The 883,129-nt window shown below is 39.1% G+C and overlaps 4 protein-coding genes, 2 non-coding genes and 2 pseudogenes across 12 annotated transcripts; 3 read left to right on the top strand and 5 right to left on the bottom strand.

Moving 5' to 3' along the window:
• Positions 1 to 41,591: 41,591 nt before the first annotated feature.
• Positions 41,592 to 41,667, bottom strand: TRNAS-GGA (transfer RNA serine (anticodon GGA)). Its single transcript has one exon. It is a non-coding gene; the product is annotated as a tRNA-Ser (tRNA).
• Positions 41,668 to 114,017: 72,350 nt separating this feature from the next.
• Positions 114,018 to 649,393, bottom strand: TMEM117 (transmembrane protein 117). 5 transcript variants are annotated; one of them, XM_066258157.1, is made up of 8 exons: positions 649,076 to 649,393; positions 637,150 to 637,457; positions 533,096 to 533,228; positions 345,599 to 345,698; positions 276,156 to 276,253; positions 209,354 to 209,513; positions 128,079 to 128,208; positions 114,018 to 115,760 (listed from the first exon to the last, which is right to left on the bottom strand). In XM_066258157.1, the coding sequence occupies exons 2-8, from the start codon at positions 637,424 to 637,426 to the stop codon at positions 115,114 to 115,116; spliced, it is 1,545 nt and encodes a 514-aa protein (XP_066114254.1). In that variant the 5' UTR covers positions 637,427 to 637,457; positions 649,076 to 649,393; the 3' UTR covers positions 114,018 to 115,113. The 5 variants fall into 5 exon arrangements, with proteins under 5 accessions (XP_066114254.1, XP_066114255.1, XP_066114256.1 ...); XM_066258158.1 differs by lacking the exon at positions 649,076 to 649,393 and adding an exon at positions 648,747 to 649,046; XM_066258159.1 differs by lacking the exon at positions 649,076 to 649,393 and adding an exon at positions 648,836 to 649,046.
• Positions 203,226 to 203,301, bottom strand: TRNAT-AGU (transfer RNA threonine (anticodon AGU)). The gene has a single exon. It is a non-coding gene; the product is annotated as a tRNA-Thr (tRNA).
• Positions 395,107 to 423,333, top strand: LOC136323738 (GTP-binding nuclear protein Ran-like; annotated as a pseudogene).
• On the bottom strand, positions 445,416 to 446,455 carry LOC136322992 (septin-10 pseudogene; annotated as a pseudogene).
• Positions 649,394 to 689,792: 40,399 nt separating the features above from the next.
• On the top strand, positions 689,793 to 702,842 carry TWF1 (twinfilin actin binding protein 1). The gene is made up of 9 exons (XM_066258154.1): positions 689,793 to 689,919; positions 691,520 to 691,597; positions 693,511 to 693,689; positions 695,033 to 695,128; positions 696,285 to 696,389; positions 698,318 to 698,443; positions 698,711 to 698,861; positions 698,993 to 699,114; positions 700,764 to 702,842. The coding sequence occupies exons 1-9, from the start codon at positions 689,895 to 689,897 to the stop codon at positions 700,932 to 700,934; spliced, it is 1,053 nt and encodes a 350-aa protein (XP_066114251.1). The 5' UTR covers positions 689,793 to 689,894; the 3' UTR covers positions 700,935 to 702,842.
• A 19,319-nt stretch (positions 702,843 to 722,161) lies between these two features.
• Positions 722,162 to 747,518, bottom strand: IRAK4 (interleukin 1 receptor associated kinase 4). 2 transcript variants are annotated; one of them, XM_066258156.1, is made up of 13 exons: positions 747,424 to 747,518; positions 739,674 to 739,816; positions 738,814 to 738,983; positions 735,891 to 736,036; positions 734,922 to 735,098; positions 733,773 to 733,933; positions 732,622 to 732,686; positions 729,502 to 729,616; positions 729,068 to 729,177; positions 727,099 to 727,282; positions 726,031 to 726,093; positions 723,303 to 723,461; positions 722,162 to 723,074 (listed from the first exon to the last, which is right to left on the bottom strand). In XM_066258156.1, the coding sequence occupies exons 3-13, from the start codon at positions 738,972 to 738,974 to the stop codon at positions 723,039 to 723,041; spliced, it is 1,377 nt and encodes a 458-aa protein (XP_066114253.1). In that variant the 5' UTR covers positions 738,975 to 738,983; positions 739,674 to 739,816; positions 747,424 to 747,518; the 3' UTR covers positions 722,162 to 723,038. The 2 variants fall into 2 exon arrangements, with proteins under 2 accessions (XP_066114253.1, XP_066114252.1); XM_066258155.1 differs by having other exon boundaries at positions 739,704 to 739,816.
• A 130-nt stretch (positions 747,519 to 747,648) lies between these two features.
• On the top strand, positions 747,649 to 784,377 carry PUS7L (pseudouridine synthase 7 like). 2 transcript variants are annotated; one of them, XM_066258151.1, is made up of 10 exons: positions 747,649 to 747,781; positions 748,992 to 749,917; positions 761,636 to 761,795; positions 762,780 to 762,937; positions 764,435 to 764,562; positions 770,712 to 770,810; positions 772,633 to 772,714; positions 774,810 to 775,090; positions 779,169 to 779,222; positions 780,267 to 784,377. In XM_066258151.1, exons 2-10 carry the CDS (start codon positions 749,008 to 749,010, stop codon positions 780,591 to 780,593), a joined length of 2,199 nt encoding a protein of 732 aa, XP_066114248.1. In that variant the 5' UTR covers positions 747,649 to 747,781; positions 748,992 to 749,007; the 3' UTR covers positions 780,594 to 784,377. The 2 variants fall into 2 exon arrangements, with proteins under 2 accessions (XP_066114248.1, XP_066114249.1); XM_066258152.1 differs by lacking the exon at positions 762,780 to 762,937 and having other exon boundaries at positions 764,370 to 764,562.
• The last annotated feature ends 98,752 nt before the right edge of the window (positions 784,378 to 883,129 follow it).

The raw sequence follows: 883,129 nt of genomic DNA, 5'->3' as shown, positions 1-883,129 counted from the left end.
TCATGGTCCCAGTCCTGTTGCTCTAGACCTAATCATTGATGAAGCCAACCTTTTTTTTTTTTTTTTTTTTTTTTACTGGAGCAGGCCTTCTTATTTTTTCAATGTAGCGTATTAACGATACAATAGTAAATTGGGCTCAGAGAGATTCATGCCGAAAGGAACCCCGAAGGCAGTAAGTGAATGCTACACTCTGTGTGCACTTTATTCGCTGTGGTTCCTGCATGCTCCCCCTCTGCAGTTGTTTGTTATAGCGAAGTTGGCTCATTCTGTTCTTACTGACCTTTCATTACTGATGCACTGTTTTCTGACCTCGAATTTAATAAATGAATTGTCACCTTGTTGCAGAGTAATTGCCTTTACTTAATAAACCTGTAGATAAAAGGCTGGGATACCTTGAGCTTTAATGGCTCTGGATCTGTAGCTAACTAAATTGACAAAGAATGGGACCATTTGGGGAGATTTCAGTCGGATAATCTGAGTTGCAGTTTCCTGTATACCTTGTATTTGCCAGGAGGCCAGGACAGCTCTTTCCAAACCTGTTGTCTTTGGACAGGATCAAATCATTGTTCGTAGAGATGCTTTGTATGACAGATTCTAAAATCTGTGGGTGGAGCACAGAGCATATTCCTAGCAGCTGTGGCTGATGCAATGCTGTGAGAATACTCCAGCTCCCAGAAGCCTTTTGGGCATACCCAGGAAGGAAGCTCGCCCGCTATAAGGAAGTGACTTAGTGCCAACCACGCAGCTCCCTTTTCAGCCATTGGCTTTGAGGAACACACTGTAACATCCTATTGGCTGAACCCATGTATATAAGCGAACTTACTTCCTGAATAAAGTGGATCTGTGTCACTGAACCTGGTCCCCGGAGTCGGGTCTTTGTGTCTCCATAGTTCCTACCCCCGGCAGGACTTGTCCACAACTGGCACCCAACATCGAGCAGGGACCTAACCAGCATCCAAGGGACGGGTGAGTGACCCTCTGCAATGGGAAACCTCCCCAACTCTCGAGCCCCACAGGCTCGAGCCCTGCACGCCCTATTGCAGAGTAGGTGAGTTAAAGTTAGTGAAAAGGATCTCTGTACCTACTGGGAGATCCGCTCTAGTTTCCATCCTTGGCAGCAGGATGCACCTCTCTGAGACCCAGATACTTGGGCCAAGCTTTCCGGCACGTCCATTGGGCCGGAGTACATGGGGGACAAACCTTCCCTCTTGGCCTCGTTCCTGCCCTACTAGCGATACATGCCTGCATGACCAGTGCTCCTGCTGGGGACCCTCTGCCGGTGCCAAAGATACTGCAGGTAGCCTCTCTCTCTGGGGAGCTCCTACCTCCCTATTCGCACCCCTCTACTGAGGAGGAAAGTAGTTTAACCTCCGAGTTTGACAAAATCGCAGCTGAGTGCACAGAAACAAAACCAACTGAATTGCTAACTGCACCATCAGCTCTGCCGCAGGAAAAAGCAGAAGTCGCTACTTCCGCATTCCATGCCAGGGCTCAGTGCCCCACCCCAGCCTCTCAGACGCCATTTTCTCCAATATGTGTTTCTGCTGCAGGACCATGGGCCAGCCTATACGCCCCCATGTGTCTTTTTCCTTTCTGTCTGTCTTGTCTATTTTTCTGTATCTCTCGTTCTCTCTCTCCCCCGCCCCTCTCTCTGAAATGATGCTGGAAGGACCCAGCCATGGCACAGTGGCAAGGATCACAACCTCTTCTAACACAAAGGAGAGGTTATGCTTGTGTTTTTCAGCCAATTTGGATCCCAGGAATCCCCCAACCTCCTTGACAAGGTTTCTTGGGCACCCACTAAGTGGTTCAGTCTTCACCCGACCAAAGCCACAGCCCTGGCCTCCTCCACACTGACTACGCCTGAGTGGAAGAGGTCCTCAGTGCTCCAGAAGAAGACCTCACAGCCAGCATGCGCACCCCATCACCTGGGGGCATGTGGAAGTTTTGGCGGAGCGGGCCCAGAGAATTGCCCCTGACGGACCCCCAGGCCCTGGTGCTCTGTTCTTGCTTATGTGTGCTATAGCAACCGCTGACTCCCAGATGCAGGCTGCAGCAGCCCAGGGCTCAAGCCCGGCAGCACAAGCTTTCATCTTTGGAGAATGAGGAGAATTGGGCCGGAGTTGCGATTTGCAAACTCCAGAAGGTAAACGGTGGCAGCTGCGGCAGGAGGATGAACGAAAGCCAGGCTTGCATCGCAGAGTGGCTGCTGGAATGTCAGGAAGTGCCTAAGCTGCTGGTGGGTTTGCTGACATTTTGGGACATAGGAGTGGACCCCATCATGCTCTCCAGAGCAGAGATGGAAATGCTGACTGCCATTGCCATGTGCTCCTCTTTGGGACAGTGTAAGACCTGCCAGGACAGCAAAAATGAGGGGGGTGACTGAAGCTTCATGTGCATGGACTGATTTCCTGGACTACGACTTGAGTGAGCACTGGCTCCTTTGTTGGATGGAATTATGGATTTTGGACAATATGAAATACCCTGATGGGGGTGGAGGTGTCTTTGCTGGAAGCACTCCCCTGCCCCGGGAAGCTTTTCCCATAGCTAGAAAGAAGGCCGAGGATATTTTGTGCTTTTGGCAAAGTACTCAGAGACTGGTGAAATGTACCTTAGTAACTGTTGAAATTGTATGATTTAATATGTTGTTATAATTTGTGTAATGTGTCTTGCAACCATATGCAATACGCAGACTACAGCAAGCCATCCATTCTGTGTTTGGATACTGGGACCTTTTTGAGAAGTGGGCGTGCATAGACCTACATTCATTTTTTACAATCAAAATGGAACTATGTTTAACGGCACCTAGAAGGTCTCTGTAACACAATGGGAGGGAAATGACATCCCGACCCCTAGAAGGAATTCCCTGTTTAAGACCCTTGTTCTATTTCTTAACTAGTCAAACATTACAGAAGCTTGCCTTATTGTTTAATCCAGCTAATCTATTAGCTTATAGTATAATAGGTATTATAGTTGTTTTAGTTCTACTAGGGTTCCGTTGCATAATGCGTAGCATTCAGAAGCTACATCAGCAGCAAACTGTCATTCATCAAGTCCAATTGGCCTTAACTAAAAGAGAAGGGGGAGATGTGGGTGGAGCACAGAGCATATTCCTAGCAGCTGCGGCTGATGCAATGCTGTGAGAATACTCCAGCTCCCAGAAGCCTCCTGGGCATACCCAGGAAGGAAGCGCACCTGCTATAAGGAAGTGACTTAGTTTCAACCACACAGCTCCCTGATCTTTTCAGCCATTGGCTATGAAGGACACACTGTAACACCCTATAGGCTGAACCTGTGTATATAAAAGCTAACTTAATTCCTGAATAAAGTGGATCTGCGTCACTGAACCTGGTCCCCGGAGTTGGGTCTTTGCGTCTCCGTCATCCTCACCCCCGCAGGACTTGTCCACAGAAATCTTTTATTGTGAATGACAAATGCCATAATACAGGTTGGGACAAAAGTAGATTTACAGTTATTCATATGGAAAATAATAATAATAATAATACAAGAATAAACTGTTTCACATACTCACAACTGTAAATCTACTTTTGCCCTACTCTGTATATTACTGACACCACCAAAATACTGTATTTAAAACATGATTTTCCATTATCACCAGTGTTAAGTGTCTTAAAGTATCACTCTGGAATAAGAGTGTGACTAACTGGTAGAAGTAGAGATGATGTTGAGTTCATTTTTGAGTAATTTTATCTTTCATTAAAGCACAGCAATAAACAGGAAAAAAGTAAAAAATGTAAATTTCTGGAAATATGTATAAAGAATCCATAAATAATAGTCTAATAATAAACTTCTATCAAAAGAGATGCATGGCCTTATGGAGAAAATATAAAATGACATGGAACAAATACTTTTTGTGGGCCTACTGAATACCAGTCACTGTTCCAGGCACTGTCAGAGCTTACGCGACAAACCAGTTTCCCTGCAACAGTCAGTGTGCTGCTGGGTAGGAGTGTGCAGGTACCACCATGAATCAAGTAGACACAAAGCATAAGCAGTCGTGTATTGCTTTTTTGTGGAGTTTACATTCTAAAGAAGGAAGAAGGTTAACAAATAGATGCTATGTCAAGTGGGGGTAAATGCTACAAATAAAAATCCAGTGGTTTCTGGTAGTAACACAGACAGGGGTGATAGGGTGGACAGGAAGTCCTCTTTAAGATAAAATATTGGATATTGGAGCAAATATGTGAACGAAGTGAAGGTGTGAGCCATGTGTACACCTGAAGGGAGAGAATTCCAAGCAGATGAAAACAGGGTGTGAACGGGAACAAACAGGAGTGTGCTTTTATGTGACTTGAATGAGCTAAGCGAGCTGAGACTTATAGAAGATGTGGGCAGAGGAGTGGCTGGTGACCAAACCGTGCAGGTACACATTCCTAGGCCACGGTTAGATCTGTGTTTTTATTCGTAGTGAGATGGAAGTTCTTAGAGAGTTTTGAGCATGGCTGTTACATAATCTGATTGACAGTTTAAAGGATCACTCTTGCCCCTGTGTGGAGAATAGACAGGTGCGTTGGGGGAGGGATCAGAGTGTAGTGAGCATGGAAACAGGAGGTAAATTTATATGGCAGAATTTCAGACAAGATAATAAGAATTTGGACGAAGATCGTGACAATTAGGGTGAAAACTGAGAGCCAAAAGGATTTAATATTGAAGAGCCAATTAAGTGAAAAAGTGAGCAGGAAGATTAAATATCATAAAAATATCATTCTCCCCAGTAGTTCTAATAAGAAAAAAAAGTTCTTTTAAGGTGATCTTAAACTATTGTAGAAAAGCAAATAGCCAAGAATATTTTAAATGTTATATTTGGGGGGCAGGGGAGACTTGTTCTACCATAAATTAAGATGGTATAAAGCTATAGGAATTGAATCATTGCTATAGAAATAAACAAGAAAGATGATGATGGATATAAAAGCATGAAGACCTCAAAAATCATCCCATGCCCATATGGATACATGATCCGTTCCAGTGCTTACAGTAAAGAAATGGGCCTGTGGAAATTGCTCATAGAAAAACAAAAACAAAAATGTATGCTTACTTCATACAAGTCAATTCTACATGGAGTAAAGACCTAATTATGAAAAGCAATATAAAATTATGAAGAAATTCTAAGAGAATGCTTTTTGCCTCAGGAGATTTTTAAATAGAATCAAAAAGCATATATCATAAAATTATAGTTAAATTTTACCATATGAAATACAGTGAAAAGAGAGGCCACAGACTAGAAAAGGTATTATATAAGGCATTATATATAATCACAAAGGATTTGTCACCATACTATATATATTTTTAAAAACTCTGGCCTGACCTGTGGTGGCGCAGTGGAGAAAGCATTTACCTGGAATGCTGAGGTTGCTGGTTGGAAACCGCAAGCTTGCCCGATCAAGACATGTGTGGGAGTTGATGCTTCCTGCTCCCCCCACCCCCCTTCTCTCTCTCTTCTTTCTAAAATGAATAAAATTTTAAAAATCTTTAAAAATAAAGTAAAATAAAATATAAACTGAAAAAAGAGACAAGAACCAAGCCTCCAATAGAAAAATTCTGAAGACATATACTGTATAGATATTTCACAAGAAAGAAAACCTCAAATGTCTTGTAAACATGAAAATTTGCTTAGGTTCCCTCAAATAAGTTTATGTTAAAACCACAATGACAATGTTTATTTTAAATCACAGATTTTTTTTTAAAAAAATAGGATAACGCCAACTGTTGAGGAGGGTGTGAAACAACAGGAACTCTTGCACTCCAGCAGTGGGATTATACATCACACACACCTGCAGACCTCTTCAGAGGACAGTTCCGCAATATAAAGTTGAGGATGTGCATCCCGCTTGCCCCGGCTGGAACTCCTAAGTGCATGGTGTAGAGCTGCACTGGCCAACACAGTAGCCACTAGTCATCTGTGGCTATTTAAATTTAAAATACTTACAATTACATTGAGATTTAGTTCCTCAGTTGAACGAACACCATGCAAGGGCCCAGTGGCCACTCTCTGACTACTGGCTACTATATTTGATAATACAATATTTTTTTCATTGTAGAAATTTTGTGGGACATCATTGATCTATAGAAGTTTTCATGCACATGTACAAGAAGAAATATAAAGGATATATTTACAACAGCATTATTTGTAATACCAAAATTCTAGGAAACACTCAACTGTCAATCAGTAGGGTTACTGATAAACAAAAATGTGGTATGTTTATAATCTAGAATACTCCGAAGCATAAAAATGAATAAAAATACAGCAGCATGGATGAATCTCATAAACAATTCTCAGAAACCACAACAAATGGGCTAGAAACAATGTTTAGGGAGAAAAAATTCAAGATGTATAAGTGCATGCATAATATGTAAGCATAAAATATTTAAATGTCCAAAATCAAATATTGGGTAGGAATACATAGGGGTGGGCAAAAGTAGGTTTACAGTTGTGAAGTTTATTCTTGCATTGTTTATTCTTGTATTATTTATATATTTTATTATATGAATAGTTATAAACCTACTTTTGCCCACTCTTTGTATTCCTGCAAGCATAAGTATTCTTAAATGCATTGAGTGACAAATACCATATTTCCCCATGTATAAGACACACCCTTTTTCTAAAAATTTGGGGTCTAAAAGCTGGATGCTTCTTATACAGTAGTTGTAGATTATTTTACTTGCATTTCCCACTTGAGGAGTTGTATGAATTTTATGATGAATAAAACCTGAGTTCAATAACTTTATGTAATATATATTTTTTTCAAATCTTGGGTCCAAAATTAAGGTGCATCTTATACATGGGGAAATGCGGTACTCATTAGACTAGTGGTTGTCTCTGAGGTATGTAAGATGGGTGCCAGGTACACACAGTGCATGATTGTATTGGTTATATTTGTGTATCATTTCATTCAGTGTCCTTTAGGTATTTCAAAATAATGTTGCTATTGTTGGCATTCAGTTAAGTAAATTTACAAATTCATTAATTGTGATTTTATTTCTATTTCTATTCCTATACTAAGCCAGTTAGTTTTTCACATGTGAGTATGGAAATCACAATATTTGTGGAATCAAGGCTTTAAACAATTATACATCCTAATACCAGGTATAAAAGTTTTCCATCTTAATTATTTAAATAAATATAGTACTACTTTTAAAAATATTTATTTATTTTAGAGAGAGAGAAAGGGTGGAGGGAGGGGGAGAGGGAGAGAAAGAGAGAGAAAGATTTTTTGTTTTACCTATTTATGCATTCATTGGTTGATTCTTGTATGTGCCCTGACTGGGGATTGAACCCACAAACTTGGCATATCAGGATGATGCTCTAATCAACTGAACCACCTGGCCAGGGCCTGTACTACTATGTTTTTTAATTATTTTTATTTTTAGTTTATTTATTGTGCTATTAACCCCTTATCAGACCTATCAGCAAATATGTTCTTCCATTGAGTATGTTGTCTTTTTATTTTGTTAATGGTGTCTTTTGCCAAGCACAAGCTTTTTAGTTTAATATAGTCTTATTTATTTATTTTGTCCTTCAATATATATATATATATACATATATATATATCACATGATTATATCAATAGATGCCTAAAAAGCATTTGATAAAATCCAGCACCCATTTATGATCAAAACTCTCAGCATAGTGGGAATAGAGGAAACATATCTCAACATGATAAAGGCCATCTGTGGCAAACTGACAGCAAACATCATACTCAATGAGCAAAATTAAAAGCAATCCACTTAAGACCAGGAACAAGACAGAGTGTCCCCTTTTACCACTCTTATTCAACATAGTACTGGAAGTCCTAGCCACAACAGTCTGACAAGAAGAACAAATAAATAAAAGGCATCTTAATTGAAAAATAAGTAAAACTGTCATTATTTGCTGACAACATGATACTGTACATAGAAAACCATAAAGTCTCAGCCAAAAGACTACTGAACCTGAGAAATAAATTTGGAAAGGTGGCAGGATATAAAATTAATATTCAGTTCAGTGGCATTTTTATACACCCAATAATGAACTGTCAGAAAGAGAAATCAAGGAAACAATTCCATTTACTATTGCAACAACAAAAAAAAGTAATTAGGAATATATTTAACCCAGGAGATAAAAGACTTGTACTCTGAAAAGTATAAGACATTGAAAAAAGAAGTCGAGGAAGATTCAAACAAGTGAAAACATATACTGTGTTCATGGATAAGATTTAACATCATTAAAATGTCCATACTAACCATTTCTGACTGGTTGTTTTTTTATAGTTTCAATGTCCTTTTTAATGCTTACTAAATTTTCACTCTGATCATCCATTCTTACTCTAAGATCCTTAAGCATCCTAATAACCATTATTTTAAACTCTGCCTCGGTAGTTTGGTTGTTTCTATTTCATTTCATTCTTTTTCTGGAGATTTTTCTTGTTGATTATTTGGGTCATATTCCTTTGTCTGCCTATTTTGTCTGTGTATCAGGTATCTCTTCTGTGACTCCCAAATTTGTCATGGCATTTTTATGAGGAAGATGGGCTCAGCAGTATTAACTTCTAGGCCACCTGATCTCCTGGCTCTCGGAATGTTTCTTTAAGGTTATATTTACCCTCCCGTTGTGAGTCTTGAATGCTGTTGGCCCTTTCATGGGTGGAGTTATCCTTTCAGGCTGTCAGGTTCTAAGGATCAACCTTGATCACATGGATTAGATGCTATGCATGTCTGTCCTATGGGTTGTTCTTCTCAGTAGGGTCTGGTGCCTGCTGAACTCTTCCTTTGAACATGCCGTTTATGTGGCTAGCTGCGTCTAGCATTGGTACAATTTGTCACCCACTACTAGTTGTTATATCTCAGTCCTCTTGGGTAGAGTTTAGGTGTGGGTTGATGTCAGACATTGTTTGTAACCTGCCATGGGCTACCTGTCTGGCACTACCTCTCTGTTCACTGTTTTTGTCTGTGTTTTCTGTGCCTGGGTGTGTGTGGGAGGGGCTAACCTGTCTGTCTATAAGGATCAACTTCCTTCTTCTTAGAGCTGACAGCAGCTCTATTAAAGGGCCCAAGTTTCTTAAAATTTGCCTGCATTTTTCAGTTGCTCCACCTCCTCTTGCAGCTGCCTGGTCTTCCCACAGAGTCTTCTGTAGAAAGACGGTAGTGTGGGCTCAGACTGACCTCACCCTACCAACCCCTCCACAGGTTGCAAGGTTAGTTGGTTAGGGCAGCTGAGGTTGGGATGATAATGTTAGAGGTACCCCCTACTTCAGGGGTCTCTTGGTCAGGAGTTCAGTACAGGGAAAGTGTCCCCTACTCCAAAGCCTAATCCCTCAGCCACTGCTGAATATTCCAATTATATTTCTCCCCAGCAAGGTGAGCAGCAGGTTCATACTGGGTGGGGCCACCAGTCCCAGTCCTCTCTACAGAAGTTCTTTCATCTGGAGAGCCCCTGTCCTCAGGGAGGAAGATTGAGAGAGTCTTCCACTGAAGTTGAGTGTACCCCCCCCCCTCCGCCCGCCCAGAAGGTGGCTAAGCTCCTCAACTGGTCCCAACAATAGGCCCCAAGGAATTTACATTTTGAATGTCTGTGCTCTAAGCCTCTCTCCTCCCCCCTGTGGATCTTAGACCAGTGGGGCAGGATATCTAGGACTTGGGCTGGCTGAATGTGAAGCTCTACGTCATCTAATGCAGGGGTCCCCAAACTACGGCCTGCGGGCCACATGCGGCCCCCTGAAGCCATTTATCCGGCCCCCACCGCACCTCTGGAAGGGGCACCTCTTTCATTGGTGGTCAGTAAGAGGAGCATAGTTCCCATTGAAATACTGGTCAGTTTGTTGATTTAAATTTACTTGTTCTTTATTTTAAATATTGTATTTGTTCTGTGTTGTTTTTTACTTTAAAATAAGACATGTGCAGTGTGCATAGGGATTTGTTCATAGTTTTTTTTATAGTCTGGCCCTCCAACAGTCTGAGGGACAGTGAACTGGCCTCCTGTGTAAAAAGTTTGGGGACCCTTGATCTAATGCATGTGAACTTCTATACAGGTGTTGACCACAGAAAGTGGAATTTGCCTCAGCTGGGTTTGGTGCCCGACACACTCTCCCTCTGAATATGCTGCTAGAAAGATTAGCTGGTCCTGCTTTAATGTAGTCCATAGCTGGCCACTGGATGTGTTGGTTCTGGGCCTTCCAGAAAGGACCCCAGTGCAGACCAGTGCAGGACACTGCCTGTGACTGGCCCTCAGCAACCTTCCTGGAGATACAGGCAAGCCAGAGTCTGTAGCTGCTTCTCCTGGGGCCTAGGTGCACATAGAAATACCAAGCTGCATACCCAGGATGGCTTCTACCCACACTGGGCCTAGGGTAAGTCAGCAAAAGACCCAAGTTTCTCCGAGGTTCTCCTGCTGCTTCTGCCACTGAAAAAGCCTTTGGTAGAATCTAGAGCCTGAGGCAGTTCAAGGAAGAGGAAGGGTGGTGGGTGTGGCTCTGGCCTTCAGCCCCAGGCGTCAGTCTGACCTAACTTTTCTCAGTAGGTATCTGGTGGGTGTGGCCTCTGAAACTCAGAGATGTGGTCTGTCTGCAGTCTGGACAGTTTCTACTGAATCTGGTGGAAGCACCAGTCATAGTCTCAGGAGAATGTGGGGAAAGCTCCAGCCTCTACACCAGAAAACTGAATCACTGACATGCCCCCTGCTTCCTGGACAAGGCTGCTTACTTCTCAGAATGTCCCAGTCTCCACAGGATGGGGCAGGAGAGACTCCCAAGGGTGGAACTGTTTTTTTCCCCCAGGCTGATGCCACACGGAGGGGACATTTCACCCAGGAAAGAGGGCAACTGCAGTATTGAAGAGTGGCTCAGCACAGAGGTTCTGGTGGCAATCCACTACCACGTGACTCCCCAGGCGACCAATTTCACTCTCTCCCCGTAAAACTCTAGTCCTCCCAGTCCTAACTCCCCTGGAGCCTCAGGTTAGTGGCTATGAACAAGATTTCCTGTGCTGGCCCTTTATGCAGGTGGAGTCAGCATGTCTGAGAGCTCCCGTCTCTTTCTCACTGACAGAAACACCTGCTCTTTTCACCAGCAGATGATGTGTGGGCGCATCTCCTAGGCTTTGGGGCCCTGGGCTGGGGCGCCAGGCCTGGGGCTGAGCACCCACACCTCTCAGGGCGACCCTCCCTGCAGTGAGAGTCCCTCTGGACCCTCCACCTTGCTTGTTCCTGGGAGCGGGGCAGACTTTTCATGTCTCTGCCCTTCCTACCAGTCTCTGTGGCTTCTTCTGTGATTCTTGGTTATACACTGCTCTTGGTTTTTCAAGATGATTGTTCTTAAATTTAGTTATAACTCTAATTTAGTCCTGGGAGATGGCAGTTAGAATGTCTGCCTACTCTGTTGCCATTTTGGAATCCCCCCAGTACTACTCTTTTTTTTTTTTTTTTTTTTTTTTAGAGAGGAGAGAGAGTGAGAGAGAGAGAGAGAAGGGGGGAGGAGCAGGAAGCATCAACTCCCATATGTGCCTTGACCAGGCAAGCCCACGGCCCCAAACCGGTGACCTCAGCATTCCAGGTTGACGCTTTACCCACTGTGCCACCACAGGTCAGGCAGTACTACTTTTTAAAAAGACAAATGGTAAAGAAAAAATATGACTTCACCACCTTGCTACAGATTTTGGTCTTAGCAAATGCTTGCATATTCTACATAGTTGCAGTCACATTATGGTTTGTATTTCTACCTTTTGCATAGCATTTACTTACAAATAATGTTTATATTATTAGGTATTCAGAAAATTTTAATGACTGATAAATATTTTATTGATTTGTTGGAAATATAATTTATTTTCTTCTAACTTTTTCACTGTTATAGATGCTGCTACAATCCATACCATGTAAGTTATTTTCTTAGACTGTATTATCAGAGTAGATTTAATGAAGTAAGTTATAAACAGTTCTAATGATGGGATTTTCTTGTTTTATTACTTTTCTAAATGCTGTGCTGATGAACAATGCCACTGGCAATGTATGGAATAATTTTTAAAACAACCTTGCCGCTACATTATAAATTTAATTTTATTCTTCAATTGGGTTTCCTTTATAGGTATAAAATGGTATACTACTGTTAACTTTAATTTATTTGAATTTCTGAGGTTAAACATGTAGGCATTCTCATTTCTATTTATGTTCTTTGTTTATATATTTCTGTGCTTTGATGTTTTTCTTGTAGGTCAGAATAAAATATCCATGTGTAATTGTTAGAAGTCCTTTAACATATTTTGTCATCTTTTCCTCAATATATTACATTTTATAGTTGATTTTTTCTTTTTTGTAATAAACAATTTTCACATGCATCATTAATGGTTACTTTTATAGTTTCATACACATCTTTTTTTGTGACAGAGAGAGGGACAGATAGGGACAGGTAGACAGGAAAGGAGAGAGGTGAGAAGCATAAATTCTTCATTGGGACACCTTAGTTGTTCATTGATTGCTTTCTCATATGTGCCTTGACCAGGGGGCTACAGCAGAGTGAGTGACCCCTTGCTCAACCCAGCGACCTTGGGCTTCAAACCAGCAAACTTTGGGCTCAAGTCAGTGACCATGGGGTCATGTCTATGATCCCACGCTCAAGCCAGAGACTCAAGCTGGTGAGCCCACGCTCAAGCCAGCAACCTCAGGGTTTCAAACCAGGGTCCTCTGAGTCCCAGTCCAATACCCTATCCACTGTGCCACTACCTGACCAGGCTAACCTCTTACATTTCTTAAAAAAGTCAGATTACTATATCTCCAAATAGCTCCTTGTGCACATATCGAAAATGAGAAAGTTATCATTTTGAGGAGCCATCCATTCCAGTTCTGGAATCCTCTAAGTTCTTCTGAACATCAGCTGAAATCTATTTTCTATAAATTTCAACTTAATTTATGTTGTGTTCCTAAGGCTGTACTCTCCCACTTCCCTTCAGATATTCTACTAGAACCCTCATCTTCCAGTATGAAATGTCTCTAATTCCTTCATTCTGTCTTTGTTTACAACCTCCAATGCTCTATTCCAGATGTTCTCCAGTTGTTCATAAGCCTATACATGTGTCAAGCCTAGAACCAAACCCCATATTCCAGGACATATCTCTTCAACAAAAGCCAGACTTGGTTTAGGAACTGAGACTATACTTTGGGACTCCTTTACTGGACTTCTCCACCTTACTGAAAAGAAACAATTATTTTCTCTCAATTCACCAAGTGATCTTTTCTATTTGAAATACATAAAAAATTTAAAATCTTAAATAAGGGAACATTTATATTCAAATTATATTCTCCCAAGAGTGTTTATAAAATCATCTTCTAAGAGCATATTCAATGCAGTGTAAAATTTTATTCTATTTGGTGGCAGATTACTATCCACAAGGAACCCAGTGGCTTGTATTTTCTACTTCAAATTGAATTTTTCTAGTAATTTGTGCTTTTCATGCACAGTAAATACATAAATACATTCCTCAGTACAGATCTCTGTGTTCCATTTCACCATCTCTAAATGGTATTCCAAAGGAAGATAACTTTGCCTTGCTGCGAATAAAACAGCTTGATTATATTTTAGTAATTTGGATCATTTTAACTGCAAGGCAAAGCCAGTAGAAAAAGAATTGTATCATGCTGTTTACATTCTCACTCTACATAGAGCAAGACCCAAGTCAAACACTGCACTGAGTAATGATTAACACTAACGACAGTTATTGCATTGAGACATTTGCCATATGTTTTCTGAAGGTTGCTTCTTATTATTTCATATGTGACATTTGTTAGCCATACCATAGTTTTATCTTCTTTATGGAAAACTACTTCTATGTTGGCTTTTATCAAACACAAACTCCTTTGTTTATGTGTTGCTTTATGTATATTTTTAATTACATTTTTAAAACTTACTCTCTTTCCTATTATTCCTACTGCTGGCATCACTTTGTCATTATTCTGATGAGGGAAAGACAGCTCCTTAGGCAGGTCTGCTCTGAGCCATGGAGAATCTTTTTGAATGCTGCCTGTTCTGATGCAAGGACGAAAATCATAGGGATGGTATTGAGTGTGGAAGCAATGAAGAGTGTGGAAGCCTCCTCCCTGGTTTCTCATTATTATTCTTATTCTTCTTCTTCCTTTTATATACTTTATCTCTATAACTTGGGATAGTTTTTCTTTATCATTCTTCTTCTTAACAAACCACATTTGTCTGCAAAAATTTAACTCAAATATTAAATCCTTATTCTTACTCCAATTTCCAGCAACTTATATTCCTCCACCTCCTCTTCCTGATTACTGTTCACTCACATTGGTTTGTTAATCCTGCTGAGTACACCTGAAAGCAGGACTCATGGCCTGCTCACCTTCTAACTTCCACACAGTGCAGTGGCTAGTGGAGAAGGCAATCTCGATTAATATTTTTATATTCTAGATTTTGACTGAGGTACATATATAGAGAATGGGGTGGGGAGGGAGAGAGAAAACATTTAAGTTCTATTCTCTTAGCAAATTTCAGTTATACCATCCAGTGTTATTGTAGGGGATTAAAAAATAGTTTTTCGCCCACCTTCTGAATTTTTCTAGCTAAGCTAATAATCAAATCAACAGAGACAGATTAAAAAGAGAAAATGTCTGTGGTGGCGCAGTGGATAAAGCATCGACCTGGAACACTGAGGTCGCTGGTTCAAAACCCTGGCCTTGCCTGGTCAAGGCTCATATGGGAGTTGATGCTTCCTGCTCTTCTCTCTCTCTCTCTCTCTCTCTCTCTCTCTCTCTCTTGCTCTCACTCTCTTCTCTCCAAAATGAATTTTTAAAAATTCTAAAAAAGAAAATATCCAAGTTTATTATTCAAGCACACACATAAGATTGCCATAAAAAAAATGAGATCCACCAAGGACATACTGAGAAATTGAGACTTACATGCCATTCTGGAACTAAGAACAAGGGGCCGTTGTGGTCTGGAACTCCAAAGGGCAGAGAAGCAATTCCCATGCAAATGGAAAAGCAAGTGATTGGTAAGTAAATGCCTCCTGGGCTGTCTTTCACATTGGGACACAGGGGATTTTAAGCAAATTGGCCTTGCTTGTTAGGTTTCTCCCTGTCTATCACACACTAGTTTATATTAACCTATAGATAGCTATGATAATATATCTCTCTTGGAGCAGGTCCTCTATCTAAATTCCTTATTTAGGCTTTTAAGGGGGAGGGAAAAGTTGTTTTTTATTTGCTTTGTTTTTCTGAGTCATTCGCTGAAAGTCTGTATCCCTTTACCAACCTCTCCTTATTTCCCCTAGCCCTAAGCCCTGGAGGCGACTCCTCCACTCTGTTTCTGAGTCTGACTTTTTAATTAAAATTCGACATATAAGTGATACCATGCATCATTTGTCTTTCTCTGGTTTACTTCACATAGCATAATGCCCTCAAGATCTATTCATGTTGCTGCAAACTGCAGGATTTCCTCCTTTCTCATGGCTGAACAGTATTCTGCCATATATATACACATCTTCTCTATCCTTTCATCTGATTATAGACACATAAATTGTTTCCATATCTTGGCTATTGTGAGTAATGTGGCAATGAACATGGGAGTGCAGATATCTTGTCGGAATCCTGTTTGCGTTTCCTTTGGATACATACTCACATACTCAGAGACTCTATTGCTGGATCATGTGATAGTCTAATATATGAGATGTATGATGTCAAGGAGATCACATTTATTTACTTATTTATATTATCACTGAGACTATATAAATACTGAGGCTTTGATTAGGAAAATAAATAAAGCCAACGAAAGTTCATAGAACCCCAATACACAGCTAATACTAATATAAATAAGTTTGCAATTTCCAAAACAAGACAAAGAAATTGCAAAGTTATTTCTAAGCTTTAAACCAACTCTCAAGGTTATAATAAAAATGATGATCACTACAAGAAAAAGAGTGACAACTCCTCTTTATAAGAGGCACTCTTCTCGGGTCTGGTCAACTCACATGCCATGCTAGGGTACTCTTTGAAGAGAAAATGTAACATCTGCTTGGTTTCCTTTCTCTGTCACCTTCTGGATCCTGCAGGTGAGGCCAATATAACCCTACCTGTGAACTGAACTTCCTTAATCAACCCTAACCCAGGAAGACTATTTTAAGACCCACCCCAATTCTGTGGGACATGACATCTAATGACTCTTCTTTCATATCTGGGTCTAATTTTTCATTTACTTGTTCCTATTTTTGGTCATTCAAATGCCTGCCTTACACATGAATTTCTATGTCATTCTTTGCAGTATCTTCTTAGAATCTTTAGATTTGGATATTGAAATTGTTCATTCAAATCTTCTCCCAAGGACTAGAATGTGAATGACTACATAAAAAGCTGCCCAATGAGGTGACATCAGAGAAATGGCGCTGTGAGGAGCGATACCGATAAATCTCTCCAAAATTTCAACAAGTTCTTCAACCAGAGACACAAAAATCTATCCTTGGAGCATCTAGAAGTCCCACACACTGAACACGAAGGTATGATTGAGCAAAAAATTGACTAAATATATAATCAACCCCGAAGGAAATAAGATGGAGAAAGGAACACTCTGCCTTCCTCACTAACCTAAGCAAGGGCTCCTTTCACTTGGAACTGAGAGAGTAGGAGCTAAGGCGGGCAAAGGGGGTGGAGAGAGCCAGGCTGCAGCTCAGACGTCCAAGCCAAGGAAAGACTGTGCCTGCGGTGACCCAGCCAATGCAAGCTAACACCCACGCCAGACCCTGACAAAGACGGCCGAGTGGTGGCAGCCATTAGACCGGATATGCTGGTCGGCGAGCACGGATAGTGTGCGAGAGATTCCTCCTAGTGCCCCGGGAGTGGGCACCTGTGTTCCCAGACAGAGGGGCAGAGTCAGAAGCCTTTGTGTGAGCTGTGACCAGAGTCTTGATGTGGTTCCTGCACCCTGAACAGCGGCAAGCAGAGAGTGCACGAAAGTGAACTTCCCTACACTCAAACTTCTCCGAGTGAGTGGGGCGCCTCACCCAGCCATACAAGCTAACAAACCCGGGAAGGATTAGTTTAACCCACAGTCTGCTGACTTCCCAACTGACCTATGCGACTCTAACTGACAAGATCTCTCTCAGTTCAGTGATCTAAGACAAGAGGCATGATATTTTTTAGTGCCTCTTGCTATGCACATAGGGGTGGGGGCAACTTCTGATTGGCAGAGCTTTCATACTCAGGGCTATATGTTAAAAAGAGGGATTTGGCAGCTTGTAATACCTCCTGTTTTGCAAACAGCGACTAGGGCATTTTCTACCTAGTCAAAACAGGTTATAAAGTGCAAAAATCCTGTGGAGAGTGGTCCCACAGAGTGCTGACTCATACTGGACATGCCTGGAGGCACATAGAAAGGCACCTTGAAAGCAATTGGCTCCCAGCCCCATCTGATTATGCTAGCAGCTTTGACTGACAGAGCCTCACCCAGAGTCCTGCACTGAGTGGGGATTTGCCAGCTCTTTGAGCCTCTTACTCTCCAGGCAGATGCAGCAGCAACCCCATAGCTGGATCATCAGGCTGCTAATTCAGGAAGGAGAGACTAGGAGAGAGGCTCCGGGAAAACGGACTCTCTCATTGTCGGACCCTGCAAATACTAACGAGCCTCAACTGCCAACGAGACTGAAGCCTAATATATGACATCTCCATAGAGACTTATCAACTGCAAACCTCTACCTAAGCGTGCCACAAGGCAGAGCCTGGGGTACAGATTCACCGACCAGGAAGGAGAGGAAAGAAAAAGGAAGAAAATAACCTCTGAAAATCAAGAAAAATCCACAGACTTTATAACCTTTTCCATTTTTTGTGTGTGTTTGTTTTTTTCTTTCATCATCTTGTCTGAATTATTTTCTTCTTCTTCCACTTTGGTCATTTTATTCTCTGCCCATCTTATTCTTTCCTCTTTTTGAACTACACTACCCATAAGTGTTACATTTCCCATTTTCTTTCTTCTCTTCTTCCTATCTCTCTATGATGGTTGCACTTCAAAACCCTAAATCTCTCTCTCTTTTTGTTCTTTTTTCTTCCTTTTGTTTTTTCCTCTTTCTTTTTTTCTCCTATATCAGTTTCTTCTTTTCTCCTTTACTTTCCTCTCATTCAATCCTCAATCACAAACAAATTATTTTATTTTGGACTCAAATTTTTCTTTGTGGCACTTTGGGTGCTTTTTACTTTGCTTTTATAACTCATTAACAGTGCTCCCAACCCTGGCTCTCCATTTTATCTAGTTTTTGCTCCACTTAATATAATAGTAATTTTTAAATTTTTCCCCTTTTTTGAGTTTCCCTCTTATCCCTCTCATTATATCTCTTAGTCAACCATCACTTAAAAGAAAATCATTTTATTCTTAAAAAAAATTTTTCTTTTTTTGCATTTTGTGGGTCCATACCTCCTTTTTTGCCTCTTTATCATTTCTCCCCAACTCAGGCCTTCCATTATAGGTAGTTTTTGTTCTATTTAGCACAATATAATTCACAGTTCATCACAATTTTTTCTCAAGGAGGAAGGGAGAGGAGAGAAGAAAAAAAAGGAAATAATACATTTTCTTTTTTTTATTATTCTTTATTAATTCTCATTAGTACTATCAACAAAACTACCCTCAGATGCCATTAAGGAAAAGGAAATCGAATATCATGGATACAAAAACAGAGATGTAGCACAGATAGATGAGGACAAATCTATGGAGAATACATTTAATATATTGGAAAACTTGGAGCTAAGTGACAGAGAATTTAAAATAGAAATCCTAAAAATACTCAGAGATATACAAGAAAACACAGAAAGGCAATTTAGAGAGTTCAGAAAACAACTCAACGAACACAAAGAATATATTACCAAGGAAATTGAAACTATAAAAACAAATCAAACAGAGATGAAAAACTCAATTCACAAACTGAAAAACGAGGGAACAAGCTTAGCTAATAGAACAAGTGAGATAGAAGGTAGGATTAGTGAAATAGAAGACAAGAACTTGAGGCACAAAAGAGAGAAGAAAGAGACTCAAAAATTTAAAAAAATGAGAAAGCCCTACAGGAATTGTCTGACTCCATCAAAAAGAATAACATAAGAATAATAGGTATATCAGAGGGAGAAGAGAGAGAAAATGGAATGGATAACATACTCAAACAAATAATAGATGAGAACTTCCCAAGCCTGTGGAAAGAACTAAAGCCTCAAATTCAAGAAGCAAACAGAACACCAAGTTTTCTTAACTCCAACAAACCTACTCCAAGGCACATCATAATGAAATTGGCACAAACCAATGACAAAGAAAAAATTCTCAAGGCAGCCAGGGAAAAGAAGAATACAACATACAAAGAAAGGCCTATTAGATTATCATCAGATTTCTCATCAGAAACTCTACAAGCTAGAAGAGAGTGGACCCCAAAATTTAAAGTCCTGAAAGAGAGGAACTTTCAGCCATGAATACTATACCCATCAAAGCTATCCTTCAAATATGAAGGAGAAATAAAAACATTCACAGATACAGAAAAGATGAGGGAATTTATCATCAGAAAACCCCCACTCCAGGAATTACTAGAGGGGGTTCTCCAATCAGATACAAAGAACAAAAAAAAAAACAGAGCCACAAGTAAAAGCTCCAAGAAGAACACAATAAAACCAAATTTAAACTGTGACAACAACAAAAAGAAAGGGGGGGAGAAGATGGAGATTAACAGTAGCAAAGGACGATGGAGTGCAAAAGTACTCACAAAATAGTTCGCTAAAATGAACAGGGTAGGGACCCTTTTCATTACTCAAAGGTAACCACCATTGAAAAAACCACCACAGAAGCACATGAGATAAAAAATATAGCAACAGAGGAAAGATGTATGGAATACAACCAAACAAAAACAAAGGATAGAAAAACAAAAGAGAAGAATCAAACAAAATACAAAACTAACAGAAAGCAACTTATAAAATGGCAATAGGGAACCCACAGTTTCAATAATTACACTAAATGTAAATGGATTAAACTCACCGATAAAAAGACACAGAGTAGCATAATGTATTAAAAAAGAAAATCCAACTGTATGCTGCCTAGAAGAAACACATCTAAGCAACAAGGATAAAAACAAATTCAAAGTGAAAGGCTGGAAAACAATGCTCCAAGCAAATAACATAAAAAAAAGCAGGCGTAGCAATACTCATATCTGATAATGCTGACTACAAGACAGCAAAAGTACTCAGAGACAAAAATGGTCATTTCATAATGATTTAGGGGACACTGAATCAAGAAGACATAACAATTCTTAATATATATGCACTAAACCAAGGAGCACCAAAATATATAAGACAGCTACTTATTGACATAAAAACAAAAACTGACAAAAATACAATCACACTTGGAGACCTCAAAACACCGCTGATGGCTCTAGATCATTCATCCAAACAGAAAATCAATAAAGATATATTGGCTTTAAATAAAATACTAGAGCATCTGGATATGATAGACATCTTTAGGACATTTCCTCCCAAAGTGAAAGAGTATACATTTTTCTCTAGTGTACATGGAACATTCTCAAGAATTGACCATATGTTGGGCCACAAAAATAACATCAGCAAATTCAGAAAAATTGAAATTGTACCAAGCATATTTTCTGATTATAAAGCCTTGAAACTAGAATTCAATTGCAAAAAAGAGGAAAAAAAACCCACAAAAATGTGGAAACTAAACAAGATACTTTTAAAAAATGAATGGATCAAAGAAGAAATAAGCACAGAGATCAAAAGATATATACAGACAAATGAAAATGATAATAGGACATATCAGAATCTCTGGGATGCAGCAAAAGCAGTGATAAGAGGGAAGTTCATATCACTTCAGGCATATATGAACAAACAAGAGAGAGTCCAAGTGAACCACTTAACTTTACACCTTAAGGAACTAGAAAAAGAAGAACAAAGACAACCCAAAACTAGCAGAGGAAAGGAGATAGTAAAAATCAGAGCAGAAATAAATGAAATAGAGAACAGAAAAACTATAGAAAAAATTAATAGAGCAAGGAGCTGGTTCTTTGAAAAGTACAATAAAATTGACAAACTCTTGTCAAGACTCACCGAAGAAAAAAGAGAAAGGACTCATATAAACAAAATCCAAAATGAAAGAGGAGAAATCACCACAGATATCATAGATATACAAAAAATTATTGGAGAATACTATGAAAAAGTATATGCCACCAAATTCAACAATCTGGAAGAAATTGATAAATTCCTAGAACAAAACAACCTTCCTAGACTGAGTCAAGAAGAAGCAGAAAACCTAAACAGACCAATTAGCAGGGAAGAAATAGGAAAACTATTAAAAGCCTCCCCAAAAATAAAAGTCTGGGCCCAGACGGTTATACTAGTGAATTCTATCAAACATTCAAAGAAGAATTGGCTCCTATTCTACTTAAAGCCTTCCAAAAAATTGAAGAAGAAGCAATACTTCCAAATACATGAGGCCAACATAACCCTCATACCAAAACCTGGCAAGGACGGCACAAAAAAAGAAAACTACAGACCAATATCTCTAATGAATACAGATGCTAAAATACTAAACAAAATACTAGCAAATCAAATACAACAACATATTTAAAAAATAATACATCATGATCAAGTGGGATTCATCCCAGAATCTCAAGGATGGTTCAACATACGTAAAACGGTTAACGTAATACACCATATCAACAAAACAAAGAACAAAAACCACATGATCTTATCAATAGATGCAGAAAAGGCTTTCGATAAAATACAACACAATTTCATGTTTAAGACACTCAACAAAATGGGTATAGAAGAAAAATATCTCAACATGTTAAAGGCCATATATGATAAACCATCAGCTAACATCATATTAAATGGCACTAAACTGAAGGCTTTGCCCCTTAAATCAGGAACAAGACAGAGTTGTCCACTCTTATTTAACGTGGTGCTAGAGGTTCCAGCCAGAGCAATCAGACAAGATAAAGAAATAAAAGGCATCCATATAGGAAAAGAAGAAGTAAAGGTATCACTTTTTGCAGATGATATGATCCTATACATCGAAAACCTCAAAGACTCCACAAAAAGATTACTAGATACAATAAGCCAATACATTAAGGTCGCAGGATACAAAATTAATATACAAAAGTCCATAGCCTTTCTATATGTCTAAAATGAAACATTAGAGAATGAACTCAAAAGAATAATCCCCTTCACGATTGCAATGAAAAAAATAAAATAACTAGGAATAAACATAACAAAGACTGTAAAGGACTTATATAATTAAAACTACAAAGCATTGTTAAGGAAAATCGAAAAGGATACAATGAGATGGAAAAATATTTCTTGTTCTTAGGAAGAATAAATATAATCAAAATGACCATATTACCCAAAGCAGTATACAAATTTAATGCAATTCTCATCAAAATTCCAATGACATTTTTTAAAGAAATGGAACAAAAAATCATCAGATTTATATGGAACTATAAAGAAACCAGAATAGCCAAAGCAATCCTAAAGAAAAAGAATGCAGCTGGGAGCATTACAATATCTGACTTCAAACTATATTATAGAGCCACGACAATCAAAACAGCATGGTATTGGCAGAAAAATAGACACTCAGACCAATGGAACAAAACAGAAAGTCCAGAAATAAAACCACATATATATGGTCAAATAATTTTTGATAAAGGGGTCAACAAAACATAATAGAGAAAAGAAAGCCTCTTCAACAAATGGTGCTGGGAAAACTGGAAAGCTACATGCAAAAGAATAAAACTCGACCACAGTTTGTCCCCCTTGTACTAAAATTAATTCAAAATGGATCAAAGACCTAAATATTAGACCTGAAACAATAAAGTACATAGAAAAAGACATAGGTTCTAAACTCATAGACCTTGGTTTTAAAGAGCATTTAATGAATTTGACTCCAAAGGCAAGGGAAGTGAAGGCAAAAATAAATGAATGGGGACTACATCAGTCTAAGAAGTTTTTGCTCAGCAAGAGAAACTGACAACAAAATAAACGGACAGCCAACTAAATGGGAAATGATATTTTCAAACAACAGCTCAGATAAGGGCCTAATATCCAAAATATACAAAGAACTCATAAAACTCAACAACAAACAAACAAACAATCCAATAAAAAAATGGGAAGAGGACATGAACAGACACTTCACCCAGGAATAAATACAAATGGCCAACAGATATATGAAAAGATGCTCATCTTCATTAGTTATTAGAGAAATGCAAATCAAACTACAATGAGAAACCATCTCACACCTGTTAGATTAGCTATTATCAACAAGACAGGTAATAGCAAATGTTGGAGAGGCTGTGGAGAAAAAGGAACCCTCATACACTGTTGGTGGGAATGCAAAGTAGTACAACCATTATGGAAGAAAGTATGGTGGTTCCTCAAAAAACTGAAAATAGAACTACCTTATGACCCAGCAATCCCTCTACTGGGTATATACCCCAAAAACTCAGAAACATTGATACGTAAAGACACATGCAGCCCCATGTTCATTGCAGCATTTTTCACAGTGGCCAAGACATGGAAACAACCAAAAGCCCTTCAATAGATGACTGGATAAAGAAGATGTGGCACATATACACTATGGAATACTACTCAGCCATAAGAAATGATGACATCAGATCATTTACAACAAAATGGTGGGATCTTGATAACATTATACAAAGTGAAATAAGTAAATCAGAAAAAAAACAAGAATTGCATTATTCCATACGTAGGTGGGACATAAAAACGAGACTAAGAGACATGGACAAGGGTGTGGTGGTTATGAGAGGGGGGTGAGGGGAAGGGGGAGGGGGAGGGGCACAAAGAAAACTAGATAGAAGGTGACGGAGGACAATCTGACTTTGGGTGATGGGTATGCAACATAATTGAATGACAAGATAACCTGGACATGTTTTCTTTGAACATATGTACCCTGATTTATTTATGTCAGCCCATTAAAATTAATAAGAATTAAAAAATATTTGAAAAGGGAAACTATTTGATAAAATTGTCAAAAAAAAAAAAAAGCTGCCCAATGAACAGCGAACTGGACTATGGCATGAATTAGAAATATAATTTGTGTTACACTACTAAAATTTTAATGTTGTTTGCTACAGTGTTAGCCTAATACCTAAAATGTGTAAAATGTGGTTTATCAGGAGGAAGGTAGTCACAGACAGAAAAGCAGGAATGTGTTACGCTATGGAAAAGACATTTGCAAAAATCTGTTGCCAGCAATAATTTGGTAGGCAAGCCATGTCCTTATTGAATTGTAGCCTTAGGAAAGGAGTTAGAAAACTATGTTAGTAGTCTAGCCTAACTAGTGGTGTCTGCTTTTGGCAGGGTTTTATGGGGACGAAATAAGCTTAGGAAAGAGTTGGCCATTTTGCAAGCAGAAATGAGAGAGAATAGAGAGTTTAAAAATGTGAACCATTAAAAGGTTGAAAATGTCTGTGGCTTCTAGATCCCAAATATTAAGTGATTTGATTGAAAAGGCTTTGATTAACAAAAAAACTTCTGTTGAATAAAGTGGTTAGGCATCATTAAGTTAAGAAAAAACAAATGGGGGAATTAGATAAGAAAAATCAAGCTGACTTGAGAGCCATGTCTGGAAAACATCTTTGGGTGTAGTTATAAGATCATGCTACTTACTCCAAGCAAATAAATCTGAAGCTGTTCATGAGGAAATTGCATGGTGCATAAAACCATGAGGCTGTTCTAAGGAAGCTTGTAATTAAAGAGCATTAAAATGATCTTTGAAAATGCAGGGAGCTGTCAAAGTGCTCCAGCCCCACTTCAGATGTGCCAAGGAGAATATGAGCTATGGAAGAACCTCCCAAAGGGTGAAGTCAGAAGGCCATGGAGAATAATGTGCTAGTTAGTGTTCCTTACAGAAAGCGACTCAGAGAAGAATCAAAGAACTTCCGGTGCTCTTTGGTTAAGAAGCCTTCCCAATATTTGTTCAGCTGTGCTGCGCACCAGCACAGCTAGTAATTCCAGGTCCTGAGTGGGAATGGCACAGAATTAAGAAAATGGGCTTAAAGAGAAAAAAGTATGGGCTTGGGAGGACTCTTTGCAACACAAAAGATAGTTTGCAAAAGGCCAAGAGCCCCGGGTTTGCTTTATTATATAGCCATATGCAAATAAGGAAGTCTGGATACAAAGTCACACATCACCAAGGCAACCCAAGAATTCTCCCAAGTGCAGAAATCACCCAACATCAGAACAAACAAAGGGTGAGAGTAAGGGGATGTAAATTGCTTCTAGCAACTTAAGTAAGCAAGTGAAGTGGGGTGATGGAATGAGTGCAGATACTCAGCTTCATAACCAATATGGAGGTGTGGGGGGGGAGAACTTAGCCTTTGGCAACTTAACCAAGCACGTGAGGTGGGGGGTTGAGCATACTGTCAGCTTACTGCCAGTTCCCCACACCTTTGTTCCCCAAAAATCTAAACTGCAAGGACCCTGTCATCTTGCAGTTCCTAACACATCTGGATAACCCCTGATCAGTATCTACTGAGTCTCCTCCTTTTACCCTTTCCAAATAGAACTATTTGTTATGGTGGATGTCAGGGACATATTCTAAGTCCGTAAGTCACAGGACTATGAACAACTATATCTGACATACTGTAGAGGGCATGTATTACTTAATACCCTGGACTTTGAACTGCACATTGGAAGTGAGTATAATCTCCATGTGGAAAAAAAGGAGAAAATTAAATTTTGGTTGCCAGAAAGAGTAGGCTACAGTATAAATGGTAATGTGCGCCAATATCCATGTTCCCAAGAGGCTGGGAAAGGTAGAGAAATAGATTGTCTCATAGGTCCTCCAAAATAACCATAGCCCCAACAACACGTTGATTTTAACCCAGTAAGCCTCCCTTTGGATTTCTAACCTCCGAAATTGTAAGATAAGAAATTTGTATTGACGCTAAGTTTGTGGTATTTTGTTATAACAACAACACGAAACTAATACAATATGTATTGATATTACCAGACTGAGACCACATTCAAACATTCCCAACTGACAGGAAAGCAATGTCCAGAAAAATTAGAAAATTTAAACCATAATACTTATCATAGTACAATTTCTTCACACACACACGCGCGCGCGCACACACGCACACACACACACACACACAATGAGGCTGCAACCTAAGTGTCCTAGTAGCTCATTTGTTAGCCAGGTAAAGAAAGCCAGGTACTGTTAATGAGTTAAGTTGCTTTTGATTGCAGCAGTTGAAGAAATGCATCAAGAGAAAATAAATTCAAAATTATTACTCTTTTGATGAGCACAGTTGTTAAAATAGTTAAAAATATTGCAAGCAACATCAGTAGTTGACAAAAATATCAATAAAAATACAGGCAAATAGGCCCTGGCCGGTTGGCTCAGTGGTAGAGCATCAGCCTGGCATGCGGGAGTCCCGGGTTTGATTGCCGACCAGGGCACACAGGAGAAGCGCCCATCTGCTTCTCCACCCCTCCGCCTCTCCTTCCTCTCTGTCTCTCTCTTCTCCTCCCGCAGCCAAGGCTCCATTGGAGCAAAGTTTGCCTGGGCGCTGAGGATGGCTCTGTGGCCTCTGCCTCAGGCGCTAGAATGGCTCTGATTGCAGCAGAGCGATGCCCCAGATGGGCAGAGCATCGCCCCCTGGTGGGCATGCCGGGTGGATCCTGGTCGGGCTCATGTGGGAGTCTGTCTGACTGCCTCCCCATTTCCAACTTAAGAAAAATATAAAAAAAAAAATACAGGCAAATATTTTGAGTGGTCTGTTTTCATTCTTGATGAGGAAATGTTACCTACCGTATTTAGTTGTTAATTTGGTGCCATGTTTACAGTTACTGAATTATCTGAGGGGAACAACTACAGGTGAATACATTTTTAGATAAATTGAAAAAACATTAATTCAGTACAAACCAAAATGGAATCTGCTAAGACGCATTACAACCCATGATGGTAAAAATATATGTGGAGCAGAAAAAGGTTGAGTTGGATAAATTAACAAAGCTACTGAAAAAATAAGATAAGCCTATTGTTATTGTATTATTGAAGAGCAAACACTTGGCAGAAAATATTTGAATCTATCATGCTATTAAAACATAAGTGTCAACAGTGTACTTCATTTGATCTCATGGATATATCTATCCATCATTAGTTCCATGAATTTGTGTCAGGAATAGAAACTGAATATCCTGACTTGGCCTCCTACACAACAGTCTGATCATGCAGGCGTCCCCAAACTACGGCCCGCGGGCCGCATGCGGCCCCCTGAAACCATTTATTCGGCCCCCGCTGCACTTCTGGAAGGGGCATCTCTTTCATTGGTGGTCAGTGAGAGGAGCACTGTATGTGGTGGCCCTCCAACGGTCTGAGGGACAGTGAACTGGCTCCCTGTGTAAAAAGTTTGGGGACCCCTGGAACTTAGCAGTGTTAATGTTTTATTGTCAAAATTGACTTTTTCTTTTGTGAGCAAGGAAAACAGTGCTGAGCCACTATTGTAACACACAAAATGATTTTGGAAATCAGTTTTTCCAACTGATAATGTTCAGTGAATTCAACCTAAAGTTTTGAGGCAAAATAGCACTTGTAATGTGGAACACATACTGTATAATATTTTTATAACAACTAGTTTTTGAGTCATAAGTAATGTAAACTGCTTTATATGTTTCCTGTGCTATAAATTTTAAACAAAAACCAAAATTTCCATTCCAACACACATTTTTAGTGATATGTTTTCCCAGCTTATACACTTCATAAGGGCAGACATTTATTATTGTTATTATTATTATTATTTGTATTTTTCTGAAGTTGGAAACGAGGAGGCAGTCAGACAGACTCCCGCATGCTCCCGACCAGGATCCACCCAGCATGCCCACCGGGGGGCGATGCTCTGCCCATCTGGGGCGTCGCTCTGTTGCAACCAGAGCCATTCTAGCGCCTGAGGCAGAGGCCACAGAGCCATCCTCAGCGCCCGGGGCCAACTTTGCTCCAATGGAGCCTTGGCTGCAGGAGGAGAAAAGAGAAACAGAGAGGAAGGAGAGGGGGAGGGGTGGAGAAGCAGATGGGCGCTTCTCCTGTGTGCCCTGGCCCGGGAATCGAACCTGGGACTTCTGTACGCCAGGCCGACGCTCTACCACTGAGCCAACCAGCCAGGGCCTATTATTATTTTTTTAATGCTACAATCACAACACCTAAAATAGTATGTGACAATCAATTATCATATAATGCATTTGATGAATAGTCAGGGAAAATTTGTTGAATAATGAATTGGTCTAATACAGTCTAAGGGAGTTACTTCTTCTTATCAAGGTAAAGCTTTCAGAGCCTGATCTTGCCTCAGAGCTAGAATGGACCAATGTAGTACAGAATTTTGTCTACCAACCTACATCTCTGAATAACCATGATTCTTGTGCCTATGATTTGCCAACTCATGGGTCCTTTTGTGACCCTCTGTGTGCCTCAGATGTTGCTTTGAGCTAATATTTGTTCATTGCCAATCCTAAGTTGTGTCACCAAAAACACCTCTGCTCCCTTCCATCAGAAGGCCAAGCTTTGTCCCTCACTGTTTTAATTTTCTAAGGCCCTTACAATTAACTGAACGCTGAGGTAGAAGCTTTGTCTTAGTGATAAGAGCAAAATCTAAGTTATCAAAATCAGGACTGACATTTACAGTCAAGTTATCATCGGGTGACTTAAAATTGAGAGCCCCAGCCCTGGCCAGTTGGCTCAGTGGTAGAGTGTCAGCCTGGTGTGCAGGAGTCCTGGGTTCGATTCCCAGCCAGGGCACACAGGATAAGCGCCCATCTGCTTCTCCACCCCTCCCCCTCTCTTTCCTCTCTGTCTCTCTCTTCCCCTCCTGCAGCCAAGGCTCCATTGGAGCAGGGTTTGCCTGGGCGCTGAGGATGACTCTATGGCCTCTGCCTCAGGCACTAGAATGGCTCTGATTGCGGCAGAGCAACGCCCCAAGATGGGCAGAGCATCGCCCCCTGGTGGGCATGCCGGGTGGATCCTGGTCTGGTGCATGCGGGAGTCTGTCTGACTACTTCCCAGTTTCCAACTTCGGAAAAATTAAAAAAAAAAATTGTGAGCCCCAGAGCACTGGGTTAGTATGTACAGCTCTCCTTCCCAAGGTCAAGACGGGCTCCAGAAATACTGGTAGGGCTGGTGACTGGTGACAGACATCAAGGTGTAAGAGCGATGAGAAGTCAGAAATACAAATTGAGATAAGATCTGCAAATGGGAATATTATTTTATTTGTATCAGTCCCACTTGCTGATCCTTCTCATCAAATATGGATTTCCAAGGTCTGAGCAGAGGGGAGCTCTGGGACAAGAAATTCCAAAATATATTCTGTCTAACCCTATGACCTTTATCTTTTTTCTAGAGCTCCCTCACTTCTATTTTCAAGGCCAGTATTCACCCTCTAAACTGTGACCCAATTAAAAAAAAAAGTCATTAACCTTCAGCATAGCTGAGCTACATTGGCATTTTGAAAAAATTCACAGATTCTAAGATAGATAAAATTAAACAAGTAAAATATAAACCACATGAAAATTATTTCCCTAAGGATAAACTCCCTTCTAGCCACCACAAAGGCTTGCTACATTTTCATCTGTCTCTAGCACGGCTTCCATCTCTCTTTGATTCTTTCGTATTTCCATGATACAGATGCCATCTCTGTCCTCATTTTGCTGGTAAATATCCCAATCTTCTCTCTCAGGCAGACATATCTTCCATTGTAGTGTATTTTGAAGTTGCCCCCACCACAACTCAGTATTTCTCAGTCACAAAATCTTAATCACAGCCCACCTCAGAAAAAAAGACTAAATTTTGTTTTGATGATTCAGTTTCCAATCACTGCTAGAACTTTGTACAAAACCCACTGGTTTGCCATGGCAAACTTTTGTTAAAATCCTCTTCTGCACCAAGCCCTGTGCGACATTCTAAGCGTACAAAGAGGAGTTGGCACAGGCTTCCCTGTCAAAAATTTGGTACCACAGGTGAGTCGACAAACAACCAGTGAAACACTAGGCATGCTATGACTTCAGTTGGGAACTATATTATCAAAGTAATTGCTGAATTTGGCAGGCACTGAGTAAAATAAAGGCTGAGGTCCTTCTCATAGAACAGAGCATTGGATATAGCAAATAGCTACTGAAGACAGTTGAGAGTAATTTCAGTGGGACATGGCTACACTGTCTGTGGGATAGAACTTTTTTTTTTTTTGGACATATAGCAATTAATTTATTGGATGCAGAAGTGAAATTGTTATGAATAGATGAACAAATAGCATTGCACAAGTCTTTTGGAGGTTAGCAGACTGGTCTGTGGCAAAATTTTGTGACATAATGCAGCTGGGTAAATAACATGTTGTCTGAACTTCCCTAGGTCTTCAAAGTTAGCAGTAGTGTCAAAATAAGTGGCATATTTTCTCACTCTTAATTCTTCTCTAAAATTCCATAGATTACTTGATCTCCTTTATCAGATGTTAGAAGTTCTAATCATTAACACTCCTTATTTTTGTAATGGTGTTCAGGACAGTGTATAATGTATTTTTCAAAACATTTTTAAAATGGATCCATTGAAATAAATTAATAATCTCATTTTAATTGATTCATTTATAAGAATACATTTACTTGACAAAAGGAAAATAAAATGAAAAGGAAGTCTTAGGTAAATGAAGAAACAGGAAAATTATGAAACCAGAGTCTGAGTAAAATTATACATTTAAATTTGTCAAAGCATTGCAGTTATTTTTTATAAATTTTTATTAATTTTAATGGGGTGACATCAATAAATCAGGGTACATATGTTCAAAGAAAACATGTCCAGCTTATTTTGTAAATCAATTATGTTGCATACTCATCACCCAAAGTCAGATTGTCCTCCGTCATCTTCTATCTAGTCTTCTTTGTGCCCCTCCCCCTCCCCCTTCCACTCTCCCTCCCTCTCCTCCCCACCCCCCCAGAACCACCACACTCTTGTCCATGTCTCTTAGTCTCCTTTTTATGTCCCACCTACGTATGGAATAATGCAGATCTTGGTTTTTTCTGATTTACTTATTGCATTCTGTATAATGTTATCAAGATCCCACCATTTTGTTGTAAATGATCTAATGTCATCATTTCTTATGGCTGAGTAGTATTCCATAGTGTATATGTGTCACATCTTCTTTATTCAGTCATCTATTGAAGGGCTTTTTGGTTGTTTCCATGTCTTGGCCACTGTGAACAATGCTGCAATAAACATGAGGCTACATGTGTCTTTACGTATCAATGTTTCTGAGTTTTGGGGGTATATACCCAGTAGAGGGATTGCTGGGTCATAAGGTAGTTCTATTTTCAGTTTTTTGAGGAACCACCATACTTTCTTCCATAATGGTTGTACTACTTTACATTCCCACCAACAGTGTATGAGGGTTCCTTTTTCTCCACAGCCTCTCCAACATTTGCTATTACCTGTCTTGTTAATAATAGCTAATCTAACAGGTGTGAGGTGGTATCTCATTGTAGTTTTGATTTGCATTTCTCTAATAACTAATGAAGATGAGCATCTTTTCATATATCTGTTGGCCATTTTTATTTCTTCCTGGGAGTAGTGTCTAGAACTTTTTTCTATATCAGATTCTCATCAATTCTGAAAGTGCTTCTTTAGTTTTTTTTTTAAAGGATGAATTATAGTTCCATATTTTTAGCTTTCATCTTTTTAAACTTTAATTTTTGGGGTTTTTTTTAAACTACATATAAAATATTCTTCTGAAAAGGGATAACTAACATATAGTCATAATTTTGCCAGTTTTATACTCAGTAATACTTTTATATTTAAGATCAATAATCCAGAGTCAAAGTGATTTGAGATCCTTTGTGTTTAAGTTTTACAAATCTCTTTGATTTCAGAAGAGTCCCTACAAATACTGTATTTTTTGCTCCATAAGATGCACCTGACCATAAAACACACTGAGGGTTTTAAGGAGGAAAATAAGAAAAAAAATATTCTGAACCAAATGGTGTGTTAAAATATTTAATAAAATGCCATATTTTTCACTTCATAAGCTGCATGGGCATTTTCCCCTCCACTTTTGGGTGGGGGGGGAAGTGTGTCTTATAGAGAGAAAAATATAGTAAGCATGTAAATTACTCAAAAGTTAAATTTTAAGTTCTATTGATGTTATTCTTCCTAAATCTCAAAAGAACCAGAATGCACAACACAGTCCATTCTATTTACCTTTTGTTAAATATTTTCTACACTGTTTAATATTTTTCTTATTTCTACAATAGACATAAATGGTTTCATCTTAAAAACTTATTTAAAAAGAATTCTGATTAAACATCTTAACTTGGAAACTATATGTTTCCTCCTGATTTTTCCAACCATAGAACCATTTCACTCGTATATGACAAGACGGGTGAGGGGTTTTGTTACAACACTGTGAAATCATACACTTGCTCAAGTATTCTTCAGACTTTCACATTTGCTGTCAACACTGACCTAGTGTCACTGAAAGAAGATTCCTGGGAACTATCAGCTCCTGTTCCTTCATGTCGCTGACGCTGAGAACCCACATAACTCAGGACCGCACATTTTGTTAGTTTATGGCAAAATTGGAATAAAACCCAGAATTTTAGATTTCTATTTGAGGATACTTTTATTATAATACAGCTGCTTCCTTAAGTAGCTATAAAGTAATAAAAATCACTTTTGAAATAAAAGTTGTAATGTCAGTAAAAGACTTTTTATTATACCCCAGATATTTAAATATATCTATGATAAATAATGATAGAAAAATCCCCTAAATTTTAAAATTTAGGAAATTTAAGAAAATTTCACTTAAAGTCAGTGTTTGACTTTAGTGATAAGCACAGTAGCATGTAGTCTAAAATATTTACATTATTGTAAATATCTTTAATCAATGAGTATATATTAAACATTTCTACTTGCAGATTATTGTCTTAGTTCCCAAGGAAAATTGTTGGGGAGGTTGAAGAGGATTAAAGAGAAGTAAAGTACATGGTCTTTATATTTAAATAAAACTTTCAATATAAAATGAAGGGAAAAGCCATGAACAAATAAAAACAACTTTCTTATTGATATTTTTTTCTTTAAATTTTATATGCTAGGATACAGTGAGAGAGGAAATCGTTTTTAGCATCTCTCTTTAATCCCAAATCTTATTCCTCTGTGTTAAAAATAGTTCCAGAACCTGATCACCTCTTGCCATTTCTACTGTCATAGAAAGAATGTGACTGCCTTTCTGGATGGTTGAGGGCTTACAGTTTTTAAGCCTTACTCCTCCCTCTTTTTCATCTGCCCCACATCTGGGAAAGTTACTTTATAGAAAGCCTGGGTGTCCCCTCCTTTGGCATCAGTGAGAGATTCAAAGCATGTGTAAGAACTCTCAATCCAGCCCACTCCCTCATCACCATACAATGCCAAGCCATTTTTGGACCATGTTGGCAAGTCTATCCTGTTTCAAAAGGCCTCATTGTATGGGTAAGTTGTTCTCTCTCTTGGTATGTGCATGTATTCAACAGTCTCAACCTCTGACACAAAATTTGGAGGGGGGTGCATCTCATTTCTATGGGGTGGCCACAACATATTATCACACTCGTTTAAGGTGCCATTAACACTTGCTTGGATTCTTTCAACAAGCTTCTTAATTTTTGGTCCCTCAACTTCAGTTCTTGCCCCATTTTTGTCTCTTTCCCATAAGGCGACCTGGATGTTAACTTAAAAATGTAAGTCATTCGGCCCTGGCCGGTTGGCTCAGCGGTAGAGCGTCGGCCTAGCGTGCGGAGGACCCGGGTTCGATTCCCGGCCAGGGCACACAGGAGAAGCGCCCATTTGCTTCTCCACCCCTCCGCCACGCTTTCCTCTCTGTCTCTCTCTTCCCCTCCCACAGCCGAGGCTCCATTGGAGCAGAGATGGCCCGGGTGCTGGGGATGGCTCTGTGGCCTCTGCCTCAGGCGCTAGAGTGGCTCTGGTCGCGGCATGGCGACGCCCAGGATGGGCAGAGCGTCGCCCCCTGGTGGGCAGAGCGTCGCCCCATGGTGGGCGTGCCGGGTGGATCCCGGTCGGGCGCATGCGGGAGTCTGTCGGACTGTCTCTCCCTGTTTCCAGCTTCAGAAAAATGAAAAAAAAAAAAAAATGTAAGTCATTCATGTCACTCCTCTATTCAAATTTCTTCAATGGATTCACTCAAATAAGAGTCTTATTTACCACAGACAATAAGACCATTTGTGATCTTCCTTCCACTACTTTTATGACATCACCTCTTGCCATTCTCCTTTATCATTTCAGTCTGGCTCGTCACGGCATCCATGTTTCTTTGATGTGCTAAGCATGCTGACCTTGTTAGCATTTACTGTGCCCTCTGCTGAACTTCTGGTCTTTTGCTATTCCTCCAACTATCCTGACTCATTCCCTCATTTTCTTCATATCTCTGCTCAAATATCTCCTTATCACTGGGGCCTTCTCTGATCACCTATGACATGTAAAAGGAGTAATTTCATCACTCTCTAACATGCCTAATCTCTACTATCCTGCTTTATTCTTTCTTTATAGCATTGACCACTCCCAACATATAAATATATCATAATATTAATTATTGCCCATTTTCAACTAAAAGTTAAGCAATCTGAGGGCAGGGACTTCAGTTTGTTCATTGTTATATTCCCAGTACTTATCAGTGCCTGACTCGCCCCACCCCACACACACATACACACTGACATACACAAACAGTCACAACTCATGGTTTTGAAAATACCTTGCTTGGGTTACTAAGCTAATTATTGAATCCCACCTTCTCTATGGACACACATATATAAAATGAACAACACTGACAGTCTTTTCTGGTTCTTATTCCAAATTTCTATTCTCCCTGGGCAAGTAGATAAGAAGTAATATGCAGAATTAAAAAGTTACACTAAAAAGAAATTAGTTTTGTGCCCCAGTCTTATTCCAGACATACATTTTGCTATCAAAGAATGCCCATTGGACTGCCATTTCCACAGAGAACAGAAGGCTGTGTCTTAAACTGAGACCATGGGCTTGGTTTATATTCGGGAGATGAGAAAGGGGAATTCTGGAGTCAGCAGAGACTACTTTACACCAGGCACTGTGGTAATTAAATAGAATAATTATTCTGCCAGCCATTTTTTTTAACTCCCTATGTTTTCTTTAGAATTCTGCCATGCAGTTTTCCCATGGAGGGGCCTGTTAGATGCTATTTCGGAAGCTACAGCTTGTCTCAAATGCATCCTTTCTCGTCTGTTGCTTTCACTCAGTGTGGGGGAAATGGCTGCATTAGTCTTGCTCACAGGTTTACCGGCTGCAGGCTATTTGTGCAGGTAGTGCAGGAGCACATGAGCACTATTAAAGGATATAAATGCTTTCCCTCAGGGGGCAAGGAGGGAGAGCTCTCCCCGCCACTGAGAGGCGCAGTGGGTTTGTCCTGATCCCTTGCCCTCCATTGCGAAAGCAGGTTTTTCCTTTCCCTTTGTACTTCCTTTTTTCCTTTTTCTCTCTTCTTTAGGCTTTCTTGTCTCGGTGAGCCTCTAATAAATTGTAATGACCCACCATCCTCTGTCTCTACTGTTCCTTTACCATCTGCCTGGATTCAATGTGAATCTGCATGGCCACGACCACTGGCCTTACATTGAGCATGGCAGTCCTTGGGAGGCATCCCCTCCAAAGAGATGTGCACTTCCAGAGGCTCCGTAGAGATGCAGAATCAGATTCCTCTTCCAAGTAAGACAGTGTTTGTAGAAAGCTGCATGAAGAGGGGTTCCCACAGGAACTTCGACGTTTGTTTTAGTTGGATCTTTAACATACTTCTTCTGTTAAATGATAATTGGAAAACTAGATCTCAAACTATACTTAAGTGCAAGGATCAAGGCTGTGTGATGCCCTAATAGGACCCAAGGAGATACGATACTATTGCATTTAACCTTGTGGCCATTCCGAAACTGGAAGTAAAATAAATACTGGGGTTTCTGCACCTTGCATTTGAATTGATGACTTTGAATCCACTATTTCATATTTTATCTTTGTCTTTGTTTACATCTCTCTTTGTGACATGTAACATCCTATGTTGTGTATATTTTTACTCCTACCATTCTTATCACATTTATCACACTATTCCTTGTATTTCAGTTACTTTTATAGGTTGGTCTTCCCCAGAGTATAAATTGCTGGAAGGCAGGAAGGATTTATCGTGTAATCTCCTTCACCTTGGGTCATACTATTGCAAGAATCAAAGGATGGCAAAACACCCAGACAACTTGATGAAGGAAGTAGGATTTATTTAGCCAGCAGAGCAGCAAAAGAGGCAAGCCGAACACGGGCTCCCCGAAGTTAGATTTCTTACATCTTATATACCTTTTACAGAGCACAGGTTTTCATGCAAGGGTCTCCTTTGTCTAGAGGAATAATCACTCACATGACTAGGATGGGAAAGTGAGTTTAGGTGAGGTCAGAGACTAAGTGTTGGAATTTGTAAATTAAAGTTTTAAAAACTTTTAAGAAAGGAGAGAGGAAAAGGCTTACAGATAAGCTCTATCTTCCTTTCTCTGTGTAGCAAGTTGCCCCATGCACCTTTTCAGGGAACTATGGTAGCAGTTAATCCTCTGCAGGCTCCCTTCTGCTGCATTCTTCCTGCTTCTTCCTCCCCCGTGGAGGAGGCATAGAAGGGTCTGACTTCTCCTTCCATAATACCCTTTACCAGAATTCAGAGAGTCTGGTTGCTCCTGAGTGTAAATCTGTACCTAGGATTTCTCAGCCTGCACCCCAGGTTTTTATCTAGTGTAAAATAGTCTTAAAAATACCAATGCAATAAAAAATTTTAACCACTTCTCAGATGTCAAAATAACTCAAATCAGGGGCAAAGAAGATCAGAGACCTCCAGCAATAAGATATCACATTCTTGACCCTGAGTTTATCAGCATTTGGCATTGGTGGTGTCTAGCCAAGCTCACTAATAAGAGAGGCAGTGGTCTGTTCTCATCACATTATCAGATTCACATAGATTAAGAATCATTATATATTCCTGATAGATTTATATTTTGTCCTTATAGAATGTCTCCCTTTATCTCTAATAATGCTCCTTTTCTTGTAGCCTTGCTTTATCTGACAGTCATCCCATCACTATTGTTTGAGGGTGTATGGCCAGTAGCCACGACTACTATCACAGCCGCCTGGTCCATGCAGGTTCACATTTGATTCTGACAGACATTAATGAAACAACAGAGCCAAGAACTGGTGGGCCATTAGCTTTAATCCTAGCTCGCACCCAGTGGGCAAGAAATATACACAGTGGGAAAACACTTCCCTTTCCATTCAGGGCTCCCAAAGCCACTGACTTATCTGAGTTTCCTAGAATCAAAGGTTTCTAGCTCACCAGCCTTATTCACTTCTGTTCTCCATCTCTTTCTCTCTGCACAAACTCTGCATAAACTGGCTTCTCCTTCAGCACTCCGCCATCTTGGCTGCTTCTCCTCTCCCCCACGTGGCCTTTCTCTGCACTCCTCCAGAATGGGCTCCTCTGCCCATTTTATAGTGTAGAAATCAAAACCTTTAATCCAATATACAAACAAGGAAGTCTCTAATACAAAGCCACTTAGGGTGGGAAAGGTTTAGTCTTAAAACTAAGCCTTAGGCCCTAACTGGTTGGCTCAGTGGTAGAGCATTGCCCTGGCGTGCAGGAGTCCTGGGTTTGATTCCCAGCCAGGGCACACAGGAGAAGCGCCCATCTGCTTCTCCACCCCTCCCCCTCTCCTTCCTCTCTGTCTCTCTCTTCCCCTCCCGCAGCCGAGGCTCCATTGGAGCAAAGTTTGCCCGGGCGCTGAGGATGGCTCTGTGGCCTCTGCCTCAGGCGCTAGAATGGCTCTGATTGTGGCAGAGCGACGCCCCAAGATGGGCAGAGCATAGCCCCTTGGTGGGTGTGCCAGGTGGATCCCAGTCGGGCGCATGCAAGAGTCTGTTTGACTGCCTCCCCGTTTCTGGCTTCGGAAAAAATACCAAACCCCCCCCCAAAAAAACAAAACAAAACAAACAAAAAAAACTAAGCCTTAGGCTATAACGACCCTGCCTGCTCACAGCCTGTCCCCCACACCCAATGCCAACTATAAGCGAGCAAACATATATACATCATATTTGCAAACTTATTTGACCAACAGAGGGTTTGTTAGGTAGCTCTCTTTCCTACCTTTGATTTTCAATCTTATGTTTAATGCATGTTCCTAGAAAGCAGCATATTCTTGCTTTTTCCTTTTACATCTAGTGAGAAAACTTGATGTTTTGCAGTATAATAAAAATGATTATTTTCCCCCACTTCCCTAGCAATGATATAAACTGAAAAATTTAAAACTGTTTCCCTTCCCCTCCCATATTTTGTGTTATTCTCTTTTCTATTGTCTTCTGGCTTCTCTTACTTCTCTGCTGTTTTAAGACAGGCAAACTATGGCTCTGGCTGTCTAAATGCTTTTCTCTTGTCTGTTTATAAGCAGATTTAGTATGATTTACCTATATGTGGTTAACTATTTCTTGTGACTAGGATTTATAACAATTCTTAAGTGGCTTGATGTTTTTCATCAGTTTTTAAAAATTCTTGTCTCTCATCTATTCAGATGTTAAGTTTACTCTATTGTCTCACTCCTTCCCTATAGAAACTGGTTCTTTAGCCAGTTTAGTGCCTTTAACCTAAATTCCATTTCGAGTGATTTTAATATTGCTGCTTTTGCTTTCTTTGTGTTTGCACTTGACTGATATTTTTTTAAAATCCACTTCTCCCTTATTTTATAAAATATATTCATATGACTTTATTTTGTGGAAGTTACTTAGACTACTTAAAAGTCCTTTTGTTTTGTTTTAAACACGATCTGACGGTTCCTATCTTTAAAACTTTCATTTACATGTCATGCTATAACTAATATACCTGATTTGATTTCTTTCTTTAAAGTTATTGTTATTTTATCTCACAATTTGCTTTTTTTCCTTCTTTAAAATTATTGCTGTTTTATATAATGTGCAAGTCACTTCATCTTTCTCTCTTTGTTTTTTTGGATGTTCCATTGAACTTTCCAGTGATGTGAGATCGTCACTGGCCTTCCCCTTGTGACCCATAGACAGACCTTAACCATATTCACTAGCTGCTGTCCTAACGGGCTCAACACCGTTAACCAAGCGCTTGCCTAGACCGCAGGAGAGGAAGGCCCTTGCACAGTTTCGCCAGGATCTCAGCAGAACTCAAGGCCTCCCTTACACCCCCTGCCAGTAGGACCCAGTGGCTGCTTGACTCTGGAGAGCTAAACAGCATGAAGTTGCTCAGGAGAGGAAGGAGGCTACATTTCAGGGAGCCACGTTACCAGAATCCCACCTCAAGGTATTTAATTTAATCCTCCTACAAAACATTTTCAAAGAATATGTTTATTTTCCCAGGTCTACATTAGGAGACACAACCTGTGTAACAGCACACAAGGGTGCACACCTGTCTTTGGAGCTGAGCTGAAGCACTGCTCATACTGTTCTCTCAGGATGCACTCCCCGTGCAATTTAAAGTCTACTCATCTGTCTGGAAAGGTCTCTGCTCTGTAAACACAGTAGACTATTAGAAGTCCTTTCTGTGCAATCTCTCCATATGACCTAGGTCTACTTCCACAAAACAGTTGTAAAGGATTGCCATCCCAAGACATCCTATGGTTCCTCAGGACAGATGACAATACTAGCTATTGTAACAAAAACAACTACAACAATGTTGGTCACCAGTGATTGGTTGTGCACTTTGTAACACCATGCCAAGTAAATAAAATGTCATTAATCTTCACAACTTTACAGAGGAGTGTAATTATCCTCTTACTACAGGTGAAGAAAGTCGGGCTTTAGGGAGCTTAAATAATTCACCTGAATTCATTCAGTTTTTCAATGGAGCACCTGAGTATAGACTATCTTGGTTGGCTTGTCCTTCTAGGGCTTTCTCAGAGCCTCTTTAGGGCAGGGGAGGATTAAAAGGGTGTATTTCCAGCCCCACCCATGTTCCCACAGGAGAGAGGCAGCCCAGACAGCCCCTGTCATGAGGGTGGGGAGTGGGTGAGAACTGGAATCAGAGATGGCATTGACCACTTGCTCTGTGGGGGCCTAGTTCTGTTCTTCCAACACTTCCTGTATCTCAAGGCTGTGTCACGGGTGTGGCATGCCAAAACTCTTTTCTTACTTGCCGTGTTTCCATTTTTCTTCTTCTTTCTGTTTCCTTGCTCCTATTCTGAGCTCTATTCTAAATTGAAACTTCTAAAGTATTACATGACGCCAACAAAGCCAGAGCTACAGGAGACTTTAGAGATAAGATAAAGATAACTCCTCTTGATCACACAGAAGCTGGGGTGGTCGATGAGGCCTAGAGGGAGTGTGTGTGTCTTACTGGAGGAGAAGTCCCTGACACTTGGCTCTGTTTCTTCCCCACAATGTGATGCCTCTTTAACAGTAGGTGAGATAACTCACATGGTTAAAGGCATACTTTCTCTCTCAAGGGTACTTAAAATTGTGGAAGATGTAATGCCTGACAAACAGGAGGCTGAGACGGTGCCGAAGGGGCTACCCTCTGCCTGGAGGAAAGAAGACTGATGTTCTGGCATTTCTCCAGAGAGAGTAAAAATTAAGGCTGGAGCAATTACATGTGGTGTTTGCATACCCACTAATGGCTGTTGCTGGACATCAATTGATATAATTATGTTTTCATCTTCAACCATTCACTTATGCTTTGAAATGTGAATGTATTAAGAACTAAATAGAATATTTCCCGGAGACATTTCCTGGCATGTGAGTGGTTTTTTTCTTTTTTCTTTTTCTTTTTTTTATGACAGAGACAGACAGAGAGACAGAGAGATAGGGACAGACAGACAAGAAATGAGAGAGATGAGAAACCTCAATTCTTCATTGCAGCTCCTTAGTCTCCTTAGTTGTTCATTGATTGCTTTTCCATATGTGCCTTGACTAGGGGGCGATAGCAGAGCGAGTCACCCTTTGCTCAAGCCAGTGACTTTGGGTTCAAGTCAGTGACCTTGGACTTCAAGCCAGCAACCTTTGGGCTCAAGCCAGCAACCGTGGGGTCATGTCTATGATCCCGCGCTCAAGCCAGCAATCCCACACTCAAGCTGATGAGCCCACGCTCAGGATGGATGAGTCTGTGCTCAAACTGGTGACTTCGGGGTTTTGAACATGGGCCCTCCATGTCCCAGTCCGACACTCTTTCCACTGCACCACTGCCTGGTTAGGCCATGTGAGTGTGTGTGTTTTTTTTTGTTTTGGGTTTTTTTGTATTTTTCTGAAGCTGGAAACGGGGAGAGACAGACAGACTCCCGCATGCACCCGACCGGGATCCACCCAGCACGCCCACCAGGGGGCGATGCTCTGCCCACCAGGGGGCGATGCTCTGCCCCTCCAGGGTGTCGCTCTGTCGCAACCAGAGCCACTCTAGCGCCTGGGGCAGAGGCCAAGGAGCCATCCCCAGCGCCCGGGCCATCTTTGCTCCAATGGAGCCTCGCTGCGGGAGGGGAAGAGAGAGACAGAGAGGAAGGGGGAGGGGTGGAGAAGCAGATGGGCACCTCTCCTCTGTGCCCTGGCCGGGAATCGAACCCGGGACTTCTGCACTCCAGGCCGACGCTCTACCACTGAGCCAACCGGCCAGGGCCATGAGTGTGTTTTTAAATAGACTTATGTTTAAGCCTCAAAGTCATCGGAGCTGACATGAAGACAAAACTACTGCTCTGAAATCAACCTGAGAGAAATCAGGGTAGGTGTTCAGAAACATCTATTGTTCCTGGTCTACGTTTCTTCCTTTCTTTTTTCTTTATTTCTTCATTCAGCAGAAGCATCATCTGTGGCCAGCAAGTGTTTTATCTCCAGGCATATGGATATGCCTGAGGCAGGACAGTTTTTCAGTAGAATGGAGGCACCATACACCATCTCAGTTTTGGGTACCCAGTCAATGGAAAGAATGATCAGTTAGGATTTTCAGTTGCAAAGAACAGAAATCATCGTTAGCTAACTTGAGTAAAAAAGTTATTGGAAAGGTTTGGGGAGCTCACAGAATCCTTGGGAAGAATGGAGGTCAGTCCACTTAGAGTGTCTGCAGCCACCATGACTGACAGCATCACTAGACTCATAGACTTCTTTCTGGAAATGTGATATCCATTATCCCTGTTTTTTTGCCCAATCCTCTCAAGAGTCAAAGTCTAACGTGAAAACATTTGATTGTTCAAGTCATATGCTAGTTGATGGAGTGTGAGAAGAGCTGGTATCTGACCCCTCTATTTCTCCAGTGGGAAACCCTGTACTTATTTAAAATCAGAAGGGTATTCAAATATTAGATAGTCAAAGAATCAAATATCAGATAATCAAAGAATTGTGAATAGTCAGCAATTTCCCAGTTCATTGAAAAAGTTATTCTGGCCTAATTTCACATTATCCTGATGAATCCATCAGGCTTTCTACATTTATGGATTTACTGGATGTATGGTGACATTTTAATTCATCTATGCGTCCTGGCCAGAGGCCTTAATATGGGAAATACATATATTTGGTCCAGTCTCAACAGCTAAAGTACTTTATCCTCAAAATAACTCTGTGCCTAAATGGCCTTAAAATCTAGAGGAAAACAAGAGTTTGTGTTCCCGATATTAAACATTATGTTGGCTATATATTATAGCACTGTTCAATAAATGTTAGTTGAGTGAATACTTATAAGAGGTACTTTTTATTTGACATTTAGCTGTGTGCCAGGCAGTGTGAAAAGCAGTTCATATGAATTATCTAATTTAATCACCATTATTATTATTATCCTTACTCTACAAATGAGGTAACAGGTATAATGAGGTTAGGTAGCTTGTTCAGTGTCCAGTGTAGAGATAATAAGTGGTGGCATCACCAGAACCCTGGTCTATATAAAGTGAGCTAGGAAATGGGAGACTTCCTCAAACATGTGCTCTACTCTATGCTCCCAGTAAATGCTGAAAATCTTCAAACTTTTATTGTTATCATTAATATAAATATATCCTAGAATAGAAACAGGGCAAAAAGTAGAAATTGTGCCAATTCTTCTCTAGCTAGCTCTATTTTCTTAAACAGTCTACCTAGACCTTTAGTTTTTTTCCTCTAAGTGAGGAAGGGAGAGTTTTGAGGGGGAAAATATTATCACCTATAAGAGGGACAGATAAGCACTTTGGGACATGGTCAGAATTTGTGATTTTCAGAAGCAGGAGGAAACAGGTCAAATGTTCTACTTATATTTCATTTATAAAGATAGAATTTCTACAGACATAAGCCAATTTCTAGACAGAAACTAAACAGAAAAAAAAAGCCACAAATCCAGAGAGCTTTAAAAAAAAGAAAGAAAAGGAAGTTGACAGTTGCTAATTGGTTAATTAGTGCTTAACTAAAATGACTCCAAATTTGAGCACTCCCAGATGAACAGTCGGAAAAGTAAGCAGGAGACACATTGAATGTACTTGAAGTGGAATGCACGTGCTGTTAGTTGGATGAGCAGCTGGCCTATGTTTTCTCGCCCGCCCTGGGTGAGGTAGTGCTTTCCTGAAGTAGCATGTGAAAATGCATATAACAAAGGGAACACTCAGTAAATATTAGTTCACTTCCCTCCTCCACCCACCTTCATTCCTCATCTGTAAGGAGAGAGGCTGGGGTGAACCCCTGTTATCAGCGAGAGAATGCACGTGTGCATTCATTCATCAACAGAATTTCCGGGGGTTGAAGGGGCAGTCTGCTGTATGTCAATCACCACCATGCTAGACGCTGAGAAAAAAAATAACACATCCACATGGTCTCTGTTCTCATGAAACTTATAGTTGTGCACAGAAAAAGAGTTTAAATCCACGATTACTTAACCTTCATGATACGTGCTGTGAAGACAAAGGAGACAACCACCGAGAATCTAAAGAGTGGAAAGGAAGGATGCCCACAACTAGAAGCAGTCTCCCTTTTCTTCTCCCTTCCTCCTACCTCAGGCAGGGATCCCACGCCTGACATAACTGGGCAAGAGGTGAAGAACTGGGTATAATACTGGCCATGCTCTCATAATACGATTGTACCTGGCCTCCAGCTCAGACTCGGACCGAAGCTCCCAGGAAAGCTTGTGCCGGTGCTCCCAGGGAGCTCACACGTGGTCAGCCACTTTAAATTGCTTCATTCCCTGAGGAAGCTCTTGGCAACATTCTCTGAGCCAGCAGCTCAGGTATTTTTAAAATAGGCCAGCAAAGGATGTCTGAAATAGCAGATGCTCTTGTTTAAATGTCAGTGAGATGATGGGGTTGCATAGTTACCTCTGTGTCCTTAAATCTCTCTGTAGCTTTATAGTTAAGCAATTGTTCTTTTTCAGGCACTGAGTTTTGGCTGATCTTTATATCATAAACATAGAGGCATACAAGAGCTGACTAATGTTTGCAGGCAACTGAAAGTTATTTCTTAATAATAGTAGCTAACAATAATTAAGTATATATTTATATGTCATACACATTTTATACATCAGCTCTTGAAGGCATTATTATCTTACTTTATGGAGATCTTGATGCTATAACAAGCCAGGACTGGGGGGTTTTGAAATTTAGCTCAGTCCCTGAGAGCTTAAATATTTCAGTTTGAACAGAGGTCTTAAAATCAGGCTCTCCAAATTGTATTCCGATTCAGGACAGTGCTTTTTGCTGTGTCACCTAAGGCAAGTTCCATAGCCCCTTGGGTGATGGTTCATAAAGTGAAGGGGTTACACTGGATAAATTCTAAGATCCTTTTCAATTATACCATCTTTCTATGTGTAATTGATTTTAGAGAAAGGTTTCAAAGTAATTCAATGGAGACAGAGAATTTTCAATAAAAGATGCTTGAGCAACTGTATATCTCTGCAGAAAAAAATAAACCTTGACCAATAGCTCTTTCTAATTCAAACCAATGAGTCATACCATCTACATGTAGAGAGTGATGATGATGAAGAGTTTAAAACCCTTTGCTTTCCTTATTCAAGAAAATACACAAAAAGAAAAAGAGAGGCTGATTTTGATGACACCTAGACTGAAAGCAGAATTAGATTTCATTTTTTCCCCCAAATTGTTTCCTAATTCCCCATGGGTACCTTTCATACGTGGTAAGATAGAAACTTCAGAAGTGAAACTTGAGGCCTTTTCATTGATTCTCAAATGAAATCCTAATGAGAGTATGTCCTATTTATATAAGGATCAGAGTTGGGAGGGGAACAATACCCCTACCACATTTGCAGCAATCTTGAAAAACGGCAGTTTAGATAAGGTTTGTCAGTCTTCTCACATGGTTAGAATTCAAACCTCCAGGAAGCTGGAAATGAGTAAGTACTGTCTTTTCAACCAGAGCATAGGACCAAGTTCAGTTTTCTACTTTATCCCAGATTTCTGTGCAATCATTAAAAAAAAAAAAATCTTTAAAGTGACTCTTGCAAATTTCCCTGCCTATAAATAGAAAAAAAGAAAGTATCTCATGCCTCACCCTAGGGTTGTGGGAACTCATTTTTGTTTGTAAATGTTAACCAAATGATAGGCATGAATACTGCTAAGTATGGTTTCTCTGTAATTTCAAACTGGCCGGGTTATTGACGGCAATCTGAGTAATTATTACAGCTGGAGTTTGCTATGTAATTTGGTGCCCCTCTTCCTTTCATGTTAATTTGGAGCTAGGTGGGAGCTTTAGGGCTTTCTGTAGAGACAGTGCCTATAATGATTTATTTAAATTCTGACCATGCTTTCTAATTATGTAAATATTCAATCACTTCTGTTGCTGCCTTGCATCTCAATATGCCGAGAACATTTTCTATACGTAACATTTGGCAAAGTTTCCTGGTTCCTATGCATTAAATGTTATAAGAAAATAAGTGTTGCAGGGGAAAAAAAGAATCAAGCTGAGTGATTTTAAATCATTCATCATTCTTCCTAGGTAAAAAATCTAGCACTTACATTTAGAAGCACTAACCATGCACCCAACGATTTTGTAATTGCTTGTGCTCACTGGAAGACCTGAGTGTGTCATCAGTGTAACTCCCGCACCCATTCTTTGGGCATACTAATGACTTGGCCATTCCAAGGCAGGAAGTAGACACCTGAGTCTTGACTGAATTCATTAGGATCAGTGTGAGATGGCCATACCTTTTCATGTGCAATCCCAAGAGAAGAGTATCAAGCATTAGCAAGCTGTAATTATTTTTCATCATGATATACTGTTATCTTTTACTTCCTTATTAAACTTTCAGACTTCCATCTCCTAACAATCTCCCCATGCTCATTGCACGGCAGCTACAATGGCTTCCTTGTTGTTCTCTCAAACACCGTAAAGCAAACAGCGCCCACTCCCACCCCTACTCCAGGAGCCAGGACTGCTAATGTTCCAAATCCTGCCTCAATTGCTCCCGACTTTCTGCTTTTCTCAAATGCCATTTTTTGAACATTTGACCACCCTCCTCACATAATGGACAGTACCCACTTGTCTCTGTTGAACTCTATCTCCTTATCCTGGTTTATTTTTTTTCAACTGACAACATACCCATTGATATATTTTTATATTACTATCTGACTAGTATAATATAATATACATAATATAAAATAAGTGATATATTATTTGACATATATTTAGCTATCTTCCCCCCACTTATAACTCTGACTTTTGTCCTTCACAACATTTATCTCAATTTGACATATTTTTTTTTTATTGTCAACACCTAGAACAGTATAGTGATCACTCAGTAAACACTTAGTAATTAAATGAATGATTGAGTCATGACTGATGAGATTGTCTCCAATTCCACAATGTGTGAAATGACCCTATTATCTAAAAAAAAAAAAAACGCAAACTTTTTGGCATGATATTCAAGGTCTTCCAACAGTCAGGCTCCAAACATCTGATATAATCTTGACTTCTGCCATATATTGGCACCTGGCCCATTCATCATCTTTTTCTTCCAATCCTGAGGGATAGCAGCTATTCTCAGCACACACGCAGCGTTCTTCCCTCTCAAGGTTTTGTTCAAGGTGTATCGGTGCACCTCTGCACTGCCCTCATTAAATATTTCCCTCCTCTGTTAGTTTGCTAAGGCTGCCATACCAAAGTTCCACAAACTGGGGGGCTTAAACAACAGAAATTTGTTGTCTCACAGTTCTGGAGACTTCCTGTCTGAAATCAGATGTCTGCAGGGTTGGTTTGTTCTGGGGTCTATAAAGAAGAATCTGCTCAAAGCCACTCTCTCCTGGCTTCTGGTGGAAGCTTTTGGTGTTCCTTGGCCTCTGCTGCTTCGCCATGATCTTGACCTTCGGCTTCACATGGTGTTCTGTGTGCGTGTCTGTGTCTGTGTCCAAATTTCCTCTTTTTATAAAGACCTCAGTCATATCAATGAAAGGCCCATACTTTTCTATGCCCTCCTCTTAACTAACTATGTCAGCAATGACCCTATATCCAAATAAGGTCACATTCTGATGTATGGGGAGTAGGACTTCAACACATGAATTTTTAGAGGACACAATTCAAACCATAGCCCTTTCTTTAAATACTAGAACAAATATTCTTTCCTTCCAAATGCTTTCCTGATGCTGTTAGAGGGAATCTCTCTCATGTCTGTGTTCCCATGGTGATAGCTTTGTATCTATATTCTTCCTTTTACAACACCTACTCCACTAACTTATGATTAGTTTGTGTATTAGTATTAGTATTAGTATTACTAGTTTGTGCCTGGGATCATGTGGTAAATAAAATACTTTCTGCCTTCCTGGAGCTCCTAGACTAGTGGGAATGACATTTTAAATTCTAGAAGTGCAGAGATCTCATCTCTTGGTAGATACTCAATAAATTTTGGTTGAATTCAACAATTACTCTTCAATTTAATATTTGCCAGAGACATACATATAAAAAAGCAATGGGATAACAAAGGAGAATGTTTCACAAGAGAAGTGCTTGCTTTTGTCTGGAAAAATCAATTGGCTTGAATAAGTGTGGAACAACAGAGATTTCAAGCAGAGGTGGCAATGGTTTGGGGGAGGCATGAAAGAACAAGTCACATTTGCGACATTGCAAACAGCCAAGGATTCCTGGGATGCAGGAGTGGGGGGAGATGGGAGAGACCATCAGGAGTTACATCATGAATGTCTTTAGAGTCATAATTAGAAATTAAATGTGACTGAATAGTGAATACTATTTTTGTTCTCTCCAAATTTGTCTAAAGCCCCCAAATTGAGGATAATTGATAAGAGGAGCAACAGGCACCTTATTAGATCTTATTAAGATGAGTCCAAGGCCCTAACCAGTTGGCTCAGTGGATAGAATGTTGGCCTGGTGTGCAGACGTCCCAGGTTTAATCTCCAGTCAGGGCACACAAGCGACCATCTGCTTCTCTCTCTCTTCCCCTCTCACAGCCAATGGCTTGACTGGTTCGAGTGTCAGCCCTGGGCATTGAGGATAGCTTGGTTGATTCTAGCATCAGCCCCAAACAGGGGTTGCCGGGTGGATCCTGGTCCAGGTGCATGCCAGTGTCTGTCTATCTTCCCTCTTCTCACTTAAAAAAAAAAAAAAGACTTCCAAACCAATCTTTCTTCTCTTTTCCCAGTCCTCCTTCTGGCTTATATAACAATTCTGTTTGCTAAAGGGGAGATTGATAGAGGCAGTGAATTGTATGCTTAGAGGGAAAGTACTTTGTATCTTCCTTTCTTCCCCTCCACTCCCCAAACCAAGAGAGGGAACACTCATAATGAGATAGATAAAGATAGATAGAGATAGAGAGATGCTAGAATGAACAAATGAATGAATGACACATGCAGAGAGGTTCGGGATTCCTACAGAAAGAAGAGGTGAGCATTTTACCCCTAAAGTAATGCTTGTTCACCTACAGAGACTCTTAAGCCCTTCCGAGTGGAGAGAATCTTTGAGAAACATCCTTGGACCTAGAGGCTGTATGTATTTCTTGACCAGAGGATCATGAAGGTGAGAGGCTGAGTAGAGCTCCACATGCTAGCAACAAGGCTGGGAGTAAGGGGAGCGGCAGGGCAGGCTGCTCCTCCAGCATCTCTGTGGTTGAGTGTGCCTCATAGATCGTCACCCAAGGGACACCTGCTTCTCAGAGTTGTTGAAAGGTGCTATGAAAATACACAGAGGTGGGTAAACAATTAGAGGCAGAGAGGTGCCTTAGGGCAAAAGGCCCTGAGTGGACAAGAATCCAGGGCCTCTCTGACTCTGGAGACAGTTCATGCTGAAACAGCAAAACAGCAGGATAAGATCCAGCAAGAAAAAATGTTTAGGCTCTCAGAACAGAGATTAAGCGTCAGTATGTTTTTTGTCCTATATTTCACCCCTGAAAACTTCTTCTTTCTGCTTCCTTGAGTTATTTGTACTGGCTAATAAATATCTGAGTAAGGCTGGGAATGGGGCCTTAGTCTTTCAGTCTGCTGACCGGGGATGTTGTCTCCCCTCGGCCCCTTGGAGCATTTCATCTGGTCTCCAGGTAGTTCATTGTCACCGCAACAAGTGGTGCCCTGTGTGAGGAACGGGAACCAATCGTAAGTTTCACTACTTCAGGTCATTCACTGTCACAGCGACACAGGGTGAGAAGGCTTTGGGGATAAGACACAGGGAATTGAGTTGCTGGGACAAGAGCTGCTGGGCAGGAGCATGGAAGGAGTGGGAGGATCTAAAACAGGCTCAGCAGAGAATATTTAATTCAGCATCAATTATACAGTGTGGAGGTCCCTCCAAAGAACCTGCAAGCTTACTCCACAAGAGAACCAGCATTTGGATGCTGCCATAGGGCCCTCGCTGATTAAATAGTTCTTCCTTCTTTCTTCCTCTGTCCCTGTTCACTAACCCAGAACTTACCGCTAGAAGCTGGAATGAGAGGGCAAATCGGAGGAAAATGGAAGAACAGACCCTGTTCACTCTACCCTTTCCCTGCTGCAGGGCCCCCTAGCCTTGAACTGGACACTAAGCTGAAGGTTTTTTTCAGGCTAGACTGAATTTATTTCTACATTTGAGCTGCAAATTGGTTGTACCACTTAACTTCAGTCCATTTTAAAAGATGTCAAATGAAACTTAACTTAAAATAGCAATTTTCAACTGGTGAGCTGCAAGAATTTTTAAAACGTGAAATGCCTGATTATTTAGTCAGGGGCATTGACCTCTTTTCCCTCAGAATGTCAAATAAAAAAGTGACAACAGCCAACAAAACAAGAGCCATCCTGTATAAATTAATCAAAACTATACCCCTTTTCTGTCAGATCAGCAAAAAATATCTAGTTTTTTGATGTGCTGCTCAATTTTAATAATTAGCTTATGTGTGCCATGAGATGAAAAGGGGTGATAAATTGCTGTTATAGTGAGTGCAATGTTGCTAATGGTTTTAAGTCAAGGAGCTGTGTATTCACATTGGTCTTTCTATATAAAACACCAGTGAAATCCGGTACATCTTTCAAACCCAATCATCATTTTCTCAGGTGAGTCTCCCTATTTCTAATATTCACCCATATAGCAGTATGTGTCTCCTACAGAGAAGTGCAGGGTGGTTTTGAATTTGACATTCTTTGTTAAATGCTTCTCTCCCACACTTGCATGAGAGTTTAATGGGAAAAAATGTCTTTATTCTTTCTTTCTTTTTTTTTTTTTGCTCTTTTATCCTTAAGGCCTAGTCTGAATATCCATAAAAATACTTATTAAATATAAGAAGAAAAAGTTCTTACAATATTTTTCATGACTACACTGTAAATTTTCTGAAAGTGAAAATTATGACTTATTGGTACTTCTACTTATGAATTTGTCTAGATTAGTACTCAATAACTCTTTTAAAATTAAATTAATTCTCAATACTGTTAGTTATTTTGAAACTCCACATGTCTGATAATTCCCGTCTGATATCTAGAGTTTACAGATGTTCCTGCTGTTTATTCTTTTCTTTTCCTCTGGTCTCAGTCAGGCCTTATCTCTTTATGTATCTTGCTATATATCATTGATTCTGTGTGTGACTTTGATACTGTGAGGGGAACTCAAGAGTTAAAATTTTAGCTTGAGTTATGGTGGCTTTGGTTAAGGTTGGTGGGCATAATGGTTAATGCAAATAAAAGTTTTGTTCCAGGAACTAGCATATCTGAACAGGCCTGCAGGACAACATGATCTGTGAGTGATCCACCTTTGTGCCCGGGGGACTACAAGTAAAGCCTTTGTGCTCCAAGGATGAAATGGACTATGATCCAATTAACTTTGAGTATGATCTGATAAACTCTCCTGTGAAATCCCAAAACCCTTACCTACCCTTTCCCTCCCCTTATAAAAGGATTGGCTGGGAATGGGGGTGGAGACGATTTGAGAATGTAAACCCCATCCTCCCAGGTTGCCGGCCATCTGAATAAAGCAACCATAAGGATTTCATCTCTATCTCTACCTTTTGGGATGATTTGGTGAGAGGCAGCGCAAACTCTTTTATTTCCAGTTTCAGTAAGAAAAACTGTTTCTAGAAATAATTTACATAGCACAATAATATGCTCCTCCAGGAAAACTTTTATTTGCTTTCACAGGTCCCTGGGGCATCAACATTTAGGAATCATTTAAATCTAATTTCAGACTAAGATTTTCTCAACAGTATGGATGGTTTGAAATTGTGCTGCAGTCAAAGAAAGGCTAGTAGTTAGTGTACTTGTGGGTCACACTTTGTCTTGAGGTATAGCCTTTTGGGTCCCAATCCAAGATATAAATGGTTTACTATGCATCATCTTGGATCACCTGCCCCACTAGGATCAGCAAATGTCCCCAGGACAAAACCAGCCAGTAGTGTAGTCTTTCTCTTTTCAATTTTGGCCTGATATTCCCCAGAGTCTCTTATCTCTCTGAGCTTGCTGCAAACTATTTGAGCATATAGTTTTTTGTCTTGTGCCATCTTTTCTGGTTGTCCTCAGAGACAGTCCTCAGGGCTGGTGCAGATTATCTAGTCCATTATTACTAAATACTGAAGCCTTGAAAAGCACAATGTGCAGCTGACTCAATGCTTTTGTCTAACTCTAACAGATTGACCATTGGCTTTGGTGGATTTTAAATCAGCCATAATAAGAATCCTGGATTGTGGGCTGAGTGCTGGGTAACATTTTGAAAGCTACCAGTAAATGTTCATGAAGTAACAGATTCTATACCTCCAAAGGCTAAAAGAGAGACAGAGGGAGATGGAAGGAGACTTGACCTGGGGTAGTGAACACACAGTGCAATGTACAGATGATGTGTGATAGAACGGTGCCCCTGAAACCTATATACTTTTACTAATCAATGTCACCCCAATAAATTCCATTTTAAATAAAATTACCAGAGTAAGAATGCTAGATTGTGGCCTGAGTGCTAAGTAACACTTTAAAAGCTACCAGGAAATATTAATGAAATATCAGATTCTACAATTCCAGATTTTAGCCAAGTACCTCCACAACTGCAGACTGATACAGAATACATTCAAACTTTTATGCAAGTCAGTCTTAATTCCCAGTTACAGTTAAATGAAGGAATTAACATCCTGGTAACTTAAAGATAATTTCCACAAGGAGTCTCCTTACCCAGACAGCAGGATTTGTCAACAGGTAAAAAGAGATAAATAGGCCCTGGCCGGTTGGCTCAGTGGGAGAGTGTCAGCCTGGCATGCAGAAGTCCCGGGTTCGATTCCCGGCCAGGGCACACAGGAGAAGCACCCATCTGCTCCTCCGCCCCTCCCCCTCTCCTTCCTCTCTTTCTCTCTCTTCCCCTCCTGCAGCCAAGGCTCCATTGGAGCAAAGATGGCCCGGGCGCTGGGGATGGCTCCTTGGCCTCTGCCCCAGGCGCTAGAGTGGCTCTGGTCGCAACAGAGCGACGCCCCGGAGGGGCAGAGCATCGCCCCCTGGTGGGCGTGCCGGGTGGATCCCGGTCGGGCACATTCGGGAGTCTGTCTGACTGTCTCTCCCCGTTTCTAGCTTCAGAAAAATACAAAAAAAAAAAAAAAAGAGAGAGAGAGAGATAAATAGAACAATGACACCTGACCAATCAGACCTGAAGAGCAAAGCCTCTTTCTGTGGTGACTTTAAGGTTTTTTTTTCTTTCATTATTTCATAAACTATTTATCAGAACCCAGAGGTGTGCCAAGTATGGCCATTGATGCTGGGCATGGAAAGCAACAATTGAAAAAGAACGCCATGGTCTTGCCTCCTCACGATAGTGTGCACTCTACTCAGTGCTTAATGTGTTGCTGCTCTCCACACTTCCCAACCTCACTCAGAAGTCACTATTTCATCTATTCTACTATCCAAACACATTTGGAGTAGGTCCTGAGCAAGGGAGCATCCCTAAAAGGAGTTACTCACATGGGTTTTTGTCTTTCTACAGCACCAGGTTTATGAAGGGAGACCACCCCAATAAGCCGACTGAGTCACACACAGGGTATACACAGAGAGAGGGAGCTTATGGGCTGAAGTGCTGGTCACTGGCAGCGTCCACAGGTGGAGGGTGGGGCGTCGGTCTCAAGCCAGGCTGCTGCAGCAGTGGCAGGCATCTGGTGGAGTGGGAGCCCGGCAGGGCTCTGAGTGTGACCCTTGGCACAACCAGGCTCGAGTGTTGGGTGTTCAGAGCTCTAAGGTCTTTCAGCCCACAATGGGTGAAGGTCTCACTCAGATCGGAGTCCAGACTTGCGGTTTTGGACATTCTGAGCCCTCCTCGGGATGTTCTGTTACACCCCACTACCTCAGTCTTGACATGACAATTGGCTTGCTGTCATAACTAACAATGACTCCATATTGTGTTGTCAGAGGTGTCCAAAAAGTCTGCTCTGTACTGAGTGGACCCCCAATTGGAAATTCATGGCAACGTGGAGGAGGGTAAGGACACTGATATACAAGGTCACCCTGATTCCTAGGTCCCACTTTAGTATTTCCCCTTTGTGTTGAGTATCTGCAACCTGGACAAGAATCTCTTTATCCTTCTTTACCTTTCTTCTCACCACGACCAAAGTATCATAGTGAGACTTCTGCTCAGCTGAATCAGCAGCCGTCTCTAATGAGGCTACGGACAGGACACAGCACTGTTTCCGCCATTTTAATAGAGCACAGCTCCAATTAAAAGCCAAGAGAAAAATGAAAAATTTCAAATGCACTATCCTTATTAACTTCCTAGACCTTTCCAGAAATTTCTAACACTCCTAAAGAAAGCAACAGTTAGGCCAAGCACATTTTCTAAGTATAAAAGAGAATTAGAAAGTTAAATAGACTAGCAATATGCTGTGCAAGTTAATCAGGCTTCTCAGATTGGGTCCTGTGTCTAAAAACCAGGGCCATGACTAGAAACTCATGTTTCTCCTCTTTCTCTCTCTCTTTCCCTGCACTGTAAATCATTCAGCCAAATTGACACATTCTGGTGAAGTGCAAATATGTATGAATAAGTTGGTTGAACAAACCTGCCTTGTGTTTGGATGTGGACATTAAAGACAAACACGTCAATATTGTGATTTGACAGAGTTAGAAATAAGAAGTTGGAGGATTACAAACATGTAAGATTTGAGAATTAAAGTGTCAAAGTATGAAAGTAAATGAAACTTCATTAACACCGCAGTAATTCTCATTTCCTGAGGAAGTAATCTGATATGGGCAGTCTAAATTGTAAAACTGCACTGTTTCTACTGTTGGTTTTCTATTATGTTAGGTAGTTAATTAATTAATTAATTAATTGAAACTGAACTTGGCTGTCCAATTAAATTTTAATTAATACAATAATTGGAGCTAGTCAAGCAAAGCATTGTTTACCAGCAGCCCTTCGGGACCTGCTTTTGAACAGAGCAAAATGTTTCATAATGAGGTGTCAATTATTTATATATAAATGGTATTTCTAAAGGGCCTGAGGGCATCTTGAAAAGTTCATTCTCAAGAGATTTAAACTTCTTTCCCACCTGTAACCTTATTTAGGTTCATTATTAATTTTCTTAGCATTATGTCTTCACAAGGAGTTAACAGGAGTATAAACCAACTTTTCCTATGCTTGTTTTAAAAATTCTGAACTTATAGCAAGTAAATAAGTAGATTTTTCTTATATTTTATTTAGTCTTTTAAATAGCTCATCAGTGGATAGCATTGTGTCTGTTTATGAGAACCGTTTGACTAAATTCAGCTTAAATCTGGTTCTTTTAAGGAAAAATATATCATAAACTTGATAGGCTAATTTATCCTTTTCCCTCTCTCCTCCCTCTGTCTCTCTCTCCCTTTCTCCTTCCCTCTCTCCATCCTTTCCTTCTTTACTGCAACTTTGCCAGAAGGTCCTTGGCCTTTATGTTTGTTTATTTGTTGTACACACTAATCAAATAATTTTTTTTTAAGTGAGAGGAGAGAGATAAAGAGATAGACTCCTGCATGTGTGATCCTGATCCACCTGGCAACCCCAGCTGGGGCCATTATTCAAGTCAACCGAGCTATCCCCAGAGCCTGGTGCTGATGTTCATACTGGCTGCAGGAGGCGAAGAGAGAGAGAAAGGGGAGAGGGAGGGGAAAAGAAGCAGATGGTCACTTCTCTTGTGTGCCCTGACTGGTCATTGAACCCGGGACATCCACACTCTGAGCCGAAGCTCTACCACTAAACCAAGCGGCTAGGGCCTAACCAAATAATTTTAATCAAAGATATTTACATTCTTGTGGAACTTACATGAACACTTTTTCCTTTAATTCTCACAACTCTAAGATATTTTTTTTTAAACTTTTTTGTTTCATTTTACAGATGGGAAATTAAGTCTCAGAAAACATGAAGTATCAGATTCAAGATCAACAATTACTAAGTAATGAAATTGCTGTTATTTTAACACATTTGCCAATATTAACCAATTTTATGTGCTATAAAACTAGAGTAAGATATCTATTAAATATTTCATGACTGTATCACATGAGCATGCAGCGGAGTCTGGGATGCCTGCAAATGCTCTCTTTCCCTCTGCGTTTGTTGCTCATGGAACAATGTTCACCAGCATTGTTCCATGTTAGATAAAACTAGACCTCCAGCAATCCCACTGTCCAAACATGTTAGATAAAACTAGACCTCCAGCAATCCCACTGTCCAAACATGGAATCCTTTGAAATCTTATCTGAAAAACTCAAACTATTTTAAATTGTCTTTCCTGCCCCAATTTTGCCTGCAAATATTCATTTCTGGCCTTATATCAGAAGGACTTTTTATGTCTCTTATAAGACCTATGCCTTTTGCATGAAATTTGACACAAGGATCACACATCTAGATATAACTTTGACCTGTGATTTTGGGTAATGCCCCTATATTGAACCACTGTCACCATGCCAATTCTAATTTTACATTTGTACTTGTGTAAATGCCCATAACTAAGCATTTTTCATTTTTTAAAATATCTAAAATCATTATCTTTAACAAGCACATGATCTCTACACCTTCTTCTCTAACCTCCTGAAAATGTTAAAATTTCCTAACTTGATAGATAGTTGAATTCAGGAAATAATCAGCAGGATAACATGTTCCCTATTAACGTGGGACAAAAGCATCTCATCTATTAAACATAAAAACCAAAAAAAATCTGACAATAACAATCTATGGAAATATATATTTCTGAAGAGTCAGATATAGTCACCACTGAAGAGCTGATGCAGAAAACGAGGTACAGAAACCTGGAATTGCATTGACAATTAGTGGAGGTAGACAGCTGCATATATTACAATCACATCAATTTCAATTACATTGTGACTAAATAGCTTTAGGCTACGTAGTCTGGGACTGTGTTTCCTTCTTATAGGTTCTGCTGATGCTCTCCACCCTCCATAGTCTACTGCTCAATTGACAGATAGTGAAGTAGGGTAAAATTTAATCTGTATTTCTAAGGCATCTCCAGGTTGTGGCTAGAGGTGAGGTTATTATTTTTAGTTATGATTTATTATTTATAATACTAAAACAAACATGATTGTTCTAAATAAGTTTCATTTGTTCTTGCAACCACTCGTAGATTCAAGTTCACCATCAAGTATTTGTAGGAACCCAGAGAGTTAGCTTATGTGTTCTCCTGAGTAATTATGCCCCCTTGGGTCTCTGCTATTGCTCCCTTAGGTTCCAAAGATCCCTAAAGGCACCATAACCTTCTGGTAAGCTCTGCCACTGCTCCCTCGGGCATCATTGTGAATGCACTCAAGTCCTATAGTAGATAAATGGGCAGTGGGTGGATGCCTGTCCTCCCTTTGTGGTATCATATGTCAGAGGGGTCCCCAAGCAGCACTGCCTATACACCAACCTTTTCAGAGCTTTTATGTGAAATCTCTTTCAGTTTTTCATGATCATTTTCTCTCTTTTTGGACATGTTTACAGGCTGGAGATTAATTTGAGTGATAGCCATTATGTTGTACTCAAAATTCTTACTCTTTTTCAATGACAAAGGCTTTGTTAAGTGTGGCATGTCTGCATCCTTTTGGTTAAACACTTTTCAAGACGGCTTCTCAGATCCTGTGAAAATAGACTTGAGTCAGGGCCATACCAAAGTATTCCAGACACATCAGAATGCTAGCACTAAGCATAGAGTAGACTAAAGAAAAAAAATCTTTGCTGTAGAAATAAGAACACATTTATAGACTAGCAGAACTGATAGGTCAGTTGATACTCTGATATTTTGTTCAACATATGAAAACTTTAAAGACAATTTTAAGGGAAAGCAACTCAATACTTAATAGTCATATTCATTTGAGTCAGAGCATCTAAGTGAAAACTATGTAATTGGGAGTCAGCTTAGAGTTCCAAAATGGATTATCACTTATTGGGTGTTAAATCTCTTTTATCTTTAATTTTCTCATCAGTATAACTCTAAATTCTAATAGAATATGGGTAACATTATAAACTTAGATGCTACGTTCCTCCTTCTTGGACAAGAAACTATGTAATAATTTTTCACTCCCTCCTTTCAATTAGTAAAAATATGTTTTTATAATTTTATTTTTAAATGTGAGAATTAAAAAAATTTATAGAATATTTTTTGTAATGTATGAATATCTGAGGCACGTTATTTTAGTATTTTACAATTATGTCAGTTCCACAAAATCAGGGTAAGCAGTCTGGACAGAGGCTCCTTTTGACAGAAGTCCTTTGTACTTTGTTGTGTTACCAAGTCCAAGCTCATACCACTCACCACACAACAACCAATCAGTTGAGTGACAAGGTATGGGAGCAAGGAAAGTGACTTTATTTGGAAAGCCAATAAGCCAAGAAAATAGTGGGCTAGCAGCTGGAATAACAATCTCAAGAAAATATAGAATTCAGGCTTCTTTTATGCAAGAGAAGGGGAAAATGGGAAAAGCAACAGGTGATTGACAGCTGCGGACCTCTGGACACCAGCTGGTCCAAGGAAGAGTATTAAACTTCTTTGTTCTTAATCTGTTGACTCTAGCTGGTGTCAAGAAATTCATGCAAATTTTTGATAAATAGATTTGTTTTTTGTATATACTATACTATGTCCTCCACAGAAGCACTTTCTGAATAAGGAACTGTTTTTGCAAAACTCAAGTCACAAGCAGAGTTTCTCTAATGATTAGCTTCTCTATATGCAAGAGTAAGTAGAAGCTATTAACCTGAAGACCACAAAAACAAAGAAGGCTTGAACAAGATGATGTCAGAGAGACTTAGCACATCACTCTGTCACAGCTGCAGTTTTCTTCTGCTGGTTCTTCAGAATAAGCTGTTTCAGGGTGCTCAGGAGCCAGACCTGAGTGGAGTGGAGCAGGAAAGTATCCCATTGATGCTGGTTTTATCTCATTGCATCCTTTTCTCTCTTCTCTTTAGGTTCTGGGGTTACTCTGGGACAGTGTGGGTGGGGGACTAAGATTGAAATACTTGCATATGCTGAGCACTGAAGAAGCTTTGCCTTTAAGCATTGGATTTCTCAGTCTGATTAATAATAACCAAGGATTAAAATGGAAGTGTACAATTCTTCCTCCATGTTCACTGAGCTCTTTCCCTAGAACTCCAACTTTACTCCCACTATTGAGTTGCTGAGAGGATTTGGCTTTGTGTATTATACAGCACCACATGAATATTATTTGAGTAATCATCATGTGAGATGGAATAGTAGAACTGATTCACTAAGCGACCACTGACTGCTAAGACTGAGGACCCAAGTCCCAGTGATGAAAGTCATACATAGTCTGAAACTAAAAATTAAAATTCTAAGAACAGAATTAATTCTTCATTCTTAACAGATCACCTTAATTAAGTCCATATTGTCATCTCAAGACTCTTTGGGAAGTATTTCTCAGCTGCCATGTCCTATTCTCCATTGACATGATGATTGCTACTGTAGAGGCCAGAGATGAGCAAAATCATCAAGATGTTCACTGCACTGACTTGCTGGTGGGGTGTCTGGTCCATACTGTCCTACAACAGGAGCTAAGAATAGGAAATCCACTAGTGTAGCCCTGCGTTCAGAGTTATCATAGGCTACAGAGAAGAGCTGCCTTGTGTCCTCTTTATCACCACAAACCTTAGTAAAACAGCTTTTTAAAGTGCCTTTGAACTTTTGATATATAGCAAGTTTTCTGATTTGGGTGCAAAGATAATGATCAAATTATTGATGTGATATTTTTGTACACAAAGGTTGTTTCAGATACACTTTATATTTTTCTGCATCAAGGTACTATCTTCTTCTGAGTGATACATCAGTGTACCTGAAATGATCCAACTGTCTTCAGTGATTTTTCTTAAATAATATGTGTTCAAAGATGTCATTTATTTGCAGAGAGGAGTTACTATGAATAGTATGCTGGTCCAGCATTGCACTTAATGACAGGACAAACTGAGATGAGATTTGGGACACACAATTTTAAATGTTTCATATAATGGTAACTAAATCACTTTCTGCTTGAGTGGTGCTTGCTAATTAGTTCTATATGTTGTCAAAACTCTTCCAGCATCTCATTTTTATAGCATAATAACCTTAGCCTACTTCTTCCCCGATGTGTAACCTTTGCTAGTTTTTTCTCAACAAATTGTATGGTGTGAGGAAAATCAACAGCTTATTTTTAGCAGCAGTGAGATGGATAAGCCCAGGAAGAGTTTCAGTCAAAGCTTTGCCTCCTTCTGAGAGGGAAATGCATGTTTTTCCTATTTCAAGCTGCACAGTTTACAAGCAGAAGTTGGAGGTTTTGCTGAACTTTCCAAACTTAGATCTAGTGGCTCTTTAAGGCCTTTCTGAGTGTATCTATATTATAGATTCTATAACCACCCTTTCCTGCCAAGTTCGATTCCATAGAGATTTTTATCCTGAACTGTGCTCAATAAGTGTTAAGGCCAGTTAAGTAACAAAGAAAACCGTTAATTGGCAAAGCTAGGTGGTGGTGGTGATTGAACAAAGAGAAATCTCGACACTTTTCATGTGTCAAAAGGTGCAAGGTTAGTGTGGTTATGTTTTTTTAAAAAAATACTTATCAAAAGTAACATGATTTTCAACCTGCCTAATTTTGCTGATTGTTAGAGAAAAAATAATGAGGGATTGATTTAATCGCAGCTGGAAGCCATTTTTGTGCACTTGGGCATAATTAATTCATATGTATAGTCTGGTAGGTAAATGGTTGTTGCTACTTTTTATAAAATCAAGGTAGGTCATCCTAGTAGAAAATTGCCTTGTAGCAAAAACTCTGCATTTTTTTAATACCTCTTATAATGGTGGGATGCATCTTTATTAAAAATTATGACTCCTACACAGGAATAGTAATAGTCATTATCTGGAATGTCATTAAAGTAAAAATGCTGGGAGTAAGCAGGTTTGAGAAGAAACAGACTTGAGTTCTTTGTTTCACTGCTCACTCTAACCATTCTAAAAAGAATGCCATTCACGTTTCCTGACTGCCTTTTCCTCACCCAAACTTTCCAGAACTATACTACTTTAACCCCATCTCTACCCATTCCCATTAAATTCTCTTTCCTTAGAAAGAAGGTCATGAAATTCTACTAACAATCATTACAGAGTGGTTTGCATCTTTAAAAAGATGCTTTTTTTCTTATTTCTTAATGCAATCCTTTAAAGTAAGATCCCTGTGTGTGTGTGGCAGACAGAGAGAGACAGAGGAAGGGACAGATAGGGACAGACAGACAAGAAGGGAGAGAGATGACAAGCATCAGTTCTTCATTGCGGCACCTTAGTTGTTCATTGATTGTTTTCTCATATGTGCCTTGACCAGGAGACTATAGCAGACCAAGTGACCCTTTGCTCAAGCCAGTGACCTTGGGCTCAAGCTGGTGAGCCTTGCTCAAACTAGATGAGCCCACACTTAAGACAGCAACCTCAGGGTTTTGAACCTGGGTCCTCCACACCCCAGTCCAATGCTCTATCGACTGTGCCACCACCTGGTCAGGTTAAAGTAAGATCCTTTTAATCCAAGGTGCACATGTAATAAAACTGAGACTCAGCATCCTTGAGTGCCATTGTCCATGGTCATCTGTTAGTGACCAGCAGAGTGGGGAAGGAAGCACAGTTGCATCCATAACTCTGCTGCTCTGAGTATTTCTGTCATGTAGCTCCATACCATTTTCATCTCAATTGTCTGGGTACTTGTTATAAATGCTGATTTCTGAGCTCCATCTTAGAACTACTGAATTAGAATCTTTTACAATAGTGTCCAGTAATCTTATTTTAAATAAATACTACAAGTAGTTTCAGTGCGTACTCAGTTTAAGAATTCCTGTGTCATATTATGCTATCTTTGATGTGATCATTCTTCAGAAGACATTTGAATGATTTTATGATTTTTAATAGATTTTATCCTCAAAGCAAACCTTGTAATTGCACAGAATGAGTATTAACTTTCCTGCCATTCCCTCTTCCCCAGTATCGTTTAAGACAGAGAAACTGAGACAAGGGGAAAAATGATTTGCCCAAGGTCACAGAGTAAGTCCAGAGTTAAAAGCATTTTTGAAATTGAAATATAAAATGCCACTACCAGAAATCATCTGTGTAAGACTGCTTTTTGAAGTGACTCTGTATTAGCTTGGCTGTGTGGGAAGTACTTGTTTCAGTAAGGCCCATTTCTATGGGGCAGTCCGTGCCAATGCAGACATTGCAAATGGAGTCTAGATTTTAAAATTAGGAGTAATGAGCAACTCTTGACAGAAAATGTAATAGTGCCCTTTGAAAGCTAGTTTCTACTTCAAGTTCCAATTGATTGTATTATTTGTTTAGGTCTCCAAAGGTCTGATTAGAGAAAGCAGAGGTAGTAAATTCAAAGCCTATGTGATGAGTCAAGGGGAATGTACCCTTTGGCAGTGACTTAGATTGAATAAATTCCCATAATATGGAAGACATGGTCATTGACTTATTGTCTCCTCTGACTTTGGTGTCCCCTTTGGGCAATTTTCTATTTGTAGCTCTGGGATTTAAGGAAATTGGTGTAGTGTTCACCTTGGATGATGTTTCTTATTTTATGCAGTAAAAAATTGGGTGGAATGGCATGGCAAATTGCCATAGAAAATGACTATTCAAGGATAAAAGAGCCAAAATATCATGGGTGCTCTTTATTGGATTAGTAACTCATTCTTCTATCACTTGCCCCTCCCCAACGCCCAAGGGTCAAAGTCCTTGTTCCAATCTTGGGCAACTCTGAAGGACCTTCCCAGCTCCAGGGCTCCCTGTTAGATTGGGTAAAAATTTTATTGCAACTTCATCACAATTTAACTTCCCCCTCTGCCCAGTTCCACTTCACTCATGCCTCACAGGTACACTGGAGTACACCCCCAATATGCTACTGTGTGCGAATGTCAAAGTCTAAGAGTCTGTTTCTAGGGAACTGGTTCTACAACCAGGCCTTTTGAAGACAATGAGTGGTTATTTCCCTCATAAGTCTAATGACAGGTGCTGAGACATCCATGCAGAACTAGTCTGTGAGCATGATTCCTTGTCAAACATTCCAGCCTACTTGAAGCAAGACTTGAAGAGTGCTGTAGACCTCTGGGGATAGTGATTGATCTTCTTCCCTGTGGGCCATGCCCATCCTCAACTCCAAGTCAAAGAAGAGGTTTCTAGAAGAGCTTTCAATTAAGGTTGGAGCTGTCCACACAGAGAGACTATTTATTCTATGGCTGAAAATGACCAGAATTGCGAGTTTTGAGGCTTCCATGGACTCCAACAGAACACTATAAGAGAGTTCTTGGGAGAGCTGGACAAGTCATCATCTAAAATTAGGGGCATATGTTAATATGCTATTTGCTCTGAAGAAGGCTCCAGATAGGCAGGAAGTTAGAACAGCCTGTATTTGTAGGGAGAAAAGAGAAAGCGACAGAAGAAGTAGTGGTTAGGAGGCACAAGTTACTACATTCCAAGTGAATGCTGTGGATGGTAGCTGTGCTAGAGCTGTGTTGATGCGACTTCAGTAGTAAGAAGCCAATGGGTATATGTCTAGGGGCAGGAGCCAAGGGAGAGTTAAAGGAGGTCATCTGGAGTGTCCACAAACTATGTCAGTCTCTAAGCTCTACATCAAGATTTATTGGACTGGGCATGTGCATCAGACCTCCTGAGGGTTCTTCACTGGTCACCGCTTCTACCTGAGCTTTACACTCCCAGGGTTTGTTATATACCTTTCTCTCTCATTCAATCTCTTCCCCCATCTCTCTTCCCTGAATTACTTTTTTCCAACCCTTCAAAATTTTCCTTAATTTCTTTAAGAGAACAGTTGAGCTATCTCTTTGCCTTACTCCTCATCTATGCTCCAAATAGCCAATATGTTTGACCTATTCTCTAACATTTTGGACAGAGAACCACTTAAAATAGTCACTAAAATTGTATATTATTCCAAACAATTTTTACTTATTGTGGATTTACTTTATTTAAAATTACTTGATGCTTTTAAGAAAAAGTTGTTATAAAGATAATTCCTTAATTTAAGGAAGAAAGGAGACCGAGTGTTATTATGTACTCAAGGTGATTTGATAACCATAATTAGGTCTTCAATTTGGCTCAATTAAATTCCCTGGCAGTAGAGAAAAGAGATGTGAGAGTTATAAAACATTGAGTTTCTGGCAAAAGAAAATGCTTAAATTTATCAATAGAGAAACTTTTTTCAGAAACTAAATTCAAACATGAATTTATTGCATGAGTCATTAAATAAGAGATGCTATGATTTGTGAAAGATATATAAATGCTGTTATAATGAACAGCTCTTGAATGAACATCTATTAAAACCTGAAGGCATAATATCACATTGTAAGAACAGTTTTGTGGAAGAGTGAAAGCACATTTGACCCAGAAACAAAGGATCTGAGCTTGAATTCTGGTTCTACAACTTCAGGTAACTTTGTATAACCTTATTGGTCTCTTTGAGCAAGTTGTTTTTCTTTTTTCTTTTTTATCTCTAAAGATTAACACCTGCTTATGAGACTTTCTTTTGAGAAATAATTAATACATATGACAGTGCATAAATTTGCCTGGCTCAAACTAGAAGATCAGTAAATGTTTCTTAAATTTTGATCTGTGAAGAAAAGAAAGGTAAGGAAATATATTCATTGACCAACTATATACATATTTTCACATGGCATTTAAATTTATTTTTGTATTTTACATATACAATTTTCCTTCTCTCCCAAATCTCATTCCCATCTTAGAAAGAATCAGACTCTTGGATTCTAGGCTGATCTTGGCCCATACAAAATGATAGACTCTCAGAAAAATAAAATAAAATAAGACAACAGTGACTCCCTTCTGCTGAATGCTCTGGTAAGGACATCCAGGGGAGTTTCATAGTGGGCTGAGCCCACTCTGCCCCTGAAGCTGGAGACTAGTAGGATCACAGCTTGAGAGGCAGCAGAGCAGAATATTTTTTCTATAGCCCCAATAGAACTTTTCAAATTAGCCCGTAGCAACAGAAATCGTGATGAGGTCACCAGCACATAAAGAATGCTGTTGCTCCAGAGTATGGTAAGGGCCCATGGTAAATATACTGTGTATGGGCAACAAATGAGAACAACTCCACTGAGGCTTATGGATAGTCAGTAATGGCCTCTCCAAGAACTAATTTCCAACTTAAAATATTTCATAAATGAATTAAAGAATTGTCACTGTTGAGACCTGTTGGGGACCGAATAAATAAACAGGGTACTTTTGCAATCTGGACAGAGGTGCTGGCCCCAAACCCCACCTCATTTGCCTCGTTAACAAAGAGCTACACCTGATTCTCACTTGTCTCACCCATGTTCTCTGGAGGAGGCTGGAAGCTAGTTTCTTATTAGTGTGAAGTAGATTTGGATGGTATGGTGGGGGTTGTCTTTGAGTTGCCTTGGAAACATAATTGAATTGCTGATGGATCACATTTTTTTCTATGAAAAAAAGTGGATGTGGCCCTGGCCAGTTTGCTCAGTGGTAGAGCGTCGGCCTGGCATGCAGGAGTCCCGGGTTCGATTTCTGGCCAGGGCACACAGGAGACGTGTCCATCTGCTTCTCCACCCCTCCCCCTCTCCTTCCTCTCTGTCTCTCTCTTCCCCTCCCGCAGCCAAGGCTCCACTGGAGCAAACATGACCCGGGCGCTGGGGATGGCTCTGTGGCCTCTGCCTCAGGTGCTAGAATGGCTCTGGTTGCAACAGAGCAACACCCCAGATGGGCAGAGCATCGCCCCCTGGTAGGCATGCCGGGTGGATCCCGGTCAGGCGCATGCGGGAGTCTGTCTGACTGCCTCCCTGTTTCCAACTTCAGAAAAATACAAAAAAAAAAAAAGTGTATGTGGTTCTGGGAGCAGGCACGTTATGGCTAAGGAACAGTAGAGACTGTTTGCCATGGCATTCTCCTGAACCCATCTATATCTATATCTATCTATATATCTATCTATATCTATATCTATATCTATATCTAGTCTCCTGTCTATCATTTATTTCAATTCCATACCTTTTCCCGTTTGGGACCCCGGTTTATACTTGTTGTGGCTGGACTGCGACAATTGGCGCCCATACATGTGGCCATCGAAAAAGGGAAAGAGGAGAGGTAATGGAATCCCCCAGAAGTGTACACACAAAGTAAGTATAAAGCTTTTAAAGAGTTAAGCTTTTAAGTAGAGTTTGGTGAGAAATTATAATAAGAAATAATTCTAGAGAAAAATAAATATGGGAGTGCTAGGATAAAAAATAAGGGACCTTTCTGTAGAAATGTTTCCATATGAGGACGAATCGTTGTCTGAAGAGTATCAGGGTGAGCCCGAAGCGGAGAGATGTAAATGTGGGAACAATTTGGAGTCTAAGGATGACTTGGGAGGATAAAAATTTCGTGGCTATGGCTGCCTTAACCGCGGGACCTCTGCCGCCCTCGGCTCCTTCCTACATTCAATCCTCTGCTCCTCCGTACCCTTATCAGGCTAATTCCACAGTCTATTGCTCAAAACCTGGGAAATCTCTGCTCCAACAGTCTATAGACAAAGCTCAAAATATAGGGGAAACAATAAATGGCTTTACCTGTTTTCCTGTTGTAGAAAGACAGGACAACAAGGGAAAACTAGTGCGAGAGCATGAAACTATACCTTTTAAAACCCTGAAAGAACTTAAACTTGCTTGTGCTCAGTATGGGCCTACTGCCCCTTTTACACTTGGTTTATTAGATACTATTAGTGCAAAGGCTCTACCGCCAAATGACTGGAAGGTGATTGCTCATGCCTGTCTCTCAGGGGGTGATTATTTGCTGTGGAAGTCAGTCTTTTATGAAAAGGCCATGGAGCAGGATGAGAAAAATCAGCAAGAGGAGGTTGTTTTTATGTTAACTGGAGAAACACAATATACCCATACGGCAAATCAATTAGAGTATCAACTAACTATTTATAATATAATTAATCAGATAGCCACAAAGGCATGGAAATGCCTGCCTACTTCAGGGGCCAAAACGGAAGAATTTGAAAAAATTAGACAAGGTTCAGATGAGCAATATCAAGAATTTGTTTCACGGCTAATTTAAGCAATTGAAAGAATAGTAGAGGATAAAAATGTAGGAAAGATTTTAATAAAGCAATCAGCATATGAAAATGCTAATTCTGCTTGTCAGGCTGCACTTCGGCCTCACAGCAAGAAGGGAGATAGAGAGGACTATATCAGAATATGCGCCGATGTTGGGACTTCATACATGCAAGGTCTTGCTTTTGCCAGACGTTAAGGCAAGATTTCCAGGACTATACTTTGATAAAAGGCGAACAAGCAAAGGCAGGAAGTCGGGGAAGTACTTCTGCCCGTGGATATTGTTTCCAAGGCAGGGGTGTGGGACATTTTGCTAAAAATTGCCTTGCTCCCCCCCACATATCAGTCTTGGCCTCTCCCTCAAGAACAGCCGGACCTTAAAACCCTGGACCTCTGCCCACGTTGTAGGAGAGGGAAACACTGGGCAAATGAGTGTAAATCTAAATATACTACCAAAGGCCAGGGAAACGGACAGTGGGGCCCTCCCCGGCCCCATCAAATAATAGGGGTAATGTAGGTGTTTCCTCAGCATATTATGATTCCAGCAGGCCCAACATTGCCCAACTATCCCTGGCAACAACAGGCAGTGCAGGACTGGACCTCAGTCCCACCTCCAATTTGTATTAACTCCAGAGATAGGACCTCAGCTATACCGACTGGAATTTTGGGGCCACTTCCCAGTCATACAGTAGGACTCTTATTAGGCAAAGTAATTTAACTATAAGAGAATTTTTTGTTCTTCCTGGAGTAATAGATTCGGATTATACAGGAGAAATTAAAGTAATGGCTCACATTCTGAGGAATATAGTCACTATCTCCCCTGATATGAACATTGCTCAATTAATACTTTTACCTCCTTTAAGACAAGGCCAAACCCCGCAAAAGGGACCCCGAGAGAATCAAGGATTTGTCTCCACTGATGCTGCTTATTGAGTTCAAAAAATAGGTCATGAACACCCTGAAATGGAACTAACAATACAAGGACATAAATTTAAAGGACTATTAGATACTGGAGCTGATGTATCTGTTATTGCTAAGCTACATTGGCCTCCTTCCTGGCCCACTCATGCAGCAGCCACAGAATTACAAGGTATAGGGCAGAGTAAATCCCCCTCAACAAAGTTCTAGTATTTTAAAATGGGAAGATAAAGAAGGTCATTCTGGATTTTTTCAGAAGTCCAGAGATAAGGTGGAACCAGTACAGAAAAGCATGTGTAAGTGGCCAGTCTGGTATGAGAATTGAGAGGGAAATGTCCCGGAAGCCAAACCATGACAGGTTTTCAAGGAAAGAGTGGTCCGTGTGTGTGCTTATTTTATTATTATTATTATTATTTTTTGTGTATTTTTCTGAAGTTGGAAATGGGGAAGCAGTCAGACTCCCGCATGCGCCCGACAGGGATCCACCCGGCATGCCCACCAGGGGGCGATGCTCTGCCCATCTGGGGCGTCACTGTGTTGCAACCAGAGCCATTCTAGCGCCTGAGGCAGAGGCCAAGGAGCCATCCTCAGCGCCCGGGCCAACTTTGCTCCAATGGAGCCTTGGCTGCGGGAGGGGAAGAGAGAGACAGAGAGGAAGGAGAGGGGGAGGGGTGGAGAAGCAGATGGGCACTTCTCCTGTGTGCCCTGGCAGGGAATTGAACCTGGGAGTCCTGCACGCCAGGCCGATGCTCTACCACTAAGCCAACCGGCCAGGGCCCATGTGTGTGCTTTTTAGAAATGCAACATCTCAAGCCAGACCCACTAAATTAACATTTAAAGTTTGATGTAACTCCCAGGTGGTTTAAATTGCACACCGACCTGCCCTGGTGCTCTGGGAGCCCCGCCTCTCCCCTCCAGTCCTCATCCCATTCCCTCTGCTTGCCATGCTCCCTCTTGTGTCTGCCCTGGAGTCACCACATCCTTCCTTGTTCAGTGCTATTCCAGGAATACACGGATCATACCCCCTCTTCAAGGTCTTCGTATTAACTGTTCCTTCTGTCCGAAATGTGCTTCCTCCGGATATCTGTGGGGCTCCTTATTCATGATTCTGTCCAACTGTCACCCTCTTAGAGACCTTTGCCGATTACCTTGTCTAACAGAGCAACTCTATCCCTGCATCCAGCTGTATACGGCACAATTGATATATTATAAATTGATTTGTTTTTCCTGTACCTTTCTGTATTAGAATATAAGATACATAAAGACAAAGGCTTAATTTTGTCTACTAAAGGAGTGTCTGGCTCTAGTTGGCCATCGATAAAATATTTGCTGAATGAATGAATGAATGTACCTCATGCTCCAGCATACGTGATTTGTTGCCATTCTCTAGACACACTTTATCTGTGCTCCTTCCTCTGCCTTCTACTGAAATGCTATCCAGATCCACCCCTCCACTAAAACAGTCTTTCATGAGCCTTTCTCTCTCACTTTTTAAAATTATTATTATTAAGTGAGAAGTGGGGAGGCAGAAAGACAGACTCCCACATGCACCCAACCGGGATCCACCCAGCAAGCCCCCTCCAGAGTGGTGATGCTCTGCCTATCTGGGACTGCTGCTCTGTTGCTTGGCAACTGAGCTATTTTAGTTCCTGAGGTAGAGGCTATAAAGCCATCCCCAGTGCCTGGGGCCAACTTACTCAAACTACCTGAGCCATGGCTGCAGGAGAAGGAGAGAGAGAAGGGAAGAGAGAGAAAGAGAGAAGGGGGAGGAGAAGGGGTGAAGAAGCAGATGGTCACCTCTCCTGTGCGCCCTGGCCTGGAATCAAACCTGGGACATCCACATGCTGGACCGATTCTCTACCAACTGAGCCAACCCGACCAGGGCCTCTAACTCTGTAAGTGAAAATAATCCCTCTTTTTTACATTTCCATCTAAATTTTTATCATTTTTACAGAAGCATCTACCCCAGCTTGTCTTACATTTTGTGGGTTCAAATGATCGATCATCTTTTTGAACAATTTTATGGAGGTATAATTTACATATGTGCATAACTCACACTGTAAGTTTATAGGTGATGTGCACGCCATCTAACCATTAGCCAACCAGATATAGACTATTTTCATCACCACAATGATTTCTGTCATATCCCCTTTGCTGTCTGGCCTTGCCCCACAAATTGCCACATCAGGTAGCAACTAATCTGGTTTCCATCACTGTGGCTTATTTTGCCAATTTTAGGGTTCGACTAAATCTGACTTTATTTCATTTAGCATAATGTTTAAAATGTATCCATGTTGTTTTATGTATCAGTGTTTTCTTCTTGTTATTGCTGAGAAGTATTCCATCATGTAAACACATTACAGGTTGTTTGTTTATCCATGCACCTGTTGATAGGCCATTTGATCATTGCCAGTTTGAACTGCTCTGAATACAGCTGCAGAGAACGTTTACGCGCTTCCTTTTGCAGACGTGCATTTTTGTTTACCTTGTGTAAATACCCAAGGGTAGAAGGAACTGGTTTTATGATAGGTATTATTTATCTTTATAAAAATTGATAACATGTTTTGAAAATAGTTGTATAATTTATACTTCTATCAGCAATGTATGAATTTATTTTTATTTCCCTGATGACTAATGATGTTGAGAATCTCTTCATGTGCTTATTATTGTTCCTATATATTCTTTTATAAAATATTTATTCAAGTCTTTGTCCTTTTACTGAGATGGAAAAGCCCTTTATATGTTTTTTTATATTCACATAAAGTTATTTTTATATATTTATTTATTCTGAATACTAGCTATTTGTTAGAAATTGCACATATTTTCTCCCTTTGTTGCTTTCATTTAAAATTACATTTTTAAAAGCATAGATGTTTAAATATCTTCTTCCTTATTACTTTTTATGGTCTAAAAAAATCTTTGCTTACTGCAATGTCACTGTTTTAAAGTCAAGAATTATCTCCAATTCAAGGCATTGTTCACAGGCATTCACTAGTGATGTTTATATGACTGTGAAAGTCATGATTCTTAGAGCTGGAGGAGCGTGGGTCTAATGCACTAGGTACCGCCCCAGTTACTTAGTTGATGATTAAGCATAGAGGTGGGACACCATGAAAATGGGATTGCCTCAGTCTTAGTGTTCCCACTTTCTCTGATCTCAGCGGCTCTTGTTCTGCAGGCACCAAAGAAGTAATCAATTCAGTATCAGTCACATAGTTACAAGCAACAGAAACCAGACATGTTTTTAAAAACATGAATCTATAGGAAAGATATTGAATAGCTCACAAGCATTGGGGGAATCTGCAAAAGTTGTCTTGGAAAATAGGCAAGCACCTAGGGAGCTCTGAAGGCTGAAAGGCAGGTGATTCTGGCATGATGCCCCCTCACTGTTGCTCAGTGGCTCTGCCCACATCATCTCTGTTGAATACCTCCTCCAAGCAACTCGATTACTATTGTCCCCCAGTGTGGGTCAAATAAGTTTGCAAATATGAAGTATATGTTTGCTCGCTTATAGTTTGCATTATGTGGGGAACAGGCTGTAAGCAGGCCCAGTCATTATAGCCTAAGGCAGGGGTCCCCAAACTTTTTACACAGGGGACCCTCAGACCATTGGAGGGCCAGACTATAAAAAAAACTATGAGCAAATCCCTATGCACACTGCACATATTTTATTTTAAAGTAAAAAAGAACAAAACGGGAACAAATACAATATTTAAATTAAAGAACAAGTAAATTTAAATCAACAAACTGACCAGTATTTCAATGGGAACTATGCTCCTCTCACTGACCACCAATGAAAGAGGTGCCCCTTCCAGAAGTGCGGAGAGGGCTGGATAAATGGCCTCAGGGGGCCTCATGCAGCCCGCGGGCTGTAGTTTGGGGACCCCTGGCCTAAGGCTTAGTTTTAAGACTAAACCTTTCCCACCCTTTTATTACTAAGATCTTCTCAACACTAAGCTTTTCTCCACACTCTTGACTGTTGCATGATGTGGGGTGGTACACTCTTATGAGGAATCCCATTTATGCCTCAGATAAGTGGCTTTGTATCAGAGACTTCCTTATTTGTATATTGTCTCAAAGACTTTAATTTCTACACTATAAAATAAGTGAGACCAAGGGCTCTCTCTCTTGGTTCCTGAAATGAGCACTGCAGAGGAGAAGCAGCCAAAATGGCAGAGTGCTGAAGGAGAAGCCAGTTTGTGCAGAGAGAAGGAGATGGGGAACAGAGGTGAATAAGGCTGGTGAGGTACAAACCTTTGAACCTAGGAATACTCGGATAAGTCAGTGGTTTTGGGAGCCCTAAATGGAAAGGGAAGTGTTTTCCCAGGGTGTATATTTCTCGCCTGCCGGGTATGAGCTAAGATTAAAAGTAATGGCCCGCCAGTGCTTGGCTCAGTTGTTTCATTATCATCTGTCTGAATCAAACCTGAAGCTGCATGAGCCAGGCGGCTGTGTTGGTGGCCACGGTTACTGGTTTTACACCCAGCTAGAGTGAATTTTAAATCTCCTTTCATTTTGCATTATTATTCGTGACTCACTATTTTGTTCAGGAGTATCAAAATCACTTAACATACACTTATTAATCTTTTTTTTTTTGGTATGTCAAGCAGAGTTCTAAATGCTGGGGATATACAAATTATATATATATATATGCTTCTGTTATGAAGTTTATGGCATTATGAAGGTTATGGGAACATACAGACAATAACAATACGTATCATAAATAAATGAAATATGCAATATGACAGGCTTATTTTTTCTTTTTTTCCAAATGAGAAGAGAGAAGATAGAGAGACGGACTCCCTCATGCACCTTGACCAAGATCTACCAGGCAACCCCCATCTGGGACCAATGCTTTGCCCTTCTGGGGCCGTGCTCGCAACCAAGCTATATAATGCCTGAGGCGGAGGCTTCATGGAGCCATCCTCAGTGCCTGGGACCAACGCACTGGAACCAGTTGAGCCATGGCTATGGAAGGGGAAGAGAGAGAGAAGGGGGAGGGGAAGGGTGGAGAAGCGATGGTTGCTTATCCTGTGTGCTCTGGCCAGGAAACGAACCTGGAACATCCACATGCTTGGTGGACACTCTACCACTGAGCCAACTGGCCAGGGCTGATGATAGGCTTTTTATTTGTTTTCTGGAAGTAAGTAGAGAATGTGTATCTCCCATTTTAGCTTCTGTTATAGTCAATGTGGGCATTTCATCACATATATGAAAATAAGGAGTTCCCCCAAAGTATGGATAAAAATTGAATGTTGAGGAGGCAAAAAAAAAGAAAGGAAAATCTTATATGTTGTTTTATTTATAGCATGGGTAAATACTTCTTATTATTTTATATTTTCCTAATAACATTTACTGAGCTCTTTGTTTTAGACTGTACAATTCAGTCATATATATTATTTAATTGTATACTCACAAGAATTATATAATCCCTAAATTACTACCTTTACTTTTCTGAAATAAGGCAACCGGGAATTTAGAGTGGTTATTTCACTTATATGAAATTGAAAAACAAGATTCACTCCAATTTTTTTCCTGCTATATCCTGTATTTCTCTCATGATGCCATTCCTCCAGTTAATAGAGAGGTTTGGTTACCGACACCTCAAATGATGGGAAGTATATTGTGTGCTCATCTGTTTTCATGTGGCTCCAGCTCCCACACTGAAGTGTGCCAAATTTCATGAGTGCCCCTAATCCACAGAATAAGCCTTAATGATTTTACCTATGGCCTTCATGAATGTTTCATAAATAATAACTAGCCCCCATTGCAGTTCAGGGCTGATTATTTCTACTTCTGGGGATAAGAAATTGTAGGAAGAGAAGCAGTTATTGCATCTTGCTCTGACTGATGAAGTGCATCTTATTTGTATCAAGTCAGATCATAAAATTCATAAAACTGCATTAAAAATTACTGTAGGAAAATGTTTCCACTGACCTCAAAAGCACTCGGGAGAGTCCCTGATCTGGAGGTCACAAGAGGATTATTGTTGTTGCTTGTTTCTTCCATTAGGTGTTTACACTTGGCAGTCTATTTGGCAATAAGCTCAAGGTTATGCTGTCAGTGCAAGATCATTAGCTTTACAGTTTTTCAAAAGCATTTGCCTTAGCAAATGTTCATCCCAACCTCAGTGAGCATGTTTATGTCCAGGTGTAAATCCTGTTGCTGAAAAATCTGCTTGCTAATTACACTGGCCACTGTTCTGTATTTCTCTGTGCATGAATCGGACAGCAGAAATGCATCAGAAAACTTCTCTTCCTGAACGACATTAGCTAGGTTTTCAGCCTAAGCTTGGGTGGTTGTGCATTGGTAAGCAATTTCTTCCTGTCAGCTCTCCAGGGCAAGGTCTAAAAAGCTGTGCCCCCTTCACCCCACTGTCATCAAGGCAACTAGAAAAATAAAAAATGTCTAGTTATTTTTGGTTAAAGTGACTTTGGATTGATATCAGAAAATGTTTGGGCTTATGAATATCTTCTTTTATTTTCCAGGAATGCCTCTTGAGAAGGAAAAGGATGTGGTTTGGTAGTGTGGTGGGGGGTGGGAGGTTTGGCAGGGTCACATGAGACTTGGAAGAGCAAGTAGAATATGGTGTCTACCAGGGGTCCCCAAACTACAGCCCGCGGGCCACATGCAGCCCCCTAAGTCCATTTATCCTGCCCTGCCGCACTTCCAGAAGGGGCACCTCTTTCATTGGTGATCAGTGAGAGGAGCATAGTTCCCATTAAAATACTGGTCAGTTTGTTGATTTAAATTTACTTGTTCTTTATTTTAAATATTGTATTTGTTCCCGTTTTGTTTTTCTACTTTAAAATAAGATATGTGCAATGTGCATAGGGATTTGTTCATAGTTTTTTTTATAGTCCGGCCCTCCAATGGTCTGAGAGACAGTGAACTGGCCCCCTGTGTAAAAAGTTTGGGGATCCCTGGTGTATACTGTACTCAGGGCTTGATCTGAAAGGATGGTGATGTCCCTACTGTTAAAAAAGAAGTCTAGAGGAAAGAAGGCTATGTAAAGAAATAATTACAATAGTGTATGGTAACTCATATATGAGAATCATATCTTTTCACTGAGGCAAAAGAAATGGCTTCTTCTGTGGAGCAGGTTGATAAGGTAGATTAGTCAGGGTTCTCCTGAGAAACAGAACCAATTGTATAGATGATAGATAGATAGATAGATAGATAGATAGATAGATAGATAGATAGATAGATAGATGATAGATAGATAGATAGATAGATAGATAGATAGATAGATAATCGATAGATACACAGAGACATAGATAGAGACACAGATAGATATGTGGATAGATAGATACATATAGATATACAGATACAGAGATTTAAGCTCATGTCATGAATGACTGGATAAAGAAGTCCCGTGATTTGCTGTCTGAAAGCTGAAGAAACAGGAGAGCTAGTGGTACAAGCTCAGGTCTAAGTCCAAAGATCTGAGATGCAGGAATGTCAGTGTTTGAGGGAAGGAAAATAAGGAATGTTCGAGTTCAAACAGATAGCAAATTCATCCTTCCTCTGCGTTTTGTTCTATCCTGACCTCCAAGAATTGGATGATATCCACCCACGTTGTTGAAGGTGATCTTCTTTACTCAGTCTATCAATTCAAATCCCAGACACACTCAGAAATAACGTTTTACCAGCTCTCTGGGCATCACATAACCCCGTCAGGTTGACACATAAGATGAACCATCACAGAAGGTTTTATATAACAGGTGAGATTTTTGTTGGTCTTACAGGTAACTGAGAATTGAACAGGTTTGGTTTTCAAATTGGCAATACATTTAATATTTTTTAATGTTAAATTTGAATTATGTGGTCACACATATAGTACTTCTACTTATCACCTGTTCCTGCAGTGACTTTTGACATTTATTTTGCATTTTTAGGGATCACAAAAATTTCACATATATATACATATACACACTCCTATAATGAACACATCTGAGAATAATAACTAGGAAATAGTTGATCTGCCTACATGCAGTGTTGGAGCAAAGAGCTAAATGCAAGCAGGGCTGAGGCAGGGATGGAGGGGCTCATTTGGAAGCTCTTTAGAGTCTGGTCCCTGTGAATTCTTTAGGCAGAAGCACATCTGAAAAGGCTAAGGCCATTATAAGGGCCACCCAAGAACCTTGCTACTAGCTGCTGTGTTATCTTAAAAGCAAAAAGGTACTAAAACAGGACTTTGTAGAATCAGAAGACTTGGGTTCCAGGGCTCATTCTGCCACATTGGAGATACGTGATTTCACATGAAACTCTCTGTCCTACCCAGGCTCCGAGGCTGTGAGGATCAAGCCAAACACAGTAGCTGTGTTAGTCTGGGTTCTCCAGAGAAACAGAACCAATAAAGAGATTATTCTAAAGAATTGTCTTTATAATAGCTAACTGGAGACTGACAAGTCCCGAGATCTGCAGCTGGCAAGCTGGAGACCCAGTAAAGCTGATCAGGCAGTTGTAGTCTGAGTTCAAAGCCTGAGGACCAGGTGGAGCTGATATTTCACCGCAAGTTCAGTGGCAGCAAATAAGCCAATGTCCCAGCCGACAGTCAAGCAGGACAGATTTCCTCTTACTCAGTGGTGGGATTCAAATAATTTAACAACCAATTCTCTGCCTTAATGACTGTTGTTTTTTTTTTTGTTTGTTTTGTTTTTAATAAATTTTTATTAATGGTAATGGGATGACATTAATAAATCAGGGTACATATATTCAAAGAAAACATGTCTAGGTTATTTTGTCATCAAATTATGTTGCAAACCCCTCGCCCAAAGTCAGATTGTCCTCCGTCACCCTCTATCTAGTTCTCTGTGTCCCTCCCCCTCCCCCTAACTCTCTCCCTCCCTCCCTCCCATGTCCTCCCTCCCCCCCCACCCTTGGTAACCACCACACTCTTGTCCATGTCTCTTAGTCTCATTTTTATGTTCCACCAATGTATGGAATCATGTAGTTCTTGTTTTTTTCTGATTTGCTTATTTCACTCCTTATAATGTTATCAAGATCCCACCATTTTGCTGTAAATGATCTGATGTCATCATTTCTTATGGCTGAGTAGTATTCCATAGTGTATATGTGCCACATCTTCTTTATCCAGTCTTCTACTGAAGGGCTTTTTGGTTGTTTCCATGTCTTGGCCACTGTGAACAGTGCTGCAATGAACATGGGGCTACATGTGTCTTCACGTATCAATGTTTCTGAGGTTTTGGGGTATATACCCAGTAGAGGGATTGCTGGGTCATAAGGTAGTTCTATTTGCAGTTTTTTGAGGAACCACCATACTTTCCTCCATAATGGTTGTACTACTTTACAGTCCCACCAACAGTGAATGAGGGTTCCTTTTTCTCCACAGCCTCTCCAACATTTGCTATTACCCGTCTTGTTGATAATAGCTAATCTAACAGGAGTGAGGTGGTATCTCATTGTAGTTTTGATTTGCATTTCTCTAATAACTAATGAAGCTGAGCATCTTTTCATATATCTGTTGGCCATTTGTATCTCTTCCTGGGAGAAGTGTCTGTTCATGTCCTCTTCCCATTTTTTTATTGGATTGTTTGTTTGTTGTTGAGTTTTATGAGTTCTTTGTAAATTTTGGATATTAGGCCCTTATCTGAGCTGTCGTTTGAAAATATCAGTTCCCATATAGTTGGCTGTCTGTTTATTTTGATATCAGTTTCTCTTGCTGAGCAAAAACTTTTAATTCTGATGTAGTCCCATTCATTTATCTTTGCCTTCACTTCTCTTGCCATTGGAGTCAAGTTCATAAAATGTTCTTTAAAACCCAGGTCCACGATTTTAGTACCTATGTCTTCTTCTATGTACTTTATTGTTTCAGGTCTTATACTTAGGTCTTTGATCCATTTTGAATTAATTTTAGTACACGGGGACAGGCTGTAGTCGAGTTTCATTCTTTTGCATGTGGCTTTCCAGTTTTCCCAACACCATTTGTTGAAGAGGCTTTCTTTTCTCCATTGTGTGTTGTTGGCCCCTTTATCAAAGATTATTTGACCATATATATGTGGTTTTATTTCTGGGCTTTCTATTCTGTTCCATTGGTCTGAGTGTCTATTTTTTTGCCAATACCATGCTGTTTTGATTATCGTGGCCCTATAATATAGTTTAAAGTCAGGTATTGTAATGCCCCCAGCTTCATTCTTTTTCCTTAGGATTGTTTTGGCTATTCGGGGTTTTTTATAGTTCCATATAAATCTGATGACTTTTTGTTCCATTTCTTTAAAAAATCTCATAGGGATTTTGATGGGAATTGCATTAAATTTGTATATTGCTTTGGGTAATATGACCATTTTGATTATATTTATTCTTCCTATCCAAGAACAAGGAATATTTTTCCATCTCATTGTATCTTTTTCGATTTCCCTTAACAATGCTTTGTAATTTTCATTATATAGGTCCTTTACGTTCTTTGTTATGTTTATTCCTAGGTATTTTATTTTTTTTGTTGCAATCGTGAAGGGGATTATTTTTTTGAGTTCGTTTTCTAATATTTCATTGTTGGCATATAGAAAGGCTATGGACTTTTGTATGTTAATTTTGTATCCTGCGACCTTACTGTATTGGTTTATTGTTTCTAATAATCTTTTTGTGGAGTCCTTCGGGTTTTCGATGTATAGGATCATATCATCAGCAAAAAGTGATAGCTTTACTTCTTCTTTTCCGATATGGATGCCTTTTATTTCTTTGTCTTGTCTGATTGCTCTGGCCAGAACTTCTAGCACCACGTTGAATAAGAGTGGAGAGAGTGGACAACCCTGTCTTGTTCCTGATTTAAAGTAGAAAGTCCTCAGTTTTATGCCGTTTAATAGGATGTTGGCTGATGGTTTATCATATATGGCCTTTATCATGTTGAGATATTTTCCTTCTATACCCATTTTGTTGAGAGTCTTAAACATAAAATTGTGTTGTATTTTATCAAAAGCCTTTTCTGCATCTATTGATAAGATCATGTGGTTTTTGTTCTTTGTTTTGTTGATATGGTGTATTACGTTAACCGTTTTACGTATGTTGAACCATCCTTGAGATTCTGGGATGAATCCCACTTGATCATGATGTATTATTTTTTTAATATGTTGTTGTATTCGATTTGCCAGTATTTTGTTTAGTATTTTGGCATCTGTATTCATTAGAGATATTGGTCTGTAGTTTTCTTTCTTTGTGCCATCCTTGCCTGGTTTTGGTATGAGGGTTATGTTGGCCTCATAAAATGTGTTTGGAAGTATTGCTTCTTCTTCAATTTTTTGGAAGACTTTGAGTAGAATAGGAACCAAGTCTTCTTTGAATGTTTGATAGAATTCACTAGTATAACCGTCTGGGCCTGGACTTTTATTTTTGGGGAGATTTTTAATAGTTTTTTCTATTTCCTCCCTGCTGATTGGTCTGTTTAGGCTTTCTGCTTCTTCATGACTCAGTCTAGGAAGGTTGTATTGTTCTAGGAATTTATCCATTTCTTCTAGATTGTTGTATTTGGTGGCATATAATTTTTCATAGTATTCTACAATAATTCTTTGTATATCTATGATGTCTGTGGTGATCTCTCCTCTTTCATTTTGGATTTTATTTATTTGAGTCCTGTGTCTTTTTTCCTTGGTGAGTCTTGCCAAGGGTTTGTCAATTTTGTTGATCTTTTCAAAGAACCAGCTCCTTGTTTTATTGATTTTTTCTATAGTTTTTCTGTTCTCTATTTCATTTATTTCTGCTCTGATTTTTATTATCTCCTTTCTTCGGCTGGTTTTGGGTTGTCTTTGTTCTTCTTTTTCTAGTTCCTTAAGGTGTGAAGTTAAGTGGTTTACTTCGGCTCTCTCTTGTTTGTTCATATAGGCCTGAAGTGATATGAACTTTCCTCTTATTACTGCTTTTGCTGCATCCCAGAGATTCTGATATGTCGTATTTTCATTTTCATTTGTCTGTATATATCTTTTGATTTCTGTGCTTATTTCTTCTTTGACCCATTCATTTTTTAGAAGTATGTTGTTTAGTTTCCACATTTTTGTGGGTTTTTCCCCCTCTTTTTTGCAGTTGAATTCTAGTTTCAAGGCTTTATGATCAGAAAATATGCTTGGTACAATTTCAATTTTTCTAAATTTGCTGATATTGTCTTTGTGGCCCAACATATGGTCAATTCTTGAGAATGTTCCATGTACACTAGAGAAAAATGTATACTCTGTCGCTTTGGGATGAAGTGTCCTGTAGATGTCTATCATATCCAGGTGTTCTAGTATTTCGTTTAAGGCCACTATATCTTTATTGATTCTCTGTTTGGATGACCGATCTAGAGCTGTCAGCGGTGTATTGAGGTCTCCAAGTATGATTGTATTTTTGTTAGTTTTTGTTTTAAGGTCAATAAGTAGCTGTCTTATATATTTTGGTGCTCCTTGGTTTGGTGCATATATATTAAGGATTGTTATGTCTTCTTGATTCAACTTCCCCTTAATCATTATGAAATGACCATTTTTGTCTCTGAGTACTTTTTCTGTCTTGTAGTCAGCATTATTAGATATGAGTATTGCTACGCCTGCTTTTTTTTGGGTGTTGTTTGCTTGGAGTATTGTTTTCCAGCCTTTCACTTTGAATTTGTTTTTATCCTTGTTGCTTAGATGTGTTTCTTGTAGGCAGCATATAGTTGGATTTTCTTTTTTAATCCATTCTGCTACTCTGTGTCTTTTTATTGGTAAGTTTAATCCATTTACATTTAGTGTAATTATTGACACTTGTGGGTTCCCTACTGCCATTTTATAAATTGCTCTCTGTTAGTTTTGTATCTAGTTTGATTCTTTTCTTTTGTTTTTCTATCATTTGTTTTTGTTTGTTTGTGTTCCATACTTCTTTCCTCTGTTGCTACCTTTTTGAAGTCAAGTGTTTTTGTGGTGGTTTTTTTAAGGGTGGTTACCATTAAGTAATGAAAAGGATACCTTCCATATTCATTGTAGTACCCTATCTTATAAGTATTTCTGCACTTCATCATCCTTTGCTACTGTTAATCTCCATCCTCTCCCCCCTTTTTTTCCTTTGTTGTCACAGTTTAAGTTTGGTTTTATTGTGTTCTTGGTGGAGCTGTTACTTGTGGTGTTGTTTTCTTTTGTTCTTTGAATCTGGTTGGAAAACCCCCCTTAGTATTTCCTGGAGTGGGGGCTTTCTGTTGATAAATTCTCTCATCTTTTCTGTATTTGTGAATGTTTTTATATCTCCTTCATACTTGAAGGATAGCTTTGATGGGTATAGTATTCTTGGCTGAAAGTTCCTCTCTTTCAGGGCTTTAAATATTGGGGTCCACTGTCTTCTAGCTTGTAGAGTTTCTGCTGAGAAATCTGATGATATTCTAATAGGCCTTCCTTTATATGTTGTACTCTTCTTTTCCCTGGCTGCCTTGAGAATTTTTTCTTTGTCATTGGTTTGTGCCATCTTTATTATGATGTGCCTTGGAGTGGGTTTGTTGGGGTTAAGAAAACTTGGTGTTCTGTTTGCTTCTTGAATTTGAGCCTTTAGTTCCTTCCACAGGCTTGGGAAGTTCTCGTCTATTATTTGTTTGAGTATATTCTCCATTCCATTTTCTTTCTCTTCTCCCTCTGATATACCTATTATTCTTATGTTATTCTTTCTGATGGAGTCAGACAATTCCTGTAGGGCTTTCTCGTTTTTTATTATTTTTGAGTCTCTTTCTTCTTCTCTCTGTTGTGCCTCAAGTTGTTTGTCTTCTATTTCACTAATCCTATCTTCAATCTAGGCTGTTCTGTTAGCTAAGCTTGTTACCTCGTTTTTCAGCTCGTGAATTGAGTTTTTCATTTCTGTTTGATTTGTTTTTATAGTTTCAATTTCCTTGGTAATATATTCTTTGTGTTCATTGAGTTGTTTTCTGATCTCCCTATATTGCCTTTCTGTGTTTTCTTGTATATCTCTGAGTATTTTTAAGATTTCTATTTTAAATTCTCTGTCATTTAGCTCCAAGGCTTCCAATATATTAAGTCTTTTCTCCATAGATTTTTCCACATCTATTTGTGTTACCTCTCTTTCTTTTGTATCCATAATATTCGATTTCCTCTTTCTTATTGGCATCTGAGGGTGGTCTTATTGATAGCACTAATTAGAATTAATAAAGAGTAAAAAGTAAAAAAAAAAAAAAAAAAAAAAAAAAAGGTAAAACACCCCACAAAAAAAAACCAGTAATAATTTATTATTTCCCCCTTTTTTTCTCTCTTCTCTTTCCCTCCTCTCCCCTCCTCAGGGAAATATCGTGCCTATAATGGAGGGCCTGATTTGGGGTGAAGAGTTCAAGGGGCAAAAAAAAGGGAATAGGGACCTACTAAATGCAAAAAAAAAAAAAAAAGGAAGAAAATCTTAGACAAGCATAAGATGATTTGCTTGTAAGTGATGGTCAACTAAGAGATATAATGAGAGGGATAAGAGGGAACCAGAAAAAAGGACCAAAAAAGAATAATAAAGAAGAAAAAATAAAAATAATAAGTAAAAATCTGTTGTATTAAGTGGAGCGAAGACTAAATACAATGGAGACCTTGGGTTGGGAGGACCCAAAATGCCACAAAAATAAACAAACAAGAAAAAAAAATAAAAACAAAAGCAAAAAAGAGAAATAAAGCCAAAAAAAAGCCTTGAGTCCCAAATTAACTAATTTGTTCGTGATTGAGGATTATATGGGAGGAAAGTAAAATGAGAAAAGAAAAAACAAATAGAAAGGAAAAAATAAGAAAAAGAGAAAAACGAAGGAAGAAATAAAATAGGAAGAGAAAAAAACAAAATAAAGCAAGACAAAAAAAAAAAAAAAAAGAGGAGAGAGTGAGAGTTAAGTGTTTTGGAGTATAACCTTAAAGGAGGGTGAGGATAAAGAAGAAAAATAAAATGCAACACTCATGGGTAGTGTAGTTCAAGAAAGGGGAAGCATAAGATGGGCAGAGAATAGAAGGACCGAGGTGGAGGAAATAAAGGCAAAAAGATAGAAGAAACAAACAACAACAACAACAAAAAAAAAATTAGTGGATCAAGTTGTAAAGTCTGTGGGTTTTTCTTGATTTTGAGAGGTTAACTTCTTCCTTTTTCTTTTCTCTCCCTCTTCCTGGTCGGTGACTCTGTACCCCAGGCTCTGCCCCTGTGTCACTCTTAGGTAGGGATTTGCAGTTGATGGGATTCTATGGCAATGTCATATAATTGGCTTTAGTCTTGCTGGAAGTAAAGGCTTGTTGGTGTTTGCAGGGTCCAACGATGAGAGAGTTTGCTTTCCTGGATTCTCTCTCCTAGACCCCCTTTCTGAATTAGCAGCCTGGTGATCCAGCTATAAGGCTGCAACTGCTTCTGCCTGGGGAGTAAGAGGCTCAAAGAGCTGGGAAATCCCCACTCTATCCCCACTCAGTGCAAGGCTTTGGGAAAGGCTCTGAGAGTCAGGGCCTCCAGTGTAATCAGGCGGGGGTGGGAGTCAATTGTTGTCAAGGTGACTGTTCAGCGCCTATCATTTAGTTGGACCTCTCAACCCAGGCTTTCCACACTTTGTAGCCTGTTTTTGCAGGGTAGAAGAGGCACTAGTCTCTGCTTACGACTAGTGTAGTATAGACCTTATTATCTGCCAAGTCCTTCTTGTTAGCGTTTATCCCTGAATATGGAGTCTCTATCAATCAGAAGTTGCCCCCGCCCCTTTAGCGAGAGGCACTAAAAAATATCACGCCTCTTGTCTTGGATCGCTGAACTGAGAGAGATCTTATCAATTAGAACCGAGGGTGCGCAGATTTTATGGGTTAAGCTAATTTCAGTGATTGGGTCGCATCTGTGCTTCCGAAGGTATTTTAGGCTGCCTGCGCGCGCCCCTCCCCCAACGCTTGATTGTTAGCTTGAATGGCTGGGTGAGGTGCCCCGCCCACGGAGAGAATCTCCCAAGCCTCTCCCGCTCGCCCCGCCGCTGGCGGCTGGACCGCACCAGGCGCAGGATAATGGAGCCCCCTGGGTGTGGGGCCAGCAGGGCGCCCTGGGCGTGTGGAATGCCCAAGGCACGCGTGCGAATGGGGCGCTCCGGGCACCGGTGGCCGGCGACCCCCACTCGCAGTGTGTGGGCCGCTGGGAACGTCAGCGGTGCTCAACCGGACCGGGCGCGCGCGCGGCTGCTCACGGCGGCTCGTGGCGGCGGCTCGTGGCGGCCGCTCGCAGTGGCGGTTCGCGGCGGCCGCTCGCGGCTGCGGCTCGCGGGGGCTCGCAGTGGCTCGCGGTGGCGGCTCGCGTTGGCCGCTCGCGGCGGCTCGCGGTTCCCAAGTATATGGGCTGACTCACCACAGGCGCACTTCCTTGTGGTTTGAAAGAACGTCCCTGTGGTAGATTCCTCCACACCCTCGTCTCTCAGATTCAAGTGATAACAGTCCTTTCGCTATCAGTTTGTGTGGAACTCCGGAATTCTCCGAGGATAAATTTTTCTGTTTCTAGTTGATAAATTTGTTGTGATTTAGGGGAGAGCTGTCGGACGCGCTGCTCACGGCGCCATTTCCGTGACGTCACTCCTTAATGACTGTTTTAAGTATAAAAAAGGATATACCGAAAGGAAGTTTATTATTTCATGCATTTAATACTTAATTAAGAACAATAAAAGAAGTACACAAAACTAGATTATGTTATAAGAAAGAGTTTTAAAATATTAATGAAAAATATTAATGTAACATACATTTTCTTCATTTTATTGATACTAAACAAAAATTTCTGGGCTGACTTAATAAATGGCATAGGCTATGCTGATTAAATATGATTGAATAATGTGTACAACCAACTTGTTTGTCACAGGAAAGTTATAAACATTCTTCCACAGCTTCTGAAATGGGCCATAAGATAACCCTTGAAATCTATATTTCTATTGGTTCATTGTGTCCTAGCTTCCTGTTGGTTTCACCATTCGGGGAACACCAGCACACTCACAATATCTCAGGGGAATTTTGGGCATAACACAAAACTGAAACAAATGACAGCTTGTCACCTCCTGGATGTTTGGCACTTTTTCTCTTTACATTATGTTTGTTTACTGAAGTAAAAAATGTGAGGGAATTAAAATGCAGTATTTCATCAAAGGTATAATGACTTTTATGAAATGAATAAACAAATATTTCAAGCATAGTTCCATCAACTTCTTTTCATCTACAGACAGAACGAACATTACTACGGGTGCTTAGAATATGCTGTTGAGCAGATGAACATTAAAAAAGAGTAAGGAATGTAAATTCGTGATTTCCACATTGGGCGGCTGCCCAGGTGCCCACCTTAGAGAGAACCCTCATTACAAATGCCATTTTAACAACTGGCTCACTGAACTCAACAAAAAGATAGGTATCGGTTCTGCCGAACTGGTATGAACCAGCTGAATCCCAATACTGCTCTTACTCATGGGAGGGTCAGTCTTTTTGTCCTATTCAGGCCTTCAACTCACTGGATGAGTCCCAGTCACATTAGGGAAGGCAAACTACTTTACTCAGTTTACCAATTTAAATGTTAACCTCATTCAAAGATAACTAAACAAAAACACCCCAAATAATGTTTGAACAAATACCTGGGCACCTGGTGGCCCCACTCAACTTGACACTAAAATTAACTATCACAGTAGGCAAACTTGCTAAGTAAATTAAAGTGGCATATGACTGTAAGGTATTCATATGAGGAGTTCATGTAGCCTGAGGAGTTCACATAGCCCCTACCCATCAACTACAAGCTGTGGAAAAGAGGGTATTTTTTTCCTCTATCCAGCCATTCATTAATCACTCATATATAAGGCCTATCTTGTACTAGCTCTGCACTTGGCTGAGAGATAAAATAGTAAACAAAGCAATCCCTATCTTCATGGCCATTATCATATGCTGAAGTAACACACATTAATCAAGCATTTACAAATGTAAACATTGATGAGTTGTGCTTCCTGCTATGGAGAAAAATGCCAGAGAAATACCCTTGGACTAGGAGTGGAATGGGGTTGCCAAGGAGGTTTCCATGAGAGAGTGAAGCATAAACTGAGATTGGAGGGTGAAAGGGGCTACAATAGATGAAGAGAGGGAAAGGAATATTTATTCAACAAATATTTAATGAATGCCTCTTCAAGCCTGTCACTGTTCTAGGCAGTTGGGCTAAATCTCTGAAGAAACCAGATAAAAACCTTTTCCCTCAGGGAGCTTACAGTCCAGCTAGGGGAGAGAGACAATAAAGAAAACATAGTAAATAAGTAAATCATATAGCACACTAGAAGATGACGGGTGGTATGGAATGATGTCATAAAGAAAACATAGTAGAGAAGTAAACCATATAGCACACTAGAAGATGATGGGTGGTACGGAATGATGTAAAAAGTAGAGAAGCTTAAGAAGTGTCAGGAGTGTAGGAATTTAGGGCAGTTTAAATAGGACACTCAAATTTGTTCTACTGAGACAGTGGCACCTGAGCAAAGACTAGATAGTGATGGAAGAATGACCACATGGACACCGGCTTTTGTAAATGTCCTAAGACACTTAAGTACATGTAAGATGTGTTTGAGGAAAAGCAAGGAAGCCAGTGGCTGGAGTAGAGTAAGTGGGGCGGGGGAGAAGGCAATAACAACATAATGTGCAAAGCACAGAGCAAAAGCCATTTCGTAATTATCTCTTTTAGTCCTCACAACTCTATAAGCCAGGCACAATTACCTTCATTCTACAGATGACAATGAGGTTCAGAATTATAAAGCATGTGATTCAGAATTCTGTTAATCACAAGTTTCATTCATCCCAAAGACTGCCAGAGATGCTGGAATGTAATGGCTGAAAATATCGCCTCTGGGACCTGACTGTCACAGTTTGAGTCCTGATTCTGTTCATTACAAGCTGTGTGATATTGAACTAGTGATATGACCTTTCTGTGCTTCAGTTTCCACATCTGTAAAAATGGAATGATGATAGTATGAGCTTATAGTGTTTTCATGAGAATTAAATGAATTAATTAATGTGAAGTACTTTTATATTGTGTCTGGCACATAATAATTACTTCAATAGTGTTAGCTATTATATTGAATTCCATTCTAAGTAGTTGCTCAAGCAACTACTGTCATTCTCTTCTCCCAGCAAATGGGAACTGAGTACCTGCTAGCACCTGGGTGCTGGTGATATGGAGACAAATGAGGGGAATTACTGTGAGGTTCTCTAAGACGAGAGGGCAAGCTCTGACCAGGACAGATACCATCCATGGTGGTTACAAAATGATGAATGTAAGCAAGCTACTTAGACTTTGTCATGTTGATAATGGGGGCTTTTAGGCAGTGGAATAAGAAATAAGATTTGATTTGTAAATATTAATATGACAGCAGTTTGGAGGCATGGCCAAGATAAGGGGGAAGGAAAGTTAGAGAAGACATTTCTAGAGTGCCAGGAATAAGAGGAGCGAAGTCTGAATTAGGGTCTAGTTAACAAGAATGCAATGGAAGAAATGCACTGGAGAGACTGCAAGTATACAGACTGACTAGATGAGTGATGTCTGGGAAAGCAAATTATCCTGGATAACTCTTATATTTGTTAGCATAGGAAGCTAGTTAGGTGTTAACAAAAGAGAAAGGAGCAAAACTGGCTAAGCCTGATGAGCTCAGGAAGCTACACCCTCACAGATACTGCAGGGAACTGCTGCATCCTCTGCCAATGGGCCGTTATGTCCCTGCAGAAACAACTGGCCCATCTGCCCAGATTACAGGGTAGGAGGGAACTGTAAGGAGGATATTCCTTGCTGGGGGCGTGCACAGCAAAAGACAAGATGGCATAGCGGGAGGTCCTCCTACCAAGCACAGGCATAGAAGACAGGTGACAAAGCAGAACTTTGAGGAAGGCACAATAGAAGCAAAAATGGTGACCATAAATGGGAGGTGTCTAGTCTGGGAAAATCTTGGGGAAAGACCCAGTAGTATAAGGGCACAAAACCCCGGAAGATCCAGGAAAAGGATTGTATGAAGGAGGGCCCAGCACAACCCAGGGAAAACCCAGGAAACAGGTTGGACAGTTTGAAAGACAGCCTGCTTTTTTCCGAAACACAGAAAATATAGAGAGGATTAGCAGGGACTTTGGGAAATTTACTACTAGAGCCTGTCCCCTCTTTATATCCTTGAAAGCATATTATTTCTTTTCATCCCAATAAATCTTGCTACTGTGCTTAAACTTCTCCCACATGTGTGTCCCTTAAATTCTTTTCTTGTGACTCCACAAGGGCCCATTTTCTCCAGCAACACATTCATGACTTGAGCATCTGACTGAACTGTAGGGTCAGCTACCAGACAGGAAACTGATGCAAACTGTTAAAAAGCCAATTCGGTAGATCAGAAGATGTTGCATTATTGGGTGAGTATGCTAACCTCTAATGGAGGTGCGGTCTGTGCTTGTTTTCTCTCACAACATTGCTACCAGGTAGCATGTTACCCCAAAGGCAAGTCTTAGGCCAAAATCTGTGCAATGCCCAAACACCATAGCAAGAAGGCACAAAAATAGTGCTACACTCACCTGACCAGGCAGTGGTGCAGTGGATAGAGCATCGTAGTGGAATGCAGAAAACCCAGGTTTGAAACCCTGAGCTCACCAGCTTAAGCGTGGGCTCATCTGGTTTGAGCAAGACTCACCAGCTTGAGCCCAAGGTTGCTGGCTTAAGCGAGGGATCACTCAGTCTGCCGTAGCCCCCTGATCAAGGCACTTATGAGAAAGCAATCAATGTACAACTAAGGTGCCACAATGAAGAATGGATGCTTCTCATCTCTCTCCCTTCCTGTCTATCTGTCCCTCTCTCTGTCTCTGTCACATAAAAAAAAATAGTGCCACACGCTGCACCAGGCATCTAACCAGCCCCTCGCAGAAAAGGTTCAGGGGAAGTGATTTTGGTACTTTCTGAGAAAAGGGCAGCTAGCCTTCTGGCTAGGTGACAAGGTCCTGTGTGGAGTGGGGAATGCAGAACCATTGGGACGTTAGCCTTAGGCAATTTCTGGATTCTTATTTTGGGTTTGTGCAGGGGGGGTGGAGACTAAAATATTTCTAGCTGATCACATTTCTTAAACATGTTCATTTCTTTCATAATATTTTTTTAAAAGTGTTCTAATATCTCAGGCTAATTATATACTCTAAAGTCTTACATTTTGACAAGAATAATTCAAATGCTTAGTAACCATCCTTGAAGGTTGATTTCTGATGGGATACTTCAAATACTAAGTAAATCTCCCCTTAGGGCATAGATTAAAATTTGTACTATTTTAAAATTAAAAATACTTCAGACTGTTTATAAAGAAATGTTTTAAAAGTGATCAATATAATAGGAGGTCTGTGGGAAAGTTTTAGACACGGTAAATACAAAATGCTTATGAGGGCCAAGTGGATATGGTTAGCAGGCATTTTCATGTTTAAATCTAAATTTCAAGAGGGGACTTGGCAATGTAAAATTAGGCATCATCAGTACAAAGAGTCTAGATCAGGCGTTCCCAAACTACGGCCCAGTGGGCCGGCATGCAGCCCCCTGAGGCCATTTATCCAGCCCCCGCTGTACTTCTGGAAGGGGCACCTCTCTCATTGGTGGTCAGTGAGAGGAGCACTGTATGTGGCGGCCCTCCAGTGGTCTGAGGGACAGTTAACTGGCCCCCTGTGTAAAAAGTTTGGGGACCCGTGGTCTAGATCAAACAGAGGGACAAAATAAACTGGCCTGAGTCATACCCATATAGCTATGAATTTATTTGCATAATCTACACTGGGTAGCTTGCTTGATTTCCATTCCACATGGATAATAATCACACTAACTACATATATTAACTTATTAATCCTCACAATAACCCTCTGAGGTAGGTGCTATTATTCTACTTATGTAGACGAGGAAACCAAGGTACAAACAGGTTAATGAACTTGTTCAATATCACATAACTTAAATAAAAAGTGGTTCAGAGCCTGTGTCTTTCACCATTAAAATGAAAATTAAAGACCTATTAACAAAGGAGACAAGGTAGGTAAATAAAATGCAGAGACTTGCTGTTTGTTTATTTTTAAAATAGAAAATCAGATTACTCTCTTTAAATAGAGCCGTTGAAATTCTGTTTCTTTCTGTAAATTCCAAACCCATAGTAGAGTTTAATGAAGGTTCTTAAGTAAACAATGTGGTAATTAAAAAGCAGTCTTTTTAAGTGGCTGGTTGAAGGGGAGGGCAGACTATGACAGTAACCAAAGACTGGGCTCCCGGGAAACGGTAACACCCAACTCTCTCTCCGTGAAGGGAATTAGATGTTTGATTTGTCAGCAAGGTCAGGCACCCAGGAGCAACAATATTTGCATAACTCTCACCAGATTGTCCTCCCTGATTGCATCTCTGGGAGGGCTGTGTGTACTCTTCTCTTTGCCATTCGAGGTCTTGAACTAAATTTACAAGTCTCCTGGGGCCACCAGGTAGAGAGGAATAGCCCGTGCCAGCTGCAGCACTGGGTCGCAGTCCTGAATTATTCATGTAGCCTCTGGGAACAAATTCAAGTGGTGTTTTCCCGGGAGACAGACACAAGCACGGGACCGTGTAGTGCCCCCTCCTCCTTAACGTGGTTTCACAGGGTGAGACTGCTCTTCCGGGAGCTGTGCGGATGCCACCAGGGGTGGGACCGATGTCTCACATGCACAAAAAGCCTTAATTTTAGTCCTTTTCTTGTTCTTTCCAGATAATTTTACCCACCTGCATAGAGGGCACACATATAGACCACCAGGGTTCAGCTCTCAGATCCACACTTGCCAGCTGTCACATTTGGAGACATCATGTCATCTCTGCATGTCTTAATTTTTCACCTGTAAATTGAAGATTATAATACCTACCTCAAGCTATTGCAAAGGTTTTAATAGTTCTGAGAAAAAACAATACTAGCTACTACTCTTATTATTAGTAGTAATAGTAGTGATACTAGTAGTACATAGAGCACAAAACTGAGAATAAGGGATAAAACTGAGATAAGGCATTCTTCATACACATTTGTGACACAACTGTTTGTAATACACTATGAGTTAATATATTTTAGAAGTCCCATTATTATTTGACAAACAGGACAGTTATATTGCTCTCTTTATTTTATACACACACACACACATACACACACACACGCACACACACATACACACACACATATATATACACATATTTTTAAATTTGAAACATTTTATTTAAGAAATATAAGATAATTTTTGGACCATAAAATTTTTATAGATCTATTTTGGTCCCTTTTCAATTTTTATATATATCCAGAAGCCTCAGGAAATGGAAGTTGCCAGAGCCACTTACTATTTATAAAAGCTTGATGCTTATCACAATGATTGGCATTAGAGAGAGTCCTAATTTGTATTGCACATGGAATGAGCTGAATATATTTACTTTTTCTTATCTTTTACTATTAGCCAATCTATTGATGAAATATAATGTTAAAATATATCCTTACAGATTGCAAGTATTTTTACTTGTAAAGTTCTTTGAGCTCTAGCATAAAAGATGACACAATTATAATTATAGTAATGTAAGCAATGTATTTTATCAAATAAACATTTAATTTTATGTAAGCTAAATTACTAGTGAAAAAAATGGTTTAAGTGAGCTATGTTCATGGAAACATAATTCTAATATTCAACTGCTGGAAGCTTTAATTACTATTTACTTAAATTTTTTTTTCTGTATTTTTTTGAAGCCGGAAACCGGGATAGACAGTCAGACGGACTCCCGCATGTGCCCGACCGGGATCCACCAAGCAGGCCCACCAGGGGGCGACGCTCTGCCCCTCCGGGGCATCACTCTAGCGCCTGGGGCAGAGGCCGAGGAGCTATCCCCAGCGCCTGGGCCATCTTTGCTCCAATGGAGCCTCTGCTGCGGGAGAGGAAGAGAGAGACAGAGAGGAAGGAGAGGGGGAGGGGTGGAGAAGCAGATGGGCGCTTCTCCTGTGTGCCCTGGCCGGGAATCGAACCCGGGACTTCTGCACACCAGGCTGACGCTCTACCACTGAGCCAACCGGCCAGGGCCTTTATTGAGATCTAAATGATATACAACATTGTGTAAATTTAAGGTATTCTGTTTAGTGATTTTATGTATGTGTGTATTTGCAAAATGATTGCAAAAATATAATAAAGTTAGTTAACACATTTATCACTTCACATAGTTATAATTTTTCTTTGGTAGTGAGAATGTTTTAAATTTATATTTTAAGAAAATTTCAAATATACATTACATTACACCCCCAGGACTTATAACTAGAAGTTTGTACCCTTTGACCACCTGCATCCATTCCCCCCTACTTACCTCTTGCCCCTGGCAACAAGCTATCTCTTCTCTGTTACTGTGAGTTTCTTTTTCTTCTTTAGATTCTACATATAAGTGAGATCATACAGTACTTGTCTTGCTCTGTCTGATTTATATCACTTAGCATAATGCCCTCGAGCTTCATGCATGTTGTCACAAATGCCAGAATTTTCTTCTTTTTTAAGTCTGAGTAATACTCCATGGTATGCATGTGTGTGTGTGTGTGTATACCACTTTTTTCTTAATTGTCTTTATTTTGTAAAACAGATTGAGATTTACAGAAAAATTGAGCAGAAAGTATACCTCCTGTAGACAGTTTCCCTTTCTATTAACATGTAACATTAGTCTGGTACAGTTGTTACAATTAGTGAACAAATGTCAATACATTATTATTAACAAGTCCATAGTTTATTCAGATTTCCCTAGTTTTTACTTAATGTTCTTTTTCTTTTCCAGATTCTATATAGAATACCACATTGCATTCGGTGGTCATGTCTGCTTCCGCTGTTCATCACTGTAACGTTTTCTCAGACTTCTACCTGTTCTCAATGGCCTTGATAGTTTTGAGGAGCACAGGTGACATAGAATGCCCCTCCATTAGAACTTGTCTGATGTTTTTCCCATGGCTAGACTGTAGTTATAGGTTCTAGAAAGGAAGACCACAAAGGTAAAGTGCCATTTTCATCACATCACGTCAACGGTACATGTTTTGACTATGTTAATCATGATTGCCTGGGTGAATAAGGTTTTTCTGGTTTCTCCACTGTAAAGTTACTGTTTTTTTCCTCCCTCCTCACACCGTACTCTTGGGAAGAAAGTCACTGTGCAGAGCCCACAGGGAAGGAGTGAGGAGTCATGTTCCTCCCTTCTTTATTTTTTTTAATTTTTATTAATTTTTAATTTATTGTGCTTACACAAATTCAAGTGTCCCACCGAATATAACTTCCTCACCCCCCACCCCTGTGTCTCTTTCTATCCCCCCTTTGCCCCCTCCTCTTAACCCCCACCCCCCTTTCCTCTAGGTAAAGGGATTAGTGACACTATATATACATGCTCTTCCCTTCTTTAAGGTGGAGCGTCTACATAAATTATTGGGAATTCTTCTGCATGAGAATTTTGTTTTTTCCTCTCTAACCTCATTTTAAGGTCATTCAGCCATTCATTTCTCTTCGCATGAACTCATGGATTTTATGCTTTGGGCTAGAATTCAATACTTTGTTTATTTTGTTGTGCAAATGGTTCCAGCTTTGGCATGGAGCTTTTAAAATTGGCCCCTATGTCCATTTGACATATCCCTTAATGTGGGTTTTTTTGTTTTTTATTTGTTTTTGAGCACTTTCTTATTTTCTGGCACCACAATATGCTCCAAGCTCATCTTGCATATTTCCTCCCCCAGAACGAAAATCAGCCATTTTTCTAGAGAGCCTTTCATAAGAAAATGGTATTAAAATCACAATCTGGGTGCTAAGTGTGCTCATTGTTACTGATGTGTTATTTCAGACTCTCTCAGTTGACAGAACAAAGAAATATATGTTTGTATACTAAACTGTATATGTACATACAGGGTCCTTGGGTTACGACACAGTTCCGTTCCTATGATGGTGATGACACTGGAATTTAGGTGTAAGTCAAAACACACCCTAGTCTAAGTCACTTACGTATCCTAACACAGTTGTAATATCATAATCTAGAACACAAAAAACACAACTAAGTCACAGAAAAAGGAAAAGGACATAAATATACTGTCCTGTTGTAACAGAAAAAATGACAAAAATAAGTGTAAAAAGAAATTCCTTACCATTATTCCTGTGGTCAGCTCGCACACTGGAAGGGGCATTGCAAGGTGGGAGAGAGTGAGCTATTGGGAGGAGGGAGCTGGAGAGGCAGGAGAACCTGTAGAAGGTGCTGGAGATGCTGGGTCAGGTGAAGCAGGATTGTCTAAGGAACATGCAGGAGATGCTGGAGATAATTCTACCTGCACTACAGGTGTTTTTTCTGAAGAAGCAGCTGATGTAGAAGGTACAGGATCTGTTGCAGGCCTCTCTACCTGCTTAAGGGATTATTCTGGGCTAGTCTGGAGCTAGTTTGCCCATGTAGTCCATAAGTATGACACTAAGAGTGTAAGCCAAAACACTCATTATCTCAATTTTTTTAAGTTTTTATAGACGTGAGCATCATCAACTCAAAACATTGTATGTTGATACTGTCATAACCTGAGGACCCCCTATATACCTATAAATATTTCTTTGTAATCATTGGTAGCGATATTAAGTTAAACTGACTTTATCATACTTTTCTCTCCAACTTCAATCTATTACTACATGAATCATTCTAGCCTCTTCCCTTGCTTATCTTTTATTTATTTTGTTTTGTTTTTGTATTTTTCCGAAGTGTGAAGTGGGCGGGAAGCAGAGACAGACTTCCACATGCGCCGGACCAGGATAGACTCTCCACCTGGATAGACCTGCATGCCCAACCTGGGGTGATGCTCAGCCCCTCTGGGACATTGCTCCGCTGCAGGTGGAGGACATGGGGCCATCCTCAGTGCCTGGGCCAATTTTGCTCCAATGGAGCCTTGGCTGCAGGAGGGGAAGAGAGAGATAGAGAGAAAAGAGAGGGAGAAGGGTGGAGAAGCAGATGAGCACTTCTCCTGTGTGCCCTGGCCGGGAATCGAACCTGGGACTTCCACAAGTCAGGCCAATAATCTTCCACTGAGCCAACTGGCCAGGGCTCTTCCCTTGCTCATCTTTTATTTATTTATTTATTTTGTATTTTTGTATTTTTCTGAAGTTGGAAACGGGGAGGCAGTCAGACAGACTCCTGCATGCGCCCAACCAGGATCCACCCGGCATGCCCACCTGGGGGCGATGCTCTGCCCATCCGGGCATTACTCTGTTGCGACCAGAGCCAGTCTAGCGCCTGAGGCAGAGGCCATGGAGCCATCCTCAGCGCCCGGGCCATCTTCGCTCCAATGGAGCCTCGGCTGTGGGAGGGGAAGAGAGAGACAGAGAGGAAGGAGAGGGGGAGGGGTGAAGAAGCAGATGGGCACTTCTCCTGTGTGCCCTGGCCGGGAATTGAACCTGGGAGTCCTGCACGCCAGGCCGATGCTCTACCACTAAGCCAACCGGCCAGGGCCATCATCTTTTAAATTCTTATTTCAACAATGAGAAACCTGGCTCCTCCCATCCCTCAACCATTTACTTAATTGTTCAATTCCAGTGCATGTACTAGCAGTCTCAGAATTGTTAACCTGCAACCCAGTAAGACGCAGTTTTTATATACAATTCTTTTTGTTTGCTTGTTTTACAGACTCCACTCATTACCAAAGTCCACAATCCACTTTAGTAAGGTTGTTTCATTTATATATATTTAATACAATTAGATACTCTTGTCACATTCTTTCCTGAATGATGTTTTCAAAAAATATTTGCATACATTAAGATTCACTCTTTGTCCTATAATGTTCCATGGGCTTTGAGTAGTGTATAGTGTCAAGTGTCCACTATTACAATATTATACAGAACAGTTCCATGCCCTGAAAATCCCTGTGTTTTACGTATTTACCCCACTGCCACACACACATCTGAATCCCTGGCAACCACTTACATTTTACTGTCTGTGTAGTTTTACTTTTTCCAGAATATCAAGTACTCAAAATAATTTAAATCATACAGTCCATAGCCTTTTCATACTGACTTCTTTTACTTAATAATATGCACTTAAGATTCTTCCATATCTTTTTTGTAGTAGGCTATCTCATTTATTTTTATTGTTGAATAATATTTTATTGTATGGCTGCACCAGTTTATTTATCTATTCACCAATTGAGGATATCTTGGTAGCTTCCAGTTGGGATTATGAATAAAAGTACTATAAACATTCATGTGTAAATCTTTGTGTGGACCTAAGTTTTCAAATCAATTGGGTAAATGTCTAGGAATGTTATTTCTGGAACATAGGTCATGATTAACTTTGTAAGAAACTTATAAAGTACCTTCAGTGTCTGTATCATTATACATTCCCACCAGTAGTAAGTACGAGCTCCTGTTGCCGCTCATCCTCAGCATTTGATATTGTGACTGTTTTTTTTCTTGCATTTAACCATTCTTATAGATGTTTAGCATTATCTCCTGGTTGTTTTAATTAATTTTCAATTCCTTAATGACAAATGATGATAAATATCTTTTCATATAGTACTTGCTATGTGTATATCTTCTTTGGTGGCTGGATATTTTGTTCATTTCTTTCTCACTGGGTTGTTTTCTTAATGTTCAATTTTAAGAGTTCTTTGTATATTTTGATACCATACTTTTACAGACTTGTATTTTGCAAATATTTTCTTCCTGTCTGTGGCTTTTCTTTTCATTTTCTTAACAATGTATCTTGCAATGAATAAGTTTTTAATTTTGATAAAGTCTTACACTTAATTTTAAAATAAATTTTGTTTTCCGTGTTGTGTCTAGACAGTCATTGCCAAACCCAAGGTTATCTAGATATTTCCTGTTATTATAAAGAAGTTTTATAGTTTTTCATTTTATATGTAAATTTATGTTCTATTTTGAGTTGATTTTTTGTGAAAGGTATATGATTTATGTCTAGTTTCATTTTTTGCATATGAATGTCAATTTTTTTCATCACCATTTACTGAAAAGACTATCCTTTCTCCATTGTCAAAGATTATTTGGCTATTTCTGTTGGTCTATTTCTGGACTCTCTTATTCCATTATATTGACCTATCTGTCTATCTTTCTCCCAATATTGTGCTGCCTTGAGTACTGTAGCTTCATAATAAGTCTTGAAGTTTAATAACTTGAAGTTTTCTAATGTTATTCTTTCTGTTCAGGATGTGTTTGCTATTCTGGGCCTTTTGCTTTTTCATGTAAACTTTAGAATTAGTTTGTCAATATCCACATAATAGCTTGCTAGGATTTTGATTGGAATTGAGCTGAATACATGTATAGATTAAGTTGGGGAGAACTGAGATCTTAATCATACTAAATTTTCCAGACCCTGAAATGAATTCTCTCTCTGTTCATTTATATGTTCTGTGAAATTTTTCTTATCAGGGATTTTTAGTTTTCTATGTATAGATTCCTACATATTTTGTTAGATTTACACCTAAATATTTCTCTCTTTTTTTGGTGTTATTTAAACGGTAGTGTGTTTTTATCCCAAATTCCAATTGCTTATTACTGTTATAGAGGAAAGCAGTTGACTTTGATATACAGAGCAATGACCCATCTGCCCAGGACTCTCCCGGCCTTCTGTCCTGGTGCCAGCGAGTCCTTGTCCCTGGACTCACACCAGCACTCCCTGCTCATGCCCCACCTCCACTCATAGACCAGTGATGTGGTCCTGGGACCTTCTGCTTCAGAATACCTGTGCTGTTTGTTTAAAAGTGCATGTCCTACGTATGGGAACTCAGTACTTTTTGTTCAATTTTGTTGTGAACCTAATACTGCTCTAAAAAATAAAGTCTGTTTAATAAAGAAAAAAATAGGTGCATATCCTATTGACTAGGTCCTGAGTCAGGATCTTAGAGGTTGGGGAGTACAATCCATGACTATAAGTCCCTCTTGCTCCTGTTCCGCCACCGCCATCATCCTGGCCCTTAGATGCACTTAAATTTTATTGCCATCACTCTTAGAGTAGACGTTTAATAAACCACTAAATTAAACTGAATGTGAGTGTATAATGTGCAATTCAAATGTACCAAATAAGTATATACTTTCATCATGCTATAAGGAACAAAAAAATAAAAAAGATGTGATCTATGTCTTTAAAACATTCACAATTTAGTAGAGCTAACAGAATAAAACAACTAACTAAGATGCTTATTAAGCTCAGATAATGTAAGAACATAGTAACAGGAGCTGGAATGATTACTTCTAATGAAAGGGATTAGGAAAAATTAGTGGAAATGGTGACATTTACATTAAGCTTTGAAGAATGGAGAAGGAAAGGTGTGTGTTCCAGGGAGAGGAAACCCCAGGAGCAATATAAATGACCTTGGCAGTGATTGGCATGCATGTATGGCAACTATGGGGACCTGGGAGGCGGAGGTGACTCGTACGCACTTCAGCTAAGCCCTGGGACACCAGAAGTAAACTGGTGCTAGACTGTGACAGTCCTTGCATTCCAAATTAAAGAACTCAATTTTATTCTGCTAAAAGGAAAAATGGGAGAGGAGTTATTGAAAATTTCTGAACAGTGGGTGACATGATTACCTTGGTGAAATATTATGGCAGAAATATAAAAGGAAAGACTGGGATGAAAGACAGTTGGGGGGCTGTGGCAATAATCCATGTGACAGATAAAAAAGACCAGTCTGGATGAGTAGCCAGGGGGTTTCTAGAGAAGAGGAAGTCACTTAGAAAGGTTTAGATTTTCTGTCAGTAATGTCAAAGCTGATGCTGAGGTTTCTAGCTTGCATAAGTAGATGAGTGGTAATAATAACCAAATGCAAACAGACTTAAGCCAATTGGACAACACACTCCTCTTTGGCACTTTTATAAATAAATAAAGTCTCTAAAAGTTTGAGATGATGGAGGTTGTACAATAAAGGCAGGTTGTTATAAAAAAAAAAAGTAGGTCTTAGACCAAATTCCGCCGACACTTAGACATTTATTAAATACTTTCTCAGTAGGCATAAAATGGTGCATTTTGTCTGTCCTATAATCTTATTAACATCTCATGTCTCTGTTATATTAGGAGACTTAACACAACTTGCATGAAATATGCACCGAAGGCAAATTGAACAATATTTTAGAGGCAAGGTGTGGTCACCTTTCCAGTAACAGTCAGCAAACCAGGATTCTTTGATCTAGGGGCTAGAGCCAGAAAATCCTCTAGGGATTAGATCTTAAGTGCCTCCTTTAAAAGCACAAGACACAGGACTTGCTAGATTCTGGTTCATGCAAAAATGGGAATTAGCATTAAAATATCATTATAACTTGACTATCAATTTTTACCAATGAGAGCTCATTTCTGCCATTCATTATACTATGTAGTAACATCAAATCAGAGATCCACATAGCTAGAACACTGTAGAAAGTACTTGTAGTGTGGTCTTTCTAATCTAATGTTAAAACTTGCTAGCTGACCCACCTAGAAATGAGAGTTTTTATTAGACAACTTACTACCCAAGAACGTATGCTTAATAAACATGCACACATTTGCATTCCTTTAAGTTGAAGGGTATTTTAAAGTAATTTTTATATCTTATAATACCAAGTGCTAAAGTACAAAAAGAGGAATGGTTTTGAGGAAAAAATAGTAATTTGCTTACGTGAATCCCAACGTTGTACAAAAAAATATATAGCTGTGCAAAATAGACAGATGTTTGACCATCAAAAACACTCTGTGTCTAACTTTGCTTAAATTCTTTGCTTTTCTTTGGTGCCATGTAAAATTCTCTGCCAATAGAAACATATAGCAAAAGCTAAAAGCAGTTTTCCATCGGTATTTTTGTTACAATCTGCTTGAGAAAATTGGTTTTCCAAGGAGTAAACCAGTAAGATCATATCAGAGCAAAGACTGGCCAAAGAAACAATACATTCCAACATGTATGAATTTTAAATATGCTAAATTATCACAGAATCCTGCAGGAAATTAAATGAATATAATATGTTGGAAGTAAAATTTTATCCAGTGAAACTAGACTTCCTCACCTTAAGTTCTAAGAAATGCTACAAGCAAGACATGAAAATCAATTTTGTTTGGAGGACCATGGTAAAGCACACAATGACAGCCAACAGCAGCAGCAGCAACAACAACAAAAAACCCTGCATCTGAAGTCTTTCACTGATCTCTCCTTGCCATATGTCTTGCTGTCTGTCTATCCTCCTACCATACTGCTTGCATGAAGTCTAGGTGTAGATTTCAGATATATAGAACTATGTATCTACAGGTAACATATATTACATTGCCCCTCATTTGAATTTGGCTATACCCCTTACTGGTTCAGCAACATTGTCCCTGTTCCTGACCTACTCTTATACTCAGCTTCTTAGTCTGCAAAAAGGAGATAGTTGTGTCTATCAAGACTCTCTATAGGGATCAAACAACCTAATATGGGTAAAGTGTTTAACAAAGAGTCGGACACACAGTAAAGCACTTAGTATTTGTTAACTGTTACCATTGCAGCACAAATCAGGGAAGGCTGAACTCAAAAACATTGTGGCAAGAGAACAAACTTCTGTGTTTTCTTTGTTGGGAAGAGCCATCCATTTACCTTGTAGCAGGGCTTCGGGGTTCAGGTAAGATCTGAAGGAGTAGTTCTTGTTCTGTAAAGGTAAGACTGATTTCCCTTGAGGCAGAAGGAGTAGGACATTTGGTGGCCTGACAAAGAAAAGCCTTCTCAACAACCAGTAGGATGTGGAAGAGGTTAAATATGGGGCCAATAAGCCTCCTACAAGAAAGAGAGACATCGCCTCTGTTGAGGTTCAGGATTATCCGAAAATCTATTATGGATTCCCATGATTTCAGTTAGTCATTTGGCAGGAAGAAACAAGGGCCCTGTTAACTAAAAATAAAAAGCCAAAATGAGAGGCAGCAAGATCTTTGGGATCAAAATGAATTGTCATTCTGAGAGCCCCGAGGCAGAACCCCAAATCCCAAGCAGTGGCTCCAATCCCAGGGTGAAGGCAAGGGGTTTATGAGAAAAGAAAGGGAATAATTTACATGAATAGAAGATAAAAATTTCTACTGGTGCTGACAAGCTGAGTTACTCTTTTGCTACACATGGCTGGCTACCGAATCTGTCTTCAGAAAGAGAGTCCATAATTGTTAGTTTTTATGGTCTGATGTCTCCTTTTCTGGTTGGCCTCACCAAACAGTTGTTTGTAGGACAATGTTGGTTTGGCCCAGTCCAAAACTTATTTGCCCAGTTCAAACCTTCCAAACATTCAAGGAGCAAGACATGTAAGCAGTTCTCTTGGAATGTCTGCTCTGGCTTTATTTTAAAATGGCTCCACTTATGTCAACTTTTCATAGCCCCAAAGGGGTGAGTTATATGGAAATGAAGAGTTGGGCTCAACACCAACAGTAAAGTTGATCTGGGGACAGGGCTGCTTTCAGTCCTTTGTCACCAAGACTAGAGGACTCCCTAGACCCAGCGTACTGCTCATGCATGGAGGATGAACTAAGAGTCTACATGTTGGGAATTCAAGGGTGGAATATCCAGTATATATTTACTGAAGGTGAAATTTAAAACAGAGACCTTTATAAGACATGATTTAGCCACAAAGGGGCCAATGAGCCCATCAATCAGACCTGCTTTATAAGGAAGCACATTAAGGAACTCCTTAGATTTAATCTGTTACCACCTCATCGGTGAAACATTGTATACTCAGAAGATCTAATCATCACCTTACCACATGTTTCACTCTGTGTGTGACTGTGTGTGTGTGTGTGTGTGTGTCTACAAAGGCATTTTTGTTTATAGATTCTTGAAATGAATGACAAAGTACTTATACCAGTCTTTGCTTGGTTTCGTATAGTGACTGCTATTTTGGTGTGGAACATGGTTTTGCAAAACAAAATAAAATAAAAGCTCCATAACACACTACGTGGAGTTGCCCACACTACTTGCTGATGTCCCTCTTGTCTACCTAGCAAGACAATTTGGTATCAGTTTGGCTCCCGTGGAAGCACTGCTCGCCCTTTCTTCCCAGGGCCACACGGGGGTGGTACTGATGGAGACTCCTTGCATAACCATCCAGGAATGACTGTCCAGTTATTGCCATGTCGTCCCTTATGATTCTAGAATAAATAAATTCTCACCAGCCATGAATTATCAGATATTTCTGCATCTGTTCAACAAGGATAATATTATTAATAGTGCAGTAAACACAGGACTGCATTTGTGGATCTATTGTTTTTGTTCCTTCACTAATCTTCTATATTTTGCTTTTTGGCCTCAAGATGCTAAAATAAACATGTAATTTGCATAAAAGAAGATATCTGATCCAATATTCCTTAATTAATGTAATTCTTTGAAGGGTATCCCAATATCCTTGGAAAGTCTTTGAGCACCTAGGCAGAATGAGGAAAGAGCTCACTGCACTTGTTTAGGAATTCCTGTTTATAGCAGTGTCTCTCTGAAGTATGTTACTAAGTATCCCCACAGCTTCTGGATAGCCCCTGGGCTCACAGAGAGATGGTGGGAAGGTTTGGGATGAAACATTGTTTTTGCTGTCTTAATGAGCACAATTAACTGAGTTTGCTGAAAAATCTCTCCAAATTAGGACAGATAAAACATCTTTTGCAGTGTGATATGTTTTCAGCGGGCAACTCTGGTTTCTTCCTGTAGAGACTGCTTACCAGCTTCCCTGTTAAGAGTTTATTCCCAGTTAAGTTTTTGACTTGATGCCTCAACCTCAACAGTGCCCTGAAAACACAGACACAGGAGCTTAGGAAGCAAAGTCAGGCTAGAGCCTCTATTTTTTTTTCCGCTAGGGTGTCCAGTGATGGAGGCCGATATCAACTGCTTAGCCATTTTGTCTGCTCGGTTGTTTAACTGCTTGCTCTTTCATGGTGACTGGTTTCTTGTGAGCACTAACATGTGACACAAAGACCTGATGATCATTCCCCTGTGTTGGATCATATGCTTCCACCACCCGACTAGGCTGCCAGGCCACTTGCCACAGTCCTAAGTCCATATATATTCTAACCTGGGTTACTTTTCTTTCCACACAATGTATCTGACCAGGTAGACCAGCCAAAGCACTGCCCCTTGGGAAAGGTGTCTTTTTCCAATGTCTTTTAACACCTCCCTGAATAAGCCATAGGACAGTTGCTGTCCACGTTCAGCTGGTGCCCACATACCAGGGCAAGCTATCCACATACCAAGCCTGGGGTTTTTTTGGTCTATTTTGGAGCTGCCATGTGTCCACAGGTATGAGTGAGGGAAGTACACTATTATCATAGAGCTGATGCTGTCTTCGTGCAGGCTGTTATAACAAAAATACCATAGACTGCATGTTAACAATAAACATCCCTCACATCTCTGGAGGCTACAAAGTTAGAAATCGTGGTGCTGACAGATTTGGTGCCTGGCGAGGGCTGGCTTCCAGGTCCACAGACAGCCATCTTCTTGCCAGGTCTTCACCTGTTGGAGAGACTGGCTCTTCATCTCCTTCTGAGGACACCTATTCCATCATGGGACCCTACTCCCCAAACCACATCCGAAGCTAATCACCTCCCAAAGGCCCCACCTCCAAACATCATCACATTGGGAATTAGGCCTCAACATATACATTTTAAGAGGCTACAAACATTCCATCCATAGCAGATGCCATGGGCTGGGAGGAGGCCAGTGGGATCTGGCCAGCGTGCCCATGCAGCTTACTCGTGCTCTCTGGTCCCGCTTGTGTTTGATACCAGATGTACTGCTTCCTTCTTGCAATGACTAATGCTGGGCCTACCCAGCCTTATGCCTGGCATTGACGGAACCCAGCCCATGATGAGCAATTGAGCCGTATGGTCGTGTGGTGTCCCATCTCTGCCAGGGCCTAGTTCCACATTAGAAGCTGTTGTTCAAAAAGCATTCTGTTGCAGATGGCATGGCTTTGCTCCAGAAACCCATGGGCCTGTGTTGTGATTCTCTCAGTGGGGCACGGCACAGGCTCCCCTCAGCCTTTTTTCCTCACTACCAGGGCTTCCAAACCTTCAGAGTCCACTGACCCTGTGTCCTAAGTGGTGACAGAGTTGCTTGCCTCTCGTCTTTGACGTCCCGAAGAGTCCCCTCCCTCCTGTCTAGGCTTAAACTCACTTGAACCGGGAAGCCTTTCACATCACCTGGTACAGGGGCTGGAGCTGTGTTTCCACGTGTAAAATGCAGCCCACTAGGCCTTGTGCTTTCTTTTTTGTGTTAGGAGGTGCAAGGTGTACTCATTTTGAGGGGGTGTTTCAGTATGTTCACAACCACTGGACCTTTAGAACTGTTATAAATGTGTCAGGCCTCTGAATTTTCTCAGGGCCCAGATCCTGACTTATGGGACACATTTCTCTTACCAAGACCCTCGGTAGGCCAGCCATCTCTTACCCAATTCCTCCTATAAACTTAACATCACTGATAGAATGAACCAAGTTGAAATTCTGTCCAGATGACCCAGATTTCTTTGAACTGAGCTTTGACTAAAGTCAGGTGAGTTATCCTTGGGTAGCATTATAAATAAATGTTTTTGTCTGACCCATGTGAATGCAAATGGCTATTGATACTCATTTCTGGTGAAGATAGCAAAGAATGTGTTTGTGTTGCTCCAGGAAGGGCGTGCCCCTGGGGAAGGTGGCTCTCTGGAGCTGAGGCCAACCCTGCGGAGCTGACAGCCAGTGGTGTCCATTGATGACGTCCCACACAGCTGGGCAGCGTGTCCTCTCTAGGGATCTGAGCACTTCTCAAGTGCACCACGAGTCACTGAGGAGCTTTTTATAGGTGTTTTTGTTTGTTTGTTTGTTTTATAACTCTTATAGAACTGAGATTCTTTATTTTTTCCTTAAAAATAAAACAAAATAATATAGACCAAAGCCAGAACTGAGACACATGATAGCTTTCCTACATTGTATAGTTATCTGTACATATGAGCCCAGACATATGTGCCCCTTTTGAAGAGTGGTGCATAGTTCACTTTGTTATATGAGTTGACATCTTTGGCACTTTCAATCCTTGCAAAGATCTGAGTTATAAGATCCTCTTCTGGGACCTTAACCTGGATGGCCCAACCTAATTGGTCACCATTTCCTTACTGTCAATGGTGAGCACACAAAATTAAAATCCTAGTTAAAACAGGCCCATTTGGTGAATTATCCTCACATAAGCAAGTGGTGAATAATTTTGTCCAATTGTAGAGAGGAAACCAAAGTCAGCAAAGTCAAGGCCAAATTGACTTAATCATCCTGCTCTACTGATGGCACCTTGACATCTATTCTTTGTCAGAATGACTTTTAAAACATTGCTATACCAATAACACCATTTCTTACCTAAAATTCTGTAGCGGTTTCCTGTTATCTTCAGAAGGAAGTGCGAAGTCCTCAACATGGTCACCAGGCCCAAACCTGCTGACCCCTGCCCAGCCCCCAGCCCTCCCATCTGAGAGAGGTACTGGTGTTATTGGAGGACCTTGCAGAACAGTAGAAAGATACACTTTAGCCACATGATAACACAAATAACCATGCAGTTATAGTTAGGAGGAGCAGGGACATCACTTCTGTCTTTTTTTTAAGGTAGCCTGTTTTAAAAGCAAATGCAATCTTTTCTGCCTCAGAATGACATTAGTCTCTGGCATTATTTCAGTACGTTTTTGTTTTTCCCCCCACAAACATGTCCTTATATCTCTGGGTTCAGCTTTCTTCAGTCACTAGGGGCTCCTGTAAAACTCTAGACATGTTCTCAGTGTTTCATTCTCAGCAGTGAGGTCCAGTCCCATAAGCTGGCTTGTTTGGTGAGGGGTCAACAGGGAACATTCAAGTGTTACTTCCCTCTGAGGGCGGGTCAGGTGGCAGGGCTACAGCGCAGCCTGGGGTCTCATAGGCAGTCCAGTTCTGCTGGTATCCTGCCATGAACCCCACACCACTTGAATGGAGGCCCGGTGACCCACAAAATGCAAGCTGGCCAGTATCCCAACCTGGGCTGTCCCTGTGCTCTCCAATGGAACCCCCCCCCCCCACTGCTCCCTGCTTCACATTGGTCGAGTCCTCTGGAACCCTGACAGCACCTTGAGGGCTTGAGCAGGGTCTGCTGACGCACCTCCTCCCACCCTAGACCTCTTGGATAAAGAGCATTTTCTGCCTTCTTGACCCTTTCAAATGGATGAACCGTGTAGAGAAATTAAACCTTTGGCCCTGGCTCCTCAATGTCCAGGTTTATTACCCTTTTATTTTTGAACTTGGGCTATGACAAGTCCTAAATATTTAAATCCTTAGGTTTCAAAAAGAAAATCTATTCTCTGTCCTTTAGAAAGGACAACACGAAGTGGGACTGGGGGCAGGGATGGGGGCCGTGGAGTAAAAAAAATCTTACTTCACTGCCTTGGGGTAAGAGGTGACTGATGATAAAATGCCCACGAGGTAGAAAGAGGGGACGCGAGACTTGTATGTCTCTCCTGATGTTCGCTCTCCCTACAGCCGTGGTTCCGGGCGGGCTCTCGCTGGCAAGGCTGGCTTGGACGCTGTCCCTGAGAACCCACACTATCGATTCACTCAGGGCTGGGAGCCAGGTTTCCCTTCCAGCCCATACAAAACTAATCAAATTAATGGATGCTGCTGCTGGTTTTCATCAAAGGCCATTAAAATATAACTCTTTCATGAATAATTCTAAACACTGACTCAAAGCGATTGATTACAAGAACTACATATTTCTAACGGGAGGAATAATTGATGTTTTCAAATGTAAATCGGCTTCTAAGGAATTCTCAAGTTGGAAAAGTACAGCTGGAATCACAGTTCATTTGAGTTTTAGAGCCTCTGCTTTGTGTTTATTTTCCAATTTTGGTTTTCAGGGAGCAACCTACGAAATCCTATAAACCTGTTTCATCCTTTCATTCTGTCCAGTCCTGCCCGCGAATCCCTGGAGAGCACGTAAACACCTACGAGCTGCTCACGAAGCTGTGTAGAACGTGGTCGTATATTCACTTCCTTCTGGAAGCCTGGCATCTCAGGATCCGCAGCCAGTCCTCTGGTAACTGCTCTCGCAATCAGTCACAGTCAGCTCACGCAAACCAGTCTGCAGAGGAGGAGCCGCCAGTCAGGCGGGGATACAGCTCCGCTGTCAAGGGGATTAGACCGACGGGCTTCGGCTGCTGCTCTCGTTTGCGGCGCTTGTTTCAACTGCCTCATGAGCTGCGTCTGGGTTTGGCTCTTAGTCCCTATTTGAGCCTTCCTTACTCGAGGAAGAGTGTGTACACATTTTTTTTTCTGGCTCAGCTGTGGCATTTTCTTTTAATTCGATTTTTTTCTCTTTTAATTCAAGTTTTAAAATTTGCTATCCTTACCCCTTGTTAACTTTGTGTGCCAACCTGTGGGGACCACAGGTGCCCAGGTTGTAACTCACTGTGTCAGTAAGAGTGTTTTCAGGTGAGATTAGCATTTGAATTAGTAGATTGTCCGCCCCAGTGTGGCTGGGTAGAGAACAAAAGGCAGAGAGTGGAGAAACTCCTCCCGTTTTTCCTGCCTCACTGACTGGGCTGGAACAGCTTACTTTACCTTCTCCTTCTTTGGAACTGGGATTTGTATTATTGGTTCCCTTGGTTCTCAGGCCTTTGGACTCAGACTGAACTATATTAATACTTTCCTGGGTCTCCAACCCTCAGAGACTTGATGTGGGATTTCTTTGCTTTCATAACCTTGTGAAACCTAGTTGGGTATGTATTTTGTAAATGCTCTTTTGTCTAGAAATTCCGCAAATTGTTCCTTGTCCATTGCAGGCGCAGAGCTGAATGACATTTTCCTTTGCAGTTAATCGGGCACTGCAACACAGCCTGGTCAATGGAGTGCAGAAAGTGATGTATGCCATTTCCAGGTCTGTTCTCAAACTGTCTCTAGAACCTTCCTCATCATCTCTTCCCTCACCAGCCACAGATGCACAACCACTTGTTGGGATATGTCAGAATCCCCAAGTCGCTGAAGGGCAGGCCACCCAGTGGATAGCCAATTCAATTGCAATATGAGAAAGCAATGGACTTTTATTGTTAAGACATTGGGAATTTGGAGTTAAACACACTCATTAAAAACCACTGGTTAGCAATAAGTGGCCACTGAAAAAGTTAAATAATATGATCATATTTAGACTCTAGAAAGACTGTTCTGGTGAAAGTGTGGAAAATAAATAGCACTGGACAAAGCAAGAGTTGGGAAGACCAGTTAGGACTACATTGCAGGCACCCCAGCAAGAGATGGTGAGGTCTCTGCATGGTGGTCATCGATAAGGACAGACACGGAACTACGTGTGATCTATTACCACTGGAGACAACTTGCATTGTGTAAACGCAGAGCCTCCCAGTTTGTTTGGAGCTCTATTGCTCTTCCAATTCAAATTCAAGAACATTATAGCAATTTCACCATTATCAACTCTAAAAAGTAATTGTTACAGTGGTCTTTCTTGACCTGGTTAGTCACTTTCTTTCCTATTACACTTTTTGTTTAGTCAACCATGAAAATTTTTAAAAGTATGCTTAGGTTTAAGTCAAATTGGAATGTCTAGGTAAAATAATGTATTCAAAAATATATACATCTATAAACTGAATGGAAAATGACAATACTGTTTGAAAATGTGATTTTATAAAGCACCATGGTTTGGCCAAGGAATTGCCTTGAATCCATGAAATACTGTACTAAGGTGGCTTTTCTTAAAAGACGGGGCCGGGGCGACATCTGATTCACAAGTGGCTTTCTCAGCTGCATCCAAATACAGCCAGGGAGATCAGAAAGTGCAGGGCTCAGGTGTGTGTGTCGACCCCCCTTTAAATGCGGATGATACTAGCACCTTCACATCAGGACTTTTGAAAGTTGATGGATTACTGGCACAATGCGAACGTCTGAGGAGAGAAGCCGGTAGAGAACCATGAAAGGAAGGCAATCATTTACGAACTCTAGAGCAGAGGAAACCTTGAGGAATAAATCCCGCCAGCAGTTCGAGGGATTATAGACATTGATTTTAGACAATTTAGCCACTTGCTTTAAACTAGGGGATCTGAACTTCTGTTAAAAGTGAGAAAGGATTGCACAGGAGCTTGTAGAGTTCAAAACAACTGCAGCGCAGGGAGACAGGAAATGGGAAGCTAACAGCCTAACCACGTTCAACGGCAGCATGGCAGGGAGCTGCTGGTGGGGGTCAGCACCGCAGGGTGGGTGCCCCAAGTCTGCACAGCTTGCTGCTGTGCACAGCGTGCTTTCACACACAGACGATCCTCTTCAAAACTCTGGGAGGTAGCCCCACTTCAGGGAGGAAAAACTAGGGCTCACAGTGTCCAAGGGATATGTGTTTAAGGCTTGTGCTTGTCCTATCACAGCACAACTAGCTCACCTTGGTAATGATTTAAAAAAATAGTAATACATTTTCGATGGTCACTTCAATATCGAGTTGTCTCTGGAGCCTATATTTGAATGATGACTTCTAAAACCAGCCATTTGCTAATCATTCTCTTCCTTGCTTGAATATTTGTAACTGCCTATTCCCCTGTTGACATTTCCCTGGGGATGTTTAAAACATGCAGGGACCCATTCTTTTCCTTCCCAAAGGGAAGGAAAATTGTGGGGGAAACCAGTACCAATGCCGAAAATTGTATTAAGACAAATCTGTGTTGTGGTTTTATAAATGTAGCTTAAATCAGAACACCTGGCAATGAATGAATACTTCTGCCGTTTAATTCAATCTTATCTGTTTTAATCATATGCTTTAACTTGTAAATTGCATCCAGACAGCTGTTAGAAATTATTTAAGTGAGGATCCTGAATAATGAGAGTTGTTAGATCTCAGGCATCTTAAGTTTTTATAACTGCTTCTCATCAAAGACCATGATTCAGATGGACACTCTAGGTTACATGGATGTTTATGAGCAGTAAGGAAAATGGGACTTTGGAGTCAGACAAGCCTGGTTCAAGTCTTAACTCTGCATTTGCCACCTTTGTGATCTTCAGCAAGTTAATAAACCTCTCTGACCCTCAGCTTCATTGTCTGTAAAGGAAAATTAACTCTACTTACTTTCAATGGTTAATGTGAGGATTAAATGAGATGGTTTGTTTGCTCAGAGCAAATACCTATAACGGTAACGTAAGCACTGAGCAAAGATCTGACTAGAATGAAAACATTTGTATTAGGGTGAGGAGCATCTATAAATGGGTTTTGTTCCTATATTTCTCAATTATAAATTATAGTGGTTTTTCTCAATAACACAGGCAAGACCTCAGAAAGTGGTATTAAGGAACTTAATACTGTATGAAAAACCATTGGAGGACAGAGGTAAGAAATAAACCTGGGAAATACATTATGTGTTTTACATTCTCTAAAATAAAATAAGCTGCTGTCTCACATTAAGTTAAAACAATATCAGGGTGTATTACACATATTACATTAGTAATAATACTGTGCACTTGTTTCTCACTAAAAATTTTCAGAATATTTATAGCCAAAATATCTGCAAGATATTTTTGGTTACCAAGATGCCAGCTTTCTATGCCAATGATGTGCCCACACACAGACTTTGCCCCCATGTTTGTTTTCCTATCAAGGGGGTTCCAGTTTCTCTGAAGTAAGTACTGGTTTTTGTCTTGATCTTCTCATGTTGCCTACTGTTGGGTAAATTAGTTTGTAAAATATGATTTTTGAGTTTGCTCACTTTCATTGTTAAAAATGGTGCTGCCCACGTGAATGGCACTGTCCAAGTGAAACTGCAAATTACCTTCCTGCTTGGGAAGGGCTATTGTTATGCTAACGTTGCTGGAAGAGGGGTTTTTGTGGGCCCAGGTAGCTTTAAAGGAGGAGGAAGAAGGAGGAAAAAAAAAAGAAGCCAAGATGGAAGGGAAGGAGAGAGAAGCCAGTTTTGCAAAGTAAGAAGCCATGTTGGCAGATGGGGAACCAGAGGTGACTGAGACTGGTGGGGCCTTTGATTCTAGGAAAAACTAGATGAGTCAGTGGCTTTGGGAGCCCTAAATGGAAAGGGAAGTGTTTTCCCTCTGTGTGTGTGTGTTTTATTCACCAGCAGGAGCGAGGCTAGAATAAAGGGATGGCCCACCATTTTCTGGCTCCACTATTTCTTTACCATCTGTCCAAATCTAATGGGAACCTGAACCTGCCTGGCAGTGATGGCGGCCGTGACTACTGGGCCTACACCTACTCTCTTGACACTTACTTCTGTAATTTGTTTCATGGGCCCCCGGTCTCCTCTCCCAGGTCTCACCATGCTCCTTGGGGCAGACACAAAGTAATTTGAGTGCTAAACCTAAGCATACTCTTAAGAGGCCTAAGGAACCAGCCAACCTACCTTTTGTGACAAGCCCTCACCTGTGCTGACCATAACTTTCTGAGTCTCCTCTCTAACAGTAGGAGTGTTTGACTCATGGTAAATTTCCTTTTACAAAGGCCTTGCTTCCCTCCCTAAGGTTTTAATGCTCGTTCACCCAAAACAGCCATTTTTCATTTCCAAGACTTCATTTCAGCAAATTCCACCATCAGCTAAACCATTTCTTTCCGTTATAAATATCCACCAGAATGACTTGTGAGCTGCAAATACATCTAAACTCTCTAGTTGTTCAAAGTATAGAACAGATCTAGTCCTAAAGAGTAGTAAGTCAAATATTTATGACCTTACTCCTCTTATCTATCTTGGTTCCTATATTGGTTCCATGTATTGCTTCATGACCCTATGTACACAAACATGTTCAAAAATAAAAACAGGGGTAAATGAGAAAAGTGCCAGTTTCTCTGTTGTAAAACTTAGTTGCTCTCCCCCTTTTGAAGACTAATAGGTTAGAGTTGGTTCCAAGGGGCAAAGCTGGAGGAGGAAACCAGGCAGCTAGGCTAGTGAGCCACACAATGGCCTTAGGGAGGAAAGCTAGCAAAAACGCAATACCCAGATTGTGGTTGCATGAACAAGAGTGTTAATTAAAAATAGTGATCATTTTAGAGTGAGGACAGATAGAAGCTAAGGTGATGAGGGGGGAGGGTGCTGAGGTCTGGGCTGAATGTCAGCTAATCCCGCTGGCATCATGAGCCATCAGTTATAGGGACAGCTAAGAGTGATTCATTAGTGTTACCTTTCTCATGTTTCGTACTGGGTTGTGTTGGTGACCCACTGGCCAGCCAGATAACTTCACAGAGTTGCTAATAGGGCCCAGCGGTGAGATACAACCGTGGTATTGACTCCCACCTTCCAATCCATGTGTCTGTTGGATGACTTCTCTCCGTCACATTGGCAGCCAGTAGTGCTTTTGCAAACTGCTTGTAAAATATAAGCTATAAAAGATTTTGTGCTTGGCTGACCTTAGAGCAAATGGGGAAGAAATGATTCTTAACATTTCTAACAGGATTCATGGTGATCCTAGATGTGCTAAAAGATAAGGGAACATGATAAGCAGCCATCATGGGGAGAAGATGAGGTAACTAGCTATAGTTATATAAATGGGCATGGGGTGATGAGATTTATGTCTAGGCATATATCATCAGGCAGAAATTCGTGGTGTTTATTTAATTTTCCATTTAAACGACTAATGAAATACTCTATAATGTAGAATACTAAATTAATGCAATTTCTGTACTTCACAGAATAAAATACTATAATTACTAGACAGTAGAAATATAATTGTTTACAGTCCTTAAGCAGCACTGTAATTAAGGCATCATATTTGTTGTGCTTTCTTTAGAATCTATGGTGAGTGATATTGAATCCATTTAACTCTTCATTTTCTGAGTTTAACTACACTTTTCTTAAAATGCTCTCAAGAGTGCAAAAAGTTCTGTAGAGTCATAGTCTATTGGCATATGACTCAGAATTTAAGATTACACATGAATGGATGTCATTTTAACTTTGATTTTATTTTATTTCCTAACCTTTAGCTGGCCTAAGTGCAAATGGAATAAACAATATCCCAAAAAAGTTAGGAAAAAAAGGAAGACTAGTGTATGGCTAAAAAGGTTGAAATTGGTATATACAAGTGGATATTGAAAGCCTTTGAAGGTTCAAATCTTGTCTATTAAAATGCTATCCCTGGAGAGTGTTCCACTTGGTACTAATATTTATGAAAACTTTAAAAATACACTTTCATAATCAGCTGATAGTTTCTCTCATCAACCCCTAGAAATACATATGCGTAGTGTTCTAAATTTTCTTATTTTTTTCTACATTATTTCTAATTAAGTCCCCCAATGGAACACTTTAATACCCACATAAAGATTCTCAAATATTTTTAAAGCATCTACTATGTTAAGATTTTATTTTTAATTTTGATCTTCTTAATTTTTTGTTAAACTTATTGGCGTGACATTGGTTAGTGAGATTACATAGGTTTCAAGTGTGTAATTCTATGACACATCATTGGTATATTACATTGTATACATACTACCCAAATTCAAATCTTCTGTTACCATATATTTGGCCCCTTTACCCTTTACAACTTCCCCACCCTCCTCCTCTCTGGTAACCACCATTCTGTTGTCTGCATCTATGAGATTTTGCTGCTTTTCTTGTTTGTAAAGACTGCACACTGATAATGAACACTTTATAAATCAATTTCCTTCTTCATTTTACAAAACAATGACTTTTAGAATAATTAAAAATATAGTCATAGGTAGTATTATTTTCCTATCTCAGAGGCAAAAGTTGAAAGTTCTATGCTATGCAAATTTGGCAGTGGCCAATGTTATCATAGGTCAGGTATCACATGGTAAGTTACTTTAGACAGTATGGTCAATGGGCTATGTTAGTGAGCTTGATCTCTGCATTTTTAGTGTCAGAGATACAGTAGTTATGATTCTAGCACCGTTCATGGCTATTAAAGGTAAAAGAAACAGCAGACGCATGGTTCCAATAGCTTAGCAAACAACTGATGTAAGAAAGATGTTTATAAAAGCTGGCCTTCAAGTGACAGATAAATGCATAGCTGTATTATGCATGCTAAATCCAGAATGCTGCAAGTTTAAAAGCAGATAGATCAAAACAAGAGAGATTTAAAAAATCATAAAGACAAAATACAGCTACGTCAATATGTGACAGGAAAATAATTTTGTCTTAAAAGTGATCTTTCCCAAGCCCTTCAAGAAACATGTTAGCATAACTCTGGAACAAAATTAAAGGCAAGTTGGAAGTGCTCCATTTTTTAACTTGGCTGGCATAGAGTTTAGGAAATAAAAAGAGCAGGGACTGTTGTTAAAGACACAATTAAATCCCTCTATTATAAACAAAAGACATTACATAATTACTGGTATATAATTTTCTTATTTATTGAGATATTTAATTCTTAAGAAAAGAAAACAAAACACGTACACAAAACAAGCCACTAAACATATTCTTTCATGCATGATCTTTTCTATCTCACAAGATTCCACTGCATGACTTTTAAAGGAGTTCCCTTGCTCAGGGTTGGCAGATGTTTTTCAATTATCTCTGTCCAGAGCCATATTTACAGGAAGATGTACAAATATTGTAGATGGTGGGTTGTGCAACCCTCGTATGATGAAAACTTCAGTTCTTTGTTTTTCTAGGGCTTTGTGTAAATGTCAATAAATTTGAGAGTTCACCCAACAGTGCCTCTTAACCTTTGATCTTATAGGTGAAGGGCAGGATTTTTAATCAAGTAGCAATTTATCTTTAATTAGGAAACATAATTAAGTATTATCACCTAATTGCAATTACTGGTTGGAGAAAGTCACATTTCACAAGTGGTGACCCAGGCTAGATTACTGTTCTCTTATCATGGAATTTCGCATCTGTATTTGTATTTGTATTTGGTAGACAGTCAAGAAAAAGTCAAAGGTAATCACCATGCATCTCTGCAGTCCAGCTATCAAAGTCACCAACTCCGTTGCTGAATAAGAAACCAAGAGATGCTTCCTGAGCTGCATCTAGGCTACATCTGTTTCCTGCTCAGACATCATATATAGATCAAAATAATTGTATACAAAAAACTCAAATAAAGTAGATTAGAGACCTGTTCCACACTTCGTTTCTGGTACAGTTAAAAACAGTTTAATGTCTCAAGGCACCACTATGGTTGAACATCAGATACACAGGTAATCAGCTAATCTTCTACTATGCTGTGAAGTCAGTAAATAGCTTGTGCAGTTGTGAAAAGCAATCTCTAGAGTGCTGTTAGATATGTAGTAGGCACATGTATCATAATACAAATAGAAAACAATGAGTCCTAGAAAAAGCATGTTGAGCACCGTTGTGGCATTGTTTGTATTTCTCTACCTAACACTAAGTAAACCTTGCATTTACAAAAAGAAAGATTAACCTTTTAAAGTTACACTCGGGGTTGTTGTTGTTTTTTCTCTCTCTCCAAGTAAGTGAATCTAGTTCGTAGGAGTACTTCTAGAAGTTGTTAAATCAGGGTTGGCTTCTGTCGCACTCGTCCGCTCATTCAAATGCGAGCTCAAGTTTTCCGACGTTAGGTGGGAAGACTTATAGACAATCTCATTGAAGTCAGACCTGATGCAAACCAAAGGAGGGTCGTTCAAAGGGTCTTCCACTGAGGCCTGCGTGTTTTCTCGAGTGATTCCCATGTCTTTACTATGTTCTGATGGGGATTTTCTTTTCATGCGAGTGTAAGTTTTGTCTTGATTCTCCATGCCTTGCTCATTTTTCAAAAACCGTCCAAAGAACCATATGAAGAATCCAAACCACACAAAAGCTATCAAACTTGGAACAAAAGCCAGACACTTGACATCAAGGCTAGCCCCTGTGAACCTACTGTGTAAGAACAGGTCTCCCTCAGCATATGTTTTATTTGTCTGAGGGTTAGTGTGATTGGACCGCCACTCCCAAGATAGCTTGGTTCTGTTCAAATCTTTTAAACTTTCTGAGTCTTTCACTGTATATATCTTCTGCCCTGGGCCGATATACTGTCCATATTCATGAGGCTTATAAAATATCTGGTTCTTCCACATATTAAGATCCAAAATCAAGACGAGAAAGATAATTCCATAGTTAAACCATTTACCTGTATTAAAAAATAAATACTGTGTATTAGTCAAAGACCCATAAAATTGCAATAGGGTTTTCTCCAGTAAAATGGAGACATAGTAAAAATTGTTAATGTCTTAGATCTGTTAACAATTAATTTTTTGAGTGATATGTTGCCATTAAGTGAAAATCGGCAAAGAGATTTTCCTAAAAGGATTCGAAGCCTATGAAAACGTGACTATAGTTCCCACGGCCAGAATTTATGCTCTTTACATTAACCAGGTTAAATCTCCTTGTTTTATAGGCTCTACAGTCATATTCAGATTTGGGTCCATGAAGGTTATTCTCTACATTTCAATTAATGTTTAAAAACAAAGTTTTAATAAAATTCTTAGAAAAGTCCAATGTCTAATTCAACATCTCTTACAGTTTTATAATTATGTCTGGGCAGGACATAAATCATTTTGCAATGCAAGCACAGCAGTATATCAGTTGAATTCACAATGCCGTTTGTAGGTGACCTGTTGATTAAACCATTAGTTGATGTGATTCAGATCAATAATCCATGAACATTCACTTCAAGACTTTAAAAATAATTGCATCAAATTCTCATTGAACAGAATGCATTTATCAGACATATAAATATAACAAGAGCAAATGAACTGAGAAGACACAATTTGGAGAGATCAGAACTTACTATGATGTCTTTGTAGTATTTTAGAACTTTATATAAATAAGATACTATTCAGAGTCATATTAACTAGTGGTATCTTTATATTTGCAAATGCAATCTGTGGAAATTTCAAGGAATATTACATTCCACTAAAATTTTATTATAATCATCATTTACTGCAAGTTTTACATCAAGTTAATCACAATAAAATAGTAATACCCACCTCATAGATTTGCTGTAAAAAATTAGTTGACATATGTAACATAACAGGTTCTAGAAGTTTTTGTTGTAATTATTACATTCACCGTATCAAAATTATTTCATTTGTATGTGAAAATACCAGTATTGAATATTATTGTCACTGCTTCACATGGTTCTAGAACTGTTGGGACTGCAGAGAGCTAGGAACTTGGGCAAACTTATTAAACTAAGAATGATAAAAATGTATCTTGCAATATATACTCTAACAGAATATATAGCTATATAAAAAGATAACTTTGTGAAGAGTTTAGGAAAGTATTTTATCATCATCACACATTTTCAAGTTCCTAGGATATGCATGGTTGAAGGGTTTTAATCCTGGCTGTGTTTAAATTCTCTAAACCCCAATTTCTTTACATGCAGAAAATAATAGTACTTATTAAAGCTGTTAGCATTTTTTTACGAGATTATTAAATGCCAAGAACAGTGCTCAGTATAAGAGAAATTCAATAATTATTACTATTATCATCAAAGCCTTGCCCAAGTGATGATGATGTCTTCACTTGCATGGGAAGGTACAACTTTTATTCTATGAAGAAAGTTTATGTAAACTCTATGAAGGGAAATTATAACTGCCTGTTTTAAAATTATTCAACTATATAGAATTTATAATATTTATAATTGAAGCTCTTGCCTGAATGATTTATTTTGCTCACCTAAACTAGAAAGCATGTTGGAACACTGGATAGGTCTCCAGATGTGATAAGACATTTATAATATAGTGTGTCCGTAAAGTCATGGTGCACTTTGGACCAGTCACAGGAAAGCAACAAAAGATGATTGAAATGTGAAATCTGCACCAAATAAAAGGAAAACTCTCCCAGTTTCATACCTATTCAGTGCAGTTCGATGTGGGCTCATGCACACATTTTTTAGGGCTCCTTAGGTAGCTATCCCGTATAGCCTCTACAGACTCGTCACTGACTGATGGCCTACCAGAACGGGGTTTCTCCACCAAACTGCCCGTTTCCTTCAACTGCTTATCCCACCGAGTCATGTTATTCCTATGTGGTGGCACTTCGTTATAAACGTGCCGACATTCACGCTGCACTTTGGTCATGGATTCGAATTTAGCGAGCCACAGAACACACTGAACTTTCCTCTGTACCGTCCACATATCGACTGGCATGGCCGTGGGCTGCTCCGCTGTATACACGGTGTTACATCATCATCTGCGCATGCCACATGCTGCCACATCATCCTACAGAAACTGGGAGGGTTTTCCTTTTATTTGGTGCAGATTTCCCATTTCTATCATCTTTTGTTGCTTTCCTGTGACCGGTCAAAAATGCACCATGACTTTATGGATACACTGTATTTGGCACTGTTAAGTTCAAACCACTCCTGCCCACCTGGTCCTTCAAAACTAAAACTGATTCTCACATAGAACTAACCTGAAACAAATTTTCTGGCTAAAAGCAGAAAATGTAATTGAGTACCAAAATTGAATATCATTACCAAACATTTATTGTGCTCATTACAGACTCTGCGTAGGATCCCTTAGAAAATGCTTAAAAGCCCTGGCCGGTTGGCTCAGTGGTAGAGTGTCGGCCTGGCGTGCAGGAGTCCCAGGTTCGATTCCTGGCCAGGGCACACAGGAGAAGTGCCCATCTGCTTCTCCACGCCTCCCCTCTCCTTCCTCTCTGTCTCTCTCTTCCCCTCCCAGAGCCAAGGCTCCATTGGAGCAAAGTTGGCCCGGGCACTGAGGATGGCTCTGTGGCCTCTGTCTCAGGTGCTAGAGTGGCTCTGGTTGCAATAGAGTGACGCCCCAGATGGGCAGAGCATCGCCCCCTGGTGGACGTGCCGGGTGGATCCTGGTCGGGCTCATGCGGGAGTCTGTCTGCCTCCCCGTTTCCAACTTCAGAAAAATACAAAAAAAAAAAAAAAAAAAAAAGGAAAATGCTTAAAACATATGTTTCTGTGTTCCAGGGAGAAACCCATCATCTTGTTGGGGAAACAGGGCAGAAACATCAACAAATAAATAATAATAAGAGGCCATATTTGAGAGGTGCTCCACGAGGGATCAACCCATAAATGCTGAAGATGGTATGAAAACTGAAGGCTGATTTCTGTGGAAAGGATTTTGAAAGAAACAGTAACTCATGTGGTCCTTGAAAGAAAAACAGGATGGAGAGTAGTTTAGAAAATCTTTCATTTCCTTTAGTTTGTCTTTATTATGCCGCAGGTAGAATAGTACACAGAGAAAGATCAGATGATGTGTAAGAAAAGAAGCTGAGGGGAGAGAGAAGGGAAAGGAGGAAGGACATTGTAAGAGAGGAAAGGCAGGAGAGGAATGAGTGACAGGCAAAATGAAAAAGTTCGGAGGTTTTTTACCCAGTATTCAGGAGGCACTAGTGCGCAGCTTCCATGATAGAAAGCAAGAGGAGAGAGGTGCTTGGGGTGCTTCTTCGCTGCAGATTTGTACTCGTTCCCTTGCTGTGAACTCCATGTGTTACAGTGCTTGATGGAATGGTGAGGGGAAGAGGTCCTTGAACTTGTAGGACTGACCATCACCTTCTTGATCCACAAAGGGCCCTTGGAGAGACTTCACCTTCTCTAGGTCGTTTTTATAAACTCCTGAATAGGGCAATCCTCCAGTAAGGGTGTCCCTGTTTCTATGGAAACAGGATATCAGGAACTGAAGACAAGCAGCAGCACGGCATCAGGGAGATGCCCATGGAGCTGGGAGAAGGGTGCTGATCCGGTGGGGAAAGAGATGCTCAGTGAACATTGACAGACAAAAGAAAAACAAAATCAGAGAATAAAAATGGAATGGTGTATACTGATTACACCATTCCATTTTTCCTACTTCAAAATCATTTTTCTACCATCTAAGATAAATGGTACTGGGTCTGACCACTAAACTTTGACACTAAAGAATCACTTTATATTATTTCTCATGTCACCTGGAGTCTGAATATTTAGAGGAAGCACATTAAAAATGTAAGGGTTGACATCAGTTAATGGATATCATCACCCTGCTTGAAGACATCTTTGCACATTTGCGACAGAGAACGCCCTAGTGACAAAAACTGGGCTGGACACCAGCAGATGGAGATGTCATTCTAACACTCAGCTTGAATAATACAACCTTGGGTGACCTGTTCAACCTCTCCAGACCTCAATAATTTTATTTCAGGTTGAGAACACTGAACTAGATGCCTTCCAGTTCTACGATTTTGTCCTCATCCCCCAAATCCTTCTACTTACTAGCTCTGTGAATTCAATTTTTATTCTGTGAGATGGAGAATAATATCAATGTAACTGCATCAAAGGACTATTGTGAGGATATTATGAGAAGTTAGATTTGAAGTTGTCTGAGATATATTGTTTTCCAAAAATGTAGGGTAGTATTATTTATACAATTTCTTCTTCAATCCAGTTACTATAAGCTCTTGGTGACAGAGTAGAGGGAGAGAAGAATATGTAAGGTTTGTAATAATATGTCTTAAAGGCGACCAGTTTGGATAAAACAATGAATTACAGCACATTGACACTAATGGCTATATGTCACTGGACCAGTCTCCTAAGAGGACCCAGTGTGTATATGGAAATATGCTTTGAAAATCAGCAAATTTAACGTGAAAAAATCATTAGCGATTGGTAATTGGTCTATAGGTTGCAGAATACTGCTCCTGAGAAAAGGTCTTATAGATACACAGATTCTGAGGCTAAAGAACAGGAGACAGTGCCCCCCCCCAGCACAGAGGCCATGTGGAGGAGGGAAAATACAGAAGGCCGAGAAGAGACTGAGGCAGAATCCCTACTGATTCTTATTGCCTTAATTGATTCTATGGCTGCATCACTGTCCTTCCCTACACTGTCACAGACATGCAGTCAAAACTTGAAGCTGCTGAAAATTTAGACGAAATGGCTCTTACTTTTTGTTTCCAAACGGCTTGACATAACTTCTGGTCCATTTATCCATTTGTACAGAGGAAGGATGTTTATCTTTCTCTATCAACCATCCTTACATTTTCCACACAGTGTTTTGTTACCTTGGTAATACTTTCTCCTCTTAAAAAAAAAATTACTGTTGCCCTATGAGATGTGACAAAACAGCAGAATCAGGTGGGACAACTCAACCTCCGTGTTCTTGGCTAGAACTTAAGAAAATTGAGCTAGATAATCCTTACAGCGTCTTCCCAGCCCTAAGAGTCTCTTTAATGAATCTGTGAAATAAATATGGCCTAAATGTTCGTGTTTTTTGATGGGCCAGAAAATCTCTCCATTATAATAAAGAGGCGGAATATACAATTTTCAGATGGAGAAAGCTTTCCTTAAAAACAAAACAAAACAAAACACTAAAGGAAACAAAATCAAAAAGGGATTGTATATTCTGAGAAACACTGTTTACCATAAAAAATAAATCTGAGTTCCTGACATAACCCACACAGAAAGGATATAAGACACAAAAAAGGAAAGACTAAAACGTGTTTCTCTTTCGTTACCCCAAGTATGTTGTTGTGAATGTACAATCTACCACAACAAGGTTTGTTATTTCAGCATTAGTCATATGAGAGATACTGCATTTCCCCCTGTTGTTTCAGCTACATAACATAATGTAAATCAGCAAGGAGGTAGGGTGAAAATCCATACATTATTTCTATTAATCTCCTTGTTGAAATATCTCACTGTCTCCTTTAATGAGAAATCACTGCATGGTGTTGGAGGGATTACCTCTTTCCTGTATTTTGTGTTTTTAATGAATCTTACTGATTGTCAAAAATGATATTATAATGGTAATTTTATCATTTTAGTTTGTGGGAGTCTATACAATCCTGGGCTCGTTAGTTTTCAAAGGATTCTTCATTAAATATCACCCTCGCTTACCATAGGAAATGACAACAGTTTGGAGGAAAGTGTCTTCTTTTCAATTAAGTAAAAAGCCCATAAAGCGCTCATATTTCCACCACAACCAAAACTTTCAGTATTCAAATATGCAATCATAATACTTTAAAAGTCTTTTTCTCAGTCGTTTCCAGTTAGCACTGTGTCTGAGCTGTGTGCTATGAGGACCTCTGACCAAGTGGATGCCACTCTGGCATCCAGAGAAGACACATGCAATTGTCATGTTCCACAAAGGTGTTCAGTATCCACTATGAAATAGCAAGAGGCCTTGGCCTTGAAGAAGATGAGTTTTGGATAATGAAAGAAATAACCGTCTGCGGTAATGGGCTTCTTGGCCATACTCAATGTCTTCTCATTCCGACATGAGCAGTGAAGACAGGGCTCCTCGAGTGAGCATCCCTAAGTCCGTCCCTAGGAAACTGATGAATACCTAGAAACCACATTAAGTGCATGGGCCATGGGGAGACCATTTAGTAGACTGAAAATACTTGCTAAATAACTTACGAATTAATGAATCATTTGAGTTAGTAAAGTACCTTCTTAAGACTTGAAAGCAAGAAGGCACTTGACAGCTTCTCAAAGTGCCTTTCTTGTCATTATTGTTGAAAGTGGGAGATTAGTCCTTTAGGACATAAACCAGTATGACAAGTAGAAGAAGAAACTAAGGCTGATGAAAGAAAGAAAGGGCCATGTAGCATACTGATGATTACACTGAAGATTCTTGAGACTGGGAATTGCATCACTTTGGTGTTTGTATTTCCTAGGTCCTAGCTTGGGTTTAGACACATACTAACTCAGATAATGTCTGTTAACATATGAGACACCTGAGCTAATGTGTCAAAATAATACAATGAGTGACATTCTATCATCTGAGTCAGATACAGATGTCACAATGATCTGGTGAATTACAGGAGACTGCTAAACTCTAATATAATCTGGAAAACCAGAACAATAAAATATTCATGTATCAAAGTTTAATTAATTATATAGTTCAAGTTCTTCCCCTGAGTGTAAAGACAGTTTCTGAGGAGCTTGTGAGTTTTATAACAAAATTCCTCGTCTGGCCAGAAATGAAGACAGGACACCTGAGTCTGGGCAGGGCAGGCCAACTCAAGGGCAGCAAGGACACACAGATTACCAGCAAAGCCACAACAGCTGGAAGTAGATAGTTTTGGACAAATAAAATGAATTGCTGCTTTATGTAGAAGTAAACAGTTAATTCTTAGACATGCAGAAATGTGTTGAAAATGGAAATTGCTTCAGGAAAGGTTTAGAAAAATGCACAAGTAGGAGACTAGCAAGAGGTCCTGTGTACTCTGAATAAATGCACGGTCTTTGGGGACTGTCCTGGTGAGCAGGATGCATCATTTTTCCCTATAACAAGTCCCTCGCTAATACTGTCAGAAAGAATATTCTGCTGGATGGACCACTGGCCTGCCCTCCCTGGCACTTCCCATGACCTGACTGACACAGGGGAGCTCTTTAAGAAACAATCTCTGGGAACTCACTTGCCAGAAATCATGCACCTTTACAAAGAAAGCGAAAGGGTTTTTTCATTATTTTCCACATTCTCGCCATTGTGCAGCACCTGTGCCCTCGTACTGTTCAGGGAGCCAAAACAGAACACAGACACTACGGAGGCTTGTTTTCTTCTACAATTTCCATTTTTGCTGAAAGGGTTCCCATGGGCCTCATCGTGCCAACAGTGTGAGTTCTCCCCTCGCAGAGGCACAGGCCTCCCTTCTGCCTCTCCCCCAGCCCCCTCCTAATTTACTCAGATGACGGCCACCAATGGGACACTTCCTTTGTCTGGCTGGGATGACAGATGGCAGAGCTTCCACCGGGATTGGCATTAATAGGACTCAGAGGAGCTTCCGAGACTGAATTGAGAGGCCATTCCTCTCCTGTCCTCACAGACTTAGTACATCGCATTTTGAATCCATCTTTGCACTCACCTTATAGGTAAATGGGAAGAGGGCAGAGGAAAGAATTCTAAAGTTGCATTTAGCATTTACTTTGGGCTTGGGCTAAAAGCACCAATGTGATCTAATCACTACTAACCATTTATTCCCTTTGATACTGAAGTCAAAATTCCCAGGAAAAAAAATATTTTAACATACCCTTAGATAGAGATGCTCTCCATACTGCAGCAAACCATCTGCCTAGGGGGATCCAGATGAATTAAACAGATGCAACAACTCAAGTTATTTCTGACACGGAATCAGGATTAAAAAATATTCCAATCCTTAATGCTTTGAAAATGTCAATGGGAACCCATCAGTGTCAGACAGGCTGCTACAGCCAGAGCATTTCAATGGGAGAGAGATTTTTCTCCCCATTCTCAGTGCCCTCCTTCTCGAGGACTCAGAGCAGCCACAGTAGAGAACTCAGAATACGATTGAACAATAAGAGTGCCCTTTCTTGGCTGCCTAATATATATTTTTTAATTAAACAGAAAACACAAAACCTGGATGAATAAGTAGAAATGCTTTAGGTAAAGAGAGTAAGCCTTTGAGTGCTTAATACATAGCAGCTAGTGCTTTATGGGCCTTGTCCATGTTAATTAATTTAATTCTCACAGCGACCAAGGGGTAAGTACCAGTATGGTCTCCATTCAATAGATGAGAAAACAGAGCCTCTAAGAGGTTCAAGAGCCTGACAAGGGCCATGCCACCTGCCAGCAGCAGAGCGGGAGCCTGGACACCGAGCCTGTGCATCGCACCCCCTCAGCCTGCACTGAACACGCTTTACAGACCACACAGCATCGATGGTTGAGCCATTCTTGACCCTTAGAGGACCCCAGCCATCCTTGTCTAGCCTGTTCCAATGCAGAAGAAACACCGCAGAGAAAGGAAAAGATGGAGGCATATGGGGGTCCGTGCGATGGCTTCCTAGCCTGGGCTCCAGTTTCTCCTGTGGTCCCAGACCTGCCCCAGTCAGCTCTGCCTTGGGACCTCCTCCACGGGCCGCAGCTCTACACATTCCAGCTCCTGGCAGGCCTCCCCCTTCTGCCTTTCTCCCTGGCCACCCCATTTCTACAGAACTTGAATTCTGACCCTCGGCTTTCGTTTGAAGAGTTGCATATAAAGAGAAATTAAAGTTGAGATGATAAAATTGATCCCATCATCTTTCTGGAGTGCCCATGTGTCTTCTTTCCTTGGACTGCCCTCAGCTCTGGCTCCAAAGTCATCTGAGTCCTCCCCCCCCCCCCCCCGAAGGACTAGATGGCACTGTGGGTGGCTGCCCTGGGCTTCAGCACCACGCAGGCCGCCTGCCCTGTGAGCCTGCAGCCTGTCAACCTCAGACTTGTGGGCACAGGAGGACATGGCCGCCTGGGGCCCTGAGACGCGAAGTCGGCTTGCCCAGACGGGCTCCAGCCATTCATTCCCACGACGGCTGCCCTGTAGCAGCTTTCCTTCATAAATAATGCCTGACCATTAAAAAAAATGAGAGAGGAATTCTGACTATGATGAAGATGTTGCTCAGCAGCAGTGTTTCTCAAAGCGTGGTCCCCAGGCACCCTGCACCAGCCTCGTGGTGGCACTCGAGAGGACGGCCCCTTCCGGCTCCGTCACTGCACAGGCTCCGACTTAGTGTGCGGCCCACGGGTTCCTTCTAAAACAAGTTCTCCAGGTGATTTTTATGTGCACTAAAGTTTGATGGCCATTGACGCATGTAGAGCATTTCATCCTTAACAATCCCCGCGATGATACTTGATCTGCTTATCAAGTAAAGCTCTGATGTCCCCCTACAGAGAAAAGCAGCCCGAGGAGCGGCAGATCCAGTAGCGTCTGTGGGGCATGTGGAAATCCGAGGACTAGGGAGCAGGTCCAACTACAACGGGGAGCTTCGTGTTTGGGAAATCAGACTTCAGTTTGCCCAGAAACAAGGATTTTACAAAGTCGGATACAGTGAAAGGCCTTTCGCAGGAGGTTAGATCATACCCCAGAGTGGCCTCAGCAGCCCCTTTAGCTGCTTAACCAAGCAAAGAGCAATGAACAAACACAAGAAGGGGAGGCCATGACTTTCTTTAGCCTCCCAATCTATCACCAGTTCCCTAGAAAGTGGTGTTACTGGTGGGCCTGAGGAGATACATGATCATCTTACCACAAATTGAATTTCGATGTTTATGGTGAAACCCTGCACCACAAAGCCCACATGTTCCCTATTTTATTTTTTAATTTAAATTGTACAATCCTCAGAAGCCTCCCCGACATGTCCAGGAACCCAGACATTTGCATGCATGGTCTGGCTCAGGGAGACAGTCTGACCTCAACCGTGGCTTCTCAATCAGAGGGAGAAGTTCCCCAAGATCAGCAACACCTGGGGAAGCTTTTCAAAAGTCCCATTCCCTGGCTTTTGCCCAGACCTACTGAGTGGGAACCATTAGGATTGGGGCCCAACAACCTGTATATTTATAATGTTCCCCAGGTGAAATGATAATCAGCTTAATTTGGCAAACATGGCACAAAAACCTTAATCACAGTATATTCCACATTCTGGCAAACTTTATTAACATGCAGTCTCCATTAGGTTTTACAAAATAATGCATGGTGGGACAAAGGTTTCAGCTCAAAGGCATAGGAGTCTCTACGTCAAAGCTAATGTTCAGGGGGCCCCTTCCAAGGCCCTCAATGTAATTTGCAGTTGTGCTTTTGTATTCATACTATATTAAACAGAGGATCCCAAATTGTGTAAACTTTGAATCCCACAAAACTTGAACCTGCCCATCTGTGAATGACAGCGTATCTGACAAAACCATGCAGAACAGTCTCACATTACTTTTAACAGCTTGATGTTTTTTTAATCTCCCTCTTCCCTTTTTTAAACCTGATTTCTGCACTTGAGCAGCATATTTTTTGACGGGGATTCTGATACTCAGTCAGAGACGATATTAGTGCCATCGTGGCCTGGGACAAGAGCCGATAGCAAGAACAGATGGTCCAGGCAAAAGGCCACCCAAAGGGATACGATGGTGCCATGTGCATGATAGCTGTTTTAGAAGTCCAAGAGATTAAGTGGGGACTCTGAAACCGCTCTATGTGACCTGAAATCAAACTGATTTATTTACCCAGTGAATTTAATAGACGGGCCTCATTCATTCTAAATAGGAAAAGAAACCTGCTGCATGTTCCCTATTCATGAGCTCGTTCTCCAATTTAGGAAGGTCTCCTCAAGCTGAAAACAAAAAGCAGCCATCGGTTCAGACGCAAAGGTTGTTTGCAGTTCAGGTTTTCTGTGTTCAGACTACCCTCACTCAGCAGCACAGACGGTAGTGTAAACCCAGATTTCTTCAGCGGTTTTTATTATAGCAGATGTGGGATCCTCGGACATTTCCCTTAAATCACAAACATGTTGGCTACCTGTGAAACAGCTTGGGCACTGATGCCATCCTTTATTTGATCACTCAGCTGTCTGTTTCCTCTTATAAAGAAAGAGAGATATAAAACGTAACCCTAGGAAATCTTTTTTTAGATGAAAATGACTGAGATGTCGTGAAAGAGTATTACCGTAAACCATTTTGGGAGTGTTTCAAGAGCAGGACACATCTGAAAATGAAATGATCTGAGGAGCCACAAGAGAATGACTTGAGACAAACATGAGCTCTGCCACAGAAGGAGGTTTTTACTCTGTCAGATGAGAAGTGGCCTAGCTCTTTGGAGACACGTGGTGTGATTGGAGTTCTAGGATACCATTGTTTTTATCTCAACCGTAAATGAAGAACAAAGTATAAAAAGTATGTTTCATGTTGAGAAAATTTACTGAGCTGTATGTCATGAAAAGGAAACCCACCAATGAACAAAATCAAGGGAAGGGGCGGTGTAGGGAGTATGGCGAACTCTATATTACCTATGAGATAGCATTAGCTAATGCTCCACATCAAAGATATATCCTCCCCCTCGATAATCCTGTGCTATACCACTAGGTCTGACACCGGAAGCGGCTGCCCGACTGGGAACTACATTTGCCCCCTCTCCTTGACTCTAAATGGGGCTATCTGACCTGTTATTGCCAATAGACTGAGTATAGCTGACATATTTCTTTTCAAACCAAGGTGGTACTGAAACAGGTAAGCCTTCTTTTATTTTTTTTAAGATTTTATTCATTTTTTTTAGAGAGAGGAGCAAACACACCTGGGATAGAGAGAAGGAGAGAGAGAGAGAGAGAGAGAGAGAGAGAGAGAGAGAAGGGGGAGGAGCAGAAAGCATCAACTCCCATATGAGCCTTGATGACTAGGCAAGCCCAGGGTTTCGAACCGGCAACCACAGTGTTTCAGATCAATGCTTTATTCACTGTGCCACCACAGGTCAGGCCAGGTAAGCCTTCTTCATCATTTCCCCCATTCTCTTTATTCCCGACTGCCTGCTAGATATTGAAGTTGAAATTGTTAAAGCCATCCATAGTGTAAGTCCCAGAGTAAACAGCTAGAGCCCAAGTTGATCTGGAACCTCCTTGTACTGTTAAGTGAGTAAAAATAAAACTAGACTTAAAATGTTACCATTTGCTTTTTAAAATAGCAGCTAGCACAACTCTCAGTAGGAGACAAATCTTGCTCAAAGTTATAAATACCTGTTATGTGAATACGATATTCTTCTTTGAAGATCTTCTGGAAGAAAGGAATCTTGAACTGCATGTGAGGCGTATGCAACCCAGGGAGATTTACATCAACATCGCCCATGAAATGTGGGAATTCCCAGTCCTATCAGAAAAAAATCAACACAAAAACATATATGTGATTTGTTTTGTACCTAAGCAGCAAAACACCAAAAAAAATTTACTTTTTGTAAGCACTTATTTTAAATTCATTTAAATGCAGCCAGCTGTTGTATGTACCAGTTTCCTTCTGTGATGGTTATTTTATGTACATTAGATAGTGGTATGCATTCAAAATCAAAATTAAGTCATAACTTATATGCTCAGCTTTTCCCTTTAATGTGGTGATAAGAAACCAATACGGAGTTGATTTGCATCCATGCATGTTTATCTCTCTCTTCTGAAAAACTGATTTTACATTTTTATAGGAAGGAAGTAATCCGTATTTTATAAACACAGGATAATTTTCTTTCACTACTTTTAAAAAGTATAAACCCCATAATAGCATGGTTTATGTAAGAAGACAAAGTAAAAAGGATCTGATTCACTTAACCAATTTCTTCAATTTACATCAAGGAATTTTTTTTTTTTTTGTATTTTTTTCTGAAGCTGGAAACGGGGAGAGACAGTCAGACAGACTCCCGCATGCGCCCGACCGGGATCCACCCAGCACGCCCACCAGGGGGCCACGCTCTGCCCACCAGGGGGCGATGCTCTGCCCCTCCGGGGCGTCGCTCTGCCGCGACCAGAGCCACTCTCGCGCCTGGGGCAGAGGCCAAGGAGCCATCCCCAGCGCCCGGGCCATCTTTGCTCCAATGGAGCTTTGGGAGGGGAAGAGAGAGACAGAGAGGAAGGGGGGGGCGGAGAAGCAAATGGACGCTTCTCCTATGTGCCCTGGCTGGGAATCGAACCCGGGTCCCCCGCACGCCAGGCCGACGCTCTACCGCTGAGCCAACCGGCCAGGGCCATCAAGGGATTTTTATTTATCATCTTTGCTAGCAACTATATGAGATGGAAAAATGCCAAAGACTCCTGTCTTGCTCTCTTGCAATGTAGCATCAGTTGGAAGTAAACAATGCTGAGCACAGAGCCTGGCATGCTACCATAAGGGACAAGCAGCAAATTAACTCCCAAACTGTCATTAGTTAATTCCTTGTCCCAAAGGTGAGCAGATGGGATGACCCTCCCTTTCACAAGGAAGGGAAACAGATGCAAATGTGGCTATTTTTAGGTGTCTCACCTGCTCTTGGTTTTTGGAAAGAGGCATAAAAATAAAGTTCCTAACTAGCAGGTGAAGAAAGAATGCACTAAATATAAAGGAATATATCAGGTATATCCATAGGCATTAATACAGTGTGTCCGTAAAGTCATGGTGCACTTTTGACCGGTCACAGGAAAGCAACAAAAGATGATAGAAATGGGAAATCTGCACCAAATAAAAGGAAAACCCTCCCAGTTTCTGTAGGATGATGTGGCAGCATGTGCGCATGAGCAGATGATGATGTAACACCGTGTATACAGCGGAGCAGCCCACGGCCATGCCAGTCGATATGTGGACAGTACAGAGGAAAGTTCAGTGTGTTCTGTGGCACGCTAAATTCAAATCCATGACCAAAATGCAATGTGAATGTCGGCATGTTTATAACGAAGCGCCACCACATAGGAATAATATGACTCGGTGGGATAAGCTGTTGAAGGAAACGGGCAGTTTGGTAGAGAAACCCCGTTCTGGTAGGCCATCAGTCAGTGACGAGTCTGTAGAGGCTATACGGGATAGCTACCAAAGGAGCCCTAAAAAATCTGTGCATGAGCCCACATCGAACTGCACTGAATAGATATGAAACTGGGAGAGTTTTCCTTTTATTTGGTGCAGATTTCACATTTCTATCGTCTTTTGTTGCTTTCCTGTGACCAGTCAAAAGTGCACCATGGCTTTACGAACATACTGTATTCCACTTTTAATAATGAAACAATCATTAAACCATCAGTTCTATATTTAGTGACTATTTTTAAAGAATTTGACTATGAAAGAAATAATGAACAAAATACTAATTTAAAATTTCAATCCATTATCTCAATATAAAAGATTAAAAATTTTATAAGACTTTTATACATGCAGCTGATAGAAGTGGGCTAATGTGCCTGAATGTGGTGGGGTTTTCCTGTCTGTTCTGTTCCCCTCTTTTCAGTGAAAAAAATTTTTTTTTTATCTTTCCAAAGTTAGAAGCAGGGAGGCAGTCAGAGAAACTTCCACATGCACCCAACTGGGATCCACCTGGCATGCCCACCAGGGGGCAATGCTCTGCCCATCTGGGGTGCCCTCCGCTGTGGCCAGATCCACTCTAGTGCCTGAGGCAGAGGCCATGGAGCCATCCTCAGCGCCCAGGCCAACTTTGCTCCAATGGAGCCTTGACTGCGGGAGGTGAAGAGAGAAACAGAGAGGAAGGAGAGGAAGAAGGGTGGAGAAGCAGATGGGCGCTTCTCCTGTGTGCCCTGACTGGAATTGAACCAAGGACCTCCACACACCAGGCTGACGCTCTACTGCTGAGCCAACTGGCCAGGGCTGAAATCTTTTTATTTTTAAGTGAGAGGAGGGGAGATAGTGAGACAGACTCCCTTCCACATGTGCCCTGTAAAATCCACCCGATAACCCCCATGTGGAGCCAATGCTCAAATCAAATGAACTATCCTCAGTGCCCAGGGCCAACACTTGAACCAACTGAATCACCAGCTGTGAGAGAGGAAGGAGAGAAGGGGGACAGGGAGGAGGAGAGACGCAGGTGGTTGCTTCTCCTGTGTGCTGACTGGGGATCAAACCCAGGACGTCCATATGCTGGGCCAACACTCTATTATACACTGAGCAAACTAGCCAGGACCTTTGCTGTGAATTCTGATTAAGGGAAATTAGGCCTTAAAGAAAGGAGAATACATGTGTAGTAGTAAACTGGAAGCTTTCAATGTCTATTTCTTGATCTGTGAATCACTTCAAGTTGCTAATAAGAAATATATAAGAAGTAAAATGAAATGATGCAACACCATCTCTTTTTATTGGTATCTATGCAAATATCTTGCTGGTCTCACCTCTCCCTATTTTTCAGACATTAGCAGCAACCAGGCATGTAATTTGGGGAGATTCAGAAAACCCAGAGCTTTAGAGATAAATGAATGTAAATATTCTGATCTGAATTGTAAACTATTGCATTTTATTAAAATGTATTTCATATTACCTTGTTCTTTCTATATTACTTGCAAGACTCCTGAAAAGAGAATTGAAACTGAATTTGGCCTTTTGATAAATAGAGCTGACATCTCCCATGAAGAATTATGCTTGGCAAATAAAGAGCCAGATGACCAGAATCTTTCACTAGCGCTGGATAAACAAGTCAAAGTATTATCAGCAGAACTAGTCTCTCTTTTTATTTCTTGGTTTAAGAAAGAGAGTAATTCTTGGTAGTAATTAGGAAAATGTACTTAGTGTACCTTCTTTTTTGGAAAGACATTGTTGGATTATTCTCATTTAGCTTTTCATTTCATTTAACTGAAGTTTCTATTGGGTACCAAATTGGTTTTAGTTTGAAAGCAATCTCTAGAGATTTCTTTTAGCCTGGGATCAAAACTTCATTCACTAAAAACTAGTTTCTCAATTATTTCCCACCTCTACTTGGAGATAGAAAGATGAGTTATGGAAATAGAGGTTGAAGAGAAGAGAAAATCTTGCTCTTTATCTGGAATGTAGCACTACCTGTTTTTTTTTAATTTAAGAAATTTAAAAAAGGATTAATAAAAAAAGATAATACATAAATTCTCTTACATTTTTCCCCTCTTTACATATTTTTTATAATCACATTTTGTTTTTCAAAACTCTTTTCCTGGCCCTGGCCAGTTGGCTCAGTGGTAGACTGTCGGCCCGGCATGTGGAAGTCCCGGGTTCAATTCCCGGCCAGGGCACACAGGAGAAGCGCCCATCTGCTTCTCCACCCCTCCCTCTCTCCTTCCTCTCTCTCTCTTCCCCTCCCACAGCCAAGGCTCCATTGGAGCAAAGCTGGCCCGGGTGCTGAGGATGGCTTAATGGCCTCTGCCTTAGGTGCTAGAATGGCTCCAGTTGCAACAGAGCAACGCCCCAGAGGGGCCTTGAATCACCCTCTGGTAGGCATGCCAGGTGGATCCCAGTCGGGTGCATGTGAGAGTCTGTCTGATTGCCTTCCTGCTTCCAATTTCAGAAAAATTAAAACAAACAAACAAACAAAAAACCCTGTTTTTCTTACTTTTGTCTCCCCCTCCATTCCTATCTTACTACTCTAGTCTTTGTACTTCAATGCCTACTCTGTATTTCTCCAGACTCATTATTGAATTGGTGTAAACTCTGGCCTTATTTAGCAGGGTGGCATGGTAATAAAAATAATTGCTCCCATTGGCAGAATGTCTTGGGCTCATCTTACTGGAGAATGCGTGTCTGAGGCTGGTAATAATCCAGGTATTTATTTGAAGGATGTAGAAAAAGGAAGGTGGACAGTGTCCTGAATCTCCCTATATTTCAGTCTCTTTCCCAGCATGATTTAAGGTCAGGTTCATACTGAGAGTGAAGCAGAGGAAGCCAATAGGTCTGTTTTCAGGAGGATTACACAGAAGACGGCTTCACAGTCTAGAGGAGAAAGGGAGCAGACCATCTTTTCCTTTCTGCCCTTGCCCACTGCACAGCACTGGCCTCCTGAGGTCCCTGACTGGGACTCGGGGCAGATCAGAGCTCTCCCAGGGGCACTGGGGGGAGAGGGCCACAGAGAAGGGGGCCTTTGCTCAAAGAGATGCGAGCTGGCCTCATGAGGAGGCTTCTCGCGCAATATGGGTCACACTGTGGAGATCTCCAGAAACAACTGTGGGTGACTTTACTAGTCAAGGAGGGAGGCGCCACAACTACATATGTAGTAGTTAGTAAGTCGGCAACATGTGAAACAAAGGGCTGAGGAAGTCTGGATATCTGGATATGACTTACTGACCACTTGCAATGTTCTAGCATCATTCTAGGCAATATATCTATATCTACACTTATATGCAAAGTGATCCTGAAAGCTTGCTATTAACCCATTTTACAGATGAGAAAGTTTACCTCAGAGAAATTAAGTTGTCACAATGCGACATGTCACATAACCTGGCCTAGAGAAGACATATTTTCTGCTAGGTCATGCTGCCTTTAACTATGAAAAGTGACTACCCTTATTGTTGATTATTCAGAACCGCAATGATCTGCACCCGCTCTATCTGGTGGTGGTTGAGGATCACTGAGGGCAGCCACGCCTGCTTGTCCCTCACCAGAAGCCAGTTCCATGAGGAACTTGAAACCACATTTCTCCCACCACCACTCCAAAACGGCTCCCATTTCTATCTGACCCGACTTTGACAAGAATATCATTCTTTCTCCACAAAGCAGTTGTCCCAGAAATAGTTAGCTTCTAATTAGACTGATGAGGGAAATTTGACTAATGGGTGATTGATAGCAAATATTAATTCTCTTGGTATTGTAACTATGGATGTATGTAACCAGTTTCATAGACAAATTGCTTATAAGTGTTAAAAAAGGCCATGGCTTTCTTTCCTTCTGCACAAATGTGAAATATGTATTTTTAACACAATGTGAAAATGTTGAATTCAGAGAATGATGAGGCGAGATGTGTTTGGCTCCTGAGGCCAGGGTAGATCCAGGCTCATCTTGTGATTACATATTATGAAGTAGTCACTTACTTTGTTCTTCAAAAAATGTTACCAGTATTTAGTAATTCAAAGCTTCTTTACTAATTTTTGAGACTAAACCTAACAATGACTACAGAGGTCTTTCACAGTCGGAGCTCAGTGATGTAAGAATTATTTAGGCATATTGTATCGTGCATGCTCTATTCCAGCCACATCCTGCTACAGAGACAAGACACCATTTCCATTCGGATGGGCATAGTTCCCATATAAAAATAAATGAGCAATGCCATGGTCTATATCTAACTTACGTTTTACATACTATGATTTACTATGCCTGCAAGCAATGAAAATCACACTTAAACACTAATGTTTATGTCCAAATGTGGCCCTGTTATTCACAAACCACATTTGGACAGACTTTCAGGACAGTGGTAAGTATACAGGCAAGATGGTCTCAGTATATCCTGGAGTCATCATTTCCCCACGTTTTCACATCGAGAGGCATGCCCCAGGGCCAAAGAAGAGAGAACCGGGTACTATGCAGGGGAACTCAAGCTTGACACCAAACTGTTTTGAATTCCCCAACTGGCATTCAATTTCCCAAATCAGACGAAGAGATCTCATTTCTATCTGGAGAACCGTGACAGGATAAAAGAAAATGTAATAACACTGATTACTCTATCCTGCAAAATACAGTCATAGTATCAGAATAAAAGTTTTATTTTGGGGGTCAAGGATTGGCCACCTGGTTTTTAAGGAAATTGAGAGATAGATCAAATTATATTTTACTGAAAAGTGTTGATAACCATTCAGAATAGAATTGATAATAGGTTCGTGAGGTTAATAAAATATACCAACATTTTTCAATCTAATACTTTGTGTATCTATTTAGAGGCATTAAATTATTAAACTTTAAATGATTGCAAAAGCCTCTTTCCAGATATATTTCTTTCTCTTTTTTATTCTCTATTCTTTCGGAATTTAGATCTATGAATAACAGAACATCATTCTACCAAAAATTCCCCCAGCTTATAAAGTGCCTTTAGCTTTTTCTATGCTTAGCAGTGTCCTAGCAACAGGATTTTATATGACAGTGAGCAGTGGTGGCTTGAAGAAGTGTGCTTCTGCTTTGGATAATGTTTTTGTTTCTTATTGAGGATCTTAAGTGCCTGATTTCTTTCCATGACCCTATGCTTCTTCTAATTGACAAAGTTGCTATGGTATCACTTGGCTGAAAAAGCCTTGGAAACCTTGTCATATAGAACATATTGCATATATGTTTATTTGTTGTCTGTCTTTCCCATTGGGATGTGAGCTCTTGGGAGCAAAATTATTTTCCCTGTTTTGTTCACTGCTATAGCCCTCCTACCTGAAATAATGCAAAGCATACATTAAGAACTCAAACATTTGTTCAGTTAATAAATGGAGCACTCTCAAAGTTAAAGACACACAACAATGCCTTTTTTTGGTTTCATGTGAATGGATACTCAGGATGGATTTAGGTAAACAGAGATGACATAGTAAATACTTATTTTTGTAAACAATATTACACATCAACTTGAGAGTCCTTGTTATGAGAAAAATTTGTTTTTTTTCTTCCCTATAGACTAAGTATACTGGGATCATAGAGTAACCTAAAGATGAAGCCATTTGACAAAGATCACAGAGGAAAGAAGATAGCAGATAATTAGAGAAAGAAAGTAGAGGCCAAATGTAAATATTATGAGATGAGGCAGGTAATATTTGGGGAATTAGTTAAAAGGAGTGTTGGGATTATTCAAGAAGCCCTTTCAGTGACCACGAAAGTGTAATGAAGCTCACAAGACCCATAGTACAAGAAAAAAGAACATAAACCAACGTGTGATTTTAAAAAGGTGGGATAATCATTTCCCAAGATGGCTGACACCAGAAATGCTGCCAAAGCCAACCTGAATATCAGAGATGCCCTGCCGTAAATATTGTACACTTATTTTTTTCTTAATAGTCACTATTTTTTTCCTCAAGAGCAAGTGAATTCTATAATTTCTATAACCTCTCAGGAGGCATATGTGATATTTAAAATATTAAAAAACCATTGGGAAAACATCTCAGCCTTCTAGCTGAAGTCAGCTTCTGTCAACAAGTAGTAGAGATGGTAGATTGTGTTCATCACTAAAAGAAAGCCAAGTCAAAGTGTAAATCCTTACTTAAAACTTTCAAAGAATTTGACTTTTTCATGTGTATTGTGTATTCTATGATACCAATGAACTCTCAAAATTACCATTGCCTAAGCAATCTAATTTATTCTAAAGACCTATTTTGTAGTGTTGTTTAATGTATTTTCATTATCAATAATTATTCGTACTAGCAAAGGTCAACATGAATTTTCCTGACTAATTCTGAAGCCAATGGTCATCAATAAAATTATAATAATGCCTATAAAAAAAGCAAATGAGTCTGCCTGATCAGTAGTGGCACAGTGGATAGAGTGTAAATCTGGGATGCTGAGATCCCAGGTTTGAAACCCTGAGGTTGCCAGCTTGGGCTCATCTAACTTGAGTGTGGGCTCACCAGCTTGAGCATGGGGTCTCTGGCTCGAGTGTGGGATCATCAATATGATCCCATAGTTACTGGCTTGAGTCCAAAGGTCACTGACTTAAAGCCCAAGGTTGCTGGCTGGAGCCCAAGGTCACTGGCTTGAGCAAGGGGTCACTGGCTCAGCTGGTGTCCCTGGTCAAGGCACGTATGAGAAGCAATCAATGAACACCTAAAGTACCGCAACTATATATGAGTTGATGCCTCTCATCTCTCGCCCTTCCTCCCTTTTATCTCTCTCTCTCTCTCTCGCTAAAAATAAAAAAGAAATAATTCAATCCCAGAGTAGACTTGAAAATTAAATGTAGTTTGTTACTTTTAAGCGACCTTACCATGAGGCTCTGCCAGGACAGCAGTGGGTTTTTATTATATAGAGACATATTGAAAGCATTCTTTAAGTACCAAGGTAGAAGAGAGTCTGATGAATGCACTGGCCCTTATTTATAGATGTCCTACCTGGCAGATTGATGTGACAAAGAACAAAATAAAAGTCAGACTTTTTTTGTGTTTGTGACAGAGATGAAGAGAAACAGAAGGACAGTCAGGGTCAGACAGACAGAAAGGGAGAGAGATTAGAAGCATCAATTCTTTGTTGTAGCACCTTAGTTGTTCATTGATTGCTTTCTCATATGTGCCTTGACCGGGGGGCTACAGCAGACTGAGTGACCCCTTGCTTGAGCCAGCGACCTTGGGCTCAAGCTGGTGAACCTTGTTCAAACCAGATAAGCCCGTGCTCAAGTTGGTGGCCTTGGGGTTTCAAACCTGGGTCCTCTGCATCCCAGTTCAATGCTCTATCCACTGCACCACCACCTGGTCAGGCATAAAAGTCAGTCTTATAAGTGTTTACAACTAATAGAAATGCTTCATGTGGCATCTAGGAATGATGGGAAATCAATATTCCTTGCTAGGGCAATGCAGTTTACCAGTACACAAGGAAAGAGTGCTTGACATCTTAGAGATGTCCATGGGGGGTGAGGGAGAAACAAGGAGACAAACCATTGGCTGTGACAAGTTGCTGATAACTAAAGTTGATGCAAAGTCTAAAGAAATGATTGTTATAACTCAATAAAAGGTTCTTTCTGATAAAGTCCCATTGGTCATCAAACAACAATTTGACCTACTTTGCCCTTCTTAAGAAGAATGAATAATAACTATGTAACAATTTGGTGTACTGTTTTACTTGAACAAGAACTCTTAATAACTTATCTTTTCCTAAAAAAGAGTGAAATATAGTGGAAAGAAGTTATTAGACAACACACTTTAGTGTTATTTCTCAGATTTCTCAGACACTGGCTGTCATTCCATAACACATAGTTCTTGCTTATTCTGTGCTTTATTGTATTCGCATGTTTGGTACAAAATGTCACTGCTCTGGCGCTATACATGCTGCTAGTAATGGTCACATTCAATTGTCTGAATGACTAATTTCTTCTATAGGCTATACAGGAAAATTAATTGCATGCTGTCAAAAGAGTATATATTGTCCTTGGTACAGTTTTTATTTAATATTGAAGTCATTTCTCTGTGAAAAAATAATAGTGGAAACTAGTGAGTAAATGTGATTCAATATAAATATCAATATATTCACTTCACAAACAATAAGAGTTTGAAGTTGATCTAGATATCAGAAGAGTGGTTAAGGTGAGTGACCTCTAGGGTTTCTTGCAATAGGTTCATTTCTGTACTTATAATTTTTCATAGAAATTTCTCATGGAGCATACAGTTTAGGTGGGAGACACAACAGTCAGCAGACAGCAATATAATATGATGTCAAACAAAGAGCTCTGAAGGAATTAAAGTGGGAGAAAAGGATGGAGAGTCGTGAATTAGGAGAGGTGGGTGCTAGTTTAGTTAGTTAAAGGAAAGCTTCTTCATGGGTGACCTTTGTATGGTATGAAAGAGCAAGCCCTGGAAATCTCTGGAGGAGGAGCTGATCAGCCAGAAGAAGGAGCAAGTGCACAGGTCCTGAGGAGGAAATGAGATGGATATGTCCAGAAACAGCAAGGTTAAAATGATTAGAGGAAATCAGAGAGTTTCTATGAGAGTGGTAGGATGGCTATAGGGAAAATAAAGACCAATAGGAGATCTGAAGTAGTTTAGGTGTGCGATGATGGTGGGGTGAAACAAGGATGGTCAGGTGTTTAGATCAAGATATATTTTGAGGAGACCTGAAGTAGTTTAGGTGTGCGATGATGGTGGGGTGAAACAAGGGTGGTCAGGTGTTTAGATCAAGATATATTTTGAGGAGACCTGAAGATGGCAGCGGAGTAGGCGGACGCACAGACGCCCAGCTCTCACCACTAAACTGGAATACAAATCAATTTAGGAAAAATCAGCATGAAAAACCAATTCTGGACTACAAGAACAGCTCTCAAAAACCAAGGAGCAAAGAAGAAGCCACAACAAACCTGGTAGGGAGCGCCTGAATCTCCCCTGCTTACAGGAACGGGGGTGGGGGTGAGGCTGAGAGCCCAGAGGGAATCTAACTCCAGGGAAAAGAGCAGAAAATACTGCTCACAGCCACTTGCCTGGTGACCAGGGAGCGAGGTGTGTTGAAAAGATCAGCTTATCTCCCAAGTGGAAAGGAAAGAGAGAGGGACAGACTGTGAGGGGCTAAGGAATGCAGGAAACGACCTCAAAAAAAGCTGACTCATTTGTGCTGGAGGTGGCCATAGCTGGGGAAGGGACTGATCCTTCCCCACAAAACAGTACTGAATTGCTTCCGGATCAGAGATCTCCAGATATATCTCCAGCTCCAATCAGCGCAACAAGACACAGCTGAAAACAAGAAGTGGGAAGGAGGGGCAGTAACTCAGGTCTCCATGCAGATCTGAGATACACCTCCCCTTACTAAAGCTGAGAAAACCATCTGCCCCCAGAGAGATTAGTTGGTGGAAGAGGCCTTCAGAGTCTCAGGTTGCACCCATCCCATTTCTGGACACAGTTTCAAGGAAGCCCCCTGCTGAGATCAGTAAACAAGACTATCACCTGGTAAGAAAACAAACAAATCAAGACTTCAAAGCTGCCCAAATCCAAAAGTGGATTACAAATAACAGCTGATACCAACCCAAGAAGACCTAGAAATAACACAACTGAAAACTGGAGGCAGACAACAAGCCTAGACTCAACCAGCTCTATAAGCAAAACACCTAAACATAGACATAATGAGAAGACAAAAAAGTCCAATCCAAATGAAAGCACAAGAGACACCTTCAGGAGATGAACTGAGTGATATGGAAATAATCAAACTTCCAGATGTGGAGTTCAAAATAATGATTGTAAGGATGCTTAGGGATCTTAGAACAACAATGGATGGTCATTATGAACACCTATATAAAGAAATAGTAAGTGTAAAAAAGAATCAGTCGGAGATGACAAATACAATATCAGAAATAAAGACCACAATGGAAGGAATTAAAAACAGGATAGATAGAGCTGAGGATCGAATCAGTGAGTTGGAGGACAACTGGAATGAAGGCATGAAAGCAGAGAAGAAAAAAGAAAAGAGACTCAAAAAGTCTGAGGAAACTCTTAGAGAGCTCTGTGACAACATGAAGAGAAATAACATCCACATCATAGGGGTTCCTGAAGAATAAGAAAAAAAACAAGGGATAGAGACATTGTTCAAGCATATCATAGCTGAAAACTTCCCTAAATTAATGCAGCAGAAACTCTCACAAGTTCAAGAAGCACAGAGGACTCCATTAAAGAGAAACCCAAGGAAACCTACACCAAGACACATCATAATTAAAATACCAAAGCTAAGCGATAAAGAGAAAAAAATTAAAAAGCTGCAAGAGAAAAAAAAGCTATCACCTACAAAGGAGCCCCCATAAGGATGACATCCGACTTCTCAACAGAAACACTTGAGGCCAGAAGGGAATGGCAAGAAATATTCAAAGTAATGCAGAACAAGAACCTACAACCAAGACTACTTTATCCAGCAAGGCTATCGTTTAAAATTGAAGGAGAAATAAAAAGCTTCCCAGACAAAAAACAACTCAAGAAATTCATTACAACCAAACCAATGCTGCAGGAAATGTTAAGGGGTCTGTGGTAAACAGATTAAAGTGGGAAAAAAATATAGCAAAAAAGGAATACACCTTTAAAGAATAAAATGGAAATAAACAACTACATATCAATAATAACCTTAACTGTAAATGGATTAAATGATCCAATCAAAAGACATAGGGTAGTTGCATGGATAAGAAAACAGAACCCGTACATATGCTGTCTACAAGAGACATGCCTTAGAACAAAAGATACACACAGATAGAAGGTAAAAGGATGGAAAAAAACATTCATGCAAATAGAAATGAAAAAAAAAGCTGGAGTAGCAATACTTATATCAGACAAAGTGGACTTTAAAATAAAGGATATAGTAAGAGATAAAGAAGGACACTACATAATGATAAAGGGAGTAATCCAACAGGAAGATATAACTATTATAAATATCTATGCACATAATATAGGAGCACCTAAATATATAAAGCAGACTTTGAAAATATATAAAGCAGACTTTGATGGATTTAAAGGACGAGATCAACAGCAATACTATAATAGTAGGGATTTCAATACCCCACTAACATCACTAGATAGATCCTCAAGAAAAAAAATTAACAAAGAAACAGCAGACTTATTGGACACACTAGATCAACTCGATTTAGTAGATATCTTCAGAACCTTTCACCCTAAAGCAGCAGAATATACATTCTTTTCAAGTGCTCATGGTACATTCTCTAGGATAGACCACAGGTTAGGGCACAAAAGTGCTCTCAACAAATTTAAGAAGACTGAAATCATATGAAGCACTTTGTCCAATCACAATGGCATGAAACTAGAAATGAACCACAACAGGAAAGCTCAAAAATTCTCAAACACATGGAAACTAAATAGCAGGTTGTTAAATAACGAATGGATTAAGAATGAGATCAAAGAAGAAATAAAAAAATTTCTAGGAACGAATGACAATGAGCATACAACAACTCAAATTTATGGGACACAGAGAAAGCAGTACTGAGAGGGAAGTTCATAGCACTACAGGCACACTTTCAGAAGCTAGAAAAAGCTCAAATAAACAACTTAACTCTGCATCTAAAAGAATTAGAGAAAGAACAGCAAGTAAAGCCCAAATGTAGTAGAAGGAAGGAAATAATAAAGATTAGAGCAGAAATAAATGACATAGAGGCTAAAGAAACAATATAGAAGATCAATGAAACTAGGAGCTGGTTCTTTGAAAAGGTAAACAAGATTGATGAACCTTTAACTAGAATCACCAAGAAAAAGAGAGAGAGGACTCAAATAAATAAAATTAGAAATAAGAGTGGAGAAATAACAACTGACACAACAGAAATACAAAATATTGTAAGAAAATAGTATGAAGAACTGTATGCCAAAAAACTAGACAACCTAGATGAAATGGACAAATTCCTTGAAACATACAATCTTCCAAAAATCAATCTGGAAGAATCAGAAAACCTAAACAGACTGATTACACCAAATGAGATCGAAACAGTTATCAAAAAACTCCCAACAAAGAAAAGTCCTGGGCCTGATGGCTTCACAAGTGAATTCTACCAAATATTCAAAGAAGAACTAACTCCTATCCTTCTCAACCTATTTCAAAAAATTCAAGAGGAAGGAAGACTTCCAAGCTCCTTTTATGAGGTGAGCATAATTCTGATTCCAAAACCAGGCAAAGACAACACAAAGAAAGAAAATTATAGGCCAATATCCCTAATGAATATACATGCTAAAATCCTTAACAAAATATTAGCAAACTGAATCCAACAATATATGGAAAATATCATACACCATGATCAAGTGGGATTTATTCTGGGGAGGCAAGGCTGGTACAACATTCATAAATCAATCAATGTGATTCATCACATAAACAAAAAGAAGAAGAAAAACCATGATAATTTCAATAGATGCAGAAAAAGCATTTGATAAAATCCAGCACCCATTCATGATCAAAACTATCAGCAAAGTGGGAATACAGGAAACATACCTCAACATGATAAAAGCCATCTATGAGAAACCCACAGCCAACATACTCAATGGGCAAAAATTAAAAGCAATCCCCTTAAGATCAGGAACAAGGCAGGGGTGCCCCCTTTCACCACTCTTATTTAACATAGTCCTAGAATTCCTAGCCACAGCAATCAGACAAGAAGAAGAAATAAAAGGCATTCAAGTTGGAAAAGAAGAAGTAAAACTATCATTATTTGCAGATGATATGATATTGTATATAGAAAACCCTAAAGTCTCAGTCAAAAAACTACTGGAACTGATAAATGATTTCAGCAAAGTGGCAGGATATAAAATCAATACTCAGAAATCAGAGGCATTTTTATACACCAACAATGAACAGTCAGAAAGAGAAATTAAGGAAACAATCCCCTTCACTATTACATCCAAAAAAAATAAAGTACCTAGGAGTAAACTTTACCAAGGAGATTAAAGACTTGTACTTGAAAAATTACAAAGCATTAATAAAAGAAATCAAGGAAGATACAATCAAGTGGAAGCATATACCGTGCTCATGGTTAGGAAGAATAAACATCATTAAAATGTCTATATTACCCAAAGCAATCTATAAATTCAATGCAATACCAATTAAAATACCAATGACATACTTCAAAGATATAGATCACATATTCCAAAAATTTATATGGAACCAAAAAAGATAACGAATAGCCTCAGTGATCTTAAAAAAGAAGAATAAAGTGGGAGGTATCAAGTTATACTACAAGGCCATTGTACTAAAAACAGCCTGGTACTGGCATAAGAATAGGCATATAGATCAATGGAACAGAACAGAGAACCCAGAAATAAACCCACAGCTCTATGGACAACCGATATTTGACAAAGGAGGTAAGGAAATACAATGGAGTAAAGACAGCCTCTTTAACAAATGGTGTTGGGAAAATTGGACAGCTACCTGCAAAAAAATGAAACTAGATCACCAGCTTACACCACTCACAAAAATAAACTCAAAATGGATAAAAGACTTAAATGTAGGCCGTGAAACCATAAGCATCTTAGAAGAAAACATAGGCAGTAAGCTCTCGGACATCTCTCGGAGCAATATATTTGCTGATTTATCTCCACGGGGAAGTGAAATAAAAGACAGGATAAACAAATGGGACTATAACAAACTAAAAGCTTTTGCACAGCTAAAGACAACAAGAACAGAATAAAAAGACAAACTACACAATGGGAGAACATATTTGACAATATGTCTGATAAGGGGTTAATAACCAAAATTTATAAAGAACTTGTAAAACTCAACACCAGGAAGACAAACAATCCAATCCAAAAATGGGCAAAAGAAATGAATAGACACTTCTCCAAAAAGGACATATAGATGGCCAATAGGCATATGAAAAAAAATGCTCAACATCACTAATCATTAGAGAAATGCAAATTAAAACCACAATGAGATATCACCTCACACCAGCCAGAATGGCGCTCATCAACAAAACAACACAGAATAAGTGCTGGCGAGGATGTGGAGAAAAGGGAACCCTATTACACTGCTGGTGGGAATGCAGACTGGTGCAGCTTCTGTGGAAAACAGTATGGAGATTCCTCAAAAAATTGAAAATTGTACTGCCTTTTGACCCAGCTATCCCACTTTTAGGAATATACCCGAAGAACACCATAGAACAGCTCCAAACGGAGAAATGCACCCCCCATGTTTGTGGCAGCATTGTTCACAATAGCGAAGATCTGGAAACAGCCCAAGTGTCCGTCAGAGGACGAGTGGATTAAAAAGCTTTGGTATATATATACTGTGGAATACTACTCAGCCATAAGAAATGGTGACATCGGATCATTTACAATAACATGGATAGACCTTGATAACAGTATATGGAGTGAAATAAGTAAATCAGAAAAAACTAAGAACATACATACATGTATGAATCCATACATAAATGGGACATAAAAATGAGACTCAGAGACATGAACAAGAATGTGATGCCAATGGGGGTGGGGGGTGGGGGAAGGGTGGATGGGGTGAGGAAGGAGAGAGGGGGTGGGGGAGGGGAGGGGCACAAAGAAAACCAGATAGAAGGTGACAGAAGACAATTTGACTTTGGGGGAGGGGTACACAGCACAATTAAATGTCAAAATAATCTGGAGATGTTTTCTCTCAACATATGTACCCTGATTTATCAATGTCACTGCATTAAATTTAATAATAAAAAAAGATATATTTTGAAAGCATCACCAACTGAACTTCTAAATTTACTCTTAACAACTGGTTAATGATAGCAGTATTTACTGAGATTGGGAGACTGGGGAACCACTACACTTGCAAAAGACAGAAAAGTGGGCCAGAAATCCAGAATCTATTCAGAACCTGATATTAGACATCAAGTGGAGGTGTTGTGCATTTGGTTTGGGAGGCTCAGGGAGAGGACAAGCCTAGAGGTACAGATGTGGGAGTCACCAGTGCATCTGTTGGTCTGGCATAGAACTGGATAAAGTCCCCTTGAACAGGAGTATAAAAAGCCAAACAAAAAGGGCCAGGGACAGAGCACGGAGGCACTCCGACACTTTGGTTCCGAGATCAGAGGAGATCGGGCTCTTTCAGGGTGGTATGGCCGTTAACTCCACCACTTTGAAGTTGTAAGAGGAGAGGACAGGAAGGAAAATTGCAAAGGAATGGCATAGATTACAAGAAGAACCGGAGAAAGTACATCCTAGAAGCCAGGTGAAGAAAGTATTTCAGGTAGAACAGAATGAGTGATCTACTGAATTGAATGCAGGTGAAAGTTTGAGTAAGAAGACTAAAAATTAACCACAGGATTTGGTAAAACCAGGGATATTGATTTTGACAAGGCCTCTGAGCTCCAGAGGAAGCTGATATTGGGGACAAAAGCCTGCTTGCAGTGTGTTCAAGAGAAAATAGGAGGTGAGAAGTATAGGCAATAAATATAGAACTCACAAGGAGTTCTCTGTTAATGAAAGCAAGGTAAAAAGGCAGTACCAGGAGAGAGGCTACAATTCTGTTCATTTCAAACACATTTGTTAGTATCAAACACATTTCATTTTAGACTAGGGGACTCTGAGACCTGAGGTTCCTTTTTCTATTTTCAGAAGCTTCTGCAATGACTGATGTTAAAAGGGGTACCGGAACAGATAGGCTGGCTGCATCCAGCTGGTGTCTCTTCTCCTGGGCAGTGTCCATTCTGATCTCTGCTCTACCAGTAACTACAAATTCTGACCATCATTCTTTTTGAAGTCAAGATGACTGTTATTCTGAAAACAAAATGAAACAAAACAAAACAAAACAGCTCTGGGCAAGGTTCATTGTGTCTTGAATGCAGCAGGCTTTTCGACACAACAGGCTGTATCCTCACTGCTCCATGTCCTATGTTGTTTCCTTCTATTTTCATTCTCTCTTAGTTAAGGCTTCAGATTCTGGCACGATCATAAAGTCTCTGCCCCTGACTCCCAAGGACCACCCAGTGATAACAGAAAGTAACAGAAAGTAAAACCTACAGAGCAATGGATTTGAACTGCCAGACGTCCCATTCCTTTCTTCAACGAGTTTTAGGTCAAGAGTGTTCATCCTCTGAGCTCTAGAGAAAAATTATCAACCCTCAAGTAAGAGGGAAAAAACTGGAAATACAAGATATATAGGGGCAAGGCAGAGGGATAGAAAAAATGAAAATACCTTTTGTTGTTTGTGAATTATACCCTCAGTGAATTGAAAAATTTTCTGAAACTATTGTTAGTCCAGAGGTCAATGGCCAAGAAAAAGCTGAAATGCATTGTTTTTCTTGATGGGCACCCACAGGAGAGACAGTTTATCACCCTCAGGTTCCTTTTGGAAACAAGTTTGCAAGCTGGAGTAAAGAAGCCTAACATCCATGTTAGCAGTTGCTTGTCTTTATATTGACACAATCCATTCAGAAAAGCCTGAGGTGGCTACAGTAGGCTTGGTTTACAGCACTAATAGAGTGAATATGAAGTCTACATTTCTTGCAGAAATCCCCAATAACACTCTTAAGTTCCCCATAAGACGGCATCACATTATTATTCAACTAATTCAAGTTATTCAATGCTTATTAGAAGAGACCAGATGAAATTTAATCAGTAGCCCCTGAACTCTATTTCACTACATCCTTCTTATTGAGAACCCCATTTAGGAGAAAGAAAATCCTATTTAAGAACTCAATGATATTTTCATATTCTATTTAGCCTAAACAATTCAACCTTTGTCATGGACTTTCTCTGTGACAAGCATTTGATCTACTGTAAACCACACACAGTTATATATAGTAGATAGACTTTTTCTCATTTGATAAGGGAGTAAACCGAGGCTCAGAGAACAATTTTTCATGACTCTTTCTGATCTGGCTCCAATGCTGCAAGTATTTTCCCACCTAAAAGCCAACTGTCATGCTCATATGTGTTTCTGTTGCTGCTAACTTACATCTGTAATGAAGTTTCCTTTTGGTGGTATGTTGTAGCTCATTTTGAAATAATATTTCTTCAGAACTAATTTGCTACCTGCAGCACACAGAGAGGGAATCCTGTCTAACTTCCACTGCAAAGTGAAGAAATGGGTCTATGTTAATCCTGCAAGTCATGGACAAACCTGCAGAATATGCAGGCTGAGATGCACATAGCTCTAGAGCAGCGGTTCTCAACCTGTGGGTCGCAACCCCGGCGGGGGTCAAACGACCAAAACTGCTGCTCTAGATGGTTTATGACCATTCTACAATTTTTCTGCCAGTGCATAGATTTGACTCTAAACTTAGAATATTTCTTGTAATGAATACTATCTCTCAACTTCTCTGGACTCTCATTTGAGTATATTTTCCATCATACTTAGGCACACTGATGCCACAGTCCTAGATCACTATACTGGAAAACAGGATGGATTTGGGGATGGTGTAGTGCCCACTAGTAATGGCAATCAAACTTTGCAACTTACTAAAATAACAATTTTTATGTTGCTTTGGAACTTGTATGATGGTAAAGTTTGTGCTCCTAACATATTGTGGCTGTGCATATTATTAAATGATAAAATTTTATATCATGTAGGTGATTCAAAGTAGAGCAGAAACACACACACACACAAACTAAAGAATATATTATATACATGGCATAGCAATCTAACAAAAATATTTTATTTAATCTCAAGTCTTCCTTGTTCTGTATGTTAGTAAACTAAGTTACTGTGTTAATGGGAGCCCCTTCTTACTTCAAGAATTAATTCTTCTGGCTCATAATTATGATCAGTAAAAATAATTTCCACAAATATAACATTATTAATAATTTTATTCAAAGCCTTTCATATATTTAATTTTAAATAGACATATTAGTGCAACCAACATTAAAAAGCACATTGATAATTTTATGAGGTAGACTCTATATATTATGTCTGCATGGTATGTCAGATTTCTAATGAAATGTGTCATATAAATAAAAATATTATAGATAAGAGCCTGTATAGAAATGAAGCAACACTGGACTTTGGGAGGGCGGCAAAAATTACAGAAAATTGTTTTATGCTACTTTAGAATGATATCTCATAATTTTTATTCATAAAAATTCATAAGCCTATGGTTCTGAAAATAGACTTTTAATGCACAGAAAGCAGCAATATGAAGGCAATAATAAAGACTAAACATAAAATTTGCCTTCAAGCATTAGATTGTATTTGGTGAGTAATAGGAAAATGTGAAATTATTACATTTGCCAGTTGCCAAAGGCTTTGCTCTATAAATATCTGCAACATATATACAGAAATCAATTAATGTTATTTTTCCTATGTAAACCCAGGTGCACTGATTCATTTCATCTCACGAGAGGAGAAGTTGGTAAATCAACATCATTTAAAAACTGTTTAAGGAATACACTATATTCAGAAATTAATTTCTGAAAAAGGTTCCAAACTGCTTTACAGAAATATTATTTGCTGATCGATCCACACCCTCACTCTCAACTCGGAGATATTGGGACATTTAATATTGTGTTTGCCTTAACCACACACACAGATTAAAAACTTCAACTAATCATATACTATTTGCCTTTCAGTGACTGCCTTAGCCCAAATGAGAACTTCTTCAAATCTCTCCTTTGGGAATAATACATACTAAGAACACTTAGGCATTTTAAGGCAAGCACTTCTAAGGTAGGCTAATTAACTCAAAATCAGTGAAAGATTTCTTCAAATGTACTCCTGAACCACTATGACAAAAAAATGTGAGAGGAAAAAAATTATCATATGAACAATTTTTATTTTTTAAGTCAATGGTTTATGATTTAGTGTGCTTTTACTGAATATTATATAGCATTACCAATAGGGCATTTGCTTTGTTCTAGGCTCTGCCTTCATGGGCCTACAATTTGAATGTAGCATAAATGCATAAACAGAATAATTTCAGAAAATGCTTAGTGCTAAAGAGAAAACGAACCGGGATGATTATTTGGCAAAAGCAACATTACACAGGGTTAGAAAAGAACTTTGTGAGGTCCGAACCTTCCCAGTGAAACGGATAGGCACTGTGGATGCAAAAACTCCGAAACAGATGAACAGAGCCCCCCCCTTCAAGTAGCGCAAGTCTAGAGGGAGTGAAAGATCAAAGAACTAGTGAAGAGTCAAATAAGTGAAATCAGTGTTAATAACCTCTGCAGAGGAAATAACCCAGGGCCTGACAAAGAGAACAAAGAGGCCACTAGGGGAGGCATCTTGAAAGAGGTGACATCTGAGCAGGGTGCTGAGGATGAGAATGGTCCAGCAACACAAAAAGCAGAGAATATTGAGCAAAGCGGTTGCTCATTTACCTGCTTTACGCCAGGTATTCTACCAGGTCCTAAGAGTACAGTGGTGAACAAAAGCCCACGTGAACCCTGGCTTCTTGGAACTTATGGTCTAGTAGGGAAGTTGGACAGGAATCAAAAAATTATGGGAATAGAGCTTGGTACCTGTGGGCACACTTATATGACCATGCCCATCCATCACTCACTTAACCACTAGGATACAATTATTTTTGGTACACTTAACTCTTCTTGGCTGTTTTCCTCAGTGCCGCCTCAGTGTAAGAATCTTCTGTTACAGCTCCATGATAAACTAGTCCATGGCGTTCATTAACTTTTCACAATTTATGTGTTGATTATACACTACTTGAAAATACATTTCTTTTATATTTCTCTTTGCCCTTAGCATAATGCTAAATACATAGCAGGAAGTAAAAACTATTTAATTGTTTGTTCACCAATATTTACTAAGTGTTTGACCATGTGCCAGAGATTATACAAGGCCCTGGGATACCAAAGATATAAAAAAAAATTCCTGCTTCGAAGAAACTCATCTTCTATAGAAGAGGTTAATAAGTTAAACATTGCTTCTAGGAAAATATGAAAGCCTTATAATACAGGCATGATACCAGTTCTCCATGAACCTATGGGGGAAAGAGTTCCTCATTCAAACTGTGAGAGAACGAGTAAATTAACCAACTATTCTCTGTCTTCTGTTTTCACAGTGACCACAGTCCACTGAGAGCATGCAGCTTATCACCCCGCTGCAGGAATACCATGTAGCCACCACATAAACTGCTCATTTGACTATAATTTGTGGAACTATTGGTTTTAAGAAGAGTTCAAATGAACTTTTCCTAATGAGCAATATTGTTAATCTAACTTTAGGTGTCCTAAAGAGAATCTTCCACAGATGTACTTTTCTTTGACTTAAGTCCTATTTTTCCCAAGATAGACCATGCTTACTAGAACATGTAGTACAATAAGAAAACGCAACCTCTGGGACTGCCACAGTGCTCAGTGCATGTCATTTGAACACCATTGTTAAGCAATAAAAATAAGAATGATTTACAAAATTTTGAGGAGCAATTGGAAGTGTTGTAGGTGTCTTACATTAATCTGAGTCAATTTGTAACATTGCTTCTAAACATAAGACAGATAAAGAGGGGTATATGATTTATGATCAGTAAGAATATTATTGTGAAAAGTGATTAAAATGTCAAGATCCCCAAGCCTTTGGTTAAGATTGTAAGCGTTATTTAGATTTAACCTAGTATTGACTATATACTCTGGTGACCGTTTAGATTAATTGCCATGTGGAGTAACATTAGCCAAGCAATTTCCTTGGTCAGTATTTACATTACACATCAATATTTTGTAACACATACCTTAACCAAAGCCAATATTTTTTATCCTAGACTCCTGAGGTAATTACTTTGGTAAATGACTATGGCATAAATCAGATAACTATATAATAATTCACCACTGAAAAACAGTTATGTGCATATCATTTTCCCCAATGCCTCTATAATTAAATAAGAAAACTCCACAATTCCATTTACCTTCATGAAATGGTACTTTAGGTATTGATACAGACACACACACACTCCTAATTGTTTTCAGAGAACATTCGACCATGTAAATTAAAATTGAAAGCAAAGAAATTACCTGGTCTACCTAAGTTAATTACTTTTCTACATCCGGTACAAATTTGTGTTTTCTACGAGATTCAACTTTTTCTTTTTATCCGGTCAAATAGTTGAATTAAATGATAACATGATAAAAGATAAAAAACCACTTGCTTGTGCAAAGACAAAAACTGCTTAGTTTTTCAATTTTAAAGTCTCTGCTTTGCCAGTTTATAAACAGAGCTGTTCTTTAGATAGAGTTATTTTCACATTTTTTCACTTATATGTTAATTGGGAATATTTTTATGCAGTCATGTTTTAACATATATCCACATTAATCTGATTAATTCTGTCCAGAAATCTTTGCTAAAGAAATAATTTTAAAAAGGAAAAAATCCTTAAGCATAAAAAGAGATTTCAATTTACTGTTATTTTATATGGTGAAAAAGTAGAAACAACATTATGGTAGCAGAGTGGAACAAATTATGCTATATCATCCCATGGAAGATTATACACATTTCTCAGGATTATAATTACGCAGACTTCATGAAATATTGTTAAGTAAAAATACATAAAACAAAATTTAATATAATATATGCTATAATTCTAAGTAGAATCTTGCAGATACACCATTAAAAAAAAACCTGGCAAAAGACATAAAGATAATATACCCAAATTTGTTGTTGTTATAGTAAAATTGCAGATGGTTTAAAAAACTGGTCCTCACATTTCTATAATGATCATATATTCTTTTAATTGTGTATACAAATATTTATAAATACGTACTCTAAATACTTTTCCATTTTTTAGAGCAATTCCTTTTTTCGTTTGGCTTTAAATCTCTCTTTAATGCTAAAATAGTCAATTTCTTTCCTTAAGCTATAACCTTTTATCCTCTTATAAATCTTGCTTTTATTCAATCTCACTTTTATTTACTTTTGGTTGAAGCAATCCCCTTTCCGCTCTGGGTTCAAAGGGGCTATCACATCACCGGCACTCTCTCAATGTCCCCTGTGCTGTGAGATTTAATGAAATAACATCCATGCAGCACTTTATGCTCCTTAGAGAAAGGTGCTATATAAACACAATGCATTATAATTATTTATGTTATTATAGAAGCCACAGAGATATTAGAGCTACAATTTAGCACAAGCAGACAGGGTTGGATGAACTCCAAGTGCAAGCTGGGCAATGTCCCTTAGTGGCAAACCAGAAGGAGTGGGAGGAAGTTGTTTCCTGTGCTTAGAGTGCCAAAAATGCAATCCTAGTTTCTCTCAATGTTAAAAATAGGATGGTTTGGTTCTGATGTACAGTTTTCTAAAAATTATAGTATGCCATTTACGTTTATTTGATATACCACTCTCCTGACTCTGTTCAGTTCCAACTAAATATATTTCCAAGTATTTATGGACGTAAACTTACAGAGCCAGCATTAAAAGCAGATATTATTATTTACTAAATCCAATAGTTTGTGTGCCGATGAAGAGTGACACAACTTCTGAGTTGTATTAGGAGTCATTTAGTGTGGCCGCCCTGTACCTTATGCACGAATCCCCTCTCTAGGTGCCCATGTCTAGAGAAGGGACACTTCACTTCCTAACATAAGCTCTGCCTTAAGAATATTCTCTCTCCATGTAGCCAGATCCTGTCATCCTGTAGTTCTGCTTTCCAAAGCCTCACTGTTTTTCCTCTGACAGTTCACTAGGCTTCTTTATTCACTCATTTTTTCCAACGCTTCTTTTGTAGCCATTGTGTGAGGCTCTGGGGGTGCAGAGGATTATGACACTTCTCTGTCCCAGAGGTTCTCACAGACTAATGGGGCACAGACACCAAGAGAGAGAAATCATCCTAAACACAGTACGTACTGTGCTGGAGGTAGGATGTGCAGTGCCAAGGACAGAGTGGAGGAAGAATATCTGAGAACATTAAAGAAGGCTTCCCAGAAAAAGTGATTTTGCCTTCTGTTAAAAAATTGACTAAGATGGCTAAGATTCTGCCAATTGGAGAAAGTATGAAAGAGTGTAAAAATAGATGTGAATGGGACAGGTTTATGTGGGGAACACTGAGAAGTTCAGTGTGGCTGAATATGAATGAAAGCAATGACATTGAGTGGCCTGTGTGCATGGGCCCCATTGTCAATGCTTACAAGATTGGACCTCATGGCTCATGCAGTGGAGCCAGTGGGGACTCTGGAGCTAGTGAACAGCATAATAAGATCTGTCCTTAGGAAGGTGACTATAGTAATAACGCAGATAGATTACTTACTAAGGTGTGGAGAGCCTGTGTTAAGGAGCTATTATAAAAGTCTTACCTAGCCTTTTACAACAAAACTATAGTCTAGTGGTAGGAAGGCAAGAATAAAATTTGAGAAATTAATAATGGCACTGATGTCAGTGTATCGAATATGAGAACCAAAGGAGCGGGAGAAGCAAAAGGTGACTATTTCCTTACTCGAGAGACTGAATGGGTGGTGACATCATTAACTAGAACAAAATTTCAGAGGCAGAGCCACTTGGGGAAGGATGATAAGGTAACAAACTTAGTTCTGACTGTAAGTATGACGTTCCCATAGGACCGTGGTCGGCAAACTCGTTAGTTGACAGAGCCAAATATCAACAATACAACGATTGAAATTTCTTTTGAGAGCCAAATTTTTTAAACTTAAACTATATAGGTAGGTACATTGTTATTAACGTAATTAGGGTACTCCTAAGCTGGCCTTTGAGCCACACTCAAGGGGCCAAAGAGCCGTATGTGGCTTGTGAGCCACGGTTTTCCAACCACTGCCATAGGATATTTAAGTGGTGATGTCCAGAATACCACTGGAAATGTGGACCTGCTGCTTGGGGAAGAATTAAGAAAAAAACTAGAAAAAAATATTCCAAGTAAAATAAACAGAACAAAATAGTTTAGATGAACTCATTTGAATACCCAACGAGGCACTATTGTGATCCTCCTTATTCTGTTAATATTGTTATTTCTTCCTCAAATGCTCTTGATACTATGAACTCATTCAGAAGGCAATAATGTAAGTGTGAAATTAAGGAAAAGAGCTTAATTTAACTACATTTTGCTACTTTATCATTTTGCCTTTGGGTTTAGTTTTGTTATCTGACAAGTGCAATTCTTCTGGTTTATCTGTTTAACATGTAATCTTGTAATTTGTCATTCTTATTCTATTACACTAGTCTTTTATTACCATATCACACCAAACTATCTTCCCCGAGACATCGTCCAGAGGAAAAATAACTTAAGATATTTCAAAATCTCTTAAATGTAAGCTGTGAAACCATAAGCATCTTAGAAGAAAACATAGGCAGTAAGCTCTCCGACATCTCTCGTAGCAATATGTTTGCTGATTTATCTCCATGGGCAAGTGAAATAAAAGACAGGATAAACAAATGGGACTATAACAAACTAAAAAGCTTTTGTATAGCTAAAGACAATAAGAACAGAATAAAAAGACAAACTACACAATGTGAGAACATATTTGACAATACGTCTGATAAGGGGTATTGTCAAAATTTATAAAGAACTTGTAAAACTCAACACCAGGAAGACAAACAATCCAATCCAAAAATGGGCAAAAGAAATGAATAGACACTTCTCCAAAAAGGACATACAGATGGCCAATAGGCATATGAAAAAAAATGCTCAACATCACTAGTCATTAAAGAAATGCAAATTAAAACCACAATGAGATATCACCTCAACACCAGTCAGAATGGTGCTCATCAACAAAACAACACAGAATAAGTGCTGGTGAGGATGTGGAGAAAAGGGAACCCTCCTGCACTGCTGGTGGGAATGCAGACTGGTGCAACCACTGTGGAAAACAGTATGGAGATTCCTCAAAAAATTAAAAATCAAACTGCCTTTGACCCAGCCATCCCACTTTTAGGAATATATCCCAAGAACACCATATCACTGTTTCTAAAGGAGAAATGCACCCCCATGTTTATGGCAGCATTGTTCACAATAGCGAAGATCTGGAAACAGCCCAAGTGTCCGTCAGTGGACGAGTGGATTAAAAAGCAGTGGTACATATATACAATAGAATACTATGGGGCTATAAAAAGAAGGAAATCTTACCTTTTGCAACAACATGGATGGATCTGGAAACTATTATGTTAGGTGAAATAAGCCAGGCAGAGAAAGAAAAATATCATATGACCTCACTCTTTTGAGGAATCCAATGAACAAAGTGAACTGAGGAACAGAATTGAGATAGAGGAGAGATCAAAGGGACCAGAGGAAAAGAGGACAGAGGGAAAGGGGATGATAGAATGGGATAAACCTGAAGGGAAGGAAGAAGGGAGATGTTGGGAAGGGGGAAAGGGAGATGTTGAAGGGAATACGAGGGAAGGGGGGATGCATTTGGGGCAACACTAGAATCTATATAAACACAATAAATTAAAATCAATTAAGAAAAATCTCTTAGTTTTAAAAAATTGCCCCACTATCCCAAGCATACACTGTTTCTGAGAAGTCAACCAGTAGGCTTGACAATTGCACATAATTTAGTTCTCTGTTTACCAAACAGCACCTGCCTTTTCTATGTACTTCTTTTTTTTTCTTTCTGACTCACGACAGATATCGACCACAGAAGACAATACTCATGAACCTCCTGGGAAAATGCCGGAAAGCCACTGAGGATTCTAATTAGCCTCTGTGAAATTGTCTCCACCCTTAGCATTGCAGGTTTTGCTTCCAGCTAAGTACTGCCAAAGATGTTTCTGTTCTGCCTCTCAGCTGGGTCAGGGATCAGGCTGACTGAGGCTCCACAGCATTCATTTTTTCTGTTCTAGCCATTCTGTTCTTCTGGTGCTATACATAGGTTACTTCCATCAATTTTCTCTATGTCAACGTCTATCCCCAAAGGATGGATTATTTCCCAAAATACTCCTCAGTCCATCATGCAAATGGAGTCTTGGCAGGCTGATCCCTGAGGGCTCTCCGTACAAATCTGATTATATCTGACTCAAAGTAAATACAGATGGGCTGATCACGGTAATGCCGTACATCTCAAGTGGAATACAGGAGTCCGGCTTACCAGCCAGGAATCCGTTCCAAGGCCTCCAGGGGACGCCTGAAGCTGTGGGTGGTGCCAGGCCCTCATCAAGTTCTTTAACTGCCAGCAGCCTCTTCGCTGGCAGATGCAGCCTCTCCAGTAATTTTTATAATTTTAGTCCTAACCTATTCTTGCATCTGTTTAACCATCCCTTACTTGCAGTTTAATGTCTTGGTTTCCCTTGTTTCTGGGGATCCATCCCTGAAGTCTTGCTCAGTGCTGTCTAGGGCTACATCTTGTGGTGAACCAGAACCTGTTTTGTGTTTGTGTCTTTCGCCCACAAATGCAATGCCTTTCCCCTAGGTGCTTAAGGCTCCCTGTGGCTGAAACCCTCTCCTTCTGAGGTGAGAGAACAAAATTAGCTAGGATTTCTCTTTCCTGCTTCACAATGTCAAGGTAAGACAATTCATTCTTACAACAGAGCTCAGCAACCTCACTATGAAATTGTTTTCTTTCCTTGTTGAGAACTTTCACCTTCTCACAGACAGGAAGTACTTTATGTCTCTGCAAATTTGAATTTTCACCATCATTACTTATGCGCTTTGGGGCCATTTTTAAGTAAAATAAGAGTTACCTGAACACAAGCACTGATAGTGCAGCATTCGATCTGATGGCCCAGATGGATACTGAGTGACTAACTGGCTACTGAGTGACTAACTGGCTGGGAGTGTCTACTGCGTGGAAACACTGGGCAAAGCAATGAGTTACTTCCCAGGAGAAAGAGCAGGAACAGTGTGAGAGTTCATCATGCTACTCAGAAAAGGTGCATACTTTAAAACTTATGAATTGTTTACTTCTGGAATCTTCCATTTACTATTTTCAGACCTTGGTGAGCTGCAGGTAACTGAAACCATGGGAAAAAACCCTGCAGATTAGGGGTACTATAGTAACCAGAATAGAGTCTATGTACTTTCCAAATGGCCAATGGAAAAGGAATTGTTGAATCAAACAGAACTAAATCTCTTCCATTCTGAGAAACTCAAAACACTGTCTTACATTAAACTCAAACAGAATTTTGAGCATTCTAAAGTAATATAAACCAGAAGATAGAGATTTCAAAACAAATATATGGAGCTTAAAAGGCAAACTCATTTAAGAAAAAGTCATTTTTCAAATTATTGTGCATCATTTAATTTTTACAAATCATGCATGAATTTTCAGTCACCTTATCCTTTGGAAATAATAAAAAACAGTACCATATATCCATTTACATTGGGTCTGCTGAGTTTATTATTTTTAATACTAATAAAAAAGTTCTATACTATGAGTATGCACATAAAATTAATTCTAATTGTCTGCTTTTTCCAACAATGACAGTTCTGGCGGCAATTTTCAAAAGAACTGAGGAGACATAAAACTTCTTATGACTAGTTCTCTTTACAATTTAACACCACTAAAAATTGTTTCCCAAATTAAAATCACTTTACTTTTTATCAGTGAAATGTTCTTTTTATAACTTACTATGCATATATCTGTCTTAAAAAAAGAAACAAAAGGGAAAAAGGCAAGAGAAGTAAATAAAAATGAAAAGAAGATAAATCTGTTTACCAGCCTCCTGTCTGACCCCGACGCAGAAAAGGATTTACTGAGAGCAACTGCTGGGAAAGGCAATTTCAGCGTTTTTCTGCCTCGGCGATATATCTACTGATGCCTGCGCTGTGCGGGGAAAAGGAGCATCGCCCCGAAAGCAGTTCAGTTTTCAGAAATCACTTGCAATCGAGTTGTCAGAAGTACTCTGAACTGTATTCTAATTGCTAAACTCACTTGCATTTTGACAAACATAACAGTTTGGCTTGAATTTTAAAATAATTTTTGTTAAGAATCCACAAGCAAAATATAATTAATTTATTGTTGTGCAACCCTAATCAAATATCTGTGTCAGAACCAGAATTTATTTGTGGGCCTTAAGTGAGTAAAGTATGTCAGGACAGTCTTGGTTATTCCAGCAATGAATAATTTTTAGAAGAGATAGAAAATATTTTTGAGACTTTTAAAGAAAACATCAGTGATATGGGCATATGGTCGGAGAAGAACTGGGTCAGTTAAAAACACAAGCTATCGATTGGTTACTTCTCTCTCCATCCTCTATTGCATTTCCTTACACTGACATTTGGAGCTGAGCATCCTCGTGACCTTCACAGATGTCACCTTCGCTTTCCCTGGCTGAATTAGAAGTGCCTGCATATGGCAAGTTGGCAGATTTTGTCTTTCTCTTCCGCTACATTGTAGTAACTGGAAGGCAAGGGCTATCTTAGTCATCTTCTATATTCTTAGCACCTAATACAATACTAAAAACATAGTAGAAAGACTTAAATAGTGCCCAAAAAATGGGTGAGTGAATCTATTCCATAAGGTATCTGTAATTTCCTAAACTAGGGAAAAAACCAGAAGGATGCTACTTCTAAGAGTGCTTAACACTTCTCTGGGAACCCAAAATGCAGATTCCAGAATATATTCCCACATGGAGTATCACACACCAGCACCCAGCGCTCTGAAGTTGTCAGGAATGAATGTCAGTTTCTAAGTTGCAGATGATAGTGGAGGGACAGGACAAGCACTCGGAAATGAGCCTCTTGCACTACTTAAACCAGCTGGTAGGATCTCCTCCATTACAAATTCTGCTAAAGCATCCTGACAGTTTGATTCAAAGCTGTAAAGAAAGAAGCAAACAACAAAAAACACCTCATTTATATTTTACTGAATGGGTGGCTTTCTTTGAACATACGGTCATAATTAAGAAATTTACTGCCTGACCTGTGGTGGCACAGTGGATAAAGCATCGACCTGGAATGCTGAGGTTGCTGGTTCAAAACCCTGGGCCTGCCCGGTCAAGGCACATATGGGAGTTGATGCTTCCTGCTCCTCCCCCCCTTTCTTTCTCTCTCTCTCTCCTCTAAAATGAATAAATAAAAATTAAAAAAAAAAAAAAAAAAAAAAGAAATTTACTTAGTGCTTGTTTGAACAATAGAAGATACTTTGTGTAACAGAGGCCCCCAAAATGAGTTAAATTGATCTAAAAAAACAAAATAAATGAAAAAACAAAACAAACTCATACAGAGAGCAAACTGATGGCTGCTAGATGGGAGGAGGCGAGGCGCAGCGGCAGGTCCCGATGCAGGTGGGGCGAGGGGCTGCGGGGGCCCCTCAATACAAATGAGCAAATCTAAAAAACACCACCTGTATTTTACCCAACAATTCCCTGGGAGCACCCGGGGGTGCGGGGTGGGGATGACGGCGGGGGTGAAGGGGGGTGAGGGGCAGTGGCTCGGGAAGCAGGGGGGAGGGGAGAGGGGGATGTAAAGTACAGCGTTAGGGAATAGAGTCAATATTATTGTAATAACTATGTATGGTGCCAGAGGTTCTAGACTTTTTAGGGCAGGGGTTGGGAACCTTTTTGGCTGAGAGAGCCATGAACACCACATGTTTTAAAATGTAATTCCATGACAGCCATACAATGACCCGTGTACGTTATGCATTATCCAATAAAAATTTGGTGTTGTTCCGGAGGACAGCTGTGATTGGTTCTAGCCACTTGCAACCAGGAACATGAGCGGCAGAAAATGAATGGATTGTAATACATGAGAATGTTTTATATTTTTAACATTTTATTAAAGATTTGTCTGCGAGCCAGATGCAGCCATCAAAAGGACCACATCTGGCTTGTGAGCCATAGGTTCCTGACCTCTGTTTTAGGGGGATCACTTTGTAAGTTATATACATGTGTAACCACTATGCTGTACACCTGAAATTAATATAATATTAAATGTCAACTATAATACTGGGGAACAAAATTTTTGTTGCATCCACAAAAACACTTGTTCTTCCCTAATTCAAATGTGCTGATCTCAAATCTGACATTAGTTTTTCTCTGTAAGCTAGAGGTTTTTTTGCAAATCAGATTTTAGGTTTTCATTTCATCTTATTGTAAAATTTTCAACATTTAGTTTAACATAATGAAGAAAAATGTCTTCTTGGGCATCATCTTTGTGAAAATATAATAATTTATATAATGCAGTAAATACACTAATACAATAAAAGATGACTGCATCAGAATTTGTCTACAATTTTGAAATAGAACATATTAAAACACTTATTTTAATCATAAAATTTGCGCAAAACTTATTTAAATTCTATTCAGGCAAAAATTGTGTTTGTAGCTCTTGCATTTGTGTACTTGTTGAGGACAATCTCGTTTGATGCTCCAGCAGTAATCTGCTCATCACTAAGAGCTCCAAGATTTTTGGGAAACTTATCAAGGTGATGGTTCAGGAAGTGAATCTTAATGTTCACGTTACATCTAATGTCGCGGAAAGCCAATAGCATCCTTTAAACCAGAAGTTCATAGTTTTCTGCTTTTTTGTTGCCAAGGAAGTTCTTTGTAACTGTCACAAAAGACTGCCATGATGCTTTCTCCTCCTTATTCATCTTCCTGGCAAATTCTTCATGACGTATGAGGGTTTGAATCTGAGGTCCATCGAATACACCTGCTTTTATCTTCTCAAAAGACAAGGCAGGAAAAGCAGAAATAACATGTTAAAATCATTCACTTTCTCTATTCAAAGCCTGAACAAACTGCTTCATTAAATCAAGTGTGATGTGAAGTGGGGGAAAAATGATCCTGTCTCGATTAACTACAGGTTCATTCACAATATTTTGCATCCCTACTTCCAGAGCTTCACGTTTCGGCCACTCCTTCTGTGTCCAGTGTTTCTCCCGAGCTCAGCTGTCCCACATACACAGAAAGCAAGGATATTTTGTGAAACCTCTCTGTTGTCCTAGCAGGAAATTTACCATTTTAAGATCCACACAAATGATCCAGTTATACTCCTCATAGTTCAGAAAGTCAAGGACAATTTTTTTTTGTATTTTTCTGAAGCTGGAAACAAGGAGAGACAGTCAGACAGACTCCCGCATGCGCCCGACTGGGATCCACCCGGCACGCCCACCAGGGGCATCGCTCTGCCCACCAGGGGGCGATGCTCTGCCCCTCCGGGGCATCACTCTGCCGTGACCAGAGCCACTCTAGTGCCTGGGGCAGTGGCCAAGGAGCCATCCCCAGCGCCCGGGCCATCTTAGCTCCAATGGAGCCTTGGCTGTGGGAGGGGAAGAGAGAGACAGAGAGGAAGGAGGGGGGAGGGTGGAGAAGCAAATGGGTGCCTCTCCTATGTGCCCTGGCCGGGAATCGAACCCGGGTCCCCCGCACACCAGGCCGACGCTCTACCGCTGAGCCAACCGGCCAGGGCCTCAAGGACAATTTTTATGTCAGTATAATCTTCTCGCAGATGAGTTGAATAACCAGTTGGAACCGCTGCAGAAAAATTACCGTTGTGTAGGAGAACACATTCAGACTCTGTTTAGAGCTGTCAAAAAAATAGCCGCCATTCTGTTGGACTGTAATTGGTAACACCTAGCTGGCTGAGAAGACTACTGATATCATCACAGTAAACAAAGTGTTCGTTTTTGGGAAAAAGTCCACAAAAATTTGTTCACGCTTCCTGAAATGGGATACTTTAGCTGACCGGTGAAGTACATTCTTTTCTTGAAGCATGGAGGCTAATAACTCAGTTGCTTTCTTTGATAGGCCCAAATCTCTTATTAAGTCATTCAATTCAGGTTAAACTGCTGAGGGGTTAATGACTTCTTGGCATCAGAAGAAGACCCTTCAGATGCTACAACCATTTCCTCATGCATCTTATCAAAATACACTTGATCACCACGTTCACTTTATTTGTCCTTAGAAGAAATAAAACCGTTGAAAACTGGAACTGGGAGTGTCTCAGAATGTGGAATAGGTCATATTGCTGAAGGAATATTAGGATATGCGATCATATGCTTTTCTTTTTCTTGCCAGTGCCCTTTGTATGGGTCAGACAGAAATAACAGTCACTGCTGTGGTCCTTAGATTCACGCCAAACCATGGGAATACCAAAAGGCATTCCTTTGCATTTTCCTTTTGTCCAGTCACAAAGCATTTCCTCACAATTATGACACACGATATGAGGAACCCAATTCTTATCTTGATTGCCAAGGGGAACTTGAAAATAGGCAATATATGCAGTGTCACAAATGATGAAATATTGTGCCTTTGACGTTGAAGTGTGTAACAGCCACATATATAACAGAAGGTGTCAGGACTATTCTTACATTTACGCCTACTCGAAGAAGCAATGATTCAATCTTAAAGGAAAATAGAGGGTGTTTTTATCAGATAGTAATTTTTTACATTTAAAAACAACTACAATTATGTAAAAGTGATGTTTGTAAAACATTAATTGCCTTGTGGTTATGTTCAATCCAAGAGTCGTTGCCCCTTAACTCCAATTTAAAAACCAATGCATGCCATTAACTAACAAAAAGAAGTTAAAATTGCATAGAAACTAGAGCATGCACCCAAAAACAAATTTCAGATTTGGTACCAGCGATGCAGAGATATATAGAAACAGTTTTAAAACCTCATGCAACAGAAAATGGAAAAAAAAAATTGTTCCCCAGTGAAATCAGTGAAAGTGACTGACTGATTACTCAGTAAACAGTGCTAAGATAACTGCTTTTCCAAATGGAAAAATAAATTGTGTAGGTAGAGCGCAGAGCATTTATCTAGCAGCTGTGGCTGATGCAATGCTGTGAGAATACTCCAGCTCTCGAAATCCTCCTGGGTACACCCAGGGAGGGAGCTTGCCCACTATAAGGAAGTGACTCAGCGCCAACCATGCAGCTCCCTGATCTTTTCAGCCAATAGCTTTGAAGAACGCGCTGTAACACCATATAGGCTGAACCTGTGTATATAAACTAGCTTACTTCCTGTATAAAGCGGATTTGCGTCACTGAACCTGGTGCCTGGAGTCGGGTCTCTGCATCTCCGTCTTCCTCACTCCCTGTGGGCATTGTCAACAAAATTGAATCACTGTTTCACACCATACTTATAAAAGAAATTTAAGGTAAAATAAAAAACTTAAATATGAGAAGAACCACAATAACCTTTAGGAAAAAATATGGAATATCCTTACGACCTCATTTATGTCAACATGATAGACCTAGCTAGAGGTTATTATGCTAAATGAAGTAAGTCAGACAGAGAAAGACAAATACCATTTCATTTATAAGTTTTTTTAGATTTCAGATTTGGAATCAGCAATGCAGAAATATATAGAAACAGTTCTAAAACCTCATGCAACAGATAATGAAAAAAAAAAGTTCCCCAATGTTATCTATTAACTTACACAGAAACAAACATAAGTCTGAAAATATACATACACACCATCCTACTTTGCAGGCTATGGCTTCTGAAATGATAAGGAAGTGTATCACTGACATCAGTTAGTATTTCAAAAGGGGCAAAGATGCAGTTAGTTTCAAGTCCTGTATCAATGGATCGCTGTTAAAAATATGGTTGATTAATAATAATGCAGTTTTTTGTCAGTATTCACTGTGACTGGTGATAGCGAAACCCCGAAGTTGGAATTTGGCTTCAGTAATAGTAGTCTATAGTTGTAATCAATAGGAAACTATGTAAGGGATAAGAAATGGTTCGTATGCTTGCTGTTTTTTCATAGGGGCTTTCTGGCCTTCCCCTGTTGAAATGCAGCAGGACCTGGAAAGTGTCCTTGGAAGCAAACATTTAGGAGGAACTCAAAGGTTAGAAAAGGAGATAGCCAGTCTTGAAAGCGGCTAAATCACAAATCTTAAATCTTTACCTTGTCTCCCAGAGAGAATAGGGAGTCTCTTTTACAGATGGTTCCCAGAGGCATCAGGCCCCTGCCCTTGGCTATTCCTTGAAGACAGTTGACCCTGACTCTCTTGAAGATATTACCAACTACACCAAACAAGCCCATGCTAATTAGACCTGTGTTTACATCAGAAGAACTTGCAGAGGAGACATTCCTGCCAACGGAACTCCCCCACCTCCTGCACATTGTCATGTCAGTGACCAAGGCTACAAACCAGGATATGCTAATGTGCGCATACCAGGTGTACCAATCCCCAGTCAATAAATGCCTGTGGCAGCCGCCCCCAACCCCTATATCTAACACTCCTTCCTGTAGCTCAGGGCTTACGCCTTTCTGGTCTCAGCCCATCTGTTGGCAGATGCTTTAATAAACGTTTTACTTAAAAACCTCTCCACTCTGGTTCCTCTCAGCAGTAGACATTACAATTGGGGAAGGTTTTCAACAAAAGAATGTTGTTTTGATGCTTTCACTGGCACAGTAGTTTAAACTTGGAGATATAGGTTAGAATATAAAGAAATAAAATCAGCTCGCACGAAATCAACTCTATTTAAGGATGTGAAAAAAATAAGCCTTGTAGAGAAAAATAAACTCTGGGAGAGAAGAGCTCCATTTTAATGGTCTCAATGTTTCAGCACGAACTATCTTCCACTCCTGCTGACACTTCCTTACTTCGGTCCTTCCTGCCATCAGCACACTTTCTCCAAAGGTACAAATACCTCCTTTTCTTAATTCAAAGGCAAAAATTGCAAGTGAAATAAAATGCCTTTCTGCTAGTCCTTTTTAATAGAACTAGGTCTATACCTTCGTATATACCATGTACAAGAATAAACTCAAATGAATTTAAGACTTAAATATAGGACTTGAAACCATAAAACTCCTAGAAGAAGATACAGGCAGTAAAATTGCTGACATTTCTCATAGCAATATTTTCTTCTGATATACCTCCTGAGGCAAGAGAAATAAAAGAAAAAATAACAAAATTACATGAAACTAAAATTTTTTCACAGTAAAGTATACCATCAATATAATAAAAAGACAAATTACTGAATGGGAAAAAATATTCACCAATGATACATCTGAGCAGGGGTTAACAGTTAAACTTTATTTTAAAAACTCATACAACTCAAACCCAAGAAAACAAACAATCCAATGAAAAAATGGAAAGAAGACCTAAATAAACACTTCTCCAAAGAGAACATACAGATGGCCAATAGACATATGAAAAGATGCTCAACATCATTAATCATCAGAGAAATACAAATTAAAACCACAATGAGATATCACCTCATACCTGTCATAATGGCTAGCATCAATAAATCGACAAACAAGTACTGGCGAGGATGTGGAGTAAAGGAACCTTCATGCACTGTTGGTGGGGATGCAGATTGGTACAGCTACTATGGAAAACAATATGGAGTTTTTTCAAAATATCAAAAACGATCTACCATATGACCCAGCAATTCCACTCTGGGCATTTATTGGAAGAAACCCAAAACACTAATTACAAACAATATATGTACCCCTATGTTCACTGAAATGCTATTTACAATAGCCAAAATATGGAAGCAGACCATTAGACAAGTGGATAAAAAAGTAGAGCTAAATATATACAATGAAATATTACTCATCCATAAAAAGGAATGTTACCATTGGTGTCAGTATGAATGGACCTAGAGGGTATTGTGCTAAGTGAAATAAACCAGTCAGAGAAAGGCAAATACCATACGGTTTCACTTATATGTGGAATCTAAAGATCAAAATAACTGAACAAAAACAAGTGAAATAGACTCATAGATACAGAAGACAGACTGATGGTTGCCAGAGGGGAAAGAGGTTGGGGGACTGAGTGAAAAATTTGAAGAGATTAAGAAGAACAAATTGATAGTTATAAAATAGTTGTGGGGATATAAAGTAAACCCAGATAACAGTCAATACTATTGTAGTAACTATGTATAGCACTAGGAGGGTACCAGAAATATTGGCAGGTACACTTTGTAAAGTATATAATTGTCTAACCACTATGCTGTATGCATAAAACTAATAAAAATATAAACTGTAATTAAAAAATAAAAAAAGTAGAACTAAGTCTAGCATTAACTTTCAAAAGAATTGAAGAAAAAAATGAGATATAAACACAGAAAATACAAAAAAAAAGCTTTAAAATGTATGTTTTTGAAATGACAGTAAATAATGCCATCACCAACTAGGCAATGAGAATTTATCTGGTGTGTTGTTTTAAATTTGGTCTTGAGGCCCTGGCCGGTTGGCTCAGTGGTAGAGCGTCGGCCTAGCGTGCAGAAGTCCTGGGTTCGATTCCTGGCCAGGGCATACAGGAGAGGCGCCCACCTGCTTCTCCACCCCCTCCCCCTCTCCTTCCTCTCTGTCTCTCTCTTCCCCTCCTGCAGCCGAGGCTCCATTGGAGCAAAGATGGCCCGGGCGCTGGGGATGGCTCCTTGGCCTCTGCCCCAGGTGCTAGAGTGGCTCTGGTCGCGACAGAGCTACGCCCCGGAGGGGCAGAGCATCGCCCCCTGGTGGGCAGAGCATCCCCCCTGGTGGGCGTGCCAGATGGATCCCGGTCGGGCGCATGCGGGAGTCTGTCTGACTGTCTCTCCCCGTTTCCAGCTTCAGAAAAATACCAAAAAATAAAAAATAAAAAAATAAAAAAAACATTTGGTCTTGATAATTTCTGAGATGTTCATAATGTTAAATAATGTTTCTGTTTTAAGACAGTCTCCGTGAAAACAGTTTTTATAGCCACCTGAGGTGAAACACATCTACTCCTAAAGGTCCTGTGTGTTTTAATCACAATGCTGCAGCAGGATTGTAACTATTGATAGCAGCTGAGTCAAGTGCTCCCTGTTACTCCACTGGATACTACTTGTTTGTCATTGGCCACCTTAATAAAGCAGAACCTCCCCAGGCTGGGTGCTCAGTCCCCGCTCACTGGGTTCTACCCTCACAGAGTCACTTCAGTTGCTCTACAATGAGACTGAGATGCAGGTATATTTTTAAAGTTCAAAGAATTCTAATGTGTAGCCAAATTTGCAACCATTGTTCTAAAAGATGAGTAAAGAAAAGTTTAGAGAAAATATTCTGATGACAGGGTACATCATAAATACCCATACATATCAAAAATAGTCTTTGACTATTTTTCTGAGATTTTTAAAACACTAATCTATCACTTTGATTTTGTGATTGCTTTTTATTTCTGAAATCTTTTATTGATTAATTTTAGAAAGCAGAGGGGGAGAGAGAGAGAGAGAGAGAGAGAGAGAGAGAGAGAGACATCAATTTGTTGTTCCACTTATTTATGCATTCATTGGTTGATTTTTTTATATGCCCTGACTGGGGATCAAACCCACAACCTTGATGTATCAGGATGATATTCTAACCAACTGAGCTCCTTAGCCAGAGCATGGCTCGTTCTTAAAAGAAAATTATCTTTATTAGTAAGAAAAAACACAATGTTCCCTAAAAGGGAAGTGAACATCTTACTTGACTATTGTTAACATCCTAAATTCTCTTGGGAACAGAGCCAGATTTAAGAAAATTAATTTTTTTGATGATTTTATCTCCAGAGCTCTCCTATGTTCATATATAGAGAATTTGGGTTTATAATCTGAAAGAGTCCTACATAACAAAGCACATACTTATATAGACCATCAAAACCATGAGGTTATGTTGAAAGATAAGAATCACTCAGAGGAATTAATACCTTTTACTCTGTGAATACTTAAAACTTAAGTGCTCTTCAACCCAAGAGTATTCTTGGGAACACACCTGAGATTTTTATGATTCATTCACAGACTCTGAATATTCTGGAGCTCAACTTTATTTCTACACCTTTGTATCCTCAGAAGAAGTTTAAAATGCATGGCTTTTGAAACCCTTTCAAATCAGTTAGCTATGGGAAAAATTTCAAACTTTTGATTTAGAGGACTATTTGCCATTGACTGAAAGGTTAAAAAATAGGAAGACTGATTTAATTGCAAGATCACACAATAAAAAAAGGTCCCCTTTAACTAATATGTTATGTGTGGGGCTGTGTAATGACAGACTAGATAAAAATCATGATGGAGGCCCTGGCCGGTTGGCTCAGTGGTAGAGCATCGGCCTGGCGTGCAGGAGTCCAGGGTTCGATTCCCTGCCAGGGCACACAGGAGAAGCGCCCATCTGCTTCTTCACTCCTCCCCCTCTCCTTCCTCTCTGTCTCTCTTCCCCTCCTGCAGCCGAGGCTCCATTGGAGCAAAAGATGGCCTCTGCCCCAGGCGCTAGAGTGGCTCTGGTCGGGACAGAGCGACGCGCTGGATGGGCAGAGCATCGTCCCCTGGTGGGCGTGCCGGGTGGATCCCGGTCGGGCGCATGCGGGGGTCTGTCTGACTGCCTCCTCCATTTCCTTCAGAAAAATACAAAAAAAAAATTCATGATGGAGAAGATTTATAAATAAATTATATTCAACTCTCTAAACAAATGGCAAATCAATGTCCCTATTGGAAACAAAAGCAATCAAAATTAATTCACTGGGCCCTGGCCGGTTGGCTCAGTGGTAGAGCATCGGCCTGGCATGCGGGGGACCCATTTGCTTCTGCACCCCCCCCCTCCTTTCTCTCTGTCTCTCTCTTCCCCTCCCACAGCCAAGGTTCCATTGGAGCAAAGATGGCCCGGGTGCTGGGGATGGCTCCTTGGCCTCTGCCCCAGGCTCTAGAGTGGCTCTGGTCGCAGCAGAGCATCGCCCCCTGGTGGGCAGAGCGTCGCCCCTGGTGGGCGTGCCGGGTGGATCCCGGTCGGGCGCATGCGGGAGTCTGTCTGACCGTCTCTCCCCATTTCCAGCTTCAGAAAAATACAAAAAAAAAAAAAAAATTAATTCACTGACCCAGAAAAATTATGTCTTCTCATAAGGCATCTCTCTCAGAGCACCATTATTTGCAATGATACATTTCTTTACTGTGGCCATTTGGAAAGGTACAACCATTATGCCACTTCAGGTGAACTGAAGATCTATTTTGGCATAAGGCATCTTTTCCCTGCTTTACGAAAACTCATCAGTTAAAGTTCACATAGATTGCAACTACATAGGAGGCACTTGACTCTGAAATCAATCTGTCCATTCAGATTGTGTTCTGGAGGGAGCTGGTCAAGCTGCATTTGACACAATGAGGAACGACTCAGCAAAGTATGCGGAAGTGGCACAGTCTGAGACACAGGAACCAAGCGTATTCTGGCGCCTCATTCCTTGCCTCTCACCCAGTGGGTGCAAGAGTCTAAGAGAGAAATGGACTTACTGAGTGCTCTTCCTATTAGAAAAAAAAAGGGAATGAGAGCAGGTGCAAAAGGGTCTGACTTCGTTATGTATTTTGTGTGCTGTGTGTGGTCTGTGTACTTTGAAGAAGAGATTATGGACAACCACACTCTGTATTTTAAAGCAGGATGATGGACAATCACATTTATGTTTTATGAATGATGGACATAGCGTAGGCATCTTAATGCAGAAACTGAAAGTTGATCCTCCTTTTCAGAATATTGTAAGTGGTATACACCACTACTAAAGCAACATGCTATTTATGAATTAAATATAATTAAGCATTTGTCCAAAATAATCATTTCAAGAGCATAATAGGAGAGCAGTAGCACAAAGAAATAAAAGCCTTGTTTCCCGGCTAAGACTTTGAAGCGATTTGTTAACTTCTTTAAAGATAGCCAATTTACACAAACTAAAAAATGACTTTTTTATTGACTTGATAGAATATTAGGAAAAATAATTTAACACTTTAAAAGACATAGTTTCATAGATCTCAATTTCTTCATTTGTTGAAAGAGAAAACTTTAGCAGATAATCTGTAAGTTTCCTTGTAGCTCTAAAATATTCTGTTTCTCCAGATGTGAGATAAATAATTTTAGTAGAGGATAAGAAACTACACTGTCCCTGTCATTTGTAGAACCATAAAGAAGAGAATCTAACAATCTCAGGTTTCATATTCAGATATTTTTAATTTTAAAATGTAGAATTAGTTACATATGTTCATACAAAATAATAATAATAACCATCTGAAAATACGTAAATAATAGTGATGTTGGCTGTATAAATGAATAGCAATGAGCTTTTCTGTTCGCCTTAATCCCCACAGACTTTTGTGCTAGTCTGTTTCATGTATCTTTAGTCCTTTAGTCTCTGAATGATAATTATAATGGTGATAATATTAATAATGGATACAAGTCATTTAGGATCTATTTTGCGCTTCATACTTGACATATCTTATTTAATCTTCAGAGTAATACTATGAATGTGTGTTTTATAAAATGAGAAAAAATGTAAACTAAGCTCAGAGAGGTAAACTATTTAAGGTGTCCCTTCTACTTTGTGACAATTCCAGAAATTGAGTTCAGGCCAGACAGCGTGCTGTTCCTTCCACTATTCACAGGACAAAGGGACTGAGGTGAATAGACACTGAAGACATGGGAGCCAGTGAAATGAACCGTCCTCCCACCCCCAAGCTCAGCTCAGCTCAGACAACTCTGCCTGGACGGCATTCTCACCGTGAGGACTTTTGCATGGATTAGTGTCCCTTTTCACCATGACATTGTACCAAAGGAGCTCTACTCTCTCCCTTCTGCCCTTCACCCTGGCTCCTAAGTCTCAGACTACAGTTTGTGAGTCCCATTCCCCTTTCCAGTTCCCAGTTAGTTGAAATCTCTGATCTAAAACTTGACGGCTGGTTTAATGCACCCCTCTCTGGGCAGACCCACTCTAATAAGACATCCAGGTGAGAGGTGTGGGAGACCCTGCAATCCTAGGCTGACTCACTTGGAGAACCAGAGACAGGACCTTGGCCTTATCCCATCCAGGGTCTTTTCCATGCAGCAGTGATGGCATGAGTAGAAAGAGAAGCAGTGTGGACATTCACTGTGTGCAGGCCCTTCTGGGCCTGGGCCCTGTGAGACTACACAGGCTGCACGCCTGTGAAGACAGCCTGACATGCCTGTTCAGTCTTTACCTGGTGAACACTCTCCTCCTGGGCAGCTTTCCTCTGGCATGTGAAAACTGTATGACACCCCTATTAAACATATGTAAAGCAACGGGCATTTGCTTTTCATCACAACTAGAGTTCTTAGGTGGCATTAAAAAGTTACTTTTATTATTTCCTTATTAAAAGGAAATAGTTCCATGACATTGTAGTTGTGATTTTGAATGAAAGCCTGCTTTTTCTTACTTGCTTCTCAACTATTATCAGAGATACTTCAATATCTACTCTCCAAGAATGTTAAAATCCTTTGAAGTTGAATGTCTCAATATAAACTTGCAAAGAGGCCTGTTTCTTAGGTTATTACAAAAGAAGAAAAATGCCTTCTTTTTTTGGTCTCGTACTAATAAAACAACAATCATTCAGGTAACCAACCTGCAAACTCTCCCACTGTTAAATATTTATGGAGTCTTTTTTCTTTCTTTCTTTCTTTCTTTCTTTCTTTCTTTCTTTCTTTCTTTCATTGTGACTAATCAGCACTTCATTTCTGCTTTACTTAGCTTTAGCTCACCCTCTGCACTGGGAACACTTTGCCTAGATATGCAGATCATTGCTGCCGACCTTGATAAAGGTCTGTGTTTGTGTAATTTAGATTAGTTCAGTACAGTAATTGTTTGGAACAGAGGCCAGCAATCTTCCCAGGGCTATTAAGCATTCTCTTTGAGGACTCGGTGCTCTGGGAGAAAGAGAAGGTCAAATGGAAGCTGCTTTGCCACCTCTGTCCCCAGGTCAGGCCTACTGCTGCAATCTAGAAGCAGTTGCCTAGAATCCATCATCGGGAAGCTTTTTGAAAAGGGGGAGGGGGATGATTCCCTAGATTTTCCTGGAAGCTGAGATGTAGTCAAGCTGGCTAATCTTTGGAAGAAAGCAGAAAGCAAAGCCAAATAGGTCATAATAGTGGTCCTGTGGCCTTTGGATGTGACAGACCATTTGCTCTGGTTTTGCTTTAAATAGCTGGTATCCCAGAATAGTTTTTGAGAAACTAGGTGGCTGACTTGTAATTTTACAACCTATTTTAAGTTTCTTTTCTTATGTAGAACTATTCCTTTTTTGTTTTGTAAAATATCTGGGGACCCCTACTAACAGTGAGTACAAGTGAGGAATAGATAGCTTCCAAGAATCCGAGAGTTTGATCTCTATCCCTTTTATTCCACTAATTCACCCTGACAATAGGAATAGCTCTCAAGATGGGAGGACTCAGCACTTGCCACCGCAGCCTCCTCGGAGAGCCTCACTGCTTAGCATTCTCTGCTTTCGTCAATCCAAAATTGTTTCCTTTAACATCCTCCCCGATGCAGTCATATCCCTGGAGCCAACAGCCAACACGTTTTAATGCCTTTTTAGCCTCTTTTTCCATAAATACTACTGTAATTTCTATCCCAGTTTTTCCTTATCCAGCTCTGTAACCCATTCGAATGCTTGTTTAGCCAGGATTGCTAATTCCCTCTTGCCATGGCTGTGCTTCTCCTGACACGTTCCAGCTGGTTCCCGGCCTCTCTCCGAGGACAGTGCCTATGTCTGAACCTGAACCCAGGCACAGTCTGACACCTGTCAGGACAGAGCACGAGCATGACTGACACCAACCCCATTCTAGATGCTATACCTCTTTTAAAATAGAACTTTGCATGTTATCAGAAATAAAAACATGCCTGCAGGCAGCTGGATGTCCATAATGCATAATCAGTTCTCTTCTGTTGGGCAAATGAGTCTGTAAAATATGATTTTTGAGTTTGCTCACTTTATTGTTAAAAATGGCGCTGGTCTGTGAAATTGCTAATTACCTTCCTATTGGGAAGGGCCATTGTTATGCTAATGTTTGCTGGAGGAGGGGTTAATCACCAAAAAGTTTTAAAATGAAAAGGAGAGAAGAAGGAGGGAAGAAGGAAGACATCTTTTTTTTTTTTTTTGTATTTTTCCAAAATTGGAAATGAGGAGGCAGTCAGACAGACTCCCGCATGCACCCGACCGGGATCCACCCAGCATGCCCACCAGGGGGCGATGCTCTGCCCATCTGGGGCGTCACTCTGTTGCAACCAGAGCCATTCTAGCACCTGAGGCAGAGGCCATGGAGCCATCCTCAGCGCCTGGACCAACTTTGCTCCAATGGAGCCTTGGCTGTGGGAGGGGAAGAGAGAGACAGAGAGGAAGGAGAGGGGGAGGGGTGGAGAAGCAGATGGGTGCTTCTCCTATGTGCCCTGGCTGGGAATCAAACCCGGGACTCCTGCATGCCAGGCTGACTCTCTACCACTGAGCCAATCAGCCAGGGAGGAAGCCATTTTTTGCAGAGTAAAAAGCCATGTTGGCAGATGGGGAACCAGAGGTGACTGAGACTGGTGGAGGCCTTTGATTCTAGGGAAAACTGGATGAGTCAGTGGATTTGGGAGCCCTGAGTGAAAGGGAAGTGTTTTCCCACTGTGTGGTTATTCGCCAGCCAGTTGTGAGGCTAGAATAAAGGAATGGCCCACCAGTTTTTGGCTCCACTGTTTCTTTACCATCTGCTCAAATCTAATGGGGAACTGCACCTGCACGGCCATGATGACCGTGACTGCTGGCCATACATCTTCCCAAAACTCCAACCCCTACTACCCCATCCAGAAACAACTACTGGGCATCATTTCAGAAAACAAATAATTTACATGCATTCCAACGTACTTAGACGGATTTCTTTTTCCAAATACCTAGTCAGTCGTCACAATAGTTACTGAAAAATGTATCTTTCCTTCGCTGACATGAAATACTACCTTCATTTTATATTAAATTATTTCTGTATGTACTTTAGATGTATTCTGTATCTCTATACTAATCCAGTGAATTTTCCATTTCTTCTTTTTTTTTAAAGATATTTTTATTCATTTTAGAGAGGAGAGAGAGAGAGAGAGAGAGAGAGAGAGAGAGAGAGACATGGGAGAAGCAGGAAGCATTAACTCCCATATGTGCCTTTTACCAGGCAATCCCAGGGTTTCAAATCAGTTATCTCAGGACTCTAGATCAATGCTTTATCCACTGTGCCACCACAGGTCAGGCATCCATTTCTTCTTAATGCAAACGACTTTAGTTGTGGCTTCATGATATATTTTAACTGGCAAGGCCCACCAGACTTTTAATGGCTCATTTTGCATACGTATTTTTTCATGATAAATGTAGAATTGTCAGGTTCACAAAAGGTCTTGTTGAGTTGAGAATATATAGTATATATATTTATAGAAAATTACACTCTGATAATACTGAATCTTTCTGTTCAAAGCTAAGTATGTCATTACATTTGTTTATTTTTTATTTATTCTAGCAGGAATTTTCAAGAGCTTCCACATAGCCTAAATATCTTTATTAACTTTATGTCAGCTATTAGATCTTTTTTGTTATTGCTCTCGTAAATGGGATAACTTCTTCCATTGCATTTCCTAATTGGTTATTGACTAGAAAAAAGCTATTCTATTTCTATGTATTTATTTTAAAACCAAGTATCTTTTTGAAACCTAATTGTTTCTAGGAGTGTTTGTGCTGATTCTCTTGGTTTTTGAAGTATATGACTGTATCAGCTGCAAACATGATCATTTTGCTTCCTGCTTTATACTTCTATCTTTTTCTTGTTTAATTCCATTTGCTGCTATTTCCAGAGCAATGGGTGGTAACATGGGAGGTGTTTTAGACCACTTCAGTCATGGCCATTTCATGATCCTTTTAGAAGGACTTATGACTTGCTAGAGGCTAGAAATCCAAAAAACTAGTATCTCACACCAAGAATGTGTCTCCTCATGAGATCTGGAGAGAGAGTAAAGGAAACTGGGCTGTGATTCTGGTCAGTTCTGCAAACCAGGATATTATCAGAGGTTTTGGGTTTTCTCACCCATACAGAGACCCAGTGTCTAATACCTAGATTTGTAGGTATTGAGAGGCAGTGAGCAGGGCATTGATTTGGTTCCATAGATTCTACCTGAGATGGAGTGGGCATGGAGCTAACAGCTGGGGCAGTGGTGGCCAGATTTCCCTGCTTTGAAACCACAACAGTGGCAGTAGCTCTTGGCAGGCCTGGTCTAGGCTGGTGTTCTAAGGGACATACCTGGAAGCTAAGTCTAGTGTTTGTTCCACCAGCTCTTTCAAATATTTCATAATCAATTCTACCACATGGCCTTTTCTATTTAAACTAAATAGAATTGTTTCTGTTATCTGCAACCAACTCTCACTGACAGAACATCTTAATGTTGTTCCTAACTTGAAAGGAACTATACTGAGAATTCTAATATTTCTGCATTAAGTATGATGTTGGCTTTTGAACATGTGTGTGTGTTTGTGTGTATAAATATTTTTGTGTAATACTTTAAAAAATACTTTTGTGATTATTCCTTTAATTTCCTCCCTATCCATAGTTATTTACTCTTCTCATTTCTAATTTTATGTTTTTGTTTTTCCTCCTTGGTTTCCTTAGCTTCCTGCTTTGATAATCAATTGACAATGGACATTCACTATTCATTTATTATTTTTTAAACGTTTTACACGTTATCTTTACAGTTATTTTTCACCATCCTTGTATGTGTGAGAGTGTATTTAAAGAATAAGATCCACCTTTTACTTCTGTTAAATTACATCTTCTTAGAGTTGACCTAGAGTTTTGTTATTTAATACATTATCTATACTTCATCTTTGTTTTATCTGAAGTTTTGACTAGAATATAATTTACATAATTTGTTTTTTTAGAAAGTTAAATAGGATAAAATTAAAAGTAAAAGCCTACTCCTAGATTTAGAAATAACTTTATAGACCAACACTGACTTTTAAATTTTTTTACCTATCATCTTAAACCAGTTCTAAATTCACCAAATTATACTCACACTTATCCCATATTTCTTTACCTTAATTTACATCAGGACACAGGATAAAATTTCTTAAATAATGCATCAGTTGCCTAGAAGTGCAAAACTTATTTTTTAAAAATTATTGTTCTAATGAACTTTTAAAAATACTTTTTGTAAAAATATTCAAAACAAGATTCTGTAAACTTCAGTTCTAATGAAAACTTATAATATCCTTTGAAATCAGAGATCAAAAGTGTTTCTCCTACTTTAAATATTCAGTCAGCCTATTCCCACCGTAAGTCAGTGGTTCCTGACCATTCACAGCCACTTCTCTGCTCTAGGGTTTGTAAAGAAAAGCACTGTTAGACTGTACTTATTGTCATCAACACTCAATGTATATATATTATTTTTCCCCAAAGTATTCTGTATTCTTGAATTTAATGATGCAAAGGTACTTTGAATAAATATGTATGCATAGTGTAAAGAATGTATATATTATATATTCAGATATAAAATATATATATTTATACAAAGTGAATACATATTCTATCTATCTATCTATCTATCTATCTATCTATCTATCTATCTATTTATCTATCATCTATCTATCTATCTATCTCTCTCTCTACCTGGATATTGCCATGGAGTCAATCCAGTCTCAAGTCCTCTTAGGAAGAAAAGTGCCATGTTTTGTCAACTTGAAAACACTATCAATTTTAAGATACACTCACAATTAATTTAAAATCCATTTTTAGGACAAAGAAGAAATGGAACTAATGCCCTGAATGTTCTCCCTAAATATGAGATGCATTTTGATGTGAAAATGGGCGTGCTAGAATGGGCGCACTCTGTAACACAAACTCTCCCAAGAACCTCTTGCATGTGAGGTGTCCTCATCTCAATCAGAAGACACTGCTTATTTTTTTTCTCAGCTATCTGGATGACTGGCCCTTTGGGAATATGTGGTCAGGTTTTCAGAACATAGCAGAGACGTCTCTCAGGGATGAAGGGCATGGGTGTGCTTCACAGGAAGGGAGCAGCCCTTTCTCTCCTGGGCTCGCTTCCCCCCTCACAGCAGCTCTGCAACAATCTCACTCCACTGGGTACCACCAGGTATTTTCTACAAGTTTCCACAACTACAAAGGAATATTACACAGCTGAAGGGCATAGCAGTTACAGAAGGCATCAACTTTCAAATAATGTTCTAAGTACTAGTCTTGCTTTAACTTCATAATATAACCTGTCAGCAGCTTCCTTTTTTTTTTTTTTTTTTAACTTTTTTTGGCAAGAACTGCTCTAATAGACAGTGGGTCCTACTGATGACATTTACTCGTGTAGTTTAGAATGAATAATTCTGTAACAGATGCAGCCTGCAGCATGGGAGGGGAGGAAGGGCAAGAAAAAAAAATCAGGATTTAAACATTTATAAAGTACTTGCTCTATGACTGATACCATGTTTTACATCTAGAACTTACTTGGGGGAAAGAAAGTTTTGGTTTAAAAAGAAAAGCCTTTAAAATGCAACTGTCAGGCATTTTTCCAATGCTTAATGGATTGCTTTAAATCTTAAGACCAGGAATACAGGAATTATTTGTTTCTGGTTTCCAATAAAGCTTCATTAATCACCAGAGATCACTGAAAATCAGTAAAATGTCATAAAAGCTTGTGTTTCATTTTCTTGCCAACCTAGTGCTGACACTTGTATAGTGAAGGTAGAAAATGAAATGGATTAGATGTGTTTTAGAATACAAAGTAGTGGTTTTTGGCAAATAGGAAATATACGTATGTCTGCATCTGCGTATAAAATAGATATATAATCGTAGTTTTGCTGGCATGAGAACTTTTTATTCCTTACCATTAATTTATTTTTCATTAATTTATTTCTTTATTCCTTTCCTATTTTCAAAGAATCACAGATAAAATTTACTGAGTATTATCCACATTTTATAGACAAAGACTAAGATTTACAGAGGTTAAGAAACATACAAAGATAAATTAATAAATGGGGAGGTGATCTACCCTAGGGTTTATACCCCAACAAATTTGATTTTAGAATTTGTCTTCTTAAACACAATACTCCACAGTCTTCTCACAAAGCAGTCAACAATAAATGATCACATGTCTTATTCTGTGACCAAGAGTATGAATCAACTAACAGCACTCAAGACATTAGGTCAAACATGTTCATTGCCATGTCCTAAATTTGTTCTATTTATAAAATATACATCATGTCTCTCTTACAAAAAAACAAGACTTTGTAATAAATCCTAATCTCTTATTTTATTTCTTATACTTTAAATCTATAGTTTAAAGTAAATGCATTTTTTTTGTACTTTTTTTTTTTTCTGAAGCTGGAAATGGGGAGAGACAGTCAGACAGACTCCCACATGCGCCCGACCGGGATCCACCTGGCTCGCCCACCAGGGGCGATGCTCTGCCCACCAGGGGGTGATGCTCTGCCCCTCCGGGGCGTCGCTCTGCCGCGACCAGAGCCACTCTAGTGCCTGGGGCAGAGGCCAAGGAGCCATCCCCAGCGCCCGGGCCATCTTTGCTCCAATGGAGCCTTGGCTGCGGGAGGGGAAGAGAGAGACAGAGAGGAAGGAGGGGGTGGGGGTGGAGAAGCAAATGGGCGCTTCTCCTATGTGCCCTGGCTGGGAATCGAACCCGGGTCCCCCGAACGCCACGCCGACGCTCTACCACTGAGCCAACCGGCCAGGGCCTAAAGTCAATGCATTTTTAACAGCAAGAATTATTTCTGGATTTTACATACAAGCTAAATTAATACATATTACTCTTTGAGAATTATGCCACTTCAGTAATATAAACTTGGGTTTATCCAGCAACATCTGACTAATGCTCTTCCATATTGTTGTGTGCGTTGAAAACATGCACATATTTTTAACCTTAAAAAATAAAAACCCTCACCAACAAAAATCTTGGACCTTTTCACCACAATTATGGTAATAATATTTTAAAACAATATATATAAAAAACTGCACTATCGAGTAGCTATCATGAGATAAATTTTAGTTTTAACTTTAATGGTAGAGATTTGAAATTCATAAATTCTTCCCTTTAATCCTGACTTTGCCAGTAATTAACAAGATTACCCTGAACATGCCACTTAAGCTCTCCGAGCATCTATCTGCTTCTTCATCTATAAATACTGTCTTCCTACCAGGTTGTACTACCATGATGATCAGTAAGATAAAAGAAACGCACATGAGTTAGAAATTAAAGATATTATTTAAATACAAATTATTATTTTAAAATGATTTTGTTCAGAGTCTGATTTATTTTATACAGTTCATTTGCTAAAATATATGCTAAACTTTTAGAGTTTATTCTGAGCATGTCAGTTTCATATTCAATGCCACCAATGGCTCCACATTTCCAAGTCCAGCCAGTCTACACTCCTCTTGATTTTCAAGACGCTCCATAGTCTGACTTCAGGCTCACTGTGCAGCGGCGGCTCCCACTACTAACCACCATGGTGCTGCTGCTCTTTTTAAGCCTCGATCAACACACTGTCCCATATTTACTCCTAATGCTCCTCATATCTTGTTTCTGTTCCCTTTTCCCCTTAGTAAATTCTCTTCCAATCTTCAAACCCCCAAGCTTCCTTGACCATGCCTGGAGTCCCTAAAGAAGTGAGTGTACCTCATTTGATGATGTCCTTTTATGTTGTCTGATTTTTTTGTTTATGTTTTAGTCTTGTTCTCCTCACTTAATTATAATCTTCTTAAGGTGAAAGCCCAGTCTATACACTTTCTCAGAACATTTTTATCATATTGAGCACATAACTGGTGATCACTTTTCTGTCTTAGGTGATGAGCTAGACAGTCACTGAAAAGTACCTATTAAATGTCAGGCACTGAGGCACTGTGCCTAGAGCTGACGAAACAGGTGGTCACTGTTCCACTTGCCACGGAGAGCACAGTGTGGGGAAGAATCAGTTCTGTGCATATTCACTAAAGAGTTGCAGGTTTTTCCTTAGGGGACTCCATGGGAGTATCATAACCAAACTTTAGGTAGTCAAGGCAGGTTTCTCAGAGGAGGTGACCCTTAAGCTTAGAATCCCAGAAAGAATAAGAATCAATCATTTTTTAGCTTCCCAAGCTGACTGAGCTAAAAAGCATTTAGGATTCACCTGAGAACCAGAGCTATACCATGACTTTTCAAGTACTTCAATTTAAATCATGTCCACCTAACTCTTAATTAGTAGGTTTTCCATTAAGTCACATGGCTTTACTCAGCTGAGCTAGTGATATGCATAATGCATGCTATTTTCCCAAAGTCAATGAATCCATTACCTTAATTACATTACTGGTCAAACACTTGACTTGAAATAAAATGCCCTAAATTTAATATCAGTATTTCTCTAGCAGATACAATTCTATATAATATGTGCTTGTATTTGACTGGAATAGAATTTGGGGTAACACTTAAGAAGACAAATACAAGTTTATGAAACATTAAGAAAATGTCACCACAGGAGCTATGGAAAGATAGGACAATATTATTTAGCACTGAATGTACACAACATACAAGCCACCAACAAATCTATTGTCATCTTCAAGAACTCAATTGTGGTAAATACAAAAAGTCCTTTAATAACTTAGAAAACTGCAATTTCAGAGAGCTTAACCCATGTGCATCAGGACAAAGAAGACAGATTTGAAACGGTAAGTTCATGTTCTTTCCCTACATCACCTTAGTTACCTAGCTGATTGGACAGAGAAGTGATCTCTAACCAAGCTCTCCAAACCAGGCCAAGTCCTCTTTTTTTTCAATGTTTTCATATCTCTCTGGACTTTTCCATAAGAGAAACCACCACAGCTTGTACTTATGTATTTATTTCTATGATTCATTGATTAATATCTGCTTCTGCCCCTATATTCCAGGCTCCAAAAGGGCAATGCCATTATTATCCACCATATTTTATGCCCAGGTCTTGGCATATTGTTGGTATTTAATAAGTAGTTGTCGGCCCTGGCCGGTTGGCTCAGCGGTAGAGCGTCGGCCTGGCGCCCCGGGTTCGATTCCCAGCCAGGGCACATAGGAGAAGCGCCCATTTGCTTCTCCACCCCCGCCCCCTCCTTCCTATCTGTCTCTCTTCCCCTCCCGCAGCCAAGGCTCCATTGGAGCAAAGATAGCCCGGGCGCTGGGGATGGCTCCTTGGCCTCTGCCCCAGGCGCTAGAGTGGCTCTGGTCGCGCAGAGCGACGCCCCGGAGGGGCAGAGCATCGCCCCCTGGTGGGCAGAGCGTCGCCCCTGGTGGGCGTGCCGGGTGGATCCCGGTTGGGCGCATGCGGGAGTCTGTCTGACTGTCTCTCCCTGTTTCCAGCTTCAGAAAAATACAAAAAAAAAAAAAAAAAAAAAAGTAGTTGTCAAATAAGTGAAATTTACAACATACAGTCTGAAGCGAGAAACTTGGGAGTTGCTGATCAAAGACACTTTCCTGATAAGAACAGCCTGGTCTCAGATAAGGAAACGATATAAATTGTCTGAGTGGTTCGGGCAACACAATTGTCTATCAGTTTTGAAATATTAAGAAACACTCTCCAACAATCTTACTGTATTTTTTGCTCTGTAAGATGCACTTTTGCCCCCCCCCCCCAAAGTGGAGGCGAAATGCCCATGCATCTTATGGAGTGAAAAATATGGTATTTTATTAAATATTTTAACACACCATTTGGTTCAGAATATTTTTTTTCTTATTTTCATCCTTAAAACCCTAGATGTGTCTTATGGTCAGGTGTGTATTATGGAGCGAAATATGTGGTATACACTTATAAATTGTAATAAAAATATGTAATGTGATAAGAAACTGTTGCTTTGGCCAGTTAGCTCAGTTGGTTAGAACATCGTACTGATATGTCAAGGCTGCAGGTTTGTTCCCTGGTCAGGGCACATACAAGAAGCAACCAGTGAATGCATAAATAAGTGGGACAACAAATCTCTCTCTCTTCTCTCTCTCAAAATCAATAAATTAAAAAAAAAAGAAACTGTCAATGTACAAAGACATATTTTTCAATCTCTTGGTATCAGTTTCAACCGAATAAGTAGAACTTTTATATAAAATTATTTTAAACTTAAAGATATTTTAAAGTTATAAATATTTAAAACCTTTTAACTATGTTAAATTTCTGAAATTGAATACCAGTATTTCCATTGCAATAATTTCTATATTTGTGTGTGTGGTTTATTTAATTTTGTTTTTGTAAGGCCTAGCTATAAGCTGATTCTGCCTAAAATTTTTTATAAGGGAATTTATAGATTAATTATGCTACAGTTATAACTTTTAATTTAGATTATAACAGGGATCTATAGAATAATTTTATCAGTGGTCTTATTATTGCACAGTATTTGAAGGTACCCTTCCCAATAAATTCTATTAAAAAAAAGAAGGTAGCTTTAAATAAGCCTATTTAGTTTCTCTTCATTTGGCCCAGTTCTTTGCTTGATACACAGCAATCTGGTATAAGCCACTGAAAGACTGACTTCATTCATCTAAATGAAGAGATGGTTTTTCACCTTCTAATAGGAAGTGAAATGCTTGACCCAAACTCATTCCATTCTTGTAAAGTGAAGACAGGAAGAAAGGGGGTTAAAGTAAAACCTATGTAATCTGTCTCTGACTGCAACTCTTAGCAGCAGTACTATGCTGCCACCTTATAAACAAGGGACACAGAAGCCCAGAGAGGTTACATAATGCATCCAGTGTGGCAGAGCCGGTAAAAGACTCAGTCAGGATGTGTATTCTCTGAACCTTAGTTTACAAACCAGTAACAGAGAAGTGGCTGCTCCATCTCAATGTACCTAATTTATGTAAAAAATGATTAATTAGTGCTATGTCTCTGGCACAGAGTTGGCACTTCATAGGAACTCACATAATTATTGAATAAATATTATTTCATTAGCTAAATGAATTTTTGGCAGCATATGTAAAGCCCATGTGCCCAAGGTGGTGATAAGAAATTTTCCTCATCAGCCCATGGGTCAACAAGTGACAGTGAGCACTGTGGTGGAGCTGGATGTCCCGGGGAACTGAAGAGTGGCAGCAGGAATGGGTTCAGTCCCTGGGCAGCTCTGCCTAGATGGGAGGGGGAAACCCAGTGTACAAGAAAGGGTATCCGACACTCTGAGCAGTAAGAAATTGTTAAATTCTTATTGCTCAATATTGTAGTCAATATTGTCCATTAAATTTCAACGAAACTCAATGCATCACTAATTCGTGAACAATTACCCTGTGATCCAAATCGTCAACATTTAAGCTTAACCTGACAAGAAGTTCCTTGTTAATTGTTTAAAAGTGCTCTAACTCGTTGGCATGCAGGCTGTATATAGATGAAACAAATATGAAACCCCAAGGAGTACTGAAATGGGCTTGAACTTAATGGTTATTAGTGATGGGCTAGCCCCAAAGATGACTTTAGGCTTATGAAACATTACTGTTATTAAAGCTGACAAGGATTCCAGAGGATCTAATATCTCATGTGACAATTTCTGATTAAGCATCCGGGGTACTTTATTTACATTACAGTGCCTTAGCTTCTGCAGAGATAAAAAAAATGCTTAGATGATCAAAGAGTTTAAATGGCACCAGTTATGTGATTCACTATCTGCTGGAATAAAAGAAAGAAAGAAAGAAAACTTTTAAAAAAGTGTCCCAGGCCAGTTAGCTCCGTTGGTTAGGGCATCATCCCGAAACACCAAGGCTGCAGGTTTGCTCCCCAGTCAGCACATACGAGAAGCAACCAATGAATACATAACTAAGTGGAACAACAAATGAATGCTTGTTTCTCTCTCTCCCTCTCTCATTCTCTGTCTAAAATAAATCAACAAAAAAATGTAATAGGAGAATTATTATACTTATTTAGAGGTCTTTCTTTGGCCCCCAAATCAAATGCTCAAGTGGTCACCTCTATACTGAAATTGACAAATTGATCAATGGTGTGATTACAAATGTTACTGTATATTGATTTCTGAGGAATCAAAGCATTTGTGGTTAGATTCCCAGACCAGCAGAACAATGTATTCAGCTATAAGCAGACTGAAAGTTTAGCTGAATACTGTGATATTTTTAAAAGTAGTATAAAACAAGACTATCACCTCAGAGTAATATAGAAAAATAGTAAGGCTTGCTACCGCTACCCAGAGGGAGGTGTCCTTCTGTGAGTGTGCATATTTGTGTAGTCAGTGTGTGGATGGTGGGGAGGTGGCAACATGTTCTCAACCACACACTTCACATCCTTAAGGATGGGTTTTAGATAAAATAAATAAATAAAAGAAATAAGTGTTTGAGAGGACATAAGAAATTGGAACTCTTATGTACTATTGGTGGGAATGTAAAACAGTACGGTTGCTATGGAAAATAATATGGTGATTCCTCAAAAATTTAAAATTAGAATTACTATATGATCCAGTATTCCACTTGACTATATATACAAATGAATTGACAGCCAAGCCTCGAACAGATATTTGTATCCCCATGATCACAGCAGCCCTATTCACAACAAGCAAGAGGGGGAAGCAACCTAGTATCCATTCATTGATGGATGAACCTTGAAGATATTATGCTAAGTGAAATAAGCCAGTTATAAAAGGTGTAATACCGTATAATTCTACTTACATGAAGCACATAAAGTATTCAAAATTAGAGACAATGTAGAATGGTGGTTGCCAGGGGCTGGGGGAAGGAGGGAATAAAGACTTATTTTTTAATGAGTATAGACTTTCTGTTTTTTAAGATACAAAAATTCTAGAAATATATGGAAGTGATGATTGTGTTTAAAGCAAAAACCTTATTCTAATTTTGTTAAAATGGTAAGGAAGACTCTACTCAGGTCTATTGTTAACAGTGTCAAGACCATCACAATAAGGAAGAGAGATCGGGCTCAATTCTGCACACAGTAGACAGCTGGTGATTTATAACCAAGGAGCAGAGTGGCAGGGGTGGGGGGTCAGCATTGGAAGATGGGACATTACTGAGAGGGCACATCAAAGATAGGAGGGTTATTACTAAATGAACTTAACAGGATTCTTGCTGAAGGCAGGCCAAAGTAATCAGATATAAAAGATGACTGTCAATGTAGTTCCTGGAAAGATACCAATGGAATAAATACAGTGGTCCCTTCTCTATCACGGCAGTTATGTTCCAGAACTCCCCTCCCTCCGTGATAGGCAAAAATCCATGACGTAGCATATATATTTATTTTATTATATATATATATATATTTAGGGTTATTTATATCACATATATTTTAAGGCTTTATAAACCCTCCCCACACTCTTATAAACCTTTCCCACACTGTTACTAACCTTTCCCACACTTTTATAAACACTTCCTATGCTTTTAAACACTTTCTACACTCTTTAACTTATGTAATTTTAACATAAAATTTTACATGGGTACTTACCAGTGAATACTAATGTTTCAATTAATATCTTTTATATTATTTAAATATTTTCAAATTTTTAGACTAGAAAATACTTATTTTACAACAAAAATAATTAAAATAATAAATATATAAAAATACTTATATACCTTAAAATCCCACAATATAGAAAATCCACAATACAAAATTGATATATACAATTTAATAATCCATGATACAGTGGAACCGTGAAAAGTAAACCATGATATGGCAAGGGATGACTGTATTTCACAGAACTGGAAAAAATATATAAAAAATGTAAATGAAAACACAAAAGATCCCTAATAGCCACATCAATCTTGAGAAAAGAGAACAAAGTTAGAGGAATCATGATACCTGATATAAGACTATTCAAGGCCATAGAAATCAAAACATCATAGTATTGGCATAAAAAACAGACAAAAAGGTCAATGGAACAGAATAGAGAGACTAGAAATAAGCTCATGCCTTTATGGTCAATTAATATTTGACAAAGGAGGCAAAAACTTAAAATGTGATAAAAACAGCCTATTCAACAGATGGTGTTGGGAAAACTGGACAGATACGTGCAAAGAAAAAATAAGAAACTAGACCACCTTTTTACATCATACACAAAAGTAAATTCAAAATGGATTAAAGATTTAAGTGTTAGGCTTGAAATCATAAAAATCCTAGAAGAAAATACAGACAGTAAAATCTTGGACATTTCTCATAGCAATATATTTTCTGATATTTATTACCTTAGGCAGGGGAAACAAACGAAAAATAAACAAATAGGTCTACATGAAACTAAAAGATTTTGCACAGCACAGAATGAAAAGGCAACCCACTTAATGAAAGAACATATTTTCCAGTGATGCATATATAATGAATATCCAAAATTTATAAGGAACTTATAAAACTCAACACAGAAAAAATCCAATTAAAAATTAGGCAAAGGACTTCAATAGACACTTCTCATAAGAGGACATAAAGATGGCCAATAGACCTATAAAAAGATGTTCAATGTTACTCAGCATCAGAGAAATGCATAATAAAACCACAATGAGATATCACCTCATACCTGTCAGAATGGCTATCATAAATTAACACCCAAACAAGTGTTGGTGAGGACATGGAGAAAGGGAACCCCCGTGCACTGTTGGTGAGAATGCAGACTGATACAGCCTTGTGGAAAGCAATATGGCATTACCTCAAAAAAATTAAAAATGAGGCCCTGGCCGGTTGGCTCAGCGGTAGAGCATTGGCCTGGTGTGCTGGGGACCCGGGTTCGATTTCCGGCCAGGGCACATAGGAGAAGCACCCATTTGCTTCTCCACCCCCCCTCCTTCCTCTCTGTCTCTCTCTTCCCCTCCCGCAGCCAAGGCTCCATTGGAGCAAAGATGGCCCAGGAGCTGGGGACGGCTCCTTGGCCTCTGCCCCAGGCCCTAGAGTGGCTCTGGTCACAGCAGAGCGATGCCCCGGATGGGCAGAGCATCGCCCCCTGGTGGGCAGAGCGTCGCCCCTGGTGGGCGTGCTGGGTGGATCCTGGTCGGGAGCATGCGGGAGTCTGTCTGACTGTCTCTCTCCATTTCCAGCTTCAGAAAAATACAAAAAAAAAAAAAATTAAAAATGAAACTTCTTTATGACTCCATGACTCCACTTCCGGGAATATATCTGGAGAAACCCAAAACACTCATTTGAAAGACTATATGCATTCCCATGGTCATTATAGCATTATTTACGAGAGCAAATATCCGGAAGCAGCCCAAGTACCCATCAGTAGAGGAGTAGATAAAAAACCTGTGGTACATTTACACGATGGAATACTACTCAACCTTTTGCAACAGCATGGATGGACCTGGAGAGTATTGTGCTAAGTGAAAAGCCAGTCAGAAAAAAATAAATACCCTATGACTTCCTTATATGTGAAATCTAGTTAAAAAATAAACTGACAAATAAAATAAAAACAGGGTCATAGTTACAAAGAACAGACTAACAGTTGTCAACGGGGAGTTTGGGGGGCTGGGTAAAAATCATGAGGGGATTAAATAAAAAAATAATATTTATAGACAAAGACAACAGTAAAGTGATTGATTACCAGAGGGAAAGTGGAGGGTGGGGAAGGTAAAAGAGGATAAAGGGAGGAGAAGTGGTGCTGGAAGGAGACTTCAGTGGGTAGTGAATACACAACACAACATACTGATTATTATAGAATTGTACATTTGAAATCTATATAATTTTATTAACCAATATCATCCCATATCCCAATAAGTTCAAAAAAATTTTTAAATAGCAAAGAAACATGAGTTATTTTCTTACACCCGTCAGAATGGCTTTTATCAAAAAGACAACAAATAAAAAGTGTTGGCAAGGATGTCAAGAAAAGAGAACCCTTGTGCATTATTGGTGGGGATGTAAATTGGTTTAGCTATTGTCAAAACCCATATGGAGGTTCCTCAAAAACTAAAAGAGAACTATCATACAATCCAGAGATTTCACTTTTGAGTATTTACCTGAAGACATTGAAAACACTAATTCAAAAAAATATATATGCAGCTCTTATGTTCATTGCAGCATTATTTACAACAGCCAAAACACTGAAGCAACCTAAGTATCCATCAATAGAAGAGAAGAATAACATTGGTATGCTGATAGAAATTGCACTGAATCTGTACATTTTTTGGGTAATATGGTCATTTTAACAATATTAAAATATGGAAGCAATCTAGATGTCCACTGATAGATAAACAGATAAGATGTGTGTTATATGTATACAATGCAATATTATCAGCTGTAAAAAAGATGAATAATATGATTTCACTTATGTATGGACTCTAAAATGCAAAACAAATGAACCAAAACAAAACAGAAACAGACTCATTGACATAGAAAACAAACAGATGTTCGCCAGAGGGAAGGGTATAAGGAGATGGATGAAATAGGCAAAGGGGATTAAGAGGTATAAACTTCCAGTTACAAAATAAATAAGTCATGGGGATGTATTGTAATGGAATGGAGTCATGGAATGTAGTCAGTAATATTATAAATTTTTATGGTGACAGATGGTTACTAGACTTGACACAATGATCTCCTCATAACATATTTAAATGTTGAATCACTATGTTGTACAACTAAAACTGATATAATATTGTATGTCAACCATGCTTCAATTAAAAAAAAGAGTAACTGAGACAAGATGTCACTGATGCATCAAGAGACTTTTATTTATATGTTCCATTTAACAATTATTCCTAGTTTTCTCTTTACCTCTTTACACCAGGCTTTTTAAGGTCTCTGAACTCTCTGGTAAATAAGCACATCATTCCACCACAGGAAGATTCCAGAATTCTCTGGAAACAAGTTGAAATGGTAGTAAGAATTTAAGGTAAATATTGGGAAAATCGGTCCGAATCCCAATCAAAAATATATTTTAGTTAAAAAATACAACATTGATAATAACATTTGCTTTGCTAGAATTTGCTGCTATGTCTGGTCTGTGACAACAGTTTTCCAGAAGTAGCTGAATAGATGAACTAACTAAAAGAGCTAATAGTTTGCTTGTGGAGATGTTTATTTACTGGCAGAATAAAATGCACTGGTTCTTAAAGCTTCAAATTCTAAACAGAATTGAGAGTGTTGGTAGTGCTGAAATTCTTGGTAACTTTTATCATCCGTGGCAAATAAAGTTAATTCAACCTCAGCACACATTTACAAAAACTTACTGCAACACACTGGCTAAACAGTGTTGATACTGAGATAAATATGATGGTTTGTACCTTCAAGGAGTTTATAGGCTGGTGGGCTCTGCACAGTTTTGGAACCTGCAAAGGAAATCAGCCTTAGCTAAAACAACTCTGATGTTCTATAGTAAAAGAATAAAAGGGTTATTAATCAACCATGAGAAAAAGCTCAGGTTTTTTTTATCAACTAGAGATAACATCAAACTGCATTTGGATGACAAGTCTACTATTTAGAAGTCATTTAATCAGCTCACTGCTCCACAGAGAGAAACACATTTGTAATCTGTCACAGAAATTTGGGTCTGGGTCTAGGCATCTAACTCACCACGTGTGATCTTGAGGAATGCATTTTCCTTAATGAGCATTCCATGACACTCACAGGCCAGCTCTAAAAGTGTGCAGATAGGGATATAAAGTATTGAGAGCTTCTGACCTTGGCAAATGTGGGATTTCTACAGACTCAAAACTCTTAAGCTCATAGCAAGCACACTGGCATCTGAAAATACTGACTCCAAATGCAATAAAAACACTTGAGTAATTTGCTGCTAAAAAAATTACAAGTTCTAATTTAAATTGCTGTGTAACAATAAGGAAAAAATTGTCTTCTTCCATGTAGTGGAAGAGAAAATTATCCATTAATGACCAAGATGAAATATAAATATAACAGATGCTAAAATACTTAACATATTCATTATCCCAAGACATTCAGTGATTAACTATGCACATTGTCTTTTGTTATGCAAAACATGCAGCCGCTTTATTGAACATTATAAGGATTTCTAAGCAAGTAAAAATGAGCGTGTCTTTCAGTTAGCAAGCTATATAACACCAATCAAATTTTCAACGGAAGCATAAACATCTTTCACTTAATCATCTTGGCAAAAACTATGCATTTGGTTCAGAACACAATGCTACTTCTCTACATAACTCAAGCAAGTTTAATTCTTTCCCTTTCATTTATCCTCTTAAATGTAAGTTTATGTCTGAATGCATTATAAATTCACTCAAATTTTAATAATTGCTGAAATGTGAATTATATAGTTGTGAGCTCTCCAATTTTATATTTCACTAAAGTTTCCCATTTAATTTTCATTAATTCTTTTTTGTTTTTTTGAGATGTCAAAGATCTTAGAAGAGAGGATATATATTTTATTCATCTTTGTGGCCTTAGTACTTAGCCTATAACTATTAACTACATATTAATAAAAAACATCAATGGGCTTTTCAAAGACTTATTTGCTGGATAAGGTCACACTGGTGACATTAAGGAGAGGATCATGAGAAAAATTGACTCCCAAAGACTCGGCCCTGAGCGGAGCTGAACATATGCCTCAGGCCAGAGGGAAGAAGGGTTTGGTTGACCAGATAGCTCATGAAACTGAGATTTGAGAAGGAGGAAAGATGCATGAATGTTGTGCAGATAAGTTTGTAAAATTTGTATTTTTTGAGTTTGCTCACTTTTATTGTTAGAAAATGGCACTGGGCAGCACCAGGTATATATGGTCTGTGAAATTGCAAATTACCCTTTTGCTTGGGAGAGGTAATTAGCAAAACATTGTTTTGCTAATGTTTGCTGGAGGAGAGGTTTTCACGCCAGGAAGTTTTGAAAAGAGCAGAGGAGAAGAAGAAGAGGAAAGAAGCCAGTTTTACAGAGGAGAGATGCTATGTTTTAAAGATGAGAGCAGAGAGATGCAGAGTGCTGAAGAAGCCAGATTGGCAGGGAAAGAGAGAAGCCATGTTGGTGGACAGGAGAAGGTGTGCGATGGGGAATCAGAGGTAAGGGGCTTTTGTGAGCTCTGCTGAGACTGGTGGGGCCTTTGATTATAGGAAAAATCAGAAGAGATTCTCCTGGTTGTGGAACCAGAGAATGCGTCCTTGGCTTTGGGAGCCCTGTGCGTGTTGCTTGTCAGCCAGTGCGAGTCTTGAATAAAGGAATGGCCTACAATTTTTTGGCTCCACTGTTTCTTTACTGTCTGCCCAAATCCAACCTGAACCTGCATGTGAATGGCCATGACGGTGGCAACTACTGCCCTACAATGAACCTGTTGAGTTTTTGAGAAACTTGAAGCCATTCAATTGGGCAGTACAATGGGTGAGTAGTATGAGCGTGGAAAGAGGTGAGGCTTCCACATGAGCGATCTCATGTCTGTAGTGTTCTCCTAAAGACCACAAAAACTGCAAAAGGGTCCCAAACAGAGAAGCAACAGAATCAGAGATGTTTTATAAAGAAAAATTCACAGTGGAAGATGGATTTATTGCCCTGAATTTCAACACACTGGTTTTCTTAAAGCCTTCTGGTGCAACAGAGAATAGCTACATTCTCTCTTTGGCAGTATAAGATAGCTAGCATGTCCCTCCCCAAACTATATGCTTCAAGGTAAACATCCCCATTTCTTCTGTTGTGGACAAGTCCTGCCGGGGGTGAGGACGACGAAGACGGAAAGACCCGACTCTGGGGACCAGGTTCAGTGATGCAGATCCACTTTATTCAGGAAGTAAGCTAGCTTATATACACAGTTTCAGCCTATAGGGTGTTACTCAAAGCCAATGGCTGAAAAGATCAGGGAGCTGTGTGGTTGGCACTAAGTTACTTACTTATAGCGGGTGAGCTTCCTTCCTGGGTATGCCCAGGAGGCTTCTGGGAGCTGGAGTATTCTCACAGCATTGCATCAGCCACAGCTGCTAGGAATGTGCTCTGCGCTCCACCCATATTCCATTATTCCTTTGTCATTTTTACTGGGTGTCTCAACATCTTGGTTGTTGGCCTTTGGACATACTCTCAGGTTTATCTGTGTATCTTGAAACACAGTACTCACAGCTTAACATACAGTGTGTCCGTAAAGTCATGGTGCACTTTTGACTGGTAACAGGAAAGCAACAAAAGACGACAGAAATGTGAAATCTGCACCAAATAAAAGGAAAACCCTCCCAGTTTCTGTAGGATGATGTGGCAGCATGTGCGCATGCGCAGATGATGATGTAACACTGTGTATACAGCGGAGCAGCCCATGGCCATGCCAGTCAAGATGTGGATGGTACAGAGGAAAATTCAGTGTGTTCTGTGGCTTGCTAAATTTGAATCCATGACCAAAGTGCAATGTGAATATGGGCACGTTTATAATGAAGCGCCACCACATAGGAATAACATTACTCAGGGGGATAAGCAGTTGAAGGAAACCAGCAGTTTGGTGGAGAAACCCCATTCTTTTAGGCCATCAGTCAGTGATGAGTCTGTAGAGGCTATACGGGATAGCTACCTAAGGAGCCCTAAAAAATCTGTGCATGAGCCCATATCGAACTGCACTGAATAGGTATGAAACTGGGAGAGTTTTCCTTTTATTTGATGCAGATTTCACATTTCTTTCATCTTTTGTTGCTTTCCTGTGACCAGTCAAAAGTGCACCATGACTTTGCGGACACACTGTATAAGGCAGTACTCACAAAGGAAATGACTGACGGATTTCAACAGACCTAAAGTGAAAACAACTACAAGTCGAGCAAACCCTACCATAAACCGAAATGTGATTCTCAGATTACCTGCATCATATTCACTTTTGGCCTTCGAAGATTCAGATTCCAGAATTCTAGCTTGACATTTTATATCAAATTTTCAGTGGGAAGTTTTTAGAAATTTACATTAAATATGCACATCCATCCCACCCTGTATGATACACACATACATACCAGGTGATTTAGGGTGGGGGCAGACTTAAGCTTCAAAACAGCTGTTGTAAACAATCTTAATAAAATAATAAAACTCAAAATAATATTTATAACATACGTAACAGAAAAACAGATCATGAGTTTAATATGCAGAGAGCTATTACAAGCCAAGGAGGCAAATAGTAAGCACCTTGATGAAAAATTGAGCAAAGGATATAAAAAGAAAAAATTCAAACAGCCACTACACTTAAGAAAAAAATGCTCACCTTCACTACATGTCCACCATCCCTTATACTCAATTTTGAATAAGAAAAAGCTCTGAAAATAAGATTTTCAAGCTTCACACAGCAGCAAGGCTAATCTGACTTCAGCTCTTTTCGTGGCAAAACCTGACGAGAAGGGGGGACGCTTAGTGTGGACATTCACTTGTTTCCTGGCTGAAGGATGAGGTGTTTGCTTATTTATGGTTTGCTATGCTACCCCAAGGCCCCTGAGGTGGCGCTATAATGTACTGTTTTGTATTATCTTGCTAAAAGTCAGAAAGAAACCCAAAATTTCAGAGTTATTGAACTAGTTATCACAGACATGCATAATTAAAAAATATATATCAAAATGAAATATTCATTTTTTGGCCAATCAAACTGCAAACTAGCAATACAAATCCAATATTCTTTGTTGGTGAGGGAAATGGTCACCTTCCTATACTTATTGTGGAATGATATATAAAACACCCTCTGGAGGGAAATTTGCCTAAGCATATTAGACTCATTATAGTATGCAACCATTTTAACTTAACAAAGCAACTTCTGGGAATTTCTCTCAAGAAAATAATTATTGTATCATGTTCATTGCAGCACCACAAATAGTAATAAAATGAACACAAATGTTTAACAATAGGGAATTTGTTAATACCATCTCAGATGAGATTATAATACATTCATTAAAATGATCTTGTGAAAGAAAATTTCATGATGTGGAAAATTTTAATAATATATTATGAAGTGAAAAAACAGGTTACAAAACAATAATAATGTAGATGATGATTCTGTTTTGGAAAAATACATATACAATTATGTGTATAAATTAAAGTATACAAATAATAATGGATTTACCTGGATGATTGCATTATAAATAATTTTATTTCTTCTCTGTTCTGCGCTTACAATTTTTTTTTGCAATGAACTTGTAATGCTTTTGCAATTTAAAAAGCAATACATTTTTAATGTACTACTCCACACTCTACATAATTCTGCTGAAATGTTCTGACTATGATGAAGTAATATTGTGCTATTACTTCTCTTATCCTGGACACTTCTACTAATCCAGTCCAGGTTGACTTCGTAAAAGATGAATAAACAATGTATTTTAATTTGACATAATGCAAACAAGCTTTCATATAAGGCATAACCACGATAATGATAATAACAGTAACAACATTAAGATATCACAGGAAAAGAAATATAATGAAATTAAAGGCAACCAGAAGCCATACTGCTGACAACTCTCCAAGGAGATCCGTCCTATGTCTCACCTCCTTTTCCTTCTATAATTACAAGATGGCAGACGGATGTAAAGCCTCTCTGATTTTAAAAATGGGCAGGATGGGGGTTTCAACTTCAAAATGAAAGTTTAAGATAATATATTTATTCTCATTTTCTCTCTAAATACCACTGAAATTGTTGATGTAATATAAAAATGGGTAGGGAAAGATGTATGACAGAGCATAGAACAACAGAGAACACCACAAAAAGCTCCCATAGACTGAAATGATTCCAGAGCACAGCAGAGACAGAGGCTTTCAATCCATTCATAACACTGACATAACACGATACAAGTTAGTAGGAAAAGAAGGATACACACATCTCACTGATAAATATACATACAAAACCAAATTGAGTGCATATTGAACAACGACGCACTACCACAAAGTAGGACACACTCTAGTGATGCCAGGATGGGTCAAGGTAAGAAACCCATTCTCATAGTTTATTACATTAATAAAGTAGAAAACTAACAAAATCACGTGATTATCTCTAGTGATGTTAAAAAGTTGCTTTATTTTATAAAAATTCACCACAAATTCCAGATAAAGACCTAGAAAGCATTTCTTTTAATATGTTAGATACCAACAACAAAAAGGACACTCAATGGTCAAATGAGTAAGGAAAAAACCCTAAAATTTCAGTAATAAAATAGGATCAACCCATGAGCTGGTCATCCATGAAGTGATTTTAATATTCATCTAGCCTCCAGCAGAAGAAAATAAACTCAATCTCACTATAACTTTGGACCACTAAAAGTTTTAAAAGATCAATACTACCTTATATCAGCAAAGATCTGGAGAAACTCAGGTGTATTGGTTTCCTATTGCTTCTGTAACAAATTAGTAATAACTTTGTGCCTTAAAACAACACAAATTTATTATCTTACAGCTCTGGAGGTCAAAATTTCAGAGTCTCAAGGAGCAAAATCAAGGTGCTGGCAGGGCTGCCTTCCTTCTGGAAGCTCTAGGAGAGGAATTCGTTACTTTACCCTTTTCTGAGTATAGATGCCATCAGAACTGTGTGGCTTGTTGGCCTCCTCCTCTAGCTTCAAAGCCAGGAGTGTCAGGCCAAGTCTTTCTCATGCTGCCATCTCTCTGGGTTTCTCCCATCTCCCTGTTCCTCTTTTAAAGACCCTGGTAATGACCTTGAGCTTTCCTGGGTAATCGGTATACTCTCCCTATTTTAAGGTCAACTGATTAGCAACCTTAATTCCAGTGAAACTTTTATTTCCCTGTGCCATATAACTTAACATATTTGCAGGTTCTAGGGACAGATTTCAAAAGAAGTGTTGAAAATATTTACACTGACCCTCCTTCCTCAAGTTCCATGATGACCTATTCATTACAGCCTCATTAGCAAATTCAAATCTATTCAGAGATGAGAATAACTTTCTAAGATGTTCAAAAACAAATCAGACTTATTTTTACTGACAGGTCAGGGACTTGGAAAACCATTTAAGTAGTGAGATGAATTTGCACAGAAATTGTGGGGGTGACAAAACATTGTAGATCTATGGAATAAATAATTTTTTAAAAAGATGTTCCATTATTCTTTTAAATATTTGTCTCATTGGGCCAATCTCAGAAAATAACAGACAACCTTAGAGATTAAACAGAAAATGTTCTGGAGCGACTAACTACACAAATGCAGATAGAACTAACACCTGGAACACGCTGAAGGTGATAAGTTTAGTGTCTTCTCCATATCAAGGTTTGTCTGATATAAGCTATCAAAGCATTTTATATAATAATCAAATTATGCCCTTGTATTGCTCATCCCCATGGTCATATAGCTAGAGATATTTTCTTCAGTTATAAAAATCTCATTTTATGAGAATCCCTCTTTCAAAAGTCCTCTCACTTATATTGTTAAAACCACATTTTCTTCCTCTCCTCAGCAAAATAAACCATAACTTTTTATTGCTTTATTATAGAAATTATAATAAATATATATTAAAAGTTACCCCTGCCATGAAGTTTGAACCCTTGAGTGGTTGGTTCTATATGAACATACGCAACACAAAAAAAGTGTATTTTTTAACATTAAGTAGTTTGTAGCTGAAAGCAGATTATTATTTTTATAATTAATAAAACATAGGTTCTCTATGACTGAATTTAAGATTATGAGCCATTACAGGGTTAACTCATTTGGTGCAGTTTTCTCACCCATAGAAAACAAAATGTTTACTCCTAATGTAAAAGTCAGCTGCTGTAGTCCTCCAGCATTTCATTCACAAGAAAGTTCCTCAAGGGGGTGTCACCACGGCTCTCTTAGCAACAGGACAGGTAAGCCAAGGCTCAGCTGTAATATTCTCCCCTCTCTTCCTTCTTCCAGGGATTAGGAAAAATACAACAGGGTCTGCCATGCTCAGACTCTTTTTCTGATGACTTTGCAATTAATTTTCTTAGCCTTTTTCATAGTATGAGGAGGAGCAATCCTACCAAATTTTACTACTCTTCAAGCCTCTTATGTAGCTGTTTATAATGGGTATGTTAACGACACTCATTCAGGACACCAGTTTCAACTAGAACAGTTTAGTTGAGCAAAAACTGGGCTCAGAGAAATATAGTATGGTAAAGTCAGAACAAAGACTTCTTTGAGTAGAAATGGTTGTGCTTTGCAAAATATGAAGAAATTGAATTATATGATAAATATTTCTCAAATCTATACCAAATTCAATGCATAAATTGTCTAATGTCAACAGGACCTTAAATAAGCCGTGTAAAAACAAACTTTTCAATTTCTGATCAATACAAATATGATTCTCATATTAAAAATTTTATAAGTAGCTCAAATACATTGAGCCCATAATCTAAAAAAATAACAAAACTGCTTCCATTTGGAATAAAACATGATTATTGAGTCCCAGAGACATGTCAAGTACTGGTCTAGATGCAGGTCTAAGTATAACCAATATCTGTTGAATATTTTCTGTGTTGGACCTGAACTATATTCCATGTAATTCTCACAACTTCTCAATGAAATAATTTACATGGAAACAAACAAATGCAATGCAACAGGTAAATAAGTATAATTAAAAATTAAAAAAACTGCCATGGACAAAGAAAGAAGCATTTAAGTTTATCTGAGAGAGGCAGACGAGGCTTCACAGAGAGGAGACCATTTATGTTGAGAGTTAAAAGATGGTTGAGGGTTAAATGAGCCAAGCATTCCCATTGAGGAGAGGCCCTTATATTGCATGTGTGAGGGACTACACCATGAAAATGCACTATGACAGGTGATCAGCTGGTATTTCAGAATTGAGTATCAAACGGAGTTGGGGGTGCGGGAAGGGGAAGGAGGGTGATAGAAAGAAGTCAGCAGCTAGGCCTGAGCTAGTAGGGCATGCAAAGGAAATTATGCATGCAAAAAAAAAATGGCACGCAAGATAAAAATCAGAGAAATTTTAAGGATGAGATTTTGTTGTTGTTAAAAAGATTACTTTGGAGAAATGGTATAAGACTAAAAGAAGATAAAGAGGTTGTAAGGGTCTAAAGAAGGACCAGATTGAAGAGCTATTTAGCAAGAATGTATAAGCTTGATGACTGGCCTGAAGGTAAGTGAGAAGGAGAAATCTTGGATATTTCTCAGGTTTTTGGCTCGAATGACCGAATGGATAACAGTCTGAGGGATTCATGATAGGTTGGTGGTTTTGGACACGATGAACCAGAAATGCCTAAGGAACACCTAGGTGCATGTGGCCAGCTGGCCGTTAGACATTCAGGTCTGAAATCCAGCAGAGACATGTGAACTTGAGAAAGACCAGCCTTTAAGGAAGACTGGAAGCCATGGCAGAGCTTGAAACTGCCTCAGAAAAAACAGCTGAGAGGAAAAGTTAAAAGAAGCCAGGGCAGAACCTCGGGGGACACCAATGTTTAGGAGTAGTTAGAGGAAGTGGAGTTGACAAACTGGACTAAAAAGAGACGTATAGTTTGACTTTGAGTCAATAAAGAGAAAGTTTCATCGAAATAAAAAGAGAAAACCACTTCAAAAGCTGAATTAAGAGGCAGTCATAAGGTAGAGTGAATGTATCCACCAGACCTTATTTATTCATTCATGATTATAAAGAAGGACCTACTCATTTACATACTCCCAAAATCAGAATATACTTTGGCCTCCATGACCTTGTCTTTTCCCTGACTCTTGCCCAGAAGCTCATCTTGAATTGAAAGAGGAGGTTGTGGGGAGGGAAAAATCATGCCGGAAAGACTGAAGAATTTTATTTTTAACTGAAATGTTCTTGGGAAGTTGGATGTAGGCTGTAACACTGTATATGATAGAGAAAAGTTTTCAGAAAATCCTCTCTTTCTTTCAAGTTCTATTAGCTGTGGCAGCTGTCACCTCTATGCCTTCTCTATTTTTTCCCCATAATAATTCCTTCCAACCTTCTGGCTCCTACTGTCCTACTGCATAGGCAAGAATCCCCCTCTGGGTCTCCATTTTCTCCATTTTCACATCTGTACCTCAGACCCTATTCATTAAATCAAAGGGTATTTCTTGGCACTCCCTTTAAAAAGCCTAGAGAAGGCTGAAAAAAATTATACATATAAACACTTAATTTTTCACCAGGGACATATTTTTTTTGTATATAAAGTTAGTTTCTAATAAAACTAAAAAAATATATACCTCTTTGGTTTCATGTTATTCATACACTTTAGATCTTACTCAACTCATCAAATAAATGTACTCAGCTATTGCAATCTAACAAAGATGAAATAAATGGCAAGCATCTCAGACATAAATACATTTTTCAGCAAAGGAATATTTATAAACTCTATTTTCATAAAAAATTAGCAGAAAATGTGCCAAGTACATATTTGGTTTTAATTGTCCAGCTTTCACCATAGGAGCCATAGGAATGATGTAGTTTTACAGGACAAATGCAAAATTCTGAACAATTCCCCAAACTTCATCAAATGCAATAAATTCCAAGTAGCATCTGGCAACTTAGAATTTTCTTGGGGTTCTTTTATGTAAAGCAATCTGAACCAAAGTAACAACAAACATTTACTTATCACCAGTATATTAATTTAGAGCAGTGAGTTTCAGAGCAATAACATTTAGGCTAAAAAAAACCTCAAATTCACAGAACAAATTCCTAGTGATCCTGATCCTACTAGATAAAAGGAAGAACCCAAGACTCTGTCGTTTGACCAGCATAAAGTTGACTAATATGGTGACCATCGTCACAAGAACCATCTGCAGTGTCTACTAATTCCCAGGCACCACTGCAAGCTAACTGCACTAGAAACTTCTGGCAATCTTCCCAGAGAATTCACATTCCTCTTCTAAGAGTGTTGGTGACCCCTATGATCAGCTTATGGCTATAATACATTGTTACTCAGACTCTAACTTCTTCATGTATCATCACATTAATATAGTTTGCCTTAATTAAAATCAAAAGAGCCCTGGAATGATTAATTGCAATTCAAAGCATACCTCTGAATTAATTTATTTTCTTCTATCCAGATTATATTATTTGGTATGCAAAAAATATCACATTTCAAGTATCTTTTTAATTTGACAATCATAAAAATCCTATAACGTGGGTCAGGAAAAGATTGTTATTTTACAGATGAGAAAATGGATTCTTAGAAATGAAATGACTTAACGAAGGTCACCCTGCACTAAGAAAGGTGAAGGGGTTAAGCAAAGGAATAAGAAAAACCTAATGGACACAGACAACAGCGTGTTGGTTGCCAGAGGAAACCATGCGTGGGGAGAGGGAGCAGAGGGTACGGGTGGGGGGGATGTAAACAGAGATGGAAGGACACTTCACTTGGGGTGGTGAACACACAGTGCTATGTACAGATGATGTGTGATAGAATTGTACACCCGAAACCTGTATAATATTATTAAACAATGTTACCCCAATAAACTCAGTTAAAAAAATACAGTTGGTTCTAGTCTATTGTAGGAGTGTTCCCCTTATTACTAAGCTTCCTGCTACCTATAAAATGCTTTCCTGTGGTTCTGTGTATGTCGTTTCTTTTGATATGCAAAACAATTGTAAAAGGTATGGAAAAGTATGGGCTTTAGAGTAAGAAAGGCTGTTGTTTTATCACTTGCAAAATTATAGCTAATAATACTATCAATCTTGTGGGGGGGTGGGTAAGGAGATAAATAAGATAAAGTGTGTCTAAGCATCTAGGACAATGGCCAATATACAGTGAATGCTAGCTTTTTATTTTTTTATTTCTGCCTCCTTCCCTCCCTCTCTTGCTCTGTCCCTGTTTTCTTTTTAGTCCACTTGTGTTTCCACTGCCCTTTTTAGTAGCTTGTTTCTCATTTACACTATAAATGGTCTCATTTGGTACTGGTCCTAGACTAAGTAGATTAGACTTTGAGCCACCGTTGCACAACATTCTCCAAGGCTCCAGTATAGCCAGTAGCCACGGCCACCATCACAGCCGCCTGGCCCATGCAGGTTCACATTTGATTCAGACAGTCAGTAATGAAACAACAGAGCCAAGAACTGGTGGGCCATTAGCTTTAATCCTAGCTTGCACCTGGCAGGCAAGTAAAAACACACACTAGGCTCCAAAACCCACTCATTCAGTGCTCACAAAGCTACTGACTTATCTGAGTTTCCCAGAATCAAAGGTTTCTAGCTCACCAGCCTTATTCACCTCTTGTTCCCCATCTCCTTCTCTCTGCACAGACTCTGCACAAACTGGCTTCTCCCTCAGCACTCAGCCATCTTGACTGCTTCTCCTCTCCTCCATATGGCCTTTCTCTGCTCTCCTCCCTGCTCTCTGCTCTCCTCCTAGAATGAAATCATTCTTCTCCTCTAATGCTAATCTCAGGAACCGAGAGAGCAAGCTCCCGGTCTGCCCCCCATTTAATAGTGTAGAAATCCAAACCTTTAATCCAATATACAAACAAGGAAGTCTCTGATACAAAGTCATTTATCTGAGGTATAATGGGATTCCTCCTGAGAGTGCACCACCCCACATCATGCAACAGTCAAGGGTGTGCAAAAAAGCTTAGTTTTACAACTAAGCCTTAGGCTATAATGACCTGGCCTGCTTACAGCCTGTCCCCCACACACAATGCAAACTATAAGCGAGCAAACATATATGTCATATTTAAAAACTTATTTGACCAACAGCTCCTCTTATGTGACCAACTGCAGAGTAAATGGACTTCTGACTTAGAGACTACCTGCTGGGAGAGTGGGTTGAGATTTAGAAGACCCAGGTTCTAGACTGGGCCCAGCACTGATTAACTTCATGAGCTCAGGCTTTGGCTATAAATATCAGGATATGATCATATGGTCCTAAATGTTCCTCCTGCTCTAAAATTCTAAGATTCTAAGAAATTATTAAAGTTGTCTGTCTAAAAATGGTTGTTTTTCATTTTTTTTATTTTAGGCATAAATTAAAATGAATGTTCTGAGTTACTGGGGGTTATTGTACTGGCTTCAACAATTTCTCATTTTCTACAGCATTTCTTTTTTAACTTGTTCCTTAGCTTTATCAATGTATCTTTAAAAATTAATAGAAGAACCCACAGAAATAGCTCATATCCTTCATACTCCATTAGGAATAGCTACAAAGTATTGGTCCTTCTGTGCTGGGGAGAGAATATTTGAAATGAATGTCTGTTAGTAGGGTTTACATTTAGCATCTCTATGACATTCTGACCTGAATTACAACCATATTCTGAATTTAAAACCTACCTATGAGGTGCTGGCACCTCAGGAAATGAGTGAATGTGTCAGTCTTCAACATTGTAGTTCTTTTTCATTTGTTTGTTTTTGTTGTTTTATCTTGTATAAGTGTTGCAATGAAAAGTGGCAGCTGCTTCACATAACTTCCAGGGCCAACTGTTAAACACACATACCCAGGGGTGAGGGCTAATGGGGGGCACATTGTGTTGAGGTGATGATCAAGCACTAATGATTTCATTGCACCGAGAAACAACCATGCATCTATTGGAAAAATAAAATTTGAAGAAGTTATATCTTGCTGCCTCATATGGCTTTGAAAAATTATTGCTTATATGTAATAGTATAGGATTTATATTTTCCCAGTTTTTAAATCATGTTCTAGCTCCATATTAAAAAAAAATACCTTAGAGATTGGAGCATTTCAATCGGGATAAAGCTTAAATGTCTCTATTTTCCACTTGCTTACCCAAATCTTATAATTCCTTCAAGCTACATTCTTTCCACATTATCCATAAAGACTTGAGTGATCTCTTTTCCTCACAATAATCCTCATAAAACTCACTGCCTGTTTCAAAATTGTGATCTATATCGTATGCTCACCAGACTATTAGTTTCATTTTCAAGTGTGTTTGTCACTTCAGTACTCATGATTGACTCCTGATTTTTCTTTTTTTTTTTCCTTTTTCTTTCTTTCTTTCTTTTTTTGCCTGTTAACTCCAATGCTCCAGCAAAGGTATTATCTTCTGCCAAAATTTTTCCGTCATCATGTGTCACCTGCCAAGACATAGTCTCTGGCAACTCCTGCAGAATGCTCAGGTGGCTGGACTTCCCCACGCTGTATGGATATGACTTACCATGGTAAGTCTGTCTACTATTTGGAGGCTAGTCACTGGGCTACAAATACATACATATATTGAGGTTCATTTTAGGATTCTCTTTGAATAGTCTCTCTTTCCACTGGACCAGCACTGATGTCAGATATTAAAAATGGTGACAGTAAATAAAGTGGTGATTCAACCTCTTAGACATTAATAGTTAAAATGGGTAATACTTAAACTATAAGCCTTTTTGCCATATAACCACTTGGGACCTATCACAGAAGTTACCATATGTTTTCAAACAGGAGTTTAAACCTTGAGTAAGAAAAATGAAGATGTAAAGCAATTGTGAAAAGGCGTTTAAAATACTTTAAGGAAGGTTATTCCCGAAGTTGGGGAATATGTTAAAACATTACACAGACATTTAAACAATCCTTTGTTTTGAAGTAGCCTGTAAACAAAATCAATTGGGATAACTCATTTTGAAAATACATGCCAACTTGTCTAAACAGAATGGCTGTTTAATTAAAATAGGTTCATGCTTGTTGTTCTGCCCTGTGTTCCAAACTGACTGATTTTACTTTCTATAGCTATGCCCTCAGGAAAAGGGCCCTACTCAAGAGAGGTCAATGGATTTTAAAATCAAGTCTACCAAGAGTCATAAGTCTGGTTTTTTTGTTGTTGTTTTTTTTTTTTTTTTCATTTTTCTGAAGCTGGAAACAGGGAGAGACAGTCAGACAGACTCCCGCATGCACCCAACCGGGATCCACCCGGCACGCCCACCAGGGGCGAAGCTCTGCCCACCAGGGGGCGATGCTCTGCCCATCCTGGGGGTCGCCATGTTGCGACCAGAGCCACTCTAGCGCCTGAGGCAGAGGCCACAGAGCCATCCCCAGCGCCCGGGCCATCTTTGCTCCAATGGAGCCTTGGCTGCGGGAGGGGAAGAGAGAGACAGAGAGGAAAGCATGGCGGAGGGGTGGAGAAGCAAATGGGCGCTTCTCCTGTGTGCCCTGGCCGGGAATCGAACCCGGGTCTTCCGCACACTAGGCCGACGCTCTACCGCTGAGCCAACCGGCCAGGGCATAAGTCTGTTTTTTAAAGTAGCCTACTTCTGAGAATCATGCACAAACCAGAAAACAAACATGTTTTAGATGTTTACACAGTGAATGTTTGTAGAATGTAATTTTCATAATTATTTTTTCAGTGCGTTAAGAATTACTTTTCAGGAAATATCACTTATTTTTAAGTGCTTTTCAACTAGATCAAGAGTCCTTTTTAATGCTTAATGTAGCAATGTATTCATATTTTTATTTGGATATTTAAAATCTGTACTATTATAATTCAATGGAAATGACCTAGTCTAATATTATTGATAGTTCACTCTCCTTATGTTGGTAAATATTTCACATCTTGAAAAATCTCATGTTCTTTTTCTGAAATAATGTTATGTTCATTTCCTTTGTTCTTTCATTCGGCAAATATTTACGGTAAAACTGTGTTACGCTGAAATTGAGCTAGTTTTGAGAATGAACAAATTGAAAAAACACATTTCCTCTCTTTGAGGAACTCATATGTTATAGGAGGTAGGTAGGTACAAGGGTACTAGGGAGGTACCTAGATAAATTATAAGAAGTGCTGAGAAAACATATCAACAGTGTAAGAATTCACCAAAATATGATCCTTGGTTCTTTTCTTTAAAAGCCTCTCTTTTGCAAGTGTTCTCTTATCACCTTGAAATCCATAAAGCTAAGATATTACATATATAATGTATTTTTATGTTATGTATTTGTTTATATCTATAAATCTAAGACACACACACACAGCCTGATGAGAGAAGCCTTCAAGAGAAGAGGCTGTTAAAGAGAAGAAAGGTTAGCGTGCATATGTGGGAGAAAGAGAGAAAGAGAGAGGGAGAGAGAGAGAGAGAGAGATGATACAGCTATAGATGTATCTTACAAAACCTTTCCTCCTGGGTACTTTGTTCAGCAGAAGCTATCTTGACGCTAGACTCCATGGAAGTTGTACAACTCAATAGTTTAAAGTTTTCTCTACACCAGGGGTCCCCAAACTATGGCCCACGGGCCACATGCGGCCCTCTGAGGCCATTTATCCGGCCCCCGCCACACTTCCAGAAGGGGTATCTCTTTCATTGGTGGTCAATGAGAGACGCAAAGCATGACATCGCTCACATACAGTACTACTTCCAGTGACGTGGGATGCACGCCTCACGGCTCCGGAAGCACGTCACATCACTTGTTACATCTAGCAGTGACAAATATGGAACTGGACATTGACCATCTCATTAGCCAAAAGCAGGCCCGTAGTTCCCATTGAAATACTGGTGAGTTTATTGATTTAAATTTACTTGTTCTTTACTTTAAATATTGTATTTGTTCCCGTTTTGTTTTTTTACTTTAAAATAAGATATGTGCAGTGTGCATAGGGATTTGTTCATAGTTTTTTTTATAGTCTGGCCCTCCAATGGTCTGAGGGACAGTGAACTGGCCCCCTGTGTAAAAAGTTTGGGGACCCCTGCTCTACACCAATCCCCTAGAATTTAGTTATATAGAGCATTTATGAAAAGCAAAGAATGAGAGGCAAAGAGTAGATGAAAAGTTAACAACAGACATAACTTCATCACTCTCTACAGTAATCAGCACTGCCTAACCCTGCCCCCCCCATCCACACACGGGAGCGGAGCGGAGCTCTGGCTCCTCACATCACCCCCACCCACAGCCGTCTTTCTGGGTCCTCACTTCTCCTCTCTTCTTTCCTCTTCCTCTCTCTCCCTCTTTCACTCTCCCTTGCTTACTGTATAGTAAAAGGGCACAGAACATTCTTTACCTTATGAAGAGAAATTTCCTCTCTTCTAAAGCCTTCATACCAGCAACTAGGTCGCTGGGGGAGAGGAATTTAAAATGTGACAAAAGTAGAAATGTTTACTTTCCACTTGAATAATTCTTCTAAATAAATAATTCTTTCTAAATTGTCTCTACTTTTCTACTCTCATTTCGTCTATTAAGTGATTAGTTCCTCTGTCCAACTACAAGCCCTCGTTCGTGGACCACGCCTTCGATCCCCTTTCCTCCACCCTCCGTCACCAGCACCTGAGGGATGGGCACTGTGAGTGAACTCGGAAATGTTCTCTGAACGTAATGGGACCACACTGACGATTATGATAGCATTCCCAGCTGAACAGATTTTTCTTGTTCATTGTTCTGCCTTTTCACATTCTAGCTGCCTGCCCTTCTCTGAAGCTTTCCCTACTGCTCAGTGGACTCTGATATTTCTCTCTCTCTCTCTCTCTATCTATCTACTAAGGCATTTTGGTTTCTTTGCTTACTCTACAACACATCATATTTTTAATTCATATACCTTAGATATATCTGTTCTTCAATCTAGCAGAAGAGATGAATGGGTGGGACATAACTGCAAATTAAATATTTAATGAATTGAAGAGGTAGAATAAAATCAAATGCCATAATTATAAATATTGAACAGAATCAGATAAAATTTCCTTAGAGAGAAGTGTTCTTTATAACCAATTTCTCATGCTCTGTAGAAATGGGTGATTGATAATAAGTTGTGTTATATTTTATTGGCATCTGTTTATGTCTTAGTTCTAGAGATTTGACTAGAACTACAGAAAAATGTGACATGAGTAGTTTTCACAATAAGTGTAGGAAAATCCTATAATAAATATTCATAAAAATAATTATACTTTCACTACAAGTATTCAGAATCAACTTACTAATTTTGTTAAAATTTTTACAGCATTAGTACCATGTTGTTATGGTTTTATTTTTTTACCAAACATTAAACTATCTTTTGATAGTATCAGCTAAATTCTCCTACCATTAGAAAAGGGTAGGGTCAATTGCTTTTAAACCACTTAAATAATTTTAACGAGGACAAACCTTTTAGTGAAAGTACTTGCTCATTTCCACTAATTTTGCTACTTTTCTATTTTTCTTTTTTCTGAAATATGTGAATATGGAATGGATTAGATGACACTTTAGTTAGTTATGGTCTTGTTAGGATATCTGTATTATATATTTTTAAATATCTTGAATATATATATGCCTTTAGGGGCTCTGTTTCTTTAAATCCACTCTCTTACCACATGTGTTAGTCCCTGGAATTTCAACATAATGCTCCCAGAGGGGGACAGAGTTTGCGCACGATTCAGTGCTGAAATGCCACCTCTTTATCCTCATCAAGCCGTTATTACTCTGGGCCTACTGCTGCCTGTGCGGGCTCTGTGCTGGGAAGCCTCCCGGGATACAGAGGTATAAGCTATGGTTTCTGCTCTGTAGGATAAGAAATGCTGATTTGCAGTCTAGGTACAAAGTTCCAAGAAGTTAAAAGCAGGAAGTAATCACCTGTCTGCAAAGTGGCAGACTTGCAACAGTTCTCAAAGACAGGGTCTAGAAGAGCAGAGCAGGAGACACACATGGGGAGAAAAAGAGGGGCTCAGAACACCCTGGCATGAGTGTACCGTGGTCAAGGGCTAAGCCAAGCCCTTTGGTCTGGGGCAGACCTAGGGACAGGAGACGAGGGCGGGGTGGGGGCACAGCCAGGGCCAGACAGGGAGGGCGCTCAAAGGCTGCTCCTGGAGTCGGGACTTCCTTCGTGGATAGTGAGGAGTTACTATCTTTGGCTAAGACATAGCATTTCAGGCTTGAAGGTGATGATGGTGAGCTGTGTAGCGTATATGGGGCCGAGACATCTAGAGAAAGCAGGTTCCACGAGGGGTTATTTTACAGTAGCACAGAGGATAGGCAGGACTGGACTGGTGGCAGAAAAAATAAGAAAGAAGGATTAGGCTCAAAGACACAGAGCAAAAGATGAATCAGTAGGTTTGGCTCACTGACTCCATGTTGGAGGAGAGTAAAAGGAGTTAAGAGACTTCCCTTTTTGGCCTTAGTCTTCTATTTTGTATTCGGTACCTACTAATTTGGCTGCTGAGGCCCAACCTCTCTCCCTCTTTTCTTTGGGACTGCCTTACCTCCAGACAGTTCACGGATAGTCACAGCTCAGTCCTGTGCCAGCAATGTGGAATTAGGCCTGACGCCTTGAGAGTGGTCTCCCCATGAGGTATTGCTTGTATCTGCTTGTGAGATAGGAAGCTAAAAAGGCTGCTTTATAGTAAGAGAGAAGAAGGAAGCATACGTGGGGGAAAGGTAAGAGAAGAAAAAGTAGGCCTGGGTTCCCCGTAACATTTTGGCCTATGTTTTCATGTGTCTCCCAAATGCAACTGCATCCCTCCAATAATTCCGTAGTACATCCTTAAAACACAGGAATGCATTCCCCCTTTGATTAAGCTGGCATAGCAAGGTTACTGTTACTTGTAGCCAAAGTGATACATTCCTTAGTATGAACTCTATCTTCAGTCATCTGGTGCTCTGGCTACTCTTCAAACACTTCAGCACTTTACTAGTTGGTAAATATTTTCATGCCATCTCCTTCATCCGGAATGTCTCTCCCTTCCCGATCCTGCTGACTCCAACTGTGTAAATACTATAAATCCCGACTATGCTTCCTTCTTCCATTTCTCTTTATTAGGCAATTTTTGAGGAAGTCCATAATATCTGTAAATTGTAATGTTACACTGACCACTTCAAGTCCCTGCTTTTAGTGAATTTACTGGAGAAATAATTAAAACTATATAAATAAGGCGAAGGTGGTTGATGGTCATAGAAAATCATGAAATTCATGCTCTCACATACATAAGTTTAAACAAACTCAAAAGACAGTGTGCACTTGCCTACTAATACTTTTGACTCAAAGGTGGATTGGACGAGGTACCAGTGGGCCACCTGGCCAAAGCAGATATATTAATTTGGAGTATTATAACAAAGAAGATAAAAATAGCCTTTAAATAAGCAATATATGATTCTTCGTTGCATAACTGCTATAAATTCAGTTTTATAAACATCCAGAGGAAGTCCTACAGCAAGGGAGAGTCAGATATGGAACCTGCTAATGCTTTCTCACTCAAAATCCAGGGCTTTCTCCGCTCTGTGAAACTATCCCATTGGAAAAAGAACAAATACGTCAATTTTTAGATGAGTAAAAGAATACATTTTTATGTTTTCAAATAATTTTTAAAGCAATAATGTATTTTAAATGACCATCCATTAAAATAGTTATATACTCTTAAGAACCATGTTGAACCTAATGTTTGGACTATATTATATACCAAAGAAAAAAGAAACTGTTTTTCTCTTTTAAGACAGTATAGAATATTTCTTATAAAGGTCTCTTAGTAACTCTAGAAATGAGAAAACCAGTCTGCTAGCCTGTGAAATCTCACATAAATTTGAAACACAATAGAGTATACAGTACTTTCATTCCAGCCGTGCTAGCCTTTGTTCGAATAACATATACTGCCTCAGGAGGGGAAAACCCAATATACCTTATGGAAACAATACGAAAATGTCTAGATAATGGACGGGCAAGATAAAATGCCAAGAGATAGTTAATGTCTCTTTCTGCCCCATTCAAAGGACACTTCTAAGACTCCAAAGCATACACACCGGAAGATTACATGAGTAGAACTGGTTAGCATGATGCCGTTGTACAAACAATCTGTTACTAAGCAGGGCAGAAATATTGTCTACATGAAAATGGAAGGATCTCCAGTGAATACTGAAAAGAAGCGATAATTTCCACAACCAGTAAAAGCATCTTTACATCATTCCATTTCAACTGCTACAAACCCTGAGTTGCTTTGGCGAGTGCTTATCCCCGTTGTGCTGGATCTCTGTCATCCCCACGTCTGCAGCTTTCCATTTACTAAACGGCAGGGGGTCTTCTGTGTTTTGTTTTGTATTGCTTTGTTTTGTGTTGTTCTCTGAAGCCTTGACAAGAAATATCACCATGCTGTATGGTTTCTAGGGGCCCACCTTGCAAAGTTCATTCAATGGATTTTTGGTGCACCTCTCATAAAAACCCAACTGATTTATCCTGGTAAAACTGCTGAAAATATGAACAGAGGAGGCCCCATTAACAGCAATCGTGAACAATGCACTCCTTGAGCTTTATGGAGCCTTTCACTGGAGAGCATTTGTTCTACCGAACACAAAGCACAGAGCAGATTCAATGAGAAGAGGAAGACACAAAGACCCTTACCTGCATTACAATAAGGAGGTCAAAGACCAAGATGAAAGAAGCCAGGAAAGCTCTGGAAACTTCATCACTGGGCAAAAATCCCCGATTCAGCTTGTCCCAGCTGATCCAGTCAGTTGTAATGACGAGTACAACCACGGAAGTCAGAGTAAACAGGACTGTCCTGCAAGGAACAAGACATTCGTTAAAAGCATGAGATGTAGTAATACAGACCGTGCACGTTGTATGTGCTATATTGAATGTCTCCTCCTTGCCAAGTACCTACTGCAAGGCATAATCACCAAAAGGAAGATGGGGAAAAAGGTAAATTGGCCCTGGCCTGTTGGCTCAGTAGAAGAGCGTCAGCCTGGCGGGTGGGAGTCCCGGGTTCGATTCCCGGCCGGGGCACACAGGAGAAGCGCCCATCTGCTTTTCCACCCCTCCCCCTCTCCTTCCTCTCTGTCTCTCTCTTCCCCTCCCGCAGCCGAGGCTCCATTGGAGAAAGGTTTGCCCAGGCACTGAGGATGGCTCTGTGGCCTCTGCCTCAGGTGCTAGAATGGCTCTGGTTGCAACAGAGCGATGCCCCAGATGGGCAGAACATTGCCCCCTGGTGGGCATGCTGGGTGGATCCCGGTCGGGCACATGCGGGAGTCTGTCTGACTGCCTCCCCGTTTCCAGCTTCAGAAAAATACAAAAAAAAAAAAAAAAAAAAAAAAAAAAAGTAAATTAAGTGCTTTCTTTCAAAAGCAATTAGAGAAAAGTATGATAGCATCTCCTCCAAGATTTTCCCATAGGGACATTAAGATAATGATTACAGAACAAATAACGACAAAAATTTCACAAATGGCCTTGGCTAGTGCAATGTATCGCAAAAAGAACATTGGTATGTACCTCTCATTATATGTACATCATTTTCTGAGAGTACTGAACACATCTACATAAGAACATAAGGCAGATGGTAAATGGGTGAGGAAGTCCTTGCATTCTATTATTATCTAACAAAAGACAGGAATAGCTAGACCTCACATCATTACCCTCATAGCCTGAGGAGCTCCATAGAGAAACCACCTCTAGGCCCTGGCTGGTTGGCTCAGTGGTAGAGCATCGGCACAGTATGCGGATGTCCCAGGTTTGATACCTGGTCAGGGCATACAGGAGAAGCAACCATTAGCTTTCCATCCCTCTCCCACCCCTTCTCTCTCTCTCTCTCTGTTTTCTTCCTGCAGCCATGGCTCAATTGATTTGAGCGAGTAGGCCCCAGGTGCAGTGAATATCTCTGTGGCCTCTGCCTCAGGAGCTAAAAATGGCTCAGTTGCCGAGCAACAGAGCAATAGCTCCAGATGAGCAGAGCATTGCCTGGTGGGAGATTTCCTTTTTCACAATATCTTATTTGGAACAATTTATACTTTGATACAATGGATATAAAACATACCTTCTTAGATTCCACCCCATGGTGACTAGAAAAGATATTTAATTTTGGAAAATAAAAGTTTCCAGTAAAAATTTCATTTATTTTGTTAAAAAGACAAACTCAAAATAATTTGACTAATGTCTGACCTGTGGTGGCGCAGTGGATAAAGCGTCAACCTGGAAATGCTGAGGTTGCCGGTTCAAAACCCTGGGCTTGCCTGGTCAAGGCACATATGGGAGTTGATGCTTTCTGCTCCTCCCCCTTCTCTCTCTCTCTCTCTCTCTCTCTCTCTCTCTCTCCCCCCCCTCTCTATAATGAATAAACAAAATTTTTAAAAAAATAATTTGACTAATGATCTTTAAAATATAAATTAAAGATTGCCTCTACTACCATTTAGAATGCCTTTGATCATTTCCAGTAGTCCAAATGCATTAAATAATTGTAAAGATTATTTTTACAGTCCAAAAGAAAGAAAATGCATATATATATATATATATATATATATATATATATATATATTTTTTTTTTTTTTTTTTTTTAACCTAAGACTAATGTGATTTCAAACAAGTTTTTCTCCAGGTTAAGTCACTTTATTTTGTGTTTTTGTAATTTTGAGTTTGAAAAACTTTCAGCAATTCCAAATGAAATTAACACAATTTCATTTTTTTAAAATTTTTATTTATTGATTTCAGTGAGAGAGGATGGGAGAGAGAGACATGAACATTGAGCATTCCTGTATGTGCCCTAACCAGGGATCAAACTGGCAATTTTGTGCTTCTGGATGATGCTCCAACCAACCAAGCTATTGGGCCAGGGCCACAATTTCTCTTGTCGACAAAGACTATAACAGCCTCCATGAAGGAAAGATAAATAGTGACTATTCTTCAAAGCTTCTTTGGGTAATAAGGGTATTTCCTTTTCACATTTAACTTTTCAAATGATGTCCCACAAGGATGCCATGAATACATACAGCTCTTTGAGATGCACTGTATGACTGAAGAGGTTGATAAATATTGGGGAGCCCAGTTCCCTTAACATCAGCCTTCTTTGCCTCCTCAGCCTCCGCCACAAAGCCCTGCACCTCCCTATTGGCCAGCACTGCAGTGGGAAGCCCTGGTTCTCTAGTACCTCACTGCAGCTCTGTGAGCATTGTCCCTTCTCTTATTTAGTTTGTTTTCTACAGATTAATATCCCTGGCACTTTCCCTACCTTTTGCGAGGATAGTTGATTATATAGAAATTGGTACTCTAATGGCTCCTTCATTGGTCTAAATATGGAAATTGATACTGTAAAATTAAATACTCATACTGAGGAACTTTTATACCTGTCAAAATTCATGAATTCAAAATAGGTGTCTGCTGAGAAATCTGAAACCTCATCTATTATACGATTTATAAAAAATTTGTTTTTATTCATATCAGTAGCTTCCTGCCTGACCAGGTGGTGGCACAGTGGGTAGAGCGTCAGACTGGGATGCAGAGGGCCCAGGTTCGAAACCTCGAAGTTGCCAACTCGAGCACAGGTTCTTCCAGCTTTGAGCGCAGGGTTGCTGGCTTGAGTGTAGAATCATAGACATGGTCCCATGGTCACTGGTTTTAGCCCAAAGATCACTGGCTTGAAACCTAAGGTCACTGGCTTGAAGCTCAAGGTCGCTCAAGGTCTCTGGCTTGTGCAAGGGGTCACTCACTCTGCTGTAGCAAACCCCCCCCCCACTCCTGGTCAAGGCACATATGAGAAAGCATCAATGAACAACCAATTTGCCTCAGAAAAGAATGGATGCTTCTCATCTCTCTCCGTTCCTGTCTGTCTGTCCCTATCTGTCCCTTTCTGACTCTCTCTGTCTCTGTCAAAAAAAAAAAAAAAAAGCAGAGTTATCATAATGCCTGTTGTGTGAGAGCTTCCCTAAGGCAAAATCTGTACCAGTTCACCTCTGGGAGGTTTGCTTTATTTGATATATTTCATTTAATCCAATCATTGGTATTTTCCTGCCTTTATTAAGTACCTGTTTTGACTAAGAGTATTGCTATGGATCTCAAGAAAAAGTTTCTGGTAATATTTTATAACTCCAAAGGGAAATAAAAAAAAAGTATTTTGTCTGATATTTAATATTTAATACCACAAAAAGAATAAAAATGGCAATTATTAAATATGAATACATATAGCTCAGAGATCAAGCCTTAAAAATAAAAACTCAGGAGAATGAAAAAAATAAAAGGCATAGAGGGACCAAAATACATTAATTGGCCATTAGGCCTCCCAACTTATACTCAGTGTCTTGGCTATATTTGACTAAAGAATTTATGTGTTGCACGTGGTTTGATTTTCCAAGCCACTTCTTATAAAACTGATAGATTTCATCATGCTATGATAATTCAGTCAAAATACCAGTTTATAAGCACTATGACTCAGTTAGATTATATAGAAACCATCTCTTTAATGTGAAACTGCTGTGAAGGAACCAATAATAATAGCAGACTACCATTACAGTAACATGCCACTTACAATGTGCCCAGCATGTATAAGCACTTCACACGAATTTGCTCGTATAATCCTTACCACAACCCTATTATCACCACCCTCAATTTACAGTTGCTGGAATCGAGTCACAGAAAATTCAAATAGCCTGACCAGAGTTACACACTGAATAAGTTACATAAAATATAAGATGTAAGTGGTATAAGATGATTCAACCCGAGGCTAATTCATGACAGTCTGTGTCATAACCATCGTACACATTGCCTCTCATAGGAAACACCAGATATTACCCTCTTGTTACTATGTTTGTAGCTAAAATTTCGCTTATTTTCCTTGGAAATGACCCAGAACAGTTAACATTGAAAGGTAGAACTGACAGAGACTGGCGAGCACTGCCAGGGAACAGCTCAACGGAATGTTTTCATGGCAGATGAAATGGAACCTGATGGAGCTCCTTGGGTTTTATTTAAGCAATATGGTTGAAAAGATGTTTACTCTGGTTCATGCTTCTTGGGGAGTTCCAGCTCCTCTTTTTAAGAAGCATCCAATTAAGCACTTATCTGGATTATTTCCCTTCAGGCTGCAGCCAGCACCAGCAGGACATCCTAAAGCATCAATTCCACTGGCTGCTTTCTGGCTGCCAAATAGGAAGAACTCATACATAATTATCAGCTTGAGTGGTTAGTCTCACTTCCATGTTTTCAACATTCCAATTTGTTTGCTTTTCCACAATTGCTGCTAATTCCTCTTAGATAAAGAGGAGTTAGACTGTTTGATCAAGAAGGGTTAACAGAGTTTTTCTAATCCAATGGCTTCCAACCTCTGGGTAGGCTCCTGGGAACTACAGAGTTGCTGCTAAGCAAGTGTGAAGCTATATGTGCACTAAAGGTTGTTGGCAGAGTGAACAGATAAAATGCTTCCAGACAGGTTAGGGGCTTGGCTCGAGTCACACAGACTGCCAGTGACAGAACTTCAATGAGGACTTAGATCTACTGACTCGGAGAAGGAATTGCCCTAGAGTAAACTATTTTCTTTTTTCAGTGAAAAATCTGCAGATATTTTAAAAAATTTAGTATCATCTTGATCTCTTCTGGAAACATACACATCTTATAGCCTCTTCTAATACCTATTTTATATGGTAATCAGAGACAGAGTCATGCATGTAAGTAAATGGAGATAATGTCTCCAAACATGATATAATTCTTAGTCTGAATCATTCCATCTTAACTTCTGCATTTCTAAAAATACTGAACTTCATTACAAGTAATGAAGATTTATATGTAATTAGTATTGTTTTTCTTCTTCCATTCATAACCACTTTAAGATAGGCATTGCATAGACAAATTGAAAGCAGACATTAAACCAAGAGAGAGAAGAATTAGCATTAGGTTTTAAGGTCTAATTCACAGGGCTAACTATCACACGATTTCATTTTAATTAAACCAGGGAGTAGGAATGTGAAGACTCTCCTAACTAATGTACTATAAATTGTGTCAAACAAAATTGCAACATTTTACTATGTTTTATCCTACTGAAAATGGCAATTTCATGTGTTTTAATATATTAGCTATTATTACTCATGCTCTAAATTATTTATAATCTTTGATTCCAGACATGAATCTCATGTTCCTTTCTGATCATGCTGCATAATTATTGTAACATTTAAAAGAAAATTTTAAAAAGCACTCTATTTTTCTTTAAGGTACCTGTGTTAAAATGTTGGAAAAATCAAAACAAGTCAGATCATGTGTCAAAATTTCTCATAGTAAAATCAAAATCTGTGAATATTTTTAAAAATGGAAAGTTTAAGGTTACCACTACAATAAAAGAATGCATGGATCAAGATATCAATTTTAATTTTACAATTATCTTATAGGCCCATATTTCAAGTGCGAAACAAGAAACGAAATGTGCCGTGACAATGAAATTTAACATGATTTAATACCATCATTTCTAATCATGTTGTTTGTTTAGAGGGGCAAACACAATAAACAGGCGTAAGAAGAATACTTTCCTTCCCTTTCATTGCAAAACCGAGAGCCAGTTCAAACATCCAGTTCCCTGCTGAACTCTTAAGTACTAGCACACAGAAGTCACAGATGGCCATGAGAAAATGCCAACCCTTTTCATTTTGCTTGTTCTAATCATCAATGTTGCCAATGCAACTCGGAGAGAAAAACAATCAGCACTCGAGTTCTCAAGTCAGTTAATCCTGAAATATGGGAGCTTATTCGGTAGCGTAGCCTTGCTGACAAAGTCAAGGTTGCTCCCCAGAAAGTCGGCAAGGAAATGGATTAGTGTCCTTCTGGTCTCCCATTCTTGAGTTCAGGAAGCAGTAAGGGAACACAAAGGTGAAGTGTGCTAAGTGATCTGGTGAAAGAGCACAGATTCTCCATCTGGCTTTTAAAAAAATGCCACTGTCAGGTGTTGGCCAATCTGAACACGTTTGTCAAGATAGGATCCCTAAGAAAGAAGATGCAGTTATTAACTCATCATGTTTGTGGCTCTAATGGGATCTGGAGTCTGTAAAGGAAATTATTAGATGCTAATGTTGTCCATTAAGTGATACATTTATGTGTTATCATTACAGCTCTCTGTTGTTCCATGAAAATAAGTCCCCTGAACATGCATGGCCCAAAAATCACTGAGCAAATTGAAGTGAAGAAACAGCTTGGTAACTGGTTCCCGAAAGACCACAAGAGAGGAGTCTGAGACAGACTCCTCTGGGTCAGAGCATTTGGCCACGAAGTTAGTAATTTATGTGAACAAGGTCCTGACGTCCTAATCTATGTAAACAGTGCCCTTTCGAGTTTTTCAGTGCTCAACCATTGCCACCTTGGGTGGTATCCTGGGCATCGACAACCTTGGTATTAGAGGTGGCAAATGAAATGATCATATATTTCTTAGTTGCTTGAATTCTTCTATGTCTGAGTAGTGTTAGTTTACCAAGAGGTACTTAAAAGTAGCTTATCGACATAGAACACAGTTAGTCTTGGTCAGGAGAAAGCATTTTTTTTCTTTAGTTTTAGGTGTGGAGTAAAACATGTTTTAGGAAAAATACTATATAGTAGATTGAAAAATCCTTAGGATATAGGCTGTGTCATTTATTGTTGATTACAAATGACTGGCACACCATTGGTACTTTAAAAAAATAGGAAATGAATGAATAAATCTATGTACTGTATTTCTCCATGTATAAGATGCACCCTTTTAAAAATTTATTCATTTTAGAGAGGAGAGAGAGAGAGAGAGAGAGAAAGAGAAGAGGGGAGGAACAGGAAGCATCACCTTCCATATGTGCCTTGACCAGGCAAGTGCAGGGTTTTGAACTGGTGACCTCAGCATTCCAGGTCGATGCTTTATTCACCGTGCCATTACAGGTCAGGCCCTAAGATGCATCTCTTTTCAAAAAACCTGAGGCCTAAGAACTGGGTGCGTCTTATACAGTGGTTGTAGAATTTTTTACTTGCATTTGCTGCTTTTTTGCACTTGTTTTTGTGCTCATTGTTGAAGACAGTGATTCATCATCAGGTACAGATGAGGACGAGCTAATGGATGGGAGTTTTGACAGTGATGAGGAGTTGTATGAATTTTATGATGAATAAAATGAGTTTAATAACTTTATGTAATACATTTTTTTCAAATTTCAGGCCCTAAAATTAAGGTGCGTCTTATACATGGGAAAATACTGTTTTTAACCTATAGTAGATAATACTCATTTATTAATCTTCACCAAGCTCAGATGCTACTGCAATTGATGATACTTCCTCCAATGTCTACAAAGCTTCCAAAAAAGAGGTCTATGCAGTGCAAGTTAGATTGGATGGACATAATGGCCATATTAGTACTGAATGTCTCTTAGCAAACTCACCAGCCCAATTTTTCTCCCTAATGAAAATTATCTTATATATACTAAATAATTCACCAACTCAGTAGAAGAAAACATATAAGATATGCTCTCCTCTTTGATACCCTGAATATATAATATTACAACAAGTTCAGTAATAAAAATAGTAATAAAGATAGAACTATGGATAAAGGTCCATTAACTACAACTACTATAATGTCAGCAAGAACTATAACCATTATTAAAGAAAACTGAATGATAGCTATGATATTCCAAACATACTTTTGACTTTTAAAAATGCAAAGTAGGCCCTGGCTGATCTGCTCAGTGGTAGAGTGTCAGTCCAGCATGTCGATATTCCAGGTTCGATTCTCAGTCAGGGCACACAGGAGAAGCAACCATCTGCTTCTGCACCCCTCCCCCATCCCTTCATCTTTCTTTCTCTCTTCCCCTCCTGTAGCCATGGTTTAATTGGTTCTAGTGCATCAGCCCCGAGCACTAAGGATATAAGGATAGCTCTGTGGAGTGTCCACCTCAGTGCTAAAAATAGCTCAGTTGCAAGCGTGGCCGGAGGTGGACAGAGCATTGGCCCCTGACAGGAGTTGCTGGGTGGATCCCAGGTGGGGCACATGCAGGAATCTCTATCTCTCCTCCTCTTACTTGTAAAAATAAGAAAAATAAATAAGTAAATAAAAATAAAAATTCAAAATAGAAAGTTTAAACTAAGTGTACCAAACCTCATCTTTTTCCTGTTGTTAGATTTGCTTTTAAAAGAAATAAGAAAAATAACCAGGTTTTAATTAAGTAGGAGTGAGCAGAACAAATGTATGTGTTATTTGATTTAAAAAAAAGGATGAATTTGCATACTGGGTTAAAAATAAATGTTCAAGTGTGTGACTTTGTTGAAGCCAAGATATTTATATAAGTCAAAATCAAAGCAAGAGTGTATTTTGAATATCACCTCAAACATCTCTTGAATAGAATCTATCATCAGGAGACTGTCCATTGGGAAGAATACTTTCAGAATTCTCCACAAGTACACAGCTGGAAAAGAAACAAATCTTTTCAATGACACTGGGAACATGACATAATGTCTAGGAAAGTAGATATTATGAACATAAAATACTTCTCTATTATGAAAGAAGATCATGAAATAGACAAAAGGAACAAGAAAAAATTCCCCAAATTTGTACGAAAATACTTAGAAAAGTAATGTCATGTCATAATGGAAGATCAAAAGTTAGTATTGGGATTCATAAGAGACACACTTCATTCTTGAATTCTAAGGGAAAAGATATTTTAAAACATCTACATCTTTATTACTGCAAATATATATTTAGTTTATGTTGGGCACTCATGAAAAATAATTTGATTTATTTAAGAATAAGTCAGGATAAACTAGAAAAAAAACAATATATCTCACTCAAAAATAGGAGAAGAGCATACTGGCAATAGTGATCAGAGGACCAATGATTAAGTTTGATTTAATTAAGCATTACATATCGGCGTTTTAAAGGTAGATCATCAGCCTTGTCTGCTCAACCCAGTGGAGAATTTTGAAGCTATATAAAATGCATAGTTTAATCAAGTATTTAGAAAGCTCCTTGATAGAAAATGCCGTCTCAAGTAATGTACAAGACTGGAAAATATAGTATTGCTTTTTGAATGAGAAAGTCATATTGTAATGCATACCAGGGTATGGAGAACTCAAGAAATATTTGTTTGCATCTATCATGCCAAAGGCACAGAGCTAAGTTGAAAGGACACAGGAGTGATCTCTGCCCATGAGGAACTTGTTGCTAGTTGAAGAATGCCAGTACATACAAAATGATCACAAGTAAAAAACATAAAGCTATGGATATTTCCGAGAATATATGATTTATTTTTATTCAGGTTTGAAAGGTAGCTGGGAGGTTTAATAAAATTAGACCTAAAAGATGGATAGATTTCTAAAATGGAAAGGATACTGCAGGCAAAAGACAAATATAAAGGAAAACGTGAAAATGTTAGTGGGCGGGCAGCGAAGCATGGGGGAAGAATGGTGAACGCTTTCAGAGTTTCTAGATTGTGTGACTAAAAGGATTGTGAAGACTGTCACTAAACTAAGAAATATGGATGAAAGCAGGGATAAAATATTACAAATTCTCTTTGGGACACATGACTGAGTTTAAAGGGCTGGCAGGACATATACACAGGAATGAACAACAGTTGGCTGGAGTTGGAAATCCAGGCCAAGGAAAGGTCAAGTCCTAAATCTTGCCTCATTCAAACACAATTAATTGTTAGAGTTTTGGAGATAAGTATGATTTTGGGGGATAAAAATAAATATAAAAAAGATAAGGGCCTGACCAGGTGGTGGTGCAGTGGATAGTGTGTCGGACTGGGATGCAGAGGACCCAAGTTTGAGACCCTGAGGTTGCCAGCTTGAGCACAGGCTCATCTGGTTTGAGCAAAAGCTCACCAGCTTAGACCCAAGGTCGCTGGCTCTAGCAAGGGGTTACTCGGTCTGCTGAAGGCCCGCAGTCAAGGCACATATGAGAAAGCAATCAATGAACAACTAAGGTGTCGCAACGAAAAACTGATGATTGATGCTTCTCATCTCTCTACGTTCCTGTCTGTCTGTCCCTATCTATCCCTCTGACTCTCTCTCTGTCCCTGTAAAAAATAAATAAATAGCCTTTAAAAAAAAGATAAGGAAAGTCAAGGGCAGAATCTTAAAGATCACCTTGTTTATGGAACATCTAGGGAAGGATGAAAACTGGTAAGGCCAGAAATATATGAGAAATCCACACGGAAACAACATTATGGAAACCAGAGAAAAAATAATTTCAGGAATAAATTGGTGACCCCAAATTCCAAATGCTACAGAGAAATTTAATGGGATAAAAATTGAAAATGAATTAATGTTGAGAATACCTTTTTTTCTTCAATATAAGAATCCTCTGGAAATTGCAAAATTGGATGTAAATGTAGTTTCAGATATTTTCTCTGTAAACTCAGATGTGAGACTAATTTGTGTTCTGCTCCCAGGATCTTTGGTAATAAGGAAGAGAAAATTGAGAGAACTGAGTAATTCAGTTTAAAATTATTTGGCTGAGAGTAGCCAAGTAATTGACAGTTTTATTAGAGTTTATCCAAATATATCAGCCAAAGGTTTCAATTTTCTGGTGTATTTTATGAATGAAAAATAACCACTTCAAGTCATTCTGTTTTGTAAAAATATATTTCCCAGTAACAGATTTTTGACTTTGACTTTATCATTTCCTCATTAAGAGGAAGTAGTTAGCATGTATATTTTGAGGAATAGGTCAACTATGTATCAGCACAGAATTATGACACAAATACATCTACTCTTCAGTACTTTGAAGTGTAATTAGGGAAATGAGTTATCTAATTAGGAAAAGAAGACTATCATGTATCAAAGTATAATCAGGAATAAAAGAAAATCTTAAGGAGGTACTGGAATTATTTTGTGTCCTGGGGGAAGAGAAAAAAATTAAGACAAAGGATCATCTTGACGGAGGGACAAACTTGGTAGGAGTCATAGCATAGTGTTGTGAGGTAATGAATAAATCTGCCTAAATGGCAAGACATAGGAGGGATGGATTGGATACGGAGCTGAATAAGACCGGATATTTTTAGGTAAGATCACATTGTTGATGGCCTTAAAAGTCTCCAAGGAGAGTTTGATTTGATGCTATAGAAAAACATTTAAGAACTATACTATCCATTAAAATAATTGCTTTTAGGAAGACTTCAGTCCTAGAGGGAAATGAAACTCAGACTGAGAAAGAGTAGAAAGTAGACTACTGTAATAATAAATGAATAAGCTTATAACTAAATTATGATACAGAGGACAAATATAAAATATATTTAAAAGTAAACTTAATGGAAGTTAGGCTAAACTTGACTGGTATAAAGGCAGGGAAGTTGGGAAGAAAGCTTGTTTGAGAACAGAAGATTAAGACAGATATTTAGATAGCTTCAGAAACTGATACTTGCTTGCCCCAGATCCCCGAGGCCTTAGAATAGGCAATATTTGAAGATGATGCCCAGTGATCCTTGCCTGTGCACAACAATTTCCTCACCTTGAGACTGGGCAGAACCTATAAATATGATGCGATATCACTCTTGTGATTATGTTACCTTATATGTCAAAGAGATTTTTGACAGATTTAAATAAGATGGCTAATTAGTCCACGTTGGTTTAATCAGATGGGAGATTATCTGGTTGGACCTCACCTAATCACAGAAGCCCTAAAAAAGCAGTTTTCTCTGGATGGTAACAGCATAGGCAATTGGAGGGATTTGGAACGTGAGAGGGAAATTCTCTGTTGCTGAGACAGAGAAGTCATGGGATGATATATGAGGGTCTCTGGAAAATGAGAGCAGCACTAGTAGGTAGAGAGCCAGAAAATGGGGACTTCAGTCCTATACCTCATGAAACTGAGTTCTGCCAAGAAATGAGCTTAGTAAAGGACGCCATGCTCCCGATGAAAATGCCACCAGTTGACAACTTAAGTCTGAACATAGTACCAGGACACGTCTTGTTAGACTTCTGACTTACAGAGCTTCTGTAATATAAACTATGAAAGATAATATATGTTTTAAAAAAACACACTAAGTTTGTGGTAATTTGTCATGCAGAATGGAAAATGAATACAGCTGTAGAAATTTAGGACTTCTGGGATCCTAAAATGATTGCTCATTCTAAACATGTTCAAATGAGATACAGAAAAGAAATGCTTATCTCTTGATATCTCAGACAATTAAAACAAACTAAAATCATTACTTATCCAAACTAGAGAATAAACCTAACTTCTGTGGAACATGTATTCACAGGAAAAAGCTCACTGAATTAGAAAACCAAACATTAGTCTTCAAAGAAAAGTTGGTCCAACTACCTGTCTCCAAGTGCGTAAATAATTGTACAGGAAAGGCTAGATCTGTGTCTTTCTTTAAAATGAAACCGAAAGAACAATGCTTTCAAAGCTCATTTAAGCATATGAAAATGCTACCTATTACTGATATGCATTTTCTCTTAGTTCCATTTAACTTATTATACCCCTAGAATCCATTTGATAGGATCTGCTTGAGAAAAAGTCTTCATAAATTTTTTTTAAAAACCTTGTCAAAGGAAACAGAGAAACTAGTGTTTAGTTGTGGTTCATACTACTTATTTTTGTGTACTTAGAAAACAGTTACCCTTTCAGGCTTAATTTCCTGATCTCTGAAATGATGAAAATGATTATGATGATGATAAAGAAGTAGGTGATGATGATGATAACAGGAAAAAATGTACTAGCTAGTTATAATTAAATTATCACATCCAAATACTTCATTCTGAAACCAATCCTATGAGCTAAATATTATTAATCACTTCATTTTGCATGCAGAATATTAGACTTATGAAACCTGTCCAAGATAACAAAGCTATCATTAAATATGGAGCTTAGATTTAAACCCAAGTCTCTCTGGGAGAAACTCCAAAAAACATCAAAACCTCCATGCTTCTCATGTTTGTGATAATTATTCAAATGGTTCTTTATAGAATATGAAACGCTATCATGGTAGGAACTCTATATTCCTACATTATTTTCCTACTGGCTACTATGTAGGAGCAAGACAATGTATATGGGAAGGTGGATGCTGCCATAGTTAAAGCTTAGCTAGAGAGTGATACAAAATAACTCTTGATCTTGAGAGAGATTTCTAAATTCATTTTTTTCAATGTCTTAATCCATGTTTTGCTTTTCCTAATAAGTCATGACTCAACTGCTACCGGTGCTTGTGTGAAATTTCAAATTCTTAATGTTTACACTCGTTAGGAAAACATAGAATATTCACCTTTCTACCAATAGCTTTGTTTGTAAGGGTGTAGTAATGGATTACTAGCAAATATTATACCCCAATTGCTCAAAATTAAGAAACCAGATAAGGTTTTTAGGCAATTTCCTGGATATTCATTCAAAGATAAAAACCTTTCACATTGCCTAACCCTGTGGTGGCACAGTGGATAAAGTGTCAACCTGGAACACTGAGGTCGCCAGTTCAAAACCCTGGGCTTACCTGGCCAAAGCACATGTGGGAGTTGCTGCTTCCTGGTTTCCCCCCTTCTTTCTCTCTCTCTCTCTCTCTTACTCACCCTCTCTTCTCTCTAAAATGAATAAAATCTAAAAAAAATAACTGAAAACAAAAAACCTTTCACATCAAGATGAGTAAACCATTCCGAATCTTGTTTTAACGAAGAACTATAAAAGGAAATAAATCCAGCATGGCAATGAGAACATAAGTGAGAAGAGATTTTGATGAGTTTTCAGAGAAAGATATTGGTTTGGGACATAGTGACACACAAGTGAAGGCAGCAGGAACGTAGGCACACACAAAGGCTCAGCAGAGAGTCCCCCATTCCAGTGACAGTCCCAAGAAGCTTAAAGCAATGAGATAGCAGGTATAAAAATCAAGAAGGAAAGTGCACTGAAAATAAGAGAGCTCTCTTTATTGTCTTCTTCTACTACCCATGGCGTTGGTCTTCCCCTTGAATAGATGAAATGTCATCACCTTAACTGCATGACAGTCATATTAATTTATTTTTCAGTGAATCAATTTTCAAAATATAACATACAGTTTAAAAACCATTAGCAAGTTTGCAAATGTTGGACTAAATCAATAGACTAAACATGTAAGGCAGTTACAGAAATTTGGGGAAAATCACAAATATGTGAAAATTAAACAACACAGAATTGCCCGTGGGTCAAAAAATAAATTGCAAGAAAAGTTAGAAAATATTTAAAAATGAATGAACCAAAAACACAACAAATCAAAACTTAGGGGATGTGATTTGCAGAGGCAAAGTTACAGCTGTAAATGCCTATATTAAAAAGGAAGGAAGGGAGGAAGGGAGGGAGGGAGGGAGGGAGGGAGGGAGGAAGGAAGGAAGGAAGGAAGGAAGGAAGGAAGGAAGGAAGGAAGGAAGGAAGGAAGGAAGGAAGGAAGGAAGGAAGGAAGGAAGGAAGATAGGTCTCAAATAAATAACCTAACTTTGCACCTTAAGAAATTAGAAGAAAAAAAAAGAGCAAGCTACACTAAAGCACAAAATGAAGAAAACTGCTGAGAAAGGCAGTCATGTGTATGTAGCGTTTTGACCTCCACAAACCCCCTCGCTCTACCACACACACAGTTGCCAAGAATAGGCTTTGGGCTTGGAACACTTGCTTACCAAGAGATCAAGGGTCCTCCAAGCCACGTTAGGCTAATCATCAGGTATGGGAATATCTTTCCCTGTTTCCGATTCGCTGTGTGTTCCTTTGTTCTGTGTAAGCACGTGTACCATATAGCACTTGGCCAACCCCACTGCTATGCTTGCCCCTTGTAGGGAGGGGGGAGTCCTTTGCCCTGGAGTCCAAGAGGGGTGCATGCAGGCCATTTGTTTTGAGAGAGAAACCCACTGGTACATGAATATTCATAGCAGCATTATTCCTAATAGTCAAAAGTGGGAACAACCCCAATATCCATTAACTGACGGATGGATAAATAACATGTTTTATTTATATATATAATGGAAGATATTTAGCAACAAAAAAGAATAAATATTGATAAATGTTATACCATAGATAAACCTTAAAAATTTTATGCCAAGTGAGATAAGCCAGTCATAAAAGACTATGTATTATACAGTTCCATTTATATGAAATATCCAGAACAGATAAGTACATAAGGACAAAATACAGATTGGTGGTTGCCAGGTGTTGGGGGAAGGAAAAAGAGGAACAACTATTTAAAAGGTATAGGGTTTTCTTTTGGGGGTGATTAAAGTATTTTAGAACTAAACAGAGGAAGTGGTTGTACAATATTGTGATTATACCAGTGTTACCAAATCGTATACTTGAAAATGGTTAATTTTATATCCATTTCACTTAAGTAAAAAATAAAGTTTGAGAAAAAAATCCTGAATTTCTCCACTTGTCTCCATCTAACAACTCACATTCTAGTTTAAGCCACTGTCCTCTCTCACCTGGACCATATGGACAAACTGGAATTATGGCTGATAGTTTTTGTTTCCCTTTAACACATGCTGCACTGAACAGCCAACATGGCTTTTTAAACTCGAATAAGATCATAGTCCTATCTCCTCCAAAGTGTCTCATTGTACTGAGGATGAAATCTAAACGCCCTACCTTAGCCCTGTATGATACACACCTTGTTCCCCTTGCAAATGTCACCTGGTACCATTTCACTCTGCCCTGCCCTTGTCCCTGGCCCACACCAACCTCCTTCCTGCTCTATATCCTGTGCGTTAGCTGTTCTCATCTTTGCTTTCCTGGCTTCTTGTCATACAGAATCCAGCTTAAACCTCAGACAATGGTGCTGAACTCCTAATCACAAACAGCCACCTAAGCACTCTTTTTTCATATCATCTTATTTTACTTCTCAACAAGCAATCTTCAGAAGCCAGTATTTGTTTGTTTCGTGCATGTTTTTTACTTGTTTGTCTATCATCTACCCCCGCAACATATTCTGGAAGCACACTGCCTGCTTTTCAATTCCAGCTCTGTCACTCTGGGGACAATTTACATTATTTGTACAGAACTCATAGGACAGTTTTGAGGCTTAAATATGGTAATGTTTATAGAATGTGTAAAGGTGGAACTAGATTTAGTATAGGTTAGTTATTATTCGTTTTGTATTTTTAGTTAATATCCATATAAGTGATAAACAGTATTATTTCTATATATTCAAACCATATCTTTATATTTTTCTCCTTTTGTTGGTTTTATGTAATCTAAAAAAGCATCTCTTCTGTCAGATCTCTGTGGTTCTTCGAGTACTTTGGTCCCTCTGATGCATATACACACACACCATCTAAATGACAAAGGTTGCCCACGCTGTCACGCACTTCCCCTGGAGCAGTTAGGTGGGATGTCTCCACTCTCCTTATGCCTTCCCTTACATTTCACCAGTAACATCATTTCTGTCTGAGGAATATCTGAGCAGACTTCCTATTCCACTCCATTTCCCTTCCCCAAACACTCCCCCCTCTCAGAAACACTGTCAAGGTGTCCTGAGAGCCATGGAGCTAAGACAATAGATTTTGAGAGGGACAGCACTGCCTATGGGTCATTCTGAAGGTAACTTCACAATGTTCATGTGTGTGCTTGGCAAGGAAAACATATACCATTGGGGGGGGTGCACTTGATTAATAGTTAAAATCAAGGGGGGAACAGAAAACACTGGGAGTAGATTCTGAATTTCTAACTAGGGTGAGCTTTTTAAAGGAAACAACAGAAATTAAAACAATGAACAAATAAGGAACACACTATTAAAATAAAAAGGTTATCTTCAAATCAGTTTAATATATATAGCTTTACCATATTAAACTGAATCTCTTATCTATGTAGAGAATGTTAGTCTACTTGTAGGTATACTGAGAACTCTTTAAATTTTTTAGAAAAGCATGAAATTGAATAACATTTTAGAGCCTAAAACAGGGATTCTAATTATTGAGTTGAATTGTTGCAAAACATTAAACAATTCTATTACTTTGAAAATGTTCATGTGATCATCCAGGATATAAATATACCTTCACTAAAATAAATTATGAACTAACAGACTATGGCTTGATTATTTTATTTTATCAGGTGAAGAAATATGTGCATTTTCAATTTATACTTCTCATGTACAGGCATGTGTCTTTCCATTAGTTTTCCTTATGAGAGACATAATGACAACTCCAAAGAAAGAACAGCATCATCAATGGCAGGTCAAATGGCTAATTCTCCTCAAGAATGGCCCTTAAATCTAGATGACATTACTTTGCCTTAAAGCAAGAAATAGTTAAAATAATAGCTGTAGAACGGATTTTATGTTTTTCTAGAAGGCATGAGGAACCAAATTAAATAAACAGCACAGCACTTGGTTTCCTTAAAAACTCTATGTTATAGGTAAAAGCAACTGAATTTATTTTACCATGTCATTAGTGTTCCAAAATGAAAGTGTTATCTATCTCAAACACCAGCTCATTTAAATTAAATGTTGTTATAAATGCCACTAGCTCTCTGTGACATAGCAAAAGAAAAGTTATAGGCTTATAAAAAGCACAATTTCAGTAAAGAATTATCACACGAAAATTAAAGCAAGAATTAAAACAAATTCTGGTCCAGACACTTTCCTGCCTATCTTGTATTCCTTAAAGGTTACTTTCATTTAGTAAGATAGCAATATTAAAAACTAATTTCATACTATGAAAAACTGTGGTATATGATGTTAATTTAACTTCTATAAAATTATTCAGTATGAACCACAAGCCATGTGAAACTTATACTCTGGTAGCTTAGTATAAAGGTATTTGTATCTAACTATTACTTTCACACTGCAAACAAGAAACCTTCATTTCTTTCAAACATAAAGCAACAACACGGATGGACCTTGATAACATTATACCGAGCAAAATAAGTAAACCAGAAATAACTAAGAACTATATGATTTCATACATAGGTGGGACATAAAAAATGAGACTCAGAGACATGGACAAGAGTGTGGTGTTTACGGGGGAAGAGGGGACGGGAGGAGAGGAAGGGGAGGGGCACAAAGAAAACCAGATAGAAGGTGACGGAAGAGATTTTGACTTTGGGTGATGGAAATGCAGCATAATCAAATGTCAAAATAACCTGGAAGTGTTTTCTCTGAACCTATGTACCCTGATTGATCTATGTCACCCCATTAAAATTAATAATAAAACAACAACAGCAAAAAAACATAAAGCAACAGGAGTGAACAGACTTCCCTGTTCTTCTGGTCCTACCGGTGGGTGAACAAAAAACCCCTGACTGTATCATAACTCTGCTTCAGTTTTTTACTTCCTGCCAAATAAAAAGTAAGATCCTTTTTTATCTCTGTATTAGTTTTCTAAAACAAACAAATAAATAATGAGTGTATTAGTAAATACACATTATCAATGCAAGTTTACAGAAACTTTAATACACACACATATATCCATACTGTAGTGTTAGTCTATGTATGTGTGTAAACTGAAAAATTTGTGGTACTACTCAAATTTTAGAATGTTGAATATAGTCAGTATAACACTTTTTTTCTCCTTACTTTTAAGACAGAGCTTATCTTTTGCATAAAAATGTTCAGCAAGAGCTCTGGAGAATTTGGCTTCCACCTCTGTTAATCCTTACAAGGTTTCCTTTTACATAAAGCTCAAATGGATTTTCTTTTAATAGCAAAAACATTGGCTGTTTACATTCCATTTCATTAAACAAGGTAATTTTCAACTTTGAACAAAGGTCATTATCTTGTAATTCCTGCACAAATCAGTAGAGAATAACAATAGGATTAATTTTTCAAAGTGAAAAGTGAAAAAAAAAAAAAGACTACTCCAGAAGTTCAATCAGAGAGACATACTGACTTGCTTTTAATTGAGTTTTACTCTCATGCTTTTTCAGACTTCTATTCTGCAATTTACCATTCAACTGGAAAAAGTACAACGGTTTTCTTTACCAGTTATAAGTCATAACATCAATGGCAGGATTTTTTGAACACCACAATACCTTCTATCTATGTTCCTATTATTAAATTGGATTTAAGCTTTATTTTTTAATAGGAGTTTTCCCCATAACAATACTACTCATAAGTACCTACAGCATCCATGTTTTTCAATATAAACTAAGTAAATGTAGTACAAAAAATGCTAAATCCTCAGTACCCAAAAGTTTTCTTTCCATTATGGCAGAAGTCTAAAATTTTGGTACCAAGAGCAAAATTTCCATATTTTCCTGCACTTTCTACTGTATAATTTCATAGAAGATCAGTTTTGAGTTAGGCAGACCTATGTTTGAATCTCAATGCTGCTTGTTTGCTCCTCATGTGACAATGAGGAAGTGACTTACTCTCTGAGCCTTAGCCGCTCCCTCTGGGAGATGGATACGACCTCCATAACATAGAAGGTGCTCCATTAATGATCATTGTTTTATTAATGTTTTATTTTTAGTTGGTATTTTTAAAATTATATTTTAACTTAGACCAACATACAGTATAATATTGCAACCTATATAGACTTACTACTCAAAAAATATCTTAAAAAATCCAAGACAAACTGAAGACTTAATCTATTTCATTACTAGAGATACTGGAATTATGTTATATATAGTCTAATATGCAACTCACAATTAAAAACTAGAATATTTTACAAGCAGCTTGTTAAGATTGCTCTCTCTCTGTTTTCTGGTGGTGTCTGATTAAAATACTTCACCCCAAGATCTGTGCCTGTCTATCTCTCCTTCCACTGCCAGAATACATGATTTATGAATGGTCTCTCACTATAAAGCTAGTAGTGGGGAGCGGGACTGGAAGATTGGGGGGTTGTTTTTAAAAACTGAACTAATCCCTGTCCATCAAAAGAAAAAATTTGTCTTTTTTTCCTTCTAAATTTGAATAGTCCAATTTACATGCTGTCATGGCAAATAATGATTACCATCTTTTACATGATCTCATTCTGAATAGTATTTTTCCTAAATATCAAGTAATAAATACTGTAGTCTTTTTTGTTTTTGTATTTACTGTGCTCCAACAATTGATTATATGACCAAAAGATTAAAAATAAAGGATATTAGAAAATGCCTAGAAAATGTGAAGTTCTTTACTACTAAGAACTTTTTTGGTCAGGACGAATTACAGCATTTTTATGTACACTCTCTTTTGATATCATATGGATTCTTATCTAACATTAAAAAAGTCTTTACACCTGGTGTAAATAGGCAGGATATGAGCAAAGGGTTAGACCCTTCGTAGCCAGGAGGCAAATCAGAAAATCACAAGTAAATTTCTAAGGCACAACCTCATTGGAATTACTACGGTAAATACATTTGTGACTACAGACTACTTTAGAGAATGTTTTTTTTTTTTTATCTTTCTTTAACCTGCAGATATTTGTGGGGTTCTTTTGATGACCAAGTAGATTCTTCTAGGCAGCAGACTTACCCGCAATGGAAGGACATTACAGCTACCACCAGTCCCTACCTAGGAATTACCTGGGAACAATGGGGAAGATGTCCACAGCCAGTTCTGTCCAGAGAAACAAAGCCTAGTTAAGGTAGGTTTCTAACACAATGTCCCACTGTGCTCCATTAGTCATTTTCATGGTAGTTTTTTTAAAAGACAGTATTTGTTCTTAACTAAAAAATATTTCATAAGTTAATGGGTTTCATTCTTCAACTAATCATATATTAGTAGTACTAAATATGGGCCAGAGTATAAATAATTTAATAATGAGTTTTGGTATATATTTAGTTTCAGATGCTTTTTTCTCTAAATAAAAGAACTAATTTTAGTTCAAAAAGGGTAATTTTTTTTAAATGTCAAATATTATTTAATCATTGTAATGGTAACATGAGAGAAATATTTAGATAAAGTGTTCAGAATGCAATGATTTATCATTCCTTGAGGTCTATATTTAATAGCATACTGGCTATAAAGCACCTAGATTGGAGGAATCTTTTATAAGTGTTACCCATAATCATTCTCATTGTTATCATCACACTCAAAGGCCAGTGCACTTTGGAATCACTCCTAGACTGAAGTCAACAGCGTCATAGATTCCTGGAATGCTTTGCGATATAAGAAGGAAAGCAGTTGCACAGGGAATAAAGAGTAAGTTATAAAGACTTGCAGTTTTGAATTCTAACTTAGCCACTTAGATATTGTTATATTAAACAAGTTTTTGAGGTGTCTGAAATGCTGTTTCCTCGTCTATAAACTAGGGTTACAAAAACTACATCATGGTGTGTTATGAAAAGCAAATGAGATCATTTATGGAACTCATCAAGCACATTGTAGGAACTCATACTGCAGGTTGCTATATGATATAACTAGAACATTTAAGAAAATGCTTAGGCTTATCACTTCATACTAAGACATAGTTCTCAGTCCATTAAGACAGCAGTTCTATCTCACATGTAACTAGTAAGAAATAATGCCTTGGGAAGGCTATATTTATTAACAGAACACCAATATAAAAGGTAAAGCATATTTTCATTTATGTTTTATACACCAAGATAGAAATATGACACAAATCACAATGTGAACCACATATGTAAGTTTTCATTTTCTAGTAGCCACACTAAAAAAAGTGAAAAGGAAAAGGTGACATTCATTTAAATAATAGGTTTATCCCAATATATCTAAAATATTGTTATTATAACATATAATTGATAAAAATTATAGATGATTTTTTACACGTTTTTCTCTAACTAAATCCTGACATTCACTTTGTGCTTCTTATATATATATTCAGCCACTCTTAGTGCACACCTCAATTCAGATGAGCTGCACTTCAGATGCTCAGTGGCCACATGTAGCTAGTGGCTCTCCTACTGAGAAATGCAGACAGATGAAACATTTATCAATATTCATCTCAATATTCCAGCAGCCTGGGGCACAGCCACTGCTACATATTTCCAAATTCTGTGAGTTATACACGTCATTCTCAAGGAACTCCATCTTCTCCACTGATATGCTCAACAGAAACATTGACTCCTGAATTGTGAAACGCTATCCATGGTAAAATATAATTACAAATTCTATTTTGAACTCATTTTGAATATTTCTTCCAAAGAGTTTTAAAAATATAATTCTTTTATTTAACAAGATTGATTTTTCTCCAGTAAGAGTTTATATAAAATAAATGTCAAAACACTCTGATGTTTTTTTTCCCCTGGAGATGCTTTAATGTTAAAAATATTTCCCTAGAACACATACCATATGTCAGCAGGAAAGAAGAAAAAAATTTTTTCCTACGTAAATGAAATTTTATAATCAGCTCGATGAGAAACAAGTCATTAAAATATTGAAAGAAATAGATCAGCCACTATACAATGAGGCCGTGTCTGTTCATATCTCATAGACAGTAACTGCCTAAGGTACCAAAGCCTGTCAAATCAAAAATACAAACACATGCCGGTATTTTTGAAAACCTAGTAGAATAAGTAGGGAGGTTCTTTTATGTTTTGACAGGACGTGCACTATCTGGCATCAAATATTACATCACAGATGCATTTTGTCCATATTTTGTCCACCTAATGTTTTGGTACCTACTGAGTGAAATTTTAATTTAAAACAGAATAAGAAAATTCATAGCAAAAAGATAATTAAGTTTTCACCCTAAAAAAAGAAATATTCAAACTATTTTTAATATATAATATAAGTTATTGTTTACTTATTTCCATTTTATTTGGTATTGACAAAAATTTACTTATATACTTATATTGTACAACAAGAAGTTTTGAGATTATATGTCATATATATGTAAAATATATATGTGTGTGTGTGTATATATAAATGATTACCACAATCAAGTTAACTAACAAATCCATCACCTCACATAATGTGTGTGTGTGTGGTCAGAACATTTAAGATTTACTCTCTTAGCAAATTTCAAGTATACAATACGATGTAATTAACTATAGACACCAGCTATACATTAGCTCCCCAGAACTTCCTCATTCTGCATAACTGAAACTTTGTACCCTTGGACCAGCATCTTTCCATTTCAAATTAGATTCTATCTTTCTATAAGAACAAAAGATATAAGATAGAAATATTTTCTCATGTATTTCCTCTTTATTGTATATTTTAGCTCCTTGTTGTGGAAAGAAAATGCATAAAGTGTTTAATTTCATCAAGCAGAAGCAGGAATCTGGGAGTTAAGTGGTATCTAGGTTGGAGTACCTGATTTGGGAAAGAAAAATTCTCATTGATATGCAACATCTTCTATTTACCTTTCATTTGGTCTTGGCCCAAGTCATATGGTCTCTTAAATAACCTAGTAAGTATATGGGCTACTTGAGGATTTAATGAAGTAGCATTTGTATAAACATCTGGTATATAATAGGTATTTCATAAATCCTTTATTCCTTTATGTGAGGAAAGGTTAACTAGGACAGAGAGAGGCCACTTGCTAGGGCCAGCAGGGACCAAGTTACCTGGAAAAGGGAAAGACCAAGCATAAAACCAGGCAGTTTATCTAAATAATGTCCAAGTTACAAACCTTTTTGAAAAAGACTTAAAACAAAATTACCATCACACAGGGACTAGTAAAATCAATAGCTTGTAGAAAAATTGTGCATTTTTTAAGATAATGAAAATGCTTTAAGGGTATTGATTTTTTAATAGAAACATTTCTTTTATTATCCCAAATAATGTATTTTTCAGAAGAAGAAATCAAGTAAAATAAAAGTCCAGGTTATTTTATACTTTTTAATTGTATCTGTAAATCCTTTCGGGGTTTGTGACATCATACTAAATTCTAATGTGTTATATTACTACTGGCTATAATTTTTGGTATAAAATCCAAGAATGCATGGTAATATAAGGCAGTAAAATTCCACATTGTATAAATCTACATCAAAATCCACATCAAATACCCATGTATTATTTATAAGAGTAATTTCATCTTGTGATTCAGATCAAATCATAAATAATGAGATGAGGCCTAAAATGAATTTAGCTTTATTGAAACATGTGATTGCATATTTCTTTCCTTTTTCATATTTAAAAGGTTAAAACATGACATTTTGGGTTCACACCTAATATTAACTATTTTAAGTATAATAATGAGATTCCATATATCTAACCAACAGACCTTTACATACTGTAGGCTAGGTGTAGCTGCAATTAAAAAAAATATAGAAATGCAATTTAAAATTTTAAAAATATATTATTTCTTTTCAAAAAGTATACATGTAGTTTTATATACACATACATATATACATAAAAGTTATATATACATCTAGGTATATATAAACTACATATACATATCTTTATATGTATATATGTGTGTGTACATATGTGCATGTACTGTGTCTGTGTGTATATATCAATATATATACACATTTACTTTAAAACAAAGTTTTTCTAAAATTGCTAAACACAAATGACATTCCTAACTAGTGCTTGCAGTAATGCAAGTTGAGTTATAAATGACCGATATAAATAATTTAATATAAAATGCCCTGGGGGATCGGAGGCACTGTCTGACTTGGCTCTGTGTGTCAGGTGATTAACAGCTCACTTCACCAGCAATATGTAGGCATCATCAGTGTCCAGTAATATATTCTCATTCTGAAGAAGGATTGTTTTTCAAAACTTATTTTCTATATTAGTTTTAAATGCTCATAGAAAATTACATATAAAAGTATATAGTAGAAAATAAAATTGCTCTGGCAATAATTTGATGGGTGATTTTCCTGCCTGGGTTTTTTATTCTTTAGTTGTATTTTATTCCAGTATTTTCTCTAGAGCTGTGTGTGCATGCATGTGTGTGTTATAGAATTGTGATCCTGCCATGTCCGAGTTTGTATCCTGTTTCCTCACTTGACTTGTTAAATTTGGGATATTTTTATCAGAAAACTTTAGCATTCTTCAAAAATACAGTCTTAAATAGTTGTGTGATATTACATGACACAAATTTATTAAACTTATTTGGTCTTGTCATTAGACATTTAGTTGTTTCTAGATCCTAGTCAACATCTAGTACTTTCTTTTTTTGCAATTTTTTTTTTTTTTTTTTTTTTTTTGCATTTTTCTGAAGCTGGAAATAGGGAGAGACAGTCAGACAGACTCCCGCATGCGCCCGACCGGGATCCACCCGGCATGCCCACCAGGGGCGATGCTCTGCCCCTCCAGGGCATCGCCATGTTGCGACCAGAGCCACTCTAGCGCCTGGGGCAGAGGCCACAGAGCCATCCCCAGCGCCCGGGCCATCTTTGCTCCAATGGAGCCTTGGCTGCAGGAGGGGAAGAGAGAGACAGAGAGGAAGGCGCGGCGGAGGGGTGGAGAAGCAAATGGGCGCTTCTCCTGTGTGCCCTGGCCGGGAATCAAACCCGGGTCCTCCGCACGCTAGGCCGACGCTCTACCACTGAGCCAACCGGCCAGGGCAACATCTAGTACTTTCTTACGCTATGCTCCCAAAGCAGAAAAATTACTGAATCAAATGGCATAACTACTTCACAGGTACTTCTCAAAGTATAAAATGTATTTCTTATAAAGTTAATTCAAATCACAATCCTCACTACCAGTGAATGTCTATTTTTATCAAACCCAGTAAAAACATTTTTTAAAATCTAAGTCAATTTGGTAGGTGAAAATGGTATTTTGTGGTTTTCATTTGAATTGTTGGGATCAATAATGAAGTTGTTTATTTTATGTTTAGTAGTCGTTTCTATGCATTTCTTCTATCAACTTGTTCTATATTCAAAAAAAATTTTTTAATAGATGAATTCTTTATCTACTGAGAACATTAATTCTTGGTCCAACACCAAAATGTTTTAATTTAAATACATCAGATCAAATATGTCCTCTGCCCCAACTCCCACACACTGACACGCCCTCACCTTATTCATTAACATCTGGTTACCCATTTGACAATGTAATCATATTGCAGTATATATATGTAGCAAACCAACACACTGTCTACCTCAATCTTACACAGTGTTACATGTCAATTACATCTCAATTAGAAAAATGTAAATGTTTTCTCCCCTGTTTATTTCTTTCCTGTGTTTTGACAGGAAACTTTTATGAAAAGTAGGAAGGTAATAATGTTAGACACCATTGTTCAAAAATGCATTGGTTCTTAGACATTTGTGCTTCAAACATCAGTGTGTTTTTTTTTTAAATTAGAAGTTCAATCTAGAAAGGATTGCTATTTTTTTCTTCCTTCTCCCTCTCCTTCTCCTTCCTCTTCTTCTTTGTTGTCACCCAAGTAACCAACTATCAAAAACAATAACCTCCAAAAAAAACAAACCAATAACCTCCTCCTTTATAATCTTTATTGTTCTCATTTTGCTGCAGAACAAAGAAAGAATTTTCTTGAACAAGGTGGGCCTGACATTTTTAAAATGCCTTTAAAGACTACTCTGTTTCAAAAAAATATAGCATTTAATAATCTGAATCTTTGGATACAGATAAAATTTAATAGGTGGAAGATGACGAAGGCACTGTAGGCAAGGTGGAACATAATCAAAGCCACAGAGCGGGGCACATGGGGAGCTTGTGGACACAGGAGCAGACCGTGGGTAAGAGAGATAGAAAACAGGAAATGGAGAGGTGAACCAGAGGCTACAGTACAAAGCCCTGAAAACTATGCTAAGAAGCTTGTAATTTTTTCCTGTAGGAAAGCAGGCTGCAGGCACGGGGCAGTGAGGGAGGGGTGGGAACTACCTCTCAGGGAGAGGTCACCGCTCAGGGGGGTGTCACTGCTCAGGGAGTGAAAGTTTCTGAGTGATCTGACCGAACCAGTGCTTTAAGAGGCTGATGCTGGATACTTTTCTTTGTTACCAACTTGTTTGTAACCTTGAACATTTGTGCTTGGCTCAAATAGAGGTGAATGACTCAAACACCAGTTTCTTCAACGACCTAGTATACAGAGTCACTAACTAAAAAAAATAGTTTTTGTGTCATCTAATAAGATTATTTGCTATTTTGAATTATGCTGTTGCCAAGGTTATAAGTTAATTCAATATATAGTTTTTAAAATCTGCCTTACATATAAATGAATGAGCTGTAAAACATTTCCTCAGTGGTCTGGGCAGTGGTCAAACTACACTTGGCCTCATGTTGCTATCAAAAACAATTCAATGCCAGGTCTCAGAGGAGCTGAATCTCTTATAACCACCCTTAGGATTTCCTGAGTAAAGAAAAGCACCCAACAACCAATGGCCTGCAGACATTCAATGCCAATGTCCTGAGAGATGCTCTGAAAGCACAGAGCTTTCCTAGCTCATAAATTGGCCATGACAGATCCATCAGTAACCACCTTTTAAACGCCTCCGTGGGGTTTTCAGGTTTCCATTTTAGAAGCTTGTTTTCCTTTTAAATCCAGTTAAATTATGGTGATGCTTCAGCTTTTTTTCTATAATAATGTTGTAAATCTCTTTCAAAGGTGAACGCGTGGACTTGGTGTTGTATCCATCAGAGATGTCAGTCCCTGGGAGCCCTGGCTCTGGGGCCGGTAGCTCTGCTGTTTCCCGGCATGAGGTCAGGTATAATGGGGAAGGTGCCTGGACAGCTCCCACAGCAGTCAGGGCGCGGAGAACCCTCTCAAAATCTTGGCCCTCTTTGGATAATTTGCCCATTATATGGATTCTAGTTTGATAATACCATTTCCTGCAGGCTTCAGCCTAGACTAATAATTGAGCAAATAATATGAGAGATTATTAGTAGTGTCCTATCTATGTTTAAATACACGGGCAAGAAAAACACACAAAATAAAAAAGCAATCTTTTCTCTTTTAAATATCTTTTCATTCTTTGTACTTAAAAAACAGAGCATAGAAGAAATGCTGCCTTCTCAATCTGTTGGGGTTTATTTTCTAAAAAAAACTTTCTATAGTTGATTTACTCAGTAATTGTGTAATAGCTCCATTATTCATTAATGGCATAAAGGGCCGCCAGTCACTAGCATACAGACTTCTCTTTGTGACAGAGAAAAGTAATGATCTGAAGATACAAATTACAGCAATAACATAAGTGAATTGTAATTTGAAGGCCTAAATACCACCGCTGTGAGCAGATATGGGAGTTTTGCTAATGCTGATACTTTCAATTAAATGGGCTGAATATTGTCTGACATACTCTTAATAGTGCCAAATTTATTAATATGTCAGTGTTGTGTACCTGAATGCTAATCCCAAACTCTTACTCTTCCTCCTCTGCCTGTACCTCTTGAGATGATTAAAAATAACCACTCTTCCTGCGGGACTGTCAGTCAAAGCTCTGCCGGGCGCAGTATATGCAGGCCCTAGGAATGTTTTTAGGCCATCAAGCATCAGCTCACTGGAAGGTGCTGAATAAATTAAACCAAAAACATAAAACCCAGGTTGATGCGTTTGAACTTCTCAGCAAACGTTCTTCATACATATTTAATTGCTCCACTGAGATTGTTATTGTTTGGAGAGGTTTCAGGCATTATTTCCATTCCATTAGTAAGCTTGCAGGGTGTCTACTCCTTAACTCAAAATGATTGATTCTATAAATGCCTTCCACTTACTGACCTCAACGCTAATTGAGTTTGTGTAAAGATTTTTTAAAAAGTGTGTTTCCAGAAATTGTTCAAAATATATTGCTGTCACTTAAACTCCTTGTAGCAGGAGAAAATGGCATGTCTAAATGATGACACTAAACATCTTATCGGAATTGGATTTTTAAAACACGGTGTGTAGCAAACTAAGTAACAGATGCTGGAGAAAAAGCAGCTAATATAGATTTTTCAATGCAAAAGCACGCTGTCTTCTTTAAAAAGAGAATAAACATTGTGGATATATTAACATCTTACCCTGCTAGTTTCCAGCTCTCTTTCATGTGGTAAATGTATTTATCATAAGAAAACATAAATTTCCTGTATTCTATTACAGAATATCTTATTATTTAGTTCTACTCAAGAGGAAAAGCTAAATGTATCTTAAAATCTTTATAAACAGATGTAAAATGATGAAGTGTACATTGCCCTACTAGCAGAGTAAAACTCCTACCTTCATACATAGGTCATTAAGATAAAATATTACTAATTAATGCTAACTTAATGTAACTCAGCTTGAAAATTTGACCTTACAATTCTCACTTTTATTCACTGCTTTGTTACCCTATAGAGTAGACTGTGATCAAACTTACATTCTTAAATCTCTATCCTAATATAGAATGAGTTAAGGCAGTATCTACAATAGGATACATTAATAATTATTTTGACTCTGCAAATATGGAGTTATATGGATGTTATGTATATTGTATATGTAATGCATGTCTTTCAAATAGTCATTTCCCATTTGAGAATAGAACCTAACTTGAGATCATAGAGTTTTCTGTTCCCAATAATCCTACTACATATTTTGCTGATAATCATTCTTATGTCTAGGATAAGTATTCCCTTTAGTCCTCTAAATACACCATCAAGAGCTGTCAGCAGTACAATTCTTAGTTTTCCCCAAAATGATTTTCCTTAAATAATTACATTTAAAGAATAAATTATTTGAATTCATTTATAGTTAGTATTTAATCTAATTCTTAACAACCTGAGACATGTGTAAACTCTTAGATTACAATAAGGCACAGAATACCCTGCAGGGTGTCTTAGGTGGAGCTTGCTGATCAATTGAGCCTGACCGGCAATCATATAAGATAATAACCTAGAAGCCTGTTTTTGTGTATTCTGTAAGGACATTAGTTCTACTCGATCTAAATCTGATCATACCATCATTGAAAAGGTAATCTACAAGAAGGTATAAGAAGGATTCAAAATCAAACACTGAGACAAGAATATTAAGAACTTTTAATTTCTAAAATTGCCTGTTGTTGACTGGAACAATGAGAGAAGATGTGAAGAAAATGATAAAGCTATCAAAAAAAAGGGCAGGGGATTTCTGTACTACACATGAAGCAAGAAATTCAAGGAAGAGACAGAGCCTAACTGTGACTCCACAGAGTTATTATAGACATATATGTAAAAAGCCTAGATCTAGAAAAAAATGAAACCCTCTGCTTGCCTGTTTCCTCCGTCCCTTCTTCCTTGCAAACCTCCGAACCATAAATGTTTACTGAGTGTTACTATGATATTAAATTATGTTCGTATTTGGGATGCCAAAATCAACTCAAAGCCCCTTTCGTTTATACTCACGATCTCTATACATACACATCACCACATGGGACTGCTGCACTGAGTAATGTTTCACCCTCTTGCCTACACTCAGCTTTATTCAACTTTTCTTATAACTGCTATGTTGCAAAACATACACATTTCTTCTTATCTGTAATTTCTTCACATTTATTTTGAAAGCAATGTGAATGTTTAAGCATGTTTCACAAGTGTGGTCAAACCCAAGACCATGTATAAAGAATTCCTTTCACGGCTTTTTCTCATTAGTCTATAAATGTTTTTTGGTGCTCTATATACAGTACAGCATTCTGCGTCCATCACTGCTCAGTAAATATCTGCAGATATCACTGTTTTTGTTCATTATGGTTTCAATAAATATAGAAATAATATTTCTGCATGGGTATATTTAAAACACATAACTTATTTTCAACTTGTACTGTTTTGCTTGTGCCCTGAGGTTATAGAACATTCATTTATTTATTCAACAGATATTTATTTAATAATTGTATGCCATGAATTGTACTAGAAAATAGCTATAGTCTCTACCTTAAAGAAGCTTGCTGTTTAATGGGGTATATGAACAAATGTAAATTATAATGTAGACTAAAGTATGCTGCAACAGAAATGGAAAATGGTCTACGGAAGCAAAGAAAGCTATGTAAACAATATTTGAGGGCCTAGGATGGCTTTACTGAAGAAATGGTAAACCAAGTCCTAAGAACAAGAAAAATTAAGCAGATGAAAAGTGAGCATTCTAGGTAGACGTAATTAGAGACTTTTTTTTTGGGGGGGTGTCAAATGATCTTTAATTGAGATATTTTCTTTTGTAGTTCTTCACAAGCCGGGCATCCCACTGCACTGCTGTAGATGTCATCTATGGTGTCATGAGGGTGGCAGCTATCAACACTGTCACCCACAGACTGGACAGTCCCCAGGGTCTCTTTAATGTTTCTGAGGCATTCTCTAGCTAAAGATTGGTTCTATAGCTATGGGATGATGTTGACAATTTCATGAAAAGTGGTATTTCCACTGTGTTTATGAATTTTTCCCCTTCTTTATGTCTCCTGGTAGTTCTTGAAGGGCTTTGATGACCAAGAAAGAGGCAAAAGGCATTACCTCAGTCTAGGTCTGTCCGTTCTGAATAGTCATTTTCACTGTAATCCTCAGACCCAATGTCATCACCAATCTCTTTTGAAAATAGGCCAAGAGGACCCATCTTGGGGCCGGGCAGACATGGTACAGACTTTCCCACTGGTGCACCTCGGGTACACAACTTTGCTCTCTGTTGAGGTCGGACTGTGGCAGCATGGTGGAGCCAGCTGGTGTTGGATGAATTCAGGAGGGCCAAGGAGAGCTGCACCTAAACTTTCTCCCAGAGGTAATAAGGAACTAGGAAATTCAGGTCAAACATTTGCTGCAAACTAAAAAGGCTGGGTAACATATAAAAGCAATATTCTTTGAAAGCACAAAAAAGCTAACAGGGTAGTGAAGAATTACTAAGATGAAATATAGAGGAAAGATATCCCAGAGAGGTAAGCGTTGCAATCAATGCTGGTTTTGCTTGGAAGAGGTCTGTTCATCAATTCTGACTCTACAAACTTCAGAAGTTTGTAGAGTCAGAATAAAAGCCTCATCCCTCACTGGAGTGAGGACTCTGATAAATCACCATACTCTATATTGAGAACATGAAAGGCTATCCCCTTAGGCAGGGCAAACTGTTAATATAGTAGCCTTGCATGGACTCTCATCCTAGCTTGATTATAAATACTTCATCTGGGTAATGATGTCTCAAACCTCGAACTTATATTGAGAAAGATCTAACGTACCCAACAAAAGAAACAAAAAACTACTCTGAAGAAGAAAAATCACCATCTTAAACCTCAAATTATTCTTTAAAAAAAAATTTAATGTTTATTGACTTTAGAGCGAGAGAGAGCTAGGAACTATCAATTTGTTCCTATAAGTGCCCTGAGCGAGGAGCAAATTGGTAACCTCTGTGCTTTAGGATGATGCTCCAACCAAGCAAGCTATTGGGCCAGGGATTAAGCCTCAAATTGTTCTTATAAAGCATTTTTCAAGATACTAAATGTCTATTAGAGAGCCAGCAATACCCAGGTATGCAAGGAAAAAAAAATTAAAGTAAGAATCTGTAGACACAATATAAACATTCAAAGCATTCAAATATGAGAATGATCAGACACAGACCTTTCACAACTATATTCACTATTTTCCAAGAAATGTGTCACAAATAAACCTTAAGCTTTAAAATTCCATGCGGGAACTAAAAACTTTAAAAAACAACATAGTAAATTAAAAAAGAGAAATTCTATAAGTAAAAATTATTGGTTGAAATTAAGAACAGGATTAACAGAAAATTAATTGGAGAGAACTAATTAACTAGAAACAAGCCTGAGGAACCTATTAAGAACATAGCAACGAGTGACAAACTGGAGAGGAAAAAAAGCAGAGGTGCGCCTCAGAGACGGAAGATACAGCGAGAAGGTTTAACATTCATTTGTCAGCACAGAGAAATGTAAGAGACTAGCACAGTGGCAATATGGAAAAAAGAAAAAAATAGAATTGAGAATTTCTGAATTTAGGAATGAAATCTGTCCACTGATTCAATAATCACAAGAAATTCCAAGCATGCTACAATGTCATTATACACACACACATACACACATACATACATACAAATGTATATATATATGTATATATATATATATATACACACACACATGTGTTATACACACACACTCACAAATCTAGATTTAGGCATATCAATGTCAGAGAGAAAGAGACCAAAAACAAAGAGAAGAGCTCAGAAGCAGCTACAGAGAAAGAACAGATTACTTTTGGAATTGGTTAGAGTAGCAGTGATCAGAAGGGAGAAAAATGATATATTTGAAATGATATATTCAGTGCATTAAATGCAAAAAGGAATTTTAGCCTAGGATTTTATAGTCAGCAAAATGTTCTTCAAGATTAAGGTAAAATTAAGCAATATTCAAACTGTAACTGGGGGATTTTGTAACTAACAGACCTACACTTAAAGAAATAATAAAGAATTACTTCAGGCAGAAGAACTGATGGGAAATGAGACCAGGTGAAAAGTAATAGATGGAGAAAAGAAAGTAAAATTGGAAAAAGTAAAGATGTTAACATTAGATTTTGATAAAAACGCGTTTCTTAAAATCCTGGTAGTAATGCTAGAATTAAGCTGGGTTTATTGCTCTCATGCTTTCAGGGGAAAATAAATGACATGATGAAAAAATACTGATCCAATCAAAAATTAAAAAAGCAAAAGGGGTAACAATTAAAGTACAAATTTACATGATAGGTTTAAATCCAAATATATCAGTATTTATATTAAATGTTCAGGGACCAAATGCTCCTGTAAAAAGAGAAAAATTTTCAGATTGCGCTGTTAAAAGCCTATGTACAGCCCTGGCTGGTTGGCTCAGTGGTAGAGTGTTGGCCTGGCATGCAGAAGTCCCGGGTTCGATTCCCGGCCAGGGCACACAGGAGAGGTGCCCATCTGCTTCTCCACCCCTCCCCCTCTCCTTCCTCTCTGTCTCTCTCTTCCCCTCCCGCAGCCGAGGCTCCATTGGAGCAAAGATGGCCCGGGCGCTGGGGATGGCTCCTTGGCCTCTGCCCCAGGCGCTAGAGTGGCTCTGGTCGCGACAGAGCTACGCCCCGGAGGGGCAGAGCATCACCCCCTGGTGGGTAGAGCATCGCCCCCTGGTGGGCAGAGCATCGCCCCTGGTGCCCCTGGTGGGCGTGCCGGGTGGATCCCAGTCGGGCGCATGCGGGAGTCTGTCTGTCTCTCCCCATTTCCAGCTTCAGAAAAATACACACACACACACACACACACACACACACACACACACACACACAAAAGCCTATGTACACTTACAAGAGACATCTAAAACAAAGATGGTTGAAAATGAACAAATGGAAAACAAGATACCCATGACAACCAAAGAAAAGCTGGTGTTTCTGTATTAAAAAGCAGACTAAAGGCAAAAAAAGCGTTTCAAAATATAAAGAGAATCACTACAAATTACCATAGGTGTACCAATTTTAAAATTGTATACACCATCAAGATGACCTCAAAATATGGAAATAAAATGCTATCCCGATAAAAAGAAATAGATTCTACAAATATAGGTAATTTTTAACATACATACATATAGCTCTTAGTAACTGAACCAAGCAGACCAAAAAAATCAGCAAAAATATTTAAGAATTTAATACAATTAATAAACTTGACCTAGAGGACAGAGAACTATGTACCTCCAAAATACAGAATACATATTTCCAGCACATCAGAAGGTTTTCAAAATGTGATTATACACAAATAGTTATAAAATATGTGTTGGCAAATGGTCAAACTATTCTTGCTAACTACAATTCAATTAAGCTGTCAATCAATAAACAGATAACTATACATTACTGACATGTAAATAAAGTAACACTTGCGTATTTACATTAGAAGTGTGCCTGTGAGGTGATTAAGTTCCAATTTCAAAATGTTTCATTCAAAAGGAAACAGCAAAAAAAAGAGAAAACAAAGGAAAAAGCAGAAATTAGTAAAAACACAATCAAAAGGGTTAACAATGACAAAGGTAGTTCTTAGGAAAGACTACTTAGTATTAAGAAACTATAAATAATTATAAAGAAAAAGAAGAGGCACACACAACTAATATGAGTAATGAGGTCAGAACCATGTCTACAAATCCTGCAATCCTTAAAGATGGAGAACAAGTTTATGGCAATAAATCTGAAAATGTTGACAAAACTAGATAAATGTCAAGAAAGGTATAATTTATCAAAACAAACAAGACAGAAATTAGAAGGTGACTGTAAATCATCCTTAACAATGAAAGAAAATGAATTATTTATAAACAAAATATTCTCACAGAAAAAACTTAAGGCCCAAATGTCTTCAATGACTTTGCCAAACATTCAAGAAATAAATAATTCCAGTTTTATACCAACATTTCCTGAGAACAGAAAAAAAGTGTACAAACTCAAACGTATTCTAGAATGCCAGCATAACCTGAATCTATACACAGTTGACAGTGTAAGAAAAGAAAAATACAGGCCAGTATTACATATGTACCTAGATGTAGAAACTTCAAAGAAGTATTAGCAATTGAATCCAGCAATATATGAAAAGTAAAATGCGATGTTACCAAACTGTATTTATACCCCATTATGCAGATTATTTTAATAATAGCAAATTAATCAAGATACATAAATATTCATAAAAGCACTTATAAAAATAACAAAAACTTGGAAGCAGTCAAATGTTCTTCAAAGTGAGAATGAACAAATAAAATGTGTTATATTCACACAATAGAATTTCATTTAGTAGTCAAAACGAATTATATATACCTGCATTAATATAAGTGCAATTTAGCAATATAGTATTATGTAAAAAAGTAAATGGCAACATGATATTCTTTTCATAAAAAAATACAATGAAATATTTTAAAAAGAAAACGGTTTTTTGGATTATTTTTGCTTGGCTAGGCAAGGATGAGATAGGAGCAGGCCATGTGGATGAATGTCAATTAATGTGAGTGATACTGCTATTGCTTTGCATATAGCAATACACATACTTAATGTATTATTTAAAATAGTTCACTAGAATAATTAAATGAATATGTAATGTGAGCATCAATAAACTAGAAATGAGATGGTATCCTGAATCAAGAATTATGATTAATCTAATTTTGTGCACCTAAGGTTAAAAAAACTTTTCAGAAAAAGAAAATTAAAAAATCAATCAACATATACATTAGCTAGGGTATATATGACCATATGATTATCTCTACAGATGCAGAAAATCATTTTATGAAATTCAACATCCATACATAATAAAATTCTAAGCAAACTAAAAATAAAATATTATTAAGCTAATAAAGGCAAACTACAAATAAACCCACTGCAAATATCACACTTAATAAAGACATTATTGAAATCAGGAACAACTCAATTCTTCTCACTTCTACTCAGGAGTTGTATTGGTGGTTTTAGACATCACAGTAAAGTAAGAAAGATATAAAAATCATAAAGATTTTAAAAAGTAAAACAGTCATTCACAGTATTATTAGTAACAAAGCCCCCAAATAAACTGCATATGAATCATTAAAAATTAGTAAGAGCATTTAGCAAGCTTGCTGAATACAAGAACAATATATAAAATCTAGTTTTACTCTTACATGCTAGCAAAAGTTAGAAAATAAAATTATTATAAAAAGATAATTTATAGTAGTATCCAAAAATATGAAGTCTCGGCCCTGGCCGGTTGGCTCAGCGGTAGAGCGTCGGCCTAGCGTGCGGAGGACCCGGGTTCGATTCCCGGCCAGGGCACACAGGAGAAGCGCCCATTTGCTTCTCCACCCCTCCGCCACGCTTTCCTCTCTGTCTCTCTCTTCCCCTCCCGCAGCCAAGGCTCCATTGGAGCAAAGATGGCCCGGGCGCTAGGGTTGGCTCCTTGGCCTCGGCCCCAGGTGCTATAGTGGCTCTCGTCGCAACATGGCGATGCCCAGGATGTGCAGAGCATTGCCCCCTGGTGGGCAGAGCGTCGCCCCATGGTGGGCATGCCGGGTGGATCCCGGTCGGGCGCATGCAGGAGTCTGTCTGACTGTCTCTCCCTGTTTCCAGCTTCAGAAAAAAAAAAAAAATATATGAAGTCTCTTGACCCTAGCCAGGTAGTTCAGTTTGTTAGAGCATTGTCCCAATAAGCCAAGGTTGTGGGTTCAATTCCCCATGTGGGCACCTACAAGAATCAATCAATGAATGAATAAATGGGTGGAACAACAAATTGATATTTCTCTTTCTCTCAAAAATCAATCAAATAGATTATATTTTAAAAGTGTTTAACCCCTAGTAATATGTCATAAAACAATGTCTACTGGGAAAATTTCATAATTTATTGAGAGCATTAAAGACGACCTAAAAAAAGGGATACATCTATGTTCAGAACTGGACAATTTAAAATTGCTGGAACTGGAAAATTCAAAATTGTTAGTTAAAAATGTTAGTTCTTCACAACTTGAGTCATAGTTTTAGTGAAATTGCCTTCAAAATCCCAGTCTTGTTGGGGAAGTTGACATGCTGATGTAACTAGAGATACTCACTACAGCATGTAAACCTTGTAAACATAATTGTGAGTGAAAGAAGGAAAACACAGAGCATGAATATATAGACTGTAAAAGAGAAAGCACTAACCCAGACCATACTGTCGAGGAATTCATATGTAATTGGTAAAACTATAAAGAAAAGCAAAGACTGGATCACCATAAAGTCCGAAGGGAAGTTGACTTGGGCATGGTGGAAGATGGTAAGCAGGATGTAATATAAAGAGGCATGGGAGAGTGCATTATTTCTTGACTTAGTGGAGGACACACAGGTGTTCACTTTATAATTACTCATTACATAATTCCTATGTTTAAGTCTTTGTTTCTCTGTGTGTTTTATTTTTCAATTTAAAAAAAGCTTTAGTGCACCAGACAGAGGGGGTAAAAATGTGTGAAGATCCAAAGGTAAGTGATTATGTCAAGCCATCTAGGAATTAAAGGCATTGGTTATGATCAGAGCAAAGTGTGTCAATGGAGTTGCAGGTGAAAGGGGAAAAGGGATGAAGTCGAAGACCCACGCAGAAGTTTCATATTATCAACACTGAAACTGAAACCCCAGTGAAAGTTTTGGATGTTCATAAGAGCCCTCTTAAGGGGGAGCCATCAAAAGATTTTAAATAGGGCAGACATTTTCTTCTGGCTGCCCAGTGAAGAATGAGTTAAAAGAAAGGAGTGATGCAGGCAGGAAGATAAGTAGCCAGCTGTTGTGGTAATTTCTGAGCAAGAAGGTGACAGCCTGAACTGCAGGAAATGGCAGAGAAGTGTGGGGCAGGGGAGGGCAGAAAGGATGAAAGAAAGGAGAGAAGGAGAGGGGGAGAGGAGGAAAGAGAAGAATTAAAGGGAAAATAGTGAGTTCACTTTCGGAGTCTCTGTGACATTCAAGATGAGATATTGAGTAAGCAGCATTATTTTATCTTCCAATTGATACATATTTACTAAGTTTCTGCAGTTTTGGGCACTGAGCTATAAGGGTGAAACAACAGAGGCTCTTCCCTCATTGAAATTTTCATAAACCTTAAGCTCAGTAAAAGCCAAGGTAGAAAGAGAGAGTTGGGAGCTATCGTTGGCTTCTACAATTCCTATTTTTGGAATAGGAAAATTATTGTGAATAAAAGTAAACATTTCTATAAAATCATAGCATGTGACTCAGGAAATAGGATATACAACAAGCTGAAAGAATAGATTATAGTAGGGCAAGGTGGCATAATTAAAATTTTTATTGAATTTATTAAATCAAGCTAACTTGATAACTGTTCAAAAGCTGGGAGCAGGTGTCAGCTCTCCTACTTACTAACTACACCATATTGAGCAAGGCATGGTCCACTCTTGGGCTGTTTTCTCATTTCAAAGAGTTAATGTGGGCCCTGGCCAGTTGGCTCAGTGGTAGAGTGTCGGCCTGGCGTGCAGAAGTCCCGGGTTCGATTCCCGGCCAGGGCACACAGGAGAGGCACCCATCTGCTTCTCCACCCCTCCCCCTCTTCTTCCTCTCTGTCTCTCTCTTCCCCTCTTGCAGCCAAGGCTCTATTGGAGCAAAGATGGCCCAGGCGCTGGGGATGGCTCCTTGGCCTCTGCCCCAGGCGCTAGAGTGGCTTTGGTCGCAGCAGAGCGATGCCCCCTGGTGGGCAGAGCTTAGCCCCCTGGTGGGCGTGCCGGGTGGATCCCGGTCGGGCGCATGCGAGAGTCTGTCTGACTGTCTCTCCCCGTTTCCAGCTTCAGAAAAATACAAAAAAAAAAAAAAAAGAGTTAATATGCCAAGTAAATGAGGTAGTATAAAAACACCCTGTTTAGGTTGTAATGGAGGCTTGACACTAAATCTGAATCCGAAATGAAGATAACACGGTGCTTTTAGATAATGTACAGGAAAGCGGTCCATTAGCGCATACATCAAGGATATGACTGCAGAGTTAAGTAGCTCACAAAATTGAACAATGAAAGATTTTGAAAATGTAAAATTAGTTTGGCTTATGTTATTTTTATAAGTAAGTAGTACTACCAATTTGTGTGTTGAACATGGCTGTAAAGTATTATTAGAATAAAGAGTAACATTTTCCACCCAAAGCCTACACATCTATCTACAAGTTTTCTTCCAATGTGGTTAAAGCTAACACTTGTTAAGTGTTATAGCTTAATTATAGTTCCCAAAGGATGTCTCAAACAGTGGAATTGGTGGAAACACAAGCATATTTATTGTCTCTATTACAAAGTAAGGAGGCAAATGTGAGGAAAGGCTCCCAAAGATTAGAGTGACTAAAGAGATGATTTCTAGAAAAGCAAGAATTGGGGGGAGGGGGAATCTAGCAGTGAGTTGCTCCAGGATCTCTGTGCAATAGGTGTGAACTGTGCCGTGCCCTTTCCTCTGGCGTGGTCCATCCAGTTTGGCTCCATGAGCCCATGGCGTTGTCTAATAACTCCATACAACAAGCTGTGACCATGTCTCAACCATTGGGAGGTCACAGTGGTGTAACTCTACTCAGGGTTTGGGTTTTTAGTTTTGTTTGGTATTGATTTGTCTAAGGTAAAACGGTCTTTTAAAATTTTTATTTATTTATTCAATTTAGATAAGGGAGGGGAAGGGAAGGGAGGGGAGGGGAGGGGAGAGAAGGAGGGAGGGGCAGAAAGCATCAACTCCCATACGTGCCTTGACCAGGCAAGCTCAGGGTTTTGAACCAGCGACCTCAGCATTCCAGGTCGACACTTTATCCACTGCACCACCATGGGTCAGGCACTAAGGTAAAATGGTCTTAACTAAGCTAGGGTACTTCATTCATTTCTCCAATATGATGCTTAATACACATCTCAACTTAACATTTAGCATTTCATTGCTCTAACGAGAAACTTTGAAAAAAAAGTCTGACCTCTTTTCCCCCTTTCTTTCCCTGATACCAGCCTACCTGGCAACTTAGGTGTTTAATAGATGCCTGTCCAAACAGATATTTTGACTCGTCTCCAAATCTGCTCCTCTATTAATTTTCCATCTCTAAATGGCATCATCTGCCCAGGTGCTCAAAGCCACAAGGTACAAGTCATCTTTGACCATCTCTCTCTGTAACTCTCCACTTCTATTTTCTCTTCAAGACGGATTCTGAAATTGTGTCCCCCTGTCCATTTGTACCACTACCATTCTGATCCATGCCAACATATGTCTTGCCCAGATCATTGTTTTTCAGACTGCCTTTATATAATCTATTCTCCACACAATAACTAGTGTGACTATTAAAAAAAAAACTGGCTAAATTTTCACAATGGTTTTCTGCTATACTTCTTAGGGTGACCCTCTACTTACTGCCTCTTGGACCCAACTAATCTCAAATGACGCCCTCCCCCAACTTTCCCACTTTCTGAAAGCCACACTATCTCCTCTATTCTTGGAAAACGCCCAGCTTGTTTGCACATCACGGTTTTTGCATTAACTATTTTCTCTGTATGGGATGCTCTCAAAGATCTGCTTGTGGCTGGTTCCTTCTTGTCATTCAGCTCTCTAATTAAATATCTGTGGGAGTTACCCTGGCCACACAATTTAAAGCGGCATCTTTGGGTTATCACTCTGCTTTATCTTCTTTCTGGCGAAAATTATTATGGATTTTTGCTGTTGGCCCTCCATATCTATGGGTTCTGCATCCATGGCTTCAACCAACTGCATAGAAATATGTTTTTAAATGTTACAACGTACCTAATATGTTCTATCTAGGCCTACAACAGTTGTGTCTGTACTGAGCTGGAAAACATTTTTTTTTCTTCTCATCATTCCCTAGACCAGTGGTTGGCAAACTCATTAGTCAACAGAGTCAAATATCAACAGTACAACAATTGAAATTTCTTTTGAGAGCCAAAGTTTTTAAACTTAAACTATATAGGTAGGTACATTCCTTATCAAGGTAGTGCCCGCATGTGGTATTTTGTGGAGGAGCCACACTCAAGGGGCCAAAAAGCCACATATGGCTCACAAGCTGCAGTTTGCCGACCAGGGCCCTAGACAATATAGTATAACAACCATTTTACATAGCATTTAGATTGCGATAGGTATTATAAAAAATCTAGAGATGAATTAGGTACATAAAATATGAGTAGATTATATGCAAATACTACACCATTTTATATCAGAGATGTTTGGATCTGTGGATTTTGATACTCACAGTGCGTCCTGGAACCAATTTCCCATGGATACCAAGGAAGGACAGCAATTAATTAATTAATTCACTAAGTGGTTTGTTTTCATCTGTATAATCCCACTAGAATACAAACTGCATGTCCTGACAGCAGGTACCTCATCAAATTTTGCTTATATATGTTCAGTGTCTAAAACAGTGATTGACATATAACAGATAATAAATTACTTGTCAAATGAATAGTTAACATCTTCATACCCAAAACCTCAGCAAATCCTGTCAGTTTTCCTTCCACAATATATATGGGATTTATCTACATCTTCTTATCTCAGCTACCTTTCCAACAGTTCAAGCCACCAACATCTCTTTCAAGGGTGCCTACAATGTCCTCTTTTTTCCTCTATTCTTTTTATTTTTTAAACTGAATTTATTGGGGTGACATTGGTTAATAAAAGTATATAGGTTTCAGGCCCTGGCCTGTTGGCTCAGTGGTAGAGCACTGGCCCATTGTGTGGATGTCCCTTGTTTGATTCCCAGTCAGGGCACACAGAAGAAGTGACCATCTACTTCTCCATCCCTCCCCATCTCTCTTTATTTCTCTCTCTCTCTCTCTCTTCCCCTCCAACAGCCATAGATTGATTGGTTCGAGCACATCATCTTCAGGCACTGAGTATAGCTCCATAGAGGCTCTGCCTCAGGTGCTAAAAATAGTTTGGTTGTGACCATGGCCTCAGATGGGCAGAGCATCGGCCCCAGATGAAGTCTGTTGGGAGGATTCCGGTAGGGGTGCATGCAGGAGTCTGTCTATCTCCCCTCCTCTCATTTGGAAAAGAAGAAAAAAATTATATAGGTTTCAGGTGTGCCATTCTATAATATACCACCTGTACATTGCACTGTGTGTTTACCACCCAAAATCAAGTCTCCTTCCATCACTATTTATCCCCCCTTTACCCTTTTTTACCACCCCACCTCCACTTCCCTCTAACAATTACCATACTGTTGTCTGTGTCTATGAGTTTATTTCTTTCCTTTGCTTGATCCCTTCACCATTTTCACCCAGACCCCTGACCCCCATTCCTCTGACAGGTGTCAGTCTGTTCTCTATATCTATGAGTCATATGGTACTGTACTTGTCTTTCTCTGACTGAGTTATCTCACTCAGCATAATAATTTCCACATCTATCCATGCTGTTGCAAAAGGTAAGATTTCCTTATTTCTTTTACAGCTAAGGAGTATTCTATCGTGTAAATGTATCACAGCTTTTTATCTATTCATCTGGGCACTTGGACTACTTCCATACTGTGGCTTTTGTAAATAATGCTGCAGTGACATAAGGGTGTATATATTTTTTCAATTTAGTATTTTGGATTTCTTTGGATATATTCCCAGAAGAAATGCTAGGTTATAAGTCAGTTCTATTTTTAATTTTTTGAGGTAACACCATACAGCTTTCCACAGTGGCTTCACCAGTTGGCATTCCCATTAATGGTACATAAGAGTTTCCTTTTCTCCACATCTTCACCAACACTGTTAGTGGATATTTATTGATGAGAGCCATTCTGACATCTTAATTGGTATTCTTGCTTCCCTCAGCAGCCAGAGCAATCTTTAGAATTATGAATGAATTCCTTCTGGCCTGCAAAGTTTCTGTTGAAAAATCAGCTTACAGTCTTATCAGAGCTCTGTTGTACATGTACTGACTGACTTTCTTTTGTACTTTTAAGATACTCTCTTGTCCTTAACTATTTGCAATTTAATTAGGATGCACCTTGGTGTGGGCCTCTTTGGGTTCATCTTGTTTGGGACTGGCAAGAAATATTAAAAAAAAAATGAAATGCCAGCGATAGAGCATCGGCCTGGCGTGCGGGGGACCCGGGTTCGATTCCCAGCCGGGGCACATAGGAGAAGTGCTCATTTGCTTCTCCACCCCCACCCCCTCCTCCTTCCTCTCTGTCTCTCTCTTCCCCTCCCGCAGCCAAGGCTCCATTGGAGCAAAGATGGCCCGGGCACTGGGCATGGCTCCTTGGCCTGTGCCCCAGGCGCTAGAGTGGCTCTGGTCGTGGCAGAGCGATGCCCCGGAGGGGCAGAGCATCGCCCCCTGGTGGGCAGAGCGTCGCCCCTGGTGGGCATGCCAGGTGGATCCTGGCCGGGCGCATGCGGGAGTCTGTCTGACTGTCTCTCCCCGTTTCCAGCTTCAGAAAAATACAAAAAAAAAGAAAAGAAAAGCAAGGACCTACAACCAAGATTATTCTACCCAGCCAAGCTATCATTTAGAAAAAAAAAAAAAAGATAAAGTGCTTCCAGACAAGAAAAAGCTAAAGGAGTTCATCTCCACCAAACCAATACTATATGAAATGTTGAAGGGTCTTCTTTAAGAAGAAGAAGAAAAAAAGATCAATAATTTGAACAATAAGATGGCAATAAATAATATCTATTAATAATTGAATCTAAAAAACAACATAAGTGAATAAATGAACAAGCAGAACTGATACAGAGAATATTTTGATGGTTGCCAGATAGGAGGTTAGAGAGATGGAAGGAAAAGGAAAGGGATTAAGAAGTACAAATTAGTTCTTACAAAACAGTCATGGGGAGCATAGGGAATATAGGTAATAATATTCTAGTAACTATATCTGGTGTCTGATGCGTACGAGAGTTATCAGGATGGTCACTTAGTGAGTTATGTAATGTCTAATCACTGACCTTAATAATATGTCAACTATAGTTGAAATATTTTAAAACGTGATTTATAAATTTTAAATAAAATCATATCATGAATCTATTTAAAACCATCCACGGCTGTCTAACTATATTAGAATAAAATATCAACACCTAAAATAATCTAGATACTGACTGCCTGCCCATTCTCTCATATTATTCCTTCCCCACCGTAACTTCTCACTTTTGTGTCTCTTCTTAATCGTACCTGTCAAATTAAACTTTCTGAATCTAAGGTTCTTTGGCTGTAAAAACGGTATTTCTGCAAAGGCACAGAAGCTCCATATAAACAGACACTGGACACCTCTTGTGTGCCAAGAACTCAGCTGGGCCCTGGAAACCGTTATCTGAACAGGCTTAGTCTCTGAGTTTGAGATCAACACACAGGCAAACAAACTACAGAATGGTGCAGTGAAAGCTATCAGAGAGAGAAAGCTGCATGATGTGAGATCAAATGGGGTTGAGGTTACTAGCAGACCCGGGAAGGCTTCACAAAAGAGCAGCCAGTGCTTGCAGAGGTCCTGTGTGGATTGTAAAGCACACTGGAAATGCAAAGTATGTAATATAGTATTTGTGTTCAAATATAAAAGTAAGTATGAGACTTGTTTTCAGTTAAGTCTGTTTCATCTTTACACGAGTAGAAGGGAAGAGCTGTTTGAGTAAACTGAATTTTCCAGCTAACTTGAAAACACATTTTGTTTTAACTTATTAATATGTCTAAAAATCTAATAATCCATTTCTTGCTTTTATAAGGGTAATAGACTAAACATGATTGAATCTTTTCTTTCATGACTGCAAATAATACAGTGCCCCAGGGTCATGTTTCTGCAAATCAGCTACTGCTGTGAGTCTGGAATGCAAATATTGGGTTTGTGGGAGATTGGGCACAGCATGTAATGAGCCCCGGGCATCCGGCCCCAGAAACTGCCCTTGTAAAAATCCAGGATATCAGGTTGTTTTGGTATTATTTAACTCTTTATTATTTTTTAAAACACTAATTGTTTGGGGATTAGAATTAGTTGGGCTGATTTTTAGTGTATTTCTATTATACGAGTGCATTAGTTTACTAGGGTTGCGATTACAAAGTACAGTCTGGGTGGCTGAAACAACAGAAATTTATTTTCTCTCAATTCTGGAGGCTAGAAGTTCGAGTTCAAGGGGTTGGCAACGTTGGTTTCTTCGGAGGTCTTTCTCCTTTGTTATCTTTTCCCTCTGCCTTCATATGGTTTTGTGTGTGTGTGTGTGTGTGTGTGTGTGTGTATCTCAATTTCCTATTCTAATAAGGATATCAATCATATTAGATAAGGCACACCCCAATGACCTCATTTTAACTTAATTACATCTTTAATGGCCCTATCCCCAAATACAGTAACATTTTGAGGTACTGGATGTTAGGCCTTCAACTTAGGAATTTGGGGAGTATATCTAGTCCTTAACAACATGTATTATATATTATATATTATATGGTAGGATTCAAATAATTGAATGCATTCTCTGCCCTAATGACCATTTTAAGTATAAAAAAATATATACCAAAAGGTAGTTTATTATTTCATGCATTTAATGCTTAAATAAGAATATAAGAGGTACTCAAAACTAGATTATAAGAAAGTTTTAAAATATTAATGAAAAAATATTAAATAATACCTGACAAAAAACAGTAAAACTGTTATTTAAGATATTTCTATATCGCGTCCTCACTTGCAATTTTTTTCACCTATGGATAGATGAACATTACTATGGTTGCTTAGTACATGCTGTTGTGCAGATGAACATTAAAAAAATAAAGAAGAGTAAGGAATGTAAATTTGTGATTTTCACATTGGGCGGCTGCCCAGGTGCCCATCTTAGAGAGAACCCTGATTACAAATGCCATTTTAACTGGTTGCCGAACTCAACAAAAAATTAGGTATCAGCTCTGCTGAATCGGTGCAAACCTGCTGAATCCCAACACTGATAATATACATTGATCTATATATATAGATAGAAATAGAGAGGTGGATAGATAGATAGATACATATTGAGTTCACTATATATATACTTACATACTTGCTTTGAGTTAACTGGGTTACAAGTGAGGTAAACTGTCCTTATTTCAAGATAGAAGACATTCTGTGATCCTGAAACCAGGGAGTTTGCTATTTACATACTATAACTTTTAGAAAGAAATTATGCATTCTACCCACACTATTTTAAGGGCTTTTCCAATGACTCCCACCTCCGTATGGGCACAACTCTGTTAAAGAATATTCCTGGAGTGCAGAAAGTCAGGGGAGTTTAACTGGAGTCCTCTACTAGAATGGATTTACAAGCAATGATGCCCAGTATCCAGTTCACTGACCTCAGAGGCTTCCAGTTGATGCTATGATATCTTGCATAGAAAAAGTATATTGTGGTAAAGTCACTAATGAATGTAGTAAAATTGCTTTAATTAAAAAAAATATATAGTATCTACATATAATGTAGGTGTGAACTTCGAATTCAGTTGAAGCATTTTATGTTAAAAGGAAAAAAAAATCACTTATTCACAGGGGAAGAAAAACATACCAAATTGCCTTTGATAGTTTCAACCTTGGCAATGTTCTGTTCTTTTAATTCCAGCAACTCTATCATGGTGCTATTCTTGCAACGCAACTGGGGTAATTCAAATGTACACCAAGTAAATGTTAATGCAGTTTCATGGCAGCTTTTTGGCCTATCATTTCCTCCCTGATACTCGCATTTCATTTCATTAAGTACTAAGTTACTTCATGGTATGTCATAAGGGAATCTGGGCCAGCTGCATTTTAGAAATGTGAGGAGAAACCTAAAAGTGATGTGTTCTTTCTCAATTAGGTAAAACATACAAAGTACATTTTTGGTGTATAGTCTTTTCCCTTTCCTACCCCAAATTTATCACTCCACACAAGGACACGTGAAGATGCTGGGATGTTTCTCTCTTACCAAACCGGCAGATATAAATCCCTTGTGCCTATTCTGGGGCACAGAGCACAGCTTTCTGTATCCCCACAGCCGGAGGGAGAGTGGGAGCCTTGGTGGTAAGGGTAGCTGCCCTGCCTCAGCCTTCCAGAAGATTCTGGGGAGATGGGATAAGAGGAGGGCTGCAGGAAGACTTGGGCGGAGGTGAACCTGGGGAGAACAAAGCTAGGGCAATTTTCTGAAATTCTTCATTTGCCCCACAATGACAGCTGCTGTGCACTGCTGAATCACAGTGAACCGCCTCACCTCTGGCATGGCTTGGTTACTGAAAGTGTTCAGAAGCGAGACAGACAGAGGAACTGGGAATCACACTGTCATGAAGGGTTTGGGAAGCAAAAATGAAGCTTCCAGTTGCATCCAAATCCTACTTGACATGCTTCTAACACTTGAAATTTTGTCAAAGGTGATCTTCCTTTAGATCACGATTTTGTTACAAAAATATATACCGGTTCTTAAAAAGAGCATGATTTATTCCTGGCTCCCCTTTACACTGGATTTGTCATAGATCAAGGGGTTTGAGAAGGGTTAATAATGTAAATGTAGATTTGAGGTAAACAGAACAAGAGTTTAATTTAACATGTTTGCACTGTGTGGTTCTAAGGCAGGTTGATGCTGATTGAAATCTGTAAAGTCTAAGATTGACATAGAGATATGCAAATAAAAGATGGTCTGTAAAGGGTCATGAATGAGAGTGTCGTGGACCAAGGGCTACCATCAATTCGATGTTTGTGCGTGCATATGTTCAAGTGTGTGTATGTGTGGATTTATGGGCATTTGTGTTTGCCTGGGGTAAGTGTACATGTGTCCAGGCGGTGTGGGTGTGAAGCCGGTAGACATGGTGTTCTTCCATAGTCATAAGGAAAGCATTCCAAAGACCCACATAGGGGGAATGAGGCATTTATGGTGAGATTTATTTGGGGTTGAAATGAAAGGCTGCCCACAAATTTCCACTGTCTTGTCTTTGTCTGCCCCTCCGAGGAAAATGTCCAACCTAGTCTTCACCAGACCCAACACAAAGATTAGTGGCCAGGTATTCTGTGCCATGGTTCAATTCATATCAAAGCTCAGTCCTGTCCAGCTGCTGCTTGGAGACTGTACTTGTAAGTCTACGTGGCTGCTGGCCCCCACAACTCCTGGGGCCGCATGGCTGCTTGAAGAAGGAGTGAACAAAAGGCAAGCATGCATTTCCAAGTGGGGAGAAAAGAGGCTGTTTGTTAGGCGTGGGTTTATATTACCTTGGGCTAGGAAGAACCAGCCTTTCTTCAAACCAATCAATCAGCTTCTTAATTTTTCACAGGTTTCTCCTGGTTCCTCGAACTAACCAATCATATCCTTCTACTAGGCTAGCCTGACAGGCTTCTATGGCTGCCATATTTGCTTTTATGGCCCATATCTTAAAGTGGTAGCACAGAAGCACCTCCCCCCATAGCCTGGGGATGGACCTGTTATACTTTGAGTAGACTGAAAAACTTCCCTGCAAAGGGGATGGAGGAGTGTTAATCCTCTTAGCCAGCAAGGCTGCAATCCCCTAGAGCAGTGGTTCTCAAACTTTTTGAAGTTGGGGCGCATTTAAAATCCTACAAATATTGTAACTTGGGAAAAGCCTTCTCAAATTATTAAAAGTGGGAGAGACAGATGGTTTTTCTTTTTTTTTTTCTGATCTACTGAGGATAAAGTATTTAAAAATGGAGTCAAGTATATACGAAATGTTTATAATAGGACAGCATTTTAGCGATGTATAGGGTCTTAATCCATGCTCATGACATGACCTGTCACTGATGATGTTAAAGTTAAACACATGGTCCAGGAAACATTTTCTGGATTTCTTCACTGCAGGGAAGTTAACTTGTTTCACCCTTTCTATCTACCTTTGGGAAGCAAGTCACCGAGTTCAGCCTAGACTCAAGGGGAGTTGAGATTCACTATCTTAAAAGGATGAGTACCCACATAAATTATTTAGAATTCTTTTATACAAGGGATTTCTCTGTTGGTCCCCATTTTTTTATTCAATGATTTGTTCATAGTAGTATGGGCTCATGGATATTTATTTGGTACTTTGGATTATGATCTAAGATTATGACATTTATTTTGTTGATTAAATTGTGCTAACTTTGGTCATGGAAGCTATTTCAAGTTTACTCTTGTGGGCCTTTGACATGCCCTCATCATTCTATTTTTTAGTGCTTACTTTTTTGGCAATGACAAGATGTTCCAGGACCATCTTAAATTTATATAGTCTCTGCCCCAGACCTAGAATCAGTCATTTCTCCCAGGTTCCCTGGTTCCTTTTAGTGAAGAATGGCATTTGAAACCAAAATGCAGGCACAGGGTGTGCTCATTGCTACTGGAGTGTCATTCTAAGACCTCTCAGCACAAGAGAACTGAGAAATATATGTATGTATTCTAACCCATACATGCAAACATACCAAAAACTATTTTTGTAACTTTCTATCTGTCACTATATTAAGCTAAACATGACTTCATAATAGTATCTCTGACACTAATCTAGTGCCACATTGTTCATTACAGCCTGCCCCTGATTTCCTTTTGTACTGTAAGTTCCCTCTTTCACAGTGAGAAATCTGGCTTCCCTCACCCATCATTTATTTATTCATTAATTAATCCTAGTATTCATGTAAAGCAGGTACAGAATTGTCCACTGATGACCCATGAGAAACAATTTTACGAACTAGAATACAGTTATGTCTTGTTCCCTTTGTCTTTAGCCTTTCAATTACCAGTCAAAACACGATTTCCCAAAGTTACTTGGAGCAGCATCTTTTTTACCTCCTCCATTCGCATCATTCAATATCTTGCCAAAACACAGCTTCTAATGGCTGGACAGTGTTCAAAAGAATAAGCATGCTAAGACTACATTTCCTTAAGATGTTCCTCTGAGTTGTTTTAATCATTATTCTGAGCACTCCATGTCTGTCCAACACATAAATAACCTTAGAAAAAACAGTCTACACAGAATTAATTTTAGAATGCAAAGAGTTTTTTATATCACCTAGTCTATTCTTGCAATTAATATGTGAATATTCTCTCTCTGGTAGATATTTTCTATAGGAGCACTGGACTCACTATTTTCCAAGGAGTCAAGTCCTCTTTTGTACGGCTATCATGTTTAATATCTTCTCACTTTCAGTGTTTCCTAGTAAAATGCCCAGTTTTTGTTGTGATTATAATTTCAAGCATTTAGAACATCAACTATAATCTTTATTTTCAATCTTGCAAATATATTTTAAAGAAATTAAGTCTTTGAAACGAACAAGAAAAACAGTAATTGACTTTCCATATGAGAACTTAAATGAAGCTTCTGTTAATACATTACACTTTATTGGCATATTACACTATGTATTGTATTATATATCTTTTTCTTGCCTAATTCCTGTAATTGAGAGAAAATGATATACAATTACATCAATTTCAACTACACAGAATGTTCTGATTATTACTATTGGCTTATAGGAGCTATTAACTCAACATGACCAGTCATCAGCAAATTATTTTAGTTTGAATTACATTGATTTTTTAAATAATGGGTATATAGGGAGGCAATGTAATGCAGTAAAAAAAATATTAAACCATGAACCAATATCCCTGAGTGTTCATTGCCACAAAGACATTGGTTAATTTTGTGCCCTTGGGTCGGTCACTAAACTGACTTTTGTTTCAATATCTTTGTCAATAATATAAGGGTATTGATATATAAGTAGATAAACTCAAGGATTATGTCCTTTAAAAAATTATTTACTGATTTTTAGAGGGGGGGAGAAGCAGGAAGTATTAGCTCACAGTAGTTGCTTTCTGTATGTGCCTTGACCAGGCTAGCCCAGGGTTTCAAACCAGTGACCACAGCGTCCAAGTCAAAGCCTTATCCACTGCACCACCACAGGTCAGGTAATTTTATGTTTTCTTTTAGTCAATCCAAATCCATTTGCCAGGAAAAAGAAGGGGTTAAAGCGAATATAAATGTGAAAAATATTATTAATCATTAACTGTGTTAAATGTCTTAGAATCTTGGAATAAGCAAGGCTGCTCGGTTTGGTATGATTCAGGCTCTGACATCAACCTGCCTAGAGTCAAATCTCAGCTCTGCTCTTTGCCAGCTTTTTAATCTCTCTAACCCACAGGTGTTTGTCTTTAAAATGCAAGTAATATAAATGATGATGACTTGATTTAGGGGCAGGGGGTGAACATACAATACAGTGTACAGAGATTTGTTGTAGAATTGGGCAACTGAAACCTGTATAATTTTGTTAACCAGTGTCACCCCAATAAATTCAATTAAAATACAAATAACAACAATGTTTAGCTCATGAGTGATGATGCAGATTAAAGAAAAGGAAAACTGTGAAGAGGTCAGTCCTGGGCTCACCAGAAGCACTCACTAAATGCTAATCGCTTTGGAATAGAATTATAAGGCTATTTCAATAGTGAGGCAATGACTGAAAAGTAATATGGTTAAGAATCACACAGTGATTACTCAAAGCTAGTGCTGATTTCTTAGGTGTAGGTTTGGGCTCCTTCATGGTTCATATATAATACTCTGGGTAGACTACTAACTATATAGAGGGCAGGGTTATTCCTGGATTAATCACCAGAGTCTGTCAATAAGTCAAACCTATAACTGGAAAGGTGATTATAGCATTGTTCCAGAATTATTCAGAAAGGGCTTCATTATACCCACAAGTACAATGGCTCAAACCATAAAGAATCAGCCAGAGCAGCAAGTGGAAAAAACTCAAAAGTCCCTGACAATTGTTCAGATGCCTGAGATGAAGAGATAGACCTGTATGCACGTAGGTTACCATGCTGTGTTTTTGTTATCTGTACATTCTGAAATTTTTTTTGTGCTATTTTAATGTTTGGTACTGGTCTTCTGGGAAACTTTGGACTCTACAATAAATGTGTTTCATATCATGTTTGGCCCATGTTGTGGTGGCAGCAGAAATGCAAATGAGATGACCCCCAGAGGAGGGAGACACCCTAGGGGACAAAATGCAGTTCTTCATACAAACTGCCCATCAGGATGTCTTCATTCCAGATTGATTCTCTACTAAAAAAAAACATTAGAACGTTCTAGGTTTGTTTACCAAGGAGGATTGAACTCATTTATTCTGGTATCAGTGATGAAACAAATATTTATTAAATAGCTAGTAGGCCCCTGGGAATACTGAAGAAAACAAAACATGGCGTTTCCTTGCAACTCACAGTGGGAGGAACACAGTAAGAAACCTACATAAATGCACTTGCACGGTGTAGTTGGGAATAAAAGACCAAACTGTAAATCTTCGTCTCTCATGGAATCTCTGACTCAATCCCAGGGGACTCGGCACTGGGCCAACACTGTTGGTTGTCTGGTTCACAGCCTAGTGATTGGTTGGTTTTTGGCAGTTCCTGAGAAATCTAACATTTTGGGGTATACTTCCCTCTAAAACCCCAGCTCTGCGACAAGATTATTGATATCAGAAAATGAAAAAGCTTTCTTGTTGCCAGGTACCCACATTTGGGCTTGAGATCACCGATTGCTCCAATCTTCCTGTAAGAGCACTCTTCTTACTTGCTGAACTTCCATCTTCTAGGTTCTACTCTGTGCTTCTTCTCGACCCCTAGTTTCTTCAGGGGCCGAATTAGACCCAGCTTCCTCCATGGCTACCCCAATCTTCTTTGGTCATGTTCCATTTCCACATGGAACTCTCAGTCAGTGTGAGATAATTAAATTTTTGGTTATAAACCATTTCAGGTTATCTGCCATTCATTGTAGTTATGTAAGTTTTGACTTGCCTAAATCATCTGCCTGGTTGCTGAGGGTTGGGATCATGATGCATGTTTTCTCTAGCATCCACAATTCTAGCCCAAGGTAGAATCAGTGTTAAGAGCTTATTAAATGCTTGCTTAAAATATTGCTGATTTTGAGCTACCTTAAACAATAGAACACATTTAAAGATTGGCAGAGAGCAACAAAAGTTTACTGAGCCAAGCTGAAAATGTGCTACACTAAGAATATATTCAATTCCTAGGTGTTTGCATTCTAAGAAAATATTCATACTATTATGTTGTGTTGTCTAAGGTTCATAAAATCTTAAAAGAGTTCTAATGAATGCTCATCACTAAATGGAAACATCTCATTTCAGTACCCAAAACAGAATATGCATCTAAAATTACCCTTTGAAAGGTAAGTTTTCTGTGCTAGATTGAGTCTAAAAGGGCTTGACATTAAACATAATATATAGTTTGGTGCTGAGTACCGAGCTATAGGAAAACAAAACAATCTTTTTATTTTCCTTCTCTCTTTCTCCTCTCCTATGAAGGACAAAAAAATTATCAAGACAATGTTAGCTTCCTGATTTTGAGAATTAGACTGTGGTTATGAGACAGAATGTTCTTGTTTTAGAAACTACAATGAAGTATTTATTCTTCTGTAAAAGAAGAGGTTTAGGACACATAATGCAATATTCAGATGATGTATCATAGAATTGTGTGCCTGAAACCTGTATAATTTTAGTAACCAATGTCATCCTAGTAAATTTATTTTTAAAAAAGGGAAGAGGTTTAGGAAAATACAATGAAACATGTATCCTTTCCTAACAGAAGGACATTCTCTCACATGACTACAGTCTAACTATAAAAATCAGGGAATTAATATTAATACATAAGCATTATCTAATAATACAGTGAGAGAAAAAGAAAAGAAAATGAAACAAATGTCATAAAATGTTGCCTATTGGGAAGCACGAATGAAAAATACACAATAATTCTTTCTACTATTCTTATAACTATATGTAAGTTGAAAATATTTCAAAATAATACCATTTAGATTTATGATTCAAACCAGTGAAATATATATATATATATTTTTTTGCATTTTTCTGAAGCTGGAAACAGGGAGAGACAGTCAGACAGACTCCCGCATGCGCCCGACCTGGATCCACCCGGCACGCCCACCAGGGGGCGATGCTCTGCCCACCAGGGGGCGATGCTCTGCCCATCCTGGGCGTCGCCATGTTGCGACCAGAGCCACTCTAGCGCCTGGGGCAGAGGCCACAGAGCCATCCCCAGCGCCCGGGCCATCTTTGCTCCAATGGAGCCTTGGCTGCGGGAGGGGAAGAGAGAGACAGAGAGGAAGGCGCGGCGGAGGGGTGGAGAAGCAAATGGGCGCTTCTCCTATGTGCCCTGGCCGAGAATTGAACCCGGGTCCTCCGCACGCTAGGCCGACGCTCTACCGCTGAGCCAACCGGCCAGGGCCAAACCAGTGAAATATTTAAAGTACTATTTTGCCAAACATGCTGACTTAGTTTGTTTAGGCTGCTGTAACAAAATACCATAGACTGGCTTATAAACAGCAGAATTTATTTCTCATGGTACTGGAGGCTGGGGAAGCCAAGACCAAGGTGTCAGCAGATTTGGTGTCTGGTTAGAGCACACTTCCTGTATGAGTAATAGCCATCTTCTCTCTGTGTCCTCATATGATAGAAGGGACCAGAGAGCTCTTGGGGGTCTCTTCTATAATGGCACAAATCCTATTAATAAGGACAGCACCCACTTAACCTAATCACCTCCCAAAGGTCCCACCTCCAAATACTATCATATTAGGGATTAAATTTCAATATATAAATTTTGAGGGGACACAAACATTCAGTCTATAGTATATATTTTATGTAATCTCCCCTACCTCTAAATTTTCATAACATTTTTATTTTACCTATTGAAGCCTGTGTTTCACATCTTGATGTGTGCTTTAAGCATGCCAAATCCTTCCTCCCCGCACCCCCTCAGAACGAAAATACAAAGCCTTGTACAAAGTGATAACATTATATTTATTAATTTTAAAATGGAGAAAAAGTTCTATTCTAGAGTATTATTATGATTCTCAATAAACACTTGAAAGGCTGTCCATATACTAGTGCCAATTAAAAATTTTGTTGAAATAATATTTTATATTTAAGAAGGTAATACACTGTATAATATTCATATGAAAATGTTTTTTCTCATTGTTTGATTTAAAGAACTTGAAAAAAAAGTCAAAATATTACTGTTTAACTTTGTCCTTCCATAACTGCCCACTTTAAATAAAAGATGGCTTGCCAAAGTCACTAATGCATGATTAACCTCCAAGTCAGTATCGGTTTATGCAGAAGTATGACAAAAGCTGAAATTCAGGAGATTTGATAGTAAGAAAGAGTGAATGAATAAGTGAGTGAGACAAGCTTGCATTTTTTTTTTTTTGACTTAATAGCAAAGATCTGTCGAGCATACACATGGATCCAATGGTTCCTGTGTGATTTCCAGAATGTGGGTCACTCAAATGCCCAGCAATTGCAATTGAGATTTTATTTAACCCTTCATCTGACCTGTGATGCCTTCCTGTACATCCTACCTCTAGTTCATCAGAAAGCTTCCTAAGTACAGTGACAAACATCAAAGCAAATCATTTCAACCTTCAATACAGTTTGGGCACCCACCCTTTCTTCCAAAGAGAGAAGGCATTTAGAAAGTGAGCTCTTATCAGCACTAGAAAATGTAAAAACAAGATATTCTGAAAACAAAAGCTGATGTTATGGAAACAGCACTTCTGGGGGGAATTCCAGTCTGATCCCAGAAAGACATTGTATCCTTCCTATAATAAGAAATCTAAGGGAGGTGGCCTAGTTTCGATCAGTGGCTCATGAAATAAAGAATCAGTTCCACTAAGATAACGGTGAAAAGTTGCCCTGTAGAGAACATCAGAGTATTAGTTACCAGCAATTTTGGTTTGAAAGTCAATCAGTTGTGAGTTTCCAACAGTGACTAATGTACCACAAAATTGAGTTTGTGAATCGCCCATCTTAGAACCAGATGCGAACCACAGTTAAGTCATGGATACTAAACAACCATCTGTACCTTGGTGATACTGAGGCTTTGTTCCCCAATCAGTATGAAAAAAGCTGATGCAGGTTATGATGGGAGTGATTTAAATAAGGGATTACAGCTATTCTGATATAACTGTCACCTGAAATGAAGGTCTTAATTCTAATGGGCAGGTTCTGATCAAAGCACACAAAAGCAAACTTTTTTTTAGGAGGACTTTTATGCCAGTAAAATACATTATCATGGCAGCATTTTATTCAAAGACATTTGTAATGTGACCACTTTGTAAAATATTATCAGGATAAAGATAAATACCAATGGTTATTGAAAGACATGGAGAAATAACAAGACTGAAGATATCTGGGGGTTTTTGACAAGTCAAGTCATAAAAATATTTGTTGTTTTGTTAATATGAAAGGCTTGCATTTTTAGTCTACTAAAGATGGGAGTGGGGGCGTGAATCGTGGGAAAGAATAAAAAGATAAGGAAATATTTTCCAAATTGCTGAAAGAGAAAGCCATAAACTTGGTTAAATGTTGTTTTGTTTTAGGATTTATTGTTTTGATTTTAAATTTGTGCATTTATACAGTTACATGTGAACCCAGAGACCTTTGAAAACATGACTTATACTTAAGAAAACTTAATAAGTATGACATAGGTCATGGCTCAGGGGAGTATTCCATTCAACCAGCAAATTTCAGATTGAAGAGGAATAACTCTGTTTCACCAATAACAGTTATACAGAAAAACTATGTGGTGCTTTCAAGCCCCTATTAAAGGGGCATTATCTTTTAAAGATTCATAAATCTAAGGATTGTTCTTGAGCTCAATGTTCCAGCCTTTAGCAATTAGAAGGCCTATAATAGTGTAATACTAATTAAGCAATTGAAGAATAGCTTAATTCTTTTTCTTTAAATTTCACTTTTCTTTAAGAAATGAGGAAAAGAACCTCAGATAGAAACTTTCAGGGTCAGTTTGGGGGTGATGCTGCATGACTGCAGTTATAAATCCCACAGTCTCAATAATGTTTTAATAAATGTTCTAGTTATAGGTAAAGCACAGAATTTGTGGGTAGAGCAGTCATCACCAAGATGAGTTTTAAAGTACTGAAAATAAACATTTAAGAAGTTTTTCAGAAAAAATAACTCATAAGCATTATAACTCTCCTTATTTAATCACAAAGTCAAAAGACTTTTAATTATCCTCTCACCATTTTGAATAAAGTACTTTATCTGAAGAAATCTACAGAAATATCAGATGGTGTGGTAGATTTGAAAGTCTTCATCAAATTAATTAATTCAACAAGAATGCATTTAATGCCTCCTGTGTGTCAGGTATGGCACTAAGTCCTAGGGACATAGTGAAGTAAGATGCTATTTTGTTCTCAAGTAATATGACATAGACAGAAATATGTAGATAAAATTATAGCTATTTTGACTCTAATACACTTCTTTAAACCTTTGAAGGTATTTTAACTTAAATCCTTATGAGCTCTTCATTCTTTATCTTTCTATTAATAAATAAGAATTACATACATAGTAAATTTTTACTACAGAATTAAACACAAGGATTTAATTCAATACCTGTGTAGCAAATAATTTTAAATGAGTACCTTCTCTTAAAATAAAAGGTTGATAGCTTTCAGGGGGAGGTTGAGTGATGAGGGTGGAAGAATTGAGCAAAAAAAGGAAAAGAGAGAGAGAAAAGAAAAAACCTCATGGACACAAACACCAGTTGGTAATTACCGGGGGGGGGAGGTTGAGGAGGGTATAGAGGGGGTAAATGGTGATGGTCGGAGACTAGACTTGGAGTGGTGGACACACAATCCAGAGTACAGGTGATGTGCTAGGGAACTAGGCAACTGAAACCTATATATTATAATTTTGTTGATCAGTGTCACCACAACAAATTCAATAAAAAATAAAAATAAAATTAAAGGACATGCTCTGAAGAAAACAAATTAGTAAGTAACCAAATCAGTTAATCTATTTAAATTATTCCTAGGGAATAGTCATTTTTAAATATAGCTGTCCCTCTAATCGGCTCTCTTGTCTTCTGACTATGCTCACTGTTCCAATCTCCGCCAATCTTACTCATGCCTTGACTGAGTACACGTCTGGCTTCTGTCAATAACATTCTGAAAAACGATTCTTGCCAAAGTCATTATTCGTGGTCTTTATGGAGTTAAAACCCATGAACACTTTGCATTTTGATCTTATAAGCTCTTTTTTCTGCATTTGACTGTTGAGATTGTATGTCTCAATAGATGCTCATCTCTTGGCATCTGTAACACACATTTTTCATATTTTTTATTCTTTTTGTTTCTCTGTCTTCTTTGTTGATGCCTCTTCTTGCCTGCTCCCAAATCAAAGAACTCTATAGTTTTCCTTTAGCAGACTTTTTAATCTCACTCCACACCCACTCACAATCCTTCAAATACCATTTTCTTTCCCTGAGCTCACTTAGAACCAGATCACAGTACATATGGATCAAGCCATGATTGGGAGAAGAAGTAGAAGAAATACTGAGTGTAGTCAGGAGGTGAGAGAAAAGATTGGAGGGACACCTGAACTTGGAAATGAATAACCTCTACTCATTATCCATGCTACCTCTTCCTCTTCTCCTCCCTTCACATTCTTTACTTACAATATATAATATATATTGTCCATATGACCATATATATAAATATATGGTCAGATTCCTTATTTTCACTTTCAAAGTTAAATTCTCAGCACCATGGACAGCACCTAGTGCTGCATAACAACAATCAACATACCACTTAACAGAAACTAGCAAAGCAATACACAACAGTAAGTAGTGAAGACAGTACTGAAAGCCATACAGATGGCTCAAGCATCTGTGCTCCTAAACCACTATTTTATACTGTGCTCACCATTTAAGTATTTACTTAAATTTTAGTTAATAAAAACAAGGCTTGTTCTTAAATTCAGCAAAATTAAGTCTAGAAGGCCACTAGATTATGTTAATGCTCAGGCTCAAATATGTGTCTGAGAATTAAATCTCTCAAACATTAGTATAGAATTTACTTTTTTAAATGAAAATCTCCAAATAATATGACAACACAGTATGTGTCAACACAGTAGTACAATATGAATCACCTTTTTATACAGAAGTAGGAAATTTAATCTAACAGGAAAGCCGGTAGAAGCATACCCATGGATCTTTGTGCTTAGGAGGAGCCAGACTTAAACTGGACCCTGTGAACTCAGCATAATATTCAAAGTTAATATGACTGATTTGATAGGTATAGTTATCTGATTTGGACTAAAAGTGTTCTGTTTTTTCTTAGTCACAGAGGCAGCTTTTAATTAAGGATAGACAACTGCTTAAAGACATGTGTTCAGATGGAAGGAACACTAAATAAAGGCAAGAAGACAAAATTCACCCAGAGAAACTATATGGGCTAATTTATTATTTGGGAAGTAAGGCAAAAAGCATTTCACACTATAGTTGCCCCTGGAACCTCTCATAAATTATTGTCTAGTGTACAAATTTTGCTCATTAATGATGATGGATTTATACAGAATGTATTAAGTTATAATTAATATAATGCAGAACAATATAAAGCAGAAAATGTGCAATACTTTTGTAGTTAAAACTGTAGAGTCATGGAATCTTCAAGTTTGACAAAAATTTAGGAGTAATTTCTATATTTTTTATCATTTAACATAAAAATCCTCCTATAGCATCCCTGAAAGATGATCTAGCCTTTTACAGGAATACTTTTACTAATGGGGAATCAGCTTTTCATCTGGCAGACTCATTCAGCACTGACAGGCTCCCGTTGTTAGGGCGGTCTTTCATAGGTGCGTGTAAATCTGCTTCCATGTGACATACACTCATTGGTCCATGTCTTAGTCCATTGTGCTGATACAATAAAATGCCATAGACAAGGTAGCTTATAAATAACAGAAGTTTATTTGTCATAATTCTGGAGGCTGAGAAGTAGAAGATTGAGACACTAGCATGGTTGCATTTGGTGGGGACACTCTTCCTGGTTTATAGCTATTGCCTGTCACTTGTTCTCACATTGTGGAAAGGGTCCTTTTTATAGGGCACTAATTCCATTAATGAGGACTCCACCCTCATGTTCTAAGCATCTCTCAAAGGCCTGGACTCCTAGTATCATCATATAAAGTACTGGATTTCAACAATCGAATTTTGGAGGGAAAAAGATATTCAGACTATAGCAGTTCATATTCTGCCTTTGGGGTAAAGATGACAGAATTACTCTTTCATCAGCATCTTATGCTTATAATAGAAATAGCATTATAGAGCTGAAAAGGATCACACATAATAATAAAACACATCTCTTTGTCATAAAATAAAACAGAAACCTAAAGTAGTCATACAGCCTGATCTTGGTAGAGCTATTACTAAAACAGCTTTCACTGACATTGCATTTGATTCTTATGCCTTTTTAATTACATTTTGCATTATTATTTTATTATCATGTTACTCTTCTAGACCATGTATATTAAGATAATAATAATTTATGACTAGCTCTTGACTGATCAAAGTGAAACAACTAGGTACACTTTGTTGGACTTTAATAATAATCATGGTAATCAAAGCAGGAAAAACACCAGCAGCTACATTTGTTTCCAGGATAAAAATTAAAACAATCATAATCAATATATGCCTATCCAAATCATCATAGCACAAGATAAAGTACTTCTGATTAAAAAACATTATCAAAAACAATAAAAGCTGATCTTCTCTATGCATCAGAATGAAACAGAAGTCGACAAGGCACGCAGATGCACACAACAGCATGCTATTAGCATTCTGTTGGCCAACTTCTAGAGCAGTGGTTCTCAACCTTTCTAATGCTGTGACCCCGCAATACAGTTCCTCATGTTGCGGTGACCCCAAACCAAAAAATAATTTTGGTGGCTACTTCGTAACTGTAATTTTGCTACAGTTATGATTCGGAATATAAATACCTGATATGCATTATGTATTCTCATTGCTACAAATCAAACATAATTTAAACAGTGATTAATCACAAAAACAATATTTAATTATATATTGAGAAATATTTATTACTAATGGACCTCCTTATCTAGTGTATTGGGGCTACCATTCCGTAAATAGCTGCTTAACTAATGGATCTGTTTTTTCCAGATTAGTGGCAAGTTTTCTATATAGAACAGTGTGAACTACGTCATAGGATACACTGCAGTTTCTGCACAGCATGGTCTCTTTCAGGGCTCTTTCACACTATAAAGCAGTGATTTCTGCGGTGGAATCCACATCTCATTTACTTCACTGGGAGACCCGTGGATTCCGCAGAAGAGAGATCCCCTGTACAGCAGAAATGCAGTTCCAACACCTTTCTTCCTCTCCTATTCAAGTCAATGGGAGGCCGCAGCAGATTCCACTCAAATATAGAGCATGTTGCTTAATTTTTTCCACGCTAGAACTTTTTCTAGAGCAGAAAAATTCCAAAGGTGGAATCCGCCACCCCCAATAGACTGAAAGAGGCCTCACACTGAGGAATCTGCTGTGTGGATTCTGCAGTGTAAAAGATCTGCTTCCTATAGAAGTTTATTGGGGGTGGCGGATTTCACCTTTGGAATTTTTCTGCTCTAGGAAAAGTTCTAGTGTGGAAAAAATTAAGCAACATGCTCTATATTTGAGCGGAATCTGCTGCGGCCTCCCATTGACTTGAATAGGAGAGGAAGAAAGGTGTCGGAAACTGTCATTTCTCTGCCTCTTATTGAAATCAAAAGGAGGCTGCGGTGGATTGTGCAGTAACCCGAGATTCTCGGGAGCTCTCTTCCACAAAATCCGCTGCACTCCCAATGAAATCAATAGGCGGCGGATTCAATGCTGGAAACCGCTGATTTCAGCAGTTTCCTCATTCAGAATATGGGAAAATAGTGGGAGATAATTGTATATTGGGGAACAGTGTGAACTACATCTTATAGTGGTCTCTTATAGTATAAGATCAATGTAGTTCACACTGTGTAAATGTATGGTGCTTTGTGTAAGTGTAAGCTGCTTTGTGTACTGTGTAATGATTACACACAAAGCACCTTACACTTACACAGTATTGCGTGTATGGCGTGTGTACTGTTTTTACATTATTAACCTTTTTTACACCAGCAGGCTGTCTCGCAGGCTCTCTTGCCCCCCCACCCCCGCTTCCCCTGCCCCTTAGGCCCCGGACGGATGATGCAATCACATCTGCGCATGACTGCAGGCATAACAGTGTGTGTTCAAACTGAATAGCGCTGCTGCAGAGGGTAGTGCGACTTCTCAGCAGCTAAAGCCATCGGGAAATATGTATTTTCTGATGGCTTTAGGCGACCCGTGTTTTGGTCGTTCAACCCCCGCCGGGGTCGCGACCTACAGGTTGAGAACCACTGTTCTAGAGCATCTCAGTGATCATGCACATTTTTCAATACTTCACCACTAAAACACCTACATTAACATCTTTCTAGCCTCCACCATCAGTTCCCTTGCCATTTGCCATCCAGCCCTTAAATATATATATATATATTTCAGCTTTGTGTTGTGGCAGCCCTCCACTTGTAGGGATCAACTTCTGTAAACATCAAAATAGGCCAGTTTATGGTGCAATTTCAAGCAATCCCCAAATCTCAGTGCTTAATATTTGCAAAGGAGCATTTCTTGCTCACGCTACATGTCTTCTGTGTTGTTAGGGATGCTTGGTTTATTCTAGCCATTCGGGGAAAATGCACGACAAGGGCTCCAGCTAGACATAAGCTTCCACAATCGCTACCAAGAAAAAGAACTCCCTTCAAAGTCTGATTGAGGATGAAAGGCTTCTCTCTAGACATGACACATACCACTTTCACTCACATTTAAATGAGTCAAAGCAAGTCATGTGATCAAAGAGAACAAGAAAGTGTAATTTTGTCATTTGTTTGGAAGGCAGAGAACTGGATGCAGTATTTGTGAAGCCCTAAGGATTACCACATCTTTCAACCCCTTCTTCAGTTCCTCCCCAATCACAGAAGAGTGTCACCCTCGACTTTTTAAAAGCTAACCCTTTGTAAAATATCATCCCAAGATGCTTCCTATCAAAAGCATATAAATTGTGTCTCCAGAGAGTAAATAAAGCAGAAAGACAGGAGTTAAGATAAATATCATATTGTTTGTTTCTCTTTATGTATACATTCTTTTACTATGGATATAAGTGAGTGAAAATAGATTTTGGTAGTTCATTGAAAAATAGAATAGTCTCTGGCATTCATGTGGAATTTAGATTCTTAAATCTTTATTCTTTCTATTTATGCAAAGGTCTGAGAAAAGGGCTTTGGAAAGGAAGGTTGTGAGTATTCTTTCCTTTCCCTTTTAGGATTTTCAAACAGCCACAATTTACTCTCTTCTCCCTACTGGAAATAAGAGCCCATGTGCTGTAACCTCATCTTTGCACAATTCTCTGTAAGAGAGAAACAGAAACCATTTTCTTCAGTGTAGCAACATCTATCACTAAGAATCAGGGAAGAACTCAGCCACACAGTTGTGAACAGAATAGCTTTTGACAGGCACTTGTGAGTTAAAGCAGCTACATGCAAGCAAGAGATAAGTATACTAGAACAAAACTGCACGTTGTACTGTTTAAACTGCTGCACATAATCACATTCAAACTAATGAAAGCTTTCCTTTGTAGAATTTCTTCTTCACCATAGATTTTTTACACTAATTTCTCTTTCTTTAATTAGAACAAAACAAAAACAAAACACCTCTTTTTGAGTGGCTGACACCTAGTATGTAAATGCTATCTTCTATTTCATTTAGAACCTTTCCAATGATTTCTGGATGTTATCTCCTAGAGCTAAAAAAATATGACCTTTATATTTGCTAAATCCCTTTTATCTGAAAAGTATGAACAAAAAGGAAGACTTCTATGCTTCCCACATAATTTCCATATTCAACTTTTTCTATCAGATTTTCCTTTTATAAAAGGAAGAATACTGTTGTCAAGATAATCTAACTGTATAGAAATGGATAAAATAGAAAAAAAGCATTTTTAAAGTGACATTTAAATTCTCTTCCAGTTACTTCATGCTTTCCACAATTTGAAATACTTTGGAAAAATCATTTCTAATAATTATCTTCTATCAATAATTATAGAGAAACAATGTGACTATAAAAAGAAGTTTTAGTTTGTTCTCCATTCAAATCTATTAACTTTCAGTGACTAAATTATTTTTAAAAACATTTAGAATATGCTTTAGATAGCCCACTAGGACTATGTTATCACATATGTCAAAAAATAAACCCATTTGTATAAAAAGATATTGGTAATACATAGACTAGAATAATAACATTCAAGGGGAAATATAATAAAATGTTCAGGAAAAATCTAGTAGGGCTTTCTTTCCTCAGAAATGGCAATTGCAATTAAGAGTACCCAATGACAACAACCACGGGGGCCTTCAGGTGACCATGCATGCCTCACCTTTGTAAATAATATGCATGTGACCTTGGTAACTGGCCACATTGAACAATAATTGATAGGCTGTCTTTGAAGATACATTAAAGGATACAAAATGTCTGCAATCATAGTAAGTGTATATTGTTTTTTATTGAATTTAGTGAGGTGACACTGCTTAGTATAATTACATAGGTTTCAGGTGTACAATTCTATAATACATTATCTATATATTGTATTGTATGTTCACTTCCCCAAGTCAAGTCTCCTTCCATCACCGCTTATCCCCCCTGTTACCTCCCCCCACCCCCTTGGCCTCTTGTAAAACCCATACTTTATCTGTGTATATGAGTTTTTTTCTTTGCTTCATACTTCTACTTTTTTTACCCAGCCCCAACCTCCATCTTCTCTGACAGCTGTCAGTCTGTTCTCATATCTATGAGTCTGTTTCTATTTTGTTTGTTAGTTTATTTTGTTCAATAGTTTCCACATATAAGTGAAATTACATGGTACTTGTTTTTCTTTGATGGGATAGGTCATAAATACTTTTAATACTAGAATATATCTCCTTTTTTTTGGTGACAGAGACAGAGAAAGGGACAGATAGGAACAGACAGACAGGAAGGGAGAGAGATGAGAAGCATCAATTCTTTGTTGCAGCTCCTTAGTTGTTCATTGATTGCTTTCTCATGTGTGCCTTGACCGGGGTGCTACAGCAGAGCAAGTGACCCCTTGCTGAAGCTGGCGGCCGTGGGCTTCGAACCTGGGTCCTCTGCATCCCAGTCTGATGCTCTATCCGCTGCGCCACGAACTGGTCAGCTTACCTTTAAGCTTCTTAAAACCCCTGCAGAGAATTCTGTAGGGTGGAATAATTTTCCAGAATCTCACATTCTTATCTAGCACCATCATCTAAAAACAGATTAATGATAATCATTGGGACAGTGGCACACTTATGTATATCTTGTACTTCCAGAGGCAGTTTGAGTAATGATTACAAACTAGGCTCTGGCCTCAAAGACCCATGTTTGTTATAATAGGACCTACCTTACAGGGTTGTCAGGATGAAATGAGTAAATATATAAAATCTTAAGTACTTTGTATAATGTTTGTAGCAAAACATACCTTTAGTAAACATTTGCCACAATTATTATGATATATATTATTTAGACAAGCTACATGAGGAACTTCTAGCCGGGAAAAAACATGAAAGTTAAATGCATCATAAAAATAGGCCACACTTGATTCATAGACACAGGTGTGAATAAACGTCTACAAAATCATGTTCATTTTTACAATTTTGAAAAATCTACTTTTGTGTACCTGCTAAGTATTGGGTTTAAAATGCCCTATATCTCTACCAACAGTTAATGATAGTGCAAAAGCACAAAGAGAGCTTAGAGTGTGAATTTTCCAGGTACATAGTGACTACAATTTTTCTAGCTTGTACGTTAAAAAATGAATCCCCCAAATTAAATCCAGAAATAAGCAGATGTCTCCATCATTTCAAAAGGCGGGTGAATAGGCCAGAACTTACCAGGCAGAAGGCATTGTCAGTTACAACTTTTTTGCATGTCAGTGAACATACTTTTCATACATCAGGCTGCGTAGCAGTGCCAGGGAGGCGAGAGCACCGCCGGGTGAGAGCGCCCTTGCTGCACTCTCCGCTTTGTTTCTGTCTAACCTTGCTCAGATACTCAAATAATGGTGATGCCACAAAAAACAGAGTTCTATAAGAATAAATTGATTTTTAACTGCAATAGACAGGGCTGGTGATATGGGAAACTACATAAAGAAGTAATGCCAACGAGCCAGATATGATTTGCAAAGAGGTTTCTTCTCCGTATAACTTTAAAGAAAATTATCTCGTGTCAAACATACTAGAAATTTAGCATTTACTGAAGACATTTGAATATAACATTTCATTGATAAAAATTACAGCTTGTTTTTGATGAGTCGAAAACCTGCTTGCCTATGGTAAACTTTATGTATCACTATATAATCAAAACTTGTATCTTGTAAGTGTGTATATGCAACAATATGTAAGCAGAAATTTAAAACATAAAATAATTATGATGATTGGTTTTAATCATTTTAATGGAGTAGAGTATACATTTACAATGTCTCTCCAGCTGGAATTCAATACATCTAATTCAAGTACTTCAGTGAATAAGGCAAGGCATAAATCAATAAATTAAACAACCTCTTACCAGAATAAAACAATCCTAACATTTCCTTTCTTCCAGAAAGCTCTCGCCGATTTTCCCCAGTCAGGATAGGGTTTGTCCTGAAGCATCATATCGGTGACCTGAAGCAATCAAAAACACTTATTTAGCACTTGTAGAAATTTACATTCAGGTTCCGATATGTAGATAATTTATATTTGATTAAAAATAAAATATGTACATACTTTAACATTAGAAGACAGGCAAAAATAAAAATTTGAAGAATTGCTTCTTTCAGTTAAAAACTTTAATAGTTCACATTCTTTACATAACAAATGAGCATATTTAAGGTTAATCTAACAAATATTGAGATTGTTTCTTAAACATCAATCAAGATTACCTTATAAAAGGAAGTATCATTAACATACTAGTAACCTGTCTATAGAAACAAAATACAGACGAACACGTAATAAATTCAGTACCATGTTCTTTCTAACTTAATCAGAAACTCCAAATCTAAATATTTCCAGTAAAAATATTACTAACCTCCTTTCCCTATTTTTCTTCAGTGATATGTAAGGTGTGATACTTGAGCCCAGTTTTATGGCACATTATTCTAATTACCTAATGCTGCAGACCAGCGTGGCTCCTACTTCTGGGTCTTGAGTGAGAATGGTGAGGAATTAAGAAAGCAGCCTTATTAAGAAAAAAGGATGGGATCGGGAGGACTCTTCAATGCTGATGGCAATATCGGAGTGCCCTATCATCCCAGTTTTCTTTATTATAGAGCCACATGCAAATCAAGGAAGTCCTTGATACAAAGTTACACATCTGAGGCTAAAAAAGGAACTTTCCCAAGGCATAAACAGGAATCCCCCATCATGCATAAGCAAAATCAACCAACATCTGAACAAACAAAGAGTAAGAGGAAGTGCATGTAAATTGCTTCCAGCCACTTAAGGAAGCAAGTGAAGTGGGTGCAAATATTCAGCATCATAGCCAATATGGAGGGGGAAGGGGGAGAACTTAGCCTTTTGCTAAGCCTCGAATCTACAATGGCTTTTTGCCATTTACAGCCCACAACAACCTAGCATGCTTTTACCTCCATGCAATTAGCAATTTTATTTCTTTTTTCAAAAATGTTCTAACTTTCTCAGGCACACAGATTCTTCCCATCTTCTGAGACATACATAAGTCATATTACCATTGTGAGGTCTTCAATGTCCTTTCCAACTATCATTCTTGAACCTTTCATGTTACATCTCTCTCTCCACCTTCTCTTTTACATTTATGTCCATTTTTTCTCTCCACTAGCCTTCAGATCATGGAGTTGAAGATTTATCTTTGTATCATTTCCAATATCTAAGGATCTTTTCTATAAAAGACTAAAACATTGTGTTAATCCAAATTCGGAGGGACCCGAAATATGGAAGACGGGAGCAAGGTCCGTCGTTTACACATTAAAGCTTTATTGTCTAGCTTGGCCAAGCAGCGGGAACTCCGACAGAAATCTGACGAAGAGCGTATAGTTTTGTAAGTGGGAAGTACAGAAGCAAAAATTGTAATTAGGAGCCCCTTACCGCTATTGGTTATAGTCATATGACCTTTAACATGATAGGACCACGTTCAATTTGCAAACCATACATCATTTTGGAGAAAACAAAATTTACAAGTCAACACAATGGTAGAAAGATGTCTCTTTACATATTAAAAGGCCTTCTTATATTTTCTAGTGTTCATCCGCCATCTCTCTGTCCAGAGTCAGAGGTATTAACCACATGCATTTACATAGGAGAGGTAGTTTCCGTGGGGACAAATGCCCGCAAATGGCTCATAGTTATAAGAAAAGGTTTATTTTGGCTTTTCCCTTCCTGCACCTGGCTAGCCATTCACCCCTTTCCCCACAGGTGTGGTGGAATGTCAGGGAATCTATGCTTTCCTTCCCTTTTCATTTACAATACAATGGCAAGAGCCATCTGGTTATGCCAATCACACAGTACAGAGACTACTCTCACAATTTCTCTGCACACCTTAACCCAAATTAATAAAATGTTCTCCAAGCCTCCTAAAATATTAATATTAATTCTGTAGCCTTTTGGTACTTTACAACATCTGCAGGTAAAATGGCTCAGTGGCTCCTCACATTGCTCAAAGAAGAAATGATAAAGTGAATTACAATAAACATGCTTACTTTTAAAAATTCATTAACAAAGTAAATTGCTCATTGTCAACATCCATATTACTAGTTTCAGTAAATGTCTAAAGTATCATAGATGAAATAAAAGCATCTTTTAAAAACTGATGGGACTGAAAATAAATTCTTTCTTCTAATAAAGGAAAACATGTTTGTATATTCTATAAGCACACAGACATATCATTGTTTTTCTTTTCCCAGAAAATCTACCTTCCATTCAAGAGAAGAAAACATTACTTAATTAATTATGGTTTTATTTATCAATGCTCAAACCCACCCAAAAAAAGACAGAATCAAAATTAAGCACACTGATATGGAATGCAATAAATTGAATAGAGTAACAAAGAAATTTTATCATCTATTAAAACAGGGGTCGGGAACCATTTTGGCTGAGAGAGCCATGAACGCCGTTGTAAAGCCAGAAGCCATGGCCAGAGCCACTATCACAGCAGCCCGGCCCATGCAGGTTCGCATTGGATTCGGACAGTCGGTAAAGAAACAAAGGAGCCAAAAACTGGTGGGCCATAGCCTTTAATCCTACCTTGCACCTGGCGGGCAAGTAAAAATACACACTGGGCTCCAAAACCCAGTCACACTCAGTGCTCACAAAGCCACTGACTTATCCGAGTTTCCTAGAATCAAAGGTTTCTAGCTCACCACACTTATTCTCCTCAGGTCCCCATCTCCTTCCTTATCCCAGATACAAACTCTACATAAACTGGCATCTCACTCAGCACTCCGCCATCTTGGCTGCTTCTCCTGGCCTCCTCCACGTGGCCTTTCTCTGTTCTCCTCTGCTCTCTCTTGCTAATCTCAGGAACCAAGCGGCAAGTTCCCGTTCTACTCCTATTTTATAGTGTAGAAATCCAAACCCTTAATCCAATATACATAACAGGGAAGTCTCTAATACAAAGTCACTTCTCTGAGGCATGATTGGATTGTACCACCCCTCATCAAAAAGGGTGGGAAAGGCTTAATCCCAAAACCAAGCCTCATGCTACAACAATTCTCAACACACATTAATATCACCTGGGCAACAGCCTCTTTAACAAAGTGAGCATAATACATTTTATCTGCCCAACAGCCATATATTTTAAAATGTAATTCCATGAGAGCCATACAACACCCGTGTACCTTATGCATTATCCAATAAAAATTTGGTGTTGTCCCGGGGGACAGCTGTGATTGGCTCCAGCCACCTGCAACCATGAACATGAGTGATAGGAAATGGATTGTAATACATGAGAATGTTTTATATTTTTAACATTATTTTTTTTATTAAAGATTTGTCTGAAAGCCAGATGCAGCCATCAAAAGAGCCACATCTGGATCGCGAGCCATAGGTTTCCAACCCTTGTATTAAAGTGTATTTTTCTTTGCCCCTTAAAGCCTTATTATTTCAATGTAACTAAACATTCAAGGGTAACTTCCAACAATGTCTTGACCTGGAATGGGTAAGATTTAATCCTCCGTGATGCAAGATGGTGATTCAGTTGATTCAGTGGGGAGCCCCACTAAATCAGTGACCCCTCCAATACTACTGGACTTTCTGCAGAAGGTGCATCAGTTCTCAAGCAAGCCCATCTTGTGCAACACAGCATCCCAGAAAAGGTCTCTGGAAACTTCCACTGGCATGCTAAAGCTATGTTCACTTAAGATGCCATCAGGCCCCGTCCGGTTGGCTCAGTGGTGGAGCGTTGGCCTGATGTGCAGGAGTCTCGGGTTTGATTTCCGGCCAGGGCACACAGGAGAAGTGCCCATCTGCTTCTCCACCCCCCCTTCCTCTCTGTCTCTCTCTTCCCCTCCCGCAGCCAAGGCTCCATTGGAGCAAAGTTGGCCTGGGCACTGAGGATGGCTGTGGCCTCTGCCTCAGGTGCTGGAATGCCTCTAGTTGCGACAGAGCAACGCCCCAGATGGGCAGAGCATCGCCCCCTGGTGGGCATGCTGGGTGGATCCCGGTCAGGCGCATGCAGGAGTCTATCTGACTGCCTCCCTGTTTCCAACTTCAGAAAAATACCAAAAAAAAAAAAAAAAGATGCCATCAGAACAGTGGGTAAAGAGCCCAGTGTTTAGGACATATTTGATCCTCATTTTTCTTTATATTCTTTCTCAACATCATTTCTAGAACTGGAATTCTCATGACTCTCTTGGTTGATGAGAATCAGAGCAGTTCATTGACCTTCACTGAGTAATACTGCAGCTTTATGCTAGCTCTAATTTGGGAACCGCAGTAATGCTGTGCAATGTGGCTTCCTTGTTGAAGAGATTCAACATAGCAAGTGGTTTTAATATAAACTCTCAATTTCTTTTAACTGCTAATTACTTTTATAAGTATAAATACGAGCATTAAGAATTCAAAATGAAAAAAACATTTTTAAAAGGAAACTTGTTTATAAATGGTTTTCTCATCTATTTTCTTCATGACACATTGAAACAAGATTTTTTTCTCATGCATGAATTGTTTCATCAATCAAGAAAATCATATTCATCAAAATAAACAAAGGGGAGATGATAGAATAAAAATTAACCATGAATCAAGTGAGTTATTTTGTTACAAAAAATGAATAAATTCAAAAAATCAGAAAAATTTAAATCCTAAATACCCTGGGCATAAAAGAGTTTTATATCACAACTCCACTTGAGAAAAGAATTATATTTTTCCAGATACAATTTTATTCACTGCTGTTCTGTTACCTTCTTGAATAACAATCTTGTGTCAAATTTTATTTTTACAAAACCTCAAGGTTGAGTAAATAAATACTTAAATATTTCATGTTTTGCCAGTTTTTTAAAAGATTTAATTAATTCTGTTCAGCAATATTTACCTTGTTCCAGAAAGAGTCTGCATAATAATACATATTTTCAAGGAGCAAAATGATTATTGGGTAAATTTTATTCTATTTGCAATGTTTTCTCCAGGGCACTTTCTGGGAAATAATTATTATATTTTCTAGAAGGAGGCAATCTGTTGCTATATGACAAATTATTACAGCAGTATGTTTTGTAAAAATGACATTCGAGGATAAAAAATTTCCCAGGAAAATGGCAAGATAAGGCCAAAAAACATTCTTTTCTGATGCCAGACAGCTGTCTTGTTCACCTCAAGCTTCCAACTGTTTATTTTAAGTTGTATCGCCAGATCAATGTCAGGTTACTTGCTAAATTGGCAGGAGCAGAGACAGTCATTAAAGGGATGCATTCAATAAAGAAAAATCCAATTACCTTCTGCATTAGAGAAATCACATTCATTTCTGGTGTTGGTCAAGGACAGTCTTTGTGGGAAAACATGTGGAGAAGGGAGAGCTAGAACGATGCAAAAGGTTGCCATGTAGCATAAATACAGTGTGTCCGTAAAGTCATGGGGCACTTTTGTCCGGTCACAGGAAAGCAACAGAAGAAGACAGAAATGTGAAATCTGCACCAAATAAAAGGAAAACCCTCCCAGTTTCTGTAGGATGATGTGGCAGCATGTGCGCATGCACAGATGATGATGTAACACTGTGTATATACAGCAGAGCAGCCCACGGCCATGCCAGTCGAGATGTGGATGGTACAGAGGAAAGTTCAATGTGTTCTGTGGCTCACTAAATTCGAATCCGTGACCAAAGTGCAACGTGAATATTGGCACATTTATAACGAAGCGACACCACATAGGAATAACATTACTCGGTAGGATAAGCAGTTGAAGGAAACTGGCAGTTTGGTGGAGGAACCCCGTTCTGGTAGGCCATCAGTCAGTGACGAGTCTGTAGAGGCTATACGGGATAGCTACCTAAGAAGCCCTAAAAAATCTGTGCATGAGCCCACATCGAACTGCACTGAATAGATATGAAACTGGGAGAGTTTTCCTTTTATTTGGTGCAGATTTCACATTTCTATCATCTTTTGTTGCTGTCCTGTGACCGGTCAAAAGTGCACCATGACTTTACGGACACGCTGTATAACAGAGAACTTGTTGATGCTTCCCCCACAGGCAGATTAAGAATTGAAAATTGCAGGTCCTTTTTTTCTTAAAAAAAAAAAAACTGGAAGAAGTTTGTTTAACTCTTTGAGTATCACAACCCTCCCCTTTCCTTTCCTCTATACTAGCCTGGTCTTGGCACAAAACTCCTAACATCATGATGGTCCTTTCCACACTATGCCCTGCCGGGGTCCTTCTCAGTGAAATATAAACTATGTTAGGGCATGGCATTGTTCAACCTGAGCGAAAACATGGATGCGGAGGTTGAAAAGTCAGTAAATAATTGATCTGTACAGGCATCGAAGTGAAACCTTTGCTCCTCTAGGAGTTGAGCCTACCTGGTGTGGTGGCAGCAATGGCAAGGGTGGTATTTTAGTACATTTGCTATAGCGCCTCGTAGCATACAAAGCTCTTAGCTGTACTTTTCTTAATACCTGCCACAGTAACTGTATAAAGTAAGTCATTTTTCTCCATCTGTCATCACTACAGAAAGATAAGTCAGTGAGGTTAAGTAATAACTGAGCAGGTCGCAGATCGCAGATCCAGTGCAGACCGGCACGTCGCTGTCCGAGCCAGCCTTCCCAGGTACGAGCCCTGGTCTTTTGTTTCGTTTTGTTTTGTTCTTACTACTTTTTGATTTAGGGCCAAGTAGTTCATCTCTCTGTACTTCAATTTCTTATTTATTTTCTATGGGCACACAATACATATCACTAGGTGCCATAATTATTATTTACGTGTTATTGTTTACATCTGGAATTTCTACCCATTTAGCATCGTTTGACTATTGTGTTAAATAAACTGGATTTAGAGTCCAAGGACTTGTCAATCATCTTCATTTTTTCCATAAAGACAATACTATCATATGGAATGGTTAGAAATCATAAAGATATAGTGTAATGTTAAAATGTTACGGTAAAATGTGGGTGTTAAAAATCAAAAGGAATGGAGGTCAGCCACCGAGGGTTGCAATAATCTATGAAAGTTTCACAGAGGACTCGTGTAACATAACTGAGCATTAATTTGCATCCTATATCATTCTCCAATTTTGCCAATCTATTCGGAGCCTGATTATAAGCTACAAAACTGAAAAGATCTAAAGTGAATGGCTGCCTTCATCCTGCAGATGTACCCACCACCGAATGTAAGTTCCATGATTACAGGGATTTTGTCCGTTTTGTTCTCACTCTATTCCCATCATCTAGCATTGTGTCTGCTGTGTTCTAGACTCTCAGTACACATTTACTGAATGAATGTATAAAGGATAAATAAATGATGAACCATAGGGAATCAAGAGGAATATGAGAAAGGCTAGGATAAGGAGCACAGTCCCAGTAACTCTTCCTGTGTCCTCCATTGAAAGCTCCTCCAGCAATTAGTGGTGATGATGGTGCTAATGAAGGTGGTAGGAATAGTTGGGGCAGGAGGAATAGTACAGAGATGGCAGAGTACATTCCTTTTCCTTCTAACCCTGCCCTTTCACTCCCTGGACAGGTAGAAAGACATAGGAGATGAATTGTTAAAATTCTAAAAGAGGCAGAGATGGTCTTTGTCAACCCCTGGAAAAATAAGAAAATCAAATATGATTTCAAGAAAGAGTGTTATTAAGCCTGAGATGCATGCTTATTCACATGATCCACTAGCATAATAAATCTGCTTTATTGTAAATTTATTTATAAATGAACTAAATAAGGACACATATAAATCACATATTTTACTGATTTCAGAGAGAGAGGCAGGGAGAGAAAAAAAAAGACAGAATCATCATTCTGTTCTTGTATGTGCACTGACCAGAGTTTGAACCAGAAATCTCTGTGCTTCAGGACAATGCTCTAACCAACTGAGCCATTCGGCTAGGGCTGAATCGCATATTTTAAAGATTAAAACACAGTACACTTCATAAGTCTTGTGGTTTCGACATATTGTATAACAGAGGAGGGGATGTTGGACAGTGCCCAGCCTGTGGATCCTTACATTGTGGTCCAGTTTTGTTGGTTTGCGTCTATTGTAGCATAGCATTATTTTATCTTCTTCCCTCTTAGGTCATCTGTATGGAAACAAAGTCTAAATTGTGTCTCTCTGGCAGTAGGGAAATACTGTACTGCAGTAGTCCCCAACCCCTGGGCCGTAGACCGGTACCAGTCCATGGGCCATTTGGTACCGGTCCGCAGAGAAAGAATAAATAACTTACATTATTTCCGTTTTATTTATATTTAAGTCTAAACGATGTTTTATTTTTTTTTAAATGACCAGATTCCCTCTGTTACATCCGTCTAAGACTCACTCTTGATGCTTGTCTTGGTCACGTGATACATTTATCTGTCCCACCCTAAAGGCCGGTCTGTGAAAATATTTTCTGACATTAAACCGGTCCGTGGCCCCAAAAAGGTTGGGGACCACTGCTGTACTGTATAGGGCAATGTGTCTCATCACCTTTTGCTGCCCCTGATTCCCACCCGGCACCTACCACATACACAGATGTGCATCTAAAATTTGTTTAACACAACAGCACTTCCAGCTGAGACAAAGAAAGACCCAGGCTCTAACCAGAAAGGATTACGTGCATTCACAGAGGAACATTAGCTGAGTATATAATTAAGTAAATGGAAACCATGGGTGAAAGTTTTCTAAATTACCTAGTGATGCCTTGAATGAATTGTTACTGGAACTATCTGAAAATCACTGACAAACTTATACTGGTGAACATAAAATTTGGAATGTATTCTACAGCTTTTTAGAAGCACAACCAGGATGTCATAAAGCATGAATATTAATGTACCTGCTTATTATCTCCAATGATAGCCTGAACTGCCTTCGTGATGTATTGCACCTTATTGCCGGATCCCTGCTGATTTACAATGAGTCATAGACTGTTTTATTATTAAGTAAGGAAATTGGGCATGTCTCAGAATATAGAACATTTTGAAAAATATACATGACTCACCTGAATACAGAAATATACACAATCAAAAAGTACCTTCCCAAGCAAAGTCTGCAGAGTTTCAAATAGTGTGTTAACAAATGCAAAATAAATACAATGTGCCCCAGTACAATTTGCTTTCCACCACATTGAATTATAATTTAGAATAAATGAAAAAGTGAGAGTTGTGACTGATTTTGCTGAGCAAGAAGCCAGCAGAAAAATATGTACACCATCTTCTGACATGTTATTCCTTATGAGAGGTTAAATAATCAAGTGATGATAACCCAATATTATATGATTGAATTTTTTTTTCTGTTTTGGCTTGAAAGAATGAGTAGTTTTCAGTACGCATATATTTTCTGTTTTGTTCACATAAACAAGTGATGGTTACTAGACACTTTAATCATACAAAATATACAATAATATCATCATGTGACTGTATATATGAATGGAGGGGCAATAGAAACAGAAATGAAGAATATTTTAGAAAGGCAATTTTAAGAACCATTATCCAGCAAGGAACCCTTGGAACAACAGAAAGAGCAAACATATTTTCAAAGGGAAAATCAATTTCATTTTAAGAATCTTAGATTTCCAGTTTTCTGAATGAAATGCCCAGTATGTGCTGGCCCTAACGAGAGAGACAAAGGAGCTGGCTCAGCCTCTCAGGCCCAGGACCCCCACGTAGCCTGACATTTCTCTCGTATAATTACAATAATTTACCAACATATTCCACCAACTCAGCAAGTTGACAAATCCAAAGCTATAGGCCAGTGGGGTGAAAAGATGTTCTACTGGGTTGACATTCCTACTTCTTGGGCAGATAATTTATGCTCATCTCATTAAAGATGGCCACTGCCTAGTGGGGCAGCTGATTGCCTTCTTGCTTGGGAAGGGGCATAGTTATGCTAATGTTTGTTTAGGGAGAGATTTTTATGTGGAAAAGTTTTAAAAGGAGGGGCTAGGAGGCCATTTTGGAGAGAGTGACAACATTCTTGTAGAAAGGAAGAGCCCATGTTGTAGCAGGGAGGGAGGCCACGTGGAGAAGAGGATGTAGCCAAGATGGTGGAGTGCTGAAGCAAAAGCCAGTTTGTGCAGGAGAAGGAGATGGGGAACAGTGGTGAGTAAGGCTGGTGAGGTGGACGCCTTTGATTCTAGGAAAGCTTGGATGAGTCAGTGGCTTTCGGAGCCCTGTATGGAAAGGGAAGTGTTTTCCTGCCGTGTGTCTTTACTTGTTTGCCAGGTGCGAGCTAGGAATAAAGGAAAACGGTCCCCCACTATTTGGCTCCGCAGTTTCTTAACAGTCTGTCTGGATTAAATGCGAACCTGCGTTGACCAGGCGGCTGTGATGGTGGCCACGGCTACTGGCTTTACACTACTGTTAGTAAATAGTAAGTCCAAGAAAAGGTTGATTGATAATCATCCATCTGATATAACCACCTTAGTTTCATTTTCAGAATTTGAGACATTATAAAGTAAGGCAGCCAGCAAGTAACATGGTTTATAAGTGAAAGCAAGCATTATTTCTATGTTCTACCGTTGCCTGAAGACATATAATTATAACACTATGGACTGAGTGCTATCTGACATAATATCTATAGCAAGCTTAGAAGTATGAAACCAATATTCTAAATGTGTATCTTGGCAATAAAAACTCCTAATTATCAGCATTCACTGTCTTAAAACAAAACCAAATATTTTCATTTTAAATACAAGTAAAATATTGGTTTTAGGGCATATTTTAAAAATTAGAGTATGCTTTAATCAAAATTTTCAGATGTAGCTATTTATTCAAGATGCTTTCATTAAAATTATTTTGAAAAATGTGTGTGTGTATATATATATCATATATATATATCAAAGGGCATATAGTGTATAAATAATACATAAATAATAAAAGTAGATAGTAGAGCATTGTAAGACCAGTGACCATTGCCATGGCAATGCAGGTTCTTACTGGATTTGGGCAGACAGTAAAGTGTGGAGCCACAAAATGGTGGGCCATTTCATTTATTAAAGTCTCGTAATGACTGACGAGCAAGCAGGCAGGGAAGACCGGTTCCCTCTCACTCAGGGCTCCCAAAGCCCTGACTCATTCTGTGGACTCTTCCTCCAGACTCCTAGGCCCCCCACTAACCTCAGCAGTCCCCAGCCAATCAGGCCAGGCTGAAATCCCAGGGTTCCCCAAACCTCTAAGCACTCCATGCCCCCCCTCTATCTCCCTTTCAACTCTCCAGCCAAAACCAGCTAGGGGAAAAAACCCTTTCCCAGGCAGCAAATAGAACACAATTGCCCCTCCCAACAGGAAGGCAATCTGCAATTTGCAATCTGTAGCCCTGAAGGTAAGCCTTCCATAGACTATACACACTTGGCATTGCCCCAATACAAGAAAGCAAGCCTAAAAAACACTGTTACAAACTTGTCTGCCCAACAAGCATGTTCTCACTGCCTTAAAAAATACAAAAAAAGAGTGACGTCACGGAAATGGCGCCGTGAGCAGCGCGTCCGACAGATCTCCCCTAAATCACAACAAATTTATCAACTAGAAACAGAAAAATTTATCCTCGGAGCATTCCAGAGTTCCACACAAACTGAAAGCGAAAGGACTGTTATCACTTGAATCTGAGAGACGAGGATGTGGAGGAAGCTACCGCAGGGACGTTCATTCAAGCTGCCAGGGAGTGCGCCTGTGGTGAGTCAGCCCACACTCGGGAGCCGCGAGCAGCCGCGGGCGCGCTGCCCGGTACGGTTGCAGAGCGAGCACCGCCCACACTCGGGAGCGGCGAGCAGCCGCCGGCGCACGCCCGGTCTGGTTGCAGAGCGAGCACCGCTAACGTTCCCAGCGGCCCGCGCACTGCGAGTGAGAGTCGCCAGCCACCGGTGCCCGGAGCACCCCATTCGCGCGCGTGCCCTGGGCATTCCACAAGCCCAGAGCGCCCTACTGGCCCGCACACCCAGGGTGCCCCATTATCCTGCACCTGGTGCGATCCAGCCGCCAGCGGCAGGGCCAGTGGGAGAGGCACCAGGGTGGTCTTCTACTTGGGAGATTCTCTCCGTGGGCGGGGCACCTCACCCAGCCATTCAAGCTAACAAGCAAGCGTTGGGGGAGGGGCGCGCGCAGGCAGCCTAAAATACCTTCGGGAGCACAGCTGCGACCCAATCACTGAAATTAGCTTAACCCATGAAATCTGCGCACCCTCGGTTCTAATTGATAAGATCTCTCTCAGTTCAGCGACCCAAGACAAGAGGCGTGATATTTTTTAGTGCCTCTCGCTAAAGGGGTGGGGGCAACTTCTGATTGATAGAGCCTCCATATTCAGGGATAAACGCTAACAAGAAGGACTTGGCAGATAATAAGATCTATACTACACTAGTCGCAAGCAGAGACAAGTGCCTCTTCTTCCCAGCCAAAACAGGCTACAAAGTGTGGAAAGCCTGGGTTGAGAGGTCCAACTGAATGCTAGGCGCTGAACAGTCACCTTGACAACAATTGACTCCCACCCCCGCCTGATTACACTGGAGGCCCTGACTGCCAGAGCCTTTCCCAAAGCCTTGCACTGAGTGGGGATAGAGTGGGGATTTCCCAGCTCTTTGAGCCTCTTACTCCCCAGGCAGAAGCAGTTGCAGCCTTATAGCTGGATCACCAGGCTGCTAATTCAGGAAGGGGGGACTAGGAGAGAGAATCCAGGAAAGCAAACTCTCTCATCGCTGGACCCTGCAAACACCAACAAGCCTTGACTACCAGCAAGACTAAAGCCAATTATATGACATTGCCATAGAATCCCATCAACTGCAAATCCCTACCTAAGTGTGACACAGGGGCAGAGCCTGGGGTACAGAGTCACTGACCAGGAAGAGGGAGAGAAAAGAAAAAGGAAGAAGTTAACCTCTCAAAATCAAGAAAAATCCACAGACTTTACAACTTGTTCCACTAATTTTTTTGTTGTTGTTGTTTGTTTCTTCTATCTTATTGCCTTTATTTCCTCCACCTCGGTCCTTCTATTCTCTGCCCATCTTATGCTTCCCTTTTCTTGAACTACACTACCCATAAGTGTTACATTTTATTTCTCTTCTTCATCCACACCCTCCTTTAAGGTTATACTCCAAAACACTTAACTCTCACTCTCTCCTCTTTTGTTTTTTTTTTTTTGCTTTATTTTGTTTTTTTCTCTTCCTTTTTTATTTCTTCCTTCGTTTTTCTCTTTTTCTTATTTTTTCCTTTCTATTCGTTTTTTCTTTTCTCGTTTTACTTTCCTCCCATTTAATCCTCAATCACGAACAAATTAGTTAATTTGGGACTCAAGGCTTTTTTTGGCTTTATTTTTCTTTTTTGCTTTTGTTTTTGTTTTTTTCTTGTTTGTTTATTTTTGTGGCATTTTGGGTCCTCCCAACCCAAGGTCTCCATTGTATTTAGTCTTCGCTCCACTTAATACAACAGATTTTTACTTATTATTTTTATTTTTTTTCTTCTTTATTATTCTTTTTTTGGTCCTTTTTTCTGGTTCCCTCTTATCCCTCTCATTATATCTCTTAGTTGACCATCACTTACAAGCAAATCATCTTATGCTTGTCTAAAATTTTCTTCCTTTTTTTTTTTTCTTTTTTTTTGCATTTAGTAGGTCCCTACTCCCTTTTTTTGCCCCTTGAACTCTTCACCCCAAATCAGGCCCTCCATTATAGGCACAATATTTCCCTGAGGAGGGGAGAGGAGGGAAAGAGAAGAAAAAAAGGGGGAAATAATAAATTATTACTGTTTTTTTTTATGGGGTGTTTTACCTTTTTTAAATTTTTTTTATTTTTTTTACTTTTTACTCTTTATTAATTCTAATTAGTGCTATCAACAAGACCACCCTCAGATGCCAATAAGAAAGAGGAAATTGAATATTATGGATACAAAAGAAAGAGAGGTAACACAAATAGATGTGGAAAAAATCTATGGAGAAAAGACTTAACATATTGGAAGCCTTGGAGCTAAATGACAGAGAATTTAAAATAGAAATCTTAAAAATACTCAGAGATATACAAGAAAACACAGAAAGGCAATATAGGGAGATCAGAAAACAACTCAATGAACACAAAGAATATATTACCAAGGAAATTGAAACTATAAAAACAAATCAAACAGAAATGAAAAACTCAATTCACGAGCTGAAAAATGAGGTAACAAGCTTAGATAACAGAACAGCCCAGATTGAAGATAGGATTAGTGAAATAGAAGACAAACAACTTGAGGCACAACAGAGAGAAGAAGAAAGAGACTCAAAAATAATAAAAAAATGAGAAAGCCCTACAGGAATTGTCTGACTCCATCAGAAAGAATAACATAAGAATAATAGGTATATCAGAGGGAGAAGAGAAAGAAAATGGAATGGAGAATATACTCAAACAAATAATAGACGAGAACTTCCCAAGCCTGTGGAAAGAACTAAAGCCTCAAATTCAAGAAGCAAACAGAACACCGAGTTTTCTTAACCCCAACAAACCCACTCCAAGGCACATCATAATAAAGATGACACAAACCAATGACAAAGAAAAAATTCTCAAGGCAGCCAGGGAAAAGAAGAGTACAACATATAAAGGAAGGCCTATTAGATTATCATCAGATTTCTCAGCAGAAAATCTACAAGCTAGAAGAGAGTGGACCCCAATATTTAAAGCCCTGAAAGAGAGGAACTTTCAGCCAAGAATACTATACCCATCAAAGCTATCCTTCAAGTATGAAGGAGATATAAAAACATTCACAAATACAGAAAAGATGAGAGAATTTATCAACAGAAAGCCCCCACTCCAGGAAATACTAAAGGGGGTTTTCCAACCAGATTCAAAGAACAAAAGAAAACAACACCACAAGTAACAGCTCCACCAAGAACACAATAAAACCAAACTTAAACTGTGACAACAAAGGAAAAAAAGGGGGGAGAGGATGGAGATTAACAGTAGCAAAGGACGATGAAGTGCAGAAATACTTATAAGATAGGGTACTACAATGAATATGGTAGGTACCCTTTTCATTACTTAATGGTAACCACCCTTAAAAAAACCACCACAAAAACACTTGACTTAAAAAAGGTAGCAACAGAGGAAAGAAGTATGGAACACAAACAAACAAAAACAAATGATAGAAAAACAAAAGAGAAGAATCAAACTAGATACAAAACTAACAGAAAGCAATTTATAAAATGGCAGTAGGGAACCCACAAGTGTCAATAATTACACTAAATGTAAATGGATTAAACTTACCAATAAAAAGACACAGAGTAGCAGAATGGATTAAAAAAGAAAATCCAACTATATGCTGCCTACAAGAAACACATCTAAGCAACAAGGATAAAAACAAATTCAAAGTGAAAGGCTGGAAAACAATACTCCAAGCAAACAACACCCAAAAAAAAGCAGGCGTAGCAATACTCATATCTAATAATGCTGACTACAAGACAGAAAAAGTACTCAGAGACAAAAATGGTCATTTCATAATGATTAAGGGGAAGTTGAATCAAGAAGACATAACAATCCTTAATATATATGCACCAAACCAAGGAGCACCAAAATATATAAGACAGCTACTTATTGACCTTAAAACAAAAACTAACAAAAATACAATCATACTTGGAGACCTCAATACACCGCTGACGGCTCTAGATCGGTCATCCAAACAGAGAATCAATAAAGATATAGTGGCCTTAAACGAAATACTAGAACACCTGGATATGATAGACATCTACAGGACACTTCATCCCAAAGCGACAGAGTATACATTTTTCTCTAGTGTACATGGAATATTCTCAAGAATTGACCATATGTTAGGCCACAAAGACAATATTAGCAAATTTAGAAAAATTGAAATTGTACCAAGCATATTTTCTGATCATAAAGCCTTGAAACTAGAATTCAACTGCAAAAAAGAGGGGGAAAAACCCACAAAAAGGTGGAAACTAAACAACATACTTCTAAAAAATGAATTGGTCAAAGAAGAAATAAGCGCAGAGATCAAAAGATATATAGAGACAAATGAAAATGAAAATACGACTTATCAGAATCTCTGGGATGCAGCAAAAGCAGTAATAAGAGGAAAGTTCATATCACTTCAGGCCTATATGAACAAACAAGAGAGAGCCGAAGTAAACCACTTAACTTCACACCTTAAGGAACTAGAAAAAGAAGAACAAAGACAATCCAAAACCAGCCGAAGAAAGGAGATAATAAAAATCAGAGCAGAAGTAAATGAAATAGAGAACAGAAAAACTATAGAAAAAATCAATAAAACAAGGAGCTGGTTCTTTGAAAAGATCAACAAAATTGACAAACCCTTGGCAAGACTCACCAAGGAAAAAAGGCACAGGACTCAAATAAATAAAATCCAAAATGAAAGAGGAGAGATCACCACAGACATCATAGATATACAATGAATTATTGTAGAATACTATGAAAAATTATATGCCACCAAATACAACAATCTAGAAGAAATGGATAAATTCCTAGAACAATACAACCTTCCTAGAGTGAGTCATGAAGAAGCAGAAAGCCTAAACAGACCAATCAGCAGGGAGGAAATAGAAAAAACTATTAAAAACCTCCCCAAAAATAAAAGTCCAGGCCCTGACGGTTATACTAGTGAATTCTATCAAACATTCAAAGAAGACTTGGTTCCTATTCTACTCAAAGTCTTCCAAAAAATTGAAGAAGAAGCAATACTTCCAAACACATTTTATGAGGCCAACATAACCCTCATACCAAAACCTGGCAAGGATGGCACAAAAAAAGAAAACTACAGACCAATATCTCTAATGAATACAGATGCTAAAATACTGAACAAAATACTGGCAAACCGAATACAACAACATATTAAAGAAATAATACATCATGATCAAGTGGGATTCATCCCAGAATCTCAAGGATGATTCAACATACGTAAAACGGTTAACGTAATACACCATATCAACAAAACAAAGAACAAAAACCACATGATCTTATCAATAGATGCAGAAAAGGCTTTTGATAAAATACAACACAATTTTATGTTTAAGACTCTCAACAAAATGGGTATAGAAGGAAAATATCTCAACATGATAAAGGATATGATAAACCATCAGCCAACATCATATTAAACGGCATAAAACTGAGGACTTTCTACCTTAAATCAGGAACAAGACAGGGTTGTCCACTCTCTCCACTCTTATTTAACGTGGTGCTAGAAGTTCTGGCCAGAGCAATCAGACAAGACAAAGAAATAAAAGGCATCCATATCAGAAAAGAAGAAGTAAAGGTATCACTTTTTGCTGATGATATGATCCTATACATCGAAAACCCAAAGGACTCCACAAAAAGATTATTAGAAACAATAAACCAATACAGTAAGGTCGCAGGATACAAAATTAACATACAAAAGTCCATAGTCTTTCTATATGCCAACAATGAAATATTAGAAAATGAACTCAAAAAAATAGTCCCCTTCACGATTGCAACAAAAAAAATAAAATACCTAGGAATAAACATAACAAAGAATGTAAAGGACCTATATAATGAAAATTACAAAGCATTGTTAAGGGAAATCGAAAAAGATACAATGAGATGGAAAAATATTCCTTGTTCTTGGATAGGAAGAATAAATATAATCAAAACGGCCATATTACCCAAAGCAATATACAAATTTAATGCAATTCCCATCAAAATCCCAATGAGATTTTTTAAAGAAATGGAACAAAAAATCATCAGATTTATATGGAACTATAAAAAACCCCGAATAGCCAAAACAATCCTAAGGAAAAAGAATGAAGCTGGGGGCATTACAATACATGACTTTAAACTATATTATAGGGCCACGATAATCAAAACCGCATGGTATTGGCAGAAAAATAGACACTCAGACCAATGGAACAGAATAGAAAGCCCAGAAATAAAACCACATATATATGGTCAAATAATCTTTGATAAAGGGGCCAACAACATACAATGGAGAAAAGAAAGCCTCTTCAACAAATGGTGTTGGGAAAACTGGAAAGCTACATGCAAAAGAATGAAACTCGACTACAGCCTGTCCCCGTGTACTAAAATTAATTCAAAATGGATCAAAGACCTAAATATAAGACCTGAAACAATAAAGCACATAGAAGAAGACATAGGTACTAAAATCATGGACCTGGGTTTTAAAGAACATTTTATGAACTTGACTCCAATGGCAAGAGAAGTGAAGGCAAAGATAAATGAATGGGACTACATCAGAATAAAAAGGTTTTGCTCAGCAAGAGAAACTGATATAAAAATAAACAGACAGCCAACTAAATGGGAAATGATATTTTCAAACAACAGCTCAGATAAGGGCCTAATATCCAAAATTTACAAAGAACTCATAAAACTCAACAACAAACAAACAAACAATCCCATAAAAAAATGGGAAGAGGACATGAACAGACACTTTTCCCAGGAAGAGATACAAATGGCCAACAGATATATGAAAAGATGCTCAGCTTCATTAGTTATTAGAGAAATGCAAATCAAAACTACAATGAGATACCACCTCACCCCTGTTAGATTAGCTATTATCAACAAGACGGGTAATAGCAAATGTTGGAGAGGCTGTGGAGAAAAAGGAACCCTCATTCACTGTTGGTGGGACTGTAAAGTAGTACAACCATTATGGAGGAAAGTATGGTGGTTCCTCAAAAAACTGAAAATAGAACTACCTTATGACCCAGCAATCCCTCTACTGGGTATATACCCCAAAACCTCAGAAACATGATACGTGAAGACACATGTAGCCCCATGTTCATTGCAGCACTGTTCACAGTGGCCAAGACATGGAAACAACCAAAAAGCCCTTCAACAGAAGACTGGATAAAGAAGATGTGGCACATATACACTATGGAATACTACTCAGCCATAAGAAATGATGACATCAGATGATTTACAGCAAAATGGTGGGATCTTGATAACATTATAAGGAGTGAAATAAGTAAATCAGAAAAAAACAAGAACTACATGATTCCATACATTGGTGGAACATAAAAATGAGACTAGGAGACATGGACAAGAGTGTGGTGGTTACCAGGGGTGGGGGGAGGGAGGACATGGAAGGGAGGGAGGGAGAGAGTTAGGGGGAGGGGGAGGGGCACAGAGAACTAGATAGAGGGTGGCGGAGGACAATCTGACTTTGGGCGAGGGGTACGCAACAGAATTTAATGACAAAATAACCTAGACATGTTTTCTTTGAATATATGTACCCTGATTTATTAATGTCATCCCATTACCATTAATAAAAATTTATTTAAAAAAATAAATAAATAAAAATAAAACCCCCCCAAAAAAATACAAAAAAAAATACAAAAAAATCAAAGGTCTTGAAGTCCTCTGTGTACTTGTCCCCAAATTACCCTGTCTACCCCTTTAAGAGGTAATCACAGTCCTAAATCTTAGATGTATATTTTTCATTTCCATGCTTTTATTTGTGGTTTTCTCCATCTGGATATAACTATAAATATAACAAAATATCGCTTAGCTACATATATTTTGTATATTAATTGTAAGGTCGGTGGATAATGGGGGATGGTCACATGGGGAACCCAGACCCATGAACTTTGGCTAGGACCGCCCACAACCAAGCAGCCAAAAGAGGTCTCACAGGAACCCTTTGGAAAAAAGTGACCGTCTGCCAGCCAGTGAGATTTCACCACATCATATTTGCCCGACTTCCCTAGAGGATCCCTTTAAATATCTCCCACGCGGTTTAATCCTTGCGACTTCCCTGGCCTCCATCTTTCCTCAGGGCCAGGGAACCTTGCCAGGTGGGATGCGCTGTACTCAATAAAGCCTTTTGTTATTCCACACTTGGTGGCTCTGGCCCCTTCATTCCTTCTCGGTGGGGAAAAATACCTTACATTAATAGTTTACAGAATAATACAGTATAATTTTCGTATATCTAGCTTTTTTTTTTTTTTTTTTTTTTTGTATTTTTCTGAAGCTGGAAATGGGGAGAGACAGACTCCCGCATGTACCCGACTGGGATCCACCCAGCACGACCACCAGGGGGCGAAGCTCTGCTCACCAGGGGGCGATGCTCTGCCCCGCTGGGGCTTTGCTCTGTCGCGACCAGAGCCTCTCTAGCGCCTGGGGCAGAGGCCAAGGAGCCATCCCCAGCGCCCGGGCCATCTTTGCTCCAATGGAGCCTCGGCTGCAGGAGGGGAAGAGAGAGGGACAGAGAGGAAGGAGAGGGGGAGGGGTGGAGAAGCAGATGGGCGCTTCTCCTGTGTGCCCTGGCCAGGAATCGAACCCAGGACTTCTGCATGCCAGGCAGACGCTCTACCACTGAGCTAACCAGCCAGGGCTTTTTTTCTTTTTTTCTTTTGCTCAACGTTGTTTTTCTGAGGTTTATCTAGAGTGAAGCATATAGTTATAACTTTTATTTCCATTCTACTGGTATTTTTTATTTTATATGGCTAATTTGTACCTTTTTCTTTTAATATTGATTAATCTTATAAAGATTTGTCAATTTTATTAGGCTTTCAAAATTTTAATTCGCTTTATATTTATTATATTAACTTATGCTCATATCTTTATTTCCTTCATTCCATTTTTTAGCATATGGAAGATCTTCTCTTGGCCTCCATAGTTGCTAGGTAGAAATCAAGTATCTGTCATTTCTTTACAGGTCATTGTCTGGTCCTTGAAAATTCTTATTACTTCTAAAGTTATTTTCCCTTTAGTGTTCACTTTAATGTTTCTAGGTATGAGAATTTTTTCTGTTTTGAGCATAATATGAATTCCAAAGATGATTCATGCATTTCAACAATTAGAGAAAATTTTAACCTATTCTTTTTCCTTCAAAAATTTGCTTCTCTCCTGTCTTCTCTTTAGCTTTTGGAACTTTTGACTAGATCTACATTGGAACTCACTTCATATCTCTTACTTTCTTTTAGATATTTTCTATTTCTTTGTACACCACCTTGGAGAAACATATTTCACATGTATTTTATACTTAACTTATTATCTACCTTTGTCTAACATGTTCCTTGACACAACAATTAAATTTTTCATTTTAATCATTATATAATTTTATTCATAAAAGTTATGTTTGGGCCATTCCAAATGACCCCTTCATTCCTGGCTTATAATTTCAATTCCTTTTTAGTTGATTATTTGAAATTACTATTTTATGTTCTATACAGATAATTCTACAAACAAATCTGTGTGGGTGTAATTTTGTTAGCTGCTATTACTCATATACTTGTTTCCTTGTATGTTTAGTAATTTTAAATTTTTTAGTCATTTATTGGCATTTTATTTGTGAAGGTATTTTAAGAGGTCATTTGTTAATGTGCTCCTCCAGAGAGAATTCATGCTTTGTTCTGTGAAAGATCTAAAGAAATGTCTAACCAGGAATCACTCTAAAATAAATTCTTACTGTGTGGAGTTTTTCCAAACCTGAAGGTGGTGAGAATCGGGCCATCTACCCACTTGAGGAATAGCTTATGGTTATAAATTCTCAAGACAGATTTTATTTTCTCCTCTCTCCAGAACCTATGACAAGACAACCAAGTTTCTAATGTGCCTCCCTACTTCAGGCAATTTTTTTTTTTTAGTCAAATTCACATTGAGAATGGAGCTTTTTAGGGTTCTCAGCTTTTTTTTTTTTTTTTTACAAGGACCGAGAGAGAGTCAGAGAGAGGAATAGATAGGGACAGACAGACAGGAATGGAGAGAGATGAGAAGCATCAGCTTTTCGTTGTGACACCTTAGTTGTTCATTGATTGCTTTCTCATATGTGCCTTGACTGTGGGCCTTCAGCAGACCCAGCAACCCCTTGCCTGAGCCAGCGAAGCTGGTGAGCTTTTTTTTGGCTCAAGCCAGATGAGCCCACGCTCAAGCTGGCGACCTTGGGGTCTCGAACCTGGGTCCTTCCGCATCCCAGTCCAATGCTCTACCCACTGCGCCACACCCTGGTCAAGCAAGGGTTCTCAGCTTTTATGTTGACTGTTTCTGATTTGACAACATATCTTGTCTGGGCCTTCAGTTCTGTCTGCTTTCCCTCATATAAGTGTAAAAGCAAGAGCCTTGAGTCAGTAATGATTGGTAGATGCTTAGGCCAGTCACTGTTTCTCTCTTTACTTATCTGATTTGTGTCACATTTTATTTTTATTCTCTAAGGATAGACTTTATTTCATAAAAAAAGACAATGGTTTTGAAAAGATTGCTGTTTTTTATTATATTTGATGAAAAAAAATAAATATAGCCAAGCTGTTTTGTATTTGGAGATGGTAGTTGTTATTGTTGCTTCCTCCTGGTTTTACTAGTTCACCATATTCCAGGAACAATGAAATTTTCCACACCTTTTCTATCATTCTCACATTAACACTTAAAAGAACCTAGTGTTTTAACAAAGAATTCAAATTTTCATCATTAATTCTATAAAGGAATGATTAACACCCAGAAAAAATTAATTCTAGAAAGAATAAAGATAGTCAATAATGTTCAAAGGTGCACAGTCCAATGTACCCCATGGACTCTCTGTTTTGTTTTCAAGTCTACAAGTATAGAAGCTGGTTGCACTTGAGAAATGCCTCCCCTCCCCACACCTCATTCTTACCGTTAATTAATCTGATGCAGAGAAAAGGCTAATCAAATTTTTACTTCATATCTTTGAGAGCTTAACACATGTTTATTGACAACCAATTATGCATTTTTCTCCATGATCTAGGTGTTGCTACATTCCCAGTTTTATAGAACAGGAACATTCTGCTTGAAGAGGCTAGAGAAGTGGTCTGAGGTCACCGTGTGGCAGGGCCAGCACGCAGACTAAATGCAGGAGTGCCAGGTTCTGAAGTTGAAGCATTTAGCCAATGTACTATGTGTCTAATTTTAGTAATACCAATGTTTTACTATAACTGTGACTGGGACTAAATATGTTATATTACTGATTTACTGATATTGGTCTGACTAGCCATAAAATAGAATTAAATAACAAAGTAAGCTTATAAAAATTTTTTATAAAACGATAAATCCAGTTTGTTGCTCTTCTAAGCATGATTTGATATTACTAGTTTGATGATTACAGTTATGTATTCTGTAAAAAATGAAGAGTACACATTCAGTCCTGTGCCTTCACCTCTGGTCAAGTCCTGGTTACAGTTAAGTGGCCTGCGCTCCTCCAACTGACACACACAAAGGGTTAACATCTGAGCAGGAAAAATAAGCATAAGCGGAGCTGCGCCTCAGCCCCTGCCCTCCCCTCACTCCCACCCTGCTGGGATTGCAGTTCTGATTCTTTCTCAAGGCCAAGAGGGCAACTTGACTGTGGAAATGTGTGCAAACCTACTACAAAAACAAAAACACGAGTTTATAAGTTACTTGCTAGTTTCAATTCCTGTAACAACCAAAGAAGCAAACTCTGACCTTGAGCTAGGCCAGCTCTGGGAGATGTGCTGACCTTCACGCAGTTATCTGAACACACTAGGCTAGCCTGCACATAGCCCTTCTCAGCACAGAACTCTCAGCCCCCTCATTTTGATTCCTTTCTTTTATTTTTGTTCATTCTCCCTCCTTCTCCCACTTTATCAAAAAACTTGCCTGCACCAAAAAAGTAAGATGTGTTTTTGAGGACAGGAATCTCCCCATCTTATCAAGTGGCCAGCACTTGAATAAACCTCTTTCTTTCTCATCAGCACCTGTGTCACGAGTTTGGCTTTTGTTGGCGACAGGCAGTCAGACCTGAAGGTCATTTTTCTGGTTACACAATGAATAATTTATCATGTATTTTTCAGAATATTTTTGTGGAAACGTATTTTGTTCACTCAATGTATTCAGCCAATACTTCACTTGCATTAAATGCACAAAAATTTTCAAAGCGCTCTTAGAAACATCATTTATTGGTGTTGGACAAGTTTGACAATCTGCATTTCACAATTGGAGAAGCAGACACAGAGAAATTTCATGGCTTGCATAGAACAATTTAGTACTACAGCCAAATTAGGCCATTTTATTCTTTTTCTTAAGTGAGAGGAGGGAAGATAGTGAGACAGACTCCCACTTGTGCTCCAACTGGGATCTACCTGGCAACCTCCGTCTAGGGCCAATGCTCTAACCAGCTGAGCTATTCTCAGTGCCTGAGGCTGACAGTCAGACCAACTGAGCTATACTCAATGCCCAGGCCGACACTCAAACCAGCCAAGCCACTGGCTGCAGGAAAAGAAGAGAGAGAGGATGAGAAGAAGGGAAAGAGAAGCAGGTGGTCACTTTTCATGTGTGCCCTGACTGGGGATCAAACCTGAGATATCTGCATACTAGGCTGATGCTCTATTCATTGAACCAACCGACCAGGGTCCCATTTTATTTTTAATTTTTATTTTTTTGTATTTTTCTGAAGTTAGAAGCGGGAGGCTGTCAAACAGGCTCCTGCATGTGCCCGACAAGATCCACCCGGCATGCCCACCAGGGGATGATGCTCTGCCCATCTGGGCCATCACTCCGTTGCTGCCAAAGCCATTCTAGCTCCTGAGGCAGAGGCCCTGGAGCCGTCCTCAGCGCCAGGGTCAACTTTGCTCCAATGGAGCCTCGGCTGCGGGAGAGTCCTCGAGGAGAGATAGAGATGAAGGAGAGGGGGAAGGGTGGAAAAGCAGATGGGTGCTTCTCCTGTGTACCTTGACCGGGAATCAAACCTGGGACTTCCACACGACAGGCTGACGCTCTACCACTGAGCCAACCAGCCAGGGCCCCCTTTTATTCTTAATCCTCTTCTCTTACTTACACTTGCATTTGAAAAATGACAATCCCCTTATGAAAATAGTGAAAACACTGGGTATCTAACATATCTTGAAAGACAATGCAGTCAGAGAAGGAAGCATGGGGCCCAGAATGGGGTGCTGAGGACTTGGTTGCTGTGTGTGAAGACACTACCACTGAAGAGGGAATGAGCCTGCTGTGTAATCATCCTTTTCTCCCAAACCCACCCCATCGTTACTCTCCTCTATGATTTGGAAAATGTTTATATATTTTATATGCTTATTAAATATTTTCTGTTTCAAAGGTGTTTTTTTTTTGGTTTGTTTGACCATCACACACTCCTTTACTTACAGGGAGAAAAAATTAAATTGCTAGTCCAACTCACTTTAAAGCAATGCTCAATTTATGAAACACCAAGCACTAACTCTGTGGCTCTCTCCTGAGCATTGTGATAATTCCTTGACTTGCCTCAGGTTGTTCATCCACACATTGGGGTATGGTAGGCTGTGCATCCTTCGCAAGATTGTTGTGGAGCCCTGTAATCATTAATTTTATCTGTCACCCCGACTGGACTACGGGATGCCCAGCTTGCTGATGAACCATTAGATATGAGTGTGCCCGGGAGGGTGTTTCCAGGAGAGACCAGCATTTGAATTGGTGAGCTGAGTGAAGAAGACTGCCCTAGGATTGCTGGGCATCATCCAATCTGTGGAGGTCCTGAATAGAACAAAAAGGCAGAGGAAGGGCAAATCTGATCCTTTTACTAGAGCCACAACACCCATAGTCTGTTCTCCTTGGACACAGGTGCTTCTGATTCTCAGAGTTTTAGACTCAGGCTGAATTAAACCATCAGCTTTCCTGGGTATCCAACGTGCAAACAGCTAATCATAGGACTTCTCGGCCTCCATAAAAGCATAAGCCAATTCTAAGAATAAGTTGATAGATAGCTGGATGGATGGATGGATGGATGGATGATGGATAGATTAGACAGATGACAGATAGATAGATTTATACGTGTGTGTGTGTGTGTGTGTGTGTGTGTGTTCTGTTTTTCTGTGAACCCTCACTAATACAGACCTGGGAAGATACCATTTTAAATAATCCAGTGTGTAAAGTTATTACTGTACAAGGTGAGCATATCAGAGTCCCTCCCCTCATGGAGTTTAGAATCAAGCAGTAGAATGCACTCAAATCAGTTTGATGCATGACAGACAGAAAAATATATGTCAACTGAAGTCATTACTACAGGTCTACCATCTCTTATCCTGAAGCTATTGGGGGCCAGATGCATTTTAGGATTAGAATTATTCAGATTCTAAATAGGCAATATTGTACGTATACAGTTCATCAGGTACACCTCCATCATAAAATATGCTAACACTTCTGTAACAAAACACATGACTGTCACACATAGTGAGATAAATAAACAAAGAGCTTCAGATTTGTTACTTCAAATCTGATTTCAACAAAACTGAATGGGGGAAGAGCAGGTTTTGCCACTGAGAGGGTTGTTTAAAATTTTTTCTGTCAGTGTTCTTTTCCAAGCTTTTTAGATTTCAGAATTGTGAACAAAGATTTGTAAATCTGAGGGGTATTTAACTAAAATAATTACGTATTATCTGTTTCTTACTCCATAATTTTCTTCATTTATTTAGATATTTTTCTAGTTATTATCTAGAATCTAGATAAATGGTTTCTCTTTCTTTAGTGAAAAGAAGTCAGCAACAAGTATCAGAATGACCTGGATAAAGTTCCTATTGCCCAACTGCTGAGCCTCACCCAGGGTTTTCAGAACTCACCTACCTGGAGTAGAATCCAGGACTAGGTATTTTTCAAAGTTGCACAAGTGATTTGCTACACACCTTTCAGAGAGAACCATGATTTGAAGTGACACTATTTTTGCCTTATATCTATGTGGCTTAATTGTGTAAGAAACTCAACAGGAATATTTTCTGTAAAACCACTCCCGAAACCCAAAGTTGTTTTTTCCAAAACCTTAGCATTTTGGGTGCTATATTTTAAAAGTGTTTGGATATCATGAAAGTGGGTTGCCCATTTTATTAAATTCCTTGAGTGGTCATTTTCATTATTACTTTCCCAAAATTGGCTCTTCCATATACCACACTGTGTGCACACAGCTGGCATGGCCCAGTCCTTGGGCTACAGCTGGTCCTGTGTGTTACCTCTGCTCATTTAATTGAGCAATTTAATCAGCTTTTGGCATAATGCCTTTGAACCTTCTGTCAAAAATCATGCTTGGTTGCTATTTACTTAAAAATAGGTAAACCCAGAATGTCACACATTTTCAACCATTTCATCAATTTAGCACACAGTTTCCAAGAATTCAGCAGCAATTATTAAAACTCTGGATTTTTATTGATAAAATCAATCTAATTTTTCTAAAATAAGCTCTGTGTCCCCTTAGAGCGATGCAGACAAGTTCATTGTGACAGCACTTCTTAGTTCTTTCCCTGAGTGTTGAAGAATAGCAATACATTACTGCTTTTCTTTTCCCATTTACATTTCTGAACCTTTTCCCTTTCCTTTTAACACATAGACCTTTAAGCATTGCAGGTTACAGAGACATATTTGTTTTATGGAGGAGTAGCTAGACAATATTTAGTTTTATCTTTCAGGTATAGCATGCTGTCATATCCTTTCGTACATTGCAAACAAGTTAATAAAATTCATGTTCATGATAACATGAGCCTAAGGTAAATACCTTTATTTCCCAGAGTATACTACTGTACAGAAGCAAGTCCAATATTCTTTTAGTATGTCTAACTTATCTAAGCCCTTTTCGCAAATCTTTCTATATTTTTTTACAATAACAACTAATCCTTTCATTCTGTAGAAAGAAATACCATTTTCTGAACTAACACTTGATTGAAGAAAAGATTTCCTGCAAACAGATATTGTAAATAAATATTAAGAATGCAAAATATGCTCTGTTCTAATTATGGCAATAATGTGGATGGACATGGAAGTCATTCACTCGTTTATTGAATAAACATTTAGTAAGGATAATCTATGTGCTAAAGCACTATTCTAGATCCTCAGGCTATGTTAGTGAAAACAAGCAAAAATTATGGTATTTAGATTCTAGCGGAAGATAATTTTAAATAATAAATATAAGCTACATATCATGTTATATGAGGTATGACGGGGAAAAATTTAAAAGAAATGAGCATGGGAGAACAGACAGCAGGACAAGGGGGAGAGAAGGGCAGAAGATGGAAGTACTCGGTGGGGAGGTAACATTTAAGCAAGTGGACTGCATGTGGGAGACGTTTGTACAAAACAGAAAGCATCAGGAGCCAGGAGGCTTGTCTCCAGTCTACTGATCCCCTCTATTTATCCACTGATTTACGAAGACAAGAGTCAAGAAGAACTAACTGGTCAAGCCTGAGGAGGAGATCCTTGGCCCTCTGGCCCCTAAAAATTGCAAAGTTAAAACTGAGTTGCTGTAGAAACCAAGGTCACCTGCCAATACTCTCAGATTCTGTCTCTTTACCAAGTTAAGGGGCCCTTGAACATGGCAATGAAACGGAGTGAGAGTAAAAACAGGACCAGAAAAACAATAAGGAAAACTGAATCAGGATTAGCAGCAAAGAGTAAGCAGAAAGCACAAAGTCAAATGGAATCTAACCAGAGCCACTGAAAGGGAAAACAGAACCACATGCCTAAAAAAAGAGGAGCCAAAATTCGGAATAACTAAAATCAGACATGGAGATGTAAGAGGTTCACACTGGCCAGGCAATTTAAGGTGATCTTTAAGGCCTGGCTCTACATGCCTGCCTGCCAGGTAAGGTGTTTCCAACCACTGTATTGCATTTCAGAGCCCCCTTTTAAATACTTTCTGGAGAACTTGAAGATAGCAGCAGAGTAGGCAGACACACAGACTCCCAGCTCACACCACCAAACTGGATTATAAACTAATTTATGAAAAATCAGCGTGAAAAACCAAATCTGGACTACAAGAACTGCTTTCAAAAACCAAGGAGCAAAGAAGAAGCCACAACAAACCTGGTAGGGAGCACCTGAATCTCCCCTGCTTACAGGAATGGGGTGAAGGGGGTGAGGCTGGGCTCTCACACCAAAGAAAAGAGCAGTAAATACTGCTCACAGCCACTTGCCTGGCGACCAGGGAACGAGGTGTGTTGAAAGGGTCCGCTTGTCTTCCAAAAAGAAAGGAGAGAGAGAGAGAGAGATGGATGGTGAGGGGAAGAGGAATACAGGTGATGACATGAAAAGTTGACTCATTCAGTGCTGGAGGTAGCCATAATTGGGGGAGGGGATGATCCTTCCACAAAGCAAAATACAAAAGTACTTCCAGGTCACAGAGATACAGACATCTCTCCAGCTCCAATCAGTGCAACAAGACACAGCTGAAAACAAGAAGTGGGGAGGAGGGGCAGTAACTCAGGTCTCCATGGAGATTTGAGATATACCTCCTCCTACTGAAGCTGAGAAAGCAACCGGCCCCCAGAGAGATTAACTGGAAGAAGAGGACTTCAGAGCCTCAGGTCACACCCACCACATTCCTGGATACAGTTTCAAATAAGTCCCCTGCTGAGATCAGCAAACAAAACAATCACCTGTTAAAAAAAAACAACAAATCAAGACTTCAAAGCAGCCCAAATTCGAAAGTGGATTACAGATAATAGCTGATGCCAACCCAAAAGACCTAGGAACAACACAAGTGAAAACTGGAGGCAGACAACACCAAGCCTAGACTCAACCAGCTCTACAAAGAAAACACCCAAACATACAGACACAATGAGAAGACAAAGAAGTGCAATCCAAATGAAACCACAAGAGAAACCTTCAGGAGATGAACTGAGTGATATGGAAATAATCAAACTTCTGGATGCAGAGTTTAAAATAATGATTGTAAGGATGCTTAGGAATCTTAGAACAACAATGGATGGTCATCATGAACACCTAAATAAGGAAATAGCAAATATAAAAAAGGATATTAAAATATTAAAAAAGAATCAGTCAGAGATGACAAATACAATATCAGAAATGAAGACCACAAAGGAAGGAATTAAAAACAGGATGGATAGAGCTGAGGATCGAATCAGCGAGTTGGAGGACAACTGGAATGAAGGGATGAAAGCAGAGAAGAAAAAAGAAAAGAGACTCAAAAAGTCTGAGGAAACTCTTTAGAGAGCTCTGTGACAACATGAAGAGAAATAACATCCGCATCATAGGGGTTCCTGAAGAAGAAGAGAAAGAACAAGGGATAGAGGCTTTGTTCAATCATATCATAGCTGAAAACTTCCCTAAATTAATGCACAAGAAACTCTCACAAATTCAAGAAGCACAGAGAACTCCACTAAAAAGAAACCCAAAGAAACCTACATCAAGACACATCATAATTAAAATACCAAAGCTAAGTGATAAAGAGAAAATATTAAAAGCTGTGAGAGAAAAAAAGGCTATCACCTACAAAGGAGCCCCCATAAGGATGACATCAGACTTCTCAACAGAAACACTTGAAGCCAGAAGGGAATGGCAAGAAATATTCAAAGTAATGCAGAACAAGAACCTACAACCGAGACTACTTTATCCAGCAAGGCTATCGTTTAAAATTGAAGGAGAGCCCTGGCCGGTTGGCTCAGCGGTAGAGCGTCGGCCTAGCGTGCGGAGGACCCGGGTTCGATTCCCGGCCAGGGCACACAGGAGAAGCGCCCATTTGCTTCTCCACCCCTCCGCCGCGCTTTCCTCTCTGTCTCTCTCTTCCCCTTCCACAGCCAAGGCTCCATTGGAGCAAAGATGGCCCGGGCGCTGGGGATGGCTCCTTAGCCTCTGCCCCAGGCGCTAGAGGGGCTCTGGTCGCAATATGGCGACGCCCAGGATGGGCAGAGCATCGCCCCCTGGTGGGCAGAGCTTCGCCCCTGGTGGGCGTGCCGGGTGGATCCCGGTCGGGCGCATGCGGGAGTCTGTCTGACTGTCTCTCCCTGTTTCCAGCTTCAGAAAAATGAAAAAAAAAAAATTAATAAAATTGAAGGAGAAATAAAAAGTTTCCCAGACAAAAAAACCCACAAAAACTCAAGGAATTCATTACAACCAAACCAATGCTGTAGGAAATGTTAAGGGGCATGGTATAAACAGATCAAAGTGGGAAAAGAATATAGCAAAAGAGGAATACAGCTTTAAAGAATAAAATGGCAATAAACAACTACATATCAATAATAACCTTAACTGTGAATGGATTAAATGATCCAATCAAAAGACATAGGGTAGCTGCATGGATAAGAAAACAGGACCTGTACATATGCTGTCTACAAGAGACACACCTTAAAACAAAAGATGCACATAGGTTGAAGGTAAAAGGATGGAAAAAAACATTTCATGCAAATGGAAATTTAAAAAAAGCTGGGGTAAATACTTTCTGGAAAGGGTTCTGTGTGTATCTTCCTCCCACAAATACCAGGTTGGATTATTTTACTTCATCTCATACGACGTCACTCTCAGATTCACCTAAAGTAAGGATTTAATTTCATCAGCCTCTTCTTGAGGTATAAAGTTAGCTAGATTGATTTTTCTTTAGGCTTAGTGGATAGACAGATCAATGCTAAGTAAATCACTGTTTAAAGTTCCATATGAGTTAAGAGTTTTGCAGAGGATCTCTCTGCTTGATATACTACAACTCATACATAAAACAGCCACCTCCCCTTGAAAAATATTGATGATTATTTAAGGGCAGCAGATGATTAATCCTCAAATTTGCCTGAGAAGCTACCCACTTCTTTGTTTAATTTTATTTATGACCCAAGACTCAAGACCAAGCACAAATGAAGCATACCCCTTTCTCTCATTAGACTATGAGTTCCTTCTGGTTAGAGGTCCCATCGTATTCAACTTGAATTCCCCCACTCTTCCTTTGTTTGGCACATAGTGTTAATTCAAAACACATTACTGAGTGCCAAGCATTGAAAATATATGCCCCTTATGTCCCAGGGGCTATCAAATATTTAATAAATGATTAAGTACACAAATAAATATTAGGTGAACAATATCAGTTCTAAGGGGCATAATATGAGAACCTACATAGCCAAAATTATTCTCTTATAAGATATAACAAATAATATACTATCATAATATAGAAACATAAAATTTCTTCTTTGATAACTATATAGATAAAAGGAACAGAAGAAATATTAAAGGTCATGAAGATGTTGATTTTTTTTTCCTATTTACCTCTGTTCATTCACAATATGGGAAAAATAAATATGCAAATACAGAAGTCTGGCTACAATTAAAAAGCACATGTACATTAAATAGTTTTCAGAAACCTCCCTAGTGAGAGTCCATCTGTGCAAGAAACTAACATGTAATAGAAAACTTGAGTGCCTTGAGAATTAAATAAGAAGGATACCTAAACATGAACTCACTGCTGGTTAGGATAATTGTTTTACATACCCTCCCAGGTTCTTGCACTTCTCAAGTCACTGTGAACAAGTAAGTCAGGCATGCCTAAAGCTAGGGTGACTCCTTCTGTCCACTGGAGAACCACGATCAAGTTGTACTCTCATGAAATGAAATTTTAATGTGTTTCAAAGTGCTGAGCGCACCCACATGGAGTAACAATATCAGTTCTAAGGGGCTTTGGGAGATTGGGAGAGGAAACTGATTTTGCTTTTGTAGTGTCATTATTATCTTTTTATATATATTTTTTACAAACTTATAACCTTTGCTTATTTTGGTTTTCTTCCACCAAATCATTATAATGTGAAGAGTGCTAAGAAAACCCTTCTATTAGAGTCTGTTAAATGAAGACCTCCTAGATACACAATGTGGCTAGTCAAAATTGTTTAAATGAGCAGAGTTCTGCATACTACTAGACTTTTTAAACATATGTTCCTTGCAAAAATAGGCTCTTATGAGAGTAAGTCATTCTTGTGTTCACCTACCCCGTTCCATAGGCAAACTGGTTGAGTGTACCACAACATATGGGGATGTTTGGCAGTAAGCAATTCACATGCGCATGCCTCCAGAGTCTCCTGTCTTTTCCTGTGCATTTCACAGCTCAGAGAGACTGTGCAAGATGGCTATCCATTAAACAAACACGTAGAGTGAAGAATAATCTCCGGACTCCCTTTTCTTGGTTTGCCAACCTAAGTTTCCCAAGGGGATAAAAATATTCTGATCACTTTTATGTAGGCATAAGGTTTATGGGAAGGCAGGTCAACAGGGGTCCCTTGACTCAGCTGTCAGTGTTGGTGCAGGAGGGCGAGGGCTTTCCATGCTATCTGTGAGAGCAGATGTCACAGCCCTAACCAAAGCTCATTAGCACAGCACCCAAAGGTCATGTGCACAAAAGTGGAAGTTTTAGCAGAGATTCCAGTCAAATCATCTGCTGATCATTCTGCCTTCCGCCTGCTGAAATGCCCTTAGGGGGCTTCTCTTGGATTTGCATGCTTTCTGTCTCACGTTGCTGCAGAACATTCTGGTGACCCGCTTTAATGTGCAGCTTTGTGTCAAATGGGTAGTAGGTGGAATGTGAAAAAAGGCACTAATAATAACACTGTAAGAAAGTATAGCTATTATGTATAGATTAGGTAGGTCTGAAAATGAGCAAGAGATCTAATGAACTGCTTTATTTCATATATTAACCAGATTCTTTTTGTTGTTATTGTACACCACGTTAAACAGAAGCAGGCAAACCATTAAACGACCAACCCCAAATCCATGATTTCATAGAGCAGAGACCCTCCACCTGATTCAGGGAACAGAGTGGAAGGAAGTCAGTGGGCCATTTACAGCACATGATGGAATGTAATACAAAACACACTACCATATTTATATCACGTGAAGTATTTTACCAACTAGAAATACCGTATTAAGTTATGCATACAATATTAATTCACAACTATGAACATAAGTTCATGAAAAAATGCTTTGGTACAGCACCACTGCCTTTTTCTAAGTTTTTACATGGTTAATAATTTACTTTTCTCTTGTGGTTTTATGTACTACTTCTAAGAAAACAAGCAGGTGGCGAAAAGTCTGAAAAACAATTTATAAGATTAAACTGAAAACTAGAAAATTTTAATCGTTGTACCTTTTCTGTAAATTGGCAAAATTATTTATTGTCCAGTTTTTATGGTTGAACACTGTGGTTCATCTCATTGACTGTAGTCTGAGAACCCTGTTCCTTCAACCATCACTTCAGCAGTCAAGCTTTGCAGGGCTATAAGTGCCAAGTACTATAGCAGTCACTGAAGATGTGAAGTCAGACAAGATGTAAATCCTTATCGAAACTTACTGAAGCCTTTTTAAGATGAACATAGCCAAGTAAATCAATGATTTCTAGTGTACAATTTCAATGGTAGAGGTACGCACAGGTTACTAAGGCAGTAGAGAGTAGAAGCATCTAACTCCTACTGAATCATATCAAGGAAAGCTTCCTAAAGGAGGTGATGCACTTATTTCAGAGTAATAGTAGGGGCTACTTCAAGAAAAAAAGAGCATTTTAAGCAAAGAGAGGAGTATGGTCAAAAGTTTAGGTGTGTGGGACAGGAAGCTATGCTTCTATATGATTGAGACTGTATTGGTTTTCTATCATTGGATATAACAAATTAACACAAATTTAGTGGCATAAAACAATATCGAATTTTTAGCTTACAGTTGTGCAATCAGAAAATGAGGCCTAGTCTAACTCTGCTGGTTTTCTGCAATCTGTTTCTAAGTTCATTCTGATTGTTGGAGAAGTCAGTTCCCTTCAGTTGTAAGACTGAGATTTCCTTTTGTACGTTGAAGTCTGAGGGTCATTCTCAGCTTCTAGAGACCACCTGATTTCCTTGATCCTCTTCCTCCATCTTCTACCCAACAACGGTGGGTCAAGTCCTCATGCTTTGAATCTTTTTGACCTTCCCTTCTGACTATCTCTCCTGCTGAGTCTCCTGACTAACCCTTCCACTTTTTTTTTTTTTTTTTTTTTTTTTTTTTTTTTTTTTTACAGAGACAGAGAGAGAGTCAGAGAGAGGGATAGACAGGGACAGACAGACAGGAACGGAGAGATGAGAAGCATCAATCATTAGTTTTTCGTTGCATGTTGCGACTTCTTAGTTGTTCATTGATTGCTTTCTAATATGTGCCTTGACCCTTGACCGTGGGCCTTCAGCAGACTGAGTAACCCCTTGCTGGAGCCAGTAACCCTGGGTCCAAGCTGGTGAGCTTTTGCTCAAGCCAGATGAGTCTGCACTCAAGTTGAGCTGGCGACCTCGGGGTCTCGAACCTGGATCCTTCCACATCCCAGTCCAATGCTCTATCCACTGCGCCACCGCCTGGTCAGGCACCCCTCCGCTTTTTAATGTTGCTTCTATGAGTCCATGTGTTTACTCTGGCTCATTGAGATAATCCAAGACAAATTCACTATTTTTAAGATGATGAGTAATCTTAGTTCCATCTATAAATTCTCTTCAAGCAGTACCTAGATTAGTGTTTGAGTAACCAGGGTCAGGAATCTTGGGTGAGAACTTTTAAAATTCCACCTATTGGCCCTGCCTGGTTGGCTCAGCAGTAGAGTATCAGCTGGCATGTGGATGGATGTTCTGGGTTTGCTTCTCAGTCAGGGAACACAAAAGTGACCATCTGCTTCTCCACCCTTCCTCCTCCCCCTTCTTGTTCTCTCTCTACCCCCTCCATCCCACAGCCATGGCTCAATTGGAGCAAGTTGGCTCCCAGTACTGAGAATGATTCCATGGTCTGGCCACAGGTGTGAAAACAGCTCTGTTGCCAAGCAATAAAGCAAGGCCCCAGATGGGAAGAGCATCCTGGATGGATCCCAGTTGGGGCACATGCAGGAGTCTATCTCTCCGCTTCCTGGTTTCTCACTTAAGAAAAAAAAGAATTCCACCTATTGCAGAGGTGTGTTTTAGGCTTTGAGCTTGGGGAGAACTTCCTGTATATGAAAAAGTAGCTAGGCAACCAACCAATACGTGGAACAGGAGGGAATTCTGTCAAACGAGGCTGTTAGCGATGAGCTCCCTCACTTCCTGTGTGCTTACACCAAGGTCAAACATTTGGGCCCTTCTCCACCTTTTCCTTCTCCTTCTCTCAACATACTACCCAGTTTCATGTTAATCCTTTATGTCTTTTTTCTTTATCTGGCCTGCCTTTGATCCTAGTTTTTTAACACATTTTCATTTGTGCAAAACCATTCTATGTGTGCTCTAGACCTAGAAAACTTACTCTTGTTTTCTTTAAGTAAGTTCTCCCAGATCCTTAGTGAAGACCCCAGCACAGCACTCCTTAGGACTGTTCAGTTAACTTTTACATCAAACAACATAGTGATAATGTTTGAAGCAGCAGGGACGAGGCGAATACATGCTGAGCACATGCCTTTAGTATAGCTCAGTGCTTTATTATTTTTTTCTTCTTTTTTGAGCTCAGTGCTTTATAATTAATCATGCCCAGCTTCGTGTCACCTAAAAATATAAGCACTCTCAATTAACAACTATGCAAAGTAAATATGCAAAATTAAAAGAGCAATAGGTTAAGACTGCACCACGGTGTACCGTGGCACATGCAACAATAATTATATAGACATGCATTCAATAATAGGGAATGCCTGAATGAACAATGATCTAATTATATACTTACAAATAATGTAATGTAGCCTTTAATTGGGAAAAATATCAGAAATACACCAAAATTTAAACTACTGTAGTATCCCTAACTAAAAATTATTGACAATGTTTTGCTTTTCCTTTATATTATATATCTTAGTATTCTAAATCTTTCATGATTATATGTATGTAATATATAATAACAGCAATTGATAATTATAAATGGTCATAATGATGTCCATAGGAGTGTTTCATTATCCTAAAATATATTTTAAAAAATGGAATATACTAAGATAAGGAAGGCTACTAATATATTTAGAAAGTTATTTTAAATTAACAATTTGGATTAAAGATTTTTTTGTTGTTTAACTATACATCAAATGAAGTTCTTCTTGTGTGTAGGGCTGTCATGCCACTGGCCCTCTCTTCATACTTTTGCCAGTCAGTACAAGCAGACTATGAGATACACTCAACCCCTTGCTGCAATTCAGGACAACTCTATGCACACCGTGGTGTATGTCTGTATTACCTCTCACGTTCTTTCCTTGGTTTCTGTAACAATTTCATGATGCCTCAAAACCTTTTGTTATGTAGAAAGAATAGGATGAAATATCAGGAAGTTCTTTTGTCATAGTACCTTCAGAATCTTACTGGGTAAGATAGAGGAATCTGTGCTGCATCCAGTTTAATAGAGGGGCACTCATAACAGTGGTGGTGGTGATGGTGGCAGAGAAAGTCAACTGTTCACCCAAACCGTGTGCTCTCGTTTACCAAGTGCTGAACTAACACCGGGAAGTGGCCACCCAGCTTGGGACCACATTTCCTGAGCCCTCCTCTTTGTAGCTAGATGAGGTCATATGATTAGTTCTCCCCAGTTAGAATGCGAGTTTATGTGATTCCCTTCATGTCGAGGCAACAGTAGTTATGGAATAAGTATGCCTTTCCCACTCTCTTTTTAGATTCTTCTACTGAGATAAAGAAGACACAAAGATCTTCAGGAATGACTGAGTTCTCAGAGGAAAAGAGCCTTGGTCCCTGAATCACAACATGCTAATCAGAACAGCTCTCATTGGACTGTTACCTAGCACTAAAATCTTTAAGGTATTTGTTATTACAGTTAGTTTTTTCCTAAATAACATAATGATGAGGATGACCAGTATTAACAGAGCACTTACTAAGTGCTAGGCATTATGCTAATCAATTTACATACTCTATCCCATTTAAAGTGTTTCTCAGACTCTGAGAGGTAGATACATTATTTTTTTATTATACTTTTTTTAAGTGAGAGGAGGCAAGATAGTGAGATGAACTCCTGCGTGTTCTCTGACTGGGATCTATCCAGCAACCCCAGTCTGGGGCTGGTGCCAGAATCAAATGAGGTATTTTTAATGTCTCAGGCTGACACGCTCAGACCAATTGAGCTATCCTCAGCACCTAGGGCTGACAATCGAACCAATCAATCCACAGGCTGTGGGAGGGGGTAGAGGGAGGGGGAGAGAGGCAGATGGCTTCTTTTGTATGCCCTGACTTGGATGGACCCCAGGACATCCATACACCAGGATGATGCTCTAACCACTGAGCAAACAGCCATGACTATTATATTTTTTAAAAAAGTAAGAAAACCATAATGTTGAAGGGTTGACTAAATTATCAAGGATAATTAAAATATTACATTTCTTTTATGTGGTAGGTTTAGAAATCATCTCTAGGATCTGATTTTTCAACCCATGCTCTTCATTACAATGAGATATTTACAGGCTTGTAATTAGTTGAATGACCTTATCCAAATGGTTTGATTAATGAAATGATGCCCACCTAGAGGGAATCCTGAGGTCTAATATATCAATCGATGAATTGCATGATTAAGTTCTATGTTTCAAACCTGTAGGTAACAGGGAGCCTGCAAAAATAAGTAAATTAGACGGGAGAAAACGATCAAAGCATATATGAAAAGAATACAGAAATGGTCTGGATCTTAAAAGTTAAAATCAAATAAAATTAAATGTAATTTTCTATCATCCTAGTTTATAAACAAATTAGTCAGATACAAAATGGGAGAGGCACGGCTTAGCTGTAATTTACGTGACAAAGTACAGTTGTCAGTATATTCAACATGGATTAATAAATTGATGTGATTATTAAAAGCAAATGTTATCTTGGCTAAATTAGCACGAGGAGTGATAGCCTAGCTCTTTTCTGCACTGGTCAGGACCATAGCAGGAGTAATAAATTCTGTAGTGCATCCATATTTAAAAAAAATATTGATAAAATAGTGACTGGATATTTAAGTATCTTGAAGCCAACTAAACTGAGAAATGATGTATGTTGTAAAGGTTTTCCTTGAAAATACAATGTTTAGTTGAATTATGTTATGTATCTTTAAATATATAAAAGAGAAAGTTTTGATACTGCTGCAACAGTTGTAACAACAATCACAAAACATAAGTTTAAGAGAAGTAATTTTAAATCACTGTAAAGAAAAAACTTCCAAAAAAGTCAGAATTGTCAGGAGCTAGAATGGACTTTTCCAAAAGTAACAGATGGCCATCACTGGAGACATTCAAGCCAACTCTAGACAATTCATTGGCAAGTTGTAGAGAACAATCCAGTGATCATTGAAATTAATAAGACAATCATTACATTCTCTCTTAAAACTGAGAAACTATAATTGAATGAATGATTTGTAACTTTAAATTTTAATCCATTCATACCCTAATTATTACTTACTTTATATATTGTTAAGATTGAATTATTAATAACTTTCATGAGGCATGACAGAAGAAATGTGAGGGGTTTCAGCCTGAGTATACCCAGCTCACCATCATTAATTAAATTGGCAACAATCCACTTCCCTCTACCTGCAGAGGCCCAGCCACAGGAAAATGTAGAACACAAATAAGCTATAAATAAATAAATATTTCAATTACAGTGCCAGCTTGTGATTATGTGTGTGGAAAGAGTAGACTGACTTTTCTGCAAAGAGATAGTTCATTTTCATTGAGCCTTAAATGAGTTGTAACAGTAAATCCTTTGTGTAAAGAAGAAAAGGAAGGTGGATATTCAATAATATTTTGCCCAGCATATGTTTTGCATCTAGCAGATTTAGATACCTAACCATTTAGCACAAAATAGCTGTGTATCTTTCTGTTCTAAAACAATATTTTCCTCCTGAAATGGTCGGTATAGTGCATTGTAAACAGAACGCCCCTACAAAAAATGCAGTAAGAAATGGTCCGGGGCTTTTTACCGAAGATGCTTCTTGTGCCTCTTTAATGGTTTGTAGCTTGATTTTTGTTTATTTGAGAAATGCAGCTGGGATAGCAGTTTGTCAGCATGAGGAAGATGATGGCCTAAGGTATTTTACATGTCAAGCATACAATGTCCATTTCCTTTCTTAGCTAGTCTTCTATGTTCTGTACCAGTCCTCAGTTGCTATTTTTTATGTCCTAACTTTGTCATTCTCTTCCTGTGTTTTATAAATTATTTGAGGACAACAGTTTAACTGTTTTGAGACCGTTACGTAGCATCCTCTTCACCACCAGCGAGAACTCGCAGTACTGGGGACAGCTTATAATGCTGAGGATGAACAGCCACAGTCGGGTGAAGACCACCACAATTCAATCCCCTTACAGGATTACTGTTAAAGAGGAAAATACTTTTTTCTGTTGTTTAAATAAACTAAAGCTTAAAAACCAAACAAGCTCTTTTTGCAGTGTCCCTTGGAGTCTAGGTTGTCACTTGGACTCCTTTCCTTCTTTCCATATGTAAGGTGAAAAATTAGTCATTCTGCACAAATACATTTGAGAGCCTATTAATTACTAAACTCTGGAAATGATAATAAGGATCCATGAATTAACAAATCATAGCTCTTTCTGCTGAGGAGTTCACAGTGTGAATGGGGATCTCAAGGCATGAGATTATTAGTTTAAAAGACTCCCACACTAAAGCAGTATCATTTATACATCTCAATTTAACAAATATGTATCATTCATTCATTCATTTATTCATTCATTTCATGGATATTTATTGAGTACCTACTATGTGCCAAGCTGTTTCATATGCTGAGTATACAGCAAAAAGCTGTATATATATAGATATATAAATAGAGATATATATAGATATATAAATATATAGATATATCCCTGCATTAGCCAAGCTTAAATTCTACTACAAATAATAATGTTATCTTCTAGTTAGTTCTAAGTTATGCAAGCAATTTTCCATGCCAATGGTGGAAGAACAAATTAGTAATAATGTTTGAGGAGAAACTTAAAAATAGGTATGAGATTAAGCTTCTTTGTTTAAAAAACCCACACAAACCAAAAATCCTTCTTTAGCCCCATCTCTCCCATAAACTTCTATCTTATCTCTCCTTTCACAACCTAACTAAGTCATGTACACTGTTGTTCCCCATCTTCACCTCCCACTTAACCCAACTGTCTTCAAACTGTTCCTATAGCATAGCTCTGCTGTACTAACTGCACACCTGACACTGAAGATCACCCATTTCAATCAAACCAATAATCACTTTTCCAGTACTTCACTTGTCTGACTTCTCAGCAGCATCTGTCATTGTTAGCTACTGCTCCCTTTTAAAACACTCTTTCCTTTGAATTCATGATACCATTCTTCTGATTTCCTCCCATTTATGTTGTCAGTCTTTATTCATCTACTTTTTCCTGTTCTATTTCCTTCATCTGACTAAAAGCAACGGCATTCTTCGAGCCTTGATCCTCAGATATCATGTTCACCCCACTCTACACTCTATGCTCAGGTAAACTCACTAACTCTAATGATGTCTATAATCATTTGTTGGCCACAGATATCTGAATATATGTCTCTAGCTCTGTACTTGCCCCTGTTACAGGCCCTCAGGCTTGGGCTGGTCTATCTCACCTCTTTAGTGGCATTTACTTCTATGCATCATTTAGCCATCTCAAACTCAACTTCCTAGATTCCAATTCCCATTCTTAATAAACTTCTCTTCCAGTGCTCGGTGTCTTAGAAAGACACAGAAATCTACCCAGTTTCACAAGCCAGAAACTTGGGGTTATCGTTGGTTCCTCCCCATTCTCAACTCCCATCACTAGTTATTGCAAAAATCTCATCAATCCAACCTACAAAATTTCTCTCAAATATGTTCCGTTCTTTCTGTCTCCGCCACAACCGCCTTAGTAGAAGCTCCATCTTCCTTGCCCCGAACTCCCAACTGATATCTCTGCTTTGATTCCTCCTCATTCTTTCCAAAACATTCTCCGTTTTCCAGTCAAAGTAGCACACGAAGCTGCTTTCAGTAGTTTCTTATACTCTTAGAAATCAACACTTAACACAGTTTATATATAAAAAAAATTTTTTTTTCAAACCTGGCCCAAAAACCGCTCTAGATGTGTCTGCCCCCCTGCACACTCACTCTGCTGCTTCAGTCAAAATCTTGCAACTTTGAAGTTTTTATATTTCTCTGAATTTTCCGTTTTGGATCTTCAAACATACTGCTCCTTCTCTCTGAGACTCCATTCTCTACTGCCAATGCTACTCGTGAACCTGATGATTGACTTTCATCTTCAGATGCCACCGCTTTTTTAAAGAGGCCTCACCTGGCCTTCTTGGTTTAAACCAGGATTTTCTGATGTGCAACAATCTCATTAAATAAGTTCTGTACGATGCTTATCAAAATGCTCAGCACATTTTAATGTATTTGTTTTCCTCGCTACATTGTAAAAACCATGTGTACTTCATTTATAAGTGCATTTCCGGGAACTAACACAGTGCTAGGTATAAAATAGGTATTCAATACTTTTTTGTTGAACAAAAGAATGAGTGAGAATAAATGAATTAGAGTATCCAAAATTCTGGCCCCTTTTTTTAGGTGCAAAATTTCACTGTCAATTATATATTAAATAAACAACAACAAACAAACTTCAAAGAAAACGTACACTACTTACTTAAAACACAAAATGAAGGAATAGTTAAATATATCAGAGCAGAAATTGGAAAACTTTTCTGTAAAGGGTTAGATAGTAAACATTTTAGGACTTCTGTCCTGCACAGTCTGTCACAATCTCTCAACACTGCCATTGCAGCATAAACGCAGCCACACACAATATGTAAACAACAAGTGTGGCCGTCTTCCAATAAAATTTTATTTACAATTTGGTCCAAAGGCCATAGCTCTCTGATTCCTTTATTAAAGAATATCCATATGATGGTACATTTGGAAAACTTTAAAACTAATTATAGTTTTAAAACAAAGTATAATCTTTAAAACAAAGTATATTCAATAACATGCTAATATCATAATGTCAAAAAAGTGAAGCTCTGTAAATTATAAACACAGTTATATTAATATGGTAAAATATTTGCATAAAAGAATCATACAATAAATGAGCCAACTGTTAAAAGCAATTACCCGTGGGTCGTGGATGTAGGCAAAATTGTTTTTTCTTTTATCTTTTCTGAATTCTTAAAAACATTAACCATCTCTTTTACATTTAAAATAAATATGAAATGCATCATTTTAATAATTAATAAAATTAAGCATTAACATTATTTAAATATAAAGAAAAGTTTCCCATAAATAACTAGAAGACAGTATTCAGGTGTCTGCCTGACATGGCCACCGCCTAGCACCCAACTCCACTCAGCCAAGCATCACTGTTCGCCAACTATGCTCCAGCCACACAGGCCTCTCTTGAGTTCTCTAAATACACTGATCTCTCAGCAGTCTCAGGGCTCTCACTGCCTGGACACTCTTCCCGCTACTTTCTCTCTTCCTGGATCCTTCTCATACTTCTGCTCTCAGCAAAAATATTATTGTCTCAAGAGACTGCCTCTGACCATCCCCTCTAACTAAGTCGCCATCTCCTGATATGCTCTACTATGACGTCAGTTTGTAAAGTAGAGAACATCAGAGTTGGGTGGAGTCTGAATTAGATAGGGTAGTCAGAGATAGCCTCTTGAGAAGGTGCCTGGTTGGCCCACTGAACGAGCAAAACAACTTTATTATGATACTAAAGATGGCTAAGAAATTTAACTTGGAAGAAACCTTTCAGCTCTCACATTCATTTAAAAAATTACTACAAAGCTGCAGTAATTAAGACAGCATGGCTCTGGCATATAGAGTAAATAAAGAGAAATATGTAGACCAATGAAATAGGACAGAGTGTCCAGAAATAAATCTTACATATATAACCAAAAATTTTTCTATAAGGGTGCCAAGATCACTCAGCAGGGTAGAGAGTTTTTCAACAAGTGTTATTGGGAAAACTAGATATCTACAGGCAAAACTATGAAGTTAGACCCTTATATTAAACCATACACAAAAAATTAACTCAAAATGAATCAAAGAGTTAATTATATAAAAGCTAAAGCTGTAACACTTTTATAGGAAAATGGGAAAAGCTTCCTAACAATGGCAATGATTTCTTGGATGTGACACTTACAGCACAGGCAATAAAACAGATAGTTACATTGAACTTCATCAAGGGACACTATCACACTCTCAACAGTAAGAAGACAACCCATGGAACAGGAGAAAATATTTATAAATCATGTGTCTGATAAGAGGTGAATACACAATACATATTTTTTAAAAGACTCCAAAAAATCAACAGAAAAAAACATCCTGACTAAAAATGGTCAAAGACTTTAGACATTCCTTTAAAGCAGATAAATAGATGACTAATAAGGACATGAAAAGATTCTCAATATTACCAATTATAGAATATGTGCATTACAATCACAATGAAATATCACTTCACATTCAATAGGATGACTACTATTTTCTTTAAAAGAACTTGAAAATACCAAGTGTTGTCAAGAATGGAACCCTTATTGTTCATTGGAAGTAAAGTGGTAGAAACCCTACAGAAAACAGTATGGAGGTTCTTCAAAAAAATAAATTAGCCCTGGCCGGATGGCTCAGCAGTAGAGCGTCGGCCTAGCGTGCGGAGGACCCGGGTTCGATTCCCGGCCAGGGCACACAGGAGAAGCGCCCATTTGCTTCTCCACCCCTCCGCCGCGCTTTCCTCTCTGTCTCTCTCTTCCCCTCCCGCAGCCAAGGCTCCATTGGAGCAAAGATGGCCCGGGCGCTGGGGATGGCTCTGTGGCCTCTACCTCAGGCGCTAGAGTGGCTCTGGTCGCAACATGGCGACGCCCAGGATGGGCAGAGCATCGCCCCCTGGTGGGCAGAGCGTCGCCCCTGGTGGGCGTGCCGGGTGGATCCCGGCCGGGCGCATGCGGGAGTCTGTCTGACTGTCTCTCCCCGTTTCCAGCTTCAGAAAAATGAAAAAAAAAAAAAAAATTAGAATTTCCATATGATTTGACTATTTTACTTCTGGGGAGAAAACTGAAAGCAGCGACTTGAAGAGATGTTTGTGTACCAACATTTTGGCTGCATTATTCACAATAGTAGCCAAAGATGGAAACAACCCAAATATCCACCAGTGGATGAATGAATAAACCAAACATGTTTTATACATACAATGGAATATTATTCGACTTTAAAAAAGAAGGGAGTTCTTGCACATTTTATAACATACACGAACACTGAGAACATTATGGCAAGTGAAATAAGCCAATTACAAAAAGACAAATATTGTATGATTCTACTACATGAATAACCCAGAGTAGTCAAATTCATAGAGACAGAAAGTAAAATGGTGCATACCAGGGTCTGGAGAAAGTTTAATGAGGAGTTGTTTAATGGATACAAGCACTACAATTTGGAACTATGAGAAAGCTGTGTAGATTAATGATATTGACGATTCCACAAGACTGTAAATGATGAATGTCATTGAATTGTACATTTAAAAGTGATTAAAATAGTAAATTTTATCCCTGGCTTGTTGGCTCAGTGGAGAGCATTGGCCACGATATGTGGATATCCTCGGTTCAATTCCCAGTCAGAGCACACAGGAGGAGCAACCATCTGCTTTTCCACCCCTCCCCCCACCCCACTTCTGCAGCCATGACTCAATTGATTCAAGTGAGTTTGCTCCTGTCGCTGAGGATGGCTCCCGTCGCCTCTGCCTCAGACACTAAAAATAGCTTAGCTGCTGAGAAAAGGAGCAACGCCCCAGATGAGGAGAGCATTGCCTCAAAGCGAGCCTACCGGGTGGATCCCAGGTGGGGCACATGTGGGAGTCTGTCTCTCTGCCTCTCCCATTCTCATTTAACTAAAAATAAAATGGTAAAGTTTATAATATTTATATTTCATTACAATAAAACATTTTAAGCTCATATTTTTGGTTCAAAAATTCTAACAGGTAATCTTTATGAAGAAAATAGCATGAAAAATTTTAAAAACTTCATGCACAACATGCATGATTATTTAAAACAGTACAACACTAGAAAGAGCCTGAATGCTAACAGTGAAAGAATGGCCACTTGAACTAGGTTATGATCACACATAGTCATGATATAGTCATTGAAAAGATTTTAATAATGAGTAAGTGCTTGTGTTATTATGCTAAGTGATATAATTTGGAATATAACATTAACATGCAATAGTAATAATGTATGGAGACATACAATTTTAAAAGAACATGAGTGTTAACCATGGCTTTCTCAAGGTGGTCAGCATATGAGTGATTTTTGTTCTTTTTTGTTATTTTCCATTACTTCAATAACACCCACAAACTTCTTGTACAAATATAATGTTTTGGGGGAAAACTGTCCCAGCAATAGGTTCTCCAAGGCAGCCATCAATCCTGCAGATACAGAGTATTTCTACCTGGCCTAACTGAATGTAGGAACTTAGGAAATAAAAGGACAATTTGGAACTTTCAAGAGGAGAGGAAATCATTTTTCTTTTAGTTCTGGCTGTGCTTGGTACTGAGTTACACACTAGTATTTTACAGAGTAGGACCTGTATTTTATAACTCAAACCTCAGCTCTGCTATGTGTACACATCATTTTCTTTACTCTTCTGGGGAAGAAGCTAAGACTCAGGAGGGCTACGTAACTTGCTCCCCGTTGGAAGTGGCAGAGCTGAAACCAGAACTCCGATTGTCTGATTTCAGAGTGTATTTTTTATTTTTTACATTATTGATCTCCATTAGTATTGAAGCAAGAGTGTGCCTAGGCATCTGAAAAATTGTATTAGTCTCTGGGCCAGGGGATTTAATATAAGACAGAGCTGCATTATGGTATAAAATAAATTAATCTCTAGTACAATAAAGCACTTTTTATAGCATATAATTTCAGATAAAAATACTTTAGGAGCTACCCTATTGTATGGAGCTCAAACTTCTAAGAAACTCAAGTAGAAGAAAGATATAAAAATCCTCCAAGAGATGTAGCAATCTCTATAAGAAGAGTGCTCATTCAATAAATATTTATTAAGCGACTACAGTGGGCTAGATATGATACCAGTGTGGAAACAATTTACAGGCTTTAAATTTTGACAGTCTGGTTATATTTGATTTCTATATTGGATAAAAAGCTTTAGACATTCAGAAGGGGAGGCTGATTTCAGAGAGAGAGTACTGGGAGAATTCTGTGCTGACATCGCTCTTCTGATCTTCAGTCAATAAGGAAGATTTTGCAGAACGCTTAAATTTGTGTGAACGTAAGAATCTGACTACAGTGCTAATAAATATAATCTTTTAATTACAAGACTGGTAGCAGCATAACCACTGAAGTAGGAAAGCACGCTTATTTTAGAAAATTTGATTTGTTCACTTGGAAACAGACGAGTCTCGTGTAATTCACCTCCACAAAGACCATGAACTTGCCAAACTGCAAGCATTTCCAGAGCCATAGGCTGGCTCTCCCCAAGACTGTTCTTATTAAGGAGATTAAAGTTGGCATTGGTATATCGGGTTCAAACACAATGTGAAACTTCATTTGTTCCCACAAAAATTCTTAGTAATAACCCCAAAATGTTCATTTTTTGTAGACTTACCGGTATTTATTTGTTTTACTTAATTGAAGGTATTATAACCATATGGTTAAAATATACCATCCAGAGCATAGTTAAGTGATTCTCAGAGTATATTCAGGACCTCTCTGCTCATACCTTCTGCTTCATTTGCCTTCTCTACCAAGACCAAAGTTCTAGCCCCCTAATTTAGAAATCCTCTAGTTATGTTCCAGAGCTTCAGGAATCTTCCTAGTTTGTTTCTTCTATTTCAAACCTCTTATTCCATATTTCCAGCCTGTTTTCTTTGACCAGAGTTTTTGCCCCAGCCCTCAGAGTGGTTTGGCTCTATATCTTTAGTTTATCTTTCAACCCCACGGTGCTGTCTCTTAGGTCTCTCTCATTCCACTGTACGTCCATTCATCTCAGGACCACTGGGGATGCAGAAGGCATTGTGCCCAATCCCCCCCAGCTCCTTCCCCATGCCCCAAGGATCACTGGGAGCCGTTTCAATTAACTTGAGAGCCCTCTCATCTGGAAAGGAAGAAAACAAGAATTTGTTCCAATGTAGGGCTCAATGTTAAATAAAAACAAGTAAAATACTTGAGAAAAAATTGATTTTGCATATTAAAATGAGTGCCTTCAATATTTCTAAATGCTATTACAAGATTAGCTATGTTTGTCCTAAAACATAACAAAGTAATCTGGATGCTATACAGAATGTTACCTTTCAGAACTCCCACTTCTGAACACTGCCTAATCAATGGCAATCCAATAACACTATTAAAATTTGTACATGATGCTCACCATTTCATTTGGGGAGGAGTCAGTGAAATATTTTATTCAATCATCATTTTTGCGTAAGTAAAATGAGGCCATATTTTCTGTTTTCACTTCGAATTCTATAAATCCTTACAAATAAACCTGGTGACTATCCAAAATCATTATAGTGCTTTCAGCGATATCACACATTTACCTATTCTTGCTTCTAAGGCAAAGCATGTAAGATAAGAATTTACTTACTGATTCTTTTATCCTATTGAAACTTCAAGAGAAAGATCATTTCAGGAATGGAAATTTAGCGAAAGATCGAAATGTAGATTGAGAAATGTAGAGCTCATCATAAAAAAAAAAAGATTTTAGAGCACTTTTACGCTATGTCCCTAAATGTTATGTCATGGAATCATCTTGAGGACAGAAGTTATTAAGAAGGTATGAGAAGCTTGGTGAGCAATTTAAAAATGATATACTCAGTGCTGAAGAACTTTTGTTTCTTAAATGTGGCTGGTCTAGACTTCTGTTAAAACACAAACATAGATTTGCTAAATTGTTCTTTCTTTCAAAAAAGAATATGTAAGCTTTTTAGTAAGCCATCTTTAAAGTTTTCCAGCTGATGTTTTCAAATGGCAAAGCCTTCTTTAAGACTCTCCAAATACATGTAAGTGGCCAGAAGACAGGGCCAACGCTGGCCAGGAGAGGTCTTTGGTCCATGGGCTAGTGTTGCAGGAATTACCCATACACATTTATTTGATGCTGCTGACCAGTTAAAATTTACTAAACATCAGCAAAGATTTTTCTAGGCTACAAAAATCATTGAAAGAAGCTGGTTAATATTTGACTTATAAATTAATTTTTAAAGTTTTCATTCACTTTATTTAAACTAAAACAAAAAATAAAACAAATAAACAACAATTTAACCATTTTTCTTACCCTGCTACCTGCTGCCTCTGGGAGTTCTCTATGAGCTTTTTTTTTTTCTCACTCTTCATATAAGAGAAATCATATGGTATTTGTCTTTCTCTTCCCAATTTATATCACTAGCATAATGCTCTCGAGGTCTATATATGTCATCTGTCACAAATGGCAAGATTTCATTCTTTTTGCAACTAATATTCCACTGTGTAACTAGATATCACAACATCTTTTATCCATTCATCCACTGATGGACACTTAGGTTGTTTTCATTTCTTGACTATTGTTCTCAAATAACATTGTTCCATTCAATGTCTCATTATAATGTTAATGGGAAAAAAGAAATTGATTCCTGGCTGGGGCCACTGTCAGTGTGGAATTTGCACATTCTCTCCCCGTCTGTGTGGGTTTTCTCAGGGTGATCCAGTTTCCTCCAATATCCCAAAGATGTGCATGTGAGGTAAACTGGCATTTCTAAACTGTCCCAGTGTGAGCAAGGTGTCGGTCTGAATGCACCCTGCTCAGCAGAGGCATCCTGTCCAGGGTGGGTTCCTGCCTTGTGTCCGGAGCTGCTGAGATAGGCTTCCAGCCATCCTCAACTCTGAACTGGAATAAGCAGGTTGGAAAAGTATTCTTACTTACTTTAATTGGTATTTTTAAAATGTATGTGTAGCTCACATTTATTTCAATGTTCAATGTAAGTGTTCTAGGTCTTTATTTAGAAGTTTGGTGGTATTTTCATGACCAGAAATATGCCACAGGAGCTTAACTTTTGTTTATATCAAGTAGCCTATGGCAAAATTATTTTGCAATCTGTCATTTGCTTAAAGCTGCAATTTCAAAGAACTCTTCAACATTAAGCTAAGGATTTACTGTAGTGTTTTCATTTCCTTCAAATAGCCACCATTCTAACAGGTGTGAGGTGATAGCTCATTATAGTTTTGATTTGCATTTTCTTGATAATTACTGATGTTCAGCAAAAATAAGTAACTTTGAGGAAGGCAAGTTATGTAATAACCATGCAGAAGGTCACCCAACTAAATGCACAGTAGTCTAGTTTTATAAAATGACAGCAAGATGACATCAGAGACATTTTCAGGGGCCACTGCATGCTCAGTATTCATGTAATTTGAGATCTACATAACCTCATTCATGTATTCTTCCCTTTACTGTTAATGCAACAGTAAAAAGATACATCTAGCAAGAAGAGAGAAGAAAAGGAGAAGATAGATCAGCAACCTGTTAAAACAGTGAAGTTTTGACAACATAAGCTTCTGGACCAGGCTAGCCCATGCAGTCCGTTAACTGATATGCATTAGGTCAGATCATGAGGAGCTAACAGACAGGTTGAGCGACAAATGAGGAAACTTTTTATCAGAAAAAATCAGAGATTTTTTGATCAACACCATTTAGCTCTGGGGGAGGAGGAAAAATACATCCAGGGGCAGGGTGCCATTACCACTCCTGGAGAGAACTCAGATTGCTTCATTCAGAGGAATCTTAAGAGAGCAGAGAGAGCAAGACCAAGAAGTAGCATCCACCCCAAACTTCACTGCTCACAAAAATTAGGGGGCCAGGGAATGTGCAGATACTCTACGCTGTAGTATAGTGCATTTTCACCAATGAGATAAAAGTTGGTTTTGCATCTCATCTGCATAATTGAACTTTCTTTGACTTGTTGTTTGCTTTTCTGATGTTCTTGTCTAATAAAACAAAATCAAATGTTTCTTTTTTTATCTCTTCATATTCATTTTGAAATATCCCCTAATTTTTGTGAGAAGTATATAAAGGCCTAAAGAAGGTCAGTATGTCAACTGTTGTAGAAGTGAATGGGCAGTTGAAGGCCAGGGTGGACCACAAATGCTTGTCCACACACAGTGGTTCTCTTCTATGTCTCTGACTAGTCATCCTCAGTTTTATTTTTAGTTATTCTTATGTATAGTTCTTTAGAATGACCATTTTCTCTGTAGCCCCACTACAGCATCGTCCACTTCTTATTCTTTAAGCTCACCCTGGTGGTTTCAAGCAACAGGCAAATTCTGATGATTCCCAAATGACCATCTAGAACCAAAATGAATTTCTTTATCCAGTTGCTGACTGTATTCTTCTGCCCTGATGTTCCATAGGAACATGATGGCCTCACATCAGCATGTATAGCTAACTTCACCACCACCCTCACCACTTAATTCTCAGCTTCCTTAATTATGAATCTTGGTGATCAGGATCTAACACATCATCTGGGATAACTAGGCATTCAATAAAAATTAATAAATGCATTAATATACCATAACCACAAATCAATAAGAATAGGGAATAAATATAACAAAACAACAAACTGAATAATGAAAACAAAATGATACTACAGTAATAACAATAGCTAGCATGTAATAAGTGCTAAGAATTTTTCCAGTACTCGGCCTGCATTAACTCATTTAATCTTTATCCTTATTGAATGTTAGCTACAAAGCACTGTACCAGGTTATGTCTACACACATATGCATTTAGAAATGAGGGCATATACAATTCTATTAGTGTAATTCACAGACCCCTAAAAAGTGGACATTATTCTTATTTTTCTTTTAAGGAGATGGAAGCGATCTAAAGGATATAGATATAGACATCAGCTCACTTTACTAATATGGAAACTAAGGCCTAGGACATATTACTAAGTAACAGGATTGAGATTTGAACCCAACTCTACACAAATTCAACAATCTTTCCACTGTAAATAAAAATGGTTAACTTAGCTGTATCATTTTTACCTATTTAGAGACATACGCAATAAATTTCATATACATTTTCATCAAAATGTAATTAGTTGCAAACTTGCAGTGATTAAGTTGCATATACGTTAAATATTGACTATGGAAAAGTCTGTTTTTGGTGTCAAATGAGTGAGGTGTTATTTACCATCCATAATAATCCCATTTCCCAATGCTCATGAAACTTCTTGATTATAATCACTTAATAATTGTGTAATATTTGGCACACAATGCTCCGTTCCTTCAGATGGAAAATGGAAATAGTAATAAATATACCCAATACATTTAAATAAATCAATAGGTTTTAAAAATTTAGAAGAGACTGTGGCACCTGGGCTTTACAAATTTTATGTTACTGTGATTACTATCGCAGCTACAGTAATTTTTTTCAAATCACCAGTATGAATCAGGGCACTGACAGAGTAATTTCTTCCACAGTCTAATGAAATTCAATTCTATTCAATAGTCCTATTCCTGAAAAATTATATACAATTCAAATTTTTAATAAAATAAATAGCATTCTTTCTTAAAACAAATTTCACTGATGGATTACTTTGCATTATAACCAACCATTTCCTTTTAACATTTATTATTTAAAATAAAATTTTAGAAGGTAAGGTAAAAGTGGATTTCTGTATATTAAATATATATCTAATATCTAATATATATAAAAAACCTAGATTTTTATATATTAACTTCTCTGTATGTAAATATGTATGTATTTATATAAGTATGTAGAAAAAGTCACTTAATACACAAGCAAAGTAATTTAAACACTCAGTAAAATGACACCATTGATTTAGTGATTTAAGAGTTAAGACTGCTTACAAATGTGTGAGCCTTACTCCAGGGAGTGGCTTGGACATGTATATACATTCTCAGTATTTATCTTTATCCTTGGAACACCTTCAGGAAATGTCATGTTATTTTCAGGTTAGTGGTGGGGTCCTGCTAATTAACAATCTGCCACTTCTCTCTGTCTTCCTTCGGCCAGGGTTTTTGTGCTTTCATCTGTCCTCTGATTTGAAACTAAGAACCTGGGCAGAAATGAGCATTACCCTAAATTGCCTACATTTGTTTCTGCGCCTCCTCAGTTATTTCCACATCAGCACTTTGCTTCTCACCAGGCATCTGCTAGCTCGGGTTCTTTTTCTGAGTTACTTTTAGTCTCTCATGAACTATCTCAGTTAACTTCATTCTGTTGATGATGTCAACAGAGTTACAAAGTAATTAATAGTACTCTTGTCAGCATTTTCACATTTAATGCTATTGTAAGGGAGGAATGAGAAATATCCTTATATATATTTTAGGGTCTCAAATGCTAATCCATAGGCATGCAAAAATTATATGCCTCACAGTTTGACACCAAATCTTGTGATTATCTGGCTGTACTTTATACTCATGAATTTCAAGCATGAATGGGCAAAGCCTTCATTAAAAATTATGGACCCACAGTTCAGGGGAAAAATGCTAACATCAAAAGTGAGGCTGGCATTTGGTAAGCAGAGCTCTGCAATTGTGTCAGCCTGATTAACCATTCACACCTTTGCGTTCACGTTAGAAAATTAAACCATCTGCAGTTTTTGCTTTTGCTTTTTTTAAGGTTTTTAAGGAGTAACTAATGTGCTTGAACCTTGCTGGCTGTTGTTCCTCAAAGTAAAGTGAACAAGAGTCGAGTCCAACAAGCTGGCAAATAATGTATCTCAAAGGGAAGGAAGGGAAGACGGCAGGGATTTAAGGCAGTGACAGAGCATCTGAAGAGAAACCAACAACCGTTTGAAGCACTCCAGGTAAGCAGCCTTCCGCATAGCATGGCTGCACTATCTGGAGATAAACAATGATTGCCTCTGGCTGCGCCACTGCTGAGATATTGCTCCAGGACCTATACAGTTTCCTCCAATTCTCTCTCCATTAATTATTTTTCATTTACCCCCCCCCCAGTCCTAATCATCCCAATTATCGCAGAATTTCCCTGCTGATTCCTCCTCTCACCCATGCAAGCCCCAGTCACTTAGGCTATTGGCATCTTTTATGACGCAACCCTTGTTCCCTCTGGCCACCTTTCATCTTCAGTGCACATTAGCTACAAGCTGTCACCCAGCTGTACCACAGCAACACTGCCAAAGAGCAGGGTGGACACTGACAACTACTGACAACATGGTCAATAATTGTGTAGAGTCCATGTGAATTGACTTTTTCAGGCCTTGCTAATTTTTTTTAAACTTCCTAAATGCAACTTAATTTTTAAATGACATTTCTAAAGTTTATTATTTGCAATCTGTACTAAAATGCCCTATACCCAACATCTAACACTCAACAATATATAATTATTAATATTTTTAAGATGCTGTGGTAACCAAAAATTTATTTAAATGTGAATAAAAGAACTCAGATTCCCTTAAAAATCTTTTTAACTGGAAAGAATACCAATATAATTTTATGTGGAGTCTTGTCAAGTGCATTCAAGAAATGTCAAACTATATTTTTAGCCATGGAGCTTGCTTAATCTCATAAGACTCTATCTCACCTTCATGTTGACAAATGAATAGGACTGAAATATCAGGGATCTGAGCTGCTGTCAAGATTCACTTTTCATCAAAAGTTGTTGTTCTTGTGTGGCTGTTTGCTCAAAACTTCTGAATTAAAATCTACACTTACCAGCGAATTCTGCTGGGTTTGCTACTGAATTCCTTTGTTGTCATACCTTAATTGACTCCACGCTTACTTTTATAGACAAGTCAATGAACAGTTGTGGAATCATAACACAGCGGGAGAATCAGATGAGCAGTGCCTGATAATGGCAATGACTAGGAAAATGTCATCTTTACTCATCTGCTTCCCAAGTTTGCTCTTGACTGGCATGTTTGGCCCAAACTCCCTTGCCTTCATGTTTTTCTACATATAATCCATTTTAGAAAATAGAAAATTAGTATTTTAACAAAATTTGCAACTTGAACGCTACTAAAATAAGCAGTACTAAAAGTATATGACAAGAAAATTACTTAATTGAGTGTGTTATTTTTGCCTCTAATACCGGTAGAGGAACTCTAATACTATTTGGAACTCAGAGCCTATCAGCAGGAAAAATTATGAGACCAAGATTTTGGTGGTTAAAAGTTCAAATTCTCTACTTCGTGTCAAGGTTACATTTTAAAATTCAGCATTTTTCTGAAGTGAGAAGCGGGAGGCAGAGATACAGACTCCTGCATGTGCCCGACTGGGATCCACCTGGCAAGCCCACCAGGGGGTGATGCTCTGCCCATCTGGGGTGTTGCTCTGTTGCAACAGGAGCCGAGCCATTCTAGCGCCTGAGGTGAGGCCAGGGAGCCATCCTCAGCGCCCGGGCCAACTCTGCTCCAATGGAGCCTTGGCTAAGAGAGAAGAAGAGAGAGAACGAGAGAAAGGAGAGGGGGAAGGGTGGAGAACCAGATGGGCGCTTCTCCTGTGTGCCCTGGTCGGGAATCAAACTGAGGACTTCCACATGCCAGGCTGGCACTCTACCACTGAGCCTACCAGCCAGGACCTAAAATTCAACATTTTTAAACACTACTATTTAGTCTCTTATTTTGGTAAATAGGAATCACGGTTTATCCACTCAAGATTGTCTTATCATCTTTTGGAAGCATACATGAGATATAAGTATTCCTTAAAGAAAATAAACTTTTCATTGTGAAATTTCAGCACTAAACATAACATATAATTCAGATCTTACTTCCTCTAAGCAGTGGAAATTCTGGCAAATGACATAGCACTAACATCAGGTATATTTATTCTTAGAGTGACCTACTTAAAACTGAACTCATTTTATAAAAAAAGACAAAACAAAACCTGACTTAAATAGTTCCCTATAAAAAATAGTGAATATACAATTTTGGTATTAGCTCATGTTTTGCTGAGCTGTAGGAATGGCAGCATAGAGAAAATAAAAATTAGTGAAAAGTCTTTATTAAGAAAATGCAAATTGTGAACTATATTTTAAGATGTTCTCATTTGTAAAGTACTGTAATTTTTTTAATTAAGTAACAGTGTTAACAGTAATAATTCCACACATTTTATCTTTTCTCTCACAGCAGTCTGCAGCCATATTTTCTGAGTAATAATTACTAAAAGTAAGCCACCCTCTGGGTGAACGGCAATAATACTCACTAACATTAAATGAGAGGTAAAGAATGAAATTAAAGCACATGGAGCACTGGGGGCATAGGTCACTTACTGGTGGGAGGGTGACTCAGAAGGAAGTTTATGTACAATAGATGACACTGTATTAGAATAGGCAAAATTATAGCATGCTTGTTTTCTGTATTATGAACTTGAAAAAGGCGGGGATTGGGATGTCTGCCCTGATATCTACAGAGGCAAACTTCTTGAATAATTTGAGCCAAAGCCTGGGCATAGGGATATTGGTCAGCTCTTCAGCAAGGCTGGTGGAGTATATCAGAAGCAAGTCATTAAGTTGCTCTACCTCTACAAAAAGCCAGAATCAAGTTCTAGACTTAGAGCTAGGCAGATTTATTGACTGTTCGCTTTCATTGCCCTGTGGCAACGTGAAGGCCTTTGAGTGCTGCCACTCAGTGAGTAAGGCAGCCCAGCTCCCATCCTCGTGGCCAGCATGGCTGCTTCTCTGTCGTACAGTCTCTCAGAACCAAAAGATTGCTCCCCTTGGTTTCCTTTCAGCTTACTATCGGATGGTTCTGACCTCATAGCATATGTCAAAACATTTCCATGCCAACTCCCCGGAATCACCTTATAGAAATGGTCCCAAGCATGTCTTCACATTAGAATCTCTGGGAACCTTTTAAACATTCTAACACCCATGCTACAATCCAGACAAATTAAATCATTGTCTCTGGAGTGGGACATAGGCATCCGACACCTCTGAACCTTCCCAGGTAATTCCAATGTCAGGACAAATTTGGGAACCACACCACCTTACGGAACTCAGGTAAAAAGTAATTGGGCAAACCAACTAAACAATAAGCTTGGTTCATTGTTTCTATATGGAAACTGCCTAAAAACTTTACAAATTCTGACACTTTAATAATATTTATATTTGTCGAAGTTTTCACAGCGACTATTCATTCAGTGCCCATCCATACACCATTTCCTTATGATTAAGCAAAGCTAGTCCGTAAGTCAACAGACGCAGCCTGCGCATCAGGGCTCTTTGCACCCATGCTGATGGTGGCTAACCTGACCACATCCCTAGCTTTTCGTTCACACTTCAGAAAAGTTTGCCCACTACAGCCTTAACTGTCCAGGAGGATCGAGTGCCAAGAGGTACAAGAACTCCGGTGGTTTTTATCAGCTGTGATTATAGTGCAGGGAGTTCTTTTTTTTTTTTTTTTTTTCTTTTTCTGAAGCTGGAAACAGGGAGAGACAGTCAGACAGACTCCCGCATGCGCCCGACCGGGATCCACCCGGCACGCCCACCAGGGGCGACGCTCTGCCCACCAGGGGGCGATACTCTGCCCATCCTGGGCGTCGCCATGTTGCGACCCTCCTGGGCGTCGCCATGTTGCGACCAGAGCCACTCTAGCGCCTGGGGCAGAGGCCACAGAGCCATCCCCAGCGCCCGGGCCATCTTTTGCTCCAATGGAGCCTTGGCTGCGGGAGGGGAAGAGAGAGACAGAGAGGAAGGCGCGGCGGAGGGGTGGAGAAGCAAATGGGCGCTTCTCCTATGTGCCCTGGCCGGGAATCGAACCCGGGTCCTCCGCACGCTAGGCCGACGCTCTACCACTGAGCCAACTGGCCAGGGCCAAGTGCAGGGAGTTCTTATCTCCCCTGCTTCTTAGTGTTCGTCACAAAACCGGGGGAAGCAACCCTTAGACAGGGTAAGTTTGGGTGGTGGGTATGCAACATAATTGAACGACAAGATAACCTGGACTTGTTATCTTTGAATATATGTATCCTGATTTATTGATGTCACCCCATTAAAAAAAAAAAATTATAAAAAAAAAAAAAAAAAAAAAAAAAGAGTGTGACAGAGATGTTTCAGAGCGCCCCTTGCCCACATTCACTCCTCACACTGATCTTTCAACATTCACATCACGTCGGTTTCCAGCTTAATTCCCCCCGTTCATAAAACACAAAATATATGATCAGTGGGCAGAATTTGTGCTAAAGTCATTCCCTACTTGACATTCTTGGTATTTCTGCACTAAACTGAATTTTGATGCCTCTTTGTAGGGGATATGTTCTCTGTTTCAACACAGCTCCCTCGGCCCCCCATTCACAGCCTTTTATCTCACACCAGATGTTTCACAGTTTTACGAGATTGCCCTGGCCCACAGGGCATTTGAATTTGCAACTCCAGTATTTATTATTTATGCAAGTTTAACACAAAAAGCCACTGTTATTCATTAAAACCTCACCACAAATTGATGACTGAGGATATTGAAAGAAGGTTGAGAAGATACGTACAGACCAAAAGATGTTATAGGACAACATTGTAAAGGGCTGGCTGGGGAAGGCCCTTAACAAGATTTCTTTAATAAGAAAAAGTTAACTGTGCATGCAGTGATACTAGAATTCCATTTTTGCCATATGTAATATGTTCTAATGTTTACTACCTCACACATTTTCTATTATTCTGTAGACGCTCAGTATATATTAAGTAAATTATTCATTATTTTTAATTAATAAAAGAGCAAGACCCTCAGAAAAGTCTAAGACTACTAAAGGTCTAACTTTGCAGCATCAAAGTTTGGTAAATATTCAAACTTGATGCAATTTATTTGATGATTTTTTCACATAAGAGTATTTGTGAAAATAGTCATTTAAATAAAGGCAAATGATACCTGAGAAAACATTTGGGCTAAAATATTAATTAAAATAAATTTGTACAATACCCATTTAGTAGAATACACCCTGAGATTTAACAGGTCCTTTGAAACTAGAGAACTCATTTTCTCAAAAGTAGTATAGTCTATAGGTATAGTCATGGAAGGTCAGCAATTTCAAAAAGACACCAATGGCCCTACCTTAAAGACATAAAGGACTGAGATAGGAAAATACTAGGTATCAAGCATAATTTTCGGCTTGTTTTTCTAAATGTTCATATAGTCAAAGTAAAGCATTTGTAAAAAAGAAAAAACATTTTCTTTAATACACATAGATATGGTATTTTATACTTTGGGAAAAATGGATTTTAAAATCATCTTTGAAAGGACTTTTTATATTTCCACAATATAGTAAAGCCAATTTGTTGGTAAAATTTTTTCAATAATTATGTCATTTTAATTAACTTAATCCTTTGTTGTAGTCAGAAAAATCATATAATAAAATATATATGTAATAATCTATAAGGTCAACATATAAATAAATATTTATTCAATGAAGGAATGAGTTTAGATATTAAGCATTTTGTTAGGTAGAAAACTGATTCATTTTGCTAATTTCTTATTGAGGCAAAATATAATTACACTTAGATTTATCAAGAATCTTCTGGCCCTGGCCGGTTGGCTCAGCGGTAGAGCGTCGGCCTAGCGTGCAGAGGACCCGGGTTCAATTCCCGGCCAGGGCACACAGGAGAAGCGCCCATTTGCTTCTCCACCCCTCCGCCGCGCTTTCCTCTCTGTCTCTCTCTTCCCCTCCCGCAGGCAAGGCTCCATTGGAGCAAAGATGGCCCGAGCGCTGGGGATGGCTCTGTGGCCTCTGCCTCAGGCGCTAGAGTGGCTCTGGTCGCAACATGGCGACGCCCAGGATGGGCAGAGCATCGCCCCCTGGTGGGCAGAGCTTCGCCCCTGGTGGGCGTGCCGGGTGGATCCCGGTCGGGCGCATGCGGGAGTCTGTCTGACTGTCTCTCCCTGTTTCCAGCTTCAGAAAAATGAAAAAAAAAAAAAAAAAAAAAAGAATCTTCTACTGATTCTGTCACTCTAGTTGAAATTGAAAACACCAAATAGAAATTGGGATAATTATAACAGAAGTCAAGGAAAAAAGTACTCAGACCTTGAAAACCATTTATTTTCTCCAATAGCTACAGGTTCACAGTACCTTTTATGATGCATTTTAAAACCTTTATGAGAGGTGCTATTCTTTCCAATGAAAATAGATGGCTTCTCTCCAGGCTTCCTGTTTTATCTCGAGCACTTGGTTAATTTAGACATTACTTCTCAAATACCTTCTTAGTAGTCAAGAACAACTTGAAACTTTTAAGTTTGCACATGTGGTGTTCTAACTTTCTTATAAACCCTGTTCTATAGCATTAAAGAAACTACTGAGGTGGACCTAATCTTCTGTTGTATTTGATACCTTTGGAAATTTCAAAAGTATTGATCTGATATTATCCTTAATTAGTAACAATTATTATTTTCTGCTTAGTTGACTTGTTTCCTTGTGCAATATCATGTTCACAACACTAGTTAAGATGTTTCATTGAGCAACTTGGTATACTAATGAAGGATAATGGAACCAGACCCAGGTGTGGAATAAACCTCAACATATTTTGTCAGCCAGGGCACATGGATGTTCTTTATTTCCCAGATGGCATTCAGACATGTGTGAACAGAGAAGAACATATGCCAAACATGATTTTATGTAACCACGCATTATTATTTCCTCTGTTCAATCAAATAATTCAGTCTCTTGAAACATATTATAATAGCTTTTATTAAGCAAGAACAACAAAAAAACATAAGTACCAGGCACTTCATTGCTATAATTTTTTTGATGTTTATAAAACATTTAACTACAAATTCGACATACACTGTGAATATAAAAATTCTCTGGTTCTAAATATCCTTGGGGCAAACAGCTGCTAAAGGACAGCAACTCATATGAACAGAACAGAGCTCAGTAGTCCGGAGTTACAGTATCCCTCTTAATTATAGTATAATACAAAGGCATCCTTTCACTTCTTTCCCAGATACAAGGTGCTTTTAACCACCTAAATTTATTTGTCAGAAGGGAATAGAAATAAATAGATAAGTTTTCTAAAGTTTAAATATACCAGTTTGTCTGAGATGTGATGGACTCAATAATACCTGCAAAAGCAGGCACTCCCCTCCTCGCAACTAATGACAACATTCAACAAATTTTATTGACACGCTGGTGGAAAAACAAGTGCCCAGCCAACTTCTATGTCTATAGTCCATGTCTTTTTAAGATCTATGGTTTAATATTCCCAAGAAATGATTTAGCTTAACAGAATATTATAGTAGTTGAAAGCACTAAAAACTTTAGGAAGTAATTGGAAACTTACACACACACATACACACACACACGTACACACACACTAATGCTGGGCCCACAGAAAACGGCATTAAATAAAGGTTTAAAAAGTGTTTAAGCCCTGGCCGGTTGGCTCAGCGGTAGAGCGTCGGCCTAGCGTGCGGAGGACCCGGGTTTGATTCCCGGCCAGGGCACACAGGAGAAGCGCCCATTTGCTTCTCCACCCCTCTGCCGCGCTTTCCTCTCTGTCTCTCTCTTCCCCTCCCACAGCCAAGGCTCCATTGGAGCAAAGATGGCCCGGGCGCTGGGGATGGCTCTGTGGCCTCTGCCTCAGGCGCTAGAGTGGCTCTGGTAGCAACATGGCGATGCCCAGGATGGGCAGAGTGTCGCCCCTGGTGGGCGTGCCAGATGGATCCCGGTTGGGCACATGTGGGAGTCTGTCTGACTGTCTCTCCCTGTTTCCAGCTTCAGAAAAATGAAAAAAAAAGAAAAAAAAAAGTGTTTAAGAGGAATATCTACTTGTAAAATTACTGCAAAAAGAAGCATATAATTTCTTTTTTGAGGTTCTAATCTAAGCTAATATTAACAACCAGCACTCATTTCATTTTATTATTGGCTTTCAGAAGAAAAAAAATATATCAATGTATCCTGGGTTTTATTTAAGCTACCTCTAGCAAATGATAGATAAATGGTACTTTGAAAAGTATGAAACATTGTTAGGAAAATTATAAAGAATGGGTGGACAAAAAGGATACATTCTTTGAGTAAATATAAACCAAGTAATAGAAATAGTGTATAATGAAATTAAAAGTTGCTGAAACTGAGTTGGGAATGGAAAAGATAAAAAAATGAGCCTCCTCTGCCTCTGCTGAGAATGTCTTTCCCTAAGAGATGTTCTTAGTGTCTTTCACATCTTAATGTAGTTCAACCCACTTTCCTAGATACCTTTCTTACTCTTAGAATAATATATTCCATACATTTTTAATAAATGAATATAAATTACATATAATACACCTATACCATACAGAATTTCTGATAGATATTGAACTTAGGCAGTTGTAAGCAGAGCCAAAATATCTTATTGTATTCTTAAATATACTTGTGCTATACTAAAATCTATTTTACTCATAAATCTTTTTTAATTTCATATGTTATGTTACTGTTTTACAAATCCAGGGTCCTGAAAATTAAGACTTGATCACCATTTGTGATGCTATCTAAAAACAGGAAATTGGCCTCTTTTGTCTTATTAATTTTTTAGTGAAAAATTATTATTTTGAAGAACATGAAACACATTGATAAAATATTTATAGAGATGTTAAAATATTTATACATGTGAAAGCAAAATCCCCGTATTTTGTTCTATATTTTCTATAGAATAAAAAGGTAATGTAAAAAATAATGCCTCTATTATGCTCTTTGAGTTAATCAAATGACCAGATGAACTGGCAATGATTTTTGGCCATTATGGATGCCATTAATTCTATGTCTCAGGTTTTGTCTGTGTGGGAGCCAATGCTGGTGCCCCACCGGGATCCTCTTCACTTGCTGGTGTTCTCTATTCTCCAGGAACATGACACCAGCCCAGTGGATCAGGCCATCGGCAGACTTTACCTGGAGCCATATGACCACATCTCTGCTTGCCTCCTTCCCCTCTTCTCTCCTGCTTTGCTCATCCCCTTACAAGTTTCTTGGAGAGCACTTCCTCAATAAATCATGAGTCCCCAAACCTGAGACATGCTCTTTTTCTAGGGAATCTCACTTAACATAAAATCTTTACTGAAAGATAGTCTATTACCTAATTAAGTTCTTGATCCAGTTTCTCATTCACTGTAGAAAATAATGAATTGGAACTACAAATCTACCAAACATGCAGTTAACTAATCATGGAGTAGACTGAAGTCATAAACTAGCTCTAATGAACAGGCTGATGAAGAAAGCAAAAGAGAAAAACTCAGAGTAATGTTGGGCTCTGGAGTCCAGACCCAGTGGTTAAATGTCTGATGTGTGCCCTTCCATTTATCTTCACACTCATTCAGTGAGTTTGCCAACTCTGATCCTTCCTTCCCTGCTTCACGGTTTAAATTCCTTTCTATTAGGAAATTCAGTAAAGTCATTACTGCTACTTTATTTTGGATACAAATCAATTTAATTATGCCTTTTATTCTGTCATTTAAAAATATCAGTAGAGGAGAAATAATTAGAAAACTGGCATTGATCATAATACAAATTGTCAAGCTCAATTCTAGAAAGAATAATAAACTAGATACCATGTCGGTTACATTCCAGGTTATTGTTCATTGACAAACAGCATTTGAGAGCAGTCCACAAACTAGTGCCATGTATAACAGAAAAATTTGAACTAAATAAACTAATATTAATTGGTAAAATAAAAGTAACAAAAAGAACCACACCCCTTCCTTAGTAAGTGTGCAATAAGCATGGAACAATAGAAAAAAAACTTACCTAATTTTAGGTTAGCATGTATACATAATTACAAAATTTGTTTTATATTTTTTGTATTTCAGCTAGAAGGAATAATTTATTCTCAAACACTGCAGAAGTATTTCCTTCCTCTGTTCTGTTCTAGATGTGTTAATAAATACTAACCCAGAAGAGTATAAATTATCCCCAAGTACACAGCATTCTTTTTTTTTTTTTTTTTTTTGTATTTTTCTGAAGCTGGAAACGGGGAAAGACAGTCAGACAGACTCCCGCATGCGCTCGACCTGGATACGCCCACCAGGGGGCGACACTCTGCCCACCAGGGGGCGATGCTCTGCCTATCCAGGGCGTCGCTCTGTCACGACCAGAGCCACTCTAGGCCTGGGGCAGAGGCCAAGGAGCCATCCCCAGCGCCCGGATCATCTTTGCTCCAATGGAGCTTTGGCTGCGGGAGGGGAAGAGAGAGAGAGAGGAAGGAGAGGGGAGGGGTGGAGAAGCAGATGGGCGCTTCTCCTGTGTGCCCTGGCCGGAAATCGAACCCGGGACTTCTGCACGCCAGGCTGACGCTCTACCACTGAGCCAACCAGCCAGGGCTACACAGCATTCTTAATTCTGCCTGCCTCCATCTACCAAAATTTAACCAATTTCCGTCTTACACAGAAACAACTGTCTGCTCCCATGGCTGAAGGGGTACATCTCAGCCTACCTTCCTTCTGTCCTCTAAGCCAAGAACAGAACTTATGCCACTGACAGCAACAATGACCATTCAAGGAACTCTGGTAGGATCTGAGAAATTCAACCTTTGTTTGACCAAAGAATGCCTTTTATACTCAAATGGTTACACCTCCATTCTCGGAGAATTCCCTCCACTGAGACTGTTTATGAGCATGTGTCCTTCTGGTTACGGAAACAAGCTCAGCAGAAGCAAGTGCATAGCCTTTGGGGTGGGGGCAGAGCAGGGAAAGAAGATGGGAAGAATTGATATCTATATATCCTGAACAACGTAGCTGTCCTCCCCATCACCGTTTTAGTATGTGCCATATTCATTTTAGAACACGAAGTCACAAAACAGAATGAGGAAAAAGGAAATGGAAGTTAAAGCGTATGTGCTCTCATGATCTACCTACTCTTTCAGGAACTATTTCCTGGGTACTTACTGCATGCCTGGTACTATGCTGTATGCTAGGAATACAACTGTGAACATAACTGGCACTGTAATTCCCCTCAAAGCATTTATAGCCACTTGATCTATGGAGACACAGTGGATAGAGTGAGCTGGAACCCAGAGGTCACTGGTTCGAAACCCTGGGCTAGCCCGGTCAAGGCACATACAAGAAGAAACTACTACAAGTTGATGCTTCCCGCTCCTCCCCTGCCTTTCTCTCTTTCCTCTTCTCTCTCTATAATCAACAAATAAAATCTTTTTTAAAAAGCATTTATAGTCAACTAAGGAGGAGTTTTCAACCTTCTTAAATAGTCTTTTGAAACAAAATTAATAGCATTGTAAATATGAATTATAAAATCTCTTTGAAGAAATAAAAAAATATATGAAAAATAAAAAGGCAAAATTTGTCACTCAAATATTTAAGACACGGTATAACATTTACACGTAAACAAAGGCAGTTAAAATAGAATGGTAAAATAATTTTATAATTTTAAAGACTATTGTTCTAAAATCATATTCTTGATATAGCTTTAATAGAGAGAAATAATTAAGCAAATTTAAAAGTTTTATTCCTTGTTATAATCTAGCTACAAAGGCTATGTTTTACCCACTTAAAGGCATTTCCTCATGAAGGTACTGACTAAGCTTATCTGGCTCTAATGGAACTATGAGTTTCAAGAAGAAAAACAAAGTCTATTAAAATCACATACAATTTAACAAGCAAATGGTGGCTATAAAAACTTGAAATAAAGGAAAGCCAATTGGCAAACAACTAACTTGTTCTATGTGTGTGTATGAATAGCTTCATGGTGGCAGTGGCACACTTACATACAAAAGTCCACAGACAACCCTGGGAAAACTATGTCAAGGCCAAACAAGGCTCTATGATGAAAGAAGCTCAGTGATGATTTTAGTGTTTACTGTGAGAACTGTTTTCTTTAGTCGTGGCTTAACTTCACCTGATTCGTACCCTCCCCTGCATGCCCCCTCTCCCAACCATGAACCCAGAGTCTGATGTTTCTGTCACTATCATAGCTGTAAGAGAAAAGCCTCTGAAGCAGGAAGAGGAAGGGGATGGGAAAAGGGATGGTTAGGGCTACATAAACAGGAAGTGATTTTCCCTGGTGGTAATAAACAAGGAGTAGAAGTGAGTGCTCTCATGATGTCCTCAGAATCCCCTGCCACCTGAGACCCGAATGTAGGCTGTGTGACCTTTGTCTTGTGAAGGAGGGGTGGGAACACGGGAGCAATGTGCTGTGGGACCGACCAACCCCGCTCAGCTCCTTGCTCAATGGCACAGAGCATGGGCAGATTTGTGGATATGTGGCAATGGGGTCGCATGAGACACCCCGTGTTTCTGATTCATGCATACCTTCATGACAGCTCTTCTCTGCATCCTCCAACATAAAGGGCCAGCTCAGTGATGAATTACACCAGGTGTCACTTTATGTGTTTTGGGTTTATTTTTAATTTCTTGATTTAGAGAGGGAGAGAAACACACACACATATACACATACACGGGGGGGGGGGGACCTTGACTGATTAGCCACTTATTTCTGCACTCATTCATTGATTCTTGAATGTGTGCTGACCGGAGATAGAACCTAAAACCTTGAGGTACCAAGACAGCGCTTTAACCAACTGAGCTACCTGGCTGGGGCCTATGTATTTCTTTTTATACTAATTATTCTTATAAATCTATTTCACAAAGATTAGGAACTTTAACCCTGACTGACATATCGTTGTCCTCTGCATGAGGAGCACCACAGAGCCAGGAAAAGCCAGGACTGCCTAGGAAATGGAACCCAAAGCCTGACGCTCAGTTGAGAGGGCCAAAGAGGTTTGCCAGATTGGTTGGCACACCGCTGCTTGGTGTATCGTATCAGTCCCTGTGTACCTTTTAAAGCCACAGGAAAGCTATGAATTATGTCTGTAAAAGAAAAATCCTCTATTTCAGAAATACATTAAAAAGCACACATTTATTAGAAATGTAAACAGTTACTTGCTCCTCCATGGCAATCACCTTCATCATTGATATTCATTTCACGATGAGAATTCTGTAGACAAATGAAGGTCAAAGCTACCCTAAGCTCCTCTCATGAGGAAAACTATTCTTTTTAAAATGTTATCAATGCACACATAGGTAGACAGACATATAAATATTTATACAGAAACTTACTGCCTAGTCAGTGAACAGAAATGGAAACAAAACTGATGTGTTCTGGGAACCCTCCCTGTGTGACTGTACTTGCAAATCAGGAGAGCACTGTGCTTCTTTTGTCATCCCTGTCCCTGTGTCTAATCCGTAAAGGTCAATATTTCATATAACATAAGCAGAAAGGGACTTTGGATTCTTCTCAGTTTAGAGAAAGGAAGATGAGAGGCCCTAGAAGGTTAGGTGACTCAAGATCATATTACTGAGTTAAACCTAAAACATAATTTCCTTGACTCTCAACCCAGTCCTACTTCTGTAGTATTGGCAGTACAGCTCACAGTGGTCATCTCTGGGATAGGGAGAGGTAAAAAGTTATCAGATTAGCTAGTAGAAATAGAAGGCATTAAATAATAATTTAGAAGAAACTATGAAGGTTAACCAGACCTTAGAGAAAAAAAAAGACCACAGGCTGAACTATGAAAATATTTACATTTTCCTCAAGTAAGGCAGAAAAGTGCACAGTTATAAATCCAACCAAGAACAGTTAAGGTCGTTGGGCAAAGCTGCACCATGCATGTGCCTCCCCAGGCTTCTCTAAGAGTTGGATGTCACCTTATGGTTCAAAAGAAAAAAGTCGCACGACCTGTGGTGGCACAGTGGATAAAGTGTCAACCTGGAAATGCTGAGGTCGCCGGTTTGAAACCCTGGGCTTGCCTGGTCAAGGCACATACGGGAGTTCATGCTTCCTGCTCCTTCCCCCTTCTCTCTCTCTCTCTTTCTCTCTCTCCCCCCTCTATAATGAATAAATAAAATCTTAAATAAAAGAAAAAAGAAAAAAGTCTAAATAAAAACTATAACCGGTAAATAGAGGCAGAGTCATATATGACCTAGGAGACACTATCTTAAAGGAAACTCAGAGTTAGGAGCAAGATGGAATAGGGTCACAAACAAATAACAACGTCATCACAGGAAAGAAAATGATTTATGTATTAAATAGCTGACTTTTGCCTGCAATTGCAAAGCAAACTCTGAGGTCTTAATGGTCTGTGGCTTCTCTCCTGACTTTTCTCAGGGTCAGTGTCAGACAGAAGTCAAGAGGCAATGGACCACATTGTCTTAGTCTATTCTAGCATTGGCAGTTGGAAGGAAACTCCAGCTCTGGACCCCAGGCCTTGGATAAGAAGCAATGCTCACACTCCAGAGGATCCAGAGCAGGGTCAGGAGGCCGAGGCAGCCTGAGGCTTGGGTCCCTGACCCAGCCTTGCCATCACCTCAAGCACTGGGCCCAGCCAAGGGCAGGAGGCCCCAAAGCATGAATGACAATGATAAAGCACTAAGCCTACATTCCACTTCAGCATTTTAAGTCTTGGCCACATATTTAATGTTTACAAAAAACCTGTAATACTGAAAAGGAAGTATTAAATTAAACCCTTTCAAGAAATGTGCACCCTGAGGCTCAGAGAATTGTGTATTCCTGTGGAAGGTCAAAACCACTGGTAGCGAGGTCAGAGAATCCACCTTTCTGAATTCTGATCTAATTCTCCACTTTAGTAAGCAGACTGACTATAATAACATGGAGTCAAAACCCACAAATAAAGCAGAAAGTTTTCAAAAGGCCTCACCTCAAGTTTCACAGAAAGTATATGTTCTAAGTTCCTTTTAAATAATTATTTCCAATGGAAATAAAATTTTTTGTCATGAGGCAGCCTGGTCTCAATAGCTAGTATATTCTGATTGTTACTTCTAGAGAGTGCAAATAAAATAAATCACTTTACAAATTTAGATTTTAAAGTTAATGGAATGGGATGCATCTGGTCATTTGCTCTGTTAACATTCTATGACTGAACAAAGGTGGGAAGAAGCTCAAAAACAGGCTCTACAAACCCTTTTGTGGTTGCTCGATACTCCTGCAAGATGATCACAATAGTAGCACTTAACATATCACTGCTTCTTTTCCCCGAAAAAATTCTTGAGAAGAAGCAAAACTATCAACAAAATGGCAGTGATGGTTCTGACAATCTACCTGTGGTCTCTAGAACACATCTGTCCATGCCAAGTCTTATTTAGGTTGGGTATCATCATTCCTTTGGTAGGTCTCCTTTTCAAATGAGTACATGAATAAAGCTAATTAGGATTAACTGCACTTACAAAAAGTGTTAATAAATGTTAAAATATCCCCTTCTTATGAGAATTATGCTCTTTGCACTCCAAGATTTTCTTATAAACTTCTAAGTCCTAGAGCCTTTTAGATACCTACTATATTAAATTAACCCAAAGGTTAATAAACAGAAGCTACTTTCTTGACAGATAAGCTCAGCATGAGATATCACTTGACTATTTGTTCCAGACTTATAATAATAAAAACTGATGATAAATAAAAGGGATCAAATATATAACTCTTAGAACTTTTAGTTACCATTAAGTTAGGTTCAATGAGGAAACAATACATAAAACTATTTTAGAAGTTCTTCAAGAATGTTTAATATGGTTTTTTGAGACAGGCTAGAAAACATTCCTTACCTGAAAATTGTACGCATCAAAAAAACAACAACAATAAATTTTTACAAAATTATTAAGGACTTCCTAGGAAATAATTTTCTATTAATTCCATGAATTTGTATATATCTGTGTGTGTGTGTGTGTGTGTGTGTGCACGCGTGCACATTTCAAGGGACAGCCATCAGTATTACCATTGTATTTTTTTCCTAAGGTAAACAGATAGTATATATAATCTCTGGATTTTTCTATATTCATGAATTTGTCCCACTCAAAATAGAGGTAACTATTTTGCTCTAAACCATCAAAAGCGGTGTCTATCCAACATTTTAAACAGGTCTTCTATCTGATATGTGAAATGAGTGAAGTTAAAATTTCTTACCATCCAAGCTGTGACAAAGTCCCCCATCCAGGTCCCTACTGCAGCTAATTTCATGAAACTTTCATTTCGGATGCCCATATAGTCTGTAATGATATATGCTCTGTGGAAACAAACACACAAGACATTGTCCAGACTCAGAGAGCCATACAGTCAAAGCTTCCTGGTTCAGCAACACGCAAAGGGACTTTTCCCCCTTTCAATATACATTCCTGCATTGTCTTAACTACACGCTTAGAAATCCGAAAGGCTAGGAAGAGCTCGGAGGGTGTCTGGGTCAGTTCCAGTTAGACCTGGTGACTATACCAATTACCATGTGCATTCCATTTTGAGCTGCAAGACTGACAACAGCTTTTGGAAAATCAAACAGAAATACTCAGCAAGGGCATCACTTCATGCTCACTCGAGCATGAGGAGAGCAGAAACAATTCCTGAATTTAGAGGAACTTGAAAGGAAAGAGAAGAGCTCACTTTCCTTCAGGTCTGTCAAGTCAGAACTATTGAAGAGGTGCAGGACTGAGGCTGTAGCTATAATATACTACCTAAAAAATGTTCAGAATAATGTCAAGACTTGGGAAAATCTTCTACATAATGAAGAAAATTTGATTCAAATATATTTATTTTAAATTATTACTTAAATAACAATAACCAGAAGATTTAATTTCATCATCCTTTTGTTTAACTAATTCTTATCTTCTTGCCATAACACCAATTCATATTCTTCACAGCTCAAAGAGAGATTCAAAGATACAATTGATCACTAAATAACAAATAATAAGACCATGCTTACTATTGACTAAGTATTACATTTCCATTTTCTCATTTGATAGTCAAGAAAATCCTAAGTATTATTTTCCCATTTTTCTCTTTCTCAGAAAACTGAGACTCAGAGGGATCACTTAACTTGCTTAATCAACATCACATAATTAATGAATGATAGTTAGGATCTACCTATGTATGTATGCATGTATGTATGTATCTATCTATTTATTATCCATCTCTGTAACTAAGTTTTTCCACTCGTGTTTTTTTAAAATTTGTTCTTTTCTTATATGATAATACCTGTACAACTTAGAGTACTAGTTGAACTTGATTCTTCTTATATTAACTTTAAAACAATATAAAGAATGATATATTTGTTATTTATCTACTAAATATATGAAGAAGCACATTTTTGAAGTCACTGAGAGATAAAACATCTCCAGTCCAGTTATTTATTTCCTGGGGTTATTTCAGATAGTTTTGTAATCCGTAAAATAAACAGATAATTAAATAGTTTTTATTTAACAACAAGAACAAATTTAGGAACTTTTAAAAAACAACTCTTTTTCAACATGCTTCATTCACCTACCTTGGAGGATCTATATAAATCTCTTAAGGTCTCACTCCAAAGTTCTGGGTCTCTAATTCAATGGCTTTCCATTACAGCCAAAAATAGATATAACTACGATAAAGTACATGCTTACAATGTGCCAGAGAGTATTATTAGCACTTTATCTACTGTGTCCCCATAAACTTTCATATCAGAACAATGAAATGGAGCATTACTCCTATTTCACAGATATAGAATTGAGGCTTTAGACAGATTTTGCAACTTTTTCAAGGTCAAGCATCTGGTAAATGGACAAGACTGAATGAATCTAAATCTGACTGACTTCCAAATCTAGGCGCTTAACCACTATACTATACCTTCTTCCTACAAGTGCTGATGGAGAGATTTTTTTTTAAAACCTAGAAAGGCTATCTACTCTGTTTGCCAGTGTACCAGCACACGTGACTTGTTTCCTTTGAGGGTAGTTCATTATAAGAAGGCAAGAGTAGCACCCAGGAGCTGCATCTCCCCAGAGCTACCACCCAGTCTCAGACTTCCACTGAGTTCACTAATCTAAGCAGCCTTCGGGAGACCTGCATTCCTGCACTTTGGATTCCATGGGACACCCTGTTAATGCCTAATAATTACTGCTCCCATCTAATTATTGCCCACCATTTTTGTTCTTAAACTAACCTGACATAGCTTCTCTTAGGTGCCATGACAAGTTATAACAAGTCACCAAAAGAAAGTTTTTAGACCCTAAAAATGTGAATATTTTAAATGTTTCATTCAGTTTTAACTATCCTTTAATTCCTTTGAGAAAGGAATGCCTCTGAACTGGCTGCAAGAAGACTCAGCAGTGTGGCTGACAGACTGAGGCTGGTTTTCAGGGCACTCCAATTAAGAACAAAGATCAATGTATATATTGTGCCCGTCTGTTATGCCACTGCCCAAGAAAACATGGAGACCTTTATTTAAATATTAGTGTATTGCTTATATGTACAAATTATATAAGTGTGCTACAGTTCAGAATAGCACACCCCTCCTTTAAAAAAAGGGGTATAATACATGTTCTCATTAAAACTTATCTGGCCTGACCAGGCGGTGGCGCAGTGGATAGAGCATCGGACTGGGATGCAGAGGACCCAAGGTTCAAGACCCCGAAGTCGCCAGCTTGAGCGCAGGTTCATCTGCTTTAAGCAAGGCTCACCAGCTTGGACCCAGGGTCGCTGGCTCTAGCAAGGGGTTACTTGGTCTGCTGAAGGCCCGCAGTCAAGGCACATATGAGAAAGCAATCAATGAACAACTAAGGTGTTGCAACGAAAAACTGATGATTGATGCTTCTCGTCTCTCTCCGTTCCGGTCTGTCTGTCCCTATCTATCCCTCTCTCTGACTCTCTCTCTATCTCTGTAAAACAAAACAAAACTAAACTAAACAAAAAAACCCTATCTGTTAGAATGTGAGATGTGGGGCACACTGTGAGAGTGTGTCAAATGAGTGGCAAAAAGTGTGGGAACATCTGTGCATTTCATAGATAAAAAGCTAAATAAAGAGATCACATATCTTAGCTTGGTAGTCTACAGGGAATCTGATTTTGAAATAAAAGGTGTTGACAAAAGACCAAATAAGGACAAATAAAGTATAGCTTGGAGAGAGTGGAGGCTGCATTTCTAACAGATTAAAGATTTTATAGGTTTGCTACAGAGAGTCAACAGAAGGTAACAAAAAGAGCAAATTAAGCAAACATCACTTAGTGGAGAATAGAGGGCTGGAGAGAGGTCACAGGAGGTTGGAAGAGGATCCCTAGAACTAAGTATGCCAATAATATGAGTAATTCGGGATGGCAGACATAGAATTAGAACACTTTGCGGATGTTAAATACTATCAGGATGCTAAATATCGCACACCTTCACACTCAGCCATCCCTAGAATTGAACTCTCCATGTAACAGCCAAGCCCAGGGGCCATCTCCTTAGTCTAACAAATGTCTAATTATTATCAAATGCTTTTCAAGTTAGAAGTGATATCACATTATTGCTCCATAAATTGTCTCTGCATTTTTATTAATTACACAGCTTCATCTGACTTAACAGTAAAGAATTCCACAGTCTGCTTTCACAGTGTGCTTTATAAGCTACACCACACCGGCCGATAGTAAGAACAAAAGGAAATAAAGGCAGATTTCCACTCTCCTTGTGAGCATTTCTGGCCCATGAGGTTCTTCCCAGATAATTCAATGAGGTTTCAGAGACTTATTTGTTCTGAGAGAACTCTTAGCTACCACAGTGCTATTCTCCAGTTGACACTGATGACAAAAATGGTTCCCAAGCTATCCTGTCCTACTGATGTTCACCAAAGTTGCTGCTATAGCTACCCATGTTGTCAGTGTATAGGCCAAGGTCCAAATGTACTGAGGCATGGAAGACATCGTTACAAATTCTATTATTGTACCCTGTGACACCTTCATCAATTCTGAGATCCCACATTATTACACTATCCTGGGTTGAAGACAGAAGTTACATTACAAAGAAGACTAACCAACTCCACCCTTCCCACAGTCTTTATTATCAATTCCCGCCAAACACAACTCCTTTTCCCCAAATCTTACCAGTCGCAAATCTGTTTATACACAGACTTTCCAATCATTTTTTATTGGCCAATCTTAAAAGCCGACTTCAGATATAATATATTTGAAGAAAGTCACCAAAAACAAATCAACAAGCTCAAAACTAAACAAAAACGAAGAAGTCAGAGGAAACTATGCAAAAAGCAGAGAAAAAGTAAGAGGCTATGATAAAAATATTTTTCAGATTGGCAAATTCAAAATTCAATTATTAGTTTGCTATAAAAAATACATATAAAACTAAGGCTACATAAGAAAAATAGTAAACAATGTAAAAAAAAAAGGTGTGCAAACAATAACAAGAAAAACCTGGTAGAACTATACTGACTTGAATTAAGACAAAATGTACTATAGATTCACACAGAGTATGTGAGATATCAACAAACAGGAATCTTCACTTAAAGTCGTCAATAGATTCTGTGAGTTTAAACAAAAATGACATATAATGAAATCATTTTACCCTAGGCTTATTTACACAAACAAGAATTAAGTTATTTTTATTTCTGTATTTTGATGGCACCTTATATCTTCCTGATAAGTTAAAATTTTTGTCATTAATAAGGTTCTCTCTTAATCGGGCCCTTGAATAATGTATTTCTCAATGTCATTTTGTTATAATCGACAAAATGGTAAGAAAACAATAGGCAAATTTACACAGAAAATGTGAGATATCAACATTACAGTAAGTTCTCTGTTAACGCCTTGTGAAAAGACTTAAAACTGATCACCCTCTAGGAAGACTAATTGAAATATAAACCAAAAAGGCACAAATAACCAATGTCAGAAATAAAAAAGGGGCATCGGTACAGATGCTACAGAGATTCAACAAATCATAAGGGTACATTTTAAGAAATGTAGATGAAACCAACAAATTACTAGAAAAATATTTACAAATTGCCAAAATGTACATAGGAATAGCTCTAGTCACAAAACTGAATTTTATCATTAGAAACTGTCCCACAAAAACATTCTAGGCCCAGATGTGCACATAGGCACCAAGAGAAATGTGCAGGAATGTTTATAGCATCATTATTTATAATAGCCTAAAACTGGAAACAGCCTGAATGTCTATCAACAAAAGAATGGAGGGCACAGTCATACAATGGAGGCTATTCAACAATGAAAATGAAAAAACTACTACTGTACAAAGCCTAGATGGAGCTCAGAAACTATTACATAAAAGAAGCCCAGACACAAAAAAGAGAACACACTATATAGTTACAAGTATATAACGCTTAGAAACAGGCAAAAGTAAACCACAGTGATCAGGGAAGTATTACAAGTGGTAAAACTGTAAAGAAAAGCAAGAAAGGGAAGAGCATAAAAGTGAAATAGGGGTTACTTTGGAAGGAGAGGGAGGTTTTCTATTAGAAAAGACAACCAGAGGGCATCCAGGATGCTGGCAGAGTGCTTCTATTTCACTTGAACGGTGATAAGGGGGGTAACGTGGGGATTCGCTTATAAATATTTTATAACAATTCTTTATAATAATACATTATAAATATGTGTTCTGTGTACTTCTGCACAGGTATGTTATGTCTACATTTTTAAGAATTATAAAAACATCAAGTACAATGTTACTGTAGAAAAGGATTCAGGAATGGCAGCTACAGTTGTCACTTTGTAGGGGAAACATTGGGATAGCAAAAGATCGGCACAGCTTTGGGGTGGAGGGGGTCACAAAGGCAGGGGGGGATAACAGATGGTTCCTGAAGTATGATCAAGCCCATGTGTGGGCTGGAACAGTGCAATTAGTGAAATGCCCTCACTAGAACAAGAACAATATAAAGGGATAATATAGGATGAAGCTGAAATTAATGATGTAGTGAAAGGCACTGCATACCTACAATGTAATTCAGCCCCCGTATTGAAGCCTGTGGACAATTCACATTCGAAATTCAGATAGTCTGAGTTTCTTTCATAAGGCTATGCTTTAAACATCTTTCTGATTTTACCTACCCATGTTTGTCTCTTCAAGGAAAATGATGGTATAGCCTTATCAAAGCAAGAGCTACCATTTTGACATACATGGTGCTTGCTTAGGTAGAGATTAAATCAAGTGCCGTGTGAAAGACCCGTAACAATTTACATCTGCTTCATTGAGTTCAGAGGGTAGAACAGAGAGTCACCTCAAAGCACTTGTTCCCTCGGTTCTGTGAAGAATCACTTGGGCAAACTGCCAGTAGCTCACTGGGTTAAAGTAAGAAAGAGAATAGGAAGAGTATACTAAGCTCCTGTGACTCTCACAAAGCTGTCCAAGACCCCTGACATGCAGAGCTGCTCACTAGGGAGAAAGTGGGTCAACCTCTTCCTCCAGCAGAGAGGTACAGAGGCCTGTTGAGGGTGTGGCTAAGGCCTAGTGGAACGGAAGAATGACGAGGACACTCCCAACAAAAACCATGAGAAAAGTGGGTGGTCAAGAGGCAGACTTAGGGGCATCCATGGGAGGGCTGTTTTTGGCACCTGATATAACTGATGTGGGTTCTTCTGAGCCCAGCCATTCTGTGATGGCGGACTCCTCATGGCCCATGCAGGGTTTTGGGGCCAGAGAGGACACCAATGCTGAGTGGACAGGAGTCTCTCTCATTATGCGGGTGCACACTTCAATAGCAACACCATGTGGCAACAAGACACATAAAATAGAATAGTCAGAGGACACAGCTTCTTCCAGGGCTGGTATTTGAAAAAGACCCCAGTGACCCCCACACTGGAATAGATAAGGCATCAAATTTAAGGTTGATCTGTTGAGTAAAACTTCAGAAGGGAAACTGGACTCCTTGCTAATGAATGTAGGTAGAGCTTCAGGTCCTTAATTAGAATGGTTAGAATAAATTAGGCTAAAGTTGTACTGAGTTTATGAAGCATTCATGCTACCAGCATCTGATGACAGAGATTTCTGTACAGTCAGCTTATAGCAGCTTTATGTGTATATTAGTCCCAACAAGTACTGAAAGCATAGGTCTTCGATGGAAATTACAGTTCCATTTGCCTGGAAATTTCTTTTCGGGGAACTCAGGTCTAAGGAGCATACCCAGCTCTGAAAGAATAGCCACAAAGATACCTCCCAGCCATCTGCAACTTAATTCAAAGGAATCCATCAGTTACTTATTCATTCTTTGAGCAATGTGATTGAACACTTCTTGTATGCCTGGAACTGTGTAGGTGCTGGAAATACAAAGATGAATATTTAAGATATTTGCTTAAATATCTGGATTACAATAGTCTAGATTGTAAGATGATGTAAGTACATCAACAGAACCCTTTGTGGAAAATGTTCTACATGAGCAGAGAGGCAGAAATGAGAGCCTCCAGCTCTGGTGTGAAGGGGAGGGCAGGGGGAAGAGCAGGCTTCACAGGACAAAGAAGGGAAAATATGTCTGAAGTAGGAAGAAACACAGGTACAGAGACCAAGATGGCTGAAAGCAGCAGGCGTGCTAGGCGGAGCTCAGGGCAGCTCAGGGCTGCTCTCCGCACGCCCCAAGAGACAGGAAGCCCAGAACACGAGTGCAGCAGGGAGCACATTGCACAGCCTGCATGAGGCTCGCTTTTTCACTCACTCATTGAAATGGGAACATTAGAAGGATAAACTCCACTTTCCTATTCCAACATCTACCTAAATATTATCTACTTCACATCTTTCACATGCTTTCCATTTAGGAAGCCATATCAGACAGGATTCTCTAGAAAAACAGAGAGATCAACAGATAGAGACATGGATGGATATAGATGATAGCTACATGATAGATAGATGATAGATAGATAGATAGATAGATAGATAGATAGATAGATAGATAGATGATAAATACAGACACACACATATAAAAAGATTTCTTTCGGGGATTTCACTCATGCAATTGTGGCGGCCAGCAAGTCCCACATCTGTAGGGCATCCATCTTGGCAGGCTAGAATTCCTTGGGCTAGAGCTGATGTCACAATCTACAGGGTAAACTTCTTTCTCTGGGAAACCTGTTTTTGCTCTTAAGCCCTTTCAACTGATTGGGTGAGGTCCGCCCACGTTATTGAGAGTATGCTCCTTTAGCTAAAGTGAAGTGGTTGTAGATGTTAATCACATCTACAAAAGACCTTCACAATAACAGCTGGCTTGGTATTTGCTTAAATATCTGGGTTACAATAGTCTAGCCATACTCCCAATTTACAAATAAATATTCACTTGTTCTTACATCCAAAACAACTCTCATTATCATCTGATATAACATTTTAAAATTCCTACAATTTAATTTTAGAATTTAACATAGAATTTCTGTAACCTTGCCTCTGCTTTCTCTAATACACATACATGCACACATACACAAAATACTACTCACAAAATAGAGATGATGCTTCTCATTAATAGTCTAATTGAGAGGTTGATATTGATTTAGCCATACCTTTAGTATATTATCATTCAAACTGTGGGATTTGACAGTACTTCTGAAATTTTAATTCAATATCCATGAACTCACACCTGTATTTTAATCTGTAATAAGTTTTGTTTTATTGTTTCAACACCAGGCTGTGAGCTCTCTTTCCCTTCTGGCTCCTTTCTGAAGTTCTCACACTGGAGTGACTTTACTGTCAAGCATCAACTTCCTGCTCTTAAGCAAAAGCTTCATGTTACTAGATAAATCACTCACATTCAGTCCAGCCTAGAAACCATTCCTTTGAAACCCAAAGGTACTGACTTTTAATTCCTCTGGAATACAGAAGTCATGGTTAGACTGGGTACTTTTATTAAATGACCTATTTTTTTCCCATTAAAAACAGACTCTTCCTTGAACAGACTATCTCTTACATTCACTGCAACTTGCACATGGTACTAAGCAGCCATCAGCCGGTGAGAAACATTGCAGAATGTTTAATAACATGAAATCACGGCCAGCCAGTTCTGTGAAGATCAGCACCCTTCTGGGGTCCTGACAGTTCCAGGGCATCACAGAAACACGGGGAAACATCTAACACAGTGCCTGATGCGTGCAGTAAATATTTGTTAAATCTGAAGGGAAAGGGACAGAAGTGCCACCTTTCGGAGAAACACAACATTCTTTCTTAGATGATCAGAAAGAACTAGAAATTGATATCAAACTAAACTGAGTTTTGTATATATTTATGCTCCATTTATTAATAGAAGAGCACATACATACTAGTTTTAAGTTGACTCATGCAAAAATATACTTTCAGATATCTTCATAAACCTCTTAATTAAAGTGACTCATTGCTTGTGACCTGGTAGTTTACAGGGCAGGAGGTAGGTATGGGACACCGCTGGACCTCTCAACAATAGTTGCCACATATGTGTCTCAGCAACCAGAAATCACAAGTAGGAGGCAAGCAATAAGAGTCTGAACTGGCATCCCAAAGCTAAGGATCAGCAGATAACTGAGGCCTATTTAGAGCTGCTCAGCTGATTAAAAAAATGAGATAATTGCCCTGGCCGGTTGGCTCAGCAGTAGAGCGTCGGCCTAGCGTGCGGAGGACCCGGGTTCGATTCCCAGCCAGGGAACACAGGAGAAGCGCCCATTTGCTTCTCCACCCCTCCACTGCGCCTTCCTCTCTGTCTTTCTCTTCCCCTCCCGCAGCCGAGGCTCCATTGGAGCAAAGATGGCCCGGGCGCTGGGGATGGCTCTGTGGCCTCTGCCTCAGGCGCTAGAGTAGCTCTGGTCGCAACATGGCGACACCCAGGATGGGCAGAGCATCACCCCCTGGTGGGCAGAGCGTCGCCCCATGGTGGGCGTGCCCGGGTGGATCCCGGTCGGGCGCATGCGGGAGTCTGTCTGACTGTCTCTCCCTGTTTCCAGCTTCAGAAAAATGCAAAAAAAAAAAAAAAAAAAAGAGAGAGAGATAATCAAATCCAGGGAAATAATTTAATACAAATGCGAGCACCAGGGTACAAAATCAGACAATATCCATAGGCAGGGACAGGAAGTTGGTAGCAACTCCTGAGCTAAAAACTAGGCCCTCCAGAACAACACAAGCAAAAACTAGAGGCAGACAACACCAAGCCTAGACTCAACCAGCTCTACAAAGAAAACACCCAGACACCCAGGCACAATGAGAAGACAAAGAAGTGCAATCCAAATGAAACCACAAGAGAGACTTTCAGGAGATGAACTGAGTGATATGGAAATAATTAAACTTCCGGATGCGGAGTTTAAAATAATGATTGTAAGGATGCTTAGGGATCTTAGAACAACAATGGATGGTCATCATGAACACCTAAATAAAGAAATAGCAAGTATAAAAAAGGATATTGAAATATTAAAAAAGAATCAGTCGGAGATGACAAATACAATATCAGAAATGAAGACTACAATGGAAGGAATTAAAAACAGGATGGATAGAGCAGAGAATCGAATCAGTGAGTTGGAGGACAAGTTGAGTGAAAGCATGGAAGCAGAGAAGAAAAAAAGAAAAGAGACTCAAAAAGTCTGAGGAAACTCTTAGAGAGCTCTGTGACAACATGAAGAGAAATAACATCCGCATCATAGGGGTTCCTGAAGAAGAAGAGAAAGAACAAGGGATAGGGGCTTTATTCAATTATCTTATAGCTGAAAACTTCCCTAAATTAATGCTGGAGAAACAAGCACAAATTCAAGAGCACAGAGAACTCCACTAAAAAGAAACCCAAAGAAACCTACACCAAGACACATCATAATTAAAATACCAAAGCTAAGTGATAAAGAGAAAATATTAAAAGCTGTAAGAGAAAAAAAGGCTATTACCTACAAAGGAGCCCCCATAAGGGTGACATCAGACTTCTCAACAGAAACAAGTGAAGCCAGAAGGAAATGGCAAGAAATATTCAAAGTAATGCAGAACAAGAACCTACAAACAAGACTACTTATCCAGCAAGGCTATCATTTAAAATTGAAGGAGAAATAAAAAGTTTTCCAGATTAAAAAAACCTCAAGGTATTCATTATAACGAAACCAATGCTGCAGGAAATGTTAAAGGACATGGTGTAAACAGATCAAAGTGGGAAAAGAATATAGCAAAAGCGGAATACAGCTTTAAAGAATAAAATGGCAATAAACAATTACATGTCAATAATACCTTAAATGTAGATGGATTAAATGATCCAATCAAAAGACATAGGGTAGCTACATAGATAAGAAAACAGGACCCGTACATGTGCTGTCTACAAGAGACACACCTTAAAACAAAAGATGCACATAGGCTGAAGGTAAAAGGATGAAAAAAAAACATTTCATGCAAATGGAAATGAAAAAAAAAGCTGGGGTAGCACTACTTATATCAGACAAAATGAACTTTAAAACAAAGAATATAGTAAGAGATAAAGAAGGCCACTACATAATGATAAAGGGAGCAATCCAACAGGAAGATATAACCATTATAAATATTTATGCACCTAATATAGGAGCACCTAAATATATAAAGCAGACTTTGATGGATTTAAAGGGCGAGATCAACAGCAATACTATAATAGTAGGGGATTTCAATACCCCACTAACATCACTAGATAGATCCTCAAGAAAGAAAATTAACAAAGAAACAGCAGAGTTAAAGGACATACTAGATCATCTCGATTTAATAGATATCTACAGAACCTTTCACCCTAAAGCAGCAGAATATACATTCTTTTCAAGTGCTCATGGTACATTCTCTAGGATAGACCACATGTTAGGGCACAAAAGTGCTCTCAACAAATTTAAGAAGATTGAAATCATATCGAGCACTTTCTCTGATCACAATGGCATGAAACTAGAAATCAACCACAACAGAAAAGCTCAAAAATTCTCAAACACATGGAAACTAAATAGCAGGTTGTTAAATAACGAATGGATCAAGAATGAGATCAAAGAAGAAATTTAAAAATTCCTAGGAACTAATGATAACGAGCATACAACAACTCAAAATTTATGGGACACAGCAAAAGCAGTACTGAAAGGGAAGTTCATAGCACTACAGGCACACTTTCAGAAGCTAGAAAAAGCTCAAATAAACAACTCTGCATCTAAAAGAACTAGAAAAAGAACAGCAAGTAAAGCCTAAATGTAGTAGAAGGAAGGAAATAATAAAGATCAGAGCAGAAATAAATGACATAGAGACTAAAGAAACAATACAGAGGATCAATGAAACTGGGAGCTGGTTTTTTGAAAAGATACACAAGATTGATGAACCTTTAACTAGACTCACCAAGAAAAAGAAAGAGAGGACTCAAATAAATAAAATTAGAAATGAGAGGGAAGAAATAACAACTGACACAACAGAAATACAAAGGATTGTAAGAAAATACTATGAAGAACTTTAAGTCAAAAAAATAGACAACCTAGATGAAATGGACAAATTCCTTGAAACATACAATCTTCCAAAAATCAGTCTGGAAGAATCAGAAAACCTAAACAGACGTATCACACCAAATGAGATCAAAACAGTTATCAAAAAACTCCCAACAAAGAAAAGTCCTGGGCCAGATGGCTTCACAAGTGAATTCTACCAACTATTCAAAGAAGAACAAACTCCTATCCTTTTCAAGCTATTTCAAAAAATTCAAGAGGAAGGATGACTTCCAAGCTCCTTTTATGAGCCGAGCATAATTCTGATTCCAAAACCAGGCAAAGACAACACAAAGAAAGAAAATTATAGGCCAATATCCCTAATGAATATAGATGCTAAAATCCTCAACAAAATATTAGCAAACCGGATCTAATAATATATGGAAAAAAATCATACACCATGATCAAGTGGGATTTATTCTTGGGAGGCAAGGCTGGTACAATATTTGCAAATCTATCAATGTGATTCATCACATAAATGAAAGGAAGGAGAAAAACCACATGATAATTTCAATAGATGCAGAAAAAGCATTTGATAAAATCCAGCACCCATTCATGATCAAAACTCTCAGCAAAGTGGGAATACAGGGAACATACCTCAACATAATAAAAGCTATCTATGACAAACCCACCGCCAACATCATACTCAATGGGCAAAAATTAAAAGCAATCCCCTTAAGATCAGGAACAAGGCAGGGGTGCCCCCCTTTCACCGCTCTTATTCAACATAGTCCTGGAAGTCCTAGCCACAGCAATCAGACAAGAAGAAGAAATAAAAGACATTCAAGTTGGAAAAGAAGAAGTAAAGCTATCATTATTTCCAGATGATGTGATATTGTATATAGAAAATCCTAAAGTCTCAGTCAAAAAACTACTGGACCTGATAAATGAATTCAGCAAGGTGGCAGGATATAAAATTAATACTCAGAAATCAGAGACATTTTTATATACCAACAATGAACAATCAGAAAGAGAAATTAAGGAAACAATCCCCTTCACTATTACAACCAAAAAAATAAAGTACCTAGAAGTACATTTAACCAAGGAGACTAAAGACTTGTACTCAAAAAATTATAAAACATTGATAAAAGAAATCAAGGAAGATACAAACAAGTGGAAGCATATACCGTGCTCATGGTTAGGAAGAATAAACATCATTAAAATGTCTATATTACGCAAAGTAATTTATAAATTCAATGCAATACCAATTAAAATACCAATGACATACTTTAAAGATATAGATCACATATTCCAAAAATTTATATGGAACCAAAAGAGAACACAAATAGCCTCAGCAATCTTAAAAAAGAAGAATAGAGGGGGTGGTATCACACTTCCTGATATCAAGCCATTGTACTCAAAACAGCCTGGTACTGGCATAAGAACAGGCACATAGATCAATGGAACAGAACGGAGAACCCAGAAATAAACCCACAGCTCTATGGACAACTGATATTTGACAAAGGAGGTAAGGAAATACAATGGAGTAAAGACAGCCTCTTCAAAAAATAGTGTTGGGAAAATTGGACAGCAACCTGCAAAAAAATGAAACTAGACCACCAACTTACACCATTCACAAAAATAAACTCAAAATGGATAAAAGACTTGAATGTAAGCCGTGAAACCATAAGCATCTTAGAAGAAAACATAGTCAGTAAGCTCTGACATCTTTCGCAGCAATATATAATATTTGCTGATTTATCTCCACGGGCAAGGGAAATAAAAGACAGGACAAACAAATGGGACTATATCAAACTAAAAAGCTTTTGCACAGCCAAAGACAATAAGAACAGAATAAAAAGACAAACTACACAATGGGAGAACATATTTGACAGTATGTCTGATAAGGGGTTAATAACCAAAATTTATAAAGACCTTGTAAATCTCAACACCAGAAAGACAAACAATCCAATCAAAAAATGGGCAAAAGAAATGAAGAGACACTTCTCCAAAAAGGATATACAGATGGCTGATAGGCATATGAAAAATGCTCAACATCATTAATCATTAGAGAAATGCAAATTAAAACCACAATGAGATATCACCTCACACCAGCCAGAATGGTGCTCATCAACAAAACAACACAGAATAAGTGCTGGCGAGGATGTGGAGAAAAGGGAACCCTCCTGCATTGCTGGTGGGAATGCAGACTGGTGCAGCCTCTGTGGAAAACAGTATGGAGATTCCTCAAAAAATTGAAAATTGAACTGCCTTTTGACCCAGCTATCCCACTTTTAGGAATATACCCCAAGAACACCATAGAACGGCTCCAAAAGGAGAAATGTACCCCATGTTTACAGCAGCATTGTTCACAATAGCGAAGATCTGGAAACAGCCCAAGTGTCCATCAGAAGATGAGTGGATTAAAAAGCTTTGGTACATATATACTATGGAATACTACTCAGCCATAAGAAATGATGACATCGGATCATTTACAGTAACATGGATGGACCTTGATAACAATATACGGAGTGAAATAAATAAATCAGAAAAAAACTAAGAACTATATGAACCCATGCATAGATGGGCATGAAAATGAGACTCAGAGACATGGACAAGAATGTGATGGTAACAGGAAGTGGGGTGGAGGGGTGGGGAGAGGGCGAGGAAGGAGAGGGAGGGAGTGGGGGGAGGGTAGGGGCACAGATAGAAGGTGACGGAGGACGATCTGACTTTGAGTGAGGGGTATGCAGCATAATCAAAGGTCAAAATAATCTGGAGATGTTTTCTCTCAACATATGTACCCTGATTTATCAATGTCACTGCATTAAAATTAATAAAAATAAGATTAAAAAAAGAAACAAAAAACTAGGCCCTCCAGTTACAGACACGGTTAGTTTTTATCCCGCTCCTGCGGCTGGAGTGAGGGCACGCTAGGCGTGTTGACAACAGAAGAGCATACCTAAGCGGGCCCCAGACGTATACTGGTGTCTGAGCCAGGTAAACCTTCCTGGTTTTTACAGTCAAAGTATAAGTGCAAATGCAAGAACAATCAGGGACACAGCACCCTTCGTCAGATAACGTTTTTAGAGGCTTTATTTTGTCTAACAATCCTCCTGCAAGTCAGCAGCACTCAATACTAAGAACAGAAGATATCTAACAGGACAACTATAAGTTCGACTAATTTGAATTATTTATTGTCCATTTAACTGAATCATCAGTTTTCCTTCCTGTATCTTCACAGTGTAACTTTGTCCCCAGTGATACCCGAGAGCAAGGCAAGTGACATGCATGAATTGTGTTTTAAACCATAGATGGAGATAAAACTACTTATGACAAAAGAAAAAAATATGTATCAATATATAACAAGATCTGTCCAATGAGCATTATATAAGTAAACTGTGATAAAGAAGTAAAATTTAAAGAAGTAAAAAAATACTAATACCAAAAAAAAAGAGAGAAAATACTAATACCTGGAAAAGAGAAGTGAAAGGAAAATGTTACGCATACTAATTTTAATACAGTCAGGTACTGCTTAGTATTTAATAAGCTAAGAAAAATCATCTTTATTTCCTTTCACTAATGCCTACTAAATTTAAGGATCAACAAAATAACATGCCATACAATGTTTTTACTCCTGTCTATCTCATATACACAGCCATCTTCAACCACTCTGAGTCCCCCTTGCTTTTCTATGTCTGAGGTTTTGCACAATGCTGTTCCCTCTACCTGGAATACACTCCTTTACCTTCTTTGGGATTCAACCCTTGCCTATGTTTTGAAATAAAGCTCCACTATCACTTCTTCCTCCTACTCTTCCTCCCCTACCTTCTAAAGCTGAGTTTTTGTTTTTGTTTTCTAAATCATAATACTTTCCTCCTGGTTAATCCACACATAATAAACTTTTGTTAATTAAATTATTGGCATTCTCTTAAAAATAAATCTGGGTCATTACTCATTGAGAAGCAGATAAATTTCAATAGAAAATTTTACTGTTGTCCATGAACATATGTTCCCTATATTTTGGTACTTTCTTTTAAGAAAATTTTATCACAGTTTTTCAAATTTACTATTAAAATATGAAAAGTATTAAAGATTGGAGGAAATGTCATCTGACATTCCATCACTCAGTACAATCACTAGTTTCCTCCCAATATATTTTCTATACATAGTTTCTAAACAAAGAAAACAAGATGTATATAAGGATAAAATGTGGCAGAAGAGTAGAGATGATAACTAGATAGATCAAGATTTACAAAGATAAATTATAAAATAACCTACAAACAAGAAAACTGATCATTTGTATACCTCAATAAATCTATTATACTAATAGTAAGGGATTTCACTGAACTCTCTTGATGACTTTATTTCTGCTTCAGCAACTGAGTGGGTGGTGGTGTCTTTCACCAAATTGGGAAATACAGAAAGACAAGCAGATTTGAAGAGAAGAAGTATATTTAGTTGGAAAAAGTTGGGATTGATATGCCGATAGAACACCAAAGACATGCCCAGTAAGTAGCTGAATATTCTAGTCTGTGCAGGGACAGAAAGTTGCAAAAACAGGTTAGAGGGGGAGCTTGCAGTTTGTAGTTATACAAGTGGGTAAAACTCCACAAAGAAAAGAAAAGGGAACTGAGGTCAGAATCTGAAAAATGACAACCTCAAAGGAACTAGAAAAAGAAAAAAAACAACAACACTACTATTTAAGAAGAGGGCTAATCCAGAGACAGGAGAAAAATTAAGAGTATTATGATGAAATATAACAAAGAAATAAAGAAATGAAGTATAGGCCCTGGCCAGTTGGCTCAGCGGTAGAGCGTCGGCCTGGCGTGTGGGGGACCCGGGTTCGATTCCCAGCCAGGGCACATAGGAGAAGTGCCCATTTGCTTCTCCACCGCCCCCCCTCCTTCCTCTCTGTCTCTCTCTTCCCCTCCTGCAGCCGAGGCTCCATTAGAGCAAAGATGGCCCGGGTGCTGGGGATGGCTCCTTGGCCTCTGCCCCAGGCGCTAGAGTGGCTCGGGTCGAGGCAGAGCGACGCCCCGGAGGGGCAGAGCATCGCCCCCTGGTGGGCAGAGCGTCGCCCCTTGTGGGCGTGCTGGGTGGATCCCAGTCGGGCGCATGCGGGAGTCTGTCTGACTGTCTCTCCCCGTTTCCAGCTTCAGGAAAAAAAAAAAAAAGGAAATGAAGTATAATAAAGAAAAAAATTACTGACAGAATAAAATGTTTAAGTAATATGAAAAATTAAGAACTGGAAATATATGTTAAATCTAACATTAGATCACTGTTGAGCTCAGCAAGAACATTTCAGTGGTTGAGTAGAGGCAAATAATAGAGTGCATGAGTTCAGTCATATATAGGAAGAAAGGAAATGGAGAAAATGAATATAGGTATTTTAATTCCAGAAGACTGGTAAAGGGACACAGAGACACACCAATAATTAAGCAACATAGGCTTAAGGAATGAGAGAGATACAATTGTGTTTCAAAAGAACGGAAATGAACCTATGTGGACTTTATCTTGTATAATGGCTATTTTTGTTCATTACTTGCTTTCTCTATTGAATTCATAAGTGGTGAGACAGCAGAGACACAAACTCAGGTATAGCGGTGGCTCAATAAATGTTATTTAATCAATGAATAAGTCAATCAATCAGAAAGAATACGAAAAATAGGACCTATGCACCCAGACTTGAAAATTATAGAAACTTGGTGTCACAGAGTAAAACTGGTGTGGGAATCTGTAACTCTAAATTTTAATTCACATGATAAAAAAATAAAAAAGTTATATGACTTTAATAAAAACTGTTTTATAATATTAGGACTTTAGATTCCTTAGCTGTAAATAAGAAAGTCAAAGTTAATCGGGAATGATGGAGGCTTTAATACACCCCACTCTGATGGATTGGTTATAGCCTCTTGGAATAATGTGTTGTGAAGAATTGTGAGGTTCTATCTTTACTAAAAAGAGAAGAGGACTTTTATGGACCAATAATGGACCATGTTTTCAGAAGGAAGAATGGGGGACACATATGTGACATATTTTCCAACCCTGAAATAGTTCATGCATACAGCTCCTAAAGAAAATACATGATTTATGGTCCTTTTTTAATGAAAATACATTCAGAATAAAGTTTTAAAAAGAAAAATCTACAGTAAGTTGGACTTAAGACTAGAGAGATATTTTATGTATGGCTTGGTTCAGATTCCTTTATTATAAAATCCAAACTAGTGTGTCTAGAACATACATATGTAGGAAATCAGAGAGTTATAGCATTTTTATGTGAAATGGTAATGCTTATTTTATCACCTAAATATATAGAAGAACAATGGGTTATCCACCCCTACCCCTTACACCTCTAATATTTGGTCAGTGACTTTTCAACATCCATAATGCTCAATGGACATTCTTTTATTCACCTCAAAAGACTGAAGTTAGTGCTAAGTATAATTAGCCTCATCAGATAGGGAAAACAGCACAGAGGCTAATGAGCAAACCGGCAATGGATGTGGGGATGGTGTCAGGCAGACACGAACCTAATTTAGGTACTTGCTCAACTTTTCCAGAGCTGTACAGAGAAAGGTTCCATTGAGGTCTCATTTCTGTGTTTCACCATTCCCCCATGCTGAAATACTGCTCTAAATGCAGGTAGGCCTCTTTTTTGTGTGTGTGTGTGTGTGTATTTTTTTGTATTTTTCTAAAGTGAGAAGCAGGGAGGCACAGAGACAGACTCCCACATGCACCCAACCAAGATCCACACAGCATGCCCACTAGGTAGTGACGCTCTGCCCATCTGGAGCATTGTTTCGTTGCAACTGGAGCCATTCTATTGTAGCACCTGAGGCAGAGGCCACAGAGCCATCCTCAGTGCCTGGGCCAACTTTGCTCCAATGGAGCCTTGGCTGTGGGAGGGGAGAAGAGAGACAGAGAGGAAGGAGAATGGGAGGAGTGGAGAAGCAGATGGGCACTTCTCCTGTGTGCTCTGGCCGGGAATCGAACCTAGGATTTCCACATTCCAGGCTGACACTCTACCGCTGAGCCAACTGGCCAGGGCCACAGGTGAGTCTCTTAATTTTAATTTTTATCTTGCTACAAAGTACTATAATTTTGAGTCATTCACTTATAAGCACCTAGCAGTATTTTATTCCTGCTTACCATTATGCATAGACATAAAAAAGATATAGAGAAGTGAAGGTTGCCATTTTTCTTTAAAATAGAAACTTAACAAAGTAATATGTTTTTCTCAACACAAGTGATTAATGGAACAAATAGAGATAAAATCAATTATCCTTTTTAAACTCTGTTTGATTGGTGTGCTGACCATAGCTCAACATATCTGCAAAAGAAGGTTTAGTCTATTTTGAACTGTTGAGAAGATTTTACTTATTTTATTATAAAGTGTCAGAATGGAAAACAAATTTATAGAGCCAAATGAACAAATACAGAAAGGGCATTTAGCCCCTTAAAGCCAGCTCAGACACTAACAGCTCTTTTGCTGTTATTAAATTGGTTTATTATAGGACATGAGCAACTTTGGGAAGGCGTAGCATACAATGTGCTCCAACCAAGCTTTTCTTAGTGCCTGAGGCAGAGTCCATGGAGCCATCTTCTGCCCCCGGGGCCAATTCACTCCAATCAAGTCATGGCTGTAGGAAGGGGAAAGAGAGAGAAAGAGATAGAATAGATACAGAGAAATGACAGGGGGAGAGGTAGAGAAGCAGATGGTTGCTTCTTCTGTGTGCTCTGACTGGGATTCAAACCCAGGACATCTACACGCCAGGCTGATGCTCTACCACTGAGCCAACTGGCCAGAGTGAAAATAATGTTTCATGAATATAATTCTGGCCATCTGTCCACAAAAAAAACAAGATTGTTTTCATAAAACTTAATTTTAATATTAATGTTTCTTAAAATGAGAGATGTTAATTGAACAAATGCTCAAAGAGTTGTGAAATTTTATGTTTTTAAATCAATAAATTTTTAAATAATTATTTTATTTCTTGAATTAAAAAAAAAATTTAGCTCTTAATAGTCTAAACTCTGGAGTCATACATATCAAGTTCCAATCCTCACCCTACAGTTTACCATCCCTGGAGGACAAGGGAAGTTTACTTAACTTTTCTTGACCATCCCTAATAAATAATAAATAAAATCCATTGTTGTTTTATATATTATCCTGATTGTCATCTGAAGGCAGATCTCTTAGATTATTAATGCAATGTTAATAGTAAAGTAACAAAAAGAAAAAAGAGATGTAAGAGTAACAAACTAAACATTCACAAGCTCTATTTTACCTGGAAAATCCCCATTTCTAAGAAAAAACTAAGCAATGTCAAAAACTGAGATTCCACGTACATTGTAAATATTCCATGTGCACTATAATTAGAAGTTATCTTTTATTCTACGTGCAAAATGCTCAATATCTATTACTTGTCAATTATTAATTTGGTGTCAATTATCCATTTGGATTATGTAACCTATAAAAGAAATTTCCTACATTCAAATGTATTTTCCTAGACATGTAATTGTTATTCAAAATAACAATACATAATTGTCATTCAAAGCAACAGACCAATTGATAAAACTAAGGTACAAGAGAAAGAAAACTGGAGTTCAACTTCAAAAAAATCTTCAGCTCTGTCACTTAAGAGTCATGTTTGACCTCAGGCAAGTTATTCGCCCTCTTTGAAAACTGTGTCTGCTTTCATATATTTTAAATGGAAATAGTAATACCAATCACAGGGCCTTTGTGTGGTTTAAATGAATTAATAAATAAGGTAATTTAGTAGCATGTGGCAAATGGTACAGCGCAATAAATATTTGTGACAGAGGACCTAAATGTTCCTTAATTGAAAACATTTATATGCTATAATTTTTATTAAATTGATTGCATATGCTTAAAATAATTTTTAAAAATTGTAATAAAGGTAAAAAGGAGAGTGGGTGGGAAGCCAAAGCAATAATTTAAGTGACTTTAGTTTGCTGTTACAGGTCATATACTAACTAATACTTTTACCTTATAGCAATCTTATTTATACTCAGTTCCAATAAGTTTTCCAGGGCAGCTTCTACTTAGTAACACCTGTTGAAATAGCAGTAAGTAGTGGTCACTTATGAACAAGCAACTCGGTATCTCGTGTACAGTGACCCTGCTCCTTTCTCTTGACTTGATTCCCTCTCTTTCCCTCTTCAAGAGAAGTACCAATTCCACTCTTCTTACTAGAGTTTACATTGTAAACTGTTAGTCCTGGGGTTGGTTGGGTCAAAATGAACTCGTGAGAATGAACACTAGAATGATCTGTCCAATTATGACATGAGAGCTAGTAAAAAAAAAAAAAAACCAAACAAACAAAATTAAATTACCTGTCATCTTCTGAAATGCTTAAGGGGAAAATCTAGTAAACACCAGATAAAAAAGTCAAGGATGAGATATTATACCTGCTCAGGAGAAAAGAAAAATAGGTGTATCGATTCAGCCCCGTGACTTTCTCAAAATCAAGCCATACAAGCTTAAACATCAGTCACCTCAGTGCTGTGTGATTCCAGGGGCAGGTGCTGGGACCCAACAGCATGCCAAGAGATAGGCTGCAGGAGTGGCCTGAATGCATGAAGAGGCAATCTCAGGAAAAGATAAGATAAAATCTGCCCCAAAGTCTGAAAATTAAGAAGGAATAAAAAGCCTTTGTCAGGTAGCTCTGTTAGAGTGTTGTCCAGATACAACAAGCTTGCAGGTTTGATCCCCAGTCAGGGTACACACAAGAATCAACCAATGAGTGCATAAAGAAGTGGAACAACAAATCACAACCTCTCTCTCTCTCTCTCTCTCTCTCTCTCTCAAGTAAATAAATAAATAAATGTTTTAAAAGAAATAAAAAGAACAAAAATACAATGGAGGAGAAATATGAGGCAATGTTAATGAGAGATAGACAGAGACAACTTTCAGCAACAAAAGGAAAGGGAGAAATACACATGTAAGTATAGAAAGATACCATAGCAACCAACCATACGGTTAGAAATGAAACCTGTAGCCTGACCAGGCAGTAGCGCAGTGGACAGAGCATCAGCCTGGGATGCTGAGAACCAAGGTTCGAAACAACCGAGGTCGCCGGCTTGAGCGCGGGCTCACTGGCTTGAGCATGAGAGCATAATAGATATGACCCCATGGTCACTGGCTTGAGCAAGGGGTCACTGGCTTGGATGAAGCCGCCCCCCTCCAGTCAAGGCACATATGAGAAAGCAATCAATGAACAACTAAGGTGCGCTACCATGAGTTGATGCTTCTCATCTCTCTCCCTCTCCTTCTCTCTCTCCCTCTCTCTCTCTCTCTCTCTCTCTCTCTCTCTCTCTCTCTCTCTCTCTCTCTCCCCCCCTGTATCGCTAAAAAAGAAAAGAAAAAGAAATAAAACTTGCAAAGGGAGTAAGCAGGGCATTGTGTGGCTTTCTTTGCTCCTTGGAGCAGAACTATTGAATAATGCCCCTTCACTCAGACTTCTAATTCAATAATCAGCTAAGGAAGGAATTTCTCTGATAAAATGTATCCACAAGTTATATAGAGAAGTTATAGAGAGAATTATTCTCAAAAGAAAAATATATGGAGCTGTGCTAAGAAAAGTATATTAGGCCCTGGCCAGTTGGCTCAATGGTAGAGCATCGGCCCAGCATGTGGGTTGTCCTGGGTTTGATTCCTGGTCAGGGCACACAGGAGAGGCACCCATTTGCTTCTCCTCCCTTCCCCCTCTCCTTTCTCTCTGTCTCTCTCTTCCCCTCCCGCAGCCAAGGCTCCATTGGAGCAAAGTTGGCCCGGGTGCTTAGGATGGCTCCATGGCCTCTGCCTCAGGCTCTATAATGGCCCCAGTTGCAACAGAGCAAAGGCCCAGATGGGCAGATCCCAGTCAGGTGCATCAGGAGTCTGTCTCTCTGCCTCCCTGCCTCTTACTTCAGAAAAATACCCCCCAAAAAAGTGTATTATAGGAGGGAGAAGATCTCAGACTATAATGTTAAAGCAAGTGATCATAAAAACTTTTCTGTACTCATTCATTACAGAAATAGAAATTTTACTCTAATTCCAAATGTTTGTAATGTCAGCCAAAAGATAACAAGAAAGTTGAGATAAACAATAAAAAGGAGAACAGTGTTTGGGACCATTTCTGAAAATCTTTTCTCGTATTTGGGCTAGAAGGATGGGGGCAGAAATATTGAGGGATGGAAGAAGAAGAGATGAAACAAAGAGGAAGAAAAACAGAGCAACAGAAATAGACAAAAGAAAGAACAGAAAACCAGAGCGAGAGACATTCAAAGAAACTGAAAGGTAAAAAAAGAGAAAGACAGAGACTGATTTACTGAGGAAAGAAAGGACTACAAGAAATCACCCAATTCTGTTCTCTGCATTAAGGCTGCTTTATACCTAAATTGGCTAGGCAGAAGAAAATAAATCTTTTTAGATCAACTGATAAGTAAATTTTGAGAGTTTCATGAATAAACTATTCTTGATAGCCAATCCCTTATCTGGGAAATGTTAAACAAAGCATAAGGCAAACATAAATCCTACATGTTTAGCTGTATTTCTTCTTGACATTAATGGAGGATGGTTTCAGTCTATCCTCCAGGAAATAATTTTTCTTTCTTATACCTTCCCTCAGGCTTCTTATTCTCTTGGCTAAATCATTGTTTCTTTACCTGTTTTTCTTGGTTCTAATTTTCTAAACTTTTAATTATTTTTACTGCTTTCCTGAGTAACTTCCGCAAATCCCCCTGAGCACATCTCAGAGTGATCTAATAACAAGAACCACAATGCGGTAGGAAATTCAGCGGTTACAGAGGCCTTCTTTTCTCCAACCCTTACAAACTCCCCTTAAAATAAACATGGCAGTTTCCTTTATTGTGCCAATGGGGAAAAGGCACAAAGAGATGAAATGCCTTGGAGATTTCTAGATGGAGAGGGGAGGTTGGCAGACATGTGGTCAGGAACAGGAACACAGGGGCAGCCAGTCCCTGTGTGGTGGAGAGAGGAGGGTGGTGGGACGTGAGACAGAAACAGAAAATGGAAGCCAGTCTCTGAAGGGTCTTGTGTGCCAGAGATAGGATTTTTATTCAGACCATTGGGCAACGGGTGTTTTAAGCAATCACGTACAGGATTGGACTTGTCTTAGTGGGTGACTACTCTGGCCAGTCGGGAGAGTGATCTAGAATTGGTGAAGAGGCTTCTGCCCCATAATCTGTGAGAATGCTGGAAGTCCCTTGGAATGACCTGTTGAGAGGTGGTGAGTCTCAAACTATGACAAAAGCTACAGCAATGGAGGGTTTGGACCCACATTCAGGAACCAGTAAAGAACAGAGGAGGGACAGCCAGTGAAAGAGCCTGAGAGGAATAGCCACAGAAGAGCAGGTGTGAAGAGTGGCACCTATGATAATGGCGCCAAATGCTGCAGTGTGGACAAGCAGCAGCACAGAGACTTCAAAGAAGCTGCAAAACTGGTGCCCAGTAAGTAGGTCATGGTGGATGACCCTACAGGGATGCTTTTATTAATGGTGAGACCAGAAGGCAAACTATCACGAGTCAAGAAGTAAATATTCAAGAAACAAAAACTCTTCCATCTAGAAGTTTTACAGTGATGGTGAAGAATGAGAAATGTGAAGGATATTGAAGAGGCAGAGAAGGAGTTTTGCTTCAGGCAATGTTGAAGACAGAAGAGAACGGGCAGAATAGAAGCAAAGAATCATCATGCATCATATCCTCATGTGTGAAACACATCACCACTTGGCAATGAGGGAGCCTTAGCTAAAAATAGAATGAATCTGGCATGAAATATTTCCATGATATAAAATATCTAAGCACTGATATGTGCAATATCTAGGAGACAATTAGAATTTTTAAGTGAAATGTATTGATCTCTTCATGCATGTATACGTATATTAAACTCTCCATTAGCACTGCCCATAGGGGAAAAAAATGACCAGAACTACAAATAGAAAGCATAAATCCCAAATGAAACATTATCAGTCACTATATATTATTTTCTCACATATTAGTGGGTAATACACTGCTAGTGCTTCCCATCTGGCATGTTTATAGGGCATAAAATAACCCATGTATTTGGTTTTTAGCTTGTTATTTTCACTATGCCACAAATTATAGAGATAGCTAGCATGGTGTCTAGACCATTATAGAAGATAAATGGAATTAAACTTTGTCAACCTTTGAAGTCCTGATATACCTGGTTCCTTTGCTTTAAAACAATCATTCAAATTTTTAAAACAGTTCTAAGCAATTCATGAAAGCTTTTTTTTTTTTAAGTCTATTTGTCCCTAGGTAATCTGTAACTAGAATTCTCAACACAGTTATCAGGCCATTATTCTTGATGTCCCCACTCCCCTCTGGCTTGCTCTGCTCCCAACTTGCTATGGCTTCTAGGCCCGTTCAAGCCTTGGTGGACTTTTCTAAAGTACTCTTCCATATGCTATGGCAAAATAATATTACAGGTTTATTTTCCTCATTGTCTTCTTCACCAATAAAATGTGACATTCGACTCCTAACCTCTAGATCAGGAGTCCCCAAACTTTTTACACAGGGGGCCAGTTCACTGTCCCTCAGACTGTTGGAGGGCCGGACTATAAAAAAAACTATGAACAAATCCCTATGCACACTGCACATATCTTATTTTAAAGTAAAAAAACAAAACAGGAACAAATACAATATTTAAAATAAAGAACAAGTAAATTTAAATCAACAAACTGACCAGTATTTCAATGGGAACTATGCTCCTCTCACTGACCACCAATGAAAGAGGTACCCCTTCCAGAAGTGCAGCGGGGGCTGGATAAATGGCCTCAGGGGGCCGCATGCAGCCTGCGGGCCATAGTTTGGGGACCCCTGCTCTAAATTTTGAAATTGTGTTTTATGTAATTCTTTACTGATTGATTTGAGGGAGGGAAGGATTTGAGGGAGTGATTTGAGGGAGGGAGGGAGAGGGAGGAAGGGGGAGGGAGGGAGAGAGAGAGAGAGAGAGAGAGAGAGAGAGAAACATCGATCTGTTTATGTGTCCTGACTGGGAATCAAACCAGTAACCTTGTGCTTCAGGATGATGCTACAACCAAGCTATCTGGCCAGGGATGTGTTTTATGGAGTTTTAAGCCAGGACTTCACTCAATTTGCCTGCCTATCCAGGATTCAATTAGAGCATTTCAAATTTTATTAGGGTCACATATTTTATCTGTAAACAGGGCTGAACTGCTAGTTCGAAAGAAAAAAAAAGATGAAAGCACTTTTTAAAAAGTTTTTGATTTCCTACTGTTCCACTGTTTGTTTGTTTTTTACAAGCCTAGTAATGCCAAAATAACTAACAACCACATACCCAAGTACGTACAGCATTCTAAGGAAAAGTATTCAATATAGGACTTTCGTATTTCGACTTTGGATGAAAAAAAAAAGTAGAGTGCTCATACTACTTTGTTCAATGAAGTCTGCTATGAACTATAATACCATTTAGGGCAAAATACCACTGAAATCTGCATAGAACAACTGTAAAAAAATGAATCAGTCATCAGGCAGAAATCTATTTTAGTATTTTTGTGCTGAGAGATTTAAAAAATAAGAAGAAAAGAAATATGCTGATACCAAGAAAAGATAGATTTTGTTAAAGGATAATTAGCTGCTGCTATGTTTTAAATCTCTTCAAAAAAGTAGAAGTAAATTTAGGTTGACTTTTTTTTTTAAAGGTAGCTTGAGGTTGCTTTTGCCAGTAACCAAATAATAACAGCAGATTTTTAAGTAGATGGACTAGAACCAGATGTCAAAAGCAAACGATCACATCATGAGACTGCTCCTTCCCTGATCAGTAGAAAGACATGATAAGAGAGTAGGCTGGCCCTTTGCCAGTCATACCCGAGGCAGGAACTGTCTGGGATAAGATGAAATCAAGGAACAGCATAAGGAAACCACCAGGAAGAAACAAGAGAAGAAGAACTTAACTGTTCTATCACTGGTTTAAAAATACTATCTCTCAGATCCACTCTCAATATTATTTGAAAGAATTGAATAAGACTTATTTCTTCTAGAAGTTTTAAGACAGAATAAGAACAGCTAACAGAGAAACTGGATGTCACTATCTAGTCCGGCTGGCTATTTCTCAAGAGACACAGAGAGATGATAGTAGAGGATCTGGTCCCCAGCCTTCAAGAATCAAAAACCTGATTTGGGTAGTGTCTGAGAAGTAATTCTTAGGGGTGGACTCACAGTAGACTGATGTAAAACATGAAATATTAATGATCATATATAAATATAAATACACACACACTATAAGGACAAAAGTCTTCATATTTGATTGATTAGAGTGTTATTTCCCAACAGGCAGACACATCTGGGGATCTAAATGACGATTAGACACTTAAATGGTTACATGGACTTAGATAAAGGGACATTAGTTAGATGATGCAATTCTTTAATAATAACCTACAGAAATGCTTGTTGCCTCTATCTTCGTAGGAGAGATACTCTGGGGAAAACAGAAAAATGGTATCGCTGGCTCTCTCCTGGACACTTGGCCATATCATGCCAACCCTGACCTCAGTAATCGTAAGTCCTATGAGGGGTCAGAGACATCATCTTCTTCTTCATTACTATATCTCAGGTCTGGTACCTGGTATGCATTCAATACATATTTTGTTGACTGATTGAACTCAACTCACCTTTTTTCTATGTTTGCAAGACTGAACCAATGCATATTGTATTTTAAAATGTTATTATTCAACCAGGTTACTATAGACCCTGCTGATCTTTCACTAAAGTTGACTCTACTCTCTCTGCTCTAATATTATATATTACACATGGACTCTCAGAAGGAACATCCTATAAATCTTATTTCAAAATTCATTATGGATATATAAGAACTGTCCCTAAGCTCCAGCAACATTCATTTTGTCCTATTCCACATTATTTTATTTCCAGTTTGGTGTAATTCCAATTTGACTACTGGTGAAGATATGGAAGCCATCTGTAAGTCAAGGGGAAAGTAATAGCTACCTGGACGTAACTGATGACCATTAACTGAATCTTCACATCTCTGCCATCTCTGCTCTGTTGTCTCAACTTTCTTTTGAATCTAAAGGTTCACTTTCTCTTCCCTTTTCCATGCCTGTACTGGCTGACACAATTCTACATCTAAGAAATAGTTTCTATTTCTCCTCTCATTTTCCGACTCATTTCTACGTGGCCCCATCATATTTCTATCTGCACCACCATGCACCCCATCGTTTAAAACCCTTTTCCACACACACTTCTTGCAAAATGCCTCTTCAATCCTAGTCACTGAATAAACTCGCTCTCTTTTCTAAATGCTCTTGCCAAGAAATTATCTGTTTTGGAGAGCCCACACACAAAAAGCTAAGAAAAAAAACCAAAACCACTTTTTAATGTTAATGCTTCGGTATCAGACCCAGTAAAATGTTTGTATGTACTTGTGCAACATCTGTTGCATGTAAAACATGTACGCACGTAGCACAGACAAGTGCTCTTTCATGTAAACTTACCACATTACAGAAGCCAAAGGTCGTGGTGATGTACTGAATCCCTTTAATACCTGAGCAACATATTTCTGTCATGACCCAAGTGCCCATAAGAAAAAAAAGGTTGATCAACCAGACAGTATCCTAACTAACTATAATCACTGCCTCTTAATGATGTTGTTAGTCGATGATGGGTTGCACATGAGAAAGTGGTCCCATAAGATACTACACAAAGCTAAAAAATTCCTATAAACAAGTGACATTATAGCCATCATACCATTACTCAGGTGTTTACGGTGAAAGTGCAAACAAGCCTGCACTGCCAGTCATACAAAAGTATAGCACATATAATTATGTACAGTATGTAATACTTGTTAATGACAGCTACTGGTTTATGCATTTGCTCTATTGTATTTTTATCAATATCCTAGAATGTCCTCTTTCTATTCATAAAAAGTTTGCCATAAAATAGTATGCCGTTATGTCAGCAGCAGCCACATAAATCTCATGTTTACTGCGTCTCTTGATTGTATCGTTTTCTCTTGTGCTTAATTTAATCTCATTGTATTGTTCATCATGGCCCCTAAGTGTACAAAATCCACTGCTAATACTGCCAGTGAGAGGCCACACTGAGCGACTGACTTGGAAATAAAATCGGAAGTGGACTATGAAGGTGGAAAATCAGTGGTGGCTACTGCTCGCCAGTCAGGCTGCCTCATCCCACTGCAGCTACCTACGATCTTGAAGAACAAGAACAAAAGTGACAGAAGCTGTTAAAGGATCTCCTTCGCTGAAGGCAACAGGACTAACAGAAGTTCAGGAAGGGCCTACATCGGACATGGAGAAGCTTCTAATGACCTGAATTAAAACCAGACACAGAAGCGCATCCCTCTCGGCCCCATGGCGATTTCAGCCAAAGTTTGTTCACACTGTTGAAGGAAAAGGCTGGACCTGACTATGATGTTGAATTTACCACTAGCTCTGGATGGTTAAGTGAATCAAGAATTGTTCTGCATTACATCATGTGAAAGTGAGTGGTGAATCTATGAGTGCTGATGTGAAGACAGCTGAATGTTTTTGGAAACTCTTTTATTTATTTATTTATTTATTTTTTCCCTGAAGCTGGAACCGGGGAGGCAGTCAGACAGACTCCCGCATGCGCCCGACCAGGATCCACCCAGCACGCCCACCAGGGGCGTCGCCCATCCGGGGCGTCGCTCTGTCACGACCAGAGCCACTCTAGTGCCTGGGGCGAGGCCAAGGAGCCTTCCCCAGCGCCCGGGCCATCTTTTGCTCCAATGGAGCCTCGGCTGTGGGAGGGGAAGAGAGAGAGAGGAAGGAGAGGGGGAGGGGGTGGAGAAGCAGATGGGCGCCTCTCCTGTGTTGCCCTGGCCGGGAATCGAACCCGGGACTTCCGCACGCCAGGCCGACACTCCTGCACTGAGCCAACCGGCCAGGGCCCTGGAAACTCTTAATAAGCTGATTGTGGAAGGAAATTAGTTGCCAGAGCAGATATTCAATATGGATGAAACCTCCCTGTTCTGGGAATGGATGCCTGAAAGTTCTTTCATTCACAAGGAGGCCTAGTCCATGCCAGGTTCCAAGGCTTCTGAGGGCAGTCTTGCTTGGGGGTAATGTTACAGGCTACAGATTCAAACCCTTTGTGACCTGGCACAGTGGGAACCCTGGGCACATCAACAAGCTCAGAGAGTACGACAGGTGCAATGAGAAGTCATGGATGACCCAGCTCCTCTTCTAAGATGTCCGTCTGAACGCTATGCCAGCAAAATGGGTAAGTACTCTCTGGAGAATAATAAACCTTATAAGTAATTTTGCTTATTGTTGCTAATGCTCCTGGACATCTAGCTTTTATTGGTAATTTTCATCCCAATATCGAAGTGAAATTTCTCCCTCTAATCACCACCTCTCTGATCCAACCAATGGATCGAGGAGTTGCAGCAGCTTTTAAGGCCCACTGCCAGACAACAACCTTCACCCAGGCTACGGCTGCAACTGAGGAAAACACAGATGCCTTTCTGGAAGGATTATGTCAACGACTGCAACTAGAGCAGTGTGGACTTGGAGTGGTGTCACCAAGGAGTGACATGGCACGTGGACAAAGACACCCAAGAGGTTCATCCAGAACTTTGAAAGGATAAAGAGGTTGCAAAAGTCAACCAAGATGTGCTGAGATGGCAAACAGCTGTAGCCTGGTTGTGGACGGGGCGGGCAGGGATGAGCTCCTGGAGGCGGCTCCTGGGGAATGGCGCGAAGAAGCATTGGGCTGGAACAGAACACTCGAGAAAAGAAAACTACAGGAGAATAAAATTAAGAACCCCCAAGAAAATCCACCATGAAGGGTTTGGCAGAAGCTTTGCAGACTTCAACAAGCTCCCTAAATCCTTTGAAACCATGGACCTTAAAATGAAAGGTTTTCATTAATGGAGAGGAATGTTCCTGGTGCGTTATCTACTTACAAGCACATCTGTGATGAAGAAAAGAAACAAACCAGCACAGACGTATTTCTGAAAAGAGTGACACGTTCTCAAGAAGAGCCTCAGGCAGATCTTGCAGGAGGTGTTCCAGAAGAAGGCCAGTGTCACCGGAGATGCCAGCGCCACACCGGTCATTGCCCCTGAAGACCTTCCCCTGGGACAAGGTGTGGAGGTGGAGGAGGGTGAGATTGATGATCCTGGCCCTGTGGAGGCCTAGCCCAGAGTGTGTGTTTGTGTCTCCGTTTTCAACAAAAACGTTTAAAAGTAAAATAGAAAGTAACCTTACAAGGTCATAAATAAAATATTTTTGTACAGCTGTATAATGTGTTTGTGTTTCAAGCTAAGTGTAAGAGTCTAAAAGTTTTAAGAATTTTAAAGTTCATAAAGTGAAAAAGTTACAGTAAGCTAAGGTTAATTTATGAATCAAGAAAGAAAAATGTTTTTATAAATGTAGCGTAGCCTAAGTGTTCTGTGTTAATAAAGTCTACGGTAGTGTGCACTAATGCCCCAGGCCTTCACAGTCTTGCACTGACTCAACCGGAGCAACGTCCAGTCCTGAGGGCTCCACGCATGGTAAGTGCCCTGCACAGGTGTCCCACCTTTTATCTTGCATACTGTATTTTTACTTTCTCTCCTCTATGTTTTAGATAGATTTAAATACACAAATATGTATCACTGTGTTACTGTTGCCTAAAGTATTTGGTAAGGTAACAGGCTGTACAAGTTAGCAGCCTAGAAGCAATAGGCTAGACGCTATAGCCTAGGTGTCTAGTAGGCTACACCAGTGTTTTTCAACCTCTGGTTCGTGGCTGTGCGCTCTGTGGTGTTAGCGCAACAGTGAAATGGCCATTGATGGTAGCACAACAGTTCTCAGAATGTATCCTCATCATTAAGTAATACATGATGTAATTGATTAACTAGTCTTGTTAAGATCACACAGCTGATGTAAATATATGATGGTGGGTATATACGAAAAACTGTCACAAACTTTCAGATAATAAATATTTATTAGTTGTATATAAATTAGGTAAAGTATCTAACAAAGTCCCAGACACGCAGTATGAACTTTTGAAATTTTAATTCCTTTTCCCCCTTTTCCCTTTAGTTGAGTACCCCCTCTACTCACACACATGTACATGTGTGCATGTGTTCCCTGATTAATTCTATTCATTCATTGATGAGGAGAGAGTTTTGAGAAAAACCGACATGCATGCTCACAGGATGGATTTTCTTAGTAATAATAAAATTCTTGGTATCTATCTTTATAACAGGAATGAGAAAATTAAATATTGGAATGAAGGAAAAATTAAAATGGATGTTCCTATCGATTGATTTATGCACTTTTATCAACCATCTGGACTTGCTCCTTGTGCTAAAGATGTCAAAGGTAATTTTTTAATACTTTTCACTAATGCAGTTCTTTCATTATTCCTTCTGGGGCTTTCTATATAATCAGCAAACCAGCCAAAATAAAAATTTAGGAGCCATTATTATTAATAAATGCAGGCTTCTAGGTAAAGTGTCAAAACATTTCCAAAGGGCCAGATTTTAACCTCCAATTCATTCCACTCACTCTCGTCCAATTACAAAATGCATGCCTTTCTAGGCGAGGCACACATTTTTAAAGTTTGACATTGACATGCACCACACAGAGAGCAAACTGGGCAGAGGTCCATGACTTACTATGATTTATATTCTGTCATTGAAGCTAATGCATAGGGAATGGCTTAAAATCCTCTTCCTTTCCTCCAACCCTTTAAATGGAATCAAGCATGGGACAATATTAATTTTTGAGTTAACTTACTCTAATTGAATGGCAATGTTTTATTATAGTCATGTATCAAACAAAGACCACGATACATCATAAGTGACATAGCTAAAGTAGATCCTTTTATGCTTTGCTTTTCATTCTCCTTGGGTTTTTTTTAATCCACAAGCTCTTTAAATACCACCATTAGTATATTAATATACTCTGTTAGTAAATTAACATTACTAAATCATCCCTATACTAGTGACAGCATTCCTAAATCATGCACAATGATATGCAAACCAGTTCATTCTTCTTCCAACAGAGGTATTCTTGTACCATAGAAACACATAGCTAAAGGAATCTTAAATGGACATCCAGTCTCCATGCCTTCTTTCAAGAAGAAACAATTTTCTCACATGTTCTGCCTCTTTGTCCCTCAAATGGTTCTGTCTCTTAGAAACATCTAATTTAAAGTAATGAGTTTGTATTATTCCTCTTTTTTATTGTGGTAAAAAATATATATAAGATCTACCCTCCTAGCAATTATATTCATTGTACAATACAGTATCATTGACTATAAGAACAATGTTGTACAGCAGACTTAAAAGTTCTTCATCTGCATAACTGAAACCTAATACCCATTGAGCAGCAACTACCATTTCCCCTGCCACAGCCTCTGGCAATCACCAATTCTACTTTTTGCTTCTATGAGTCTGACTACCCTTATACATCTCATATAAATAAAATCACAAAGTAACTGCCTCCTGTGACTGGCTATTTCACTAAACACAATGCCTTCAAGGTCTATTCATGTTGCTACATATGATAGGATTTCTACTTTAAAGGCTGAATATTCCATTATATGTATACCACATTTTTATTTTCTCTATTCAATCCTTCTTCATTGGACATTTAAATTACTTTCATATCTTGGCTGTTGTGAATAATGCTACACTGAGCATTAGCGTGCACATATATATCTCTTTGAGATCCTGATTTCAATTCTTTAGCTGGATCATACAGTATTTCTATTTTTAAAACTTTGAGAAACCTCCATACTGTTTTCCATAGTGGCTACACTTGTCTATGTTTCCATCAACAACATACAAGTATTTCAGCTTCTTCACATCCTCACCAACGCCTGCTATTTTGTTTTGTTTTGTTGTTTAGTTTTTTTATAATGGTCATCCTAACTGGTAGTTTTATATTAGAGTATTAACATAAAGACAGACAAATGGAACAGAATAGAAAACTAAGCCCGGCCTTGGCTGGTTGACTCAGTGGTAGAACATCAGCCCAGTGTATGGACATCCTAGGTTCAACTCACAGGGGACACAGGAGAAATGACCATCTGCCTCTCCACCCCTCCTCCTCTCCCTTCTCTCCCTCTATCTATCTCTCTCTTCTACTGCTGCCATGGCTTGGTTGGAGCAAGTTGGCTGCAGGCACTGAGGATGGCTCCATGGCCTCACCTCAGATGCTAAAATAACTCAGGTGCCAAGCAACAGAGCAGTGGCCCCAGATAGGCAGAACATCATGCCCTAGTGGGCTAATGGATGGATCCCAGTCAGGATGCACGTTGGAGTCTGTCTCTGCCTCCCCACTTTTCACTTAAGATAAATAAATAAATACATACATACATACATGTATATATGGGCAACTGATCCTCAACAAGGTGCCAAGATAACATGTTGGGAAAAGAATAGTCTCTTCAACAAATGGTGTTGGGAAAACTGGATATCCACATGCAAAAAAGTGAAATTGGGCCCTGACCGGATAGTTGGGTGTGCTGAAGGACAAAAGTTGTCAGTTCAATCCCCGGTCAGGGCATATACAAGAACAGATCATTGTTCCTGTCCTCTCTGTCTCTCTCCTTTCCTCTCTCTCTAAAATCAATAAAATAAACATTAAAAAAATTTTTTTTAAAGAAAAAGTGAAATTGGAGCCTTCTCTTACACCACACACAAAAATCAACTCAAAACTGATTAAAACTTAAATGGAAGACTTGAACCGATGAAAGTCCTAGAATAAAACAGGAGGAGTTCTTTATGACATGGTTCTTGGTGATGATTTCTTGGATGTAATACCAAAAACACAAGCAACAGAAGCAAAAACAGCCATGGGAAACTACATCAAACAAAAAAGCTCTGCACAGCCTGACCAGGTGGTGGCACAGTGGATAGAGCGTCAGACTAGGATGCAGAGGTCCCAGGTTCGAGACCCCCCCAAGGTCACCAGCCCGAGCGCGGGCTCATTTGGTTTGAGCAAGAGCCCACCAGCTTGAACCCAAGGTCGCTGGCTCCAGCAAGGGATTACTCAGTCTGCTGGAGGCCCATGGTCAAGGCATATATGAGAAAGCAATCAGTAAATAACTACGGTGTTGCAACACGCAATGAAAAGCTAATGATTGATGCTTCTCATCTCTCTCCGTTCCTGTCTGTCCCTGTCTATCCCTCTCTCTGACTAACTCTCTGTCTCTGTAAAAAATAAATAAATAAAATTTAAAAAAAAAAAGCTCTGCACAGAAAAGAAAAACCAGAGTGAAAAGGCAACCTACAGAATGGATAAATATTTGCAAACCACCTATCTATGATTTTATCCATACATGAAAAATCTAGAATGCAATGTATAGCTAAACAAAGTTAAGCATTTAAATCCACACACTGGCACAAGAATGACTTATTGCTATATTTAACTCTGAGTTATTTTATTATAAAGAGAAGAAGCTGACACATCAGATTCTTCACTGTGATCGGCACAACCCTTCTTTGCGACCGGCAAATCATGCTCATTTGTATTCCAAGGTGAGGCACCCAAGCAGAGTGTCTCCTTGTGTTTCCTGGGAAGGCTATACTTTCACCAGTCATACAAATCCCATGGCTTATAATTAATCTCATCAGCCCCCGTCTATGTTACTGGAAAATGTGGGTGTAGTATTTGGAAGAAACAGCACATATCCAAATAGATGGTTGCAATTCTGTATGAATAAAAACTGATGACCCAACTACATCTATCAGGATTTTTTCCAGGCTAACAAGAGAGAGAGAAAAAATAACTGGAAACAGGCAAATTTTACTTGTTTCTGTTTTTATACTTCAATTTCTCATGGGTAAATATAACATCTAGACTGCTGTCCTTTCCAAAGCCTTAAATTTTGAAAAGAATGCAAAGTTGATTACAGTCTGCCCTCTGTTGTGCCAACTGACTCTGCAATGCCGAGAACAGAAACGTTTCCCCCACTGACCTTACATCAATCACTGGACATTGTCAAACTTGACATTTTATTGTCCCTTTCTTAGTGACACACTGTAAATAGAAACATTATTGTTATAAATTGTTCTTTGGAGTTTGACATTGTACAAATTACACTGTGTACTCTATTTTATTAAATGATAAAACTCAGCAGGCTTTCTGTCAGGAGGCCAACCTATGGTACTCTGTTATCCTAAGAAATGAGTGCTATGTTGGCAGGCTAAGCAAAAGGTCTCATCATAACCATTCTGTCAGCAAATAAATCATAAAATCTTTTCTTAGGATGCACATTAAAGCATTTATCCTGATCTTCAACATATATTTTAACACAGAGAGCACTACACAACAGCTCAACATGGGCTGATGCCTGGATTCAGCAAAGAACCAACACATAAACACAACGTCAAGAACTTAGTATGCAAGCAAAAGGGCAGCAGAATGAAAGTAAATTGGTATCAAGTGTTTATCTTGTGGTTAATGGGTATTTAAGCCAAACACAAACATCTGATGTCTGAATACATACGTTCACGGTACCAGGAGAGATATATGGAATATTAAGAATAATAAGGTGGCCTGGCCTGTGGTGGCACAGTGGCTAGAGTGTCAACCTGGAATAATGAGGTTGCCGCTTTGAAACCCCGGGCTTTCCTGGTGAAGGCACATATGAGAAGCAATAAATGAGCAACTAAGGTGAAGAAACTATGAGTTGATATGAGTAGATACTTCTCACTCCCCCCACCCCTCTCTCTGTAAAATCAATAAATAAAATCTTTAAAAAAGGAAAAAAAGGTAATAAGGTTGTCTGCATGGAGCTTACAGTCTAGTTGGGTAAGTACTGGAGAAACACATTAAACACAAAAAAAAGAAGACATTACATGATAAATGACTGATAATCACAATAAATGCTCTAGAACAAGGGTTGGTAAACTATGGCTCCTTTAAAAATAATAATTATAAATCATCTGTAAATGGTTTTATTGGAACACAGATACATTCATTTAAGTGTTGTTCAAAACTGCTTTCATTCTAAAACAGAATTAAGTAGTTGCAGCAGAGACCTTATGGCCCACCAACCCCTAAAACAGTGGTAGTCAACCTGGTCCCTACCGCCCACCAGTGGGCGTTCCAGCTTTTATGGTGGACGTAGCGGAGCAACCAAAGTATAAATAAAAAGATAGATTTATCTATAGTAAGTTGTTTTATGAAGATTTATTCTACCAAACTTAGCGAAAATCTGACATAAAGTACTTGATAAGTAATTATTATTATATGCTTTAACTTGCTGTAACTCTGCTTTATAAATTTTATAAAGTAAAGTTACTTTCCTACTTTATAAATCACCATTACTGTGAAACCGGTGGGCGGTTAGAAAATTTTACTACTAACAGAGATACAAAAGTGGGCGGTAGGTATGAAAAGGTTGACTACCCCTGATTTAGAAGATCAAGCCAACACACAAAGGAGGGTAGAACAAAAGAAGCAAAGAGAAACAGAGGTGAGACCCTGGCACACCTTTCTCTGAATTGCCTTGTCTGTGAACTGCTTCTCACATAATATTGTCAAATGACAAAAATAATACCACTCAGTAACAAGTTTGATGTCTGTTTTTCAAGGGTAAACAATGCATGAATTGAAAGATTACAGTGCCTCACAAGCAGTGGGCAGAGTGATTTGGGGAAGGAGTGAGTTTTATAGAAAGTCAGAAGAGGAAACAGGAAACAAGGAATGACTGCCTAGGAACTTGGGGATTTCTTCATAAAGCTCGCAGGCCCTGTTCTCTATGCTAAGGTAAGCTAGCTAAGCTGAGTTGGAGGATTATGATTGGTGTAAATTGGTTTCCTTGACAGGCGCTTCCCATAAGTAGAGGCTGAATTTGGCTAGATTGATGACATGGGCAGGGCATTGGAAAACCCCATTTTGTTAGTCCTCATATAATACAAATTAACTTTATCAATAACATAACTTTTCTATTCTTCTCCAGTCAATTTGCATCAGTGTTCTGTAGCTACCAGTCAAAGGCTTATACAGCAAAACCCAAAACTTGATATTAGGCCACAAATGGGTGAAAAAAGAAAATTTGCTAAAGCACTTATGGGAGGAGACAACTACACAATTAAAAATACAATATTTAAAAGCTAGGGAAAAAGCCTAGAATAGAGGATTATGTGAAGTTTAACAAAGGGGCAAATTAGAAATGAAGAAATATACGGTTTACCGGAAAGTTCTGTCCATTTTTGGAATAAAACAAAATACAAATTTTTCTTACCGTCAATAAACTTTATTAAATAATATAATTGCCATTATTATTAATGATTTCTTGCCAGCATGAGGGCAATTTGTATATCCCATTTTTGAAAAATGTTTTATCTTTTGATGCGAAAAATTGAACCAGTGCTTGTTTGATATCTTCTTCAGTTTTGAATTTTTCGCCCTTCAAAAAATTTTGTAAGGACAAAAACAAGTGATAGTTGGATGGTGCTAAGTCCGGAGAATATGGTGGATGCGACAGAATCTCCCAGCCTAGTTCTGCAATTTTTTGACGAGTCCCCAAAGCAGCATGTGGCCTGGCATTATCATGATGCAGTATGATGTTCTTCCTATTGAACATCGCCGGCCTCTTTTCTTGGACTGCTGTCTTTAAATTATCCAGTTGCTGACAATACTTTGCCGAATTGAGCTTTTCCTTCGGTTTTAAAAGCTCATAATGTATTGGTCCTCGAATGTCCCACCATATACACAATATTCTCTTATTCAGAGTCAAATTTGGTTTAGAGGTGGAAGGGCTAGGTTTTCCGGGTTCACAATATGCCCTTTCCTTACAATGTTTTTATAGATAATCCACTTTTCATCCCCAGTTATCACCCGGTTCAAGAAGGGCTCGATTTTGTTCCGAGCAAGCAGAGATGTGCATATGACAACTCGATCATCCAAATTCTTCTGACTTAATTCATGTGGCACCCATCTTCAATATTTTCACACCAATCCTATCTTCCGAATATGGTCCGAAATGGTTTGCTGAGCTGAATTAAGCCTTTCTGCGATCTCCGATGTTGTCAGAAAAGGATCTTATTCCAACATGGTCTTAACAACATCGTCATTGATCAAAGATGGTAGCCCAGAACGTGGCTTATCAGAAAGGTTGAAATCACCTGTTTCAAATTTTTCGAACCATCTTCTGCATGTCCTATCAGAAACTGTACCTTCACCAAACACTTTCAATAAATTTCTACATGCTTCTGTAGCATTTCTTCCTTGTTGAAATTCGTAAAAATTACAGTGGCGTAAATGAACTTTATCAGTAGCCATGGGTACACTATCGCTTCACACATAAGACTAACGTGAATCAACTTTGTTTTAGTTAACTTGCTACATCAGTATGTATACATTAAGTGATAAAAATAGAGAGGCACACATGCACCAAATAAACGTGCTTACGTGTCAAAACTTGTTGTGATAGAAACGAACAGAACTTTCCGGTAGACCTAAAATTTCTATACAAACACACACACACACACACATGTATTATGTATGTGCTTGCATGTGTATGTATGTATATATTTACACACACACTCAAATGAATATGAGCTAAATATTCTTTAATATTGGACTTACTTTCTTCTGTACCAGTGAGCAGTTAGCATGCAGGTATCCCTCTGCTGTATAAGAGAAATTCTAAAATTCACCTGTGCCCCATTTTTTTGCATGTGCCTTTGAATTTCAAAGAGAGGCAGGATATACCACAACACATCATACTAGGAAGGCAGCATGCATCATGGCCATAGTGTATAAACAAGAGATAAATACTCTAATCTTAGACTGATGTGAATAATCTATATGGTCATATAAAAACAAAAACTACAGCAAAAATAATAACTAACACCTATATGGAGCTTACTATGGGCTAGGCAAAGTTTCTACTGCAACCAATGAATCCACTTCACTAACCAAAATCATTCAGATGCTGAGTAGCAATGCCAAGATTTAAAGCAGGTGGTCTTTTTCCAGAGTCCAGCTTTTTAATCAATATGTTATACTGTTCCTTCCCTGACTCCCAATTTTCTCATCTGTAAAATGAGAATTCTTCATCAGAGGAGCAATAAATTAAAGAATTTGGATAAAATACCAGCACTTAGTACTAACCAAAGATTAGAAGACACAATAGCCTTTTCCAGAAACTTCAAATTGATGAACATATTTATCAATATTGTCATCTTACTTACAAATAATATTAACATTCCTACAGGCTAATAAGATAATACAGAAATAAAATCGTCTATCTATACTCCTATGTGGCCCTGGTCAACTGGCTTGGCGGTAGAATGTTGACCCGGCGTGTGGAAGTCCCGGGTTCGATTCCTGGCCTGGGCGCACAGAAGAAGCACCTATCGGCTTCTCCACCCTTCCCCTCTCTTTCTTCTCTATCTCTCTCTTCCCCTCCTGCAGCCAAGGCCCCACTGGAGCAAAGTTGGCCCGGGAGCTGAGGATGGCTCCAGGGCTTCCACTTCAGGCTCTAGAATGGCTGCAGCTGCAACAAAGCAATACCCCAGATGCTCAGAGCATCATGCCCTGGTGGGCAGACCAGATGGATCCCGGTCAGGCACATGCAAGAGTCTGTTTGACAGCTTCCCTGCTTCTAGCTTCAAATAAATATATATATCTATAGATATCTATAGATATATATATATACTCCTATGTGTCTGAAATATAGTCAACAAATAACAAAAAATTCAGCTGCTTCACTGTAGATATCCTTTCAGAAACCATTGGTAAGAGTAATATTTTTCTGTACAGTTAATCTTTATAGACAAAGAATCATTCCTTCTTTTGCATTTCTTAACGATCTTATACTTTATAGAATAAAATTAAAGACCCTATCTAATATACTCAACACTTTATTATCTCTTTAATACTTAAAACAGTAATTATTCATGCAAACATACCAAACATAAATAAATCACTACTGATATTATGTTATTATATCTATCATGTGGCATAAAGGAGAACATCTAAAAGACTAAACGTTGTCCTTGGCTGTTTTTCTCAGTGGTAGAGCATCAGCCTGGTGTGTGAATGTCCAGGGTTCGATTCCCAGTCAGGACATTTGGAGAAGTGACCATCTGCTTCTCCACCCCTCCTCGCTTCTCTTTCTCTCCTCCCCTCCTGCAGCCATGGATCGACTGGTCTGAGTGCATCAGCCCCAAGTGCTGAGGATAGCTCCATGAAGCCTCCACCTTAGGTGCTAAAAATAGCTCAGTTGTAAGCATAGACCCAGATTGGAAGAGCTTCAGCCCCAAACAAGAGTTGCCAGGTGGATCCCAGTCAGGGCACATGCGGATGTCTGTCTATCTCACCTGTTCTCACTTGGAAAAGAATAAAAAAAAAGTGTGATTCCAGGATTGCTGTGGAGTAGGTGGAAGCTACACTTACCTCCTCCCAGCATCAATCCAGATTTAAAGCTAAATTATAGTGCATTCAACCTGAAAAACCAACTGAAAGACAACTAAACAGAAGTATTGTGACCAATGATTTACAGAGAAGCCACCAAGAGACTGGTAAGAAGGGTGGAGACACAGAGAGGGCTGGCCCCTGCACCCATGTACAGCAGTTGAGAAATCAGAGGGATATCTCAGCTGTAAAAGTATACACTGAAGAATACACAAGGGCTGAGAAAAAGAGCCAGCATAGCATTAGGCAATGAAAATCAGTAGGGACTCTGTCCACCTGGAAGAGGAGAGTCTGCTAGAAACCCAGGTGCTCTCCTGAAGGGCCAATGCATAGGATCTTACTCTTGGACACTTACACAAGGCTCCATTAGAGGAAAGGTGACTCAGATCATATGGAAGTCATAAGAAGAAGATATGGGTGATGTGGCCCTGAGGCGAGATCTGGAAGGTCAGTCACTAAGTTCCCTGTCCTGAGTCCCTATCCCACACCACCCTCAAATGCCAAGTTCCCAGGTTGAGCACTTCCTACAGCACCAGCCTGGGGGGTACACTAAGCCAGACCTCCAACTCTGGTGACCACCCTGTGAAGCTCAAGTCTTGCAGAAAGGTCTTTTGGCTTCACCCAACAAGATGTTTGGTATGCTCTTTATCTGGAGAATAAAGATACATGGACTGAAAGAGAAGGTTTGGAAAGGATGTTTCATACAAATAAGAACAAAAAAGGTGGGGTGGCAATACTATGTCAGACATAATAGACTTCAAAGTAGAGGCCATAACAAAAGACAAAGTAGTACATTACATAATACTAAAGAAATCAATACAGCAAGAGGATATAACCTTGTGAATATACATACCCCTAAAATAGAAAGAAAATTTTAGTGGACATAAAGGGAGACATGGCAGTAATACAGTCATAGAAAGGGAGTTTAAGACTCCATTGACATCAATGGATAGCTCTTCCAGACCAAAAATAAAAATTTTAAAAAATCAACAAAACAACGGGGCCTTAAATGACATACTGGAACAGATGAATTTAATTTATATTCACAGAACATTATATCTGACAATGCAGAATATACATTTGTTTCAAGTGCACGTGGAACATTTTCTGGGATAGACCACATGTTAGGACACAAAACAAATCTTAATAAATTCAAGAAGATTGAAATCATATGAAGCATCTTCTCTGAATACAATAGTATGAAACTTAATATCAATTACAATAAAAAAATTGAAAAACAAGCACACGGAGGCTCAATAACATTTTACTAATCAATTAATAAATTAACAATAAGGTCAAGAAAGAAATAAAAAGTTCCTTTGAGACAAACAATAATGAACACACAAGAAGTAAAAGCAGTCCTGAGAGGAAAGTTCATAGCATTACAGGCCTACCTCAAAAAGCAAGAAAAACCTCGAACAAACAATCTAACCCTACACTTAAGACTAGAAATATAATCATAAACAAAGCCCAAAGTAGAAAGAAGGAAATAATAACAGAGCAGTGATAAGTCACTGAGACTTAAAAAAAAAGCATTCCATGGCCAATGAAACCAAGAACTGGTTCTTTGAAAAGATAAACATGACACCACAGAAATACAAAGGATTGTAAGAAAATATTATGAACTATTATATGCCAAGAAATTGGACAACCTGGGCCAAATGGGTAAATTCCTAGAAACATACAATCTTCCAAAACTGAATCAGAAAGAATCAGAGAATCTCAATAGACCAATTGCAACTAATGAAATCAAAGCAGGAATCAAAAACTTCCCAGCACACCCAAGTCCTGGACAGGATGGCTTCACTAGTGAATTTTACTAAACATTCAAGAAAAAACTAACAGCTATCCTTCACAAACTATTACAAAAAATTCAAGAGGAGGGAAGATTCCCAGGCTCATTTTATGATGCCAATATTATCCAAATTCCTAAAAAGACATAACACAGAAAAAAATATATATATAGGCCAATATCCCTGATGAATGTAGATACTAAATTCCTACAAAATATTAGCAAACTGAATCAAAAAATATATTAAAAAGATGAGCAAGTGGGATGTATTTCTGGGATGCAAGGTAGGTAAAATATCCACATATCAATTAACATGACACACATATAAACAAAATAAAGAAAAACAACCACATGATCATATCAAAAAATGCCAGTAAAAACTTTTGATAAAACCTGGCACCCATTTATGTTAAAAACTCTCAGCAAAGTGGGAATAAAGGATTATATCTCAACATGATAAAGGCCATATATGACAAACCCACAGCCAATATCACATTCAGTAAGCAAACTACAAGGTTTTCCTGTAAGATCAGAAATAAGACAGAGATGTTTACTTTCACCACTCTTATTCAACATCATACTAGAAGTTCTAACCACAACAATCAGACAAAAAATAAATAATGGCATTCAAATTGAAAAGGAAAAAGTGAAAACTGTTCTAATTTGCAGGTGATATGATACGGTATATAGAAACCCCTAAAAATTCCACCCCAAAAATGACTAGATCTGATAAATCAGTAAATTAGCAGAACACAAAATTAATATTCAGAGATTAGTGGCATTTTAATACACCATTAATGAACTATCAGAAAGAGAAACTAAAAAAACTATCCCATTTACAATTGCAACAAAAAAATTAAGTACCTAGGAATAAATTTAATTAAGGAGGAAAAAGCTATTGTACTCAAAATAATAGGATACTGAAGAAAGAAAGTGAGGAGGAGGCAAATAAATGGCAATATATACCATGTTCTTGGATAGGAAGCATTAACATTATTAAAACTAAGTGAAATAAGCCAGTCAGAGAAAGAAAAGTATCATATGATTTCACTTAAATGTGGAATCTAATGAACAAAATAAACTAACAAATAAAATAAAAACTGACTCATAGATACAAAGAACAGACTTTGGAAGGGTGAAAAAGGTAAAGGGATTAAGCAAAAGAAAACACAGACACAGACAGACAATAGCGTGGTGCTTGCTAGACGGGGGGTAGAAGAGAGGACGGGGGAACCAATGTGATGGAAGAAGACTTGAATTTGTGTGATGAACACACAGTATGATACACAAAACAATATGTTATACAATTATACACTTGAAACCATATGTATGCTTTTATTGACCGATGTCACCCTAATGAAGTCAATAAGAAATGTTTAAAAATAGAATAATGACAAGAACAGTATTTCAGAAGATGCTATCCAATGGGAAAATAAATACATAAACAGAGTAAACCCATTAAAAAATAAAAATACTGAATGTTGAGAAGTGCTTAGTTTCCATGGCATTATAATTAAATAGAGCTTAATTTGTTCTTTGAATAGTGTTAGAAACATCCAGGTAGCTTTGGTTTATCCAAACCAAATTCTGAAACTTGAACAGCATAAAAGCAATGAAAAGATCTTTCCACTAACCAAATTAAAATGGTTAGAATTTAAGATCAGCTTTCCAAATTAAGTATTTAAGCCATAGAGTTAAACGCCAAAGAAGAAATATTAAGGCTAGCAGAGAAAAATTGAAAAAAAAATTAATATCGCTCCACTTTATGGGCCTTGCATTATGGTAAATTTGCACACATTCATAAATAATTTACAGACTATGAAAGGCAAAACAGTTCTGATAGAAACAGATCTCAGCATTAAATTAATATCATTCATGTCACATTAACCTTGCATGAAGAAATCAGTCCTCTTAACAAAAAGATGACTTCAAAAGGACTACCTCTGATATTTTGTTAGCATTGACAGGGGTTTGAATCAATGACTGATAGGTAATAAACCTCTTAACACTGCCTGTTACTTTATTTAGTTCAGTTTCTCCCAACAGGTTTGGCTAAAGGCAAACGGCAAAAGAAATTTCCCTGGAGGATTAGGTACAGCCAGAGCTACTGTAAAGGTGAGAAGATGAATAATGCATTATCAGCTCCTTTAAAAAAATTTTATCACATACATTGTATTCAATTTTTTTTTTTTTTTTTTTTGTATTTTTCTGAAGCTGGAAACCAGGAGGCAGTCAGACAGACTCCCGCATGCGCCCGACCGGGATCCACCCGGCACACCCACCAGGGGGCGATGCTCTGCCCATCCAGGGTGTCACTCTGTTGCGACCAGAGCCACTCTAGCACCTGGGGCAGAGGCCAAGGAGCCATCCCCAGCGCCCGGGCCATCTTTTGTTCCAATGGAGCCTCGGCTGCGGGAGGGGAAGAGAGAGACAGAGAGGAGCGAGAGGGGGAGGGATGGAGAAGCAGATGGGTGCCTCTCCTGTGTGCCCTGGCCGGGAATCGAACCTGGGACTTCCGCATGCCAGGCCAATGCTCTACCACTGAGCCAACTGGCCAGGGCCTCAATATTTTTTTTCAATGCTATCTCCACTTCCCTCTGTATTTCTTAAGTATATTGATATTTGGGGGGAAACATAAATTTGTCATTGCCCTATTATTTTTGATGATTCTATTTTAATATACTTTGGGCCATGTTTCTTTCTTTCTAGCTTTTCCCAGACAGGACATGTGTAGCACACTTCAAAAATTACTGAGGTATAGCCCTGGCCGGTTGGCTCAGCGGTAGAGCGTCGGCCTAGCGTGCGGAGGACCCGGGTTCGATTCCGGCCAGGGCACACAGGAAAAGCGCCCATTTGCTTCTCCACCCCTCCGCCGTGCTTTCCCTCTCTGTCTCTCTCTTCCCCTCCCGCAGCCGAGGCTCCGTTGGAGCAAAGATGGCCCGGGCGCTGGGGATGGCTCTGTGGCCTCTGCCCCAGGCGCTAGAGTGGCTCTGGTCGCAACATGGCGACGCCCAGGATGGGCAGAGCATCGCCCCCTGGTGGGCAGAGCGTCGCCCCTGGTGGGCGTGCCGGGTGGATCCCGGTCGGGCGCATGCGGGAGTCTGTCTGGCTGTCTCTCCCTGTTTCCAGCTTCAGAAAAATGAAAAAAAAAAAAAAAATTACTGAGGTATATCAGGTGGCCCTTCTTGCTCACATGTTATTTCTTTTAATACGTCCATTCCCCATAGAGGAAACTATTTAGTCACCTCCTCAGAAAGAGAACAAAAGAATTAATGGCATTTGGGCACATTACATGTGTTTCCAGGATGATATTATGTTTTGCTACCAAGAGCTTGCGACGTGCCCGTGGGAGCAGGAGAAAAGAGGAAACTAGTGACGGCATTCATAGAACCCCTGCAGACGGTGGTGGGAGAAGGGGACAGGTGACACTGTCATCAGAATGTAGTTCTACAGAAAGGCAAACTGATGCCGAGAAAGAGAAATGACCACAACATAGGAAGCATGACCTTGCACAGTATGGAAAACCTATCGCTTGCACAAACATGGCACAGGAATGATGGCAAATATTCTCAAGCAACAAGATTATTAGCACAAAAGGGGGAAAGAAATAAGGTAAGCCATGAAAACCAGCAGGAAACTAAAAGAAAGAGAAAAATGAGAACTTATAGAGTGGATTCCGAATACATATAACAAATTTTGTGTAAATTAAAGAAAAGTCCCCCTCTCTACAAGAGGGTGGAATTGGAAAGGTAACATCCTTCAAAGGGAAAGAAAGTCAAAGGAAATTAGGTTTTTCTTTCACATTTTTTAAAACTAAAATAGGTCTCACAAACGTGTGTTGTTAAGGGTCAAATGAAAAGGGAGGTATGTTTCTTCACGGTCTCTGGAGCAGATGGTGCTCAGAGGAGCCCAGCACCACCTAGCACAGCACATAGATAATAAGAGGCAGTTTTATCAAAATTTCATGTTAGGACACATTATTTTGAAACATTTTTAAGAAGGTAGATATTTCCTAATACGTTCACGATGGAGAGAGAATGCACTGACAGGAAACAAGAAGTTTTAGGGGTTCATATGACTTATGTTGCATAACACAAGCAAAATCAAGCAACACTGGAATTCATCCATTCTATTGTATCAACAGGTGTGCAATACCAAGGCTAAACTGCACTGAGAGAAGTTAAGAGTTGTCAGAAACCTGCGCTACTAGAAAAGTCACTACATTCAGGTGAGTATCACTCATGGAAAAGGCCTCCTCTTTTTTTTTCTCAGGGAATACTGTTCCAGGCACCAATAATAAACGGCCAAAAGTAACAGGGATGACCAAAGCTTTCAGGCAAGACTATTCTTTGTATTATGTTTCTATATACCCAGGCATTGATATAGCTACATCTAGAGAGAAAAGGCTTGAAACAAGCTTTAAAATATTTTCATCCAAAAAATAAAAATAACAGATTATCCACCACTAGGATTAGAGCCCAGCATCTTTTTTTTTTCCGCATTTTTCTGAAGCTGGAAACAGGGAGAGACAGACAGACTCCCATATGCGCCCGACCGGGATCCACCCGGCGCGCCCACCAGGGGCAACGCTCTGCCCACCAGGGGGCGATGCTCTGCCCATCCTGGGCGTCGCCATGTTGCGACGAGAGCCACTCTAGCGCCCGAGGCAGAGGCCACAGAGCCATCCCCAGCGCCCGGGCCATCTTTGCTCCAATGGAGCCTTGGCTGCGGGAGGGGAAGAGAGAGACAGAGAGGAAGGCGCGGCGGAGGGGTGGAGAAGCAAATGGGCGCTTCTCCTGTGTGCCCTGGCCGGGAATCGAACCCGGGTACTCCGCACGCTAGGCCGACGCTCTACCACTGAGCCAACTGGCCAGGGCTAGAGCCCAGCATCTTTAAGTCTACTACAGTTCGAGAACTGGGCTGCTTTGGGTTTTATACAAACAACTAGAGTAATCTTCAGTCAATGTAAGTAGGATTATGTCATCTTCTGCTTTCACTTTCCATTGGTTTTCCTTGTTTTTAAAATCCAAACTCTGTGGAAGACAGGCTGCAAACTGAAAAAGTCCTCATAGCCTAGGGCAGGGGTCCCCAAACTTTTTACACAGGGGGCCAGTTTACTGTCCCTCAGACCGTTGGAGGGCCGGACTATAAAAAAAATCTATGAACAAATCCCCATGCACACTGCACATATCTTATTTTAAAGTAAAAAAAAACAAAACGGGAATAAATACAATATTTAAAATAAAGAACAAGTAAATTTAAATCAACAAACTGACCAGTATTTCAATGGGAACTATGGTCCTGCTTTTGGCTAATGAGATGGTCAATGTCCAGATCCATATTTGTCACTGCTAGCCCTAACAAGTGATAGGACGCGCTTCTGGAGCCATGACACATACGTCCCACGTCACCGGAAGTAGTACTGTAGTACTGTACGTGAGCGACACCGTACTTTACTCCTCTCACTGACCACCAATGAAAGAGGTGCCCCTTCCGGAAGTGTGGCGGGCCTGATAAATGGTCTCAGGGGGCCGCATGTGGCCCGCAGGCCGTAGTTTGGGGACCCCTGGCCTAGGGCTTAGTTTAAGACTAAGTACTTCCCCACACTCTTGCATGGTAGGGGGTGGTGCACTCTTCAGAGGATTCCCCTTTAAACCTTAGATATGGCTTTGTATCAGAAACTTCCTTGTTTTACAAATGGCTTTTGTTCTCTGCAGTATATAATAAAGCTGGCCAGGTTACTTGCAGGAGTTGAGTATGTGGCTCCCCTTTCCCCCTTCCCTCCCCCCCCATTCCCTTCCTGCTCCCTTTCCCCTCTCCTTTCCAAGGCAATCACAGCTTCAGCTTTCACATTCTTCACTTTTCAGGTGGGGAAGACAAAGCCCAGAGAGGTTGGGAACCACAAAAGACCTTCTGCTTTTTTCCAGTGGTCAGCACACTGCCGGTGGCAAACCCCATGCGGCTCTTTGGCCCCTTGAGTGTGGCTCTATCAGAAAACACCACGTGCAGGCTCACAGGTGCGCTGGGCGTGGGTCGGTCAGGTGACTGGGAGAGGCCCCTCAGAGACAGGCAGCAGGATATGCAGTGCTGGGGAGCCAGTTGAGTGACCATGTGGCTCACCAGCCCCGGTTTGCCGGTTTGCCGACCACTGCAGGGAAAGAAGCAGAAGGTACTTCGTGGTTCCCAACCTCTCTGGGCCTTGTATTCTGCACCTGAAAAATGAAGAATGTGAAATCTGAGGCTGTGATTGCCTTGGAAAGGAGAGGGGAAAGGGGAAGAGAAAGGGGAAATGGAAGAAGGGGAAAGGGGGAAGGGGGGAGGGGAAAGGGGGGAAGGGGGAAAGGGGGAAAGGGGGAAGGGGAGCCACATGCTCACTCAACTCCTGCAGGAATGGGGTGCACCTCCCTGTGTGCCCGCAGGTGGTGTTTTGTGGAAAAGCCACACTCAAGGAGCCAGAGAGCCTTCAGTAAATATCAGCTGGTGTTACAATGGCTTGCTGGCTGCTAGTTTTCAATTGCTGGTTTAGACCTTTAAATGTCATGGTAAGGGGTTTGTCTCATATATTGTATATATATATTTTTTTGTCCCATATATTTTTAATAAAGTTTTTGTTAAATTTCCTAATAAATTAATATTTCTAATAAATAAATTTTGGTTTAATGCTATTCTCTTTCCATGGAATCCCTAGGCCACATTCCTCTCTTCCAAAATCCTTCTAGCATTGGATAGCATTTTCCTCGGGGAGGAAAGGTTGAATCCATACCCCACACCATATGTAAAGATAATCTCCAAATGTATTTTAATATTAAAATGACACCAAGAGAAAAATTAACAGAATATTTGTCAGACCTCACTTAGGAAAGGACATTTTAAGAATTCATAAAGGAACAATGAGATACCATTTTATTTCTATGGATCTAATAAAATTTTAAATGATAATATGCATGCTAGTGAAGAAATATGGTAACAAAGCTGGTATGACTAGACACAATTTGGTAGTTTGTCCTTTTTGCCCTCCCAAATATTTACCATAAAGAAATACTCCCATATTTAAAGGTGTAACACCTTTAAGAGGCAGTCTCCTTATGTTTCTGTTCTCTAAATGGAAATGTTGAAATCTCTAAAGTCTCTTCTTCCAGACTCTGTAGTCAGTTGGAAGCCAAGTATTGCATTATGAAAGTTATTCTTTTTCTTTTATTTTTCTGTCACCCCAACTTTGGTTTAAGTTTCATTAATTTTTACCTAGACTGCTGAATAAATTTTCTAAAAATAAAATCCAGTCTTTACCATGGGCTAATAATATATTACAAGATTTCCAAAATTACCACTGTTATTAGAGTTAATACAATTAGAGGTATATTGGAAAGGAGACAAAATAATCGCTATTTATGGAAGATATAAATGACTACCTGGAGAAAAAAGACTCCCCAAGAAACTATTTGACCCAATAATTGACTTATAAAATGAGAAGATGAAAATCAATTCTTTCCTTTCCTAAAACATTTACTGTCTTTAACAAAAAGGTTTTTGCTGAACCCTTCCCTGTAGGGTAGAGGAAGAAGAGATGGCCAAGTAGGTCTGGTAAAGAAGGGTTCAAAGAATGGGTCGAAATCAACAAAGGAAGGAAATGAAGGCAAAGGAATCAAAGCTGAGGGGCCACATGAACAGAAACGCAAAGGTGGGGAACTGTGGGTGGGCAGCGCACAGGCCCACCTGGGAAGGAGGTGCGTGCAAGTGTTCGCCACAGTGGAGACCACGTGGAAATGGTGGTTTGAGTTGGGCATAGAGCAACAAGGCACCCAAATGCCAAGTGAGGAAACATGGACTTTCTCTTCACAGTCAAAAGAGCTTTGTAGTGATGGTTATGATTTCGTTTGTTTAGCTTTGTTTTCATCAGGTAAGTAAAAGAAAGCAGTCATTTTATTCTACCAAACTCTATCAGTTTACTGCAGAGCAAAGAAAATAGTCAAAGGACTTTTTATACCACCTCTATAAATTCATCCTTCCTTTTCACTGATTTCACAGAAAATTTCAGTTTTATATACAGTGTCTTTCCCAGCATATACCGTGTCCATTACACCTGTGACCCATATTTCTTCATGTTTAATACTTGGAGAATCAAAGCTTTGAGCAGCAACAGAGGAAGCGAGTGGGTTTTGACCCTGTCCCTTTTGATTTACAGGGTGTATGGTGCTCTGTTATTTTGATTTGCCCAAAGGTTAAAGCTTAAAGGCTGTACAGGACAGTGCAGTCCTCCAAAGAGATAAATGCACCAGGGCCAGCTCTCAGCAAAACAGCACTTGATATTTTTTGCTACTGGCTGTTGGCCATTTTAGCATAAAGTCAACTGGCTGGCTACAGCTCAACCTGGAAAAGGCCTGGCAAATTTGTCCAAGTATCCAATCACTCTGAGTGGAGTGGCCAGTCACAAGCCTTTGTCTCTACCAGGCTTTTCCAAAGAGCACAACTATATTCTGAGACAGAATTACCAATTCCTGACAGGTACGATCCCAGAACTCCCTGGATCTAGCTAACAAAGAGCCCTAAACCTTTGGGTTACCCCTGAACCAAAGGCCACTTCCAGGTGTCACGTAAGACCAGATCAGACATCACAGAATCACTTGTTAAATGGGAGACTCCAGTTCTGACTCAAATCAGTCTCATATTCTGGGACTAGACTTAACTAATCTAGTTTCAAGGAGAATTTTTAGGTTGCAAAGATATTGGAGAAAAATATGACATAATGAAAAAGTCACAGTTTCTGCAATTGGAAGTTGAGTTTAATTTTACCAGTTGAGCTCCCTTGAGCCAATCACTTAATTTCCCTGAACATAATATTTTCCTACCTGCACAATAACATAATTGTAATGTCACAGTGTTATTAAGTCAAAATAGAAAACATTTGTGCAAGCATATTGCAAACTTTAAGCTGCTTTACAAATATTTCTTGTTATTGCCAATTTGTGTTTTATACAGCAGTTCCTAAAGTGTTGTCTGGGGGCCCTGGTGGTACTGAGACCCTATTAGTTCTGCAACAACAAAACTCTTTTTATAACAAAACTAAACTATTTGACATTTTTACTCTGATTATCTCAAGTGTACAGAAGAATTTTCCAGACCATAAGTGATACATGATGACATCATCATTCTATCAGTTAACGGAATGGTGTGCTTGTATAATCTGCATTTTCCAGAATTTTCTAAAGTAAATTTTGGGGCCCTCAATAATTACTAAAGGAGTAAAGGGGTCCCAATATCAAAACATTTGAGCAATGTTGTTTTATAAGTTCAGAGCTTGTTAAATGTGCTTTAGAAGCAAATAATGCCCTGGCCAGTGGCTCAATGGATAGAACATTGGCCCGGTGTATGAATGGCCCAGGTTCGATTCCCAGTCAGGGCACACAGAAGAAGTGACCATGTGCTTCTTCCCCCCTCCATCCTTCCCTTCTCTTATTCTTCCTCTCCCCCAGCAAGTGAGTCAATTGGTTCAAATATGGCTCAAGCACTAAGGATAGCTCTGTTGGAGTGCATCAGCCTCAGGTGCTAAATAAAAATGGCTCGGTACTCAAGCATCGGCCCCAGATGGGGTTGTCAGGTGGGTCCTCATCAGGGCACATACAGGAGCCTGTCTCACTATCCCCCCTCTTCTCACCTAAAAAACAAACAAAACAAGTCCTGGCTGATTGGCTCAGTGGTAGAGCGTCAGCCTGGCATGCAGGAGTCCCAGGTTCAATTCCTGGCCAAGGCACACAGGAGAAGCGCCCATCTGCTTCTCCACCCTTCCTCTTCTCCTTTCTATCTCTCTCTCTCTTCCCTTCCCGCAGCCAAGGCTCCACTGGAGCAAAGTTGGCCCCGGGTGCTGAGGATGGCTCTATGGCCTCTGCCTCAGGCGCTAGAATGGCTCTGGTTGCAACAGAGCAACACCCCAGATGGGCAGAGCATCGCCCCCTGGTGGGCATGCTGGGTGGATCCCAGTCAGGCGCATGCGGGAGTCTGTCTGACTGCCTCCCCATTTCCAACTTCAGAAAAATACAAAAACAAACAAAACACATCATTCACTCCTCTGGTAAATATGAGTGTATATTAAAGCAGAAGAGAGGGATATCTTCAAATGTTATACATTTGTAAGCTCATTCATTTAAAAATAAGAAGGGAAAAGGAAAACATTGCAAATTGTTTTATGTACTACAGTGTACATTGAGTACCTTTTATGTTTCACATCTTGCTCTTAAACAGGGGTCCTCAAACTGCGGCTCCCTGAGGCCATTTATCCGGACCCACTGCACTTCTGGAAGGGGTACTTCTTTCATTGGTGGTCAGTGAGAGGAGCATAGTTCCCATTGAAATACTGGTCAGTTTGTTGATTTAAATTTACTTGTTCTCTATTTTAAATATTGTATTTGTTCCCATTTTGTTTTTTTACTTTAAAATAAGATATGTGCAATGTGCATAGGGATTTGTTCATAAGTTTTTTTTATAGTCCAGCCCTCCAACGGTCTGAGGGACAATGAACTGGCCCCCCGTGTGAAAAGTTTGGGGACCCCTGCTCTTAAAGAACAAACAAGAAAAGTCCAACACACTTTCTGCTCCAAAAATTCTAAAACAATTTGTAAGCAAAGAAGTATTTTATAGAGCAACTGGATACACTCATTAAAATTCTGAATAAGGCTAAATATTTTTGTAAAATTAGCAATATAATCAGGCATAATTTAGAACTACATGTTCTTACTGTGTGGCACAGAAAAAAATGAAAAGAATTAGAACAGGAATCTATGTCAACAAGTAATATTATCTATGAAATCAAAATTACAAAAATGATATTTAATTAAAATGAGATAAAAGTTGTTCTTGGGAAACAAAACTCAGGAATTGACCCTGGTTATTGTAACAAGAAGTGTTAAGTATTGTGTGATTTCATCTACTGTTCATGCATTACAGTGACAAAAGTAAAAACTATTTTTAAAATTAACTTCACTATTTCATGATAGAATTCACCAAAATCTCAAATAAACTGCAGCAGAACTCTTACAAATGTCCTTTGACCATCTGAATTTCTGATCTATCCAGACAGATTTCTGTTTGGGATTTGAGCCAGGAGCAGAGAAAGTCAAGCAGGTCTGGATCTGAATAGAATCTGAGGATAAAGACTGCTTGGAGTGCAAACCTAGCTCTGGAGTGGAAAATGGGACCAAAATAGGATGTAAGCAGGAATCAAGAGTTAGAAGCAACATCCAGGACCCCAAGCCAAAACATTTTAAACACTCAATATCCTACTGAAATAACAGCCACAAGAGAGACTAGCTCCATTTTCCATTATTGTTAGCTTTCAGGTTCATTCTTCTTTGTTAACACGGATAGTCAGGAGTGAACTGTGCTGAGATGACTTATAGCAGGAAGATTAAGTAAAGGAGAACAATTCATACGGTTGAAAACTCCATAATGCAGAATAACTTGAGACATGGTCTTACAATCCATAGAAAACACTGAAATAAAGATTCTTTTAGCAAAATTCGCCCTGACAAAGATTGAGTCAAGAAAAAGACAAGCCAGAATTAGGACACACCATAATGGCTTTTAGGAAAATTTAATATCTCTGCCACTCTCTCTCTTTTTCCAGACACTGTGATTTCAGAAGTTAAAATTGTTCAAAGAGCCCCACCTCATTTCTTCTCTTTCTCTTCTCTTGAAAAGAAGGGAGCAAAGGCGACAGTATGTTTAAGCATTTTATAATTGTTATATTCAGGGATAATTAGACATGGGAATAAGGAAGACCATTTCTCTCTTCCAGGAAGAAGAGAAATTGTATAATTTAAAAGTAGTCCAGATTTAAAGAGCTAAACATACAAGAGCTAAAATTTATTATTAACAACTGTCTTTTGTAGATGAGAAAGCATCATTTTGCTGTCCCCTAAATATATATTTCTCAATCTATTTTTCATGTTGTTGAAAATGGACTCTTGAGCCCCTGTAAGACGGAGTTGAAGGTGACCTTGAATGTATACTCAGATCAAGGTCCCCAGAAATAACTTGGTGATAGTGAACCAGACAGAATGGTTATAACATAGCCCCTGAACCACTAGCCAACCTGAAATACTAATGGCCTTATAATTATGATTTTTATTTTAAAGTTTAAATGAATACATGTTATATACCTACTGGCCAAGTACATTTCTTGAGTTTGCATTTATGTGGCAAATATACTCTGGGTCATTTACTAATTCAACCAAGACAAAAATTGTAAGCATTTATTATATAAAAACACTTTCTTAGGTACTATGTAAACAAATGAGATAAAGTCCCCATCAAATTAATTTTCAGCAGATTATGGGAAATAAAATCAATACAAAAGGAGTCCCCCCAAAAAGACTATAAAATGAGAGATGCTCTTATGTTAAAAACAAAGGATTGGTAAGGGCAGCCTTATAAATTAATAGCAAAATATGGTATATGCCAAATTTGTAAATTTATATCAATGCAGAATCAACACTTGTTTTCTTCCCTGGTAACATTTGATGAACACGTACTGTATCAATCACTGATATTTAATCCTCACAGCATTTAGCTGAATGTAATTTTCAGGAAGTCTGCCCTTATGAGATGGTATAGCAAAGATTCAGAGAAATTCTCCCAAATCTAGTTCCCTTACTCTTTAGGAATCGAGATTTAGGATGAACTTTCACTCCTGCCTCGGGAGTGCTGGTTCAAACGTCCGATGAAAGCAGCAGTGTAGAGCGCTCTTTCGTATAGGAAGCAACAGCACAAGAATATCTTCAGCACTGGACTCCACCATGCTCATTGTTATGCCCCTGTAAATACACGAAGTCAACAAGTAATTAGACTTAGCATGGGGGCCCAGGAGCCAGGGAAGAGCACTGAAAGGACAGGTCTCGGGAATTCATGCCCTGTCTCCAGGTAGGAAAGATGATGTGAATACATAATTATCCCCCTGACAGTAACCTTTCCTGATACAGAGGAAGGAAAGAGAGAAGAACACCTAACAGGGATAGCATCTGCTTCAAAGAACACACTTCCTCTTACAGCTGAAATAGCACTTGAGGGCACAATTCGATTTTTAAATTGTATTTAAAATAATTGCAATAGTTAGCATAACAATGTAGAAGTATCTTTTAGATTGATATTGTTGCATCCACCGGGTACGAGAACAAACTTCGAAGACTTTCAGGAGTTTAGATGTTACTTTATTGGCCAGTTTAACCTGCACAAGGGCGAACTCCCAAGATGTCTGAAGACACCGTGCTCACGAGGAGCTGCAAACGGAAGCCGTGCCTGGCGCTTACAGCTAAGTCCTTATATATCCTAAGTGAGCAAGCATTATACAGAAGCAGATGTGGCAGTTTAGCTATTGGCTAGGGAGGTCGCATGCAGCATAGCAACAGGGGCCAGTTTTAGATTAGTGGCGAATTTCAAACATAAACTTCTGATAAGGGTCTCTGACCTTCTTTGTTCTCAGCCTCACAGGGGCCCTATCAGAACTCCCTGTTCCTTCAATAGTTACACGCTTGGCAGCCCCAGCGTATCAGCACTCCCTGAATCTAACAATATTATGTTACCACTGACAATAGGATGATGATATACTAGTGTAAAAGGCTTTTAAATATATATATATATATATATATATAGAATAGATATAGTAGCAATGGTGTCATTATCATGCCGAATTTCTAAATTCTATAAATATAGAAAAACTTTATAAAGTGCAAAGTTTAATATAAGTGATAATTAATATAAAAGGGTGAGAGCCATATTCAGTACTTAGTAATAATACATATATTAGAATTTAAGGCTTTAGGATGAAAGACCACTCTTAATTCTGGGTTTAAAACACATAAAACATATTTCTAGCTACCAAATATATCTGCCATCTACTTTTAAATACAGTGTTTAAGCAGAGATGGACATTCTGTTGTTGGAGACCATTTTAGATTTTAAAATATTAATAATGCTTTACAGAATCAACATCATGTTCTGAAACACTGTTGGGTTCCAAAACATTTTGTTTGTGTTTTTTGTTGTACTTTAGGGTAATTTTATATTTAGGACAAAGAGTTTTAATATAAAACAATAAAAAAATAACACTAGGGAGGAAAAAAGTCAACAAAAGACATAACAAAACAAAAGGCATTTCACAGAAGAAACATGTAATCATAATAAAAATATAAGAGATGTTCACCCTCTATTAATCAGAGAAATGAAAATTAAGACCAAAAGGAGATCATTTTACACTGAATAGACTGGTATAAATTAATGTTTGATATTACCAAATGTTAGTGAGAATGTGGATCAAATAGAATAGCCCTAGTGATGGTGTAAGTTGGTACAAGTGTTTTTGAAAATAATTTGTCATTGGTAAAGTTGAACATTTAGATACTATGATCTTGCAATTCTCATCTTCATTTACATGCCCTAGAAAAACTTGCAAATGTGTATCAGAAGATGTTTACACTATTATTAATAGTAGCACAGTATAATAGAGGGGGACATGGGAATAGCCCCAATGCCCAGTGATAGGATCATGGTAAATAAATTCTGGTATGTTCATGAAATAGGTTATTTTACTTCAGGGAAAATGAATGAAGTACACACCCAGATGCCATATCAAAGGTGAAAATAAAAAATTACTAAAGTTCAAAGATAAGCCAAATTTTGCAATACATTTTAGTTTTATGCTATATAATAATTTAAACAATGGCAAGGAAATAATAAAAATAAAATTCAAAATAATTGCTAGCTTGGCTCAGCAGTAGAGCATGGACCTGGCATGCGGAAGTCCAGGGTTCTATTCCTGGCCAGGGCACACAAGTGCCCATCTGCTTCTCCATCCTTCCTTCTCTTCTTCCTCTCTGTCTCTCTCTTCCCCTCCAGTAGCCAAGGCTCCATTGGAGCAAAGTTGGCCCGGGCGCTGAGGACGGCTTCATGGCCTCCACCTCAGGTGCTAGAGTGGCTCCAGTTGCAGTAGAGCAACGCCCCAGATGGGCCGAGCATCACCCCCTAGTGGACATGCCAGATGGATCCTGGTCAAGCTCATGCGGGAGTCTGTCTCTCTGCCTCCCCTCCCCCTCCACTTCTCACGTTGGAAAATTAAAATAAATAAACAAAATAATTGCTAGCTCTGAAGGGATCCTGGATGATACTATTGATAACGTTCTGATTCCTGATTTAGGGGTAGAGAGTTTATTATATTGTTATGCCATAGCATATTTAAAAAGTTACATGTAAAATCATGTTACATAATTATTTCTTAATTATAATTATTTCTGATTGTTCTTAACTTCAGAAAGTATTTTTATATAATTTATTTTCCCAACTATATTTTATCAATCCTTCATATGTGCTTTTAAGAGCCATATAAGTAAAGATCATTTATTTATTTATTTTAACTTTTCTTAAGTGAGAAGATGGGGAAGCAGAGTGACAGACTCCTGCATGCACCCCAACTGGGATCCACCCGGCAAGCCCCCTACCAGACGATGCCCTGCCCATTTGAGGCCATTTCTCCATTGCTCAGTAACCGTGCTATTAGTAAAAGTCACTTTAAAATGGTCAGAAGTTTCAACTAAGTGCCACATATACTTAGTCAAAAATACTGAACTATGACTAAAATACCCTTTAATATGTTAATTGTTTAAATCCTTACCTAGTTTTAACTCAGATTTTCTATACTATCGCAGTCATCATGCTTATAAATAATGTGGGTATAATTTTGATATTTTTTTATTTTTATTCATTGATTTTAGAATGAGAGAAAGGGAGAAAGAGAGGGAGAAAAAGAGACGAAGAGAAACGTTGATTTATTGTTCACTTATTTATGCACTTATTGTTTAATTCTTTTATGTGCCCTGACCTGGTGTTGAACCCACAACCTAAGTGTAGAGGACAATGCTCTAACCAACTAAGTACCTGGCCAGTCTTATTTTGATTTTATATCAAACAGTGTAAATAAAGATTAATATGGTATCAGTGTCATTCTAAGAGAATTATCCAATTTATTTTACATATAAGCAAATAATTACCCACCTTTTTGTTCAAATGATCTTACATCTCAAATGTTTTAAGCTTAAAATTTCATTAAAAGAAATTAAATAATATTTTAGTATTATTTACCTAAGAAAGTACCTGTCTGTTCTAACTGGTTTTAACATGTTCTCACATTAAGCGTTATACAACTGACTCCCACTCACAGGAATGAGGGCTCTGGCTCTAACACCTGGGTGTTGTAGATGCAAAGTATTAAACATGCTGATGTGACACGAGTAACGAAACTGAGACGTCACGTCTCTAATTCACACAGCATCCAATAAAGGATGAGCTTGATGAGATTTAGAGATTTGTTTACTAACTCGGTCAGAAGTTTTGCATTTTAGACTTATTCTAGCCTCAAAAAAGTCCCCAGAGATTAACTTTAAAAATAATTATCAGTAATCACAAAAGCCGCAGACTTAGGAACCAAAAGAAGGAGTCTACTAGAGGAAAGCCTTCTACAGCAGAAATCTCAGATTTATATTACAAGGCCATCTAATTACCGACTCTCTACAAATCAATTTCTTTATATATAAATAGATGATTACAGATCACAGAAGCTTTTGTCTTTCGCTGTGAATAATGGTGGAGATTTGCATATATTTTTTAATACTGTATGACACAGAGGAACCATAAAAAATGAATTGGGAACAGGAAATGCTAGAACACCATGCATCTAACTAAGACTGCTTTTAGCTGAGTAAAATCAGACGCCAGTATAGCTTGTGATTCTGCAAATATATTACTTTCAAATTTATGGCAATTAATTACTTAAGACATGACTAATATTACTAAATCAAACAAGTCTCCAAAACTACAGTTTAAACTAAATCAGAAGAAAAAAATATGTGGCTAAAATGCATTATTCTGTTTTGTATTGATATTTTCCAGCTTCCTCAGTCAATTTATTCTTGGATTTCTTATAAAAAATAAATAAATTTACTGAGCACCTCGTACATGTCATGCAAATGCCAATGCAAAACAATACTATGGGCCAATAAAACCTGTTTTGATTAAGAGTTTATAGTGTTATTCCACAAATAATTATATCATAAAGTCCATTTGACTCTAAAAACTACTTACTTTTCCATTAGGTAATCATAGATCAAAATTAGAAATTAAGTAATTTAGAACAGGAGTTGGCAAACATTTTCTGTGAAGAGGGGGAGAGTAAATATTTTAGGTTTTGAAGGCTGGATGGTGTCTGTAGCAGCAACTCCACTCACCACGGCAGCACAGAAGCAACCACACATAGCAGACGACAGGTAGCAGATGATACGTAAGTGAAGAGGCAGGTCTGTGTTCCAGTTACACTCTGTTTAAGGACACTGAAATTAAAATTTCATGCACTCTTCACATGTCATGAAATAGGATTATTTTCATTTTTTTTCAACCATTGAAAAAATGTATCATTTCATTTCTCCAATGATTCCATAAATGTCTTCCTTGTTTAGTCAGTAGCTGAAAGTTCCAGCATGATGAAGAACATCTTATCTACCCGTTGGTTATTACTAGGAATGACCAGCTCTTGAAGGGTAGGCAGGACTTGGAAAGGCAGAGATAGTAGGAGAGCATTCCTGTCAGAGAGACAACCCTCAGTGAAAACCCACAGCCCGCAAAGATTAGGTGACATACTGGGAATTGAAAAGGGTTTCATCTGTCTGGAGCCAGAGATATCTGCAGAGAGCTGTTGGAGAATAAGAGATGAAGCAAGAGGTAGAGCATGTCTGGCATGTGAGTGAGTTTAGGTTTTCAGAGATAGTGCAGTATGCTGATTAAAATCCAGGGCTCTGGAGTCAAACTGTCCATATCTTGGCTCTGCCACTTACTGACTGGGCCTCAGATTCAGTTTCCTCATTGTTAAGTGGAAATTGTGAGAGTGCCAACCTCATTAGAGTATAGTGAAGATTTCTTTATTTTTTTTATTTTTATTTTTTACAGAGTCAGAGAGAGAGAGAGAGAGAGAGAGAGGGATAGACAGGGACAAACAGACAGGAACAGAGAGATGAGAAGCATCAATCAATAGTTTCTCATTGCGCACTGCGATACCTTAGTTGTTCATTGACTGCTTTCTCATATGTGCCTTGACAGCGGGCCTTCAGCAGACCGAGTAACCCGTTGCTAGAGCCAGTGACCTTGGGTCCAAGCTGGTGAGCTTTTGCTCAAACCAGATGAGCCCACGCACAAGCTGGTGACCTCGAGGTCTCGAACCTGGGTCCTCGGCATCCCAGTCTGACACTCTATCCACTGCACCACTGCCTGGTCAGGCTATAGTGAAGATGAAATGAGTCAAGACATGTAGTGCTGGGTGTGGAATAAGCATTCAATAAATGCTAACTTTAAAAAAAAAATGTAAAAATCATTCTTAGCTCATGAGCCAAAAACCAAACCAAAACAAGCAGGGTTTGGTCCACAGTTTGTAGTTTACCAACCCTGGCTTAGAACATAAAGTTATTCTCTTTTAGAAAAGTTTTTTTCTAAGAGGGATCATTTTTATACATCACATTTAAAAAATAGTAAACCTTTGTATTTTTGTCTTATATAGTTTTAAAGGTTCTACACTGGTACTTTGGACAGAATTACCAAAGTTCAATAAATTACTTAGAGGAAGAACTCCTTTATTGCATTTAATTTGAATTCATTTTACAAAGTACCTCCCTGAGGATAAAGAATTTTGTAGTACGTTTCCCCTCAATCTCATAAAATTTTATGTTAAGTTCAGAGGATCTGCCTTATCTAAAAGATCTTGATATATTTTCAAACACTGGATTTTAAACAAGTGCTAGCAAATATATTGTACATCGAGTCCCAAATGCCTTCCCTGTGGTTCACCCAATCATGCGTACACTCTTGAACTCCCTGCAGAATACGTCATTGGCTGCAAACAACCCACCACAGATGAGCCAGCAGTGTGTCACAAACAGTATGGAAATGAAACATCAAGCTGAGGAAAGATGCTTCTCCTAGAATGCAGAAGAGCTGCTTCACATGCTACATGACTTCATTCTCAGACGGCATATCCAATTTATTTCCTATGGTTTTATTAATTGCTATGAAACAATTCAATAATTCTGTGGGATCTTAAATATTTCTGGCATAGTTAGCATATCTCTCTCCTCCAAAGGCACGATCCTGAACAACCTCAGTTGAAGCAGGGAGAAGTACCAATAATATGAAAATGTCTTTTAAACAAATGGTTTTCCATTTATTAAAATTAAACATTTTTGGCCTGACCAGGCGGTGGCACAGTGGATAAAGCGTCGGACTGGGATGCTGAGGACCTAGGTTCAAGACCCCGAGCTTGCCAGCTTGAGCGCGAGCTCATCTGGCTTAAGCAAAAAATAAAAAATAAAAAATAAAAAAAGCTCACCAGCTTGGACCCAAGGTCGCTGGCTCGAGCAAGGGGTTACTCAGTCTGCTAAAGACCCGCAGTCAAGACACATATGAGAAAGCAATCAATGAACTAGGGTGTCACAACGAAAAACTGATAATTGATGCTTCTCATCTCTCTCCGTTCCTGTCTGTCCCTATCTATCCCTCTCTCTGACTCTCTCTGTCTCTGAATAAAATAAAAAATAAAAAAATTAAACATTTTTGGATAATTGCAACATTCCTTTCTCTGAGTTTTTATCATCAACACAGAAGTTATGATTATTTAATTTCTGCAATTTTCCTTTCCGAGTTCTGTCTCTTGATTTTGAATTTCTTTTGAGTTACTTGCCTTGTAGGGAATGTCAAGGAAATATGTATTAGCTTTTTTTCTCCCTCAAGTTTCTCTTTGAATTTGTATAATATAAGTACAATAATATATTTTAGTATCAGAGAATTTCTAAAGCTATATCTGAGAAGTAAAGATTTTCTATAAAGAAGAAAATATAAGATTTGTACCAGGAACCTGAAACTCTCAGCAAATTAAATAAAATTATGCTGTTGGAGTCATTTGCTTAGTTTGAAGGACTCCGCCAAAATCATGATGCAGGAACATTCTGCATCTTCTTCAAGGTCAAAACTGAACACGAAACTATTTTAATGCTTCTAAGTTGTTCTTAGAAAGTAAGCTTTCATTTAATCAAAAGTTTAGAACATAATTTAGCAATTTAGCAGATGGTATTTCAAATGAGAGCAAAATCTTCCAGGAGTAATTCCCTTCAGATCAACATAGAGGTGCAGTGAATTCACCAAGTTCAGGGCTGACGGGTGACACTGTATCTGTTTGGTCACTCAAGGGGTAGAAAATATAAAGTATAAACCATTGTTTAGGTTTTCTACACGAAATAAATTTAGCCCAGACCATTCAACAGAAAACCAACATATAAAAGTTCTTAATGGTTCAAACATCAAGTGAAAACAAAGCTCTCTATATTCTGCAGAACTTCAGAGCAGAGTTCTTGACCTGTTGGCGGCACGTTGTACCCATGGAAGTGTTAACTTCAGGGAAGCATCCAGTAAAGAAACATAGGTTGGGAGGGCGTTATAAATGTGCCTCATTTGAGCAACTGTTCTAATGAACACTTTCCACTACCCTCAGCGGGTTAGAGTATTAAAGCTTTGTTCCTGCTGAGCATGCCTGGATATTTTCTATTTGTTAACTCCCCAGGAACTTGTTGTAATATCTCCCGGTGAGTACAAGACAGTACTACATTCTGTAGTTGCCAGCTGGTAGGAGCAAGAACACCTGGGCAAAGTACCTGCTTAATGGCATATTTCTTCTCCATGGCAGGCACGGCAAATTGAATAATTTGCTTCCTAGTTTAGCCTTAAAAAAAAATACATTGCACAAAGTATGAAAGAAATGGTTTAAGTCCTGTATTTACTGCTGCTACTGCTCCCGGATGTGTGTGGTGGATTTGGGATTTGCTGCTCTTCTCCTCCGCTGGGCTGACCACTTTACAACTTGCTACAATGAATCCAACGTCAATCCTTTATCCATTGCTGCTCTCAAACGGCTTTACTTATAGCATGAAAGTTCAGCTACTAAGGGAGCAACTACTTTTATCCATGCATAATCAGAAATTAACATATTTTTGTGGACACTTATTACTGAAATATATAACAGCATTGACTAATTGGGGATGTGGGCTGATTTGCTAACCATATTTAAATCTACAGGATAAATGTAGGATCATGAATAAAATACCTCACTTGCATACTAAATAGCTTTCAACTTCCTGAGCTGAGAGGTGCAAACAATAAATCAAAATCTTTCTGACACCCCAGCAATAATCCATTAATTTATTCAGAAGAGACAAATTAGTAATATTTTTAAGGACTGGTTTTTTTCTTGCCTTTGGTGTTCAAGTTATGATTTACTTGAATGTTATATTACCTTATATATAACTGAAACTCCACTCTTCCCATCAGTAATTAACAGAAGGAAAAGAGACTCACATGCTAAGGTAGTTTATATGTCACGGACCACACTAACTCGAAATACAAAGTGATCTTAATTTTATCAACAACTCACCTCTCTCTGATGTCCCCTCGCCAGTTTTAAAGTACCTCCAGCCCCTTACAAAATCCACTGAAATTATTTCTCAAAGAGGGCAGGACATTTCTCACATCTGTTTTTAACGTGGTGCCTGAGGAGCCACCTGGCATCTGCCATTGCCTCGCCTTCCTCCCACGATGTCAGTCCCCTTTCATGGTGGTCGCGGCAGTGGGTGTATCTGCAGCCTGGTTCCCTGAGGTCCCTCAAAACCTAAAAGGGAACTTTACTACCAGGATCAGCACTGCTGACGGCACTGGGCCCATGCCAGTCCACCAAGCTTCGGCACCGATGCCGGCACCAACCCTGTGGTACCACAGGCCAGCTTTGCCAAAGTAAAGGGAAACCCTCCCCAACCTTGCCATACCATGAGACCAAGGTTCTCTAAAGGGCTACCTGTGCTTTCTAGGTCTCTTAGATAGACTCACTTGAAAGAGCACTTTGATTTCCCCACTGCCCACTGCATAGCACATGTCCACAGCCAGCTAACCCAACAGTGTGAGAGGTCAGCACTGTGTGAGAGCCAAGTTCAACCTTCCTTTTTAATGACTTAAACAGTCTGGATTAAGCTCAAGGCATGACTGTGCCTTCCCACTTGACCATCCTTTCCCAGGTGGATCTCACATATCCCAAGATGAAGAAAACACTACTATATTTGTTTTACAAATAAATATTCAATAAACCAAGAACCACCACAAAATTCACATTTTAGAAACCAAAACCACCACAAAATTCACAAGAACTAATGCAAAATGAAAATGTGGGCTCCTTGTTCAAGAACTATTACAAATTTCCAACTAGAGACAGCGGAAAATAAAACCAAGAGCAGGGTCCTTCTGAGAACCGGGCCACGGGTCACTGTACAGTCACACCACGCATCCAGAAGGCCAGCCCTGCTCAGAGAAGTGAAATCACTTGCTCACGGCCATGCAAAGGGCTGGCTCAAGCCAGCCAGCCCTAAGCTCCTACATTCAAGGCCACCAGCTCCTCTGCTCCTCATGCAACACTGCTGTCGTCCTTCAGGTGTTCCCAGGCTCAGCCAAAACCTGAGCAGAAAGCATAGCTCAGGTCCAAGATGGGAATCACAACGTAACCCTGGTCTAGTCTCTTACATATAGACAAGGTTACTACTGAACCAATTTTAAAAATCAGCATTTGTCACCATGTAAAAAAGCACAAGACAAGGTTAAATTCAAAACGCTAAACCTCTGAGAAAACTGACTGGACCTTTGGCATGAAGAAGACATACACTAGGAAAAATAATGTACAACAATTCACAGACCTTTCCAAATTTTTTTCTAAATTACCTCTAAGTAAAAGACGTTCCCATGTTCTTAAGGGTTCCAAGAAGAGAGACTCCAACCTTCATGGAAAAACGCAACCTACCTCTTTTCTTAAATTCTCTTGCTGTTTCTGAGACACTGAATTTTTCTAAGCATCATAACTTTTACTTAAGCACAGTTATTAAACATCTTACTGCTTTAGACCAGAACTGTCTGTGTATATTCTGATAATGTCCCAAGTCAGACAGATTTGAAATTAAAGCCTCATGTATACCTATCACTTACTAGCAATTTAACCTTGTTTTATAAGTATGAATAAGAGGTAATGACCAGCAAATAAGCATTCAATAAATATTAACTTTAATTTCTTCCTTTTCTTTTATTTAAAAATTTTTTTTTTAATTTTTTTGTATTTTTGGAAACGGGGAGGCAGTCAGACAGACTCCAGCATGTGCCCAACCGGGATCCACCTGGCATGCCCACCAGGGGGCGATGCTCTGCCCATTTGGGGGGTCACTCTGCTGCAATCAGAGCCACTCTAGCACCTGAGGCAGAGGCCACAGAGCCATCCCTAGCGCCCAGGCAAACCTTGCTCCAGTGGAGCACTGGCTGTGGGAGGGGAAGAGAAAGACAGAGAGGAAGGAGAGGGGGAGGGGTGGAGAAGCAGATGGGCGCTTCTCCTGTGTGCCCTGGCCGGGAATCGAACCCAGGACTCCCGCACGCCAGGCCGACGCTCTACCACTGAGCCAACCGGCCAGGGTCTCTTCCTTTTGTTTATTTATTTATTTTATTTATTTATTTATTTATTTTTCCTTCCTTTTTCTTATTTTTCTGAAGCTGGAAACGGGAGGCAGTCAGACAGACTTCCGCATGTGCCCGACCAGGATCCGCCCGGCATGCCCACAAGGGGTCGATGCTCTGCCCATCCCGGGCGTCGCTCTGTCGCAACCAGAGCCACTCTAGCGCCTGGGGCAGAGGCCAAGGAGCCATCCCCAGCGCCCGGGCCATCTTTTGCTCCAATGGAGCCTCGGCTGCGGGAGGGGAAGAGAGAGACAGAGAGGAAGGAGAGGGGGAGGGGTGGAGAAGCAGATGGGCGCTTCTCCTATGTGCCCTGGCCGGGAATTGAACCCGGGACTCCTGCACGCCAGGCCGATACTCTGCCACTGGGCCAACCGGCCAGGGCCTCTTCCTTTTATTTTAAACACAGCTTTTCTCACAGTGTCTGCATGAGTGAGCTTATAAATTTATTTCTGATATTAACTAATAAATGACTAAGGATAGTTATTTAATAAATAAAAACTGTAATCAGGCTGCCCATAAAAGCCCATTTATACTGTGCAACCCAGTTTGACCTGACAGTCATTGTCTCAACCTTAAGGTGTACCATTTTTAATGATAGGTTTTGTGATCACTCTGGATATACTGTAACTGTTATCACTTCAAAAGTTACCAGCCCTCCCATACCAGATTTTTTTTTTTATCAAAAAAATGATTTTGTTTATAGATCTGCAAACTAAACCAGAAAACAGGAAAAACACGTTTTTAATCATTAAAACGTAATTAATCATGAGCACATGTTTAATCAGCACTTACTTCCTAGAACCCCTCTGTTAGGCAGGTGAGGGCAACAGAAATTTAAAAAACCAAAATCTCTGTCACTAGTTTTGTCTTGTATCTTTTTTTTTTTTTTTGCCTTTCCAAAATGGCTCATGGACTAGAAACATTAAAACCATGTTCCTACGTGAAAATAATAACACATCCTTTATTTTTGCCTTATAAAGATAATATTTCTTCTGCCACTTAAGGTTTTGATATTTCTTCATTTGTGTAGCTCATACACAAGTACCACACACTGAAGCTTCATTTGCAAACGTGGTCAGCGCACGCTTTGTACCAGATCTGGCTGTTCTCAGAGGCTCCTTCCCATGCCTCTCCCTGCTCTGACCTCCAACAGCACTTCTTGCTGCTCCAACTATCTGGTCGGTACTCATCTCACTGCCTTTCATTCCATGGTTACATAGGGACAGTTCTTTGTCACCAGCTGTACTATCAGCTCCTGAAGGCAGCTGAGAAACCTTAACAAGAATACAAATTGAAAGTCATTAAACATTAAATGCATGCCAAATGTTTTACATACTTAGTTATTTAAATTCGAAAAGTCCCTTTAAGGTATACATTATAGATTTAAAATTTTTTAAAAACAAAAAAGAAGCCTGACCAGGTGGTGGCGCAGTGGATAGAGCATCGGACTGGGATGTGGAAGGACCCAGGTTCGAGACCCCGAGGTCGCCAGCTTGAGCGCGGGCTCATCTGGCTTGAGCAAAGAGCTCACCAGCTTAGACCCAAGGTCGCTGGCTCCAGCAGGGGGTTACTCGGTCTGCTGAAGGCCCACGGTCAAGGCACATGTGAGAAAGCAATCAATGAACAACTAAGAAGTCGCAATGCGCAACAAGAAACTGATGATTGATGCTTCTCATCTCTCTCCGTTCCTGTCTGTCTGTCCCTGTCTATCTCTGCCTCTGTAAAATAAATAAATAAATAAATAAATAAATAATAAAAATTAAAAAAAAAAAAAAACGAAGAAGAAGAAGCCTAGTGGAGACAAATTATTGGCCTGAGCTCACCCTAGTAGAAAGCCCAGGCAGCATGTGACCCAAGGTTGTTTTGACTCCTAAGTCTATGCTCTTAGCGTACTATTATTTACATAACCCCCAAATCTACACAGTTATCTAGGCTCTGGAAATACAGAGTATTCTCCAAGCATTGAGCTTATAAAATTTTCCAGTCAACAGGCATAATGAGTGTTCAAAAGTGACGTATTCATTAATATATTTAAATAGCTTTTAATATAGAATAGGTAAACACATTTTAAAGGTTTTCAGCAGGAACCCAAAGACGATGTGGTTCTCTAAATCAGTTATTTTAATCATCAGTTATATATTGGTTTAGCACCTGGCATATATCTAACAGACAATAGACACTCAATAAACAGTTATTAAATAAAGGAACAAACTTAAATTCAGGACTAGACCTTGGATTTTTGTTTCATTTTCTTCTTTTTGTTTCCGGACTGAGCAATTTAAACAAATTAATTTTAAAGCAATACCTAAGCCCAATGTCAGCCTGAATGGCATGCAGGAGATCTGACTGCTGGGACTCGATGTGGATATGGTGGATGTGGCAAGAGAGGCAAGTCACTCAGAACCACAAAAGACCTCAGATGAAAGACCAAAGCAGGAGGAATGATACTTCCTGACTTCAAATTATACTATAAAGCTATAATAATCAAAACAGTATATAATACTGGCATTAAAACAGACAAATAGACCAATGGAACAGAATCGAGAGACCAGAAATGAAACCCGAGTATATTCTGTCAACTGACATTTGACAAGGGAGCCAAGATACAACAGGGAAAGGACAGTCTCTTCAATAGCTGATGCTGGGATAACTGGATATTTACGTTTAAGAGAATAAACCTGGACCACATCTTACACCACTCACAAAAGTTCATTTGAAATAGATTAAAGACAAATCTAAGACTTGAACCCATAAAACTCCTAGAAGAAGACAGAAATAAAACTTCTTAACAGAGAACTTGGTAATGACTTTTTGATATGACACCTAAAGTACAACTAACAAAATGAAAGTGGGACTATACATCAAACTATTAAGCTTCTGAACAGCAAAAGAAACTACCAACAAATTAAAAAAAAACAACCTATAAGTGGGAAAAATGACTTGCAAACAGTATATTTGATAAGGATTTAATACTAGTCAAAATATACAAAGAACTCATACAACTCAATAGCAGAAGAAAACAAAATAACCCAATATTTAAAGATGGCCAAAGGACCTGAATAGACATTTCTTCAAAGAAAATATACAAAAGGCCAACAGGTATATGAGAAGATGCTCAACATCACTAGTTATTAGAGAAATGCAAACTAAAACCACAGTGGGTATCACCTTCCTCCTGCTAGAGGGGCCCTCATCAAAGGAGAGTAGCAAAGACGAGTGTAGATGTGGAGTAAAGGGAATTCTTGTGCACAGCTGGTGGGATTGGATATTAGTACAGCCTCTATGAAAACAGTATGGAGGGTCCTCAAAATATTAAAAATAAAACTACCATGTGAGCCAGCCATCCCACTTCTGGGAATTTATCTAAATAAATGAAAAAACTAACTTGAAAAGATGTCTGCACCCCCACATTCAAAGGAGAATTATTTACAATAAATGAGATATGAAAACAACCTCAGTATCTATCAATGAATAAATGGATAATGAATAAATGGATATATATACACACACACCCCACAGAATCTTTTTAACCATAAAAAAGTAAATCCTATCATTTGAAACAAAATGGATCTTGAAGACATTTTGCTAAGTGAAATAAACCAGAGAAAGACAAACAATGTATGATATCTCCTACATAGGAAATCTAAAACAAAAAACCAAACTCATTAAAAAAAGGGATTAGGAGATCAGCCTTGTGGTTTCTAGAGGTGAAGGGTGAGGGGGAAGGGAGGGCAAATTGGAGGAAGATGGTCAGAGGACCACAAGGTACAAACTTCCAGTTATAAGATTAAAAAGTACTAGGGATGTAATGTACAACATGACTATAGCTAACACTGATGTGTCAGAGAAAAGCTGTTAAGAGAATAAATCCTAAGAGTTTTGATCAAGAAAAGAACCCAGGACTGTAATTCTTGTTATAAAAAGGCAAAAAACAAAAGTCACCTCTTGTACCAAAGATTTTGAAAGAAAGAAGCAGTGGGGATGGAAAGTCTGTAGTGACAGGAGCAGTATTTTTAGCATCCTCTGAGAATCTCTTTCAGCGTGCCTGGTTGTGTGAAGGAAATAAAAATTACAGAATCAAGAAAGGGGGGAAATAAAATAAAGCATGCTGTACATTTCCCATTTTGTGTTTTTTTTTTCCTGTATTACCTAGAAAAGGAGCTGCATCTATATCTTCTTTAAGTTCTCAATGCCAAATTGGAACAAACGGGGGAAATCTCCACTGAAGAAAACCTGTCTGTCTTCATTCGCAAGCAGTGCATCAATCTGTTTTCTACCCACTCTTTGATGTGGAAGCCTCCTCAATGCCCGGTGCGGTTCTGACCATTGAATTTCAATGTTGAGCAATATTTCTTGTAATGTCATTTGCAGAAAACCAGCATCAAAACCAGTTGTCTGAATACTTACTAAAATGGGATTTTCAGACTCTGCCCCACCCCTACATAACCAGAATCTCTGGGTGGGAGCCCAGGACTTCACATGAGAAATTTGAGAACCATTCACACTGACCTTGATCCAGGCCATAACAAACCCCATTAATAGAACACCTCTAGTATTACCTATTTTATAATTTGGTCCCTGAGACCCTAAAACTTATCACGTTTCTTAATTTTTCCTCAGAGTTTTCTTAGATTGTCCAGGACACTCCAGAAAGATGTGCGTATCTGGGTAAGTAGAACACGCTTGGATCCAAATCCCAATTTTAGATTGCTTATTGGCTGAACTTCAGGTAATTTACTTCTAAATTTTTTCTTTATCTATAAAACAGAAATAGTAATAAAAATAGTAACATCTCACACCCATAATATAGTTTATGCTCCCAGCATCATAAATAGATTAAAATACCCATTCATTGTAATTTTTTACATTTTTATTCTTTATGCCTAAACTTGGGGCCTCACTGTATCTTTTCATAGCCAAGACAGAGCCTGGTCATTAATTATTTCGGCCCCCTGGTCTCTTGGCTAAAACACAATGAGTCTTGTGAAAGGGAAGGGTGAGCGCACACCTGACCAAAAGATGGATCTGAGCAGCCGCACGAGCCTCTTGAACCTGCCTCCACTCTGAGACCAGAGAAAAAACTGCCCATCTGGTGTGAAGCTCAGCTTTTCTGCCTCTCACAACTATTTGGAAAGCCAGCTTTAAGTGAATCTTACATAGAAAACCACAAATTTAGTCAAAAGACAAAGGGCAATTGTTATCTTTTAAAATCATTATGCAATTCACAAAATTAAAAAAAAAAACCATATACTTTCTTTACAGAGAGAGCTTTTCTGGTACATTTTTAATGTTTCTGCAAAAAACCATTTTGTTCATGAATTTTCAGGAACTCTTCTATTGTGTCACAGGCCAGAAGGACACCTCTGCCTCTCCCTCCCTAGCATAATGCTTTCCCTTACTCTTTGGCTTCCCGCACTGCCCAGAGATCGGGTCTTCAGTAACTAGAAAAACGCCGCAAGTAATCGCAGTCTCCAAGCACTCAGAGAGAGCAGAGGCTGGCAGCAAGAGGTAAAGCATCTGCTGGGGGCAGAATCCAGACTTTTCATGATTCTAAAGTTAGGTGCCAGGAATAATGAATGAGAGTCAGTGGCATCTGTTCTGGCCTCTGTTCTGTCATTAAAATACCTGTGAGGTGTCACTTCCCCTCCGGGCCTTGTCTTTCTTATCTCTAAAATGGAGCTTACCTTCCCTTTCTCGCTTTTCCCCAAGGATCACTACAGGATGAATTGGGGGAGGGGGGATGTACATGAAAGAGCTTGGTTGGTAAAGTGATAAAACAACACAGATAGAGGAGATCATGGCTGTCAGATACTACAGGATGACTGACACAGCACCTATCCCCAACTCCTCTTCCTTCCTCTGCTGGAGAGCTAAGAAAGCAAATAGTTTCTCTCTCATCCTTTCTTACAGATAAAAACAGCCCGTTACACAGTGGTAAAGCTTCCAAGCAGAGATGGCTAGCGTTGCCTTTCCTTCCTTCTCTCTGCCTTGAACAAGGATGTGATGTCTGAAGCTGCAGCGGCCATACTTAACCATGAATCAAAGAGCACAAAGAGGCAAGCAAGGATGTGGAGGATGGTAGAAAAGAAAGACAAAATAAAAGCCTGGGTCTATGGAGGCATCATGGAAACACTGAACCATTCAATTCCAAAAATCTCTTGCACCAAAAAAAAAAGAAAAAGAAAAGAAAGAAAAACAATCCCCTATTGATTTAAACCATCATTAGTCAGGTATTCTGTTACTTGTAACCAAATGTATTCTTAACTGTAACAATGAAAGAAACCAGAATGATCCTTTCTAAAACTCAAGTCAGATTACAACGCTCCTTTGCTTCAAAACACCCCAGTGAGTCCCTACCTCAATCAGGATACAGGCAGTTTTCCAGAGGCCCAAAACAGCCCTCCACAGTCTGCCCCTTGTGAATTCTCTGACTTCATCTCCTGCCATTTTCCCCTGATTTGGTCCCCTCCTTAGTCTTGACAACACACCAGTCATACTCCTGCCTCAAACCTTTTTGTTCTTTAGTTTCCTCAGCCCAGAAGACTCCTCCCCTACATCTCTGCCCCTTCCTCTGCCAGGGCTTCGCTGGCTTGCTACCCTGAAGCGAGGGCTTCCTTTCACCCGATACCAAACTGCTAACCCTGCCCAGCATTGCTTCACTTACCTGTATCTTTTAAAATTAATATAGACCCCCTCATATTTCCCACATAATATATTTCACTCAAAAAAACTGATACAATTCTTTTCCCAACTGTAAATATATTTTTTAATTATTTATGCTATGAAAATTCTAAAATGGATTTGAGGTACTTTATAAAACAAGCCACACGCAGAGTCAACTGTTATATAAATAAACAGAAAGTCATAAAGAGTAAAGACTTTAATGATGATTCCCCTTTCTACTTATTCCAAGCCCGTAGGGTGGACTCAAACTCTTTGGTAGAAGTCAGGAAAAATAATTAACTGTGACAACCAGCTGCCATCACTGCTCGACGCCCATGCCACTCTACTAAGTACCTGCACGAAATAATGTCCACATTCTGTGAGGCCTGAGGTTGTCTTCGATTAAGCAATGGCTTCAGAATAGAACAGGTGACACAGGTAACTCAAAATTTATAGCTTATTTAGTCACTAAATCAGCAGGAAACTCACTGGCTTGAGAATGGGCTCATCTGGTTTGAGCAAAGCTCACCAGCTTGAGCCCAAGGTCTCTGGCTTGAGCAAGGGATTACTCGCTCAGCTGAAACCCCTCGGTCAAGGCATTTATGAAAAGGCAATCAATGAACAACTAAGGTGCTGCTACAAAAATTGTTGCTTCTCATCTCTCTCCCTTCCTGTCTCTCTGTCCCTATCTGTCCCCCTCTCTCTCTATCCCTGTCACACACACAAAAAAAATCGTAATTTGATGGGTATTTATTTTTTCCAAATTAAAAATATGTAATCTTACAATCACATATATATTTATCTATAAACCACCCAATTTTTTAACAACTGTTGATAGAAATCTAATGATCCAGGAGCTGTTCTTGGCACTGAGGATAGTGCTTATTATAACCTAAACCTCTTCATGGAGTTTATAGTTTCCTATTATTCTTACATATTAACTGTATCTTTTCAGGTCATCTTATTAAAAGTAAACTGAAAGGACTAGTGTAATGAGCACTAAATTAAGCATAAGCTTCGTACTACTCAAAGCCAAAGAAAGAAACAGTAGTTTTTCATATCACATTGTAATCATACCCTTCAGGAGAGAAAATGCTTATAAAAAGTGGACTGGACAAGAATTTATCACCAGAGTCACTGTACTGCGGAAACTGCCAAACATTTCAAAGAAGTCTTCCTCAGCATGCTGACAAAACATGCACACTCCTTCTTTAAAGAGCCACTTGATAAACTACCTCTGCAATTTATTTATTTTTTATTTTTTTATATTTATTTTTATTATTGTTATTTTTTTTTTTCTAAAGCTGGAAACGGGGATAGATACCTCTGTAATTTAAATAACTTTAGCACCTGTTGGCAGAATCATGGGTTTGTTTTTAGTCTAAATCGCAAGCCCTTGTCTACGGCCATACCACCCTGAACGCGCCCGATCTCATCTAATCGCAAGCCCTGAAGGTTACTGAAATAATAAATTACCATAAGTTTCCAAACTGTTTTTTAATTAAAAACATATATTATGCAAATAGCTAAAGTTTAACTAAAAATAAGCATCCATATCTAAGCAGATACTCTTTCAGCTCTTTGAAAACAAAATCGAAATCACATCAACTGATTCATTGTTCTGATGGCTTAAAAGAGAAACCTCTGCGACCCACTTAATTTTGGCTTGACTCCAGAAGTTTGCCATCATCTCTCTTTTTAGAGGATCGCCTTGCACTCTGTGGTTTTCTTTTTTGACCCAGCAAGCCATAGTTCTTTCTCCAGAATTGCTTCTCAGTAATCCCTTTGAGGAGATCTCCAAGAAACCTGCAAATTCTCCTGGGCATACAAACATGTTTATAACCTCCCTAAAACAAGAAGAGTTTTTTTCTGAGAAATCGTTTTAAATTTCCCTCCTTCCATCTGATTAATGCCATGTTTAATAGGAGCAAGCCAATAAATTTACAGCCTCTGTTGGCTGCACCTAGCAAGCCCCTTTAGCCACTCCTCTCCCTCAGAGCCAGGCATCCTTTATTACATCAGAAAACGGCATCATGTTAATTGGCTTATTACATCTTCTAAGGAAGAAATGGAGTAAGGACAATGTATAGAGCAAAGAAACAAAACCAGGATTGACAAAACTGCATCCTATTAAACCACACAAAAACTTTGCCACCTGGTAAGCATACTGGAGGTTACTCTGAGCAGTAAGACTTTATTCTGAAAAGGCAACTGGCATTGCTAATAAAAGATTCAAGGTTACGCAGCGAATACCAACTGTCAATCAGGGGTTTAATAGCTCTGCAGCATTCTTTCAGAATACTAAATACTTCTTCTTGCTTCAAAATAGAAATAACTCTGTGTTGAAGAATGCTAATATACATTCCAAATGTTTTTTTAAAAAGATGGTAAAGGATTCGTGGCGACAGGATTTCTTTTCAGTCTCAGTGTCTCTTTACGAGTGCTCTGAGCAGCCACTTTCGGCAGAAGGGGGGCTGGTGCTGTTTCCAGTCTCAGCTAAATGTTCCGACTGCTCAACTGAGAATACACCGTGTGGCTCCTACAGCAGGTGCACTACATCATCTTCTCCATGAACCGAGAGTTCATGCTCTCTAAAGACAAATGGTTCAAATGATATTTTTATGATTATATCTTTAGGTCCTTTTAGAAATTGGACCTGCAACCATGACTTTTCCATCATTATGGCTACAGGTAGACTTCAGGACATCCTTTTCATTTCAGTGACCACTTTCAGTTCCTTGTCTTAGCATTTACCGAATAAAATTCCCCAGAGGGAGAATCGTATTAGTTTAGCTCATCCTTTATTGCCAGGCCATGGATTATAAGTCACTAACTAACTATGACTTAGCTGTCCCAGGTCAGGGATTCTCACATTCCAATCGGCTGTGGTCTAGGACTGACTAGGACCACTTGGCTAAAACCCTGGCTCCCAGGTCTACCCCTTCAGTGGGGACAGACTTTAAACATGGAAGTTTCTCTTACAGGAGACAAAGGGTAGAGAAATGCTATGAAACATATCTAATACAGCCTATCATGAGCAAAACACTGAACTACTTAATGGAGGACTAACCACATTTAAATAGTTCTCCCAGGTTCAGTTCAAACTCATTTTGGTGGGTGACGGTGGGACCGGGAAGACGACCTTCGTGAAATGCCACCTGACTGGGGAGTTCAAGAAGAAGTATGTCACCACCCTGGGCGTGGAGGTCCATCCCCTCGTGTTCCACACCAACAAAGGGCCCACCAAGTTCAACGCGTGGGACACGGTGGGCCAGAAGTTCGGCGGGCTGAGGGACGGCTACTACATCCAAGCCCAGTGTGCCACTGTAACGTTTGATGTAACTTCCAAGAGTTACTTATAAGAATGTGCCTAACTGGCATAGAGATCTGGTGCAAGTGTGTGAAAACATCCCCATCGTGTTGTGTGGCAACAAAGTGGATATTAAAGACAGGAAAGTTAAGGCCAAATCAATTGTTTTCCACCGAAAGAAGAATCTTCAGTACTATGACATTTCTGCCAAAAGTAACTACAACTTTGAAAAGCCCTTCCTCTGGCTTGCTAGAAAACTAATCGGAGACCCTAACTTGGAGTTTGTTGCCATGCCCGCCCTCACCCCCCAGAGGTTGTCATGGACTCAGCCTCGGCAGCGCAGTACCAGCACGATCTGGAGGTTGCTCAGACCACCGCTCTCCCGGACGAGGACCACGACCTGTGAGCAGGGAAGCTGGAGCCCAGCGTCAGAAGTCCAGTTTTATAGGCAACTGTCCTGTGATGTCAGTGGTGCAGCGTGTTTGCCACTTTATTATCTAGCTAAGCAGAACCTGTGCTTGATCTTGGGATGCTGAGAGATGAATGGGCTTCAGAGTGAATGTGGCAGTTAAAAAATATTGTACCTTCGTTTTCTGGACCTGCATATTTAGTTGTTTGGAGCACAGTTGTTTCCTTATTGAGTTTCAACCATAAGACTGCTGCAGTAGCATCACAATATTCCATGGTCAAACCTTGTTTGTTAATGTCATTCCCATTCCTTTCATTTAGAATCAGAATAAAGTTGTATTTCAAGTATCTCAAAAATAAATAAATAAATAAATAGTTCCAACAGTACAGTCTGAAGGCAAAAAATATACCGTATTTCACCATGTATAAGACGCACCTAGGGACTCAAAATTTGAAAAACAGTGTATTACATAAAGTTATTGAACTCAAGTTTTATTCATCATAAAATTCATACAACTTCTCATCACTGTCAAAACTCCCATCCATTAGCTCAGGGGTCTCAAACTCGCAGCCCGCGGGCCGCATGCAGCCCGCCAAACAATTTTGTGCAGCCCGCAGACTAATCCACGAAGTTCAAAATATAGTGTTGGGTAACAGTTGCCTTTTGTAGACCTAGTGCGGCCCGCTGAACGGCTGTGATCTTGCTCTGCGGCCCACATGCTGAGTTGAGTTTGAGACCCCTGCTTAGCTTGTCTTCATCTGTGTCTGATGACGAATCACTGTCTTCAACAATGAGTGCAAAAACAAGTGCAAAAAAGTGGGAAATGCAAGTAAAAAAATCTACAACCACTGTATAAGACCCACCCAGTTTTTAGACCCCAAATTTTTCGGAAAAGGGTGAGTCTTATACGTGGGGAAATATGGTATATATAGAGAGATGTAATCAAAATGAAGATGATATCGACACCTATACACATATTTTAATTTGATGCCCTAAGACATATAAATTTAGACTTTTTTTTTAAAAGAAAACTTCAACAACAAACAAACAAACAATCCAATAAAAAAATGGGAAGAGGATATGAATAGACACTTCTCCCAGGAAGAAATACAAATGGCCAACAGATATATGAAAAGATGCTCATCTTCTTTAGCTATTAGAGAAATGCAAATCAAAACGGCAATGAGATACCACCTCACACCTGTTCGATTAGCTGTTATTAGCAAGTCAGGTAATAGCAAATGTTGGAGAGGCTGTGGAGAAAAAGGAACCCTCATCCACTGTTGGTGGGAATGTAAAGTAGTACAACCATTATGGAAGAAAGTATGGTGGTTCCTCAAAAAACTGAAAATAGAACTACCTTATGACCCAGCAATCCCTCTACTGGGTATATATCCCCAAAACTCAGAAACATTGATACGTAAAGACACATGCAGCCCCATGTTTATTGCAGCATTGTTCACAGTGGCCAGGACATGGAAACAACCAAAAAGCCCATCAATAGATGACTGGATAAAGAAGATGTGGCACATATACACTATGGAATACTACTCAGCCATAAGAAATGATGACATCGGAACATTTATAGCAAAATGGTGGGATCTTTTTTTTTTTTTTTTTTTTAATAAATTTTTATTAATGTTAATGGGATGACATTAATATTTCAGGGTACATATATTCAAAGAAAACATGTCTAGGTTATCTTGTCATTAAATTATGTTGCATACCCCTCACCCAGAGTCAGACTGTCCTCCGTCACCCTCTGTCTAGTTTTCTCTGTGCCCCTCCCCCTCCCCCTAACTCTCTCCCTCCCTCCCTCCTGCGTCCTCCCTCCCCCCACCCCTGGTAACCACCACTCTCTTGTCCATGTCTCTTAGTCTCGTTTTTATATTCCACCAATGTATGGAATCATGTAGTTCTTGTTTTTTACTGATTTACTTATTTCACTCCGTATGATGTTATCAAGATCCCACCATTTTGCTGTAAATGATCTGATGTCATCATTTCTTATGGCTGAGTAGTATTCCATAGTGTATATGTGCCACATCTTCTTTATCCAGTCTTCTATTGAAGGGCTTTTTGGTTGTTTCCATGTCTTGGCCACTGTGAACAGTGCTGCAATGAACATAGGGCTACATGTGTCTTTACGTATCAGTGATTCTGAGGTTATGGGGTATATACCCAGTAGAGGGATTGCTGGGTCATAAGGTAGTTCTATTTGCAGTTTTTTGAGGAACCTTGATAACATGATACGAAGCGAAATAAGTAAATCAGAAAAAAACAGGAACTGTATTATTCCATACGTAGGTGGGACATAATAGTGAAACTAAGAGACATTGATAAGAGTGTGGTGGTTACGGGGGGGAGGGGGGAATGGGAGAGGGATAGGGGGTGGGGAGGGGCACAAAGAAAACAAGATAGAAGGTGACAGAGGACAATCTGACTTTGGGTGGTGGGTATGCAACATAATTGAACGACAAGATAACCTGGACTTGTTATCTTTGAATATATGTATCCTGATTTATTGATGTCACCCCATTAAAAAAATAAAATTATTAAAAAAAAAGAAAGAAAGAAAACTGACATATACCTAACCACCTATTTCAAAATTGGCAGCAACCTCCTGACATCATTTCAGGCATAGTATGCAGTCCTTTCTACTGAAATATATCCTTAGACTTGATTCACTTCTACTCCAAATGGCAACATCACCAGAAAAATGTCTAAACTAACACAATGACATTCAAACTACTTTTCTATGCTGCTTGAAAATCATTTTATTCATTCGTTCAATCAGATGGACCAAATTTGTCTTCCTCTGGCCCTCTGTTCAACCCTGCATCCTCATCCCAGAAAGTGACCCTGTTCCCGCTGATAAAATATGATGGTGAGCTTCCCTTGGCATAACCTGTCACCTGAGTGTCTTTCTCAAAATTCTCCTCACACAATCACCACTTCACTTTAAAATATCTCTCTGTCTTTCTCAAGCTTCTCCCTTTTCTTCTGCTTCTGAAGAAAAGATGAGTAACTCTTCCTGTTCATAACATAACCTATTTTTTTGAGTCCATCAAATCTCATTTCTGTACCTCCAGTCTATTGCTCTCTTCTGCTCCCCACCCCCCGTAAATGTACCAACTCAACTACTTTAAGCATAAAGCAATCTAAAACAGCTGTGAGAAATTAAACGTCCTTGAAGATGGGCCCGCTTTCTTACGAGGTGACCAGTACTTTACCAACATCAATCTTGCAAGAAAAAAAAACCATACCAAGTACATCTTGGATTTTGTAGGATAACAGGGAGCGTCATGTCACAAAAGCAGAGGTGTTTCACTCAGAAATATTTCTATTACACACATCTCCTCCTCAGTCGCTCTCCTTGAACCTCGGCCACTGTATCTTGCTGTACAATCCTCTCACTGGAAAGTGCTATGTGGGAGACTGCAAGCTGACAGGGTCCTTACAGTTTAGATTTGTGAGGGACAAAGAGGTGTGAGGGCTGGAAATAATCTGACAGGTCCTTGCTGCCTATCCCCCCACCTCACTTGCCTGACTAAATTGCTAAAGGCTAAACTCTTCCTCACAACCTCTGATTGTTGAAGTTGGTACAGGCAATTTACATGCCTTTCCCCGCACCTCCAAGTTAGCTGTGATGGTTTCTACTCATCCTATCCCCCACGTCTCTTGAAGAGACTGGAGACAGTTTTCTCTTTACCCTTAGTTTTGTGAAGTTAAGATGTGATGCTTGGTGGGAGTTTTCTGCCCTGGGGAGACTTCTTGGTTTGCCTCAGAAATGTGACTTTGTATCAGAAATCTCTTCGATTTGCTAATGGCTTTTCTCTCTGCCCTACAAATAAAGCATTTTGGGGGTGAAGACTCACTCTTGCAAGCTATCAGCTTGGCAGTGGATCCTCCCAATCCCATACTTTTTCTTTTCCGTGTTTACTTTCTAATCCTCAACCGTTCCCACCTGAGACCTAAAAACTTATTTGTCACGCTGGTTCACGACAGTGCTAGACCAACCCTTCCGCTTTCTCACTCTTGTGTTGTCAAGAGTTAATTTTTTTGCTTCAACATAAAACACAGCCCAGCCAAGCTACAGAGCTTCCTCCTACACATCTTATCCTAAAAAGAGCATGTTCTTCCCATGCTGCGAAGTTACCCAAAAGACCTCCCGTGACCCCAGACACTACAGGTCTCCCCTCATATTTCTCTCTGACACTGTCCAGTTTCCCCAGAGACACATGCCTCCTGCCTCTGATTCCTAACCATGAACTCTTCCTTCATTCCCAGCAAGGAATCTTTTCAACTTTTCAATTGAAACTCCTGTCTTGAACTTCACCAAAAATCTACCAAAGTCAATGGATTTGTCTAATTTTTTTCTTTTGTGTATCTTCTCAGAACCACTTTAAACCTTCCTCTTTGAACTGTCCAGCCTTGGGGAGGTAATCACAAAAGCAGAGCTTGAAGTCAGATAATCCTTGGTTCAAATCCAACTTTGCCAATTAAAAATTACACAGCCTAATTTGATAACCAATGCCTCCTTTTCTGTTCTGGAACTTAGTGATAGTACTGTATTAGGCTGATAGAAAAATGAAGGGAATTAAAACCGTAAAGCCACCAGAGAGTAACTGAATCTAGTAGGAGATGAATAAGAGTCAATCTTCCCCCAACAAAAATGACAATCTTCTCTGCTGTTCTCTCCTATTTCTTCAATGACCATCCTTTTACTCTTTTACCAGTTTTGCTTCCTCCAATCTGCTAAATGGGAGTATATGCCAAAGTCAGTTAAAAGCTAAGACCTTTAACTTCCTCCTTCTTCCTCCTCTCACCTCCTCCTCTGCCCCCTCCTTTCTCGGTCTCTGTGTGTGTGTGTGTGTGTGTGTGTCTTTGTGTCTCTCAGTCTCTATCTCTTTGCCTCTCTGTCTCTCTTTGAAAACCACCAACACTGTAGCTTTGATATATACAGCCATAACCTTTCTTCTATGTTTCTGTGCCTCCCGCATCTCTTAAAATACCCAGTAGAGGAAAAAAGGGCAATACTAAAACAAAAGGGAATTTTAAATATCTGTAAAGATTCTCACATATCCTCATCACTGGGTTAGGAGCTTTTGCTCACCCTCACAATATTCCTGAGGGGTAGATACTATCGTTGCCTGTGTAATGGTTCTAGGGCTAGGAGCTTTCATATTTGTCACATCTGGAACCCACTGGGTGATACGTTCTCATTCATCATTTCGAATTTCCAAAGTACTTGGGATAGTCTATGCGGACAATGTGTCATCACAGAATTATAGTTACATGTAAGCTATTTCACTGTGTTTTTCACCATTTAGCTAAGCAAGAGGCTGGATCTCTAACTTTAGTCCATAAAGCTGTCACTGCAATCCTCATGGACAATTTACAGTGACATGCCCATAGGCATGTCAAGAAGAAACACATATAAATGTCATAGTCAAATATTTGGTGGCAATTTATTCTGCTTTTCCTGTTGCTGTGATTTTAATGAGCACACTGCAAGTTCTTGTGTGGGACCTGCGATCCATCAAAGAATGCTGCTGTGTACTTTGGGTAGGACTTACCTGTCACAGAGTGACTTGCTGACGAAATGAAAATTATGCCTTATTTCTTCAATGTGACAAGAGGTAATGGTGCAAACTTTTGTAAATGACTCACAAAATGGGTGCCATAACCCACTTATACTTTTTTAAAAATAATAAGGACCGCCTCAAAAAGAAAAAGTAAGTTTATTTTTCCACCACTGCAATACATTTCCTAGCACCAATGTTGGAATGTCTCAAAAGCTAAGCTCCTCGCCTTAAAACAATGGGACTCTGAAAGAAAAGAAATAAAAGGCTATACTTTGTTCTTTTCACAGTTATTTATTTACACACTTTCTCTTTATTTTAAATTGATTTTTGATAAATTGACAAGATGGGTGCCAATAGCTATTTTCTTATAAATTTACCCAGTCTTCATATTTATTTCTAAATTGCAGATCCTTTAAATAAACTAAAATATATGCTTTCCCTCTTTGGTTCATATAGTTGATTTCTCTGGTCTGTGAAGTTTACAGGGAAGAATGTTTAAAACACTTTGGCAATACTGTGAACAAAAAAAGCTGAAGGACCGTGGTGGGGGGGAGAAGGAGAGGGAGGGAGTGGGAGGAGGGGAGGGGCACAAAGAAAACCAGATAGAAGGTGACAAAAGACAATTTGACTTTGGGTGAGGGGTATGCAACATAATCAAATGTCAAAATAATCTGGAGATGTTTTCTCTGAACATATGTACCCTGATTTATCAATGTCACTCCATTAAAATTAATAAAAAAAAATTTTAAAAAAGATGAAGGGAAGGTTTAATAGCAGAATCCTCGAGGCTACAGAGCTCAGATTACACTTGCTTCATACCCACAATGCAGTTAACTGCAATAATTATTTGTACATTAAAGAAACCAGTTTCCTCTCTAAGAAGAAACACTTCCAGAATGAATGTTATCTATGTGGGTATTTTTTTTAATCACCATGACAACTTTTTTTCTTTCAGTATATGAATTTGTTAACAGTTTAATATGTTAAAGTATGATGAAAATAAGATGTAGTGTTTCGTTCATTTTTAAAGTGATACTGCAGGAAAATACAAAAACCTGAGGAAACAATTACATTTGTATTCACAGCAGAGAAAAACCGATCCAGGTAATATCACCTATCAATGCCGTCCTGGGTAACACCTGGTGAAATACCGTAGCTCTCCACTGTGATTACGGAAGATCGCATTCAGCCAGAAAGTATAGGCTTCAGATTTTGTCATACTGATTTGACTATCTCTTGTTGAATAAGTGAGCTTTCATTTGTGACTAGAGGCTGCTGAGATTCTTAGCAAATATATTATTTTGAGTAAGTTAAATTGCCGAGTATCTGATGTCAATAACAAGTATGATGATTATTCCAGAAAATAGCATCTTTATTTCCTACATCTCTATGTTGTTGGTTTTCTCCAAATTTAATATTGAATAATAATAAATAATGAAACACAGCTGCTCCCAAATGGCTTCTCATCAACATAATTGGAATAAAAGAAATGTTTCAGTAACAGTTTGCTATTGTATAGAATAACCTTGGTAAAATAAAATTGGAAAACGGGTGCAATCCTGACACTGTGAACTGAAGCCTGAATAGGCATTAGGGAGACCAGATCCAGTCACCGTTACTTAAAACACAGACACCATTTAATACAAAACCAGTCAGCTTCATACAGGCTTTGTTATGCAATTTGGTCCTGACATATATTTTGTGTTTCTATTTCTAGATAAGGACACTGAGGAACAGAGAGGTACATGGTTTTCCCCACCATCACATATCTCATCGAGGGCAGAATTAGGGCCAAAACCTGGATTTTGAGATATTCAAACAGTGTTGTTTGGGTTGCCTCAATAATTTCAGTTGCAAGTGGCATATTTTTTAGAACAGTTTTCTAATCTATCAACTGGCCGTATGTTTCTTTCTTATCATCTTATCCGAAACAATCATAGCAGTGATATTTTTATGGCCATTTTCTCTCAGGACCCCTGTGACATGATTTCACTCTATGCTGAAGGGGGAAAACTTTTACTCTCTTTAGAGCTCTATCGTATCCACTTGCAGTTTTGATATTTCCTGTAATCTCCCCACAGCACTTCTCCCCAGTCTGTCTCCATCTTGCTTATTTATATGGTATTGGCCTCCGAAGTTCCTTTAGAGTAGGACATAAATCTGTTTTATTTAAGTGTGACTGCCCAGAATTTAGGAGGATCATATCTGGCACATAGTAGGTGACCAAGAAATGTTTTGTTGAATGAATGAATAATTCAGAAGACACTCTCAACAACGTGAAAATTTAGCTGTACAGCTTACTTTTCTAATGCAAACTAGAGTTCAGAAAACAGTCATCTTAAACTCTCCAATGTAAAATATAACTTTTTAAGCTATGTTAATGAAGGACAGCTATCATTTAAAGTAATTTCCTTCAAAAAAAAAAATCGCAGACACAAATAGGGTTGAGCTTTCAGGCTTTCTCCCAGAGTCAAGGATAAGTCCCGGACAGCCGATCCGCTCTGATCTGAGCTGCAGCTTCCACTTCTCCATCCTGTGCATTGGTGCCCGCTCACATCTGCTCTGCACGGTGGCCTGTGCCAGCCCTAAGTGGAACCCAAGTCTTACTTCACACTTGGCTCATTATGCCTTCACATGTCTTAAATGAGGCTATTTCTCAATTCTTGAAATGATGTTGCAGGCTACATTTTATATCTCCACATTCTGAAGGAAATTCACCCCTAGCAAAAATACAGTGTGTCTGTAAAGTCATGGTGCACTTTTGACCGGTCACAGGAAAGCAACAAAAGACAATAGAAATGTGAAATCTGCACCAAATAAAAGGAAAACCCTCCCAGTTTCTGTAGGATGATGTGGCAGCATGTGCGCATGCGCAGATGATGATGTAATACCGTGTATACAGCGGAGCAGCCCACAGCCATGCCAGTCGAGATGTGGACGGTACAGAGGAAAGTTCAGTGTGTTCTGTGGCTCACTAAATTCGAATCCGTGACCAAAGTGCAACGTGAATATCGGCGTGTTTATAATGAAGCGCCACCACATAGGAATAACATTACTCGGTGGGATAAGCAGTTGAAGGAAACCGGCAGTTTGGTGGAGAAACCCCATTCTGGTTCTGGTAGGCCATCAGTCAGTGACGAGTCTGTAGAGGCTATACGGGATAGCTACCTAAGGAGCCCTAAAAAATCTGTGCGTGAGCCCATATCCAACTGCACTGAATAGGTATTAAACTGGGAGAGTTTTCCTTTTATTTGGTGCAGATTTCACATTTCTATCGTCTTTTGTTGCTTTCCTGTGACCGGTCAAAAATGCACCATCACTTTACGGACACACTGTATGTGGTTTGCTTTTTCTCATTGATTCCTGGATAAAAGAATTTAGAAAGACAATATGTGTTGAGCACAGATTCAAAAGCCAGACTGCCTGGGTTTAATTCAAGGATCAAGCACAACTATGAAAATGGGCAAGTTACAAAACTCTCTATGCCTCAGTTTCTTTATCTGTAAAATTGGGATAGTAATATAGCCTGTCTATAAAGGTATTATATCACATATAGATGTTACATATCATATGCCTGTGCATAGATAGATAGATAGATAGATAGATAGATAGATAGATTTAAAATACACAAATATACACCACTTAGCACAGCATTTGGCACCTAATGTTATTTGTGCTTATTAACAGGCTGAATGGAAAACCCATTGTTCATTTTCCTCCCTATGTCACCCACTTTTCCACAGATGCTCTTTAAGTATAATTTATGTTAAAATACAAAAAAGAAAGTCAAGCTCAAGTCCCAGCCATCTGCTAAAGTTGCCACACATTTTTTCAAAGCTCTATTCTAACACCCACAACTGCTATTAACATTATAAAATTTCTTCCAACTCTCTGTTTGAGTAAGTATGAGACTCTAAAACACTTAACCTCTAGAAAAGAGATTAAAATAAGCTATAATGTTCATTCAGCTGATGAGAAAGTCTTTGTCTGGAACATCTTTCTCAACATGGCATATACAACTGGTTTGAAAAGAGAGGTTTGAAAAAGGGAGGCAATCTCCCCGTTCACTGACCCGTGAAAGAAAATTACTGGGACATTAGAAAAATCAATTTGTCAATTTATTTTTTAAATGCTTACCAATGTATATACAGACATATAATTCCACTTCACACTTTTTAACCTAAAATCATGACTGTTGTGAATTTAGATAAAAGAATCATATTATGATTTTGTTTAAAAAAAAAACCCTGAAACTTGGAAATAAGCTTAAAGTATAATAAACTTATATCATTATGATTTTGCTATACACAATAAGTTGCTCTAGGCTTTTAATAATTGAATTACATAATATATTTAAGACATGGAAAATAATTATAACATATTAAGTGAAAGAACAGGAACAGAGGTACAGTAGGATAAAACTTTTGCCTAAAGAGGCAGTGTGTGTTTCTTATTTAAAGGACATTTATATCACACTCAGTACGTTTCAGAAACTGTTTTGAGCACTTTACAAGTATTGACTAATTTAATATTTATGTTAACTCTATTATATTATATTATATTATATTATATTATATTATATTATATTATATTATATTATATTATATTATATTATTACTGTCACCACTTTACAAATGCGGAAACCGAGGCACAGGGAGGGAAGCAAGCCTGTCTGGTGTCGTGGCGTCGGTCGGCGCTCAGGCCGGGATTTGAACTCTAGGGTCCTGGGTTCCGAGCCCATGCTCTCGTTCGCTAGTGTTTTCTTTCCTAAGGTTAATTTTTGAGTATCCATAGTTTTAAAGTCTTGTCTGCCGATTTGGTATTATTTTGGTTACAATAAGAGTGATTTTAGGTGTGTGGTAGGGGACGTACATGAAGAATAACAGCATGACCATGGCTGGATAACTGGTCCCCAAAGCTAAATGTTTATGCTTCACCAACGTGTATATTCATTTTCAAGAAAAATATCCTAAATATAAATAATCAGTAGAAATAGACAAAAATTTTACTTACTACAAAGTTTTGTCTAATTTAAATGTTCTGTCTCTACTTTACTTTAAGAGAATGTTCCCTGCTAACTATACAGAGTTTTTAAAATAGAAATAAAATTTGTTTGCATCACAGATTTATACTTTCCTCATTCTAAGCTGTTTTCTATGTTACCAGTTTGGATTTGAATCACCCAACTGTCTACTTATTACAAATAAATAGAGTAACATGCATGTAGCTCTCTGATAAAGGTCCGAGTAGGGTTAGCGACTTATGGCCATGGCTTGGCCGCATATTATGCTGGTATTTGGAGCATGGACATTCTTTTTTCTTTTTTTGGGGGGGAGGGGAGTGAATAGGGTAAGTCTACGCCAACAATCCCATTGCCAGCTATAAAAATATATATATATCATTCATTTTACAACCTAACTCATAAGCCTAAAAGCTAAAGAAAAATTGTGCTCAAATGACAAGGTACTTCTAATATTTAAAATATATTTTGCATAGAATTCCAAAGTTTTCTAATTTTATTTATAAACATATTTTTTGAAATATGCCATACGTTTTTTAAGATAACCTCTCCATGCAGCTTTCACAATTATATTATAACCAACACCTTGACACAGTTTAGTTGAATTTTAAACCTGATTGTTCATATATTTGGGGAGATTTGTAAGAAAATCGATTTCCAGGTTATGAAAAAGAGCAGGTCTTTCAAGAAATCTCAATTTGATTCCAAGGTGTTTTTCTAATTCAAAGCATTTTAGTTCCTTAATACATTTTAGAAAATTTACAAATTACTAGATATCTTATTCCTTCCCAATCCTCAAATAAGATTTATAAGCATACAGATTCTTTCTGCATTCAAACCTTTCAAAATAGAAAAAGGTCTTTCTCAATATATATCATCGCTTTCAAGGTTTTGGTACCCAGGGATCTCCATTCAAAGTAGTTCACCAAAGGCAAGACCTTCATGGTGTTTACAGCAGACATTAAAAAATGTGTCACTAGTTATCAGGGAGGCAATTTATCAACAAGGTCTTTGATCTGCATCGTTTCCTTGTTCTTACAATTACCTAACTTGGTACATTCCAAGAATATTTAAAGTTACCCCACCCAAATTTAAAGGCCCTTCTTGCTCTACATAAATGAACATTTATGTCAAGATACCTCTGTTGCACTTTCACTGGGTCACAGGACGTTAAGTGGGATTCTTCCTGTCTCACTTTTTAGCCGTGACCCTTAGACAATACATACCAATTACTCCCAAGGTCCATGGTGCTGGACCTTGGGAGTAATTGGTACATATTACATATTATAAATATACATATTATAAAATATGTATAAAAATATACATATTATTAAAAATATACATATTATAAAAATATACAAATATACATATTATAAAAAATGTATATTTGGTCTTTGTCCCAGTTTTAAGCAGAGCTTCAAAAAAACCCTTGGAATTTCCTAAGTGATAGGAGTACCTTTAGTTTTTCATACAAGCCCCTTTGAACCCTACCAGAGTGTATAGTAGTAAAGTGTCTCACAAGGAAGGTGAGGGAGCAGCTAGATGGCTTCTGGTGGAAGAGACTGATTGCCCCCAAAATCAACCACATGATTAGAGAATTGGAACCGCAGCCCAGCCCTCCAAACTTGAGGGAGGGGAAGGGAACTAGCAATTAAGTTCAATTATGTGGCCATTGAGTTCATCAATCATGTCAATGTAATAAAACCCGGATAATACCTCTCAGCAGAGAGGCTGGAAAGTCTTCCTGGTTGGTGAGCATACTGACGTGTTGGGTCAGTGGCATGCCCAGAGTGGGCTCTGCACCCAGGACCCCTCCAGACCTTGCGCCCTAAGTATAACTCTATCTGGCTGTCCATTTGTAACTTATAATAAAAGTCACTGTAAGTATAGTGCTTTCCTGAGTTCTGTGTCATTCTAATAAATTTCTGAACCTGAAGAGGCATTGTGGAAAACCCCAAATTTGTAGACAAGTTGGACAGAAGTGCAGGCAGCATGGGGAGCCAGGACTTGTGGCTGGCATGGGACAGAATAATCACATGGGACTGAGACCTTGGAACTCAAGCAGTTCGTTTCAGAACTGAACTGATTTGCAGGTCACCCAGCTGGTGTCAGAGAACACTAAACAGACTTACATAGCAACCCTGACCTGATCACCCACCTCTGAGGTTAGAGAGACTGAGAGGAGAGGTTTGGGGGGGCAGGGAGTGATGTCCTTGAATCTTAAGCCCAGGGAAAAGCGCTATCAGAGATGCCTACGTGTCTCCCAGAACTAGGTGATACATTCGGCTGTACTTGATCTATACCTGAGAAATCAGAAGAGGAGGAGACTCTAGCTGGCTTCCTAATTTGACAGCCTTACCAAGGGTGGTCCCTGTACAGGGGACAGGCCACAATCACAGAATGTGTTGAGCCAAAAGGTATGGTTTCCCCTGGGTCAGATGTAGCTCACGTGTGAGAAGGCTAGAAGGAGTTGTCTTAGATTCTGCCCAGGAGAGGCTTTGGTGTGGGTGGGGACACCAGCAGTGACTAGGGAGTGAGGGTAGAACTATAAACAACCAGAAGAATTTTTTTTGTCCACATCACGGGAGCTGCAGGGGAGGAATGCTCAGCAGCACCGCAGGAGGGTGTCCAAGAAGCCCACAAAAAGCCCCACAACTGTCTGCAGAGTCCCAGCATGATCAGTACAGTTACAACCAATGACGATGTTTCCTGCCCCTTTCCTCCCTCCTTTGCTGGAGGAGTCAGAAGGAGCCTAGAAAACTGGGGAAATAAGTCAGAGTCCTAGGTCCTAGGTGGTCAAGTAAAGAGGCAAACGACCTCGTGCCAAAGCCGACCAGGAACAGCCTGACTGGGGAGGCAAGGGGCTTTAACTCAGTGCTGAAGGGCATTGGATTAGGACCCTGAACTGAACTGAAGCTGCTTCAAGGAGAATGAGAAGTAACCAGATGAATTTATTTTTACCTAAAAGATCCCAGAAATGCCTGACCTGTGGTGGCGCAGTGGGTAAAGTGTCAACCTGAAATGCTGAGGTCGCTGGTTCGAAACCCTGGGCTTGCCTGGTCAAGGCACATATGGGAGTTGATGCTTCCTGCTCCTCCCCTCCTCCCTCCCCTCCACTCTAAAAAAAAATGAATGAAATATTTTTAAAAATCTAAATTTAAAAAAATGCTAGAATCATCATTAGGCCTCACAGAACTGTTGCTAAAAATAGCTAGAATACTTTGAAGAAATTGTTCACTGAGGTATCTTCCTAGAACTTTACCATCATTGCCAATATTTATTGAGTTGTAGTATGTGCTACACATATTTAAACTATGGAACTATGAACTATAGGTACTGCTATTACCACCTTTGTGTTTGATAACACAAAGTGAAACTTAAATGAAATAATTTACCAATACTGCCATCAACTTAGGGGTAGAGCTGGTATCTGAACCCAGATAGATCTTTTGACAGCAGTGACAGTGAGTCCCTTTAATTAATATATCGTGCTGGTTTGCCCACTGAATTTAAGTTTTTAAAAACACACTGATCTAATGAATGATGATGAAGTCTACATGACTCTTTTCACAGTGACTGCCGTATACTCAAGTTCATTTGTTTATACAGTAATAAATAGGGTACATGTGCGACATGGTCACTCAGACACTAATGCCTTCACAGTGTCCCCACCTTGGCCGCATCACTGCCCTCATTCACACAGGTGTGTTAGGATACTAATTTCGGCACCCTAATTTTTTATCAAGAGACTATTGTTTCCAACGTCAAACAACTCAATCATAGTAAGTCTAAATAGAAGTCTCTGAAAGGTTACCTGATCTACCACTTGAAAGGAGGGGAAATATTTAGTGAAGGTATACATAATACACAATTGTCCTCTCACAACATTAGTCCTGCCAGAGATTTGTTTTACAATAATTTTTAATTATATACCTCTAGGTCTCAAGTATATTTTATTATTCATTTATTCTTGAGAAATGAAAGGCAGTCTGACATTTCTAGCATATACGCATAGCACAGCTTTGGCTCCTGTTGTTCATTAGAACAGATGTGGATATCATCTATCATCATCATCACCATCATCATTAGTGCCCTCCCACCAGCATCAAATTGCCATGAGTACTGCGAATTGGGAGAGGGTTTGCAATACCTCTGGCATTGCACAGGACTGATCATATTTTGAGACTACAAGGTCCTCTCAGGACATCAAGGGCATCGGTGTATATGCCCGTGTCCATTCCCTTCACCATCTCTGTGATGCCACCCTGAACTGTATACACAGTCTGTGACATGCTCAGGAATCCTTCAAAATTAATGACTCCACAGTCTACAACACATAAGGGGATTATCATTGTTGTCTACAATTATCTCAAGTCCCAAGGTTCATAATAAATGAAGCATCAGAAATAATGAAATAATAAATTTTCATTTAGAAAAAGTTGCAATCTAAATATCTTTAGTATGTGCCATCACTCTCAGTCCTCAACTTCCTAGGACAAGGGTGATACTGCCCTTGAATGTCCTCAGGGCTGTCAGTAAGATTAAATCTTCAGGCTTTACTGATGTAAATTCTTAACTCAAGGGAATATAAGACATTCATTGTGAAACTAGAATTGACAGATGAAAATGGTTTAAGAAATTACTCTTTAGAACTAGATTAGTAATAGATCTCTTACCACTCTGAAAGTTCCTTGTGATCATGTACCTAACAAGCAGAATGCCTTAAATGTGCTTGTTCATTAACATAAGATTTTTAAAAAGATTTTAAAGGAGAGACAGAAATGCATTCAGAAAGACACAGACAGACACAGAAACAAAGAACAGAGAGAGAACATCAGAAAAGAGATTCATGAACCTATCAACACCGCCGTACCCAGCAGCTGTTACACTGAGAGTCTGAACTGCCTTAAAGCTCTGCCTGGGAGAAGCCCCACTCTTTGGCCTGCTGTCTCCCGCAAGGTTTTTGCTGGCTCCAATTTAAATCAGTTATAATTCCTTTCGGAAGTGTGTAATGTTACACCTTAGTTAAAACAGACACACATCTCTAAATTTTGAATAAAAATCAAATCAAGGCCTATAAGTAAAAAAGTGGAATAACCCTCTTATGACTTCATAGTGGTACTCACATTGCATATAAGGCATTATATTATTTCTCTTAACTCTCTTTTATCTTTAAGACTATATCTTTTTTAAATTTTTGTAATTAATTTTAATGGGGTGACATTGATAAATCAGGGTACATATGTTCAGAGAAAACAACTCTAGGTTATTTTGACATTTGATCATGCTTAAATTATTTATTTATTTATTTATTTATTTATTTATTTATTTATTTATTTTAGTGAGAAAGGAAGGGAGAAAGAGACAAGAACATCAATCTTTTCCTGTATGTGCCCTGACCGGAGATCAAACCAGCTACATCTCTGTTTAGGGATGATGCTCTAGGCTATCCAGCCAGGGCAAGACTTTTTATATCTTGATCAATTTTTCTACATTAAAAACATTTCCAAAGCCCTGGCCAGATAGCTCGGTTAGTTGGAGCATCATCCTGGAGCATGCAGGTTGCCAGTTCAATTCCCTGGTCAGCGCACATACAGGACAACTTGATGTTCCTGTCTTTCTCTCCCGGCCGACACCTGAAATACCTGTGATAGGAGAAGGGTATTTCATTTCTACATATTTAAATATATATTTTGTTTTTAAGTACTTAAAATTATATATGCTATATTTAGAAACTCTTATGTTTACAGTGTTAATAAAAGGAAAGTGTGATTCCTTGAAGGAAGTTAGCAAAGAAAATAATAGTGGTAAAGTAGAGGTTTAGAGGAGAGGGCTTAAGAACTGTATAAAGTACTAAATTCAGAAAGAAATTACGAGTTAAAACAATATTTCAACCATCTATATTTAAGACATAGTATTTGGTACTGTAACATATTCAAAATAAGTGCCGTCCAGCTCTTCTCTCTACGCAATTTGAAATCAAGTAGAGAAAACTGAAAATAGACAAGTTAATATAATGTATGGGGTATTCAAGAGATTCAAAGAGCAGAAATGACCTCCAGTTGGTGAGATCCAGGCCAAATTCAACAATGCGTGTGAGACCTGTTCAGGTTATGTGTTAAGGTTCAAGGGAAGTGGAATAATATTATGGGGTGGGCAAAAGTAGGTACACAGTTGTATGTGAAACAGTACTTGTATTATTCTTGGATTATTATTTATTAATTACTGTATTATTTATTTGTATTGCAACTGTAGACCTACTTTTTCCCACCTCTATACAGAAGTGCTATGATCACAGGTGCACTAGTTTAGTTGGAGTTAGTTTTAAGAGAAGGCGGGCTGCAGGGGTGACCATAAGAAAGGTGTCTACCTGGGTATTTAATGGTAATGGTGGTGACAGTGAGAAGGATAGTGACAATGATAACGCATTCCATCATCCAGCACACACTTGCTGTTGAGATCAGCACTATGATTTAATGATCAAAAAGACTTACCATCTGTCCTCAAGGAGCTGATAATTTAGGGAGGACACAGACCTAACTGAACAGTCCTCCTGATGATTTACAGGTAAGACCCTGCTCAGTCCTACAGATGATACAGGGCTGCTGCACTGCACAACTACAAAAACCTCCATCCACACTGTCTGCTAGTCAAGGGGAAAGAACTTGACCTACTTGGGGAAGTCAGAAATGCTTCATTGAAGCTATTGGTTGAAATGAAATCTAAAGAAAGGTTAAGAGTTCAGTAAGTGAAGTGGGGGATAGGATAGGAGGGAACATACACTTCTGTGCAGAGGAAACTGTATGTGCCCAGAGCCTGTGATGGGGGCCATAGGGCACATGAAAGGAATGAAAAGAAGGGCAATTTGCTTAGAGCTCAGAGGCCAGTGAGAGCTTAGAGTGAGATGAGGCTTTAGAGGCAGGTAGGGGCCAAACTAGGAGGGCTTGTAGGTAATTAACATGTTGGTCTTTATTCTGCCATCAAAGAGAATCTATCTGACTTTTAAACTATGGTCAGATTTTGTGTTACCAGAAATCATGTTGGTATGGATGTGAAGAAGAGATTGGAAGGGAATAAAAATGGGAGTGAGAAAAAATTGTTAGGTGACTACTCAAGGAGAGAGATGATGGGAACTATGGTGATAACACAGAAAACTAAAATGTATTGCACTCTAACTGTGTAGCAGACACTATGCTGAGTGTTTTATATGCATTATCGATAACTTGCCTGGAAAATTGTGGTGCTCTATCAAAGTAAGTTCACATTTCCACTTTGCCTCCAGTCCCACTGCATTAAGCAAGTGCAATGACGTTCTAAGATGTTAGCCAAGATATTAGAAGCCACTAGACACCTAAATGGCAAAACCATAGACTGAGACTTGATCTTATGACATTTCCTTACAAATGACTCTTATACTTCCCATCTCTCTGATGCCAGCTATGGGCAGATGTCAGTGCTTTGTAGCACAGATACGGCAAATCAGGAAGTCCAGATGCTCCCAAGCTTCAAAGAAGCAAAGATGCCAGGAATTTGTAGAATTAATTCCCTACAGATACCTAACTACAAATGAATCCTCAAATTTCAATTATCAGGTACTTGAAATCCCAAAGTTTTAAGTAACTTTAAAAGGTAAGAATAGTAACAAATCAGATGATAGTTGTACTCACTACTTTTTATTTTATTGTCATTTGTGTATTTAATATTTACTAAAGTGACTACTGTGTGCCAGATACTTCACTTGACATTGAAGATACAGTAGTGAAGAAAACATGAAAATTCCTGCCCACATGAAACTCATTTAATGGGGAAGAGAGGCAGACCATGAAAAAGATATATAGTTTAAAAATATAGTAAATTACATGAGACAAATATAGCAAATAGTATATGTCTTACAGTTTATACTATATTTATACTATGGTATAAATAATATAGTTTGTATCTTAAATATCTAATATTGATAAAGTATTTGATGTCATAAATGAACATAATTACCCCGGCCTCAAGATTTCTGTTCATTTTTGTTTTATACATTTTAAATTTATGAAATTTAAAAAATTTTTATAACCATAATTTGCACAGAAATTTCAGATGGTGGAAGTATAATGAAAACTGATGAATTGTGTTTGCCAGTCCTCTGTATCTATTAGCTTCATCCTAATTACTTAGATCTTTTTCTTTCTAACTATGTATTCTGTGATTATGACTGGCTTTCTTTTAAGTTGGAAACCTTAAGCCATATGTATTTCATTCTTTGCTTTAGCAGAGATGTTGTATTCTTTACTTTGATTTTCTTTATTTATACAATTTTTTTCTATTTTTCTTTCTTTTGAAAAAGATTACTGATTTTTAGAGAGAGATGAATGGGGGAGGGAGAAACAATTTGTAAGTGGAACAATTTGTTGTTCCACTTATTTATGCATTCATTGATTGATTCTTTTATGTGGTTGTATATGCCCTGACTGGGGATTGAACCCACAACTTTGGTGAATCAGGATGATGCACTAATCAACTGAGCTACCTGGCCAGGGCCTAGAAGCCATTTTAGACATGAATCGAGGTAAAAGTCATTCTATGGCATGGCTTCAGAGCCAAGGTGAGGTACGCATCTTACTCCCCTCCACAGGCCTATACCACCTGGTGGAGGGCTGCCTTGATCCACATTCTAAAATCCCGTTGGCCCTATCCTGCTCAACTCAGTTTAGGGAAGGAATGAGGAATGGGGGTGCAACTTAGAGCAGAGACCTTTGGCATAACCCCACTGGAGCCTCCCAGGAGGGGTTCTGGCAGTGCAGCTGCAGGGCTAGGGAGAGGCGTAAAGCTTCCTCCCTTCTGCGGGCTAGTGCCCCTCCCACGGCCTTGGTCTGTTTTGTAAGTCTCAGTTCTGCAGAGCAAACATGGGTGAAATGGATAAATTTCTAGAAACATACAATCTTCTAAAACTAAATGAGGAAGAATCAGAAAATCTGAATAATCCAATTACAACTAATGAAAGTAAAACAATAAAAAAAGAAAAATCTCCCAGCAAACAAAAGACCTAGTCCTAATGGTTTCACAAGTGAATTTTACCAAATATTTGAAGAAATAATACCTATCCTCAAACTGTTCTAAAAAATTCAGGAGGAAGGAAGATTTCCAAGCTCATTTAACAAGGCCAGCATTAACCTAATTCCAAAACCAGATAAAGACAATACAAACAAAGAAAATTGTAGGCCAATATTCTTGATGAACATAGATGCTAAAATCCTCAAGAAAATATTAGCAAACCAGATCCAGCAATACATTTTAAAAAATCATAAACTACGATCAAGTGCAATGTATTTTAGGAATGCAATGTTTGTACAATATTTGCAAATCATAAAAATGATACATCACATAAACAAAATGAAGGATAAAAATCACACAGTCATATCAATAGATGCAGAAAAGGCATTTGATAAAATCCAGCACCCATTTATGATAAAAGCTCTCATCAAAGTGGAGATAAAAGGATCATAACTCTTATAAAGGCCATATAAGAGAAACCTACAACAAACATCATACTCAATGGGCAAAACACTAAAAGTGTTTCCCTTAAGATCAGGAACAAAACAGCGATGTCCACTTTCACCACTCTTATTCAACATAGTAGTGGAAGTTCTAGCCACAAATCAGAACAAAAGAAGAAATAAAAGACATCCAAACTGAAAAGGAGGAAGTAAAACTATTATTTACAGATGACATGATATATAGAAAACTCTAAAGACTCCACCAAAAATCTAACAGTACTAGCAAATGAATTAGAATTTGGCAAGGTAGAAGAACACAAAATTAATATTTAGAAATTGGTAGCATTTTTATATACAATAAACTGTCAGAGAGAGAAGTTAAGAAAACAATCTCACTATCTCAACAACAACAAAAATAAGGTATCTAGGAATAACTTTAACCAAGGAGGTAAAAAATCTATACTTGGAAAATTATAGGGTACTGAAGAAAAAAAACTGAATGGCACAAATTGAAGAAGGTGCAAATAAGTAGAAACATATACTACATTTATGGGTAGGAAGAATTAACATCATTTAAGTATCCATACTATCCAAAGTAATGTATAGATTCAACTCAATTTACCAATGGCATATTTCACAGATCTAGAACAATTACTCCAAAACATTATATAGAAACACAAATGACCCTGAATAGCCTCAGCAATCTTGAGAAAGAACAAAATTGGAGGTATCACACTACTTAATATCAAACTATATGACAAGGCCATAGTAATCAAAATAGCATGGTATTGCACTAAGACCAGGCATCCAAATCAATGGAACAAAATAGAAAGCCCAGAAATAAACCCACACTTTTATGGTCAATTAAAATTTGACAAAAGAGGCAAGAACATACAACAGGATACAGATAGTTTCTTCAATAAATGGTGCTGGGAAAATTGGACAGATACATGCAAACAAATGAAACTAGACCACCAACTTAAACCATACACAAGAATAAACTCAAAATGGATTATAGACTTAAATGTAAGTGCATAACCATAAAAATCCTAGAAGGAAACATAGGTAGTAAAATCTCAGACATTTCTTCTAGCAATATTCTTACAGATATATCTCCTCAGCAAGGGAAACAAAGGAAAGTATAAACAAATGGGACTATATCAAACTAGAAAGGTTTTTCTTGTGCTAGAAAATGAAAGGTTTTATTTGCAACTTACACAACTTTGTAAAAAAACAAACAAAAAACACAGTTCAGAGTCTAACATAGGCTGTTAAACATTTTGTTGTCTGAAAAATACTCGTAATATACCTGTTTAAAAATATTCAAACATAAAATTAATGAACTTTGATAAAATGTTTCTTAAGATGACAGTTTATAAAAAGTTAATGTAATTTAAACACATATTAGTAAAAATGCAGATATATTTTGTCAAGAGTAAAATATCAGTTTTATTTAGGCTAAGTACAAAAAAACAAAACAGATTATATACCTACAACCATTAAAAAATTAATTGTTCTGAGAATACTAAAGCACTGAATTCAATGATCCCTTTTGAGATGAATTATTTAAATTTTTATATCTTTAATATTCAGATGTTCATAGCTATTTTAAGAAATATTTTTAGTAAGATAAGCCAATCTTATTATTTCTGTAAGACAGGGTTCTAAGCAACAGGTATGTAACACATCCTAATACAAATACTGTGATAACACCTGTGTTTAAAACTATTTGTCACTAGAATAGAGTCTGTACCCCTGGATGCTTTTACTTTTAAGCATACTTTGTTCCATCAGAATACTACATATCAACCACAAGAAGGCATGCGGAAGCATGGAAGGCCACCGTGTCATACAAAATTTGATATGGACACCTAGGATCACATTACCAACTGGATATCAAAAATTAAAAAGTTCTAGAAAATTATTGAGAGGCCAGAGTTTCAGGTACATAATACATTTTAAAACACATTCCCCAAATTTCACCCTTTGTACAAAAAGGGCTCATCTTAGAGTATAAATGCAATCAGCGAGGGGAATGTGGATATGCAGTGTGTTTCCTGTGGTGCAAACGCTGCCCTGTGGTGTGTGTGACACTCTGCAGGGATGGGAAGTAAGCAGCAGGGGCAATGGGCTAGACCCGTGACAACCCCGCACAGGAGCAGCAGTGGGGTGGAAGTGCTTACCTCTGGCTTAGGCATTGACCTTACACTTAAAAGTGGTTTCCAGAGAGAGCAGTAACTGTAGTCACTGGCCACATACAGAATAAGGGCTAGAGCAAATAAAAACAGCAAGAAAATCACAGCAGACTTCTAGCATTTTAATAACTTTTGCTTTTGATGACCTTCTGTGATCTGGAACCTTTGTTTTAGATACAATTGGGGAGCTTACAGTCCTTGTCCTTCTTCAGGTTGCTGCCCACTGCCATAAAGGTCTGGTTCTGGTATATCTCAGAGGTGGCTTTATCTTTAGAGAAAGACATAATTTCTTCTTCCAAAAGCCTTCTCTTGTCTTCAAGCTTCATTCTCTCTTCATTGTGAACCCTCTGGAGGTGCTCAAACTTGGCCTGTATCTCCCTCTCTGCTTCCTGGAACATGGCTTCCTTCTCCTTCACCCGCTGCACAAACATCTGCTTCATCTTCTCTTCTTTCCTCTGGCATTCCTCATAGAACTCGTGTCTTTTGGCTTCATAGGTCTCTTGAAGGCTGAGTGGCTGGTTCTCAGGGCCCAGGTCAGTGAAGCCCATCTCCTGCAGCCTGCAGCGCCGGTACAGCTCGTAGTGCCTGCAGTGCGTCTGCTCCCGCAGGTCCTCCATGTTGGTGCAGATGAGCATCTCCCTCAGCTTGACGACGTCGCAGTGGCTTTCATTTTCCACTTCTACAACACCTCACCCGTACTGGTGCCCTTTGACCATCTTATTTCCAACCTTCATCTCTTCCCTACTTCCTACAACAGCGAAGGGCAGGTGTTCATTCATTGAAGCATTGATCTTAGCCACAGTGTCATCCTCTGTTGGGAACTGGTATATCTGGACGCCACTGTTGACCAGCTCACTCATGATCTTGATCTTAAACTTCTGCAGTTCAGTTTTAGAAATTGTATCTGCTTTGGCGATCACTGGTATAATATTCACCTTGCTGTCCAGGCTCTTCATGGTCAGGAGGTCAAGCGTCTTCAGCGAGTGGCCTGTCGGGGAGATGAAGTAGAGGCATGCGTGGATGCGGGAGTCCTGGTAGTTGAAGAGGCAGCGCTTAATTTTCAGTTCTTCTTGGAGAAAAGCCTCAAACTGAGCGTCTATGTAGTCAACAATCGGCTGGTAGCTCTCTTCATTGTTTATTTGGTCACCAAATCCCACTGTATTCACAATAGTCAACTTCAATTGAACATTACTTTCTTGGAGTTCATAAGTCTGAGCTGCAAGTCTAACATTTGGGTAAAAATGTGGAGATTGGCAGTCTTCAAAATTAGTATTAAACAATGTATCAATCAGCGTTGATTTTCCAATTCCAGTTTCCCCAACACAGAGGATGCTAAAGCAGAAGCCTTGCTGGATGGATCTGTTGACCAGCTGATCAGGCAAACTGTCAAATCCAATGTGGCCAGATGTCCTTAAAGAACGAACATTTTCTCTTTTACTCTGTTCATCGTCAGATGAACTTGGGAGGTACTTGGGAGGACAGACAGCAGCCGGGGGTAAGCTAGCAGAGCGGGAACTCAGCACAGCCCCCACCCCCAGCAAGCTGCCAGTCAGAGCCATAGGGAGGGGAGGAGGCAAGGAGAGAGCACGCGGGAGTGAGGGGCGGTGGCGGCTGGGGAAGTACCAGGGGGCGAAGGGTTGGGGCCCGGGGGTGGAGGGTGAGGGCAGCGGTTGGGGAAGCAAGAGGGGGTGAGGGGAGGGGGTGAGGGGCAGCAGCTCCGGAAGCACACAGGGGGGGGGTGAGGGACAGGGAGAAGGGGGGAAGGCAGGGGGGTGAGGGGCGGGGGCGAGGCGCAGCGGCCCCTCAATACAAATGAGCAAACCTAAAAAACACCTGTTTACCCAACAATCCCCTGGGAGGGGAAGGGAGGGTGGGGGGGGTGGAGAGTGGAGGTGAGGATGGGGGGGAGCAGCTCGGGAAGCACGTGGGGGGGGCAAAGAAGGGGGGCAGGAGAAAAAAAAGAAAAAAATTCTTCTCACAACTAGGTTCATTGATTTCTAAATAGGTTGAATAGCCTGCTGCCCACCAATCCTTCTTCTGGACCCCAACCAACTTGGCTTGCCCACCCCAGACGACCATGCAAGCCTTTGCTTTTTTAACACTGTCTGGGAAGAACTGCCAGGTAGACTGACCTGCTGAGTTCATTGAGTGTTGAGAGAGGTAGTGCTGCTTCCCTTTCAAATGGTTTCCCCATTGTTTGAAAACGAAGACTCTCCAGCCTGTGTTTCTGAACCTGTGTGTCTGCAAAACTTCTGTTTTATGTGAGGCTGAAACATCATGTTCCTGTTAAGTAACTCTCTATTCTAATGGCTTCTGCACTTGAGTTTGCAAATTGACAGTCTCCCTTTATACCTCTCCCCATCTTTTGTTTCCCCCAGTTTCTACAGCTAATTTTCTTCTTTCTATAGCTACTTTTGGCTCCTTTCATAAAGCCAATTTGTTAACTGAAGTACTTAGTTGTTGACAGTTTACAATAATAAATGATTAAAATACAATTTCTGACCATTTCATTGTATATGTGCATTAAGCTGAGAACACATGTGTTCCTTAGTATTATATATTGTAATAGCTTTATTGAGTTAAAATTGACATTCAATAAACTGTACATATTTAAAGTGTAAAATTTGATGTTTTGATGTGTGTTATACATGTGTGGAACCCTCACCATGGTCCAATAGTGAACATAGCTGCCCCCTGGGTTTTCCCAGCGCTCCTTTGGAACCCCCTTCTTCAGGGATCTACCGATTTGCTTTCTGTCACGATGATACTTGGCATTTCTTGGAATTTTATGTAAACTGAATCATAGAGTGTGCACTGTATTGTTTCTCTGTTACATATTTGGAATGTTTCCACTTTGATTTTTGTTATTTGTTGACAGGGCATCCAGGCTAGAGAGGCAGGTGCTGATAGACAACATACTACGGCTCAGTTTGTGGGTCTGCCAACTGTGAAAAGATGACATTCATTCTGAATTTTCAAGTGTGCAACTCTTAAAATTTCTGTGATCAGAATGTTACATTATTTTATAGCTTAAGTTTGGAGTCCATCCTGAAAATTACCTGTGTACAATGATATAGTAACATGCCTTTCGCCGCCACCACAAGGTATTTTTTTTTCTTTTTTTGCTCAATTCGTTTACCTTTTTTCACCCAGCTCCCCACCCCACTTCCCTCTTGCAGCTGTCAGTCTACTCTATGTATCTGTGCTCCTGTTTCTATTTGTTAGGTAGGTTGCACATATAAGTGAGATCATGTGGTATGTCTTTCTCTGACTGGTTTATTTCACTTAGCATAATATTCTTCATGACCACCCATGCTGTCACAAAAATACAAGCGTCCGTCCTTGTTTTTTTTTTTTTTTTACAGCTGAGTAGTAATCCATTCTGTAAATGTCCCACAGCTTTTTTATCCACTCATCTGTTGGGTACTAGGGCTGCTGCCAGATCTTGGCTATTGTAAATAATGCTGCATGAACATAGGGTGCAGACATTCTTTCAATGTAGTGTTTTGGGTTTCTTCGGATATATTCCCAGAAGTGGATTCACTGGGTCAAAAAACAGTTTCATTTTTAATTTTTTGAGGACACTCCATACTGTTTTCCACAGTGGCTGCACCCATCTGCATTCCTACCAACAGTGCACAAGGGTTTTCTTTTCTCCACATTCTTGCCAGCACTTGTCATTTTTTGATTTATTAATGATAGCCATTCTGATGGGTGTGAGGTAATATCTCATTGTGGTTTTAATTTGTATCTCTTATAATTAGTGATGTTGAGCATCTTTTCATATCTCTATTGGCCATCTGTATATCCTCCTGGGAGAAATGTCTGTTCAGATCCTTTGCCCAAAATGACTTCCAGTACTATGTTGAATAAGAGTGGTAAAAGGAGAAAATGGCAATAAACAACTACATATCAATAATAACATTAGATGTAAATGGATTAAATGATCCAATCAAAAGACATAGGGTAGCTGCGTAGATAAGAAAACAGGACCATAAATATGTTGTCTACAAGAGACACACCTTAGAACAAAAGACACACATAGATTGAAGGTAAAAGGATGGAAAAAAACATTTCATGCAAACGGAAATGAAAAAAAGCTGGGGTAGCAATACTTATATCAGACAAATTGGACTTTAAAACAAAGGATACAGTAAGAGATAAAGAAGGCCACTATAGCTCTGTGGCCGCTGCCTCAGGCGCTAGAGTAGCTCTGGTCGCAACATGGCGACGCCCCGGAGGGGCAGAGCATCGCCCCCTGGTGGGCAGAGCGTCGCCCCTGGTGGGCGTGCCGGGTGGATCCCGGTCGGGCGCATGCGGGAGTCTGTCTGACTGTCTCTCCCTGTTTCCAGCTTCAGAAAAATGAAAAAAAAAAAAAAAAAATGAAAAAAAAAGAAAAAAAAAAAAAAGAAGGCCACTATATAATGATAAAGGGAGCAATCCAACAGGAAGATATAACTATTATAAATATCTATGCACCTAATATAGGAGCACCCAAATATATAAAACAGACTTTGATGGATTTAAAGGGCGAGATAACAGCAATACTATAATAGTAGGGGATTTCAATACCCCACTAACATCACTAAATAAATCCTCAAGAAAGAAAATTAACAAAGAAACAGCAGACTTATTGGAAACACTAGATCAACTTGATTTAATAGATATCTTCAGAACCTTTCACCCTAAAGCAACAGAATATACATTCTTTTCAAGTGCTCATGGCACATTCTCTAGGATAGACCACATGTTAGGGCACAAAAGAGCTCTCAACAAATTTAAGAAGACTGAAATCATATCAAGCACTTTCTCCGATCACAACGGCATGAAACTAGAAATGAATCACAGCAGAAAAGCTCAAAAATTCTCAAACACATGGAAACTAAATAGCAGGGTGTTAAACAATGAATGGATTAAGAATGAGATCAAAGAAGAAATAAAAAAATTCCTAGAAACGAATGACAATGAGCATACAACAACTCAAAATTTATGGGACACAGCAAAAGCAGTGCTGAGAGGGAAGTTCATAGCACTACAGGCATACTTTCAGAAGCTAGAAAAAGCTCAAATAAACAACTTAACCCTGCATCTAAAAGAATTAGAAAAAGAACAGCAAGTAAAGCCCAAACGTAGTAGAAGGAAGGAAATAATAAAGATCAGAGCAGAAATAAATGACATAGAGGCTAAAGAAACAATACAGAGGATCAATGAAACTAGGAGCTGGTTCTTTGAAAAGGTAAACAAGATTGATGAACCTTTATGTAGACTCACCAAGAAAAAGAGAGAGAGGACTCAAATAAAATTAGAAATGAGAAAGGAGAAATAACAACTGACACAACAGAAATACAAAATATTATAAAAAAATACTATGAAGAACTGTATGCCAAAAAACTAGACAACCTAGATGAAATGGACAGATTCCTTGAAACATACACTCTTCCAAAAATAAATCTGGAAGAATCAGAAAACCTAAACAGACTGATTACAACAAATGAGATCGATACAGTTATCAAAAAACTCCCAACAAAGAAAAGCCTGGGGCCCGATGGCTTCACAACGGAATTCTACCAAATATTCAAAGAAGAACTAACTCCTATCCTTCTCAAACTATTTCAAAAAATTCAAGAGGAAGGAAGACTTCCAAGCTCCTTTTATGAGGCGAGCATAATTCTGATTCCAAAACCAGGCAAAGACAACACAAAGAAAGAAAATTATAGGCCAATATCCCTCATAAATATAAATGCTAAAATCCTCAACAAAATATTAGCAAACCGGATCCAACAATATATGGAAAAAATCATACACCATGATCAAGTGGGATTTATTCTGGGGAGGCAAGGCTGGTACAATATTCATAAATCAATCAATGATTCATCACATAAACAAAAAGAAGGAGAAAAACCATATGATAATTTCAATAGATGCAGAAAAAGCATTTGATAAAATCCAGCACCCATTCATGATCAAAACTCTCAGCAAAGTGGGAATACAGGGAACATACTTCAACATGATAAAAGCCATCTATGAGAAACCCACAGCCAACATACTCAATGGGAAAAAATTAAAAGCAATCTCCTTAAGATCAGGAACAAGGCAGGGGTGCCCCCTTTCACCACTCTTATTTAACATAGTCCTGGAAGTCCTAGCCACAGCAATCAGACAAGAAGAAGAAATAAAAGGCATTCAAGTTGGAAAAGAAGAAGTAAAACTATCATTATTTGCAGATGATATGATATTGTATATAGAAAACCCTAAAGTCTCAGTCAAAAAACTACTGGACCTGATAAATAAGTTCAGCAATGTGGCAGGATATAAAATCAATACTCAGAAATCAGAAGCATTTTTATACACCAACAATGAACAGTCAGAAAGAGGAATTAAGGAAACAATCCCCTTCACAATTACAACCAAAAAATAAAGTACCTAGGAGTAAACTTAACCAAGGAGACTAAAGACTTGTACTCGGAAAATTACAAAACATTGATAAAAGAAATCAAGGAAGATACAATCAAGTGGAAGCATATACTGTGCTCATGGTTAGGAAGAATAAACATCATTAAAATGTCTATATTACCCAAAGCAATCTATAAATTCAATGCAATACCAATTAAAATACCAATGACATACTTCAAAGATATAGAACACATATTCCAAAAATTTATATGGAACCAAAAGAGGACACGAATAGCCTCAGCGATCTTAAAAAAGAAGAATAAAGTGGGAGGTATCACACTTTCTGATATCAAGTTATACTACAAGGCTGTTGTACTCAAAACAGCCTGGTACTGGCATAAGAACAGGCATATAGATCAATGGAACAGAACACAGAACCCAGAAATAAACCCAAAGTTCTATGGACAACTGATATTTGACAAAGGAGGTAAGGAAATACAATGGAGTAAAGACAGCCTCTTTAACAAATGGTGTTGGGAAAATTGGACAGCTACCTGCAAAAAAATGAAACTAGATCACCAGCTTACACCACTCACAAAAATAAACTCAAAATGGATAAAAGACTTAAATGTAGGCCGTGAAACCATAAGCATCTTAGAAGAAAACATAGGCAGTAAGCTCTCCGACATCTCTCGGAGCAATATATTTGCTGATTTATCTCCACGGGGAAGTGAAATAAAAGACAGGATAAACAAATGGGACTATATCAAACTAAAAAGCTTTTGCACAGCTAAAGACAACAAGAACAGAATAAAAAGACAAACTACACAATGGGAGAACATATTTGACAATACATCTGATAAGGGGTTAATAACCAAAATTTATAAAGAACTTGTAAAACTCAACACCAGGAAGACAAACAACCCAATCCAAAAATGGGCAAAAGAAATGAATAGACACTTCTCCAAAGAGGACATACAGATGGCCAATAGGCATATGAAAAAATGCTCAACATCACTAATCATTAGAGAAATGCAAATTAAAACCACAATGAGATATCACCTCACACCAGTCAGAATGGCGCTTATCAACAAAACAACACAGAATAAGTGCTGGCGAGGATGTGGAGAAAAGGGAACCCTCCTGCACTGCTGGTGGGAATGCAGACTGGTGCAGCCACTGTGGAAAACAGTATGGAGATTCCTCAAAAATCTGAAAATCGAACTGCCTTTTGACCCAGCTATCCCACTTTTAGGAATATACCCCAAGGACACCATAGAACGGCTCGAAAAGGAGAAATGCACCCGCATGTTTGTGGCAGCATTGTTCACAATAGCGAAGATCTGGAAACAGCCCAAGTGTCCGTCAGAGGACGAGTGGATTAAAAAGCTTTGGTACATATATACTATGGAATACTACTCAGCCATAAGAAATGATGATATCGGATCATTTATAATAACATGGATGGACCTTGACAACATTATACGGAGTGAAATAAGTAAATCAGAAAAAAAACTAAGATGAATCCATACATAGAAGGGACATAAAACTGAGACTCAGAGACATGAACAAGAATGTGATGGCAACAGGGGCGGAGGGTTGGGGGAGGGGGGAGGGGGTGAAGAAGGAGAGAGGGGTTAGGGGAGGGGAGGGGCACAAAGAAAACCAGATAGAAGGTGACAGAAGACAATTTAACTTTGGGGGAGGGGTATACAGCACAATCAAATGTCAAAATAATCTATAGATATTCTCTCTCAACATATGTACCCTGATTTATCAATGTCACTGCATTAAATTTAATTTAAAAAAAAAAGAGTGGTAAAAGGAAATACCTGTTTTGTTATTGATCTTAAGAGGATTGCTTTTCATTTTTGCCTAAAAGTACGACACTTGCTGTTGTTTTGTCATATGTCATGTGCTTTATTATGTTGAGTTATGATGCCTCTAGCCCATTTGATGAGAGCTTTTATCATAAATGAGTGCTGGATTTTAGCAAATGCTTTTTCTGCATCCACTGATATGATCATGTGATTTTTATCCTTCATTTTGTTTATGTGGTGTATCACATTTATTGATTTGCAAATATTATACCAGCCCTGCATTTCTAAAATAAGCCTCACTTGATCATGGTGTGTGATCTTTTAAATGTACTGCTGGATCTAGTTTGTTAATATTTTGTTGAAGATTTTAGATTCTCCAGGGATGTTGGTTTAAAATTTTCTTTCATTTTAGTGTCTTTATCTGGTTTTGGAATTAGGATAATTCTAGTCATGTAAAATGAGCTGGGAAATCTTCTTTCCTCTTGAATAGTTTTAGTAGGAGAATAAGCATTAGTTCTTTGAATGTTTGGTAAAATTCTCCTGTGAAGCCATCCAGTCTAGGACTTTGGCTTGCTGGAAGTTTTTTAAATTATTGTTTCACTTTCATTAGTTGTAATTGTTCTATTCAGATTTTCTGATTCTTCCTGATCCAGTTCTGAAAGATTGTATATTTCTAGAAATTTGTCCATTTTGCCTATGTTGTCCAGTTGGTTGGCATGTAGTTGTTCATAATATTTTCTTACAATCCTTTGTAGAGTGTTTCTATGGGGTCAGTTGTTACTTCTCCACCTTCACTTCTGATTTTATTTATTTGGGTCTTAGAGAAGACCCAAATGATGTCTGGTTAAAGGTTTTTCCATTTTATTTAGCTTCTCAAAGAACCAGGTTTTGTTTTCACTGATATTTTGTATCTTTTTTTTTATTATTGTTTTTCATCTCTATGTTGTTTACTTCCACTCTGATTTTGTATGTGTGTGTGTGACAGCAAGAGAGAGAAAGACAAAGAGAGAGACAAATAGGGACAGAGAATAGGAAGGAGATGAAAAGCATAAATTCTTCCTTGTGGCTCCTTAGTCTCTTTAGTTGTTCATTGATTGCTTTCTCATATATGCCTTGATTGGGGGGCTGCAGCAAAGCAAGTGAACCCTTGCTCAAGCTAGCGACCTTGAGCTTCAAACTAGCAACCTTTGGGCTCAAGCCAACGACCATGGGCTGATGTCTATGATCCCATGCTCAGGCTAGTGACCCCGTGCTCAAGCTGGTGAGCTTGTGCTCAAGCTGAGTGAGCCCTCACTCAAGCCAATAACCTCAGGGTTTCAAACCTGGGTTGTTTGCGTCCCAGTCCAACGCTCTATCCACTGCACTACTGCCTGGTCAGGCCACTCTGATCTTTATTATTTCCTTCTTTCTACTTAGTCTGGGCTTTGTTTGCTATTCTTTTTCTGGTTATTCTAGGTGTATAATTAGATTGTTCTTTGAGATTTGTTTTGTTTTGTTTTGTTTTGTTTCTTGAGGTAAACTTGTAATACTATGAACTTCCCTCTGAAGACTGCTTTCACTGTGTCCCATAGATTTGGGGTTATTGTGTATTCATTTTCATTTGTTCCCAGTGAACTTTTAATTTCTTCCTTGATCTCATTATTAACCCATTCATTGTTTAAAAACATGTTATGTAGCCTCCATGTGTTTCATTCACTCAGCTGACTGTGATAAGTTCAACATCAAATGCAGCAAAAGTGCTAGAACTCAGAGAACTGGAATGGCTTCCTGCAGAAAGAAGACCTGGGAAGAACCTTGCACATACGATTTTGATGAGCCAGGGGGAGGGAATGTATGCTCAAGAACAAAGGAGCCTTACAAGCAAAAGCAGGGAGGCTGGAGAGCCCGTTGGCATGGAGGGGATGGAAGGACCCGTACGAGTCCTGCAGCACGGGATCTATGGAGGGGAAACCGTGGGAGATGAGGCTGGATGGCCTAGTCCAGCTTCTTGAGACATTTACTTATGTGAAGGGTGCATGTGAACTAACTATGCTTCTAACCCATCCTGGTTCTATTGATAAACTCCATACCCTATGTGTAAATCTTTTTAAATTCTAAAAGTAAAGTCTATTTAACTTAACAAGATTTATAAAATGAGATCTGTAAAATAAAATAATATGCTTCCTCTAGTTGTAGTTTTTTATTAGATGTCAGACATCCTTGATGTAATTCACTGTTTGAAAATTAAAACTAGAAGATTCCTTGTTTGCTTGTTTTTTTATCCATCTCTGTACTTGAGTGATATTTTTGCGGTCTGAATATAAAATGTGAAGACTATACATATGTGAATGTTGAGAAAGGAATATATGAGTAATGCTTTGATCATTTGAGGGCACTTTTATTCTTGAGGATTATTCCCTTCAAACATTTCATACTAGTCACGTTTCAGAATTGTTTTTCACATAAATGCAAAATTACTGCCCAAAGTCCCAACTGAGTATCGCCTACTCCTAAATATCTTGCTTCTGTCATATGCTCTTATTTCTCATATCATCTGTAGCTGACTCATATGATATTTGTACTTCATTTTACCATCTCACATATACAATACAGGTCTGTGCACTAAAAACATTGAAAAAAGAATCCTTTTGATCCTCAGAGTAAACTTATAAAGGAAGTGCTATTGTTACCCTTATCTGATAATGATAAAGAACATGAGGTTCAAAAGTGGCAGTTACAGAATAGTCACAAAGACGTCAAGTACAGCATCGGGAATCTAGGCAATAATACTGCGATAATATGGTTGGAGTAAGATGGGTACTAGTCTTATCGGAGGGTCACCTTGAAAGTTATATAAATGTCCCACCATTATGCTGTGTACCTGAAATTAATATAATATGGAATGTCAACTGTAGTTTAAAATTTTTTTAATTTAAATTTAAAGCTTTTAAATATGGCTCAAAGAAGTTCCCCTAGATCACATCACTGATAAAGCCAGGACTTGAAGATGAAATCCTCCCTCTTAATTACACTGTGCTTTAGGGTTTACCAACTGAGTCCTTTATTTGAATTTATTAGGGTGATATTAGTTAACATCATCACTCAGGTTCCGAACTCCACAACACATCTCTGCACACTGCACTGTGTGTTCACCCCCCCAAGTCAAGTCTTCATCCATCATTATTTATCCCCCCATGCCCTCCTCCACCCCACCCCCCGGCAATCACCACACCATTGTTCATGTCCATAACATTTCTTATACCCTATATTATAGTGAGATCAATAAAAAGAATTACAAGTAGCACCATCCTTATTTTATACCTCTGAAATTGAACTTCATAGAGGCTAAGTCACACAGTATTAAATAAATAAGAATCAAACTCAAGACCTCTGACTTTAATGCATTTGCTGTTTCATGATATCATACTACCTTTTATATTCACATAAAAAGAGCAACAAAAACCTATTTCACACCACAAATAAACAACCATCATTTATAGATTCTTTCTCTTCATGCCTGGTCAGAAGCAAATATATTGGCTTATTATTTTTTAAGATATACTCATAGATACATATTAGACACATGTGGTAAGTTCAGGAATCTGGCAGCTAATCAAGGGAGAGGCAGTAACACACAAGGAGCTCTAGTAGGTGGCACTAAGAACTGAGTAAGAGGGGAAGCTCCTTCCCACACAGACATTCTAGAGAAGGTGGGCACCACTCAGAAGAACAGAGCAGGGGATTTTCTGGAGCCAGAGGAGAAACAGAAAGAGGGCTTATGTGTCTAGATGATGTCACTCAGTATGAAGAGACAGAGAGCTTAATATCAAGAGACAGGCAGGAGGATTTGGGGTCTTTCACAGCTAAAGTCTGTCTTATCTATGGCCAGTTGGTGTTGGGTGCAGTTTTGAGGAGTGTATAAAGTAGGCAGGCTCCAAATGGCTGAAAAAATATGCTAATTTGGGCTACATTTAAAGCAACTGAACATGCAAAAATTTGAATTTGGTGCCAGCTAACTATCCTAGCCAGCTCTGAAGAAGTGAACCAGAAAGGGGTCATGTCAGACTAATACACATTCGCCATCTTTGGCCCATTGACATGACAATATACAAATCTCCAATCTAAAGATGGTATGCCAGTTAAATTGTGCAAAGGGAAAGAATAACAGTTAAATGCATGAGTTTTCCTCCTGTTCCTATTTTTAACAAACAAGCTGATAAATTCTACCTTTATTTCAGGCAAGTAGAAAGAAATAAACACCTGGTTTTTACAAGTCTTGTAGTGTCTATCACCAAACTCAGCTAGCATTAGAAATAAAGGCATGCCCTAATTGTTTAACAAACTGATGTGTAAACTGAAGAACAATTTTGGGTTTTGTAATTTCTATGTGCTGTGGCTTCCATTCTGTTTTCGGCATCCTCCCAATGGAGTAGAGATTGTGAGTTGAGTTCTAGCCGCTAGCTGATCTTGGCAAACTGTCAACTCCTTAAAATATTTATAACATACCCTGACTATTGAGAATACCAGAAATGTTTGTAAAATTTCTGGAGTTTAAATGAAAACTCCTTAGTCTCAGGTTTAAATCAGCATTTGTAGCCTTGGGGTATGCCCAGGGTTTTAAGCATATTTGCTTAAATATTCACATAATACTTGAGGGCTGAAGGCACAAAGGATAATGTTCGGCCAATTCTCTTGATATTGGGAGTAAATGATGTTTCAGCATCACAAAGATACTTGGCAGCCAGTGATAGACCAGAGGTCAGGAGTCTTGAGTTCAAGATGTGTTCTTGAGTTCTATGCCATGCTACCACTGTATAAATCCTTCAGAGTTGATCATTGACCATGAGGAAAATATATAGAAAGTGGATGGTATGAGGTATGACATGCATGTGTACTTTTAGAAAGCTGATTATTTTTTATTTTAAGTGAAAGGAAATGAAACAGAGAGACAGACTCTGGCATGCACCCCCACCAGATCCACTTGGCAAGCCCCCTATGGGGCAATGCTCTCCAAGTTATTTTTAGCATCTTAAGTGGAGGCCAAGGAGCTATCCTCAGTGCCTGGGACAAACTCACTGACACCAATCCAGCCATGGTTGCCAGGGGAAAGAGAGAGGGAGAGAGAGAGAAGGAGAGGGGGAATCGAACCCCAGACATCCACACTGCAGGCCAACACTCTACCACTGAGCCAACCGTCCAGGACCAGAATGCTGATTCTTATCAGATTGGGCTCCATGTAATACAGAAGATATAAAATAACTCTGAGTAAACAGTGACTCATGGATCACAACATCTGAAGACTGCTATATAGAACCTTACTATTTTCACAGAAAGAGTTAAGCTATTTGTTTCTCTTATCAAAGACCTGGTCATTAGATTGACCAAAAGACCTAGAATTCCTCAATCTTCTCTAAAAAGAAAAGAGAAATTTTTAATTTACTTTTAATATGTATAGTTAACAATTGGAAATGTCTAAGGAAATGCCATTACTGATGAAAAGATTCCCTATGGTCCAGACAGATAGCGGGAGAAAGAATTTCTATTTGCTGAGTATTATCACCAACCAGAGTCTATCACACTGTGTCAACAACCAAAACCTTCATTCTGTTCACAGAGGCTTTTTACTGAAGTTGGGGATTAGCATACATGGAATGAGAAAAATCAGGGAAGTTTAAGGGGATTCACTATTCATGTTCAAGAGCAGCTGTACTGAAATACTGACAAAATTTTAGAGAGGTGTAGTTTCATCTTGTGATGATGAGGAATGTAAAGGAAAGACTTTTCACATGTTTATGCAACACACCATGCATCATCTGGCAGGTTCATAATCTATACCTAATTACTCTGAATGATGAACCTGCCATTTTAAAGAAATAAAAATTAACCAGAAATTGTTTATGAAAAAAAAAAAAGATAGAAAACTTGAAATAATGACATAATAAACTTAAATTTCTTTGTCCAAAATACCTTTATCCAGAAGAAGAAGGAACAGGAGGAAAAAGATGAGAAGGAGGAAGAATGGGCGGAGGAGGTGAAGGAGAATGAAAGGGTAATGAAGAGAACCCCAGACCAGGTGGCAAAAGATCCGAGTCCAGATCCTAATTCCAGTGCTTACTCACTGTCCAAACTTGAATGAGCCAATACCTCTCGGAGCCTCAGTTTCGAGCACTGCTTCTCCGGAATCTTCTAGGTGAGCAAGCCTGGGAAATATAATGGATCTCAGGCAGAGGGAACTGCTTGTACCCAGTCATTCCAGAAGGTGTAAGTACTGTACAGATTAGCCTGAGATGATCTTTGCCTCAGGCTTTTACATGTTTCACAGTCTGGGGAAATAATGAGTCTGATCACATAGGTGACCTTGCCTCAAATGCATTAAAAACATGGCTGCGCTCCTTCCTAAAGCCCCACCTCGGAGTGACATCACGGAAATGGCGCTGTGAGCAGCGTGTCCAACAGATCTCCCCAAAATCTCAACAAATTTATCAACTAGAAACAGAAAAATTTATCCTCGGAGCATTCCAGAGTTCCACACACACACTGAAAGCAAAAGGACTGTTGCCGAGGAGGGAGTACCCTGTGGTGGGTCAACCCACACGTGCAACTGCCCGCCCACACTCGGGGAGCGGCAGCCTGGGCACTGGCGGCCGCCAGCATTCCCTGAGAAACCGCGGGCGCGCCCCATGCAGCGATCCAAAGAGTCCCCGGACACCGGCGTGCCCCAAGAAACCGCGCGCGCGCCCCGTGCCGGGGTTCGGAGACTCCCCAGACACCAGCGTGCCCCGAGAAACCACGCGCGCGCCCCGTGCCGGGGTTTGGAGAGTCCCCGGACACCAGCGTGCCCGAGAAACCGTGCACGCGCCCCCTGCCAGGTCAAGGAGGGGCGCCAAGGCTGTCTTTCCTAGTCGGGAGATTCTCTCTGTGGGCGGGGCACCTCACCCAGCCATTCAAGCTAACAATCAAGCGTTGGGGGAGGGGCGCGCAGGCAGCCTGAAATACTTTCTGGAGCACAGCTGAGGATCCAATCACTGAAATTAGCTTAACCCTCGAAATCTGCGCACCCACGGGGCTCTAATTGATAAGATCTCTCCCAGTTCAGCGATCCAAGACAAGAGGCGTGATATTTTTCAGTGCCTTTCGCTAAAGGGGCGGGAGCAACTTCTGATTGACAGAGCCTCCATATTCAGGGATATACCTAACAAGAGGGACTTGGCAGATATTAAGATCTATACAGCAAGCAGCAACTAGTGCCTCTTCTTCCCAGCCAAAACAGGCTACCAAGTGTGGAAAGCCTGGGTTGAGTGGTCCACCTGAATGGTAGGCGCTGAACAGTCACCTTGACAACAAATGACTCCCAGCCTCACCTGATTACGCTGGAGGCTCTGACTGCCAGAGCCTTACCCAGAGCCTTGCGCTGAGTGAGGATAGAGTGGGGATTTCCCAGCTCTTTGAGACTCTTACTCCCCAGACAGAAGCAGTAGCAGCCTCATAGCTGGATCACCAGGCTGCTAATTCAGGAAGGGGAGACTAGGAGAGAGACTCCAGGAAAGCAAACTCTCTCATTGTTGGACTCTGCAAACACCAACAAGCCTTGACTACCAGCAAGACTAAAGCCAATTATATGACATTGCCATAGAATCCCATCAACTGCAAATCCCTACCTAAGCGTGACACAGGGGCAGAACCTGGGGTACAGAGTCACCGACCAGGAAGAGGGAGAGAAAAGAAAAAGGAAGAAGTTAACCTCTCAAAATCAAGAAAAATCCACAGACTTTATAACTTGTTCCACTAATTCTTTGTTGTTTTTTCTTTCTTCTATCTTATTGCCTTTATTATTATTTCTATTTCTTCCACCTCGACCCTTTTATTCTCTGCCCATCTTATGCTACACTTTTCTTGAACTACACTACCCATGAGTGTTACATTTTATTTCTTTTCTTCATCCTTACTCTCCTTTAGGGTTACACTCCAAAACCCTTAACTCTCACTCTCTCCCCTTTTGTTTTTTTCCTTTCCTTTTTTTCTTCCTTCTTTCTCTCTTTTTCTTATTTTTTCCTTTCTATTTGATTCTTCTTTTCTCCTTTTACTTTTCCTCCCATTCAATCCTCAATCACGAACAAATTATTTAATCTGGGACTCAAGTTTTTTTGTTTTTTTTGTTATTTCTTTTTTTTTCTTTCTGCTTTTGTTCTTGGTTTTCCTTTATTTGTTTGTTTTTGTGACATTTTGGGTACTTTTTACATTGCTTTTTAACTCACTAGCATTCCTCCCAACCCAAAGTCTCCATTGTATTTAGTCTTCGCTCCACTTAATACAACAGATTTTTACTTATTATTTTTATTTTTATTTTTTAATAATTTAATTATTTTTTCTTTCCTTTTTTCTGTTTCCCTCTTATCCCTCTCATTATATCTCTTAGTCGACCATCACTTACAAGCAAATCATTTTATGCTTGTCTAAGATTTTCTCCTTTTTTTTTCTTTTTTTTGCATTTAGTAAGTCCCTACTCCCTTTTTTGCCCCTTGAACTCTTCACCCCAAATCAGGCCCTCCATTATAGGCAGTTTTTGTTCCATTTAGCATAATATAATTCACAGGTCATCACGGTATTTCCCTAAGGAGGTGAGAGGAGGGGAAGAGAAAAAAGAAAAAAGGGGGAAATAATAAATTATTACTTTTTTTTGTGGAGTGTTTTCCTTTTTTATTTTTTTATTTTTTTCCTTTTTATTGTTTATTAATTCTAATTAACAATATCAACAAGACCACGTTCAGATGCCAATAAGAAAAAGGAAATCGAATATTATGGATACAAAAGGTAGAAAGGTAACACAAAGAGATGTGGAAAAATCTATGGAGAAAAGATTTAACATATTGGAAGCCTTGGAGCTAAATGACAGAGAATTTAAAATAGAAATCTTAAAAATACTCAAAGATATACAAGAAAACACAGAAAGGCAATTTAGGGAAATCAGAAAACAACTCAATGATCACAAAGAATATATTACCAAGGAAATTGAAACTATAAAAACAAATCAAACAGAAATGAAAAACTCAATTCACGAGCTGAAAAATGAGGTAACAAGCTTAAATAATAGAACAGCCCAGATAGAAGATAGGATTAGTGAAATAGAAGACAAGCAACTTTAGGCACAACAGAGAGAAGAAGAAAGAGACTCAAAAATAATAAAAAACAAGAAAGCCCTACAGGAATTGTCTGACTCCATCAGAAAGAATAACATAAGAATAATAGGTATATCAGAGGGAGAAGAGAAAGAAAATGGAATGGAGAATATACTCAAACAAATAACAGATGAGAACTTCCCAAGCCTGAGGAAAGAACTAAAGCCTCAAATTCAAGAAGCAAACAGAACACCGAGTTTTCTTAACCACAACAAACCCATTCCAAGGCACATCATAATGAAGATGACACAAACCAATGACAAAGAAAAAATTCTCAAGGCAGCCAGGGAAAAGAAGAATACAACACATAAAGGAAGGCCTATTAGATTATCATCAGATTTCTCAGCAGAAACTCTACAAGCTAGAAGAGAGTGGACCCCAATATTTAAAGCCCTGAAAGAGAGGAACTTTCAGCCAAGAATACTATACCCATCAAAGCTATCCTTCAAGTACGAAGGAGATATAAAAATATTCACAAATACAGAAAAGATGAGAGAATTTATCATCAGAAAGCCCCCACTCCAGGAACTACTAAAGGGGGTTTTCCAACCAGATTCAAAGAACAAAAGAAAACAAAACCACAAGTAACAGCTCCACCAAGAAAACAATAAAACCAAACTTAAACTGTGACAACAAAAGAAAAAAAAAGGGGAGAAAGGATGAAGATTAACAGTAGCAAAGGATGATGAAACGCAGAAATACTCATAAGAAAGGGTACTACAATGAATATGGTACGTACGCTTTTCATTACTTAAGGGTAACCACCCTTGAAAAAACCACCACAAAAACACTTGACATAAAAAAGGTAGCAACAGAGGAAAGATATATGGACAAACAAACAAAAACAAACGATAGAAAAACAAAAGAGAAGAATCAAACAAGATACAAAACTAACAGAAAGCAATTTATAAAATGGCAATAGGGAACCCACAAGTGTCAATAATTACACTAAATGTAAATGGATTAAACTTACCAATAAAAAGACACAGAGTAGCAGAATGGATTAAAAAAGAAAATCCAATCTGCCTACAAGAAACTCATCTAAGCAACAAGGATAAAAAGAAATTCAAAGTGAAAGGCTGGAAAACAATACTCCAAGCAAACAACACCCAAAAAAAAGCAGGTGTAGCAATACTCATATCTAATAATGCTGACTACAAGACAGAAAAAGTACTCAGAGACAAAAATGGTCATTTCATAATGATTAAGGGGACACTGAATCAAGAAGATATAACAATCCTTAATATATATGCACCAAACCAAGGAGCACCAAAATATATAAGACAGCTATTTATTGACCTTAAAACAAAAACTGACAAAAATACAATCATACTTGGAGACCTCAATACACCGCTGATGGCTCTAGATCGGTCATCCAAACAGAGAATCAATAAAGATATAGTGGCCTTAAACGAAATACTAGAACACCTGGATATGATAGACATCTACAGGACACTTCATCCCAAAGCGACAGAGTATACATTTTTCTCTAGTGTACATGGAACATTCTCAAGAATTGACCATATGTTGGGCCACAAAGACAATATCAGCAAATTTAGAAAAATTGAAATTGTGCAAAGCATATTCTCTGATCATAAAGCCTTGAAACTAGAATTCAACTGTAAAAAAGGGGGGGAAAAACCCACAAAACTGTGGAAACTAAACAACATACTTCTAAAAAAATGAATGAGTCAAAGAAAAAATAAGCGCAGAGATCAAAAGATATATACAGACAAATGAAAATGAAAATACGACATATCAGAATCTCTGGGATGCAGCAAAAGCACTAATAAGAGGAAAGTTCATATCACTTCAGGCCTATATCAACAAACAAGAGAGAGCCGAAGTAAACCACTTAACTTCACACCTTAAGGAACTAGAAAAAGAAGAACAAAGACAACCCAAAACCAGCCGAAGAAAGGAGATAATAAAAATCAGAGCAGAAATAAATGAAATAGAGAACAGAAAAACTATAGAAAAAATCAATAAAACAAGGAGTTGGTTCTTTGAAAAGATCAACAAAATTGACAAACCCCTGGCAAGACTTACCGAGGAAAAAAGACACAGGACTCAAATAAATAAAATCCAAAATGAAAGAGGAGAGATCACCACAGACATCATAGATATACAAAGAATTATTGTAGAATACTATGAAAAATTATATGCCACCAAATACAACAATCTAGAAGAAATGGATAAATTCCTAGAACAATACAACCTTCCTAAACTGAGTCATGAAGAAGCAGAAAGCCTAAACAAACCAATCAGCAGGGAGGAAATAGAAAAAACCATTAAAAACCTCCTCAAAAATAAAAGTCCAGGCCCAGACGATTATACTAGTGAATTCTATCAAACATTCAAAGAAGACTTGGTTCCTATTCTACTCAAAGTCTTCCAAAAAATTGAAGAAGAAGCAATACTTCCAAACACATTTTATGAGGCCAACATAACCCTCATACCAAAACCTGGCAAGGATGGCACAAAGAAAGAAAACTACAGACCAATATCTCTAATGAATACAGATGCTAAAATACTTAACAAAATACTGGCAAATCGATTACAACAACATATTAAAAAAATAATACATCATGATCAAGTGGGATTCATCCCAGAATCTCAAGGATGGTTCAACATACGCAAAACGGTTAACGTAATACACCATATCAACAAAACAAAGAACAAAAACTACATGATCTTATCAATAGACGCAGAAAAAGGCTTTCGATAAAATACAACACAATTTTATGTTTAAGACTCTCAACAAAATGGGTACAGAAGGAAAATATCTCAACATGATAAAGGCCATATATGATAAACCATCAGCCAACATCATATTAAATGGCGTAAAACTGAGGACTTTCCACCTTAAATCAGGAACACGACAGGGTTGTCCATTCTCTCCACTCTTATTTAACATGGTGCTAGAAGTTCTGGCCAGAGCAATCAGACAAGACAAAGAAATAAAAGGCATCCATATCAGAAAAGAAGAAGTAAAGGTATCACAGGTATCACTTTTTGCTGATGATATGATCCTATACAACGAAAACCCAAAGGACTCCACAAAAAGATTACTAGAAACAATAAACCAATACAGTAAGGTCGCAGGATACAAAATTAACATACAAAAGTCCATAGCCTTTCTATATGCCAACAATGAAATATTAGAAAACGAACTCAAAAAAATAGTCTCCTTCACGATTGCAACAAAAAAAATAAAATACCTAGGAATAAACATGACAAAGAATGTAAAGGACCTATATAAAGAAAACTACAAGGCATTGCTAAGAGAAATAGAAAAAGACACAATGAGATGGAAAAATATTTCTTGTTCTTGGATAGGAAGAATAAATATAATTAAAATGGCCATATTACCCAAAGTAATATATAAATTTAATGCAATTCCCATCAAAATTCCTATGACATTTTTTAAAGAGATGGAACAAAAAAATCATAAGATTTATATGGAACTATAAAAAACCCCGAATAGCCAAAAACAATCCTAAGGAAAAAGAATGAAGCTGGGGGCATTACAATACCTGACTTTAAACTATATTATAGGGCCACAATAATCAAAACCGCATGGTATTGGCAGAAAAATAGACACTCAGACCAATGGAACTGAATAGAAAGCCCAGAATAAAACCACATATATATGGTCAAATAATCTTTGATAAAGGGGCCAACAACACAAAATGGAGTAAAGAAAGCCTCTTCAATAAATGGTGCTGGGAAAACTGGAAAGCCACATGCAAAAGAATGAAACTCGACTACAGCCTGTCCCCGTGTACTAAAATTAATTCAAAATGGATCAAAGACCTAAATATAAGATCTGAAACAATAAAGTACATAGAAGAAGACATAGGTACTAAACTCATGGACCTGGGTTTTAAAGAACATTTTATGAACTTGACTCCAATGGCAAGAGAAGTGAAGGCAAAGATAAATGAATGGGACTACATCAGAATAAAAAGGTTTTGCTCAGCAAGAGAAACTGATATCAAAATAAACAGACAGCCAACTAAATGGGAACTGATATTTTCAAACAACAGCTCAGTTAAGGGCCTAATATCCAAAATTTACAAAGAACTCATAAAACTCAACAACAAACAAACAATCCAATAAAAAAATGGGAAGAGGACATGAACAGACACTTCTCCCAGGAAGAAATACAAATGGCCAACAGATATATGAAAAGATGCTCAGCTTCATTAGTTATTAGAGAAATGCAAATCAAAACTACAATGAGATACCACCTCACCCCTGTTAGATTAGCTATTATCAACAAGACGGGTAATAGCAAATGTTGGAGAGGCTGTGGAGAAAAAGGAACCCTCATACACTGTTGGTGGGAATGTAAAGTAGTACAACCATTATGGAGGAAAGTATGGTGGTTCCTCAAAAAACTGCAAATAGAACTAACTTATGACCCAGCAATCCCTCTACTGGGTATATACCCCAAAAACTCAGAATCATTGATACGTAAAGACACATGTAGCCCCATGTTCATTGCAGCACTGTTCACAGTGGCCAAGACATGGAAACAACCAAAAAGCCCTTCAATAGAAGACTGGATAAAGAAGATGTGGCACATATACACTATGGAATACTACTCAGCCATAAGAAATGATGACATCAGATCATTTACAGCAAAATGGTGGGATCTTGATAACATTATACGGAGTGAAATAAGTAAATCAGAAAAAAACAAGAACTACATGATTCCATACATTGGTGGGACATAAAAACGAGACTAAGAGACATGGACAAGAGTGTAGTGGTTACCAGGGGTGGGGGGAGGGAGGATGCAGGAGGGAGGGAGGGAGAGAGTTAGGGGGAGGGGGAAGGGCACAGAGAAAACTAGATAGAGGGTGACGGAGGACAATCTGACTCTGGGCGAGGGGTATGCGACATAATTTAATGACAAGATAACCTAGACATGTTTTCTTTGAATATATGTACCCTGAATTATTAATGTCATCCCATTAACATTAATAAAAAATAAAATAAAATAAAAATAAAGCCCCACCTCCGAACAACAATCTTTCATACAAAAAGTACGTACAATTAAACAAGCAAAACTCCATAGGCAATTTGGATACATAAATCAACTTCTTGTTTGACCTCTGCCCTGGGTTAATAGCCACTGACTTAGATGAAGTCTACTTATGGTTAAGTGCAGCGGCAAGAGTGGAGAGTTAGGAGACAAGATGGCGCTGGAGTAGGCGGCCGTACCAGCATCTACCTCCCAGAACCAAAGTGGATTACAAACTAATTTTATGAACTATCAGCTGGAAAAACCAAGTTCGGACTAAACTAAGAGGACTCTTCAACCAAGGAACACTGAAGAAGCCACACTGAGACTGGTAGGAAAAGCGGAAATGCGGAAATGCGGAGAGGGCTGCCCAGCTCCCCCAAGCGAACGGCAGCAGGGAGAGACTCGCGTAGCGGGAAGTGAGTTTAGCAGAGGGGAAAGGGTCCTGAACCCCAGGAACAAAGCCCCAGCCTGCAGCCCCAGAGCCCAGAAGAGGCATAAGGACAGTATTTAGCTGGAAACAAGTCAGGATACTGTTTGTGAGAAAGAGTCTGATTTCTCAGACCCAGGATCCTTCTTAAAGGGACCGCGCAGAACATCTCTCTCACAACCACTCACCCAGAGCTCCTGGGGACAGGGGAAGAGAGGAGAGGACCAGAGTAACAGGAAGAGTGTGTAATCTAGGAGGCACAGGAAGAAACATTTTGGGAGATAGGCACCCTAACCCCTAGGACGAGTCACTCCCCAAAGCTGAAGTGAATATTTCCCCCGGAAACAGCAATACCAGCAAAGGGAAGCAGGAGAGCAGCCAAACAATCTCCCCCGTGGCACTCAGAGCAGAGTCACATAGAAGGAGGGAGCTTTTGGGTCTACAGTAGTGAGTCTTAGGGTCCGAGCTGCAACGTCCCCACCCACACGGCTGAGGGCGCGCTGGAGGGCGGGTGGCAGCAGGAGACAAAAGCGTGGTTCTGCTGGCAGGGGCGGAAGCCAGCTGGCCACCACTGGGCTCAGGTGTGAGCTCAATTTGCCCAGCTGGGGAGAAGGGGGCATGCAAAAGCGACCAAGCTCAGCTGCCGGCAGCCTGTAATCCAGCCTGCGAGAGAAGGGCGGGAACCTCAGAAAGGGTGGAGACCAGCCCCTGAGCAAGGGCAGAGGAGCACAGACCTGCCCTGCCCGTGCAACCCAGGCTTGCGGTCTGACTTGGTAGCCGGCTCCTCCCGCAGGGGTGGAGGCAAAAGCCCAGAAGAGGTGGAGTTCCGCTACTGAGCTGAGCTTGGGCACGCAGTCCTGCCCGGCGGTAGAGCCAAGGCTAGCAGCTGTTCCTCGAGTGGGCTCCTCCTGCAAGGGCAGGGCGAAAGCCCGGAAACAGGCGGAGACCCACAGCTGAGCAAAGGTGCTCACCAGTGCCCTCAGGACTGAGCATAACGTCACACATGGGGGCGGGGAAAAGGCCAAAGCCACAAACGCTTGTGCACCCGAGCACGTGATCACAGCCACTCCCATGAAGAAAAAATGCGGAGGCAGAGAAATACAACACAAATAAACCAAGAGAAATCCCCAGAAAAGGACCTAAGTGAATCAGATATAACCAAATTACCAGATGCAGTGTTTAAAATAACGATTGTTAGGATGCTCAAAGATATTAGAACCACCATAGATGGCCATTATGAAAACCTAAATAAAGAGATAACAAATATAAAAAGGACATTGAAATAATAAAAAAGAATCAGTCAGAAATGACAAATACAATATCTGAAATAAAGAATACAATGGAAGGAATTAAAAGCAGGATGGATGAAGCAGAGAATCAAATCAGTGAGTTAGAGGAAACGATAAGTAAAGGCACAGAAGCAGAGCAGAAAAAAGAAAAGAGACTCAAGAAGTCTGAGGAAACTCTAAGAGAGCTCTGTGACAACATGAAGAAAAATAACATCCGCATCATAGGGGTTCCTGAAGAAGAAGAGAAAGACCAAGAAATAGAGACTTTGTTCAAACATATTATACCAGAAAAATTCCCCCAATTAAGGCAGGAAAACATTTCACATGTTCAGGAAGCACAGAGAACTCCATTAAGGAGAAACCCAAAGAAACCAACACCAACACACATCATAATTAAAATACCAAAGCTAAATGATAAAGAGAAAATATTAAAAGCTGCTAGAGAAGAAAAGACTATCACCTACAAAGGAGCCCCTATAAGGATGACTTCTGACTTCTCAACAGAAACACTTGAGGCCAGAAGGGAATGGCAAGGAATACTCAAAGTAATGCAGAACAAGAACATACAACCGAGACTACTTTATCCAGCAAGGCTATCATTTAAAATTGAAGGAGAAATAAAAAGCTTTACAGACAAAAAAAAAACCTCAAGGAATTCACTGCAACCAAACCAAGGCTGCAACAAATGCTAAGGGACCTGTTGTAAACAGATCAAAGGAAAAAAAGAATATAGCAAAAGAGGAATACAGTTTTAAAGGAAAAAAATGGCAATAAACAATTACATATCAGTAATAACTTTAAGTGTTAATGGTTTAAATGATCCGATCAAGAGACATAGGGTGGACCTGGCCGGTTGGCTCAGCGGTAGAGCGTCGGCCTGGCGTGTGGGGGACCCGGGTTCAATTCCCGGCCAGGGCACATAAGAGAAGCGCCCATTTGCTTCTCCACCCCCCACCCCCTCCTTCCTCTCTGTCTCTCTCTTCCCCTCCCGCAGCCAAGGCTCCATTGGAGCAACGATGGCCCGGACGCTGGGGATGGCTCCTTGGCCTCTGCCCCAGGCGCTAGAGTGGCTCTGGTCACAACAGAGCGACACCCCAGAGATGCAGAGCATCGCCACCTGGTGGGCAGAGCGTCGCCCCTGGTGGGCGTGCCGGGTGGATCCCGGTCGGGCGCATGCGGGAGTCTGTCTGACTGTCTCTCCCCGTTTCCAGCTTCAGAAAAAATACAAAAAAAAAAAAGTACAAAAAAAACAACAAAAAAAAAAAAACACAAAGACCATAGTTAGAGATAAAGAAGGTCACTACATAATGATAAAGGGAACAATCGAAAAGGAAGATATAACCATTATAAATATCTACGAGCACCTAAATATATAAAGCAGACTTTGATGGACTTAAAGGGCGAGATCAACAGCAATACTATAATAGTAGGGGATTTCAATACCCCATTAACGTCATTAGATAGATCCTCAAGAAAGAAAATTAACAAAGAAACAGCAGACTTAAAGGACATATCAGATCAACTCGATTTAATAGATATCTTCAGAACCTTTCACCCTAAAACAGCAGAATATACATTCTTTTCAAGCGCTCATGGTACATTCTCTAGAATAGACCACATGTTAGGGCACAAAAGCGGTCTCAACAAATTTAAGAAGATTGAAATCATATCGAGCACTTTCTCTGATCACAATGGCATTAAACTAGAAATCAACCACAATAGAAAAATTGAAAAACATTCAAACACTTGGAAACTAAATAGCATGTTATTAAATAACAAATGGGTTAACATTGAGATCAAAGAAGAAATTTTAAAATTCCTAGAAACAAACGATAATGAGCATACATCAACTCAAAATTTATGGGACACAGCAAAAGCAGTCTTGAGAATAAAGTTTATAGCATTACAGGCATACCTCAAGAAGCTAGAAAAAGCTCAGATAAACAACTTACTTAACCCTGCATCTAAAAGAACTAGAAAAAGAACAGCAAGTAAAGCCCAGAGCTAGTAGAAGGAAGCAAATAATAAAGATCAGACCAGAAATAAATGACATAGAGGCTAAAGAAACAATACAGAGGATCAGTGAAACCAGGAGCTGGTTCTTTGAAAAAGTAAAGATCGATGAACCTTTAACGAGACTCACCAAGAAAATAAGAGAGAGGACTCAAATAAATAAAATTACAAACGAGAGTGGAGAAATAACAGCTGACACAACAGAAATACAAAATATTGTAAGAAAATACTATGAAGAACTGTATGCCAAAAAACTAGACAACCTAGATGAAATGGACAAATTCCTTGAATCATATAATCTTCCAAAAATCAATCTGGAAGAATCAGAAAACCTAAACAGACCAATTACAACAAATGAGATTGAAACAGCTATCAAAAAACTCCCAAAAAAGAAAAGTCCTGGGCCTGATGGCTTCACAAGTGAATTCTACCAAATATTCAAAGAAGAACTAACTCCTATCCTTCTCAAGCTATTTCAAAAAATTCAAGAGGAAGGAAGACTTCCAAACTTCTTTTATGAGGCAAGCATAATTCTGATTCCAAAACCAGGCAAAGACAACACAAAAAAAGAAAATTATAGGCCAATATCCCTGATGAACTTAGATCCAAAAATCCTCAACAAAATATTAGCAAACCGGATCCAGCAATATATGAAAAAAATCATACACCATGATCGAGTGGGATTTATTCTTGGGAGGCAAGGCTGGTACAATATTCACAAATCAATCAATGTGATTCATCACATAAACAAAAGAAAGGAGAAAAACCACATGATAATTTCAATAGATGCAGAAAAAGCATTTGATAAAATCCAGCACCCATTCATGATCAAAACTCTCAGCAAAGTGGGAATACAGGGAACATACCTCAACATGATAAAGGCCATCTATGACAAACCCACAGCCAACATCATACTCAATGGGCAAAAATTAAAAGCAATCCCCTTAAGATCAGGAACAAGGCAGGTGTACCCCCTTTCACCACTCTTATTCAACATAGTTCTGGAAGCCCTAGCCACAGTAATCAGACAAGAAAAAGAAATAAAAGCATCTGAATTGGAAAGGAAGAGTAAAACTATCATTATTTGCAGATGGTATGATATTGTATATAGAAAACCCTAAAGTCTCAGTCAAAAAACTACTAGACCTGATAAATGAATTCAGCAAGGTGGCAGGATATAAAATCAATACACAGAAATCAGAGGCATTTTTATACACTAATAATGAACTGTCAGAAAGAGAAATCAAGGAATCAATCCCCTTTACCATTGCAACCAAAAAAATAAAGTACCTAGGAATAAATCTAACCAAGGAGATTAAAGACTTGTACTCGGAAAATTATAAAACATTGATAAAAGAAATCAGGGAAGATACGGATAAATGAAGGCATATACCGTGCTCATGGTTAGGAAGAATAAACATCATTAAAATGTCTATATTGCCCAAAGCAATTTATAAATTCAATGCAATACTGATTAAAATACCAATGACTTACTTCAAAGATATAGAACACATATTCCAAAATTTTATATGGAACCAAAAGAGAACGCGAATAGCCTCAGCAATCTTGAAAAGAAAGAATAAAGCGAGGTATCACACTTCCAGATATCAAGTCATATTATAAGGCCACTGTATTCAAAACAGCATGGTAGTGGCATAAGAACAGGCACATAGATCAATGGAACAGAACAGAGAACCCAGAAATAAACCCACAGCTCTATGGACAACTGATATTTGACAAAGGAGGTAAGAAAATACAATGGAGTAAAGACAGCCTCTTCAAAAAATAGTGTTGGGAAAATTGGACAGCTACCTGCAAAAAAATGAAACTAGACCACCAGCTTACACCACTCACAAAAATAAACTCAAAATGGATAAAAGACTTAAATGTAAGCCGTGAAACCATAAGCATCTTAGAAGAAAACATAGGCAGTAAGCTCTCTGACATCTCTTGCAGCAATATATTTGCTGATTTGTTTCCACAGGCAAGTGAAATAAAAGACAGGATAAACAAATGGGACTTTATCAAACTAAAAAACTTCTGCACAGCTAAAGACATGAGAACAGAATAAAAAGACAAACTACACAATGGGAGAATATATTTGACATTGCGTCTGATAAGGGGTTAATAACCAAAATTTATAAAGAACTTGTAAAACTTAATACCAGGAAAACAAACAATCCAATCCAAAAATGAGCAAAAGAAATGAATAGACACTTCTCCAAAGAGGACACAGATGGCCAATAGGCATATGAAAAAATGTTCAACATCACTAATCATTAGAGAAATGCAAATTAAAACCACAATGAGATATCACCTCACACCAGTCAGAATGGCGCTTATCAACAAAACAACACAGAATAAGTGCTGGCGAGGATGTGGAAAAAAGGGAACCCTCCTGCACTGCTGGTGGGAATGCAGACTGGTGCAGCCACTGTGGAAAACAGTATGGAGATTCCTCAAAAATCTGAAAATCGAACTGCCTTTTGACCCAGCTATCCCACTTTTAGGAATATACCCCAAGGACACCATAGAACGGCTCGAAAAGGAGAAATGCACCCGCATGTTTGTGGCAGCATTGTTCACAATAGCAAAGATCTAGAAACAGCCCAAGTGTCCATCTGAGGACGAGTGGATTAAAAAGCATTGGTATATATATACTATGGAATACTACTCAGCCATAAGAAATGATGACATAGGTTCTTTTACAACAACATGGATGGGCCTTGATAACATTATACTGAGCAAAAGAAGTAAATCAGAAAAAACTAAGAACTATATGATTCCATACATAGGTGGGACATAAAGATGAGACTCAGAGACATGAACAACAGTGTTGGGGTTACAGGGTGGGGGGAGGAGAGGGAGGGGGTTGGGGGAGGGGAGGTGCACAAAGATCATGGCTTTTTAGCATTTACCATATTCCCCCTTAATCTATAGACAGACAGCAAATATTTAGTTATGGTGTTTCCACTATAAAGACTGCTGTCTTAGGGACAAATGCTGATGAACTATTTCAGTAGTTCCTCCTTCTTCAAAGACTTATATGTCGCCTGACCTGTGGTGGCGCAGTGGATAAAGCGTCGACCTGGAAATGCTGAGGTCGCCGGTTTGAAACCCTGGGCTTGCCTGGTCAAGGCACATACGGGAGTTGATGCTTCCAGCTCCTCCCCCCTTCTCTCTCTCTGTTTCTCTCTCTCCTTCTCTCTCTCCTCTCTAAAACTGAATAAAGAAAATTAAAAAAAAAAAAAAGACTTATATGTCAACATAAAGCTCCATGTTTCATAGGACAAACTCAAGCTCACTCCATGCTCCCTGGAGCTTTAGCACAAGGGAATGCCTTTCTTTTTTTCTCTTTTCTTTTCTTTTTTTTTTTTTTGTTGTATTTTTTCTTTTATTTATTTATTTTTTGTGTTTTTCTGAAGATGGAAATGGGGAGGCATTCAGACAGACTCCCGCATGCGCCTGACTAGGATCCGCCTGCCATGCCTACGGGGGGGGGCGGGGGATGCTCTGCCCATCTGGGGTGTTGCTCTGTTGCAACCAGAGCCATTCTAGCGCCTGACGCAGAGGCCATGGGGCCATCCTTAGTGCCCGGGGTGGCTTTACTCTGGTGGAGCCTTGGCTGCGGGAGGGGAAGAGAGAGACAGAGAGGAAGGAGAGGGGGAGGGGTGGAGGGGTAGATGGGCGCTTCTTCTGTGTGCTCTGACTGGGAATCGAACCCGGAAATCCTGCACACCAGGCCAATGCTCTACCACTGAGCCAACTGGCCAGGGCCTAGGACTGCCCTTGTTGATCAAGCTACCCAAAAGAAAATTATATGGAGCAACCATGACAGACCGAGCAAGTCAGTCTCATACTATTTATCACCAAAACGCTGCAGCCCGGTGTAAACAGTTTCAACTTTCCCAGGAAGCAGCACGGCAGATTGGGAAATCCTGTCCAAGGGGTCCTATACTGCCCCTTCATTTGGAGTTAACCCTCAAGGACTCCTACCAGGACAACTTTGGCAGAGGGATGTTACTCATATACCTTCATATGGCAAACAGTCGTCTGTCCACATTACAGTGGATACATATTCCAGATCTACAGTAACCTCTGTCAGAACAGGAGAGGCTGCTAAGCATGTTATAGCTCATTGTCTGTATGCATTGTTCTCTTATTGGATTTCCTAAACTGGCTAAACTGAAAATGCTCCTGCATATGGAGCAAAAGCAGTTACTGTATTTTGTCATGCTTACAATCTTTAAAGTTAAGGTATTATTAAAGTGTACTCAGCAAACATTTTAAGGTCAATTTAAAAAGAAAAATTTAAAAGGGGGTAGTCATATCCTGGAACTCCTACGGGTCTACCATATCATGCTTCTTACTTAAAAAAAAAAAATTTTAATTTCTTTTGAATGCTGATGAACAGGAGACACCAAATCTTTTTCGCCTGCAAACTACTACCTTCTTTATTAGATCCAGCCAATAACACTGTTTTGTCTTTTTCCAAATAGCTCCAGATATATGGAAAAGATTTATATAGGCGGATGGGGATCCTCAAACCTCTCAGCGAGATCTTCTGAGCATGGCTTTTAAGATACCTAGAAGCAGAAAAAGCCCAATAGAGATCAGGGGAACTACCAGCTTTTAGGATACACCCTTAAAGGCTCCAACGCCCCAAAGGGGTCTCACAGGATGCCATCTGGGTCCTGCTTCAATAGTGGAAAGGAAGGTCACTGAGCTAAAGCCTGCCAGGCTTACATGCCTCTGCTGTGAGGAAACAGGGACACTGGAAGGTAGGCTTCCCCCTCGCTCCTCTAAGGGACGGTTCAGTCTCTTCCAGCCCTGCTCCAGCCACCTATGACCTAACCTTGCCCAGAATGCTGGGGTTAGCCATTGAAGGCTGAAGGTGCCCAGGGCCTTCAGCCCCATCTATGACTCTGTGGACGAGCCTAGGGTATTTCTTCCAAGAAGCAGGTAAACTGATCTCATTTACACAAGGGCCACTTAACTATGTTTTGCCTGAATAGTCAGGTTTTTTATTCTTCCCTCAAAGATCTCTGTTGTGGGTGTTGATAGTCCTATTTTCTGCTGCTTTGCTTAATATATAGTGTTTCCTTTATCCCTCCTACCTCAATGCCCCACTCATATTTCAGGCTGGGACCTACTCCTAATTTAGAGCTCTCTTTCCCCCTTTTGCCAACTTCTATTATGAATCTACCTTTGCCACCCAGCTTAGTGTATCCCAAGGTTCTCTTTACCATGCCACAGTCGCAGAGCTCCAGGGAAAAGCAACCTGGTCTCATCTCTCCAGGCAGAGGAGAACAGAAGCTCCATATCCATGCATGCTGCAAATGGCTTTTCCAGTCTACCTGAATCATTACCAGCTAGAAGCAGCGGTCATTGGGGCTTGGACATGAGCTGCAAAGTATAGAATGGTGACAACAATTCCAGTGCCATGCCGACTTTTCCTGGATGTGGACTGTTCCTGGGCTCCTGCTCCCTGTGACAGCTCCTAACAGACTGAACTGTGATTGGGTTGCATTTTTCAGGAATTTGGCATGGTGATGGGGCCACCTTGGACTTGGTGAACATGTTAAGGACACTACTCTTTTATGGATTCTTGCTGTATTGGCCAAGAGTTTGCTTAAAGGCTTTTAATCACTGTAAAAAAAAATATAAGACTGGATAAAGAAGATGGGGCACATATACACCATGGTATACTATTCAGCTAGAAGAAATGATGACATTGGATCACTTACAACAGAATGGTGGAATCTTGATAACATTATGTGGAGTGAAATAAGTGAATCAGAAAAAAACAAGAACTGCAGGATTCCATACATTGGTGGGACATAAAAACAAGACTAAGAGACATGGACAGGCATGGGGTGGTTACGGGGGTGGGGGGAGGGGGGAGGGGGAGGGGTACAAAGAAAACTGGATAGAGGGTGACGGAGGACAATCTCTCTTTGGGTGATGGGTATGCAACAGAACTAAATGACAAGATAACCTGGAAATGTTTTCTTTGAATATATGTACCCTGATTTATTGATGTCACCCCATTAAAATAAAAATTTATTTATAAAAAAAAAGAGTGGAGAGTTAATTATCAAAAGCACTTTCTGGATAAAATAATTGATAAGATCCTAGAAGTTGTTCTTTAGGACACATTATGAAGTTTAAGAAATTCATAATAATGGTAAAAGTCTCCATTCACCTAACAACTAATAGAATAAAAAGTACAAAAGGTTAGTTTCATAATCTTAGAAAGGTAACATACTTATTAAAATTACTGCTTCTAAATTACTGTGACCATTTCTAATTAAAACTCTTTCAAATATGTTTCACCTAATATATTCTGTTCACTAAAAGCTTTGGAAAACTGTTGAAAGTTTGAATTTTTATTGCATGCTTATAGTTCCTGCAAATTCAGTAGGTCAAAGATACAATTTTTACCTTTCCTTAAAGCACACACATCATTTTCAAATGATTGAAAGAAAACCCAAAGCTTAGGAACAAAGAAGAAAATATAATGACTCTCTTAAATTTTGAAAGTCTTTTCTTTATTCAGTCAGCCAAGATTCATTTTTTACCTTTTGTAACCATTTCAGAAGTCTAGTTGACTCACCAGGGTTAGTGCAATTTCACACACACTTTGATATTTCTTTTCGAAATTCAAGACAGAGGTAGCAAAGGGTTGAGTCAGGGCCCAGCTGCGTCACATAGCATGAAACGCACCCCAGTAGGATAGGTAGCCTAGTCACCAATGAGCAGCCAGCATGCACCAAACTGTGAGTGATTAATATGTGATGCACCAACTAGATAGTCTAATTAAATAACAGTGGTTAATTACTAATTGGTATGTGACTTATGTAGACAGAAACACTTGTCAGATGTGAAAAAAAAGAACATTGAAAAAAAATCAAAGCTCTGTCATTTCAATGATCTATTTTAAAATGACGCATCAGAGATATAATTTTTTTTTTTTTGCCATCATTTGTCTAGCCAGAACACATCCTGGAAAACTTATTTTATCTTGCTAAAACTGTTGTCCTCATTCTGTTTCAGTAATAATCTTACTTTGAAGCATGAAAAGCTACACCCTAAAATGATATATTTTGAAGTGTGTATCCAGGGGGTTGTACAGGCCCTAGTATCCATTTAAAGCTAGCATATTTGAAATGTATCCATTACTAGTCATCTGGATATATTTGAATATCACTTCTTACACGATTACTTTCTGTATATTTAGAAAGCTCTAGTTTCAAATAAAATTCCTCTATCTAGCCAATTTAATGATAACAAACATTTAGAATACATAAATCTATTCTCCATGGAGGCTATGAGGGTACCACCAGTAGGATCCAAGATATGCTGCCTTTGGAAATTATACAAGATTTGGGAGGGTTTTTTTTTTCTTTTTTCTTTTTTTCTTTTTGGCATCTATAGGAAAAATACCATCTGTCTCCTCATTACCTTTAAAAAAAAAAAGAAAGAAAAGAAAAGGCTTGACATGGCATACTGATGCCAACTTTCACTTTCAATTATTTATTATCTAAAAAACCACACACAGAGAAGGTTTCATGAATAATGCTTTCTCCTTTTGTGAAAAGTATAGGTGGAAATACTAGCCCTGTAGTCCTAAAGGGGCAGACCAGGTCAATGCCTGTTATTACTAAACATAATTTTTCCATAACCTCACCAAGCACATCAACTATACACTTCTGTCTCCTTGGTGATAGTAACACATTTGCTACTTTAAAACAAGAACCCATTAACAAAAGATACACTCTAAAATTGGTCTGAAAGGAGGCTTGAGAATGGAGGGCCTATTGCACCATTTAGTAACGTGTGGCCTATGCTTATGGAAAATGCGTTTTCCTGGGTCTCACTCCACATCTCTGGGAATCTGCATGTTTGACAAGCCTTTCAGGTGATATGGATACAACTTAAATTATAAAGGAGGTTTGTGGTGTCACCATCCAGAGAGGAAGGTGCTGGATCCACATACCTTCAGACATTTTGCATACCATTCACCTCCCCTTTCATCCCCATCAGCTCTGAGAAGAAAGAAACTTGATTTTCAACTCAAGCTAGAGAGGAAAGGGAAGAAGGGTGGGGAGAAGTTAACTGTCAATCAAATTTTGTTTCCTATCTAGTTTAAAATTCTCTTTGAAATGCAGACTAAGGTAATAAAAGCTCTAGAGAAAAAAGAATTGGATAATTCCAAAAACAATCATTAAATTAGAGGAAAGAGAGTTAAAGAGGGAAGGAAAAAAAGAGAACCATTTCTAGGACAGAGGGGTAAAAAGGAATTGTGCTGAGCCATGAGCATGGTCCTTTTCCTTCCTGGGAAGTGAGCTGAGTGAATTTCCAATTCTAGATCTGGGTAGAGTGATGCTAAAAGAAACTACCCTTGATAGTTTGGGACTTGGAGGAAATGGCTCCACTCAGTGGCTAGGGCTGGCTTGACATCTGGCTGCCTTTAAAGATAAGCATGAAATACTACTGAACAACACCAGGTAGCGAAGCAGAGGTGTCTGGAGGTAGTGGCCAAAACAGCTGAGTGGGCTCCAGGAGGAGAAGTAACCCAGTCAACCAACCCAACCTACCACCAAGAGAAGGGAGTTGGGAGTAAGGGGCTAATGCTATCATTCCAGTTCAGATTAAGAGTTCATTGCTGAGTATTTTTGTTTTATTGTTGCTTTTGAAGAAATAAGATTGCAATTTTGTAGTATGTATTTCCAAGCTAGTAGGCATCTGTATTTAAACTTGTCTCACTCAGCACCAAGCCCTCAAAAAATCTTTTAGATTTTTTAAAACCCCATTTCATATAAATAAATTGTAATTTAATTGGGGCCTTTTTTGTTGTTGCTTTTATTATTTACTTTTAGGTAGCAAGTAAACCTTAGTTATAATATATATTATTTAACAAACGATGGGGGATTAACTGAGGAACATACCACTAATTATTTTATTGCTTCTATGAGAAAAATGCATACTGAGTTCCAAAGAAGTAATTTTGAAATAAAATTTTGGATCGGTACATATGGGTAACCCGAGACTTACTGTACAACTAAATTTGGGCAAGTTAGAGCTCCTATACAAATAGCTTCGGTACAAATGTTTAGCCACAGTGCTCTCTAGTGGTACTAATTGTCATTTCAACCAAATAAATCCACTGAAAAAAGCTTTACCATGTTATGAGAGGAATGTATGTATTTAAAAATATCAGAACTACACAATACAAGAATTTTACATCTGGGAAATACTAAGAAACTTCATTTGAGTTTATTATACATTCAAAACTTAATCCTTGGTCACTTGATCATGACACAAGAGAAACATATTATTTGAAGCATCAATTAACCAAGGCCTTCCTTGGTTTTATTCTTTTTAAATTAAAGACATCAGTATGAATACAATAATGAGTGATTTAATACAGGCTTTTTCCCTGACTTGAGTCTTTTAAGTCTTTGTGAAGGTCAGCTTCTCCTCTTTTAGGTGATGCACTGTCCCTGCACAGATCCTCTCACTGGTAACAACAGTAAATCCCAGCCAGAGGAAGAGTTTTTTTCCTATGGTAACTTCACCATCTGTGTCTGAAATCTCAGATCCCTGATTTATGCATTATTACTGCAGTCACCCAACTTGTTGTGTCTGAATGGAGTTTCTAAGGTTTTTCAGATGCCCCTCAACAAATAAAACCTCCAAAGTGAAGTTAATAGTAGGAATTATGGCAGCCTTTGTGCTGCACTCAGGTTAGAGGCAAGGTAATTTACCTTAAACTTAATTAAGTTATATTATTTTCACATACTTACCACAGTGTTTCACAGAGCATGGGAAGACACACAATAGAGCAGAGTTTCTAAAGAAAGATCAGAATAAGGAGAACAAAGAAAATGAGGAAAGAAAGAAAAGGGCCCACATAAAAGCATGCCATTAAAGACAAAAAATACTAGTAAACAAGAAACAAAAATGCAAGTGTCCGTTTTCCTTGCTACCTCTAGGAAAAGTACACCAGCCATGGAGCTGGGTAGGAGAACAGAGCTTCTGATCACACAAAATGTTAGGAAGTTGGCTCTACTATAGTGTAGTGGTTTTCAAAGTGCTGTACCAGGAACAGCAGCACTGGTGACACCTGCAAACTTGCAAGAAATTCTCAGGCCCCACCCCAGACCTTCTGAATCAGCATGTCTGGATCTTCACTGGTCCTCCAGGATTCTGACGTGTGCTAAAATCTCAGACCCACTGGAGCTCAAATACTGTCCTCACTTGAAGGCAGAATTTGGAAAACCTAGGTTTAAATTCTGTGATGATTCTGAGCAGCCTGATCTCAGGTTTCTGTTTTTTCATCTTTGAAAAGAAGACCAAAATACCCACCTGATACAGACAGCAAACTCCTATCACTAGTATTTAAGCCCATTCATTCATTCATTCATTCATGTTTTAAACAAATATTTATAGAGCACCTCCTATGTGCTAGGCACTGCTCCAGATGCTTGGGATCTATCAATAAATAAAACAATGGAAAAGCTGTGCTTCCCTGGAGTTTATGATTCAAGCGGAATAAAACATACCTTAAACAATAAGCATATTACATTAGCTTCCTAGGGCTGCCATAATAAAGACCACAACTAGTTGGCTTAAATATTTATCTGTCCCACCATTCCAGGGGCTCGTCCTGTAGATGGCCATCTTCTCCCTGTGTCTCTTCATATTGTCTTCCCACCATGTGTGTCTTTTTCTGTGTCTTGTTTCCCCTTTTTATAAGGATATCGGTCATACTAGATTATGCCCACCCTCATTATCTCATTTAACCTGATTACCTCTACAAAGACCCTATCTCCAAATAAAGTCACATTCAGAGGTCCTAATCCTACTGGCAATTAGGACTGCAACACTTGATGGTGGGCATAATCCAACCCATAACACACATTACATAAATAAATTATATGTTAGCTGATAGATAATGCTAAGGAATCATTGGGTTTTGGAGTGCTGGAGTTGAATTGGGATAAAAATTTAAATAGCAACTGAAATGAGGCAGAGCAGGCCTCAGTGGGCAGGTGACATGTGAGCAAAGACGTGAAGGAGTCTTAGAACAGATGCTACAGAAGAGACTCAAGCACCAGGAGGTGATCGTCTGTGTCCACTGTGAGCCTAAGACTTGTCATCCTCCGTTCTATTATCCAGCTCTCGGCTGTGTCCTCCTGAAAGTGAATCTATATAGGAGACCGGTGTCAGTGACCACAGACCAGTGCTCCCAACTATTTTCTGAGGTTCCCGCTCTAAAAAATTTTTGGAAATATTATGTTACAGTTACTTTTACCAATTTTCCTAAAAAACAGAGAAGCAAGGATCACTCCACCCAGAATATATTTTCCCAGGACATTGAAATGTCAGTACTGTATTCTGTGGAACAAAACAGAAATGTTGGAGCAGGTGTGACCATTTAGTGAGTCACTCATTGGATTACTGAGAATGCAGTTATAGTCACCACTCTGTCATCCACCCTTCCTGAAAAGTAATGTCCTACAAAGTTTCCCTTGTTAAATATCCAGGACTTCCTAAAAGATACTATTAACTGGAGACATCAGTATGAACAATTCATTTTTTAGACTTAAGTTTCAGGAAGTCAGGCTTAAGAAAATGAGCCCTATACTCTTCTTAAAATACATATTTCTAGACTAGTTTTTATTATTTTTATTTCCTACTATGCATAAACTGGTATGTCCTTTATATAAGGTACCTGGCTGTGCGTTTCTCTTGAGGAGATGTAAGAACTATGGTAGATATACCATCGCTACCAGAGGACCCAAATTCCATCTCAGCAATTCTCTTATTCTGCGTGCTTAACACCAGTTGTCTCAACTGCAAAATAAGAAGAGCCATCTGAGCATCTCTCAACTCTCTGCTGACATTCACACACCAGAGGGAAATGACACAGTTTCATCAGTATCAGAAGTTCACTAGAACATTGCAAGAGGATGTGTGGGGACGAAGGGCAGAATGTCTATTTGAAAAATTCCCACACAAAACTCTGATATGCCATAGAGGCTAAGATGAGCTGTAGTGTCCCTGCCATTTTTCAATATCACTACTGTGGGTAGAACCTTCTAGACATGGTGTCTGACCCAAGCCTGAGACTGGAGGTCAATGTACCGATACTATTACTACCTCATCACCATCTCCAATGTCGCCATGTCTGCTCTCACGAGTAGTCACTGCTATTACTATTCCTTCTAATGTCACTATTGTTTCACTGATTGCTCAGTACATGAAAAGTGCTGTACCAAGTGTGGTGGTTAAACACTCTTTCAGTCTTCAAAGCCAAGTGTGCAAAATATCACTTTATTTTCTCTTTAATAGAAATTTCTGCCTCTAGTTCATATCTGGCCTGGAAGGAGAAACTTCATGTTTGTCGTGAGAAAAGTTCCTTAGGGGCCCAGGTGTATGACCTTCTGTCCATCTTTCTCATCTTCTCATCCCTCATCCTTCCCATCTCAACCCTGAGATCTCCTCAGGCCCACTGAGAGAGAACATGTCCAAACCAATCACAGCGGCAAGGGGAGAGATGATTCTGCTCTTCTCTACACCACAGAGTCCCCACTGGACAGCTATAAGGTTGCCTTGGTCCAGTGGTTGGCAAACTCATTAGTCAACAGAGCCAAATATCAACAGTTCAACGGTGGAAATTTCTTTTGAGAGCCAAAGTTTTTAAACTTAAACTATATACGTAGGTACATTCCTTATCGAGGTAGCACCTGCACGTGGTATTTTGTGGAAGAGTCACACTCAAGAGGTCAAAGAGCCACATGTAGCTCGCGAGCCACAGTTTGCCAACCAGGGCCTTGGTCTATCTACCTGAACCATTTGCTCCTATGCTGTGAGGCTGAAAGGGCTTCTGACCATGGCTGCCACCTTCCAGACTTCACACAATGAGCACCACACAGGACTTCCCTTCTCCAAGGTCCCCAAGTGAGTCTGAAGTGACTAATGTACTTCTGCTCAAACAAATCCTCTGCAAAGCTCGTTGGGTTGAAAACCCTTTCTCAGGGACTGTCATAAATTGATGGTTATCTTTATGGGTCAACTTGGCTAAGCTATAGTATATAGTTATTCAAACAGTAATCTAGGTATTGCTATAAAGATACTTTGTAGATGTGGCAAATATCTACAATCAGTTCAATGCAAGTAAAGGAGATTGGTCTCAATAATGTGTGTGAGCCTGGTTGAATCTGTCCAAAGGCCTTAAAAGCAAAATTGAGGTTTTACTGAGGAAGAACACATTCAAATTCATAACAGCAGCATCACCTCCTGCCCAAGAGTTTTCAGCCCACCTGCCTACTCACACCTGCCGGTTCCCACAATCATGAGCCAGTTCCTTGACTGATTATATATATATAATAAGTTTTTCCATCTCTGGATCTGTTTTGGTAGAGAACTCTGATATACAGTGTTTCCGTAAAGTCATGGTGCACTTTTTACTGGTTACAGGAAAGCAACAAAAGACAATAGAAATGTGAAATTAGCACCAAATAAAAGGAAAACTCTCCTAGTTTCTGTAGGATGATGTGGCAGCATGTGCGCATGCGCAGATGATGACGTAACGCCGTGTATACAGCGGAGCAGCCCACGGCCATGCCAGTCGAGATGTGGACGGTACAGAGGAAAGTTCAGTGTGTTCTGTGGCTCGCTAAATTCGAATCTGTGACCAAAGTGCACCATGTGGTGGTGTTTATAAGGAAGCGCCTTATAAACACATAGGAATAACATTACTGGGTGGGATAAGCAGTTGAAGGAAACCAGCAGTTTGGTGGAGAAGCCCTGTTCTGGTAGGCCATCAGTCAGTGATGAGTCTGTAGAGGCTAAACGGGATAGCTACCTAAGGAACCCTAAAAAAATCTGTGTGTGAGCCCACACCAAACTGCACTGAATAGGTATGAAACTGGGAGAGTTTTCCTTTTATTTGGTGCAGATTTCACATTTCTATTGTCTTTTGTTGCTTTCCTGTGACCGGTCAAAAGTGCACCATGACTTTAGGGACACACGGTAGATGTCGACTAATCTCCAAATCACTGGTCTTGCCCATTAACCGATACTCTCTGAAATGAGTCTAATGGCTGGTGCTTAGCATATGTGATTGTTAATTGTATGTGTCAAACTGACGGGACCATGGGGTGCCCAGATTAAACATCATCTCTGGATATGTGTGCAAGCTTGTCTCCAGCATTTGAATCGGTGAACTGAGTCAAACACCATTGGTGGTGGGCCTCATATAAAACAAAACCGTGAAAGAAAGCAAAATGTGCTCTCTTAGCCTGACTGCTCAGCTAGGACAGCAGTGTCTTCCTGCCATTGGACTGGGGCTTGTGCCATCAGCTCTCCTGGTTCTCAGGCCATTGGAATAAGACTAGTATTTATACCAGCAGCATTCCTGGGGCTCTAGCTTACAGATAGTAGGTCATGGGACTTCTCACATAAGCCAATTCCTTATAATAAATCTTATTTTTGCTATATTTTCTCATATATTGTATGTTTTTATGTATGATTTATATATATTTCCATAAACAGGTGATAGATAAATAGATGATAGATCCAAGATCCCACTGGAATTGTCTCTTTGGAGAACCCTGACTAATACAGCATATCTACATGCTGATACACCTGTAATAACCCAGGGCACCCACAGACACTCATGCAATTTTCCTATTCAATCCTATTGTGATCAGTCAGCTTCTCTATAATTCCCGAGCAATAAATGAAGTCCCATGCTTGGAGGCAAATCCCCATCCCACCTGCAAAATGATCTATGTATTGCACCAGCTGAGATAGATTTTTGCTGTGGATTTTACCTTACCTACTCAATTCTATAATGCTTTAAACACTGGCCAGAATACTACACCTTATAGCAGGGGTCCCCAAACTACGGCCCGCGGGCTGCATGTGGCCCCCTGAGGCCATTTATCTGGCCCCCGCCGCACTTCCGGAAGGGGTACCTCTTTCATTGGTGGTCAGTGAGAGGAGCATAGTTCCCATTGAAATACTGGTCAGTTTGTTGATTTAAATTTACTTGTTCTTTATTTTAAATATATTTGTTCCCCCCCCCTTTTTTTTTTCTTTTACTTTAAAATAAGATATGTGCAGGGTGCATAGGGATTTGTTCATAGTTTTTTTTATAGTCCGGCCCTCCAATGGTCTGAGGGACAGTGAACTGGCCCTCTGTGTAAAAAGTTTGGGGACCCCTGCCTTATAGCCTACTTGCAGTTGCCCTGTCTTGCCCCGTGCAGTTGAGAGAACCATGCCTATCATAGAATCTGAAGTAAGCAGTAATATTAGAGTGGGTGTGGTGTGACCATGGGCTTTGGGAGCAAATGGATTCAAACCTGGGCTCTACCACTTATTATGTACACAACCTTGGAAAATGTATCTTTCTAAGGCTCAGTTCCTTCACATTTGAAATAGAAACAACAATTTTAACCATGGCATCAATAAGGAGAGTAGCAGTAGAAGTACCTGCAAAGCTTTACAGTGAATAAGCTGAATGAGGTAATACACATCAGCTGCCTAACTCATGCCATATCCATGTCGGTCACTTTGTAAATATTAACGTCAGTGATGAGGAGGAGGATTTTGATGATAATCTCACAGGCTCCATGTAGATATTCTTATTTCTAAAACTTGAAGGGAATGAGAGCAATTGAGAAGGTAAAAAAAGAAGCAAGAAACCAGGCAACTTTAACAAAGAAGTTGATAAATAGTCCCAGCTAAATAAGTTGTCTGGAATTTATAGACAGGGTATATGTTAAGAGTATATAGCAGTTGAGGATCTTCAGGTAGAAACACAGAAACTCAAAGGCAGAAAGAAAATATCTTCTCTCTGTTTCATATTTAGTTCTCTGTCCCTATACCAACAACAACAAAACAGAAAAGTTTAACACTAAAACGCACAGGTGCTTATGCGTCATTTCTTCTGTTCTTGCAATGATTTTTTTTTAAAAAAAAAACATAAAGAAGAAGTCCCAGAAAACCTCTGTTCCAGGAGTTATGAATCTTAATGGTTAAGCTCTCAGGCTTTGGAGTCAAGTATACTGCTCACAAAAATTAGGGGATATTTCAAAATAAATGTGAAACAACAACAAAAAAAGAAGCATTTGATTTTTTTTTTAATTAAACAAGAACATCAGAAAAGCAAAAGGCTGAAAACACTGGAGTATCGGCACGTTCCCTGACCCCCTAATTTTTGTGGGCAGTATATATCCGGGTTCTGTCACACTTCTACCACCGTCCAGCTTCCTTCCTTTCTCTGAGCCTGATTTCTCCTCTATACCAGTGGTCCCCAACCCCCGGACCACAGACTGGTACCGGTCCATGGGCCATTTGGTACCAGTCCTCAGAGAAAGAATAAATAACTTACATTATTCCCGTTTTCTTTATATTTAAGTCTGAACGATGTTTTATTTTTTAAAAATGACCAGATTCCTTCTGTTATATCCGTCTAAGACTCACTCTTAACGCTTGTCTCGTAAGTTCGACAATTATATTTAAAAATACCACAGTTTTGACGCCGGTCACATAATTTTATTTTGTGCATTTATCCGTCCCACCCTAAAGGCCTGTCCGTGAAAATATCTTCTGACATTAAACCAGTCCGTGGCCCAAAAAAGGTTGGGGACCACTGCTCCATATCCTCCCAAGGTTCGTGTATTCATCAGAACATGCTTTAGAAAGCCAAAGAAACCCAAATCAAACCAGCTTCAACATAAAGAGAATTTACTGCTCTAGGCATCCAACGAAAGTTTTAAATTTGAGCCCTGGGAAGCCGGAAATGAAACCGAGTTTCACAGAATTGGGCAGGGGCTTCTCTGTGTGTCTGCACTGTCAGCTCGATTCCCTCTCACTGAGACCAGCAAATACAGCCACTGGGCTTCAGCTACCAGGGAGCTCCCAAGTTTAAAGTTTTCTGGGGAAGCACTCCAATTAGCTAAGTTTGGCCACGTGCTCACCTCTGTTCCAACCAAATATAAACAGTGGGATATGGTTAAATAAGAACATGTTGTTTCTACAGTGACCATATATAGACCAGGGGTCCCTAAACTACGGCCCGCGGGCCGCATGCGTCCCCCTGAAGCCATTTATCCGGCCCCCGCTGCACTTCTGGAAGGGGCACCTCTTTCATTGGTGGTCAGTGAGAAGAGCATAGTTCCCATTGAAATACTGGTCATTTGTTGATTTAAATTTACTTGTTCTTTATTTTAAATATTGTATTTGTTCCCGTTTTGTTTTGTTTTTTTACTTTAAAATAAGATATGTGCAGTGTGCATAGGGATTTGTTCATAGTTTTTTTTATAGTCCAGCCCTCCATTGGTCTGAGGGACAGTGAACTGGCCCTTTGTGTAAAAAGTTTGGGGACCCCTGATATAGTCAGTAGAGGACCGGGACAGACAGAAGGATGATCCTTACGGAAATGATACCCCATAGAGAGCCATTACAGTGCTATTTTTAAACAATTTAAAATAATGCTTACTGAAGAAAATTAATGTTTTGGTGAAATGGATACATCAACTTTAAGAGAAAATAGACATAAAACTGTATACAGAGTATAATCTCAACTTCAGAAAGTATAATATATACTAAAATCACTGTAAGAAAATGCATTAAAATATGAATAGTGTTTCTCATGGGTAACAAAATCATGGATAATTTTTATTTCCTTAAAAGATATTTTACAGGGCCCTGGCCGGTTGGCTCAGTGGTAGACCTCGGCCTGGCGTGCAGAAGTCCCAGGTTCGATTCCCAGCCAGGGCACACAGGAGAAGCGCCCATCTGCTTCTCCACCCCTCTCCCTCTCCTTCCTCTCTGTCTCTCTCTTCCCCTCCCGCAGCCGAGGCTCCATTGGAGCAAAGATGGCCCAGGCGCTGGGGATGGCTCCTTGGCCTCTGCCCCAGGTGCTAGAGTGGCTCTGGTCACAACAGAGCGACGCCCCGGAGGGGCAGAGCATCGCCCCCTGGTGGGCAGAGCGTCGCCCCCTGGTGGGCGTGCCAGGTGGATCCCGGTCAGGCGCATGCGGGAGTCTGTCTGACTGTCTCTCCCCGTTTCCAGCTTCAGAAAAATACAAAAAAAAAAAAAGATATTTTACAGAACTACATTTTTTTTCTAAAATAAGATTGGGCTACTTTTCTAATCAGAGGAAAAACAATAGATTTTTGTTGTTGTTTTAATATCATCTACATTTTGTTTCAGATTAAAACCTGTGGACTCAGGTTCATACCTCGCTCAGTTTATCACCCTAGTAATAACCTTAGGGACTGAGATGAAAGCCTTATAAGCTATCTTTTGACTCTAATCAGAAGTTTTCTAGAGAACATAGTGCTTATTTAGAGAAAGAGCTACAAGAGGAAGAGTTTTCAGAGATAACTAGTAAAGATCACATAGGTTGTTAATTTTATTATCTGGCTTCTTATCCTACTAGCAATGAGTTGTTAAGAGTCTATTTTCTTACAGCCTGTAACTTCTGATCATTCAGAATTCTTCAGGCATACAAAGTCCAGATCACTAACTAGTACTAGTTAATGAGAAGGCAGCTAACTACTGGTAATGCTTTCATCTTTGAAGGTTATTCTAGCTCTTCAAAGAGTATGGGTAAATATTTCTAATATATCTGGTAACAGTAATGTCAGCTCCCATGTAACCAATAAGTAATCTAAAAAAGTCTTTAGATGATACAAGGTTTTATAAAAGGTATTTATCGGGGGAGGAGTTTGAGAAGAATTTTACAGGCTTCAGAGTCAAAGTTGACCTTCATTCAGCAAATCCCTTAATTTATGAATTCTCAATTTTCTTTCCTATAATAAAGTTGCACATGTGCATCTAACATACAACAGGGATGCTGTATGTACTCAGTGAGATAACATGTGATATACCCATGATGGGCCTGGCACACTGAAGACACTCATCAAAAGTCCATTTTCTCCTTCAACCCATCCCAACTCCTTTCCTTCTCTTCTGCCTCATCTCAATGAAGTCATTTTCTATCAAACATCATGTGTAAAATTTAAGCAAAATGTGATTCCCCATAAGCATATATATTCTCTATAATAAAGGAATAATTAGAAGACTTTTAATTCATTGAAAAGAAAAAGTAGCTTTAAATTTCAATGCTAGATGAAAAAGAAAGAAAAACAAGACATGTCTAGACTACGTAGTTATTGTGTCCAAAATCCTGGACTTTACTGGTGTTTTGCTGTTATTTATATGTTTGTTTATTTTGCTTTCTCAATCTCTGGTCCTCCAAAATAACAAAGCTTAATAACTATAAAAGTTATTCTAGGAAAAGAATTTTTCACATCATTAAATGCTTAGTGTAAATTGACCTATTAAGTATTTTGTTGTAATTATTATAAGAAATAGGAATATAGTATTATAAATATATAACGTCTTATTGAATCATGATAGTCCATCTTAAATAAATATTTTGACTACCTGACTAGTGGTAACACAATGGAAAGAGTGTAAACATGGGACACTGAGGTCCCAGGTTCAAAACCCCAAGGTCACTAGATTAAGCGTGGGGTGGCTGGCTTGAAAGCAACATTGACATGATCCCAAGGTTGCTGGCTTCAGTACAAAGGTCACTGGCTCGAGCCCAACATCACTGGCTTGGCTGGAGCCCACTGATCAAAGCATGCATGAGAAGCAATCAATGAACACTTAAAGTGACACAAATACAAGTGATGTTTCTCATCTCTCTCCTTTCTCTCTCTCTCCCTTCCTGTCTTTCTCTCACATGCACACCATATATATATATATAATTTTTTTTTGAGGCAGGTCTATTATTAATAAACAAAACTTTATTCATCAGAGTTGCTCCTCATTACCTGCCTCAGATTGGAGAAAGCATTTGTTAAACCATGAGACCTTTAACAATACAATGGTCTCTCTCCTCAGAGAAAAAATACTTTCATGAAATTTTGCATTTTTTAATTTCAAAGAGTTAACCCATCCAGAAGACACTCAAAGGCCTCCAAGTAGACTCAACTTTGGTCTCTGGCTTATCAGGATTAAGAAAATCTAAATATTCTACATTAATAATTTCATTGTCATGAAAACATTCTCACAATAAAATATTCTCAGATAATACTACAGTTTTAAAAGAAAATAATTTCTCAACTATTGGTAATTCTTAAAGAATTTCATATACACAATTCCATATCTGCTCCCTGAGACACATATATAGTAATTAATTTTTTTCAGTCCCCTTCCATCTTCTCCTCAACACTTTCATCACTTCCATCTTCTCAAGGGCTCTTCACTCAAGATCTTGAGCCCTAACACAAGGGTCTAGTGCACATACCAGAAATAAATGTACTCCTAATCACTGGCCATAGGAAAACAGCTGACATTTGCTTAATCTGTCCCTCGAAAGAGCTAAGGATTCATTTCATTGAGCTGAGGTATATAATACAATCATAATATAGACTATCCATTTTATAGCTGTATAACATCTAACAGCTAGGAAGTAGCTGAGTTGGAAGTACATCCTGACACAAAGGCTACCCTGTACCTGCTGCCTGGAGTTCTCTTTGAATGCCTTCACTCCAGAAAGATCAAGAAAAAGACTCCAGTGCCAACACTCTGTGATCCTTTCTCTGCCTATAGAGTCAGACAGGAGCTCTTCTTTCTGTAGCTTGTATCACCCTCTTTGTCTGAAGCAATTATTAAGTTATTCCACACTGTTGTCTATTGTTACTTACTCATCAAACATTGTTATTTACTCATCATTTATTGAGTACCATATTTCCCCATATGTAAGACACAGTGGATGCATCTTATACAGTGGTTGTAGATTTTTTTATTTGCATTTCTCACTTTTTAGACTTGTTGAGGAGTTGTATGACTTTTATAATAAATAAAACTTGAGTTCAATAACTTTATGTAATGCATTTTTTTCAAATTTTGGGCTCCAAAATTAAGATGCATCTTATACATGGGAGCATCTTATACATGGGGAAATATGGTATCTACCATGTGCCAAGAACTGAAGACTGGGGAAAGACCAGTGAACAGGATACAATCCTTGATCTCCAGGCTCCTGAGGTCAGAGATGGAAAGAGGCAGAAAGGTTATTGTAATCAAATATGGTAATAGGTAGGCAGGTGAAAAGAAAAGTCTTTGATAGCACCTAAGGGATCAACAATGACTTCTGGGAGGAGGTATATAAATGGAACCTTGACGGATGAATTGGACAGAGTCTGAGCAAGGCAGGAAAACAGGCTCAGATGATGGGAAGAGTGCCCCAGCTCAAGCAGGAAGTGGAATGGGGGAGCAGGCCAGGCACGGAGCCTGTGGACCTGGGGAGGCATAGATTGCTGGCACAGCGCCCATGTTGCAGAGTCTGGAATTAAGTCAGAAGATTGGTGAAGTACAAATAAGCCTGAAGAAGCAGTCAGGGGCTGATCACCGTGGGCGTGGTTAGTCAGGTAAACTAGTTCATACAGAAGTACATGAAGAGCAATGAATTTTAAGATAGTGATTATCATGCTCAATTTGATAATGTCTTGCATTTTATTAAGTTCTCTTTTGCTTCAATGTGGGAAAGTGATTGAAAGCACTGAGAGTGAAAACAGGGAGACCAGCGTGGAGGCTCCGGTACTAACTGAAATGAGAAATGAAATGGGCTGATTTCCAGCAGTGGGATGGAGAACAAAAATGCAGCATGATCTATAATGTCTCTCTCTCTCCCCCTCTCTCTCTCTCTCATCTTGTACATAGATAATAATTAAGACATATTTATTGAACCCTTACTATGTAGCAGGTTCTCTCCTAAATGCTTTATACCTAACTCATTTAATGCTCAAACAAGTCAAATGCTCGTTATACAGGTGAAGAAGTTGAGGTTCAGAAATTAACTTGGCCAAAGTTCTCAAGGTCAAAGACATTATCATATTTTTCATTATATATGAAATAAAATTTTATATATAAATATTATATATAGCTAAATATGTAGGTCTCTATAGCTAGCTGTGCATTGGTTGTTACATTTATTCATCAGCAGAACAGTTTCTTAGAGATACATTTCCTTCTCCCAAAGTGCTCAGGCAGAGATTGTGCAATGACTCATCAAGCATACTTTGCAACAAAAGCTTATATTTTGTGGAAGTTAGACCCAGAAAATCCTAAGATCCCCAGTAACACTAACATTCCCTTGACTTTATGATTCAGTGAATTTGAAGGATGCACATTGGTTAATAGAAAAATCTCACCTTGCAAGGTTCCCAATGAGTAAGAAAATCACCACTAATCTCAGCCACACTTACAGTCACCATGTGCTCCCTGGCTACTATTTCTGATGCTCTCCTTCAGTATGCCTTACATGACAGAACTAAAGGAAATACCTATTTTTGTGCAGGAACAACCTTCCGTCACACAAATATCCCCGGAAACCTAATCAAAGTGTAATAGAGAGAAAGAGATATTTTATTAAATTTCTCTAAGGTCCATTTTCATTTCCTAAAGCACTGAGTATGTAATAATATGCTAATTTTCATGGACAATGTAGCACTTTAGAGTGGAATATATTCTGGGAAAAGGTTGAAAATCTTTCAAGTCAAGAGACAACTCCTTTATTGCTTTTCTCCTATTAACTTGCTCTGGGACTTGAAGCAAGTCCCTTCTGTCTCTCTCTGCTTCATTTGTACCTCATTTGTAAAATAAGGAATAATACTTAATGACTACCTCACAGAGAGAGTCTGAAAAAATAACGAGCTAATGCAGACAAGAAAGATGCTTCGAGATCTTTGCATCAAAGTTCCAGCACATTAAATCCTAGTTAATTTTAATGATTTAAAGTTGCACACAAATCCTATTAATGTATACACTTCAAAGGAATTCACTGCGATATTAAAAACTCTACAAAAACTTGTACATGTATGAGGTCTAAAAACATTCAAATACAAGATCATTTTCCAAATGTTCTCTCCTTGTCAGATTAAAAGCCAGCAATGCTAAATTTCATCTTCTCCTAAAACTGCGGAGGATAGTAAAATAGCTTATGATAGCATTGTAAGTCATTTTGGGACAATAAAGTGGTTTAAAGTCCAACTTGACCCTCAATACCTGGTCTGTCCACACTTCTCACGGGGGTATAGGACAGGAGAAGATTCCCACCGCCAGGAACACTGGAGTTTGAGACTGAGGGTTGAAGGTCCATTGCCCTAATCTCCTCCATTCCAAGAACTGCCTGTAACAAGTTTTCTCTTAAATCAATTGTCTTATAATTAATATCTCCTTAGGTACTTCATCATTCCCATTAGGAAATGTTGGCTTTGATGTATGTACCAGTTTAAATCTTAGCACAGGACATGTTTCTTACTTTGGAGGTAGAGCCTAAAATGCTATCTGAGAGCAAGTGCATAATAGTCCTTGTCTCCCTCAAACGTACTGCATTGAAGGTAGGCAGGAATAACAGAGAAATGAAAATCAATTTCTTCAGGAGTAAGGAAATGTCACTGATTCTGAAAATAAGAGATTCTAACATCTAAGCTTCTAAATGAAAGTTAATTGTTCCATATTGTTGTATTAGCATAAAATCTTAGGCAGAAACCAAAATAATAATAAGTCATTATTATTATTATTATACATTATTATTATTATAATGTATTGATGTAATAAATTAATAATATTTTTTTTTCATTTTTCTGAAGCTGGAAACAGGGAGAGACAGTCAGACAGACTCCTGCATGCGCCCGACCGGGATCCACCCGGCACGCCCACCAGGGGCGACGCTCTGCCCACCAGGGGGCGATGCTCTGCCCATTCTGGGCATCGCCATGTTGCAACCAGAGCCACTCTAGCGCCTGAGGCAGAGGCCACAAACAGAGCCATCCCCAGCGCCCGGGCCATCTTTGCTCCAATGGAGCCTCGGCTGCGGGAGGGGAAGAGAGAGACAGAGAGGAAAGCACGGCGGAGGGGTGGAGAAGCAAATGGGCGCCTCTCCTGTGTGCCCTGGCCGGGAATTGAACCCGGGTCCTCCGCACGCTAGGCCGACGCTCTACCACTGAGCCAACCGGCCAGGGCTAATTAATAATATTTTGTTAACCCTTTGAGTAGTTTTTTTTTATGCTCGCTGACCCCCCAGGAGTGAGGTGTTTTTTTTTTCAAAAACTGAAATTAGTTAGTTTTATTAACTTAAAATCATGTTTGATAACCAACGTATGGAAACAAGAAGAACATACATTTGCCTTTTTTAATGTTGCCGGCGTACATGTACGATCATACTCTGGATGGTCAGGAGGCACGAGGACGTACATGAACATTCGTACTACTCAAAGGGTTAATAATAATAATTGCTATTATCACTATTTGGGGAATAGAGAAACGAGTTCTACAGAGTTGAATTCCCTCAAAAGATCTTTGACATTTTTCAAGACTTAACAGCTAAGAATTCCCTAACAGAGAAGAGAATTGTCCAGAAAAATAAATATTTTTTAGTTAAAAGAGATCATCTATCTGATTGGAATCATGAAAGTCATAGCAGAAATTCCCAATACCCAAATGTTGTTACTTTCACAAATATCAACTAGTGTTTGAAAAAGGATAAGGAAGCCAGCCATGGGTAGAATAAACTGTAGGAAAAAGAATAATATTGCAGTTTTTAAAAATGTAGCAGTAGACAGATTCTAAGTCTTACTTTGTGAAGCCAAAACTAAATTTCAAATACAAATGAGTTATCAGGAAAGCATTTCAGCAAAACTGCCTGGCAACCTAATTCCCAGTCCAGTAAGGTCTGAATCAAGAGCAAAAACTAGGAAGCAATAAATAATACAAACATACACTCAAGAGCAACAAATTCTGAAAGCCTGTCCCAGACATAATAAAAATAAAGTTGGGAGGAATAAAGTTGTGCCAATTTTTAAATCTATTTTTAATATATTTATGAGGACCAAATGATAAAAAATTGGATGTAACATGTATTATCCTAGCACTTGCAAAAGAGTCAGTAAACACCCCATTGAACATGGAGACAGTCTTAGAATCCTCTCAAATCACTGCTCCCACCTCATCACTCTCTATGAACTAGAGTTGCATTTTGAGGTGATATCTACTTCCCATCCTCAACTTAGGAACTCATAAGAAGAAAAAGTTCCTAACATTTAAAAAGCAGTGGTTTCTCCACAATGAGATACCACCTTACACCAGTCAGAATGGCACTCGTTAACAAATCAACACACAATAAGTGCTGGCGAGGGAGTGGAGAAAAGGGAACCCTCCTGCACTGCTGGTGGGAATGCAGACTGGGCAGCCACTGTGGAAAACAGTATGGAGATTCCTCAAAATATTAAAAGTAGAACTGCCCTTTGACCCAGCTATCCCACTTTTAGGACCATATCCTATGAATACCAAATCACTGATTCAAAAGAAGAAATGCACTCCCATGTTATTGCAGCATTGTTCACAACAACAAAGATCTGGAAACAGCCCAAGTGTCTGTCAGTGGACGAGTGGATTAAAAAGCTTTGGTACATATATACTATGGAATACTACTCAGCCAAAAGAAATGATGACATCGGATCATTTACAACAACATGGATGGACCTTGATAACATTATACTGAGCGAAATAAGTAAATCAGAAAAAACTAAGAATTATATTATTCCATACATAGGTGGGACATAAAAGACTCAGAGACATGGACAAGAGTGTGGGGGTTACGGGGTGGGGGGGAGGAGAGGGAGGATTATAAAGAAAACCAGTTAGAAGGTGACGGAAGACAACTGGACTTCGGGTGATTGGAATGCAGCATAATCAAATGTCAAAATATCCTAGAGATGTTTTCTCTGAACATATGTACCCTAATTTATCAATGTCACCCCATTAAAATTAATTTTAAAAAAATAAAAAGTAAAAACAAGCAACAACAAAAAAAAGAAAAAATGCACCCCTATGTTTATTGCAGCATTGTTTACAATAGCCAAAATCTGGAAACAGCCAGTGTCTGTCAGTGGATGAGTGGATTAAAAAGCTGTGGTACCTATATACAATGGAATACTACACAGCTGTTAAAAAGAAGAAAATCTTACCTTTTGTGATGACATGGATGGACCTGGAGATTATTATGCTAAGTGAAATAAGCCAGTCAGAGAAAGAAAAAATATCATATTATCTCACTTATATGTGAAATCTAATGAACAAAGTGAACTGAGGAATGGAATAGAGGCAGAGGTGGGGTTACAGGGAGCAGAGGGACAGCTGTCAGAGGGAAGCAGGATGAGGGTACAGGATCAGAGAAAGTGAAGGGAATTAGTGAAATTATATATACATAACACATAGATACAGAGAACAGGACAGCAAATCCCAGAGGGAAGGGGGGAGGGGGTTAAAGGGAGGGGGAGCAAACGGGGTGTAATGGGGGCACGGGGTTGGGGGGTGAGGGTGTTATATTGAGTGGGACACTTGAATCCAAGTTAACACAATAAATTAAAAAATTTAATTAAAAAAAAAGCATTGATTTCTCATTTATCTATTTTGTTTACCAAACACAGAAATACATACTTGTAATAGTTTTGAAAAATACCAATTTTCACTCAGAGGAATCATTAATTGACCTCCCAACCTATCCCCCATGCAATTCCCATTGAAACCACTGTGTAATAGTTGGTATGATTCTTTCTAGAATTTTCTTAATGCACTAGCATCAAAATTCTTCTTAAGTCTAAATGCTTACATCCCAATTTGCAGCAATTTAACAATAGCTTTCCTGGAGAAAAAATAAAAGTGAAACACTACCATATTAATATAGAAATAATTTAAGACACTGCCAAATTTCACAGACATTACAGTGTTAAGAATATGTGTGATACATGTATTTTGATAAGCTAAGCTGAAAACTCACATTGTTCTATTTAAGAAGTAATAGAACTTCTACACCAAGGGTTAAAGATCACACATATTTACACCCTACTTCTGCAGATGCTGCCAGGCATCTAATCTATAGGTGAGTCTGTGGTCCCTTTCTGTGAAGACCTATTTCCACACAGTATCTTATTTTACTCTCTTATATGAGAATATTTAACTGAAATCTTTCTATTCAGTGCTTCACGTTTTCATATTTTCCATAGCACTAATGTCTGTCCTAAGGCCTGGCCTAGATTCTAAAGCAATCCCAATCAAAAATAGCATGTTATTTCTGCTGTTGCAATACTAGAATATGGTAATAAGCTGACAAATTAAAATGAGTGGCTTTCTATAATTAATTGCAGGTATTAAATAGAGTTGAAAATAAGGTCCCACCCCATCTTCAAACCCTCATATGTTTTCCTGCCAAATATAGAAATGAATATTAATATTTAACTTCCTGCAGGAGGCCAAGAAAGACATAACTTGCAGATATGACAGAGCTCAGTAATGGATATCACTGAATCATCAGAGCAAGATGTAGGCTGATAAATACACTTTTTTTTTTTTCAAAAAGCAGAATATGAACATTGACCTGAACTTTAAGAAATGTGTCTCATGGCCCTGGCCGGTTGGCTCAGGGGTAGAGCGTCAGCCTGGCGTGCAGAAGTCCCGAGTTTGATTCCCAGCCAGGGCACACAGGAGAAGCGCCCATCTGCTTCTCCACCCCTCCCCCTCTCCTTCCTCTCTGTCTCTCTCTTCCCCTCCCGCAGCCAAGGCTCCATTGGAGCAAAGATGGCCCGGGCGCTGGGGATGGCTCCTTGGCCTCCGCCCCAGGCGCTAGAGTGGCTCTGGTCGCAACAGAGCGACGCCCCGGAGGGGCAGAGCATCACTCCCTGGTGGGCAGAGTGTTGCCCCCTGGTGGGTGTGCCGGGTGGATCCCGGTCGGGCGCATGCGGGAGTCTGTCTGACTGTCTCTCCCTGTTTCCAGCTTCAGAAAAATACAAAAAAAAAAAAAAAAAAAAAGAAATGTGTCTCATATCATATAAAAAAGTTCTAATTCACTAGTACCTAACTAAGACAAATTAAAATGAGATTCAATTTTTGTCCATGGGGATTATTATTTTTTATCTGGCCCAGTGAACACGAAATTTCCAAGAAATGAAGTAACTAGAAAACTGTAAGGTAACCCTGGCCATTTGGCTCAGTAGTAGAGCATCACCTAGCATGTGAATGTCCCGGGCTTGATTCCTGGTGAGGGTACACAGGAGAAATGACTATCTGCTTCTCCATTCCTCCCCTTCGACCTTCTCTCCCTCTCTCTCTCTTCTCCTCCCACAGCCATGGCTTGATTGGTTTGAGGAAATTGGCCTGGGTGCTGAGGATGGCTCTGTGGAGCCTAGCCTCTGCCATTGGGCACTAAAAATAGCTTAGTTGCCAAGCCACAGCCCAAGATGGACAGAGAATCACTAGGTAGGCAACTTGCCAGGTGGATCCCGGTCGTGAAATTATGGGAATCTGTCTCTCTGTCTCCCTTCCTCTACCTTTAAAAAAAAAAAAAAGAGAGAAAAAAAAAAAAAAAAGAAAAAAAGAGAACAGGGAAGTGACATCGGCAAAATGACAGGGTAGGAAATCCTGAACCCTTCTTGCCCACACAAACATACTTATTCAGCAATAACTAACAGAAAAATTCCCTTTGTGAGAAATTCAAAAACAAACTTAAAGGCTCCTGAACTTCAGGAGAATGTGAAACCAGACTCGGTGAAGCCTGTAGGGAAATTTGGAATACCCCTTGCCACAGTTCCTGTCTCTGGTATAGTGCCATGTGATCAGGAAAACACTCCCTACCTCCAGCTGCACCCAGAGAAGGAAATGAATTGGTTCATTCATTTAGCATCCCAACTTTTCTGATGGGGCTCCCTAGAGAAATGGCTTTTGTCTTAATAATCTTTGAAATCTGACTTGTCCAGCACAAATTAGCCTCCCAGAGGAAAACAAAGATGGCAGCTTGGGCTGACAGATGCCATAGATCCCATCCTTTTCTCAGCACAGAGTCAGCAGACAAAATGATCCCAGATTGCAGCCTCCCCCTGGGTAGAGAGAGAACGGATCTGTGTGTCCAGTGACCCAACTTCTCTGGGATCAGCCAGCCAGCTGGCATCCATCATAGCAGTCTTGAGGTTCTGGTGCTATGTGGCACAGTCCAGCAGCCTGGAATGAGGTGACAGCTAGGGGTAATGGACACCACAGATCCTCCCCACACCCTGCTCAAGTAGAATGAGTGGATGAAAACTCCATGCATCCACTGCCCCAACTTCTTCAAGGATATTTTAAAAATCAGCATCTGTTTACCGCTCTGAAGTTCTGACAGGTCCAGCACAGGTTAGTTGCCGGGGAGGGAACAGTATGGTACTGGCACAAAGACAGACATATGGACCAATGAAATAGAAGAGAAAGCCCAGAAATAAATCTTGTATATACAGTCAAGTAATCTCTGACAAGGGTGCCAAGAATACACAATAGGAAAAAGATAGTCAATTCAACAAATGGTATTGGAAAAACTAGATATCCACATGAAAAAGAATGAAAATAGACCTTTATCTTATACCTTACACAAAAACACACTCGAAATGGACTAAAGACCTAATAGACCTGCAACTGTAAAAATCCTAGAAGAAAACATAGGGGGAAATCTTCATGACATTGGTCTTGGCAATGATTTCATGGCTATGACAGCAGAAGCATAGGCAACAACAAAATAGAACTACTTCAAACTTGAAAGCTTATGCACAGCACAAGAGACAATGAGAATGAAAAGACATCCTACAGAACGGAAATGCAGATTGGCACAGCCACTATGGAAAGCAAGATGGAGTTTCCTCAAAAAATTAAAAAATAGAACTACCATATGATCAAGCAATCCCACTTCTCAGTATTTGTCTCAAAGAATAAAAACCAGGATCTTGAAGAAGCATCAGTCACAGTGGCCAAGATGTGGAAACAACCTTAAATGTCCATCAATGGATGAACTGAAAGAAATCTGCGATATACACAGAATGGAATACTATTCAGTCGTTTAAAAGAAGGAAACTCCTCAATATGCAACAACAGTGATGAACTTTGAGGATTATGCTAAGTGAAATAATCCCAGCACCGAAAAATTGCATGATTCCACTTATAGGATATATTTAAAATAGTCAAATTCATAGAAATGGTGGTTGCCAGGGGCTAGGAGGATGTAAATCAATGAGCATATGGTTGCAGTTAAGCAAAAATGAACAAGCTCTAGAGGTCTGCTGTACAACATTATACCTGTGGTCAACAATAACGTATTAAAAATTGCAAGAATTTAGATGTTGTTGTGTTCTTACTGTGATAATTTTTTTTAAAACCCACAAAATTTCTCCACTGAGACTTCCAGAGAAAACTACTCAAACACAGGCACAGTTATTATCAATCCTCTTATGAAGTTTCTATTCAGAATCCTAAAAATAAAATAAGGAAATTTTTAAGGGGGGAAAAAGAAACTCTCAGCCTTGCTGAGAGATAAGTTCACAACACATGTACAGGCTATACAAGGCAATGAAAATACCCGGTGGACAAGACAATGGGAAGAACTAGAAAATGGATCAAAATATATTTACATTAATAAAAGATTTTAAAATAGAAATCACAATCAAAAGAAAATATCTTAGTATGTACATTAGTTTGCTAAATTGGGCATAACAAATACCACAGACTGGGTGGCTTAAGCTACTGAAATTTCTTTCCTAATAGTTCTGAAGTCTAGAAGTCCAAGTTCGAGGTTTGATTTCTTCTGAGGCCTCTCTCCTAGCCCTGAAGATGGCCATCTTCTTGCTATGTGTTCACGTGATTATGCCTCCATGTCTGGTCTTTGTCTGGTGTCTTTTCTTTTCTTCTGAAGTGAAAAGCAGAAAGGTAGAGAGACAGACTCCTGCATTTGTCCAGCCAGGATCCACCCGGCATGCCCACCAGAGGGCGATGCTCTGCCCATCCGGGGCTTTGCTCCATTGCAACTGGAGCCATTCTAGCACCTGAGGCAGAGGCCACAGAGCCATCCTCAGTGCCCAGGCCAACTTTGTTCCAATGGAGCCTTGGCTGCGGGAGGGGAAGAGAAAGACAGAAAGGAAGGAGAGGGGGAAAGAGATGGAGAAGAAGATGGGCACTTCTCCTGTGTGCCTTGGCTGGGAATCGAACCTGGGACCTCCACACTCCAGGCCCAGGCCGACACTCTACTGCTGAGCCAAACAGGGCTTGTCTGGTGTCTTTAATTCCTCTCTTTATAAAGACCTCAATCATATTGGATTAGGGATGACCCATCTGACCTTATTTCACCTTCTCTCTTTCAAAGCACTATCTCTACCCTGGCTGAATGGCTCAGTTGGTTAGAGCACTGTCCTCATGTACAGAGGTTGCTGGTCCAAACCCCAGTCAGGATACTCTCTCTTCCTTTCTCTCTCTCTAAAATCAATTTAAAGAAAAGAAAAATAAAAGCCTTATCTCCAAATATAGTCAGTCACACTGGAAATACTGGAGATTAGAACTTAAACATGAATTTGGGGGGAACACAATTAGATCCATAACAGTATAGAAGGGGGAAATGCTGATTTGAAAAAATAAAACTTATATAAATAAAAAATAGTCTGAAATTTAAAATTCAATTGGTAGATTAAACAGAAGTTCACTTGAGAGTTTAGGGAGAGAATTAGTGGACTGGGAAACATCTGTGAATAACATATAATATGACACAGAGATAGAAAAATGTAGACTAAGAAGCAGTGATTAAGAAGAAAGAAAAAATAATATGAGATGATCCAATATATGTCTTCCTGAAATTCCAGAGAGGATATTACATAAAGGAGGAGGAGATAATACCTCAAGACATATGATTGAGAATTTTCCAAAATTAAAAAAAAAAATTAGTTTTAAAATCTGGGAATCCCTCAAAATTCTAAGCAAGATAAATGAAAAGAGATCCACATTTGGACATATTATATTGAAATACAGAACTTCAAACACAAAGAGACATTAAAAGCAGTAATAGAGGAGGACAACATCATTATCTAGAATGAAATAAGAATTATAAAGACTTTAGCAACATCAGATGCAATAGGACAAGAGAATAATATGTGCAAAGAGCTGAAGAAAAATAAGTTATTTCCAATTGTATATCCAGTCATATACCACATTCAAAAAAGAAGACAAAACAAACAGAAAATAACTTAAATGTATCTATATAAAGTTAATTGTAATTACTTCTGAGTACATTAATTATAGATGAGTGTTATTTTTTCTTTATACTTTTATGTATTCTCAAAAATGTATATAATGAACCAATGTTTCTTTTAACATCTACCACTTTAACATTGACAATTAACATTAAGCAAAAAAAAAATCAAGCAACTAAAACATATAAAAGTAAAAAAAGAATAACATTATTGTCATTCTCTCCACTTTAGTCAAATGTAATTTTTATTAGTGTATTACATCTCAGAACTCATTAAAATAAATGTTCATTCAAAGATAAACTTTTACAATAAAATTAATGACTCCCAAATTAAAACAAGACAAAATGGAGCAGTGAGTTGGAATTCAGGTGTAATGGAATTATAATATTTCATTACTAAGTTAATAAAATGTTATATTAATAAATTAATAAAATGCTATTGAATCTACATATTATAGAACCTTCAGTTTGATGAGTCAGCTTTGGATCGCCCTCTGGTGGTTTGTTGTCTCCACAGCAGCCTATTGTGTCAGCAGTTGGAAGAGTGGCCCAACATGCCCAAGGAGGAAAACTTGGGATTTTACACTCAGTTAATCTTAGATTAGTTATAAAATCACTTTCTTTAAGTCACCTTCATTTTCAATTAGTATCATTTGTTTACTAACATCTAAATTATTTTTTATTAATGTATCTTGCACTGATTAAAAAGTTAATTGTTGTTGCTCAAGTTTACCTTCTAAAAGTGTATCCCTATAAACAATATTTGAAAATAAAACCAGTAAGAAATAATCACACCACAATTATATTTTACAAGCACTTTTAAAATTATAAATATAGTTCATATCTAAGAAGTATACTCTTCATTATAATTTATTTAATTGGGGATAATTATTAAATCATACCATGCCATTTTCTTTTTCAGTGTGTCTTTGGAATATGCCATATTTTAGAAAAATAATACTACCTTTTTGTCTGAATATTACTTTCATATGAATATAAAGCTCTGACCTTGTTATTTTCAATGTTTTATTGCAATTATACTAACATCTGGGCTCTGGAAGAATCCCACTGTTTTCCTTGCAATAAAATGGTTTTAAAATAACTTTCCAGCCCCACACTTGACACGGTGATCACAGAAGATGAAGGCTTTAAAAAGATCCCTAATCAATCTATAAAGCACTCTTGAGAATTTCAAGTTACTATTTGAATTCTTTGCACACGGAGATTTGTAGAAATTTATGGACATTTTCTTCCTATTGTTTTCTATCAAATGATTCCCAGCTTATTAATTTGCAATTTTCATTCATGTTGCATACGTATGAGGAAAATAATCTCAGAGGGAGAAGCTTCAGATAAAGCCATCGAGCAGGAACTTACTTCAACCAAAAAAAAAAAACTTCTACTGGAAATGATCCTATTTTGTTGATATTTTCCTTAAAAGTCTCTTTCCCCTCCAATATTTAATGGGAGGGTTTGATTTTGCAAATAAAAGAAGACATTTCAGTATGTGGGTTGATTTTAAAAGGAATATTACATTTTGCATGATTGAAGGAAAATGAGATTAAAAAAGAAATGACAGCCTGACCAGGCAGTGGTGCAGTGGATAGAGCATCGGACTGGGATGTGGAGGACCTAGGTTCGAGACCCTGAGGTCGCCAGCTTGAGCGCAGGCTCATCTGGTTTGAGCAAAGCTCACCAGCTTGAGCCCAAGGTCGCTGGCTTGAGCAAGGGGTCACTCGTGTCTGCTGTAGCCCCCAGTCAAGGCACATATGAGAAATCAATCAATGAACAACTAAGGAACCGCAACGAAAATTAATGTTTCTCATTTCTCTCCCTTCCTGTCTGTCCCTATCTGTCCCTCTCTCTGTCTCTGCTACAAAAAAAAAAAAAATAGTTCGATGTTTCTGTTTCTCTCTCTCTCACCCTTCCTCTCTCACTGAAATCAAGTCAATAAATAAAAATTTTTTTAAAAAAAGAAAGAAATGATAGTAGTTGTGACAGAATGCATCCTCCTTACTTCTTTTAGACACAAAATCTGAGTAACAAATGCCTCAGCTCAAACCCACAGCACTGTATCCAGACTGTTTCAGTCCCTCTTTTGCTGCTTATTGGTTTCTGAAAGGGTCTATCAACCAGGAAAATTTATGTTCCAAGTCACAAAGAAATGTTAATAGATACTGATAAAAAGAGATTAATTGCAGTGGAAAAGGTCAGGTGCTCATCACCTGATTAAAACACTATGTCACTGCAATACTGCAGCCAAGGTACACCTGTCAGATAAATCTGGAGTGGGAAAAGAGTGATATGTATTTAATACCCCTGGGTATGAGCATTCTGGTTTCACATGTTCCTGGGAGGCCAGATGAGGTAACAGATTGGCTTGCTTTTTATAAAAGCCATCCATTGCTATAACTTTATTATGTATTGTGAACCAACACATTAAAATAGTTTATGAAACAGTAACTATCCATGATACATACCGTTATGGATATTTGCTCATCGATTTTTCTTTTTAATGCTTTTGACACCATGAAACTGGAGTATGACTTGCTAACTGTGACCTTGGACAAGTTATTTGCCTTCACCACATCTCAGTGTTTTCCCTCGAATCCATGAAACTAAATGAGATAACATACATGATGATCTTGGCACCATGAGCTCTGGAGCTCTCTCAGTGTTTATTTCTCTCCTGTCCACTACACGTTTTTTACAGTACTTAGAGTCTATGCTCATCCTATGTTGACCAAAACCAATAACTAAATGCATCAAAAAAAATTAAATGTACACACAAACACAAGAGATGACCATAGTAATCACTCAATTTATCACACCTCCATGTATCCAGGACCCTGCACGGTCCTCTTTCTCACCAATGTGTGACTTGCTTTGTCCAGTGCAATATAAGCAAATGTGACACAGGTAGAGGCTTAAAAATTGTTTGTGCATTGGACTTGTCCTCATGCTGCTCGGAACTCTCTCTCTCTCTCGTGACTTTTGAAATGCTGCCACCATGTGAACAAGTCTACTGAGGACTGTAGTCCAGCCAACAGCAGGAACCAAGAGACGAACATGTGAGTAAGGTCATCCTAAAGCGTGTTACACTACGGCTGCATGAGACAAGCATAACCAGACCCAGCCAACTGCAGCCTGAATTTCTGACCCGCAGGTTCGTGAGCAAATAAAACGGCTCTTTTATTAAAGCCACTGAATTTTGGAGTGGTTCAGTATGCAGCTCTTTCAACGGCATAGTTATTTTCAACTTTGTAGTAAAATTTTAAAAATAAGATTTGTTAATCTACTTGGGAAGACACAGATTAAGGAAATCCTTAACCCGGGGAAATGGGGTCAAAGGACTTTTTCCAGGAAAGTCATGTAACTCAAGTCCCTGATGGCTGAGCTTTGAACCAAAGTATATAACACACAAATAGTCTGTTTTCTGATTGCAATATCACAGGAGAAGTAAAAGAAAGCACATTTTATTCCCAGGTCACTGCCAGAAGAGATTATAACTGAGTGATTTGGGCTGTGATTTTTTTCCTGAAAAACAAGAGGCATAGACAAAATGATTTTTAAAAGGAAATGAGACCTTTTCTCAGTATGAGCAAAAGCAAAAATATTAATTTGTCAGCTCAAAAGCTTGTCACGTATATGTAGGGAGATAGATGAAACAATTATGGTAATGTAGAAAAATTAAATAAGTTCACTATCAATTTAAAAAGAGACTTTATCACTAGTCTTCTTAGATAGTTTAATTTATAAAAGCTTGATCAAAATAGGCAATTTTTAAAATGTAAAATTTGGGTAATAAAACACACAGATAGGACCCTACTACAAATAAAAATATCTAAAAATAAATAACTACAGGACTACAAAATTTAACTTGATCTACAGTATTATTTTTTAATGTATTTAATTAGAAGGAAAACGGCCAGGAAACAAACGCGCGGGTTTCTTTGTCGGAGCCGTCTTTTTCTGCACCTGCTAAACGAGGGGCAGGATATGATGTCAGTGTGTAGATTAGGTCAGCCTACCAGACACCTCCCTTTGGTGGAGATGGAGACATTAGAACTGATGTGACTAAACATTCAACCGCTCATCTATTCCCTATATACAGAGTCATCCTCATGCTAGACCCCTCCAATGATTTGACTTCCAATATTGTATTCTTCAGAGAAACCATTTAAATGGATCCAAATACCCAGTTTTCCTGACATCTGTGGTCTTGTCCTAAAATAATAAGTTCACATTCCTACTTATAAAGAGAAAACTGTATTTACTTCTACAATAAAAAGTTAATATATCTTTAAAATATAATTTCTGTAGGCCCTGGCCGGTTGACTCAGTGGTAGAGCGTCAGCCTGGCGTGCAGGAGTCCCGGATTCGATTCCCGGCCAGGGCACACAGGAGAAGCACCCATCTGCTTCTCCACCCCTCCCCTTCTCCTTCCTCTCTGTCTCTCTCTTCCCCTCCCGCAGCCAAGGCTCCACTGGAGCAAAGTTTGCCCGGGCGCTGAGGATGGCTCCTTGGCCTCTGTCTCAGGCGCTAGAATGGCTCTGGTTGCAACAGAGCAACGCCCCAGATGGGCAGAGCATCGCCCCCTGGTGGGCGTGCCGGGTGGATCCCGGTCAGGCACATGCGGGAGTCTATCTGACTGCCTCCCTGTTTCCAACTTCAGAAAAATACAAAAAAAAGGGGGGGGGGCAAAAAAAATGTAATTTCTGTAATAGAACCCATTTTCTTTTTCATTTAATTTCATGAGGCAATAATTTGCTCCACTGCAAATATTCATGGGTCTTTTTTTAAAAAACCATATTAAAGAATTTTGGATTTAGGAGAGACAATAGACATTATCAGGTTGAACTAATCACCCAAAGTAGAAACCTTTTCTATATTCTTTCTGTCTGATAGGTAGTTTATCTAGTAGCTGCTTGAACACTTGACTGGCAGGGAACTCATTGTTATACCAACCAAACAATCACTTCAGTTCCAGATGGCTTATGTAGTTAAAAACCTCTTGCTTATAGTAAACTCAATCTGACTCTAACTGTGACCCATTCATCTTTCCCGCTCTGTCCTCTGGCGCTACACAGATTAAGTCTGCTCCCAATTGTACACGACAGCTCTTCATGTATTTGAAGGCAGTGACAACATTCCCCAGGCTAAAACCCATATTAAACAGTTCCTTCAATAAAACAGTCAGAAAACCCTTCATTAGTGTGGTCTGGCCTCCAAATGCAAGGAAATGGCCAGTGAACCGTTTACCCCATGGACAAGACCTAGTCACATGCACCAGACACGGTCTGAGACTGCAGAGCACCACTCACTTCCATATTTATCACGCTTCCTGACATGGCGCCAGCTCTTTCATCGTCATGACACACTACGGATTTCCATTCAACCCCAGGCAGCTAAAACTTTATTAAGAGCTTTATTAAACAAACTTCTATTAACAGGAACACCCATATTTTTCTTGCGGACTTTTTAATCCAAGTGTAGGATTTGAAGTTGTCTCTAATTTTACTCTTGCTACTGTCAACCCATCACCCTAGTCTATGAAGATTCTTCTTCGTGCTGATTCCTTAACTACCCTCCCCAGTTCTCTGCCCTCATCCAACCACTGACAGGCTGAGAGGCCGGGCCAGGTCCAGAGCCCAGAGGGGCGGCTTACAGGCTGCTGACGGTCTTCTGGCTGGTGGTCTTTTTATCATGTGCCTCTTCATGTCATGCTAAAATCATAAAGCTTTCTGCTTTTTTTTCCTGTATAAAATAATCAATCTCTACCACAAAGGCACTGGATTTCTGGCAAAAATCATCCTTGTTTACTAGAGAATGCAGTGTACCCTAAGAGTCCGCTAATGCTTGGTGTATGAAGACTGATTTTAGAGAGAAAAAAGTGCAATTTTTACACATGCTATTATTCACCAAACTAACCCTATGAGGTAATTACTACCATGTTTACTCTATAGCTGGGAAAATGTAATCTGGCTAACACTACAAGTTTTCTGGAATCTGAAAGCCTGTATTTGTGACTAGGCCCTACATGCTATCAGCGGCATGACCAATGGCAGACTACCTAACCTCTGTTAGCGGTCTCCCCTCCTAAGACTCTCACGAGCATGAAAGAAAATGATACATGCAAACCATGTAACATAGTACACCTGGCAAATAGTAACGTCTTGGTAAGTTTTATTTACAGTTCTCACGGCCTAAGACAAGAGAGTTAGAAAAGTGGCAGAGGCAGGATCTGACGCAGAGTTTGACGCCAAAGCAACAACAACTACGTCAAGTCAAGGACACATGCGATTAATTTCATTTTTATTTTTCCCCTAGAAAATACAACTTGTCTCCCTGACCATATCGTTTGATCCAACAAAAAGTAAAAGTAGGATTTTCAGACTAATAAAAGAAACAACACAACTGAAGGCACAGCCTAGTTCGGGATTTTGCACTGACAACGTAAAGACAACTGCCAGGCTAAGAACGAGGTCACAGGAAAGAGGAGTTACGAGGCAGCCAGGCCACTGTTCGAGGCAGTGTGTGGGGAAGGCAGCGACAAATCCATTTGCTGTCAAGTATTTGCTGGCAAATGCTCAATGAACTTTAGACTGCCCCTTAAATTTTCCTAAATAATGACTAACACTCAGGAGGCTAAATTATTCATTAGCATTGCATATTATTTATAAACACATCAATGGTATTAAGGCTACAAATCTCAAATGAAGACACATAAATCGTCAACAGATATATTTTTTAAAAGTTCAACATCACTAATCATCAGGAAAATGCAAATCAAAATCACGATGCGCCATCACCTCACAGCTGTTAGAACGGCTGCCATCAGAAAGATAAGAGGTAACAAGTGTCTGCAAGGATATGGAGAAGAGGGAATCCTTGTGCACTGCTGGTGGGAATGTAAATCGATACAGCCACTATGGAGAATAGTATGAAGGTTCTGAAAAAAATTAAAAATAAAACTACTATATAATCCAGCAATCTTGTGTCTGGGTATATGCCCAAAGGAAAGGATATCATTATCTACATGTCCATCAAAGCATGAATGAAGGAAATGTGAGATACACACCCATACACACTCAATGGAATACAATATCATTATGCCTTAAAAAAGAAGGAAATCCTGTCATATGTGATAACATGGATGAACCTTAAGGACAGTAAATGAAATAAACCAGCCACAGAAAGACAAATATTGCACAAACTCATTTTTATATGGACTATAGTTATTAATATAGTATTATATACTTGAAATTTGCTAAAGGAGTCAATAGTAAGTGTTCTTACCACACAAAAATAAGTAAACTATGGGAAATTGTAGATATGCCAATTAGCTTGGTTGTGGTCATTTCATAATGTTTACATATACCTAATTATCACATTGTACACCTTAAATATATATAATTTTTGTCAACTTTTGTGGCTTTAAATAAAAATTATTATAATACAGATATGAATGTATTTACCCTCACTAATATTTAGTGACCAACTCTATCACTCCAGGCTTTACTCTGTTTCTTTAAATGCTTCAAGTTCTACATTGTTCTTGGTGCCTTGTTACTATCTTCTTTTTTTTCGTTAAAAACAATGCTTCAGGGAAATATCTCCAAAGGCCCATAGTGAACGTCTATTACTTTCTGTTCCACCTAGCACACTTTACTTTCATGAACTGACTTCAACAGGGTAGCCACAGGCAATCACATGGTTCTGATTTTCTTCTTCATAAAGGTGAATACAAGACTCATGGCCGGCTAGTCAAAGCACACAGTCCCTTTAAAATAGTGATTAATCTAGAACAGATGCATCACACAAAGTGGCCAACTTCTGCTCTTGGAGAGAGAGGGAGAGAAAGAGAAAGAGAAAGAGAGAGAAGGAGAGGTTTTCTTCTCATTCTAACAGAGACAATAATGAACTCAATAAAGAGAATCTATAACTATGTGAATCTATTCCTGCACAGTGTGGTCAAAGACCCTCTAAGAATTAAGCTACTAGAAGAAAGTAGAGCCAAAAGATGAGAAAGAGACATAATAATGATGATACTTGAACCCTTGTATCCAGTAATGTTTAAAGTCAGCTTCCAGTCTGGACTTTCTAGAAATTTAAACCAGTAGTTCCCTTCTTGTGCTGTTGTTGGAGCCCAGGGAAGGCTGCCCCAAATATCCCACAACGGCATATTACTATCTCGAATTAAAGTTACTTGGCACACAGCTGGTGTAAGAAGGGCAAGTTGACCCTCCCTTGCCTTTGTTAATGCAGGAAATAAATCTCACTTGTGAAAGGTGGCCTCCCTGCTGCAAGGGGACTAAGTCAGACACCCTTATCACTAGACTTAAAAAATCCAGCACTGAAAAATTTACATGAAAAGAAACCCTTGTTACTCCATTACTGATTTACTATCCAAGCCTAATTTTGTTTAAATTCTGTACTCATGATCACCCAAATTTGTGTCTTTGTTTTGGCAATTCTTCACAAATTTATTATTTGTCTAAAAAGTATAAAAAGCTGGCTGGTTCATCCTTTCTTGGAGCATCATTTATTATCTCCCACGTGCACATGTTAAATTGGTGTTTCTCCTGTTAATCTGGTCTTGCATCAATTTTATTATTAGTCCAGCTGTTAGCAGCAAAATGGCACCAGGATATTACCAGTGATTGGACTTGGTACTTGAGTTCTGGCTAAGAAAGAACTCAGTCAAGACTCAAATACAAGCAAAAGTTTATTTATAAAGTCAAAGAGGTAGAAGAAGTGAGCCATCTGGGCTGTGTGGGCTCAGGGCTCAGGAAACAAGTTACAGAGGCAAAGGGAGGGCCCTTGGAGCTTAGGAGAGAGAGAGCAAAGAGACACACCCAACAGAAGGCGGCGCAGGCAGAGAGAGAAAGAAAGAGCCAATTTTTGTCAATTATGACTCAACAAAACTGGGGAAGGAAAGGACATCAAGACAGAAGACTTCATTGTCTATGCTTTTTTAGTAAAAATATCTATTTCTATGTTGTAACAAAGTTGAGGAGGTTATACTGGATACATAATACCTGGGATAAAAGACAAAAAAAATGTCCACCTGGAACAAAGTAGGTAAAATAGAGGGATAGATGACAAACTTTGTTTATCTTAGTTATCGGATTAAGAAAACAATGGGAAATAAGAACAGAAATTTTAAAGTGCATTCTGCCACTCTCAGGTATCACTTAGTCTAACATATATTTAATCATTAGGCACTCTTTGAAGCTATATCAGGAACTTAGAAAGAGAGCAAATCTGTCACTAACCATACTTTCCAAAGAATAATTCTCAGCTACATATTCTTTCATCTTATTTTATTTTTATTTTTATTTAGCCAGAGAAACAAAGAGAGGGACAGACAGGCAGGAAGGGAGAGAGACGAGAAGCATCAAGTCTTCATGCAGCACCTTAGTTGTTCATTGATTGCTTTCTCATATGTGCCGTGACCAGGGGGCTACAGAAGAGTGAGTTACCCCTTGCTTAAGCCAGCGACCTTGGGCTGAAGCCAGTGACCTTGGGTTCAAGCCAGCGGCCGTTGGGCTCAAGCCAGTGACCATGGGCTCACACCCATGATCCCACGCTCAAGCCAGCGACCATGTGCTCAAGCTGGTGAGCCCGCGCTCAAGCCAGCGACCTCCAGTTTCAAACCTGGATCCTCTGCATCCCAGTCTGACGCTCTACCCACTGCACCACCTCCTGGTCAGGCTATATTCTTTCATTTTAAAAAACAATAATCATAATAGTCTACTACAAAATGAAAAGTTTTCTGAAATTTTAAAATGCTGCAGTTTACTTAAAGTCTCTAATGTTGGGTCAACTAGATATCTATAACCAGGGTCTTTCTCAACACTGAGATTGATGAAAAAAGACAGTGAAATGTCATAACCCTTTCCAGAGCATGACAAAGGCAGGAAACTTTGCTTCCCAATTACAGCTTAAAGTCAAATAACTGAAGGGTATAGAACAGGGGTCCCCAAACTTTTTACACAGGGGGCCAGTTCACTGTCCCTCAGACCGTTGGAGGGCCCAACTATAAAAAAACTATGAAAAAATCCTTATGCACACTGCACATACCTTATTTTAAAGTAAAAAAATAAAACGGGAACAAATACAATATTTAAAATAAAGAACAAGTAAATTTAAATCAACAAACTTACCAGTATTTCAATGGGAACTATGCTTCTCTCACTGACCACGAATGAAAGAGGTGCCCCTTACAGAAGTGCGGCGGGGGCCGGATAAATGGCCTCAGGGGGCCGCATGCAGCCCGTGGGCCGTAGTTTGGGGACCCCTGGTATAGAAGTTACTTCATTCAACTGAATGAAGCCCTGCTGATCTTTCTGGACAAATGGAATGGCTCTGGTGGAAAGACTGAGTAACATGCAGTTACGGTATAATATGTAAGAATTCTTGTTTATATAGCTAAACTGACAAAAAATATGCAAAATGTTATTTTTAGCTTCTCAGGTATCTCAATACTCAAGCAAACTTCACTTTAAAAATAAGAAAAGTCACTAAAATTTGGCATATAAAAACAGGCAACAATCTTGATTTAGTCTAGTCAATGAAGTTCAGCTGCAGCTTCCTTTAAACAGTGAACATCTAAAATGTATCACAGTAGGAATTAAACCATTGTGGAAACTAATCCCAACCCAAGAATCCAAAGTTGCCTGAGAAGCTTTGAATGCAGCAGTAAGAATGTCACAGTCCTGTAGTACACGCCACTGCCAAGGACAGCCAGTCTGGTTTCAGATTTTCCCACTAAACACATTCCAAAGTAGGAACCACTTTTTAAGGTGTTCTGCAGCTCACCTTTGGAGAAAAGAAAATTAACAAGTAACACCAACACTGAAAGGGAACATCTCTTTACACTGCATGGACACTCTTATCCATCATCTCAAATGCTCCTCAAAGCAAGTGTGAAAGGTGTTTTTTTTTTAACTCTATAAAAACTGAGGCTCAAAGACATAAACAACTTGCCTAAAATTTGACATCTAACAAAGAGAGCCAAGAATGAAACCTCCACATTCTTGCTATAGCAGCCCAATTATAGCAGCTCTCTCTCCACATGCCCTAAGCCTGCAAGGGCTGTCCATGATCCAATGCCAAAGTCTGGCTGCATTTGTTCCTCTATGTATGCTTTCCCTTTTTAAAAAAGAGCATGAAATACATGGATAAATGTAGAGTATCCCTGATGTCTTTATTTATAACGAAATTATATTTCTCATGAGAATAAACTAAAAGAGAACACAGAAAGATTATCACAAGTCTAGAATGATGGGATGCTGTCTTTAGGCAAAAGTAACAAAAAAGCAGAACAAGGTAAGCTGGGACCATATTATTTGAAGCCTTAAAAGCCATGAGAAGAGTCTGGACTTTATTATAAAGATTATGCAAATCCACTGACAAGTTGTAAGCAAGGGTATCTGTGCCTTTAGAGGAATCACCACAGTGTGGAATGGGAAGGGGCAGCTGTTTCAGTAACCCAAGGAAGAAATAACAGGGCAGGAGCAGGGAGGACAGACCTAAGTAGAAGGACAAAATATTTAGCAGGTAGACTCTGATTTACTGCATGAATGAGAGAAGGGAGGGCAAGAGAGAATGAACAACGTGTCAGGCCTTAGTAACTGGTTTGGGGAGCAGGGGGCTGAGATGATTTCACTTTTGGATTTATTGAGGTTGAATATCATTGAGATATTCAAATGGAGATTTACAGTAGTTAGCATGATATGCAACTCAGAAGAAAAAGATTGGCACCAAACATAAATATTTTTGAATCACTAGTGTAAGATTGTCAATCAAGCCAAAAAAGGTGCTCATACAAAGAGGCTAGAGAGAGTAAGAAAATCAAATTGGAACCCTGAGTAATAGGATCCTGAAGAAAGCAGAGAGATAAAAGAGTGTATGCAAACAGAACCCGAGGAAATAGAGCATTTCCAAAGGTGGGAATGGTGAGTGCCAGGCGCAGGAGGGAGAGACCGAGTAAAATAAGGTTGAGAATCACCATTGGATGGTTTGACGAGAAACTCATAGGTGACCAGATGGACTCTGGACACACCGTGATGACAATAATTCGCTGCAAAAACCAAGACTGAGGTGCTAAAGCCTCTTCATGATTATGAGGAAAAAAAATCAGCAACTGGCTCGATGACAGAACAGAAGACGCTGAAAGGAAACGCCAGGAAGCTCCTCGGTTTTTACATAAGAGCAGGGGTGTGATTTTAAATTAATTTGTAGCAGGACGGTAAATCGGCATGGACATCTATCACTACAAGCATTCTGTTCATTACAGGAAACTGCTTCATTCCACAAAGTAAAAGGCTATTTGTATGGTTCTGCCGTGCTTTTTTTGATGAGGGAGGCTGTGACACTACTTTCTGGAAAGTGTTTAGCGTGTCTTTTTATATTTCCGCTTGCAACATAATTCTTACTTCCTGAAGTAAAATTCAAACTCATTTCCTACTAAAAGGATATACATATAAATCAGCATGCCACACAAAGCTCATGAGGAAATGCTAAGTGATTTTAGTAAGAATTATTTGTCCGTGTGCAGGCTGCAGTAAAACCTGCCAAGTCTGAAAATGGTTTTAAATACAGGTACTTTTTCATACCTAACTTGAAAGAGCATTATGCCATTATTCCTAAATTAAAGTGGTATATGGCACCTATAATCTGATGACTCTAAAAATTTGTACTGTACTAAAAAGAAAAAAAATCTTACAGAGTTTTAGCTTACCCCCACCCCAGTCCAAATAGTATGAGAAGAACTTAATTTAACCTTCCTTCAGTGGGTTTTTCAAGCAAAATATTTACCTTTTTTGGTAAGAAATAGTAATAATAATAAATAAGTTTTAAATTTTTTTAAAAAATCACAGAATGATGTAACTGAAAGAAAAGTCCCATTAAGATGTTACCTGCCCACTACTTTTCCCTTGATCACAACAGAACTTGAAACCATCCTTAACAACCTGCAAAAGAAACCTGACAAACGCCTTCGCTGTGATGCTCAATGTTGCTGAAAAAGCCCAAGACGTAAGACGTTCTCTTCAGAAAGTGTTGAGTTTCACTTGGCTGTCATACCTACAATCAGGTTAGCCCTGAAGCCTGGAAATAGAGATCCTACTGACAGACTAGAAACGAAACGGCTCACTGAAATACACTGTTCTATTTACCGTACGGAAATTATTAGGAATGTCATCAAGGATTCCCTTCTCTACGTTAGAGTCCTCTTTGGGGACATTCACAAGGCAATTTTTGCTCTCGTTTTCAAAGGAAGGATCAGGAGTGCTTCTGCCAAATATCTACTGTCCTGTATGATACATGGTCTCTACGCCTGAGATTGCTAATTATTTGCTAATATTCTATGGGACTGCTTTAAAGTCTCCTCACATCAACAGGAAAGAAGACATCCAGAAAAACATGAAGCAGAAAATAAAATTAGTGCCAGGAATAGAGGACAGCAGCGGAAGAACTCCTCCGCATACATCTCCTCGGCATACGGCATACGTATGGGTTGTGTGTGTGGCCATTCTGGGTGTGTGTGTTTTCTTTCTAAATATTTTCATCCCATATAACCCACTCTTTTAAACACGTTGTATTAGTTAACTCCTGCTGGGAAACAAATTATTCCAAAATGTAGCAGTTTAAAACAGCAGCCATGTACTATTTCATTGTTTCTGTGAGTCAGGAATCTTGGGGCAATGCAACTGGGTCCTCTGGCTCAGGCGACCATGACCATATCCGCCGAGGTTAGTTTAGCTTTCTCAAGGCTTGATTTGGAGAGGCTCTTGCAAGCTCACTCATATGGCCTCAGGTCCATGCTGGCTATTGTCTAGAGAGACAGTCCCTTGCCATACCGGCCTCTCTGTAACATAACTGGCAATGTTGCAGCTTGCTTCCAGAGTAAGGTCTCTGAGAGAGTGTGAGAAAGACAGACAGGGAAGCAAGACTAAAGACTAAACTTGGAATTAACATTGCATCACTTTCATTCTATTCTATTGATTAGAAGCCAGCCCCTAGGTTTAAACTACAGTCAAGGGGGGGGGGAGCACAAGACTTGAATACCAGGAGGCGGGGATCGCTGCGACCATCTCAGAGGCTGCCCTCTGCACAGTGCCAGTCATTTTCTCACATTACAGGAACTCTTCTTTACGCCTACTGGGGTCTGAGGCAAGAAAATGGGACTTGATAGGTTTGCTTTCAGCAAAATGAAACTGATTTTATTTTTCCTAAACTATAGCCATTAACTATACAGGTGCAGAAAATGGAATCAAATTGGTCAGTCATTCCTTAACCTCGATCATCAATCACTAAGGCCCTTTATGAGGCTTCACTATGTATATGGAACCCTGTGGCTTTATTTTTTTTAATTATACATTTTTATATAATTCTTGACTACATTCTAACCTGATAGAGGCTATTCCTGGAAAAGAAAAAAAAGATCATGATCATTATTAGAATTTGGCTACAAATCAGTTACAAATGTCCAGGAATACCCAGTGCACATCAAAGCTAAGATTTTCTTCTAGAACATTCCCAGATGATCATCTTTCCTTCCTGTCTCTCTCCTGATTGTAGGTAAGGTAACCATATGTTTCAGTTAGCTTTGGACATCACAATTTATGCCTTTTCTCCTGTGTTATAATTAACATTCCCTCTTATTTTCACGTGTCCTGGTTTGAATAATAAATTATAAAGTTGTCTTATTTCTAGATAATACTATGTGCTGTTTTTTTCTTAGTTCTATCCTGGTTTTCTTGTTTTGTTTTTGTTTTTATTAACTGAGCCTTGTTTGGGGAGCTGCAGAGAGCAGGATGGAGGGAGCACTCCTTATCCTCTTCTTTTCCTAGTGAGGAAGGGTCAGAGAAGGAAAAGTAGAATTGACAGAGAGAAATGCTCATTACTGACTCTTCCCAGTCTCTTCATCTTCCAAGCAGTAGTGCACATTTGACATATATTTAATAAAAGCAGAAAAAGCTCAGACCCTGGAAAAGTTTGAAAACATGTATTTGGCAAGGACAAATAATGCTCAAGGACAACATGAAAAACAAAATAAACTAAATTCACAGGAATTATGGGCAAGCCTGTTTTGACTCCTAGGCAAATGAGAACTTCCTGGGTACCTGGAGGAACAGGCAGATGGCTCCAATCGAAGCCATTTACACAGGTCACAATTCCCCAGGCCAGTGCTTTTCTGGGCTGTAATGGAAGAGATCATGTAGATATGGACCACGTGATTTACTGTAAACGTGGCTTTAACCAAACTGAGGGAAGAAACATTGCTGTGTGCAGGGCTATGCCCAGAAACTTTCAAGCTCAGGTTCATTTTAATTTGTTTTCCTTCTAAATTCAAATTCTTTTCTCATGACCTCATCCGTTGCCTGTAGCAAACTCCTCTCCTAACTTTCCCAGAAGCAAGTGTTGAAGTGAAAACATATTTCTCTACCTCCAGTTATTGCTTCACTCACACTATATTACTAGCATGGGAAGGGAGCCCTGTTGCCAGGGAAACCAGAAGGCATGCACAGGTTCAGCCTCAGTTGACTCCTCTAGTTTAACTGGTCAAACTCTAGCTGTGTTCTTGACTCATCTCAATTTTGTAGACATCAGAAGATAAAACCCTTCATAATTTCTCTGACTTATTATACGTTTTATCCATATCTTCATAAGGTCCTGCTGACCTGTACCTTTTCTCCTCAATTCACTAATTTAACTTATTTATTTCTTCTAACTGAGAATGATAGTCAAAGTGTTTAGAACAGACAGGGCATGAGAAGTTCCAATCAGAACAGACGTATTCAACCAAATCAGAATGCATACCAGCTGTAGACAAGGACTGGGCCAGAGCATATTTGCCACCAGTCAGTCCAGGGTCTAACTGATCCTGACACCTTTCCTTCTTCCTATCCACTGTACAATCGGATAAGAATTAGATTTGATATGAAATTTGTCCATGCCTTTTAGGTCAAATCATAGTTATGATGATTTCTTTTCTTAGAAAATCATTTTATATATCCCTTTCATAGGAAGAAAGACACTGTGGAGAAGGATGTTAAGGGCACAGTATACAGCAAGGAGGGAAGGAGACATAAGTTATCAGAAAGCACACCTGCACTTTCTAGTTGAGGTGGAAGTGGTCCCATGGCTGGTCAGTAGTGCTGTTCCTGACACATTTCTGTTCTCTCCCGTCTGGGTCCATGGCATGACTGCATTTCCCAGCTGCTTAGTGCCTGAGTGGACCCACATGACTAGTTCTAATCAAAGAGCTGTGAGCACACGTGGAGTTTGTCATTTCCAGGCAGAATGCTGAATTACTTCCCTGAGACCCTCTAAGACCAATTAGGACCTTCCACGGTATAGCTGCTATTTCAGTCTTAATCCCGGGGAGAGGGTGCCTTGAATTAGAGCCCGCCAGCTGACTCACGGTGAAAATGTAGTGTGAGCAAAAATAAACTTTGTGACCTGAAACCACTGAAATTTTTGGATTGATTTGTTACTGAGGCACACTATAACCTATCCTGACTGATATATAAATATTTTAGTTTTAAGATCTTATCATTGGAGACTCCTGTTTCATGTCCTAATTCTGAGAGACCCACTTCACTGGCTTTAAATCTGGAATCCATAAACTCCCGCATCTTGTACATAAAATTTAGCAGGCTGGGGAAAAAGGTCCATAGTGTCCATTACATTTTCCAAAACTTCTGACTTTAGCTCTACCTGTTGCGGATTCTTAACCTATAAATTTAGTCTTTAAGCATGACAGGTAATCTCTTGCTGCCAACCTTGGCTTACATCTCCTACTCTTACATGCGTACCTTGTCATTGTAACCTGTCATCACTCATTGTCTGGCTATGATGAGCATGTCCATGACCTGCTTCCTGAACCAGCTCTCGTTACTTATTTGATCTCAAAGAGATCAGTCTTTAAATTATAACTGGTAATTGGTGTCCAAAGTAGATACTCAGAAAATGTTTTTGTTGTCATTTTTAAGAAGAGGAGGGAAGACAGAGAGACAGACTCCTGTGTGTGCCCTGACAGTGATCCACCTGGCAACCCCTGTTAGGGGCCAAAGTTTGGACCAACGAAGCTATCCTCAGCACCCAGGGTCGATGCTCAGACCCACTGAGCCACAGTCTGTGAGAGGGAGAGAGAGAGAAGGGGAAGAGAAAGGGGAAGAGAAGCAGATGGTCACTTCTTATGTGTGCCCTGACCGGGGATCAAACCCAGGGCATCCACACACTGGGCTAACACTCTACCACTGAGCCAACTGGCCAGGGCTCAGAAAATGTTTTTTTAATTAGTGAGGCAGAGTTCAGTGAGATCAGCAGTATCCAGTATGTCTGGCTCTGACCTTGTTCCTATGAAAGATAAGAAAAAATGCCTACTGTGAATTTTAATTAGGAACCCTCCAAAAGCCTGAAGGGTCTATGTAATAAGTAAATTCTCTACAAGCAATTCACCAAATGGGTGCCCAATCTAGCTTCTTTACTAGTTTAGGTCATTGAATTTTCATAAAGTAATCCTAAACTGACTCACCTTTAGATGATGTAGTGAAGTAATAACCAAGGCCGATTCCTCCAGACACTTAAGTTATTTAAGAAGCTGAATGAATTCTCTAGCTTAGCTCTCCCCTTTCTGCTGAATCCTGTATCTACTGCACATGATCTCAACAGAAGTATTATATCTGTTGCTCATTTAAGATCTGTGAAACCTGCTTACTTATCATTCTTATGTATATCCACATACTCAATTAAGATGCCCCTGTAAAGTTCAGTATATACATACTGCTGCAAATTCTTAGCTCGGTGTAGTTACCATTACTTTATTTTGGATGCCTAGATTTAACTGGCAAACCAAATAACCTAATAAATTATACTGAATAATTTATACTATTATATATATCTTTTATAATGTCTTAAAGATAATACAGTCTATATATATATATAGATAGTACATGGGCAATCTTGAAGCAATTTTCATATATATATATATTTGTTTGTTTTTTGGCTAAAAGAAAATAAGCATTTTATATGTGACATATATATTCTTTCCTGTTCCTACAGAGGATGCTGAGCATGTTATACTTTGCAAAATACCTGGGAATCATCCTTCTAATCTTCTAAAATATGTATTTTAGGGCAAGAGAATTAAACTATGTAGACTACAAAATGTATGTCAAAACCCAATACCCACTTTCTTTCAAACTTTTTTTAACTTTCACTAATCTTTTATTGTAAAGGATCTAAATTAGTATTCTTTTAATTAGATAAGGGTTGTTACTTAAATCAGAATTGGTCTTTGAATGTTCCATTTCTAAGTAATTTTAATATTGCAATTATTATTATGCTTTCCCATGTCTTATGACACTAATTTAATCATGTATGTTATGCACATTTGCTTCTCTAGAAAAAGAAGGCAAAAAAGCTGAGTGTCAGGGTGGCCCGGCAGCCTAAAGAAACTGAACTAGAGAGAAGTCAATCAGTTCCAAGGGAATTCTCTCCTTGAGGAGAGCACAGGCAGGCGCACTTTGCCTCTTCCAGGCAAAAGGCATCATTTTCCTGACCTTGCGCAAAGGAGTAAATGAAGCTGCAGCCATTCCTAACCAAGCAGCCAGAGTCGTGTGTACTAGTGGACTGCAACTGATGTTCCCTTACCAGGGGACTATGTGAATGATGTAATATGATGTAGTATGTTCTTAGTAACAGAACTCTGTTTACTGGTTTTCATCAAGCCCTCAAGAATACTATGGGGTGAACAGATTACAAATAAGATTACTTGTCACAAAAATGTCACTTTCTCAGCAACGGCTGGATTGTCTCTTATTAACCTAAACTGTATAACCTCAGGTAAACCTTAAGCCTTGGGCTATCATATGCGTGTCTACCAGGTAATTATTTCTTATGTGTTCATCACTGGAAAAAATAAATTGTGATGGAACTTAAAGATATTCAGAAAAATGGATAAATACATGCACACACATGTACACGCACACACATAACCACTACATCATTAATTCCCATGACATCACCCATAATTCCCTTGAATTTTTCCTCTCTTTTCAGAAAGGTCAAAATTAGCAAACAATCATTTAGTGACTTAATATGTGTTTGATATCCTCTTCTGAATCTTAATGAAATATAATTTCTGTATTTACTTTTCACTGATAAAATAAAGAAGTTTATGTACATTCATAAAGATGCGTTCTAACATTCTAACAGCATTCAAACAAAATGCTGTGCATTCCATACGTTAACTGACTCCATAACTTGAGTGTATTATGAATTATGACACAGGAAATTAATATTTATTGAAGACCTACTGATGCTAGGTATTCAGTTAGGCATTCTTCATGAAATTGCTAATAATTATTATAGTTGTATAGTTGTAATATTATTGACATAAATTATATAATTTTATTATATTGTCCAAAGTATTCATTGTTGTTATTATTATAATAACTAATATTTATTGAGGGCTAAAGTACTCGAGTAACTAAAATATATGTTTTTTATTATTATAATAGCAACTAACATTTATTGGGAGCTTATTATATATATGGTGGGCAACAATTGCTTTGCATATATTATCTTTGCATTGTCTTCTTTGGTTGTCACAACAGCCCTAAGGGGGGTACTAATGTCCCTCTCTTACACATGAGGAAATAAGGCTCAGAAGGTGAAGTTTACCTAAGGCAGTGATGAGCATTCTTTTGAGCTTGGTATGTCAAAATTCGCCAAAAAATCAAGCATAACTCAGGTGGTGTGTCACTTCAAAAAAACCATAATTTCACGATATTTATAGTTTAAATAACAAAAATGTAGAATTGTAATATATAACTGTATTTAATAAACCAAAAACTAATTATTTAACTTACCTGCTTAGTGACTTCTTTGTTCATCTGTTAGTCAGTTTCTTTTGTTGGTCTTGATATTATTTAACTTGTGTGGGGTACCTTGAACTATGGTAAGTGAGGGGGAGGGGGAATTCTTTAACTAACCTGCCTATTAGTGACTTTTTTGTTCCTGAATTTCATTGGCTAAATCTTCAATTGAAGGTTGGTATTTTGTACACTTCAAGCCCAAGCAAGCGCTACTAACTTCATCTGTCAATCTGTTTCTTTTGTTGGTTTTGATATTGAATGTTATTTAACGCTGAGAATAAGTTCTTACAAAAGTATGTAGAGGGAAAAGTTGTGAGTAAAGCCATTGCTATATTTTTCAGGGTGCTAAAAGTGTCTGGTAATCGGTTCCAGGCACTCCAAATTTCCTGTTCGTAGTGGCACTCCTCTTGATTCTCCAAGCAGCACCTTTCCAGATTCTCAAGCTTTGACCTCAAGTCCACAAACATCTGAGCCCAGATGCTGTCTTGAAATTCTGCAAGTTGCATCTTATGTAAATTAAGATGGCTGCCGCTATTTCTAATGGCGGGAAATGGCACCAATAGCACAGGCCCTCGCCTCTCCCAGCCTCCCCCTCTTATCTCAGTAATGATGGTCAATTAGAAATCCACCACACCTCAGAACAGTAGATTGGAAGATGGTTGCTATGGTTATGTGGTTGCTGGTAATGGCAATCACAGGGCCCCCAGAGATGCATCCCCCACAGCATTCCGCTGCTCCCTGCTCCGCCGGCCGGAAGTGAGTTCAAAGATCCACTATCAGCCTAACCGGAAGTCCCAGAACTAGACGCTCTGTGCCAGAGTTCTGTTGTTTTGGCCTACAGACCTCCGGCACAGAGTGTCTACACTACAGCAAATGTTTTATCCTCAGTTACTGCACCTGGCTGTGCAGGAGCCGAGGATGAAACGTCCTTCTGGGCAAACAGCCCCATACTTCTCTGGTATGTGGCCGCATGAGGCCGCATGTCATTGAAAATGGCTACACGTGTCAGTGCTGACATGCGTGTCATAGGTTCACCGTTGCGGATCTAGGGCCACACAGCTCAAGGGTGTCAGGACAAAGGTCATGCAGCTTCTCCTGCGCCACATTCCCTGACCTTCCATACAAAGCAAAGTGAAGAGTAACCAAGATTTTTTAGAAATCAGAAGTTTAGCTTGTTTCTCGTAGAAACATGTGTTTCCTCAAGATTGATGATGACAGAATACTAATATTAACCCTATATCAACAACTGATATATTTATCTTAAAAATGAGAAAGCTCTAACTTTTCTGAGTTATTTTTGCCAGTAAGTAGCTAAGAGGGGGCTAAAATCCAGCTATTCCATTTCCTGGATCAGAACTTTCCCCTTGTGAAAGCTGGCAAACTATCTAATGAGAGTGGAAATAAGTAACTATGAACAGAACACCTCTTAAGAGTGCCAAATCAGGCCTGACCTGTGGTGGCGCAGTGGATAAAGCATCGACCTGGAAATGCTGAGGTCGCCGGTTCGAAACCCTGGGCTTGCCTGGTCAAGGCACATATGGGAGTTGATGCTTCCATCTCCTCCCCCCTTCTCTCTCTCTCTCTCTGTCTCTCTCTCCCTCTCTCTCTCTCCTCTCTAAAAATGAATAAATAAAATAAAAATTAAATAAATAAAAATTGTAAAAAAAAAGAGTGCCAAATCAGTATGAATTCTGGTTAGATAATGTACTCCCCCTCCCTCCCCGAGTAATAAGGATGCAACATTGACTGTTTTTCTTTAATGTTTTAAAACTTCATCAACTCAGACAACATTAACAATAAACTTGTGATAATTTAGATATGCTGTGCTATTTTACCTTTGTACTATCACAACCCAATGATGTAAAACCAATAATATTAAAAGCAGAAAGCTGTGCCCTATTTCTATACTACCTCTGGGTAAATAAGCCTCTCCCTCTCCCTCCCCTCCCTTTCTCTCTCACCAAGCCTCCCTCCCCCTCCCTTTCTCTCTCACCAAGCCTCCCTCCCCCTCCCTTTCTCTCTCACCAAGCCTCCCTCCCCTCCCTTTCTCTCTCACCAAGCCTCCCTCCTCCTCCCTTTCTCTCTCACCAAGCCTCCCTCCACTCCCCCTCCAGGACCACTCTGGGTCAGCCTCTTGACCTGACTCCGCCATCATTGCCGTTTTTCTTCATAACAGCCCATTCTTAGTAACCAGCTCTGCCCCTTTCTCCCAGCCTTAGTTATTAATTGTACTATTACTGTGAATTAATCATATAAGCAAATCAATGTTTAGCTTAATTAAGAGTAAAGCCATCAAATTATCTAAAGCACCACTCTAGCAGAATTTGCATTCGGCCTTGTATCAGAAGCGAATCAAGCTTTTCAGCTATTGACTCAAGTACTTTCAAGATTCATAAATATTTACAGCTAAGCTCTCTCCCCACCCCAACTCCTACCTGGCTAGGGTCTCCAGCCATTTTCTCATTCCTATATTCCCACTGCTTTGAAAATAATATCATGCCATTTTTTATTTACTACAATTTTTTATAGTTTTATTTAGATAATTAATTCTAATGGGGTAACATTGGTCAACAAGAGCACAGAGATTTAGAGAAAATATCTAAATCTATCAATTTAAATAGATTTGTATGTCAATAATTTTGTCAGTGGAGGTCATATCAGAGTAAACAATGGTAGCAGGTCAACCGACTTCATACTTGAAGAGCAATAGCATGTGAACATCACAGTTCTTAACAGTAAAAATATGTTTTAGAGCTCCAACTTTTAGATCAGTGGTGACTAGAAAGAGGAAATGTTTGAGTAAGGATCTGAAAGCAGAAGTGAACGTTTAAAAAAGAGTGACCTCAGTAAAGAAAACAGGACTACTGGAGTAAAATTTCACCCTGAATCTGCCCATTAAAGAATAATTCAGCCTGAGCAGGCAATGGAGCAGTAGGATAGAGCGTCAGACTGGGACCGAGGACCCGGGTTCAAGATCCCAAGGTCGCCAGCTTGAGCGCGGGCTCATCAGGTTTGAGCAAAGCTCACCAGCTTGAGCCCAAGGTCACTGGCTTGAGCAAGGGGTTACTCGGTCTGCTGTAGCCCCGTGGTCAGGGCACATATGAGAAATCAATCAATGGACAACTAAGGAACTGCAATGAAGAATTGATGTTTCTCATCTCTCTCTTTTCCTGTCTGTGTGTCCCTATCTGTCCCTCTCTCTGACTCTCTGTCTCTGCCCCCACACACACACACACACCAAAAAAAAAAAAAAAAGAATAATTCAGCACTGGGAAAAATTAATGTGTTAAAACTTGTATCTCTGGCAACAGAAACTGAAGCTATAAAGCAGAGTCTTTTCTGATATAATGTGTGGACACAGTGATGGGCCAGCGTATAAGTCATTCTTTTAAAGATGATGATAAGAGTATGAGAGGCTAAGGCCTAGGTCAGCTGTGCACATGGACTTTAAAAAGCATTAGATCTTGAAGAATTTCACCCAGCCCACAGACAAGTCTATGCTGTTCCTTGCTCTTGCAACCCCCTCTGTCCCTAGAAGCCATGCACTTTAGATTTTAGTTGTGTACATTTCAAATAGTCCCTCTAGTCACCTCCCCTAGACCTCCCCATATCCCACTCGATGAGATCCTCACCACACTCAGACATTTAATGAGCATTGCACACAGGCTCTTACGAAGACTTATCAGAACAGTAACAGAAGAGAGGCAGAATCTATTCCATTTTCACCATACCTACCATCTAATTTTTACCTTCATTTTTTTTTCCAGGTCCTGATTATAAATACTAATACATTTTTTTAAATTGCCTGAATTACTTTGTCTTATTTCTCAAATTCTGGCCCCAGAATACTTGACATATATTGATATATTAATTAATATTTGTAGAATTTCTATGGAATGGCTTTGCATTAGTAAAAACAAAACTCCTTTGTGAGGTGGGGTCATTAACACTAGAAAACATCAGCTTCCTAAAATACTATGCAGTCTTTGGAAATTCCACTTCATGGAGGTATTGTTAAAAGCCAGTCAAGCGAGAAACACAATATTTATCCTTGTAATCCTGGAATAAGTCTACAAATATACAATTGTATATGTGTCCACAACCATGGTTATATATACTATCACTGTATTTAAAATTGTATTAGAGCATAAAAAGGGGCCAAGCACATCATAAAATAATAAGTGCTTCACGTAGAGCTCACCAGTTATAATAACAGCTAGAAACATGACTATTTCAGCATCACGTTCCAGAAATTCAGGAGGGGACTTTCAGAAGAGAAAGCCTGCGGGTGACAATACAGTGAGGCGATCAGTGCCTGAACACTGCCTTTTGCTGCCATCAAGTGGCTCGTTGAGGAATTGTTTTTGTGAACATCAACCACAGTACAGGCTTCACTTTCTCACTGTTCCGTTCCTCATACATAATACATGAGCCATCCCGTGGAAAACTGGGATACTTGAAAACATGCAGAAATCCTTCCTAAACTAGGGATTTACACCATAGTTGCCATAAAAATTCCATGACTAAGGAGTTCTTCAGAAGGACAACATCAAAAAGGGTTTTAAAGTGTCAGTTTCTGGATAATCAATCTTCAATCTGTATTTGAAGTACACCTCTCTTTATTTCTACCAAATTTCTAAATAGATTGGCTTTAGAATGCCTACTTGAACACAGAGAAAGTCAAAAACAATTAGGGGAAGATTCATTTAGAATCATGTTTTTAAAAGCCCTGTACTGTGGAAGAAGATGGTTTGATGTTTCTTTCCTGTCAACGTCTCCCTCTCGGGAGGCTTCTGCCCTGTGTGTCAACCATGCAGCATACCAGCTGAACTGTGATAACTCGGTAACCATAATGTTAACTCAGCCAACTGCCTCTGCCCTTTTTCTTTGAGCATCTTCCTGTTTCTCTCGCAAGAGACAGCTAATTAAGCATCAGCTGAACCAAAAGATAACGGAGAATTGCTATTTTAAGAACCACGCAAAAGCAAACTGCTGCGGCAGCAGCCCCCTCGCATTCTGAGAAGGCGGCCACGTTTATCTCGGAGTCCCGGGCTGCTGATTGGAAAGTGCATGAATAAGGTTTTGCTGATGAAAGGAAAAGCCCCCGATAAATCACAATGGACAGAAGTTAAGATGAAAGGGAGCTAAATTGCTCTAAATAATAAACCAGAGAAATTCTGAGAGATATTGGAAAGAGGGGGCCTCCAGAGAAGAGTAGAAACCTGAAACTGGGAGAAAAGACTGTCCAGGGGTTTTTTGTGGGCGGTGAGGAATTCTAAAATCAAGAGAGACATGTATATCAAAACCAAAACACCACACCTATGGTTATGAGCTCCACGGGAGATTATGGTTTTTCACACAAAGTCCAGTATAGATCAGGTGAGGTTTCGAGATGCGACCTGTGCTAAAGGTTATATATTTTCTAACCACCCTTCTCTATAGCACTTTTCAGAACCATCTAATGCAGGGGCTTCTGTTTCAATTTCTCACTTAATATGAGACCAAATCTTTATGTCTGGTCCTGACATGAGAGTTAAAACACAAGTCCCTAAGTCACTGTCTCAAAGTGTCGCTTCATAGGCTCACGGCCCTGGTTTTATGATACTTCTTTATTTCTGTCATCGTATTTTTCCTTACCTATAGGTAAGCCCAACTGTGCATTTAAGAAGTCTTCTTTTTTTTTTGCATTTTTCTGAAGCTGGAAACAGGGAGAGACAGTCAGACAGACTCCCGCATGCACCCGACCGGGATCCACCCGGCAGGCCCACCAGGGGCGATGCTCTGCCCACCAGGGGGCGATGCTCTGCCCATCCTGGGCGTCGCCATGTTGCGACCAGAGCCACTCTAGCGCCTGGGGCAGAGGCCACAGAGCCATCCCCAGCGCCCGGGCCATCTTTTGCTCCAATGGAGCCTTGGCTGCGGGAGGGGAAGAGAGAGACAGAGAGGAAGGCGCGGCGGAGGGGTGGAGAAGCAAATGGGCGCTTCTCCTATGTGCCCTGGCCGGGAATCGAACCTGGGTCCTCCGCACGCTAGGCCGACGCTCTACCGCTGAGCCAACCGGCCAGGGCAAGAAGAGTCTTCTTGGCTGCATCACCTTTTCCAGCACTTCTGAAGATTTCGTACTAGGAGATGCTTCAGGTGGCCTAGTCTGCCCCCCTTATAAAACTGAAGTTGGTTATAAAATGTCTAAACGTAAAACTCTGCCCACGAATCAGAGCCTTCTCTGCAGACTCCTCACCTACAACTCAAACATTTATAGAAAAATAAAGTTAGTTTGGTCTTGGTGACTTAAAGAATAAAAGAAGTCATGATAGCAGCGTTTCGGTGGTGTGAGGTATAGAGAGATGAAAGAGAAGCAAAGATGAGAAGAGACCTCCCCAGAGAGTAGAATTACGGATTGTCTGAGCCCTGGCCCCTTCTCGCCCAGCCTGCTAACTGGCCTCTTTCCCCCTCCACCTCTCTGTCAGCTCGGCTCCCACAGATGGCTAAGGCCAGAAGAGAGAGCTTGCTTCAGGCAATTCAGTGTACTGGAAAACCAGGAGTAGGCAACTTGACTCTTATCAAGTGAGTTCTGGCTAAAAGTCTTGAAGTTCTGCTCAGATAAACTTAGAACTTTTGTTCCACCCCTAAAATTGGGGGCTGGGAAAGAAGGCAAATCATTCAAGGAAACTCCCTTTCTTCCCCTTTGAAACCCTAAACCCCACGCATTGTAAGCCTGAAGGCTTCCAGCTTGGAAAGGAGTTCTAAACTACAAGACCACAGGTCTGGCCATCATAGAAAACTCTTGAAACCCTTTTCAGAATAGTTTGAGACCAATATTCCTAGCGAGATCCACAGACCAGGGTACACTGGAACTCCCAGTACAAATCAGATTCGTGGTCAAGAATCCTGCGCTCCCCTGTACCACCAGCAATCCTGTGGCATAAAACCAGCCAACTGTGACAGCTGTGTGCCTCCTGTCCTTTCCACACCCTCTGGTGCACGGGAGCGTTTCCCATCATTCCCTGCTGTACAAATAATGAGGCAAGGCCTGCTGGCATCTTCTGGAGAACTTCTAAGCACAGTTGTATCCATCTGCTCTAAGAATTGCTTTTCCCCAAGTTTACATTTGTACCTTAAAGCATTCTCTAGTTCCACTAGCATATTTCATAAAAGTTGGCAATATGTCTTTTATAAATGGAGATCTTTTATTTATAGAACTAAATAATTTGTCCCTTGCTTTGAATTTTTTTATAGTGGCACCATTAAGATGTCCTTTCAGTAAATGGTCCTTTTCCAACAGGATGAGGCTTATTGGTGAAGAGATCAAGAGTCACATAAGAATATGGGATATTGTAATTAGTCTGAGAATAAAAGAGAATCACTTTCGCCTTTAGGTAAGATCAATACACATAAATGCTTGACCAGCTCTTCTCTCATTTCCTGCACATACCTCCTACTTCTTTCAATTTCCAAATTCACACTGAATGATAAAAATGTAAAGAAAGGCTAATAGGCATAGGTGATTGAGCAGCAGAGTCAACCACCCATCTGATCCACTAGTGGAAGAGCAGGCTGCATAACTAGTATTCGTAACTTAATCCCTCAAATCTTTTATTATTGTTTAAAATAGAAATTTAATTCTAATATAACCTCAGACAAGTGACAAAACCTTTCTGGTCCTCAGTTTCTTGATCTGTAAAATGGAGGTAATAAAAATACGTGATGCATAGGATCATCATGAGGTTTAATTGAAACAACCTCTGTCTGGTACTGAGTGCTCAGTGACTCGTAGTCCACATCAAGATTAGTTTCATTATTAGTGATAAAGTGCTTTGCAGCATGCCAGGGACTGTTACTGCATTTAATTCATTATTGTTAAATCAGCTTTTCTCCCCAGAACAAGCAGTTCAGGTTAGTTTTTTAGCCCCACATTTAAAAAAAAACAAAACAGAGTTAGATGAAAGTCCAACTTCTATTACATACTATTTAACATATTATTTCCAGCAACAGCTTTAAAAAAAAATGTAAGTTTTACATAGGTCCCTTCACCTTCTGGCTGCAGTGCTGAAAGTGCTCTACACCTCCCAGACCCTTGACTATGTTAGGTCACCCCAAGAGCACCATACCCGTCCCATTATCACAGGGGCAGCTCTGAGGCTAAGGTTATTCTGACTAGCTATGTAGTAGAGTCTATAACTCCACCATTTAAAAACAGACCCAGTATAAATGGTATCTTTTAAAGCTCAAGAAATAATTATAAGCCCTGGATGGTTGGCTCAGTGGTAGAGCATCAGCCCAGCGTGTGTAAGTGCTGGGTTCAATTCCCAGTCAGGGCACACAGGAGAAGCACCAATCTGCTTCTCCGCCCCTTCCCTTCTCCTTTCTATCTCTCTCTTCCTCTCCCGCAGCCAAGGCTCCATTGGAGCAAAGTTGGCTCGGGCACTGAGGACGGCTCCATGGCCTCCACCTCAGGTGCTAGAATGGCTGCGGTTGCAATGAAGCAACACCCCAAATGGGCAGAGCATCGCCCCCTAGTGGTCATGCCAGGTGGATCCCGGTCGGGCATATGCGGGAGTCTTGTCTCTCTCCCTCCTTCTCACTTAAGAAAAAAAATTTAAAATAATAATAAATAAATAAATATAGACAAAGCATTTTAAAAATTCCCCAAAGCATGACCATTTGATCTAAAGTCACATTTTTGAATTCGCCACTTGTTGGTATGGACTAACGTATAAGGCTATGAAATGCCTGCTTCCCCTTTACTATTCATCTTCTTTAATGGTGGGGAAAAAACAAAAATTTTATTGAGCTATCCCTCTGAGTTCTGCACAGGGGTGGCTAAGATGCATACATAACATCAAAGCCACTGCACTTCAGAACTGGCCAATGCTCCTGCCTCACCTACATGTAGAAGAAAAGACTATCACCCAGCTTTCCAATCTATTGGAGAATAGATCAGAACCTTCCTTATGAACTACTTCAGTGCACCACAGAGATCTGAAGTGGCTTATTCTTGTCACTAGTCTAATTCTTAATGCTACAGACCAAGTAATTCTCCTGATATTCTGTGCTTAAAACTCACCAAGAACCGGAGAAAGTTAAAAATAATCTACAATCTACTTGGTAGCACTTCTTCTTGCCATAGTGATGTGATTAGTGATTTGATAAGTATAGATCACAACCCTGGATTTAATACAGGGTGGCCCACTTTTAAAACGACCCATTTATAACAAAGTTCTCACTGTTGAAGCTATTGAGAGTTTAAAAAAAAAAAAAAAACTGCCAACAGTATCACTTTTATTTAGCCCAACACTGTGAGCAATGGAATTGCAAATCTGGAGACCTCCTTAGCCAAGCTTTACTAATCATATGAGTGTAAACAAGTCAAATAGGTTTGCTGATTCTCACACACGCTGTCACGGTTATGAAATTAGTACCTGCCCTCAAACCATCCCCACAAAGAAGTCCTAAAGAAGAAGGAACACAATAAAAGTATTGTAAAAAGCTTCTTGGAGAAAATACTCTAAATGTCTTAAGTCAGAAAATGCATACATTATCCCTATTTAGGGTAGAATATTTGTAAAGGACATTTAAGCTACTACAAGCTAAAAAATTGTCTTTAAATTCTGATGAGTTTCAAACATAACACTCACCACAGTAGAAAGAAGAAATATAACCTACCCCATGTTCCCATCCATTAGAAGAATCGTGTTGTATATGTGAGAAAATATGAAGAGAAAGAGAATTGTGCTGAAGAACATTGTCATCCACGACCCATGATCTTCTCGAAACATTTTTAACCGGAGCAACTGACCTGCAATATAAATATTGTTAGAAATCAGTATACATCATAAATCAAAATTCATTAATCTTTGCTTTGCTTTGCTTTAGTGAATCTCTGTTATCTCACTATATCATGACTCAGCCTTCTGGCTAGGACCAAGTGTATTATCTCACTATGTTCTAAAGTCTTTGCCATAAGACTGACTTATTAGTGGAAGCAGCCTTTTTGCTCTTTTGTAAACAACTGATCACAGATAAAGTCCAAACCAACTATATTACCCTGGAGCAAATAACACCAACATAAGAACAGAGACCGTTCATTACGCTGGCATGTAACAAGATGAACTAGAGTACCTACCTACTATAATTTCACAAATATGATTTTGGTTTATTTCTCTGAAACTATTAAAGACAAATTGTAAAGACATTGCATAAATTCCATTTAATTCCCGTTTGCTTCCATAGACCCATTCCCAATACTAGCCAGACAATAAAACCAAGGCAGACCTTACTTACATGAGGACCCAAGTATTGAAGGTGCATGAAAACTTAAAGAAAAAGTAAAGCCTCTATCATAAGTGATCAATGACTTAGCCTTACTCTTATGCCATACAGGCATGTACACATGTGCGTGTGTGTGTGTGTGTGTGTGTGTGTGTGTGTGTGTGTTATAGAGCCTGGTGTTGCTCCCAGCAAAATATAATTGCCCTGAGACCTAAAATGTTATTTACAAAGATAAATGATAACTCAGAAAGAATGTTAAAATACAAATATTTCAAGAAAGAAACTGTATTAAGAGGAACACTAAAATGAAAATTATGAATCCCAAAATTAGTTCAGAAAAATGCTTGAGATGAACAGTAGAGGAAAGAGATGAGGGCACTTGTGCCCTGAAAGGTGGGATGATAAAAAACCATGGGAGCAAAAGGTAAGTAAACAATCACTGGTCACTCTGGTTTCCCCTAAGATAAAGCTTTTCTGTTTTACTTGTCTCTATTCCTGAGAAAGTGCATCTAAATAAAGATAAAGGAGATGATAGACATATAGGAACTAAAATTCTTATAACAGAATTTCTCACTAGAGAAAATATTATCTTTTTATTCATAAGGCTGTTATGAACACACACACATATTCCTGTCTGAAAATTGTCTCTCTAGGGACATACAGTGGCTCCTTTGTAGGTTACTGAGCATAGAAAGAAATGATCTTTTAAGATTTAACTGCTAGATTTTCCCTTGTACCTCACTTTTATTAAAACAGCACTTTAGATTTCATTTGGAAACCAGGCTAACAGAAACATTACCCTAGCTAAAACTTTAAATAGAGCGAAAAAGAGAGATTTGGTTACATCATCTGGTTTCTTGGCTTGCATAAGAAAAGCAAAGGGCAAATCTGAAAGTCAAGGTGAATGTGAATTGTAACTGAAAAAAGAATGTGGAAAAGTTTCTACTGAAGAAAAAAAAATTAGCACTGCAAATTACAATCTGATTTGATTAGTTGAATCAAAAGCCATGGAAGGCCCTGGCTGGTTTGCTCAGTTGTAGAAGCATCGGCTTCACATGTGAATGTCCCAGGTTTGAGTTCTGGTCAGGGCACACCGGAGAAGTGCCCATCTGCTTCTTCAACCTTCCCCTTCTCCTTTCTCTCTATCTCACTCTTCTCCTCCCACAGCCAAGGCTCCACTGGAGCAAAGTTGGCCAGGGGCGGGGGGGTGCTGCGGGTGGCTCCATGGCCTCTGCTCAGGCGCTGGAATGGCTCCAGTTGCAGTGGAGCAATGCCCTAGATGGGCAGAGCATCGCCCCCTGGTGGGCATGACGGGTGGATCTCCAGTCAGGCGCACGCGAGAGTCTGTCTCTCTGCCTCTCTGCTTCTTACTTCAGAAAAACAAAAACAAAAAAATACAAAAAAAACCCAAAACTATGGAAAGTGCAGGGAAATCTCCACACAATGTGCTGACAGGAATAGTATAAATAGATATTAAACAGAGAATGCTTGAAAATAAAAAACACATGCCTCAGATATCATAGAGCAAACTGTAAAGAACACTATTCATTCTATGCACAAATATTTAATGTGTGCTCATTACACGCCAACCATGGTTCTAGGTGCTGGGGATGCAACTGTGAGCAAGGCAGGAAGGTGTTTGAAGTCATCCATCATGTGTGTATTTACTAAAAATATGAAATTATTTTAGACTCATGGGCTGTCTTTGTTCAAAGTTCCCTTTACTGGGAGTCCCCTCACCTTCAAAAAAACACTTACTTGAAGAACTGTGAAGACTAGCAATTAGAGTTCCTTAAAATTTTAATTGTGAATTTTCTTCTTAACATATACATATGTCAAAAAATCACTAGTGGATGTACTTTAAGAACTCAAATAATAATGCTGCTGATTTAAAATTGCTTTGCAAATAAAACGGAGTGAATTAGCTATACACCAGCTGAAACAGTGCAGTTAGTAAAAACAGAACCATCTATGCTGTCATCGCCAAGCTCATTGTCTGGCACTAATTTTAGTCATTAGAATCATTAGCACAAAATGGCAGGTTAACACAGCTTGAAATTCACTTGAAGCACACAATAAAAATGCTGTCATATTTCAAGCCAGAAATGGTGTGACTCAAATGTTGAGTCAAATCACATCAAACCAAGAACCTCACAATTACCTGATGATGTTGCAGGAAAAAGTACTGTCTCTACCCCGTAGTGTGACCATACATTTGGTTTGCTTGAGACAGTGTTAGCTTCTAACTGTTGTCCTGGCATAATTATCAATAGTGCCCCCTTCTTTTCCTTAATATGCTGGTCTGGACAATAGACTATATGCTACCTTCCTCACAGGTCACAGAATTCAGAATTTTATAACAATTTCTTTTGGAGGAGTTTTGGGAAATAACTGAGTGAAAATAGTCCTTATAGCTCAACAGAGTAAAAGACATCATTAAGAGAGCTACATGTCTACAAGGCCATAAATGACTTTTATTTTAATCATGGACATACCTGTAAATCTGAGTGAATATTTATGCTATTAATAAAATCTGTCTTGGACTGTATGAACTATCACCTTGAAAATTGTCAAGGTCACGGAATATAAATCTTAAAACAATCAGAAGCACAAACCTATATATAAGCTGGAGGTCAGGCCTGGTGGGCACAGAGGTTAAATGTGACAAATATTGGTTAAAATCAACTGACATGACTTATAACTTCAGACTCTTTCCTGGAAATACAGTAAGCTTAGGACCAAGATGCCATAAAATTTTAACAAGTCTAAAAATATAAAAGCATAATAAAACTGTATGATGAGTTCATATATTATAGAAGACAGAGGTTTATCTTTCCCCTCTCACCACTCCCCACCCTTTACTCTAGTTCCATCGACAGTCAACAGATTACAGTTTTCCTACATTGGTACTGAACTCTCTGCTGAGATACTCTTCTTTCTCCACCACTGTAATAACTCCACTTTCCTGTGGGCCCTAAAATGCAGGTCAGAGAGGAGCTCCTCTAGGAGGTCATCTTCATTATTAAAGGCTTCCTATATTGGAGTAATAGTCAGAAAAATTACAGGATGGAATCCCCGGGGGGTAGTAAGTTCTCTCCGATGCGGACAAGGAGGAAGAGCCACTCGCCAGGCATAATTTAAACAGATTACAGGACTTTTATTATGATCCAGTCCATCTCTAGGATTGTAGCATTAAAGTCTACTATTCAAAAGACCTTTAGTTAAAAAAAAAAATTATCCATAGGAAAAAAAAGTTTCTTCTTATGTTTATCTATCATATGATATGACTCTAATAAATAAAATGAACCCAAAGTAACACACTGATATAATTCTTTAAAGGTCAAGTTAATATTAAATATTCTAAATATTATAATTCTTGACAATAAATATAAGTTCTATTTTTTATGTCAAGAATAAAAGAATAAAAAATAAAATTGCATCAGCCTGAGCAGATGATGGCACAGTGGATAGAGCATAAACCTGGAACACTGAAGACCCAGGTCAAAACCCTGAGATCACAGACTTGAACGCAGGCTCAGCCAACCTGAGCTTGGCATCACCAGCTTGGGCATGGGATCATCAACATGACTCCATGTTCGCTGGCTTGAGCAAGGGGTCACTGGCTTGGCTGGAGCCCCCTGGTCAAGGCACATATGAGAAAGCAATCGATGAACAACTAAGGTGCCACAACTATGAGTTGATACTTCTCATCTCTCTCCCTTCCTTTCTGTCTGTCTGTCCCTGTCTGTCTCTCCGTCTCAAAAAAAAAATTTTCTTAATCAAATACAATTGGATCAGAACACTTGAAAATTAACTGTAATTTTACCTCCAATAAGACTAAAATAAGTATATAAGGTCTTTCATGACTGGTTTGTATAAATTTCTAGTTATAAGAACATAATATAATTTTTTAAAAGCAATAATTGAAAACAATGGCAACAGAATAAAAAGTAACTGAAGTAAGAGAATTAGTCAATAGATGGGACATCAACAAAGAAAATTATCTAACAAAACACACCAGAATATCATTAAAGAGAAAGGACATTCTAGTTAGACAAATATGGCTTTATATAAGATCAAAAAACTTCTGAGCCCTAAGGGCACCATTCCATTAATATTCAGATCAAATCTTGTTATTTCAGTGTACAAAGAGAATTTAAAAACATTGAACAGATGGTTATCATTCCTTATTAGAAGTAGGAGCTTAAACTGAAAATGTCTGTAATTCACTGAGTTTGACAGAAATCTAATACTGAGAATTGAAATTAAAATTCCATTTGATACTAAAAATATGTATTTCAATATGCAATTCAAAAGAAGTTCTAGAAAGAAAGGAAGACAATGGTTAGAAACTCAGCAAGAATGATAGTATTTTTAGATATAGAGTTTAATGTCTATTTCAGAAGTGCACCTATTGATATTCATTTTTAGGAACATGGGTTAATATAAATTATTCTCCGCATAAAAACAATAATAAACATTGTTTTATTGAGAAAGTCCAAATATAATATTTTATTATAATATAGCTCTTCCCATTAAACTAATGAAAATTGGGATTAATTGACTTAAATCGCTCGTTATTGCACAGGAGAAAAAGCATAATTCTTTTAAGGAGAAACTAGCCATTGAATGAAAATAATATTAGATTAACATTACTTCTTACAGGTGTGATTTAGCAACATAATTTATACATGCATATAAAATGTATGCATGTATATGAAATCAATTTATTCTTTATTTTTGAAATATGTACTAAGTGAAATCATATTAAATAGCACTTCTAAGGTCAAAAATCCATCAAAAAAGTAAAAGTTAATAAACTATTGTATTTTCAAAAATGGTACAAATCGTTATCACAATTTAGTATCTTGAAATGGGCAATAGAATAGAAAGTATAGCTCCCTATTGTTAAAAATTAGTATCATATATCTAAAATTTTACATCATCATCATCAACAGAGTGATACCAGTTTTGAAAACAACGATACTTACACTTTTTTTAAAGTGGGTTTTCACTTAACATCAGGCATCATATTGACTGAACAAAAAGGAAAGGTTCAATGGTCCAGACTAATCCCCTGTGGGCTGGTACATGGCTTCAAGCAATCCTTACCAATCACAAGGTTAGACACTAAGGATAAGAGGGAACAGGAAGTTCTGGTCCTGCCACAACTATTAATATTGAGAAGGAAAAACTGTGCCAGAGGCCAGATTTCTGCAACATCACCCACATCTCCAATATTCCTATTATCTGTACCATGCAGTCAAATCGCTCTCTGACTCTTTTCTTCTCTCCAAAACTTGGTTTTCCATAATAGCTTTCCACAAGTCCTCTAACTCTTTCATACTGTGTCTTGTACTTGCAAACTTGCTAATTTCTCAATCCATTTAATTGATAGATTTACTAAATTTTTTTGTTATAAGCCTGCAACTCAGTTGGTAAGGAACTGAGAGCTCCAGCCAAGAGCTAGCACCAACTGCCATCCCTTTGAGAAAGCCATCTTGGAAGAGAACTTGCCAGTCTTCACAAGACTGAGCCCTGGCCAATGTACTGACAGCAACTTCATGAGAGATCCCAAGGCAGAACTGGCCAAGTTGCTCCCAAATTCCTCACCCAGAGCAACTGTGTAAGATCACAAATGTTTATTACCATTTCAAGCCTCTGAATTCAGGGGTAATTTGTTACATGGCGATAAATCACTCTAGGCTCCATAATTATTCTGAAAGCTAATAGGAGCCACTTGAGAAGCAGAAGCCTGGAAATAACAATCGAATATTAGACATGATTTTATGAAGAAAGGGCTGAGACAACAAAGTAGAAATAAAAGTATAACATTCATAGTGCCAATGGTCACTTTACCTTAATAAAATGTTTGACATTATGATGACAGAGCAAAAGAATCTTGGTAAAAATAGCCTTCATAGCATGAAAACCTGGAAATAATTATATAATTTCAAAGGGCAACCTTTGTGTAGTAAATGTCACTAATGATATTTTCTTTTGATCTCTACTAGAATTCACATAACATGTCATAGTTTTACCATAGTTTTCTAGCCTTGTTAGAGTTTTGAAGCTTGGATGAACAATAAAATAATAGATACAGGAGAAGATCAGTGTCTATGCAAACTCAATGAATAACAATGCTTTATAATTTAGATGTTAGGGTTCTTTTGTCTTTTAAGCATGTAGGTGATATCGCTTCCAAGTTTTAACCTACTGTGCTTTATAATTTGTCTCAGAAATAGAAAGAATAAACAAGCAACACAAATTAGGAGCCATTCTACATTCTGAATAGCCAACAAATTGCATTTAGAAAAGAGATCTACAACCCAAAAGAATTCACAGTACTATTTTTGTTTGAAATTCTACTTCTACTGACTCCACTATTTTATTTAGTTCTTATTTAACAGCCACTTGTATTGCGTTATGGTCTTTCAAGCTGTATAAGTGCCATGTTAAAGAGTTAACTTATATAATCATTATCCTAATCCTTTGATGGCTATAATTTAATACTTATGTAGCAAAAATTGCTTTCCTACCATGATGCTGTCCCACTCATTATAACCCTATCCCTCTATAACTTAATCACTGTTGAATTTTACTGATATTTCTATTTCTGTATATGAGTGCATAAAAATATCTGTGGTTAGAATATTGTTCTATTTCTCATTCAATTCAAAGAACTGTCTGTCCTCAGTGCAGTTACATGACTACACAAAATGAAATGAAATATTTTTAGTACATTAATTTGAAATTATGGCTGAAAAATTATCTTATAAACTTTTATTTAATCAAGTATGCAAACCAGAGAGATTAGTAGAAAAATCCAAGTAGGAAAATCTTTCCAACTATAATCTCATTTGAATTGGCCTCTTGCAGACTCTTGGAAATAGTAATTTGTCAGTGCCTGGAGGAAGTAATAACCTATGATGTGTTGGTGGTCAAGAATACTTATATTGTAACAGGCTAGATGGTCTCAGTTTGTCATTTACACATAAAAACAGTGATAACATGTTACAGAAGCATAATGGGGATCAGTGTCACATTTAATGGCCAATGGGTGACCAGGTGCCACCCTTGTTTGCACATTAAACACATGAAAAAAAATCATTTTTAGATATCAGTTAAATGCAAAAGCATTGCCTGAAATCTTATTTGTTCCATTCATAAAATATGCTGAGATAAATCCATTATAAGTAATCATAAAATTCTTTTTCTAATAATCAGATTATCACAGAGAATTAATACTATTAAAAGGAATGGCTATTCCCCAGTCCAAGTTGTTTCCTTCGAGATAGAGAATGATCCACCAGTTATATCAATCTTAACCTCTCTCCACTTCTAGGGAGAAGCAACTTGACCTTATTTGTTGTGGACCATTAATGGCAAAAAGCCATTATAGATTTGAGGCTTAGCAAAAGGCTAAGTTCTCCCCCCTCCATCTCCATATTTGGCTTTGATGCTGAGTATTTGCCCCCACTCCACTTGCTTCCTTGGGTTGCTGGAAGTAATATACATGCACTTCCTCTGACTCTTTGTTTGTTTCAGATGTTTGTAAATTTCACTAATGTATCCTGTTTTTGCCTTGGGAGAGTTCCTGTCTTAGCCTTTGATGTGCAACTTTGTATCAGGGTCCTTGATTTGCATAGGTCTATATAATAAAGTGAACTGGGGCTGTGAGGCACTCAGATACTGCCAGGCAGTTTGAGGAGTCCTCCCAGTCCCATCGTTTTTGTTTTGACAAAGTGTATTTCCTCAATTCCGCACCGTTATTAGGAGCTGCGCTGGTCCGCGGCAAGTGGCGCCCGAACAGGGACTTGAGTATGAGTACGAGGAAACTAAAACTGAAGGAAGGTGATGGAACTCCCCAAAGTGAAGTGCGCACAGTGAGTAAAGAAAGTTTTGGGGGAAAGTGTAGTTGGGAGTAAAAGAATATGGGACAGATAGGGTCAAAAATAAGGGACCTTTATGTAGAAATGTTTCTGTATGAAGACAAATCATTGTCTGAAGAGTATCAGGGTGAGCTGGAAACAGAGGGATGTGAATACAAGGATAACCTGGAGTCTGAGGATGACAGGGGGGATGAAAAATCCGTGGCTATGGCTGCCTTAGCCGCGGGGCCTCCGCTGCCCTCAGCTCCTTCCTACATTCAACCCTCTGCTCCTCCGTGCCCTTATCAGGCTGATTACCAGGCTCGAAATGTAGGAGAAACAATAAATGATGGCTTTACCCATTTTCCTGCTGTAGAAATACAGGATGATATGGGGAGACTAGTGCGAGAACATGAACCTGTACCTTTTAGAACTCTGAAAGAGCTTAAACTTGCTTGTATTCAGTATGGGCCTACTGCCCCTTTTTCACTTGGTTTATTAGATACTATTAGGGCAAAGGCTCTTCCCCCAAATGACTGGAAGATGATTGCTTGTGCTTGTCTCTCGGGGGGGGATGTGATTATTTGCTGTGGAAGTTGGACTTTCATGAAGGGGCTGTTCAGGTAGGAGAGAAATCTCAGCATGGTCAACCTGTGCCGCTGGTTGCAGCAACTATAGAATTTGAGAGTGGAAAGGAGACTCAGGTATTAGGAAAGTTACAGCTTTTCCTGTCATGGGCTGATTTTCTTTAATGTTTTGGCTACAATCTTCTGAGCTATCATTTTGTCTCTTTCTTATTCTTTGCCTGGAAATTGAGGCAGGGGACCTGTGTTGGATCTGACTATAGAAAATATCCCAGCAGCTGCCGAGAGCAAATTTTCTCAGGGAGATTTTGTTTAGTCACATCCTTCAGTCCCTGTGTCTTAAAATGCCCTGACTAATATCAGGCAGGCATCTTTCTAATCTGGATGTGCTCTGAAATCCCGGGTTTCTCTCTGGTTTGTCTGGTTCGTCTAATTCTTGTTTCTGTTTAGTCTTTGTTTAATGTTGTCAAAATGTGTCTGTTTTTAAGGCCTGAATTAAGTTTGTTTTGCATGCAAAAATTGGAAATGCTGGCTCTAATATTTAGAAAAAATAAAATGTTTTTAGAACTTGTAAGGAGCACTCACTTAAATTTAAATAGAATAGAATGTAGATCCTTAAGTCTTACTGATTTGGTTAGTGCATTGTGAGGTGTGTTCAGAGTTAGGAGCCAAATAGCAACTTAAGTATAAGAAAACTCCTGCAAATCTTCTTTGTCATGCTCTTTTTACTTTAAGTTTTTTGAATATTGATGTACAGGGTCATTCAGCAGCAGAGAGACTCCGGAACCCTGCAAGGAAAGCCTTCCCTGAAGTGCAATGGAGGGAACCACTCACAGGAATCTGGCAAGGGCCAGACCTTGTTCTCTTATGGGGCCGAGGATATGTGTGTGTTTTTCCTAGGTCTGCTGAAGCTCCTTGGTGGATCCCCGAATGACTGGTGAGACACCATGATTCTGGATGAGAGACTTTCTTCACAAGAGCAATTGCATAAGACTTGTTTTACTATACTCTCTTCCCTTTCTCAATTATTATTACCTAATTTTTTTTAATGTTTTAGATCATTTTATTTCTTTCCTGCTCCACTACCTGAAAAGAGGGTGAAAGGAGGGCCTGATTTGGGTGTTGCTGAACAGAAATCTTATATGGCCGTCTTGAGATTTTTGAGAGAGATCTCTGTTTAGTATATATCCTTATTACGTTCCTATTAAGGTAGCCCTACTTAAGATCAAGCAGACCATAGTTTAAGCTCTAAAACCCTAGGTTTCACTCTTGATTTGTGTGATTATATGTGAAGTCTTTGTTTAATGTCTAAGTGTCTTTGTTTATAAGGCCTGAATTAAGTTTTTCCTGGACTCCTGCTCCTGTGACAGTTTTTGATGGACTGAACTGGGGTTGGGTTGCATTTGCAGAGATTTGTAATGGTGTTGGTGCCAACTTGGACTTGGTGAACACTTTAAGGACATTACTCTTTTATAGATTCTTATTGTATTAGCTTAAAGAGTTTGCTTAAAGGCTTTAATCACTGTGATGTATTAGTATACTTGTTTTTGGGTATTTGTTAGCATTGGCTATACTAATTTTGTGTTTGTTCTGTATTTTTTCCATCTGCCTCCAAATTAGAATCTGGGAAACTAGGAAATCAGATAAGTGCAAATCTCAGCACACAAATTAAAAATAAAAAAGAAAAGGGGGATATGTTGTGGACCGTTAATGGCAAAAAGCCATTGTAGATTTGAGGCTTAGCAAAAGGCTAAGTTCTCCCCCCTCCATCTCCATATTTGGCTTTGATGCTGAGTATTTGCCCCCACTCCACTTGCTTCCTTGGGTTGCTGGAAGTAATATACATGCACTTCCTCTGACTCTTTGTTTGTTTCAGATGTTTGTAAATTTCACTAATGTATCCTGTTTTTGCCTTGGGAGAGTTCCTGTCTTAGCCTTTGATGTGCAACTTTGTATCAGGGTCCTTGATTTGCATAGGTCTATATAATAAAGTGAACTGGGGCTGTGAGGCACTCAGATACTGCCAGGCAGTTTGAGGAGTCCTCCCAGTCCCATCGTTTTTGTTTTGACAAAGTGTGTGTCCTCAATTCCACACCGTTATTAGGAGCTGCGCTGGTCCACGGCACTTATTGATCATTTTGAAAGAAGAAACCTGGTATGTGGAGCTTAGCACCTTTTCTCTAGAGACCATATATCTCCTGATCACCCCACATTCTGCTCTGTTTCTCCAGGGTAGGCATGTCAGCATGGTACTCTCTGCAACTGGGGAAGCCTACTTAATTTCGGGGATTAGTATGAAAAGGTCCCCTTGCCTGGAGATACAACTGCATTCTCTGCATAGTCTTCCAGAAGAGAGGTAATATTTGGTCATCATAAGCTTTATTTCTGTCTTATTTCTTAATTAATTCATAATGTGGAGAAAGACAGGGGTGCTTCTTATTGGACCTTCTAAGGGACTTTAAAACATCAATGATGAGCCTGACCAGTGGTGGCACAATGGATAGAGTGCCAGACTGGGACACAGAGGACCCAGGTTTGAAACCCAAGTTTGCTAGCTTGAGTGAGGGCTTACCAGCTTGAGCAAGGGACCACAGGCTTGAGCGTGGGATCATAGACATGACTCCATGGTTGCTGGCTTGAAGCCTAAGGTCACTGGCTTGAGCCCAAGGTCACTGGTTTGAACAAGGGGTCACACGCTGTGCTGTAACCCCCCAGTCAAGGCACATATGAGAAAGCAATCAATGAAAAACTAAGGAGCCGCAAGGAAGAATTGATGCTTTTCATCTCTCTCCCTTCCTGTCGGTCTGTCCCTAACTCCCTCTCTCTGTCTCTGTCATACACACACACACAAAAACCAGTGATGAAAACAACCAAACATTCTATAAAAAGACAAAATACAAACACCTAGACACTAACCAGCACATGCTCCAACTTTTATATTCATGCCAAATACCTAGGCTGTTTGAAGTCACAGTGAAGAGATTCCCAGAAATGACACAAAGATAAGGTTAACAAACCAACATGGCCTGACCAAGACAATCTCAAACCATTTTCAAAATAGGCAAAATGTAACAAAAAATAAAATGATGCTATACTAACATAAATTCACCAAATTGATCACTTTATGGCAATGCCTTTGTCTTACACAATCATACAGACATTTAAATCAGAGTATAATTAAACTAAAAGCATAAATGAGGGTTCAGTAAGCAAAGTGTCACAGAAAAAACAACAACCAGAAAATGCTATAAGATTCTGATGAGGAAAGATTACATTTTAAGAGAATCAATAAAGGCATTATTCAATAAAAGCTGAAAACATGGTCAGGTCTTTTATGACTAAAACCAAGACTCCTGTAATGGAGGACATGAGTAGAAGCATAGTGGTGGAAAGCACAATACAGATCAAGGACAAACAGAGCGGTCGAGTCCCTGAAGTGTGAGATGCAGGGAGTGGACCACAGGAGCGAGAAGCAGAAAGGCAGAATAGGGTCAAACTGTGGAAGATTTCAAATATCTGGCTAAGAATTATATTTAATGTAGAATACACTAGAATGTTAAAAAAAAAGAATTATATTTAATGTAGAATACAATAAACATTTAGGTTTCCAAGGAGAGAACAGGCACTCTCTGAATTCTGCTTTAGAAGATAAATTTGTACAAAATTATCCACATTATAAAGAGTGAGCTTTAAAATGCTACTGATATATCGGAGTAAACAGCATTCTAGGTGGGAACTGATACAATGACAACAAGAGTGAAAAGGTAGGGGTGGGAGGTGCAAAGATAGTTAAGGGATAAAATATATAAAATCTGGTAACTGATTTTATCACAGGCTTGCGAGAGTGGTGGGATTCAGCCAGTTCATCAGAACCGATACCTAATTTTTTGTTGAGTTCAGCAAACCAATTGTTAAAATGGCACTTGTAATCAGGGTTCTCTCTAAGGGGGGCACCTGGGCAGTGGCCCAATGTGGAAATCACAAATTTACATTCCTGGCCCTGGCCAGCTGACTCAGTGATAGAGCGTTGGCCTGGCATGTGGATGTCCCTGGTTTAATTCCCAGTCAGGCCAAACAGAAAGTGCCCATGTGCTTCTCCACCCCTACCCTTCCTGCTTCTCTCTCTCTCTTTCCCTCCTGCAGCCATGGCTCAATTGGAGCCATTTGGCCCCAGGCGCTGAAGATGGCTTCTCTAACGGGAAGTTAGAGAACCAGTTGCTAAGCAACAAAGTAAGGGCCCCAGATGGGCAGAGAATCACCCCCTATTGGGCTTGCTGGGTGGATCCCAGTCAGGACACATATAGGAGTCTGTCTCTGCCTCTCCTCCTATCACTGAATTAAAAAATAATAAAAAATTTACATTCCTTACTCTTTTTTTAACATTCATCTGTGCAACAGCATACTCTAAGTGCCCGTAGTAATGTTCATTCCATGCATAGGTGAAAAACATTGCAAGTGAGGACGCCAATTAAGAAGCAATATGGCAATATCTTAACAGTTTTATTGTTTTATTTCATATTTTTAATATTTTTTCATTAATATTTTAAAACTCTTATAATCTAGTTTTGTGAACCTCTTTTATTCTTATTTAAGTACTAAATGCAGGAAATAATAAACTACCTTTTGGTATCTTTTTTTTATACTTAAAACAGTCATTAGGGCAGAGAACTGGTTGTTAAATTATTTGAATCCCACCAATGGCCTGTTGACTATGAGAGAGAGAGAGGCCAGAGAAGGACTTTTTTTTTTTTTTTTTTTGTATTTTTCTGAAGCTGGAAATGGGGAGAGACAGTCAAACAGACTCCCGCATGCGCCCGACCGGGATCCACCCGGCACGCCCACCAGGGGCGATGCTCTGCCCCTCCGGGGGGTCACTCTGTTGCGACAAGAGCCACTCTAGCACCTGGGGCAGAGGCCAAGGAGCCATCCCCAGCGCCCAGGCCATCTTTTCTCCAATGGAGCCTTGGCTGCAGGAGGGGAAGAGAGAGAGAGGAAGGAGAGGGTGAGGGGTGGAGAAGCAGATGGGCACTTCTCCTGTGTGCCCTGGCTGGGAATCGAACCTGGGACTTCTGCACGCCAGCCGATGCTCTACCACTGAGCCAACCGGCCAGAGCCCAGAGAAGGACTTTTGCGTTTCAAGCTCAGTCAAATGTGAAATGATAATGACAGGAAGAGAAAGGGGAGGATGCAGAGACTGATGCTGGGGTCGGGGGTGCACTGGAGAGAAAGACTCGTCAGTTAAATCTGGAGTTCCAGAAAAATATCAGCATGAAGGGGTCCTAGGAGAGATGGAAAAATTGAGTGATGCTGGACCTAGAGATATTATCCTGCCTTGTCTCAACCTAGAGTTAATCAGTAAATTCTTAAGTCACTAAAAGAGAGAGCTAAAGTGAGTAAAGAAAATGGGAATGGAGAGAAGGGCTGTAGACACCAGAGTCTTTGAACTACAGAAACAGCTATCTCATGAGGTTCACTTACCTATAGGAAACGGGAAGTTAGAGAAGCAGTAAAAAAAAAAAAAAAAAAAATCAAAAGGAGCGAAGAGATACAGCAGATAATGTTCATCATGGAAATCAGTAAGAAAATCTCCAGGTGAGTATGGTTAACTGTATCAGCTTGTACAGAGCTTACAGAGAATGAAGACAGGAAAGAGGATTCGGTGTGTAGACGGTCAACTGAGATTGAAGACAACATTTTCAGAAGCATGGTGAGAACGTGAGGGTGGTTTTCAGCGTTGGTTACGTCAGAGAGCTGTGGAACTCAGTAGAATGCAGGATAATTCCCAGTGTTCAAGAGGCTGGAGGGCATCAAGATACACTTGAGACATTGTAACAAGCAAGCATCAAACTAAATTTAAAGTTGGGAGGGAGGGAGGGATGAGAGGGGAGGAAAAGCATGGGGAAGGATGGGAGGGGTGGGGAGGAGAAAGGAAAGAAAAGGAATTTCAAAGCAAAGCATAACCTGTATCATTTACATTAACCAGTGTTACCCTAATAAAATCAATTTTGAAAAAAAAAAGAAAAAGAAAAGTAGAGTTAACTTCTAAGTAATTAACTACTCAGTTATGCAAAGCTGTCCAAAATGATTAGCATAGGGAAATAAACTTTTGTTTAGGCTGTGATTAATTCTCAGGTGAGGCTGGCACTGAGACACTTGACCATTAATCTCTGTAAGAATGTGATAAGTTCAAAAAGAGCAATCAAAAAAGAATTCAAAATTCCTGCAAGAGATGTTCTAAAAATGGAACAAAAAAAATATGATTGCTGATAACATAAAAATAACCATCAACTTTAATCACTCTACACCAGATGGAGCTGACATAGACAAAAAGGGCACTGTCACTAATTATTAAAAAAAAAGAAAGAAAGAAGTGTTCCAAGAGAAGACAGAATGATGTCCCTCGTAGCAGCCATAAGCACAGCCCCTGTAGGGAGTCCGAGAGCAGCATGCAGGCGATACTTTTGTCAAATAATGTGTGTCTGACAATTATGTTCTATCGCAGGCGGTGTCCTTGATGATAAGCGGGTGCTGGTGGAGCATAAATAGAAACTGAAAGATTTTCTTCCCCACTACAGAAGAACAAACTGGCCAGGATGACTCAGTGCCACAGACCAGGCACCCGGAATAGAGCTCAGGACAGAATCTAGCCATTGGAACAGAAGTCCCAATCAGCCCTCAACCAGCCAATGTTAACAGGACAAGCTAAGTCTATAAAACTGGATGACAGGGCAAAGGTATCACTGAGATCACTCACTCCAGCTGCAACACTCTGAGTCTGTGAATCCTCATAAAATTTTTTGCTTTTCCCTGACAAAAATCTTTTTAAAAACCTAAACTTAGAGGATGACCAGGCAGTGGCACAGTGGATAGAGTGTCAGACTGGGACACAGAAGACCCAGGTTTGAAACCCCGAGATCACCAGCTTGAGCACAGACTCACCAGTTTGAGTGCAGGGTCACTGGCTTGAGTGTGGGATCATAGTCATGACCCTATAGTCATGACCCCATAGTCGCTGGCTTAAGCCCAAAGATTGCTGGCTTAAAGTCCAAGGTTGCTAAGAGACATGGACAAGAGTGTGGTGGTTACCAGGGGTGGGGGGAGGGAGGACATGGGAGGGAGGGAGGGAGAGAATTAGGGGCAGGGGAAGGGGCACAGAGAACTAGATAGAGGGTGGCGGAGGACAATCTGACTTTGGGCGAGGGGTATGCAACATAATTTAATGACAAAATAACCTAGATATGTTTTCTTTGAATATATGTACCCTGATTTATTAATGTCATCCCATTACCATTAATAAAAATTTATTTAAAAAAAAAAAAAAGTCCAAGGTTGCTGACTTGAGCCCGAGGTCTCTGGCTTGAGCAAGGGGTCACTCACTCTGCTGTAGCATCCCCCAGCCAAGGCACATATGAGAACCAATCAATGATCAACTAAAGGAGACCAAGGAGCCACAACGAAGAATTGATGCTTCTCATCTCTCTTCCTTTCTGTTTGTCCCTATCTGTTCTCTCTGTCTTTCTCTCTCTGTTACAAAAAAATAAAATAAAAAACCTAAACTTAGAAATGAAGTAATTGGTTTGAATATTTAAGAATTACAAACCTTCCTGATTTTAAACGAAAGTAAAAACATGTTTATGATGTGCATGATGAGTAAGGGTGAGGACTCAGGAGACAAGTCAGGTTTAGCGGCTGCCCATCAAGGTGACCTACAGCCAGCTATGTACTGTCTTCTGTCACTGGTTCTTCATATGCCAAACAAGGGCAATGATAGTAACCATGTTACAAGACTATTGTTGGAATTACAAAGTAATTCACACAAACTATTCAACTGTCTAACATAGGATATGCAGTCAAGATGAGTTATTATTGTTATTATTATTATATCTCTAAATAAATCAGATTTGAGCTCTTCAGGCAACTCATCAAAATCAACTGGGCATGGAAGGTCTTAACTAAATAGTGTTAGGCAATCTGAGTATGCACTAGGAGGCTTGACCCACATATAGATCTAATTGCAGCAGGAAGGAAGGATGGAACCCTGGGAGGAATAGCAGACGGGTAGGCTCGAACACTGAGATTGTAAATCAGAGAAACAGCCCACATCTAGTTCAGGCCAATGAGAAATCAAAGAGCCAGAGACACTGTCCAGTATGTCTACCTGACTAATGGCTTAACCCCTTAAATCAGAGGATAGATGAGTCCTGTGATAGATGAGGAAAGCTATGAGATAACTTTAGGTTTTTTTAGTCCAGAGCTGAAGAGAGAGCACCACGAGGACCTAGCAGTTGCAAATTAGCAGCAGTTAAGGCAATGACACTTTGTCTTTCTGACAATGTGGAAAGATTTATGGACCAAGATATTCAATTCACATAAGGGTGATTGATGTCAATAGTAAAATAAAGGCAGCATTCTATGAACATCCTAAATGATCACCCAAATATTGTGATGCATTAAGGTAAAATCATGCAGCCATTAAGATGTATCTATATATGATATTTAATGACCTAAAGGTCACAGACTTATGATAAATATTGAATATACAGTGTAAGTTCATATTTTATAAATATATATTCCTAAGAAAACATGTCAAAATACTAGCAATAACGATATCTAGATGGTGGGATTCCAAGATAATTTTTCTTCTTTGAACCTTGCTACATTTTCTAAGTTCTACACAATGTTCTGTTTTAGGTTAAAATTTTAAGAAATATGTTTTAAGAAAAAGAGATTAGCACAGTTGGCATGAGGTCACTGAAAACATTTGGACATGGAGAGCAAACAGTTGGATCAAGGAATTCCTTCCTCTATTCAAGTTCCCCTGTACCTTCCCCTCCATGCTTCCCTCTTCTGATGGCCAAAGAGACCAGCACTATCAAGTTGCCCCAAAATAAGGCTGGGGAGAGAAGAGAGAAGAATGAGTTAGGCTGTATCTTCTCCCCTTTTTTCTTAGTCCTCACCATCTTCCTGCCCCTACTTATCCAGAGCAGTTCTTTTTCTAGATCAAATAGGAGAGTTGTTATAGTGAGGCTGGTGGGGAAGGTGGGGAGTGGAAGGAGTGGTCAAGTCTGCAGCAGTGACAGTGAAATGTGGTCATATCCTCCCACCAAAAAAAGGAAGTCTTTCCTACCTTCACCTTGTCCTCTATATAAAGACTCTGTATGCTCAATAATCACTATTGGATTTTTCCCCCTTTTTGCTTTTTTCTTTTCTCTTTTCTTTTCTTTCTCTTTTTCCCCTTCCTTCCTTCCTTCCTTCCTTCCTTCCTTCCTTCCTTCCTTCCTTCCTTCCTTCCTTCCTTCCTCCCTCCCTCCCTCCCTTCCTCCCTCCCTCCCTTCCTCCCTCTCTCCTTCTCTCCCTCCCTCCTTTCTTCCTTCTTTCTTTCATTCCTTCCTTTATTCTTTTCCTTCCTTCCTACTTACCTTCCTTTCTTGTTTTCCTCTTTCTTTCACTTCTTCTTTTTTTCCATTCCTTCCTTCCTATCTTCATTCCTTCATTAACAATGGAAGCAAACCTAGGCCTTACCTGAGCAGTCCTCTAAATCAGGCAAAGCTAGGGTTAGTAGACAACCATTATCCTGGGACTAAGGTACAAAAACCCTGTGCAACTGAGCAAGAGTGTTTAAGTACGAAGAGCTGATCACTGAAGAGTTTATAGATCAACTTGCAATATTGAGCACAAAGATTTGAAGTTAGGGGGATTTATCAGGTATACTAGACAAGGTCAAGTGGCAAAGGAGGGAAGCTCTAGAAACAAAAGTTATCTTGAGACAGGAGAGCTACAGCAGATGAACTAGGCTCAAAACAAGATATCCAGCATCCATAGAAGAGGATTGATTTTGGTCTGTCTTCTATTTCCAGCCACTGGACACAGTGCTTAAACCCTCAGGGACAATGTTTGGTCCTGAGACTATTAACTAAAAGGGACTCTACATGTGGGGCACCTTTGGTAGATATCACTGAGGGGTGGGCAGAAGTCCCTCAGAGGACTATGGGTAGCACCTGGACCTGGAGGGCAGAACAGGGATGTCTATAGGCCTGGAAGGGACCGTCATTTAATAGTAACAGGGTGTGGAAGTAAAGAAGAAATGACAGTAACACTGTTCAAACAGCAGTGTTTTTCCCTTAAGGGTAGACATCAGCCAGACCATCTTTTAAAAGTCTCAACTACTGAGCTTCTTGGGCAGATTAAGAGGGGAAAGACATCGCAAGAAGGAGATACTAGCCTTTCTGATATGTAGATCCATAATTAGTTTTAATTAAATTTGCTGGGGGGAAGGGGCTGAACTTATGCAACTATTACAGATTGATTCATAACTGTTACATTATGAACATAGCCAAGTATGATCCAATCCCTACCTTTTAAAGCTTCCATCTTCCTTTGGACCCAAAAATGTCCCTATACCCAACTGGCTTTTTGGACAACTCATCAATCCAAAACTGAATTGACTTCATGAATGAGAGAGAAGGGAATACAGAGGAGCTACTGTTACTGCCCAATTCCATCAATCACGGCATTCTCACATCCACGGATTTATCAGTCGGAGACTGTGAAGGTCACCCATTGTTCCCCACAGCTTTCTCCCCTACCCTCCCTATCATGCATTCAGCCAGGGGCCTAAAGTTCCAAGGGACCGTGGACCATGCCCTTTTGGTTCTCCACTGAACACCTAGCATAGTGCTTGGCACATAGTAGGCGCTCCATGTTAATTAGTAAAATGCATTAGTTCATTTCAGTCACTGTATCAGATGTGGAGCAAGAATAAAGAAGAATAAAATGGGATCACAATCTAGAGGAAGAATAAAGAGGGCATTCATCAGCACCGCGACTCTTAGAAGAACTGCAGGCATAAGAAGGGAGTAAGTACTGACGGAGAAGAAGAGGAACAAAACCAACGCAGAATCGGAGCAAGCTTATGAACTCAGCGTTGTTCTCCATAGATAATGCTGCTGGCACCAAGCCCTCCTCACCTACCCTCTCTCTAACCCTCTCCACGCCCCCACTCCCCTACATGGTGGGTACACACGGGGTTGTAGGATCAGGGCTTGCACTTAATTGAGTGAATTTACCCAAAGCCTTCCCTTGAGATCCTTCATCCACCACAGGATACACCAGAGAAAATATGGAAAGGATAAAAGCATGTCTGCCTTTCACATCTGATATTTATACCTAACATCCCAAAAGCACATGAGAGAAATAAGTCTGTTGAAAAGCATCAATATAAATGACAGCCCGTGATTCTTTTATCCTATCTGACAAGATATATTTAATATTTAGTCACTTGTAATATTGCTGCTCTCAACTATAATTCTGTAAACAAGTAAAAATAACTTTTTCTTTTGCCAAGATGGAAGTGAACAAAGTGCTTAATTCAAAGGAGACATCAAGACTTTCCTCTATACTCTTATTAAAGTGTATTGTGGGAATCTGTGCACAAATTCAATTTATATTGATTTTCTAGTCCTAATATAGTGTGAGCTATAATGGCAACTTGTCACACAGTGGCAAAAATTGGAATGACTCATAAACTTAGAGAACAACTGGATGTTGGTTAGGTTTAAATAGAGTGACAGGTGCACATGTTTAGAATTACTTATAATTGCTGAAGCTCCTTTTCCTGTGTCCAGTTCCTCTGCAAATGCCATGCAGTTCATCCCAGCCAGCCTTCTTTAAAGTAAAAGTTCCTCTCTGCTAGCTTCCTTCCCCTCACCTCTCAGGTATAATAAGGTCCTTTGTATCACAACATGCCAGGACAGGTACCTAGTACAAATTTTATTAACCTATGTGAATATCTGGACAGTTACAAGTTTAAAATATTATAAAGAAACGTGCCTTTTTCATTACTAGACATTGTTTCACTTAATATTTATTAAACATAAGACACTCTCCTGTAATGGAGGATGAATCGGATCTGGAAACTGGGCTCAAGAATTTAGAGTTCAGTAGGTATGACTTCAAAGTCGCGTTTCCTATCCAGAGTCCAAGAACCCACAGAAAGTTCACAAATGAGCTTCCAGAGGCCTATAAACGTATAATAGTAAATGCCATGTGTGATTGGTTGGTATGTACATTTGAAGGGTCAGATGTTTGATAGAGATCAAATTTTCAAAAGGATTGGTGGCCCCAATGAGGTCAAGAACCACTGACTTTGGGGCTAATATAAAATATTCAATCTCTCAAAACATTTCCAGTTGTTCAGAATATTTTTTTTAATGTTTCCCTTGAAATGTTTCAAAGGCTAAGGCAACTTCTGTGAATAATCTCGATGACGACAGTCTTTGTTGGAGGAGAACTCTGATTTTTAAAGTCATCCAAAATCATGGTTGGATAACATGATAGGTAGATGCTTGAACAGTGACGTTTATTTTTGGTTGAAATGAATGTAAATATAAGTAATGAGGCTAATTTTCTTGGAGGACATCAAGTAGATTAAAGGCCATGTGTTAACTGAAAAACACATGGAAAGCACCAATTAAAACATCAAACATCAGGGCCTTAAGGATAATATTAATCAAGACAGGGAAAAGGATCGTATTTCTTTTTTTTTTCATTGAACAAATATTTAATGAGTGTCCACCACATACTGGGCACTCTTGTCAGTGCTGAAAATACAGAAAAAACCTCTGCATTCATGGAGCTTCCATTCTGCCATTATTGTTTAACTCTTTGAGTAGTATGAACATTTATGTATGTCTTCGTGCCTCTTGACCATCCAGAGTAACTGGAACTAATTTCTTTTTTTTGTTGTTTTTTGTATTTTTCTGAAGCTGGAAACGGGGAGAGACAGTCAGACAGACTCCCGCATGCACCCGACCGGGATCCACCCCACACGCCCACCAAGGGCGACACTCTGCCCACCAGGGGGCGATGCTCTGCCCCTCCAGGGCGTCACTCTGTTGCGACTAGAGCCACTCTAGCGCCTGGGGCAGAGGCCAAGGAGCCATCCCCAGTGCCCGGGCCATCTTTGCTCCAATGGAGCCTCGGCTGCGGGAGGGGAAGAGAGAGACAGAGAGGAAGGAGAGGGGGAGAGGTGGAGAAGCAGATGGGTGCTTCTCCTGTGTGCCCTGGCCGGGAATCGAACCCAGGACTTCTGCACGCCAGGCCGATGCTCTACCACTGAGCCAACCAGCCAGGGCTGAACTAATTTCATTTTTTGAAGAAAAAAAAACTCACTCCTGGTGGTCAGCAAGCATGAAAATAAACTCACTACTCAAAGGGTTAAAAATGCAATTCATCTAATAGGTATCCCTCAACTTTGAATATGTATAAAAATTGAAGAAGTAAAATGGAAATGAAAAAAGAAGTATGCTATTGAGAAAATAATGTTTGAGTATAGAAAACTATTAATGGCAAAACCCAATGAAACGTGTAGGATGCTGGTAAATATATTTGGTAAGAGTGAACAGAATCATTGTAACCAAAACAGAAATAAAGAAGTAAGAAGTAAACAGCAGCCTGACCAGGCAGTGGCGCAGTGGATAGAGCATTGGACTGGGACACAGATGACCCAGGTTTGAGAGCCCAAGGCTGCCTGCTTAAACGCAGGCTCATCCAGCTTGAGTGCAGGCTCACCAGCTTGAGTGCGGGGTCTCTGACTTGAGCGTAGGATCATAAGACATAATCCCATGGTCATTGGCTTGAGGCCAAAGGTCACTGGCTTGAAGCCCAAGGTCGCTGGCTTAAGCCCAAGGTTGCTGGCTTGAGTAAGGAGTCACTCAATCTGCTATAGCTCCCCAGTCAAGGCACATATGAGAAAGCAATCAATGAACAAGTAAGGTGCTACAACGAAGAATTGAGGCTTTTCATTTCCCTTCTGTCTGTCTGTCCCTAACTGTCCCTCTCTCTGTCTCTCTCTGTCTCTGTCATACACACAAAGAAAGTAAACAGCAAAGGTATTGTGTGTTTGACAATTCTAAGAAAATATGTGCTTGTAATTATATTCAGTCACCAAACCTAAACAAAAGCAATGGAAAGACTTTTGGGGATTTGGGGGCATGGGATCATAGGATAACATGGAGTCAATGAAAAATAAGATAGTCAACAGGCAGAAGGCTGAGTTTACTCCTTTCTCTATAAAGTATAAGAATATGCCAGAACAGGGCCAGGAGTTCACGGAAATGTTCTTGCTCCAGGCATAAGTAACTTTCCTAAGCTAAATGAGCATATTAGTTTTCATCCTTCTCTAATATGAACACTTCAGTTTATTCCTAACACAGTTAAGTTACAGATCAAAGAGCCAGAAATACCTTCTTTTGACATTATCCTTTATGCACACACACACAAATAAAATAGAATAAAAAATGTGTGACTTGATCAACAGTTAATATACAATAATAGGAGAAATGTACTGGAAGAAAGTCTTGATGCATGGGGTCTGCCAGGAAGAGGAGAGATCTTATCTTCTATTGCCCGGTCTCCATCAGGATTGCCCACCAACCCTCCCATCATGTGCCTCAAAAACTCAAATGGGGACCTGTTGGAGATAAAAGAAGGAATAAGGAACCTTCAAGTATTCTAGCTTGAGTACAAAGAAACTCATCTGAAGTTTTATAACTGAAGCTGCTACTTCAAAGACATCTCTGTTTTAAAACAGAGGGGACTAGAAATTTTGAGGAAGCACACGCACGCGCGAACACACACACACACAAACACACTCTCAAAAACAGACCTTCTGACATGCTGATGTTGAAGCAAATGCTATCTTGGAATGCAGACACCGGGACAACAAGAGACTACACTGGTTGGCATAATGATATAAAAGAGTTATTTTTCTGGGGTACAGAGACTATTAGTTGTATAATTTTTTTTCTTCTTCAGATGGGTAGAGGATCAGATAGTTGGAAGTTAAGGTACTCATCTGGGGGTGATAAATGATCACCTGATACAGATGAGCTGGCAGGGACCCAGAGGAAAGGCTTCCCTGTCAAAGAGCATAGTATGGACTCTAGAACTAGTGATATCAAAATTGATTTTTACATTTATACTGTAGGCTGTCTACTACCCTCATGTAATTTTCAGGCCTAAAGCATAGTTTAGTATATGCAGACTGAGCTGAAATGTAAAGATTTTCTACTCATCGGGAAGACTCAATGGCAACTCAAAAATCAACTCGACATCAGCAGATCCCTCTGAATCAAACGGTCTGCTCTACCATTTGGATTTTTTTAGAGAGAAGCAGGGAGAGAGAGAGACAGAACATCAAGCTGTTCCTCTGTGTGCCCTGACTGGGGATCAAACCGGCAACCTCTGTGCTTTTAGACAATACTCCAACCAAACAAGGAATCTAGCCAGGACCACCATTTGGATTTAGAAACAGAACAATACCTTATCAGTCTAATTATGAATTTTCCCCACTAATTTCAATGCTGGTTTTACTCACATATGAAAGGAACAGTTTCCCACCTGTTATAAAATAGTTGCAAGTAATTCAGGATATGCTAAGAAATTCCCATTTGGAAGATTAAAGTATCATTTAAAACACTAATATCATAAAATATTTTAAAAGTAAAAAGTTGTTTGAGGAAATAAATTTTCTTTCAAGTTAACTGCTTAAAGAATCTAGTTTATCTTATGATTTAGAAAAGATTTTCAAAAAACCATTCTTTTTCATCTGTGAAGATGCCAAAGCCCCAGCAAACTGATCTTAGAAAAATCAAAATGCTTCTTTTTCTAAATTATACCACCTGGCCAAGTGACCATGCAGTCATTCACTTAGAACACAATACTCTGTGAATTCATTATCTTTAAATATGATAGTGACGAAAGTTAAAGAATTGGGCTTTGTTGCATTTTGTAGAAGAAAAAGTTAAGACATCAGAATGATGGTATTTGAGTACATAAAGGAGTCATTGAGGCAGAATTAAACACTTGCTCAAGCACTCTCAGTGGGAGGAAAATTAGAAAGGACAGGATTCCTGTTCCAAGAGGTCAGATAACCAGATAACCATGGCTAGGCATGCAAATGTCCAGGCTGGGCTGAGCTACCAGATAAAACGTGTTGGTTGGGTTAAAAATCTCCAAGGAAAAAAAAACTCACTGGCAGAAACTTTTTTTAAAGAGCAGTTATATCAGACATTTTTCAATTTTCTCTAATGTCAGGGCTCCCCAAAAGTCCACATCTCAGGCTATGAATGTTCCCTGATCACTAACCTCTTCATCTTGTTTTTATCTATAAAGAGCCCAGCCAACTTCAGCAGATTATATTTTTCAACTACTATAACAATTTTAAATGAAACTGAAATTGTTCTGCTATACCAATATTCCCATTAAAAAAAAGTGTGATGACTCATTCTGATTTTTTCTCAGCTAATTTTTATTTTCCTCTATTCTACATTCAATAACTCCCTTTTGAACTCAGTTGACCTCAACACTCAATTTCTTAGAAAAGTTCTCATTAAAGCAACAGCAGAACCAGTAATTAGTAGTGCTTAGTGACCTTTTCTCATCCAGCTCTAGAGAAACTGGATTTTTCTTTTCATAATTTCATGGTATCCACTTCCCTTGACTTGTAGCCAAAAAAAATACAATACTTATTCTGAAAATTATCTGCCAATTAGCATCGAGAGGTCTGATAAATATTTTATTCTTGTTCTAAATGTAATTGGACTCTAAAAAATCAAATAAATTTCAAGGGACCTTAAAACTGGCAAGAATTAAGTTACTAATGTCATAGTTTAAATATTCCATCAATATCCCATGAGTTTTCCAGAATAGGGCAACCAGCAAATAATGGTCTTCAATCCTTTAGTCTGTAATTTAGTGGAAATAATTTATTGGTAGCATTTGTTTTTCTATATAAAGGTATTAATATGCATTTGTATTTGCTAAGCTGCTGTTGGGTTTTAATCATTTACCCCATTTTTCAAGGTAATGTTGAAATTTTATTTCCCAAAGTGCAAGCTACTATTTTTACTTAATGTCATTTGAGTAATTAATGGCTTGTTCTCTAATTTATCAATTTAATGGAAGTGTTAAATAGCATTAAATCTAGGACTGGCTCCCCTGAGTCCCATATAGCTGTCTAACTTCTAAAACATTGATAGTCACCTTTGGATGATACCACTGAGGTCTGTCTGGTTCCAATACCCTCCTTCCTCCATGCCTCCTCTCTCCACAGTGAAAGCCACTTTATCTCTCCAGGATGTTCAGCCTTATCTCAGGCTTTGAAACAATAGCATCCTCATGAGAAGAACTTTAGCTCAATATAGAGCACTAGGTATCAAGTCAACCTTGCTATTAATCCAACTCTGATAACTGATACTTTGGCAAAGTTTTAACAACTAGGCTTCTGCCTTGTTCCTGAAACCAAGTCCCATTGATCTCCTAGGTACAGTAACTGGGTCCCTTGCTCTCCTCCCTCTGTGCCTGGTATTCTGTCCTGATAAAACCATTATATCTGGGACCTGAAGATGGCAGCAGAGTAGGCAGATGCACAGACACCCAGCTCACACCAACAAACTGGATTACAAATTAATTTAGGAACAATCAGCATGAAAAACCAACTCTGGACTACAAGAACAGCTTTAAAAAACCAAGGAGCAAAGAAGAAGCCACACCAAACCTGGTAGAGAGCACCTGAATCTCCCCTGCTTACAAGAATGGGGGAGGGGGAGGCTAAGAACCCAGAAGGGCTCTCACTCCAAGAAAAAGAGCAGAAAATATTGCTCACAGCCACTTGCCTCGTGACCAGGGAATGAGGTGTATTGAAAGGGCCAGCTTGTTTTCCAAAAAGGAAAGGGGAGAGAGAGAGAGAGAGAGAGACAGTGAGGGGCAGAGGAATGCATGGGACACCTGAGAAGCTGACTCATCCAGTACTGGAGGTGGCCATAGCTGGAGGAGGAACTGATCCTTCCACAAACGAAAAAACTAAAATGCTTCCGGGTCACAGATCTCCAGACATCTCTCCAGCTCCAATCGTTGCAACAAGACACAGCTGAAAACAAGAAGTGGGAAGGAAGGGCAGTAACTCAGGTCTCCATGGAGAGCTGAGATACACCTCCCTCTACAGAAGCTGAAAAAACACCCTGCCCACAGAGAGAATAACTGGCAGATGAGGCCTTCAGAGTCTCGAGTTACCCAAGGCATTCCTAGATACACTTTCAAATAAGCCCACTGCTGAGATCAGTAAACAAGACTATCACCTGTTAAGAAAACAAACAAATCAAGACTTCAAAGCAGCCCAAATCCAAAAGTGGATCACAAATAATAGCTGAAGCCAACCCAAGAAGACCTAGAAATAACACAATTGAAAACTGGAGGCAGATAACACCAAGCCTAGACTCAACCAGCTCTATGAACAATACACTCAAACACACAGACATAATGAGAAGACAGAGAAGTACAATCCAAATGAAACCACAAGAGAAACCTCCAGGAAATGAACTGAGTGATATGGAAATAACCAAACTTCCGGATGCAGAGTTCAAAATAATGATTGTAAGGATGCTTAGGGATCGTAGAACAACAATGGATGGTCATTATGAACACCTAAATAAAGAAATAGCAAGTATAAAAAAGGACATTGAAATATTAAAAAGGAATCAGTCAGAGGTGACAAATACAATATCAGGAGTGAAGACCACAATGGAAGGAATTAAAAACAGAATGGATGGACTGAGGATTGAATCAGCGAGCTGGAAGACAAGTTGAGTGAAGGCATGGAAGCAGAGAAGAAAACAGAAAAGAGATTCAAAAAGTCTGAGGAAACTCTTAAGAGAGCTCTGTGACATGAAGAGAAATAACATCCGCATGATAGGGGTGCCTGAAGAAGAAAAGAAAGAACAAGGGCTAGAGACTTTATTCAAACATATCATAGCTAAAAACTTCCCTAAATTAATGCAGGAGAAACTCTGACAAGTTCAAGAAGCACAGAGAACTCCATTAAAGAGAAAACCCAAAGAAACCTACACCAAGACACATCATAATTAAAATACCAAAGCTAAGTGATAAAAAAAAAATATTAAAAGCTGCTAGAGAAAAAAAGGCTATCACCTACAAAGGAGTCTCCATAAGGATGACATTAGACTTCTCAACAGAAACATTTGACACCAGAAAGGAATGGCAAGAAATATTCAAAGTAATGCAGAACAAGAACCTACAACTAAGACTACTTTATCCAGCAAAGCTATAATTTAAAATTGAAAGAGAAATAAAAAGCTTTCCAGACAAAAAATATCTCAAGGAATTCATTATAACCAAACCAATGCTGCAGGAAATGTTAAGGGGCCTGTTGTAAACAGATCAAAGTAGGAAAAGAATATAACAAAAAAAGAACATAGCTTTAAAGAATAAAATGGCAATAAACAACTACATATCAATAATAACCTTAAATGTAAATGGATTAAATAATCCCATCAAAAGACATAGGGTAGCTGCATGGATAAGAAAACAGGACCCGTACATATGCTGTCTACAAAAGACACACCTTAAAACAAAAGATGCACACAGACTGATGGTAAAAGGATGGAAAACGGAGTGACGTAACGGAAATGGCGCCGTGAGAAGCGCGTCCGACAGCTCTCCCCTAAATCACAACAAATTTATCAACTAGAAACAGAAAAATTTATCCTCGGAGCATTCCGGAGTTCCACACAAACTGAAAGCGAAAGGACTGTTATCACTTGAATCTGAGAGACGAGGGTGTGGAGGAAGCTACCACAGCAGCAACGCTCATTCAAGCCGCGAGGGAGTGCGCCTGCGGTGACTCAGCCCATATACTTGGAAACCGCGGAGCGGCCGATGTGAGACACCACCGCGAGCCGCCGCGAGCCCCCGCAAGCCGCCCCCGCGAGCGGCCGCCACGAACCGCCACCGCGAGCGGCCGCCACGAGCCGCCGCGCGAGCGCCCGGTAGGGTTGAGCACCGCTGACGTTCCCAGCGGCCCGCACACTGCGAGTGGGGGTCGCCGGCCACCGGTGCCCGGAGCGCCCCATTGATGCGCATGCCTTGGGCATTCCACGCGCCCAGGGCGCCCTGCTGGCCCGCACACCCAGGAGGCTCCATTATCCTGTGCCTGGTGCGGTCCAGCCGCCAGCAACGGGGCGAGCGGGAGAGGCTTGGGAGATTCTCTCCGTGGGCGTGGCACCTCACCCAGCCATTCAAGTTAACAATCAAGCGTTGGGGGAGGGGCGCGCGCAGGCAGCCTAAAATACCTTTGGAAACACAGCTGCGACCCAATCACTGAAATTAGCTTAACCCATAAAATCTGCGCACCCTCGGTTCTAATTGATAAGATCTCTCTCAGTTCAGCGATCCAAGACAAGAGGCGTGATATTTTTTAGTGCCTCTCGCTAAAGGGGCGGGGGCAACTTCTGATTGATAGAGCCTCCATATTCAGGGATAAACGCTAACAAGAAGGACTTGGCAGATAATAAGGTCTATACTACACTAGTCGTAAGCAGAGACTAGTGCCTCTTCTTCCCTGCAAAAACAGGCTACAAAGTGTGGAAAGCCTGGGTTGAGAGGTCCAACTAAATGATAGGCGCTGAACAGTCACCTTGACAACAATTGACTCCCACCCCCGCCTGATTACACTGGAGGCCCTGACTCTCAGAGCCTTTCCCAAAGCCTTGCACTGAGTGGGGATAGAGTGGGGATTTCCCAGCTCTTTGAGCCTCTTACTCCCCAGGCAGAAGCAGTTGCAGCCTTATAGCTGGATCACCAGGCTGCTAATTCAGAAAGGGGGGACTAGGAGAGAGAATCCAGGAAAGCAAACTCTCTCATCGTTGGACCCTGCAAACGCCAACAAGCCTTGACTACCAGCAAGACTAAAGCCAATTATATGACATTGCCATAGAATCCCATCAACTGCAAATCCCTACCTAAGAGTGACACAGGGGCAGAGCCTGGGGTACAGAGTCACCGACTAGGAAGAGGGAGAGAAAAGAAAAAGGAAGAAGTTAACCTCTCAAAATCAAGAAAAACCCACAGACTTTACAACTTGATCCACTAATTTTTTTTTTTGTTGTTGTTGTTGTTTGTTTCTTCTATCTTTTTGCCTTTATTTCCTCCACCTTGGTCCTTCTATTCTCTGTCCATCTTATGCTTCCCCTTTCTTGAACTACACTACCCATGAGTGTTGCATTTTATTTTTGTTCTTCATCCTCACCCTCCTTTAAGGTTATACTCCAAAACACTTAACTCTCACTCTCTCCTCTTTTGTTTTTTGTTTTTTGGTTTTTTTTGTCTTGCTTTATTTTGTTTTTTTCTCCTCCTATTTTATTTCTTCCTTCGTTTTTCTCTTTTTCTTATTTTTTCCTTTCTATTCGTTTTTTCTTTTCTCATTTTACTTCCCTCCCATATAATCCTCAATCATGAACAAATTAGTCAATTTGGGACTCAAGGCTTTTTTTTGGCTTTATTTCTCTTTTTTGCTTTTGTTTTTATTTTTTTTTTCTCTTGTTTGTTTATTTTTGTGGCATTTTGGGTCCTCCCAACCCAAAGTCTCCATTGTATTTAGTATTCGCTCCACTTAATACAACAGATTTTTACTTATTATTTTTATTTTTTCTTCTTTATTACTCTTTTTTGGTCCTTTTTTCTGATTCCCTCTTATCCCTCTCATTATATCTCTTAGTTGACCATCACTTACAAGCAAATCATCTTATGCTTGTCTAAGATTTTCTTCTTTTTTTTTTTTTTTGCATTTAGTAGGTCCCTACTCCCTTTTTTTTGCCCCTTGAACTCTTCACCCCAAATCAGGCCCTCCATTATAGGCACGATATTTCCCTGAGGAGGGGAGAGGAGGGAAAGAGAAGAGAGAAAAAAGGGGGAAATAATAAATTATTACTGTTTTTTTTTGTGGGGTGTTTTACCCTTTTTTTTTTTCTTTTTACTCTTTATTAATTCTAATTAGTGCTATCAATAAGACCACCCTCAGATGCCGATAAGAAAGAGGAAATCGAATATTATGGATACAAAAGAAAGAGAGGTAACACAAATAGATGTGGAAAAATCTATGGAGAAAAGACTTAACATATTGGAAGCCTTGGAGCTAAATGACAGAGAATTTAAAATAGAAATCTTAAATACTCAGAGATAAACAAGAAAACACAGAAAGGCAATATAGGGAGATCAGAAAACAACTCAATGAACACAAAGAATATATTACCAAGGAAATTGAAACTATAAAAACAAATCAAACAGAAATGAAAAACTCAATTCACGAGCTGAAAAACGAGGTAACAAGCTTAGGTAACAGAACAGCCCAGATTGAAGATAGAATTAGTGAAATAGAAGAAAAACAACTTGAGGCACAACAGAGAGAAGAAGAAAGAGACTCAAAAATAATAAAAAATGAGAAAGCCCTACAGGAATTGTCTGACTCCATCAGAAAGAATAACATAAGAATAATAGGTATATCAGAGGGAGAAGAGAAAGAAAATGGAATGGAGAATATACTCAAACAAATAATAGACGAGAACTTCCCAAGCCTGTGGAAGGAACTAAAGCCTCAAATTCAAGAAGCAAACAGAACACCGAGTTTTCTTAACCCCAACAAACCCACTCCAAGGCACATCATAATAAAGATGACACAAACCAATGACAAAGAAAAAATTCTCAAGGCAACCAGGGAAAAGAAGAGTACAACATATAAAGGAAGGCCTATTAGATTATCATCAGATTTCTCAGCAGAAACTCTACAAGCTAGAAGAGAGTGGACCCCAATATTCAAAGCCCTGAAAGAGAGGAACTTTCAGCCAAGAATACTATACCCATCAAAGCTATCCTTCAAGTATGAAGGAGATATAAAAACATTCACAAATACAGAAAAGATGAGAGAATTTATCAACAGAAAGCCCCCACTCCAGGAAATACTAAGGGGGTTTTTCCAACCAGATTCAAAGAACAAAAGAAAACAACACCACAAGTAACAGCTCCACCAAGAACACAATAAAACCAAACTTAAACTGTGACAACAAAGGAAAAAAAGGGGGGAGAGGATGGAGATTAACAGTAGCAAAGGATGATGAAGTGCAGAAATACTTATAAGATAGGGCACTACAATGAATATGGTAGGTACCCTTTTCATTACTTAATGGTAACCACCCTTAAAAAAACCACCACAAAAACACTTGACTTAAAAAAGGTAGCAACAGAGGAAAGAAGTATGGAACACAAACAAACAAAAACAAATGATAGAAAAACAAAAGAGAAGAATCAAACTAGATACAAAACTAACAGAAAGCAATTTATAAAATGGCAGTAGGGAACCCACAAGTGTCAATAATTACACTAAATGTAAATGGATTAAACTTACCAATAAAAAGACACAGAGTAGCAGAATGGATTAAAAAAGAAAATCCAACTATATGCTGCCTACAAGAAACACATCTAAGCAACAAGGATAAAAACAAATTCAAAGTGAAAGGCTGGAAAACAATACTCCAAGCAAACAACACCCAAAAAAAAGCAGGCGTTGCAATACTCATATCTAATAATGCTGACTACAAGACAGAAAAAGTACTCAGAGACAAAAATGGTCATTTCATAATGATTAAGGGGAAGTTGAATCAAGAAGACATAACAATCCTTAATATATATGCACCAAACCAAGGAGCACCAAAATATATAAGACAGCTACTTATTGACCTTAAAACAAAAACTAACAAAAATACAATCATACTTGGAGACCTCAATACACCGCTGACGGCTCTAGATCGGTCATCCAAACAGAGAATCAATAAAGATATAGTGGCCTTAAACGAAATACTAGAACACCTGGATATGATAGACATCTACAGGACACTTCATCCCAAAGCGACAGAGTATACATTTTTCTCTAGTGTACATGGAACATTCTCAAGAATTGACCATATGTTGGGCCACAAAGACAATATCAGCAAATTTAGAAAAATTGAAATTGTACCAAGCATATTTTCTGATCATAAAGCCTTGAAACTAGAATTCAACTGCAAAAAAGAGGGGGAAAAACCCACAAAAATGTGGAAACTAAACAACATACTTCTAAAAAATGAATGGGTCAAAGAAGAAATAAGCGCAGAAATCAAAAGATATATACAGACAAATGAAAATGAAAATACGACATATCAGAATCTCTGGGATGCAGCAAAAGCAGTAATAAGAGGAAAGTTCATATCACTTCAGGCCTATATAAACAAACAAGAGAGAGCCGAAGTAAACCACTTAACTTCACACCTTAAGGAACTAGAAAAAGAAGAACAAAGACAACCCAAAACCAGCCGAAGAAAGGAGATAGTAAAAATCAGAGCAGAAATAAATGAAATAGAGAACAGAAAAACTATAGAAAAAATCAATAAAACAAGGAGCTGGTTCTTTGAAAAGATCAACAAAATTGACAAACCCTTGGCAAGACTCACCAAGGAAAAAAGACACAGGACTCAAATAAATAAAATCCAAAATGAAAGAGGAGAGATCACCACAGACATCATAGAAATACAAAGAATTATTGTAGAATACTATGAAAAATTATATGCCACCAAATACAACAATCTAGAAGAAATGGATAAATTCCTAGATCAATACAACCTTCCTAGAATGAGTCATGAAGAAGCAGAAAGCCTAAACAGACCAATCAGCAGGGAGGAAATAGAAAAAACTATTAAAAATCTCCCCAAAAATAAAAGTCCAGGCCCAGACGGTTATACTAGTGAATTCTATCAAACATTCAAAGAAGACTTGGTTCCTATTCTACTCAAAGTCTTCCAAAAAATCGAAGAAGAAGCAATACTTCCAAACACATTTTATGAGGCCAACATAACCCTCATACCAAAACCTGGCAAGGATGGCACAAAGAAAGAAAACTACAGACCAATATCTCTAATGAATACAGATGCTAAAATACTAAACAAAATACTGGCAAACCGAATACAACAACATATTAAAAAATAATACATCATGATCAAGTGGGATTCATCCCAGAATCTCAAGGATGGTTCAACATATGCAAAACGGTTAACGTAATACACCATATCAACAAAACAAAGAACAAAAACCACATGATCTTATCAATAGATGCAGAAAAGGCTTTTGATAAAATACAACACAATTTTATGTTTAAGACTCTCAACAAAATGTGTATAGAAGGAAAATATCTCAACATGATAAAGGCCATATATGATAAACCATCAGCCAACATCCTATTAAACGGCATAAAACTGAGGACTTTCTACCTTAAATCAGGAACAAGACAGGGTTGTCCACTCTCTCCACTCTTATTCAACGTGGTGCTAGAAGTTCTGGCCAGAGCAATCAGACAAGACAAAGAAATAAAAGGCATCCATATCGGAAAAGAAGAAGTAAAGCTATCACTTTTTGCTGATGATATGATCCTATACATCGAAAACCCGAAGGACTCCACAAAAAGATTATTAGAAACAATAAACCAATACAGTAAGGTCGCAGGATACAAAATTAACATACAAAAGTCCATAGCCTTTCTATATGCCAACAATGAAATATTAGAAAACGAACTCAAAAAAATAATCCCCTTCACGATTGCAACAAAAAAAATAAAATACCTAGGAATAAACATAACAAAGAACGTAAAGGACCTATATAATGAAAATTACAAAGCATTGTTAAGGGAAATCGAAAAAGATACAGTGAGATGGAAAAATTTTCCTTGTTCTTGCATAGGAAGAATAAATATAATCAAAATGGCCATATTACCCAAAGCAATATACAAATTTAATGCAGTTCCCATCAAAATCCCTATGAGATTTTTTAAAGAAATGGAACAAAAAATCATCAGATTTATATGGAACTATAAAAAACCCCGAATAGCCAAAACAATCCTAAGGAAAAAGAATGAAGCTGGGGGCATTACAATACCTGACTTTAAACTATATTATAGGGCCACGATAATCAAAACAGCATGGTATTGGCAGAAAAATAGACACTCAGACCAATGGAACAGAATAGAAAGCCCAGAAATAAAACCACATATATATGGTCAAATAATCTTTGATAAAGGGGCCAACAACACACAATGGAGAAAAGAAAGCCTCTTCAACAAATGGTGTTGGGAAAACTGGAAAGCCACATGCAAAAGAATGAAACTCGACTACAGCCTGTCCCCGTGTACTAAAATTAATTCCAAATGGATCAAAGACCTAAATATAAGACCTGAAACAATAAAGTACATAGAAGAAGACATAGGTACTAAAATCATGGACCTGGGTTTTAAAGAACATTTTATGAACTTGACTCCAATGGCAAGAGAAGTGAAGGCAAAGATAAATGAATGGGACTACATCAGAATTAAAAGTTTTTGCTCAGCAAGAGAAACTGATATCAAAATAAACAGACAGCCAACTATATGGGAACTGATATTTTCAAACGACAGCTCAGATAAGGGCCTAATATCCAAAATTTACAAAGAACTCATAAAACTCAACAACAAACAAACAAACAATCCAATAAAAAAATGGGAGAGGACATGAACAGACACTTCTCCCAGGAAGAGATACAAATGGCCAACAGATATATGAAAAGATGCTCAGCTTCATTAGTTATTAGAGAAATGCAAATCAAAACTACAATGAGATACCACCTCACTCCTGTTAGATTAGCTATTATCAACAAGACGGGTAATAGCAAATGTTGGAGAGGCTGTGGAGAAAAAGGAACCCTCATTCACTGTTGGTGGGACTGTAAAGTAGTACAACCATTATGGAGGAAAATATGGTGGTTCCTCAAAAAACTGCAAATAGAACTACCTTATGACCCAGCAATCCCTCTACTGGGTATATACCCCAAAACCTCAGAAACATTGATACGTGAAGACACATGTAGCCCCATGTTCATTGCAGCACTGTTCACAGTGGCCAAGACATGGAAACAACCAAAAAGCCCTTCAATAGAAGACTGGATAAAGAAGATGTGGCACATATACACTATGGAATACTACTCAGCCATAAGAAATGATGACATCAGATCATTTACAGCAAAATGGTGGGATCTTGATAACATTATAAGGAGTGAAATAAGCAAATCAGAAAAAAACAAGAACTACATGATTCCATACATTGTGGAACATAAAAATGAGACTAAGAGACATGGACAAGAGTGTGGTGGTTACCATGGGTGGGGGGGGGAGGGAGGACATGGGAGGGAGGGAGGGAGAGAGTTAGGGGGAGGGGGAGGGGCACAGAGAACTAGATAGAGGGTGACGGAGGACAATCTGACTTTGGGCGAGGGGTTTGCAACATAATTTGATGACAAAATAACCTAGACATGTTTTCTTTGAATATATGTACCCTGATTTATTAATGTCATCCCATTACCATTAATAAAAATGTATAAAAAAAAAAAAAAAGGATGGAAAACAATATTTCATGCAAATGGAAATGAAAAAAAAGCTGGGGTAGCAATACTTATATCAGACAAAATGGACTTTAAAACAAAGGCTACAGTAAGAGATAAAGAAGGCCTCTAAATAATGATAAAGGGAGCAATCCAACAGGAAGATATAACTATTATAAGTATCTATGCACGTAATATAGGAGCACCAAAATATATAAAGCAGACTTTGATGGATATAAAGGACAAGATCAACAGCAATACTATAATAGTAGGTGGTTTCAATACCCCACTAACATCACTAGATAGATCCTCAAGAAAGAAAATTAACAAAGAAACAGCAGACTTAAGGGACACACTAGATCAACTCAATTTAATAGATATCTTCAGAACCTTTCACCCTAAAGCAGCAGAATATACATTCTTTTCAAGTGCTCATGATACATACTCTAGGATAGACCACATGTTAGGGCACAAAAGTGATCTCAAAAAATTTAAGAAGATTGAAATCATATCATACACTTTCTCTGATCACAATGGGATGAAACTAGAAATCAACCACATCAGAAAAGCTGAAAAATTCTCAAACACATGGAAACTAAATAGCAGGTTGTTAAATAACGAATGGATTAGAATGAGATCAAAGAAAAAAAAAATTTCTAGAAACGAATAATAATGAGCATACAAGAATTCAAAATTTATGGGACACAGCAAAAGCTGTACTGAGAGGGAAGTTCATAGCACTACAGGCACACTTTAAGAGACTAGAAAAAGCTCAAATAAACAACTTAACCCTGCATCTAGAAGAACTAGAAAAAGAACAAGTAAAACCCAAATGCAGTAGAAGGAAGGAAATAATAAAGATCAGAGCAGAAATAAATTACATTGAAGCTAAAGAAACAATACAGAGGATCAATGAAACTAGGAGCTGGTTCTCTGAAAAGGTAAACAAGATCAATGAACCTTTAACTAGACTCACCAAGAAAAAAAGAGAGAGGACTCAAATAAATCAAATTAGAAATGAGAGTGGAGAAATAACTGACACAACAGAAATACAAAATACTGTAAGAAAATACTACGAAGAACTGTACGCCAAAAAACTAGACAACCTAGATGAAATGGAAAAATTCCTTGAAACCTACAATCTTCCATAAATCAATCTGGAAGAATCAGAAAACCTAAACAGACCGATTACAACAAATAAGATCGAAACAGTTATCAAAAAACTCCCAACAAAGAAAAGTCCTGGGCCTGATGGCTTCACAAGTGAATTCTACCAAATATTCAAAGAAGAACTAACTCCTATTTTCTCAAGCTACTTCAAAAAATTCAAGAGGAAGGAAGATTTCCAAGATCGTTTTATGAGATGAGCATAATTCTGATTCCAAAACCAGGCAAAGACAACACAAAGAAAGAAAATTATAGGCCAATATCCGTGATGAATATAGATGCTAAAATCCTCAACAAAATATTAGCAAACCGGATCCAACAATATATGGAAAAAATCATACACCATGATCAAGTGGGATTTATTCTGGGGAGCAAAGGCTGGTACAATATTCACAAATCAATCAATGTGATTCATCACATAAAGAAAAAGAAGGAGAAAAACCACATGATAATTTCAATAGATGCAGAAAAAGCATTTCATAAAATTCAGCACCCATTCGTGATCAAAACTCTCAGCAAAGTGGGAATACGGGGAACATACCTCAACAATATAAAAGCCATCTATGACAAACCCACAGCCAACATCATACACAATGGGCAAAAATTAAAAGCAATCCCCTTGGCCCTGGCCGGTTGGCTCAGTGGTGGAGCGTCGGCCTGGCGTGCAGGAGTCCCGGTTTCGATTCTCGGCCAGGGCACACAGGGGAGGCGCCCATCTGCTTCTCCACCCCTCCCCCTCTCTGTCTCTCTCTTCCCTTCCCACAGCCAGGGCTCCATTGGAGCAAGGTTTGCCTGGGTGCTGAGGATAGCTCTGTGGCCTCTGCCTCAGGCGCTAGAATGGCTCTGATTGCGGCAGGGCAACGCCCCAAGATGGGCAGCGCTTCGCCCCCTGGTGGGCATGCCAGGTGGATCCTGGTCGGGCGTATGCGGGAGTCTGTCTGACTGTCTCCCCGTTTCCAACTTCGAAAAAATACCAAAAAAAAAAAATTTAAAAAAAAGCAATCCCCTTAAGATCAGGAACAAGGCAGGGGTGCCCCCTTTCACCACTCTTATTCAACATAGTCCTGGAAGTCCTAGCCACAGCAATCAGACAAGAAGAAGAAATAAAAGGCATTCAAGTTAGAAAAGAAGTAAAACTATCAATATTTGCAGATGATATGATACTGTATATAGAAAACCCAAAAGTCTCAGTCAAAAAACTACTGGACCTGGCCCTGGCCGGTTGGCTCAGCGGTAGAGCGTCAGCCTGGTATGCGGGGGACCCGGGTTCAATTCCCGGCCAGGGCACATAGGAGAGGCGCCCATTTGCTTCTCCATCCTCCCCCCTCCTTCCTCTCTGTCTCTCTCTTCCCCTCCCGCAGCCGAGGCTTCATTGGAGCAAAGATGGCCCAGGCGCTGGGGATGGCTCCTTGGCCTCTGCCCCAGGTGCTAGAGTGGCTCTGGTCGCGGCAGAGCGATGCCACTGAGGGGCAGAGCATCGTCCCCTGGTGGGCAGAGCGTCGCCCCTGGTGAGCATGCTGGGTGGGTCCCGGTCTGGCGCATGCGGGAGTCTGTCTGACTGTCTCTCCCCGTTTCCAGCTTCAGAAAAATACAAAAACAAAAAACAAAAACAAAAACCTACTGGACCTGATAAATGAATTCAGCAAGGTGGCAGGATATAAAATTAATATTCAGAAATCAGAGGCATTTTTTATACACCAACAATGAACAGTCAGAAAGAAAAATTAAGAAAACAATCTCCTTCTCTATTACAACAAAAAACATAAAGTACCTAGGAGTAAATTTAACCAAGGAGACTAAAGACTTGTACTCAGGAAAATTATAAAACATTGATAAAAGAAATCAAGGAAGACACAAACAAGTGGAGGCATATACCATGCTCATGGTTGGGAAGAATAAACATTAGTAAAATGTCTATATTACCCAAAGCAATTTATAAATTCAATGCAATACCAATTAAAATACCAATGACATACTTTAAAGATATAGATCACATATTCCAAAAATTTATATGGAACCAAAAAAGAACACGAATAGCCTCAGCAATCTTAAAAAAGAAGAATAAAGTGGGAGGAATCACACTTACTGATATCAAGTTATACTACAAGGCCATTGTACTCAAAACAGCCTGGTACTGGCATAAGAACAGGCATATAGATCAATGGAACAGAACAGAGAACCCAGAAATAAACCCACAGCTCTATGGACAACTGATATTTGACAAAGGAGGTAAGAGCATACAATGGAGTAAAGACAGCCTCTTTAATAAATGGTGTTGGGAAAACTGGACAGCTACCTGCAAAAAAATGAAACTAGACCACCAACTTATACCATTCACAAAAATAAACTCAAAATGGATAATAGACTTAAATGTAAGCAGTGAAACCATAAGTATCTTAGAAAAAAACATGGGCAGTAAGCTCTCCGACTTCTCTCGCAGCAATATATTTGCTGATTTATCTCCACGAGTAAGTGAAATAAAAGACAGGATAAACAAATGAGACTATATAAAACTAAAAAGCTTCTGCACAGTTAAAGACAATAAAAACAGAATAAAAAGACAAACTACACAATGGGAGAACATATTTGACAATACGTCTGATAAGGGGTTAATAACCAAAATTTATAAAGAATTTGTAAAACTCAACACCAGGAAGACAATCCAATCAAAAAATGGGCGAAAGAAATGAATAGACACTTCTCCAAAAAGACATACAGATGACCAATAGGCATATGAAAAAAATGCTCAACATCACTAATTATTAGAGAAATGCAAATTAAAACCACAATGAGATATCACCTCACACCAGTCAGAATGGCGCTCATCAACAAAACAACACAGAATAAGTGCTGGTGAGAATGTGGAGAAAAGAGAACCCTCTTGCACTGCTGGTGGGAATGCAGACTGGTGCAGCCACTGTGGAAAACAGTATGGAGATTCCTCAAGAAATTAAAAATCAAACTGCCTTTTGATCCAGCTATACCACCGTTAGGAATATACCCCAAGAACACCATAGCACTGTTTGAAAAGAAGAAATGCACCCCCATGTTTATGGCAGCATTGTTCACAATAGCTAAGATCTAGAAACAGCCCAAGCGTCCGTCAGTGGACGAGTGGATTAAAAAGCTTTGGTACATATACAGTGGAATACTACTCAGACATAAGAAATGATGACATCGGATCATTTACAACAACATGGATGAACCTTGATAACATTATTCTGAGCGAAATAAGTAAATCAGAAAAAACTAAGAACTATATGAATCCATACATAGATGGGACATAAAAATGAGATTCAGAGACATGGACAAGAATGTGATGGTAACGGGGATGGGGAGGGGGTGAGGAAGGAGAGAGAGGGGATGGGGGGAGGGGAGGGGCACAAAGAAAACCAGGTAGAAGGTGATGGAAGACAATTTGACTTTGTGTGAGGGGTATGCAACATAATCAAATGTCAAAATAATCTGGAGATGTTTTCTGTGAACATATGTACCCTGATTTATCAATGTCACTGCATTAAAATTAATAAAAAAAATTATTGGGGGTAACATTAAAAAAAAAAACATTACATCTGCTCCCTGTCTCCCTGTGTACCATAAAGTACCTTCCTGGATGTCTTTTTCACCCAACGTCTGCAGTTATGTCCTAGTCCACATCCCATCCCATCCTCAGTTTCCTATACTCAGGGGCATGTCTAGCTCCAACTTCATGATCTCCTAAACATTTCTGTTCTAATAAAGTAATAAACACTCAGGCCTATCTCTGTCTTAAGATATAAATTCATCAATGCAATACATACTTGATCAAAAAGAATTTTTGATAGATTTATAAACTATGTTGGTTGGGTAATCAATCATCTTATCAAAGTTAGAAAATCTTAACATGACTATTTCTCTCTATAATATGATATTATTATCATCTTATATGATGGGAAACCACACAGTCTTTAAAAATTATTATATATATTATCATATACTTAATGAAATGGGATAATCCAGAAACAAAATTGTATTCTGGTTAGTTAAGAGTGGTAGAATAGCAAGTGATTTTAATTTCATAGCTTTCTCTCTATATATACAGTGTGTCCGTAAAGTCATGGTGCAGTTTTGACAGATCACAGGAAAGCAACAAAAGACGATAGAAATGTGAAATCAGCACCAAATAAAAGGAAAACCCTCCCAGTTTCTGTAGGATGATGTGGCAGCAAGTGCGCATGCGCAGATGATGACGTAACACGTGTATACAGCGGCCATGCCAGTTGAGATGCGGACGGTACAGAGGAAAGTTCAGTGTGTTCTGTGGCTCACTAAATTCGAATCCGTGACTAAAGTGCAACGTGAATATCGGCACGTTTATAATGAAGCGCCACCACATAGGAATAACATTACTTGGTGGGATAAGCAGTTGAAGGAAACTGGCAGTTTGGTGGAAAAACCCCGTTCTGGTAGGCCATCAGTCAGTGACGAGTCTGTAGAGGCTATACGGGATAGCTACCTAAGGAGCCCTAAAAAATCTGTGCATGAGCCCATATCGAACTGCACTGAATAGGTATGAAACTGGGAGAGTTTTCCTTTTACTTGGTGCAGATTTCACATTTCTATCGTATTTTGTTGCTTTCCTGTAACCAGTCAAAAGTGCACCATGACTTTACGGACACATTGTATTTCTATATCTCTCTACATATATTTCTGTCTCTGTCTATATATTTCTATCTCTGTCACTTTCATTTGGTTGTGTAGTTTCCAAATGTTCTATACTATGCATGTGTTGCTTGTAAAAATAACCAAAGGAAAAAAAAGAATTAGCAATATAAAATAATTTAAAAGCCTGAGAGTATCAAGTATAATAAAGGATCTAATGGATTTCTCTCTTTAATGCCTTAATAAGTTAACAGGGATGACTTCCCAAGAGACTTGTGCTCAGTGCTCCAACTTCTTAATCTATTTCTGTATGGGGCTGCTATAGTAAGAATACAGTTTTAGTAGATCTCTAAGATCTTAAGGAAAGAGTAAACAAACAAATACACCAAAAACAATGTATCTAAGAACACTATTTAAATGTAATAGGCTGAGGCAAACTTCAGCTGTCTAATCGCACCAGTAGATTTTTATTGCAGTTAAAAGAGTATCAGGGCCTTGGCCAGCTGATTCAGTGGTAGAGCATCAGCCCAGGGTGTGGATGTCCCAGATTTGATTCCTGGTCAGGACACACAGAGGAAAAAAGACCATCTGCTTCTCCCTCCCGCAGCCTTCCCTTCTCTCTCCCTCTCCAACTCTCCCGTCCCCTCCTGCAGCCATGGCTCAATTGCGGCAATTTGGCCCTGGATGCTGAGGATGGCTCCATGGCCTCAACTCAGGCACTAAAATAGCTCGGTTGCCAAGCAATGAAGCAATGGCCCTAGATAGGCAGAGCATCACACCATAGGGGGCTTGCCGGGTGGATCTCGGCCAGGGCGTATGCAGGAGTCTGTCTCTCTGCCTCCCTGCTTCTCACTTAAAAAAATAAAATAAAATAAAAAGAATCAGACATTTTGAGAATTGACTGAGAACACTGTAGGTAGGTTTCAAATTTGAAAATAAAAACTCACCATTCTTATCAATCAGGTCAACAGGAAAGAAGTAGTATAAACACTTACTGAAGGCCACCAATTTTTACCAGATTTGCATTAATAGACATGTGTGAACTAAATAAGTATGTACGAATCCTATGACAAATCTCTTCAGAGAAAAGAAAAGTAGTCTGTACATGGTCACAGATGTATTTAAGGAAAAATACACCTCTGACTGCCTTTGAATCTCATTTTATTTCTAATACACCACTGAGGACCAATGATTCTGCCAAGTCAAGACAGGGCAGTTAAAGAGAATACATGTAAAGTACTTTGCATTGTGCAGACAGGTAGTGATTTTGTACATTCTCACTTCAAAAATACTTAAAATGTGGGGAAAATACACCTGAAATTAATCTCCAAAGCCTTCTATTAATTGAATTGGCTTTTTAAGAAAACAATGGGTAAAGCATCAACCTGGAACGCTGAGGTCACCAGTTCGAAACCCCAGGCTTGCTTGGTCAAGGCACATATGGGAGTTGATGCTTCCTGCTCCTCTCTCCTCTCCTTCCCTCCCTCTCTCTTTCCTTTCCTTTCTCTCTCCTCCTTCTCTAAAATAAATAAAATCTGTAAAAGAAAAAAGGAAAACAAGTACAATTTCCCTTATGATTTCAATATGCCACATTCACAATGTAGCAAATTCCTGTTTTGTCAGAACAATCAAGAAATGATGCTGCTTAGTATTGCTACAATGAAATGCATATCTGGACTACCAAAGTTCTACACTACACTGCACGTGAGAAAAACCATAGCATATACTGAAAATAAGTGTGCCATTCTATAATGCGTAATCTGTACATTGCACTGTGTGTTCCTTTGTCCAGAGACAGTTCAGAATCTTTCACAAACTGTGAACAAAATTGCCACAATGGGCTAGACAGAAGACCCACAGTAATGATAGTCAGTAAACTGTACTCTATAATCCAGGGGTCCCCAAACTACAGCCTGCGGGCCACATGCGGCTCCCTGAAGCCATTTATCCGGCTCCTGCCGCACTTCCAGAAGGGGCACCTCTTTCATTGGTGGTCAGTAAGAGGAGCATAGTTCCCATTGAAATACTGGTCAGTTTGTTGATTTAAATTTACTTGTCCTTTATTTTAAATATTGTATTTGTTCTCGTTTTGTTTTTTTACTTTAAAATAAGATATGTGCAGTGTGCATAGGGATTTGTTCATAGTTTTTTTTATAGTCTGGCCCTCCAATGGTCTGAGGGACAGTGAACTGGCCCCCTGTGTAAAAATGTTTGGGGACCCCTGCTATAATCCAACCTTTAGTTTTTTCCTTACAAAGCTCATCGCTGCTAGGATGCCTTCAATGGAACTAAAGGAAATATTTTAGGTTCCTTAATTAAACATATTGAGGGCCAGACTTCAAGCAATATGAGTCTAAACAAAACATCATAATCATCCACTGTTCTTGTGTGGCAAAATTAGGATTTGTATTGAATTCTCCGTAGTCTGAAAGACTCTCGTGTGAGGGCAGGGGCTTCATTCTCAAGATCTTTTTGAGCTTGCCATAATGCTTGGTTAGCAGGTCACCTGCATAGACGTCCACTGACTGACAGCTGCTCCATCCCAAGCAGAAGATGACGGCTGTCTTCTTTGGCTGGAGTAAGAATCTGGAAGTTCTCAAATCAATCAGATAGGTTACTTTTCCAACGACTTCTAAGGCCACCTTTGTCTTAAAGCCAATCCTACTTTCTGTAGATCTGCTCAGACACTCTAGTTCTATTGCAAATGCTAGCAAATCAGTTCAGGAGTTGAATTTCAAGAAAAGTGTTATGTAAGAGGAGCAATCTGTTAAAGAGTACAACTAACCACTGTGCTAGACATTGTGAAGTAAGTTATTCAACACCAATGTCACATGGCGCTCACACCCACAGAAAACCTTTTAGGGGACATTCTGTTAGGTCAAGAAGATCAGCTCACTCCTGGAACTCTGGAGTCACTACTTTCCTGCATCCTAGATATCTAGAAGGGATTACAGGTGAGATGACAACAGCCCCTCATCCCATAGGCAGATTTAGACCATGTCTAGAAAAGTGAGTTAGAGTAAGATCTACTATTACTAATCATTATTCAGGTCAGGTCTATTATTAATCATTATTAGTCATAATACATCCTGAAAGTCTAGCTGAACAATGAAAAAACCCAGAAGGGTATAAAAACATTACAGCTATATTACCAAGACAAAAATAATACCATTAACAGAAAATTAAAAAGTCCTAAGGACTCAGATTCATTAGATCAAGATGAGAAAGTACTTTAAAAATAATCAAGTAGCTCTATGAACTCATCTGGAGGGAATAATAAAGAATTCTGTTTTGACTTGTTAAGCAATATAATGCCAATAAGCAAACAGTAGAATTTAAGGGCGAAATCAAAGCTATGAATTGTGTGTGTGTGTGTGTGTGTGTGTGTGTGTGTGTGTGTGTGGTGTGTGAAATAGATTTAATAGTCACCTACATAGGGGATGAGAGGGAATAGATAAGAACAATAAGAGAAAGCATGGACAAAGGAAGTGAAGGCCAAGAGCAAACTCTTGGGGAATGCCCAGAGTTGAAGGCTAAAAAGAAAGGCAAGCACAGAAGCTGGTCAGGTGAGAGAAGAACTGGAATTGTATCTTAAAGCCAATGAAAACTCACATTTTGAGAACGCAGGTCCTGGCAGCAGTTTAAAAATGCAGTGAGAGGCTGAGGAAGACAGGGACTGAGAAATTATTGAACCTGACAGTGTTTTGGTCAAAGCATTTGAGGTTACAAAGGAATATTTAAGTGAAGGAGGATTTATTTAGTAATCTGAGAAGCAATTTCATTAAGAAAGAAACTAAAGCAAAGTTCAGTCTTATAGAAAGTTGAACCAGGAAGCAACTAGAACCAAAGCTACCTTCTGAGTATCCAATTTTTTTTAGTAGCTTCCTCTCCTTATGCACAGACAGACACAGCTGCTTGAGTCAAAAACATTAAATCACAAGGCAAACATCTACTACAAACTGAAACTTCTCAATCTTCCTGCAAACTCATTAGAGAACCTGACAGGTTGATAAACTGTGGTTCAGCTCATAAGTTCACCAGCCTTGGATGAAGTCACATTCCCAGCCCAACGAACTGCAGCAAGGCAAAATCACATGGTATCATCGTAGTGGCCACAGCATTCAGCAGAGGCCACTGAGTAAGGCAGAATTCAAAAAGGGTGTGTAAGAGGATTTGTTCCCGACTATCCAGTAGCTGTTACAATTTTATTGGTGCATCAAAGCATGTGGGTACCTACAGCATACTAGGTACTATAATCGGAACCCAAATTTTGCTTCCTGGATGTCAGCAGAATAGGAGACTCAAAGAAGTTGAAGATAAGTGCATAATTACAAACTATGAACAATATGAGAACTGCCATATAAAAGTAATAAGAAGACCAGAGGAAATAAAAATGGAGGCAGTAACATTTTTCCTGACCTCTGAAAAATAAATAGGATTTCAACAAGAGATGGGAAAAGGGAGTAGGCTAGGGCTGAGGCCCTAGGAGACACTGTCTCTACAGCTAGGCTGAGAGCCCCTAAGGGTAAGGAGTATTTCCTACTCACCTTTGCATCTCTAATGCCTAGTAGAGTATCCCACAAAGTAGCACCTCAATTAATATTAATATTTTCATATTAAACATTAGTAAGTATGAATAAATAAGGGGAAAAGAGAGGAAAACATCCAGTGCTTGAGAAATCCTTTCTATTTGCTGAATTGGGTGCTGCCAGATTCATGAATTGTTGAATAAAACCAATAAGATCTTTTAAAATAAAATGAAATGAAATAAAATAAAATATCCAGTGCTTGACAAGTAGTGAGAAGTTATGAATGCGAGGGTAAGTTTGTGGCCATATTATGAAAGGCCTTGAATATAAACTAAGCATTATATCAAAAGCAACACAAGACAGGGATTTCTGTCTCTTTAGTTCACCACTGTATCTCCAGTAGCTAACACAGTGCCCACTGCATAGTTGGTGTTCAATAAATGTTTCATTCATGACTATCAGAGCTACCGTTAAGGAGGAGCAGAAGAGAGTCAACAGAGCTGGCTTGAACTGCTATTCTTAGAAAAGGTCTGCAGAGTTGGCCCATGGCTGGCATGTGGGAATTTGGATTTTGAAAGGGTGCCCATCATTCTACAGCTAATAAGGCTATCTTACTGTTCCTGAACTGTTTATATAAATAATAAGGCTTATTCTTAACAATTGTTTTCCTTTAGGGAGTCTGGAATCTAGGTAAGTGTCTGGCAGAGAGTGCCTATGTGATCAGCCTCTAATAAAAACTGTGGATACCGAAACAGCCCAAGTGCCCGTCAGTGGACGAGTGGATTAAAAAGCAGTGGTACATATATACAATGGAATATTATGGGGCTATGAAAAAGAAGGAAACATTACCTTTTGCAACAACATGGATGGACCCGGAAACTATTATGTTAAGTGCAATAAGCCAGGCAGAGAAAGAAAAATACCATCCATATGACCTCACTCATTTGAGGAATCCAATGAACAATGTGAACTGAGGAATGGAACATAGGCAGAGGCAGGATCAAAGGGACCAGAGGGAAAGCAGACAGAGGGAAAGGGGATGATAGGATGGGATCATAGAAGGGAAAGAGATTGGTGAAATTATATATACATAAAGCAGCTTTATAGAGAGCAGAAAAGTAAATCCTGGAGGGAACGGGTAGGGCGTTGGGGGGAAGTGGCAGGGGGACGTTGAGGGGAACAAAGGGGTGGGGGATGTATTCAGTGGCACACTTGAATCTATGTAAACACAATAAATTTAAATTAATTAAAAATAAAATAATAAAACAGAGGGAATCGAGTCTCTAATGAACTTCTCTGGTTAGCAGCATTTCACACGTGTTGTCATAACTCCTTGCCAGGGAATTAAGTGTATTCTCTGTGCCTCCCCTGGGAAGCTTGTGCTTGCTTTCCCTAGGGTACTTTTTTCTTTTGTTGTTTTTGCTTTGTATCCTCTCACCATAATAAATCACATCCATTGAGGACTAATATATGCTGTGGCCAGGGAGTCCTCTGGGGAATCATTAAACTGGAGTTGGTCTGGGTACCTCCCAACATGGAATAGCATTGCTACAGAAGCCAGTTAGGAAGAAGGCTTGGACCAATGGTCCAAGAGAAAGGCAGGGTGGGAACAGTGAAAGTCAAAAGAGATAAATGTGTAACTATATTTTCCCAAGGGACATTTTGCAAACTTTTAAAGACACTGGATTACAAGAGGTTAAGGAATGAAGGAGAACTAGGGAGATGAAATACTAAATGCAGACTACTCTTAAATAATGGGGAAAACAAGACAGTACATTGGCATGAAAGTAGCTCTTTTGTGATAAAATTGTTAGAATGAGAGAATGTGAATATACTTTTAGAAAACAGATAGAAAGCTTGAAGATTCAATAACTATTTCCCATAGGAAACATTCAGAGATGGGCTTAAGAATGAAAATGGGTTCAAGAATATAAATGTAGGATTTTCCATAGCTCAGTGTCTTGTTCACTGGCATATTCCAAGTGCTTAGAAGAGTACCTAACACAGGGTATGCACTCAATAAATGGTAAAGAAAGAAGAGGGGTCATATTAAGAAAACACGAAATATAGAAGAAATAGACATCAAATATGATTATCTCACACCCCTCTGTAAAGTAAGAAGCTCCTGGGTGTGAAGAAGGATGGTCTGTGAAGAGAAGAAGGAATGTTCATGGTCACCTCTCTGGGGAAACTGTCCAGAAATTTATAAGGGAGGAACAAAAATAAAGCACTGTCTTCCTACCCAGACTTCCTCTTTAGGGTAAATAATGTCAAATGAAATTTTAAAATACTTTTAGACTATATATAACATGACGCCTATCTGAACTCAAGTGAATACATGCCTTCTGCAATAGTATTAATAGATAAATTCCTTTCCTCCAGGCCTAAAACCTGATTTTAAAAAAGAAGAAGAAACTACTTTTATCTTAAACCCATCTAGAATGGTAGCACTAAAAATGATCTTTATTTGAACTACGAGAGAAAAGGTGCTTGTGTATGTCAATAGTGGTCTTAGACTCTAGACCAAAATGTGGAAACAGTCAACCTAGTAGAGAAGGTACAAAGGGAACTATTATCATTTGAAAGGAAAACACCAAAAAAGTAAGCTTCAAACAGCTTATTTTATAACTGCTTCAGAAACATAACACTAAAAATAAGTATATACTCCCTCCTACATTAAATGTTACTTTGCTCCTTTTTCTGAATTGCATATCATAGAAGGTGTCACAGAAGCCGGGCTGCGTCTCCCAGATCCTCCTTCCGCAGGCTGCTGGGAAAGTTGTCAGCTCTCAGCTGGCAGCTCTCAGCTCTCAGTCCCATCCAAGAAGGGCCCTTTTTTGAAGGGAGTTGCATCATCCAGTCATGCTCCCTTCCCAAAGCAGCCATCATCCAAGGGTTGCCAGGGAGGTAAAAGTTTCACCCGTTGTTCTAAGAGTAAAATGAAAACTGAATCTATGCATTGCTTTTCTTTCAAAATTTCAGCAAAGTAGTTATTATAGGATCTCTCCCAAATTTAAGTTACTAAAAATTAAAACATGGAAAAGCACAAATTCTTCTTTTAAACATACTATTTCAGCTCCACCATTAGTTATCTACATGAGCTTGGGCAACTTAAACTCTTTGATCCTCCATTTGTTCATTGTTAAATAAAAGATAATACCTACCTTATTAAGTCGCAATAACCAAGTAATAAACTAAAGTGATGTATACAAAAGTACATGGTAAGTACTTAACAAATATCACTTCCCTTCTCTCCATTCACTATCAGTGGGCATGAGTTTAGGTTGCTTTCCCATAACAGCCATGCATTTGCAAACTCCTAGTAACAAATACCATGCAATTATAGAACAGTTGTATGCACCCTGGATGACATAGCTAATCAATACACTATATAAAGTATTTTTTCATACAATATAGAATCTAATACATAATAGTAATTTAGCATTTACTGAGCTTTTACAGCATGCCAGGTACAATGTGAAAAGTTTTATATTTTATTTGATCCTCAAAATAACACTATGAAGTAGGGTATAATGCCTCTTTGGCAGATATGAAACTGGTGATGCTCAGAGAAAGTAAGTTATTCAAGGTTACTTATCTATTAAGTGTCAGAACGAATATTTAAACTTAGCTTTTCTGTATCTAGGCTTTTGTATTATATACGGTCTACCAGAAAGTTCTGTCCATTTTTGGAATAAAACAAAATACAAATTTTTCTTATCGTCAATAAACTTTATTAAATAATATAATTGCCATTATTATTAATGATTTCTTGCCAGCGTGAGGGCAATTTGTATATCCCATTTTTGAAAAATGTTTTCTTTTGATGCAAAAAATTGAATCAGTGCTTGTTTGATATCTTCTTCATTTTTGAATTTTTTGTCCTTCAAAAAATTTTGTAAGGACAAAAACAAGTGATAGTCGGAGGGTGCTAAGTCCAGGGAATATGGTGGATGCGACAGAATTTCCCAGCCTAGTACTGCAATTTTTTGACGAGTCCCCAAAGCAGCATGTGGCCTGGCATTATCATGATGCAGTATGATGTTCTTCCTATTGAACATCGCCGGCCTCTTTTCTTGGACTGCTGTCTTTAAATTATCCAGTTACTGACAATACTTCTCCGAATTGAGCTTTTTGTTTGGTTTTAAAAGCTCATAATGTATTTGGTCCTCGAATGTCCCACCATATACACAACATTCTCTTATTCAGAGTCAAATTTGGTTTAGAGGTGGAAGGGCTAGGTTTTCCAGGTTTACAATATGCCCTTTCCTTACGATGTTTTCGTAGGTAATCCACTTTTCATCCCCAGTTATTATCCGGTTCAAGAAGGGCTCGATTTTGTTCCGAGCAAGCAGAGATGTGCATATGACAACTCGATCATCCAAATTCTTCTGACTTAATTCATGTGGCACCCATCTTGAATATTTCCACACCAATCCTATCTTCCGAATATGGTCCGAAATGGTTTGCTGAGCTGAATTAAGCCTTTCTGCGATCTCTGATATTGTCAGAAAAGGATCTTGCTCCAACATGGTCTTAGCAACATTGTCATCGATCAAAGATGGTCGCCCAGAAGGTGGCTTATCAGAAAGGTCGAAATCACCTGTTTGTTTTTTGTTTGTTTGTTTGTTTTGTATTTTTCTGAAGCTGGAAACGGGGAGAGACAGTCAGACAAACTCCCGCATGCGCCCAACTGGGATCCACCCGGCACACCCGCCAGGGGGCGACGCTCTTCCCACCAGGGGGCGATGCTCTGCCCCTCTGGGGCGTCGCTCTGTTGCAACCAGAGCCACTCCAGCGCCTGGGGCAGAGGCCAAGGAGCCATCCCCAGTGCCCAGGCCATCTTTGCTCCAATGGAGCCTCGGCTGCAGGAGGGGAAGAGAGAGACAGAGAGGAAGGAGAGGGGGAGGGGTGGAGAAGCAGATGGGCGCTTCTCCTATGTGCCCTGGCCGGGAATCGAACCCGGGACCCCTGCACGCCAGGCCGACGCTCTACCACTGAGCTAACCAGCCAGGGCCCGAAATCACCTGTTTTGAATTTTTCAAGCCATCTTCTGCATGTCCTATCAGAAACTGTACCTTCACCAAACACTTTCAATAAATTTCTACATGCTTCTGTAGCATTTCTTCCTTGTTGAAATTCGTAAAAATACAGTGGCGTAAATGAACTTTATCAGTAGCCATGGGTACACTATTGCTTCACACATAAGACTAACGTGAATCAACTTTGTTTTAGTTAATTTGCTACATCAGTATGTATACATTAAGTGATAAAAATAGGCACACATACGCCAAATAAACGTGCTTATGTGTCGAAACTTGTGATAGAAACGGACAGAACTTTCTGGTAGACCTGATACTATAGGATGTCTTTTTCTTTACTCCTCTTCCAAAGACTTGCCCAAGCAGAAGTGACCTCCGGAATCAGGAATATAAAGACACACAGAGCTATCTTAGGGACCATAGCTTGCAATGCATAGCAGAGAGAAGGAATCTGTAACCCTTGATGTGACCTTAACTGCAAAAAAGAGCGAATGGTCTCCAGTAATACTTGCAGTAGTACAATTTACTTTCTCTTTCCTAACAATAATTCATTTTTTCAATTTTTTTATGTTTAAAATATTTACATTAACACTGGTCATTTTTTTACTTTATAGTGTTTTTAATTACTTTTAATTAAATTTATTGGGGTGACATTGGTTAGTAAAACATAAGTTTCAAGTGTCCAATTCTATAATATATCACTTGTATGTTGCACGGCGTGGCTGTCAGATCTCCTGCCAGCACCATACTTCACCCCATCACCCTTTACTGTCTAGCCCTTTCCCTCTGGTAGCCATCATACTATTGTGTCTGTGAGTTTTTGTTTATTTTTCTTTTTTGTTTGTTTGTTCTTTTCAGTTTTATATCCCACATGTGAGCAAAATCATATGGTTCTTGACTTCTTCTGCCTAATTTACATCACTTAGCATGATGTTCTTAAGATCCATCCATGTTGTCATAAATGCAGAATTTTATCTTTTCCTGTGGCCAAGTAGTATTCCAGAGTGTGTGTGTGTGTGTGTGTGTGTTTGCAAATAAATGTTTTCAAATTTGTGGGTAGACACCCAAAACAAGAACTGCTGGATCATATGGTAACTCCAGTCTTAATTTGGGGGGGAACTTGCATGCTGTTTTCCTCAGTGTCTGCACCAATTTACATTCCCACCAGCAGTGAATGAGGATTACTTTTTCTCTACAACCTCTCCAAGACTTACTGTTACTTGTCTTGTTGATGGTAGCCATTCTACCAGATTGGGGTGGTTTCTCATTGCAGTTTTGATTCGCATTTCCCTAATAACTATTGAGCTTGAGCATCTTTTCACATATCTGGATGTTTTCTTGAGAGAAGTACCTGTTTGGGCTTTAATTCCAAACCCAGCCCATGGAATCTGCCTCCTCATCACTGCTGTCCTGAAATAGAATGGTCTTTTCCTGAGTACTGAAGCTTCCCCAACCGTCCATCTGACCCTAAATAAGTGAACGTCTGCCCCTTCCTGCCCTCCAGGCCTTGAAGTGAGGAGCAGAGCGTGAGAGCTGCTGGAGTCAGTGTTTGTCTCTCCCATGGTGGGGCCCCTGTTCTGAGACCCATCTTTGCACTATCTGAGAGGTGTAGTCATAAGGCAGATCAAACTAACCAAATTCTGGGTTGCAGATTTTTAAAGAACACTTGGCTTGGTTTCTTGTAAAAGTCCCTGTATTAGCTACCAATGGTTGCCTTCCAACTGCTTAATTTTTTATGATGCTATTTCCATAACCTGCAATAATTTGCTTTAATCAGTTTTGTGTACATTGCAGGAAATAGCATGAGGAAAAGTACGTTCTTTATGCTTAGCCTGCATTAGTCATCACTGCCCCTAGGGAACAGTTATTTACAAGACACCAAAAATCATTTTGGTGTCTTGTACTCCTAGGAAATCTCGAGTACTAAATCCTAGCTTTGTCCCCATGAGCAGTCCTAAGGCCTGCCTTGGGAGATCGACAGCAGGTGCAGACATTCAAACACTCGTTGAAAACTGGTAAAGCCCTTAACTGTCTATCAAGAACAAAAGAACAGTAAGGAGGGAAGCTTCATCCTGTTCTCTTTGAACACTCACGTGTTGACAGCAAGCCTACACGGGCATGGGGCACCTTGATCTCAAACAGTGTCCTCACAGAGCCTGCCTTGACTAGGACCAACACACACAAAGCTAAATTGTTCATGCCAAAAGAGGCCATGTGGCCACCCTGCTCTCAAGTGACCGTGATTGCTACTAATCCATGAGGTGTTCTTTGGCTCACTGCCCAGCTTTCACAAATGGGATGGGATAGGAAAACAGTAAGCATGGAGCAAGATATATAGAAGATGGTTGTTTGGATGATTCCACTTAAATGGATACTTCCTACAAATAGCTGTCTATCAAAGAGGACTTTGGGTCAAGATCTCTTATTAACAGATGGCTTTGTTGGAGACCATGAAACAAGCATATGTTTCTGGAAATGCTAGAAAGAAGTGAACAATTGTTATAGCTAAAACCAATATTATAAATTGAAAAATTAACTTTTTGGGAAAGTGAGTTTAAATGAACTTTTCATCCCACTGAGATATTTATATAATAACTAACAGTAGTACTATGTAATATTAAATAGGGATCTAAAAGTCTAATATTAAGTAGGGATCTAAAAGTCCATAGAAACTCATGAAAGTCTTTTTATTAATAAGCAATCAACAGTCATATCTTCATGAGAATGAAATAACTATTTCAGCTCTTTGCTGTCAATACAGGTAAGTGCTGGCCCCTCGGGCTAATAGAGTAGGCCATTCCTAAGTTTCCTTCCTTAGGACGGATTTGGTTGGTTAGCTCTTTGTTTTGTTTTCATCTTGTCTTATTTGTGTTGTGTTTTCATAATCAGAATGACTTTACAGATTACTGGGTCCTAAAGAAGGTAATAGATACAAAACAAGCCCAATTTTAGAAACAGGCTGCCAGGGTCTCCACATGAAAGGGAAATCCACTGGATGCATTTCCCTATAATCACTCTTACAACTACTTTCTTATATAAACCTAATAAGGCAATAAATGCTTCGGAGAATCTTGTTTACCAATTGGCTGGATGTTGAATCACTTAATTATTGCTGGCCTTGGTTAATGCAATTCAGAATCATGAAACATCTATTCTGTTCTCAGTATAAAGATCTCAGTGATTTAGCAGGCTTTGAATATGAAATGTGATGATTGAATAATTAATCTTTATATGTACATCAAGAAGTAACATAAAAAAACAAGAAATATATACAAATCATACCCTTTCAACTGTTTATCTTTTATAAATGCATGTCTAGGAAATAACTAAAATCAGTTCTTAGGAAAATGTAAGGCCCTAGCAGTTTGTCTCAGTGGATAGAGCGTCAGCCTGGCACATGGACATCCCGTCCTAGGTTCAATTCCTAGTCAGGGAACACAGAAGAACCAACCATCTGCTTCTCTCCCCCTTCCTCTCTCCTTTCTCTCTCTCTTTCCCTCCCATTGCCAGCAGCTTGACTGGTTTGCACATCAGCCTCAGGTACTAAAAAATAGCTCAGTTGCAAGCATTGGCCCAAGAAGGGGTTGCTGAGTGGATCCCAGTCAGGGTGCAGGTGGGAGTCTATTTCCCCTCTGCTCACTTAAAAAAAAATGTAATATTATTGTGTATATATTTTCTTCCTCATTTACCTAATGAAGCTTACCTAATGGATTAGATATTTAAATACTCTCAAGGTTTACATAGAAAAAGGACAAAATATAAACCTCTGCTTCTTTTTATAATGAAAGACAAAAATCTCATTTAGGAGTTTGGGGAGGAAAAAAGTAGTCCAAAAACATGAACAAGAGCTTTGTAATTTTAAAAAGCACTCTGGCCTGACCAGGCGGTAGCACAGTGGATAGAGCAGGGGTCAGGAACCTATGGCTCACGAGCCAGATGTGGCTCTTTTGATGGCTGCATCTGGCTCGCAGACAATTCTTTAATAAAAAAAAAATAATGTTAAAAATATAAAACACTCTCATGTATTACAATCCATTCATTTCCTACCACTCATGTTCATGGTTGCGGGAGGCTGGAGCCAATCACAGCTGTCCTCCAGGACAACACTAATTTTTTTTTTTGGATAATGCATAACGTACACAGGTCGTTGTATGGCTCTCACAGAATTACATTTTAAAATATGTGGCATTCGTGACTCTCTCAGCCAAAAAGGTTCCCGACCGCTGAGATAGAGCATCGAACTGGGACGCAGAGGACTCAGGTTCTAAACCCTGAGGTCACTGGCTTAAGTGCAGGCTCATCCGGCTTGAGAACAGGCTCATCAGCATGAGTGTGGGATCATAAACATGACCCTATGGTCACTGGCCTGAGCCCAAAGGTCACTGGCTTGAAGCACAAGGTCACAGGCTTGAGCCCAAGGTCACTGGCTTGAGCAAGGGGTCACTTGCTCTGCTAGAGCCCCCTGGTCAAAGCACATATGAGAAAGCAATCCATGAACAATTAAGGTGCCACAATGAAGAATTGATGCTTCTCATCTCTCTACCTTCCTGTCTGTCTGTCCTTATCTGTCGCTCTCTCTGACTCTCTCTCTCTCTTTCTCCATCACATACACAGAAAAAACCACTCTGAATCATAATGTTCATATAACATTGTCTGAACCTTAGCATTGTATAACTAAGAAAAATAAGTCCCCAGAGTTGACATAAGCTCCGGTTATGAAAAAAGATGCTATAGAGAAGTAAACATCAGTAAAGCTAGTCTGAGTTTTCCCCCAAACATCTGAAATAAACTATTTGCCTATCCCATCTTAAAACCTACAGTTGAAATCTAACCTGCTATATTCAGTATATTCCACAAGACGGTGCCGTCTGTCTAGGAAGAAGAGCCTCCCTTATATATACACACAGCTAAACTATATCACTCACTGAAGCAATGTGAATTTCAAATCAACGTTTTATAAATGAAACCGCTGAAGTGAACAAGCTCTTGAAGTAATTCTAGTGAAATTTAGGTTGTGAGACAATGAAAATTAATGCTTTCATAAGTACAGACCTCTTTAAATTGCTCTCCAAATCAGGATTAAGGGAAGTTAACTTGATAAAAGGACATAACACATCTAATAGCAAGACCGTTTTGAGCAGTATTTGTAACAGAAACACAGTGAGAGTCTCAGAGGCAATTTACATGTTCTAGTAATCACATTTAAAACGGAAAAGTGAAATTGATTCTTTTGTTTGTTTGTTTTTTGTATTTTTCTGAAGCTGGAAACGGGGAGGCAGTCAGACAGACTATCGCATGCACCCGACCGAGATCCACCCAGCATGCCCACCAGGGGATGATGCTCTGCCCATCCGGTGCATCGCTCTGTTGCGACCAGAGCCACTCCAGCACCTGATGCAGAGGCCATGGAGCCATCCTCAGCGCCCGGGCCATCTTTGCTCCAATGGAGCCTCGGCTGCAGGAGGGGAAGAGAGAGACAGAGAGGAAGGAGAGGGGGAGGGGTGGAGAAGCAGATGGGCACTTCTCCTGTGTGCCCTGGCCGGGAATCAAACCCAGGACCCCTGCATGCCAGGCCGATGCTCTACCACTGAGCCAAACGGCCAGGGCCAGAAATTGATTTTAATAACATATTTTATTTAAGCAACATATCCAAAATATTTAAAGATGTTATAAATATAAATTATTAGTAAAATATTTTACATATTTTTTAAGTCATCTGGTGTTCATTTTGCACGTGTAACACATCTCAATCACACTAGCTTCATTTCAAGGGCTCAACAGCTCAATACCATGTGGCTCATGGCTACTGTGTTGGACAGTGAATATCTAGAGCAGTGGTTCTCAAAGTGTGCGCCAGGGCACACTGGTGCACTCTAGAAGATTTCCAGGTGCGCCCTATGGTATTCCAGAGAAATATGTGTTGTTGGGGACCAAAAAACCAAAAGAGTTTTTGGAGTTTAGATTTTGGGGAGACAGAGGTGTGGGAAATTGGCTGTAAACTGACAGTCTGCCCAATCCCCCACCTCACATGCCTGATTAGGTTGCAAAAGGCTGTTAAGCTGTGGTGCTGGATTGTTTACACTATCCCCCATGTTCCCCGGAAAGACTGGAGGCAAGTTTCTTCATTCCTTTGTTTGGTGTAAAGTTAAGATAATATGTATGGTGGGGGTTTTGGATTGATGACTAAACATAAGGAATTGTCTCTTGAAGCCTTTTGGATTTCTAGAAAAGAAGAATATGTGGCAATATCTTAAAAAGCTTTGAACATTTTACTACAATTTTCAACATCCTATTTATGTAAATTAGAATTTTCTACCCTCAACACAAAGAGTAAAAAGAGAGGAATTCTTCAATGTATTGATGAGGAAATGAGAGTCTGCCTTTCAAATATATGCCCAAACACTGAAGAAATCTCTAGGACACATCAGGCTCATGTTTCTCATAAACACAAGAACAAAAAAACCACATTCGAGCTGGGACCAATTTACTAAATCTTACTAAGAATGTATCTATATATTCAAAAAGATAACTTTTTGTCGGGTTTTTTTTATTTTTTAAACCCTTTTTTATGAATTCTAAGAAGCATAACAAAAAAATGTAACATAAAAATGTTTTTCAATGTCAGAAAATGTATGGTAAATTTAATTTTGTCATATTTATTTCATTTAAGTACCATAAAAGCACATTTGGACTTCATATTTTTTCTTTAATATTTGACTTAATTATTATAACATATTTCTCAGGAATTTGTATATAGTGCACCTACAATTATTTGTAGAATTTTAAATGCTCCCTGACTTCCACTGCTCTAGAGAATCTAACGTACGGTATTTCCCTGAGCAGCAAACTTAATTTCTGATTAATGGGCTAAATGTTCTGCCTATATTTCTTAGGTCACATAATATGTACAAGCAAAAATGCAAACAGATGTTTTCTGATGCTTATCACTAACACAACAGAATGCACATGCTTTCTTATAAATCATATGAAAATATTTGATCTAGCCTGACCTGTGGTGGCACAGTGGATAAAGTGTCGACCTGGAAATGCTGAGGTCGCCTGGGCTTGCCTGGTCAAGGCACATATGGGAGTTGATGTTTCCTGCTCCTCCCCCTTCTCTCTTTCTGTCTCTGTCTCTCTTCTCTCTCTCTCTCTCTCTCTCTCTCTCCTTTCTAAAATGAATAAATAAAAATTTAAAAATTTTAAAAAAAGAAGAAAATATTTGATCTAAAGTCCCTTCATCTCTAAACTCTTTAGACTGATGAATACCCTATAGATATAAAATAAAATAAATCCTGGCCTTATTTAGTATCTATGTTATTAACATAGCAAAACATAAAATATGTGGGACATTATAACAGAACAAAATTTGCCAGCGCTCATATACATAAGATGGTTAGCACGTCATACATTAAACAAAAGAGCACTAAAAAGTAGATTTTTTTATCCACTGTGCTGGCATAGTGGATACAGTGTCAACCTGGAATGCCGAGGTCACCAATTCAAACCCCTGGCCTTGCCCAGTCAAGGCACATAGGGGAAGCATCTACTACGAGTTGGTGCTTCCCACTCCTCTCCCCTCTTTCTCTCTCTAAAATCAATAAATAAAAATGTTTTTAAAAGTGGATTTAACAAGTATGTCCATCATAGAGGTCTTAGAATTCTCTATTTAACCAGTTCTGCTAGTTAAAACTTTCTTAATCCCAGATAGCAAAAGTATAAATGGCTTCTTTATCCATCCTGATTCTCTTTCTTCATAATACATTGTACTATTACATGAAGAATAGGAAGTTGATACAAAACCATTCTTAACAAAAATGAAAAGGGTTGACTTCTCATTAGGCCAAAAGGTCCTGAAAGGAGGCTGGGTTTTATTTTTCTAGTCAAGCAGGAGCACAAGTTAAAAAGACAACCTTGTTTCATTTACAAGATGTGTTTATGAGAGCAGTGAAATACAATCACTTTGAGAAAGTGTAGCAGCACAAGGTCACACTGCTCTGTCTCAGTGGAAAATGGCTCAAGAAAAGCACTGTCTCTGAGTCTGTGGGGGAGTCTTCAGGGACCCCTGCAAGCTGAACAGGTTGCGAGGATCCCTAACCGAAACTGAGCAATAGAACTTTTTCTTTAGGAACTGCACAGCCAGAAGGATCTGGCATTCGTCAGCAATTACTCATGCTTCCCAAGGTTCTGCAATGACTCACCTACTTAATTCTACAAGATAATTTTGTAATTGGACGTGAGTAACTGACAGGCTGATTTTCCTTCTGAACAGGGAAAGTGAAAGGTAAAGATTAAGTTAGTGAGAAATCCAATTTTTAAAACGTGCTCTAACCATTTCACATGGTTGGTTATATGATGTATCCAAGTAATAGTGTATAATTTAAGAAGTTATGAAAAGTAATAAGAAAAGGGGGTTGGGGGAAATAACACACTAAGAAACAAAATAACACTGAGAAAGAAAACAATGCCTTAGAGTGATGAGCAAATTTCTAATTTATAGGAGCTTTCATCTCACCCTAGCTATTTAATCCTCACAAAATCGTAGAATTGAGGGCAGGTACTATTACTTCATTTGATAAACGACAAAACTAAAGTTCACTAAAAGTTAGTGAAATAAGATATGTAAAATAATGTTAACTGGAAAAATATTAGACACTGCAATGACTTGAAGGAAGCTTTTATTTATATTTCTTACAAATGAATCATTCTTCTGTCTTGGTGGAAACAGATTTCCTTCCTAAGGGTCTGTTACAGCCTCCAGGTATTCTGTTCCTAGCCAACCAGAATCTCTTTCAATCTCGCTCCAGCGAGGGAGCCTCCGCGCAGCAGCTTCTGTAGCAATGGGGCCGAGTACCAGCACACTCTCAATTATTCAAGATAACACAGAAAGGCCTGGGGATAGATTACCCCCAATGCAGCAGAAACAAATTAACAGCTGCACTAGATAAACTTGAATAAATGAATGTTTTAAACTGTGCATACTGATAAAATGCACACTGATAAAATCTGCAGAGAGGAGTCAGGAGCTCTCCATAAAAGTAGAGCAAGTGGGTACAAGGTGACTACATCAAACCAAAACTCTCTATGGAGAAGCCACAGCCCACATGAGAAGCCACCCAGAATGAGGAGGAGGCAGGAACTGCCTGTCTTTGCATGTCAGCTACACACACTTGCCTTACCCACTAGCAAAACTTTTCATTTACTTCTTTGGGACCTGCACCAGGACAGCTTGTAAAAGTCTGCTTCTGAATGACATGGCACCCCAGCTGACCTCACCAACAGAGAGCAAGAATTACCTACTTATATGTAACTTACTTATAGCATAGAATTATATACTGAAATACATGGTGGCCATCAATAACCACCACGGAAAATTTTCATTTTGTATCAGCATTCAGGTTCATTGATTAAAAAAAAAACCTTACAACTCTTTTGCTTATAAAGGTTTAGAAAATACAAATCCAATCGGCCTTATTCATTGACCAGTTATCACTTATTTGTGACACATTGAAATTATAGTCAGGTTTAAATTCTGAGACTCTTACAGGAGAAAATTTTCAGCATATAGTCTGGATAAAACTATAATGTGCATCTAAAATATACCCATATTAAAGTAATATTAACATGATAAACTGGTCTGGTCCCTGATCTAGTAATGTTTGACAAAGTTATTCACAAGCCAGTATGTATGATTAGCATTTCTGATTAGCATTTATAATTTAACTCAAATGTATTTTGTTCCTTGGCTGATCAAGCATAAGCACAGCTTTCCAGGCACTCCATGCAGTATTTACAAAGTATCACTGGCATAGGCTTATAAACTGCTCACCTGCTATACTTACATCACTGTGCCAGCACCTCTGGTCAGGGGCTTTCAATTAGCAAGATCATATTCATGTGCGATAACCATTTTTACTTTTCTAAATAAAGTACTTATTTTACTTGTTTCCTAAATTACTAAAATGTCTCATTTCAAAATGATTTCATACAGTGCTACCAGGTTTTTAAATTTCTAAGGCATACAAAGGTAGTCTTCTTCCTTTTAATACTGACTCCTCTCCCTTAAAAAGGCAAAATGTCAATCAAAATCTCCACACCTCTAGTCAGTTACCGGAAGTGCACATTTAGCCGTGCCCTATTGTTTCTGTCCATATTTGAGTCTATACTTGAAGCTACTAGAAAAGTTGTCTTTCTCTTTTCTTTTGGAAATACTAGATTACTTCTGAGAACAACGGATATACTTTTGCTATTTCATCTTCTATTTCCTCTTCTGAAAAATATATTGTTTGGAATGAACGAGGCCAGAATGTGAGCTGACTATATTTTTAGCAGCCTTTCTGAAAATGTTTACCTCTGAGAACATCAATCATCTGAGAGCACCAATAACTGGAGAAATACCAATAGTTTAGCTATTACCTTGTGTAAAAAAAACCATACAATTAAGTTAACTATAAAAGTCATCCTGACTTCAAGGCACACCATCAAAGCTCTGGAATTCCTCTGGGACTGTAGGAAGCTCCCGAGTTTAGGAAGCAGTTTTCAAAAAAGTTAGAGCAGTTTGCTAAAGCTGTGACTTTTTCCAATTTTTGTTATTATTTTTTTTATTTCAAGAGTAAAATTTCTTAATTGTAGCATATGAAGCAATAGAAAGACACACACCGCCTAGGACACAGTTTCAAAAATCTGAGTGCATCCTTTCACAACTTTGAATATGGTCAAATAAAATATACACATACCCATGGTGTGATTGTGTGTGTGTGTGTGTGTGCGCGCGCGCGTGTGTGCGTGCGCACACACCTGTATGTGCTGGGCAAGTGAGTTTGTAAAATGTGATTTTTACGTTTGCTCACTTTTATTGTTAAAAATGGCTGCTGCCCAGATATGTGATCTGTGAAACTGCTAATTACCTTCCTACTTGGAAAGGGGCTTTGTTATGCTAATGTTTGCTGGAGGAGGGGTTTTCATGCCAAGAAAAATTTGTGAAGAAGGAGGAAAACGAAGAAGCCAAGATGGAAGGGAAGGAGAGAGGAGCCAGTTTTGCAGAGTAAGAAGCCATGTTGGCAGATGGGGAACCAGAGGTGACTAAGACTGGTGGGGGCCTTTGATTCTAGGAAAAAACAGAAAAGATTCTCCTGGTTGTGGAACCAGAGAATGTGTGAGTGGGTTTGGTACCCTGTGTGTTTTTTCTCACCGGCTGGGTGCGAGGCTAGAATAAAGGAATGGCTCACCAGTTTCTGGCTCCACAGTTTCTTTACCATCTGTCTGAATCCAATGAGAACCTGCACCTGCATGGCCACGATGACGGCAGCAACTACTGGCCACACAGTGTGTGTGTGTTTTGTTTTGCAGTTTTACAAAAATATAATCATCACATTATTCTGCAATTTGTACTTCTCACTTAGCATCATGGACATCACCATAGATCAACAGTAAAGATAGTCTTAATGGCTACATAATCTGTAGCATGGATGCTCTACATTTTATTCAACCTTTTTATTATTTTTGGTTATTCACATTGATTTCAGCTATTTGCTACTACAAGCCTGCAGTACTGTAATTTATAATAAGAAATATATACCTGGTCTTCCTCCCTGTTTCTAGCACAGAGCTCCCAAAACCTTTGGAATTTCCTAAGTGAGGAAGACATAAAGGTGTCTTTTGCTATGCTAATGAGGTAACCTTTGAACACCACTTAAGGAAGGAGGATGGTTGCCAGAGGAGCCAACCAAGTGATGAGAAGTTTGGAACTCTCAGTCTCACCACCCCCCAGCTCCCACTTCTGAAAGCTGAGTTCCACCACCACTGACCAATGACAGAATGGACCATGTCTATGTAAGGAAGCCTCTATAACAGGGGTCGGGAACCTATGGCTCGCGAACCAGATGTGGCTCTTTTGATGGCTGCATCTGGCTCGCAGACAATTCTTTACTAAAAAAAAATAAATAAATAATAATGTTAAAAATATAAAACATTCTCATGTATTACAATCCATTCATTTCCTACCGCTCATGTTCATGGTTGCGGTGGCTGGAGCCAATCACAGCTGTCCTCCAGGACAACACCAAATTTTTATTGGATAATGCGTAATGTACACGGGTCGTTGTATGGCTCTCATGGAATTACATTTTAAAATATGTGGCATTCATGGCTCTCTCAGCCAAAAAGGTTCCCGACCCCTGCTCTATAAAAAGCCAGAAGAACTGGGTTGGGAGAGCTTACAGGCTGGTGAGTACATGTAGGTACGGAGACAATAGTGCTCCCTTTCCCCAGGCCTTGCCCTATACATCTCTTCAGCTGGCTGTTTCTGCATTGTATCCTTTTATAATAAACCAGTAATCTAGTAAGTAAAATGTTTCTCTGAGTTGTGTGACCTGCTCTAGCAAATTAATTCAAGCTAAGGAGGGGTCTGTGGGAACCTGTGATCTATAGCTAGAAGGTCAAAAGCCTAGGTTTACAACTGGCTTCTGAAGAAAGTAGGAAGTGCAATCTTGCAGAACGGAACCCTTAACCTGTGGAATCCGACATCATCTCTGGGTAGGCAGTGTCAGAGCCGAGTTGCATAGTAGGACCCCTTACTGGTGTCTGAGGAATTGCTTCTTGGTGTGGGAAAACCTCCCCCATACACACACTGGAATTAGGTTTGAAACTCCAAATAAAGACCCATAAAAATTACATATATGTTTAAATACAGCCACTTCTTTTTTAAAGGACAGATTCTCCCAATTAAGGATCAAAGACTATGGCTGCTTTTTAATAAATGGATATTTCCTCAAGTTAAAAAAAACAAAGATCTTATGACAAATTGGCAATAAATAGCAGGTAAAACTTTGCATATCCTTTGACTATAAAATCCCAATGCTAGGCATTTTTCCTAAAGAAATAATTGAGCAAATGAGCATAGATTTTTTTTAAATGTATGTACATAAATACTTGAACTTTTTAATAAAAGAAATAGAAAACATTCAAAATTCAGGAAAATTATTTTCAACACAACCATGAAACATTAGGCATACACTAAAACTGACTGCATACTATTCATTAAAAATGATGAAAATAGCCCTGGCTGGTTGGCTCAGTGGTAGAGCGTCGGCCTGGCGTGCAGGAGTTCTGGGTTCGATTCCCAGCCAGGGCACACAGGAGAAGCACCCATCTGCTTCTCCACCCTTCCCCCTCTCCTTCCTCTCTATCTCTCTCTTCCCCTCCCACAGCCAAGGCTCCATTGGAGTAAAGTTGGCCCGGGGCACTGAGGATGGCTCTGTGGCCTCTGCCTCAGAGGCACTACAATGGCTCTGGTTGCAACAGAGCAACGCCCCAGATGGGCAGAGCATCGCCCCCTGGTGGGCATGCTGGGTGGATCCTGGTTGGACGCATGCGGGAGTCTGTCTGACTGCCTCCCCATTTCCAACTTCAGAAAAATACAAAAAAAAATGATGAAAATATGTTTACTGACAAAGAACAATGTATGCCAAATAAATTAAATACCTAATTGAATTTCACTTTTATAAAGTAATTTCAAAGAGAAGGATAATGATGAGGAAAAGGATATGCCAAATGCTAATAATAGTTTTTTCTCTATAGTAAGATTAAGTATAATGTTTTACTTTATTATTTATTCAAAAAAAAGAAAAGAAAATATCAGGCACTATGCTAAGCATAGTGTTGAAAAAATGTAGTGTACCTTAATGAAAATTATCCTGTGTCTGTGAGGGCAGGAAGAGGTCAGGGGCTCAGGAAAGGTAAGAGGAGGGACTTTGCATGGTAGAGAGGGCAGGTCAAAGGCTCAAAAACATCTGAAGTTGTATAATTTAATCTTTTTAACATGCCTTTGAGATATTATCATTTCCCGTTTAATCTAAAAGTTCTATAAATTGCCTAAGGTTACTGAGCAAATAAGTGATAAAAGATTAAGACTCAGGGCCCTGGCCGGTTGGCTCAGCGGTAGAGCGTTGGCCTGGCATGTGGGGGACCCGGGTTCGATTCCCGGCCAGGGCACATAGGAGAAGCGCCCATTTGCTTCTCCACCCCCCCCCTTCCTCTCTGTCTCTCCCTTCCCCTCCCGCAGCCAAGGCTCCATTGGAGCAAAGATGGCCTGGGCGCTGGGGATGGCTCCTTGGCCTCTGCCCCAGGCGCTAGAGTGGCTCTGGTTGCGGCAGAGCGACGCCCTGGAGGGGCAGAGCATCGCCCCCTGGTGCCAGGTGGATCCCAGTCGGGCGCATGCGGGAGTCTGTCTGACTCTCCTCATTTCCAGCTTCAGAAAAATACAAAAAAAAAAAAAAGATTAAGACTCAGATCTTAAGATTCCAATATTCTTCCAAATTAAAAATAGAACTACCATATAATTGAACAATTCCACTTCCGGGTATTTATTCAAGGAAAATAAAATCACTAATTTGGAAAGACATATGCACCCCTATGTTCACTGCATTATTATTTACATTAGCCAAGATATGAAAACAACCTAAATGTCCATCAATGGATGAATGGGTAAAGAAGATGTAGTATATAATACTACAATGGAATTCTACTCGGCCATAAAACAAAAAAACTCTTGGCCTTGGCCGTTGGCTCATTGCCCTGGTCGGCAAACTGCAGCTCGCGAGCCACATGCAGCTCTTTGGCCCCTTGAATGTGGCTCTTCCACAAAGTACCACATGCGGGTGCTACCTCGATAAGGAATGTACCTACCTATATAGTTTAAGTTTAAAAAATTTGGTTCTCAAAAGAAATTTCAATCGTTGTACTGTTGATATTTGGCTCTGTTGACTAATGAGTTTGCCGACCACTGGCTCAGTGGATAGAGTGTCAGCCCAGCATTTGGACATCCAGGTTAATTCCCAGCCAGGGCCCACAAGAGAAATGACCATCTGCTTTTCTCCCCCTCTGACAGCCAGTGGCTCAATTGATTCAAGCACTGGCCCCCTAGCACTGAGGATAGATTAGCTGGTCTGAAAGTCCACCTCAGGCACTAAAAATAGTTTGACTGATTCTAGCATCAGCCCAGATAAGGGCTGCCAGGTGGATCCCATCAAGGCACATGCAGGAGTCTGTCTCACTATCTCCCTTTGTCTCACTTAAAAAAGAAAGAAAATTACTCTTGACATTTGCAACAACATAGATGGATCTAGATGGTATGCTATCTAAAATAACTCAAACACAGAAAGACAAATATCAAATAATTTTATGTATATGTAGAATCTAAAATTGTAAAAACCAAATAACAAAGCAAAACAGAACTCACAGATACAGAGAACAGACTAATGGTGCCAGAGGAGAGGGATGATGGAGGACGGGTAAAATGAGTGACAGTTATCAAGAATACAAACTTCCAGATATAAAATAAATTAAGTCCTAGAAAATTAAATCTTAAAAATTCACAAGAAAAAAAATTTTGTAACTCTTTATATTGACGGATGGTGGCCGGACTTACTGCGAGGATCACTTTGCAGAGTTTACAGATGTCAAGTCATTTTGTCATACCCCTGAAATTAACACTAGATTGCATTTCAATTATATTTCATTTAAAAAGGATTCCAATTTTCTCAGCAACAGAATATAAGCAGAACTAGTGTGTGCTGCTTCCAGGCCGAGGCAGCGAGTCTGCCATCTGGCCACTAGGTATTAATGAGCTGAGTGCCCTTGAAAACCACATCTTAGAGACAAGCTTATGTTCCGGAATGATCCTAGAGATGACAGAACAATGCCAGAGGAAACTGAGTTGAGAATGTGATGCTGGTCTGAGGACAGCCACAGCAAAGAAGTGGTGGGACGTTTTGGGGAGGAGCCAACAGATGAACCTGTCAGAGACCCAGACAGCCAAATCAGCCAGGGAACACTGCCATACCTGAGCAGTCTCAGAAAAGGGAAATCTTGAGTTATGTCAGCTGCTAATCCTTACCGTAAGTGCCAGCAAGACGAACAATAACCAGAATGAAGGGACAAAGCCATGAAGACAGGATGAGGCACTGGACACCACGCAGATCATGAAAGGCACACTCTTCTACCATAACCCCCAGAAGATGACATCTTGCTTGGAGAGGGTGAGGAAATCTGAAATAATTATTATTATACCCACAGGGACTAAGTCAATCAAAATGACATCCACAAGGTATTCAAGTTTGAAGAGTCTAAAAGTTTAAGCTGTTCAAATTATCCATAGTAAGTTTACCAAATGAGACTAAATGCAGCGATTTCCAGCTATGCAGTGGACAGGATTTGTAGGCCCATGTCATTCTAAAAAAAATAAAAGGAAGGAGAGAAGAGTGTGTTGTAAAGACAAGGCAAAATGACCTCGGATTTTTCTTCCCTTGATAGCTGTTCGCCAAACCCAGGAATGGTGCGGATTTTGCCACTCTTCCTTTCAACAACAAATACAGCCGCCCAACCTGTTCGTGTTCTAGGCCCTGTCCCAAATTAGACTCTTTGACTGTTAAGCAGCTAGATGATCAATCCTACCAAAGTTGCTCTCAGAGGGAATTATAAAGAAAATAATAAAGAGATTAAGAAATGAATTTTAAAAAGAAACGCTACTGGACATGATCCCGTATGACTTTTAGAATGGAAATGAGAACGACACAAGCCAAGCTGAATTGCCTGCGCTACTGAGAACATAAAGCAGTAACATTATCTCAAGCTCAGATGCGGCCCTCCGAGTATTTCAGAAGAACTCGTAAATTTGATCTAAGGTTCTGAGTACCCAGACTATCAATAACAGGAGACATGCAGCTTCTGCATCTCCTGAAAAACACAGCTCCTAGCACAGCTTAGGATCAAACCTTTCCGCTTATCTTCTTGCCTTACCAGACTCTCTGAACCCTTTTACATACACACACACACACACATACCACATACACATATACATACCACATACACACATATATACACACACATCGCCACCATACTTTTCCATCTCTTGTCCTGGTTTTAGAAAAAAAAAGTGCTAATTTTTTTAATGCTGCAAAGAAACTACTTGCATTACACTTTTTTAAACATCATCTATAAAATAATTTGAGGCAACATATCAATTAAATGACTGAGGCTAACTTGTTCTTTACAGGGGAGAATTAGTACAGTTTGTATTAACTAGTTCAGTTCCCTTGGGGATCTCTTATTACTTAAGAAACTAGAAGAGAAAACTTATCAAATATCAAATGCTATTTACTAGTGAGAAAATGTAATTCCCACTTGCACCCTCAGGGGGATTTGGTCATCCTGGCTTCATTCCATCCCCCCGGGCCCACTCTGGTATCACCATTACCCCTTTGAGAAGTGAGGGGCTGGAGTACATAGTGAGATGGCCAAGACGCCAGTACATTACATAGTGGCTCAAATGAACTCAGCTGATATATACACAGCATTTCTTGTGTGCCAAGTCCTGACAAAGCACTTAAACTGAAAAACAAGTCAAGTTAAAAAGAACACTAAGAATGCAGGCAGGATCAACTATCCAAGAACCTGCACAGATGAAAAACAAAAAGAGGAGCAAAGAGTGAGAGGAACAGACAGACTTATAGATAAGGCTGTTTTCCAGGATTTAGTTGGCTTTCATCTTTTTTTTAACAGAGACTTTATCGTGTATTTTATTTTTTATATGGTTTACATCTTTTTTACTTCTCCCCCTTGCAGAGACAAATTTAAGTTCCATAGTTCTTTCCTATTTATGGTGATGGAAAAGCAGAATGATCTCTTGTCTTCACCATTTTCATTCCCTCCTACAGTGTTATTACGTAGAGTTCATTTTTACTAGTTCAAAGAGAGAACTACCAAAGTGGGAAAAGCTAGAAAGAAAAAAATAAGAACAAAATAGAGAAATAAAAGGAAAGAAGTCAAAATAGAAGACCGATGGATAGTGAGTAAAATGACGGGGGGAGGGGAGGAGGGGAGTAAAGAGGGATAAATACACAGTGATGGAAAATGACCTGACTTTGGGTGATGGGCACACAACACAGACAACAGGAAAAGAAAAGAAAAGCAAAAAAGATTGATGGAGTTTTCTGTTCAGATGAAAAGCAAACTAGCTACAACAAAAGCAATTATAACTCCCTGGTTGTAATGATAAATGATCAAAAGATGGTTGGGAGAATAAAAAGAAATGAAACAGAAAACAAGTATATGCAAATAACTTTAAGGAAGAATAAGAGAATGCAAGAAACTAAAATAATGAAAACTTAAATGAACTGTTGATAAAAGGTAAGAAACAAATTCTCAGAATGAAACAAGAAATGAATATAAAAGAAAATTAAAACTAATGGAAAAAGACTGTAAAAATGGATTGAAACAGTAAAGAAAAAGAAACTTGAAAAGAGTAAAATGAAAGTGAGCAAGTTTTTGTTTTTTTTTAATAACACAGAATTAACAAAAAATGTTTTACTGTCTTAGCATAAGCCTCGGATTTTGGCTAATAGTCATTCATGGCAAGCAAACACAACAGTTTACAGCCCACTTGACTTTCAATTTAAACTTGTCTACAGCCTGGCCCAGTGGTGGTGCAGTGGATAAAGCATCAACCTGGAACGCTGAGTTCCCCAGTTCGAAACCCTGGGCTTGCCTGGTCAAGGCACATACAGGAAGTAACTACTAGGAGTTTATGCTTCCTGTTTCTCCCCTGTCCCTCTTCTTTTTCTAAAAATCAATAAATAAAAAAATCTAAAAAAAAGTAAACTGTTGCCTACAATATTCTCTTCACTGATCATCAAATGGATCCCAGGTTACTTGCAGTTTTCAGAATCATATCTGATGTTGCATACTGTGGCCTGAGCCTTTCTGATCCCCCATCTGATTCACTCTGTGTGTGCGAAGCAATGCCCCCAGATTCTACTCCACACCAAGAACTGTGCTGCTTACCATGTAAATGCCTGGTACATGATGCTATAAAAGCCATCTTTCATTACAAGAAACCTTGAACTCACAACTTAGCCACTGTAGTGCACAGCTTCCACGGGGAAGGTTCTATTTTCTTCTTCCTCTCAGGACTAGCTCTTGTACCTCAAAAAGCTTCATTTAAGTCCCCAACATATTGAATTTAATGAGTTTTCTCTTTCAAGGATAATAAACTCAAATTTTAAAATGTTATATATTTCTGTGAAGCTCCAATACATATGTCGGTGAATGAAGAAGGAATATCTCTTCTGTATAATTAAATACAAGAACAACAAACCATGCTTGACCAGGAGGTGGTGCCATGGATAGAGCACTGGCCTGGGACACTAAGGACCCAGGTGCGAGACCCCAAGGTCACCAGCTTGAGCGCAGGGAAGTGCAGGGTCTCTGGATTGAGAGTAGGATCATCGACATGACCCCATGGTCATTGGCTTGAGCTCAAAGGTCACTGGTTTGAAGCCCAAGATACCTGGTTTGAGTAAAGTCACTGGCTTTGAGCACCCCGGTCAGGGCACATTGAGAAAGCAATCAATGAACAACTAAGGTGCCACAACTATAAGTTGATGCTTCTCATCTCTCTCCCTTCCTGTCTATCTGTCTCTCTCACTCATTAAGAAAAAAAAAGGAAGAAAGAAAAAAAAAAAGAACAGCTTCCTGCAATTGCACAAATTTCTCTCAACCAATTCTTCCACTGAGAACAAACAGAAAAATCAGAAAGTATTTTTCAAACTCTGATTAAAAGAACTTTAAAACTACAAGGCAGTATATCAGTGGGTCTAAGGCTGTGAGAGAAAAAAGCACCAGAACTGAGCCCTGAGATTGGATACTATTTCTCACCCATGGAATTTGCCATTTGAAAGGCTAAAAAGTCAAGAACTTTGACATTTGACCCTTGCTGACCCATCTACCTAACCTCGTGTACCATGAACAGTTACATTACCAAGGCAGAAAGAATATTATTGGCCACAGCATAATTAACTGACCAATAAAACAGTATAATTTCTTTTACATAATTATTCTCTAAACCAAAAGCAGAAATAAATGTTATGGGCTGCTAAATCCAGAGACATTTTTAAAAAAACATAATAGATTGGCCCTGGCTGGTTGGCTCAGTGGTAGAGCGTTGGCCTGGTGTGCGGGAGTCCTGGGTTCGATTCCCGGCCAGGGCACACAGGAGAAGCGCCCATCTGCTTCTCCACCCCTCCCCTCTCCTTCCTCTCTGTCTCTCTCTTCCCCTCCCGCAGCCGAGGCTCCATTAGAGCAAAGATGGCCCGGGCGCTGAGGATGGCTCTGTGGCCTCTGCCTCAGGCGCTAGAATGGCTCTGATTGCAGCAGAGCGACGTCCCAGATGGGCAGAGCATCACCCTCCAGTGGGCATGCCAGGTGGATCCCGGTCGGGCACATGCGAGAGTCTGTCTGACTGCCTCCCCGTTTCCAACTTAAGAAAAAGAAAAAAAATTAAAAAAACATAATAGATTCAATATTTTTACTGCATGTTGGTATTAAAAATAATTTTTAAGAACTTCATTAGAGCTATAAACATCTGATATGTTAGATAATGAGCTCGATTCCTTTATCATGTAATTGAGTTAACAGAATTCAGATATATCTGTAAGATGTAAATATACTCCCATATACTAAAAGGTTTTTAAAGTAGAATCTCAGGCAAACAATTTTTAAAATAATCCTTACGCTGCAGAGCACTTGTTAAATATGCCTGCTGCTACTGTACCAAGCTTAATAAAAAGAAGAAAAATAAGATTTTCTTTCATTTTATAAACTGTGGCAAAACACTTTGAGAATTCAAATGCATTATCACTCTATAAAAAGAATAAAATGGAAGCAGTTTTTATTACAGACTATTGTCTCTGTTTTAACTATCACCACCACATTTAATGACTCTTTGCAACATCTTTCTGGCTTCCTTAAAGCGTTCAGCTCTACTGAGCACTCACTTCTTACAATTCTGTTTGCCATGGCATCGTTGATGCAATTCTCTACTGGTCTCCCTACATCATTTTACTATTGCTGCTACATTTTAGACTCTGACTTTATAATCTTCTATTTCAAGAAATTGTATAAAAATGCAATAAAATACTTCATCTGTATCAGCACTTCTTTTCTTTCTCTTTTTGCCAAAAATAAAAAAAAGGAATCAACAGAAGAAAACTAGGCTATAATCTGTGGCTGTGACAGAAATTGCATAATGCTTTTTAAGGATATTAAGAATTTAAAAACTGGCTAAATTTTATTTCATGACACAATTTCTTTGCACCATGAAGCAGGACAGACTACTTGATGGTACAGTAGTGAAACACATTATTATCTCAAATGTCTTAACTGAAAGATGGAAAACTTCAAAATTACCTTTGCAACTGGGGGACTATTAACAAATCATGCTTAACTTCTTCTAATATAATGTTATGAAACAACTTCTGAATTTCTATTCTTGAGTAAGCTGATTCTCTGGTAACACTAATAACACACACACAAAAGCTCTGTAATGAAAATTATTTGGAATTCCCAAGTAAAAGTTAGAAAATAAGACACCTAAGCGAAAGTATCTTGCAAAAATAAATTTTCCTACTTCTCAATAGCCGCTGTGTCACTAAGTTCCACAGTGGCCAAACAGAAAGAAGCAAGACCTTAGTCATAGGTCTTCTATGGTCAGAGGTACAGACGATTTCTTCATTTATTTTTAGAATAGCATTTGTGTTCATAATGATGGTCTGTGTCAATACTGTTCTGTTCTCAAGCCAGTCCTTGATTACTATAGGATATAAGCCAAAAATGGAAAATGATGAACCTGTGGTTTGAGGCAAGTAGCAGGTGGTTCTAAAGATAGAGAGCTTTGAAATGCCTTAGTCACAACTCACCCCATGAAGCAGCAGAGATTGCTGCCTTCCTTTGCATCATTAAACCTTTGACCAATTAACATTTAAGATTAAGATTATATATTTAATAATTAACAAATATATTGATGAAGAAATAAAGGAATTAAGATAGGACCCACAAAGCTCATCAACTTGTGTGTTTGTGTGTGTGTGTGTGTGTGTGTGTGTGTGTGTTCCTATCAGAGTCATACCTGGATGAATTTCTGGAGACCCATTAGGGCCTAGCACTGTGCTCTAGACACAAGCAAAAAAGATTCCTCATAAATGCATAAAAGAATGTCTCCAATTACTCTTTTATAAAACATTAACTTCTTGTTGGTATACATCAATTACCAAATCAAATCAGTAACAAGTTAATCCATTCTCAAGTGTTGCAAAATTGCTCTGTAATAGCTTACATAATTGTACTAAATACCAGTCACTGTTGTGAAGACAGCAAAATAGACAGGCATTTTACTCAGTTAATTTCCAGCAGTAAAATCATGATATCAGTGGGGATGATGAGTCAGAAAGGAGGTGGCTTCTTTGCATAATCTAACGTAATAGACACCTGCCTCTGTTCATTCATCTACTCACGGAAGACATTCAAGAACTGTTTATTAAACCCCGGGAATATGCAATATAACAAGAGAAATCAGAGGGTAACATTTGAAATAAATTTTGAAGAACATAAGATTTGACATGCAGAAATGCAAGGAAACAGACAACATGATTTAAAAAGGCAGAAAAGGATGAGCAAGGACAGGGAGCAGAAAACAATCCAATTGGCCTCCGATTCTAGGTTTTACCAATTGTGAATCACACTCCATTCTGCATTCAGAGATAAAATGAGAGTAAGACACTGATTAATTGTTCATCACAACAGAGTACACATTTAAAAGCATGTTCTAGTTTGCCCATAAATTTCTGTCCCTAGTGGGCAGAAAACAGCCAGAAACAATCAGTTCTTCTAAGTGTATTGCATATATTATAGGAAATGATCATTCCTGAAACTGTCCATCTTTTCATGTCCTCCTTCCACCATGTGCATGTCTGACAAATAAATTATTCGTAAAGTGCTTAGAATAGGGCCAAGCACATAATAAGTACTATATAAGTATTAAAGAAATTAAAATAAATGAATCCTGATTCCCTTTTACGTAGGTGATAACACCAAGTCCTCAAGACCACTAGAAATGGAACCACTTAAGCCAGAAAATTTTGCTGTGGAGAACTTTTTGATAATGAGTTCAATTTTCTTGAATAGATATAGAGCTATTTAGAGTATTTCACCTTGTGTCAGTTTTACTAAACTCTGGCTATCAAAGGTCAGCCCTTTTCAGGATTTCTCTCATTACTTTCCAATTGCTGTGCCCTCCTTGAACTACATACTCTGAGTCCATAATCAGGAGAACTGTGTCTTTCTCCTGGAGCCAGAGCTGCCCCCATGCTTCATGCACTGGGAAGTCTGTCAGGGTTAAAGCTACACATGGATCTCATCTTGACGGCTCTTTTTTCTCAAGGCTGAATCCCCTCCTGATTCTGCCTTCTTCTGGTTATTCCCCAATGCCTTAAAATAGTCGCCTTTACAAAGATAAATGAATGGGACTACATCAGAATTAAAAGTTTTTGCTCAGCAAGAGAAACTGATATCAAAATAAACAGACAGCCAACTATATGGGAACTGATATTTTCAAACAACAGCTCAGATAAGGGCCTAATATCCAAAATTTACAAAGAACTCATAAAACTCAACAATAAACAAACAAACAATCCAATAAAAAAATGGGAAGAGGACATGAACAGACACTTCTCCCAGGAAGAGATACAAATGGCCAACAGATATATGAAAAGATGCTCAGCTTCATTAGTTATTAGAGAAATGCAAATCAAAACTACAATGAGATACCACCTCACTCCTGTTAGATTAGCTGTTATCAACAAGACGGGTAATAGCAAATGTTGGAGAGGCTGTGGAGAAAAAGGAACCCTCATTCACTGTTGGTGGGACTGTAAAGTAGTACAACCATTATGGAGGAAAGTATGGTGGTTCCTCAAAAAACTGCAAATAGAACTACCTTATGACCCAGCAATCCCTCTACTGGGTATATACCCCAAAACCTCAGAAACATTGATACGTGAAGACACATGTAGCCCCATGTTCATTGCAGCACTGTTCACAGTGGCCAAGACATGGAAACAACCAAAAAGCCCTTCAATAGAAGACTGGATAAAGAAGATGTGGCACATATACACTATGGAATACTACTCAGCCATAAGAAATGATGACATCAGATCATTTACAGCAAAATGGTGGGATCTTGATAACATTATAAGGAGTGAAATAAGCAAATCAGAAAAAAACAAGAACTACATGATTCCATACATTGGTGGAACATAAAAATGAGACTAAGAGACATGGACAAGAGTGTGGTGGTTACCAAGGGTGGGGGGGGAGGGAGGACATGGGAGGGAGGGAGGGAGAGAGTTAGGGGGAGGAGGAGGGGCACAGAGAACTAGATAGAGGGTGACGGAGGACAATCTGACTTTGGGCGAGGGGTTTGCAACATAATTTGATGACAAAATAACCTAGACATGTTTTCTTTGAATATATGTACCCTGATTTATTAATGTCATCCCATTACCATTAATAAAAATTTATTAAAAAAAAAAATAGTCGCCTTTAGTTGAGGGGGAAAGAGGGGTAAGATGTTATAATTTTTATCTACAGGTTGATTAGTCTGTCATATTCCTAGAACTGTATTCCCATACGTACTGAATTCATATTGAATATGCATGAGTATACAGAGAGACACATCAGATTTAATGCATCCCAAACAGAAGTTTAACTTTTCCTCCTCATATCTTTTCTCCCCCAATCTCCTTACCTTATAAAATAGCAACATAATCCACCCAGTTGCATGCACACGCACACACAATCTATCCTCAAGTCCTAAATTTATCACCCACATCCAATCCATCATTCTATCCTGTGGGATCGATCTCCAAAGTGCACTCTAATTTCGTCCACTTCTGCCCATCTCCACTGGCACCACCCGAATCAAACCACCGTGCTCCTTCACATAAACAACGAAATTCCCTGATTACCAGTTAGAGGTTAGTCTTCCTGCTTTCATTCTTTCTCCCATATAGCCATTCTTTTCAAAGCAATCCAAAATTCACTGTAAAACCCTAAATTAGATGTCATTCCTCTGCTCAAAACCCTAAGATGCCTCAGTCTTAAAATGGAAGAAAACTTCTTTATTATGACTAAGTCCTCTATCTTTAACTCCTACTTCCCTGTTCCTTCTCCTCCTCCCTCTTCAGGTTACACGAATATTGAGGTTTCTCAAGTGTACCAAATGTTTTTGCCACCCCTGGATTTTTTTCACTTGCTATTTCTTCAATTTGCAGGTACTACTTCCAGATTTTCACTGACCTAGCTCCTTCTCACCACTCAGGTTTTAGTTCCAATCTAACTTCCTCAAACAAAGCTAATCTGACCACCTTATTCAGAGGAGACTATATCGCACCCCACAAATCAGAGCTCCATGTCTTGTTTTCTTTATAGAATACATCATTATCTAAATTATCCTCTCTTTAAGTTGAATTTCTTTTTAAATTTTTGTATCAGTCAGGATAGGTTAGGTTATGTCACAGTAACAAACAATTCCAAATTCTTAATGGCTTTAAACAAGAAAAGCTTTATCCCTTTGTCATGCTACATGTCCACTGAAGGTCAGCTTAGGGCTCTATTGCACACTGCCTTCACTCTGGGACTCAGGCAAACAGAGCAGCAACTATTGGGAAAATAGCTGATTGCTGAGGAAGTGAGGGGGGAAAGCTGGGGGTCCTGCATGTGCAATCAAATGCTCCGACTTAGAAGTGCCACACTTTACCCTTGCTCACAACTAACCAACCAAAATTAATCTCAACACCAGAAGTCCAATATCACACGTTTCAGAGATGGATGAGACAGAAATGTATGATGAACTACACGAATGACCACAGTTATTTATATTCTCACCACCTGAGTGTTTGACAAATGAGAAAATTAACCCTGAATGTTTTGTTGTTCTTTTTTATTATTATTCACTGTTGTAACCCCAGTTCCTGGAATTGGCCCTCCCATATAACAGGCACTCCAGAAATAAGTCTTAAATGAATGTATAATGGTATCTTTTATTAACCTTTCTTGTGTTTCTTCTTCCATCTAATGCTGATAGTTTTTTGAAAGAAAAAAAAAAGTAAAAATATTCTTCTTTCATATTTAATTTGATCTGCCACCTAGAATTCAGCTGTTAGGTAAATTCTGTGTCCTGCTTTAAACATGGATCATTAAGTACTTGTTTTTATTAAAATCCAGTAGAGGGCATCGAGTCCAGTTGTCTGTTTAGGCTTTAAACAGAAGCAGGAGAGCAACCCAGAAATAAATAAATAGGGTAATTTTTCAGTTAGCTAAACTAACAGACTCATGGCTGGGGTTATATTGGGAGGAAAGCTGGGAAGGGCTTTGAACCCCATCTCTACAACCTTCCTGCCTCATATAGACAGAACATCATCTATTCAACCCTAGAAAAAGAAAGGCATCCAAGAGGCAGAACTTTAAAAACAATCAGGACTGCCCCACAACTGCTGCCTTTGGGTCCACCTTCTCCACCTCCACTGCTAAAAATACCATCACAGACTTGGCCCTGCGGGAAGGGCTGGGAGCAGGCATGGAGCAGACACACTCAACAGCACTCAATAACTCATCTAGCATTAAAAATAAAGGAGCAGCTTTCTTCACTTCTGTGTCCCACTGGAGGCATGGAGGTGGGGTGGGCACCCCCTTAAAGCAGCCTAAAGGAGAGTTCAGAAGAATAAAGAAACTCCAGAATAAAAATCATTGATTATTAGCGCTGAGAAAGCTAAGAAGCAGGGCGGCTTAAAGGTTCCACTAAAGCCCCAATTTTAAATACAGTATATCTGTGTTAGCAACTAACTTCTTAAAGTTGGAGATGTATTGATATTTATATATTAGCGTTTTCCTTTTACTTTAAGGGAAAAGGACTTTTTCCAGTGAAATGCCTGTGACCCTGCCACCCCATCTCAACCCCACTTCTCTTGCCTGTTCCTCGGCTCCAGCCATTGACCTCTCGGCTGTTCATCACACTCAAAATCTGCGCCTGCCTGGGGCCCTGCCTGCTCTCTGTCTCCTTGGGTAGCTTCCCCCCAGAAAGCTCCTGGGTTGTTCCTTCACCTCCTGCAGGTATTTGCTCAAATGTCTTCTATCAGAGATGGAATTCCAGCAATTTCCCGGAGTCCAACTCTGGAGTCCCCACAGCATCTACAGCCCTGAGTTCATACATAATGACTTCTTTATTGTCTGTCTTTTCCCCCTAGAATGGAAGTTCAACCAGGGCAGAGACTTCGTGTTGTTCAGTGCTGGATCCCAGAGCCTAGAAAATGCTCCGTAAGGGTTTATAGCATGAACAAAATATATTGAGGCTGTATTATTAAGGCTGCCACACTTCACAAGTGAATTGTGACAAATCAAGGAGTATAAATCAAGAGAGTAAGCAAGCCCAGGCAAACACTGAGCTTCACAAAAGAAATTCAGCAGCATCAGTATCTTCAAAGCATAATGGATTGATTTAGCTGTGAGTGTAAATCTGCTTTGTCCTAGTCTCTTCTAGTACTGCAAATAACCAAAACAATACATTCATTGCTTTCAGCAAACTTAGAAAATGATCTAATGATAACTTAAGGTTCCAATTTTAGAAACTGATTAATATGCCTTATATTTAGTAAAATGGAAATGGACACAGGGAACAGAACTTCCTAAAGTGAAGATGCTATTTAAAAACAAAACAAAAACAGTGTGCTTGAGCCATCAGGTCTTCTTCCTTCACAGCCTTGCTTCCTTCCACCCCTTCCACTCCATCCTCATTGCCACTTCTAAACAGCCTCCGTCACCAGAGGTCAGGTGTACTCTAGCTCTGCGGCACGCCTCCGCGTCTGAAGGCCAGTCATCCCGCATTCATCTTTCTATTTTGAATGCCTTCCTTGTGATCAAATATGTTTAATTTTCTTCTTTGATTTCATATATTCTGTGGTTTCTTTTAACAACAATCTTGTACTACTTTTGTACCTTAAAATTTTAAAGGGAGAGACAATGCTCCATGACTTCCCATTTCCTGAAATTCATATCCATCCATAATTGGCCTTGTAATTTCCCTTTCCGGTCTCCACTGGACCCAAACCTGCTGATACAGGAAAACTGGCCCATTCAAACTCTACCTCAATACCAGTTGTCCTTTCCTTCCCTACAACTTAGTGCTTGCCATTCCTCCAGCTTGTAATACCCTCTTCCCTCCCACAGGACTCTTCTGGAAACACGAGGCACAGCTCAGATTCAGACCCAAGAACTGTTATAGAAACAGGGGATCAGTCACACTTCTTAGGGGATGGTGAGTTCAGTATTATTAGAAATGCTCAGAGGCTGGCTGAAAATGTAAAAAGGAAGATCTCACCAACTCCATGGACCCTGAGATACTATGGTTCCTATAAAATCCTACTTCTACTGTGAAGCCTTATTTGACCACTTCTGTCAGAAATGACTTCTTGTCCCATTCCAAACTGTCCATCTCTCTGAGGTGGCAAAAACTATCTACTGGCGATGCAGTTGTATTAGAGCTATGCTGTCACATGGCAGTGTCTACTCTCCTCAGCTCACTGCAATCTCCTGGAAGAGAGTCTCATAGCACCTAGCACTGTTCTTTGCAAATGATATTGTAGATACTTGATGTTTGTTGGTGACAATGGTAAAACAGGAACAGTTCAAAGAGAAATAAATTGGGAAGAACAAGAAATATTGTTTTATATTCTTTCCTGAGATGGTCAGTCAAGTGTGGTCACAAGAGAGGACACAGCAGAAAACTTTTTTTTTTTGTATTTTTCTGAAGCTAGAAACGGGGAGAGACAGTCAGACAGACTCCCGCATGCGCCCGGCCGGGATCCACCTGGCACGCCCACCAGGGGGTGATGCTCTGCCCACCAGGGGGCGTCGCTCTGTTACAACCAGAGCCACTCTAGCGCCTGGGGCAGAGGCCAAGGAGCCATCCCCAGCGCCCGAGCCATCTTTGCTCCAATGGAGCCTCGGCTGCAGGAGGGGAAGAGAGAGACAGAGAGGAAGGAGAGGGGTAGGGGTGGAGAAGCAGATGGGCGCTTTTCCTGTGTGCCCTGGCCGGGAATCGAACCCAGGACTTCTGCACGCCAGGCCGACGCTCTACCACTGAGCAAACCGGCCAGGGCCAGAAAAACATTTATTGTACTCATAAGTCCTAGAGAAGCAGAGTCACTGCATGCCAGGAGTGCGCCACACTGGCGGCAGGGGACACAAAGGCCAAGGGAGAGGGCTCAACAAAGCTGTTGGGGAGCCAAGATTGTCAGGACCCGTGGGCAAGTGCCTTTATTGGTGGCCAAGAGTACACAACCCAAAGGGGCAAGAAGGTTTCATTGGTTATTTGAATGTCACTAGGGCACAGTGGGGGTGCAAGAAGGGGAAGCTTATCACGTTAGTAAACCGGTCACATGGGCAGAGCGCACACGGCCTGTCTGTGGGAATGTTGAGACAGCAGAAAAATATGAAGTGTAAATATTTATAATATGAACACTAACTTCCTTGGGCCACTGAAAGATAAGTTCAAGCTCACCCCCCTTGGGTTTATGTGTATGTTTGCTTGTCTTCTCTTAGCTGGTCTATCCATGCCAATGGGCATGTCCTCAAGAACACACAAAGTATGAGAACAGGCATGGAGTATCCCAAGGAAATCCTGATGTGTAATCATATTCCTCTTCGATAGAAGTAAAGCCCAACACAGAATGTGAGGTTAATGACAGATGGAAGGGCAGAAAGCATTGTGTGGAGACCTGGGGCAGTGGCAGTGAAAGGTTTTGTTCTAGAACTGTGCATGTCAGAGGGCTGGCCAGGCAGTGTGGTGCTGGAAAAGCTCTCTGAACACAGACAAAGTGAAGCGAAGCTGTAGGGAGTGGCCTGGCAGTACCCAGCCCTGAGGCAGATGAGCTCGCTGGCTGCCAGTCCACCATCTGGGATGCCTGAAAAGATATCTGTCTGGGAATCAGGAGGGTGCTGCTTATGTTCCAATTTTATTGCTGGCTATTTTTGTGACCTTGGAGCCAGGCAAAACCAACCTGCACAGTTCTGTTTACGCATCAACAATAAGTCTGGGTCAGGACCATGATAAAAATACAAAATCAAAATCAAAACCAACAGAACTGATTCAACCACCACCAGTACTCAAAACTAAGTACACAGCTTCAAACTCACCATTGGAAACAATTAGTTTGTCTTTGGAGAGGCCACGTGCCCCTTAATCCAGCCTGATGCCCTGGGAACTCTGGGGTCTCCTAACAGCCTTTGTTTCCCCTTCTCTCCAGAATCCCGCACGCCTCACACCTTCCACATCACAACACCCCCATGTCCTCCCACCACCAGCACTCACCCTTTGGACCTGGATCTCCCAATAAGGCCAACGGATAACATCCTTGCTAGTTCATCACACCTCTCAAGTACCATAAAACCTTAACCCAATAGAAACATCTTTACGAACCGATTATGGTTATAGGACTTATTGAAAGAAAACAAAACAAAACAAAGAAAACTTCTATCAGTATCCTCTCAAATCACACTCCCCTGCCACCCAGGACTATTTACCTTATCATCCGAACAACAGAAAAAAACAGAATATATAGGTGGTGTTATATATTCTGTTATTTAGGTGGTGTTAAATAACCAAGTACCATATTTGCCCACGTATAAGATGATCCCATGTATAAGACGCACCTAAAATTTGGGGCCCCAAATTTGAAAAAAAAATGTATTACATAAAGTTACTGAACTCGGCCCTGGCCGGTTGACTCAGCGGTAGAGCGTCGACCTAGCGTGCGGAGGACCCGAGTTCGATTCCCGGCCAGGGCACATAGGAGAAGCGCCCATTTGCTTCTCCACCCCTCCGCCGCGCCTTCCTCTCTGTCTCTCCCTTCCCCTCCCGCAGCCAAGGCTCCATTGGAGCAAGGATGGCCCGGGCGCTGGGGATGGCTCTGTGGCCTCTGCCCCAGGCGCTAGAGTGGCTCTGGTCGCAACATGGCGACGCCCAGGATGGGCAGAGCATCGCCCCCTGGTGGGCAGAGCGTGGCCCCATGGTGGGCGTGCCGGGTAGATCCCGGTCGGGCGCATGCGGGAGTCTGTCTGACTGTCTCTCCCTGTTTCCAGCTTCAGAAAAATGCAGAAAAAAAAATAAATAAATAAAATAATTTTAAAGTTACTGAACTCAAGTTTTATTCATCATAAAATTCATACAAGTCCTCATCACTGACAAAACTCCCATCCATTACCTTGTCTTTATTTGTGTCTGATGATGAATCATTTTTCAACAATGAGCGCAAAAACAAGCACAAAAAAAAGCAGGAAATGCAAGTTAAAAAAAAACCCTACAACCACTGTGTAAGACACACCCAGTTTTTGGACCTCAAATTTTTCATTAAAAAGTGAGTCTTCAGAAGACCTGAAGATGGCAATGGAGTAGGCAGACATACAGACTCCCAGCTCACACCATCGAACTGGGTTACATATTAATTTATGAACAATCAGTGTAAAAAACCAACTCTGGACTACAAGAACACCTCTCAAAAACCAAGGAGCAAGCCTTGGCCGTTTGGCTCAGTGGTAGAGCGTCGGACTGGCGTGCAGGAGTCCCAGGTTTGATTCCTGGCCAGGGCACACAGGAGAAACACCCATCTGCTTCTCCACCCCTCCCCCTCTCCTTCCTCTCTGTCTCTCTCTTCCCCTCCCACAGCCAAGGCTCCATTGGAGCAAAGTTGGCCCGGGCACTGAGGATGGCTCTGTGGCCTCTGCCTCAGGTGCTAGAATGGCTCTGGATGCAACAGAGCGACGGCCCAGATGGGCAGAGCATCGCCCCCTGGTGGGCATGCCGAGTGGATCCTGGTCGGGCGCATGCAGGTGTCTGTCTGACTGGCTTCCTGTTTCCAACTTCAGAAAAATACAAAAAAAAAAAACAACAACAACAACCAAGGAGCAAAGAAGGAGCCACACCAAATCTGGTAGAGAGCGCCTGAATCTCCCCTCATTACAGGAACAGAGAGGGAGTGAGGCTGAGAGCCCAGAAGGGCTCTCACTCCAAGGAAAAGAGCAGAAAACATTGTTCATAGCCACTTGCCTAGCGACCAGGGAACGAGGTGTGTTGAAAGGGCCGGCTAGTCTTCCAAAAAGAAAGAGGAGAGAGAGAACCAGATGGTGAGGGGCAGAGGAATGTATGGGACAACCTGAGAAGCTGACTCATCCAGTGCTGGAGGTGGCCATAGCTGGGAGAGGGACTGATCCTTCCACAAAACAAAAGACTAAAGTGCTTCCAGGTCACAGATCTCCAGCCATCTCTCCAGCTCCAATCAGTTCAACAACACACAGCTGAAAACAAGAAGTTCAGAGGAGGGAAAGTATTCAGGTCTCCATGGAGATCTGAGATACACTTCCCCCTACTGAAGCTGAGAAAACACCTTGCCCCCAGAGACAGTAACTGGCAGATGAGGCCTTCAGAGTCTCAGGTTACACCCACTGCATTCCTGGATACACTTTCAAATAAGCCCCATGCTGAGATCAGTAAACAAGACTATTACCTGTTAAGAAAACAAACAAATCAAGACTTCAAAGCTGCCCAAATCCGAAAGTGGATTACAAATAATAGCTGATGCCAACCCAAGAAGACCTACAAATAGCACAATTGAAAACTTGAGGCAAACAACACCAAACCTAGACTCAACCAGCTCTACAAACAATACACCCAAACACAGAAACATAATGAGAAGACAGAGAAGTGCAATCCAAATAAAACCACAAGAGAAACCTCCAGGAAATGAACTGAGTGATATGGAAATAACCAAACTTCTGAATGCAGAGTTCAAAATAATGATTGTAGGGATGCTTAGGGATCTTAGAACAACAATGGATGGTCATTACGAATACCTAAATAAATAAATAGCAAGTATAAAAAAGGACATTGAAATATTAAAAAGGAATCAGTTGGAGGTGACAAATACAATATCAGGAATAAAGACCACAAGGGAAGAAATTAAAAACAGGATGGATGGAGCTGAGGATCGAATCAGCAAGTTGGAAGACAAGTTGAATGAAGGCATGGAAGCAGAAAAGAAAAAAGAAAAGAGACTCAAAAAGTCTGAGGAGCCCTGGCCGGTTGGCTCAGCGGTAGAGCGTCGGCCTAGCGTGCGGAGGACCCGGGTTCGATTCCCGGCCAGGGCACACAGGAGAAGCGCCCATTTGCTTCTCCACCCCTCCGCCGCGCCTTCCTCTCTGTCTCTCTCTTCCCCTCCTGCAGCCAAGGCTCCATTGGAGCAAAGATGGCCCGGGCGCTGGGGATGGCTCTGTGGCCGCTACCTCAGGCGCTAGAGTAGCTCTGGTCGCAACATGGCGACGCCCCGGAGGGGCAGAACATCGCCCCCTGGTGGGCAGAGCGTCGCCCCATGGTGGGCGTGCCGGGTGGATCCCGGTCGGGCGCATGCGGGAGTCTGTCTGACTGTCTCTCCCTGTTTCCAGCTTCAGAAAAATGGAAAAAAAAAAAAAAAGACATAGCTTAGCTGCATGGATAAGAAAACAGGACCCATACATATGCTGTCTACAAGAGACACACCTTAAAACAAAAGATGCACATAGACTGAAGTTAAAGGATGGAAAAAATATATATTTCATACAAATGGAAATGAAGAAAAAGCTGGGGTAGCAATACTTATATCAGACAAAATGGACTTTAATACAAAGGCTAGGCCCTGGTTGGTTGGCTCAGTGGTAGAGCGTCGGCCTGGCGTGTGGAAGTCCCGGGTTCAATTCCTGGCCAGGGCACACAGGAGAGGCACCTATCTGCTTCTCCACCCCTCCCCCTCTCCTTCCTCTCTGTCTCTCTTCCCCTCCCACAGCCGAGGCTCCATTGGACCAAAAGATGGCCCGGGCACTGGGGATGACTCCTTGGCTTCTGCCCCAGGTGCTAGAGTAGCTCTGGTCGCGACAGAGCGATGCCCCGGATGGGCAGAGCATTGCCCCCTGGTGGGCGTGCCAGGTGGATCCCGGTCAGGCGCATGTGGGAGTCTGTCTGACTGCCTCCCCATTTCCAGCTTCAGAAAAATACAAAAAAAAAAAAAAACCCACAAAGGCTATAGTAAGAGATAAAGAAGGCCACTACATAATGATAAAGGGAGCAATCCAACAGGAAGGTATAACTATTATAAATATCTATTCACCTAATATAGGAGGCACCTAAATATATAAAGCAGACTTTGATGGATATAAAGGGTGAGATGAACAGCAATATTATAATTGTAGGGGATTTCAATACCCCACTAACATCACTAGATAGATCCTCAAGAAAGAAAATTAACAAAGAAATAGCAGACTTAAAGGACACATTAGATCAACTCGATTTAATAGATATCTTCAGAACCTATCACCCTACAGCAGCAGAATATACATTCTTTTCAAGTGCTCATGGTATATACTCTAGAATAGACCACATGTTAGGGCACAAATGTGGTTTCAACAAATTTAAGAAAATTGAGATCATATGGAGCACTCTCTCTGATCACAATGGCATGAAACTAGAAATCAACCACAACAGAAAAACACAAAAATTCTCAAACACATGGAAACTAAATAGCAGGTTGTTAAATAACGAATGGATTAAGAATGAGATCAAAGAAGAAATAAAAAAATTCCTAGAAATGAATGATAATGAGCATACAACAACTCAAAATTTATGGGACACAGCAAAAGCAGTACTGAGAGGGAAGTTCATAACACTACAGGCACACTTTAAGATGCTAGAAAACGCTCAAATAAACAACTAACCCTGCATTTAAAAGAACTAGAAAAAGAACAGCAAGTAAAGCCCAAATGCAGTAAAAGGAAGGAAATAATAAAGATCAGAGCAGAAATAACTGACATAGAGGCTAAAGAAACAATACAGCCCTGGCCTGTTGGCTCATCGGTAGAGCGTCGGCCTGGCGTGCGGGGGACCCGGGTTCGATTCCCGGCCAGGGCACATAGGAGAAGCGCCCATTTGCTTCTGCACCCCCGCCCCCCCTCCTTCCTCTCTGTCTCTCTCTTCCCCTCCCACAGCCAAGGCTCCATTGGAGCAAAGATGGCCCGGGTGCTGGGGATGGCTCCTTGGCCTCTGCCCCAGGAGCTAGAGTGGCTCTGGTCGTGGCAGAGCGATGCCCCGGAGGGGCAGAGCATCGCCCCCTGGTGGGCAGAGCTTCGCCCCTGGTGGGCGTGCTGGGTGGATCCCGGTCGGGCACATGCGGGAGTCTGTCTGACTGTCTCTCCCCGTTTCCAGCTTCAGAAAAATACAAAAAAAAAAAAAAAAAAAAAAAAAAAAAAAAAGAAACAATACAGAGGATCAATGAAACTAGGAGCTGGTTCTCTGAAAAAGTAAATAAGATTGATGAATCTTTATCTAGACTCACCAAGAAAAAAAGAGAGAGGACTCAAATAAATCAAATTAGAAATGAGAGTGGAGAAATAACTGACACAACAAAAATACAAAATATTGTAAGAAAATACTATGAAAAACTGTATGCCAAAAAACTAGACAACCTAGATGAAATGGGCAAATTCCTTGAAACATATAATCATCCAAAAATCAATCTGGAAGAATCAGAAAACCTAAACAGACCAATTACAACAAATGAGATCGAAACAAGTCATCAAAAACTCCCAACAAAGAAAAGTCCTGGGCCTGATGGCTTTACAAGTGAATTCTACCAAATATTCAAAGAAGAACTCCTATCCTTCTCAAGCTATTTCAAAAAATTCAAGAGGAAGGAAGACTTCCAAGCTCCTTTTATGAGGTGAGCATAATTCTGATTCTAAAACCAAGCAAATACAACACAAAGAAAGAAAATTATAGGCCAATATCCCTCATAAATATAAATGCTAAAATCCTCAACAAAATATTAGCAAACAGGATCCAACAATATATGCAAAAAATCATACACCATGATCAAGTGGGATTTATTCTGGGGAGGCAAGGCTGGTACAATATTTGCAAATCAATCAATGTGATTCATCACATAAACAAAAGAAAGGAGAAAAACTACATGATAATTTCAATAGATGCAGAAAAAGCATTTGATAAAATTCAGCACCCATTCATATTCAAAACTCTCAGCAAAGTGGGAATACAGAGAACATACCTCAACATGATAAAAGCCATCTATGACAAACCCACAGCCAACATCATACTCAATGGGCAAAAATTAAAAGCAATCCCCTTAAGATCAAGAACAAGACAGGGGTGTCACCTTTCACCACTCTTATTCAACATAGTCCTGGAAGTCCTAGCCACAGCAATCAGACAAGAAGAAGAAATACAAGGCATTCAAGTTGGAAAAGAAGAAGTAAAACTATAATTATTTGCAGATGATATGATATTGTATATAGAAAACCCTAAATGGGCCCTGGCTGTTTGGCTTAGTGCTAGAGCGTCAGCCTAGTGTGTGGGAGTCCCAGGTTCGATTCCCAGCCAGGGCACACAGGAGAAGCACCCATCTGCTTCTCCACCCCTCCCCCTCTCCTTCCTCTCTGTCTCTCTCTTCCCCTCCCACAGCCAAGGCTCCATTGGAGCAAGGTTGTCCTGGGCGCTGGGGATGACTCTGTGGCCTCTACCTCAGGCGCTAGAGTGGCTCTGGTTGCAACAGAGCGACAGCTCAGATGGGCAGAGCATTGCCCCCTGGTGGGCGTGCCAGGTGGATCCCATTCGGGCACAAGCTGGAGTCTGTCTGACTGCCTCCCCATTTCCAACTTCAAGAAAAATACAAAAAAAAAAAAAAAGAAAATCCTAAATGTAAGCCGTAAAACATTAAGCATCTTAGAAGAAAACATAGGCAGTAAGCTCTGCAACATCCCTCGCAGCAATATATTTGCTGATTTATCTCCATGGGCAAATGAAATAAAAGACAGGATAAACAAATGGGACTATATCAAACTAAAAAGCTTTTGCACAGCTAAAGACAATAAGAACAGAATAAAAAGACAGACTACACAATGGGAGAACATATTTGACAATACGTCTGATAAGGGGTTAATAACCAAAATTTATAAAGAACTTGTAAAACTCAACACCAGGAAGACAATCCAATCAAAAAATGGGCAAAATGCCTAACCAGGCAGTGGCACAATGGATAGAGCGTTGAACTGGGATGCCGAGAACCCAGGTTCAAGACTCCGAGGTTGCCAGCTTGAGTGCAGGCTCATCTGGTTTGAGCAAAAGCTCACCAGCTTCAACCCAAGGTCTCTGGCTCGAGCAAGGGGTTACTCAGTCTGCTGAAGGACCATGGTCAAGGTACATATGAGAAGGCTATCAATGAACAACTATGTGTCACAAGGAAAAACTAATGATTGATGATTCTCATCTCTCTCCGTTCCTGTCTTTCCCTATCTATCCCTCTCTCTGACTTCCTCTCTGTCTCTGTAATAAATTTAAAAAAAGCATAAAAAAATGGGCAAAAGAAATGAATAGACACTTCTCCAAAGAAGACATACAGATGGCCAATAGGCACATGAAAAAATGCTCAACATCACTAATCATTAGAGAAATGCAAATTAAAACCACAATGAGATATCACCTCACACCAGTCAGAATGGCGCTCATCAACAAAACAACACAGAATAAGTGCTGGCGAGGATGTGGAGAAAAGGGAACCCTCCTGCACTGCTGGTGAGAATGCAGACTGGTGCAGCCACTGTGAAAAACAGTATGGAGATTCCTCAAAAAATTAAAGATCGAACTGCCTTTTGACCCAGCTATCCCACTTTTAGGAATATACCCCAAGAACACCATAGCACTGTTCCAAAAGGAGAAATGCATCCCCATGTTTATGGCAGCATTGTTCACAATAGCAAAGATCTGGAAACAGCCCAAGTGTTCGTCAGTGGACAAGTGGATTAAAAAGCTTTGGTACATATATACTATGGAATACTACTCAGCCATAAGAAATGATGACATTGGATCATTTACAACAACATGGATGGACCTTGATAACATTATAAGGAGTGAAATAAGTAAATCAGAAAAAATTAAGAACTATATGAACCCATACATAGATGGGACATAAAAATGAGACTCAGAGACATGGACAAGAATGTGATCGTAATGGGGGTTGGTTGAGGAGGGGGCGAGGAAGGAGAGGGGGGGGTTGGGGCGAGGGGAGGGGCACAAAGAAAACCAGATAGAAGGTGACGGAAGACAATTTGACTTTGAGTGAGGGGTATGCAGCATAATCAAATGTCAAAATAATCTGGAGATGTTTTCTCTGAACATATGTACCTTGATTTATCAATGTCACCGCATTAAAATTAATAAAATGTGCTCTTCTTATGGGGGGTGCGTCTTATACATGGGGAAATACGGTAATCAAGCACTCATCACTTCCAATTGTACTCTATGTTGTTCAACCAGCTGTCAAATTCCAGTCTCGCTAGTTACATGTCACTCAGCAGTGAAGTCTGCCCGTTGCAATTCCACTTGACAGTCACGTTCATGAGAAATTTCGGGACCTGTAGTGGCACAGTGGAGAAAGCATCGACCTGGAATGCTGAGGCCACCACTTCAAAAATGGGCTTGCCTGGTCAAGGCACATAACCATTCTTTCCCTTTCCCCTTTCTCTAAAAATCAATTGTAAAAAATCTTAAGAAAAAGAAATTTGTCCTATTACCTGCCATCGGTGGAAAACGAGAAGAGGAGTGGAGGCAATGATGGCACCTGGTAAGGGAGGTGCCTTGGCCCCTGAATGATGCATCTCTATCAAGTACAGTAAAAACTAGCTAGAAAGGTACCTGGTTAATAACTGTGTAATTAAACTGCTCTAACCTGAATTGGTTTTATGGAGCCCCTGAGGTATCCTCTGACAATGTGTGTATCCACTGTACTGCTGGAGCTAAAGCACCTAGATGATCGTATCACTGACAGCTGCAGCTGACTGCCCCTCAGTGCTAACAGGTGAGCAACAACTGTACTGCAAACGAATGAAGGCCCCTCGTCAGCAGGTGTGGGAGGAAACGGCTGTGTACTTGGAACTTCCAGCCTCACCTTCTTTTCCTGCTCTATGGCGCAGAACATGGGAACAGGATGAGTCTTTTGTAAAGGGTTACCAAGTTCAATAACTCTTAGACATCAAATTTCCCTGTGAAGAGGGTGTTCCTTGGGGATTATTTTAATGCCAAACATCAATCATTTCCCAACTACCTCTCCTGACCTCTCATATCAAAACCTTTGCTTTCTCCAGTCTACCTGAATCATTACCAGCTAGAAGCAGTGGTCATTGGGACTTGGACATGAGCTACAAAGTATAGAATGGTGACAACAATTCCAGTGCCATGCCGACTTTTCCTGTAGGGAACTTTCCTGGACTCCTGCTCCCTGTGATAGCTCCTAACAGACTGAACTGTGGTTGGGTTGCATTTTTCAGGGATTTGGCATGGTGATGGAGCCAACTTGGACTTGGTGAACATGTTAAGGACACTACTCTTTTATGGATTCTTGCTGTATTGGCCAAGAGTTTGCTTAAAGGCTTTTAATCACTGTAAAAAAAAATAGAGGACTGGATGAAGAAGATGGGGTACATATACACCATGGTATATACTATTCAGCTAGGAGAAATGATGACATCGGATCACTTACAGCGGAATGGTGGAGTCTTGGTAGCATTGTGCGGGGTGAAATAAGCGAATCAGAAAAAAACAGGAACTGTAGGAGTCCATACATTGGTGGGACATAAAAGCGAGACTAAGAGGCATGGACAGGAGTGTGGTGGTTACGGGGGGTGGGGGGAGGGAAGGAGGGAGAGGGGGAGGGGGAGGGGTACAGAGAGAACTGGATGGAGGGTGGCGGAGGATGATCTCTCTTCGGGTGATGGGTATGCAACAGAACTAAATGACAAGATAACCTGGAAATGTTTTCTTTGAATGTATGTACCCTGATTTATTGATGTCACCCCATTAAAATAAAAATTTATTTATATAAAAAAAAAACCTTTGCTTTCTTTCTCTATACATTAAAGGCCACTCCAAGCACTGGAATAATATATTTCCCTAAATTTGAATTCTGTTGTCACTTCCGATTCTAAAATTATCTTACTCTACAAAAATGAATTGTGAGTTGACAACTCAAGTGTTAAAAAGAAAAAGATTCTGGCACTCATTGGTTGAGAATGAAGATGGTGATGAACATTTAAATAAGAGGTATCATGAATATCAAATGCTCTATTTTGAGAGGACTTAAAACTATAGATATTCTAAGTAGCATTTGGCTTCATATATAGCATTTCTTCAAATAACTCCTCCAAAATAAAATCCTTATCATGTCAATTGTATAATTTTTAAAATAATCAATAGTTGACAATCACTCTGAGTAGCAATACACATTTTTTTAAAATCTACTATCAGGATAAACTTGAAGATCATTTATACTATTCAGCTACTGAGATCTCTAACACAAAAGGGGTCAGATCATACTCATATCATTGTATTAAATGGTTTTCCTTCCTAAATTATGATTAAATCTGTTTCTTTGTGTTTTTATGTTCCCATGACTACGTTGGCCACACTTTCTGTAAAGTCTGACTTTTTCTATTTTGAAATGATATAATAGCCTGATCTGTGGTGGTGCAATGGATAAAGCATTGACCTGAACACTGAGATCGCCAGTTCCAGTTCAAAACCCCAGGCTTGCCTGGTCAAGGTACTTATGGGAATTGATGCTTCCTGTTCCTCCCCACTTCTGTCTCTCTTCTCTCTTTCTCTTTCTTTCTCTACCTCCCCCCTCCCGCTTCTCTAAAATGAATTTTAAAATTTTTTAAAAGAAATGATAAAATCATGTGTAGAGCTCAAATACAAAGAAACAAATGTCAAACTAGGCACAAGCTAAGATGATAAAAAAACAAGCAAGCATTTTGCTTTATTAAATTCATTAAATGACAAAACGTTGTTGAGGTACTTGGTGTTTTATGGAAAACAGCCTTTTGTTAAAACAAAAGAAAAAATTCGAGAATTGGTCTTCTCAAATGTCTGGATGTATTGAGAATGCTTTACTCAGAGCTTCCTATTTAAAATTAAAGCAGACATAAGTACACAAAAAATAGCAAATGCCTTAATATTTTACATAATATATATAAACATAACTAAAATACATTTTCAACATGTGTATTTCATAGATGCCAGGTTATCAATCAAAGCATTCTTTTTTTAAATGACAGATTTCTAGAAAGGAATCATAATTTTTATGCAGCTAGTATCTTGGGGGAACCAAAGATTTATATGAAATGTAGCTTATAGTCCAGCACAGGTTTATTATCCAGTTTCTGTAACTCTGAAATCCAAAAAACTTTGATCTTTGTAACTGATTTCTTGGCAACACCTCGCCAAACCTGAATTCCTTTGCAGCAAAACCTTATCAGAACAGATCGGAGGCTGTTATAGGCTTTATTTATACCACTTCATGTGAAAATATATATATATAATATATATTAATGTGTTTGATGATGGAGTATTTTCTCAGCCCCAAAGGGTGAGCTACTAAATGTAGGCACATGCACTGAATTCTGAAATACATCTAGTCTCAAGGTTTGGATAAGAAATGGTGGGCCTGAATTAAGTTCAGCAAACCCACATTGCGCTGTTCTGAGCACTCTTCCAGGTAAATGGGCTATCGCCTACATTCTCATTATCTTCACCCATCATTTCCTGAACTCATTATCCTCACTGGATTCTCTTAATGACTTTCTCTTTTCTTAAGAACATAATCACCCCCTTAATCACCCAGCCCAGTCTTCCTAATTACCTATAATCTCATCTTGATTCTCAACTCCTCATATATCCCGTCAGTTGTTGAAGTTTAGCAGGTTCCACCTATCTCCCTCCCACTGCCGGCTGTCCCACCCCCAATTTGATGTCTAAGAGTTATTGAACTTGGTAGCCCTTTACAAAAGACTCATCCTGTTCTCATGTTCTCTCCCATAGAGCAGGAAAAAAGGGTGAGGCTGGAAGTCCCAAGTACACAGCCGTTTCCTCCCACACCTGTTGACGAGGGGCCTTCATTCATTTGCAGTGCAGTCCTTTGCGCACCCGTTAGCACTGAGGGGCAGTCAGCAGCAGCTGTCAGTGATAGGATCATCTAAAACCTCAAAGACTGCAAGAGGCTCCAAAAATACTTTCATACTTCCTTTCTACTCCCCTACCTCGCCAATTCACACTAGATTCTGCTTCAAAATTAATCTTGTCATCCTCTTCCATCTTGTTCAAATACCTTCTTCGATTCAAATACCAGACTGGAAGTGAGCAAGTTCTAAGTATGAGACTGGCATTGGAAGACCAGACTTTAGAGTCAACCTGGCTTTCTACTACGTTTCCTGCTCTTCTGTAACACAAACCTGTCACTCCAGTCAAAATAAGCATGACTTTTCCAGTTTTTCCTCAGTCAAAAAAAAAAGCTAAATTGTTCTCAACTCTTTTGCTCACATCATTTATTCCATGACCTAAAATTTGCATTATATATCGGCTATTTTATTAATCTCATTCATGCTTCAGACCCAACTTAAATACCACATTGGCAGTGAAGCTTTCTTTTGCCTTTCTGGACCACCATGACTTCCCTTCTTTTTTATTTTTTTTTTTACAGGGACACAGAGAGAGTCAGATAGAGGGATAGATAGGGACAGACAGACAGGAACAGAGGGAGATGAGAAGCATCAATCATCAGTTTTTCGTTGCGACACCGTAGTTGTTCATTGATTGCTTTCTCGTATGTGCCATGACCACAGGCCTTCAGCAGACTGAGCAACCCCCAGCTCGAGCCAGTGACCTTGGGTCCATGCTAGTGAGCTTTTTTGCTCAAGCCAGATGAGCCCATGCTCAAGCTGGCTATCCTGGGGTCTCGAACCTGGGTCCTTCTGCATCCCAGTTCAACACTCTATCCACTGTGGCACCGCCTGGTCAGGCGACTTCCTTTTTTGATTCCCACAGTCTCATAGTCTATACCGGGGTAGTCAACCTTTTTATACCTACCACCCACTTTTGTATCTCTGTTAGTAGTAAAATTTTCTAACCGCCCACCGGTTCCACAGTAACGGTGATTTATAAAGTAGGGAAGTAACTTTATTTTATAAAATTTATAAAGCAGAGTTACAGCAAGTTAAAGCATATAATAATAATTATTTACCAAGTACTTTATGTCGGATTTTCGCTCAGTTTGGCAGAATAAATCTTTTTTTTTTTTGTATTTTTCTGAAGTTGGAAACAGGGAGGTAGTCAGACAGACTCCTGCATGCACCTGACCGGGATCCACCCAGCATGCCCACCAGGGGGCGATGCTCTGACCATCTGGGGCGTTGCTCTGTTATAACCAGGGCCATTCTAGCGCCTGAGGCAGAGGCCTTGGAGCCATCCTCAGCGCCCGGGCCAACTTTGCTTCAATGGAGCCTCGGCTGCAGGAGGGGAAGAGAGAGACAGAGAGGAAGGAGAAGGGGAGGGGTGGAGAAGCAGATGAGCGCTTCTCCTGTGTGCCCTGGACGTAATTGAACCCGGGATTCCTGCACGCCAGGCCGACGCTCTATCACTGAGCCAACCGGCCAGGGCCTGGCAGAATAAATCTTTATAAAACAACTTACTGTAGTTAAATCTTTCTTTTTATTTATATTTTGGTTGCTCCACTACTGCCCACCATGAAAGCTGGAACGCCCACTAGTGGGCGGTAGGGACCAGGTTGACTACCACTGGTCTATACTATTCATTTGATACTTGATATGTACTTCCTTGTTTTATCAAAGTAATTAATTTTTCATGTATATGTATTTTGTCCCTCTCACCAGATTTTAAATTCCTTAAGAGCAGAAACTAGGTCTCATATTTTATGAAAAAGAACTGAATATCCTTCTATAACTTACAATAAAAAGGCAACTTTGCAAAGGCAACATGAAAAAACAAAGGAACATTAATATTTCTTCATTCAGATTCATCAAGTACTACTATATTCCTGGCATTATTTTTAGGCACTGAGGATTAAATGATAAGCAATACAACATAGTCTTTACTCTTGTGAGGCTTACAAATGGCTAGGAAATCAGACATTGTTATATAAATAACTATATACACAAATGTATGTGTTTTGGAAAAGGAACCATCTAATATTAAGAGGTTTAGAATCATGGGTAAGTGAAATAAAAGACAAGATAAACAAATGGGACTATATCAAACTAAAAAGCTTTTGCACAGCTAAAGACAATAAGAACAGAATAAAAAGACAAACTACACAATGGGAGAATATATTAGACAATATGTCTTATAAGGGGTTAATAACCAAAATTTATAAAGAACTTGTAAAACTCAATACCAGAAAGACAATCTAATAAAAAAAAAATGGGAAAAAGAAATGAATAGACACTTCTCCAAAGAGGACATACAGATGGCCAATAGGCATATGAAAAAATGCTCAACATCACTAATCATTAGAGAAATGCAAATTAAAACCACAATGAGATATCACCTCATACCAGTCAGAATGGCGCTCATCAACAAAACAACACAGAGTAAGTGCTGGCGAGGATGTGGAGAAAAGGGAACCCTCCTGCACTGCTGGTGGGAATGCAGACTGGTGCAGCTACTGTGGAAAACAGTATGGAGATTTCTCAAAAAATTGAAAATCAAACTGCCTTTTGACCCAGCTATCCCACTTTTAGGAATATACCCCAAGAACACCATAGCACTGTTCCAAAAGGAGAAATGCATCCCCATGTTTGTGGCAGCATTGTTCACAATAGCGAAGATCTAGAAACAGCCGAAGTGTCCATCAGTGGACGAGTGGATTAAAAAGCTTTGGTACATATATACTATGGAATACTACTCAGCCATAAGAAATGATGACATTGGATCATTTACAACAACATGGATGGACCTTGATAACATTATACTGAGTGAAATAAGTAAATCAAAAAAAACTAAGAACTATATAATTCCATACATAGTTGGGACATAAAAATGAGACTTAGAGACATGGACAAGAGTGTGGGGGTTACCAGGAGTGGGGAGAGAAAGGGAGGGGGTGGGGGAAAAGGAGGGCCACAAAGAAAACCAGAGAGAAGGTGACGGAAGACAATTTGACTTTGGGTGATGGGTATGCAACATAATCAAATGTCAAAATAACCCAGAGATGTTTTCTCTGAATATATGTACCCTGATTTATCAATGTCACCCCGTTAAAATTAATAATAAAAAGAGGTTCAAAATCACTATCATAAACTATACCTGTTAACTCTTTCTGAGTTAGCCTTCTCTCTGTGTTTTAAAAAAAATGCAATTAATAGAGGCTCTCTGTACATGTTAGAAAAAAAGGGGGGGCCCTGACTGGTTGGCTCAGTGGTAGAGTGTCGGCCTGGCATGCGGAAGTCCTGGGTTCGATTCCCGGCCAGGGCACACAGGAGAGGCAACCATCTGCTTCTCCACCCCTCCCCCTCTCCTTCCTCTCTGTCTCTCTCTTCCCCTCCTGCAGCCAAGGCTCCATTGGAGCAAAGATGGCCTGGGCGCTGGGGATGGCTCCATGCCCTCTGCCTCAGGCGCTAGAGTGGCTCTGGTTGCAACAGAGCGACGCCCCGGATGGGCAGAGCATCGCCCCCTGGTGGGAGTGCCGGGTGGATCCTGGTAGGGCACATGCGGGAGTCTGACTGCCTCCCCGTTTCCAGCTTCAGAAAAATACAAAACAAAACAAAACAAAAAAAAAGAAAGAAGGGGGGGCAGCAAATAGTAGCAGCAGTTTGTTGGAGAAATACATTTATCACAATCTTGATGTTCTAAGATTCATCTTTGGGATAAAGTTATCCAATCAGAAAGCAGTATGTAGACCTTGATCACTTTACCCTTCATAGAATTACTTTCAGGGACTAAAAACATCACAGTTTACTTTTATGTTCAAAGGGCATTCTCTAAATTTTGGGCAAGTTTGCATTAAGACACAACAATATGAAATTCATTTCAGCATTTCCCACTTCACCATTCAGTGTCTCCTATCCAAAACAAAGAACAAAGGAATTTTTTACCAGGAGTTATGGCAAGGAAATCCCAGAATTTAGCACTGAGAAAAATTCCCATATGAAACATAATTTTCATCACTTCTGATATTCAAAGTTATGTAATGTTTCATGTTTCTCTGTTTTGTCTAGATTCCAAGAAAGCTCAAAACCAACCAGATAACAAACCTCATGAAATCAAAGCATATTTGCTACACCCTAATTCTGTGTATTAAGCATGCGTGTTGTTGTAAATCATTTCAATTACTTTTTGGAATAAAAATTATTTTTTGAACAAGCTCAAAAAATTAAATTCACTTTGTATATAAGTCATATCAGCATAATTATTTTGGATTTCTCTATTCATAGATATCTCTAATGTATAATCCTCCAAAGGCTAGGATGCATTACTTAAACATCTGCTTTTTTTTTTTAATGAGATGTACCAAATGTATGGAAAAAAGACGCATTGGAAGAACATAAACTGACATTCCAATGGAATCCAATTTTTATAAATCCTAATGTAATACATACTTCAATGAGACTCAGTATTAAATCTAAAGAAATTTTTCTAATATATATAAATTCTGATTTCACATATAATCCTAATTATTTTCAACATTTGGGAAATTTGAGATTGGTGACCAGTCTGAAATCATAAAAATTTAGCAGTAATATGTAAAAACACCAATGCTCTCATATCATTCCAACCATAAAGTGAAGGGGAAAGAGAGGTATTTAAAATGCACTTATTCATTTGTGTTCTGACAACATGCAATTTCCAATTTGCAAGAGTCACCATTTTTATTTGGGACAATTCCTACTACAAATTATAAACCATGAGAGAGTTTCATGTTGTTGACTAAAGTAGACACAAAATTATAATATCTATGTCACATTAAAAAATAAAACTTATAACCAATGAAGTGGATTAAATCATGTGCTCACAAAATCATTCACTCTTTTTTCATGCACGCTTAAAATTGGAGATATTGTGTTGTCCTATCTGGAATCTATTAGGAGAGACTTTCCATCATAAAATAAATGGGGAAAGACTCACAAATTAATTAAAAAGGGCAATGACAGGGGTAGTGGCATTTTATTCAATATTTCTATTTGGCATTTCATATGAGAATGACAAAAAAAACTAAATGATCTTACAAAATGATTCTGATTATTTTCTGAACCATCTCCATTTCTATAACAAGAATTTCTGTGCTTGTAATTAACAATCCCCTTCTCTCAACATATATACACCATTATCACTGTAACCTACCACAAGCTTACATCTACAAATTATTAAAGGTTTGAATATGACTTTTTAAAATGAACTATGTATAAATGCTAATTATTTGGAAACAAAGGTGAAAACATTTATCACTTCCAAGCCAATAAGAACAATGCATATGCTTGCATTAAATTTTGTATTTTTTCCAAAATGTTGCATGGCTGTCAGTTCCAAAATACCCTGGTGGACTTGATGTTACTCTCTTGGGTGCATGTGGACACAAGTGGAAGCCGGAAGGGAAGACTACAGATAGAGGAAGTTAAAGAAAGCATCCCAGGAGGCATAAAACTTGAACTTGAATGTGAAAGAACATGAGAAGTTAGCCAACTTAACAAGGAGAGGGTGAGCAGGACAGGTGTGGGGCGGCACACGTGCAAAGGCACAGCCATGAGAGACCATGAGAGACTGTTTTGGGGGACCAGGGTCTCTCCCCTTGTCCTTTCTAGGGTCACTATTTCTACCTGTGTCCTAAGTCACAGACCAAAGAAATGCTGTCTTTCTTCTACATCTTTACACTTCAGTCCGGCTTCTTCCCCACAGGTTAGAGAGCCAACAAAAAATTCTGCACAGTGTAGACCGTCAAGAGACCAGGTCTAAAGTCAGGCAGGAGTAGATCATAATAAGCTTTGGATTTCAATCAAAGGCATTTAAAACTTTATTCTGTAAGTGACAGGAGACATTTAGCCATGTAGAAAAATTATTTCAGTAGCAAAATCCAGAATAAATTGTGGAGAGATTACAAGCAAATGATTAAGAGTTTGTGAATGAAGGAAGAAAGAACAGCCGTAAGGAAGATGAAATGACACAAAAGGAGAGCACAAGATTCAAGTTCATTAGAAAGTTCAATCAGGAGTCTAGTTATCACTTCCCATCAAAACTGGCAGAAGGTTATCATTCCTTCTCTAATACCCCATATAATTGCATAGATTTTTAGTGAAAAGAAAAAAAGAAGGAAACTATCATATTGCCAAATAGAAGTGATAAAGTTGAGCACATTATAGACTCTTTCTTATAGTAAGCAAAAATATATACATACATACATAAAAAGATACTCTTGCACTATTTTAAAATCATCTGTACTCAGCTTACCACTTGAAATCTAGAGTGACTTTCCAGGGTTAAATTATCTATAATAACAGGAGAATTAAAAACTAAGAAATTACTAAAATATGATTTCAGTATGAGAGATAAAACTGTAGTGGAAGGCCCTGGCCGGTTGGCTCAGTGGTAGAGTGTCGGCCTGGCGTGCAGAAGTCCCGGGTTCGATTCCCAGCCAGGGCACACAGGAGAAGCGCCCATCTGCTTCTCCACCCCTCCCTCTCTCCTTCCTCTCTATCTCTCTTTTCCCCTCCCACAACCAAGGCTCCATTGGAGCAAAGTTGGCCCGGGCGCTGAGGATGGCTCTGTGGCCTTTGTCTCAGGCACTAGATTGGTCTGATTGCGGCAGAGTGACACCCCAGATGCACAGAGCATCGTCCCCTGGTGGGCATGCTGGGTGGATCCCAGTCGGGCGCATGCGGGAGTCTGACTGCCTCCTCGTTTCCAACTTCAGAAAAATACAAAACAACAACAACAAAAAAACCTGTAATGGAATAACTTAATAAAATGCAGCAATTACACAACCAAATGATCTGCTCCTATTATTAATACCATAACTTTGACCGTATGATTCTCAATCTTTCATACAGGCAGAAAGCTTTTCTCCAAACTGGGTATTTTGGTCTAAGTTTGCCTTAAATTTCTACACTGAGCAAATTTCCTGAATGGGCTACAAACATATCCAGTCATTACTTGTAATGGATATCTACTGTTTTTGTCTGCCCAGCACACGTCTCTCCACTCGTTTTTGGAAACTAACCCACCCTCACATTTAACCTCTTCTACCCATGTTTACTAGGCAGGATACCATGTTGGTTCAATGTTTGGTGAATGGCCAAACTAACACCCAGTTCCTAAATATCCTCTGTATCAATGACATCTCTCTCCACTCTACTTTAGCACCTACTCTCTAAAGACTACACCAGTGGTTCTCAAAGCATGCGCCAGGGTGTACTGGTGCTCCCTAGAAGATTTCCAGGTGCGCCCTATGGTATTCCAGAGAAATATGTGCCTGTTGGGGACCAAAAAACCAAAAGGGTTTTTGGAGTTTAGATTTTTGGGGGACAGAGGTGTGGGGAATTGGCTGTAAGCTGACAGTCTGCCCAACCACCCACCTCACTTGCCTGATTAGGTTGCAAAAGGCTGTTAAGCTGTGGTGCTGGATTGTTTACACTACCCCTCATATTCCCTGGAAATAGGGAGGCAAGTTTCTTCTATCCTTTGTTTGGTGTAAAGTTAAGATGATATGTATGGTGGGGGTTTTGGATTAATGATTAAACAGAAGGAATTGTCGGCCCTGGCCGGTTTGCTCAGTGGAAGAGCGTCAGCCTGGCGTGCAGAAGTCCCGGGTTCGATTCCCAGCCAGGGCACACAGGAGAAGCGACCATCTGCTTCTCCACCCCTCCCCCTCTCCTTCCTCTCTGTCTCTCTCTTCCCCTCCCGCAGCAAAGCTCCATTGGAGCAAAGATGGCCCGGGCGCTGGGGATGGCTCCTTGGCCTCTGCCCCAGGCGCTAGAGTGGCTCTGGTCGCAGCAGAGTGACGCCCCGGAGGGGCAGAGCATCGCCCCTGGTGGGCGTGCCGGGTGGATCCTGGTCGGGCGCATGCGGGAGTCTGTCTGTCTCTCCCCGTTTCCAGCTTCAGAAAAATACAACAAAAAAGAGCATAACTCAAAAAATGTAACATAAAAATGTTTTTTAATGTCAGAATAAATTTAATTTTGTCGTCTTTATTTTGTTTAATTATCATAAAAGCACACTTGGACTTTATATTTTTTTCTTTAATATTTGACTTAATTATTATGACATATTTCTCAGAAATCTGTATATAGTGTGCCTACAATTATTTGTAGGATTTTAAATGCGCCTCAACTTCAAAAAGTTTGGGAACCACTGGCCTACACCCTAGTTAGGAATCACCACAAAGAATGGCTGTTAATTCTGTTAAAACTTATCTAACCACACCCATCAGTCCTTTCCCTTTTCTTAAACTCATTTCACCTGTTCAGTTTCATCCAAACCTCAGGCCCTTGCCCACTCCTCCCAGACCATCATCTTCCCCACCTGCTTTCCATGTCCAGCCAAAACCTCCTATTAATCAAATCAATAACTTTTTTATTAGACTCCTCCATTTATGTTCCATCCTTTTTTCCAATACAGCAAAACTGAGCTGTCCTCACCCAGATAAATCATTCTCAAATTCTGTTCCAGGTGACTGAGCTCTCACAGAGAAAACTGTTCAACAATGCATATTTACAAATTTATAGCAGCTAACCTCAACATCTCTCAGTAATAATCAGTAACTCTTTCATTTTTCCCTACCCCGTTTGCTTCCACATGCCCTTGGATCACTGTTCCAAACCTTGACCACTTTCTTAAACTCGTTGTGTCATATCCAGCCTCTCCGTCTTTATCATTAGCCCTTCCTTCTTCATAGTGAAATAGAGATCACCAGATGGCAGCACCATTACCCCTGAGCTCCTCCACATCAAACATACCTATGAGAGAGCCAGCCTTTACCTCATTGAGGACTATTTCTGAGGAGCAGGGGTCTCACTTCTGTCCTTTAGGCCAATACTTCTACCTGTGTTCTAAGTCACAGAGTAAAGAAACCTTCAGAGATGCTTTCTTTTATATCTTCAAGTGCACTTCAGTCTAGCTCCTTCCCTGACAACAACAAAGAGAGCAATCAATCTCACTCCTCAAATAAATCCTCCACCACCACCACCAACAACAAAAATCTACCCTTGGTCCTTCCATTTTCAGCTACTTCCCATTTTCTTCTTCCATTTCCTCACCAAGCTCCTTGAAACTATGTACATATATAATAAATATAAAATATGTACATTTTATATATTTATGTAATAGAACCAGATGGCAATAGTTTGAGGATAAAGTAGAGAGTAAAAGGAATATATGTTTAATATTATGTATCTGTATATGTGCATGTGTACATATATAGCTTTTTTGTTCATTCCTTAAAACACTGCCATCTGTTTCTAACCAAACTTCTATATTGAAAATACCCACAATAAGTTATCTATGATCTTATAATTGCTAAATTCAAAGTTCTATTATCAAGTCCTCTTCCTACTTGACCCAGCAGCATTTAAAACTTTCTTATTCATAGTACCTACCACCTCTTTGCATAGTATAATTTTACTTGCTTAGTGTCTTTCTCCTGTAGGATGTAAATTTTCATGTGGGCAGAGATCTTATCTGTTTGATTCACAATCTAGAATAGTGTCTGGATGTAACAAGTCATCAGTGAATATTTGTTGGATAAATATCACCCACCTCTTGGCCAACACTAGTTAGGTCAGAGGTGAAAACCATACCCAAACTGGTTAGCTCCAGCCTCTTCCCTGAACGTTTAAACATGGGATCAAGAGAGTAAAGCAAGCCCTTCTGTGTGATACAAAATGATCTTCAACGTGCACATGGAGAATAAAGCAGACATGAGAGAGGAGTCAAGACAAAGAATATCCTGATAAAATTCAAGCCCCTGGTTCCATTAATTCCAATAATTCAAGTCAAGTCTATCCTTGGTCTCTGTGCAAGATCCCAAAATCCTTAACAGTAAGGTACAGTATCTTATTATCTTAAACTAATATAGTCTCCTTTTTTTCTGTTGATTACTACCAAGGGGTTTCTTACTAATATATTGCTCTGTGTGGTTGAATAAGCTCAAAATAAACATCCTAAAGCCAATTTTGATCTATTTATAATATCACGCTTATGTACTATTTATGAGGAAAGGGTTATTTTCATCTATTCCCTAAATAAGATTACACATACATTCATTTTTCTCTAAAGCCATTTTTTGAAATGAAGTCTGGTATTAATTTTACCTCATGCTAATTTTCCTTAGGTCATAGCAAAATAAACTTTAAACAGAGAATAGTTGAAGAACCTAGCTACAACAGTGTATAACAAATTAAGGCTGGAGGGAAAACTGAAATGCATCTTAACCTTTGCAGTTAGAAAATAACAAAGCTCTATTTTGGAGAATAGAAATGAAATGATTATCAATATCAACTTTATATTCCATGGGCACTTACCAAACAAACGCTGGTGGAACAGAAATTTGCCAGCTATTAATCCAGTGAGAATGGCGAGTAGCCATAGAAGCACCTTCAGGATCCTCCAGCCAACTCCTCTAGGGTATTTATTTGTTACAAATGAAAAACAGTTTCCAACAACAATAACATTGGCTTCTGTTTGGCTATGAGAAACTGGGTCCTCCGCAAATATTAAGAAGTTAAAGAAGATCACCAAGTAAGCCACAATCATGCGAGACCAGGGGTGCTGGAAATAATAACGAAAGTCTTTACCCATCCTTCAAAACTTCAGTTCCGTCGTAGCGTACCTGTATGAGAAAAGATACATAGGGTTAGAGCAAAAACCAAAGTCTCCCTCTTCCTACTCTCTGTTCAGATGTATAACAGCTCAATAAAGATTTATTCAAAATGCTCAACATTAGTAATTATTAGAGAAATGCAAATTAAAACCACAATGAGATATCACCTCACACCAGTCAGAATGGTGCTCATCAACAAAACAACACAGAATAAGTGCTGGTGAGAATGAGGAGAAAAGAGAACCCTCCTGCACTGCTGGTGGGAATGCAGACTGGTGCATCCACTGTGGAAAACAGTATGGAGATTCCTCAAGAAATTAAAAATCAAACTGCCTTTTGACCCAGCTATACCAATTTTAGGAATATACCCCAAGAACACCATAGCACTGTTTCAAAAGAAGAAATGCACCCCCATGTTTATGGCAGCATTGTTCACAATAGCTAAGATCTGGAAACAGCCCAAGTGTCCGTCAGTGGACGAATGGATTAAAAAGCTTTGGTACATATATACAATGGAATACTACTCATCCATAAGAAATGATGACATCGGATCATTTACAACAACATGGATGAACCTTGATAACATTATTCTGAGCGAAATAAGTAAATCAGAAAAAATTAAGAATTATATGATTCCATACATAGTTGGGACATAAAAATGAGACTCAGAGACATGGACAAGAGTGTGGGGTTATGGGGTGGGGGGGAGAGGGATGGGGTTGGGGGAGGGGAGGGGCACAAAGAAAACCAGTTAGAAGGTGATGGAAGACAATGGGACTTTGGGTGATGGGAATGCAACATAATCAAATGTCCAAATAACCTAGAGATGTTTTCTCTGAACATATATACCCTGATTTATCAATGTCACCCCATTAAAATTAATTTTTAAAAAAATAAAGCAAAAAAAAATTTATTCAGAAAAGATGATACCTGTCCCTACTTACACCACCATGACAAGTCTGAGATTGAGGGGCATACGGTAAATAGTGTCCCTTCCCCATGATCTAATAATAGCTATGGTCACTGGTAGATTTAGGAAAGAAGAATGAAAGAGCAGGGGGACTGGTGGGGACAGACATGAGAGGGCAGAGCACAGTCTAAACTGTGGGTGCCTAACTCTGGGTGCCGCGGACCAGTGCGGTTAGTAATTCTGGGTCTGGGTCTTGAGGGAGAACGGTGCAGAATTAAGAAAACAGACTCATTAAGAAAAAAGGACGGAATAGGGAGGCCTCTTCAATGCTGATGGCAATATCTGAGTGCCCCATAGCCCCAGTTTGCTTTATTATAGAGCCATATGCAAATCAAGGAAGTCCTTGATACAAAGTTACACATCTGCCGCATAAACAGGAATCCCCCCTACCACGCATAAGCGAAATCAACCAACATCTGAACAAACAAAGAGTAAGAGGAAGGGCATGTAAATTGCTTCCAGCAACTTAAGCAAGCAAGTGAAGTGGGTGCAAATACTCAGCATCATAGCCAATATGGAGGTGGAGGGGGGAGAACCTAGCCTTTTGCTAAGCCTAGTATTTACAAAGGCTTTTTGCACCTTGCAGTCTACAACATCTGGAATCAGTTCTGGTAAGCCTGTTTGGTGCTCAGACTAAGTTATAGCTTTCTTTTTTTAAAAAATAATAATAAAGCTGAATAAATCTCATATCAAAATAATAATAAAGGCAAAGTTTCACCACCATCTGCCAATTCTTTTTTTCTTCTTTCTCAATTTATTTAGAACTGGAAGAGAAAAGAGGGACTCTTACAAAGTCTACAATAATTGACATCCAGGCTCAATGTCAGGTGTCTGCACGCATTATTTCATTTTTGTCATAACAACCCTCTGAAATACTGTCATCGCTTCATTTCCAAGCAGGGAACTGATGCTCTCACAGATTATATAACTTGCCCAAAGTCATCCAACTGGAGAGTTCTGATTTGAGCCTCTGAGGTCAGAACCCAGGACCTGATCTCCAGCCCTTGCCAGCAGCCGACCAGCTCCAGGTGTTTTCCTGGCCTGATGGGGCAGACCCAGGGCCCAGCCCCAAGGACATCATCCCTTAAATGCCTTCTGGAGATCCATTCTCCTCTAGAGATGATTATATTAACTCTGTAATACATACTTCTATAGCACAGGAGAAAAATATATGTATAATTGATATGTAGGTAAATACATATATGGCTAAAAATACAAAGATCAAGCCAAAAGCCTAAAGTAACTCTAAGTTAATGGAAGATCTGAGAATAGGCTCTAAGGCTCTCAAATCCCAATCCAATATTCTAGGCTGATGAATCTCAATTAAACCACAATTTAAGTTAATGAAGACTTAAGTACTTTAGAAAGACCACATAAACACACAAAAGGACTGACCATAAAATTCAGCAAAACAGTCACCGTTCAGTGGGTTTATAAACCTTTTAAGTAATTTCAAGTCCTTTGTGATCTGTGTGAATACTCTGAAATATCAACTGTCCCCTGGAGCTGCGGCTCGGACGCTTAGAAATAGGAACTATCACAAGTTTCTTTCTTTCCTTTTTTATTTTTATGTGTGGTTCATCACACCATACAGCAATACAGACCTGTCTGGTTCTCACACCAAAAAAAGAGCAGAGAAAGCAATGAAGAACAACAGTGAACATCATGTGTTTTCATGGCATTCAATATGCAAGGATGCCAAAATGGGTCAACTGTCAATTCAATTCGAAGCAACATCTTTGGAAAAGTCCAGAGATGACCACCACAATAGAATACACAGCAATCATCTCAAAGCCAATAGTCTTGAAGCAAAAGTGATTCCTACATGCCATCAGAACTGGACAGGGTAATCATTTAAGAGGATTCTCTGTTGCTTCTCTCACAGGTGAGGAATTCTATTGCAGTTGCACCAACACCTCCCCTCCTCATACCTACACGCAAGCAAGGCAGCAGAATATGGAACACTGACTGAATACACATGACCTTAATCCTTGTTTAAATAAGCGCTTTGTGCAGGGTTGGCATATACTTATTTTATTGTTGTTTTTTACTTCAAAATGTTGCTTTGGGTGCAATGTAATGTAGACATGGCCCAAGTTGAATTAGAACATTCTAAAAAAAATGTTGGAAACAGCTGTTTCTCTCTGGTATTCATATTGTTTCAAGAGCAAGAACTATCATATTGAGCTATAGTAGTGCACTAGTACAGATTTTAATGCCTACCATGATGCTACTATCATGCCATGTTACAAATGAGGAAACAATGGCTCAGATATCCAGGAAGTGGAAGAGCCAGTATTTGAATTCAAATTCATTCCTAGCCCTTGGTTTTTCTAATATACCTCAAAGCTAGAAGTGCTTCTTCCCATAAGATATTTCCCATCACATTTACAGTTTATTCTTAATTTCCACTAACAGGTTCAGTGACTTAGATACCAGCCAAATGAACAGGGCCCTGTTATTGATCTTTTGCTCTTTTTATTTTATGCAAAATATGGCTGATATTTATTCATGCCTTGCACTCCAAAGCTGGAGTGATGTCTTCTGGGGACTGGGAATGGGGGATCCCAAATTTCAAAACCTGCACAACTTGAATAAAACTTCTGTTGATTCTCACTTCCGAATTTCATATATAAGGTTGCCAAAAGTTTGCCTAGTCATCTCAGCCCTGTTTTCTAGTTCCTCGGGTATCTGATATCCAGAACTCTAAAACTTCATTCACTTCTGTGGCTTACATACAGCATCTTTATGGTCAACACAATCACTTGGTGACTCTAATGTTAATAATCCAGGACTGGGGCCCTGGCCAATTGGCTCAGCGGTAGAGCGTCGGCCTGGCATGCGGAGGACCCGGGTTCGATTCCCGGCCAGGGCACATAGGAGAGGTGCCCATTTGCTTCTCCACCCCCCCCCTTCCTCTCTGTCTCTCTCTTCCCCTCCCGCAGCCAAGGCTCCGTTGGAGCAAAGATGGCCCGGGCGCTGGGGATGGTTCCGTGGCCTCTGCCCCAGGAGCTAGAGTGGCTCTGGTCGCGGCAGAGCAACGCCCCGGAGGTGCAGAGCATCGCCCCCTGGTGGGCAGAGCACCACCCCTTGTGGGCGTGCCGGGTGGATCCCAGTCGGGCGCATGCGGGAGTCTGTCTGACTGTCTCTCCCCGTTTCCAGCTTAAAAAAAAAAAAAGAAAGGAAGAAAAAATAATAATAATAATAATCCAGGACTGGGGTTGTTCAAGCTGACTATGTGACACCATGCATGTAGTCAGCAAACCCTTTATACATGTTTTTAAATTCAATTCTGCAACCATGGATGAGCTCTTAATTAAATGTGTTTTTATCTTGGCTCTTAGCATACCATAGAGAAGTAATCTGTAAAAGTGTTCATCTTCCTCACTAGATCATCAAGGCCTCAGGGAGGGGGCTGTTTACTTCCAGGGCACAGCAGAGGGCTGTGGATCCCCAGACTGTGGCCCCCTGAGGCCATTTATCTGGCCCCCGCCACACTTCCAGAAGGGGCACCTCTTTCATTGGTGATCAGTGAGAGGAGCATTGTTCCCATTGAAATACTGGTAAGTTTGTTGATTTAAATTTACTTGTTTATTTTAAATATTGTATTTGTTCCCATTTTGTTTTTTTAGTTTAAAATAAGATATGTGCAGTGTGCATAGAGATTTGTTCATAGTTTTTTTATATATATAGTCTGGCCCTCCAACGGTCTAAGACAGTGATTTTCAACCTTTTTTTTTTCAGGGCACAAACACACACTAATTACTATGGTCAGTGCCCCTGACTAAATACAACCATTTTCATCTCATGGCACAAATAAATTAGTTACTAAAGAAGAGGTCAGGGCCCCTTTTTCTTTAGTAATTAGTTTACGAGTACGTGAGAAACAAAGGTTGAAAATCACTGGTCTAAGGGGCAGTGAACTGGCCCCCTGTGTAAAAAGTTTAGGGACCCCTGGTCTAGCCCATAATAGGCTACCCATAAACACCTACCGGATGAGCTGAGTGGTGCAACGCAAAGGAGAAGCCCCTCCTTGTTTGGATGAGATGAGAAGGAGGCAGAGAAACCTGCCATTAGCTTCCATTAAGGGCAGAGAAGAGCAGGGGAGCCCAAAGACGGCACTGAAGCCAGTAACAGCAATGATGTGTCCCCACCCAACACCATCTCATTTCAACACCAAGCTCTGCAATATCATCACTATTACTGAGGCCGACATTTATCGAGTACTTACCACATACCAGGCATTATGCTCCTGAGCTTTACCAACATCTCATTTAAATTTCTTAGCAGCCCAAGAAAGAAAAAAACTCTTATTCTACAACTGTTGAAACCAAAACTTAAGAGTTCAGTAACTTGTACCAAAGAACAAAATGGATCTGTGTCAGAGCTAGGATTCAAACTCATGCCACCTGGTTTCAACACTCTACGCCAGGGGTCCCCAAACTTTTTACACAGGGGGCCAGTTCACTGTCCCTCAGACATTGGAGGGCCGCCACATACAGTGCTCCTCTCACTGACCACCAATGAAAGATGTGCCCCTTCCAGAAGTGCGGCGGGGGGGCCAGATGCCTTACTCACATCAAGACATAAATTCTAAAATCTTACCCTTTACATACTGGTTTAAAAGTTTTTAGTAATAAAACTGTCCAATATAAGATTCACAGTACTTCTAGGATGAATGAACCTACTATTACTATTCAAAAGGACCGTGGCAGCCTGGCCAGAAAGAACTAGAACCATGTGACTGACAGGATTGCTCAATTTTTTTTATCTTCTTTGAGCATCAGTGTTAAGTAGTTGAGCTGGTCTGACCATCCTTTGATCATGTATCACTGACGTTCACTCTGTGATTTTACAGCAATGTTTATAGAAAACACTGCATCTCTGAGAACTAGACCAACCCCCACCATGATAACTAATGATATCATTAGGAACATGCCACTAGGAATACATAATAGTAGTGACAAAGATATTGGAAATTGGTAACAAGTTCAAACTTGATTTACTATTTGATAATCCACAGACCTTCAGATATGGTTTCCAACTCTAAAGGTTCTAATATTTATATTTGATCTTAGAAATGCCACATATCTTTCTACAAGCCAGAAGTTCACCTAGTACTACAGGCTAAGAATGTAGAGGAATTCAAAGGAAAATGGGCAAAAGGTGTGAACACTGAGGTTGGGAAGATACTTTGAACAAAGGCACAGGAGAGAGAGAGCCAGGGACTGGCAGAGAGATGTATCAATAGTTCTGTGTGGCTGGAACAGAGAGTGCTTGGGGGTATCTTATGAGAGTAAAGGATAATTTGGGGCCACCTGAGGAAGATTATATGAAAGTGTTGTTTCACATTTTACTTAGTAGAAATAGGGGATAAAAGGTTTCAGAGCAGAAGAGTGTTACAATTAATTGGAACCGGGTTTGGGGAAGATTCTCTGTCAACTTGGAAAATGACCAGTTGGTATGTGGCACGATGAAAGTGGGGAGACTAATTTAGAGACAACTCCAACAGTTTAAGTAAAAAATGATCAGATACCAGACGAAGGCAACATCAATGACCTAACAATTACTGTAATAATTTGTTGCATTGAACCAAAGTACCAGGCCTTCCTTCCTTATGAGAGTCTTGACAAATAAATGAAAACACTAAAGGTCTTCAGGAGTGTGAATGTCATGTTTCTCAACAGAGACCCTGGCTCAGGCAAAGGGTTTTTTCTTTTTTTTTTTGTTTTGTGGGGGTTTTTTTGCACAATGACAAGTATGATCAAGATAGAGTGTATCACTTAGATTAAAAATATTTAAGGATGTGTATGGAAAAGTCCCTCATGGACTAATGAAACCTGCTATATAAAAGACACATTATTACTAGTCAAGTAACCATACCCAAAGCACCATCCTAATGTAGTATCTTAGCATTGGGTAATAATAACCAGATAACAAGAACAGAGCATTATCACTGTAGAGCTCTATTATAGGATAAAATTAAAATCTTTCCAAATTTCTTGAAGCTCTTTGGAATTTATGACTGAAAATTCATCTGTAAGCCCTCCTGGCTCTTATTAAAGGGCTATACTCTGTGCCTGCACTCTGCCAAAAGTGTGAACATTATTTCAGAATCTTGAATTCAATTTTTTTAAAAAATAATGTTTAAAAAGACCTCCAGTACTTTACATTTTATGGAACATACTTTGTGATGCATACAGCTATGTTTTAGACAGTTCTTGGCTATGTTAGTACTAGACAACATTAAAGGCTATTTTCCCCAATTACCTAGTTGTAGCTTTCTCCCAATATAGGTGTACTTCTTTGCAGATAACAGAACACTCTTAAAATCATTTCATTTAATCCCTAATATATAATCACTTTTAAAATCACATATTAAAAGGGAAAATGGAGCTTTTAAATTATTTAATATTATTTCCTTAAAAGGTAAATAATAGCGTACATTATATCACATTTTATCTTAGTGTTTTTAATGGCAAAATCACACCATTAGAATGCATTAGAATGATTCAAGGGAATTAGGAACATCTGTTTTGCAGACAGCCACCTAATGTGGTGGGAGGAATATGGTCCAACTCTGCCTGACTCTGCTACTCACTAGCTCTGTGACCTTGGGCAAATCTCTAGCCTCTCTGAGATTCTATTTCTTCACCAGTAAAATCCTAATAAAAGTACTTTCTTCATAGAGTTGTAGCAAAGACCAAAGGAGATTTCAACTGTAAAGAATCTCGTCCCTTCCAGCTATGTCCTACCCTGAAGACCATTGTTAAAACACAAGTGACTCTTGGTCATTTCCATAAAAATGAGCATCAAAATAATATCAACTATATATTACATTTATTGGGTGATTATATATACTATTCTCAGTGTTAAAGAATTACTACAACTCTAGAAAGAATGACTATTATCCTTATTTTACAAATATGGAAACTGAGGCTCAGAAAGCTTAAGCTACCTGTCCAAAATCAGAGAGAAAGTGGTGGAGTCCAGATCTGTTAACTTCAGAATAACATCCATCATTCGTTTGTTCAATACATGCAGATTGCCTCTTTGTGCCAGGTACAGGCCTATGTGTGAGGGTTACTAACAGACAGTTCCCGGTTGCCTTGCATGTTATAGTCTTATGTGGGAAACAGACATTAAGAGAAAAATTAAATACTATGTATTTTTTGAAGTTATCAGTTGATGGAGAAAAGCAGGAGAAAATTAATAGGGAGTATTAAGAGTAAGGGAAGTTGAGGAAGGCCTTATTATAAGGTGGCATTTGAATAGAGATGTGAAAGGAGGGAGGGAGGCAGACATCTGGGGAAAGAGTGATCCAGACAGCAGGGACAACCAATCACAAAGCCTGTGCTGATGCATGGTTAGTGCACATAAGGAGCAGCAAGGGGCAGGTATGACTGGATAGTGGGTGGGTGCAGGGAGTGGAAGGGGACAATCATGATCAGGCCTGGAGAGGGACACAATGTGACTTAATGTCAGAAGAGCCGCTCTGCCTGATGGTTGCAAATGTCTCCGCTCCTGGGTACATTTTTTTTTTTTTTTTTGTATTTTTCCGAAGCTGGAAACAGGGAGGCAGTCAGACAGACTCCCGCATGCGCCTGACCGGGATCCACCCGGCATGCCCACCAGGGGACAATGCTCTGCCCATCTTGGGGCGTCGCTCTGCCGCCATCAGAGCCATTCTAGCCCCTCAGGCAAAGGCCACAGAGCCATCCTCAGCGCCCAGGCAAACTTTGCTCCAATGGAGCCTTGGCTGCAGGAGGGGAAGAGAGAGACAGAGAGGACGGAGAAGGGGATGGGTGGAAAAGCAGATGGGCGCTTCTCCCGTGTGCCCTGGCCGGGAATCGAACCTGGGACTCCTGCATGCCAGGCCGATGCTCTACCACTGAGCAAACCGGCCAGGGCCTCCTGGGTACATTTGATAGGAGGAGCTGACAAGATGAACTGAGGGACTGGATGTGGACATGGCCTGGCAAAACCCAGAATGGAATTGCTAGTCCTTGAAATGGGGGATGCACTTTGTGAGACGAACACCCTTTAAGCAGATATAAACAACATAATAATAACATTTGTGAGTGCTTTTTAATGTTTTGGGCTCTTGGCAAGCACTTTTCACGTATTGTCTCAATTAGTTCTTATACCAACCCTTTGGGTTTATGAGTGAAGAAATAGAGATTCAGAAAGGTTATAACCTGCCCGAGGTCAGATAGCTACCAACTTGCAAAAACAGGCAGCAATACCTCCACATGACCCAAGGCCAATAATCTTAATACTACTGTGCTCCCTGCACTGAGAAGTACAGAATACAAAATAAAGTTACATTGGGAAGGAAGCAATAAGTACTAGGTGGTAACTTACTCCTCTTAGGCACTCAATTATTATTTGCTAATGGATGAATAAAATAAATCATAAATGTATGGATGGTTGTATCTCAGACCAGCTTTGGGTGAGAAAAAGACAAAAATACTGAAAAATCCATTTCAGAGAGAATAGACGCTGGATAATGGGATGTTCAAGTATTTAAAAGAAGAAATAGCAGAAGGTAGAAAAACCAAACACAGATTTCCCAGGACCAGCCCTACAGTAAGGAGAGGGTTTAAAATACTGAATTGTTAGATGAAAAGGTAGGCATGAGGAGATGGCACATAGCAATTTACATAATACAAGTGCTTAATGCAGCTTTTAAAAAATACAAATATCAATAATAACGGTAGAGTCGGAACTTCCTACTTTTAGTCCAATACAAGAGACCACACAGCCTTTTAAATAAAAAGCAAAAGCAAACTTTTAAGTTAATCAATGAAACCACCATAAGTGGCTTTGCATAGATACAGACAGGATGGTATTTGTGGTACCTTAGCTAATTTGAAAGATTACATCCATAAATCACTGCCTAGACGTTCTGTTCACATTTTTTCAAACTTTAAGTGATTTTATTCCCTTGTTCTCATTCTGCAGTCCTTGGAATAACAAAGCACTGAACCAATAAAAGTTTTTTTAGGCCCTGGCCGGTTGGCTCAGTGGTAGAGCGTCGGCCTGGCGTGCAGAAGTCCCAGGTTCGATTCCCGGCCAGGACACACAGGAGAAGCGCCCATCTGCTTCTCCACCCCTCCCCCTCTCCTTCCTCTCTGTCTCTATCTTCCCCTCCAGCAGCTGAGGCTCCATTGGAGCAAAGATGGCCCGGGCACTGGGGATGGCTCCTTGGCCTCTGCCACAGGCGCTAGAGTGGCTCTGGTCGCGATGGAGCGACGCCCTGGAGGGGCAGAGCATCGCCCCCTGGTGGGCAGAGCATCGCCCCCTGGTGGGCGTGCCGGGTGGATCCCGGTCGGGCGCATGCGGGAGTCTGTCTGACTGTCTCTCCCCGTTTCCAGCTTCAGAGAAATACAAAAAAAATAATAATAATTTTAAAAAAAGTTTTTTTAAAACAGAGAACCTGAAAGCAACATAGACCTGGGACTCTCTTCTAACAAAGACACTGCCAACTTTTCATTAATATTGCAAAACATTTAGGAGACTATTCACATTATTAAGTTGAAAAATAATCAGTAATAAATTCTTTAAAAATGTTTAGACCTCCTTTTCAATGATACATTTATGATCATCTAAGCACAACTCCAAAGAAGGTAAGAGCTAATGAATAAAATAGAATTCATTCGTATCTAAAATTATTTTTTAAATGACTGGCAGTTTAAAGAAGAAAATTAAATAAAACAGACAAGTACTTGTTTCCGATCACAGGGACCAGATGGAGGTGGAATGGAGGTGGGATGGAGGTGGAAAGTAAATACACAGCAAAAATTCAATAGTTTACAACAATGAAAAACCAGATTTTACAGGGATTCTACTATTCTTCATATTCCGTAAGTAAAAAGAACTTTTTTTCTGAAAAAACAAAACCGTGGAATCTTCCTAGAAGTCTTTCTCTGGGTTTCAGACAATTCATCTTTTATCATTATATTTATTCAACATTCTTTTACTCAAGAAATTCTTTGATTCATGAGACTTATATGCACATATAAATACCCAAATAAGCACGTGATGTTTACTACTACCATCGCACACACACATGCTCAGTTTACTGTTCCACGCCACCTGGTAGAATGAATAATGGCAGCCAAAGTGTCACCACATGGGTCAAACACACTTGGGGGGCCTGTGGTATTTTTGAAAATGGAAATGAACAAATAGCTTTATTTAGTGATGATCAAGTTAGTAAACACCCAAACACTCAAGTGCTGTTGCTGTTGTTTTTAATGAGAACACCCATTACTGCAACCTGTTAATTTAACTAATCACTGATAGGGCTTCTACTCAATTCTTACCCTCGGAACTAGTGAATCGAGGAAAGTTCAAGGTCTGCTCTGGAGACGTCCCTTACCCGCCTGGAGCTCAGGAGTTGAGGGATACCCACCAAGAGCCTTCCCCCCAGGAGTCTCTTCTGCGCTCTCCCTCAAGGGCCGGCATGTCTGTTCCCTCCCAGACACGTTACCCTGCGTCCCGCTCGCGGTCCGGGAAGGGGGGAGGAGAGGCACCTGGGGGTTCGGGCCGAGCTGCCGCCGCTTCCGCATTCGCGGGCAGGGACCTGGCGGCAGCGGGCTGCGGTCGGACCGCGCGGCACAGACGCGCGCCCGGCGCCGGGCTGCGTACTCACCCGATGGGACCGCGCGGGCTCGGGGCGCCCGCACACCGGGGACACGGTCGAGCACAGCCCTCCGCCGCGCCGCGGCCTCGCTGGGAAGCGCGGCGAGACCGAGAGGCGGTGTCTCCGCCGCCGCTACTGTCACCGAGCTATAAATACCGGCTCGGCCCACAGCCGCCGCCGCCTACGCCGGGCGCCCTCCGCAAAGTCCGCCGGCCGTGGGCCGGGCAGCGGGAGCGCGAGGGCTACGGCGCCGCGCGGGTGACCGCCGGGGCTCCAGCTGTGCGGCAGCCTCCGCAGCTGGAGGCATGGCCTCCCGCCGCCCGCGCCCTCCCGTGCCCTCCCCTCCCTGTCTCCCGCCTGCGCGGCCGGCCCACTCCAGCCCGCGGGCCATGCGCGCCGCGGAGAGCCTCCCGGGCCTGGCCCGCCACTGCGGAGCAGGCGGACGCGCGTGGGGGACAACTAAGGAACCCGGAGGGGCGGGGAAGGGGGGCGGCCGGCTGGAGCCCTACGTGTCAGCGGCGGTCCTGTCTTCCTGGGGGAATCTGCCGATTTCGAAAACCCACCATCCTGCAGGGACCCAATGAGGTTCCCAGGTGGAATGTCCTCAGAGAGCTGCATACTTTCTGATGCAGCCTCCGGTCGCAAAGCATCCTTTCTGCTTTAGGCTGTTGGTGCTGTGGAGGAGCGGGGGTAAGGGTGGGAAGAGACAGAGCCTGTGAGGAGTATGAGAAGTCTAACACTTACTTTCCAGTCTGTCTAGTCTGAAACAAATATACAAATATGCATATTTATAAGAATATACACATTCATACACAGAAATGACATGTGTATATACATTATATATAAAACTACATATATTAGTATGTAATAGGCACACACATACACATATGTGCAATTTTTAACTTTTCCACAGCCTGAAGTTGTCAGGAGCCTCTCATGCTGTATGCTTAAATGATTCATCTACAGCTCGGGGGACACTTTGACCACATTTGACCAATTCCCTTCTTAATGTAATCTCTTTCCCATCTTACATATCTTGGCCCTTGTTTCCTTCCATACCCAATGACAGCTGCTACCTCCATTTACCAGTCACTTATAATGAGTTATGAATGGGGAGTCAGCATACTGGTGGTCTGCGCTAATGAAAGTGATCACTAACCTTGTATCAAATGGGAAATGGGATAATTCATATATGCCTATGATAGCAAACTTAGGAGAAAACTAGCCTTTCTCCTGGACTGGCAGCATGACTTGGAAATGGGCGTGGTAGCCTCCGGGAGAGGTCAGCAGGTTTTACAGTGGATCAGAGAGAGCCATGGCTAAGACCTGCAGTGTAGCTCACTGACCCAGGCATAGGCATAACTGGGTATTCACTGCCATACTTCTCACGAGTTTGACATCTTTTCTATTTTCTGGGAACAACCACATTTTTCTCCATTGTAGTCACAGTTGGTGATCATCTGAAGAAACTCTTAGCTTAGTAAGCCTCTTTAGTAAAACTTTCAAAAGTTTTCTCCGAGTTATTTCCTAGACTCGCACTTTGTACATTTATCTATGACACTTCTTACATCTTGCTGTAGTTTATTGCAATGTCTATTTCTACCCCACTGAGCTATAAACTCTTTGAGGGCAGAGACTAAATCTTTCTCACCGTTGCATCCTTAACATTCGATGTAATGAGTTATAGTAATAGCTCAATAAATAGTAGATTAATCCTACAGAGTAATCATTAGAGTCTACTGTGCTTTTATAATTATGATTAGGACTATTTTACAAAAAATTACTGCTTAACATGGGTTTCATGTGCTATTGTTCTTTATATCTGCATTTAAAACAAGGAGTCTTCAATCGGTTGAAACTAAAAAATATTAAAGCTTCATAAATAATGCAGCATAATAATGAGATCTGTGGTTTATTATCCTCCTTCTTCCTCCCCCCCAAAATCCAGAAGACATTTTTCCTATCATTGAAAGAAAGTCATTAAAACACATATTTCAAAAGCTAGTTGGGGTAAAAGTTATTGAGCAGCTTCTCTTCTGCCTACTTGAGAGATAAGACTCATTTCACTCACTGATCAATTGAATTACATGGGTGTTTAGAATGAATTCAGTTAATCAGAACTGAAATGTCTAGCTTCAGTTACATGGAACTTGTTACCCTACTTTTGGATCCCTGTCTTCTTTACATATGATCTTGCTTCCTTTAATAATAATTTTAAGAATAAGCTTAACTGATGCTCACTATTTGCTCTTACTTGAGAGCTCTCATGGTTTAAAGAACATAGTTCTCCAGGAGCACCTCAAGGCAAAATATTGAAATGGGCATGTTTTTCTCCAGTATCAGTGCTCCCTCTTTACCACTTTATCAAGAAGTGTGTGCTGCCTGACCAGGCGGTGGCGCAGTGGATAGAGCGTCAGACTGGGATGCAGAGGACCCAGGTTCAAGACCCTGAGGTCGCCAGCTTGAGCGCGGGCTCATCTGGTTTGAGCGAAGCTCACCAGCTTGGACCCAAGGTTGCTGGCTTGAGCAAGGGGTTACTCAGTCTGCTGAAGGTCTGCGGTAAAGGCACATATGAGAAAGCAATCAATGAACAACTAAGATGTTGCAATGAAAAACTGATGATTGGTGCTTCTCATCTCTCTCCATTCCTGTCTGTCTGTCCCTATCTATCCCTCTCTCTGACTTTCTCTGTCTCTGTAAAAAAAAAAAAAAAAAAGTGTGTGCTTCAGTGGCCAGCCAGGATCTACACCTTAGCCCTAAGGACCAGGCAGGACAGCCTCCACATTTGATCTTTGTCACAATAATATGCAGTGATGAAAGATCAACTTTTTGAAGGCTTGTTGTATACCAAGCCCATTCCATCTATTAAAACATTTCATCTCTGCAATAGATCTGTGAGATAGATGCTATTAGTATTACCATATTTCCCCATGTATAAGACAAGCCCATGCATAAGACGCACCTTAATTGTGGGGCCTGCAATTTTTAAAAAATGTATTACATAAAGTTATTGAACTCAAGTTTTATTCATCATAAAATTCATACAACTTCTCATCACTGTCAAAACTCCCATCCATTAGCTTGTCCTCATCTGTGTCTGATGATAAATCACTGTCTTCAACAATGAGCGCAAAAACAAGCATGAAAAAGCAGGAAATGAAAGTTAAAAAAAAAAATCTACAACCACCATATAAGATGCACCCAGTTTTTAGACCCTAAATTTTTTGAGGGGGGAGTGCATTTTTTCTTTTTTTCTTTATTCATTTTTAGAAAAGAGACAGAGAGGGAGAGAGAGAGAGACAGAGAGAGAGAAGGGGGGAGGAGGTGGAAGCATCAACTCCCATATGTGCCTTGACCAGGCAAGCCCAGGGTTTCGAACTGGCAACCTCAGTATTTCCAGGTCGACGCTTTATCCACTGCGCCACCACAGGTCAGGCGGGAGTGCGTTTTATACATGAGTAAATACGGCACTTCCATGTTTACCTTTGAGCAAAGAGACACACAGAGACTGAGTAGTTTTTGCAAGTTGTCATGACTAACCAGAGTGATGGACTGAGGATCAGAAGCCAGGTAATGTAGTATGCCGGCCCACGTTTTAAGCCCTTACTTTATTCTTCCTCCCCAGGTACAGGGAAAGGGATGTGGGTTTTACAGTCAGAAAACCTTGGTGTGAATTTTAAGTTCTGCCACTTAGGAGCTACAACTCTAAGCAATTACTATTATAAAATTAAAATAAAGAATCTCTAGATCTGCCTTTCTTCACCTATGAATGTGTGAGATGTTAGATCTACATGTGGACTTAGGGGTCCAAAGTAGATCATTTGGTCTGTTTAAGAACAGATTCTTCTGAGGATTTAGACTACCATTCTCCATATTCTCCAGTCTCCTTCCATCTCAGTCATTACAGCACAGATCTGTGAGGAGTTTTAAATGCCTTACTTAATGCATGGCAGGCACCTATATAGTGTTAGGTACATAATAAGTACTCAGTAAAAGCCATTGCTCCTTCCTATCAAAACTTACTATTCTATGAAAACTTTCCTTAGGACCAAAATCTATTGGCCAAGCACACAGATGGGGATTGTTTACTCACAGAAATTAACCATTTCTCCAGTGTTGGCCAGCAGTGTTTAAAAATGTTATAAAAATAAGTCAACAAATAAATAAAAATGGAATAGATAGAAGCCCAGTAATAAACCAAGATGGCAGAGCTTCAGATCTCCCACTTACCCCATCTATATTTTAATTTTAAAAGTTTTATTTTTTTTTCTATACAGAAATTAGCTATAATTTTAGACACAGTGTCAGGGCAATGGTAGAAATAGTTTGAGCAACTCCCAATCATTCTATCCAACATCTCCCTACTTCACCTCCACATCCAACAGTCAACCCTGCAGACAGGCTCAAAATGTGTCTTGTTAATACATAATTCCTTTAGAAAATCTGACCCACGAGTGTAAAAAGTAGAAATAACTACATAAGACAATGTTTTTCTGCTCATCTCACATACCTTAGTAAATTAATAGTGCAGTTATACTATTAAAAAAAAAAAGACAAGTTCAATATACATTTCAAAAATTGGTGAAATTTTTTATTATGACCAAAATGTATCTTCTCTAAATGACCCTGCCAAAGCAAAAGGAAACAACAGCTGGAAGAGTCAATAATCTGTGCAAAGTCGATCCAGATATACTTGTATCAGTACTCTGATGGACGCCAGCAAAACTAGTTTTACCTTCCAAAAGGCCAAGCAGGATGATGCGAATTGTACACGCCAAATACAAACAGCATAATTTCCTTAGTGCCAAAGAGACAAGAATAGCAATTTGAACATGATCCACAGTATTCTTCTGGTATTTAAAGGCCAGTGACTCTATTGACCAGGATTTTCCTCAACAGTCCTTATTGCAAATGTCCAGTCCTATTGTGCCCAATGGACACTAACATATTTAAGGCCACATGTCCTGAATTTTGCTTGAAAAAGATGGTTGTCCCTGGCTGGTTGGCTCAGTGGTAGAGTGTCGGCCTGGCGTGCGGAAGTCCCGGGTTCGATTCCTGGCCAGGGCACACAGGAGAGGCACCCATCTGCTTCTCCACCCCTCCCCCTCTCCTTCCTCTCTGTCTCTCTCTTCCCCTCCTGCAGCCAAGGCTCCATTGGAGCAAAAGATGGCCCAGGCGCTGGGGATGGCTCCTTGGCCTCTGCCCCAGGCACTAGAGTGGCTCTGGTCGTGATGGAGCGACGCCCCGGATGGACAGAGCATCGCTCCCTGGTGGGCGTGCCGGGTGGATCACAGTCGGGCTCATGCGGGAGTCTGTCTGACTGCCTCCGCATTTCCAGCTTCAGAAAAATACAAAAAAAAAAAAAAAAAAAAAAAAAAGGTGGTAAGATGGTCATCGCATGTCTACTGCTTGGAATACTAGAGTTGGTGGTCTGGAATCCTCATTCTGCCACTGGGTAGCAATGTGATATGAAGCAAATTAACCCCTCTGTACAGCATTAACATCTGCCTCACAGGTTGTAAAGTTATTAAATAACGTTACACTTTTAACATTTGTTCTGGTACATGTTAAGTTTTTCATAAATGCTCTTTTTATTATCATTATTGTTCATTTCAGCTCTGCCCCCTGCTTATATTCTGCGTCCAGAGTTATTAAACGTCCCAGAGTTTCTTTTACTGAAGGACTGATTGACTGAGCCTTCATTTTACCTACAATGGCTGGGCAAAGGAATATTTCTGTACAGTTTTTTAAAGCAAAGGAGTCATGCAAACAGAGGGTGAGCTAGCTGTCATAGCAGAAGTAGAGCTGTCACCTGCCTGGTGGCCAGCATCCACTCTGACTCATACATGGACCTCTCCTGAAGTCTCTGCGTCAATGCAATAGTTCTGTCAAAAAGCCATTCCTCTTGTGATGACAGGGAAGGGCAATTGTCTCGCTGCTCACTCCCTTCGGTCCCTTACCACCTCTTCTTGCCTTCTCCTCTGCCCCTCAGCCTCTTGCATACACAGAAAGAAGCCCTAGAAACTGACAGTGCTTGACTTCCAGGGAGCTGTGCTTAATAGAGATTGGTGAGGACTTCATTCACAGGAATGTGACTACTAGGTTTTTTTTGGGGGATGGGGGGGTTGGGTTTTTTTTGTTTGTTTTTTTCTGCAGCTAGAAACGGGGAGAGACAGACTTCCGCATGCGCCTGAACGGGATCCACCCGGCAGGCCCACCAGGGGCGACACTCTGCCCACCAGGGGGCAATGCTCTGCCCCTCCCGGGCGTCGCTCTGCCGCAACCAGAGCCACTCTAGCGCTTGGGGCAGAGGCCAAGGAGCCATCCCCAGCGCCCGGGCTATCTTTGCTCCAGTGGAGCCTTGGCTGCGGGAGGGGAAGAGAGAGACAGAGAGGAAGGAGGGGGGGATGGAGAAGCAAATGGGCGCTTCTCCTATGTGCCCTGGCCGGGAATCGAACCCGGGTCCCCCACACGCCAGGCCGACGCTCTACCGCTGAGCCAACCGGCCAGGGCTGACTACTAGTTTTAAATAGCAAATTCGCATTTGGGAAGGTTTGACCTGATCTTTTCTTTCTTTTTTTGCCTAGTTTCTCCTAAAAAAAATGGTCTTTGACCTTATTCTGTTTCCCAGACCCACTTAAATAAGTTTTGATAGATCTAGCCCAAGGAGGAAGGGAGGCTTGATTTGGGGGAACAGAAAAGTATAATGGCCTTCAAGAGTCTTCATGTAAAGTACCAAATCCACCACCCAATCAATAAATATATCCAAAGCAGCTAGTCCTGCAATGCACTGCAAGGTGTTGAGATTTCAAAGATAGACACAGAGTGTCAGTTTTCCTCAGGAAACTCATGATCTAAATGAGCAGACAAGAGAGGGCTTATAATCACCATAAATAGTGATACACAGTGACATGTGATTAGAGCTAAATGTATGGTACTGACCATAAGGGCTACAGAAATTTGAAATGGAGAAATGAATGTATCCTTCAGAAGTGCTATAGAAGGCCAGATGGAATGAGAAGCTTGAGGCAAAAACATTGAGAGATAAAGAGAATTTAGAGAAACAGAAAGGAAAAGAAAAGAAGACATTTCAAGCAAAGGGTTGTAGTACGAAAGTATTGCTCATTACCCAGAAGGCTCCCAGCATATATATATGGCTGAAGCAGGGAGGAAAGGCAAGGATGAGGCTAAGAGAAAAAGTGGGAAGAGGAGATGAAGAAAAGAAGCCAGGAGGGACAGGAATACTGTGGTCCATTTGCAGGAGTGAATAATAGGGGACAGTGAAATATGTCATTTAGAGAAAAAGGGAAAGCCAGGTTGTTAAAAATAGTCTTTCCAGTTCTAGGTGTTTTAGCAGTAAGAGGGTAGAGAAAAAGGACTGATAAAATGGAAAGTAGAAATACTGGGCACCAGAAATTTTAAGTAATAAGACGTTAAAATTATTAACTCCTGTATTTGAAGATTGTTGGTCAAATAAGTTTGGAAATATGATGTATGTTTGCTCGCTTACAGTTTTCATTGAGTGTGGGAGACAGGCTGTAAGCTTGCAAGGTCTTATAGTGTAAGGCTTAGTTTTAAGACTAAACCTTTCCCACCCTTTTTATACTAAGATCTTTTCAACATCCTTCTAATATTAAGATCTTCTCGAAACTAAGCTTTTCCCCACACCCTTGACTGTTGTATGATGTGGGGTGGTGCACTCTTATGAGGAATCCCATTATGCCTCAGATAAGTGGCTTTGTATTAGGGACTTCCTTATTTGTATATTGGCTTAAAGGGTTTGATTTCTACACTATAAAATAAGGCAGACTGGGGGCTCTCTTGCACAGTTTCGGCCATCAGCATTGCAGAGGAGATTCAGCCAATATGGTGGAGTGCTGAAGGAGAAGCCAGTTTGTGCAGAGTTTGTGCGAAGAGAAGGGGATGGGGAACAAAGGTAAATAAGGCTGGTGGGACCTTTGATTCTAGGAAACTCGGATGAGTCAGTGGCTTTGGGAGCCCTGAATGGAAAAGGAAATGTTTCCCACTGTGTGTATTTCTCTCCCGCCCAGTGCAAGCTAGGATTAAAGCTAATGGCCTACCAGTTCTTTTTTTTTTTCTTTGTATTTTTCTGAAGTTGGAAAAGGAGAGGCAGTCAGACAGACTCCCACATGCGCCCAACCGGGATCCACCCAGCATGCCCACCAGGGGGCGATGCTCCGCCCATCTGGGGCGTCGCTCTGTTGCAGCCAGAGCCACTCTAGTGCCTGAGGCAGAGGCCATGGAGCCATCCTCAGCGCCCGGGCCAACTTTGCTCCAATGGAGCCTTGGCTGTGGGAGGGAAAGAGAGAGACAGAGAGGAAGAAAAGGGGGAGGGGTGGAGAAGCAGATGGGCGCTTCTCCTGTGTGCCCTGGCCGGGAATCGAACCCGGAACTCCTGCACACCAGGCCAACGTTCTACCTCTGAGCCAACTGGTAGCCTTAATGGCCTACCAGTTCTTGGCTTCATTGTTTCATTACCATCTTTCTGAATCAAATGCGAACCTGCACATACCAGGCAGCTGTGATGGTGGCTGTGGCTACTGGTTTTACAAAGATAATGGTCAAATTTTCATGTGGCCATGAAATGAAAAGAGTAAGCCTCACCCTTTACCCATAGACTAGAAGGACTGATCTATACACTCCCCTCAGGGGTTAGGAGAAGCCATTCTCCCCACTCCACCCCATCACTCAGTGCGTATGAAGAGATGAGGAAGGGGCTTAGCCTGACTTTTTTCAGCATCTGGGTTTCTCGCGTCTATCACAACTGCTCAGCCAAGATAGCGCACTCTTCCAAGTTTTCAGATGTCATTAAAAAAAAAAAAAAAGAGTCCCACAGATAGTGTTATCTTCTCATAATGAACACTTATATGTGTTAGGTATTATTACACTTCATAATACTGTAGATGAACTTATATGTGGCACAATCTACATATCCTCCTATCCACAAGTCAGCAAATATCTCCTCTCTTCACTGTATTAGTTTCCTAGGCTTCCATGACAAATTACCAAGAGTGGTGGCTTAGAACAACAGAAATTTATTTTCTCACAATTCTTTGGGCTAGAAGTCTGGAAATCAAGGTGCCAGTAAGGCCACACACCCCCTGAAGGCTCTAGAGAAGAATCCTTCCCTGCCTCTTTAAGCTTCTCGTGCTTCCTGGTGTTCCTTGGCTTATCGATGTATTACTCCAGTCTCCGCCTTCATCTTCCTGTGGTCTTCTCTTCTGTGCCTCAGTGTTCAAGTTTCCATCTGCTGTCTCTTAGGAAAACACCATTCATTGGATTTGGGAACCACTTCAAATCCAGGATGATTTCATTTCAAGATCCTTAACTAATTATAACTACAAAGACACCCCCCCCCTTTTTTAAGAGAAAGATGGAGGGTGGGTGGTGGACAGGCAGGGACAAACAGGAAGGGATAGAAAGGAGAAGCATCAATTCATAGTTCCAGCTCCATAGTTGTTCATTGATTGCTTTCTCACATGTGCCTTGACCCAGAGGTTCCAGCCAAACCAGTGACCCCTTGTTCAAGCCAGTGGCCTTTGGGCTTAAGCCAGTGATCATGTAGTCATGTCTATAATCCCATGCACAAGCTGATGACCCCATGCTTAAGTCAGATGAACCTGCTCTCAAACCAGCGACAGCAACGTTGGGGTTTTGAGCCTCGGTCCTCAGTGTCCCAGGCCAACGCTCTATCCACTGCACCACCACCTGGTCAGGCTAGAGACCTTATTTTAAAATAAGATCACATCCTAAAGTTTTGGTAAACCTGGATTGAGGGAGGAGGATACTATTCAACCGACTCTATTCATAAATAGGAAAGTATCCCCTGTCTAAATGTCATAATTTGGCTATTGGGTTATTTATTTATTTACTTATTTATTTTGTATTTTTCTGAAGTTGGAAAAGGAGAGGCAGTCAGACAGACTCCTGCGTGCGCCCAACTGGGATCCCCCCGGCTTGCCCACCAGGGGGCAATGCTCTGCCCATCTGGGGCGTTGCTCTGTTGCGACCAGAGCCATTCTAGCACCTGAGGCAGAGGCCACAGTGTTGTCCCCAGCACCCAGGCCAACTTTGCTCCAGTGGAGCCTCGGCTGCAGGAGGGGAAGAGAGAGACAGAGAGGAAGGAGAGGGGGAGGGGTGGAGAAGCAGATGGGCGCTTCTCCTGTGTGCCCCGCCCGGGAATCAATCTCTGGACTCCCGCACGCCAGGCTGACTCTCTACCACTGAGCCAACCGACCAGGGCTTGGTTATTTTTCTAATATAGGGTTATTCCTCTAATATAGGTTAAACATACATATGAGAAATAATTTACTTAATGAAAAAAATTATTTGTCTTTTCTTTGTTTGGGTTTTTTGTTCCTCAAAAAAATGTTACCAGGCCCTGGCCAGTTGGCTCAGCGGTAGAGCGTCGGCCTGGCGTGCGGGGGACCCGGGTTCGATTCCCGGCCAGGGCACATAGGAGAAGCGTCCATTTGCTTCTCCACCGCCCCCCCCTCCTTCCTCCCTGTCTCTCTCTTCCCCTCCAGCAGCCAAGGCTCCATTGGAGCAATGATGGCCCGGGCGCTGGGGATGGCTCCTTGGCCTCTGCCCCAGGTGCTAGAGTGGCTCTGGTTGCGGCAGAGCGACGCCCGGGAGGGGCAGAGCATTGCCCCCTGGTGGGCAGAGCTTCGCCCCTGGTGGGTGTGCCGGGTGGATCCCGGTTGGGCGCATGCGGGAGTCTGTCTGACTGTCTCTCCCCGTTTCCAGCTTCAGAAAAATACAAAAAAAAAAAAAATGTTACCAGAATCCCTGGAATAATGAGTAGAAAACAATGGCAGGGGCCCTAAATTCTGGGGTCTGTAGTTGGGTGGGTAGTATCATTGTGGGAAAGATGACATTACCTATTTTGAAGCAGAGGGTCCAGCTGGCAATTGGAAATATGAGGAGCAGGGCTAATAACCCCTTAGCCTCAGGGGTTCTAAGATGCCAAATGCTAGACAGGAAATTCAGTGGCTTTAAGAAAAGATTGAATTAATACACATGGAAAAAGTTAGAGCTCAGCATAGAATAAACCTTAATAAATAAAATGGCTGTCCCAGAAGAACTGGTTTACACTCAGCCAAGTTAGAGTAACTGAGCAGCCATTGCAAAGCTTGATTAGGAAAGCAGTTATTTGGTGGGCATGCGGGTTCCTCCCATGCCCCTTGCACCCTGAATGCTAGAGCCTACCCACCAAGGGTGCAAATGCAGATTTCTGCCTTGAGCAATTAAGTTGATGATGATGCATTCCAATGAAATAAAGAATGTAAGATTTTATGCAGACTCTGAATGAAAATCCAGCCTTGGTCCTGGTTGGTTGGCTCAGTGGTAAAGTGTCAGTCTCACATGTGGATGTCCCGGGTTTGATTCCTAGTCAGGGCACACAGGAGAAGCGACCATCTGCTTCTTTGCCCCTTCTCCTTTTCTTTCTCTCTCTCTCTTCCCCTCCCGAAGCCATGACTCAATTGGCTCAAGCGAGTTGACCTCCGGCATTGAGGATGGCTACATGGCCTCCCCCTCAGGCACTAAAAAATTGGCTCGGTTGCTGAGCAACTGAGCAATGGCCCCAGATGGGCAGAGCATCACCCTCTAGTGGGCTTGTCAGGTGGATCCTGGTGGGGGTGCATCGGGAGTCTGTCTCTCTGCCTCCCCTCCTCTCACTAAAAAAATAAAATAAAATAATACAGTCATGTGCCCATTGATAAAAGAATATTCTGAGATGCATCTTTAGGTGATTTTATCATTGTGCAGCCATCAGAGTGCACTTACACAATTCTAGATGAATAGCCCATTGCTCCTAGCCTACAAGCCTGTACAACATGTTACTACACAAAGCTTAGATTAAAACAAGCACAAGAGGAAATGATTCGATCAAGAGATGCAGAGAACACAAGATGTTGAGGCTGCTGCTGCAGTAACACGGCATACTATTTTACAGCAAACTTGTTTTTTTGTTTGTTTATTTTGTGTGTGTGTATGTTTAATTGAGAGACAGGGAAGCAGAGAGATAGACATCCGCATGCAACCTGACTGGGATCCACCCAGCAAGTCCCCTACCAGGCAATGCTCTGCCCATCTGGGGCCGTTGTTTCATTGCTTGGCAACCAAGTTACTTTTAGCTCCTGAGGCAGGCCATGAAGTCAACCTCAGAGTGGGGGGCCAACATGCTCAAATCAGTAGAGCCATGGTTGTGGGAAAGGAAGAGAGAGAGAGAAAGAAAGGAGAGGGGAGAGGTGAAGAAGCAGGTGGTTATTTCTCCTGTGTGCCCTGACCAAGAATAGAACCCAGGACATCCACATGCTAGACAATGCTCTACCATTGAGCCAACTGGCTAGGGCCTACAGCAAACTTGTTCTTATAAGTAGAAAAAGTACAATCTAAAGTAACAATAAAAGTGTGCTGTAGTAAATATATTGGTGGATGTATTACCACAGTCGTTTATTATTATCAAGTATTATGTACTGTTCCTAATTGTATGTCCTCTACTTTTATACGATCAGTAGTACAGTAGGTTTATTTACACCAGCATCACCACAAACACTCAAGTAATGCATTGCACTATCATCTTATAACGGCTATATCACAGTTGATAGAAATTTGTCAGCTCTGTTACAATCTTATGGGTTCACCATCATAAGTGTGATTCCTCATTGAGATGTCATTATGCAATGCATGACTGAAATAAATTTGGATTTAGACAATAATTTTGAGATATCCAGGTAAATGAGGTGAATATTTCCAGTAGGCAGTTGTACTTCCAGATCTGTAACTTAGGCAGGACACCAGGGCTGCAATAACAAATGTGCCAGCAATCAGCTGACACTGATGAGTCAGTGTTTCTAAAGTGTGTTCTCCAGGCCATATGTGTTAAAGTAAACTAAGGTGGGTGTTAAGAGCAAGTTCTAGAACACTCCTACTGAATCGGAATCTCTTGCAGTGCAATTTAGTACCATGTATTTTAATAAGCTCATGAGTGGTACTGATGCGCATTTAAGTTGGAGAAATACAAGTAGAAGGAGTTTGTTACTGTCACGGCTCCATAGAAAAAGTTATATAAGCCTGACCTGTGGTGGCGCAGTGGATAAAGCGTCGACCTGGAAATGCTGAGGTCACCGGTTTGAAACCCTGGGCTTGCCTGGTCAAGGCACATATGGGAGTTGATGCTTCCTGCTCCTCCCCCCTGTCTCTCTCTCTCTCTCTCTCTCTCTCTCCCTCTCTCTCTCCTCTCTAAAATGAATAAATAAAATAAAAATTAAAAAAAAAGAAGAAGAGAAAGAGAAAATTAAAAAAAAAAAGTTATATAAGGAGAATGGAGGAAATAAAGCAGCCAGGGAAGCCTTTGATATGGCCCGTTAGCACCTAGAATTGAGTGAGTAGGCCACAACCTTGACTTCACATCAGAACAATCTGATACTTGGGACCCACCCCTGACCATTGAAATCCATATCTCTTTGAAGAAATGAGGTAGATCAGCCCTGGCCGGTTGGCTCAGTGGTAGAGCATCGGCCTGGCGTGCAGGAGTCCCGGGTTTGATTCCTGGCCAGGGCACACAGGAGAAGCGCCCATCTGCTTCTCCACCCCTCCCCCTCTCCTTCCTCTTTATCTCTCACCTCCCCTCCCGCAGCCAAGCCTCCACTGGAGCGAAGTTGGCCCAGGTGCTGAAAGTGGCTCCATAGCCCCCACCTCAGACGCTAGAATGGCTCTGGCTGCAATGGAGCAACAGCCTCAGATGGGCAGAGCATCGCCCCCTGGTGGGCATGCCGGAGTGGATCCCGGTCAGGCACATAAGTGCGTCTGTCTGACTGCCTCCCCATTTCTAACTTCGGAAAAAATACAAAAAAAAGAAAAAAAAGAAATGAGGTAGATCATTTCCCTCCAGAGTTCCAAATGGCCACCCTATAAACAAAGCTTGAAAACTGATGACAATTTGCCAGGGGATTATTTTCTTTGACTCGATACTATGTTAAAACTTTAACTTAGTTGCAAATATTTAAAAACCAATGGATTTTACATTTAAAAAAAATTTCTAGCTTATCATGAAAACTTGAAGAACTGGCTTTGCTGAGCCTACCTTGTTGAATGGCAAGACAGCTGCCCCAACAATGCCTTTTGTGGTCACTTGAATTAGTCGGTTGCTCACCTGGCCTCTGGAAGCACTGACACAACATCCAGGGAATTTTTCAATTCATCCTCCCCAACCCCTCCCCTGCATCCCAGTCCCCACACCAGCCTCTTGTCACAGATCCCAAAGTTCCCCTGAGCGTGGCACATAGTTTGGTGAAACCATGTGAAATGGGCCCTACCTTATCTGCTGGTTTTAGTCTCTGATTCTAGGGCCCATTTCTTGGAGCTGAGGTTGCTGAAGTGTCAGGTCACATGGAGGGAACTGGTGCAGTGGGAGCAGGTGTCCTGGAGGCCGTGCTCAGCTCGGGCCAAGGTGAAGTCTGACACTGACACTAACACTTCTGCTTTCCACTTCAGGGCAAGGCTCCTCATTAACCCCGAAGCAGCTGCACACCTGGATTCCCCAGAATGAGCCCTGGTGAGCTCCTGACCTCATCGAAATCACTCTTCTTTGGGAGGGAGCATTGCCGCTTGTTTGACCTGAGAAGGTCCCTAGGTCTCTGGTCTGTGGGGGGCTGGATTTGGTTAGCTGAACTTGAGAAGCATGGCCCTCCCTGGGGTAACAAACATTCTCATTTCTTTCTTTCGTTTCCTTTACTTCCACAAACATTAGCTAATAGATTAATCCTTATTTTTAAAAATATCAATTCTAGATATTTGCATATAATTTTTAGTGTTTTAGTGCTGTGAGAATATACATATATTAATAATGTAATCCATTACTTAAAACTACTAAGCTGGCACAAAATGTGTCTTATCTGCAGTAACATGAAAAAAACGTGAAAATTAGCATTTGAGCTCAAAGGGAAAGTACTTCAATTAATTTACTGTCAGCACACAAAAATAAAACTTAAACAATGTTGTTTGAAGTTTGCAGCCTTACTCAAAAGAACGTGATTATCCTTTACTTGACCGTCTCATCTTTTACCTTGAGGAAATGTGTAGTGTAAGAAAAAGAAGGTAAATTTTTTTGGAGTTAGGCAGGCCTGGATTCAAATCCGACTTTGCTGTATACTCCATCTGAAACAGATGTGCTTGTCTAAACTATCTGGCTAATCATATATAAGTTATGGACACTATGAGGATTAAATTAAATACTATACTAAGGGTATAACATCTGATATATCCTGGGACATTTTCTATTACCTTCTTAATAGATCTTTATTCATTCAAGTGGTAAGCAGGTCTAGTGAAAGGCCTCACATTTTTACAATAAAATTCCTCACAAAAATGTTCATGGAAAAACGTCATCAGGCTCTGCCCAGGTAGCTTAATGGATAAAGCATCATCCTGGTGCACAGGGGTCACCAGTTTGAACCCCAGTCAGGACACATACCAGAAGCTATCAAAAAGTACACAACAAAATGGAAGAACTAAGTGGAACAGCAAGTTGATGCTTCCCTCTCTCTTTCTCTTGACCTTCCCCCGCCTCTCAAATCAAAGGAAACAAATTCTTAAAGAAAAACATCATCACACCCTCTGTGTCCATAAGTTTTACTCAGTACTTTTTAACCATGTTAGGTGAGTTCAATTTGTACAGTAGTTCTGATATTGTTATAACTATATACTATTAAGTAGAACTCTCTGTAGAGAAAATGATTTTTGAATTTCAATATATAGCCATTTACTTCAAGGAATAGTCAATTCATTCTTTTAGCAAACATGTACTCTCTGCTATAGAAACAACTAAGATGACCTTAATCTTGCTCTTCTCATAAAGAAAAAGACAGGCAAAAATGCCATCACATTACAATATGGACACTAAGGACTAAATATCCTCTAAGAACAGAGTGCTGAACCACTAGGTTTAACTATAAGTTGGAAAGGAGTCACAGAAGAAGTATAGGTGATATTATAAGATTACTATAAAAATGATTTTGCCATCACAAATAGAGCTTGTTTTAATGGCATTTTACTTGTTTATTCTTTTTTTTTAATTTTTATTTTATTTATTTTAGAGAGAAAAGAAGGGAGGGAGATTGAGACAGACAAGCACATTGATCTGCTCCTATGTGTGCTCTGACCAGGGATCAAACCACAACCTCTGTGCTTTGGAACAATGCTCTAACCACCTGAGCTATCCTGCCAGGGCTGCTTGTTTATCCTTTCCATTAATTTGTGTTCTGCTCTGTGAACCCATAGGTTGCTTCGTGTATGGCTACCTTATACCGGAATAGATTTACTGCATTTAAAAGAGATATATCCAGAGAGCTTTAAAAAAAAAAAAGAAAAGAAAAAGATTCCCTCATTTCTAAAATTATAGCATTTAATTTTTTTGTAAAACATAATGGAAAAAGTTAAAGGCTCTCTTTGGACCTTTAAAGATTTTATAAATACCAAGCTATAGCCATTAATAAAATTATTGAAATTAATGTTGTTGTATAACTGAACAGTGCTACAATATATCATTATTGAAAAAGCATTAATAGTGAATTTAATTTGAGAAACTAAGTTTTTATTATATTCTGGAAGTTTCTCTGCAGTATTGAACAGCAAGAAGAGAAAAACTTTGTTTTGATATGGATGTTGAATAGTTATCCGAGCTCACACAAGAGCTAAGTGACTCTCTGAACCTGGCCTACCATAGTAGTCAACTCACATTTGTGCCTTAGTAAAAATATATATTAACACATGGACTGAATCTTGGGTGCCCATCTGTCTTGAAATCTGAAACATCGATTCCATATTCACAAATGCCTGGATCTCCTAAACTTTACAAAAATGCACTGAGACCCATTATCTTCTTTGTTATTGTCCCCATGAAAGAGACAAACAAGATGTCAGACCCATGTCCACACCTGCAGCTAATTCACCCAAAGTGGTGTCCTAGGCTTGCATGCCTGACACTCTAGGAATATGCAAAATAAGATAGAATACTGAAAAATTTATCTTTCTTGAAAGGGCTGCCTGCCCCTTCCCACTAAAGAAACACAATAATTTGATAGTTCAGTAGCTTTGCAAATGATCACATGTGAAGTTTAACAAAAGGAGAATTAAAAAGGAATCAGGAAAGGTGGGTTTTGTGGCTCTGCCAAAGCCAATCTGTATGACCTTGGACGAAGTCATTAGTCTCTGTACCTCCAGGGACCCAAAGCATTTTTGTGAACTTTAGGAGATCCAGGCATTTGTGGGACTTCTCCAAGGGCACCCAAGTTTCACTTCATGTACTTCTGTGTATTTTTACTAACACACAGGACTTCTCCATGTGAAATATAAGGGTTTTAAACACACAAATAGTTGTCTATTTAATTTTTTAAATGCTATAGTTCTAAATACTTTATATCAAGTGATAATAAATGCAAATTTTATTCATTTTGTGTCTTTATACTGCTCATAGAAAGATAAACAAGTTTGGTAAAAAATTAACTCAATTATTTGTCTGTGTGTTTGAGACTAATTTGTCTTATTTTTTGAGTGAGCCGTGCTCTTCCTCCTGCTGTCTTCTGATTATGAGGACAATAAGTGGATATTATGAGAAAACTTGTATATCTGCATAATAAAGAAAACTTGCTGCTTATTTTTCTACTGCAATACATTAATTCTGTTTGGAAAAATACACCTTTAATTACATGCTTTTAAGAACTGGAGAGATAGAATGTTTGTAAAATATGTAGAGGATGATCATTTTTTCCCTTATTTTATTTTATCATATGTATTCAAATCCTTTATCTGGGAAATGTAAAATAAAATGCAATAATATTTTTTTGTAGAATTCAGCATCAGCCTGCAGAGTAATAATGCATATTTCAGTTTAACCAACCAGTCGTGACTGTGATAACAGAGAAAATCAATGCTGTTGGGTCAGACATCCCTTCTGAAATATCATAAGAAGAAATGCAATACTACTCTGAGAAACAAGATAGGGGAGTTCATCTTACAGTGGAGTCTGCCACCAATCAAGCCACTAATCAAGCCACCAATCAAGCTTCAGAATCAAAAATCAGAAAAACCTGTGAAAATAGAAAGACTCAGAGATGGGTAGAGGTCCCTATTATTTTCCACTTTAGCAAAGCTATGGAGCATAAAAGCAGTAAAAACTTGGCATATACTGTCTATACCACTCCATAGAAATTGAATTATTAGGTCAACAATCAAACAACTGGTTCAACAAACCCTTCTCCCCACCCCATATTTAGTAATTTAAACAGTAACTGTGACCTAATGTTGCCTCTTCCCCCACAATTCAGTCTTCAGTTTCATTTCAACCTGGCATTGTCAAGTTATGCAGCCCATCACAGAGAATTATGAAATCTCCTCAGTTTTGTTAGAGTGGCGTGATGCTGAGGGGTATTTAAAGCTAAAAGAACATGCAACAAGGAACCTGACCTGTGGTGGCGCAGTGAATAAAGCGTCGACCTGGAATGCTGAGGCCGCTGGTTTGAAACCCTGGGCTTCCCTGGTCAAGGCACATACAAGAGTTGATGCTTCCTGCTCCTCCCCCCTTCTCTCGCTCCCCTCTCCTCTCTCTCTAAAAATAAAATAATAATAATAATAATAAAAAGAACAGATGACAAGGAAGAAAAAGGAAAATCATCAGAAGAAATAAAAAGTAGAGAGGTATTATGAAGATATGTGATTCCTTTATCATATTATGGACCTAAATATCTCTCTCTTCTTTATTTCTCACTTCCACTGAAAATATATCAAAATATGAACTGAGACAGTAAGGGTGATATTAAAATGTTAAGATTAAGAGAACAGAGGTAAAATTTAAAAGTAAGAAAAGAAGGCTAAGGGGTGAGGTGGGTGGTAAGTGCAGACTACTTATAAATTAGAAAACAAATATTTGTTCAGAAGTTAATTTATTTTTCAGAATATGGAATAAAAAATAGCACTTACTTTTATGTACTTTCTATTCACCACAAGAAATTTGATTCATTCAAACACTTAGAACAATCACATATAAATGGGTAGAAGTAAGAAGCTATTTGCAAGTTTTAAAGTGCATGTAGTAAAAAAAAAATCTGTCCTTTTTCAATAACACGATAAAAGTGCACTTAAAATTATACAAACTCATTAGAGAGTCATCCCTGAAAAATGAAACCTTCTTTCCCTTATTTTCAAGTTGTTGAGTAAGTGCTAGCACGTACCTGTTCTATTACTAAGTACACATTTTCAAGGAAGGTAATCCAAAAGTGAACATAAAGTATCTTTGTTTCTTTATGTTTTTTTAAAATAGCACCATTACTCATAAGATAAACTAAGAAGTATCTCTAAATTTAGTTCATGAAACTAACCTCTCTGAAAAATAAAGCTCTTATACTTGCACTAATATAGCTGATATAAGTAAATTTTATGCTAGTGAAGAATAAAGATATAATTCACAGTCTAAACACAAGCTTGTAAAAAATTCTGTTTTATTTATTCTGCATTGATGCTAAGTGGAATCAACCAATATAATAAGAGTGTCCCTTCAAAAATATTCTAAGACAATTGTGTTCACACATACCACAATCCATAGTCTGCAAAATAAAAGGTGATTTTAACTCAAAAGAATGATGTAGTTGCTTGTCAGACAATTCCAAAATATTTACAACGTTTCCATCACCTCAGGAGCAGTGGAAGAGTTCCTTTCTGTCTGTCTAGATGTGTAAAAATCTCAAGCTCATTCCAGTCATTTAAGTACATAAATTCAAATTGTACTCCTGTCAAGTCAGGACCCCAATGAAAATAAATATACATGACTTTTCAATTATACAACAAAAGAAGTATGTTCTAACTCATCCTCATTTTTCTCCAAAGAGAAATTTTTATTCACTCACTACGTTTTAAAAACATACTACTGACAGGAATATATTTCCCTAACCAGACTTTATCCTTTCAGGTAAGGCCAATGCCTTTTGAGATCCATAAAGATTACTTTTCTAAGAGTAGATTAACAGGCACATTTTCTATCCAAATTGCTTTCCTTCCAATTTAAAACCACTTGGCCCTGGCCAGATAGCTTGAGCATCATCCCAAGTACAGAGGTTGCTGGTTCGACTCCTGGTCAGGGCACACACAAGAACAGACTGATCTTCCTCTCTTTCTAAAATCAATAAAAAATTTTAAAACTCTTTGCATTTTTTTCCAATTTCATCATTTATTCTTATTTGAAAGGAGCATATTAGAACCAATATTTATATCCATTTAAAAGTTGACGTTTGAAAACCCCGTCTGTCTGCTGAAGTGCTGCAGAATCTGCTGTCTCCTGGACAGCTGACAGGGCTGAGACAGCTAATACAGTTCTGTGTTCCTTCGAAGCTCCTCGTTTCCAAATATTTTCAATTGATTCTAAACTCTTCATGGCCTTCAGGTCGTGTGAAATATTAATTATACCATTTTGAATAAAACTAATATATATCAGATGGCAGAGAAAATAATGCTGGCATCACATCATAGTCTGGATCTCAGGTAGTTTATTTTTAATAACTACAAAAATATATCAATTTAATGAACCTTTAGCTTATGATAGAAATGTCATTAAAAAAATACGGTAATCATCATAATGCAGTTTATTTCAAAAGCCTAAGAAATTTGTAGGCTTCTGCTTGCATCAAATGACCAAAGCGAAAACACTGGCATTTAATGGTTCTTTTCTTTTTCTGCAACTAGTTTCTAAACTCCGAGTTAACCAAAACCCCTATTGTCCTATCACCAGCTACTCTTTTATCACAACAATCTTTCCAGATTTTAGATTGCCATGGGTAGTGGGCAGGGAGTGAATGTAAGTAACAAGAGAGAAGCCTGGATGGAATGGAGAGGAACCACATCAGAGTAATGGAGAACTCCGCACCCCTCTCATCCCCCACAGCTCCATCCCCACAAGCCTTTTGTCTGCCTTCTTCTCCCCCCAAAGCTGCCAACCCCAGATGACTGCTCAAATGCCATTTGAAGTGCAGCTTCAGACTGACTTCAGAATCCTTTAGAACATACACACAAAATAAGAATTTTAAAAAAATTCTCACAACTGCAAAAGCATCCAAGGCCTACTCAATGCAAACGACCAGATGTTTCCTTTAGGCATTCCGAAATTTGACACATTAAAAATTGGAAGCCGTACACATTTGAAAAGTACAACACAAATTTAGGTGGCAAACAAAATAAATGGAGAGCTTCGCTCCCGCTTTCTGCTGCGCTGCCCCCCTGCCCTGGTGCACAGCGCGGTTCGCTGGTCTCCAGATTTATCATTGTCCTCTCTGTTCCAGTGACGCTGCCGATGGCTGATGGTGTTGTTTTGTGCCCTTGCTAGTGAGGCGGGAGGACGGTTCCCTTCCTGCTGGCAGTTCTCTTCCTCCGCGTCTGCAGGAAGGTGGTCCTTTGCTTTAGGGCTGCTGCACCATTTTTCAAAGCCTGTTACTCTTTATGGCTTTGGGTTCTTCACCTTGTGTCCTACCTGATACCTCCACTCCGAACAAGTGACCTACTTTTCTCTTCATGATCTGCTGTTGCTGTTTCCTAGCGGTTTATAGCCAGGTTGCCTCGTTTGAAAACGTACCTCTGTGTATCCTTATAACACCTTTTAACACCTCTCCTGTGTCTTCAGCAATTCTCTCTGCTTAGATTCCTCAGACAGCTGATACTTGGGTATTCTGTTGTCAGAACCGAGACAACCGGTGTGGGTAAGTGGCTGGAAAGGACGCCTCTGGCTCCCTAAAGGTCTCCCACAACCTGTCACCAGACTTAAAATTTGTACTAATTAAGACAATTTGCATCCAAAGTCCAAGTGTTAACTTTAACTGACCTGTGGGAGCACAGTGGATAAAGCATTGACCTGGAATGCTGAGGTCGCCGGTTCCAAACCTGTGGCTTGCGGGGACAAGGCACATGCTGGAGAGTAGATGCTTCCTGCTCTTCCCCCAACTTTGTGATCCCCCCCACTACCTCTAAAAAAATCAATAAATAAAGTATAAAAATAAGTGTTAAAGGTCCCTGTAAATGATACATGGTAAGGGTAACCAATAATATCCAATAGTCACTAATTATTTAACAACCATTGTGAGCTAGCCATAGTGAACATAATTGTCCTTAAAATCCAAACACTCCTGCAAGGAGGTATTTTTGTCCCCATTGGCTGATGAGGAAACTGAGACTTCCAGAAAGGCTAAATAAATTTTTCCAGGACAATATCTTGCAAGTGACAGGACAAGATTCAAAGCCCAGACTGACCCCAAAGCCCAAGGCTGCCACACTGTACACTGATAATGCAGCCAAGTGGGCTTGGTCAGTCACTCACACCTGGCACACGAGCTGGGGTGCTCGATAAATGTTTGATGAGTCCGTGAATGAGCACCTTGCTGTGAATTACTTTACCAGATTGGCTTCCAGTTACCTGACAAGTTTGCTGAACAAGTGAGACCTTGGACAAGTTAGTGGTGGCAGGGGAAAGGGAGTGTGCTGTCCAGCACAGAGGGCCCTGGACCAGCAGGCTAGGGCGAGGCCCCTTCCAGGGAAGCCAGGGGAAAATCACAAAATTACTATAATGTTTAAAGGATGGCAGTGAGGACAATAGAAACAACCAGGGGGAATAAGAAAATACCAAAAAGAATTCTGAACTCATTATTGTGGTTCAAAGATGACTGTTGCTCTCATTGCTTGTTGCTCCTTTTTACCATCTTACATTCAACTCACACATCCAGGCAGCTGTGGAAGTGAGATTGGAACCCCGAGCTTTTCCCTTTGGGAAATATAGCCTCCCATATGCACAGACTTTAATTCTTAAAAGTGCCATTTATCTCACTTTGAGCTGTACTTTTCTCAAGATCACTGCCCATTATCTCAAATGTATTTCTATTCCAGACCTGAGGTGTAGAACAGAAAGATCTGTATCCTTTTGAAAACTTATCCCAGCTCCTTTATAAACATCTAAGATGTGCTGTAATAATAAGAATATACTTGAGAATGCACTGGGGACCTCTCCCCTCTGTTCCACTTCACTGTTAATGAGCTAGAATAGTACATGGAAAATACCAGGGCACTTGCAATGGCTGTGGGAGGAAGAAAGAAAGAAAAGGGGGGAGAGAGAGAGAGAAAGGAAGGAAAGGAGGGACAGAGGGTGGGAGAAAGGAAAAACAATCTTTAAAAAACAATTCAGAATCAGACCTGGCCAGGTAGCTCAGTTGGTTAGAATATTGTCCCATCATGCAAGGTTATGGGTTCCATCCCTGGTCAATACACATACAAGAATCAACCAATGAATGCGTGAATAAATGGAACAAGTTGATGTCTCTCTGTCTCTCTTTCTCTCTCCCCTTCCTCTTTTTCTTTAAAAATCAATAAATAAAAAAGTAAATCAAAGTTAAAGTGGATTGGAGGTGATTGTCTCTAGAGCCAGGGAAAGTGGCCGTCGATGTAACGATGTGCTGTTGTTCTGTGAGGGAATGGCGCAGGAAGAAGCAGTAGCCTATGAGCAAGGGCCTTGAAATGAGCTTCACTGGGAGGAACTCTGACAAGAGAGATGAACATTCATATGACTGGCCACAGCAAAGGGATAGAATGTGAAGAAATAGGCTGAGGTCTTGTTTCAGGGAAAGGGAAGAAAGGAGTTCAGAATGTGAGAGGTGAGAAGAAAAACCAGCCCAGGAAACCTAAATGAAACACCACACCTAGCATCGTCTGGAATGCTAGTGAGAGCATACTATGAGGGTAAGTGAGATGGACTCGCTGAGAAAGTGAGTTAGGGGACAGCAAGAACAGCTCCACACTGAAGCCAGACGGAACTGGGCTTGGGAACCAGAGTAGCAAACTCAGCTTCTGAATAAGAAAGCCCACCCTTGTCCCAGGAGCAAAGTCAACTAACTAGTTTAGTAGGATGGATCACAATTGCCAAGTGTAAAGGCTAGTTAGTGACAAACTGGGAGACAAAAATTAGAAACACATGGAAGAGTTAGGTTAATTTGTGAAATCTTTGCCATCCTGACAGTGGAATAGCTCAAAAGTAATAGTTTGCCATTTCTCTCATTGGCATACCAATATATTCTTCACTTTCCTCTTACTATAGTTAATCCAAAGTGCACATTGTTTGTATTAAAATGTGCCACACTGCTGTGAGTGAAGAGAAAGATAAGGTGGGACAAGTCCAATGCTTCTGAGAATTCCTTGGTCCCATCCACTCAGTTCTCCAGCAAGCTTGATTCTCCGCTAACAACAGGTCAAACATAACTGACCTGACACCAGAGAGGAACTGTTCCCAAGCGTTTTCTCTCTTAGGAGCTGCCTCTGAGAATTCATTTAAGAGAGAGCACAGGTAACAAAGAATGAGGTACAAACCAGAATTGTAAGATTATATCATAAAATCAAAGAGGGAGTATTGATGTCTGTTTATAAGACTCTTTGGCAAAGCTAGTCAACAAGTAGACTCCTAAATATTTTTTAAGATGGTGGGATTTTTGGGAATTCCTATATAACATTGTTGTTGAGTCAATATTTAGAAAAATGTTTGAAAACTTTAAGTAGATCACCTGCACCTGACCAGTGGTGATGCAGTGGATAGAGCATCGACTTGGGATGCTTAGGACCCAGGTTTGAAACCCTGAGGTCACCAGCTTGAGCACAGACTCACCAGCTTGAGTGCAGGGGTGCCAGTTTCAGCATAAGATCCCGGGATGCCATGGTCACTGGCTTGAGCCCAAAGGTCACTGGCTTGAGCAAGGGGTCACTGGCCTGGCTGGAGCTCCCACGTCAAGGCACGTATAAGAAGCAATCAATGAATAACTAAAGTGATGCAACTAGGAGTTGATGTTTCTCATCTCTCTCCCTTGCTCCCCAAAATAAAAGGAAATCAAGCTATAAAAAAACTTTTTTAATGTCTTAAAATGTTTCAATTACTATAGAAGTGAATCTCATTAAACTTTAAAATTCTTTTACAGAATAAAGAAATATATACTTGAAAGATCTACATACAATATTTCTAAATCAGATAAAAATGCATATTTATCTGCTTTTATACAAAGGAATATTTTTAGGTGTAGGCCAATTTGCTTCTCTTATTTAGCAAAGCTATTTAAAAATTTTTGCTACTATCTTGTTACAGGTAGGAAACATAGAATATCAACTAGCTGTAATTTCCCCTTGAAAACTATATGTGTCCCTTGCATTCTAAATTCTTACTAATTGCTATGCAAAATCCAAGACCCAAATGATGTTGGATAACAGAGCTCTCATTTTACAAGCCTGCTATCCAAGTTCTTTCTCCATGAACTTAAAGAACTGCATAATGAGAAATATCTATACATAACAGTTGGTGAAACAAATGTCTCGCTATGAAATATATTGGCTTATAGTAACAGAGACTGGAAATAATAGCGGCTTAAATAGGATAGAAGTTATTTTTTCTCAAATGCATGCGAAGTGTGATATCGGAGAGAGACACCATCAACATGGACCCTGTTCCTTCTGCCTTTTTTTCCCACCTACCTAACTGGTGGCTTTTATTATCAAGGTTGCCTCACATCCAATACAGCAGCTGAAACTCCAGTCATCACATCTCCATTCCAGTAGGAAATAGGAGGAAGTGGAAAATAATGGAAGGTCCTCATCAGCTATCTAGCCTTGTTTCAAAAAGTCTTTCAATAAGACTCACTCAACAACTTTTCCATCTCATTAGTCAGAATTTAATCACATAGCCACACCTAGCTGCAGAGGAGATGGAAATGCAAACTTTTATCTGGGCACTTTGCCACACCAAGTATAATCTGAGTTTTCTTGTTCAGGAGTAAGATCATTGTGTTAAAGTGACTAACTTTTTTGACAATGAAAAGGAGGACAAAAATAATTGAAGAAAACAATATCGTAAATAAAAGAAACATTTTATTAATTGCAACAATAATACACCATAATATGATAAATGTATAATAAAAACATTTGTAATATTTTATATGTAATTATGCTTACATGCCTATTAATTTTTAATAATAATTGTAAGAAAAAGTACTTATTTAGATACAAATATGTCACAACACATGCAATGGATCTACTCTGCATCGCTCGAATACGGACATGCACAGATTAGTCTTCCAATATCAAAAAAAGGACATGTAGAAGGACATTTTTCAAGGGAGGACGGAATTTACAAAAGAAGGACTTTCCTCCCTAAAGGAGGACGATTGATCACCTTACTCTATTGTGAGTGCAAAAATAGTTATAGGACATAGGTTGTCCCCATGGTGCACTCAGTATTTGAGAGACTTTTCTTCACATGCTAATTAAATGTTAGAGGAATGGATTTTGTTTGTTTTGTTTTTTTTTTTAATTTTTCTTAAGTTGGAAAGGGGGAGGCAGTCAGACAGACTCCCGCATGCGCCCAACCGGGATCCACCCGGCATGCCCACTAGGGGGCGGTGCTCCGCCCATCTGGGGCATCGCTCTGCCGCTATCAGAGCCATTCTAACGCCTGAGACAGAGGCTACAGAGCCATCCTCAGCGCTCAGGCAAACTTTGCTCCAATGGAGCCTCAGCTGCAGGAGGGGAAGAGAGACAGAGAGGAAGGAGAGGGGGAGGGGTGGAGAGGCAGATGGGCGCTTCTCCTGTGTGCCCTAGCTGGGAATCGAACCTGGGACTCCCGCACACCAGGCCGATGCTCTACCACTGAGCCAACCGGCCAGGGCCTTAGAGGAGTGTTTTAGGTGTTAATTAGCATCACTAGAAAAGACAGAAAAACAAAGAGAGAGAGAGAGAGCACTGTCTTTTCAAAGTAGTTTAAATTATACCCATTAGCTATATAAACCATCCTACCTACATGAAGACATTAGAGATAATGAGAATAAGGTTCAAGATGCTGTTGCTAAGGCAGGCACATACCCAAAAAGGGTGAAAATCCCACTACAAGTAATACAGTACATTAAAATACAGGTTGCTTTGTGCTATTCTGTACTTTGATTCCAATATGCATCCTTATCATTATCTACAAGCCTTTTGAACAAAATTTTCCGTTTTTTTCATTTGAAAGTGTATATCACTTATTAAGATTACTTTAACCCAGATTTCACTCAGGGGAGAATAATAAAGAGATATCATTTGTTTGAACTAATCTTTAATCCAAACTCATTGTTCCGTTTCCTTGGTGACTCATTCAAGCATCAATGAGCACTTTTGCCAGGTGTTTATTACAGATTGTTTGGGGGTTACAATTACAGGCATATAAAAAGTTATTTAATATTTGATCCTTATTTTTTTATTACCAAGAGTTATTTTCGTATTTGATGCTTTATAACTTCAAAGAAACAGTGAAGAAAACATAGCAGTTAACAGTGATATTTTAACAAAACAACTTTGGTTCATTGCTTTTGATGTTTGGAAATTCAGTCTGACTTTATTTTTCTGCTTTTAATGACACATTATTTTGAAACATACAGTGTACGTTTCAAACACACTGTATTATGTAGGACTAAATTCTTACTAGTAAATAAGAATCCTAAATTATACTGGGAGACTAATATGTGTCAAAAGCTTTAGAATTTCGTATCTCACTTGATTTATGACAACCCTGAGACATTGGTATTGCCATAAGAGAAAATTGAGGCTCAGAAAAGGTGAAAATTTTTTGTTTATGATTATACAGCTTCTACATGACTTTTTCTTCTATAACAGAAAAATCTAAAGCAAATATTGAAGCTTTTTAGAAATAATTATCTCTGCAAGTACAGAGATGATTTGCTTCCATCCAAAGTTTCAAACTCAGAGGCAGGATGAATGATTCTTTATAGTTCTTTGTGTACATACATTATGCACAAGCATGTATACTACTCACATTAATGTTGTACATGTTACATTTTCTTCCACTGCATAAAAACTTTATGGAGGATGTAAGTTTTTTGTTTTTGTTTTTTTCTTTTTCTTTTCTGAAGCTGGAAACAGGGAGAGACAGTCAGACAGACTCTCGCATGCGCCCGACCGGGATCCACCCGGCACGCCCACCAGGGGCTACGCTCTGCCCCTCCAGGGCGTCGCTCTGCCGTGACCAGAGCCACTCTAGCACCTGGGGCAGAGGCCAAGGAGCCATTCCCAGCGCCCGGGCCATCTTTGCTCCAATGGAGCCTTGGCTGCGGGAGGGGAAGAGAGAGACAGAGAGGAAGGAGGGGGTGGGGGTGGAGAAGCAAATGGGCGTTTCTCCTATGTGCCCTGGCCGGAAATCGAACCCGGGTCCCCCGCACGCCAGGCCAACGCTCTTCTGCTGAGCCAACGGGCCAGGGCAGATGTAAGTTTTTTAAACTTACATTATCTGACAATCACTCAGACAAAAGAGCTAGGTCAGAAGTCCTTAACTACCAGTTCATGGAGAAAATCACACCTATAGTCATGGGTCCTCTTGTTTGTTTTGCTTTGTTTTCTCACTCATTGTTTTTTTAAATAAGTTTAAATAGAGATCTTTACATAAAACCCCAATTCCTGAGGTCATCTGAAAACCAGAATATGATTTACCCTGCACCTGAATTTCCATTGAGCGTCAGTCAGGTTGAGCTCGGTAGAAGATAGAGCCTGTGCTCATCTGGGTGACAGTCTCCATCTGTGAGGGTCACTCATTTATGTTATGTAATGGCTGTCTGTATGCATTTGAATTTGTGACTTTTTTTTTTTTTGTATTTTTCAGAAGCCGGAAACAGGGAGGCAGTCAGACAGACTGCCGCATGTGCCTGACCAGGATCCACCTGGCATGCCCACCAGGGGGTGATGCTCTGCCCATCTGGGGCATTGCTCTGTTGCAACCAGAGCCATTCTAGCGCCTGAGGCAGAGGCCATAGAGCCATCCCCAGCGCCCGGGCCAACTTTGCTCCAACAGAGCCTCGGCTGTGGGAGGGGAAGAGAGAGACAGAGAGGAAGGAGAGGGGGAGGTGTAGAGAAGCAGATGGGCGCTTCTCCTGTGTGCACTGGCCAGGAATCGAACCCGGGACTCTTGCATGCCAGGCTGACGCTCTACCACTGAGCCAACTGGCCAGGGCTGAGTTTGTGACTTTTATCTTAGGACCTAAGCACCAGTTTCACTAAATTGTGAAAAGTAGGAACGCTGAACCTGTTTCTCACACCCAAGTTTCATCACCCCTCTTAGAGTAACTGCCTTTCATTCATGAGCAGTTTGTACTGGATACACCAGCCAGCTTGGCCAAGGATGATTTGACACCTGGGGCAAGCAGGGTCAATTACAGCCTCTCTTAGGAATTTGAAACTGGTACTTAGAAACAACTATTTAATATCTGCAGGTAGCCAGAACTATGACTGTCATTTTGGGAAGTATAGGGTGGCCATATCTGCCATTTTTAGTGAAAATGCAGAGATATCCCATTTGGAGAGAAAGAGAGAAACAGAGAGAGAAGCAGAAATGAAGCCAGGACCTTGGGATCCATAAGATTCTCCCATAACCTTATAATATATCCTGTTATTTGCATACATTTTCTTAAAGTGGTTTCCATCTCTTACAAACACTTGTCCTCTCCTTGAAACTTGCTGACTTCCCCTCCCTATACCTCAATTTCCAAATCGCTGAAAGTTAAAGAATAAACTCTAGTAATATTTCACTTAATCTGTCAGATAGAATTATGTTGGTGCCCAAATAAGTCTATATATGTTCTTTGAAACCTGTAAACCATTATACAAATCTAAGGTACTCTTATGATGATAGTTCTAACAAATGTTTAATAACAGAAGACATAATAGATAAGAAAAGTAGGAAAATATTTGTGACTGGAGCAGAGGATACATACACATAAGTAAAAGGAGATAAAAATACATAAGTTGATAAGGCCAACAGTAAGGTGCCACTGTTAAACCAGTTAATTTTTTAAAGAAAGAGGTAAAGGTTAGAGAATGCAATTTTTCTGTCTGAGCAGTTAGTGCTAAACAAATAATTATTATGAAACTAAAGATTTTTTAAAAGGAAAACATTACAAGGCAGATTTTTCAAAAGAAATTGTTTAATTGCATAAATTGGAACTGTTTCCAAATAGTTTTACTGAGTGAATATATAATCATTTTAATCACCAAATAATCATATGATTTGGTAACTTGGAAAAGCATTCTTGTAAAATTGTTCAGCAACCTTGTTTCATAGTTCCACTAAAGATCAGTGACTTAGCAACATCTATATCCATCCAGGAAACAAAAATCAAGCTTTAAAAATTCCATACAGAGCACTGTGATCATTATACCTATAACTTAAAAACATCATGTACTGAATGAAAGAACAGACGAATGAATGACTACTAACTATATGTGTGATTCAAATAAGAACAAGATAAAGTCCCCGATATCAAGGACTCCATGGTCTAATAAAAGACTAGGATAAGGCACACATCTGTGACTGCAGGAAAGAGTAAGAGAGGTGCTAGAATAGACACACAAAATGCATTAGGTATTTTGAAGAAATAAGACTTTATATATGATTAAGATTGAGGAAAGGCTTCATGCAAGTTGATATGGCTCCCAAGAATGGGTTAAATATTGAAAAGCAGAGAGAGACAGCAGGAAAAAAATGCTAGGATGTATATAGTGAGGGGAGTGAAGAGCTGTCTTCCAGATTAGGAAAACAGCATGACACAGACAACACAGTGTAGTTTTTAGGGATGAATGTGTCGGTTTGACTGGCGCATAGGACACAATTAGGAAAGACATTGCAGAGGGCACTGGGTGCCAAGCTGAGGAGCTTGAACCATATTCTGCAGGCAGTGGGGAGGCAAAGGCAGGGGACTGACTGGTCAGAAGATCACTTCAAGAAATGAACTTCACAACTGAGTGTGAACTTGTTAATGTAGGGCTGAAACAGAAAATAATGTTAGATACGGCAAGAAGAGTAGGGAAATGAACACAAGGAAGGGAAGCTATAGAATGGCTTTGTTTTTGAGGCAGTTAACTTTATAAGATTTAGAAAATAATTGGATGTGAAGATTTGAAAGAGGCATAAGTGAGGGACTGGGTAAATGGAATAATTTATTCAATGCTAATTGCCTACTCTGTTGAATGCTTCATTGAACTTGGCTAAGTAATTGGCAAGACTGATTTACTGAATATGGAATTGAATATGGAAGAGATGAGCCTCACAGTTTCAAAACTGAACATTTTAATTATGATCTATATTACTTCTACATCTGAGACCAGTTATGTGGCTAATGCAAGCAAGTCTTCCCACATCTAGAAGCACGTCTTAAAAAAGGGCCTGAAGTCTGAAGTAGGGCTAATTTGTTAAAGAAAATATAAATTAATTTTTTATGTATGTTGGCAAAGTGAGGTAAAGAAGACAGAGAGGAGTTCAAGAGTATTAGAATTCTCCAGAGAAACAGAATATAGGATGTGACTATATACTTAAAAAGAGATTTATTTTAAGGAATTATGTCATGCAGTTTTGAGACTTGGTGAGTCCAAAATCTGAAGGGGAAAGCCCTTCTTCCAAATAAGGTAACTTTCTCCGGTTCCAGGGATTAGGATGTGAACCTATCTTTTGGGAGGAGATTTCAAATTCAAAGGCAATCTGCTGGCAGAATTCCTTCTCACTTTGGGGAATTCAGATGTTGGTCAAATAATTTGATGAGGCCCATTTACATTACGGAGGACAATTTGCTTTATTCATAATCCAGCATTTTTTTTTTTTTTTTTTTTTTTTAGAGAGGAGAGGGAGAGAGAGAGAGAGAGAGGAGAGACGGAGAGAAGGGGGGAGGAGCTGGAAGCATCAACTCCCACATGTGCCTTGACCAGGCAAGCCCAGGGTTTCAAACCGGCAACCTCAGGATTTCCAGGTCGACACTTTATCCACTGCACCACCACAGGTCAGGCCATAATCCAGCATTTTAAATATTAATCTCACCTAAAACATCCTCACAGTAACAACCAAAATAATGTTTGAAATGAAGAAGAAGGTCAGTTTCGTGCAGTGTTAAAGAAAAAGGAGCATGTCAAAAAGAAGCAATAATAAAAGAAAAATATCAAAAGTCTTACACATCTAGAGTGGGTTGAATGGTAACCCCACCCCCAAAAGATGGGTCCATATCCTACTTACTGGAATCTGTAAATGTTATTTGGAAAAAGGATTTCTGCACATGCAATTAAATTAAGGATATTGAAATAAAACATCATTCTGGATAATCTCAGTGGGTTCTTTTTTTTCTATTTTTTTCTTTTTATTTTGCAGAGACAGAGAGAGAGTCAGAGTGAGGGATAGACAGGGACAGACAGACAGGAACGGAGAGATGAGAAGCATCAATTATCAATTACAGACAGGAACGGAGAGATGAGAAGCATCAATTGCAACACCTTAGTTGTTCATTGATTGCTTTCTCATATGTACCCTGACTACGGGCCCTCAGCAGACCGAGCAACCCCTTGCTTGAGCCAGCGACCTTGGGTCTAAGCTGGTGAGCCTTCGCTCAAACCAGATGAACCCACGCTCAAGCTGGCGACCTCCGGGTCTCAAACCTGGGTCCTCAGCATCCCAGTCCAATGCTCCATCCACTGCGCCACCGCCTGGTCAGGCTCAATGGGTTCTAAATCCAGTGACAAGTGTCCTTAAGAGGAAAAGCAGGGGGAGATAAGACAGAAGAGGAGAAGAAAGCATACCACCATAGGGGCACAGACTGGAGTGATATGTCTGCAAGTCAAAGAATAACAGCAGCCACCAGAGTCCAGAAGAAGCAAGAAAGATTCTTCCTTAGCACCTCCAGAGGGCTAGCAGCTGTACTGACGCCATGATTTTGGATTTCTGGCATCTAAAACAATAGAATAAATAAATAAATTTCTGTTGTTTTAAGCCACCCAGTTTGTGCTAATTTGTAACAGCAGCCAAAAGAAACTGATAAAACATCTGAAGAGATAAATATTGTCTATAGAATTCTATTAGCAGTGGTCCCCAACCTTTTTTGGGCCACGGACCGGTTTAATGTCAGAAAATATTTTTACCAGACCACCTTTAGGGTGGGACAGATAAATGTATCACGTGACTAAGACAAGGGTCAAGAGTGAGTTTTAGAGGGATGTAACACGAGGGAATCTGGTCATTTTTAAAAAATAAGATTTTTTAATTTTTTTTTTTTACAGAGACAGAGCGAGAGTCAGAGAGAGGGATAGATAGACAGACAGACAGGAACAGAGAGAGATGAGAAGCATCAATTATCAGTTTTTCATTGCAGCACTTTAGTTAGTTCATTGATTGCTTTCTCATATGTGCCTTGACCGTGGGGCTACAGCAGACTGAGTAACCCATTGCTCAAGCCAGCGACCTTGGGTCCAGGCTGGTGAGCTTTGCTCAAACCAGATGAGCCCACGCTCAAGCTGGCGACCTCAGGGTCTCGAACCTGGGTCCTCCGCATCACAGTCCAACGCTCTATTCACTGCGCCACCGCCTGGTCAGTAAAATATCGTTCAGACTTAAATATAAATAAAACGGAAATAATGTAAGTTATTTACTCTTTCTCTGCGGACCGGTACCAAATGGCCCATGGACTGGTATCGGTCTGCGGCCCGGGTGTTGGGGACCACTGATCTATAGTATTCTAAAGAAGTAAGATATACAGTAAAAAAAAATAGCTTCTATAGAGTGGTGTGGAGAAAACCACATGCAAAGTTTATAACACAGAGGTTTCCAAACTTTCTCCACTTATGGGAACTTTTATATGTCAGTCATTTTTTCATTGTGTTCCTAACTCAAAAGAAATGATTTAACAATTCAGTTTATTAAGTAGTTATGTAATCAGTATCTACGTACTAGCAACTTAGTAGCTGTTTGAAAAGTAATACATATAAATTCAAGGAAAAACAATGTTTGACTTTTTAAATAATCACAATTATATACTAATGGAATCTATACACCTGTTACACACTACATAACTTTTTAAATTTTGGAATTAGACTGACACCAACCATTGTCATTTCCTATTCCACATTGATTTTCACCCCAGAGTTGCTTTTATCACAGCAACTACTGAAAATTCATTTTTGTAAAGATATGACACTATGGAAAGCAATGTAGACTCATCTAATATTGAAACAGTAAACCATCTCAAGCTATTTTGTAAACTATCGCAAGTATTTTGTGTGGTCTCAGAAAGATATCAAATATCACAATATTTCCTTTAAAATTTGCAATATCCCCAAGGCAGTCTCATGAATTCAGTGTGGCTGGAGTACCTAGGCATACAGTTTGAGAAGCATGGATTTAAGGAGTGAGAAGTGAGAATGTATACACAGAAAGTGTAGATAATATTTATAAAATATTTAGTAGAAACTTAGGGAAGGAAAGCTAGAAGATATTCAAACTTTTAACAAATATATTCTAAAGACAAGAAAAGCAACAATATAAAGAAGATATACTGGACTACATCAAAAATTTATTTTACTTTTTTAAAATTTATTTTTTTATTTAGTGAGAGGAGAGGAGGCAGAGACAGATTCCTGTATATGCCCCAATCAGGATCCACCTATGATCCACCCAGCAAGCCTACTAGAGGGTGATGTTCTGTACTGGAGCCATTTTTTTTTAGTGCCTGAGGTGGAGGCAATAGAGCCATCTTCAGTGCCCAGGGAGGCAACTTGTACCAATTGAGCCATGGTTGCAGGAAGGAAAGAGAGAAAGAGAAAGAGATAGAGAAAAAGAAAGAGATTAGTGAGAGAGGGAAGGGTGAAGAAGCAGATGGGCACTTTTCCTGTGTGCCCTGACTGGGAATTGAACCCGGACATCCACACATGGGGTCGATGCTTTACCACTGAGCCACCTGGCCAGGGCTCATGAACTACATCAAAAAATTTTTTTTAAAAACCTCTGTGACCTGACCAGGCGGTGGCGCAGTGGATAGAGTGTCAGACTGGGATGCAGAGGACCCAGGTTCGAGACCCTGAGGTCACTAGCTTGAGTGCGGGCTCATCTGGTTTGAGCAAAAGCCCACCAGCTTGAACCCAAGGTCGCTGGCTCCAGCAAGGGGTTACTCAGTCTGCTGAAGGCCCACAGTCAAGGCACGTACGAGAAAGCAATCAATGAACAACTAAGGTGTTGCAACGCGCAATGAAAAACTAATGATTGATGCTTCTCATCTCTCTCCGTTCCTGTCTGTCTGTCCCTGTCTATCCCTCTCTCTGACTCACTCTCTGTCTCTGTAAAAAAAGAAAAAAAAAATCTCTGTGCATCTGGGCAAGTGAAATAAAGGACAAGATGAACAAATGGGACTATATCAAACTAAAAAGCTTTTGCACAGCTAAAGATAATATGAACAAAATAAAAAGACAAACCACACAATGGGAGGACATATTTGACAATACATCTGATTAGGGGTTAATAACCAAAATTTATAAAGAACTTGTAAAACTCAACACCAGGAAGATAAACAATCCAATCAACAAATAGGCAAAAGGAATGAATAGACACTTCTCTAAAGAGGACATACAGATGGCCAATAGATGAAAAAATGTTCAACATCACTAATCATTAGAGAAATGCAAATTAAAACCACAATGAGATATCACCTCACACCAGTCAGAATGGTGCTTATTAACAAAACAACACATAGTAAGTGCTATCAAGAATGTGGAGAAAAGGGAACCCTCCTGCACTGCTGGTGGGAATGCAGACTGGTGTAGCCACTGTGGAAAACAGTATGGAGATTCCTCAAAGAATTAAAAATTGAACTGCCTTTTGACCCAGTCATCCCACTTTTAGGAATATATTCCAAGAACACCACATCACTGATTCAAAAGAAGAAATGCACCCCCATGTTTATGGCAGCATTGTTCACAATAGCAAAGATCTGGAAACAGCCCAAGTGTCTATCAGTGGACGAGTGGATTAAAAAGCAGTGGTACATATACACAAAGAAATATCATGGGGTCATGAAAAAGAAGGAAATTTTACCTTTTGCAACATGTATGGACTTGGAAACTATTATGTTAAGTGAAATAAGCCAGGCAGAGAAAGAAAAATATCATATTACCTCACTCAGTTGAGGAATCCAATGAGCAATGTGAACTGAGGAACAGAATAAGACAGTGGAGGGATCAAAGAGACCAGAGGGAAAGCAGATAGAGGGAAAGGGGATGAGAGGATGGGATCAGAGAAGGGAAAGAGATTGGTGAAATTATATACACATAACACAGCGTTACAGAGAACAGAAAAGCAAATCCTGAAGGGAAGGGGGAAGAGTGTTGGGGGGAGGGGTAAGGGGGATGTTGAGGGGAACACGGGGGAGGGGTGATGCATTCAGGCGGACACTAGAATCTATGTAAACACAATAAATTAAAATCAATAAAAAAACAAAAACAAAAAAACCCCAAAACCTCTGTGCATCAAGGACACAATCAAAAGAATGTAAAGGAAATCTGTAGAAATGGAGAAAATATTTGCAAGTCATATATCTGACGGGTCAATATTTAGAACGAAGAACTACTACAACTCAACATAAAATATTTTTAAATGTGCAAATGACTTGAATAGACATTTCTCCAAAGAAGATATCAAAATGGCCAAAAATATATGAAGATGTTCAACATCATTAATCATTAGAGAACTATAAATGAAAACCACAATGAGATATCACCTCACATCCATTAGGCTGGCTACTATACATACAAACCAGAAAATAACAGGTGTTGACTAGGATGTGGAGAAACTGGAACTCTTCTGCACCACTGGAACAAATGTAAAATGGTGTGGACACTAAGGAAAAGAATGAGGTGTTTCCTCAAAAACAGTATAAAGAGAATCATCTAGCTATTCCACTTCTGGGTATATGCCCCAAAGAACGGAAAGCAGAGACTCGAACAGATTATTTGCACACCCTTGTTCATAACAGTATTATTCATCACAGCCAAAAGGTGAAAAGAACCCAAGTGCCCATCAGTGGCTGGATGGCTAAACAAAATGTGGTATATGCACACAATGGAATATCATTAACCTTAAAAAGGACAGAAATTCTAACACATACTACTACATGAATGGACCTTGAGAACATTATGCTAGGACTCGATGAAATAAATAAGTAACAAAAAGAAAAATACTGTATGACTCTACATATATGAGACACCAAAAGTAGTCAAATTCATAGAGCCAGGAAATAGAATGTTATTTGCCAGGGGCTGGGGGGTGGGTGTAAATGGGAAGTTGTTTAATGGATACAGAGTTTCAGTTTTGCTTGCAAGATGAAGAGTTTCATAATAAGATGAATATATTTAACACCACTTAAGTACACTTTAAAATGGTTAAGACAATAATACATTTTAAGTTACATGTAGTTTATTACAACTAAGGGGAAAATATGATTGGGATCAAATTTAAGATATAGGAGAGATTAAAGGAGCAAGAGTAAGTATCTGCATAACTAGTAAAATACAGGGGTGAACAAAAGAAGATTTAATTATTTGTATGGAAAAATATATAATACAGAAATAAATAATAATACAAGAATAAACAGTTTTGCATAGTCACAACTGTAAACCTACTTTTGCCCACCTCTGTATATGCACCACTAGCACTCTATATTTTCAATAAACCATTTCTCCCTTAGTACAAAGCCAAACTTTAACCCATTCTGAATTAACATCAGACATAAATTAGTGAGATTTAAGTGTATTGTCAATATTAACCATAAACATTTTCATAATACAACACCCTATAAAAGTACCAAGAATCCATTTTCACACATACATAGAAAATAGTAAAATAAAGGAAATTACTTAACTATATGTAGCGATATTGGTGGACAGTAAAAAAGATCATTTAGCCATGCACTTTATAGTTAAGCAAATATTTTCTCCTGTTCAGATTCCCTCTTTTGCTCAGAACTTTTGTTATTTAAAAAACAGTGCACCCAAAGTCCTTGCAGCTTTTTAAAGTCAAACTAACAACATATTGGCAGAAAATAAACACTTTCCCAAGGATGCCAGAGTGATCCACCCACCCTAAGTGAACTTTCCCTTCTTGTCAGGGCTGAGGATACAGTGGCCCTTATTAAGCATGAATATGGGAGAGTTCTTTTTTTCTCATCAGTACTTTTGATCAATGCCAATTTCCTTAAGCAATTTTCCCTAGTCACCAGGACATGAATCAAAGAATTGTAAAACGCTATAATTTCCTCTGCTTAACAATGCAATCAAAACTGGTAAATCAGGGAGAACTGTTCTGTCAGGAAGAAGTCAGTTAGATTGAAACTCCTCCCTACATTTATTAAGTCCAAACAAGTCATAAAACTCAGATTAAATTTTGCTTATTCTGGAACATACGGATCTGTTTGAGAAATAGAGTTTAGATAACAAGGAATAAAACAGAGCAACCTTGTTTACCCTGATCCTTCTAAAGAAAAACTGCCTGCTTGTTGTTGTCTCAATAGAGCCCAAGCTCTACTTCGATTAGGTGTCCCTGATTCGACTTCCCCGGGTAGTGGGACACTCCTGCTTATTAGTAGGGCTGGCAGCTTTTTCGAGACTACTCTTGAGGCGGCTCTGAGGATGCTACTGTTAAGTGCCACCGGAGGAAAGACATGACCGACACACAAATTAGTTGCAATAATTACATAGGTAATTTATTATTCACAAATTCTTTTGGAGTGCCTGGGTACAGTTTAAGGGGGCCCTGTCAGCGTGCTTCTCTTGGCTGTCTTTGGTCAGAGATCAGAGCCGCGTGGAGACAGTCCACATCAATGTTGGAGTTTGGGCGACTGCTACAGCACGGGGCCCCTCAGCTTTAGTACTTTTTTTCTGGCCAACGCCTTCTAATAGGTGTCAATTTACAGGATTATTACCTCAAACCACCTTTTTGGGAGTTCTTCGCAGGGAATTCCCTCTATGTCAATTTACTGAAATGTTTACATTAAACTACTTTTTTTTTTTTTTTTTTTTTGTATTTTTCTTAAACTGGAAACAGGGAGAGACAGTCAGACAGACTCCCGCATGCGCCCGACTGGGATCCACCTGGCACGCCCACCAGGGGGCGATGCTCTGCCCCTCTGGGGTGTCGCTCTTTTGCGACCAGAGCCACTCCAGCGCCTGGGGCAGAGGCCAAGGAGCCATCCCCAGTGCCCAGGCCATCCTTGCTCCAATGGAGCCTTGCTGCAGGAGGGGAAGAGAGAGACAGAGAGGAAGGAGAGGGGGAGGGGTAGAGAAGCAGATGGGTGCTTCTCCTGTGTGCCCTGGCCGGGAATCGAACCCTGTACCTCTGCACGCCAGGCCGACGCTCTACCACTGAGCCAACCGGCCAGGGCCTAATCTACTTTTTTTTTTTTTTTTAATTTTTATTTATTCATTTTAGAGAGGAGGGAGAGAGAGAGAGAAAGAGGGAGGAGCTGGAAGCATCAACTTCCATATGTGCCTTGACCAGGCAAGCCCAGGGTTTTGAACCGGTGACCTCAGCATTTCCAAGTCGACTCTTTATCCACTGCGCCACCACAGGTCAGGCTAATCTACTTTTTAAGATGTTCTTATTTACATTAATTTACAAAGTTAATATAAATAACACTAAGCCACTTCTTATTTATGTATAACTTCATACACATACTAACTGGGCTCTGCTTGAAAATCAGAGTCTATTTATTACATTATAAAGTTATGGTACTAAGTTACTTCTTATCTATGTATAATTTCACACATATACTAACTGGGCCCTGCTTGTAAGTCAGAGTTTATTTTATTACAGAGTTACGGCACTATTAATTTTTACTCAAATGGCATAACTTTAATTTTAATAATTATTTTTAATATTACTTTAATTATTTTTATATTTCTATATATTTAATTACTATTACTTTATATTACTATAACAGTTAGTTAACAACTAATTTAAAATATATTGTATTTGAAGAGTGATTTGTTAAATTGCCCTTGTATTATTGGCCTGAACAAATTATTTGTTGATAAGCAAACTGTGATTTTGTATGTTTTGTTAGAAACAAAAGCTCCAGTTTTCTACATAGAAAACTATAATCTGGAGTGGTAAAAAAGTATACAAAAGTAGTTACTAAAATTTTCCTTAAAGGTAAACACGTGTTCATAAAAAAAGGGGGGGGGGAGAATTTTAAATATCTGCTGTTATCTTGCAAATTTATCAAGTAAAGATTGAATGATTACTTAAACAATGAGCCAATCTTATGTAGAAAGTATTGTAGTCTGCAATGGTCGAGTTGACCAGAGTCGTTACCTCAGCTAATATTCTCACTCAGTGGCTGTTTCTTTTTTGGAATGAAGAGAAAGGAGAACTCAGTTTCTACATGAGCTCAATGGAAAAAAAAGAAAAATTAATTTAAAAGCGTGGGAAATTTTGATGGGAGAGACCGCCTATGGTATATTAATTCTCATTTTTTAAAATGGGGCGGGAAGAGACCTTTCAATTGATTTGTATAGATTACAGGAAGAGTAAACCAAGGATATTGTGCACGTCTTTTTAAAGCTGAAAATGTAGCTTCAGTAAAATGGTCATTTCCGTTTTTGAGCATCACTTCGCTAAACCAGCGAATTGGCAGTGCCGACAGAGAAGCAAAGCCACTGCCGACGAAGGCAAGGACCCCAGGTACAGGGTCGCAGGAGAGGGCCATGGCCGGATGGAACCGAACACGAGCGGGGGCGCGGTTAGCACAGCGCGCAAGGACGCCGTCGGCCTCCCGGGGCGGGGCGGAGCGGCCGCCGGTCGCAGGCTGATGACGCGCGAGGCCGGCAGAGAAGCCTTCACTTCCTGGAGTCGCCGGTCGGGGCCGCTCGCTGTACTCAGCGCCGGAGCCCGGAGCCCGCGGCCGCCGCCATGTCCCACCAGACCGGCATCCAAGGTAACGCCGCCCGGCGCGTCCCGCGGGGAAGGGACTCCCGGGAGGCCCCGGGCGAGCCGGGCGGGTTGCGGGCCGGGAGCGCAGGGAGTCAGTTTCGCAGGGGGCCTCCCCGCGCTCTCGCGTCCCGGGCGCTCCTGGCCCGCATCCCTCCTAGCCCGGGCCCGGCCGCCGCCACGTTGCAGACGGACCCGAAATTCGCTGGAGCGAAGGAAACTGGTTTCCGAGGCGGCCTGGGGGAAGGGGGCGTGCCTTCCACCGCCCCCGACATAAGCCCAACTTTCCCCCTTTTTATCAGGTAGGGAAGACCTGGAAAGGTAGAGGCGACTCTGGATCCTTTTGCTGTTGAGAAACGGGAGGATTTTTCTTTGTACGGTTCAGAGGAGATTGTTACGGCATATGACTGTAAAAAAAAAAAAAAAAAGATGCTGGAATGTTTTTTTTCTCCCCCAAGAGTTCCCAAACTCTTCCGCATTTTCTTCTAAAACGGGAACATGAAATGTGTTCTGAAATCCTGAGTATGGGCGTCTTGGTCTTTTCTTGAGTACTCTCCCAGGCAACGAGAAAGTCTGAGCTGGGTGGCTGCCTTTAATTACCCGTGCAGGCACTTGAACGTGCAGTTATATTTCTCCGCCATTCCTTGTGTGAAAACGGGCAGTCTGGAAGCTCTCACCTCATCAGTCAAATAATGTATCCCGGGGTTACTCGAGATCTCTTAATGAGAACTAATGTAAACACGCTCTTCCTCTTAACAGACCACGAACCTTGAACGTTTCCTGTGTTTTGTTCTTCAGGGTTTTGACAGCACCCCACACCTGCCCTGCACACACAGACATAAGCCAAAGAGTCTCAAATCTAAAATAGTTGTTTTATTTTTCCGCGTTAGTTTTTGACATCATTTAAATATGTAATTATTAAATTTCATGCTTGAGCCTAATGGCAAGCAGTACTGAAATAGTGGTTCTTGATATCAAACTTGCAACCCAAAAACGAAGTTGAAGCTTTAATAGGAACATAAGGATTAGGGTATTAAATATATATTTGCTCAGTGAGCTTATTGCAGCATTTTGTGAAGTACAAGTTAGAAAAGTGTAATCAGAAGTATATGTTTGAATGCGTTTTATTGACTTTTTCTTTAATCGGGATAGGATATCTGATATTTAGTGTTTTTAATGTGAAAATGAAGAAAATGAATTGATTGAAGTGTTTTTACCATTAGCTTGAAATTGTACTAGAAGTTCTAGAATGGAAGCAGGTTTTCAACATTTTCCAAAGAAGCAATAAAGGTGTTTTTCTAAATTGTAATTTGTTCATTATTGGGTTTGAGTGAGTATTATATTCACTCCCAGTGTTATTTCTGCTATGGAATTATCTAACTAAAACAAGTTAGAGTTAATATTAATGTACTTTAAAAATATATTTCTTAGCTGTATAGTGTCCACTATGTTTTACGTTTTAAGTTTTTAATTTTTGAATTACTGATAAGAGGATGCTACATACTCAAAACATTTTGCTTTGTATTATAATTTATTTTTCCTCACTTAAGTAGCATGAAAAAGAATTTATATAGAAGTATAAAAAATACTTTTATCTTTTTCCACAGCAAGTGATGATGTTAAAGATGTCTTTGCCAGAGCAAGAAATGGAAAATACAGACTTCTGAAAATATCTATTGAAAATGGTTAGTTAAACTTTTTTTTTTTTTTAAGCGAGAGAGGAGGGTGGTAGGGAGAGAGACAGAGCAGACAGGAACATTGAGCTGTGCCTCTAGGTGCCCTGACGGGGGATTGAACTGGCAACCTCTGTGCTTCCAGATAACGCTCTAATTAACTGAGCTATCCAGCCTGGACTAAACATTTTTAAACATTGCTTGTCCTTGAATTTTTGGGTGTTATATTTTTACACTTTGAAGTTCTCAGTGACTTGAACTATTAATGTGAGGCAATTTCAAAGCTTGCCTTTAGCTAACTTGGATCCTGTACATTTTGGGCACAGTCCATGGGCCCTTGCTTACCTTCTGAATAATGAACTTGATTTGACTATCAGGAAAAGGAAAGATATTGGTTTTTGGTATGACGTCTTCCTCTTTTACTTTTTGTCTGAGTTTCTGCACAACAGTCCATTTCTAATGTCAGCGCTTCGATCTCTGAAATGGAAATCAGTAAATAGATGATTATCTGAAAGAATAGTTATTTGTGAATTGTTACTCTGTAAAATTAGTTTTGAAACAGAAATAAAGGATTTCAGACCCCTATTTTCTCCACTTAATTGCAATCTCTTCTGCAGAAATGATTCCCCTTTTGGGAAAAAAAGTTCTAAGAATGTGACAAACTATAAATTGATTCTTTCAAATCTATAAGCAGGGGCAAATTGGTTGGGTGAGAGAATCTTTTAATTCTGCTAGATTTAAATTTGAACAATTTATATTATAACTAATCACAAATGAATATGTTAAAATAATTCCATTTGGCCTAATTTCTTAAGTATCTTAAAATATTTTGCTTTGGAAAAATAACCAGTTCTCTAGTAAACTGGTAAGTAAACAACAATTTGCTCTCTATTTTCTACTTAGATATTAAAAATACCAGAATAGTTTGAAAATATGGAATTGTTCTACATATATTACCACACTGAACAAGAATAAATATATACTGTAAAGCAGCATATTTTAGAAATACTGAGCTAAAATCTTAAAATGCCAAAGTTTAACTAGCACCACTACAGAAGGAAAATGACACTGTTTCCTAAATCTTTATTTTCTGGTTTTACTTTATTTTTGTTTTGAGAAAATATTATAAAGAAATTACAAAGAATAAATAACAAATACATTCATCTCCACTTAAAGTGCTATTAATAGGAATAGAATTTTATGTGATTATATCACATATATATCTATTTTATTGATATACTTAGGCTATTTTTGGTTTTCACCATTTTATAGGGCTGCAGTGAACACCTTTGTTATATATACGTTCAAGAGATTCTCTATGCAGAGTACATTTACACTTTAACTTCATTCTGCCAAATAGTGCCTTGAGGGGCTATACCAATTCATGCTTCCAGACAAAATTTAAATTTGTAGTATTATGGCCAAATAAGAGCTAAACCTGGTTTTATTTAATATTTCTTACTATACAATTCAGTGTTAATTTCAGAAATGATCATTTGAGTAGTAGTACACTTAATCTCTCTGAGTAGTGAGTTTTTTGTTAACCCTTTAAGGATGTACATGAACATTCATACTACTCAAAAGGTTAAATATATTTTGTTGATAACTTATAGGATAAGCATTTTAGTAAACAATATATTCACCCATTCTTTATCCATCTCACTCAACTATTTGTGATCTTTTTTATCTGTTCCTCTTTTGTTTTGTTAATATATAACCTTTTTTTAACCATGCTAGTCATAAAATTTTTTGTATGTTCTTAATACTACTTTATATCATAATTTTTATAGAAATCATTTTTCATTCAGTTTTTTTATATAAATAATAATTAGAATATAACTATAATTTTATTTTTCTATTCTTCATTACTTTATCATTTAGTATTTCATACCATTTATGTATCTTTTAAAAATTGTTCTTCATAGAGAAACTTGTGATTGGATCATGTAGTCAGCCTTCAGATTCCTGGGATAAGGATTATGATTCCTTTGTTTTACCCCTGTTGGAGGACAAACAACCGTGCTATATATTATTCAGGTTAGATTCTCAGAATGCCCAGGGATATGAATGGATATTCATTGCGTGGTCTCCAGACCATTCTCATGTAAGTAACTTAACATTAAATGCAAGATTTTTTTTTCCTTTAAAATTTTAAAATCTGTGTCAATTATAAATGACTATGGACCTCTAAAGGAAAAGGCTAACTTTACGTTGAGAGTAATAATTCCAATTATTCTGAGAACTCATTGAACATTATATTAAATAGTCTTAATGGTTGCCATTCAAAGTGATACACAAACAAGATTTTTTTTTTTAGTAAAGTTAAAATTGACTAAATAGATTGACTAAATATATGGATACTACCGTGCTTAAAGAGTGATTCTTTTGTTTCTTGTAGAAAAACTATAATTTTTAAAGTTATGTATCATTCTCAAAAGTAATCTCTTTAATTCTATATGTTCTATCTGAAAGAAATTCTGGGTTTGATCATTTAGGATTATGAAATTATTTCTTTTGGTTGACAGTTGTCTTTAATAGTTTCTTGTAGATGCTGTTAGAGTATTAATAGTATATATTATAGTTCTTTTCATTATGTGTCTCTCATGTAATGATGGTATATGTCATAGCTATACCATGGATATTTGATTCTTAATTTGTAATATCTAATCTAGATTTGCTTTAAGTAAAATATCAGTATCAAGGTCACTCTTCAATGTTTTCATATTTTAAAATATTTAAGTAGTTTTTTATTCTTTTTTTAAAATTCTTTTTTTTTTTTTTTTTTTGTATTTTTCTGAAGTTGGAAATGGGGAGGCAGTCAGACAGACTCCCGCATGCACCCGACCGGGATCCACCCGCCACGCCCACCAGGGGGTGATGCTCTGCCCATCTGGGGCGTTGCTCTGTTGCAACCAGAGCCATTCTAGTGCCTGAGGCAGAGGCCACAGAGCCATCCTCAGTGCCGGGGCCAACTTTGCTCCAATGGAGCCTTGGCTGCAGGAGGGGAAGAGAAAGAGAGGAAGGAGGGGGGAGGGGTGGAGAAGCAGATGGGCGCTTCTCCTGTGTGCCCTGGCTGGGAATCAAACCCAGGACTCCTGCATGCCAGGCCGATGCTCTACCACTGAGCCAACCGGCCAGGGCCTAGATTTTTATTCTTGAACTCATTTTATACTTTGAAAAATGAGTAATTTTTTAAATTTAAGATTATTTTTCCACTTTTTGAAAAACATGACATTGTGAATTGCTACCTACTTTAATACTCATCGATAGTTCACATATTGGTGTTATGATGTAGATACATACTTTAGCATATCACAGTCGATGGATTTCAGCTTTGCACAGTTTATTTTAATGTGCTTGAAGATTTTAATATAATCAGAAAGCGCTTTCTGTTGTAGTGATAGTTTTTTATATATAAACTACTAAGCAAACTTTCACAATAAATAGGTTCGTCAGAAAATGTTGTATGCAGCAACAAGAGCAACTCTGAAAAAGGAGTTTGGAGGTGGTCACATTAAAGATGAAGTATTTGGAACAGTAAAGGTACAAAATTTATACTTTTATAATTATACATGACTGAAGAACTAAGGAATAGGTAATTGATACGAATTCAGATTGATGAATCTGTAAACATAAGAATAAGAGAAAATAATATTACACTTTATATGGTGTATAAGTTAACTGAAACATTGTACTTTTTAAAAAATGTGTTGGGAATCTCTTTTGTTAGACTTAAATAACTAGAATATACCTTAGAGATAGATGCTTTACTTCAGCCCCTCATTTCGTTCAACTGTTTCACTTTAGTGATGGGGAAATAGGTTCAGAAAAAGGAGAGACTACTTGATAGAGTAATTTTTAGGTATTATGGGCATTTATACCCATGTTGTGGAAGCAGTAACTATTTTATTTAAAGCAGAACTTTGAGGCAGGTAAATTGATTTGCTAATTAATTGGGATAATTAGCTGATTAATATATTTTCATTGAATTATTAAGAACTTCTTTGTTATAAAATTGATATGTAAATACTTGTATTTGTACATATGCACATAAATGAAAGAAATTGAAATATATTTTTGAATAGGGTTTTTATTGTCTAGACTTTTTATTCTGACTCAGAAAGTATAATAAAAAAAGGAGTGTAATCTATTTTATAGAATACAAGATTAGATGGGAATACTTTGCCTATTCATCTTTAATTGTAAAATGGCCTAGTTTCTTAATTCTGTCCTTAGTCTTCCAAATCACAAAATTATGAGATAAAGTAGACCTCTTTAGAATATTATTTTCTTTGAAATAAGTACTATCATTATTTCCTATGAATAATTATGGAAAAATATGTTATTATAATAAGAATTGAGAATATGAATGTGTTGATTATTAAATAATTATAGGGCAGACTTCCCCAGAAGGTTAATGATAATTGTTCTTTAGACTTGCATGACGGGGTTCATCATGTGGCTGGTCATCATCAGCACCACACTCATAAAAAGACTTGGTAATATTAAAATTTAGGAAATGGAAAGTAGATTATCCTCTTAAAATATTTTTGAAACCTATAGAAGATTTAAAATAAAATTCATAGTATTTTTTCAGTTAAAATATTTTCTGTTAAATTAATAATTTTGTTTATCCTAAGTAACTTCACTGAGGTTTGACTTCTAGAGAATAACTAATAGTGCATTTCTCTGCTTACAGGAAGATGTATCATTACATGGATATAAAAAATATTTGCTGTCACAATCTTCTCCTGCCCCATTGACTGCAGCTGAGGAAGAATTAAGACAGATTAAAATTAATGAGGTAAATTACTGTTTTGAAACCACTTCAAGATTTAAAGTGTTTGAAAATGTATTTTTAATTAATAGATGTAGAGATAACTAGACAAGAAGTTGGTTAGATAGTTTACATTCTGTTTAGTGTAGAGACAAGATTATGCTCAATGTGTTTTCAGGAAAAAGTTAAAAATGAACATTAAACTTCTCATCAATTTCATAAGTAGCTTTCTTCTGTCTTGATAATGTTTGTTACAGAATAGTAAATCTTTCTGATGGAAGTGCAACTGTTTTTAACTTTGTACTTTGTAAATAATGGGAAAAGTATGTTACCCATTTAGTGCAAAGAATATTATATCAAAGGAGGTTGCTTGAAGCAGGTTTGTTTTATGTTATTTCAGAGAGTAGTGATAACTAAAGGGCATAAAATGTAAATGCTGTTGGTTGAGTTTTAGAAACTATAAATTAACTTCTGTGAGCTCGACTTAGATGTGTTTGTATGTATATTTGTTAAGCATTGTTGAGTTAATAAATTCCATCCATATTATACCGTATATTTCCCCACATATAAAATGCACCCATTTTCGAAAAATTTGGGGTCTAAAAACTGAGTGCGTCTTATACAGTGGTTGTGGCATTTCAAATGCCATAGATGGAACTGAGGATGAGGCAATACATGAAGACAGTGATTCGTCATCAGACACAGATGAGGACAAGCTAATGGATGGGAGATTTGACAATGAGGAGTTGTATGAATTTTATGATGAATAAAACTTGAGTTAAATAACTTGATGTAATAAATTTTTTTTTTCAAATTTCGAGCCCCAAAATCAAGGTACGTCCTTATACATGGGAATGTCTTATTCATGGGGAAATATGGTAGTTTATAATTTTTTTAATGTGTTTACTGCATCCATTCTAATTACAAGTTAGAAAAGCTACTGTATTTCTACTGGAATTTATAGAAAAAAAATCAAAAACCACTGTTCACTAGTCTGAGTAACAGACTAATAGGAATCAGTCTGGAAAATATTAATACTAACCTGATAGCAAGGATCTATTTGTATGTTATTTTAATTCAAGTAATTATAGTAGGGATTTTTATGTGATTTTTGTTTTTTACAAGTGTGAAAGTTTGTTTTATTCCTTGCAATCAGAACCCAGAGGATCGTATTGGGGTATGCATTTGCATATGTTCTATGATGTTTTCATTATCCAGTTTCATTTATGCTGTAGAATCTCCATTCATTTTTTTAAAAGTAAAATTTCTATTTGACTTTTTGTTGCAACACTGCAAATGAGACCCTATATTAGCTATCATTTATTGAGTATAAAAGTCTTAAACATGCACATTGAAGCTTTCTTGAAGTACTGTTCTCTTTTTCCAGTACATGTATACCCATGTTCTTACTAATGAAAGCTCTGAGTCTGGAACTTCTGCAGTAGTATACTTTGTTAAGCTGTGTTGTGTCTTTGTATACTGTTTGTACTCTAATTTAGTGCATGGTGTTTGTGTTACATTTTATGTCTAGCAGAACAAAGTAAACTTCTATACTTAGCGATTATTTATATATCACATTGTTAATAAATTTTATCAAATAAAATTTGATAATTAAAGGTGTAGTCTGATCTGAGGACAATTCAGAGTTTATGTAGCTCATTGCAGTTGTGCCAAACATAAACAAAAGCCCCAAGGCCCCATTAACACGTTCACTCCCAACATTTTCATAAAGATATGTTATGCACTGTGCATGTTGACAAAGTGCTGGCAGAACATTAACAAATATGAACAGTTATTTGCTTTTTAAGTTTGTAGTGTTTTAAGTGTTAATTTTAATTACATTGAAATGGGCAAGGGTGGAATGACATTTTATAGAAATTGGATTTTGTAATCTTTGCTATATGACACTGCTAAACGCTAAAAATTCATCAGTACATTAAATCTGTCACACTTAGGTACAAACTGATGTGGGTGTGGACACTAAACATCAAACACTGCAAGGAGTAGCATTTCCTATTTCTCGAGAAGCTTTCCAGGCTTTGGAAAAATTGAATAGCAGACAGCTCAACTATGTGCAATTGGTAAGAGACATTTACTGATTCCCATGAAATAGATGCTCTTTTTGGTAGCTTATGGTTTATAGAAAGTCTGTTTTTAATAGATTTTAAACTTTTTTATTTGCTTCCTGATTATTTTATTCATATTTTTAAACTACATAAGCAGTACATAATATGTTCTAATGACAAAGTCAAACCTCTGCAAGTTTCTCGTCTCCTAAGTATTTTAATTATAAATTTTAAATATCTTTGTATTTGTCTTAATGAATATATATTTTTTCTTATTTACAGGAAATAGATATAAAAAATGAAATTATCATTTTGGCCAACACAACAAATACAGAACTGAAAGATTTGCCAAAGAGGATTCCCAAGGATTCAGCACGTTACCATTTCTTTCTATATAAACATTCCCATGAAGGAGACTATTTGGAGTCCATAGGTACATGACATTGTTTTTAACATGTTACCTATTTCTTACCCAGAAGGCTTAGTTGTAGTTTTATGAGGTTTAGTATTTGCTTTAATTGATATACTTTGATATAATTGTTCTTACTATTATTTAACTTACAGTTTTTATTTATTCAATGCCTGGATACACATGCAGTATAAGAGAACGGATGCTCTATTCTAGCTGCAAGAGCCCTCTGCTAGAAATTGTAGAAAGACAACTACAAATGGATGTCATTAGGAAGGTAAATTACCTGCCTGCCTATCTCATTTACCTTATCAATGTATTTTTATCTGACGCCTACCTACTTAAAATTTTTTAGGGTTTATTAGATTTTTATTGCCTTTTCCCTTTAGCTTACGATGTATTGTGATTAATAAATAAGAATTTTTTTTTTCTTGTTCTCACCATAAATCCTTAGGATCTCCTCCACTCCTATCATGACTCCCTATTGATCTATACTCTCTTAATATATAGCCACAAACTGCCTTTGGCTATTTAAATTTAAATATCAATTAAAATTAAATAAAATTTAAAATTCAGTTCCTTAATCACACTAGCCACTTTTCAAGTATTCATTCACTGCATGAAGCTAATGGCCACTATATTGGACAGTGCAGAATTTAGAGGGGCATTTCCATACTATAGAAAGTTCTGTTGGGCCCTGGCTGGTTGGCTTAATGTTAGAGCATTGTCCTGGTGTGTGGAAGTCTCGGGTTTGATTCCCCCTGCCAGGACACACAGGAGAAACACCCATCTGTTTCTCTACCCTTCCCCTTCTCTTTTCTGTCTGTCTCTCTGTTCCCTTCCCGCAGCCCAAGGCTCCATTGGAGCAAAGTTGGCTCTGGCACTGAGGATGGCTCCATGGCCTCTGCCTCAGGCACTAGAATGGCTCCAGTTGCAGTGGAGCAATGCCCCCTGGTGGGCATGCCAGGTGGAACCCGGTTGAGTGCATGCGGGATTCTGTCTGTTTGGCTCCCCCACCCCCCCTCACTTCTCACTTGGGAAAAATACAACAAAAAAAAAAAGTCGGACAGGGCTGCTAGAGTTACATACTTGTGATTATCTCAAGACTTGTTATTAATAAGGAAGTACACTTTCCATTTATAACTGAATCATAGGATGGTTGAGAATCTTTCCAGGTATTGGGAAAGGAGGGAATGGGCATAAACATGACTTTTGGGAGCTAACCTACCAGTTTACTTAAACTTAGTTTCTTAAATATAGGTGAGGCATGCGTAGAGATAGGATGTATTCTTAAGCCCTTCAACTCTTAAAACACAGGTCCTTATAAACTACAAGTATTTTAGGTACTAAACCCTTCATGCTTTTTAAGTTCTTAAAGAAGCACCTTCCACAGGAGGGGCTGGCTAACATTTTCTACAAGAGAGCCAGATACTAAATATTTCTGGCTTTGTCAGGCCACATATGGTCTTTATCACCTATTCTTCCTTATTACTTTGTTTTGTTTTTACAGCCCTTTAAAAAAATAAAACATGTTCTTAACTTGAGCTAGATTGGCCTGCAGGCCAAAGTTTGCCACCCATTCTGGAGTGGTTTTAAGTGACCCAGGTGATGAAGGAGCCATGAGTAATGTTTCTTGAATATAGTATATCAAAGCAGAACAATTTAAGAATTTAGCAGTGCCATCTACTTTTACACAATAATAGTTATATGGAGAAGAAAGAGAAGTTACTATAGCTGATTTTATCTTCAAGCAAGGCTCCTGCTACCTCCCCCAAAAAAGATGGTGAAACTTTTTACATAATAAGGTCTTTGATTCTCTCTAGTCGGATTTGTGAACATTCACACGTGAAAACTGGCTTGTTACTTGTATTAGGTTTTGCATGCTGTACTTTTCCATTTTGCATTACTCTATTTCATCTCTTGCAGATTGAGATAGACAATGGGGATGAGTTGACTGCAGACTTCCTTTATGAAGAAGTACACCCCAAGCAGCATGCACATAAGCAAAGTTTTGCAAAACCAAAAGGTCCTGCAGGAAAAAGGGGCATTCGAAGACTAATTAGGGGTCCAGCTGAAACTGAAGCCACTACTGATTAATATAATTATATTAAGCACTACAATATTAGTTTTTTAAAAGTCCAGCTTTTAGTACAGGAGAACTGAAATCATTCCATGTTGATACATAGTAGGGGGGAAAAAGTTGTACTTTTTGAAAAATAGCACTTTTCACTTCTGTGTGTTTTTAAAATTAATGTTTTTGAAGTCTCATGATTTCTATCTTTGAGTTCAAGGTAGAAAAGGGTTCAGGTTAGTGATGTTGAATTTTGTCACACTTTTCATAGAGTGATGGTTCCACACTTTCACATAATTCTTAAAGTTTTATATAGTTGGGCCAATTCCAGAAAGTCTATTGTCTGAAAGTAAGATACACTTCTTATTACTCTTTAGTGAGAAATCACATTTTTTTCTTTAAGGCAGAAAGACCTTAAAATACTCATACTAATTAAGAAATATGTTAAGAACCAGGCTAGATTATTTCTAAGCTGAAAATGAGTGTGCCTAAGAAGAGGTGGAAAAAGTTGCTTACTCGGAGGAGCACTGCTGACTCAGAGTGGGATGTCAGAGACGGAAACAGTGCTTTATTGCAGCAGTCTTCCATTGGACTTTTTGGTTTTTTAAATGGCATTAAAATTCCAGATCAGCTCACACTGAAACCTTAAGGGTACAAAATATTTTCTGTACTACAGGATTCCTCATGTCATTGGAAGACATGTTTATACAGCTTTAGTACATTTTCTAGTGCTTTAAAAAATTCCTATTTCAAAAGTAAATCTTTTCATTAGAAGTAATGTGAGGCCAAATATTTATGTTCACTTGAATATTAATATACTTCAAAAGCAAATACTTAAAGTCAATAATATTGAGAAAATCTTAAACATGAAGATTGATTTCTCTCTAAAGTTGATATATTTATTGACAAATTGTGTTCTTTATCACTTTTGAGCAAATATTCAGATTTAATCAAATTGTTCTAAGGCCCCAGTACTTATCAGCCTAATACAGATAAACTCTTAAGAATCTTACTTCAATTTATGTCTTATTTCAAAACACATTTAACTGGTTTCTAAAGCTTTGCATATTCAGCTACAACCTACAGAGATTTTGAGCCTCATTTTTCTTTGATACTTGAAACAGAGGGAGCTGGAACACATCGTGTCCGATCTGTTAAACCTGCTGCAGAGCCATCGCTTGGAGGTGTTTTCTAAGTGAACTGGGGATCCAGGCTTTAGAATTTTCTGATCTAAACTTTATGCTGCAAAAAACAATATCAGAAATGCACATTTCATAGTATAAAATATAAAACACTTTTACACCTTATTATCTAAGGTAATATATGCACCTTTCAGAAATTCGATGTGTGTTCAAGCATAATTATAGGTTGACAGATTTTTTTTCTAGAATTAAGAGTATTTGTGTGGGGTTTTGTTTGTTTACAAATAATTGGACTATAATGTATAAACATGCAAAATAATCAACTAATGTTGCACTTGTTTACTATAAATACACTTTAAGTTGTTCCATGGGTGCACACGTAGATTCAACAGGCACACAAATTCCTGCATTGGCTGTTATTTTTAGTTAAGAAGATTGTTAACCTGTCGTGAAGGGATAAAATAATTTAATTTAGTAGTGAATATTTTTGTGTACCATCCATGTGCAATTGTATTCTAAATTCCACTACACTACGTGAAAGTAAATGGACATTCCAGAATATAGATGTGATTCTATAGTCTTTAATTAGTATTAAACCAATGATTGTTGAAAATCAGTGAAGTGTTTGTTATAGAGTATAACTCATCGTTTACAGTATGTTTTAGGTGGCATCATCATAACTAGATGAATAAAGTATTCCCAATAAATTTATATAGCATTGAAGAATTATGTCTTCTGTGGACATTTTATAAATGCATTTTATATTGCAATAAAAATTTTTTTCTCTTTAAATTGTGTACTAAGTTGGTTTTCTAGTATAACCTTCCCCCCTCTTTTTTTTAATGTTTGGACAATTCTGTACAATGCGATACTGGTGATAGGTTAGAATTCCCATTCATCTATCCATTTACTACGTAATTACCCTGTCTAAACCGAAAAGGATTTCAGTACAGTGAAACTTAGGCAAGTTGTATCAAGAGTGCTTAATTTAGCTTAGAACTTCCCTACTGCTGCAGCAGTAATGAAAATGCCATGAATCATTCCATTCTTACTGTAATAGAAGCATCCAGAACAGTAAGATGACCAACATACTTGACACTAAGCTCGTAAACAAGTTTATTCAATCAACAAACACTGAATGCATTCTTGTTTTGTAATTCATTATCAAATTGATCCTTTTTATTTGGGCTATCTTAAAATGAATGTCTTTGGCTGCAGTTTTACAAAAAGTGGAGCATTGTTTTTAAAAGGGCTATTAAAAACTTTTTAAGAATGATGTCAGAGAAATGGCGGCGTAAGGAGTGATACCGATAAATCTCCCCCAAAATTCAATAAGATCTTCAACCAGAGACAGAAAAATCTATCCTTCGAGCCTCCTGAAGTTCCACACTAAATGCGAAAGTATGATCAAGAAAAAATTGACTATATAATCAACCCCGAAGGAAATGAGGAAGAAACACTCCGCGGCCTTCCTCACTAACCTAAATAAGGGCTGCTTTCACTGGGAACTGAGTATAGGAACTGAGGCAGGCATAGGGTGTGAATAGAACCAGACTGCGGCACACACGTCCGAACCAGGCTGTGGCACGGACATCCAAGTCAAGGAAAAACTGCTTATGGCAACCCAGTCAACACAAGCTAACGCGCCAAACCCAAAGAAAGGCACTTGGGACAGCCATCCGCCCTGATCTACTGGTTGGCACGCACAGATAGTGGGCAAGAGATTCCTCCTAGAGCCCCGGGAGTGGGCGCCTGTGTTACCGGACAGAGTCAGAGGCTTTTGTGTGGGCTGAAACCGGAATCTCGGGATCACCCTTGAGCCCCAAAAAGCAGCGCGTGGGGAAGGAGTGGGAGCGAAATTCCCTACGCTCGAACTTTTCTGTGTGGGCGGGGAGCCTCACTAGGAGTATGAGGCAGCCAGCCTGATCTGGTTGGCGAACGCTGAGAGTGGGCAAGAGATTCCCCCGGGAGTGGGTGCCCGGGTTCCCAGACAGAGGGGCAGAGTGAGAGGTCTTTGTGTGGGCTGAAGCCCCGCCTGATTATACTAGCGGCTCTGACTGATTGAGCCTTACCCAGAGCCCTGTGCTAAGTGGGAATAGAGTGGGGATTTGCCAGCTCTTTGAGCCTCTTACTCTCCAGGTAGAGGCAGCAGTAACCCCATAGCTGGATCATCAGGCTGCTAATTCAGGAAGGAAAGACTAGGAGAGAGGCTCCGGGAACATGGACTCTCTTATTGGCAGAGCCTGCAAATGCTAATGAGCCTCAACTGCCAACGAGACTGAAGCCCAATATATGACATCGCCATAGAGACTTATCAACTGCAAACCTCTACCTAAGCGTGCCACAGGGGCAGAACCTGGGGTACAGAGTCACCGAGCAGGAAGAGGGAGAGAAAAGAAAAAGCATGAAGTTAACCTCTCAAAATTAAGAATAATCCACAGACTTTATAACCTATCCCATTTTATTATATTTGTTCATTTCTTTCTCTTATCTTCTTGTCTTGATTATTTTCTTCCTCTTCCAATTTGGTCGTTTAATTCTGCCAGTCTTACTCTCTTCTCTCCTTGAACTACACTACCCATAAGTGTTACATCTCCCATTATCTTTTCTTCTTCCTTTCTCTCTATGAGGGTTGCACTCCAAAACCTTTAACTCTCTCTCTCTCTCCTTTTATTCTTTTGTGTTTTCCTCTTTTTTTTTTTTCTCCCTCTATATTAGTTTCTTCTTTTCTCCTTTACTTTTCCTCTCATTCAATCCTCAATCACGATCAAATTATTTTATTTGGGACTCAAATTTTTCTTTGTAGCACTTCGGGGTTTTTTTACTTCGCTTTTTTAACTCACAAGCAGTGCTCCCAACCCTGGCTCTCCATTTTATCTACTTCTTGCTCCACTAAATACAAGAGTAATTTTTTATTCCCCCCCCCTTTTTCCTGTTTCCCTCTTATTTCTCTCATCATATCTCTTAGTCAACCGACACCTAAAAGCAAATCATTTTATTCTTGACCCAAATTTTTTCCTTTTTTCCATTTCGTGGTTCCATACCACCTTTTTTTGCCCCTTTATCACTTCTCCCCAACTCAGGCCCTCCATTATAGGTAGTTTTTGTTCTATTTAGTACAATATAATTCACAGTTCACCACAAGATTTTCTCAAGGAGGGGAGAGGAAAAAAAAGGGGGGGGAATAATAATTTTTTTAATTATTTTTTATTTTTATTTTTGAACTTTTTATTCCTTATTAATTCTCATTAATACTATCAACAAAACCACCCTCAAATGCCATTAAGGAAAAGGAAATCAAATATCATGGATACAAAAGACAGAGAGGTAGCCCAGATAGATGAAGAAAAATCTATGGAGAAAAAATATAATATATTGGAAACCTTGGAGCTAAATGACAGAGAACTTAAAATAGAAATCCTAAAAATACTCAGAGATATACAAGAAAACACAGAAAGGCAATTTAGGGAGCTCAGAAAACAACTCAATGAACACAAAGAATATATTACCAAGGAAATTGAAACTATAAAAACAAATCAAACAGATGAAAAACTCAATACACAAGCTGAAAAAAAGGTAAGAAGCTTAGCTAATAGAACAGGCCAGATAGAAGGTAGGATTAGTGAAATAGAAGACAAGCAACTTGAGGCACAACAGAGAGAAGAAAGAGACTCAAAAATTTAAAGAAAAATGAGAAAACCCTACAGGAATTGTCTGACTCCATTAAAAAGAATAACATAAGAATAATAGGTATATCAGAGGGAGAAGAGAGAGAAAATGGAATGGAGAACATATTCAAACAAATAATAGATGAGAACTTCCCAAGCCTGTGGAAAGAACTAAAGCCTCAAATTCAAGAAGCAAACAAAACTCCGAGTTTTCTTAACCCCAACAAACCTACTCCAAGGCACATCATAATGAAATTGGCACAAACCAACGACAAAGAAAAAATTCTCAAGGCAGCCAGGGAAAAGAAGAATACAACATATAAAGGAAGGCCCATTTGATTATCATCATATTTCTCAACAGAAACTCTACAAACTAGAAGAAAGTGGACCCCAATATTTAAAGTCTTGAAAGAGAGGAACTTTCAGCCATGAATACTATACCTATCAAAGCTATCCTTCAAATATAAAGGAGAAAAAAAAACATTCACAGATACAGAAAAGATGAGGGAATTTATTATCATAAAACCCCCACTCCAGAAATTACTAAAGGGGGTTTTCCAACCAGATAAAAAGAACAAAACAAAACAAAACCACAAGTAAAAGCTCCACCAAGAACACAATAAAACCAAATTTAAACTGTGACAACAACAAAAAAAAGGGCAGAGGACGGAGATTAACAGTAGCAAAGGACGATGGAGTGCAAAAGTACTCACAAGATAGTGCACTACAATGAACAGGGTAGGAATCCTTTTCATTACTTAATGGTAACCACCATTGAAAAAACCACCACAGAAGCACATGAATTAAAAAAGATAGCAACAGCCTGACCAGGCGGTGGCACAGTGGATAGAGCGTCGAACTGGGATGCGGAAGACCCAGGTTCGAGACCCCGAGTCGCCAGCTTGAGTGTGGGCTCATCTGGTTTGAGCAAAAAAAATTCACCAGCTTGGATCCAAGGTTGCTGGCTCAAGCAAGGGGTTACTCAGTCTGCTGAAGGCCCGCGGTCAAGGCACATATGAGAAAGCAATCAATGAACAACTAAGGTGTCGCAATGCGCAACGAAAAACTAATGATTGATGCTTCCCATCTCTCCGTTCCTGTCTGTCTGTCTCTGTCTATCCCTCACTCGCTCTCTGTCTCTGTAAAAAAAAAAAAAAAAAAAAAAAAGGTAGCAACAGAGGAAAGATATATGAAATACAACCAAACAAAAATGAAAGATAGAAAAACCAAAGAGAAGAATCAAACAAGACACAAAACTAACAGAAAGCAATGTATAAAATGGCAATAGGGAACTCACAATTGTCAATAATTACACTAAATGTAAATGGATTAAACTCACCACTAAAAAGGCACAGAGTAGCAGAATGGATTAAAAAAGAAAATCCAACTGTATGCTGCCTACAAGAAACTCATCTAAGCAACAAGGATAAAAACAAATTCAGCCCTGGCCGATTGGCTCAGTGGTAGAGCGTCGGCCTGGCGTGCAGAAGTCCCAGGTTCGATTCCCGGCCAGGGCACACAGTAGAAGCGCCCATTTGCTTCTCCACCCCTCCCCCTCTCCTTCCTCTCTGTTTCTCTCTTCCCCTTCCGCAGCCGAGACTCCACTGGAGCAAAGATGGCCCGGGCGCTGGGGATGGCTCCTTGGCCTCTGCCCCAGGTGCTAGAGTGGCTCTGGTTGCAACAGAGCAACGCCCCGGAGGGGCAGAGCATCGCCCCCTGGTGGGCAGAGCGTCCCCCTGTTGGGCGTGCCAGGTGGATCCTGGTCAGGCGCATGCGGGAGTCTGTCTGACTGTCTCTCCCCGTTTCCAGCTTCAGAAAAATACAAAAAAAAACCCAAAAACCCACAACAAATTTAAAGTGAAAGGCTGGAAAACAATACTCCAAGCAAATAACATCCAAGAAAAAAGCAGGCATAGCAATACTCATATCTGATAATGCTGACTACAAGAAAGCTAAAGTACTCAGAGACAAAAATGGTCATTTCACAATGATTAAGGGGACACTTAAGAAGACATAACAATTCTTAATATATATGCACCAAACCAAAGAGCACCAAAATATATAAGACAGCTACTTATTGACCTTAAAACAAAAATTGACAAAAATACAATCATACTTGGAGACCTCAATACACCGCTGACGGCTCTAGATCGGTCATCCAAACAGAGAATCAATAAAGATATATTGGCCTTAAACAAAACACTAGAGCACCTGGATATGATAGACATCTACAGGACATTTCATCCCAAAGTGACAGAGTATACATTTTTCTCCAGTGTACCTGGATCATTCTCAAGAATTGACCATATGTTGGGCCACAAAAACAACATCAGAAAATTCAGAAAAATCGAAGTTGTACCAAGCATATTTTCTGATCATAAAGCATTGAAACTGGAATTCAACTGCAAAAAAAGAGGAAAAAAAATCCACAAAAATGTGGAAACTAAACAAGATACTTTTAAAAAATGAATGGGTCAAAGAAGAAATAAGTGCAGAGATCAAAAGATATATACAGACAAATAAAAATGACAATACGGCGTATCAGAATCTATGGGATGCAGCAAAAGCAGTGATAAGAGGGAAGTTCATATCACTTCAGGCCTATATGAACAAACAAGAGAGAGTCCAAGTGAACCACTTAACTTCACACCTTAAGGAACTGGAAAAAGAAGAACAAAGACAACCCAAAAGCAGCCGAAGAAAGGAGATAATAAAAATCAGAGCAGAAATAAGTGAAATAGAGAACAGAAAAACTATAGAAAAAATTAATAGAACAAGGAGCTTGTTCTTTGAAAAGATCAACAAAATTGACAAACCCTTGGCAAGACTTACCAAGGAAAAAAAGAGAAAGAACTCATATAAACAAAATCCAAAATGGAAGAGGAGAAATCACCACGGACATCATAGATATACAAAGAATTATGGTAGAATACTATGAAAAACTTTATGCCACTAAATTCAACAATCTAGAAGAAATGGATAAATTCCTAGAACAATACAACCTTCCTAGTTTGAGTCAAGAAGAAGCAGAAAGCCTAAACAGACCAATTAGTAGGGAAGAAATAGAAAAAACTATTTAAAACCTCCCCAAAAATAAAAGTCCAGGCCCAGACGGTTATACTAGCGAATTCTATCAAACATTCAAAGAAGACTTGGTTCCTATTCTACTCAAAGTCTTCCAAAAAATTGAAGAAGAAGCAATACTTCCAAACACATTTTATGAGGCCAACATAACCCTCATACCGAAACCGGGCAAGGACAGCACAAAAAAAACCCACTACAGACCAATATCTCTAATGAATACAGATGCTAAAATACTAAACAAAATACTAGCAAATCGAATACAAAAACATATTAAAAAAATAATACATCACGATCAAGTGGGATTCATCCCAGAATCTCAAGGATGGTTCAACATACATAAAACGATTAATGTAATACACCATATCAACAAAACAAAGAACAAAAACCACATGATCTTATCAATAGATGCAGAAAAGGCATTCGATAACATACAACACAATTTTATGTTTAAGACTCTCAACAAAATGAGTATAGAAGGAAAATATCTCAACATGATAAAGGCTATATATGATAAACCATCAGCTAACATCACATTAAATGGCAGAAAACTGAAGGCTTTCCCCCTTAAATCAGGAACAAGACAGGGTTGTCCACTCTCTCCACTCTTATGTAATGTGGTGCTAGAGGTTCTAGCCAGAGCAATCAAACAAGACAGAGAAATAAAAGGCATCCATATCGAAAAAGAAGAAGTAAAGGTATCACTTTTTGCAGATAATATAATGCTACACATCGAAAACCCCAAAGAATCTACAAAAAGACTACTAGAAACAATAAGCCAATACAGTAAGGTCGCAGGATACAAAATTAACATACAAAAGTCCATAGCCTTTCTATATGCCAACAATGAAACATTTGAGAACAAACTCAAAAAAAATAATCCCCTTCATGATTGCAACCCCCCCCCCAAAAAAAAAAAACAACAACCTAGGAATAAACGTAAGAATGTAAAGGACTTATATAATGAAAACTACAAACCATTGTTAAGGGAAATCGAAAAAGATATAATGAGATGGAAGAATATTCCTTGCTTTTGGATAAGAAAAATAAATATAATAAAGATGGCCATATTACCTAAAGCAATATACAAACTTAATGCAATTCCCATCAAAATTCCAATGACATTTTTTAAAGAAATGGAACAAAAATCATCAGATTTATATGGAACAATAAAAAACCCTGAATAGCCAAAGCAATCCTAAAGAAAAAGAACGAAGCTGGGGGCATTACAATACCTGACTTCAAACTATATTATAGAGCCACGACAATCAAAACAGCATGGTATTGGCAGAAAAATAGACATTCAGACCAATGGAACAGAATAGAAAGTCCAGAAATAAAACCACATACATATGGTCAAATAATTTTTGATAAAGGGGCCAACAACACACAATGGAGAAAAGAAAGCCTCTTCAACAAATGGTGCTGGGAAAACTGGAAATCCACATGCAAAGGAATGAAACTCGACTACAGTTTGTCCCCTTGTACTAAAATTAATTCAAAATGGATCAAAGACCTAAATATAAGACCTGAAACAATAAAGTACGTAGAAGAAGACATAGGTTCTAAACTCATGGACCTTGGTTTTAAAGAGCATTTTAGCCTGACCAGGCGGTGGCGCAGTAGATAGAGTGTCGGACTGGGATGCAGAGGACCCAGGTTCGAGACCCCGAGGTTGCCAGCTTGAGAGTGGCTCATCTGGTTTGAGAAGAAATTCCACCAGCTTGAGCCCAAGGTCACTGGCTCCAGCAAGGGGTTACTCGGTCTGCTAAAGGCCCACGTTCAAGGCCCATATGAGAAAGCAATCAATTAACAACTAAGGTGTTGCAACGCGCAATGAAAAACTAATGATTGATGCTTCTCATCTCTCTCCGTTCCTGTCTTTCTGTCCCTGTCTATCCCTCTCTCTGACTCACTCTCTATGTAAAAAATAAATGAATTAAAAAAAAAAAGGTATGCCTTCTGTAAAAAAAAAAAAAAAAAAAAAGGCATTTTATGAATGTGACTCCAAAGGCAAGGGAAGTGAAGGCAAAAATAAATGAATGGGAATACATCAGACTAAGAAGTTTTTGCTCAGCAAGAGAAACTGACAACAAAATAGACAGCCAACTAAATGGGAAATGATATTTTCAAACAACAGCTCAGATAAGGGCCTAATGTCCAAAATATACAAAGAACTTATAAAACTCAACAAACAAACAATCCAATAAAAAAATGGGAAGAGGACATGAACAGACACTTCTCTCAGGAAGAAATACAAATGGTCAACAGATGTATGAAAAGATGCTCATCTTCATTAGTTATTAGAGAAATGCAAATCAAAACTACAATGAGATACCACCTCACCCCTGTTAGATTAGCTATTATTAACAAGACAGGTAATAGCAAATGTTGGAGAGGCTGTGGAGAAAAAGGAACCCTCATTCACTGTTGGTGGGAATGTAAAGTAGTACAAGCATTATGGAAGTAAGTATGGTGGTTCTTCAAAAAACTGAAAATAAAACTACCTTATGACCCAGCAATCCCTCTACTGGATATATACCCCCAAAACTCAGAAACATTGATATGTAAAGACACATGCAGCCCCATGTTCATTGTAGCATTATTCACAGTGGCCAAGACATGGAAACAACCAAAAAACCCTTCAATAGAAGACTGGATAAAGAAGATGTGGCACATATACACTATAGATTACTACTCAGCCATAAGAAATGATGACATCGGATCATTTACAACAAAATGGTGGGATCTTGATAACATTATACGAAGTGAAATAAGTAAATTAGAAAAACCCAAGAACTGCATTATTCTATACGTAGGTGGGACATAAAAACGAGACTGAGAGACATTGATAAGAGTGTGGTGGTTACGGGTTGGGGGAGGGAGAGGAAAAGGGGAAGGGGGAGGGCACAAGGAAAACTAGATAGAAGGTGACGGAGGACAATCTGACTTTGGGTGATGGGTATGCAACATAATTGATTGACAAGATAACCTGGACATGTTTTCTTTGAACATATGTACCCTGATTTATTGATGTCACCCTAGTAAAATTAATAAAAATAAAATAAAACCTTTTAAAAAAATATTTTTAACGAGAGATAGAAACAGATAGGAACAGACAGGAAGAGAGATGAGAAGCATCAATTCTTCATTGTGGAAACTTAATTATTCATTGATTGTTTTCTCATATGTGCCTTGGACAGAGGGCTACAGCCTGAGCCAGTGACCCCTTGCTTAAGCCAGAGACCTTGGCCTCAAGCCAACAACTTTGGGCTTCAAACCAGCGACCATGAGGTCATGTCTATGATCCCATGCTCAAGCCAGTGGGCCCACACTCAAGCTGCTGAGCCTGTGCTCAAGCCAGTGACCTCAGTGTTTTGAACCTGGGTTCTCTGCATTCCAGTCTGACACTATCCACTGTGCCCCTGCTTGGTCAGGCTAAAAACTTTTTAAAAGTTAAGTTCTCGCCCTGGTCGGTTGGCTCAGTGGTAGAGCGTCAGCCTGGAGTGCAGAGGTACTGGGTTTGATTCCTGGCCAGGGCACATAGTAGAAGCGCCCATCTGCTTCTCCACCCCTCCCCCTCTCCTTCCTCTCTGTCTCTCTCTTCCCCTCCTGTAGCCAAGGCTCCATTGGAGTAAAGATGGCCCCGGCGCTGGGGATGGCTCCTTGGCCACTGCCCCAGGCGCTAGAGTGGCTCTGGTGGCAACAGAGCGACGCCCCGGAGAGGCAGAGCATCGCCCCCTGGTGGGCAGAGCGTTGCCCCCCTGGTGGGCGTATCGGGTGGATCCCGGTCAGGCACATGCGGGCGTCTGACTGTCTCTCCCCATTTCCAGCTTCAGAAAAATACAAACAAAAAAAAAGTTAAGTTCTCTAAGGCATTTTTACTCAGAACTATTTCAATAAAATAATGTGCCCGTGGTGCTTATTGTAGTTTGATGTATCTTTTTTTCACATTTTCTTCACATGTGCTAGACAGCCATACATTACAAAAAGCACAGAGATTTGGATACACTAGGTGGACCTAGGAATCCTAGGTCCATAAATGATTCATGGGTAGCCATGATTGGTGCAGTTTGCAATAAATGTAAACTGAATAAATTGTCCTCCCACTCAGTCGACAAACTTCATGAGTATTACTGTGTGCTGTTACATAGTAGTTATGATTTGTGATACCATATAAAATAACATCTCAGGGGTCTCTAAACTTTTTACACAGGGGGCCAGTTCACTGTCCCTCAGACCATTGGAGGGCTGCCAAATATAGTGGTCCTCTCACTGACCACCAATGAAAGAGGTGCCCCTTCCAGAAGTGCAGTGGGGGCTGGATAAATGGCCTCAGGGGGCCGCATTGTGGCCCGCGGACCGTAGTTTGGGGACACCTGAAGTCCTTACTATTGCCCACTACCTTCTGCATGACTAGACCCTATGGCTCTCTCCTCCTTTCTTGGTCAGTCTGCGTGAGCTCAACTGTTTGCTGCACCCTCAAGGACCAAGCACATTGCTGACTCAGGAACATTGAGTGCTGTTCCCACACTGGATCACTGGTCTAACAGCTACATGTCTTTCTCCTCACTTAATGCAGGTCTCTGCTCAAGTGTCCTCTGAGGTCTTCTCTGACATACACACACACACATGCATATATTGTTTGTACCCTAAAATACAAGCTCAATGGGGGTAAGGGACGAGGGTTTATTCACTGCTGCATCCTCAATCCTAGGACAATGTGTGTAACATAGTGGATATTTTATTTGTTGAGTGAATAAAAGAGTGAGAAATTGACCTTGAACAGTGGAGAAAGGTGCGCATTCAGCAGTGGTAGGTGCAGCACAGGGGCCCTGGTCTCCAGCACTGGATTTCTGGCCAGGGCAAATATCACTAGCACTGACAGCTTCTTGCCCTCTGCACACCATGGTGTCTCTCACAAGAGACTCCAGTATTGATGCCTTCAGAGCAGCGAGTGTCTTCCAATGGGGCTCCTCATTCAGCTGACTGCTCTGGAAAGACCAAGACCAGCCTCTACTCAACTGCCAGGGCTGACGCACCACCATATGCACTTGCTAGGATTCGGCCACACTGAAGTCCCAGATAGTGGCAGGCCCCGGGTTACAAACAAGATAGGTTCTGTAGGTTTGAAAATGCTTAAGTATTTATATGCACAGAAATGTAAAAATTAATACTGTGTTAAAACATCTAAGTTGCATTTAATAGGTAAATGTACCTGTTCCAATTTGCATACAAATTCAACTTAAGAACAAACCTACAGAACCTATCTTGTTCGAAATCTGGGGACTGCCTGTACTGAAATGCTTTTCAACCTTCAGACAGGCAATGGTTCATGGACCAGAGGTTGAAAAACAATGCCTTATGGCCTTATATCCTGACCAAGCAGTGGCACAGTGGATAGAGCATTAGATTGGGACACAGAGGACCCAAGTTCAAAACCCTGAGGTTATTGGCTTGAGGGCAGGCTCATCTGGTTTGAGCACAGCTCACCAGCCCAGCTTGAACCCAAGGTTGCTGGCTTGAGCAAGGGGTCACTTGGTCTGCTATAACTCCCAGGTCAAGGCACATATGAGAAATCAATGAGCAATTAAGGTGCTGCAATGAAGAATTGATGCTCCTCATCTCTCTCCCTTCCTGTCTGTCCCTCTTTGTCTCTCTGTCACAAAAACAAACAAACAAACAAACAAACCCACTGCCCTATAGAACTCTGGATGCTTAATATGAAGAGGCAAGTCATTAACAGGAGTTAAATTAATTTCTTAGTTTTCTATTACCCCACTGTATGGATAAGACAACATGGGTCATATCTGTATGTCTTCACATGTATGTGTGTGATGCTGCCATTTACTGGCTAAATGACTGAATGAGTTATGCACTGCTACCATACTAATGCATAATAAAGTACTCCCAAGTGTGGTGGTTTAAAACATAACTACCATATTTCTCACTGTCTAGAGTTAGCTGACCAACTCTCTTCTGGTTACCATATGCATGGTATATCTTTCTCCATTTACCTTCAACATATTTCCATCTTTGAATCTAAAGTGTGTCTCTTGTAGCCAGAATATAGTTGGATTGTGTATTTTCTTATCCATTTTCCAATCTCTGCTTAGAGAGTTTAGCCCATTTACATTTACGTAATTCTGAGAAGGCAGGATTTACATCTGCCACTTTGCTATTTATGTTCTATATATATTATAATGCCATTTTTCATTCCTCATTTCCTCCATTACTGCATTCTTTTTAAAATAGATATATTCATGTGTGATATTTTAATTTCCTGTCATTTCTTTTTTATCATATTTTTAAGGTAAACTTTTTAGTAGAGCCCTTGGATTAATATGTAACAATCTAGTATGGAATAATACCAACTTAATTTCAATAGTATACAGCAACTTTGTTCCTATATTGGGCTGTGTCCTACCCCTTCCTTTGTGCCACGATTATCATACAAATTACATCTTTATACATTGTGTGCCCACCAACATAGATTTATAAATATTTCAAAAATAAGATAGGATAAAAAAGAATAAGAAACAAAAAAAATACACATATCTATAATGTATTTAATATTTACCTACACAGTTACCTTTATTGGTGCTTTTTATTTCTTCCAGTAGATTTGGGTAGTCCTTTAATTTCAGCCTGAAGGATTCCCTCTTTTCTCATAGGACATACTTTCTTCTGAGAAATTCTCTCAACTTTTATCTGTGAATGTCTTATTTTCTCTTTCAATTTTGAAGAATAGCTTTGTTAGAATTTCTAATTGACATTCTTTTTGTTTTAGCATTTGGAATATAACATCCTATTGCCTCTGGCCTCCATGGCATCTAATAAAAAATCAGCCATTCATCTTATTGAAGATTCCTTGTACCTGCTGAGGCTCTTCTTCCTGCTGCCCTCAAAATTGTCTGTGATTATGATGTGGATTATGAAGTGGATGTCTTTGAATTGATCCTACTAGCATTTGTTACTTTCTTGGATGCATGGAATAACATTTTTCATTAATTTTGGGAAGTATTGGGTTATTTTGCCATCAAATAATCTTTCTAGAACTTCCTTGACTCTCTTTTTGGGACTTCCATTATACATTGGTGGTAACTTTAAAGGTGTCCCACAGGTCTCTGAGGTCCTGCTTTATTTTTCTTCATGTTTTCTTTTTTCTGTTCTTCAATTGATTTATCATCAAGCTTGTTGATTCTTTTGGTTTGTTTGCTCAAATCTGCTGATAAGCACTTATAGTGAATTTTTCATTCCTATTATTGTACTTTTCAAACTTCAAGATTTCTATTTGGTTCATTTATATAATTTACATCTCTTTATTGATGTTCTCTATTTGGTAAGACATTATTCTCATACTCTCCTTTAGTCCTTTAGACATGAGTTCCTTTAGCTCTTTAAACATGTTTAAAATAGCTGATTTAGGCCCTGGCTGGTTGGCTCAGTGGTAGAGCATCAGCCCATGAGTGGATGTCCTGAGTTCGATTCCCAGTCAGGGCACACAGGAGAAGCATTTGCTTCTTTACCCCTCTCCCTCTTGCTTCTCTCTCTCCTCCTTCTCCCCTCCTGCAGCCATGGCTCAATTGGAGCGAGTTGGCCCCAGGCACTGAGAATGGCTCCATGGCCTCTGCCTCAGTCGCAAATGGCTCCAATTGCAATGGAGCAAGGGCTCCAGATGGGCACAGCATTGTCTCCTGTTGGGCTTGCCAGGTGGATCTTGGTCGAGGTGCATGCAGGTATCTGCCTCTGCCTTCCCTCCTCTCACTACATTAAAAAATAATACTAATGGCCCTGGACGGTTGGCTCAGTGGTAGAGTGTCGGACTGGCGTGCAGAAGTCCCGGGTTCGATTCCTGGCCAGGGCACACAGGAGAAGCGCCCATCTGCTTCTCCACCCTCCCCCTCTCCTTCCTCTCTGTCTCTCTCCTCCCCTCCCGCAGCGAGGCTCCGTTGGAGCAAAGATGGCCCGGGCGCTGGGGATGGCTCCTTGGCCTCTGCCCCAGGTGCTTGAGTGGCTCTGGTCGCAGCAGAGCAATGCCCCAGAGGGGCAGAGCATCACCCCCTGGTGGGCAGAGCGTGGCCCCCTGGTGGGCGTGCCGGGTGGATCCCGGTCGGGTGCATGCGGGAGTCTGTCTGACTGTCTCTCCTCGTTTCCAGCTTCAGAAAAATACAAAAAAAAAACAAACTAATAATATAATAAATAAAATAGCTGATTTAAAGCATTTGTCTAGTAAGCATATCTGGACTTCCTCAGGTGTAGTTTTTATATATATTTTTTGTCCCTGGGTATGTGCTATACTTTGTTTCTTTGCATGTCTAGTATATTTTTGTTGAACACTGAGCATTTAAAAAATATAATGTGGCAACTTTGGAAATCAGACTCTGTCCCTTTCCCCAGTTTTGCTGTGGTTGCTAATTGTTTTAATTGCTATTTAGTGACTTAAGTAAACTAATTTTATAGTCTGTATTCTTTATGATATGGCCACTGAAGGCTCTACCTAGCTTAGTCATCAGGTAATGAATGAACAGATTTCCTTAAAAATCTGTAACCAATAAGTCTCCCAGTATTTGCATGCGGCTCTGTATACATATCAAGACACAGCTTCAACAGCAGTTTGGACTCTGCCTTGTCTTTACTTCTTGTCTGGAGTCTGAAGGTCAGGCAAAGGTAAAGCCTAGGGCCCTCTCAGGTCTGTTTTTTGAGCATGTGTGGCCTTGCACATGTTCATGGCTTTCTAGGTTCCCAAAAATATGTTGGAAATTTTCAATGCCATAATGAACTTGTTCCTGGCTTTTCCTTTTAAGCTTTTTGGTTAGCCTCTTGTTTATCCCAACTATTACTTATCACCTCAGGAAGCTGTGATTAAAATATCTGCCTGTAAATTTTTGACTAATGACTCCAGAGAGGCTTTGAACACAAAGATAATAAGCCTTTCAATGGGGTCTTCAGGGACCCACCAGAGGGATCAAATACTTATATTTCTTTCAGAATAAGGTTTTGAAAAAGCTCCAGCTCTTGTTCTGTTCCCTCTGGCACCAAGAATGCAGGCTGTTATTTTTCAAGGCTATCACTGATCTCAGGAGCAAGAAATGAGATCAGGATAAGATAATATGCCACAAGCTTGTCCTTCTGAGATTCAGCTGTGTTGGTCAAATAAGTTTATAAATATGATATATAGGTTTGCTCGCTTAGTTTGCATTGAGTGTGGGGGACAGGCTGTAAGCAGGCAGGGTTGTTATATCCTAAGGCTTAGTTTTAAGACTAAGCCTTTCCCACCCTAAGTGACTTTGTATCAGAGACTTCCTTGTTTTTATATTGGATTAAAGGTTTTGATTTCTACACTATAAAATGGGGCAGATTGGAAGCTTGCTCTCTCTCTCTCTCGGTTCCTGAGATTAGCATTAGAGGAGAGAGCAGAGAAAGGAGAGCAGAGAGAGGCCACATGGAGGAGTAGAAAAGCAGCAGAGATGGCGGAGTGCTGAAGGAGAAGCCAATTTGTGCAGAGAGGAGATGGGGAACAGAGGTGAAAGTCTGGTGAGGTAGAAACCTTTGATTTTAGGAAACTGGGATATGTCAGTGGCTTTGGGAGCCCTGAATGGAAAGGGAAGTGTTTTCCCACTGTGTGTTTTTCTTGCCCACCAGGTACAAGCTAGGATAAAGATGATGGCCCACCAGTTCTTGGCTCTGTTGTTTCATTACTGTCTGTCCGAAACAAATGCAAACCTGCACAGGTCAGGTGGCCGTGGCTACTGGCTTTACAAGCTATTTCTCTTTAATAAATGTTTTGCAATTCCTTGGTTAGTTTCCAGTTTTGAAGAAGTCAATTCGAACAACTTTTGCCAGCTTTTTCATTATTTTTAAGGACAGATGAATTTTCAGAGCTCCCTGGCCAGTTGCCAGGTCTGAACATTTAAAGGCAGAGTTATTATTGATCTTTCTTGGCTAAGGAAGAATATTGTATGGCAGTTTCCTGTTATGTTTAATGGAGTAAGTTATATTGACAAATGACTCCTCCACTAACTTATGGATTAAGAATATTTTACCAAAGAATGCCACCAATGGAAGTGATATTGAGTTTGTTTTTTAACAGTTACTGGTCAGCATTTCAAAAATGTTAAGGCTATTCACTAATTTATAATAGTCAAACTCTGTTATCACTATAAAGATGGATGCTAGTCTTCTAAGATATATGATAAGGATATGTCTCTCTTTTGTGTGTGTGTGTGTGTGTGTGTGTGTGTGTGTGACAGAAACAGTGAGAGGAACAGATAGGAACAGACCAACAGGAAGAGAGAGAGAAGAAAAGCATTAATTCTTTGTTGCGGTACCTTAGTTGTTCACTGATTGCTTTCTCACATGTGCCTTGACCGGGGTGGGGGGCTACAGCTGAGTGAGTGACTCCTTGATCAAGCCAGTGACCTTGGGCTCAAGCCAGATGAGCCCGCGCTCAAGCTGGCGACCTCAGAGTTTCAAACCTGGGTCCTCCGCGTCCCAGTCCAACGTTCTATCCATCGCACCACTGCCTGGTCAGGCACATGTCTCTTTATAATAAAAGCCCTTTCATTATTTAGACATTTTATAAAAGAGCTGAGAAGCTAAGGATGTAGTCCCTGTTTAACTTTTTAATTCTTCCCCACTCCACCTCCGCTTTATTGAGATATGATTGACATATAACACTGCTTAAGTTTAAAATGTACAACAGTTTAAGGTGTACAACATGTTGATCTGATACACTTATATATTGTATAATGATTACCAACATAGCATTAGCTACTTCTTAATTCTTAAAAGAAGTGGAGATACCATCTGGCTATTAGAATGGCTAGAGCAGCAGAAAGGGTCCCACACAGTCTATGGTTTAAGAGTTCAACAATGGAGGACAGCCTGAGATCAGTCTCTGAAAATTTAATTCAGAAGACTTAGGTATAAACTAGAATGTGATTTTATTAATCATAAAAAGACACTCTGCAAGAGAAACTGATATTTAGTTGTAACAGTCTTTGGCACTGTACATTATCTTTTAAAAGGCAAATCTAGGCAATAAGAAATCAAAAGAAAAAGCTGCTAGATAAGCATGGAATTAGCGCAAGGAAAACAGGTTAGGTGACCTTCACAAAAATCTTCACCAAACTCCACTGATGCGAATTGCCAGTGGGAGAAAATAGCTCCCATAACCTGGAATACGGTATTCCTTTCCCTAGGACAGCAGTAGAAACATTATGACAGTCTTATTCTTGGCTCATTGCTGACCTAAAGTCCTCTATTAATCACAATAACACACAAATAAAACCTGATTCAGTTTAAGTTTTTTCTTTTATTCTAAGTTAAAGTACATTCTAGTCATTCCTGAGACTACATACTGATAACACTTGTCACTATCTGATATTGTCTAATTTGCTTATGTATTAGCATCTCCCCTGAACAGAGACTTTCCCCTTAACCTTGAGAACAAGGACTTTGGATATATCTACTCCTTTCATAACTTCCTGAACCTGCCTGACCTGTGGTGGCGCAGTGGATAAAGCGTCGACCTTGAATGCTGAGATTGCTGGTTCGAAACCCTGGGCTTGCCCGGTCAAGGCACATATGGGAATTGATGCTTCCTGCACCTCTCTGCTTCTCTTTCTCTTCTCTAAAAAGAATTTTGTCTTAAAAATTAAAAATAATAACTTCCTGAACCATTGAAGACAATAAAATATTTTAAAATTAATTTATGAATTATTGTTTTAGGTGATAGTATTTAATAAGATGACTTCCTAATTTAATCGAAGGAGTAAAATAATTTTGGAGATTTATGGCCATTTCCTCCAAATTGACTGTTTCTGAGACTAGAATTTGAATGATTAAAAAACTTCCAATTTTAGAGTGGAACAGTATAAATTTTAAAGGAGTATGGACAGGGGCTGCTCAAAGGGTATAAACTTTCAGTTATAAAATGAGTAAGTTCTGGGTACCTAATATCCACCATGATAATTATAGTTAATCACAACGCATTGTATACTTAAAATCTGCTAAGCAAGTAGGACTTGTGATCCCACCATACCAAAAGAAAATAAAAGGTAAGTATATGAGGTGATGGATATTAATTAGCTTGATTATGGTAACCATTTCACAATGTATACATATATCAAGGCATCATGTTGAATACCTTAAGTATTGATATATACAATTTTTACTTGTCAAGTGTACCACAATAAAGCTGAAAAAAAACGATTATTTTGAAAGTGAATAATAGTACTATGAAAGGCTGAGATCTATGGCCATTTTATATGGCTACAGAACCAAAAAGTGGACAGAGCAATAAATGCTTTATAATGTCTTAAATCTCTCTTAATTATATATTAGAAAAGTAAAGCAAAATATTAACTGTTCCTATTACCTGCTTGCTCCTCATAGAGCATATAAAGATGAGAGAAAATAGAATCTAAAATTATGAGTTGGCTAATTAGCAAACCAATGGGGTCAGAAACATGGGAATAAAAACAAGTTGTTCAGCCCTGGCCGGTTGGCTCAATGGTAGAGTGTCGGTTTGGTATGTGGAAGTCCTGGGTTCGACTTCCACACAGGAAGAAGGCACACAGGAGAAGCGACTATCTGCTTCTCCTCCCCTCCCCCCCTCTTCCCTTCCTGCAGCCATGGCTCAATGGTTCAAGCAATTTGGCTCTGGCACTGAGGTGGCTCCATGGCCTCGCCTCAGGCACTAAAATAGCTTGGTTGCTGAGCACGGAGCAGTGGCCCTAGATGGGCAGAGCATCCCCTGGTAGGGGGCTTGCTTGGTGGATCCTGGTTGGGGTGCATGTGGAAGTCTGTCTCTCTGCCTATTTATTTTATTAATAATAAAATAAAATAAAATAAAGCAATAAAAATCAACGTAGCACTACTATCCAGAGGTCTCTCTCACTCTTTGTTGTAAAACAAACAAAAAACAACAAAAGAGTAGGGACTGAGGAAAATGAAGAAATCCAGTGAAAATCAGTACACTTCAGCCCACTGGGGCACACATTGCTTCATTCCCATCACGCCCCTGAGTGTGGGCAGAAGCTGTGAACATGATGGGGTATCACCATGGGAATATCTGTTTCCATTTTCTATTGCTGCATAGTAACTTACCACAAACTCGGAAGCTTTTAACAACTCATTTATGTCACGGTTCGGTATGTCAGAAGTCCAGGAACAGTTCAGTTAGATTTGCTACTGCGGGTCTCACAAGGCTGAATTTGGTGTCAGTAGGGGCTACAGTACCATCTGAAGCCTGGAACACTCCTCTAAGCTAATTCAGGCGGGTGGAAAATTCAATGTCTTGTGGTTATATATCCAAGGTCTCAGTCTGCCTTGCTGGCTGACAGCCAGAGGTAGCTCTCATCTCCTGGCGGCCACCCTGAGGTCCTAGCCAATGTGGTCTTCTTATAACATGGTAGCTTCTTTCTTTAAGGCCCATAGGAGAATCTCTCAGACTTCTTTCTTGTAAGAACTCACCTTCTTTGATCAGCCTCACCCAGCACAGTCTCCCTGTTGATACTCAAAGTCAGCTGCATAGGAATCTTAACTGCATCTGCAAAATTCCATCACCTTTGCCATATAACAGACCCCAATTATGGCCAGATCATGGGAGTATCATCTGGGCATATTTGGCTTGTCATGAATAACTGCTTAAAATAGCACACTGTGAACATGACCTTATAAACAAGTGACTATAATAACATTTTATAATCATCTATATAAACTTTAAATTTGATATCACTTTTTAAGTTACCAAGTACTTATAAACATTTTGCATCCTTTGATTTTCATAACTACCTGTCAGAGAAGCACAGTGGCATTACTCCAATGTTACAGATGTAGAAAGCAAGGCTCAAAGCAGTTCAGAGACTGCCCTCAGCTTTACAGGAAATTAGTAACGGAACTGGACTTCAGCCAGGGGCTTTTCATTCTATAGTCCCATCCTCTTTTTGCTAATCATGTAGTTTTCAAATTGTGTTTGGTGAAGTTCCACGAAGAAGTCTTAGGAATTACTGTAAGAACTGAGGCTGACACTGAAAAGGCAGGGCCAAGCGCTGATGTGGCAGCTCTGCTTCTGTTTGTTCTGTATGCTGGGGTTCTGCACAAGCTCTAACAGCCACTGTGCTGCACCATGCTGCCTTGTTAAAGGGAAAGAAAAATATTCACCAAAAATATTTACTCTATAAAATGTTTTTGATAGTTGTATATAAAAATCCAAGAGTATTTTACTAATGTTTTAAGAAGCTGTCATTTCTTGCAGCAGCTGTTGGACCTTTAAGAAAGAAAGAAAGAAGTAAGAAGAAAGAAGAAAAGAAAGAAAGAAAGAGAGGAAGAAAGAAAGAAAAAAAGAAAGAAAGAGGGAGGGAGGGAGGAAAAAGAAAGAAAGAAAGAAAGAGAAAGAAAAAAAAAACAAATGGCATTAAATAGTTGGTTTGGAACATAAAAAAAATTAAAAGCCTCCACCTCCTTCACTTTTTAAATAAGTGTAAAAAATTAATACCTTCTTAATGTCCGGTCTCTTATTTTTCTTTTCATGCAGACATTGACTGGCAACAGAGTACATAGTTTCAATGGAAGTGAAATCAACGTCATTCATCTTCTTATCAATATAATCTTCAATTGTCTTTTCTTCATCTTCAATTTCTTCTTTAATATCTAGCTTTAAAATAAGTGTTAACACGATAAGATTTCCAAATACACCAAAACATAAATTTTAATTATTTAATCTACTTCATAACTTATACTTATTTTACTCTCTACTTTTAAAACCTTGTTAAAAATTGAAGACATACAGAAGAAATCTTGTTTGTGTCTTTTTACATACATATATGCATACTTCCTAGGTACTTTCAGACAGTTGCCATCTAATTTTTGTATTTATGTTATTTCTGAGCTAGTTGCTGTCATGCTCCATTAGCAGCATGTACTAGGCTGCCAGCACAAGGCAGTCAGCTTCTCGATGTGCTCCTGATAACATAATTCCAACTTCTCAAAACAGACCCCCCCCTGTACACTCAGATTCTCTATGGGCACTCAAATTTTCAATCAAAGACACAGAGAAAGGAGAAGGGCCATGATGAGAAAGTAATGAAGAGCGAGAGAGGCATAGGACTAGGATGATATAGTGGGTTGAGCAGTGGCCCCCAAAAGGTGTGTCCAGGTCATTTTAACTTTTGTCATTTTAAACCCCAGTTGTGGTCATTTTCTTTATGGCAAGCTGAGGAGACTAATACAAATGGCAAAGACTGGGTGAGGTTGATTGTAAATCAAACTCTCCAGAAATTCTTCCGAAAGATGAATTTTGAAATTATTTGTGTAGTGGCAGAATACAGTGATACAAAGGTTCTTTAACAGATCACTCTTTTAGTTGTACTCATATTTAAAATCTTATCACTTTATAGTCAGTCATACAGCATTCAAACCTTAAGAATAAGTCAAAGAGTATAATCCTCCCTGAAGTTTCATGATTTTCACTATTATTATATAATGATGCACAAAACTTGTGACTGAGATGGGTTCTATGTTTTTCTGTATTACATCCTTATTCAAACCAAAGTTGAGGTTTTTACAATATTCTCAAGGAGAAAAACATCTCAGGTGAAAGGATGGTAAATTTTAGGTCTTTAGGCAAGGAGGCCTTGCTTCAAAAACTATAAGATGTAAGGCAGTAAAACATTGTTTTGTTTTTGTTTTTTCTATTTTTCTGAAGTTGGAAACGGGGAGGCAGTCAGACTCCTGCATGCACCCAACCGGGATCCACCCAGCATGCCCACCAGGGCGTGATGCTCTGCCCATCTGGAGCGTTGCTCTGTTGCAACCAGAGCCATTTTAGCACCTGAGGCAGAGGCCATGGAGCCATCCTCAGCGCCCAGGCCAACTTTGCTCCAATGGAGCCTTGGCTGCGGGAGGGGAAGAGAGAGACAGAGAGGAAGGAGAGGGGGAGGGGTGGAGAAGCAGATGGGCGCTTCTCCTGTGTGACCTGGCCGGGAATCGAACCCGGGACTTCTGCACACCAGGCTGATGTTCTACCACTGAGCCAACCAGCCAGGGCCAAAACATCGTTTTTTAACTGTCCTCCTGTATTATTAATATATACACTTTTTCTGTAAGATTCAGTCCACACTGAAAGCTTTATCTATACCTGTATCCTAATGCTCAAAACTGAATCTTTGACCCAGGCTTCTTTCCTGGCCACCAACCACCAATGAAACAGAGAATTTAAGTTTTTCAATGAAGACAAAATTTTACTGTGTGCCATGGTAAAAAATTCCTTTTAAAAATAACAACTTTGCACAATAATATTATGTTCCATGAATATAGTTTAATATGAAATATTATATAGCATGTAATACTGCATTGCTACACATCCAAGAAACAGAGAAAGCTTTATAATGCAGTTTTATAAGGGATATCTGTAGCAATATCATAATATATAGATATTATACTTATAGCTTTTTCTTAAAAGAGTATGATATTTACCTCCTGAGCATATATTATACCTTTTGACTTTCTAATCCTTATGCTAGGAAAAGAACTAGATATACATATATTGTCTGAATTTGTCAAACAGGTTTGTCCCTATTAGAATACATAAAATTAGAATAAAGTCAGCATAGTTATCTAATTTTAAGAAAACCTTATATACAATAGCAGCTATTTCTATAACTCTTCAATTTTATAAAAAGACCCTCTAAGTCCTTAAAATTTACTATATAGGGAAAAAAGGGGAATGGCATAATTTTCTTGTAGCTTTAGCATTCAGTGGGTCTATTTGTGTAATTGTCAATGAATGTCTAATATAATACATAGGTGACGTTTTCTATGATAACTTTATAAATAAAATACTCCATAATAGAAATGGAGAGAGAATTTTGCTAGGAATTCTATTCTGATACAAATTTGAAGGGAAGCCATATTGTTTTTCCTCTGTGAGCTGAAAAGGCTCTGAAAGCAACAAATAAAAGTATACGGGAGATGATCGCAAAATTATGTCATTCTGTTCTGATTTATTCACAAAGAAACTAGAATACAAAATATATAAATGACTTTTCCAAGCTTCACAGGTACTTCATGGTAGAGCTGAGGTGAGTAGTATTTGATGCTCTTTCCATATGCCACAATGTAACTGCCAATAGAAAATTACATTTCTAGATGCCAAGTATATCCATATAAATTCAGATTACAAATGCAAAGAGAAAAGGATTGGAAAAAATGAATCTCTCAATTACCAATAACTGAGGTTCCCGGTATTCATCCACAGCTGGAAGTCCAGTAATTATTTCTAGTAAAACCTGTTTAGACAAAAAACAACATTCATGTAACACTCAAGGTACCATATAGAAATTAGAAGGAATATGAATTTTGATTATGAAATCTGATTCATCATTTCCATTCACGCATTACGTCTTTTAGGCATCAAAGCAGAAAGAACAGGAGCTGTGGTCATTTCTCACCACCCCTCCTTCACTGACACCTGGGACTCCACCCATCCCCACAAGCAGTTTATTTCTCTGTTGGCGACTTACTCAATAGTCAGTTCTACTCAACATGTGTTATGGACAGTCCTTTTCCTGTTTTGCAGGGAATTCTTCACAAGAATAATTTTCTCTGGCTCTTAGGAGAATCTTATTTTCTAAACTTTAGGCACATCCTACAACCCTGTGCTTAAGTTCACAGTCCTAGGCAGTTAGATTTCCATATATAAACACATGAAAAAATAAGATGAAGAAGCACCAATTTCTCCAACACACTGCTCACTCCACCTTAAAAGTTATCAGGAACACACTGGTAGGTCAAAGAATGCCAAAGTGTATTCCATCTTAAAAATATTTCATTTAAAAAATATGACAGTACAATGCATACTGTGGGACATGATTTATTTTATGCACTGTTTTAAGTTTCATACTAATTCATGAGGATAGCATGGCCAAAAAAACATTTCCTGCAATCATTTCAGATATCAATATAAATGTTTGCTTTGGCAGCACATATACAGAAATCAATATAAAAGTTTTACAAAGTTGGAGAAGTTAATATAACTTTCTCATTTAACTAGAGGTTAAAGTGAACAATTTATAGTGAACTAAACAAGATAGGTGTATTCAGAATATTCTACTTCAATTTCATGATTATCAGAATGATTATTGTTACCAATTATATATATAGTTACCAATATGATTATTGTTACCAATATATATACCAATTTTATATATATATATATATATATATATATATATATATATATATCACCCAATTACCATTACCAATTACATATATATGATATGTATGCAACTTACCACACCAAAGCTGTAGATGTCAGATTTGGGTGTTATTTCTCCTCGCAAAGCTTCAGGTGCCATATAAGCTGTTGTTCCCACAATTCTGCTAGTCATGACTGTCTGGGAAAACTTCTCAGAAGCCCGTGCAAGCCCAAAGTCAGATATTTTAGCTGTAAAGTCTTCATCTAGTAGAATATTTGCACTGAAAAAGTGTAAAGTTTAGAGGGAAAAAAAATGTTTTTCTCTTCAGGCAAGTCAAATGGCTCCTTAAATAGGTATATGAGTATATGTATGTGTATATATACAGAGTATACCATGTTATAATATACATTATAAGTCTAAAATTTGTGCCTGGCCTTTGGTGGCGCAGTGGGTAAAGCATCTACCTGGAACACTGAGGTTGCCAGTTCGAAACCCTGGGCTTGCCTGGTCAAGGCACATACGAGAAGCAACTATGAATTGGTGCTTCCCACCCCCCCTTCCACTTTCTCTCTCTCTCTAAAATAAATAAATAAAAACTTCTTTTAAAAATCCTAAAAAAAAAAATCCTAAAAATTGTGTAAGTAAATCTATATTTCAGTTTAAATCTCAAAAGAAATGACTGTCTTTTTAAAAAAATTATTTTATTAAGTGAAAGGTGGGGAGGTAGAGACAGACTCCCACATGCACACTAACGGGGATCCACCTGGCAAGCTCCTACCAAGCAAAGCTCTACCTATCTGGGCTGTTGCTCCACTGCTTGGCAACTGCTTGGTGCCTGAGGTGAGGCCATGGAACCAGCCTTAGCATCCAGGGTCAATTTTACTCGAACCATTAGAGCCATGGCTGTAGGAGAGGAAGAGAGAGAGAGAGAGAGAGAGGGAGAGAGAGGGGTGGAGAAGTTGGTCGCTTCTCCTGTGTGTCCTTACCAGCTATTGAACCCCGGACTTTCATACGCCGGGCCAATGCTCTACTGCTGAACCAACTGGCCAGGGCCTCCTTTTTGTTTCTTGAGGAAAAATTGTAAGAGAATAAAAACGAAATAATCCTATTCACATTAGTGAGAGACATTTTCATTATTTCACAAATAGTTTATTACAGGGTCATTTCCCTTAAATTCCTCAAAGCACCACTCTTAATTCCTTTCCTGTGCTGGCCAGATAGCTTAGTTGGTTAAGCATTGTCCTGAAGCCCAGAGGTTGCTGGTTCAGTCCCTGGTCAAGGCGCACACAGGAGCCAGATAGATGTTCCTATCTTTCCCTCTTTTCCTTCCTCTCTTTAAAGTAAAAAAAATAAACATTAAAAAGAATTCCTTTCCTAACATTTCTAAATTCATTTAGAAAACAAATTTCCAATCCAATTTCAAGAAACTGGTATCCAGGCTTGATTTTTATTTTGAATTTATTTTTTTTAGTGAGAGAGACAGAGATAGAGAGAAAATCAGAGAGAGGAAGAGATAGGGACAGACAGATAAGAAGGGAAAGATGAGAGGCATCAATTCTTTGTTGTGGCACCTTAGTTGTTCACTGATTGCTTTCTCGTATGTGCCTTGACTGGGGGGGCTTAAGCCAGCGACCATGGGGTCATGTTTATGATCCCACGCTTAAGCCAGTGACCCCACCCTCAAGCTGGCGAGCCTGCACTCAAGCTGGATGAGCCAGCACTCAAATTGGTGACCTTGAGGTTTCGAACCTGGGTCCTCTGCGTCCTAGGCTGATGCTCTATCCACTGTGTCACTGACTGGTCAGGTCCAGGCTTGATTTTTAGGGCTATAAACTGGTACTGTAGTAGTGAATAGGTAAGAACTGGTATACATAGGGTGAAGGCTGATCAGGAGGGTTTTTATAAAGTCATTGATTGATAGTAAGGGTCTAAATAAAGACAGAGCACTGGCGAGAAGAAGGACATCTATAATCTTGGAGTGCTCTAGATCAAGAATGCATGTGCATACTGAATAGGAAGACAGCAAATCATTCTTTAAAGATGGTTTTCCAAAAGTAGCATTTACCTTTTAATATCTCTATGAATTTGATGGTTTTCATGTAAAAAACTGATGCCATTAGCTGCACCCTGAGCAATCCTGCATCTCATGTGCCAAGAAAGTGGCGGAGTATCATCCTTGTGAAGAAACAAACCAATTTTTTATAAAGAAGAAAAATATCTATAGAAATATTTAACAGAAAATTTTTTCTAAGTAACTTTTAAATGGGGGTTAGCATTTCTCATTTGACAATAAAAATATGTAAGCACATCTTCAAAGACTAAACTAATATTTTACATTTTAAATTATAGAATAGCAATCTCATTTTTTACATGTCAACTGTTAACTTTCATAGAGCAGAAAAAATATTGACATTAATGTGGTTTAAATAATCCTGTCACAAAGTGAATATTAACATGCAACAAAGAAAAAGCCAAAAATCTGATGAACAAACATCTTACCAAGCAAGACAGTCTGTCTAGCAATGAGCCATTAGCCATGTAAACATATACTAAGCAGAGGTCATCTCCATCACTTGAGAAACCAAGTAGTTCTACTAAATTTTCATGTTGGCACCTGTGACAAATAATTTTCCACTCAAAATTATTATGATACATACATGTATTCAGCAGTAGGTTGGAAGTTCAGTTTAGAGCTTTAACAGAAAAAAGATCAAGAAAACAATTAGCTATGTATCATTATAATGATATGTTTATCATAACGATATATGTTTATTATAATGGTTTATAGTTTTCTGCAAACAGTTCCCCTTTTAATCAATATTGATCAACTTAGAAGTAAACATCTTTCTTTTTCATAGTAAAAGCTCAATAATTCAGACTACTGGAACTTATAATAGTTTGGTTAAGGATTAAGCTGATGTTTACTATTGTTTAGCCCAATTTTCAATTATAGCACAAACAAGATTACAATAAATCTGTTAAAATGTGTATGCCAGCCATCTCAAGAATGCGTAACATACCCAAGTTCTGATTTGCAGAGATTTTATCTTTAACCACATCTAAAATGTACATTTCTGATATTTAATCAAATCTGATTTGAATTTGTTTAATATAATTGAGAGTAATGAAACCAAAAAGAGCTCAAGTATAACAAAACTGCAGACATCTGTGATACAGTAGAAAGAAAACTGGACTTTGTTCAAAGTCCTAAGTTTGAAGTCCTGTTCTGCCACCGCCTGGTGTATGACCTTTGGCAAATTAACAACTCACTGAGCCTCAGCAAATCTACCTGCTAACTGTGGGTAATAACACCTGTTATATAACATGGATGCTGTGAGAATTAAATGAGCAAATATGAGAGTCTAGAAATGTACCTAGAATATGATAAATATTTATCCAAGTGCTTACTCATTTTGTTCATTCAAAATCATCTATAATTCTGGCACTTTGTTATTTCAAATCAGATTTTGATTTGAAATAGGTCTATCCTCAAAAATATTTTATAAAGTGCCAATTAAAAGGACAAGTGCTCCATGTTCCAGCAAATTGGCACATTTTAGAGATGAACAACATTTGCTGATTTTATACTTATATAAGGCACTATAATAGATGATTTACCTTCATAATAACATAATGAAGAACTATTATTAGCTCATTTTATAGATGAGAAAACTAATGGATAGAGTGTTAAGAAATGTGGCCAAGGTCATTCTGCTAGTAAGGTCCAGAGATGGGTACTTATTAAAAAACAGTGAAAGCCCTGTCTGGATAGCTCAGTTGGTTAGAGCATTGTCCCAAAGCACCAGAGGTTGCTGGTTCAATCTCTGGTCAGGGCACATACAGGAACAGCTAAATGTTCCTGTCTGTCTCTCTCCCTCCCTCTTCCTCTTTTGCTAAAATCAATAATAAAATTTTTTTTTAAAAATTAAAAAAAAACACCCTGATAATATTCAATGGTGGTAAGGTAGCAGTGAAGTCTGAACTTGTAATACTTTGCTGGTAGGAGTATTAGCCATCATAACTTATCCATAAGGCCATTTGGACATATACTTGGAAAGTCTTTAGAAAGTTCATGCATTCTGAACCAGTAATTCTTCTAGGACTCCATCCTGATGAAATAAGCAGAGTGGCTTTAAAGATTTATATACCAAGAAATTTAAAGAAGTTTTCATTTATAATATTAAAAATTAGAAATAAATCTAGTAGGGTAATGGTTAAATAGAACATAATCCTCACATATGCTAGCATTTTATACAGTAATTTAAATTTTTTTTTCTTTTTTTACAGAGACAGAGAGTCAGAGAGAGGGATAGAAGGGACAGACAGGTATGGAGAGATGAGAAGCATCAATCATTAGATTTTTGTTGCACATTGCGACACCTTAATTGTTCATTGATTGCTTTCTCATATGTGCCTTGACCGCGGGCCTTCAGCAGACCAAGTAACTCCTTGCTTGAGCCAGCGACCTTGGGTCCAAGCTGGTGAGCTTTTGCTCAAACCAGATGATCCCGCGCTCAAGCTGGCGACCTCGCAGTCTTGAACCTGGGTCCTCGGCATCCCAGTCCAACGCTCTATCCACTGTGCCACCGCCTGGTCAGGCAATTTAAAATGTTTTAAAATTAGACATGAAGAAAAGTTTATCAACTATAAGCAGTTTTATCTGTGAGTGATATAATTAAGAGATGATTTTTATTACCTTAAAAAATAAATTTCTGTATTTCCCAGATTACCTACTTTGAACAAGTTACTTTTAAGATCGGAGAGTAGGGGTAGGGGTGGAGAGAACAAAATGTGAAAGTTTTAATTTTTATCAGTATGCAGTATTTTTACTATGAATAAGTTAATTTCATTTGTTATTTCTTTCTTGAGGTTAAGCAACCAAAATTCTTGACTAATAGCAATGGGTCTAATGAGAATTCATATTAAAAACTCAAGCTCTGGAATCAGACAGATCTGGATTTGAAACCCAGCTCTACTATTTATTGGCTATGTGACCTTGGGCAAGTTATTTAACCTTTCTAAATCTCACTGTAAAAAATAAAATATTGGGAGGTTACAACAATTATTGTGAGGATTAAATGAGACAATGCACATAAAATACATTGCACAGTGTCTGGTATGTTATATACACTCAAGTATCAATTATTATAATAAATTTCCTAATTTGTTTTTGTTACTTTTCCTGATGATGCCCAACAATTTTCAAACATACTGGGGTCAATGCCTTCTAAGCATTCTTGCATATAACATTTCCTTGGTTTATGGGAGTTCATTTCTACCCAGGGGCCTACTATTCTATACCTTTTTCTTTTGTATCTCTGCGATTTATCTCTCATAAATTCTGGGAGCAGAAAACATGATAATGGAAGACAGTTGAAATTCCATGTCACTTTTCTATCATTTAAAAAAATGACTGCTGTTTAATCTACAGGCACATGGATATATTTACTACTAGAATTGTAATCTAAGTTCTTTCAACTCCTCTATTCTAAACCTTTTACTTCATTTACATGCATTAAAAAAATATCACTAGTTGATGTCACACTCTGGGTGACAAACCAGGTCCTTCACGCCTTGTCCTGCTCTTCTCCATTACACCATGCTGCCAAAGTAACTTACTTTGCCATTACTTTTATTTCTTGATCAAATTGCTGTTTTAGTTCTTCAGTACTAATGTCAACCATCTGAAAAAATAAAATAATATGCAATATAACACAACATAATAACCCTAAGGCCCCAATGCTAGAACATGGCTCAAGAGATCAACTGGCTGATACTGCTTCCCTTAAAATTGTAAGGCATTATTTCCCCCATTTTATAGAACAGCTAAGAACAAGGTCCCATGGTTGGTTAGTAGAAGGAAAAAATCCTTTCAACCATATAAACCTGAGTTATTGTGGAACAAAAAAAATAATATGAGACCTCACTGCATAAACATTTTGAAAAAAATTTCTGTATAGCAGAAAACATATGCTATTTGAAGACAAAACAAAAAGTAAAACCTGCAAAAGTATTTTTAGCATATATAATAGGGTTACTATCTTTATCATATAACTATGTATATTAGTATTTTTAGAACATACAACAAATTTAGACTATACCAAGTAAATAAGTAAAAGGTGAATACCCTAATAGAAATGGGAAAAAAGGATATAGACAAGACAATTTTCAATTTTTTTCTCAATGCATATTTTGTTTTATTTTTAAATGAGAAAAGACAAGTTGTTTTTATAAAATTTTCTTAGTATCTTATCATTTTAATCTTGCTTATGTGTGAAGCACTATGTAAAGCAGGGGTTCTCAACTTTATTTTGTGAATCTCCCATAATTGTATGTGTAATTTTATGTATGTGTACATAGCTACGTTTTTGTAGGGATAGGGCCCACAGATTTCTTTTTCTATTTTAAGATTTTTTTAAAGACTTTATTATTCATTTTAGAGAGAGGAATGAGAGAGAGAGAAGGGAGGGCGGGAGTAGCAGGAAGCATCAACTCCCTTATGTGCCTTGACCAGGCAAGCCCAGGGTTTCGAACCAGTGTCCTCAGCATTCCAGGTCGATGCTTTATCCACTGTGCCACTACAGGTCAGGGGCCCATAGCTTTCAATAGATTTTTAAATGTTAATAAATATCAGCTCAGAATAATGTTAATTTAAAGAAAATATGCACTGAAATAATACAGTTCCTAAAGATTAATTTAAAAATTATTATATAGCATACCAGGAAGTAACTCTTGCTTTAAATCTTGTTATTCCTGAAACTATAACTTACTGCCGCAAGCCTCTTCACCGCCACAGTTCTGTTGCTCACGTGGCCTTTATAAACAACTCCAAATCCGCCCTCTCCCATTTTGTTACCACCGAGAGAAACGGGTCGTTCATCAAAGTTATTTGTGACATTCTTCAATTCATAAAACGAAAAACTGTGAAAACCTACAATGTCAATAAGTAAGGAAAAACTGTTTCAATAAAAAGAAATGTTTTAATAAATCCAGTATTTTCTCAATTTAAATATTAATAAGCCAGTCAGAGAAAGACAAGTACCATATGATTTAACTTTTATGTGGAATCTAATGAAAAAAAAAAATAAACTAACAAACAAAATAGAAACTGACTCACAGACACAGAGAACAGACTGAGAGCTGACAGAGGGGAGGGGGGTTCGAGACTGGGCAAAAAGGTGAACCAAAGAAAAAGGTCATAGACACAGACAACAGGGTGGTGATTAGGGGAGGAAAAGAGGGGTGAGCGGAGGTGCGAGAGGGTAGAGGGGGAATAAATGGTGATGGAAGGAGACTGACCTGGTAACATGACACAGCGAACAGACGGTGTGTTATGGAACGGTACACCCGAAACCTATGTAATTTTATTAACCAATGTCGCCCCAATAAATTCAATTTAAAAATAAAATCAATATTTATTACTGTGAATAAGACAAAATTGGAGAGAGAAAAACCCTTTTTAAATAAAAATTGTGCCTGACCTGTGGTGGCACAGTGGGTAAAGCACCGACCTGGATGCTGGATCACCAGTTCAAAACCCCAGACTTATGGCAGTCAAGGCACAGACAAGGAGCAACAACTATGAGTTGATGCTTCTGCCCCCCCACCTTTCTCTCTCTCTCCCCTCTCTTCAAAATCAATAAACAAAATATATTTTAAAATTATTAAAATATAAATAAAATAAAAATTGTAGTCACTCATTGTCTTTATATACAATCCTTTCAATTTGTGTGAATATTTACTTATTTCCTCTACTCACAACACAATGACTTAAACAATAAAGATGGCGCTTAATAAATCAGGAGGGAAAAAAACACCACAGAGCTATTGCCAAAGTGCACTAACAAAAGGAGAAATTTGTTTTTAGCAGTAACGCTCTTAATGACAAACGCTAGAGAAATGCACTGCACATTACTCACGTGTATCACTAACTTCCAAGCTTTCTGGACTTGAGGAGTCAGGTGGCACGTAATTTTGTTCAGGATTCTGCATAGGTATCACAAACATTCCATCTTTGTCATAAAGAGGCATCTCTTTATGCTCAACTGTTACAGCTTCTTTACAAAGTTGTGTATTAACAGTTTGGGAAACCGCATCTGCCAAATGAAGTCAGATACAAGTTGACCTTCCACAGAAAAAAGTGTTGTGAATAAGTTAAACTAGGAACTTGGTTCATTTAACATCATTCCAGTTTCTATGTTAGGCTCCATATTCTTACACAAGAAGCTACCTATTAAGAATTTTGTTTTGTTAAAAATGGGTACGGCTGTGTTTTTAAAAAGTTGTCTATGAGCCACCTGCATTAGAAGCACAGAAGTACTTGTTTAAAAACACAAATCTTGAACCCAATTCCAGAATTCCGATAATGATTTCTGTAATAGAGCACAGCAAGCTATTTATAAAAACCCCAGATGATTCTATGTACACTAAAGGGTGAGAAGCATTGGTGTAAAAGATATCAAAGGGAAAAAGTACAGTTATGGGACGGCAAAAAAGCACTAAACAGAATACAGGATAGGGAAATCAGGACCACAGAGTCTCACTGTGGTGGAAGTTGAGGGTGAAAAAAAGCAAGTGCTCAAAAAAAATCCCCCTCAATAAAAACAAATTCGCATCTTTCTAAACTCTTCTTGGCACAAAACTACCTTAAGTTAATGGTGAGACTCAATCATGAAGCCTCTACCTCTTTAATCAGCAAGCAAGCAGGTCTGCAATGCCCTAAGTCTGGGGAGCTTGTTAAGAGTTGGGGAGACTTGAAAGAATGAAAAGGAGTCTCAAATGTCAGGTTCATCTGTTATGAGAAAAAAGTAAGAGTAAGAAGAAATGTTCCTATTTCTGTACTTGCTTTTCCACCCTCATTGTTGATACCCTAGTCACCCACAGTTTACCTGGAAGCAAAAGACTCGCAGGGGCAAAAAACTCATTTTGGACCAAAAGATCCACGAGATCACCAACTGTGCAATTTGTGGTGCCCCAGTCAAAGAGTAATTCACTAGTGGGACTTTTTCCAGTTTGGAGTAAGGCTTCAAATCTCCTTAAAAGCAAGTAACAAAGAAACAAAATTAGTATGTGAATGTAGGTAACATGAAAATGAGAATTATTTTCCCTGTGCCTTTCTCCCATAGCACCTCCTATAATTTTAAAGAAAAAGGACAATAAGAAAATCAGCAAGAATTATAGAGACTAGGAAAGAGAGGCAGGAGGAAAAAAGGTGCTGACAGGTGATGATAGTACAAATCAACACATATTGAGTACTGTACTTAATGAATATTTGCTCAGTGGACTATGGGATGTATACATATGAACCATTTAATTCTGAAAGATACTACGAATATACTAATTTACTAATAAGAAAGCCGGGCACGGAGAGGGAAGTAACCATGCCATACTCACACAGCCAATGAGCTGTCTAAACTGAGAGTCAAGTTCAGATTTCAATTGACATAAGATCATGCTCTCAACCTACTAAGATATATGACTCCCCTACATAATGATGAACCCTGCTTGCCATATGTTTTTAACAAACCAGCCTGCTTAAAGAAAAAGAATATACATAAACTTGGAGAAGTATTCTTTTGATCTTAACAATATTTCAATTAAATTAAAAGAAAAACACATCAGGTTTTCATTCTCACTTCTTTAAAAATATGTTTTGAAAAGTAGCATTTAAAAACATAAGAATATTTTCTTTCTCTTCCAAGTTCTAAATTTTTAAAAATTTCAAAAATACAGAAAAGTTGAAAAAATAACACCACAAACAACCATTTACCTTTTATGTAGATTCACCAATTGACCAACTGAAAACAGTTTGCCATGTTTGTGGTCTTGTACTCTCTCCCTCTCCATCTCTATCTGTATAGGGATGTGTGCGTCTGGGTACATGTGTGTGCGTGTGTGTTTATCACAATTGGAAGCACATAAGGGCAGTTTGTTCTATTATTGGTAACAAAAAGTTTGATTAGTTGGTTAAGAAGGTGTGCTTCAAATTTTTTCTTTTTATAAAGTAAGTTTTCTATTTCCCCTTTGTAATTTATAGGCAAACTGCAGATAATACTTTCAAACCTCGTGCAATCTTGTACACCAATAACTTAGCACTTTACGGTTTTAAGCACTCACTTATGATCCTTGTGTGAATCAATTACTCATTGGTGGCTGTAACTGGTAATTTCTTTTCTTTTTTTTTGCATTTTTCCGAAGCTGGAAACGGGGAGGCAGTCAGACAGACTCCCACATGCGCCCGACCGGGATCCACCCGGCATGCCCACCAGGGGGCGATGCTCTGCCCATCTGGGGCATTGCTCTGCTGCGACCAGAGCCACTCTAGCATCTGAGGCAGAGGCCACGAAGCCATCCCCAGCGCCCGGGCCATCTTTGCTCCAATGGAGCCTTGGCTGCAGGAGGGGAAGAGAGAGACAGAGAGGAAGGAGAGGGGGAGGGGTGGAGAAGCAGATGGGCGCTTCTCCTGTGTGCCCTGGCCGGGAATCAATCGAACCCGGGACTTCCGCACGCCAGGCCAACACTCTACCACTGAGCCAACTGGCCAGGGCCAGTAACTTCTTAATTCTACCATTCTTTCAATAATTATTTACTACCATAGTTCTGCAAAGAGCTTTGCCTCCTCACCATCACTTCAACTATCCTCCAAAAGTTTTTAACAGTAACATCAAGAAATTATTTTTAAAAATAGGCTTTCTGGCCGTGGCTAGTTGGCTCAGCAGTAGAGCGTTGGCCTGGCATGTGGAAGTCCTAGGTTCATTTCCTGGCCAGGGCACACAGGAGAGGCACCCATCTGCTTCTCCACCCTTCCCCCTACCCTTTCTCTTTGTCTCTCTCTTCCATTGGAGCAAACTTGGCCCGGGTGCTGAGGACAGCTCCATGGCCTCCGCCTCAGACACTAGTATGGCTCCAATTGCAGAGGAGCAACGCCACAAGGGGCTGATCATCGCCCCCTGGTGGGCATGCCAGGTGGATCCAGGTGGGGTGCGGGCAGGAGTCTGTCTGTCTGCCTCCCTGCCCACTTCTCACTTCAAAAAATATCAATAAAAAAAAAATAGGCTTTCAAGCTTTAAACTTAAGCTTTTTCTAAGTAATTTCAGATGTACATCCTTGATACGAGGAAACATTTCCTAGAAGAGAACTATGGTTTTAGGTTCTTTATCAAGTTAATGCTGAAAATAACAGATACATTTCTTTTCTTCTTGCTTCTAAAGACACATTTTGACATAGGTTTGAACTGAAATAACTGACCAAAATACAACCTATTCTCATACTTTATGCTAAACCAAGCAGAGATGAATGAAGAGAAAGAATAGAAATTATCTGTAGATAATGTTGAAAAATCCTGGCTAAGAATTGTGTTCATAGATGCATATACATTTACAAGCTACTATGAAATGTCAATTTGACTTCCCAAAATACACTGTTAAAGTGAATTACAGATTGACACACAGAGAAGTTTAGGCTCTAGAATTTTGCTAGTAATTCTTATAATATCCTTATTTTACTTCAAACTAGAAATGACAAGTGTAGAGCAGAGTGAACTGTACTCCTCAGCATGCCAAACAGAGAACTAGAATAAAAGTGGGGATCTTGATTCTAACTCAAGAACTTATTTGCAAGATCACAGTATTAGCCCAGCTGAATGACACAAACATTGCAAAAAACAGGGTTGGGGTGAGGGGTTTAATTACCACTATCTCCCCTGCAGAGAGGTTTATTTTCTGAACTGCAATATTAGACAGCATTTATACCTATTAATCATTCTCGATTGTGATGTAAGAATTTAAAAAGAAAAATGATCTTATATGTTACCTTATGTGAAACTGATTGTATCTATCATCACCAGATGGTTTTTTAATAGCTACCGCTAACTTCTTCCATCCTTCTTGAGGATCAATAAAATCTGACAGCTTCCTAATTAGTCCAACATTGAGGCAGCGTACATATGTTGATGGTGTGATGGGTTTGTTCATCTTTTATTCCTGTAACATAAAAATTTCTCATTAAAATTTTACAGTAGTTTTAGTGATGACATCTGTAAGCTTATATATCACTCTGCTATAACATATGAAATGTTGGCAACTGATTAGACCATAACAAAGGAGCAGTCCAAAGTCAACTACAGTTGACCCTTACACAACATGTTTGAACTGTGCAGGTCCACTTATATGCAGACTTTTTCAATAAATACTATAAATGTATTTTCTGTTCCTAATGATTTTTTTAATAACATATTCTTTTCTCTAGCTTACTTTGTTGTAAGAATACAGTCTATAATACAAAAATGTAACATACAAAATATGTGTTAATTGACTTTATATTATCAGTAAGGCTTCTAGTCAACAGTAGGTTATTAGTAGTTATATTTGAGGGAAGTCAAAAATTATACATAAATTTTCAACCGCATGAGTGTTAGTGACCCTACCCCCTGAATTGTTTATGGGTCAACTGTAGTTGATATACTAAGAAGAAATTAAAATTGTGGTTTATTTGTCTATCATCTCGGCTTGCTTTCTTATTTCACGTATAATATGAATTAAAAAATTATAAGATTTTCTGACACATTTTCTGAGTGAAATTCACACAAAGGAGTAAAAAGTTTACTTTTTCAGAAAAATTCATGTGAATATATTTAGGAATGAAATCTGTTAATAAAAGAGATTTAGCCTGACCTGTGGTAGTACACTGGATAGAGTGCTGACCTGGAATGCTGTGGTCGCCAGTTCAAAACCTCAGACTTGCCAGGTCACCGCACATATGAGGAGCAACCAGTATGGGTTGATGTTTCCCGTTCCTCGCCCCTCTTCTTTAAAATCTATAAATAAAATTTAAAAAAGAGATTTATTTTTCAATTTAAAATATTTTTATAAGTCAGTATTTATTTCTATTAAATATTTATACAACACTCTTTGGTAAAAGTAAGAATTATTATGTCCTGAAATAATTTGTATAGCATTAAAAGACATAGTCTGTCCACCAACTTTTCACATCACGTTCTCTTCCTTGACTCTGCCACCATTTTTGAGTCCATTGGACCTGTCTGATCCCAATTCATTCCTTACTAAGCTAAATCTGTGGTTTACCACCATAACTACTCTTTAGACAAAACCTTTACTTCTGTTCCCTCTTTATTCTGCTACTCCACGCTGGAGAGCTGCAGCTAGGGATAAAACTCACAATTTTTTTTTTGCATACCAGCGCTGCTAAATGCAGCTGTGGAGAACTAGATAATAACTGAGCTGATTGGTGTAAATGCAAATTTATGGGGACCCCTTTTCTACAGGGCCTTCAACAATGCCATTAATCCTTTTACTTGTCTTTATTCATTGCTCTTATCAACTATTTCACACCTTTACCTCTCTACGTGGTTTTATTTGATCTGTTATTCTCAGCAAATGGTTATCTCTCCTTTCAAGTAATCAAGACAAATAAAGCCTGACCTGTGGTGGCTCAGTGGATAAAGCGTCAACCTGGAAACGCTGAGGTTGCCGGTTCAAAACCCTGGGCTTGCCTGGTCAAGGCACATATGGGAGTTGATGCTTCCCGCTCCTCCCCCCTCCTCTCTCTATCTCTCTCTTTCTCTCTCTCTCCCCTATAATGAATAAATAAAATCTTTAAAAAAAAAAAAAAGACAAATAAATTCAGATATTCTTCTGCCAATTATTTTCGTGCTCCACTATATATTTTTATTTTTAAGATGTAATACAAATAATTTTTGGAGTAAAGAATATATTCATGTGGTGCAAAACCCATAAGCTATAAAAGAGTAAGAAACAAAGTCTCCCTATGTATCCTAGGTCTCTATGTTAGCATTTTCTTCTCTTTGGCCTGCTTTGACCACCACATCTAAGTAGGCCTAGCTTCCTTCAACCTAATTATCTTTCATCACTATTTATTTGTAATCATTTAATTATTTGTTTAGTTGTTTGCTAACTGTCTCCCACACTAGTCTGTAAGTTCCACGAGTTCAGAAACTATGACAATTTTATTCAGTAGCTTGTAACTAGTGACTACCACATTGTAGATCAGGGGTCCCCAAACTACGGCCCATGGGCCGCATGCGGCCCCCTGAGGCCATTTATCTGGCCCCCGCCGCGCTTCCGGAAGGGGCACCTCTTTCATTGGTGGTCAGGAGAGGAGCATAGTTCCCAATGAAATACTGGTCAGTTTGTTGATTTAAATTTACTTGTTCTTTATTTTAAATATTGTATTTGTTCCCGTTTTGGTTTTTTACTTTAAAATAAGATATGTGCAGTGTGCATAGGGATTTGTTCATAGTTTTTTTATAGTCCGGCCCTCCAACAGTCTGAGGGACAGTGAACTGGCCCCCAGTGTAAAAAGTTTGGGGACCTCTGTTGTAGATATTGGTGTTGTTAACTGTTAGGAATCAATTTCCTGCCCAGTAACATGCTAAATGATTTATATATTTCACTTAATCTTCACAGTGACTAAGGCAGTTTTATTATTTCTATTTCACAAAGGTACTAAGTTCAAGCTAGGACTGGAACCCATATCTGACAAATTCATGTAATATGTACCCACTTATATAATGCAATACTCATTCATTTCATTCTCCTTTTTAGAAAGACCAGTCATTTCCTTTCGTTTAGTCCTACATTCACAAAATATGTATGTCTGCTTTTGTACTAAGCCAACAATGTTCAACTTTTTTTTTTTTTTTGTATTTTTCTGAAGTGAGAAGTGGGGAGGAAGATAGACAGGCTCCCGCAGGTGCCTGACCATGATCCACCACACATGCCTACCAGATGTGATGCTCTACCCACCTGGGGCATTGCACAGGTGCAACTGAAGCCGTTCTAGCACCTGAGGTGGAGGCCATGGAACCATCCTCAGTGCCCAGGCCAAGTTTGCTCCAATGGAGCCTTGGCTATGGGAGGGGAAGAGAGAGACAGAGAGGAAGGAGAGGGGGAGGGGTGGAGAAGCAGATGGGCGCTTCTCCTGTGTGCCCTGGCCGGGAATCGAACCTGGGACTTCCACATGCCAGTTCAACGCTCTACCACTGAGACAACCGACCAGGGCCCTTTTTCATCTCATGACACATAAAAACTAGTTACTAAATTCTGTGGCACACCAAAAAATACATTTTTCCGATCTGACCAAAAAAATAGGTATAATTTTGATTCAGTCACACCAGATGGCTATTGTTGTTTAGGTTGTTGTCATTTTTTAAAATTTGATAATCTAAGGGAAAAGAGGTCAGTACCTGTGACTGAATAGTCCGGTATTGCATGTTTTAACCAAGTATTAGGAGCGACAGAGAAGAGAAGAATCTTTGTTTTCAAGTTTTTCAGTCTAGCAAGGAATAAAACAATTTCCAGGGATACAGGTTATAAGAGGTGTGTGTAGAGTGTTATGGGGCCCAGAGAAGGAGCATCAAGCTGACTAAGCCTGTCTGAAGGAAATGTCTCGAGACAGGTTTGGGTGGTGCGGAAGGTTAGAAGGATGAATGAGGTGGCGGTAACAGCACAGAAGAGCATGGATGAAGCTCAGGGGAGTTTACGAAGGCTGAATCAGAGGATGCATGTCATCTAGCATCAGGAGATGACGTTAGAGAGGCAGGCAGAGCCAAATCATCAAGTGCCTTATATGCTATGACAAGGAGTTCAAACTTTATTCTAAAAGTTACAAGGGAGCCATTTCAGGATTTAAAAAAAGGTATTATGCAATCTTACTTGGTTAAGTGGATTCCTCTAGATAAAAAATTGAAGGGAGACCAGTTTGAAAACTTTGCAATAATCTAGACCAGTGGTAGTCTACCTGGTCCCTACCGCCCACGAGTGGGCGTTCCAGCTTTCATGGTGGGTGTTAGCAGAGCAACCAAAGTATAAATAAAAAGATAGATTTAACTATAGTAAGTTGTTTTATAAAGATTTATTCTACCAAACTGAGCAAAAATCTGACATAAAGTACTTGGTAAGTAATTATTATTGTATGCTTTAACTTGCTGTAACTCTGCTTTATAAATTTTATAAAGTAAAGTTACTTCCCTACTTTATAAATCATCATTACTGTGGAACCGGTGGGTGGTTAGAAAATTTACTACTAACAGAGATACAAAAGTGGGCGGTAGATATAAAAAGGTTGACTACCCCAATCTAGGAGAAAAGAAAACCTGAAAAAAGTGTATGATCAAGGAACGGAAAAGAAATGATTGAAAGATTTAGGAGACCAAGTCAAAATAATTTAATGAAAGATCAGATATTAGAGATAAAGCAGAGTGAGGGAAACAAAGAAGCTGATTCCTGGCTTTTCTGGCTGGAGCAACTGGATAGATGATAGAGGAAATAAGTTCTGGTCATGTTAAATTAGAAATATCCATCTTTGTCACCATCTGGGAAAACAGCACTAAATACACTAGCTAGATGTATGGTCTAGAGCAGTGGTCCCCAACCTTTTTTGGGCCATGGACCAGAATAATGAGAAAATATTTTCACGGACCGGCCTTTAGGGTGGGACGGAGAAATGCACAAAATAAAATTATGCGACCGGTGTAAAAACTGTGGTATTTTTAAATATAATTGTCGAACTTACGAGACAAGCATCAAGAGTGAGTCTTAGACAGATGTAACAGAGGGAATCTGGTCATTTTTAAAAAATAAAACATCATTCAGACTTAAATATAAATAAAACGGAAATAATGTAAGTTATTTATTCTTTTTCTGCGGACCGGTACCAAATGGTCCACAGACCGGTACCGGTCCGTGGCCTGGGGGTTGGAGACCACTGGTCTAGACCTTAGAAGAGAGGTTTAGGTAAAGAATGCTTACTATATGAACATTCTCATATATTGATACATGAATAGCTGGTTGAAGCAACAGGTAGATATAAAGTCCATTTGAATATACAGAATGTGAAAAAACGAGAAAGAAGAAACTTCAAGAAATATTGATAAGTCATGAAGGTAAAAGAAAAACTAGGACAGTAGCACATTTCCACAGTGGGGGATAGGTTAGTATGAAAGATCCAAATATGGTCTTTTACTGATGGGTGAGTTAGATTTGGAAACCAGAGGCCACTGGTGACTTTAAGAATAGCTGTAGTGAGGCCCTGGCCGGTTGGCTCAGTGGTAGAGCATCGGCCTGGCGTGCAGGAGTCCCAGGTTCGATTCCCAGCCAGGGCACACAGGAGAAGCGCCCATCTGCTTCTCCACCCCTCCCCCTCTCCTTCCTGTCTGTCTCTCTCTTCCCCTCCCGTAGCCAAGGCTCCATTGGAGCAAAGTTGGCCCGGGCGCTGGGGATGGCCTGTGGCCTCTGCCTCAGGCGCTAGAGTGGCTCTGGTCGCAACAGAGCGACGCCCCAGATGGGCAGAGCATCACCCCCTGGTGGGCGTGCCAGGTGGATCCCGGTCGGGTGCATGCAGGAGTCTGTCTGACTGCCTCCCAGTTTCTGGCTTCGGAAAAATACAAAAAAAGAAAAAAAAAAAAAGAATAGCTGTAGTGGAGCAGTGAGTAAATGGTAGAAATGCGTTCTCCAAAAAATCTCGCTATAAAGGAATAAAAATAAAAAGAGAGAGAGAGAGCAGCAGTTCTTAATCTTGGTCTCAGTATCCTTTACACTCTTAAATATTATTGTGGACTCCAAGAGCTTTTGTTTATGTTGCTTATAGCTACCAATATTTACAATGTTAGAAATTGATAGTGAGAAATTTAAAAAATATTTTATGTATTACATGTTAACATATTTAATTATTTATTCATTTTAGAGAGGAAGAGGAGAGACAGAGAGAGAGAAAGAGAGAGGAGAGACAGAGAGAGAAGGGGGGAGGAGCTGGAAGCATCAACTCCCATATGTGCCTTGACCAGGCAAACCCAGAGTTTCGAACTGGCAACCGTAGCATTTCCAGGTCGACGCTTTATCCACTGCGCCACCACAGGTCAGGCCTACATGTTAACATATTTTTAAAAACATTTATTGATTTATTTTTTTTTTAGAGAGATTAGAGAGAAAAATGAGGAGCAGGAAGCATCAACTTGTAGTAGTTGCTTCCCCTGTGTGCCTTGATTCAACAAGCCCAGGGTTTCAAACCAGTGACCCTCAGCGTTCCAGGTCAATGCTTTATCTACTGCGCCACCACAGGTCACGCCATGTTTACATATTTTAATAAAAAATAAAAATATTCTCCCTCAAAATAGAAGAGTAGCATTATTTTACAGTTTTGCAAATCTTTTTAGTGTTTAACTTAATAGAAGATAGTTAGATTTTCATATCTATTAAATGCTTCTGCATTTAATCTGCTGCCATATATTGTTTTGTTTGAAATACATGAAGAAAATCCAGCTTCACAGAGACAAGTAATTGAGAAAGGAAGTATTTTAATAACCTTTTTGCAAATTAGTAATATTTTTCTTTGACACCATACTAAAACTTGACAAGAGATAATTTCTTAAAATTTAGTTGCAATGTGGAATCTGAAGCCATACAATGAACTCTGTCACATTAAAATTCATTGCACTCTGAATGAATCTTTTAATCTGAATGTGATTTTGATCTTATGAACCTCCTGAAAGAGACTTGGGGACTCCACCACACCCTGAGAACTGCTGGTTTAAGATTTAAGACTTAAGCTGGGCTGAATAAACAAAAGGGATAGTGAATAGAGTATGAGTTAAGAGGTCAGCCTTGAATAGAAGAAAACCTCTTCTGAATCTAGAAAGATACAGATATATTTGAAGACAGAGGAAGAATTCCCACACGATGATATTTTCTCTGTGAAGGAGGTAAATTCATCTAGGGCTAAGTAAAAGAATTGCCCAAGCACCTTTAGGGCACCTGGTATATGCCTCCTATCCCTTCAAGCTCAACAAAAAGGCACCACTGATTTTTCTTAATAGTCATCTCTTTTGCTCCAAACTGTTACCTGGGTTATTCTTCTATTCTAGGAAACTCGGATAAGTCAGTGGCTTTGGGAGCACTGAATGAAAAGGGAAGTGTTTTCCCACTGTGTGTATTTCTTCTCCGACCCATGCAAGCTAGGATTAAAGCTAATGGTCCACCAGTTCTTGGCTCCGTTGTTTCATTACCGTCTGTCTGAATCAAATGTGAACTTGCACGGGCCAGGTGGCTGTGATGGTGGCTGCCGCTACTGGCTTTACAGGAGCCAAGAACTGGTTGACCATTACATTTAATCCTAGCTCGCACCTGGCGGGCGAGAAATACACACAGTGGGAAAACATTTCCCTTTCCATTCAGGGCTCCCAAAACCCTGACTCATCTGAGTATTCCTAGAATCAAAGGCTTCACCAACCTTATTCACCTCTGTTTCCCATCTCCTTCTCTCTGCACAAACTGCCTTCTTCAGCACTCTGCCATCTTGGCTGCCTCTCCTCTGCAATGCTAATTTCAGGAACCCACAGAGAGAGAGTGCCCCCCAGTCTGCCTCATTTTATAGTGTAGAAATTAAAGTCTTTAAGTCAACATACAAATAAGGAAGTCTCTGATACAAAGCCACTTATATGAGGCATAAATGGGATTCCTCATAAGAGTGCACCATCCACATTATGAAACAGTCAAGGGTGTAGGCAAAGCTTAGTTTTGAGAAGATCTTAGTATTAGAAGGATATTGAAAAGATCTTAGTATTAAAAGGGTGGGAAAGGCTTAGTCTTAAAACTAAGCCTTATGCTATAATGACTTTGCCAGCTTACAGCCTGTCTCCCACAACCCGTGCAAACTATAAGCGAGCAAACATATATATTTACAAACTTATTTAACAACACAATCCCATCAATAACAGATGATAAAAAAAATAGTGATTATTTTACAGCATAAATTTTTCTTGTATCACATACTTAAAAAAGAAATGTGCAGAGCTGTATTTAAGCTCAATATTCAGAATAGTGGTGAGTGTCCACTTGGAGAGAGGAAATAGGAGGTCTGAGAATACAGCTAAGCTTTTCAGATTGTGCCAGCCTTATTTGATCAAGCATAGCTTCCAGGCGGTCAGGTGCACTTTTCCTATCTGATAGTGCACTACTCTGATCCCTGTGAGCCCCCGTCCCCTTTGTCACTTCCGGGAAGCTTGGGAGCCGGAGAAACAAGCTCATTAGGATCTTGTGCAGGCGCACTGCTTCCCACTTCACGAGCATCTCTGCCGGGTGCGGGCTTCACTTCCTTGTTCTCAAGAGAGCAGATTTCGTAAACGGGTTCTCGGAACACACCGCCTGAGAGAGGCCGGTCTGGGAAGGAGCAGCAACCCGGCCACCCGGTGAATGAGTGATGCCTGACTACGCCCACGTTCCTCCTCGGGTGAGGAGGGTCCCAAGGGTTCATTCTGGAGCACGCTCTGCCCACGGAACCTTCCGAACTGGTCCCTCAACAACCCCTGAACAGAGGAACCGCGGCCGGAGCGCGGACCTCCGACAACCTGCGGGGAAGGAGAAACAAGTAGTAGTCGGAATCCCTTACCTGCCCAAGTGCGGGGACCGGGGCGGGCCGGACCGTCCCCGCTGAGCTGTAGCTCAGGAAACAGTGCGCTGGAAAGGGACTGGGCTGGGCTGGGCGGGGCCGGGGCGGGGTCAGGGCGGGCCCAAGCCTGCACACTCCGCCCCAGGCCCCGTCCTGTCCCGTCCCATCTTGTCCTGCCCTCCCCTTCCTTTTACAGCCTTCGGGCGGCTCAACAATGTGGGAAATTGGAAGTCTCGCGTGAGGCGCTTTTTTAAGTGGGAGCCTGCCCCTTTAAATACGCTTCTGTCGGAGGCTAAATATTTTATTTTCCGGCGGGCGTACAGCGCTGTGCTGGGAAATGCCTTCACCTGGACGTAAGGTAGACTGGGTCGAGCTTCTTGAGCGATCTAGGGCTTGTGTATGGGGATCTGACCTGATTGGCATTGGGACCCCGACTCTTTACCCGCAACAGGAGGGCGACATTGGCTAAGGGCGCGCCGCAGAACAGACGGTGTGGGGGAGGGAGAAGCAAGTGGAGATGCTTGCGGTGTCTGGGGTACTTTTGGACAGCCACGCCGCCGAAGACTGCAGTTTTGTGACCTGGTGGCAGAAGTAGGAAGTAGGATTGAGTTCGGCCCTTAACTAGCAATTCCTCTGCCTTGTGTCAGTAAGACTGCCCCCTCCCACCCACATCAGCAGATCTGTTGTGAGGAACGCTGCACACTGATGCTTACCTCCACGTGGGCCCCGCGGCTCTCCTCCAGCTTGGTTCCACTATTTCACCAAGATGCTTGATTGGAATTTCCTCATCGAAACATTCTCCCCACGCTGTTCTAGTTTAGAATGCCTTCTTCCTTTTACTGGGGAAAGAGTGTATTATTACTCTTTTAAGGCCAATCCTACAACTGTGTTCTTGATTACATTGCTTTCCAACTCTAAGTCTTAATCAGATTTATATTGCTCAGTGCCATCAGTCATCTTACTAAGGCGTTTTATTACAATAGATTGTGTAATTTTCCTACCCAAACACTTCCAGTGGCCGTGCATTGACCTCTCAATGGATTCTAAATCCTTGACCTGCATTAAGTGTTTTGCATAGTTCGGCACTAATCCAGCTGTATTTTCCAGGACTACTAGAAAACGCTTTCTTCAACTGCTCTGTATCTGGGCTGTTCAATTTTCTCTTAACACATTGCATATATATAATATATATAATATATAGTACATTATTTATGACATGACTTGGATTCCATTCTATTGCTTGGACAATTTTGAGGACTTAGATGGCCACTTATTGCATTATGCCTTTACTAATTTATAGGCAGAAGTGATCTCTTCTTTTCTTCCTCTTCTCTCTTACAGCTCTTATTTTTGTACTAGTTGTTTCATTTATTCAACAATCACTATTGATTGCTGGCGTACTGTGTGCTTGACAGTGTTCTGAATAGAAAATAATCAGTGAATAAGTTAGAGAAGGTTCTTGCTGTCATGGACTGAAAGGGAGAAAGAGAATTAAATCCAAACATTTATTTTTTGACTATCCACGCCTTTCTTTCTGATAGCTAACTGCCTTTTTGTTTATTTTGTAGGCATTGTTATTTAAGAATGGAAGAGGATACAGATTTTAGAATAAGGTTTAGTTCTTTGTGTTTCATTACTGATCATGTTGGGTTTCATGGCACTATAAAAAGCTCACCAAGTGACTTTGTTGTTATTGAGATTGATGAACAGGGACAGTTAATTAATAAGGCTACTGATGAACCTGTTTGCAAGATTAGTGAAATACTACCTGCGCCAAATAATTTTGCCAAGAAAACAAAACTAGGTTTTCCAAATGTATCCTTTGAGGAGGGAAGCAACCAGCAAGTCAATACTTTAGTCCGGTGCTCTGATGTTGACCAAAATCGTCAGTCTGGTTCAGAAAGGGAAGAGACTATCAATGATGGAACTTCTCAAGGTGAAGAAGAAAAAGTTTATTTATTAGGCTCTTTGTTAGATGAAAAAACAAATGAATTACTGAATCAGTTTGCCTGTGATATAAAAGAGAAATGGAACTCTAAAAGCGAGCTAACTGAACCCTCTCCTGAATTCTCACTAGGAAGAATCCTTGACAAAAAACAGAGGGCTATTTTGCATAGTGCCATTCGCCAGAAATTTCCTTTTTTATTAACTGTAGGAAAAAACAGTGAAATTGTTGTGAAACCAAATCTTGAGTATAAAGAACTCTGTCACTTGGTATCCGAAGAAGAAGCATTTGACTTTTTTAAATACCTGGATGCAAAGAAAGAAAATTCCAAATTTACCTTTAAACCTGACACAAATAAAGACCACAGAAAAGCTGTTCACCATTTTGTCAACAAAAAGTTTGGAAGTCTTGTAGAAACCAAATCTTTTCCTGAAGCTAATTACAATGCTGGTAATCCAAATATAGTGATAACAGTAAGATTTCGTGAAAAAGCACACAAACACAGGAAAAGATCTGTGGAATGCCAGGAAAGAAAAGTTATATATACAGGTAATTATATAAATCATTACCATTTTCTTTGATAAACAGTTAAAATTGTGAATCAGTGAAAAATTAGTGAAAGCTGAGTAATTCAAGTGAATTGAATAGATTTCTCCAGAGAAATATTGAAAAGAAAATATGGGTCAGTTTTTTTGATGGACAATAAGAACTTTCAAATTACACTTATTGTAGAAATTACCCTTAACTGGCGACAGTGTCGTTAACACAGGCATTTATAGTTAAAATAGGCACAAGTATATAAGGCTGAAGCAGTTATTTTGTGTTTAATAAGTTTTATTGGAGGTAAACTGATATATTTTGAAAGTTATCTTAATTAAAATTAAGTATTTGGAGATATGCAGAATATGTTTGCGAAAATGAAGAGAACACTTTAGTTTGTCAAACAGATGAACCTCACTACCCTGAAAAGTTACAGGGAGCCCTCTCCTTTGGCTCTGTCAATCTTTTAGAGAAGAGACTCTCAAATGTTAGTATACATTATAATTACCATAAGGACTTCTTAAAACAGATTCTGAGCCTGACGAGGTGGTGGTGCAGTAGTTAGAGCCTTGACCTAGGATGCTGAGGTGTCCGGTTCAAAGCCCAGAAGTTGCCAGCTTGAGCACGGGGTCATGGGCTTCAGCATGGGATTGTAGACATGACCCCATTGTTCCTGACTTGAGCAAGGGGTCACTAGCTCGGCAGGAGCTCCCAGGTGAAGGCACATATGAGAAGCAATCAATGAATAACCAAAGTGATGCAACTGAGTCGATGCTCCTCATCTCTTTCCCTGTCTCTCTCTCTATATCAAAAAATAAAAAATAAATAAAAACAGATTCTTGATCTGAGAATAGGTCTCAATCTCTGATATAGGAAATATGGTGAGGGCTTTCACCAATTCCCAGGAGATGCTTTTTCTGTTAGCCTGTGAACCATATTTTGAGAATCACTTAGGGCAGGGGTCCCCAAACTACAGCCCGTGGGCTGCGTGCGGCCCCCTGAGGCCTTTTATCCGGCCCCCACCGCACTTCCGGAAGGGGCACCTCTTTCATTGGTGGTCAGTGAGAGGAGCATAGTCCCCATTGAAATACTGGTCAGTTTGTTGATTTAAATTTACTTGTTCTTTATTTTAAATATTGTATTTGTTCCCGTTTTGTTTTTTTACTTTAAAATAAGATATGTGCAGTGTGCATAGGGATTTGTTCATAGTTTTTTTTATAGTCCGGCCCTCCAATGGTCTGAGTGACATTGAACTGGCCCCTTGTGTAAAAAGTTTGGGGACCCCTGACTTAGGGCATATATTCAATTCCTAGGATGGGATAGAATTGATAAAATCTTACTCTAAAACAGGGGTCTCAAACTCAACTCAGCATGTGGGCCCCAGAGCAAGATCACAGCAGTTAGGCGGGCCGCACTAGGTCTACAAAAGGCAACTGTTATGCAACACTTTTCTCACTGCAGATGAAAACAAAAAAAAATCAGTACAACATGCACAATCGTACATGCAGTTTACTCAGTGTCACAAAACGACCAGAAACTGTAGTTCGCATCACAACTGCTGTTAACTAAGCTAATATCTAGCTAGGATGCTAGAGAAATGAAAAATACAAGTAGGCCCCTAGGCTTACTTAATTTTATCCCAAATATTTTGAACTTCGTGGATTAGTCTGCGGGCCGCACAAAATTGTTTGGCGGGCCGCGAGTTTGAGACCCCTGCTCTAAAAGTTGGGCTGACCATGTTTAATTGGCCTATCTCTGACATGAGGGATTGAAAATGTTTCAGATGGTCATATTTTATAAACGTAAAATACAGCAAAGCATTCAAGATGAAAGCAGTAACCCCAACTTGCTCAGATGTGTGTGGCAGAAACAGTATTGTACTTGTATGGACTCTGGTGTAAATGAAAGTGTTTGAACCTTAGAACTGTATGGTTTTATTTTACATTATGACTGTAGTTCACAAAAAGACTTAGGAACTTTTTAATAAAATGGTTTCTACAAATGTAAAAATGAAGAGAATACCATGGGCAAGTTACTTAATGCATAACTTTTGGTTGTATTTTAAAAATGAGATACTAGTAAAGTGTAAATCACAATTCTAAGGATTAGAGGAAATAATTAAGGAAAATGTTTAGTACATAATAGTTACTTAAATGTTGATGTCTTCTCTCCTGGTCATTTGTTTGGTTGTATGACTTGTCTTTTCCATGAGAAAGCTGTTAGCATGGGACTTGACATATGAAACATGCAATAAATGTTAACATAAATCTATTTAGAAGGAAAAAGAAAACTAGTTTTACAAGTAGGGGGAAGGATTACTTATAGTGATTTAAGCTTCGATGGATTTTATACTACTTGAAATTCTAAACTATTAATTTGAATTAGTGAACCAAAAAATTTGTAGAAACTTTTTACATATTAGTTTATAAAAACTGAACAACTGGAGGGATACCTTAAAGGGAAAAATTGATGGTTCACCAGAGGATAGTATAAAGACACCAGTGTACCTACAAGTCCAAGAACAAAGGAAAAGATATAAACTTGTGCCTGTCCCAAATTTTGCTTAAGCCAAAGTTTTATAACAACAAAAAAAGCTCATTTTAAAAATAAATTCCTCAATAACTAGACCTAGTGAAAAAATAGAACACTAAAAAACTTTATTTTTGTATATTTTAAAATATATATAACACATAATTTGCCATTTTAACCATCTTAGAGTGTACAGTTCAGTGGCATTAAGTACATTCATGTTGTTGTGTGACCATCACCACCATCCGTCTTCAGAACTGTTTCATCTCTTCACACTAAAACTGTTTCCATTAAACAATAACTCTCCATTTTCCTCTATCCCAGCCACTGGCAACCACCATTCTGCTTTCTATCTCTATGAATTTGAATACTTTAGGTATCTCCTGTAAGTGGAATCATGTAACATTTGTATACTGCTCACTAGAATTAGGGGGTCAGGGAACGTGCAGATACTCCAGTACTTTCAGCCTTTTGTATAGTGCATTTTCACCAATGAAATAAAGTTGGGTTTGCATCTCATTTGCATAATCAAACAACTTTCTTTGACTTGTCATTTGCTTTTCTGATGTTCTTGCTTAATAAAAGAAAATCAAATGCTGCTTTTTTTATTGCTTCATATTTATTTTGAAATATCCCCTAATTTTTGTGACAGTATATTTTTATGATTAGCTTATTTCACTGAGCTTAAAGTCTAAGACTCATCCATGTTATACATTATGTTAGAAATTTTTCTTTCTTTTTAAAGCTGAATAATCTTCCATTGTATGTATGTACTCCTCTTTATTTATCCATTCATCTGCCAATGGACTTGGGTTGCGTCTGTTTTTAGCTATCGTGAGTGATGCTGCTAGGAACGTGGCTATAAAAATATATGTTCAAATCTTTATTTTCAGGGTTTTGTTTGTTTGTTTGTTTGTTTTTGGTATATACCCAGAAGTGGAATTGCTGAATCAATGATAATTCTTTGTTTAATTTTTTGAGGCAGTGCCATACTGTTTCCCTAGAACAAGTTTTTGAAGAAGAAATCATATGAAACATTTAGGCATCCAATGCAATTTTTATTTCAGATACTGCATTTTTCAGCTTTGGGAGTTTCATTTGGTTTTTTTCTTAGGTTTTTAATTTCTTATGTGTTTACTCTTTCCTATACTCTTTGAGCTTATTTCTAACAGGTCTTTAAAAAGATTTGTCTGCTAATTTCATCTCTGTCATTTCTGGATTTGTTTTTGTTGGCTAACTTTCATTTGGGTATGGGTCATATTTTCCTGCTTCTTTGCATATCTAGTATTTCCTTTCTGTTTCAACATTTTTTTAATTAAAGTTAATGGGGTGACATTGATTAATAAGAGTACACTGGTTTCAGGTGAACATCTCTATAGCATTTGAACTGTTGATTGTGTTGTGTGCCTGTCACCCAAAGTCAAATCATTTTCTGTTGCTGTGTATTTGTCTCTCTCCCACAGATCCCCTCCCCCGGATAACCATTCCACTTTTACCTATGTCCACGAGTCTCAGTTTTATATCCCTCCTATGTGGGATATATATTTGTCCCTCTTTACTTCCCTCCCTGATGCCCTCCTCTCCCTGGTTACCACTTAACTTATCTTTTTTTGAGGTCAAACATTGTGGGTGTTATCTTGCTGAGTGTCCAGATTTTGTTGTATTCTTTTAAGAAGTGTTGCACTTTGCTTTAGCCAGTAGGAGGTAAGTTACAAATACATTTAAGAATTTATTTTGAGTTTTATTTAAGGAGGTGTGGAGTAAGCTTTACTCTAGGTCTGTCATATAGCTCTACTATTATAGAATGATCCTTCTGTGGTTTCTACTGAATGCCCTTGCTTTTTAATTAGATCTGTTCTTTTTTTTTTTTTTTTTCTTTTCATTTTTTCATTTTTCTGAAGCTGGAAATGGGGAGAGACAGTCAGACAGACTCCCGCATGCGCCCGACCGGGATCCACCCGGCACGCCCACCAGGGGCGATGCTCTGCCCACCAGGGGGCGATGCTCTGCCCATCCTGGGCGTCCCCATATTGCGACCAGAGCCACTCTAGCGCCTGAGGCAGAGGCCACAGAGCCATCCCCAGCGCCCGGGCCATCTCTGCTCCAATGGAGCCTTGGCTGCGGGAGGGGAAGAGAGACAGAGAGGAAAGCGCGGCGGAGGGGTGGAGAAGCAAATGGGCGCTTCTCCTGTGTGCCCTGGCCGGGAATCGAACCCGGGTCCTCCGCACGCTAGGCCGACGCTCTACCGCTGAGCCAGATCTGTTCTTTCTGACCAGACTCTAGCCTTATGTAATCTCTGGCAGGTTAAGTGCATGGTATTATGTTGTCCAACTTGGTGGAGTGTGGTAGCCAGTATCCACATGGCCTCCAGTGGTCCTTAACTATTGGTATTCATGTCCTCAGTATTCCGCCTTACACTGAATTTTGGACAGCCTGCTTGACCAATAAAATATGGCAGAAATGATAGTAACTTTTTAAAAAATATTTTTGATTTATTGATTTTAGAGAGAGAGGAAAGGAGAGATATAGAAACATTGACTTGTTATTTCACTTATTTATGCATTCATTAGTTGATTCTTGTATTTACCCTAACTGGGTATCGAACCCACAACCTTAGCATATGGGAACAACACTCTAACCATCTGAGCTACATGGCCAGGGCTGACAGTGAGTAACTTTTGAGGCTGAGTTATAAAAGGCATTTTGTATTACTCTGACAGAAGCAAATCTTCATACCTTGAACATGCTCAAGAATCCCTGTGGAGAGAAACAAAGGCCTCCCAAAGATAGCACCAAATTACCACTGATGTGAGTGAAGTACCTTGCAAGAAGATACTCTAAATTTAGCTGTTATTTCACTTCAACTTTACGTTAGACCCCTAAGGGTCTTCTTTTCAGAAGAAGCTCTAAGTAGAAAGTATCCTGTCCTGACAAAATGTGAGTATATTTTGGTCTAACAGTGAACCCAAAGAGGACCCACACACTGTTGAAAGGGTCAAAGACAATACAAAATAAAGAGAAGACTTTGGATTCCCAAGTGTTCTGAGGCAGGAATTAGGCTAAGAAAACTACTCTGCTATAACAAGCTATCTTTTGTGGGAAAAGAAAGTTCACTCAGATGGTACAACCAAGACCCAGAGATGGACCCTACAGCCAGGACAATCATTCCCAGATAGTGGTAAGACTGAATTCCAACATAATCCTGGAATAACCAACATATGCATGCCTGGGTTCAGAATTGCTGCGTATCATAGCTTCCAGGTATTTTTAATTTTCTCCCAGTTGGAACAGAGTCTCTATAGTGCTTGTTCTGTGTGTTGCAACATGCAGGGGTCTCCAAACTTTTTACACAGGGGCCAGTTCACTGTCCCTCAGACCATTGGAGGGCTGCCAAATACAGTGGTCCTCTCACTGACCACCAATGAAAGAGGTGCCCCTTCCAGAAGTGCAGTGGGAGCTGGATAAATGGCCTCAGGGGGCCGCAGTTTGGGGACGCCTGATGGTATGTGAAAAGCAGATTTGTTTTATGTTTCATAATCTTCATATTAAGAAAAATTGTATTTGAGGATTCTCATAAAACATGTACTTAAGGAGCCTTATCTACATCCAGACCTAATTTAGAGGGAAAAAAAATACTAGAATTTGTTTTGATGTTTTAATGCAGTGAGTCTTTGGAGCCTTGGAAAGGAATGAGCGTGTTTTATTTTTTTTTTATTTGTTTTTTTTTTGTATTTTTCTGAAGTTGGAAACGGGGAGGCAGTCAGACTCCCGCATGCGCCCGACAGGGATCCACCCGGCATGCCCACCAGGGGGCGATGCTCCGCCCATCTGTGGCATTGCTCTGTCGCAACCAGAGCCACTCTAGTGCCTGAGGCAGAGGCCACAGAGCCATCCTCAGCACCCAGGCCAACTTTGCTCCAATGGAACCTCGGCTGCGGGAGGGGAAGAGAGAGACAGAGAGGAAGGAGAGGGGGAGGGGTAGAGAAGCAGATGGGTGCTTCTCCTGTGTGCCCTGGCCGGGAATCAAACCCGGGGCTCCCGCACGCCAGGCCAACGCTCCACCACTGAGCCAACCGGCCAGGGCAGGAATGAGTGTTTTGTTTTTTTTTGGGTTTTTTTTGTATTTCTCTGAAGCTGGAAACGGGGAGAGACAGTCAGACAGACTCCCGCATGCGCCCGACCGGGATCCACCCGGCACGCCCACCAGGGGGCGACGCTCTGCCCCTCCGGGGCGTCACTCTGTCGCGACCAGAGCCACTCTAGCGCCTGGGGCAGAGGCCAAGGAGCCATCCCCAGCGCCCGGGCCATTCTCGCCCCAATGGAGCCCCGGCTGCGGGAGGGGAAGAGAGAGACAGAGAGGAAGGGGGGGGGGTGGAGAAGCAAATGGGCGCTTCTTCTATGTGCCCTGGCTGGGAATCGAACCCGGGTCCCCCGCACGCCAGGCCGACGCTCTACCGCTAGCCAACCAGCCAGGGCCAGGAATGAGTGTGTTTTAAATGGGGCTGGAGCATGATGTATTAGAGTAGGGGTCCCCAAACTATGGCCTGCCAGCCGCATGCGGCCCCCTGAGGCTATTTATCCAGCCCCCGCCGCACCTCCGGAAGGGGCACCTCTTTCATTGGTGGTCAGTGAGTACTGTACGTAGCGGTGTCGCTCACACAGGACGCATGCATCACGGCTCCAGAAGCGCGTCATATCACTTGTTACTGCTAGCAGTGACGAATATGGAACCGGACATTGACCATCTCATTAGCCAAAAGCAGGCCCATAGTTCCCATTGAAATACTGGTCAGTTTGTTTATTTAAATTTACTTGTTCTTTATTTTAAATATTGTATTTGTTCCCGTTTTGTTTTTTTACTTTAAAATAAGATATGTGCAGTGTGCATAGGGATTTGTTCATAGTTTTCTTTTTTTTTTTGTATTTTTCTGAAGCTGGAAATGGGGAGAGACAGTCAGACAGACTCCCGCATGCGCCCAACCGGGATCCACTCGGCACGCCCACTAGGGGCGATGCTCTGCCCACCAGGGGGCGATGCTCTGCCCCTCTGGGGCGTCACTCTGCCGTGACCAGAGCCACTCTAGCGCCTGGGGCAGAGGCCAAGGAGCCATCCCCAGCGCCCGGGCCATCTCTGCTCCAATGAAGCCTTGGCTGCGGGAGGGGAAGAGAGAGACAGAGAGGAAGGAGGAGGGGGTGGAGAAGCAAATGGGCGCCTCTCCTATGTGCCCTGGCTGGGAATCGAACCCGGGTCCCCCACACGCCAGGCCGACGCTCTACCGCTGAGCCAACTGGCCAGGGCCCATAGTTTTTTTATAGTCTGGCCCTCCAACGGTCTGAGGGACAGTGAACTGGCCCCCTGTGTAAAAAGTTTGGGGACCCCTTGTATTAGAGCCAGCAGATGGGTTGTGGTTCTCCACATTCAAGAAGATTCTTAGTGATCTGGTATTCACACAGAGTGGCCTGAGTATGGCCAACAGAATATGACAGGAGGGATGGTGTGTGACTGGTAAGGCTAGACTTAAAAAGTTTTGCACTTATTTGCCCATGTTTCTTGAATTGCTCATTCTGGGCTAAGCCAACCACCATACTGTGAGGATACTCATGCGGCTCTTTGGAAAGGAACTGAAGCCTCCCACCAACAGCTAGCACCAACTTGCCAGCCATGTGAGTGAGTCCACTTGGAAATGGATCCTTCAGGTCCTGTCTGGTTTTTGAATAACTGTAGCCTCAGCCATGTCCAACTGCAACCTCATGAGAGAGCCTGAGCTAGAACCACAAACAGATGCTCTTGAATTCCTGACCCACAGAAACCATGAGAAATAAATGAACACTGTAAACCACTAAGGTTTTGGGTGACTTGTTACACAACATTACATAATACACAGCATTTAACCCTAGCCTTGTGTAGATTACTAATCAGCAGCAAACTCCAGGGATCACCTACATGAATTTCTGAACTCTCTCTGCATGGCTTCCGCTTAGCTGGTACTCTGCCCCATGAATTCCGGCCCACCCAGCCTTCCTGAACTTCGTCCTCTACCTTCTTAATTCAGCAAAACCACTTTAGCTAGATTCCTTTTCCCCATACTGTGGTCCAGAAAGTACCTCTAGACAGAAAATCAGGGTATTTTAGATTTCACCTCATCTCTTTTTCTTTTGGTTCACAGTTCTGTATTGCCTGTTCTCTGGTGTCTAAAACGTGTATTTCATATGTTTTGTCTAGTTTTCTGCTTGTGTTCAGTGTATGGGTGGGGGTCCTGTTTGGTGTCAATTATTCCCACACGGCTAGAAGTAAGTCTCTAAAATTGAAATTTTAAATTAGCATAGTTGATTTTCTTTTTAAATACTTAAGTTGTTCCAAATAATTAAGAAAGTGTTATGAATCTTAAAAATTTAATGACCTTTAAGTTTTCCTATGTTTTCATATTGTTTACTATTATAATGTGATTTCAATAGACAGTGTGTAACTCCTAGCCAAGCTGATGCAATACGTGATTGAATTTTGCATTTCTTTTACTCTTAAGATATTTTAATGACTGTCTTGTTCCCTAGATTTGGTGTACTTGAGGGACTACTATATTTTTTCACATTATTCCTAAGTGGTTCTCAAAGTTTTTGCGTCCAGGACTCCTGGACAGTATAGCTCTTATGAATTATTGTGGACCACAACCACAATAGATAATAAATGTGGTTATTATCTATCAATATCTGACCTATTAGCAGTTAAAATAGAAATTTTAAAAATATGAATTTCAAGATGAATCTATTACTATTAACATGACAATATATATTTTAATGAAAAAAAGACCATATTTTTAAACTAAAAATTAGAAGGATTCTACTCTTTCACAGTTCTACGAATCTTTCTAATATCAGACATTCAGGAATTCAACTGGATTCTCATTTCCTGCATTCAATCTGTTGTAATTTTTTGTTTTGATTGAAGCAAATGAACAAAATGCAGCATCACACAGGCATGTAGTTGAAGAACGGAGAACATTATGGACTCCCTAAAACAATAGCTCTGAGGAGTCTTACAGACATTAAAATATTTAGCATTGTGATCTTTCTTTTGCTTTGACCATTTGCCATACTTCTCTTCATTCTTTAAGCCTCCACAGCCGTAGCACTTCTTTCTCAAATTATTTTCAGGCTCTCAAGGCTGAGTGTTCCCAAAGCAGGGGTCCTTTTTGTTATACTGGCCATTGTAATGTTAGCCTAGCGCATCTTCCCAGATCATTTTATTAAACTCTGTAATTGCTTTTATCATGACAATAGCTGGAATATTTTGAGGTTACAGTCTCTACCTTTTAAATGTGGGCTTTTAATATTATTTTATTTGAGACCTCTGATATAAACAGCTACCTTGAAATCAGAGGTTTATATTCGAGTCCATTTGGCTAAGATACCCCGTAAGGCTAAGATTGTGACTTAGCACACCATAGTGACTTGTATGATTCTTTCCTTTCCTCTACTTCTTTTATCAGTTCTTTAAGAATAATAATACCTTTAATTAATCACTGCTGTAGTATAAAATTTGGAGAAATCTGGGAAGCTGTTATGATAGTACAAAATAATTACCCTAGTGGTAAAGATATATAAATATAAAAAAATATATATATACATATATATATTAGAAAATAGGGGACAGTGTTTGAATATTCTTCAGAAATTATAGTGTTACACTTTAACAATTCTTAAATATTTAAGTAAAAATACAAATCTGTTTTTCTTGTAAAAACTGAAACATTGAAAATATACTACATTGAATTGCAGACTTAAACCTTTCACATAAGTGATATACACTATACATATTTTTGAATCTTGCTATTTTCATGTCTTTAGAGATTATTTACATAGAGATATAAAGAACATGTAGCTCTTACCCATTCTTTTAAATACTGTATGGTATTCCAAAGTATGGCTATTTAAGCTTTGTTTAGCTATTTATATGCAGGGTAGGGCAAAGGTAGGTTTATGGCTGTGAGTACACAAAACACAGGTTAGTCTTGTATTATTGTTATTATTGTGTTATTTTCCATACAAACAACTGTAAACCTACTTTGCCCCATTCTGTATTCACAGATAGATAGTACATAAATTTTACATCTTTTTACTTGCTGGGTCATGTTTATATCTAATGTTTGTTTTTCTTAGAGCACTCTTCAGAGAAGCCCTTGTAGCTGCTGATGACAATTACAACAATTGAACAAAATATAAATTATTCTGCCAGAGTATTGAAATTTGCTTTACATGATCTGAAAAGAGAGAGCAATACTTTGAAGTATCTCATGTAAATATGGTGAACTGAGGATTGGGTATTTTGTCACTATCAATGCTGGCAGGTTATATAGGTCATTATATTGGGGGGCTTTTTTGGTGGGTTTAGTCCTTCTCTCCACCTCCACAGTCTCACTCCCACCCTCTCATCTAGTACACACATAAAATATCTACCATGAAACAAGCACTATTCTATTCCCTGGCCTGCTGGTTTGGGATTCCCAGTGTGATGGACAAGCCGTAAAGGGATACAGTTATAACACATGGTGTTAAGTATCATGATGCAGATAATAACAACTTGTGGACACATGCACGATTAAGCAATCAATTCCTTGTTGAGTTCATTTATTCATTGATTCAACAAATATTTGAATACTTAACTATGTGTTAGGCTGAGGATATAATAGTAAAACCAACATGATCCCTGCTTAGGAGCATTCAGTCTTGGGAACCTGGAAGGGATTTGAGGTAGGACTGCTGCTGCTGTTGGATCATGAAGAATGAATAGAGGTATGGAAAATAAATGGAAGGAGCACATAGTTTGGACAGAGAGACTCAGATGTGCCAAAGTACAAAGCTGTGGAAAGCGCTAGTCCATCCAAGGATTGTGGGAAATTCTAGGTCAATATGACAGGATATGTGAATGCAAGTGGCATATGTGAAGACTGAAGAGGGAGGTTGGACCTGATATGAATGCTAAAATGAGGAATTTGGCGTTTCTTTTTTTCATTTCTATAAACCTTTAATGAGCCAATTAGCATTTTTTAAAATGACAGATGAATTCTATAACATGGATTTTGTATTTTGATTAAAAAATACTTAAATTAATGATTTGATTCATTATATTAATCTGTTAAGAATGTACTTGATGTATGGTGCTGCTATTTTTTTGTAATCTAAGATTATTATTTTTTCCAGCCTTTACCCTACGGAAAGAAAATTTAGAAATGTTTGAAGCAGTTGGTTTTTTAGCTATCAAACTTGGTGTGATTCCTTCGGATTTTAGTTATGCAGGCCTTAAAGACAAGAAAGCCATCACCTATCAAGCAATGGTTGTTAGAAAAGTGACTCCAGAAAGGTAAAGATATTACTTGATAAGAGAAAACTTTTCTTTCTTATTGCATCAAATAAGAAAATGTAAGATTAAACTAAGAATAATACCAGGAACATATTAACCTCATTAATATTAATTTATTGAGTACAGGCTTACCGAGCAGCACATTCTGCATTGATAATATAATTATCTTCCATATAGTTATGTCTTAAATTTACATTACAAAACAGGTAGTTTTAGCATAGAAACTTTGAAAAGTGGCTGATTTTAAATGATCAAAATTGTTTCTCACATCCTGTTCTCTATTCAAATATGCATTTATACTAAGGACAGTATCTTACAAATCTTTTTTTGCTCTAATTACTGTAATAATTTTAAACTTTTGTCGTACTTCCTTATATTTAAAATAAATCTGTGTTAAATAGAAAGTAAAAACACTCAAATTTTAACCTCCTTTCAGCTTAATTGCTTAATAAGAATATTTTTTGTGATTTTCAAAGAAATACATGTTCATTGTAGATGTAAAAAATAGAAAACAAGTACTGTGTAAAAAGAAATTAAAAGTCATTAATAGTTCCACTACTCAGAAAGAACCACAATAACATTCTGATCTATTTCCTTCCATACTTTTTTAGACTATACTACATATACACATTGTACAAAGACTATTTATATATGTGAAAATAATGTTGTATATGCAATTTATATTTTACTTATAAAAATAAAATATTTTAAAGAAAATTTTTGTCATGAAATATTTCAAAGTGATGTTCATTATTTAGACTTATTTGTTTAACATTCTCCTAGTTTTGAGTATAGAAATTTATTTTAATATTTCACTGTAAATTATATTGTGATTAACATTATTGTACTTAAATCTATGCCTTGTAGGTATTTTGTAGAAGTTGAATCAGTGGGCCAAAATTGAGCCTAATTTAAGTAATAATAACATATTAATCTGTAGCCATAAGATGTTTAAGTATTCACAATTTGATTTATTCATTTTAGAGAGGAGAGAGAGAGAAAGAGAGAGAGAGAGAGAAAGAGAAAGGGGGGAGGAGCAAGAAGCACCAACTCCCACATTTACCTTGACTGGACAAGTGCAGGACTCCAAACCGGCGACCTCAGCGTTCCAGGTCAACGCTCCATCCACTGCGCCACCACAAGTCAGGCCTATTCATATATTTTTTGACAGAGACAGAGAGAGAGTCAGAGAGAGGGACAGATAGGGACAGACAGAAAGGAAGGGAGAGAGATGAGAAGCATCAGTTCTTCGTTGAAGCTCCTTAGTTATTCAATGATTGCTTTCTCATATGTGCCTTGACCTGGGGGACTACAGCAGAGTGAGTGACCCCTTTGCTCAAGCCAGCGACCTTGGGCTCAAGCCAGCAACCTTTGGGCTCAAGTCAGCGACCATGGGGTCATGTCTATAATCCCACGCTCAAGCCAGCGACCCCTCACTAAAGCCGAATGAGCCCGCCCTTAAGCCAGAAACCTCGGGGTTTTGAACCTGGATCCTCTGCATCCCAGTCCGATGCTGTATTCACTGCGCCACTGCCTGGTCAGGCAATGCTTCTAAGTTCTTATATGAAGGACCAAAAAAAAAAAAGTATATGATTTTTGTCTTTATGGTCAAAAGTGCAGCATAGATAAGGGAGGAGGACATTAGATGTAAAAGGTATTTAAACATTAAAAGATAGCTTTTAGCCCTGGCCAGATAGCTTGGAGCATTATTCCAAAGTGCAGAGGTTGCTGGTTCAATCCCTCGTCAGGGCACGTATGGAAACAGATTGAAGTCCTGTTTCTCTCTGTCTCTCTTTCTCTCTCCTTCCTCCCTCTCTCTCCCCCTTCCTCTCTATAAAATTAATAAAATAAACATTTTTTTAAAATACAGTTTTTAACTAACAAAGACAAATATTACTGGTTCCTAGGAGAGAGTACTTTGAATTGACTTATGGGTATGAGATTTTAGTTACCCATCAAGTAAATAGTAAGATTTTAGTTAATGCAAAAAAATTTGAAGATATGTTTGGAGGGACAGTATCTAAACAATCTGTCTAATAAAACAGTTACTGTAAGGACTATAGAAAATATGAATGCAAAGAACAATTTACATCTGTTTTTATAGGACCTTAAAAGTTATGCTAAAATAGTTAGAATCTATTCTTTATAGGTTGAGGAAGAAGTCAAAGTTTGAGTAAGAAATTATTCATAGCATAATTTGGGGGAAATTTTCTGGTGCTAGTAGTTTTTCTTGGTAATGTTGGGGGAAGAGAGACTGAGGAGGAGAGAAAAAAATATAAGGATAGGAAGAACAAAGAATAGTTATGGAAGTATATCACTTGAACTAAGAAGTCAAAAAGCCTGCATAGATTAAGTGATAACATTAGGAATATATGTTCCAGTTCTTAAAATAACTGGTTAATATAATCCTATAATAACAGGTTTTCATGCACATTTGTTGAAATATTAATTTTGGGAGATTCAAAAAATTTTTGTTTTAGTGTTGGGATAGGTGCTTACCTGGCTAGTGTCATTTAAAACTTACAATGATTTTTGAAATGTACGATTTAACTGAGTGAGATTTATCATTTGTAGGTTGAAAAGTATTGAAAAAGAAATTGAAAAGAAAAGAATGAATGTGTTTAATATTCGGTCTGTAGATGATTGCCTTAGACTTGGTCAGCTCAAAGGAAATCACTTTGATATTGTCATCAGAAATGTGAAAAGCCACACAAATGATTCTGCAAATCTGAGAGAGAGAATTTTAGAGGCAATAGAAAATGTTAAGGTAAGAAAATTCAGTTTTAAAAGAGGATTACTGGAAAATCTTTATAATCCCTCTATTTAATTTGAGGTAAAAAAGATAAACTTTTTCTTTTTTTACTTTTTATTTGCATCTATAATTATTTTTTTCATTATTATGGCCATTTGGTTTATTTTTTTATTTTCTTCTTAGTATATTTTTTATATTAAAAAACCACAACTTTAATGTAATTAAAAAAATAAAATGTAGCCTGACCAGGCGGTGGCGCAGTGGATAGAGCATCGGACTGGGATGCAGAAGGACCCAGGTTTGAGACCCCTGAGGTTGCCAGCTTGAGCGCGGGCTCATCTGGCTTGAGCAAAAAAATAAAAATAAAAAGTAATCCCTGGCTCGAGCAAGGGGTTTCTCTGTCTGCTGAAAGCCCGCGGTCAAGGCACGTATGAGAAAGCAATCAATGAACTAAGGTCTCGCAACAAAAAACTGATGATTGATGCTTCTCATCTCTCTCCAATCCTGTCTGTCCCTGTCTATCCCTCTCTCTCTCTGTCTCTGTAAAAAAATAAAAAAATAGCCCTGGCCGGTTGGCTCAGCGGTAGAGCGTCGGCCTAGCGTGCGGAGGACCCGGGTTCGATTCCCGGCCAGGGCACATAGGAGAAGCGCCCATTTGCTTCTCCACCCCTCCGCCGCGCCTTCCTCTCTGTCTCTCTCTTCCCCTCCCGCAGCCAGGGCTCCATTGGAGCAAAGATGGCCCGGGCGCTGGGGATGGCTCTGTGGCCTCTGCCCCAGGCGCTAGAGTGGCTCTGGTCGCAACATGGCGACACCCAGGAGGGTCGCAACATGGCGACGCCCAGGATGGGCAGAGCATCGCCCCCTGGTGGACAGAGCATCGCCCCTGGTGGGCGTGCCGGGTGGATCCCGGTCGGGCGCATGCGGGAGTCTGTCTGACTGTCTCTCCCTGTTTCTAGCTTCAGAAAAATGCAAAAAAAAAAATAATAAAAATAAATAAATAAATAAATAAATAATTAAAAAAATAAAATGTATAGAGTTCCCCAGAGAAGGGAGGAAAATGGAATTATTTGTATGAGAGGAATTTTTCTAACATCTGCCATATAGAGTAATATTTTAGGGAAAAAGATTAATTTTTTTGGAAATTTTGTTCAGTAATTCTTTCCAGAAATCTTTGGTAATTTGGTAAGTTACTTTTTAGAATTACTATACATAGCCTTTTTCTTTCTATCTAATATTTAATTTTGCTTCAATGTATACAAATGACAAATTGTATACATTATTTTCTTACCATAAAAAAATTACTTAACATATATATATATATATATTTTTTTTTTTTTTTTTGTATTTTCTGAAGTTGGAAACAGGGAGGCAGTCAGACAGACTCCCGCATGCGCCCGACCGGGATCCACCCGGCACGCCTACCAGGGGGTGATGCTCTGCCCATCTGGGGCGTTGCTCTGTTGCAACCAGAGCCATTCCAGCGCCTGAGGCAGAGGCCACAGAGCCATCCTCAGCGCCCAGGCCAACTTTGCTCCAGTGGAGCCTTTGCTGCAGGAGGGGAAGAGAGAGACAGAAAGGAAGGAGAGGGGGAGGGGTGGAGAAGCAGATGGGTGCTTCTCCTGTGTGCCCTGGTCAGGAATCGAACCCGGGACTCCTGCACGCCAGGCCAATGCTCTACCACTGAGCCAACCGGCCAGGGCCAACATATATTTTTAAATGATATTTGCCAGGCATTTAAACATACATAATCAACCATAGCCTTCAGTCTGATCATTTAGGTCAGCAAATTTTTTTCTATAAAGGGCCAGACAAGAAATACTTTTGGCTTTGTAGGTGTACGGTTTCTGTTGCAGCTACTTATTACTGTTGTGAGGAAGCAGCCATAGACAATGCATGAATGAATGAACATGTCCATAAAACTTGATCTACAAAAACAGGTGTTGGGCCAGATTTGACTTCTTAGTAGTTTGCCAACTCCTGATCTAGACCAATAGTTCTCAACCTGTGAGGCTTTAGAAATTCTCAGCAGTCAAGCTCTACTCCATAACCAATTAAATAAGAACACTTGGGGATGCAGGTTAGACATTTCGTATTTTTCTAAAAACTCCCTAAGTGAATCTTGCTCTGTAGCTAACATTGAGAAACACTGATCTAAATTTCTGACCACAAAGACTTTTTTATACAATTTTATGCCTCTCCTTGAGGAAAAAAAAAATGAAACAAAACAAAAAACTGGTGTTTAATCAATATTATGACTTATTGTCAGGAAAATATCTTCCAATTAAAGATCTTAAACCCAGCAGATACACCTGTGTGTAGGAGTTCTCTCACAGTATACTCTTATATAGTTGTTTTCTTTTATAAATCTACCTAAAGTTATTTTTTTTCCCTGAAAAACTATTATAAAAATGATATCTCTTGCAAAAGGGAGTATACAATATTGTGATTTATAAGAAATATATATTTGCTCATTCTTGATCAAATATATTTTTCATATATATTTGGTCTTCATCCACAGTTCCTGGCTCACAGCTGCCCCAGTCCCTTGGAACTCACTAAGTGTTGGGAGTGAATGAGTTATCTTTTGTTATGTTATTGAGGTGACTTTTGGAAAGCACCTAAAGAGGGCTGGTTGTCAATGGAGTCAAACTTGTGATTACAGGGTTGTAACTTTTAGTACCACTCCCTGAACTGGGAGGGAGGAGGGGAGAAGGTTGAATCAAGTGCCCGAAGCCAATGATTTAATCAATCTTGCCTCTGTAATGAAGTCTCCATAAAAACCCAAAAGGACAAGGTTTGTCTATAGAGCTTCTGGGTTGGTGAAATCTGGGTTGGAGATGCAGGGAGACCGATGTACCCAGAGAGGGTATAGTAACTCCACTTCCCACTTACTCTGTTCTATGCATCTCTTCCATCTGGCTGGTCCTGAGTTACATAATTCTGAGTTTATAATGAATTGGTAAATAAAATGTTGCTCTAGTTCTTCAAGCCTCTCTAGCAAATTAGTTGAGCCTAAGATAGGGGTATTGGGAGCCTCTAATTCTTAAGCGGTTCTCAACCTGTGGGTCGCGACCCCGGTGGGGGTCGAACGACCAAAACACAGGGGTCGCCTAAAGCCATCAGAAAATACATATTTCTAAAGCCATCGGAAATACATACTTTATTTTAAAATGTATTGTATAATAAATATGTATTTCCCACCTAAAGCCATCAGAAAATACATATTTCTAAAGCCATCGGAAATACATATTTTATTTAAAAATGTATTGTATAATAAATATGTATTTTCTGATGGCTTTAGGCGACCCCTGTGTTTTGGTCATTCGACCCCCGCCGGGGTCGCGACCCACAGGTTGAGAACCGCTGCTCTAATTTAAAGCAAGTTGGTCAGGCCTGACCTGTGGTGGCACAGTGGATAAAGCGTCGACCTGAAATGCTGAGGTTGCCAGTTTGAAACCTTGGCTTGCCTGGTCAAGGCATATATGGGAGTTGATATTTCCTGCTTCTCCTCCCTCCCCTTTCTGTCTCTCTCTCTCTACTCTCTAAAATGAATAAATTAAAAAAATTAAAGCAAGTTGGTCAGAATTATAGGTAATACCCTGGACTTTCAGCTGGTGTCTGAAGTCCAAGTGTTTATTATAACCTTCAATCTATAGCAGGTCTTCATGTGCAGCCTAGGTTTCTGACTGACCTGGCATCTGAAGGTGGTGGGGGTGAGGTGATCTTCTTCAGCTGAACCCTTTACCTGTGGGATCTGATGCTATCTCTGCATAGATAGTGTCAGAATTGAGTTGAATGCTAGGACACCCAGCTGATGTCCACGGGTTGTTTGTTGATGTGGGAACCCCCTTCCACATTGAAAGTGGATGCTCAGAACATCAAAAGAGGAGTTTTGGCCTGACCTGTGGTGGCACAGCGGATAAAGTGTCAACCTGGAAACACTGAGGTTGCCAGTTCAAAACCCTGGCTTACCTGGTCAAGGCACATATGGGAGTTGATGCTTCCTGCTCCTCCCCCTTCTCTCTCTCTCTCTCTCTCTCTCTCTCTCCCCCCCTTCTCTAAAATGAATTAAAAAAATAAATAAATAAATAAAAAAGAGGAGTTTCTCTGAACTCTGATAGCAGTTATTGCCTGTCTTTCATTTGGTACTTATTAATATACAATATAACTATAAAATTCTCATTCAGAATAATGTTTTTTGAAGATTTTATTGATTGATTTTCCAGAGAGAGAGAGAGAGGGGCAGGGGAGTGAGAAGTATTAACTCATAGCTGCTTCACTTTAGTTGTTCATTGATTACTTGTTGTATGTGCCTTGACCGGGCAAGCCCAGGGCTTCTAACTTGCGACCTCAGCATTCCAGGTTGACACTTTATCCACTGCGCCACTACAAGCAACCCATTTGGAATAATCTCATAGACAACTTTCCTTTAGGTCTCATGATAAGGGTAGGGAGTTGAGAAGCCCCAAAAATAAGTTTGAAGTTTTGTTCTAGAAGGTTATGTCTCTCATTGCTACAAACCTTGTTATTTCCAACCCTAAGTAATTAAAAGGTGTAGTTAAAATTTTTCTGGCTATTCTAGGATATTATCTGATGTTATTTTTTAAAATTTAAAAATTTTAAAATACTAACTATGAGATTTAATACAGAGAGTACTTACTTTTTCTGCAATTGAATTTTTGTGGACGGCATGAGGTAAGGGTGCCTTTTGTAGCATGCTGGTAACAAATTGTCTTAGCATCTTTTTTTTTTTTTTTGAGAGAGAGAGAGAGAGAGAAGGACAGATGGACACAAGGGAGAGAAATGAGAAGCCTCAACTTATAGTTGTGACTTCTTAGTTGTTCATTGATTGCTTTCTTGTATGTGCCTTGACTGGGGGCTCCAGCTGAGTCAGTGGCCCCTTGCTCAAGCCAGTGACCTTGGGCTTTAAACTAGTGACCTTTGAGCTTAAGCCAGCAACCATGGGGTCATATCTATGATCCTACCCTCAAGCTAGTGACCCTGTGCTCTAGCTGTTGAGCCCACACTCAGGCCAGATGACTCCGCTCTCAAGCCAGTGACCTCTGGGTTTCAAACCTGGGTCCTCAGTGTCCTAGGTTGATGCTCTATCTACTGTGCCACCTCCTGGTGAGGCTGTCTTAGCATCTTTTATTGAATAGTTCTGGAGATGGTGCCCAATAATAATTATTAAATATGTACTCCCCTCAAAAAGTGTGGAAACTTTATTTTTCAAGAAACCATCTAGTGCTGGTGTTTTCTTAATGAGAATATATTTAGCCACTGACCATTGTCTTAAAATGGTTGTAGTAGAACATTACAATTTCCTGTTCTTGAAGGGACACCATGCCATTGTCTGGCAACGCTTTCAGAAACTGAGATAACTGAAAGATGAATTGTTGTATATAAAAGAGTCAGGACTTGCTGGGTTTGAAAATAAACCTATTTCTTATTCCAAGCATGTCCAGACAGCTGAAGAGTCTCAAAATCAGAAAGAGCTTTAGGGAAAAGATCAGATCCAATACTAGTTAACCAGTTCATCCTAGTCTTCCCAGAATTTTCCCCATTTTGGCACCAAAAGTCCCATAACCCAGATCCCTCAGTAATGTAAATGAAAAGCTGACATTTTTAAAGCTTTTTTACTCTCTTATTTTCTACCTTTTAATCATCTGTTTTTCTCTTTAACTGGGTAACATTTCTGAGACCATTTGGTCCCCACATATAAATTGCTGATTACAGGATTCTTTTATTACAATAAATATGAAGAGAAAGACTTGATTACATATTCTGATGCGATAATTGTATTTATTTGTCTTAATTCAGGGCTATAACAAAGAACCATGGACTGTATGACTTTTGAACAACAGAAACTTGTTTCTCATAGTTCTGGAAGCTAGAAGCCTGAGATCAGGTTGCCAACATGGTTTTCTCATTATATTCCTATGTGGCTGAAAGAAGCGCATGCTAGCTCATGGTCTTTTCTTATAATGTCACTAATCCTATTCACGAGGACTCTATCCTCGTGACCTAGTTATCTCCCAAAATCCCCACCTGCACATGCCATCACATTGCAGGGTGGGTTTTCAACACATGAATTTTGGGGGGTATACAAGCATGCAGTCCATTATAATATACTTTTAATTAATTGATTTTTCTTTTATTTATAGAATAAAGGGTTTGTGAATTACTATGGACCACAGAGATTTGGGATGGGAAGGAAAGTTCACACAGATCAAATTGGGTTGGCTTTGCTGAAGAGTGAAATGGTGTGTATTTTTTAAAAATACAATCTTTTCTGTTTTCTCGGTTTTACTTACTCATGAGCCAGCCCTTTTGCTTTCTTAACCCAACATATATACACATGTATATACACACATGCGCCATATACTACATCATTGAGCAGTTAATACTATATTCATGGCATCACATTATAGGAGAGCAAACTGTATGCAGTGTCCAATATTGTTTGATGATTAACAGAGAACTGACCAACATCCACCAAATTTTTAATGAACTCAGTAGAGCAGAGGAAACCTATAGCCTACAATTTTAGAAATCTGGTATCAGATTATATAAAAGACAGGAATTTACCCAAAGCTAGAGACTAAAAAGGGAACAACAAATTTGAAAAATTGTCTGACTAGTTTCAAATGAAACTATAAATGAATATCACAAATAAGAAGCCACATTTGCCCAATTATTAAAATTATATATACACTTAAAATGTACATGTAGCCCTGGCTGAATAATTCAGTTGGTTAGAGCATTGCCCTGAAAAACAAGAGGTTGCCGGTTCGACCCCTGTTCAGGGCACACACAGAAATGGATCATCATTCCTGGACTCTCTTTCAGTCTCTCCCTTCTCTCTCACTAAAATAAATAAATGAAAATTTAAAATTAAATAAAGAAATAAAATGTATGTATACATTTAAATGTATATTTTATATATAATTATATATTATATACATATATATAAATTTGCATTGAATGAAGTATACATAAAGTATAAAAACTATAAAAATTATGTTCTTAGGCATATTCAAAATTATTTATATGATAGTGTCATACTCATTTGTGTTATAATTTTATTTTATTTTTTTTAGCGAGAGGGAGACAGAGAGAGAGAAAGGGAGAGAGATGAGAAACATCAACTTGTAGTTGTGGCACCTTAGTTGTTCATGGATTGCTTCTCATATGTGCCTTGACCTGGGGGCTCCAGTCGAGCTAATGACCCCTTGCTTAAACCAGCGACCTTGGGCTCAAGCCAGTGCCCCCACACTCACGCTGGTGAGCCTGTGCTCAAGCCAGCGACCTCAGGGTTTTGAACCTGGGACCTCAGTGTTCCAGGTTGACACTCTACTCCCTGCACCACCATCAGCCAGGCTATATGTTTCCTTAAGTGGAAGAGATAGGAACAGTAAAAGCACTTGTGAGGAGCACTGTGCATGTGAATATTGCCTTATACCTGGAAATAAGGTTGAGAGCTGATATAGGCCACATATGCAAAATAGCAGTCAGTATTGCTACTCAAAGACACATACTTAGAAATAGATCGCAGAGCTAGAGACAGTGATAAAATACAGGAACTAGTAGATAACATTTTTTTACATAAAATCTTTTATTTAGGTTTTAAAATAAAATATTAAAGGTGGCAATTTTAAAAAAAGAGTTTGGCAATTATTTTTAAAAGCAAAGAATTCTAAGACTTGAGAACAAGTGGCTTGCCATTGCCTTATGCTTGTTTCCTTCCCTATTTTTGTTGTGTATGTTGGTCTGATCAAGTCTGAGTTTTAGATCATTACTTCACACTTGTATTCAGGCCTCGGTGATAGAAATAAAGAATGGCAGAAGAAGAACTATGGAAGGCACGGAGAACACTTTTTCTAGTCCGTAGTATTTTAAACCTATAGATTAGCTTGCTTTATACAGAAGTTTATTTCTAATTTTTAATATTGATTATTTAATTTTTAGAAGCTAAAAGATAAAATTGCAGCATCAAATATTTGTTAAATGCCTATTCTTTTAAGATATATGTTTTTTTTAAGTAATTTGTCACTTTTATTTACAATTTTTGCTTGCTTTTTAAAGGTGAAGGCTGTAAAATTATTTCTTACACCAGAAGATTTGGATGATCCTGTAAATAGAGCTAAGAAATATTTTCTTCAAACCGGTATTTACAAGTTTCCTTACCCCATTCATAACCTTGCAGATACATAATATAAGTTCTACCGGAAAGTTCTGTCCGTTTCTATCACAAGTTTCGACATGTAAGCGCATGTTTATTTGGCGCATGTGTGCCTCTCTATTTTTATCACTTAATGTATACATACTGACGTAGCAAATTAACTAAAACAAAGTTGATTCACGTTAGTCTTATGTGTGAAGCCATAGTATACCCATGGCTACTGATAAAGTTCATTTACGCCGCTGTAATTTTTACGAATTTCAACAAGGAAGAAATGCTACAGAAGCATGTAGAAATTTATTGAAAGTGTTTGGTGAAGGAATAATACCGACTATCACTTGTTTTCATCCTTACAAAATTTTTTGAAGGGCAAAAAATTCAAAAATGAAGAAGCTATCAAACAAGCACTGGTTCAATTTTTCACATCTAAAGATAAAACATTTTTCAAAAATGGGATATACAAATTGCCCTCACGCTGGCAAGAAATCATTAATAATAATGGCAATTATATTATTTAATAAAGTTTATTGATGGTAAGAAAAATTTGTATTTTGTTTTCCAAAAATGGACAGAACTTTCCGGTAGACCGTATATAAATGCTATGTCAGCAGGAGGACATTCATTGCAACATAAATGTGATAAGAAATAGATTGTAATATATTGTATATTTAATCATTTTATTACATGCCCTAGGTACTCCATTTTTGGCCCAGTCTTAAGGACTTTTTTCTGTTCTAAATCTTTCTTCTGAGGCGGGTGATGGGGAAGGAGAGATGGCATCTTAGTTTTTCTCTGAGAAGGTAGGAGTTCCTAATTCTAAACTGGTACTGATGGAAGTATAATTAACAACTAGAGGAGATGGAAAAATAAACGAAATAAAAGAACATGTGTTATATCTGATACTTTGTGCATTGTTTTTGGTGTAGTTGCCATTCAGCCCTGACTACTGAAAACTCTGGTTCAATATGATGATGTATATGCAGAATGCTTAATAGGAAACACTATAGAAAACTTGTTATGAGTGTGGGTTTTAGAGTCAATTTATATGGGTGTCACTCTCAGCTTAAGAATTTCCCAGCTATATTGGTTTGTGCAAATAGGTTAGCCTCATTGTTTTCATTTCTTCATCTGAAGCTAATAATGGTACCTAAAAAACTGTTATGAAATTTAAATAAGATAACAGATATGATGCTCCTAAAATAGTGCCTAGAACATACTAAATACTGAATAAAAATTACTTGTATTTAAATAATAATAGCAGCAATCATACCGTTTTAGATTCTTTCAAATATGTGATCTACATATATATGCATACTGAATTTCACTTACATTGAAATAAAGGACATCAGTTTTCAAAAATCTCCATTATTTTTAATTATGTTTAATATTATATACATGTAAATATTCATAGGAAATGCTTTTAATCTATAAATAGTATGAGCATTTCAAAATGTTATGAATAATCTAAATAATACTAAAGATGATTTAAAATGACATTTTTGTTTGTCTCTATTGTAGAGTCCTGAGAAGATAATTTCCTTATGGAAATGATTTTTAAGCTTTAATGTTTGTATGAAACCTGATACAGTTATTAAAATGCTGATTCCAAGGCCTAACCTGAAACAATCATCTTTACTGTAGTCTCTTATTTTAAAAACCATTCCACCAACAAGACCAAATAGTACACTTGAGAGATCCAGATAGCAACCATTTCTTATTCAAAATAGTATATGTAAATGTCTATAATTACACTTTTAAAATCTCTAGGTTCAGAGGTTTATTTAATGCTCTTACAAAGTCCTTTGAATAACTAAATTTATCTTCATTCTGAAGTAGGAATTACTAATGCGTCTTTTGTTATTTTGTTTAAAGCAAGGAAAGTGAGTGGGTCATATGATTAATAATCTTTATTAAAAAACTCTTCAATTATAGCTAGGTTTATAGTTGGTGATGAACATCTTCATATTCAGGTGTAAAAGCACAGTTCATCGACTCTCATTTAGAGAGCATAACAGAGGTCTTTATAACTGACCTTGACATAATTAAAGTGGCTGACTAACTGATTTTCTCTCTATTGCAGAGGATGCTAAAGGCACACTTGCATTGATGCCCGAATTCAAAGTTCGAGAGAGAGCATTGTTGGAATCATTGCATCGCTTTGGCATGACTGAGGAGGGCTGTATCCAAGCGTGGTTCTCACTGCCCCATTCTATGCGCATTTTCTATGTTCATGCATATAGCAGCAAAATTTGGAACGAGGCAGTATCTTACCGGCTTGCAACCTATGGATCAAGAGTGGTGGAGGGTGATTTGGTCTGTTTGGATGAAGATAGTGATGATGATCATTTTCCAAATAGTAAAGTAAGTATCATTTTATCAGTGTGTCCCAGGAGTAGTTACTGTAGCTGGAACAGTTATTTCCAGCAGCCCTTATTTTAGAAACAGTTTAAAATTAATTAACACTGAGAAATGAAAAGGCAGGGCTTAGAGGCTCAAAGCTTAAAATGTAAGAAAAAGAAAGAATAAGGTTTTTATAATAATGATATATAAGGTATGTAATGTCTATATTTCTTTTATAAAACTGCTATTTTACAACTTGGTTTTTCCTTATTAACAATATCCTAGAAACATTTATATTAATTCCAAGTAATGGAAGCCCACCTCAAACTACTTAAGGAAAAGCAGACAGGAATTTATTGGTCCTCCTGAGAGGAAAGTCTGAGACTGATTCAGACCCATCTGTTTCTAGGTCTTAACGCAGTGTCCTACACCAACCAGCCCTTGTCTTTTTCATCTTTCAGCTCTGTTCTTGTTAGCTCCATTCTCAGTTTGGCTTATTCATAGTAGTTGTTTCTGGTATGTGCCTTGACTGGGCAAGCCCGGGGTCCCGAACTGTTAACCTCAGCATTCCAGGTTGATGTTTTATCCACTGCGCCACCATAGGCCAGGCAGTCTGGCTTATTCTTTTAGTGGCAAGATGGTTATTAGCAACTCCAGGCTTATTTCTCACAATTTATCTAGAAAAAAGAAGGCTTTTCTCTCTAAAGTTTCAATAATAGCCATGGAATTGAGTCTCAGTGGCTAGGAAGGGCTTGGCTTGGGTTACATGTCCCAAACCTATTGCTGTAGGCTGGAGTATGTGATTCATAACCCTGTGTTCCCAGGGCTCCTTCCTGAAACCAACCCACCCAAACTGCATTAGAGAACGAGAAGGGGAGTCAGCTCCCTGGAAAACGCACTGCCAGGAAAGAGGTAGTAACGGCTAAGCAGGCCAAAGCAACAGATGTCTGCTTTACTATTTTGTTAAATGGATGGCTTTTAAATATTTTGATAAGGAAGTAATGGTATGTAATTACTACTAAGAATGGTAATTTAACTGAGGTACTGACTCTAAAACTGTGTAGCATTGTAAATTTTATTTTATCTTGTGGATGGAAGAAATATCAGTGATCCTCTTTTAGTAAATAATTTAAAAATTTTAAGTTTTTTAAACACTTTTCAGAAAACATGTCCATTTAAATATCACCAGCGCTGCCCGACCAGGTGATGGCACAGTGGATAGAGCATCGGCCTGGGATGCAGAGGACCCAGATTCTAGGCCTGGAGGTCGCCAGCTTGAGTGTGGGCTCACCAGCTTGAGTGTGGGGTTGCGTCTCGAGTGTGGGATCACAGACTGTGCCCACAGTCACTCACTTGAACACAAAGGTCACTGGCTTGAAGCCCAAGGTCACTGGCTCTGCTGGAGCCATCCCCTCTTCCCTGTTAAGGCACGTGTGAGAAAGCAATCAATGAACAACTAAGGTGCTGCAATAAGTTGATGCTTCTCATCTCTCTCCCTTCCTGTCTGTCCTTGTCTGTCCTTCTCTCTCTTTTTTGCAAAAATAAATAAATAAATGAACAGAACAAACAAATATCCTCCGGGTAATATATTCTTTAGTAAGTCACCCATTTCTAATTCACATTTATAGAAATTAAAGGTTAGTTTAACAAAATATTGCAATAGTCTGAAATACATGTATTTTATAGACCTCTTTGTTCAACCTAACATTGCAAGGAGTTTTGTGATCAGAATTGTATTAGTTTTTTTTGGAGCTGTAAGAGAAAAGAGAACATTTTCTTCTTCATATCTTACAGAGTTTCCTTTTGTTAGCAGCAAAAAATGTTTTTGTATATTTTAAGACCAATCATTTATACTTTATTAGCATTGAGAAAAGAACAGGCAGGGCTTAGAGGCTCAGAACTTAAATTATGAAAAGGACAAAGGCAGAATAATATTTTTAATAAATGGTATTAGGGCATGTAATGTTGTATATCTATGATTAAAAATGGTAGGAAACTAATCTGTACCCTTTTTGATAATTACTAGGCTAACAGGTATATCTTAATTTCAAGGCCTATAGTAGATTTTATTATAATATGTGTGTGTGTGAGCAAGATAGAGAAATGTGAGTTAGACAGTTTAACCCTTTGAATAGTGAGTTTTTTTTCATGCTTGCTGACCCCCAGGAGTGAGTTTTTTTTTTCTTCAAAAAGTAAAATTAGTTCCAGGTACAGTTTTATTAACTTAAAATCATGTTTGATAACCAATTTATGGAAACAAGAAGAACATACATTTACCTTTTTTTTTTTTTTGTATTTTTCTGAAGCTGGAAATGGGGAGGCAGCCAGACAGATGCCCACAGGTGCCTGACCAGGATCCACCTGGCATGCCCACCAGGGGGCAATGCCCTGCCCATCTGGGGTGTTGCTCTGTTGCAACCAGAGCCATTCTAGCGCCTGAGGCAGAGGCCAAGGAGCCATCCTCAGCGTCAGGGCCAACCTTGCTCCAATGGAGCCTTGGCTGCAGGAGGGGAAGAGAGAGACAGAGAGGAAGGAGAAGGGGAGGGGTGGAGAAGCAAATGGGCGCTTCTCCTGTGTACCCTGGCCGGGAATCAAACCCGGGACTCCTGCACGCCAGGCCGACGCTCTACCACTGAGCCAACTGGCCAGGGCCTACATTTACCTTTTTTTAATGTTGCCTTATACATTTTTAAAATAAAATTTTTTGTCAAGATATGAATATCTTCCAGAGCTAGCCTTCCTGCCTGATTATGTCTCGACATCTTTCCTGGGGAAGAGCTGAAAATTTTAGACAAATGAATGATGTATATGTTGAGGAAAAAGCAAAAATGATAACTGTACCATGTAAGATCCTGAATATTGTGGTATTAGAACAACAATAACTTATAAGATGACAAAAACCAGCTGTGAATGCAGTTAGTTCTGTTAACAGAATTACGGCAGCTACATATGGGATACACGTACTCAAGGCTGGACGTAGTTATGTACTAACATGGAACAGGTAGTAGCACTCTTCAGAGGTACTTTATAGTGATAATTGGGCTCACCAGCCACCAGGATAGATGGCAACACATGCTACAATGCTTTTAGAAGGGACGTGTGCATGCACACCTTTACTGCTCCAGCTCAGCGTTCAAAGAGGTACATGTATTATCGTACTCTGTATGGTCAGGAGGTACGAGGACGTACATGAACGTTCATACTACTCAAAGGGTTAATATGTGAATTCATATGTGGGGAGCAGACATACAGTATTGTAGGGATGGTTATGAACTTGTGAAAGATGAAAGGCAAGGAGTGATGCAGGAGAGATCACAGTCTCCTGTGTTCTGGTCATATTACACCGGAGTTTTATATCCATTTCTGAGTGTAACAGTTTAAAACAGGTTATTCACCTATAAATAAACAAACTCAAATGGAAATTTTACGAAAAGGAGAGACTTTATCGATAAGTGTAGAAAGAATCAAAGGGAAAGTAAGCAGATTTAGAAGAGAGCCAGACACTGTATTATATGATGAATGATTCAGGAAGAAGGTAATACTGTCAGTCCTTGTGGAATAGTGGCAGCTGCCTTTATATTTGAGCTCTTGTGTGCAAGAGAAATAAAAATTATTCTGTGATGTCCTATAGCAACATTTTTCAAACTTAATATATTACTGGCTTCCTACATGGGATACCTCTCACTATTCTATGAAGCGCATTTTGAGAAACACTGCTTCCCATAGAGTAGGATATATGTTGGGGACGGGTGGGGGGGTGTAGTTTCACAGAAGCAGATTTTTGATTCAGCATAGAATAAAGATCAGCTTTGTAATTTAAAAAAAGGTTGTTGGTGACTGAGTTAAAGTGTCACCTTAAATATATTAAGCTGCCCACCATAATATCTGTGTGTTGCAACTTCAGTTATCAGTGGTTAAAGTAGGAAGAATTGTTCTATTTTTTTATGCTGTCTGCTCCTCCAGAAACAAATTGTGGAATGATCTTGTTTGTGTATAAGTAGCATAGGAGTCAAATTATGCATAACAGAATTAGGGAAAATTGAAGGTTTTGGAGCATTTGAAAATCACACATATTTTTCATCATGTTTCTTAAAAATAGGTTCATCTAATTACTGAAGAAGAAGAATCAGCTAATACATATTCAATACATCAGGTAAATTTGCTTAAAAATTAGTATCACTTAGATCTAAATGTAGACATTATCCTCAAAAGACAATGGATTATATTTTAATATTCTGTTTCTCTTCCCCTACTTTGTTTTTTTTACCACTTTTGAATTTAGGAATAATATATATGGAATACAACTCAATTTTATTTTACATTTATATGCTTTTTTATAAATGTATACAGTCATATGACCACCACAAAAATCAAGATAAGAGTTCAATCTCTCCTCATAATTTCCCTGTGCCCTTTGTAGTTAACCCTCAGCCCCTAGCAACCACTCACCTACTTTCTGTCCCTATGGTTTTGCCTTTGAAAAAATGTCATATAAATAGAATCATGTAGTATATGGCCTTTGTGTCTGGTTTCTTTCAATTAGCATAATAAATTTGAAACTCACTAATATTGTGTGAATTTGAGTTTTTTCCTTTACTCCTCTTTTGACTACCCTTTGGTACTATTCAAGAAAAATGTCTAGAAGTCATCAGCAAAGGAGGAGAGCCCCATAAAATGCCGTATTTACTCATAAACAGCTGAGAAAATGAACATTACTTTTGCTGTTTCTTGTTTGCTTTCATGTTTTTAAATAAGTAAGAAAAAGGTCAAGTTATCAACTAAAATACCAGTTATGTGATTGAGCAGTAGGGATTATCTTTTGTGTTCTGGAAAGAATATACTTTTAGGATTATATGACTACATAGAAATCAAGTCTTTGTTGGTTAATTAAATGTACCTAAACGTCTTGTTCTATCTCTTCTATCTTAGCAGTAGTTTGTCTAATGTAATATCTGATTTGAATTGGTTGCCTAAGTCCTTCCTAATTTTAGTTAGCTCTTTTCTTTGCCTGGCAACATCAAAATTAATCAAAGTAGTATGGTATTCAATAGCATATTTTAGGCTAATTATATTTTAATATTCTGAGACTGTTTTTACAGATCTAAGTCCCAGTCATAAAGGAAATTTAAAATATGATCATACATTTTTCTGAAGGCTGTTTCATGTGTCTTCCCCCCTCTCCCCTCCCCTCGCACAGGTGGTTCTCCCAGTGCTCGGATACAATATTCAGTACCCAAAGAACAAAGTTGGGCTGTGGTACCAGGAAGTACTTAGCAGAGATGGACTACAGACCTGTAGGTTTAAAGTACCTGCTCTGAAACTGAATGTTCCAGGATGCTACAGAAAGATTTTGAAACAACCCCATAATCTCTCATACCAATTAAGAGAAGAATGTGATAGCGATGTCAAAGCAGAAGGTTCCCACATCGATGAAGCAACTTTATCTCTTTTGATTTCTTTTGATCTCGATGCTTCATGCTATGCTACAGTTTGTCTGAGGGAAATAATGAAGCATGACTTTTAAAACCGGCATCTTTGATATAACATATATATGTCACTCTTTAAATGAAAGGGAGCTAAATTTTCTTGAGCATCTGCCATGTGCTGGGAGCTTTATAATTGTTGTCTTCTGTAGTTATACAATATCCTGATGAAGAAGGAATTTGATAATAACATTCCTAAGACATATAGCCAGTAAGTGTCAGGGTCTGAATTTAAGACTCCAAAGCCTGTGTTTGTTCAGTGACCTTTATTCTGTGTTATAAAAGTTACAATCATTCTGGACTATGAGGAGCATATGATACTGTAAGATAACATTTAAGAAAAAATGTTTTTGGAGTTCTGTTTATATCCTTTAGCTCCTTGCTTAGAATATAAATGAAACTAGAGTATAATAAAAACCTGTAGTTGGGGATAAAGATAGATGGAGCATTTTGTTAATTATTATTGTAATTCTTTCCTATTTTTGAAATTATTATTTTTTAAGTGTTTTTTAAAATTTATTTTTTTTTAAGATTTTATTTATTTATTTTTAGAGAGAGAGAAAAAGAAGGGTAGGAGGAGCAGGAAGCATCAACTCCCATATGGGCTTTGACCGGGCAAGCCTAGGGTTTCAAACCAGCGACCTCAGCATTCCAGTTCGACACTTTATCCACTGCGCCACCACAGATCAGGCCCTATTTTTGAAATTATTGATCAGAAAAATACATCAGGGAAATGTGATTCCTCTATTTATGATAAGCTACCTCATGGTAGTTTACCCCTTTATTAGATAAATAATCTTTAATAAAGATTGAAATAAAAATTTTAATATATTTTTATTATCTTGTCATACATTGACCCTCAACTTTCTCCCATTATCTGAAACATAATTTTAGAGTCAGATAGATCTGGGCTCAGACTCCAGCTCTGACATGTACTAGTGACTTTGGGTATACTGTTGATTTTTTTGAGGTTCACTTGAAGAATCAAGATAGCACCAAACTGGGCCTGGCCGGTTGGCTCAGCAGTAGTGTCAGCTTGGCGTGTGGAAGTACGGGGTTCGATTCCTGGTCAGGGCACACAGGAGAAATGCCCAACTGCCTTGCCACCCTTCCCCCTCCTTCTTCTCCCTCTCTCTCTTCCTCTCCTGCAGTCATGGCTTGAATGGTTTGAGGAAAGTTGCCCCAGTTGCTGAGGATGGCTCCATGGCCTAGCCTCAGGTTGCTGAGCAATAATTCGGTTGCTAAGCAACTGAGCAATGCCCCAGATGGGCAGAGCATCGCTTCCTAGTAGGCTTGCTGGGTGGATCCCAGTTGGGGTGCATGTGGGAGTCTGTCTCTCCCCATTTCTCACTTAATATGAAAAAAAGGCACCAATCTTATAAGCCACAAATAAGATTTTTATGTTACCTTTTTTATGTTCACCTTTTATGTTACTAGAGGAAGAAAACATTTTGCCCATTTAAAAATTTATATATTATTGGTTTAACTATTTCATATCATAAATCATCCTTAACCATTTTATATTAGTTAAGTTTGGGGGAAAATGGGAAGAGCTGAGCATTCTTTTATTGCTGGTAGCATTATATAATGATACTTAAAAATCTATACAGCCCTGGCCGGTTGGCTCAGCGGTAGAGTGTCGGCCTAGCGTGCGGAGGACCCGGGTTCGATTTCTGACCAGGGCACACAGGAGAAGCGCCCATTTGCTTCTCCATCCCTCCACCGCGCTTTCCTCTCTCTCTCTCTTCCCCTCCCGCAGCCAAGGCTCCATTGGAGCAAAGATGGCCCGGGCGCTGGGGATGGCTCTGTGGCCTCTGCCCCAGGCGCTAGAGTGGCTCTGGTCGCAACATGGCGACGCCCAGGATGGGCAGAGCATCGCCCCCTGGTGGGCAGAGCATCGCCCCTGGTGGGCGTGCCGGGTGGATCCCGGTCGGGCGCATGCGGGAGTCTGTCTGACTGTCTCCCTGTTTCCAGCTTCAGAAAAATGAAAAAAAAAAAAATTAAAAAAAAAATCTATATATTACATATTAGTAATGTGCCACTTTGATAGACTTTTAAGTCAGTCAAACAATTCTAGGAATGTTAGTGTAAGGCAATGAAATTCAAAAGAAGGAGAAAAGCTATATACAATTTAAAATTTGATTATTGCAGCATTTTTATACATAATGAAAGAAATGAGAAATAGCTTGAGAGTCCAGCATTAGATAATGAAAGTGAGTAAAATGAGATGTAGCAACTTGACGGCAAAACATGTTAACTATTAAAAATGATGATAACAGTTTTAGGTATGAGAAAATATTGCCCCTCAAAAGCAGAACATTATATTACAAATGCGGTACATACCCTGAATGCAGCTTTTTCAAATGAGAGGTACTTTAGCCTAGTGATGAAAAGCGTAGATACTGGAGACAAACTCCTTGACTCGGCCTCTTATGTGGCTGAAGCAATGTGTGTGGCTTTGCACATGTTATTTAAGTTCGTGTGTGTCAGCTTCAACATCTATAAAATGGCGATGGTAATATTCCTACCTCTTTGGATTATTGTGATGATTTGCTCGGTTAATACATGTAAGGCAGCTTGAAAAAGTGCTTGGCACTTAGTTATAAAATAAATGTCCACAGATGCAAGTCAAGAAAAGAACAAAAATTTAAAAAAATAGAAAAAGAAAGAAAGGAAAGAAAGAAGAGAAATAAAGAAAGGAAAGAAAGAAAGAAAGGAAAAGAAAGAAAGAGAAAGAAAGAGAAAGAAAAAAAGAAAGAAAGAAAGAAAAAGAAAGAAAGAAAGAAAGAAAGAGAAAAAGAAAATGCCATTCTATTAAAATGACAGGGTGTTTGGAATTTTTTAAAACTAAAGAAGTTCCTTTATTGTCATTATATATTTTAATAAATAAATTTAGGAAATAAAAAGTGGAGATTGCAGTGCCGTGGATTTAAAAAATTACCTTCATTTTAATGTTTATTGAAAATCAAATGATATATTAAGTGGTAAAACATTTTAGAACATTTAGAAACATTTAGAAAAAATGTTTTACTTTAGTTTATATGATAAATTATATTCTGTAAATACAATCAGAAATGAATTATGTAGATTGTTAAATCCCAGGTTTTTTTAAATATTGAGTAGCCAAGAAAATGTGACATCATTAAAATGTGCTGTCATTGGTATTATTTTCGTTGCCTGTAGATGGCACTATAATTTTAGCTATCTTTTTTATTTATGTATTACTTTGGCTATGTATAAAGAAAGGATCACTACACTTGTTTCAAGCCATCATAAAATATATTCAGATACTGTACATGTCGAGAATTATTTTGTATACCAATAACATTTGCCATGTTCATTTTTTCCAGTTTATGGACTTTAAGATACTTTGGACCAAATGGTGACCACATTTTTGCAGTTTTTCTTTGTCATTTCAGGCTTTCCATAGGATACTCTTTGGATGAGTTTTAATTTTCAAAGTTGCATTTGAAACTCAACCTTAGTGCCTCAGGATTACTAAGGTAAAACAAATGGAGGTCTTTATTAAAATAAAAACACTTGGATTATTAGTAAACTGAAAGTCACATGTAACTTTCGATCCAAATAGCACTTATTGAGTGTCTGTTGTGCCGGACATTTCTCTCATTTTAATTCATGTACGCACCCTTTAGATATATAGTATTTTCCTGTTTTTGCAGATGAGAAAGTACTGAGTGGTTTACTGACCTATTCAAGGTCAAACAAGATAGTATGTGGTTGAACTTGACTATGCTTCCTACATCAGTACTGTTTTCATCTACTAATACTTGCCTTCTGAAAATAAAGTTTTTGGTTAATAACTTCCATTTTTTACCAATTTGTCATTATTTACCACTTATTAATAGGTATATTGGAGCAGAGAAAAGCAAGATTTCTTTTGAGATTCTGAGACCAAAGTAAAAGTAAAGGAGATTGATCCTTCAGGAAATTCCCAAATCATTTTGTTGTATTTTTCAGAATATTTTGGGAATTGGATCACAATCACAGGCAAAATCATTGGAGATAAGAGGAAGTTATTTGAAATTTTACCTGGCACAATATGATGTCAGTGAAATAATACAGTGAGAGATTACTCCTTTTCTAATGCTCTTTCAGTCCTTTAACTAATCATTCTGTTTTAGACAAAGACAGGACTGACTGATACTAGTTTACATATATCACTAACACTTGCCGATTTACCTTTTTAACAGAGACAGTGCAAGTCTCAGGCTCAGGAGTACCAGCAGGCAACAATATCTAACCAGAATTTAAGCAGTTTGCTTTTGTTTTATTGAATTTATTTTTCCAGTTACCTTTTTTCATTTACGGCAAATAATTCAGATAAGTTTTCCACTGATATGATGCTCCATTTAAAAATAAGCTTATTTGTAAAAAGAGGGAATCAGTTTAAAGATATAAAGGAAATACTGGTGTAGATATAGTGCAGCAGTGTAAGAGTGATTGATGTTTGGGAACTTCTGTCATAGCTGCAAATACTTGAACTCGGAGAAGGCTTGTTGGGTAAACAAGTGTTTATTTAGGTTTGCTTGCTTGTATTTTGCTTTGGCTCGGGCAGAGCCATGTGTGTGTAGTCTGAAAGGCTGTGAGCGCTTGCCCTCAGGGCAGCAGATTACAAATTGCGGATTGCCTTCCTGCTTGCAAAGGGCCGTGGTTTGCTATTGTTTGCTGGAGAAGGGGTTCTTTCCCCCAGCGGGTTTTGGCTGGAGAGTTTAGAGAGAGAGGTGAGTCCGGCTCTGGAGCCCTGAGATTTCCTCCCAGTCTGTTTGGCTGGGGACTGCTGAGGCTGGTGGGGGCCTGTCAGTCCAGAGGGAGAAAAGAAAGCGGGTTTCCCTGCTCCTCAGCCCTTACAAGACTTGAATAAATGGAATGGCCCACTCTTTTCTGGCTCCACGGTTCCTTTACCGTGCGCCTGAATCCAATATGAACCTGCCTGGCCACAGCGGCGGCTGCTGGCCTGACAGGGCTCCGCCGCTGCATCAGTGTGTGGCTCTATTCACTCACCGAATTGCTCTGTTTTGCCGAGCTCAGGTTTGAAGTAAGGATAGTAATCATTTACTCCAGGACAATATTACATCAAACAAAATACTAAAATATAGACAAATTCAAGATATTCTGAACAGAGGTACTGAAGAGCACATGCCATACCTTTAAATTTCGCTTATAGGGACTTTATTTTAGAAACTGTTATGAGTGCTCACTTCAGCAGCAGACATACTTAAAAATATAGAAAATATTATGAAACACTAAGAATAGGGTTTAGCTTCTACTTAATTCTCAATAAATGTCAGCTAGTGTTACTACTATCACTGTGATATTAAAGGCTGCTGCTGGGGAGTGATGTCACGGAAATGGCGCCATGAGAAGCGCGTCCAACAGCACTCCCCTAAATCACAACAAATTTATCAACTAGAAACAGAAAAATTTATCCTCGGAGCATTCCGGAGTTCCACACAAACTGAAAGCAAAAAGACTGTTATCACTTGAATCTGAGAGAAGAGGGTGTGGAGGAAGCTACCGCAGCAGCGACTCTCATTCAAGCCCCGAGGGAGTGCGCCTGCGGTGAGTCAGCCCATATACTTGGGAACCGCGAGCCGCCGCGAGCCCCCGCGAGCCGCCGCGAACTGCCACTGCAAGCGGCCGCCACGAGCCGCCGCGCGCGCCCGGTCCGGTTGAGCACCGCTGACGTTCCCAGCGGCCCGCACACTGCGAGTGGGGGTCACCGGCCACCGGTGCCCGGAGCGCCCCATTTGCACGCGTGCCTTGGGCATTCCACGCGCCCAGGGCGCCCTGCTGGCCCGCACACCCAGGGGGCTCCATTATCCTGCGCCTGGTGCGGTCCAGCCGCCAGCGGCGGGGCGAGCGGGAGAGGCTTGGGAGATTCTCTCCGTGGGCGGGGCACCACACCCAGCCATTCAAGCTAACAATCAAGCGTTGGGGGAGGGGCGCGCGCAGGCAGCCTAAAATACCTTCGGAAGCACAGCTGCGACCCAATCACTGAAATTAGCTTAACCCATAAAATCTGCGCACCCTCGGTTCTAATTGATAAGATCTCTCTCAGTTCAGCGATCCAAGACAAGAGGCGTGATATTTTTTAATGCCTCTCGCTAAAGGGGCGGGGGCAACTTCTGATTGATAGAGCCTCCATATTCAGGGATAAACGCTAACAAGAAGGACTTGGCAGATAATAAGGTCTATACTACACTAGTCGTAAGCAGAGACTAGTGCCTCTTCTTCCCTGCAAAAACAGGCTACAAAGTGTGGAAAGCCTGGGTTGAGAGGTCCAACTAAATGATAGGCGCTGAACAGTCACCTTGACAACAATTGACTCCCACCCCCGCCTGATTACACTGGAGGCCCTGACTCTCAGAGCCTTTCCCAAAGCCTTGCACTGAGTGGGGATAGAGTGGGGATTTCCCAGCTCTTTGAGCCTCTTACTCCCCAGGCAGAAGCAGTTGCAGCCTTATAGCTGGATCACCAGGCTGCTAATTCAGAAAGGGGGGACTAGGAGAGAGAATCCAGGAAAGCAAACTCTCTCATCGTTGGACCCTGCAAACGCCAACAAGCCTTTACTTCCAGCAAGACTAAAGCCAATTATATGACATTGCCATAGAATCCCATCAACTGCAAACCCCTACCTAAGAGTGACACAGGGGCAGAGCCTGGGGTACAGAGTCACCGACTAGGAAGAGGGAGAGAAAAGAAAAAGGAAGAAGTTAACCTCTCAAAATCAAGAAAAACCCACAGACTTTACAACTTGATCCACTAATTTTTTTTTTGTTGTTGTTGTTGTTTGTTTCTTCTATCTTTTTGCCTTTATTTCCTCCACCTCGGTCCTTCTATTCTCTGCCCATCTTATGCTTCCCCTTTCTTGAACTACACTACCCATGAGTGTTGCATTTTATTTTTCTTCTTCATCCTCACCCTCCTTTAAGGTTATACTCCAAAACACTTAACTCTCACTCTCTCCTCTTTTGTTTTTTTTTTGTTGTTTTTTTTTGTCTTGCTTTATTTTGTTTTTTTCTCCTCCTATTTTATTTCTTCCTTCGTTTTTCTCTTTTTCTTATTTTTTCCTTTCTATTCGTTTTTTCTTTTCTCATTTTACTTTCCTCCCATTTAATCCTCAATCACGAACAAATTAGTTAATTTGGGACTCAAGGCTTTTTTTTGGCTTTATTTCTTTTTTTTGCTTTTGTTTTTATTTTTATTTTTCTCTTGTTTGTTTATTTTTGTGGCATTTTGGGTCCTCCCAACCCAAGGTCTCCATTGTATTTAGTCTTCGCTCCACTTAATACAACAGATTTTTACTTATTATTTTTATTTTTTCTTCTTTATTATTCTTTTTTGGTCCTTTTTTCTGATTCCCTCTTATCCCTCTCATTATATCTCTTAGTTGACCATCACTTACAAGCAAATCATCTTATGCTTGTCTAAGATTTTCTTCCTTTTTTTTTTTTTTTTGCATTTAGTAGGTCCCTACTCCCTTTTTTTTGCCCCTTGAACTCTTCACCCCAAATCAGGCCCTCCATTATAGGCATGATATTTCCCTGAGGAGGGGAGAGGAGGGAAAGAGAAGAGAGAAAAAAAGAGGGAAATAATAAATTATTACTGTTTTTTTTTGTGGGGTGTTTTACCCTTTTTTTTTTTCTTTTTACTCTTTATTAATTCTAATTAGTGCTATCAATAAGACCACCCTCAGATGCCGATAAGAAAGAGGAAATCGAATATTATGGATATAAAAGAAAGAGAGGTAACACAAATAGATGTGGAAAAATCTATGGAGAAAAGACTTAACATATTGGAAGCCTTGGAGCTAAATGACAGAGAATTTAAACTAGAAATCTTAAAAATACTCAGAGATATACAAGAAAACACAGAAAGGCAATATAGGGAGATCAGAAAACAACTCAATGAACACAAAGAATATATTACCAAGGAAATTGAAACTATAAAAACAAATCAAACAGAAATGAAAAACTCAATTCACGAGCTGAAAAACGAGGTAACAAGCTTAGCTAACAGAACAGCCCAGATTGAAGATAGGATTAGTGAAATAGAAGACAAACAACTTGAGGCACAACAGAGAGAAGAAGAAAGAGACTCAAAAATAATAAAAAATGAGAAAGCCCTACAGGAATTGTCTGACTCCATCAGAAAGAATAACATAAGAATAATAGGTATATCAGAGGGAGAAGAGAAAGAAAATGGAATGGAGAATATACTCAAACAAATAATAGACAAGAACTTCCCAAGCCTGTGGAAGGAACTAAAGCCTCAAATTCAAGAAGCAAACAGAACACCAAGTTTTCTTAACCCCAACAAACCCACTCCAAGGCACATCATAATAAAGATGACACAAACCAATGACAAAGAAAAAATTCTCAAGGCAGCCAGGGAAAAGAAGAGTACAATATATAAAGGAAGGCCTATTAGATTATCATCAGATTTCTCAGCAGAAACTCTACAAGCTAGAAGAGAGTGGACCCCAATATTTAAAGCCCTGAAAGAGAGGAACTTTCAGCCAAGAATACTATACCCATCAAAGCTATCCTTCAAGTATGAAGGAGATATAAAAACATTCACAAATACAAAAAAGATGAGAGAATTTATCAACAGAAAGCCCCCACTCCAGGAAATACTAAGGGAGGTTTTCCAACCAGATTCAAAGAACAAAAGAAAACAACACCACAAGTAACAGCTCCACCAAGAACACAATAAAACCAAACTTAAACTGTGACAACAAAGGAAAAAAAGGGGGGAGAGGATGGAGATTAACAGTAGCAAAGGATGATGAAGTGCAGAAATACTTATAAGATAGGGTACTACAATGAATATGGTAGGTACCCTTTTCATTACTTAATGGTAACCACCCTTAAAAAAGCCACCACAAAAACACTTGACTTAAAAAAGGTAGCAGCAGAGGAAAGAAGTATGGAACACAAACAAACAAAAACAAATGATAGAAAAACAAAAGAGAAGAATCAAACTAGATACAAAACTAACAGAAAGCAATTTATAAAATGGCAGTAGGGAACCCACAAGTGTCAATAATTACACTAAATGTAAATGGATTAAACTTACCAATAAAAAGACACAGAGTAGCAGAATGGATTAAAAAAGAAAATCCAACTATATGCTGCCTACAAGAAACACATCTAAGCAACAAGGATAAAAACAAATTCAAAGTGAAAGGCTGGAAAACAATACTCCAAGCAAACAACACCCAAAAAAAAGCAGACGTAGCAATACTCATATCTAATAATGCTGACTACAAGACAGAAAAAGTACTCAGAGACAAAAATGGTCATTTCATAATGATTAAGGGGAAGTTGAATCAAGAAGACATAACAATCCTTAATATATATGCACCAAACCAAGGAGCACCAAAATATATAAGACAGCTACTTATTGACCTTAAAACAAAAACTAACAAAAATACAATCATACTTGGAGACCTCAATACACCGCTGACGGCTCTAGATCGGTCATCCAAACAGAGAATCAATAAAGATATAGTGGCCTTAAACGAAATACTAGAACACCTGGATATGAGAGACATCTACAGGACACTTCATCCCAAAGCGACAGAGTATACATTTTTCTCTAGTGTACATGGAACATTCTCAAGAATTGACCATATGTTGGGCCACAAAGACAATATCAGCAAATTTAGAAAAATTGAAATTGTACCAAGCATATTTTCTGATCATAAAGCCTTGAAACTAGAATTCAACTGCAAAAAAGAGGGGGAAAAACCCACAAAAATGTGGAAACTAAACAACATACTTCTAAAAAATGAATGGGTCAAAGAAGAAATAAGCGCAGAAATCAAAAGATATATACAGACAAATGAAAATGAAAATACGACATATCAGAATCTCTGGGATGCAGCAAAAGCAGTAATAAGAGGAAAGTTCATATCACTTCAGGCCTATATGAACAAACAAGAGAGAGCCGAAGTAAACCACTTAACTTCACACCTTAAGGAACTAGAAAAAGAAGAACAAAGACAACCCAAAACCAGCCGAAGAAAGGAGATAATAAAAATCAGAGCAGAAATAAATGAAATAGAGAACAGAAAAACTATAGAAAAAATCAATAAAACAAGGAGCTGGTTCTTTGAAAAGATCAACAAAATTGACAAACCCTTGGCAAGACTCACCAAGGAAAAAAGGCACAGGACTCAAATAAATAAAATCCAAAATGAAAGAGGAGAGATCACCACAGACATCATAGAAATACAAAGAATTATTGTAGAATACTATGAAAAATTATATGCCACCAAATACAACAATCTAGAAGAAATGGATAAATTCCTAGAACAATACAACCTTCCGAGACTGAGTCATGAAGAAGCAGAAAGCCTAAACAGACCAATCAGCAGGGAGGAAATAGAAAAAACTATTAAAAACCTCCCCCAAAATAAAAGTCCAGGCCCAGACGGTTATACTAGTGAATTCTATCAAACATTCAAAGAAGACTTGGTTCCTATTCTACTCAAAGTCTTCCAAAAAATTGAAGAAGAAGCAATACTTCCAAACACATTTTATGAGGCCAACATAACCCTCATACCAAAACCTGGCAAGGATGGCACAAAGAAAGAAAACTACAGACCAATATCTCTAATGAATACAGATGCTAAAATACTAAACAAAATACTGGCAAACCGAATACAACAACATATTAAAAAAATAATACATCATGATCAAGTGGGATTCATCCCAGAATCTCAAGGATGGTTCAACATATGCAAAACGGTTAACGTAATACACCATATCAACAAAACAAAGAACAAAAACCACATGATCTTATCAATAGATGCAGAAAAGGCTTTTGATAAAATACAACACAATTTTATGTTTAAGACTCTCAACAAAATGGGTATAGAAGGAAAATATCTCAACATGATAAAGGCCATATATGATAAACCATCAGCCAACATCCTATTAAACGGCATAAAACTGAGGACTTTCTACCTTAAATCAGGAACAAGACAGGGTTGTCCACTCTCTCCACTCTTATTCAACGTGGTGCTAGAAGTTCTGGCCAGAGCAATCAGACAAGACAAAGAAATAAAAGGCATCCATATCGGAAAAGAAGAAGTAAAGCTATCACTTTTTGCTGATGATATGATCCTATACATCGAAAACCCGAAGGACTCCACAAAAAGATTATTAGAAACAATAAACCAATACAGTAAGGTCGCAGGATACAAAATTAACATACAAAAGTCCATAGCCTTTCTATATGCCAACAATGAAATATTAGAAAACGAACTCAAAAAAATAATCCCCTTCACGATTGCAACAAAAAAAATAAAATACCTAGGAATAAACATAACAAAGAACGTAAAGGACCTATATAATGAAAATTACAAAGCATTGTTAAGGGAAATCGAAAAAGATACAATGAGATGGAAAAATATTCCTTGTTCTTGGATAGGAAGAATAAATATAATCAAAATGGCCATATTACCCAAAGCAATATACAAATTTAATGCAATTCCCATCAAAATCCCTATGAGATTTTTTAAAGAAATGGAACAAAAAATCATCATTTTTATATGGAACTATAAAAAACCCCGAATAGCCAAAACAATCCTAAGGAAAAAGAATGAAGCTGGGGGCATTACAATACCTGACTTTAAACTATATTATAGGGCCACGGTGATCAAAACAGCATGGTATTGGCAAAAAAATAGACACTCAGACCAATGGAACAGAATAGAAAGCCCAGAAATAAAACCACATATATATGGTCAAATAATCTTTGATAAAGGGGCCAACAACACACAATGGAGAAAAGAAAGCCTCTTCAACAAATGGTGTTGGGAAAACTGGAAAGCCACATGCAAAAGAATGAAACTCGACTACAGCCTGTCCCCGTGTACTAAAATTAATTCAAAATGGATCAAAGACCTAAATATAAGACCTGAAACAATAAAGTACATAGAAGAAGACATAGGTACTAAAATCATGGACCTGGGTTTTAAAGAACATTTTATGAACTTGACTCCAATGGCAAGAGAAGTGAAGGCAAAGATAAATGAATGGGACTACATCAGAATTAAAAGTTTTTGCTCAGCAAGAGAAACTGATATCAAAATAAACAGACAGCCAACTATATGGGAACTGATATTTTCAAACGACAGCTCAGATAAGGGCCTAATATCCAAAATTTACAAAGAACTCATAAAACTCAACAACAAGCAAACAAACAATCCAATAAAAAAATGGGAAGAGGACATGAACAGACACTTCTCCCAGGAAGAGATACAAATGGCCAACAGATATATGAAAAGATGCTCAGCTTCATTAGTTATTAGAGAAATGCAAATCAAAACTACAATGAGATACCACCTCACTCCTGTTAGATTAGCTATTATCAACAAGACGGGTAATAGCAAATGTTGGAGAGGCTGTGGAGAAAAAGGAACCCTCATTCACTGTTGGTGGGACTGTAAAGTAGTACAAGCATTATGGAGGAAAGTATGGTGGTTCCTCAAAAAGCTGCAAATAGAACTACCTTATGACCCAGCAATCCCTCTACTGGGTATATACCCCAAAACCTCAGAAACATTGATACGTGAAGACACATGTAGCCCCATGTTCATTGCAGCACTGTTCACAGTGGCCAAGACATGGAAACAACCAAAAAGCCCTTCAATAGAAGACTGGATAAAGAAGATGTGGCACATATACACTATGGAATACTACTCAGCCATAAGAAATGATGACATCGGATCATTTACAGCAAAATGGTGGGATCTTGATAACATTATAAGGAGTGAAATAAGTAAATCAGAAAAAAACAAGAACTACATGATTCCATACATTGGAGGAACATAAAAATGAGACTAAGAGACATGGACAAGAGTGTGGTGGTTACCAAGGGTGGGGGGGGGGAGGGAGGACATGGGAGGGAGGGAGGGAGAGAGTTAGGGGGAGGGGGAGGGGCACAGAGAACTAGATAGAGGGTGACGGAGGACAATCTGACTTTGGGCGAGGGGTTTGCAACATAATTTGATGACAAAATAACCTAGACATGTTTTCTTTGAATATATGTACCCTGTTTTATTAATGTCATCCCATTACCATTAATAAAAATTTATTAAAAAAAAATAAAATAAAATAAAGGCTGCTGCTAGTGTATGAAAATGGAAAGATCGAAGAGGAAATTCTTCCTGTTTTTAAGATAAACATGATTTTGATTGTTGTGGAAAAGACCGATAAACCAACACTGTAATAAAAAAATATTACATCACTGTGTACTCTGATGAAAATTTTTACAATTAAATGGTTAATGACATTCCCTTGAACTCTGTCTTAAAGTAATTAAAATTTACCACACTTTAGTTTTTTTGTTTGTTTGGTTTTTTTTGATAAGTGGAAATACCTATTCTAAATCTGGGAATTCAGCAGGTCATTCAAATTAAGATCTTTTTTAAAAAATTTTTTTATTATTTTTTTGTATTTTTCGGAAGCTGGAAATGGGGAAAGACAGTCAGACAGACTCCCGCATGCGCCCGACCGGGATCCACCCGGCACGCCCACCAGGGGCGAGGCTCTGCCCACCAGGGGGCGATGCTCTGCCCCTCCGGGGCGTCGCTCTGTCAAGACCAGAGCCACTCTAGCGCCTGGGGCAGAGGCCAAGGAGCCATCCCCAGCGCCCGGGCCATCTTTGCTCCAATGGAGCCTCGCTGCAGGAGGGGAAGAGAGAAACAGAGAGGAAGGAGAGGGGAAGGGGTGGAGAAGCAGATGGGCGCTTCTCCTGTGTGCCCTGGCCGGGAATCGAACCCGGAACTTCTGCACGCCAGGCCGATGCTCTACCACTGAGCCAACCGGCCAGGGCCTCAAATTAAGATCTTTAAGAAGGATTTAGGGTCAGTGTTCCTCAGTATTTTCTACCTGGGACTAACCATTAAGAGATGGTAACGAAAATAAAGCCTGTCTAACCATGCAGAGTTTTCGTGCGTTAATGTAAGGATAGTAAAAGAGTTTGGAGGAAAATATGAGGAATAGGGAAAATAGGACCTTTTATTCCCCTCTATTTTCTTCTGCAATGCTTGGATTTTTAAACAAGAATATGTTTATTAATTTTTCATTTAAAAACCTTGAAGAATACTTAGGGTTCAGAGAGGGTAATGTAAAGCAATTCATGAAGGATGCTTAAATTTTTTCAAAATGTTTCTTTTGGCCCATGCTGGAATACTGCCAGAAAGAAATTTATGCATTGCATATTTTAATAGCACTAAATGCAGTTAATGTAAATAAATTAAATTTTAGTGCCTGTGCTATGGATTTTGCTTTCATATTCAGAAAGATGCTTAGAGGTAGGTTGATATTTTATGGTACTGTTTTTTGTTGTTTTAATTTTTCTAAAGTGAGAAGCAGGGAAGCAGAGAGACAGACTTCCGCATGCGCCGACCAGGATCCACTGGCATGCCCACTAGGGGGAGATGCTCTGTCCACCTGGGGCGTTGCTCCATTGCAACAAGAGCCATTCTAGCGCCTGAGGCAGAGGTCAGGGAGCCATCCTCAGCGCCCTGGCCAACTTTGATCTACGGGAACCTTGGCTGAGGGAGAAGAAGAGATAGATAGAGAGAAAAGAGAGGGGGAAATGTGAAGAAGCAGGTGGGCACTTCTCCTGTGTGCCCTGGCCGAGAATTGAACCCAGGAGGAACATCCACACGCTGGGCCCTCGCTTTACCACTGAGCCAACAGGCCAGGGCTCTTATGGTACTGTTTTAATCTGTATTTTCCTAAGCCTTCTGATTTACCTATTTTGATAAAGCACAAAGTGTCAACATAAGAAACATCCAAACCTGTAAGAATTTTTATGAGCTCATTTGAGCCAAACTGTTGACAATTGCTGGAAAGCAAAATCTCAACGGATTGAGAAAAGGGTCTGGAAAATGGCAGTTTCGTCACTTACTTGATACATCATCAGGAAAGGGGAAGACCTAAGGGGGTCACTTGAAATCTAGTGGTGATAGATTAGGGAAGTGGGAGGAAGCCAAGCGGGAAATCTTTAGGTTTGGATAAGAAACAAAATGTATAGACACACACTTATTTTTACATAGGTATTAAATAGTTAACAGTTAACAATTAACATGATAATAACAACAATGAGGGGATTTGTGGTTTTCTGCTCTGGTGGGATGGCTGCACCCTGAGGGCCAAGAAAAGAAGATTATTCTTACATTTCAAAGAAATGTTATCAGGTACATTATTGTAGTTGCAAAAAGACTTGGACAGGCTCAATTAAGGTAAACGTAGGCCTTCCTTAGAGAAAAATCCCTCCCTAGGACATGACTACTTGCTAGGAACTACTTTTACTTAGAAAGTTTTCATTTCAGACTATCCTATGTAGTTACTTTAGGTCTCCGAGTTTGCAGAGCTATCAAGCAGGCTTCCCCTGAGCTTGGCGGGTTCCGCATGTGGCCCTTTTTCATCTACAAAAGTAATGTCAAATATATGACATGATAATCAACAAATATTTGAATGCCCCTAAGTTAAAAAGGCACTCCATAAGAAGTTATGGAGAAAGACAAAAATAAATCACGTAACATCTCTGCCTTGAAGGGATTATAGTATTATATCCTTTAAACTGTCATTTGATTTAAAATATCAACTGCATAAAGAAAAGACAAGCAACATTTTTCCATTTCACTGTGGCTCACCATATAACCAATAATGTTACTTGACCTCTCAGAACCTTATTCTGAATCTTTAAATGATACTTATATTAGCATTTCTAAGCATTTAAGATCTCCTCTTAAAGTATGCTTTGAACTATTCAGTCTAAATGCTGCTTTCTATAAAGCTACTAGTTTAAAGAATGGGAAATGGTGTTAATGGAGTTAATCTTGTGTAATTTCAGTGTGGGTTGTCAGGAATACCTTTAAGCAAAGAAAATGACTCTAATCTTCTTAAGCAATTCGTTTTCTTAGCAACTGTGAAGCAGAAGCTAATTTACTCTGCCTATGTACATAAACCATGGGTTATTAGAGAAAATTTTCACTCAAGGAAAGAAGTTAGGATAGCCATGAAATAATTTAAATTTAGACATTGAAAAACATCACAAAGTATAAGACAATAAATTGTTTTTTCTGTTTTTAGTTTCTTTAATAAATATCAATTACCAATACATAAATAAATCCTCGTTACAAGGAGAAAATTTTTATCATGGTGTCGAAACGAGCTATTTGATTGTTTTGAAAGGGAAGAGATCAAAGCTGTTCACTCCTCAACTAAGGGTGTTTGAGCAGCAGGATGGGGTGGGGAGTGGAGAGGGTTCGGGACTCAATTCTTTATGCCTTTATTCCAAGTCACCCTTTCCTGATAAGCCTCACTGACATTTTCTTAGACTGGTTAAATCAGGATTCGGAATTTTTCACTACAATGGGGTTTTAATCTTAGCTGATTATTGTTTCCACCCCCACTCCTGGCCATAAAGGAACAGTGTTCTTTTCTAAAATGGGAAGATGGAGACTCTTTCTATAAATAACCTTTATAATTTCTTTAGGTCATAATACAATGGATTTATTTTTGCATATAATTTTCAAAGGGAACTAATTTAGGTTACATTTTCCTATGAAATATCTTAAGAGAAATTTAGTAATTTTAATGGTATGTAAATAATAACACTGCACTTTTTATATTTAGGAACCAGTAGAAAATCTGGGAAGCAGTAATTCTGAATTCAGGGAACATTCTCCCAAGGCATTGAAAGAAAAAACTTTAATTTCACAGTGAAGCATTTGATGATTGTGTATTTTGTGTACATATTCTCTCCCATTTTGATTATTGTGATAATTTTCCAACTGGCTGCCTCCATTCTTCACTGGATCCAGTCCTTCTTGTATTCTAATGTCAGTTGCCCTCCTAAATGTAAATGTCTATCATTGTATTTAGGCATATAATAAAGCAGTGGCTTCCCAGTAGCTATGGAATAAAAGTCCAAATCCCTAAACAGAGCACATGCAGACCTGCACAGTATGGCTTCTTATTATCTTTCAAGAGTCATCTGCCACTTTCCCTGTAAAACATTCCCTTGTTTCAGTTCTGTTTGTTCTTTCCCACATACAGCAAGTTTTCCATGTTATACACCTCAGCCTTTCATCTGCATTGGCAGAATGTAAGCTGTATACTCACAACATTATGTATATGTCTCTACTATTTTATTGCGGACATCACAATAAACTTATTTGATTTAATATCTGGCTCATCTACTACTAACTATTTAAGGGTGTTCATATTTGTACCTCAGGCATCCATCAGGAAAAGTGTCAAATATGTGTTTAAATATAAACAAACATTGACTCATTTGTTCTTCTTGATCCCTTCACCTTTATCACCAGCCTTCCAAACCTCCCTCCCTCCAATAACCATCAGTCTGTTCTCTGTATCTATGAGTCTGTTTCTATTTTGTTAGTTTATTTTGTTATTTAGATTCCACATACAAGTGAAATCATATGGCATTTGTGTTTCTCTGTCTTAGCATAATACCCTCCGGGTCCACCCATGTTGTTGCAAATGGTAGGATTTCATTATTTTTTATGGTCAACTAATATTTCATTGTATATATATACCACTCTCCTATTGATAGAGACTTGGGTTATTTCCATATCTTGGCTATTATAAATAGTACTGCAGTTAACATAGGGGCTCATATATCCTTTTGAATTACTGTTTTGTGTTTTAACATTAAAATGTTCTAGAACAGAAAAAGTTGTTAGCTTCTTCAAACATATTGTACTTTCAAGTGCTGTAAACTTTGAATGATTGTAGAAATGATTTAGAATTTTTCTAAAAAATTTTATGTTGTTATGTGATATTTACTATTTTCTAGACACTGCCACAAACACTTAAAATTTTCCTTTAGTCATAAGTTTTGACCAGAAAGTGTGTGTAACTATTTCACACACAAAATTTACTATTAAACATTATGCTCAGAGAAGGAATTTCTCACTTAAAATTTGAAACTACTTTAAAACTTCATATAAATTCTATACTTAATATTTTCCTTAGTACTTATATTTTATTTTTCTTATATAAGGACAATATTTTTTTCTCACTAACTCATACCCCCCCAAATTCTCTCCAATCAACTTTAGTGTGATACAAATATTATTCTCTACATATGAGGGAAAAAGGTTGGGAAACACTGTAGAACCAGATAGGGTTGAGGAAGAGTATGAAGGGAAAGAGTCCTTATTATCTTTAATTGTTCTGCATTTTAAGGCTATATTAAAAAAAAAAGCATTAAAAAATATTATATGTGGCCTGACCTGTGGTGGTACAGTGGATAAAGCGTCGACCTGGAAATGCTGAGGTCGCCAGTTCGAAACCCTGGGCTTGCCTGGTCAAGGCACATATGGGAGTTGATGCTTCCTGCTTCTCCCTCGTTCTCTCTATCTCTTTCCTCTCTCTCTCCCCTCTCTCTAATAAAAATGAATAAATAAAATCTTTAAAAAAAGTAAATAAAAAATATTATATGTATATGAATATTGCCACCTACATTTATTACCTTGTGTGTTTCCCCTTTCTCTCTCTTTTTTTTTGGTTCATGCTCTCATTCTGCATTTGACAACTGACTTGATCAGTTCCATAGCCACAAAAATTCGTAAGTGGTTGGCTTCTTAAGATATTTCTGTGACCTTTGTACTGATGGTGACTTAGTGTTCCCCAAAGAAAACTCACTGGAAGCCAGCCTTCAACTTCAATGCCTGCTCTAACTTCCCAATGAAATATATCCCTGCACTTATAACCCCCTCCTAGCTCCTCTAACTCTACTAAGTATTCTTCATGTCTTAAGGCTCTAAGAAAATCTGAGAGCTATCCTAGGATTTTCTCTGCCTATTTCTGCAGGGTTAGAATGCTTATTTTATCATGTAGTCACTGTATAGATGGCAAATCAAGTAAAATATTTTGATAATCAGCTGGGTTTCTCTAGTATAATTGCAGTGGAATAGAATTTCTAGTAGGAGCTATTGGGAAATATTCCACATGTGTTTAATAAGACAAATTAGAGGACTTAACATACTAAGTTCTTGGTTACTGCTTTTATAATTGGTTTCATGTCATCCAAGAGAGTAAACTAAATGATAAGTCTTAAAAGACATAAGTTAAAACTTAGATCTCTGCCAAAACACCTTCAGGTGACTTGACAGGAATGTGGTTGCACAAGTAGGCTTTCCCCCCTTCTCCTGGAAATCATAGAAGAGCAATAAGGAAAGTAATTTTTTAAACTTGCAAACAATAAGCCAACTTACTTGTGAGAGCTATCAAGAGAGCTGACCCCTGAAAAAGGCTGCATGGTAGGAAGTGGAAAAAAGGTGGGAAGGCAGTTCAGTAACAGCCGTTCTCAAAAGTAGGAACAAATGCTTTTTCTGAAGATATGGGGCCTACCCTAAAGAGAAAAAGTTATAACACTTACTTGGAAGGGCCTGAGAAATGAATTGGCAAGGCTGATAGTATTAACTTGCTGAACCTGGTTTGGGGCTAAACAAAGCATCGTAAACAATGATGTTTTATATTTGTGGGGAGCAGAAGAGAGAATCTTTGAGTTATAAATCATGAAAGATTATATTGATCTCTCCTCAACAAGAACTTTCTGCAAATAGCTCCAGGAAAATTCAATTCATACAATTATGAGTAATAAAAGAAAGTTGTACAGTTTTCAGCTCAGATACTATAAAGTAAACATGAAAAGAGAGTAGCAAAATTTGTGAACAGGTGATAAAAAGGCCATAAAGAAGGTAAAACTTGTGACACACTTATTAATATTTTATTTTTGGCAAAGCAATCAGTTCTATGAAGGAAGACTGCAAAATGGAAATAGAAGAAGGAAGAAAAGAACAGGAGAGATAAGATGACAGAAGTAGAAGAGGAAGCCTGAGATGGTACATCTCAGGAAAATGCAGAAGACAATAGCAACACCGTCAGAGAAGTGAAGGTGAAATGGAGACAAGCACAATAAAAAAACCCACCAATGAGAAAAATACAATAAAAGACAAAAAATAAGGAGAACAAAATTGAATTCACCCAAATATCTAAAAATTTAAACACATACACAGGGAAAATAATAAAATGTTAATGGTTAGGATTTAAAAGGATACAAAAGACTATGTTTGTGATAACAAGAAAACCTGGGACAAAATATATAAAAATTATATAATACTTCTCTATGGAATTCTTAAGGAGTGTTGGGTGCAAGGAAGGGTCATGAACTGAGGGCCAGGGTGAAATGAACTCTTCATTCCTAAGCAGAGAGGGTAGGTGAACTGAACCAGGTAAAGCTGTGGACTGGCCTAAATGCAAGTCCCTAGAAAGAGTCAGAATACACAGCCTTTCCTTCCAACAGTCAAGCAAGGAAGGAACTTGGACTGTATGAGAAGTAAATAAAACATTACTGGCCCTTACATCATTCGCTAGTGTTGGGAATGAATTTTAAAGATAATACAGTGAATATATGACTCATTAATGAAAAGAAAAATGAATGGTGAAATAATTGAACATTCTTTTCCCTCAAATTAAAAGAAAAAGCAATGATGTCTGCACCCACCATTTCCATATAGTAGAGGGCCTATGTAATAAGGCAAGAAAAAATGTGTGAGTAAAGTTGGAAAGGAAAATATTAAATTTTTATCTTTGGAAAACAATGTGATGGTGTAGATAAAAATACAAAGGAATCTGCAAAGAGAACAAAAGGAGCAGAACTAATGATTTTAGCCTGTTCACAGATTACAAGGTCAATGTACAAAAGTCAAATTTATTTCTAATAATAGCAATAAATAATTAAATAATGAAAATTTTAGAACAAGACTATTTACAATAGCCTAAAAACATGAAATACTAGGGAATATATTTAACAAAGGCTTACATGTCCTATACACCATTAAGAGCAAAACATTTTCAAAAAGAAAATAAAAAACCTAAGAAAATGGAGAGTGATATGACAGTTATTGGAAGACTAAATATTTTTAAGATGTCAATTCACCACAAATTGGGATATAAATTGGTATGTAAATTCAATTAAATACTGGTCAAAACAGCCTGATGTTTGAGTAAAAAATGGTACAAATGACTTGGAAAGCTGGTGGTATCTCATACATTTAAACATATTCTTTTCTGTATGACTCAACAATCCCATTCCTAAGTATTTATCAAAGATGAACAAAAACATTCTCTAAGGAAATGTACAAAAATATTCACAGTAACTGTATATATAATAGTCAATGATTAAAAACAACCCAAATCTCTATAAAAGAATAATAAAGAAATGGTCATACAGGAACAGCTAGATGTTCCTGTTTCTCTTTCTCTCTTCCTTTCTTGCTGAAATTATAAATTAAAAAGAAAAAGAAATGGTCTATACCCAGTAGAGGAATTGCTGGGTCATATGGTATTTCTATTTTTAATTTTTTGAGGAATATACCCCCCAAACGCAAAAACACTAGTACATAAAGACACATGCAGCACCATGTTCATTGCAGCATTGTTCACAGTGGCCAAGGCATGGAAACAACCAAAGAGCCCTTCAATAGAGGATTGGATAAAGAAGATGTGGTACATAAATACTATGGAATATTACTCAGCCATAAGAAATGATGACGTAGGATCATTTACGACAACATGGATGGCCTTGATAACATACTGAGTGAAATAAGTAAATCAGAAAAAACTAGGAACTGTATGATTCCATACATAGGTGGGACAAAAAAATGAGACTCAGAGACATGGACAAGAGTGTGGTGGTTATGGGGGTGGGGGGGATGGGGAGGGGAGGAAACAGAGGGAGGGAGTGGAGGGGCACAAAGAAAACCAGATGGAAGGTGACAGGAAGACAATTTGACTTTGGGTGATGGGTATGCAACATAATCAAATGTCAAAATAACCTGGAGATGTTTTCTCTGAACCTATGTACCCTGACTGATCAATGTCACTCCATTAAAATTAATAAAAAATTTTAAAAAGAAAGAAAGAAAGAAATGGTCTATATTCATACAATGGAATAAAAATTTTAAGATACATGTGACATTATGTATGAATATCAAAAATATTGTATTGCACGAGAGAAGCCAGAAATAAAAGAGAACATGTGCTGTGATTCCACTTGTATGAAGTTCAAAGCAGGCAAAATAAACTATACTAATAAAAATCAGAACAGTGATTGCGTTAGTGCAGTGGTTCTCAAACTTTTTGAAGTCGGGGGCACATTTAAAATTATACAAATAATTGTAGGTGCACTATATACAAATTTCTGAGAAATATGTTATAATAATTAAGTCAAATTTTAAAGAAAAAATATAAAGTCCAAGCGTACTTTTATGGTAATTAAATGAAATAAATACGACAAAATTAGGCCCTGGCAGGTTGGCTCAGTGGTAGAGCGTTGGCCTGGCGTACAGAAGTTCCGGGTTCGATTCCTGGCCAGGGCACACAGGGGAAGCACCCATCTGCTTTTCCACCCCTCCCCCTCTCCTTCCTCTCTGTCTCTCTCTTCCCCTCTCGCAGCCGAGGCTCCATTGGAGCAAAAGATGGCCCGGGCGCTGAGGATGGCTCTGTGGCCTCTGCCTCAGGCACTAGAGTGGCTCTGGTTGCGACAGAGCGACAGAGCGACGCCGCGGATGGGCAGAACATCGCCCCCTGGTGGGCGTGCCGGGTGGATCCCGGTTGGGCGCATGCGGGAGTTTGTCTGACTGCCTCCCCGTTTCCAGCTTCAGAAAAATACAAAAAAAAAAAAAAAAAAAAAAGACAAAATTAAATTTATTCTGACATTAAAAAACATTTTTATGTTACGTTTTTTGAGTTATACTTTTTAGAATTTATAAAAAAGAGGGGTTAAAAATAAAAAGTTATCTTTTTATATATATAGATATATTCTTAGTAAGATTTAATAAATTCAGCTGGTCCTGGCACGAACGTGTTAAGTTTTTCATTCTTGTGTTTATGAGAAACACAAGCCTGATGTGTCCTAGCGATTTCTTCAATGTTTGGGCATATATATATATATATATATATATATATATATATATATTGTATTTTTCTGAAGCTGGAAACAGGGAGAGACAGTCAGACTCCCGCATGCGCCCGGCCGGGATCCACCCGGCACGCCCACCAGGGGCAACGCTCTGCCCACCAGGGGGCGATGCTCTGCCCCTCCGGGGTGTCACTCTGCCGCGACCAAAGCCACGCTCTGCCGTGACCAGAGCCACTCTAGCGCCTGGGGCAGAGGCCAAGGAGCCATCCCCAGAGCCCCAGCCATCTTTTGCTCCAATGGAGCCTTGGCTGCGGGAGGGGAGGAGAGAGACAGAGGGGGGGGGGTGGAGAAGCAAATGGGCGCTTCTCCTATGTGCCCTGGCCAGGAATCGAACCCGGGTCCCCCGCACGCCAGGCCGACGCTCTACCACTGAGCCAACCGGCCAGGGCCTGTTTGGGCATATATTTTAAAGGTAAACTCTCATTTCCTCATCAATACATTGAAGAATTCCTCTCTTTTTACTCTTAATTGTGTTGAGGGTAGAAAATCCTAATTCACATAAATAAGGTGTTGAAAATTGTAGTAAAATATTCAAAGCTTTTATAGAAATTCAAAAGGCTTCAAGAGACAATTCCTTATGTTTAATCATCAATCCACAATCAGTGGATATAGCTGCCAGTTCTTCTTCTTCTCTTAATGTTAAACCAAAATCACTTGAAGCTTTCATGAATGGGTTTCTAATCCAGTCGTATTGTTCAGTGTTAAGTGATGGAAAATGCTATAAATTAAATTCTGCCCGTCAGCCTTCAAGTCCTATTTTATTTACACTTAACTTTTGCACGTTTCCAGATTTGGATTCTTCAATATCATGCTTCTTTTTGAGAAATCTATTCATTTTATTTGGGTGTATTTATCTAAAAATAATATAATGATATATTAATAATAAATATACTAATGATATGTTAACAAAAAGAGCAGTATTTCCATAATGAAATGATATAATAGAGTAACTATATTTATTTTTATATCTGAGCACATGCCGTGAAACAGCGCAGCTAGTAATTCCAGGTCCTGAGTGGGAACGGTGCAGAATTAAGAAAATACAGGGTTGGGAGGGCCCTATAGTTGTTGCTGGCTAGAACAAAGCACGCCCCAAAACCGCATCTTGCTTTACTTATAGGGCAACGTGAGGCCATTCGCAAATCAATGGTCTCTGATCACATTTCCAAGGCTACCCAAGAATTTTACCAAGTGCAGAAAACCCCCACCATACATATCATCTTAATTTTACACCAAACAAAGGATAGAAGAAACTTGCCTCCACTCTTTCCAGGGAATATGGGGGGGGGGGTAGTGTAAACAATCCAGCACCACAGCTTAACAGCCTTTTGCAACCTAATCAGGCAAGTGAGGTGGGGGGTGGGTCGACTGTCAGCTTTACAGCCAATTCCCCACACCTCTGTCCCCCCAAAATCTAAACTCCAAAAACCCTGTTGGTTTTTTGGTTCCCAACAGGCACATATTTCTCTGGAACAATACCATAGGGCACACCTGGAAATCTTCTAGGGTGCACCAGTGTGCCCTGGCGAATGCTTTGAGAACCACTGCCTTAGTGTGTGTGTGTGTGTGTGTGTGTGTGTGTGTGTGTGTGTGTATGTTGGGGGGGGTGATTGTAGGGTGGCAATGAGGGGCAGAAGGAAGAAGGGCTGGATCCAAGGGTCTGAGAAAACTTTTTTTCTGAGGAAATAATCTCTATCATGTTTGGGATGGAGTAAAAGCATTTATAAATTTGTCAAAACTTGTTAGATTGTGTACACTTGAGATTACATGTGAATGTTATGAAATGCTTTTGGTAGCCGTGGAGGTCTTTTATGCATATTTCTTCAAGAGTGGCCTGCTGTGAGGCCTGCAGTCAGCACACGGCCTCAGCTGTAACCCAGGGGTCGGGAACCTATGGCTCGTGAGCCAGATGTGGCTCGTTTGATGGCTGCATCTGGCTCGCAGACACATCTTTAATAAAAAAAAATAATGTTAAAAATATAAAACATTCTCATGTATTACAATCCATTCATTTCCTACTGCTCATGTTCATGGTTCCAGGTGGCTGGAGCCAATCACAGCTGTCCTCCAGGACAACACCAAATTTTTATTGGATAATGCATAACATACACGGGTCGTTATATGGCTCTTATGGAATTACATTTTAAAATATGTGGCATTAATGGCTCTCTCAGCCAAAAAGGTTCCCGACCCCTGGTATAGCCCTTTCAGAATGTGCCATCGCACTGGAGCTGACGTGTGCTCTCCTGCAACTCCAGCTAGTGACTTAGCATAATGGAAGTATCAGAGCCTCGCCATATCTGCCTAATGAGACTCTCAAGGGCAACCTTTGTTCTAGAATTCCCCTTTAGAACTGGTCACCATGGTTTTCAGAGCTGCTCTAGTCTGAGGTTCTTCCTACCCAACCAGCTTTGCTTCCCCCTCTCTTTTCTCAAGCCTCAGACCAGTACCAGGGTCTGAAGGCTTTCCTGGCCTACTTCTGCTCAGTGTCACCTTTGTCTTTCACAAGTATTACACTTATTAATCTCTTGTATGTCTAACTTCATCTTGGCTTTTGACAAAAACTATCACTGTAAAAAATCTGATAGAAATGAGACCAAATATATGTCATATCAATATATTTAAATTGGCTTAATTCCAGAAAAGTTTTCTTTTCTTTTTAGAAAGGAATCATACTTTATATGTTTATGCTGTATGGAACAGGCCCATCTAAAACCAGTATATTAATAGGCGAATAGAAAGTTGTGAACAAAGGCAAATGCAAACAGAAAGCAGGAGTTATGATCTTAACAGCAGATTAGAAGAAATTCATGCCAAAACCCATTAAGAAGAGGAAATACTCATTTTGACAGCATAAAGGGACATTTCAAATATAGGTGACTTTAAAGGCAATTTTAGGATGAAAACAGAAAAAAATTCCCCTCAAAACAAATATTTGAACATGTGAATCGTTCTGTATTTAATTTAATTTAGTAAACCTATGTAGATGAGCCAAAAATATGAATTTATTTAGTATAGTCTTGGATCCAACTCTCTCTTCAAAAAGTTATTTTCTTTAATAACCAAAATATATGTTCTGTCTGAGAAACTTTATAACATCTGGTTTAAATAGTTATACATAATAATTTCCAAAGTAATTCAAACCCATTCCATAGCATTTATCTCAGATGAAACTTTATAAATTTATTTCTGTGATTATTTGATTAATGTCTCTCTCAGCATACAATGGAATTTATTAGGGCAGGAATATTATATGTTGGTTGATTGGTTGGCTTACTTGTATTTATTATTGTGTCTTCCACACCGTAAACAGTGTCTGGTCATAGTAGGTACTCAAGAATTCTTATGATTCTAAATGAAGAATAGAACACAATAAGATTGATGTAATCCCTTATGACTATAACTATATTTGCTCTTTCTAAATGGAAATCTTTCTGGATGCAGAGATATTTTTCTCATTCATCAATTCATTCAATAAATATTTACACAGCAGACACTGTAGTAAACATAGAATAACAAGCAGTAACCAGAATAGATATAGTCCCTGCTCTCAAGGAGCTCCAGCCTGGTAGGTAACTGCTTCTGTACTTAACAATTCTAATAGTTAATGTACAACTAATCATACATTTGTAATAGTACCATGTCAGAGAGCTCTTTTCTTATTTGATCCTTATAGCAATGGTATCTCCATTTTATAGAGAAAGAAACCAGATATAAGAAAAGTTATGCTTTGCCTAGATTAGTTCATTCATTTAAAAAATATTTATCAAAAGCCTACTGTGTTTCAGTAACTTTTTTTTTTTTTTACAAAAGAGAGAAAGAAAGGGAGAGAAATGAGAAGCATCAACTCATAGTTGCAACACTTTAGTTGCCCATTGAATGCTTCTCATATGTGCCTTGATCACAGGGACTCCAGCTGAGTCAGTGACCCCTTGCTCAAGCCAGCGACCTTGGGCTCAAGCCAGTGACCATGGGTTCATATCTATGATCCCACACTTAAGCCAGTGACCCTGCACTCAAGCTGGTGAGCCCATGCTCAAGCCAGTGACCTCAGGGTTTCAAAGCTAGGACCTCATCATCCCAGGGGGATGCTGTATTCACTGCGTCACCACTGGTCAGTCTCAGAAACTTTTCTTTTCTTTTTTTTTTTTTTTTTGTATTTTTCTGAAGCTGGAAACCGGGAGAGACAGTCAGACAGACTCCCGCATGTGCCCGACCGGGATCCACCCGGCACGCCCACCCACCAGGGGGCGACGCTCTGCCCACCAGGGGGCGACGCTCTGCCCCTCTGGGGCGTCGCTCTATTGCGACCAGAGCCACTCCAGTGCCTGGGGCAGAGGCCAAGGAGCCATCCCCAGCGCCCAGGCCATCTTTGCTCCAATGGAGCCTTGCTGCAGGAGGGGAAGAGAGAGACAGAGAGGAAGGAGAGGGGGAGGGGGGAGAAGCAGATGGGCGCCTCTCCTTTGTGCCCTGGCCGGGAATCGAACCCGGGACTTCTGCATGCCAGGCCGACGCTCTACCACTGAGCCAACCAGCCAGGGCCTCAGAAACTTTTCTAAGAGCTGGCAACAGCAATGAATAAGACAGAAAAGGACCCTTCTAGTGGAAGATGGCAAACAATAAACAAGTAAAAAAGGATAAGTTATAATAGCAGTTGTTACAGAAGAAATGAATAATGCACTAGAGAGTGACTACAGAGAAATAATTCAGGGAAGGACTCTTTGAGGAAGTAACATGGAAACCATGAAGTGAAGAGTATTAGATAGACCAGCCATGTAAAGGGTTATGGGAAAGCCATTGAAGAGAGCACAAAGTCCTAGGCCATGAGCAGGATATGAGGTTGGCATATTTAAGGGGAAAAGGGAAGGCTGGTATTGCTGGGGCAATGGGTTGCACAGTATGAGATATGACTCAAAATGGTGTGAGCCAGATCTTGCAGGGCATCTCAGGTCAGGGATTTTGGTCTTCATGCATTGAGATGCCAATGGAGAATTCATACAACTTACTTAGCATGGGTACTCACAGATGAGGATTCCTTGGCATTAAGTATAAAATAAGCAAATTGTGCTTAAAATTAACTTTGAAGAAAACATGGACTCAATAAAGAAGTTTAAAGTGATTATCTTACAACAAGCTGAGGAGTATTCCTAATTCCACTGAATCACATCAAAAACACTAAAGGTGTTCAGTCTTCTTCAAAGGTGTAGGGGCAGGGGGAAGAAGGCTGGTAATGCCTAGGAGACACTGAGCGTATCCAGTGGTACGGTTCTGGTCTAAACATTGCATTTCTTTTTAATGTGGTTATCTTTATTGGGCATACTCTCTTTATCGGATTTTGGTTTCTGGTTTGTATTTGCTATATTCAGTCATTTTTGTCATTGCTGTATCTGAGTTGTTTTAACACTTGTGTGCTATATGTTGAATGAAAATGCGTTTGCAGCTGTTCTTTCTTTCTGGTCCACTGCCTTTGGGCATCCAGGGCTGCTTCACCTGAGAGACTCCATACTTTCTCTTGTAACCATATTTGATATTTTTATTATTATTATTGGCTGCCAAGACTCTATTCCCTTCTTAAAATGGCACTCTGATTCAGTCTTTTCCAATTAACTCTCCCTTGTGTGCAGTACTGACATGATGGAAATCCAAGTGCTTGGTTTGCTCCTACAAAAGAAACCAAGGAAGTTACTTGGCTCTTTTTCCTAAATGCGCTGACCTTCCCCAGTATTGTCAAGAGCGAGGTAAGAGACTTAAATATGGCTAATCGGTTGCCCTCCTGGGACACTGACCTGAGTGAAGTAATGCAAAGAGAAAAGAAACTGTCATTCATGTCTTAGCAGTCATGGCCATGTAGGATTGGGAAGACCTGGAGTTGTCTGTTTCCAACCTTGGTTTTCAGCTTTCCCTTAGGACCTGTGAACTCATATTATTATGTTTTATCTTCAGTTAAGTCATCCACGTTTGGTTTCTGTTGCTTGTTACTAAAGAATCCTAAGTAATACATAAATTATACCAGGGTCTTCCCTAACTTTCCATTCTCACAAATAAATCCTCTAGGGAAATAAGTCCTATTAAAAAAATAAATAGCTAAGTTGATAATAAATGTAAATCATGGGTTTAATAGTAGAATATATTTTTCTTGGCAGAGACTGTTCGCATTTTCATAAAAAATGCTTTAACGGAAGAAATGTTTTGCTAATATTGTGGTAGGTCTTACCCAGAAGTTGCCCAGAGATGATCCTGAACAATATTTCTTACACCTCCAGCACAACAGACACAGCGCAGTCTTCACAGTTGACACTGTTGGCAGGAGCCAAAAGAACAAAGAGGAAGGGCGCAGAGAAATGAAGAGAGCAGAAATTTGTTCTCAATCTATGCTCTCTAAAATCACCTTAAAGCTTTGTAAACTTAATTTTCATTTAAGCATAGCTTCCTCTTCTCTTATATATTTTATATTTCTGTTTGTTCTCTGAGTTTCACTTTGGTGTTTTTAAAATTTCCCAAATAAATAGAGGTGACACAAAACAGCTTTTATACTTTGTAAGACTGTGTTGTGATAAGGTTTAATAGTTTTTAAAAATAGTATAAAAAAGTCTTAAGACCAAATTTTCCTTTTCCTAACTTCTTTCAAGGCCAATAAAAATAAGCTTTTTGAAACTGAATATAACTTGATTAAAGCTTAAATCTGAACTAGCACTGAAATCAGGAAATAATATTTAATAATAAGGTTATTTTCTAATAGTATTACTTTGTCTAAAGATAAAATACTTTCTTTGAAAAGATTAATGTGTTTATTTTGGCTTACATTTTCTTTCATTAATTTTTGGTCTCTGGTTAGTGTATCTCATAGTCATTTATTTTAAATCATCCCTCAAATAGTAAATAATAAATTGTTTTAAGACTTATAGTCTATATGTTGGGATTGAATCATAATTTGCAGCTCTTTTCCTGTTTCAGTGAAATGTAAGCAGCATTTAACATTTCTATTACATTTTAATTTTTGGCTTTCTCTAACATAAATGGACCAAGTAAACTTACCATTAATGATTTATATTTTTAGCCTCATTATTTTTGCTCTTTTTAAAAAATCTCTATTCCTCATTTCAATTTGTCAGTTCCAGGCATCCTCATAAAGCATAATTCAACTCTTTTCTCATGCAGCACGTCTTCTAAGAACGTTCCAGGTCAAACCTTCCTGTCTCAAAAACTCATCTAACACTGGATCATGGGTTGCTTTGTGATACTGGTTTTTGTTGTTGTTGTTGTTGTTGTCTTATGATTGAGTGTTCCATTATTTTCTCCTCAATTCAACTGTAAATTCCCTGAAATCAAGGAGTGAGTTAGTATAGCCAAATATTTAGCACCGCGGACTCTTTAACTCAAGTAATTGCTTTGGGTGAATCCCTGCTCTGCCACTATTTCCCTGTGGGCATCTGACCCAACATCTCTAAGTAGTTTATTCTTCTTCCTAGAAATACTCTTCAATAAGTGTCCGCTCTTCTGCTTTTTAATAGTGATATTATTTATATAGCACATTAGCACAATTTATTGGGTTTAATCCTTATGATATTCTATTAACATATGTTATTTTCCTCACTTTATAGATGAAGACCTTGTTGCTTAAAGAAACTGAGAATTTACATGGAGATATTTGTGACATTGTGAGAAGTGGAGTCAGGGCTTGAACCCAAGGCCATTCACCCATAGCACAGTACTTTGCATGCAGACTATACTGAAGTAGGTGATTGATGAGTTGTCTCTTGATTAAAATCTTTTCCTACTTGGGCTTTCTTACTTGAAGACAACTGTTAATTTCTTTGGAGTTTCTCCCTGTTCATTTCCCTTCAAACTTCCCCACTTCTCACCTCAAGAGCTTTAAGAACAGGAGAAGATTAATTATGTATTAACTACCATTTCACTTAAGTCTAATCAGAGTTTGAAATTTCCTGCTTGACTTGCTAAGTCAGTCTATTTATTTTGTGCTTTCCAACCTCATCTTCTCTTGATCACCTTTCTGTGACTGCATAGCTGAGTCACTCTTTCATGTTCGCTGCTCCATTGCTCACTTCCTTTCTTCCCCTCAAGCCATTACATCTGTCCTTCCTTACAAAATATGTTTCTTGTTGGTTGAATCTGTTTTTAATTCAAGTCTTCAATCATCCTTCATTGCTTGGAGTACTTACAGCTTGTCCAAAAGCCTATTTGTAATTTTATCCCTTTACTTTAGATTTCTTCTTTTCTTTCTTTTTTTCTTTCTAGGACTCTTGTTTTATAGATCTTCTTATGGTATTATTTCTTTATCTATTGCTTGTTCAAAGTTTACTATTTTTCTCTGCTCATTATAGCAGAATGAATTGGAATTTATCTGTTAATAATCACACCTCTGTCGTTAGACCTCACTCTAGAATTATACTATATACATTGAATTAAAAAAACAAACAAACACTTACCTCTGCCTCTTCTTCTAAATCTAAATTTAAAAACCTAGGGTTTTGTTGTCTTTTAAAAATGATGGAATTTCAGGAGTAGGTAAAATTTAGGTAAGATAAAAATTTCTATGAAAACTTGGTTATACTAAAAATCTGCTCATTTAGTATAAATTCAGTGTCTGTAAAAGACCTGGATTTCTTTTTCTCTGTGTTGATATAAAAAGCTTGTGATACTGCCTAGCTCTGTATCCTAATTGCTTTCTTTCTCATGGTAGCATTCAATTGATGTTATGATCCCAGGTAACTCAACTTCTTGGGTTAAAGGATTTTCCCTATCAGGGTTTGACTATCAGGCCTCTTAGAGCCTAAAGAGCAAAACTCCGTATTCTCACATTTACAAGTAAATGTCTTATTTCAGATTTCCAATAATAACACAGATTATGCATTACCCTTGGAAAGGCCCAAGACTAGTGAGCAACATCTAATTCTGCTGAAGTAAGAATACCTGTATAGTATTAGAGCCTCCATAAATTACCTTACCTCTTGATTTTAAGGAATCTTAATTTGACAACTGTTGTTGTCTTATACTTTATAAAACTCTGCTATGCTTATAAATTAGCTCAAGGAAGTCTAACATATCTAGAGTTTGGCTCCCTGTATCAAGAATTACCGTATTATTTGTTTTTTCCACTCCTTCCTGATCAAGGGTATCTGGAGTTTCAGGCCAGTCTCCTGCTATGAGACAAATTCTAGTCCTGAGCTAAACATATAGGGAGCCCAACACTCACAGACTCCTCAGTTCAATAATAAACACCACTTTTACTGTTGATTACCCATGCATATTGCTCAAAGTCATCTAATGGGAAGCTGTGCCCTGACTGCTAAGCTCATTGGCTTGAGTTTCTGATCTTGTATTGCCCAGAATGTCTAATCTTTGATCTCTGTCTTCCAGCATGGCTTCAAATCCTCTCAGATGTCACAACTACCTAATTTGTAATCAGGGTCCAAGGTACCTATCTACTCTGGCCTGCCTTTGTTACTTTTCTTGACTTGGGTCTTTGCCTGACTAGATCTTCAGTCACAGCCTTAATATTTACTTTCTTTTTTTTTGCATTTTTCTGAAGCTGGAAACAGGGAGGCAGTCAGACAGACTCCCACATGCGCCCAACCGGGATCCACCCGGCACGCCCACCAGGGGCGGCGATGCTCTGCCCCTCCGGGCGTCGCTCTGTCGTGACCAGAGCCACTCTAGGCCTGGGGCAGAGGCCAAGGAGCCATCCCAGCGCCCGGGCCATCTTTGCTCCAATGGAGCCTTGGCTGTGGGAGGGGAAGAGAGAGACAGAGAGGAAGGGGGGGGGTGGTGGAGAAGCAAATGGGCGCTTCTCCTATGTGCCCTAGCCTGGAATCGAACCCGGATCCCCCGCACGCCAGGCCGACGCTCTACCGCTGAGCCAACTGGCCAGGGCCCAAGGCCTATTTACTTTTTTATAGCTCCAGTCCTAATTCTGTTCCTGCATACTCCATCCGTTTTTGTTTTGAACTGAGCTCTGGTTAAATGCCCTAGTCATTTTACAACTTGCACATTATGTTTAAGAATATTATTTTTCTCGATTCACTGCCTTTGTAGTTTAATCAAATATAACACCATGTAGTCAATCAAAAGAATGATGACTGCCCACATGTCAACATACTTATTATGAATTAATACATTAAGTAATCTATAATTATGAAATGGTAACATAATTATTGAAATTTTCATTCAAGAAATGAGTCAGAATGGTTTAAATAGTCTCACTATACTAGTAACTCAGCCTTATTTTTTATTTTTTATTTTTTTACAGAGACAGAGAGAGAGTCAGAGAGAGGGACAGACAGACAGGAATGGAGAGAGATGAGAAGCATCAGTTATCAGTTTTTCGTTGCAACACCTTAGTTGTTCATTGATTGCTTTCTCATATGTGCCTTTACCGCGGGCCTTCAGCAGACTGAGTAACCCCTTGCTCAAGCCAGCGACTTTGGGTCCAAGCTGGTGAGCTTTGTTCAAACCAGATGAGCCCATGCTCAAGCTGGCGACCTCGAGGTTTCAAACCTGGGTCCTCCGCATCCCAGTCCCATGCTCTATGCACTGCGCCACCGCCTGGTCAGGCTAACTCAGCCTTTAAGCAGATCTTGCTAAAGCCAATTTATTTTTAGTTATGTTAAAAAGAGCCCTGGAACCTGACCAGGTGGTAGCGCAGAGGATAGAGTGTTGGACTGGGATGCTGAGGACCCAGGTTTGAGACCCGAGGTTGCAAGCTTGAGCGCGGGCTTATCTGGTTTGAGCAAAGCTCACCAACTTAGACCCAAGGTCGCTGGCTCGAGCAAGGGGTCACTCGGTCTGCTGAAGTCCCGTGGTCAAGGCACATATGAGAAAGCAATTAATGAACAACTAAGGTGTTGCAATGCGCAACGAGAAAATAATGATTGATGCTTCTCATCTCTCCGTTCCTGTCTGTCTGTCCCTGTCTATCCCTCTCTCTGACTCTCTCTCTGTCTCTGTAAAAAAAAAAAAAAAAAAAAAAAAAGAAAAAAAGAGCCCTGGCCAAAGGACTCAGTGGATAACGTGTCAACCCAGTGCACCAGAGGTTGTGTGTTTGATCTCTGGTCAGGGCACATAGAGAAGCAATCAATGAGTACACAACTAAATGGAACAACTAAGTGAAACAATGAGTTGATGCTTTTTTCTCTCCCTTTCCCTCTCTCTCTCTCAAATCAATGAAAAACTTAAAAAGGTCAAGTGATAATTTTCAGTACAATAGTGAAGCATTTGCTCCTCTTTAAATATAGAAATGCCCTGACAGAGACTTATTTATATGTATATGAATAAATTAGCATGGGAAACAATACAAAGAAGGTTGATAAATGTTCATTGAATATAAATGAATGATTTAACTAACCATTTAACCAGAAACATGACATGTTGCTAGACCCGATTATTTTATTCACTCAAATATATATGGTTTCTTTCCTCAAAGTTATAATGGAGTTTAATTACTGGCAAATTGATTATAAAAATGATTTTAAAAACTCATGCATGATTGGAATTCATGTGTTGTTTTACTTCTCAGAACAAGTCTGAGGAAGTTTTTTCATTTAATATGTTTGCTGCATTTTTTTTGTACCAATAAGTAGTAAGTTCAGGTATTCATTATTCAATATCAGATATAACTATCAATTCATTGCCATTCAACACCTTATAAATAGTGTACAAAGTGTTTATCTACAATGAGACTTTTAGTAGGACATTCATGCTAGATAGGTATATGGCCAGTGGCCACCACCATCGTGGCCATGCAGGTTCACATTGGATTTGGGCAGATGGTAAAGAAACAGTGGAGTCAAAAAATGATAGGCCATTCCTTTATTAAAGTCTTGCACTGACCGACGAGCAAACACACAGGAAAAACACTTCTCTTTTCATTCAGAGCTCCCAAAGCCCTGACACATTCTCCAGTTCCACAACCAGGGGAATCTTCTCCGGTTTCTCCTAGAATCAAAGGCCCCACCAGTCTCAGCAAAGTTCCCAAAGCCCCTCATCTCTGGTTCCCCATCTGCACACCTTCTCTTTCCCTGCCAACATGGCTTCTCTCTTCAGTACTCTGCATTCTCTCTGCTTTTACTCTGCAAATATGATTTCTTTTCTCCTTCTCCTCCTTCTCCTTCTCTCTCTCTCTGCAAAACTTCTGGCTGGGGCCACAAAGACCCCTCCTCTAGCAAACATTAGTGAAACAATGGCCCTTCCCAAGCAGGAAGGTAATTTGCAATTTCACAGACCACTGTACCTGGCACTGCCCAGCCCCCAATGCAAACAAAAGCAAGCAAACATAAAAATTATATTTTACAAACTTATCTGACCAACAACAGGGATCTTAGTTTTTGGCACTGATGTCCAAGAAACTTAGCTGGTGCAATAATCATGTATCCAATATGGTATGTTCAGTTGCAAGTAACAGAAACCCAAAATTACAATGGTTTAAATTAGAAAGAAATATATTTACCTCTCAAATAAATATCCAAAATCAATGCTGTAGGGGAGATCTGTTTCACAAAGTCCTGGGGAACCAGATTTCTCTTATCTTATTCTGCCATTTATAGATTTCCATTCCCAACAATAATAATGATCCTGACTGGAAGCTCCACCCACATTCTAAAAGGCAGGAAGGGAATAAGGGACCAAGAAAGGAGCAGAAGGTGTGGGCCAGCTATTTTTAAAGAAAGATTGTGCTTACATGTTATTGGTTAGAATTCAGTCATACGTCACATTGAGCTACAAGATAGACCAGGAAATGTAGTTCAGATTCTGGGCATCTATGTGTCCAAATAAGATGTCAGAAGTTCTATTATGGAAGAAGGGGAGAAGGACTATTGAGAGGCAATGGGTCACTACCACCATATATAAGTTAGCTTAGGGTAAAGATGCTCTGAAAATAAAGATTAAAGATTTAATTACTTTGATTAGTCATTGGAGAATATTGTAAGGTAGTCACTGTAAATTTTTAATATAAAAATTGCAATGCAATGTATTTACATATTATAATTTACTATGTGTATCTAGTCAACTTCCCAATTAAAAATATATTTGAGATAAAGCATGGAAAAAATAAGTTAATAGTAGAAGTTAAACATTAGTCATCATTTTTTTTTTTTTTTTTTTAATTTTTCTGAAGCTGGAAACAGGGAGAGACAGTCAGACAGACTCCCGCATGCGCCCGACCGGGATCCACCCGGCACGCCCACCAGGGGCGACGCTCTGCCCACCAGGGGGCGATGCTCTGCCCATCCTGGGCGTCGCCATGTTGCGACCAGAGCCACTCTAGCGCCTGAGGCAGAGGACACAGAGCCATCCCCAGCGCCCGGGCCATCTTTGCTCCAATGGAGCCTTGGCTGTGGGAGGGGAAGAGAGAGACAGAGAGGAAAGCGCGGCGGAGGGGTGGAGAAGCAAATGGGCGCTTCTCCTGTGTGCCCTGGCCGGGAATCGAACCCGGGTCCTCCGCACGCTAGGCCAACGCTCTACCGCTGAGCCAACCGGCCAGGGCATCATTTTTAATTGTCTATTTACCAAACCAGGTTAAGTATAAAGAATTATACTTATGAATTGCTCAAAATTATCTGAAATTAAAATAAAATTCCTTAGTAAAGTAGCACTTCGGTAATTTTATATTTCCTACATTATTGCTTTGCGGGTTAAAGAAGAAAAAGAGAACAGGGCACTTGAATAAAACAGATGAACTAGAAGTCCTGCTGAGCATCATTTATCAGAAGGTTGGGGCCAGCTGGATTAGAATGAAGGAGAATTGGCCCTGGCTGGTTGGCTCAGTGGTGGAGTGTCGGCCTGGCGAGCAGAAGTCCCAGGTTTGATTCCTGGCCAGGGCACACAGGAGAAGCGCCCATCTGCTTCTCCACCCCTCCCCCTCTCCTTCTCTGTCTCTCTCTTCCCCTCCCACAGCCAAGGCTCCATTGGAGCAAAGTTGACCCGGGTGTTGGGGATGGCTCCATGGCCTCTGCCTTAGGCGCTAGACTGGCTTTGGTCGCAACACAGTGACGCCCCAGATGGGCAGAGCATCACCCTCTGGTGGGTGTGTGCCGGGTGGATCCCGGTTGGACACATGTGGGAGTCTGTCTGACTGCCTCCTCGTTTCCAGCTTCAGAAAAATACACACACACACACACACAAAAAAAAAAAAAAAAAAAAAAGAATGAAGGAGAATTAAGAAGACATAATGTTTGCAATACTGAATGTAACAATTTTTGATATTATTATTTTTCATATTTGTATATTGTGAATGTATAAATTTTAAAATATGGAAGAAATGTCCAGAAACTTATGTAAGTTTAAAGTAAATATTAATTCAATAATGTTTCAATATTGGTGATCTCTTATTTCATTTTTTGTATTACTTGTTATGCACAATTTTCTCTCCTTTTTTGCACCTGCCTTTACAAGATGCGAAAATGTGCTACACTTTCCACCCCCCTCACCCTAAGAACTTTGCTCAATTTATACTTTATGAGGAGAAGCTTAGAGGTGGGTGTTTGTTTTCAGTGCTTTTACACTTGAAAAGATTGAATTCTCTAAGGTTACTTTAAAAAAGATGTCATTTCATCAATTTTAGCGTTTTTCTCATCTGTCTTGCTATGAAAATGTTACCAACATAAAACGTTAGGGACAGTTTGAGACATCTACTGCCCACTCCCTTCCTTCTGTTGCCTCTGGATCAGCTGTGTTTTAGAACAAGGCAAGATGATAATACAGCAAGGGCTATCTTAGTCTCTTCCTCTGCCATAGCCAGGGATTTATAATGTTGATAGTATGTTATGTAGTACACAAATATTATGTTTGTCATTAACATTTTGTGTGATAAGTTAGGCATCTCCCCCCAATATTTTTTTCTCTTTTAAATTAGAAGTTTAAATGAATTGGGTGTCATTCATCCTTCTCTTTTTTTCTTTGGCTTACCAAGGTGACAGGATGCAGGTGTCCAGAATGATGAGGTGTTGACAAAACCAAGAGTGTGCATTCCCTTTACATTTAGCGGAGGAAAGTTTCCAAAAAATTATACTTCTCACAAAAATTAGGGAATATTTTATAACTTCACATTTATTTTGAAAATATCCTCTAAATTTTGTGAACAGTGTATATAGTGTGTCCGTAAAGTCATGGTGCACTTTTGACCGGTCACAGGAAAGCAACAAAAGATGATAGAAATGTGAAATCTGTACCAAATAAAAGGAAAACCCTCCCAGTTTCTGTAGGATGATGTGGCAGCATGTGCGCATGTGCAGATGATGATGTAACACCGTGTATACAGCGGAGCAGCCCACGGCCATGCCAGTCAAGATGTGGACGGTACAGAGGAAAGTTCAGTGTGTTCTGTGGCTTGCTAAATTCGAATCCGTGACCAAAGTGCAATGTGAATATTGGCGCGTTTATAACAAAGCGCCACCACATAGGAATAACATTACTTGGTGGGATAAGCAGTTGAAGGAAACGGGCAGTTTGGTGGAGAAACCCCGTTCTGGTAGGCCATCAGTCAGTGACGAGTCTGTAGAGGCTATACGGGATAGCTACCTAAGGAGCCCTAAAAAATCTGTGTGTGAGCCCACATCGAACTGCACTAAATAGGTATGAAACTGGGAGAGTTTCGTTTTATTTGGTGCAGATTTCACATTTCTATCATCTTTTGTTGATTTCCTGTGACGAGTCAAAAGTGCACCATGACTTTACGGACACACTGTATTAGCAAGTGAAAAGAATATTTAGAAGAGTGAAGACCAGCAGTGGATTGAGGTTTTGTGGGGCCTGAGTTTTATTTGATACAGGAAGGAGGAGGTTCTTCTTTTTTTTTTAAATTTTAATTAAAAAAAATTTTTTTTTTACAGACAGAGAGAGGGATAGATAGGGACAGACAGACAGGAACAGAGAGAGATGAGAAGTATAAATCATCAGTTTTTCGTTGTGACACCGTAGTTGTTCATTGATTGCTTTCTCAGATGTGCCTTGACCATGGGGCTACAGCAGACCGAGTAACCCCTTGCTCGAGCCAGCGACCTTGGGTCCAAGCTGGTGAGCTTGCTCAAACCAGATGAGCCCATGCCCAAGCTGGAGACCCCAGTGTCTTGAACCTGGGTCCTCCGCATCCCAGTCCAACACTCTATCCACTGCACCACCGCCTGGTCAGGCGGAGGGGGTTCTTCTTTAAGAATCAGGATACAAAATATAAACTTAAAACAAATGGCCATGTGACCATATTTGTAGGGTCCTGTCTAGAATCTTTTTTTTTTTTGGTATTTTTCTGAAGCTGGAAACGGGGAGAGACAGTCAGACAGACTCCCGCATGCGCCCGACTGGGATCCACCCGGCACGCCCACCAGGGGCGAAGCACTGCCCACCAGGGGGCGATGCTCTGCCCCTCCTGGGCGTCGCTCTGCCACGACCAGAGCCACTCTAGCGCCTGGGGCAGAGGCCAAGGAGCCATCCCCAGCACCCAGGCCATCTTTGCTCCAATGGAGCCTTGGCTGCGGGAGGGGAAGAGAGAGACAGAGAGGAAGGAGGGGGTGGGGGGTAGAGAAGCAAATGGGCGCTTCTCCTATGTGCCCTGGCCGGGAATCGAACCCGGGTCCCCCGCATGCCAGGCTGACGCTCTACCGCTGAGCCAACCGGCCAGGGCCTAGAATCTTTGAGGTTGCCTGTGTGAGAGGCCCTGAAGTGTATTTGGCTTTCTGATAGAGTTGCCTCTGGTCACTCCACAGTGTTGTTACAGATGTCCGTTGTGGGGGCTTTGCCACTGATTAGTGTATACTTCACTTTGTCTTTTATTTTGACTTAATGGACTTTCTGAGGTTAAGCATTGGATTTTTTCTGTTACAGACTAGAAGTTGGGTAGTGCCCTTGGCTTCAAACTAGTCTTGCAGAGCCTGTTTCCATCCAAAGGCTGGAACCTATCATGTACCCTTTTGTTTTCTCCCTAACAAGAGATCATAAGGTCTTTTTCTGGAAGGGGAAGGAGTAATGAACTTTCTTCTTGTAAAGAATCATGTTAAATTGTGTCCAGTCATCCTGTATGTATTGAATATCCAGTATAAATAAACTATTTCAAGTAGAAATCCGCATGCCATAAAATCTAATGACTATTACTCATGTGTAACTCTTGTGAACTCCTCATAAACTAGATTATGAAATACAATATTGAGTGTGTCTGTGTGTGTGAATTTTATAATAATTTTGTCAGTTTAGCAAAAAATGATTTTTCTTTAAAATCATAATTTCTTGGACCCTTGTATTTATAGTTTATTAACATACATAGTTTAATTATAAAGTAATTTTCATGTCAATTTTAGAAAAAATTTGTCCATTTATTCAATATGGCCAACTGGGATTTTCCTAGAATTGCACTAAATCTGTAGATCAATTTGGGGAGTACTGCATATTAACAATATTATGTCTTCTAATCCATGAACACAGATTATATTCCTATTTTCTAGGTCTTTAATTTGTCTCAATGATGTTTTATAGTTTTCCGTATACAAGTGTTGCACTTGTTTTGTTAACTTTATTTATTTATTTATTTATTTATTTATTTATTTATTTATTTATTGTGACAGAGACAGAGAGAGATAGAGAGAGGGACAGATAAGGACAGACAGACAGGAAGGGAGAGAGATGAGAACATCAACTCTTCATTGTAGCACCTTAGGTGTTCATTGATTGCCTTCTCATATGTACCTTGACCTGGGGCTACAGCAGACTGAATGACCCCTTGCTCAAGCCAGCGACCTTGGGCTCAAGCTGGTGAGCCTTGCTCAAACCAGATGAGCCTACACTCAAGCTGGTGACCTCGGGGTTTCGAACCTGGGTCCTCTGCATCCCAGTTCGATGCTCTATCCACTGCGCCACTGCCTGGTCAGGTGTTAACTTTATTTGTAAGTATTTTGTTACTTTTTTTATATTATTGTAATTGGAATGGTTTCTGCTTTCTTAGTGTGTAAGTTTTGAATTATTTGATAAGCAGTTTTGAAAGTTTTTGTTGATGTATTCATAGTCTCGTACATTATGTTTTATCTGTTATGACTCTATGAAAAAAGATGATGTCACATCTTCAAGCAAGACAATTTTATGTGAAAAGCCAACAAGACTATTTTGGTATTATTCTTTTGCTATTTGCATTCTACATTCACACTCTAACCCAATGTTTCCCAAATTTTGTTATTCCCCCCCACACCTTCATCACTCTTGCCATATCTTCATTCCATATAATATACTTTTAAAAATATAACATTTTAAACTTAAATAAATTTATATGAAAGGAAATTTTATATCAAAGATTTAGGGAGCAAATGCATATATTACTTCTAATATGCATCACTGTATGTATATTATTATTATTAAAATATTCTTTCATGTATCACCTAATATTATTTTTAGGTAATTGTAAGTTTACTGCTTTTTGGGATTCTCTGCTATAATCAGTATAATTTACTGATGAACTAGAAATTTTCATAAAATTTAATTTATGGTGGCTGGATTGTCTCAGTTATATGAGTCTTTGGTGGAATACTTTGACAAAAGACAAGATTAATTCCTCCAGTTCTTAGTTTTCCTTTTCTTGGGAATATCTAAAGGATATGTATCAAATTAGTGATTCTCCAATGAATAAAATATGCCCTCATTCAATGTTCCCTGGATTACATCATGCTGCTATCTTATAAATATGAATAATTTCCTCCTACAGGGTAGAGACTGTGTCTATTTAACTTGCCTCATACAGCATGCATCATGACATTATGTTCATTTGGGCACTTAATAAATGCAAGTTGACGATATAATGCATTTGTTAATCACCAATCATCCTGAAAAATAATGATGTACCCAGAGCTGATGGGTCTACCCCAGAGTTTTCTTTTTGAGGGTTGAACATTATTGAGAGGCCTCCACTTAGAAGGAAAGACAGTAGAAAATTGTTCAACTTTTCAACAAAAAGAAGGAGGTTTTGTCCTTGATAATTAAATTTCTTTTCCAAGCTAAGATTACCTGAATGCTTATTTTACTTGGAGAAAAACAATATTTATTTAAACAACAATTTAAAGCATTTCATCTAAAAAAGAAAACATTTCATCTCTGGAGTTTTAAACAACCTCCCAATAAAAACCAGGCCACAGGCTCTTTGGCATGAAAAATTAGTTAAGGGTTAAGAGCTAGGAAAACAGAGACCTCTGGCTTATCTCTTGACACTAGAGTGTTGAAACATTTAGAGAAATACCAAAACTTGCCTCATTCCGACTGTCATATCTACCTGCATGCCACTCCTGTTTTAAATTCCCAGTGTAGCTTCTACCGTTAGGGACAATTTTAAGAGGGGAAGGCCCTTTCCTATAGTTATTGCTGTTGTCTAGTAATGCAAAAGCTAAAAGAGTAGTTGTAGTGTAACTAGGAACAGCTAGAGAGCCATGACTCCTATAATTTGATTTTAGACATAAACTTCCTAGATGTTGCACTTCAGTAAGAAAGAACATAACATTTCCTAGATATAGTCAAAAAAGAGTAGTAGGTGAGTATCATTTAATGAACACAAAATTATTTACAGAGTTTTATAATCCAATATAGGTTATGAATTAAGTTATAAACTGGCACCGAATTGCTATAGGACTGAAAGATATACCTGAAGTCAATTTTTAGTGTTCTTAAAAATTTACTCTTTTTACATTGTGAAAGAAACAGTGAGAGCCTTTAGTCTAAGAGCAAGCAGTTACTTGTACTGTGTCATGACCTGCATTTTTCCTCCCTATAAAATGTGTGTTCCTGTATTTCTTTTGATTTCACTATAACTTTGATTGAAGAGTTGTTACCTTGATTAAAAAGATGATAGAGCATCTATCTAACTGGTAATCTAAATAGAAATTCAAAGGTGACAGGAAACTCCTTGATCAGATGCCCAGACTAAAGGTAATGCAATTATTTGTCTTCCTGTTGAAAATGCCCTTCATAATTCAAGGAGTTTGGATACTTGAATGAAGAGTTTAGGATTAATGGAACAGTTGGTGTTCCAAAATCCTTAAATTAAACATCTATAAGGCTATATATATGTCACTCGTTTGTTCTATTAAAGACAGAGAAGTTTGGTTATGTATCAAAATGTAAAGTTGTGAGAATGAATTGTTTTCAAGAATAAAACTAAAAGTACATCTATATTTTTTTCTTAGAATTTTGTTTTTTTAGAATAGCAAACACCTTAAATAAAGACAGAGCAGAGAGATTTGTGTCTTTAAGTAATAACAAATTGAAGTGATTGGCTATAAAGTCTCAGTCTAAGGCCTCTTGACACTGGGAAGACTCAACCCCCTTGCCAGTACATATAGACTTTTGCTTTGATGTGCTCAAGATCAGTGGATTAAATAACTTCCCTTTCCTATCTTGTACGTCCTTGGTATTGGGTACAACAAATCTGGCCTTTCTGCATATTTGTCACCCTCCTTCCCTGCCTCCCTCTCCTCTTTTTTTATTCTTGATTACCATTACCTGGGTTTGCAGTCCTCATTAAAATCATAGCTTTTAATTCAAGCTCCTTGTGGCAGACCCAAACTAAGATAAGCACCTTCCTACACTCATTATCCATAAAACTATATATATAAATTGGGATTTCATTTTTTTATTTCCTGTGACCAAAAAACTTTAAGTAACAAAAGTTCCTGCATTAAATGATAATTATGATTATATATTATGAAAACAGAAAAATGATTAAAAAACATAAACATGCATTTTGATGAATGAGTGGTTAAATATTAAAATAAACTTGTATTGGCAATACATCTCTTAATGAGATGGAAATAAGGCTATTTTCTTTAATTAGTTTATGTATCCATGGATGATTATTCATGTTGGAGTATTTTCTGAGGCAGTATAAAATAGTAAGATTCAGGATTGATAAAAATTGTGTCTTTCCTCGTAAGGAAAATAAAAGTCATGAAAGATCATGTGGCTAAGGAAAACTTGCCTCTTTTATCAAAGGCACTTTCTCAGGTAGAGCCTTGAGACATTTTATAATCCTTTTGAAAATGGATTACTTTAAGAATAGCTACAGGCTCTGGCCAGTTGGCTCAGTGGTAGGGCATCGGCCTGGCGTGCGGGAGTCCCAGGTTCGATTCCCGGCCAGGGCACACAGGAGAAGCACCCATCTGCTTCTCCACTCCTCCCCCTCTCCTTTCTCTCTGTCTTTCTCTTCCCCTCCTGCAGCCAAGGCTCCATTGGAGCAAAGTTGGCCCGGGCACTGAGGATAGCTCTGTGGCCTCTGCTTCAGGCGCTAGAATGGCTCTGATTGCGGCAGAGCGACGCCCCAGATGGGCAGAGCATCACCCCCTGGTGGGCATGCTGGGTGGATCCTGGTCGGGCGCATGTGGGAGTCTGTCTGACTGCCTCCCCGTTTCCAACTTCCGTACAAACTAACAAACAAAAAAAAGAATAGCCGCGGACATTGGAGTGATGCGGCCACAGAGCAAAGAATGGCAGCAATGATCAGAATGGGTGATATCTAATGAGCTAAAACATAAAATCACAGGTCACTCTTTTGTGGTTGTTAACCACAGGTTCTCTGTTAGAGGTAAGGACTTTCTCTGACATAGAACCCCCTGGTCCAAACTGAAGTCAGCATGGATTGCTAATTCCAAGGTATCTAGAAATAACGAAAAGACCAAGGGTATTCCACAAAATCTAGATTTTCTTCAAGGTATAGGCACCTTTCTATTTTATTCTATTTACCTTTCTTCATACCATATGTTCCAGATAGAGCTACAATTCCATTGGACCTCTCTGCTCCCAATTCTGGCTTGCTTTAAGTTTCCTGGAGGTCACTCCCATGTTTAGTTTGTTGTCCTTCTAACACTTTTAAGATCAAATCTCTTATCTCTCTCTATAGATACATCTATGTAAAATGGATAGCATTGCTTGTGTGTACATGTGTGTGTGTCTGTGTAAGTCCCCCCCAAATGTTATCAAGCTATATTTGTCATTTTGCAACTTAGCTTGCAACTCAAAATGTTTTTGGAATGAAGTTGCATTGATGCACCTAAACATACGTTAAATATTACAACAGTTCATCTAAAATATGTACCACATTTGATCTATTCTCCTATATATGGATGTTGAAGGAATTTCTAATGTTTTGGTCTCATAAACAATATCCTGGTACAGGCATCCTTCTCTACTGATGTATGCTATTGAAAGAGTGAATAAAGAACTTGCCTCACAACCTGACATAAACTCCATGTTCTCAAATATTTTCATTTTTGTTTAGATTATTAATCCATTTAGACTTTATTTGTGTGTATTATGTGAGCTAAAGTTATTTCTTTTTTTCCATTTTGTTAGCCAATTTTTAAACATTTATTGAACTTTTTATACTTTCTTCATTTATCTTATTTGTCATGTAGCACATTAGTTTATATGCATAAGGCTGTTTATTATTGTGTCCTTATTCTGTACTCTAAAATTTTTTTTTCATTTTTTATTATTTTCTTAAGTGATAAGTAGAGAGGCAGAGAGACTCCTGCATGTGCCCCGATTGGGGTCCACCTGGCGAGCCTTCTATGGGGTGATACTCTGCCCATCCGGAGCCATTGCTCCATTGCTTGGCAACTGAGCTATTTTAGTGCCTGAGGTGAGGTCATGGAGCTCTCCTCACCACCTGGGGTCAACTTGCTCCAACAGAGCCATGGCTGTGGGAGGAGAAGAGAGAGATAGAAAGAGAGAAGGGGTAGTAGAAAAGTGGAGAAGCAGATGGTTACTTCTGCTGTGTGCCCTGATCGGGAATCAAACCCAGGATGTCCAAATGCCAGGCTGACACTCTAATGCTAAGCTAACGTGCCAGGGCCTGTAAAAATATTTTTCATAAGTCATTCTATTTACCTTTCTTCATAGCAGTTGTTTACACTTAACTTGCTCATTTGCTTATGATCTCTTCCTACTACTATAATATAAACTATTGATATGTTCGCTTTTGTATTCCAGCACATGGAATAATATCTGGCACATAGTAGAAGCTCAATAAGCATTTATTGAATTAATAAAATTTTAAATTGGCCAGCTTATGCAATCATTTTGTGTTATTTCCTCTAATATATTTATTACCTTTGTTGTTTGTGTGTATAACTAGATACATAATTTAGTTAAAATAGCGAGTCTTTCCTCAGACCTGAAAACTATTTTATAATGTTGGGAGACAGTTCCCTATGGGTCTCTTATATTTCTACATATCTTGTGAGCAGACACTGAGCACTTTTGTTTTATAATATACTTTTAAGGATTTTTTTTTATACCTTAGGTGGCCCATGTGTCAATTTAGCTTACCATCTATTGTTGTAAATAAAGTTTTATTGAAACTTGCCACACCTATTCATTTGCATATTATCTATTTCTGCTTTCACACAATATCACACAATTACAGCAGAGGCCATATGGCCCACAAAGCTTAACATATTTACTCTCTGTCCGTTTAAAAATTTTTTGCTGACCTCTGGTATAGCAAATATTTTTGGAAGATAGAAATAGTATTTTTTTCCAGAGCAAAGGGCAGGTTTGTTTATTGTCCAGTATAATAAATGTTATTCTTTGGTACAAGGTCAGGCAGGCTTCCTGACCCTCATGAAAGATTCAAGTTCCCTAAGCTCAGAATTCTGCTCCTATAATGCAATCTAATATATGCATATGAGACATACTAGCTCTACGTACATCATCTTATGGGAAGTGAGACTCAGGGAAGCAGCACAAATACTGACACTCAGGCTGCTGCTATTACTGTGACCAATAAACTGCCCTTTGTCTCTGACTCCAGAGACTCATCTCTTTTATAAGCCTACAGAAAACTATGGCAGGCTAATTTGTTAGCTTGCAAGCAGGGTACAATTTCTGACATTTCACAGCTTTTGACCATATATCTACCATATTTATTTCCAAGATTTAAAACCAGTGTAGCTAATGGCTGTAGAAAAATGCTATATTAGCCCTTACATTTAGATTATAAAACAAGATTAAAGAGGGCAGTATTTTAAAAAATAAATCATATACTACCAACATTTTGCTTGAGAAAACTCTATATTCTTATACTTTAAAAAATATGTTAAGAAAAATCATACAGAAATTTTAAAGAAAACTTGGAAAAAATCAACAGAGAAATAAATGACCTATAATGTCATCATTATAATAAACAACTACTATTAAAATGTCTTTAGAAATTTCTTCATCTGAACCACTCTGCCACATTTTGTTGACAGTTTTTAATAACAATACAAAACAGTAAGGTCATGTTTCAGATATGCTAGAATTTCTCTTTCCTTCCCTCCCTCCCTCCCTCCCTCCCTCCCTCCCTCCCTCCCTCCCTCCCTCCCTCCCTTCCTTCCTTCCTTCCTTCCTTCCTTCCTTCCTTCCTTCCTTCCTTCCTTCCTTCCTTCCTTCCTTCCTTCCTTCCTTCCTTCTAAGGAGAGGCAGGGAGGCAGATAGACAGACTCCTGTATGTGTCCTGGCTGAGATCCACCTAGCAAGCCCCCTACCGGAAATGCTCTGCCCATCTGGGGCCCCTGCTTTATTGCTCATTGCTTGAGCAACTGAGCTATTTTAGAGCCTGAGTCAACTGGCCAGGGCCTCAAATATGCTAGAGTTTCTTTAGCAACGTATAATGGAACTGTAATTTGTGACTTTTTTTTGAGAGAGAGAGATAGGAAGCGAAAATGAAGATGAGAAGCATCAACAGGTAGTTTCATCACTTTAGTTGTTCACTGATTACTTCTCAGATGTGCCTTGACCGGGGGCTCCAGATGAGCCGGTGACCCCTTGCTCAAGCCAGTGAACTTGGGCTTCAAGCCAGTGACCTTTGAGCTCAAGACAGAGACCATGGGATCATGTGGACGATCCCACGCTCAAGCCAGTGACCTCATGTTCAAACTGGTGAGCCTGCACTCAAGCTGGCAACCTTGGTGTTTCAAACTTGAGACCTCAGCATATTAGGTTGAAGCTCTATCCACTGCACCACCAACTGTCAGGCTTATAATTTTTCTTTTTCTTTTTTTGGTCTTTGATATATTTTTATTCTGGACCTCATAAAAGGAAAAAAGTTTTATTATCTCCTAACAGTTTTTATCTGAGTACATTTGCATTGTCCTAATATCCTGGAAATTTTTGAGTAATACATATTCACTCTATTTGGTATTGTTCTTGATTTCTTGGTTCATAATCCTTCTATTTTTTTTAGTTTTTATTATTCAATGAGAAGAAGGGAGGCAGAGACAGACTTTCACATGCACCCTAACCAGGATATACCCAGCAAGCCCACTAGGAGACAATGCTGTGCCCATCTGGGGCACTGCTCTATTGCTGAGCAATGCAGCTCTTCTTAATACCTGAGGTGGAGACCATGGAGCCATCCTCATTGCCTGGGGCCAACTCGCTCCAACTGAGCCATGGCTGCAGGAGAGGAAGAGAGAGAGAGAAAGAGAAAGAAGCGAGAGGGAGAGGGTGAAGAAGATGGGTGCTTCTCCTGTTTGTCCTGACCAGGAATCAAACCTGGGACATTCACAGGCAGGGCCAACACTCTACCACTGAGCCAACTGGCCAGGGCCAATCCTTTTTTTTTTTTAAATTCTGTCATCATATCCAAAATCTCATAGATGTTCGATTTTTTTTCATCCCCCAAGTCAGTTAGTTTCATTCTCTCTCTGAAACATTTTCAAATTCATTGTATGTTTTCCAGATTTCAGGAGTTCTATTTCTTACTTATTGGGAGAAAAGTCCTATTTTTGATAAATCATTAGTTCGTTAATGGAATCTTGAACTGTTAATCTAAAAATCTGTAAAGAACACGAACATTTCCTGTAATAACTATGATGGTATTCAGAGCTCAGAGAGCATAAATAAATGCAGAAGAGATCCTTGGGCCTCAGTTAAAAAAAAAAATCAAACCAATAACTTTTAACATTGAAGTTGTTGCATAAAAGATATAAAATAAAATTTATATGATTTAAACAATGATCTCAGTTTTATAAAAAGGTTATAAGAAACTCATTCACATACATACATTTTTTTTCATTAATTCAACCCTATGCTTTATCTCATTTTAAACTAGTTAACATGATGCCTTATAGTCAATGCAATGTGGTCAGTGTATTATTCCGTTTGCAGCATGTTTTCAGAAAGATAATGAGTCACAGATGATATAAAGGTTCATGACCCTTCAAGGTAAGTGATTTTATTATGGAAATCAGAAATAGTGAAGGCGATCCTATTTCAAAAATAAATTTTCATCTATTTTGACATTTGAATGGAATGACATTTTTTTGATAAAAGATTTTATTTAAGACAGAATGCAATAATCTTAAGTATAGCTTCATTACAGATGTCTAAATTAATGTGAAGAATGTGTTCCAAAGAAGAGATGCTTGAAAGGGATAAGGTTATCTTTCTTTTTTAGCAATGTCAAAGATGATCAAAAGAAATCTGTTTCTGAGGTTTTCCTAACACTGTGACCTTGAGCTAGCCAGCCATTGTATTTTCTTATTGACAAAGACATTATTCAGATTAACAATCAGTGAGGAAGAGTCTTGGAAGCTTTAAATAAAATGTATAATTATACTATTAGTAAGTGTTATTGGAATGATCATCCTGTGACCATAGTCTTAACAGCTACATGTCAAGATTAAACCATGGCTACTATTATGTCTACTTAGAGATTGGTCACTATTTGTGATTTTACCTTTCCTCCTTTATGACTTTCTAACTTTAATGTTAATCTCCTCTTTTGTAATAACTTTTCTGGAAATTGATGGATCTGTTCCACTTCTTCCTTGTTTCTACAGCTATGCCAAATGTTGCTTTATTTCTGCTCTTGAACTGTCAGAAAATCCAAGCATCTTCTCCTCACACAAGCCAAACAGCTTCAAGAGTAACAACTTGGCCACATGCCAAGGTCTTGCTTTCAGTTATTTTTGCCTAGATATTTATTATACAAATGCATCACATGTAGTTTATTAGTAAATGTTATCAGTTGTAAAGAGCTAAAATCATTATAAAATTTAAAGTGTGGCAGCAAAGAATCTGCTTACTAATTAAAACTACAAAATAATTGTCATGACTGATAAAGTTAGAGTAAAAAAATGGAACGGTAGGGGTTTGTGAGAGAACTAGTAGATAACAAAAGCAACATTTAAAATTTTTTATAATGATTTCCATGGTTATACAAAAGCCAATCTGATCCACACAACAACTTTATGAGTTAGATATTTTTATAAACTCCATTTACAATTGCTGGGCCTAAGGCTTAGAAAGATTAATGACTTGTCCTAGGAAATAATACCTAGTGAGTTCCAGAGAGGGTCTCAAACTCTGATACTTGACTTTTTCTATGAAAGGAGTTAACAGAAAAGATATATTATGTTACTACAGGGGAAAAAAGGAGAAGATATTTGGGTTTCACCTAATCTTCTAGCTTTTCCTTTTACTCTTTCAAATTATTGCTGAGATGCATTTGTTTGGGGGTGGGTTGGGGAACGAAGGGTGGTTTCAGGCTTTTCTATCCATCTTCATTAAAATGGATTAATTTATTACAGTTGTTACTTCAGTTAGCCATTTTGGAAGAACTAGAGTTTTTTTTACAGTTGAGAACTGAAAAAGTCAATTTTAATAGGAAACAGGGATCTGCTTTGAAGGGGGTTGTATTGCTGTGACTGGGAAGATGGGGAGAGAGGAATGTGGGAGTTGAAAGGGTAGGAAAAGGAACCCTTGACATTTTCACCCATTCTTTTCTGTGCTAAGGGCCAGACAAGAAACCTGGGCTGGAAGTAAGGCAAGACTAGGGTTAGCAAGATGATACTCAGATTCAATTTTCTTTCCTGCCTCATTCATCTTTTCCTGGTTCTGTTAGGTTTTTTAGAAAGATGTTGTCAAAAGATAGGGTTTCATGGTGGAGCACTTCTGTTCCTGTCACTTGCGAGAACAGTCTGTTGCGGTTAAGATTGACAGGGGTGAACTGAGGTAGGTGTGGAGGCAGAGGCAGTAGCTGCCTCTTGTGCTTTGTTCTATCATTAATGGGAAACAGACAGTCCACACACCTCTTGTAAATGCTCAGATCTACCTCCGTCAGACATTGTGAACACTAGTGTGATATACTTTTTTTCGTCTTTAAACTATGAGCATGCAGACCTATTAAAAAAAAAAACGCACCAGCATTTTTACAACATTTACTTCATTCTAGGAGGACTTATCTGGATTGAAATTTGTGAGCTCCTTCTTGGGATCGGGTTGCTTGCCAAAGCACATATTTGCCTTTCACAGACCCGTTCTTTACAGTGACCCAAAGGGCAGCCGGTCATTTTGTATAGGAAGAGAGACTTCTTTATAAAGAATGGCCTCAAGTTTGGTGAGAAATTTTTCCTAAGCTGAAACACAATGAAGGATCTACAGATTCTTTTTCATGTAACTAAATATTCTTTAAACATGAACATTTATCTGAAAGCTTGCACTATTCCTTTCCACATAAGTTCCTCCTTGTTCATTGAGTTCTTTCCTACTTAGAAAATATCTGTTACTTCATAATTTATATTCACTTGATGAGTAGATTATATAAAAACTAGAGATAAAGTCCAATTAAAGAATAAAGGATATCATTTTTGTTAGATGTTTTGAAAATATTTTTAGAAAGATTTGAAAATTTAAAATAAATATTCTAAAGTTAGGTGTTTGATAGTCTGATTTTGTGGTAGACTAGCTCATTAATCAGTAGGATATAAATTATGAGATGAATTAATAATTGACCATGTGAAACTGTAATCTGAAGACAAATACTGAAATTATTTGTTTCAGTGAATTAAACATATATTTTATCCTCCTATAAATTTCCACAGATTGATTGTAAATATTGATTTCAGAGAATTTACCAGGAAGCAGGGGTCCTTGGGTTACATCAGTCTCTACATACAACGTTTTGAGTTTACAATGCTCACTGACATAAAAACTGAACAGAAATTGAGATGTGAGAATTTCGGCTTACGCTGTTTGCATCTATTTATAGACTACATGGGTGAACTAGTTTGGTGTGCACTGTGAGAGAATATACAATAAAGGGGCTAATGAGTGAGGGAGTTGGCATTCCCCAGTATGCTTACCTACGCTTTGAACTGTGTTATGGCCTGATGCGCAGTGGATAAAGCATTGACCTAGAACCCTGAGGTCACTGGTTTGAAATCCTAGGCTTGCCTGGTCAAGGCACATATGGGAGTTGATGCTTCCTGCTCCACCCCCTCTTCTCTTTCTATCTCTCTCTAAAAATGAATAAATAAACTAAAAATATAAAATAGAAAGCACAAGAGTTCTATTTGTGTTAGGCTAGGGTGTGTTTTGACTTATAGCAAAATTTGGGTTACTGTTGTAGGAACAGAACTGTGTTGTAACCCGAGGATCCCCTGTATATTAAGTTTACAGATGGTTATTTGAATACAATATTTGCTTTTTAATCTGGGAACACATTTAGACTTTAAAAGGTACTAGTAGTTTATAATAAGGTGAAGATCACTTACTCTTCTGATCCAGGGTGTGTTTGACAAACGCAAAAACTTCTCAGCATTTTTTCTCCAAAGGGAAAGTTAATTTAAGTACTTTTCTGGTACTTAGAAAAATTGTAATTTTCTAGCATCTCAGTCAGGACTCTTTTTTTTTTTTTTGTATTTTTCTGAAGCTGGAAATGGGGAGAGACAGTCAGACAGACTCCCGCATGCGCCCGACCGGGATCCACCCGGCACGCCCACCAGGGGGCGACGCTCTGCCCACCAGGGGGCGATGCTCTGCCCATCCGGGGGCGTCGCTCTGTTGCGACCAGAGCCACTCTAGCGCCTGGGGCAGAGGCCAAGGAGCCATCCCTAGCGCCCAGGCCATCTTTGCTCCAATGGAGCCTTGGCTGCAGGAGGGGAAGAGAGAGACAGAGAGGAAGGAGAGGGGGAGGGGTGGAGAAGCAGATGGGCGCTTCTCCTGTGTGCCCTGGCTGGGAATCGAAGCCGGGACTTCTGCATGCCAGGCCGACGCTCTCCCACTGAGCCAACTGGCCAGGGCCTCAGTCAGGACTCTTATGGGGTCCATGTTCTGTACTTTTTCTTTAATTATTGACTTGTATATTCATGTGTAGTTTGGTTCAGACCAAAGTGACTATTAGGGCAAGGCTTTGGGTTATTAGGTGGAGATTACAATTATGTTCTTACTTTAGGCATAAAAAGGGCCAACTGTGAGGTGCTTCTAGGAAGAATCTATCCCTGTCTCTGTGCTATGTCTGAGGTTTTCCTTGAAGGTTTATTGTTTGTTTTTTGTTTTTAAGTGAGAGGCAGAGAGACAGACTTCTGCATGCACCCTGACTGGTATCTACCCAGCAAGCCCCCTATGGGGCAATGTTCTGCCCATCTGGGGCCGTTGCCCCATTGCTCGGCAACTGAGATATTTTAGCGCCTGAGGCAAGGCCATGATGTCATCCTCAACGCCCAGGGCCAACCTGCTCAAACCATTCAAGCCATGGCTACAAAAGAGGAAAAGAGAGAGAGAGAGAGAAAGAGAGAAGGGGAGTGGGAGGGGTAGAGAAGTAGATGGTCACTTCTCTTGTGTGCCCTGACTGGGAATCAAACTGGTGACTTCCACATGCTAGGCCAATGCTCTACCACTGAGTCAATGGGCCAGGGATTTTTTCTGTTTTTAAAATTTATAAATTGATTTTAGAGAGAAAGAAAGGGAGAGAGACTGGAACATCAATCTGTATGTGGCCTGACTGAGTACTGAACTGGCAACCTTTGTGCTTTGGGGCAATGCTCTAACTAACTGAGCTGTCTGGCCAGGGCTGCCTTGAGAGGTTTGAGAGTAGTATATCTTATTTGCCTTATCACTTATTTCCTAAACTCTGAAAATTATGATTTTATGCAAGCATAAAAAGTGATACTAAATTTTTAAAAGTTAGCAAAATAGAAGTTAAATTCATATATATTTCCTCCTTTGAGTATTATTTATTTTAATAATACAACTCATTATGATACATTTAAAATTATTTAAAATGTTTCAATTCAATGGAAAATAAAGTTGAAAGCAATTCTAATTAATTCATTTTCAGGTATATTCTTTTAAATTAGAATTTCTGATAACATACTAACTAGCATATATTTACTTTTTAGACTATAGTTTTGGAAAAAACCCTCACATTTTTGGTAATAAGTTAATTTGCAATAAAATAGTGATATTAAACAAACTCAAAAAGTAAAGTTTCTTTAATTCCTTAGCACAGCAATTAAGGATATGCAAATTATTCTGCTAAATGAAAATATTACATATGTTAAAATTGAACAAAGCATTTATTTAGAAATATATTTAACCAGTTCCACCTGATATATATGCACAATAAATTTGCATTTCTTTAAATAATCCTGAAAGCTGGTTTGAAATGTTAATTCGATACACTTTGGACACCCCTTTGGTTCATGAAGGAAATATATGAACTGATAAGAGAAGGAAGATTCCGTAGAGCAGTGGTCCCCAACCTTTTTTGGGTCACGAACCGGTTTAATGTCAGAAAATATTTTCACAGACCGGCCTTTAGGGTGGGATGGATAAATGTATCATGTGACCGAGACAAGCATTAAGAGTGAGTCTTAGATGGATGTAACAGAGGGAATCTGGTCATTTTTTAATTTTTTTTTATTTTTCCCACCTTTATTGAGATATAATTGACATGAAACATTATGTAAATTTAAGATACATAACATGATGGCAGGATATACTTATATATTGCAAAATGATTATTGCTATAGGGTTAATTAGTACCTTTATCACATCATGTAATTACCTTTTTTTTTTGCTTTTATTTTATTTATTTATTTATTTTAATAATTTTATTTTTTTAATGGGGCGACATCAATCAATCAGGATACATATATTCAAAGATAACATGTCTAGGTTATCTTGTCATTCAATTATGCTGCATACCCATCACCCAAAGTCAGATTGTCCTCTGTCACCTTCTATCTAGTTTTCTTTGTGCCCCTCCCCCTCCCCCTTTCCCTCTCCCTCCCCCCCCCAACCACCACACTCTTACCAATGTCTCTTAGTCTCACTTTTATGTCCCACCTACGTATGGAATCTGGTCATTTTTAAAAAATAAAACATCATTCAGTCTCAAATATAAATAAAACGGAAATAATGTAAGTTATTTATTCTTTCTCTGAGGACCAGTGCCAAATGGCCCATGGACCGGTACTGGTCTGTGGCCTGGGGGTTGGGGACCACTGCCATAGAGGCAGAAACATGATTATAAAGCCAGAAGAGATTAGGATCAAGGTCATCAAGGGAGTCAAGTTTTGACAAGCCATACATGTGAACAGTGTTAATGCAGCAGGAAGGTTCAGCAAAATAAAGACTGAGAAGACTACATTGCATTTGGAAACCTGGAGTTCATTGGAGACCTTACTGAAAGCAGTTCAAATGGAATGGTGCCATTGGAAATCAGATTGCTGAGGCTGAAAGACAAAATGGGATGTGAAAAATCAGAGACAGAGATCAGGTTAATTTTTCAAGTCTGAGTGGTTAAGGAAGGCAGAGGAAATTACCAGGCTAAGTAATGAGATTTGAGGAAAGAAGGCAATGAATCTGTGTGTGTACATACCAGGCAAGGGGGAGCCCAGAGTCAGGAGAGAAAGTAAAAATCAGGGAGAAGAGAGATGATCAATAAATACTTACTGAATATATAAATTGCTTTATCTTAGTACAAATAGAGTTATACCAAATGAACCCCTTTTTCTTTGAACTCCTTTTAAGATACAAAATCAGATCAAGGGACAAAGAATTTCCAAAAGTTACAAAATTGTATTTGTGTCTAAAGTATATTGATGATGCATACTGCCTAAGCTATTTTAAAAATCGACTCTCATTCTTTTTCCTTGTCAAATTTCATCCAGTTGAGAAATGATTTTTATTTCCTATGTTGGGGGAAGAAATTGTTTAAGATTAATATTATTTCATAAATATTTAGTAAAATTCACCAATAGGCATCTGTGGCTAGATCTTTTATTTGTGGGAGGATTTTTTACTATTATGCAATTTATTTAATAGAGAAAGAAATGCATATGTATAAATATAGGACTATTCAAAGTTTATGTTTCTCCTCTGTCAGTGTTGGTAAGTTGTGTTTTTCTAGAAATGTGTCTATTTCATTTAACATTTAGAATTAATGGACAAAAAATGTTTTGCCAGTATTTATTATCTTCAAATATTGGAAAGGACTATAAATCATTTAAGATATTGGTAATTTATATATTTTTCTCTTTTTCCTTGGTCAGTATTTTCAGAGATTTATAAGTTCTATTAGTCTTTTCAAAGAATAAACTTTTGGCTTTGTTATTTTTTTTCTGATTTGCTTTACATTTCATTGATTTCTGTTCTTATCTTTATTATTTCCTGTTTTCTACTTTCTTTGGATTTAATTTGTCATTCTTTCCTTAACTTGTTAAAATGGATAGTTAGGTAATCTGTTTTTTAGCACTAATTCTTTTCTAATATAAACCCTTAAGAAGATGTAAATTTTCTTTTCAGCACAGCTCTGCTTGCATCCCACAGTTTTTGAAATAACACATGATCAGTGCAGTTCAGTTCAAAATATTTTTAAATGTATACATTTATTATTTAACTCATGACTTATTTAGAAATGAATTTTAAGTTTCAAAATATTTGAGTTTTTTAAAATGATACTTATGTTATTGACATTTAGGTTAATCTTACTATTATAATAGAACTTCTCTATCGATTCAGTCACTTTGAATTTGTTAAGATTTGCTTTGTTATCTAAGATATTGTTAGTTCTTCTGTACCCTTAAAAATTATATATATTCTGAAGTTTGTGGTACAGTGCTTTATGTATATCATTTTTGATAATTGTGTAATTCAAATTGTCTGTGTTCTCATTGTGTGTGTATGCTAGTGTGTGTGTGTGTGTGTGGTTGTTCAGTCAATTGCTGAGAGAAGTGTGTCAAAATCTTCCTTTTTATCCAATTTATTTATTTATTTTTAAAGACTTTATTTATTTAAATTTAGAGAGAAGAGAGGGGGGAGAGAGAGAGAGAGAGAGAGAGACAGCAGGAAGCATCAACTTCCACATGTGACCAGACAAACCCGGGGTTTTGAACCAGTGACTTCAGTGTTTCAGGTTGATGCTTTATTTATTGTGCCACCACAGGCCAGGCAACATCTTCCATTCTGATTACAAATCTGTTTTTTCTTTTAGTTTTTATAAAATTTTTCTTTATATGCTTTGAGGCTATATTACTGGTGAATATAAATTTAAATTTTACATCTTTCTGGTGGATTAACATTTCTACCACAACAAAATGTCTCTATTTCTAGTAATGTTTCTTTTTTTAAAATTATTGAATTTATTGGGGTGACATTGTTTAACAAAATTATGTAGGTGTGGGCACACAACTCTACAACACATCATCTGTACACTGCACTATGTGTTCACCACCTCAAGTCATCCTGTTCATCACCATCTGTGCCCCTCTACCCTTCTTCACTGCCCCACCCCTCTGAGTCCTGCAATCTCCCCACTGTTGTCTGTGTCTATAAGGGTTTTTGTTTTGCTTAATCCCTTCACCTTTTTCCCTAGCCTCCTGCCACCATCCCCTCTGACAGCAGTCAGTCTGTTCTTCATATCTATGAGTCTATTTCTATTTTGTTTGTTAGTTTATTTTCTTCATTGGATTTTGTTGTATTGGTGAAATCATCCAGTATTTGTCTTTCTCTGAGTGGCTTATTTTACTTAGCATAGTAATCTCCAGGTCAATCCATCCTGTCACAAAAAGTAAGATTTTTTTCTGTTTTACAGCTGAGTGGTATTTCATTGTGAAATGTAACAGCTTTTTTTTATCCATTCATCTACTGATGGGCACATGGTCTACTTCCAAATCTTAGCTATTGTAAATGATGCTGCAATGAATGTAGGGGTGCATATATTCTTTGAATTAGTGGCTGGATCATAGGCAGTTCCATTTTTAATTTTTTGAGGTTACTCCATACTACTTTCTAAAGTGTCTTCACCAATCTGCATTCCTACGAGCAGTGCATGAGGGTTCCCTTTTCTTCACATCCATGAGAACGTTTGCTGTTTGTTGATTGCCATTCTGACAGGAATGAGGTGATATCTCATTGTGGTTTTAGTTAGCATCTCACTGATTATTAGTGATGTTGAGCATCTTTTCATGTGTCTATTGACTATCTGTATATCTTTTGGAGGCATGTCTCTTCAGATCCTTTGCCCAATTTTTAATTGAATTGTTTGTTTCCTTGGTCTAGTTGTATAAAGTATTTATATGTTTTGGATTTTAACCCCTTCTCAGATGTATCAATGACAAATATTTTCTCCCATTCAGTGTGTTGCCTTTTCATTTTGTTGATAGTTTCTTTTGCTGTGTGAAAGCTTTCTAGTTTGATGTAATCACATTTATTTATTTTTTCCTTTGTTTCCCTTCCCAAGGAAATATATTGGCAAAAATACCACTACAATAAATGTTTGAGATTTATTGCCTATATTTTCTTCCAGGATTTTTATGGTTATGTGATTTAAATTTAAGACTTAAATCCATTTTCAGTTTATTCTTGTGTATGGTATAAGTTGGTGGTCTAATTTCAATTTTTTTGCATGTATCTATCCAATTTTCTCAGCACCATTTATTGAAGATACGGTTTTTATCCCATTGTATGTTCTTGTCTCCTTTGTCAAATATTAATTGACCATAAAGGTGTGGGTTTATTTCTGGACTCTTTATTCTGTTTGATTGATCTATATGCCTGGTCTTATGCCAGTGCCATGCTGTTTTGATTACTATGGCCTTGTAGTATCTTTTGATATCGGATAGTATGACTCTTCCAACTTTGTTCTTCCTTCTCAAAATTGCTATTGATATTCGAGGTCTTTTGGAATATTTATTCTAGTTCTATGAAATATGCCATTGGTATTATGATAGAACTTGTGTGGCTAGTTGGTTGATCACTGGTTTGGTTTAAAGCTCTTCACTGGTAGTTTTGGTTCTGAGTCTGTTTGAGTGAAATTCAGGTACAGGTAAAGTCATATGTTGTGTGTAACCAGCCTTGAGCTACCTGTCTGGAGCTATCACACTGTTCACCTTTTGTGGCTGTATCTATTGGGCCTAGGTGTACATGGGAGGGGTCTTCCTCCAGCCTAGAGCTGGCAGCATATGTATAAAAGGACCAAGCTGCTGTGTACTCAAGAATCGGGAAACTGGCCCTCTTTCCAAACCCTGAGAGAGACGCAGCTCTGTGCCTCTCTCTGGTCTCTCTGAGCACAGCAGACTCAGCCACACAGATGAGCCAACAGTTCTACCAGGTCAGGGGGAGGGGAGCCAGCACTGTGTGCTCAAGGTGGGGGAGATGAGTCCTTTTTCCAAAGCCTCACTGCCTAGCCATTGTCCGTAGCTCCACCACAAGTCTCCCCTGAAAGAGAGTGGCCTTAAAAGCCACTGCTGGTTGTAGCCTGCAGACCCCTCTGTAGGGCCAATCATGAGTGGCTGCACCAGCAGCTAGGGGTGGGGAGTACACTCGCCATACTAGTGCTGTAACAATGGGAGTGCTTGCCCCTCTGTAGTTGGCATCTGGGTGACTCAGGCAGCCTCAAACCCCTCTGATCTTAACCACCAATTCTTTGCAGGCTCCTCTTCCTGCCTCCTGTGCTCTGGGTCAAGGATCCCTGCTTAGGATTGAGAATTCCCACTCCTGGGGAGGGGAGAGTCCTTTTGCTTGGCTGCAATACCTGGGCACAGGACCAGCCCTTTTCATGTCTCTGACCTTGCCAGTCTCTTTGTGACTTCTTCTTCAAATCCTTGGTTTTAATATTTTAGTTCAGCCCTGACTGGTTGGCTCAGTAGTAGAGCATTGGCCCACTGTGTGGAAGTCCTAGGTTCAATTCCTGGTCAGGGTACACAGAAAAAGCAGCCATCTGCTTCTCCATCCCTCCACCATTCTTTCTCTCTCTCTCTCTCTCTCTCTCTCTCTCTCTTCCCTTCCCACAAGCCATGGCTCGAATAGTTAGAATGTTTCAAACAAAGTTGGCCCTGGGCACTGAGGATGGCTCCATAGACTTTGCCTTAGGCGCTAAAATAGCTCAGTTGCTGAGCAACTGAACTGTGACCCACCTGGGCAGAGCATTGTCTGGTAGGGTCTTGCCAAGTGGATCCTAGTTGGGGCACATGTGGGAGTCTGTCTCTGCCTGTCTGCCTTTCACTTAAACAAATTTTTTTTTTTTTTAGTCCAGATATCCTTCAGTTAGTTATTTAGGTTGTTAACACTATAAGTTAGCTGTAAATCTGGTTTGGGGCTGTGAGCAGGTGATTATAACCATCTTGGAATCTGTAATGCTTCTGTCTTAAAGTTTATTTTGTCTGGTATAACTGTGTAAGTATAGGTATGTAAGTATATTGTTTTCTTACAGTTAATGTTTGCATAGTGTATTTTTATTTACTTAACAGGTCTTTTTCAAACCTAATTTATGTCTTGATGTGTCTCTGGCAAGCATTTAATTCTTATTTAATTCATTCTAATAATCTTTGAGTTTTAATGGCAGTATTTAAATCTATTATTTATTTATATTCTTGTGTTTTCTTTTTCTCTCCTTTCCTTCTTTCTTTAGGATTAATCAGGTAATTTTTTATTATGGTGTGTAAGAAGCAAAAAAAAAAAAATGAGAAATTGTACTCACTCAACACTTTGTGTATTTTTGTGAACTCTCTTTCTTGTCTTTATGTTTGTATGTTTAATTATTCTTTTCAAGATAGAGATTTTATTTCCTTCAGATATATACCCAGAAGTGAGATGCTAGATTGTCTAGTAGTTCTATCTTTTAGTTTTTTGAAGAATCTTCAGTGTTTTCTATAATAGCTGTGCCAATTTTCTTCTCCATTAATGGTGCCCAAGGGTTACCTTTCCTTCTGTTTTCACCAGCATTTGTTATCTTTGACTTTCTGATAATAGTCGTCCTAATTGGTATTAGGTGATAATTCGTGATTTTTTTTGATTTGCATTTCCTTGACAATTCAGGATGTTGAGTATTTTTTCATATATTCTTTTTTTTAATTTTTATTAAATTTAATGCAGTGACATTGATAAATCAGGGTACATATGTTGAGAGAAAACATCTCTAGATTATTTTGACATTTGATTGTGCTGTATACCCCTCCCCCAAAGTTAAATTGTCTTCTGTCACCTTCTATCTGGTTTTCTTTGTGCCCCTCCCCTCCCCCAACCCCTCTCTCCTTCTTCACCCCCTCCCCCCTCCCCCCACCCCCACCCCTGTTGCCATCACATTCTTGTTCATGTCTCTGAGTCTCATTTTTATGTCCCTTCTATGTATGGATTCATATAGTTCTTAGTTTTTTTTCTGATTTACTTATTTCACTCCGTATAATGTTATCAAGGTCCATCCATGTTATTGTAAATGATCCGATGTCATCATTTCTTATGGCTCCACAGTATATATGTACCAAAGCTTTTTAATTCACTCGTCCTCTGACGGACACTTGGGTTGTTTCCAGATCTTCGCTATTGTGAACAATGCTGCCACAAACATGGGAGTGCATTTCTCCTTTTCGAGCGGTTCTATGGTGTCCTTGGGGTATATTCCTAAAAGTGGGATAGCTGGGTCAAAAGGCAGTTCGATTTTCAGTTTTTTGAGGAATCTCCACACTGTTTTCCACAGAGGCTGCACCAGTCTGCATTCCCACCAGCAGTGCAGGAGGGTTCCCTTTTCTCCACATCCTTGCCAGCACTTATTCTCTGTTGTTTTGTTGATGAGCGCCATTCTGACTGGTGTGAGGTGATATCTCATTGTGGTTTTAATTTGCATTTCTCTAATGATTAGTGATGTTGAACATTTTTTCATATGCCTGTTGGCCATCTGTATGTCCTCTTTGGAGAAGTGTCTATTCATCTCTTTTGCCCATTTTTGGATTGGATTGTTTGTCTTCCTGGTGTTGAGATTTATGAGTTCTTTATAAATTTTGGTTATTAACCCCTTATCAGACATATTGTCAAATATGTTCTCCCATTGTGTAGTTTGTCTTTTTATTCTGTTCTTGTTGTCTTTAGCTATGCAGAAGCTTTTTAGTTTGATATAGTCCCATTTGTTTATCCTGTCTTTTATTTCACTTCCCCATGGAGATAAATCAGCAAATATATTGCTCCGAGAGATGTCGGAGAGCTTACTGCCTATGTTTTCTTCTAAGATGCTTATGGTTTCACGGCCTACATTTAAGTCTTTTATCCATTTTGAGTTTATTTTTGTGAGTGGTATAAGCTGGTGATCTAGTTTCATTTTTTTGCAGGTAGCTGTCCAATTTTCCCAACACCATTTGTTAAAGAGGCTGTCTTTACTCCATTGTATTTCCTTGCCTCCTTTGTCAAATATCAGTTGTCCATAGAACTGTGGGTTTATTTCTGGGTTCTCTGTTCTGTTTCATTGATCTATATGCCTGTTCTTATGCCAGTACCAGGCTGTTTTGAGTACAATGGCCTTGTAGTATAACTTGATATCAGGAAGTGTGATACCTTCCACTTTATTCTTCTTTTTTAAGATTGCTGAGGCTATTCGTGTTCTCTTTTGGTTCCATATAAATTTTTGGAACATGTGTTCTATATCTTTGAAGTATGTTGGGTATTTGTATGTCTTCTCTGGATAAATGTCTATTCAGGTGTTTAACACATTTAAAAATTTTTTATTATCCTTATATTTTAAAATAGATAATGTAGAAATTAACTTGTCTATTTTGCTCAGAGTTTATGAGAAGTTATTTTGGACAGTTTATCACAGCATTTGCTAGTGCTTTCAGGTGAAATCAGCAAAGACCCATTGCTCCTATAAATATGTCAGAGGTGGACATAATTACTGTGTATCTTATTTTCTCTATTAATAGTCAGTATTAGGACAATGAAAACAAATATAGAAGTCTTCCTTTTGTCCCAGTGCTCTTTCCTATTAGACTCTAAGCAAATAGCCCTAGACAGTGGCTCAGTGGATAGAACATCAGCCCAGTGTATGGACATCCTGGGTTTGATTCCCACTCAGGGCACAGAGGAGAAGCAGCCATCTGCCTCTCTATCCTTCCCACTCCCTTTTCTCTCCTCCTTCCCCTCCTGCAGGCAGTGGCTTGATTGGTTTGAGCATGGCCCCAGGTGCTGAGGATAGCTTGATTGGTCTAAGCACATCAGCTTCAGGTGCTAAAAATAGGTCGGTACTCAAGCATCAGCCCCAGATGAGGGTTGCCCCAGACAGGAGTTACCAGGTAAGTCCTGGTTGGGAGTATGCGGGAGTCTCAAAATCTCCCTTTTTCTCACCTAAAAGATAAAAAAAGAAAGAAAGAAAAAAAAAAGAAAAAAGGAACATAAAAATACTCTAGGCAAATTTATAAAATATAACTTGTACCTGTCGAAGCAGGATAATTAAATATTACTTAATATTAGAATTTTGATTCATTCTGTAAATTTGTTTGTACTGCAGATGATAATTATGAGATAAACTAAAAAGACTTGAATTTATTCATGTTTATGGGCCTCTGAAATTTCCAGTTTTTGTCTTAAGTCACTTAATTCAGTTGAAGCAAACTGAATTTGCATTGTAACTCAAGTCTTTTGCCACCTTGACTTTAAAATTGGCTTCAATTTCCTCATCTATTGGTTAAGAGTTCATAAAATGTTTGCAGTGGCTGTTTCTGTGATGTGAAGTGCTTCCAGTGGGTTTTACAGTTCCCCTGGAGCCAAAAACTTTGCATCCTGAGGGGATTTTCGTTCTACTGATAGTGAGAAAAAGGAATGATCTAAATATAGGTCATTTTACCTCCTCTATTATTCCTTCATTCTATCCCCAAATAAGCCCAAACAACAAAAACTGACTAAAGTCTTCTAAATATCTGAGATATATTAAGAACAATAATCAGTATACAAAAAGAGATATCTCTAAGCACTGCAATACTTACTTAATAGACACTTACTTATCTCACGCTTATTACGTGTCAGATCTTGAGCTCAGCATTTCCAAATATTAACTCATTCTGAGCCTCCTAGCTCCCCTAGGAGGTAGGTGCTATTATTATTACCCACATTTTACACACGGGAAAATTTAGGCATTGAGAGGTTGAGAAACATGGCCAAGGTCAGAAAACATTTAGCAGTGGAGCCGGGATTCAAACTGTCCAATCCGCATTCTTACCTTCCTACTTGTGCTGCATCTCTGTGAATAATGATGAGCTTATTGTATTATTGTAAGTAAAAAGTGAAGGTCTTGTGAATCTGTGTTTAAAGTGAGTTTTTTGCTTTACAATTGGTGTGTAGCCTACTGGTTTGTCTCCATTAAACTGTAAAACATATAAGGACAGAAACATTATCTGATCTATCTCTGTACTTTCTCAGTTTCTAGCAAAACATACCATAAATATTTAACCATTTTCACTCTGAATGAATATTATTTTCAGATAAATAAATGGTCCCTTGTTAGAAACCTTATATTGCCCTGAATTAGGCCTTTTCCTTCTCAGATTGCTTAACTTCCCAGAAGTTTGATTCTGGGAAGGCCACTGAACTGAACATCTCCAGGAGGTGCCACTCATACACTGCAGCTCTCATGGCAAATGGCACAACCTGTATGGCCAAGTGCATTGGCCCTGCTGTAGAAGGCAATGTTTATTGGTCCAAGTCATTAATTATGAATGCCTGCCTTGAAATCGATAATACACTGCTCACAAAAATTAGGGGATCAGGGAACATGCAAGATACTCTAGTACTTTCAGCCTTTTGTATAGTGAATTTTCACCAATGATATAGAAGTTGGTTTTGTATCTCACTTGCATCATCGAACAACTTTCTTTGACCTGTCATTTGCTTTTCTGATGTTCTAGTTTAATAAAAAAAATAATAAAATGCTTTTTTTTTATCGCTTCATATTCATTTTGAAATATCCCCTTATTTTTGTGAACAGTATATGTGCTAGTAACCCCAAGGAGGTGAACAGAAGGTGTGATAGGGTTAATTGAAGTCATTCACTGAGACACTGCAACACAGTAGTTAGGAACTGGGGTCCAGAGTCAGAATACCTGAGTCAAATTCTGACACTTCTCTTTACTAGCTGGTTACCTCTGGCAGTCTATCTTCAAAGGTTCAGAGAGTCCTCACCTATAAATGGGATTTTTAGTTACTAACTCCTAGGATTTTGGTGAAGATTAGATGAGTTAAAATTAGAAAAGTGTTTACAATAGTACCTACCTCAGTATGTATACAACAAATGTTAACTATATTTAAAATTATTATAGATTAGATGATATTACAGAATGTTTAATTTATTATACTGACTTAATCTCCCTGGGCCTGTGTTTCCTCACTTATAAATAGAGATGAGGAAGCAGAGATTAGGTGGGTGAGGTAGGGCAGAGAGTCTAAGGGGCTGGGTAATGGGGATGGAGAAGTGTGCACTGAGGTCAGTGGTTATCACGCATTTGAATTTCACCAGTAAAATATGTATATATACATACACACATACTCATATTTGTTGTTGTAGGGATCCCTAAGATCACCCTTAGATTTGATGACTCACTGAAAGGACTCATAGAATTCAGAAGCTGTTATCCCTGTGGTTATGGTTTATTACAGCAAAAGGATATGGATTAAACCCAGCAATGGAAAAAGGTGCGTAAGGTGGACTAGGAGAGACAAGTCTTAAGTCTTTAATTGTCCTCTCCAAGTCGGGCATGGCCCAAGGCTTCTGTATACAGAGCCACTTAGATCAGGACTGAATATTACCCAGGGCTTAGAGGTTATTTCCCATGAGCCAGTCAAGGGCCAGTCCTGCGGTCCTTTGGAATGTGGAAGGTTTAAATAGATCAGGCCTGAGTTAAGCCTTTATGTACATACACAACACACATATATTTATATATATGTAAATATATGTATATAAGATTTTGGTGAGGTTGGGTTTAGGGGCAAAATTATTAAATTATGAACTTCTTAACTTTACAAATAAAACTATTAAATTAATAATTATATTCAATTACCACCATCATTTAATTAAACAAAGGTCATTTTATCAGCACAAAAGAAGGAAGGGAGCAATTGCAGAATAAGCATGTCAAAAAGGAGATGCTCATTCACTCACACAGTAAAACACTATTGAGATGCATAAATTTGTAATATAAAGCTAATTTTCTGGCATTTTCATATATAATTATTGTCTTGAATGATTGTTAGTTTAAGAATCTATATTTATTATGTACCACAAAGTAGAGTTTATTCATTCAATTTTTTCCTAGACTATGTTATTTTTCACAGCTAAAACTAGAAAATACTACTTTACATGGAAATGTTGACCAAAAATAGAAAAAAAATTAATTCTAATTTATTTGGAATATTCTCAGAAAACTGAGAGAGGCCTAGCAATGATTTCCCCAGGCCTTGGCCTATAGTTGGGGTGACTGGCCAGTGAAGGCTGCAGGAAGGGGCTCAAGGGCTAGAAACTTCAAGCTTGGAGTAGGGAGGGCACCCATTGCTTCAAAAAGATCAGTCCATAATTTATATGAGAAGATGTTTTGGACCAGAACAATGACACCAGACCAGGGAAAAAAATCTGAAAACCACTGAGCTGGATGAACTTGAGTTCTCTTGCAAATTACCTAATTTGGGGAAAACAAATTAAAAACAAATTTAGACATTGCTTTTAAGTAGTTTGTTATAGAGCTTGCAGAAATAAAACTAATAGGAATGAAAGAAGACAAAGGAATTACATACCTAATGGCATATTGCATTCGGAAGGTTTCAGAGTGATGGGAAGCCTCAGGGAAGATGTGAAATTTGATCTGGGCTGTGAGGAATTAGAAAGATTTGAAAGAGTAGAAGGAGAGGGAGTATCCCTTCTTGGTGGGAGAAAGCAAGAACTGAGGCAGAGGAGTGGATTCACCTATTAATACGTAGACTGTGCCAGTGCCAGGGGTGGCTCTACTCGCTGAAGGGAACTGGGTCTTGTCTTCATAGGGAAGGACCAAGTTAGAGAGGTCTCAAAAACTTAGGCAGCAGAGTTAGACTATAAATTGTGATGAATGAGGTGTATAGGTTTTTTGGGGGGAGAGGGATTTTATTTACTTTCTTTAACAAATATATATTGACTACTACTATGTGGCAGACACTGTATATAGTGCCTATAAAGAGTGACTATGTCAGATGTAATCAGCTCCGCTAAATGCTTAAGAACTGGCTCCCTGGAGAAAAATTAGTTGGGATTTATAGCATTCACTGATTTTGGAGGTTTTAGTATCCTCACCATGGCCAATTTCAAGCTATCGACATGACGTGGCTGAATTTCAAGTTGAGAAGAGTTTCCCACAACCTGCCTTTGCCAGCTGGCGTGAACCAGCTCCACCACACCTCTGGGTAATCCCAGCTCTCATGAATCTTAAAAGTGATACCTCTGCAAGGGGCATCTAGCAATATTGCTGAGGGTCACTTGGCAGAGGAGGGAGAGAGCAGCCCAGCAACCTGCCTGTTTGCAGTATCCAGGTTTAAAGCAATATGCAGAAAGCAATAGCAATAGAAATTGGAGAAATGTGTGGATAATGGAATCATTTTAAAGGAAGAAATGGTGGTATTTGGAAACACAGCTGTGGGTGATGAAGAAAAAGTCAAAGATTGACTTCAGGGCATTGAATTCAGTAGGCTGAGAGAACTATTATTAGAAACAGAATGGTTGGCATATACACTATTCTAACTCTCCATTCCTGTGCCCTTTCACCCAAGAAGCTGAGGCTCTTTTGCTTTTTTTAGGGGGAGGAGCTTAATCCTATACCAAACTCTGAGACTAATCTTGACCTATGCAAAGGAAGTTCTTGAAAACTTTATGAGAGCCAGCTGTGTGATAAACTAAACTAAACCGAGTCCTGGGTTCAGAAAATGAAGATTTGGTTACAAATTCTGGCTCTACCTGCTAGTTATGTGATTTTAGACAGTTTGCTTCCAACTATTAGCCTTTAGTTTTCTCACCTGAAAATCTAGGATCATTATGATAAACATTTCACTTTCATATAAGCTATCTCATTTTTTTTTTTATAATTTTATTTTTTTAATGGGGTGACATCAATAAATCAGGATACATATATTCAAAGATAACAAGTCCAGGTTATCTTGTCGTTCAATTATGTTGCATACCCACCACCCAAAGTCAGATTGTCCTCTGTCACCTTCTATCTTGTTTTCTTTGTGCCCCTCCCCACCCCCTATCCCTCTCCCATTCCCCCCTCCCCCCCCGTAACCACCACACTCTTATCAATGTCTCTTAGTTTCACTATTATGTCCCACCTACGTATGGAATAATACAGTTCCTGTTTTTTTCTGATTTACTTATTTCTAAGCTATCTCATTTAATCCTTAAAACAATCTTGTACAGAAAGCCAGTCAGGTATTATGAATGCCTCATATTACTCATGAGGAAAATACAAGTCAGAAAATTTTGATGACTTGCTCAGCAATCATAGCTAATGACAGAAGCTGGAATCTAGGGGTTTTGATGAAAAATATTAATCATAGTTATATTTTTCTGAATCCTAACTATGTGCCAAGGATTTTATCTGTGCTAAGTGCTTTACTTACATTACCTTGATTAATCTCACCATCACATTGTGAGCTATGATCTCTATTTCAAAGAACTAAAGCTTAGAACTTGGAAAATTGCTCATATTCGAAGAGCCATTAGGTAGTGAAGTGTTTTCTTCGTGACATACTAGCTCTCTTTGTTTTTAAAGGTGTAATGGGGGTGGCTGAGGCCACGCAGCTTCTCTTTGAATTCAGGAAGACCGCAGAAGAACGGTGGAGCTGGAAAGCATCGGGCCATTCCCGTTTATTGGAGGCTCCCAAAGACAAGAGAGCAAATAAACAACAAAAGGGAAAGCGCTAATAAACAAAGGAAAATCTGCTATTCTCAGTAAGGGCGAGGGAGCAAGGAAAACCTCATCTCACCGTGGCAGTGGCAGGAGAGTGATCTGGGAGAGTCACCACCCAGGGGAAGCACCCTCAGTCTCACACAAACCGCACACTCCACGTGGTGCTGCTCTGCACCCACGCACTGATCAGGCAGCCCGTAAACCCATGAGCAAGCCTAACACAGCTGTTTTCCCCATGTAAGGGACAGTATATCTAATGTTATAATGAAAGTAAAAGTACTTGGCAAACTTAACTCACTGTGTTTCAGTATTGTATATCTTTTAAGATAAATAACCAATCCTTTAATCTCATGTAATATTAATCATTCATAAATACGTAAATAGTGCAAAGTTCAATCTGCTCACCAAATTTTAATAAAACCATGTCTTTACTGATCTATACCAAAGTATAAGATTATATGTTTTATAACATATTTCAACTAATTTAATTAGAAGCATAAATGCACTATTAGGCATTAATGTTAGTATTAAATTGATAATGTCATGATAATTTTAGGGGTATGATTTCTTTTTTCATTTTAAAATCTGTATTGCAGCCAGAATTTCACATTTTATATAAAATTATGCATGTCTTTCCAGGAGTTATGAAGGTGACACTTATTTAAGAAAATTTGGAAAATTGTTTTAGAAAATAAATGACACAATTAGTAGATAGATTCAATTTCTTTCAAAGAAAGTGATTCTGTGCAGTGTCTAAGGAAAATGGCATATGACAAAAGGCGATTCAAACTGCCAGGATGCAAGAGCAAACCTAAATTATTTCAGAAAATTATAATTAAGTGCCAGATGCAAGAGCAAACCTAAATTATTTCAGAAAATTATAAGTAAGTTGCTTAATTGTTACTTTTTCTCATAACTCTAATTAACATATATCCAGGAAGTATGTACAAGTATAGTTTATACAATTATGTCAATTTGTAAAATTCCAAGTGATTAGACATAAATATATAAGTTAGCAACTTTCTTCCTATTTTTGAGATATGGAGCAATATTGCTATATCAAATGATGCTACATTTATAAGATATCCTCTGAAAATTTAACCTATATATTATTATGTCAATGCCTTTATTAGAAATATTTGTTTTCATTGTGCCATTTAAATAGCTTTGTTAGAGCTACTTGACCAAGTTAATAAAACTTTTGATGGATAAATAGAAAAGTATTAATACAGCATGTCTTCCTTCCTAGATGTGGCTTATTTCCTACATACAAAATGTGGCTAGAAAAGGAGGTCATTCCAATATATTTGCATGGTTTCCTGTGTGTTTCATTAAATTAGAGAGACTGATATTGATCTTCCAGTGGTATTGGGTTGTGGATCTCAGCAAAAGCAGCAACTCTCTTTACCAAGTCTGCTCTCTGTCCTGAGCCAGCATTAGATGTTCTTCTGTACATGTTCTGCTTTTACCATCAGTAAATAATCCTTTCATTTATTTTATAGAATACACATATGTTACCTTTTTTCTTAAAAAAACTACACAAATAATATAAAAACAACAGGTTTATAAATCATACAGAATGCTATCATTTAAAATAATCTAATTGTTCCATTTCCCATAATTCCTTTTGGGATAGTTTAAATCTAAACAAAATATTCTTTTTGTTTGTTTGTTTTTTATTTTAGAGAGAGAGATAGGAAAAGAGAGAGTTGAGAAGCATCAACTCATAGTTGCATCACTTTAGTTGTTCATTGATTGCTTCTCATATGTGCTTTGATTGGGGGACTGAAGCTGAACCAGTGAGCCCTTGCCCAAGCCAGAAACCTTGGGCTTCAAGCCAGCAACCATGGGATCATGTTGATGATCCTGCATTCAAGCTGGTGACCTCAGGATTTTGAACCTGGGACCTCAGCATCCTGAGTCAACACTATCTACTGTGCCACCACCAGTCAGGCTAAACCAAATATTCTTCAGATCATAAAACTAACTTCTAAAATTGTCATCTTGGGGGAGGTAGAAGAGAGTAAAGGGGGGATAAATTGGGATAAAAGGAGACTTGACTTGGGGTGGTGAGCATACAATACAATATATAGATGATGTATTATAAAATTATGTACATAAAGTCTATATAATTGTATTAACTGATGTTACCCCAATAAATTCAATTTAAAAAAAGAATAAAATAGCATGATCAGGTGGTGGTGCAGTGGATAGAGCATCGACCTAGGACTCTGAGGACCCAGGTTTAATACCCCAAAGTCACTGGCTTGAGCATGGGTTCATCAGGCTTGACCTTGGGCTCATCCGGCTTGAGCATGAGCTCACCAGCTTGAGTGTGAGGTTGCTGGCTTGACCAGGGGATCATAGACATGACCCCATGTTGCTGGCTTGAGTCCAAAGATGGCTGGCTTGAAGCCCAAGGTCACAGCATGGGCCCAAGGTCACTGGCTTAAGAAAGGGGTCACTGGCTCAGCTGTAGCCTCCCCAACCTATCAAGGCACATATGAAAAAGCAATCAATGAACAACTAAGGTGCCGCAACTACAAGTTGATGCTTCTCATATCTCTCCCTTCCTGTCTATCTGTCCCTGTCTGTATTTCTCTCACTCTAAAAAAAGAGAAAAAACAGAGCAAAATAAATAAATAAATAAATAATAAATCAAATTATCATCTTAACTTTATTCTAAAACATTTCCTTAAATAATATTTTCTCAGGAATTAAATGTAAGAACCTATGAAACCAATAAAATTTTATCAGTCTGATATTTATCTGTAGCTCAAGTTGGGTACCCTAGGAACTCAAAGATGATTAACATGGATATTATTAGGTAGTACTCTTGGGATCAACACTGAAGAAGGGATGTGACGGAAGCAGGACTGAACAGGGAAAGAAGCTGAAGTATGATGTGGTCCCAAAGAAGCCTTCAGCCCAACATTGGGGGAGCTCCAGATCTGGGGTCATCCTTCAAATTATCCTGATGTTCCAACTCCCACATCCCAGAGCCAAAGTGAATTACAACTTAATTTTGAGAACAGTCATCTTGAAAAACCAACTGTGGCTAAACTAAGGTGATTCTATAGCCAGGGTCCACCAAAGAACCCATACTGAGACTGGTAGGAAGGATGGAGACATGGAAAGGGCTGCCCTGCTGCCGGAACTCTCACAGTGGGGAGGATTGCCTGGCGAGTTGTGGGTTGTGGGTCCTCAGCCCCAGAACTGGAGTCCCAGCCTAGAGCCCTGGAGCCTGGAAGGGGCAAACAAACTCTATTTGGCTGAGAAAGGAGCCTAGATACTGTTTGAGAGAAGGAGACAGAACTCTCGGACCCAGGCTCCGTATTAAAGGGACTGCACGGATAGCCTTGCTCACAGCCACCTGCCTGGGGCTCCGGGAGTGAGGTGAGCTGGGAGGACTGGAGTTGCCAGAGGAGAGTGTGGTCTTGGAGGCACAGCGGGAGACACCTTGAGGAACAGACACCCTAACCCCAGGGCTGAATCACTCCCCAAATCTAAAGTGATATTTTTCCTTGGAGCAGCAACACCAGCAAAGGGAAGAAATTACCCTGCATACCAGAGGCTCTCCTGCTCCAGTCATATCAAAGAGGAGTTTAGAGGCAGGGAGCACATTACAGACACAGGTATTGAGTGCTGAGGTCTGAGCTACACTGCCCCCCCCTCCAAGCTCCTTAGTGCTAGCCAGGTGTGGGCGGGCTGCTGGGGGCAGGGCATGGCTGCAGGAGCCAGGGTGGTCCAAGCAAGCGCACACAGGTGGGACCGCACAGTCAAAAGCCATGGCAGCCACTGTGAAGATCAGAGCAAGCATGTAAGGCCGCCCGCAGCACAAGCCCAAGCAACTGCAGAGGCGTGTGAGCCCACTGTGGAGGTGGAGGCCACAGAAGGCATTGTGGAGGTCCAAGCTCGCGTGCAATCATGCCTGCAGCGTAGGCCTGCCCTTGGCGGTGGCTGAGGACCGGGCGACAGTGGAAGCAGTCTGAACGGGCACATATGGGCCTGCCAGCAGCAGCAGAAGCCACAGCAGCCATGGCGGCTGTGGAGGTGAGCTGGCACCAGCAGTGTCTGAGCCCAAACACCAGAGGTGGCAACAACAGTGGTGGGGGGCCAGCAGACGGACCACACATCTGGAGCAAAGAGGCCACACCCACTGAACCCCTGTGACCACACCCTTCTGAGTGCTGAAAAAGAAGAAAAAAACAAAACAAAATAAAATAAATAAAAAGTCTTGATAGAAAGACATCTGAGGCTAAGGGGCAAGCCACATCCAATATCATACCTAATAACTGAATTACAGTACTGAGCCCAACAAGTAGCCAGCAATAAGAGGCAGCTGAAAGCGAATCTCAGGGGAACTTTAACATTTAAAGGAATTTCCCCCAGGCCAAGAGTAGATAAAAGGAAGCCTAGGAGTGCAGCTGATATCTACAATGGCACCTGGGCCCAGCAGAGGCTGCCACAAGATCTGGATCGCCTGTAGCTCCAAAAAGGTTGATAAGAGCCAATCATAGGCAGTGACCCCCACAGATCTTCACCAGGCTCCAGCCAGGGAGATCCAGGGCAGGCACATCCAGTGGCCAGATACAGAGAGAATCAGTTAAGGACCTAACAACCCTTGTTAGAGTGCTAGTTTAAGGAAGGGATCCTCACACCTGACCCAGCTAAAACATAGAAAACACTGACACAAATAGCAAAAAGAATAGTGATAGCAGATAAGTAGCCCACAGCAAATTACAAACAACAGCTGATGCCAACCCAAGAAGACCTAGAAACAACACAAATGAAGATTGAAGGCAGACAATACCAACCCTAGACTCAGCTAGCTACACCAACAACACACCCAAAGGAAGAGTGGATACACAGACAAAATGGGAAGACAAAGAAATACAATCCAAATGAATCAAGAGAAATCTTCAAAAAAAGATTTGAATGGGACAGAAATAACCAAATTACCAGATGCAGAGTTTAAAATAATTATTGTTAGGATGCTCAAAGATCTTAGAGCAACAATGAATGGACATAATGAACACCTAAATAAAGAGATGACAAGCATCAAAAAGGACATTGAAATCATACAAAAGAACCAGTCAGAAATGACAAATACAATATGAAAAATGAAGAATACACTAGAAGGAATTAAAAGCAGCTGGATGAAGCAGAGGGTTGAATCAGTGATTTAGAAGACAAGATAAATAAAAACATGGAAGCGGAGCAGCAAAAATAAAAGAAGCTCAAAAAAGTCTGAGGAAACTCTAAGAGATCTCTGTGACAATGTGAAGAGAAATAATATCCACATCATAAGGGTTCCTGAAGGAGAGGAGAAAGAACAAGGGATAGAGAAACTGATTGAAGAAATCATAGCTGAAAACTTCCCTAAATTGATGCACGAAAAAGTCACACAAGTTCAAGAAGCACAGAAAATCCCACTAAAGAGGAACCCAAAGAGACCTACACCAAGACACATCATAATTCCATGATGGCGAACCTTTTTATAAAAAACCTCACTTTTGCAGTGCTGGTCAACCTGGTCCCTCCTGCCCACTAATGGGCATTCCAGCTTTCATGGTGGTGGTAGTGGAGCAACTAAATGGTGCAGCAATTGGCCCACTAGTGGGCGGGAGGGACCAGGTTGACCAGCACTGCAAAAGTGGGTGGTTTTTATAAAAAGGTTTGCCATCATGGTCATAATTAAAATACCAATGCTAAGAGATAAAGAAAGAATACTAAAAGCTGTAAGAGAACAGCAGTCAATCACCTACAAAGGAGCCCCCATAAGAATGACATCTGATTTCTCAATAGAAACACTTGAGGTCAGAAGGGAATGGCAAGAAATGTTCAAAGTAATGCAGAACAAGAACCTACAACCAAGACTTCTTTATCCAGCAAGGCTATTGTTTAAAATTGAAGGAGAAATAAGAAGCTTCCTGGACAAAAAAAACCTCAAGAAATTCATTACAACCTAACCACTGCTGCAAGAAATGTTAAGGGGCCTGTTGGAACCAGAACAAAGGTGGGGAGAATCTAGTAAAAGAGGAATGTAGATATAAAGAATAAAATGGCAATAAACAATTACATATCAATAATAACCTTAAATGTAAATGGATTAAATGCTCCAATGAAAAGACATAGGGTAGCTACGTGGATAAAAAACAGAACCCATACATATGCTGTCTATAAGAGACACACTTCAAAACAAAAGATACAAATAGACTGAAAGTAAAAGGTTGGAAAAAAAGTTTTATGCAAATTCAAATGAAATGAACAATACTTATATCTGACAAAATAGACTTTAAAACAAAGGTAAGGAATAAAGAAGGTAACTACATAATGATTAAAGAAGCAATCCAACAGGAAGATAACCATTATAAATATCTATGCACATAATATAGGAGCACCTAAATATATAAAGCAGACTTTGATGGACATAAAGAGCGAGATCAACAGCAATACTATAGTAGTAGGGGATTTCAATATCCCACTAACACCACTGGATAGATCCCCAAGAAATCAAATTAACAAAGAAACAGCAGACTTAAATGACAAACTTGGTCAATTGAATTTAATAGATATCTTCAGAACCTTTCACCCTAAAGCAACAGAACGTAATTCTTTTCAAGTGCCCATTGCACATTCTCTAGGATAGACCACATGTTAGGGCACAAAACGAGTCTCAACAAATTTAAGAAGATTGAAATCATATCAAACATCTTCTCTGATCACAATGGCATGAAACTAGAAATCAACTACAATAGAAAAACTGAATAACACTCAAAATCTATGGGACACAACAAAAGCAGTACTGAGAGGAAAGTTCATAGCATTACTAGCATACCTTAAGAAGCTAGTAAAAGCTCAAATAAACAACCTAACCCTGCATCTAAAAGAACTAGAAAAAGAACAGCAAGTAAAGCCCAGAGGAAGTAGAAGGAAGGAAATAATAAAGATCAGAGCAGAAATAAATAACATAGAGGCTAAAAAAAATAATACAGAAGATCAATGAAACCAAGAGCTGGTTCTTTGAATAGGTAAACAAGATTGATGAACCTTTACCCAGACTCACCAAGAAAAAAAGTGAGAGGACTCTAATAAATAAAATTAGAAATGAGAGTGGAGAAGTAACAACTGACACAGCAGAAATGCAAAGGATTGTAAGAAAATCCTTTGAAGAACTGTGTGCCAAAAAATTAGACAACCTAGGTGAAATGGACAAATTTCTTAAAACATATAATCTTTCAAAAACCAATCTGGAAGAATCAGAAAACCTAAACAGACCGATTACAACAAATGAGATTGAAACAGTTATCAAAAAACTCCCAACAAGCCCTGGGCCAAATGGCTTCACAGACAAATTCTACCAAATATTTAAAGAAGAACAAACTCCTATCCTTCTCAATCTATTTCAAAAAATTCAAGAGGAGGGAAAACTTCCAAGCTCCTTTTATGAGACGAACATAATTTTGATTTCAAAACCAGGCAAAGACAACACAAAAAGAGAAAACTATAGACCAATATCCCTGATGAACTTAGATGCTAAAATTCTCAACAAAATATTAGCAAACCAGATCCAGCAGTACATGAAAAAAATCATATATCATGATCAAGTAGGATTTATTCTGGGGAGGCAATACTGGTACAATATTAGCAAAGCAATCAATGTGATTCATCACATAAACAAAAGAAAGGCGAAAAACCACATGATAATATCAATAGATGCAGAAAAAGCATTTGATAAAATCCAGCACCCATTTATGATCAAAACTCTCAGCAAAGTGGGAATACAGGGAACATACCTCAACATCATAAAGGCATCTGTGACAAATCCACAGCCAACATCATACTCAATGGGCAAAAATTAAAAGCAATCCCCTTAAGATCAGGAACGAGGCAGGAGTACCCCCTTTCACCACTCTTATTCAATATATTTCTGGAACTCCTAGCCATAGCAATCAGACAAGAAGAAAAAATAAAAGGCATCCAAATTGGAAAAGAAGTAGAACTATCATTATTTGCTGATGATATGATATATGATACTGTACATAGAAAACCCTAAATTCTCAGTCAAAAAACTATTGGACCTGATAAATGAATTCAGGAAAGTTGGCAGAATATAAAATTAATACTCAGAAATCAGGGCATTTTTATACACCAATAATGAACTGTCCGAAAGAGAAATTAAGAAAACAATCCTCTTCACTATTACAACAAAAAACATAAAGTACCTAGAAGTAAATTTAACCAAGGAATTTAAAGACTTGTACTCGGAAAATTATAAAACATTGATAAAAGAAATCAGGGAAGATACAAACAAGTGGAAGCATATACCATGCTCATGGTTAGAAAGAATAAACATCATTAAAATGTCTATATTACCCAAAGCAATTTATAAATTCAATGCAATTCCTATTAAAATACCAATGACATACTTCAAAGATATAGAACAAATATTCTAAAAATTTATATGGAACCAAAAAAGAACACGAATAGCCTCAGCAATTTTGAAAAGGAAGAATAAAGTGGGAGGTATCACACTTCCTGATATCGAGTTATACTACTAGGCCATTGTACTCAAAACAGCCTGGTACTGGCATAAGAACAGGCATATAGATCAATGGAACAGAACAGAGAACCCAGAAATAAACCCACACCTTTATGGACAACTTATATTTGACAAAGGAGGTAAGAGCATACAATGGAGTAAAGAGAGCCTCTTTAACAAATGGTGTTGGGAAAATTGGACAGCTACCTGCAAAAAAATGAAACTAGACCACCAACTTACACCATTCACAAAAATAAACTCAAAATGGATAAAAGACATAAATATAAGCTGTGAAACCATAAGCATCCTAGAGGAAAACATAGGCAGTAAGCTCTCTGATATCTCTCACAGCAATATATTTGCTGATTTATCTCCACTGGCAAGTCAAATAAAGGACAGGATGAACAAATGGGAGTATATCAAACTAAAAAGCTTTTGCACAGCTAAAGACAATATGAACAAAATAAAAAGACAAACCACACAATAGGGAGAACATATTTGACAATATTTCTGAGAAAGGGTTAATAACCAAAATTTATAAAGAACTTGTAAAACTCAACACCAGGAAGATAAACAAAAAATGGGCAAAAGAAATGAATAGACACTTCTCCAAAAAGGACATACAGATGGCCAATAGGCAGATGAAAAAAATGTTCAACATCACTAATCATTAGAGAAATGCAAATTAAAACCAAAATTAGACATCACCTCACACCAGTCAGAATGGTGCTCTTTAACAAAACAGCACAGAATAAGTGCTGGGGAGGATGTGGAGAAAAGGGAACACTCCTGCACTGCTGGTGGGAATGCAGACTGGTGCAGCCACTATGGAAAACAGTATGGAAATTCCTCAAAAAATTAAAAATGGGCCCTGGCCAGTTGACTCAGTGGTAGAGCATCGGCCTCGTGTGCAGGAGTCCCAGGTTCGATTCCCGGCCAAGGCACACAGGAGAAGTGCCCATCTGCTTCTCCACCCCTCCCTCTCTCCTTCCTCTCTGTCTCTCTCTTCCCCTTCCGCAGCCAAGGCTCCATTGGAGCAAATTTGGCCCGGGTGCTGGGGATGCCTCTATGGCCTCTGCCTCAGGCGCTATAATGGCTCTGGATGCAACAGAGCAACGCCCCAGATAGGCAGAGCATCGTCTGCTGGTGGGCGTGCCGGGTGGATCCCAGTTGGGCACATGCGGGAGTCTGTCTGACTGCCTCCCTGTTTCCAACTTCAGAAAAATAAAAAAAATAAAAAATAAAAAAAATAAATGGAATTGCCTTTTGATCAGCCATTTCACTTTTAGGAATATATCCCAAGAACACCACATCACTGATTTAAAAGAAGAAATGCACCCCCATGTTTATTTCAGCATTGTTTACAATAGCAAAGATCTGGAAACAGCCCAAGTGTCCGTCAGTGGAGGAGTGGATTAAAAAGCAGTGGTACATATATACAATGGAATACTATGGGGCTATGAAAAGGAAGGAAATATTACCTTTTGCGACAACATAGATGGACCCGGAAACTATTATGTTAAGTGAAATAAGCCAGGCAGAGAAAGAAAATCCTCTGACCTCCCTCATTTGAGGAATTCAGTGAACAATGTGAACTGAGGAACGGAATAGAGACAGAGGCAGGATCAAAGGATCCAGAGGGAAAGCGGACAGAGTGAAAGGAGATGATAGGATGGGATGATCCTGGAAGGAAGCGGAGAGGGAATTACGGGGAGGGGGAAAAGGGGGACATGGTGGGGAATATGGGGGAGGGGAGATGCATTCGGGAGAACACTAGAATCTATGTAAAGACAATAAATTAAAATCAACAACAAAAAAAAAATTATAGTTTATTTCCAGGGAGCCAGATAAAACATTTCCTAATAATGGCTTGTTCAGGCTTTGCCTCCTTTGGACCCAGGCATAATAGTTTATGAGTGAGATTGTTTACAGGCTCCAGGCAAGATGTCATCCAGGCCTTTTTTCTCCTCACTTCCTTTGTTTGACTGTAGGCCAGGTGATCATTAACGGTTGATATTGAGACTGCTAAACTTGACTACAGAGATAGGCAGGATTGCATTTGAAAAAGATGACTGATTTCAGTTTTGAATGCAATGGAAGCTGGGCAATGGGCTCAGTGAAAACATGTGACCTCTCCCCCCCAACACTGAGGCTCCTTAAATTTGTTACCCATCACCCAAAACCCATTACCTCCCATTAATTTAGGGAGAATGTGAATGAAGATAAGGTAAATGCAGAAATGGGGTGGGAAGGAAACTCTGGCTGGGGAAGGGGACTTGAACCTGCATCCAAGTCTTCAAGTGAGCAAGCAAAACATAGGCCCCTGTGGGCTCTGAAAATCAGGAAACTAGTGGGTTCCTTCTGCCAAACACTCCTCTGTAATTCCTCTACAAGTCAACTATTTAGTGGTGGCAACATATGCATGAAAATAATTTTGTGTAAATTGTAACTCTGTGTTAAGTACCTGTTTGGTACTGGGCATGTATTTTTGGATATTGAAGACAAGACTCATCCCTCCAGGCCCTGGCCAATTGGCTCAGTGGCTAGAGCATTGGCCCAGCATATGGATGGTCCAGGTTTGATTCCTGGTCCGGGCACACAGAAGAAGCACTCATCTGCTTCTCTACTCCTCCCCGTCCCCCTCTTCCCCTCCTGCAGCCAGTGGCTCAATTAGTTTAAGCACGTTGGTCCAGGGTGTTGAAGATAGCTCAGTTGATTCAAGCATTGGCCCCAGACGGGTGTTGCTGGGTGGATCCCAGTCAGGGCACATGCTAGAATCTGTCTCAGTTTTCCCTCCTCTTTCTTAACAAAGAAAAAAAAAAGATTCTTTCCTCCAAGAACTCACAATCTGGTTGAGGAGCTAGCCCATTTGTAAGCAAAGTGTCTTTTATACTGGACATTGCATAAAAGCCATTCTGAGTTGAATTCACCCCTGTAGATTTGCTTGGTGTGGCCTTAATAGCTTTAGTAAAGTCTGAAATTGATTGCCTTCATTAAAAAAAGAGTTTTTCCATGACAATTTCTGTTAACTCTAGGTGAAAACACTTCCTCATGACAAAAAATAAGCAGCTGCCCTTATAGGTGCAGCAAGCCCTCCAGTGCCCGTCATTCAGGTAATGTATCTGTCTAGCATCTTTGAGCATCTGAGTTTGTAACACCTACTCTGCTCCTCAGTGCTATAAATATCATTCTCCAGCCGGTTCCCAAGCTGCAGCATTTTGAGCCCTTTTAAGCAGAAGTCCAAAAGTCCAGTCTCTCCCTCTAAGGCTCCAGCTCTTCCCTAGTATCTTCCAGGACCCTCTTGTAAAAATAACCCGGGGTTTCCCTTGAAGTCCAGATCTTCCCAAGAATCTAACTTATTCCACACGTGCATGGGGGCAGCTTTTCAAAAAAACCCTCAAAACCAAAATTGCTTTTATTGCATGCTTTTGATAGGACCATGGCATTGCTAGGCGAACATTTACATACCTAAGGGTGGCAATTTAAGTGATTCTTCACAGAATAAGGGGGATCTATCTCTTTAAGTTTATTTATTCTTTGATTTGAATAATGGGGCCATGGACCTTACATTTGCATCACTGTGGAAGGCCACTCAAATAAGTCTTCACAAAACAAAGTTACCAGTTTATTCTCTGGTGGGTAATATCACTATTAGGATTCCTTGCTACATATGTAAAAAATATTGAAATATAATGAGGAAAATATTACAAAGATCTGAGCCTAGGAGTTGAAATTTAGTGAATGGACTTTAAAAGATTCAATCACCCAATTAATATTAAAATCGTGAACATTTTCTCTAATAATCATCACCTTTGAATATTAAAACTTATGAATTCTTGCCTAAATGATATAGCATTGGAAATTCTCACATAATTTAAAAAGCCTTATACTTCAGCCATTTGCCTTCGCCCAGTTTTACAGGGCTAGGCAGGGCCCACTTTTTCCCCCCCATTAGTATGTATTGACACGAGGGGATATAAGTCCTTTAGTTCTTGTTTCATAATATAGTATTATGCAACAAAAGGGCTGAAAGAGTCTTTAAAGATCATCTAGTACAGCCAGAGTATTTTATTTTGGCACATTAAACCCTTGACAGATGTCTTTAGATCTAAGTTGTATTCAGCTAGTTTCCATTATGTTGCTAGGCTTTGATCTAGAAGATTCCTTATCTGTGGTCTACATAAAATGAATTAAAAGCCATTCCCTTTCATCTCCCAAGAGCAATATGTGTGAATCATTTACTTGGCTCTGCTTCTCTTTAGAGGATGTGTCGTTCCTCTCACTGGTTCCTGGTAAGGATTCTTTTTTCCTTGATGAACCAGTTCCTTTATCTGCTTCTACAAAAGGGCTCGGCAGATGTCACTTCACATTTGTCAAGCTTAAACCACATAATCTTTTTTAGCCTGGGATATTTTGCGCTATCTTCCTGGGCTTTTCTCTTTACCATCTTTAATGAATTCTCCCAAATTACTAAGTCATAGAACTATGTGATCCAGAAACTGACAAACCTTGGGAAGAGAAGACAAACGCTACATCTTATTTGCATATACTAGGGACATTCAATGAATGATTTAGGGCAGCTCACTCAATTTTCTGAATTAACTATTTAGTTTCCCAATTTAGGACAGCCATATTTAAATTTTAACTACAAAACTGATGAGATTTAGATATTTAAGTCACCATCTCTATGTTACAGTAGGAAAGTATACATATGATTATAAGACAGTTAATATTTCTGTAAGGCAGCACTTAATAGTACCATAAGACTTTTTTTTTTATCATATGGCAATGAAGAAGAGAAATTGAGAAATTATTTCCCTTGCCTTTGGACATAGTTGCATTCTCCTGCTATTCAATATTTAATAGAGTCCTTATTAAAGCCAGTTTAAAATACACAATCAAAATTTTACTCTAATTGGGAGAATATGTAATTTATTCATATATTCACAAGCAATTAAGTATATATATTATCCAGAAAGCCACCATAGTCTGAAGGAATTGTTATTTAAAAATTTGTTTTGATTTAAAAAGTTATAGTAATCTGTCCCAAATATTTGTTGACTTTTTTAAATGATTGTTTTTATAAAAAAACAAAAACTTCAAAGCCAATTTCTTCATCAAATAAATAGTGCATTTGTGACTGTGAAATAAATTGATAATACATTTTTCTCTATTATCACTGGGTATAATACATTTTCACTCTGTGACCAACTTACCTCCTCTGTGTACAAAATGTTTAAGGAAACATAAAAATTTTATTTATGAAGTATCTTAAACTTGATTTCATAGGAATGAGTATGAGCACAACTTGTATTAAGTGCTAACAGTCTAAGATGAACCAATACAAGTCTGAAATGGATACCATTGAAAAGATACCAAAGCTGAATTCCTCGAAAATTTCATTTGGTTCTCTGTCTTAGTTGAGGTTGTCATTACTGCTTTCATAATTACATTATGGCCATTACATATCAAGCCTTAGCTGAAAGTAAAATTTCCTGATCAAGTTATTAATTACTGAATGTAAGGAGTTAAAAGGAAATGCTGACAACCCACAATTTAATCATCGCAGAACTAATAGTTCTGGTATAATTAAAGGCTAGTTTAATCCAACAATTCTATAAAATTTGCTTAGTTTAATTCCAAGAGCATGTTTATAGTGTGGTTTGTTTGATTAGAAAGGTTTTCTTTGTCTTGCTGTAGTGCAATTTAAATATCTCTCCCAGGAATATATATTATTACCAATGTACAAGACATCAGAACATAAGACAAAGTTAGTTAAAACCCTCAGAATCAGAAAACTAAAGATAATTTACAAGTACTTTGACTACTGAGATTTGCTAAATAAAAATTTTTGTATGACCTCTTGTTTCCTATAGTAGTACAAACATTACTACATAAGGCTTTTCTCAAGTTCATGAAATTTTCTATAAACAGATTATCCAATGCCTTTTTTGTAAAGGCCTGTTATATAACAGTTCAGTCGACTGCTATTAATTTAGACCAAATTATTTATTATTATTCATTCCCATTATGATATTAGCCAAATAGTTTTAATGAGTTAACATTTAACATGTTTGAGAGAAGATAAAAGACCTTATGTGTATAAAATATAAAATTATTTGAGATTCAGTGTATGGATTGTTTGATTGTTCCTTGTGCTTTGCCAACTTTCCAGAACTTACTAATTAATGGGCTAGATCAGTACGTCCGTACACTTCTGCATAGTTCAACTCTCACTTTCCTTCCAAATGTTCAGCATTAAGAAGCAGTACAAAACGGAAGTTTTTGTGAATGCATGGGGTGCAACCTACCAGAAGAGTAAGTGTTTGGGCCGGTGTAGTTCTAAATGAAAGTATTCTACCTGGAGTCTGGGTTAAGGCTAGTCCTTAAAGGTCCTAAGTCCCCGAAAACCAGTCCTGAAAGTTCCATGGGGCTCTTACGGACTCTGGGTCCAGGATCACCACTTCTTCAGAGGAGGAGAGAATTTCCCTTGCTTTTCTGTGTGGTCTGAGGAAGTGTCATGAATAGTCAGTGTCTATTAGAATGAATTCCCTAGACTTGGCTTAGCCACTACGCTGAGCCAGAACACTGGAAGCAAGGAGAGTTCTGATGAGCTTTGGGAAGGCTCTGAACTAACTGACCGAGCAAACCTCACTTTCTCTGGGCAGTCTTTGATATTCCTTCCAGGTTGAATAGTGATGTTGACTCACATTTGACTTTAGCCATTTTATATTATAAACTCTTCATAACCACACCATATGCGTAGAGTGACACACACACATGCATAGACATGACATATTTTTATATCAATTAGTAGACTACATGTAAATATACTATAAGAATATTCACTTAGGGACAAAATACCTCTGGATAAAAATGTCAGACTAGCCTAAGGTCTAGGTAGTTTCTTTAACTGTTAGAAATATGTCTTTTTATTGTATATGTTTAAGTGAGAGAGAAAAGATGAGAAAGAATATGTGCAGACTACATTTATATAGAGAGAATTCAAAAATGTTATAACTTAAAAGGAGATTCATGACTTTCTAATCCAACCTCTTCTTTTTATACCAGCGGCAAAAAGCTCCAGACTGGTTTGTGATATGGTTATCTTTGGTTCTTTCGGACTTATCAGTGTGGGAAAGTTTCAGTGACTCTGAGAGTAGGAATGGCAAAAGAGGGATGACCATAGGGGAGGCTAATGTAATTTTCACCTCTGCATTCATTACTCTCGCAACTTAGTTATCAGCATTTGTATGTTTATATTAGCATCGTCTGGGTTTAATATACTTGTTTCATCTTCCTCTTTGGACAGCAAGCTTACTCAGAGCAGAGGTAAAGCCTTTTTTATAACCTGTAAACCTACTGTGTGCAGTGCTACCTCATTCCCAGCCAAACAGTTATTATAGAGTGAAGGAGAAATGGAGACATTTTAAGAATCAAGAACTAAGAGTCTACTGTGTGTGACTTGTTCTTAAAACACTTCTACTTCTAAGCTTCTGTGAATTTTCCTCCAATTTTCCTTCACTTACATTCTTTTCCCATTATTTCTTTTTATTTTTTATTTTTATTTTTTGCATTTTTCTGAAGCTAGAAACAGGGAGAGACAGTCAGACAGACTCCCGCATGTGCCCGACTGGGATCCACCCGGCACGCCCACCAGGGGCGACGCTCTGTCCACCAGGGGGTGATGCTCTGCCCATCCTGGGCGTCGCCATGTTGCGACCCTCCTGGGTGTCGCCATGTTGCGACCAGAGCCACTCTAGCGCCTGGGGCAGAGGCCACAGAGCCATCCCCAGCGCCCGGGCCATCTTTGCTCCAATGGAGCCCTGGCTGCGGGAGGGGAAGAGAGAGACAGAGAGGAAGGCGCAGCGGAGGGGTGGAGAAGCAAATGGGCGCTTCTCCTATGTGCCCTGGCTGGGAATCGAACCTGGGTCCTCCGCACGCTAGGCCGACGCTCTACCGCTGAGCCAACCGGCCAGGGCCCCCATTATTTCTTTTATATTTTCAGTCAAAACTCTACTTGCTTTTCAGTGTACAATGTAAATGTCATTCTCCTGCGATGTCTGTCCAAATACTGCTAGTAGATTTTAATCTTTCCTTTGTTTCTATTCCCATTTTCTTTCTTAAACTGTATTAGATATTTACATATCTGTCTCATCTATTAAGTCACAGAACTGGAACTAATGGGTGAATTCAAAGGCAGGGCTGTGAGGAGGTAGAATAGGTAATATTCAGATTCTTTATTGCACTTTAACCAGAGATACTCAGATTTGGGGTTATATAGTGGGAACAACAAGTACATTTTCTTTCATATAATTGTTAAACTGCTAAAAAATAGAGTTTAAAGGTCACTACCAACATTTTAAATTACTGAATGGATTATTTTATTACTTTCTCTATTGTGGTGAAATTGGAATGAACATTTTTCTAGTAAAGGAATAAATCAGTAAGGATCCCATGAGATGTTAAAAGAACTGTACTGCATTTTAGACTAAAACAGAATGAATACATACTGTGTTACCGCTTCCATGCCAGTTTTTCTCAAACAGTACATCGGTATTGTAACAGAGCCTCACATGTTGGTGGCAGGAGAAGAGAAACAATCAGGGCCCCTGGAACTGATTTATGATGAAGAGTGCTGAGATTTTATGGAGTGGAAACTAACAGATGGCTCACACTTTTTTTTTCCCTCCTAGAATTACCCCTTTCTAAATTACTTCTGAAATATACATTGGGGACTGGTGCAAAGGCCCAAAGCTCTTCTGGAAAATCTGTTGGAGTTACATGTAAACAGCACTTGGGCTCCCAACACAGTGATGACTCTTAGCACCCCCAGTTTCTCTATTCCATAGTTGTGGGTATTGTGGGTGATGGGTTTTTTATTCTTCGTGCAAAGCTGCCTTGGCAGACATGATTTATCAGAGGCTTGAGGAGTCACAGGTGTACTTTTTAAGCTTCTTGTCTAGACAGAAAGTATGAAAACATTAGTCAACCTCCTTCAGATTCATTTAAGTGAATCACAAGTTGATTTCTTCCAAATCCTTTCAACAAACCTCAGTCACTAATATTTTTTATTCTTTTAGGAACCAGGGACAGTTGAGAAAACCATTCTTTTAAAAATCAAGTATCTTTCAAAAAACTCATTTCTACTTCAGCTTGCTTAAACATTTCACTGAAATAAAATGAAGCATATAAAATATGTACTTTGCTGCTTAAAGTCCTTGACTTGATTTAATTTTGTTTAAAATCTAAAACAGATTTGTAAACATGCACTACTATTAAACCTAGAACTTGAGTTTGAAAGGACTTCAGTAGTCTAACCATTTTTCAATGCAAGAACCATACATAATAATGAAATCCTCATACTTTGGCTATCTCACAAGACAGCCAATTTGTTATTCAGTGCTACTTGTCAAAAGTTTTCTTTTCATCAAGCCACAATCTGCTTACAAGAATGAGGTACCACAGATCAATTCTTGTTCTGCCTTCTGGAAATCTACAGAAGTCTACTCTCTCCCAGAAAAGTCCTTTAACTATGTAATAATACTATGCTCCTTCTTAAGACTTTTCTCTTTTGCCTGATGTGTACATACTTTAAAACCATTTTTTATGTAACATTCATTCCTGGATCATTCCACCTTAATTATATTTTTTCAGAACATTTCCAAATCAAATGTCAATGTCCCTCCTAAATTTATGATAAAGGTTTTTATAACTGATATTTTTGGATAAGCGCTGACATTTCAAGGAATCTAAATACTTCAGCTTTAAAGCAATATACAAATTAAAATAACTTATAAGCAAAATTATTTAAAAACTAATTGAATTATTTAAAAATAATTATTAGAATAAATACTTTTTTTCTGATATTCTGTGCCATACTTTTATAAGCAAAAAAATTAACTGGTGAATTCTTCATTCTGATACAGAATAATAAAGTTTTTTCAACTTCATCGAAGTAAATCTGGCATCAACACACAAACCTGCTAAGATTTTACTGTTTTTGCACATTATTTCCTCTGCCTCTCTTCTCACCTCCCCTAAGAAGCTCCACTAATTAAGCATCTTTTCCCTTTGACTGAGAAAATCCTCTAATTGAATATTTTCTTCTGTCTTGTAATTCATCAGGTCTGGAGAAGGAAATAGAGTAACAGCATTCTCCTTGCCAGCATTCATAAACAACTCTCTTTTAGAGGTTTACACAATTTTCTTTTAATATTGTCTTCCTACTGTCAGTAACATTATTTACTGACTTCTAGGACCGTCTCTTTCCTTCCACAGTAATTTAAGTATTTAGATCACAATGTACTTCTCTTTCCCATTATATATATGCACATATATTTTTTCTTACATGGAATCTCACCAACTCCAATGACTTATGTATCTACCCTACTTTTCCAATCCAGTTGCGAACAGCCTGAATACTTCTTGTTTGCACTGAGCTGACATTTGCCTCTCTTCCAATTCACACTGACTAATCCTAACTTCCATGGCTTCTTCAAATTTTTACACACGTCTGTTGCATTCCTGTCTTCATTTCTAAATTTTAAACCCTAAAAATAACATTTCTGATTCCTTTATAATTTTGGGACCAACTGAACCTTCTCTGAGTACCTATTGATTTGTGAATTCTTTGACTTCCCTTTATTCTCTCATTTCATCTCTTGAATTATTTTTTTCAATGTTCAGCATGTTTCTGATGGCCAGCTGTTGCAGTGAAACATTTACAACTTCACAACTTCTCTAAAATCCTTTCCCCATTAGATAGTCAGATCCTAACATATCCCATTTCAGTTTTCACTCTCCAGATGTCAATCAATGGTAGTAAAATTTTGACTGATGAATTGTATGCATTTGTGCTGACTTCAATTGTTATTCCTTCATTTAATTAGTTGGGTTTCAGAAGATACTGTGTGTGTCTCAGCAACTTCCTTGGGTGCTAGCTATTGAAAGATGAATTAGATACAATCCTTGCTTCTGAGAAGATCACAATCTAGTAAGGAAAATAGCTACAAATGAATAATTTTCTAAGCATGACATGTGCTAGAATGTAGATAGGTTCAATGTTCAATTATGGCATAAAGGAAAAAGAATACTTCTGTCTGGAAATGACAAAGTCTTCAGAGAAGAGAAATATAAATTTTCTTTCAGTGTCTTGAGTGGTAAGCTATCTTTCTTGTGTGCAGGGAAAGGTTGATGTGGTGGGGAAAAGAAGACAGGGCATGGCCAGCAGGTTGAACATTATGAACAAGAAGGTGAAGTTGTGGAAATGCAGAGCAGGTCACACACCGAGGGTGAAGATGACTCAAAGAGAAGATATAAGAGGGAATCACAGAAAGATAACATGGAGCAATGCTGGGAAAGTTTTTGTGCTCAGGAGTTTAGGATTTGTTTCAGGAGCTAGAATTTGCAGGCTGAGTTCTATGAGCAATAGCATCCCATCAGTTATGTTCTGTTAAAAAATGTTGTTGGCCCTGGCCTATTGGCTCAGCAGTAGAGCATCAGCCTGGCATGTGGAAGTCCTGGGTTTGATTCCCGGTCAGGGCACACAGGAGACGCGCCCATCTGCTTCTTCACTCCTCCCTCTCTCCTTTCTCTCTGTCTCTCTCTTCCCCTCCCACAGCCAAGGCTCTATTGGAGCAAAGTTGTCCTGGGCACTGAGGATGGCTCCATGGCCCCTGCCTCAGGCACTAGAATGGCTCTGGTTGCAACAGAGTAACACCCCAGATGGGCAGAGCATCACCCCCTGGTGGGCATGCCGGGTGGATCCCGGTCGGGTGCATAGGGGACTCTATTTCTCTGTCTCCCCACTTCTCACTTCAGAAAAATACAAAAAAAAAAAAGAAAAGAAAAGAAATGTTGTGATCCTATAAATTGGGAAGATTCTACAGTACTATAACCTTTTTTTTTTTAGATTTTATTTATTGATTTTTTTTTTTTGGAGAAAGAGAGGAAGAATAAGAAAGGGGGGAGAAGTAAGAGGATCTACTCATAGTAGTTGCTTCCTGTATGTGTCTTGACCTGGCAAGTCTAGGGATTTGAACTGGCGACCTCAGCATTCCAAGTCGACACGTTATCCACTGTGCCACCACAAGACAAGCATAACCCTTCTTAAATATTCATGATTTACATTCACACAATTAAAGTTCTGAAATTTCTGTATGAATAAGTTATTTAATTTTGTTTAACCCAGTGTCTTCTAACTCAAGCAGATGTGATTTCTTTCACCTCTGAATCCCTCCTTCTTGTTTATATGGTGTCCATTTTTATAGGGCAGACTCTTGGCCTCTGAGGATTTTTAAGGAGGCTTAAAAGTTCATGGCATGTAATATTTGCTGAGGGATTATTTTGAATTGTGAATGCTTCAGGGCCTGTGTGTAAGTGTGAGTCATAGAACAGGTAAGAAAGTCTAGACAAACATACAGAGCCTACATACCTCAGTGCAACAGTGATGTTCTCTGTGATATCTTATTTCATATAATTGTTGCAACAATCTTGTGATGTTTATATTATTATATCCATGTTAGCTATAAGATTACTGATGAAATTCTATACTGGTATTTATATATGGGGATTACAACATATTTTGGACATATATGTATAATTTCAAGATCTACTATATTTTTGTTGTTCTTTATACTAGATCACATGCTTCTTGCCATCTATAGAGTAGGCAGATGGAAGCATAGGGGCCATAGTTCACTCAGCAAAATCTTTAAGCTAAAAAAGATTTTTCCAGAGTATGAATGAAGTAGGCTTTCCAAAACACAATTTTAAAAACAGAGTTTTAATATCTGCTTCAATTATCCATTTTACTCTATGAATGATTATTTTTATTTAAGAAATATCACCAATACTCATATTAACAAATGCTGATTAAATTTGATATTGTATTTTCAGGCACGGTGTTTGTGGTGTATAAATTCTAATTCCTCTCAATTTTATATGCTGAGCAGATTGATTTAAAACGCTCATATTCATAAAATCTCTGTGTAATGAAAGCCATGAATGTGTAAGATTTTGTTACTGCAAAATAGTCATGTAGCACTGTGGACAGTGACATAGTGATTCAAACAGCCCAGCATGTATTTATAGTTTGCATCACATACTGGGTCTCTTTCTGCCTCACTTAACTCTGGGATTAAGATTTGAACCTGAGCTCCTTGTCCTTGAGTTTATCTACTTCTTTTCAAGAAAACAAATGATTTCTGTCTAAAGTTAATTATAATTTACATGCACTAAATTTACTAAATTGCTTCCAGATTTGCCTTAAAAAAAAAAAGAAGCAGAGTAGGAAAAAATATTTGTTCTTTAAAAAGAATCTTTGTGTTTGCTTAAAATGTTCATTTTTTTAAAGCTACATGTGTTTTGTGAAGTTTTTCTATGGCTGAACATGGTGCCTGGAGAAACTTGAAAGACTTAGAATGGACATGGCTTTCTCAGCAAATTTGTTTGTAAAAACTGGCCAGAATACAACTTTCTGGGAAAGTTTTTGCCATGACTAAAAGTACAGAGGGCAAATACTATTCATCTCCTATTTCAATACTGATTAATTGGCAGCGGCTGCCTTAAGGCTGTGCTGAGAAAACTCGTGAGGGTGGAGGAAATGGCTTACAAGGAGCCATGCTGTTAATGTTCTCTGCTATATGCACGGAGTGGGAAGACATGCCATGTGGCATTCATCCCAATGTTAATGCCATCTCAGAAACAGGTGAGCAGCATTTCTACTAAAAAAACAAGCATGTCAGTTACAAATGAAATTTAGAATAGGGAACAAACATGTATGACTATGTGTCCTCTCATGTATGACCACATACATTTAGTTATTGACTATCCAATAAGTTGCCGAAACATTGGAAGTGAGAAGAGCATACCTGCATGTCCCCTACTGCTACTTCTGAATGCTATGTGGACATGAGGACCACGGGGACTTGTTGTACTCTTTTCCAGAGTACATGGGATCAAAATGGGACACCTAACAGCCTACCGAGGCCCCAAATGCAAAGGAAAATGGAGGGTAGAGTGACAGATGGCCATAGAATCGGTGTTAATGCTTGTGTATCAACTCTAAGGCAAGAAGCTGAAGAAAAGAAAGCTGGCACTGTCTTGTATAAGAAATAAACAGGAATGTGATGATATGGAGTATGAAGCAAGACAGAGACTATGGGAGAGAGGAAAGAGAGACCAGGCACCACAATAGGAGCCTGACACTTAAAGTAAGTGCAGTCGATAGAGAATTCCTGATTGCAGGATGACATCATAATTGTCAACAATCCCAGCTTTTCATTCTATGATGTGATGTAAGCTCTCTACATCATCATCTTCAGTAACAATCTGAGTAAAAGTACCAGTACCTTTTTTTGAGGGAGAGAAGTTTGTTTACGTAAGCGCCATAAAAACCCCACATTGTAGCTATTGTTTTGTTTTCTCTTAGTTCTGATTTGGTCAACCGATCACTTTGCTGCTGATAACTGCCTGGAAATTTAGATTTCTGATTCTTGTGCTATGGTGCAACTGTCGCCACATAGATGTCAGCAGAGTGGTATATTTGGGGAGGTCACACTTTCCCTGTGTTCCCCACAGAATTCCCTTACATAAGGCTAGGCATGTATGGCAGATTCTTTTTCTTTCAGTTGTCTAACATACTATACATTGTGCTAATTTAAAAAAATGTATTTGTTTCTAAACCATTTTTTATAAGTATGTATGTTCATTATTATATTCCCATAATTTAACAGTCTTTGACACATAGCATGTATTCAAAAAATATTAGTTGAATAAAACAAGTAAAAATGTTATTAAACAAGTTACTTTTGTTTTTTTAACATGTAATGCAACCTGATATAACCTAGCTTAGTCTTTAACACACTTAATTTTTAAAATATGAATCAACAGTTCATTAACTTGATTACTTGATTATATGGCCCACAAGTGGTCATGGCCCATAGTTTGAGAAATATTAATTTAAACATTACGGATAGGAGTTCTGGGTCCAGCATGATCATGTAAGTAGACTTAGCCCATATTTCCCACTAATTAAAGCTAAATTATTTGGAACAGAAGGGACTACCTGAGGACACTGAAAAATAAACAAAGAAGGAGGAGGAGAGTCAAATACACAGGGTGTGTTTTCCTCATTTTTTCTTATATATATATACTTTGTCCCAAGTGTGGGCCCCAGACACAGAGCAGCTTATCAGCAGTGGATGCATGAGGGACTCAGACTTCAATAGAAAGCCCATCTATACCACAAAAGAAACCAGCAAAGGAATTTCCAGGGTTAGTGAGGAGAGATTCTCAGAGCAGAGAAAGCCAGAGAATATCCTTTATTCTGTGTATAAATCTGTAGATATATCTGGCTTTCTCTTTCTCTTTCCTCCTCTCTCTCTCTCTCTCTCTCTCTCTCTCTCTCTCTTTTTTTTTTTTTTTGGTGTACAGGCTCAAACAAGTAGAGAAAATGTTTTTAAAACTGAACCAAGATTTGAACCTCCACCTACAAAAAGCAAGAGAGAATCTGTGGCCTGAACATAACCATGTTGGTTACGTGCTAAATAAAAATCAACATGTTCCAGAGGATTATTAACAGAAACCAGAGTCTAGACAACATTCACAGTGTCCAGTAAATGATCCAAAATTATTCATCATACAACCAGGAAAATGTGGGGGATTATTGACAGAAAATAGCCAACAGAGGCCGAGATATTGGAATTATTAGACAAAAGTTTTAAGGTAGTTTTAAACTGTGCTTTATGAAGAAAGGAAGACATGCATGAAATAAATCAAAATATAAAATTTGGCAGCAGAAAAACAGAAACTATAAAAAAACTAAATGGAATAGAATAGAATCTTGAACATAAAATATTTACTAAGTGGGCTTCCTGATAGTACACCGATGCCACAGGACATTGATAACAGGTACATAAATATTATCCAACTTGAAGAACAGAGAGAGAAAAAAAGAACATGACAATATCAAAAGGTCAAACATACATGTATTTGGAATTCCAGAAGAATAAAATGAGGATGGACCAGTAAAAATTTTTGAAGAAATAATGGCTGAAAACTCTCCAAATTTGAGAGAAGATAAAACTGTACATATTTCATAAGTTCATACAACCCCTAAACAAGATAAAAGCAAAGAAAATAAAATTTAAACAAATGATACTCAAACTTTAGAAAACCAAAGATTAAAAAAAATCTTATAAGTAGCTGGACAAAAATGGCACATTTTATATGGAAAACAATGCTTTGGGTGATAAGTCTCTCATAAAATAATTATGAGGTCAGAAAACAGTGAAACATCTTTAAAGTGCTGAAAGAACTTCTATATCTAGTGATAATATCCTTCAAAAATACTGATAAAATAGGAGATTTGAGTTTCTGAAATGGCTTGTAAGGAGCTTAGACGTACCACTCTGTCCTAACAACAAATAAAAAATTAAGCAAAATGAAAAATCAACACCTTTTTTTAGCTCCATCAGAGAAATGAGGTCAGAGGACAAGCTCCTGTCCCCAAATTGTGGAGACAGACAGGCAGATACAGAGAATAACAATTTATTGGAATAGAAAGTCAGGAGAAGAAACAGCCTTCACAGGAATCTGCCAGGCTAGGAAAACTTGAGCTGTAATTGATGAATTGCTGCAGACTCAGCATGAACAGTCTAAAATTTAAAAAGACCATGAGGACCTAGTCATAAGGGAACCCTCTTGCTTTTGTGAATTTTATCTTCAGGAACTCTACCAGGTCCTCATACTAACTGGAGAAAAATGTCCTTGTGCTTTAGCAAAAGGAGAAGAAAAGACACCATTTTGAATATTTCAGAGTACTCTGTTCTTAATAAGGCCTACTTTCAAAGAAACTATTTTACTAGAGCCCAACCTACATAGATTTTACCAGAGTCTAACGTAGCTGTGGGAAGAAAAATACACAAAGCTAGTCAGCTATAGCCTTCCATTTGAGAGAAGGGAAATACCTTATTTCAACTTACATTATCCTTTAAAGTAGGGCAATGAAAAAACTCAACTCCTGACCTCCCTAACCACACTGTCCCAGCCAGGGGGAGTAAATTGAGCAGCACCGGCAAAGTTCAGAGTCCAGGGGCAGACTCACCAAAAGGCTAAAACCTAATCATAAGTCTACAGAATTCCTCTCCTTTTCCCACACCTTAACACCATATAATTAAAGACCTCTTTACCAGATTTGTTTTTTTTTGTATTTTTCCGAACTTAGAAGTGGGAGGTAGTCAGACAGACTCCCGCATGCTCCTGATGACTGAGATCCACCGGCATGCCCACCAGGGGGCAATGCTCTGCCCATCTGGGACATTGCTCCAATAAGGCTGGGGCCATTCTAGTGCTTGAGGCAGAGGCCACAGAGCCATCCTCAGTGCCCGGGCCAACTTTGCTTTAATGGAGTGTTGGCTGCAGGGAGGAGAAGAGATAGAGAGGAAGGAGAGGGGGAAGGGTCGAGAAGCAAATGGGCACTTCTCCTGTGTGCCCTGATCGGGAATTGAACCCAGGACTTCCACATGCTGGGCCGATGCTCTACCGCTGAGTCAACTGGCCAGGGCTCAGAATTTCTTTAATTCAGTACATCATGTCCATATTTTAACAACAACAACAAGTCTCAAGGCATATTGAAAGGCAAAAATACAGTTGAATTGATCGAACAAGCATTAGAACCAGAGTCAGATACAACAGAAATGTTGTAATCATCAAAACAGGAAAAGTTTAAAATATGATAAATATGTTAAAGATTTTAATAAAAAAAGTAAACAATATGCAACAGTAGATAGATAATATAAGCAGAGAGAAAGTCTAAGAAAGATTATAAAAGAAGTGCTTGAGCCTGACCAGATGGTAGTACACTGGATAGAGCATCATCCTGGGACTCTGAGGACCCAGGTGTGAAACTCTGAGGTTGCCGGCTTGAGTACAGCCTCAACTGGCTTGAGCACAAGCACACCAGCTTGAGCATAGCATTGCTGGCTTGAGAGTGGGATCATAGACATGACTCCATGGTTGCTGGCTTGAGCCCAAAGGTCACTGGCTTGATCCCAAGGTTGTTGGCTTAAACAAGGAGTCACTGGCTCTACTGGAGTCCCCTGGTCAAGGCACGTATGAGAAAGCAATCAATGAACAACTAAAGTGTTACAACTATGAGTTGATGCTTCTCATCTCTCTCCTTTTCTCTCTGTCTGCTATTCATCTCTTTTCCTTCCTGTCTATCTGTCCCTATTTGTCCCTCTCTTTGTCTCCCTGTCTCTTAAAAAAAAGTGCTTGAGATAAAAGACATAGAAACAGAAATGAAAAATTTCTTTGATGGCCTTATTAGTACACTAGATACAGCTGAGGAAGGTATTTCTGATCTTTATGGTGTGACAATAGAAATTTCCAAAACTCCCTCTGATACACCTATTATTCTTATGTTATTTTATTTATTTCTTTTCTTTTTTTCCTGAAGTTGGAAATGGGAGGCAGACAGATTCCCACATGTGCCCGACTGGGATCTACCTGACATGCCTACCAGGGGGCGATGCTCTGCCCATCTGGGGCGCTGCTCTGTTGCAACCAGAGCCATTCTAGTGCCTGAGGCAGAGGCCATAGAGCCATCCCCAGTGCTTGGGCCATCTTTGCTCCAATAGAGCCTTGGCTGCCGGAGGGGAAGAGAGAGACAGAAAGGAAGGAGAGGGGGAGGGGTGCAGAAGCAGATGGGTGCTTCTCCTGTGTGCCCTGTCCAGGAATCAAACCTGGGACTCCTGCACGCCAGGCCGAGACTTTACCACTGAGCCAACTGGCCAGGGCCTTTGATGGAGTCAGACAATTCCCGTAGGGCTTTCTCATTTTTTAAAATTTTTGAGTCTCTTTCTTCTTCTCTCTGTTGTGCCTCAAGTTGCTTGTCTTCTATTTCACTAATCCTACCTTCTATCTGTCCTGTTCTATTAGCTAAGCTTGTTACCTCGTTTTTTCAGCTCGTGAATTGAGCTTTTTATCTCTGTTTGATTTGTTTTTATGGTTTCAATTTTCTTGGTAATATATACTTTGTGTTCACTGAGTTGTTTTCTGAGCTCCCTATATTGCCTTTCTGTGTTTTCTTGTATATCTCTGAGTATTTTTAGGATTTCTATTTTAGATTCTCTGTCATTTAGCTCCAAGGTTTCCAATATATTAAATTTTTCCTCCATAGATTTTTCCTTATCTATCTGTGCTACCTCTCTGTCTTTTGTATTCATGATATTCAATTTATTTTTTCTTAATGGCATCCGAGGGTAGTTTTGTTGATAGTATTAATGACAATTAATAAAAAATAAATAATAATAAAAAATTATTATTCCACCCCCCCTTTTGTCTTCTCTCCTCTCCCTCCTTCTTGAGAAAATCTTGTGGTGAACTGTGAATTATATTGTGCTAAATAGAACAAAAACTACCTATAACGGAGGGCTGAATTGGGGAGAAGTGATAAAGGCGCAAAAAAGGGTATGGACCCACAAAATGCAAAAAAGGAAAAAATTTGGGTCAAGAATAAAATGATTTGCTTTTAGGTGATGGTTGACTAAGAGATATGAGGAGAGGAGTAAGAGGGAAACAGGAAAAAATTAAAAATTACTATTGTATTTAGTGGACCAAGAACTAGATAAAATGGAGAACCAGAGTTGGGAGCCCTGCTAGTGAATTTAAAAAGCGAAGTAAAAAACCCCCAAAGTGCCACAAAAAAAAATTTGAGTCCCAGATAAAGTAATGTGTTCATGATTGAGGATTGAATGAGAGGAAAAGTAAAGGAGAAAAAAAGAAACTAATATAGAGGGAGAAAAATAAAGAAAGAAAGAGGAAAACACCAAAAGAAGAAAAAAGAATAAAAGGAGAGAGAGAGAGTTAAGGGTTTTGGAGTGCAACCCTCATAGAGAGAAAGGAAGAAGATAGAAAAGATAATAGGAGATGTAACACTTATGGGTAGTGTAGTTCAAGGAGAAGAGAGAGTAAGACTGGCAGAGAATTAAACGACCAAATTGGAAGAGGAAGAAAATAATCAAGACAAGAAGATAAGAGAAACAAATGAACAAATATAATAAATTGGGATAGGTTATAAAGTCTGTGGATTATTCTTGATTTTGAGAGGTTATCTTCTTGCTTTTTCTTTTCTCTCCCTCTTCCTGGTTGGTCACTCTGTAGGGTTCTGCCCCTGTGGCACGCTTAGGTAGAGGTTTGCAGTTGATAAGTCTCTATGGCGATGTCATATATTGGGCTTCAGTCTCGTTGGCAGTCGAGGCTCATTAGCATTTGCAGGCTCCGACAATGAGAGAGTCCATATTCCCGGAGCCTCTCTCCTAGTCTTTCCTTTCTGAATTAGTAGCCTGATGATCCAGTTATGGGGTTGCTGCTGCCTCCGCCTTTGCGTTTAGTGTGGAACTTCTGGAGGCTTCAAGGATAGATTTCTCTGTCTCTGGTTGAGGATCTTGTTGAATTTTTGGGGAGATTTATTGGTATCGCTCCTTACGGCGCCATTTCTCTGATGTGATCTAGAATGTATATTCTTCTCACCAAAATAGATGACATTCTGGATCATAAAATACACCTTAATAATTTAAAAATAATTTAAAAAATAGAAATCATACAGTGTTACTCTTAGATCTCAATGAAGTTAACAGAAAGATAGCAGGAAAATCCCAAAGTACTTGGAGATTGAACAGCACATTTCTAAAAGAACTTTCAAGAGAAATTAGAAATATTTTGAACTAAATATAAACAAAAACACAGCCTATCAAAATTTGTAGGGTGAAGTGAAAATAGTGCTTAGACAAAAACTTCTAGCATTGAATGCATGTTAGAAAAAAGATTTTAAATCAATTAACTAAGTTTCCAACTTAGGAAACTAGGTGCAGATTAAACCAATGTACACAAAATAGAAGAAATAATGAGAATCAGAACAGAAATCAATTAACTTGAAAGCGAAAGCAATAGAGAAAAATAAATAAAATCAACAGCTGGTTCTTTAAAAAAAAGAATAAGATCAATAAGCCTTTTGCAGGCTTTACATACTGTATGATTCCAGCTATCTGACATTTTGGAAAAGGCTAAAGTGCAGAAACTATGACATTTGGTAAAGGCAAAACAATGGAAATTCTAGTATGACAAAGAGCCTAATGGAAGATGAAAAGATGCTCAAAGTTATTAGTCATCAGGGAAGTGCACATTAAAACGACAATGAGATATTATAACTGAAACATTAGAGCATCTAAGATATAAAAACCTGACCATATTAAGTGTTGGCAAGGATGTGGCTCAACTGAAATTCTCATATACTGCTGGGGACATAAGTGGTAAAACCACTCTAGAACAGTTTGGCATTTTTCTTAACTGAACATAAATATAAAATATCACCTGATCTTTTAATTCCTGAGTCTCAACTAAATGTATATATACAGGGGAAGACAAGATGGCGATGGAGTAGGCAGACGTACCAACTTCCACCTCCCAGAACCAAAGTAGATTACAAACTAATTTTAAGAACCATCATCTGGAAAAACCAACTTTGGACTTAACTAAGAGAACTCTTCAACCAAGGAACATTGAAGAAGGCACACTGAGACGGGTAGGAAAAGCGGAAATGCAGAGAGGGCTGCCCAGCTCCCTGTAGTGAATGGCAGCCGGGAGAGATTCGCGTGGCGGGGAGAGAGTTTAGCAGAGAGGGAAGGGTCCTGAGTCCCAGGGACAAAGCCCCAGCCTGCAGCCCCAGAGCCTAGAAGTGGCATATGGACAGTATTTAGCTGGAAACAAGATAGGATACTGTTTGTGAGAAAGAGACTGATTTCTCAGACCCAGGATTCTTCTTAAAGGGACCACACAGAATACCTCTCTCACAACCACTCACCTGGGGCTCCAGAAGATGAGTAGAGATGAGAGGACTGGAGAATCAGGAAGTAAGTGTAATCTAGGAGGCACAGGGAGAAACATTTTGAGAGACAGCCACCCTAACCCCTGGGATGAGTCACTCTCCAAATCTGAAGTGAATATTTCCCCTGGAAACAGCAATACCAGCAATGGGAAGCAGGACACCAGCCAAACAAGCTCTCCCGTGGCACTCAGAGCAGAGTTGCTTAGAAGGAGGGAGCTTTTGGGACTACAGTAGTGAGTCTTAGGTTCTGAGCTGCCGCGCCCCACCCACACGGCTGAGGGTTCACCCAGGGCGGGCGGTGGTGGGACATGGAAACACAGTTCTGTTGGCAAGGGCAGAAACCCGGCTGGCTCCACTGAGGCCCAGGTGTGAGCTCAGTCTTGCCCGGCTAGGGAGGAGGGGACATGCAAAAGTGGTCAAAGCCCAGCTTCGGGCCTCTTGCAATCCAGCCTGTGGAGGGAAGGGTGGGAACCCCGGAAGGGCTGGAGACCTGCCCTTGAGCAAGGGCGCAGGAGCACAGCCTTGCCCCGCCTGCAGAACAGAGGCTTGTGGCCTGATTTTGGAGCTGGCTCCACGTGCGGGGGTGGAGCCAAAAGCCCAGAACAGGTGGAGTCTCGCTACTGAGCATGGGCATGCCATCCTCCCTGGCCTGTGGAGCCAAGGCTTGCAGCCATCCCACGAGTAGGCTTCTCCTGCAGCGGTGGGGTGAAAGCCCAGAATCAGGCAGAGACCCACAACTGAGCAAAGGTGCTCACCCCTTCCCTCAGGGCCCAGCATAATGCCACCTGCAGGGGTGGGGTGAAGGCCAAGGCCACCAAGGCTTATACACCTGAGAGCGTGATCACAGCCCCTCCCGTGAAGGAAAAGCAGAAACCACAGCAAGAGCCCCAGTGGGCAGGCACTAGCAATGCCCATATCCGAATGCCCTAGGCAGCAACAGCAGAGGGGGTGGCGGGCCTGCAGACAGAACACACCTAAGGAACATAAAGGCCACACCCAGTGGACCCCAGTGGCCAAAACCTTCTTTTAAACAGACAAAATGAGAAGGCAGAGAAATGCAACACAAATGAATCAAGAGAAATCCCCAGAAAAGGACCTCAATAAGTCAGATATAACCAAATTACCAGATGCACAATTTAAAATAATGATTGTTAGGATGCTCAAAGATCTTAGAACAATAATAGATGGTCATTACGAACACCTAAATAAAGAGATAGCAAATATAAAAAAGGACATTAAAATAATAAAAAAGAATCAGTCAGAAATGACAAATACAATATCAGAAATGAAGAACACAGTGGAAGGAATTAAAAGCAGGGTGAATGAAGCGAAAAATCAAATTGAATCAGCGAGTTAGAGGACAAGATAAATGAAGGCATGGAAGCAGAGCAGAAAAAAGAAAAGAGACTTAAAAAGTCTGAGGAAACTCTAAGAGAGCTCTGTGACAACATGAAGAGAAATAAGATCTGCATCATAGGGGTTCCTGAAGAAGAAGAGAAAGAACAAGGGATAGAGACTTTGTTCAAACATATCATAGCTGAAAACGTCCCTGAATTAAGGCAGGAAAATATCTCACAAGTTCAAGAAGCACAGAGAACTCCATTAAAGAGAAACACAAAGAAATCTACACCAAGACATATCATAATTAAAATACCAAAGCTAAGTGATAAAGAGAAAATATTAAAAGCTGCTAGAGATAAAAAGACTATCACCTACAAAGGAGCCCCCATAAGGATTACTTCCGACTTCTCAACAGAAACACTTGAGGCCAGAAGGGAATGGCAAGAAATACTCAAATTAATGCAGAACAAGAGCCTACAACCAACACTACTTTATCCAGCAAGGCTATCGTTAAAATTGAAGGAGAAATAAAAAGCTTTCCAGACAAAAAAAACTCAAGGAATTCACTGCAACCAAACCAAGGCTGCAAGAAATGCTAAGGGGCCTGTTGTAAGCAGATCAAAGGAGAAAAAGAATATAGCAAAAAAGGAATACAGTTTTAAAGAATAAAATGGCAATAATCAACTACATATCAATAATAACTTTAAATGTAAATGGATTAAATGATCTGATCAAAAGACAAAGAGTAGCTTCGTGGATAAGAAAACAGGACCCATACATATACTGTCTAAAAGAGACACATCTTAAAATAAAAGATGCACATAGACTAAGGATAAAAGGATGGAAAAAATATTTTATGCAAATGAAAATGAAAAAAAGTTGGGGTAGCAATACTGATATCAGACAAAATGGACTTTAAAACAAAGGCTATAGTAAGAGATAAAGAAAGTCACTACATAATGATAAAGAGAGCAATCCAACAGGAAGATATAACCATTATAAATATCTACGCACCTAATATAGGAGCACCTAAATATATAAAGCAGACTTTGATGGATTTAAAGGGTGAGATCAATAGCAATACTATAATAGTCAGGGGTTTCAATACCCCACTAACATCACTAGATAGATCCTCAAGAAAGAAAATTAATAAAGAAACAGCAGACTTAAAGAACATACTAGATCAACTAGATTTAATAGATATCTTCAGAACCTTTCACCCTAAAGCAGCAGAATATACATTCTTTTCAAGTGCTCATGGTACATTCTCTAGATAGACCACATGTTAGGGCAAAAAAGCGGTCTCAACAAATTTAAGAAGATTGAAATCATATCGAGCATTCTCTCTGATCACAATGGCATGAAACTAGAAATCAACCACAATAGAAAAACTGAAAAATACTCAAACACTTGGAAACTAAATAGCATGTTATTAAATAATGAATGGGTTAACAATGAGATCAAAGAAGAAATAAAAAAATTCCTAGAAACAAATGATAATGAGCATACATCAGCTCAAAATTTATGGGACACAGCAAAAGCAGTCCTGAGAGAGAAGTTCATAGCATTACAGGCATACCTTAAGAAGCTAGAAAAAGCTCAAATAAACAACTAACCCTGCATCTAAAAGAACTAGAAAAAAAACAGCAAGTAAAGCCCAGAGGTAATAGAAGGAAGGAAATAATAAAGATCAGGGCGGAAATAAATGACATAAAGGCTAAAGAAACAATACAGAGGATCAATGAAACCAGGAGCTGGTTCTTTGAAAAGTTAAACACGATTGATGAACCTTTAACTAGACTCACC

Source organism: Saccopteryx bilineata, chromosome 2 (genome assembly GCF_036850765.1).
Source record: "Saccopteryx bilineata isolate mSacBil1 chromosome 2, mSacBil1_pri_phased_curated, whole genome shotgun sequence".
Taxonomy (NCBI): Eukaryota; Metazoa; Chordata; class Mammalia; order Chiroptera; family Emballonuridae; genus Saccopteryx; species Saccopteryx bilineata.
Note: the sequence above shows the minus strand (reverse complement) of the source record. Positions and strands in the feature narration are given on the sequence as shown.

Coding starts and splice junctions, on each gene's coding strand:
- TWF1 (XM_066258154.1), top strand. CDS start 689,895: ATGTCCCACCAGACCGGCATCCAAG. Junction 689,920..691,519: donor CCACCAGACCGGCATCCAAG/GTAACGCCGCCC, acceptor CTTTTTCCACAG/CAAGTGATGATGTTAAAGAT. Junction 699,115..700,763: donor AAATGGATGTCATTAGGAAG/GTAAATTACCTG, acceptor CATCTCTTGCAG/ATTGAGATAGACAATGGGGA.
- PUS7L (XM_066258151.1), top strand. CDS start 749,008: ATGGAAGAGGATACAGATTTTAGAATAAGGTTTAGTTCTTTGTGTTTC. Junction 749,918..761,635: donor AAGAAAAGTTATATATACAG/GTAATTATATAA, acceptor TATTTTTTCCAG/CCTTTACCCTACGGAAAGAA. Junction 770,811..772,632: donor CTTTGCTGAAGAGTGAAATG/GTGTGTATTTTT, acceptor TGCTTTTTAAAG/GTGAAGGCTGTAAAATTATT.
- TMEM117 (XM_066258157.1), bottom strand. CDS start 637,426: ATGGGTAAAGACTTTCGTTATTATTTCCAGCACCCCTGGTCTCGCATG. Junction 345,699..533,095: donor CTAATGGATGGGAACATGGG/GTAGGTTATATT, acceptor TTGTTTCCACAG/AGCATATATCATTACAGACT. Junction 276,254..345,598: donor ACTTTGTCACAGCTTGGATG/GTAAGAAATTTT, acceptor TGATTGCTTCAG/GTCACCGATATGATGCTTCA.
- IRAK4 (XM_066258156.1), bottom strand. CDS start 738,974: ATGAACAAACCCATCACACCATCAACATATGTACGCTGCCTCAATGTT. Junction 736,037..738,813: donor TACAATCAGTTTCACATAAG/GTAACATATAAG, acceptor CTTGCTTTTAAG/GAGATTTGAAGCCTTACTCC. Junction 723,462..726,030: donor ACCGGGAACCTCAGTTATTG/GTAATTGAGAGA, acceptor CTTATTTTAAAG/CTAGATATTAAAGAAGAAAT.